Source organism: Caretta caretta, chromosome 2 (genome assembly GCF_965140235.1).
Source record: "Caretta caretta isolate rCarCar2 chromosome 2, rCarCar1.hap1, whole genome shotgun sequence".
Lineage (NCBI taxonomy): Eukaryota > Metazoa > Chordata > Testudines > Cheloniidae > Caretta > Caretta caretta.
Genome location: NC_134207.1, coordinates 108211207 through 109364639, shown reverse-complemented (window position 1 = coordinate 109364639; position 1153433 = coordinate 108211207). Strand labels below are relative to the sequence as shown.

General features: G+C 41.7%; 5 protein-coding genes and 2 long non-coding RNA genes across 12 annotated transcripts; 4 read left to right on the top strand and 3 right to left on the bottom strand.

Annotated features, from left to right (window-relative positions):
- Positions 1-59173: 59173 nt before the first annotated feature.
- Positions 59174-61381, bottom strand: LOC142070803 (uncharacterized). The gene is made up of 2 exons (XM_075124769.1): positions 60445-61381; positions 59174-59856 (listed from the first exon to the last, which is right to left on the bottom strand). Exons 1-2 carry the CDS (start codon positions 61025-61027, stop codon positions 59336-59338), a joined length of 1104 nt encoding a protein of 367 aa, XP_074980870.1. The 5' UTR covers positions 61028-61381; the 3' UTR covers positions 59174-59335.
- A 21791-nt stretch (positions 61382-83172) lies between these two features.
- On the bottom strand, positions 83173-169284 carry MBOAT1 (membrane bound glycerophospholipid O-acyltransferase 1). The gene is made up of 13 exons (XM_048839979.2): positions 168837-169284; positions 135234-135379; positions 134435-134512; positions 130226-130321; positions 112326-112381; positions 108582-108636; positions 107147-107330; positions 105289-105481; positions 97662-97765; positions 92415-92479; positions 90763-90895; positions 89132-89283; positions 83173-85333 (listed from the first exon to the last, which is right to left on the bottom strand). The coding sequence occupies exons 1-13, from the start codon at positions 168924-168926 to the stop codon at positions 85198-85200; spliced, it is 1488 nt and encodes a 495-aa protein (XP_048695936.1). The 5' UTR covers positions 168927-169284; the 3' UTR covers positions 83173-85197.
- A 40218-nt stretch (positions 169285-209502) lies between these two features.
- Positions 209503-265225, top strand: E2F3 (E2F transcription factor 3). 3 transcript variants are annotated; one of them, XM_075125358.1, is made up of 7 exons: positions 209503-210068; positions 249913-250024; positions 256686-256905; positions 257309-257469; positions 260201-260313; positions 261963-262098; positions 262927-265225. In XM_075125358.1, exons 1-7 carry the CDS (start codon positions 209769-209771, stop codon positions 263190-263192), a joined length of 1308 nt encoding a protein of 435 aa, XP_074981459.1. In that variant the 5' UTR covers positions 209503-209768; the 3' UTR covers positions 263193-265225. The 3 variants fall into 3 exon arrangements, with proteins under 3 accessions (XP_074981459.1, XP_074981458.1, XP_074981460.1); XM_075125357.1 differs by having other exon boundaries at positions 261960-262098; XM_075125359.1 differs by lacking the exon at positions 209503-210068 and adding an exon at positions 210624-210823 and having other exon boundaries at positions 261960-262098.
- A 9305-nt stretch (positions 265226-274530) lies between these two features.
- On the top strand, positions 274531-959745 carry CDKAL1 (CDKAL1 threonylcarbamoyladenosine tRNA methylthiotransferase). Of its 4 annotated transcripts, XM_048839973.2 has the most exons (16): positions 274531-274622; positions 276624-276666; positions 293516-293682; positions 297389-297501; positions 405691-405775; positions 505431-505527; positions 515870-515918; positions 542951-543071; positions 572747-572850; positions 682747-682913; positions 741668-741813; positions 781567-781747; positions 808720-808782; positions 913893-913976; positions 918383-918547; positions 959100-959745. In XM_048839973.2, the coding sequence occupies exons 3-16, from the start codon at positions 293516-293518 to the stop codon at positions 959292-959294; spliced, it is 1737 nt and encodes a 578-aa protein (XP_048695930.1). In that variant the 5' UTR covers positions 274531-274622; positions 276624-276666; the 3' UTR covers positions 959295-959745. The 4 variants fall into 4 exon arrangements, with proteins under 4 accessions (XP_048695930.1, XP_048695931.1, XP_074981457.1 ...); XM_048839974.2 differs by lacking the exon at positions 276624-276666 and having other exon boundaries at positions 274535-274622; XM_075125356.1 differs by lacking the exons at positions 274531-274622; positions 276624-276666; positions 297389-297501 and having other exon boundaries at positions 293543-293682.
- On the bottom strand, positions 437133-447059 carry LOC142070802 (uncharacterized). The gene is made up of 3 exons (XR_012666731.1): positions 446561-447059; positions 440284-440371; positions 437133-437519 (listed from the first exon to the last, which is right to left on the bottom strand). It is a non-coding gene; the product is annotated as an uncharacterized LOC142070802 (long non-coding RNA).
- LOC142070801 (uncharacterized) lies at positions 869421-871398 on the top strand. The gene is made up of 2 exons (XM_075124768.1): positions 869421-870303; positions 870893-871398. Exons 1-2 carry the CDS (start codon positions 869721-869723, stop codon positions 871393-871395), a joined length of 1086 nt encoding a protein of 361 aa, XP_074980869.1. The 5' UTR covers positions 869421-869720; the 3' UTR covers positions 871396-871398.
- An 8123-nt stretch (positions 959746-967868) lies between the features above and the next one.
- LOC125632199 (uncharacterized) lies at positions 967869-1104016 on the top strand. The gene is made up of 4 exons (XR_007355224.2): positions 967869-967940; positions 980467-980581; positions 1069027-1069109; positions 1103598-1104016. It is a non-coding gene; the product is annotated as an uncharacterized LOC125632199 (long non-coding RNA).
- Positions 1104017-1153433: the final 49417 nt, after the last annotated feature.

Here is a 1153433-nt window from a genome sequence, read left to right as displayed (position 1 = left end):
ACTTTAAGAGAGAAGGAAACTTTGAAAGACGAGTTAGTTCTTATAGCAAAAAGAGGGAAAGGTTATACTGACGATTGGGGGAAAAGTACCTTGGTAAAAATAACTCACCCTTTGCATTTATAAGTGTCAGTAGAGTTTGGTTAAAGGAATGCTTGCTAAAAACAACAACTCTTAAAAGATTATAGGCCAGATTCTGAACTGTAGCCAGCCTCAACAGCAGCCAGCTGAGGGGGTGCTCAAGGGAACTGGTTGCATCTCCCTGAACTTAATTCTATGCAGGCCCTAGCATAGATCAGACAGCCTGGAGACTGCTTTAATCTGTGCCATCTGGCGATGGCCTCCAAGGGGCCATTCGCCAACTAGTAGTGCTCTGACAACATATCCATCACAGTTAGTCATACCCCTATGCTGTGAGCTGAAAGGAGAAGGTGTAGGAGCCATCTAGGTGTGTCCTACACCCACCCACTGGGGATCCTGCCACACACCAGTGGCAGCTTTTTACTTCCTTTGTGCCATTGAGGGAGTAAAGGTGGCTAGAAAAACTGGCTTTCAGATTCCTATGCACCTAACCAAATGCTCTGTAGCCTAGTAATGCAGGAGCATCCTCTTGACTGAACACTAGTTGTTTAAGGAATAAACCTGCATTTCAAAATAAAACATTTTGAATTATACAGTCTTCAAAATGATAGAAGGAGCCATTGTTTCCTGCTCTCCTAAAGGGATAAGGTCCCCTTTGAAGGGATTTGGTTTTGCTGATGAGCAAATAGGCATCCCCCCCACGGTGAAATATCTTAGTATTGTAGTCAAAAATGCAGTCTGGAATATATCCAAGGATTTTAAACTGTGCCTGTGAGAATACAAGGAAAAGGTTACTTGAAAAATCTTGAATATCACATGTAAAGAGTGAAAGTTGTTCTGTAGATATAGATGTAAGAACATAGTGTTAGTCATACCATATCAGACCAATGATCCATCTAGTCCTCTGACAGTGACCAGTATCAGCTGCTTTAGAGAAAGGTGTAAGAAATCCTACAGTAGCTAGCAATGGACATAACATCTCTCCTCATTCCCCCACCCCCCTTTCATAAGGCTAAATATTACAACTAGCCAAAAAGAAAGAAGGACTGGGGGAAGGGTATGAGTCAACACGGAGTAAAAATGTAAACTTCTTTAACTTATTTAGCTTAAGTACTCTAGGGATATCTGAATAGTTGGTGACTTTACATACATTACTGTATGTGCTGCAGTATTGAGGCCAAAGGACCTACATCAACAATGGGGTTTCAACCTTCACTCAGAATTGTCCTGGCTTTTAGTGGATTAAGACAGATCTATAACTTTATTGTAACAGGATTTCTGTATTTAATTTTTACTGTTTTGCAACACTTTTTTGTTAAAAAGGAAAATAAATGGTCTTATAGAAACAAATGCAATGCCTCTAGCTGAAGTTTCATGTGTTGGTTTTGTTCTCATTTGAAAGTCTTACAAAGAGTTGGACAGTTTGAATTCTGTGAGGCTGCCCAGGAACCTCTCTCCAGCTCATGTAGTTAAGTTAAGCTCTTATTAAACTCAGTTGTTATTTTTCTAACGAATTCTTAATTACTACTTTTTGAAACAACAATCATCCTACACTTCACATTCACTTTGTCTTTCCCCCCCTCTTCAGGCAGTGCATTCCTGCCACATATGGGCAAAGCGTGGGAGGCTCTGAGATCTCAAGCAACTGAAAATTTATGTCACACTTTCAAATAAAGGAATGATCCTTATTATAAAGGGGAAAACAAAGTAACACACTGAGATAAACAAAGAATCACAAAAATGCAAGGAACCTAGTATTAGCAGATGTTGAGCTAGCCATTAATTCTCTGTTTTACATTTAAATCTATTGCTGGAAAGCAAGTGTTGGAGCACCAAGGAACAAGAAGGAAGCAAGGCAGCTTCTAAGCATTTTGTATTATCTCCCTGTATTATAACTTTTGAAAAGGGAACATAGTGCTGGCGGAAATGCTCATTTGATGCCCCAAGAAAGCAAAAGGCTCTGTTTCCAGAACAGGTATGGCCAGGAGTACCAATTTCCTTTTAAGGTGCCACAAGTACTCCTTTTCAATTTCCATTTGCGGTCACACACCAATGCGCCTCAGACTGAGGCCTGGAAGAAATGACTTGAGGAGAGGGTATTTCCATCTTTGCCCTCATTCATTCCTTAGCCTTTCTACTGAGCATGCCATGAAGAGACAGGTGGGTCCACTCTGGGGAACAGCACTGACACTATCAATTCACAAAAATGGCCCTCTGGTGGTAACTGTTTAGTTGCTGCAGATTTGAAATGGGGCTATAGAGGTACAATGCTCAATATCCTGGTTAAAACCAATCCCAGGAGCCATCTATTCTCCCCAGTTTATCATAATTTACAGAGAGAATATTTTTTGTGGGGATTTCCTGTGAAAATTCAAGTTTCTATAGTGCCTAACATATTTTTATTTGTGAGGTGTGGGGTCTGCTAGTTGCCATTTAGGCTGCACTCTACAGGTAGTGCAATATGCTGTGAGGAAACCTATACTTGTTGCTTGATCTGTGTATAGTTATTTGTTTCTCCATTTATATCTAATATCTGTAGGAGGGTAATACAGTTTTAAAAATGCTCTTGATGTTGTTACCCATTTTTCCCTGCAGAAAGACAGAATTTTCAAAACTGTGAATATGAAAATATTCAAGTAAAATGTGTGTGCCATGCACATCAGGTTCCCTACTGAACAATGATTTTAATAATGCTGGCCTATTCTTGGGACAAGAACCTATCAAACTTTAGAGTGTTAACAGGGTATTCTTAAGTAATCGAGACAATTAATACACAATACACAGATCATGCAACAAGGGTTCTGAAAAATCAAATCCATAGTTACTTGATACATCCTTGGCCATTGTATCTTAGGCACCAATTTTTGCAAATATCTGTGTGTGAACAGAAAGTCATGTAATGTCAAAGGAAACAGAAAGCAGATATGTGCTTTGAATATTGCATTCACCATAATGTAATAATACAGTGTCTGCAAGCCATAGCTGTGAATGTTACAATGTGGTTGTGATAATTAGGATAATAGTGCTGCATCCACGATATATTAATTACAGATGCATTTGTACAGATCCTTTTTTCCCACCACTTTTCCTCCCAATTTTAGAGATAATTAGTGAAAGTACATAAAATTAAAAAATTATACAAGTGAAAAACCAGTAAAGGCACTTAAAATGATGCAAAAAATGATCAATTGTCTAAAAGAAAATGTAAAAATCATTGCTGTTAAAGTTTGCAAATGACACAAATTGGTGGAGTGGTAAATGATTTAGACAGAGCAATCTGGATTGCATGGTAACCTAGGGTCACTTAAACATGTTTTAATATAGCTAAATCTGTCTTGGAGAAACGAATGTAGGTCACACATCGAGAGTGGTGGACCATATTTTGGAAAGTAGTGACTTGGAAAAGGACTTGGTAGATAATCAACTGAACATGAGCTTCCACTGTGATGCAGCAGCTGAGATAGCAAATGTACTCTTTGGATGTATAAGCAGGGGAATACTGAGCAGAAGTAGGAAGGTATTATTACCACTGTCTACAGCATTAGCAAGACCAGAAAGCTTCAAAAACAGACTCCAATGAGAAATTGCTGAGCTTGAATTAATATGTAAACTAGATACTATTAACTTGGGTTTGAATAGAGACTGGGAGTGGCTGGGTCATTACACATATTGAATCTATTTCCCCATGTTAAGTATCCTCACACCTTCTTGTCAACTGTCTAAATGGGCCATCTTGATTATCACTACAAAAAGTATTTTTTCTCCTGCTGATAATAGCTCATCTTAATTAATTAGCCTCTTACTCCACCTTTTCATATTCTTTGTATGTATATAACTTCTTACTACATGTCCCATTCTATGCATCCGATGAAGTGTAGCTCACAAAAGCTTATGCTCAAATAAATTTGTTAGTCTCTAAGGTTCCACAAGTACTCCTGTTCTTTTTGCGGATACAGACTAACACGGCTGCTACTCTGAAATACTGGAATATAGTGTCCAATTCTGGTATCCACACTTAAAAAATGATGTTGACAAATTGGAAAGATTTAGAAAAGAGTTACAAGAATAAGCCACGGCCTGGAAAACATGGCTTATGTGAGACTAAAGCTCAATGTATTTTGTTTACCCAAGAGAAAGTTAAATTGTAACTTGATCACAGTCTGTAAGTACCTACACAGGTACTTTCATTTAGGGACTGTCCAGTTTGGCCGATGTACATAGCAGAGGGGCATTGCTGGCACATGATGGCGTATATTACATTGGTGGACGTGCAGGTGAATGAACCGGTGATATTGTGGCTGATCTGGTTAGGTCCTGTGATGGTGTCGCTGGTGTAGATATGTGGGCAGAGTTGGCATCGAGGTTTGTTGCATGGATTGGTTCCTGAGTTAGAGTTACTATGGTGTGGTGTGTAGTTGCTGGTGAGAATATGCTTCAGGTTGGCAGGTTGTCTGTGGGCGAGGACTGGCCTGCCTCCCAAGGCCTGTGAAAGTGAGGGACTGTTATCCAGGATGCGCTGAAGATCATTGATGATGCGTTGGAGAGGTTTTAGCTGAGGACTGTATGTGATGGCCAGTGGAGTTCCGTTGGTTTCTTTCTTGGGCTTGCCTTGCAGCAGGAGGCTTCTGGGTACACGTCTGGCTCTGCTGATCTGTTTCCTTATTTCCTCATGTGGGTATCATAGTTTTGAGAATGCTTGGTGAAGATCTTGTAGGTGTTGGTCTCTTTCTGAGGGGTTGGAGCAAATGCGCTTGTACCTCAGCGCTTGGCTGTAGACAATGGATCGTGTGGTGTGTCTGGGGTGGAAGCTGGAGGCATGAAGGTAGGCATAGTGGTTTTCGGTATAGGGTGGTGTTAACGTGACTGTCACTTATTTGCACCATGGTGTCTAGGAAATGGATCTCCCATGTAGATTGGTCCAGGCTGAGGTTGATGGTGGGGTTGAAGCTGTTGAAATCGTGGTGGAATTCTTCCAGGGTTTCCTTCCCATGGGTCCAGATGATGATGTCATCAATGTAATGATTGTGAGTGGAAGAGAGCTGAGGAAGCGTTGTTCCAGGTCAGCCATAAAAATGTTGCCATATTGTGGGGCCATGCGGGTGCCCATAGCAGTGCTACTGCTCTGGAGGTATATATTGTCACCAAATTTGAAATAATTGTGCGTGAGGATAAAGTTACAGAGCTCAGCAATCAGTTGTGCTGTGGAATCATCAGGGATACTGTTCCTGACAGCTTGTATTCCATCTGTGTGTGGGATGTTTGTGTAGAGAGCCTCTACATCCATTGTGGCTAGGATGGTGTTTTCTGGAAGATCAGCAATGCATTGTAGTTTTCTAAGGAAATCAGTGGTGTCACAGAGATAGCTGGGAGTGCTGGTGGCGTAGGGTCTGAGTAGAGAGTCCACATATCCAGACAGTCCTTCAGTGAGAGTACCAATGCCCAAGATGATGGGGCGTCCAGGGTTTCCAGGTTTGTGGATCTTGGGTAGTAGATAGAATAACCCCAGTTGGGGCTCTAAGGGTATGTTGATTTGTTCCTGTGTTAGTGTAGGGAGTGTCCTGAGTAGATGGTGCAGTTTCTTAGTGTATTCCTCAGTGAGATCTGAGGAAAGTGGCCTGTAGAATTTGGTATTGGAGAGTTGTCTGGCAGCCTCCTTTTGGTAGTCAGACCTGTTCATGATGACAACAGCACCTCCTTTATCAGCCTCTTTGATTATAATGTCAGGGATGTTTCTGAGGCTGTGGATGGCATTGCATTCTGCACAACTTAGGTTATGAGGTGAGCAATGTTGTTTTTCGACAATTTCTGCCTGTGAATGTTGGCGGAAGCATCCTATGTATAGGTCCAGACTGTCAGGAGGAATCCATGTGGAGTTCTTCTTCTTGTGCTGTTGGTGGGAGGGTATCTGTGTATCAGTGTGCTGTTCAGTGTTATCTTGAAAGTATTCTTTGAGTCGGAGACGGCGAAAGTAGACTTCCAGATCACGCAGAACTGTATCACGTTTGTGGGGGTGGTGGGACAGAGAGTCCCCGAGATAGGACAGACTCTTCTGCCGGGCTGAGTGTGTAGCTGGATAGATTGACGATATTGCTGGGTGAGTTAGGGGTACCACTGTTGTGGCCTCATGTGTCAGGTAGGATTTTAGACAGCTTACAGTCCTTTTTCCTTTTTAGAGAGATGAAGTGTGTAATGTAGATCTCCTGTCTTATTTTAGTAAAGTCTGTTTGTATGGAAGGTTGGTTATTTATGAGAGTCTCCAGGTTGGAGAGCTCCTTTTGGATGTTGGTTTAATGGACACAAATCAGATATTAGGAATGGCAATATACAAAAACCTGTAGGAGAACACTTCAACCTCCCTGGACACACAATAGCAGATTGAAAGGTAGCCATTCTGCAGCAAAAAAACTTCAGGACCAGACTTCAAAGAGAAACTGCTGAGCTTCAGTTCATTTGCGAATTTGAGACCATCAGCTCAGGATTAAGCAAAGACTGTGAATGGCTAGCCAACTACAAAAGCAGTTTCTCCTCCCTTGGTGTTCACACCTCAACTGCTAGAAGAGGGCCTCATCCTCCCTGATTGAACTAACCTCGTTATCCCTAGCCTGATTCTCACTTGCATATTTATACCTGCCTCTGGAAATTTCCACTACATGCATCCGACGAAGTGGGTATTCACCCACGAAAGCTCATGCTCCAATACATCTGTTAGTCTATAAGGTGCCACAGGATTCTTTGCCGCTTTTACAGATCCAGAATAACATGGCTACCCCTCTGAAGCTTCGTGAAATTGTATGCCCTGTTTTATACAGGTCAGACTAGATAATCATTATCATCCTTTCTGGCCTTAATATCTACACATTTATGACATATGTATCAGTAGAACAAGTGATATGAATTATTCTAAGACATAGGGCCTGATTTCCCTCTCACTTACAATGGTGCCAACCAAGAGAAAATCCTGGAGTTACACCAGTGTAAAACTGGTATAAATAAGAGAAGAATCAGTCTCATATGCTGCATGAGCAAATTAGAAGCCATTGTAAAGGTCTGCAAATCTCCTTCTTACATTTCAGTGGATGGTAAAACACCTGCTAGCAAGCAGGTTTCTCACATTTGAAGGTAGAAGAGCTGTTTTATATAGTCTCTCTCGTTATTTATATTATTATAAAAGTCCTTTGCTTAACTCTCAACATCTTCAGAGCATTAATGTGGAATGAATGGTCAGAATGGCTAGCAATTAGCAGTGCACAGAACTCCCAATGTTGTGGAAATAATGCAAAAAGACTTCTATTTCATGAATCATTTTAGGTACACTATCCCATGTTTCTGAGGTTAATAAAGTACAGTATTAAAAGATGGAACAACACCAACATTACTCTGAGAGATGTAATTTAACTTTCATTATAAAAATGGGCAATTGAAAGAGGAATAGATTTTTATAAAGCTCTGCTATGATATTAGCATTAGATTATGGTATTAGCCTATTCAATCTCTCTCCTTTTCCTCAGGCCCCACGAACAAATACACATACCTATATTTCCTGCTGGATGAATCGAGGAGCTCCTGGATAAACTGCACACACTGAGGTCTTCAGATCAGTTTAATGAGGGATCATGACTAAATTTGGCAGGACTTCCTGTCTTGCTTCTTTGCTATGTCTCAAACTGTTTTGATCTATGTGTAAGAAATTCAGTTTTGGCAATTGAAAGTCCTTTATCACTGTAACTAATCTCCACGCTGACACATTCATTCAACCAGGATAAATCCAATATTGACATTTGTATCTTGGAGAAAAGAGGTTAAGTACTAGATGTAAAATAAACTCCTGGACCATGCCAAACACTGTACAATATCTAAATCAGGTGCAGGCTTATTTTAGTCTTTGAGAACACAGATGTTTCTTGATCACATCTGGATTCCACTATTAGTCCACTTAATCAGCCAAATGAACGCTGTTGTTAACATCTATTAGTGTCTGTGATAGTCTAATTCAGCTGTTCCAGCTTTTTTGTGGTCCATGGAGGACTGGCAGTTCACATGCTGCTTACTCTGTTCCTTGTTCCACGAGCTAAATGGCATTAAAAGACAGCTTGAAATACATTAAATACTGTCTTAGTGTTAATTTTCCATGTAAGCATTTACTGTTGTTGCCACAGGGATGGTTTGTAATCACCAGAGGGAGATACAATCATGAATGGGAGGGATGAGGTCCATGAGACAATCTCCTTATTAAAATGTAATCCTCATACGTGTCTCCTCCACCTCTTTTTAATCCACTTATCCAATTTCTAGAGGTGTACTAACAAAGGGCCAAATTTAATTACTGTTGCATACTGAATAGTACCTTCATCCATGGGTAATCCCAATGACTGGGCCTATTCTGCGAGATAAGATATTATTCAGCTTGAGTAAAAGTGGCAGAAACTGGTGCAAAATAAGTAGAGCAAAAACTGTGGAATGTACTTACAGGCTGCTTTTGTTTGAGTTGAAGGGCAAGGGAGGCATATAGGGAGATATTATACTGATGATGACACTATACTCATATCATACTGTTCTAATATAGAATAAGTTAAGACTGTGTTAAGGAATAAGTTTATGTATATCCACACAGGGATGAGAAATTTTTTAGGGGATGGTCACAATATTCAAGGCTAAGTTCCACCATTTCTACCCTTTGTTATGTTTTACTTTGTGAGTGGTCCCATTGAAAGTACCAGGACAACTCAAAGAGTATGGTACTTCTCAACAGGAGCCAACGTCGCAGAATAGGACATTCAGTTATTACCAGTATAGGCTAGATTTGAACCTATTACGGAGCGATGTAAAGGTCTTTATTTCATTTCAAAACATCTGAATGACCCACACACAAGTATTTTATGCCTTGTTTGACATTAGAAAATGAATATATCTAGGGACTTGGTACTGAAAGAACAGTCACTGCTTCAGATTTAACCAGGTATAGACAAAACCTGAAAATAAACCAAAATTGGGGAATATGTCAAGATGCATTGTCACTGCTTGTTCTGACCATCTGATAAATAGAAACCAATCATCTGCATACAAAGCTAATTTTGTAACATGAAAGCTACCTCTTTACCATAAACCAAGAAGCTCATCTATCATTAATAAGAACATTAGATATGCTATTATATAGACCATCTTTCCACAAGTTGAACTATCCACTCACAATGAACTTGAACTATTTGCCTAACTCCTTTTTTAAACTATTGACACCAGCTGCCCTAAATACTACCTACGTTATGGTTTGTATATTGGACACAAAGGTCTTATCCTAACAGAATGCAGAAGAAAATTAAGTTAGTAATGCTGTTTTGACCACTATACTATCTTGAGTAAATAGGAAGCTGGGTTAGAGAGACAACAAAGAAAATAGCGGTGAGTATAAGAAAAGTCCTAAGATCAGATACAGAATTAATGATAAAGAAAACAAACATCCTCACACCCATAAATTTGATTTCCATAATGGAGAAAATACTGGCAATATAAATTAGAGCTGGAGTAGTGGACTACATATTGAGACTGTCTGATCCAAAATAAGCAGCATATCTTTATTAAAGAAACACTGTGCCTAACAAGACTAATCAATTTGTCAAGGAAATAACACCAAGACTCAACAGGGAAAGCTGTGGGCATTATTTACCTAGCCAGCACCACATTAAAGCTTTTGATCCAGTACCACACAAAAGACTGATTTACAATAGCACATTATGACAATTTACACAAGTGAATTTTTTTAAAATTCTCATGTGAGAGTGATTTAACTGAGTACGCAAAGCATGAGCATGGAGGCCACAGAGTGCCAGCCTTTCAAGATGGAAAGAGGTGACAAGGGGATGCCACAAGGATTTCTATTAAGACTAGTTCATTGCAGCTCATTTGAATATATCTTGGACAATAGGAATGAGGAGAAAGCTGATCACATTTGCAACACACGAAGGGAGTGGAAATCAAAATTTTAAATGATTCAGATAAAGTACCATGGAGCCAGGGCAGTTAAGTAGTTTATAGAGATTAATGCATAGGGGGTGTGAGGTAATCCTGATATTAAGGATAAAAAACTAATAGACCACATACTTTTAAGGGTATTTTACTGCTAAACACTAGTGAGGAAATGGAATCAAGGTGAAACTGAACAGAACAATGAAACCTTGGCAAAAAGCTTTAAAAAAATAGTAAAATGTAAAGCACCACATAATATGGTAAGTGGGAGTTATGCTCACGGAAGAACCACAGAGATTGGGCCCAAAGGTCTTCTCTTCATGGACATTAACAATCCCATGACAGTTCTCATAAGAGTAGACGTCTGCCCTGGCGACAATGGCCATACTTCCCCTTGTCCCACACAACAAATTGTGAATCAGATGATTGCCCCATCCACTGCACAGGGGGCGACTTTTCAGTTATCCTTTATAAATATGTAATTGTAAAGTACTTTGTGATCTTCTGGGGTGAAAAAACCTATATAATTATTATTATAAACAGAAGGTTTGATTTAAAGTCAAAGGAAATTTTTCTAGCACTATAGTAGCAAAGGAATCATGTGTGGTACTTTAATACTGGTCTCCTTTAATGTGAAGGGTATTCCAGAGACAGGGAAGGGCAGGCAGACAGAATTATTCTGAGTCCTTAGTCACTCAAGGCTACTAGAACTATACTCTTTAGAAAGGATGAGAATAAGGCCTATACTGTCCCAGAATTTCCCTTAAATCAGGATGCAACTTTAGCTTTTTTCCACCTTTGATGTACCTCTTTTGTTTGCAATGAGCATTTTCCACTAGCAGTGCCTTCAAAATTCTGGAATGGAGTCCATCTGGGCCTGTTGCCTTCCCAATCTTCATTAACACTAATGTCATTATCACCTATCCTGCAGTGACCCTGAGTTCTTTCAGCATGTCATTTCCCAGAGGAATTTCAGTCTCTGGTCTGCCTTTGTGATCCCAGAGGCAAAGAATTCATGTCAGTAGTGTCCCCTTTATAGGTCACCAACCTGGACACCCCACACTGTCTTAAAAGCCTGACTGACTTCTTCACTCATCTTTTTTTTCCTGACATATGTTTTTAAAAGCTCTTAAATATATGTATTGCTTCTGTACTCTTCATTGTATCCCCTATGCTAGCATTTCTCAGATCTATATACTGCTTAATTTCATCCATTAAACTTCCCAGTCCTCACCCTCCTTTTTCTAAGCTGTTTAGTCTCTCTCAGATGTCTATTTCATGAATCAACAACGGATTTTCCAGTTAATTATTCAAACTCTTCTCATCTCTCTTTCCTTCAAACAAGAGCATCATTCTGATGGGCTCACAATGACAGAATATCACAAGGCAACAAAACAAACTGAACTGAGACCATTCCAGCTTTACAGGGGTATCTATCAAAAACCTCAGAGGCCCCACTGGTTGGAAAGAAAAAAGTTTAAAATAAAACCAACTCCCTCTCCTGTCAGCAGTAGGGGATGTTGTCTTCTGATAACATGGCAGGGCAATAACATTTTATTTCTGTCCTGTACCTAACTAATGGGAGTATTTGGCACTAAGCAGAAACAAACTAAGAAAGAAAAGTGGGGGGGATTCTTTCTTTAGCTCTGAGTCTTTGACAAACATGTGAGGTAATAAACAGGGAGTTTTATGGGCTAATTGCATTTTAATCAATTTGAGCTCTTAACTACATTGGAGAGGCTGCTAACTTATATTAGCATCATGTGTGGTTTTCCATGATTCCCCACCAATCACAGGTTTATTATAATGAAGTTACCACTGCTACCATCAACATAGGCTATTACTCCTGAGGAGTGTGCAAGTGAGAAAAACTCCCCTGACCAAAAACAAAAAAATTTTTTATTGCTTAAATAAAATAGAATGATTGTGCTTCTCAACAACATGAGCTCAAAGGGGAAGCACAGCTGCTGCCAGCAATCCCACACCCATAGAGCTCGGGAGAAGAGAACGTGGCAAAACACATTTAGAAAAATATTTATCTGTTAAAATGTAATTGTCCTCCTATATAGTCTTCAAGCAGACTTTCTTTCCAGGCCTTGTTCTTAAGCAGTAGATGCAGGAAACTCTCTCCTCGTGGCTGTGTATGTATGTATGCATCCCTAAGAATATGTTTAGCCTTTGAATGAACAACACTTGGCTGTGAAACAGCAGCTATGGCAATAGTCAGATATCTATAGATATAAATTTGTATACTGTATGTACAAGCAACATAGAAAAACTGTGTCTAAACTGGACTGGCAGCTGCTTGAAATTTTCCCTTCCACTTTCCCTAAGGTCTCAGGTGTGGGATTCATGAGCCAGGGTCTCAGCTAGAACAGGTGTCTATCGCTGTGTAAATAGCAATTAGGCCCAAATTTCAGACTTTTTTCAAATCCCTATCTGAGGAAAAGCCCAGGAATAAATAGTTGCTGTAACGGCCAGGGGTATTGTGTAGCATTATAGCCTCCAGCTGGGCTATTACATACTATAGACGGGTGAAGAATACAAGCACCTGACAGATGTGTTCTGTTAGCTTCATTAGAAAAGAAACAAAGAAACTCCTCAATTAATAGCAGTGGAGCCGAAGGGAAGGCGGGTGGGGGGAGAGAGGAATCATAGCCTGTTATTTAAACAGAGTTAGGGAGCCTTTCACTGGTGGCTTAATATGATTCATTAATAAAAACAGCTTTTTGAATGCCCAGTTTAAGTCAAAAGAAATCACTAGCATTTTTTTCCAGAAAAGGAAGGGCAAAATGACAAACTCCAGTTGTTAAATTCATTTCATATGGGATTGGTCCTTCTCAAAGATCTCTTTGAACAGGAAGGCTGGGTGTTTCTCACATTAAGAGGTAGAGCCGTCCTCAGAAATTGAGTGGGTCACATCAGGCTTCCAGATGAATGGCTTGCAGGGGTAATATAGTCATTTCCCAAGTCTTGACCAGGAAGCATTTACTGTTGCTTATGTGAACAATGGATCTGGAAACCACTGAAATGGAGCTCTTAATATAATGGAAATAAATCTGTCCACAGAGTCAGAGACCCCTTTTTTAAAATTATTGTAATTCCTGCTTTGAGGATTTGGAATACGGGTAAAGTCATATTTAACTGTAGTTCTGGGTAACAGCAATAGACTTCTGAAGCTCTTGTTTATTTAATACAATTTATATTAAAATACAGATAGATGTAGAATGTATTATAATCCCTCCTATACACACACACCCCCTTATATTAAGTGGAACGGAGTTCTACAGCCAGATATATAAATTGTCTCTTTTGTTCTTTTCCAAACATGAAATTGGGTAAAGCAGTAAACCTGTTTTTATCATAATGGCCCCAATTTCAAAAGCAATGTAATTCAGCTACAGTGCTTACTGCTATCAGTGAGCTACAAAGAATAATCAGTCCCCTATCCATTTGGAGGAATGCATGTGAGCACATCTTGAATCTATTCAAATGTTGTGAGTGTGAAGTTCAATGCTGACAGCACAAATGATGCTGGAGCATTTTCATTACAGAGGAGTCATCCTAGGATTTCTTTAGCTTTATGTATAACAAGAGGAAAAATGATGTTAAATAGGGGAGGAGAGGGGAAGATTTCATATCTCAGTACACATAAAAAGACCACACCCTGAAGCAAGAGAGAACACCCTGTGCAAAGAAGGTAATTTAAGCCCTGATACTGCAAGCTGATCCCACCTGCAGAGCCTCATTACATTTATTGGGACTTCATAAAGGCACGGGGGGCTCTTCACATGAATCTCCCTACAGGAACAGGGTCTTAAAGTATTGCGGGGATACATTTAACCAAAGATGCAGGAAATGTAACTGTGGGTTGATGGGTTATTTTAATACACAGAAATGTAACACTGGAATTATTAGGAAATAGAAAATACCTATTAAAGTAATCTTGTCCTTTTTTCTACCAATTGTTCCCTGCAGTATATTTATTAATATTTTGTCAAGCCTAGCTGTAAATGTACCAAATGATGGGTCTTCCATCACTTCCCTTGGGAGACTCTCCCACAACCTGATAGATCTTACTGTCAAGAAGATTTCCCTTTTATATTCAGCCTAAATTTTACTATTCTTAATTTCATCTCATTAGTCTTTGTTAAAACCCCTCGTATTATCTTAAATAATTCACCTCCCTCTGGAGTTTACACCCTTCACATATTTGTAGACCTTTATTTTGTTCCTCTGCAGTCTTCACTTAGTTAAGCTTTCTATATTTAATTTTTTAAATCTTTTCTCATAAATTAATCCCTCCAGCCAGGAGGAAAAGGACATATTGGAGATGCTAATGCTGGTTAATTAGGATGATCTGTTGGTTTCTAAAGCATGGCAAATGACTGGATAGAGTCCTAAACGTTCAGTTAAAAAACAAGGTCCCTATCCCTTTTCTGTACTATGTAGAGGTGTCAGTGGTATTTCTGAAGAAAAACAAAGAAATAAAATGCACAGCTCATCCACCTCCTTTCCTCCCCACTACTTTGCTGATCCTCTGTATTTTTATCCAATAACCCTATGACACAGAGACCCCTTGGTGGTTCACTACTCTGTGTCAGCAACTCTTGTCAGGCCTGACATACTCACTACACCTAACACGTGGTTGTCATAATATATACCCAAAAGGTATCTATCCTCACCAATGTAATATATCATTGGAAAACTAAAACTACTAACTAATTAGTATTCTTGCATGATGTATCTACGGTCAACCCACAAAGGATTATACAGATGTGCTGGAATTATGACTAAAATTGTTTGAACCAGCCATGTCAGGGGAGTGGATAAACAGGGTTTTTCCAGACAAAGAAATGCAGTTCTGCCTGCTTGGATGTGTCTTTCATGTAAATTGAGCAAGGTGTGCCAAAGAAAAGCATATTTGTATGACAGGCAAACAAAGTCCTTAGAAAAGCAAGTGGGGGAAAAGTGATCACTTTGCAATCTCGAGGAGGAAAGGAAACTGCACCCCCAGGAAGCCTTCCTGCTTCTTGAAGCATGGTCAATGAACTTTGAGAGAGATACTTTTCAATGGCTTGATTATAAAGAGAGAGGCAGAAAACCCCTAAGTGATCCTTCACCTGAGGAGACAAGGCAGACCAGAGCCTGGGACTCTGTGGGGATCCTGACTAAGAGTTAGTCAGTCATTGCTGGAAAAGGAAGATTGGAGAGAAAACTACCTTGAACAAAGAGTGTAGCTTGTTAAATTAGCTCTTAGCCATTAGAAAGCACATTTTTACTTTTGCATGTTTGTAATCCTTTTTGTGTTTATCCCCTATACTTTAACTCGCATGAATCCTCTCTCTTTTTGATTGAATAAATGTCTTACTTTTTATCTAAACCAACCCAGTGCTTTGACTGAATTGAAGTTATTGTTAACACCAGTCAAGATAACAAGCTGCCGTTTCTATCTCTTTAAAGGAGCAGCAAATGTAATAACTTTGGAGTACTCCAGAAGAGGGCTGGACACTGCAGGGAGACAGTTTGGGGAAAATTCAGGACTAGAGAGGTGCTGTTAGGGTCATTCTCCATACTCAGTGGTGGAAACCTGTCTGCTGGCTGTTAGTATCCCAGCTGTGAGTCACAGCAGCATAGCATTTAAGGCACCCAGAGTTTCAGGGCAGGCTGTGACAAAACTCCTTGCTGGTCTGGGTTGAACCCCAAGATGTCACAAAGCAGCAGCCAGAGCTCTTAACTCAGTGACCAGCTCTGCAATTTTTTCCTTCTTCCACACCCCATCAAAGTCCTGTATCAAGGATGAGAGGTAGGATGCAGACCAGTGGAGCTACTTTATACAACAGGCTACTCTAAAAAAAACCAGCACATTATAACCCATACATGGATTGCTTGTGAAGTGTAGCTTTCCCCACCAACATGTCTCCACAATGTTGTGACACAGGCTAAAAAGGTTGTTTAACTCCCATTCATTGCCTGGCTTCTCTGTTGAAACAATTAGTGCTACGTGTAAGGATAGTTTTTCTTATGTGGATAACTGCCCATGGAGCTGGACTGAGACCACTATCTCCTTTCACATAGTCTGCATAATCATCAGAAGGTAGCAAGTCTTGGTTATCACTAGCCTGAGCCAGATGTGAAGTAATGAGTTAAAGGCAAAATCTTATGCCAGACTCAATCCCCTGAATTGTGTTTTACCCAGCAGAGCCATGTCTTAGGCTCCCTACGTGCTGCTTCATTCGTACTGCCTTTTAAATGTGCCTCCTGGAAATGAGAGAAGTGCAGGTAACTAATCAGAGACTGTGTGCTCATATTAAAACTTCTAAAGGACAACGTTAATATGTCACAAGATGACTCGGGCCCCCTGAACAGCATCCCTATGGGGCAATATCAGCAGGAACTTTAAAAGTCTGGCAAAGTCCTGCAATAGAAAGGATTATAACTCTAGAGAAACAGATAGGCTTTTCTTTAGAAAGGAATGCAGATTTGGTTCTAGTGAGCTACCTAACCAAAAAAACCAATACACCTTCCCATGCACTAATTAGAAGCAAATGGTCTGAAGAGCCTATTTCTAAGAGCAAACAGCTGGAGTGTGCTCAGCTAACTTTGCAACAAAACAAGGATATTATTTGTCTATATTTTTGTTATTTAAACATTCCTTCCTATCAATAGGAATTTGGAGGATGGGTTAGGGGAGACTTCTCTCTTTTATAAAAACAAAGCACGCTTTTTTTCCCTTTATATTCATGTGTTGCATAGCATTGTGGGATCTGGAATGTTATAAAGCCCTGTCTCAAAGGCAACTGAAGTCAATCTAAGTTTACAATCTAAGTTTAAAACGTTAGGACTAGGAGGGGCATGTATGTGCAGTGGAGAGGTGAGAGGTTTTTTAGTGAGCGTGTAGGAGAGTGTTTTAGCAGCTCCTTATGTTGTTTTTCTTGGCTGAGCTTACAAAGGCTTTGCACTCAACTCAGCAGAATTTCTGTCTGTAATGCAATAATTTTTAATACTATATCTGATCAATTCCAAAATGTCAGGGAATGTTGTAGGCAGTAATGGGCAGAACCCTAATGACTTGGGGGAAAATCAGTAAATCTGAAGGGGAAAAATGGGAGACAGAATATCAGGGTTGGAAGGGACCTCAGAAGGTTATCTAGTCCAACCCCCTGCTCAAAGCAGGACCAATCCCCAATTTTTGCCCCAAATCCCTAAATGGCCCCCTCAAGGATTGAACTCTCAATCCTGGATTTAGCAGGCCAATGCTCAAATCACTGAGCTATCCCTCCCTCCTTGAAGCCTCTCATCATCTGATTAGCAGAGCAAAAGCTTTCAGCATCTTTGCGATGATCTATAGATCAAAAAACTGGTGGTTGGCACCCATTAATCCCTTCCAGCACAATAATATCCCATCTCATCCCTGCTTATCCTCCCAAGAGAGTTTAACATGTTGAAACTGTGAATGACACCAAACATGGCTGATTGCTGTTATCTCCAGAGTCCGTTAACACACAAGTTTCAGCCAGAGGACATCACTCAGGAGCTAGGAAAGACAGCCCCTCACATTCAGCACCCCAGGATCAAGTCCCCATTATAGTATCACACAGGATTTGAAATTTTTGTTTCAAGAGAGGGGAAAAGGGTTAAGAGGCAAATTTTCTAGAAAATGCTAATAACAGAGCCTTCGTTCACGTATTATGTTTATGGGTCAGCTTTGGTGCAAAGAGAGAATTTATATAGCCTGAAAAGTCTATTTTAATCTCTAGGTTTGTTATACTTTCCTCTTTCATCTTACTGCATTGCAAATGATTCTAGTTCTATTTCTCTGGCGTATTAAACTAGAGCATTGCCAAGTCTCAGCTCTCCAGTCAGGTTCTGGCATCAAAGCCTTAGGCCAATTTTATTTCATTTGTATTTGCTGTCAGAGCAATGTCTTTATTCCAAAATGCCCTTCTCATATCACTTCTCAGGTAGCTCGATGGAAGTTGCAAGCGGGAGGAGGAAAAAACACTTCCCCTCTTTTGATACACATTATTGCTTTTATGTTTTTCTCTCTCTGACCATGGAATGCACAACACACTTAGTTAAATGGCATCCTGACCTCCATTTTACAAATGAAGACTATGGGTTTTTTTAAAACCTCTGTAACACACCTGATTTCATGTAAGCCTTTGTAAGGACTTTTTTATTTTGTGTGTGTGTGTATTCACGTTACTGCTCTGCTCTACATTTTTAAGAGCATAATTTATTTCAGACTGCCGGTTGACACTTAATGATTCAATTTTATACAAAATTCTAGCAAAATAAAAAGTGAAAATCATTTAGACAGCTGACAAACCTATAGAATTCCATTATATCAAATTAATATCTGTAGCATTAGTACAGTGAAGCTGAGGGTTTTCCTTGTGGTTAGCAAACTGTAAGATCTATACACCAGAGCATTTTTTTAGTGGGTGGGTGGAGAAGAGGTGATATAAGCTTGGTAGCAGGTAGCTCAAAAAGTGTTGTCACAGTAAAGACTGCAAAGAATCCATCTAAGAATGACAGTGATCATTTCTAATACACAGAATTATAAGGAGTATGTCCAGAATTAAGCAAGCCACACTGTTAAGAATCAGAGTAAACTAGAAGTTTAAACCTAAGGATGAGGGGAGACATGGGAAAAGCTATAGTTTGACATTGTGTTTTAATCAATAAGTATGACTGATTATTTTGCTAATACTCTAGTAAAATATCAAACAGAACCAGCAATGAACATTCAAATGCTGGCATCTGTGTCTGTCAAACAAAAGAATGGAAACAAGGTTTCTGATATATACATATGTATATATATATAAAATATCACACACACACACATCATCACACATTAACTATACACATGCATACACATCTGCAGTATCCGTACATCCATGGCACTATGTACAGTGAAATCTCCCTACTGTCAATGGATCAGTTTATTACTGCTAAGAAAACCTTCATTACTAATAACACAATCCGTGGTGACTTTGCACTTCTCCAAATCTACAGTTTTCTCAAGCAAGTAATTTATCCTTTTTCCTCTCTGTAATTTGAGCTGTATAGGATATACAGCGAAACACACACTTCCCTAGAACATAATTTACAGCTTAATAAAATTCTTACTGTTGGATGGTTTAGTCTGTAGCCATCACACACCTACAGCAGACTAACGGATACCCAAAATCTGGGATGTGCATATGATGGAATCAGATTAGATTTCTATGCTCTGCACTAAATCTTACCGATGGGCTAAAATTAAATCAAATATGCAGACATCACTGCTGTTCCTACATCTAGGAACCTATCGAGTTTTATGTCATATTTACCAGGACATTTCATAAAGTTACTAAACAACCACATTATACCAGCACCTAAAGCCTTAAAACAAGAACTTCCACTGATTATATCAACAACTGAAGCCACAGCATGACTGCTCTTATATAAGCAATTATTCTTATTCGTAGAACTGGTCAGAAAATGGCAACAATCTTTTTGCAAATATTCTCATAATCATTGTTCCTTTTCAAAACCTTTTTGCATGAAAATTGTTTTAAAAATTTGTGCTTTGGTGGTTTTTTTTTTTTTTTTTACTTTTTTTCAACTTTGTCCTGTTTTTTTTTCTTTCTGCTTGTTTTCTTTGTTCAGTTTTGCTACTAGAAAAAGGTGGAGGGAAAGGAAAAAACAAAAATGGAAGAAAGGAAGGTTTTTTTAAGACTTCAGTCAAAAACTGAAAACTAGAAAAACGAAGTTGGGGACATTTTTCATTTTCATTTTCAAAAAGACCACTTTAACAGCAAAATGTTTAATATAAATAACACTAAAACATAAATAATGTTAGTAACAAAAAGTTTAGAAGATATAAGCAAAGTTTCCTAGAATCTGAAAAGAGTGAAGAGCAAGAACCTCTATGAAGTCTACTTGGATGTTACCATCCAGATAAAGTTTTACTGTTTATTGTTTAGATGGATATTATAGAAAAAGACAGATCTTTGCAAAGTAATTTATCTTCTGGTATCCTTACATGGAACAAGCTTTGGAAGTGCAAATCATTTATTTATTTAGATTTCTAGAAATACTAAAGTGGCACCTCTTCCTGCTACAATTTATTTATTTAGTATATTACAAAAACTGTACTTTGCTTTGCTGCAAACTGTATGAAACTTGCAATAATAAAAAAATCCATCCACTCATTTGTTTTCATACGTTGATGTGTCAAAAAAAACAACAACCCCAGACCCTTGTACATTCTGCATACTAATAGAGAAACATCCATCCCTCATTAGTCTCAAGAATTTTTCCAGTGGCCAGCAGAGAGCTTGCTTCTAGCTCTCATACCCTGCAATGTTGAGAATATGCTTCTGAAGATGCTTCTCCAGCCAGCTCCTCACAAATGTAGCACCCTTGGTCACACAGGCTCTGGGCCTGATGGTAAAATTCCTCTGTTCTGTCTCTGGAATTCTCACTTTTCATTTGGAGATATTCTTAAGAGGAAATTTGCATAATCTGAACTGTTTGTGTCCTTAGAAAGATATTACCATAAAAAATTACCTCATAAATAAAACTATTGAACACAGTCGCCATCACTTTAAATGGCTATAGCTGATACATTTTACTGGCATCATTGCATAAATTAGTGGAAACAATATATGGATAATGCAAACTTTCCGTTGTTATGCTGCCAGTCGAAAACCTCATTATGCATACGCTCAGTTTCATGCCTAGCAAACTTTCCTGCCTCCCTAGCAGGTTAGACATAAATTTGATGTACGCAGAACTAAGCTTTGATTGAAAGCTACGTTGTTTGGAACTTTTCAAAGGCCATTTTACATAAAATTCATTGATGCCGGAACCATGGCTTTTCTAGAAGCCAATTTTTATTCAGTTCAAGTGTGACATTTCTTGATTGTAAGCATCACTGCATGCTTGTTCCCTCTCCTTCCATAGGCATTTACACAAGGCCAGATCCTGATCAAGCAAAATGCAGAAGAAACCAACTAATAACAGCATCTCCACTGCTAGCTTGTCATTATCATCCTCCTGCTCCTAGTGGGGTAAGTGGGGCCTTGTAACTTGCCTTAGCTCTCCATGTGCTTATTAATTAAGTGCTTCGTGGTGGCTATCCAGTGACACCTTAATGCTAAGCTTTGGAGTCTTCTGCCTCTGAAGAAATGGGTTCCATAGCAGCTACGCCTGGGCCAAGCCTACATCTCTTACATTATCTGCTGTAAACAGAGCAGAGAATTGCCCCTTCCGGGCCATGGGAGCCAATATTTGGGAGATAACATTCTGGTTCCTCCAAAACCTTCTATGTATCTGAACTGTATGGTGAGAAGGTTAAGAACTGTTATAAAGAGCTGCACAAAGGAAGTCATTTGCAGTGCACAATTGGTCCTACAAAACCCATAAAATCAATGTGTGTATTTTCTTGAACGCCCCCTTAATTTTCTATTAAGTATTTACATGCATACAGACATAGAGCATTCTTGCAACAACAGGGAGATCCAGGGTTATTGTGGGAGGTACTCATGGCCCACTGAGGCGGGAAATTATTGTGGGGAAGGAGTCTGGCAGGGGGGTTGCTATGGGTGGCAGAGAGCCTGGAGCAGTACTGGACCAATGGGAGAGCTTGGCACAAGCTGGGAGAGTGGCTGAGGGCATAGGGAAGAGCTTACGAGAGTTGCTGAAGAGCAGCTTCCTTCCTTCTGCACCACTCACTATTCTGCCTCTTCCCCTACCCCTTTCCTCTGTCCTCTCATACTGTTCTCTTCCCAACATGCTGAGGCTCCATTTCGGGGAGCAGAGAGAAAGGAAGAAGGGCTGCACTACAGCAGGCCCCAGCAGCTGAGAGGGAGGGAGTGCAGCATTGTGCCTGCAGCCCAAGCAAATGTCTGTAAGAGTAACTGCACTGCCAGATGTGTGTCACATGAGTTGCATGATATTTGGTGGGTAGAAGCTGTCTTATCCACATGTCTGTCAGTGCGAAAAATCTTTCCTCTAACCTGGTGAGGTTACCATGTGCTGTGGTGACAGAACCCACTGTAATCCTACCATGGAGAAGAGACTCTGTTCTGCTCAGGCTACTTACTCTGGATCTGACGAGACAACCGAAGAAAAAGTGTGAGAGAGAAGATGAGGTGGGAGCAGAATGTAAGTGGCAAGTCTCAGCCTTCATTCTTTCACTTGCATCTCTCTAAAAAAGTGTAGTTAATGCTGTTTATGGGATCAAAAAATTCTTCCGTGGCTAGTGTTCTGCAAACCCTCAAAACACTGAGTTTCCACAGCTTTGTTTGTGGCTGCTGCATGGGCTCTCCCCAAATAGCTTGATTTGGCAGGAGACAGGAGTTAACAACTTCCACCCCAATTCAAACATTATATGGGTTTTGCTGTCTAAAAATTACAGATTTCGAAGCAATTTAGTGACTGTAAATTACTATTGATCTTTTATTAGACTGAGCATCTGGAGATGTTTAAGATGGTTTGATACAAGATATTTTACACATTTCTTCTAAAATAAAATATATATACACAAATCTAGCATTAGATTTCTCGAGACATCTTGTGAACTTGTTTCACTCTGTGGAGTACGATGTGTGTAAACCATTAACAGACAATAATCAGTTATCAGTAAATAATCTGGTCCCTAGCCATAAACTGGTGGTGATGATAATTTTCTCCTTAAAGGGGGTGTTTTGAAGATTAATTAATATTTTAATTGACTATAATTAATTGAAATAATGGGAGGATCTGAGTCTCAGATATAACAGTTAGTGAAGCCAAGTCAGTTCTTAGGTAAACTACACACATCATATACATAATTTTTCATCTATGACAGATATAAAAATATAGATCATTTTATTTAATTGTTTCAGATGTATTTATACTTCTAATGTGCCCTTACCAGGGTGTCTGTGCATCAAATATACAGATTAATGGTATTACTAAACATAAGGGCTTGGGTTCTGAAAAATGTTTAATTTTTAATTCCTGTTGTTTTGTATCCCTTAAGTTTCACTATTAATTTCATTTGCTAATTAAAATGAACCAAAAACTCAAAGCAAAAATCAGCTAGAACCAACAATATTTGTCTGGTTTATTGTTGGAATGTTGCAAAAATCACACAGTTTCTCATGATTGCTACCCAAAAATCACAAATTAGTGACCAGGTTCACTTAGAACTCAACCAAGTCCCACCAAAAGGGTCATGACTCATAGAAAATGTTTTGGGGAATCTTGCCCCAGTTTGGGGTCATAATAAAACCTGAATTTGTTAGCTTTTCTGCTTTGTTGGAAAATTTGCACATTTCTGCTCAAGACAAAAGATAGCCAACAAAGCCTGTTGATCAACAGTACCACAGACAGCAACAGGGCTAAATGAATTGGCATAGACACTGGATCTTCATCAACAAGAGATCATCAGCCAGTGAAATCGCTGTTTTATATTGGAATTGGAAAAGGTTCAGAAAAGGGCAACAAAAATGATAAGGCGTATGGAGCGGCTGCCATATGAGGAATGATTAATAAGACTGGGACTTTTCAGCTTGGAAAAGGGACAACTAAGGCGGGATACGATAGAGGTTTATAAAATCATGACTGGTGTGGAGAGAGTAAATAAGGAAGTGTTATTTACTCCTTTTCATAACATGAGAACTAGGGGCCACCAAATGAAATTAATAGGCAGCGGATTTAAAACCAATAAAAAGGAAGTATTTTTTCACACAACGCACAGTCAACCAGGGGAACTCCTTGCCAGAGGATGTTGTGAAGACCAATACTATAACAGGGTTCAAAAAAGAACTAGATAAGTTCATGAAGGATAGGTCCATCAATGGCTATTAGCCAGGATGGACAGGGATGGTGTCTCTAGCCTCTGTTTGCCAGAAGTGGGGAATGGGTGACAAGGAATGGATCACTTGATGATTGCCTGTTCTGTTCATTCCTTCTGGGGCGCCTGACATTGGCCACTGTTGGAAGACAGGATACTGGGCTGAATGGTCTTTTGGTCTGACCCAGTATGGCCATTCTTATGTTCTTATGTACTATTCCCGGACCAAACAACAAACTGACTGACTGGGTTTGTGGGCGACCGGAGGACTCCAGATATGATGGTGTTGCCTGCCCACAATAGGAAGATTAGAGACAGAGTGATAATTGGTGAGTTTGTCAGCAGCAAGAAATGATTTATTGAGAAAGGGTCTAACAATTGCTGCTTTCAAAGAAGCTGGCATCTTGCCCTCCCTAACAGTGAGGCTTACAATCAGCTCCCAAAATAGACCAAGCACATCCCTCCTGGCCTTCACCAGCCAGGAAGAGCACAAATCTAACACATACATGTACCCTGAACGCATAATGCTTGATATAAAGTGACAATTGATAGTCGATAGTATTGACAGACCCCTCGTTTAAGATAATTACTTAACAGGAAACTTCCTATATCAGTGAATCATTGCATAACTTTAATTTTTTGCTACATCAAGGCTCAGATAAATAACTCGTGGTTTTTTTTTTTCAATGAATTAACCCGGCAAATTTCTGTCAACAATTCTGACTATTTTAGTCAAAACGGATAACCTAAAAATTCAAAACTCACAATTAAGCCATATTTGCTCTGCTACATTGGCACACTACTATGATTCAGATAAGTAATAAATAAACAAACCAGGCTTTTTTCTATCCAGGATACTCTGTGGACATACTTTGTACCTTTCAAACTTTGCTCTCATGGTTGGTATCTCCAATACCCCTTGATGAAATCTGTAAGTTTTTTTTCTTAAAATTCGTGATTTGCCTAACATTTGATGTACTTTTTCCCCGATGTGAAAAAGCATTGTTTCCTGTATATCAGATATATTTATCACTATAACCATTTACATACACTTCAAGTTAACTTACTTTATAGTTACTCTAGTTACCACAGAGAAAGCACAATTCATACCTATCTGGCAGATGGACTGGACAGCCCAATACACTGCTAGCCCTTTTCCTATCTAATCATCCAGAAAATGTGGCCAAGCAATCCACTCCCAGTCTTGTAAAATTTTAATCTGAGGTTACAGCACCCTATAACTCATTGCTTGCCTAAATACCAAAAATGCCTGAGAGTGTATAGAAGGTCAACATAGTTGTTGTGGTGAAACACAGAAAAGAGGTCACTTGATCCCATGACCACCCTGCTGCCACCAGAAGATAGAGTGAACCCAACCAATTCAGTTGATGGAACTCTGATTCCATCTTCTATGCCAGTACAGTTTAGAACATCTTTGAACTGGAGGAGTTTGGCTGATGGAGCTTACATTTTCCACCACTACAGCTGTATACCAGCTCACCTTCTAAACTCTGCCAGACCTGGGGCCAAATTTATAGATTCAGCTGCGACCTGACTGAGTATTTTTAACATCAAATGTCAATAAGATACAAGTCCTAACATCTCCACCGTAGCCTCGTTTCTGAAGTCCTTTGTACCAGATTTTATCTTATATTCAAGAACAATACAATTTTAAGGTTTCTAGAACAAGCCATTTTTCAGAAATGGATTGAAAATGCAGGGAACCTTTCCCAAATATGAATTGCACTTCATTTTACAAAGTCCAGTCCTATGCAATGCTTTGTCTAATCAACCTCAACCTTTCCAAAACAATTCTACCCTTGTTTGCTAGCAACCACACTGTACATTTTCAGGTAGAAAGGAGTTTTTTCCAGGAAGTTGGACATAAGGAATATCAAAAACAGGCTTAGAATAGAAAGTGACTTATAACCTCAGCTGTGGAGTTACTGCTGTGACTCCATTATACACAGTATAAATATGCTTGTAAACATTCATTTTTGGTAAGAGCTGACGCTATAAATGTTAAGACAAACTTAAATTCAGAGAAGGAGGGGCTTATTGGATTTGGATGGGACCAGATCTATAAAGGTTAGCCTCCACTTTACCAGCCTGTTCAAAATAGATAAGAATAGTGAAACGTGATGGAATTTGTTTCCTGCTTTCAGAATTCTAGCAGCAGAACTCTGCATTAGCTACAGGGTTTGGTTCAGACTTCCCCAGATTGGCTTACAATTGTCATTACAATAGTCCAACCAAGCTGTTTTTCCAAAACCACAAATTAAAGTTTTAATGCCACGTATTCAAAAGGAAGAGAGAGGTACAACAGAACAATATTCGTAGCATGTTTTATTAGGGAGACTGATGCCAAGGCAACGTGTTTCTCGAAATGCCACCAAAACATGGTGAGACACACAGACTTCTTGTTACAACAGTAGGTATCTTTGATCAAAAGACTTTTAAATAAATGTATTGGATCTTGATTTAGCTTCCTTATGAACCACAATAAACAAAGCTCAGCCACGTTCCTTACTTCCCCTCCATTTTCTTTTGCATGGTCCAGCATCAGCAACTAACAAAACAGATGAACTGGAGAGTAATATGTATTATATAGAACTGCTGTTTTAGTCACACTATAGTTTTCAGTAATAGTGATGAAGCTATGGTACTTTATCATAATTTCATCCTGAAAGAAAAAGGAGATATTTTCCAATACACTTCACTTCCAGAAAGTGTATTGCTCAGCATTTTGATATTACACTTATGTTGTACTTATTTTATAGAGGAACATCCTTCAGGTACTTTAAAGTGGTCCCAAAAAGTACAAATTAAATACAGAATAATGTCCTGCCACTGATTTTTATGCAGAGTTCTTTATTATCAATTTTAATGGGGAGTGCCACATGGAGATCAGTGGCAAAATATGGCTCTAGCAAGTAAAGTGCACAGTAAGTGCATTTCAAGTGCATAAGAATGATACATTGATACACTTTTAACATATATTTACAGAACAGAGCACCATGTACCTTTTAATAAAGGTTTGTTTACCGAGAGCCCACTGAGGTTGAAGAACACAGAAACATAGGAACTGCCATGATGAATCAAACTAGTGGTCCATCTTCAGAAGAAGGTGCAAGGAAAACAGTAGTGAACAGTTATAAAATGACATGCCCGTTTGGAAAATTTCATCCTAACCCAGGCAGTGGGTGGTTGGGTTATGCCTTGAAGTAGAAGTGTTTATAGCCTTATATATATTTATCCTATCAAATGTAATGGTGAATGTTGTTAGCCATATAAATGTCTGACCCTTTTTTGAAACCTACTGAGTTTTTGCCTTCAATGACACCATGTGGAAATTAGCTCCATACGTGAATTATGTGTTGGGTAAAAAGTATTCCTTTTGTCAGTTTTCAATTGGTTGCTCTTCAGTTGCATTCAATATCCTCTTGTCCTTGGATTATGAGAAAAAGTAGACAGGAGCCCCCATCTACCTTGTCTAACCTATTCATTGTATTTTATACTGCTGATGTCCCTGTTGTTCATCTCCTCTCTAAACAAGAAGGCCTGGTCTTTTCACTCTCTCTTCATATGGAAGTCTTTTCTATGCCTCTAATAATTTTCATCACCCATCTCTGGACCTCTTCATATTCTGATCTTTTTTTGAAATGTGGTGAACTGAACACTGAGGACACCAGAGATTTGTATGACTATTAAAATATTTTCAGTACTATTTTCTATCCATCCTAACATTGTTTGCCTTTTTTTTTTTTTTTTTTTTTTTTTTACTACACAGAGTGAGCGGAGGTTTTCATTGAGCTGTCCATAATGTCTTTTTCCTGATGGTTAAAACCCAGTTGTGTGTATGAGTAATTCAAATTATTCCCTGAATTTCATCTGTTCTTGTGTAACCTATTCACTTAGCTTTGTTGGGTCCCTCTGGAGTTCCTCACGGTCTTCACTAGCCCTGAATAACCAAATAATCTGAGTTTGTGAACAGCAGAGAGTTTTCATTTCCCAGTACAAGAGGGCCTCTAAAGCACAGGAGTCTAACAAGAAGATTCCACTAGGTTAAGTGAAACAAACAGACAATCTCAGGCCAAGCAAAAACAGGCAAAACTCAAGGGAAGTTACTGGTGTTGATGTTAAGCCCTGCAAAGAGATTCAGTAGGTTGATTTTATGCTTATAGGCCCAATGATTATCCCAGGGACATCTTGTTGCGTGAATTGCTATGGTTCTTATCTGGAGAATCCACTGAATCCAACAGCTTGTAAAGTTACTTCCCCTTTCAAATTGTTCAAATCTACATAAGGGCTTGTCTGACTTCCTGCTAAGCACTGAGTAATGGGGGTGACATGGACTGCTGGGCCACCCCAAATGATACCACATAAAATTCAAGGTTACAGGCTTATCTTCAAGGGTGTGGCATATTGCAAAGGTTATCTAAAGCTCCAGGACAAGGACCGCAGTTGGCAGCTCTGCTCCTCAGGCGCAATGTAACTGTCCAGCACAAGGGTAAAGCTCCTCCGTGCGCGACAGAGCTTTCACAGCACCAGTCTGAGACTGTGGAATGAACACGTACAGGAATCACAAATCTCACCACCTTCCATTCCAAGTGCAAGGCACACTTCAGCCTTGCTTTTTCTGATATAAACCTAATGTAAACAGTGTGCATCTCATATATTATATTTAAAATCGCAGTTTCTCCTTAGGGACAGGAAGCGGGAGAGAACTAATCAGTTTACTCAAGACACTTCTGAAAGGTGCTCAGATACTTCAGTGATGAGGATGGTACAGGAAGCAGAGAAGAATAGAATAAAAGAGAGTAGAACTAACGCTCCTTCTGCCTTCCCGCTATACAATTGCTAGACATGGATAACAGCATGCCAGACAAACAGTTATACTGGACAGACACAGCCTTTAAAATCATGTAGAAAAGAATGGAAAGGAAGTAGTGCAAATTGTCCCATCTGGACAGCAAAACAAAAAAAGTACGGATAGAAGCCCTATATCCCTTCTGTCTTTCACCCTGTCCCGCCCAGAAAAATAATTCTATCCTCATTGATACACAGGCAGACACAAAGGGTTCAGTGTGAGCTGCCTGGATATAAATGAGAGCAGAACTTCACCCACAGTATTTATAAGATCTACTGCATTGCAGGTTATTGCCTTGATTTATTATGGCCCATTACAGGTTTTAGCTTCATCCTCTAGACAGTCAAATGATTTCAATGTCATTAATAAAAAATGACCACTAGTTGCACAAGTTCTGAGGAAAATGGGCAATGGAAGAAGATCAGCAAAGGGTTTCTTTTTTCCGCCCACCTATCTGTCTCAAATAGGAAAGCAGCAAAGAAGATAAAAATTGGGTCTGGAAGTTCCTTTTGAATTACAGTGTTCATAGGGATGCAAGTTAAAGCAAAATCAAAAAATACTTCCAAGCCCTTTTCGTGCAATGTTCCTGAGCCCCGGCCGCAATGGGACTGCAACAGAAAGATGACAGTGAAAGAGGCCACACGCGGAGTGACAGCACAAGATCATGAAATCGAAATAGGCAGTAATAAAAGCAAGCAACGCAAAATCTCTCTTAGAAAAGCAGTCGGAAAAGCCTTTCTTTCACTCTGCATCAGTAGCCGCACAATTCGGTGTTGATGTTCTCTTTTTTGTCTGGATGCGCACGTATCCTGATCCCCCCCCGCTTCCTCCTGATAAAAGAATGGATTCAGCACCGGTGGTAGCAGTGTTGGCACCAGCAGCCCGAGGGGCGGAATGATGAATACAGAAATGCAGTATCAGCAGCAAGATTAGGCTGTCAGCCTCCAGAGCACTTCCCTGCAAGAGAGCAGATAAGAGGGAAAAGGTGAATGAGAACACTTGTCACAGCAGATGGTGGGTTCGATTTGAAGAAGAAAGAGGAAAAAAGAGGAAAGGGGAGGTGGCGGGGGGAGGATGCTGTGTTAGACCTGATCTTTGCTGCACCACTGAGTGGCTGAGTCCTTGTCCTTGACTACTTGCATGTTACCTAGGACAATGGCTCCTGACATGAAGCGTGCATGTATATTCTGTACAGGACGGGTCCTTGGAAAACGGCAGAAGCCGTTGGAAGTGGGTATGCTCTGTTGACTACTGTTTAGCACAGACTTTGGTTCCGGGACTATAGCAGCACTGGAGACAGGTGCTCTTTTAAACCAATGGTAACCCTGCATCCGACCTCTCGCCGCTCAGCTGGTGCTTCAGAAGTATTTATTGACCTTTTCTGTTCACTTAATAAGACAAAGTAGAGGGGTTTGGTAATCCTGTCGACATTATACATTTTATTAACATTATGCTAATTAACTGAAAAGCCACCCATTGATTTTCTTGAAAGGATCAAATATCCATGAACAGAGCTAGCAAAACCTAATCTACTAATGGATTTAACTTAAGAGAAATAAAAAGAGAAATATGATTGTTTGGGGGCTACTTAATTAGCACTTATATTTAAAACACTTCTATAGAAGCAAAAGGAAATGTGGCTGTATTTTAAAACACACATTTGGTTAATAGCTCTGAACAATGTGTTTCTATTATTTTTTGTAAGCAGTTGATAGAGACTAACTCAAATGTTCTATTACGTGAATACTAGACCCCAAGCAGGGCCATCTTATAGTAGTTGGTATTAGCTACAGGGCATTTCTGTTACGAGTTGGGGGTCAAATTTTCTGTGTTTCCAGTATTTTAATGGTGTTTTGTCTATTTACACTAGCAGAGGATTTGGCCCTTAGTCTTTTCATGCCCAAGGGCAGCATTCAGTTTTTAGGCTACCCCTTCAAACTTAGCAATTCTATCTCAGATTATTATTATTGTTGTTTGTATTACTGTGGCAACTAGAAGAGAGCCCCGGTCATGGACCAGAACTCCATTGTGCTAGGTGCTGTACAAACACAGAATAAAAAGGCAATCCCTGCCCCACATTGCTTACCATTTAAGTATAAGACAAGACAGAGCAAGTGGATTCAGACAGATGGGGTAGCACAAGAACATAATCAGATAATATTGGTCAGCATAATAGGCAATAGTCTTAGCACACCAGCTACCTAGACAATGCCAAATTTTTGTAGACATTACATCAAAAGAGTTTTAATGTGGGATTTGAAGGAGGATAAGGCAGTTTTGCCGATGTTTACGGGGAGCTCCTCGCAAGCATGAGGAGCAGTATAAGAGAAAACACAAGGCACTTATTTGACAATTTAATGAGTGGGCAATGGAGTCTGGCATCACCAGCCAACTGGAGTTCGGAGCTGACATTTTGAGAGCATACAAACAATGATAGGTAGGCTGGCAATGGGCTGTGAAGGCCTTGAAAGTGAGGACAATTGGTTTACGTTTGATGCAATGGAAAAAAGAGAAGCCATTGGCAAAATGGGAAGAGAGGGCTGACATGGTCAAAGCAATGAAAAACTGAAATTCTAAAATTCTCACAGTAATTTTCAATTCTGGGGGATCCATGCTGATGAACTGATGGGTGACGGAGGGTCCCTCTCTGAAATTCCATGAGGCTGCAGAGTCCCCAAGTTATCAGAATTCTGGGATAAAGAGTGCCAACTTTATCTTGGGAGTACCTCCACTGAAATTATTTCAGTGTAGTTACACTGGAAACAGATTTGGCCTACCAAGGTACAAAACCATATGAGGTGTGTGTCAAGGGCACTAAATTAAAGTGAAGAGACACTTCAAGTGTGATTCTACCATAAAAAGTGACTGTAAGCGTGGCCTTGTGGAGTTCTCTCCCTGTCACTTTCTCTCATTAACTCCAAATAGAATGTGCCTAGTTTACCAGTAAAATGATAATTCTTCTAACTGCCAGTCCTGCAAACTTGGCTTGGGATCAGAAAGTCACACTGAGTTCTTTCTGGTTCATGCATCATCAGCAATTAAAGTTCTGCAACTGGAAATCAATTGACAATCCTGGGGATTATGCCTGTGCCAGAACAGAATCAGTCTCCCAGGGTGTAGAATAAATATGAAATTAAAGAATTAGAGTTATCTTAAATTTGGTTAAGGAAATATAGGTGCTGTAAAGACTAGCAAGTGAAAGAAAGGCCTTGAAAGTAATAAGTTATAAGGCCAAAAGGAATGAAGCAGGGAGGATGTCTGGTTCAAAGAATAACTAATGAGATAAGGGGAAGTTTCTAAAAAGAAGGCCTCTGACCGACTGGGGTGACTGCAGATGGTTTGAAATAAAAGAAAAGAGAATCTATCATAGAAGGAGTCAATGTGGACCTTCCCACCCCACATCCGAGTATTATTTTTAAAAGTAAGGCCTATGTGAGCCTAGGTGCAATGAAAAAGCTATTGGTCAGCAGGAAGAAGACGACTTGGGGATAAAGGTGGTCGTAAACCATATCTGAATTAAGACTGGACATAAGGGTGAACTGTCTCAAATCGGTTGTTGGATATAGTAGAAATTGGCTAGGATACCATTTGTTTGTTGAAGGGTATAAAAAGAGGCATGAATTTGAGAGTTCTTTGTCAGACCCTACCTGATCATGCTGGAGAATGCCAGGATGAGATGGTTTCCCTTAGGTTTGGCCTATTTGTAAGAATACTGATCATGTGCTTATGAATACTTATGAAAAACGGTATTGGGTATAGTGACTGCTTATTCTTTAGGCTGTTACGCAAGTTTAGAGCAATTGTATAAAATATCATTTGGATTTTGGACTTAATAAAGGAATTTATGGTTAAATCATTATTGTGGTAATAACTCTGTATTATTAATTAATAATTATAATTAATAATTCCAAATTATTACTAATACTTCCAACACAGGGCTGTGTTGGTTTTAGATGTTCTTAGGAGTAAGCGGAGTAGACATTGAATTTTAGTCAGCAAAGTAAGCCAATATGACTGAATACTCACCAGGGAGCAGAGCAGTTGGGTAAGTGTAAGAAGGTACCACTTTTTACATTATGGCTTTTCTACATACAACCCCCCACCCCATGCAAAAATCCAGAGCACACATGCAAATTGGCGCGCGCGTGCGCACACACACATACACACACACACACACACACACGGACTACTAAGAGTTATTTCATCACTCTTTCTATCTGGAGTGCACATGATGCTAATGAGGGAGATGGTATGACTGTTTGGGATGCACGGCCATCAAAATGCTGAAATACTCAGCTCTACAACTCCTGTTTCATTGGACCCAAACTTTATAGTTATTTGGCTTTCCCAGTAGCTATCTGAAGTCAGGGCTTGGAATACAAGTAGCTGATTGAGGCAACCCAGTTTACAGAGAGATGATGGTAGGACAGGAAAAACTACCAGCTGAGATGGCAAATGTTATGTTGACACCCCTGTAGTTGAAGATATATCCCTGCCCTTTGTTGCCAAGATACGCAGTCCAAAGGTCCTGTTGGATTTCCAGCTGCTTTTTGGTGTCCGGGTAGCAAAAATGGCTAAGGGTGCTTTTTTCATCTCATCTGTCCTTGGTGAGGACATCACAGCCTGTCTTCTTGGACTATATCAACAATGTCTATGCTTTTATCAGCTCCAGATTGAATATTATCATATGGTCTGCTTAGCACTGTATCTGAGGACCACTCTGAAACTTCAGCTAATTGCAGAATGCAGCTGTCTGCTTTCTTAGCAGTGTTTCACGTGTAGATCACATAGTACACAGATGACCCATAGACTGCACCAGTTTGCCATTGATTTCCGGGTGCAGTTTCAGTCTTGGGTTGGATTTCTAACTCTCCTTATGATGTAAGTCCTCCGTACCTTAGAGATTGCCTCTCTCTGCATACTTTTTGTTAGGAATTAGGCAATATTGCCTAATAGTCAGAGCAGTGATGGTCAGGCCTAGCGATCAGGGCAGTGGCAGTCAGAAGCCAGAAACAGCAATGAAGCAAAGAGCCTGGAACCAGGCATCCAAGCCGGAGTCAGGAGTAGAGCCAAAAGTCAGAGCCAGACTTGGGAATCAAGCCAAGGGTCAGAGTCAGATGTCAGGAGTGAGGCATAGGGCAGGAACCAGAGATGAGGCAAGAATAGGCACGGAGCAGGGCAGGAACACGGAATGAAGGCAAGAGTGAGACAGGAACCAGGAACAGGTCAGACCCAGGGCAGAAATCAGGATCAGGGTTGGATGTGATCACAGGAGCCAAGCAAAGAGCAGGGTCTGATGCAGCCGCAACGGGAAGTCTGCACGGTTGCTTGGACAGCCCACCCACATCACTTCCTGTCTTAAAAAGTAGATAAGAGGCAATCAAGTGACCCCTCCCCTGCCCAAGCCAACAGGAATTCCTGTAGGGCCTGACCTTCCAGGATCAGGGAGCTGCTGCTTCGTCTGTCTCCCTGGGAGTGTTGGACACCTAGGGCCCCCACAGAGTCACACTGAAGTAATGCATAATACTAGAGTCATGTAGTGGTGAATCAGGCCCTGTTTCTTGAAGAGGTTCCTTGGGATTGCAACCTTCCCAATCTATGAGGTACTGGAGGCAACCTCGTCATAGGCAGAAGTCAAGGATTTTCTGCACCACATATTCTTCATGCTCCTGAAGCTCAACTGGTGGAGGGGGTTGTTGAGACTGAGATGGAAAGGAATTCTCTATGTAAGGCTTGAAGAGCGATGCATGGAATAGTAGGTGGATGTGGAGGAACTGTGAACATTGCAATTTAAATAAAACTAGGCTGACCTGTTTGTAGATTTGGAAAGGACTGCGAAACTGAGGGTCCAACTTCTGAGAAGCCTGCTCATCCTAAGGTGTTTTGCAGTGAACCATACCAGGCCCACAGCAAACACTGAACTTTCTCAGTGGAAACAGGGGTAATATCCATAATTTCAAAAGAAGGGTCTCTGCCCTGGGGAGATGTGAGAGGCATTATTGTAAAAGAACTCAGCATATGGTAACAGGGAAACCCAGTTGTCTGGATGGAAGCTAATTAAGCATCACAAGTATTGGACAATACTTGACTGATCCTTTCTGACTGCCTGTCAGTCAGGGAGTGATATGCAGTAGAGATAGACTCATGAACATTCAGTAGGTGGAGTGTCTTCCCCCCAGAAGTGAGACACAAATTGTGGGTCACAGATTATTTGGTCTGGAAGCCTCTGGAGATGGACAATGTGAACCACCAGTATCTGGGGCATCACTTCGGCCAAACGCAGATGTTTTCAAGGAATGAAGTGGGCCATCTTAAATGGGTGGGTGAAGTGGGTCTATGACTGTTAGAACTATGATGTGACCCTCAAAGCTTGGGAGCTCCACAATGAAGTCCAGAGTGAATGAGTTCCAGGGTCAGGAAGAGTATCCGGGAGTTTTAGGGTCTCAAAAGGTTTCGCGTGAGGTGTCTTAGTAAGGGTACAGGAATCTACATAGGCCCAGACTTCAGCAAGCATATGGGGCTACCAGAAAAAATGAGCAATAGTGCAAAAAGTCTTGAGGACACCAAAGTGGCCCACAAGACGGGCATCATGGCACAAACATAGCATCTCTAATGGGGCACGCCCTGGCAGGATGTATATGTGTTGACAGTTTTGACAAGATCTGGTGTGCTCTTAGGCTGGGTTGGATGAGGTGTGAACTACCTTGGCAATGATTAAATTGTCTGCAGCCCCAGAATCAATCAGGGCCCATTTGAGGGGAATGGGCATCACCAGATCTAAGATGCGCATCTGTCTCAAAACCTGGAGATGCGGGGAAATCCCTTGGGTCTCACGTCCCATCTGGGTGGCTGGTCAAGAGGCAGCATCAGGGCGTGGAGAGTTAGCAATACCCAAGCTGGCTCCCCTTACTATGCCTGGGCCCATTTGTTTCCTGGTGGCTTTCTGATCAAGCGGGGGTAAGGGTGTGTCCAGGTGCCCAGCAATAGAAACACAAATTCTCACAACATCATCTCTCTCTTTCTTCCAGGATCAGGTGATGGGTGAGGTCAATCTGCATCAGCTCAGGGGCTGGTATGTAGGGCTTTGGTTTAATATACAATCATGTGGACCCGCACTGTTCTTCTCCTCCTTTCTCTCTCATAATCAGGCATCAATGAGGAGGACTAGGTCGATGAAAGCATCCAATCGGGAGGGGCTCTCAACACAGGTCATCAAATATAGCAGAGAATGCCAGCAAAAAGGCATCCCAGTTGGTCAAAACTAGACTGTCCTGCTCCAAGAGGGGCAAAATCCAGTCCAACACTTCCTCTGTAAGTAGGCTCATCACCTTCACCATCACCAGGGTACATGTGAGGATGGCATAAGAAAGGCAAAGAGCACCAATTCAGAAATCCCCTAAACTGCTGGCAATCACCATCAAAGGGTACAGGTAGGGGGACTGCAGGACCCTGCTCAGAAGAGGGAGGTCCTCTCTGAGCCTGGAGTGCAGCCACTTTTCCCTGTGAGCAAGCAAGTTGATTGCGAAGGGACCACACCCCAGCTGCAAGCTGAGCCACCTGCGTCCACAGCACTTGGTTTGGTGTCTGTTAACTTATTACTGCAGATCTCGTGCCAAGGAAGGCGGGACTGCTAAGTACTGGCAAGCCTGCCTCCTCCATTCCAGCCCTGCCAGGAGGAGGTCGTAAGTGGGTCCAAGCAACTGTTAGAAACTGGGATGTAGGTGGTCTGGCCTTATGGTCCGACACCAGGAACAGCACTGAAAGTCCGAGTCAAGAGTTGAACCAAAGTTCATTACTGGAGTTGGAGTCAGGAGTCGAACCAAGGGTCAGGAGTGAGGCATAGGGCAGGAACCATACCTGAGGCAAGGATTAGGCATGGAGTGGGATTAGAACAGGAATAGGGAATGAGGGTAAGCGTGAGACAGGAACCAGGACTGGATGCGATCAGAGGAGACAGGCAGAGAGCTGGGTCTACCACAGCAGCAACAGGTAGTCTGTATGGTTGCTCAGACAGCCCATCTGGCTCACTTCTTGGCTTAAGTAACAGGTGCGAGACAATCAGTGACCCCAAACTGACAGGACTTCCTGTGGAACCTGACCACCCAGGATTAGTGAGATGCTCTGTCATCTTTCTCCATTCATGGTGACAAAGGAGGGTCAGAGACCCAGGGCTCCTGCAGCCCTAGATTTTAGACCCACTCTGCTGGATCGTTACACCCTTGGTCAACAGTTAATATCAGCTGCGGCATTTGAGTTGACAGTTCACAGTGGAAGGCCCTAAGCTTTTGTAATATTTCTGCTCTGATCAACCTCCAGAGCATTTTCAAAGCTTGTCTCTTGCATCAAATGTTAGCGTATGATACTACGGTAGTCTAAGTGGGGATCTTTTGAGGGAGACTCTTTTAGTTTTGTTGTCCTTGTGTGGCAATGTAATTTGATGGGCAACATGGGTCTTTAACACTTAGTTAGTTCAATCAGAGATTCTACATAGCGCATAGTCTAAATTAAATCCAATCAATAAATAAAATAACTCCTGGACACTCCTGGATACCTAAGCATGAGATATTAAAGAAGAAAAAGGGTGTTGCTAAAAAAATATGGGAACGCAATGCAAACCACAACAGCATTAGATCCCAAAGACCATGTTGTCACTGAATTATCTTACCTTTCTTTCTCCTTCTCATCTTGGTTTTCCCCTCCCTTTGTGTGGCTGTCTCAGCTCATTTTCTCAGGTTCTTTTCAACTAGTACATTGTGGATTTGAACTCAGCAGTCAAACTGAATAATGCTTGAGGAGGGGAAGAAATGAAAAAACCTAGAGAGAAGAGAGACAGATTGTTAGGAAAAAAATCAAGAATCTCAGATGATATGGAATAAGACAAATTCTCTTTAAAAGCTTAATATATATATATTAAATGGACACTAACCAAAAAAAAAAAACCATTCTGCCTAGGCTAGTTGGTTAAAAATACACCCACTCCTTTTGTGGGCAGTTACATCTTCCGAGCTATAGATGTGTGTAGTTTAAAGTAGTCACTTCTCATGTCTACCCATGGGTATTTAATGCAGGATTTAAGTGTCCAGTTTAGACACCCACATGTGAAAGGTTATAGAGCTGACTCCCTGCTTAGAACTCACAAAGGTGTGCATGAATGAACAACAAGGCAGGCCTATCGATGAAACAGTGGTGGAAGCAGTATTATCCTACCTCTGTGTGTATCGCACTTGGGATGCTAGGGGGTCAGTTGGTGCAGGGAGGTCTACACCTTGGGTGAATTTGGCACACATAGTGATATGGAGAGGGATTACATTTTGGAAGTTTCCTAAGCCACTGAGGGGCTTTGCAAATTTGCAAATATTTCATGTTTATTTTCCATGTGACCTGGAATTTTTTGGAGATTGTTTCCGCTTCTCTCTGTTCAAATCTGGAAGTGGAGCCAATTCAAGCTTTCCCAAATTCCAGGAGGGTTTTTTTTTTTTTGATCCCTTATATTTTGGGCATTTCGCTTATAATGAATATGTTGCATTTATACAACATCGTTCACCACCAAAGGCTCTCAAAGTGCTTAACAAACATACTGCATGTGGATATGTACATTATCATATGCCCATTTCCCTGGAATCCACCCTAATATTCCAAATCCCTCAGCATCCTCAAACAATCACCATTTTTTATAAAAAGATCTACCCATCAAATAAATGTTTGTCCCTCTATCCCCATGGACTTTTCCCGCAGGCAAGATTCAGTCTTTGGACCAGTAACAGCTTTTCTAGTCATAAAAATGTCTCAGCATTAAATTTCATTATCTCAGCCTTGCAGGGCTCTAAATGGGACTTTATATCACTGGGCAGGAGAGATTTCCAGTTTCCCAAAGGGATCTAGCACTTGCATTTAGCCCAGGAATGACCTGAGATATCAGACTTTAAAGCTGTGACATTTTTATGTTTGGAAAGTGTCCTGGGTCCTTTGTGCTTAAGTGGCACAATGGGGACTTAAAGCTGCCTTCATGGGTGGTGCGTGAACTTCCCATTGGGGGAGGCTAGCCACTGGCCCTGCCCCTTCTGCCCGAGGCCCCTCCCCTCCTGAAGCCCAGAGCGCCCCACCCCCATGGCCACTTCCTGTCCATCCCAACCCCCAGGCCACCCGAGTGCCCCCAGCCCCGGACCACCAGCGGCCAGCAAGGCCCCAGCCCACCTGGCCCCAGCGCCCCCAGCAGGCAGCACAGCACTGGCCCTGGCTACCCCAAGTCCCAGCTGTAGGCAGCCCTAGCCCCAGGCAGGGGGGAGAGCAGGAAGCTGGAACGGGCCTGGGGGGTGAAGTGTGAGCGGGGCCACATCAGGCTGTTTGGGAAAGCTTAGCCTCTCCCGGCCTGTGATACCTGCACCCCTGGCTGCCTCAAACAGGAAGCAGAGGTTTCCTCTAGTGTGGAGACCGGGGTAGAGCTGGCAGAACGGGCTTTACACCACCCAGTTCCCACTTTGGATGAAAAGGGTGGGGAAGGAGCATAGCTAGGGCAGCGCAGGCCCAGAGCACCAGCCAGTACAGTGGTCCCTATGATAACACTCTAGCCATCATCATTTAGAACAAGACTTAGGGGTGGGCAAACTTTTTGGACTGAGAGCCACATCGGCATTGCAAAACTGTTTGGAGGGCTGGGTGGGGAAGGCTGTGCCTCTGCAAACAGCCTGGCCCCTGCCCCCTGACTGCCCCCCTCAGAATCCCCGACCCAGTAGGGGAGGGGCCGGGGGCTAGCCTCCCCAGCGGGAGCTCAAGAGCCAGGCCGGGCAGCCCTGCGGGCAGATGTGCCCCACAGGCCGAAGCTTGCCTACCTCTGATGTAGGGGCTGGTTTGGCCCCTGGCATTCCTAGGATTGGGGGAATAGAAAATATATTGGAGCCAATGTTCCATCCCTTCCTCAGCTGTGCCAGGCATAAGCTTGGTGCAGCTGAGGATCAAGTATATTGGTTTTAGTTTTTCTCACCTTCTGATCCCCACACATTTAGAATCAGGTGGTACCAAAGATACCTGGATTTAAAAGCAAAGAAATTTACGATACAGCCAAAATATAATTTTCAAACATTCTATAAACAGTTTCTCTGTAACATATTGTGACATAGACAGAATACCTAACAGTGTGAAGGTTTTAATTGGCATTCATTTGAGACGGCCTCACCACTCCTGAGTAACGTAACCATCTCAAACTCATACCAATAATCCTTTATGCCGCTTCAACAGGCATTCTCACTAGAACTAAAGTATAATCTGCGTGTAGATGTATCCATGTGTGTGGACATGCATGTATGTATGTATATCAATATGTTTGCTTTCACAGGGTTTCTAACATTTGTGGGTTTTGAGTAAAACCACTATATTTATTTGAAGAGATTTTTGGCTGAAGTAACTGCTCAAGCCTTTCAGTTTATTTCTAAGTTAACATTTTTTTGTCTGAGAATTTCCTTAGGTTTTTAAGTATTCAAAAATTTCTCAGTGGCAGTAGTCCGTGTAGATCTTGCATGATGTATGCGGACTGTGCTGGGCCTTTAAGCTATGCAGAGACTCTAACAGACCTTGCAATCCACTAAGACATGGATCTCACTTTTTTTCAGAAAGTCTCCCATGTTCCTGTCTCGCTCTTCATTTCCCATATCTGACGGCTTCTCCCCTACATGGCATTCCCTCTGCTGCTCCTGCCAGGCCAGATCTACATGTTCCTACCTTTCCTTTACCATGGCCACCTGCATCTGGGTTATGCATACTTTGAAAAGTTCCCACCTGCTCAGGCACACGTTGTAAACTGGGCATCAGACTGATGAATGTATATAATGCACAGATCAAGATATTTGCTAAGTACACAGTCAGGTTGCACTTTTGTATGCTCATGAAAATAACTTCAATTGACTCAGTATTTCCAACTGGTAACCCCTTAAAAAAACACTCAAAGGCACCTCTGCTTGTTAAGCCTAGTGAGAGAAGTGCACTTTTTTTATTTTACAGCAAAGCTGTTTTGGAGACATAAAGAGACAAATCAACATTAGAAAAATCACTCAAAAATGAACTCAGGATAAATATTTAAGCTTCTATATCGCCAAAAAGCTGTCTCTAGTTTATCCAAAACTTTGTAGATGAATTCTGCCCTGGAGTAGGGTGACCAGATGTCCCGATTTTATAAGGACAGGTTCCGATATTCAGGGCTTTGTCTTATAATAGGTGCTTATAACTCCCCACCCCCTGTCCCAGTTTTTCATGTTTGCTATCTGGTCACCCTGCCCTGGAGTGAGACGTGGTTTGTGACATTCTAGGGTGACTGGTTTGAAATTGGGGTGATGGTGTTGTCAGTCAGGCTTGTTATGGCAGGAGTGGTGCAAACACTTATACAATACGAGTATTTTGTAAGCAGAAATCATATGACCTCTGCAATTCTGTGACCATGCCAGTGCAAAGCCAACAACCAAGGCAAGTGCAGGAAGCATTTACTGTGTGGAGGGAAAATCACAGCCTGCATAACACTGACTACTGCTGCTGCTGCGTGGTGGTTCTCTGTGTTCATACCTGACCGCGCTGCTATGGCTGCTAGTTTAATCAAAGTGGCACATGACCAACCTAATCAGAAGTGAATGGCTGTCTCAAAATCATTTCACCATATACATAAAAGATAACAAAGAGCAAGTAAGGAAGCATAACACATAATGGAGGTCTTCCTTGATGACAAAGCAAACTGTTTCCAGCTTATATATACATTTGTGCCACCAAACTTGTCAAAGGTGTATTCTTTTGTGTTGGACCCTTACTGCCTAAATGGAGGGAGAATAAAACAAATCCCCAAGAAACAAGTGAAAGTATTGCAGCTTTGGCAGCCAAGGACCTTGTCTGGAGGTTGATATGCGTCAATCAGAGTTTGGGAGTTTGTTTTGTTTCGTGTGTGTGTGCGTTTTAACAGAGTAGCCTGTCAGCCCTCGATTTTCAATGATTCAAGTCTCCCCTAACTGATAACACTCTAAATAACAGGTGAGTGACTCCTGGCAGGAAGGAGATTGTCTGACCTCATTGTTTGCCTTTTTCCCCCCCTCTTTGTTCTTCACAAATAAAGGTTTTTTAATAAACTGAAAGGTCCTCCGCTCCTGCCTGATGATAAAATGAAAGGAACCAGTGAGGTATGGTGCAACGTGGCAGCAAAAAAAGAGAAGCTCATCAGAAAATAACAAAGGTGCAAGTTAAAGATAAGGCAGCTGTCAGAGATTAATCCTGCCGGCCTGATTGTTTTCTTTAATACCGAGGCCTGCAATAGCAAGCGATAAGTTTGCTGAGTAATTTGGTTTTTGGTGAGGAAATAAAATTCAGGTAGGCCTCATAATTGATTTCCTTTTCTTTAGGTTTCTAAACATTAAACAACCCCCCCCCCACTGCCGCCCCCCAAAAAAACCTGCTTCTCTACACTTTCCTTTTTTTCAGGCGGGCTCCCAAGCTGCGTGCGCACTGCTTTCCTGGCTGGGCCTGCATGAAGGTTAGGAAGTTAGATTTGAGAGGGAAAAGCACCCTCTCTTTCAACTGCATTCACATGGGAATAGTTTTGTTTGCTTCTAAAATGAATCCACAGCTTTTAAACGGAATCAATCTCCCTGAAGTCAGTTTCACTTTAGCGTCCAATATGCTCTTCATGAAATGCAAGGTAGAGGAGAGGGTCACAAAGTAAGCATCAAAGAAGCTTTAACTTATCACATGCCATCAGTCGGCTACACATAATTACGACAATAGGCCCAATCCTGCTCCCACTGAAGTCACTAGGAGTTTGGGCATTGCCATTAGTGGAATCGGTACTGCGCCCAGCACATACCAAGGAGCCAGTTGTGCAATCCTTATTGAGGTAGGGGAGCAATTACTCTTGCTGGCAGTCCCATTGAGATCACTAGGATTACCCAGGTGAGTAAAATTGGGATTACTCGCCTGAGTAAAGCTTGCACAATCAGACCCAAAGAAACTCTCAATCTCTTCACTAGGCTACAGACAGTAGACATTGGCTATACAGAGAGGTAAAGTTTACTGGATGGGATTTTCAAAAGCACTTGGGACAATGGGACTTGTCCTCCAAACTCACTTAGGCACTTTTGAAAATCCTGCCCATTACCTGTAACTGTCCAAAAGCTATCTACAACAGAACCTCAGAGTTATGAACATGTCGGGAATGGAGGTTGTTCGTAACTCTGAAATATTCTGTAACTCTGAACAAAACGTTATGGTGGTTTTTTCAAAAGTTTACAACTGAACATTGATGCCATACGGCTTTGAAACTTTACTATGCAGAAGAAAAATGCTGCTTTTAACCATCTTAATTTAAATGAAACAAGCACAGAAACAATTTCTTTACTTTGTCAAATCTTTTTTTAAACTTTCCCTTTTTTTTTTAGTAGTTTACATTTAACACAGTACTGTACTGTACAGTATTTGCTCCTTTTTTTCTTTTTTCTTTTGGTCTCTACTGCCTGATGGCATACTTCCGGTTCCAAACAAGCTATGTGCTTGACCGTTCAGTTTGTAACTCTGAGGTTCTACTGTATTTGATTGCTTGCATAGCTACAGCACCACATATGGCCCCGGAAAGTTCAAATGGCTTTGCAATCGTCTAGCAATTAAAACTGACAGAGAAAAAGTTACACAGGGAAAACCGTTTTTTTTCCATGAGAATCTGTAGCAATGAGGCAGAGCGACTCTCAGCTGGAAAGACTGTGTGTGTGTATGTATATACACACACACACATATACACACATACACACACACACGAGGCAGCAGCAGAGTCTTATTTATTGTGACAAAATGAACAGCCCCCAGGATGCTCATTGAGCAGCTAATTTCTCATCTTATCTATTATGTGAATGAGATGGGAAAACAGTTTCCTGTTTTTCACAGATATCGCTAACATGAAAGATACAGAATGAATTCCCTTGAAAGCCATGCAGTCAGATCCATCCTCAGACTCATTAGTTTCAGTGGGAAGAATTAATGCAGGCAGGGCTGCTCATTGATGGGAAACAAGTCTATAAACCTGTCTATAGAAGCAAACATGTTAACACCATCTCTAAAACAGCTGAAGAGCTTGGCAGACGCTTCTCTTTATATACATGTACACATATATACGTTTGTTTGTTTGGGGACTGAAAATACTGTTGCTGTTTCGCTAAGGGGAAAAAAAAGTCAGAATGCAGTTACCTTGGTTGAGAAGGGGAATTTACACTGTGGGGTTTCCTCTAGTGAAGGAATCCTTTATTTCAATTTTGTCAGGGGAAGAACTAATTAGGGGAAAGATAAGAAATTGTGGGCACAATGTTATGAGGTCTCAGCACTCTGGGTGTATAAGCGGGGCTTAAAAAAGCCACATGTCAAGGGCATTTTTTCATGCCATCAACTTCTGCAGAAGCTCAGCTTTCATTAAAAAATCCTTTTCTCTGGTATATATTTAAAAATAAACTTCCTACGTCTGCAGATGGGCAACTGTAATGACTCTGTGGCTGTTCACGGCTCTCCTGAGCTGCAGCAGAATGATAACTAAGTAGAGTCTTGGCAGCTTTTAGGGTATTCAGTCTATATTACTCTGCTTTGCACCTCCTTGCATTTCCCAGAAGAGGGAAGCATTATTATTTATAATTATTTGTATTACCGTACTGCCTCGGAGCCTTTGGGCATGTCTACACTTACCGGCAGATCGGCACTACTGCAATCGAGCGAGTGTCGATTTAGTGGGTCTGGTGAAGACACGCTAAATCGATGGGAGAGCACTCTGCCATCCATTTGTGTACTCTACCTCCCCGAGAAGCATAAGGGAAGTCGACGGGGGACACTCTCCCATCAACACAGCACAACGTAGCCACCACAGTAAGTGGATCTAACTACTTCGAATTCAGTTACATTATTCACGTAACTGAAGTTGCGTAAGTTAGATCGATTTACCACAGTAGTATAGACCAGCCCTTAGTCGTGGATCAGGACTCCCTTCCCCCCCCTCCCCACGATGGATGCTGTGCAAACACAGAACAAAAATATGGACCTAGGGGATACATAAGAGGAGAAGACATCTGTCTTGATGCAGAGAGCAATAAACTTGGAAATATCAGTCTTATGACAACTTCTGTACAGTGATCCCTTTCCCAAAAATAGATATTGTCAGTGACTCACAGTAAATTGTGTAATATAAATGAATTTTTTTGAGTCATGCACAGCATAAGAACAATAGATCCAGAATAAGCAACGGTAACAGGAGAAAAAAGGCAAAGCAGTCACTTCAGAATTATTCAGTAAACTTACATACTGACACAGTAGGCATCCTGTTTATTATTATTTTTCTTAGAGTGGATCGCTTCGGTGCCCCTATCTTATTATTACAGATCTTACATCAACCATCAGAAATAGAGAAGGCCAGATTCTCAGAGAATGCTCAGTGCCAACCGTTTCCATTGACATTACTGTAGCTGTGAATGGCTCTGAAAATCAGGCCTTTTCAGAAGTCCTTTACCCAAGATCTACAGAGGGGAAGTAAACTTTCTTTTTGCCTTCTTTCTGCCTCTAACACTGCTAGGCGGTATTGGAAAAGACTTAAGGGGGAGATTTTCAAAACCATAAATGGGAGCGGGACACCCATCTCCTATTGACTTTCAATGAAAGCTGGGCACCTATCTTTCTTAAGCTCCTTTGAAAATCTCAAGCTGAAGCAGAGGCTCAATGGAGGCTGGAACTGAAGCACTGTTCATTCTTTACCATATCAGGTCAAAAAGAAAAGGAGTACTTGTGGCACCTTAGAGACTAACCAATTTATTAGTCTCTAAGGTGCCACAAGTACTCCTTTTCTTTTTGCGAATACAGACTAACACGGCTGTTACTCTGAAACATATCAGGTCAGACGTTGCAGGAAAGTGCCAAGCCAGAATACACATTTTATTTCATGCAGAAATCCACTTCGGGCTCTTTTTCTCAACTGTTTCAAGTGGATTCCTAGGGCCAGATCATGGCCTCACTGGAGGAAATGGCTCTGCTCAGTGTCCACATCTAATTCCCTCATTTTAAACTTTTGACCCACCCACTCGCATTCCTATTTATCATTTGTTATCCTATGAAATCAGTTGTTTTCTGGGCTCTGTGGCCCCTGCCTTGATTGAGGGGCAGGCCTTTTATCCTAGGTGGATACCCTCCCCAAATGCAAATAGGCTGGACGAAATGGCAAAACACCAGTGAGATTAGTATTTGACCCATACACTTGAAAAAGTTATATTGCAAAGCAACCCTACTGCAGCATACTTCCTTAGCTGATACATTTTCATCTTTGACAGTCACTGGACTAATCCCAGGTTATAAACTGTATCTGGTTCTCCTTGGTGTCTGGGTAAATATTAGAAACAAATGAAGAGAAGAGGAAGAAGAAAGGGGGAAATAAGGTTAAGGAGATAAAATGAAAATCTCCATTCTGGTACACTAAAAACAGAAACCTCAGTACCATTGCAACAAACCACCCTGCAAATGTAAGAGAAATGAAAATAAATACATCTTCAAAGTCCACTGAAGACAATTCCAGAGTGTGTTGAGACCTTACCTGATATAAATGAGGATCATTATCTTCACTATTCAGCTCAGCATAGGACAAGAAGTGTGGAAAGAGGAGGAGATCACTGGGGATGTAACTGTGTGAAGTACAGCCTTGTCACTGGGAAACTGTCCCTTGACAAAGAGACTTATTTGAATGTCCAGTAATACAATCCTGCATGGACCACGAAAGCTGAGAACATCTGCACACTTCCAGCTGACCCAGTATAAGGAGAAGGCTTTCTGGATCTCACAGTAACAGAAGGAATGGTTCCTCTCTGGAGGAATTAAATTAGAATGGCTTTGTGCTGTTCTCACATACATACTTCCAGATCGCTGGCCAGCTGGACAGCATTAGAGAGCTGCTAAGGAAGCTTGTTCAGCCTCAGTAATCTTCCTCTCCTGTTCCTTACCTACTTATGCCTTTATGGTCTGTCAATGTCTCGGTGGAGTTTTGATTCAGCACTGGTAGCTCAGAAAAAACGAGTAAACAAGGAGCCTCGGGGCTTACAAAACAAAGCACTTATAATTTATGAAAAGTAAGGCTTTATTTATTGCTCAGATTGTGGGGGAATTTGGTGCACATGAAAGTGAAGAATCTATTATACTCCCAGGTCCTTATTTGTAAGAATGACACCACACATCCTGAAAAAGTTCCAACCAGTGCAAAATACAACAGTCCATCTTCTTAACAACTCAGGCCTTAACATCATGCCAGCGCTCCACTCTTTGCACAAGCTCCCCACTGAATACAAAAACTAGTTCAAGGTCTCTGTCATTTATGGGATTAATCCCCACCCACCTGAGAGATCACCTCTCCCTCTGTGATTCTCACTTCCCATGACAGTACCATTCCACTGTCAGTCAACGAGAGAGGCCTGTGATTGCAGTAGACAAAACGACGTCAAACCTTACCGCATTCAGAACGAAAAGCAAACTCTTTTTTTTCTTAGCTTTCCTTCAGGAAGTTCTTTTCACACCCACTGCTAAGATGATGGGCACTGTAACAGGGTGGCAGGGTTTTCCCATTGCTCCACTCTGTCAGTAGATGTTAGAACCCTTTGGCATGGTTCTTTGAGGCAGGTGTGGCTCATTAAACTCCATTCTGGCTATAAGAAGCGTGTAGCCCTTGGCTAAAGAGAGCTGGGCACCAAGACAGACAGAAAAAGTATGTCTTCACTTCAGCGTTAACCTCAGCTCTTACTCGGGTGTAGACTTTAACCCAGCTCCTGTCCACTCAAGACCTGAGTGCAGTGGTTGTGGTACTGTCTCTTTAAAATTAGTCATGTGTAATGTGTACAGTAAAATGGCTACTTTTAAGTGATCTGTTTTTATCTGCTCCTGAGGCTTTCATGTAGATGTGGAAGCATTGCTCCCATCTCCAGTTCTCAGCAGAATTACGAACTAAAGATAAAGGTGGGGGTGGCTTAGCCATGTTCCCATTTATTTTTCTTTTAATGCTGTATTCTAGTTTAACTGTTTACTTTGGGTTTCATTTGTGTGTGCTACTTACGGTGTCCTGTGTCTCACTGCTCTGTTCCTTTGGCTGGGTTCCGGCTGGTCTGTTAACTGCAGTTTCTTGTCTGTGTCACGTGTTGCAGTTTGCACCATTCACTGACACATTGTGCCCCTGGCAAAGCAGCTGCCACTTGCCTCATGCATAATGTGGTCACTTTTGACACCACATCTTGCTGTCTAACACAGCAGCCAAGAGTGTCTTCTCATTAGTATGCTGCAGCCTCTGTGCTTCAGGAACTCAGAAAGAGACCAGGGCCATACATTTCAAACCACAACTCTCTAGATTAGTTACATGTCAAGGGGGCTCCTACAGACTGTGCCGACATACTCAGGGTTTGCATGCTCAGAGTCTGTAGGAGCCATCTTGTTATGTAACTCATAAAGAGAGTTGTGGTTCAAATTTTATATCCTTGGTCTCATTCTGAGTTCCTGAAGCACAGAGACTGCAGCATACTCAGGAGAAGCCACTGTTGGCTGCCTGTGTTAGAAAGCACGACAGTGGAGCATTACCTGATTTAGCTGGCCCGGCCTGAAGAATAGGCCGAAAGCCCAAGTGATGCTTACCCTTAGGCTGGTGACCCATCCACTTTGCAGTGCAGCTAAACCACTTGTGTACTGATTGTCCTCCATTGCCTTCCTACAATTCCCCTCCCGTGCCCAACAGGACAGATAAATTTCCCCATAATTCACTGGGAAAGGATCGTAGAGCGGTTCAGTGTTCTGCAGTGCTAAGGACCATACCGCAGTGCTATACCCCCAGATGTCCCAGAGACACACACATGTAAGTGCAGCACCAGCATAGATGCAGTTGAGTGGACACCCTTAGCTATGGCCTTGCAGTACTGCTGTTCACACCCAAGGTAGGACAACCCATGTGCTCAAACGGTGCTGATCACCCACATTTAACTGCAGTGAAGAGTACCCTTAATCACAAGGAACAGGGTTAGGCTGGTGTTCATGTTGGATTTTGTTTTAAATACAGTTTTATCAGTAAAGTCAGAACAAAAGAGGAGTGGCTTTTTGTCTTTACAACAAACATAGAGGTTTAATTTGGAGTCTGATGGGGGCTCCTACATTTTACAGGGGTTATATAATTACCTAGACAGTCAGATAACTTGGCTAGAGCCAGGTACAGATCAGGCAAGGCCTATGCAATTTGACTTTCAATGCTACACACAATACTACTGACTCTCCTGAGCAGTAATTGTTCACTATGCCAGGGGGGTTTAGGGAAGTGTGAACAAGTCACCGGGAGGTACTAGGATGAAACCACAAAAGCCATTTGCACTTATGATGCAATCAAGATTATGAACCCAAGTCCCGGGTAACTTGATGTGACCCAGCTTTTGAAGCAATTCAAGAAACTGCCTCGCTAGCAGGCTCACACATCTTTACTACTTGCAATAACCTTTCTGGAGCATATTTCTGAAGAGATTTTCTGTAGGTGCTTGTACAAATCCTATTTACCAGCACTCTGTGGAGCTGTTAGCAGACCTTGAAGATCAAGCCTCTAAAGATCCATGATAATCAGTGCTAAAAGATTACAATGATCCAGAAATACAAGCTTGGAAAAGGAGATCCATGTGGACAAAGCCTTAGCTGGCATAAATCAGCATAGCTCCATTGAAGTCCGTGGAACTATGCTGACTCATAACAATTTACAGTCTGACCCTACAGACTGGACCTCACAGCCAGCATGTGATGTGAGGCCCTGCAGTGGCAGGAACCAACAGGGCTGCTGAAAGCAGAAGTTCACATTCAGAACAAGGTCTCTACATTCTGACCTCTGTTTGAACGTGACTTTGGTTTAGTTTTAAATACGTGAAAGGCAAATTTGCAGCCTACTTAATGAGAGCGAACCACACTGAGAAGAAAGGAAGAAGGGAGATGTCCAGTAAAGACCAGAACACGTTATTTTATTAATTATTGATATAGTTCCATACAGGTACATGGTAATTTACAAACATAGGAAGACAAGGTTCCTGCCCTGAGGAGCTTTATGATTTAAATTGGACAGAGACAGCACAAACAGGTCTGGAGAACAAGAACATCAAGAGTTAAAATAGTAAAAATTGGAGTGCGGGAATGAAAGGGATACGAACACTCATGCTTCAGGGCACAAGCCAACCTTTAACTAATGGGTTAGGAAGAAATTTTCCCTGGGGTAGGCTATTTCAGAATTGCTTATTGCAGAAGGTTTTGCATCTGGGAGTGGCTAGTGTTGGAGGCAGGACCAGCTGTTCTGATCCGTGATGGCAATTCCTCAATAAGATTCAGGTGTGACTAGACTAGAACAGGACACTGGACTGGGCTCAGGAGACCTGGATTCTGTTCCCAGCTCTGCCACTGACTTGATGTCTGACCTTGGACAAATCTCTTCACCTTTCTGGGCCTCTGTTTCCCTTCCCATCTTTTGATGGTCTTGTCTGCATAGCTTATGAACTCTTCAGGCCAGGGACTGTCTCTTGCTATGTGTCTGTATAGCATCAATCACAACAGGGAGCTGATCTTGGCTGGATCTCTGGGGCTACTGTAATACAAAATTATAAATACTACCCAGTAAGGATTCAGATATATATATAGAGAGAGAGAGAGGCCACTGGACTTCAGCAAAAGATTTCATCCTAAATGTTGCAATCAACCAGTATCAGCAACATGTATAAAACACTCTGGGTGGGTGTTGTGTATAGACAAAAACATTGTACAGACCTTTCAAGCTACCTGTAATACTTGAAGGTTTTTTAAGTTGAAAAATTGCCTTTTTCTAAAAAATTTAAAGTTTTTCAATAAAAATTTTAGATTTTTATCAAAATTTTCCAATTTTTGCAAACTTTCCCACTATATTTTTACTATAATTGTTACTGTAAATTTTTGCTTACTGAACTCTGGGTTTTCAGTAAATGGAAAATTTAAAAAATGATTTTGATACAAATTTCAGTAAAAAATATTGTGGCAAATTCAAAAGAAAATGGAAAAATAGACCATTTTGAACCTTGTAAAATTGGAAATAATATCAAAATTTCAAAGTTTTTCACAAAATCATTTTCCCATTTTTGGTTCAGCTCTGTTTTTCTTGTTGTGCAGATCAGGGTTAGATGAGAAGAAAATTCAGTTTCCATGATCCATCCAATGTCTTGTCTCTCTAAAGATTAACGAGCATGTCACTTATAATAGCAGGTGGTATGGACACCTGTCCAATAGAAACCGGACTGGAGACTATCAACTCATTTCACATCCAGCCAACAGGTGGTAATAACTATATAAGCATCCTGAGCTATTTTTGGACCAGTGACTTGATTGTAGAGTCTTGCAACCTGACAGGCCCTGACTACAGGTGTTGGCTTTGGGTCGGAAAACAACCTGATGCTCTCAGGCTGGGCTCACTTTGACTCTTCTTACCTTCTCCAGCCCGTGTGGTCGACATGGCAGTGGCCGCTTGCCCCACTCCTGCCAGCCCCTGCCACCTTGCTGTGCTGCAGGGTGCACGTGTCAGTGAATCACAGTGCCTCTCGCTCTGCACCACACACACAGAGCAGCAGGGGGTGATGGACCATGGACGTGAGGCACACAGCCACCACTACGCCAACCCCAGGGGGAGGAGGCGGCAGCACTGACAGGGTTGGTGGGGAAGGATCGGGGTCGGGTCAGAAAATGGCTCACCCTCTGGCTTGGGTCGGTTGGGCTGGGATCCAGATAGGCCTCTGCAGACCTCTGCTTGGAGATGAAAACTTCCATACCATTATTAAATTCTGAACCCAGTGTAGTCCCTCTGCCTTTTAAAATTGTTCTGTGTAATTTCCAGGGGATTAAGTAGGCTTCCAGGCAATGTAATACAAAGTCATTTCAGAGTGAATCCATCGCTAAGGACAATGGAATTAACCCAGGACTGAATCTGGCCCTCTCTTTCTGCAATATACTTTTTCCAGTGTAGAAAAAAGTTATGGGAGTGAAGTACAATATGTGCTCCTTCATTCGTCTATCATATTTCATACAATAACATCAATACAAAAACCTTCGCACCCCATGTGAAACTACAGATGAATTTCATGTGTGTACAAATCCCACCCATATTTCCTGGCTACTATCCAGAATACAAACCTGTCTCACTGTGTAGCAGAAACACAGGATAAACAAGAGTAAATAAGTATTGTGTGACAAATAAGACTAAGATACAGCCACCAATTTTAATGTATCTATGGGACTAATCCCCTCAGACAGTTTCCTCCAGTTTAGGGCTACACCAGCAGTTGACATTGTTGACTTTGGCAGCCATTAGACACAGCATAACAATCAGGAGATTCTAATGTGAAATAAGAGCCACGTTCTTCTTCTGTTATCAACTAGAAACAATCTGCTTGATTTAACAATCATTGCTGTTGTTCAACCAACTGCTCACCCATCTCTGCTTCCTATCAGCAATCCCCACTTCACTGTTCATAGGACACACAAACTGCTGAGCAAAATATAACATGGAGAGACAGAGCCAGCTCACACCTGCTGCTTTTGCCATAGCTCAGTATGACTACCCCCAATCAAGAAATACTTTAAATCCCAAACTTCTGCATGGTAAACAAAATATTTTCTTAATTTAAATATTATATATCCCTGAGCAACATGAGCAATCATGGTAAAAGTTGAGGGGCTAAATTCAGCTTCTGAAATTCAGATGAGTAAGTTAACCCAAGTAAGAATTTCTTAGCATTGTTCTGATTATTTAAATTTAGATTATTTTACAAAATGTTCTAAGAGAAGACTGGAGAGTCAGGGGATTGGTAATGACTGATATGGGGATGGAACCTTTCATCTCTGAACCTCTGATATGAGTTCAACCTACAATGCTAGTGACAAAAAGCCATTGCCTTCTGATGGCTGGTCAGTGACCTGTATGGAAACAATGGGTGGCCTCAGTCCAGTTCACGACAATTGTCAGGTAACCGTATCGTTAGGCCACCATTACAATGACACGAACTGGAATCCTTGTTTGTGGTCTCAGCAAAGCGGTCCAGGAATCAATGATCAGGAAGACTAAACTACTCTCTTGTCACCAGTTGTGTGCCCTCCAGGACACATATTTGCCATGCAGTGTGAGGGAGCTTCTATTGCTACTATGCTGGCTTTGAGAATAAATAGAGGGCTTTAGTCTTCAGGGCTACATTCAGCAGGGAGAAAAAAGAGACTATATTAAATGTAGGTTAGGTGGCAAGGTCCTTTCAATCTTGTCTCTCACAGATGTTTGTCATCCTCAAGAAACCTTCTGGAGCAGAATTTACCATGTTTGCGTTACCAACAGACCTGACACTAAGGTAAGAATCACGTAAGCTTATGCTCAAATAAATTTGTTAGTCTCTAAGGTGCCACAAGTACTCCTTTTCTTTTAATCAGAAATTAGGGCATCATCATAGGTGTGCAGAGGAGATTACACAGCCCCCACTCACATTATGCCAGATACCATTATCTAATGCCATCAGCATTTCACTTTCACACGTACAAGTTTCACATACACAAACACAAACACACACACACACAGAGAAAAACTAAAATGCAGGAAACTTCCAGGTAAACAATCTTAGAAAAAAATTCCGATACACTAACGTTTTCCAGTGCTGTTGAATAGGAACTCAAATATAGCCTTGGCATTCGAGTATTGCTTGAATGAAGCATTCAGATGTGTTTTGTAATCTAGACAATTTTCACTGTTCTCTTTTTTTCTGCTTCATCTTATTAAAATGCCTCTACCCCCTTTAAGCTTTCTTTTTAACCTTGACTGCACAAACAAAAAAGTAAAGGACAAAAAAAGCACCCAAAATTCACCAAAAAAAAAAAACAAAAAACCAACCCTTTCCACAAAAAATACCATGAGGTTTACATGAAGCTAAACAATCTCTGTGACTGGAGGAATTTACAGAAACAAACACAGTAGCCCCAGTAAATTTACCAGTAAATAAGCCTAGACTTAAAGTGAAGTATTATAAATACCATTTCACAACACCCTCCAAGAAATAGATTGATTGTATTTTATCTCCCTGCCAGTTTGCAACTCTAAGACATTTAAATACATGTTATATCTAATATGTTACTGGGCTGACATTCTGCTAAATAGAAAGATGAAAACTCTTTATTTTATCTGTCAGAACAGGAATAAGAAACAAAAAATGGGGTCCCATGCTCTGCCTTTATTATTTTTTAACTGTATCTTGTCATTTTGCTTCTGAATTTTAGTACTCTTCAAAATTCTTTAGGAAGTACTGCCACCTCCTGGACTACCCGCATAGCAGCAGCATCTAGAATTGTATCAGGGAACACGTAGTCCAATTTACATTGATTAGTACAGATGCAGGTTTGCTGTGGCCTGTTTTTTAATTATGCCTGCACAACATCAATATTTTACAGATATCTTTTACCCAGACAGCATCAAAGTATTAATTAGAAAAATAATGATACTACTAATAAATAATAATAGTAATAGTATAATACGGAGTACTTTGACCCAATTACGTGAGCCCTTCATTAGGAAAATATTTAATCCCCTCTGACAAGGATGGCCAGATGTCTGGTTTTGATTTTTTTTTCCAGTCTCAGACTTCCTACAGCCCAGAGTAACTGTTCCAGATTTCACAGTAATATAAGTACGTCTTCCCCTTCCTTCAAGGAGAGACATGTTTCTTCTATCTTTTGTTTCCTTCCTACATGCAATTCTGATTTTGTTAGGTTACATTTCCCCATATTTTCCTTGTTTTCTATGAAGCCTTGAATATCTTTGTAGTGCTTTCTACTGGTGAGAGTAGAACTGATCAGATACTTCTGGGATGGGTCCTGTAAGCACCTAAATAAATATATGAGCTTGAGCATCTGCTGCTGCCGCTGAACCACAGCACCTATAAAATAATATTGTATTACGCCTCCCTTCCAGTCTGTAGGTGACAGAATGGCCCTAATCCATATTAGGCTTCAGGTTGGGGAACAAAATGTAGGATTGGAAGATTAAGGTTATGTTGGGCCCTATGAAATATAGATCAAAGCGTGTATGGCAGAGGAATGAGTATAGCTAGGACCCTCTCTTTTACTTTTATCATCCACCTATTCAGCAACGCTCTGTTGAAACCCTGAGTGTAGGCTGGCATGCTACTGCATATGCAACTGAATACAATTTTTTGGTTGCCTTGGGGAACATTTCTTAGAGTAGCTAGCAGGTTCTCAATTCCCACCCCCGCAAATCAGCTACTCTGCTAGCCCTCCACATCACACTGCACCCACTGGAGTAGATGATGTAACGTCCTGGATGTACGCAGTGTAAATGGATGAGAGAATGATGTTGCTCTGTGGTGGCCGGCCCACAAAGAGGATACTATACCTCCTACAACTTTTAGTTCCCTTTCAGTTCAAGTGGCAGAGGCTTGCATTGGAAGAAGTAGGACAAGAGTTCTAAATCCAACTTCACGCGTGTGTGTGTTTCGGGGTAGGTAACAGAACAGTCAGTGGCAATATACATTTTGAATTCCTAGCTTCACCGTTGATTTATAAACACAACGTGAAACTTCAACCAGCTAGCACCAACTCAGTGGATTAAATATAAAATGATAGCTGAGATGACTGAAAATAAAATGTATACTTTTTAAAAGCTCTCTTTTTCGGAGTTGTTTAGCCTCTGGTATGGACACACACACACACACACACGTTCGTGCCCCATCGGCACTGCGCTAATCCGGGCCTGGGGGTGCTAAATTGATGCATAGTACTGCAGACGCCCAGGGGCAGATTATCTAAGGAAGGAATGGATTAATCATTGCTGCACCGCCATGCCAACCTGCATAAAGACTATTGCTCAGAGCAGCGATGATAACATGAACAATTCTAACCTTCCCACTGACCACACACAAAGAATCCCCCAGACACTTCGTGTCATTGTGCACTCTCTGTCTGTGTGTGCGGGTGAGCGTGTGTGCACCCACACACATGTGGGTCTTTGAAGCAATCCTGTGTTTCAAAATGGGTGTCAGATAGTTATAGGGTACGCTGAGGAAAGAAAGAGGTCTGCAATCATTATAAACGGACGTTCTCAGCAACAACAACAAAAAAAGGCTTTCAGGGAGAAAGAGAAAATAATGTTTTGCAATTACAGTCCACAGCTGCTGCAGTTCCAGTTTTCTTGCTATACACAGGTGCAGCCATTATAACAATGAATAGCACACATTAAAGGTGCCATCCATAAGGGAAATAATACGAGGGTTGAAAAGGTGTTTTCATTTGCAGCCTGATATTAGGAGAGGAAAAATATATCCAATAAAATAAAGCATTTCACAGCCAGCCCTACTGGCTCAGCTGCCACACACCAGACCCATGTCTCAGCCTAATCTCAGGCTCTGGTATATTAGGTGAGCAGGTAAGTGCTGGGAATGGGTCAGAGGTGATTCCTTCAGCAGCTGCGGGAGAGTGAAACCTAATGACTCACTCCCAGCCCAAGGGATGCTTGAGAGGCAATAGCCAGGCTAGACCTAGTGGAAATATTTGATGTGAAAACTTGTCCCATTTTTCATCATCAAAAATGTTGAAATTCGGAAGTTTTTCCAATCACTTCTGTGTCAGGCCCTGAGACTCCTGTACCTTGCACCGGTGTTACTTCATTCACAGCTATGGAGTTGCTCCTGGCTAACACAGGGACTAAGGAGAGAATCAGGCCCAAGCCCACCTTCCTGCCTATGGAATGTGCATAGGAAAGAGGGAGGAAACTTAGGGTATGTCTACACTACGGAATAAGGTCGAATTTATAGAAGTCGGTTTTTTAGAAATCGGTTTTATATATTCGAGTGTGTGTGTCCCCACAGAAAATGCTCTAAGTGCATTAAGTGCATTAACTCGGCGGAGCGCTTCCACAGTACCGAGGCTAGAGTCGACTTCCGGAGCGTTGCACTGTGGGTAGCTATCCCACAGTTCCCGCAGTCTCCGTTGCCCATTGGAATTCTGGGTTGAGATCCCAATGCCTGATGGGGCTAAAACATTGTCGCGGGTGGTTCTGGGTACATATCGTCAGGCCCCCCGTTCCCTCCCTCCCTCCGTGAAAGCAAGGACAGACAATCATTTCGCGCCTTTTTTCCTGAGTTACCTGTGCAGACGCCATACCACAGCAAGCATGGAGCCCGCTCAGGTAACCGTCACCCTATGTCTCCTGGGTGCTGGCAGACGCGGTATGGCTTTGCTGCACAGTAGCAGCAACCCCTTGCCTTCTGGCAGCAGACGGTACAGTACGACTGGTAGCCGTCATCGTCATGTCCGAGGTGCTCCTGGCCACGTCGGCTGGGAGCGCCTGGGCAGACATGGGCGCAGGGACTAAATTTGGAGTGACTTGACCAGGTCATTCTCTTTAGTCCTGCAGTCAGTCCTATTGAACCATCTTATGGTGAGCGAGCAGGCGATACGGACTGCTAGCAGTCGTACTGTACCATCTTCTGCCGGGCAGGCAAGAGATGAGGATGGCTAGCAGTCGTACTGTACCATCTTCTGCCGAGCAGCCATGAGATGTGGATGGCATGCAGTCCTTCTGCACCGTCTGCTGCCAGCCAAAGATGTAAAAGATAGATGGAGTGGATCAAAACAAGAAATAGACCAGATTTGTTTTGTACTCATTTGCCTCCTCCCCTGTCTAGGGGACTCATTCCTCTAGGTCACACTGCAGTCACTCACAGAGAAGGTGCAGCGAGGTAAATCTAGCCATGTATCAATCAGAGGCCAGGCTAACCTCCTTGTTCCAATAAGAACGATAACTTAGGTGCACCATTTCTTATTGGAACCCTCCGTGAAGTCCTGCCTGAAATACTCCTTGATGTACAGGCACCCCCTTTGTTGATTTTAGCTCCCTGAAGCCAACCCTGTAAGCCGTGTCGTCAGTCGCCCCTCCCTCCGTCAGAGCAACGGCAGACAATCGTTCTGCGCCTTTTTTCTGTGCGGACGCCATACCAAGGCAAGCATGGAGGCCACTCAGCTCACTTTGGCAATTAGGAGCACATTAAACACCACACGCATTATCCAGCAGTATATGCAGCACCAGAACCTGGCAAAGCGATACCGGGCGAGGAGGCGACGTCAGCGCGGTCACGTGAGTGATCAGGACATGGACACAGATTTCTCTGAAAGCATGGGCCCTGCCAATGCATGCATCATGGTGCTAATGGGGCAGGTTCATGCTGTGGAACGCCGATTCTGGGCTCGGGAAACAAGCACAGACTGGTGGGACCGCATAGTGTTGCAGGTCTGGGACGATTCCCAGTGGCTGCGAAACTTTCGCATGCGTAAGGGCACTTTCATGGAACTTTGTGACTTGCTTTCCCCTGCCCTGAGGCGCATGAATACCAAGATGAGAGCAGCCCTCACAGTTGAGAAGCGAGTGGCGATAGCCCTGTGGAAGCTTGCAATGCCAGACAGCTACCGGTCAGTTGGGAATCAATTTGGAGTGGGCAAATCTACTGTGGGGGCTGCTGTGATGCAAGTAGCCCACGCAATCAAAGATCTGCTGATATCAAGGGTAGTGACCCTGGGAAATGTGCAGGTCATAGTGGATGGCTTTGCTGCAATGGGATTCCCTAACTGTGGTGGGGCTATAGACGGAACCCATATCCCTATCTTGGCACCGGAGCACCAAGCCGCCGAGTACATAAACCGCAAGGGGTACTTTTCGATAGTGCTGCAAGCTCTGGTGGATCACAAGGGACGTTTCACCAACATCAACGTGGGATGGCCGGGAAAGGTGCATGATGCTCACATCTTCAGGAACTCTGGTCTGTTTCAAAAGCTGCAGGAAGGGACTTTATTCCCAGACCAGAAAATAACTGTTGGGGATGTTGAAATGCCTATATGTATCCTTGGGGACCCAGCCTACCCCTTAATGCCATGGCTCATGAAGCCATACACAGGCAGCCTGGACAGTAGTCAGAAGCTGTTCAACTACAGGCTGAGCAAGTGCAGAATGGTGGTAGAATGTGCATTTGGACGTTTAAAGGCGCGCTGGCGCAGTTTACTGACTCGCTTAGACCTCAGCGAAACCAATATTCCCACTGTTATTACTGCTTGCTGTGTGCTCCACAATATCTGTGAGAGTAAGGGGGAGACGTTTATGGCGGGGTGGGAGGTTGAGGCAAATCGCCTGGCTGCTGGTTACGCGCAGCCAGACACCAGGGCGGTTAGAAGAGCACAGGAGGGCGTGGTACGCATCAGAGAAGCTTTGAAAACCAGTTTCATGACTGGCCAGGCTACAGTGTGAAAGTTCTGTTTGTTTCTCCTTGATGAAACCCCCCGCCCCTTGCTTCACTCTACTTCCCTGTAAGCTAACCACCCGCCCCTCCTCCCTTCAATCACCGCTTGCAGAGGCAATAAAGTCATTGTTGCTTCACATTCATGCATTCTTTATTCATTCATCACACAAATAGGGGGATGACTACCAAGGTATCCCAGGAGGGGTGGTGGAGGAGGGAAGGAAAATGCCACACAGCACTTTAAGCACAGCACTTTAAAAGTTTACAACTTTAAAATTTATTGAATGACAGCCTTCTTTTTTTTGGGCAATCCTCTGTGGTGGAGTGGCTGGTTGGCCGGAGGCCCCCCCACCGCGTTCTTGGGCGTCTGGGTGTGGAAGCTATGGAACTTGGGGAGGAGGGCGGTTGGTTACAGAGGGGCTGCAGTGGCAGTCTGTGCTCCAGCTGCCTTTGCTGCAGCTCAACCATACACTGGAGCATACTGGTTTGGTCCTGCAGCAGCCTCAGCATTGAATCCTGCCTCCTCTCATCACGCTGCCGCCACATTTGAGCTTCAGCCCTGTCTTCAGCCCGCCACTTACTCTCTTCAGCCCGCCACCTCTCCTCCCGGTCATTTTGTGCTTTCCTGCACTCTGACATTATTTGCCTCCACGCATTCGTCTGTGCTCTGTCAGTGTGGGAGGACAGCATGAGCTCGGAGAACATTTCATCACGAGTGCGTTTTTTTTTCTTTCTAAGCTTCACTAGCCTCTGGGAAGGAGAAGATCCTGTGATCATTGAAACACATGCAGCTGGTGGAGAAAAAAAAAGGGACAGCGGTATTTAAAAAGACACATTTTATAAAACAGTGGCTACACTCTTTCAGGGTAAACCTTGCTGTTAACATTACATACATAGCACATGTGCTTTCGTTACAAGGTCGCATTTTGCCTCCTCCCACCGCGTGACTACCCCCTCAACCTTCCCCCCTCCCTGTGGCTAACAGCGGGGAACATTTCTATTTAGCCACAGGCAAACAGCCCAGCAGGAATGGGCTCCTCTGAGTGTCCCCTGAAGAAAAACACTCTATTTCAACCAGGTGACCATGAATTATATCTCACTCTCCTGAGGATAACACAGAGAGATAAAGAACGGATGTTGTTTGAATGCCAGCAAACATACACTGCAATGCTTTGTTCTACAATGATTCCCGAGTACGTGTTACTGGCCTGGAGTGGTAAAGTGTCCTACCATGAAGGACGCAATAAGGCTGCCCTCCCCAGAAACCTTTTGCAAAGGCTTTAGGACTACACCTAGGAGAACCGCAAATGCCAGGGCAAAGTAATCCTTTCACATGCTTGCTTTTAAACCATGTATAGTATTTTAAAAGGTACACTCACCAGAGGTCCCTTCTCCGCCTGCTGGGTCCAGGAGGCAGCCTTGGGTGGGTTCGGGGGGTACTGGCTCCAGGTCTAGGGTGAGAAACAGTTCCTGGCTGTCGGGAAAACCGGTTTCTCCGCTTGCTTGCTGTGAGCTATCTACAACCTCCTCCTCATCATCATCTTCTTCGTCCCCAAAACCTGCTTCTGTATTGCCTCCATCTCCATTGAAGGAGTCAAACAACACGGCTGGGGTAGTGGTGGCTGAACCCCCTAAAATGGCATGCAGCTCATCATAGAAGCGGCATGTTTGGGGCTCTGACCCAGAGCGGCTGTTCGCCTCTCTGGTTTTCTGGTAGGCTTGCCTCAGCTCCTTCAGTTTCACGCGGCACTGCTTCGGGTCCCTGTTATGGCCTCTGTCCTTCATGCCCTGGGAGATTTTCAGAAAGGTTTTGGCATTTCGAAAACTGGAACGGAGTTCTGATAGCACAGATTCCTCTCCCCAAACAGCGATCAGATCCCGTACCTCCCGTTCGGTCCATGCTGGAGCTCTTTTGCGATTCTGGGACTCCATCATGGTCACCTGTACTGATGAGCTCTGCATGGTCACCTGCAGCTTGCCACGCTGGCCAAACAGGAAATGAGATTCAAAAGTTCGCGGTTCTTTTCCTGTCTACCTGGCCAGTGCATCTGAGTTGAGAGTGCTGTCCAGAGCGGTCATAATGGAGCACTCTGGGATAGCTCCCGGAGGCCAATACCATTGAATTGTGTCCACAGTACCCCAAATTCGAGCTGGCAACGTCGATTTAAGCGCTAATCCACTTGTCAGGGGTGGAGTAAGGAAATCGATTTTAAGAGCCCTTTAAGTCGAAATAAAGGGCTTCATTGTGTGGACGGGTGCAGGTTTAAATCGATTTAACGCTGCTAAATTCGACCTAAAGTCCTAGTGTAGACCAGGGCTTACGGAGTGAAAGAAAGGAAAGCCAGTGTATGAAGGGTGCCTGAGAACTCTATAGATCTGGCTCACCATTGTGTAATCACTGACACTGGGCAAAGTGGCTGTGAAACATTGTCATTCTGGTTTTATATCCATTTGGCTCTGGTGTAAATGGTGACACCAGGGACAAAGCAATGGTGAATTGAGCCTCCTACCTGCAGCTTGTTCTGATTCCTTGAATCCCTGCCTCCCAGGCAGTGGGAGAGTCTTTGATACACATACTAAGGAGGAGGAAAGCCCATGGGCTTCAGCACCACTCTGTCACCAAAAAAATGATTTCCAGACCAGTTTACCTTACATATGGTGGCCTCCATTAGATGCTGGAGACATTAGTAAAGGGCTTACAAGTGTAAACACTAGAAAATGGGAAGGAAGGGGTTAATCAGCACATTCCTGAAATCTGCCCTCCCCCCCCCCCCCCCCGCCTTGGTCAGCAGCAATGCAGCCTAAGCTAGATTTCACTGGTTTTTTTGTTTTTTTTTTTATCACTTAGCATACAACAGAAGCAGTTTTCACACTTCAGGATATATCCACATGTGCAGCTCCTAATAAGACATACTAGTCATGCTTGTGGAAGGGAGAAATAATCAAAGACTTTATTTAACTCCTTACAGCCTGTTTAATAAATCAATCAAGTTTTTTATTCCCCCGTGTTAATTATATCTTTAATTCATGAGTACCTCACAAACATTGACAGGTTTCTCTGAATAACAGCCCTGTGAGGTAGGGAACTATTATTGTCCCCATTTTAGACATGCTAGCTGTCCAAAGGCACAGAAAGACTTGCTCAAGGTCATGTAGGAAGTCTGTGGCAGAGCTGAGAACAAATGCCAATCTCCTGAGTTTCAGAGTAGCAGCCGTGTTAGTCTGTATCCGCAAAAAGAAATGGAGTACTTGTGGCACCTTAGAGACTAACAAATTTATTTGAGCATAAGCTTTCATGAGCCACAGCTCACTTCATCGGATGCATGCAGTGGAAAATACAGTGGGGAGATTTTATATACACAGAGCACATGAAACAATGGGTGTTACCATACACACTGTAACGAGAGTGATCAGGTAAGGTGAGCTATTACCAGCAGGAGAGAGGGGAAAAAAACAAAAACCTTTTGTAGTGATAATCAAGGTGGGCCATTTCCAGCCATTGACAAGAACATGTGAGGAACAGTAAGGGGGGGAAATAAACATGGGGAAATAGTTTAACTTTATGTAATGACACATCCACTCCCAGTCTTTATTCAAGCCTAATGTAATGGTGTCCAGTTTGCAAATTAATTCCAATTCAGCAGTCTGTTGTTGGAGTCTGTTTGTTAGTCCAGTGTCTGAACTGCAAGACCAACCTATTCAAGACACTGCATAAACATAATTAGGGATAGTGACTTTTGTGAAAGAGACACTTTAAAGCTAAATCTAAAAGCCTGTGGTGCATTTGATTCCCCTTGGGGTTTTGGAGGGGAAGATGGGTTTGAATTTTATTGCAGATAGTTTCAGAAACTATATAAGTAACAACTGAAAGCCCTGGCTCTGGAAGCAAACGGAGGAAACAGTTAACCACACAGCATCAGCCAATCTGCAAAGCTGTATTCTGGACTCATGAACAGGCCCCAGTTCACCAAGGTAGGCAGAATCAATGCCTTTTTACAGGCCTTAAAAGTGAGGAAGGCATTAAAATTAATTTGAAATTTCGCAGGAAGCCAGCATAATGAAAACAAAAGTGGACTGATGTGCTGGCTGGCATACCCAAGCCCTGGGAAAGATCTTAGGCAGCTGAGTTCCAGATAGGCCAGTGCCTGCCGGAAAAAATACTGCTCAAGGAAACCTCACAGACAAAGCAGCAACATAGAAGAAATTATAATCATTAATATAGAGCCTGACGTGCTAGGAACTTCACAAAAGATAGAAAAGACTCAGGGCCCAATCTTCCATTGCCCTGCATCGCGTGTAGTTATTTATACCAAGGTGAGCATAAAATGCTACTAAAGCAGAATTGTAGTTTTGTACACCCCCTTTCACTCACTTTGTCCTGGTGCAGATGACAACATACTGCCCAGGGCAATGGCGAATCAAGCCCACAGTCCCTGACCTCAGGAGTTCGCCATCTGTGTTTGGACGTAGACAAATGATAACAGACAAAGGTAGAGTAGGGAGAAGCATGGGACCCTCTTAGAGAAGCAACCACATTTACCTGGATGAACCAAGGTTTGGGAATAAGAGTAAATCAGGGGCACAGACCAGCTACCAAAGAAGAGATAGATAAAAGAGTTACGGAGGCTACATTCCAAAACACACGAGTCAGCCACCCCAAAATTATGACTTAAAACAAAAAAGATTCTATTGTGGGTTTTTTGGTGTGTCTTTTGATTTTTGTGCCTCCCCTTCCCTCCGCCCATCCTCAGTGTGTGTGAGAAAGAAAGAGACAAATCCAGTTCACCTCATTTTATTGGGTTAGGTGATTCTGGACCCTGCTGCAGGTGTTTTCTCTGGCTGCCTGTCGGTGCCAAGCTTCCAGTCTCCCCAAACCTCAATATTCAAACTAATTATTTCAGTGTCCCCCAAACCCAGATCCGTCCATCCCCCTGCCCAGCAATTAATTCTGCTCCGCCAATTCCCAAATCAGTCCTGCCCCCCGCCCCTCTCAGCACTCATGTCAATTCTGCCCCCACCCCAGCTCTCACTGCAGCTCCTTCAGCTCTTCACCCCCATCTCCCAAGCCAGGGACAGGTCCCTGCTGCTTCTTCCCAGATGGGGTGTTGATGGGGGATGGAAGTGGAGGAGCTGTCCTATTGTTCTTAGGAGGGGAGGGAGCAGAGCTGCTGGGGTCTTCCTGATCCCCGCTCCCGTCCTGTGAGAATGGTGCCTGCTCCTAAGGGACCTCTGCTAGCCTCCTGAAGCAGCTCTGACAGGCTGCTCTACCTGAGGTGGTGGACAGATGGGCAAAGCACCCAAGCAGAGCGGGGGTTACCCCCAGGCAGGCTTGAAACTTCCCAGAGGACTGGAGATTTGTGTCAGCCCAAGACTGGCTCCAGCCCTGGTCAAACTCAGTCACTTGTGAGAGTTGGCAACACTATCCAGTGGCTCTAGTCCTGCTTTACACTGGTGTATGTTAGAATTGGGCTCGGTGCCTGTTACTTGTTGTCTTGCTTTTATTAACTTGTTTACATGTAATGAAATGATTTGCTGGAGCTAAGTGGGATACATTTTAGGAAGCTGCTCTAGCTTGTACAAGGTGGCTTCCCAGAGCTACCTGTGTGCTGCTCTGCAGCCTACAATACTCAGAATGCAGAGTTCGTGGGCCACAGCCCCAGCGTTCACCCGACACCTCCCCTCTGACTGGCCTCACATTGGTGGAAGAATCTTTGGGGAATGCCCCGCTGGGGAGCTCCAATTACTCCAGCAGCATAAAGGGCCTAAAATGCAGCAGAGAACTGGGGCCACTGTCTCCACTACTGAGCAAAGAGAAGCGTGTGTCTTCTGCTATAGGCTGGAACTCCGAGAACAAAATAGGTACTGTCTCTATACAGGCAGATTGCTTAGCAATGTAAAGGTGCCGTGTGCAGAAAGCTATGGCATCCATTTCATGGTTCCATACAGCGCAACAACGAAGAGTGGCATTGGCACCAAATTTGGTAAGTTGCCAAAATTTCCGATATATCAGTCATGAAGTTACCATGGTGTAAGAGAGAGCAGACTCAAACTGAGTAGCCAATAAAGCAGCATTTGATTAGCTAGGAGCTCCTGCCCCACCAGCACAATTGATCCTGTATATGGAAAAAATGAGCTAATGTTGCAAAACACTGAGAGACTTCATGCTGCTTTTCTAACTGACCAGACTTTGGTGCCTTCTAAGATTTTTGTAACATAACATATATATAAATACATTTAATACATAAAATACTTACAAGTTGGATGTTTACCAAAAAGCAATCATAATTACTTTAAAACATCTACATAATCTTATAACCCTTGTCCTTCCATTCATCTACCCTCCTATTGTGTGTTGTCACATGCTAAATCTTCCATTCTCTTAGACACCAGAACGGCAAATGCTTTCACATCTGGTTAACTTTAACCATCTGACTGATTGGCCATTGATTTTGAATTCCTCATACGCTTAAAGTTAAGTATTGACACTGTCAAAATTTAGGTTGCAATATCTTAAGGACGTGGGCCACATTCACCATTGTCCTGTCCCTTTATGCGAGAGTACAGTGGGCCAAAAATGAGGTCCTCCCAAATGAGAATGTAAGCATTCTGTACTGGTAAATGCTTGCACAGTGCTCAGAGCAACAGTAAATTGGGATCAGTCTCTTCTATATGTTCTGTAAGGCACCTCCTATATTTCAAGTGCTGTCATTTCTCCAGAATTTAGGTTGTAACCAGCTTCCATTTTAAAGATTTATTTTACACTCCCTATATATTTTTGCTTTGGAAAACTTGTTTGGCCTGGAAGTTGCCAGATTTGCATTGAATGAAGGGAGACTTTTTCTGCAAGGTCTGATTATTGGATCTTCTTCTCACGGTAGCGCCACTGAAGTCACAGTGTCCATTATTATATTATATACACCAGGTTAGGAAGGTCAAGCTGATTTGCTGACTTAAAACTAAGGTGGGCAAATTTCCCTTAGTAAGTGTAAAATCTACTTACATTCTGATTTGTACATGATCTTCGTTTTTATGTGAAGTCCAGAGCAGTTAAGTTTTGCATGTTGAGGTTTATTACCACAACAGATAGGGTTAATCAGAAACAGATCTGGTCAATCTATGGATGGCAAAACCTCCAAGGAAAACACAAGTGCTAGAAGACAGTGGCAAGAGGACCTGACCTCTTCCCTCGGGGTCAGGACTCAGCCAGTGCCCAAACATCATGCTGCTGGATGCACTATTCTTTGGCTGAAATAAAAACCTAAGATCGGATACTGTGCGATCATTAATAATCCCATGGCACTTTTCTCAAGAGGAGGGGAGCTCTGGGGTCCTAGTCAAAGTGTAGTTCTGGTAGCTACATTCTACCTATTCAACTCTTCTGCCTATCGTTTCAGCTAGACATAAGTATTCCTCACTTCTTGTTTTTCAGTTGTACTGTAACTTTGTTATTCATTGTTAAACAGATGCCATAGTTCCCTCCAGAGGTGGCTGCCTTCTAATGATGGCAAAGGAATTTCTATATATTTGAAGTCTGGGATTAAAGGTCCGATATAAACATACAGTAAAATGTGTTATCACTCTATAGTAAAGCTATGTCTACACTTAAAATGCTACAGCTGCACTTCTGTAGTGCTTCAGTGTAGCCACTCATGACAACAACGGGAGGGGGTTGTCCCATTGCCATAGTTTAATCCACTTCCTTGAGAGGCAGAAGCTAGGTCGATGGAAGAATTCTTCAGTCGACCTAGCGCGGTCTACACCAGAAGTTAGGTCAGCTTAACGACGTCACTCAGGGGTGTGGATTTTTCACACCCTTGAACAATGTAGCTGGGTCAATTTAACTTTGGAGTTTAGATCTGGCCTAAGATACTATATTATTGCTATGCCCCCTTTGGCCAAAGGTTTATAACAAAATTTAAATGACCAGTGCCTGAGGGAACAAGGTAACCCTCATTCCACTAAAAATACCAAACCAAAAAACCTACATATTGGGACAAAATATTAGACGTGGAATTTTTGAAGTAGAAGTGGGAGGCTTGACATGCACATACCAGCATGCTTTTCCGGCTCAGAAGTGTCTACAGAATCACAGTAATGTAGGGCTGGAAGGGACTTTGAGAGGCCATTTAATTCAGCCCCCCCACACTGAGGCAGGACCAAGTAAACCTTAATAATCCCTGAAGAGGTGTTTGTCTAAATTTTTCTGAAATCGTCCAATGACAGGGATTCCACAACCTCCCTTGTTAACCTATTCCAGTACTATCCTCATAGTTAGAAAGCTTTTCCCAAGAACTAACTAAATCTCATTTGCTACAGATGAAGCCAATCGTTTCTTGTCCTACCTTCAGTGGACTTGGAGAACAACTGATCACCACCATCTGCTATGTAACAGCCCTAAACATATTTGAAGACAGTTATTGGGTCCCCGCTGAGTCTTCTTTTCTCAAGACTAAACATGCCCAGTTTTTTCAACCTTTTCTCATAGGTTAGGTTTTCCAACCTTTTTAGCATTTTTGTTACTCTCTAGATACTTACATGGCTATTTAGCAAGTGTTACTAGCTAGATACGTAAATGGCTCTTGTCACCATAGCATCTGAATGCTTCACAATCATGAGTGAATTTTACCCTCCCTACATCCTTGGGAGGTAGAGAAATATTATCCCCATTTTACAGATGGTAAATTGAGGTATATAATAGACTAAGTAATTTGCCCAAAGTCACACAGCGACTCTTTGGCTATGCTAGGAATTGAACCGTCTCTTGTGTAAAGGCCACTTCCCCATCCATTCATGGCAGATAGACACCAAGTGGGATTTTCAAAAGCACCTAAGTGAGCTAGGTGCCTAACTCTCATTGAAGTCCCAATAGGAGTTAGGCACCTAACTTGTTTATGCATTTTCGTAATCCAACTGGGTGCCGATCTGCATCTTTAAGTGCCTAAATACCATTATACATCTGGCCCTATCCCACCCTTTTGTGCGCTAATTCAGCCTAAAGTTAGTTTCTAAAACCAAGGAGCAACCTGAAAAGCGCACGTGTGCAAGGCTGTTCCTTTGCCCTCACAAAGATGACAAAATTCTATACTATGGCCATGGGAAGCAAATTATTTTTCCATTCTGAGACTATTTTAACATCAAGCATTGGCAACCGGAGTTCTGGGACTGAGGGAATTAGTCTTCCTGGACCACGTGTTTACCAGAGAAGAAATTAAGCTCAAGATATGTTCCCTCTCCTTCTCCTAGCTGCCTTGCCCCCCTACCTCATATCTCTTGAATGCAGTTTTTCAAATAATTTAATAATATTCACTGGGACATTAGATTAATTGGATTTTAATTCCAAATGACCGTGAAAGCAGAGAAACGAGTCACCAGTCCATGCTAATGAGAAGATCTATTAAGGACCCTTCTCTGATAGCCACACAGAGCAGGGTTATAAATATTTCATATTCAATTAATTGAATTTGCCCCCGTATATGATGCTGCCTTGGAACATTAATCAACTGGGACCAAAGCTAGAAAGGAAGGAAAAAAATCTAAGAGAAGCTGGAAGACTCTTTAAACAATATCACACACACCCCAAAAAAGTCTCCCAATTTCCACACTGCTTGTAGATTACAATGGAGGCTTTAATACTGGGTGCATCCAGTTCCACACAGTGGGTAAATTAATGTTAATTAATCAGACGGTCATTTTATGAAGGGCTGTGTGCAGGTTATTTGAATCCTGCTGCAAATAGATTTATAGGAATAATTGCCATGTTGAATGACCCTTGTATAGATAGGCTCATTAAACTGGCCATCAGTCAAAAAGTCTAATTGAAGCAGGCCAGTAGCATGCCATTGGGACTGCATGGCTTTCTGCAAACCAACCTACACTGCAGAAGCTCACTTCCTGCAAGGTTTAGACAGTGCTACTTTCTATCCATTAGGCAATTTGGACCACGCTTTGCTATGCCAATGTAATATCTTTTCATGAAGGAGAAAGGAAAGAAGAGCCCTCCCACCCCCCGCAGCCCATCATTTCTTTCCATCATTTACGAAAGAGAACAGGGGACTGACAGGTTACCAATTCTCATGATTTTTTTAAAGGCTTCTAGCTCTTATGATTGAAAAGAAAAGTTTGAAAACATGTACCCTAAAGGCAAATAAAAAGAACCCAAAGTTTACTGTGTTTTACATTTCAGGATTTCTAAGACAATCTCATAATTTTGGGGGGAGGTGACTCATGTCTTTAAAAACTCTGGGTTGGAAATATTGGAACTGCACATGAGTCACTTTTATAGTGGCAGATGGATCTTTCTGTGGTCAAACAAGAGATGATCTGGTAGTTAGGGTACTGGCCTGGGCCTGCATTCCATTCCTGTCTCTGCTGCAGATTTTGTGCATGACGTTGGGCAAGTCTGTCTTAAGCCTTAAACTTCTGGGTGATAGGAACTGTCTCTTACTCTGAGCATGTACAGTGCCTAGAACAATGGGTGCCTCATCTCAGTAAGGCCTCTACGAGTCAACTAACACAAATAATGGCCAGTTTTCAAAAACACTTGGGACCAAATCCTCAGATAATGTAAATCAGCACCATGAAGTCAGTGGAGACCCTGATTTACACAAGCTGAGACTCTGGCCCACAATTTTCTGAAACCACTGTACACCCAAACATGGAAACTGACATGGAAAACAGAGAGAGAGAGAGAGAGCAGTATTGCCAAGCTGCAGTCACTCAGAATTCATGAGTGAGGCCCCCCACTAAAACATGAGACTGTTTTAAAAATCATGAGATTTTAAAAATAATAGGTAGGAGCTCTGTTTATTTGTTTCTGGCCTTTGAACCTTAACAGGTCACATTTTCAAGCTTTTCTCCACAGCCATGAGGGCTAAAACCTTAGTATTTATTTAAATGACAGCTGACATTCTATTGGAGTCATATGACTCCGGGATCTAAGGCTTTAAAAAAAAAAACACAAAATACTGCAAGACTTGTGATAAAAATCACAAGAGTTAGCAACACAGAGAGATTCATTCTCAATAATTATTTTTTAAAAGTGTCAAAAGAGCTGGGAATTAGGAGTACACGACAAAATTCCGCATAGAAAGGAGAGGGAGAGAGCAAGAAGGAGCAACAATATGTAGAGTAAGAGATACAGCTTTGCAATGCAAATTAACTGAGTAAGAGACCATGAACAGATGCACGGAGATCTCTCAATGCATTTACACACACACACACACACACACACTTTGATGCCCACCAACTTCCTACTTCCTACTTCCAGCTATAAAGAACCATTGGAGATGGAAGTACCAGGTATATTTCTCTAGGATGCCAATAAAGAATATTTCCTCATGATTTCCCCAAGGAAGCAGCTGGAGTGACTGAGTGAGAAGGAAAGATTAGAAGGACTAATGCAGAGTGTATAACTTGGTTAATAAGGAGAGGTCCAGCAATGCTGTCAGTTCTCATGAGTGTTATGATTTGGGGGAGGCCTATTGTGCTTCTGAGATAAGACAAAGGCAGCTCAGGAATTTCACTCATATCACTTTCAGTTTTCCCTTTAGGCTGCTAGAGATCTCTGTGCAGCAGGGGGCACCCGTGTGTGCTCTGAGCAGGGCACAGCCCTGGAGCAGGCATAGCATTTGGGACAGAGGTGGGCAAACTACGGCCTGCAGGCCCCATCCGGCTCACGGGACTCTCCTGCCTGGCCCCTGAGCTCTGGCCGGGGAGGCTAGCCCCCGCTGTCCCCGCTCCCCCACCGCCACGCGGGCAGCGCTCTGGGCGGTGGGGCTGCACGTTCCTGCAGGGCAGCGCAGCGGCATGTCTAGCTCTGGCTGGGCGGCGCAGCTGCCGGACATGCTGCTCTGAGCGGCGTGGTAAGGGGGCCAGGGCCGGGACCTTGGATAAGGGGCGGGGGATCCCGGGGGACAGTCAGGGGACAGGGAGTAGGGGGCGATTGGATGGGGCAGAGGTTCTGTGGGGGCAAGGCTAGATAGGGGGTGGGGTCCCGGGGGGCAGCGGTCCCAGGAGGGGGCAGTCAGGGGACAAGGAGCGGGGGGGGTGTTAGATTCTGAGGGGGGAAATCAGGGGACAGGGGCCAGGCTGTTTGGGGAGTCACAGCCTTACCTACCCGGCCCTCCATACAGTTTTGCACCCCGACGTGGCCCTCGGGCCAAAAAGTTTGCCCACCCCTGACTGAGGAGGCACCAAAGCTATTCATGGATTTGCAAAGAGTTTCAGCGAAAAAAAACACTATTCCGACCTTTCTTTTCAAAATTAACAGTTCCTGAAGGAAAAGTCCAGTTGATCTGGCCTTTTCAAAATGTTTCATTTTGAACCAAACAAATCTGAGGGGGGGGGGGGGGCGTTTATCCTGGCAAGAAAAAACAAAAAAATAAAAATCAGTTTAAGTTCTAAACAAACTGATTTTTTTGGAGGCGCCAAACCACAAAAATCAGCTGTTTGCTCAGCTCTAAATGGGATGATATTAAGGAAAGGGAAATTTCAGCTAAGTATCTAGGATATTTCAAAAGTGTGTGATGTGCGGTAATTATTTTTTATAATTAAAGCATTTATGTGGAGCTCTAAATGTGCACTGCACTTTACAAGCACATATACCCAACCGTGAAGTACTTTTCCAAAGGAAATAGTGGGTCCTCATAACTTAAAACTATACAGGACACAATACAGCAAACCATATGGTAGGAACCAATCCTTCACTGACAGCTGAAATGGCTTCAATGTCAGTCTACCCTTTTCCATCTTGAACTTCTGCGTATTCACCCTAGATGTCGCTGCTCCATACATTTGCAGAGCAAAGACTCAGTAGGACAATAAATCTGATTCACACAACATTAACGCAGTTCAGGTATCAAGAGTTCTAGTGAATCTGCCACATGTTTAGAAGTATAAAAAAGTATCTCCCATGTCAATGACATGTCTACTGCCAGACAATCTAAATCACAATACACACAGAACAGACTGTCAGGGGAGAGTTCACTGCTGGAATGAAAGAAGTGGCGGTTAATGATGGGAGAAGGAGAAGAAAGGCTCTTGACATAGGATGTGGGATGCTGAATGAAAGTACAAAATTAAGAGAAGACAAAGGAAGCAGATGTGAGAGAAGATAAAGAGGGAACATAAGGAAAAAGGGAATCTTAGGGTGATGTGACAGCCAAGGTGTAAGTGGGGCTGGAATGCATGATTTTATTATAAATTGAGACTGTGACTATTTTTTTTTAAAAAATGGCCTACAATCATTATGAAGTGCAGCGTTAATGCAGCAGGATGCAGACACAGAATAGGAGACTGATGGAGGGCATTTTGGTGGTAGCTAGTGGCCCTCAGAAGGTGGCAGTGGCAGATCTTGGAAAGGAGATTATGCAGGCTAGATGCTGCCACGGCAGAGTGGTGACAGATGATGCTAGTTGTGAAAACTGTGGATTCCCTCGATGGGGACTGTGCTTGTGGTCCTGCACCAGAACCACCAGCATGGTAGGACTGCACCGTCATGCAGAGCTGGGCTGGGCTGGGCCAGAGGATGCACCAGAATTTTTGCATGAGGAAGGCCACCTTCATGGAGCTGTCTGAAGTCCCTTCACCATCTGGACACATAGAGGAGGGAGGCCATGCCAACCCAGAAGCAGGCTGTGATTGCAGTCTGGAAGCTGCTGTAGTTCAGAGGCTGACCAATTTGACATTGACACGTCAACTGTCAGTGCTGTGGAGGTTTGTGAGGTGACTATCACTGTGTTTACCCAGCGGTGGTGGACATTGCTAATGTTCCCAAAATAATAGCTGGTTTTGACAGAATAGTGTTTCTGAACTATGCTGGGGCCATTGATTGCATTCACATGCCCATTGCTTGCCCACCATAAGGAGCTCATTACTATGTCAACCATAAAGGATACTGCTTCTTAATTGTTATGCAGGCCTTGGTTGACCAAAATGTTTGGTTCATGGACCTCAAATGTGGGATGCACTGGTAGCGTGCACGTTGCCGGAATGTTCAGGAGATCGGTGTTCTCCTGTTTCACCAGGAATGGGCTCAAGACACTGTTCGTTTTCAGGCCTTGTTCAGACAATCAGAAAGTGCACCTCTGATAGCTGGGGCTGGGTCCAGGACAGCAAGAGAAGCCTTGCGTGCCCACATCCTTGGATTACAGGGGGAGACGCATGGGGAAATGTCATGCTGTGATGGGGAAATGGCACGCTGTGTAGTGTTTTAGTACACATCACCATTTGCTATTGCTTTTACGTGGTTGTGGGTGACCTGTTAAAAGCTTCGGATAAAATTTCATGCCTCTTCCTTTTTTCCTCAGGCACTCACACATCTGTGCAGTGTACAATCACAACCTTTGTTAAAAATAAATGATCAAAGTAATAAAAAGTACTGTATTAAGAACCAATACAGGCAGCCCAGCTGCCAAGAGGTGAAGTGTGCAAATGGCAACAAAATTGAAAAGTGCTATGTGCAAGAAAAACTAACAGTGGTGCCAATCAGTGCAGTCTCACTGGTAATGGAATTGTACATTGTCAGCATGCCTTGTCGCCTTATCCCACAGTGGCCCAGAAGTTAAGTGAACAGGGTACATCTGCTCAGGCACACTTCCATGCCAGGAGAGCATTGACTGACTCATAGCCCACCCTGCCCCAGAACTGTCCCATGCTTACCATGGCTGCAAGACATGATAGTGTAGAAGAAAATCGACTGATGCTAGATACTTCTATTGCTGTCGGTCATGCTCAAGGTAGTCCACCACCAGTTTTTGTCTCCCTCTCCTGCTCCAGCTGTTGTGTGTGGAACTCAAGGTGCCTGGCTGGCCTACATCCAAAGTCATTATGCATTTCTTGCAGCAGGTTGTCCATGATCTTGTTTCTTTTCCCTGATAGTTCAGGGTTTTCTCCCCAGTAGGCCTTGGAGACTGAGTCACCCTAGCATAGGTGGAAGGTCCTGCCAAGATAATAAAAGAATAATTTGTAGTTTTGACCCTGGAAAGAAATAAAAAATAGCCCCTTTTACATTCTGTATCACAGCAAGGCCACAAGTTAATGTGTTTATGTACTTGGTTGCCCTTATTTTATCTCAACCCATTTGCCTAGTTAGAAGCAGCTGCATGCCAGGTTACCAGTCCTCGGAGACTATGGTAGGTATTTCATATTTCATCTATTTAAAACATTTTAAGAAATGTTTTGTGGGCCTGATTGGGGGATTATGATCTTAATACTATTTCAGACAGCAGTAGCATTGGAAGGTTGCAGGAGATTCCCCCAGACTGGAAGAGGGAAGAATTTTTCCAGGCTCTGGTTTAAAAAAAATAAAATAAAAAATAAACCCATTTAGGAGATAGTCATCACCTGGTGACTGATCAGCAAATCAATGACTGGAGTGGGCTAGTAAGCTACAGGGGCAGGCATGGGAAGTTTGCCGATCAACCACCTTGAATTTCTCCAGCATGAAAAATTCTCGAGCACCACAGCCAGGAGTGAGAAAAAATTTGGGCAAACATAAACAGAATGCTGAACTAGCATGCAGACGATTGCTAACAACGGATCTGCTTTTGCACACACGAGTCAGACAGCATGCTGCTAACCAAAAGCACCAGGAGGCCAAACATAGCCAACACCAACAGACTTTTTCCACTTAATATGTACTATAGAAAATGAAAAGCAAGAAATCAGAGAGAAAAGGTAAAGAGTGATACCTAGTGCACTGGTAACTAAAACCAGACGAAGAACCACATCCAAGGTGCAGGCATGAAATGTAATCAGTAAGGCCAATGCCAAATTGCAGGATAGAGTTTAAAAAACTCCCAAGTCATAACCTCTCACTGGGATCTACTCAACAAGTGTAATCTAGAAAGGTGGTCAGATCTGGCAATGTATACTTGTTTCATTTGTTGGATATTGCAAATGGAAGACTTTTTAATCTATCTATTTTCAGAATAGAATTAACTCGTTACTCTATCTGGAACATTGATATTGCTTTTCAGGGTGCCGTTTGAGAATTCACTGTTAAGGTAGGTCTGAGGAACCATTTGAACTCCAGATGCTAGAGTTGAAAAAGTAGAGATGTACTCCCTCAGTACAGACCTGTGCAATTAGGTGTCATATTTTGGAAGCTGAATCAGAAGAGCTGTCTATGTGACACAGCTTGAAGCATGTTGCACAGTGCTATGGGGACATCTGAGTATTTAGGATAATACAAAAATGCAGTTTTTCATCTGCAAATGTCACCATCACCATTATTGACATTAGTGGTGTGGAAGTATAACACTGTATAAGTATAACATTGTATAAGGGGACATGCTGGATACATTGTATATGAGAGGACATGCCAAAACATGTTACAAAGTATCTGAGGGAGCACACGTAGGGACAGTTAGCTTTTGAATGGAGAAGCAATTAAGATAGAGCCAGCACGTCTAAGAAGCAGGCATCAGAATGGAAGGTGTGAAGGGCAATTAGTTAAGTTAACTGGAAGCTGTTAAAGGAGATTGTTAAGGGTGGCAGGTAATTGAAGATACGTGACTGGTCTCAGGGATCTCGAAGGGTGGTGACTAAAATCTTTTTCTTCTTTTGTCTGTAACTTCTCTGTAACTTGTTCTCCAAAAAACTGTATAAATTAAAAGACACAAGCCCCACTCGGGGGCTCACTTCTAAATGTATTAGCAGAGCAGCTTTGCTAATAAAACAGAGTGGTCTGATAAATTGAGAGTCTGAGTCAAACTTTGACAGTGGTATTAATTAGTTAATATTTGCAACATGCATTGAAGATGTGACGTGCTATATAAGTATATGCTAAATACTGTTAATGTAATTTTCCCCTCTTCATCCAGCACCATTCATCTCACGCATTAAAGCTGATTGGCTGACTGAGATTGAGTGAACTAGGACTCAAAAGGGTATGTCTACAAGGCAGAAATTGTCTTGAAACTGATTCAGCAAAAACAAGTCAGACCACTTTAAACTGCCTAATCAATTCACTAAAACTTTCATCCATTTTGCATTGCTTCACTCACAGTATTATCACGTACAAGTAACTTAAAAGTTGCTTTAAAAAAAATAGTTGGCTTAAAGCAATTACTTTGCAAGACAAGGTCAGTTTCAAAACACATTTGGTGAAAATTGGAGTCATGCTGCTGTTTTTTTTCAGTCCACCATGTTTATTGACGTACCTTCTGCTGCTGTTTTACTCAGCATATTCATTAATAGATGAGTTCAGGGAAGATGAGGGATCACAGACGAGCAGAATGAAATCACACACCCACATTGAGTGGGGAGTATATTCTCAGCTTTCAGCCAACGGATATGCAATGTCAGTTAAAAGGTCTAAACTAGGAACTATCTGTTAGGTGCTGCTTTCTAAAATGAACCATGCCAGGATGGTACGTGAAGCAATGAAAAATGAATGGGGCTCAAGTATTATAGAATGATGAAAAACATACTGCCCACCATCACATACACTGGAAGTGAACTGCCAAGTGCCTTTTGTCTTTAAGAAGCTAAACTGCACTATCTTAATAAGAAACAAAGCACTTGGTTAGACTCCCCATTAAAGAAAATTGATCAACTGTCACAGCTGTTCACTGTGCTAAGAGCATAACAGGTTCACCCTGTGAATGAAGAAACGCACACAAATATTAATATATTGAAGATAGACCTTTGCAACTTTGTTCCTGCTTTCTTCAGTGCATTAAATGAGAAAATCATAAACATATATCTACAAGAGAAGGTTGCTTTGCAGTTTTGGGATTTATTTTAGAAATCTTCTTGAATATATATACCATCTCCAGCAATGGAAGATGTCACTTCAAAATTACATGGCAACAAAACACCTGAATCCCCAAGAAAGGTCAGATGGGGGCAGGGTGGGGGGGAGGTTAGTAAGAAGGAAAATCAGTTATTATTGTTATCCCTTTTTGAACCAAGCCGCTAGTCAAAGTTCAGAAGCCTGTAGGTTGGTACAGTTGGGAGTAGAAAATGATGAGGGAATCTGGTATTTTCTTTGATGCAGTCTTTTTTATTAAAAAGGAACATGGTTTCTCCTGCTTCTCCAAAGCAGGGAGAACTTCTTTGCTTATAGTCCGAAGGCTCTTTAGCCAGCATCAGATCAGAAGATCTTTCTGTAGCTTCTTCCAGGGTCATACATCATGCTTGGTCAGGCTGTTCCTCTGCCTGTCTCAGTCTTGTCTGCGCTATACACACTGCACTCCTGCTTTTCTCTCTCTCTCTCTCTCTCTCACACACACACACACACACACACACACAGAGTCAAAAGAATACCCAATGGAACCCTCTGCTCACCTGGTGCTATTTTCTGAGCATTTTGCCTTGTTTTAGTTTACGGCCCTTCGCTGTCTCTTACAGCTGTCTTAAATGAATGTGTTCACGCCCATCAGTTTAACAAGGTTTAACCTAACCTCAAAACAGGCATCTCAGAACATACTGCACAACAGTGAATAGGTTCCTCTGTTGACCTGACACACACACACTATGCCATTTTTTATCTTTAATTAGCATCCACTCACATTGTTTGTTAATCAGATAACAGACAGTTGCACAGATGGTTGTCGTTTTTCTGTAGAACAAAGAAAAAACTGAATAACCAAAGCTAAAATTTTACAATATGGAATCAAGTAAACCTCACTGCTTACAGTACCTTCAGAATACCTTTTGCATATCAATGGAAGTTTTGCCTGGATAAGGGCTGCGAGATTGGGCTCATCTCTGAGCTACCAGGTGACGAACATTTTTTATTCCGAATTCAGTGATCCTCATGAACCTTGCAAATTCAAGCTGTAGAGGGAAATAGGTTAACTTGATCTCCTAACTTCAGAACTGATTAGTTTATCTGATCAAAACTGAATCCAGTGCAAAATCTGCAAGATGTTCTACATTAGCTCATGGAAGATAGGAACTAAGCTCAAAATAAACGTTTTCTTTTAAATAAAACCCAATAAATGTGTTTCAAAGTAGCAAAGTATTCAACATTCAAAAAAATTTCTGGACAAGCATGCCACTAGACTCTTTCCCTCACAATTTGGGCCATTTTAGATGGCCCAGGCTGAGTCTCTCTCTCTCTCTCTCCCTGTCACATCTCAGTAATGGCTGGTTCAAGCTCAAAACACTCTCAGGTCTGTCCCCGGTGCCTCAAAACACATTGGCTCCATTACCACAATGGTGGTCGAGTGAAGCAGAAAATAACCAACACCACAAGTTTCCTGTACAAACTAGACCAATGGTTTTCAACCTATTTATCATTGTGGGCTGCATATGTGGCCCACAATGGGTTATCTAGGCCGCAGGTTGAGAACCACAGCGTGCCCCCTAGAGCCTTATGCGCAGTGCCTCCCACCCAGAGACCCCTCCACAAAGTGGGGCCAGTAGTGGAGCCCAGGGCGGGAGGGGTCCTGGACCCCACTGTGCAGGGCCAGGCAGCAGTCCTGACACTGAACTCAGCCACTTGGGTCTGGGTGGCAGGGCAGCCCCAAACCCTGCTGGACCCTGCAGGGCTGGCCAGGCAGCAGCCCTGACCCCGCCGCACACCACCACACGGGGCCAGCTCGTGACCCCTGCCGCACTGCACCCTGCCAAACCAGGCAGCCCAGACCCGGCGGCACAGGGCGGCCAGGCAGCCGTTAACCTGGCCCCATGGCTTTTAGCACACAGCTGGGCTGCACCTGTGTGCTAATTGGGCCGCATGCGGCCTACGGGCCACGGGTTGAGAACCACCGAACTAGACAAACACACACTTCCCTTTAGATCAATGGATAAGATTGTGAACATATTCCCTTTTGTGATTACTGGAGTAGCTTTCACATCTAACTGTCCCCCATAGCAAAAGATTGCAAAAATCCTTTACATAGAAAACATATGTGAAAACCACTCTGACTGCACTATTTGCTTGGTTGGATAGCTGCAAAATCATTCCTGCTTGATTTGCTGGGGTCACCCACTAACAACTAGCCAGGGTATTTGAGTTTCCACTTGTACACAAAGGCCCCTGTTCACAGAGGTCACTTACAGGCATATTTCCACTTTATTTAATTTCAGCACAAGATTAGATGGGTAGGCAGTTTTTTCCAAGAACAAATTCAAATACTCTATATTATCATTGTCCTCTCTATATTATCAATGTTCCCTAAAGTGCTTTAACTTAATACTGTTTCAAAGAGCACTACATTAAAGTGCACTGGGAAACCTTTTGTGTGCACCAGCAGGATCTACCTGAACCAATTAATGTGAAGACATCAGTCCACTTTAGAAATCACACCCTTGTAGAGCGAATTACTGTTTCAGGTAGACAAGATACACATAACAATTTCTGGTGTTTTTCTGGGGTGTATTAGATAAACTCTGATTTTTTTTTTTCTTGTTGTTTTGTTTTAAAATTGGGGTGCTTTGGTTAAAACTGAAAACAAAAAGCTCTAACTACAGCTGTTGAGAAAATCAGACAGGAACAGCTTTGTGTTAGGGTGGAATGGCTCTCACAACATCCTGTGTAAGTAAGTGTGAGGTGCACTGTTTCAAGTTGCCTTTGGGAAGCTTTAAATACATGCTGTACCACACTACTCAAGCAAATGCATTTCCTTTAATATTCTCTTCAATGTTAGTCAAAAAATTACCAGCAAATCAAGCCAATGTTGAATGGTGCTCACAAATATGAGATACATAGACAGGAAGGTGGTAAGTGCCTGGCCCCATGAAGTTAATGGGAATTTTTCCATTGACTAACTGGTGCCAGGATTTCACTTGATATTTCTAAAATAGAAGATGGATCCATTTCTTAGTTATAGCACCCAGACAGTTGCTGTGTTTCACAAGCACTTATCAGTAGGGTGAAATTTAAAGGATTTTAAAATCTGAAGTATGTGCAGCATACACATGCAGAAAGGAGCACTCAGAACAGGAGAGAAATAAGCATCACTTTTCTCCCACAGCATTCTGCCTTCCTGCCCTGGCATGCTACAAGAGAGCAAACACAAGTGGGGAGGGGAAAAAGGAAACATGCATATTGAATGGTAAATGAAGTACATTCGTGCCTCTAATATAGTGAGGAAATTGTTTCAGAAAAGTTAATTTCTTCCAGAAATGCCAGTTCCACAAGATTTTTATTCATGAGGCTATTTTTTTAATGTTCAGTTTACTGAACTTAAATGTCAGTTTCAGCCTTTTTTCTCCCTCCCCCTCCTAAGCATATCCCAGTTCTGTGCTAGGTTTTATGTAGAAGAGCATGTGCTGATGAATAGCAGTTGGAATTTGGGCTCCATCTAAGTTATTCATGAATAAGAACACTTGCTCATCCTCTAGGATCTAGTTTCTCTGTCTCCATTTCAGGGCTCCATATTTCTCTTGCTCTCCTACAAGTATCATCTGTCTCTGTCTTGAGGATCTCTTTACAATATCCATCTCTTTCTGCTTCCAGCACCAAACTGAGCCTAAAGAGTGATTACAGGCTACTAAAATATGACTTAGATCATAAACCTATTTAACAGCAGTATTTTTAAGACCACGCTCAATTTACATCCTTCTAATTAGAGACCAGCAATGCAAAGCCAATAACTAGGTTCAACAGATTTTCCAGTATTGTGCATTAATGATCTGATTCTCTACTGCCTTGCATATCATGCAGTAATTTACACTTGTGCAAATGGGGCATGAATTGCTAACTAAATGAGAATTCTCCACTTATTTATACCAGTGGTAGCCTTTTACATTGATTTGGCACAGATGTAAATGACAACAAACTTGCAAGGCAATGGAGAATCGGATCCTAAATCCGTAACCTGAAAAGAAATTAGGGAAGACAGAACGCACTGTATTTATAAGGCTATTTCCAGGGCCAATAAAAGTTCCTTTCAGCATGTATTAAAAAGGCAGATCTTACAGAACTATAAATCCACAGCTGGGTTAGCCATATCACATTGGTATGCTGAGCCAAGTGATCTGGCTAGTCTAGAGAGAATAACACAGCAGAGAAAAAGTTGTTTAAATGATTTCCAAGACATCATTCTTTTTGCTTTGCAGCTCTTGGACAAAATTCATGCAGCAAGGTTGCTTGCTTGTAATTCAACATTTTGAAAAGAACAATACAATTTTAATTTAGGAAACATATCCTAGGTAATCTCAAACCCACATGAATATTTTTCAGTAGAAGTGAAACCCCAGGGTTCAAGTTTTAGTCATGGTGCTGAATGTCTGAGGATGGACTATGACAGGAGAATGATGGTTTACGAACTAGCAAGAATACAGTGAGAAAGTAGTAGCAGATAAGCATTAGAGTTAAACAGCTTTTGCTTCATGAAGTGCTGAAAAAACCCAATGTGTGGTATATAGCATGCATTGAATGCTGAGTGAGATAAGGAGTATGGAACAGAGACACAGGGCCCTGAAGAGAGAACCCATTGCAAGGAGCATCAAAGGCAAACCAAGCAGTAGGCCAGCTGTCGAACTTCTTATTTATTTTTGAAGGACTTGGGGTGTTAAACTAACCTGTTTGGAAATGTTTACTCTGATCTAAGCCCAGTGCTTCCAAAAACTTTACCGGTTCTGTAAGCGTTTGCATTGATCCCGCCCCAAAGCCTTTCTAGGACTTAAGTGCAGGTGACACGTAATTTACTAAAATACTTTTTCTATATTCCCGTTAGTATAAACATCTCTCAATATGAACACAAAGCTTCAAAAAGCTCATACCAGGTATGTACCCAGGAGGGTCAGGCACGATGGTAAACCTAGGCTGGCTGTGACCCTGCAGCCATGCTGCTATACTTAGCATGCTAGATCAAGCATAGAGAGCATATGTATGTCCACCCATGCTGGGAGCACCCTCCCAGCAGCTGTGTGGACGTATTCAGCCCTGGATCAGCCCTATGTACTTACATCCTCCCTTTCTAGTGGGTCCTGGGCTAAACCCCCTGTAAGCTGCGTGGCCGCGTAGCTGCCTATTAGGCACCGTGCAGGCACTCAGGGCTGCAGTCCCAGACTTGTTGTGGCACCTAAGCTCTCCCCAAACCTGCCACGGCTGAGGGACAGGCACCCCTCTCCAAGCCCCTCCCCAGCCCGGCCTGGAACTGCCGTGGCCAGGGGACAGGCGCCCCCAACCCAGCCCAGCCCCAGCCCTGCCACAGCCAGGGGACAGGCGCCCCTCCTCCAGCCCTTACCCAGCCCAGCCTGGACCTGCCTTAACTGGGGGACAAATGTCTCTCCCCACAGCCCAGGTGCTGCTGTGGGGAAAGAAAACTAGTGGGGAGAGCGTCCTCTCTCTCCCCACTGTTGCCCTGAGGAGCCCCACTGTACCCCAAACCCCTCATCCTCAGCTCCACCCCAGAGCCCGCCCCCCAGTCGGAGCCCTCACCCCCCCCTGCACCCAACCCTCTGCCCCAGCCCCCTCCTACACTCCGAACCCCTCAGCCCCACCCCACATGTGAATTTTGTTATGTGCACCAATATGGAGGACACATCACCTCCATATTGGCACACATAACAAAATTCATTCCACACTTGGGTGGGAAAAATTAGAGGGAACACTGGTGGGGCCAGCTGCAGCAGCCCTGTCAGTGCAGCAAATTTGGAGTCATACTGCCAAGAAGCAGGAAGGCGAAGATCTGACGGGTATCCAGAAATCACACAAGGACACAGGGCCTCTGTAAGGATTCACCTTGTCTTCCTGCTTACTGGCTGGTTTTTGAGCTAGGACCTTTCTTACTTCCACAAAAGTCACCCCCTCCCTGACAGAAGAATGCCGAGGAAACTTTGCAAGGAGAACATCCTAATTCCTGTAGGGGTCTGATCTAGCTATGTAGGAACAGATTCACCACACCACAGAAATGTCACAGCAAGTTCTTAAATAAAAAGATGTAATACTGAAAAACAGAACAAAAAAAATGACAAAAAATAAACCAATTTAGGGATGAATCCTGCTCCCATTGAAATAAATGGGAGTTTTTAGCATGGATTTCAATAGCAGCAGCATCTGAACCACGCTGTGTTTGTAAAATGCGAGACTGAGAGATGTGATTAGTTCCCACCGTATCTGTAATGATCTTTCACCTTGCTCCAGGAGACACAGGCCCATTCTCTCCAGATTTTCATACTTCCCTCCCATTAATAAGGCCACAGAGTGACAAAAAACAGTTTGTTTATTCAGACCAATCTTAGTAATCCATCTCTTCTCCAAAAGAAATCACCAAATAAACTTTCCCATGAAATAGACACTATGCTAAAAGGCTGTTGGGGATTTGGAAGATGGTGGTGGAGGGGAGAAAATCAAAATCAGTCCATCAAGAAACATAAAGTGTAACTGTTTACATTCTTCAGTTTTGGTTTCTTACCTTTTTCTCCCCAAAGAAGGGATTCTGCAAAATTTGAATTTATTCTGATACAAAAACTAAAATAAAATAAATGTGGCAGACTCTTTGTTCATTTACACTTCAGACAGATGAAGAAAATCAATGGTATGTAAGGGAACTGCTTCATTTCTAAATGATTCTGAGAAAACCAACTTAGAAAACATTTAAAAATATTTACAGAATTATTTGGTGCACATTTTCATGTGTTCCTTTAAGAGGTCCTCTCTGACTATATCTAGTTTTTAAACTTACATAGCACTTTTTATCCTGTTCTCTTAAAGCGCTGTGTAAACGTTAATGGAACCTCACAACACTCCTGCGAGGTAGGTAAGTATTATTATCCCCATTTTACAGATGGGGAAACTGAAACATAAGAAGGTTAAGTGACTTGCCCAAGATCACACAGTGAGTCAGAAGCAGAGCTGCTGATTCTCAGTCCCTTGATCATATCACAATCCTTCTCTTGTATAGTTCTCTTTTAATTTTATTTTTAATGGATTGTTATCCTTGTGTGAACAAAATTCCTACTTGCCAATACATAATATTATGAGAAACAAGTTGATCTATTCCCAACCCTTCCTCCAGCTTTCGATCCGTGACTGACAGTTTTAAAGCACTAAATCTGCAAGGTTTCCCTATTGCTACATTATATTGATGATAAAAGTATCACATCAAAACATATCACTCCAAAGCTGCAGGGTAGTGCTGAACATCAGTCACATCCCAATTATCTTTGTCTCTCAGGCTTGGTCTAAATCTAAAACTTAGGTCAACCTAGCTATGTCACTCAAGGATGTGAAAAATCCACACCCTTGAGAGACGTAATTAAGATGACCTAACCCTGCTGTAGACACCACTATGTTGACAGCAGAATTCTTCTGTCAACCTAGCTACTGCCTCCCAAGGGGCTGTATTCACTACAGCAGTGGAAACCCCCTTCCGTCGCTGTAGCAAGTACCTACACTACAGCGGTTAGCTGCAGTGCTGCAGCTGTGCCATTGGAGCACTTGTAGTGTAGACGTAGCCTCAGCTAGAGAAGTTTCAATCTGCATATCATAGGATAGGATATTTTGATTTTTCCTTTTTTTAATATATATAATTTATTTATTTTTTATATTTTAGTTTGGCCAATCCAGTGGCCGATGTTCACAGAAATCTACTTGAATGGTTTCCAAGTCACTAATTTGCCCTCACACCAGCAGGTGTCACTGAGAGCAATTAGGAGTCTCCAAACTGCTGAACTCGGGCAGCAGGTCCCTGGTTCAGGACCACATGAGAAGCACTTGCACCCTGCGCTTTGGCCCTCCTCCTCCGCTGGAGTCAGTGCCAACAGTCTCAGGAGCCAAGGTTCTGTGGTTCTACACCCCGGAGCCCCTCTGGCCATAGCCAGGATAGGAAGCCAAACACTCAGAAGCCTAGAACACCCGTCTGCTAAGCTGCTGAGCTGACTCTTGCTAGGTTTTTTTTTAAATGATTAGTTTCTTAATCTCAAAATTTTTGTTTATCAAATGTACATTTCTGTAAAAGATCAAACACATCTGTACATGTGAAAAAAATTAAATATATAAAAACGCGCCATAAAAATAGTCCCTGTATTTATAAAATCAGAAGCACTGCTCCTCAAGCCTGTAAATCTTTGTTACTGGGTCATCTGGAATACAGTCCACCAAGCTCCAGTCTGTCCTTTCCAAAGCGTTTTAAATTAAGCAATAACAATGCCACTGTCTTTTTATTTTCTCCCTTTTGTTTTTGGTATGACACTTCACTTCCCAATATCAGTGGTTTTTCTTTGAGGTATCATTTTTCTTTCTTGTGTTTAACAGAGCTGTGTGTCACTTGATTCTGAAGCTGCCTCATGGTGTGGTCTTGAGGTTTGATTGGTAGGACCAGCAGCAGCAGGAGGCTTAGAATGTGCATGTGAAAGTACATTGACCTAGCAACGAAAAGAGAAAGAGATAACAGGCTTGTTAGTAACATATGAATGCTACAAATTGCATTAGTTCAGCACTACAACCAGCTCCATCTGATTCAAGAGGTTTAGACATAAAACAAAGCACCTGATAGTCATATACATGACAGGCTTTTATGCCCTGGGATTTTACAGCAGTATGTCACACTATAATATGGCGACATCCAACCCACTGAAGTCAATGGAAGTTTGGCATGGATTTCAACAGGGCCAGTATTTTCCCGTATATTGTAACATCAGACAAGGGGCCAAACCAAGAACCCTTTTCCCAATCCCTAGCCCCAAACTTTGACAATTCAGGTGAAATGGACTCAGAGGTGTACTACCCATGATTATGGTTTGAGAAACCCAACCCTGGCCTTCTCAGCTTATCTCCCACTGTTCAAGAATATACAGGGATACATTCTCAGAAAGCCTCCCTTTTGTGCAAGTACAACTTGTGCCTGAAAAAATGGCACCAGCAACTGAAGGACAGAAGAGTTTCCAGCCAAACTTCTGGTTGCTTATCTGAAATTAATTAAAACTCTGAACATTTTTTAGATTTGCTGATCATTAATAAAATAATAAAATATAATCATCATCATAAAATACATCATGATCGGAGAAACAATGGCACAATGTTAAATAAAGTAAAGACATCTTCCCTATATTTACTTCTATAACTGATAGTGTTCAGGGTCAACAGCTAGTTAAAATGGAAAATGGGATACCTATTTTGGTGGGCCCATAGCGTATGGGTTGAGGAAGGCCAGGGAGCTGTGCATGGGTCCAGCACCTGACCACTTAGCACTCAGCACCTGACCATCCTGGAATGGCCTAACTTTTCAGTGCCCCTGCTATGCTCCTTCCCTCATAGTTCTAAAATCCCTGGAAGGTGCCTGAACCCACAGACGTGTCCACAATGTCCTACTCCAAAGGCACACAGTCACCTTGCACTCAGCTCAAGTCGCCTTGTTTGAAAATCCCATGAATTCATACATTACCTTCCTATGCTCAGTCAGTGAAACACACAGAAATCATAGAATCATAGAATATCAGGGTTGGAAGGGACCTCAGGAGGTCATCTTGTCCAACCCCCTGCTCAAAGCAGGAACAATCTCCAGCTAAATCATCCCAGCCAGGGCTTTGTCAAGCCTGACCTTAAAAATATAATAATATGCTTCCCTGGATAATGAATTGAACATGTGGGGGATCCAGTGGGGAGTGCAAGATTTAAAAGACTGTTATACTGGGAGGTGTTAATGGCTACCATCCAGCCGTCTTTGATCCACGGATCAATCACAGACCTGATTAAAGTCAATAGGTGGGTAATTACCCTTCTTCAGGGCTAAAGGAAAGAAGTAATTAAGCCCCTTCATGGAGTGAGATAACTGGAGGCAATAGAAGCTATTTCCCAAGGCAATCTGTTGCATGGCAAAGCTTAAACAGGGTTAAACTGTGTAGTCGGAGGGATTTCCCTTGGACTGATTGCAAATGCAGGATCTAGAGCGGTGGTTTTCAAACTTTTTTTCTGGCAACCCAGCTGAAGAAAATTGTTAATACCCATGACCCAACGGAGCTGGGGATGAGGGGTTTGGGGTGTGGGAGGGGCTCAGGGCTGGGGCAGAGGGTTGGGGTGCGGGGATGGGGGCTGCAGGGTGGGTCTGGGAATGAGTGCTTCAGGGTGTGGGAGGGAGCTCTGGGCTGGGGCAGGGGGTTGGGGTCTGGGAGGGGGTCAGGGCTCTGGGTGCAGACTCTGAGGTGGGGCCAGGGATGAGGGGTTTGGGGTTCAAGAGGGGGCTCTGTGTTTGAGGGGGCTCAGGGCTGGGGCAGGGGATTGGGTCACGGGTTGGGGTGCGGGGCTTACCTCAGGCAACTCCCGGTCAGTGGCACAGCAGGGGTGCTAAGGCAGTTTTCCTGCCTATCCTGGCACTGCGGACCGCTCTGCACCCCAGAAGCGGCCGGCAGCAAGTCCAGCCCCTAGGCAGAGGCACGCAAGCAGCTCCGTGTGGCTCTCGCCCGCAGTCACCGACCCCCTCAGCTCAGTGCAGAGCCAGTGCTCGGGGTAGGGGCAGCACACACAGCCCCGTGCCCCCCTTCCCTCCCCCCCGCCTAGGAGCCGGACCTGCCACTGGCCACTTCTGGGGCGCAGCACGGTGTCTGAACAGGTAGGAACTATCCTGCCTTAGCTCAGCAGCACCGCTGACAGGACTTTAACGGACAGGTTGGTGATGCTGGTCAGAGCCACTGCGACCCAGTGCCTCCATATCATGTTGCCTCTATATAAATCCATGGTACGCCCACATCTTGAATAGTGTGTGCAGATGTGGAAGCCCCATCTAAAAAAAAGATGTATTGGAGCTGGAAAAGGTTCAGAGAAGGGCAACAAAAATGAATAGGGGTATAGAACAGCTTCCATATGAGGAGAGATTAATCAGACTGGGACTTTTCAGCTTGGAAAAGAGACGGCTAAGGGGAGATATGATTGAGGTCTATAAAATCATGATTGGTGTAGAGAAAGTAGATAAGGAAGTGTTGTTTACAACTTCTCATCACACAAGAACTAGGGGTCACCAAATGAAATTAATAGGCAGCAGGTTGTGTAGGTACCATCTATGGTCAGAGCTGTGCTAAACTAAAACTGACAGTTTTTCCTTCGCATGTATTGCATGGTAACTGCGATCTCTTTACAAGTATTTATTAACGGAATTTAGGTTAAGATGTTGGTATTTTGTCACCTCAAATGGCCCTTGGTGGCAAAAAGGGCAAAATTTTGCGCTTTGAGCAAATTCATAAGTGTTCATGAGTTTGTCACATTCAATATTTTTACACTGAGATAGCCCTTATCTTTTTTTATTTGTTGCTGTTGCTAAAGACAGAACAATGAGACATTAAAATGGCAGCCGGGAATGAATCTTGCCAACGTTGATACAAGCTTCAGATTGGTGTTGGCATTTTAATAGTTTTGTTTAAGTAAGGAGAAAACTTATCTAAACATTTTCATTTTTTTATAAAAAAGGACAGCATTCAAAACCCCTCAAACAGACTCACTCACAGCTGCTCTTTTGACTAACAGTTTTCAGTCTTTTATGATCAAGTAATGGAATGTCTCTTTTTTCAGCCAAAAACTGTTATTCTGTGTTAGACAAGGTTGACCATAAAATGGAAGAAAAGTAAAGTAATTTAGTCAAATCTCTCTTTTCAACTCATTTTATGCTTCACTATATATTATCTTCAGAACTACCCTTTTATCTCATTTTTAAAATACTTACAGAAGTAACTGCACATAAAATAAGAGTGCAAAGCAACAAAATTATTTTAATAGACAATGAATCAAGCATGTATCTTTATGTCCTGCTGATCAATTCAGAATCCCGTCTCATGAGCATTTTACAACTGGAAGTTAGTTGTTTTCTCACCTAGACATTTCCCAATATAAGGTTAATTTCATTCCTACCCACCCCGTCCTTTGGTCTTGTTAATAATTGGTACTGGGATGCTCTGAACAGGGCAGCAGCCAACACATGGAAAGTCAGGTCAAATATGAATTTAAAAAAAATAACCCTAAACTAAACTGAGAAAGAAAAGAAAAATTATTCTAGCATGGTTAAATGAATTCATCAAGTTATACAGATTAAATCACTCCTGATGTTATTAAATAACCTGTTGGATTCCCTCCAAATGATGGCAAAATTCTAATCAGCTCCCATGACAGGTTGGCTCATTAAACAAAGCTCCATGGCTACAGGTTTAAGGTATAAGAGTTAAAAGGAGAAAACTTACTTGTATAACTTAATCGTGGGCTCAACAGCCAGCATAACAAAAGGTGCAACAGTATAGCAGACAGCCAGTTGAGTGACAAACCATGTGACAATGTCATAGACCACCTTGAGCAACTTTGAAGACAGGAAGTAATGTCTGTAATTGTTCCTTATCTACAAATCAGGGAGAAGAGGATTAAAAAAAACCCAACCCTAGATTTCTTAGTAAACACATGCAGACTCACTTCACATCTATAAAACTCTTCATCCATGATTATTTATATTGTATTATTTGTATAACAATGATACTTAGAGGCCTCAACATACCACATACTTATGCTCCAAAGAATTTACGGTTTGGATAGACAGGACAGATTAAAAGTGGGAGAGGAAATGGAGGCACACAAATGCTCAAATGACATGCCCAGGGTCCCACAGCTGGTCAGTGATAGAACTGGGAATAGATCTCAGATCTCCTGAGTTCTATAACCACTGGACCAGGCTGTCTCTCCAATGGGCATCTATTGGCAATTTTGTTCTTTTTTGGATGAATCGGACCACTGCTTATAAAATGTACAACAGAGAGGAGTTACACTCTCTAGCAGTTGCTTATGCCTGCAAGCATTTTGGATTTCTACAGATGTTGGTTTATTTGGAGGGTTTTTTTTTTAATGTTTTTTTTTGGGGGGGGGGGTTATTTGTTTTGGAATGCATCTTCACAAGGAAGGATCAAATTAAGTGCAAAGTATTATTGTGGTACAGTATTATGGGAACTATTATTGATTGCCAGCTTTATTCACTTATGGAACTTAGTCAAACTGATATGGATATATACCCAAGGTCAGACTATAGGTAAAAGTGATGGTGCTCTCCAATCTCTTCACAGTGGATGTTTCCACTAGAATGACCAGCAGTGATACAGTTAGTAATGCTGTAAAATTAAATTGTCATCATTAGGATCCAAAGTTAACATTCTTCTGCAAGAAATGGGGCCAGTTCAAAGTTCTCAGACATACTGTTTTGTGTGATCTATCTGCAGATTTAGTCAACAATGCACTGCGGTCCCATTCAGAATTCTTTTTTTGCAACCATGAAGGGCAGAAGCTTTTCTTTTTTTAAAAAATGAATGTACATAGTTTGGAGAAACTGGTGTGGTCTACAAAGACATGCCTATATAGCCTGCAGCCAACTGTTGGCTCAATCCAGTCTATGAGGTCTGTACTTTACACAGAATAATCACAATACACAGATGAGATGGAGGCTCTTTCTACCTGACCAGGTCAATTATGAGACAAATGAACCTATGCACAAAGTGTATGACTGACCACTAGCATTTTGCATGGCACCTCACCTCTCTCTCTATGACTGTAGCCAAGTCCAGCGTCACAGTCCCTGCTCAGCTGAATCAATAGGAACAATGGCTGGTTGTAATTATAGGAAGCACCTACAATTATTGCAGTATAGATCAACATTTCAGTGAGGATCATCGCAACGGAAAAAGGTGTTACGTGGATTCATCCCTCGTGTACAGTCAACGGTGTTATACCAGGGATGAAAATGGCTCAGTATGTCAAAGGTACATAAACACCCAGCACTGAAGGCTTTACAGTAATCTAACATAAGCCTCTGAAGAGAACAATAAAGGCTACGTACTGCTCTGGATGCTAATGTCATAAGGATTCCGGTAATGAATGTAAAGTAATATCCAGGATAAACACCATGCCACAGGGCTGACAGGATAAATGTTAAGGCTGTGGGGTACCATGGAGCCCTGTCATAGCAAACACTGGGAAGAAATGAAACAAACAGAAAACAGCAGATTGAACAAGTAACAAATATTCATTGCAATGCAGATCTCCTTGAATCTTAAAGATACATTTCTGATCTCCTTTATGTATCAGGGGCCCAGTCCTGCAAACCTTCATTTACATGAGGGTCAACTGGATTACTTGCACGAGTAAGGCATTCTCTTGCGATTTAATTAATCATCATGGAATTTAAACTTATATATAGGCATGGTAAATGAGAACCCGCCTTATGCCATATTATTTATGCCCTCTCTGATATATAGAGAGGGCATAAATAATATGGCATAAGGCAGGTTCTCATTTACCATGCCAGCATTTTCCCATCTAGAACTCTGTATGTATCCTGAGAAACTTGACCGATATTCAAGAGTGGGTGGGAGTTTGAAAGCAACATACTCAGAGTTCCTTTTCTATTTCAATATTCTTTAGGCAGAATATTATCAGCCGCTGCCCGTACCCTACATCACAGCCAGCCAGTTCCTTAGCTAGTGTAAATCAATGGACCCATGCTGACTTACACTAGCAGCTAAGGAAGACGTAGCTGAATGGTTCCGTGTGTGTAGTTCAGAAACACAGCAACAGGACCATAAGAATCTTGCAACATCTGAGTTTTAACTCAAAATGCAATGGTCCTAAGAAATGATCATGGTAGTTTATTTACCCAAAAACATTGTTTACTTCACTCACGAAAAACAATAGAAACAGATTTTTCAGATCCATATTTTTACACCAAAAACAGTTAGGACAAACAGTATATAAACTCCTGTATTTTGGAGGTCACATCAGTTGACTTTAACCAGACTTTTCACATACCAAAGCATTGTTTTCACAGTACCACAGACAGGACTGAGCTACAAAATTTGGATTAATATTACTATTTACAGTAAGCCATAGTGATGACAGTCTGAAATCAAATTCCCTAGCGTTGGACAAAATTTACTTTGTGCTTCTCAAGTTGGCATATTATAAAGACAGACCTAAATTGGCACCTGAAGTATGTGGTGACTGGTGCCTGTGCAACAGATTATATTGAGGCTACGAAGTTTGAATCAGGACCCAAGGTTTCCCAAAGTTCCAACTGGAGAACGAGTTTAGACCCAATTCAGGCCTATCTCCAATAATAATAAATCAATTTCAAGTGCAAGGGAGAAAGAGATAAAATATGATAAACTCCTAGCAAAATAATACAGATGGGTAACGAAGACAAAATATGGACAGTGAGAGGTGCTATAAAAATGTTATTTAGGAAGACCTGTATAGCTCACTCATGGCTTTGCTGCTCTTGAGTAAATGTGGTCATTCCAAACATGTAGCAATAAGAACTTCAGAGCACCAAAAACATTGTAGCACACAAGTTCTTACAGTCACAGGGAGAAATGAAAGAGACCGAGAGGCTGTTTGTACATTTATCAGATTCACCAGTTAGAATTACTAGCCAACAGTACCACCTAAAAGTAACTGCGTCTCATGAGCAATTGACTGTTTTACTGTTCTTACCACTTTAGCCAGGCAGCTGTCTGAATGTTCCAGTTTTCAATGTACATTTTGAAACTTGTTGCAGTCTAGGAGAGAGAAGAAAGTTAACATCTCACACTGGCTTTGGAATGTACAGGACAATGCCAGTCTCTACCTGGATTTTAAACTGAGAGGTTTACATGCAGTATGCTAGTAGTAGTAGCTAGCTACAGTCAAGGGTGTGTCAACATTTCCATTATAAACATGTTTTGGGGTTTATAACTCAGCCATAAGAACTTACTCATGGCTGACACTTGCCACTCAATTTAAAAATCTCACTTTTTATTATAAAACAAAATAACAGTGTTTGGCTATCTTTCAAATTATGGAAAAAGCCAAAAAAGGTTTTCTAATTTCAGATATTCATACCAACCCAATCCTTCAACTTACAAACAACTGCTTTTTAATCTTTAAACCTTAGGTGGAATGGAAATTAGGTAAACTGGAAATCCCTAGAGTGCTATGAAAACAAAAGGTTTCTAAAATAAATGCCTTCTTGAGGGTAGGGAGACAGATAAATGAACTTGTTCTCAAGAAAAAATGGAAAGTATTTTTAGTACATGAACTTGGGGCCAAATCTTCAGCCCAGAGTGCACCTTGAGAAACTGAGCCGGGCTGTAGGGAGATACCAATGGGGAAAGGGGAGGCAAGCCCACAGAGCAGTTACATAAGCACTCTGCAGTGACTACTTCAATCTGTTGACTCAATAAGCCCTTTATGCCCCTCTCATGTTTGGAGGACCACAGGAAATTAGTGGAAATTAAACAGCCAGAAACCATACTAGAATGGGTTTAAGGTAAAGAGACGAATTAGGAAAAGCCAGGATATTCAGAGTTAAGACTGAAAAAGTCCAACTGTAACTCACCTTATTGTGATTAGATGTCAGAGAGGTCTCCAAATAATGGGTGATCTAATATACCAGACAGGCTGCCATACTTTAGCAAAACTGGCTGAGTTAAGCATGGCGTTTCAGTTTTGCTTTGTCGTTTAGGTTCATGTCAGAACTTGGAGGTTATTTATTTACTGTAGTTTCCTTGTGGCTTACTGTAATGAGAAGTGTACCCTTAAGGGAAACTCACTCCAGAAACAACGCTCCAAGTGAATTTTGGATCATTTTAATGTGTGCTATATTCTCAGTCCAGTTTTTCCTTTGTAATAAGTTGATAACCTAACATTCTGAACAAACCTTAAAGGTTTGCTTTGTTAATAAAAAGCACCAGAGAAGTCTCTTTACTGCTCACTGCTTGAATGCACTCTAAAGTGCAGCCCAGACTAAAAGGAGTGAAAGTCTCCCTTAGAAGTAATCCGACAGCACCAATGAAAATGCTGTGAAGTGGTTCTCAATATGGACTCTCCAAGGGAACTGCTGCTTTCTAGTTGCAAACATAAATCACATGAGGAGGTGGCTTTCTGCACCAGAGCTTCATAGATTCCAAGGCCAAAAGGGACCATTGTGATCATCAAATCTGATCTCCTGTAGAACACAAGCCATAGAATTTCCCTAAAATAATTCCTAGACAGATCTTTTAGAAAAACATCCAGTTTTGATTTAAAAATTGTCAGTGATGGACCATGCCCCTGGTAAATTGTTCCAATGGTTAAGTACTCTCACCGTCAAAAAATTATGCCTTATTTTCAGTCTCAATTTGTCTAGCTTCAATTTCCAGCCATGGAGCTTATTATACGTTTCTCTGCTAGACTGAAGAGCCCATTGTTAAATATTTGTTCCCCATGTAGATAATGAAGTCACCCCTTAACCTTCGTTTTGTTAAACTAAACAGATTGAGCTCTTTGAGTCTATCACTGGAAGGTATGTTTTCTAAACCTTTAATCATTCTTGTGGCTCTTCTCTGAACCCTCTCCAATTTATCAACATCCTTCGTGAACTGTGGGCACCAGAAATGGACACACTATTCCAGCAGCATTTGTACCAATGCCAGTATAGGGTCAAAGGGCTCTTCCAAAGCTCACAAGGTCTTCTAAGAGAGCCAAGGGAAGTGTGAACTGGAGTAGGGCAGGAGAGGGGCCCAAAAGTACTTGAGTGCTTTTGCACCTCAGTCCAAAATACTGGAGGTTAGAGCAATCTTCATCAGTGTTCTAAGAGTTAAATTAAAATAACCCTAATTGACAGACACAACTTAATTGCATTATAGTACCAGCTAGAGAAAGGAACTGTATTTCCTTGCTTCTATCAATGTTGTCCTTTTTCACTTGACAAGCATTGATTTTTCCCCTCTGTGTTTCCAAGAGAGCAGCCAGTCAAGCTGGCTGTCAAAATGGAAAGCTCCCTGGCAGGGTTCTCCTCAAACCTTCGGTTACAGATATTGCAGCCACAAGCAGTATCTTTTGGGGACTACTGTATTACCTTTGTGAAGGTTATACGGATCATTGTGAGCTAGGAAGTGTATTCCACTCCATGCAGAAAGGTTACAAAAGCGCCTCCAAAAACTAAAAACACTGGGGCATAATTACTGCAGTTCTTCGGACTAGAAATAGCTCCAGAGAAATACCACCCCCGGGAGTGGTTTGCATATACTGGATCAGGCAAATGCCAGAGGCAAGAGACACAGAAAGGGCCTTTGATGTAAAAGACTGAGTTTATCCTGACAGAAGAGCCTTGTTTTTGATTCAACAAACAGACACGAGCCTTTTGTCCAAAGGGGACCCCGCCCTGCTGAAGGGTTGGAAGGATTCTGATCTGGCAGACTCCCCCCAGGTACCCTTAGTATGTATTAGATCTTTTTATGTTTTCATCCTCAAATGTACTCTGCTGTGAAGGATCCATCTGCAACATATAATCCCTGGCCATAGCCCTTGGAGAGAAATCAAGTGCGGAGGCTGGACCTTTGGTCAGATCTGCTGAAGAGAATCACAGTGACCGCAAGGGGGCTGCTAACCTAAATCCCTGGTCAGAAGGGAGATGGATGTGGGTTTCTGCTCAGAGAGAGGTTCTGGCTACAGCCTGAGCCCTGAGAGGGCATTCTTTGGGCAGACCATAGAGGGGATCAATGATGAAGTTACCTCAAATCTTTGATGCCTTCCACACATACTTAGTCTTTCATTGTGCCTAAAAGACTTCACAACACTTCCTAATTGACAGTCTGCTACCTGCACTGAGTGTATTTTCACCTGGCCATGATCAAATGGTGCCAGCAGCAGCCACATTTAGCACTCGGCTCAAATGCAAAAGTGCTTTACGCATGTAGGTGGCTCTTACTATTTGACATGTATTGTACAGTACCTAAAAGAATCTCTCAGGAGGGGGTTTCCACGGTGACAGGTGACATACAAATATTCAGGAAAATGCTGTCCCAGCCCTGAAGAGCTCACAGTCCCATTAAAGGCAAGGTGCAACAAGTGAGCATTACAAACCAAAGGCAAGAAGCAAAAGGGAGGACTAGTAATGAGAGGACACTTATTTAGACTAACATCAAGAGCAATTAGGTGTCTTCTGAATCATTTATCTCCTCCCCCACCATAACCCCCAAGTCACCAGCTTATAAAAAAATCAGCCTTTTAAAATTTCCTATTCAACCACAATCCCATGGGCCCGTTTAATATTTAACCCTGCCTGCCCCACTCTGGGGGAAAAAAAATGAGCCTGCACCTTGTGGCCTCCCGTCGTTTCAGACCTCCCTCCATCCACCAGGGCCTCCCCCCGTGGGACTCTTCCTACAGGTTGTGCTCTTAGAGGAGCCTTCTCCATAAGGACAGCCAGACCAGACAGCATCAGTTCAAAGGGAAGTTCAAAATGGAAATGAGGCTGTGGCAACACAGAGGTTCTGGGGCTGATATGGCCTCATTGCTCCTATCCTGCTAAGGGAGTCCCCTCTCCAGACCCTCCCCCATAGCCCATATGACCCAGAGAGGGGAAGGGTGCATGAGGTCTACAGGATAGGCGAATGGGTTAAAGTACTGGGGAACTCACAGCTTCTCTTGCTTAGCGACATTCCTCCCCAGTTTCCCCTCCTCTCTGACTGATACAGTGAGCACTCCCATTCCTGTTTTCAATCTATTTTAGATTCCCCACTCAGGTCCTGGGGGCAAGGGGGAAGCTGAGTGCATTTCCATCTGCAATTGGCTGCGAGTGCTTCTACACTTGAGCTGTGCATCCACTGTGGGTGCTGCAAAAAAGGAGCAAGGAAAAATACTCCAAGAGTGATGGATGCAAGCTTGGGCAAGGGCTAAGACAAGCATAAAAAAGGGAAGATGAAAGGGAGAGGGTATAGTGATGGTTCTCAACTTTTCCACTGAGAATTATAGGGGCCCCTAAAATTTAGAGATGAGTTACCAGACTGTGTCTTTTGATAGATCACTAAGCTACAATGCAGTTAACTCATTGGTTTCCTCTGCTTTTCCTTCTAAAATAATAAATCATGAAGTGTAGATGGAGAGCTCCTGTTATTCTGTGAAAATAAATCTGTAGAAGGAGAAATTGGGAATGGCCTATTCCAGACTCCTAGACATTTTCTCATGCAATTAGCACTCAGAAGATATTTATCCTAGGCGACAAACTAACAGGAAATAAGTTGGTCACACTTTATGGTAAGGGTACCTTTATAAATATTTTGTAAGGGACTAATGCATGTTAAAAGCATGCCACTGACATGAAGAATACATTACAGATGTTCTGAGAAACAGTGTGGTCTAATGGAAGGGAACTGAGGTAGGAGTAATTCTTAATTCTATTTCTGTCTCGTTCCTTGACATATTCTGTGACTTTGGGCAGGTCACGTCACCGTTCTGTATCTGTTTCCTCTTCTGCCCTTTGTCTGTCTTTTCCATTTAGAACATATGCTCTTTGGGGCCTGCCCTGTCTCTTACAGTGTATTTGTACATCACCTAGCACAGACGAGCCCTAATCTCAGGTGCGTCCTCTACCTGCTTTTGCAATACAAATACTAAAAATAGTAACAACAGATTGTTACAAGCACATAAATAGAAGAGGCTATCATGGTTATAAATCATTGTTATAAGCAATCTATTGACCTGCTGAACTCTACAATAATTAATGGTTTATTAAAACATTATTAGCTCTTTAGAAACTATTTACAAATGTAACCTTCCTATGAAGTGTGACCAATACAATTTATATGTCCAAAAGATAAAATTCAAAATCACTAATTCTAGACACACCTTTGGCAGAGAAAAATGTATCCCGGTTACTAATGAACCACATCATAATCATCACTCCATAATTATACCATGATTTTGTTTCTTTTAACTCACCTCAATGTTCCATATATTTAAGTTGGATAGCAGATCCCAATGGAAATTGCCTTGCTCATCAACACCACTGAACCCATAGCCAGCTGCATTGTTGACTGCATCAGCTGTAACATCAATGCAAACTATTCAAATTAGACTGTGGCAGGCGTCATTTATTTTTACATGTCTGTCAGACACTGAACACAATGACAATGCTCAATAAACAATAAGAAAATTCTTAGGGTGGAAAAAAAATCTAGTAAAGAACAATGAACAGAAAGGGTTTTTCTAATTATTATGAAACTAAAACATACACATACCAGGGTTGCATTAAAATTAGGGCTGTCAAGTGATTAACATATTTAATCGAGATTAATCACACTGTTAAACAATAATAGAATACCATTTATTTAAATGTTTTTGGATGTTTCCCACATTTTCAAATATATTGATTTCAATTTCAACACAGAATACAAAGTGTACAGTGCTCACTTTATGTTTATTTTTATTATAAATATTTGCACTGTAAAAATAAAAGAAATAGTATTAAGTGAACTGAAAAACAGAAGTACTGTAGTACAATCTCTTTGTAAGTTCAACTTTCATGATAAATGTAGAATTATGCACAAAAAATAACTGCACTCAAGAACAAAACAACGTCAAACTTTAAAGCCTACAAGTCCACTCAGTCCTACTTCTTGTTCAGCCAATTGCTCAGACAAACAAGTTTGTTTACATGTGCAGGAGATAATGCTGCCCAATTCTTGTTTACAGTGTCACCTGAAAGTGAGAACAGGTGTTTGCATGGCACTGTTGTAGCCGGCTTTGCAAGATATTTATGTGCCAGGTGTGCTAAAGATTCATATGTCCCTTCATGCTTCAACCACCATTCCAGAAGACATGCGTCCATGCTGATAATGGGTTCTGCTCAATAAAGATCTAAAGCAGTGTGGACTGATGCATGTTCATTGTCATCATCTGAGTCAGATGCCACCAGCAGAAGGTTGATTTTCTTTTTTGGTGGTTCGGGTTCCGTAGTTTCTGCATCAGAGTGTTGCTTTTTTAAGACTTCTGAAAGCATGCTCCACACCTCATCCCTCTCAGCTTTTGGAAGGCACTTTAGATTCTTAAACCTTGGGTGGAGTGCTGTAGCCATCTTTAGAAATCTCACATTGCTGATGTGACAAAATGCAAAGAAGGTACCAGTGAAAGTGTTCTTAAAACGAACAACATGCTGAGTCATCATCCGAGCCTGCTCTAACATGAAATATATGGCAAAATGCGGGTAAAACACAGAGCTTCTCTCCCAAGTAGTTCAGTCACAAATTTAATGAACTAATTATTTTTTAACGAGTGTCATCAGTATGGAAGCATGTCCCCTGGAATGGTGGCCAAAGCATAAGGGGCATATGAATGTTTAGCATATCTGGCATGTAAATACCTTGTGCTGCTGGCTACAAAAGTGCCATGTGAACGCCTGTTCTCATTTTCGGGTGACATTTTAAACAAGAATCAGGCAGCATTATCTCCTATACATGTAAACAAACTTGTTTGTCTGAGAGACTGGCTGAACAAAAAGTAGGACTGAGTGGACTTGTCGGCTCTAAAGTTTGACATTGTTTCGTTTTTGAGTGCAGTTATGTAACAAAAAAAAAATCTACATTTGTAAGCTGCACTTTCAGAACAAAGAGATTGCACTACAGCACTTGTATGAGGTGAACTGAAAAATACTATTTCTTTTGTTTATTATTTTTACAGTGCAAATATTTGTAAGAAACATAATATAAAGTGAGCACTATACACTTTGAATTCTGTGTTATTGAAATCAATATATTTGAAAATGTATACAAACATCCAAAATATTTAATAAATTTCAATTGGTATTCTATTGTTTAACTGTGTGATTAAAATTGCGATTAATCGCGATTACTTTTTTTAATTGCGATTACTTTTTTTGAGTTACTCGTGTGAGTTAACTGCGATTAATCGACAGCCCTAATTAACATGTATCGGTATTTGCCACATAGTGCAGTATCACAGATAGAACCATTTCCTTATACTTGTGGGGAGGAACTACTGCAGTGTCTCAAATTCAAGTTTCTGTTTTTTTTATTAAGATTTAGTAAACGTTAAGTTTTAGTGATGACTTTTGAACACCCCCTATACAAAGTTCTGTGTTGATCTCACAGCTCAGTGCCTCACTTAATACCAGACTGTTTCTGCACATCAAATACTGAGATGTACAAACAACCTACAGAAATGGAGGCCTGGTTCATGTCAGGTTGGACACTCACCCAGCCCATCTTCACACACTATGCTCTTCCTAGAAGACTCATTGTTCTTCCTTATTCAGGAAGCCCAGTGGAATTCCATGGGCAGCAGCTCTTGCTGCATTCTTTCCCACGGAGCAAATCAGGGTTCTGTCTTGCTCTGGAACCCCTCTGATAATTGGGTCTGGATTTCAAAAATCCTGCTTTTAATCTGCCTCTGTCAAAAGCCCTTTCTCTGTGTACACTGAGAAGACAGGAAGGACTCATAACCTTTAGGTCTCTAAATACAGCCAAGCCTATAAATATTGGAAGGAAAAAATGAAAGTATAAACACTGCTAGATTTTTCTGCCTAGTTCCATTATAAATGACAAGCCTGATCAAGAAAACTGAAGATAAAGCTGAGCTTTTCATTTTTATAAAATGAAGTCAGCATTTCTGTCTCGAGATTCAAAATTGGTCTTGGTCTCTCTTACAAAGTGTTATGAGATTAGGTACAAATTCAGGGATAACCCTGAAGTACAACTCAGGGATGCAGTCTAATCTAAAAGCAGTATTCTAACCAGAAAAATATGGACCTTTCCCCTAACCTTCCACTTCACTGACAAGCTCCTGGAAACAGAGGCTTCCAAGTCTTGGTTTCAGATCCTAACAATCTAAAAACAACTCTGCTTGTTGTTTTACTTCTTTTATTGAATAAGAAAGTGTCTGCTACTAGATCAATAACAAGTGCTCACCGCTGGTGCCAGATTGCTAGAACTAAATAAGAAAACTTATATTTAGTCCCTTCTTGCCTTAATGTCTACTGCTGTTCGGGCTTTCTACATGCTACAATACCTTTCGGCTGCATGCTACAATACCATAGGCCCAAATCGTGAGATGAACAGCCAGCCCAGGTTGCTGGCTAGGTGTTAAGTATGTCCACAGGAAGGTCACAAATGTCCTTCCACAGGCTGGGGAGTTGACATGCCTGTAGACAATGGCTGAAGTAGCCTCTTTGCTGCCAGTGTATGCACAGGGCCAAGAACTGGAAGATCTGTATAGCTATAAATCTTCTGGCCCCATCCTGCCCTCTACGCTGCAGCCAGGGAACCCCTTAAAGAACTGTGCTCCATGCAATAGGGAATCCACTCCCACACATACACTTCAAACTGCAATGCTACTTCTTGATCCCAACACAATGCTGAGACCTTTAGACTCCACAGGCTGCAACGCCTAATTAAAGGCAAAGGTGGATAAAACCTGCATTCCAGTGTCTAGTATTAAAACAGGTCTGTTAGCCCCAGTGCAAAAGTGGTTTGGATGCAGCATAAAGTAGTCTGGAGTGCAGAAGAATTGCCACCTTCCAGTCATCAAATTACTGGTAAAATCCTGGACCTACTGAAGTCTAATGGGAGGTTTGCCATTAACTTTAGTGGGGCCAGAATTTAACCCTATTTGGTTAGTTGCTTATGTGGGATCCACCCCGTCTATCAGATTGTGGAATTCAGGTCTAAATGGTTTTTAATAATACGTATTTTAAGTCTTAGTCAAGTTTACAGCTAAGTTCCAGTGTTTAATGCTCCCAACCAGAATGCTTGAATTTTCTATCTTTTCATGAATCTGAAGGAATTCTGCACTGTGCCTCACACAATAACATGACTGTCCTTTTCTGGAAACAGCAACTGCTTATTGGCAGTTTTAGTAAATGATTATATAATGCCCTATTCCACACAACAGACAGCTTAACTGAAAAGGGTGGGGAGGAATCATGCCATTTTGTTGCTTGGATCTGCAACATAGATAATAGAAGCCTCGCTCACCACTAGACAGAGCATGCTTTCCCAAAACTCACTTACAAGATTTTTCCGCAGTCTCCAAGATTAAGTCACGTCATAAATCCAAAGGCAGTTTTTCTCTCTAATAATGTGTTTCTAGTTTACTACCCACATTTTTCCAGTTTTCTAATAATCTAAATCTATATCCAACTAAAATAAATTATTTCTCTGAATTATTTATTATCCCAAAGTCGTTTCTATTCCACATATACCAATCCCAACTATTTTCTTCCACTTATTATTTTCCTGCACTTTTTCACAGCTCTAGTCTGAATGCTCACAGTCCCTTTTCTAGCCCCTTCCATGATGCTCCTCTTCCATGTCCAGGTATTTGTGCCTCTGTGTAGCAGCCTCCAAACACTGGTGTGAGGTGGACAGGAATATGATCCCCACTTTTACATATAAGGAAGCTTTTGGTGATCTTCTCTATTCAGCAAACACAGTCTTTCTCACCCTTTCATTTCAGTATAGCCTGCCAAGGGATCGCCTCTGACACACAAATGAAGAAGATTAAAGAAAAGAAAAGTATATGTGGGGGTGCGGGCAACAGAGTGTCAGTCTGAAGTTATTTTTGGACACCAATCCAATTCACTCTCAATATTAAATAAATTGATAGCCAAAGAAACACATTCCCCACCCTAAAATCCAAGCCATTTACTACTTTCTTTTCTATAGGCCTCTCTAGCCTGCTCCCTTCTTGGAATGTTTGATTCTCCCTTTCCTTGCAGAAGTGTTTTAGATCCCCCTATCTCCTCCTAAGATTTCATCCCTCCCTCTCCCCACACCATTATCCATCCTATGCTTCCTTTGTGTGTGTCCTGCCTCATTTCCACATATATACCTAGCAGCAACACTGAAAGGACTTGTCTGTGCTCTTCCTGTGGCCCACTAGATATGAAGACTGAAACCCACTGACTGACATCAGTCCCACTTGGGAGCTGTTGTTCCAGTCAATGCTGTTGTTTCTATCCAACCGCAGAGAAAGATGGTATCCATTTTTCAGGGGGAAAATAAGAACACTTGTTTCACGTTCTCACTCAGTAAGAATGGTCAGAACGGGTTTAACTATCGATACATTAGAAGAGTTGGTAGAGAGTGATCTCAGTATAATGGTGTTTGCATTGCTGCATGGGGATATGAGGGTTATTGTAATATTTTGCAACACAGGCTACTTTTCTTGGGTGAACAGTCAGAAAACCCCTTTGCTTTTATTCTGCCTGGGATCTGCCCAATAGCCCTAAAGGCTAATGTCATTTAATAGAAGGAAGTAGTCTGTGGGTTAGAACCAAAATTTAGGTTTTGTTAAAGGAAACAATTTTAGGTGCGTGAATTGGTCTTCTGTGGGCAGTTTACATAAAATTTAATAGAGCTGTTTTTTTATTTCCTTTTAAAATATCATTGGAAATATGGTTTGGTTTCAAACACTCCCTAGCTGTGTTTGCACTTCAGTAGGGTAGCACTGGAATAAGGTTGTAAAAGAACAAGCAAGAACAAATGGTCTATTTTCATTATCCAAGAGTAAAGTGGGGGGGGGGGGGGGGGAAGGAACCAGTATAGTAGTGAAATAGTAAGGATGCTTTACACTTATAAAGTTCTTTCCATCTGAGCATCTCAGTGAGCTTCACTTCACTTAATTTAGCCTCCAAACACTGGTGTGAGGTGGACAGGAATATGATCCCCACTTTTACATATAAGGAAACTTAGCCACAGTAATAAGTGCTTGATTTTAAAAGGCTGAAGCCCAAGGTCTGCACAAATTCTTTGGCTGCACAAATTGCTCTAAATATGCACTAGGGCAAGCAAATGCCCAATTTATAGTAATAACTGGTGTGCACAAACACATGCAGACAATGGGTCTCAACCTTCTGAATAATCATGAGTGACTTGCTCAAGTTTATACAAGAAGTCTCAAGCAGCGCTGGGAACAGAGTCCTCCTGAGTCCAAGTCCAATGCCTGACCTACAGGATCAATCTTCCTCACCCTAATTGTTGGAAATTAAATTGTATTAAATATTCTCCAATTCAACAACTTAAGGTGTTACTAAGTAACACAGAGAGTTTCTTAAAAGCCTTGTATGTTTAGAGTAGCTCAAGGTTTGTAAGTGTATTCAGATACTGTCTCGCACCTATTGTTTGTCCCTATTATTTCCTTCTCTCAGTGTCACCTGATATTTTCCTCTTTGCGGAATTTTCTCTCAATAAAGACAAAACTGGAAGAAATATATTGAATATAGCCTTGCAAAACTGTTACAAGTAGAACAAGTCAGAGTTACGAACACCAGAGTTACTAACTGACTGGTCAACCACACACTTCATTTGGAACTAGAAGTACACAATCAGGCAGCAGAAAAGAAAAAGAAAAAAGCTAATACAGTACAGTACTGTGTTAAAAATAAACAGGTGAGTGGATGAGAAGAATTTTACAAGACTGATTAGCCAGGAAGTTTTACACCTGAGCAGCTGACAGTGCTACTCCTCGTCCCATGCAGGTGAGCTCTCTCTTCAGTATAGCGGACCAGACTCTTTTTCTGCCTTATGGCTGCTCTGTACCCAAGTGAATGGGGAGGGCAGGGTTAGGGGTCAATTCGCCCAATCCTGACCATCCTTATCTCCGCCCACACCCTGCTTCCCTTTCTCCCTTGCAAGTAAGTGTGTAGGATTGTCATCCACAGGAGATGGGGACTGAATGTGGCTAGGACCACATACAGATTTTGTACCAGTATAATTGGCAGTTAGGGGTGTGATTTTTTTTTTTTACCAATATAGTCATACCAATAATATGGGTGCAGCTATACTGGTATAAGGCGCCTTATGCTGGCATGGCATATTCCCTAGTATAATTAAAGCGGGACAACTTTCTAGTTACAAACAAGTCCATAAGCATGGTTGGACAGAGATTCCCAGCTTTGGATAGGCTGGTTCACATCTACAACGGCCTTGTAACTACTAGGGTGATCACAGGCTCCATAAGCCCCCATCTGCCCCACAAAAGTACAGGACTGGGGCCAGGGAATACAATCACGGCACAAAGGATACAATCTTTTCTTCTTAAAGTATTAAGAATACCAATAAAAGTAATTTAGGTACAATTAACACGGTGCAAGTGTAAGGGGGAGGTGTTACATACACCCATGATATTACACATCTAGATTCCAGAGGCCACATCCTCCTCACTGAGTTCAATGGAGTTATAATAATTGACATCAGCTGAGGATCTGCCCCCAGGTACGGGGGAGGAGGGACATTTGCTGCCAACTGACAACAGTTTTAAAGTAGATCAAACTTCTGGCCTACACTATTTGACAGTGTCCTTTTGAGATTTATAGTCAATATACCCACAGCACCCCAAATCTCTTTCCTTGTGCAACTAGCAGCGCACAGACGGACTGTGCACCCACACTGGTTTCAGTGGGGCTCTGCTCACATGCAGGGGTGCTGTGGAAATTGCAGGATTGGGCCCAAAATTAAAAAAAAAAGTAATTGTTTTATGACAATTTCATACACCCCACTGTTTATGTATTAAATTTATCTGGACACAAAATAAGCCATTTAGTCATCCTTACCTAATGTCCATGCAAAGTAATATTTTGGCTTCGATGCTTGCATAACGATATACAGGTAGCCAAGTCTTGACAAGAAGGATGTATTATTGATAAACTGGCTATCAACAATGTATGTAACAGGATAGGTCTTGGTAAGTGTCAAGAACAAAAGGAGAGATACAAATGTGATACACAGTTTGTATATCACAGCCCCCTGAAAAGCATAATGAATAATAAAACATTGATGTGATCATTTATCAGAATAGACTAAAGCAAAATAATGCTTCCCACTTACAAAAATAAATTGACTAAAGACCCAATAAGACTGGTAACAGCTAATAATAGCTTCTTTTTCCTCATAATTAATTTGTAACAAGGACCAGCTTGTATAATGAATCAGCTGATATATTTTCCTAATTAATCTTACAAATAGAAATTAAAGAATTATTCAGAACCAAAATGGGCCATGGTCCTTCACCTAAGCACCACACATGAACTGCTGGATGTGCCCTGAGGAGAACACAGAAGTAAGATGGGAAACAGAGAGTTTCCCCATCTGTGCAGTTAAGCACAGGAACTGATTACTGGATTCCTGCTGGAAGCACCAAATATTCTGATTTCCAGTACAATCAGACTGTTATAGATCTAGGTTCTTCCATCACACCCATCAAGGTGTCAAAGTGCCTCTCAAAATGACTTAGACAGATACTGTCCTGCACCTAACCTAACAAATATATATTTTAAAAATGCATAGTTAGTGCCCTAGCACTCCAGAAATCATAATTATAGGTGTAAGCTATGTGAATGCTTTGTAACTGGCTTTCACATATCCATCGTGAGTAAACAGATTCACTCATACGTTCATATTGCAAACAGGTGAATCCATAAGAGTAGACTCCAGATATCAGGAGCATAAAAAATATACCATTTATTATTTAAACACTGACGTAACTAACTCACTTTTAGCTCCTAAATATTTTTTCACATGCACTGAATATACACAGAAAAACTTTAATGTTTAATGTCATTTTAAAGCTTAACTTTTAAAAGAAAAATACTAATTTGTCTATCCTGCATATATATATAATTTATGCAAGTGACACAATGTGGGCCTGATTCTGACTTAACTTACACTGTCAGCAGATTACACCAGTGAGAGATCAGGATGAGGCCCTGTATACATACATATTCCACATTACAAAGAGAATATGCAGAACCAAATTCTGTTCTCAGTCAGTTACAAAGGTATAAATCCAGAGTCACTCCAATGTAACAGAGGAATCTGGCCCATGCATTTTTCTGCAATACATGAATGCCACTTGTGGAAGTATCAAGTTAATATTTAATAATACAAAACAAAAATGATAAAGTCCTTGCAATGGATTTATCTTTTTCAGACTTAAAAGATAGCTTCAAAGATACCTTAAGACAGTCACCAAGTTTCCTTGAAATGCATCTGGGCAACTTACAGTATTTAATCAATTATGATTCCTGCATCTAGCATGTCCTCTACAGTACAATAGTTTTTTCAGCTTTTCTCTTTTGTAAAATGTTCTCTCTCTTTTGTCTAAATCTGAATTACAATTCATAATAATCAGAATCTACAGTATGTTCCTACTGTGAACAGAGAGACTTACACATATGGTGTTCACCAACCAATGAGCCACTATGTACTCTTCTGAACAAAGGGATGATGCCAACTCCCTCCCCCCTAGCTTTGTTATCAACACAAACAGCAGAAAACAGATATATTTGCTGGCACAATACCCCAAGCAGTTTTCCTTGTTTGGTTTTAAACCAGGTGCCTTTATAGGAGTCAGACATGCAAAGCAGTATTCTCTAGCCCTTTGCAATAAATGCTTGGCTTTTCACAACTTACAGTTGGAGAAGGATCAGGAAGTCTGTCATAACCCTTTTGCTTCCAGTTCACTTCTAAAAGTTTCATATGCACATGCCTCCCTTCAATGAAGGCTATATAGTCCTTGTAATTGCTGCAAGGTCCAGCTATGACACTCATAAAATTGAGGAGATAGCTCAAATACTCCAGTAAGGAAGGTCTTATTCTGTCAAAACATCCACACACAAAACAAAACAAGGTAAAATATAGCAAAAAGTTTCATGAGTACTTTTGATAAGTTTTGGAATTACACAGTGTAACATACTATTTAGCCAGTTCCATCGAGTGTATTTAAAATTTTACATACAACAGAACGTCAATCATGAGTACTCTACATTTTTACAGCCAGCTGTGTACTAAATGATAAATGGAGACACAAAGCAATGGGTCTCTGTAGAAATGTTACATAAACCTCTCTACAAACTTTAGTTTCTCAAGAGATGACAATCATAGTTCCATCATCTAATAATTAGGTAAATTTTCCAATGGCTCACAGTTAAACCTTGAAAACTGAGGAACTAATTATTTTGCCTCTAAGCAAAGTTTCAAATGTATTAAGCTCGAGGATCAAAGTTAGTGACTGCTGTAACTTTCAGTCTATTCAAAAAAGATTTAACTTTCGTTCCACAATTAGAGTGGAATTAAAACAAGATTGGGTGGGGGGGAATGCTTGTAATAGATAAGCAGCATCAGTTGTCTTTTGGTAAACAGTATCAAAGTAGTATCAAAGTTTGTACTTGGAAGATTAAGAGTTGGAGGAGAAACATGCATCAGAGTCCAGAAACTGCTGGTAGAGGGTTTAAAAAAAAAACAAAAAAACCAGCAATATTTGAAGTGTCAGGGGCAAACTTCAGCCTTGCAGTTTTAACATGGATTAGTGCTTTGATGTAGTTATTGATGAGGGGCGGGGGGGAGAAGTATTCTAATGTGAAAAATAGCAGACCACAGTGAAAGGGTAGATGAAAACCTGAAGATCCAAAGAGCACAGCTTTATTAAAGGACCTGGTTCAGCAAAACACATAAGCAGTTGCTGCACTATAGGTACCCATTAAAGTTAATGGGATTTAAGCATGTGCTTAAGTACTTTGCTGAAACAGGGTCTAAACCCGGCCTTGGAGAAACGAGGGCTCTCTTGGTGTATGGTTCAGTCAGGGGGAAATAAAGAACTCATGTGTGGGTGGTTGGGACGCTAACTTCAGAACAAGAATTACCTTAATAAGTATTACAGTATCCACCTTTGGCACTGGGTGGATTGCAGGCAGTACCTACATTAACAATGATTTTTTTTTAAAAAGTCGCACATGACTGGGGAAAATCTGACTCCTGGTAATGACTCAGGGAGGAATTAAAAACCCCACAGACCATTATTACTTAGATGAGGTTAAAGACACACTGAGTGGGAGAAGTAAATTCTTACTTTACGGCAAGCCGATTTTGCTCAGCAGTGAGGTCCTCAGGTCGTCGGCCTATTCCTAGCAAGAATAAATAATAGGCATGACACAATAAAATCAAATTAGACTCTTCCAAAAATAACTGCAGAAAATTATCCCAAGCTCAGAGGTTATATGCTGTCGGCACTTTTTGGAGATTTTAAAGTCACAGGCCTTCCTGTGTTTCATTGTTACCAACAGTAATAATTTTATTTATTTTTCCATCCTTTAAGTCAAGCATGCTCATCCTCAGAAGACTGCACTGAAGTACTGAGAATGGGTACTTTAGGATAGGTTCCTCTCCCCTCTCCCTACAAGGCTCTCCTCCTCCTCTGGATCCATCTCCCTTCCTCATTCTCTCCTCTTCAACATGAGCTCTCCCCCATCTCACCTTCTCTGTACCTATTGAAACAGCTTTCCAAGTAGGCAGTGAGCTGCATAATACCCATCCACCAGCATACATCCCCAGTGACTATTATTATAGCTCTGTACCAGGAAATCCCTGTTCCCAGAAGATGCTGGTCCCCTTTGCCACAAGCTTCCTCCTTATTCCTGTGTGAGGAAAGGGGCAATTCACAGCAAGAAGACTGGCCAAGGGAAAGGAACTGGCTGCTGGCATGGGAAAGAAGGAGTTGCTCAGGTCTCGACTATAGTCGAGAGTTCCAACTGAGTTTCCTTCTGCCCAGGCACTGCACTCTAAACACTCAACTCCTGGGCACTGACTATACCCACCATTGTAAAACAGACACTTGACACTCGAGTAGTGTGCTTAAACTCTCTTTCTTATGTAAAAGCCCTGTGTGATTAACAGAACATTAATTATGTTATTTTGAACACTCAAATGCAAAAGTTAACATTAACTATGTAACATTGTATAGCCTGTATATTTCATAGCATGCATTTAACAACAAACACTGATACATTTAAGTGAACACCCATCATGGATGCACCAGCATATTTACCCTCTTTTTTTCCTTCTATTTTTGGAGAGGTTGGGGGCAGGGATTGGTTTCCTTTGGAAGGGAGTTGTATGTATTTTCTACAGATAAAGTCACAACTACTTGAAAATGGAAACTGCATCCATTTTATCCACTCCAATAGTATGACAGGTTTCAGAGTAGCAGCTGTGTTAGTCTGTATCCGCAAAAAGAACAGTAGTACTAGTGGCACCTTAGAGACTAACGAATTTACTAGAGCATAAGCTTTATTCAAGTGACACCATCATAGGACCTAATCTCATCAGCCATGCCATCAGGGGCTCGTTCACCTGCACATCTACCAATGTGATATATGCCATCATGTGCCAGCAATGCCCCTCTGCCATGTACATTGGCCAAATCGGACAGTCTCTATGCAAAAGAATAAATGGACACAAATCTGACATCAGGAATCATAACATTCAAAAACCGGTAGGAGAACACTTCAACCTCTCTGGCCACTCAGTAAAAGACTTAAGGGTGGCAATTTTGCAACAGAAGAGCTTCAAAAACAGACTCCAACGATAAACTGCAGAGCTTGGATTAATATGTATATTAGATACCATTAACTTGGGTTTGAATAGAGACTGGGAGTGGCTGGGTCATTACACATATTCAATCTACTTCCCCATGTTAAGTTTCCTCACACCTTCTTGTCAACTGTGTAAATGGGCCATCTTGATTGTCACTACAAAAGGTTTTTTCCTCCTGCTGATAATAGCTCATCTTAATTAATTAGCCTCTTACAGTTTGTATGGCAACTTCCACCTTCTCTGTGTATATATCTTCTTACTATATGTTCCATTCTATGCAGCCGACGAATTGGGCCGTCGCCCACGAAAGCTTATGCTCTAATAAATTTGTTAATCTCTAAGGTGCCACAAGTACTCCGTTCTTTTTAATAGTATGAAAGCTTGTAAGGTAATAAGCACTTACCACTACAATTAATCTGTAGGACTTTTTAAAAGATTAATTTCAAATTCATCCGCCTCTGCTGTTACCAAGTCCTCCCCCGTCATGTGTCTATTTACACTTGTTAGATATTACCTAAATCCTAGATTACTACTCTCCTGAAGCAGAGACTGTCTCTGTGTTATTTGTTTATACAGTGCTTAGCGCAGTGGGGCTCAGATCTCTGCGTGGAGTCCCCAGGTGAGGTTGCCAGGCGTCAGGTTTTCCAACGAAATGCCCAGTCGAAAAGAGACCCTGGTGGGTCTGGTCAGCATGGCTGACTAGGCCATTAAAAATCCGGTAGGCAGTGCAGCGGAGCTAAGGCAGGCTCCCTGCCTGTCCTATCTCCGTGTGGCTCCCGGAAGCAACCAGCATGTCCATGCGGCCTCTAGGCGCAGGGCCGGCTAGGGAAGCTCCATGCGCTGTCCCCGCCCCAAGTGCCGGCTCTGCAGCTCCCATTGGCCAGGAACTGCAGCCAATGGGAGCTGCATGAGCAGGGCATGCAGGCGCAGGCAGCACGCAGAGCTGCTTGGCTGTCCCTGTGCCTAGGGCCCACAGGGACATGCTGGCTGCTTCCAGGAGCCGCCTAAGATAAGCGCTCCCTGGAGCCCACACCCCTCACCCCTTCCTGCACCCCAATTCCCTGCCCCAGCCCTGAGCCCCCTCCCACACCCAAACTCTCTCCCAGAGCCCCCTCGCACACCCAAACTCTCTCCCAGAGCCTGCACCCGGCACCCCCTCCCACATCCCAACCTCCTGCCCCAGCCCGGGGCACCCTCCTGCACCCCAAACCCCTCATCCCCAGCCCGGAGACCCCTCCTGCATACCACACCCCTCAACCCCAGCCCCATGCCAGAGCTCACACCCCAGCCAGAACCCTCACCCTAACCCCTTGCCTCAGTCTTGTGAAAATGAGCAAGGGTGAGGGAGAGTGAGTGAGGGAGGGAGGCAGGAGGAAGTGGGGGGAGCCTTGGAGAAGGGGCAGGGAAGGGCCTCGGGGCAGGGCCTCAGGGAAGGGCGGGGCAGGAGCAAGGCAAAGGTATTCGGCTTTCTGCAATCAGGAAGTTGGCAACCCTAGTCACATATGCAACTGCTATAGAAATAAATAAATAAATAAATAATAAAACACTCATTACAATTGCAACATTTGAGCCTTTTATTGTACTGGAGGCAGGCATCTTTCTGGAAAATGATGCCATTTGTGACACTAGCAGTGTCAAAGAGACTTGGGCCAGGTAGGCATGGGCCCAGTTTGGGTCAGGGTCAGGCCAAAAAATTAGGCTCAAGCAGACTTCTGGTCTATGCAGACAGTTAGTCTGCAGCAGGCTAGCACAGGGTAGATTCATACCCCAACTTGCCGCAAATTAACTGTTTGTATAGACAAGTCCTTAAACTCATGCCTTGATCTCGCAAAGATTCAGGACTGAACATATTAAGTCATTGGGCCTGATTCTGATCTCACATCAGCAAGAATCAAGAGTAACTTGAGGGAAGTCTATGGAGTTACACAGGTGTCAAACAAATATTAAATTTGATCAGACTTAGGCCCATGGACTCCAAACCAGTGTAATTTTCAATGCCCTGGAGGTAATCTTCTCTGAGGTATAAAAGCATCTTTATTATAAAAAGAAGGTTTAGAATCAGGAAAAATGCAGCAAAATCTGTCTGTTTCTCCAAGCAAGGAAGGGCAGTGCTTTGAGAAAAACACACTGAACTAAATTCATCCCTGGGGTAACTCCACTAAAGACAATGGACTGGAATGGAAATACTCCCTTTAGGATATCAGGAGGCTTGTTAGCTTACCATCGTGCACTTGGAATGCAAGAGTTGTGATCTTCTGTGTAATAATCATCAGTGGGCTATAACGTAAAGATATAGAAAGTGATGAATGCCTTTTCATAATACAGTGCAAATCCTTCCTTCTTATTTTTATATGGATTATTGGATTGATTGATTGATGATAATAATGTTACACTTATATAAGGTCTTTCAGCTCAAAGGATCCCAATGCACTTAATTAGTCAATGAAATGCAACCACCTCTGGGGCAAAAGGTATTGTTGTAACAGTTTAGAACAAAAAGTGGAAAATGCCATATAAACACCAAAATTGCATGAGGAATTTAAGTAGGCAGAACATAATTATCCATGGTAGAAACTGGGCCAAAACAGCAAAGTTAACAACCCTACAGTAGAGTGCTGTGAAACCTTGAATTACCAAATGCAGTCAGAACCTTATTGTAGGTCTCATCCAAAAAACGGTACCTCAACCAGTACAGCGTACACTATACTAAGGGTGTCATTCTGGAATATATAATACCTCAGTATGAAATACCATCACCCTTGCTGCAGCTCATCTGGTTTTAATCTCTTTGGAGTGGGGACTGTGTCTAGCAAACATTTTTAGGCAGAATAAAACTACCACCTAGTTCTTATATGGAGCTTTTCATCAGTAATTCTCAAAGTGATTTATAAAGGAGACAAGCATAATTATTACCATTATCCAAACGGGGAAACTGAGGCACAGAGGGGATGTGACTTTCCCAGGGTCACCCAGTAGGCCAGCGGCAGAACAGAGAACAGAACTCAGGTCTCATGAGTCCCAGTTCATTGCTCTACCCACCAGGCAACACTGCTTTCCCATATGAATGTAATTACAATAATAATCATCATGGAAGTTGTATGTGACCGTGAAAATATATAATTACTTTAACAGCATTATTTATCATGGATATATATGGTGTTAATGATACAGAAGAAGTCTGGACTTAAGACAACATTCCTAGGTTTTATTGTAAATCAGTATTAACAAAGGACAAGTGTTACAGAGGACAAGTTTCCAGCCACATTGCAGAGTGCTTCTTTTTGCTACAAAAGTGCAATCTCTCCACACAGTTTCAGACACCATTGCTATATAAATTATGGTTGATGTTAACAGGTAATTGCTATTACCAGATTTTGACTGGTATATAGAACTTTCATACATATCTCAGTCAGTACACAAACATTTCTGGAAAAGAAAAAACCTACATCGAACTAGATGACTACTCTAAACAAAGCTTTTTGCTAGTTTAAAATGTTTCATCATATTTAACTGGATGTAATGAAAGAGGGAACAGCTGAATTTCTTCAGCTCAGTCCCTGCATCTTCCAATCCAATTTCTGCCTGAGGTAGGGAAAATGTTATTTTCCAGTGATATCGTTAGCTAAAATAAGCAAGTATTACTTTTCTCCATGAATTTTCCAAGAGATTCTGGAATGTATTGTTTCAGACTGTGCTAGTAGTTACATTACAAATTAAGTATTCAAAAATCTCCCAACTCAAAATCAGACCTGATGGTTAAGATTAACTATTTGCCTTTTGGTTGCCTCAATATAAAAGTTTGTGATTTCTAAACACTCATCGTGTTGAAAAAAGTGTCTAAAGTACAGTAGAATTCCAATTATCTGAACCACTCAAAAGATTATGTTCACATAATCAGGTTTCAATAGACCAGGGAGTCATGATGGCAGTTCAGTAGACTGAGAGGTTTAGATACTGTAGATTCAGATATCTGGAATTCAATTGTATTTTAAACCCTAAATGTATATCCATATCACTGTCATAATTTTATACACAAAGAATATGCTTTATCCTCATCCTCATCAGACATTGACATCCAAAGGGAATCCACAAGCAGGCACAGTTATCTGCAGTTAGTGGAAATCATAGAATCATAGGACAAGATTCGAAGGGACCTCGAGAGGTCATCTAGTCCAGTCTGCTGCACTCATGGCAGAACTAAATATTATCTAGATCAGGGATCGGAAACCTTTAGCATGCCCACGCTGCTTCCCACAGCCCCCATTGGCCTGGAACGGTGAACCGCGGCCAGTGGGAGCTGCAATCGGCCGAATCTGTGGACGCAGCAGGTAAACAAACCGTCCTGGCCTGCCAGCGGATTTCCCTGATGGGCCGCTTGCCAAAGGTTGCCAATCCCTGTTCTAGACCATCCCTGACAGGTATTTGTCTAACCTGCTCTTAAAAATCTCCAATGATGGAGATTTCCACAACCTCCCTGGGCAATTTATTCCAGTGCTTAACCACTCTGACAGAACGTTTTTCCTAATGTCCAACCTAAACCACCCTTGCTGCAAATTAAGTCCATTGCTTCTTATCCTAGCCTCAGAGGTTAAGAAGAAAATTCTTCTCCCTCCTCCTTGTAACAACCTTTTATGTACTTGAAAACCGTTATCATGTCCCTTCTCAGTCGTCTCTTTTCCACACTAAACAAACCCAGTTTTTTCAATCTTCCCTCATGGGTCACGTTTTCTAGACCTTTAATCATTTTTGTCACTCTTCTCTGGATCTTCTCCAATTTGTCCACATCTTTTCTGAAACGTGGCACCCAGAACTGGACACAATACTCCAGCTGAGGCCTAATCAGCATGGAGTAGAGCAGAAGAATGACTTCTCGTGTCTTGCTTACAACACTCCTGCTTACACATCCCAGAATGATGTTTGCTTTTTTTGCAACAGCTTTATACTGTTGACTCATATTTAGCTTGTGGTCCACTTCCACCAGATCCCTTTCTGCAGTACTCCTTCCTAGGTAGTCATTTCTGATTTTGTATGTGTGTAACTGATTGTTCCTTCTCAGTGGAGTACTTTGCATTTGTCCTTATTGAATTTCAACCTATTTACTTCAGACCATTTCTCCAGTTTGTCCAGATCATTTTTAGTTTTAATCCTATCCTCCAAAGCACTTGCAACCCCTCCTAGCTTGATATCAGTCGCAAACTTTATAAGCGTACTCTCTATGCCATTACCTAAATCACTGATTAAGATATTGAACAGAACAGGATCCATGTGGGACCCCACTGGTTATGCCCTTCCAGCATGACTGCGAGCCACTGATAACTACTCTCTGGGAACCAGTGGTGTAAGTAAAATCTATGTCTTACTGATATTGGGGGAGGGAGGGGAGCACATGACCTCCCCATGTGACCCTCCACGTGACTCCTCACCGCCCTGCCCACAACCCAGGGCCCCCACGTTCTCCCCGCCCCCTCCGCACATCCATCCCATGTTAGCTGGGGTGGGGGGCTCTGTCCTCCTCCTGCTGCGCCAAAGACAGGGCTGGGGAGGGGGAAGTACAGCTGCCAGAGGAGCTGTCAGCATTCTGCTTCTTTCCCTACTGCTGCCCCTCCCAGCGGGGAAAGGAGCAGAACTCCCAGCCTCAGCCCCACCCCCCAGCCCTCTCCTCCAGCAGGGCTGCTGCTGTGGTACACAGAGAGTGTACCACAGCTCCATGGAAGGGCAGGAGGCAGGGCTGGGAATTCTGCTCCTTTCCCTGCTGGTAGGGGCAGCGGGAAAAGGAGCAGAACCCCCAGCCCTGATCCCAGCCCTCTTCTCCGGTGGGGCTGCTGCTGTGTCTTTCCAGTATGCCATACCGGCTATAATTAGCTTGCTAGTACGGTGTACTGGAGCGTACCAGCTTACTTGCACTGCTGCTGGGAACGGTTTTCCAACCAGTTTTGCACCCACCTTATAGTTAGCTCCATCTAGGTTATATTTCCGTAGTTTGTTTATAAGACGGTCATGCGAGACAGTATCGAAAGCTTTACTAAAGTCAATTTATACCATGTCTACCACTTCCCCCCTATTCAGAAGGCTTGTTACCTTGTCAAAGAAAACGATCAGGTTGGTTTGACACGATTTGTACTTGACAAATCCACGCTGACTGTTACTTATCACCTTATTATCTTCTAGATGTTTGCAAATTGATTGCTTAATTATTTGCTCCATTATCTTTCCAGGTACAGAAGTTAAGATGTCTGGTCTGTAATTCCCTGGGTTGTCCTCATTTCCCTTTTTATAGATTGGCACTATATTCGCCCTTTCCAGTCTTCTGGAATCTCTCCTGTCTTCTATGACTTTTCAAAGATAATTGCTAATGGCTCAGATATCTCCTCAGTCAGCTCCTTGAGTATTCTAGGATGTATTTTATCAGGCGCTGGTGACTTGAAGACATCTGATTTGTCGAAGTAATTTTTAACTTGTTCTATTCCTATATTAGCCTCTGATCCTACCTCATTTTCACTGGCATTCACTATGTTAGACATCCAATCACCATCAACCTTCTTGGTGAAAACCGGAACAAAGAAGTCATTAAGCACCTCTGCCATTTCCACATTTTCTGTTATTATTTTTTCCCCTTATTGAGTAACGGTCCTAGCTTGTCCTTGGTCTTCCTCTTGCTTTTAATGTATTGTGGAATGTTTTCTTGTCACCCTTTATGTCGCTAGCTAGTTTAATCTCGTTTTGTGCCTTGGCCTTTCTAATTTTGTCCCTACATACCTGTGTTGTTCATATTTATCTTTTATAATTTGACCTAGTTTCCACTTTTTGTAGGACTATTTTTCTTTTTAGATCATTGAAGATCTCCTGGTTAAGCCAGGGTGGTCTCTTATCATACTTCCTATCTTTCCTACACAGTGGGATACTTTGCTCTTGTGCCCTTAATAATGTGTCTCTGAAAAACTGCCAACTGTCTTCAATTGTTTTTCTCTTTAGACTTGCTTTCCATAGAATCTTACCTACCAACTCCATGAGTTTTTCCTATAGTCTGCCCTCTTGAAATCCATTGTCTTGATTTTGCTGTTCTCCCTCCTACCATTCCTTAGAATCATGAACTCTATCATTTCATGATCACTTTCACCCAAGTTGCCTTCCACTTTCAAATTCTCAACCAATTCTTCCCTATCTGTCAAAAGGAAATCTAGAACAGCTTCTCCCCTATAACTTCTCCACCTTCTGAAATAAAAAATTGTCTCCAATACATTCCAAGAACTTGTTGGATAATCTGTGCCCTGCTGTGTTATTTTCCCAGCAGATGTAGGAATAGTTGAATTCCCCTATCACCACCAAGTCCTTTGCTTTGGATGATTTTGTTGGTTGTTTAAAAAAATCCTTATTTACCTCTTCTTCCTGGTTAGGTGGTCTGTAGTAGAGCCTACCATGACATCATCCTTGGTTTTTACCCCTTTTATCCTTACCCAGAGACTTTCAACAAGTCTGTCTCCTATTTCCATCTCAGCCTCAGTCCAAGTGTATACATTTTTGATATATAAGGCAACACCTCCTCCCTTTTTTCCCTGCCTGTCCTTCCTGAGCAAGCTGTACCCATCTATAACAATATTCCAGCCATGCCTATTATCCCACCACGTCTCTGTTAAATGTTATCAGAGTAAAAGCAAGTCAAAATGCAAAAAATAAAAAGAGGAAAAAGACAGATAATTTCTTTAAAAGTGACATCTGTTTTTAGATAATATGTGGCAGTATCTGGTGCATTTCCGAACAACACATTTAAATGTGCATAAGTGTATGGTTATCTGCATTTTTTTTAACCAAAAAAAGTAAATGTGCAAAAACAACTGTCAACTACATCCTAGGAAGTTATCTTCAGGTATCAGCTAATTTCATTAAAACACCTACACATAAAATGCAAAATAAACCCAGAGTTGGGATCTAATCATGCTAAAGGAATCATGTAGATTTTGCATAATCACTATCATTAAAATATCTAGGCCACTGACTCTACCTAACAGATTGTCATTATGGGATTCTTTCATTTTCAGGAGAGCACTAATGGCCTGAAACACCTCTTATTAAATTTTATTCTATGAAGTTCTCAACGGTATGAAAAGTTTCTCTTCCAATAGGAAGGGGAGTACGTTTTCTTGAACATCCTATGTCTTAGGGTAGTTTTTCCCCTTGTGGCAAAACTGCAGTCTTCCTTTCAAATATATATAAATCCCAGGGCTTTAAGCAGACAAAGCAGCAGACTCCTTAAAAAAAAACTCCTTAGGAGAGGCAGTGATTTGCAACGAAGAAGCAGGTCTACAATCATACAGAATTCTACTGCGATTGTTTGAGCCTTTCATTTTATGTGTGAACTCCACCAATTTGTTCATGTTGGTTCAGCAACAATTTTTCCTTTTAAAAGGCATGATTCTTGCTAATGACAAAACTGATGTGTTTTATTCTAATGTTTAAGTAAGTAACTTTAAACCAGAGAACCAAAGCCAAACTGATGTCCCTTTAATTGCCTGCAGATAGGCACCTGCATTTGAAAATTGTAAGCCAGTGAGTTGTACTGCTGTAAGCCAGTGAGCACTGATATGCAAACAATTCAGATGGACTGATTAGAAGGTCATGCACAAAACCAGCCTGCATTACAATACTACTATGATACATGAATGTAGAGAAAAAGAATGATTATTTATATCTATATTAGGTATTTATAGAGTACTCATCATAATATCTAGCAACCAAGTATAATTCTTAAGTCTTACATACCATTTAATCTGAAAAAACTAACATTCTCTCCCTTCCTTCCCAAATTTGAACTCTAAATAAGACAGAAAGATTCACAGAAATGACACTCCTGCAGACAAATACAACGTATCATAGAATCATAGAATATCAGGGTTGGAAGGGACCTCAGGAGGTCATCTAGTCCAACCCCCTGCTCAAAGCAGGACCAATCCCCAATTAAATCATCCCAGCCAGGGCTTTGTCAAGCCTGACCTTAAAAACTTCTAAGGAAGGAGATTCTACCACCTCCCTAGGTAATGCATTCCAGTGTTTCACCACCCTCTTAGTGAAGAAGTTTTTCCTAATATCCAACCTAAACCTCCCCCACTCCAACTTGAGACCATTACTGCTTGTCCTGTCCTCTTCTACCACTGAGAATAGTCTGGAACCATCCTCTCTGGAACCACCTCTCAGGTAGTTGAAAGCAGCTATCAAATCCCCTCTCATTCTTCTCTTCTGCAGACTAAACAATCCCCGTTCCCTCAGCCTCTCCTCATAAGTCATGTTCCAGACCCCTAATCATTTTTGTTGCCCTTCGCTGGACTCTCTCCAATTTTTCCACATCCTTCTTGTAATGTGGGGCCCAAAACTGGACACAGTACTCCAGATGAGGCCTCACCAATGTCAAATAGAGGGGAACGATCACGTCCCTTGATCTGCTCGCTATGCCCCTACTTATACATCCCAAAATGCCATTGGCCTTCTTGGCAACAAGGGCACACTGCTGACTCATATCCAGCTTCTCGTCCACTGTCACCCCTAGGTCCTTTTCCGCAGAACTGCTGCCTAGCCATTCGGTCCCTAGTCTGTAGTTGTGCATTGGGTTCTTCCGTCCTAAGTGCAGGACCCTGCACTTATCCTTATTGAACCTCATCAGATTTCTTTTGGCCCAATCCTCCAATTTGTCTAGGTCCCTCTGTATCCTATCCCTGCACTCCAGCGTATCAGCCACTCCTCCCAGCTTAGTATCATCCGCAAATTTGCTGAGAGTGCAATCCACACCATCCTCCAGATCATTTATGAAGATATTGAACAAAATCAGCCCCAGGACAGACCCCTGGGGCACTCCACTTGACACCGGCTGCCAACTAGACATGGAGCCATTGATCACTACCCGTTGAGCCCGACAATCTAGCCAATTTTCTACCCACCTTATAGTGCATTCATCCAGCCCGTACTTCTTTAACTTACTGACAAGAATACTGTGGGAGACCATGTCAAAAGCTTTGCTAAAGTCAAGAAACAATACATCCACTGCTTTCCCTTCATCCACAGAACCAGTAATCTCATCATAGAAGGCGATTAGATTAGTCAGGCATGACCTTCCCTTGGTGAATCCATGCTGACTGTTCCCGATCACTTTCCTCTCATGTAAGTGCTTCAGGATTGATTCCCTGAGGACCTGCTCCATGATTTTTCCGGGGACTGAGGTTAGGCTGACTTGCCTGTAGTTCCCAGGATCCTCCTCCTTCCCTTTTTTAAAGATTGGCACTACATTAGCCTTTTTCCAGTCATCTGGGACTTCCCCTGTTCGCCACGAGTTTTCAAAGATAATGACCAATGGCTCTGCAATCACAGCCGCCAATTCCTTTAGCACTCTCGGATGCAACTCGTCCGGCCCCATGGATTTGTGCACGTCCAGCTTTTCTAAATAGTCCCTAACCACCTCTTTCTCCACAGACGGTTGGCCATCTACTCCCCATGTTGTGATGCCCAGCGCAGCAGTCTGGGAGCTGTCCTTGTTAGTGAAGACAGAGGCAAAAAAAGCATTGAGCACATTAGCTTTTTCCACATCCTCTGTCACTAGGTTGCCTCCCTCATTCAGTAAGGGGCCCACACTTTCCTTGGCTTTCTTCTTGTTGCCAACATACCTGAAGAAACCCTTCTTGTTACTCTTGACATCTCTTGCTAGCTGCAGCTCCAGGTGCAATTTGGCTCTCCTGATTTCATTCCTATATGCCCGAGCAATATTTTTATACTCTTCCCTGGTCATATGTCCAACCTTCCACTTCTTGTGAGCTTTTTTTTTATGTTTAAGATCCGCTAGGATTTCACCGTTAAGCCAAGCTGGTCGCCTGCCATATTTACTATTCTTTCGACTCATCGGGATGGTTTGTCCCTGTAACCTCAACAGAGATTCCTTGAACTACAGCCAGCTCTCCTTGACTCCTTTCCCCTTCATGTTAATCCCCCAGGGGATCCTACCCATCCATTCCCTGAGGGAGTCGAAGTCTGCTTTCCTGAAGTCCAGGGTCCATATCCTGCTGCTTACCTTTCTTCCCTGTGTCAGGATCCTGAACTCAACCAACTCATGGTCACTGCCTCCCAGATTCCCGTCCACTTTTGCTTCCCCCACTAATTCTTCCCCGTTTGTGAGCAGCAGGTCAAGAAAAGCTCCCCCCATAGTTGGCTCCTCTAGCACTTGCACCAGGAAATTGTCCTCTATGCTTTCCAAAAACTTCCTGGATTGTCTATGCACTGCTGTATTGCTCTCCCAGCAGATATCAGGAAGATTAAAGTCACCCATGAGAACCAGGGCGTGCGATCTAGTAGCTTCTGTGAGTTGCCAGAAGAAAGCCTCATCCACCTCATCCCCCTGGTCCGGTGGTCTATAGCAGACTCCCACCACAACATCACTCTTGTTGCTCACACTTCTAAACTTAATCCAGAAACACTGAGGTTTTTCTGCAGTTTCGTACCGGAGCTCTGAGCAGTCATACTGCTCCCTGACATACAGTGCTACTCCCCCACCTTTTCTGCCCTGCCTGTCCTTCCTGAACAGTTTATAACCATCCATGACAGTACTCCAGTCATGTGAGTTATCCCACCAAGTCTCTGTTATTCCAATCACGTCATAATTCCTTGACATCACCAGGACCTCCAGTTCTCCCTGCTTGTTTCCAAGGCTTTGTGCATTCGTATATAAGCACTTGAGATAACCTGCTGATCGCCCCTCATTCTCAGTATGAGGCAGGAGCCCTCCCCTCCCAGACGTTCCTGCCTGTGCTTCCACCCGGTATCCCGCTTTCCCACTTACCTCAGGGCTTTGGTCTCCTTCCCCTGGTGAACCTAGTTTAAAGCCCTCCTCACTAGGTTAGCCAGCCTGCTCGCAAAGATGCTCTTCCCTCTCTTCGTAAGATGGAGCCCGTCTCTGCCCAGCACTCCTCCTTCATGGAACACCATCCCATGGTCAAAGAATCCAAAGCCTTCTCTCCGACACCACCTGCGTAGCCATTCGTTGACTTCCATGATTCGATGGTCCCTGCCCCGGCCTTTTCCTTCCACGGAGAGGATGGACGAGACCACCACTTGCACCTCAAACTCCTTTATCCTTCTTCCCAGAGCCACATAGTCCGCAGTGATCCGCTCAAGGTCATTCTTGGCAGTATCATTGGTGCCCACGTGGAGAAGCAGGAAGGGGTAGCGATCCGAGGGCTTGATGAGTCTCGGCAGTCTCTCCGTCACATCGCGAATCTTAGCCCCTGGCAAGCAGCAGACTTCTCGGTTTTCCCGGTCAGGGCGGCAGATAGATGACTCAGTCCAAGGGACTGAGTCTATCTATGAGAGGTATCATACAAAGCCAATTTTGAAAAACCAGTAGGAGTCTTTATTTTCCTCCTGGGTTCAATATGCTTCATATACAATGTCAGCAAGAGTGGGAATTAAGGATGCTAGAGAAGGAAAACAGTGGCATAGAATAACAGCTCAGCTAAAGTCTCCAATATTCAAACAGACTCAACTTGTCTAGTCTATTCTGTAACCTTCCTCAGGAAGGTGGAAAACTGTCTTGCAACGTCCCCTAAGCAGAAATCTGCCTATATCCTGTCCCAGCCAAGAAAAGAATCAGTCACTGTGGGCTCTTATGGGATATCAGCCTTTCCCATACGCACATGTGAAAGCACATGTCCATATTTCTGTAGTGCCTGGTACTGTAATCTCTCCTCTGGCTGTAAAAGTAGGATGAACAGGTCCGTTGTCCCTCTGCCCCTCCCACCCAGCCACCGACTTCATCTTGATGTCAGCTTAGGAAATTTACAGCTAATACAGAGTAACTGGAAACTTGGCATGTTTCACTTTGTGCCCTGAAATCCAAGTGCTTCACCTACATCATATGCTAAACCCTTCTGGCTTCCAACCTTCGAATCCATATGGTGCTCACACATCCTGGTGAGGGGTACCACATAGATTGCCACTCAGTTCCCAGAATGAGAAATCCTAACCAGACACCTAACTTGGCATACGGCAGCACATTATGCAACTTCTGTGTTATATGGGTCCACTATAGCACCTGGACAGACACTTCATACCTTCCTCCCACCTAAAATAGTTCTCTGTTTTAAAGCTGAAATGCTGAGTCAGGAGATGCTGGTATATTGAGATTTCAAGCTTAGTAATAAAATAGACAGTACAGCAGAGATCAGCAATCTCTCACTCTTGACACATACAGAGCTCTTTCAATGTGTCCTTGAAGATCAGCTTTGCAGGTAATGCCAGAACATTGTGTACAATATCTGTCAGCCTCCACTGTGTGTGATTAGTTGCCAAGTTAGATGTATGATTTGGATATTTAAAGTATTAAAAAGAAGTGTTGCCAACTCTCAGGATTTTATTTCAGGTGTTACGAGATTTGATTTTTTTTTAAAACCCCAGCTCCCTGAATCATGTGATTATATGAGAACCTCAGCTTTTGTTGTTTGTTTGGTTTTTTAAATAAATTCCGAGCCCTACTGACTGTAGAGAAAAGCTTGAAAACATGAATCCTCCAAGCTCAAAAAACAGAGCCAAAATAAAAAGAACCAAAAGCTTATTTTTAAAATCCCATGATTACTAAGTCAGACTCAGGATTTTTGAACACTTAGGAGTGGCAATACCGAAGGAATAAATTGCTATTTTTTTAAGCTTTCAGGGAACATCTAATTATAAATGGCACAAAAATGTTGACTAAATTAGCCTGTCAAACATGGTGCCCATGTCATGCAAGGTCACACGTTTCTGACATATAAGTAGTAAAAATGTGGCTCAGTTTGAGAAGGCTGCAGAAGGGTGCACAGAAATAGATCTTAATAAAATCTACTGTATACTCACAAGCCAAAGTCAGAACCTATTATTTTGTTCAAAATGTTGACAAAATGTTGACACAGTTTATTGAAAAGGGACGAAGAAGTAGGTAGACTTTAAAAGAAAATCACAATATTCCATGGGAATAAAGCCTACAGATGATACTTACATTTACAGAGGAAACCTAAAGGAAAAGATTTGAAATAAAGCCATTTATTCCCAAACCCCAGATCATTTGAGTTCTGTTTAACTGTGACTAAAAAGAGCTCCTCATGCTTTGTGGCTGCAAACTAAAGGATATTCACAGATTAGGCATTGTGGAATAATATCATACAAAATAAAACACCAACACTATTGCTAAAACCAGACCAGAGAAACAAACTTAATTTCCCCATGCTATGATTTATTTCTAATAATTTTGATACTTGTTGTGAATTCATTTCCTTGGTCTGGACATCAGTGTGGAAAACCTCACATGATTAAAAGCTCTGTCATAAAAATAAAGGGAAGGGTAACCACTTTTCTGTATACAGTGCTATAAAATCCCTCCTGGCCAAAGGCAAAATCCTTTCACCTGTAAAGGGTTAAGAAGCTAAGATAACCTTGCTGGCATCTGACCCAAAATGACCAATGAGGGGACAAGATACTTTCAAATCTGGAGGGGGGCAGAACAAAGGGTTCATCTGTCTGTGTGATGCTTTTGCCTGGAACAGATCAGGAATGCAGCCTTACATCTCCTGTTAAGTTAGTAAGTAATCTAGCTAGAAATGCGTTAGATTTCCTTTTGTTTAATGGCTGGTAAAATAAGCTGTGCTGGATGGAATGCATATTCCCGTTTTTGTGTTTTTTTGTAACTTAAGGTTTTGCCTAGAGGGATTCTCTATATTTTGAATCTGATTACCCTGTAAGGTATTTACCATCCTGATTTTACAGAGGTGATTCTTTTACCTTTTCTTTAATTAAAATTCTTCTAAGAACCTGATTGATTTTTCATTGTTCTTAAGATCCAAGGGTTTGGGTCTATGTTCACCCGTACAAATTGGTGAGGATCCTTATCAAGCCTTCCCCAGGAAAGGAGGTGTAGGGCTTGGGGGGATATTTTCATAGAACCATAGAATATCAGGGTTGGAAGGGACCTCAGGAGGTCATCTAGTCCAACCCCCTGCTCAAAGCAGGGCCAATCCCCAATTAAATCATCCCAGCCAGGGCTTTGTCAAGCCTGACCTTAAAAACTTCTTAAAAACACCACCTCCCTAGGTAACACATTCCAGCGTTTCACCACACTCCTAGTGAAAAAGTTTTTCCTAATATCCAACCTAAATCTCCCCCACTTCAACTTGAGACCATTACTCCTTGTTCTGTCGTCCGCTACCACTGAGAACAGTCTAGAGCCATCCTCTTTGGAACCACCTTTCAGGTAGTTGAAAGCAGCTATCAAATCCCCTCTCATTCTTCTCTTCCGTAAACATCCCCAGTTCCCTCAGCCTCTCCTCGTAACTCATGTGTTCCAGTCCCCTAATCATTTTTGTTGCCCTCCGCTGGACTCTTTCCAATTTTTCCACATCCTTCTTGTAGTGTGAAGCCCAAAACTGGACACAGTACTCCAGATGAGGCCTCACCACTGTCGAATAGAGGGGGACGATCCTGTCCCTCGATCTGCTGGCAATGCCCCTACTTATACATCCCAAAATGCCATTGGCCTTCTTGGCAACAAGGGCACACTGTTGACTCATATCCAGCTTCTCGTCCACTGTAACTCCTAGGTCCTTTTCTGCAGAATTGCTGCCGAGCCATTCGGTCCCTAGTCTGTAGCGGTGCATTGGATTCTTCCGTCCTAAGTGCAGCGTATTTACCTCTCCTCCCAGTTTAGTGTCATCTGCAAACTTGCTGAGGGTGCAATCCACACCATCCTCCAGATCATTTATGAAGATATTGAACAAAACCAGCCCCAAGACTGACCCTTGGGGCACTCCACTTGATACCAGCTGCCAACTAGACATGGAGCCATTGATCACTACCCGTTGAGCCCGACAATCTAGCCAGCTTTCTATCCACCTTATAGTCCATTCATCCAGCCCATACTTCTTTAACTTGCTGGCAAGAATACTGTGGGAGACCGTGTCAAAAGCTTTGCTAAAGTCAAGGAACAACATGTTCACTGCTTTCCCTTCATCCACAGAGCCAGTTATCTCATCATAGAAGGCAATTAGATTAGTCAGGCATGACTGGCCCTTGGTGAATCCATGCTGACTGTTCCTGATCACTTTCCTCTCCTCTAAGTCCTTCAGAATTGATTCCTTGAGGACCCGCTCCATGATTTTTCCAGGGACTGAGGTGAGGCTGACTGGCCTGTAGTTCTCAGGATCCTCCTTCTTCCCTTTTGGGGGAAGACGTCTCCATGTGGTCTCTTTCCCTGTTCTTTGTTTAAAACACTTGGTGGTGGCAGCATACGGTTCAAGGAAAAGGCAAAGTTTGTACCTTGGGGAAGTTTTTAACCTAAGCTGGTAAGAATAAGCTTACGGGGTCTTTCATGCAGGTCCCCACATCTGTGCCCTTGAGTTCAGAGTGGGGAGGGAACCTTGACAGGCTCTCATAAAATTATCCAGATTGTCTAAGTTTTTTATTATTGTACTAGAAACTCCATATCTTAACTCTCTTGCTGTATTTTGTTACTTCTGTTTTCAACAGAAACCAGGAAGTGCGGCAGCACACAGAAGAAGATACAAAACTGAAATTTACACACCTCAAATCAGTTTCCAGTTTGTTTCGTGTTTAGGCAGAAATGAAGTCACTTCCTAACTTAAAATCAGAACCACTTGCTTCACCCATCCCCATCTAAACAATATGTTCAGTTGGTGGCGTCATTACATAACTATTCTTTAGTGTTGAAAGTTTTCATTCAGAAAAATGTTTCTTTCTGAGGGAAATGCATGGGATATTAATGGGATATCAAGCTTTTCAACTCTGATTCACTGGTTTGAATTTAAGCTGATTGGTAGTTACCACCACGGTTCTTTATCAGCTTATGTGTAATCAGTTAGGGGTGTCCAGTTTCAAGTGGACAAATACTAAGCAGAGTAGTCAAGCAATGAATGAGTGTGTAGTGAATGAAAAGAGTGCTATCTTCACACTACAGAACAGAGGCTTATTGGCAGAGCCATGTCTTGCTCTACTACTACCCATGTTGTACCTGGTCTGTGGATACACAAAGGACTTCGGTCCCCAGAACTGTCATCCCATCACTTCCATTGCCAAAAAAGAATTTCCTTACTATATTTCCAAGGAAAACAAATGTTTCCATCTAACTCTTTGGAGTGCTTAATACTTCTGACTTTGTTCTGAATTGGTATAACAGTAAAAGAATACATTAGGTCAGTTTCCATTGTCAAATGTATTTTCTTTTTACAAATTGGCTATTCTACCATTGTTGCTAACTTTGGGGACTGAAATAAAACCACCAGGAGGAAAGAAAACACAGCAAAGCATTAAGCATTAGAAGATAAATCACTGCCTTCAGTGATGCTCCTTGCTAAAAAAATTGCTTATAAAGCTTTTCTAGATTTCACATTTGATTATGTTCATTTTTAGGGTGGTTTGCTAGAAATGCTGCCAATTTTCCTTTGGAGTAAAGTTAGTGTTGATGAAATGTTTTAGCCCAACAGCCCTGGAGAATGAAGTGCTCCATTTATCTACAGCAGAAATATGGCACATGCAGTAAAAAGTGCAAGATTGTGTATCTGTCAGCCAAAAGGCCCCGATTTACACATGGAAAACACCACCTTTCAGGGTGAAAAGGTGGGTCAGTCTCCAAGCCAATTCAAGCATTTGCCTCCCATATGAGACTATTAATAAGGGTGGGCAATTGGTGCCAATTTTATGATGATTTTTGTGCTGTGAATTTTTCCACTAGGAAAAGTGCAGAGGACCCTAGCATTTCACATAAGGCATCTGTGTCACCCACAGGCCTTCAGTGAATATTCTTCAAATGGTACTGTTTTTTGCTCATAACAAACTGGCTGAACTCAAACCCATAACCAAAAAATGAGAGGCGCCGTGGCCCCAGTCCAGCAAAGGATTTAAGCTTGTGCATAATTTAATGCACATGAGTCGTCACACTGACTTCAATCATACTGTTCACATGCACAAAGTTAGGCACACGTTTGAGTGGTTTGCTGGATTGGGACCCATGCCCATTACCAGCCTCCTGAGCTATCACATTCCTTTGATTTTTTCTTTTCAAACTAATCCATTTCTGGTAAAAACTATAATATTACTGCACTGACAGTCTACGTATGCTATAGAAGAAGATGATGTATTATTAGTAGTGCCATTCTTATAAAGTATTAAAAAACACCAAAAATCAACTCACCAGCATAATCCTCTTAGCATCAAGAAGAAGGAAAAAAATATGTAATTGGGGAAGAAAGAATTAAAAAACACTAAATAATCCTAAGAACAGTTTATAAATGCCAAAGCAAAGCAGTCAGAAAAGGACTTATAATAAAACATGCATGTTTCACTCTTTCAAAAATGGGATAAAACAGCTTTGCTGGTAGCTGGCCCTTTAAAGCTGGAAGAAACAACCAGCTACAGCTATTCTGGAAGCTCTCTCCCTTTCAGAGGGAGAGGGGCAGATGAAGGGTGACCAGATGTCCTGATAAAATCGGGACTGTCCCGATATTAAGCAGTTTGTCCTGCGTCCTGACCGAAGTATGGTTGATATGCCATTTGTCCCGATATTTTGTTTGGGGCGTGTCTTTCCCCGCCCCCCACCTCAGGCGGCAGTGACAGGCAGGGGGCATGCCTTTTTAATTGTTACACTCACCCTGCACATCCAGCTCTTCGGCAGCAGGTCCTTCAGTTGCTGACAGACTTTGGCAGCGGGTACTTCTTTCTTCGGTGGCAAGATTTATTTCCCGCCGCCGAACGTGCCAGGTGAGTGTAACAATTGAAAAGGCGCTCCCCCTGTGGCGGTCCTGATATTTTGTATTTAGCATCTGGTCACCCTAGCCAGAAGGCTCCTTTCACATTGTTTTCCCAGCTTGGCAAGAAAGGGCTTTGGGATAATCCAAGGACCGTCTCCCCCAGAGTAGAATCAGAATGAGGAAAGAGAAGGCTTGGGGCCACTCACCGGGACTGGTCTATTGCACTATCAAGAAAGGAATAAAGAGAGCAACAGTCTACCCCACCCAACCAGACAAACTTAAGGAAGAAGCAGCTTGGGCCAACCTGGCTTGCTGCTTCCTTGGACACTGAGGGATTGGCAGATAGGAAGATAACCTCAGACCCACTCTACCACCAAAGAGTAACTTTAGAACTTACTCCCCCAACCCCACTCAAGGTGAAGAAGGAGATAAGTAGACCCTCCCCACCTCTGGCAAGATGCTGTTGTGCAAGAACACACACAGGTACACCTCACTGGCTAATGGAGTCATTCTAACATTATGTATTATTTACTTTGAACAAGTACTTCTTGAAAGATTAAGTAAACAAGATTGCAAGACAACCCTTTGTGGCATTCTTTTAATTGTATTAAATTACAGTCCTAAAATAATTTAATAATAAATTATAATAATTGTTAGCCAATACATATATGGTAGGCTTAGTGTTAATATAAGTATTGGGAAGTTATGTCAACTGAATGTATTATACTCTCCCTACAATTCTGTCCACCCATGTCAGGTATCCCATAAGATGATGCACTAGTTGAAGTAAGCTTTGGCTTAAGGAGATAGGAAAACGGTCTGGGTCGGGACATATGAGTATTTTACCATATTAACAGGTAGGGAGTTATTCTCACAACTGAAATGTCCCAAAGGAAAAGGACAAGACATATGAATATTCTACCCTGGCATAAACCTAAGAGGTTCCTTCATGCTCCTTGATACCTGGAGTGCATGCGTTCAGAACAATGAGATAAGGGGTACATCATGTTACTGAAAAAACAAGGTAGAGGGCAGATTGGTTAAATCTAGTTTCAGATGATGTGCACAGTACCTTTTACTTGTCAACGGTTAGGGGATAAAAAGATGGCTTTAGAAGTGTAAATTTGGGAAGCACACCTTCTGTGTAAAGTGAAGGTAACAATACTACATGAGGTGGCTTCCCAGAACCTGGTATCATATTGAAAGTTTTTCCCTGTTCTTTATTATTATTGGCTTATATCAATAAACCTGAGTGATACTAGTTAATTTGCCTCTTGAATATATTTCATAATGAACCAAAGTGTGATCAAACAATTGACTATACAATTTATCAACAGACATAGTATATGAGCTGGATACTCACCCAGAGAAATCTGTAGTGAGAATACCATAATTAAATATGTAAATTCGGCTAATGTGACACAATGTGAGGTATCCCATGGCTACCACAAAGGAGTACCTAAACAGAACATACAAACAAACAGAACAGTTACCCACCGAAGCAGAGTCAAGACTTTACATTCAGTTCATACAGGCAAAACAAAAAATGAGGGTAAATTTATACATCAGAATGATAATCAAAATTGAGACACTCAAAATTACTAGTCACTTTGGAAAATTATGTCCTAGAAGTATTTGAAGCCAGATAACATTTAACATACTGCTGAGATTATCCATTCTCCTTTCTGTTCTGTGTACACACACACAGACCAGAAATACTTGAGACTCTCATATTGCAAATCTGTAGGAACCAGGGAGAGAGAGAGAATATAATTATGCTTTAAGAGTACATAGTAGCTGTACATTGTTTTCAGTGACATTTGGAAGACAATTTATTTTGGCTTTACATGCTCAAATAGGCTGTTATGCAAAGCTTTGCACACAGGAAGTATTCTTTAACTAGGGTTTGAAAAGTCCACTCTCTGGTTTGTGTCCTGAATGAATGTAAAATTAGGTTAGGCAGGATGGCTACTGGCACCCCGTATTCTGACATTCTAATGGTTTAAGGCAGTGATACTCAGACCTCAGTGGTTCAGGAGCCAGATTGGCAATCAGCAGTACCCAAAAGAGTCACAGTAGCATGAATTCATTGTTTCATTAAATATGAATAGTACTATAGTAAAACAGTATGAGAGGGGAAATAGTTCATACTACCATGGCTCTTTTGGGTACTGCTGATTCCTAATTTGGCTTCCGAACCACAGAGGTCTGCCATATCTATAATTCTTACAGCAAATAAGTTAGTAACTTAGTGCAAGTTCATAACTTATTGGTTAATAACATAGTAAAAGCATCCTGATTGGTTAACAATTAAATCACACTGTGTTTTGGTATCATGTGCTGCAAAGATATGCAGGAGACACGTTAAAGAGATCATGGGCCACATGGGAATGCGGCTCATGGACCGCAGTCTGAGTATCACTGGTTTAAGGAGTGCAGTGTTGCAGATCCTTGGTGCACAAGGAGGGGCGATACTCAAATCCTGTTACTTCCTCTACCTCTCCTCATTATCCCCATCCATAACAGAACAGGAAAGAGGCTGCTGGCAGAGGTAGGTTGCCAATGAGAGCCTGGAGACAGAGAAGAGCAGGAAGAAGACCAACAGAACCAAGATTCAGCAGAGCAGAAGGGAGCAGCAGAGCACCAGGAGGCTGAAACACCAAACTGAGAAGAGAACAGCAGGTGATCCTAAGAGCCGATCTAGAACTAAGGTCTTCAGGGTCCAACACCACATCAGCAAAACCAGCCAACTGGAGACCAGGACCACAGAGCCCAAGGGGGCAGGCAGGAACCTAATGATTGGGAAATCAAGGCCTTCACACCCAAACAGCAGTGGCACAAACTGACCAGCAGAAGACCAGGCAGGCAGACTGGCAAGTGTGAGGCTGTAGCCACCAGGCCCAAGTCAGGACGAACCAGAATGGGGAACAGAACAGAAGATGATATGACAAAAGAACTGGCCAGCTGTGGGGGGAGGGTGGGGCAGGCCTTTGTCCATTTAAGGGAGGTGCATTTAGGCTCACCAGTGACTAATTACTTACCACCCAGGTGATGGGTTTAAGGTGAGAGATCAGGTGACAGCCTGCAGGCTCACCTGGTTCTCAAATAAAAGGTCAGCAAGTAGCTTCAATAGGGAGAGAGACCTGCATGTAGCAGGACGGCTCCTGTAGGAGACCCAGTGTTAGGATGAAAGTCCTGGAAGGCGATTCTCCACACCAGCTAGTTGTAAAACCTGGCTGGAGACACCTGTTGTATGAGCAGGGCAAGAAACCTTATGTGGAAGAGGCTTTATGAGGAGCCAGGCAGCAGGACCTTATTTATCGGTTTTGAGTATTGATTTTAAAAAATAAACCTGTCCCTGGGTTTGACCCACTACAGCCCTCCTGGCTCAAACCAGTAGAGGAAGACAGAACACCAGCTGTGTCGGGGGTAGGCAGCCTATGCAGAAACTGGACTAATGGGGAATAAGAAGGGTGTAGATTAGATTCATTCATGTATTCATACTTTCGTTATTTCCCTTAGTCTCCTTTTTACCTCACTCCATGAGAAATCTCTCGCCTGAGAAAATATACTTTTTATATTCCTATTATTAATATTCTTGTACATTGCTGAAGGAATGGGGCAAGGCTTGGGGACCCAATGTATTAAAACTGTATGAATAGGCTCAGTCTTTAAACCAGCCGCTGTTGGCTACATTTTTCAAGCCCGTTTTAATCCATAACATTTATCATTTAAGTTACTTTTCACGTTACCTCAATTAATTTGAACATGCTATGTTTGAGCTACAAAACTATTGCTAAGAGTGGGGAATGGCTCTGTTCCAACTTCCCCAGCCCTGCTAAGATTTTCAGCATGTTCCATCACAATTTCAAACCAATGCAGTTCAAAGTATGACTCACTACTGCACTCCAATAGCCAACAATATTATGTAAACTGCCTTCATTTGTGCTGCAACATATGCTATTTTTTCCATCATGAATAATTGGCTAAACAGTAAGAGTGAGAGGAAAATCCTTTAACTTGAATGTATGCCAATTTCTTCTCATTCTCCTATGCAGGCATGAATAAATATTGGATTTCTAGCTGTAGATTTGGTTTCTACAACTTGGTCTACTGATCCAGAACAATAGATTGCTCCCTTCTTTCCCCAAGACACAGGCACCAGTACTGATCAAGAAACAAACAAAGCGTATTTTAGCATCTTTTCTCTCTGGTCCCTTTTCACACAGGCAGTGTAGTGCTAGTTATCAACTACATCAGGATTTCTGGGTTCTAGTTCTGGCTCTGCCTTCTGAATGTGCTAGGTAAACCCTCAGAGAGCCCCTACCAAATTATAAGCAAGCACAGGGATTCTGTCTTCAGGTACAACTGCAGTGACCACGGGCGTATGTCTAAGCCAATGAAGGTGAGTTCTAAAACTTGCACAAAGAGAGTAGACAAGAGGATATATATTACAAACCAACACTAGACCTAATGGGAGCATTAATCCAATAGTCTAAGCAATGCCCAAGTCAACCCAAAACAAAAAGGTGGAATAACTCTCAGGCTGCCAGCTGACCTGTTCCTCTGGATTACTTACATAAACCACTTTTCCAGGTAACATTACTACCTCCATATCCTCAACTAAGAGCTCAAAATAACAGCAAGTGAAAAGCAATTCCACATGCAGAGAGAGAAGGGATGAACACTAACAAAGAACTATCACTTGAAGAACTCTGAGACAATACATTATCTGTGATTATGTTTTGCAAAATATTGCAAAGAGAACTACTCTACTGCCCTGTAAATCTCTTCTACTGATGCTTCCTATCTTCGTACAAGAATCAGCTATGGTTTCAACACAGTTTGCCAATTCTGATCAAGGTACCATCTGCCCAATAAGGTTCAGTGAGACACTAAACATACACCTGGCTAAGGTAGTTTCAGAAACTCTAGGTACCTTTCTTTTTGACCCTAGCATAAGGAATAAATAAAATCTGACAGTCTATAACTTTTACTTTTGGGCTGGTGATGGTTCAATGCTCTCTTGTCATCAAGGCAATGGCATTTCCTGTATTTGCAGTTCTGGGAAGCTCTGTGTTCAGTACCAAAATACTGACTTGTTTCACAAAACACAGAGTTTGAACTGCCTGTGATCTTATTCTGACTGCCTAACTAACTCAGGGGTAAATGGGAAATGCATAAAGGCCAAACAGCAAGAGGGAAAAATTAAAAACAGGTTTTTTTTAAAACCCATCCTCCAGGACACAATACTGAAGAGAGTGTGGCTTGACATAATCTCCAACAACAACTTAAAGACAAGAGGTCTCCATGTAAATTGCTGAAGCTGCAGGAGGCTAAACTGGGCAAAGTACAAAACACCCTCCCTCTCTTTGGTACAGATGTGATACACTAACTAAAAATTCACAAAATTTAGACAATACAGTGGATACTCTAGTTAAATCCATAAAACTGCTGCAACTGAGTGGAGGTGGTGAGAACAGACAGATAAGATACAAAAATGAACTTCTGGGTTGCTGCCAGCCTCTGGATGGAACAGGGTAATTGAATTCTTGTCCCCATGTAACTTTACCTGTGGATGTTGGGAATACTCGCAATGTTCATGATGCCATAGCTCATCATCACCAGTACAAAAATATGGATTGAGTACCTTGAAAACAAAAAGATAAACATTTAGATAGTCTAAAAGTAAGACTGCAGGGCTGATGGGAAAAAAAATATCCCTTTTCTGCCATGTAACCTAACTAAATTTGAAATACAGCTGGTAAACATGGAACCACCCCACAATGCAGTTTTTACAGAGTGACTAGAACAGTCCTTCGAATAAGAATCCTGTCAACCAGTTTGGGTCTAAAATGTTCTTTTTTTAAAATAATCAAATTGAATACTCAACAATGGATGCATCTCCTCTAATGAAGATATATGTTTATGTCTTCTTAGGCGATGGTGTCTCTTTGATGCCTGCAGTAAACTTGCCATAGATAAATACAACATACATCTACAAGAGAGACAAGGGAATATCTTTTATTGGACCAGCATCTGTTGGTGAGAGAGACAAGTTTTTGAGCTACATAGAGCTCTTCTTCAGCTTGTCTCTCTCACCAACGGAAGTTGGACCAATAGCAGATATTACCTCACCCACCTTGTCTCTCTAATGTCGTGGGACCAACAGGGCTACAACAACACTGCAAATATACATCTGCAAGTCATTACAGTTTGTTCTGGGCTTTGGGGCGGTTAGGTGGTGGTTGTTTTGCAGGACTGCAACACACAAGTCGTCTCAGGACTGAACACAAATGATCTAGGAAAACTGACATGAAATAAAACATAATTGCTAGCATAATTTGTTTATCTGAAAGTTAAATACTCACCATCCAAAACAGAAAACAGCAAAGTATATTCCAAAGAGAGTGGCAAATGCATGACGAACAACAGAACTGACATTGCTGGGGCTCAAATAAATTCGAAACCAAAAAGCAGCGAACAAGGCAAACAGCTGACAGGCTACAAAATTGACCTAAAACAAAAACAAACAAAAAAAGAAATTTGGAATGTTACTTGGCCATAGGCTTCATTGTTGGAGATCACAACAGCTTCCTCTTGTGACTCTGGAAAAAGCTATATAGAATTTCTCACCTATGACAAGAAACCAGGGTAGATCCAGGAGGAAAAAGAATAAAGGAGTTGACCTTGTTTCATGGGCAAAGCTCCCAGTAAAGTCCCTTTGAAATGGGAGCTTTGCTTGACTCAGGCCAAAAGGATCAAACCCTATGGGCCAGAATGTGGGTCATTTAACAGTCCCATCCAGGAGTAACAGCAGCCCCTGCATGGCTGTTTTTTTATCCTTCCACACAGATGGGCAGGGATGGAAGTGGGTAGAATCTTGGTTCTTCCCCCCACTCACCATAATGCACCAACCTCCTTGAGGCCTCTCCTCCCGGTGCATGCCCAAACAGCAGTGGCTGGAAACAATAAGGCCCATAATAAGGAGCTCTGCTAATTAAAACAGAAATTAGCCACGGTAATGGGTACTGCCAACCTCAAGAGAGAGGCTTGTGAGTGCAGGAGACAGAGCCATCAAGTGGAATTCACTCTCAGAATAGCCACAAGCCTCCGTGCATTCAAAGCAAAACACAAAACTTGCTTCTGCCACTGCCCTTCCCCTCAGTTGCCCCCCAAAAACCCCACAGAGTTAAAACAAATAAAGCTCTTTTGTTTTTTCTAATAAATGTGTAAGGTGCTCAGATACCTCAGTGATGGACAGGATATGGAAACCTAGACAGATAAAATTAGATTTACTTTATTTTGCTGCACTCGTTTTCTTGAACATTCACCTCAGGCTCTTTGGCAACGTACTAAGCTGTGAATCTAGACCAAGTTAGCATATCACATTGGGAAATCCTTTAAACTAAGGCTGCCTAAGCACTGCTGGGTCTGACTTATTGTCCACATGAAAGTCACATATTAAATAAATAGTTCAGGGATGTCGTCTCTTACGGTATGTCTACACTGTAAAGTAAGCCCAGGGTTAGTAGAACTCAAGTTAGTAGACCCTGGGTTTGTTAACCTAGGGCTTGAGCATCTACACTCATTTGTAACTTCAGGTTAGGAATTGTTGAACCCTGAGACCCAACCTGGGGCTCCAATATCTACACCTCATTATGCATGCCCATCTCCAATCACCCATATCCCAGCCTTCCTAGCATCTCCCAAAATGTGGCCACTCTAGCCCTTTCTTTGTGGTACAGTGTGGGGAAACTTGACTGTCCAGAGAACAAAGAAAGTTGGCTTGTGTGGTTGTGAAATAATTTTGACAAACTCCCAGACTCTGAGTCCAATAGGGCTGTATCTACGTTGCAAATTCCTGGCTCGACTCAGGCTCAGACCCTCCACCCCCATGGGGTGCCAGGATCCTGCTCCAAGCCCTGGGCTAACACTATTTGTGTGTATACAGAAGGGGGGTTAGTCCTGAGCCTCAGTTTGAACCCTGGGCTTACACTGCAGTACAGACATACCTTTAAGGTCTTTGGCATGGCAGAGCACATTCATATTCAGCATGGTCCTGTTGCAGTGAAAGCTGTCTGTAAATATTTTTTGGTTCAGTTATTAAACAAAACTATTTATTTCAGTATTGATAAAACGGAAATTGCTGCCGGTCTAAAGTTCAAAACATGTAGGATTTCAGCCTCAAGCTCTTTGGAGCAGAGCCAGTCTCTTCTTGTGTCTTTTGCAACCTCGTAATACAGTCAACACTTAAACAATAAAAGGCATCATATGATTACAACTCAGGAGTAAATAGAGGAGCTTTCTCCCACCATGACAATACTTTAAGCCTGTCTGAATAAGGGAATTACTCCTCCCATCTGTATCAAGCATTAAAAGCAGATGTAAAGAGCATCTCAGAGAAAGCCATTTGCAGTGCACAACAAGATGACTTTATTGGTCGTACAAAACCCAGGAACTATTGTACAATTCTTGAGCACAGGTTGCTGTCACATTATGTATTAACAGACTGTTTAAATTTAGAGCACCAACCTCACATAGTCAGGCTTAGCACAGTGCGGGGGTCCAATGAGATCTGGAAGCAGAGGAGGACATCTGTTCCACAAGTCTGTAAAGTGGCAGTATAGCCACTCCATGGCCACTGCTACAGCCCAAAGGCTCAGGTTGTGCCCCATGTATGTGGGACCACATGGGTATGCCTACTTGGCAATGTACTTGCCCTCAAAGCCTGCCCCAACCCCTCTCGTTTGGGGCTGTACATAGGTAAGCTTTGATGGAGCTAAGCTGCATGGCAGGCTGGAATGCTGAGCCGCTATGCAGGCTTCTCAAAGCCCACCCCACCTACCCACAATGGACAGAGAGGGAGAGAATGTGGACTTTGACCTGCGTATCTGTTTAAAAGACAAAACAACAACACCCTGTTTTGTGGGAGCAGTAGTCATGGAAAACTCACCAGCAAAGGCAACAACAAAAAACATAGTATTTACTTTTCCCCCACTTTACTATTTCATTGACCATTCGATCCAAGATCTTGGTTGTGCCTTAGACCTTCAGAGTCACAATTCCCTCCCTGTGCTGCTTTTGGGGCAGTACAGCTACATGTTGCTCCTTACACTGGGATAAAAGTAAAAGCAAATTCCAGCCCTAACTTTCATTCTACTTTCAATGCTTAAAGGCAATTTCTTTATAAGAAACTCCAGTGCCATAGATCTAATTTACATGGAGAGTGATAATCTTGGAACTGTAATTTTCACTTAACCCTCTTGCCCTGAATTAAACTAACAGTAGCCTCCAGCACCATGGTTACAACATGCCATTAACGCAGGAAATCTAATTTAGAAAGCTAACAATTTAGAAGTAATTTACAGTACCTGAAAAGGAAGGTTAGAGTGAGGGAATCAAAGAAGAACAAATTGAAATAGCAGCGCCCCTGAAAGTCATTTTGAAAGTAAATGACTAAGTACTACTCTAAAGGGAATGAGAAAGCAGTATAAATTGGCATGGTTTTCAAGATCAAACACTGTTTTCTAACTGTTTCACAGAAGCATCAGGATGTGGTTTACAATGCTAAGAAACTGCCTCTTCACTGACTGAGGGCACACTCACCCCTACCCTGGTCATCTCCTCCTTCTTCTCACCGGCTATGACCCAAACGCTAATGCGCATTCAACATCCTTTCCTCCACATCCTTATCCAACTGATAAAGATACTCCAGCAAGAATATGCTTTATTTATGTATTTTTGTTTCATTTTGTTTAGTGCTAATGGGCATAATTATCTAAAATCTGTTCCTTACAGGTTTTCTATCAACCAAGAAACGAGTGTGCATAAATTACGCTTGAACCATTTTCTTCTTCTGCATCTTGGGCAATATGTAATGTGATGCCTTAAATATATCCATGGTTTTTCACCCCCTAACTATACCATGATAAGACATAACACTAAGCATTGTTTGCAATTTTATTAGAGAAAACACCCATGCAATTTATATATATATATTTAATACAGTAGAACCTCAGAATCACGAATGCCTCTGGAATGGAGGTTGTTTGTAACTCTGAAATATTTGTAACTCTGAACAAAACGTTATGCTTGTTCTTTCAAAAGTTTACAACTGAACATTGACTTATTACACCTCTGAAACTTTACTATGCAGAGGAAAAATGCTGCTTTATCCCTCCGCTCCCTTTTTAGTAGTTTATTTTTAACACAGTACTGTACTATATTTGCTTCTCCCCTACCCCACAGCTGCCTGATTGTGTACTTCCAGTTCCAAATGAGGTGTGTAGTTTACTGGTCAGTTCATAACTCTGGTGTTTGAAACTCTGATGTTCTACTGTACCTACACGAGTATGCACAACATGGTGTGGTATAAAGGTTTTATTCACATTGCAGGATCAGGGCCTTAGTTACCATAAGATTGATTTTCAGAGGTCCTGAATGCTCACAGCTCCCACTGACTGCCAGTGGAGTTGCAGGTGCTCAACACTTCTACAAATCACTACCCATAAGTTCAGCTGTGCAAGGCTCAAAAAAATCTAAACATTTATCCACAAGTCTTTTCTAAACATAAAATTGTCACAGATTTAAAGTCTTTTTTCACAGGATCTTCCAGGGCCTGATGCAAATGCTGGCCTCATTGGAAAGCTTTTCCCAGTGGTATAAAATTCCCATTTCTAACCATGTAGTGTGGTTTAAAGCTGCAGCTTTTTATTGTCGAGAAAAATTGGTTTTCATGACAGACCAAATCTTGTCCATTCTCTGCATCAGGGAAACTAATTCTGAGGGAGGGGAGAATTCTACATCTCAGGAGAAGAGGAAAAGAAACAGTCAACAGTGCATAATAAATTATCATATGCATATCATATGTTGTGTGTGTGTGTGTGTGTGTGTGAGTGAGTGAGTGAGTGAGAGAGAGTGTGGGTTATAACACAATAAGCATACTGCAGTTTATTATGCAGATTCCTTTGGGACCTTTTGCTTACCATACATATTTGAGGTAGTTAAGTAAGGTTGCTATGAAGAACAAACATTTCCCCTAATTTTCAAAACTGAGCACATGTCTATGCTTTAAAGTAACTTTATATGATACAATTTGTGTGCACTCAATGCTGGATCACAAAGAAGGAAAGTTCATTCCTTCTCCCTGACCCCAAAATCCCTGGCTGTGGGAATTGCCACATTGGCAGAAGAGCATAAAACCACCCTCCTTTTGATTCATACCATTTCTGTTGTTGGTGTTGCTAACAGCACAGTGGAAATAATGAATTAGGGGATTCTGAATGTTGACTTAGGAAAATAATTATTCACTTATCTTAAAAATGATCCCTTCCGTTTCAAGCCTACAATTATTTGTATATTACATAACCCATCTTTTAACTGCTCATGCCCATTCAATGTTGCCTTTGGATCCTTTCATTTCAAACTTCTTCAGCCTTGACAACATGAAAGAAATGCATTGGCTTTCTACAAAGCCGATTTCTACTGAATAAGATACAATAAATGAACCATCAGAGCACATAGTACGCCGCCAAGGCCAGCCTTGGAAAGATACCACCATCCCCTCAGTTTTCATTATTCAACTTGTCTCTTGGTCCATCAGTCAGCTGGTGAAGGCAGCAATATAATGCAGCAGCAAGGCACTCTGCCACTGAAGAAAGAGAGAAGTTGGGGCAACTCCAACCATGCAGTTAATAAAGGAATGGTACTGGATGGACTGCTACTGAGAGCTCCTCAACCAGAGAACAGTAGCTGCAAAGTTAAGCCTTAAGTCTGGGGAACCAGGTAGCTGACATAAGAACGGCCATACTAGGTCAGATCAAAGGTCCATCTAGCTCAGTATTCTGTCTTCCGACAGTGGCCAATGCCAGGTGCCCCAGAGGGAATGAACAGAACAGGTAATCATCAAGTGATCCATCCCCTTTCACCCATTCCCAGCTTCTGGCAAACAGAGGCTAGGGACACCATCCCTGCCCATCCTAGTTAATAGCCATTGATGGACCTATCCTCCATGAATTTATCTAGTTCTTCTTTGAACCCTGTTATAGTCTTGGTCTTCTCAACATCCTCTGACAAGGAGTTCCACAGGTTGATTGTGCATTGTGTAAAAAAATACTTCCTTTTGTTTGTTTTAAACCTGCTGCCTATTAATTTCATTTGGTGACCCCTAGTTTTTGCGCTATGAGAAGGAATAAATAACACTTCCTTATTTACTTTCTCTTTGACAGACCAAGGGAATCCTCACTGCATAGTGTTGTCGGTAGCTACCGGTGTGGGGCTCTGCTCTTGTTTGATGATGATAACAGTTGGCTGCGTGCGTGTTCCCTCTGTGTGCTGCCCCAGCTCTGCACAGATAGCTAATACAGCAGACCCCGAGAGAACCCCCAAAAACCACAGACTCTAGTAAGGTACGAAGGAACCTGAGCCAGGTTTATTGTCAAACGAAGCACAGTAATAGTTCCCTGTAGACTCTATAGGGCATACTACGAATTTGTGCTCCCTGGCAATGGACACAGCTCAGTCAGTGGCGGGACACTCCACTGCCCCCTAGGCTGGAAAATGATGTGTGCTCCCGGACCTATTTCTATACAGTTGCAGGACAGATTACTCATCATAGTTCAAATGAATCTACCCATCATGTTGTCTTTTTGACCCTGTCTTTAAGATGCACCTGCCTGTTGCTTGTTATGTCTGTGGAGTGTTCTGATGCCGTCTTGGCGCAAGTTCCTCTCATTAGCACTTATGTGCATGTGCTTCTAACAACCTTTTCTTGCCAACTTCTGTGAGTGGGACCTGCCTCTGGCTCACAGCCCAGCTTTGCTTAACACTGCCTGGAAGTACTTTGGTTCAGGCTTCAGGCCTCAGACTGGGCCTCTGATACAAGAGTTTATGTTTCAGGGCCTCCTCTTACTACACATAGCATGGATGGTGAAGAAAGGAATTAAATTTCATGTTTTTTTTCTATAGTCATTCTATTCTTCCTCATGAACAATTACTTATTGCATTTGTCATAGGGCCCTGAAATCCAAACTGCATCTGAAAACCTCCTAACCAAATCAAACCAAGCGACCAACAGCCCACTGTCTGGACTCTGTGAATGACATTATCTAAACATACTCCTATTGATTATATGATTCTCCTGTACTTACAATACTGTAGGTAGGTCATCATTACCAAAAAGAGGTCACCTTTAAAGGGCCCAGTCATCCCCACTTTATTTTTAATAAGAGGAGACAGTGATCTGGCAGATGTGGCTGATCGGCAAAAGGGGGAGAAGTGATCACTTCCAGGCATCAGCCCCCGACCCCCAGGTTTCAGAGCCCCTACGTGGGCATGTCTGAGAACAGAGAGGGCCTATGATACAAGAGGGCCACTCCCCACCTTATCATTCCCAGACACTCCGTAAGATAAAGCTGACCCCTTTTGCGCTACCCTGTATGTGTTTCCCTTACATTCAACACCCACAGCAGGACGCTTTTAGGGACAGCAGTCAATGGGCAGGGAACCAAAAGGAGGGTCCAAGACAGCAATGTGCAAAGACCCTGGCCTCAGACAGGTGTCCCAAGATCTCTACAGACCTCAGGACATTGGAGGATGTAGTAAACGGAACCTGCTGCCTCTCCCACCAAGAAACAAACCCAGCTCGCCCAATGGAATGATGAAACTGAAACAAAGCTAGAGGGAATCCAAAGTTTCCTGTTCCCTGCACAGTTTTTTCCAAAGTAGTGGACAAACTGGCCCCATGACCAGAATATTTAGTGATTCATCACATTCCTACAACAGGAGGAAAGCAACAGAAAGGTATGACAGCTCCACAGAGAAGTAAATAGTGTGTTGTCCTCTCTCTTGAAAACTATCATCGAAACCACAGAAAAACCTATATAGAAGAAGAGAGAAAATACTTTCCCTTGCTCGGAAATTCTTGGAACATTTAGAGTCAGGACACAGATGATTTAGAGCTGGTAATTCCCTGGCTTCACCCTTATAATAAATCACTAAAAATACTCCTGGTCACTGCTTCACCCAGGTTGTATTGGGTTACTCACCTCTCGCTTTAAAAAAAAAAAAAAAGAAAAAAAGAGTTTCTTTCCATTGATCCTGCAATAATCCTAGCATATGCAAATCGCCCACAAGTCTGACCACAAAATACCTTGCTTTTCCTTTATTATTCTTTCCCCTTATACTTGCTCAAAAACTGACCTCACTTGCCAAAATGTAGGAGAATGGACTAGATTGACAATAATTCTCTCCAAACTCAAAATGGCAGCACATAGTGGCACGTCTGGATAGAATCTGAACTTCAGTGATCTCTGGCTGCCAAAACAGTCCCAGCTAAACAGTGGCAATTAACTTTCAGGCTGGAGTCTGCTCTGAACTGGCCCAAGATTACAGGAATGCAAAAGTGGCAATAAGTCACTTTTACTTCTTGCCCGAAGGTCCTGTGCTGAGCAGTATTCAGCCAGACCTGAAGATCAGGCTCTAAATCTGTTTTACTTACTAAGCAAGTACAGCACAGTCAGCAGCAGAGCTGCCAGTATGCCTTCATCCTCAGGACAAGCAGGTAATCAAAGCTTCAAGACATATTAATATTAGCCCTGCCTACAAGGGAGCTATTTAGTCCCAAGTACTATGTTGATACCTGTCAACTGGAACCAGCATTGAATCTAGCAAGTAATTTCTCATAGGCCACCAAACAGATGTTCTCAGTGCTCAGGAAAGCATTAAGGATCAGTGATAGTGAATAAGACTAAAGGTTGCAGGGATTCATTCTTAACTCAAACTCCAGGCAGCATTGTTTGGTTAACATTTTAACAAGTGGCCCCCATAGAAATTTCCCCATTAGTCAGACATGTGTATTTCTGCAGAGGAAAAGAAAGAGATTTGGAAGTGTAATCATTTGTTTTCTCCATAAGGCTTATTATATACATAACCAAGAGTGCCACTTGGCAAACAAATACAATTAAGTGCACTTTGCTGAAAATGTTTATACTTTGATTCTGAAAATTAAACAGAATATTTTGATAGCATCGAACAACAGCCAAATTGTGATGTTTGAAATTGGATGTGTGTGCACGTGTCTGTGGAGTTACTATTGGGGGTGAGAGTTGGGAATATACCCAAAAGGAATTTCTGAAATATACCTGACACTTCCTGGAATCTAGGCCATTCCAAAGGCAACATTTTTGCTCTTCTGAAGCATTTTTATGAAGTCAAAGGACAAATTCTCTCCGGCAGGGATGATTTAACTCTATCCAGGGAGAGGGTGAACTCCACCCAAAGCAGGAAAATCACCATATCTGCCCCTGGGAGGGGCAATTTTAGGGCTGTGTGCACTAACAGGAGCTGTACAACTTATCTCCATGCACATCTCTCAAGAATATTGAACTGTGATACTGTTTTCATGAATAAATTCTGCTGATTTCCTACTTACAGGGTAAATAATCTTTGTTGTTTACACTCTAAAGTTGAAACAGATGTTCTTTCTGGATTACCTTTAAGAAGCCATTAAAGGAATAATCACTAGTAGGACATGTGATATAGCTGTGGAATAGATTAAATCTGTAGTCACTGGAAATTTAGAAAGGAAAATAATTAAATGAAAAGTAGTCTTGAAAAATCTAACCTGTAACTTAATTCTAGGTTAGAAATCATGCAAGCCTGTATGCTTACCTTTAACGGCTGATTGATCCACGGCTCTATTTTGCTCTCAACAACTCTTATACTGAACTGTAACTATTCTGTATACTGCACAGATGTTTAAATAGTGCTCAGTTATGAGCAATGATGTTCTGCCACAACCCAGTTCTCTCAATGGATAATACCAGTAACTTCCTATGATAGATACAAAGGAATTCCGAGATAGCCAGGAGTACTTAGAAAACTTCAGTAATTCAGGGGTTTTCTAATCACGACACCTTAAGAGATTAGCTATGAAGTACATTAGTAGCCCAGACTGTAATAATGCCAATGTTTTATACTGATAATAGAAACTTTCATCTTGAAAAGTGCTTTACAAATAAAATAAAATAATAACAATAATAAAAAAATAATATTAATTCCACGCGTCTCTGAAATGCTGCCACCTCTTATGGCAGATGTTTAAGAGCAATACTACAAGCCAATCCACAACACAGGATAGAAAGTGAACAATACTTGAAGGAATAACATAAGTGAAATATAATTATCCAAACTGGAACTGTGCCAGGAAAACAGGACTAACACCCTTACTTTTGCAAAAAGTGCTATAGGATTGTTAATGACCTCCCCCCCCCCCCAAGTGATTGGGACCTTGATTTCACAAATCACCTGAAAGATGGCATCTCACCTGCCTTCCTAACCATGGTGCTGGAACACTGGTTCAATGCTGAATCAGAGGGAAGTGTGCTACCTCCACTGGCTTTTCTCTGTCAGTCTCCTTTTAAAGTACTGATGACCAGACTTACCCTGCTTAAATGATGATGTGTAAATTGAAGTGAAATGGTTTTGGAATTGTGAAAAGGAAAAGAAAAAAGTGACAACTCAAGAGGATGTATCTACTTAGAAACGGCTCAAAGACTGCACCAGTGGCAGTCCTTGTCTTTCCAGAAAAGGAGAAGCTTTAATTTTACCCTCTTGGTAGTCACTTCCCCACCTTGCTAACTTAAAATTCATAAGCACCCACGTCTAGCAACCCTAACCAACAAAACACTTGTTATACAATATTTCATTTTACAACATAGTTTAGCTAGGTCATGAAAGCCCTTTCATCACTAGAAATGCATCTGAGTTGCATGAATGGAATTACAATGCCTGCTGAGATAGCCTTTCCCTAAATAACCTGAAGTACCAAATTTGAGTTTTAACCAAATTGTCCATGTTGTATTACAGAAATCCAAATCTGAGCCAAAGATTTAGAGAATATTATAGTAACCAACATACGTCTGAGAATCAGCATTTTTATCTATATACTTGCTTACCAGTAGAGCCCAACCCATGCCTCCTGATTAACAAGGATTAAAATACTACTACCAGGAAGCAATCAAAAGAAACATTGGGAGGTTTACTTTGTGGTATACACCCTGTAAATAATTCCTTTAGGTAAAAGGGCACAGAGCTTGGGTGGTGTGACAGGACCTCCCAGCTATGTGGATCCCCGCCGGGATTCAGAAGCAAGAGACAGCTGCACTGCCAGCAGCCGATGTGTAGTGCTCTGTTGCCCCTCATCCCCTCCCCGCACCGCCAAGGCAGCCTGGAACCCCCTCTTACTGCTCAGTAGCAATGCAGAGGAGATTTGTTCCAAGCTCTAACTTTTAACTGGTGGAAATCTAGGGGCTCGCAAGAGATAGTAACCTGAAGAGCAGTCAACTCTGCCTTGCCCCATCCTCAGCCTTCTCCAAAATCCCCCAGAGAATCCCGTGTGCTGGACAAACAGTGCCACCTTGTTCTTTTCCATGTGGTCAGAGGCAGACTTAGGCAGCAGCTGACGCTCTGACCCTTAGGGCTTGACTACACTGGCAAGTTTCTGCACAGTAAAGCAGCTTTTTGCGCTCAAACTGCAGACGTCTACACACTGCCATGCCACTTTGTGCGCAGAAACTCCTCAGTTGCAGCACTGCAAAAAAACCCACCTTGACGAGAGTCGTAAGGCTATTCGCACAGAGGCTCCAGTGCTCTATTGCCAGTGTAGACACTTGATTGCTTTCTGCGCTGTAATTGGCCTCCAGAGCTGTCCCATAATGCCTCAAGTGACCACTCTGCTCATTGTTTTGAACTCCGCTGCCCTAGAGACATGCACCCCTCCCCTTTCAAAGCACCGTTTCCGACAGCCATTGAGTGCTGTTTAGAGAGATTGGGCAGAGAGCCCAGGGAGGGAGGTGGGGGCTGATGTCATGGTTTCCCCCTTCCCCTGCCTCAGTTGCTTCCTGACACTGTCTGAACTTAGAAAACAGCATGCGGACACACACTGTCCCCCCCACATACACACTCCTGTCACACACTCTCCCCCCACCCACTTCAGTTGAAAAGCAAATGGCAATCTAGTAGGATGCCCATGGAACAATGGGATTGGGAAACCTGCATCATGTGATGCTGTGCCTGCCCCATGAGGCATTGCAAACTGATCCCAAAGCACCCTGCTGCCAGTGGCACAGTGGGAGAGCTACCACAGTGCCCTGCTGTCTTTGTCGTTGCAAGAGCTGCTAATGTGGATGCGCTCCAGTGTCACAAGGAGCACAGTGTGGACACGCAACAGTGGTTTAATTGCAGCATTTTAATAAAAGTGGTATAACTTGTGGCACAGAAACTTGCCAGTGTAGGCATACCCTTAAGATTACACAGGTCCTGGCTTGTTATAAAATTAAACAGATTTACCAGGCCATTTCCTATAAGTGAATACCTGGCTGGTAAATACAGTGCCTGAGTGGTCTCTTCACACCTTATAAGGTCTCCAACAAAGCAAAGGGCTTTTATCTTCATAGGAATCCTCAAAAGTGTTTACTTAATCCTGTTCCTCCATCACCACGGCCACAGGAGCCATCGCAACCAGGCAGCATTCAGTCCTGGTCTACACTACACAGATCCAGATTCAACCCAATTATGTCAGTGTACACACTACAGTCTTGTTCCGCCCATGTAAGTGACATCATAACTCCACCTCCATGAGAGGCATAGGGCATATGTCAGTGTACTTAGGGCAATGCAGTGTCTGTGTAGACACTGTATTACTTATAGGGGCTGTTGGCTGTCTTGTCAATTTCACGGCTCCATGCTAGAAATTGACAAGGAAGCCAGGTAGCTAGAGCCCAGCTGCCCCCAGGTTCCCCACTTCAAGCTGGGCTGCTACCTGGAGGCTCCCCACTAAGGGAGGCAAGAAGCCAGTGGGCAGCTGACCCACAGTTCCAGCTGGGAGTAGGGAGGCAAAAGCTGAAGAGACAAGGCAGCTGGGCTCCCAGCAGGGAGTCCTGGCTCTCAGCCCCCTCTCCCCGCCTCTCATCAGTCAGTGGAAGCGCTCCTGGTGAGGACGCACACCACCAACAGAAGAAGGGTAGTGTGGACATCAGCTATTGCAGTAATTAACACAGTGGCTGTACTTAGGGCTGTAGTGTAGTCATGCCCTCAATAATGAAAGGGAAACAGGCAGCCAAGCACTAGCTAGATATCTTGGACAGGTTTTGTCAGGTAAGGGCTTGACACAAGACAAACAGACTGAAGCTTCTTTAACTCCTAGAACCTAGAACTCTTGCCAGCCACACAAGTCCTTGGGAGGATTTTTATCTAAATACAGCCTCCAGAGGATTACCCTCTATGGTTTTTATTTTCTCAAGATTCTTTTATAAACAGTTATAAGTAACAATGCACTAACGTGGTAGTGCAAAAGAGATCTGCAATGTTTGTTCAGTATTAAGGGTTTATTTCGGACAGCAAGTTGGAGTTCGGCAAGTCAAATATTTCCTTGTAATATCTGACTATGCCACTCAGACAAGAATACAGCGTACACTTCGATTTTCTTTCAGAAGTGAACAACCAACATGCATTTGCCCCTCCCAGTTGGGGCCCATTCCTTTAGTTATGACTCAAATTAAATTCCCCAGGCACCAATGGGAGATACAGGTAAGGACTGCACAATCTTCCAAGTAATATTAGGCCCCAGTTCAGAAATGTGCCTAATTTTAAGCATATGTATAGTCTTATTGATTTCAATGAGATTATTCACATGCTTAAAAAGTTTAACCATAAAGTACATTCCTCAGCTGGGGCCTAAGTTGGTAAGTCTAAAGTTTTGTCTCCCATTTTCCTGTATTGCATCTGTTTTCAAAGTCAATGTAATTCTATTTGAATTTTTCTTCCTATAACAAATACTTTAATGTTCTTTTAAAAAAAACCCAAAAAACAACCACCAACGACCATCAATACCCAACACAGCAACACTCATTATCCTCCCTGCAACAGCCAACATGTGCACACAGCAGAGAGATCAGTAGAAAAAGCAGCATATTCAAGAGGTTGCTCTAAATCAGAGGTGGGCAAACTATGGCCCGAAGGCCGCATTCAGCCCACCAGCCATTTTAATCTGGCCCTTGAGCTCCTGCTGGGGAGCAGGGTCTGGGGCTTGCCTTGCTCCAGTGCTCCAGCTGGGGAGCAGGGTCAGGGGCTGCTCCGCATGGCTCCCGAAAGCAGCGGCATGTCCCCCTTCTGGCTCCTATGCGGAGGCGCAGTCAGGGGGCTCCGCATGCTGCCCCTGCCCCAAGTGCTGCCCCTGCAGCTCCCATTGGCTGGGAGCTGTGGCCAATGGGAACTGCAGGGTGGCGCCTGTGGACAGGGCAGCGCGCAGCAGAGCTGCCTAGCCACACCTCTGTGTAGGAGCCAGAGGGGAGACATGCCGCTGCTTCCAGGAGTCGCTTGAGGTAAGCACTGCCTGGAGCCTGCACCCCTAATCCACCCCCCCTGAACCCCAAACCCCTGCCCCAGCCCCTGACCCCCCTCCCACACTCCAGATCCCTCAGTCCCAGCCCGGAGCACCGTCCTACTCCCCCAAACCCCTCATCCCCAGCCCCACCCCAGAGCCCACACCCTTAGCCAGAGCCCTCAGCCCCCCGGTCCCAGCCCGGGGCCCCCTCCCGCACCCTGAACTCCTCATTTCTGGCCCCACCCTGGAGCCTGCATGCCCAGCCAGAGCCCTCAGCCCCCTCCTGCACCCCAACCCCAATTTTGTGAGCATTCATGGCCCGACATACAATTTCCATACCGAGATGTGGCCCTCGGGCCAAAAAGTTTGCCCACCCCTGCTCTAAACTGTGTAAATGATCTAAAATGATGAAGCTGTTGTCACTGTGTAAAATGTAAGCACACCATTCTGGAAAGAAAGTTATTTGATGAAAAATAAATCTCTGAGATGTGGTAAGGCTAGTAAATATGGATTTGTGAATCTGACTTTGGCTGTTGTTGTTTTCAAACCTTGGTCACAGTACATCAATCAGAAAAATGATGACTTTTAATTACTTAAAACATCAAGGCGAACGTTGCAAGAGTTAGCTGCTTAGAACACATTTTAAAGGGCTCAAGAGGGCTACACTCAAGGAAGGTTATAACACACTGCGTGTGTGTGAGCATTAACAGAAGCAAGGGAAGCAGCCACATTCTGCAGCATATTTCTTCAACTAAAATGTGAGTGCAAAGATTTTCAGAAATGACTGGTGATTTGGGGTGTCTCAATTTGGGGTAGTCAAACTGAGATACCTTAAAGGGGCCTGATTTTTCAGAGGCTGGTACTTTGCGCTTTCTAAAAATCAGGCCCATTTAAGGTATCTAAAAGGGCACCCAAAAATTGAGGAACCAAAATCACTAGTCACTTCTGAAAATCTTATCCAAGATAGCTTTGTCATGTGTTTTAAAATGTTCTGATCTGGTGGGTGTAGTCTACATGATCAACTTCCTGCATCTGCAATGAGAAGGCTTTGGTAAACCTCTAGCCTTCCTGTTCTCTCCACCGTTTCAATAGTCTTACTCCCCCAAAGACACAAACCAACAGAGTTTATGGAAGAAGCAGAGGAGGAGAACTCTCTTAAACAATGGTTTATAATTGAATTTTAAAGGCTGATTCAGAAATATTCCACAAAGAAGAACATTCTTGAAAACAGGGATTAAAATTTTACCAAACACCTTTCTAGCCTCAGAGAGAAAGCTTCTAGCTAGAAGCACATATGGACACAAGGGTATGGAGGAGCCTCCAGAGAGGGCCAGAGATAACATTCTAGTAAGGAGTGCCGCCATCCAGCCACAGGCGTAAGAAAGGGAAGGGCTATTGGTATTTTTGCCAGGGTCTTGTGATTCTGTTCCACCCTCATAATTCTAGTACATACCTTTGCTGCTGATTAGAGCCTTCCCAAAGTAGCAATGGGAAACAAGTGAACCTTGGCAGTTTCAATGAGGCCTTCAAAATGCTGAAAAGCAGCAGTAAAACTAACGTCAGACTTATTAATTTCCCTCTGCTGCACATGGCAAAGCTAAGAGCAAAGGCACCTGAGGTGTCTGGCATGCAAACTCCAAACGTCATACATCAGTTAACGTTTGGAAGGTTATCTTGGCAAACATAAGGGCTAGTAACTTTTTTTAATAACGGAAGCTTAAATTATCCCTAAATTGATGGTGCAGACCCTCACGCTCACTAAAGAAAGCTGCCTGCTCACCATTGGCAAGATAATTTTTTCAAGTCTTGAGTGCAAGCTTCTCTCTCAACAGTTTAACCCTCTTTTGAAGGGCCTCTTACATATCCTAGCAGCCATAGCTTTGTTTCATGCTTCCAATGTGATGGTGACTGTTCAGAATTAGTCAGCATCAGATGTCAGTCATAACTGCCAACATCAAGCAAATGTCTACAGAAGTGCTGGATAAAGCATCCAGGGTCTTAAAATATTACCCTTTCCTGTTGTCCTCTGGCTTAAGGATAAAATTATCTTGCTACTGCACTTAAAATGATACATCTTTGTTTATATTTTACTTATGCACCAGAGTTTACTTATGTACCAGTTTAACTATTTTTTTTTAACTCCTTTAGTACCATAGCGAAAAAGAAACCACTACAGAAGATGTGAACATCTGCAATATCCTGTTGTGGTTGGGGTTGTTTGGTTTTTTTTTTTCTTTCCTATTTCTGCTCATGATCTGACATTGCCAGCAGCATACCTTTCTTTTCTGGGCACACTCAGACTTTACAGCAGTTTACTCTAGATCTTGGCCCATCTTAGGGTACATCTACACTACCCGCCGGATCGGCGGGTAGCAATCGATCTATCGGGGATCAATTTATCATGTCTAGTGTAGACACAATAAATCGATCCCCAATCGCTCTGCCATCGACTCCTGTACTCCACCGCAGCGAGAGGCAGAAGCAGAATCGATGAGGGAGCAGTGGCAGTCGACCCCACGCCATGAGGACGTGAGGTAAGTCGACCTAAGATACATCGACTTCAGCTATTCTCGCAGCTGAAGTTGCGTATCTTAGGCTGATCCCTGCCCCTAGTGTAGACTAGGCCTAAGATTCCTAAGCTAAATTCAGTTAATAACACATTTACAATCCATCATTCTACCAAAAAAATAGGACAAAAAAAGAAAGGCTTAAAAAAAAAAAAAACCAGAAGAAAAGAATTTCAGAAGTGACTAGGGTTCCTCCACTTTTGGGTGCCCAACCTGATACACCTAAAAATAACCGGACTTTCACAGGCAGGTGCTCAGCTCTTTCTGAAAGCCAGGCCTCTTTTATGTATCTCAAGTTGCCCATCTCAGAATTATGAGTTGCTTTTGAAAAATCTTGTCTTAAATTATTTGTAGAATCTTACACAAAAAGATTCTTTGTTGTTGTTGTTGTTTAGGCAAAGAAAAAATCCACACTCTTTTCTGGTTTCAAACTTAGTAACCAAAATCATAGAGAAAAACAGGAAAACACACATCATGGGCAATAATCAGAAGCTGTTGGAGCGCAACAGCATGAAAAAAACAACTTAGAAATCCACATTTTATACTCTAAATTTGAAGGAAAGGGATTATTTTGCTTTTCATTTCTTTGACTACTTTAAAAATATGTTTGCACCTTGATTATCCATTGTATCACAATACAGCACAGGCACTGATTTATAATAAAAAACACCACCACCTATCTCTTGTCTAATATTTTCAATCGGTAGAACTCAAAGGCGGTAAGTATCATGATCCCCATTTTGCAGATAAGGAAACTGAGGCACCGGGACGTGAACCAACACACAGCAGGCCAGTGGCCAAGCCAGGAATAGAATCCAGGTCTCCCAAGTCCCAGTCCAGTGCTCTACCTACTAGATCACACTGCCTCCCTAAAAACAATACTCTGTACTTTTTATTTGTAATATGGCATAGCTTGAAGGTTACAACCCCGATATTGTACTTGTCAAATTAAAAATTGCCGTATCAGTAAAAAAATATCAAAAACAAACAAAGGTGTAGGTCTTTGCCTTTAGTGCAGTAGTGTACTTTTTCAAGGGGGACGTTATCTTTGCCACGTTTATCCAGATATAGAAGAAGCTATGCTCTCTTTTCCTTTGTATATGAACCAATCTCATTTTCTATTTCATGACTATTGAATAGTAAAAGATAACCCTTAAGTTTTAGGAGTACTTTTAAAGTGACCACTCTTAACCATTGAATAAAAACAACCTGTCCTGCCATGAACACACCAACAACATATGTACTAAGAGAAGGGCAGTCTGAGTCTATATTTTAGAAAGAGAAAATGTTGAAGGTAGTATTAGGATTCAACATCACAAACTCAGAACTGTACCTTTCCACTTCTTTCCTCAAACTATATCAAATTTGAACATATTGGAGAGAAAAAAGTATTGGGAGAGGAGTTTGTTATGCTTTAAGTTGCATGAATGATTTTAATGTTTCCTTCAAATAAGTCTTATCCACAATCATAAAAATATGCTTTAGAAGAGCTGGGACATCTCCTTTCTAAATACTTGGGTTGCCAACTTGAATTCTCTCTGTGTTTCCTTGTATAATAAGGCTTTAGACCAGGGATCGGCAACCTTTGGCACACGGCCTGTCAGGGAAACCCGCTAGCGGGCCAGGACAGTTTGTTTACCTGCAGCATCTGCAGGTTCGGCCGATTGCAGCTCCCACTGGCCATGGTTCGCCATTCCAGGCCAATGAAGGCTGTGGGACACAGTGGCCAGCACATCCCTCGGCCCACGCCGCTTCCTGCAGCCCTCATTGGCCTGGAACTGCGAACCGCGGTCAGTGGGAGCTGCGATCGGCCGAACCTGCGGACGTAGCAGGTAAACAAACCGGCCCGGCCTGCCAGCGGATTTCCCTGACAGGCTGCGTGCCAAAGGTTGCCGATCCCTGCTTTAGACCAACACCATCCAGTTATGACAAAAATTCCTTTTAATGGAATAATTCAGTTTTGATCTACAGTATAGGAATCTTTTAAAAGAGCCCTAAAATAACATGGACAAAATTTGCCATTGCTGAAAGGCTAACATAAGTATAGATTTGGGTCGCTACTTCAGTTTTTCCTACCATCCCTAAAATCAGTCTGAGCTGATTATATAACTGGTAGAATAGGTTTTTGTCATCAGGTGGAGACAGGAATTTGAGAAGTTCCTGCTTCTAGCTCCAGGACGATAAGCCAAATTTTTGAGTTCACTCTGGCTGCTCTGGGCCATTCCAATGGCACAAAGTAGCTGAGAACTAGACTGATCTAGATGAACTTTGAACTTGAGCCGCCCATCCTGCAATCAGCAATCAATAGACTCCCACACAGCCAGAAAGCAATATATATATAAAAATCAGATGAAGCGGCAAAGATCATCCTACTGTGAGGGATGTGACCTTACTAGAAGGTACACAGAAATAGCCACTGTAAGAACATAAGAGCTGCCATACTGGATCGGACTCATGGTCCAATATCCTGTCTCCAACAGTGACCAGCACAAGAAGCTTCAGGGGAAGGTGCAAGAAATAATCAGCCCTTCATTAAGGTCTCAACCTAATCACCAATATGGAGTTTTATGTCCTTCCCAATACTCTTTTTTTTTTTTTTTTTAGCATTAGCTAGTATAACTGGATGGTCTTGTTATCCCTCTTTGAATCCTGATAAGTCCTTAGCCTCAGTGACATCCTGTGGAAATGAGTTCCACATTCTAATGGACTGTTGTGTGGAAAAAGTACTTCCTTTTATCATGATTGAATTCACAACCTTTCAATTTCATTAAATATCCCCACATTCTTGTGTTATGAGACAGGAAGAACAGAAGTTCCTGGTCTACCTTTTCTACACCATTCATTATTTTATATAATTTCATCCTGTCCCCTTTCATTAGTCCCCCTTCTAAAGTAACAATCCAAATCCTTTCAATCTTTCTTTCTATGGTTAAGTAAAAAAAAAGTTTCCCATGTAATTGTTCCTCTTTTTGTTTACATTGATTGCCATAAAAATGAAATTTAAAAAATACGAAATAGGATATCAATTATTGTCATCTTTTAACTGACACTTCTGAAGAAAACAGTGACAGCTAGCAAAAATATCACCTTCTGAATAATAATACTGTTTCCATAGCTGACTGGAAAAAACTCTCTCAGAATGTAAAGAATGAGGATGCAAATCAACCCTTGTGTACCAGTTACAGCTCTGTTTGGTTTAATTATTACATCTTGACTTGCTCAACCAAATACTCCCAACTACATGAAGGAGAATTCAGCTGCTCCTTCAGAATGGAATGTCTTTCCTGAGCTGATCAGCAAAACCAACACCCTCTCCTCACCCAAAATGCTCTGGAAGTCCCACATCTTTTGTGATGCCTATAAGAAATTAGCTAACGAAGTTGTTGTTATAAAGCAACTGGGGATAGTCTCCATGTATGTGTGACCATGCATGGCTAAACAGATATAAAAATAATATCATTGAGACATGCCTAATCCTCACCTTGACCAGTTTCCTTCTATATTGGACCCATTCTTCTTACCCTTTGTCTTATGTCGTCTGCTATTTGCATTTACTTGTTGCATGAGTGATCCTTTCAAGTGTCCTTTTCTTTCTGAACTACTAACCCTACTTCCTTCCCTACATCATGGGTCTGCAAGCAGGAAGTAGGGCCCACAGTGGAAAAAAAGCGTAAAAAGTTTACACTTAAATAAAAACCCCACAAATTATTTAATCTCTTGGAAGCCTATTAAAGTTAACAGTGTAGGTAGGGAATATGACTAAATGTTAATATATTGCTTAGACTGTTAAAAGTACAAAGTAAACATTGAGTATAGTGTGGCCAAGTTAATGTTGTTGTAGGAATATTAGGCCAGATTTTCAAATCTGTGGTCCCAATTTAGCCAGCAGAGAATTATGAGAAAAAAGCATGAATGAGTTGTAGGTGAATAATAGTGCCCCCAATTCATTGTGAGTTCAAAAACTCTGCTATCAAAAGTGGAGGCTTCCCTTGAAGACTCAAAAATGGAGGCTTCCCTTGAAGACTAGGCCCTTCAAATTTCCAAATCACCTTACTTTTCTGCATTTAATTTCCTCATCCCTAGTGCTACATTAGTGTACAGTTTTTGCATTTAATGCAGTTTGCAGAGCATTTTGAAAGACTCTTCAGAATGAAAAGTGCTATGTAAAGGTAAGATAATTTAATAAAGTGAGAAGCTGCAGTACCAATGGGAGTTGCAGGGAGGAAAAATAGTGGTGGTAACATATAATCCCGATCGATGAATCACAGCTCCTCAGACTTGGTGTGAATGCTTATTACCAGCCTCAACAGGCTAGTGATAAGAAATAGTATGTATGTGAGAGATAAAGAAAGTCAGCATTGAACTATTCTTTAACACTCCTTGTGTCCATAATGGGGGGACACATAATGGGGGGGGAGGGGAACTACTCTTTAAAAGTACAGTTATCTGAGAAGATTTAAACTGATCATTAACCACATCTGTCTAAAAAATTTTTTTTTAAATACAGTGGAAAAGATATATATGAATGTCAATTCATGGAAGTTGTATTAAAAATGGTTCTTAAAAAATGTCCACTTTCATACCTCCCTACATCTTCCACATTGCTATCCTATGTACACACCAATGCCAAACACAGCCTTGGACAAGAGAATGGAAAAAAGAGCTCAGGTCCGATTAGAGCTTTCATCATGGGTCTCGGACATGCAGCGCACGGAAAATGTACACAACCAGTGGTTGAAGTTCCTTTCTGGGCCTGAATTAGCTACTTTTAATATTTTGTGTTTAAGCCAAACTCTGAAACAAATCCAAACCAGTTTTGTTAGATCATTAATCCAGATTCCTCAATTTCCATTTCAGCAATTGTATTTCCACTTATATAAAAACACCCCCTTCACTAAGAAGCCTGCCACACTGGCAGGCAGTACAGTGCTCAGTTTCACCGAGACCTGGAAATGCTACTGAGGCTCATTCCCAGGGGACAAGGAGCACTTTATTTCACACGTCAGAAACCCTCTCTCCCCAGCAATTAAAGCAGGTTTGACTGGCCCAAGAGGAAATCAGCAACCCTCCTCAGAAAAAGGGAGAGTGGCCTGAATGTCTGGTCTGGGATACAAAGAATACAAGAGAATGTTTTCCGGGAAGAAAATAAAGACTCACTAGAAAAATAATCCATTATGATGTCACAAAGCTACAAGCCTTCACGTATGGCTTTCAATGTAAAAAGTTTCATTCTCTCGCTAAGAATTCTTTTAAGCTGTTTAAGATCTCAGGCAACCCAGATGTAAAAATGGGCTAAACACAGGAATTCAGTGAAAAATGCAGATATGGAGGACAGGGTTACATTTAAAATGGAACTCTATAGTCAAAGCCCGCACTAGGGTTCAGGGTCTCTCTCTTTTTTCATACCACACGTGTCATAAATATAAAGGGAAGGATAAACCCCTTTGAAATCCCTCCTGGCCAGGGGAAAGCTCCTCTCACCTGTAAAGGGTTAAGAAGCTAAAGGTAACCTCGCTGGCACCTGACCAAAATGACCAATGAGGAGACAAGATACTTTCAAAAGCTGGGAGGAGGGAGAGAAACAAAGGGTCTGTGTGTCTGTCTATATGCTGGTTTCTGCTGGGGACAGACCAGGAATGGAGTCTTAGAACTTTTAGTAAGTAATCTAGCTAGGTATGTGTTAGATTATGATTTCTTTAAATGGCTGAGAAAAGAATTGTGCTGAATAGAATAACTATTTCTTTTGTGTATCTTTTTTGTAACTTAAGGTTTTGCCTAGAGGGGTTCTCTATGTTTTTGAATCTAATTACCCTGTAAGATATCTACCATCCTCATTTTACAGGGGGGGTTTCTTTATTTCTATTTACTTCTATTTTTATTAAAAGTCTTCTTGTAAGAAAACTGAATGCTTTTTCATTGTTCTCAGATCCAAGGGTTTGGGTCTGTGATCACCTATGCAAATTGGTGAGGCTTTTTATCCAACATTTCCCAGGAAAGGGGGGGGGTGCAAGTGTTGGGAGGATTGTTCATTGTTCTTAAGATCCAAGGGTCTGGGTCTGTAGTCACCTAGGCAAATTGGTGAGGCTTTTTACCAAACCTTGTCCAGGAAGTGGGGTGCAAGGTTTTGGGAAGTATTTTGGGGGGAAAGACGCGTTCAAACAGCTCTTCCCCAGTAACCAGTATTAGTTTGGTGGTGGTAGCGGCCAATCCAAGGACAACGGGTGGAATATTTTGTACCTTGGGGAAGTTTTGACCTAAGCTGGTAAAGATAAGCTTAGGAGGTTTTTCATGCAGGTCCCCACATCTGTACCCTAGAGTTCAGAGTGGGGGAGGAACCTTGACAACACGTAAGAACTGTAAAACACAAGGGCATCATGGGTCGCGAAGCCCCTAGTAAAACTTCGGAACAAGGGGCGGAGCATTTTCAGCAGAGGTCCCTTGCTCTGGAGTTTCCAGCCACTGGAAGCTAGGATATGTCTTTGGGCCCTAAAAGAGAGAAAGCCGAACGAAAGATAAGCGCACAGGCCTCCCTCAAGTAGGAAGAAATAATATGGCCAGTGAGTTTCTCTCTCCACCCACCCCAAGATGTCTTCCTCCACAACAACCCACAGATCTTTGATGTAACTGAGTGAAGACTGGAGAGAACAGTCTGATTCAGAACAGCAACGATGCTTTTTATAGTTTCTGTGTTTGGTGCCTAAATGTGTGGTGATGGTCACGGTCACGCTATATATAGACATTCTGATCAACCAACTCAGGGCTCCTCCAGCAAATCAAGCAAACTAAGGACTAGAGCTAGTTTTTCAGCTAAATGTTTTTTAATTGGAAAATGCCAATTAGTTGAAACTGAAACTATGTAAGGAAAAGGTAACTTTCCTGATGCAAAAAATTTATGAACAAAGTTTTGAAATTGTCAAAACACCCTATACTGACATTTTCAAAATGTCAATATTTTTCTCTTTGAAATTACTTTTTATTTTGAAATTTAAGTTAGTTTATACTAAAAAAAAATATAAACAAATGTTTAAAGGTCAAAATCAAAATATTTTCTAACGTTTCTATTGACCCAACACAAAACAAAGTTTTGGATTTTTGTGTCATGAAGATGCTTGAGATTTCAAATTTTCATCCCAATTTAGGATGGAAAAAATATTTTAAAATTTTGAAAATTCTTGTAGGATAAGAAAACCATTTCCCCACCTAGCTCTAGTAAGGGCACAACATATTTCAAGTGAGGAAAAAAGTAAAAAAAAAAAGTTTTCTTTTACAGTTTGAGTTTGTCCTTGTAGCTCAGAAGTGGCAAATTCAATTTTTTGTGCCTTCATTTTTGCTTCACACTTCACCTATATGATTGCAGAGCAGTTTAAAAATGTCCTAAGCCACAAAAGCAAAGATTACAGAAACAGAATTTTTCAAACTAAGATCAGCAATAGATTAGAAGAGCATGACTGGATGCCCTCTTGCTCTGGGGCAGGAAACATCTGATCAAGAGATTTCCCTGTAGTCATTTTTCAAAGTGACCCTGCAAATTGACAGTAAATTGCACAAGATGTATGGACCAAGTGAAACAATTTACAGGAGAGAGACTGAAATCCACCAGGTTGACAGAAGTAAAGTGAAAGATCAGCCAGTGAAATATTCTGAAGAAAGAGCTAAATGAATGTCAGAGGCGTTACTGAAGGACAATGGCAGCTTTCGTGCCAGAATATAATTGAACTTCTAGAATGTTAAGCATGCTCTTACAATTTAAGTACGCTTGATAGACTAGCTGGGCAAGGAGAAAGGGATCTAGTAAGCTTTGCATGTAAATAGTTTCCAGTAATTTTAAAACCGATTAGATCATATGGTACATTAGACATGGTATAGGCTTTCAGTTCCAAAAGAAAATCTAGTTTGTTGACATCAAGTTTGTACCTTGCAGCTGATTTTGTCGTTTTAGATAAGGATGGAGGGCTAGAGTCATCGCTGCACTGGTGGAGACCCTGGCGCAGGACCAGACTTGCACCTCCTTTATCCTGGGACTACTGGGAGCCAGTTTGGCTATGCTATCCTGAGAGCTGCCCATCCATATGGGTCTTGCAGAACCTGGGGATTAGGAGCATAGAAAAGCCACAACCAGGCCTCTTCCTGCACCCAACAAGTCCCCAGTATTGGCATCTCCTGTGGAAGTGGAGTGGGGAGCAGGGAAGGTATAGACAGCACTGTGCTTGTCACAGAGGCCCCTAGACTGAAGTAGGCTGTAGAGTGGCTTTGGGGCTACTTTGCACTGGTGAATCAGTCCCACTATGATTAACGTAGAGAGAAAACTTCAGGAAATTCTATACAAAATCCCTAACGTTTATTTTTCCAGATCTTATATAATACAAATGAGAAGGAAAGGAAAGTGCACAAAGTAGGAAAATTTATGAGAGGCTGTTTCCCAACTGCAATTTTGTCCCCTGCCAAATGGAAAATTTATCAGGACAAAAACTTTGTTTTCAGTTAACAAGGAGATGTAGAAATACTTACTTGCATAATATCAAGATGCTAAGAACTCTGAGGCCGAAATTGCCATCTGAATGAGAACAATGTAGAGATGGGGCACATATTTCTAAGCCAGAGAGAAGTCTGTAATATTATTACCTTATTATTACATCCTTCTCAAACTGATATTGGTGCACAGAGTGGAAATTAGTCTCTTCCATTCCTCTCTGTCATTTGCTGCTGTTTTCATCACCTCTGTGGTGTTGATATTGACTGTTATGCCCTCCCTGATAAGAGCTCTTCTTAAGGTTTCTCTTAGATGCCTTTGTTTCCTCACACCAGTTGGGTTTCCACTTGACAGCTTCATGCCGGAATCTGTTAATGTGTCTACACTGCAATTAGACACCCTTGGCTGGCCTCTGCAAGCTGATGGGCTCACAGGGCTGAGGCTAAGGGGCAGTTTAATTGCTGTGTAGACAGCTGGGCTCGGGCTAGAGCCGAGGCTCTGGGACCCCATGAGGAGGGAGGGTCCCAGAGCCCAGGCTCCAGCTCAAGCCTGAATGTTTACACCGCAATTAAAGAGCCCCTTAGCCTCAGCCCTGCAAGCCCGTCAGTTGGCACAGGCCAGCCGTGGGTTTTTAATTGCATAAACATATCCTGTGTGTTGGCATACAGAATACATAGCTCAAATAAATCCACCTTTTATCTCTGATTCTGGTGGAAATGAGCTTCTAGCTGGTGATTTTTTGTATCTCTTTGATGATGATTAAATCTTTCCAACAAATGCCCAGAATCTTCCATAGGCATTTATTTTTAAAGGCTTCTAGTCTTCTGTATAACATTTTATAACATTACAGAGGATTATATTGGCCTGCATAGGGAATAATGCTCAGGTGGTAACCTCAGTCCATGGCAGGGAACATAGCTTCATTCTTCCTGTAAAATGTTATATACCTGTATGGCATCATATAAACAATTAAACAATACTTCCATTTTAACTACATTAAAATAGCATCAAAAGCTAGCAAAGTTAAAGTTGTCCCATGAATGCTTAGCTGTACCCCTCTGTGAATATACATGCAGGATACAGTCTTTAGATTACATTAGCACAGACTGTTCCTCAAATAACTGAATATCAGACAACTTTTCTATAGCCAGTTCAGTGTGAGTCTTGCAATGAGGCAATAAATCTAACAGGGTGGATTTGATTTAAATCAAATTGATTTAAATCACTAGTCAGGAAGACTTGATTTAATCATGGTTTTCTACATAAAAGTCCATTCTTGTTGGTTGTTATAACCTTAATACATATTCTTCACAACTCAGAGATAGATGTAGGTTTCATTTTTAGAAGATACACACTATACATTTTTAAACAGTGATTTATTTTGAAAACTTTTCAGACTAGTTTTATAGCTATATCAGAAAATGAATGATTGTTTGGTTATTTCATTTACCAAATGTAAGTGAAGCAGGTATTTATGAAGTCATTGGAAGGTGAACTATCATTAATATTAACTATCTTTAGATAAAATGCTTTTTGAGGAAAAATCCTATCAAAAAAATCCGATTTAAATTAAAAAAATCTGATTTTTTTTAAATCATTGATTTTTATCCTAAAATCTAACAGTGCTACTGCTATTCAAAATAACAAATCAAGTTTTTCATTTTCAGAGTGCAGCACATTAAAGAATTAAATGAAATGTAACAGTTCAGGACAGACATTAACAATTATTCCTGTATTAAAAAAAAACAGCATTAAAATTTGTGTGTGGGCCATCTCATTCCCACTTGCACCCATTACAAAAATTTAATTTCTAGCCACAAAATGTAGTTGTATGTTTCAGGTTAAAGTCATCTACTAACTCACTTACTTCTCTGTCAAAAATCCTTGTCTGTTTAGGATTCTAAAGACACAAGGTGGGTGAGACAATTTTTATTGGACCAACTTCTGTTGGTGAAAGAGAGAAGCTTTCAAGCTACACAGAGCTCTTCTTCAGCTTGTCTCTTTCCCCCAACAGAAGTTGGGCCAATAAAAGATATTCCCTCATCTACCTTGTCTGTCTAATATCCTGGGAACAACCCTCCTACAACAAGACTAGAGTCCTAAACTCAGTTAATTTGATCAGTAATAAATTGTTGCATTTTTCTCGATTTACTCCTTGTTATGATACACAGCATCCCAATTAAGATTATTTTAGATTCATTTAGGAAAAAGAATCTCTAGTGGGTCATGGAGGGGGAGGGATAGCTCAGTGGTTTGAGCATTGGCCTGCTAAACCCAGGGTTGTGAGTTCAATCCTTCAGGGGTCCATTTAGGGATCTGGGGCAAAAATTGGGGATTGGTCTTGCTTTGAGCAGGGGGTTGGACTAGATGACCTTGAGGTCCCTTCCAACTCTGATATTCTATGATAATCTAGTCCATTCCATGGTATTAAGGCAGGATTCATTTCATTCTGCTCTATGCTACACAGCCTGGAAGAAAAATCTAAACAAATTAGTGACCGATGAACCTCAGAATATGGACAGTTCAGCTTGAATTTCAACAAACTTACCAAAGATTCTTACCCGGTCTCTTAGACCTGATTCTTATCTGGTCTCTTAGACCTTTTCAAAAGCTGGGCTACAAATGTCACATAAACAAGCTTGTGGATGATAATTCAGCTCACTCTCTTCTAGTCCTGGCAAGAACCAGGAAGAATAGGGCAAAACTGAAAACAGATAGCTACAGATTTAACTGAAGTTTTCTGAGCTTCCACAAAGATTTGGTATTACATTTGAGACCAAAGTTTAGGATGATTTATACTTTATCCAAATGGAAAATCTCTAACACACATCCTCCTCACAACTGATGCCTAAGCAGTTTTAGTGGAAAAGCCATTCAAATCACTGTCAGTAAGACGTCCCCAATACATTTTGTTCAGAGACTTAGATGAAAGTGTGCTTGGCCTGTAATCATTTGCGTGAATGTTCCATTTAAACTGCTGCCAAGACACAAACATGAAGTCCAGCTGCAGTGAATGAATTCAAGTAAAAAATAGGTGTGTTAATAACCATGTATAACACACATAGAAAACGTCAATCATTCATAGATACTAAGGTCAGAAGGGACCATTATGATCATCTAGTCCAACCTCCTGCACAATGCAGGCCACAGAATCTCACCACCCACTCCTGCGAAAAACCTTTCACCTGTCGGAGCTACTGAAGTCCTCAAATCGTAATTTAAAGACTTCAAGGAGCAGAGAATCCTCCAGCAAATGACCCGTGCCCCATGCTACAGAGGAAGGCGAAAAACCTCCAGGGCCTCTTCCAATCTGCCCTGGAGGAAAATTCCTTCCCTACCCCAAATATGGCGATCAGCTAAACCCTGAGCATATGGGCAAGATTCACCAGCCAGATACTACAGAAAATTCTTTCCTGGGTAACTCAGATCCCACCCCATCTAACATCCCACCACAGGCCATTAGGCCTATTTACCATGAATATTTAAAGATCAATTAATTACCAAAATCATGTTATCCCAGTATGTCCCTCGGCCCGCGCTGCTTCCTGCAGCTCCCATTGGCCTGCAGCGGCAAACCGCAGCCAGTGGGAGCCACGATCGGCCGAATCTGCGGACGCGGCAGGTAAACAAACCAGCCCTGCCCACCAGGGGCTTTCCCTGTACAAGCGGCGTCCCAAGTTTGGGAAACACCGCCATAGATAAAGGGACACAGTCAAATCCTAAACCGTTTGAACTCTGTCTGAAAGATCATCTTGCTTCCCTTGTGATATCACAGAAATTGCAGACAATGGAGGTACTCAAGCTAAAAGGCCCCTGGTTTAAAAGGGAGGGGAAGCTGTGGGAGTGCATTCTCTCTGAAGAGGCCTTGACACTGTAACTCACTTTGCTAAAAGTCAACAAATCCAGGCACTGTCAGACTAAGTTGGGGGCATGCTAAAACGCTCACCAGGGAGGATTAAACTGAGGTTTTGAGATGGGCATTTATGGTGGGTGGAGGGGGCTGCTGAAAAGGGAATTTGGGTTATCAAACAGACTATGCTGTGAAGGAGCCTTGAGTGGTAACGTTTTTTCTAATTTCAGAGTGGTAGCCATGTTAGTCTGTATCAGCAAAAACAAGGAGTCCAAGGACTCCTCGTTTTTTCTAATAAGATATTTATCTTTTGTTTGTATTTGTAACACTTGTACATGGGTTAAGCATTGCACATGGATAAAAATACACAGTCAAGTCCTTGCAGACATACTTGTACAGTGCAGTTAAGCACATCTACTTTTATAACTTAATATTGTCTAAAAGATTTCTATTACTCCAAGTCTGCTCTTTAATTTGATGTATCTGACTCCAATTTACGCTGCGGGGCTGTGGTAGAACTGGTGACTTTGAGCATATCAGGTGGAAGTGTTCTTTTGCCTTATATTACTGGAGGTGTATACTGTGGTGAGCCAATATTTTTAAAACAGAAATCAGCTATTCAAGGCTTGCTTTACTGGCTATAATGATGTCCTAAACACTGTATTATTTTTATCCTCTTTTGCATCTGGTACTCTTGCAGCTAAAGAAGTACTGCCACAGAATCATGCTCCAATTAATGAAAGGTTTGTTAAATAGAAGGATATGTTATCTAATTGAAACTTACAAGTAAAAAAAGAATATATACCATTTATGTGGAGACATGGCAACTCTTTATTACGTACGTAAACCAGCAAACCTTGCTAGCATCTCATATTAATATAATGTTTGGTCAGTAATAGTTTTAGTACTGTCTAATTTCTAGATGTGTTGACTAATTAGATGCTCTTTAGAACTCTACATTATTTTGAAACATGATTCATCTTTTCATTTTTAAAAAGGAGGAAAAAAAACTATGTAAAAATGTCACTCTCTTACTCTACACATATGCTCCACGCACTTGTTCAAGATGATTATTTTACCTACATACATTTTTCCCCTATTGTTGTTACAGCAGAGCCAATACAGCTATGAAAGAACACGCCAGATTCTATTTTAACTCAGGCTTCATCAACAGAATGGCCAGCTGAGGGCAGACTGCAGCATCTTTATTAGGAGTCATGTGAAAGTTAGAAAACAAACACATACAGCTTGATTTTTACATCCCCAGCTCAGCTTGTGGTCCTGGCATTTATCGCAGGGTGAAATTCTCCCAGAGGCAGATGGGCTAGGGAAGAGCCGCAATATAAAGAAACTATCACAATTCCATTGTGCTCTGGTGGGTGGATGCACAGCAGGCATGCAGGGTACTCCCAGAGCCCTTTTTAGTAGCAATACTGAGCTCCAGACAGGCACTAGGGGAGCAGGATGGGTGTGGACAGATTTCAAGATCTGCACTGAACCCACAGCCACAGATGCATGTAGACTAGAGGACACACAAGGTTAATTTCCCTTATAACAGGCAAGAGCCTGATTTAGAAGCCATGGAGGGACCATTAATATTTTAATAAAGGATTCCTACAAGATGTTTCCCTTTATACGCACGATTTATAATAAACGCTATGTTCTTTTAGCCAGAGAGGCAAGTTCTGCATAAAAAAGGGATTAAAAACTGAACAATCCATATTTATTTTTTCATTTAAACAAAAACCCCTCTCCCCCACCAAAGGAAGAAGGCAACACCACCTGGCAAACAAGCTTATATTTAGCACAAAGGTTGGAAGTGTTTGCATTTTGTTCCTATCTATATTGACTCTATTGCACAGAGCTTAATCTATGTCATTTGAAGTGAGGCTAGGTGTGTAAAGCTCTTGTGGGGAGCTCTGGGCATGTCCTACCTCAGGGAAATCTGAAAATCTTTGACACTTGGCACAAGCTGGTGCATTCCAAAGGCAAAAAAAAAAAAAAATCAGATCTTAGAAGTATTCTTATGAGTCCCATGAATCAGTCTTCTTGCAGAAATATTTAAGCAGATTCCATAAGAGGAAGGCACATCACCCCAATCTTTCTCAAAAATTCTGGAGGAATTATAACACAGGGCTTTCATAACTGTCACGAGCCCCTCTCATTACAGCTAATAGGGTGACCACCCAATTCCTTATTTAAAGGGACACTGACCATTTTACACATTCATTTGAAGCTTATGATAACTGCATTGTATTTTTCTGTTGCCCTAAAGTATATGCTTGAGAGACAAGTATATGATATGCTAAGAGAAATAGTGTGAAATAAAGTGGTGTCCCTTATTTTTCATGTGTTTTTTCTCTTATTTCCATCCAACAATTGTGGTCACCCTACCTGCTACCCCACTCCCTCTCGTGTGTATGTGTGTTTCATTATGTCCACTACAATCCCTATAAAGTTCCCTAAACAATGACCATTCAGGCTTTGGGCAATGAGGGGGATAAGTGGTGAATTTTGTCCATAGAGAATATAGTCTTTATGTCATCTTCACTGAAGGGAGGAATATATTTTTGAAAGCTATTCACTTTTCAGTCAGTCTGCCGAACACTCTTTGTACTGTACACTGATGTATGCCGTCCCGGCCAATACGTAGTGTTTGTATATGGTTCCTTTAACACTGTTTTAAAAATGTTTCCATCCCATAATACCTTTAAAAATACGAAAGGAAGAAAAAGAAAAAAACTCTTTGTCCTGCCTCTAAAGTAAGCAGACTGGACTAGCAGATACGTTCACAGATAGGTTTACAGGTAGAATTTACAATAAATCCTGTTTTTTCCTGTAGTTACTAAATACTAGAAATACCAATCTTTTAAAAATATTATTTTTTAGTAAAAAAACCCCACATTATCTGTACGCATGCACAAATTTAAAGTTGCATGTATAGCCTTAGGAGTTTAAGTTGAGGGGGAAGGGAGCAGGGGCTGAAAATTTCTTTTTTATTATTAATTTATAAAAACAATAGCCAAAACGGTGCATAGCTACTGAGTGAGTAAAAGAGAACAAGTCAATCTTAATATCCTGGTTTTTGTTGATTTCAACACCTACTCTAAATCTTTGTTGTCTTGGTTTATCTCACAGCACAATCTCAACTACTGAACACATCAGTCTGCTGATATAGCAAACTTCCAGGCTGAACTTCCTCATTGCTGAAAGAATGTAGAAAGGGCAGTAGGTGTGTGTATGCTTGAAAAATGATAAAGAGAAAAGACCAACCGATGTTTTCTCTACCTGTTAGAGGTCAATTTCACAATGAGCCTACAAATGAACATGTGATAGCACAACCCCATATATCATGCCATGCATGAGTGCTCTGAACACTCTTGCATTCCTGTAAGATGCTTTTCTAATATTTTTTTTATTTTGAGAATTGATTACACATCTCAGCACAGGTATTTTGGGGATCAACAGTCCCTTATTATTACGGAAGTCCCTTTTCCTAATCTCCCTTCCAAGGAGGTATAGTCTGGAACAACAGCTGAATTAATTGGCTACAATTTTATGAGCTACAACACTCAACCCCTGTCCCCTGACACAAAATGTATTCAAATAGCTGTTTTGGTTAGTCAGCTGCTAAGTGACTATGAGGCAAATACCACCATCGCCATCCCCCAAAAAACTGTTAAACTTTCCCTTATTTAGTTCAATATCACTACTTGTAGCAGCATTAATCCCTAAAGAATACTATGACTCTGAACAGTGGGAAGAGCCATGTATAGCTACCTAAGTAATAATAGCTCAAATAAGTGCTAACAAGACAGATAACAGAATTTATTTTTAAATATAAACAAAAATTGTGGAACTAACAAGACACCTGCTAACCTTCAGTGCTTGATCTCTTTGCTTTCTATTACACAGCATCCCCATCTTTCATTCGTACGTATCTATTTACCCTGTAAAATCTTCAGCGCAAGGACTTTGTCTTCAGGCTGTCTGTAAAATGCCTTTAACACATTTGATGTTATATAATTATAGTTGTAATTTATAACTAATAAAGCATTCTGAGTTCCTCAAAGTCTACAGGGGTTATGCCAGGGTTTTAAAAGTATGTTTTTATGCATGGACAAGAAATATCTTTTAAAATACAAACTGAATTTCAGAATCTAAAGCCATAAGTGGAGAAAAATAGTAGTGTCTGCTCTGCAATCTGTACACATGTTGTGCCCATTTTCCTTTTTTCTTAAAAATAAAATCACAAAGATTCTTGACTTTCTGATCTCTTCTGGCTGCCCTTTCAAATTAATCTTATCTGTCTTTTAACATATATGTCCATTACAAGTTATCTGATCTGTGCACTTTGACCTTGCATAGGTTTGTTTCTTGAGGTACCGAGACAGACCACCTTTGCAAAATGTCATACGAAATAACTGATCTGTGGCAAACCTCCTCTCTCACATACAGAGCCCTATGTAAAATATCCCATGCAATGTATCTAATAGGTCGCAAATTACTCTTGTACGGCGTGGTCTGACACACATGTCATATAAGCTTGCAAAATAAGCCTTGTCTAGCCCAGATCTCCAGTCCCGTCGCATCATACTGAAGGTTATTAGTTCCTCCCGACGTCTTCTCCCTCCCGTTCCCCAGGCACAACCGGCCCCTTGCTGGGGCACCCCTGATCCCCGTCATCTGTGTCGGTTTTACCTGGTCCAGCGGGATGCCCAGGAGCTGGCTGAGCGGGTGCAGCAAGGTGGAGCCCGTGGTTCGGTAGGGGACGCCGGGTGCCTCTGCCATCCTGCATCCCTCCCGCCTGGGCCTCCCTCCGCTCCTAGCCACCGCAGCGCCGGGGCCGGCCGGAGCCCCGCACACACACACACACACACGTGCGCCCGGCCGATGCAGCGGCGGCGGCGCCTAGGCTCTGCCCCTCCGGCGGCCGCGGGTTGGTTGCGATGCCCGCTCCCCGCTTCCTACTCGGCGGGGGGAACTGGGCGGCGGCCGAAGCAGCATCCTCCAGGCGGAGCCTCAAGACAACCGCCTTGAGGGGCTGGAGGGGGAGCCGGCTGGCGGCGGGGGCGTGCCCATAGGCGGAGCCGCCAGTCACTCGGCGCGCTGGGCGGAGGCCGGAGCGGGCGGGAGCTGGAGTCAGTGGAAGCGCGCGGAGGGCCGCGGGGGCCGCTGGGTGCGCGCGGGAAGCGAGCGGAGCCCCTGGGCGCGGGGCACTCGCCGGGCTCCTGCCCGTTACTCCGCCCGCTGAAACGTCACCTGCGCCGGCCCGCTTACTGCTGCGGGGGCTGCGCCCGCCTCTGGGGAAGCACAGACACTCCCGCCCCCCCCCGCGACGCCTTTTGAGAGCAGGGGCTGCCTGGCAGGCGTCTCTGGGCAGCTGGTCCGCACCTCGGCAAAATGATCCTGGAGCAGCGGCTGAGGGGTGAAGCGAGGGGAGCCCTTCACTTGGAAACTGGCATCTAATGCCCCCGCATCCCGTGTGAAACACCGAGTCATTAAAAAAAAACCCAAAAACCATTTTCTAGGACTAATCATGCCCATCACAACTTTATCAAGAATAAAACACTGGGGGAGGAGAGGGGGTGCCCCTGCCATATAAGGTTGTCCCATGCTGTTCGTACAGTTCTCTTTTTTTCTCTTGAAGGGTAAATGCTCACCTTGCAGCTGCCCAGGTTTGTGTCTGGCAAAAATCCCTAGGGAATGTGGGACCTGTAGAAACTGTCACACAATTTAGGTATATACGGCTGAAGAGTAGTCTTTCAGGATGGGAAATTGTACAAAAAACGCCAAGGGATTCCATTTTTTTGAATGGCATGGAGAGAATAACCAGGAAGAGCTATCTCCCACTTCTGCAAAAGTTAGTCGTTGTTGGTGTTTATTCACACCTACTGTCAGATGCCACTTCTACTTTTTGGGAAACAGCTGACACATTATGTATTTTTCTTGTTATTTCTTGTTACCCCTGACCTTATTAATGACACTAAGATTGTACTGATAAACAGCATGTGATCCACACATTCAACCCAGAATATAAATACAATTTTCAGCACATCTAGCCTATAGGAATGTAGAGCTGGAAGGGTCCTCAAAAGGTCATCTAGTACACACGCACATGCTGAGGTAGGACCACGTACACATACACACCACCCCGACGTGTTTTTCTAACCTGGTCTTTAAAACCTCCAGTGATGGGGATTCCACAAGCATCCCTCCTTCAATAAACTTTTCTAGTGCTTAACTATCCTTATAGTTAGTAAAAGCTTTCTAAGGAATATAGTTTCCTCTTCAGCTTAAGATAAGCTTTAGTACAGAGGTTCTCAAACTGTGATCCGTGGACCACCAGTGGTCCGCAAGCTGCATTCAGGTGCTCCAGGGATAGTTCCCTCCAAGGTGCACACCTGGGCAGCCGCACACGAGAGAATGAAGGGCCAGCCACCTAATTAGTGGAGCCACACAGGAGTGGTTCCACTAATTAGGTGCCTGGACCCTAGAGAAGACGCACATGTAGGTGAGGTGGTGGCCTTGGGGGGAATAAGGGGTAGGTGTGAGGTGGCAGTAGGGCGAGAAGAGAGGTTGCGGGGGGGGGGGGGATTTGGGATGTGCAGGGCTGCGGCGGCCAGAGAAAGAGGCAACTTTCCCCAGCTCCGGGGCTGCGGCTGCTGGGGAGAGATGGCCCTCCTTCCCAGCCTCAGCTCTGTGGCTGCTGCAGTGGGGGAGAGAGGGAGAAACCCCCCTCCTTCCTTGCCCCAGCTCATGGACTGCCGCAGTGGGGGAGAGAGGCACATTCATTACATTAGAAAGGTAAGACTACTGATATTAAAATATGAGTTGTATGCTTTTATTTGTAGAACAAAAAACGTTAATTACGAAGGGTTTTTTTATATAGCGCTTTTATCCAAAGTGCTTTACAATAGTTAGCTAACAGTACAGACAACATTTCGAGAGATCATTAAGTGGTCTGCCGAGACCCTCAGCAATTTTCAAATGGTCTGCGGAAAAAAAAGTTTGAGAACCACTGCTTTAGTATACTTGGTCAGACATATCAATGTATATATCAAATATCTTCTAAGTGCCTGGTCTCAGCAGCTATTTCCCCAAAGAAATGGCATAGCTTTTCCTCTCAAGTATTGCCTACTCTCCAGTTCTGTTAGCTCTCTAAATCTCAAATGAATCTGTATCAGCCACACTTTAGAATTCTCAAACAGCATATTTGAGGCAAGTCCTGTTAACATGTTAAATGTGCAGTCACTCCATCTGGTTCCCTAAAACAAGAAGTAACAGCAATGCACACACACTCTAACTGTAATAATAACTATATACATAATAAAATAGTAATAATGTATCGGAAGTATAGTAGGCACATTACGGACATATGAGGAGAGTAATTGAAGGATGCATAGTTTTGCATTGCTTTGACTGGCCAATGAACTCTTCCAGGCAGTCTCATTAACATATAAACCTTGTCTTTATTCAGATATTTAATCACTTAAACACAATTTGTAACATTCAAGTTAGGTGATGCAATGTTGATCATAACTGACAGAGAGGCAGGATGATCCAGTCATTAGGGTGCAAGCATTGCACATAGAGGGCTTGAGCTAAATTCCTTTCTCAATAAGTCTGTGTGACCTTGGGCAAGTCATTTACTGTCTGTGTGCCTCAGTTCTCCATTTGTAAAATAGGGATACAGTAGAACCTCAGGGTTAAGAATACCAGAGTTACAAACTGACCAGTCAACCAGACACCTCATCTGGAATGAGAAGTATACAATCAGGCAGCAGCAGAGACACACAAAAAAAGCAAATAAATACATTGTGTTAAACATAAACTACTGAAAAAAAAAAAAAGGGAAAGCAGCATTTTTTTCTGCATAGCAAAGTTTCAAAGCTGTGTTAAGTCAATGTTCAGTTGTAAACTTTTGAAAGAAAAACCATAATGTTTTGTTCAGAGTTACGAACATTTCAGAGTTACAAACAACCTCCCTTCCCCAAGGTGTTGTTAACTGTAGTAGCACTTCACTATCTCACAGGGGTGTTATGAGGATAAATACATTAAAGGTTGTGATGTGCTCAGATACTACGGCGTCGGGGGGCCACATAAGTAGTTAAGATAGATAGTCAGATACTGGTCCCAGTAGGATTTACTCACAACTAAGTGATTCAACGCTGAATACAACTTATCCTTGTTAAAACTGGAAATCTTCAAAGGAATTTACCTCTCTGTAATTTTCATAAATCAATCATGATCCACTTATCTGAAAGTGCTGAAAATTCTCTTTCTTAAGACTACAAAGATGGATCTGTTTTACTAGTCTTTTGTCATAAAAAGTTCTTTCAAGTCAAGCTTGACTTTTCCTCTTTAGGACATCTTCTACAATTTTCTGATATCCTCTGCTATGGCTGAACTGGGATGAGCATTTTGTAACAAACCCGAGAATTTAGTATTTGGAATATAAGAACCGTTTTCATGGACTTTTAAAATCAAATATTAATCATTCATACTGAACATTCAGTTTTGCATTTGCTCACTTTACCGTGTATTTTGTTAATGTATCAAAGTATATAATTCCATGTTGTATGTAATACAGACTACAATACATTTCAAGAATAGTAAAGCTCACAAGTAGATGTTTACCACATGCACCCTGTTAATTTCAATTAATACTGTAAGCATGGAAGGAATCCTTCTGTAGTTTGTATGTGTATTGTTTGTGACTATCATAATTTCATTACAGATCAGGAGATCACTTTCTCAGTGGGAGGGAAAGAAAAGAGTCTGCAAAATTAACTCAGTCTCCTAGAAGACAAAAGGCCTAATGCTTTTAGAGTGAGTCACATGCTATAAAGCCTATGCTCTGCTCAGTGATTTTGGATTTCTTTAATTTGGTATTATTAAATCCTGATTCCAATTCAGTATTATTTGAGAATATTAAAGATTATTCTTTAACCAGGATAAACTGCAGGGTGCAATCCACTTTTTACACTGGTACAGCCTGTCTATGCTTGGGATTTATGCCCGTGCAACTACACTGATGACTGATGCAAAAAAAAAAAAAAAACAGTGTACACAAGACCTAACAATCACTTCTCTCAGTTGCTCAACTTTCAGTTTCCTGTGAAGCCACAATCACATCACAAGTTCTGAAGTCATCGATAGGGCTTCAGAGCCAGAATTTCTAATATTAAAAAAGAAGCAAAATTTAGAAACCAAATAAAAACACAGCCTGCTTCATGCATCATAATGAAGCCAAAAAGGGCACCGTTCTTTGCCTGGACTTGTAAATGGTAGCACTCACACATTATAAAACAGGATTTTGAACATTGCATACCACCATTTTTAGGCCATTACTGCAGTTTCAGCTACCATGACTGGTAATTATTTCAAGAGGAGAAAATGATAGCCCATCACAGAGCCTGAAACTGAGTCAGCCAGGAACCTTTGCGGTATGTCAGGTTCTGAAAATGTGTCAGCAGAACAAAAACGAACAGCAAGTTCCCCTTTCAACACAGTACTGCATTGTCTAGTTACAGTGTAAATACTTCTTGTGGCAGCAGCCAATGTTCTTGGTAGCAGTATACTCGGTTGGGTATAAGCCAAACTTACAAGCCAAACACATCAATTATTACTTTTCTTCCTCCTCATACTCTCTCACTTTTTCTCTAAAAAGAAAATATATATCCCCTGGGAAGATGTTTCCCAAAACCACTTGCTATTTTGAGGTTTCCAGGAAATTAGATCTGCTGATTAATATGGCTATTTTGCATTTATCAACAGATTTGAATATTTTCCTTTAAAACAGCCTATGTAGAGTGTTAATTCGGTAGCCAGATCCTCACTAGCCTGCCTGCAAATGAGAATCATTTTCTGGTGGCAGTGATCTGCAGGTGTCCTGCTCAGGGCACACGGTCATTTTTACAGCATGTGCCCACATTGTCCTACAACGCCATGCCCCTAGATATCATTATCCTATGCTAATAACTATTAACATATGCAAATTGTTCCCAGACTTGCAGGAGAGGAATGATGGTCTGAGACTCAGGGTCCAATGCCCCACTCTGTCAAAGATTTCCTGTGTGAGCCTGGCAAGTCACTGAATTTCTGCATGCCTCAGTTTCCCATCTGCAAAATGGGGATAATAGTACTTCCTTTCTTCTTTTTGGTCTTTCTTGTCTATTTAGATTGTGATCTCTTCAAGGCAGGGACAGTCTCTTCCTATGTGTTTTTACACATAGACACTGCTGTAACACAAATAATACTGTAGAGCAAGGGTCGGCAACCTTTGAGAAGTGGCATGCCAAGTCTTCACTAATTTAAGGTTTAGCATGCCAGTAATAAATTTAACATTTACAGGGGCCCCCCGACGGAACCCCACACTGGCAGCGGGCTGAGCGGTGCCAGCGGCCGGGACCCCAGCTGGCAGGGGTCAGCGGCCGGAACCCCAGACCAGCAGCGCGGGCGGCAGATGGAACCCCAGACCGGCAGCAGGCTGAGTGGGGCTGGCGGCCAGGACCCCGGCTGGCAGGGGCCAGCGGACGGAACCCCGACCGGCAGCGTGCTGGGCTGCTCAGCCAACTGCCAGTCTGGGGTTCCGTCCTCCGGCCCCTGCCAGCTGGGGTCCTGGCCGCTGGCCCCACTCAGCCCGCTGCCGGCCCGGGGTTCCGTCCATCCAGGCCAGCAGCAGGCTGAGCGGGGCCAGTGGGCGGGACCCTGGCTGGCAGCAGAGTGCCACTAAAAATCAGCTCACGTGCTGCCTTTGGCATGCGTGATGCAGGTTGCCGACCCATGCTCTAGAGGTTGTTTTTTACTTCTATATCAAACGGAGCAGATAATAAAAAATCTGACAAGATAGCCTGCGGTGATGGTGGTGCTAAAGAGAGCAGCACAGGGGGAAGTGATTTGAAGATTAAAGCCAAACTTCAGCAACAAAGAGCTGAAGTTCTTAAAAACAGACATTTTGGAGAAGGAGCCAGGGTTTTAGAAAACATCTCCCATTAACTGAATGTCCCTCAGAAGGAAAGGATACAGGAGCAATAGAGCCAAAAAAGTCATCACAGAGGGTGATCAGCTCACATATCAGTAACGGTGAAAGTGAAGACATGAGAGGATGTCCACAGGCAGCTCAAAGGCAAGTAAAGGCTGCTCAGACTTGGCTATTCAGAACTGGTGAGGGAAACACACTGAGGGACAGCAAAATGCAGAGAAACTTTAAGATTGTTATTTTTTATTTCTAATTTACTCTCATGTGCACTAAACTGATGCTGGCACCTTCACCCTGGAAAAATGAATCCTGTGAAAAGTGGAATGTATTCTTACTGCATCTCCATTGACGTACACACAACTTTCAACCTCTTCGCATTGTGTTTTCATAGGTGAAGTTATTCTTCCTCCAGCCACTATGCCATCCTTCAGAAAACAGGCACCTTAGAGTTTGTTCTCTTCCACCATCTAGTGGTGAAACTGTAAAACATACAGGAAATAAATTTGAGCTTTGCAGGGCAAGTTTTCATCTTCACGTAGATGAATAACTCTTGTTCTTTGTAATGTTTATTAAGGGTTTTCTCAAAATGAATGAAAAGAAAGAACTGCATTAATAGAGTTCGTATGTGTGTTTGTGTATTTCTAGTGGCTATTCAGTAGTGGGTTGCATTTTTATTTGTTTTTCTGCAATATTATTTTCCATTGATTCCTTTTGCACCAATAGCAGTGGCTAAAGGATATTGAAATGCCTAAGTTTATATTTAGCAGAAATATATCCTGGTGGTTTCTTAAAATATGTGGTCATGTGAGTTATAGTATAACTTTAGAAAGGAAAACTGAAACTTTGGAAAACCAAATAAGAACAGGGTGTAACTGATAGCCATATCTGGGGTTGGGAAGGACTTTTCCCCCAGGTCAAATTGGCAGATTCTCCTTCCTCTGCAGCTTGGGGCGTGGGTCACTTTCAGGTTTAAACTGGTGTAAATGGCAGATTCTCTGTAACTTGAAGTCTTTAAACCATAAAGTAACTCAGCCAGAGGTTAGGTGTCTATTACAGGAGTGGGTAGGTGAGGTTCTGTGGCCTGCAATGTGCAGGAGTTCAGAATATAGATTATCACGATAATCTCTTCTGACCTTAAAGTCTATGAGTCTTATTTTCCCCCCACAAGCACTCTCTCGTATCTTCTTTCTTGATCACTGTAGACAATATCACCATCCTGTCCCTCACTCAGATCCGTAACCTGGCATCTTCGACTCAGACTTCTCTTGTCTAGGTACTCACATCCAAGCTATGGATAAAATTTTCAGATTGTTTCTGCATATCCTCTCTAAAATATAGCCTTTACTACCCATCCACACAGCCAAAACTCTTGTTCAGGCTCTCATTGTATCACATCTCGCTTACTGCAGCGTTCTTCACTCCGGCCTTGATAAATGCAGCCATGCCCCCACTTTGCATGCTGATGCAAAGACCATTTTCCTAGCTTGTTGCTTTGGCAATGCTCTCTCTTTGCATCCCTCCACTGACTCCCCCTTTTTAAAAATCACATCACACTCAGAAGTTACTTTTCTTCTCTTTGAAGGTCTTTCGCGGCCTATGCCAATCTCTCATTCACTATTAAGATATTGATTCCCAGCCTCCATCACCTGCTTGTTAAGTTTTCAAACAAGTGGGCACCTTTGTGCTTTCTTCCGTGCTGCCCTTCACACTTGGGAGGGGCTCCTAGTAAACATCCACAAAACTAACCCATTAACCTCCTTCGTGTCCTTCCTAAAAAACTCTCATTTCACATGATGCCTTTCAAAACGCTTGGCAAAGGGTAGGCTGCTGGCATGCTGAGACCCCCGAGTACCAGAGTGACCAATACGGTCTCATTTTAATTTGTACTCCCTCATTTGTCTGTAGCCATTTGTCTCTTGTCTTATACGTAGATTGTAAGTTTTTGGGGGTCTTTTTGTGCTGTATTTGTACAGAACCTAGCACAGTAGGGTCCTGGTCCGTGCCTGGGGCTCCTAAGCTCTCTGGAAATACAAATAAATAAATAAATAAAAGATTTAAAGCTTCTCAGGTATACATGAGTGGTGGAAGTCTGATTTTTTGGTTCAACAAACACCATTTGCTTTACTGGAAAGAATACAAGCACTTTAAATGAATTTAAGGCAGGACCTCAGCTGACTGATCTGTAAAATGATGATGTTGGTTTTAAAGGAAACGACTACACACTATCCTGAGCGGATCCATTGACTTTGCTATCTCAGACAGAGAGCATCAAAAGGAAGATCACAGATATTACAAGAAATAAATTGAAACCTTCATCTTCAAAGCTTCATATTAATGCTGTCTGTCAGGAGTTGCTCTGAGTTACCATACTAGCTGGCCATTTCTTGACACGTCCTTGGCAGCCTCCTGATGGCATGGTTCTTCCTCCTATATGGGAAAGGACACCTGGCTCAAGAAGTAAGTTTGAAAGAAAATCAGTCAGTCCAATAGCCAGCTGGCCTAGTAGTCAGGAAGTCGCTTCACAGTTCTTTTCAGGCTGCCTGTCCTGGAGGGGGCCCTGCCAGGTTGTATATGGTGGGCCTTAGTCTCTCCTGTGTCCCCCATCATTCCCCATTCAGGATTCTATCACAACAGAGAGGACAGGGAGCAGGGGAGGGGCATGCGGGCCCTCCCATTCCACCAAGTTCCAACCCAGGACCTAGGGTGACCAGATAGCAAAATCGGGATGCGGGTGGGGAGTAATAGGTGCCTATGTAAGAAAAAGCCCCAAATATCAGGACTGTCCCTATAAAATCGGGACATGTGGTCACCCTACCAGGGGGCCCTAAAGGGGTGTTGCAGTCTCTAGACCACTTGTTGGTTCATGCCAAGAAACTTACATTCCCTTGGGTCACTTCCTACCAGGCTGTGGCTCCTCCATTTGGGGCATGGTCACAGCCTTAGTAGTATCTGCTTTGTCTGCCACAGAATTATGTACCATTCTTTGGGGCCTCTCATGGGTTCTTGGCTCCAAAGGAAGATGGGGAGAACACAGATTACTGCTCTCGGAGAAATCTTACCATGGCTACAGTTGCTTTGCCTACAGCTCCAGGCATCAGCCTCACTTCCTGGTGCAGCCTGTAACTCATTTCCCCTCCAATTGGGCTACCAGTGTCCCTTTTAAACTGTCCATGCACCTGGAGCATGCCCTTCAGCTGGTGTGGGGCGGGGCCTCTCCAGCCCAGTATGGCTCTATGCCTTGCTCTACTTTAGTGTGGAGTCTGTAAAAGACATTGTGTATGTTCTACTGCTGCTCTGAGAGAAAATGCAAAAGTTATCAGCACTACCTGCAGCAATAGGTGAGCTGCCTGTGTCCTCTCTTCTAGCAGAGAAGACACGTCATTCTTTGGTTTAATTTTTCTGGGGACTGAGCCTCTTTGTGATAGTCCACCAATAACTAGACAGCAAGGTCATGTATCTGTTCCAAGCCTAGAAGCTGCTACACCATTCATTAAACCTGCATTATACCAGCCTGTTATTCATGTAGCAGCGAATGCTTTAAACCAAAGTGTTAAGAGCTGATGCAAAGAGTTGCACAAAGGAAACCATTTGCAGTGCACAACAAGAAGTTTTATTGGTCCTGCAAAACCCAGGAACTACTCTACATATACTCGTATGCCATCTACTGGCACCTTACCTATTAACTATTTACGATCTATCTCTTGGAACACATTGCAGAGTAATTCATTGATCTAAGGAGAAAGCATCATAGTTTGAGATGTGGTACAGTAGGCAGAAATAATTTCATCTTCTCAGTTATCTATGATCTGATCCAAGATATTTCACATGGTAAAAACAAAGATGCTAGAAAAAGAACAGCCAAGCCGTGTATTTATGTGATAGCTATAAAAACAGCTAAGAGCTAGCTGTAAATTCCACACCAGGGAATTCTCCTTACGTAGGTAGAGCCAGTATAGACAACTTCGCCCCTCCCTGCAATACTTTCCAAAGGGGCCCTGTACAGGGGAATGGGTGTGGCCAGAATATCATTACATGCTGGTTATTCTTGGCCGCTGCAGTGGCCCTTGGGGCCATGGGAAATCACCAAATTTCCCTAACTTATGCTGTGGGCCCAGTAAGTCGCAGAATACGGGCAAGTGCAAATGTAGCTCAAAGTCAACGTCTCTCCCTGCCTCCAGAGCAGAGTTTGGCTGGAATTGCTGATTGCGGGTGTGAAAGGTTCCCCCTGGGGTGCCACCTGGAACTGGGGTAACGCTGAGCCATCTGACCCACTGGTCTGGGCTCCCTCTCACACTGTGCTGCTGTGACAAGTTGCAAAGCCCTCCAAGCTTGCACCTTCACCAGCACTCACACTGGTAGGGACACATCCAGCTGCAGTCACATGCAGGCTGTCTAATCACCAGCCTCAGACCCCAGAGCAGTACCATCAAATCTGGCTAGTATATGGGTTTAACACCCGATCTGCCTCTCCCTCAATGTGAAGAGGACCATGCACACTTGTGGTAACCAAGCTGAGATTTTCCCCAGACACATTTGTCAAATGCAGACTTGTTTGGATTAAAACATAAAATAAGTTTATTAACTACAAAAGTACAGATTTTAAATGATTATAAGTGATAGCAAACAGATCAAAGCAGATTACCTAGTAAATAAACAAAAACGCAAACTGAGCTTAACATACTAGATAGGGTGAGAATTTGCTAATTCATATCCTACCTGAGTGATAACAGGCTGGCACATTCTTAAGGCACAAGCAGCCTTAGTTATGCAGCTTGGGTTTCCCAAGTTTTCATACACAGAAATCCCTTTAACCTGGGACCATCAATTTCCCCCTGTTCAGTCTTTATTCCTCAGGTGTTTCCAGGTGTGCTCTTGTAGGAAGAGTGAGGTCCCCCCATGATGTCATTTTCCCCCTTTTATATCTTCTGACTTGCTAGAAAGCTCTTTTGCTCTTACCTGGGTCAAACAGTTCCCATTGTGTAGCGCTATCTCTGAGAGGTTTCTATTGTACAGTTCTTGGGCTAATCCTTGTGCTTGTGTGCATCTCCTTAATAAGCCATTAACATTGTTTGGCCTTTTTACTGTTGTACCTGAAAGGCTGCTTGTGGGTGTTTTCAACCTCACAACATGTTTCAGTAACACATACATAGCCAAACTCCATAACTTCATATACGATGATAGCACATATATTCCAACAAGATATTAATGTCTAGCAGATCAAGACTTTTAGAACGATACCTCACAAGGCATACTTTGTGCAAAACATATCCTAATTATTTGACAGTGGTGAATAAGGGCATATCAGGGGGCCCCCCCATCAGATTTGAGGGGTGACTAGTCTATCCTGCTGGTCCTCACAAAAAAGCAGTCTGTCCACTCATAATTAACTCTTATTTTATCAAAAACTAGTTCGCTCAACCTTAACCAAAAGGAACCATCCCTCTGCCCAAGTCAGTAGGAATGCAGTGAGCTTGTCTCTGCTCTTTATTTTATAGGATCACCGGAAAAAGGATTGTTGAGTAGTGATGCAGCCTGCTGATTAGCTCCAACTTAACATGTTTCAGCAACTATTGCTTTATTAAAGCCATAATGCTATCACATACTTTGGGAATTAGAGAAATCTAGTGCATGAGAAAAGGGGATGGAACTGTCAAAATACTGACAAAACTGTAATACAGGTGTAGCAAATAAAGCTTTGTTCTGGAATCATTCCAACACTCTGTCTTCCCGTGATAGCATTTTTCACTAAACCACCTTTGGAATTAAGGTAGATTCTGAGAATGGGTGTTCCTTTTCAGTGCATGATCTTCAGCTGAGCTAGATGGTGCTACCCTTGCAGAAGAGGTAAAGTTTTGCAAAGCTTTTCAGTCTACTGTACACATTATTTGGAAAAAACCTGCATACATATATGCACAGACCTTATATTTTTATAGCTATCACTGACAAGCTATGGAGTTTCAGCACCCAACCCTCCCCCGCCACCTCCCAACCATCATCTAGTTTCTTTCTGCAAAGATGCCAAGTCACGAAGGACATCTTAGTGAGAGCTTTCTACAGCAGAAGTTCCCAAGAAGTTCTGGGGAGCACATTCTGTTCACACAGTGATGACCCTCTTTGTTTCCAGCTGAGAAAGTCAGAACAGATTGAAGGGGAAATGAACAACAGAAATAAACAGGCGGCCTGATTCTCTTCTCAAGCAGGTGTAAATCAGGAGCTATTCTACTGATGTCAATTGAGTTATATCTATGTAAAATTTGAGAAGAGAATCAGACCCTCTGTGTTTAACTCTTTTCACAAAGGACAGGATGCTTACCACCACCAAGCTGTCAAAAAATACACAAATTCTATCCCAATATAACTTTTCCATGTAAGCAATTGCTGGAGTTGACACAGGAATATTATGCAGCTACATACAAGGAGAGGTGATCTGAACACTTGTGAATAGAAGGTAGGTAGCCCACGAGACTGGCTTCCTAGAAAGTTGTGGTCCACAACATGAAAGAACTTGAGACCTTCTGTCCTAGAGCTTTTCTTCATCATAATTTTTTTTCCATGATCAAAATTTGTCCATGATAAAGCTGCCCAAATGGCTGACATAATTCTGTCAAATTTAGTCAATGTAATGGTAACAAAAATAAATGTCACAATTAAAAATCTTTTGTCTGAAATAGGCAGTCTTCATATAAGGTCATTGCTTTTATCACTCCAGAGGCAAAACAGCTTCTTCTGAAGTAGATGATCCCATTTCATAGTAACAGATGGCCAGTTCACAGTGCACTTGCCAGCTGACTATTATGAGACAATCTTCTGGGATATCGGAGAGGGTCTGGCTTTCATTTACAATGTGGCTCATAGTTTGGATTGTGGCTATGCCTTACAGATCACTGCTCTGGCTCACTGTTGAGAGTGCCACTGTGGGCAAAACTCCCTCTGGCTAAGTATATTTTCAAAGTGACTAGTGATTTTGGGTGTCCACCCTGAGGCACCATAAAGGTTTTCAGAACATGCTATGCACCCTGTTCCCAGTTGTATTAAGCTAAACAGTTCACAAAGGGGTTTACACCAGTTTAACTGTGTCAGTATAAATCGACACATTAGGTTATAACAGTGCAACTTTCCCATGTAGACAAGGTCAGACATGCCCTGCCTCCTGTGCGGAAACATGCAGAGGGTTGCTGTGACTGGGGTTGCAGTGGGGGCCAGCTGAGGTCACTCAATTAGGGTGAACTGCAAAGAATGGGGCAGATAATCCCCCAAACTGGTGGATATTTTCAATACTTAGATTTACCAAGCCAGCAGAGAACAGCTTCTTTATTACCTCACTGGTTCTCCAGAAACCAACAACACAGTTCCCTTAAAGTAACCCAGCCTCAGGCCTCCATCCAGGTACCCAAGTCAAATATGATGAAGATCTCTGAAAATCTTATTTCATCATATAAAAGAAAGGGTTCTACCAATCCTTTGGGATTGGAGACATTACCTCCCATCCTAATGAATATTCCAGATCTTACCCAAATACATGCTACAGCCAATTCTTATTAATGAAATTTGTTAATTTGTTAAAATTTGTTAAAAAAGAAAAGGGAGAGAGTATGATTAAAAGATCAATATACATACAGACATGAGTTCAGTTCTTGAGGGTCAGATACATAGCAGAGATGGTGAGCTTTGTAGTTGCAGAGTTCCTTTAGAATTTAGTTCATAGGTTATAGTCCAATGTCCAATATCATATCCAGGGTGTACCAGCTTAACTGGGATCTCATCTTGTGACTCAAACTTCCCCTGATGAAGCTTAAGCAGATCTGAGATAAAAAGGATCAGGACCCAAGGATCTTTTATACAATTTCAGGTCGTCTTTGACAAGTTGGAGTCTCTCGGGGAACAGTAGGCCCTTATTTCCTAAACATTGTTGTTAATTATTCACACAGATTAACATAAGGCAGTCTATCACTGGTACTTAGCTTTACGAATTAACATATGACAATAGCCTGTTTCTCCACCATTCACTGATGATTTGCTATACATTTCAAAGAGAGATGAATACAGAGATATCCTGTGCTTGCACTTCATTTAAATGTTAGCATGTTCTTTTGATCTTTGAATTATCAGAATACAGCATAGACAGGGACTGTTGATTACATTGTTAACCACTGCCCAAAGAGATGTAAATACACAAAAACACAAACATTATCTCCCCACGTGTCTTAAGGGTTGAATTTGAGTCATTTATTTTGCAGGATGTTTAACCCTTTCTGGTCATGCGTCACAGGTGCAAACTCTACAGCTCCAGTCTAGCTGCTGACTTAGCACATTCTTCTCTCCCACCCAGTCTGTAGAGGACTGGGAGAATAGGGAACAGGTGGGGTCAGGACGTGAAAAACAACAATGGGCATGGATTCTAGATCCTAATTGTAGAAACTCCAGGCAACGATGCAAAGTGCAATCCACAGCCCTCTCCCTAGCCACTGCACAACAGGATCTGTGACCATGTTGTCATTGCCTCACTGCCCCCTTGCGTACTCTGACTCCTAGGAGGGCTGTAAAAGAGCTTGCAGTGAAAAATTAGTGCTGCGCAAGGTACATTAACTCTGAGTTTTCCTACTTAGCAGCCCTGGCTCTTCCCCTATCATTGGTCTTGTCCACTTTTTCCAGCAATTGTAAGCCATTCTCACAAGAAGTGTATGGGGAGGAGGGACCAGAAAGAGCCCAGGAACTCGAGGCAGCTCTGTTCCCTCCTCCTCCCAATATAAGCAATGGAATAGCTCCTCTACTTCTCCCTGCAACACCCAGCCTGTGAAGGGAGCAGGTGGGAGGGGGGTGAAGATGCCTGGAGCTGCCCCCTCAGCCAAAAAGGGGGGAGAACAGAACCCCTGGGAGGGTGAAGGGCTCCAGGAGGAACAGAGGTGAGGTTGGCCAGCTGAACTGATGGGAGCCTGGGGAGATAGGATTGATTAGGAGGCTGGGGGCCAGAATTAATTGGTGGACAGGGGACAGGAGATGTGGGGTGAGAGCTCCTGCAGCAGGGGCCAAAATCACCTTACCCAATATATTTTGGAACACAAGCAGAACTAGTTGTCTCTCTCAGACAGGGATGGGCATGGAGAGTTTAAAACAAAAAAGAGAGGCCAAAAGCCACCATTTTTTTAATCTTGTGATTTTTGCGGGGGGACGGACTCATGTTTTTTGAACATCAGGGGTTGACAAATACTGACCTCACAATTTGGTTAACTTGTTTTACACAGTGCAGTGTTCTGTAGCTTGGATAAGATCTCTCTGCCATGCTTAAATTGCTAAGAATGTTTAGCTGCAATCCCCTTCTTGACAATGACATAATTACTGTACTCAGTAGTTCCTGGCTTTACAGAAAAAACTACCTCACCCACATAAAATGTCATGCTCTCACACAGACTCTGGCACATGCAGTACAACGCAAAGACTGTTTATCCAAAGAAACACAGATGCCAACGAAGTTAGAAAAAAGAATGGGACCTCGTAGAATTATTTACTCCTTTATTTTGATTCGTACATAACATTTAAACCTGCATCTTCAACACAGTGCATCTGACACTGGCAGGCATGCAAAGGTCCCCATGTCTGGACACTGACGGATATGTAGCTGCAATCAGTCTGGCTCACTTGCAGGTTAATATAGATAAAAAGCATTAGACTTATAAGGAAGTGTTTAATGTTTAGACTTATTTGAATGCTTGTGAGTTGCTGCATGCATTAATCTTACTTATAATAGCTGTGTTCCATACTGTAATGTAATATTTGAGTGGTTGCATTGTGAGCCTCTGTATGAATTGCCATACAGGAGAGGGATGTAATTAGTAGTACAAAGAGCTACTCTTCTGCAGAAATTGCTATGACACTCCCAAAAGAGGAGGCAGGCAATGAGGAGATCTTACAACTGGTAACTCCCTACAGTTGGATTGAGGAATTGCCAACAAAAGGACTAAAGATGCTTATTGTTGTTCTGTTTTCCTTCCTCTGAAGATGATTCACACAAGTGGACTCCTCCCAGCAGTGACTTTGCAGGTCAAAGCACATGGCAGGAGGGGGATTAAAAACAGGAATTAGGTATCTCTATGCTGCTTGGATTCTGATGGGGAGGGGAAGGCACAAGGTGTTTCCAGGCATGAGTAAGAGATCCCCAGCTGCTTAGCTTGGGTTAGCCCTAAAGGTCAAATAGCACTTGTTGATTATAAAGGCCTATAGTTTATTTTGAAACCTAAGCCTGTAACTAATTCATTTGTCTGTTTGCTTGCTTTAACCTTGTAAATAATTCTCTAATTCCCTTTTCCAATTTAATAAGTCTTCATATAGTTTACTATATGATTAGCTGCAAGCATTGTCTTTGGTGTGAGACCTGAAGTGCACTTGCCCTGGGTTAAGGGACTGGAGCTACATGAATATTGCTGTGATTCTTGCTGTAAGGCCCCCATCTGTCACAGAGATGCACTCAGCTGGGTGGCAAGACAGGCCGGAGTACCCACCCAAGGAGACTGTCTCTCTGCGTTACGGCTGGTAAGTGCCTGAGGAGTTTGCTCTTCATGCAGTTGGTTGATGAAATCTAAGTTTAGAACTCACAACCAATTAGAGGTTTGTGCCCTGGCTTTTAACAGTCTGCCTTGAGGTTGGTACTCACGTTCTTATGTCACTGTTGGGAGCATCAAAGCTCCAAACAAAAACTCCCCTTTCTTTTAGAAATAGCAAAAAGGGACCGATTATTTTTCTTATCTTTTTTGCTAGTGGAATTAAGATGGTATGTCTGGATTATTACCGATTAAATAAAATCTAACCAGTAGATGCCACTTAATGTTTTATGTTTTCAGAAGCCTGAAAAATGCTGGATTATTCCACCAAAATATAGAAAAAGCTATTTTACAGTTAAAACCCTGGGATGGACACCCTTTACATTAATGGTACATTTATTAACAGTTTATAAAGGGTTAATTAGTATTTAGGCCTCTGTGATATTTTATAGGTCAGCATCACCACTTGCTGCTCCACCACACACTGTTGGTGCTGCCATGAGATTGTCCGTGACTGCTTACTTGTCTGGTTTTCCTGTTTATAGCACAGCTGCCCTCCAGATATAAAGGGCATTCTACTACCCACAACCTGGGGATGCGCTGGTAGGCAGATAGTGCTGCTCCTAGGAAGGTGACCCAGAACCCAGAGGTAGGCTGCCATCAAATAAGCCTGCAGAGTACAGGGGCACGTAATTGCCATTCCAGAAGTAACTCTTTAAAGACAGAGAAACCATGAATGGTCAATAGCATCTGCTAGAACAAGGGACTCTGAACCTGAGCCTGAATCCGTGTTTGCTACCCTACTCATTACAGTTTCTACAGCCGCATGGTACCTGGCTTGTGTGGATGAGAGAGCGGACTGGACTGCACACACCTTTCCCACTATGATCCAGCACAGTGAAGGTGATTCAGCAACACAACACTGACTCTGCAACCTCTTAATCCAAGTTTTTTGGTGAGGTGATGGGAACAGGCAGAGGATACTGGTGAAGTCCTTTGTCACAATCCTGCACACAGGAGGCCCAGAATTAATGGTCATTCAGTGTCAACTGGAGCAGATCCCATATTCATATCTGTCAAAGTAGTCCTATCTAGGAACAGTGTTCCTCTTCTCAAATGGGAAAGGGGATGGAAAAAAAAATCCATAAAAAATGCTTACTCCACCCATACTTCTCAGGTGTGGTACTCCGAGTGGTCATTGTGCCTGTCTGCTGTCTAAATAGAAGGAAGACCCAAATACATCTTGCAACTTGGAATTTTCTCACACTCTTCAATGGAGGCAATGGACCTGAGCATAGAACTGCTATATTCTGTAGAGCAGTGATACTCAGACTGAGGCTCAGAAGCTGCAGGTGGGTCTTTAACAGGTCTCTTGTGGCTCTGTGCAGCACATGATATTAAAGCACTTTGTGATTTAATTATTAACCAATCTAAGTTATTAAGCAATCAGGATGCTTTTACTATGTTATCAACTCAAGCTAAGTTATTAACTTATTTGCTGTGATATATAAACTATTTCCTGTCATACTGTTTAAATATGAATATATAGTACTAATGTAGAACCTCAGAGTTCCAAACTCCTCTGGAATGGAGGTTGTTTGTGACTCTGAAACGTTCATAACTCAGAACAAAGGGTTATGGTTGTTATTTCAAAAGTTTACAACTGAACAGTGACTTAATACAGCTAAGAAATTTTATGATGCAGAAGAAAAATGCTGATTTTAACCATCTTAATTTAAATGAAACAAGGACAGAAAATTTCCTTACCTAGTCAAATCTTTTTTTAAAACTTTCCCTTTATTTTTTAGTAGTTTACAATTAACATAGTACTATACTGTATTTGTTTTTTGTTTTTGGTTTTTGTCTCTGCTGATGCCTGATGGAGTACTTCCAGTTCCAAATGAGGCTCTGTTCTGCCCTTTTTCCAGCTGTACTCACAACATTTCATGACATTGACAGGCATATTTATCCAGTTCTGCACTGATGGGAAGTTGTTCAATCTGCATTGCTTCTGTGCTCACAGATGTATTTACTCAAGAGCTTTTATTTGCTGAAGACTGCACACTGGTTGCTCACTCAATTGCTGACATTCAATGTACAACTGATTGACAGCCTAAAGAAAACTGAAGTTCTATACCAACCTGGACATGTCTGCCCAATTATTAAGATCAACAAAACTCTTCAAGTTTGTGGAGGAGTTTTGCCAGTTAGGGATTATGCTGTCACAAAATGCCACACTGGATTAGAAGATCACCCCTCACATAGCCAACGCCAGCTCTGAATTTGGAATGCTGTCACACTGCTGATGGAACGATAGCAGCACCAAAACCAGCACTAAGCTACATGTCTGTTGGTCAGTAATCCTTGTAACACTTCTGTGTGGTTGTGAGACATGAACAACATATTGCTGCCACGTTCGGAAACTTGATCAGGTCTCTATGTGCCAGCTTTGGTCTGTTTGCAGGGTCAAATGGTGGGACAAGATTCCCAATATCAAAATCTTTAATTATTGTCAGATGTAAAGTACTGGCCACCATGAAAACAATATAAAGATACACTGAAATCAAACTTCAAAGCCTGTCAGGTTGACCCAAGCAACTGGGAAGCTACAGTCCATGACAGAGCTAGGTAGTTTTAGATTTATTATGTTGCTGTTAACCAACCAGAAGCAAGGTACATTAACACCTTATGCGAAAAACATGAACAGTGCAAAACAAGCCTGCAATGGTCATAGACAATCTTGTCTGTCCCATATCTCACCATATTTGAGATTTTTGCATAGGTCTGACCTCATATATATGTTTTCTCTGCATCTTCATACATGAGACTCCCTCATAAAAGGTAAATAAATGATTAATAGATGTAACTATGTTACATACAAGTAGTATATGTAATAAATGGTTATGAGCTCATCAGTAGAGGATGTTATAGATGGTTAACAGAACCAATTGTAAGCAACTTGGATTCTATAATAACCAATAACAGTTGATTAAGTATTTATTTTAAATCTCTATTGATCATTTATTAAACCTTTATAAACTCAGTATAAATACAGCCTTTATATACAGTGTGATCAGCCTGAGTTTATTACATGTTACAATTGCATTCATTCACTCTGATATATGAAGAGTTTTATTTCTGCAGATTGTAGTGCCTTTCCAGCCAGTCATTCACCTACTGATATTTGGTGTAAAGCACTTTTGTTTTATATCACATTGTTTATGGGTATGAGACTGGGGCATCGTTTAAAAAAAGATATCAGTTAGTGGACAGGTAAGGCAAAGCAACAGCAGGCTGTTCACATTTCCAGACTGCTCCCTCTTAAGGCCCAGTTTCATTTAGAGTGAAGCCTGTTCAGGAAGCCACTTTTATTAAGAAACTTCCTGTGTTAAGAAACTGCTTCAACCATAAAGGGGCCAGAACCTCAGCTACTGTAAATCAACTTTAGTGGAGCTACACCAATTTAAAGAAGTTGAGGATCTGGCCCATGGTGTACAATTCTGCACCAGTTGTATGACAAGACCATGTCTGTTAAGCACTGGTCCCTTGTATAGTCACTTAAGGATAAGTTTTGCTGTATAAACTTTAACTAACACATGAACAGAGTAAAAATAGCTTTGGGAGACTGTCACCCTTGAAAGACTTTTTTGGGAGGAGTGGAGGAGAGGCATGAGCTGATCCAGTTTTGGAATTCAGTTCCAAAAGAAATGGAGTACAGTAGCATCAAACAGATTAAAATAAAGAGTGTGAGGATGCCTTCCCCAATGGCCCTATTAAATACATGAGAATCAAAAGGAGAAAATTACACAGGTGTAAATGGATTAGTGCAGCACATATGATTATCCCGCTCACAGATCCCGCTTCCCACCCCACCCTTCCTAGTATTGCCTCTAGCCAGAGACACTCATCTCTCGCCAGACAAAATTGTTTCCATCCCCAGTTCCCTCCAAGCCGCAGTTTTCCATTTGTACACCAAAGCTCCTGAGCCTGTTGAAATGCCCTGTCTGTTGATACTGGTTCCAATATACTTCAAAGGCATGTAAAATAGTTCTTATATAAGCAGAACACAAGGAACCAGCATGCCTCAGAAAATCCAAATCAAGAGTTTGTTACCTATTATACACCCACTTCACTGCCTGCTAACATCAGGCTTATTCCTACCATTTCCTTTATTTAAAGCTAAAGGTTGGTCTCCACTACAAAGTTAGGTCAGCTTAACTACATCACTCAAGGCTGTGAAAATGGTCACACCCTGTGTGATGTGTTTGGGGGTTACTTGCCGTGTGCTGAGCTTGTGTTTGTCTGTTTGTTTGTTTGAAGGACCGTTTGCTGTGGCTAGCAGTTGGAAGCTGTGAGCTTCTAAACAAGGTTTGAAATCTAGAAGCCTCTGTTCATTGGCTGAGCCTTAGTCAGCGGGAAGGGCTATCAAGAAAGCCAGGGCTTTATAAAGCAGTGAGCAAGCAACCAGGGAGCTTTGTGACCAGGGACCACTAATAGGGAGTTTCGAGAGGGAGTTGGGAAGCGGGCGAGGTACCCTTGCCATTCTTTAAAACCTTTAAACTATAATCAAAATGTCTTGAACAAAACCCCTATCATTAACCGAGGTAACTGTAGGAGAAAATGCAGTCAGAAGCCCAGCAGCAGAGTGGGGGACTATCCTGTTTATTGCACTCAGTGTAGCATGTATGATTACCTACCCTGTGGGCAGGTGGCATATGTGTGCATTCGGTGCAAGGAGCTCCTGGCCCTCAGAGACCGTGTACAGGCTTTGGAGGCCAGAGTGGTGGAACTGGAGGAGCTAAGGTATTTTGGTGAGGCTTTCCGGGACACTGTAGATGTGTCCCACCTCTGGTCAGACAGCCCCTGCGCTGTTAAGGAGGATGAAAGGCCCGGAGAAGGAGACCAGTCAATGGGAGCAGAGGGAAACCTTCCCATAATTGGGATCCTCCTTCCAGATGATGTTGGAGTATCCTCTCGCACTGAGGTTACCTCTCCAGGGGAGGGAACTCCAGTCATTAGGAAAAGGCAGCTGTTAGTAATGGGAGATTCGATCATTAGAAACATAGATAGCTGAGTTTGTGATGACCGGGAGAACCGTATGGTGACTTGCCTGTCTGGTGCGAAGGTTGCGGATCTCTTGAGGCATCTAGATAGACTTATATGTAGTGCTGGGCAGGAGCCGGTGGTTGTAGTACATGTAGGTACCAATGACGTAGGGAAGGGTAGGAGAGACATCCTGGAGGCCAAATTTAGGCTGCTAGGAAAGAGACTGAAATTCAGGACCTCTATGGTGGCATTCTCAGAAATGCTTCCAGTTCTACACGCAGGGCCAGGTAGGCAGGCAGAGCTTCAGAGTCTCAATGCATGGATGAGACGATGGTGTAGAGAGGAGGGGTTTAGATTTATTAGGAACTGGGGAAACTTTTCGGATAGGGGGAGCCTATACAGGGAGGATGGGCTCCACCTAAACCAGAGTGGATCCAGACTGCTGGCACTGAACATTAAAAAGGTTGCAGAGCAGTTTTTAAACTAAGAGATGGGGGAAAGCTGATTACTGCAGAGGAGCACATGGATCGGACAGAGACTTCTCTTAGAGGAGAGTCTATTGATAGAGATTCTCTAGGTTTTAGTCAGGAGGACAGGATGGAAGATGACAAAGTATGGGCCAGATCAGATGAGAAACATTCCCATAAATAATCTGACACATCAGAAAAGAGCAGACAAAAACAGTGACAAGTTTTTAAAGTGCTCGTACACAAATGCTAGAAGTCTAAATAATAAGATAGGTGAACTAGAGTGCCTCATGTTAAAGGAAGATATTGATATAATAGGCATCACAGAAATCTGGTGGAGGACGATCAATGGGACACAATCATTCTGGGGTACAAAATATATCGGAAGGACAGAACAGGTAGTGCGGGAGGGGAGGGGGAGGAAGAGTGGCACTATTACGTGAAAGAAATGTAGAATCAAATGAAATAAAAATCTTAAATGAATCCACATGTTCCATAGAATCTCTATGGATAGTAATTCCATGCTCTAATAAGAATATAACAGTAGGGATCTATTATCGACCACCTGACCAGGACAGTGATAGTGATGATGAAATGCTAAGGGAGATTAGAGCGGCTATCAAAATAAAAAACTCAATAATAGTGGGGGATTTCAATTATCCCCATGTTGACTGGGTACATGTCACCTCAGGACGAAATGCAGAGACAAAATTTCTCGATACTTTAAATGACTGCTTCTTGGAGCAGCTGATACAGGAACCCTCAAGGGGAGAGGCACCTCTTGATCTAGACCTGAGTGGAGTGCAGGATCTGGTCCAAGAGGTAACTATAACAGGCCCGCTTGGAAATAGTGACCATTATATAATAACATTTAACATTCCTGTGGTGGGAAGAACACCTCAACACTGTGGCATTTAATTTCAGAAAGGGGAACTATGCAAAAATGAGGAGGTTAGTTAAAAATTAAAAGGTACAGTGACTAGAGTGAAATCCCTGCAAGCTGCATGGACACTTTTCAAAGACACCATAATAGAGGCTCAACTTAAATGAATACCCCAAATTAAAAAACACAGTAAAGGAACTAAAAAAGAGCCACCGTGGCTTAACAACCTTGTAAAAGATGCAGTGAGAGATAAAAAGGCATCTTTTAAAAAGTGTAAGTCAAATCCTAGTGAGGTAAATAGAAAGGAGCATAAACACTGCCAAATTAAATGTAAAAATGTAATAAGAAAAGCCAAAAAGGAGTTTGAAGAACAGTGAGCCGAAAACTCAAAAGATAATAACAAAATGTTTTTTAAGTATATCAGAAGCCGGAAGCCTGCTAAACAACCAGTGGGGCCCCTGGACGATCGAGATACAAAAGGAGCACTTAAAGCTCAGTGGTTTGAACATTGGCCTGCTAAACCCAGGGTTGTGAGTTCAATTCTTGAGGGGGCCATTTAGGGATTGGTCCTGCTTTGAGCAGGGTGTTGGACTAGATGATCTCCTGAGGTCCCTTCCAACCCTGATATTGTGTGTGTGTGTGAAAGACGATAAAGTCATCGCGGAGAAACTAAACGAAATCTTTGCTTCAGTCTTCATGGCTGAGGATGTTAGGGAGATTCCCAAGCCTGAGCCATCTTTTGTAGGTGACAAATCTGAAGAATTGTCACAGATTGAAGTGTCACTAGAGGAGGTTTTGGAATTAATTATAAACTTAACAGTAACAAGTCACTGGGACCAGATGGCATTCACCCAAGAGTTCTGAAAGAACTCAAATGTGAAATTGCAGAACAATTAACTATGGTTTGTGACCTGTCCTTTAAATCAGCTACTGTACCCAATGACTGGAAGATAGCTAATGTAACGCCAATATTTAAGAAGGGCTCTAGAGGTGATCCTGGCAATTACAGACCAGTAAATCTAAAGTCAGTACCAGGCAAATTAGTTGAGACAATAGTAAATAAAATTGTCATATACATAGAAGAACATAAATTGTTGCACAAAAGTCAACATGGTTTCTGTAAAGGGAGATCGTGTTTTACTAATCTATTAGAGTTCTTTGTGGGGTTCAACAAACATGTGGATTTCCAGAAAGCCTTTGACAAGGTCCTGCACCAATTACGTAAATTAAGTTGTCATGAGATAAGAGGGAAGATCCTTTCATGGATTGAGAATTGGTTAAAAGAGAGGGAACAAAGGGTAGGAATAAATGGTAAATCTTCAGAATGGAGACGGGTAACTAGTGGTGTTCCCCAAGGGTCTTCTGACCAATCCTATTCAACTTATTCATAAATGACCTGGAGAAAGAGGTAAACAAGTGAGGCGGCAAAGTTTTCAGATGTTACTAAACTGCTTAATATAGTTAAGACCAAAGCAGACTGAAGAACTTCAAAAAGATCTCACAAAACTAAGCGAATGGGCAACAAAATGGCAAATGAAATTTAATGTGGATAAATGTAAAGTAATGCACATTGAAAAAAAACAACCCCAATTATACATACAATATGATGGGGGCTAATTTAGCTACAAGTAATCAGGAGAAAGATCTTGGAGTCATCATGGATAGTTCTCTGAAGACATCCACGCAGTGTGCAGCAGCAGTCTAAAAAGCAAATGGGATGTTAGGAATCATTAAAAAAGGCATAGAGAATGAGACGGAGACTATCTTATTGCCCTTATATAAGCCCATGGTACGCCCACATCTTGAATACTGTGTACAGATGTGGTCCCCTCATCTCAAAAAAAGATATACTGGCATTAAAAAAGGTTCAGAAAAGGGCAACTAAAATGATGAGGGGTTTGGAATGGGTCTCATCTGAGGAGAGATAAAAGAGGCTAGGACTTTTCATCTTGCAAAAGAGGAGACTAAGGGGGGATATGATAGAGGTATATAAAATCATGCGTGGTGTGGAGAAAGTGAATAAGGAAAAGTTATTTACTTGTTCCCATAATATAAGAACTAGGGGCCACCAAATTAAATTAATGGTTAGCAGGTTTAAAACAAATAAAAGGAAGTTCTTCTTCACTCAGTGCACAGTCAACCTGTGGAACTCCTTGCCTGAAGAGGTTGTGAAGGCTCGACTATAACAGGGTTTAAAAGAGAACTGGATACATTTATGGAGGTTAAGTCCATTAATGGCTATTAGCCAGGATGGGTAAGGAATGGTGTCCCTAGCCTCTGTTTGTCAGGGGGTGGAGATGGATGGCAGGAGGGAGATCACTTGATCATTACCCATTAGGTTCACTCCCTCTGGGGCACCTGGCATTGGCCACTGTCCGTAGACAGGATACTGGGCTGGATGGACCTTTGGTCTGACCCAGTATGGCCATTCTTATGTTCTTATGATGTAATTAAGCCTACCTAAGCCCTGGTATAGACTCTGCTTCTGTTAATTTGCCTCTCTGGACTAGTCAACACTAGAAACGCTACAGCACAGTGGCCAGCTGCTCATGCAGATGCTCTATGCTGGTGGGAGAGCTGTCCACACAGACGCTTAGTTCGGTGTAACTTATGTCACTTGGGGGGAGGTGTATGAGACCTATGTTCAGTGTCTGCTTTTCAGTGAGATTAGTTATATTGAAAGTGAAACAGATGTAAGAAGTGAATTTGAGGGTCAAGACAAGAACACATTTATATCCAGATATGGCTAAGTCAGACAACATACCTTGTTTGTTTAGAGATTTAGGGATTTAAAAGTCGCTTTAGGATAAGAGGAAAATTTCTGTTCTGTTAAATCTGATGTACGTAAAAGAAGCATCACAAGCCATTGACAATTTTTCAAAGTTCTGCCCAATACTCCTATAATTGTGATGTCCAATTTCTATAAAAATTCACATTAATCAAACAGTGTAGTTATGTAGGATATTTAATAGGATTGATTGTTATTCTAGGGACCAAATCCCAAGATCCTTTTGCAGAACCAGGGCAACCCCTACTGGGCACAGCAAACCCCTCCCCCATGCAGCAAAATTCTGTAAATCTCTGCACTAACTAAACCTCTTTCTTTGGATCATCTACCCCTAGTATCACAAAGCCACTGCTTGTCAGCCAACGTATTACTTGTCATTTTCTCCACTTGTCAATAATTCAGAGGAAAGCCTATGCAGTAGAGCAGTTCAGTTAATGTCATGATGTTGCAGTAGCTTGCTCAAGATCTTACCAACTCCAAAATTTTGGCAGAGCTGCCTGCAATTTTCCTTCTGGCCACTGTTCTGCTTAGAAAGTAAGCAACAGCTGTTGTCTGTAGTTACTTCCCATCCATCCTTAAGCTCGGAGAGTCTGACCAATGGGGCAGAGTCCACCCAGGGCAGACAAGAGCACCAGGGGAGCTGGACCTATAGAACCCTGGTAGCAGCAACTTTAAACTCACCTGTCCATTATTGTTCAGTAAAGGGAGAGTAATTCAGGTATTAAAGAACAAATCACACATGACAAATGCTCATCAAGTCATTTAATGCACTTTCTGGAAGGTGCTCATATACTACAGTGATGAAGGTTGTAAATATACCTGAATAAAATAGACTACTGGATAGAAATTGTGAAGGGGAAAGGGGAAATATCCAAAAAAGGGTATTAAGAATAATATTCCACAACAGTGGAAGATCCCAGTCAGGTATATGGATCCTGCACCAGACCACAGTTTTAAAGCCAGCTTTTCCCAGCTGGCTCCTTTAAATTAACCTCACCCACTGATTAAAAAAAGACTTTCACTGCCAAACAGAATTCAAACTTTTTTTAAAAATTAATAGAAATGTCCTTTCCTCTCGACATCTCTGCGAGGGTGCAATCTTCCTCCACTTCTGGAAGGTCAGGTCAAACCATCTCAATCCTTTCTCACCTGGGCTGGGAGAGGCAATCAATCCTTTTCCTGTTAATGTCTCTCCCCACTGTGAAGAAGAGGTAGATTATACATTGCCCTCCTTTACAGAACTTGTCCTGGTCAGCTGAGAGAGAGTAGAGCTTCGTCCCTACACTACAAGGCTTCTGGTTCCAGGCCTTTAAAGAAACAGTAGCCTGTTCCCTACTCCTCTTACCCCAATTATTACCCCAGGATCACTTCTCTCCCAGTATCTACTTCTGCTATTTCCTAGGCCCTACTCTGCTCCAGAATTTCTGGAATGGGATAGCCTGGCCTCTCAGACTTCCCCCTCTGCCTGGGCCAGTATAGCCCATTACAGATCCCATTTTGGTGCATACTATACATGCACACAATAAAAACCCCAACCCAAAGAGCATACAATCCATTCAAATAAGTGCAACCTCTCTATCCCTTGCCTAAAACAAACCTGTTCCCCAGCAGGCTGCAGATAGGGGGCTAAGGAAGCCAGCCCATTTGCTGAGGAAAGTTATCAAAAAATATTTGAAATTACTATACGTACTTTAGGTATTTCTGAGTACACCCAAAAAATATACCTTGCTGTTACACTATTGTTTGAGATTTGACATGCTGTCATATACAGGAGAACTAGGACTACAGTTACAAAATTGGTATTAACAAAATATATCAAACCAAAGAAAAACACTATGATATTTATATATTTAGACATAAGTAGCAAGAATATAAAGCTATGAAATACTATCACTTCAGTTTACAAACTCATTGCCACATGAAAGTTTGTGGACACAGATTATAAACAGAGTGTAGGAATGCCTATCAACAAGACTTACATGCAAAATCTTATGTGATCCAGACATGAACCTAACAAAATTTCTTGACACAAAATAAGTTTATGAGAGGCTAGAAACATAGAAAACCAAGCAATTCCTCTCCCGAAACTGCAATGGCAACAAAATTCAACTACAGACACTAGAAATTAAGAACTCCTTGCCCAAAAGGAAACCCATTGTAATTGTGGTGATACAACATACCCTCATGCAATTCAACGCCCCTCCAAAGAGCAAAACTATTGGTTACGGTTACCAGCAATCATTAGTAAATATAACCATTTTGCCAAAGTCTGAAAAATACAGAAGCAGCCTAAGAAGTCTATACGAAGCCATTCAGAGCATTATGAGAAGCAGATTCAGTGTACAGACTCCTCAAGCAATAGTGTACAGGCAACTCTCCAACACCACATTCTACAGGCCACTATCCTCTGACTGCACTGAGGAGTACCAAAAGAAACTACACCATCTGCTCAAGAAACTCCCTGCTACAGCACGGGAACAAATCTACACGGACACACCCTCAGAGCCCCGACCAGGGGTATTCTATCTGCTACCCAAGATCTATAAACCTGGAAACCCTGGACACCCCATCATCTCAGGCATCGGCACTCTTACAGCAGGATCATCTGGCTATTTGGACTCTCTCTTCAGACCCTACGCTAACAGCACTCCTAGCTATCTTCGAGACACCATCGACTTTCTGAGGAAACTACAATGCATTGGTGATCTTCCTGAAAACACCATCCTGGCCACCATGGATGTAGAAGCTCCTTATACAAATATTTCACATGAGGATGGACTACAAGCTGTCAAGAACAGTATCACCTGGTGGCTGAGCTTTGGGACTTTGTCCTCACCCACAACCATTTCAGATTTGGAGACAACTTATACCTTCAAGTCAGGGGCACGGCTATGGGTACCCACATGGCACCACAGTATGCCAACATTTTTATGGCTGAGTTAGCACAATGCTTCCTCAGCTCTCGTCCCCTAGAGCTCCTCTTCTACTTGCGCTACATTGATGACATCTTCATCATATGGACCCACAGGAAGGGGGCCCTTGAAGAATTCCACCTGGATTTCAACAATTTCCACCCACCATCAACCTCAGCCTGAACCAGCCCACATAAGAGATCCACTTCCTGGACACTACAGTGCAAGTAAGTGACGGTCACATAAACACCACCCTATACCGGAAACCTACTGACTGCTATACCTACCTACATGCCTCCAGCTTCCATCCAGGACACATCACACAATCCATTGTCTACAGCCAAGCCCTAAGATACAACCGAATTTGCTCCAATCCCTCAGACAGAGGCAAACACCTACAAAATCTTTATCAAGCATTCTTAAAACTACAATACCCACCTGGGGAAGTGAGGAAACAAATTGACAGAGCGGGTACCCAAAAATCACCTACTTCAGGACAGGCCCAACAAGGAAAATAACAGAACACCACTGGCCATGACGTACAGCCCCCAGCTAAAACCTCTCCAGCACATTATCAATGTGCTACAACCTATCCTGGAAAACAATCCCTCACTCTCCCAGACCTTGGGAGGCAGGCCAGTCCTTGCTTACAGACAGCCCCCAACCTGAAGCAAATACTCACCAGCAAATACACACCATACCACAGAAACACTAACCCAGGAACCAATCCCTGTAGCAAACCTCGACGCCTACTCTGTCCCCATATCTACTCTAGCGACACCATCAGAGGACCCAACCACATCAGCCACACCATCAGAGGCTCATTCACCTGCACGTCTACTAATGTTATATATGCCATCATGTGCCAGCAATACCCCTCTGCCATGTACATTGGCCAAACCGGACAGTCCCTACATAAAAGAATAAATGGACACAAATTGGACATCAGGAATGGTAACATACAAAAGCCAGTAGGAGAACACTTCAATCTCCCTGGACATTCTAGAACAGATTTGAAAGTAGCTATGCTTGAAAAAAAACAAACAAAAAACTTCATAAACACACTTCAAAGAGAAACAGCAGAACTAAAATTCATTTGCAAATTTAACACCATTAATTTGGGCTTGAATAGGGACTGGGAGTGGCTGGCTCATTACAAAAGCAGTTTTGCCTCTCCTGGAATTGACACCTCATCTATTATTGGGACTTCATCCACCCTGATCGAATTGGCCCGGTCAGAACTAGTTCTCCACTTGTGAGGTAACTCCCTTCTCTTCATGTGTCAGTATATTTATGTCTGCATCTGTAATTTTCACTCCATGCATCTGAAGAAGTGGGGTTTTTACCCACGAAAGCTTATGCTCAAATAAATCTCTTAGTCTTTAAGGTGCCACTGAATTCCTTGTTGTTTTTGTGGATACATGGTGTTGGTGTTACAGTACATACTTTATACAACAGAATAGTATAAGCCAGGCAAAGGGTTGTGCACTAATCCAACTGAAGTAACCAATAACATAAAACCTTCATTCCCACCTCCAAAAAACTTCAGAAACCTCCCACCATTTCCACTGCATACAGCTCCACAACATTTCCCATAGTTTTTGGGAGAAGAGGATAGACAAATATGACCCAACACTGAATCCTTCAACTGGATCACACATACACCCTTCTTTAGACAATTGGACAGGGTTCCATCTAAACCTGGCATAAGAAGAATACCTCCCTCCCCAATTATTGAGGAAAGGGCTAAATACGCTGCAATAGTGTGGGAAGAACTTTCTACTACAGTGGTTCCCAAACTTGTTCTATCGCTTGTGCAGGGAAAGCCCCTGGCAGGCCGGGACGGGTTGTTTACCTGCCGCATCCGCAGGTTCGGCTGACTGCGGCTCCCAGTGGCCGCAGTTCACTGCTTCAGGCCAATGGGAGCTGCTGGAAGTGGTGGCCAGTACGTCAATTTCAACATTATTAACATAAATTTCACTACAATTTACATATATTATACCCCAAACTAGCTGCTTATGAAAGTGAAGAGAACTCCTATTGTCCATGATTTCAAGTCCCAACAGTTTAAAAGAAACCTATGGTTTGAGGATGCCCAGTAATGCAAGCTGATGAAATTATATGAGCACAAGGTCTGCCTGCTCCATATTCTCACATGTATTCAAAGAGATAAATATGACATTAAATTTATAAATGTGACTTTATTTATTACCTGCACAAACAAACAAAGGAAATCTGGCCTCTCTCCTGTAGCAAGTCTGATTACATAAAGAACATCAAAAACATAATTCTTCCAGAAGAAGCTTATTACCCAGCTAGAGAAAATGAAACCCAGTTCACACAGAGATGGAACCCCTCTAACCATACAGCAGGGACAGCATTGGTACCAGCAATGCAAACTTCCTTACACCTCTTGCCAATGTGCTACAACTGTGACAGCATGTCTAGGAGCAAGACAAGAGTTTAGTCTCCATGCCCAATCTTCTGGGACAGCTAACAAGGGTCCCAGTTAGTACCCTGGTGTTTTGAGGTAGTGATTTTTGTGATATGGACATCTGCTGGACAGAGACCACCAGTTCAGTCCACCAGGAACTAAAACAAACTTACTGAATAAAACACTTGTTTTTAAAAACAAAATATACTCTCTTACTAGTGTCTAACAAGTGCCACTATAGTTTTGTTGCTGTTAAACATACCATATATACCAGATTTAAGTAGGCATATCAAAGCACACCCTTTTCTGATAGGCCATCTATCAAATAACATGCTTACTAATATATGGAGGTAACCAGGTATAGTAAGTAAACCTTTTTGAAGCTTGTATATACACTTAGTTGATTCTTATCACAGTTACGAGTAGTACAGTGATGAACTAGAGATTGCTATGTTTGACCATATAGAAATGTGAAATCTATAAAATAAGCCACATTAGAGAATAGGTGGCCATTTAAACTGTCAAGTGAAACACTACAATGCACACTTGCTCCCTAATTCAGAGCTGCATGTGTCAGTATATAAGCCTTAGGAGAAAAACAAAGTTAGCTCTCGTTTAACTGTTGATCACTGAAACAATTAACGCCTTTCAAAGCATGACATTTAATAGACATCACATCTTTCAGTGATTGTGTTCCCTCCCACCTTTCATTTTATTCTTTCTTTTCCCTTTAAAAAACAAACAAAACATATGAATTGTTTTGGTTCAGTTATTCTATTTTTTTATTTTAGAAATATGTTAAGAATGTATAGTCATATTGCAGGAAAACATTAATAGCAGGGTTAATAGAACTATAACCTTACTGGGATTTAAGCTCACTAACTTTGTATTATGAAGAAAACTATTCATCCTCTAGGCCAGTACTACTCAAAGTGGTGGTGCGCGGACTGGTGCCGGTCTGTGAGCTATCGGCTGCCGGTCTGCGCGCACATTGGAAAAAAAATTGCCGGTCCCCCTCATCAGATAGCTTGAGAAGCACAGCTTTAGGCTACACAGTCCTTGAGAAGGATAATCAGTGATTGCAATACAGGCAAACTGAGAAGAGAAGAGATGCCAACCAAGTGAAGCTCCACTAATTTCCCCCTCCATCCCTCCCTTCATTCAGCTCCATGTAATATCAATGCTTCTCCTGCACTGGAAAAAGAGTTTTCTTTGAACAATGATGCATCATCATCATCTATACTTCCCCGTCCTTAATGGCCCACTCCTTTCTCTGTATCCTTTTAAGAGCTTTCCCACTGTTGCCATTTAAGTACTAATTACACATATGAAAATTTTTGACAGCAAAGTGATGACATTTCAGTTGTGACAGCTTTCTGAAACAGATGTTTCCAGCATTTACAAGGTAAATATGCCCAATGACTGAAGTACACACTAAACATAGAATATACAGCTCTGTGTTCTCCAAGTACTAGGCAACATGAGTTCTCAACTATAAAATCAGAAAGTTAGTTTTTATTTGGTCTTTATCCAGGCAAAGCTCACAAGCATTTTACCTGACTAGAACCTGATCAAGGAATTCAGGATTTGTGTCTAAAGGCACTGTTAATTTCTAGGCATTCCCTTCATAGGGGCCCCGCTCTGTAAATCTTACATTGGCCTGTACTTCTTACACAAGTAGTCCCACTGAAAAAATAGTTCTCACTGAATAGTTCACATGCCAGTAAATGATACCCAAAAATATGCAGCATTGTTCATAAGTTTTCTGGGAGTAATAAAAATTGAAGTGTACTACAAATGGCTTTCTTTGTGCAACTCTTAATGCTACATACTTACATCACTACAACCAGAGGTGAATTTCAGGATAAGAGCCCTTCCTAAAGGCAAATGAACTAGATTATCCCATAGTCAGCAATGCTGAAATTTGAGCTCCATGCTTGCTACGCTAAATACAGTATCTCATTTCTTGCTACTCTAGTCTATTTGTTATCACTAAAGTTATGCTCTTGGCCTGCCATTTTAAACTATCATCACCATCTTCCTTCTCAAGCCTTTCTAGTAGTTTCCATGATACTACCTTTAACTACATACTAATATCTCATTGACTTTTACCAAACACTGATAGGGCATCCAGTGCATTAAAAAGAGCCTTCCAGCTACAGCATCCCCTACCTTTAAAACCACCTACTCCCTACTAACTCTCTTGATTACAGTGCTACCCACTTATAGGAAATTTTTTCCCAGCATGCCTCTCTGGGACTGACCCCTTAAATTTTGTAAAACTAAACACCTGTAGCTCTAAAAGGTGGTGATTTTACAAATAGCTGCTACTTAATACACTGCTTTCTCTTATAGTTAGTAAGTACCCTTAGTTCTTATTATTCATGAGGTAATAGTACACTTTTCTACGTTTTCTTTCTGAATTTATTTCTAGTGCAATTGAAGTGCACCTATTCATACCTCTGAGTGTAACAGGCTTTGCCTGCCTCTTGGAATCTTCTTTGAGTCTACTCTTTATGCTCAGCCTAGCCTTTTCTCTGTTTTTAGCAATCTCCAACTTTTCTTCAAATTCACTCTTTGACCATGATTCTACCACTAACTGCCCAGCCACTCCTATCATTCTGATTCAGACTTCTGATTTTGCTCATTTTATAGAGCAATAAGTTAATAAAAAACCTTGTAGCTAAGGAGCCATGTGTCCAGTTTAACTGCATAATCCCTTTGTGTTTGTTGTGTCCACCCTTTCCATTTGTTGACACTTTAACTATCCAGACTCTAGCCTTCCAACAGGGCTTCATGCAGATATACAGGGTCTGTCCATGCAGTTAAAGTATTAGTTGGTAAGCTCCTGGGGGCCAAGAACTTTTCTCCATATGTGTCTGAAATGCCTACTACACCAAGTGTGCTTTACAAAGAATAAATAGAGTAAAACTAGAAGCCTGAAACAATCCTGTTCTTCACCTCTCTGTTGATATGTGTTGCTCTTCTTTTTTTCCATTTCATTTATCTAGGCTTTTTGTCCTTCTTACTGTTGCTCTTTTCAATTTCTCTGGGCTCCCTCTTCCCTGCCTCTGGTGCCCCTCTCTACATGTGCCAATTTTCTTTTGTTTGCATGCTTTTCTCTTGTTTGTCCCTTTACCCCACTTTCCTCTACTAACACTGTTTTAATTCTCCTGCAGAGCCAGCATTGCTTTTCCCTTCTCCCTTTTGCAGGGCTCCCCAGATCTCTGTTCCTTTTTCAAGCCCCCCATCTCCATTCCAATCCTCTGATACTGTGGCAGGGTGATACTATTGTTAATGCCTCCTCTTAGGTTTTAAAGCCATCTTCATACATGCCCATAAGGACGCTCCTGCTCCCTACCTCCATAAACACATCTCCCCTTCTAGTGCTGGACTTTCTCTTCACACACACCCCTTCCCCTCTCATCTCTCTTTGGAATCTTCATTCCTCAATTTCTGCTCCCAATTCTCTCCTCAACATACATAAGAACAGCCATACTGGGTCAGATCAACAGCCCATCTAGCCCAGTATCGTCTCTTCCAACAGTGACCAATGCCAGGTGTCCCAGAGGGAATGAACAGAACAGGTAATCATCAAATGATCCATCTCCTGTCGCCCATCCTCACACTAACCCCACAAAGTCTGCCCCACCTACCCCCATTTCCTGGGCCCTCACTCTGGTCTCCCTTGTTCTCTGCTCCAGCAACTCACTTCCCTCTATTCTCCTAGTCCAAATTGTTTCTGCCCCTTCTGGAGCTCCACTTATCTGCTCCATGTGTTGTCACTTCCCTCCTAGTTCTGTTACCCTCACAATCCTCCCCCCACACCTCCTTTTGCCACCTCATGTTCTCTACCCTTCCCAACCTCTTGATTCCCTAGTTCCCTGCTCTCTTAGGAGTGCAGTTCTCTCTCCCCAATCTCTGAGGCTCCCATTTCTTTGCCTGCCTTCTGGTCCCTACACTGTACCCAAGTTCTCTATTCCTCCATGATAGTTCTATACTTACCCTGTTTTCTGACCTTCATTCTCCGTGTTCCTTCTGACCCGCCTTGTTTTCTGCTATTTGTTTTCCTTTCCATCCTTCTACCCCTTTAGTTCCTTTTCCCCTCCATGTGGAACTCCAAATTGCCTACCTTTCCTCCCCAGCTTTCTAGAGAGTCTATTGCTAGTCTGTCATTGACAGTGATGCAATCACTGTCCTTGGGTGGGGAAACAGGAGCTTCTTGGAAGAAGCCCAAACAGCAATGTGTGAGACCAAAATGCTGCAGTGGTGACAACAGCTGAAGTAGAGGGGCCCTATTGGTATTTGACAACTAGGTGCCCCTTAGATCTGCCCCGAAATAAAGCTATTTCATTGTAGTGCAAATAACATTCAACATTATCCACATGAAAACCTGGTTACCTAACAGTTAAGGTTACTCAAGTGCATTTCCTTTCAATCAAATGACTAATAATCAAAGAAAGCATCAGTTCAGGCAACATTAACATGCAGATTAACCACAATTTGTATCTCTAGCCACCCACCGAATTAAAATGCTCAAAACACAATCAGACTGTTCAGCTCCACAAAATACTCCCCAATTTAAGGTAGGGGAATTGGAATTTTTTACTGTCTGTATGGTGTTTAGCACAACTGGGCCCTGATCCTTGATAGGTGCTACTGTGATGCAAAAAAAAAAAAATTAGTATTTGATTAACTGGTCATTTCCTTTATTTTTAATAGTTGCACTGACAGGAAATGCAGCTGAGCACTGTGAGCGCTACATTAACCAAGTGTGGTTGGTTGGTTTGACTACTTTTTAAAAAAATGTTGGGGTAGTTTTGGAGCGTCTGAAGGGTGTGGAAGAGCCAGGGATACCAGGAGCTGGTGAGCAAGTCGGGGCGAGGGTAGAAGAAGTGGAGAGACCTGTAGTAGCAGGGAGTTGTGCACAGAGGATGGTTAGCAAGTGGTGTATGGTGGGGGAACATGGGGAAGGATGGCTATACAGGGGGGAGGAGAAGTAGGTTGGGGGATGGTGCATGGGTGGAATCAGTGCTCTGTGAAGCGAGGCATAGGGAGGGAGCTATGAGTTGGGAGTATCAGGAGTGAGAAGCAGTCTTCTGCTGGGCAGAAGCATGACAGGAGATAGGAGGCTTATGCTGGTAGAGCTAGAAAGAACCTGGCTTTCCTCTAGTGAACCTCCTAGAGGAAGCTTTCCCAAGAGGAGGTCTACTCCTATGGAGCTTTCTATCATCATCAGTCTGAGATTCCCATTGGCAAAGCTAATGAAGACTGTGGAGGAAAGCGGCGCTGTGTGAGAGGAAGGGAAGATGTGTGAGGGTGGCAACAGGTCCCCAGTCTGCCTCCCTGGCCCCTGAAGCTTAGCCCTACTGTCTATCTGAGCCCTACTGCCTCACCCAGTCTTTTAGCCCTTGCTGGTTAAACATCCCCAGTGACTGCCTTGCTTGGTTCCCTAGTTCCATGCCCCCCCTCAACCTCCTAACTCACTGAATACAGGAAAAATGTTTACATTTGTACGTCTGTGCAATAGGGCAAGGGACTGGGAGCCAGGCTGGGTACTGCAGCTGGGGAAATGGGCCAGGCAATGGGGCTCTGGGAGTTAATGAGGACAATTGCTGTCCAATCCCTGTGCATGTTGCATCCCTGGCTTCCTAACCCTGTTGCTCTCTCTGATTCCAGCCTCTGAGCATATCTCACCGTTTCAGTTCCATCTCCCACTGACAAATTAACCTGGGGCACAAGGACCTCTGGTCCAACAGACCGGGAGTCTGTTTTGGCCAGGGTTTGAATTGGAACGTGGAAAAGCGGTGGATCTTTCCCAAGCACCACCCACAAAATAAGCTTTGTCCAATAGACATGGTAAAATGACATACCACTCGCAACAGATTGTGCACATGTTCAACATATTATTACATGGACTCCCCTGGCTTGGCTGTCCCTCACTGAGGTCCAGATACACCATAGTTACAATAGACTTGTGTCTAGGGCCCTGGATCCTAGAGTCAGGTATTGATATCAGAATCTCATTTGAAATAATAGTTTTGAGTCCTCATGGTTGAGGAGAAAAGCTTGAAAAGGTGAATGGGGTGTGTCAAGGCTAATTTCCCCCTCTGGCACTTTGAGCGCAGAAGGTGGGAGCCCGCAAGGATTCTAAAAATGAATACTGGCCACTCCAGGCTTGTATTAAATTACCAAGGTTACAACTTTTCTCTGACCTTGAATTGGTAAATGCTGATACCACACAGGTGTAGAACCCCTTTGGTAGTCCAGGAAGGCCCCCTTGGGAATTCCTTCCTGTGGGATACCCTCAAGCCCTTTCACCCCCTCCTCCCGGTAAGAGCCGAGAAAGAAAAAAAGGAAATCAGCTGTTGCCATCAGCTAATTAAACAACATGTGCACAAACCTCTTAAGACACAAAAATCCAATTCTGTTCTTAAAAAAGGTAAATTTTATTTTTTTTAAAAAAAGGAAGAAAATATATCTGGGAACTCAGGCTATTGCTAGATTTTAAAAGAGCAACTACAATGATTAAGCACCAAGAATAGCTTCCTTGAGGTCCAGCTTAAAGGTTACAAGCAAAACAAAAGCACCTGGGGTTAGCTCAGAGGAATCCACAAGCTATAAAGAAATAAAAGGGATAAACCTAATTGCGTCTTCCTAGACGTTTCCTGATCTACTTACATATCTGGGGTTTTAAATGAGTAGTTTCTAGGTATGATACTGATGATAGTTTCATACCTGGCCCAAGCTTCTCACAGCATAGTTTCTGCCCTGTCCGCCTCTCCCTGGGAGAACAACAACAGACAGACAAAAGGGGAGTCGTTTTTCAATTTTAAAAAGTTCTAGCCTTCCCATTGGCTCTTTTGGCCAGGTGCCCACTCACTTCCCTTTTACCTAGGCATAGCAGTGAGACTTTTTAACCCTTTACAGGTAGAGCAATTAGACAACAGCTACTAAGAGGGATTTTAAAGCTACTGGCTGGCTGGGTATCCATAAAAGGGAGTTACCCCACCCCCCTTCATATGTATCTTCAGCAGAGGGAGATGCAGCAGCAGCTAAAACCAAGGAGGAAGCTGTCTGGGCTTACACCCATCACCGGACCCATCCTGCTCTTGTGGTAGAGGAGGAAACTGACTGGTTGAGGTCTTGGGTGTACCTTACTAGGCTGTGTGGGATGTGCTCCCCCTTACCAGGGCTTGAATTACCTACTGGGCTCTGAGACATTAGTTTCCCTATAAAGGGACTCAAATGCCCTCAGGCTCTACTCCTCTCATCTGGCCTTTTAGCTCCTCAGGTCAGGTGTGTGTATGTGGGGTGGGGTAAGAAGTGGTGCCCATCTCTTTGTGGTTCCAAAATGATGCCATTTACAATAGAATGTGGAGATCTGACTGCCTCCTTCATTACTACATCCTGTGACTGCAGTGAAATAAATAATGTTGACCTTTAATTCATCATGAGAGATCTGAGTTTCCCATTATTGGGCACTGAGAAGAATGCGGCATTCCCACCTCTGAGTTGCTCTTTCAAGTTCTGCTTCGACTTTGATGAACCAATGTCAATCTGTTTAGATTTCTTTAACATTTTCAGGGTTTTCTCCACAATCATAAGTGAAAGCTGAGATTCTGTAGAACAAGATGGCAGCCTCCTGCCTCCAAAAAAGTACTGGTTTGCAAACCCAGTCCAATTTCAGTCCCTGATTCTGATGAGCCACAAAGGTTCACCAGAGAAAGAAACTAATCTGCTCATCACACCACATCATAATCCTAGACTTTCAATGGAGACAAACTCTTGTGTATACAATGCCTACAACGAGGCCCTTACTGGGAATTCCAGGCACTACTGTAATATAATATAAATAAGGCCCCCTGCTCACTGTATATGCCTATTATTGATAGGGACAAAGCATGGGGGCAAAATTACTTGACAAACAAAACTAGCAGCTTCCAAATTTATCTGATTTCCTGAGGTTGGCCAAGAGTGTGAGCCCGTTCTGAGAGACTTCACCAGGTCTATTTGAATGGAACTTCTGTTCTTAAAGAGTGACATGCCAGGGAACATGATGTTTTTGTGTATGATGATTAACTCAGCAGGAAGCATAGAGGAAAATCAGATTTGGGGATGGAAAGTGCAGTAGCTAGGATCCCTGGAGGTGGCAGGGCAGAAGGTCCAGTAGTTAACATTAGACAATGGAAATAACTGCTGGACATAGTTCAACTTTTTTTAGTTAAACTAGATCATGATAAATAAAAGGAATATTTTTTGTTGTTGTGTAAAATTTAGAATGTGGTCTGTTTCTGAGACATTAGGAGATGAGTATAGGTGTGTGAAGTTTGGAGAAAATGGGAAATGTTTCTTTAGCAACAGGGATTTGGAAAAAATTACTGTTTGGGAAAATCTTTTAAAAGGGCTTACTTTTAAACCGCAAACGTTTAAATAGTTAACTGCACAAAGAAGAAAAGTTAGTTGGCCTCTGAAGAGCAGGTAGGTTTAAATTCAAACGCCAAATTTAATCAGTGTGAAACAAGGCAGTTTTAGTCCGTTTTCAATGCAAACCTCAACAGTTACTAGCAATGTCTCCATCACAGGATTTTCTTACTGCTCTGTAAAAGATTCGCCACCCCACTGAGTCCAGATGCGCCAGTTCCCTTCCAACCCAGTTACACTATTCTCCACAAGGATGCTTGCGGTGCCACTGTCCGCTGTGTCCTTTGCACTCATGTATTCCCGGCTGTATTCTTTGGACGGGTCTAGCAGGATTTCTCATTCCCATCTGCTAGGTGCGCCCTGCGGTCGCCGAAGGAATGCGGCGTTCACCTGCTAGTCTTCCTTGAGTTTAGCCTTCGCCCAGCCCTTTAAGCCGGCCGGACCAGAGCCGCTCCCCTGGCCGGGGTACGACCGCAGAGTCTCCCCCTGTGCCGCAGCAGCCGCGCTCGCGCTGGGGCGGCGGGAGGGGAACACACCGGGAACGGAACCTCCCGGGCACTTTCGAGAACGCGCAGACGCCGGCTGTCACTGTCACCGAGACGGCGCACCGGCATCCCGGCGGCTCAGAGGGGAATCCCCGGCCTCGCCTCCACAGCCAATGAATAGACCCTATGCAAATGAGGCAACTCCGCACCGCAGTGGGCCAATGGAAATCAGGCAGGGTGTCAACAGGGTTGGGCATTGGATGGGAGTGAGGAAGTAGCGGGCCAATGGGAGGGCCAGCCTTATGGGACGTACCTGCGGGGCGGAGCTATGCAAATGTCGTTTGAAAAGCGGGCGGGAAATCCGAGTTTCGCGGGAGGCCCTTGGCGCGTAACCCGTCTCCCTTCCCTTCATTCATTGTCAGCAGCCGCCGCTTCCTGGAGCCATTTTCCAGCCGGCCCCACACAGCGGGAGCGGCCCCGCTTCATCCGCCGCATCTGCCCGTCCCGCCGCTTTCATCCCCCCCTGGGACCCCGCATCCTGCAGCCGGATCCCCCCCGGCACCCGCCGCCCCCAGTATTTTGGGTCGGGCCTCGGCATTGAGGAGGAAAGCAGCCGGGAAGGCCGGGGGGGAGGGAGGTAGAGACTCGGCTACGGGGACAGACCCAGAGGGAAGGATGAGAAGGGGACTCCAGCCGGCGGCCCTAGCAGCGCAGCCACCCGCACCTTCCATGGACTCCCGGGTGACCCCCGCCAGCTTCCCAGCCCACTTCGCCGCTGGCACCTTCATCCAGATCCGCAGCGGCGCGGCGGCGGCGTCCTGTGTGTCCTCCTCCTCCCAGGTTCCCGGTGCCTTTGCCCTCACTGCGGAGGGGGGTCAGCCCGCTGGCGGCTCCCTGTACTGCACCCCGCACGGACCCGCCGGCAGGACGGCGCTGCTGCAGCCAGCACTTGGAGGAGGCGGAGGCCGCCCCCCGGTAATTCCCCCCCATCCCAGCGGGAGGGCGAAGGGGACACTCGGGTTGAGCCCCGGGCAGGGCCCCGCTGTCCCATCTCCAGCCGGGGTCGGGGGGCAGGAAGGGCTGGGACAACGTCGTGTTGCAATAAACTTTTGTCTCTTCCCCCCCCCCCCCCCACCGCCAACTCGGGCCCGCTCCAGGTGGTGCCTCCTCTCTGCAGCTGGGGCAGTGGTGCCCTGCCCCGGGTGCAGAGGATAAGGCGGGGGGAGGGGTGGTTGCAGCCTGTTCCCCTCTCACCGGCAGGGCCAGCGACCCCCACTGATATTTGTGGCTCCAACAAAGAGCCCGCTGAGGCCAGTGCTTGGCGCTGCAGGGAGTTCGCGGCGCTGGGGCATCCCCACTCACTGGGGGCGTCCTCAGCGGGGGGCGGCTGTGGCGACCCCTGCTCCAGGAGCTGGGTAGATGCAGGCTCCGCTGCTCCCCTGCCCGTGTCTGGGGGGAGCGGGGGGCTCTGCCCAGCTGGTGTCTCCGCTTCACCCCCGGACTCGCCGGTGACGTTTCGCACACGTGCGCGGAGGCCGCGTCTGTGACTGGGAGCCGGGCAGGAGGGAGGGGGCGCTGATCCGAGTGGGGGGAGGGGGACACCCGCTTCCTCCTCCTGCCGCTGGCCTGGGACTGTCCGTGTCCCCCCCCCAGTCACACGCGCGTGCGGCCTCCTTGCCTCCCGGAGGCTGCCCGGGGCGCTGCTGGGCTCGGAAATGCCCCTCCAGCAGGTTAGTGACCGGGCACGCAGGGGCCAGCAGTAAGAGCAACCCTCGCTTCTCCCCCGCCCCATAATGAGGAACCTGGGAGAAGCATCCCCCCACCGTCCTGCAATACCAGGGAGGTCCTCGCCTGCCCTTAGGCTCTGGCACTCCCCGAGCTGCGGTGACCCGGAGGGGGGGCACAATGGGGGAATAATTAAGGTTTCTCCTCCCCCCCGCCCTCTTCCTGAGTTTAGCCCCCCTCTTTTATCCCCCAGTCCCTCCCCCCAATTGCTTTCTCAGCCTGGGCCTGATCTCCCAGCCCTCTGCCCGCCTCGTGATGGCCCCCTGGAAGTGATTGGTCAGGTTCCTGCTTCAGGCCACTGGGTGCCTGGCCCATTTAATTTTTAAATCACTTCATCTACTTTGGTAGTTCCAGCTTCATCCCTCCCCTGGCCTGCTCTAGAGGCAGTTTGCCTCGTTCATAGCCTAACCCCCTTTCTGGAGGGAAAGCCGGACCTTGCCCTGCATTTCTAGTACTTGGAGCTGTCATTTCAGATGGGGGGGGGAGGGGGGATTTCTGGAGGACTCTGCATAATCAACTAAAAGTGTGGGAAGGTGGATGTTTTGGAATAATTAAACACACTGCACCCTCCTTACTGTCTTGTGAGCACTTCCTGGAGGCAAGCCTCACTTCTTTGTTACAACAAAGACTGGTGGTGTAGTTTGGGAGCCAAGATGAAGAAGTTTGGGTAACCTCATAAAGAGGGGGTCTGTAGTGAGAGAAAAACAGTCTTCTTTGTTTCCATAGATATAAAGGACTTTTGTCCTGCACTGGCTTGACCCAGGCATAAAATGGATGGGCAGGTGCAGTGGCGGAGCAAATTTAAATAAGCTACATGGTTTCTCTAAGGGATTTTAATAGTCCTGGTCCTGGCCCTGCAGGCATTCCAGCGCTGGGCCTTGCTCTGGCATTGTGATGTGGGCAAATGTCCACTAGGGTCTCAATGATGAGATTACCAAACTCACTTTCTTCACATGGTCTGAAACAGCAGTTCTCAAACTTCATTGCACTGTGATCTCCTCCTGACAACAAAACTTACTACAACATAACCCCAGTGCCCTGTGTTAATCTAGGATAGTTAATATTTTAAATAAAAAATGCATTGCAAGCAGGGCAATTGCCCAGTGCCCCATGCCACAGGGGGGCCCATGAGGCTTAATTGTTTGGGCTAACATAACAGTTGAGCCCAGCTCTCCAGACGTGAAATACTGGTGTTTTAAACTGCTGTGCACTACCCATGCACAAACTCCATCCCCCAGATCCATATCTTGTTTGCCCATGTTTTTAAAAGACTTTTCTATTAAAGTTAGTTGCCAGCCTATGTTAAATTATGAATTTTAAAAGTACAGACTACTGTTATAATTAAAAGAAACACATTCCTTAGGTAAGTGAGCAAGTGCTTAGTGCTGAGTACTGGCTGACACTGTGAAGAATCTAGAATTTCCAGGGAGGGTGGTCTAGATTTATTTTAATGAGATTTGCAATAAAAACTGAAGGAAATATGGGTTTTAATGCCATTATCATCAAGATATTCATACTTTGCACTGTGAAATGACCTAGAAACCGTCTTAAGTGTTGGTCAAAATGTAGCAGTTTTTTAATTAATAAGCTGTTCAGGTCACTGTCTTTAGTGCTACTGGCAAACCACAATGAGGACATAAGCTTCCTTTTTATACAATTGTTGCAGGTGTTCATTGCTGACATGGCGATGGAGGTTTCAGGAAGGTGCAGTATAGTCTCATCAAAAGATTATAATGAAAGTCATAGCCTATATTAAAAAACAAACTTGATTTGCTGTTGTCATATTTGTAAATCTTACTGTATTTTTTAACCCACCAGTTAAGCATGTGGTTTGGTACAGATTGCTCTGGAAACAGGATATCCAGTCCAGTGCTTTTGTTTTCCAGCATGACTTTGTTAAATGAATTCACTCACAGTCATATCTACAAGCATGATCGCAAGGGAACAATTCTGTGGGGCTTTCTACGTTTTTGGGAGAAAGGGGCATGATGTCATGGCCAGTATTAAACTTATACTTGATTAGAATTAAAAGTATTCAAACTTCAGTCTAGAGCAGCGTTTCTCAAACTGGGGTCCGTGGGCCCCACTGATCAATTCCTTCCCCCTCCCTCCCAGCGCCTCCTGCACGCCGGGGAATAGCTGTTCAGCGGCGTGCAGGAGGCGCTGGGAGGGAGGAGGAGGAGCGGGGATGGGGCGTGCTCGGGGAGGGGGCAGAAAGAAGTGGGGAAGAGGAGCAGGGGTGGGAAGAGGTGGGGTGGGGCCTTGGGGGAAGGGGTGGAGTTGGGGGCTTGGGGAGTCTGTGAAAAATTTTAAATCAAAATGTGGGTTCTCGGTTGCTAAAGTTTGAGAACCGCTGGTCTAGACAGTTCTTATAGTCCCATTTATAAATTTGCCCTAAAGAGTTAACAATATACTCACCACTGTCAACAAATAGCACAGTTGGTTGTGCCCGGTGTGTCTCTTTCTTAAACCCAGCCTCTGTTACATGGACTTTCCATCACCAGAGCCCTGTGCTCTGAGTTATAGAGTAATTGGGGGCGTACAGTATCTAAGCTATACCAGGTTTCAGAGTAACAGCCGTGTTAGTCTGTATTCGCAAAAAGAAAAGGAGTACTTGTGGCACCTTAGAGACTAACCAATTTATTTGAGCATGAGCTTTCGTGAGCTATAGCTCACTTCATCGGATGCATCCGATGAAGTGAGCTGTAGCTCACGAAAGCTCATGCTCAAATAAATTGGTTAGTCTCTAAGGTGCCACAAGTACTCCTTTTCTTTAAGCTATACCAGTGTCTACAGCACCACTCTATTGTAGTGGGGCCTGGCTTTTGGAGATGCTGAGCACTCAGTATGCCAAGAAATTCAGTGGAAGCTATGGCTGCTCAGCACTTGAAAATCAGTCCTTAGGCCTGGATTTGCACAACTCCTGTGGACTGTCAGAGGACAGAAATTAACCCTTATGGTGGTTATTCCTAATTCCATAAAGTTCATAAAGATTTAAACCTTCAGAAGAAGGTGTTAACTAAGGCTCTTATATTAATAGGGGAGATTATGGTGGGGGAATGGGGTGAGGGGGAAGTAATTCTTTAACATATAGTCCTGCACCCCTCTTACAGCTAACATTCTGTCTAAGACCATCTTCTATTACTTTCTATCTAAATCACAGTACTGGAAGACTGAACTACCATTAGAGACAGATGCTCAAAATATTTCCAGTGAAAATAGTGCAAAAATTCTTAGTGCCTTTTCATTGGAATGAGAAGTCTTTAAATAGAGGGCCATTTTTTTTTTGGCCTTAGAAAATGTTTAAATGGAGACACCACCCACGTGGTAAGTCCCTTTTAAAAGGGGCTAAATCCTCTTAAGAATATTTTGAGAGGACTCCTGTGGCCTTTTGATGACATGAACTCTAGGGAGTCTGGTTCAGCATGCTTCAGAAGGGGGCCGGAGGATTTACATTTCCAAACTCGGTGCATACCACTTCTTTCCCCTTCTTGTAGTTAAGAACAGATCTCTTCCGACCCTCAAAAAGTGTGTCTGGAATTGGAACAAAATGGGATAATTGCTTACTCTTAATAGTAGATGCTAGGTAAAGAAAAAGGCCAAATAGGACATACATGGTTGATAGTGAGATGAGGAATAGCAGAAAATGGCTAAAAGATGGACAAGTTACAAAAGTGAACTGGCAGTAAACTAACGGGTAACTTTTTCTTATTTAAAAAAAACAACAACAACAACAAAAACTTTGTCCATGGAAGCCATGTATGCAAATCAATCACCATCTTAATATTTCTCTGCTTGACTGTTACTGTTAACATGAAGAAATACTTAATAAAGCAGTCTATCTACTTCTTGAATACTTTTTTAAAGGAATATACTCAGTTAAGTACTTCAGATATTCTCCCAGGCTAGGACTCTGAATTTAAGAGTCAGATCTTTTGCTCTTCCACCCTCAAGAACCCTTTATCCCCAGGTTGCTTTCCAAAGAGGACTGGATGTGGTTCACTTTAGAGCCAGTCAGTGCCTTTCCTTGTTTGACCCCCGCTTGCTGATCAAGCAAAAAAAGGCACCTTCTTTCTCTTCACTGTACCCAGGGTTGAGCAAGCTTCTGCAGAACTGCTAACCTCCAGGGATCACTCATACGCTTTTTTGGGTTTAAATTAAAAAAAATATAAATAAATATTTTAAAATAAATATTTTAAATAAAAATAATAAATTCTTAAAATATAAAATAAAGCTATTGTTAAAATATAGCTTTCTTTTTAAAAACTCCATTGTTGTTACCACTATATTAAAGCTTGAAAACATGTTTCCCTAATAATTTTGTCTTTAACCAAAGCAACAAAAGGGGATTGAGGGGCCTAGTAGATGATGCTTCTTTGAGAATCCATTTGCTGATGCAAAAAAAGCACCCGGCCTTTCTCACAGGGTGCTATTTTTGGTGAGGGGCTCCATTTGTCACATCTGCATTGGCTTGTAGGTTCAAAGCATGAAGTGATCCACCCTTTTCAACCCTGTGGGTTAATTCCACTTTGCATATCTGTCTGGTTGAGTCAGGGACAGACATTCAGCCCTTTAGGGCGGTTAGAGACCCCATGGTGGAGGAGTCTGGCTCCCAAGATCTTAAACCACCTCAGGGGAATCTTGGGAAAGATGGGGCAGGGGTGGGGGTTGGTTCTGAAGTACTGTGCTGATAGACTCTTTAGAAATGCTTAGTGAAATGGAAAAAGAAAAGGAGCACTTAGAGACTAACAAATTTATTTGAGCATAAGCTTTTGTGAGCTACAGCTCACTTCATTGGATGCATTCAGTGGAAAATACAGTGGGGAGATTTGGAGTAAGTCAAAGAAAGGCAGATAAAGTAATACTTAAGCCCTTGGAGCCTCTTGTCCCCGAGAATATGGTGGGGTGGAAGGCTTGTGACAAAAGTGAACATATAAGCCCCCTCATCTCTTCAGAGGCATCTCCTCCCTCGTAGAACCGGAAACGGTATGCTCACAAGTATAACACTCTTCAGCTTATACATCCCACATTACCTAGGTCTTGTCTACAAGGGGAAATTGACTGGCATAGCTAAAGCAGAAATAGCTATGCTGGTCAATTTTCCTGTGCTGCAGACAAGTCCTTACTTTACAGCAGTGCTTCTCAAGCTATCTGATGTGGGGGACCAGCAATTTTTTTTCCAATATGTGCGCAGACTGGTAGCCGATAGCTCACGGACTGGCACCGGTCCGCGGACCACCACTTTGAGTAGCACTGCCTTACAGTTCATGTAAGAGGAGTGGTGAGTGAAATTCTGTGGCCTGCGTTGTGCAGGAGGTCAGACTAGATGATCATAATGGTCCCTTCTGACCTAAATATCTATGAATCTATGTACTAGAAAGCTGTCATTTCTGAATCCTGCAGTCTGAAATCTGAGGCAGAAAAACAACTCTGAAATTCGTTAAAGTGAAAGGTGAGTGAGCAGGAATTAATCATGGAAGTTGCCAGACAGTCTTGGAGACTGAAGTCTTCCCCAGAACTGTTATAACTGAGACGGCAGCACTGCATGCCTTCTCAGACATCTTTCAGGCTACTACAAGCACTACGGTGGTGTAGCTGGGGTGGTGCAGCCATGCCGTTTTTGCTGTAGCAAGTGTTTATGCGACGGAATTGGGTTTTCTGTCGCTGTAGTAAATCTATGCCCTCAAGAGGCTATCGCTAGGTCGACGGAAGAATTCTTTCGTTGACCTAGCTGTCTCTATGGTGGGGTTAGATCAACCTACTTACCTGGCACAGGGTGTGAAATTTTTTGTGGGCCTGAGCGATGTAGTTAGGTTAACGTAAGTTTTAGGTGTAGACCAGGCCTCAGTTTTGACCTGAAAGGATTACCTCTGGGGTGACAGGGTAGATCATGCTCTATGCCCATACAATTTTTGCCGTGGTGTTGGTGCACCTGTCTGTTGGTAACTAGACTGAGACTGCCAACTCATTTCACTTAGGCTTCTAAGCACCATCAGATGGTAACAACTCTGTTTAATACCAGTGTGGACCAGATTCAAACCAGGACCATATTGGCAAGCAAGCTTGGAGAATAAAAAATGCTCAGCTTATCTTCAATCTTTCTGTGTAGGGTGAACAATGGTGGATTTTGTTGATTTTGTTAGAATATTGCTAATTTACAGCTACAAGTATTCACCATTCATAACTTACAAGGGCATATGAAACTCTCTAGTGACTGAGGTGGGGACTCAATCAGGGCACCTTCAGTGTCTTGCCAGGATTTAATCTGATTTTTTGTACGACAATGTATAAGTCACTTAGGCCCATATATTTAAGTGTCCACTAGCTTTGATTGTCTCAATTTCTGGGTGCCCAACTTGACGCACCTCTGGGGCCTGATCTTCAGAGAGATGCTATGCATCCACACACCATTAACTTCAGTTGACTAGTAGATACTTTGGCCCTTGGTGTCTTGATTTGGATATCCAAAATTAGCTAACATTTTTTGAAAATGTGGGCCTTGCTCTCTGTCTTCATTTTCACATCTGTAAAATGGGTCTTATACTCTCTTCACAAAAGTGTTGCAAGGCTTTATGTTGTGAATCTCTCTCAAATCTTGTAGAACGCAAGTGCAATATATTTTCAGCAACTGAATTACAGTTTCTCTTGGTAAGAATAGTATTAGTGGTTTATTACGTAAGAGGGGGTCCATCTTAGTCTTGATTTTTCAGCTTTAACATTGTCTTATTGAGGAGTTACTGGATATATATATATATGTGTGTGTATCCAAAACGTTTTTTGCATCATCCTTCTTAATGTCCTATAAAGGAAAGAGTTTCTCTTGCAAGCAACAATAGGATTTGCTTCCTTGTCATACCTTTATTATTGGTTCAAAGGTCTTTTCTGGTATGTATTGCATAGTTTACAACCAGAAGGAAACAATTTTTAATTTAGCATTGGCAAGTTTCCTTTCTGCTTGATGATGTTGGTCCCAGTAAGAGGATTGCTAGAAAAGGGGGTGGTGGTGCTTGCTGCTGCTTTGTTTAGGGTTGTTGGAAGCGAGTAGTTTAAAGTTCTGATGCTTTGAGTGCCTAACTATCATCTTGCAAGAGTAAAATAATGGAACAGACAATAAGAAAAAAGTATATAGAGAGCGAGTGAGTAAGCAATACGCTTGATTTTTATTTTTAATTTTATTTTTACTCAAGTTAAAAATTAATAGCAATTAATGTAAGCTCTTTAGAGCAGGGACTAACTTTGTACAGTGCCTTGCACAATGAGGTCCTTCCTAGTCTGTAGGGGCTCCAACAATACAAATAATCAGGTGTCTGTCTTTTTACAATGTGTTCAACCTGAGGCAATACTGCTCCTTCATATAATCAATCAAGGGGAGTATGAAGCCGCTAAACTTGAACTTCATGCAAATTATTTTTCTTTTTAATGTGTATTTCAGGTTCATCAAGTAGGTGTGTAATTTTGCAGCTTCGTGGTGGTAAGGTGACAACTAAGGCTTTGTCCATAGATTGATCAGCTATGTTTGAAGGAAGAAAGGACAGCTGTGTAAAAAATATAGGATAGTGCTTTTTATGAGGGACATCCCACTACAGTGTGGTCTCATGACACACATTCATCCCATGTTGACTCATAATGGATGCAAGGCATTAGATATTAAACAAGAAGTTCAGAAAAATACTTAACCTCTGATTGCTCTACCTTGCGTGTGTTCTAAACGGCCAAAGTGCGGATTGTTTTTGCCATTGTTGGGGAGAGGAAATATTTGAGTAAACTTAGAAGAAGCATAACAAAAAGGTGCTGCTTACTTGTTGACTCCTTCTCTTTGCATCCAGACAAGCCAGTTCTAGTGTATTCTTTGCTCAGGGGCATGTTCCCTGTTAAATTTGTATATGAGAGAGCAGATATTCTAGGGGTGGCTCTTGAGTGACCAGAGAACCTTGCAAAGTTCTCTGAAACGTGCCTTGGGAATCCAAAGCTCGAAGTCATTCTTTGTGTCAGTATCATTTAGCACATCTATTAGTTGTAAAGCTATTTTTCCTAATCGGGGCACTGCAAACTTATACCTCGAGTGTTGCCAGCAGCCAAATATTCTCCTCATTGTTTTTTTTTCTACTGTAACTTGAATGAAATCGTAACTAGCATGCATATGTACTGGCTTTATTTTGACTTGCCAGTGTTGTAGACAGCATTGATCTCCCACATTGAGAGAGTCAATTTTTGTCCTGAAGCTCCAAATTTAGCATAATTAATGTTTTCACATACAGGAATTGACCTTACAGTTACAGCTCTGAATGTTAAACAAAAGTCTACTTTATCTGAAAGTTGTCTTGGTAGAACATGCTACTATTCTTATCAGGATTATTGCAGTGGAGGCTTTTATCCTGGCTTACGGTGGACATAGTATGCTTTGTAACTTTATAATACTGCTTTTTAAGTGTGTCGTTCTGGTAAAGTACGACAGTACTTGAATTATATGGAAATAATGCCAGAGATGGGACCCATATTTGTCACGTACTAGTAGTACTTTATTTCTTGTTACCACACTGAAGGGAAAAAGCCTCTTCAAAACAGAAGGGCTAGGGCAATCAGGCTTATCAGAAACCAGGAATAGTGTCTGGGTGTAAAATCAGCAGAGGAAAGCTTCATCTTCCATGGGAAGTCTTTATCAACCCATGCAAAGTAACCCAGTTACCATATACATATACTGTATAATCGTGTGATCCCTCATTTCCTTGTTTAATGCCTTTTTATGTGACACTGGATATGGCGTGAATGCCATGTGGGGAAGTCTGAGGGTTCACAACTATAAAAGGCACTTTAAAGCAGTGTTTCTCAAATGCGGCCACAGTCTCTTGGGCAGTGACTGGAGGGGGGTGACCACGCAAAGCAGTGCTTCACCCCCAGGGCCACCAAAAGGGTTTGGGCCCTACCACCCGCCCCCCCGGAGCCACAAAGGCTGGAAGAGGAGGCAGCCAGTGAGTTCCCCACCTTCCCAGGGGTGGTAAGGCTCAGGCTTCACCCCTGAGGCAGTGGGTGGCAGGCTCTGGTTGTTGGACTTTGGGCTCCAGCCCTGGACTCCAGCAACATGGCGGCAGATGCCGGCTCTGAGCTCAGCCCCTGCCCGCATTGTCCCTGGCCCCCATAGTGTCCCCAGGCTCTGGTCATGCAGTGGTGGGCTCCGGCCCTGAGCCACAGGGTTTCAGGCTCTGGCCCTGGGGTCACCGACCGCCCCCCATCCATCCACCCCTGGCCCCCCACTGTATCCTTACCCACCTCCCCATCCAGGGCTTAATTTGTCCTCTGGCTTGTCAAGGCTGAGTAAGTCGGCTGTGAAAATTGATATTTGTACAGTTGTTAATATCCCTTTTCACAGCCTCCCATTAGCTTTCCTGACTCTCCTATGAAAAGTGATATTAACAAACATACAAATATTACTTTTTGCAGCAGCAGACTTACTAGCTAGCAAGTCTTTTAAAAAAAAGAACAAGCAAAAACAAAAGAAGAAACAACAACGAAGAAGAATGTGCAAAGCACCTTGTTTGTGTTTCTATTCTGTTTTAGGTTGAGTAAAGAATAGAGAACTGCACATTATTTTTATTATTGAGTCTGCAATAAAACCCTACATAAATAAATTATAATGATTTGGACATGTATATGTGCATATTTATTTGTTTTTCCTAAAGTTAATTGAGTACTTTAAGAAAAATTGTCATAGTGGCCACCAGCAAGAATTGGTGCCCACACTCAGAGGCCACCAAAAAATTTATTGTGAGAGTCCCTGCTTTAAAGTATATAGCTTCATGAACCAGTACGAAATACAGCCTACTGATCAACATGCGGGCCATAGAGAAATCTTCATTGTCTCAGTTGTGTCAATAGTAGGCATCTTGGACTGGTGCTGATGTACATTTCAGGGAAAGGAGGTGAAGAAAGATGAAGTAGTGGTCAGTGTTATAGAAAATCATGATGTTTCAGTTAGGAAACTTAAATACTCTTAATTGAGAGCTGCCTTGTAAGGGCAAGCTTTGAACCTAATTTTGTTCTGGTAGATGACTTCTCCCACTCACATTAGCAACATATTTATATTATTAGTGTCCAATGTCCCCATCAGGACCAGAGCCCTGTTAGGTTGAAGCAATGCAGACATGGAGAATCTGCACCCTAAAAGGATGCAAAGTAGCCGAGGGGATAGAGCACCAGACAGGGTCTTTGGAGTTCTGGGTTCTAGTTCCAGTTCAGACACTGTTCTGCTGGGCAAAACTTCCCTGCCTCAGTTTCCCTGTCAGCTTTGTATAGCACTTTGAGATTGATTGATGGAAAGTGCTATATAAGAGCTAGGTATTCTTTAAAGAGCTTACACTCTAAAGATATGATGAGTGGGCAGGGGAAGTTTTTAATATTAAAAAGAAGATAAAAGTGGTGATATAGATGTTTTTATTTAGTGTCTCTTTATATAAACTCACCTGAAATTTCTCTCCAGTTCCAATTGCTAATTCTGGTTAACCTTTTTTATTTTTTAAACGTGGACATTGTCCCCATTTGGCATTCTAGCTACCCTTCTGTTCCTGGCTGGCACAATCCCAATAACAAATCTGTTGCTTCACTATCTCCCCGTCTAGAATCTTTGACTATAATTCCTTCCTTCCAAGGCCATGAGAATAATCTTTTAACAACCGTGCAGGCTTTACATTCTCTGAAGGAAGTTTCTCTCTGAGGTGGTCGGGGTATTGGGGACGCTCCTGCATGGTTACCCAGCCCTCTCCCTCAGTTTCAGTAGCTCCACCTGCCTGCTTGTGCTCTACAGGGAGTGACAAGTGTGAACATCAAAAGTATTAGTATGCAGAGTAGTTTCTGATGTCAACAGGGCTGAGAAGATAAGCACCAATGTGAGGAGGTAACTCTTCTTCCCACATGCACTGCACTTGACTTGGGGCCATGCAATCTGGGGGTTTCGGTGTCTGGTGTGCAGTAGAGGAGTCCCTAGTATAATGAGACTAGTTGGAAATCCCCTAAGTCAGTGATTCTTAACCTTTTCCATACTGACCATACAAGATCTCTGTCCCACTTAGCAATGTGGGAAGGGCAGAATGGTTGTGACCCCCCCAGGTGTTGAGTACCCCTGCACTGGCAGTTAATTCTGGTAGCCTCCCTCTTGGTCCATTCCATCGACCTCAGTCAATTGCTGAATGTACAGGAAGCAAGAGCAACCTTAATATGCCAGCTGCACATGCTTTTCCAGAAACTAAACACACCAAGATCATTCCATGTTCTGAAAGCAACACCTCTCTTCAGAGCAGAACTCCCCACTGTGAGGTGGTATACAAACAGGGAGCACGTGTGGTGCTGTCTAAAATAAGCATTTTCCCTTATTTAGAGAGAGCCCTGCATGCAGGACTTCCAGGATGTTTTCTCAGTACTAGACAGGAAAATTGCCAGTACAGAAAGGTGTCAGCACTTCAAGCTTCTTAAAGAGCTGTATAAGGCAGATCACATTGCCTCCCCTCCCCGCCCCCCGACATCCCAAAGAATGACAAACCGGGGGGAGGGGAAAGAGTTGGGGTATCCCTATCAGAAGCCAGGTTCTTCCCTGGAGGGCAGACTCAAAGCAAAGCAAGAGCTCCTGCTTTGTCCTCAGGAGATTGGGGTGGGCAGGAATGAGAATATCTTTCTGTGCCACTTTGTCTAGTTTTCTGTTTTGCGCTTTCCTTAATCAACTCTTCGATGATGCTGACTCTATTTTCACACTTCTCCCTGCTCCCTGAAAGCTCTCCTTGCCTCTTTTCTGTCTCCTCCTCAAAGGGGGGAGGTTATCCGCAGACAAGGTTGTGTCCGCTGTTGTTGTACTATTTCAGACCTCTGCTGTCTCCAACCATCCTTCCCAGCTGCTGAAGAACCCACAGGCTTCAGCATTCCTTTGTTCTCCTGTTAGAGAGATTGCCCCAAAATTCTGCTTGCCATAGAACTAGCGGTTGAGAGCAAAGGAATTGCTTCAGATGCTCCAAGAATATTTATAGAGGGAGGGCTCTAAACCTCTGTACAGTTAGTAAGTATCCACTTACTTTCAGCTAGCTTGTGGGATGAACTGTTACATCGGTGTTGGTACCTTGTTGAAATGAGGAAAATTAACAGCTCTGTGTTTCTTGAACTTTGCATCAATGGCCTTGTGAAGGTGTGTACCAGACCCTTTGAAGCCCCTTGCCGGAGGCACTGTAGTCCTACCACACCTCGCCCCAGAAAAGAAGCAGTGAAGGTGGGTCTTCCAGGCTGCCTAGAATGGCTTCTTCCGTGCAGCCTATCAGAGCTCAGCCAATTCAATTAAAAGCCACTGCAGGGCCCAAGCAGACCATTTGGTGGTTGGGACTAGAAGGGTGGAATAGAGTCATTATGGTCCCTGATGCAAATCTTGTTGAGGTGTCAGGCACACAGGCATGTCCCAAGGGGGCCCGGAAGAGGAAAGAGTGCGGGATTGTACCTGGCCAACTGGAGGCACTCATGGGAGGTGAGTGCACTCTATCAGAGGCTTAGTGTAATTGAGTGAAATACAAATCATGGTGTGAAGATCCAAGAAAACATTTCTTCCCCAGCTAGTGGCAGCCTGTTGATGGCTGAGGTTGTGCAAGAGAAATGGTCCAACTAAAAAGGATTAGTGGACTAATGTGCATCCAACATACCACAGGCTTAATGGCCATGAAGTACTTTCTGTCTTAAAGGGGAGGTGCTATTAAAGACTTTCTGAAATCCCTGTTCAGACGCAAGTCTCAGACTCCTAAGCTATGTCTACACTGTCGCTTTCAGCGCTAAAACTTTTGTCATTCAGGGGTGTGGAAAAACACCCGCTCGCTCGGGGTTTTTTTTTAATTGCTGGAAGAGCTCTCCCCCGGCGATAAAGTGTGCCTACAACCGCGTGTGCGCTGCCACAACCATGCTGTGATGTGGGTAGTGTAGACCTACCTCTACTGCAGCGCTGCTTAACAGGTGCAAATGTGTAACACCATTGGTCTGAAGCAATACCTAATTTCTTCCTCAGGTGTTTCCATTTCTATCAGCGGTACTCTCCTTCCACAAGTCACCATAGAGCTGCCTTTTTATGTACTTCCTGTGTCGTGTTTGAATCTCTCTCCACTAGTTATTTCATATTCCAGGGCACTAGACTGGAGATCTTTAACATCTGGAAATAAGCCTCAATCCTGAATTGAGAGGGAAAAATTTCAGGTTTCATAGCCTCCATTTTGTTCAAACTGTAAAACTAGAGCCCAGTTTAGTTTGATTAGCAGTGTGGACAGGAGCAGTGGCAGTCGTTGTAGGTGAGGGCTGATAAACTGGCAGAGTTGTGTGAGGAAGTTTTAGTTCCCACTTTCATGAATATTGAATTAATGTTTCAAGAATCTAAAAGTTCCTTTCATAAAGCATTTTCATCTGGAGATGCAAGTTGCATAACAAATTCAGTGTTAAGATCCTTCTGCATGAAGAGAGGTGTGGAAGCGAGATGGTTCTTATCAGATAATTTTAGAGTTGCAATATGGAACTTTTTTCAGAGTAGCAGCCGTGTTAGTCTGTATTCGCAAAAAGAAAAGGAGTACTTGTGGCACCTTAGAGACTAACCAATTTATTTGAGCATAAGCTTTCGTGAGCTACAGCTCACTTCATCAGAATTGTTAGTCTCTAAGGTGCCACAAGTACTCCTTTTCTTTTTGTGAATATGGAACTTGTGCTTTAAAGAGCTAGTATAGTGGTTCACATATAAACCAAATGCATTTCCATAGCTTTGATACTGCTGAACCACAGTGGAAATCTGGAACCTTAACTACACTACTTGTAGGAAGTTTAACTCCTGCAATTAACCACAATTGTGGTCAATCTTTGGAAAGGCAGTAACAAAAAGGAAGAAAGGTGGTGGTATTTGATCAGCTTTACTCCCTTCATTTGTTAGGGTTTGAGATAGGCAAAACTCTGGCTGTAATAATAGTATGATACTATTAGTGACTACCGCTTCAGTGAGGAGCTACGTATGTATGTATAACAATGAACAACTTGGAATTTAGGGTAGGAACAGTAAGGAATATTGAGGACTTGTATTTAATATTGATTAAAAATACCGAAATACTCAAATCCAATTAATAAATAGCTAGATTAGTTGGTAAACTTCAAGATAAATATTATTGGATAAATAGACGTACAAATATGAGGCTATGTCTTGGATCCACCAAATCAGAACAAGAGTGCTGCTCAAACCTGTTGATTTAAGGTAGTGTAGCTAGTCCCTCCTCAGGTTATATGCCCTGACAACTAAACTTCAAAAAGGCCTCCAGTTATTGTCAGTACAGTTTTGCATGCATAATTTTTGGGCATAATTTCTGTTCATGCCTGCGCCTATTTAAGTACAAGCTACCTGATCAATCCCTCTGTTCAGGTGGTGAGGGATTTCATCTGAGGGATAAATATCACACCTAAACGTTGTGCCTGCACTTAATTACGGGCACCAAATTGCATCTAAAATAATGAAAGCTAAAAATTGTGGGGTCAATTAGTGAGTCAACTTCAGTCCTTGTGCACTCCTAGTTAGACATTAGCAGCTGCTCATACTCAGTAACCCAAGCAGGCAACTTTTGTGCTATTGCTTGCTAGTTCTTACATGGCCATCTGTTAGTTTTTTGTTACAGTGAACCCCACATGTTTGAGATATACTAACACCATTCAGTCAGTTGGGGTCTTTCTACTGCATTCAGAAAGTCATCAAACATCTTGGTCAGGGTCATGAGAGAAAAGTACGATGCAGCAACAGCCTGCATCTCTGCACTTGTAACGTAAAGCACCTGTGAAACTCTCATAATTCTGTTCCAGGAAATCCTTTCCTGCAAAGGAAGTCTCATCTGGAGTACAGATCTGGTGAAACACTTGTAGCTAGCCATTTTATTCATTTCTTCTTCCTACCGCAACAAGTATTTAGTAGAGCTGGATGAAGTTTTTCAGACTAATAGTTTATTCATCCAAAAATGTAGTTTCAGTCAACTTGAAACTATTCCTGAGTTTGACATAAATTTGACCAATTGTTTTTTCCCCCAATTTTTTTTTTTTGGGGGGGACTTAAGTGCCATTCACAAAATGAGGTGACGGTAGCCTCCTAACTTTAGCCTTGTGGTTAGGACACTCCTCGGGTATATGGGAAACCCAGGTTCAGTCCTCCCCCCCTATGTGGAGAAGGGATTTGAACTTGGGTTGCCTACCTTTCAGGAGAGTGCTCTACTCACTGGGCTATGAGATATTTTCAGACAAGTCTATTTCTGTCTCTCCCATTGAAGCTGTTCCACTATGTATAAAAAAAATTAGACATCGAAGCAGTGATTTGAACTTGGGTCTCTCACATTCTGTGAGTGCCTTAACCTCCAGGCTATAAAGACACTTTTTCCCTGACCCGATGACCATTCATAGTCCTTCATAATTCATTAATAGTCATTTCATTCCATTATTGGATAGATGCACTCACACAAGTAGAACTTCGATCTGGTGCAAGTTTTTTTTCCTCTCTCTTTCTGCCCAGTCATCATCTAGCCCCCGCTCACTGGGGCAGACTGCAGTCTGTAATGGCCACTCATTCATTATTGGCAAAGGATTAGGACCTGCTGCCTTTGCCTGTCCTCGGGCTGCCCCTTTGCAGCCCCAGTACCTTTTAGCCTTAAACAAAGCCTGCAGTCTGGAGGCTTACCAGGCTGGAGCTCCCCAGCTCCCTTTGCCCTTCCCCAGCACTGCTCCACCTCAGGTACCTTGCTCCCAGGTAGCTAGCCCTTTCCACTCCAGGGCTAGAGTGAGACTTCTTGTCTCCTGGCCCCACAACCCTTCTTATCAAGGCCGCCTGGGCCCTAATTGAGCTGGCGACACCTGTGGCTGCTCTTAATCCCTTTTACCCAGCCTCAGCCCTCTCCAGGACTGCTTTTAACTCCTGTTCTGTGGGAGGGGGGCAGCAGCCCCACTACACACATCAATTATGAAAATCCCTTTAAGTCTGAAAATTACCTTGGGGGGGGGAGGGCAGAAGGATGACAATATTTTGCAAGGAAGCCTGCGCATAAAATTACCATCATGTAAGACTAATAGAGTCTTTGCTTGTGCTTCAGTTCAGTACATCTATTCTAGATCATGCCAGATGAATCCTTTACAGGGTTCAGTTGTCAGTATTGTCCAGACAGGGATAGAGGACTGTGTGCTATCTGCATTGTGTCTAACATTTATTGGAAATACTAGAGCAAGGGTACATTTCAGGGTGAGTCTAGATCCCTGTAGACCGTTAGCAAGTTAAACCCATAAACTGATCCTTCATTATGACCATAACTTGGTATTAAAGAGCTCCTGGAACCCCTCTTCAGACCAGTTTGGGTGTTAGTTTTCAGTCCGTTGCATATTTACTTCACCTGGAGAGTAGAGAAATAGTAAGCCCTGTTGTATAAAGGCCCTATACATTACTTGTAAGAACACAGCATTATTTGGAACTGGGTATGAATAAAACCAGATTTGGGGGCATCAGGAATGACTTTGAGGTTCTGTCCATTGCCCAAATATTAGTGAGGGTTATTTTTTAAAATTTAGGAAGCCCTGCCCTTGCTGCTGTCGTTGGTGTTCAGTTGACTGGACTTTACTGAATGGCCTGTTTCTTCCCCTCCCTCAATTGCTGCCACTGCCAAGGGAAGAGGATGGCGTCTTTATACATCCTTTCTCACTGATATGCTCTGGGGGGAGTACCTTTCTCCTCTTGCCAGCTGTATCCGTACTACCTCCTAATAATGGATTTTTTTTCTTGGAGTTTTCTGGAGGGACAGAACTCAGGTACTGTAGGAGGAAGAGTCCTGAAGTTAAGATTGGCCTTTATATCAAAGTGTAAAACTCACTACTTCAGCTGCAGAAGTAGAAGAGGATGGGGAAATCATGACCTACAAAGAAGGTGAAAGGAAAACAGACTTGACAATGGGAAGCATAGGAGTACCTTGAATGGCCATAATGAAAGTGCCCAGTTGCCTCTTGGTCAAATCAAAGTAAGTTATTGAAGATCCATAAGGAAGCTTCATGGCCAATTCATGAATAAGTTGCTGACTGTTAAAGTATAGAAGACTTTTCCAGTTCAGTCTTTGGCAGGTGTCCATTAAAGTGCTAGTCCCTTGTCTGAGAGAGTTCTGTACACTTTTGGAAAAATCCTATTATGCCATTTATTGCTTATACAGGTAGTTCCAGTAACATTACAGGACACAAAACAGAAAGGGGGTAAGCATGCTTTGCAAATGGCTGCTCAGAGTGATTTTTTTTATTTGATTTGTTTTTGACTGAACTTTAGCTACAAAGAGTAAAACCTGAAATTTGCTAACAAGCCCCTCTGCTTCCCCCTCCACCACATCTTCTTCCTGAGTATTGCCTCTTTCCCTCTTCCACTGGCATTCTGCTATCGAGAGATCTCTCCAGTATCCCGAGTTTCCTGCTGCCCTGTGAAGTCCTGAAGTTCCCAAATAAGTGTTTCTAGTGGCACAGGGTTTGCAAGGCCTCAATGGGCAGCCAGAAGATAGACATTCTTTTACACACCATGTATGGGATACTCAGACTCTTTTTTAAAGAGTTTGTGGATGGTTCTTTGCCAAAAAATGTTCAAGGACAAAGTTTTGTGATTCATATCTGGGAGTGAGAGAACAAGGACGTTTGACTTAATATCACATGACTTTCTGGATAAAACATTAGCACTACACTATCAGTAGAGCATACATTAAATAGATTCAGAACTGGAAGCTGACATTTTTAAAGTAGTTGTCAGTAGGCACCATCACTGAATCAGGGTGTTCTGCAGGGATGGGTTGTAGGCACATGGCTATTCAAGATTTTCATCAATGATCTGTAAGTAAACATAAAGTCACTGCTGATACAATTTGTGGATGACACGAAAGTTGGCAATGCAGTAAATAATCAGGATAAGGCAGTCATACAAAGTGATTTGGATTGCTTGGGCAACTGGGCAGCCAAATGCAAAACTACACCGCTAGAAACAAGGAATGCAGGTCGTACCTAAAAAATGGGGGATTGTATCTTGGAAAGCAGTGACTCTGAGAAGGATTAAGGAGTCATAGTGGACAAGCAACTGAACATTAGCTCCCAGGGCGAAGCTGTGGCAGAACAAGATAATGCTTGGATCCGCGAATGTGTAAACGGGGAATAGGGAGTGGGGAGGTGATTTTTACCTCCGCATATTTACTCCTGGAAGAATTCTGTGCCAAAAAATTAAAAATTCTGCACACAATATTTGAAAATTCTTCATATTTTAATTGTCAAAATAACCCTATATAATCATACCAGTTTCAATTAGTGTGGTAATTTATCTCAAAATACCTGTCAGCCACTATGTTTGTAACAATACAGACACAAAAAATTCCCCCATGAGTACAGAGTTAAAGAAACCCCTACAATAACGCTGTTCCTGTTTCTCTGCCCCCTCCCCTCCAGAGCCCAGCTGAGGGGCCAAACACCCACACTGCCTACCCTCCAGAGCCCAGCTGTGGGGTGCCCCCCCTGCCCAGATACCTGCATTGCGTACCCCCCAGACTCTACCTGTGGGGGCCCCCCTTCACCCCCTCCCACCCAGAGCCCAGCCACGGGGCACCCCCCAAGCCCAGACATCTGCACCCTCTACTCCCTAGAGCCCAGGGATCCAGAGGGAGAAAACACCAGATGCTGGGTCCTGGGCTTGTATGGTGTTTCCTGCACACTGTCTGCTTCCTTCAAGGTGTGCCAGGAACTGCTGCTGCTGGGAATGTTCCAGCTCTCTCCACCTGCCAGTGTCTTCTATCTGTGAGCTGGGGAGCTGGGCTCTGCCAGGTCTAGTGTCCCCTAGTTGCGGCCAGCAGCTCTGCAGTCCATTTGGGGGGGGAAGGAAGGGGGAGGAAATTCTGTGCAGAACATTAATTCTGTGCAAATACATTGCACAGTGGTGCAGAATTCCCCCAAGAGTAACATATTGCATTCGTGAGACTCATACTGTTCAATTCTGTGCAATTCTGGGTGTCAACATTTAAAAAAGGATGTTGAGACATTGGGGAAGATGCAGAAAGGAGCCACAGAAATGGGTTGGAGAACATACTTTGAACTCTGAGTCTCTGACCATAATCTGTTTAGTTTAGCAAAAAGAAGATTGAGAAGTGACTAGATCACAGTACATAAGTAACTTCACAGAGAGAAAATACTGTGTACTAAACGGCTCTTTAATTTAGCGGAGAACGGTATTACAAGAACCAGTGGCTAGAAGCTGAAGCCAGACAAATTCAAATTAGAAATTAGGCATAAGAACAGCCGTACTGGGGCAGACCAAAGGTCCATCTAGCTCAGTATCCTGTCTTCCGACAGTGGCCAATGCCAGGTGCCCCAGAGGGAATGAACAGAACAGGCAATCATCAAGTGATACATTCCTTGTCGCCCATTCCCAGCTTCTGGCAAATGGAGGCTAGGGACACCATCCCTGCCCATCCTGGCTCATAGCCATTGATGGATCTATCCTCCATGAATTTATCTAGTTCTTTTTTGAATCCTATTATAGTCTTGGTCTTCAAAACATCTTCTGGCAAGGAGTTCCACAGGCATGGACTGTGCGTTGTGTGAAAAAATACTTCCTTTTGTTTGTTTTAAACCTGCTGCCTGTTAATTTGTTTTGGTGACCCCTAGTTCTTGTGTTATAACAAGTGTTATAATAACACTTCCTTATTTACTTTCTCCACACCAGTCATGATTTTATAGACCTCTATCGTATGCCCCCTTAGTCGTCTTTTTTCCAAGCTGAAAAGTCCCAGTCTTATTAATCTCTCCTCATACGGCAGCCGTTCCATACCCCTAATCATTTTTGTTGCCCTTTTCTGAACCTTTTCCAATTCCAGTATATCTTTTTTGAGATGGAGTGACCATATCTGCACGCAGTATTCAAGATGTGGGTGTACCATGGATTTATATAGAGGCAATATATTTTCTGTCTTATTATTTATCCCTTTCTTAATGATTCCCAACATTCTGTTCGCTTTTTTGACTGCTGCTGCTCATTGAGTGGATGTTTTCAGAGAATTATCCACAATGACTCCAAGATCTCTTTCTTGAGTGGTCACCCAGTTTTGAGAGATGCTTTTGTAGTTCTTTGCAGTCTATTTGGGACTTAACTATTTTGAGTAGTTTTGTATCATCTGCAACAATTTTTAGTGGTGAGAATGATTAACCACTGGGGGACACGCTCAAGGGAAGTGATGGATTCTCCATGTCTTGATGTCTTCAAATCAAGACTGGATGCCTTTCTGAAAGATACGCTTTAGCCAAACACAACTTACTGGGCTCAATACATGAGTAACTGCGTGAAATGTAATGGCCTGTGAGATACAGGAGGTCCACCTAAACTCATGATGGTGGGGTGGGGGGAAAGGACAGACTCATTTCCTTGAAAAATGTAGGCTGATAGGAGTGGCCCATTTTCAGGCTTACCTATGCAATGATCTGGATTCAAAGCACCAACCGTAATTGCCAAGAAAAAAAAGAATAAACATTCTTACTATTCAAGTTAGCATTTCAGAAAAGAGACACGGTGCCCAGTTTAGAAATAAGTATTAGAGAACATAGAAAGTGGGTTGATTTGATTTTTCTGGGTCTGAGTCATTTTCTGAGTTGTCCTTGCTAATTCTGATGTGAATCTAGTAAGTGTTCTGCTTCATCTTTACAGAAGGAGTAATTTTATAAGTATGCTTCATGGTTCGAAATAAAATGGCCATTTTCCCCCAAAATGTATGTTCTTTTATGGTGACATCAACCACTTCTGGATATGTCCTGTGAATACGTCCATCCACATCAGTTACTGAGACAGCTCTGTCAATAAGATGCCTGACTATACTCCAGTGTAGCACACAGTTCTCCAGTCTACCTGCACCTGCTCACTTTCCTCATAAGCTGTCCTGTTGTATTTGTCTAGTTCTTGTCTTATTACTCTCTTTCCTTTGCTGGGACTACTATAAATCTTGCCATCTGAGCCAAAATTCTTATCTTTATTTTGTCAGCATCCTAAAACAGTTCAGCTATTTGTCCTGGATGGTAGAATAAGACTATTGGTTTAGAATGTGCATCATGGTGAAAACTTGGTGTTTTATTTATTCTGTGTGACATCACAAAGGAATAAAAACATCAACAGCTTTGCTCTGTACATGTCATTACAGTGATTTAAGCCAGCTATTGCCAAACTACTCAGTAAAGTAAGGCTACATAAAACAATTACTTATTTTGAAGCAGGAAAAAAGTGTTTAGCCTCTCAAATAACTACCCAAGGGGATTAAGCACATTCTATAAGATCAAGTTAACTTTGTGGTCTAAGAAATCTTCTTATGAATAAATCTGCTGGTTAGCAACATAGTTGTTTTACTGATGACACAAGGTGGATGTGGCTGTCAGCCAAAACTGTCTTCAGGGCCAAAGGTTCTGCTCACTAGAGTTACTTCTGGTTTTATGTGCTTTAGAGGAAAAACTTTATATTCCCTTATTCCCATCAGCATTAACTTCTAGACTGATGATTGTCAAGCCTGCTCTTAGGCTTATTTTGTGTAAGAGCTTCTCCAAGATATATAAATCATATTTCTCATTTCATAGGCACCAGTAATGTATCTTTTGTTTCCCTGGGGTTGATTTTGAGTAGGAGGACTAGGATGGTTGAGTCAGCTCCTTCAAGTTTGTATAGTTTCAAATCTTCCTTAATGTAACACTGTAGTAGTTTTAATTTTTAAAATTGCACCCGCTCAATGATCCAAGAGTCATACAGCTCTCTTAGCAAACCCAACTGTACAGTTATTGGAGGTGCAAATTTTGCTTCGTAGTTCTAAGTTGTAATGATATGGCTTTCTTGACGCAAAATAACCAATTAGAAACTCTGCTATAACTTGTAAAAAACCTTTCCTACAGCAATTGTCTCAACAACCCTCCACTCTGTCCTCTCCTCTTCTCTAGCTCTGTATTTGAAGTGGGAATCACTCATCTATGCCTAGTCTCCTTCCTGTATGTTTTTGATAAATTGCCCAATGTCCTTTGGAATCTATCATCTTTTTATTACTCTAAATGGATTCAAAGTATCTTTATTACTTTTGTGGAATAGCTGTACATCTTTCTGCTCTTGTGGACGTAGCTGAAGGTGGTATCTCAAAACAAAAAAAAACATACTTTTTGAGCTCTGACTTGTGACAACTATACTGGTTGCACAGGTAGTTAGATATCAGAAAAGGAATTTTTAAAAAAACTTGTCTAATTGGGAGTGCAAGGCCGTGACAAACTCAGTCTTACCTACAAACAATCAGTGTGCCTCAGGCAATACATTCTCTGGTCACAGCTTTGACAGAGTATTGTATTTTTACTCTTGGCTTTGAGTCTGGAAGTTTGTGACTTCTCTTAAAAAAGAAAACCCCTCCAACTGAGGGCTTGTCTAGACTAAAAAAACCCTTGAACTCATGTTAACCACATCAGTGTTGCTACAATGGTTCAAACCCCTGCACCAGTGCAAAATGGAACTGGTTGCACAGTGGCTTACCCTGGCAATGTAAATTGTACTGATGCAGGCCCTGTCTTGCACCATTGTAGTGCATCTACAGTGTGTTTACCCTAGTGTAGCTACAAGAGTGCAAAGGACCCAGATGACAGGGTCATATGTCTTGTAAGTATCAAATGTTGCTACTTCCATCTTTTTAAGTTTTCTGACTTCTACGATGTTACACCCCAGGCAATAGCTAGCAAGCTAGTGACTATCTTTCCTGAGAGTTCTGCTAAAGTGGTTAAGCGAAGTCACAAAGGGACAAATTCCTGCCTTCAGACTTGAGTGCCTGACCCACCAACTGACTTCAGTAGGAGTTGTGGGTTTATATCATTGGCCAACCAGTCCTCCATGACCTCCCACCATCTTCACAGAATTCCCCTGCATCAGAGGATCACCATCCTAGTAGAAAGTGTTGTAGGCAAGTGTGGGATGGGTTTTTAAAAAAAACTACTCTTAACAGAGTTGTGCTAATTTCTATTCATTTAGATAGAAGTCACATAGTGAAACAGATGGCGTTCACAAATTCATTTTGAGTTCACAAGTCCAAAGGGTAAAAATAAACTCACAGACCACTGTTTTGAAAAGGACTACTTCATGAATACAATTATTTTCTTGGGGCAAAACTAGATTAAAATTATGAAGTTAGTTTACCGTTATGAAAGTGTGGAAATATCGGTTGATGATGAATTTTTAAATGAGACATTGTAAGTAGTTGTTAGCCAATTGAGGCAATAGATACCACGTCCATAAAATGTGTAAATTAGTTTAACTATCACTTTCATATTCGGTTAACTTTTTATGTAATTGGGTGGGTTAAATTTAAAGCTAAACTATATCTTACTTTGATAGTTACATATCTCTAGAGTACTCAAATAAACTGCACCCAGTTTTTTTCATCATGCCATCTAATTGAAAGTTCACGGATAGGGCATGTTTGTTTCAGGGTTGATTCATGGTGACACATTTTTTATATTAATTACATTTGACACTCCTGAACTACTTCTGGAGGTAGCCATCTTTCTAAAGCGGTGTAATTTGGCAATTGCAGTGTGGGAGCTAAAAAAAAGATACACATTGCTTCGATATTGGCTCACCTGTTGGAAGAAAAACTTTAATGTTAGCCAATTCCAGCATGCTTTATGATTTAACAGCGTCCTAGGCTTAGCTCTGCCTACCAGTCATCTACAGGAGCTTTGTATCATACGTTATGTCTATGGTACATTGTAAACCTGAGCTCAGACTCCGGTTTGAGCCCAACTGCCCCCCTACTGTCCACACACACACCTGTCTGGCTCAGGTCCTAGGATCCACCTGGGGCATTGGGTCTGAGCCTGAGTTCCACTGAAACTCTTGTCTAAGCCTTGTCATTTTTCAGTGTGGATCATAGGGGCTGGAACTACAGGTGTGGGGGTGCTGCTCCACCGCTTGGCTTGAAGTGGTTTCCATTATATACAGGGTTTATAGTTTGGTTCAATGGCTCTCAGAACCCCCACTATAAAAATTGTTCCAGCACCCCTGGTGCAGATGCAGCTCAAGATGTAGACCCCAGTCAGAAGGTCTGCATAGTTCTGTTTCCACTTGTTAGCACGGTTGTGAGACCTGGGTCCAGCAATTGTAAGCCCATGTTTACAATGCAGTGTAGATGCTTAACTATAGGCTTGGGAAAACTGAGTCCACAAGCCCGGGTCCCACAGATCTGGGTTTACAATGCAGTGTAGACAGACTCATACTGGCCAATGGTCTTGGCTTTGCACTAGGGAATCCTGGGATACTGATACAGCCTTCAGGGAACAGCTGACCACACAGTTTCCCTCCTCCTTCCCAAATTGTCTCCCTGCATTCTTGTTGCCCCGCCCTCAACAATGGTTCATGGGGAGTGGAAAGAGAATGAGTAGTGCTGCTTTTTCCTCTCCCACCAGTAACCCAAGGTTTCTCAGCAAGGTGCTGGTTGGTGGCGTCTCCCCTTCTTTATCAGCCTTGCTATTCTGTGTTGATCAACTTTCTGAAAGCTCTGTCTCTAAGGCTCCCACCTTAATGGTGTCAAACATGATTTCATTGTCAGCAAGATTGGCAATAGAACTAGGCTAATATAGCAATTGCAGCATTGAACCATTTTCGTGATTATCCAGGATGACACCTGCTTCTCACCTTGGGCTGTTAGATAGTTGAGAACTGTGTGCAGCTTCCTGAAAACCAATTTTCAAATTTCAACACAGAGTGCTAACTGAAGTCTTTACACTTAGTATAATGGAGTACCAGGGCTTCCTGTAAGAATTAATTGTAACCCATTCTGTGGGGAAAAAAATGCAGTAGAAAACAGACTTCAGATGATTCATTTCCCGTGCAGCATAGGGTAAGTCCTATATGTGGGCCTGAAGCATTACTAGTACTTTGGTTTATTTATTGCATAACCACAGACTGGTAAGCTACATTGTCCCTCTTATTCTAGTGCTAATAATATTTTAATTGTTTATTACACACCTGCAATACAAGAAGGTACAATATACATTTTCGTAGTTACTAAGGCCTGGTGTACACTAGAAAATTAGGTCAGTTTATCTACCTCTGTCAGGGGTATGAAAAATCCACAACCCTGAGCGATGTAGTTAAGCTGATCTAACTCCCAGTGTAGACAGCTCTAGGTCAATGGAAGAACTCTTCCATCAGGTTAGCTGCCACCTCTTGGGGACGTTGATTACCTATCCTGATGAGAGAAACTCTTCCATCAGCATAGGTTGTGTCTACACTGAAGCTCTGCAGCGGTGCAGCTGTGCCACTGTAGTTTTAAGTGTAGACAAGGCTTAATATAATCTATCATGTTGGGGCAGAGCTTGCTCCCCTGGGCATCAGGAAGACCCATAAGCCAAAAAGTGGTTGACTTCCAATGAGTTTTCTGGCTACCTAAATGTTTGAGCTCTAGTAGTTGGCATGATCATGGGTGTTAAACTAAGGGAGAGAGACAGCTAAAAGAAGAGGGAGCCGTGCTGGTGCTTGCGGGGGTGGGGAGTGTTGGTGGGGCTGGCAGGCTCCCTACCCGGTTCCATGCCTCCCCGGAAGTGGTGACATCCCTCAGCTCCTAGGCGGAGGCATGGTCACGCAGCTCTGCGCACTGCCTTGTCCTTGAGTGCCAGCTCCACAGCTCCCATTGGCCGGGAACTGCGGCAGCGCACAGAACCCCCTGGCCACGCCTCCCCCTAGCAGCCGAGGGATGTCGCCACTCCCGGGGAGCCCCCCTGAGATAAGCACCACCCAGAGCTCTCACCCCCTCCTGTGCCCCAGCCCTGAGCCACCCACCTAAACTCCTGCTGCTGCTGGGATGGCGGTGGGAGGTGGGGCTGGAGGGCAGTGACCGCTGCAGAAGTCACGGAAAGTCATGAAATCCGTGACTTCCATGACAAACTCGCAGCCTTACTCATGAGGCAGGAGAATTGGAAGTGAGAGAAGCTGGTATTGGGGGGCGGGGTTTCTGGAGCTCCCATCCTTTCCTGCGAGCAGCAGTGTCCCATACAGGAAAGTAGTTACCCCAATAGAAACAAAGGATAGTTCTAGGTGCACATACCAGCTGACAGTACTGCAATCTAGGCAGTGTATTATGCTGGAAATCCAGGGCACATTAGTAGCCTCAGATTACAGAACTATCCAAGAAAATCACCAATTATAGGTCTAAAGTAAATGTAATCTTTTTAACATTCTTCACTACTATATTTCCATTTTAGTTTGCATACTATTCATCCATATTAAAAAAACTAAAATTCCTTTTTAGGCTGTCTTATGATGTGAAAAGTATACACTACCACATCAGGTTGAGATGCATATTGTCAATCTACAACAGAGATGATTACTGTAACTTCCTAGATATGACCAATCTGTATTGTATTGTAACAACTGTTTGACAGGTGGTCCTATCTGAAGCTAACTTATTCACTACTTTAGCGACTATGAAATGGAATTGTGAGGTTCTGTGGTTCTGAAGATAATCATACCAGACTTACTCATCTTGAAAGTATAAAGTTTTTTCGGATAGCCACCTCTGTAAATTCAACTTGGGAACCGAATGCCATTGTTGGGTTCTTCTGGCATATGTCTCGTTGCCATGAAGATTCTTTAGCTGAAATTTAGGATAAAATTCAAACCTATGTGCCAGAATTAGATGCCTAATTCCATATTTAGGCACCTACGGGCAGGTCTACACTACAGCCAGGATCGATGCTCTGAGATTGATCCACCAGTGATCGATTTAGTGGGTCTAGTAAAGACCCGCCAAATCAACTGCAGATTGCTCTCCAGTCGACCCCTGTACTCTACCCCCGAAGAGAAGAGTAAGATAAGTAGACAGGAGATTTTCTCCCGTCGATCCTCCGCGGTGTAGACTCCGCAGTAACTCGACCTAAGGTACATCGACTCCAGCTACGTCATTCACGTAGCTGGAGTCACGTAGCGTAGGTCGACTTACTGTGGTAGTGTAGACATAGCCTAAGTGGCCTCATTATCAGAGGTATTGTACAACCTTAGTTACTACTGATTTCTAAGATAATTACAGGTGTTAAAATTATGAAAATCAGGCCATTTTATCAGTGTAACTGCATGGATTTTTAGCTATATGAGGGCAACTGAAGATGGGCTGCAGCTGCTCAGTGTGGAATGTATACCAGTGTATCTTAATTTGGTAAATTACCTGTGGTGCCTGTATATGGAATTAGGAGTCTAATTTAGGCACACATGTTTGAAAACTTTGGCCTGAATTAACAGTTCCTTATATACAAGCTACAAAAGAATTCAGTTCCATCTGCCACAGCTGTGGTGACTCTGCAGCGTCAAAAGTAACTGATTGTTGTGAGAAATAAGCAAACGGCTTGGTCAGTACACAAAGGAGTTGTTGGAAGAGCCATTTTTATGGAGTCATGTCTGTGACCACAGTTTTACTTTGAAACACTCAGTTTTGTTTTCTCTTATTACTGAATGTATATTACTGAATGCAACAAAAGGTCTTGACAATTTTGTAAGCTGTATCTCTCTCAAAATATTTATCTTTAAATGCCTAGTGTTTGTCATTAAAACTGTCAGGCAAATCAGGTAGTTTGACTAATGTGTAATGATTTTAGCCTGGCTAGAGATCTGCCCTGTCTTACAAGGCATTTAATTTTGAAGGCACTCATTTTCTGTGGTTACCAGAAGTAACGCTGACTCATACTCATTTTCATGGCTGGACTACCTGCAAACCTTCATTATCAATATGTGATCTTTTTCCTAACTGAAGTGCCGTTTGCAGCTCCTTCCTTAAAATAACTGTATCTAGCAAATGTTTGGTAAATATTCCTTTCTCCCTATGCAATTCCTGCATAGACTCTAAATAGATATATTTCAGGACAAACAATTTAGTTTATGGAGTTTCGTGTGAAAACGATTGAGAAGTGTCCCAGCCAATTACATTTTACTTTCTACTTTTCTCATGATCCTTCTTTCTTACATTATCAGAATTGAAATTAAGGATAGCATGGTACCATTTATTTGTTGTACCTGTGACTGTACCTAAACTTGTGATTGTACATGGACCATTGAGAGAAACCCTTTCTGTAGGGGAATTGAAATAAAAATGACCTCTTCCTTCCAAGAGCTTGGAGTGTGAGATTTCAAATTTATCTCATACCTACGGAACAGAGGCCAATACAAAATATGGAGCCACCACTCAAAGGTCAAAGGCAGTAACTTGGTAGTCTTCTCTTGTCTCTCCACTAGCCCCGCAATATCTTTAACAGTTTTCCATTGAGCTTTGCTCATATTGGTTGAACTGTATAGCTAATGGATCACCTTAACTTCTTCTGGCGAAGGCTCCTTTCTCTCTCCCACCTCCCAGTGAACTCCTAAACACCCTGGGCCACTTACATATGTCACTTCTGCTTTTGTCTGTTAAATCAATTTTGCTGTCTGTGGCAGTGGTGGTCCTGCCTTTGTACAGGCTCTATTCTAGCCTGAAAGCTCTATTCTAAGCCCTCTGTTCCCTGTCTTTTCTGCCGCTGCATCTCTGCCCCCCATTTTATTTTCCTCTGTCCTCTTATTTGTTTTATGATGCTGTCTAGCTCCAACTTTTCTGTCTTGTCTTTCTCAGTTGCAAGGTGAGCAAGATCATTCAGCTGTGACTGTGATAGTGTTGAAGACATGTAGTTTTTGACATGTCTTAATGAGTTCATTGCAATTCAGCACTAGCCACCTCAATTGCTATGATAGAGAAAGAGTTGACACAACCTTCCATTTCTAATAAAACATCCTCAAAAGAACTTGACACTAAGAAATTCAAGTAGCTCTGGACTCCAAGTGGCAAACTGCCGCACCTCTATGTCCTTTGCAAAACAATACATCTTAAAAGACATAATTTCGTGAACCAAGTCTAAAGAAAATTTTTTATTTTCCAATGAGTTTAAGGACTTTCTCCTTTGGCTCTTGTAAAGTTGTATTTTTAAGTTGGCTAGGATGGAGGAAACCAAATAGAGTAGATACCTCCTGGAATCCCTCTCATAAAACTGAATCTTGAAAAGCGACTAATCAGATGGGAACTTCAAACGTACTTCAGCAGGAAGACTGCTTTGACCTGCTTCATTGTTGACCTGCTCATCTAGAGGGCCTTTGGTTTAGCTCCTTTCAAATTCATCTATAGTGTCCTTGAGGTTTTTTTTGTTTTAAGCTCATCTTTGGCATCTCTGGCTTTCTCTTGAAATACCATCAGCTACTACTACAGGTACAACTTTAGTGGTATGCACAAATCATTTTCCTGACTTAAGTGTGAGTCTGTCATTGTTTGCTGAACCCAGGTGCAATTCTTGACTTTATGCCAGACTTCAGGATTTGATCAGGAATCTTACAGTATGATCGCTTCTGCTGCTTAGAATCTTTGGAATAGTTTGTTAATAACAATCTTTTTCTTTCATTTTCTAAAACCAGACTTGCATTTGTGTTTATGGTTTTCATTTTCAAATACCTTCCAGTATGAGAATAACTAAGTTGGAAGTATAGGCCTAAATAAAGTGTATTTTTGTGCTGCTGAATTTTATCCTTCAGCTGTGAGGGTAATCGTAAAAAGGTTGGGTTTTTTTTTCCTGTGCAGAATCTAGTAGAGCTAGGCAGAACTAGAGTGGGGTGGGCTGGGGAGAAGAGCAGGCAGATACCTATCTCGGTGTTCCAGAGCAAGAGGAGGCTATGGAAACAAACTACTTTCCCAATAGCAGCCCCAGCAGTGCTGGAACATGCCCAGTGGCTATGACCCCTGCAGGATGGGGTAGGAAACTTCCATAGCTACCAGACACTGGGCTGGGCATGCTCAAATGCTGTGCGATTTTGCAAAGGCACTGCAGGACAGGTGGGTGTGGGTCCCCTGAAACTCCTACAGAAATGGGGGCTGATGTCCAGGGGTGGTGTTAGACACATGCAGCCTATGCAATTGTATCAACCCTGAGGCAGCGAGGGGACCCCTTGCTATGGTGACTGACTCAGTTACTGGCTTTCAAGGAGGCTGGAAGCGGAGAGGGGTAAGCTGGGAATAGGACTTGGTAAGGGAAATGGGGAGTGGAATAGAAGCCAGTTGGTTGGGGGTAACAGATGACAAGGATTCAGTGAGGTGGGGCCCCAGAATCAAGTGGGGGAGGAGATGGCAGTAGCAGGGGAATAGCTGGAGCTGCAGTTGAGGGGCCCATGAACTTTGGAGGGCCCCTGCAGGCTCGGAGCTGCTCAGACACACAATGGCTGCTGCCACCATTGTTTGCAGCCTGCTGCAGTGCACTGGTCCCCCCTGTTCACATTTGAATTTGCCCGGAAGTGGGGGTCTCCAAAACAGTGGTTCTGCCATGAATTCTGATGAGTGAGACAGCCATTGGCAGAGCTTCCATTTAGGTCAGAGGCCACTTCTCCCCTCCCACTGCCCAGGCATATTCCAATGCGGGCAGCAGGAATATGCCTGGGCAGTGGGAGGGGAGAAGGGGGACGGATAGCTCAGTGGTTTGAGCATTGGCATGCTAAACCCAGGGTTGTGAGTTCAATCCTTGAGGGGGCCATTTGAGATCTGGGGCAAAAATTGGGGATTGCCCCTGCTTTGAGCAGGGGGTTGGACTAGATGACCTTCTGAGGTCCCTTCCAACCCTGATATTCTATGATCTATTCTATGAATCGGTGCCCTACTCTTCCTGGCAACTCTGACTCTAGCTTCGGTGGCAGCAGCAGAGATGGTTTGCTGCTCTGCCTCCCGCAACAGCAGTTCTGACTTCGGCGGGAACAGTGGTGATGGCTCTAGTGACAGCAGCAATCGTGCGGGGCCTGGGCCAAAGAGAGCAAAAGCCACGGCCTGGAGCTTGGCTGGGAGGAGTGAGTTTATTTGAATGTGGGGCACTCAGGGGAGCCCATAAATAAAACCTACCCAAGGGCCCATCTTTTTGTTCTTCAGCCACTGGGAGAAGATGGCAGGGCTGTGCGTGGGAACCAGAAGGAACCCAAGTCAGCATTTGCTGACCCTGGTGACTGGTAAATCTGCCACTGCCCGATAGCTCTTGTTGAATCACTGTCTTCTATTTCTCTTCCCATCAACCAACTAGCTTCTGTTCCACTCCCCATTTCCCTTGCCAAGTCCTATTCCCAGCCTACACTCCCAGCTCCCAGCCTTCTTGCCCAGCAAGTTCCAGTATCTCTCCCTGCATCTGTCTCACCACACTCCTAGTCTACTCCTTTCCCTCTCCTTAATCTGGCTTTTGTCCCTTTTCTGATCGCATCAGACTACTAATTTGCTGTCAAACTCGTGGGATGTATCTAGTGGGGTTTTGCAGGAGTCTGTCCTGAGTTCACTACTATTCAATATTTTCATTAAGGACTTGGGTAATGGAAGGGACAGTATGCTTATAAAATTTGCACATGACACCAAACTGGGAGGGGTTGCTCCACTTTGGAGGACAGGATTAGATTTAAAAATGACCTTGGCAAATTGGAGAATTGGACTGAAATCAACAAGATGAAATTCAGTAAAGACAAGTCTAAAGTGTTACATGTAGGAAGTGCACAACTACAAAATGGGGAATAACTGGCTAGACAGTTCTACTATTGAAAAGGATGTGGGGGTTATAATGGTTCACAAAATGAGTCAGTAATGTGATGCAGTTGCTAAAAAGGCGAATAACATTCTGGGTTGAATTAACAAGACTGTCATATGTAAGACACAGGAAGTAATTGTCCCACTCTACTCAGCACTGGCAAGGCTTCTGCTGGAATATGGTTCCAGTTCTGAGCACCACACTTGGAAGACAGATTTGGTCAAATTGGAGAGAATCCAGAGGAGAGCAACAAAAGTGAAAAAAGGTTCAGAAAACCTGGTCTATGAGGAAAGGTCAAAACACTTGTCATATGTAGTCTTGAGAAAAGATGCAGGGGGTAGGGCCCTGATAAAGAAGATGGTGATCAGTTGTTCTCCATGTCCACTGGAGGTTGAACAAGAAATAATTTGCAGCAAGAGGGATTAAGGTTAGCCATTTGGAAAATGTTCTAAGTATAAGGATAGTTAAGCACTGGAATAGGCTTTCAGGGGAAGTTGTAGAATCCCCATCTTTGGAGGTGTTTAAGAACAGGTTGGACAAACACCTGTCACGGATGGTCTGGATATACTTGGTTCTGCCTCAGTGCAAGGGGCTGTTGTAGATGACCTCTCAAGGTCCCTTCCAGCCCTATGTCTCCATGATTCTATTCTATATGATTCTATATTTTCTTGTCCATGCTGCCTGAGTGCCAGTAGTCACTGAAAGCAAAGGAAAGACAAGCTCCCTGCTTTCCATTCTGATGTCCAGCCTGGAGCAGCAGTTACAGGGAAAATACTTCTGAGCCCTTGTAGCCCTAGGCTGGAGTGTGCTCAGTTGCTCTGTGGGGATGGTATGTGTGCAATACAGGTATATGCAGGAGCTGTGAGGGGATGGAGCATGCTCAGTGAGGGAATGTAGCTGCTAAAATCTGAAGTCTGTACTTAATGTATGTGAACTGAGTTTTTCAGAGGTTTATAATTTGGCCAAATTTGGGTGGATTTTCAGAGGGATGGCAAAAGGCACATCCCTGACAGAAAGGCCGCGCCCCTGCCAAATTTCATGTCCCTGCTTGAAAGCATGGGGGTATTAGAGCGTGCGTCTCTCTCTTTTTTTTTTTTTTAATTTTTTTATTTAACATGGGCAAAACATATTTTCCCTTAGCTTAATTCTTGGTAAAGGCTAAATTGTTTTGGCTGAAATTTTCCAAAACAATCCAGCCTTAGGCAGAAATCCCACATGTAAAATTTCAGAGCAAATGGCTAAAATTTGGCAAAGTTATAAATAACTGAAAAGGGGGGCTAATAATGGAAGTGTAAGGCAATTTTAATAATAGATGGTATTTGTGGGCCTGGCTATAATCTGCAGCATGGCACTAGAAATGTATCTTTCAGCTCAGAGTGCTCCTTGTTTTTTACTTTAGATGTATTACTGTACTTGATTTCTGTCCCCAGTGGATGCTGCTACTTTGTTTGCTTTGTTTTAAAAAAAAAAAAGGGGGGGGGGTAATTCCCCTTGCTCTGCCAGAGGCAGCACAGGCCCTTTCACGTATATTAATGCAGTAATATAACTATAACTAAATCCCTGTAATTCATTCTGGTGGATCTTTTTATGATAGAACTCCATGTAATCTCAGCCCCTAATGCCCTATTTCTTTCTGATCGGATCTGATGATGTTTTGGAAGGGCTCCACTGATCATTCAGGAACCCCACAGTGTGATAAATCTCAGTACTACCATGAGCCATGGCGGGGCAGGGGGCGGGAGGGATCATTTTACTTGTTTTTGAAAAAAAAGGATACAACCTTAGTCTAGCAGCTCTTCGTGTCTGTTCCCAACCTTAAAAGACCACTATGATGATAGTAACATCTGGAGTTTCTTTACCTAGCATCTTTCATCAGTTCTTTAACATTTCTTCATGTATTTTAATAATAAAATAAAGTATTTTAAGAATATCTAATATAGCAGTACCTCTTTGTGCTTTCCATTTGACTGTCTCAAAGTACCTGCAAAGCAAGCATGAATGATTTAGGGATGTCCGCATGCCTGTGTTATCTTCATTTTACAGATTGGGGAACAAGCATAAATATTAAGTAACTTGTGCAGTGTCACAAATGGAAATCTGTGGTAGAGCTGGGAATAGACCCCAGTGTAGAGATGCAAGTACTGTAGAATGAATATCTGTTGAATTTCTCTCCTGTGTGTTTGAACCACGCCTGAACAAGGACATCAGGGATCCAAATGTCTGTCTTTAACTCTCTTCTCCACCACTTCAATTAATTTCCCTTGATTTAATATATGCAGTTACATCAAGTCTTCCTTGCTTTCACTAGGATTCCTCGGGTGTTTCTTTGGGCTCCTGTACAACTTAAGTAGCACTCTATATACCTTATGTAAGCATCTATCAAAGCTGAAGACTTACTGACCAACTTTCAGAGGCTGATTCCTTTTTTCAAACAAGCAGTCTTTAGTTTATTTGCAGATCGATTAATAAGGTAATTAGAATCTACCTGGCTCTAACTGTGGCTGGAAACTGCTGCTTCAAAAAGAGAGGCCTGACTTAAAAAATAAAAATCTGTTCCCTCTGTGATTTTAGCAGGTCTATCCTATACTGGTTTCTCTGCATGCATGTCTCTTGGGAGAGTTCTCTTCAATAATACTGCTCAAAGAAGCTGACCAGGGTAGACATTTTATTGTTATCTGTGGATGTGTTGACTGAGACCTGATAAAATTGTGGCTGCTTTTTTACGCTCTGTCAATAGGAAAACTTCCGAGTTAAAAATTGGCCTACACTGAATTAGTAAGAAAGAAATGGGAAAAGCTATATGAAAAACAGTACAAGAGTATGCGCTTAGTATGATCTTGAAGGAAAACTGCCTTTTTCTAATTAGTCAAATATTATCTCCTTCACTTCTAAAACAAAGGACACAATTCTCGTCTCTTGCACAAAACCCAAGTATACAAGTTTTGTATGGAGGATGGCGGAAACAGTGTGTCCTCTGCCCCACTAAAGCTGAAGCGAAGGGTAGCTCTGGCGAGCTATGTATTGCTGGTCTTTGTAGTTTGTGAAGTAATGTAACTTCTTTACCAGAACTCCCTTCAATACAGCTTGAGGGAGCACTGCCCCACAGCATGTCCAATAGTGTACAGTGGGGCCAGTGTTTTGTACACATTCTCTTCTTGGCCTGTCCCTTGTAGTGGAACCATAGAGGTTCCAGTGCTCTGTGGACCTTGAATGCCCATGAAAGGATGGCAGGATTTGCCTGTTAACCAGATGAGACACAAAAACAGTTAAGTTTATTTAATTACAAAAAGGAGGTTTTAAGTGAGTACAAGTATAAGTATGAAAGTCAGAAATGGTTACAAGAAAAATAGGGATAAAACACTTTGTAGCTAAAACTTAACAAACTAGACTTGGTTCAAAGTCCGATCCTTACCAAAGGTTCCCAGCAACATGGACGACCAAATTCTCAGGTCAGGATCTCCACCCAAAGTCAAAGGGCTGGTTTCTTTGTTGTCTTAGGTGAAACAGAGAGAGACTGGGGTGTTTTTGGCCCTCACTTTTGTAGTCCAGTCACCCTTTTAAATGCATTTTCCCGTGGGTTACTCCTTGATAAAGTTAATTCCAGCTGTGAAGAAGGAGGCATGGAGTCTCTCGGTGAAAGAGGTTCCATGTTGTTGTTTGCTAAAATGCAGATCTATCTGTTTCTGCCCCTCTTTTTTGCCAAAGATTGGCCACTTGACTAGTGATTGCCAATTAACTTTAACACCTGACTAGAGGCACCAGCTTGTCCTTTGTTGTTGAGAAATCGGTTTAACTGCTCCCCAGACTTGTCTGGTAAACACATTGTAGTCATAATTTCAGCTCATGTTCATAACTTAATACGCATTTCGTACACACACAACACAAGAATATTGATGATCCATGTGTTAGCTTTTTCATACTTTACAAACCGTATTTTGCACAAAGATTATTACAATAATGCATAGGGTGTGAATATAATGGTGCTTTTGGTCACAATAGGTTTAAATTTTTTTTAGAAAAATAAACAGAAGGGAGTCCCTAAATGCTTAAGAAAAATTATTTCTTTTTATATGGAGCAGCTGAGAGGAGTGTCAGACTAATTATTAAAATTGTCTCAAGGTTTCTGATCTGGAAAAATATATGAAGAATCTGATTTTCAAAAGCAACTTCTGAATTAATCTGCCTCAATTGTTGAATGTCAATCTTGAGATTCCTCCAAAGGGCGCTTGATTTCAGAAAATGCTGAATACCTATCCTCTGAAAATTAGACTCCTTTAGGGTGTCTCAAGTTGGGGACACAAAATTGAAGGCATCCAAAATCAGTAGTCAAATGAAATGAGCAATGAAACCCTTGGCCTACAGACTTACTACAATAGAGGAAACTGAGAGAACACACTATTTCTACCACTTTTGGATCTTTATCAAATATGGGATATGCAAAAATAACTTCCCATCTGAAGTGTAATATGTCTGGCTCCCAATTAAAACAGTCTAAAGAGGATTTGCTGAAACTGCTTCTTAAAATACCTATTTACCAAGCTGTTTTACTCTTCTGAATATCCAGAAAATGTTCTTAAATGTCTTATTCCATATCCTATACAAATCTTTTGTGTTCTCCAAAATAACTCTCTGAAGTCGTATCTGTACTAATTGCCAGAGATCCATAGTTCTGCTCTGCCTTTGTATACATACAGTCCTATACAGTCAGTCTTAATGAAACTGACCAGACCATTCTGCTGTTTCAAACACCTCCTGAAAAACACAAACATGCAGTACTACCGGAAGCAGCTAAAAGATGCTGTTTGAATAATCATGGTTGGTACTTAGTCATATAAAGTTCATAGGAGAAGGTTGTAGGGTGTTAACAGGCAAGTCCTTAAAGAAAGCTCCTATTTGCTATATCTTCTTAGATATGCTTATGTAACCCTCCCGGTGGCTATGACCACTACAAATCTCTCAATTGTTTTTCCAAAAATATTTGCGAAATCTGTGGGGATGGGGAAGGAGAGAGAGGAGGATTAGTTAGCAAATTCATTCCACACAAAACATGTGTTGATGTTTAAAACTATTCAATAATATAATTACGTTATTTCATAAAGTGTTGTCTTTAAAAAAAAAAAAAATTCTCCCCACCACATATTCCTGAGATCTTTCATTCTTCTCTTAACACAATCCCTGTGGCCTGGTTTTCCTGTATCCTGAAGTGTCTCCCTTTCTCTCCCTGCCTGCCTCCCTCCATCCCAGAGTCCTTGGATGAAGAAACAAAAATTTTAAAAAACAAGTGAGTTTTATCTCATTTCTGTGTAATATCTTTGTCAAATCAATCCAGTCACACAGGCTAAAGTCTATTAGCGAGATGTTTCTGTTAACAACGACACTTTAAATGGCCAGGCTTGCATTGCAGAGTTAATGCCCTATTGAGATGAAGAGAGGTAACTAAGGGTATGTCTTCACTACCTGCTGGAACGGTGGGCAGTGATCGATCCAGCGGGGATCGATTTATTGCGTCTAGTCTAGATGCGATAAATCGACCCCCGAGCGCTCTTCCTTCGCCTCCTGTACTCCAGCACCGCGAAAGGCGCAGGCAGTTTTTGGGGCAGCGGCAGCAGTCAACTCACCATGGTGGGGACACTATGGTAAGTCGATCTAAGTATGTCAACTTCAGCTATGTTATTCACGTAGCTGAAGTTGCGTAACTTAGATCGACACTCTTCCCCCCCCCCCCAGTGTAGACCGGGCTAAGACTTTTTAGAGAGCTGTTGTTTCAGGATGTCTGGCTGCAGCAGCATAATTTTGTCTGTGCTTGTGAGGAAATGCAGGATAGCTCACTTGCAGTTATGTGATCTGTGAATTAGTCCCCTACCCTCTTAACTCAAAGATAAATATAACTCAGAGCAGCTTGTGAATTGTGGATCTGTGTTGTGGGGTAAGATGAACCTCTGTGCCTTGACTCTAATGTTAATGAACCTTAGGTTCACAAAGGGAGTCCAACACAAAGATGTCAGTTAGCAAAAAGTAAATACAAATTGAATATATTTAGAGCTCTCTGAGACAAACCAGTACAGTAATAAAATGTACACATTAAAAAAAACAGAAGAAATATTTCACTGTTTACAGCTCCATACCAGACCGATGTGCTGTCCTGCTTTGGCCCAGAGCAGATCTGACTAGTTCTTTGGTGTTAGATTATTTGTCTGTCTGTTTTAAATAAATAAAATAAAGTCCTCTGAATCATAAAATCTAGTTGCATTAGCCCCATTTTTCAGAAACAGATATGCAGGCAAATTTTGTTAGAAACGGGTTTTACCTTCCCATTTGTGTGTATTCAAGTTAATGCTCCTTTTATTGTTAGGATAATGAATCAACTATCCCCAGGTCCAATTTCAGTGGCTAATGGCATGACATGGAATTGCTTCCAAAATTAATAGTTCAGGTACCTAGGAACAGGATTCACACTGATGATGATGTTTTATGTTGTCTGTCTATCTCTATATTGCTATCTAATTCAGCAGATGAGTCTTGTAAGAGTTTCCGCCATCTCTCATTTCTTGCAAGGCTGTACACAGCTTTACTTCTTCATAAGTGAACACATTGGGTAGACAGTCTTCAAACAGCCTTTTTCTGATGCTGTCGCTGGTCCATTTTCTCCAGCCTGGGTTTCAGAATAAATTTTTATATATTCTAGTTCACTTGGTAGGCTAAACTGAATGGTTCTCTTCTTGATTAAGCCAAAAATAATCCAAGATGATGGCCAGACGCTTCCAAGATGGCCAGATTTCCTTCTTTCTCCCATGCTTGGACATTTTACTTCTTGGTGCCATGTTCATTGTAGCATTGCTGGAAGTTTATAATTGTTATTTATGAACTTCTCACAGCTACCAAGTCAGATGGTGCACATAAAATCTAATTTACACAAATATAACTTGGCGCTGTCTTCTGAAGATACACAGAATCCTAAAAAAACGTTTCACTAAAAATGTAGCTGTACAAGTAAGTCATTGTGTGTATTCGAGAGCTCAACCTTAATGTTACACTGTGTGCTATAACTAGGACTCTTAATACAATGGTAGGTGGAAATGTTTTTAGATCTTTGACATATAGTGCAAGAAAGTCAAATTTCGCTCCATACTATCCTAGAAATATGTCCCTAACTCAGTTTTCTTTTAAAATTAAAAGATCTACTTGATTATTCAAATGTAGCCATCATTGTGACCTTTAAGTAAAATATTAAAATAATTTTAAGGTGCCAGTAGACATTCATACCACAGTGATGAGTGTGGAATAAGAACCGAGATAGATAGGTTGCTGTGTAAAGTTCTCTTCTGTCTGTCCGTCCCCTACACTTCCCCAGTATTCTGTAAAGTGCAATGTATTTTTATGACACTCCATCAATACAAAATTTGCTTTTTAACAGGCAAAGCGAAGGCTGGAGCTAGGAGAAAGTGGTCACCAGTATCTTGCTGAAGGATTAAAAACCCCAAAAGGAAAAGGAAGAGCTGCAACAAGAAGTCCAGATAGTCCAAAAAGTAAGGAAACTTTTGTTATGCTCTGTGGTGTGGGGCTTAAAGCTATTTTGGACTTTCTTTATGATGTCTTTTCCTAAAAACCCAACAGTCAAAGGCCTTGACTGTAGAGGAACATTCAGGAAAATTAATCAAATTAACTAAAGGTGTGCCTTTAAATCAGATTTAGTTAAACCAGTGGCTCTCAACCTTTCCAGACTATTGTACCCCTTTCAGGAGTCTAATTTGTCTTGTATACCCCTAAGTTTCACCTCACTTAAAAACTACTGGGTTACAAAATCAAAGCATAAAAATACAAAAATGTCATAGCACACTGTTACTGAAGAATTGCTGACTTTCTCATTTTTACCGTATCATTATAAAATAAATCAATTGGAATACAAATATTGTACAGTACTTATTTCAATGTATAGAATATAGAGCAGTATAAACAAGTAATTGCCTATATGAAATTTTAGTTTGTACTGCCTTCACTAGTGTTTTTTATATAGCCTGTTGTAAAACTTGGCAAATATCTAGAGAGTTGATGTACTTCCTGGAAGACCTCTGCATACCCCCAATGGTATGCCTACCCCTGGTTGAGAACCACTGAGTTAAACCACATGAAACCTGTTTAGCTTCATTTAAACCAAATGAAGGCCTCTTTAATTCTGAATGAGACTGTCCACAAAGGGGTTTAATGTGGCTTATCTAATTTGCTTTAAATCCACATCTTTAGTTAATTTGGATTAGCTCTCCTTACTGTCCCTGTGTAGACCCTGAATCTGCCAAGGATTAGATACAAATTGCCTCCTTTTGTGAGTGGGTGGATGAATATATCTCTATAGGAAAGACACAATATTCTTCAAATTATTTCCGGATACTTCTAGTGCCCACTTCTAGGTTAGATTTCAGATTGACTAAGGGTTTGTCTACACTACCACTTTTGTTGGTAAAACTTCTGTTGGTCAGGGGTGTGAGAAAACACACTCCTGACCGATGTAAGTTTCACCGAAAAAGGTGCCGGTGTGGACAGTGCTATGTTGGCAGGAGAGAGTCTCCTGCAGACATAGATAATGCCGGTCATTGGGGTTTATTTGATTATGCCGTCAGGAGAGCTCTCTCCTGCCGGCGAAGAGCGGCTACAGGAGAGACCTTACAGCAGCAGAGCTGTAGCAGTACAGCTGTTCTGCCATAAGGTCCGTAGTGTAGACACAGCCTGACTTTTACAATTAGATGTGGGAACACAGACACTGCCATACTGAATCAGGCCAGTGATCCTTCTAGTGTAGAGCTTTCTCAGAGAGTAGCTGGTACTAGAAGCTTTGAAAGAACGTGCAAAAAACCCTATAATGGACAAATGTGGTATAATCTGCCCAGAGGGGAATCTTCTTCTTCTTAACCGATTTTGGTTACTGGCTGGCTTATTGCCCCGATGCAAGAGTTTGAAACGTTTTGTATTCTCTGTATCTTCAAAGATTACAAGACCAACAAAATTAGGGTGTGCAGCACCAAATATTAGAAATAGTTTGGAATACTACTTAGTAGTTCTTCAAGTGCTTGCTCACGTCAATTCCAAAGTAGGTGTGTGCTTGTCCTGAGCATGGCTGCTGGAAAGTTTTTCTCTCAGTGGTGTCTGTCAGCTCGAGCTCTGGTGCCCCCTGGGTTAGCACGCTCATAGTGCCAGTATAAAGGGGCCCGCCAAGCTGCATCTCCCTCAGTTCCTTCTTACCACCTGCGGCAGTTGCTGAAACTACCTCGTCCTTTGTATTTGCAAATATTCCTTCAGTGGACTTTATTTCTACTTGGTGTATATAGTTACCGTTATTGTAGTTGTTAAGTTTTGTTTGTTAGAACAGTTAGTTAATTAGTTAGGTTAACAAACCACACTTTGTGGCACTGAGTACTTCAGCCTCTGTTCGGAGTGCCCTGGTGATTCTTAGAGAGTCTCAGCACCTGTCTTCACCCCCAGCACCGAGAATGGATGTCGCTTCTGCTTCTCAGGAACCTCAGCACCCTACGTCATCTCCGGCACCAAAGAAAACCATTCCAGCCAGGGAGGTTCAGGTCTCCCCTTACCTCGACTGGCTGATCGGAAGTTGGACCAAGACCCAGATGGAGACAAATGTAAAGTTAATGCAGACAATTTTCCAGGACTTAGACCTGTTGATAAATATCCAGAAGTCTACTCTCTCCCCCGTTCAAAGGACAGAATTCTTCCTGGCAATCCTCAACTTGGGTCCAAGCCAGAGCCTTCCTCCTGGAAGCCCAGTTCTGAGCAATAGGGGTGCTCATAAAAGCCTCAGAAACCACCCCATCACCATGACAAAAAACTGTCTAAAGCTCCTAGCTCATATGGCTTCATGCATCTATGTGGTGCAACCTGTGAGGCCGCAGCTCAGACTTCTTCAGGCTTGGTTGGCCTATGCACTGGGCCGACCTCACATAGACATGGTCATCACACTTCCTCCACTAGTGATCGCTTCCCTTCTTTAGTGGTTGGTTCTATGGGCAGTGTGTGCAGGGGTCCCATTCTCGAGACCCCCAACTGTGAATGTCTCTCATCACAGACATTTCGGCGATGGGCTGGGGAGTTCATGTGGGGTCCTTTAGAATTCAGGGCCTCTCACTACACATCAACATCAGGGAGCTCAGGGAGCCTCGCCTTCCAGGCGTTCCAACCCCTCCTGAAGAGCAAGTGTGTTTTGGTTCTTACAGACAACACGGTAGCGATGTTTTATGTAAACAAGCAGGGTAGAGCACATTCCTCTCACCTGTGCCAGGAAGCTCTTTGCTTGTGGGAATTTTCAGTAGCCCACTTGATCCATCTCGAAGCTTCCTATCTCCTGGGGTTGCAGAACTAGCTAGTGGATCACCTCAGCAGATCCTTCTCCAATAGTCATCCGTCCAGATGTCGGGAAAGGCATCTTCCAGAAGTTGGGGACTTTACAGATAGATCTGTTCATGACGAGGCACAACAGGGCTTGGAGAGATTATACCCCCAGGTACAACCGCCGCTCCCTCCCCGGACCTCAACTTGGTGTTGGCCAGGCTAATGGAACCTCTGTTTGTACCGCTGACAACATGGGTGGCGGGTATAATAGGCCAGGGGAGGTTGCAGGATTTGGCGGGGGGAGTCCAGAGAGATTACTGATGAACCCAGGAAGCTGAGTACCAGATACCGCCTCTTCAGCCACTCTGAAACCTGTATGGGGCATAATAAAAGCACAGGTTCTTCTTTGGGAAGAGACCCTGCGGCTTTTCCCAGGCAGCTTAGAGTCTGGGGAGAAGAGAGGAGGGGAGGCGTGGCTGTGGCTGGCTCAGGGCTCCTCCAGGAAAGTGGAGGAGGCGCGCTTGGGGCTTCTCCAGGCGGGAAAGAGGCTCTTTGCTCCGGCTGCAGGGCCTTGAGGCTCCTGATGCAGGAGAGAGTGGGGGCTCAGGGCTATGGCCTGGTGTTTGTGTGTGTGTCGGGGGGGCATAGGCAGAAGAGATGAGCTGGGGTCTAGTGTTTCTGCTCTACCTATCCTGGAAGGTGGCCTTCCTGGTGGCCATTACTTCTTCCCAAAGGGTCATGGAGATCTGAGCCCTTTCATCAGAACCATATATGGTCATCTCTAAGGACAAGGTTCAATTGTGGCCACATATGGCCTTCCTTCCAAAGTGGGGGTCTAACAATTCCATAGTAACCAGGATGTCTCCCTACAAGTCTTCTATCCAAAGCCACAAGCCACAGAGAGGAACAGAGACTCCATTTGCTGGATGTCAGACATGCACTAGCTTTCTACATAGAAGGGACTAAGTCATTCTGGAAATCTACTCAGCTTTTTGCAGCTGTCGCCTTTCATTCCGTCTGCCTTCCAGTCTCAGCCCAGAGAATTTCTTTGTGAATCACTTCCTGTATCTGCACATGCTACAACCTGGCGAAGGTCCCTGCTCCCCTTACCCTGATGGTACATTTTACAAGGGCTCAAGCATCTTCAGCAGCATTTGTGGTTCAAGTTCCTATGCAGGATATTTGTAGAGCGGCAGCATGGTCGTGTCAGTCCACACCTTTGCCTCTCATTACGCCATCACCCAGCAGGCTAGAGACGACTCAGATTTCGACCGAGCGGTATTATAATCAGCATGCCAATGAACTCCGAACCCTCCACCTATGCAACTTTATCGGACCCTCGCTAGAACGTGGGATTTGGGATCCATGCCAAGTACCGCGTTATAGCTGGGACCGCGTTAAAATTAAATTATATTTTTGTGACCGAAATTTCAGTACAAGTATATGTAGTTGTGTATTTGCAGGTTATAGTGGGCTAACAATAGCATCAAATCTCGGGACTGTCGAGAAAAACGAGTCTACAAGATACAGTACTCACCACGGGCATCAGTGGAAATTGCATTTTGAAATGGAAGCGTTTTTAATTAATTCAGTTAAATGCTTTGTGTGCTTTGTTTTGATTGTCTGCTTTCAGGTGCCATGAGCTTCCGTCTTCGTGTATGGAATGCCATAGAGAAACTTATATACATTGTATATATACATATGTATATAGAAATTTTTGTCGCGCTAATTACCTTCACATCCATAAAGTATAGGAAACCTTAGAAAATAAACTCCTACTTGAAGGAAACAATAAACGAGAAAAAAAGTGTTGCTTTATTAGAGATTTAAAGTAGACATTATAATAAACTAGTCAAGTTTTTCTTTAAAAAGTCGGTGAGTTGCTTTTGCTTCTTACTGCTGTGCTGCTTCCACTTAGCAAACTGCAAAAGATTATGTAGCTGCATAATTTTTATAGGCTCAACGTCTTGCGTCTCAAACCATTTCAAAGCAGTCTCTAAGTCGTCTACGGTCGCAGTTGACGTTGGAAACGACGTCCACTTCATCTTCCTCTTCTTTTTCCACGGCAAAGGCCAATTCTTCAGCTTCTGGAATGTTGTTTGGTCATACTGCCTGAAGAATTTGGTCATCCGTTAGACTTTCAGCAACGGGACAAAATTCTTCTGCTTCATCGTCGCCTCTTATTCAGGACTCAATATTTTGTGGCAGAACAGTTATCCCGAGCCTGGACAGTTGCTGGGACAGCTCCTGCATCCATTCCATGTCTGTTCTTCCAACTTCCTCCTCTGTAAATCCCTCAGAGTCGAATTCCTCGTCAGACTGTGATATGGTATATGTGTCTTGCCTCCGATGATCTTGCATGAATGATAAGGTAGTGAACACCAAGGTCACCTAAAACTCAAAAAAATTGTACTGTACTTAAATTTGGGATCCATGGCTGCAACCACGTTATATCCGAATTTGCGTTCTATCGATGCGCATTTTAGCGATGGTCCGGTGTACTTGGGAATCACCTACTTAGGCATTGACATGAGCAATCACTCGAAGAAGAAAAAAGTGAATGACCTTCCATAACTTGTTCTTCGATATATGTTGTTCAGATCCATTCCACACACACACCCCACCCCCATGCCTGCCCCTCTGTCAGAGTTAACTGACAAGAAGGAACTAAGGGGGCTACAGGTCAGTGGGCCCCTTTGTACTGGTGCTATGAGCGCATGACCCCAGAGGGCATCAAAAGCTGACCTGACAGATACCATTGGGAGAGAAACTTTCTGGCGGCGATGCTCAGGGCGAGCACACACCTATTTTGGAATGGCCATGAGCAACACTTCTCCAAGAACAACAGTTATGGAAGGTTTGTGACACCTTTTTATTCTGGGCCACATATTTAAACTGGCCTCTGAAAACGCATCTATGAAATGAATAGATGCCGCCATTTGTTCATGGAAGAAACACTTTGTTATGTTCCTGTACAAATATAGATTTGTTTTGCAGTTACGATTGTATGCCACTGCAAAACTTGTCAATCGATAGAAAATATGCCCCTCTCGTTTTCCAGTGAGAGTAAGTTAGTTGCTGATTCATTGTTTAAGACCGGTAAAGTACAGCACTCTTCCCTAGTTTGCCCTCACTACCTTCACATCATTGTGAGGGTAGTGAGGGCAAATTGGGGAAAAACTCTGTACTTTACTGGTTTTAAGGAGTTGTTATAAGGTTAAGGAGAAATAATATACAGCCTTGGATGCATGATTATTAACTGTCTGTTGTGTAAATTTGGTGTAAATCTCATTGATTCATGTGAGTCATCTGTAAATTAGGGAAACTGTCATTTGGTACACCTACTGAGGAGCACCAAAGTTATGGTTAACTTAAGGGTTTCACAGGCAATTATCTGTTACCTTAAAAGAGGGATGATCAACCCATGAAGAAAACTGCCTAGCAGCCTGATTTGGGGTAGGTAATTGGTGTTGCTGCCAAGACAAAAGTATACCGAAATACTGTTAAAAAAATTAGGTTGCCATACTTTGCATAGTCTTAAACTTTTATCATGCATTATCCATTAAGCTAATGGGAAGTACACGTGTGTGTTTTTTTTTAAATTGAGTCCATGTGCCTTGATCTTTGGACAGATGCACTGTGAAACCATATAAATATCCAATGGTAGGTTTTGTGCTAATGCGAAAGTTTAAGAGCTTTCTGTAGTAAAATATGTAGGAAGTTTCTGCAAAACATATTTTGTTGCTTCAAATGCCTGTTTCAAAACTGAAATGGGAAAACTGATTTGAACAGCAGCTAACAAACTCATTTCTTTCCTCCTCGTTCCTTTTTTATATTCATTTTCCCTCCAAGCTCCAAAATCTCCTTCAGAAAAGACTCGGTATGATACATCACTTGGTCTTCTCACAAAGAAGTTCATTCAGCTGCTGAGCCAGTCCCCAGATGGGGTCGTGGATTTGAACAGAGCAGCAGAGGTCCTCAAGGTGCAGAAACGGAGGATTTATGATATCACCAATGTACTGGAAGGCATCCATCTCATTAAGAAGAAATCCAAAAACAACATTCAATGGATGTGAGTATTCACCATCCTTCTCCAGCTGATTGCACTGTTATAAAGTGGCAGTGTTTCCCGTCTCTGCTTCCAGTCTCACACTCCTGCTTCCAGCAGTCGTCCAACAGACTTTCCAAAAATAGAAAAGCCTTTTAATGTTATTTATTTAAGATAGTTTTTTAATATCTGAGAGGCCTCTTGTAAGGAAATTCTTGTATTAAATGGTGCCACAATACAAGGTGCCTTCTCTGAGAAGCTTGGTTTATATTGGCATCCTTTAAGCTGCTTTAGGGGATGAAGGCTGCAGTAATCAAGGCTTGTAACTTAAAGACATGCCTCTTTTTTTCCTTGCCCCCCTCCTCCTACAGTGTAGTTTTGAGTTGTAATAATGATTACAAACACCCTGCCTTCTTTGGATTTGTAGGGGCTGCAGTCTATCTGATGATGGGGGCACGCTGGCACAGTGTCAAGGCCTGTCAAAGGAGGTGACTGAACTCAGTCAGGAAGAGAAGAAACTGGATGAATTGATCCAAAGTTGCACCCTGGACCTCAAGTTGCTAACAGAGGATTCAGAGAATCAGAGATATCCTTTATGCCATCATTTCCAAAGGTGGTTAACCTCCCTGCTGCTAGAGTAAGAGTTAGGAAGACTCTTCAAAATAGAGATAAGTGACACACAGCACTGAACATTCATTCCAAAAAGTAACAGTTTACTGTGATTTAATGCAGATGTAGCTAAGAAAGCACTTACACCAATTATCAAATTATACATTTAACATTTCTGGAACATATAAGAAATATTAATGTATGAAGAGGTCCCAAAATATCCATCTTTAGATAAAGTAGTAGGACCAAGAGTTCAGCAGTTTCATTACAGTGCAGCGAAGACAAAACATTTAATTAAGTTCAGGCATGTCTTTTAAAACATTGTGCTCTTGTTTTACAATTCTGAAGCCAGATCAAAACCCACTTTTTGCAAAAACTCTAGGAAGGCAAGGGCTGAATCTGCTTTTGTTTGCAACTTACTTACTTTGTACTTACTTTGTACAACTTACTTAGCCTCTCGATACTACGGGGATAAATACCCAAACTAGATATATTTTAAATATAAGTTACTAATTTTAATAACAATGGTAAGCTGCAGAAGATTAATATATTTTCCAGTATTCATATGGCTGTGAAGAACAGGTTAATCCTAAAAAGTATCGTGGCTTTTACCAGACATCTCACCCATTGATATATGATGAAAATCTTTATTGCATACTGTAGTTGATTTTTCAAAAGTCAACATTTGATATCAGCGTCATATGAAAAACTGCACTTATTTCCTATCCTTAAAAAAAGGCTATAATGTTTACTGTGTCAATGGTGACTTTTTAACCATGACCACTGTGGAAACATCCACATTTGAATGTATTTGATCTGTGAATTGATAAGTCAGGAAATGTACCATGATATAAAATAGCAGTGCTACTGTAAACTAAATTCATTATTTCTTCCAATGGATATTGATGTGAAACCACAGAAACGCTTACCATAGGGTTGATCCTGACTTCGTCGCTGTAAAATCTGTTGCCTACCATGGTGCAGACTGACGAAGAATTACTGTTACTGTCTGCTCCTGCGGCTGAGAAGCTTGTTTTATTAGGTTTTCTCTTTTTGCTCTTAATCTCAGAGAAAAGATTTGTTTGTTTTTATTTTTTTTCTGTGAGGTGGTATCTGGACACCGTTCAAGTCCAGGCTGCATGGGTTCTCTACTTCCGTAGTGATGGCAGTAGAATTGGAGAGTAACTTAGTGATGTTATTACCTTAGGTTTATTGGAATAAGACCAGCCTTAGTTGGTTTTGTTTCTCCAACAAAGGAAATTGCATTCTTGCTTGTCAACTGTCCAAACTGTAAGAGAATTTTCAGATCTTCTTGAAAGTATTAAGAGGGTCTAGATGGCTTAGAAAATTGCTTAATGTGTTATATAGCCTTTCACCTGTAGGACGCCAGTTCAATTCCAGTACAAATCTATTGTGAAAGAAAGCTGATTTGGTGCTTTCATTTAAGTTTGCATCTGATACAAAACCACCATGCACTGTGCCTTTCCTGGAAATCTCAGTAGAGAGGCAAAGGATTTGAATGAGCATGATGGCTGACTTACCACCTCACTTCTACAGGTGTTCAGTCCAAGTTAGTTTTGAGATACGTTAGTGGTATGGAGTTGGGACGATTAGTACTGTTCTGCTGTGCTGCACAGTGGTAATAATTTAAGGTTCAGATCTACCAAAAAGTAACACACATTAGTAACTGTCATGATAAGACTTCACTTCTGCGGTACAAAGAGTGTGGCAGGTGCTTCACGGGCAAAAATGAAGACCCTGAAGCACTTGTACGCTGACAGTAGTTATTTCCTATACTGAGCAATGAGTAATATTGAGATATCACAGTGTGGTGACTTAGAAAAATGTATTAATGTTGACCACTGTAATATTCTATATATAAACAGCAAACTTCATTTCCCAGTGCTTAAATATGACACTTTTTATGTGCACTAAATTTAAACAAGTAAAATCAATTGTTTAAGTTATTTCCTTTTTACTTTCCTCCTTTCCAAAGGGGGATTAGATGAGATTGCGCTAAGCATTTTTATGCCTGGGAACACACAAAATGATGTGCACCACTTTATTATAACTTCCATCAACCTGGATGATTGCCTGGAAAACGCAGGATATAAAAACAAAATATATTGTCACAGTAATAAAAGAAAATTATAGATGCAACTCCTTGAGAAATAATTACCAACAAAATTAAATTAAAAAATTAACTGAAATTACAATATGGGTGATTGAATGTTACATTTAAAATTATTGGGGTGGGGAAGGGGGAGAGTGTGTGTGTGTGTCTGTATTTGCAAATTACCTTACATTTCTTTTGACGTTCCCAATTCTATGTAACTAGTTTGCAAGTATTTGAAATTTTCTGTGCGCGTGCATACACACACACAGCTGGAAACAGCAGCACCCAGATCCAAGTGAAAATATCTTTTGTCACTCAATAGTGGCCCCAGCTGTTTGATCGAGGCACAGTACTGACATGCTTTTCTTAGAATCTCAACTGGTCCTTATTTGCCTGAAAGTTAGTGGCTACAAAGAATGGTTTTCAGTGTCGGGGAGAATACTGAAATTAAAATAGGGGTGAGGAGGAACAATATGGAGATTAACTGGGAGCAAAGCTTTGTAGAATCAATTATTTTTTGCAGAAACATTTTTTTTCTTTTAATGTGAATATGCTGCATCTTTGATTGTAAGGACTCCTTAACACTGGTTACATTAGCTTATGTTACATATCAAGATATTCGAAAAATTAATGGCCTTAAAGACCAAACTGTTATAGTTGTGAAAGCACCCCCAGAAACCAGACTTGAAGTGCCTGACCCAGTGGAGGTAAGAGCACCGTAGCGTCTCTTGTTGCATAATGTAATTTTTTAACTACAAATGGAGGATGTGTGTCTGTGCTTGCCTGTGGCACCTGAAATGCTTGTCTTAAATTGGATGATGTTGATATGTCTTGAGCACTTTGGGGACGTTGTCAAAGATGACGAGAACTATATAATCAGAAACTGCCCTTTATATAACTCAGATACTAATCTTATATTTCTCCTCCTCTCCTGCACTCTTGCAGTTGTATCCTTAGATTCTCATACTCTCAAGTCCAACTCCCTCTTCAACTAATTCATGCTACTTTTGAATGCAGAACATGATTAGCATGAGGAACATTTTGTCTAATGGTGTAGTAGGTAACTTTAAAAGAAGGATGTCGAAGTGCATGATTCTGAATGTGCTAATGACCCTCAGCTTGCTAATAATGTACTGCAGCCTTGACCAGCTCCACTTGCCTGAGGGAAGTGATTCTTTTTCTATTGTGGAATTAATATTTGTGTTTTTCATCGTAATAGGAAGCGTGACTGACTAGGTACATTTTCACACACAAAAAAAAAAAAATCCTAGACTGATGTAATGAAAGAGAAAAATACTAACTTCTCAAGGTGTGGGAATTTTAATCTCAGAAGAAGGTTCCTACAGAATCAGTCTGGTATAAGACAGTGACATTTGCTTTGTTAAGAGGAGCAAGGGAATAGATCAATATGGAGATGAAATACAAGCTGAAAAACTTTTTTAAGATGTGAAAAGACATCTCTGCCATGTCCTTTAAGTCAGAACCATTTTAAATAAATCAAACCATAACACACTATTCTGTGACTATTGCACTGTAAATCCCATCCTATCATAAAGCAACAGGTTATAACTATTGGGACAAAGTATTAAGTGTCCAATCCCCTTTATATGTACCTCCTATAACATAACACAGAAATCGGTGAACTTCTAAGGCCTGGTCTACACTATAGAGTTAGGTTGATATAGGGCGGCTTACATCAATCTAACTCTGTAAGTGTCTACACTAAAATGTCCTTCCGCCAATATAAGTTACCTACTAAACCGACCTAATAACTCCACCTCTGCGAGAGGTGTAGCGTTTAAGTCGATATAGTTAGGTTGACGCAGTGTCTGTGTAGACACTGAGTTGTTTGTATTGCCTGTTGCTGCCCAGGAGCTGATGGCCGGAGCGCCGCCCGGGGGCTGATGGCTCAGGCTGTCAGTGCCCAACAATTCCCCACTTAAGTCGGTGCGAGCACTCCTGGTGAGGACGTGCACCACCTACAGAAGGAGCGTAGTGTGGACCTAAAGAGCCGATTTAGTTACTGCGTTGGCTGTAGGTTGATCTGACTTGAGACGATTTAAATTTGAAGTGTAGACATGCCCTAAGTTTGTTACAAAGAGGTGGGTAGGCTTAAATGCTCTCTTCCTAACTAAGGTTTGTCAGTAAAACCTTTCCCATGTTACAAAAATGAGGTGACATGTAAACACAGGGATTGATGTGGAATATGTAATGCCTCAGATCATTATACCGGAATTCAAACAGTGGCAACCAAAACATACCATATCATACAACCTCCAGTGGTGACAGAAAGGTCACTATTATAGTGCTTGTTAGCACAGAACTTTGCTTAAATTTGAAATCTTTTTGTTAGCAGAATGCGCTGATCCATTTATCTAGTACCGAAGGACCTATTGAGGTTTATCTATGTCCAGAAGAGAATGACAGCCTCAGTCCTATTAAAACATACAATCAGGACCACAACGGAAATATCTCAAAAACAATTTCCAAAGGTAAAATTCTCTTTCTGTTATGATGCACAAGGTCTTCAGAGTTTAACATGAAAGTTTAACTAAAAGAAGTAATCTGTACAGGTGCCTGGTTTTTTGGTTGGTTTATTGTCTAAGACAGAAAGATGTAAGGATTCTAGACTGCATATTAGAAAATGTATTTCCCCTGTTTGTCATTTGCTTATTATCAGGTTTGGTATTCACATGTGGTATGAAACTATATGTCCCTAATTTATCATAAATATATATAATATCGAAAATATATCTAGTTTATTATCACTTGCTGACATACAACAAAAAGCAGCAAACAAACATAATGTTTCTCATAATCGGAGGCAGAATTTTAAATTCACTTATTGTCATTTGCAGATAACCAATGTCAGACATTGATGACATTTTATATTTATTTAGAAAGCCTTAAACGTACTTAACTTTGAAATGGTCTCAGTCATTCTGTATGGCCTGCTAAGACTTTAATACATTAATAATAGGCTTACTTAGTGGGTCCTATTGAAGAATTAGTGTTTTTAATTTAATTTAAATATAAATAATTGCTGACAAATACCACTTTCTGCAGCATGATTTTGGTAAATTGATTAGTGAATCTTAAACTGCTGTGATGGACTTGTTACTGGACTTAGTGATATTTTTTTCTGACATGCTGTTTATTTTGTATAATCAGGTGGATCTAGAACAAGAGGGCCACTTTTTATTTGCTTTGTGTTTAAAGAACACGGTGAAAAACCCTCTTTGCAGCATTGAGTAACTTTATCTTATCCAGGCATAATATTTCCAATAGGATAAAATATCTTTTATTTTCACATCTTACAGATCTGGCTTCTGGTAACGCAGGACAAGGGGACTGCTCGGTAAATATGGCAAACCTCTCTCCATTGGCTTCTCCAGCCAACCTTTTGCAGCAAACAGAGGACCAAATTCCCTCTAACTTCGAAGGGCCATTTGTGAACTTGCTGCCTCCTCTGCTTCAGGAAGATTACCTGCTGAGCCTTGGGGAAGAAGAGGGCATCAGTGATCTCTTTGATGCTTATGATTTAGAAAAGCTTCCCTCATTGGTGGATGAATTTATATACAGCTGATTATATTTTGTTAATTATTTTCCATATAAACCATTTTTTTTTAAATGGAACCAGAAATCCTGCTGTGATTCTGCGTTGTCCCCTCCCTCCTACCTACTCCCAAGTGTAGCATTACAGAGTCAACCACAGACTCCTGAACAATGCTGACATTTTCATGAAATACTTCCTAGAATAGTATGAACACAACTGTAGGCTCTTGCAACAAAGCCTTGTTTAACCTTAGGCTCCAGGCCTTGTGCATCAGCAAATGGCACATCATGCAGGCAGGTGATCATAAATGGTTCCTCTCTCACCCCTCCCCCAAACTCTGCTTACTGTGTACAGTGGGCTTGTGGAGAAGGGCTCAATGAACTGGTTTAGTCACAAATAGTAATTTTTTAAATTGTATTTCAAGCTGTGCCTTCTGTGGAAAACACATGTCTTCTGAGTCTCACAATATGGATTGTACCTGCAGTAAATGTAAATAGGAAGTAATGCAAGAGTGTGTAATGGGTTTCTTGAACTCTTCCTGGGAATGTTTAAATTACTCTCATAATGCTCAGTTTGAGCAATGTATTTGTCTCAGTATGAGGTCAGATACTAATGTCCTTATAAGTTTTTAATAAAAAAATAAACTTTAAATATAGTGTATATTACAAATATGGACAAAGATTACAGTTCTGCCACTTCTCATAGTAACCACAGATTTTTAAAATGCTTACATATGTGTGTGAAAGTGTTTCTCTTTTTAAAATGAAACAAAGATGCACAGTTCAATTTTACTGCCCCCAGTGTGCACACTAGACCTGATACATAAATTTTTGTGGTACTAAGTGGGGCTTTGTGTTAAGTGCCTACTAGATATGCACTGTGTTATTCTCTCTATGGAAAATAATTTATACCAAGCTTTGTTTGTTCAGTATACCATATTTATAGCAGCGGGTAAGCTGCCTCTGCTTCCAGCTTTTATAATTCTCCTCGCCAGCAATGCAGAGCTTTTTTTCCCCAAAGCAAGAACTACATAACCGTAAGTACCACATTAACTGAATTAAGTTTATTTTTTGAAACTCTTTGGTAGTATAGTAAAGCACCAATATTTATTTTTTGAAAGTGAGAGGAATTCTAATAAGTCTTAAATATACCTTCTGCTTTTGTTTAAAGTGTTGCCACTTTATGGGCTAAATGTTGGTGTAGATGATGCCCCATATAAACTTTTTGTTTGTTTGTATTACTGTCGTGATTATCTGACACACATAGTAAATTAGTACTGTTTCGTATTGTAGTTTGCATATGATGTATGCAGGTTTTCTGGTACCATTGAGTTGCTGCTATAAAAGCTCACATATGAAATGACTAAAAGTAACAGTACTAGAATAAGAACGATATGACTGAGCTTTAGAATATAACAATGTATAAAGTGCAACACATTAAGAACTGTTAAACAGTGTTAAGTGTGTGTTTATATGTACAGATGTGTGCATAGTTCATTAAGTGGTTATATTTAAGTTGATATATGTTCTGTACTCACACTTTAGTTACGTAGCAGATTTGTACAATAGGAATTAATTTGTAAACACTGCCAGAATATTTTCTAGCTTATTCGTAATTTTTTAAGAGTTTTTTTTGTTAAATGATGTGGATCTGTAAATAAAATTGCAGTATTTAAATTTTAGTCTTGTGGAAGAGGAAAGTAAAAGTTGTGTAAGCATGACATTTTCTGAGAGACAAGGGGGCACTTTGTGAGAAGGATAAAATTGAGACTAATAGATTATATTATTGTCCTTTTTGTTATACTGTTTTGTATAAATTAAACACTTGTCCCAATGTGTGTGGGCAAAATACTAATCTAAATTAGCTTTGCATTGTATGCTAGTTGAGAAAAAAGAAACCCTGTAAAATAATGTTTAAAAAAAAAAAGCTTTTATGAGTTTTGTAAATAGATTTATTAAAGGGTGACCTGTTCTCTAGCTGTGATCTTACCACTTTAAATGGATGTAATTTGAATAAATTTTGTATGGTAATGAATCAATAAAAAGGATTTTTTAAAGAGTTTAGATTTGTATACAGGTGTTTATTTTTGAATATTTTTTAAATTCTTGTTACTCTTGGTACTTTTAGATCAATATCATTTGTCTTAAAGAAGTCCTTCATCAGGTACAGAAGTTACTGTTGTTGTTTTTTCCCCCTCTTTTATTTAATGAGAGAAACTTCTTCTATTTATGAAGAATTGCTTATTAATTAGTCAGGTTATACCATTCAACACCAGCAGTATTCCAGTAGATTACTTGTCTGTGTAGTGCTGACAATGTGCTCAGTGCTGTACAAGACAGAAAAACAAAGACAGACCTTTACAATCTAAAGAAAAGGCATGCATACAAGATGTGACACACTAGGAAATCGAGTGGTGGGATGACAATGTTTTATTTAATTTAACTTTAAGCATTAAGAATTCCTATTTATGGGCTTCACAGGAGAAATGTTTTTTAGGAGGTTGGTAACTTAAGGAACTGATGGGAAGACTCCCTGTCTGAATCAAGATTAATTACACTGAAGACATTGGGGGTATGTTTATACTACAAATGCAAACCCAGGCTTAGTAGAACTTGAGTTAGCAGACCCAGGGTTTGTTAACCTAGGGCTTGAGCATGTACAGCCATTTGTATCCCTGGTTATGAATTGTTGAACCCTGGGTTCCAATTTGGGTGTCTAGGATCCACAGAGCATGATGCAGGCTTCAGTCCAACCACCTATATCTCAGATTTCCTAGTGCCCTTCCAAAGTGTGGCCGCTCTAGCTCTAGCCCTCTGTTCATAGTGTAGTGGGGAAGAACTTGACGGTTCACCAACTTGACTGTCCAAAGAACAGAAGGAAAGTTAGCCCACGGGATTGTGAAATATTTTTGGTGGACTCCCAGAGCAAAGTCCATTTGGGCTTCTTCTACACTGCACAGGAATAGGGCTTGAAGCCTGGGTCCTGGCTTGACTCAGGCTCAAACCCTCCATTCCCATGGGGTTCTAGGACCCTGGGTCCAAACCCAGGGTTAGCAAGATTTGTGGGTAGACAGAATGGTGGTTAGGTTTGAGCCTGAGTTCAAACCCCAGGCTTACTGCAGTGTAGACATACGCTGGTGTGACACTGTCATAAAAACAAGGTAACTTAGAAGAGAATCAGGGTCTTTGCCTTACCTCCCCAGTCAAGGCAGGATCTGTCTGGATGCTAGAGCTGCACCCAGGCAGCTGATGGGCAGAATCCTGTGCGAAGTCTCTATCTGTGTAAAACAGGTATTTGTTCCTTCTGCCTTCCCCTTCTGAGACTCCAGCATGGCGGGCAAAGATGGAAAACTGAGCTTGTTGTCAGGGGAGACTGCCTACTTGACCAGAAGGGATTGCTGACAATCATGAACAGGGTTGGATACTCCTGATAATGACCTTCTGGTTTCTCCACAGTGGCAGGGAAATGGAGGAAGAATCTTTTCATTCTTTCAGTGCCTGGGTTTAGGGTACCAGCATCTTTCCCTGCCTGCAGCAGTTTATGAATACTATATCTACCAATGGTGGCAGTTTGCATGTTTTTTCCCCCTGATTCTCATAATCTCCTTTCTGGTCCAGAGATACATTATCCCGGAGAGAGGCCAGGACTACTAGCCCTTAAAGTTTGCAGAAGCACCACAAGTGACAGCAAGCAGGAGGAACTGGTTTCCGAACATCAGCACTCAAAATGAAAGGCTCCCTCCCAGTGCTCAGAAAACGCTTTGGAGAAGCCAGTAATCCAGCTAACAGTTACATCCATACTCTTTCCTACTTGAAGCTGTTAATCATCTCTTTCTCTCCTCCCTGGATTCCTAGATCTCTGTTCCTTCTATGTACTCCATGCTGGAGCTCTAGATGAGGGAGACAAAACAGGGAAAAAAGACCTCAGATTGAGGTTCTGCCTTATGTCCCTAAGTGCCATTCCTGTGACAGAAGAGCACCTGGACAAATCCTGCTTCAAGCGGGGTTGTTGGTTAAGCAGAATCTTAATTGCGACTAGCGTTGTTCATGCTCTGGAAGCCAGATTTCTTGGTGAAACATACCCTTTAATTACTTCTGAAGAAAGTGTGCAGTGTGCACTTCAGTGTGTCTTGTGCAGCAAGATTTAAGAAATTTATGAGGCACTACAAAAATGTATGAGGCACTTGCTTTTTTCCATCTGTTTGCAGCACCCCAATTCTGGGAAGTATACTAACAAAATTTCAAGACCAGAAAAGACCATTATGACAAGATGGCTATTGTAGTATAGATGAACCTGAACTAATCCAAAATTCAGATCCAACTTTGTAGATGGATTTGAAACCATCTCTAAAATGGCCTGAATTCATGATCTCATTGAAATTCCAGCGATAGCTACTGATGGTTTACTCCCAGAGTCAGATGAAGGTCTAGCATTTCTCTTGTGGGAGTCACTCTAGATCGTATCTGTCAAACCAATCCTTTCCAAAAGATTTACTAGGACCTTAGTAGGTTCTGAATCCAAACCTTTCAGCTTGGTTCTTTAACCAAGGTGTCCTTGTGTGCTGAAACATCCTTGGCACGGAAACCTTGGAAACTCATTCTCAAAACTCCACTGGGATATCTCTGGAACCTATTCATTCAGTGCTACCCCACTTACTGGCTCTGAAGATGGCTAAGACTTCTAATCTGAGACTAATGCCTGAATTTTTAAAAAACCCAGTGTATAATTGATTTAAATCATATAAGGTCCAAACATTGGCATTAATGCTTTGTTTCTGAAGTCTAGTCATAAGGCTTTCCTAGGGTCTGCTCCACTATCAGTTGCTAATGCTGAATCACTAGACCTGCAGTCTTGTTCTTTCTAAGTGAAGTCAATTGCACATTGACCTCCCCTGAGCTACCAGGGAACAACAATAAATAACTTTTGGCAGCTGCTCCAGGTACAACATTGTCTTGCAACAAAGGTCTTGGTTCTGATCAGAGTGGGCCCTTTGGTGATCTTCTCCCCCTCCACCCTTCCACCTCCCCGATGCTTTAGTCCTAGAACCTATTCTATTGCAATGCCAGGAAGACCTTGGACTTTCATCCTTCATTTGGGCATAGCAGACAATCTGCTTCAGGAGCAGATCCCTCAGGAGTTACTTACCTGAACCTGAGTACTCGGGTAGCAATAATGTCCAATGGGAAAGCACTTAATTGAGAATCCCATATTTACAAGTTGAGATAAACAGCACCAAGTTCTCAAAATTGTTGGTGTGTTAGTTCTATTGCTATGCCACAGCACTGGCTAATTTTCACCTATAAGATGACATGTCCAGACTAGGCCTCTTTATTACCAATGACAATGCCCATTCTCTCCAGTCCAGAGTCAAACAAGACTCACATTATTGACAAACTCTCTTTTCCTTAGACTGGAATTGGGAATTTCTCTCCGTTCTCTCTGATTCCATTGGTTCAGGAGAGCTGCCTGCATGTCAGTTGAGATGCAGCAAGACATTGTCATAGCCAAAATGGGTCTTGGCAGTTTGGTTCAAACATACTCTTTGTCTTCAAGTTGGGGTAAAACTCTCCACCTGATCCTGAATCATTTCAGGTTGACATCCTGACGTCTCAATTGCAACTGTGCATAATGGGGGCATTTTTCAAAAATCTTGTGGTTTCTTATAAAAAACAAAACAGGAGCTTTTGACGAAACATGCTCCTCTTACTTTAAGCATTGCCATCTGTTACACTTCAAACATTCAAAACCATGCTATTAGTTCTTCCAAGTTGCATGGGTTGTAACTTCAGCTTCTAGTCTCACATGCTTAGGGCCAACAGTCCTCACTCACCTTGCAATACTCTAGCTGTTAGAAGGATTGCTGCATGTACCATCAGGGCTACTTGAGGCAACTGCTTTGCCTTCATGGCTGCTCCAGAGGAATCTGGATTTCTTTATAGCAGTATGCATGGTTGTGTTGTGAGTGCCATGGGGTGGATGTATTCACTTACCTGGCCAGAGGTCAGGTATTTCCTGTAGTGCCTGTACCACTTTTGATTTAGGGTCAGAGTCTTGTTTCACAAAGCTCTTGGGATCTCTGGTCTGCTAGTTCTCAGAATATCATCTGTACTGTGGTACTGGGCTCTGTACCTTTAAGTACCTTAGGTTCAGAGACAGAAGTCTGTGGGAACGGTGCTGCAGAAGCCCATGTGTAGTTATGCAGAGGCAACTGGAACTGGCATCTGAATAAAGAGTATTTCTTTCAAGCACCTTGGGCTCAGAGTGATTCCTATACCATGTGTACAATACACCCGAGAAGAGGATATTTCTCATAGCCGCAGCTGAGATACAGACTGCATGGCCAGTCCTCTATAAACTTTAGTCCAGTGGCTCTCAAACTTTTGTACTGGTGACCCCTTTCACACAGCAAGCCTCTGAGTGCTACCTCCTCCCCCGTGCCCATATAAATTAAAAACACTTTTTAATATATTTAACACCATTATAAATGCTGGAGGCAAAGTAGGGGTTTGGGGTGGACGCTGACAGCTCACTACCCCCCATGTAATAACCTCGTGACCCCCTGAGAGGTCCTGACCCCCAGTTTGAGAACCCCTGCTTTAGTCCATATGAGAAATGTGATCGGGTCAGTCAGTACCTCAAATATCAATTTTCATTCTCAAATCATCTCTGTTTCCATCTCAAACAGGCCTCTAATTTACATGTATCTCCCCAACTCTCTTTTATACATCTTTCATTACCCGTAGTAAGACTTGGCAAGTGTTGAATCACCTGGCTATATCAAAAAGTTTACAACAAATTTGAAGACAACATCCATTGCAGGCCTTCTGCCTTGGTTGTAGAATTTGAAGAGCTGTTGCTTGAAGCTCTGCATTTGTACATATATAGGAAAAAAAAGAATGTCCCTCACTTAAGTTTGATGTGGGAGAGTGAAATTGTGGTCACTTCCAATATTCTCTTGAACTGCTTTCTGCAGCTGATTGCTTGTTTTGGCAAGCTCTTTCTGGGACTTCAGGCTTTGCAAGCACCTGATGGAACTCAACATGAGGTCTCGGTTGGACCTGAGACCTTCCCACTCCTTGCCTCATCAACTGGAGCTGTCAAGCACTGTCCTGCCAGTACCAACGGAATACTCCAGCACACCCAAGGATATCTCTGAAAAAAGGCATGATGAGGGTAGGGAGAAACACCCTTAGAGGAAGGAGGGCAAAACGACCCTCCTAAGAAGAGGGTGGCTTTCCCCCTTCCCTTGGGATCAAGTGAGACTCTGTTCCCCTGAGATGGCTCATCTGGAACTCATGGGGATCACGGGCCAGCACTGACAGTACCAAGAGCTTTTAATGCTCTGAAACCATCTGCAAAGGTGTGTCAGGACAGTATGAGCAGATTGCCTTTTGCACCAGTGGTTTCCACACTACACCAAAACAACTACATCCATACCAACATATCCAATTCCAAAGCCAGTTTTCCTCCTGCCTGACCTCAGTACACCCTGCTTGAGGATCTGGCAATTTACACGGATTCGGTGTCACTGATCCCGACAGACTTGGTGATAGAGACTTCCATATGTTGTCCACACGTCACTCTCTATCCTAAGCTCCAGTAGGGCCAGGGACACTCCCACATTGTCGGCATGCTATTCATAAGGCTATGCTTCCAGCTGAGCTACCAAAATGTGGAGCTGGTACCAATGGCTCCACCCTTTGAGTCCAATGATCCTTACTCTGAGGAAGAGCAGGTTCCATTGATGGTCTATACCTGGGCAGGCCAGGCAGTACCAAAAGCTGCTGAGAAGGATTGCTGACATTCTCCAGAGATCCTGCTGCTGGTTTGTGAAACCATTCAATGTCCATTCTCTGCAGACCTGAAACTTATGTAAGGGGACTGTTGCCCCCTTACTAACATTCAGTGGGAGTGTTTTGGTTTTCTAGCTCCCAGTACTAAAAAGGGGAAAGGGTTGATGGGGAATCAGGACCCTGAGACTGACAGTCCCCAGGAACAATGGGGAGAGGCCAATGCTCCAGCTCATCCTGAATGACAGGGCGAGCAGGCTAATCAGGGAGTCAGGCCAGGGAGGTCCCGTCCTCCATATGAGCTGGATTTGCCTGGGTCAGACAGACAGAGTGGGGCTGAGCTAAGGAGAAAGCAGGGGCCCAAGCTAAGCTGGGGAGCAGAGCTGTACCAGATCCAGAGAGAGCAGACTTGCCCTGGGAGCAGAGCTGCAGCAACCAGAGCCAGAGGGGCCAGAAAAGCAGCCCAGGAAGCAGGTCAGTGCTGGGAGCAGAGTCACAGAAGCAGCCTGCAGAGCAGACCTGTCCTGGGAGCAGAGCTGCAGCAACGAGAGCCACAGGGGCCAAAAAAGCAGCCCAGGGAGCTGGAGGCAGAGCAGCAGCAGTGCAGAGACCGAGTGGTGGAGCTGAGGCAGGAGCAGTCCGGAGCTGGGTGCGGTGAGCAGCTGGGGAGAGCGAGGGGGACCCTGGGCAGCGGGCCCAGCACAGGGAAACGCCTCAGCCAAGGGGCTCTGCAGGCCAGGCTTGGATCATAACCCTGACAGGGCGGGGGCGATACTGGGAAGAAGGGTCCTACCACTTAGAGCCTGAGAGCGTGTGGCCACCACCAGAGCAAGTGTCCAACCCACAGCATCCCTGCAGCAAAGCCAGGGCCTGAGAAGAAGGCCTGGGACTTACAAGGAATAGACTGTGAACTGCCCTGACATTCCAGAGACACTGTTTGTGATGTTCCCTGCACAGAGCAGGTTGATGTGTTTCCTTTAACCTTTCCCATTTTTCCTTATTCTTTTTAAAATTAATTGTTGATTAAATAACTTGCATTTGCTTTAACTTGTATGTAACGGTCAGTGGGTCAGAGAAGTGCCCAGTGCAGAGAGAGTACCCCGGAGTGGGGACTCCCTAGCCCCTGTCCTAGGTGACCACAGCAGGGTTGGGGGTCGAGCCCCCCAGGAATCCTGGGCCCAGCCTTGTTGGGGTTAGGAGGACTCTGCCAGACAGGAGAGTGGAAGGGGAGTCCTCAAGGGCAGGGAGACCACTGGGTAAAGGAAGTGGGACTCAGATCCTTTCGCTAGCCCACTTCACCAGGGTAGTGCAGAAGCCAGGAAAGTTCCCCACAAGAGCGGGACTATTCCACCGCTTACACTTAGAGAATGAGGATAGATTTTGTTTGCATTGCTTGTCCCTTGGGTGTTGAAGTATTTAGTAGCTGCGATGTGGAGCATTTGAGATCTAAAACTATCGTAATGGCCTGTGTCTTGTCTTTTTGTTGCTTTTCTCCAAGCAGTGGTTGCTCCTCCTTAGTTCTCAAGCCTTTTCAGCAGGGCCGGCTCCAGGCACCAGCTTTCCAAGAAGGTGCGTGGGGCGGCACCGAGAATGGGGTGGCAATCCGTGCCTCACGGTGGCAATTCGGCGGCAGCTCTGCCGCTCTTCCTGCTGCGGCGGCTTTTGGGCGGAAGCTCTGCCGCTCTTCCGGGCACAGCGGCAATTCAGCGGCAGCTCCGCCTCTGTTGCGGTGGCAGCAATTTGGCGGCGACTGCTTGGGGCGGCAAAATTGGTAGAGCCGCCTCTGCTTTTCAGTCTTCCTCTTCAACAAATGCAGAGGCACTAATTGAAAGACATGCTCTATTTCATTTATCAGACATTGGGCTTGATAATGATCACACATAGTATGGAAGAATAAGTTCCCCTACTACAAGAATCACTGAGTGAAATTCTATGGCCTGTGTTATGAAGGAGGTCAGTCTGGGCTTTAAAATCTATCATCATCTAAAGGGACCACTACTAAACAACATCAGTTATGAGGAAGGACATTGGAGAAGAGATTAGTACCATTCACTGCTGCAAGGTAGAGATGGGAGCAGTTAAAACTGACATACTGATGAGTTACTATCATCACTTTATGTTTCATGGGCAGGATCCCTGAACACTGTGTATGTGTTTACCACAGACTTTACATACAGACTCAACACAAACATATATGATATTTTAATCAACAGCAACAATGTTTCAATGTCTGATACCAGATAATGCACATGATACATACAGGCTCTCAGGAACCTGGCCTACACAGATTAGTTTTTAAAGACTGCTTCAACACTTCATGGTGTATTCTGTTAACTCTTGTCTCTCTTTGTCCTGTTCTAATTTTTCACGTCTCTCCAATTACTTTGCTCTCACTGATATCCTATTTTCCTGTAACTGGCCTCAGATAAAAATATTGTATAATTAGTTTAAGTGTAATAATATTCATAGATGGAGGAAGAGACTGCTAGGCTTTATCTGCTGTTAGATAAAAAGCTCCTATTAGTAGACCCATGGCTTTCACAACTTTTCTACTTGCTATAGGGAGAAAATCAGTTATTTTTAGAAAAAGGGATTCTAAGGCCACTGCAAAATGAATTAGCATGACATCCATAATGCAATTACAAAAAACTGTGTTTTTAATGTCCTGAAGGAGATACAGCCTGCTCCAAAATAAAACTGTGAATATATGCACTTTGAGATGTTTCAGATACATTATAATTCTCTTTTCTGCAAGTTAAAAAAAAATCAGTTTTGTTGTTGTTCTTTCCATCTGGTATCAGGAGGGGGTGGTCAGGGGACAAGGGGGGGGGGTTGGATAGGTCGGGGGTTCTGAGGGGGACAGTCAGAGGTGGGAGGCGGTGAATAGGGGGCAGGGGCCAGGCTGTTTGGAGACCTGTGCACAGCCTTCCCTACCTGGCCCTCCATACAGTTTTGCACCCTAATGTGCCCCTTGGGCCAAAAAGGTTGCCCAACCCGGACCTAAGCCATGTGCTGGGCCTTGGGGCAAACTCTGGACAGATTTGTCCTGGAGGCCGCATGTGAGCTGGAGCTGTTAGGCATATCACCCATTAAAACGCAGCCTTGGCAGGGCCCCTGGCCAGGTGCCTGTGCAACCCGAAGCGGGCCCTGTTATGGCCTCAGCAGCCCAAGGTGAGTGGCGCTAACTCCGGCGCTTTCAGCGCGAGCCTCCCAGGAGCCGGGGTGGGCTCGGAGCCCAAGCCGCCGGACTCCCTGCGAAGGTGCCACGCGCAGCCGGCAGGCAGGTTGCAGCCCCTGGCGGCGGAGAAAAGCAGGGACACGTGCCCCAGCGTCAGGGAGCGGCTCGGCCGCTAGGGGGCCGCCGGACAACGAACAATCTCCCCACAAACCCGGCCCCACCCTCCCGAGTGGAACGTTCGGCAGCCCCGCCTCCCTCCGCCCTGCGGGAGGGAGGTGGGAGGAGCCCGGGACTCAGAAGGCTCAGCCCAGGCCTGGGGGCGGGGCCAGCCTCGCTCTGGTAGGGGGTGTGTTTGTGCGGAGCTGAGGGCCCAAGGTACGGAATAGTTTGGCCGCCCTGGGAGCCCGTCGCGGCTGCGACGTTTGACGTGTGAAGGGGCGGGGCGGACGGCAGGCATCATGGTGGAGTCCAGCTGAGGGCGCGGGCTGGGAGGTGAGTCGTAACTGCCACCCTTCCCCCTCCCCCTCCCCGAGTCGTTTATTCAGCGTGTAGCCCCATCCCCTAGCGGGTCTCGCGGGGGCACAGCCCCCTCAGGCGCGTTTCTGGGGCTGCCGGGGGGCGCGGGCTGGCCCCTCAAGAGCAGCGCGGGGCGGTAACACTCCCCCGCCCCGGCCCCTTGTGGTGGCACATCCCCCCCCTTCCCCCGCCTGCGAGCGGCGGCCCCCCGGGTTAACGGGAGGTGGGGGCGGCTTGTGCGGAGCCCCTGGGGTGGCAGTGCCCGGGGCCCTGCGCGGAGCGCGCGGCTGTGCTCTGTCCCCCAGCGTGGGCAGCCCCTTGCCAGTAACGGTAACGTCGTAGCCGGCTCCCGCCTGGCGCTGCTGGTGCGCAGCTCTCCACGTGTGTGTGTGGGAGGGGGCAGGATCATGGTCCCCATTTTACAGATGGAGGAAACCGAGGAGGCACCTGCCCGGCAATCCTGGGGCTCGTGTGGCTTGTGGGGACTCCGTAAGCGAGCGAGCGCGGAGCTGCCTGGCTGGGGTCCTGGTACCGTGGCACCGCTGGCTACCTGTGCGAGGAATCACCCAGTGTCTCCAGCAGGCTCTGCAGCTTGTGCTGTCTTGGCTTTTTTGCTGCCTATACCTGAGCCAGCTAGCTGCAGAGGCGCTCTGTGATTGCAGTGTGCATATCCTGGAGCACAGAGGTGAAATTACTTGCCTGGTCACCCAGTACGCCCGAGGCCGCTGGGAATAAACCCAAGACTGAGTTCCAGTCTGTTCTAGCCATTAGGCAACACTGCTGGACCCATGTTCTAAGAATATGTTGGCTAAAGCTCAGCGTCTGGTTTTTTCTTCCCATGGTGTTTCAGTGTTATGAAAGATGACCAGATCTGTTAGTTCAGTCCACCATGATGCATTCAAACCAGAATCTTTTGAATGCCAAGGTTTGTCTATTCTTTCCTTTTAAAATATATATTTTTTTAATATGAAGATGAATCTGTGAGAAGGCCTGATGCAAATACTATCGTCTGTGATGTGTTGGAACAGAAGTGACTGAACAGACAGATTTCAGAGTAGCAGCTGTGTTAGTCTGTATCCGTAAAAAGAAAAGGAGTACTTGTGGCACCTTAGAGACTAACAAATTTATTAGAGCATAAGCTTTTGTGAGCTACAGCTCACTTCATTGGATGCATGAAGTTCACAGACAGAAGCTCACATTTACTAATCAGTGATACTTATGTGGTCTCAGCTCAGTTCCTTCTAGGGCATATGTGGATGTCAAAAATCACCACTTTGTTAGCACTCTGCAGCAAGGACTGAATGATCAATAAGAGAAAAGTACTGACTTAATCCCGAGATGTGGTCTCTCTCAATCATTTGCTGCATTGGTAGCGCAGTGTTCAGGAACTTGCATTATTACTGCATGTACTGTATTCTGGTGGATAAATCAGGATCTTCCATTTATAGAGCTCTGAGATTAGTACCTTTCCAAAACACTAACACTAACACTAAACACTCTTAAAGAAAATAACGCACTTCAGAGTCAATATGTAGCTCATAGTGGTCATATTGTGCAAACTCATTAGGGTGACCAGACAGCAAGTGTGAAAAATCGGGACAGGATGGGGGGTAATAGGAGACTATATAAGAAAAAGACCCCAAAATCGGGACTGTCCCTATAAAATTGGGACATCTGGTCACCCTAAAACTCATTAGTAAACAAAACTTTTATCAGTACACTTCTGCCACCTTAGACTTCTCTTTTTACACTGAATATTTATCCTTATCTGGAATAGCTGCCTTACTGCAGGAGTCTGTAAACGTGTTCCTCAGGTGCCAAATGCAGAGTGCAAGTACACAGCCAAAATTGAAGTGGTTACTAAGTTATGTATTTAAGAACACATAAATCAAATTCAATAACTGATATTCTATCTATGGCAGACTTGTGAGTATGTTTAGGTGAATCTTGTCTCTAAGAGCCTTTTCTACTTTTCAGATACTTTATTCAAGAGAACTTAAGACACGTTGCATAAATCAAGGTATGTTTTTAGTCTGGTCATGGTGTTTTAGTATGTTGCTTTAGAGCGATCTAATTTTTTTCATTTTATGAACCTGAAAATAGGGTTTGTCTAATTTTAAAATGCTTTGTTCCATAACTTGTCTCTCACTTCACCTAGACCTTACTTAAGAAAAGAGCAGTAGTGTCTTGGAGCAATTATTGTTTCCAAGGGCCTGTTTACCCCTCTCTTAGCATAGATTTTTGGTTTTCTGTTCATACAAGGTGGATTGGTTTAACTAAATCAATTTAAACATTTGTTTTTAAATTTAGTTAGATTGGTGCAGACTTCTACACAGATACTTAAATCAGTTTAACCCAGGCTTATACTGATTTAGCTAAGATGGTAAGGAATTGATTTAACACAGTCGTCGTAAGACAGGCTTAAATTGAGTTATGAGCGTTCACAGAGGGTTTTGTACCTGTTTGATTTTTAAATCACATGTTTAATTAAACCATTGCAGTATGGTGTGTATATTGGGCCTGTGTGGTGTTTTATTGCATGCTAGAGGAAGAAACTTCAGACTGGGGAAAATGAATAATATAAACTTAATTGATTACCTTTTATAACTTACTTCTGGAGTGTTTCATTCATGGTTAGTTATGTTCTCAGGTTAGCAGTATAAGTTGACTGCTAACATTATGTCCATCTTGTTTTTTATTAATTTATTGGCTTGCCAGCTTGAAATATTCATATACATGTGTGCCTGTATAATTTAGGTTTTAAAAGGATTGAGATATTGTTGATGAAACTTTCTGTTGCAGCTGGAAGGTCTCAAACTTGAAACTGAACTTCACTAACAAAATGTTTTGTCTACTGTGTGGAACCATGGATAGTGCATATTAGAATATTGGGCTGCTTGTAAAAAGTAAATAAGATTCCTGAGACACAGACTTAAAGGTGACCTGCAAAGGAAAAAAACAAAGATTCTGGCCCCATTTTAGCTTCTTTGTAATTTAATGCATATGCATACAGTATATCTGAAATGTTTTTGTTAGTGTTTTTTCTGTTTGATTTTGTACAGTAGCTCCTCACTTAAAGTCGTCCCAGTTAACGTTGTTTCGTTGCTATGTTGCTGATCAATTAGGGAACATGCTCGTTTAAAGTTGTGCAATGCTCCCTTCTGATGTTGTTTGGGAGCCACCTGATTTGTCCACTGCTTGCAGGAAGAGCAGCCCATTGCAGCTAGCTGGTGGGGGCTTGGAACCAGGGTGGACCAGAAGCCCTGCTCAGGGGGTGGCAGGTTTGTAGAAATTTTGGTGATGCTCTGAACCCGCCCCCCCAAACTCCATCCCCCACCTGCCCAAGGCTCTGGGAGGGAGTTTGGATGCGGGAGGAGGTCTGGGGTGCAGGCCCTAGGCTGGGGCAGGAGATTGGGGTGCAGGGTGCAGGCCCTGGGAGGGAGTTTGGGGATGGGAAGGGCTCAGGGCAAGAGTAGCGGTGTAGGGGGTGAGGGCTCTGGGGTTGGGAATGAGGGGTTTGGGGTGTGGGAGGGGCTCAGGGTGAGAGTAGGAGTGTGGGGGTGAGGGCTCTGTCTGGGGCTGGTGGGTTTGGGGTGTTAGAGAGGCTCAGGGCTGGGGCAGAGGGTTGGAGTGCAGGGGGATGAGGGCTCTGGCTGGGACTGGGGATAAGGTGTTTGGGGTGTTAGAGGGGCTCAGGGCTGGGGTAGAGGGTTGAGGGTGCGGTGGTGGGGTAAAAGCTCTGGCTGGGGGTGTGGGCTCTAGGGTGCGGCAGGGCTGGGGATGAATTTGGGGTACAGGCAGGCTGCTCTGGGACAGGGGCCAGAGAGGACGACTCCCCCCAGCCCTTTCCCTGCCGGTAGTAGCGAGCTCTGGGGCAGGAGCCTCTCTTTCCTGCCCCCCCAGCAGCACACTCACCCCCACCACTGTCACTGCATGTGCTTCTAGGGCCCCTCTCAGGTCCAGGAATCTCCCTTGCCTCCCCCTTGGTGGGTGCCGGGGGGTGCTGCGTGCGCCTCCTCCCCTGCTGTTGCCCCTGACTGTAGCCTCACTGGGGGGTGAGGGATGGGGCTGCCTCCTTGCCCAGCATGGGGCAGGAGCGGTGACTGTGGGCGGAGGGGTCCCCTCTGCTGGTGGAGGGTCCTGCCGGAAAAGGGAAGGGTCTGAGGTGGAAGGGCAAGCTCAGTCAGTATGCCTCAGGCAGTGGAGATAGGGGGCAATAGGACCCTGCAGCAGCAGTTGCTGCGGGGAGGCAACATAGAGCTTCAGGGAAAAGGCAGAGGCAGGGATGCTCTGCTCCGGGGAGGGGAGTGGGGGCAGCAAGAGAGGGCCGGGGGAACCTGCCCCCTTGTCAAGGTTCCTCCCCCACTCTGAACTCTAGGGTACAGATGTGGGGACCTGCATGAAAAACCTCCTAAGCTTATCTTTACCAGCTTAGGTCAAAACTTCCCCAAGGTACAAAATATTCCACCCTTTGTCCTTGGATTGGCCGCTACCACCACCAAACTAATATTGGTTACTGGGGAAGAGCTGTTTGGACGCGTCTTTCCCCCCAAAATACTTCCCAAAACCTTGCACCCCACTTCCTGGACAAGGTTTGGTAAAAAGCCTCACCAATTTGCCTAGGTGACTACAGACCCAGACCCTTGGATTTTAAGAACAATGAACAATCCTCCCAACACTTGCACCCCCCCTTTCCTGGGAAATGTTGGATAAAAAGCCTCACCAATTTGCATAGGTGACCACAGACCCAAACCCTTGGATCTGAGAACAATGAAAAAGCATTCAGTTTTCTTACAAGAAGACTTTTAATAAAAATAGAAGTAAATAGAAATAAAGAAATCCCCCCTGTAAAATCAGGATGGTAGATATCTTACAGGGTAATTAGATTCAAAAACATAGAGAACCCCTCTAGGCAAAACCTTAAGTTACAAAAAAGATACACAAAAGAAATAGTTATTCTATTCAGCACAATTCTTTTCTCAGCCATTTAAAGAAATCATAATCTAACACATACCTAGCTAGATTACTTACTAAAAGTTCTAAGACTCCATTCCTGGTCTATCCCCGGCCAAGACGACTACAGACAGACACAGACCCTTTGTTTCTCTCCCTCCTCCCAGCTTTTGAAAGTATCTTGTCTCCTCATTGGTCATTTTGGTCAGGTGCCAGCGAGGTTACCTTTAGCTTCTTAACCCTTTACAGGTGAGAGGAGCTTTCCCCTGGCCAGGAGGGATTTCAAAGGGGTTTACCCTTCCCTTTATATTTATGACACCCCCCCCAAACTTGGCCCCAAATATTGGTGGAGCTGGGCCCCTGGGCTCTGAATATTGCTGGTGCTAAGCCACCATGTGGAGATATAACTTGCCGCTAGCAGCTCCTGGCTCCCCTAAGTTCCCTGTGCAGCAGCCATCCAGCAGGCTACCAATTGCTAGCAGTTCAGCTGTGCCTCCCCCCACAGCCATGTGCTGCTCCTGTTATACCTATAAAATAAAAACCAGCAGGATCTTATGAAAGGGGAAAAGGCAAAATGCCACATTTGTTGTGAATACAAACTGCAAGATTTTTATCATAGTTACCAGCCTTAGAGTTGCTCATGCCAAGCCACTGGCCAGGTGGCCTGGACATGAGGAGGGAGCAAGGCCTTGTCAGTTGCTCATCTGATGCTCCTGGAAGTTGGTTTTCAGAATCAGACCCCAAAGTTCTCACTTTCTAGAGTCCATTTCTATAGGAATTTCTTCCTATGCTAGTTTATGGGAATTGCTTCATCATGCTGCTGCTGAATCAATCAGCAGATGGCACATTCCTGATGGCTCCGTGCTGCCAGATGTTATCTTGTTCTTTGGTTCTCCCATTCTGAGGCTGTTGAGTGGATTCCAGTCTGCCCTCCGGGGGTCCTCTGGTTATTTCCACTTGACGCCTTCTTCAGCCGATGGACACTGGATTCTTTGGCTGGCACCTCCCTGATCATTCAGTTGTTATCCACACCAAGCATCCATCCACATACATCCTCTATCTCTATTTTAATCACAATTGTTTAACAAAGCGAGATGAATACAACAAAAGGGTGTGGGGGAAGAAGGAGGCTAATGTCAGGGTGTCCCTCTCCCCCCTACTCCTGCCCCCCGCTTACCCCTTCTCCATATAGAGCAGGGTGGGGACAGGACAGGGCTCAGGACAGAGAGAGCTTGCTGGCCACAGCTGCTGTTTCAACTTCCTGATTTTTTTAAAGGCAATATACTTAGAATGGGGTCAGCATACTTAAAGGGGCAATGCACATCTCTGTCCCCCACACAAGGTGTGTGTCTCTATCTGCCATGCTGTTTCCCCTCCTTCCATTCGTGCTGCCTTGTAGAGTGTGAGGCTACATTAACAACAGTGTGTTAACCCTTGAGGGCTCAGTCAAATGATAGTTCATCATTTAGCAGTAAGGCATTCCCTGGGAAATATCCCACCCTCTGATTTCACCACTTTAACCAAGCTTCACAGTCATCATTGCTGTGTACAGTATTAAATTGTTTGTTTAAAATGTAGTGTGTGTGTGTGTATAAAAAAATAGGTTTTTGTCTGGTGAAAAAAATTTCCCTGGAACCTAACCCCCACCCCCATTTACATTAATTCGTATGGGGAAATTGGATTCACTTAACATCGTTTTGCTTAAAGTTGCATTTTTTTCAGAAGATAACTACAACGTTACGTGAGGAGTTATTGTACCTGAGAAATTCAGGTCTTATCTGTCATTGGTAACTTGGAAAATAGTGAAATTGGCATCAGGATAGATGGAAAGCTCAGCATATGAGGCTATGTCTACACTACAGCCTATGTCAGCATAACTTTCATTGTTTAAGGTGGTGATTAAGCCTCTCCCTTGAGCAACATAAGTTACACTGACATAAGCACTCATGTGCATAGGGCTAAGTCGGCGGGAGAGCTTCTCCTGCCGACTTAACTTCTGCTGATCGTGGAGGTGGGGTTTTTATGCTAATAGGCTGCTGGGGTTGGCCGGCCGCCGTGGGACTGCTGGGGGCTGGCTGGCCGACCCGGGGTTAACTGTTAAGGCGGGTTAACTGTTGCTTACCGGTTAACCTTTTACATCCGTTGCTCACATGGGGAGGGTTGACACACACACACACACACACTCGCTCACTCACACGGGGGTTGACCAACCCATCTGACCCTCTCTACCTGGTGCTCTGTCCTCCACGCCTGGCTGGACCCCCGGGACGGACCCGCCTTTCCTGGTGCTGTGTCTTCCTGAGGCAAGACATTGGCGGGGAAAGAAGGGTCATATGCCCCTCCTCTCCAGATTTCTGCCAGGGTTTGCACCAGAATGTGGCCAGCAGCAGCCTTTCAGCACTGTGTGGGAGGGAAGGGATGGGAGCTGCTTCCAGTGTCAGGGGAAGAGGGGGTGGAAGGGATGACCTGGCCTGTGTGTTTACAGAGCTCATCGCTTCTCCTCCCCACCCCATCCCAGGTTGGAAGCAGCTTGTTCCTGCATGCCTGCAGTATCAAAAGGCAGCTAACACCTCCAGACTGCTGCTGGCCATTGACAAAACCCAGCCACTTCCTGGCTACAGTGTGGGCAGGAAGGGGTTAAGCCCTCAGAATACATTGTCACCAGGAAACCTGACTGCAGCAAACTCGGCTGGAGAGGTGGCTCAGGAGGGGAGCGTGCCTAGGGGACGGAGCAACCCCTTGCTCCCTGGGGCGGGGGTGTGTGTGGAAAGGGTGCTGAGCCCCTGCTGCAGGAGCTGCTGTGGAGCCTGTAGGTTTGGGGCATGAACAGGCTGAAAATCGCTTCTACCCCCTGCCACTTTAGAGCTTAGCTGAGAGGCAGAGAGGCTTCCCCATGCCAGTGCTGTGTGGGGCTTTGGCACAGGCAGGGCTTGGCTCCTCCTGGCCAGTGTTCTGGGCTGGAGGGTCTTGGGCTTTCCTGGGGCACCAGCCCAGCCAGAGGCAGTGGGGGCAGGAAGGAGCCTGCTGGCCGGGCTGTTTGTGAGCTGAGTGCTCCAACCAGGGGCTGGTTCTCTGGGCCTGGGATGCACCCTGCCGGGGAGGACATGGAAGAACAGTGGGTTGCAGGGAGTTGTGAAGGGGCAAAGGAAGGAGAGGACAGCGAGAGGGGGAACGCTTAAAGGGCCGATTGGTGGGCAACATAGACGACACGTTACTGGCCACCATCTGGCGCCTGCCCGCACTCACTAGCCACCGCAGCTTGCAGTGCTCAGCCAGTGTTGGTTGGAAGTGGGATGGGGCTCTCCTGGCTGAGAGCTGGAACACAGCAGGGCCCGTGCTGACAGACCAGCAGGGGAGCGGCTGACCCTGCCAGCTGCATCTTCACCCTGCCACCAGCCTTGCACACCCTTCCCCCATCGTTGGCCACTGGAACCTCCAACTCACCGCTGGTGGAGGGGCGGCTGGCAAACAGGGGTCCAGCCAGCAGCTATAGGGGATCCGTCAGTAGTGATGGGGGAGACAGAAAATCTGGGACAGTTTGCCCGTTTTTAAGGAAATGTTGGGACAGTTGCAGGAGGGCTTAAAAACAGGACATCTGGTCACCCTACACTTATCCTGTGACACTCAGCATCCATTTAATCAGCAACAACATTTCCCAGGGTCAAAGATTCTAGTGCCTATAACGTTGCACACCAGTAGCAGATGACAGGTTAGCATACATCCTAAAACACCAAAATCCCCTCAATAGGTAATCAGCAGGATAACAAGTCTCTTGGGCCGCTATAGTGCATCAGGTAAAGAGAGATCTATGCTGATGGGAGAGAGCTCTCCTGTTGACATAAGAAAAACCCACCTCCATGAGCAGCAGAAGCTATGTTGCAGCAGAAGCTCTCCTGCTGACGTAGTACTGTGCGCATGAATGCTAATGTTGGTATAACTTAATGTTGTTCGCGGGGTGCTGCCATAGGCTGTAGTGTAGACACAGCCTTACTGTATTAGCCCTGCACAACCAAAACCCTCATCTGGGCAAGAAAATTTAAAAGAATATCAACTTAAACCCCACATTTCAGTTGGAATATTTTTTCATTCTCCCTATATCTTTAATGGAGAGTGCTGCTTTGCACTTCTAAAATGTCTTTCAAAGGATATCAAAGTATTTTATAAACATTAAGCTCCATAATTCCACACACACATTAGTATTTTCTCCTCTAAAATGAAGATGTTGAGGGCAGAGTTAGCGTTTGAAAAATGGCATTGTGGGGTTCCATATTTATTGCATCCTGATGATTCCACATCAGATTTGCTCAGTCTAAAAGTAAAAAGATGTTTTTTCTGACACCACTGAAAACTCAACCTGGAATCTCTAGAGCCTTGTACTTAGTCTTGAGCATCATCAATAGAAATAAAAGATTCAGTTGTAATGCTGCTGATGTATAAAAAATGATACAGAATCCAGCTTTGTGTCCCATAGCTATGTTGGTTCTACCAGTCTAGCCAGGATACAAAACATGTTATAACTTTTTTTTTTTTGTAATGACTGAATACACACACAGTGAAACAGATGTCAAGAAGAACAACATTGTTTTTACTCAGTCACTTTCTTAATCATAACCATACTGACTTGCTCAAAATCAGAGTGAGTTAGAAGCAGAGGCAGGAGTAGTACTAAAAACACTGATTCACAATTCCTTGGTATAACAAATTAGACACATTCCCTAACTCACTTCCAGTAGCAAGGATTCACCTGTAATGTACTCTGATACGAAGTACAGTACACTCCTGTTTATCCAAATTTTCTTGGGGACAGCCTAAATTTTCAGATAATCGGGCACTCACATAAACGTGAGTGCTACCAACCAACATAGGGAGCATGGGGGATGCACTCTGGATTCAGATAACCTAATTCCTTTTATCTGAAAATCCCAGTTAATTGAAATTATACTGTACTATAAGTGCCAGGTATTATTTTAAAATCATTTTATCTGACCTGCCTCCACCTCCTGATTGATGAACAATACGCCTCCACCTCCTGATTGATGAACAATACCAATGAACAATACAGGTGATGCCAGCCATGCTTAATTGGTTAACCATTTAAATGACATATTTTTTAATCGTTTAAACGGTTAACTTTTAAAATGGTATTTACATGCCTAGTGTGAACCCTGAAGTCTTAAAGATAAGAAGGTAAATATAAAGAATCCAACTATGCAGTATTTCTTCCTAAATGGGGGATCAGTCAACTTGATGTTAATTTGAACGATTGTACTGCATAGTTCTGATTGATTACCGTTGAACTCGCTTGAGTACGAGTAATTTTACCAGGTGTCCTATATTCAGCATAGGGAAATATGGTCACCCTATATAAGTGGCATTATAAAATTGTGGTTATCTTTTGAGTTTGTATATAGACTAGTTTTTTGAGGTGTTGAATTTGCTTGTCTGAATTGTATTTACCGAAGGGTTTGATTAATTTGGCAGTTACAGCTTCAATGTCATGTGTTAGTATTGTTGTCCTGAATAGACTAGGTTGCCAGCCACTATGAGCTCTTTCACAGAATTCGTGATGAATGTGTTATTTTCCTTTTGTACTTGTTGATAGCCCATGTGATCGTAAGTAGTATAAAAATATGTTAAGAATCAGACATGAGCTTTAAGCCAGAAAACTAGATGTTACTTGGTATGCCCAAGTATTGAATGTATTGCTGAAATGTGGTTGACTTACATTTCTTATGTGCAATACTTAAATACAGTGGGGATAAGATAAGGGTTAGTTTTCACTCTTACCCTTACGTTTTTTGGCTTTAATCTTAAACAAGCAGAAATAAAGGGAGAGAAATCATATGCAGGTTTATGAGTTGATACCATGGACCCCTTGCTGTTCAAGGGTCTGATCTTGCAAATCTTTATATGAGTAGTTTTATGGATTCTAGTGGGACCACTTGCAGGATAAGGTCCAAATTTGTACTTGATCTGTTCAGTTCTATACTGCTGGAATAAATAACCATGCATACCACACAGTGCATTGGAGAAATCTTGTTTCCCATGGCCAGAGACTTAAGGGTTTTTTTGTTTTGTTTGTTTTCGTTGGTTTTTCTTTTTTGACTCAATAGACCAGTGACCCCAAGACTATTTACCTCGTGCCCTCCCCAACCCCTCTCTGCATTCCCCCTGAGCTGTGGCTGGGAGTGGACCGTGGCTCTGGGGCGCGGGACGTGGACGGGGTAAGGGGGCTGGCAGCCGGGACCCTGGGCCAGGAGAGGAGCTGGGTGGTGCCTCCCCCGGCGGGAGCTGGCCTGGGCCCCAGCTGCGCCCCCCTGAATATTCTGCCCCACAGTTTGGGGACCTCTGCAATAGACTGATTTATTTAGGAGCATTTATGTTCTGTATCGGTTGGTCTTTGTAAGCTATATTGAAAAATCTTTATAAAATGTATTTGGAAGGTGGAAAGTGGTAACCATGGACAGTTACTAAAATTACAGTTTCTTTTTAGAGGCACTTGAATATGGTGATGGGCACAGTATAAGATTTTGTATTTAAAGGAGGTAACAATTTTGAGGGTCTTCTAATTGCAGTGGTTAAAACCCATATTTCAGCAGGTGGATGGAGTGAACTTTGTGTTCCTGAACATAGAGATCTGCAATGAAAAAATTGACAGCGGACTCATAACTAGGGCTCTACCAAATTCACAGCCATGAAAAACACGTCACGGACCGTGAAATATGGTCTTCTGTGTGCTTTTACCCTAAACTATACAGATTTCACAGGGAGACCAGCATTTCTTAAATTGAGGGGTCCTGACCCAAAAGGGAGTTGTGGGGGAGGGGCGCAAGGTTATTTTATGGGGCCCACGGTATTGCCACCCTTACTTCTGCTCTGCCTTCAGAGCTGGGTGGTTGGAGAACAGCAGCTGAAGAGTGGCAGCTGCTGACTGAGGGCTCGGTTCTGTAAGTAAGGGTGGCAATACCATATCATGCCATCATTACTTCTGCACTGCTGCTGGTCGTGGCTCTGCCTTCAGAGCTGGGTGACTGGCCAGCAGCCGCCGCTCTCCAGCTGCCCAGCTCTGAATGCGGCGCCGCCACCAGCAGGAGCAAGGGTAGCAGTGCAGCAACCCTCCCCCACGACTCCTTTTTGGGTTAGGACCTCTACAATTACAACACCGTGAAATTTTGGATTTAAATACCTGAAATGTCGTCTTTTTAAAATCTTATGACCGTGAAATTGACCACAATGCACCATGAATTTGGTAGGGCCCTACCCATAACCTGTTGGTGTCCCTCAACATTCCACTGCGATTTGAGAAGTAAGAGTTTGTCCTTTTCTCTTGTTCTTTTGCTCCCTGGCTTGTCAGGATGGGAGAGCACCATGGGGCTGCTGCGATCGATGTGGAGTACTTTCCTGCTAAATGTGGATTGTCCGACTAGCATAATTCTGGTTGTTACTGGAGAATGCTACTATGGATCTGGTCTCATTCAGAAAGGAGTTATAATGACCATGCTGGAACACTGCTTCCACATTTTACTTGTCAAGAATAATCCTCAATGTGTATGGGGGTGGGTGGGCGGGCAGGCAGAGAAAGGGAGAATGAAGATTGTTGTGAAGCTTCAAAGTTAAAGATTCTATGCCAGATTGAGTGCTGTAAATCTGTTCTATAGAACGGCGTCAATTTGTGTAACAGTTAAATGTTTAAATACAAAAATTCCAGGATGCTTCAAGTTGGGGCTGGTGTTGGTTGTGAGCATGGTCGGGTTTTCTTTCTTCTCCTGCGCTATCATAAACATGGGTTAAGAATGCCACTCCATCTTTTTCTCTGGGTTTCTCTGGACTGATACTTTATGTTTAAACATACAGTAGGACTTAGTGGTTTTCTTTTGGACTCTTACATATAAAAAAACCCTGTTAAATTTTATCCTAGTAGATGATAAAACATATTTATCTATAAAGGTTCATAAATGCCAGTTCAGGATTGTTTTTTCCATTAAACGAGACTTCTCTTTTTCCAAGGAACTGTGGAGAGTTTGCTTACAGTTTATGCTAACTCAGTAGATTAAATGACATTAAGCTATTACACTACTAGATTATTACTCCTTAGTTTTTTTTTTAAAAGATAACTGAATATTGGTATGTATGTTTGTTCAAGCCAAACTTACTTCAGGTTGAGGCCTTGTATAACCAGATCATGACTCAGGCCTTGATCCTGAAAAAGCGCTCAAGTGCTAAATTTACATATATGAATCATCCAGTGAAGCCAATGGAACTGTGTATTTGTCTAAGGCCTGGTTTACACTACGAGTTTAGGTCGAATTTAGCAGTGTTACCTCGATTTAACTCTGCACCCATCCACATGATGAAGCCCTTTTTTTCGACTTAAAGGGCTCTTAAAATTGATTTCTTTACTCCACCCCCGACGAGGGGATTAGCGCTGAAATCGGTCTTGCTGGGTCGAATTTGGGATAGTGTGGACGCAATTCGACGGTATTGGCTTCTGGGAGCTATCCCAGAGTGCTCAGTAGTGACCGCTCTGGACAGAGCTCTCAACTCAGATGCACTGGCCAGGTAGACAGGAAAAGGCCTGCGAACTTTTCAGTCTCATTTCCTATTTGGCCAGCATGGCGAGCTCACCTGCACAGGTCACCATGCAGAGCCCATCAGCGCAGGAAACCATGCAGTCCCAGAATCGCCGAAGAGCTCCAGCATGGACCGAACGGGAGGTACGGGATCTGATTGCTGTATGGGGAGACAAATCCGTGCTGGCAGAACTCAGTTCGAAAAAACGAAATGCCAAAACATTTGAAAAAATCTCCCAAGGGCATGAAGGACAGAGGCTATAACAGGGACCCTCAGCAGTGCTGCGTGAAAATTAAGGAGCTCAGGCAAGCCTACCAAAAAACCAGAGAGGCAAACGGCCGCTCCAATTCAGAGCCCAAGACATGCTGCTTCTATGATGAGCTGCATGCCATTCTAGGGGGTTCAGTCACCACTACCCCCAACCCTGTGCTTTGACTCCATCCAAGGAGTGGGAGTCAACACGGAAGTGGGTTTTGGGGGCGTGGAAGATGATGATGAGGAGGTTGTAGATAGCTGACAGCAAGGAAGCGGAGAAACTGGTTTCCCTAACAGCCAGGATCTGTTTATCACCCTGGACTGGAGCCACTACCCCCCGAACCAGACCCTGAAGGTGGAGAAGGAGCCTCTGGTGAGTGTACCTTTGTAAATATTATACATGGTTTAAAAGCAAGCATATTTAATGATTGATTTGCCCTTGAATTTGTGGCCAGTATAGCTACTGGAAAAGTCTGTTAACGTGTCTGGGAATGGAGCGGAAATCCTCCAGGGAACATCTCCATAAAGGTCTCCTGGATGTACTTCCAAAGCCTTTGCAAAAAGTTTCCGGGGAGGGCAGCCTTATTCCGTCCTTCATGGCAGGACACTTTACCACGCCAGGCCAGTAGCACGTAGTCGGGAATCATTGCAGAGCAAAGCATTGCAACGTATGGTCCCGGTGTTTGCTGGCATTCAAACAACATCCGTTCTTTATCTCTCTGTGTTACCCTCAGGAGAGTGATGTCATTCATGGTCACCTGGTTGAAATAGGGTGGTTTTAGTAAGCGGACATTCAGAGTTCCTGCTGGGCTGTTTGCCTGTGGCTGAACAGAAATCTTCCCTGCTTTTAGCCATGCAATGGAGGGAGGGGTGAAGCCATCATCCCAGAGAATTGGGTGTGTGTATGTGCGTGTGTGGTGGGGGGTTAGTTGGGTTTCTGCTGCATGTTAACCCGGAAACCACAACCCCTCCTTTTAAATTGCCAACCTATTTTAAATGGCCAACCCAACGGCTACTTTGTATGGGAAATGGGGGCGCTGCTGTTTGAAACCATTCCCACATGTTATGAAGGTTAAAGAAGCCAAAAGAGCGTGGCTTACCATGGCTGCCTGCAAGCCGAATTCTGTTGCACGGCCCTGCATGAGTGATCTCTCACACCAAACTGGCATACCCTCAATAAGAGGCAAAATGCGACCTTGTAATTAAAACACATGTTCTGTGTAATGTTAACAGCAAGGTTTACCGTGGAAGAGTGTACCCATAGTTCTATAAAATGTGTCTTTTTAACTACCACTTTCCCTTTTTTTTCCCTCCACCAGCTGCATATGTTTCTCCTTCCCAGAGGCTAGCGAAGATTAGAAGGCGAAAAAAACGCACTTGCGATGAAATGTTCTCTGACCTCATGCTGACCTCCCACACTGACCGAGCACAGCAAAATTTATGGAGGCAGACAGTCTCCGAGTGCAGGAAAGCACAATATGAACGCGAGGAGAGGTGGTGGGCTGAAGATGATAGGTTGCGTCAGCTTGCTGACAGAAGGCAGGAATCAATGCTCAGGCTGCTGGAGGATCAAACTCATATGCTCCAGCGTATGGTTGAGCTGCAGGAGAGGCAGCAGGACCACAGACCTCTGCTACAGCCCCTGTGTAACCAACCGCCCTCCACTCCAAGTTGCATAGCCTCCTCACCCAGACGCCCAAGAATGCAGTGGGGGGCCCTCCGGACACCCAGCCACTCCACCCCAGAGGATTGTCCAAGCAACAGAAGGCTGGCATTCAATAAGTTTTAAGTTTTAAACTTTTGAAGTGCTGTGTGCCCTTGTCCTTCCCTCCTCCACCACCCCACCCGGTGCTTCTCTCCTCCACCACCCCTCCCGGGCTACCTTGGCAGTTATCCCCCTGTTTGTGTGATGAATAAATAAAGAATGCATGAATGTGAAGCAACAATGGTTTATTGCTTCTGCAAGTGGTGATCGAAGGGGGGAGGGCAGGGTACTTAGCTTACAGGAAAGTAGAGTGAACCCGGGGCTGGCGGGGTTTCATCAAGGAGAAACCAATGGAACTTTCACACCGTAGCCGGGCCAGTCATGAAACTGGTTTTCAAAGCTTCTCTGATGCGCACCGCACCCTCCTGTGCTCTTCTAAATGCCCTGGTGTCTGGCTGCATTTGTAATCAGTGGCCAGACGATTTGCCTCAATGTCCCACCCCGCCATAAACGTCTCCTCTTTACTCTCACAGATATTGTGGAACACACAGCAAGCAGTAATAACAATCGGAATATTGGTTTCACTGAGGTCTAAACGACTCAGTAAACTGCGCCAGCGGGCTTTTAAACACCCAAATGCACATTCTACCGCCATTCTGCACTTGCTTAGCCTACAGTTGAACAGCTCCTGACTACTGTCCAGGCTGCCTGTGTATGGCTTTATGAGCCATGGCATTAAGGGGTAGGCTGGGACCCCAAGGATAACTATAGGCATTTCAACATCCCCAACGGTTATTTTCTGGTCTAGGAAGTAAATCCCTTCCTGCAGGTGTTCAAAGAGACCAGAGTTCCTGAAGATGCGAGCGTCATGTATCTTTCCCGGCCGTCCCACTTTGATGTCTGTGAAACGTCCCTTGTGATCCACCAGTGCTCGCAGCACCATTGAAAAGTACCCCTTTCGGTTTATGTACTCGCTGCCTTGGTGCTCCGGTGCCAAGATAGGGATATGGGTTCCGTCTGTCGCCCCACCACAGTTAGGGAATTCCATTGCAGCAAAGCTAGCCGCTATGACCTGCACATTTCCCAGAGTCACTACCCTTGATTTTAGCAGCTCAGTGATTGCGTTGGCTACTTGGATCACAGCAGCCCCCACAGTAGATTTGCCCACTCCAAATTGATTTCCGACTGACCAGTAGCTGTCTGGTGTTGCAAGCTTCCACAGGGCTATCACTACTTGCTTGTGAACTGTGAGGGCTGCTCTCATCTTGGTATTCTTGCGCTTCAGGGCAGGGGAAAGCAAGTCACAAAATTCCATGAAAGTGCCCTTATGCATGCGAAAGTTTCTCGGCTACTGGGAATTGTCCCAGACCCACAACACTATGCGGTCCCACCAGTCTGTGCTTGTTTCCTGGGCCCAAAATCGGCGTTCCATGGCATGAACCTGCCCAATTGATACCATGACATGCACATTGCAGGGGCCCGTACTTTGTGAGAAGTCTATGTCCATGTCCTCATCACTCTCCTCATCACGCTGCAGTCGCCTCCTCGCCTGGTTTCGCTTTTGTTGCAGGTTATGGTATTGCATATCCTACTGGATAATGCCCGCGGTGTTTATAGTGCTCATAATTGTGGCGGTGATCTGAGCGGGCTCCATGTTCCCTGTGTGATGGCATCTGTGCTGAAAAAAGGCGCAAAATGATTGTCTGCCGTTGCTCTTACAGAGGGAGGGGTGACTGATGACATGGGTTTACAGGGTTGGCTTACAGGGAATTAAAATCAACAAAGGGGGTGGCTTTGTATCAAGGAGAAACAGAATGGCCCCCTCAACAATAGAACTCAAAACCCTGGGTTTAGCAAGCCGTTGAATTCATGGAGGGAAGGAGAGGGGGGGAGAAAATGAATACAAATAAATATAAAACAAATCTGGTCTGTTTCTTGTTTTGATCCACATCATCTGTCTTTATACATCTTAGGCTGGCAGCAGACGGTGCAGTACTACTGCTAGCCATTGTCATCTCCTGGGTGCTTGCCAGAAGATAGTGCAGTAGGACTGCCGGCAGGACTGAATCTCCATGAGACTAAACTTAAAAAGGGAAATGACCTGGCTGAGTCACTCCCATGTTTGCCCAGGTGCCCCTGACCGACCTCACCGAGGTTAGCTAAAAGAGCACCCAGGAGTACAGAGTTGATGGCTACCAATCATAATGCACTGTCTGCTGCCAAAAGGCAATGAGCTGCTGCTGTGTAGCAATGCAGTACTGCGTCTGCCAGCACTCAGGAGACATACAGTGACGGTGAGCTGAGCGGGCTCCATGCTTGCCGTGGTATGGTGTCTGCACGGGTAATCCAGGAAAAAAGGCGCGAAATGATTGTCTGCTGTTGCTTTCACGGAGGGAGGGAAGGGGTGGCCTGACCATATGTACCCAGAACCACCTGCGGCAATGTTTTTGCCCCATCAGGCGTTGGGATTTCAACCCAGAATTCAAATGGGTGGCGGAGACTACAGGAACTGTGGGATAGCTACCCATAGTGCAACGCTCCGGAAGTCGACTGTAGCCTTGGTACTGTGGACACACTCTGCCGACTAAATGCACTTAGAGCATTTGTGTGGGGACACACACAATCGACTGTATAAAAAGGCTTTCTAAAAATCCGACTTCTATAAATTTGACCTAATTTTATAATGTAGACATGGTCTAAGTGTTTGCAGAACTCAAGGCTGAGTTTTCACTTTCTTGAGATTGGTGCTCATAAGAGACGTGGTACTGATAGATTGTTTATTATTCATGGTAGGTACTTTAACCAAGATAATTTTGTTTTCTTTACATGTGTATCTTTACAGTTGTAAACTCAATTAAATGGATGCAATTAATCTATTTGAGTTAATTTTGGGAAATTGTTTTTGTTTTGATATGCATGATAAACTCCTCAGTTTGGCATTTCAAACTTAGATATATGTGGAAGAAGAAAAATGTAAAAGTCATCATCTACTCTTTCTGCTGTCCGAAATAACTAAGTTTCATTTAGTTTATAATAGGTTATTTTCCTAATACAAATACATGATCCTGATTCTACTTTCAGATGTCAAGTGGATCTTATTGTTAACTTAGTCCCATTCTTCAAATTCTGTCTCACCTGAGAATAGTTCCTTTGATTTAATTGGAATTATTTCATTCAGGAAGAGTTTGCAGGATCAGGTCAATAGCTTGTATAGGGTCTTACACAATAGAGGATTATTAGGTGCACTGTGAGGTCATGTATATCTTTCTCTATTGCATGTGTATCTAGAAAAGTTAGCAGACTTTTCTCCAAAGAGTGCACACGATCAACACTAATATCTGACAATAGAATCTGATTTTGAATTTAAATATTTCTGTTCTTGAAGATGCCTGCTGCTTGTGATTCACTGCTTGAAGATATTGAGGATATTGTGTCAGCACAAGATGTGAAACCACATGACCGACAGTTTGCACGAAAAAATGTTGTTCCTAAAGTGCGAAAACGCAGTTCACAAAAAAATGTTCAGGCAGATGATGATCCACCAAGCGATAGGTAAGTTCTTTTTTTCAAAAAAGCCCTAGTATGTACACACTTCCAGTTTTTTAAAATAAAAATGTAATGTGGCATTGCCACATAGCTTTTAAGTTGTCTTCAGATTTGGTTGTAATAAAAACGTTGCTGCTTTTATTAAGCATGCTGATAATTTGGGGCCAGAGTTTCAAAAATACTCGGTACTCCCTATTGTGACCTAATTGCTAAAAAGCTCAGCAGCTCCCACGGAAATGCCTGAATGAAGTGACCAGATATACAATATTGGCCAGCACCTTGTATTATTTTCAGAGATAGTTGCTGGATACTGAGAAGTTCTGACAATTTGGACTTTTCATTTAGGGTGTGTAAATGGGAGCTGAGCTCTTGAAAATCTCGCTCTTGGATTCTAGTGTTTTTTTGGGGTTTAGGGGTGGGGAAGTAGAATTTAAAATGTTAAAAGTGGTGACAGTTTACTGTTAAGTCTTTCAGATTACCTATTCAGTAATGGAAATAACTGACTGTTAAATGGCATGGAAGAGTATCAGCGTCAGATAACATAAAACTGATATTCTGTAGAAAAAATGTTGGTTGTAACAGGAAAGCTGATGCATCTATGCTTCTTCTTTCAAGAATAAAAAGAGGGGGTAGAAGTAGGTCTTTGCATTAAAGTATCCCTTCAAAGTAATTTTGAAATTGAACGTAAGTTTTTAGAAAGCGCTAAAAAGACTTCAAGATATTAGAAATTAGATATTCTGCCCTCTAGTCCCACTGCCAATTTTTGTGATTGTACATCATTTTCTTATTTTGTTTTTCTTTTCCCTGTTGCTACCTGTGAAGCCCACATAAACAATAAAAAATGAACATATGCAAAGTGCTATCAAATGCACTAAGGAAACAAGAAAATAATCCATTACCAGTCTTTAATCTTTTAATCCTGGAATTTACAGGAAACATCATTTTTGCTTTATGCTTTACAGTCTACTAGAGATCTGCTGAATTTCAGACGCATAAGAGCATTTTTTTAATCATAAAGTCTGTAGAGTTAGCCCCATTCAAAGACAGTAGACACATTGATTCCATCATATCAAGAACGTATTATTTGTTGCTGTATCAAGGATCTGCAGCTATCCATATTTAGTAGTTCTCTCTGTTGGCCACTCACCATTACTGTGTGGTTTTCGGTGTTTTTTACTCTGGTAATTTACGTCCCTACAAAGGATGACCTTTTTGGAGCTTTATGTCTGGGATTTAGCCACGGAGGTTTAAGGACTACACATGTGTGTTTGCTTTTATGCTAGGCCGTGACTACACTACAGAGTTTTGTCAGGAAAACCTGCCTTTTTCCTACAAAACAGTTAAGGTATGCACACTTCAGAGCTACTTTTGGCCAAAAACTCTGCTGTTTTCCTGACAAAATAAAACCACCTGGACGAGAGGCATAAAGCATTTTGCGGAAAAGTTAAAGCTACAAGGCGTCAGTGTACATACTGCTGTTTGTTTTGTTGACATAACTGATTTCCACCAGTATCCCACAATGCCTGCCCTGACCGCTCTGCTCACTGTTTGATCTCTGCTGCCCTGCAGGCGTGTGCCCCTCCCCTTTCAAAGCGCCTGGAAATATCTGACAGCTGAGCATGCTGCTCTGTTCTGGGAACAAAGAGCAAATCATTAACTTGAAATGCTCCTGTTCTCCCGGGCACTAGGAAAGCATGGGCAGGCAGACTTTTGCTGTCGGGAGTGTGGGGGCAGATTGCTGTGCTGCTTTGACATTCCTCAACATGGAGAGCTCACAGAGCTGCTCAGAATGCTGCTCCCGGCAGCTGAGGAGGCTGTGGGAGAACTCGGAGAGAATCACAGAACCATAGGCAGGCAGAGCGGGCTGCTTCTGCCAGGAGTGTAGGGAGAGACTGCTGTGCGGAGCAGAGTCAGGGGCTGATGTGTGTGTGGGGTGTTCCCCTCCCCCTGCCTCAGGATAAGTTGGTCAGCCTGCTGTCTCCCTTTCCCTCCACACACACAACTCTCTTCTTCCTCCCTCCCCACACTTCAGTTGAAAAGTTGACAATCTACTAGGAAGCCCATGGAATGATGGGATTGAGAAACCTGCATCATGTGACACTGCACCTGCCCCATGAGGCATTGCAAATCCTTCCCAAAGCATCCTGCAGCTAGTTGCACAGTGGGAAAGCTACCACTGTGCACTGCTCTCTGAATCGATGCAAGAGCTGCTCGTATGGATGCACTCTGCTGACACAAGGAGAATAGTGTGGACACGCAACAGCGGTTTTAATTGAAGCGGCATAACTTTTTCTGACAAAACTTTGTAGTATAGACAAGATCCTACTAATTTTCTGCAAACGGGCATGATTCTTATCCATTGGCCATTCTTGACTCCTCAGTGTTTCTTAGGGCTTGTCTGCACTTACAGTGCTGCAGTGGCGCAGCTGCAGAGCCTTTTTGAAGACACTACCTAGCCTTCTCCCATCAGTGTCGGTACTCCACCTCCCCAAGAGGTGTTAACTACGTTGACGGGAGAAGCCCACCTTCCTGAGCAATGTACATAGAGCTTCAGAGTTACAAACACCTTGGGAATGGAGGTTGTTTGTAACTCTGAACAAAACGTTGTGGTTCTTTCAAAAATTTACAACTGAACATTGACTTAATACAGCTCTGAAACTTTACTATACGGAAGAAAAATGCTGCAATTAAGGATCTTAATTTAAATGAAAAAAGCACAGAAAGAGTTTCCTTACCTTATAAAATCTCTTTTTAAACTTTCCCTTTATTTTTTTTAGTAGTTTACGTTTAACACAGTACTGTACTGTTTGCTTTTTTTATTTTTTTTTCTCTTCTGCCTGATTGCATACTTCCGGTTCCAAATCGGGTGTGTGGTTGACCGGGCAGTTCGTAACTCTCAGGGTGTACTGTAGTTATACAGACGTAAATTGGTAGTGTAAGCCAAGCCTTGAGATTTCTGTTCTGTTCTTCTAGTGGGCTCTTTTGTATCATGGCTGTACCTCTGCAGAGGCTTTATTCTGGAGCAACCTTTTTTAGCCCAATTATAAATCTTCAAATAAGCTGGCATGCCCTCTACTACAGTGGTACAAATCTGCCACAATAATACTTTTTTCAAAGTAGCAGCTTTTTAATTCTTTAATTAATTTTTTTTCTTTTTAATAATACATTTGTAGCTCAGAAAGGTTGGGGTACAGAGCTTTTCATCCCTACCTCACTGGTCAGTAGCGGCTCTGGATTAGTAGTGATGTCTGATAGGTAGCCTGTGTGGAGTGAGTTGAAGGCACATAGGTGAGGCAGCATGAGAAGCTTGCAATTTAGCTGTACCTATTTCATGGATAGATGACTTATTTTTAGTGCTGCCAGTCTCGTATTGTGTATGAACATTGAAATCTCTATCTAAGAAAAAAAAATCGGGTTTGGTTTTTAGGTTTTTGATTCCATGTAGCCACAGAATATAGTCTTCTCTTTCCATATACCCTCTCTATTTTGAAGCTATCATTTCTTTCTTACCTTCCCCGCCCCCCATTAAAATACTGAATCTTTTCTTCCCTCTCCACCTCATTGAGGCTGGGTGGAGGGTTTACATGTGTGAGTCATTTAACATTCCAATGTATAGGGACCAAAACCTTTTGTTCCTGAGTGCCTGAAATGACTTCATGTTTTATTTTGTTTTTATCTCTAATTTGCTTTCCTGATTCTCTTCACTCAACAGCATTATTCCCGGTGCGCAAAAAATTTGGATACGCACATGGGGATGTTCTCATAATAATTCAGATGGAGAATACATGGCTGGACAGTTGGCTTCTTATGGGTACAAAATTACAGGTAATGATCTCAGTCAAACTACTTTCAGGTTTTTTGCTGATTTAATATTTAGATTGAACCAGTCTAGTCTTTTTAAATTAGATTTTACTACACCCACTTTCACCTCACCATGTTAGCTGGCTTGTTTGGCATGAGTAAACTGTATTTGGAAGTCCATTCAGTGATGTGAACCATATTTGTGGGCCTCAGAGAATTGTAGGACAGCAAGGGACTGCAAGAGGTCATCTAGTCCAGTCCCATGCATCTTTTGAGGCAGTTCTGATCTGTTATGTCAGATTGATGTTTGTATGTGATGAGTCCTGCTAAAAATTACTGAACTTAAGTTAAAATAGATTTTGGTGCAGATTCAGTAGTTCATTTTTACATCTCACTGTCTTGGGGATTTTTAAATCTCTACTTTAGTTAAAACCTGAACTAAATCTTATGTCAGTAAACTTCTGTGTTTTTCTTATATAACTATAAACAAATTCATTGTCTGTAGTCTTCAGATATATATATGTGTGTGTGTGTGTATATATATATAAAAACTTGGAGATTTTATATGCCAGATTTTAACTTGAACTTTTAAACCTGCTTTTTGAGGATGAATTTTACAGTAGAAACACTAAAAACCTTTAACTGCCTGTTGAGTTTTAGGAGACCTGCGGACTGCATATTATTTTGAATGCAACTGAGATCTAACTGGACAAAGAAAGATTTGGTGTGCTCAGCTGCAATTGGGGACACTAATTTGAAGCCTGTCTTTTTTTCTTTATGTGCTGGCAGATTCTGATCATGGTACAGAAGTAGCACACTTGTCCTTAGGGGCAAGAACACCATGTGACATAAAATAGTGCTCCCTCCTGACAAGTTAAGTACTGCATTGATAGGACCCAGAAGGAGAGTCCTGTTTCATTACCCTCCCCTGGAAAAAAATGGTGATCACTGATAGGAAGAAAAGAGAGAGAGAGACTTTTCCTCTGATCAAACGAAAGTGAACGGCTTCATAACCATTACGGTTGGCTTATAGGTTTCAGAGTAGCAGCCGTGTTAGTCTGTATTTGCAAAAAGAAAAGGAGTACTTGTGGCACCTTAGAGACTAACAAATTTATTTGAGCATAAGCTTTGGTGAGCTACAGCTCACTTCATCGGATGCATTCAGTGGAAAATACAGTGGGGAGATTTATATACATAGAGAACATGAAACAATGGGTTTTACCAATCACACTGTAACCAGAGTAATACTTTAAGGTGAACTATTATAGGGTAACATCTAACAGATAACAGCAAATTCTGTGATAATCCTGTGGGTTTGTTTTACTTCCAGTGGTTTCTGGTAGAGTAAGGTGTTTTGGTTTATTTTATTTTATTTTTGTTAAGCAGAACCCAACCATTGGCCTAAACATAAGGAAGCATGCTGTCATTTGAACACCTGGGTGAGGAGTGACTTGGAGGGAATGTCTTTTGTCACTTAACGACTTGTCTGTCAGACTTTGGAGCAGAATTGACCGACTTTGATGGGCACCATGTCAAGCTCTTTATTTCTGGAGGGGTAACTATTGTGATATGTAGACTTTGGGGCAGGATCTTCTGGATTCCAAGGAATATAAGACCCTACCTACTCCTGCTTCCCCTTTGAACAAGACTTTTTAACGTTCTCATCTGTTTGCCCTCCTCTCCTTTGCCACAAACAAGCATTACAACATGCCTAATACAGTGCTGAAAAGATCACGTAAGAAAACTGAAAACATCTGTAACATATTGAAATTAAAACCATAGCTCTTAACCAGTCAAAGTTGAGAATGAAGGACACAATGCAAAATAATAGCAAATGAGTTAAATTTTCATAGAGAGAGTTCCCCAGGTGATTGCTTCAGCATGTATCTGGATACTTTAACGCATTTATGCCTAAGGTTAGGCACTCAAATACTACAGTAATGTGTGATATAAAAACCTATATAGAATAGAGTAGGAGCGGGTCTTAATGGATGTTAAATGATGTGTGAACTTTCCCCACTCATCTTTAGTCTCTGCCCACACTCAGATTTGAAACTGTTAGTGACTTAGTGAAGACTATTCAAACATAGTTTTAGTTAGGAAGGTACTAATGTTTTCCCTACCTTGCGTAGATTGAGACTTTTTTGCAAAACTAAGTTAAATCTTGTTTACATAGGCCGTACAGCATTTCCCATCTAGCCAATGTGAAGTGGATCCAATTGTTCAAAAATGTGATTTAGCTCAGACAGAGCCTGCATTATTCATTTGTTGTCATAAATCTGGACTCCAAGGAAAGTGTGTGCAGTTTTGGAGTGTTGGACAGATATATTGGGCAGTAAGAGGTGTCCATCATCATATTTTCTAGTATACTTTGTATGGATTGGATTAAAGAACATATCTCACAAACAATATATGCTTCATATAAGCTCTAACTAGCCAGAGGAGATTGGTGCCAGCTGATTCCAGAGCCTACTGTTAGAGGCAGATCTGGACAAAAATGTTTTTAAATGTGCTTTAAAAGTGGCCACATTTAAAACATTTTTGACAAAATGTATTTTTTCAAAATATGCTCTTTTGACAAAGCTGGGAAGGTTTCTGGGGTCCAGGGTAGACTCTCTGGTCATTTCTGACCAGAGAAAGAACTAGAGATGTGAAAACAGCCGTCTAGAGACAACTTCATTTCATGGAAATGTTTGAAAGGTGGTTTGTGTGTAGTGTGTGTGTGTGTAATAAAAACACATTTCAAAACCTCAAAAGTTTTCACAAAATGGAATTGTTCTTTTGCCTGCTTGAGGACTCAAATGTATTTCCAGTGAGCAAATATGGGTCACTCCTCTGCTCAGTTTCCTTTGAAATAGTCAGATGGAGATTTCAAAGGAACAAGACTTTGTGCCCTCATGTCATTTTGCTGTTTGTTATCAAGCCTCCGCTTCCTGATGCCATTGGGGAATAACTGTATTTTCACTTTGTAATGAAAAGAGTAAATCCTGGTTATTTATGCTTGGGATATTGGTAGACTGAGTGGTAAATATTTTAAAAATGAAGGGTGAGAAATTCCTTTTTGCCTGAAATGTTTCAGGCCAGAAGTGATTTTTTTTTTTTAAGAAGTTTGAAATGCCAAACTGCATCTGTCATAAAGCCATAAAGATGTAACTTGCGGGACTATTTTGGGAAGCCAGGGCTCAAAAGCATTGTTTAAAACTTCTCTAACGCTGAGAACTAATGCATAGACTTTTTATGTAATTATTTGTAGAGCTAGTTTTCAAGTTGAATTCGCAAACTGTTTGGTTCTGTGCCTATTTCTGTGGTGATTGATAGAATTTGCATTAACCTTGTGTATAACTGAATGTCAGCAAATTTGAGGAACGGACTCTCACAATTTTCCACAACTGTCCAATTGTAGTGTATACCACACTTTGGCCCTACTGTTAGAGACATTTTCTGTCATCCTGGAGGAAAGTTCTAGAAGCCTTGTGTTAATGATTCCACTTAATGGAATTGCGGAGGTGGTGGAATAAAAGTATCTTCCAGGAAGTGAAATCTGAGCTCCTTCACTCCACCCTCAGTTTTTGATTTTGCATGACAGAAGCAGGGAATCTTAATTTCTGCCATCCCTCATCTCCAAAGAATCACGAGGGTAAAATTTTACAAAGAGGAAGTGAGAAAAGCCTCATAAGAATGACAGAGATGCATATATTTGATGTCCCTCCACCCTTGGTGCTGATTTGCAGTAATGTAGGAGGCAACAGCTGTTTCAGACAATTTGTCCTGCTGCAGCCTCCTCACCACCAAGTTTTTGATACTAGCAGGCAAAGTGAGCTTTTACCTACAGGCAATCCTGCTTCTTTCCTTCAGGGCAGAATTCATCATTTGCTCAATTCTCAAGCTGGGACGTATTCTTATTTACAATGGGAACTAGACAAGCTTTGGATTTTTATCATAGCTAGTCCCCATACCCCTATTCCCAGTTTTTTTGTTATATGACAAAAAAATCGTTGCTTTTCTAAATCAGGTGAATGTATTCCCTTGCTTTAAGTGTCTCTGGACATGGGTGAGTCTGCCTGGTTCTTAACAATTGCCCTTTTGAAGCCTATCTTAACTGGGCCTATATCTTTCTCTGTTCTATGTTACTTTCATAGTTGAAGTTTCTGAGACTTTGGAAGCAGGCCTGAGGGACTGAAAAATCTCACAAGCACATTATCCTCACTGACAGTTGGGTAATGCGTGTAAATCCAGGCATGCACACCTGTTTGGGGTTAATTTTTTTTTAGAAGCAGTCAGTCTGTTCCATACTCTAATGCTTGTGCACCAGACTAAATTCTGGCACTGCTGGCATTCTCAGATTACAGCATAATGGCTTTTAAGTGACACATTGTTCACAGGTCAGTTCATTTTCTAAGCACCTTGCTTCCTCATCTGAAAGTTGTGCATGCAGTAAAGGGTTAGGCCACTGGTAATTGAACCTGTGGGACTGCACCAGTATAAACTGCCAAGGTGAAATGTGTCTATGATAGCTGTCATCTTCTGGGTGATGTTCTGCTCTTATCCATGCAGAGCATGTTAATCAGCCATTGCAATTGGGCCTATCTCATAGTTCCCAGCATAGCACCCTTAAGCAGTGGTTTATGAGTGATTTTGAAAAGCTTGTGGGAAAACAGACCAGTTCCCATAACTCCCAGAGAAACTCAGGACATTGCTCAGGCATATCCTCAAAATGAAGGCCTGGATTTTCTCAGACTGTTTTCACCTGGAGAGCCTGAAATTCAATCACCAAATGTTTTAAGTGATCCAAGAGAAATAGAGAAGCGTTACTGGAATTTGTGCTATAACTTGGTAACAGTTCCATTTGCTGTCTAAAGATGAAGTTAAATATAGATAAGATATAGATAAGATAAGATAAAGTGCCACTCGATGTTTAGTATGCAGTTACAGACTAATACAATGGAGTTCTTGAGACCTGCGGTGAGCAGCAGTAGCTATAGAACTTTTGAATCAGGAAGGACTCTTTTCATTAACAGATTGGAAACAGTTGGGTGTTGGAAAGTCCAGAGTGGGTGCTTTTGTGCATGGTAGTGCAGTGATTGTTTTAGGGGCTTCTGATCAAGGTAGCAGGTGCAGGAGATGATTGAGAGTTTTGAACAGTTGGCCTCTTTGAACTGTACTGAATCTATAGATGCAGCCCACACACCCGGTCTGTGCTCGCATCATGAAGGCCGGGGTAATGGTTATGCAAACCTTCGTGGATAATTGTGTCTAGTTCCCAAATATTTACAAGTGTTGACCTGGCAAAGTGTGTAATGCTATAATTTTTTTAGGGGCAGGTACAAATGGCATTATCTTCCCACCCAACAACTCCTTAATTTAATGGTGTGTGTGTCTCCATGACAATTCTCCATGACTACTATGCAACAGTGCATATTCATACAAATCTGGAAACGTATTCTGTCAGCCCCTGCAAAACCAACCCAATCAGTACACAAAACAATAAAAAGCCACATATCTTGTGTAAAGGTTCCCCAGTCTCTGAAGACCGACTCTTCCTAAACTGTGTGTGTCTGCTGTCTCAAGAGTGAGAGACTTTCTTGAAGAGGTTATGGGTTCCTGGCATGGCCTCTATTGTCATTCTGGTTCTTGCCTAATTCCTTCATTTCTGACTAGCCCATGCTTGTGGAACTCACATCTTGATTCCTCACTAGCCACATGTCTTAGTGTTTGTACAGTAGTGTCACATAATATAATTTAAATACGGTAATATTTAAAAATATACTTTTCAAAATTGATATTTCATGCAACCCTAGTTGGCAATTAGTGATTATAAAACTGAAATCTTAATTTACAAAGTAAAGTTTTTTATCACATGCAATTGGTTGTTGGGTGTAGTGTGCGGATTCTGGACGGCGTTGGTGGCGTGTGACCTAGAACACGTCAGACTAGGTGCTCTGGAGGTCCCTTCTGGTTTTGAACCCTGATTATTAAAGGGATATGTGCTGTATCTCTGGTAGCCAACAGATGGCAGTATTGGATAACTAATACTGTACAATACTGTGTGTGTGTGTGTATGTACACACGTACAATGCTGTGTGTGTGTGAGAGACTCGATCAGCTTGGCTACACAATTTAGTAGTGTCAGGTTTTAATCACCTGAAATTGGATTAGTTGACTCTTTTGAATAAAAATTTTAATATTTTTTATCAGAATAGTTACAATGTAAATTTTTTGTGTTTGAGTTTCTGGATGATCTAATAAAAAAAGCATATTTGCGCAATATTAATTTGGGCTTAATTTAAATTGACAGTTACAAACTTAGTTCCTCCATTTAGAAACCCTTCCCCACTTGATTTTTACTGATTTAGGGGGAAAATATGTTAATGTTTGGTCTGAAACATTCCTGCAGGGCTGTGGACATATTTCTTTTATAACTAACCCTCCAGGTCTTTTTAATTATGAGTGAATGGATTTGAAGTTATTAAAAAACTTTTAAATCGATGTGTGTGTAAAGATGTGTGTTTTAACCATTTTAATAGTGTCTATAGTTGTAAAATATTTAAAATTGTAGAAATTGCTGAAATGCAGCTACCTGGTGTGGTGGAAATTAACAGCTGTTTGGCAGTACACAGTTGCTTACGACATATCTTAATATTGCAAAGGGAGGTAGAGTTTAGATAGAGGAAATGATAGTCTCAGTATTTTGGATAGGTTCTTTTTATTGTAGAAAGTAGCATAGGTTCTTGAGTTAGATGGTCAGGATCATGGTTTTATGATTCACTCAGGTAAATTCCATACACCAGGGGTTCTCAAACTTCATTACACCACAACCCCCTTCTGACAACAAAAATTACTACACAGCCCCAGAAGGTGGGACCTGAGCCTGCCCAAGCCCCACCACCCTGGGCAGGGGGGCCGAAGCCCAAGGGCTTCAGCTCCCAGCATGGGGCCTGTAGCCTGAGCCCCACCGCCCAGGGCTGAAGCCAAAGCCTGAGCCCCGTTGCCCAGGGCTTTGGCTTCAGCTTCGGCACTGGGCCACAGCAAGTCGTGACCCACAGGTTGAGAACTGCTGCCATACACCCATATTGGAGCTTTGGTTTAGTGCTGATTCAGAAAGAATGCCACCACCTACTGAATTACCAGCACCATTTCCATCATTTTCCTTTAAATAAAAAATCTATATAGTTGCGCGCAATCCTGCAAATGTGAAGAGAACAGGAACTGATACAATGTTGTATTTTTGAATACAGAAGACTGTTTGAAAGAGCAGAGGTGCATAGTGTCCAAGGCCCTAGTGCAAACTTGGAGTACTAAGCCACTCTGGAGCTGGAGGGGAAGGAACTGAAGTGCAGCTGAGCCATTCTGAATCCGCTATTCCAGCCATAGCTGTAATAAACTCCTGTGCTGCTTGTATCTGCCCCCACATGGGATGGAATGACTAGTGGATTTGCAGTCCTTCCATAACTCCCTGCTAGACAGCAATGCTCAGGAGCCCATTTTGAAAGCTTATAGATAGTGCACCTCTGCACAACAGAAATAGAAGCCCACTTGTTCTGTTATGATAGCCTTCCACTGCTGCAGAGATAGGAACAGCATTCGCTCCAAAGAGATGTGAAATGTATTTGCTCTTTTCAGTGAAGCTTTTTTTGACAGCAAAGCCCTGTGTGTGTGTATGTGTCTGTTTTACCCTTACTTACATAGCTGGAATGTTTAGGATGCTTCATCCATCTCCCTCCTAGTACCCCAAATCCAGTGCTCCTTTCAGATACTTGTGCCAACTAGCATAAATATTGTGGTTAGTGAATGACTAGACAACTTGTCAAGTGGGGATTACGGATTACAGTTGTCTTTTCAAATACAGTCCATGCTTGTTTGGAGGCTTACCTCCTAGTGGTATGCCTCCGTGGAAAATGCACATCTGTGAACCTTTTTAGCATTTATATGCTACCATTTGGAGCCATTATTAAATGTTATAGCTGAAGTGGAGGCTTCCGCTTTAAGTGGAAGACACTAACATTTGTTTTGTATGTCAAATCTCTGGCACTGAAATCTGCTTACAGAGAGAAACTAAACAGCAACTTTGTTTTGGATGACTATGAATAGGCTTTGACATAATCCAGCCAAAACTGATTTGCTGTTCATTGGTAAAATACATGGGTGTATAGAGAAGTGGTGATCTTTGGCTTGCAGTTTAATGGAAGACAGATCACTTGGCTGTTGATTTTATTAGGAATTTTGGATCTTGAGCTTCATTGGTCAGACTTTAGGGGCAAAAGCATGTGTATTACAGTTTCAGAGTAGCAGCCGTGTTAGTCTGTATCCTCAAAAAGAACAGGATTACTTGTGGCACCTTAGAGACTAACAAATTTATTAGAGCATAAGCTTTCGTGGGCTACAGCCCACTTCATCGGATGCACAGAATGGAATATATACATATTACAGTTCTTTGCCATGCTGTTCCCTAATTTACTTTTGAAATACTGCTGCTTGTTTATGGGCTTGCATAATTCTGTTTGTGTTCTTTGTTGGGGTTTGAAAAATCCACGTGCCCACACTGAAAGTAGAAATATTAAACTGTCAGTTTGTACAGAACTTAAGCTTCCAATTTTTTTAAATAGAGGTTTTAGTCTTTCTGGTTGCAAAGATAAAGGGACGCTGTCAATTTTTTTTTTTTTTTTTTGAGAGAGTCACCATGATATGTCCTGAATATTTTACAATATTCCTTTACATTATTTATAAGAGTTTTGTCCCCTGCAGTTAAAAGGATCTTTTTTGTAAGGGAGGAACTGACTATACAGCGGAAAGCTTGAAGCTTATTTAACACAATGCTGTCAAATGCAAAAAGAAAACAAAGTGGAAATCTAGGCAAATATTTTTTTAACTAACTTTCAGTTATAATTATTTTAGATGTTACTTATTAACTATGGAAGGTAAGCTGATAGAAATACGAATTTGCAAGTTGACTTTGGACCTATAAGTCAGTGTAAAAGTATTGTCTTCCTAAGTTGGCATACACCTCCGGTGCCTGTGCTATTGGCTGCTCCTACTTTAACAAAGCAGAAGCAGGATGAAATTAATAAGACCTGTGGCCAGTTTCACTTATGCAGTTTGTACCCCTGCGGGTAGTTTAAACCATCACGAACCATATCAACTTGACACTGCTCTTGCTGCCTAGGGAAGGTCTGAAGAGCAGAGGCAGAAAGTGGAGTTATTCATGGGGGAAGACGTCACCAATAGAGGAGGTTTGGAGGAGGAAGTTAAATTAGCAGAGCTCACTCCCCCTCTCAGCTTCTGGATGTAGGGATGGCTGAGCTTCACATCAGGATGTTGTACCTCACTGGTGCAGCCCCTCCATATTCATCTCATCTGCCTCTGTGTACTGGGTGTAGTTCTGCTAGTGCAGGGGTGGGGAACCTTTTTTCTATCAAGGGCCATTGACCCACAATAAAAATCAGTCGCGGGACACACACAGCACCATAGAGGGGGGAGGGGCACAGAGGCTCGTTCCCCTAGGCTCTGGGGTGGAGCCAGAAAGGAGATGTTCACGGTGTGGGAGGGGCTGAGGGCTTCAGCTGGGGGTGCAGGCTCTAGTGTGGGGCTGAGGATGAGGGGTTTGGGGCACAGGAGGGGGCTCCAGCCTGGGGCTAAGAGGTTTGGGGTGCAGGAGTGGGCTCTGGGCTGGGGCCAATGGGTTTGGAATGCGGAAGCGGGCTAAGGTCTGGGGGAGGAGGTTGTGGTGCAGGCTCTGGCCAGGCAGTGCTTACCTCAGGTGGCTCCCAGTTGGCAGCCCAGCAGGGCTAAGGCAGGTTCCCTGCCTGCCCTGGCTCCGCGCTGTTTCTGGAAGTGGCTGCCATGTCTGGCCCCTAGGCGGAGGGATCAGAGGGCTCTGCATGATGTGCGCTGCCCACATCCAGAGCTTCCCTGATCTCCCTTGCACCTAGGGGCTACAGGGACATGCTGGTCGCTTCCGGGGGCCGGAGCTGACCCTAGCTTCCTCCTGCAGGGGGGCGAGCCAGCGCTCGCGGCTCCAGCCCCTGTGGGGTTGCCGAGGCATGCCCTGGGCTGGATGAAATGAAGCAGTGGGCTGGATCCAGCCTGCGGGCCGTAGGTTCCCGACCCCTGTGCTTGTGGGTAATAGGTGGATTTTTCAAGTGCCATTTCTCATACTTATATGCAATACACATTTGAAGTCTTTAGACTTAGGTATCAAGACAGACTAAGACTAGATTTAATTACACTACTGAATTAATTCTGTATTGTGCTTAGTCTTTCATGCTGAGGTTAAACAGTGTTTAAAATTGAGTTGGAAATGTTTATGTGTTAACAGTGAGCTTAGTGCTGTATAAATACAGACACTGTCTATGCAGGAGAGCATACAATATTGATTTTTCTTCTGTGGTGCATAGCTGATGTGTAAATTGTGTTGCACCGTTTGCGTTCATAACTTGAACAACATTGATGTAGTAAAAATTAAATTAAATGTGCACTAATACCTTTAACTAGCCAATTTCAACATGTATGACACCCAGAACTATGCAGTGTAGTTGTATTAGAAGGACTAGGTGGCTGAGGTTATATTTTTTATTGGACCAACTTCTGTTGATGAGCGAGACAAGCTTTTGAGCGACTCCGAGCTCTTCAGGTGTGGGAAAGGAACTTCCAGCATCACAGCAAAATGCAAGGTGGAACAGATTGTATAGAATAAGTAGTTCGCACATACTGTAAGGGACCGTTCAAGGTAGAGTAGCCTGTTAACACCTCTGTAGTCATAGGACAGAAAGGGGGGGTGGGGTTTACTGATTGTTTTAATAAGCCATAAATCCAGTGTCTCTGCTTAAAAAAGGAGTACTTGTGGCACCTTAGAGACTAACAAATTTAAGCTTATGCTCAATAAATTTGTTAGTCTCTAAGGTGCCACAAGTACTCCTTTTCTTTTTGCGGATACAGACTAACACGGCTGCTACTCTGAAACCTGTCTCTGTTTAGTCCGTGATTTTTGGTGTCTAGCGGAGTAATCAATTTAAGCTCCCAGGCTTTTCTTTTGAAAGTATTTTGCAGGTTTCCTTTGATGAGGACTGATAGGTCAGGTATAGAGTGATCGCTTTGTGAAAAGTGTTCACCCACAACTAGTCAACTTTCAGTGTTTTCTTAAAAGGAGCTCCTATGGCAGAGAGGTGTTTTGGTTCCTGGTATGTGGTTTAGATGAGAACTCTTGAAAAGAACACACAGAATTCAAAGTTGTATACTCAGTTCTGCCACTGACTTGTTGGAGCAAATCATCTCACCTCTCAGTGCATCCATTTTTTCCATCTCTGAAATGGAGGTAGTACTTCCCAATCTGACTGTTTGGAAGCTTAATTGTTTTTGTAAAATATTAGAAGCACGGATGAAAAGTGGAATATTAGCATTAAAAACATTTGAGACTGGGGTAATTGACTTGTGAAGAAAGATTAGAGGAGTTAAACTTGGTCAAATGGCAGCTAATAGGGATGTAAACAGTAAACAAAAAAGAGAGTGAAATAGTTCAACTTCTGTTACTCTATGGAATTATCTTCCAGTAGAAGTAGCAGAAGTCTCATTGCTTGAGTAATGTTATTTATTATTAATAAAAATAATGGTAGCAAATTGAGGACAGCCAAGCTGGGGCTCCATTTTGCTGGGCACTGAAAGACATGAGGAAAATAAGTTGGTCCTGAAGAGTATACTGGAGGAAATAATGTAGTGAACAATCTTGAGGCAATGGACTGGGTGTATCTCATAGAAATTGGAGATGAAAGAGACAAGTCCTTCCAATTATTGGTATATTTTTTTCTAATTAAAATTGTTGCACATATCAAATGCCTTACACAAGGTCTTTTCAGAAATATTTTTCTTTGAAGATAACCTCTGAGCTGAAATCACTGACAATCTAGCAACCTATTAAGGTGTGGCAAATCAATTAACCATTTTGTGAAACGTTTCTTCTGTTATATCTCTTATGGAGGAATGTTACTTAGCTTCACGTTCTTTACTTAGAAAAAAATAGAGTCAATATAATTTACCTTATTCTTGAAGCAGGTTTTCTGCCTTTGCATACCTATGGGTGCATTATTTCTAGGTAGTAACTTAAAGATCAGTTCCTTACATGTTTGTGTTCCTTGCCTCTGTTGTTTTTTTTACACTGAAAGCATCTTGGCTTCATAGTCTTTCATACAATGATTCATGCTTTTCGTAATTTCTTTGAGTTTGTGGTGGATGATATCCATGTAGAAGTCCTGTGACTTTATTGCTGCATAAGAGACACCAGCTTGACCATGTAGTCCTCATTGCTCAAAGAAAGCATCTTGTTACATTAGTTCTTGCATATGAGCAAGCTCAGGTGTATTAGTGAATGTTCTAGCAGATGTCTGAGCAGTTTAGGATAAGAGGCAAACAATGGAACAGATTCTCCTTTTTTATGGCCATGGAGCTCCACTGAACCCTGAAGAAGAGAATTTGGCTAAATGTTACTTAAAATTTAAGTCACTGGTAACTTAGCAAGAATAAAATAATTTTGATTAGTGTCCTATGCAATGATATGAAATACTTGGGTATTTGATTTTAACAAAATTCGTAACTTTTAATTTGTCTAAACAGAATTCCTTAGGATTGTAAATCAATTTTCAATAACTATAAGTACAAAAAAACTTTGGATATTTCTAACCTGTGGTCAGAGGATGTATATACTTGGTCTGTGTTATCTGAATATCATTTAATTTTCAATTAAACTTCTCAGATTTTTAATAGCGAGCATAAAACTGCTTTAAGGTCCCAATCCTGGCACAAGCACTACGTGGAGCTCCATTTACATCACTGAGAAAGCCATTACTGACTTTTACTTGCTGTCTCAGCAAGGGGCTAATGAAGCATAAATGACAGCAATACTAAGAACAGCCTTTCAGTTTCTTGACCTAAATCTTTTAGTCCCCATCTACCCTAAATTTTTTCAGCAGTTTTGCTGCTGCTAGTCTGACACTCATGCTTATGGTGATGGAGGCAGTAATGTCATATGATGTGGTAAAAAGGGCTGTGCGCGATTTACACTAGTGCTTTCACCATTGCCAATGTAGATTAAGGGTAGGAGAACTGCAGATGAGTTTGTGTGGACTCAGCCTATGCATGAAAACCTTAAGATTACAATTGTAGAATCTTTAGTTTTTGAGTGTCTACTCATGCCAGTAGTTCTATTGACTTAATTGGGATTACTCAAGTGAGTAAAAGTTGCAGAATTGGGCCATTAATGTTTAACATGACAGGTTTAATATTTTTTGTATTAATTTGAAAGGAGTATCTGGACAGTTCTATGACTTGCCAAAAGATGGCACTGTTTAACTATGCTTACACCAAAAATACTGTAAAGGATATTTTTCCTGAAGTCTGGTTAAATACATTAACATTTAAGGTTAAAAAAATACATTTTATTAGATTTAATTTTGTCACATAAAGGATCACACTACAAATGGCTTTGTGGCTCAGGGACTAATTTTTGCTTTCTTTGAGTTCAGAATTTCAAAGGCAACACCTATTATGTGGAAGTAAGATTCTGCTGAGTTTCCCACACAATTAATAAAACAGAAGCATTTCTGTACATTATGCTTGTATAAATATCCTGGAAAATATTGTTGCTTTCTTAAGAACAGCTGAACTATTGTTAGTTTAAATATAGTCACCAAGAAAATAAACCAATGATTGATATAGAAGGTCTTCCAAGAGTAGAGAAATTTGTATGACCTTGCTTAGTTACTGATCCCTGTCGATGTGTTTTCATGCTTGTACCCTGACACCTTATTTTTAAAGCCTAAATAAACACTTAAATTGCAGTGGTTGTGGCATTTTTTTTTTCTTTGAGGAGCTATATACTAAGATGCGGAGAGCATGATGGCTGCCTTGCGTTACATGCAAGCTCAATAATTGTTCATTCATGAAAAAGATGATATCCAAATAAAGCTTGCTGGTGTTAAGATGTTAGCAACGCGATTCAGCTAGGGCTTTTTGTCCAATCAGCGTGGCATACGTTTTTTTTCATAATGATCAGCGTTAGCTAGTGGTTTTTCACTGTCGTACTAGAAGTAGAAAGTACTAAACTGTTCTGTTTTACAAACCATAATGGTTTGATGTCTTTTAACGTTTTTTGGCAAGGCAAATTTTCAGAATTTTCAGGTACGTACATTGTGAAATTTGCGTCTCTGAAGGATATGGTTTCTTCCAGCCAAGACAGGAAGAAAAAGCTGTTGAGCTGCAGCTGCTGCTATTTTTACTTTTACAAATACTCTCTAAAGGGACTATGTATTGCAAAGATGGAGTTTATGCATTTTTGTTACCAGAATGCCTGATTTTGGTGGGCGTGTTTGAATGTTTTGGCATTGTTCAATATATTTTCTTGCTTGCCGGAAGATCCCTGCTACTGCCAAATTTATTTTCTTTCTTACTGTAATGTGTACATGTATTTGTGTAACTGTGTATCAGGCGTTCATGTTTTCCTTATTCAAATGCTGCTTGTTTGCATAGCTTTGTTCATATCTGTAATAGTGTGTATATGAGTGAAGTTGGACTCCAGGGGACTCACCACCTAGGCACTAATTGAAATGGCTTAAAGGTAACTAAATGCTGTCTCCTGGAAGATAGCTAGCATGTGTTTAAAATTTTGACTCTTTACTTAGAGCTCCAGGTAATACCCATTTGGAATGAAGAGCAAAAAGAATTTAACACAGCATTTGATTTTCAGCAACTTAGTCAGTGGCAGTTGTACAGGGTGTTTTCATATAGGAAGGTGGATGGGAATTTACTCTTTCTAAAGAGGGCTCAGTCTATTACTGTAAATAAAATAACAATTGCTACCTGTATCTCTCAGATGTAGAAGACAATAAAGAAAACTTTCTCTGTATTGAAGAACTACTTTTGCCATCTTTACCAGTAAGAAACACAAAATGGGTGTATAGCAATAAATGATATCAGGCGTGGAATTACATTGGGCTAAATTCAGCTTTGTCACTTTACACTTGATGGCAAAAGCAAGAGGTTCAAATGTGTGAATTACGTACTAAAATTAAGGAAACTTACTGTTTAAAATCTCATTATTTACCTCTCTAAATCATAGGGTGAGGGATACAGGACACTTTCATAACTACTGCTTATATAGCCAGAAATCCTGATCCCCACACTTGACAATCTAGCGTGTCTTCAAGCTTCAGTTTAAAATTTAAAAGAATTGATTTAATGCAGCACTTTTTTTTTGCTTTTACAGGTTTTCACAGCCTTTGTGTTTGAAACAGAAAGGCAGCTTCTAGGACATTAATAACCTGTAGCTGATTCAAGTTAAGAATTAATTTTTTCATCGTATCTGGATTTGTACAGTTTTACAGGAAAATGGTTTAGTGTCCGGAATTGCATCTTTCCTTTGGACTGGTTTGCCAGTTTCTATTCATTCTTGGTCTACAACACTGGCCATCAAACTACAAAAATGGTGGGAGACCTGCAGGAGAACAATCTGTAGATGGGTCAACTTCTTTTTCGAGGGAAAAAAACCTGTGCTTCAAGAAAGAGTAGTGATTAAATGATTTCCATTCTCCTTAATGTGCCTGTATAATGCTAATAGGACATTAAGGGGAGGAGAATGGACTTCAGTACTGCAAATATTTAAAAAGAAAATACTTCAGTAAGAAAAAATGTTAAATTATCTGCTCTCATAGACTGAGATTGGGTTTGTTTTTTAAATATCGTAAAACACTGAAAAGTTCATGCTAACTAGCAACATCTAGTATTGCTTGTCTGTCTTCTTTCAGTTTGTATTTGATTAGTGTTTGCTGCACAAAAATGTGAGATCACAGAAATGGGAACCGGAAAAAGGAACATACATCCATTGTCTTACTGAACACATGCACAAAAAAAGGAGGTTTTAAACATAAGCCTTTTGTTTAAAATCTTAATGGAAACTGGAAGATTTTCTTAACATTTTGCAGTTAATACAGTTTACCTTTCTAAAAACAAGCACGTCTAACAAGTAAGTTCAGTCACTTAACTCTTACTTCAGACCTCAAGGACTGAATCCCATCTATCAGGAGAATTCTTTCTATTGCTTAAAGCCTGGAACTGTTCAGCCTCTCTCGAACATCCAGGGAGTGTTAATTTCAGAAGCATATTTCCTGTGGTACTTGGTATCAAGTTGGACTCTGTCACTTCATAGTCATAGTACTATTTCCTTCTTGCTGAAAATGGCCATAGCTTGTATAAACTTTCAGCAAGGTTGGTTCAACCCATAATTTCACTAAACAAATTCTTAAAATGAGAGAGAGAGAGAGATTTTCAGAAACATCACGGATACAAAATGGGATTCTTCTGTTTGCATTGAAGTAGAAATTGTATAAAGTATCTTTCACAAGCTACAACGTTCTCCTCAATCCTCACAGTACAGCAATAGGGTATATACTGATTTCATTCTTCAGCAGTGGTCTAGGACACTGTTTCCCAAATTTTGTCATAATCATCCCTTAAACATGAGAATATGAGTTTCGGGAATAAACAGTATAGTGCCTTCTTTGGCAAAGGCACCTAAATGCATTATAAACAAGGGAGAGCAGTCTGATGTTTTTTGCCTATGTCATCGTCCGCTTTGGTGCAGTAAATAAGGGACCATCTACAGAGTATTGAATATTCACTACTAAACTAGACGTTTAGTTTCTAAAACCATAAGCATAAATTTCTTTGTTACCCTGCTTTCTTGAACTTGCTTGAGTCCTCCTTAAGTTAATTAGCCTTGCAATTGTTGGGTTTTTAGTGGTTAATGGTGAGCATGTAAGATATATTTTTAACGAATGCATACAATTAATGTCTTATGTATTTAAAATCAGGCTAGCTTACCAGCATATCAGGTATCAGCTGACCTTTCAAGTCTGTACCCGTGTTGCTTTGCTGCCTGTAGTTGGACTTGTTGGGAGGTCTTAAGGTGGCAAAACATTATTTTAGAATTAGTTCGTTGACAACACTGGTCCTTTTAACATTTGTAAAGAATCCTTCTCATTATGGACTATACCATAAAGCCCCTCTGGCTCTCAACTATATTTTAGCACATGAAAACACTTCCTTTCCAGGACGTGCTACAATAAGAATGACACTTAAATCTTTGGATACCCAGAACCACAAAGCAGGAGTATTGTTCTTTGTTGGTTTCATACATATATATAATTTGCTGCTGGTTCCTCCAGGTACCTAATCCTGTGCAATAATCCTCTAGTCAACTGCTGTTGCAGCATGCTGCCTATATTTGGAGAGACATAGCTTTAGGTCAGTGCTACCTGCAGACTAACTGACATATTTTCCTAAAAGGAAACACAATGAGGATTATGGGAAGCCCAAAAGGGCGTGCTGCCAGTCTCTTGTTTCCTGTCTCCAGCATGTTAGTGTTATATGGTGGTGTTCTTAAGGTGCTTCTATGTCTGACTGTGGATGCTCTGTCATTGCCCAGTGTCGCATTTAAATGTACCAGTGATGTCACAATCCATATGTACCTGTTTTTTGTGTCTTGTTTTAATGAAAAAATCTGTTATTCTCCCAAAAATTATATACTGCACAGACTGTAAATGACACTTGCATACTTCAGGAAGTATATTGATTTGGCACTGAACTTGGGAGGACAAGAGAAAACAGTTTTATTATAAACTTTGGTGGTATGAGGTGCAGACAAAACACCAGTATTACTCTCTGATTTCTCACTAGTTTCACAAAGGAGAGATTTAAACATGGACTGAAGTGCTTTTTTATCAAATAAGCTGAGATCCTGCTTTATTCAGAAAAGGTGCTCATCTAACAAATTAAATATTTGTTTAAATAATTTTTAGTATTGAAGTTTTGTTGCGCACACACTTTGCATTGGGAACTAAATATCTGTCCTGTCTCATTCGTAATGAAATGAAGCTTCATTTATATTACTGTTGCAGTGAGAGTGAGAAAAACCACAAATCAAAAGAAAACAAAATATTCAAAAATATTTTTCTCTTTTGCTTGTACTTGCCAAAACCAGTTCCTTCTGCAAGAATTGATGACCTGACAAACATCTAAAGCTGAGTAGGGAGTTACCTTACTTGTGCTATCCAAATGAATGGCGATATCATCAACCACTGCAGGAAAATGCAGAATCTTACATTCAGATCCCAGCTGGTGGTCTTTTTTCTTCTTCTTCTAAGTCTTACTTTAAATTTATAATTTGAAAGCTGAACATGTGGTGATTATTTAATATATGCAATGGCACTGTTAATTTTGCTTTGATAACTTATGCATCTGCAGATCTTCCCTGAAAATGCGTTAGTAGATTTGCTCTTAAATGGAGAAGAAATGGATGAGATGGTCTTACAAGAGGGTGGGGACAGCACTGGTGATGTCATATTTCCTGCAGGCCATTGTAAAGTGCCATGTCAACTTGGTCTTTCCCCAGTGATCAGAAATTCTAGGGTACTTGCTACTGGATGGGACTGCATGTGGGGGAGGGGTGGGCCAGTCTCTTAAGTTCACATAGGGTTGTGCTGGGGCCTTCTTGTGAGTAAAGAGGAATGGATGAACTCTGGAGCAAGGAGAGAAGCCTTTAAAGATAGTCGCTCTACTTTCTTCTCTTTGTGGATAGCTCTTGAGCTTGCTGCAGCCTCACTGCTCTCTCTAGGTGAGTTCAGTGCATCTAAGGGGATGATATTAAAGAGATCCATTGCCTTCTCTCTGCTGACAGTAACAGGATGGCCCACTACTCTGTTTCCTCCCATTCCCTATCCTGTCACTCTTCATATAAGGAGCTAACAGTTTCGCTTCAGTGTCTTCACTGTGGCTATGCTGAACTCAGCTGTGGGTCACAATAGAGGGGCAACAGCAGCCTTGGAAGCCACTGTTACAAAGAGTGGTGTTGTAAGAGTTTCTCTTACAGGCTGTCCTCTCTGTTCCAGAGAGCTGTCCGTTTCCTCTTCACTCCAGCAGCCCTAGCAAATAACCACTTGGGTGCGACAAACCTGGCCACTGATCACAACTCCTAGCACCAGCAGGGAGGAGGAACAATGGTTAGTAAGCATTCGGTCTTATGTTTTAGGGCATTACTGATTTCTGGTGCTCTCCCATTGTTTTGCAAGGAATATGATAACACTATATGGACACTTGATGATCCAAAAACTACACTGATCATTACTGGAGTTCTGTCTATTATCGATAATTTGTAAGGTTCTGTCTTTTTTCTTTAAAAAAAAATCCCCAAACATTTCCCCCATTAATAAGGACTGAATTGATTTCTTATAATAGGTGCTGACTTTTGGCCAGATTTTGAGTTTAGTGTATTGTCAGGAGCTCTAATTATGAATAAATCCTATTTTGGCACTGGCAGCTTGGTGAGCTGTATGTTTAAACCCCTTTTTGTCCCTTTTGATTCCATCTCTCAGGTGACAGACCTGGCTTTCTGCATCTCTGGAGGGAATCCTTGTGGTCCAGCCACTCTTACACAGTATCTGCCTTTTTTTCCCCTGGGACCTGTGACAGCAACTGATTTAAAATGACTTGAAAACAGCATATTTAAAACAGTCGCATTTAAGTGCCAAAGGGAACACAGCATTGAGGAAAATGTTTTAACACAGCAGAGTCCTATATATATATTTCTTTACCTTACCTAAGCTTTTTTATCTAGCTCCGGTAGGTCCAGTTTATTCTCATCTCTGGCTTGTTGGAGCCATTCAACTTGCTGCAATTCCTGTGTCTTTGGCTTGGTCTACACTAGAAAATTAAGTCTGCTTATATGTCACTTTGAGGTGTGAAAATCCATGCTGTTGAGCGGCACACTGATGGTAGGGGTGGTGCAGCTATAGAGTTCTAAGTGCAGACATATCATTTGTTTGTCTCAGGCCTGGACTACACTGGGGGCAGGGGAGGTCGAACTAAGATATGCAACTTCAGCTACGCTATTTGCATAGCTGAAGTCGAAGTATCTTAGTTCGGCTTACTTGGCCGTCCTCACGGCAGTGAGTTGACCGCAGCAGCTCCCCCATCGACTCTGCTTACTCCTTCTGCCAAGGTGGAGTACAGGCATCGATTCGGGGATCGATTTATCGCGTCTAGACAAGATGTGATAAATCGATCCCCGATAGATTGATCACTACCCGCCGATCTGGTGGGTAGTGAAGACGTACCCTCTGTTGGTGTCAGCCTCAGTCTGTTGACAACCCTCTCAGTCCTCCTTCCTGAAGCCAGCATTTTACAGCTTTAGGATCCCTTTTGATCCTAGGTTTTGGTCTGGGAAGAATACTCATTGACAGACTATCTGGAGCTGGACGGGTGGTGGTGGTATCCCCAATCAATAGCTTCTACATTGTTTCCACAAGGATCCTTATATTTGTCCATTTTATTTCCCTTTGCGTTTTCCCCTTAGCCACTTTCTTTGATTTAACTCCTGGCAGTCAGGTGGGTTAAGAACAACAAAAAGAAGAAACCCGAAAAACCCTACGTATAATTCCCTCATTCTGCACAGGCACAAAATAGTTTGTGTAGCCAGTCCTTTTTGAAATGTGGAAGTTCAATCAAACATAGTGTAAAGTGAGATTGGGTGAAATTGTTAATGATCTTGAGGCAATACATAAAGATTGTCTGAAGAAATGTAATGTCCCTAATGGAGAAGCAGTCTTCCTTAGAGCTTCTCAATTGAAGTGATAAGGTAAGCTGCCTTGAAAATTGTTGGTGGCAGTCAAGGCTATCTAGGAGTCAAAAGTTCTGAGTCCGTCCAAGATGATGATGAAAGTTGCTAAATTAGTTTGTTCTGAGTTGGAGGCTTAGGGCAATTAAAGGTTGGTTCTAGCATATCTGATATTTAGGTTGCAAGGCTATCTCTGTTTGAGAGCTGTTTTTGAGAGAGAACCCATATTGAACCTTATAACATGCACATTTTAATAAGTATATTACTTTTACCACCTGCTGAAGTAGAGTTGGAATGACTACTGCCCTGAAATGAATGCATAGATTTGGTATAAATACTGCATGTCTGGACACAGACAGCAGTCTTTCGTTTTGACATGCCCATAGTCAAAGTAAATTAATGTTTAAAACCTGAATGCTTTAAGTTCAGTGAGAGAGTGCATTCATAGTAATCCTTCAGAAGCAATTTAAATAGAAATGCAGAGTGCTTTTTTATCCTTTATTTACAATATGTATAGATAGTTTTCAATATTAGTGGATAACCAGACTTATTTAAATTGGCAATATCCTTTTTTTCTAGTCTTCTGAAATTTCATTGTGAACGGTATTTGGTGAGGGTCCAGTCGCTAAAGGATGTATGGATTTTGCATGGGACAATTTAGCATCCACTGTGTGTACATTTTTATACATCTCAAATAATTGTTGCAAGAAGTCTGAGTGTCTCCCCCCACCCCCCTTTTACCACAGTGCCTGAGGCTGCATAGTGTACAGTCACTGTAGTGGGAGATGGCACTAGGGTACCTTGCTTGCTGCCCAGCAGCCTGGAATTAATTCCCCTCCGTCCCCACCAGTTTATCCTTTCACTTGAAACACTGGATTCCTTCAGCCAGGTCCACGTATATATTACCTTTGCTTTGGAGGATGGCCAAAGCCCTGTTGTGTATGTGTTTGGGCCTCAGAGTGTAGGATGCTATGTTTTGATCTTCATCAATAAAACCAACCACACATGTAGAATTCACCCCAATGCTCACTACTTAATGGAGATGCAGGAAGAGTTATAGGTTACCTGATGGCTTGAGTCTGTAGCTTGCAACTTTGCTGTTACCTGGCCGCTTGCATACACTTTTCTTTTCAGAAAATAATTTATAACAGTTGACATTAAAAGAAAGTAGCCTAGGAGTCCCAATTTCTACTTCTTTATTATGAATACTGAGGCCTATTACTGACTGAGGCCACTGCAACCTTTGTATTGTTTTTTCCGAATTGTGGTGTTTGTGTAGCATTTCATCAGGTACCTACCATTCGTGAAGACTTAAGCTATGGAGAACTGTAGAGCACCTTAATGCTTCATTATCATGTCATGTTTTAGGTTATGTCGTTATTGGGGGGGAAAAAAAGGCACGTTTTTTACATTGTTAGCTTTCTTGACGTAAAATTCTAGTGGAGACAAAGCACATGTAGTTTTTACCTTGATATAGCTAGTTGAGGTCAACCTTATATCCTTCATCAGGGATTTTCCTACATCGAGGTAAAACTACATTGCCTTGTCTCTACTTAAGACTTTACATCTCGCTATCTCAGCGTAAAAATGCACCTATTCTGCTGTGAAGAAAAATACTTTCATAGTAGTCTTTTTGTTAAGATTGAAGACAGCTTCCTATTCTAAGATCCATTTCCAAAACACTTGCCTGTAGGGAGGGTAGAGGTTGATGGGGGGAGAAAACAGCAGGAGACCTGCAAGACATGGAGAGGGAATGAAGGAGGTGATGCAGGGTTGGGAGAGGTAAGGTAAAAAAGGATGAGAGTAGGGAACTGAGGTAAGGATACAGGGACTGGGGAAGGAAAAACAGTGTTTTTAATCTGTATTACACTTCGGCATTTTTTATTTGGAAAATTTCAAATGTTTAAATTCTCTTCAGGTGAAAATCTGGCCCTAGTACCTTTGTTCTTTCTCTCATGCTGCCACTCAGACTTGGGAGGAGCTTCCCAAAAACATAAGCAAAGCTAACATGTTATCCTCCTTCAAATCCCTCCTTTGCTATTAAGCCTACAAAAATCTTGACCAACTAGGCCACCAGTGTGCTAAGATTACTTCTGAGGATGCCAACCAATACTGTCTTATTGTTTCCTTGTGCTCCCCTATCTGTCTGTCTGCATCAGTGTGGCTGTTGTCTTTTATTTAGATTGTAAGCTGTTTGAGGCAGGGAGTGTCTTTTGTTTTATGTTTATACAGCAACTAGCATGGTAATACAAATAAAAATATTGAAGTCAATGGAAGTTTTGCTGTTGACATCAATGGAATCAAGTTTTCTGTGTGGATTAAAGCTTCTCCCCTTTCCTTTCATTCCCCTTCACTGTTCATGACTTCCACTTCCAACCTATGTAAAACTTCCTTCTCCACAACTGCTGTCATCATGATGAAGTCTGTAGTACTTCACCCTTCTTTGATATCTTTTTATAAGATCTGTTGGAGTTTATACACTAAACTACTTTAAACATTTGGTGCTCATTCAAAATCTGGGAAATTGACCAACTGTTAAAAAGAAAATGTTAACTGTGGGTGAGTGGATGTTCGTCATCCAGTTAACCAAAAAATCTCAATTTCTTTACCAAAAAAGTACACCTTTAAAACATATATTGGAATATCTGGAAATGAACAATTAGGGAACTGAGTCAGTTCCCCACTTCCACATAATCCTTCATCACTCATTATCATCATATCTGACTTTATGCCCATCCAATTTTAAGGTTTCCCCATAAAATTTGCAGAAATTTATTCATGGCTTAAAAAGCAGATTACCTGGAGATGGTAAAATGTCATTTTTTTAATTCACAAGACCAATTTCCAATATGTTAAGTACTAACAAGGCTTGGAAATAGTTGATACTATTCACTGTACCACCACTTCTCTGAAGGTACTATTTTCTCTAGAGTCTCAACTTTTTTAAATGAAAGTCAGTCTCTCTCTCTCATGGCTGAAAAGAAATTCTCAAAAATGTGAACTGAAACTGAAGCAGTAATGGGTTTGTAGAGAGGCTGGAATGGTAGCACTCTTATGTGTGAACTTCCTGTTCATCTTCATGAGGGGTTAACTCATATGACCAACAGTGTTTTAAATGCGAATCGTATCTATTTCATTCCTCATGTAAGAAAGTAGAGAGAGTTGGATTAGGTGCCATTTTAGAGAGATCCCCACTTATTTTTTTTTCCCGATCAAGGAGGAGCCAAACCCAAGGAGTTTCATGGAGCCCAGTTGCAAATTCAAGCCTTATTAAGTGGAGCTGAGCTCAAGTAGCCCTTTTGAGCCACATGGCCACGTAATCATATTTTTGATATATATTTGACTGGGGAGTGGAGAGCTTGAGGCTTCTGCCCTGTGGCAGGGTGGTGGGGCTAGGGGCTCTGTGGGGGAGAGGCAGCAGCAAAAGCCGTGGCTCTCCCTGAAGGTCTCACCTGTTTGCCTCTGCCTCTCCCCATGACCGCAGCTCCTAGCTTGCTGGCTCCAGCAGCTGCCGTGCGGAGAGGGGGCCTGGCAGCGCTATGTGACTAAGCAGGGCCAGCAAACCCTGGGAAAAAATCCCTCCCCCCGCCCCTCCCCCCATGTCACCTTTGCTTTTGCTCAGCGGGATAGGGGCCTTGGACTTCAGCCCTGCGGGACAGGCCTGCTGAGTTGCACGGCACGCCTGCCGAGTCTCAAGGCTTTAGCCCCACAGGGTGTCCCTGGTGGGATTTGGGGCTTCAGCAGGAGCAGGGCAGAAGCCCCAAGCCCTGGCAGGCGCCTCCTTTGCAGCTGGAGCCCCGAGACCTACCTCCCCGTAGAGCTGAAGCCCGGAGCCCCAGGAGGTGTGCCCTGTGGGGCTGAACCCCAAGCTCCGGCAGGCATGTCTCGGCTCAAACTTCTGAAGATTGTCGTATGTGGCTCAGAGGGTCAGTAAGTTTGGCCACCCCTGCTATATAATGTAGTTGAATACAAACTTAAAAAGTCTACATTTACATAAACCTACTGCACCATATAAACAACATGCTTCAGAACAGATCAGTCGTTCATTAAATGTTCTTCTCCATCATTCTACATATTATTTACTCCAGATTTAATGTGCTATTTCGAATCAACAGGCTACAACCAACAGCATAGTTCCATTCATGAACAAAACAAGGGACAGTTTAAACCAGGTGGACAGTGTAAATTGGGTGGTGTGTTCATGAGTGACAAGGTTATATCCAAGGGAGAACTGGTTGGATCCTTTAACTTTTAATTTTCAGATGTTCTGATGCTTTATTAAAGACATGGAAGTTTTGTGAAATTGTAATAATATTTTGGGGCATGAGCTTGACTCCAAGACCCTTTTTGGGTTTTAGCTCTTCTAATGAAGTTTTGTGAGTAGGCATTATACTTGTGAGCAGGTTAGTCTGTGTTTTTCTTGTATAGTACTTTTGCTAGGATATTTCTTTTAAATGAAACAGCTATTTTATGTTAACATTCGATTTAATATATCAGACAGAAATAAACTTTTCATCTGTTTATGGAAAATAGGTTACATTTAATTCAAACTGCATCATTGTCTAATTGGGGCTGATGCGCTATGTTGTGTCCTGCAGTTAGTTACACATGCACTACAGGAATTCTTGGAATGATAGAGTATTAGAGACTGGAGCAAGAAATCAGGAGCTAAGAATTCTCCTGATTTTCAGATCTGGCTCTGCCACTGACTCCATTGTGGCCTTCGGCAAGGCACTTAGTTGGAATTTGAAGTGATTTGTTATAATTATCATAAAGTTTCATTTTTAAATGTTGATTTTAAGTCCACTGTTAAATGAACTGAAAATATTGTTTTGAAAAATAAATTTTAACTTGTTTGTGTTTACATGATCTTTCCTTTCAGTGGTATCTACTTGGGCTTGAATTTTCTGGGTTCTAATTTGCTTCATGGAGCCGTCTGTCTTTCAGTTTATAAATGTTGTTTTATTTACATGTTATAGTGACTTAATCCCTAATCAGTGGTGATCAGTTATGTCTATGGGGCTCTATTTAGGCATGGGGTCCAGGCATGCAAAGCTCATTGCAATATTGAGCTTGTACTATTTTTGTAATTAGATGAAGTGGTTAGGATATCTTGCAAACAACACTGCCATTTTCCTTTGTGCTCTCTGTTTGTCTGTGTAAAACCAAATATAGTTGCTTGCCTCAGAGTTGTTGAGAGGATTAATTAGCTAATATTTGTATAGTGCTTTGAAAAATATATTAAGTGCTTAGTATTAAAAATGTACACAGTTCAGGTCTTTTAAATGGGATAGTTTAACATATTTTGGAAAAAATATTTTTTCAAAAACTTAACATTTTTAGCCAATTTCTCCTTTGTTCTGGACATCAAATGTGCTATGCATTTGAACAATTATTTTTCTTTTGTATAATTTAAAAAAACATTACTAAGAGGAAGCCTATAAACGGCTGAACAATTGTATTTATCTCATGATAGTTATTTTTGAGTTCACTGCAACTATTTTATGTACTTTTTTCTGAAATGCCAGATAATGGTCATTACAAATACATAATTGTTAATATCTGCCTATGGAATACAATTTCTGCACAATAGTAACTCAGAGTTCTCTGTTTAATAAATGCTACTCACTGTGTCTTTGCCATGGTCTGGCAAGCATGACCTACATTAAAAAAGCCCTGTGGGTCTGTCTGGTGCATCATTATAGGCTTAGTTTCTTGTCAGCTTCCACTTTCTTGGTAAAGTTTTGGTACCATTGTAGTTTGCAAATGAATGGTGGCCAGCTGGAGTAGAATGAGGGAATTAGCTAACCCTGGTTTAAATCCTAGTAAAAGGCTCATCAGTGGTGCATTTTTAGACACACCTCTGTCTTTAGGATTGGGAAATTGGGAGTGTATTTAATTTTATTTTATTGAGGGTTGGCATGCTATGTATTGTTTTAATAGAGTCCATGTAAATGCTCCTGTCCACAGTTCATATTCCAAATCCAGTTTAAGGAGTCCAGTGTCAGTAAATTATAAGAGGTTGTCTGCACTGGCACTTTACAGGGCTGCAACTTTCTCGCTCGGGGAAAAAACACGCCCCTGAACGCAGCAAGTTTCAGCCCTGTAAAGCGCCAGTGTAGACAGTGCCCCAGCGCTGGGAGCCACGCCCCTTGTGGAGGTGGGTTTTTTTTATAGCGCTGGGAGAGCTCTTGTGTTGCAACTACACAAGCCACATTAAAGCGCTGCCGTGGCAATGCTTTAACATTGCCAGTGTAGACTAGCCCTTAGAAACCCTCTCAAGTTCACTTCCCAAGCCAGTAAGGCGAGCGTTTTCCTGGGATTAGGAGTGACTTTCTCCCACTTTCTTCTTCAATGGGAGCAGTTTGCTGTGATTGAAAAAACTTTATTTTCAGTCTAACCAATACTCTTTGAATTTGGAATGCTGCTGAAACAGACTGTGCAGTTTGTCCTGCATAATTCGTATTTACTTTTCTTGATATCTAACTTGCTTAGTAGTTAAAAGGTTAAGTAGTTCAAACAGTAAGAAAAAACAGTGTTGTGTCAATTTTCAACTTCTGCTATCAATAAATCATTGCTGCAGCCTCTTTATCAGTTGTTTGCACCAAAAAATAAAGCCTGTTAGAATTCTGTCTGAGAGGACCATCTGCTACAGTTCCCAGTGTTGTCAGTATGATAAGGGATAAGCTGTGTAAACACTGGTACCACAAAAAAAGGCAGGCCCCATTTAGGGAGGAAAAAGTGTGATTTGGATTTGGGTTGATAACTGCCACAGAGAAGTAGGGGACCTTTTCTCAAAGTCTGTCAGGGCAGAGGAGTAATATATTTAACTTGAAACACAAGAAGTAGGCTTATTATCCTGACTTGGTCTTCAGACTAACTTCTACAATTATCTTGATTGTTTGAACACCTACACACAGAAAATATACCCCTCTTTCAGTGGAATTACAAAGTATCATAGATTTTTCATATAGTGGAAACCTTTAAAACAGTGGTTCTCAAACTTTTGTACTGGTGACCCCTTTCACACAGCAAGCCTCTGAGTACAACCCCCCTTATAAGTTAAAAACACTTTTTTTATATTTAACACTATTATAAATGCTGGAGGTGAAGCGGGATTTGGGGTTGAGGCTGACAGCTCGTGACTCTTCACATAACCTCGTGACCCCCTGAGAGGTCATGACCTCCAGTTTGAAAACCCCTGCTTTAAAACATAAAATTTGTTTCAGTTAAACTTACCTCTTTTTGCTGATTAAATACGATTTGAATGAATAATTTTATGGATGTTATATTTCAGTTTTTCCCAAATCAGTCCAGAGGTCAATTTGGCATGACTAGTAGGCCCACATAAACAGAAACTGCCAAGGAGACAAGTTTCCTTTCAAAATCTGTAGCTGTTCCTCCTACCCTATCTAGCCGGTGTCTTGGAACCCTTGAAAGGACCACTGATCTAGATCCCAGGGAGAAGTCCTGAACTTTTTATTAAAGTGATCTTCTGAATGAAGACATGAGTTTTATATCTGAACATGGCAAGTTTGAGCTCAGCTATGTATTTTCAGCAGGACTGAATTCCAGATTGAGGGTCTGTCTCCACTACCCTGGCTCAGATTCCTGTAAGCTTCACCCTTGGAATGATTAGCCAGTTCCAGAGTGCATTAGTGAAGGTTGGGGAGTAGGATGTCTCCAGGCTAACTGGAACGCAGATCATTTAGAGCTTTAGTCTCCTGCCCCTTGACTCTCATCTGGAAGTGAACTGGCAACCAGTGCAGGGTATGGAGCACATTTGAGATACATCCTCTTTCTCTCTTCCTTGACTAAAAGAGAGATAGCTGGTGCTTTCTGTGTTAGCTGGAGTCTGAGCAGCCACCTGTTTAGCTCTAGGGAGAGCACATGGAAATAGTCCAGCTTTTGAGGTGACTGAGATATTGGGCAAGATCTGTATTGAAAAATGGTTAAAATCTCTTTACCAGCTAAATATTGATTAAGGCCATTGCTGTCATCTGTTAATCTAAGAGAGAGGAATCTACTAACGCCATGAGATTGTGTATTATTTTGACAATAGGTGGTTGAGCTCATTTGACTGAGGAAGCTGTATTTATTTTGGCCATATTTTTAAAATGTTTTCACCGAATGCCATGAAGCATTTGCATCAGTCTTTTATGTGGGTACTTATTTGGCCAATATCTTGGTAGTATGAGTACTTCATGCAGATTTGGGATGTGTTGGTTAGCTTTTTATTAAAATCCATATCTTCAATAGGCATTTGAAGACCAGAAAACAAGGACCACTGAGGAGACAGGATTGAGCATCACTGTATTGATGATACGACAGCCTATGCTTCATACTTATATTGAACAAGAGGGGTGATGAGACTTCTCCATAACTGAGAGCTCAAAGACTGGAAGTGCTGTGGCTCAGAACTACTCTGATTTCTCAAAGAATGAATTTAGCCACCCCAAGGAGAATCAGTCTTTGCCTAGATGACTGCCAGATGCTGGGACAGGAGATGAATTATTTGAACATTGCCCTGTTCTGTTCATGCCCTTTGAATCATCTAGCACTGGCCAGTGTCAGAAGACAGGATGCTGGGCTAGGAGGACCATTGGTCTGACCCACTATGGCCATTTTTATGTTCTGACTGAAGTCTAAAACATTTGGAGTGGCTGGGTCATTACACATATTGAATCTATTTCCTTAAGTTAAGTATCCTTACACCTTCTTGTCAACTGTCTAAATGGGCCATCTTGATTATCACTACAAAAGTTTTTTTTCTCCTGCTGATAATAGCTCATCTTAATTAATTAGCCTCTTACAGTTTGTATGGCAAATTCCACCTTCTCTCTCTCTCTCTCTCTCTCTGTGTGTGTGTGTATATATTCTTACTATATGTTCCATTCAGTGCATCCGATGAAGTGGGCTGTAGCCTACGAAAGCTTATGCTCTAATAAATTTGTTAGTCTCTAAGGTGCCACAAGTAGTCCTGTTTTGTTTTTCAGAGTAACAGCCGTGTTAGTCTGTATTCGCAAAAAGAAAAGGAGTACTTGTGGCACCTTAGAGACTAACCAATTTATTTTTTTCATGCTTTGTGTGTATATAATAAGATCTTCTAAACTTTCCACAGTATGCATCCGATGAAGTGAGCTGTAGCTCACGAAAGCTTATGCTCAAATAAATTGATTAGTCTCTAAGGTGCCACAAGTACTCCTTTTCTTTTTGTTTTGTTTTTGTTTATTTGGAGGATATCATGCTTCTGGAATTAGTCGATTATCATGGTTTCATTGAGTTTATGCAGAAAGGGAAGGTTACTGGATACTAGTTGGAAGGCCCACTGTCTCCACTGCTTCTAATAATCTGTGAGGGGTAAGGATTCATTTCACAGGTAGTTGGGCTCAGCTTTTCCAGGGCATCCAGAATCTCTAATTGTTAAATTTGGTGACATTAGCGGTGAGTTATCCGTTCATTCCACTGTTGACACTGCTGCTTTAGATTCAGCAGAATTACTCAAAATGTGATAATCTTTTCTGAGATAATGTTGAAAGCTCCTTGCACTGGGAGACTGAAATGTAGTGTATAGGATCTGGGTTAATCAGGCTGCTCATTCAGAGTTGTTCCACTGCTTTGGAGTTTCATCTACTTATAGATCCTTTGTCCTCCTTCATAGATGTGGCATAGGAATTGCACACACTCATTGTGATGCAGTTGATGGAATCAGTCCTTTGCCTGTGGGTTTCTGGTCTCCTCTCATTGTGCAGATCATCTGCAAATGAAGGTGCTTGAGGATTATAGGGAGGGTGAGAGTATTGTTCTTGATCACTTGTGACCTAAGTACTGGTATGATGATTGTAATAGTTCTCTAAGGCATCTATCCTGGTCTGGTTATAGTTGTAATAGCCCTCAGATCCTTCTGGAATCCTGCTAGATAAGGTGGTGAGAGTAGACCTTCTTTACAGATTCTTTGACTAGTTGTGAGGATTGAAATGCTGTGGCCTCCTTTACCAGTAAAGGGTAATTAAGACATTGATATGGTGCATTCATTGTGCCCCAGTCTTCTTTTCCATGCCAAAGATAAGCTCCAGTGTGAGTTCACTTGAATGTGGAAGAGGCAGGAGCTATCCTTAGCTTGACTATGGATCAAGATTGCAGCAAGAAAATTTTTGACAGGGATCAGGAGGTTGTGTGAGCCATACACAGGCAGACTTTTCAAGCAGGAACTTTCTATGCCAGGTTTGACTATTTTCCCCACTGCAAATTCAAATGGACTCTGCACTGTCAGTATGTGATAGGAGTGGGGCCAAAACTGGATGTGTGACTCCTTTTGGCTTACTCCTGAGGGCATTCTGCACCAAAAAATAAAAAATTATGCACACAATATTTTAAAATGCAGCAAAATTCTGCAATTTTTTTGTCAATAAATAAATGCAGAGGCTCCAGCATGGCAGTGGGGAGCACAGGCTACTGGCTGCACAAAGGTGGGAGATCACCCTGCAGCCACCTCACCCCGGGGACACAAACTTAGTGGTGAGGCTGCACCCGACCCTGACACAACACTAGGCCTGGGCCTGCCCCAGAAACACCCTGGGCCCCTTCCCCTCTGTGCCAGGTGCACCAGGTGTGGGTCAGGCAGGCTCAACCAGGCAGGATCCAAGTGTGGATGGGCTCAGTGTGTGTGGGGGGGGGATCCAGGTGTGGGGTGAGAGGATTCCATGTGAGACAATCTTTGTACAGGCAGCTCAGTGGGGGCTCTCGGTGTGGGGGGATCTGGTTGCACAGAGGCTCGTTGGGAGGTTCTAGGTGCAGGGGCAATGGGACTCTGGGGCTTCCAGGTAAAAGTGGTTGGGGCTCAGGGGGGCGGGGGGGGTCTGGGTGTGGGAGTCTCAGCAGGGGGGTCTGGGTGCTGGGGGAGTGGTGCTTGGGGTGGGGTCTGGGTGCGGCTAGTTGGCAATCAGTGGCCTGGAGATCTGGATGTGCTTGGGGTGGGGTCAGTCAGGGTGGTGCAGGGGGATGGGGCTCATCAGAGTGGGAGTTTGAGTGCAGGGAGCTCAGTGGGGGGTAGTCTGGGTGCAGGGGTGGGAGTCCAGAGGTGGAGGTATGGGTGCACCAGATGCAGGGGTTAAGGTTCAGTGGGGTAGGTTTCAGGTATTGAGAGCTAAGGGGGTTCTGGATGTACGGGGTGGGGCTTGGCAGGGATGTCTGGATATGGGAGGTCCGGATGCAAGGGGGTTGGGCGGATGTGAGAGCAGCTCCCTGCATGGTGACCCCTCCCCACGCAGCTGAGGAGCAATGGGGGCAGGCAGCAGGGGAGGATGCTGAGCTTCCTGCAGCTGGGGGAGGTTTTTGGGGGTGGGTCTGACACAGGCCGAGCCACTCCTTGCAGGGGAAGAGGAAGTCCCTTCCTTTCCTGCCTCCAGCCCAGCTGGGATTAGCAGCTGATCCCGGCTCAGGGTAGGAGCCACTGGCTGGGCTGTCCTCAGCCCTGCGGTGATTTACCTCTCTGCTGGCTGCTCCAGGTTCCTGAAACGGCTGTTCCTGTGCAACTAGGGAGTGGTACATGACTGCTCTTGCAGCTTCCCTTTGCTTCCCTGTCAGAAAGTCATTTTTCTGAGGGGAAGCAAAGAAATCTGTGGGGAACATAAATTCTATGCAAGCACAGTGGCGCAGAATTCCCCCAGGAGTATTGGCTCCCTGATATTGCAGAAGATGTTCCCAGTGGAGCGGAGTAGGGCAATTGGGAGGAAAAAGAGGCAGATCAATTTGTTCAGGTGTTTCCTGAAGTAATGAAGCTCTGAACGTAGTGCTGAGACACACAAATTGTTAAAACTTGCCTTTAATGTTTGTGCCTCTTTTTTCTGTCCGTGGATCTGTTTGTTGCTACCACTAGTTAGTAGCCTGTCTCAAACTCTTTGGAAGGGTGTGGGTGGAAGAAGAGATTTGTTTTTTCTGAGGCTATTTCCTTGCATAGAATCCTTTTTGTGCAGCCCTTCCTTGTGAAATTGAAGGAAGTGGGCACATTAACTCAAATTTCATCATACAGAACTCCTTGAACAAAGCTGATTTCAGTCCAGTTAATGGACTATAGCAAAAACTAGGTGTGTCTGACATATTTCATGGAAACAAAAACTAAGATCAGGACCTGGAAAAAGTGACAGATCAATTGGGGAAAGCTGGATAAGAAACAAGAAAATTGCTATTCTCCCGGCCGAAATACTAATTATACACAGTATGTATCTGGGAGACAAGAAAACTTGGCAAGTGTATGTAAGTATTGTAATTATCAAGTGAGTGAACTTTTCAAGAGTTTGAGAGTGACAGTTACTGTTAGGGGGGAGTTCAATTGAAAAAAGTTTTTTCCCCCCAAATATATGGAGATTGTTTTCTTCCCCCTATGAAGAGCTTTCCCCCCAACCCCCCCGCCATCTGCTTGGAGACCTCCATGATTGATACACTTACTGTTGGGCTGGAGTAATTGGCGGAGATTTGTCATCTCTTAATGCTTTAGCAGGGTAAAAATATATATAAAACCTTTTTTTGGGGAAAGAAATTGGGACCTAGGGGCATACTGTATATGACATTAGTTTTAGTCTGAGTGGAATTGGTTAATAGGATTCTAGCTATACAGTGGAATGTACTGCTTTTTCATGGTTATTGCCAGGAGGAGATATCTAGCATATAAACAACTAGCCTTTGCTATAGTGCAAAGTATGTATGTTTAGGAAGCGATGACAAGTCCATCCTTGATCTAATTCCACTGACATGAAGGGATTTAGATCAGGTGCAGAGAAATTGACCCAGAGAATTTAAGCTCTTGTACCTTGTCAGCATCAGAATAAGAATAGTTTACTTATTCTGTTAAATGGATGCATTTTTAATTTTTTTTTAAATACCCATTTAGTGTATTGTCTTTAACCAATGTCTTGTAAGCTAGAAGACTTGGGATATTGTGAAGATAAATATAAATATGAAAAGTTCATACTCTGGAGCTGTAAATGTAGAGCATTATATGGTGGATAAATTGGTGATTTAGTTAATGATGAAGTCTTAACAATTCTGACAGAATCTGGTTTCATGAGCTAAAGCAGCTGCAACTGAATTATATATGGAAAATATCATAGATTATGCTTGCCTTGTCTACTACATATATTTCATAATTTAGGACTTAATGTATTTTGGTCCCATTTTCTTTCGTATAGGAATTGAATTACTACTTAAATAATCTCTGGTATGATTTGGTGCAAATTGCATGTGTATATTATGACCGAATGGGGTCTGTTTCTTATCTATAAGAGGAAAGTACCTTGAGTGGTATATCTTTTCTCCTGTATTGCTATACTAAAACATTAAATAGTAGAAGAAAACTTTTATGTTTAAAGTGTAGATTTTTCAATCTGTTCTGTCATCTGAAGTACTAATGGTGAGCTTGAAAGTCTTTCTGCCTGCCACAACCTAAAATAAAAGTTTTTCTTTTGCAATATTTCTGAATGTCCTGAATATGCAGGGAGCTGTGTTACCTTCTTTCTACTGCTTTTCAGGGCAATAAATAAATAAAAAGAAACAGAAGCTTGAGTGCACGTCTTGGCAGGTAAGTGAATGGTGGAGCTAATTTTTCACATATTTTGTTTTTTAAAAAGTTTGCACAGGTCTTAACAAATTGAGACCTTATATAGTTTAAAAGCATTTCACTTCAGCTTTCCCTTCACCTTTCTCCATGGAAGGGAAGGAGATTCTGAAATGCCTTAATGAAATTTGCAATAGTCTATATACAAAACATTGGAACTTCTTAATTTGGGGACATTCTCCACATATTCAATTTCATTCTCTTTTCAAGCTGAATCACGAAATATATTGTGTTTGGAAGTTTTCTTGGTGCAAGATGTTTTTGTAATTTCTTAAAGGCATGGTCGTGATAGACTCTCATATAGATATCAGTAGTCATTAACTAAAACGTTACTGACCAGAATATGAACACCAGAATAATCTTGGTTATGAAGAAAGAAGAGATTCAGTAAGCCCTAAATCATATAAAACTCATAAATAGGAAGGCCACATTGTAAGAAAATCAGTTTACTATTGATCAATTTAAGTCCCCTGGAAAATCACTTTTAAAAAAATGAAGGTGTATAGTTTTTTGTTTTTTGTTTTTAAAAAAGCCTTGCTTAAATTAAAGTTGATTTAAAACACTTAGGTTAATAATACATCATAAGAAATAGAAGTTGTCTTAAAGGTGAACTGCAAAATAAAAAAGGAAATTGTTTTATGCACCATGTCTCCATTCAACTTTGCTGGAATGATTGAGTGTGTGTGGATGGAAATGCAAATCAGTAAAGTAGTAAATTTCAGCTGACCTATTTATAATTGTGTTTTCCCCTTTTGAAATATGCTTGGTACTTCCTGACTCTCAGAAGTGATCCTCCAAGTAACAGCACACATACCAGACATCTTCTCACAAAACATGGTTATTTGTGATATCCCAGAATGCAGCATTCTGTGGCAGCTTCAATAAACCAGGCAGTATCAATTGGATTTCAGAGAAGGAAGGAGGAATTTTAAACAAGTTAGTTAAAATTTATTTCTTTATTCAATGTCGTCACTGAATTTGGGTGTGAAAGGCACTGGGCACAGAAGTCTTTGCTTAACTCAGGTTTTGTTTTTCCTTGGCACTTGTCCTTTTAAAAGAAAGAGTTTCTAGGGGACTAATTTCTGTTGGTGAAAGAGACAAGCTTTGGACTTACCCAGAGTAGTTCTTCAGGTGTAGGAAAGGTACTCATAGTGTTATAGCTAAATACAAGGTGGAACAGACTTTTTGGCATAAGAGTCCATTCAAGGTGAAGTGGAAGTTAACGCTTCTGCAGTAGTAGGACAAAGGAGGGTGAGTGGGTTTCAGGTTGTTCTGATAAGCCATAAATCCAGTGTCTTTGAGTCCATGAGTTTTAGTGTCTAACAGCATTATGAATTTAAGCTCCCAGGTTCATCGTGTGCTGTTTTTGTCTTTTATCATTTTTCTGTGTGAGTGCCAGTAGGCATTGTTTGACAGGCATTAATATATTGAGCTAAAATGATACTTTATGAAGTTACTGAAAATGAAACTGCTGTTCTAACGCACTTTATTAGCCTTTGGACTAAAAAGAAATTATGCTTTTAAAACACTGAGAAATGGATTGTTCTAGACACAAGTTTGAAATACTAACTATTATCCTTAGCGATAAGTTCATATATTAAGCATATGGGCACAATCGAAAAAGGATAATCAGAGCATATGAACTTAAGTTTATGTATGGAGACGTGGGGGGAGCGGTGTTGAATTTCTCTTGCAAACCTGACTTTAGTGTTACTGCATAGCTGAACACACGTCATGATTTCACGTTGAAGAGGGAGAAAAGTTTTAATGGGACTTTCCTTTTCTTACAAAAGTAACAAATCAGAAATAAGTGAAATCTCTGAAAAAAGGCAAAGTGCTTAGCAACCATTATGTTAACTCCATGAAAGGAACAGATTGCACAGTGGTTGTTCTTTAGACACTTAACAAGACAGATGGGAGGACTACCAAATCTGAAAAAAAAGCCTTTTCTTGAACTACAGTCTTACGTCGACCTAAGTTATTTCGAAGTACAGCCACTGCAGTAATTAAATCGCTTTTGCATGTCCACGCTACGGTCCTTGTGTTGGTGGTATGTTTCTTCACTAACAGTGCTCGCATTGATTCAGATAGCAGTACACATTGGGTAGTTATCCTTGCAGGCTGCCTTGTTGAGGGCCACAGAAAAAAATAATTCAAAGTTGTTGGTGGCATTCACAGAGGAGTTGCAGATGGTGGAGCGCCAGTTCTGGGCCCAAGTAATGAGCACAGAGTAGTGGGATTGCATCGTTATGCAGGTTTGAATGATGAACAATGCTGCAGAACTTTTGGATGTACAAGGCCACATTCATGCAATTGTGTGCAGAGATTGTACCAGTCCTCCAGTGCATTAACACAAAAATGAGAGCTGCATTCACGGTGGAGAAGCAAGTGGCAATCGTTGTGTGGAAGCTGGTCACTCCAGATTTCTACCGATCAGTTGGGAATCAATTTGGAATTGGGAAATCCACTGTGGGGGTTGCTGTATGCAAGAGTGCAGGACCATTAATTGCATCCTGCTTGGAAGGACTGTGACTCTTGGCAACGTGCAGGACACTCTGAATGGTTTTGCAGCAATGGGGCTCCTGAATTGAGTTGGGGTGATAGATGGTATGCATATTCCTGTTTTGGCACCAGACTACCTTGCGAAGGAGTACATCAACAGAAAGAGCTAGTTTTCTTTGGCATTGCAAGCGCTGATGGATCACTGGGGACATTTCACCAACATCAATATGGGCTGGTCAGGGAAGGTGCATGATACACACATCTTTAAAAACACAGGCCTGTTCAGAAAGCTGTAAGCAAGGACTTATTTTCCAGACTGATGGATTACTATTCGGGATATGGAAATGCCAGAAGTGCCTTTGGCCGTTTGAAAGGGTGCTGATGCTGTCTACTCATGCGATTAGACTTTAGTGAAAAAGATATCTGTTATAGCTGCCTACTGTGCGCTTCATAATAACTGAAGCAAAGGGGAAAAGTTTGCTGGGGTGGAGCACAGAGGTGGAACACCTGGCTGCTGATTTTGAGCAGTCAGATACAGGGCCGTAAGAAGAGCTCAACGGAAAGCTAAACGGCTCAGGGAGGCTTTGAAAGACCATTTAACTAGTGAGTCACAGTAAAGTGCGGTGTTTGTAGTGTGCTTTGATTAGCATTGTTTTTAGCACCCCCATATGAACCTTGTAATGTGTGCCGTGTGTGGTAATATAACATTGCAAATGCACCTATTGCTATTATCTCTGAATGATGTCATCCCCAGCCACCGTATGTTTTGAACTAATAAAGATGAATTGTTTCCATGAATAGCTTTTATTCTGAACACATGCAAACAAAAATAATTGTAATTGAATGAAACTGTATAAATACAGAGAAAGGGGGCATCAGTTTCCAGTTCAAAACTAGAATGTTCTGGATAGTTCATCAACTGTGCCTTGACTACTTAAGCAGCATCTTTAGAGCTCTGACAGTACAAAGGCAGAAAATATGAAGTGAAGAGGATGTGCAATACGAGTTTTACTTCAATAGCATTTGGAAAATCATGACCTTCTTTCAGACTTATTCATTGTGGGTAAGGAGAAGAGAGAATTTACTTCAGAACAAGGAAAATTAAAGTTTGCACTGCATTTTAAAAGCATGTGGCATGCCCTAAGAGTTGAATGGACGAGTTTCTCTTTATTTTCATTGCTTGTATACAGTACCAGTGTAGGGAGGTCAGACAATTGTAGCAGCAGATGATAAATAGATCCCCTAATCGATTTCACATTCTGAACATTCTGGAATTCCTCTGAGCCTGTTCGGATTTGGGTTTGAGAGCTAGTTCTGCTAAGGCTATTTCAGCATTCTGTGGTGCTGTGGATCACTTTTTTTCTGCGGGTCTGCACGTGCTCAGCTGCCTGAAAGCTGTGGAAAAACATAAACAATTACTGAGGTAGGCTTCCCATCCATTACTACCTTGGTCCTTGGTATTTTCAGCCTCCTAAGGGAATTTCACTCTGCTTACTGTACCTCAAAGATTTATTTTTGTCCTAAAAGTTGGAGTCATTTATGCCCAATCCTGTTCAGGCGCAAAGACCACTAGGTCAAGGCTGTCCTCAGTATCATGTCTGAAGTCAGGCAGTGCCCAAACAGGAAACTTCAAAAGATTTGACTAAAGATTTGACTAGTATTGGCATAGCATTTAAAGCCCAGTCAACCAAGTGAATAGGGTCTTTATGAGAAGGAAGACCAGAGATCTCTTTGGAAATGTATAAAGTGGCCACAAGGCATCAGTGCATATCTTCACCGAGATCTCTTGCACAAGCATCACTGGACACAGAAGAGCAGGGAGCTGTAGTAAGCTAATCCTTTTTGAATATATTTTTGTGATGCTTTCAGAGATCCCAAACATCTAGATTGCTGCAGAAAATCAAAGTGAGATGAGGACATTCTTCTTACCTGTTGTTTTCCTTTTTTTGAGCTTTCTATGCCAGTCCAGACCCTCTTTCCTTCAAAGTGCCTTGAACTAGAAGATTACAAAGAAATTTAACGATTAAAGAGCAATTTATCATTTTCATTTGAAAGGAGGGATCCAATTGTTATCTGAAAGTATCTCAGAAATTGTGGGCTGTTTGTTTCTATTGGATTTAAACTAAAGTGCTTTTAAAAATTTCTAAGATTACAAATCATTAAATAGGTTTAGTTAAACCTATACAGTTACATTGCTTTACATTTTCAAAATAGCGAACAAACCTTAATTCTCTCACGCCACTGTGATACATCCCTAGTTTCAGGGATGACCACATGGTGGCATGAAGAGATTGATATCCCAATGCCATGCAGAAAGTCATTAGCATACTAGGCTTAGTATTTGAGTTCAGGTCTCCTGGCCCATTGTCTGAATACTTTACTGTTGCCTTTAAATATTTTAATAAAAAATGTCTGAAGTATTTTCAGACAGAAAGTAGAAAAGCATTTCCTCTTTCATTTACCTTCTATGAACTGATTAGTGTTCTGTTTCATCTGCTTCAGTGGATTACAGTTGAAATGGTGGGGTGTGGTGATTAACCATTCCCTAACGCAACAGTATACTGAATGACAGAAATTGTCAAGATCATGGGAAACTTTAAATAGTAGTCTTACCAAAGCAACTTAATGTATTAATAGATTTACTTAAGCACATCGATTCTTTTATTCCCTCTCCTTCTATCCAGCCCTCAGTACAAAACATGCTTAAAAATTACTCAGCTGTAGTTCTGTGGTATGAAGATTAGTACTGCAACTCAATGTGTTTATTATAAAACCATTTAGTATATATGTAAATAAACGTTATTAAACAAACACAAACATTTGAAGCCTTAAGAAAATACTTGCTATTCTTAACACTTTTTATGAATTGCTGTAATGTATGTAGTGTTGTACTGTGGGGAAAAATTTGCTTTACGCTTGAGTTTATAGTCTAAGGCAGTGATACTCAGACTGAGGTGCGGGAGCCACAAGGGCTCTTTAATGTGTCTCCTGCGGCTCTTTGCAGCACATAATATTAAAACACTACTGTGGGTCTTTTGGGTAATGTTGATAGTTAATTTGGCTCCTGAACCACTGAGGTCTACGTATCACTGGCTAAGGTATTAATGCAATACAGAACACTTACTGGTTGATGTGTACCTTCAGAGTACATACCACAGCTCAAAAAAGTCTATAGCGTGATATTTTAGTAATTATTTATTTATATTGTGAATTATATTAACTGTTCATAATAGTGACTGATATTTGTGGTCCAGACTTTTAACATATATTGTTTGTACAAGTTTCATGTCCCTTTTTGTGCTCTAATTCTAAACAGTTCTTACATAATAGTTTAAAACATGAATCAAATGTCGTTTCAGCTAAAATAATGTAAGCATACTTTTACTTCCACTTAGATCAGTTTTTAAACCAATTTGCTGGAACCACAGAATTTCAAATCGATTCAGCAGACGTCTAAAATGGGTTGAAATCACTTGACTATTTACCACATACAGAAACAAATTACATCAAGCCATGTTTCATATTCTTTAGTCTTAAATCTATTTTTGTTCTATGCAGAGAGGGGTGTGTGAACAAGACACTGGATAGACATATCCAGCTTCAAAAGTGTTGCCAACATAGGCTGGTGATTAGATTGTGAGTTCCTCTATACAGAGCGTAGTAGGAGGTAATGGTCTAACTTTTTTACACTAGACTGGAAAAAGAGGCCTTTTAAAAATCAATTATGTGCTGAGTATGAATTCCCCTCTTAGGCCTGATCTACACTGGGGGGGGAGGGGATCGATCTAAGTTACGCAACTTCAGCTACATGAATAACTTAGCTGAAGTCAACGTACTTAGATCTACTTACTGCGGTGTCTTCACTGTGGTAGGTCGACTGTTGGCTCTCCTCCATCGACTCTGCCTACGCATCTCGCTCCGGTAGAGTACCGGAGTCAACGGGAGAGCGCTTCTCGGTTGATTTATTGCGTCTTCATTAGACACGATAAATTGATCCCCGCTGGATCGATCGTTCCGGAGGTAAGTGTAGACTTGCCCTTCATCATCTCTTTGGAGTATTCAGCGTACCACCCTATATCTAGTTGACTTGCAGGCTCCTCCTAGAAATCAACCTTGTTAATTTTAATTTAGAATTTATAGGGGAAATCCCGCTTCTTATATGCGAGTGCAAACAGTGTACTCAGTGCTGTACAAGACATGGAGGAGACATTGTCCCTTACCTAAGAGGCACAGAAGACATCATCCCGCATACATGAATGGGTGTTGACAAGAAAAGAGAATCTGTATGTACAATGCAGCAGTTTTGGGCAATTTTTAAAGTACAGTCATGGGGAAGGTATAACAAATATCAAGAAGTAAAAAAGTGACAGAAGGTAGCATTGAGACACACATCTTAATATGGTTAAATGTGGAGGTTGCATCTTTTTAACAACTAATACCAAACTGGGGCAAATCACCCCAAACTGCTTTTCCCATCCAGTTCTCAGCTGGCACCAGTGACTCTAGATGTACAATAAACCTGAGAGTGGATGTGAAGGCTGTGCTCCCTCTGCACAGTCAGGCCTGCCACAGGTCCCTCAGTGAAAGCCATCTGGTGGTAGGAGAGAGATGAGATCATGAGAACTACAAGCTGCTCCAAATATACATGTACCCCCTCACCCATGCCATATGAGTGCCCACTGACAATGCCCAAGCAACACACTGGGTTTTAGTTTGTTCATTTGGACCTTCTAAACCCACCAACCACACTGGAATTTACCAAAGTTGGGACAATTGTAATTTAACCCATCCCTTGTTAGCACCAGTCTTCCTGAACACTGAGTGGATGGTGAGAAAACCCACACAGCAGTTCACCAGTTTTGCCACATTTGGGGTGAGGGGTAACTCTTACCAGACCCCAAAACTTGTTGATCAGCTGAACCCCCAGCACCTAGCAGTGCAAGAATTTTGAAAGATTGAGTTGAGATGTTTGTTGGTAATCCTGCATTTTGTAAATTGTATTTTTAATTCCCAAACACATTTAGTGTTTTTTTCTTCCAATACTAGTTCTGATAACATGTCTGCTAAAATATACCAGTTAATGGGGGAAAAGTGTTCAGAAATGATGTTATGTTGTTCATCTTCATGGGTGGGAATTTGGAATCTTACTGAGTACTAGCATTTTCTGTATAAACTAAATATTGTTTGGGAGTGGAGTTTTCAATTTTGGAACTTGTGCTAATGACTTTTCTATAATTCATGACAAAGGTCTTTTGAAACTATGGTTTTTATCCATTATGCGTTAAATAGATTATGCCACAGGATTTACTCCTTTCCATTAAATGCCTTAGGCAGCTTACTGGGGAGTCTCTCTTTAGCAATTCCACACAAAGGATTGTGTGGTTTTCATAAATATATCATAAATTAGCTTTCTTATTTGAAAAATTACATTACTTAAATAAGAAATCTGCCTTGGAGAGGTCATTTTTAGTGCAGCTTGTCTCGATAGTTCTTTAAGATCTTGGAGTAATTACATTTGAACAAGGTTATAAAATCAAGTAACAATTCTCATGTTATAGATCTATCTTTCTTTCTTTCTTGTTGATGTCACTTTTGCTTTTCAATCGAACTGTCTAAATCTTGAACTCCTTTTCTTAGGAGTGGTCAGATGATGACAGCATATAAGCTACTGCTGGAAATGTTGATGTCTTTTTAACAACATGCTGTCATATTTTTGACTAATACGTTGCCAGTGCTGTTTAAAGCAACCAAAGTTGTGAGGACTGTGAAGCAATTATAAATTTCCCCTGCACTTTTGGCAATGAGACATTAATGGCTTTTTTGCTAGAGGGGTGCTCTCCTCCCTTGCATCACCACAGCCCAAATTGTTTTATAGATAAATAGCCAATATCCTCATTAATTTTCAGTTGAATAAATATTTATTTAAATTACTAATGTTACTGGCTGTTTGAAGGAATTGCAATGCCCTAGTGAGAAAAGACTGCCACAAAATAATTCTATTAGATTGTTGTTTTAAACACAGTTTAAATATCAAAATGATTCATTGGTTTTAAAATGTAGTTCTTTAATTCCAACCAGATATAGGCTCACATACATTGAACGTCTGTGTTTAATAACCCCAAGAATTACTCAATAATATATTGCTTTAACAAGACAAACTTTTATCCCCATAGCTCAATTTCACGACAGCCCCTAGACTTACCCAAGTCTTTTTTCCCCTCAACCATCATCAAATCTTGTGGAGTGTTAGGTCCATATCTTGTGTGCAGCAGAGGTTGCTCTTCAAAGTTAAAACACCTGAAATACAAAATAGTAATAATGAGAGCTTTTGCCCACCACTGTCTGACAGCCAGCTGGTTGAATTGTTTTGATACACTTTTGATTTAGTTTGATATGGGAAAATTAATATTTGGAATATAAATCTCCAGATGTCTACAGTATGACTTGTCATCTCTCAGCAGCACATATCTTCTGATGTAGCACAAAGGGGTTTAGGAAAATGAATGTTTTGGTTTTTAACTTGATGTTGCTATGTCCTCAAAGAATCAATCCTGAAGCACTTACATGAGAGGAAAGTGATCAGGAACAGTCAGCATGGATTCACCTGACTAATCTAATCGCCTTCTGTGATGAAATTACTGGTTCTGTGGATGAAGGGAAAGCAGTGGATGTATTGTTTCTTGACTTTAGCAAAGCTTTTGACACGGTCTCCCACAGTATTCTTGTCAGCAAGTTAAAGTAGTATGGGCTGGATGAATGCACTATAAGGTGGGTAGAAAGTTGGCTAAATTGTCGGGCTCAACGGGTAGTGATCAATGGCTCCATGTCTAGTTGGCAGCCGGTGTCAAGTGGAGTGCCCCAGGGATCGGTCCTGGGGCCGGTTTTGTTCAATATCTTCATAAATGATCTGGAGGATGGTGTGGATTGCACTCTCAGCAAATTTGCGGATGATACTAAACTGGGAGGAGTGGTAGATACGCTGGAGGGCAGGGATAGGATACAGAGGGACCTAGACAAATTGGAGGATTGGGCCAAAAGAAATCTGATGAGGTTCAATAAGGATAAGTGCAGGGTCCTGCACTTAGGACGGAAGAACCCAATGCACAGCTACAGACTAGGGACCGAATGGCTAGGCAGCAGTTCTGCGGAAAAGGACCTAGGGGTGACAGTGGACGAGAAGCTGGATATGAGTCAGCAGTGTGCCCTTGTTGCCAAGAAGGCCAATGGCATTTTGGGATGTATAAGTAGGGGCATAGCGAGCAGATCGAGGGACGTGATAGTCCCCCTCTATTCGACATTGGTGAGGCCTCATCTGGAGTACTGTGTCCAGTTTTGGGCCCACACTACAAGAAGGATGTGGATAAATTGGAGAGAGTCCAGCGAAGGGCAACAAAAATGATTAGGGATCTGGAACACATGACTTATGAGGAGAGGCTGAGGGAACTGGGATTGTTTAGTCTGCAGAAGAGAAGAATGAGGGGGGATTTGATAGCTGCTTTCAGCTACCTGAGAGGAGGTTCCAGAGAGGATGGTTCTAGACTACTCTCAGTGGTAGAAGAGGACAGGACAAGGAGTAATGGTCTCAAGTTGCAGTGGGGGAGGTTTAGGTTGGATATTAGGAAAAACTTTTTCACTAGGAGGGTGGTGAAACACTGGAATGCGTTACCTAGGGAGGTGGTGGAATCTCCGTCCTTTGAGGTTTTTAAGGTCAGGCTTGACAAAGCCCTGGCTGGGATGATTTAATTGGGGATTGGTCCTGCTTTGAGCAGGGGGTTGGACTAGATGACCTCCTGAGGTCCCTTCCGACACTGATATTCTATGATTCTATGTACCAATGCTAGGATCCTGGGTAATAAACAAGAGAAATTGGAATTGCTCATTTATGAGCATAAATTCAATCTGTGTTCGTATTATTGAACTCTGGTGGGATGATTTACTCTATTGGAATGTTAAAATGGATAGTTACAAACTATTTAGGTGGGATCAAGTGGACATATGGGGAGGCGGAGCGGCACTTTGTCAAAAATGGTATTACTTGTTTCCGAGTCACTGATAACAAGGAAGAACATTATCTTGAATGCTTATGGGTCAATGTCCTAACAAATAAAGCACAAGATGGTTTATTACTACCAACCACCAAATCATGCAAGGGAAGAGAACCATCACCTCCTTACGCAGTTATCTATAATGTGTAGGAGGGACGAACTGCATGGTCATAGGAGACTTCAATTTGAGGGACAGATGCTGAAGGTCTCATGCAGCCAATACTAAAACATTCTTGGAATTTCTAAAGTTTATAGATAACAATTTCTTAACTCATAAGTGTTGAAGTCAACAAAGGAATTCTTTATTAGACTTCATGGATAAAGAGGAACTGGTAACAGAACTAAAAATTAATGTTAGCTTAGGTACAAGTGAGCATGACTTGATCACATTTATAATGTTTGTGCAAACAGAATAAAGTCCAAACCAGTAATATATATAGTTGGTGTTTTAATAGGGCCAGTTTCACAAAACTGAAAATAATTGATCAGATCAGCTGGGAGGAAGAATTTATTCAGGAAAATGTGATTAGTAATTGGGAATAATTTAAGAACACCTTACTATTGTCCCCAAAAGCCGCAATCCCACAATCGAGAAAGAAGGCCATATTAGTTTAAAAAACAGACCCAGTTTAGAGAGAGAATGAAGGCAGCTATAAAAAATAATAAAAAAATAACAAATGGAAGAAAGCGGAGGTTGATAGTAATGATTATTAATTAGAAATTGGGAATTTTAGAAATTGATAAGAGAAGCAAAGGGATACGAGGAGTAATTTATGACCAGGAGAGTTAAGGAGAGTAAGAAGTTTTTTAAGTGTATTGGGAACAAAAAGAAAAGGAATACTTGTGGCTCCTTAGAGACTAAGAAATTTATTTGAGCATAAGCTTTCGTGAGCTACAGCTCACTTCATTGGATGCATGTAGTGGAAAATACAGTGGTGAGATTTTATATACACAGAGAACATGAAACAATGGGTGTTACCATACAGACTGTAACAAGAGTGATCAGGTAAGGTGAGCTATTACCAGCAGGAGAGCCGGGGGGGAGGGGGATATTTTGTAGTGATAATCAAGGTGGGCCATTTCCAGCAGTTGACAAGAACTTGTGAAGAACAGTGTGGGGGTGAGGCGGGGGGGAGAGGAGAGGAAATAAACATTGGGACATAGTTTTACTTTGTGTAATGACACATCCACTCCCAGTCTTTATTCAAACCTTAGTTAATTGTATCTAGTTTGCAAATTAATTCCAATTCAGCAGTCTCTCGTTGGAGTCTGGTTTTGAAGTTTTTTTGTTGAAGAATTGCCACTTTTAGCAATTGAGTGACCAAAGAGATTGAAGTGTTCTCTGACTGGTTTTTGGATGTTATAATTCTTGATGTCTGATTTGTGTCCATTTATTCTTTTACGTAGAGACTGTCCAGTTTGGCCAATGGACATAGCAGAGGGGCATTGCTGGCACATGATGGCATATATCTCACAAAGTAAAACTATTTCCCCATGTTTATTCCCCTCCCCCCCCACTGTTCCTCACATGTTCTTGTCAACTGCTAGAAATGGCCCACCTTGATTATTACTACAAAAGGTTCCCCCCACTCACTCTCCTGCTTGTGATAGCTCACCTTACCTGATCACTCTTGTTACAGTCTGTATGGTAACACCCATTGTTTCATGTTCTCTGTGTACATAAAATCTCCCCACTGTATTTTCCACTACATGTATCCGATGAAGTGAGCTGTAGCTCACGAAAGCTTATGCTCAAATAAATTTGTTAGTCTCTAAGGAGCCACAAGTACTCCTTTTCTTTTTGCGGATACAGACTAACACGGCTGCTACTCTGAAACCTGTCATTATGCAAGGCACTGAATTTAGCCGTATGGAGTGGAAATCTATCAACTTCATGAAAAAACTCATACAGATACAGACAGACAGACAGACATCTTCCTTTCCAAATGCAAACAGATGGACATCATACCAAAAGGACAGAAGGTAAAAAATCCATTCCAATCTACATACCACACAGACTATGCTGACAGCTTGTGCCACACACACTCAAAGAAACTTCAGAACCACCTGATCAATATCCTCTACAGCAAACAGGGAAAGATTAAGAATGAGGTCTTATGGATACTCTCATAAAAACCAAGCTTCCCTACAAAATTCCTCGTGACTGGACTTTATAAAAACTAGACAAGCCATTTACAACACACACTTTGCTTCTCTGCAAAAGAAAAAGGACACTAAACTATCTTTACTACTACATGCCTAAGGGGCCACAACAGTGGTTCCCTTAACCCACCCAGCAATATTCTTAATCTATCCAACTATACTCTTTAGCCCAGCAGAAGAATCTGTCCTATCTTGGGGCCTCTTCTTCTGCCCCTCCACCCTCACAAACATGATACAGTTCTGTGGTGACCTAGAATCCTATTTTCGACATCTCCGACTCAAGGAATATTTCCAACGCACCTCTGAACAACAGAGACCTTCCTACCAACACTACAAAAAGGAGGATTCTGGGTGGACTCCTCCTGAAGGTCGAAACGACAGACTGGACTTCTACATAGAGTGCTTCTGCCGACGTGCACAGGCTGAAATTGTGGAAAAGCAGCATCACTTGCCCCATAACCTCAGCCGTGCAGAACACAATGCCATCCACAGCGTCAGAAACAACTCTGACATCATAATCAAAAAGGCTGCCAAAGGAGATGCTGTCGTCATCATGAATAGGTTGGAATATGAACAAGAAGCTGCTAGGCAGCTCTCCAACACCTCTTTCTACAAGCCATTACCCTGTGATCCCACTGAGGGTTACCAAAAGAAACTACGCCATCTGCTTAAGAAACTCCCTGAAAAAACACAAGAACAAATCTGCACAGACACCCCTAGAACCCCCGACCAGGACGCCCCATCATCTCAGGTATTGGCACCTTGACAGCAGGATTGTCTGGCTATATAGACTCCCTCCTCAGGTCCTACGCTACCAGCACTCCCAGCTATCTTCAAGACACCACTGAATTCTGAGGAAACTACAATCCATCGGTGATCTTCCTGAAAACACCATCCTAGCCACTATGGATGTAGAAGCCCTCTGCACCAATGTTACAAATGAAGATGGACTACAAGCCGTCAGGAACAGTATCCCCGATAATGTCACAGCAAACCTGGTGACTGAACTTTGTGACTTTGTCCTCACCCATAACTATTTCACATTTAGGGACAATGTATACCTTCAAATCAGCAGCACTGCTATGGGTACTCGCATGGCTCCACAGTATGCCAACATTTTTATGGCTGACTTAAAACAACGCTTCCTCAGCTCTCGTCCCCTAATGCCCCTACTCTACTTGCGCTACATTGATGACATCTTCATCATCTGGACCCATGGAAAAGAAGCCCTTGAGGAATTCCACCATGATTTCAACAATTTCCATCCCATCATCAACCTCAGCCTGGACCAGTCCACACAAGAGCGAGATCCACTTCCTGGACACTTCAGTGCTAATAAGCGATGGTCACATAAACACCACCCTATACCGGAAACTTACTGACCGCTATGCTTACCTACATGCTTTCATCCAGACCACACCACACAATCCATTGTCTACAGCCAAGCTGTACGATACAACCGCATTTGCTCCAACCCCTCAGACAGAGACAGACACCTACAAGATGTCTATCAAGTGTTCTTACAACTACAATACCCACCTGCTGAAGTGAAGAAACAGATTGACAGAGCCAGAAGAGTACCCAGAAGTTACCTACTACAGGACAGGCGCAACAAAGAAAATAACAGAAGGCCACTAGCCATCACCTTCAGCCCCCAACTAAAACCTCTCCAACGCATCATCAAGGATCTACAACCTATCCTGAAGGACGACCCATCACTCTCACAGATCTTGGGAGACAGATCAGTCCTTGCTTACATCCAGCCCCCGAACCTGAAGCAAATACTCACCAGCAACCACACAACAAAACCATTAACCCAGAAACCTATCCTTGCAACAAAGCCCGCTGCCAACTGTATCTACATATCTATTCAGAGGACACCATCATAGGGCCTAATCACATCAGCCACACTATCAGAGGCTCGTTCACCTGAGCATCTACCAGTGTGATATGTGCCAGCAGTGCCCCTCTGCCGTGTACATTGGCCAAACTGGACAGTCTCTACGTAAAAGAATAAATGGACACAAATCAGACGTCAAGAATTATAACATTAAAAGCCAGTAGGAGAACACTTCAGTCTCTTTGGTCACTCTGTTACAGATCTAAAAGTGGCAGTTCTTCAACAAAACGAGAGACTGCTGAATTGGAATTAATTTGCAAACTGGATACAATTAACTTAGGCTTGAATAAAGACTGGGAGTGGATGTGTCATTACACAAAGTAAAACTATTTCCCAATGTTTATTTCCCCTCCTCCTCCCCACTGTTCCTCACACATTCTTGTCAATTGCTGGAAATGGGCCACCTTGATTATCACTACAAAAGGTTCCCCTCCCGCCCCCCGCTGGTAATAGCTCACCTTACCTGATCACTCTTGTTACAGTCTGTATGATAATACCCATTGTTTCATGTTTTCTGTGTATATAAAATCTCTCCACTGTATTTTCCACTACATGCATCCGAAGAAGTGAGCTGTAGCTCACGAAAGCTTATGCTCAAATAAATGTGTTAGTCTCTAAGAAGCCACAAGTACTCCTTTTCTTTTTGCGGATACAGACTAACACGGCTGCTACTCTGAAACCTGTCATTATGATGGGAACAAAAATAATCCTGACAATGGTATTGGTCTACTACTAGAAGGAAATGGTAGACTTATCAATAATAATGCAGAAAAGGCACAATAATTCATTAAATATCTACTCTGTGTTTGGGGATGATATTGTCTCATCATATGTTGATAATTCTTTGCATTTCACAAGTATCTCTAAAGGTTGTTAAACGGGAGCTACCTAAATTAGACAGTTTTAAATCAGCAGGTCCAGATAAATTTATTCCAAGAGTTGTAATAGAGCTGGATGAAGTGTTTGCTGGACTATTAATATTGATTTTCAAGAAGTCTTGTAACACTGTGGAAGTTCCAGAAAGCTGGAAGAAAGCTAATATTATACGTTAGCATCTGTCCCACAGAAATTGTGAGAGCTGACATTGCTAGTTCACTAACTCAAGTGGTAGAGACCTGTATTTTTGGAATAGAAGGGGACTAGTACAGGCTCTCCAAGTAGTGTGTGATTTATCTTGTAATTCTGTCTTTACAAATCATATTTATTACATCCTCTTACTGTTCTTAGTCATTTTAGCAGTATCTCGCTCTAGTTTATCAGTATATTATTTTAATACATGGGCCACAATAGTTTAGGAATTGTCAGTCATGCCTCTCTACCTTATCAAACTAAAAGGCAAATTCCTGTACCAGTATGCTTACTGTAGGGCCCTTTGTATTCAAACAATACTTTAAAACCAGAAATTCTTCTTAAAATGGCTTTGAAAAGTCTATATTATTCTAAATTTATTTACTCCTTGTGTGCTAGTGTTGAGGCTGTAGCAAATTTTTGTGGTTGACATTGTTGAGAAATGCTTTGTAATCGAAACGCTAACACAATCTTACTGTGGCATGAATGGTATTATTAAAATAAGCATAATAAATGTTAGATTATTCTATCTAATCAGAAGCTTTTGTTCATACAATGCGAAGAAATCAGTTTTGCATGCTTGTCGCTTGAGAAAATGCTTATGGTTTAGTTTCCTTCACAGTGTTCTAAAGGCTTCACAACAAGAAAAGATAAGTTGATCTTCATTATATATTTTTAACCAGTTTTCTGTGCTCATTATGAAACATTCAATAAGCTTGTGAGATGTTAAAATTTCATTGGAGGGAGAGAAATGGACTTTGTTCTAAGGAATAAAATATCCACCCTTATGACTTTGTCACACACACAAATATAGTATATTTTGGTTTATGATTCATAATTTTCTTTTTAGGCTGATTTCAGTTTAACTTTGCTTCTATTTTAATGATTTAGAAGGGCTCACAGCAGAGCTGTGTGGAGAATGGAAATTCCATTTCATGAAGCTGCAGAACCAGAGGGGCGGTCGCATCTTTTTGCAGGACATCAAGAAACCAGATCGTGATGATTGGGAGAATGGGCTGACAGCAATGGAGTGTGCCTTGCACCTGGAAAAGAATGTGAACCAGTCACTCCTTGATCTGCACAAGCTGGCAACTGACAAGAATGACCCTCATTTGTGTGACTTCATTGAAAATGGAATTTCCATTCCATGGAGGATTTTGAGTTTTCCAAAGTTGCTTTCATTCTGTTTAGGAATTAAACACACAATTTCTTTACTTCTCCGTAAAATTTATTTTGGGTAGATCAAAGTGTTTTGCTTTGGTTTAGACTTTAAAATATAATACACATTTTTAAAAAAAGTCATTTCTAAAGAAAAGAATCAAAATGTTTCGTTTTGAACATGTCAAAATGGAATGTTTCAACTCTGTGAGAACTTTTCCCCCCTCTTTCTTCAAAATGAAATTTCAGCAACATCAACACGATTTCACAAAGCATTTAGATCTTGACAGAACTGCATTCTCTGATCGAAAATGGTTCGGTTGAAGTTTTTCTGAACATCTCTAGTATCAAACCACATTGATATACATTGATACAGAACTTGTTAATAAAACATATAAAGAATAGAATATGGTTTGGCTTTATAAAGCACCCTTTTTTCTTTAGACTTCCCCAAAGTACACTGTTTTGCAGAGCAGGTTTATAAATTAGTACCGGAGTGAGGCAAATAAAGTGGAGCTATTGCATACATATTGCATACAGTAAATTGTATGCAGTCTTGGATCTTGATTTTGACATGTGATCCACTAATGGGACCTCTTACACATGGATGGCATACCTTTTGAAGCTCATTGGCATGCCAAATAAGTGAATGGGTAGGTCTTAATTTTCAATTCCTGTTGCAAGATTGGGCTATAGGATATTAGAATTTGACCATTGAGGGAGACAGTTACATCGTACACTAAACTTATGTCCACTCCTTAAAAAGTGATAGGAGATTTCTAATTTCCATTTGGCCAGCCACCAGATGCCAAAAGAAGGGTACTTCTATTTGATGCTTAATCTGAATGGCAAAACCTTCAGCAGTGGTGTCAGTCTCATTGCTGAATGAATGGAAGTGGGATACGAATCTATGAATAGCTATTTCAGGTATTTATTGTTGTATGCAAAGCTACCTATGATCTCAAGGGATGGGAACTTGTTTTTCTTAGCTTAGTTTTCCAAAAATGTGTGCAGTTTTTAACGTTCCTAATACAGCATCTTCTGTTTGAGGATTTTCAGATCCTCAGGGTCATCCATTGCTAGAATGATTCACAGCAATATTGGTGATTTAGCTCCAATATGGGCCAATTTACCTAGTATTAGTCAAAGTTCTTTTGCATCTTTGTGAGGTAAAGGAAGCTGCAGTCTTCTGAGAATCTGTGAGGCAGCTGCCTACAAGTGAGTCCTTGTTCCTTTACACAGGCATAAACTTACCTTGGATCATCAACTATGCTGGGTTTGGAAGGTGGTTTGAATATAGCAGTTCACTAAATTGTAATTTCCTTCCGTCTTGGCTCTGACTTACTGCCTGTAAATCCTACAGCCTTTTAGTCCAGATTGCTGGAAGAGAATGAGCAGTGAGAGTTTTCCTACCTCTAAAATGGATTTCTGTGATTTGGCTACAACAATCTTATTGGTAACCCAAATAAATTGTTTTTAATTCTGATTCTTAATACGTTTCTAGTTTTACTACTGGGGAATGCTCTACGAGGCTTGCATACTACTCCAGGAATTTTAGTTGGGGAAATCAACTGACTTGTCTCTTTGACTGATACTGATTTTCCAGTGACCTTGGGAGAGTGGAACGCTTATTAGGGTATGTCTGCACAGCAAAGTAAGACCCGTGGCAGCGAGTTTCAGACCCCGGGTCAACCGACTTGAGCTCCTGAAGTTCATGCTGCGAAGCTAAAATTAGCAGCATAGACATTTGGGCTTGGGCTGGAGCCCAGGTTCTGAAACCTAGTGAGGTGGGGCTCTCAGAGCCTGGCTTTCAGCCTGAGCCTGAACTTCTATGATGATATTTTTAGCTCCATAGCATGAGCCCCAGAAACCTGAGTCAGTTGAACTGGGCTTTTAGACTCACTGCCATGTTTTGTTTTTGTTTATTTTTGTATATTTTTGTTTTGTTTTTGCCTGTGTAGACGTTTCAAACCCTTAGTTTTAATTGTTGCAGCTGAATAGCAGAGAATCCATTTTAGATATACTGTAGGAATAGGCTCCTTTTGCTCTCTCTCTAGTTACAGTTCTTTTGTTCAAATCAGTCACCAAGAAGCAGTTTTTTCTGATTCCATGATTGACACAATCTGAAATCCTTAGAGGGCCTGATAGTACTAATATTACTTTAAAAGTACATTAAAGATCCTTTCTGTCATAACTTTTGATAATGCTGTTTAGATTGTAAGCTGTTCAGGATGGAACCAACTTTCATTGTGTGTATATGTACGGTACCTAATGCAATGAGACCTCACTTCCTGTTTGGGCCCCCCGAGGTGTCACCACAATATAAATAATATGTTGAAAATTTTACAGTAATTAAGTAATTTGTACTTTAGATTGCTCTGGAATGGTGGCTTGGATTTTAAATGGAATTTTTAAATTTTTTCTGTTTAAAAAAAATCAGTAAATTTCCAGTGCAACAAATATCTGAATCTGTATCCCAGATATTGATTTAAAAAAAAGTGCCTGACAAGTCCTCCTCTTACAACAATAATTAATACATCAAGTAAAACAAAAGCATGCACGTTTAGCGCACTTGAAAATAAACTCTGCTCACTTCCAGTCTATTTGGTGACACTATGCAATGGTAACAGAAGGAAAAGCATTAAAAGATTGTTATATATGTGTAAATGCCAGTGCTTTTGACCATAGAAGTTCTAAAATACAACTGAAAATGACACAGGATGCAAGAGAGCCTTTGAGCCATAGGTTATAGCACAGCTCAGTATCCAGTTCTTCTTCGAGTAGTGTCCCTATGGGTTGGCCCACTATAAGTGTGGTAGCGTCCCTGCACTTGGGATTGGAAATCTTTGGTAGCAGTACCCATTGGACGGCACATGCGCTTGCCCCCGTCTCTCACTATGAGCGGCAACGATATAGTACAGTGCAGTCCAGCTGCCCTCAGTTCTTTCTCAACTGCCCTTGGTCTGGGATGGAATCCTTTGCAGAGCCCTGCATATGCCTTTACTGCCCTTAGTAATACAAAGTTTTTGTTACTATTCTTAGTAGCTGTTTCCTTTCGTTTTTCTTCCCTTTACCCACTAAACAAAAACAAAACTTTTTTTTCTTTTTCCTCCCTGTTACTTTTAGATTTGTTTAGGTTTTTTTTCTACACTCTTCCCGACCGAGAAACTCCCTTTATCCGGGAATATGCCTGGATCCAGTAGGAGAGGCACCTCAAACCCAGGGGATCCAGGCATATTCCCGGATAAAGGGAATTCCACTCACATATTCCGCTCACATATTCCACTCACAGTGCATCTATTGCCTGGGTGAGGGGAACATATCTCAAAAGTGCACCCACTGCCTCAAATTAAAGGCATGGTCTCATAAAGATTGGGAGCTGACTAAAACTTTTACTGATGGAGAGCTACTTGCAGCCAGCCTCTGACCCGAGTCTCTCCACTGGAGTGCTCACCATTGGCATGGTAATCTGCTGACCCCCATTCGCTATGTACCACGAAGAAGAGTTGGGCCCTGAGCTCACCCACCAAGGAGTCACCTTAGAAATGGGCATCCCCTGCAACGTCGGTAGCCTTGACATCTTTGGGGCCGAGACCTGGCTCCTGTGACCATCTGGATACCTCCAGTACCTGCACTGTTGAGAGGTCCAAGGACATAAGAGGACGGGACCACACGTAAGCACATAGTCTCTTGGCCAAGTCAGACAGATCAAAAGCTGCAATTTTGGTACTAACTCCCTCAACAACTTCAAGTACATCAGCGCTGACCAAGTCCTCGGCACTATCTACTGTCTGTTCGATGGAATGCACTGTAACAGTGGTACCATCGATATCCACTAGGTCCACCTCGCTATATACACACCACCAGTACTGATGAGGCTCCTAATGTTACCACAAGAGTTCTGGTACCTGAGAGACCTGATTGTCTCTGACAGCTCAGAATCGCTGCTCCTCTGTACTGACCTCCCAACGATCCATGCCTCTCCCCCAGAGACTCCACTTGTCATGCACTGCTCTCCTTCACCATCAAGGACTGCTTCACCTTTCCCCAGCGAGGAAGAAGAGTATTCTACCACACGTCACACCCCATGATCCTCCCAAAGAGCTCCACACAGAGAACCATACTATCGCCCTTGTTACAGAGACCAGAGGTGAATTAGGTCATTGGTAGGGGCACCCTTGGATGCAGCCCTACATGCCTGTTCCCCATATTGGCCTTATTGGGATACTTGGGCTGCACACTTTCCCAAACCGCCTGTGGAGCAGAGACAGGGACAAATACACTCTCCATCCTCATCGGTCTCTAGACGTCCCAACCGTTAGCCAGAATTGCTGGAGTAGCAGGAGGAAGAAAAGCAGGAAGAGGTTATACCATCAGCCCACATCTCCTCCTCCGATGAGGCCATCATGCCACCGCCTCCAACCTCGGCGGATGACTTTAAACAGTTCTAAGAACTGTTCCACAGGATTGTGGGTTCTCTCTAGATACCCCTGGAGGAAGTTAAAGAGCAACAGCACAAGTTGCTTGACATCTTGCAGGACTCCACATCGGCAAAGATTGCACTCCCGATCAATGGGTCCATATTCGATCATGCCAAGGAGATCTGGCAGACCCCAGCATCAATACCACCTACCTGCAAGTGAGTGGACAAGAAGTACTATGTCCCCACTAAGGACATGGCATTCCTTTTTTCCCCACACTACTCCAAACTCCCTCATAGTCAGTGTGGTGCAATGTGGTGACATCATTCCAGGACAACTCCTTATAACAGGGACTGGAAGAGGCTAGACCTCTTAGGTCTCAAAACATATTCCTCAGCTACACTCCAGTTCCGTATTGCTAATTATGAGGTACTTCTAGCCAAATAGAAACACCTGAACTATTCCAAGTTTCAGGAATTCAGCCAAAGTTTGCCAGAAAATAAACAGTTCCAGGCATTGGTGACAGAAGGACAACTTCTGGCCCATATAGTGCTACAAGCTTCTCTGGTTGCCAGGGACACAGTGGCCTGCTCTATTGCAACATAGGTGATAAGACAAACCTCGTGTCTTCACCGCTCGGGGTTCCTCAGGGAGGTGCAGACCACTGTGGAAGATCCGCTGTTTGAAGGCTCTAAACTCTTCGCTGAGTGCATGGATGAGTCCCTCCAGTCTTTAAAGGATTCTATGCGTTCACTCAGCATATGTACACATATGTCTTAAAGAGAAGACAGGGTAGATATCAATCTATCCCAAGATCTTGACCTCCACATTTCACCCATCAACAGCATTATGATACACAACATAGGTGACAGGCACCTCCTCCCAAGCGCAGACAGACATCAGCGCAAGGGACCACGCTCCACCCATCCGCCTCCAAACAGCAATTTTGAGAAATTGGTCAAGGCCCTGAGATGTCTCCGCCTGGCCCAGTTGCTGCAACCATCTTCAGTAATCCAGCAGTTTGTCAACCACTTGACCCCATTCTACCCATCATGGTGACAAATCATGTCTGACAAATAAGTCTTGGATATTGTTAGCAAGAGGTATTCTAATCTGTTTCTTTCTCTTCCATCCACTCACCGCCCTCCCGCTCCCTCTTCAGGGACCCTTCTCACGAACATCTTCTACGAGAAGAAATAAATGACCTTCTGTGACCGTGAACTGTAGAACTGAGGGAAAGGTTTTTATTCCCACTCTTTTCTTATCTAATAAAGTACGGTGGGTGGAGACCTATACTAGACTTGAATGTCAATACACTCATCAAACTACACCGCTTCAACATGGTCACACTATCAACAATAATCTCAGCACTTGAACAGTGGAACAGGTTCTCTGCCCTCGAACTCCAAGACACATACTTCCATGTCACCATACACCCTCCCCAATACAAGGTACTACCCTTTGGCATCTCTAAAGCACCCAGGGTATTTTCCAAGATCCTTGTAGTGTTGGCAGCACACCTCCACAAACGAGGGATTGTAATATTCCCATACCTCGATGAGTGCTTCCTCAAGGCCCCTGCCAGAGCTAACACGTTAGAAGCTATAAAAAAAAAAACAGATTTTTTTCTCAAACCTTGATTTCAAGATAAACAGACAAAAATTGGGTACTGATGCCGGGACAGAATCTGGAATTTATTGCGGTCCAGCTGGATGCTATAAAGACCAGAGCCTTTCTCCCTGCTCACAGATTTTCCACAATAGTCAGTCTTGTCTCCACTGTGAGAACCAGCCCACAGATCTCTGCCAAGTCTTGTCTACAGCTGCTTGGTTATATGGCAGTAGCAACGTTTGTCGTAAAACATGCCAGATTATACTTGTGCTGGCTTCAGGGATGGCTACAAACAGTGTATGTACCCCACAGACACAGCCTAAACAAACTAAACTCCTTTTGGTACCAATTAAGATCAAGAATGTGTTAAGACTGGTGGACTCAATCCTGAAATGTCTGCATGGGGGTCCCCTTCTTCCAACCAACACCGTTGTCGATACTGACGACCAACACCTCACTACTTGGTTGGGGAGCACATTGGTTGGCAAGAGGTCCCCCTGAGAATCAGTGTTGCACATCAACCTCTTAGAATTACGTGCAGTCCTCAACACTGCTGACACTTTCTATTAATAAAGACAGAGGACCATGAGAGTAATGACAGACAACATTGTCTGCATGTTCTATATCAACAGATGAGGAAGTGAGGTCCCGATCCCTTTGTACAGAGCTCTGAAATTGTGAAACTGGCGTATCCAACATGGCATTGACATCTGTGCCGCATATCTATCTGAACACTGTGACAGAGTCACTGAGCAGAAGGTTCTCACAAGAACTCTACAACATAAATTCAGTTGCTGGGGATTCCCTGACATAGATCTATTCGCCACTCCCCAAAACACCATGATTCTGCCCAAGAGCAGGTCTGGGTTCCCAATCTCTCTGGGGGATGCCTTCCTCATTATGTGGGATGCACCTCTCCTCTGTTTTCCCACCTTCCCCTAATATTCAAAGTACTCCACAAGATACAAGTGGAATGAGCCAGAGTCATCCTCACAGCACCAAATGCCACAACAGATATGGTCTCCTTATCTCTTGCTCATGACAGTCTGTCCACTGATGACCCTGCACTCAATTCCACACCTCTTCTTCGAGGAATCTGGCCAGATTCTCAATCTGAATCTAGAACTTCTCCGTCTGTAGGCTTGGCTCCTTCGTGGTTCAGGGATCCAGAGATGACCCTGGAGTAAAGGAAATTCTTTTAAATAGAAGACATTGACAACAATATTCTATATGTATCTACAAAAATGGAAAAGGTTCTGAACTTGGTGCAACACCAAACATGTTCCATCAATTACTGCTCCTTTACCACTCCTTCTGGATTACATCCTTGAACTCAAGAGATCTGGGCTATCCACAAGCTCTGTTCGCATACATCTAGCTGCCATTATTGCATTCCACTCCAAGATAAAGGTTCAGTCGGTATTTACCCACCCAATGACAAAAAGATTCCTTAAAGGTCTCCAAAACCTTTATTCTGAAGTACGAAACCCCTCTCCCCCTCTTGGGATCTCACCCTTGTTGTATACTATCTCACCAGCTCCTTGTTTGAACCAATGGCAACCTGCTCCTACATGCACCTATCCATGGAAACTGAGTTTCTCGTGGTGATTGCATCCACCCAACGGGTAGGAGAAACAGGTGATTTCATAGTATACCCTCCTGTACATCATGTTTTACAAAGATTACGACCACACCCAAAGTTCTTACCCAAGGTACTGTCCTCTTTCCATCTAAATCAAACTATCCAGCTTCCCTCCTTTTTCCTGAAACCACATGGCAGCCAACATGAGGCCACTCTACAAACCTTGGATGTTAGACAAGCACTAATCCTTTAACTTGACAGAACTAAATCATTCAGGCAGTCACCATGCTTATTCCTTTCTGTTGCTAAAAGATCAAAGGGATTGGCTGTATTCAAATGTCTGTCAAAATGGAGCTCTGAATGCATACACATTGATAGGAATGACATACGCAATGACAGGAACTTAGACCTCCACCTGGAAATTGGACATATTCCACTCGCTATCCACCTCAATAGCCTTTTCAAACAATGTTCTGATTACTGATATTTGTAAGGCAGCCACCTGGGTGTCCACAGACACCTTCAGTCATCATCATACAATCACCCACGATGCGGAATCAGCTGCTGTCCTAGAACGCATGGTCCTATTCTCCTCAGTACCGATCACTCCTAAGCCCCAGCCTTCCAACTAGAGGCACTGCTCTAGTCACCTTCAGTGGAGCACCTATAGGGACACTATTCAAAGAAGAAGAGAAGATTACTCACCATGTTCAGTAACTGATGTTCTTCAAGATGTGTCATTTCCCCCCCCAGCAGCGTGAGATGGGGAGAAGTGCATGGGAAGTCCGGGCACTGCTACCAACGATCTCCAATCCCAAGCATAGGAGCGCTACCACACCTACAGTGGAACACCAATAGGGACACACTTCTCGAAGAACCTCAGTTACTGCACACGGTTAGCAAGCTTCTCTTTTGTTTAAAAACCTTACAGTCCATTGGATTTTTCCAGAGGGTAATAGTGGCTTCTGCACTGAAACTTCACTTTGCTGTACTTTACATTAGATTTTATGATCTTTACACCAGGGACTAAAAGTAGGTCATCATTTTAAAAACAGCAGTATGCTTGCATCCTACATTATTTATAGGTTCATAGAACTGCATGCATGACACGACTTGGCAAAACAAAAGTCAGTAATGACTGAAAACTAAAGTGAAGTTGAAGTGTGTAAAGAAGACAGCCTAATAGAAGATGCATAATGCTTTTACTTTAAAAATTCTTTTGAGAACACTTGAGTTAAATGTGTCTAAACTGTTCTAAATGATTTTATATAAAATATATTTTTAATTAGTGGTTTTAGGTTTTATTGATAAGCAATTTTACACCAAACTTAGTACACTTTTTCCTCCTAAACACCATCACATGCCTTCTCAATTTTTGAAATTAATTTAACATCGGGAGGCAACAGCATTATTCCTATGAAGTAGATTAAATTTTACTCATAAGTACAGAAATTCTTCAGTCTTTCTGCTTCTGACATCTTGGTAGCTATGAAATGCTACATAATGTTGCAGTAAAGTACCTCTGTTTTGAAGCTTGTACAGAACTTAACTGTCCCCATACTTCTCTCATTTTGTTACATAGAATACTGTATATTGGTTCTTCTAAAGGTAGAACACTGAAATCGGGCAGTAGGACAACTATTTCCTAAAAAAAAAACACCTTTGTATATTAAGAACAGAAAGGGGAAAAAACCCCAACCCTTGCTCTTTATTTGAAAAGAGTCCTCCTTTCGTGGCAGGATTTTTAAATTTGACAAGAACCACCCATTCTAATTGTTTGTCTGACCCATCCCATGCAAACTTATGTTCATATGCAAACATTCAGTGCTATATACAAATGTGATCTTCTGTATGTTTTATTTGATGTGTTTTTCAAAGCATTTTTATAACTTGGCTTACCTAGAATTTTCTATTATCAAGAGTTCAGATGTTGTGGATATGAAAAAGATTACACTGTGCACAAATTGAAAAGGTTTGTGACAGCCAGTATTTCCAGATTAAGCTCTTTTACAGATATTTACATGCAGTTTGCATATTGAATTTATTCATACACTTGTTAACCCCACACTGTATTTTCAGTTAAGAAATTTGCATTGTTTGTTTTTTCGCTTTAGTGAAAAGAGCTTTATCTATACAAAGCTCAGCATGTGAACTCCTTTTATTCCTTATCAGTGATTGGTGAGAAAGCAATTAGAAAACTAGATTAAAAATTATCAGCTTTTTTTTTTCTTGTATTATAACAAACCTTTAACGTTCAAAAAGGAAATAAAAGCATTAAATATTTCTGACACTATGACCTTTCCATAACACATGTGCATGGTGGAGGGCATGTTTCCAAATTTAACATAACATCTGTATCCTACAAATGACTTTAACTTTGAAGCTTATTCTTGGTGGCAGAGGCAGAAGAGAGGCACAGAGCATGCACTTTTCCCCCGTCAGTTCTTCTTCTGCAAATTATATATTTTTCATTGTGGAGGAAATGTTTTGCCTCATTGTGATGTGGTTGTGTGTGTGTGTGTGTGTGTGTGTGTGTGTTGGGGAGGGTGGTTTTTTTCCCCCCCAAGTGCATGAATTTGTTGCTATTTACAGGGATTCTGTTTCACCATCTGGTGCCAGGGATACCATGGGCTGTTTGGATTGCTTTATTCCTGGCAATTATTTGCCAGTTCTTTCCCAACTATTTATTAGTGTATCTTTCTGAATGTTTTTCTTTTGAAAGTGCTGCATATATTCATTATTGTCTCATGTCTTTACTCAGATGATTGTTTACCTCTGTGGCTAGTTCACAAAATCCTGCACATTTTCAGAAGTTATTGTTCTCAAAGCTTCACTGTTCTGTGGACACTAAGGCCTTGTCTGCATTAGAGAAACTTATGGAGCTAAGAACAATGTGGCTTAACAGCATGTTGTAAAAACCTCACATCCACCTAAGGCTAAGTAAGGGCAGAGTGACTGCAAAATGTTTTGTTAGTAGCTGGACCGGAACTATGGCACTTGTTGCCAGAACTGACCTTGTCATATTCAGAGTTAAATGCAAAGCACCTCTTCACCAACAATAGTACCCTCACTCTCATACGTTACATATTTACAGACAAAAACTGTTAAGATGGTGTTAAGTCTGAGCGTATATATCAGTAATGTAGGATAAACTATACTACAGGGTTCCAAAAACAAGTGTTATAAACCCAGGAAATTCAGAGTTAAGATTATATTTAAATAAAAAAAAATCCAAATATGTTAGGGTTTGAAAGTACACAGAGTACCCAAGCAACCTTTACTTTGCTTTGTAGTGATATCATGCAGTAAATCATATGATTATAGTATGTCAGTGTTTGTGGTTCTAGATTACATTCAGCTGTTTGTGACAGAAATTAGATTTTCGATTTTCTTTTTCTCCCCATTGTTTTGCTTTCAAAATGGCCACCAACTTTTTGTTTCTAATAACTGAAGCCAGCAGTCTTCTTAAAAATAGACATGTAGTTTGTCTCATTCAGAACAATAGGGAAATAAACATTCTTCTCAAAGCAGCCACCTAACTGTGGGCAAATTGGGATCTTATTCCCACTGAGAAGGAGATAGCAGCCATTTTGAAAGAGGGAACTCTCTGTAGTAGAATATTATGTCAATCGCCGCTGAAGGAGAAACTTTCCATTAGGAAGAATAATAGGGAGGAAATGACCATTAATCCTCAAATAGGTCTTCAAATGTAGCCTGTACACTGGTTTTCAGTGAGTTTAAGTATAAGGTAAGTTTGAAGTGTCTGAATTTTGTTAAAATCATTCAGGAGGAAAATGTCTGAAACCAAGTGCTAAATTTCTTTAGGGATCCATTTTATAATTTTGACTGTTCGACGCATTAACAGATTAACTTGTAAATTCTCAGAAAGCTACTTCTGCGCCCAGAGAGTAAGTGCTATACGTTTGGGAAGGATATATTATATTCTTCCAGTGTAACAGTGGTTGCAAATCTGCAAAATTCAGCCTTAACTGTAGAATCTTGAACAGCGCTTCCATAATAGATGTCCAAAACAACAACAAAAACAAACTAATAAAACCCCCAAATCTTCTGTTTTTCAGTAGGGTATGAAAAGAAAGATCACACTCACTTTTTACTCATGAGAGTTACTCAGATTGTGTATGTAATTAAAAACCAACCCTTGGAAAATACCATTTAGAACATAAGAATGGCCATATTGGGTCAGATTGATAGTCCCTGTAGCCCAGAATCCTGTCTTCTGACAGTGGCTGGTGCCAGATGCTTCAGAGTTGAACAGAACAGGGCAATTATTGAGTGATCCCTCCCCTGTGGTCTAGGGCCAGCTTTTGGCAGTCAAAAACTTAGGGGGCACATCAGAGCCTGGGGTTGCGTCCTTGACATCTTGTCTAATAGCAATTGATGGACCTATCCTGGGTGAACTTACCTACTTTATGGGTGGAGGGAATCTCTTTTCAACATGGGAGTTTCTACTTATGTGACTCAGTTTAGTCTCTGCTGAGGTGGTCTGTAGGGCAAGATTAGCTGCTGCTGTGCCATGAGAATGGAGCTAAAGATATGCTATCTATATTATCAGTCCCTACTTAACTTGCGATATTGTGGATTTTGCAATATTAGGCTTCCCTGGCAGTCTTGACAGCAGGAGCCCTGCCATGCACAGAGCTGACAGTGGGAGCCCTGGCCACCTGAGTGTTTAAACTGCAATTCTGCTCTGAAAAGTGACTTAAGTGCTCCAGTAACTAAAGTAAGCACTATTTTCCCTCTTGTTAGTGTGAGAGAGCTAACACATCTGAGAGAATGAGCCGAATTCTGTTTGTCTTCATACAGCAACAGAATTGTTGGCTCAGATCCAGAGAGTTACACCATGCAACCCAATTGAAGGCAGTCAGGTTAAACAGGTGTAATTGAAAGCAAACATTTAGGGTAATGGGATGGGACAATTGTAAATCCAGAGTCTTTTTGAAGGACAGGTTTCAGAGTAGCAGCCATGTTAGTCTGTATTCACAAAAAGAAAAGAAGTACTAGTGGCACCTTAGAGACTAACCAGTTTATTTGAGCAAATAAATTGGTTAGTCTCTAAGGTGCCACTAGTACTCCTTTTCTTTTTTTGAAGGACAGACACCCCTGGCGGTGGGGCTGAAGAGTTGCTGCTGGTCCATGGTAGGAGCCATCTTGGCAGCTGTGGGGAGCGCGAATCCTCCATCTGTCCTATGTGGAGGGGTCTGGGGGATCAGTGAGACGGGGTGGGGAGGTGGAGGGTCTGTGGATCCCCACAGCTGCCTGGGCTCCCCGGGCTGCTCTTACTGGGGCCAGGCTCTAGCTTCCGAGCTGGCCAAGGAGTGGGGCCTTGGGGGAAAGAGGAGGGGCTGGGCGAAAAGTGGGAAGGCCATTTTCAAAAAGTGGGATGACCGTGGCCTCTTGGCCCCCCTCTGTTCCGGCGCCCCTGACTTAGAGATATCAAGCACAAATTGTGTGTATCATTCTGTTCCATGCTCCAAACTGATCTTTATTCTCTTTGATGTTGATCAGGGATAATGCTTCAGACGGTGGGTGAAGTGCAGTATCTTGATCTGAAATTCTTTTAGAGCTAAGTATGTTCCCAGGTCAGTGTGGTGGTTTTAGCCATCCCAGATCTGCATTCTGATTGTCCCTTACATAATACCTTGTGCTCTTCTTTTAGTGCTTTTGGTACATAAATGTGAAGGAACGCTTATGTGTAAAGTTTTAAGATGAAAGGAACAGAGTTCTGTAGCTATAAATACTGATATCAAAGGCCTTTATTACAATCTGAAACCTGTCCACAGTTGCATGTTTTTAACTTTCCTTACCTCACCAAACATATGGATCCTGTAAGATTTGAGGGGAGGCCTGTGGCTTCTGGATGGAGCACTAACTGCTTTCCCACAATATATAATCAGCTTGCTGTAGCTCCTCAGCTTATTGCTCCTGTAGAAGCTGTGCTGCCAGGGACTGCCAATGGAACCCCATTCAGTGAGGATTCCAAATGATTCAGGGGGAAATCTGTAAAGTTATTACAAATCAGTCTGCAACAAGTGTTGGCTTTCCTTTTGGATTTGGGGAGGAGAGAGTCCAGCTCAGAGATGCTGGTCCAGAAATGACTCTACTTGCAGAGCTGGAACAGTGTGGAGCCCCCTTGGAGGGATTAATGCAGTGTTAGAGGAGGATGAATAGACTTTGAAGTAACATTATCTCATAGTCTGGCCTACAAGACAGGCCACAGGTCTAAAATAAATAACTTCCATCTTTCATATGACATCTTTAACTGCATAAAGTCTACAAAATTGTACTTCCTCTGCAGGATCTGACATGGATTTGACATATTGCCATTTCCAAAGTGGGTGTAGTAGGCTTCTTATGGGTATCCTGTAAACACCTGTGTGTGTCTCAAGTCCTCCGCACAGGGCTGTAACTCTGAGGTTCATCTGACAGAATTGTAGAAGTACTAGGAAATCCTTATATTCATTTAATTTTTAATATGCTGCAGATTTCTTTAAGACCAGTCCAACCCCTCAACCGTTTGTTCTCTTTTGCTGTACCCTCGTTTGTATGCCTAAAGAGGAAAGAGTACTTGAACTGATTGTTTCCCAATTCTCACAATCCCCAAATAATCTCCTGCAGAAGTTAAGCAAGAAGATGATTGTCTCACACATGATAAAATGGCACATTTTGTGCATTGCCACAGTTTAAAATCCTGCTTGTTGTTCTTACTTTCAGATTTTTTGTCTTTGGTTAGTGGTTCAAATGCTTCAGTTATTTGTAGACAAAAAGAATTTCAAAGGAAAGATTTATCTTTTGCTACATCCTTTAGATCCTGTCATTGCTCCTTCCTTCAATGTCTGCTACTAGATCTAAAGAAAGCAATAGCACTGCCATAGTAGTTGCCTCTAAAGTTAAAAAGCACCATGGCATTTGACCTTGCCATGTTCCTGATAGTTGGGAGGTGTGAAAAAGACACTGCAGGAAGATGAAATACTGTGGCTTGGTAAATGTTGACTTCTCTTCTTAGTGATGACCACTATCCTGTATCCAACTAGATCAGTGGTCACCAACCGGTTGATTGCGATCGACTGGTCTATCCTAGAGGATCTCCTGGTTGATCACGATCTCTGGCAGTGTAGTGTGGCTGCTGCGAAGGCAGACTCCCTGCCTACCCCGGCCCCACGCCGGTCCCAGAAGTGGCCAGTGCAGGCCTGGGGGCAGAGGTCTCCCTCTGTGCGCTGCTCCTGCCTCCAAGCACCGTCCCTGCAGCTCCCATTGGCCAGGAGAGCTGCGGGGGCAGCTCTTGCAGAGAGGGGCAGCGCCATGTGCCCCCGGCCCGCCCGACGGGCTGCAGGGGCGTGTTGGCCCCTTCCGGGAGTGGTGTGGGGCCGGGGTACACAGGGAGCCTCCCTTAGCCTTGTTGCGCCTGCTGCCGACCAGGAGCTGCCAGAGATAAGTGCTGCCTGGCGGGAGGCCGCACCCCAACCCCCATCCGTGAGTATTCTCCTGGAGCCAGCACCCCAAACCCCCTCCTGCAGCTCAAACCCCAGCCCTGACCCCCCCTCTTAGAGCCAGCACCCCATACCCCCTCCTGCACCCCAACACTGTGTCCCAGCTTGGGGCCCTCTTTCAGAGCCAGTACCCCATACTCCCTCCTGCACCCAAACCCCTTGCCCCAGCCCTGACTCCCCTCCCAGAGGCAGCACCCTATACCCCCTCCTGCACCCCAATACTCTGGCCCAGCCCGGAGCCCCTCCTGCACCCAAACTCCATCCTAGAGCTTGTACCCCTCACCCCCTCCTGCTCCCCAACCCCCTGCCCCAGGCTCAGCCCAGAGCCCCCTCCCACACGGCAAACCCCTTGGCCTCAGCCCAGAGCCCGCAACCCTAGACCCATCCCGGTGAAAGTGAGTGAGGGTGGAGGAGAGCGAGGGAGGGTGTGTGTGTGGGGGGTGGAGTGAGTGGGGCAGGGCTTTGGGGAAGGGGCAGGGCCTTGGGGAAGGGGCGGGGTAGATCCTGGATTGCCCTTGGATTCAAAAAGTGATCTGGAGTGTAAGAAAGTTGTAGACCATTGAACTAGATTTTACACTTTAGCCCCGGAATTAGTCAATCTATTGATATATTTGGTCAAATAGTAAGGAGGGAAAAGATCTGTTTTCTGTTAAATTAAGGGCTCCATCAAATTCTCAGTCCCATAGTGGATTCAAAAGTTGGATTGGAGAGAAAGTAACATCAAAACCACTCTAAAGAATCATGCTGGAGAAACAGCGTGAAAGGCTACACAGCCACTTGAGTTTACCTGTGTATCCATCATGCCTGTAGCACAATTCTTACTCATTTTATATAGGAATGGTAGATCAGGAACAGTCAGCATGGATTCACCAAGGGAAGGTCATGCCTGACTCATCTAATCTCCTTCTATGATGAGATTACTGGTTCTGTGGATGAAGGGAAAGCAGTGGATGTATTGTTTCTTGACTTTAGCAAAGCTTTTGACACGGTCTCCCACAGTATTCTTGTCAGCAAGTTAAAGTAGTATGGGCTGGATGAATGCACTATAAGGTGGGTAGAAAGTTGGCTAGATTGTCGGGCTCAACGGGTAGTGATCAATGGCTCCATGTCTAGTTGGCAGCCGGTGTCAAGTGGAGTGCCCCAGGGGTCGGTCCTGGGGCCGGTTTTGTTCAGTATCTTCATAAATGATCTGGAGGATGGTGTGGATTGCACTCTCAGCAAATTTGCGGATGATACTAAACTGGGAGGAGTGGTAGATACGCTGGAGGGCAGGGATAGGATACCTAGACAAATTGGAGGATTGGGCCAAAAGAAATCTGATGAGGTTCAATAAGGATAAGTGCAGGGTCCTGCACTTAGGACGGAAGAACCCAATGCACAGCTACAGACTAGGGACCGAATGGCTAGGCAGCAGTTCTGCGGAAAAGGAGTTAGGGGTGACAGTGGACGAGAAGCTGGATATGAGTCAGCAGTGTGCCCTTGTTGCCAAGAAGGCCAATGGCATTTTGGGATGTATAAGTAGGGGCATAGCGAGCAGATCGAGGGATGTGATCGTCCCCCTCTATTCGACATTGGTGAGGCCTCATCTGGAGTACTGTGTCCAGTTTTGGGCCCACACTACAAGAAGGATGTGGATAAATTGGAGAGAGTCCAGCGAAGGGCAACAAAAATGATTAGGGATCTGGAACACATGACTTATGAGGAGAGGCTGAGGGAACTGGGATTGTTTAGTCTGCAGAAGAGAAGAATGAGAGGGGATTTGATAGCTGCTTTCAACTACCTGAGAGGAGGTTCCAGAGAGGATGGTTCTAGACTATTCTCAGTGGTAGAAGAGGACAGGACAAGGAGTAATGGTCTCAAGTTGCAGTGGGGGAGGTTTAGGTTGGATATTAGGAAAAACTTTTTCACTAGGAGGGTGGTGAAACACTGGAATGCGTTGCCTAGGGAGGTGGTGGAATCTCCTTCCTTAGAAGTTTTTAAGGTCAGGCTTGACAAAGCCCTGGCTGGGATGATTTAATTGGGGATTGGTCCTGCTTTGAGCAGGGGGTTGGACTAGATGACCTCCTGAGGTCCCTTCCGACTCTGATATTCTATGATTCTAAGGTTGCAGCTAATGGAGCCTGAAACAGGAGCATCTTGCCTCAAATCTTTGAATGTAATGACATGATTCTTCACAAGAACTTTATGAAATTTATAGTGCTTTCTGTCCTGCTTCTGTCCTTGCCAGACTGCATGTGAGTTACTACACCTGATAGTACTTCAGAAATTGCTTTAAGTATTGAGTTCATTGGCAGGTAGATGCCTGCTCTAGATTTCATTATTTTCTGCCATGAACACTACAGTAGACAGCCTTATTGAAAACCATCTATTTAGGGGGAAAACATCCACAACTGGAGCATGACTCACTGAATATGAATTATTCCTTGTGCATGTAGTATACAACACACAATTGCCAAATATATTGTATTGTTTGCCTGGCCTCCAGTGTTTATCTTCAGCAGGCTTTAGGCCCTTACTCACACTGAGTAATATCTTATTCATCTCCATGCATCTGAAGAAATGAGGTTTTTACCCACGAAAGCTTATGCTCAAATAAATCTGTTAGTTTTTAAGGTGCCACTGGACTCCTTGTTGTTTTTGTGGATACAGACTAACACAGCTACCCCCTAATACTTGATATCTTATTCATGAGTAGTCATGTTTAAATTAATGATGGAGTTAGGGTACTTATCAACATGAGTAAGTATGACAAATTTTGGCTCTTCATGAAGTCTTCTCCTATTAACTTGCTACAACACCTAACATCCAGGAGTATATGCTAAAAAGGAACCTAAACTCCATAAAAGGGTTTCTAACTTCACCTGGACACTATAGGTAATTATGTCTCCAGTATATAGACCAAATATGCACGGAGCCCTTCTCATGCAAGAGGCCCACTAGATTTTCACTGATGTACATTAGTATATTCTTGGCCTGGAAGAGTGTGTAAATAATCTTCTTTCATTTCTTGTGGTGGCTGAACACCACTTTATGAGTGTTGCAAATCACTTCTGGATATACATGGAGTATTCAAGTTTAGGCTGTCAAAAAATGTGGTTACTTTATATGGTCTTTATCTGCTTCCAGAGACTAAACCACTCTACTTCCCAATGTTAGTATCAGATTTCATCCATTTCTTTGATTTAATTAATCCAAGTAGGATTAAGTAGAAGAAGGTGATTTTCCGAAAAGTGGATTTTACAGTCCCTACACACACAGCTGGTGCTAGGCATAAGAAGACTAAGCAATTGCTTAGGGCCCGAGCAGCTTAAGGCTGCCCCCATTAATTATTAGTATATGTAATGTGTGTGGGGGGCAAAATATTCCTGTTTAAGGCCCCCAATAGGGTAGCACCTGTACTGCTTACATCGGTAACTGTGAGAGAAGGAAGATCAAAGTCTCGAATTAAATATTTTAGTAAAGACTTAAGTACAGAATAACTCTGCTAAACATTTAAAAAAAATTTATGTATGCCTAAGAAAATAGCTTTTTCTAGCAACGTTTCCCAGTTCTGTTTCTCCAGCACATTTTATCTTTGAGGTTCCACATACTGAACAGATTAACCAAGTAAAAATATTGGTACAGCAGGCTATATCTTCTGTAGTGATAGGCATTCAAAAATTGCCCCATTTTTCAACAACTGAGTTGGTTTTTTAAATGTGCATACTACACTATTTTGGAGATGTTTGGTCATCTAGGACAAACAGCAATTACCAATCACCAACAGATGTTTGGTGCCCTGTACTAATCACTTCTTCCCTGACATTCTGTTTCTAGTTCCTTAATCCTTTACTGGTGGCTCTCTCTGCAGTGGAATGCAGTCATGTTTGTGTAACATGGCAGCTTATCTCAGGGGATGTACTTGATTTATGGGACAGAACTGAAAGTGCCTTTTGCCCATAGCAACAGTCATTTGAGGAAACAGGGAAGCTCTTACCTGTAACTGTGTGCCAGTGTTCTGCCACAGTGCAAGTGTTTGAACTCTATACTGGACTGTCAAGCGAATAAGTTTCTGCATAAGGAATGCAGTATCTCGTATGTAGCAGTTACTGTGAACAAACGAGTAAAAGCATCTGACTGGCCAGGAATACTCAGTCCACCCAGAGAGATTTGGAATTTGTTCACTATGCAAACTGGTATGAATCCAACAATTTAAAACTTTTTTTCTTCACCTCTTTTGCATTTTGTTTTAATATAGGTTAATTCTAAAGTGTGTGAAATGTTCCACTCTGTGTCTAAAAAAGCAGTTTTTAGTCATAAGTATATTTTTCTAGTCCCATCACTATCACTTTTCCCTTTCAGTGGGGGCAGAAATACAAACTTTCTTTCAGTATTCAAGAAGCTATTTACATGGCCAAAAGCTACATCAAGTCAAATTGTGATGTGCCAGGCAGTTAACAGGGCCCTAGCTTACGTGACATAACATTATATGATGTGATACAATCTGATATGTCAAACATTTGAAAAAAAAATTAGATTACCTAGAGTAAATGCCAAACTGTTCCTGGTGTTCATGAGCTGGTGAATACCATGGTTCATTGATCATCCAAACTGCATTATGGTAATTCAGCTAGTCTAAAATTTATTCCAAAATGCACAGTAGTAGCAAGGATAGCAATGCAGTTGTAACCTCTGTCTGCTGAGGCAGATAACCATTTTCAGGAGCACATATTGACCCTTGTTTTAACCCAGTTGTGGTTTTGTACATTTTTAAAAGACTTTTTATATGCTGTCTACCACAATGAATGATTTCCTTTGTGGTTCTACTCTCACTTCAAACTATGTTTGCCTTGTGAAGAATCAAGCAGCTAGTTACCTTTTTTGTATTGGCTCTGAGCTAGGTAGTCTCTTCTAAGGTGATGCTTCTCTGTAGGTACAGTCTTTCTAATCAAAAGATTGTAACCAGTGGCAGTGATGTTTTGTTCCTCAATAGAAAGGAAATTCTAGAAAGTTCAGGTCCTAGTGGTAGGATGATATATTTTTACCTCTAACTTCTGGTATTGAAGTATCTTATCTGTCTTCAGTTAATAAGCTAGTTCAGCTTAATAAGGACAGGGCTTAGAGCTTTACCTTCTTTGTTCTCCTTGATGTGTGGAAGCTTACCACCAGTTTGGCATCATTGTTCCATATTTCTTTAGGAAATTGCTGGAGGTATTATAGTTATGTGCTGGATAATCCAAGCTATAGTAGGCAATTGGTTTTGGGGGATGACTTTGACAGAATCTTCTGGTCTGTAAAGTGGCAGATTTGATAAAAGGTTGTTTTCATACTGAGACTTTTCCTGGTAATTGTATTTTTTGTTTTAAGGAACTGTACCAGTTATTTTCACGCTCCTCCTTACTCCCTCAGGATTGTTTCTGTTCACGGTATAATAAGACTAACATCTTACACAACACATGCCAGAGACTCCAGAAGCCACCGAAGCAGGGAGTATTGTGCTGGGGATGGACCCTAAAAAAGTTTGAATGGTGGTATGGACCCCTTTGGAAATCTTAGACATAGTCTGTGGACCTCCAGGGGTCCATGGACCACAGGTTGAAAACCACTGCTGTAGGGCCCCAATGGCGCCGCCTCCTTCTTCCTCAACCTCCCACCCCAATTCCTGCCTCCTTGCTATGTGGCCTTTGGGGAAAACTACACAGAGAAGCCAGCCAGAGACTCCAGCTGGTAGAGGCAGAAGCAGCCAAAGCAGGGACCTTTGATCTTTTGGAAACCCAGAGAACTGTCTGTGGGTTTGTTTAGACTTTCTTTGCCCTGTATTGTTGGGCTGTTTGATCCAACCCTCCTCCTCTTACCCCTTCCTCACAGTTTCTTCTCCTTAGCTTCACTCCACACCTGCCCTTCTTATCCTGTTGATCTCCCCCTGCCCCCTTTCCTTCCATCTATCTTATCCCCACCTAATTCATTGCCGCCTCCCCCCCCCCCCCAAAAAAAAAGAAAAGAAAACACACAAAACAAAAAAAGTTAAACTAACTTGATGTTTGCTGCTACCACATAGTTAACTATACTGGTGTGTTCTACCCTTCCACCACATTGTCTGCCTGATGTATTTAGGTTGTAAGCTCTTCAGGCAGGGCTGTCTACTGTGTGTTTGTACCGGGTCTGCACAATGGGGTCTTGTTCTTGGTTGGCCCCAGGCACTAGCATAATAAACACGATTAATCATAATATTTGTGTATATCTTGGGTAATGGATGGCCCCCACTGCTGTCGTACCTGAATGTCAGAGTATCTTCAGTGCATTTACCCTCACAGCAACACTCTTTGTGACGTAGCATAGTACTGTTATCTCCATTTTACAAATAGGGAAATGAGACATAAGGGCCCAGATTTTAAGGTATTTAGGCATTGCTGCACTTGGCATTGTAATGCCTAACTGATTTAGGAGTGAAAGTGATTTTAGGCACTTAGGATCCAAAATCGCTTTGATGGTATATGGAATTTAGATTTGTAAGTGCCTAAATTCCTTTTGAAAATGATATGTAGGCTCCTAAATGCCAAGCACAGCAACACCTAAATGCCTTTAAATATCTGTGCCTGACAGACTAAATTTCATGCCCAAGGTCTACCGAAATCTGTTGCCAAGTAGGAAAGTGAACCTGAGACCCAGGCTATTGCCCAACCACTGGACCATCCTTCCGCAAGCCACTAAAACTCAGAGTTCCTAAAATGTGGATGAGATAGTAATGCATCTGGCTTATTTTTAGGCCATTTTTTCTCCTCATCATTAAGACAGTGCTCTTTAGGGCCCTTTGATTCATCCGGTAAGCTGATGATGGCTGTAAATAAGGGGACAATGCAAGATACTCTGACATTCAGTTAAATAGGGGAAAAGGGTTCTAAGTAGCAAAGAGCCCTCTGGTATGACCCTTAACTGACCTCCCTGTTTAAACAGTATGTGTGATTCTTGTCTAGTCTCTTGAGAACTCATCTTTCACTTGTTTTTTTCTGTTGGTTTTTTTCCTGATAGTCCTACCATTTGAGGCATGTAAAAGCTTACCTTGTGAGGAATTTTTGCTTAAATGAATTGCATGTTTCACATCTAAAGCAATGAAATGCAAAGAAATGTTATTACTAAAGCTTTCTCAATCCCAGGACAATTGCATGTGAAGTGTTTTCAGATGTCCATGCATTGGATTTAAGCTGTCTTTTCTACTCATAACGTTTAGTCACTACATCTGTTCTCTTGGATATATGTGGACTTTATGTGCTTAATACACTGTAAATATAGTCATCGGAAGGAGAGTGGACTTCTTGGATATTAATGATTGCACTGAATATAATATTTTGCAGCACTGGTCAAAGATGAAAATAAAAGTACTTCTTGCATTTTTTAAATATCAGCCCTCTGTAATAATGTCATAAGGTAACAGATGCTTCACATAATGTGGGAACTTGAAAACTTTGTAGAACAATTGTGTGTGTTTATCCTGCCTTTGAGATTCCTAGTTTGCAAAGCAATAATTACTTCGAGTGATCATGGTTGTCTGTAAACCATCCTAACATCTGTTAAAAAAAATGCATAACATTTTATATTTTTGACAACACCATTTTTAGAAACATGAAGCTGTTAATCATTAGCTGCTTTCAGAGCCCATTTTAACAATACCATCTGTTAATTTAAAACTGTGGATTGATAACAGCATAGAGGAAGGATCTCATTTGACTTCAGTGAGAATCTGCCAGTAGTTGCCAGTAGATAGGTACTTTGCAGCTAGGCAAATTGTTCATGCTAGCGTTTATATTAGAGAGAGAACAAGAATGAAATTGGTACTGCTTGTTAAACTTTATGCACTCTGAACAAGAACAGTACACTGTAAAATTTATAACATAATTACTGTAAGTTATTAAAAAGATTTGCATCCTATATTGTGGATTTTTCAATATAAAAATGCTCTATATATAGTGAATACTTCCAGTGTGGTGATATATGTATGACGAATCTTTTGGAACTCCTCTCGGTTTTTTCTTTTGCTTAAATATGGTGTCTGCTGTCGGAAACTATACGATGTTCAATTCCTCTTTAAATAACATGGTCCCATTCTGATGACTGAAAATTTCACATATATTTGTAGCTGAAGGTTACAATGATTCTGTGGGTTTCAGTTTTATTTACAAGATCTTCATATTCAAACTCTTAATTACCATATTAGTGTGAAATGGGAATTATATACTTAGGTTTTTCATATGTTGGCAAACTGATTTAACCACTTAATTTCCACCAGTTTAAATGCTTATTCCACCAAATAATGCTTGTTTTTCATCGAATAATTCATTCTGAGGGATTTATTGAACATACAGTCATGTAGTTTTATCAGCTTGTACATTTGTTGTACTTCGTGCTAGATTGTGTAGAGATGTGGTGTTCCTGTAATTCATTTGTGCAGCTCTGACTGAAGGTAATAGAAGTGGTATGTATGCTTTGAGAGAAAATTTTACCTTTCTGTTCTATATTGTTTGTGCTCTGTTCTCTAAAACATTGTGTTAAACTCACTAAAGTCTGCCCACTTTAGTTTCATACTTGAGAAGGGGTCACATGAAAATTCTGAATTTGTTTGGAAGACACTGTCTCTGTTGGTGACCAGCTTCACATTTGTTGCTGGTGTGCTCTGTGAGTCAGATATATGAAATTGGTTCCTTAGTCTGAGAACTACTTTTCAAAAATTATACCTTGTTTGATATGTCTTTTAAAATTCCTTGAGTGACAAATGCCAGTTTAAAAATTATGGAAATCCGGTGGTGTGACATTCCCTTTTAAATTAAAATTAAAATAACTGTCTTGAGTTTGAATGTATAACTTCAGTCAAGAGTAGAATTTTTGATTGAGCATTGAGCCCCTAAAATAATGTTTAGTAGTGGAAAAGCTGGTAGAGCTGTGATGAATATTGCACAGCAGTACAACAGTACTAGTAAAAGGGCCCAGAACAGCTACCATAAAATCCCTCTTAAAACCCTCTTGCTTAGCCTTTTCACAAAGTACTAGTGATTTTAGTTATTTTCTTACTTTGTGCTAGCATTGAATTAGCACTTAATTTAATAACTTATTTTTTCAGTTTAATCTTAAAGGCACCATCATCCCTGTCTAAAATGAACAGAAATCCAGGTGTAAATCATACAGTAGAACCTCAGAGTTATGAACACCAGAGTTACGAACTGATCAGTCAACCACGCACCTCATTTGGAACGAGAAGTACACAATCAGGCAGCAGCAGAGACACCCCCCCCCCCAAAAAAAGGCAGCAATACAGTACTGTATTAAAGGTAAACTAAAAAAAATAAACGGAAAGCAGCATTTTTCTTGGCTAGAAAGTACCTTGAGGTAACCCCTCTTTGCTAGTGATTTTATTTCCTGAAGTTTCTTTACTACACAGTAAGAAAAGGAGTACTTGTGGCACCTTAGAGACTAACCAATTTATTTGAGCATGAGCTTTCGTGAGCTACAGCTCACTTCATTGGATGCATACCGTGGAAACTGCAGCAGACTTTATATACACAGAGACCATGAAACAATACCTCCTCCCACCCCACTGTCCTGCTGGTAATAGCTTATCTAAAGTGAGCATCAAGTTGGGCCATTTCTAGCACAAATCCAGGTTTTCTCACCCTCCACCCCTCCACACACAAACTCCCTCTCCTGCTGGTGATAGCCCATGCAAAGTGACCACTCTCCTCACAATGTGCATGATAATCAAGGTGGGCCATTTCCTGCACAAATCCAGGTTCTCTCAATGACCTTGTGGTGGTGCTTGTCCCATTTGTTTTTTTACTGCTTGTAATGTAACTCTGTCAGTGCATCTCTCTCTTTTTAAGATCTCACTCCGTTCCTTCCAAATTTCAACAGCGTCAGCAATGAAACAGCCATTTCCCTGCATTTTGTTCAAGGCTACAGAAATAGGCTTCTGGGCACTCGGCATGTGTTCAGCATTTCTCTCAAGCCCAATGTTGAGAACTTTGGCTGTGACAGTGCCATCTATTTTTTCACCATTTTGTTCAAGAAACTGTCATCAGATGAAGCCAGTTCTTGATACAGTGCTCAGAATAGTGCACTGCTGAGTTCCATCGCACATCTTGTGGGAGAGTTAGCTTGGCTCCTCCCACTTTTTTCAGAGCGGCTGCTGCAAAGGGGTTGTTATGGAAGTATTTTGCAATTTCAACATTAGCCTTTCTTTCTGGAACACTGAAGTCTTTGGCTAGGAGGTGCATCAAATGAGCACTGCAACCGTATGTTGTTAGCTTGGGACTCTCTTCTAAATAATTTTTTCTCATCTTGGATACATTTGCAGCATTGTCTGTGACGAAGCTGCGTACTAGACATTTTAATTTTTTTTCACAGTTTGTTATAGCTTTTACTGCTGCTACTTGTGAGTATTCTGTGTGTGCATTTCCTGGTGTATCAACAGTTTCTGTACGGAAGACATTCCCTTCTTCTGTTGTCACACAAGCACATACAACAGGATCATTGTGGACATTGCTCCACCCATCAAGACTCAGGTTAACAATTTTACCCTCTCGACCTTTTGCACACTGCTCAATTTCTCTTTCATACACTTTGTCCAGCAATTTGCATGCGACATCTGCTCTGTTGGGTGGACTGTATTCTGGTCTTAATGACCAAACCATGTTAATGAAGTGTGAGTTCTCAATCATACGGAAAGGAGAGTTTGTTGCATAAACAAACTGAGCAATTTTTTCATCATTTACCTCTTTTTGTAATCTGTTGGTTCTTACTACAAACTTACCTTTGGTTGTTTCTGGATGATGATGATTTTTTTTCTTTTTGCTACAGGTGATAAACTGTGGCTATGTGACATACATGATGTGACTGAAACACTATCATTGGCAGATAACTCAAACTATAGAAAATGATGGTGATCTTGAAGGTAGATAGTCTTCAGAATCCTGAATGTTGAGGATGGATTCTCCTAAACAAAATAAGTCAGTTCAGTTATTTAATTATTATTACCATACTGCTGATTTTAGTATTACTCGTTGCATTCACTGACACTCAGTACTACTTTAAAGGTGAAATTGTAAAAGGAAGATCTGCCTATTTCAGGTATTTATTTTTCATCACAACTGCATCTAAAATGATAGTACCATAGAGTAACAACTATATTTTTTGCTCAAACATGAGAATTCAAGAATCGTCCAGAAGGAGGACAGGCAGTCCTTAAGAAAGAAGCATGAAATAAAAAAGTTTACCAACATTAAGATCTTGCATGTTCAGACATATTCCTTTCATCATCTTCAATACAGCTTCCTTCTGAGAAGGAACGCTTGTCATGATGATGTTTCATTCGGGCAACCAGGCCTTGCATTTCTTTATTGCACTGTTTGCATTTTGCACACATGCCTGTCTTACCCACAGGTAGAAGAACTTCATTAAAATATTCCCACCTGGGTCTCTTTTATGGCCTGCTGCCATTATAGGTTTTCCCTTCTAGTGAGAGAATGGTATGGTGGATCTCAAATCAATGAAGGCTATATTCAGAAAGAGCTCAAGCCTTCTGGAATATGCTCAGAGAGGTTCACTTTTGTTTCTACTGCCTGTCCCTCCCCTCTCACATTTATCTCCAGACGTCTTTTCCATGTCCATATCTCTTCTGCCCCCAACAATCTTCTGTTCATTGAAGTTTTTGAAACTTTGCACTTTTAGAGAGAGGTAAGGGATTGACTCTGTATACACAAATTTGCAGAGGGACAATAGGGTTGAGGTCTGTTATTTCTCACCTCTATATATTTATTTTTTTAAAAACATTTTTGCTGTTAACAAGCATGTTATCTTTGGAGACACAAATCCCCAGTTTGAGAACTGCAAAACTAAGCATCTCTGATGGTATCTTCTAGTCTGAGCACTGAGTCCCATTGGGTAGATAGAAAGATTAACCTAAATAATCAATACAGAAACCTGTGGAACCCCATAAGATTGGGTCCTTAATCCATGAACTATTGGAATTTATTTACAAAACTTTTCTTAAACATTACATGAATATATTATCTCATACTATAGAATTAGAATTTATAATCCCTATTCCATGATGAGATATCTTTGAGCTATAATGTATCTTAATTAAAACTATCTTTAGATAGGTATATTTCCTCAAAAAGCATTTTATAAAAAAAAAAAGATTTAAATTAAAAACCGATTTTTTAAATTATTTTTTTTAAATAATTGATTTTTATCCACCGTACTTTTGAGAGAGTGCTTATATTGGTTAAATGTGTTTTAAAATGGTTTTTAAGGGTTTTTCTGTACATTGGCCCATGCGCTGCCTATGGAGAGACCTGTGCTCACACAGAGAGAGCCATTGAAATCATTTGGGTTCCATACAGACAGATCAGCTTGTAGGAAAGGGTCTGTAACAGAGGTTCTCAGACTGTGGTCTGTGGACCACCAGTGGTCCGTGGATAGTTGCCTCCAAGGTGTGCGCCTGGGTGGCCGCACACAAGAGAATGAAGGGCCACCCACCTAATCAGTGGTGCCACACAGGCGTGGCTCCACTAATTAGGTGCCTGGACCCTGGAGAAGATGCATATGTAAGGTGAGGTGGTGGCCTTGGGGGGAATAGGGGTAGGTGGGAGGGGGTAGTGGGGTGAGAAGAGGGGATGGGGGGATTTTGGGATGTGCAGGGCTGTGGTGGCCAGAGAAAGAGGCATCTTTCCCCCGCTCCAGGGCTGTGGCTTCCAGGGAGAGACGGCCGTCCTTCCCAGCCTCAGCTGTGTGGCTGCTGTGGCGGGGGAGAGACCCTCCCTTCTTCCCAGCCGCAGCCTGGGGGCTGCTGCTGTGGGGGAGAGAGGGAGAGACCCCCCCTCCTTCCCAGCACCAGTTCAGGGGCTGCCGCAGCGGGGGAAAAAGGGCACATCCGTCGCATTAGAAAGGTAAGACTACTGATATTAAAATATGAGTTGTGTGCTTTTATTTGTAGAACAAATTTTTTAAAATTATTATTAAGGTTTTTTTCATATAGCACTTTTATCCAAAGCGCTTCACAGTAGTTAGCTAACGGTACAAACAACATTTGGAAAGATCATTAAGTGGTCCATTGAGACCCTCAGCAATTTTCAAGTGGTCCACGAGAAGGAACGTTTGAGAACCAGTGGTCTATAATTCACTTATTGCTGTGATAGCTGTCTTGTGTGACATTAGCAAAATTCAGTCACCATATCTGTTATCAATTTAAGATTGTAGAGGCAGAAGAATGCCTTATCCTCCAAATGTCTTAATTGTTTTGATACCGAAATACTTAGTCTTAGACATGCTGGTTCTCCCCTGCCACTGAAGTCTAAAAGTAGTGGTGAAGGAAGGGCCAAGCACATTTCAGGGTTCCGAGGTAACTAGGTTCTTTGCTAGTGTATCCTTGATGCATGCAGCAGTTAGTTCCTCCCCATTTGTATGCTGTGAAGCATACAGCAGCAGTCATGTTGTTATTGACAGTCACATTGCAGCTTCCTATTAAACTGCACCTCCCCTTTCCTGAGATCACTCCAGTTTGCACCAGTCTCCGATCTCCTCTACCTTCCTGGGGTCACTCTCAGTTGAGGTGCAGAGGTCTTATTCCCTACCCTGGGCTCAAGTTTTAAATTGTCCAGAATGGGGGTGAAGTCAGAGTAAGTAGGCAACGTGGCAAAAAATATTCACCCACTTCACCATCGTGGTTGTCCCCATCCCCACCACACCTGGGGCTTTCGAAAGACTTACCATTACACTTTTGAGACTTCTTTTCCATAATTCTGAAAGATTGTTTTTCCAGATCCGAAAGAGTAAAGCTGGTGTCTTGTAGAGTTATATGTCTAAGTGAGAGAAGAACCAAAGCAACTTTGGTCAGATGTTTTTCCCATGCTGAGATTTAGGAGTGGCTGCTAATCACGTGCTGTGCCTGTGGTCTTCTAGTAGTTAAACTGCAAACATCGAAGACTGAAGATGCAGTTTCTCACCCTTGGCTCTTCTTTTTCTCTTCCTCTTTGTGTACATTTAACTTTGTTAAAGACAAAAGACGGTCATATTCTAACAAAAATACCTGTGAGCTACCATATAAAATTGACTTTCTTCCGACAAGGATATTTAGTACCATTTGGGGAACTGTTTCAAACAAGTTGCTTCCGTTTAAGAGATTTGCTATGGATTCCAGACAAAAACAAGTATTAAAGATTTATTTTCTTTCTTTGTGGTATAAAACAGTGAAACTACGCACCTGGTAACAGACTGGAACCCAGTGCCGGATTAAGGTATAATCTAACTAAACTACAGTTTAGGGCCTCGCAATATGAGGGGCCTCTAAAAAAGACAAAACTGACTCCATTTCAAATTTTATCAAAATCGGTTGATAAATAAAGGAGATATGGGAAGAAGAAGATTCTCTCTAAATACAGACATTTTCGTACAAACCTGGGAAAAATATACACATCTGGCTATACAAATACCGTTATCCTTCACTAATTGTTCATTATTGACAAGTGCAAGACCAGGGCTGAGAGAAAAATGATAATTGCACTTGTAAAGTTAGTATTTCTACAAGTAAGTCTGCTATTAGTTTCCTAAGCCCTGGTCTACGCTACGAGTTTAGGTCGAATTTAGCAGCATTAGATTAATTTAACCCTGCACCTGTCTACCCAACGAAGCCATTTTTGTCGACTTAATGGGCTCTTAAAATTGATTTCAGTACTCCTCCCCGATGAGGGGATTAGCGCTGAAATCGATATTGTCGGGTCGAATTTGGGTTAGTGTGGACGCAATTCGATGGTGTTGGCCTCTGGGAGCAACCCCACAGTGCTCCATTATGACTGCTCTGGGCAGCATTCTCAGCTCGGATGCACTGGCCAGGTAGACAGGAAAAGCCCCGCAAACTTTTGAATTTCATTTCCTTTTTGGCCACCGTGGCGTGACCACGCAGAGCTCATCAGCAGAGATGACCATGGAGTCCCAGAATCACAAAAGAGCTCCAGCATCGACCAAACTGGAGGTACTGGATCTGATCGCTGTACAGGGGGGAGATGAATCCATGCTATCAGAACTCAGTTCCAAAAGACAAAATGCCAAAATATTTGAAAAAATCTCCAAGGGCATGAAGGACAGAGGCTATCACAGGGACCCGCAGCAGTGCCACGTGAAACTTAAGGAGCTCAGGCAAGCCTACCAAAAAACCCAAGAGGCAAACAACTGCTCGGGGTCAGAGCCACAGACATGCTGCTTCTATGATGAGCTGCATGCAATTCTAGGGGGTGTCCCTATAACTACCCCCCACCTGTACATGGACTCTTGCAAGGGAGTCTCACGCAACAGGGATGAGGATTTTGGGGATGAGGAGGAGGGGGAGGTTGAAGATAGTGCACACCAGGCAAGCAAGAAACCGTTCTTCCCGACAGCCAGGAAACAGTACCCTCCCAACCCGGGCTCCCGGACCTTGAAGGCGGAGAAGACACCTCTGGTGAGTGTACCTTTGTAAATATAATACACGGTTTAAAAGCAAGCGTGTTTAATGATTAATTTGCCCTGAAGACTTGGGATGCATTTGTGGCCAGTACAGCTACTGGAAAAGTCTGTTAACCTGCCTGGAGATGGAGGGGAAATCCTCCAGGGACATCTCAATTAAGGTGATCTGGAGGTACTCCCAATGCCTTTGCAAAAGTTTCCTGGGGAGGGCAGCCTTATTCCGTCCTCTATGGTAGAACACTTTACCACGGCAGGCCAGTAGCACATAGTCTGGAATCATTGCATAAGAAAGCATGGCAGCATGTGGTCCCGGTGTTTGCTGGCATTCAAGCAACATCCGTTCTTTATCTCTCTGTGTTATCCTCAAGAGAGTGATATCATTCATGGTCACCTGGTTGAAATAGGGGAATTTTATTACGGGGACATTTAGAGGTGGCCGTTCTTGCTGGGCTGTTTGCCTGTGGCTGAAAAGAAATCATCCCTGCTGTTAGCCACGCAGTAGGGGGGGGGGTGAAGCGATCATCCCAGAGAGTTGGGTGTGTGTGTGTGGGGGGGGGGGTTTACTTGGGTTTTTGCTGCACGTTAACCCAAAAACATTAGCCCCTCCTTTTAAATGGCAAATGTGTCTTTTTCAATTTTAATGTCCTTTTTTCCTTCTGCAGCTGCAAATGTTCCAACGCTGCGACTAGCATCTCCATCTCAGAGGCTCACACAGATAAGAAGGCGAAAAAAACGCACTCGCGATGAAGTGTTCTCTGAGCTCATGCAGTCCGCCCAAACTGAAAGAGCCCAGCAGAATGCATGGAGGCAGACAATGGCAGAGTCCAGGAAAGCACAAAATGAACGTGAGGACAAGTGGCGGGAGCTACAGGAGAGGTGGCAGAATCAAGAGGAAAGGTGGTGACAGCATGATGAAAGGAGGCAGGATGCAATGCTGAGGCTACTGGAGGATCAAACTGATATGCTCCGGCATATGGTTGAGCTGCAGGAAAGGCACAGACTGCCACTGCAGCCCCTGTATAACCAACCGCCCTCCTCCCCAAGTTCCATAGCCGCCTCACCCAGACGCCCAAGAACGTGCGGAGGGAGGGGCGAGGAGCGCTCCACCCCAGAGGATTGCCCAAGCAACAGAAGGCTGGCTTATAGGGAAGTAGAGTGAACCAAGGGGGCGGGTTTTCATCAAGGAGAAACAAACAGAACTGTCGCACTGTAGCCTGGTCAGCCATGAAACTGGTTTTCAAAGCTTCTCTGATGCACAGCGCGCCCTGCTGTGCTCTTCTAACCACTCTGATGTCTGGCTGCGCGTAATCAGCGGCCAGGCGATTTGCCTCAACCTCCCACCCTGCCATAAACGTCTCCCCCTTACTCTCACAGATATTGTGGAGCACACAGCAAGCAGCAATAACAGTGGGAATATTGGTTTCGCTGAGGTCTAACCGAGTCAGTAAACTGCGCCAGTGCGCTTTTAAACGTCCAAATGCACATTCTACCACCATTCTGCACTTGCTCAGGCTGTAGTTGAACAGCTCCTTACTACCGTCCAGGGTGCCTGTGTATGGCTTCATGAGCCATGGCATTAAGGGGTAGGCTGGGTCCCCAAGGATAACTATTGGCATTTCAACATCTCCAACAGTTATTTTCTGGTCTGGAAAGTAAGTCCCTTGCTGCAGCTGTTCATACAGACCAGAGTTCCTGAAGATATGAGCATCATGTACCTTTCCCGGCCATCCCACATTGATGTTGGTGAAACATCCCTTGTGATCCACCAGTGCTTGCAGCAGCATTGAAAAGTACCCCTTTCGGTTTATGTACTGACTGCCTTGGTGATACGGACCCAAGATAGGGATATGCGTTCCATCTGTTGCCCCACCACAGTTAGGGAATCCCATTGCAGCAAAGCCATCCACTATGACCTGCACGTTTCCCAGAGTCACTACCCTTGATGTCAGCAGCTCAGTGATTGTGTTGGCTACTTGGATCACAGCAGCCCCCACAGTAGATTTGCCCACTCCAAATTGATTCCCGACCGACTGGTAGCTGTCTGGAGTTGCAAGCTTCCAGAGGGCTATCACCACTCGCTTGTGAACTGTGATCTCATCTTGGTATTCTTGCGCTTCAGGGCAGGGGACAGCAAGTCACGAAGTTCAATGAAAGTACCCTTACTCATGCGAAAGTTTTGCAGCCACTGGGAATTATCCCAGACCCGCAACACTATGCAGTCCCACCAGTCTGTGCTTGTTTCCCGGGCCCAGAATCGGCGTTTCACAGCATGAGCCTGCCCCACTGCCACCAGGATGTTCAAATTGCCGGAGCCCATGCTTTGAGAGAAGTCTGTCATGTCGTCATCACTCTCCTCACCGTGCTGCCATCGCCTCCTCGCCTGCTTTTGCAGGTTCTGGTTCTGCATATACTGCATGATAAAGCGCGAGGTGTTTACAATGCTCATAACTGCCGTGGTGATCTGAGTGGGCTCCATGCTTGCCGTGGCGTCTGCAGGAGAGCAGAGTTGCAGGGGAAGCGGTGGTTGGATGACCAGTTTTGCAGACCTACTGCACCGTCTGCTGCCAGGACACAACAGCTGAGCAGGCTGCACCCTTGCCGTCGTATGGCGAGACAAGAGCATCCGAGGAGAGTTGCAGTGGAAGCAGCCCTGTGAGACCACCAGGAGAGCAGAGTGGCAGCGGAAGCGGTGGATGATGATGGTCATATACAGGACCTGCGAGGTGAATTCATAGCATCAGGAGAGCAGAATTGCAGTGGTAGCAGTGGTTTGATGAAGCCGGTTAGCAGTCCTACTGCACCGTCTGCTGAACGCAGTGTGGCGCCCGCATGGAAAAAAGGCGCGAAACGATTGTCTGCCGTTGCTTTCATGGAGGGAGGGGCTACTGATGACGTGTATCCAAAACCACCCACGACAATGTTTTTGTGCCATCAGGCATTGGGAGCTTAACCCAGAATTCCAATGGGCAGCGAAGACTGTGGGAGTTGTGTTATAGCTGCCCACAGTGCAATGCTTTGAAAGTCAACGCTAGGCTCGGTACTGTGGACACTCTCTGCCTACTTAAAGCGCTGAGTAGGGACACACAGAATTGACTGTATAAAATCGGTTTCTAAAAAATCGACTTCTGTAAATTCGACCTAATTTCGTAGTGTAGACATACCCTAAGTCAGCGTTTTGTTGGCCAGCTGCTACAGGTAAAATTCTGACTGTGCCTTCATAACTTATTTAAATAGATAAATAATTTCACCGCCGACAAAATTAGGGAAAATGTGAGGTTAGAGACGACAGTGTCGTGAAGCAATCCTGCCAAGCTCATACTCGTATATTAGTGTGTTCTTTCTTCTTTTGATCTGTACAATACATACAATTGTTTATTGTAGTGTGCACATCGCTTTCTGCTTATGCGCTATCCACGCTTCATGTGATTGAGTTTGCAGGTGATCGTCTTATGGACTTGGGTCGAGTGGATCTTAAGGAGGATAAATTTGTGTTGATTTCCCTCCGTCAGTTTTGGGAACCTTCACAGTTAATATCAGTGTGTGTTGATGATAGGATAAATAGAGGGTTTTGAGAGAAGTGAAGGAAGATGTACATATATATCAAAATATTCTGAGTATGTAGGAAGTTATTTCAAACTATGTGCACGTATGATTTATAGGCTATTAAAGCTGGACGTGCACAAGTCCATGGGGCCGGACGAGTTGCATCCGAGAGTGCTGAAGGAATTGGCGGCTGTGATTGCAGAGCCATTGGCCATTATCTTTGAAAACTCGTGGCGAACCGGGGAAGTCCCGGATGACTGGAAAAAGGCTAATGTAGTGCCAATCTTTAAAAAAGGAAAGAAGGAGGATCCTGGGAACTACAGGCCAGTCAGCCTCACCTCAGTCCCTGGAAAAATCATGGAGCAGGTCCTCAAAGAATCAATCCTGAAGCACTTGCATGAGAGGAAAGTGATCAGGAACAGCCAGCATGGATTCACCAAGGGAAGGTCATGCCTGACTAATCTAATCGCCTTTTATGATGAGATTACTGGTTCTGTGGATGAAGGGAAAGCAGTGGATGTATTGTTTCTTGACTTTAGCAAAGCTTTTGACACGGTCTCCCACAGTATTCTTGTCAGCAAGTTAAGGAAGTATGGGCTGGATGAATGCACTATAAGGTGGGTAGAAAGCTGGCTAGATTGTCGGACTCAATGGGTAGTGAAAAATGGCTCCATGTCTAGTTGGCAGCCGGTATCAAGTGGAGTGCCCCAAGGGTCGGTCCTGGGGCCGGTTTTGTTCAATATCTTCATAAATGATCTGGAGGATGGTGTGGATTGCACTCTCAGCAAATTTGCGGATGGTACTAAACTGGGAGGAGTGGTAGATACGCTGGAGGGGAGGGATAGGATACAGAAGGACCTAGACAAATTGGAAGATTGGGCCAAAAGAAATCTGATGAGGTTCAATAAGGATAAGTGCAGGGTCCTGCACTTAGGACGGAAGAACCCAATGCACAGCTACAGACTAGGGACCGAATGGCTAGGCAGCAGTTCTGAGGAAAAGGACCTAGGGGTGACAGTGGACGAGAAGCTGGATATGAGTCAGCAGTGTGCCCTTGTTGCCAAGAAGGCCAATGGCATTTTGGGATGTATAAGTAGGGGCATAGCGAGCAGATCGAGGGACGTGATCGTTCCCCTCTATTCGACATTGGTGAGGCCTCATCTGGAGTACTGTGCCCAGTTTTGGGCCCCACACTTCAAGAAGGATGTGGATAAATTGGAGAGAGTCCAGCGAAGGGCAACAAAAATGATTAGGGGTCTGGAACACATGACTTATGAGGAGAGGCTGAGGGAGCTGGGATTGTTTAGCCTGCAGAAGAGAAGAATGAGGGGGGATTTGATAGCTGCTTTCAACTACCTGAAAGGGGGTTCCAAAGAGGATGGCTCTAGACTGTTCTCAATGGTAGCAGATGACAGAACGAGGAGTAATGGTCTCAAGTTGCAGTGGGGAAGTTTAGATTGGATATTAGGAAAAACTTTTTCACTAGGAGGGTGGTGAAACACTGGAATGCGTTACCTAGGGAGGTGGTAGAATCTCCTTCCTTAGAGGTTTTTAAGGTCAGGCTTGACAAAGCCCTGGCTGGGATGATTTAACTGAGAATTGGTCCTGCTTCGAGCAGGGGGTTGGACTAGATGACCTTCAGGGGTTCCTTCCAACCCTGATATTCTATGATTCTATGAAAGCTACAGAGAAGGCTGCTGAAAATGAAGATTATTATACAACTTCCCCTCTGTATATATGCAAATATAAAGTTTTCATGTTTATATATTTAATGTTCTTTCTGTGAAAATAATAAATTTTTTTATGGTTTGGGGCCTCTTACACTTGACATAGTTTAAGGCCTCAGAATATCATAATCCGGCCCTGCCGGAACCTAAACTATTGTTAAATGTTGTGGCAATGTTAATAGTTATGTGTTGGGTAACTTAATATTGTAACATTCTAATAACCCTATCCAATTCTCACAACAGGCTTTTGGCCTGGTGTGACACTGTAATTTGTGGGGTCACTTTGACAGTTAAGGATTTTAGGTGGATGGTCCTGTACCTGTGTCTCCTCTCCTTTTAGAGCTCCATTTATGTTCCCTCTGCTGTGGTGCCCCTCCTCCTTCTGTCAATCTCTGCAACTGGGGATTTTTGGAGACCGGACAATTAAATAGCTTTGCAGCATCCAGGACAGAGCGCTCAGGACTGACTGCTGGTTTCCCCAGAGAGTTCAGTCTGCTTTTGATTGGAGCTTAGGAGTTTTTCTGGTACTGCAAAGTTCCGGATGGTTTAGTAAAACTCGAGATAGTCCCAATCAAACTGTAACAGTTCGCCACTATTAGCATTTACTGAAAGTGTTAAACATAGTCAGTTTGTCTTGTAAAACCTTATCGGTTTGGGGTATTATATTGAGAGAACTCTTCTGAAAACATTGTCTGCTTGGCTTTATCTCTCAGAGCTGCTGAGTATCCCAGTCGGACTACAAGACAAAGGCTCTGGAAATATCGCCCACTCTGAGCATTAAAAAAAGCATTAGAAATTTGGTGTGTGAAAGTGGTGAGGGAGGCTGTAGTGCATATCCATTTTTCTCCACCTCCGGCCTTGCACCTTAACTCTTCCCTTTCCCATGAATTGACTGTCACCTCTCCTCACCTTAATAAATAGGCATGGAAACTGAGCAACTTTTGCCCTAGGGTGTTGAAGACCAGACATAACTAAAGCTTTTTGGTATTTATTGTGAGTATAAATAGTAAACTTTAATTTCCGGGGCTCTCAGTCTATAACTTTCACAAGCACTAAATTTGCTTAACGCCCTAGATTGCGGGGTGGGAATTAACCACTGCCAAGCTTCTTGTGGCTGTTGGGTTATGGTACCTTAAGCTTGTAACTCTGGCTTTGCAGAAGACTGATATAGTAACAAATGGATAGAGTATGAAAGGAGTTTTGTGAAAGTCAATAAATAGCTGGAAGCTACAATTTAATAAGTATTTGGATATATCTGGGTCAGATAGTTTTTATATATTTTAGCTGTCTTAAAAGTGATAGATGGAGTTTAAATTCAGAGTCCTGGGGCATTAGATGTCAGGAGGAATAAGTGGAAGCAAGGCATTTGAAATCAATAAATTGCTTCTGGATCTGACTTAATACAGGCAGAATTTACAGAAATAAAGATTGTGAAAAAGATATTGGAATAAAATAGTTTTAAATTACACACTACAATAAAAAACTGTCCCGGACTCTTGTGAAAACGAATGTATGGAAATCAGCGAGAAAGCAAATCACCTTCTAACTGGTAGGCACAAAACAGTCTTATATGGAAAAAAATGTAAATTTATCAAGAATAGCTGTACTTTGCAGTATAACATAAAATACTTTTGTATCTTAGTTATATTGACCAAGGCATTTGAAAAAAAAAAATTGGGTTTATGTATTTATGATGGGAGTTAGGTAGATAGCAAATCTGAGATTCCTTTTGATTTGCATGGAATTCATACTACACTTCAGAATCTTGATACATTGTTTTTCCTTCATGCTACCAGTCAGTTTAGGTCTTATCTATGCACAAGTTTAGCTTTTATACCAGTTTAGATGTATTTTTATGTGAATATTCTTGTATTGGTTTAATCCTGTCTTCTGTTGGTTTAACTGCACAGCAAACTAAACCAGGTTTAAACTGATATGAGTGTTCACACACACACAATTGCTCCAGTTTAAGTAAATGGGTATAAAATCACACTGTCAGTTAAACTGATGCAAGTTTGTGCGTGGACCAGGCCTTAGGCACCCATCTGCTGTGGATAGGCCCTCGAGCTTTTGTATGGAATGAATGATAATTATTTATATCTCTCCAGATTAAATTTTCTTCTAGGTGAAACAAGAATGGGAAAAACAACCAACTAAGGTCATGTTAACTGGGAAAACAGAAGCACTGATTTGCGTGTGGCTTGTCAAGTGCATTACACAGGAGGGGCTTAAAATGATGATCTTAGATTACATTACAGGAGGGTACTCTTTCATAATTTTTAATAACTCTTCTTATTTACAACTTTGTGGAAGCATGAAAATGAAATGTGCATCCTTACAATCTGTATTTTTCCTTCACACTGTACGTACACTGGTGATTGTATGGTTGCTCAAGACTTGGCTACTGATTGTTTGGGTTTTTTGAGAAAAATGTGTGCATATAAAATTACATGGAGTTTGCAGACAAACTGGATTTATTTGCTCGAAGGTTGGGCCTGCCAGCCTCAATAGTGTCAATTTAAAGAGTGTTTTTGATCAGCCTTTTTAGAATTCTGATGTGTAAAATGTCACACAAAAGCAGAATCACGAGCAGTTTTAAGGAGATTTTCTTAATAAGAAAAGTCCTTCTTTTGTAACCTTATGCAAATCGAGCAGGTAAGTCTAGTTATCAAGAATTAGATCCAGTTGCTGTTCAGTGAGTATGGCATTGTTAAAGTGTGGAGAGGTTTCTAGGATTATCAGCAGCTATAGCACATTAACAAGTACTCCATCAAGGCTGACAGCTGTTTAGTCTGATCTATTATTATGTCAATAGGTTTTGTAAGACATACAGCTGCATTTTTCTGAGTCGCATTTGTGCATTAGTAGGGGCTTATTGGAGTTAATTTTTCACTTGTTCTGGAGAAAATGTTTGAAGTGTTTAACTTTGACTCTCATTACTGCTGAGATGGCCAGATGCCTGAAGGGCCAATTTACAATAGTGCTCTAAAATTGTATTATAAACTTTGATAGCTATTGCATATCATTGATATGGCCTTGGAAATGATGATATCAAAAATACTGTGTCCACATGGATTTAAGGAATGTCTTTGTGTTTAAGGAACAAGTTTGGGAGTTGGGAGACCAGAGTTAGAGCCTCAGCTTCTCTACACAGTGACTTCCTCTGTGACCTCTGGCAAGTCACTTCAGTGCTGTGCCACACTTTCTGCATTTATAAGATGAGGTGAAGGGGTATTGAAGATAAAATACATTAATACTTGTAAAGTACTAGCTGGAAAATGTCATACAGGATTAAAATATTATTTTAGATATTTGGATTTCAATCTTACCCTAAACAGGAAATATAAAGGAACTTGTACTGAGTACAGTAGAACCTGGAGAAAAAGAAAGCACGAAATCATATTGCATGTAATTTTCCTGGAAATATGAATAGGGGTCAGATTAGGGGGAAAAGGGGGTGGTACTTTTCCAAACTCTGCACATGAGAATTTCCAAAATTCTCATTCAATAGATTGTGCAGATATTCCCAATTAATTGTGTGGCTGCTTGGCTTTACGTGGCTCCTTAAACTTGGCTTCCATTTTGGCGTGGCTAGAACACACCCAAAGTTGGCTCCTTGATGGATGGTAAAAAAAATAAATGACCCCCAAATATCACCCACTTGTGATACCAAAACGAGACATCACTCACAGTAAATTGCATTAATCTGTGGCCTTCCCTCTCCTTTCTTATATGAAAGATGAAATGTTAACAATATTAAAGTTTAAATCCTCACTGGTCATCTGAATGAATCCGTCGCTGAGATGAATGGGGCAGTTCACTCTCTCAGACATGTTCCAGTCTCTTTGCAGACTCATCTTTGTATTTGTTACACTTGATTCACATTTTTTAGGTTTTATTCATCGCCTTGATAGCTAGAGACTTACTTTTATTAATGAAGACTGAGATTATAGAGAACAAGTCAACAGCTTCAGAAAATGGCATATGGGTGCCCATTGGCTATTTCTGAGCTCTGAGTATGAGGTATTGGCACTTTTCTGGTGGTATCATTACTCTCAGCAAGTCTTCATTTTGGGGGGGGACCCAAAACAACAACAAAACAAATGGAAGAAAACCTTCTGAAGATAAATTGATGGAATAATCAGAAATAATAGGTCTAAGATATGTGAAGTAGTTCGTTCATCTCACTGGGGTATTAACTTCAAAGTCTGACATATCAGTCATTGACATTGTTAATTTCACTGCTGCTGATTTTTAGCAGAAACACCCAGGTATTGTGGGTGAAGTTCGGGTAGAGTATCAACATTTTCCCCCATACCCTGCCTCCTAATGGTTGCTATGGTGATGCAGTATGGCACAGTGAAAATTACTATGCATGTACTACATCTTGCATCATGCTGACAAATCCAGGAGGAAAGGGAGGGAAAGCTAGATGGACAAGCTAATGATAGTGTGCCATACCCAGGGTACAGTTCAGACTAATGAGTAGTTATGTCACCTCTGCCCTCCAACCTGGGGTGCCCTTTACAATGCTTTGCTTCCATAGCTTCCAGCAGGGCCGTCCCTAGCTATTCTGGAGCCCTACGCAGCCCCCCCAAGGCCTCGGGGGTGGGTGTGGGTTCGGGAGGAACTGTCTCCCCAGCACTCACTGGTGGCGTGGCTGGGGCTATGTCGCTGCATTTCCCTCCACCGGTGAGTGCAGGCCCGGCCCTGCTGCAGTTCTCGGGCAGGAAGGGGCGGAGGCGGAGCAGGTCGGGGGCAGTGGGCTGGGGTGGGGCTTTTGGGAAGGGGTGGAGTGGGGGCGGGGGCCCTGGGGAAGAGGCAGGGAGGGGCTGGAGCAGCATGCAGTGGTGTACTTTGCATATGGGTAGGAACGGCCTTGGCTTCCAGCTTGGATTGCTCACAAACAGTCTCTAGCATGCAAGTTACTCACAGTTATATCAGCTGTGTACTACAGCCTGCAAGCCACACCTTGGCTCTTACCAGCCTGAATTATACTGCAGAGTGACCCCAACATGCTCCCAGTCTCACAATGTTTTGCCAGAAATGTATGTCCTGTAGTGCTCAGCCCTCTCCTGGACAATACAAATTTATATAGGTCCATTATTTCATCAGTGGAAATAGTATGCATACATTTTTTGTATCCCAAATGGAGTTTCTCAAATACTTCAGTTTAAACACTTAGATAAAACAAGTTTATTTAACCACAGAGAGAGATTTTAAGTGAATACAGGTAATGAAGCATAAAAATCAGAAATGGTTACAAGAAAAATAAAAATAAAACGCAACTAATGGCTAACTTAACAAACTATGCTGAATTCAAAGCATAGTTTTTCTCACCACATGCTCTCAACACTCTCACTGGCCAGACTTCGGTTTAATGGCTGCTTCCTTTGTCCCATCTTGTCTGTGCTGTGAATCAGTGGACAGGGAGAGAGGGAAAGAGGGGTGTCTTGGGGTGTCTATCCTTTCTTTTTATAGTGCTGTCCCTCCCTTTGAGAAGCATTTTCAGCTGGGAGTAAAAGCAACAGGCAGTCTATGTGGAAGGGAATTCCATGCTGTTTCTTTGCTAATATGTAGATTATTGGCTCATGCCCCTTTTACTGCGAAAGAATGGCCACTTAGCAGGTAATGGGTTTCAGAGTAGTAGCCGTGTTAGTTTGTATCAGCAAAAAGAACGAGAAGTACTTGCGGCACCTTAAAGCTCATGCTCAAATAAATTTGTTAGTCTCTAAGGTGCCACAAGTACTCCTCGTTCTTTTAGCAGGTAATGGTTCATTGGCCTTGTTTACAACTGGCTGAAGCATCAGCCTGCCCTTTGTCTCTGAGGAACTGGTTTGGCCACTCCCCAGACTTGGACCATGTGTTAGTATTCCATACAGTGGAATCTTATAACTGTACTACAATGCTACCATGCACATTTTACCAGGACAATAATGTCCAGCTAATTGAGTTTTCAAATGATACCTCACAAGGCATACTTTGTCCAAAGATTATTACAATAGTGGACATGGGTGTATTCTATCACAGAAGACATGTGAGGTGTGTGAGAAATCTTGAGGCACATTCCTTTTTCAGATAGGAGACTTGAAAGCTATGGTTAGAGCCCTGCAAATCTGCGGATATCCGCTTTCTATCCCTGGAACGTTTTTGCGGATAACCGCTTGGATGTGGATAAAAATTTTGTAGCCACGCAGGGCTCTGATGGTAAGAGCCGGGCGGGCAGCTGTAAGGAACCACGGCATGGCCTCTCCACCTGCCCTGGGCAGGGGTTTTGGGGGGCAGGGACATGCGCCAGGGGCTGCTTGGGCGGGTGGATGGTCCGCTACCGCTCCCCATGGCTGCCCGCCCCGCTCTTATCCTGGCCAGGCTGCAGCTCCAAGGACCTGCCCCCGGCCAGAGCTGGATTGGGGAGAGCCGTGCTGGCAGCTGTGGGGACCCTGCATCCCTTCACCTCCCTGGGCGGGAGACCTGGGGGGCAGGGACACAGGTCAGGGCTGCTCGGGCCTCCCGCCCACGTCAGGTAGAGGGTCTGCCACGGCTCCCCACAGCTGCCAGTGCGGCTCTCCCCGACCCAGCTCCAGTGGGGGGGAGGGGAGGTGCCTCAGAGCCTCAGTCCAGCCATGGTAAGTAGAGCCCTACAAATGCGCTAATGTCTTCGGATAGAATGAGGATACACATTTTTATATTCACGCAGGGCTCTAGCTATGGTTGGTGCAGTATTAGTTCATTATAAAATATCTAGGTTTATGGGCAAGTAAGGGATTCTTGCGCCATGGGTGTTTGGGATCAGGTCAGGTAATATGCTTTGATTTTTTTAGGGTGTAAGCTATAAGGAAAGGGAAAAAGTTATATAGCTAGGGGAGAGGGAGATGTGCTTTGACTTGAAATGGGGAGTAGATGATATTTGGATACCAAAAGTAAGCAAGAATAAAGGTGAATGTTCACCCTACTTTCTCTTAACTGTAGCAATTTCTTTCCAGGAGCTGCTGGTGACTCAAGTGATTCTTTCAATTGATTGCTTGTGCTGAAACATTGATTGTTATTTAGTGTCTTCAGAACCCGACTATGCCCTTATCTGGGTGGTAAGCCTTAAAATTTAAACATCAGAACTTCAGAAGTCTCCTGCAGATAACTTGGTGTGAAAAGTCTGTATATTTAATAGTGGTGAGTGTTAGGGTAAGTTCAGCTATCCACTGCAGTTTTGTATGTTAAAAGCTGTTTCCAGCAACTGCCTGTTAAACTTATTTAATTCTGTTCCTAAGTTGAGTTCTGTCACCGTTCATAGATGATCATACCTAAGTCCAATAAGTCTGATTTTTTTCTCTTATTTGTTTTGACCAGTATTTTACTTTGAAGGAATTGTTTTAAGAAACTTACAAACATAAATGCAGAAAATGGCAATGCTTTTCAGGTATTTCATTTGATGTTAGTTTTTTTTTATGAGGCTTATTGTCCCTAGGCACATTTCTGTGGCGTGGAAGGATAGTTGTGCCATCAATTTGGGGAAATAAGTGAGCTGCTTATACTAGAGGAGTGGGGGCAAAATTCAAACGGGCCTTCTACACATAACATAGGATACTGTGGTTAGAGAAGGCTGTTGGCATTTCAATCAAAATGAAACAGCCTGGAGTGAAACCCTTTCCCAATCCTATAGGCCTCAGTTGATAATTGAAGATTTCTCCAATTTGATACAGTACAGAAAAAAGATATGTAGCTAAGTGGGATGCATTGCCAGTTGAATCTATGTCTGGAAGCAGTTAGGAAAGTTACTGAAACTCTGGGTTGTAGAGAGAATCTATCACAAATCCTCAGATAATTATGATACTGTACAAAGGACAAAGGTAGGCCCTAACTAGAGTAATGTTGTAGGTAATATTAGGCAGCAAAAATATTGAAGAATTTGATAGGGTACAAAAAAGGGCAATCTCTTACTGGATTGGAAGAGGTACAGGATGTAGTTACGCTAGTAGCTACACTAGTAGCTAGTGTTCTTACAGCTAAGGAATTGTACACTATTTTCTGTGGGAACTAAATGGAACTTCTTGTGACGTTTAAAGTGCAGGAATTTTAGATTTCTATTTAATAGTAGCCCAGTTTGCATCTTTTGTGAGCAGCCATTTTGTATTTTTATTATATTGTGGGATCAAAAAGCCTTGATTTTCCTTTATAAAAAGGAGTGAGGCAATAATAATCCATGCCCTTGTGGCATGTACTTTACAAAATACAACTAATAATCCATCAGTAGCTGCTGTATGTGACATTACTTATCCCTACTTACACACTCAAGCATGTGTTTTTTAAAAGCTTTTTCTTTTCTTAAAAAAAAATCACAAAACACTTGCTTGGGCTCCTAATTCAGTAGTAGGAATTGAATGGTGAGTTGCACAGAAATTTTGCAAATTCACATTTTAATTGGGGTGCAAAGATTATGGGAGAAACTAATTTAGTGCATAATAAACAGGTGTTTTATAGTCTGTTTTGATAAGCCTCTATGAAGCAATTTTTTTTTTAATGTTTGCAGAGGGCAATAGGATGCTTTGTTGTTAGATTTAGATCAAGTGGTTTGTTATGAATGGAATAACAAAAAATCAATGAGAAACGAAGTTAAGTTGACCTTTTTTTTTTAACGTCATATTGCTGCTGATTAGAGACAAGTGGGACTGTATTGGAACATGTGCAATCTCAAATGTTGGTACTTTTGGCATAGGTTTATCTGTGCTTTTGGCATAGTCAAAATGTGTAGTACAACTTTTGAAGTGGAAGCTGACAGCAGTGTTTGAAGATTACAAGAAACTGCAGCCTGGGAGTTCATGATTACTTTTATTTTTAATTTTTAAAGCTGTAGTGGGAGCACAGTACAAAGTGAGAGTGCTGTTTCCCCTCAAGTATATTTTGGTTATTTTCTACATAAAAAGTTGGTGGTTGCTGTATACTGTGTGGAATTCAATCCATCTGAAGCCTAACTAATGTCACCCGTGAAGAAATTCCTGTGCTGAACAAAACGCTATTCAGAACTTCATTTATTTAAGAAAAGTCACTACACCCTCTCTAAAACTGTGTTTGATTTTTTAAAATCATACTCTGTTCTTTCCTCTCTGTCAACTGAAACTTTCAGTCTGGAGAAGAGAAGACAATGTTTGATGCTGCCACACAAGGATGAACCTTATGCCCTTCGGATACCTCTGTCCTCTTATGTAATGATGTGTGATGGAAAGAATTCTTTCTTGATGCCTGCAGAGATCAGTTTGTACCCAAAAGCATGAGCGATAATATAATTCATATTTACTTTAAATAATCCTGATTTAAGCAAGAGTCACTGTGACAGAGGACCTTAGAAAGTTAGTAGGCATAAAAAGTGTGAAAGCTTTGGGTACTGTTTGAGGGTCTGGCTAGCTTAGTTAATTGGCAATATGAGAAAAAACCTAGATCATCAGTTCTTCAAGTGATTGTCCATGTGGATTCTTCTCTCTTGGTGCTCATGTGTCCTGTACATGCAGGATTGGATTTTTGTGTCTAGCAGTGTCTGTTGGGGCAATGCCTGTACTCTAAGTGCCCTCATGCCTGCCCCTGCCCCTTCACCACCAAAAGCATAAATGGTGGAGGGGATACAACTGCCTGTCAGTTCCATCTTACCAGTTGTGGCAGCAAGAAGGAACCTCTACAGTGTCTGCATACTCTGTACACTATAATTCATTTTAGTCCTGTATATATTAGTTTGATAGTATAATTAGTGAATGTGTAGTTAATGTCGTTTTTCTTTTTGTGCCCTCTGGCAAAAAAAAAACAACGTAATTTTCAGTTAAACTAGACCCTACCTCCCTTGAACAGAGGTACTAGAGTGAAGGCAGAAGTTAAATCACTGGGATTTAAAACTTGTCGCTTGTGTGATGGTTTGGAGCCCATCAGTAATGGGTATCCTTTGTGCCTGCTGTGTCTTGGAGAAGAACATGTCCCAGTACAGTTGTTTTGCTTGTTTGTTTGGAGAAAGAGCAACCCAGAAAGTGAAGGGTTTCAGAGTAGCAGCCGTGTTAGTCTGTATTCGCAAAAAGAAAAGGAGTACTTGTGGCACCTTAGAGACTAACCACTTTATTTGAGCATAAGCTTTCGTGAGCTACAGCTCACTTCATCGGATGCATAAAAGTGGAAAATGCAGTGAGGATGTTTTTATGCACACAGACCATGAAAAAATGGGTGTTTATCACTTCAACAGGTTTTCTCTTCCCCCACCCCACTCTCCTGCTGGTAATAACTTATCTAAAGTGATCACTCTCTTACAATGTATATGATAATCAAGGTGGGCCATTTCCAGCACAAATCCAGGGTTTAACAAGAACGTCCGGGGGAGTGGGGGGTAGGAAGGAAAAAACAAGGGGAAATAGGTTACCTTGCATAATGACTTAGCCACTCCCAGTCTCTATTTAAGCCTAAATTAATAGTATCCAATTTGCAAATGAATTCCAATTCAGCAGTTTCTCGCTGGAGTCTGGATTTGAAGTTTTTTTGTTTTAAGATAGCGACCTTCATGTCTGTGATTGCGTGACCAGAGAGATTGAAGTGTTCTCCGACTGGTTTATGAATGTTATAATTCTTGACATCTGATTTGTGTCCATTTATTCTTTTACGTAGAGACTGTCCAGTTTGTCCAATGTACATGGCAGAGGGGCATTGCTGGCACATGGTGGCATATATCACATTGGTGGATGTGCAGGTGAACGAGCCTCTGATAGTGTGGCTGATGTTATTAGGCCCTGTGATGGTGTCCCCTGAATAGATATGTGGGCACAGTTGGCAACAGACTTTGTTGCAAGGATAGGTTCCTGGGTTAGTGGGTCTGTTGTGTGGTATGTAGTTGCTGGTGAGTATTTGCTTCAGGTTGGGTGGCTGTCTGTAGGCAAGGACTGGCCTGTCTCCCAAGATTTGTGAGAGTGATGGGTCGTCCTTCAGGATAGGTTGTAGATCCTTGATAATGCGTTGGAGAGGTTTTAGTTGGGGGCTGAAGGTGACGGCTAGTTCTGTTATTTTCTTTGTTAAGCCTGTCCTGTAGTAAGTGACTTCTGGGTACTCTTCTGGCTCTGTCAATCTGTTTCTTCACTTCAGCAGATGGGTATTGTACTTGTAAGAACGCTTGATAGAGATCTTGTAGGTGTTTGTCTCTGTCTAAGGGGTTGGAGCAAATGCAGTTGTATCGTAGAGCTTGACTGTAGACAATGGACCGTGTGGTGTGGTCTGGGTGAAAGCTGGAGGCATGTAGGTAGGAATAGCGGTCAGTAGGTTTCCGGTATAGGGTGGTGTTTATGTGACCATTGCTTATTAAGCACCGTAGTGTCCAGGAAGTGGATCTCTTGTGTGGACTGGTCCAGGCTGAGGTTGATGGTGGGATGGAAATTGTTGAAATCATGGTGGAATTCCTCAATGGCTTCTTTTCCATGGGTCCAGATGATGAAGATGTCATCAATATAGCGCAAGTAGAATAGGGGTATTAGGGGACGAGAACTGAGGAAGCGTTGTTCTAAGTCAGCCATAAAAATGTTGGCATACTGTGGGGCCATGCGCGTACCCATAGCAGTGCTGCTGATTTGAAGGTATACATTGTCTCCAAATGTAAAATAGTTATGGGTGAGGAAGTGAGACTAAAACTCTTTGTTAGAGAAGTTGATACAGTCCTCAAACTCCAAGAAGAGAGCTACACCAAAGATTTAGCATTGTGTCAGTCGTTCTCGAGCAGTGTCCCAGTGAGCTAAGATACTGCTTCGAGCTTCCAGATTACATCCTCTCATAAGCTCCATTTGTCAACCACTATGTTGATCTCTATGTCTGATGGTCAGAAAGGAGCACCATTCCAAGTGGGAGCCCAGGTGCAGGTGTCTATCCAAAGCACCTAGTAAGAGACTGAAGAGTCATCAGTCACGTGATTTGTCTCAGGCCCATACAGCAAAGTGCCACAAGGCTGAGCGAGTACATTCTGGTGTCCCAGTACTTGATTTCCAAGGTAGCATGTGGTACCTTCTAAATTAGAGGACTGCACACCTTCCATGCTGATCCCAACACAGAGTCCCTCAGTTAGTGTAGTGGTACCTTCCACATTGGTACCAACTACCTCTGTGGTGCCCATTGCCTTGGTACCAACTGTCTTAGTACCAAAACCTTATATGCTCCCAAGTGAGTTATATGTGGGCCTAGTTCAAAGTCACCTCTGAAAGACACAGAGGGGTGATTTGGAAAACCCCAAACTGTCAAATATCTGGTGCCTCAGCCTAGAGAGATGTCCTCTGTATTGACTAAACGTAAATACACACTGGGTATACTGGACACGACATTCCCCTCCGCCCCCTCCCCCTCTCTACCCCCCCCCCCCCCGATGATTTAGGAACACCTCCAGAATGTTGGTGGTATTTGTTGATAGAATTAAGGGAGAACCTACATCTCTACAGAGGTTATGAGAAGCAAATGGAGGAGATAAAAACACACAAGGGAGAAGAGGCAAAGTGGTGAGTAGAGCTGCTTGACTTCCATGTTCTGTTTCCTGTTCCGTTGGTCTCATGTACTGGGTCTCTGGCTCTTCTGTCAGCAGGCTGGAGATTTTAAAGTGGTTTTGTTCCAGTGTACCTCAAGAGACTGCTGGGCAGGCAGCAGGCTGAGAGCTCCCTCCTTTTCCTGGCCCAGCTACTCTATGGAGAGTGAAGATGCTAGGGGCGAGTTAAAGAAAAGAATGAGCTAGCGGTTCTCAAACTGTGGATCGGGACCTCAAAGTGGTTGCAACCCTGTTTTAATAGGGTCACCAGGCCTGGCGTTAGGCTGAAGCTCAAGCCCCACCTCTGGGGCACGGGGAGGGAGGGCCTCAGGCTTTGACTTCAGCCCTGGGTGGCAGGGCTCAGGTGAGAGGTCCCCTGCCCTGGGCTGAAGCCCTTGGGCCCCCTTCCTTGGGCAGCAGGGCTGGGGCTTGGACTTTTGCCTACCTACCCAGGGCAGTGGGGCTCTGGCGGGCTCAGGCTTCCATCCCCCGTCCTGAGATCGTGTAGTAATTTTTGTTGTCAGAAGGGGGTCACACTGCAATGAAGTTTGAGAACCTCTGAGCTAGTCTGAAGGCACCAGTAAGTGGATACACAGCAAGGGGTGTGTCTGTGTCTGCAGAAATGTGGGAGGAAAGTTTGCTGGGAATAGCAGAAATGTAATTAGAGAGATCAGATGCTGGAATGAGAGCTGTGGAGGAACCCATAAATGGGTGACAGCTGTAAAGGGTGGGATCAATGAGCTAGAAGTGGGACCAAGAGTGGGTGAGATCCATACATGGAGGACAGAGAGGGCTGGAGCATGACACACCGAAGCAGGGTAATTTGAAGAGCCTCAACAGGGCAAGAAAATTAGAAATGAGCAGGACAACTGGAGAAACTTGGGAGAGTGATGGGAACAGTAAGAGGAAGAGAAGGGGAGACTCGGGGTGCCCCAGGAAAGAAAGGCAACTACCCCGGAAATTGCCACAGAAGAGTCTCCTCCTGAAATGTGGAAACTTAAAAATATGCCTATTTTCCAGCAGGCCCTAGTTATGCAGATTTGTATAAAGAGTTATAGAAATGTCATGCAGATTTGACTTCAGGATTTTTTAGTGCACAGTGTAGGCAAATCTGGGGGTGAGGCCTCTGCAGAGAGGAGGTGGATTTTGAAGAGGTGAAGCAGAGTTGTTACTTCTCAGTGACAGGCCCATGCTGTTCCTTGCTTCTAGATTCTTTATAGTGATATTCATGTTTTATTTTGGTGGTCTTTTTTTAAAATACCCTTTTATATTGTGCCTGTTTGCCTCTGTAAGCCCAAGCAATTGATTTGATATCTGCAGCTTTATTTTCACATGACACTGTGTTACTGCAGGCTACTTAAGATAGTTGTGCTGATTCATAGTTTATAAAGGAACAATAATATAAACAAATGTTAGAATTTTTTTTAATTATATTTGTGCTGTTTGTTGGTATATTGATGATTCAGATTTTTACCATGTTACCCTTTTTGTATTGCATAATACTCTCAATTTATGTTTTCCAGAATGTCCCAATTAAGTTAGCTGTATTCAGAGGTTTCCATGACCTTTAGTATTCTTTGTACTCTGTTGTTTTGCAAAGTGTGTGATAGATGTGGTTTACTTCCAGTGTAGCTTTTCTTTCATGGAAAAGATGTCACAATGCTAAAATAAATAAATAAAATAAAAATCAGTGGTTTTGAGTTATGCTTTTGAGCTTAAAAATAAAGCTCATTTGACATTGTTGGTGGGTTATTTGTTACTATTAGAACATAAAAAAGGCTGGTTTTAGGTAGCTGATTACCTATATCTGGTCAGCAGTGAAATATTGATGGGCTGAATTTATTTAAAAAAAAAAAGAATTAAAATGTGGAAAGGTTTGACTTCCTCTTCGCCCCAGCTTAGAGAATGTAACTTTTAAAGCAGCACTGTGTTGGAGACATGACTAGTCAAGTTACTCTGCTCAACCCTCCAAAAAAATCCATGATAGATCAACATCAGACCTGAGTGTCTTGTAATGAATCTGCAAGAAAGCATGGAATGAAAAGCCAAAGAAAGTTCCAGTTCTTTGAGTGATTATCCATATGTATTTCACTCTTGATGCACATGTGCACCTTGTACTCAAGATTGGAATTTTGGGGTCAGCAACTGGGGCTGTGCCTTGAGGATCCTCACCCATCCTCCACAGTGCATTAAGGGCAGAGCAGGGCCAACCATCCATGGCTGTGAGATGGAACTGTGAGAAGTGTCTCTATCTCTTGCCCACTTGTGATCCTAAAACTCATTTTTTGGACATGGTTATCCCTTTAGTGTAGTTTTAGTTGTAGTTAGTTAATGTAGTATAGGTTTTTACATTAAGTTTCAGTTTGGGTAATTGTATCTGTTTGTTTTTTTCAGCCCTTGTGTCTAAACAAAAATCTCCAGGGTTTAAGTATCACCTCTTATATGAGATGGCTCTGTCCCTGAGTGATACTCATATAAGATGTCTGTTCTGCATTGCTGAGGAATGTTCAATTTGCTGTTTGTTTTCTAAACAAACTTAAAAAGTGAGAAGCTCATCTGAAACTTTTTCTGGAGGAAATCTGAGACCTGCTTCTGATATCTGTATAAATAAGACCCCCCCAGATCTGAGCAGTCCTCCTCCAGAAATGCCTCAGTAAACTCAGTGGTGAGTTCCTGGGCTCCTGCTTCCACAAAGTATTCCTCAGCTGTTCCTGCTCCCAAGTTCTCATTGGCGGCTGCCGGGTAGGACACAGCACTGCTCTTTGAAAGAGTATAAATGCAGATCACTGTCTGAGGGACTTACCAACAAAAAGAGATAAAGATGAACTCTTTCTACCTCAACCAAGGATAGCACGAGTCCTGAGTTAGGTCTCTGGTGACAGAAAGACCCTCACTTCACTCTACGGTACTGGCTAAGGGTCAGCCTCACGCTGCGTCCAGTGTGAAGACTATAGGATTACATCCAGGGCTCTTGGTACCAGCACCAGGGTTTTCTGTACTGATACCGACTTTTCTATACCAACATAGTCTTCAAAATCTACTTCAGTGCCAATGATTTCTAACTTGTTGATCTGGGTAATGACATTTTAATCAATGTGATCCATGCTACTGGAAAATCTATCAGTATCCTCCTTCCCAGAGTCGCTGCTGTTATCTTCTGTTGTGAAGATACTCTGTTGGCACTGACCACCGGTATCTTCATGGTACCGGGTATGTCTGCACTAAAGGCAAGGGATCTCCCTATATCCTGCCCTGAGACTGGAGCAAAGTCTGCTCCTCCTATGTAAGAGGAATATTTCTTCTAATCTTTTGCTTTAAATAATAATGGGGAGGGATCACCAATGTGTATCCTGAAACCCCATTCACACATCCACTTTGCCCCAGATAGGGATTCTAGGGTTTCAAATCTAGCACAATAAGCACTGGGAATATAAGGAAGGACCTCCTATCTAGTATCCCTCACTGGGGCCATATCTCACTTAACTATGGTTCACACTATTGGGGATACTGGGCATTCTGGGGTGCACAACATGCCAGAAAACTCTCCTCCTCTGTCCTGTCAAGTGTCAGATCACCCTCCACAGTAAGATTCCTAAGAATTCGCCAGTATCAGCCTTCCCAGTTATCTCACGCTGAACGTCTATAAATGCAGGCTTTTGCTGAAGAGCAGCACCAGCCTACTGAACTACACTTAGCTGCCATTTCTTCATCATCACCTGACGTAGTAGTGATCCCATCTACACCATCTCATTCCAGCTGTTATAAGGCCTTTCAGGACTTTCATCTGAGGATGGCAGATGAGGTAGTGAAATGCCAGTGGAGGTAGTGTAAGAAAAATCACACAATCTGAGACCGGTAGGCCACATGACCTCTTACACATTCATAACTCAACATGACAAACTTCCCCTTTGTTGTATGCAAAGTGGTTGAAGCCCATCTACTGCCCAAGCAAGCACCACATAGACATGACAGCCCAAATTCCTCTAGAATTCCTATTGCCATTACATTTGTGGAAGAATCCCAATCAGGTGTGCAAGGCTTCTCCATTTTCTCTGCCTCTACCCATGAAAACATTAGAACAGATGTGTCCAGCCTCAGATGGGGAACATATCTGGACCAACAACACAATCAGGGCTTGTCCACCTTCATAGCAGTGTCCTAGAATGCAGGTGATTCGTTTGGCTTGTGTTACTTTTTTTTTTTTTTTGCCCTGTGATTGAGGGCAGAACAATTTAGATAGTACAGACAACACTAGTGTGATGTTTTTTGTGAACAGGCAAGGAAGATCCTGGTCTTCCCTTTCTGCCAGGAAGCTGTCCAACTGTGGAATTGGTCCATCCATCACCAAATTATACTCAGTTCTACATGTCTGGGTCTGCAAAACACTGTAGCAGATAACTCATGTAACTATGCTTATCATTCCAAATGTATTTCACAAGTAGGATCACCCATACATAGACTTGCCATTGAGAAGAAAAGAAAGTGTCTCTCCCTTTGCTCCACAGAGTGTTGGAGCCCTGGTTCTTAGACACATTCTTTATCCCTTAATCTCCTGCGTGGCTGTATGCTTACACTGTGAACCCTCAGATACCATTGAGGGGGATCAGATAAGAGTCTGCAGAAATTATTTGTATAGCACTAGCTGGGCCTAGGCATTACTGGTACCCGAAGCTCCATGAAACTCTTGATTCAACCTCCAATAACATTACCTCTGAGTCCCAACATAGTTTCCTAGCACAAAAGGTAAAGTCTCCATCCAGACTGTTGCTATCTCAGAGCCTGGATTCTGGCTAGTTAACATAGAACTTGTTCAATAGATATGTGGAACATTCTGATACAAAGTAGAAAGGATTCTACCAGAACAGCTGGTGCAGCCAAGTGGAAAAGATTTTCTGTTTAGGCGAAACAATGTAACCTCTCTCCCATAGAGTCTGGAACCTTTCTCTCTTAGTTTCTCTCATATTTTGGAGTATCTTGTCATTAAAAGGCACAGTGCTTTCTATAAGTTCTATTAGAGTTCACCGAAGCAGCTCTGTCAGCACACCATCCACCTATATAGGGTCATATTATATTTTCACACCCTACAGTGGCTACATTCCTTGAAGGCCTAATGTATGCTTCCACTGTTACAGGAACACCCTCTGTCCTGGGATCCAGTGTCATCCTAGTTGTATTGATGGCCCTTCCCCTGTGAGCCTACAGGCTAGTTGCCAGCTAGGAAGATATTATTTATAAATATAATTTCTGAAAGTTTATTTTTTCAGGTAAATTTCAAGAGCTATTCAGTAACTTGACACAGGTGTGCACACAATGAATTTCTTCAATATGTATGCGCAATACGATGGAGGGATGAGGGGAAAATACAAGGGCAAAAGTATTTCTAAACTAGGTTGTTGTTTTGATGAGAAATGGCTTCCACTCTTTGTTTAGTATGTACATATAACGTAGCCACATTGCATAACATGAGCATTAACGAGAAATAAGTGAGGGTAAGAAAAGATAGATAAAATAGCATTGTAGGGAGAGGAGAGGCCAAAAACTTTACTTCCCTAAATTAGTTGGCCGCCTCTTCACAGAGCTACCCACTGATTATGTACTGGTAGAATATGAAACCTACATAAGAACTAAGCTGAATATTTTTTAAAATATACAAATCAAACCAACACATTTCCAAAATACAAACTGCAATATTTCACTGTATAGTTAGTTGTAAACCCCAACTAGGAAGTTATAACAGTCCCAGAGTCCAAATGTCTGTCTTAGGGACTTATGTGTGCCTCATGATTTTTAATGTATTTATCCTCACAACACCCCTGTGGGGCAGGGATTATTATCCCCCATTTTATAGATGGGGATCTGAGGCACAGAGAGACTAAATCACTTGCTCAGTCATACAGGAATTCTGTGATTGAGAAGGGATTTGAACCCTGATCTCCCAAGTCCCAGGCAAATGCTCTAACCACTGGACTATCCTTCCTCTGAATAAAGAATTCTCAGGGTTTTTTTTGCCATGAAATATGGTTATATAATAGTTCTCTTGTGACAGTGTGTGTCAGTTGTCTCCCAAGTGCATTTGTACCCCAAGTGCATGATATTTATTCTGTCAACCTCTTGTTATATAATACCCAATAGTTCTCATGTTCAGAGAAAAGTGTTATGCATTTGGAGATAAGTTATATTCATAGTTTGTACTATTAGACGTAAGCACATTTAAAGTACTTTGAAACAGAGTTGTGGCAATGTTTTATTGCATAAAAACGTTGAATTAATTTTTTAACACATTTGGGCAAAGCATTTTTAAATAACAAAACACTGTTTATTGGCCATTGTAGCTGATGACCTGAAAATGTACTTGAAGTTTGTGGCGACTTCTAAATAGAAAAATATAAATTGCTGTGGAATAGTATTCAAAAGCTATTTTGTGTTTTTCAGATGCTCTCTTCAGTTGATGAGAGCCAGGAGTTTTTGTTCATCTTTTCCTTGCTTTCAAAAGCCAGTCCTCCTTTTCCTCCTCCTTTTTTTGTTTGTTTGTTTTTTATTTTTGTTTGTTCAAGTTACTGGCCTTAATACAATTGCAAATGTACTGATATTTACATTTAAGGCAAGGATAGCATGCTCATGAGCACTGAACTGTTGCTCACAGAACAAGTCTAAATGTAAATATTATGTAAACCAGAAGCATTCTGAGTTTGAAGAAAGGTCCGTTAGGGTGTCCCAATATGTTTTTACTTCAGTAATAGACTGCATTTCAGCCTAGTGCTGTTTCCAGTCTGTTAATTGACAGGGTAAATGCTTGCTGCTGGGGCATTTGATTAAGCCTTCACAGATTTCAAACAAACAAAACCCCCAACCCTTGTTGCAGTCCCTTTAGAGATGAGCTTGAATGGGTTATCCTGTGGCCATTTGTTTGATTTCTTGGAATACATTGTATTTGAACCTGAAAAGGATTTTAACATCCCAGAACAACTTAACTATGGAGCCTCTATTAATAACACTGATTAAAACAAAAACCTCTCCTGAATGTTTTCACTCATTTTACACAAATAAAAAACAGTTCCTATTTTACATATTATTTGCATTTTGGCTACTTCCTGAGGTTGGATGAGTGACAGTTAACTGAAAAGTGGAATAATTCTCTGTAGAGGCAAAGGCAAGATTGCAGATGCCTACATATTTTTAGAGTTTGAGATTGTATTAAGTGTAGCTAGGGGAAGGAAACTTTTTATATACGGACAGGTAAATACAGATATACATATATAGACACATTTTAAAATCATTGCAGGCTTTAATTTTTTGCCTTTTTTTTTTTTTTTTTTTTTTGTGAGCTGTCACTTAAATTAGGTAATCTAAAAACTACACTTTGCCTTAAAACAATTTTGCTCCATTCATTACTTGTATTGCTTTAAATCCTTTTACAGTACTTCAGTTTGGCTCAAGATTTGCTGAAAGCTAGTACCAAAGTGTGACACAAGCTTTCTGTGCCTCACTGATACAACACTAAACAGTCCTGATTAGTGCCAGAGCATTGGGAATGTGAAATGGCTTTTCTGATGCTCCCTTGGGCTTGCTCAAGGAGTTTCTTTTAGAAAATGAAGTGTTACTCTCCTAGTGACCTCATATCATTTAGATTCTGTGGTATTTGCCAATCAGTTGAAAACCAGGCGGAGAGAAAACATTCACTGGGTAGAACCTGGAAACCAGTTTCCCAGAAATGCACAGTATTTTTTATTTCCTGCATTTGTTTTGGAAGGCTAAATTTTGTATTAGATGACAAGCTAATTCTCCTTAATTAAAGTTTGTTTAAAATCTTTATTTTAATTGCAGAGGAAAAATACTGTGTTCATGCCACAGGTTAGAGTGCCTCGGAGGATAACTTCATGATCCAACACAATTGATGTATTTAGCTATCACAAGGCTGTAAAGAAATGTACCAAGAAATTTAGCTCTGGGCTGAAAACTATAGGCATAACTAAGGGTGTGCTCTTAAACCTTTAGTCTAAAATTTGCTGGAAGTTAATGATAAAATAATTAAAATGTAGCCAATTCTAATAATCAGTGGAGTTTTTCCTAAATAACTCACTCTGAATTTTCTCTCTACTGTAAATATTTATGCTTGCTTAAGCCTAGGTTGTTTACTTTATAGCAATGTTACACAATAAAATTGAGATGACAACTCTTGCCTCCATGCCAGTGATGCGAGTCTCCATGAGCCACTTGTTTACATTTTCAAACAAGCACCTTCCTGATTTCTCTTGTGCTGCCCTCATGCATGGGAAGTGCTTCTAAAAAAACTTCTGTAAAACCACCTCATTGTCTGCCTTCAACTCCCTCCTTTTAAACTCTCTTCTGCTGTGAGTCCTACCAAAAAATTGACAGTGGTTAGACAGATGGTGTATTGAAACCACTGCCTATCGTAGCCAATGTTGTCTCATTATTTCCTTGCGCTCCCACTGTCTTTCTGTTTATACCTACGTTGTGTGTTTTGTCTTTAATTTGGATTTGTAAGCTCCTTGGGGCAGGGACTTCTTATTTTTTATATTGTATAGTACAGTAGTTCATGACTGCAAGAGTAAGCAATATTCATGAAATTTCCAAAACTATATTTATGGCTTGATTATTGAAACCTTATGAGAACAGTCCACTTCTTAACAAAAGGTTAAATCCAATCTCTTTAGTGTGATATAGTTCCAAGTTTGAGCTGCAATTCTTTAATGCACCCTTCTGTCTCTTCTGTCTTCCAGACAATGCCGCAGAAGCAGACTTGTGGCTTCTTAACAGTTGCACGGTAAAAAGCCCAGCTGAAGACCACTTCAGAAACTCAATTAAGTAAGTTGCAATCTTTTTTTCCAAAGAAGCCCAGTAATGTTTATCAGTGAAAAGTCTGTGGTTTTAAAGGATACCTATTTTCAATCAAAAAGTAAATCCTCCCTAGTGCAGAGCAGAGGAGAAATGTGAGTTTGAGTTTAATGATGATCTGCACTCATCCAGCTGGAATAGATTTGTGATTGGTAATGTGGTAATTTTCTAATAGCTGTTTTGGGGATTTGTAAATGTTCAATAGTGCACTCACTGGGGGGAGACAACCCTCCCGTTACTGCGTAATCCAGGAGTTTCCATATTATTTTTCTAAGAAAGATTTTACAGTGTTTTCTTAAATAATTAATTTTTTTAAAGTGATATGAATGACTAATCATCTTCCTCCACCCCATTTTTTAAAAAATGACCATCAACGCGTTCCTTTAATTAAATAAAATGTGTGCTGCAAAACATTTAGAACTATAAATTTTTGTAATACTTGCATGCAGAGGTATTGCATGGCGGGATATGCGGGGTCTCGTGCCCTCCCAAATTTGCTGCTTGGCTTGTACTGAGCATGCTCAGTAACACTGCCGAAGCCAGCTGCCCTCACTCTGCACCATTGCTATTAGCAGGTAAGGGTTGTCTTTGCTTAAATGTATTTATTATTAAAAAGGGTGAACTGAGGGCCTGTGTTTACATACAGAGCTACAGTGGCACTGGTGAAGCTGCATTGCTGTAGCGCTTTAGAGAAGATGCTCCTAAGCCGATGGGAGAACTTCTTCCATCGGTGTAGTTAATCCTCCTCCCCGACAGGCTGTAGCTATGTAAATGGGAGAAGCTCTCCTGTCGACACAGCAGTGTCTACGCTGGGGGTTAGGTTAGTATAAAAAATCCACACCCCTGAGTGATGTAGTTATACCTATATGGGTCTGTAGTGTAGACCTGGCCTGAGTGTACTATAGTTAACATTGAACTAGTCTTCTGAAAGTATATAGTGTTGTTGTAGATGTGTTGGTCCCAGGGTAAAGTCAAAAGACAAGCCTGAGAGCTTAAATGCCTTAACTTTGCTAGATACTTAAAGCCATGGGCTGGATTTATGGTTTATTACACCAATCTATAACCCACTTAAATCCCAACCCCCAGCCTTTTTTTCCTTCCACCCTATGACTGGAGAAGTGTTAACAGACCACTTCACCTTGAATGGTTCCTTGAAATATATATTAACTACTTATGCTAAACACTCTGTTCTGCCTTATATTTAGCTCTGTCACTGATGTTTCCCAGACCTGAAGAAGAGCTCTGTGTAAGCTCAAAACTTGTCTCTCTCACCAACAGAAGTTGGTCCAATAAAAGATATTCTCTTGCCCACCTTGTGTCTCTACTCTTCTGAAAGACATTTTATTTCAATATATAGCATGTCCTGTCAGTGATGCAGAAAAGTGGCTTGTGGTAGACGACTTGTTAGCTTTTGAGTTCAGCAGAAGTATAGCTTTGATAAGAATAAATGGAAAACCTGAACAGTCACAATTGTGGTGTGTCCAGTGTAAATAAAATGTGTTGTCCTCTATTATTCATAGATCTTACCTTTACTAAACACTCACGTGGATGCTCATGGAATGATTCGTTAGGTGTGACACGTAGCTGGCTGATGATTGTTGAAAATCTAATTGGCAAGATTTCAGAGTAACAGCCGTGTTAGTCTGTATTTGCAAAAAGAAAAGGAGTACTTGTGGCACCTTAGAGACTAACCAATTTATTTGAGCATAAGCTTTCGTGAACTACAGCTCACTTCATTTATCCATGATGAAGTGAGCTGTAGCTCATGAAAGCTTATGCTCAAATAAATGTGTTAGTCTCTAAGGTGCCACAAGTACTCCTTTTCTAATTGGCAAGAGACCCCTAATTCTTACTAAGCAGCTGGCACATTTTTGGGGAGAGACAGAGAGGGAGTTGTATTGAAACTCTCTGCTAGCAGTAGCAGCTTCCCAATGCTGTACCCTGGAAGAGAAAAAAATTTGCCCATAGTAGGTGGAACAATTAAAATAAAAAGATTCCTCCTGTACCCATCAGAGAAGTTAATTTCCTGACTGCCAATGCAGCGCACTGCAATAAGATTAGCTTTTTGTGTTGCCAAGAAGAACTCTGTTTCCAGAATACCGGTGGTTAGTGTGCTTTGGGTAATAACTATACCTGAATTTCCCACCATCCCTCCCCCCTGTGGTTCCGTCCAGCAGTTACCAGTCAGGTCTCAGACCTCTAGCCATCACCTGTCTCTGAGCAGGGGCCCTTGTCCCACTCCAGTCTGACCACGGTGTTTTAAGGCTGCACGGCCCCCTTACACTGTGATATCATCAGCATGCCAGTCTGTTTAAAGGCCAGCACCTGTGCTTTGCTTTTGCTCTGGGGGCTATGAAAAGTGTATTGCCAGCAATTACAAGTTGCCACATAGCTCTTTCTAAGTAAGCACATTTATTCGTAAGGTACAAGCATTACAGAGAATACATGTTAAATAAACAAACAATAAATAGATTTAAACATACACTAAACATACTAGGAGTCACCCATCAGTCTTATGGGGCCCTAGTAGTCCAAAGTCTTTTCAATACTTCAACAAGGGTTGGGGTCCCTTTGGACAGAAGATCTTGTCTGTTTGGTGAATCAGAAAGTGGGCACTGTCAGTTCAAGATAACCATTTTATACCAAAAGCCCTTCCTTGTCTGTTAAACTCTGAACTAGTATATGCAGACCACCCCAGGGTGTGGTACCTCTCTAGAGTTGTTTAGTCTGTGACTTGTTTTAATCACCCCTCACTGTTTTTAGGTCTTGTAGGAGCGGTGGTAACCCTCCTCTATGGAGTAGGACACAATCATACATAAACCATTATGGTCCCTAAAGATATTGCACGTAATTGCAATATCTGTAACATGGCAGTTAATGTGCATTGGATAATAATCTTGTGTTGGCCAACTAAAGCTAACTAAAGATAACTGATTCTGTGGATGAAGGGAAAGCAGTGGACATGTTGTTCCTTGACTTTAGCAAAGCTTTTGACACTGTCTCTCACGGTATTCTTGTCAGCAAGTTAAAGAAGTATGGGCTGGATGAATGGACTATAAGGTGGATAGAGAGTTGGCTAGATTGTCGGGCTCAACGGGTAGTGATCAATGGCTCCATGTCTAGTTGGCAGCCAGTATCAAGCGGAGTGCCCCAAGGGTCGGTCCTGGGGCCGGGTTCAATATCTTCATAAATGATCTGGAGGATGGTGTGGATTGCACCCTCAGCAAGTTTGTAGACGACACTAAACTGGGAGGAGTGGTAGATACGCTGGAGGGTAGGGATAGGATACAGAGGGACCTAGACAAATTGGAGGATTGGGCCAAAAGAAATCTGATGAGGTTCAACAAGGACAAGTGCAGAGTCCTGTACTTAGGACGGAAGAATCCAATGCACCGCTACAGACTAGGGACCGAATGGCTAGGCAGCAGTTCTGCAGAGAAGGACCTAGGGGTTACAGTGGACGAGAAGCTGGATATGAGTCAACAGTGTGCCCTTGTAGCCAAGAAGGCCAATGGCATTTTGGGATGTATAAGTAGGGGCATTGCCAGCAGATCGAGGGATGTGATCGTTCCCCTCTATTCGACATTGGTGAGGTCTCATCTGGAGTACTGTGTCCAGTTTTGGGCCCCACACTACAAGAAGGATGTGGATAAATTGGAGAGAGTCCAGCGAAGGGCAACAAAAATGATTAGGGGTCTGGAACATGTGACTTATGAGGAGAAGCTGAGGGAACTGGGATTGTTTAGTCTACGGAAGAGAAGAATGAGGGGGGATTTGATAGCTGCTTTCAGCTACCTGAAAGGGGGTTCCAAAGAGGATGGATCTAGACTATTCTCAGTGGTAGCGGATGACAGGACAAGGAATAATGGTCTCAAGTTGCAGTGGGGGAGATTTAGGTTGGATATTAGGAAAAACTTTTTCCCTAGGAGGGTGGTAAAACACTGGAATGCATTACCTAGGGAGGTTGTGGAATCTCCTTCCTTAGAAGTTTTTAAGGTCAGGCTTGACAAATCCCTGGCTGGGATGATTTAATTGGGGATCGGTCCTGCTTTGAGCAGGTGGTTGGACTAGACCTCCTGAGGTCCCTTCCAACCCTGATATTCTATGACTCTATGATAAAGCAATGACAGGATCTTTTCCACTTAAGTTGTGGCTATCTTTCTATTCCAATTACCATATACCAGAATTGACGATACTGAGCGGGTGTGTTACTGAATAAGCTGGTGAAAGAAAGAGGGGCTTAACAAGGATGAACGATAAGAAACATTTCCCGTCGTTTCAGGTTTTTTCTTTGCTATATTAATGAGCTCGATTTTGTTTGTAGCAGCGGCTCCACCCCCACCTCTGATAAACAAAACTAAAAAATTGTCATTCTTAGTTGACTGTGCAGAGAACCATTCTTTTCTTATAGCTTGTTTTCTGCTTTCTGCTTCTCAGTTCTTGACCTTTCCTCATTCTGGGGAAGGAGAACTTCTGCTTCTACAGGATTGTTTTGTGACCACCACAGAAAGTGGGTGAGCCAGCCATGTTTCAGAATTATGATGGGGCTGTTCAATATATTTCTCAGATGCATCTCAGAAATCGTTTTATGGAACTACTTTGTATCTTATGGTGGGAGAATAAAGAAGTGGTGAGAAATTAATGTTTCTAATCATTAGAATCTTTCACAAATAGTCTTCTGAATGTTATAGCAGCAAACTGAGTGAAATTTGGGAGGGTATTTAGACTAGCTGTTTCTCTGTCATGTCAACAATTCTGGCTTCTAGGTTGCGGTCATGGAGACCTTTATTTTTTCAGAGTTGAGTAACGAACAGAACAATGACCAGTCTGTGATCATGATCCTAGAGAGGGTACCTAAAAAGAGTTTCGTCTGCATGAAGTGCCGCCTGATAGAGCTGATGGAAGAAAAGATCCCGGGATTGGAGATGCAGGTGGAAACTGGTTGAGTTTAGAAGGGGGTTCCTGCGGATGATGGAGCAAAGACATGAAGAGGCTGAAGGGAAAAGCTCAGACTTGCAGATGGAAGCAGGATCCCAAAGAACTCTGAGGGGAGACTGCTGGGTGAGGAAAGTGTACAGTGGAAGCATGTGACTAAGAGAACCAGGCAGAGAAAAAGATGGGCTAGTGAAGGAGAAACAGAGCTCAGGAACAGGTTTGCGGAGTTGGAAAATGAAGAAGGGGCATAGCAGGTGATCACTGAAGGTGAGAAGGCAAGGAAGAAGAGAAGAGCAGCTAGTCCTATATGAAGAGGGCAAGAGTCAATGGAGATAACACCAACTATGAGCCCCAGGAGGATACAGGATGAGTTGCAGAGGATTGTAAGGGACAATAGGAATCGAGAGGACTTGCAGCCAGAGGGAACAGGGGATAGATAGACTGGAGAATTGCACTATGACCAGGAAAAGGCAGGTCTACGGGACTCCTTACTGAGAAGACTAGACAGGCCTGAAACAAGAGCTGATCCAGAGAACAGAAGGGTGTGCTGTCTGCCGGGTGCTAAGATACGGGATGTGGACCTGAGGCTGAAGAGGATCCTAACGGGAGCAGAAAAGAATCCCTTAATTATCCTTCATGTGAGAACAAATGATACGGCTAGATTCTCGCTGGAAAGTATTAAGGGAGACTATGCTAGGCTGGGGAAGACGCTCAAGGAAATCGAGGCTCAGGTGATCTTTAGTGGGATTCTGCCTGTTCCTAGAGAAGGGCAACAAAGGTGTGACAAGATTATGATGCTCAACAGATGGCTCAGGCACCGGTGCTATAAGGAGGGCTTTGGGATGTATGGCCATTGGGAAGCATTCTTGGGCAGAGGACTGTTGTCTCGGGATGGACTTCACCTGAGTAAGGATGGAAATAGACTTCTAGGATGGAGGCTGGCACAACTGATTAAGAGAGCTTTAAACTAGGAATTTGGGGAAGATGGTTGGGAGATGTCCAGGTAATCTCCATGCCGGATTTTAACATTGAGAGGGAAGAAAACAAAGTCAGAGAGGATACAGCTATGGGTAGGAGAATGGACACAAGGAGGAAGGGTAGTGTACATACCAGTCTAATAGGTGATACTGGCAGTAGAATGTCTGTGCTTAATTGGGTAAAGAATGTGAGCGAGGCCTAACAGCAAAAATTAAGATGTTTGTACACTAATGCGAGGAGTCTAGGTAACAAAATGGAGAAACTAGAGTTACTGTGCAGGAAGTGAAACCAGATATTATAGGGATAACAGAAACATGGTGGAATAGTAGTCATGACTGGACTACAGGTATTGAAGGGTATGTGCTGTTTAGGAAAGACAGAAATAAAGGCAAAGGTAGTGGAGTAGCATTGTATATGAATGATGAGGTAGACTGTAAAGAAATAAGAAGTGATAGAATGGATAAGACAGAGTCTGTCTGGGAAAAAATCACATTGGGGAAGAAAGCTACTAGAGCCTCCCCTGGGATAGTGTTTGGGGTGTGCTGTAGACTGCTCGGATCCGATCTGGATATGGTTAGAGACCTCTTTAACGTTTTTAATGAAGTAAATACGAATGGGAATTGTGTGATCATGGGAGACTTTAACTTCCCAGATATAGACTGGAGGACAAGTGCTAGTAATAATAATAGGGCTCAGATTTTCCTAGATGCGGTAGCTGATGGATTCCTTCACCAAGTAGTTGCTGAACCAATGAGAGGGGATGCCATTTTAGATTTCATTTTGGTTAGTTGTGAGGACTTTGTAGAAGAAATGGTTGTAGGGGAAAACCTTGGTTCGAGCGATCATGAGCTAATTCAGTTCAAACTAAATGGAAGGATAAACAAAAATAGATCTGTGACAAGGGTTTTTGATTTCAAAAGGGCTAACTTTAAAAAATTAAGGAAATTAGTTAGGGAAGTGGATTGGACTGAAGAACTTGTGGATCTAAAGGCGGAGGAGGCCTGGAATTACTTCAAGTCAAAGTGATACTGAAGTGCAGAAACTATCAGAAGCCTGCATCACAAGAAAGGGGAAAAAATTCTTAGGCAGGAGTTGTAGACCAAGCTGGATGAGCAAGCATCTCAGAGAGGTGATAAAGAAAAAACAGAAAGCATACAGGGAGTGGAAGATGGGAGGGATTAGCAAGGAAAGCTACCTTATTGAGGTCTGAACATGTAGGGATAAAGTGAGACAGGCTAAAAGTCAAGTAGAGTTGGACCTTGCAAAGGGAATTAAAACCAATAGTAACAGGTTCTATCACCATATAAATAAGAAAGCAAAGAAAGAAGAAGTGGGACCGCTAAACACTGAGGATGGAGTGGAGGTCAAGGATAATCTAGGCATGGCCCAATATCTAAACAAATACTTTGCCTCAGTCTTTAATGAGACTAATGAGGAGCGTAGGGATAATGGTAGGATGACAAATGGGAATGAGGATATGGAGGTAGATATTACCACATCTGAGGTAGAAGCCAAACTTGAACAGCTTAATGGGACTAAATCGGGGGGCCCAGATAATCTTCATCGAAGAATATTAAAGGAATGGGCACATGAAATTGCAAGCCCGTTAGCAAAATTTTTTAATGAATCTGTAAACTCAGGGGTTGTACTGTATGACTGGAGATTGCTAACATAGTTCCTATTTTTAAGAAAGGGAAAAAAGGCAATCCGGGTAACTACAGGCCTGTTAGTTTGACATCTGTAGTATGCAAGGTCTTGGAAAAATTTTGGAAGGAGAAAGTAGTTAAGGATATTGAGGTCAATGGTAATTGGGACAAAATACAACATGGTTTTACAAAAGGTAGATCTTGTCAAACCAACCTGATCTCCTTCTTTGAGAAAGTAACAGATTTTTTAGACAAAGGTAATTCAATGGATCTAATTTACCTAGATTTCAGTAAGGCGTTTGATACCATGCCACATGGGGAATTATTAGTTAAATCGGAAAAGATGGGGATCGATATGAAAACTGAAAGGTCAATAAGGAACTGGTTAAAGGGGAGACTACCACGGTGTTAGGTCAACGGGTCATACTGAAAGGTGAACTGTCAGACTGGAAGGAGGTTACTAGTAGAGTTCCTCAGGGATCGGTTTTGGGACCAATCTTATTTAATCTTTTTATTACTGACCTCGGCACAAAAAGTGGGAAGGTGCTAATAAAGTTTGCGGATGACACAAAGCCGGAAGGTATTGCCAATACAGAGAAGGATTGGGATATCCTACAGGAAGATCTGGATGACCTTTTAAACTGGAGTAATAGGATGATATTTAATAGTGAAAAGTGCAAGGTCATGCATTTAGGGATTAGTAACAAGAATTTCTGTTATAAACTGGGGACGCATCACATGGAAGTAACAGAGGACGAGAAGGACCTCGGCATCTTGGTCGATCACAGGTTGACTGTGAGCCGCCAATGTGATATGGCCGTGAAAAAAGCTAATGCGGTCTTGGGATGCATCAGGCGAGGTATTTCCAGTCGAGATAAGGAGGTGTTAGTATCATTATACAAGGCACTGGTGAGACCTCATCTGGAATATTGTGTGCAATTCTGTTCTCCCATGTTTAAGAAGGATGAATTCAAACTGGAACAGGTACAGAGAAAGGTTACTAGGATGATCCGAGGAATGGAAATCCTGTCTTATGAAAGGAGACTCAAAGAGCTTGGCTTGTTTATCCTAACCAAAAGAAGGCTGAGAGGAGATATGATTGCTCTCTATAAATATATCAGAGGGATAAATACCAGGGAGGGAGAAGAATTATTTCAGCTCAGTACCAGTGTGGACACAAGAAGAAATGGATATAAACTGGCCATCAGGAAGTTTAGACTTGAAATTAGACCAAGGTTTCTAACCATTAGAGGAGTGAAGTTCTGGAACAGCCTTCCAAGGGAAGCAGTGGGGACAAAAGACATATCTGGCTTCAAGACTAAGCTTGATAAGTTTATGGAAGGGATGATATGATGGGATAGCCTAATTTTGGCAATTAATTGATCTTCGACTGTTAGCGGTAGATATGCCCAATGGCCTGTGATGGGAAGTTAAATGAGGTTAAATGAGGAATCTGAGTTCCTCCAGAGAATTCTTTCCTGGGTGTCTGGCTGGTGAGTCGTGCCCACATGCTCAGGATTTAGCTGATCGCCATATTTGGGATCTGGAAGGAATTTTCTTCCAGGGCAGATTGTCAGAGGCCCTGGGGGTTTTTTGTCTTCCTCTGTAGCATGGGGCACGGGTCACTTGCTGGAGGATTCTCTGCACCTTGAAGTCTTTAAACCACAATTTGAGGACTTCAGTAGCTCAGACATAGGTTAGGGGTTTGTTACAGGAGTGGGTGGGTGAGATTCTGTGGCCTGCGTTGTGCAGGAGGTCAGACTATAGACGATCATAATGGTCCCTTCTGACCTTAAAGTCTATGATTCTATGATGATATACGTTCAGGGAAACAATCACTCCGCTTGATAAGGTTCTTCTGTCACAGGAAAGATTGTGCAGCTTGGAACTGAATATTGGATGCTTGAGTTTCAACTAATACACTGAAGGTTATACAATTGCTAATTTTCATCATACACACACATGGTCAAGTTTTATGGCTTCTGCAACAGTTTCTCCCATCTGTCTTGTCTTTGCATATACAGCTTATTGGGAATGTCATTGATGCTAATCAGTGGCAGCACATTCCCACTTGTGGTTAAAGGAGAAATGACTCAAAAGCAGATAACTGACTAAGATTGTATGTCCAAAGAATATGATAGAAACCACCCATGGCAGTGGCAAGCTGATTACATAAAGGTATCTGTTTTTTTTCTAGGATGCTAATTTGGAGATTTTCTCTGGCAGGCCATATTATTAAGACCAGTTCACTAAGCTCTATGATAAGAGTCACAAAAGATATGCTTACAGGAAAAGGGCAGGAATTTTTTTAAAATGACTAAATGGAAAGGTTGAATGGGTTATTTGAGCCAAACTAAGTATGCTTTGGAAGATGGAAATCCGTCCCAAGAGAAGTCAATAGAAAGGAGCATAAAACAAAGCAGGTAAAATGTAAACTGGAAATTAGGAGGGGCAAGATGGAATTTGAAGAGCAAATTGTCAGACACAGAAAAAAAACAAGCAACAAGAAATTCTTTAAATATATATAAGGAGATAGCCTGCAAGGAAATTGCTGAATCTGCTTGACGTTGACGGTTAGGGAGAAAGGGAGCAAGAAAGGAGGATAGAGACATTGCAGAGAAGGTAAAACAGTTTGTTTACTTGCAGTACAATGGGAAAGCATTCTGTGGCAATAATCCCTATATTCTGCTGCATTGTTAATTTATTCTGTCACCGTGAAATACCCTTCATTCCCAATCTTTAGTGCTCCCCTCGACTCATGATTGTGTGCATGTGCACACAAAGCTGTGGCTCATAATTGAAAATACTCATTGGTTTAAAATGTATCAATAATTATTTTAGGGAAATTTCCACATTTGGGGGTAGGCGAAGGAAATGTGTATTTGCCATGTTAAACATATGATGCATGTTTGAAATTGTTGAAGGATTTGGAATGGTACAGTAAGTCTGGAGGGGTGCAGTGGGGATGGATTAGTGAGCTGATGAGGTAGTCATAAGAAGGTGATATATTTGTAGGATATCTGTGCAATTTATCACAGGGATATTGCTGCCACATAAACAGAAGTAAATAGAAAGGAATGATGCACCTTTGGCAGCCTCCTCTGCCCATGCTAATTTGAATACATTCAAGTATCTTTTCAAATAGGCTACAGTACTCTATAGCACAGGTACCATGAATCTTGCAAAGAAATATTGTCAATGCCATAATAATTCAATATAGTGAACTGCAGTGATATCTTCAGTTTATTTAGACGATTGTAACATATAGTGCGCTTAGTCCTTATGACAGATGACTGTACATTCCACTTTTGTAAAGGGAAACCATGCCTCACCAATTTTTTAGAATTCTTTCAGGGGATCCACAAACATGGACAAGGGTGAGTACTTGGATTTTCAGAAAGCCCTTGACAAAGTCCATCACCGAAGGCTCTTATGCAGAGTAAGCAGTCATGGGATAAGAGGAAAGGTCCTTTCATGGATCAGTAAATGGTTAAAAAGACAGGAAGCAAAAGGTAAGAATAAATGGTCAGTTTTCAGAATGGAGAGAGGTAAATAGTGGTGTCCCCCAGGGACCTGTACTGCGACCAGTGCTCTTCAACATATTCATAAATGATCTGGAAAAAGGGGTAAACAGTGAGGTGACAAAGTTTGCAGACAATACTAAATTCTCAAGATAGGTAAGTCCCAGGGAGACTGCAAAGAGTTACAAAAGGATCTCACAAAACTCGATGACTGGGCAACAAAGTGGCCGATGAAATTAAATGTTAAATGCAAAGTAATGCAGATTGGAAAACATCCCAACTATATGATGAGGTCTAAATGAGCTGTTACTACTCAAGAAAGAGATCTTGGAATCATTGTATATAGTTCTCTGAAAACATTTGCTCAGTGTGCAGCAGCAGTCAAAAAAGCTAGTAGACTGTTAGGAACCATTAGGAAAAGGATAGATGATAAAACAGAAAATATCATAATGCCACTGTATAAAATACATGGTATGCCCACACCTGGAATACTATGTGCAGTTCTGGTTGTCCCATCTCAAAAAAGGCATATTAGAAATGGAAAAGATTCAGAAAAAGGAAAAAAAATTATTAGGAGTATGAAACAGCTTCCATATGAGGAGAGGTTAAAAAGACTGGGACTATTCAGTTTAGAAAAGAGATGACAGAGGGGTGGGGGGGAATATGATAGAGGTCTATAAAATCATGAATGGTGTGGAAAAAGTGATTAAGGAAGTGTTATTTACTCCTTCACTTAACACAAGAACCAGGGCTCACCCAATGAAATTAATATGCAGAAGGTTGAAAGCAAACAAAAGGAAGCACTTCTTTAAACAACGCACAGTCAAGCTGTAGAACTTATTGTATGGGGATGTTGTGAAGGCCAAAACTATACCTGGATTCAAAAAAGAATTAGATAAGTTCCTGGAGGATAGGTTCATCAATGGTTATTAGCCAAGATAGTCAAGGATCCAGTCCAATGCTTTGGGTGACCCTAGCCTAGGCCTCTGAGGCCTGAGCTACACTTGGGGGGGTGGGGGAATTGATCTAAGTTACACAACTCCCATAGCTGAAGTCGACGCACTTAGATCTACTTACTGCGTTGTCTTCACTGCGGTAGGTTGAATGCTGATGCTCCCCCCTGTCGATTCCGCCTATGCTTCTTGCTCCGGTGGAGTACCAGAGTCGACGGGAGAGTGCTCAGCGGTCAATTTATCGTGTCTTCACTGGACACGATAAATAGACCCCCCGCTGGATCGATCGCTCCAAAGGTAAGTGTAGACATGGCGTGACTGTTGGATGCTGGACGACAAGGGATGTATCACTTGATGATTGCCCTGTTTATTTCCTTTGAAGCATCTGGCACTGGCTGCTGTTGGAAGACAGGATACTTGGCTAGATGAATCATTGGTCTGGCCCAGAATGGCCATTTTTATGTTCTTATATTCAAATATTTTCACTAAGCTTAATTTTTAATAAAATAAATCTTAAAATAATTTTTTTAAAATAATTTTTAAGGAAAAATATTTAAATCCCCCCAATCTGTAGTATTTTAGTTAGAAATTGGATATTAGATTTAGAACTTATTTTTTAGGCTATGGCTACGCTACGGACCTTACAGTGGCACAGCTGTACCGCTGCAGTTGTGCCACTGTAAGGTCTCCTTTGTAGCTGTTCTGTGCCGGCATAAGAGCTCTTTCCAGTTAAACTACCCCCAACGAGCGGCGGTAGCTATATGGGCAGGAGATGCCCTCCTGTCCACCTCAGCGCTTTGGTAGGTGAAACTTTTATGTCTGGCAGGTTTTTTTGACCAAAAAAGGTTTTGCCGACAAGTGCTAGTGTAGACAAAGCCCTAGTTTGTCTTTGAATAGTATACTACTATTTAGATTCACTGTGTTAATTTAGGTTTCAGAATAACAGCAGTGTTAGTCCGTATTCGCAAAAAGAAAAGGAATACTTGTGGCACCTTAGAGACTAACCAATTTATTTGAGCATAAGCTTATTTAATTTATTTGAGCGTTGCATCCGATGAAGTGAGTCACGAAAGCTTATGCTCAAATAAATTGGTTAGTCTCTAAGTTGGCACAAGTACTCCTTTTCTCTTTGTGTTAATTTATTATACCATGATTGCATCATTTTACCATCAGGAAAAAAGTCATATATTAAGTTCTAGTTTGCTGAGTTTTAGTTATTCTCTGAAGACCTGATAATCATCAAAAAGCTTCCTCTTTCTGCGCTGTTAAGAAAAAGATTCATTAAATGGCATTTCTTCTTACTGCAGGAACTTTTTATCACATACCATTATCTCAGTAGTGTTAAAATGAGTAATGAAAACCATCAGCCTCTACTAATATTTTCAAATGTCAAAACTTAATTCTGTGGAGTCATTTTCACAGTGTAGTTACTATTGAACCTCTTGACCCAAGTGAAAGATTACTTTTCTGAGAGTTTAGTAAGAAACATTGCCTAGTACATCCATTAATCAGATTATATAGAAAGTAAGCCAATTATGTTGACACATTTTTGGCATTCATTCAGTTTAATGCAATCAAACTGCCTATAGATTTGCATGGCCTTTTGGACATCCAGGTCTTAGCTTGTAAAGAGCTGACCATTTTAGAGTTACTCAAATAGCATGTAGAAGATTGCATAGTAATACATTTCCAGGAAGGACCTGCAGTCCTACAAAAGGAAGTGATAACCTTTTTTTCTTTGTGAAGGACCCATCTGCCAGTCTGTAATGGTTTACTTTCCGTGCTGCAGTCTGGAGCAATTGTTGGATGTAATCAAAAGGGCAGCCTCTTGAATACTCTATATGTTCTAACTCTCCTTCACTGGACAACCACAGTTGGACTGAACTCTTTCTGAAGTATCAAATAGATTTTGGCCACAATTTTCAAACGTGGATGTCTTAAATTAATCCTGTAACTCTACCTTTAGGCACCTAAATAAGTGGTCTGATTTTCAGAGGTGCTAAGCATCTACAATTCCCAGTGATTTTAGAGGATGATGTGGGTGCTTAGTACATCAGAAAATCAGGGCAGTAAGTTTTGTGATGTGGATATTAATGACATAATTTTCAAGATTAGATATGCACAATTGTTCACATAATTTGTATATAAATTGGTTAAATGCTCACACAAGTGTCCTGTTATGTGCTGCCTAGTCACTTGAGCATAATTTTGTGTGCTTTTTTACATGTGCTATTTTGAAAATCAAGAGGGTCAATAGCTAGATTTCTGGGTGGTAAGCATTGTAGAAAATGCCTTACCATCTCTCATTGAGTTTCAGTTGTCTCCTATGATGTCCTTTTTTGTCAGGATGGATATGACAGAAAGGATTTTAAAATGTAATGTTTAAAAAAGGCTTTGCAAAATGTTAATTAAAATGTATGTTTGCATTTTGTAGTTTGTTTATATATTAAATGCCTCTGAAAATGTCAATTATAATTGCTATGCTGATCAAAATGGGTACAGTTTCTTTCAAGGCTTAAGTGCCATAATGTCCCAGATGTGGTTTGGTTTTTCTTAAGTTCATTCAGGTAGGCGTGACTGAAACAACTTCATGTTGTTTGGAGGCAGACAGTACTAAATAGGTTGTGATAGTTGATGAATACCTCATGTCTTTGTAACAACTGTCAAGGCTTTTTGCATTTTTTAAAAAGAGGGAACTTGGAAATATCTGACACTTTTTTTTGTATTCTGTTTATCCTGGAAAACCAGACATTATATCTTGAATAAAGATCTGCATGTCATTCTAGGAGCTATCAAATATCATCGAAATAGGTACAGAATTTCTTCCGCCATCCCAACTGATGCTATCAGTGTTTTTTTCATCCTATAATCTGACATCTCAATTAATCATAATTGAAAGACATTTTAGGGAATGGAATTTGTTTTCCCTCACAGACCATTGCATTATAGCCTGGTCTCTTGTGCCGTCTGCTGATTGGGCCTAATAAAGCGTAACTCCTGCCTGGATTAGCTTGCCAGATTGGGACAAATCATTTTATAGACTGGAGTTTATCTGATCGCAGAGACAAACTGAGGCACTGAAAATCACTGGTCACTTTTGAAAAGGCAGGTCTTCGTTGTAGCTTACCCTCACCCTGTCTTTCAGGAGTAGTGACCAGAATGTATCTGAAGTTGTGGGTTGGTATTGTGATAATTCTGATCCTCTTGATTTGTACTTAAATTGTGCCTATATTCACAAAATAGACTGGAATTTGTGGAAAAAATGAAATGGATGAAATGTGTGCATGTGCAACGTGAAATTAACATTAACTGTGTTACGTATGGTATATGATGTCAGTTATTTTCCTGCTGCCAATCCTAGGGGGGAAGTGTCTGGATACTCTTTCTTCTGGCTGTCATTTTGACATCTTTTTTGGGGGAAGATAGATCAGCGGTAATGTTATTTGTATTTCCTCTTTTTTCATAAAAGTTTTTACTTTTTAAAATCTTGTGTTCCTTGAAGAGCTTTCTGTTATACTGTGATGCTTCATTGCAAGTCCTTTCAGAAGGTTATTTGTATTTCTGAATCAAAACCAGAGATTAGTTTAGGATGTTTTTCATTCCTAATAGAAAGTATGTAGGGCAAGACTACCCTACATTCCTTTTTTTCTGCTTAGACTATCTCTTCTATTCTGGGTTGGCTGCAAGACATTACTCTTTATTTTAGTGCACTTTAGAGCAGTCTGTAATAACAATAATATTGATGTAATATGTAGGAATGACAAATGTTCAGAAGAGTATGTGATCTTACATCTTCTGAAGTCAACTTAATTTTCTTTAGAACATAAAATTAAGGGTGCCATTTAAAGGTGACCTAAAAAGGATTTTATAAAACTGAATTTGTGCCCTTGTTTGCTTCCTGTTAATATATAAAAAAGACTAGAGCCCTGTCTATGCTGTTTTTTCTGAAATGAGCTCTAATTTTTTTTTTAAAGGGAAATGCGGTACTGATTTTCTACCTTACAAATTCAAGAAGTGTCTAGTCTTGGGACTCCCTGGTTTTGCTGAAGGATGTTCTTGGTAGCCTTAGAACTTTTGTTGAGATGTTTATACAGAGGAAGAGATGGTCCAGTGGTTAGCCTGGAACTCATGAGACCTGGGTTCAATTCCCCCATTCTACCACAGACTTCCTGTGTGATCTTAGGCCTGGTCTACATGAGGGGGGGGATTGACCTGAGTTACGCAACTTCAGCTACATGAATAACATAGCTGAAGTCTGTGTACTTAGATCTACTCACTGTGGTGTCTTCACTGCGGTGCGTTGACTGCTGACGCTCCCCTGTCGACTCTGCCTGCGCCTCTCACTCCCGTGGAGTACAGGAGTCAACAGGAGAGCGCTCGGGGGTCGATTTATTGCATCTAGACTAGATGCGATAAATCGACCCCCTGCTGGATCAATTGCTGCCCGTCGATCCGGCAGGTAGTATAGACATACCCTTACTGTCTCTGTGCCTAAGTTCCCCATCTGTAAAATGTGTATATTTGTACTCACAAGGGTGTTGTGAAGATAAATATATTGGACTCTGTAGTGCTCATGTACTGGGAATGGTGGACATATAAGTACCGAAGACAGATATCTGTCACTTTATTTGAAGGTGATGAATAATAAAAATGCTTATTAAGCATTGGTGTAAGCTTTAAAACACCATGTGCCCAACCCTGCTCAGAGGAGGTCTCGATAAAATGCTTGAAGCTGTCTGTGCCCTTACTATCCTAGAGCTCATAGCGCTCCTACCACTGGTGAAGGCACCAGTGGGAAATCTTATGGAAAAGTCTAACATAAATGAAGACTCGGTTCTGCTGTCCACTTCTTGACTCAAGTGATGGCATAACTCTTGTACATCATAAAGAAACAAGGGCATAAACCCATTTTTTTAATACTTTATAGATCACCTTTAACAATCATGCAAATGAGTTAAAATATGAATAGGAAAATGTAAGCCATATAAATTATTATTACAGTATTGTTGACGGAGAGCCATCTGATGACTCTTACAGCTTCCACACATGCACACTTTTTCTGTACTTCCACATGAACATATAAAGCAATCGAAACAAGGCATCAGATGGTTCTCTCGGTCATATACATTTATAATGCTTATGTTTTTTACTACACCAGCTGTGTCCTGAACTCAGTCTACAATCCAGTCAACAAATTCATAAAATAAATAAATCTTTTCTGTACTGTCAGAGATCCTAGTGAGAGCTCTCTCCCGGCTTCCCATTATCACTGCTGTGAGGGGAAGCCAAACTTCAGTGCTCTGGATCCCTGGGGTGTCTTGAGGTTATGGAGCCTTAGCAGGCTGCAGAAATTCTATTAATCTACTGTGTAACTGTAGTTGGAGGTAGGGAGAGTAAGTATGTTTAGCATTTGAGACCCAAAAACTTGTTCAGAGATAATAGATAAGAATATACTGCTGCTGCTTAGCTTCCTTACAAGTGAAAGTAACTTGGGAAAAGCCTTCTTTATTGTGAATATCTTTGTATGTGTACAATTCATCTGTATACATTTCTATATGGCTCCACCAAGAAAAAAATGAGCCCCACGTGGAATTAGAGTAACATTACCAATTCTTTTATTAAAAAGTTTGGTGTAATAACTATATTTTGATTTACATTTTTTTACAGTAAATTGTAAGCAGTGGAGAATTGTTAGAAGAGGAAGCATAAACCTTTCAAAGCTTGGTTCCTGTTTGTTATAGCTCAGTTTAGCACAAAAGCATTATTTCCATTGCATTTTTATGAGAAATGCCATGAGCATGCTTTTTATCATATTTCATAGGGATGCAAAATTGCCTTGAGGCTCAGTGTTCAGAGTAGAGATGAACGTTTACATTGATAGAACAGCTCCAAGGATGAGTTGTAGTAATGAGTACTTAGACTCCTCATTCCCGTCCTCCCACCCCAAGGGGAAAAAAGTTCCTCTTCAGATGTCGAAAACACTGTTGGAGGTTCTGAAGCTGGAAAAATCTGCAGGATGAATTTTTTAGAGCAGAAGTCAACCTTAAAATGTTTGTTTTAACTGAAGTTGCTGGCAATGTCATTACAAGTTCTACCCTTTCATTATTTTAGAAGGCCTTGGTTAAAATCCTTGATCCTCCTCCCACTATTAAAGGCACAGGCAGTCCTAAATTCAGAAAGGCTTTGGTAGAACCCCACACCGCATTCTTTGTGGGGGGGAGAGACTCTTCCCCAGCATACAGGAGTTGACCTAAATCTTTTAAGAGCACCATTGGGCCAGTTCACAAGAACCCTCATAATGTGTCTGTATGCAAAGTTCAGATCAGAACATATCCTAAGAAGCCCGGAGTCTTGAAACTAGAAAAGCCTGTTTGAGTCTTGCATTGTTTGACCTATGAAAAGTCTTGCTTGTAGGATATAATTTACATATAGTAGTTTCATTTTTATGGTCAGAAGAGACTGCAGAGACCTAAGCCCTTATACTTTAATTAGCTAAAATTTAGTTTGGAAATGAAATTCATAATGTAATATGATTGCATCCTTTTTTTTTTTTGAATGAGATATAAGATCTTGGGTATAATCTTATACATGTATCAACTGCTTTTAAACACTTGAGTGTTGCCTTGGTTATCATATGTATCACTATGCAGTAAAGATGTTTCTTACAAACTTTCCAGAAAAAAAAAACAATTTGTGTTTTGCTCCTAAGTTTTCCATTCAGAATAGCTATGATTATCCATAGCACAGAATATGCTAAGGTGAATACTTTTAGGTATTTAGGCTGTTTGTATACTATTTGTTTGGACAGTGAGAACAGACTAGTCAGTTTCACAGGTTTGTAGTTGATTTCTAGCTCAGTTGTAAATATTGCTATGCCTGGGTTGCAAATACTGCAGGGGAAACTTTATTTTAAAACAAATTTCCATTGGACCAAAAAACTTCATAGAAACATTTCTATTGATCTTGTAAAAATTTTGCAAAGAAAAAGTGTTCATGGGACATGAAGACTGTAGATCTCCATGTTAAATTCAGATGAGAAGGACCTTTTAGCGTTATGCTGAAGTGAAATGTAGAGTACTTTTATGACAGGTGAAGCAGGTCATTGCGAGGCCAGCAAAACCAAACAAATATCATGTGTTCTGCAGCACAGATGACAGTGGAAGGGAAAGTAGAGTGAGTTTTGATCATGTTTTCTTATTAATCCTGTATGCAGTCTTGTTACTGAATAGATAATTGTCCAAATGGAGGTCAGTTTTATCTTTTGGCTGTTGTACTGTTTGGCAGTGCCTAGAATTGTCCGGGTTACCTTACAAGTAAATAAGAAACTCTGGTTTGCTATGATCACTAATGATGAGTATGAGGAGATTTGTGTCTTTACATTGCATATATAAAGGAAAGGATGCTGGGGAGGAAAACCAAAGTTTATATTATATTTTGATTAAATGAATTTGTTATCTATATCATTGTTTTCAATGGGTATCTGAAGAGCTATATTCATCAATAAAAGATACTATCATCCAGAAATTAAGTTTCTGGGGTTTGTTAGTTTATTTTAAATTATTCCTTCTCTTACAACCATATCCAGTATATAAAAAAGTTAAAAGTTGCTTAAATGAGGTTGCAAAATGCATGCAAGTGCTTTAAGAGAAGAAAGTAAAGCGTTGAGTGGTTTTTTTCCCTTTTATCTTCTGAACACTGAAATTAAGATGATGATGAACTGCATGGTTAAATGTGCCACATGACTGCCTTTTGAAAAGGAGGTTTGAGCCTACGTTACAGACTTGTGCACTCTTGTTTAATGTTTAACAGAAAAAAATCACTAGGTTGAGTTACAAGAATAGGGCCTTTTAAAACTAGATTTTAAACTCTGTTTTTAGATATGGTAATCGTTAACATGAACACATTGAGTGCTGCTTTTAATAACTAACATTATTGCTGAAGTAATGGTCTTTTGGTGGTGATGCAATGGTCTTAAAGTTCTATTCCTCAAGCTATTGACACATTAGAAGAACTTGGATTAACCAGTAGAGTTTTTCAAGTTTTCCTTCAGCCACCTGTCTCATATTTAATGGCTAAAGATTTTTCTGACAGATTCTTCAAGAAAAAACAAAATGCAAGGACATCAGAGATCAATTCCACCCCCTGACCTTGTATGGCTCAGTCTGAACATTTGAATTGTGAGCTGAGGCAGTGGTTTCTTAGTTACACAGGCTGTTGGAGCATCAATGTGTTGCAAACATTGTTTACAGATCCTGAAAATCAGATAAGTTTATTGTGTATACAAAATATACTTTTCTTTGAAAATAAATGGAAATAAATTACAGTCCGGTAATAACTGGTGCACAGTAACTCTAAACTTTTGACCCTGAAACTTTGGGTTGTTGAGTGAGAATGACTTGTGTAATATTAGATCCTTATTCCTTTTCAGTCCAAATGAAGACAGAAATATACTAATGCTTTCTACAAAATTCTAAAACAAAAATATTGTAATAATGAACAGCTACCCTTAAATCATTCTTAAAATTGCATTTTCACAAAATAACTTACAATAAATGAAAATTAAGTAATATTTTTTCTGAATTAACTGTTAAAAGACACAAACCCCCATGAAGAATAGCATAATTTAATTATTTATGGAATCCTTCCAATAGCAATCAATTTTAAAAAGTACAACAAAAATAGTCAGGTTTCCTCAATGTTTCTCAAACTGTACTCTGCCAAGCACTTACTAGCCATATGTGGAGACCTTGGTGGTCATATATGGTGCTGGCTACTCCTTTTTCTCAGACCAGTGAGAAGGTTGACCAGGAATTGCTGGCAGAGTCAGAGCCAGAAGATGCCAAAGAGGCCAGAGTTACTTCTAGGGAAAGGGGGACAGAGCTGGAAACTGGGCAGAGAGGATGTGTCAGGTGAGTTTAGAGCAGATGTGTGAATGGGAGAATAGTTGAAAGGGGATGGGGGAAAGAGAGAGGAGTGGAATTCTTTTTTTAAAAAATAAACCAATTTGATAATGTTAACTGTACCAAATACACCAGGAATTGTTGCCACCACAAAGATGGTATGGGATTGAGAGTTGAAGGCTTGTGGAAAGGGTAAGCAGTGAGACCCTATTAAGAGGGGGACTGTAACTATGATGAAGTTAGAGGGTCCTTGCTTTAAAAATAATAGTCCAAAGATAATTCAGATTGGTTAGTTAAACTGTGGTGAGTCTCTAAACTGCACCTTAGAATCATACAGTGTTTAAGTAAAACCTTTCAGATTTGAGGTGTGGTGCTTAGCCTAAGAAAGCTTCCACTTAAATTTTATTAAATAAAAGGTTTCCTAAAACTATAAAGATGAAACAGTTAATATCCTCACTTAGTTTACAGTATTTACAAAGGATGCAAGTTAAAGCCCTGGATATACATTATCACAAAATAGCTCTTAATATCTATCTTCAGTGACTTAGAAGGATTACGACTCACTCTTTTTTCACAAGAAAACAAGTGAAACATAGCAGATTCTACATTCTTGGTGCTTTTCCTTCTCAAGTAATTTTTCCAACCCTAAAGTCACTCTTCAAATAAAGAGGAAAAAGAAGAAAAAAAATATTTTTACCATTTACATATACTTGAAATCCCATCCTAATAAATTACTGTGTTGACCAGTCCATATCAGCCTGATATGTAAGAAAGACCCGAAGTAATTTCTGTTGTTTCTGCCTCCTCTGATGATGTCTCTTTAAATAGCATATGTTGTCCTGTTATGCCAGTTAAGAGAGATTTACATACCATTAAACTAGACCTTTTTGTTACTCTCCATCTGTCTGTATTTTCAACTTTTTGGCAAGAGTAGGAATTTTGCCCTAGTACACTGTTCTATCCTATGCTGAAATATAATAACAGGTTTCAGAGTAGCAGCCGTGTTAGTCTATATTCGCAAAAAGAAAAGGAGTACTTGTGGCACCTTAGAGACTAACAAATTTATTTGAGCATTCAGTGGAAAATCCGATGAAGTGAGTTGTAGCTCATGAAAGCTTATGCTCAAATAAATTTGAAATATAATAGTCTCTCATACTCTTAGATTTAACTCTGTAACTCCCTATCTTCCTTCAGAGGAGCCAGAGGTGTTATTTATATGCTTTGAGGCAGCCAAGTCAGAAAATGCCAATTCTCAGATCTTGATGGACTTACAGAAAGCAATGGACTGTGCCTCACTCTGGTTTTCAGTCTTCCAGGCAGTTCCTCTAAGCTTTAGAAATCAGCTAAAGAGAGAGCCATAATGTAGACCCTTACTCCTACAGTAGACATGACTGCAGCTGTTAAAAGAAATCTTTACTACTAGAAGGTAATGCACACCCTTGAATAAACACCATTACATAAAGTTCTCAATGTCGGACACATTTGTTTTCTTCCTGCATATATATATATATTTTTTACTTCTTATCCCCTTTTTATTATTGTGAGACCTGTGAGGAACTATTACAGAAAATATGGGTGGGATCAGTTTTGGCACATGCTGTTACTATATCCAGATGGTAAGCATCCTAAAACTAAGAGTCAAATCATCTCAGAAAATGGTTTTGTAAAATTTTGGAACAAAATTGTGCACAATGATGCTGAAATACTATGATGATGGGAATACTGGCTGCTTTACTTTGTGTCAGCATTGTTTGCACCCCTAGGTGGTTGCTAAGTTTCTGGCATGGAGCAGAGCCCTTTCTCTCAGCATTCATTGACAGCCTCAGTTTTGAGCTATCTCAGTGTGACTGTGAAGCATGTGGAGTGCCTTCTGTGGCAGGCCCCTTATGCTTCACTTGCCTCATGGAGATGTCACCCTTCACAAGAGGGAGGGGAAGGCCCCCCAAGATGTGGGCAGGCAGCCTGACTCACATGGAATGTGCCAGGGCTTAAGGAATGGGATATGGGTTTCCCAGCCTAATGTTGCTCTGATGGCCTTGCCCAATTCTGAGTAGTTTTTCTGAAGGAGAACCATCTCTATCTTTCTGTGTATACTTTGATGCCATTCTAACAGTAGGCAGACACAGTGGGGGAAATAATAAAACAATGATAAAAACTAGTGCCTTCTTAAACCAAGAAAAGTTATTCCCCAGATTGACTTCCTGAGATGTATCAACTAAATATACAAGCAACTAAAAGTCTGTGAAAATGAAAGAGTTGTTTACAGCTAACAGATAAGCAAGACCAAAAGGGGAGAAAAATCAAGTGGGGGTTAGGGGAACCATCCCTAGTAAGTGGCCAAGAGAGGCAGCATGAGCAAGGAGAGTGGAAGGAATTCTCTTTGAGCTCCCAGATATTGCTCCCAGTGGTAGAGGTGGCCATTGTAAGGGCCTCACTAGCAGCAGAAATGTCATTTTAAATACTTTAAAATAATTTTTAAAATAATTTTATAGATTACTACCATGTAAGGGCTAGAAAAACTATATCAACAATTACAGAGATTCTTATGTTTCGCTAAAGAAAAAGTGATTATACAAGAATACAGACAGCAAGTTCTATTTAGAAAGGTAATACGACTTTCAGAACGATCCTCCCCACACATCCTGGGACATGTTGTTTATGGCTGTTTTCTTAAACTGAAATGCAGCTCTGCATTTACTCAGACTTGCTTTGGTTTGTTAATATCATTCCCATTAATGTTCAAACTCTCTACAGTTCCTTTAAAGCCATTAGCCGTCTATTTTAACTGCCATCTCAGGGAATTTACCTCTTTATTGTTGATTAAATAAAACCTGATAGTGTCATGATTTCGGGCATCTACACCTTTGTATTTCCCCTCAGTGGTCTAGCAAGGGCACCCACTGTCAGGCTTCCAGGTCTCCAGACATTGTTTTTTGTGTGGAGACCACATCTCTTTCCCTTCTGACCAAAGTATTTCCAGGCGCAAAGTTTCCTGCCATCATTGTAGTGATCTCAGCACAAGGACACCAGCTTGCTTTCCCTTAGATATGGTTAACAGGTGCAATTGCTATAACTATAAATTACCACATAGTTCTTTTTATTCAAGCCTATTTTAGTCTTGCAGTAAAAGCAATACACAGAAAACACATTAAAACCAATAAAAGAACCTGCATGCATAGTAATAAGCTTACCACACATTTTCCCAATTCTGACATGAGTTTTGGCAGAAGCCGTCCTTCAGTACCCTTCAAAGGGATTTCCTTTGTGGTCACAGGTTCATCACAGTCCTAGCACAGTCTTAGAGGATCTCAGAAGCTCATGTCCTTCCAATCCTCCCTGAAGTATTGGGGCCCTCCATGAACCAGGGACTTGTCTGTTTTGCTGGATCAGGAAAACCAGGTTATTGGTCGCTGGAGAATCCAGATTGAACTACTATATGTGTACCTCTGTGGGGAATGGACAAGGAGGGGTTGAGTTGCTTCAAAGGAATTATATTTGCATCCCCTTCCTACTAAAGAAGATGCATACAGTTCTACTATAACAAATACAAAATTACATTTTTAATACAATGAACCCCAAAGGTATTAAAACTAATTCAATAAAGTTTAACTTAATTCAGTAAAATTCATTCAGAATATTGTGGGACATTATCAGTCTGTCATAGTGAGATTTGTTTATTGATGCCTTCATTCTTTCTTGAGCAGTGTCTGATAACCCAGCCTTAGTGCTTTTCACATGGCTAAACTATTCAAATTTGTCATCATCAGGGGTGAAGTTCTGATCCTTTGGTGCTAACATGAACCTTGAGTAGTACTTCTGCTGTAGAGGCAGTGTGGTCCAGTGGATAGCATGCAGGCATGTTACTCATATTACCTTGGTTCTCTTCCCAGATGACCTGCATTGTACGTCTGCTGTATGATTTTCCTGTGCTTGTGCTCCACTCCCCCACCCCACTCCACTTTGCCTATCTTGTCTTTTTTAGCTCTCATGAGCAAGATCTTTTTCTTATTATGTGTTTGATCAGTGTTTTGCATAATAGAACAGTGATTTTGGTTGGGTCCTCTAGGCACTACTGTGATACAAATAAAAATAATAGCAAGCCACTGTGCTCTGCATCGAAGGGAATACTGGACCTTGGGTAAAGAGTCCACAATTCTAGGTTAATGTTCACCTTGATTTTAAAAAAGGTAAACTGTATTTTATTGTAATGTTAAAACCCCATCTTCTGTTTTACTAGTAAATGAAGTTATATTTTTAAGGTTATATTCTTTGATTGCTGACTGAAAAGTTTGCGTAGCCAGTTTTGGCACTTAACCACAAAAATCAAATAGAGAGGTAGGGGCTGTGTTCCTGGCATAGAGCCATTTGTGAAGGCATATTCCACTACCTTTAAATTAATTTTCATAAAAGGAATCAACTTTAAAAATTACATAAAAGCATTGAGGACTGTGTTTTTCCAGAAGGCAGATTATACTGTGTGTAATGATGTCACTATGGCTCCTGCAGAACACTACTGAAGGCTCACTATGAAGAAATGAGGTTAGGTTTATTTTATTGCTTAAAATGAAATTCAAACAATGGGTTCACGCTGCATTGTTTTTATAGATTATGTAAGGATAGGATTGGAATTATTTTGCTGCATTTATTGGAAGCTGTTTTATAAGGGCTTAATCCTGCTCCCTTCGATGTTAGTGGTGACATTTCCATTGAATTTAAAGGGAGGATTGAGTCCTGAATGAGTTTTCCATCATTTGTAGGTGTAACTGTCTGAGTGAAAAAGCTTAAGGTAAACAGCAAATTTGTACTGTTGTTGCTTGGAAAAATCAAGGAAAGGACACTATTATGTCTTTCCTGAAGTCCAGCTGATTCGTGGTTGATTTGTGATTGGACATGCGAGCTGAAGAGTAGAAAGGATAGATAATTGTTAGTTCAGAAAACCATTGCTTATGTAGCCTTTGTCTAAGCAATTGTCAGCTAGCTGGACTTGTAATATCTTTCAAACAAGTTTGGCAAGTGGTAGATAGCACCATTCCTCTTTTCTCCTCCTGTAGAGCGACCGTCGGGCATTGCATAAAGGAGGCAAGTGGAGGGCAGCTCACAAATTTTGGTGGTAGTGCTGTTAATTTTTTGGGCCTCTCTGGGTTTATAAGATTGTTATTGAAGTTAAACTGGCAAAAGGTGGCAAATACTCATTGTGACCCATACAACTGTTAAGTAAAATCTGTTAAAAGAAAATTCAAAAGAGACCAAAAGGCTGAGGTAGGCCAAGTGTGTTTAAACAAAGGAACTGTTGTTATGACTTCCAAGAACTTGAGGTCAGAGTGGCTGAGGGTTACTGGAAAAGGAAGGAACAGTCTTTGGGATACTAGAATTTACTGCATTTGAAATGATAGAGCAGGCAGAAAGTAGTACAGGGCTGTTACTCAGATGGTGGTATCTTTGGGATCTTGATAGGACCTATAGGTCCTTCCTTCATCCTAAGACATTATACTTATGCTTGTGGACACTGGAAAATACTTTAATATATGTAGGCCATAACCAGACCAATGGGAACGTTGGACCACTGCAACTGGACTTTCTATATGCAAGTAAAAGCTACTAGATGAAGTGAGCTGTAGCTCACGAAAGCTCATGCTCAAATAAATTGGTTAGTCTCTAAGGTGCCACAAGTACTCCTTTTCTTTTTGCGAATACAGACTAACACGGCTGTTACTCTGAAACCAGAAATAATCAGGGAAAGTAAATTATTGAGGATTGTCAGAATTGTATCAAAATAATCAAATCTACTTTTGAATCCAAGAGTACAAGGAATGTAAGTGTTAGAACAGGGTTAGAATATTGGGAGATTTGTGATTCAGTAATGTGAAGATCAAGAAAAGAATAAGAGGTTTTTAAAAGGCTGTTCTTACTTCAGTTTTAAGACTTGTAATCTTTACAGGATCAGTGTTTTTCATATTATGTGGTTCTTTGTTAACTGTTCACTGTTCACTGTTAACTTAAGTCCCTTTGTTTTGACATTTGAAGACAGCTGAGTGAGCATAAGAGGTTAGTGTTTTGAGCACTGGCAACAGGTGACTTATAGCCTTCAATATTTACTTAATTAAATATGTTGGCTTTTGTCCTAGCAGCTCTGAGCTGTTGTAGGTGGAGGGCCCAAGAAATCATGTAGAAACTTGCTCTAGCAGGATTAATGCAGAAGTCAACGTGAGCTGCCCCTATAAACTAGAGTGGTTTCTTTTTGTTTTACTGCAAAAGACAGTCTACTAATATTCAACATGAGCATTTATCCAGTAACAAAAATCCTTGTTTATTTGGGAGTGCTTCCGTACAAAAAGCATCCTCTTTATTGCTTCTGAAAATGTCATGACTGTACTAAAACTTAAGTTAGCGACAGCATATAGTAACTTGGGGAATTTCATTTTAGCTTGCAAACAGTAAAGGCTTTACTTCATTTAGCTAGCATATTTTGTGATTGTTCATCACTTTTAATTTCCAGTAAACACTTTTGAGGGGGCTTAAATGTATTAAACTAGAACCTCACAGTATCAAAGTAAGGGAAAATTGGGAGATTGCAGATTACATTCAGTAATTCAAGTTTGTCATCAACTTTCATCATATATGTGTATACTACAATATGGGTTGTCTGATGGTCTTGTAACAGACCTTTAGTGGAGGGGACATTAACCTCTTTTAATGATTATAAGAGTTTAGATGGAGAACATTTTTTTAGGTAGTCACCAATTTTAAATTCTTTCATCCAAGATTTCCCTTAATTGAAAACTTCAATTATTTTCCTGAAGGAAACAATACAAATATGAGTACTTCAGTAGGAAACAATTAGCAGTGGAAATAACTTCAGCATAGATATGTACATAAATTTAAAGTCTTCCTTCAAAACTAGCTTTAATAAGTACTTCTAACATGATGAACTGTAAACTTTTCTCTATCTTTGTACAGCTCCCAGCACAATGGGGCCTGATCTTCATTGGTACCACTAGGCACTACCATAATAGCAGTGGCTATACATATTTACTTCTAACAGAAGCTAAGGTTTTGTTGGCTATATTGTGGTTTTATTAGTGTGATTTCCAGGGAAATTCATTATTGAAGATGCAGATGCTCTTTAAATTCCTAAAGGTACACCATCAAAGAGAACTTTTAAAATATAGAAAACAAAATATTTTGCAGAAGCAGCTCATAGTCCATTAATAAATATCCCTTCTCAGACCCCATAATGTGTGTCTCATATAAAAATCAGATACGCCCCAGCTTGCCCCTTCATTTTTGCCTGTGCTTTGTTCCATGGGAAAATAGGTCTTAAGGTTTTCCAGCATTTGTAAAGAAAAACATGAGCTAATTCAAAAATATCCTAGCTCATGCTTTGTCTCATCTAAGAAGCCTGTTTTACAAAAAGGTAAACAGAAAATCTCTCATTTGGAGGTGAGTAAGGGTATAACTCACCTCTGTGTCTTTTAATACTGTTTTGACTTTTTGTCCAGTTCACTCTGGGAAACACAGTACATAGTTTTATCAGAAGCTGAATGCTTTGTGTTATATGTTCAATTTAAAGTCTGAATTAAAACTTTTAACATGTGACTTCTCTGTACAAGTTCACAAATAAATCACCGAAAAATTAAATCCCTAGACCAGTCTGTGGCCTTCAGGGTGGCCTTCATTCCATCTCCTGCTGCTAGAGTTTTAGTACCTGAACCCTTCCTTAATCTTGCTCCTTGTGAGATTTCCTGTCTCTTCTGTATTAGCTCTCCCTATTCTGTGGCCACTTGCCCGACTGGTTTTTGACCACCTTCATGTTAGCTCAGCTGTGCAAATTGCATTGCAATTAACCAGCTAAGGCAGCTGGTAAGGGAAGCCATTTCAAGGTTAGGACTCTTTGTACAGTGCTAATTAAAATGGCTTAATTTTCACATTGCAAATGGAGAGTTATGGTTTAAGTCTATTTTCATTTTTATGTATATAATACCTGAAGTGCATACGTGAAAGTTGTGTGGCCTTTTCTGGACCTACTGCACTTAGTGGCCACTTACTACAACGTTAAAAAAATGTGGCGAGACTGTGGTGGCAGTTAGCAGGTTTTACTATGGAACCAGAAATAAATTCATTTTTATCAATTTCTCACATACCCTATGCGAATCTAGACCCTGTTTCTTATGCTCGGTACACTATGACTAATAATGACTTATTTGCACTGTGGTATTGCCTGGGTGCCCCATTCAGAGCTTGCAGTCTAAATAATGGATCTTGCTACTTGCCTTTGTCCTCCACTGTTATTAATGCAGGATCAGTTAAGGTGAGATTGGTGTTGGTCTGCAGTGGATGAAGGTGCATACTCTAGTTTTGATCAGTGTAGCAAAGTGTTCTCTACAGCCATCATACATTTTTACTCTCTTTCACAGGAGAACTTGTATGCTGTGCCCTAGAGCAGCCAAGAAAAGAGAGAAGCATGTGTGCTTGCTTCTATCTGCATCTGGCCTTTATAGGGAATAGTCAGCTCTGTGGGTTGGAGGTGGGTGTCCTCTAAAGCATGTGGAAACACTGTATTCTTTGGAGCTGGATTGTCAAACATATTTATACATTGTTTCCACAGGCCTTATTCGGATCTCACTTCCACGTATGTAACTTAGAAGTAACTCGGCTGGAGTCATGCAATTACAGTAGTTTAAACCAATGTGAGATTGAATTAGGCCTTCAAACTGTAATAGCTCCTTCAGCTTTACTGTTAGTTTTAAATCTATAATCAGAATTGTATGAGTTGTAATATGGATGAGTAGAGTCTCAGTTTGGATAGTAGAAAAGTTATGAAAAGCACTGTAGTTAGGCAGTAGCTGATATTTAGAAACACTACTGCAGAAATACTGAGTAATATGAGTAGGAAGAACCCAACTGGTATTGCATATTAAGGTCTTTGGAACATTAGGTTTTATAAAAGTGTTGTGATAATTCATAAACCTCAACTTAGACAGAGTGGGGATGGAGAAAAAGCTCCTGGACAGAGATGTAGCATATCAACTTTGTCTGGAGCGAAATGTTGTTGCCATGAGGGTGGGGAAAAGGGTTTAGGATTTATTACGGAAATACTGAACAGTCATAAAACTGTGAAGGCTCTGCTATAAATTAGTTGCAGATCTTTAGGGGTTCATAAGACATACTGTAGGTCTTCCTGACCTCTAGTGGACATACAAGATCTGTTGCCAGTCTTATGTCAGAAGCCTGCATGAAATTTATTTCTGTTTTGTGAATACTGCTAATTCTTATGTTGTAATGTAAAGATTGAAATGACAGCTCAGTTTTTACTGGCTTTGTTTCTGTATTCCACTGTTAAGAGCACACTGATGCAATTGTGTGAAAGGAATTTATTCTTTTTGGACTGAACGATATTGGTATTCAGTATTTATGGCATAACATGAATTAAATACAGTGTTAAAATATCTCTTGAACATGTTTTCTAAGTCAACGGTTCTTAGTTTTATAGCAACGAGTTGCATGTTCTCCAGTTTGTGGTTTCAATTTCTGCTTCAAGAAAGACCTCAGTTAAACATGTTTGTTCCAAAACTTTAAAGTTAAATGCTTGTGAAATGCCTCAACATTTATACTGTTACTTGAGGAAATACATTTAATTAAAGTGAGCCAAGTCTTGCATACCCATTGTCATCATCTCTGAATGAAGCTGAGGTTAAGATGCTGTATGCTTTGACTGAATTTTCTTAAGGGGTTTCTGAGCAATAATCATAATACAAGGACAGTGTTAGATTTAAGAAAATTGCTATATTCTGAGTAATTTGTTATGGAATAGACAGGCCATAACTGACTTTACCTAATATTCTAAATTATATTACTGAGGTAATAAGGTTCCACTGGAGTCCACTGCTTGGTGAATTCTTCCCATGTGAAAAGAGGAAAATAGGTCAAGTTGCCCCATTTATATTTTCTTCCTCTAGTCTGTGCTGTAAATCTTCTGATAATGCACCTATTATGAGCTTGATCATATGCCAAAGATATTGTGTTGCTTTGTAACTTCAGAAGTAATTGACACATGGCAGGATGGAGAGTGAGGCTTCGTTTTATCTGCGCAAAATGTTTCATGCAGCCTTATTTGAGTATGATGTCATGCTACCTCCTGTCCTTGCTTTCCCCCAAAAGGAGCAAGCTATCAGAATAATCCAGATTTTGTGCTGTTTGTTAACATGTGATGATCATCCTGGGTTTTTGAACATCTAGTTCAGCTGTTTGAGATTGAGGTAGGGAGGCCCCATGGAATGGTGTGCTGGTTGTATTTGCATTTTTGTTAAGGTTCTGTAGTTCTCTGCTTTTGTAATGTTGTCTGTAAATTTTCTGGACCCTGGTTTTATTCTGTTTACTGGCAGCAGGTGAAACAGACTTTCTCAAAGTGACACATTTTCTCTGTTCTTGCCTCAGTTATGTGACAGTCAGCAGCTTCTGGATGTGTTTGAAGAATTACCTTTCCGGTGTTTAACTCTTAGAGACGATAACAGGGTGTTTGTTTGTTCATGTGGTAAACTTGCTTACTGTGGTTATAAAGGAAATCCATGTTTATCCCTTGCAATCACTGCAGCACTCTCTGACATTGTTTCAGTTCAGACCATCAATGGAGGCTGTCGTCCAAACTACACAAAGCTTCAGTTCTTCAGGAACATAACCGTTTTGGAGTCTTAGTTCAGCACAGTAGACTATAAAGGGGTTTATTTATTGTGGAGTCTCTCTTCACTCTTCCAGGCTGGCAAACATTTTATGATGGCTATTTTCTATGAGGAATGCAGATTACTTGATTAGTTTGTGGATTGTTACTTGAGGGAATGAATGGATGGTGACACAATGTTTAGAGATGCATAACAAGTACTTACTTGGACAGAAAATAACTTGTGTGACTCCAAATAGCAAAAATAATAGGAAGGAAGATTACTGGAACAAGAAAAGATCTGTCACTTGTACCTGCATTCTGTTCCCTTAATCTGTAATACCAGGGCACTGAGTTTCTTATAGCCCCTATAAAGGAGCAAGTGCTAGCAGGCCCAAAGAAGGAATAGCTTCCTGCCAAGAACAATGTCTTTGGCACATCCTGAATATAAAAGAGCAGTCAAATGAGTTGTAGTTAATGTAGTTTATATGTAATTTTGTAAGCTTGCTGTAAAACTTCTTCTAGTTCTCATGCTTTCAGTTGCAAAGGTTTGGAGTGGTTTAGAACAGTGACTCTCAAGCTTTCCAGACTACTGTACCCCTTTCCAGAGTCTGATTTGTCTTGCATACCCAAGTTTCACCTCACTTAAAAACTACTTGTTTACAAAATCAGACATAAAAATACAAGTGTCACAGTACACTATTACTGAAAAATTGCTTACTTTCTCATTTTTACCATATAATTATAAAATAAAAAAATGCACTATAAATATTGTACTTCCATTTCAAGGTATCGTATATAACGGAGTATAAACAAGTCATTGACTGTATGAAATTTTAGTTTGTACTGACTTTGCTAGTGCTTTTTATGTAGCCTGTTGTAAAACTAGGCAAATATCTAGATGAGTTGACATATCCCCTGGAAAACCTCTGCGTACCCCCAGGGATACGTATACACGTGGTTGAGAACAGCTGGTTTAGAATCATTAGAATGTAGCATTGGCTCTTAAATCTTCTGTTAGCTTCACTTGGTCTGGAACCCATGTTTTATGATTTTAGACTAATGCTTATAAAGTGAGAACTGTGTACTGGTATATGCGTACATACAACTGCAAACACATGGCAACTGATCCCTTAACATTGCAAGATTTCATTCCTTTTTTTTTTCCACCCCCTCTCCTGGCAAATACCTGCAATAAACTGGGTAAGCTTCTTCCTACAGTGTAAATTTCTTTATACTGAGTTAGTATAAAGAAATTTACAGGTAGGAAGAAATCCACTCTTTACACATTCCTGTTTCTCTGCTGAATGATATTCTAGAAGCTGTTAGATTGTAACAAATGCATAATGTTTTGTCAGTACAAATGCAGGCAGACAGTACATTTTTGGTATTGGTCAAGAGTGATTCCATTACCGTGTACAGGAAAGCCTTATCCTTCTATCTATGATTCATTTTATGAATTAAATAAACATTTTCAATAGTGTGGATTACTGCTAATGGGAAAAGGTCCACCAATTACATAGCTCTGTCACCCATAAATCCTCTAGAAATTAAAGACTAAGACATCTGTCCACTCATTGAAGTTATCTGACTGGATTCCTGCTTGGCATTTATGGAGAAACTCCTTTATATTAGCTTTACTGTCAATAACATCAAAACGCCCTAGTTCTGAGGTGAAACAAGAGAATGTTCTTCTATGTCAGTTCAATTTACAGCAACTGAAGGTATAATTCTCTCAGGATGAACTCCTCAGGATGAGGTCCCAATATTTTAGAAGAGGCTAGTCACCTGCAAGTCTCATAGAAGTCATTGAAAGTTTCTCCTGGAGTGGAATGTAATTTTATTGGGTAGTGAGTGAATCATTGGAAATTTCATCTCAGTACTCCACTCTTCTTTCTGTCCTCTTCATTACTCACACCATAATCCTATTTACCTTTCATCATAAACTTCATTTGCTGCCTTGATAGTAATTTCAGAATAACAGTGTAATATTTTTCATTCTTTCCAAAGACACCAGCAAGCAAAACTTGTTGCTTTCATTAGAGTGTAACAAGTTATGCCTTCAAGTCCCATCACATTTGCCTTTGAGGCATATATTGTAAAGTCTCACTTTATGTGGAGGAACAAAATCTTTTGCTTTCTATATTCAGCATGTAAACTAACATTTTTACGCTTTTTTGAACACTTAGAAACCAAAGCATTACTAGTGTAATTTTAGCTTTCTCTCCGGTTATAAAAGGAATAGTTCAGGTACCTCTTTTCTGCTTATTCAGAGCTTGTGTTTGGTGGTTAGTTATGTGGATCAGTTGGAAGTATTTGTCTAGAATCCCACAAAAAGTTTTGAAAATTTTGCAGAAAGTATTGTCGCAAAATTATTTACATACATACTGTCAGTACTAAGCACACCAACACGTTGGCTTGGATTTTAAAAAATAACTAGTGATTTTGAGTGCCTCCATTTTTTTTTGCCTGTAAATACCTTGAAAGGGGCCTTATTTCTATAAATGGATGAGCACTTACTGTCTGAGAAATAGGGCACTTTAAGGTATCTCAGGCTGGGCACTCAGGCTCATTAGTCCCTTGAACATTAACCCTATGAGTGGCTTCTTGGAACTGGAATCATGATAAACTCAGCTAATTTCAAAACCTCATTTGGAGTGAGCAGAATTATACTGAGGAGGTTTAAATCTTTCCTGTCAGACTAATCCCAAAGGGTTGTAATGAACGGCTCCACAACTGCCTCTAGAGCTCTTAATGTGGACTTCCTCCATCCTATATAATATGTTAGTAAAGCTACAGGGAAAAGTGAGATATCATGGACTTAAATGCATCAGCAAGCACACAACATGTAAAATTACATATTCTTAACAACAAATTCAAACATCATTCACCTGCAATGGTCCCAGTGTTTTAGTGAGTTCAGAGCCTGGGTGAGGAGCAGGAGGCTGGACTTAAATGTGGGCTGTATGGATTTGATATCTGGAAGAGGACACCACAAATACAAACAAGGAAACAGAAAAAACAATTAAAAAAAATAGAACTAAGGCCTTCTTTACACACACAGTTTTTACAGTGTTTTCACACAGATTGGTTTAGTTAAACGTCATGCTGACAGTTGTGTGGACATTTTAAAAAAATCTGTTTATACCAAGATTATATGTGTTTAGTTTAGTTTGGTAGCCAGTCAGGTAAATTATCAAATTAAGCTAATTTGATATAACCCTGGTATAAACAAATTTAAGAGTGTACACACAGGGAGTTTCAGGTTAAACCAGTGCAAGTTGTGTGCGTAGTCTAGGATTAATTTTACAGATATCAGCTGTCACTTGATCACACTATATAGTCCGTTCTCCCTCCCTTTCTTTGTTGTAAACTCTTTGGGACAGGATCTCTCTTACTATGCATGTATACAGTGGTTAGCACAAAGTGGCCCTAATCTTGGTTTGGAGCCTCAAGGTGCTACTGTAATAAAAACAATTAAAAAAAAATTAAACTGTAGCATCCCTCTGTAAAGAGGCCATCTACTCCCGATCGTTAAGATGGTACTGACCCTCACGATCCTCCTGCACTCCTCACTGCTATTAGATATGCAGGTAGCTTTATGTGTGGTTGGCCAGGCAGTTTTACTTGCCCATTGCTCTTTGTTCTTTCTCCCCTGATAAGTGTGGATTGGTCACAGTGATTCATTTATGACATCCAGATTTAACTACCAGACTGAACTGTCTCTAGGAATAAAAGCTGAAGCTTTAAAAATGCTCCAGCTGGTTCATAATGGCCAGCCAATGTAGTAAACAATGCATCACTATAAATGCATCAGTCTAGTGCTTTGGACATTACAGTGGCTGCCAATATGTATCATATACTTGCTTGGAATCAAGGTCCTAATCATTGAAACCCTCAGTGGGCTGGGATTATGCTATCTCAGATTGTTATGCCTTTCCCTGAGATGAAGACTTTGTAAGAAATGGTACAAAGGTATGGGAAGGGTTAGATTTTTAAAAACAGGGAAAGAAGCTTTTCTCCAGCTGGTTTGTAGTTGATGAGCTTCTTCCTGGGAGAAATGCATCACCATGAATCTTCTTATAATCAGCGCAAAATGTAAAATGTAGCTTTTGACAGGGCCTTCCCCGTAGTAAAGACAACACAGTATATATATATAGATTTTTTTAACTCCCTCCGTCCTCTAGGAAGTGTGAAGAAAACCAAAGATACTTGTTGGCTTTATGTAATTTTTAAGGCAGTCGGATACTATGGTGATATGGGTTGTATAAAAAAAAACCCTCCAGGGTGTTGGTTATAATTGTTATTACTGTTTGTTTATGGCAATTTTTAAGGGGAGCCATGCAGAAAAGGGTGAATTATAAATTCAGGCTTAGTTTAATACTCAGAATATCCTTATTTTTCCATGAACATGTGCTTGTGGTGTGTTAACCATGAACAATTTTAATGATAGGAGTTGCAACACTGAATCTTGCATCCAGTGAAGTGGGCTGTAGCTCACAAAAGCTTATGCTCAAATAAATTTGTTAGTCTCTAAGGTGCCACAAGTTCTCCTGTTCTTTTAACACTGAATCTGACTTTTTAAAATATATTTTAAAGAGAGCCTGGCTGTCAAAAATGGAAAAGTAGCTTTTTACTTAAAAGTGGGGTGGGAACCACTGGGAAAGTAGTTGAAATTGGAGGGAAGAGCTAAAACCATGACCCACTAGGGCAGAGGTGGCCAACCTGTGGCTCCGGAGCCACATGCGGCTCTTCAGAAGTTAATATGCGGCTCCTTGTATAGGCACCGACTCCAGGGCTGGAGCTACAGGTGCCAACTTTCCAGTGTGCCCGGGGGCGGGGGGCACTCATTGCTCAACCCCGGCTCTGCTACAGGCCCTGCCCCCACTCCATGCTTCCCCTCCCCCCCGAGCCTCCTGCACGCCACGAAACAGCTGATGGGGAGATGTGGGGAGGGCTGCCGGTGGATGGGAGGCACAGGGAGGGAGGGAACTGAGGGGAGGGGCTGACGTATTACTGTGGCTCTTTGACAAATTCTGGCTCCTTCTCAGGCTCAGGTTTGCCACCCCTGCACTAGGGAATTGAAGCTCTGACTTTGTGTTGGTCTAGTCTTTGATATTGCTACATACTTATCACTAGCTTCTGCTGTTCTATTAGCCAGCTCTCTGAGGCCACCTACGGTTTAATTGTTTTTTATCCTGTTCATTCACCCATGACAAAATCCCCAAATACCAATTTATGCATTTTAAAAAAAAATCCCAAAACAAACAAACAAAAACCAAGAAAAAACTAATTGAGGCAAGAATCCTGTGGAAGAAATAGAATATTATCATGTAATTAAAGACTGTATTATAATGATTATGAACAAAGGCGCTGAATTAAGGTTGCACAGGCAACCTTAATTCTGGCATTTCCTAACTTTTGAGTGCTTGACTTTTCCATCTTAATTTTCTTTTAACATAGTTTCTTTGTGTGTCACTTCCAAGATTTTAAACTGAAAAATAGATATTCCATCATGTACCATCATATATATGGTTTCAGAGGAACAGCCGTGTTAGTCTGTATTCGCAAAAAGAAAAGGAGTACTTGTGGCACCTTAGAGACTAACCAATTTATTTGAGCATGAGCTTTCGTGAGCCACAGCTCACTTCATCAGATGTGTACCGTGGAAACTGCAGCAGACTTTATATACACACAGAGAATATGAAACAATACCTCCTCCCACCCCACTGTCCTGCTGGTAATAGCTTATCTAAAGTGATCAACAGGTGGGCCATTTCCAGCACAAATCCAGGTTTTCTCACCCTCCACCCCCCCACACAAATTCACTCTCCTGCTGGTGCTAGCCCATCCAAAGTGACAACTCTTTACATAATCAAGTCGGGCTATTTCCTGCATAGATCCAGGTTTTCTCACTTCCCCCCCACCCCCATACACACACAAACTCATGGACATCCTTCAGATCCTCCACCTAGCATGTTATCTAGACCTCTTCAACTTGAGCTAATGGAGAAACTAATAGCAAGAGCAGGGTGTGGATCAGTGCGAGAGGATGAGACGCAGACTTGGCCAGTGGGTTTCACAGATGTTTGCTGATACAAGAGAAATAGTGAGACTGAGAAATTTTGGATTCCATTTCAGGCTCTGAAAGGGAGTGTGCTGTAGTAGGCACAGATTCTTCTGTCCATTCCCTCCAAGTGTGATCCTGTTCTTCCCCATCCTCTCCAACTTGTCCCAGTCCTGTCTCTTTCCCACCCAGATTCCTTGTCCCAGTTCCGTTCTCCTCACTAGCCAGTCCAAGTCTCATTTCCTTGCGCATCTAGTTCCCTGCCCCAGTCTCCTTCTCCAGCAGTCACAGTTCCTGTCCAACCCTGGTCGCTTGTGGCTTCTCGTCACAGGCTCCTTGTCTAATCTCAGTGACCCAACCCCTTCCTTCTTATCTGTTTGCCCAACCAGTCTTAGTTCTTCCCCTGCACTCCAGCTCCTCATCAGACTGCTCTCCCCTTCCACCACCTGGTTCTCAATCCCAGTCATTTTGCCTAGCCAGTCCCAGTCTCTCCCTCAGGATCCTCATCCAATCTCAGTATCTCCTCCCCACCCTCAACTTCTGGTTCCCAGTCCCCCTTTCTGTGTCTCCTGCACTTCATCTTCCAGTGTTTCCCTCTTCCACTCCCTTCCAGCCTCCAGTCCTAGTTTCCCAGCCTCTCCGCCACCCCCAGGCTGCTTGTCCCAGTCTACTTCCCCTGAATATCTGGCTCTTGTCTCTCTCTGTTAAAATCAGGCAGCTTCCTCCTCCTCCATCATGCCTGGACCCAATAGGATCACTGAGCGCACAAGAGAGCAGGCCTCCTATTCTCAGTTCAGGTGCCCAGACCCAGCGCTGCAATTGCCAGAGCATTCCCAATGTGGATGGACTCTTTGGGGAATGTTGGTGCTAAATCTAAAGTCTCTACTGGGGTATGTGTGAACTGCGATTTTTTAAAAGGCTTAAACTTGATCAAATTTTGGGGAGATTTTCACAGAGATTGCAAGAAGAACATCTCTGACACAAAGGCCACTGCCCTGCCAAATTTCAAGACCCTTCTTCCCTTCTTCAAAAGTTTGGATGCACTAAGCTTCTCAAAGAAAAGGTTGTCATAATTTTTAACATGGGCAAAACAAACTATTTTCCCCTATCCTCATTCTTTGATAAGCTCTTTGACTGAATTGGGGGGATTTCCATCTGAGGCAGATACCTGATATGGGAAATTTCAGCACAAATAAATGAAGGTTGGCTGGTTTTTATAAACAACTGAAAATAAGATCTTATAATGGGAAGTGTCAGGCAACCTTAATAATAGGTCTATGAGTCCTGTCTCTTAATTACTAGAACTTTTCCCACAATAGTAGATAAGGGTGCTGAGAAGTTCAGCTGCTGAATAATACCTAATGTAACTGTTACTCTGAGAATATTTTAATCTTCTAAAAAATGGCAAGAAAGGGAATAGTAATGCAGTTGCTGAGATATATGTTAAAGTACGAAGTCCTACCTACTCTGTTATTTTGGTAGATGAAAACAAAAAAAAGTAAATATCATATTCTTAGTGATTGAGGCTCAATGGAATAACTGAAGGGGAAATTTTGGAAAATAACAGTTCCCTTATATATACTTGGTGAATCCAATGGTGTAGGCATGTCTAGTATTGTGAGCTCCAGACTTAATGGGGCAACTGTATAAGGTGTGCCTGTGAGCTAAAGGCAGAGTTAGAGATTTCAAATGTGTTTAGCCTACCACTAACTGTCTTAAGCAGATGTTATGTAGAGTATAGGGACTTAAACATTACCTCAGGCCTTTTTCTCTCTGCCTCTCACCTGCACTCTTCTGAGTGAATTTTGAAATATCTGCTTGACAGATGGTGTAGGAAGGTAATCATAGGAATCGTGTTTTCCTGCAGATGGAGGGGTAGTTACCAGATGAACTTTGTTTACCAAACGGTAGTGGTTTCTTAAAGAAATTAGTCTGTACCTTCTGGAGTGGAATTTCATAACTCAGGAGGGGAGTAGTTAAAGTTCAAGAAACTGTATTTTTAAGTGGTTATTTACTGGATCAGTTATGACTAGTTGATAGTCTGACTAATTCATATTTCACAATAATGGGTACAACTTCAAGTGCTTGAAGAATACATACGTAGCTCATTTTTGTAGGTCTTTGAGTTTACAAAATAGCTTAAAAAGTAGCTTTTGTTTATACTCTGAAATCTTCAAAATGTTAATCTGCAAAAGATTAAATTATTTTCAGAAATTGACTAATATGCAAATATGGTATTGCCACATCTTTTTAATGGAATTAGCTAATCTAGTTATGCTGTAACTAAGAAAATGGGCTCTTTTTAATAAACTTAACTCATACTAACAATAGGTGCAACTTTTAATGCATTTCCGTCTGTTTCTGCTTCATTTGGAATTTTTTATACGTAGAAAACTGACTGAATTTAAAGGAAAGAAAATCAGCCCAATTTTCTGATGTTAGTGTTTAACTTGAGAGGTATCAGAGGGGTAGCTGTCTGGATCTGTTAGTCTGGATCTGTTAAAGTGGCAAAGAGTCCTGTGGCACCTTATAGACTAACAGACGTATTGGAGCATAAGCTTTTGTGGGTGAATACCCCCTTCGTCAGATGCATGCCCACTACATGCATCTGACAAAATGGGTATTCACCCACTAAAGCTTATGCTCCAATACGTCTGTTAGTCTATACGGTGCCACAGGACTCTTTGCCGCTTAAACTGAGAGGGTTAACTGTCTATAAACCATGCAAACAAAGGAGGTTTTCTTAGAGTATAGACAGGTGCAAAGCTGCAAATAATTACAGTCCTAAACAAAACCATAACAGCAGTTGTACAGCAGCTGGCAGGCTTGACCTGTGACAGGTATATCCTGATAATGGGACTGAGTTTATGGCACATACAGTTTAGACTTGTTTGTAGTGTGAAAACTACTGCATATAGATGTAGGCAGTTTCCTTCACTTTAGAATAAATCTGAACAAGTTACAAAAAATATTTGGAGTGAACACTGGGTTAGGAGTAAAACTCTGTCCTCAGTGCAGTAGTCTGCAATAACTGTTTAAAGGTTATAGTTGGCTCAGGCTGAATAAAATGCTCTCTTACTGGAAGTAAGAAATTGACTCACCTTGTCACGTAGAGCAGCTATGGAGTAGATAAGTTAGTGGCAGTCACTATACCAGCACAGAGGATACCCTCAAAAGGAGCTGTAGCATCTTCAGCCTTTCAAAGGGAGAGCCCAAGGAAACTGAGCAAACAACATTTGCACAACAGTGAAGAACATAAGAACGGCCATACTGTGTCAGACCAAAGGTCCAACTAGCCCAGTAGCCTGTCTTCTGACAGTGGCCAGGTGTTTCAGAGGGAATGAACAGAACAGGTAATCATGAAGTGATTCTTCCTTTGTCGCCCATTCCCAGCTTCTGGGAAACAGGGGCTAGGGACACCAGCCCTAATAAAATGAAATACTCAGCTAAGTCTCAGGTAATATTTTCTGATGTCCCTCTCCCATTAAGACAAAAATATGTACATTGTCATAGATATCCATAAAAAGAAAAGGAGTACTTGTGGCACCTTAGAGACTAAAAAATTTATTTGAGCATAAGCTTTTGTGAGCTAGAGCTCACTTCATGGGATGCATTCGGTAGAAAATACAGTGGGGAGATTTATATACATAGAGAACATGAAACAATGGGTGTTACCATACACACTGTAACCAGAGTGATCACTAAAGGTGAGCTATTACCAGCAGGAGAGCCGGGCGGTGGTGGTGGCGGGGGGGGGGGCATTTCCAGCAGTTGACAAGAACGTCTGAGGAACAGTGGGGGCGGGGATAAACATGTAATAACTCACCTTAAGTGATCACTCTGTTTAGAGTGTGTATGGTAACACCCATTGTTTCATGTTCTCTATGTATATAAATCTCCCCACTGTATTTTCTACCGAATGCATCCCATGAAGTGAGCTATAGCTCACAAAAGCTTATGCTCAAATAAATTTGTTAGTCTCTAAGGTGCCACAAGTACTCCTTTTCTTTTTGCGAATGCAGACTAACACGGCTGCTACTCTGAAACCTGTCATGTTAGGTATTCAGTAACGGTGATAACTGATTATCACAGTTAGGCCAACGTGCCCAAATAAATTCAAAGTAAGAATGAAATAAACTGGTTTACATACATCACATACGAGATATTATAAACTGGCTTCTAATAAACATATTTCATGCCCATTCTGTTTTTTGTAGACTGTTCTTGTCTTAAATCTATCTGGTGGTGGTTGTACTGGCAAAACAGGCTGTCTCATAGATCAAACCTATGTTATGTAGCATTAGAGCTGTGAAAATAATTTTTTTAGTTCACTGGCTCAACAAACAAACAATAATATAAGAATATTTTAGTTTGGATGGACTCAAAACTAATTTTTTTTGTTTCCTTGTTAAAACAAAAACTTGTTTTGGGTTGAACAACATGTTTTGTTTTCAGACATTCACAAAGGTGAGGTTATGTTGGTGCCACGCCTCCTCCATTTTACCCAATAGTCCAATGGTTAGAGCACTCACGCACGGTTCCAGTCCCTGCCACACACCAAACTGAGTAGGGATTGGAACGGAGGGCTCCCACATACTGGGTGAATGCTCTAACCACTGAACTTTTGGTAAAAGGGGGACACTGGCATCATCTCCTCCTCCATTTTGTGAATGTCACCTATGTTCCCTTATGAATGTAGCCCTAAAAAAATGTTTGGGAATCCAAAACTGTTTGGCGAATTCATGCAAAATTTGCAAATAGTTTTGGGTCTACTGAAGTTGTACCTTTTGGCAAATAAACAGTTAATCCAGAAAATTTGTCTCAGCTGTACTTAACATCATATAATAACAGGAAGATTTGAAAGTGCAGTTCTTCTCTGAAAGTAATTGTAAATTGGAATTGTGGAATTAATTCCATGTTTGCGTGTCAATTAGAAATTGAACGTGATCCATTTATGAGCAGAAGTGTATTTTCTCTAATTGCTAGACCCAATATTGTAAACAGCAAGCATTCTAAAATCAAGAGTCCTGCCCCACTCTCCAAAATCATGATTATTTTAGAAATCATGAGATTTGTTTTCAAAAAACAAAATTAAGTTCTCTTTATTTACCTTCTTATTTTTGAGCCTTTAGATTACTCTGGTGACATTTTTCAGGCTTTTCTCCACAACCATGAGGTTTAGAAACATAACCGTTAGGTTTTTTTAAATTAAAGCTGACATTCTCAAGTAACCTGAAAGATGAGATTTTATGAAAAGCACCAAATATTGTGAGGTTTGTTGTAAAATCGCAAGGGTAGGGAACAGTACATCCCTAAAAACTTCCTCTGACAGTTGAAAAAGAGAAGGCGCTTTCTTTCTCATGCTAATAATAGAGTCTAGTGACCAAATTAACCCTGTTATAACTTGTGCAACCCCATTGTTTTGAAATAATACATTTTTACATCTGTGCAACTGCGAATTGCCTTCAGCTGGGTTATGCAGGTATAACTGATTGGAATTATGCCAACAATTTGGTTATGCTCCAGAAGGAATAAAATCTAGCACCCTCTCTATTCTCTGTATTGGCTCTGCAGGGCTAAAGAGAAATGAAAAGAAATAAAAGCTTATTTTTGTCAATCAGCTGCATATACATGGTCATCGACTTAAAGCATTTAATATCTTCCTTATTTTTTCGATATGGAAACTACAGTAGGCAGTTCACTTACTAAACACTTAGGCCTCAGTTCTCCCTTGACTTGTGTCTTTTAACATCACTTATACCATTGCAAAGTGGGCATAAAACACTACTAAATCAGAATTATAGCATTTTACATTCAAATTGCCAGGTACCTTGTATAATCATTTACATTAGCGCGACAGAGACTAAGGGACCTATTGTATAGTATTGTAAGCTATAAACTAAGCAGGACTGAGGGAGTAATTTGACTAAGATCCCCTATACATACAAATATAAGACAGACACCATATATGTTGGAATTTGTTAGTCGTGTGGTACTTCCTCAGATCATATTTCAAAATACCTAAATTACTGATTAGCTTAAAATGAATGAAGAAAAAAAAACAAAACAGCCATAGCCCTTAAAGTTCCAGAGCTTACCATGATCATTTTATCTCATCTTAACGAGTAATACATTTTTAAAAGAGAAAATCATTAAAAGTATTCAGGTTTTTATTCTTAGTGGAAATATTCTCTCTTTGAAAACAAAACTGTTCAGTTTCTCTGTGTTAAAAACAAATTTCAGTTTTGTAAGTGCAGTAACACATTCCAGGGCTGTGGTATTAGTTGGTCTACAGCCTTGTGCTTCATTATGCTTTTGAGCCATGTGACTCTCGCTCAGCCATACCTCAGTACAGTTCAGTGCTCTATGTTACTGAGGAAAAATATTGATAGGACAATATCGTTTGGTCAAATGTAGTCCCAATCCAGATCTTGTAAAAGCCAGCATGATCAGAAACTGAGGTCAATATAAACGTGTTTTGACTTTTAAAAAATTCTAGTTGATGCAGTGTAACAAATAAACATTCCCAAGCAATTTTGACAACCCAAATATTGTTGTAGTATGGTAGAGCTGAGGGACAATTTGAAACCTAAACTTGTAGTATTGGTGCTAATTTGCTAACATATGTGTGGTGATAGCCGTGTTAATCCTGTGAGCATGGTCAGTGTTTGCAGAACTCCAACTTTACAGAAGCCTGAGCAGTGTAAGGGTATGTCTACATTTACAGAGTTTTTGAGGTGTAAGTTTCACACCCTCTGCAATGTAGTTAAACTGACCTAAAACCTGGTGTCATTCTTCAGTCGACCTAGCTACTGCTGTGGAGAGGTAGATTTACTACAGCAACGGAAGTGTCTGTTGCTGTAGTAAGTGTCTATACTACAGCAGCGCAGCTGCAGTATTTCTAGTGTACATATAGGGCATGGCTACGCTGGAAACTTCAAAGTGCTGTCGCAGGAGCGCTCCCACGGCAGCACTTTGAAGTGCAAGTGTGGTCGTGCGTGAGCACTGGGAGAGAGCTCTCCCAGTGCTCCTGGTAATCCAGCTCCATGAGGGGATTAGCTCTCAGCGCTGGAAGCATGTTTACCCTAGCGCTTTCAAGTGCTCTGACTTGCTGTGCTCAGGGGGGTGATTTTTCACTCCCCTGAGCCAGCAAGTTAGAGCGTTATAAAATGCAAGTGTACCCAAGCCCATAGCCTTATACTTATTTATACTATTGTAGTTGAACTAGTTTAGTTAAACTGGTATAAACCCCAGTGTGGACAGTACAGTTATGTTAGTCTAAAACTGAGTGTATCGGTTTAGCTTACACCTGCACATTTTACAGGGATAGGACTAAACTGACGTGGACTAGGTATAAATAGATTTAGAAGCATCCACACACAAAGATACACCAATTTAACTAAAGAAATTTTAAAATGCATCTTTAGTTAAACTAGTACAACTTCTTTGTGTAGACCAGGCCTAGGAGTACACAGAGACTTGTAGTGTAGCTAGTCTATGTAACCATATGTTCCTATCATTACGGTTCTCCTCCCCCCCCCCCCTTTTTTATATCAACTTGTTGTGTTTTATTTCAAATTATGTTGTCAATTTGCCAAAGTGCAGGGACCCTGTGTTTCTATATGTCTGTATATTTTCTAGCACACTGGGGACCTGAAATAGCTAGCTTATTACAAAAAATGTATAAATATTATTATCATAGCAATGTCTCGTTGTGTAAAAACCATATAACTCTGTTGTCCAACCACCATCCTTGGTTGACTTTTTCAGCATTTCAAGCACATTCACTTAACATGGGACAAAATACCGTTCTTTGTTTTTTTCCATGTCTGTAGTGTTTCTAAGTTGCTGAGTGATAAGCCATTTGACTAGGGCTTCTAAGCATTATGGTAATACAAATAATAAATAATTTAATCTACAAAATAGATTTGTACCTTAGAATGGATAATTAGCTAATATTTAATGTTTGGCTATTGCTAGATTATTTAATGAGATAATCCCATGCCTGTATAAACCAGGCATTCTTGTTATTGTATAGGGCAGGGGTGGCCAACCTGTGGCTCCAGAGCCACATGCGGCTCTTCATAAGTTAATATGCGGCTCCTTGTATACGCACCAACTCTGAGACTGGAGCTACAGGCGCCAACTTTCCAATGTGCCAGGGGGTGCTCACTGCTCTACCCCTGGCTCTGCCACAGGCCCTGCCCCCACTCTACCCATTCCCGCCCCCTCCCCTGAGCCTGCCATGCCCTCGCTCCTCTCCCTCCCCCCCACCCCCCGAGCCTTGTGCATGCCACGAAACAGGTGATTGGGAGGTGCAGGGAGGGAGGGAGGGAGGGGGAAGCACTGATTGGTGGGGCTGCCAGTGGGTGAGAGGCGCTGGGAGCAGGGGGTGGGGAGCTGATGGGGGGCTGCTGATGTATTACCGCGGCTCTTTGGCAATGTACATTGGTAAATTCTTTCTCCTTCTCAGGCTCAGGCTTCCAACACTGTACACTTAGTTAATGATTTCAGATTATAAATAGTCTCCATAGTCTGCTTTTTAATAAGTAATGCAAATAACTCAGTCTCTTCTCTGAAACTAAATTCTTCTCAGAGAAATATAAGTGACTCATATGCTTTTAGCCATTTACTTGAATAAGTCAAGGCCCATTTATAGTTTTGATTGCTAGTGAATGAAACCATTATGTACATGTGCGGTATTCCAATAATATAGTATTTGTTTTATCAGTTTTCAAAAGCAATTTATTTAAAGTGAGCCAAGTCTGCTGAATTGTCAGGTCTGTTAAAACCTTATGTTGTGCTGGGCAATGCTTAGACAATTTGTGTATCAAGGGTCATATAGTTTGCCTGTTAATGAAGGTTGCTTGTAAACAAATTTCATGTAAATCTATTAACCAGTCTTGTGCCAAGGACCTTTATAACAAGGGCTTGATTTTTCAGGTCAGGCAAATGTGCCCTTATTTAGCACAGTGTTCATATGTATTTCTTTAGGGGAAATTTTTGGAGGAAGTGGATTGAATGTGTGTAAGAAGTATTATGTATTTTTTTGGCTTTTGTTCTAATCAGTTTCTGTGGATGTGGGAAGGTTATACCACAGAGTTCAGTTTAAATTTCTTTCCATTGTGTTAAGTATTGGATTGTAGATATACTGACAGCAGTGGATGTGTGCATTTCTTGCAAATATAAATACAATGTTACATGATCTTGAGCTGTTTATAAGAGGTCATTGGATAGAACAGAAAACTGCAGGGGCTGCACACAGCCATAGATCCACATGAGAACAAAATTGCTCTAAACTTCATAAATGAGCATATATTTGGAAGACAGTGTCTTTATGTTCAAATTAGGGGAAAAAACTCAGAAAGAATTACCTAACAATAAGTTGGGTAAGATATTCAAAATCACTTAGTGCAGATCTGTCTCTGTTTCCATTGAAGTCAGTGATACTCTTACAATTGACTTTAATAATTAGGCCAGTGATGCCTGCTTCTGAAAATCACATCCTTTAAATAAGTTAAAAAAAAATCCCCAAAAGTTCCCTAAGACAATCAATAGCTTACTCATGCCTCTTGTTTAAAAATAGTTGTTCCCTTTGGCATTTTACTTTGAAAAGTCATTAGAAAGACTTCACATATTCATGAGTGTTTCTATCCTATGGGGTTTATTTTTTGTAAGCACAATTTTTTAATTTTAAGTGACATAAATATGGAATAGAGGCAGTGATTATGCAATGTATTTAATGCTGTTTGGAAGGCTCACAGAGTGATTAAGTTCTACCAAACCAAGGCACACCTTTAGAGGTATCTGTAAACAGGGTAAGTGCTACCATTCTCAGCTCTATCTATAAACAAATTATGTTTGTACATTAATCAGGTGAGGAGGGGCTTCACATAAAAATGTCACTCATCACTCCAGGTACAATTTCTTTCCATTCCTGCCTCTTGGACTTGTGCTGATTAACGAGAAGTCTGGCTGTACACCTTTCAGTTTTTCAGCTCGTTTCTCCACAGCTGGGGCAGCCGCTTCCAGAAATCAGCTTTGATATCTGAGCAGGAAGGAAGCAAATTTGACCATGGTGTAGGGGAATTCTCTGATATGCAGCCCCTTGCTGCCCTTCCCAAGTCCAGGACTATGCTAACCTGTCCTTGGAATATCCGAAATGGGATTCTGAGAGGTTGCATAAGAAGTGCTTGGAACATCTTTTAGAGATCTCCTCATAATACCCCCTATTTCTCGGCACCTGTTTTGTTGCCTCTAGGTTTGTCCAGTCACTCTGTCCTTTGTTCCTCTCTAATTCCTATTTGGAAGAAGTAGAGGTCGTCTCTGAATTTGAGTCGGAAACCTGAACTCCTCAACGACCCAGAAAAGAACAAGGAATACCTGGCATGTTTTCTCTGCTGTGCAGCTTGAGGCTCCATTAGAGGGGGTAGATGGAAAAGGCTTAGCCTTCAACTGGTTTACCACCATAGGAATATGTGCTTCTCCTAATACATGCATTCAGGGTGGATAAAAATCAATGATTTTTTTTTAAATCAGATTTTTTTATTTAAATTGGATTTTTTTTTATAAAATGCTTTTTGAGGAAAAAGCCTATTTAAAGATCGTTTTAATTAAGATACATTATAGCTTAAAGATATCTCATCATGGAATAGGGATTATAAATTCTAATTCTTTAGTATGAGTCAATATATTCATGTAATGTTTAAGAAAAGTTCTGTAAATGAGTTCCAATAGTTCATGGATTAGGGACCCAATCTTATGGGGTTCCACGGGTTTCTGTATAGATTATTTAAATGAATCTATCTACCCCATGGGGCACAGTGCTCAGTCTAGAAGATACCATCAGAGATGCTTAGTTTTGCAGTTCTCAAACTGTGGATTTGTTTCTCCAGAGAGAACATGCTTGTTAACAGCAAAAATATTTTAAAATAAATAAATAATATGTAGAGGTGAGAAATAACAGGCCTCAACTCTATTGTCCCTCTGCAAATTTGTGTACAGAGTCAATGCCTTACCTCTCTCTAAAAGTGCGAAGTTCCAAAAGGTTCAGTGAATAGACGATTTTTGGGGGCAGAATAGATCTGGACATGGAGAAGAAGTCTGGAGATAAATGTGAGAAGCGAGGGACATATGCTTGTTTTGTTAAAATATCATATGTTTGCTATTGAAGAAAAGAAGTCCAGATTACATTGTTGTTTTAGTAAAATAAAACAGTTTAAATGTCTGTCTGGTGATGTTCTCCTCCTAATACAGCATGGCAAGAAAATCCTCCAAATATTAATGATTAACCTGTTGAACTGGAGATAGTTCACCTCCCAGTGACTTCATAAATATCTGCTTCAGTTACCTTTGGTAAATGAAATAACCAAACAATCATTCGTTTTCTGATATAGCTGTAAAACTAGCCTGAAAAGTTTTCAAAATAAATCACTGTTTAAAAATGTATAGTGTGTACCTTCTAAAAATGAAACCTACACCTATCTCTGAGTTGTGAAGAATATGTACTAAGGTTATAACAACCAACAAGAATGGACTTTTATGTAGAAAACCATGATTAAATCGAGTCCTCCTGACTAGTGATATAAATCATGATTTATATCAAATTGATTTAAACCAAATCCACCCTGCTTGTGTTGCTTTAGTAGCTCATTGAAACTGCTTTTGCTTTCCCTCCACTGTCAAGCTGACTTTCTCTAATGCTGCTGGAGATGCTGTTCAGGAAATAAGAACAGGAGGACTTGTGGCACCTTAGAGACTAACACATTCATTTGAGCATAAGCTTTCGTGAGCTACAGCTCACTTCATCGGATGCAGAATGTATCCAATGAAGTGATCTGCATCCGATGAAGTGAGCTGTAGCTCACGAAAGCTCCTGCTCAGATAAATTAGTCTCTAAGGTGCCACAAGTCCTCCTGTTCTTTTTGCGAATACAGACTAACACGGTTGCTACTCTGAAACCTGTTCAGGAAATGTGGCAACACTTAAACACAGCCTGAAGGTCTGGCTTAAGAGGGAGAGCTAAGTCAAAGATGAAGCCAAGATTATGGTCAAAGTGATGGCAGGATCGTGAGGTTATCCGCAGTGAAGGAGAAAGTGGGGCTGATAGGTGAGGGATTTCAGAGAAATAAGAGCTCAGTTTTGGCCTTTATTAAGTGGCCAAAATGGAAACACTGCAACATAGATAAAATATGAAACAGATAAATCCTATTTAACTGCAGGCCAGTCAGAACCCTGTGTGAATTAATGCATTAGATTGCCCCTTCATCCATTTGAAATCCAATTAACCAAATGTTTAGGATATTCCTGCAGCTTTTGGGAGATAAATGGATTGTAGTGTTGAGGATGGTTCCAGAATACTTTAAAAGCCTTTACAGAGGGCTGTTCTCAATTAGGCTCTCGTACATCTGGTATACAGTGGCCTGTTTTATCAAATTATACATACCCTGTTATGATTTGACTTTAGTCCAGGAAAATCTTTTTTGAAGGTGCTAACCTAAGAACAGCTTCATTTTAAAATTTGCTTGTCCCAATTTTTTGTAATAAAATTAATTTTAAAAATAACTCAAGTTGTACTGTATGTATGTTGTATATTCCTTCCTTAAGGGCAAGCTGCGGATCTGATTTGACATGCACTTAATGATATAGATGCATTGACTGATGGGCAAGTCTGAGCTCAGGCTGAAAAATGAAAGCTGGCCTCCCACTTCAGTTTCCTTGTAAACACTTCCAAACTGCAGCTGTGCCCCATGCTGCACTGTGGAATGAGCACATACATAATTAGCCATGCACACTCTCCCCAAAGTGCAGCAGGGCCACAAATCACAGAGCAAAGCCAGAGAAGAAATTGAACAAAGGTGTTAAGGTGAATTGGCAAACAGTCCTTTTCTGTTTTCCTGCCCTGACAAAACATTATTAGAGACACTATCAAATAGTTCATTTTATTTTTCAGTTTATAAAAATGCTCCACCACAAACATCTCTGTATGCACGTACGACTTCTTAAAACAAATACATGCCTCCAGCTTCCATCCAGGACACACCAAATGATCCATTGTCTACAGCCAAGCTCTAAGATACAATTGCATCTGCTCCAATCCCTCACACAGAGACAAACACCTACAAGATCTCTATCAAGCATTCTTAAAACTACAATACCCACCTGCTGAGGTGAAAAAACAGATTGACAGAGCCAGAAGAGTACCAAGTAGTCACCTACTACAGGACAAACCCAACAAAGAAAATAACAGAACGCCACTAGCCATCACCTTCAGCCCCCAACTAAAACCTCTCCAGCGCATCATCAAAGATGTACAACCTATCCTGAAAAATGGTCCCTCACTCTCACAGATCTTGAGAGACAGACCAGTCCTCGCTTACAGACAGCCCCCCAAACTGAAGCAAATACTCACCAGCAACCACACAACAAAAACACTACCCCAGGAACCTATCCCTGCAACAAAGCCCGATGCCAGCTCTGTCCACATATTTATTCTAGGGACACCATCGAAGGACCTAATCACATTAGCCATGCCATCAGGGGCTCATTCACCTGCACATCTACCAATGTGATATATGCCATCATAGAATATCAGGGTTGGAAGGGACCTCAGGAGGTCATCTAGTCCAACCCCCTGCTCAAAGCAGGACCAATCCCCAATTTTTGCCCCAGATTCCTAAATGTCCCCCTCAACGATTGAACTCACAATCCTGGGTTTAGCAGGCCAATTCTCAAACCACTGAGCTATCCCCCCCGCCCCCCAGTGTGCCATCAATGCCCCTCTGCCATGTACATTGGCCAAACCAGACAGTCTCTACGCAAAAGAATAAATGGACACAAATCTGACATCAGGAATCATAACATTCAAAAACCGGTAGGAGAACACATCAACCTCTCTGGCCACTCAGTAACAGACTTAAAGGTGGCAATTTTGCAACAGACAAGCTTCAAAAACAGACTCCAACGAGAAACTGCTGAGCTTAAATTAATATGCAAACTAGATATCATTAACTTGGGTTTGAATAGAGACTGGGAGTGGCTGGGTCATTACACGTATTGAATCTATTTCCCCATGATAAGTATCCTCACACCTTCTTGTCAACTGTCTAAATGGGCCATCTTGATTATCACTACAAAAGTTTTTTTCTCCTGCTGATAATAGCTCATCTTAATTAATTAACCTCTTATTCCATCTTTTCATGCTTTCTGTTACTATATGTTCCATTCTGTGCATCTGATGAAGTGGGCTGTAGCTCACAAAAGCTTATGCTCAGATAAATTTGTTAGTCTCTAAGGTGCCACCAGTACTCCTGTTCTTCTTACTCAAATATCAGTTAACTTCAGAAACAGGTGAAGATGATATCCCTGTGCCCCTCTGGCTATGGTCTTGGAAATGAGTTTCTTTCAAATTTTACATGCCTCGAAAGCTTTATTTTTTTTTAATGAACAAATGTTCTGTTTTTATCTGCTTAATGCCTTTTTAGTCCTCCAGCCTTGAATAATAAAAGGCTTGATTGTGTTTATCCTGCTCAGGTGTGCAAGTGTGGGAGAAGGCTGCAGTAGTCGTCCTGTTGCCCCTTCTGCCTCACTGTAGCCAGAGTCCTAGTCCTCGCACTCCAAATATTTATTTAAACTAAAAAATTACATTGTGTTAGAACATTTGTGAATTAACATAATGTTAAACATCCCTTATTTTTCACTTTGTCTTTGCTGAAAGAGGTGTAATAGATAATTAATTTGATATAAACTCCTAGTGGAGACGAGACTCAGGTAGTTTTTACCTCAGTTGGAGCTGGCAGAGGTAAACCCCAGAAGGAATTATATTGTTGACCTTAGTGAACTACATTAAAGTAAAAACTATGTGTGCCTTGTCTCCATTAGGATTTTATATCGAGTTAATTATCTTGGTTAGTTATCTTGGTGTAAAATCACCTCTTTTTGCATTGATGATTTAGCTTCAGTATTTACAAAGCCTGATGTGGTTACCCATAGGAGTCACTGCTGCCAGTTGACACCATGTTAAACAGAACAGTTTTTGTCAATACTGAATATTTAACACCTGTTCATTATACTGGAATTTCCCAGTGAAGATGAGGCTTGAGCTGAGAAATCTAGCACCAATAGAAACAACAAAAGGAGTGCATGGGAGCAGAACCATCCTGTTCCTTATCACCCACATAGGCCAGTGGATTTGACATAGTGGGAGGCTATGGAAGACTCTGGTGCTGGGTGTGCTACCCCTCATGTCCTTAAGAACACTGCTTCCAGTTTTTGCCATTAGTGCTGTGTCCATTCTGCCTCCCGTCCACTCCCCCACCAATGCTGTGGATTCGAGACATAAAATGTGACAAGAGTGCTATGTCTTTAAATTTCTTATTTTCTTAGGGCTGTTGTGATGGTATGTTGTGTTATAGCATTATTTTAAATTTAATGCAGAACGGACATCAAGACATACACACACAACTCGAATCATGAATGCAGCTGGTAACACAACATGCTAAATTTATAGATATATACTATCTGTATATCCCACAGAACGATAACATAACTAGTCTTCCAAAAGCTATGCTTATTCTCAACATTAGTGAATGTCAATTTACAACAGAATTCCTACGGTGTTTTCTGTGATACCTGCATAAGTACCAAAGAACTCAGCATGATTATTGCAGTGCATACCAAAGTAATGATTTGCCACTTAAAATATTACCAGAAATTTGTGTGTACCAAATTATAATTGTAAGGTCAGCTAATTTTTTTAAAGGAAGCTAAAATGTGTTCTAGAATCACAGTAAACATGGCCTATGGGTTTGGCTTTGTCATGTGTTGCAACTCAGAGGAGATGTGATACCATCTTAAAATAGCAAAACCCTTTTGGTATTCTGTTATTTGATTTACTTTATAACAGTGTACTATTGTCAAAAATATTGTTATAACATGAGATTTGGTACATTCATTGGTCTACAAGATTCCTATAAATCATAATAATGTCATAAAATATGTATGAAATAAAAAATATTTTATTCAGGCCTCGTGTGAAGTTGAAATTATAATTTGACATTGTACAACCTTTCCTCTCAGTAATGCTTGTTGTGAGTATATGTGTTTTGTGGTTTAGTCAGTTAAGCGGCCTACTTTATATTTACCAATGATAAAGACTACATTCTCCATCTGAGCTACTGTTGGTTCTGTTTAGGTGCAGAGGTGGAAAGGAAATGAATATTACAGAAGGAAACAAGTTGGAAATACCTGAAAAATGCAAAATGTTCTGAAAAAAAGCGTCTATCTATAGTTTAAACCATATTACATTAAATAATCTCAGTGCATTTTGGTTAAGTCAACTTTATTGTTCCTAAATGTATTCATTCAAATGTAGCTGTATTTACATCATCTGTTTTTCCCCAAATACAGAACAAAAATATTTATTTAACACTTCTGCCTCTTCTGTATTATTATTGATAATTCCACATTTCCATCTAGTAGTGGACTAATACCATTGTTAGGATTCTTTTTGTTCCTAATACCCTTTATCTTCTGTGTCAGATCATCCAAATTAGCCTAGGAGAAATTAGTTGATTATATTTGTAGGAGTGGAAGGAGAGTATTTTTCTTTGCCCCTGGATTTCCATCCTTTGTTCTTTGTGTCTGTTTCCTAGATTGTGAGCTCTTTAGGACAGGGTCTGTCTTTATTTTTGTGACTTGTAGAGTCATGAAGACTGACAGTGCAAACAAGTAATATCAGCACCCAGTAAAACTGTGGATTAAGAATTTTTTATTCTTTGGTATTTCCATATTAGATTTCTTCTATCACATTGAGTTGGTATTAAAGTGTTTCTGGTAGTGTCACAATGCTAACCCTTACCAAATGAGTTGACAAAATAGTGAACAAGTTGTATTATTAATAGCTGGGTGGGAGGGGAGGATGGTGTGGCATGAATAAGGTATAAAAGACTTGAAATCAGAAGATATTTGTTCTCTCATCATTCCTAAAACTTCTGTTTGAATACAGCAGGAATGGTTCAGAAATAATCCCACAATCAAAAGTGGAGGATGGGGGAGAAGGGTATCGAGGCAAAAATGTTCGCTCTTGTCCATTCTGTGCAGCCTTTTCCTTTTTCATCAGCGTATGGTCGCTATCATAGCATATAATATTCAGATGGGAAGTTGCAGTGTTAGATTTATCTTCAGGGCTACGCTCTATGCAAGGGGTGATAAAGACAAGTGATTTTCTGTTATTCATTCAGTAACCTTTCACTCCACCTCTAGCATCTCCCCACAACAAAGATTGAAATGTAGACTTCCCCGTGGCTAGAAATTATTTGGCTTTGTGATAATGCTACATCACTACTATCAGGCAGAATTCAAATGTGGTCTGCATGTGAACTCTTGTTTGAGCGCTCAGAAAAATTACATGTTATGAGTTAAATGTAGAAATGTAGAATTTTTTATTCCAGTAAACTTTGCAGATTCATATCTAATTTATTTGGATTGGCCCCTTCGCCCCGTTAATTGCTAAATGGTGAGGAGTTTACTTGTTTGTTTATTTTTAATTTATTTGATAGTGGAACTGAAAGTGTTGTGTAGTATTGAATGGATGTTTTCCTTTAACAGTAATTATTTTGCATTAGCTTCCTAATCTTGAAATTTTCAAGGGTCCTGCTTAAAACATGTACAGGAGAGAAAATTGAGGTAAGTGTCTTTGAAAGTCATAAAGATAGGAAGGGTAAAGGAACATATGCATCAATTTTCTACCTTCTGATTAAAGACTCCAATAAAATCAGGTATCTTGGACCTGCCTTGCCAATCCTTTTTTGGTCTTTCAAGTGACAGTTTAAAATAGTTGCTTATTGTTAGTTAGTTACTTGGAAATCATTTTAACATCATTAATTGAAATGATGTTAATAAGATGATATGGAATTCTATTTATATTTATTGCTAGCAATCAATTAGTGTGCCATTATTTCAAAGCTTTGCCATTTCCTATGTAGGTATAGTTTTTGTCCTTTAGATTCTTCTGAACTATGTTTCTGCAATCTGCCTGTTAGCACTTTCAGACAGATAAGTTGGGTGACAGTAAACATGTAAGAGTAGATATACTATATTATATTTTAATACAGGAGCTGCATGCTGACTCGCACAATTTGAAAACTTGAAATGCAAGTAACTTGATTTTCTGAAGAGTTAACATTTCTAGGCGTCCCTGTCTGAAACAGTAAGAGTTGGGTTTTCTGCCACTGGCCATATCAGTTTCTGCTGCAAGACTTGCATTTTAAAAAAATAAATTAAAAAGAGGTTAAAAAATAATAATCCAGGAATCTGCAGCTGTCTGACCTGCTGCTGCGTTTGCTAGGTGAAGTGCTGGCTCAGGTGAGTGGTTGTGTCATGATTTTGCTAAGTATTTTGGTTGGTATATAAAGAAGTACCTGAAAGACTGTTTCACTAGTAGCAATCCTGTGTCATACAGATGAAAAGTTTGAGCCATCTGTTGCTAGAAAAATCACCCCAGTATACCACCTGGTGTTTCGTTGAGCCCAGGGATTTATTCCAGATAAGCACTGGTTTTCTTAATAAATATTGAAGGAGAAAAGGAAAGCAGGCAGAAGATAAGGGGTAAAGGCTTTTTTCTCCATTTTTTCCGGTGCTGAATAATACTATTCAGATCATTGTTGTTTCCTTTAGTGGTTCATCTGTCATTGAAAACAATTTTCTTTTCATTTTGAAAATTGGAGATTGGGAGTAACATTAAACAAAAACAACATTATACAATGATTGGTATAATGTTCTGAGCAGTATGATTCAATTTGGAGCAGTGGATGGCCACCTGCTGTACTTTTGTTCTGGTGGCAATCTGGCAAGTGACTACATTGTTTTAGTTCTTTTTCATTTGTCATGTGTATTTGGAGCCATCTGAGTGAGCCGCAAACTATTAATCTAGCACAGATTGACAGAACATTTGGCTATTGGGTGTTGAATAAAGAAAACAACCCACTTTATAAAGTCATCTTTTGAATAATCACAAAACGCTTTTACCATGTTGATAGAACATCTGAACATTTTAACTTTATCAGAGTCTAGCTTGTATTCTTATCTAAATAATTAAAGTAAAAAGGACTCTGATACTGTTTGGTATTGTGATTACTAACTGTAATCCAGCACCTGCCTCTTGTACCCATTGTGATCGTTTTAGCAGGATAATTGGTGATTGTGGGAAATTACCAACTTCAATTAATAGTTAAATCAGAAATGGCCAGATTGTGGCCTGTGGACCAGAGATGACTCACACCATTGTATAGTGTTGCCCAGTATTGCACAATTGTTCCCTTAATACGGATGATATATTCTGAAGCGAATTCACAGTACTCGGTCAGTCCATTGGGGCCAACATGAAGGATGCATACTGGGATTTGTAGTAATCCTGTACTTGATTTTCAAATTGTATTATATGACATTTGCAATCTGCTTCACTTTAAACAAATCAGGTATAGTCCGTGGGTTTCTGCCAGTTTAACAACAAGATACACATTTGGTTACGTTTTGTGCCCCTAATAATCCAAGTTACGGTGAAAATGGGGACAATTTCAAAGTGGGTAGGCCTAAAATCTACCTACGGTTACATTTTCTCTTTTAATTCCATCAATATTATGTGTTGGGGACTTAGGAGAAAGGCAGGAGATGGGTGGAGTTGCCGGTTGTGTGATTTGCTGTAAAATTTGCAACAAACAACTTGTGAAATACTGTTTCATAGTACATATTGTGTATTTCCCGGTAAACTTGCTATAGGAATGAAAAAAGCCCTGCTGCAATACAAATCTTTTGGAGGAGAAAACACACACTTGAAATCCTCACAGTGGGACAACTATCAAGATAATATGGGCCTCATTGTTTGGCTTTAAAACGTTGACAGTGTCCTTCAGTCTGTAGTTCAAATCTTGGTAGTTTAAAATGTGTGATACTCTTTATATGATTTTATATGATTATATTTTCCACTGAATGCATCCGATGAAGTGAGCTGTAGCTCACGAAAGCTTATGCTCAAATAAATTGGTTAGTCTCTAAGGTGCCACTAGGACTCCTTTTCTTTTTGCGAATACAGACTAACACAGCTGCTACTCTGAAACCTGTCTTTATATGATCATTCAAGTTATGCTGAGTCTGGGAACAATCCAGTTTTTGCTTACAGAGGTTTAGGTCCCTCTCAGAAGAGCTGCAGTCACAGGTAATGAAAAGGGAAGTGTACTTACAAAAAGGGAATTAAGAGAATGCCAGTTTGCTAGTTTGTATTGATCAGCATTTTCCCAGAGACCACATTTTTTCCAATGATAACTAAGTACGCATCCACAGTAGGAAAAAAGATGTTTTTTTACCACGCATTAGGTTAAGGTAAAATCCTTTAGTGAGCAAGACATTTGTAGTTTTAACCTGTTAGAAGGTGGAGGTAAAGAAAAAGCATCATTTTCCCTAATGAAGATAAGGCCCTTAGGGTTTGGGGTTTCATTTAAATTATCAGTTGAAAGAAGGCTGCCAGTGTTAAGGACCACTCAAGTCAGACAATGAAATCTGCTAAGTGCAAATGAAGTACAATTGAAGCTGTTAAGTACAGGAGCAAATTGCACCCCTGTTGGTCACAGAGGTGAATCTAGTGGAACACCTTTAACTTTTTCAAAATTAATTGTTTATGCTAATTGATAACTGGCAAAGTGTGTGATTTCTTTAGCTTTCTGTGTCTGATTTAACAAATATATAGTTCGTATTGTCTGTTTTTTCACTCAAAATGGAGAAAAAAAGTGAAAAGGAACATAGAAATACAGTATGGCTAGCATCATTTTATATCTAAGTGCAAGGTATGTTCTCAGCTTGACTTTTTTGTTTTTACTATAGCTCAGTCTCCAATCAATGAGTTGTTCTGACTGAAGTCTATCCATGACCTGTGTGTTAATATTGTGCACGCATTTTCAACAAATACTGTAGAGGCATTGGTTGTGACGACCATTTTAATGACAAAATATGTTCTTATCTCAAAGATGGAGCACTGAGTTAATATATGGCTATAATTTTATTTTGAAAGGGGATTGACAGGGAATTCTTGTATGTTTGTATTACCATAGTACCTAAGGATCCTCAGTAATGGACTGGAACCCCTTTGTGCTGGGCACTGTAAAAACACAGAACAAAAAGATGGCCTTGCCCCAAGGATCTTACAGTTATAGTACGTGGTACTCAGGATGAAAACTGAGTATACAGCAAATATTAATTATTATTTTCCTTTGCAATCCAACTATGTAACTATGGTATGAAGAGATTACCAAAATGATAAATTCAACTGGAAATTTTCATAGTCCAAAACTAAATTCAGATTATAACACAGTGATGTTTCTCATCACTGTGTTTTTAAAAAGTGCATGAAATAAAGTTTTAGTTTAAAAATAAGAATAGGATTTTGGAAGAAAAAAGTGTGACGACAAAATCTGTTGTATTGAAGGCATGTGTGCGCATGATGAAATTCTAGAGGGGCAGTAATTCCATTTCTAACTTTAAATATGATCTTATTTTAAACATTTCCACTTTTTCATTTTTATATGTTGTATCTAACTTGAGGGTCCTCTGTTGAGTTAGGGCTCATATCTGTCAGCACACTGAAGATCATTTTGGTAACAGCTGTTTACTAGACATTTAATTACAAACCCCCACCCCTTATTTTCTTAAGACTGGTTTCAGAGGAACAGCCGTGTTAGTCTGTATTCGCAAAAAGAAAAGGAGTACTTGTGGCACCTTAGAGACTAACCAATTTATTTGAGCATGAGCTTTCGTGAGCTACAGCTCACTTCATCAGATGTATACCGTGGAAACTGCAGCAGACTTTATATACACACAGAGAATATGAAACAATACCTCCTCCCACCCCACTGTCCTGCTGGTAATAGCTTATCTAAAGTGATCAACAGGTGGGCCATTTCCAGCACAAATCCAGGTTTTCTCACCCTCCACCCCCCCACCCCCCACAAATTCACTCTCCTGCTGGTGCTAGCCCATCCAAAGTGACAACTCTTTATAAACTCACTCTCCTGCTGGTAATAGCTCATCTAAACTGACCACTCTCCAAGTTTAAATCCAAGTTAAACCAGAACATCTGGGGGGTGGGGGGGTAGGAAAAAAACAAGAGGAAACAGGCTACCTTGCATAATGACTTAGCCACTCCCAGTCTCTATTTAAGCCTAAATTAATAGTATCCAATTTGCAAATGAATTCCAATTCAGCAGTTTCTCGCTGGAGTCTGGATTTGAAGTTTTTTTGTTTTAAGATAGCGACCTTCATGTCTGTGATTGCGTGACCAGAGAGATTGAAGTGTTCTCCGACTGGTTTATGAATGTTATAATTCTTGACATCTGATTTGTGTCCATTTATTCTTTTACGTAGAGACTGTCCAGTTTGTCCAATGTACATGGCAGAGGGGCATTGCTGGCACATGATGGCATATATCACATTGGTGGATGTGCAGGTGAACGAGCCTCTGATAGTGTGGCTGATGTTATTAGGCCCTGTGATGGTGTCCCCTGAATAGATATGTGGGCACAATTGGCAACGGGCTTTGTCGCAAGGATAAGTTCCTGGGTTAGTGGTTCTGTTGTGTGGTATGTGGTTGTTGGTGAGTATTTGCTTCAGGTTGCGGGGCTGTCTGTAGGCAAGGACTGGCCTGTCTCCCAAGACTTGTGAGAGTGTTGGGTCATCCTTTAGGATAGGTTGTAGATCCTTAATAATGCGTTGGAGGGGTTTTATTTGGGGGCTGAAGGTGACGGCTAGTGGCGTTCTGTTATTTTCTTTGTTAGGCCTGTCCTGTAGTAGGTAACTTCTGGGAACTCTTCTGGCTCTATCAATCTGTTTCTTTACTTCTGCAGGTGGGTATTGTAGTTGTAAGAAAGCTTGACAGAGATCTTGTAGGTGTTTGTCTCTGTCTGAGGGGTTGGAGCAAATGCGGTTGTATCGCAGAGCTTGGCTGTAGACGATGGATCGTGTGGTGTGGTCAGGGTGAAAGCTGGAGGCATGCAGGTAGGAATAGCGGTCAGTAGGTTTCCGGTATAGGGTGGTGTTTATGTGGCCATTGTTTATTAGCACTGTAATGTCCAGGAAGTGGATCTCTTGTGTGGACTGGACCAGGCTGAGGTTGGTGGTGGGATTTGTGCTGGAAATGGCCCACCTGTTGATCACTTTAGATAAGCTATTACCAGCAGGACAGTGGGGTGGGAGGAGGTATTGTTTCATATTCTCTGTGTGTATATAAAGTCTGCTGCAGTTTCCACAGTATACATCTGATGAAGTGAGCTGTAGCTCACGAAAGCTCATGCTCAAATAAATTGGTTAGTCTCTAAGGTGCCACAAGTACTCCTTTTCTTTTTTCTTAAGACTGTACAAGTGTCAGCCATAGATAACATGTTCTCCTTGCACAATCTTGAGATTTATGATCGATAGATAGGTATTGTCTCCATTTTTTAGCTGGAAAAAATGAGGCACAAAAAGGCTAACGGGATTTGACTGAGATCACCCAAATCCGTGGCAGAGCCAGGATGAGAACTCTGGATTTACTGGCTACTAATTTTATGCTCAGCTCACATGTTGCATTCTTGCTTGGAGTGGCAGAAATTATTTTGGTTGAGTGGAATGAGATCACGGTGACATTTAAATGTCAGCATATGAAAGAAAGAGAGGAGTTGGAGTACTTTAACTGATGAAACATTAAAAAAGTATCCCCCCTATCTAGTTTTATGATCAAATGGTTGTATTTCTTTTTTATGCTCCCCTATGATTAACCTAAGCCAGAATTCTGTCTGCTTTCCTCCATACCAATTAAGAAAATTTCTCTGTTATACTAGGCAAAAGACAGATACTCTTATTGTCTCCTGACCTATTGTGTGGATAATGTATTATATGTTATGTTAAACAAAAGTATTAAAATAGTAATCATTTCATACATTTTGTCTGATTTTAAACATTTTTGAGGTGTATTTTGAGGCTATAGGAAGAGGGTAATGGGTAACTGATGTTGAATAAGATCTGCCTATCATGGATATTGTGATTCAAGTCAGATAAAATCATGCTACACTACCTATTCTGTAATGTATAATTTTAATTCTTTGCTTTCTTTTAGTACCACACTTAGAAAGGAAAAATCAAATGTAAAAATACAAAATGGAAAATAACTGGTTGACAGCAATACTGCAGAAAAGGATCTGTGGATTCTTCTTCAAGTGCTTGATCATGTCAATTCCATTCTAGGTGTGCGTGTGTCCACGTGCACGGCTGTCAGAGATTTTTGCCTTAACAGTATCCGCAGGGTCGTCTGTGGTGCCCTCTTGAGTGCCATGCTCATGGAATGGACATGAGCGACACATCTAGAAGAACAACACTTGGTTTAGAAAACATCATCTATGAGTTAAGGTTGGAAAGAGTCGGACATGTTTAGCCTAGAGAAGAAAAGGCTGAAAGAGTCTTCAAATATTTAATAGGTTGTCGTAAAGAGGATGGTGGTCAATTGTTCTCCATGTCCAATAATGGTAGAACAAAAAGTAATCAGCTTAGTTTGCAGCAAGGGAGATTTAGTTTGGGTATTAAGAAAAAGCTTTCTAATATCTATAAGGATAGCTAAGCATTGGAACAGGTTACTTAGGGAGGTTGTGTCATCCCTGTGATGGGAGGTTTAAAGAACAGGTTAGACAACTGCTTGTCATGGCTGGTTAGGTATATTAAATCCTGCCTCAGCATGGTATATGTGTGGACTAGATGACTTCTTGAGGTCCCTTCCAGTCCTACATTTCCTTGATTGTATTATTTTTAACTACATCTTGGCTAAGACCAGTATCTTTCATTGAAAATTACAATCTTAACCAAATGGAAAAAAGGTTTTCTTTCCAGTGGTGGTTTGTCATTATTTACCTTTGTATCCTTAACTGTTAGCACAAAGTGATGGATCTGCTGTCATTCAGATGGGAGAGACACATCTACTTAAGTGCAGACTTTAACATCAGGGACTGATAGCACTTTTTGTGTGTCACGGTTATATGGTGAACATAATCCCAACTATACATATAAAATGATGGGGTCTAAATTAGCTGTTACCACTGAAGAAAGAGATCTTGGAGTCATTGTGGATAGTTCTCTGAAAACATCCACTCAATGTGCAGTGGCAGTCAAAAAGGTGAACAAAATGTTGGGAATCATTAAGAAAGGGATAGGTAATAAGACAGAAAATATTTTGAGTGCATTCCTAAGACCTTGCCTTCTTCCTTGTTCTCAATGGTGGAACCCCACTGTTCAGACACCATTGGAATGGAATTCTTGGTTGCAACTCTTCTGTTTCCCTAGTAGTACAGGTCTAACTATATTTGGAACCTGCAACAAAACTTCTGTCCAGGAGCTGGTGACCTGCAGTTTACTAAAGTGACCCCAACACACCATTTGCAAAATATATGCATTGTTTATTCACCTAAAGGTACATAGCAAGCAGAGAAAAGGGTTAAAAAACAGAAGTCTGTACACATCTGGTCTCACCTAAACTTCATTCTTTCTTTGCATGTTTTTTGTAAGCCCCAGGTAGCCTAGCTACTTCCATCTGTGGGCTGGGAGAAACAGACTGCACTTCTGCATTCTCTGTGTATCTCTGTCAGAGTCTCACATTGTACTGGTTTCAGAGTAGCCGCCATGTGAGTCTGTATCCCCAAAAAGAAAAGGAGTACTTGTGGCACCTTAGAGACTAACAAATTTATTTGAGCATAAGCTTTCGTGAGCTTCAGCTCACTTCATCGCATGCATCCGATGAAGTGAGCTGTAGCTCATGAAAGCTTATGCTCAAATAAATTTGTTAGTCTCTAAGGTGCCACAAGTACTCCTTTTCTTTTCACATTGTACTGTAGCTGGGGCTCTTAATAGTTTAGTGTTAATGATCTTAAGCTCAGGCCTTGGGAACATAAATCTGTTAACCAAGCTGGACCCAGGTAGGTCGACATTTCCTCGTTAATAGTCACCTCATGGTTCTCTTAAGAACTCTTTGTATTGTCTCTGGATGTATCTTATCTCTGTCATTGTTTCATTTCCTGTGTGTTTTCCCTAATAGCCTCCTTTCTATTTACCTATGTAAAGGCAGTATAACCTCAAGCAGGAGAATTGAGATACACATAGTATTCCTGAAAAAAATTCCCCTTCATTCTCCAAACTGTATCAAACAGTGCACTTGAAAGAGAATTGGTTTATCCATTAATATGATCATTCTGTATTTGTAGTTTCTCATTTCAAAGTTGAGGGTTTGCGCATGTTAACCTTCCAGCCTGGAAAGTCTGGACATAGCTGTTCTTGAGCTAGGCAGCTCTGTTATTGTTTGACCATGGTTGTTTGCTTGAGTGTTGAGACATGCTTATTGTCCATAGGAGCATAAGGGGAACACTTCTGCTAAACTCTCCACTTCGTCCTTTGTGAAAAGATGATGAAGGTGCAGGCTGCAAAAGCAAAAACAGAACATAGGCAGAGAGTCAGGTTGCGTGGGTTCTCTTTCTGGCTTTGCTGCCTGGGTGACCATCAGCAAGTCAGACTTTTTTCTCAGTTTTACAGATTTCTAAAACAGGGATACTTCTTATCTGCCTCACTTGGGGTGATGTTGCTTACAAAAGGGAAATAATTTTGTGATCCTTGGACGAAAAATCATATATAAAATGCAAAGTATTATTATTTTGATACTCAGACTTGTTTTTACACTTGCAAAGCAACAGTAAACGTTATTTTATGCATTCTGGTAGCCAGCTCTCCAATATCATGGCATATTAAAACATCTGTTGTTTTGTATATATGCTTACCAAACATACGCGCCAGAAAATGCTGTTGACAGTGAAGCAGAGCCTTCTGGGGGCCCTACCTTACCAAACTGGAATCAGATTAGTCCCTGATAAAGTGATGCCTCAAAAAAGTGTATCCCTTGTAAATTTTTAAAAGAAAAAGAGAAGACATCTGCTCTTATTTAATGTGCAGCACTAACACTTACAAATGTAGAAATTAATTGAACTTAGTAATATGCTATAGGGAGCCGAGAGATAATTATGGCTGTTTGTTTTGGAACTGCGAAAATAGCCTTCAGAACATGGGACTTTCAGTCACTGACTTAAGTATATTTGCACTTGCCTCTGGCATAGTTTCTAGCAAATTTATCGTTTTTTATTAGTGTGCCAAGCCCCTTTGTTCCCCTCTCTCCCACAAAAAAACCAAATCCTTTGATAAATGCAATTTTATATTAGCTTAGTAGTTTGTGGTAAGGCTTGTCCATCTGTTGTACCAACCAACACCCAATTTCAAATGTAAATTTGTGAACTCCAGTTAAATAAAAGAACACATTCCCCATGAGTTTCCACACTCTGATGCTGAAATATCAAATTGATTAAAAAAAAAATCAAGAGAATCATCTTGAGTAAGAATTTTGTTAACTCTAAATATGTATAAACTTTGTGATGGCAGTACTTCACAACCTTTATCTGTATGATGTTTCATCTGTTATAAGCGGGTAAGTTGAAGATACTTTCTTTTGACAGTAATGTCATAGGCCAGAGGTTCTCGAACTTGAAAGTGTTTCAGGTTGTGATGACTCCGCCCCCACTCTTGGTACTGGTCATAGCTTTCACAGCATCAGTGCAGATCCCTACAGAACTAAGTAACCATACAACGCCACCCATACTTCTGTGCTGCTGCTGCTGATGGCAGCACTGCTTTCAGAGTTGGGCAGCTGGAGAGCGGCAGCTGCTGACCAGGCACCGCCATCGCTAGCAGCAGTGCAGAAGTAGTAAGAGTGACAATATCAGGGAATGCCGCCCTTACTTCTGCATCTTGGGATACTTTGTGTTGTTACATTATGGACTTGCGTAGCCCAGTGGAAGAGGTGATATAGTACCTGTCAGAATGTGTGCATGGGGCTGGGGTAATGAATGGGGGGGGGGGTTCAATACTTGGGAGGTGCAGAAGTGAATGACATGATGAATTGAAAGGTGATGAAAGAAATTATTGAAGGAATAGTGTTTACTTGGTAACATATAATTGCTCCTCATCATGATGTTTAGCTTTATTATTTCAAATGGTGATTGTATGATGTGATGGATTGAAAGCAACAAACTTTCTTGATGAAAAAACCTATTTTGTCGGACATGTTCACAAAGACAAACTCTTTTGTATTGCATTTTGAAGTATATCTATCTTTGTGAATCTACTGACTATACTATTTTACAGCAATAAATTTTAAACAAAGTATCCAAGATATTACTCATTAAATTTTTAAACATGTTGAGAGTGCTTCCTGCTAACTTCATAACAACTGTCTCATATGCAAACCCTTCAGCCTCAGCTTAGTTAGCCTATGACTGCGTAAATCTATTAAATCAAGCTACAATAATGTTACTTATGACTTAATTTTAAATCTAGTTTAAAAATGTTTATCATTGTGGTTTTAATTCTGTATTGTAACATTTAAAAATGCCATATCCTAAATTTCTACCAATGTTAGATATTTTACAGGGCTGTCAATTAATCGCACTTAACTCACACAATTAACTAAAAAAAAATTAATCGCAATTACAAAAATTAAGTGCAATTAATGGGTTTTAATTGCACTGTTAAACAGTAGAATTTTATTAAATATTTATTAAATATTTTGGCTGTTTTTATACATTTTCATATATATTGTGTTCTGTTTTGTAATTGAAATCAAAACAAATTATTTTTGATTATAAATATTAGCATTGTAAAAATGATAAACAAAAATGATATTTTTCAATTCACTTCACACAAGTGCTTTAGTTTCAGAGTAGTAGCCATGTTAGTCTGTTTTTGCAAAAAGAAAAGGAGTACTAGTGGCATCTTAGAGACTAACCAATTTATTTGAGCATAAGCTTTTGTGAGCTACAGCTCACTTCATTGGATTCAGTGGAAAATACAGTGAGGAGATTTATATACACACAGAACATGAAAAAATGGGTGTTATCATACACTGTAAGGAGAGTGATCACTTAAGAGATCACTTAAGATAAGCTATTACCAGTAGGGGGGCGGGGGGCGGGGAGAAAACCTTTTGTAGTGATAATCAAGGTGGGCATTTCCAGCAGTTAACAGGAACGTCGGGGGGGTGGGGTGGGGTGTGCAGTTAACAGGAATGTCCGATGGCCCACTCATGTTCTGTGTGTATATAAATCTCCTCACTGTATTTTCCACTGAATGCATCCGATGAAGTGAGCTGTAGCTCACGAAAGCTTATGCTCAAACAAGTGCTTTAGTGCAATCTCTTTATGGTGGAAGTGCAATTTACAAATGTAGATTTTTATTTTTTGTTGTATAACTGCACTCAAAAATAAAACAATGTAAAACTTCAGAGCCTACAAGTCCAGTCAGTCCAAATTCTTGTTCAGCCAATCGGTAAAACAAACAAGTTTGTTTATATTTCCAGGAGATAATGCTGCCCTCTTCTTATTTACAATGTCACCACAAAGTAAGAACAGGCATTTGCATGGCACTTTTGTAGCCGGCATTGCAAGATATTTACGTGCCAGATATGCTAAACATTTGTATGTCCCTTCATGCTTCACCCACCATTCCAGAGGACATGCTTCCATGCTGATGATGCTTGTTTAAAAAAATAATGTGTAAATCAAATTTGTGACTGAACTCTTTGGGTGGGAGAATTGTTTTAACTGCTCTGTTTTAACCGCCTTCTGCCATATACTTGATGTTATAGCAGTCTCAGATGATGACCCAGCACAAGTTTATTTTTAAGAGCACTTTCACTGCAGATTTGACAAAACGCAAAGAAGATACCAATATGAGATTTCTAAAGATAGCTACAAAACTTGACCCAAGGTTTAAGAATCTGAAGTGCCTTCTAAAATCTGATAGGGACAAGGTGTGGAGAAGTCTTAAAAGAGCAACACTCCGATGCAGAAATTACAGAACCCGAACCACCAAAAAAGAAAATCAACCTTCTGCCAGTGGCATCTGACTCAGATAATAAAAATGAATACGTGTCAATCTGCCCTGCTTTGGATTGTTATCGAGCAGAACTTGTCATCAGCGTGGACGCATGTCCCCTGGAAAGGTGGTTGAAGCAAGAAGAGACATATGAATCTTTAAAGCATCTAGCACGTAAATATTGTGTGACGCCGGCAACAACAGTGCCATAAGAACGCCTGTTCTCACTTTCAGAAGACATTGTAAACAAGAAGCAGGAAGCATTATCTCTTGCAAATGTAAACAAACTTGTTTGTCTGAGTGATTGGCTGAACAAGAAGTAGGACTAAGTGGACTTGCAGGCTCTAAAATTTTACATTGTTTTATTTTTGAATGCAGGTTTTTTTGTACATAATTCTACATTTGTAAGTTCAACTTTCATAATAAAGAGATTGCACTACAGTATTTGTATTAGGTGAATTGAAAAATACTATTTCTTTTTTTTTTTACAGTGCAAATACTTGTAATCAAAAATAAATATAAAGTGAGCACTGTATACTTTGTATTCTGTGTTGTAATTGAAATTAATATGTTTGAAAATGTAGAAAACATCCAAAATATTTAAATAAATGGTATTCTGTTATTGTTTAACAGTGCAATTAATTATGATTAATCTTTTTAATCACTTGACAGCCCTAATATTTTAGTGGGGTTTGAAAATAATATTTTTGCCATAAGTTGCACTTTGATTTTCTCAGAAGTCTAAAATTGTACAGATCATTATCATACGATTATCAAACAGCAGCCTAAATAAATATATGCAGTACAACCCTATATCCGGTCTTCACACCAGAGGGTGACTAGTTAACTAGCTGCCAAGAAAGCAGTGCCATATGAAAAACTAAATACTATAGTGCTAATGCATTTTTAAATTAATTAGATAAGACACTTGACTTATTATATTTAATTAACTTTTATTATATATTAAATTAATGTGTGTAGAATATACTTTTTAAAAAAATACTTCAGTGAGCAAAGGATTGTCGGCTGTCTCTGTCTCTCTCAAAGAAGTGCACAGTAGCCTCTCATTGGTCTCCTGGAGTGGGGGTTAAAACTCATGAAAGTAATCTGTAAATACCAAAAAAAAAACCAACCCCAAAATCCCTTAGAATATTATTTGGGAAATTCAATACATTAAACTAAGAATGGGAAAGACAGACAGTCAAAAGATATTTTTATATTATTACTGTAATTTATAGCCATCTCAGATAATCTTTAATCTTGCCGAGATTGCGGGGAGTGGTTTCCAGTAGGAATCTTGATATTCTTAGGGACACATCCTCAGATGTTATGAATTGTTACAGCTTCTTTGAAGTTAATGGAACTATCACAGTTTTTAACAGCTAAGGATCTGCCCCTTAGTTTTGTTAGATTGTGGAAATTAATGGTGTCATTTTATATCCTGGGTAAATGTATAGGCTACACTTTTCTCAATGCAATGATTGTCCTTAGGAAAACATTTTAGTTTGTCTTACGTAAATATTGTAGGTAAGATTATGTCCCTATTTGTATTATCCCAAATCCTCCCCTATATAAAAAAATCTACAAATGAAGTAAAGTTTACTTCCCAATGTAATTTGTAAAGGGATTTAAGACGTTTAAGCATGATGACTCTACCAGCAGTAAGACAGTCTAGCAAGCATTATTAATTTGAGAAGAAAATAAGTGTTTCTTATTTTTCCCACTCTGAAAAATGTGATGGTAGTCTCAGTTGCTAGGAAAGAGGAAAAGGGGGGAAATGTCAGCCAAGAATGACTTTTAATGTTTAATTGATTTTTAAATGTGCATTTTCCACAGAAAATGACTGAGAAAGGGGAGCTATTGAGTTTAATATTTTGTTTTAATAAATTAGGTAGATTAACAGTCTTTGCTCAATAACAATCTCATCTTTATTGAAACAAGTACAGCAAATAAATGAGTTGAAATGTTGTCTGGTGTCATTCAAGTTCTGGAAGTACCTCTCTATCAGGTATTTTGGAATGATATGTCATAGTCTATAGAAATGATCATTTATCAGAGCAGCAGTTTCACTGGTTGGCTGGAGGGTAACAATTTACTTTTCTGTGTTTTGATGGTGGAAGCACCTCTAGAGGATAAAAACATTAGAGTTGGGTGGAGGTCAGATATTTGAAAGGAAAAGGAGCATTGTTAAATAGTTAATTAGGGAACTAGGAGTCAGGCCTTCTGGGTTCTATTCCCTCCTCTTTACTGACTTGCTGGTAGCTCTGGACTCACTTAACCTTTCTGTGCCTTAGTTTATCCAGTCGCAAAATGGATATAACAATAATTGTCTCCTGGATGTGGTGAGATTTAATGTTTGTGAAGTGCTGAGAAATACTGGGTGAAAGACATTGTATAAGAACAAAATGTAAAGGTTCCAACCCCCTATTGCTGCAGAATCAAGTCTGTAAGCAGGGGAGAATGGTTTTAGTATTATTGTTGTGTTCCCAGTTCAAGATGGCAATGTTGTGAACTTCAATCTTCAGCGAAAAGATGGTTGATACTTAGACCAACTATCCTTTCTTGTCTTTTATAAAATGAATTGCAAACTCCTTCATGATTTATGTTGCCCACCCACTGAGTTTTCTTTTTTCTTTCCTGAGGCTACTGATGAATCTGTTAGTTTCTTTTAAAGGGAAGGAGGGGGAAGAAGCAAGGATAGATAAAACAGGGGCTCCTCAGTTATTGCAAGGAGAGTTCAAGGTCCCTTCAAATTATGCTAACAAAGTTCTGCAAGCTGACTAATAAATCAAATCACAGAGTGTTGAAGGGAAGAGACTTGGCTTCCTGGACACAATAGAGGAAACTGAAATAGCCCTTTTATTTTGTTTTCCCAACCAGTAGCAAGCCAAGGTTGATCTTCGAAATTTTTTTGAGGGCCGTTAATATACACAATGCAATGAAAACAAAGGTTATTTGAAGAGTAGCTAATTCTTCCATTTATCTATAATTCACAGAAATAGTTTTTTACTCCTAGGTGGGAGGTTTATTGTAGGTTCATTCATAGTCCAGTATGTTCTAGAGTGACCCACCAGCCTGCCTTCTCTTTTACATTATGGGCCAAATACTGCCAGTAGCCAATCCTTGTAAGCGCAGTTCCATAGACTGTCAGGCCTGGAGGTCAGGACATATGCCTTCTGTCTATTGTAGCTATTCAATAGATTAGCATTTTTAATCCATTTTATTGTGGAGTGAGAGGACTTAAACTTGCAGTGTCTGTTAATGGTAATCATGCTGCTAAGATCTAATCAACTGTAGTGAAAAATTACCCCATAGAGTGTCTAAACTTTCAAAGTATTCAGTTAAAAAGAAAACTAATATACTAGTCTCTTTAATAATAAATTGTAATGTTACTATACCACAACTCCTATTACAAATTCCTGAAATTTTGAGTTTTCAAACTTACCTCACTAATATTTGAAACCTGAATTGAAATAGTCAAATAAATTGTATAAATATGTGAGACAGGTTATTTGGAAAAAAAGAGATGATTCTCGTGAATTTCTGGTAACCACTGGAATATTTATTCTCTATAAGGAGTAGAGCAATCAGGAATTAAACATAATTAATTTTTACAGATTTCAAATAGCCTGTCCAATATTCAGAGAATACAGTTGTATATATAGGTGACTTTTTGGGTAGTGTTTCACATCCATATTTTCAGTTGTGGGAATAACTATATAGAGTGCCAGGCGTTTCACGAGCAAGTCAGATCTCTGTACACTTCTAAATTAGGGCATCCATGTTGTTGTTGTTTTAAGTACTACTAGGTTTCATAACCAGAACTTTAGGGAGTGATTAAAGGTAAAGGGAGTGGAATAGGTACCACATTGTTTTTATATCATTCCTGAATTTTAGCTGAAAATAAATTGCATTTGTATTTCATAAGATTTGCCTTTTAGTGAACCGACATGTACCCCTGGTTGAGAACCACTGCTCTAAACTACAGTTTAATATTATAGAGATAAATGACTATAACGGGGCTTCCCAGTTTGGGGGTCGCTATCCGTTTCACTCTGAGTTGTTTCAGGGGAAATGTATGGGATTTTTGCTATTGTAGCCAAAGTAATTTGAAAAGCAATGGCATTGAAAAAAAACCTGACACATGACTAGGGTTGCCAGCTTTCTTACTTCTGAAAACTGAACACCACATGTCCCGCCTGTCCCGCCTCTTCCCCCCCATCACTAACTGCTCTCCCCCCTCAACTCCAGCATAAGCAGCCCCAAGGGACTTGCAAACCCCAGCTCCAGCAGGCCACCTGGGAGTGCAGGTCAAAAGAATGCTGCGGCTGCATGGGAGCAGCCAGCCAGACCGCTGGAGAGCTAGGACACGGCCTTCCTGCACAACAGCCTCCTGTGTCCCTCTTCGTTGCCTGCCCAGCAGCCTGCTTCCCGCTCAAGCCCTCCCCTTTCCAGAGCTGCCTGAGAGCGTGGCCGGGGAAGTGCTGGCTGGCAAGATAGCTTGTATTCCTTCCTTCCTGGGGAACATGCCATGCCCGCTGGGAGCCCCTTACCCCACTCACCATGGGCAAACTGCCGGACACCTCCAGGTCCCCTTTTCGGCTGCATTTTCCAGTTAAAAACCGGACACCTGGCAACCTAAATTACATCAGACTGATGTAACCTAATGTTTCTGTTCCCCATAAAACATCTTAATTGAAATTTGCTCTTTTTGTTAGTATGATGATGGCCACTGTACAAAACCTTTACCTGGATATATATTAGAAATAATTGGGAAAGTGTAACCTTCTGTCTCTCTCTCAATCACCTGTAAGACACAAATCGGATCTTTATGATAGAGAAAAGATACAGCCTTGTAACGTGGTCTGAGGGTTACTAAAATGGAAGTACTAAACTAATACTCATTAGTTTGTCAGTTTTGTTGTATTAATATTTACCAAGAACACATGCTTTGGTACATTGTCAGACTGTTTTCCTCAGAGTCTCAAGTCACACTGTGTAGCAGCAGGTCTAATTAAATAAAACCAAGTAGTTTGATTAGATAACTTGTTAAGCGAGCAGCCATTTGATAGTTACTAAATTTTAATCTAGTCCCTTATGACCTGTTTTGACATACAAGTGTTTTTGTTTTTTGTTTTGTTCTCATGGCATCATAAGAAACATTGGTATTTATTGTTAGTAATACTGAGCAATGCTTTTTCGCCAACAGGTGTGGGGAGGAGTCACTGTTTATAGTAACTTTTACTCTAGTCTTCCAATAAATCTGTCTGTTTATTTAGTGGAAAATGTGAAATAACTCCACCTAATCATAGGATTTGAAGTTTGGTACTTAGCTAGGTAAGTAAACTGAATATATATCTAGTTACTTCCCTCCTACGCCCAGAAATAATTATCTTGTACTAGGAGTGTAAACGTATTGGTTTGACTATTTTCATACCAAATAGATGGGCAACTTCTGCTGCTGTTTGACAAATTGAAGTGTTTTATAACAAGGTGCCTCTCTACACAACCGACTGTCCATATGATCCACTGGGATTGTTCATCCATTTGCTAGCTGAATAGTGTTTTCTAGCATCTTTAAATTCCACATTTAAATAAAAATGTGTCTATTGAATAGTTATCTGCGTATATGAAGCTGAGGAAATAGCAACGGATATTTGACAGTAAAGAGATTCCTATGTTCCAGTCTTTTGTTATTAATTATTATTACAATAGTATCTAGAGGGCCAAGGCAAGATGACAACCCCATTGTACCAAGCATAGTACGTGCCTATATTAAGATGGTAGACAGAGAATTCAGCACGGTATGCCAGGACAAAAGGATGGTACTCCCTGGACTTTAAATACACAACATAACTGCAAGATGGACAGGATTATTAATTCGTCTGGCAAGTCTCCTCTGGAGATGATACACATTAGAAGCAATGACATGGCATTATGTGCAACTATGCAGACTGTAGAGGATTTTTGGGATTTTGGAAGGGAGCTGAAGATGAAAAAAGTCCAAGTGATTTTCTTGGAGTTCCTTCTGGTCCCACAAGCAAGAGAAAAGGCAGAAAGTACTGGAGGTGAGCCATTGGCTCCATAACTGAAGCTGAAGGTTTTGCTTTTGTGAAACGTTGGACCACATTCCAGTGTGAGAGGAGGGACAGCCTGCATCTGAGAAAGGGGCTGATCTTTTCGGCTGGAGACTAGCTGGAGCAACTAGGAATGCATTAAACTTAACTGTGTAAGGGGAGGGCTATAAGGAGACAAATACAATTCAAAAGTATTGTGTCACAACAAATAGGATGAGTGAGATAACGAATGTGAAGAGTACCGTTCCCCAATTATTTATATACCAATGCTAGGAGTCTGGGTAACAAACAAAAAGAATTGGAAATTTTCATTGATGAAAATAAACTTGATCCAAGTGATTTTACTGATAGCATGGCTGCTACTCTGAAACTTAGTGAGATGGTTCTCATTACTCGAATGTTAAAATCACTGGTTATAACCTGCTAAGGAAGGATAGAGATTGTCACGGGGATAGCATTCTACATTAGGCACCCTTACCTGTTTTAGAGTTCTTGATAATTCAGAATCTCAGGATTTTGAATGCCTATGGATTAATGTGCTATATAATAAAGCCTAGGAGAGAGTACTGGTGGAGGTCTTACAGACCAATGAATCAAATTAGACCGCAAGATGAGTTACTCCTTAAGCACTTGTCTATAATATGTGGAAAGAAAAAATGTGTTCTGGAGTTCAGTTTGAGAGAAACGTGCATAATGATGCAGAAAAGGGAGAAATGTTCAATAAATATTTCTGTTCTGTGTTTGAAAATAAGGTTGTTGTATTCATATGATATGAGAATGACAAAGTACTTTCCAGTTCATTAGCACCCAAGGAAGATGTTAAACATCTACTAGGGATATGAGAGACACAAGGTGGGTGAGGTAGTACTGTATATTTTTAATAGTGAGACAAGCTTTTTCTCTCACCAACAGAGATAAAATAAAAGATATTACCTCACCCACCTTGTCTCTTTAATGTCCCGGGACTGACATGGCTACAACAACCCTACTAGGGGTAAACATTTTTAAATCAGCAGGTCTGGATAACTTGCATGCAAAAATCCTAAAAGAGTTGGCAGGCCTGCTGTGATTAATTTTTAATAAATCTTAGAATACTGGGGAAATTCCAGAAGACTAGAAAGGAGCTAATGTTGTGCCAATATTCAAAAAGGACAACCAGGATGACCTGGGTAATTGTAGTCTGGTTAGCCTGACATCAGTCCTGGATAAAATAATGAGAGAGCTGATTCAGGATTCAAATGATAAAGAATTAAAGGATACAAATGCCAGTCAACATGGTTTTTATTGAAAACAGAAAATTAAACATACGTGATTTCATTCTTTGAGATTACATCTTTGTTTGATAAAGGTAACTGCGTAGATGTAACCTACTTAGAGTTCTGCAAGGCATTTGACTTAGTACTGCACAACTTTCTGATTAAATAATTAGCAGTATACAATATCAGACACGTATGTGTTAAATGAATTGGAAACTGGCTAACTCACAGATCTCAAAAAATGGTTGTCAATGGGGACATCAAATGTGAGTGGTTAAAGTGAGGTTCCTCAGAGATCAGTACTAGATGGACTTTTCTTATGGGAAGTCTCTGGCATTTCTTGGAAGCAAGCCTAGATTTCCTGAATCTCAGTGCAGTGTTTTATCCATTCAACCTTGTCTTTCAGGTTGCATAGGGACCAGAAAAATTAGGAGAATTTAAACTCATGAGAGGACAAGTTCTGGTCTTCCCAGATTATAGACCAATAGATATTGTAACTAGATAGGTATTTATCTGATACCAGAAAGGGGGGGGGGGCAAGAGGAGGATGCAGAACTGAAGTCTAAGAGCAACAGGAAGTGGTGTTACCAGTGTTCTTGGGATCTAACAAAAAGTAAGCTTAAGCTAATGCATAGGAAGTTTTGATTTACACCTGTCAAGGTTCCTTCCCCACTCTGAACTCTAGGGTACAGATGTGGGGACCTGCATGAAAAGCTTATTTTTACCAGCTTAGGTTAAAACTTCCCCAAGATACAAACTATTTTACCTTTTCTCCCTGGACTTTATTGCTGCCACCACCAAGCGTCTAACAAATATAACAGGGAAAGAGCCCACTTGGAAACATCTTTCCCCCCAAAATCCCCCCAAGCCCTACACCCCCTTTCCTGGGGAAGGCTTGATAAAAATCCTCACCAATTTGCATAGGTGAACACAGACCCAAACCCTTGGATCTTAAGAACGATGAAAAAGCAATCAGGTTCTTAAAAGAAGAATGTAAATTAAAGAAAAAGTAAAAGAATCACCTCTGAAAAATCAGGATGGTAAATACCTTACAGGGTAATCAGATTCAAAACATAGAGAATCCCTCTAGGCTAAACCTTAAGTTACAAAAAGACCCAAAAACAGGAATATACATTCCATTCAGCACCACTTATTTTATCAGCTATTTAAACAAAACAGAATCTAACGCATATCTAACTAGATTGGTTACTGACTTTTTACAGGAGTTCTGACCTGCATTCCTGTTCTGATCCTGGCAAAAACAACACACAGACAGAGAGAACCCTTTGTTTCCCCCCCTCCAGCTTTGAAAGTATCTTGTCTCCTCACTGGTCATTTTGGTCAGGTGCCAACGAGGTTGTCTTAGCTTCTTAACCCTTTACAGGTGAAAGGGTTTTTCCTTTGGCCAGGAGGGATTTAAAGGTGTTTACCCTTCCCTTTATATTTATGACAACACCCCTGCAAAAATTGTAGCTGTAAGAAAAATTAGGGAATAGGGTAAGCTGCTAGTGGAAGTTGTAGAGTGAAGACCAGACTGGACTGCTATCTATCAGAGATGCTTTTGTTAACACACCACATAGGGAGTGAGTGACCAGATAACCCCCTAAAAGTTAATTAAAGAATATTTTAAAATATGCTGACTAATTTTATTATTATATCTCTGTAAAAATATTAGGAAGCATAGAAAAATTGTATGGAGAGGTGTAGTGTTTCAAAAACAGAAGAAACTGGAAAACCCTTGCTCTAGAAGTTATTGTTTTGGCAGAACTAAAATTAGGGGAGTTAAATGACAATTGTGCACTAATTAAATAATAAGACCTGAGGTGAACTTGAATGGTTATACTGGTGTTGATTTTAGGGCTGGTTCCTTTTTTCCCCCTGAATGTTTTCCCAAGTCTCATAAATCTGAATGCTAAAACAGAACTGAAGGCAGAGTAATGCACAAACTGGATAGTGACTTGAGCAGATGCAGCCACTCTGATCACAGTCCCACTTCACAGGGTGAGTGCATTAAGTCATCTTATACTGCTTAATGCACTTTTGAGCTTCATACTTTTTAATGGCACTGTGTCCCATTGCATGCTTGAGCATCACAGTGACAATGACTAGGTCAAGGATTTTTCATGCACTATACAAAGAAAAGCAAAATACAACTCTCCATGCCTATCTCCTGGGAATTTCTTTCTTGTATTTCATTTTAGACAATGTAGCAAAAAAGGATTGTTTGAAAAGAAAGAAAATACACAATGAGGTTACTTTTGTTTAGAATTAGGTATTTAGATTATTCTCTACAATTTTTTGTGCTACTAGACATGTAACTAGTGGCTCTAAAGCTTTAATATTCTAAAAAACATGAGTAGTATTGAGCTGTGTATTACTTTAGTTAATCTAAAAAAGTGCTGTGTAAAATAAGACAGGTTTTGCTGGAGGATTTGTCTGGTGCATTAGGGAAGTGTCTCTCAACATTTTGAAGCTACTGTACCCCTTTCTGGAGTCTGATTCGTCTTGTGTACCCCAAGTTTCACCTTCCTTAAAAACTACTTGCTTACAAAATCAGATATAAAAATACAAAAGTGTCAGAGCACACTATTACTGAAAAATAGCTTACTTTCTCATTTTTACCATACAATTATAAAATAAATCAACTGGAATATAAATATTATACTTACATTTCAGTGTATGGTATATAGAGCAGTATAAACAAGTCATTGTATAAAACTTCAGTTTGTACTGACTTAGCTAGTGCTTTTTATGTAGCCCATTTTAAAACTAGGCAAATATGTAGATATGTTGATGTACCCCCTGGAAGAACTCTTCATACTCCAAGGGGTTACACATACCCTGGGTTGAGAACCACTGCAATAGGTAAACAGCAGGGTTGGTTAATTTTGCTTCATAATCTTCTGAGTTGAGTCATATTTTCATAAGGGCTTAGAGGTTTGGGTGGTCAGAGAATGTTAATTTGAGTGAAATTTTTGTACCCTAGCAGTAACTAAAAACATATTCAGTGCACATACCTGCTAGTTTGAAAGCTGTATAATAATTTACACAGTGTAATTTAAAAGTGTTTTCTCAAGGTATGCTTTTAAAACATAACAAAAATCCGTCAACTTGATACTTTTTTTGTAATTCACATTTAGATGTTTGACATTAAAATTATTTTTGGTGAGTCTGATCATTTCCATTTGTCAAACCTATTTTTCTTTACAATTTGTAGCAGCAGCAAGGACTGGTTTAAGGTTTGTGGGGGAGCTGGTAAGACCATTCTTTGAGACCTCCTCCAAAATGACAGGAATTTTAAATAAAAAAAAGAGAAACAGAAGGGGGTAAGAAGTAGGTGTTCTGATATATTACCATCAAAGGTCTGTTCTCCTATTGTCTTTTAGATACCATGATGATGGATGTGGTGTAAGAACTAAATAAAATAGAATTCCCTCCTCCCTTGAAATAGCAGTTCACCATGCCCTCCTCCCCCCATTAGTTTCTCCCAGGAGAGTACAACAAAGATGATAATGGAAGTGCACTCATCTCTGTATAAGATAAATTAGCAGAACTGAGATTTGGCCTGAGGTCTGCTACCCAGTGAATAAAGGAGAGGGCTTAGGAACCCATTCCTCACCTGGGGAAACGACAGCTACATTTTAGTTTCTACTACATCTAAGATGTAATTTATTTCTTTGTTCCTGACTTCATGCAGTATCCTTCCTATATGTTGAATAATTTCTATGAAACTTAGACTTCTGCATTTCCTCACCTATAGCTTTCATAAAGTGAAAAATGAATGTGGCTTCCTTAGTTCTTAACTTCATCCTGCTACCTGATTAAAATGATCATTGCATCTCATTTATTTTACTTAGCCCATGTCCTTCCATTAGGTCCTGGATAACTTCTGAATATGCATATTCTTAAGGGCCTTCTATTAGAGTAATCTTTTATTACTTCCAAGAACACGTTCCTGTCTTTGGCTTTTGTCGTAGTAGTTATAGCCATTTCTGAGTAATTAAAATCTTGAGTGATCAAAGTTTTGGCCCCCTTCCAGGCCTGTAAAATCACTTCCTGATTCAGTCACTCCAATCATCCCAACCCCACAACTGCCCTGGAAGTTGCCAACAATCAACTGACTGTCTTGGTTGTCCCCAACTTTCAGCCAACCTGTCTGTTGTGACTTGTATCCTTGTTCTCAGCAGACTTCATGTAATCTCTTAGCACTATTGACTCTGCATTGTGTGTGTATCTATTGTTCTGTAAATTCTACATCCTGTTTTTGAAACCTCCATCTTCTTACCTGGCTGGAAGAGATCTCTTTGCTGTGTTATACATGGAATCATGCAGTTTCTCTGGAGGAGTCATCATGAATATTCTAGTCTTAAAACTAATATAAAATATATATCAGTTTGTTTCTTAGCTCTCCTTCCTTCCCTTTCTAGGAAGTCTAAAATTCAAAGGTACAGTATATAACCAATTTATTTTTTAAATTGTTCAACAATAATTTCATTTTTAAGCCTATATATTAGCAGGGTTTGATATTCCAACTGTTGACAGTGATGCAGGTAATTTGAAGCCTGCTTGGACTTTAAACCAGGGACAATGTGGTATTTCACAACAACATTAATTGGATCAATAATGTATCTTATGCTAGATTTCTTTTAGTTTCAGAAAGTGTGAAACAAAACAATAGGAAAGATGGGAAGAAGAGATAGGATAAATATATGAGAGAGATGTCAAAACATAAAGGAAAGAGAAAGTATGAAGATTAGAAGATATAAACAAAGGGAAAGATCAAAGATACAGTTGCATGCATACAAAATGGGAAAAGACTGCATAGGAAGGAGTACTACAGAAAGGTATCTGGGGGTCATAGTGGATCACAAGTGAAATATGAGTGTAACACTGTTGCAAAAAAAGCGAACATCATTCTGGGATGTATTAGCAGGAGTGTTGTAAGCAAGACATGAGAAATAATTCTTCTGCTGTACTCTGTGCTGATTAGGCCTCAGCTGGAGTATTGTGTGTAGTTCTGGGCACCTCATTTCAGGAAAGATGTGGACAAATTGCAGAAAGTCCAGAGAAGAGCAACAAAAATGATTAAAGGTCTAGAAAACATTACCTATGAGGAAAGATTGGGGGGGGGGAAGGTTTGTTTAGTCTGGAGAAGAGAAGGTTGAGAGGGGACACACCAGCTTTCAAGTGCACAAAAAAGTTGCTACAGAGAGGAGGGCAAAAAATTATCCTCCTAATACCTGACGTAGGATAAGAGGCAATGGGCTAAAATTGCAGCAAGGGTGGTTTAGGTTGGACATTAGGAAAAAAATCCTAACTGTCAGGATGGTTAAGCACTGGAATAAATTGCCTAGGGAGGTTATGGGATCTCTATCACTGGAGATTTTTAAGAGCAGGTTAGACAAAAACTTGTCAGGGACGGTCTAGATCAGGGATCTGCAACCTTTGGCACGTGGCCTGTCAGGGAAATCCGGTGGCGGGCTGGGACATTTACCTGCAGCATTCGCAGGTTCGGCCGATTGCAGCTTCCACTGGCTGCAGTTCACCATTCCAGGCCAATGGGGGCTTTGGGAAGCGGCGGCCAGCACATCCCACGCCACTTTTCGCAGCCCTCATTGACCTGGGACTGCGAACCGCGGTCAGTGGGAGCTTCGATTGGCCGAACCTGCGGACACTGCAGGTAAACAAACCGTCCCGGCCCGCCAGCCGATTTCCCTGACAGGCCGCGTGCCAAAGGTTGCCAATCCCTGGTCTAGATAATACTTAGTCCTGCCATGAGTGCAGGGGACTGGACTAGATGACCTCTTGAGGTCCCTTCCAGTCCTACAATTCTATGGTAGAATAGAGGTTTAAGTAACTAAAATATACAATACATATGAGAGCTATACATAATGATTTGGCTTATTCTTCCATTAACTCTAAATCAGAATTTGTTTTCCTTCCAAAGTGAAACATTTCTTAACTCATCAGTATGAGGAGCTTTCGTTTTGCCAACTTGGAGTGAGGTACATGTGGTTAAATAGAATCATAGAATCATAGAATATCAGGGTTGGAAGGGACCCCAGAAGGTCATCTAGTCCAACCCCCTGCTCGAAGCAGGACCAATTCCCAGTTAAATCATCCCAGCCAGGGTTTTGTCAAGCCTGACCTTAAAAACCTCTAAGGAAGGAGATTCTACCACCTCCCTAGGTAACGCATTCCAGTGTTTCACCACCCTCTTAGTGAAAAAGTTTTTCCTAATATCCAATCTAAACCTCCCCCACTGCAACTTGAGACCATTACTCCTCGTTCTGTCCTCTTCTACCATTGAGAACAGTCTAGAGCCATCCTCTTTGGAACCCCCTTTCAGGTAGTTGAAAGCAGCTATCAAATCCCCCCTCATTCTTCTCTTCTGCAGGCTAAACAATCCCAGCTCCCTCAGCCTCTCCTCATAAGTCATGTGTTCTAGACCCCTAATCATTTTTGTTGCCCTTCGCTAGACTCTCTCCAATTTATCCACATCCTTCTTGTAGTGTGGGGCCCAAAACTGGACACAGTACTCCAGATGAGGCCTCACCAATGTCGAATAGAGGGGAACGATCACGTCCCTCGATCTGCTCGCTATGCCCCTACTTATACATCCCAAAATGCCATTGGCCTTCTTGGCAACAAGGGCACACTGCTGACTCATATCCAGCTTCTCGTCCACTGTCACCCCTAGGTCCTTTTCCGCAGAACTGCTGCCTAGCCATTCGGTCCCTAGTCTGTAGCGGTGCATTGGATTCTTCCATCCTAAGTGCAGGACCCTGCACTTATCCTTATTGAACCTCATCAGATTTCTTTTGGCCCAATCCTCCAATTTGTCTAGGTCCTTCTGTATCCTATCCCTCCCCTCCAGCGTATCTACCACTCCTCCCAGTTTAGTATCATCCGCAAATTTGCTGAGAGTGCAATCCACACCATCCTCCAGATCATTTATGAAGATATTGAACAAAACCGGCCCCAGGACCGACCCTTGGGGCACTCCACTTGATACCGGCTGCCAACTAGACATGGAGCCATTGATCACTAAACATAATTTTGTATTAATTTCAGCATAGCAATAAATATATCTACATTTTTAGCATGGACCATGTAACCCAATACATAGCAATCCAAGCTAGAATGGGGGCAGATAATTCTATAGAAATCTTTTTTTATTTAAATATTTTTGCGGAGCAAAATAAGACTTTAAAGGTGTGTGTGTGTGTGGGGGGGGATAATTGACACCTACATAGGGAACCGAACTGACAATAGGTATAGAGAGGTGACTAAATAGGGTCTGTTCCTGCTCCCATTGAAGTCAGTGGCAAAGCTTTCATTGACTTCAGGGAGCAGGCTTAGGTCTTGTGAACAATCACTAATATTTAACTTCTGGAGAGAACAGCATGCTACAGATGTGCTAAGAGGCATAGTGCTTTAGAAAAATGTAGAAGTTGGCAATTTTCTCTTTTATGTCTGATCCCTGCTGCCACCACCTGAAGCACTTCACTGGTGGTGTGGTTACTCTCAGCTTTTTTTTTCTTTTAGCAAAGCTGAATCAGCAACAGTTTAATATGCCCAATACTGCAAGCCTATAAGAAATCAAAAGCTAAAGGCATTCATGTGGCCAGCAGGAGGAGCTGGAGACAGGTGAAGGTGGGAGATGACTGAGATTCTGAAGGGTTTGCCATCTGTGCTTTTGAAGTCTGTAATATGTGGTTTAAGAAAACAATAATGCGAGAAGGATTAACAACTATTCCACCTTTTTCCAATCTCATTTATAAACAAGATATAAATTATGGATACCAGTTATCTCACCATATCTTGTTTGCATGGTGCATTTAGACTGCAAGTAGACCAATTGCCAAAGAGATCCAATTCGTGTTCCAAACTCGATTATAATTCTGCTTTGGTCACAGATCCAGTGTATATGTATATGTACATGTATATGGCCCTGACATGACCTCCCTGGACTAACACACATTTAACCATGAAAATCTGTGTTGAGGAAAGATCAAGACTGGAATAGTAGGGTGTTGCATATCAGGACTGAGGTGCATTGGTAAAGACTTTTGTGGGGAATCTCATTTTTAGGAAAGGTATTCCTATTCAGTACAACACATAAGCACATGCATGTGCTCAAGTGCTGTCCTGAATCAGGGCCTCAAAGATTTAAACTCAAATAATAAGTGGATATCCACAAGTTTGTTTCCAGATTTGTATTTGAAGACTAGATTGTATTTCCTTTTAATATTAAAAAATAGTTAATTTTAACTGTATGTATTGATTTGGATAGGCTAGAGAAATTTCAGCAAGCAATAGTGTTTGTAAAATGAATTTCATTATGAAAATTCAGCACGGGAATTCAATAGCAGAACAGTGTATCTTATGAATAACATAAGATATTTTAAAACAAAGTTAATACACATTTTAAATTGCAGAAAAGCAAAAGAAAACACAGGACTATCCAACCCAGAGCAGAACAAGTAGGGGCCCTCTCTATCAGCCTCTATCAGGGCTTCTCACCCAAGTAATCCCCCAAACAGATCCTTCAAATACTATAAAACAATCTACTTCCTCAGGTAAATTCAGATTCCCACAAATAGGATCTCTCACTTATGGAAGAAATATCTAATTAGTTTGTGGAAACTTGACAATATAAGACAAAACATGGAAGGCTATAATGCTCAGTTAGTGGCAAAAAAATGTAGTTATTGCTATGTATTTGCATGACCCAGAGACTTAGCGGATTTGGGTCCATTCTGCTATGTACTTTACAGACCTACAGATAGACACAGTCCCTCTCCCAAATTTCTTACAATCTAAGAGGGATGGGGAACTTACTATGACTGGGGGAAAGGGATACAACAAAATATATACAGATTATTATGTAGAAATATATGTATTTGATGATGTCTTCATCTTAAAAATCAACTTGTCTGATTTTTGTTTTACCTGGTATTGTTTGAAATATGTCATTTTGTATATAGTCAATGTCACTCTTTCCTCTGTAAACTCAATCCGTTAGGCAGATTTCCCTGTTTATATTGATCATTCAGATACCTAATGGGAGACAGAAACATTATTAAAATACGAAAACATTATAAAACAACAAAAATGGGGTAGTATCTGAAACAAAGCTGTATTTCTTCCAAGAGTTTAGATTCTAATTGATTGTGTACCTATAAAGTTGTAAAACGGTTTCTGTTATAAGTGCCCACTGTCACACTCAAATTTCCAAAAATTTTCTTTCAAATGAAACTTTCTAAGCTTGGCCTACATCTGAAAGTGATTTTTTTTTTTTCTGGAAAGTATGAACAAAAACTGTTGAGCTTCCCTAAGACAGACAAGATGAAAACACACACTCTCCCACATGGTATTTCCTACTTTAAAAAAAAAAAAAAACCCAAAAACCTTGAAACCACTTTTTCACAGGTCCTTGTCAAAAATAGCTGAACGTGCTCTCTTTGCAAGGCCTTTCCATAGTTTTTCCTACATCTTGTGTTCAGTCGAATTGTTGCAGTTCTACTGCTTTTGAGCTTCCATGAACGTGTATATTTTAGGTATGGGAAAAGTTTGCCCTTAAGTGCTAGTTATTTGAATATAAGGTGAAAATGTATCATAAATGTAGATTTCCAAGGAGCTTAACTCAAATAACTCTTGGCCAAAAATTAGGATCCCTAGTCAGAACACTTTTTGCATGGTTGTGTGTGAAGTGGTTGCACTTAAAATATTTCTACTAGTTCTACTGGTTCTGTTGCTACACCCCATTATATGGTAAAGGCTTTCAAATTGACAAATATTTTAAGCATAACTACCACACTAATAGTATAAATAATTATAGAAACTGTTTAGGAAGGCCTGCAGAAGTCAATTCACCTTCAGCCAGAGTGAGTAATCTTTTTTTGGATGAACAAATACAATATCAGTAATTTAACCCTTTCCACTAAAATGGTGACGAGATTTTTGTGTCCAGGTTGGTAAATTTACGTGACTGTTTTTGCAAGCTGGTTCAGGGCTAAAACATTAAATGGAGCTAAACTGAATATATTAATCTGATTGGAGAAGCAGTAGCTGGGTAGCAGTACCCCACTCTTTCCTGACCCAGCCAAATGCTAGAAAGGCAGTGACGAATCTTTATTCCTGCTGAAAGTAGTACCCATTGTGCTGTTGGGGAATTCAGTCTTGCCCATAGCCACAAAAGTCGTCAGCAGAGCCCGGATTAAACTCAGGATTTTGACTCTTTGGCCCATGGTGGTTTCAGTGGTTTCAGTTTGCTCTCAGGATTCTGCAAAATTGCCTATCTGGATTTTTTTATGTTGCAAAGTTTGTGCTCCATTATTCTTAAAGCTCTGAGGTAGGAAAGGAACATACAATCAGATTTAACCCATCGCTGAAATTTAGCCAGGCCTCGGGTGGAACTCAGCAGCTGTTTAACAGTGCAATATTCAGCTGAAACTTCCAAGGATAATTTGGTAAGAGAGCATGTTATTATTGGAGTCAAACCTTGGTTGTATCTTTAGGTTTAACAATCCTACTCTTACAAAATGTTCCATGAGATATTCTGTAACCATATGTTTTCAGGACCTCAGTTTCATGTCTCATGAGATGGATGTTTACATGTTTGTTTTGTAATATTTTGGAAAAAGACATGCTTGCTCTTGTAAAGAAGATAAAATGTAATTTATTTTCCCAAGAGGATTTACGTGTTAGCTAATGTTTTGAAAGTCAAGTTCAAAGGAAGCAGTGTATTAATCCGGGGGCTGCTTTTATAGAGATTGGTGCTCAAACGCAGTTCTGTAAACTCCAGTGATGTGGGTCAGTGTTCTTAAATAAGCCATCTTCATGTATCTTAAAAGCAAACTGTATGTGAATTATTTAGAAGCAATGGAATTAGAACAAGGCAGCTGACAAAGACACTTTAGTACAGTTTAAATACAACTAAGTAGTTCCCTGACCAGGGTACTACATAGCTCCAATTCGTAATGTTGGTGGGGCTTGTGTTTGTCAGATCTTAAAGTCCTAGACTCAGGAGGTTGCGGAGAGTTCAATTGTGGCTGGCCTGTCCCCATAGAGCACAGTAAGAGTGAGGCCTTCTTGCGCCCTTTTCCCCTCCTGGTTCATCCATGCCAGAATCTGACTTTGAGTTTGCATCTGTAATTTTCTTTTGATAACCAGGCGATTTTAAAGATTTTTCGTTTTTTGTCTTTTATTCTGGACCCCGTTGAAGATGAAGAAGTCCTATTCTTCATCTCTTCATTCCAGGGATGCATCTTTTCCCTTTGGATCTTTTCTGATTCGTTTTTGCAGACTGGTCAGTTGGAAATGTGGGGGGTAGGCCAACTGTCTTTCTTTAGCACACTTTGCCCTTTTACAGAGCAGTGTTTGCTTTTTTTACAAAGATACTTCAGCACTTTTTCTATCAGTCTGGAAAGTGGAATTCCTCATGGTTGCATCCTTTCCTTCTATAACTTTCACCAGACTGGTCTGGTGACATGTACAGGGTGTGATGCAAACCAGTGACTGTAGATGCCAGCAAAGTTATTTCCTTGACAAATGTTTTTAAAAAATCTGGTCAGTGCTTTTCTGAGTTTCCTTCATGCCACATTTCCAGTTGATTCACACTTTTGTCTAAGGTCTGTTTTTGGGGTGACATTAAAGTTTTATGTGTACTGTAGTAGGGCTTAACAGAATGATACAACTAGAGTGTATTGCAATGTCTGATTAATAACCTGAATCTCTCTTTGGTTCTTAAGCCAGGTCTACACTAGAACCTTTTGTTGCCTGAGGAGTGTGACTTTTTTTTCTTTAATGACATTTCTATACTCGCAAAAACCCTAGTGTAGAAGCAGTTATGTCATAAAAGTGCTTTCTCAGTGTAGTTTATATTGCTCAGGGAACTGGTATAAACTTTGCTGTTAAAAATCACTTTTTTGGTAAATCTACATTTAGGAGGGTTTAGCAGACTTTTCCTAGTATAGAGCTGGCCTTGGTCTTCTGGGGTTACAACTTTAACATGTCATATGCCTGGTAATATTCACTTAACTACAACCCTCTTCCCAGCTCTTGTTCCTGAAAACAAAGATATTTCCTGACTGTATCAACAGCTGTATTCCTCTTACTCCTATTTTATAACTCCTTTTTTCTATAAAAAGGAGACATCTGCCTTTTTCTGTTTTTCAAAGATTGTTTTAGCTCATCTTAGACTCATTTTTTTTGATAGGCTGTTCCATAGCCTTTTCCCCAAACTTCCCCTGCTTCCTTTTAGCATGGAACCTGACTTGCTATGATTTCATTTGTGTCTACCTGATTGTATTCCCTGTGGCTTGGCATGCTTCATGTTCATATGAGCTCCTCTTCAGCAACAATGGAGCATGAAAAAACCTTTCTTACTCATAGTGGTGTTTATATTTTTCTATATTTGTGTGATACTGGTGTGAATATTCATAACTTGATAAAAGCTTGTGGCACCTTAGAGACTAACCAATTTATTTGAGCATGAGCTTTCGTGAGCTACAGCTCACTTCATCAGATGCATACCGTGGAAACTGCAGCAGACTTTATATACACACAGAGAATATGAAACAATACCTCCTCCCACCCCACTGTCCTGCTGGTAATAGCTTATCTAAAGTGATCAACAGGTGGGCCATTTCCAGCACAAATCCAGGTTTTCTCACCCTCCACCCTCCGGATTTGTGCTGGAAATGGCCCACCTGTTGATCACTTTAGATAAGCTATTACCAGCAGGACAGTGGGGTGGGAGGGGGTATTGTTTCATATTCTCTGTGTGTATATAAAGTCTGCTGCAGTTTCCACGGTATGCATCTGATGAAGTGAGCTGTAGCTCACGAAAGCTCATGCTCAAATAAATTGGTTAGTCTCTAAGGTGCCACAAGTACTCCTTTTCTTTTTGCGAATACAGACTAACACGGCTGTTCCTCTGAAACTTGATAAAAGCTGTTATCTTATCAATGGCCCAGAAGTGGCAATAACCAATTCATTCATTATGTAAAATTGAGATAACTTGATAGCTTAACCCTTTTCAACTGCAAGACTTCGTTATAACGGATCTTTTGAAGTCAGATGCCTGCTTCATGCTGAACAGTCTGTAGTTTACCAACTTCCTCCTCTCTCTGGTGCAATCTGCTTTTAATTTCAGGTGTTTGGCATGGTTGTTGTGCATCTAGAACACTCTGCATGCATACTTGGTAATAATAATGGGACTCTTTAGGGCAAAAGTTCCCAAACTTTTTTTTTTTTGCTGTTCTGCCCTTTGGAGATTCCTATCATATGTATGTCCACTCAGCACAGGGGAAAGAGGTTACCCTGGTGGTGCTGAGTTTGGAGCTGCAAGGGGGAAAAAGGGAGAAATCACCATGTGACCAGCTTGTACTGGGAGGAATCTTGCATGCCCTGTTTGAATTCAGCTGCCCTCAGTGGGAACTTGTGTGAATGCCTTAGGGGTTACACCCCCATTTTCCAAGCATGTGTGCATACTGGGTGCAAGGCCATTGCTGTGGGTCCAGGAAACATTAGCATTGCCAGTGCCATGTTGATTCCCAGTTCCTCCATGGGGCGGGAGGGTGGGCGTGTGAGGGAGAGATGTGGGGGTGGAAATAAGTTCTGGTGAGGCTGCGTGGTTCCTGTGGGAGCTAGGTGGCAGCAGGATGGTGACACAGTGCTGAGCTTGCTGGGCAATGGTTAATTCTTAACCACTCAAGTCTTCATGCCCTGTGATAACCTCGTTCTCGCCCACTGGAGGGGGTGAGCCCCACAGTTTGAAAACCGGTGCTCAAGTCTGGGTTAAGAAATTGTTTACTTTAGTGCTGCACATGTTTTTAAATGCACCAATTTGTTATTTAATAACACACCATTCAGGAGAGCATGTATAGATACAAATGTCAAACTTAAGTGATTGATTGCAGTTTTTGCAGTGGTTCTCAGGCTTCCATACCAAAATGCTCATTTGTATAGTCAGATCACGCCAGAGCCCCCATATAAATCTAGTTCTCATTACCAATACGTGGCCAAATCCTGTGGGTTTTGCAGTGTCCCACACCTCTTTACATTCCAGAGTACTGCCAGGAGGTTCTGAATGGGAGCCCCCAATATGCTGGGTGATAAGGAAGTCACCATTACCACAGCAACTAGAAGCTCCATAGGCTTCTCTCTCTCTCTCTCTCTCTCTTTTTAAAAGTGTTTCATTGGGCTTTAGTTGGACAGCCATTCTTCATATCAGTGTTCAGCTATCTACAAAATCTTTGTTTGCCATACAGTTCTACTTGGATTAATGAGATATTATTTGATCTGAATGTTTCAGTAAATGTGAAAGCTGTATATATAAAAAGGTTTTTAATAAGATTTAGGAACTAGGCAAAAAAGCCCAAAGGTCCTCGGGCAAGGGACCTATTTCGGCCCGCCCGGCCACGCCGGAGCCACAAGTGTGCACCTCACCAGTTGGGGTTTTTAGCCCCTCAAAAGGTCCGTCACTGACTCAAGGGAGCAGTACAGGTCCCAAGCCGCTGCCGGCACCTGCCCAGGCCTCCCTGGCGCAGAGAGAACAAAGGCCTCCACCAGTGCCGTCGATGCAGCAGGATGCGGCAAAGGCTTCCCAAGAGGGAAAGTCAGCCACCAAGACCCCTCAGGGAATAGTTGAGCGCCGACGATCCCCTGAAATGAGACAGCACTCCCCATCTCAGTGCTGCAAATCCCCAGAGCCACAGCCCCAATCCTTTGGGGCTCACTCCCAGTCACCGGGACCACGATCGCAGTCCCCGCCACCCAGATGCGGATCGCCTAGAGAAAGGCGTCGGTCTCCGAATTATCAGAACCCCTTACCCTCTTACCGACTGGCCTCTCATCGCAGATCCCCATCACCTGCCACGTGGGAACGCTCCCTGTTCAGGCTCCAGTCTCCCTAGCGCTACTACTCTTTGCACTGGTACCGGCACCATTCATCGCGCTCTGGTCACTGGCCCTGACGCAGCCATCAACAGGCACACGCAGGCCCCTCCATGGTCGCTGGAAGGGGAATCCTCTGGTACGGAAGGCCAGTTTAGCCCCTCTCCCAGGTCCCACCTACTTGACTGGGGCCCCGAGACCACGTCGATTTCGACAGCACAGCAATGGCATCAAGGCCAGTGGCCAACCCGGTGGCCTTACTGGGGTGCATGGGGAATGCCTGTCATGGCAATGTCCCCTTCTCAACGGTGTTCAGCCGCTGCCTCGGAACAACAGCCAGTAGAACCAGTGGCACCGGCGGCGGCAGGCTTGGTTCACGCAGATTGTTTGGAGGTCGGGAATGAGGATGCAGCACCCACCCCTAAACCTCCCTTCCCAGTGGTGGATGAAGCCCCGGAACCTCCTCCAATAACCCAGTCATCATCATAGTCCCCGGATGAGGCAGTCACGGGACCCTCAAAGGCCAGCCACCAGATGACTTCAAGGAGCATCAGGCTGCTCTGAAGGGTGACAGGAAATTTGGGTTTGGAAGTGGAGGAAATGGACGAGCAGACGGACATGCTGTTTCGCATTTTCTCGGCCACCACCCGTGCCCGGGTCATTCTACCAGTCCACGAAGGGGTCTTAAAGATTGCCACATCCCTGTGGCAAACACCTCTTCCATCCCTCCCACTTCCAAGAGGGCAGAGAAAAGTACATTGTTCTGGCCAAAGGGTTCGAGTATCTGTATACCCACCCAACTCCTGGCTCGTTGGTCGTCTCTGTGGCCAACGAAAAAGACAAGCAGATAAACTCCTCCTCCACCCCAAGAATAGAGGGGCCAAGAGGCTGGATCTCTTTGGAAAAAAAATTTGACTGCCAGCCTGCAATTCCGGGTGGCAAACCACCAGGCCCTCCTGGGCAGGTACAATTTTAACTTGTGGGATACCCTCCACAAGTTCCAGGAGTCTCTCTCACAAGGGTTGGCCCAGGAGTTTGGCACCCTGGTGGAGGAGGGCACCGTGGCTGCCAGGCACTCCCTACAAATGGCCTGGGTTGCGGCAGACTCTGCAGCTCGGGTAGTCGCGTTGGCGGTGGTAATGATGCACACCTCATGGCTCCATACGGCGGGCTTGTTGCAGGAGATGCAAACCTCAGTTCAGGACCTCCCTTTTGACGGGGTTGGTCTCTTCTCTGAGCAGACGGACGCCAGACTGCATGGGGATGAAGGATACCACGCTCGTTGGGCATACACACACCACAGTCTGTTTGGAAGCCCTTCCGGCCTCCCCCTGCCGCCAAGGCCCTGGCAGCCTCGTCAGGGATCTGTGAGAAGAAGGGATGCTAGTTTCAGCTGATGCTGCCCTTCTTCCCGCTCGCCTGCGTAATCTGGTCCTGCACCTAGGGGTCAGAAGTGCTCATTTTGAGGGTGCGCTCAAGAGCGACGCCCTAGTCAGTTCCCCAGATCCTTCCTGTCCTTTAGTGAACCTTCTGTTTGGCTTGGTTGAGGGTAATCTGGGACCACTGGGACCTGGATGTAATATCCCGGGGCTATACCCTGCAATTTATGGCCGCCTCTCCTTCCCACCGCTCCTCTTTCCTGTCCCTCTTCAGGGACCCTTCTCACGAGCAACTCCTTGTTCAGATGGTCGAAAAGCTCCTGTGCCCGGGGTCGGTGGAGACAGTTCCTCAGGACATGCGAGGAAGAGGGTTCTACTTCCGTTATTTCCTAATCCCGAAATCCAAAGGGGGCCTAAGAGCCATCCTGGACCTCCATCGCCTCAACAAGTCTCTCAAGAAGTTGAAGTTCCACGTGGTCTTCCAGGCCTCCATTATCCCGTCCCTAGAACCAGGAGACTGGTACATTAGTCTCAACTTAAAGGATGCTTACTTTCATGTCTCCATATTCCTGGCACAGGAGTTTCCTCCATTTCATGGTGGGAGGGCACCACTTCCAGTTCACGGCACTACCCTTTGGCCTCTCTTCGGCCCCAAGGGTGTTCACCAAGTGCATGGAACTAGTGGCAGCTTTCCTCAGGCTTTGTGGTATCCACCTGGGGACCAGATGGCATTCACCCAAGAGTTCTGAAAGAACTCAAATGTGAAATTTTGGAACTATTAACTATGGTTTGTAACCTGTCCTTTAAATCAGCTACTGTACCCAATGTCTGGAAGATAGCTAATGTAACACCAATATTTAAGAAGGGCTCTAGAGGTGATCCTGGCAATTACAGACCAGTAAGTCTAAAGTCAGTACTGGGCAAATTAGTTAAAACAATAGAAAAGAATAAAATTGTCAGACACACAGAAGAGCATAAATTGTTGCACAAAAGTCAACATGGTTTCTGTAAAGGGAGATAGTGTTTTACTAATCTATTAGAGTTCTTTGAGGGGGTCAACAAATATATGGACAAGGGGGATCCAGTGGACATAGTGTACTTAGATTTCCAGAAAGCCTTTGACAAAGTCCCTCACCAAAGGCTCTTACGTAAATTAAGCTGTCATGGGATAAGAGGGAAGATCCTTTCATGGATTGAGAACTGGTTAAAAGACGGGGAACAAAGGGTAGGAATAAATGGTAGATCTTCAGAATGGAGACGGATAACTAGTGGTGTTCCCCAAGGGTCAGTCTTAGGACCAATCCTATTCAGCCTATTCATAAATGATCTGGAGGAAGGGATAAACAGTGAGGTGGCAAAGTTTGCAGATGATACTAAACTGCTCAAGATAGTTAAGACCAAAGCAGACTGTGAAGAACTTCAAAAAGATCTCACAAAACTAAGCGATTGGGCAATAAAATGGCAAATGAAATTTAATGTGGATAAATGTAAAGTAATGCACATTGGGAAAAATAGCCCCAACCTATACATACAATATGATGGGGTCTAATTTAGCTACAAGTAATCAGGAGAAAGATCTTGGAGTCATGGTGGATAGTTCTCTGAAGACATCCACGCAGTGTGCAGCTGCAGTCAAAAAAGCAAACGGGATGTTAGGAATCATTAAAAAAGGGATAGAGAATAAAACAGAGAATATCTTATTGCCTTTATATAAATCCATGGTATGCCCACAACTTGAATACTGCGTACAGATGTGGTGTCCTCATCTCAAAAAAGATATACTGGCATTAGAAAAGGTTCAGAAAAGAGCAACTAAAATGATTAGGGGGTTGGAATGGGTCCAATATGAGGAGAGATTAAAGAGGCTGGGACTTTTCATCTTGGAAAAGAGGAGACTAAGGGGGGATAAGTGAATAAGGAAAAGTTATTTACTTGTTCCCATAATATAAGAACTAGGGGCCACCAAATGAAATTAATGGTTAGCAGGTTTAAAACAAATAAAAGAAAGTTCTTCTTCACTCAGTGCACAGTCAACCTGTGGAACTCCTTGCCTGAGGAGGTTGTGAGGGCAAGGACTATAACAGGGTTTAAAAGAAAACTGGATAAATTCATGGAGGTTAAGTCCATTAATGGTTATTAGGCAGGATGGGTAAGGAATGGTGTCTCTAGCCTCTGTTTGTCGGAGGGTGGAGATGGATGGCAGGAGAGAGATCAGTGTTAGGTTCACTCCCTCTGGGGCACCTGACACTGGGCACTGTTGGTAGACAGGATACTGGGCTGGATGGACCTTTGGTCTGACCCAGCATGGCCATTCTTATGTTCATCTGTTTCCAGACCTCGACCACTGGCTCATCAAGGGCAGGTCTCCGGATCACGTGCAAAGCAGCCTTGACCCGGTACATTCCACCTGCCGCGACCTGGATCTGTTAATAAACATGGAAAAGTCCACCTTATTGCCAGTCCAAGGCATAGAGTTCATCGGAGTCGTTCTAGACTCCACCCGAGCCAGAGTCTTCCTTTCGGAAACGTGTTTTCGGGCCAAGTCGGACCTGATCTCACATCTAAGAAACCACCCGCTCACTATGGCCTATCTCTGCAGACGTCTGGTGGGTCAGATGGCTGCGTGCACCTATGTGGTCAGCCATGCTTGGTTCCACCTGCGGCCCCTACAAGTGTGGCTGGCCTTCGTCTACGTTCCTAACAGAGACACCCTGGACGGTGTGGTCAGGATGCCGGACGATGTTCTTTCGTCCCTGAATTGGTGGCTGAATCCCCAGTTGGTGCTGCAAGGAGTTCCCTTTGTGATCCTGTCCCTGTTGCTGACCCTAGTCTCTGATGCCTCTGATGGGGAGCCCACCTGGGCGAGCTCAGCAGCCAGGGCAAATGGCTGCGGGACGACCTACCCCTCCATATCAATGTCAGGGAGCTCAGAGCGGTTCGCCTGACCTGCAGTGTTTATACCCCACCTAAAAGGCAAGGTGGCCCAGGTCCTGACTGATAATATTACTGCAATGTATTACATCAACAGACAGGATGGGACAGGGTCTTCGGCCCTTTGTCGGGAGGCTCTCAGACTATGGACTTTTGCATGCAGCATGCCATTCATCTGGTGGCCTCCCACCTACCTGGGACCAAGAATGTCTTGGCAGGTTGCCTCAGCAGAGCCTTCTTGTCTCGCCATCAATGGTCGCTCCATCCAGAGTTGGTCAACCTAATCTTCCACAGGTGGGGAACTCCCCAAGTGGACTGTTCGTGTCCAGGCAGAACAGAAAGTGCCACGTGTTCTGTTCCCTGCAGGGAAAGGACAAGGGATCCCCGTAAGACGCCTTGCTATTTCCGTGGTTGGAAGTGCTGATGTGCGCCTTCGCACCAGTGCTACTTATCCATAAGCTCCTGATAAAGGTGAAGCAATTTAAAGCGAACATCATCTTCATAGTCCCAGTGTGGCCTTGCCAGCACTGATTCAGCATGCTACTCAGTCTTTCGGCAGCTGCCTCGCTGCAGCTGCTTCTTCAACCGGACCTACTGACCCAGAACCATGGCAATCTGCTGCATCCGAACCTGGCGGTGCTGCACCTGACAGCTTGTCTACTGTGTGGCTCAGTATGGAAGAATGGGTGTGCTCTGTTGGTGTCCAACAGGTCTTGTTGGGCAGCAGGAAGCCATCCACCAGAGCAGCCTACCTGGTGAAGTGGAAGTGGTTAATGTGCTGGGCCTCAGATCAGCAAATTTGGGCTGAGGAGGCCCCACTGCAGGACATCCTAGACTATTTGCTGCACCTCAAGCTCCAGGGCCTGTTGGTTTCTTCAGTAAGAATTCACCTGGTGGCCATTTTAGCATTCCACTCTCCGTTTCAAGGCAGGTCGCTCTTCGCCCATCCTATAACTGCGCAGTTCTTAAAAGGTCTGGAGTGCCTCTACCCGGACGTCCGGGAGACGGTTCCCCCTTGAGACCTGAATCTTGTATTGGCAAGGCCCCTGGGTCCTCCCTTCGAATTCTTGGGTTCATGCTCCCTCCTGCTTCTCTCTTGGTTGCTATAACTTTGGCTCTCAAGGTGTCTGAGATCAGGGCACTCACCGCGGAGCTGCCCTATACAATCTTCTACAAAGACAAGGTCCAGTTGCGTTCACACCTGGCCTTTCTGCCCAAGGTCGTCTCCTAGTTTCATACAGGTCAAGATATATACTTATTGGTCTTCTGTCCAAAACCTCATGCAACGGATGAGGAACGCAGGCTACATACCCTGGACGTCAGATGGGCTCTGGCCTTCTGCATAGATAGAATGAGGCCATTCCGTAAGTCAATGCAGTTGTTCGTTGCTGTCGTGGACAGGATGAAGTGTTGCCCAGTGTCTGCCCAGAGAATTCTGTCTTGGATTACGGCCTGCATCCGTTACTGTTATGAACTGGTGAAGGTGCCCCCGCTGGCAATTTTGACATCCCACTCGACTAGGGCGCAGGCATCATCGACAGCCTTCCTGGCGCAGGTGCCAATCCAGGCCTGATACCTGGTCCTCCGTCCACATGTTCGCATCTCATTATGCAATCACCCAGCAAGCGCGGGATGACGCTGCCTTTGGCAGAGCAGTGCTGCAAGACTGTGAACTCTGAGCCCACCTCCAACGATACTGCTTGTGCGTCAGCTAGAATGGAATCGACGTGAGCAAGCACTTGAAGAAGAAAAAACGGTTACCTTCCTTTTGTAACTTTTGTTCTTCGAGATGTGTTGCTCATGTCCATTCCATTACCCGCCCCCCTCCTCTCTGTTGGAGTTACTGGCAAGAAGGAACTGAGAGGGCGTAGGGCTGGTGGCGCCTGATATACCAACGCATGAGCGTGGCACTCAAGGGGGCGCCACAGCCAGCCCTATGGATACTGCTCAGGCAAAGGTCTCCAACGACTGTGCATGTGGGCACACGCATACTTAGAATGGAATGGACATTAGCAACACATTTTGAAGAACAACAGTTACAAAAGGTAGGTAACCATTTTTTCTGTTACGCTGGTACTGCAACAGTATCGGGCTGAGGCCTGTCTTCATTTGTGTCTTGTTCAGGACAGAATTTACTGGAGCCTAGCAAAAAATAATGAACTGTAAAACAATGGCTCCAGTTTGGGCAGGTTCATAGTTACATAAACAAAGTATGATTAAGACAGAATTGTTTATTGTTTCCCAAGCTAGCTATTCTTTCAGGTTTTCAACAAGAAAAAGGAGAATAAAAATATAAATATTTTATTGTAATCTCTGGTCTTGGCAGATGATTTTTATACTTTATTTTTTAACTTGAAAGTACTGTATTGTATGCAGTACTCTGCTTTTTCCCTAGTTGGAAGAGTGTTTTCCAGGATTCCACCCTTTTAAAAGAAAATTGGACTTAATTACATGTCTACTCAGATGTATGTCTTGTAAATCATTTTCAGATAAGAGTGCACTTCTAGAAAATATGTCCTAATGCAATTAAAGTTGAAGGTTTAAGGTTAAGGTTCATTTAATTGAAGAATATAAAGAATGTCTAAAGAAGATGTTTATTCATGCCACTTTTAGATTCAATGAAGTATTATTCTCATTAGCATTCATGTTTCTGAAGGATAAAAGCTTTTCTAATACTGTTCCTGTGCTAGCCAGGTTTTTGAAGAACAATTTTTGTAGGCTTTTGTTTGTCAGAACAGAGCACATTAAACAACATTTGTAGGGGTTTGGTACATATTTTCAGGAAGCAGTTCCTGGAAAAATATAAAACACATATTTAATATACCATTATTGGTCACATTTGTGCTGGGTTTCATGGATAGGACAATATGTTATGGCTTTTAATGAAAATAGGTTGACTGAAAATTTAGTGCGGGCATTACTGCTTAATTATATTTTGAAGCAAAAATTCTCAGAGTATAAAAAAGTCCGTAGGGATCTTTAAATAAAAAGTTATATGAAGCTAATATACTTACAATGAAATGTGTTCTATCTAACTGTTTTCCTCCTCCATTTACATTCCAAGAAGAACTGCTAAAATGCAAAAGCTGTGAAATAACATTAAAATGCTATTTAATGTGTCATGGGAAATTTTTGTTTACTATTTTCCCAAATGAAAAGACTTTAATAAAAAGCTTTTTCCACTGCAGTTCTTTAGTAGGTCGTGATGGGGTCTATTTCTAGCAGTAGATTACACCAGATTTAGAGTTGCTTAGGGATATATACTCTGGTTACAGGAGACAAGTCTCATTGCCTTACCTTGAAGCATTAGGTTGAGTCAGTTAGGTCATGTGAGTAGTGATTTTTATCCTTCAGGGTTGCAGAGTTTCAAATGATGGTATGTGACATTTTTGCAGGAAGTACAAGAAACAGACATGTTTTTAACTTGGATATGGGGATATAAATGGCTTCTGCTCAAGTTTTGCAAATGGAAAACTTTCTTACAGCTGAAAGACCAAACCTTTCTGATTTCACAAGCATGCTGCTGGGTATAGCCCTCTTTTAAGAAATATATTTAATTACCATTTGAACAACATTTCATATTCATACGATTTTGTTAAATAAGAGACAAGAGTATGGTATTTTCATATAGATTAATCTAAAACTAAAGCAACTGTTTCCCCTCTCAGGTTGAAATGAGTCCATAATGATTGACATCTGTAGCTTTCCTGTGATGCCTGCTGCAAGTTAAATTGACTTGTATATGGCTACTGAGAGCATCCACTGTTACATTAGGTAGATGAAAAATAAGCATTATAAACTCTTAGTTGCTGCATAATTGGCCATTTAGGGGATCTTTAGCTCTGTGTGAAACAATTGGTGCTGGGCACTGTTTTGAGGCAAGATATCTGACTACATGGCCAGTGATCTGATTCGGTATGGCAGTTCCTATGTCATTTACAAGCCAAATGGGCTTGTTCCTAAAAGTGACCTGCAAACTAAATAAAACAAAAGTATCAGTTTTCCATTATGAGGTGAATTCTCACAATTAGCCAGGAGGAAAAGGGGGAGGTAATAAGCACATTTGACTGTCAACCTAAATTTTCTTCGTTAGCAGGTTCAGAAGTCCAGACCTGCCAGGAATTTTCAGCTTCATGAATGGGTGTGCCGGTTTACACTCTTGTGGTAACATCACTTCCTCTAAAATACCCTACTGGAGCTAGCCTCCGGAGATCAAATAAGCCTGTATTTCTCCAACAGTGTGTGATTTTTGTAAATGCTACGTTATCTTAGTAAGGAGCACATTGCAAAAAAGGGTGTCATGATACTAGAGTTTTATCCCCAAGGTATAAAGTAATAGCAAACACTGTACAACTCTGTACATTGTTGAAGAAAATACTGACATACTACAGGATGGCTCCAGCTTGCCATACATTTCCATAGAGGGTGTGATGGAGCCAGCTGTGTGTATTGTGGGACATAAGTCTGAGAACAGACAACCCATAGGATGTCTGGGCCAGTGGAACCCGATAAAAAGTTGAATTTCCTTCTCTCTCTGTCCGTTTGGGGTATTTGAATTATTATTTTACCATTAGCAAATCATCAAATTAAGTTTACTAATTATAAACCAGGACTTGAATCCCACTTTGTTGTTTTCAGTACAGTTGGGTATAGCAGGTGCACAGTACTTTCTGTATTTTCAAGTTTCAGGAATAGCTTAAAATTCAATGCTGTATCTAGAATTAATTAAAATATTATTTAAAAGAATGAAAGGATTTAGCTATTTGATCTTTAGTATTTCAGGTTCCCACTAGGTGGCAAGATAGTGCCTGAACTAAGGAATAATATAAATTAATATTCACATAAATATTTAATCTGGCAAAGGTAAACAGTTCAAGCTTGAAAATGTTCAATCCAGTTTTAATAATAGTTTTAAAGACTGGTGCAATTTATCATTTCAGGCTGCATTAAATAGCTGTTAAATTGTGAGTTAATGGTTCTTGTTCACATAGACTGTACCTTTTGTTTTAAATGACTTGTCATGAATCAGGTTTTAGATGTGTGCCTCAACTACATATCCCTCTGCCATAGTTGTGGTAAATAAAGCTTAGCTAAAGTTTATATTAGGACTTTCAGGATTATCCAGTGTGAACGTCACTGCCCTGTCCCTCAGATGAAGGTATAAACTTGGAATTCTGCCCTGTGTGTTGTATTCTCATTGTTGTAAATGGAAAAGGCAGCTCAAATATCGAATTTGTCAGGATTTTCTTTACCCTGTGTTCAAACATAAACCTATCCCATTAACTATGGAACTGTTTGCAGCAGTGTTCACTTTTCTGTGAACAAATAAATCATTCACCTTAATTGATGATGAATGCTATTCCAGGACTCGTAGATACTAGGTGGTTACTTTACAATTCAAAGGGATTAACTTTCAGAAATTAATTCTCACTTTTTAAAAAATCATTTTAGGAAAGCCCAAGAAGACGACAAGAAAGTGGTTCTAGCTGGATGTGTTCCACAAGCCCAGCCTCGTCAAGATTACCTCAAAGGTCTGAGCATTATAGGGGTAAGAACATTTGTCAAATAGAAAAGACCTGTTAAGATTTTCGTATTCATTTTTTTGCCCATAAGGGTCATGTAGTGTTGCTGTCTGAAGTTTTATATTAATTTGTTGGCTAGATGAGCCACAGCTTTGGGCAATATCTTGTGTTAAAAAAATCGAGGCTTTTCATACAATTTTTCAATGCCAGCAACTAGACTTTCCTCCTTTCTTCTATTGGGGAAGCCTAGAGTTCAGTCCCTCTCTAAACCTTTCTCGCTTTGTAGTTACATTTCACTATGGTTCAGTGGATGCTTTGTGTCAAATACATTCTTGCAAGTAATTGAAGTTTAGTCTGTTTGCAGAATTTAGTGTCAATGTCCTATTTAGCCTGCAGGAGGTGAAGGCAAGGATTAACTCCCCTATTTTAAATATAATCTTCTATGTTGTTGTTAGATGGAAATACAGCTTGTAAAAGATGAAATGCAAAGGAGACAATAGCGTATAAATTATATAGCTAGCACCTGTTTTTCATCACATGTTTGCGTTTTTTTTACTTCTTGCCTTTGGGCAGAGTGACTGGGGAACATGAACAATTTTACTCTCTACTCACAAGAACAGAAAGGGTTAATGCATCAGCATCTGTGAGCTGTTAAACAGTTGGCATGCTTCACCCTGGTTGTAGACAGTGAGGATCCTGTGTATTGTAGTTTTTAAAGTGCTTTTATATCCTTTGGGATGAAAAATACTGTATAATTGCATCAGCACTGAAAAATGGTCATGAAAATCGATAATCTCAGGATCATACAAAATCCGAAGGATTCTTAATCAATTAAGTCTTTAAATAAAGACTAGATGTCTTTCTAAAATGCTTTTGTTGGGCCCGATGCAGTAATTGCAGGGTGAAGTTCTGTGACTTGCATTATACAGGTCAGAGCAAATAGTACTACAGATTCCTTCTGGCATTGAAATATATTAAATGTATTAATTAAAATATACTTATCCTCACTTAGCTATCATGAGGATAAACCAAAACTAATCTTTTAACTTCCTTGTTTTTTTTTAAAGTCATGTTGGGTGAGTAGAAAGAGTTCTTACAAAGCCAAGTAGGAAGTAGGTAGTAGCCAACTTTAGTAGGCTTTTTAATTATAATTTTCCATTAAGATAGTTTCTGTGTTTATTGCACTATTTGAGACAACTGTTTTACAGCTTCCCTCATATTACTGTGTATACTCAAAACATGTTAACCAACCACCCACTCATAGAAATTTAGAGTTGAAAGGGACCTCAAGAGGTCATCTAGTCCATTCCCCCCTCCCCCCCCAACTGAGAGATATATAGGGCTCAACTGAATCGACATACAATCCTACACAGTAGGTCAAGGGGATGTAAAGTGCCCCCTTACTCTCTTTTATAGGCAGGCTGCATTGTGGGTCACAATTTGGTGGGGAGAACCTCTCCAGGGCCACTGTTCTCATATCTGTGCAAATGGATGGGAGTGAAACAACATTTGACTCTGTCACCCTCAGTGTAGCAGCCAGTTTGGTACAGCTTGCTTCCTCCATGCAGCCAGGGAGCAGCAAGGACTGAATTCTGACTCAGTCCCTACTCTGCCCCTGGAGTGCATAGCTGTGTGATCTTTGCCAATCTAGCCTGTAGTAAATGTACAAAAATCTGTACATAAAAATACATAGAATAGTAAGGAAAGCATATACTTGATTTAAAAAAAAAAAAAAAAGAATATATATCCCTATATCCTCTGACCTAGATTGGGACTTGTGATATTCTGTGTTCATTTTTGAGCAGTCAGCCTGAGGAACTGATTTCCAGAGGGTGATAAGTGCTTTTCTGAAAATCAGACCTCTTCACTTCAACTTAGGTTGGGCTCCCAGAATTACTAGTTACTAATTAAAATGTTTTCCATTTTGGATTTAAAACAGACAAATGTCTAGTAAAAGTTTACTAAAGAGATTAACACACTGCCCTCAAATCATTGGAATTGGCCTTGGAAACATTGAAATGATGTTCACAATAAAGATTATAATTGTAAAGATAACAGCAGTGTGCATGAAAGTTATAGTACCATAAACATAGGACATAAGTACACAAACCTCGTGTTCTGTAGACATAAATCTTCAAAAGAGAAACCCTGGGTTAGATTCTCCCTTTATCTCTGCTGTATTATGCTTTTGTTCCCCCTTTCCTCCCTCCCCCCCAATTAGGTCACACAGAAAAGTGTGGGTTTTCCCTCCAGCTAGTATACAATATTATTTAGTGTTAGGCTCCTCAAATAGGGGATTACAAGTGGTGTAATATTTATGCAGACTAAGTAACAATATATTTTGACATGATAATGTTTTAAACAAAGTGAGACTCAGCATCCTAGTATAGTAAAATATTCTTTTAAAAAGGCAATTGTAATGAGACAGAGAAATTGGAAATGTTTTGTTGGCAACTTCATGCTGATTCAACTCTGAAAATGTAAATGTTATAAGGCAGCAGTTGTGAAACCTTTGCTTTACCACCAGGTGTTTTTGCTGGTCTCATCCATGTGTTGAGTAATAGAAATTTGATTTGTCATCAGTTACGTAAGCTGTACTATATTTTAAGCAATGTTGTCTGAGAATGTGGTTTCTTGCTAACAAATATAAGTCTCTTGGGATAACTTTGTAGAGAGACAGTGTGTCAGAGTAGAGTTCCCTTGGAAAATGTTGGTCTGAGTATGACGAAGGTTGAATGAGGAAGTTGCAGTATTTGTGTAACTACCAGTAAGACTATGGCAATTGAGAGCTTCTTTTAATCAGTGCCTTGAATGTAAGTACTAGACTTTAAATTCATTTTTTTTGGATGATATATTGTATACACACACACACACACACACACACGAGATTAATAGCAATTCTGATAATAGCAGTTTGTGGTTATTGGCAACATAGTAATCAGAAAACAATCCCATCCCATTAATATCAGTGTTAATGGGATTTGGATTATTAGCAACAGGTGTGCTGCTTAAGAACAACTTTATTTAGAGGGAAGGTCCTGCCTGTAATCCATTTCCTACCTCTGAGCATGCATAATTGAGTGCTTCCACTGTGTGCTATGGCTTCCAAACGCAGGGACCTATCTTTTGCTGATAAAGGTCAGGTGCTGGAGGCCATACATGAGTCCACTGCTAAGCAATTGAGCGTAGCCAATAGGTTGGTTTTCTCAAAGTGTGTTGTGTGACAGGGTCAGGCCAGATGGCTACAGGAGAGTGATAGAAGGTAGATATATTAACCCCAGATTAAGCAGGTCCCTTTTCTCTGAGTAAGATAATAGGTTGTTCCAGAACAATCAGGAAGTTGCTGGAACCAATTAAGGCAGGCTAATTAGGACACCTGGAGCCAATTAAGAAGCTACTAGAATCAATTAGGACAGGCAGGCTAATCAGCGCACCTGGTTTTAAAAAGGACCTCACTTCAGTTAGCGAGGTGTGTGTGAGGAGTTGGGAGTGAGAGGCGCACAAGGAGCTGAGAGTGGAAAGACGTACTGCTGGAGGACTGAGTAGTACAAGCGTCATCAGGAGGAAGGTCCTGGGATGAGGATAAAGAAGGTGTTGGGAGGATGCCATGGGGAAGTAGTCCAGGGAGTTGTAGCTGTCACGCAGCTGTTACAGGAGACACTGTAGACAGCTGCGATCCACAGGGCCCTGGGCTGGAACCCTGAGTAGAGGGCGGGCCCGTGTTCCCCTCCATCCCCCAACTCCCTGTTTGATACAAGAAGAGTTGACCTGGACTCTGAGTCCCACCAGAGGAGAAGGTCACTGGCCTGTCCCATGACCCAGTCAGTGGGTCAGCAGAGACTGAGGGGATTGTTCTCCTCCCTTTCTCCATGCTGGCTAGTGATGAGGTTAGCTGAGTGAACGGCAGCTTTGTGCCACTAACAAGGAGCCAAACTGAGGACTGCTGTGAACCTCTGAGGCGAGCAAATCCGCCAGAAAGCATACGATCCACCAAGGCAGAGCAGGAACTTTGTCACAGTTGTTTTGTGCATTCAGAAGAACAGCCATAATACTTTATAGGAGCACAGGAACAGCACAGAATGAAGCTGTGAGCACCAACGTGAAGGAAAGGAGGTAGATGTTGGTCAAGCCCTGTGGCTCTGGTTTCAGCATACGCTTCATCTCGGTGCTCAACTCTTTGGGCCAGTGCTGAAAAAGAAAGTGAGTCACTAGTGGTAGAGCCTAGGAAGGACACTAACTCTGCAGATGGCTGGTTTAGAAAGTGGAAAGCCGGGTACAACATGATTCAGCACAAAGAGCATGGCAAGAAAGATAGATGCTGACCTTTTCAGCAGCCAGTGAATGGTGGGCAGACATCCTACCCAGCATTCTCGAGCAGTACCATCCATGTAACATTTTCATTGCTAATGAGACTGGTGCTTTTCTGACAGAGGCTTTGGAATGCTGAAAGAAAGGTTTGCAGGAGAGGGGAAAAATCTATGGTCCGTATCACATTGCCATTAATTGGAAGTTGTGCAAACATGGATGGCCTGGAGAAACAGCCTCTCAGGGTGATCAGAAAGAGCAAGTGCTCTTGTTGTTTCCCTAAGGACCACACAGAGCTGTCTGTGATCTACAAAAACTCAGCCAGTGCATGAATGACTAGTTTGTTGTTTGAAGAGTAGCTTAAGAACTAGATTAGAGAGCTGTGGCTATAAGACCAACCCATGTGCCTTTTAATTGACAATTGCCCAGATCATTCAGGTCATGTAAAGCTATCACACATGGTGTTAAAATTCTTGCATCCGAATGCAACCTCAGTTATGCAGCCAATGGGCATGGATGTCATTAAAAACTTCAACAGTCACTACTGTGCTCCTCTTAATGCTCACTTTACTGCCTCTGTGGAAGCTGACCCGCCCATAGGAGATATGGATGTTGTGAAAAAAAATCCCAAACCTGTGATTGATGCACTTCATCTTGCTAAGGAGTTCTCACACAGACTGTTCTAAACTGCTTCGGGAAGGGAGGGTTTTCATCAACAGAAATTGATGGTGTGGTGGGCATTCAGATGCCGAATGATGTTTCTGTTCCTGAAAATCTTAACTGCAGAGGAATTTGAGGCCATTGTTTAGTTTGAGAGTCATCTGGAGATGAAAAATGAGCTTCGGAAGATAGTAGTGGCTGTAAAGTACCAGCAGGCTTATGAGACACAAGAGGATAGTGCAGCTGATGATAAATCTGAAGAGCTTTTCCTCACAGAGCAGCTATGTGCAGTGGACATTTTTCTCAGGATATTCCAGAGTTGGCTTTGAGAATGGTTTTGTGCCTGCACACAGAACTGAGAAGGATTTACAAGTGGAAGTGGCAAAATGAGGAAAGCAGACAACATTGAACAGATTTTGTTCTTTATTTTTTTTTATTTTTATCTATTTTATTTGTAAAAGTCTCAAGCTGATTTAATTTGTGTGACGCTAACTGTAATTACAGTACTGTTCAGCATACAAAGACTTACACTGTAAGTGCTTTATAAGTTTTCTTTGAGGGTTTTAAAAAACATAATTTTTACACAGTATTGTAAACTTGTGTTCCACTTTACAGTATTTCTTGTGACACACAGCAAGCTGAAATGTCCCAAGAAAAAGGCATGGAAGAGGAGGGGCAGGAGTGGGCGGGGGTGAGACTTTGGGGGAAGAGGTGGAGTGGAGGTGAGACCTGGGGCTGAGCGGGAGGCTTGGGGGTCCGTGAAAATTTTAAAATCAAAATGGGGGTCCCTGGGTTGTTAACGTTTGAGAACCGCTGCTATAATATGAATCCATTACTGTTTGTCATGTTTGGTTTTTTTTAGTACTGAAAGTTAATAAACAGTTTCAGAACTATTGTTCTGGGTAATGTATCATTGTTACATGCTCATTTTTGTGTGTCTCCCCCTGAAAACAGTGACCTCTGCTTATTGGCAGCTTCTGGATAATAGCAGCTTTTAGCTGGAACCAAGAGGTTGCTATTAAGTAAATCTACTGTACACTGGCATCCGTAAAATAAGGATAATACTTCCTTACCTCACAGGGGCTTATAAGGCTAGAATGCATTAATGTTTGTGAGGCTCACACTCTGTACCATCCTAGATAGAAGCCTTTACAAACATGAATTCCCAATATATATTTCAGGAAAGGTATAAATTGGGTTGAATTTTATGTGGAATGATTTTAAATGGCAAATCTGGTTGGAGATCTGTAAGCCCAGCATATAGGTGCAGATTTGCTTTTCAACGCTGTGGAGAAGAGTGGTTTCATGCAGAGAGCTCTCTTAACGAGTGCTGCTCAATTGATCGGCTCTGGTTTAAATATCTGTTACTGCTTATTCAGGTAGATATGCTTGAGTCTGTTAAGCCAGGCTGCAAGGTGACTGTATTTCAAACACTGAAGTGTTCAGACTGAACATTTGGCATGTAAATAGAAATCAACACTCTCAAAAGTGTCACTTCTAATAAACATTTCTATTTGTCCTATATCTAGAAGGCCACACAAAACCAGCAATATGATAGAGCAATTTCTTGTTAACGTATTTAATGATACATCAAAATATTTCATAGACATTTCCAACCATGTTCACCTAGCAAGGGATATAAAAGACAATAAAAAAAGAGGTTCTTTAAATACATTAGGAGCAAGACAAAGATGAAGGAAAGTGTAGGTCCTTTACTTAACAGGGGAAGAGAACTAATAATGGATGACATCAAGAAGGCTGAGATGTTTAATGCTTCTTTTGCTTCAGTCTTCCCTAAAAAGGTTAATGGTGGCCAGATACTCAACACAATTAATATTACTAACAAGGGAGAGGGATTCCAAGCCAAAACAGGGAAAAAACAGGTTAAAGACTATTTAGATAAATTAGATATATTCAAGTCAGCAGGGCCTGATGGAGTTCATCCTAGGGCACTTAAGGAACTAGCTGAAGCAATGTCGGAACTGCTAGCAGTTATCTTTTAGAATTTATGGAGGACGGATGAGGTCCCAGTGGACTGGAAAAGGGCAAACGTAATATCTATCTTTAAAAAGATAACTTTGCCTAGCAGCACCTATAGGGATGGCTCTTGTGCCTTGTGGCTTTTGCCCTGCCTCTGGATGTTCAAGGGCAGTGCTGCTCCAAACCCCCTCAGTTCCTTCTTACTGCCTGCAGCTAGAATTGGAGCATTCTGTGTAGTGATTTTCTGCACACAGTTTTTTCTCAGTTTCTCTGTGAATTTATTCTTAATGGTTCGTTGTTAGCATACTTAGTAGTACCCTTAGGTTTAGTTACAGTAGTTCGGATAGATAGTTGCCCTAGATGATGCCCTCACCAGTGTTTAAACTTTCTGTCTTGTAGTATAGCTATCCCCAATAGTGACCCCCCACACGTGATGTTTGTTGGGAACATTAAAGGTGCTTTATATGCACGTTGTTTAAGAAGAGGACACTGTTGATGATAGACTAGCGGCTGAAACAGCATCTCTTATCGCAGGCCATGAGGTCCATTTTGGCACTGGGGACCTCAGATTATCCATCTTTTCTTCAGAGCCAACATGAAATGTGGCACCTGGCTCAAGATTCAGGGCTTTCCCTTGGAAGAAAGACGGATTGTTCTCCTCCTTCAGGTCCTCTGAGGAAAAGGTCCCATAAGACCAACTGAGACCATTCCAGGACTCAGAGGGACTCCTGTTCGTCACCTCAGAGGAGTGCTGACTGGCACTTTGAGGCCTCTGATATGCATGATGGAGCTGTCTCATCTAACTGCTCCCCAGTATAGTGCTCAGATCAGTTGGACTCTATAATGTTGACTGCGGTTCTCACCATGCAGTGTCCATTGAGTCCTGTAACAATGATGGCAGCATTGGCACTGACTGTCTCCACACTGTTGGCATATCTGGCGGCGTCAGACCTGCTCTGCCTTTACAGTCTTGATTCTACTGTAGTTCAGAGGCTAAACAGTTTCAACTGCTCCTTGATCCTCAGCACCAGTGACGACTTCGTATTGGGTTCCAGATGAGGCTGACCGTTTGTTTGCTTCCTCGGGGGTGGCTCCTCCATTCACACTGGATGACTCCAAGGGCTCCTTAAGATCTTGTTTGGAGACTTCTTCCTCTTCCTTCTCACTGTCAAAGCACCGTTCTCGATCCTTGGATCATCATTGGTACTGGCATCATCACCATTCTAGCAGTAGAGATAGCAGTCCCTTGCCAATACCTGCTGGCCACCAATGTCCTACCACTATTCCCAGTGGCCTCTTTGGAGTGTGACTCGGTCTGGGAGTTCCTGCTCTTGATTCAGTCCAGGGGAAGATGACCAATTACTTCTCCCTCTACTATACTTGCAGTCAAAGGTTATTCTTCCTGAGCCAGTCCAGTCTGACCGTCTTGTGCAGGTACCTTAACCTCTCCCCTCCCCCTCTGCCTCCATTGGTCCTCCTTTCTTTTCTGATGACACTGCAATACTGGACTCTTCTTCACTAGTGCCTTTTCTTCAGAGCCAACATGAAATTTGGCACCTGGCTCATCAGGTATCTGTATCAGATTTCTGGATCCAGGCCGAGTACATGCAAGAGAACACACACAAGTTGCTGGATATCCGCCAATCAGCCCCAGGGAGAGTAACTCTCCAGATAAATGAAGCCCTTTTGGAGCCTGCTAAATTCCTTTGGAATATCCATTTCATTACTGCTTACCAGCTAAGTGGCTTGAAAAGCAGTGTTATGTCCCCATGCAGGGCTTTGAGGCACAGGGAATGAGTGCTGCCCCTGTGGGTGCTGCTAGGCAGAGTTCTCTGGCTTTGTGCCCTGGGCGTATGCACACCCAGTGGAATACATATCTACACCCACATCACTAAGAGCAATAGTTACAATATAGGTAAGTAACAATCTTATACATTCAAATTTTGAAGTATGGCTGAGGATTAAATTAGGAGAGGGTAAAGTTGTTGTTTTTTTATCTGTACATTGATAAAAGAGTATGGCCCCTTTTAAAAGTGCTGCATGGGATATTACTGGGAGAGAAATCTTATATCAAGAAGTACTGTGTCCCTTACTATGCAGATGTCTCCTGGTTTCTGTGTCTCCTGGGGACTTCTGGTTTCTTTGGAGAGGTAAATCACTCAATCACACAGCAGAACATGATTGATTGATTTCTGGTGCGGAGATTGTCATTGTACATGCAAGTGAGTAGAGGAAAGAAAGCGATGTGTGAGTAATTAAAATAGTAATGATGAAAAAGATATATAGTAGAATGAGTTGTGCTGTAATTACATATGATCATTTTATCTGTGTATTAACAAATTCTTTTCTTTTCTGTGACAACTTAAAGAATATTCCAGTGTAGATATATTTTTCTAGGTTAGGTAAAATGTTTTGTTCCACAGATTTTAAAATTGGAAGTCAACAGCCTTTTCTTCCTAAATGCATGGGACTCCAGCCAAGCAACTCCCTTTAATTTCAGTTAGAGGTACTTCATATTGGAGCCACATAGTGCAATATGCACTTTCAGACTTGCCTTCCTTGTATCTCACTTGTCATCACTGTAGTATTGAAGTTCCAGTAACTCGCATAAATCCTCTGGACACATACTTTCAAGAAATATATTTCTTGACCATATCCCAAAAAAATGGAAGTGGAATGTACTGCGTTTTTTCTTTGAGCTCAATATATTGATTTTAAAGGGTTTAAGAACTTTATAAGTGAATTTCCCCATTGCACAATAAGAGAAGGGCAGTGATCACAAATATTTTAGGTTAGGAATCCAGCCAAGCTTCTTTTTTAATGCCCTCTGTTTTAAAATCAGGATTTGCTAAAACCTTTAACTCATGAGCTGAATTTTCCAATTCTTGATCAATTAAACAATTAATTTAAAAAAAGATTAAAATCCATTTTAGACTTTTGAGAGGTGTAAGTTATGAAACCCTAATTTGAAATATGTAATCAGGGTATTCTGTAGACTATATTTAGCTTAGAGTGTAATCTTAACTTTTGGAATTTCTTGCCTTTCTCTTTTCTTGCACTTTTTATCCAACTACTGTCCAGGCCTGATCTAGCTTATCTTACTAGCGCTGACACGGTATCCCATATAACATTTCTGCAGACCTTAAAGATGGTGTAAAAGAAGCTCATGGATCCTTTTTTATCCTACTAAAGAGAAGTTATTTTTTCTGCTAGGAAATAGAAACCAAATGTTTCTGTATAGGTGAATAGAATCATCCGTGCTCTGCCCAAGACAAAATAATACTACACAACACTATCCTAAATGGAAATAACCAAAAACTATTTTATTTTCTTCCACACTGCTGAATGAAATGCATGTAAAACAAGAATTTTTCAGATCCATCAAAACAGCTTAGTTTATTGATCTTCTGGTCCTTTTTTCAGGTTCAGCAAATAGATCGTGTAGTAGAAGTTGTGGAGGAAACTATTAAAGGTAAGCCTTACAACTAAAATAACTGCTCTTCTGCTGAATGCTGTGAGCTTTATTTAGTAGACACACTGTGACATGTTCCCCACCATTCTGTCTTTGTTTTGATCAGATAAGTAAATGAAGGATTTTCTGTTTATGTAATTCTGCACTATGCAATGTATGTATCACAAAAGTAATGGTTGCAAAGATAAAATATGATGAGGTCTGTGGGTTACTAGATTTAAAGGTGGAAGATTCTGTGGACACATTTTAAAAATCCTTTTTACCTATCTAAATAGGATAGATGGATTGTGTTTGTGCTGTTTATGATCCCTTGCTCTGTGTAGATCATTTACTTACTGTTACAAACTCATTTTCATATCTTTTGAACTCTCACAGTTTCTGATTTTTTTAGATATTGCGTCTCATTTCTATAAGCTTTCTTCAACAGGGCAGCTAAACGATCTACTTGTATAACTGTGTTGGTTGTTCGCTCTTGCTGTGTTCATGTATATACACAAAATATTTTGCAGTGAAGAATTGTAAAGATTGCATTGTTTCCTCAGTCTGACTAGTGCACATTCATTATTTAATAAATCAATTTGTCTGGTTCTTTCTGGGCTACATGACATTGTCTCCATTACCAATCAGGTTGTAAAATTACTGTTCCATGAAGCATTCAAACTACATGGCTCAGCCTAAGTGGCTGTGCTTTTAATGTAAACAAGTGGCTGGTCCATGAGATGTTGTCTCTAACTTTTATTCTTGAGTATGAAAAGTTTTTGGAGCAGAGCATGAAAATGCACAAACCAAACTAAGTAAAGAAGCTGCTTCTATTAAGAGATTATGGAGTGTGATTTAAAGGTTCTACAAACTATAATTTGAGTGGCTGAATAAGATGACACTTGTACTGCTTTCATCTTGCTTTTAAAATGAAAACTGCCCCCTTACGTACTCCCAACCAAAACACCATACAGTTTGCTATTACTTTAATTGACGTTTGTCATAATATAAGACTGCAAAGCAGATTCCCTAAAAAAAAAAAAAAAGGATTAGATTCTGTCTGCCTCATTCACCTTGACCTGTACCTTAGTCTGTGAGTACTGCCACTGAAGTCAGTAAAATGACTTGGGACAGTAAAGTACTACTCAAATCAGTGCAACGACCCATGAAATAATGTACTACCCACTGGGAGTAGGGGTGGCAGAATTGGGCCCAGTATGATGGGGTAGAGTGACAGAATAAGCTTTTTATAGATTTTTTTTGTTCCTGTTTTCTTTCTCATAAGATACTGAAAATAGAAACATTATAGTTCTCTGTGGTGATCTTTTGGTACTTGTTGGCATCAAATGAGTCAGTCATTGCCTCAGGAGCATCATGCTGCTCTTGGTAACCTGTTAGGATGTTTAGCTGCTGTGTCATCCAGAATTAGTGTTTTGCATCTTAATGAGATGATCCATCTGCTGGTATAGATAAGACCCTTAAAATGATGATAGGAAGCACCATGATTTTTGTAAACTGCACATAGCTTCAAATCTCTGATTTTCTGTGTGTGTTTTTGTTTTTAGTTTTGCTTTTTAGGGAGTCAGAATAAGATTATCACTTAAGTCAGTGTCTCTTCTCTGTGAGAAAAGGGCTTTACAGTGTTTATCCTCATAAATGACAGTGTTGCATTTTGATAACATGATCATTATGAACTATGTTACTGAATAACAGTCTGGCTTGAAAGAAAGCTAGGAGATTTGTGGCAATGGCAAAAATGATTTGATTCTAATTTATTTAAAAATTTTACTTCACTGCTGATATTGCAATTGTGAAGTGTTGTTGTTCATTAAAATAGTAGTTTTGAAGCTTCTTGTAAAAATGTCCATATATAAAATTAAACTTTAAAAAATGAGAATTATGGAAACAGATTATTGATTATACTGTGCATAACCTTGGGACTCAGTTCCCTTGCTGCTTATCCTAATTATGAATTGGATAGAAAGGATTAATTGGGCTGTTGAATTCAATAGATGATGTCAGTCCCTTCTGGGTTTTCTTTCCGAAGGGTGTGGGGTTCAGAGTTTATCAAAGAGTTATTGGAGAATATAAACTGTAAAAGTAAAATGCTTAGCATAAATCTAACGTAAACTAAGGGACATTAAAAGGGACATAGTCAAGTAAATTTAGATGCCAAATATAGGTGATGTAAAAAGCTAACACCAATAGAAGTGTTTTCATGTCATTAGAAAAAGCATTTCAAAGGGAAACTATTTTAAAGGAATAATATTCCTCTGCATATTTGAAACCCAAACATTGGAGCATTCTGCTAATATATGAGAATGAATGTGTGAATCTGGTTGGATACTTGTATAAAGAGGGTGAAATTGACTAGGGCATTTTCATTTCCAAGCTAAGTGAAATACAGCAAATAAAAGCATAATTGGTGAAGAGTAACTTAGACTTTTAATAAAAATTAAAATACCTAATAAGTTATAAATAATACAAGCAAATTCAAGTGAAACGTAACTCAAATGTCTTTGTAAGGCTGATGTGCCATCCATTACAACTTTTGGTGCCTTAGCCTTACAGAAAAGTATAGGGGTTGAACAAAAATGCAACAAAAGTGTGAGGTCCGATTTCTGCTCATAAATTAATGTCCCAGCCTTGGTTATTGTGATGTAATTTAGCTGAGCTTTTTTAAAAAAGAAAATGAAAAGATTTCATGGATGTTGTGCTCTCTTGCTGAAAATTCATGGAGGAGTGCCTGAATGTTTCATTAAAAAAATCAATGTATATTTACCTGGCTGAACAGATTTTTTTTTAATTTTATTTTGCATTTAATATATTTTGGGGAGGATGGCAAACCTCTCTAGGGTTCATTCACAATTCAGAGAACTCATTGCTAGGTAGGTCCCATCCCACCATCCATAGAGGCTATAAATACTGATGGCTTGAGAGGCTCCGGACACAACTATATAGCTATAGCTGCAACAACCCCATTTGAGCAGCTTCTACCTTCAGAAGTGAATGAGGGATGCTCCTGCTTCTGTCTGAGGAATTTTTTTCTCCACAAACTTGAATAATGTTTCCTCTGGGTTTCGAAATTGAATAAACGTATACAACACAGCATCAGGACTCTACATAGATTCATAGATACTAAGGTCAGAAGGGACCATTATGATCATCTGGTCCGACCTCCTGCACAACGCAGGCCACAGAATCTCACCCACCCACTCCTGCGAAAAACCTCTCATGTATGTCTGAGCTATTGAAGTCCTCAAATCGTGGTTTAAAGACTTCAAGGAGCAGAGAATCCTCCAGCAAGTGACCCATGCCCCATGCTACAGAGGAAGGTGAAAAACCTCCAGGGCCTCTTCCAATCTGCCCTGGAGGAAAATTCCTTCCCGACCCCAAATATGGTGATCAGCTAAACCCTGAGCATATGGGCAAGATTCACCAGCCAGATACCCAGGAAAGAATTTTCTGTAGTAACTCAGATCCTACCCCATCTAACATCCCATCACAGGCCATTGGGCCTATTTACCATGAATATTTAAACATGAATTAATTACCAAAATCATGTTACCCCATCATACCATCTCCTCCATAAACTTATCGAGTTTAATCTTAAAGCCAGATAGGTCTTTTGCCCCCACTGCTTCCCTTGGAAGGCTATTCCAAAAGTTTACTCCTCTGATGGTTAGAAACCTTCGTCTAATTTCAAGTCTAAACTTCCCAATGACCAGTTTATATCCATTTGTTCTTGTGTCCACATTGGTACTGAGCTTAAATAATTCCTCTCCCTCTCCGGTATTTATCCCTCTGATATATTTCTAGAGAGCAATCATATCTCCCCTCAACTGTCTTTTAGTTAGGCTAAACAAACCAAGCTCCTTGAGTCTCCTTTCATAAGACAGGTTTTCCATTCCTCGGATCATCCTAGTATCCCTTCTCTGAACCTGTTCCAGTTTAAATTCATCCTTCTTAAACATGGGAGACCAGAACTGCACACAGCATTCCAGGTGAGTTCTCACCAGTGCCTTGTGTAACTGTACTAAAACCTCCTTATCTCTACTGGAAATACCTCTCCTGATGCATCCCAAGACGGCATTAGCTTTTTTCACGGCCATATCACATTGGCGGCTCATAGTCATCCTATGATCAACCAATACTCCAAGGTCCTTCTCCTCCTCCATTACTTCTAATTGATGCGTCCCCAGCTTATAACTAAAATTCTTGTCATTAATCCCTAAATGCATAACCTTATACTTCTCACTATTAAGTTTCATCCTTTTACTATTACTCCAGTTTACAAGGTCATCCAAACCTTCCTGTATGATATCCCTGTCCTTCTCTAAATTGGCAATACCTCCCAGCTTTGTATCATCCGCAGACTTTATTAGCACACTTCCACTTTTTGTGCCAAGGTCAGTAATAAAAAGATTAAATAAGATTGGCTGATCCCTGAGGAACTCCACTGGTAACCTCCCTCCAGCCTGACAGTTCACCTTTCAGTAGGACCCGCTGTAGTCTCCTTGTTAACCAATTCCTTATCCACCTTTCAATTTTCCTATTGATCCCCATCTTATCCAATTTAACTAATAATTCCCCATGTGGCACGGTATCAAACGCCTTACTGAAATCTAGGTAAATTGGATCCACTGCGTTTCCTTTGTCTAAAAAATCTGTTACTTTCTCAAAGAAGGAGATCAGGGTGGTTTGACACAATCTACCTTTTGTAAAACCATGTTGTATTTTGTCCCATTTACCATTGACCTCAATGTCCTTATCTACTTTCTCCTTCAAAAAGTTTTCCAAGACCTTGCAAACTACAAATGTCAAACTAACAAGCCTGTAGTTACCTGGATCACTTTTTTTCCCTTTCTTAAAAATAGGAACTATGTTAGCAATTCTCCAATCATACGGTGCAACCCCTGAGTTTACAGATTCATTAAAAAAATTTGCTAACAGGCTTGCAATTTCATGTGCCCGTTCCTTTAATATTCTTGGATGAAGATTATCTGGGCCCCTCGATTTAGTCCCATTATGCTGTTCGAATTTCGCTTCTACCTCAGATATGGTAATATCTACCTCCATATCCTCATTCCCATTTGTCATGCTACCATTATCCCTAAGATCCTCTTTAGCTTTATTAAAGACTGAGGCAAAGTATTTGTTTAGATATTGGGCCATGCCTAGATTATCCTTGACCTCACTCCATCCTCAGTGTTTAGCAGTCTCACTTCTTTCTTTGTTTTCTTCTTATTTATATGGCTATAAAACCTTTTACTTTTGGTTTTAATTCCCTTTGCAAGGTCCAACTCTACTTGACTTTTAGCCTGTCTCACTTTATCCCTACATGTTCTGACCTCAATAAGGTAGCTTTCCTTGCTGATCCCTCCCATCTTCCACTCCCTGTATGCTTTCTGTTTTTTCTTGATCACGTCTCTGAGATGCTTGCTCATCCAGCTTGGTCTACAACTCCTGCCTATGAATTTTTTCCTCTTTCTTGGGATGCAGGTTTCCGTTAGCTTCTGCAGCTTTGATTTAAAGTAATCCCAGGCCTCCTCTGCCTTTAGATCCATAAGTTCTTCAGTCCAATCCACTTTCCTAACTAATTTCCTTAATTTTTGAAAGTCAGCCCTTTTGAAATCAAAAACCCTAGTTGCAGATTTATTTTTGTTAATCATTCTGTTCAGTTTGAACTGAATTAGCTCATGATCACTTGAACCAAGATTGTCCCCTACAACCATTTCTTCTATGAGGTCCTCACTTCTCACCAAAACCAAATCTAAAATGGAATCCCCTCTAGTTGGTTCAGCAGCTACCTGATGAAGGAATCCATCAGCTATCACATCTAGGAAAATCTGAGCCCTATTATTATTACTAGCACTTGTCCTCCAGTCTATATCTGGGAAGTTAAAATCTCCCATGATCACGCAGTTTCCATTAGTATTCACTTCATTGAAAGCATTAAAGAGGGCTCTGTCCATACCCAAATTAGATCCCGGCGGTCTATAGCACACCCCAAGCACTATCCCAGGGGAGGCTCTAGTAGTTTTCTTCCCCAATGTAATTTTTGCCCAGACGGACTCTGTCTTATCCATTCCATCGCTTCTTATTTCTTTCCATTCTACCTCATCATTGATATACAATGCTACTCTACCACCTTTACCTTTATTTCTGTCTTTCCTAAACAGCACATACCCTTCAATACCTGTAGTCCAGACATGACTACTATTCCACCATGTTTCTGTTAGCCCTATAATATCTGGTTTTACTTCCTGCACCAGTAGCTCTAGTTCCTCCATTTTGTTACCTAGGCTCTTCGCATTAGTGTACAAACATCTTAATTTTTGCTGTTTGGCCTCTCTCATATTCTGTATCCTATTAGGCACGGTCATTCTACAGCCAGTATAACCTATTAGACTGGTATCCACACTGCCCTTCCTCCTTGTGTCCATTCTCCTACCCACAGCTGTATCCTCTCTGACTTTGTTTTCTTCCCTCTCAATGCTAAAATCCGGTGTGGAGATTACCTGGACATCTCCCAACCATCTCTCCCAAATTCCTAGTTTAAAGCTCTCTTAATCAGTTGTGCCAGCCTCCATCCTAGAAGTCTATTTCCTTCCCTACTCAGATGAAGTCCATCCCGAGAGAACTGTCCTCTGTCCATGAATGCCTCCCAATGGCCATACATCCCAAAGCCCTCCTTATAGTACCACTGCCTAAGCCATCTGTTGATAGTCATAATCTTGTCACACCTTTGTTGCCCTTCTCTAGGAACAGGCAGAATTCCACTAAAGATCACCTGAGCCTCGATTTCCTTGAGCGTCTTCCCCAGCCTAGCATAGTCTCCCTTAATACTTTCCAGCGAGAATCTAGCCGTATCATTTGTTCTCACATGAAGGATAATTAAGGGATTCTTTCCCGCTCCCTTTAGGATCCTTTTCAACCTCAGGTCTACATCCCGTATCTTAGCACCTGGAAGACAGCACACCCTTCTATTCTCTGGATCAGCTCTCGTTACAGGCCTGTCTATTGTTCTCAGTATTAGCCCCCGATCACATAGACCTGCCTTTTCCTGGTGACGGTGCTACTCTCCAGTCTATCCGCTGTTCCCTCTGGCTGCAAGTTCTTTCCATTCCTACACTCCCTTGTAATCCTCTTCAACCCATCCTGTATCCTCCTGGGGCTCATATTTGGTGTAGTCTCCATTAACTCTTCCCCTTTTCCTATAGGACTAGCCGCTCTTTTCTTCCTTGTCCTTCCACCTTCAGTGACTACCTGCTGAGCCCCTTCTTCATTTTCCAACTCTGGAAACCTGTTCTTGAGCTCTGTTTCTCCTTCACTAGCCCATCTTTTCCTCTGCCTGGTTCTTTTAGTCACATGCTTCCACTGACCGCTTTCCTCACCCAGTCTCCCCTCAGAATTCCTCAGTCCTGCTTCCTTCTGCAAGTCTGAGCTTTTCCCTTCAGATACCTCATGTCTTTGCTCCATAATCTGCTCGAAACCCTTTCTAAACTCAACCAGACTTTCCACCTGCATCTCCAAACCTCGAATCTTTTCCTCCATCAGCTCTATCAGATGGTATTTCATGCAGACAAAACTCTTACCAGGTACCCCCTCTAGGATCATGTACATACCAGAGCTTCCACATCCAGTCATCTTCATTGTGTCTTCCACTACATGAGTCATTTCCACTGCTACCTCTGTATCTGTCATAGCCTCCCCACCTAAATCCTGTTAATCTCGGAAACATAAACCACATCAAAACACCACCACCCACAGCAAAAACAAACCCCAAACAAGTACCACAATACAAACTCCCCTTTCAAACTCCCACTGAAACTCCCCTGTTTACAGCTCTGTTTGCTGGCTCCTGCGCGGCTGCCTGCCTGGCTGGTTACCTTTATAGGACCCATAGTCAGAGAAGCCCCTGCCCCCTAATCAGGACTCAGCTTCTCTTCCAGCACAAAGCCCTTACAAGCCTCTACACATACAAATAATACAAATACAAAACCAAATACAAATATCTTCTCTTCCAACAGAATTCCCACTGAAATTACAGCTCTGTTTGCTAGCTCCTGTGCCAGGACAACATGCTAGAACATCAGCATTCTTATGCAGTCTGAAAATATTTTTCATACAGTTCTCAGAGAGATTGTCCCAGCACCAGTTTCCAGAGTAGTACTCTTCATAGACTGAGTCCATGTTTGCTCAGGTTCCTCTCTGAAGGGGTTATTTCTGAGATTTGTCTTTGACTTCTGAACTGAAATAGTATAAGATACATGGATCCTGAAGATGATATGAAAAGATAAACTAGATAAAATTTCAGCAGTCTCCCCTGACCATCAGCACAATCATGTCCTCTTCAATTAAAGTAAAAAAAAAGAAAGAAAGAGACTAGCTCTATTAGTGAGTTCAAAATCTACATGAATTAAGAGCAATCACTATATCCCCAGAAGAGGATCATTTCTGTGGAAATTAGTCAAAATTCTTTCTACTAGATTGGAGGCTTCTATTTTCAGTCTTGTTTCTCACTGTTTAAATCATAGTCAGGGAGTCCAGGTTTAGACATTGTCTACACTACAGAGTTTTGTCAACACCAGTTTTGCCGACATACAGCCACCGCTTTAATTAAACCATTGTTGCATGTCCACGCTATACTCCTTGTGTTGGCAGAACGCATCGACGTTAGCAACTCTTACATCGACACAGAGAGCAGTGCGCTGTGGGTAACTATCCCATTGTGCAACTGGCCACATGTTGCTTTGGGAAGGGTTTTCAGTGCCTCATGGAGCAGGTACATCATCACATGATGTAGGTTTCTCAATCCCATCATTCCATGGGCATCATACTAGATTGCCAGATGCTTTTCAACTGAAATTTGGGGGGTAAAGGGGAAGTGTGTGAGACAGGGAGAGTGTGTGTGTGTGTTGGGGGAGAGTGAGTATGTCGGCATGCTGTCTCTTTAAGTTCAGACAGCAGCAGAAGCAACCAATCTTGAGGCAGGGGAAGGGGGACACCCCCAACATCAGCCCCCACCTCCCTCCCTGGCTGTTTCCCGCCCCAGCAGCAGCCTGCCCTGCCTGCCAGCCACTGCATTTCTAGAGCTGGGGAGAGCAGGATTCCAAATTAATGTTTTGATTCTGTGATTCCTTGTGAGTTTTCCAAGAGCCTCCTCTCTCCACAGACCAAAAGTCCAACCCTTCCCTGTAGTCCAGGTAGGAGCTGTGGGAGCTCTCCACGTGGAGCAGTTTCAGAACTTCCTGGAGCTTAAAGGGGAGGGGTGCGTGCTTGTGTAGCTGGATGCAGGACAGAAGAGTTCAAAAGAGTGAGCAGAGCAGTCACTGTGGGCATTGTGGGATACCTCCTGGAGGCCAGTTATGGCGACATAATGAATGCAGTGTCTACACTGACACTTTCTCACTGTAACTGCACAAAAATCTCTATGCCTCTCATCAAGCTGAATTTTTTTGTCAGCCAAACAGGAGAGTGTTGCCACCAAAGTAGCATTGAAGTGTGTACACCTCCACTGGTTTGTCGACAAATGCTGCCTTTTGCTGAAAAAATTGTGTAGTGTAGACAAGGCTCAGAGGGAAGACTTATCCTAATGATTTGAGAAATAGATCCCTAAAGATGGTCTTTGCTTCACAGACTTGACAGTAATATATTTCCGTGTTCCTAACGGTCGCTTCAGCTTTCTATATTTTAGAAATAGACTCCAAACATTTCTATGATGTAGCTTTACTTTTTGGCTCACCTTTGGTCCCGTCAAGTCTCCAAGATACAAGACAAAAAAATTCACATTTATCGTCCTATCAACAGCCTATTGAGGAAACTATGTTGACAGAGTTGCATTCAAGAGAGAGAGTTGCCTTCAACTCTTACATCACCACGGCTTTTATCACAAATCTTAAGAGTTCCTTAATTCCTTCTATAATCTCTTTCAACTCACTGTAAAATTTCTTACTTCTCATAGTATTATTCTGTTGTGTCTGATAAGTTCTAGAAACTTTACCATGTAAAGGACCATTTCCGAAGCATTCCATTAGTACCCTATGGCTGTATCTGCAGCTTCTTGGAATCCGCCTATCCTGTGTGGATACTGTGCAGCAGAATACACTTAAGTTTTGGCAACTCGTGGTTTTTGTATTGCAGAATTGTAATTTTTATCACCAAAGCTTGTATCAAATGATATTTGTACTCAAGCAAAAACCTCTCCCCATGGAAGACACCAGTCACTTGAATTTATTCTGATCCCATAAGTAGTAGAAAATTTCTCAGTTACTCGTTTCCAGCAAGATGTAACCAAGATTCGTCAGTCTGCCAGGCACCAGAAATAGTTCCAAGAGTATGCAGATTCAATAGTGAAGGAAATAAAACTTTTTGTCTCCACCACAGCCATATCAGATCATAAGACTCTGAATACTGTCTGTGCCACAGCAGTTGAACTTGGAGTACTTTTTACACTATTAACACTCCAACTTCTTTCCTAGACATTTCTCACAGCTCTGTATTCCAAGATGATCTGTGAAGATAATATACTGAAAAGGGTAGAATTACTGTAAGTGATCTAGGACAGAATACGATCATATTATGTTAATACTTTCATGAACGAAATGCCTCTGTTTGCAAGGATTCACCCTTTAGAGACATTTGAAACCCATTTGGTGTCATCAGTTTCAGCTGGTGGACCAATAAAGTAGGCCTTCCACACTGATGGGAGCCACAGGATATCTGTATCTGTGCTGGTCCCATTTTCAAGTCAACATTTTCCGTATGATCGTAAAAACCTAATTTTTGTAATAGTGTGTGTCTGTGTAACGTTTTAAAAAGTATATACAATGGTGGGATAAGGAATAAGCCATACTCGCATTGTAGACTCAAAAGAGAGGCCATAACTGCTAACTCTTACCATAATTTTTAATTTCCACTTTTCACTAATTCAAACCCTTAAAGCCATTGTAGATGTTAGAGGTTGGGATATTTTTTTCCTTAGACGTCAGCTTACTTTTAAATTTCCTCTTGAAGTTAAATCATTCTGTAGGGGATATTTTCTTTTCTGTAGGGGCTAGAACTGTAGTATTCATACACACTTTATTCCACTCTTGGGACATGGTGAGACTATAAGTGCAGGTTGAATCACATTGTGTCTGTCTGACGTTTTCACAAAATACAGTGTTATAATGGGTCACTGGACTTGATTGTTGAAAACAAGTAAAGGAAATTACTTCAGGCTTGAACCTTTCATACTTCACATAACCTCTCTAGATTTCAGTCACATTGACCTGTCTGGTGAAGTAGCCCATCCATTCCTAGTTTAAATATTAACTAGTGTTTGCCAACTGTTTAATTGACCTCATATGTTAACTAATTATGAATCGCTGATAGTATTTTAGTAGTTCACCTAAAGGTGAGCATAGAAGTGGAGTGTATATTGTATGTGCTAAAATATAGTATTTTTACTTATAAGATTGTCTAAATAATAAGTGTGTGTATTTTACCAGTACATTAAATAATAATTGCATGCATTGTTGATTTCACAGTGCTGATAATGTTTCAAGACTAAAATGTTCTCACCTTTCTATATCTTCATAATAGTTGAGGACAAGCAGCCTCACATTAAGAGAAATGCTGAAAGAATAAGAGCCAGAATAAAAAGTGTAGGAGTCAGGCTGAGTTAAATGTAATATTTGGTGTACTGTCTAGAAAATTGGCAATTTGTGACTGAAGTTCAGCTTGAGGAGGGATAGAAGCTGTTAGAGGAAGAGAGAGAGGGTGGGAGCTCTGCCAGCCCCCAGAGAGAAATAATCATGAGGGGAGGTAAATTTAGGGGAAATTAGAGAGGCACAGAGCAGGAAGGAAGAGGGACAGAGAAAAGGAGGCGAGGGCAGTGAGCAGTATGAAGGAAGGAATTTTGCTTAGAGCACAAACATAGATAGAGGAGACTAGAAAAATAGAGTAGTGAAGCAGACAATGGGTGAAGAGAGAGACCACATCAGGAAAAACACAGGAGAGGAGATACAACACAGGAAAGAAAAATGGAAACCAAAAGAGGGAGGGGGGGGGAAGAGATGGAGGAAAATCCATTCTGCCAGAAATAGCACCTCTTGTCAATTACTAGCAGTAGGTGCTGCTTCAAGGAGAATTGATCCAGGAATTGTTCCATGGGTAAACTTAATAAAAAATAGAGACAAATATGAAGAAGAGGGCAGGATCATGTCATATTGTTTACAATTTAAAATTTCCAGATGTAAAATAGATTTTTATGGGAAAATCCCTGCCTCTCAATCCCAGATTAGGAGCTCTGAAAATGTTCACCACAATCTTCATCTTTTGGTATCTCTTTCCTCTCTTACTTTGTTTGAATGAGCAGAAATGTACAAATGCCTGATAAGAGCTTTGCTGCTGGAACCTATTGAGACCTAAGACAAGGTAACCTCTCATATTGCTTCTTTCACCATCTCCTCTTGCCTCTTATTTACTTCATAGAATGATCAGTTCTAGAGGTTCTGCACTTACACATTATCACTGTCCCTGTCTTTGTGCCCAGCTGGCCAGAAGTGCAACATCTCCCATCATTCTAGCGTCTGACACAGTTCCCTCCATCTACCTCCTTTGCTTCCTTCCCTACCCTTCTGCCTGCCTCTGCAGCCAGTATGAATCCCAACATTGAGGAGCCCTTCACCTAATTTGACTCCTGAGCTTTTCTCTTTAAATCTACTTCTACAACCTACCTTACCTCCCTGTCCCCGCCAGCAGCATCACACACAAGTTGAATGGGAAGGATGATGAAATCAAAGGCCTTCAGGTCAAACGCTACCTTGTTAGTCTTTCCAGAAAGAATGGAATCACTAGACAGAAATAGGAAGATTCACTCATCTCAGGTAGTTCTGGGATAGATTTGGAAGGATGGTTTTATTTATTTATTTTGACATTATTTCTAGGACTGTCTTTCTGGAAAGCATTGTTAACTCCTTTTTTAAAATTGAGAGTGCAACAGTTGTAGAAATAATCTGTGTATATATAAAGAGATAACACAAAAATGAATAAGCAGTGAGGCCAGTGTGTGTATAGAGAAGGAGTACAGGGGATTATGGCTTGATGAGGAACTGTCTAAATGATGATATAAGTTTATAAGATTCAGAGCCATCAAGTTGTACACATTCTTAACCTGGGTCATAGCATTATTATTACTGTTAAACTCATGCCCCCTCCCGTTGTTTTACATTTACTTATTATATCTTGAAACTAAATTCAAGGAGTCAGCGACAATTCCTGCTGTTGTGCCCCCTACTTCGACTCTGGATTAGACCTTTTCAGAGCTATGCCCATATGAATAATAATAATCTTTCCTGAGATTTTCTGTGAGCAGCTAGAAAACCAGTTTACGGGTTTTCGTAGCATAAATCATTTCATTCTTGCATTAGTTTTGGAATTCCTGTAATCATAAATCTTGATTTATAGGGGCGCTGATTAATATTCATCCTGTCCTTTTAGAATTTAAAATACAGACCATTACAGGTGGCTGGATATTCTTCTCACAGCAAAATGACTGACCAAGTTTTATTATTTTATCAACTGCAAGTGGTTAATAACATAGTAAAAGGATCCTGATTGGTTAATAACTTAGATTGGTTAATAATTAAATCACACAGTGTTTTAATATCATGTGCTACAAAGAGACATATGAAGCATGCTTCATTAAAGAGCCACTTGTGACTCGCAAGCCTCAGTCTGAGTCTCCAGCAGTTTAAGGGGAGAATGAAGTATTGCAAGGAGAATATTAAGAGCAGGAATTTGCACTCAGTGCTACCCGCTATCAGTGGAAGATTATTGTTTTGTCTGCACCAGTTTCAACTCTTCAGGTGGTTGTTTTTCAGTCTGGATGTGATTTAAAGAAGTGTATGCTAGCAAAAAGCAGTCGTGTCCCCTGGGGACTGGGTTGAAATTATGGAACATTTTTCATCTAGCTGTGTCACATTTGAATTCTCCAGTTAAAGAAAACTAAGCAGCATAACTGTTCACAAGTGAGCTGTATCTGCAACCTCTCTTTGTCTCTCGGTGAGCACTTCTTTCAAGTGACAAGCCTATACCTGCACTTCTCTGAGTGGAATCCTCTCCACTTTTGTCTGGACCACCACGTTACAGTACCTCTTATACCATCCATATAGGTTGACCATTTATTTAATTGATTTGTCCCTCAGTGTGACCACTTGTCCCTTATTTTAAACATCAAATTGAAGCTCATAATGATTGCATTGTATACTTGAGGGCAGTAGAAACGTACACTTGAGAGAACAATACATGATATGCTAAAGGAAATGGTGTTCCCCTAAAATGTCCCTTAAAATAAAGCATTGTCCCTTAATTTTTATGTGGTTTTCCCTTATTTCTATCCAACAAAAATGGTCACTCTACATCCATCTTACCTCCAGTAGGACCAACTGGTTTTAGCCCCTGTTATATAGAATCCGAGCTGGGAACAGCTGTTAAATGCAGTGACAGAGAACAGCTTGTTCAAATCATAGTATGATTTATTTATCCACAGAAACATTGCATGCAGAAGGTTAGAAATAAATAAAGCCTAAATGTATATGGTCTTACTTCAGCTTAGCCTTTGCTTGCCAGGTTCTACTTGACCCAATCACCCCCCAAACTTTGGGGCAGGGCAAGAAAAGCTACCCCCGGCAACTGCTGACTGTCTGACAATCTGACCATCCCCAGTCAGTGTATTTCTTCCTTAGGATGTAGCTGGTCTTGGAACTGTTTCAAGGTCCTTTTGTTTGAAAATTCCTGCCCAAAGATTTCCTGAGGTTTAGAGCAGGTCTCCTGACCAGATTGGTTTATGCAGTTCTCCAAAGGGGTCAAAGGTAGTCTTCATACAGGGTATTCTTTCTATTATCCATTTGAGCAACAGGCAATTAAATTCTGTCTACAACCATTGTTTTAGGTTTCTGCAGGATTTAACCATTAGTTACCTCTCATCCAGCAATGCAATAACCACAAAACCCACAGATAATTATGAATATAGTATATATATAAATAAATAAAATACAGATACCCCCATATACTTAACATAACAATGAAACTATTAAATGCTGAAAAAACAATATCCTGTTTTTGTATTTCCAGTTATCAAAAACACAATAAAATTGATGTTATGAAGTTAATCTTTTCTTAAAAATAATAGTTAGTGCCTACCTCCATCTGAAAGCCTTATGTAGACATTAATTCTCTTTCACTTCGTCCCAATGGTAAATAGGTGTCTGTAGATTACTACTGTATTCTTCCTAGCACTGAAGTGCCCCCTCCTGGCTCAGTACCCACAAAGATCATTATGATTTTTGAATGGCATGACAGAAGTACCAGAAAGGAAGAAAAACTCAACCGTCAATGGAGGAAAACAGTGCAAGAGGAAAACTGACACACGAAAATTTTGCAGACTTATGCCTTTACCTCTGTACTCGGGTGTTAGTTCAGATATTCAGACACCTTCATGAAACTAACCCTGTCTAGCTGAGAGATTACCTTTCCCTCTATGACCTTCACCTCTCATGATAGTTAATTTCCACTGGAACTGTAGAACTGTTGACCAATAGTAAGAGGGTCATGAGCACAGAAGATAGCACTTTTATGGTAGCTGGGACCTAGGTTATGGAACTCCTGCCTGGGAGAGATGGTAATAATCATCAGCCTCACCATATTCAGAACTAAAAGCCAAAGTATTTTTATTTAGCTTTACTTTAATAAATTCTACTTGCATTGACACACAATATGCCTATATGTGCCCAGAAGATCCTGATTATTGTCAAGTAATTTCTTAGTTTTCTAACTGTATTGACACTATAGATTTTTACATCTTTTTAATGGGGAGGGAGAGTTAAATTAACTTAACATTTAAAAACCCACATTCTACCTTCAAATAAAACTAACAATAATATAAAAGCTTATTAAATGCAAACAAATTATATAGTCCTTCGGTTCAGCATAGCTGCACAGCATAAAAATTTGGAGTACTAAAAACTCGCTTAAATTGGCGCCCAAAATTGGTGGTAGGAGTAATAGGTGCACAGAAGTTGATTTTTATAAATGGAACAAATGAATCCTCCCTTCCCCCCAAAATATAATTTTGCCTTATAGTCATTTATAAAATATACTTTTAGAAAACATTTTTTGAATTGTATGGGTACAACAAAATACACTCAAGACTGCAAGCCATTTGTTGTTCCTGTTCTGTAAGTTGGGAATGAACAAATTTAAGAGACATAGTTACTTTAATAAATATTGCTTCTGAGCAGAAATGTTAAGACAACTGTCCATTTCGAAAGATGGTGTAAGTGCCTAAGAAGTTTAGTTACATATGTCATGCTTCAGCATTGTAAGTGGCTACAAAGTCCCATTTTCAGGTGACAGCCCTTGCCACAGATAACACATGTAAGGATCAGGGCCAGAAGATGAAGCCAGCGCACTACTGGTGCTTGAGGCCTGCTGCACATTCCTCTTCACTCTTAGTTTCCTCTCTCTCAACTTGACAGGTTTCAGAGTAACAGCCATGTTAGTCTGTATTCGCAAAAAGAAAAGGAGTACTTGTGGCACCTTAGAGACTAACCAATTTATTTGAGCATGAGCTTTCGTGAGCTACAGCTCACTTCATCAGATGCATACCGTGGAAACTGCAGCAGACTTTATATATACACAGAGAATATGAAACAATACCTCCTCCCACCCCACTGTCCTGCTGGTAATAGCTTGTCTAAAGTGATCATCAGGTGGGCCATATTTGAGCATGAGCTTTCGTGAGCTACAGCTCACTTCATCAGATGCATACCGTGGAAACTGCAGCAGACTTTATACATACACAGAGAATATGAAACAATACCTCCTCCCACCCCACTGTCCTGCTGGTAATAGCGCTATTACCAGCAGGACAGTGGGGTGGGAGGAGGTATTGTTTCATATTCTCTGTGTATGTATAAAGTCTGCTGCAGTTTCCACGGTATGCATCTGATGAAGTGAGCTGTAGCTCACGAAAGCTCATGCTCAAATAAATTGGTTAGTCTCTAAGGTGCCACAAGTACTCCTTTTCTTTTCTCTCTCAACTGCATCTCTTCAGTCTATTTGACTCCCTGGTGTTGCTAGCTGTATCTTCACAGCATTGATGATGGAAGTTTTCAAATTCCTCTTGTAAATATCCTTGTAAAATTAGGTTGACCTAATGGCCTTGGAGCATCCCCAAGTTCTCCATACAGGAGATTCTTTGGAATGCATCCATTGTCCATCCAGTGTAGATAAGCAAGCCAATAGAGAGGTCTGTGTTTGAGAATAGTAATTAGACTTGGTAATTTTTCTTTCTAAAGTACTTCGATATCAGGAATTTCAGTTTCCCACATCATTTTTAGGATATGGCGAAGGAAGGAGGAGTGGAAGGTGTTTAGCCTTCTCTCATGCATGTTGTAGGTGGTTCGGGTCTTGCCGTCATACAGCAGTATGCTCAAAATGCATGTCTGGTGGATCCGTACTTTGATATTCATTGTCCAACGTGTGCCTGGTCAGCTGGCGAAATGTGGTGGTTGCCTTCCTAATGTGAGACTTTAGCATGTCTAGGGATAAATTATCCAGTACAACTGATTGTGGGTTGCACAACTTATGCACAAATTCTGGTGTGTTGCTAGTATTGATACTTCTGGTGCAGTCAACGTGTTGAGCCATCATCACTGTTTTCTTTAGAGTGATGGTTAGTCCAAATTCATTACAAGTTAGCATAAAGCTATTGCAAAGTTACTGATGCTCCTTTTCACTGTGTGCAGTGAACACGATCGTCAGCAAAAATAAATTCTCATGTCAGTAGTTTTGAGATTTGTTTGATTTTGCTTTTTGCGCTTAGACATGCAATCTTGAAGAGTTTTCCACTGTTATAAAAATGTACATCCTCTGTACTACGTGACAAAACATAACAAAGCAGCAGAGAGGAGAATATACCGAAGAGTGCTGGTGCCAAAATGCATCCCCATCTGACACCACAGTGGATTTCAAATCTGTCAGATATCACCCATCAGATTGGATTGTAGTCTTCATGCCATCATGGAATGATTAAACCACACTGACGAAGTTTGGAGGGCAACCAATTATTTCTAGCAATTGGAAAAGACCCGTTCTGCTGATCAGATCCAGAGCCTTTGTAAGATCTGTGAAGGCCATGTAGAGAAGTTTTCCTTATTCTTGGCCCTTTTCGTTAAGTTGTCTCAGTGCAAGACCATGTTGATAGTTAATCTGACATGGAAGACATACTGACTGTGGTTATACGTGTTCTGCAAGAACTCGCAGTCCTTGAGAATGACTGATTATCAGCAACACTAAGGAGAGAGATTCCTCTATGGTTCTTACAGTCATTCCAATCTCCTTTGATTTTGTGCAGTGTTATGATGTTGGTATCCTTCATGTCTTGTGGTACCTCTCTTTCCCTCCAGCAAGCAATCAAGACATTGTGCAGATGTTTAAGCACAATCTGTCCTTGTTTCAGTACTTAAGCTGCAATTCCATCTTTTCCTGTAGCCTTTCCTGAGGCTAGGGAGGCGATTGCCTTCTCAAGTTCATTTATATAAGGTTCTATATAAAGCTATTTCTTGTGCTACTTCTGCCACCTATTCTTAAAGTTTAATCACCATTTCCTCAAAGAGGGTTTTATTTCCCCCCCAAACAGGGCTGCCAAGTCTTCCATATTTCATACAAGTGTCTCTTACCCAACTGAGGCTGTGAAAAGGCAGGTGGCTGTCACTCACAGCCACCCAACCAAAAACAACTCAGAAAGACAACTGTAAACTAGAAGCATTTCCAAGCTAGCATAGTTTGACACTTTTTTCGTACTTCTACCCATGCTGGTGGTAGAGAGGTGATCTCCGCACTTTGTCAGAACCATGAAAATCCTTCAGTTTATTCACAGACAGAGATACACAGACTACTTAGATTAGTAGAGTAGGGAAAAGAAGTGACTCTACTAGTAGAGTAGGGAAAAGAAGTGACTTTCATTCTCTTGACACTTAACTCCAAACTGGCTTTTCTGGAAGCAGGATTCCTCTCTGTGATGACAGGAGGCACTGTTCCTGACAGAATGCAATTTCTCTGCCTTACTTCATATTTCACTCTGTACCTCTTAACCTTCAATAGCAGTTTTGTTGTTTTCCTTTTTTGTCTCTACCCCACATCAATTTCTTCTGTCTTTCACTATATTCTTTGGTCTCACTGTTCTAGATTCTCTCCTCTATCTAATTTTTTTTCATCTTTTTTCTATTTAATTGCTTTATATCCCATAACTACTGTCTTTCTCTCCATTCAACCCGCACAGTTTTTCTCTGATTCCCACCCCCTGCGCACACATACAAATACTTTTCTTAAGCCTGTATGACAGCTTTGTGTTCTTCACCACTTTGCCTTTCTCCTTATCTACCCCTTCCTTCAGCCTTTTCTTTGAGGAGATTTCTTCCTATGTCTTCAGCTTGCAGATTCTCTACATCCCCCAACTTCATTGCCTCTTTGTGCCTCTGGGCCAACATTACCATTAGAGAAAAGGAAGCTCTGCACTTAGTAGGCAGGGATGGCAGTGGAAGGCAGTGTGTATATATGCAAGAGTATGTGAGATTAGAGTGTAATGTTGGCTTTTTGAAGATGCAGGGAAAGATTAAAGCAGATGGTTAAGAGACACTTGTGTGAAATATGGAAGACTTGGCAGCGCGGTTGGGGGAAAATAAAATCCTCTTTGCGGAAATGGTGATTAAACTTTAAGAATAGTTGGTGGAAGTAGCACAAGAAAGAGCTAGTAATAAAGCAAAATGAAAACAATATGAACTTGTATTTTCAAGATTTTGGGCTTCCTGCATCTTTGAAGACTTTTCAAAGCTAGTCATGTGTTTTTCAGCTGCTGCAGATAGCTGAACTTTGGTCTATTTTATAGGTAAAATCCTGAAAATATTATTGTGCCCAACCAGAAGTACTCTTTGAGTAGTTATAGGTCTAACAAATAGCGTGTGATGATTTAGGGAATGAACTAATGGTGGACTAGCTGCTCCATCTTCCAATGAATTTATATCTCCTACAGATTCTCATTGGTTGCTCAAATTACTGATAGAATGGAGCTACTTTGGGCTGTTTTTGTAACTTAGTAGGACTGTTAATATCTATTTTATCTGGTAGCACTGATATTCACACCCTGAATTTAGATGTACATGATCCTTCAGTCAAGTTCCTCCACACAAAATCATCATAACATCTCAAACTGGCAAAAATTAGTCAATACAGCTTGAACCCTTTGAATATAATTCCTGTGATTTAAAGGCTTAGGTTATCGTTTCTCAGCCAGTGCCCCAGAAGGATCATGATAGGCCACGAGGCTTTGAAAATTTTGTTACAATCTAAAGCTAAGAAAATGTCACTCCAAACACATCCTTCCCCTTCAAGCTCAAGTATTATCTGTCAGTCTTTTGAAATGAACACTCACAAATAAATTATGCGGGCTTGCCACTTTTCTTGACACTTTTTTTTTACTCTTTTATAACATAGTAATAATATAATGTGAAAATATTAACCTTGAATAAGGTGTTACCAACCTGAAAAGGTTGAGAAACTGTCGTTTAGGTGAACAGAAAAGAGATTTGGTTCCTGTTTTGTTTGTTCTAACATTGGGCTCTTTGTGGCTGTTCCAGGTGGAATGAGTTGAGTTTGCTAATTTGTGTGTAAATGTGAATTATGACTGAAACCTTCATCCGTGCACTTTAGTGAACCTTGATTGATTTTAAATTATTTCTAACATGATCCTATTAAGACTTGGTGTGAGTGTTTCTGCCCTGCAGAACTCTTGACTGGATCTGGTTAGTATTATAATAGCATCATAATCTGCATTGATTATTCAGTAATTGTCTAGTTGCTCTGAAGCTTTAGCCAAATCTTTAGTTAAACTTCTTTCAAATATTGCATAAAGTACAGTTGTTGGGTTTTTTTGTCTGCTTATATGATAGTGCAAATAGAAATATATCTGTCTTGCCATCATTATTGTGTAAGAGATTACTACAGCTATAGATAGGTTCTGGACTCTCATACTGCTCACAGAACAAACCTATATCCAAATGTCATAGGGTAGTTTTAAAAAGATGACCCTTGTGTGAATCTAGTCGTCTGATTTAAGGCCGTGAGCTGTGAACAAACTTTCGGGGATTTTTTGTTTGATAGCTAAAATGGAAGACCATTGCTTATTGTGCTGGGTTTATTAACTCATATTTTATTCAAAATGTTTTGTGCAGAAGCATATGAAAATGCTTGTGTTTTGGTTTAGGAAAACATTCACAAAATTACCGATGGCTTCCGTGCTGTAGCGTCAGAAAGGTAGACAAACTTACTCAGAGGGCCTTGGAAGGAAACCTAATCACAGCTTTTTCCCTTTCATAATCTGATGCTTTGTAAGGTGTTCATAAATGTGATTTTGTGCTACTGTTTTCTGCATCATGCCCGACATTAGTTTGGAACTGATATTGGTCAATTAATTTACCCTTTTGGGAGATAAAATATTTATTTTTAAGATTTATAACAAAAACAAACAAAAACACAGTGGGAGGAAAGATCTACATTATGTAAAGAGATATAGGGATCAGTTTTATAAAATTCTATTGGTTTCTTAATAGGAACAAAGTAGTAAACAAATTCTTAAGCTATTGTTTAAAACAAAACTATCTTTGTTGTATTTATTGGGGGAGGGATGTTTGAAGGTCACAAATTTATAGCTGAGGTTGAAAAAACAAAAGTTTCAATGTGCCAGGAATTGAGAGTGTTGTAGTTCAAAATACAGGGAGTCCTCTGACTTACGACGCCCAACTTACGTCGGACACCACTTACGACACTTTTCAATTGACTGCCTGTTTCACCCTTAGGATGCTTGTTTCGCCCTTACAATGCTCAATTTGCATAAAGTTTGCTTGAAGTCACTTCCTTGTTGCGTTATACTGGTATGGAGCTGAAAGGAGTCACTTCTGATTGGCTTTAAGGCTGCAGGGTAGCTAGTTGCCGGGTAGGGTTGCCGCTTATTTTTGATTGGCTCCCAGCCCTGGGCTCAGCCAGTCAGAAAGCTTGAACAGTGATTGGCTGAGGTTCAGCATTTGTGCCGTTCTCCCTGGCTTTCTGAGCCTGTATTGCTGGCATTCTGAGCAGTATATGGGAGTTTTTATGTTTATTTGAATGCTGTTTACAAAATGCAATGTACAGTAAATACATTGATGTTGCAACATTAGTCATCTATAATGCATTTAGTAGAAAAATCTGGGTTATTCTGGTGAAAATAGTGTATCAAGGCTTGGTTCAGGAACCAATCCCCCCTTTATACCATTTATTCCTATGGGAAAAGCGGTTTTGATTTACAATGTTTCGACTTACAATGCGATTTTGAGGAATGAATTGTGTCGTAAGTCTGAGGACTCCCTTTACAAAAGTACAGGCATTCTGTAAATACTAAGTTTCAGAGGAACAGCCGTGTTAGTCTGTATTCGCAAAAAGAAAAGGAGTACTTGTGGCACCTTAGAGACTAACCAATTTATTTGAGCATGAGCTTTCGTGAGCTACAGCTCACTTCATCAGATGTTTACCGTGGAAACTGCAGCAGACTTTATATACACACAGAAATCATGAAACAATACCTCCTCCCACCCCACTGGCCCGCTGGTACCAGCAGGCCAGTGGGGTGGGAGGAGGTATTGTTTCATGATTTCTGTGTGTATATAAAGTCTGCTGCAGTTTCCACGGTAAACATCTGATGAAGTGAGCTGTAGCTCACGAAAGCTCATGCTCAAATAAATTGGTTAGTCTCTAAGGTGCCACAAGTACTCCTTTTCTTTTTGTAAATACTAAATTATAGTATCAGTCTTAACACTGGTCCCTTTACCTTTGCTTATCCTGTTCTTATTGCTGGGGGACTTCTGAAAGTTGTCACATGAAAGAAGTTGCCTTCCTTCTTGCATATATGAAGCATCAAAGTGCTGTTTCTTTGACAGTGTCATGAAGGGTCATGTGGACTCTTTGCCTGTGTCATGAAGGCAAAGGAGAGTCAGGTCTTCTAACCCAGTGGTTCTCAACCAGGGGTATGTGTACACCTGAGGGTACACAGAGGTCTTCCAGGGAGTACATCAACTCATTTAGATATTTGCCTAGTTTTACAACGGATTACATAAAAAGCACTAGCAAAGTCAGTGCAAACTAAAATTTTCATACAATTACTTGTTTATGCTGCTCTATATGCTATACACTGAAATGTAATTACAATATTTATATTCCAATTGATTTATTTTATAATTATATGATAAAAATGCAAAAGTAAGCTGTGACACTTTTGTATTTTTATGTCTGATTTTGTAAGCAAGTAGTTTTTAAGTGAGGTAAAACTTGGGGGGTACACAAGACAAATCAGACTTCTGAAAGGGGTAGAGTAGCCTGTAAAGATTGAGAGCCACAGTTCTAACCCCTGCTTAGTGAACAGGGTTGTACTTTACATGTAGATATCTTGAGTTTTCTCTCTGATACTCATAGTGATGTGTGGCTCACATCTGAAAGATAGATGGGAAATAGTGCTAATGGGGCTGAGGTAGGATTTATATATTAAAACAGGAATTTTCTAGACTTCCGTGACATAATTTTTTTTACTTCAGAACTTTGGTTTAAACTAGGGCTGTCGATTAATCGCAGTTAACTCATGCGATTAACTCAAAAAAATTAACTGCGATCAAAAAAATTAATCATGATTAATCGCACTGTTAAACAATAGAACACCAATTGAAATTTATTAAATATTTTTGGATGTTTTTCTACATTTTCAAATATATTGATTTCTGTTACAACACAGAATACAAAGTGTGCAGTGCTCCCTTTATATTATTGTTTTTATTACAAATATTTGCACTGTAAAAATAAAAGAAATAGCATTTTTCAGTTCACCTCATACAAGTACTGTAGTGCATGCAATCTCTTTATCATGAAAGTGTAACTTACGAATGTAGATTTTTATTTGTTATATAACTGCACTCAAAAACAAAACAAGGATAGATACAGCACTCGACCCAAGGTTTAAGAATCTGAAGTGCCTTTTAAAATCTGAGAGGAATGAGGTATGGAGCATGCTTTCAGATGTCTTAAAAGAGCAACACTCAGATGCAGAAACTACAGAACCTGAACCATCAAAAAAGAAAATCAACCTTCTTCAGGTGGCATCTGACTCAGATGATGAAAATGAACATGCGTTGATCTGCTCTGCTTTGGATCGTTATTGAGCAGAACCCGTCATCAGCTTGGACACATGTCTTCTGGAATGGTGGTTGAAGCATGAAGAGACATATGAATCTTTAGCGCATCTGGCATGTAAATATCTTGCGATATCGGCTATAACAGTGCCATGTGAACGGCTGTTCTCACTTCCAAGTTGCACTGTAAACAAGACATGGGCAGCATTAACTCCTGCAAATTGTAACCAAACTTGTTTGTCTGAGCGATTGGCTGAAGTAGGTGCTAGTACTTTTACATTGTTTTATTTTTGAATGCAGTTATTTTTTGCACATAATTCTACATTTGTAAGTTCAACTTTCATTATAAAGAGAATGCACTGTAGTACTTGTATGAGGTGAATTGAAATATACTGTTTCGTTTGTTTTTTACAGTGCAAATATTTGTAATAAAAATAAATATAAAGTGAGCACTGTACACTTTCTATTTTGTTTTGTAATTGAAATCAATATATTTGAAAATGTAGAAAACATCCAAAAATATTTAAATAAATGGTATTCTATCGTTTAACAGTGCAATTAATTGCAATTATTTTTTTAATCACGTGACTAATCGCGATTAATTTTTTTAATTGGTTGACAGCCCTACTTTAAACTGAACTCCTGATTTCCCATCTTTCGAATGTTGTTCTGATGACATTGCTATAAATGTATGATCTACACTACTTACTGCCTTTAGTCTTAATTCGTGTTTATGGTTTGGGAAGACCATTTATTGTTGATTTCTGCTTGGAAAAAATAACCCATTCCAAATAAACCACTGTAACAGTAAACTCTCTATCCTTTGTTCACACTAAGTTACTTTTTCCTTCAGTTCAGATTTTTGCAGAGATACAGTATTTATAAGAAATAGAGAAAGGGGGTACACTGCCCACAGTTTCATTTCTATTCATGTCATACTGCTATACTTCCATTATTATTAAAAATATATAAAATGCATTTTGTAGGTTAGTGACTTCTTAATGAACCATTGGATTGGAAAATAACTAGTTGTATCATTAGACAGAGATATTGCTATTTGTATGGGATAGTGGAGATGAATAATTTAGCAAATGTTATTAGCAAAGGCAGCATATTACTGAATTCACAGCAGGATGTAATGAAATTTCTGTCATGTGCTAGTACAAAAATAATATTCCTTTCTCAGGTATCATTGAACTTTTGATACCTGTTATAGTATTAATTATTATATTATCATGCTAATCTTGCTCACTTCTTCATTAAATAGTTTTTGATTGAAAAAATTTACTTATATTAAGAATTAGAAAAGGAATAGTATGCCAAATGCAGCTGCTTGACTGTGAGTTACTGTTGCCATATTATAGGAAGAATTCACGGCATGAATGCTACATTATTCTTAAATTTCTTAATGTCTGATGAAAACCCTTTGAGAAGAGACATCATGATTAATGGATGGATTATTTAATTTTCTAGGCGGAGCTATTGGTATAGTAGGAATGAGCAAACTTGCTTGGACCTTGTTTTTTATTTGAGTTGAACTTGAAATCCATTTCACTGAAGCAATTTGGACTTAGTTCAGTTGCTACTTCATTGTTTATTTAATGCTTTTCTTTTTTCTCCTGAGGGTAGTTTTATATTTGTAATGGTATATTTAAAAAAATATATTCATGCCAAGTATCATACATTATCAAAGAAGAGCTTCCCACCTTTCCCCATCTTCTACTGAAGAAGATGATTCTAATAGCCTAGAAGAATATTTTATTTTTATTTTTTTTTTACTAGTAACCTTTTCCCACCTCTATCAGATGTCCAGCCAAGCCTCTTTCCATCTCTATCAGATATCCAGCCATGAGTTTTATTTGCTTTACATTCTTGTAAGATATTGCGCTTAAGTATTCTCCTGTTTGTCACTGTGGGGTATTACACCCAACCTCTGGCTATTATAAAGACATTGTTTGTGCTCTTCATTGCAATATTTTGCTTCTGAAGGTGAGTGAACCGCTGGCATGTGTGCTTTGTAAGTCCATAGACAGGGGATGTGGAGACAGTGGTGTAGCTGATACACATCTGCATGCAGCATGAAAATATCACTTGTAGACAGCGCTCCTTGTGCTCCACTGGCCTTAGGAAGTAAGTTATGATGAAGTTCATTCTCTGACCTGGGGGCTCTCATCTGAGAGACCGTACAACATATTGTCACCCTGCCAATGGAGATTTAGTAAGCATTTTTGTGCAAATTGACACAACCATAATAAATTAGATCCCAAATTTAGGTTCTGTTATGTAATAAGCCAGTGGTTTTCAACCCGAGGTCTGACTATGACTAAGATTCCCAAAGGGGTTCACATCTCCATTTGAAATTTTGTAGGGGTCTGCAAAAGAAAAAAAGTTGAAAACCACTGTAATAAAATTTAAGAACAATTAATTAAAATTTAGTTAATTATTTTTAAAAATGAATTTCTATTCATATTTTTAAAAATGTAGAAATAGTGTAAAACCCTGCCATGCTTACAGCTGAAGCATTGCCATGTGTTGCTAGTGCATGAGAACATGAAAGTGAAGCTATTTTCATTGAATAGGCTGCGAAAAGTAAATTAGATTTTTAATGTGATTTATTTTAACTGTTCATGTCCCTTTATACATTACTCTGTTGGTGGGCAAATGATTACTTTTTCTTTTCATTTTTCAGTTTTATTTTTTTAAATGCAGACCCTTGATATGTGTAAAACAATAAATTAAAGTAAAGTAATGGGATTCATGTTTAATATGTACTGTATTTTTGTGCTTCATTTGAAGGTCACTCTGTGAGACTGCTGGGTCAGAAAAAAGATAATGGAAAACGGTTGGGGGGAGCTCGATTGGATTTGCCAAAGATTAGGAAGAACCCACTGATAGAAATCATTTCCATCAATACCGGGTAAGCATCTTCCAAACTTACTTATAAAATATTCAGCACTGCCTAGGGAATTCAATTTCATTTTTGTCTAGGCCTGGTGTGCACTCCTTTGAATCTTGTAGCGAGGAGGAGGGAAAAAACATTGTAAACCATAAAGGATTTTAAATGGTGTTCTTTCTAAAAAAAAAAAAAAAAGAAATCTTCATTTGCTTGTGTACATTCCAATAACTTTTCTATCAGGAAGACTTGTGTGTTTTTATTAAAATTATTTTCTATAACTTCCCTTTATTATACTACTTAGTGGTTTCTTATACCACTCTGCCCTGAGGTAAGTATATTTAAGAAGATAGTGGTTTATTTTATGGAAATGAAACCCTCTCTTCTTGTTTTAAGTGGGCTTTCAGTACTGTATCTTTTTACTGTGTATTCCTCATCTTTTATATATTTAACTAAAAGTGCATTCTGAAAAGCTACAGTGGAGTGGAGGCCTGATTTTAAACTGACAAAAGTAACTTATTAAGTTAAAAAGGGATCTGATATAAGGAAAAGATTGTTAGGAACAAAACCTGCCTTCAAGTATACACTCTTCTCATTACTCCCATTGATGTCTGAAGTTATTGTATGCATGTATCTGAGTGCCCATTGTGAGCTTTAATGATACTTAGGTCTCCATTTTGACAGTTTTTGTATCATATCTCTGTGACTATATAGCTATTAAATGTAGCTAGGGTGACCCGCTGACGGGCTTCGGCGGCACTTCAGTGGCGGGTACTTCAGACGCTGACGGGCTTCGGCGGCATTTCGGCGGTGGGTACTTCTTCCTTCGGTGGCAAGATTTATTTCCCGCCGCCGAACGTGCCGGGTGAGTGTAGCCATTGAAAAGGCGCTCCCCCTGCGACGGTCCTGATATTTTGGATTTAGCATCTGGTCACCCTAAATGTAGCAAACATACTTTACAGCCATGAAATACTACGCACTGATCACAGACTCTGTCTAGGAATAATAGGATGAGTCAAGGACCAAATTTCAACTGAAATATTGAATTTCTTGGGTTTTGTCAGTATTTGTCACAATGCTTAGTAGCAATATAGCAGTCCATTTGCAACAACTGATAAGGCTGTAGAACCAGTTCTCCAGTAACCCCTTTTTCTCATGGTTCTGATTTCTGACTCTGCCGTACAGATAGTAGAATGGATTGCTATTTCCAGTGGTAGATTATTTTTTAGGATAATTACCAACCTTATAAAAATTGTTAGCTTACTCTTAAACTAAACCTAATTAAGGCCACTTTGATTCTAAATGAGTGTGTCCACACAGGGGTTTAATGCAGTTTTTTTCATCTAGTTTAAATTCACACCTTTAGTTAATTTGGATTAATTTTCCTGCATATCCCTGTGTAGATGAGCTCTTAATCCTACTGCTCAAGTCTAAATGAAATGTGCAATTATTTTACACATGCTGGGACAATATGGTCAGTCAAATAGATCATTGCAGATAAAAATCAGACATAGGTTGACTTTTTGAAGGCAGAAATAAATAAATTGTTTGTATATGGGCTACAGAACTTACCAAGGTCATTTCATTGTGGTATGAAATGGGTGGAAGATGGGTGATGGGTGGAAGATGATGGGTGGCACAGTCATAACCTCTGTCTTTCAAGATTTAGGTTACTACTTTTCTCGGGGTTTTTTTACTTGTCTTACCACTGGTATACTGGTGATGACTCTCGATATTTGTCATCATTTTCAAGGGTGAAAAGTAGTTCCACAATGGCTACACACAGCAGGTTTCTCAGAATGTAAACACCATATAATCAATGAAGTGTGGGACGCAATTTATCACACTTACATTTTAACTGTGTCCATTTTAGCTGTCTTGCTTTAGAATGCTGTTTGAGATTTTTTTTTTTTTTTTTTACATCAGTACCTTATTTGATCTATCTGACTTGTTCAAAAGTGGATTGGAAAAAGTGCTGAAATTTAGTTATTGGTACAGTACATTTCACTGAAAATTCAATTTGTGTCAGCTACATCGTGAAAGGAAGAAGTGTTACAGTTACAATTTTTAGTGAACATTTGTGATCCTATATATTGGAAGGAGCTTGGAGAAGGCTACAATTTCAAATGATCAATTAAATTGTTCCTATTTTTAACTTTCTTCTCTCGTGTCCCGTCCACCCTCCATCCCCCCGCCCAGGGCCCTACCTGGCTCCAAACTCCTATCTATAGCATTGGTGCATGCAATCCAGTCTCTCCTGTCTCTACTCCTTTGGCTGCTCTACCAGATTAGCCCAGCATGCCCTGTCCAGCCACAAATTTCCCTGTATCTCCTTTTCAGATCTGTACATATAACAGAGAATTGATTAGGTAGGGAATTCATTGAGTATGGAGAATCTGTGATGGCAGCTTCTGCTTCCACCCATTGAGAGTCAGTCCATAACACTATCATAGTAGCATATCTTCTTCTGAAGAGGTGCTGCCTTATCCTTACACAGCCCTGGATCTGGCCCCACCTCTTTTTCTAATGTTGCTTTTGGTACGAATAGCTTTGCGGTGGCCCAATGTTTCCACCTTTACAAGCCCTAAGATTGCCCCCATGTTCACCGCTGCTTTGGATCCGTAATTATTTCTTTCTTGTGATCTTATTAATTTCTGTGTTTACAGTGTAAACACTTGGTGCTTCTACTGGCAACAAACTTTAAACTCCAAAGAAAATATTTCCAGTCCAGGGTCAGGTCTTGTCAGATTCCAGAATAAGATCACAGAAACAACCCTTAGTGCATACTGCAATAAGGGCAGAAGAGGTTTCACAGGTTCTTAAGATGCCCAGAAGTAGATTAGTAAATCTAAATTTGTCTTAAGTGTCAGAAACCGTGATAGGGATGTGGTGGTCAGAGCTGTGGAAGTCAGGCTTTTAGGTAGGAGCCAGGGGTCAGAGCCGGAATCAGGAATTCAGAGCTGGGTTAAAATAAGGCTGGAGTAAGAACAAGGCTGGAGCAGGACTGGGAACAGGCCTGGAGAAAGAGCAAGGCTGGAGCAAGCTAAGACTTGTGGAATCTGTCACCACTATCAGGCAGGGGAGAAATGATGTTGAGCAGACTGAGCTGTTGTTTCTCCTTTGAGGCTTATATACCTTCCCTGAGAGTCATCAGAACAACTCCTGGTTTATGGATTGCCTGGAGCCTAGCGCAGGAATGACTCACAACATATGTGGTTTAATCAGGCTCAGTGGGGAGGCATGAGTCGTTGGGATACACAACGTAGTCCTCCTTTCTGTACTACTTACTCCTACTCCTATCACTTACCAGAAATTGTCACTCAGGGAGGCACTAGGGTTAGCTATACAGACTCTTATATACAACAGGACAGCTATGAAGACCCTATGATTTCAGCAGGACTTGGGCTTTTAGTCTTGGTTCCCCAGGGTATTTCTACACTGCAGTAGAACACCTGCGTCTGGTCCATGTCAGCTGACACAGGCTTATGGGACTGCAGGGCTATAAAATTGCAGTGTAAATGCCCAAACTTGGGATGGGGTGGGGGTGGGATTTCTTGTGTTGAATCAGATTGATTTCCTTTTCCTTATCCACATATCTCATTTGGTCCTCTGTTTTATGTAGGCCTCAGACATGTGTAGTATGTGATTACCATATTTCAGCCCCTCATTTGCATTTTATATGTCTGTTGGGAAAAGGGCCATTGAGCTGTTTCACTATCTGCATGATCTCCTGATGTGGTTTCTCTGCCTATCAATTTGAAGTAAGTTCAGAAAGCCATTCTGTAGCACAGCTTCATTTCCATCTAGGGGAAGATCTTATTTACCCTTTCCATGGTTTAATCAATATTGGTGCCTGTTTTCTGACCTACTTGGCCAGTCAGACTTTCCTCTGAACGATTCAACTGGATCAAAGATGGTCTGGTCCTCTTCCTTCTGGTGAAGTGTTCCTACTTCCTTAGTCTTCTGTTTCCTAGTTTGTGATGCCTCTTGGTACATTATCTAGGGAGCAGCTCTCTATTCAAGATTTCAGTTAGCCTCCCGGGTTATTGGCCCCTTCGAGTCTGAGACACCACAAGAATCCCATGCAGTCCCTTTTTCTGTCACTTCCGTCTAGTTCATTATTAGGCCACTTACGATTGGGCAACAGGTTGAGTTGTTAGACTTTTCTTCCAAGTAACTAGGGCCGTAGGCTATTTGACTTGTAGATCCGCTGGCTTACTCACCGAGCAGGATTCTGGAAAAATTCTGCTTCTGCCATTAGAAATGATTTGGAGGACTGATGCTTTTTCATTCACCTGCTAAAAGAGGTATAGTTAAATCTAAACTAATCTGTCCCATATAGAAATTTCTATGGCTGCCATCATTGTGGTACTAGAACACGTAAATGAAAAGTGAATAACTCACTTGGTATTTCCAGATAGCTTTAAGACCCATTTTATTTTATTGCAGAAGGATCTGATTCCTCTTACCACTCTTTGTTGTTTCCCAAGACATTCCTTTCAGTTTTGTAGTGTTGTTTCTTCAGCCTGTGTCCATCATCAAGGAGATGAAGAGGCAGAACTCGACAGAAGAATTTCAAAGTGGAGTTTCACTTGTAATACTTGGTATGTCATATGCATCAGCTGGCTTGAAACTCACTGGAAAGAAAATGTTAAGCATGTGTGTGCTTCCAGTCCCGTTCTGTCCTTCTCAAGCAGAATAAACATATTGGTTCTACAGTCTAAAGGAGAGAGTAAGAGTCTTTCATTATTTCACCCAACATTTCATAATTTTCCATCTTAACCAGTTTTAGATTTCTATGGTAACTTTTAATTCACTCACACAGACACTTTATTCAGAGTTCTAGCACATTACACATCTTTATTTAATCATGTGAGAAATACACAGATCTATACAAAACTAATTAACCCTACAACATTTCCCCTTATTCTAGCTCACCCTTGCTTTGTGAGCCCTTGGGGGACTATCTGTTTTCAAGAAGGAGGGTCATCATATCCCTCTCCAGGTTTATCTGGCTCCTGCAGCAGCTTCCCTCATGTTAAGCTGAGGGAAAATGGTTGAAGAGAGGGAGAAAATAGAGCGGCTTCTTCCCTTTAGAACCTTCTAGTCTTCTCTGTCATGCAGGTTCCAGGTCAGCCTAAGCAGGTGACCACAGAGTCTTACCAGGTGACTTCATTGCTAGGTGACCTCTCCTTTTGCTAAACCAGTTCCTCTGGGTAGGGGCCAGTCTTTTGTCTGGAGTAATTAGATTTCAATGGAGGACCATCCAGAGATAACGACTCTCAAACTCTTTGTGTTGACGACTGATTAGTCATTGCATACCTTGGAGGACTCCAGGACCATTTTGCGATCGCTTGTCATATACACACCTACAAGCAAACATAGATTTAGTAGATCTCAAACTGTGCAGAAATTCTTGGATTTCCAAAGACCGTCTGAGCCACCTAGAAAGAAATCTAGATTTCAAAAAAAGAAACCAGCCCCTACATCTGTTTTGACCCACGGTTCAGCATCTTTGAAGTATCAGTTTTGATAGAGTGGTTGAGAGTCAGGATCAATCCCACATTATGATCTTTTAGCTGCACCAGTTTACCCACCTTGTCTCCCTTTGGGGACTGCTTCTCTCACTTCCAGCTGACATGGGATCAGATTATATCAGACAGTTGGGTGATGGAAACTTACTCTAGATGTCAGAGTCCAAAACAACTTTGTGAAAGTATAGAAGTACAAGATGATGACTCTTGCAACTATAATTCCATTGTTGGATCCAGGGGATTGTTTTTTGGCCCTGAGCCTTCAGGATGTGCATTTTTATGTCATGATTCATCCATTACACAAGAGATTCCTTTGGTTTCTGGTAGGCCAGGACCACTTGCAATACTAGGTACTCTCGTTTGGATTTTCCTCTGCTTGAAGAGTATATTCACATGTTCTGGCAGTCACTGCAGGTCTTTGTCAAAAGTCAATAAATCTTTCCATACCTCAATGATTGGCTGATCAAAGGCTGGTCTTACAATGAGGTTCTTTCTGCTACACAGACAATCTTGACCCTATTACTCAGACTAGGTTTCCAGCTCAATATCAAGAAGTCCACGTTGATCCCATACAGTGAATAGAATTCATGGCGGCATGCCTGAAGCAGTAACAGCCAGAGCCTGTCTCCTCATGGACACGTACATGACACTGTCAGACCTTATCACAAGAATTCAAATAAGCCCGCAGACTTTGGCAAGAAATTGTCTCCAACTTTTGGGACATATGGCAGCTTGTACCTTCATAACGTGTCATGCAAAGTGTAACAAAGCAGCCTGTGGCAGGACACTACTGAGAGTATCAATTCAGGACAAATTGCTTAGAGCAGGGAAGTCACAGCCCAAGGCTGGGGGTCCTTTACTACTAAGGCACACCAAACCAGCCAAACAGAGAGGACTTCGGTTTTACTCCACTGGCTAACCAGAAGTCATACAAGCAATTCCCTTAGACACTCCAGTTTCCCAGTATCACTACCAGCGCCACTCCTTATGGGGATGAATGGTTATGAAAATGAATACCCCAGTAAATGAAAAAGCGTTCTCCTGATCCTGAGGGACCAAGCCGCAGACCCAGGTCAATATACCTGTCAGATCTTACCCGCAAATTGTGCTGTTGCCAATCCTTTAGAATCTAAAGGTTTATTCATAAAAAGAAAGAAATATAGATGAGAGTTAAAATTGGTTAAATGGAAAGAATCACATACAGTAATGGCAAAGTTTTTGGTTCAGGCTTGTAGCAGTGATGGAATGAACTGCTGGCTTAAGTCAAGTCTCTGGAGTACATCCACAGCTTGGATGGGTCATTTAGTCCATTGTTCAGAGCTTCAGTTTGTAGCAAAGTTCCTCCAGAGGTAAGAAGCAGGATTGAAGGCAAAATGTAGGGGTTTCCATGGCCTTTTATATCCTCTGCCATGTGGAAGGACCTCTTTATTCTTACTGTGGAAAATTACAGCAGACAAATGGAGTTTGGAATCACATGGGCAAGTCACTTGGCCATGCATGACTCAGTTTGCAGGCGGCAGCCATTGCTCACATGCTACCTTGAACGTTCCCAGGAAGGATCCTCAGATGTGGATTGGAGTCTCCCACGGTCCATTGTCAGCTAAGTGTTTCTTGATTGGGCACTTACTCAGAATAGTCCTTTCACAAGAACCTGACCAAATGCTTCACTGATGCTACTTAGAATCAAACACACTGAGATACAAGTACATAGCCAATATTCATAACTTCAAATACAAAAATGATACATGCATACAGATAGCATGATCATAACCAGCAAAATCATAACCTTTTCATAGTCACATTACTTGACCTCCTTCGTACAGGATTTGGTGCAACTATAGGACCTTGGTTGCAACAATGATCTATATGGTCACAGTTCATGTCAATAACTTCACACAAGGTTACACCTTTACTGCTTCCGGGGGTGGCTTGGAACAACTTATTCACTGAACAAACACTGTCTAGCCAGATTGGTGTCAGTCCCTCATCAAGTCAGAGACTCCCTTAATTGATGGAAGGACCCTCAGAACTTCTGTGCAGGCGTCCCCTTTGTCCAGCTGTCTCCAACCATTAGCATAACAGATGGGACGGATGGTCTTTCCAAGAAGCTTGTTTGTACATCAAACTTCTGGAGTTGAGGGCAGTCAGGAATGCCTGTCTTCACTTTCTCCCATTAATCAGAGACAAATCTATCAAAATCATGACAGACAGCATAGCTTGCTTATTTTACATCAACAAGAAGGAGTGAGATCCCCTTCTCTTTTTGCTGAAGCAATCAAGCTATGCAACTAGCATGTAGCCAGTCACATCCTCATTTCAGCACTGTACCTTCCAGGCATACAAAACACCAAGGCTGATGGTGTTAGCAGACTCTAGTCCCAAAAATGTGAGTGGAAATTACTCTAGGGTTCTTCATTACATGTTTCTGACCTCGGGTCTCCAGAGGTGAACTTTTTCACCAAGAAGAAATGCAGACAGTTTTGTTCAAGAAGGGTGTTGGGCCTTCCCTTACTGGGAGGTGCTTTCCTCATTCCAGGGAACTTCTGTACACTTTTCCCCCATGCCTCTAATACTAAAAGTGGTGAAAAGATGAAACAAGACAAAGCAAAGGTCATACTAATTGTTCAGTGTGGTCAAGATAGGCCTGGTATCCTTACCAGATTCACGTGGTCATTTGTCAGGCTTTCCATCTATTAGTCATTTCCTATCAAGATGTCAGTTGCACTTTTCACCCCAACCTAAGAATTCTGTCCCTCAAAGATTGGCTCCTCAAGGAAGAGAGACTTTCTTTTGAACAGTACGAAAGACTCCATGTGCAATAACTTCAGAAGTGAAAGAGATTCAACCATTGGCGTGACCAGTAGCGTCTTTCAGCTGCTCATTATTCCTCTTGGTTTTTCTGGGCTACCTTCTGGAATTGAAAAAGACAGGGTTATCTGTGATCTCTATCAGAGTCCTCTTAGCAGCTATAATGGCCTTTTATTGTCCGGGTAAGGGCTTCTCAATGGCTTCTTCATCCCACGAAAGTGAGGTTTATCAGGGGTTGAGGAACCTTTTCCTTCAGATTAAAGAGTCCATTCCTGTTTGGGATCTGAACTTAATACTTAAATGTTTTATGAGAACTCCCTTTGAGCTGATGGCTACCTTAACCTATCCATGAAGATGGCCTTTTTGGTGGCTATCACTGTGGGCCCCCCCCATTTATATTTCCTCCCCTCCCCCACACTGCCGGGAACAAGGTTTCATCACATCCATATCCTAAATTCTTACCTAAGGTGTCATCTGAGTTTTACATCAGCCAAATCATCCATCTCCCAGTCTTCCAGAAACCACATTAGTCCAGGCAGGATGCTGCTTTACACAGTTTGGATGTTAGTTGGTTGTTAGCTTTTTATCTCGACACAACCAAGCCATTCAGGAGGTCGTTCAGACTGTTTGTATCAATTGCTGTTAGGTCCAAAAGGTCTGCAGTCTCCACCCAGGTGGATTTCTGGTTGGATTAAATCTTGTTATGAATCTGCTAATACACAACCTCTCCTTATAGTGCTAAAGTCAAAGAGCTCTATCTATTTAGCTTAATTACAAATACCTTCTTGGGGAACGGCATTTAATAATGGTCTCTTCAGTCTAGCAGAGAAAGGTTTAACATGATCCAATGGCTGGAAGTTGAAGCTATACAAATTCAGGTTGGAAATAAGCTGTAAGCTTTTAACAGTGTCAGTAATTAACCATTAGAACAATTTCCTTGCAGAATTATTTTTGCTTGTGTTGCCAATTACTCTCTGATAAGAGAATGAAGCTATCTTGAATTGGCATAAACCCTGTCCTAGGTTACTGAATCTCTCTTTCTCTCTCTAATTTACTTAGCTCTTGGTATTTTTTAAATAAATTATATTACAATGGGAATAAAATGACACAGGCCCAAATTTTCCAAATCAAGCACAACTAATTCGTCTACAAAAATGAATGCACACTTTTGGTTCTTGTACATAAACATAAGAACACAAGAATGGCCATACTGGATCAGACCAATGGTCCTTTCAGCCCAGTGTCCTGTCTTCCAACAGTGGCCAATGCCAGGTACTTCAGAGGGAATGAACAGCACAGGTAATCATCAAGTAATTCATCCCCTCACCCATTCCCAGATTCTGGCAAACAGACACTAGGGACGCTTTAGAGCATGGTTTTGCATCACTGCCCATCCTGGCTAATAGCCATTGATGGACCTATCCTCCATGAACTTATCTAGTTCTTTTTTTGAACGCTGTTTTAGTCTTGGCCTTCACAACATCCTCTGGCAAAGAGTTCCACAGGTTGACTGTGTGTTGTGTGAAGAAATACTTCCTTTTGTTTGTTTTAAACCTGCTGCCTATTAATTTCATTTAATGACCCCTAGTTCTTGCATTATGTAGGAGTAAATGACACTTCCATATTTACTTTCTCTACACTAGTTCTGATTTTATTGATCTCTATTATATCCCCCTTTTGTCATCTCTTTTCCAAGCTGAAAAATGCCAGTCTTATTAATCTCTCCTAAATGGAAGCTGTTCCATACCCCTAATCATTTTTGTTGCCTTTTTCTATACCTTTTCCAATTCCTATATAGCTATTTTGTGATGGGGCTACCAGATCTGTACACAGTATTTAAGATGTGGACGTACCATGGATTTATATAGAGGCAATATGATATGTTCTGTCTTCATTATTTATTCCTTTCCTAATGATTCTGACTGCCGCTGCACATTGAGTGGACATTTTCAGAGAAGAATCCACAATGACTCCAAGATCTTTCTTGAGTGGTAACAGCTAATTTAGACCCCATCATTATATGTATATAGTTAGGATTATGTTTTCCAATGTTCATTACTTTGCATTTATCCACAAAGTCATGCAGTTTTGAGAGATCCCTTTGTAATTCTTCCCAGTCTGCTTTGGACTTAACTATCTGGAAGCTCTTAGGGGACATGTGCATATAAAAAGATCATTCTACTATATGATTTTATTTCACTCCCTTTAATCATTGCTAGATCTGAAGAAGAGCTCTAAGTAGCTCAAAAGCTTGTCTCTTTCCCCGGTCCAATAAAAGATATCACCTCACCAACCACGTCTCTCTAATATCCTAGGGCCAACATGGCTACAACAACACTGCTAACAGCTGGTGTTGATGTCAGATGAACAGAAGATACTGTAGGCTTTCTACAGGAGACAGCACACAAGCAGAGGTGGGGGCGTAGTGCCAGAAATCAGGGGGTTTACAAACAAATTGATGTCATGTAAGGGAAGCATGTAACCCATTCACACCTTCTCAGAATTGCTGTTTGTGGATTTTATAGAGCAATAATTATTGCTTTGGAATTATTTGATGCAATTAAACTGCATTAGTCTTGCATGATAACTATTTTGATTTTGGCAATGATTTAGGTTCCTATTAGGGCAATCTTAATTCCTTTGCCAGCATATGATACTTCACAGAGGGATAGCAAGGTCCCAAAGAGCACTTTCAGATGCTCCAGGTTTTTTTGTCAAATTAAGTATGCTATTGGTTAGGAATCAGATGTTATTACAGTGGGGTCAAATTGTTGGCCTAATGTTCATTACTGCTTAAGGAAAAAGTGAAATTATTTCAGAACTAATAGACGTCACAGGAATGACATGTCAGCTCAGAAGAATGAGCACAGTTATACACTGTTTGACTTTCCTGTCTTTTGCTATGGGTTCACGTCTCCCAGTTGTGCTTTACTTTCCTTCAGTAAAGGTATTTACCAGTTATGTATATATACATAAATACAAGGGGAAATAGATGGAAAATAAATCCATATAGCCAGATGAAAATAAAAACCCCCATAAAATCTAACTTCAGTAAAGTTTTATAACAACTCAGAATCAATTAAACTTGTCTTACTTTGAATATTTCTCCCTCTGAGGTTTGTGCCACTGACTCTCTGTGGCCTGGTGTCACTTTTGGCTTCCTTTGTCCCCTCAGCTGGGAAAACATGTCTTCTGCAGGCTGCTGTTAGACTGTGCTTATCTTATTTGAAGGTTTTGTGTCAAGGGGAGCTGCTGCTGCCTCTTTAATATGGCTGATGAGCAGCCCAGGTTGGTTTCTGGTGCTATGGTTTGACTGCCTGGAAGTTTAGCTACTGGTCTTTTTAGAGTATAAACAGGCTGAGAATTATCTGGATTCGTTCTTACTGTGGCATGGCTTCCTCTGGAGAAGAATCCAGATTATTGTTGACAATAATCTCTTTTTTCCATACAGATGAAGCTATGGCTTTTGCAGAGAATTGGAAGGCTGCCTTCTCTGCTATTCACTTAGGATTAGCAAAACATGAGGAATTATGGGGAGGTAATTCTATTGACTGTTTGGAACATATGCCATTATTAATGAGAACAAAATATTTGAATCTTTAAACATCACTGATTCCTGGAGTGGTACAGTAAAAGCTTTGTTATCCGGCATGTTGTGGGAGTGTGGGGGTGCTGGTTAGTCAAAAATTCTGGTTAAGAGTTACCAATGGAGGGAGGGAGTTTGGGTGCGGGAGGGGGCTTAGGGCTGGGGGTTGGGGGTGTGGGAGGGGGCGCGGGCTCTGGGAGGGAGTTTGGGAGTGGGAGGGGGCTCGGGGCAGGGGCTTAGACCATGGGAGGTGTTTCGGGGTGCCGGATCTGGGCGGCTCTCACCTTGGGAGGCTCCCTGCAAGTGGTGACATGTCCTTCCGCCTCCTAAGTGGAGGCGCAGCCAGGGAGCTCTATGCGCTGCCCCTGCAGCTCCCATTGGCCGCGGTTCCCGGCCAATGGGAGCTGCAGAGCCAGCGCACGGAGCCCCCATGGTGGTTCCTCTGCCTAGGAGCAGTAGGGACATGTTGCTGTTTCCAGGGAGCCACGCGAAGCCAGGTAGGGAGTTTGCCAGTCCTGTGCCAAATAGATTTTTAATGGCTATCAGAAATGCCAGTTTCTAGAGCTTTCCAGTTGGTAAAGTGCTGGATAACACAGTTTTTTTGTATTACATATTGTTTATACTCTGCTGGATTTGGGATCTCACTTCCTGGGTGACAGATGAAGTTTTCCGACCAGCTGTTGGCAAACATTGAATCCCTGTGTTCATCTGATCACTGATGAACCATAAGTTATAATTTGTATATTTTGTAAAAAGAGTTGATTGAATGCCTACATGATGAGTACTGTGTCTGAGATTTGTGCCTACTATATAGTCGTCTTACTCTTAAATGTTAAAATTAATTTTTAAGGATAAACAGTATACACAGTATACTAATACATCTCATAATTCACAGTAGACACTTGATTTTAGAACATAAAATCCATAAATATTTTTGACTGGAATATAACATTCTGTACATAGCGACCAAGTAGTACAAGGGTTGCCAACTCTCCAGGATTGGCCTGGAGTCTCCTGGAATTGGCATTGGTCTCCCAGTGACTACTGAAAGCTATCTGGGAGATTTTAATAGTATATTTTAAGAAAATGACATTACATTATGTTGGGGGTCAGGGAGGAGGGGTGTGTGGCGTGGGGAGAGGAATTCTCCCAGAATAGCTTCAATCAGAGTTGGCAACCCTAAGTAGTACACATACTTATGCTGGATTTCCTCAGTTTGTACATCTAATTGTAGTTCAGGATAGACACTTAGAGCTGGATCCTTAACAAATGTAAATTGATGTGTAACTACACTATCTGAGGATCTGGTCTTTGATATTAAAATACATACTTTTTATAATTACATGTTTAGTTCTAGCATGTATGACAGGCCGACAGGCTAAAAATCTTTTTGGCCTATTCTTTTCTCTTTTGTTGGTATTTTGTTATTTTCTAATTTTATGTATTTATATATACTATATATATCTGCTCCATTTTAATACAGTACTTAAAAAAATACATATATAGATGCACTAATGTGTGTTTCTGCTGAAAGGTGTGTACATATGAACACAATCTTTGCCTTGTCATTCATTTTTTGTTGTAGCATCAGAAAAGTTAGTATTCTAAAACCTGCAGTAACCACACTGTTGTAGGAGAGAGATGGAAAAAAGTTGTTTACAGTGGAAAGTATAATGATCTATGATTGGGTTTTTGTTTTTTTGTTTTTTTGCCTGTGGTCTCTTTCCAGTGCAACTTACTGTAACTCACAACTAAGGTCAATATTTCCTAATTAGAGAATTTAAATGGAGCCTGGATTATATAGTCATTGAAAAGTGGGTATTTTTAAATTACCATACAAATCCTGTAATGATAGCTTTTCATATTTAAGTAATGGAATATTAAATAATGTTCATGATTTTATTTGCATACCATCGTCCTGCTGAGTTGCTCAAGGTGCTGCATAATAACAATCATTTTCTAAATGATTAAAAAAGCTACTCTTAAAATAAAAAAAATTCTGTCGTATATCAGAAAAAAGGTGTTGGGGGAGAGTGGGACCAATAAGGGTCTTACTGCTCCCCAAAAGAAACAAACAAGAAAACACTCTTGACTGTTGTGGGTGAATATTAAGGTGATGGTTAAAAGGAGGAGTGATATTGAAGAGAAGTGAATTCCACACCACACCTATGTACCACTGCAGCAAAGGCTTCATGACTATGAACTTAATACTCCAATGGTGGGAATCTGTAATGAGAAGACATTTTATGTATACAGAATAAATTTGTGTTATATTTATCATGAAGACCGTGGGTCCATCTCATACATGGATAGTCTCGCATCTTCAAGCATACCTAAACCTTGGGTGAAAGAAAATCTATAAGAAAGGTGTGTTTTCTCAAACCCTGCTTCAACCATGTTTCCACGTTAACAATAATCTTAACCTATGTTTTATCAACCTTATCTGAGAAATAAGTAGGCAATGGGACTCACACAGGACTCTGAGAGTATGAATGTAGTAACACTTCTAGTTTTTGTACAGTCTAGCTGCACAGTCAGCTGAGAGTGATCTGCCTAATCTTTTATCAGTTCTAAGCTTGGGAATGCATGCCCGGCTTACCACAGGGAGAAGGTTGGTTAGTTTCTTTTCAGAATATCTGTGCTGTCTGTTCTTTATTACTCTGAGTGGAACGTATTGAGATGTACTAGTTTTGGATGTTGCTGGACCTATGGGAGACTGATCAAGCAGCTTATGTAAAAGAAAAAAGAGCACTTTAAGCAAACCGAAACTTAGTTATTAGTCAGGTTGGGTGGCTCCAGAATGTTAGTGGGAAAAGGAAGCCTATTCCAGAGCTCAACTACCCTTACAGTCTAACTTCAATCTCCCTTGCTGCAGATTAAGCCCGTTACTTCTTGTCATACCTTCAGTGAATGTGGAGAACAATTGATCACTGTCCTCTCTATAACAGCCCCTAACATATTTGAAGACTGTTATCAGGTCCCCCACTCAGTCATCTTTTCTTAAAACTAAACTATAATATCAGAGGCAGGGCAGCCCACTGTGGAACCCCACTAGATATGTCCTCCCAGTTTGACAGCCAGTCACTGATAACTAATGTTTGAGTATGGTCTTTCACCCAGTTGTGCACCCACTTTATAGTAATTTAATCTAGACTGCATTTTTCTAGTTTGCTTATGAGAATGTCAGGTGGGGACTGTATTAAAAGCCTTACAAAATCAAGATATATCATGTCTACTGCTTTCCCCCATCCAAACACTGTCAAAGAATCAAAATAGATTGGGTTGGGATGATGTGTTCTTGACAAATCCATTCTTGCTATTCCTTATAATCCTGTTATCCTCTAGGTGCTTACAAATTAATGGGCCACTTCATCTTGAATGATCTCTTAGACTACGTGCTAGCTACTTATGCTAAACTATCTCTTTGACCTTGTATTTAGCTGTGACACTATGTGCAGCTCGAAAGCTTGTCTCTCTCATCAGTAGATGTTGGTCCAATAAAAATATTTCCTCACTTACATTGTCTCGCTTGTGTAAGAAGGGCCAATTTTATTTTCTTCTTTAATTAACCTCCTGTTTTCATGACAAGCTGCATATGTCCCACTGTTTCCTACTGAGTATTACTTCTGCCTATTTTTGTGCCAAGCTGTCCCTTATTTAGGAGTTTTTCAGTCCCTAATTCAGACATGGTGGACTCTAACACATGATCTTATGACCAAACTACGTTGGCTCCCCAAAGAATATTGTCCCTCCTGTTTTCATGACAAGCTGCATATGTCCCATTATGCTGTTACCTTTTGAGCATTCTTTTGAAAGCATTTCCTTTGCAATGCTGTAAATCTATTCATCCCCGAGGTAAGAAGAACTGAACTCCCAGTACTCTGATCCCCTGAATGGCGGAATTAAGTTACTCCCATTGGAAATCCCCTGCCCAGTCCTCCACCAGTGTAATTTGATACTGAACTTCATCAATCTGATTTACAGGGACACTTTCATTCTTTTCTTACTATTTTCTGAATTCCTGCTGCAAGACATGAGTTTCTATTCTTCCTAAAACAGCTGTGCACGAATTTTGGTTTTATTAATTATTTTTAAGTCAATGGAAGCAAACTGATGTTTAGCACTTTTTTAGGCATTTTGTTGATGTGTGTGGACATTAAGAATAATTTAAGCAAAGGTCAAGTATGAAAATTGTCACTCATCACATGTTTATCTAACTTATTTTTAAGCTAATATGCAAGTGTCCAACAATCACATGACTTTTGCATTGTAGATTAGTGCCAGACTTAGTGTCTTGTTTTGTTTTTAAGAAATAAACATTTTGTGGTTTTTGGTTTTGTTGCATAAGTGTGTGAGTCACGAGCATAGTGTGTTCCTTCAAAACTTTGGTTGTTCGGCAGAAAGTAGGTTGTGGCTCAGCATCTAGTGCTGATATCAGACTAAAAATTGCAGCTGGGAAAGTGTTTACAACAGGATTTGTTTAGTCATCTTTATTCTTCTAGTTCTCAGTACTTCTTTGTTGGATAAACTGGCTTTGACATTGATATAGGCTGCGTTTTCGTCAAATTAGATTTTGCTTGATTATTCTGTTGCTTTCCAAAGTTAGGGAACAAATATTCATGCCTGTTCTTAATGTTGGTATCGATTTAGTATTACTCCTCATACAGAAGCCTTTCGTCTTTAATTTTCTAGAGAAATATTTTTTAAAACCTAATGCTGTAAATTTAATTTACATTACTTTTTTACTTCAGCACTCAGACATGTAACCAGGAGCCAAAATGAGAGGTTTCAGAAAAGAAATAGCAGAGCAAAAATTTTAATTGTATGTGAATTAATTTATGCCATAAATAACGCTTTCTAAAACTCCAGCTTCATGATTCAACATTGCTGAGTAAGTTAACTTAGTGATGTAAATTACAGTAATATAATAGCAATTCCTGGCCCTAATTCAGTGGTGATTTAAATGACTGTGGTGTGTTTGGTGTAAATGGTAATGATAACATACACTAGTATGGGCATCCTGTCAGCATGAAGGACAAGTGTAATTAATGCTGTACTGGGTTAGTTTGTGTCTGTCATTTATAAGGGAATCCGAAATTTATAAGGGGACCTAAATTTCAACTTGGCCAGCTGAGCACATGTGAAAGCATCTACTGCATTGTCTGCAGTAGATCCTCAGAACCTATTAGCTAACATCTACCATTACTATTGTACCAAGTTGAACAAATCCAGCAATAGCAAGCTTCCTTATCTCACTCCTATGGAAAAGAATGTCTCCAACCTGCCAACTAAATTTCAAATAAGAAACTGCATAAGAATAAGGCTATTCTTGCTGAGAAATGGTGTGTAGGCAATAGATCCCTGGTACAGTTTATGAAAACAGTGATGAAATATAAACAACCAGATTAGGACCTGCTTTCTATGTTTTGGGGAAAATACATCTTTAGAAGAGAAAAAGATATGCGCAGTTTCCATCCACAAGTGCTAGGACTGAGGTTTTGGGTAGTAAACATTTTGTGACTCCAAGTATATTTGAGAGCAGTTGAATGGTGTATTTGTGCTTTTACCCACTTGTCTTTTAGGGTTTCCACCACTTTAGGTTGGTCCCACAAATAAGGATGGAGAAAGCTTTCACACGTGTTCATAAGTCCTTCGGCAAAAAACAGGGAAGGCAGGACCTGATTTTCTCCATAATTCTGATTTTAAAAGAGTGTGTAGGGCCAAAGAAGTTAACTTTGAAGATTTCTTTATAAGAAAGAAACAAAAAACCACAAGCAAAACTTCATTTCGTTTTCTATATTTTCTTTAAACTTCATTTAAAATCTTGTAAAGATTTTTTTATAAGCAACGTTACTGTACCCCCTGCATTTAGAAACTTTTAGCTTCCCCTGCTTTCTAACCCACCTCCTGCTTTCATTTGCCTTTAGTAGTCTATAGGGGTGATGCTAATTATGTTTTATTTAATTATGAATTACTCTCCTGTCATGAATCCATTGGTGAGGGTAATGATGGACTGTGGAAATAAAATGGCTTTTTATTTAAGGAGTACTACTATAAATATTTAAGGAATACAGTGGGTTAATCTTTATGAACTATATAGATCAGATGAAACTGTTTTTATGTTTATCCTCTGACTTACATTTACCTTTTGAGAAATGTATAATTTAATGGAATAGACGCTGCCTCTGTGCATTTCACTGAGATCAAAACACAAAGCTACAAGTTTTATAATCTGCCTTAGGCACTGAACCATACATTTATATCCACATAATGGCCTTTTTCTTTTGGTACTGTGACAGGTGTGATAGTTGAGTTGCTCCACATCTCTGTTGTTAGACACACTGATTTCAGTTTTTTCTCCTTTTTAATTCCTGCTTCAGTTGTGCTTGTGTCACATGGGTTTGTTTCTCTAAGGTTAGCAGTGAATTTTGGGTTCATGAGAATCTAAGTATGACCAAGGGGAAATTCATAACAGAACTTATTCATTTTGCCAGGTTCTCAGTGAGATCTGTTTGCAGTTTGGGTTCTCACAGACACAATTCCAAGGAAACCTCAAGGTGTACAAATCTGCCAAGATGGGCTGACCAAAATCTGTTTGTTTCACACAGTTCTAGTACCAGCGTAACCTTGGTCTTAAACCCTTAGAGGAAAGTTAATGGTGTCTGTGAAAGTATTTTTCCTGCCCTGGGAAGGAGCCCTGCCTGATTTATTGAACAACGTGATTCCTTGCCTCACTGGCTTGTACATTCTGTAAGACGTCGTGAAATTCTGGCTTCATTGAAATCAATGGCAAAACCCCCATTGACTTCAGTGTGGCCAGGATTTCCACCCAGTGGTCTAATGCTGAAAGCAATCTAGTGCTGTCTATCAAGTAGTTCCATTCTATAGATTTTGTTCTGCCCCCCCTTTTTTTTTTTAAGAACAAGAACATAATGCAATACATATTTGTTAAAAAGATGTAAAAAGAACATTAAAATGACAAAGTAAACACTTTAGATATGGCAAAGGTAATTATCCTTGAGAACAACCTTACCTAGGCTCCCATTTGCTTAGTGGGAGTTGTGCTGGGCCCTAAAATAATCTAACTGCTGATCTGCTTTAGCTTGCTCTTTTTCTCCCTTTTTGGTTTTCCTTTTTTTCCACCAATGACTCTTCATTTAGATTAGTACCTCTATTTTTCTGTGTATTCATATTCCTTAATATTCAGGAGCAGGGTATCTTCTGCATTTTTCTGGACTATGATGCCTAGAATGCCTGTTAGAGCCTGAATCCCCAGTGGACTTTCTGTCCTGGTTTTCTATGCTCCAGTTTGTACATGAAGCAAATGTACATTTGTGGTCTCTTTTATTTTCTTTAAATGTCTGACCCTGTCTATAGCTAATCCTGGGGGGAAAAAAAGGCATTTAAAAAGAAAAAATAGTATCTATGATAACTCTAAATACATAAAAACTATGGTGTTCTTATTTGTTTTAAAAAATAAAAAGGAAAAGAGAAAAAGAAGCAAGCAAGCCACAATTTCTCTGAGAATTGGCAATAATTGACCTGGAATAGTTTCAGACTTGCCACAGACTTGACTGGTTAAAGAGAAAATTAAAGCATAAAAAGCTAATAAGTAACTGGGAAGCAATTAGGCTATTCCAATCAACAAGACACAGGCCACTTCAGGAGAGGCACAGACAGAACTGCATGAATGTAAGACAAAAGGCAGACTTTTTTTTAAGACGGAAAAAAGACATCTCAGTTGAGGAGTCATTAGAGCAGGAAAATCCGAGAGAAAGATGGAGCAGTTCAGTATGATCAGTTATTTAATAGCCAACACTTCAGTTTCCTTTTCCTACATGATCCTAGTGCTTTTCACCATTGCTACTGATAGAGCTTAACCAATGGTAGTAGTGGTGGGAAAGTTTTTTGGCAAAAAAACCTTGCATAGACAAAATAATTGGGAAGGGCTTCTTTTCAAGTGATAAATGTTGCATTTCTGTTTTTATTATGCAATTACTTTCGCTATTATTTTGCGCAGACAATTAAGGCCCATTTTCCCACAGACATTTTACAAATGCTTTTTTGGGAAATGTGTCTGATAACTATCTCAAGTGTCTAAATTAAGCTTTCGAGTTTCAACACTGCTGAAATATAACAACACCCCCCACCCCCTGCCCGGATGTTTTGACCAGTGTTAAAACAATACCTTTTATCCCAAGAATCAGAGTTTGGTACCTGTTGTATGTTACAGAATGGACTCTAACCTAATGTTTCCTGTGAGATTTCATCACTCTAAAAGGTTCTGTCCCAAAAGCCATTCAGGAAGTGAAAACAATAGCTCTTATCACAGGCTGTGGTCTACTTTTTAACAGTTTTCTATATACAGTAGCTGGTTCAGTCGCTGCTAATTTTTGCTGATCCATGGTGTACTAAGTGTATTGCTTATATAAAAGTTTGACCGATTGTTTTTCCTTTGCATGTCCCTGCCATTTGCAAAGGATTGCTGAGGCTCTTTTTGTCTATTAAAATACTCAAATGCAGATCTGCCTCCCTTAGAAAGTGGTGAAATATACATTTTCTTAGTTTGTTTTATTTCCTTGAATACTGTTTTAGTTCAGTGTACACATGAATTAAAAAACAAACCATTAGTTTAATTTTAAAACTTTTTGAGTTTAATCATTAGTTATACATAATTGTAGTTGGTAGTAAAGTGAACATTTAATTATATAAATAAAGAAATATCACTTACTGATCCTCCTTAAACACCCCCCTCCAAAAGCCTTAAACATGCTTCAATTCTTACTGTGTGCTTTTGACATGTTGTTGCAGCTCAAATTCATAATAAAATGTGTTCAAGGCAGATTTACAAAACTATGTATAGTTGGGGTTTATAAAGCTATGTATAGTTGAGCACTAAACATGTTTCAATTGCCTTAAAAAGGTAAATAATATAATTTGTAGTATTCCCTATGTATTCCTTATACACAGGGAAATACACTGAACACTGCATACTCTGAAAAAACATGGAATATTCCGATTAGACAAGCTTTTAGTGGTCTGAGAGGCTGCATCTCTGCCTATTCACTGCTTGAGCAGTCAAGTACATATGTGATATGATAGGAGTCACTAGACTTGAATGGCTGCTGGCAGATTGAACTCAGTATGGGGAAGAAGGGTTAGTCTTCACCTTGGTTTCCCTCATTCTTCCAATAGAGCTCAAATTTGTGAATCTTCGGGGTATTATGCAAAGCCTTTCCATTTACCAAGGCCTATGCCTGGAGTGGTGGCTGGGCCAAATTCAGAAGCTGATCAATGGCTATATCTACACTAGGGATTTCTGCTAACACAGCTGTGTTGGTCAGGGTGTTGGGATATTAGATGGAGTACAAGAAGAAAAAAAATACTGATTTTGGGCAATGAGTATGGAGCAGTATTTAGCTAGAAAAAATGTGGTCACAGGTTAATTCATGATGTAGTCTCACTGCTTGTTGATATTTTAAATGGCTATGTTTAACTCTTTTAAATACTCTTTTTCCTGATTTTCAACAGTATATTGTAATGAATGTTATGGTGCAGTTTCCTTAAAAGCAGTTACTGTATAGTTAACCAAACTATTATAGTGCATAGCTGCTTTGCTTCTATATGGTTAACTCAGGTTTCAGAGTAACAGTTGTGAAAGAAAAGGAGTACTTGTGGCACCTTAGAGACTAACCAATTTATTTGAGCATGAGCTTTCGTGAGCTACAGCAAAGTGAGCTGTAGCTCACGAAAGCTCATGCTCAAATAAATTGGTTAGTCTCTATGGTTAACTCAGTACACTTACATAGATCTTTTATATTCAAAGTGCTTTACAATCATTATCGGATTGTCTCACAGCCTTTTGAGGTAGTTATAGATGATACACCCATTTTGCAAATAATGAATTAAAACAAAGAGGTTATGTGACTTGCTCAAGGCCAGAGTGTGGAGCTTCTGTCTGAGTTCTAGTTAAAAAATTGGAAGACCCTATTACCCGGTCCTGGTTTCAAAGTACTAGACCATGACTTTTTTTCTTAATGGATGGTTGTATTTATTCTAATTTCCAGGTTGCTAAAATGTCCTGTATCTCCCTTGGGAGCTCTATGACCATTTAAGTAGAAGTGCAAAGAGCCATTATTATTCAGTTGCCACTGTGACACTTACAGGTCTATGTGTGCCTGAATCACCCCCAACTTGAGTGTGGGAGTTGAGTTTCACACAAAATATTCACACATTAAAAATACAAAATACGAATCGTATGATTATAATCTGTCAAACCAATGAAACAACCACCCCCAAATAAAATAGGAGAGTCACCTCATCATAGGTGAGATATGACCAAGTGGAAAAAGCTTGCCCTTAGGCTCTTCTGTAGAAGAAAGCTGTCTTTTCAAAAGTTCATCCTGTTCCCCGGTGATGGGCAAAGGATGGATTATCTACTCCAATAATAGTATCCTATAGTTGCATTGCAATTTGAGAGAAATGTTTGAACCATAAGCATCCCACACTGTGTGGAATTTCTCTGAAGCATGTTGACGTTTCAGTGTTATGTATTCCATTGAGAGACTCTACTTGAGATATACTTCTTTTAAGAAGTATGGTTTGCAAACTCTTTTTTTCAAAGAAGTTTCTGAAGTATTTTGGTTATTTACCTTAAATAGATATTTATATGATAGATCCTAATTTTAGAGAAGTCCTATTTTTATCAGGTACGTTTTCCCACTTAAATAATTGGGGTGTTGCAACATTAATGTTAGGAATACACTTTGAATACAGAGTTAAAAAACAAAATAATCTATAAAGAAAAAAAGTCTTGCTTATTGTTTAATGGATTGAAATAACCTATTGGGAAATTTCAGAAAGTTAAGGGTAAGAGGACATTCATGTGTAAAATGAAATATATATATATATATTTAGCACCATGGTGTGTGTTTGCACAATGTGCTTAATTTGGTATCCATTGAATCAACTTTAACTCAATTCATTAAAAATTAGAAAATTGTTGAAGTGCAATGCAGCTAGGGTGACCAGGTGTCCCGATTTTATAGGGACACTTCCAATTTTTTGGAGCTTTTTCTTACATAGGCACCTATTATCCCCCACCCCCGTCCCGATTTTTCACACTTGCTATCAGGTCACCCTACATGCAGCATTTTATGGAGATGTAATTTTAGCAAATATACATCGTGTTTAACCCTATTACTGTAATAAATGTTTATAAAGAATTATATTGTTTTGAGTATGGGATTTCACTTCCCTAGAAATCTGGCTACAAACACATGAGCTTATATTTGTGGAACATCTGTAAGTTCTTCTATTAGTAGTTAGTAGCATTTTTCCCTATTTAGAATACCTATTACTAGCATTTTTACTCAAATGTAATGTGGTTAAAGGGAAAATCTCTTTTTAAGATAACTTTGTTAGAATTTGAATGAAATATAATTTCTTTACAAAAAAAATTGGAATGGGCTCAAGTCTTTTCCGGGAAGAATTAATATTATGTTTTGACACTAGCAAATGTACTTTCCTTTTTGGAAATCCACTACTTTGTTAATGCAAAGTAATTCAGGGCTGGAATTGGTGATTCCTTCCAAGGAAGACTTACAGTAGAAGTGGAAGGTAATGTTGGTAATTCAGTCAAAAGGATGGCACTTTCTGAGTCTGTACTGTAGCAGTATTCCATTGTGGTATCAAGGGAATAGTACTGAGACATAAAGTAATCGTTACAAATCCCATACCAGAAAGATAAGTATTAGTACTTGTGTTCTGACTAAATTGAAAAATTGCGTTTTGCCTACCTGACATTTTTATATTACTTCCAAATAGATAAGAGTTCCTTCATTTTTCTCTGTTGTTAATATTGGTTGGCACTGCTAGACATGGGTGAAGTGCATTTTGTAAACTATAAGTGGTTCATAAAATTTGAGGTCTTTGGTGATCCTTGGATGAAATGCATTTTATACTTTAAATATTTTAGAGTGAAATCTTGGCTCCATAGAAGTCAATGGCAAACCTACCATTAACTTCAGTGGAACCAGGATTTCAGCTTGAATGTGTCTGTTTTCAAGCCTGGTCTACAGTAGGAATTTATATTGATATAGGTTTGTCACTCGGGTGTGAAAAATCCATGCTCCTGGGAAACGTAGCTATATTGACCTAACCCATAGTGTAGACAGTGCTAGGTTGCCTTTTGGGGAGGTAGATTACCTATGCCGATTGGAGAAGCCCTGCTGTTGGCATAGGCAATGTCTCTACACTGAAGCACTACAGCAGTACAGCTGTGCTGCTATAGTGTTTTAAGTATAAACATACCACTATTTTCATCTACTGCAAAAATCCACAGATTAGAGTTGTCTTTATTCCTCTGCTGTCATAAGTTTTATTCCTAATTGGCCCTTCCTTTAAGGGATATCCTTTCATTTTCAGTATATTTTTCTGACAAATATTTAATTTTCAAAAATGAAAAGTCTCCTTTTACAAAATAGGGCACTTAAGCACAAATTCACTTGAGTGGGGTAAAGTCTTATGTTCCCTATCTCTCCATTTCAAAATTGCAGGGACATGAACAAAGTGTCTCATTGACTTAAGCACATTTGAAAATAGGATATAGGCTCATAAGTCACTTGAAGGTTTCTCCCAAAGTAGATTTTTGATGCTCTTGCATTAAGCTAATTAATCTTCATAATTTTCCATCAATGTATGTAATATCTTTTTGTTACGTTTTACTTATATTTATACACAGCAGCATTAAGAGTAGACTTCAGATATTTAAAGTAGGTTTGTAATTCATAAACACAAATTTCTCTCTTGTGGCTTTAGCATATTGTTTTTGAGTCTCATTCACTAGGTGTGTAGGTCTGGTAGTTTGCTCCAGAGTCATTCTTAAGGTGAGAGATTCACAAGTTGGTTCATTTGAACAAGAAAGGAATTTTAGGTCCTTGGCTATTTTGCTGATGGGTTTCAGTTAATAAGATACATTGCTGGGGTGGCTTACTTGAAAGAAGCACAGATTTTTCTGTGATGCTTATGGTATGTTTTAAATTAACATTTTCAAGGACTGATTGTTTTTGAATCTGTTGAAAAGTGTTTAGGTCAAATTCTTTCTTGTAAATATTTAATGGAAAATTGCATCTATTTCAATCATCTGCAGCTTGAAAAAAATCGTACTAAAATTCACTTTTTGCCAAGTGAGAGCTAAGACATATATTTCCAAATAGTATTTTAAATTATGGTATGTAAATATTGGCCCTTTTTGTATTTCAGAATGGAATTTTAAAAGTGTATCTTCTTTTGTTTTGCTATATAATTTGATTACCAAAAGAAAGGTATAGACTAGACTACATGAATATCAAAGAATATTTTTATTCTATATTAGTAATGGGTGAATTGGTTCCGATAAAATGTGCAAAAAGTGATCCTTTCTTTCCTCTTCCTCAGAACACAGATGTTCTGTTTTTAGAACCAAACCCTGCTTAACGTGAAATGTTTGGAAAGTGGCCTTTCTCTCTTCCTCCCTCCCCCGCCTCCCCATTTGCATCTTCTGGCTGGGACTTCTGAAATATCATGAAAAATGGTGCTGTTATGATATATTTCCAGATGTTCTAGGTTGCGTTGGGAGGAGTCTGTGCCCATTAAACCAAAGTTGTGGAGGGAGAATCAAGGCTATTGGTCTTGCCCTTGAAGATAGGAGGAAGCTAGTTCTTCCATTCAGTCTGTAGAGGAAAGAGGTTGTGCAGGAAGGATTCGATACTAGCAAGGCCTTTTAGGGAAAGAGTGGTTGGGGGAATGTCACGGGGTCCCACCCAAGTTTGGATAATTTTAAACATGAATCATATATGTCTGAACTATTAGATGCTGATTGAAACAGACCCTAAACCTTTGGAGCTTCACCTACTACTAGTCAGGTTTCCTACTAAAGTTAAGGCTTTTTCACATTCAAATATGACTGCTCAAGTGTCAGAATAAAAACATATGAACAATAATATGTATCATACTAACATCACCATCAATGGTACAGCAAGATGAGAGGGAGAGATTCATTTATTTGGACATTTATGACCTGATGTGCAGACAGCTAAAAAAAAAAATTGAAGTTATTTACCCTAGTATGCTATTTGTAGTTTTGTTTTATTTTGGAGTTTGGTACATTTGGTTATACTGGATAATCTGGATGCTGCCATTCACTTTCTCACCTTTTTTATTGTTAATATCCAGTCACTTGTTTGGTTGCCTTTATGTGGAATTATTCCATTTGCTTTTTATTTTCTTGCCTTGAGAGTTAAAAATGGAAATATCCTGGTTAATGTCATATTCAGGGCAAAAAAAAATTATCGTAAAGAAGCTGTGAAATTTTAGGAAGATATTGTAAGGTGAGAGAGACCTCATCTTTTATTACCGTAGTTGAGTCATAGTTTGGCATAGTTTAGAAATAGCTCAGTAGTGGTGCGTGTGGACCCCCCAATACAGATACTTTAAAATTTAATTCCTCTTCCTATTCACATCTGCTCCTTTAAAAAAAAAAAAAAAGAAAGAAAGAAAGAAAGAAAAAAAAAAAGAGAGAAAAAGAAAAAAGGGGGTCGGGCCTGAAGGTTCAACTGTAAAAATCTTTTGTTTTCACAGAGGGTGATGAAATTGGCACTCTTTCCTTTTTCAAAACAGTAATTTTATGAAATGTAAATAATTTCAGTTCTTTGTATACTTACTTCTAGTTCCTGTTTTTTATGGAAAAGTTGGCATGTCTAAAAGTATTGTTCAGTGTAATTCCTGAGCATGTGAATAGCAACTAGGGATCCTCATACAAGAGTATGATTTGTCCCTCTAGTATCAGAATTGGGCCTTCACTGAGTCCTCACAGAGATCCAAGCGTTCTATTCCGAAGGTGTAATGGTAATCTTGATTAATATGATTAGAGCCTTAGGAGGCAAGCAACTGAAGCTGCAGTTTGTTTCAAAGGGGTGTGCAATGCAAATCAAGTTTTATTATAAATACTCTGTCTATTATCTTTGTAGCCACTTCATAGATCAGGTGGCAATTGATTTCCATTATATATTTTGCTTTCCCTCCCCCCACTGTCACCTTAAATCCATAAGAAAGGAAATATTTGAAAAAGTATTCTAACTTTAGCCAAAAACGGAAACAGAGGAGAGAGATGAAATTATACGTATTGCATTCACCTACTTTTGCTCTGTCACACAGGAACGAAGTTTGGTTGATAAAACTGATTTTAAAAGTTAAGATTTTAAATCGGAGTGCTACTATGGTTCTGCTTTGTCAAGCTTAAAATAGGATGTTGATTGATTACTGGAGACACAAGATTTCTAAAATCTCTTTCCTTTGTGAAGTTGGACCTCAAAATGAGTGCCAACTGTAGGGAATATCAGTTGAAAGAGAAGAATTTTTCCACTAAAATTGAAGTTAATCAGGCAAATATTAAAAGTGGTTGTCACCATAGTTAAAATATTATTCTAGCTCTAACCTCCACCCCAACTTTAGCTTCAGGATGCAGAGCTGTTAACATTTAAAAGTCAATGTATTGGATAAATCTATTTGATGTGAGGAAAGGGGATCCCTCCTGCACCCCCAAGTCTCCTTCTCTTTCCTGCAAACCACCTAAGATAGTCACCTCTTGTGGATCTTAGGATGTCTGCAGGAAGGTGTACACTGGTGGGTTGGAGAGCCCCCGGCATTTGGGGGGACATCAACGGAGGGGGAAGCAGAGTGGTTGCACCCCTTCTACAGATGTTTAGCATGGGAATGGAATCTTTGGGCCTCATTTATACATTGTAACAAAGCAAAAAAGGACACAAGCCCAATATAATTTTTTGTTTTGAGCTAGTCATGTCTGGCGTCTGCTCCCTGACTGCCAAGACGTGTACCAGGGCCACAGCTGGTTTCAGAGCATGGCCCTCCTTCTATGCCACCTCAGGATTGCCTTGCCACTGAGACCCAGCTGTAAACCTCCAGAAGACCTGGCAGCCTTATGTGCCTGGTTTTCATTATTTTGCTTGCAGATACATGACACTCCTCACCTGACATGTTTGCTTTGTCCTGAAACTGGGGATACAGTAAAATCAGCTATTCAGAATGCCAGACTCTGATTTTCCATCTGGGATCCCATAAAAGTCCTGTATTCAATTTGAATGGCATCATTCAATTGCTTGAATTCCCTGTGTCCCTAGACCTAGTTGGGCTGCGGTTGTTGGTGCCCCAATCCTGAATAAGTGGAAACCAGAGACATGTGCAGGTAGCCATGATATTGTTGGGTCCTTTCTTAAAACTGCCACTGGCAACTAGTTTCCCAGTCCATGGGGTTGCAGACATCCTGACAGATGGCAACACAGTTTATGTGCCCAAGTGATAAATGAAATCATGTAGTTGTTTGATGAGTTTCTTTATCTTTATTAACATGCTTCAGAAAACTCTTCTGGGCCCTACTATATTTCATTAGTTATTGTTTAAAACGATTTCCATATTCAGACTATTATTTTTCTGGCATCCAAATGCTTTATAATATTGAAGTAGTGGTTTTGTGTTTGTGATAATGAACATTATTTATTTTTAACCAAGAACAAGAGTAACATCTTTCTTTCTGTCTTTCTACTTCTGCCTACTAAATGGCTATGGGAAAGTAAGTCAGCTTTTAAAAAATCTGCTGTTAACTTTCTGCCTTACGATGTTCATGGCACTGCCAAGACTAATCCCAGAAAAGCTTGCAGTGAGCATTTTATGATCCTCCTAACCATGCTGCAGTGAACTAATCTGGCTTTAATATATTGTCAGATAAATTAGACACACTGAAGTTCTTGCAGTTTCTTATGGGTGTTTTTCTTAATGCTTCCCATCCACCAATTGGTCATCAAACTCTCTTCTCATTTAATGATTCTGCCCTCACTATTTCATACATTAATATTGTTAAGCCAAATAAGACACAAGAGAGGGGAAAATGTTCTGTTTTTTTCAAGATTTTTAAAGTATACAGAATGGTTTTAAGAGAATGGTAAGAATCTGTCACATTAAATTCTTTTCTAAATTTTATGAAGGCTTATATGCGTATTTGAATATCTCAAGAGAACATAGAGTTGTAATTCTGCCTGTGGAGTTCATGTTTAATTTCTAGACTAAAAGGCTGGAAATTTGTGGCTTAGTCCTTAGATTCTTATGCATTTTTGTTTTTTATGGTAACACTGAAGTCTGAATAAGTCTGCACTTGGATTTTTGACTAAAATTGCTCACCAATTAGCAATTAGCTCACAGCGGGAGCACTAATGTAGACAGGTCTGCATAAAACAGTGCTTAAAAGCCAGAAGCAGCAGGTGCTGGGCATTGCACTTGCATCATCCTTGCCATCCCAGGAGCTGAACCTGGAGGTAGCAATGGTGGGAAACATAGCCAAAAGTTCAAACTGTAAAGAGGGCTTTCATGTGAAAATCTTGTGAGCCTGTTACTTTTTAGAAAAACCTTGATTTCTGATCTGTAGTCCTTGCACAAAATTTCCACTGGCTGTAGGGTTTAATCCTTTGGCTTTTAAAGTCTGAGTAAATTACTTTGGTTTTATCTCTCTAAAATAGGGAGGAAGAATAAACTAGACCAATTTATATGGCGGATTTACTAGTGTGAAAATGTTTTTTTTTTTTTTTTTTAAATTAAGCTGGTAGTACTCTACACTTTTACATATAAAATTTGTATTTTTGTTTTGCTACAACTGTGTGTATTAAAGTATTGTGAAGGGTATTTGTTGACAGTAAACTAACGTATTTTAAACTTTTAAATAGGTGTCTCAATGCATGTACCTACTGCAAAACCAAGCATGCCAGAGGAGACCTAGCAAGTTATCCAGTTGAAGAACTAGTGGACAGAGCCAAACAGTCTTTTCAAGGTAAGGTTATTCAAGTTACCTAAATCAACTTTAAGATTACAAGATCTTACTCCCACAGGTAATTTCCTTTTTATAAGATAGACTTGGTGGTAGGTTAATGTATTATTTGTATTACAAAGATGTTGAAAGTGTTCTTGCTGGTGCCTGCTGTAGTTAATTCCTGCATTCATTACATTATGCACCAGTACTTTCAGGAGTTAGTATTTCCACAGAAATATTTCATTGGTCTTAGGCCTGGTCTACACTCAGGGTGAGCAAAGTCGGTCTAAGCTACACAACTTCAGCTATGAAAATAGCGTAGCTGAAGTTGACATGCTTAGAGCTACTTACCACGGTGTATTCACTGCAGTAGGTCGACTGCTGCTGCTCCCCCGTCGATTCCGCCTACGCTTCTCGCTCCAGTGGAGTACTGGAGTCGATGGGAGAGCGCTCGGCAGTCGATTTATTGTGTCTTCACTAGATGGGATAAATTGATTCCCTCCCTCCCCCCGCTGGATCGATTGCTGCGGAGGTAAGTGTAGACGTGCCCTTTATCTTGTTTATATAAAGGTCCATCTCAAGGTTTATTGAGGATGATGATTTGAATTTTTTTATTTATTTATTTTTGCCCTTCTTAAAAATAGGAGGGAAGAAAGTTTTCTGATTTCAGATCCTTTTGTGTGACACAGAATAAAAATTGCTTGTGTTTTAAAAGTAATTTTAGAGGCTCTTAATCCTTCACTTTATGTATTGTAAAGTAATAAGAACAATTATTTTCCATAGAATGTATGCTTACAGTAAAAGCAAATTTAATTAAAACCTCATTAGAGTTCTTATGATGCTGTGTTTTTAGGATGTATTGCTGTTCTAAAAATAAAAGGAGTACTTGTGGCACCTTAGAGACTAACCAATTTATTTGAGCATGAGCTGTAGCTCACGAAAGCTCATGCTCAAATAAATTGGTTAGTCTCTAAGGTGCCACAAGTACTCCTTTTCTTTTTGCGAATACAGACTAACACGGCTGTTCCTCTGAAACCTGTTCTAAAAATGGGTCTTTTGGAGTTCCTCTAGGATGTTTCTGTCTGTGATGTTGGGTTTAAGGATTCATTTTGAAGCAATTAAGATCCACAGTATCTCTTACGAGGAGCTATTATATGCTTAAAATCTAAATGGAAAAATTTTAATGACATCTTTTGATTTATTATTGGATATGTGAATGTTTAATCGGGGTGGCTACAAAGCTGCCATTTCCTAAGTTTTTATCCGCCCATAGCTCATACACTTGCTTGGGAAGCACTACAATCCTCATGGAAGAATTCTAATGTTTACAGTTTGTCCCTAGATAGATCTCTAACTTTACCCTTCCTTCAAGTAAATACAAATACAGCTATTGTGCCAATTTCATGCCTTGTGTAAACTCACTAAAGTAAATGGCATTGTTCCATTGATTAATTTGCCCACTATGTTAAAGTAGTACAAATGTTCTAATTTAAATCAAGGGAAATGAAATTGAATGGCTTCTCTCTACAGCCTTAAATCTTCTTGTTGCATCTAGATGTAGTGACAGATATGGTGTGTGATATCTCATTTCTTTTTAGACATCTGCAGTGTCTACGAACAAGAAGTATGGGTTATCCTTTACTTAACAATGAATGTTCTTGTTTCTGTGAGTTCAAGTTGGAGCTTAGATATTATTTTAATATGTTTTTAGTGTTTGACTAAAAACGTACATGGATGCTACATAAGTAATAAGGCCACAGCACTTAAGAAAGTTCTAAATCCACCCTTATTTAGGGAACCACTTAAGCACAAATCTTCCATGGGACTTAACCTCCCTTTGTGAGTAGGAATGCTTACAATCAAGGCCTAAGCTTACAAGTTTTTATTTCAACATGCACAGTATACTCCTGGGGGAATTCTGTGCCACTGGGCATGCACAGAATTTATGTCCCCTCCTCCCCTCAGATTTCTTTGCTTCCCTGCACAAAAATGACTTTCTGATGGGGAAGCAAAGGGAAGCCACAAGAGCGGTCATGCGACCCTCCCCAGCAGTATGCTTCGGGTGCCCAGGGTAGCCAGCAGAGAGGTAAATCACTGTGGGGCAGGGGACAAGACTGGGGAAGACCCGGTTGGTGGCTCCTACCCTACGCCAGGCTCAGCTGTTAGTCCCGGCTGGGCTGGGGAGGACGGGCTTCCTCCTCCCCTGAACGGTATCCAGGGCTGGGTAAGACCCACCCCCAGATTTCTCCTCCAGCTGCAGGAAGCTCTGCAAACACCCCCTGCCCCTACTTCCTGCACCCATCACTCCTCAGCTGCAGGGGGAGGGAGCTGCACCCCCATCCATCCAACCCCCTGTGAATCCAGACCCCTTCATACCCAGACCTTCCCACTGAGCCTCACCCCCTGCTCTCTGAACCCCCTGCCCTCCCAATGAGCCCCACTCCCCTTACATCTGGACCACCCTGATGAGCCACCCAGATCCCCACCGCACTGAGCCCCACTCCCCCAGTATCTGGACCCCCCACTGAATGCCCCACACCCAGACCCCTCTGCCGAGCTCTATCCCCCACACTTGCAGATTTCCCCTGCTGAACCCCAACCACCTTCATCTGGACACCCCTGCAGAGTCCCATTACCATTGCACCCAGAACCCGCCAACAAGCCCATGTGCCTCCAGATGTCCCTCTGCACCTGGATCCCCCACTGAGCCGCCCGCACTCAGATTGCCCCACACAGAACCCTCTCAACCCACATCTGGATCCTCGCATACTTGGATCCTGCCTTGCTGAGCCTGCTTGCTCACACCTGGTGTACCTGGCACAGAGAGGCAGGGCCCTGGGGTATTTCTGGGTGTTTCGGTCCTTGCACTGTGTCAAGGTTCCTTCCCCACTCTGAACTCTAGGGTACAGATGTGGGGACCTGCATGAAAACCCCCTAAGCTTATTTTTACCAGCTTCGGTTAAAACTTCCCCAAGGTACAAACTATTTTACCTTTTGCCCTTGGACTTCATTGCTGCCACCACCAAGCGTCTAACAAATATATAACAGGGAAAGAGCCCACTTGGAAACATCTTTCCCCCCAAAATCCTCCCAAACCCTACACCCCCTTTCCTGGGGAAGGCTTGATAAAAATCCTCACCAATTTGCATAGGTGAACACGAACCCAAACCCTTGGATCTTAAGAACGATGAAAAAGCAATCAGGTTCTTAAAAGAAGAATTTTAATAGAAGAAAAAGTAAAAGAATCACCTCTGTAAAATCAGGATGGTAAATACCTTACAGGGTAATCAGATTCAAAACATAGAGAATCCCTCTAGGCAAAACCTTAAGTTACAAAAAGACACAAAAACAGGAATATACATCCCATTCAGCACAGCTTATTTTATCAGCCATTTAAACAAAACAGAATCTAATGCATATCTAGCTAGATTACTTACTAAGTTCTAAGACTCCATTCCTTTTCTGTTCCTGGCAAAAGCAGCACACAGACAGAGAGAGCCTTTGCCCCCCACCCCCACCCCCCAGCTTTGAAAGTATCTTGTCTCCTCATTGGTCATTTTGGTCAGGTGCCAGCGAGGTTATCCTAGCTTCTTAATCCTTTACAGGTGAAAAGGTTTTTCCTCTGGCCAGGAGGGATTTTAAAGGTGTTTACCCTTCCCTTTATATTTATGACACACTGTGTTACGGTTGGGTACAGACTCACCACTGAGTCCGTGTCCCAGGGGTAAGGGGGAGCTGCACAGTGATCTCCCACCTCTGTGCAGCCAGTGGCTTGTGCTCCCCAATGCCATGCTGGAGCCCCTACATTTATCTGACAAATAAAAATTGCAAAATTTAAAAATATGGTGAATAGAATTTTTTTTGGCACAGAATGCCTTCCTGAGAAACATTACCAAACAAAGTATCTATCCAAGATTCTAAATGCTCTTTATATATATTAAATGTAATGCTCTTGTGAGCTAAACAACCTCCTCCTTCAAATCCTCCACAAAGCCTATCAGTAATTCGCTACAAGATTTTCTCCCTTTCGTGAAGCATGTGCTATCAACTGCTAGATTATTCCCCCCCCCCCCCCATGACTGAACTGGATTGTAAATTCCTGGAGGCAGGAATCCAGTCATATTTTAGAATTGCCTTTTTAATAGATCTATATGGTATAAATGTATAGAGTAACAGTTCTCAGACTTCATTGGTTCATGTACCACTACTTGAAAAAAATCATTGTGAAGTAAATTGATGGCTCATCAAGCTCACTTGCCTCTGGAACCCCCTGTAGAGTCTGCAGTCATTCAGTGATGTTGTGTTAACTAATGTAATGCGGATACCATCACAGGATATTGCAAGAGTTAAGTTCAGTTGCTATTTTTATCTCTTTAGTGCTAGTTGGTGGAATAAATCATGCAGCATCAAGTATAGCTCATTACATTAAGAGAGAGAATAATTTATAACAGTGTTGTCAATCTTATGTCTATCACTATATATTCTCAGTCATGTGTATTAAAAACAGTCTTTTCAAGGGGAGGAGACCTTATCCCCAGTTACACTGTTTGTCTCCAGTTGGAAGTATGTGTTTGTGGAGGTTACAAGTTTTCATCAACAATGAAGTATGAAATTGCAGTTCAGGATAATGTGTTTTAATCTTGATAAATAATTTAGATGATACAGGAATAACCATTGTTTGACATGCTTTTCATCAATGTATATGCAATAAACATTTTAAATAGGAATATATATGACATTATTTTTTATTATTATTATTAATATTGTGGTATCTATATCAAATATCCATTTTGAAATTTTATCTAATTTGAAACAACATTGAATAAGTGAATGTGACAAATGAAAAATGTGGTAATGAAGATAACAGCACACTTTTACTGAGGTTAGCTATTTAGATTATCTGGATTTTTTGTCAGTTTGGTGTGGATGATTTTGTTAGGCAAATGCAACTATAGAAGTAGGAGAAGTTAGATTGAAAGAGGGTAATGTTAATATCATATTGAAGCAATTATACTTGTGATTATGCTCTCTTAAAACATTCTTAGTTCTTATGGAAAGCTTGCTCTTATTTGGTTTTGAATTTTTTTGAAGGATAGTGCTAGGTAGCTCACAGCAGGCATGTTCTCAGAGTTGTATTAACAGTTGGCATTACTTCGTTACCAGTATTAGAGTGAATTGGGAACGAAGCAAGTAATGAGATGTAATATTGTAACCCTTCAGGATTCATCTGTTAAGTAAACAATCATGAAATATGGAATCAAATATACTGTTTGCCACATATTGAGAAGTTACATTATTTTTATATTGTGGAATTATTCATGGGGGAGCTAAAGTATCGTGGAAGAACAACAATAGTATATATTGACTTTCCATAAGTACACAGTCAAACCATATGAAAGGGAAAAATTAGTATAGCTTACAATTTTTGTTAACCTACAGCTTAATGTCCAATCATTTTCTTATGCTAGAGTGAAAACTGATTATTACAGAACCATAGATACTGGAGATGGGAAGTTCTAATCGTGAACCACATGGGAAGTGCTTATAAAAGTTACATGTAGGGACAGATTGTGACAGGCCCTTACCCTGAGACGGCCACAGATCCTCCTCCTTGTGCTCTAAGGGCCTGTCATATATGGAGTCCCTTTGTTGTGGAATGTAGGGTCTACTTTCTTGATGCACTACACAAGGAGGCAGGAGGATGGTCTTGTCCTTTTTGCACCAACCTACAGACCTGGCTGTCTGCACCAAGGAGAGTAGGTTGCTGCCTGTACAGTATATCTGCTTGCTAGACTGCTCTGGTTGCTCCCCCTGGGATTTTGTACTTACCCTTAATGTAGTGGAAAAGCTTCAAAATACTAAACAATAGACAAAGCAGCAGTGGAATTGGCATAGATATGCACATTATTTTTTCCTGATCAACCCAGTTTGTATTATCTTGATGTTGTATGTTTTGACTCCTAATGGTTAATATGTTTGAAATTGTTTTCTAACTTTAAATTACAGGTTAGTTGTCAAACTTGTGCCCATATTTTGGAGCTGAAATTTCCTCTTTGTTTAAAGAAGTCAGTTGCAAGGTGTTGTAAAAGGAGCAAAATCTGTGAATGTCCAATACTAATTAACAATAATTACTAATTCTGAAAAACCAGCAGCAGGGCTAGAAAAGGTAGAAAAAATGGGGTTCTAAAATAGTTCATTCTTTAAATATTTCTAAATTTCTTCTGGAAACAAAGGATTTGTCATCCCATATCAGACCATTTGTCTATCAAGTCTAGTTTCATGCAATAACTACAAATTGAGGAGCTTCAGGAGATGGTGAAATCTCTCATAATACATCTAACCATGTGCAATGCTGAATATGCAATGAAAAAAATTTCCAACTCATGCAAACTACCAGTTAACTTGAAGCACAGGATTACTCTCAGCTAAGACTACTGTGACCCAGGGACCACTTTGTGCTAACTAGCAGAGGGCACAGAAGTACATAAGGATTAAAGGGATCCCTTGGGTCTGGTGTCTACATACTGGTCTGTCAAAGAATGGTATGTAATGTCTCTAGTGAAAGCCTGTGTCACACTGGTCATCATAATCATTGTCAGATATATTTGTGGATAATATGTAAGAGGATTGGAAGTTATGTTCTTAAGGCCTTGTAGTTAAAGGCAGGTCTCTCAAAGGTGTGGCATGCCTTGAGACAAACTTCTTCAGACAGGAGGTTGGAGACACTTATCTCCCTAGCCAACCATAGGAGATTGTCTGTGTTACAGTTTAGCATACCAGTCAAGAAGTTTATTAGCATACCAGTCAAGTGCTAATGAAGAACTGGTAGGGAATTCAAAAGAAAACTAACAGGAAGAGATAAACAGCAGGAGGTGGGGCATCCTGTTTTCAGGTGAAGAGCAAAGGTCTGGCCTGATGCACCTGGGCGTGAAAAAGAGATTCACTGGATAAAAGAGATACTTCACTGGGGAAGTAAACCGAGCTGGTTTTGCTTCATGAAAGGCTTGGCTGAAAACTCTGGGAAGAACTTTGAGTAAGATAAACTTCTTTAGAGAGGAAGATAACCTGTTGGTTAAGTTTAGACCATGGGAAGGGTGTTATGGTGGTGTTGTATATGTAACCCTTTGTTTCCAATATTTTGGTTTGCTATCATATTAAGCTCTATTCTTTGTTAAATAAAGAAATATTTGCTTTCCTTATAATCAAATCTAAGTGTTGTGTTAAATGGAGCTGTGTTCTAAGGTGGGCTAGTAAGCTTTATATATTATTGCTTTGGCAACAGTGGGGTCTAGTATTCTGAGAGTGTCCGGTGGATGTGCTCGGGGGTTGGTGTGTGCCTATTGCTTGCCTGCAGAGGGACTGCGGAGCCCGTGGGGACTAAGAGGACATGGTGTGCCAGTGTGTTATGTTCTGAGGCACTCCAGAAGAAGCAATCCCCAAACACAAGGAAATTGAAGCAAGACACGCAGGTAGGTGGTCAGTCAAAACATGTAATAACTATGAACCAGTTAAGTCATCAACAGTCTGAACAAAACATAATAATAGCCCAAATGGCAGCGGGCCCTGAGACACTTCCCACACCTAGTGCTATGTGTACACACATACATAGAGGTACAGACGAAGCTCTCTCATATTATGGGAGGGTGGTAACAAGGTTCCTCACAACCCTGGGTACCTCTGGGAGACCATCACACCTACATAACTGCAATTTTTTATTAATTGTCAATTATTTAGCCCTTCTTAAAATGTAAGTACAACATCAGTTATGCAGCAATAAATGCTATATGTTGGCTACATATATTTTCTTTAGTTTGTTCTAAATGTACCAGCCATTAATTCGATGTGATGCTGTTAAATTAATTAATTAAACCAAGTCTGTAGGCATCAGTTGAGCACTGACAAATTCATAGCTGGAAAGGAATGGGAGGGAAAAAGTAGCCCAGATAGATGGTTTGATGGGAGCTACCACTTATGTAAACCCTGTTACTCATCTCAGAATTCAGTCAATGTAGATTGGATGTCATGAGATTACTTGTCCGATTAAGACAGTGTTCACATGTTTATCTCCAGATGCTGAGTTGTGGACAAACAGACGGAATGTTCTCTGAGGTGTGCTACTCAGTCCCCAACCCCACTGGTGGTGATAATGTCAGAAGTATCCAACACAGCCCATTTGGCTCAGTTTACAATTGGGATCATTAGGTTTTCCAAGAAAAGAGCTTACACATCAGTGTGTTAGAATTAAGAGCCATCCATCTGGCTCTCCAGATCTTTCTTCCCTCATGAACAAGGGAGTGTGATTCAGGTAGCAATGGACCATTAGACCACTATGTATTATGTGAACAAATGGACAATATGACGGCTGTGTATTATCTGAAGAAACAATGGGGAGCTCACTCATTCGAGTTATGTGCCAAAGTGATCAGACTATGAGATTGGCATATTTTGTACAGTATCTAGCCAGTTGCCCTGCATTTAACAGGGGAAAGCTATGTGCTAGCAGACTATTTCAGCTGGGACAGTTCTCAAATTCACAAGTGGTTCCTGAAGGATTGAGTAGCTCAAGACATCTTTTCCCATTGGTGTTTACCCTGGGTAAACCTGTTTACAATGGAAATCAACAAAAATGTCCCATCTTCTTTTCAAGAGCAGGGATGGCCTGTTAATTCCTGTTGGATGCTTTCCTTCTCCATTGGAGAAAGGGCCTGCTTTATTCTTTCCTCCCCTTTCCATTAATTCAGAAAGTGGTAAGAAAATTTGGCAGGACAGGACAAAATTTATTTTGATTTCTCCAGCATGGCTCAGACAGCAATGGTATGTAGACCTTCATTAATTGTCAGATGGATTGCACTTGCGTCTTCCACTGTCAATATTAGATATTTGTCACAGCAACCAGGGAGGATTCTCCAAGAAGACCCACAGTCTCTTCATCGGACAGTGTCAGCCATCACACTTTGACAAGTCTCGAGCAATCATGTTCTTCCTTGATACAGAATGTACTGTTCAGTTCTAGAAAATTATGAATGAGAAAGTGTTTCCAATTAAAATGGACTAGATTTATCACTTGGATGGAAGGAAAATCTAATTCTCTAGCGACAGCTGCTATGTTCTGTATTCTGGAGCATTTAATGTACATAAAGTCTGAAGGATAGTCTAATTCTTCTTTAAAAATTCACTCAACTGCTATTTCAGTTTATCACGATTTGGTTGAGGTTGGATCATTATTTGTATATAACTCTGTCAAAAGGTATATGAAGGGGTTATCTAACATATATCCTCCTTTAAAAGCGCCTGTCTCATTTTGGGACCTTAATTTGGTATTATCGATGCTTTTGAGGTCAGCCTTTGAACCCATGGCAGAGTGTTCATTATTTTATATAACTTTTATTTCTTTAACTATTAAATGGTCTTCATCACCACAGCCAGAAGGGTGAGTGACTTCCACATGCTGGTGCCTGACCCACTACTAATTTTGACAAAGATAAAATGGTTCTTAGACTTAATTCCAGGTTTTTTCCAAAAATCATGTGTTTCCCATCAATGAGACATAAAACTGGTAGACTAATTTTCTCAAGCCTCATGCTAGTAAAGTGGAGTCTGTTACATATTTGAGATACTAGGAGAGCTCTTGCTTACTGCTTAGGTAGAACTAAAAATTTTGGGAAGTCATCTAGACTGTTTGTTTCTTATGCTAAGAATCCTATGGGTCACAGTGTGTTCCTCAGACTTTTTCCTCAAGTTTCTGAGCCAACTGTGGTAGCGTCTAATTCTGCTAGAGCTGTATCAGTATCTTTTGCTTTATTGGTTCCTATTACAGAAATCTGCAAGGCTGATACTTGGAAGTCAGTGCGCACGTTCAGTAAACATTACCTGCTGGATCTTCTAGTTGCCACATTTGGCAGAGCAGAGTTAGTCATTTTTCATTTAGGACTCTGTTCCCATCTCCAAGGTGTTCAACACTGTTTGACAAAGTACCCATAAGTGGGAATACATAGAGACTCAAAGAAATGGATACTTACTTGTCACCGGAATTCTTTGGGATGACTTTGCATATTCGCACTTCCTTCCCATCTTCCCCTCTTTCTCAGTCCTATCATGGTCTTCTGGGTTGGCAGTGGAATGAACTGAGGTGGTAGAGGGAAAAGAAATTTTTTCAAAATCACAATATTTCCTATGAAACCAAAAATACAGTTCACACTCAGCTTTACTTGGAATATTGTATTCCTCTGTCTGTCTTTTCAATCCAGGGGCAATATTTTTCTAAGATAAATCTTCACCCTGGTCAGAATTCTGAAAACAATATACTCCCTTCTAATACTGTTGCAGTCTGCTTTTGAGCTGCACTCCAGTGATCTTGGATTGCTTCATTTCCAATGGACTTCAATATAATTTTTTTAAAAACTTGTCATCTTTACTTTTTTGTGCTTTTGGCTATAACTAAAGCTAAAGTAAACAGTAATTTCTTCTGTTAAGATGGTTAAAATTATCTATGGATTGTCCTATAAAATGTTTAAGTCTTGGATGCTGCCTCTGCTAATGCAGAAAATGCTTAGGCCAAGATAAATATTTTGGTCCCACCCTGTCATTTCTCAAAGCTATATGGGGCACCATGACAAATTAGTTTTTTATGACCCTATGTAATGTTTTCTAATGGGCCTTTAAGAAAAAATGATAAATGCTACTTATGCAACTGAAGTCTGAAAACACAGAACCACCAACCCAGAAAAGAAGCAGAGTGTCAGTTTAAAAGGAACAAAAAGGTGTATTTTCATTAACATAGTAAATTAATATTAAACTTAATTGTTTTTAAGATTTATCTGAGAATGCTGAGAATTTAGCTGAGAATGCTTATCTGTGCTTGTTTCTGATGTCCTAAAATGAGAGAATATCTAGTTTTTTGTTTTGTTTTTCTTTCATACAGCATAATTTTGCCAAATACTTTATAATTGTTTGCTTTTTCCAGTACATGTCGTCTTCCATAAAAACCATCTTCAGTCAGGAATTTTGTCTCTTATTTTGCTTCCAAAATTGCATGTTGTGACATTAGGGTGTTAACATTTCACTTGTTAAATTTATTGTATGCTAAACCCACATATTAGAGTAGATTAGCCAGTTGTTCGTATATATAATAATCAAAGATTTTCATATCTCTACTTTGTTGTAATACTTTTAGATGACTTTATTTAGACTTTAAATCATTTACTGTCTAAAAAATAATTAGGAGGCTTTCTATATTGGATCAAGATGATTCTTCTGGCCTGACTCAGGGTATTCTTTCTGGATTTTAATTTCCTGGAGCTGTATTTGTCTAAGAAGGGTAGTGAAATTCGTCCTTTTAAAAGTATTTTGATCGTTATACTCTCTATTTGCATCTGTTTTTCAAATTGTTTCATATTTGTGGTTGAATTACTGGGCTTCCATTCAAACATATTCCTCGGTTTCCAGTCTGCACTTAACATCAGCAGAGGGAGAATTTCCTTTGTCAGCTGTGCTATTCAATTTTGATTCAGCTTAAAATGTATTTGTGCAGTATGCATAGCTGTTTATTTTGATAGTTTAATACCAGTTCTCATTACTTCTCTATATTGTGACACAAAAAAGAAATCACACACTAAAACAAAAGGGTTCACTAGACTTCAAAAAGATTTCTACTTTTTTTAAATTGATTTTTCTACTTAGTATCACACCAAAGAAAAGAAGACAGCCAAACAGGAGAGAAATAAAACTTAATTACTGGATTCCCTCCAATGACTTTGTTACAGACCCAACTTGTATTGTTGAAAATTTAATTTCAAACTGGTGAAAATAATTTTAACATTCTGAGTGGTAGCCGTGTTAGTCTGTATCAGCAGAAACAACAAGGAGTCCTTGTGGCACCTTAGAGACTAACAAATTTATCTGGGCATAAGCTTTTGTGAGCTAAAAGTCTGATAAAGTGGGTTTTAGCTCACAAAAGCTTACGCCCAAATTAATTTGTTAGTCTCTAAGGTGCCACAAGGACTCCTCATTGTTTTTGCCAATTTCAACATTGTCGACTTTAGGGATCACATCAAATGACTGCTGGAGTCCTAAAGTTTCATTAGGGTGTGGGGTAGATGAATGAGATGAAACAGTGATTTGCTGACTAAATAGTTCTTTGAGTTTCACAGAAGAAACTTTCCTATCATAGGCCTGGTCTACACTGAGGGGGGGATTGATCATGAATAACGTAGCTGAAGTCAACGTACTTAGATCTACTTACCGCAGTGTTCTTCACTACAGTAAATTGACTGTTGATGCTCTCCCATCGACTCCGCCTGCGCCTTTCGCTCCGGTGGAGTACTGGAGTCGACGGGAGAGTGCTCGGCTGTCTATTTATTGCATCTTCATTAGATGCAATAAATCGACCCCTGCTGGATTGATCGCTCCAGAGATAAGTGTAAACATGCCCATAGTTTATAAAAAAAACTCTTGCAAATCTGGATTTTATTTTGTTGTTGGTGAATCTTTTGCTTAATATTTTGCTTAATATATCTGTAAATGTAGCGCACAGACAGAATAGCTAACTCACAGAACTTTTATGTAACTACTGGTAGGTCTCAGATTTTTTCCACCCCAATGAAAGTACGTGATCTGATAGTGACAGTGTGGTATCATAAAAATGTTAATCTACTAATGATGCCAAAATTCCAGAGGCCCAGGCTTCATCTTTGATGTTTGGTAGTGAAGTGACCATTAATGCTCTTAATGCTGCATGTGAGGCTGTTGGTTGAGCCATTCAGTACTATAAATTAAGATGTTAGTTAAGTTCACCAAAACTTAAATTTGGCAATAGTCTCACTCATTTTTTTTTAATTATTTTTATTGGTTTTCACTTATATGTAGCATTTCTTTTTTTTTTTACTGCTATATTTTGATTATGTGAATTACTTTACTACTAAATCATCTCTTAAAATTTACTTTTCTATCTATCCACTAGTTGTTAATCTCCTTTAATAGTATGCTTGCTGGGAAATTTGGGATATACTGTTGCAATTTTTGTTTCTAGGAAGATTTTATTAAGCTATATGGGGGCACTTTCCTATATTTAAAGACTTAAGACTCTATTGCAAACCCATTAAAGTAGTCAGAAGCACACTCCTATTCAGTTACACTAAATAAAGTATTTAAAATGGTTAGGGGATGCATTTTTCATTGTCATCAAACGAACAACAGAGTGCTATTCTACTAAAACAAAACAAACATAAGTAAAGTAATTATTAAACCATTTTAAAAACAAGACTGAAACTAGCATAAGTTCTCTTGCATTGGTCCTTCACTCAGGGGGTGCCTAGCCTGACGTGACTTTTTAACAAGTTGGTGGCTGCAGGGGTGCCATTTGCTTTGCGGCAGCCCCCAGTTTGATTTCTGCCCCCCATTCCCTTGATTTTTCATAGCTCCTCTCTGGCCAGAGTTTTACTGTCTTCCCTGGGTCTGCAAAGGCTGCTGGGGGCTGGGCAAGGTTGGGGCTCATAATTGCTACATTGTCATTGCTACCCCCTCTCTCCCTGCTGGCCAGACAGGAAGCAGCAGCAGTGGCCTGGGCTGGAGCTGAGCTCAGAGCGAGCCAGGCTGCAATCCCTGCCCCAGGCCATCAGTGAGAAAGAGAGAGACACACACACACGCCACCCCCTGGATAGGATAGGCCTACCACTTCTCTGCCCTTCTTTGGGATGGGATTTTTAGGCTAAGCCCTCACAAGCAGCCACGGCCTCAGTAGGGAGGCAGAAGTGGGAATTCACCCGTCCCCAAAATTGTTCTGAAATGATTCACCTATTCAGAGATGATTAGTTTATTTACAGTTTTGCTGACATTTTTCATTATAGGTGGAGCTGGTAGCACTACCTATTATCAAGGTTGCCTGACTTTTTCATTGTAAGTCCCTGTTTTCGTTGCTTATCAGTTGTGTGGTGTGCCATCTATGAATGCACCATGTGCATTGCATGCCCATGAAATCCTTGAATATGACTTCCTGACCAGCTGTATCCCTGGGATGATTGTCTGGCACCATATGTATGTGGTCACGCAGCAAGAAGGATGCCCTTTTGCTCTACAAAATGTCCTCTACACAGCATGACCTCTCATGGACCGTACGTGTGGGGTTACTCCTTGAATGCAAGTGTGGAATTGTTTGCCTGACTAAAAATTTCATAGAACAGCACTTTGCCAAACTTTAACTATTCAGGCTGAAATTTTCCAAACTGTGTCTCTGTCTCAGGTTGAATTTATTGTGAAAGTTTCAGTTAAAATGGTTCAGCCATTTTCAAGAACAAGATTGGGACAACTTGTGGTCTTTTAAAAATAAAGTATTACAACTATTGTGTTGAGAAGCTCTAGTGCCACTATCCTTTGAAGCAGGAACATGAAATTTAGTAGGGGAGTTGTCCTGAACTCAGAAGTATGCTTTTTTCCCTCTGTGGCTATGTTTTAGGTCTCTGAAAATCTGTTAGCACATGCTCAGTAGAGACTTGATAGAGTTTGGCAGCTAAATTTTCTGAAGATTCTGATTGCACTCAGCATGCGCCATCTCAGAGCTTCAGCAGCTGAGCAAGACTTGCACTGCAATTGCTTCTCCCAACTGCTGTAGTGTCAGGCACCAGAACTGAGAGCAGAGAGCCCCTCTTTGGCTTTCTGTGGTTCCCCTGCTGACACCCAGACAGTGTGAAGGACTGGATTGTAGAGGGAGTAGGGGTGAGAGAGAGATGGGAAAAAGGGATTGGGGAGTAGAGGAGAAGAGGGGGACAGGAGCATTTCTCCATCTTTACTTTTTATTGTCCCATTTCTTGTTTGGAGTTTCTGTACAGGGTTTTAGTCACTTGGTAAACGACTCTGGTTTCCTATCATAGCAGCAGCTTCAGCTGCTAGGTCTCCAACATATCTCCGTTTATCTTTTTTGCATCACTTTTCACTGCCTTGTCTGCTTTTGTGTACTCCTCCTTTGTTTTTTCTAATATGTCATTGGTCTTAGCATTCAGGAGTTTTCCTTTCCACAATAAGATGCCACATCTCTTGACTTATGCAATTCTTGCTCAGTCTATGTTGATATCCAGTTGTGACTGCTGCAGCTTGAATCACATTATTTCTGAGGACAGCCCAGGTTCATGGGAGGAGGAGACCATTACCAGTTCACCATACTATCCTTCGGTGTATAGCAGTGGTAGCAGCCTATCTTTGACTTTGGGATGTCCACATGTATCCTTACCTGGACAATTGATTGGTATGGAGTTGCTCCAGTCACTAGGTGGAGAGCAGTGTCCATTGAACTCTCTATCTATTCAACTGCTTAGGCCTGAAAATAAAACAAAAAAATCAATCTTGTTGCCACTCCAAAGGACAGAGTTCATTGGGATGGTCCTGGGAGTTGATTGGGAATAGAGTTAATTGGGACTTGATCTAGCAACAGTGTGTCTCCTGTGCGGTCTACAATTCTAAAGATTATGGACTACCTTTTACATCTCAAAAGTGTCAAGTCTAGCAGTCAGCTCCATTAAGGTGCACAGTTTAACCCCTGTATTGGTGGAAGGTTTGTTTTCTCTAATCCTATAACAGCCAGGTTCCTAAAAGGTCTCGATAGACTTTTCTGTCCTTGGGACTTGAATTCAGTTCTGTCAGCAATTATTGGCCCTCAAATTGAACCCTCAACCTCTTGCTCTCAGTTACACCTCTCAGTGAAGGTAGCCACCGTAGTAGCCATCACATCTGCAAGGAGGTGCAGGGTGGGGTTACGGGTCCTGAAAATGGATCCTCCTTGGTCTACATTCTACAGTGACAAGGTGCAGCTCGAGCCAGATCCTTAGGTTTTTTTACAAAATAGTATCAGATTTCCACCCCATTCAGTCAATATACCTGCAATTTTTTCCCAAAGCCACATGGTCACAAGGATTAACTCTTTATTTTAGTCTACACTTTAGATACGCACCAAGGCCTGAGCCTCTCACCTGTGTAGAACAAAGCGTTATTGGGTTTCTTCTCAGCTCTCTGTATCCTGTGTGGAATGAATGAGAAGTCATCCTGTTCCAGCACAATGGCTCTCCAAATAGATTTCAGCTGCATTGTTATATACCATACTGCCAACAGTATCACATCCTCTGAGAAGGTGTCAGCACACTCAGGTATGGTGCAGTTTAACTTTACTGCATTTGTGGGAAACACCACTATCTTCAGCATCTACAGAGCAGCAACGAGGTCATTGTTTCATATGTTTGCTAGGCACTATACTTTACTACAGCATCATGGGAAGACACAAGCATGGCAAAAGTTCTCCTTCTGAAGAGAATCCTAGCCCAGCCTCCATCAAAAAGAGCTTGGGAGTCCCCTACAGCATAATGGATACATGCAATTGCTCAAAGAAACAACGACGGTTACTTGCCTTCTCATAACTGTTGTTCTTCAAGATGTTGCATATCTCTGCTACATGACCCAACCTCCTTCCCCAATGCATCTGAGCCTATCATCTACAGTCCAGTACGATGGAACTGAAAAATGGGTGGAGCATGGAGCACAAGGGAGGTCAGGTCATAAGTGAGGCCACTCCTACTGTTACTGTAAGGGAAAACTCTCTGGCACCGGTGCATGCGCCACACACACATCTGCACGGCCTATATAACACATCTTGAAGAATAACAGTTACAAGGAAGTGAATAACTGTTTCTTATTTCCAGTCTGAATTTCTCTAGCTTCAATGTCCAGCCATTGGATCTTATTGTGCCTTTAATCTGGCAAACAAAGTATTCCCCACGATGAGAAATCATGTTCTCATGTGGGCACTTACTGATCATGATCAAGTTTACCTTTTACCCTTGTCTTGGATAAATTACGTAAACTAAGCTTCTTTTGTGTCTTGTGGTAAAGCAGGATTTCCAGGCCTCAAATCATTCTTGTTGCTCTTTTCCAAACCTTGTCCAATTTTTCAGCATTGTTTTTGACGTGTGAACACTGGAACTGGAAAGGAGTGCTGGAACAATTTGTATGGTGGGGGTGCTGAGAGCCATTGAACCAAAATGTAAGCCTTGTATATGATGGAAAACACTTAAAGTCAGGGGGGTGCTGCAGCACCCCCTGCATCCTTAGTTTTAGTACCTGTGGAACTGAATGCAGTGTTCCAGTAACGGTCTCACTAATTCCTAATACAGAGGTAATTCCACTTCCCTGCTTCTACTCAATATTCCCATTTATATAACTCTGTCTCATGCTATCAACTATCCACATAGCTGTTACATTTCTAGCTCTGCTAAAAAAAAGTTGCAAGATCTTTTTTATAATGGTCAAAACTATTTTTAAAAATAAACACCTTTAGACAGAAACTGGCACAGAAAAATTCAGCTGACAGGGAGAAATTCAAAATAATTATGAAGAGCTAAAAATGGGGTGATAATGTAATATTGTGTATATATAGTTGCATTAATCACACAACACTCATTGGCTGCCCTATTAGATCTTGATCCCTCATTCCTAGGTAAAATTCCTGCTGAAGTAAATGAGTTTCACCCAAGCAAGGCTTGTGGGACCAGGTCATAGAGTCAATTGGTACAATTAAGGATAGCCTAACAGATTATGGATTATATAAATTATATTTACATTATGGCATTATTAGATCTCCACATATTGCTCAGCAACATGTCAAGTCTAAGATTTTGCAAGGACATACCTCATGCATGCTTGTAAAATCGGATACTCTCCCTACAAAGGCAACAATTGAGAGGCATTGTTATTAATCTGTGTTATTACAATGCTTGGAGGGTTCCAACATTTAACCAGGGTACCATTGTGCTAGATGTTGTGGACTAGGCCCAAAGGCTGTCTGGTGGATGCCTCAAGGTTCTCCCACACTCATCCCAGGAAAGGAGCATTGGAGTGGTCCTCCAAGTGGCCTACAGTGGTTGCGAGGAAGGGCTGCTGGAATGTGCAATCAGACGCCAGGCAGGTCTGATAAAAGAAGCTGTAGAACAAAGCAGTAGTTAGTTGCTGCTTGGAGCTGCAGACAAGAGGACTGCGTGCCTGGCTGGAAGAGCAGCAGGGCCATGGATAGCTCAGTATGGGCAGGGACCAGGGGAGCGAGAGGCTTGGCTGCTAGGACTGAGCCAAAGACAGTTTGCTAGCAGGGACCAGGAGAGCAATGAAAAAGCTCCTGTCTGGCTGCGGGGACTGAGTAGGGACTGAGCCCAGAGAGGGCCACCAGAAGATAATGTCTCCAGGGAGGAAGCCCAGGAGATACTGCCCCATACCAGGAGTTCTTACTGAAAATATGCAGACACACACAACCAAAGGGGGGCACTTGCAAGAGGTGGGTGCCAACCCCATTGCACACTCACAATGAAAAGACAGTTCTGGCCCTGAAGTGCTTACAGTCTAAGCATATGATGGCAGAAATTATATAAGGGAGAATAAGGTAACAGTGTCATTATTATATCTGGTATATTAAACAGCAGGCCAGAATACCCACTGCCTAGCTATTGTCTGCATCACAACAGAGGTGAATTTTAGGAGAGATTTGAAGGCATTTTGAGGAGTATAGGTTATGTACCTACAAATCTAAAGTCCAGGTTTTCCTGAGGTTTGATCCTCCTCCCATTGAAGTCAGTGGGAGCGGAAACAGACCCATAATTGGGATAGTCAAAGTCTAGAGATGCATTGTTGTGGATTTTATAATGTGAACTTCTCTTCTGTAGAGATTGTTCTAATAGGGTTGAGTGGAGTTACATTGTCTGGATGTTTTAGATTGTGATTCATGTTTTGGTTGTACATTCCAAAATATAAATCCATTTCATGCCATAATGTGAAATAAAATGCATGTATCCTGAAAATCCTGACTTCTTCAGTATAGGGTGCTAACTTTGTGCAAATTGTTGTTGCAACCAATATGCTTTGTTCAAAAGACAGCTAGCCAGATAAGTTAGTGTTGCAACTATAACATCTCTTAGCAAGAGCAGATTCATCTTCATCTTAGTCAAACCTGTTCAGTAATGGTGCCTTTGTGTAAAGTGTCATTTGGTGAATCATTACTGTACCTGTATGGATACAGTGCACTATTATGGAAAGAAAATTACATAAATGGATATGAGCCCTTGTTTTGAGGGCTTGAGCTAAGACTCCTGAAGACAAGTCTCCACTAATCTTTTAACATTGGCAGTTTAAGGGACCAGAGAGGTCTGCTTGACAAAAGCTGTTTGGGGTGGGGTTTGGCATTTCTCCCCCTCCCTCCCCAAAGCAAGTTGTGGTCAGATTTGTTCTTTGTAATTCAACAGTCTTCTGTAGCATAGTCAGGAATAGAATACAGTTTTCCTAAGTCCTAGTCAATTGGCTTACATGAAGAAAGACATCCTTTCTCTTGCAACATTTTGCTTCATTACAGTACATGCTGTATGTGGACTGAATGAGGCAAGGTCCTATAGAAGAAATAATATGTGATCATGCAGTGTACATAGGGGGCATGGCTGGTCCAGATAGAATATTTCGATATATCCTGGTGATCACTTGCAAAATGTAAGACCACAGGCCAAAGTGGGATTCTCAAGGAATTTGTCACAGTGCAACAGCATTTTAATTATCTTAAAAAAAAAATCTATGTTCAAATGAATCTTATAAAGCTTCCAAAACAGCTGCAGGGTCACTCCTCAAGCTGAGAAACACAGAAAGGGCAAACAACATGTAAATACTATATTTGAGCATTTCAAGTATTTTTTCAAAGTAAAAGCAAAACATCTAAAGTTTCCAAAACAGCTGTGATAACGTGTTCCTGGATGCCTTTGTTTGTTTTATATTTCAACTTGTCTGTACTTACAGTAGGTCAAGTACTTTTAACTGCTTGATATTAGAAAATAAATTAAAGCTTAAGGCAATTATGTAACCTTTATTAGTATTTTTCATCGTTACTCACTGAGTCAAGTTTTAGTCCACTGTGCAGCGAATTAGCGTTAGCAGTGAAAATGGAATTTATAATGCAAGTGGCAGATAACCCTTAATAATCTAGGTGCCCCAATCATGGAGCTTTGATCCATGATTGGGGCACCTAAATGCTGTCATAATAGAAATAATGAAAGCAAAACTGTAGTTCATATACAAGTCCCCTGGAAGACATTTATTTACATGGCAAGACCATCACACAAAGATCCTCTGGTAAAGGAGAGGCCGTGTTTATCATGAGAGGAAAATGAGGTGTTTTAGATTAGGTATGATGGAAGCATCTTTCGAACACCTATCCAGAGTGTGCTTCTCACCAGCTAGTGCTATTAAATTCCTTATTTACAAGAGTATTTACTCTAACTCAGGTTTACTTTAAAATAGTGAAAATGAGTTAGGCACAGTTTTGCTTTTAGATGTAAATCTGTGGAGAAAAGATTAATAATAATAATCAGGTTTATTATTATGCCAAGTTCCGGACCCTATTGTGCCATGTACTGTACAGCGTAGTAGATGGTCTGTATGTTTGTTTATAATATCACGATTGTACGTACAAAAAAGCAAGTTTCTTGCAGTTTTTGCCTGCCTACCTTGTACACATTTGAGACATTATATTTCTTCTGAAGTATGAAAAGTTTTATGTCAGTTTGACCTTCACTTGGATTGTAGCAACTTGAAAATGTAATTCACTGTGTAATTAGATTTATTAAGAAAAGAGGGGAAACATTTGGCACTGTGTAAAGTTGGCAACAAATCAAATGAAGATTTTTAATACTTTCTATTAGAATGTTTGGCTGGCTTTTGAGTGTTCCCAGAATAGCAGTTCAGAAGCTGAGCTTTGTTTTAAAGTTGTTTGAAATGCTCTTGTTTGTTTTATGGTAAGGTATTGTGTATATACTCCTTGCCATGGATATTCAGTGGAGCAGAGGCTGAGAAGTTGTTCCACATTTCACTTGTTTGTTGCATATATTTTGCTTAGTTTGCGTTATTTGAACTAGTGTTATACACAAAGTTGAGAGATGCCACAGCCAGTGGTTGAAGTCTTTACCATGCACGTTAACCTTGGTTTGTTTTGTGTGTGTAGAGTGCTGCATTTAAAAACACTATGCCTTAATTTGAACTATTTCTTCTCAACTGGGGTTTCTTCTGGGAAAAAGAATTCTTATGAAAACAAGAGTTTTGTTTTATGTGGGTTTTGTTAGCCTTAGGGAAACTTAAGTTTTTCCACTATTCCCAGACTGCTTGTAAAGGTTTTTTTTTAATTTTTGGAAGCTCTGTTCTTTTGTTTTGCTCCTACCATAACTGCAATTTTTATAAAATCTTGAAATGAACAGTTTTCAAACCATTCTGAGACAGGTACTATCACTAGCAACCCTGGATTTGAAATAAATGTAGTGTTTCATACATGCTGTATTCTACACGTAGACCTTTTCATCTTTCAGTGAAAATACCACTAAGCATCTGTTAACAAATCTCATTTATAAGACAGTTAAAAATAACCAAAAAGACCAAGTAAGTTTTAGAATCAGGTGAGCTCAGTTACATTATTCACCTCCTGAGTGTACTGCAGGTCATGATTAATATATACTAAACTGATTTATATGCCTGATCATTTATATGCATTGTCTCATGTCTTGATATCAGGATCTGGTGACATCTTCCTTGAAAGCTGGTAGTCTCCCTGTTGTTGGTTGGGTAGTTTAGCCTTCTAGGTATACCAAAATTTCCATCCAGTTCAAATGCCCCAAAGCCAAATCTTCCCATGCACCCTTCAGCTCTTCTTCCTTTGCTACAGGGGAGTGGAGGGAAATGCTTCTTTTTTATGGTCCAGTGTTTTCACCTATTTCAGCATACAAGTTCACACAGCACCGTTCCAGGTTTCCCTTTGCCAGCTCTCCATGTGACTTTTTCTGACATCTGTCACTTCTGCCCCTGCTCCTTCCAACAGTGAGCAAACCATAGGTAGCTTCTGCTCCTTCCTTCCACAAGAGGAAAAGAGAGACACCCCTTCCCACTTTACCAGCATTTCTTCCTGTCCTTATCTCCAATTCTCAGGTGCCCCTCTGTCCTATAAGTCCCTGAATGCTTCTTGCTTTGGACTGAAATCCATAACTGGCTATGCAAGATCTGGGCCTTGTTTCAGCCAGCACATTGTGTTTGGATTTATTCATATACAATATGTATAATATATATGTATATAAACATACATTCCCCTCACTTGCTGTAAATCAAGCACTTACACTAACATCTTATATCAAGAATATTGGTGTGATTAGCACATCTCATAGGGCTGGCTTATTGACAAGGCATCATAGGTTGATTTTTGCAAAGTTGGTGCTGCTTTTAGCATGTTACAATGTGATTTGAAGTAGCATGGCATTTTTCTTTTGTTGATGTACATCTGATGCCTTTGAGGCTCTAGCACTTTTCTTGCCTTCATCAGGTACTTGTGTAATGTGCAGGGCCCTACTAAATTTATGGTCCATGTTGGTCAATTTCATGGTAATGAGGTTTTAAAAATTGTAAATTTCAGTATTTTGGCTATTTAAATCTGAAATTTCACAGTGTTGTAATTGTAGGGGTCCTGACGCAAAAAGGAGTTGGGGCGGGGGTTATGTTAGGAGGTTAATGGCGGGGGGGAGGGGGTAGCAGTGCTGCTACCCTCACTTCTGCGCTGCTGCTGGCGGTGGCGCTGCCTTCACAGCTGGGCAGCTGGAGAGCAGCGGCTGCTGGCCGGGAGCCCAGCTCTGAAGGCAGAGCCGCCAGCCGCAGCAGCACAGAAGTAAGGATGGTGTGGTATGATCTTGCCACCCTGACTTCTGCGCTACTGCAGAGCTGAGTCTTCAGTCAGCAGCCGCCACTCTCCAGCTGCCCAGCTCTGAAGGCAGCAGCTGAGAAGTAAGGGTGGCCTGGTATGGTGTTGCCACCCTTACTTCTGTGCTGCTGCTGGTGGGGCGCTGCCTCCAGAGCTCGGCACTGGCCAACAGCCATCGCTCTCCAGCCACTCAGCTCTGTAGGCAGCACAGAAGTAAGGGTGGCAATACCGTGGCCCCCCTAAAATAACCTTGTAACCCCCGTGCAACTCCCTTTTGGGTCAGGACCCCCAATTTGAAAAACGCTGGTCTCCCTCATGAAATCTGTATAATATATGGTAAAAGCACACAAAAAACCAGATTTCACTGGGGGAGCCCAGATTTCATAGTCTGTGATGCATTTTTCATGGCTGTGAATTTGGTAGCACCCTCATAACGTGGAAGCATTCTTTTAAATGTTTGATTGTTTCAGACTAACGTCACAATCTTGCAAATACCCGTGTGTTTAAATGTTTGCAAGATCAAGGTCTAAATGTTTATTACCTGGACAGTTTGGTATAAAAAGAGGAGGCCTTACCTTGCACTCCATATTCAGGAAAATCTTTAGCTGAAGTCACTGAGCAATGAATGGGTAAAGACTATGTGGTCAGGCCATGGTGCCAAGTTTTATGTAGTAGAAAATTCACAAATTAAACTGCATGTATCTGATGGGGAAAATAAATTAACATGTTTTGTCCCAGAGTTTTGATAAATTGCTGTCCTGTTTAGTATTAATTTTTCCCTTATTGCAGTATTTCTTGTTGCAGTAAGACCAACAGGAGTCTGTACATATTAAATAACTGCATTTGTGCAATGAGTCTCAGACATAATGCTAAAGTGATGTTGACTGCTTTTGAATTAATGTCAGAGATGGTTATGAGAAAAAGTTATGTAAACTAGTTCCTTGTTCTCTTGCATTTATCAACAGAGTTTTATACAAAGATGGACAGTTCAGTCAATAGCATGTCTTAAAAAAAAAAACAACCTGCATTAGCAGTAATATTGTATAGAGCCACTACCACATTCTCTACAGGGCAAGGAGTCTGTGCTGTTTTGCTGATCATAAAATACTTTCACATGCAAAAGAGCCCACTGCTAATAGCTGATCATTGTAATAAAATATTATGATATTGCAGGCTCATCAAAGCTTTAATTAAAATGTATTTACAAGCTCTGTGGCTTCTCCTCCCAAATTCCAAGAAAAGAATCTTTTAGAAGAGCCTAATACATTCCTGTTACTCATAGTACAAGTTTTCCAGAACTGAAGAAGTCAGAAGTCCAGTTAAAGATTATTTTTTCAAAATCAGGTTATATGTGAAAATGGACACATGGTAATGATGTTGAATATGGCAGAAACATTAGTTTTGCTCCATCTACCCATTCAAGTAGGACCTGGTACAGTTAATTGAAGCTCCTGATGCACGTGCTAGGGTGGCATGATTGCTTAAATTGAAGCTTTTTTAAATGCTATATATTTGTATTAAATTAATTGAAAATTTTAATTTGAAATGTGATTTATAAATCAGATCCTAAAAGACTGAATACGTCTGGGTCCAGTGTGCTCAAAAAATGGCCCAAAAGAGGTCTAGTTCATCTACATCTGCAGGCTGTGTCTGCTTTTAATTTACATTAATTGTAGTTATGACCTAGTCTTAGTTTGCTTTTCATTTACAGACCCAGCGCCCCAAAGAAAAAAAATAAACCCACTTCTGTTCCTAGTTTATTTGCAAACCAGGTCAGACGCCCTTGATTAGCTCTCAGCTGGAGCATAATTTGAATCTTGACAGATTGAACCTAAACAGCAGGCTTTCTCCAGCTCAGCCAAAAGATTGGGAGTGGGGCAATAAAAGCGAATTCCAGTTCACAAGCAGTACAACAGTGCTGAATAAATGTGCAACTGTTAATGAATAGCTATTTCAAATATTTACAAAAGGCAAAAGAAAAGAAGATTGGCATCCTAGGCAGCTGTTCCAGTGAAAAGCTATTAAACATAAACATGATAAATGATGTTCAAGTGCTAATATATCTGTCAAATATCAGATACACTCAAAAGAGAAAACTGTTTAGGCTCCGTCAGATATCCGTCAGTTATGCTATTCTGGATAGGAATATTTTTTCCTCACAGTTTCACAAACCTGAGATTTAGCAGATGACAAAGGAGGTGCAAATAGAAATATCCCAACTATGTTGTATGCAAATGGCTAGAATATTTTGGACTTCCTTCTATATATTTTGAATCAGGCCGTACTGTCATAAATGTCATTTTAAAGCATTTTGGATGAAATATTGGTTTAATTTTTTGTATGATGTTATTTGAATAAATATGCCCACATTAAAATAGAAAATGTTTTGACGGCAACCAGAAATTGTTAGCTAGATATAGAATTAACTCCCCCATTCATGGAAAGAAAAAAAGCCAATCACAGATGAAAATATTGCCATCAGACTCCAGTACATTTGAAAATGAAAGTTAAAAAAATCCTAACATTGACATTTTATTGGTGCCAGGTAAGTGATAATGTAATATGTTGTTTTGTTATTGTTTCCTCTTGAATTCTTTAAGAGATTCAAAAATGAAGTGTGTGCTAATTTCATTATTAAAGAAAGGTAAAATTGAACACATTTATTTGATTAACATGTGTAAACCCATTTAGCTATTTAAATAAAGAGATTCTTGAAACATCCTCCAAAGTTTTTAACCAAACTGCCAGTTCTACTTCTTGTCAAATTGCAGTGTGGAAAAGGAGGACGTGACAACTGGAAGAGGACTAGAAAAAAACAATATCAATGTAGCTTCATGATACAACCAAAAGAGTAGGTGGAAAGTATACTGGTGCCTCAACAGGGATTGTGACTACCATTTGATACAGGTGTACACAGTTGCATGTTAGATCATGGGCTGCTCCTGGATGCTATGGATAAGGGTGGGTTTTTTTTTGTTTTTTTTTTCTGCAGCTAAAGTATGCTACCTTTTCTCACCTATGTGGATCTTCCACAGTTATCCAAGATTTTATTATTGTTATGCTGTAATGTGCTCTTCATGGAACAATACCTTCAGTCATTTCAGAAACAGAAGCTAATGCAGACTATTATGGCCTTCTTATTAAATGGAGTTTTACTGTGGGAACAAATTGAATCACTGCGGTGGAATCTGCAATGCCTGTCAATAAATTTTCAAGAATTCAAGGTGTTCTATTGGTGTCAAACTTTAAAAGTCTAAATTATTTGGGACCTGGTTATCTGAGAAATTGCCTCTCTCCCTGTGGTATGCTGTGCAGTTGAGATAAGGGGAGGGGTTTGCACTGGAACATCCTCTTTCTAAATAGGAGGCTGCTGGTAGGATGTTCTCTTTGAGAGGACTTCCTCTTTGGAACTCATTCCCCTACTGGTTCACCAGTGTCTGATACAAAGTCAATAGTTTTTCCAAGACTTTTTGAGGAAAGGTGTGAGATGGGGTAGAAGATTTGATGGATATTTATGTATGTATGAGTTCTTTATATTGCACTCTACATTATGTATTTCAGTTAATAGGATGATGTCCAGAAGCTGGGATGGGCACCCATGGAATTTTTAAAAAATCTTAAGGCGTCTGGCAATATAACTATAATCAACATTGGTTTCCGATTACTGTCAGCTGTATTCAGCTGCCCATAGGAAATCACTTGCCACGTCACTGTAGTAGGAAGCCTGACTGTTCTTTCATGACAAAGGCTATTTTATTTCTATAACCTTTTCCATGCACTGTTAAGATGTGTGTGATATTTTTGTTTGTTTTTGCCCGAGCTCTAGCCAAAAGGCCTAATATTAAGGAAATTATATGTTAGAATCAGAGAGCTCTCTCTGGTTTTAAGATCTTCAACTGCGATGTGTTCTGGGGAAGGGGTGAACAGATATGTATCATCCAACCTCAAGCCTTGCAGAGAAGCTGCAAAAAAATTAATGCAGACTGAGACTGTGGTAAACTTTCCACAACCCCTTTTCGCAGTGTGGAACCCTCCCTTTTTGCCCATTCATGGGATATGGGTTTCCAAGGGCAACTGTGGGCAGGGGAAGCCCACGTTAGCTGTGCTGTCAAAGAGTTGGAGTGTAGGAGACAGGGGTCCCAGACCAGGTGCGGATGCACAGTAGATCCGCCCAGATGGCCATGACATCCTGCAGTTCCTTTGAGATCCAGAGTTTCTGGTGGCCTTTCTGAGGTTTTTCCATGGAGAGAAAGTGATCAGGCACTAACATATTTACTATAAACAGTACTATTCTTGACTTTTTTTAAAAAATTACATTTTTACTATAGTCTTATTCAGAATTTTCAAGTTTATGCATTAATAGATCCTGCTCTTGGCAGATTAATATTTCAGTGTCTTCAGTAGATTCATACTAAATGTGGGCATATAAAGTGCTAGCACAGATCTAGACTTTTTAAAAACATGCATAGTTTTTAATCCACAATAAATAGTTTTGATTTGTGGAACAGGACAATCCAGTGTTCAAACATTTTGGCTTCTTCCACCACACACCAGGAGTCCTAGGCTGAGCCTTTTTATTTGACCATGGATGGATAGAGTGTTCTGTAATGGTTTTAGCAAAAGAATAGCATATCACGTATAAGACTTTTGTGCAAGTATAATTTTCTAACTTGCAAAATCTCAATGGAATAAACAGGATCTTTGCAGTACTGATTTCAATGAATATTTGCATATTGAAAGTAATATGAGAGACAGTGCTTACTATGAATAAAGCTATGGGTTGTACATCCTATTGGAATGTAGTTAAGCAACATTTTGTGACTAATTTGGGTAGTATTCCCACCATTTAATATTACACTACAGCGTATTTCTGTTTTAACTGTGCAGGGTACTATTGAAATGAATGAATCACTTGCTGAATTAATGAAGTTTTGAATGCTATAAATATTCCATTATAGCAGGGCTTAAACAAATTAACTAGACATCAGCTAGTCAGAGGACTACATTTTCCCTAGTCTGAAGTAAATGCAAAAGACAGGTGGGAAGAGGAATACCAGCAAGGTCCAGGGGCAGTGCCATGAGAGTTGGGGGCAGTGAGGGCAAGCCCAGCCCCTCCCACTTCCTTAGATTGATAGAAAGACCATGCTCAAAGGCTCCATGTTTTGTATCTGCCTCTAGTCAGTTCACATCTTATGTATTTCAAGGTTCTTGTGTGCACATGCACTTTAGTATTTTTCAGCTAATTACTGAAAATAATTAAATTGTCTACTAAGTTTCTCATATATGAAGTATGCTTAGGTGCTAACAGAAAGAAGGAACTTTGTCTCTTCTTTTCCCTTTCAGTGCCTCCTGGCTGCAGCAAGTAGGAGTAGATTTATTTGCTACTTTACCCCTTCTCCAGGCGTTCCCCTACATCCCTTCCCACCCGTCTGCGTCTGAATGGGAGAAGAAGTTTCTTTTTCTCCTTATTCCTTAGATCCTCCAGTTACTGTGAGGAGACGAAAGATAGTTGTTAATCCCTCGGTGCTTTTTGTTCCTCTGTGAATGCCCCAGTACTTGCATCTTGTGCTCTTTATAGGTTTCCCAGCAGAAATAGTAAGATAGTATCTTTAGTCTTGTAAAATTCACTGCTGCTCACAGGATGCTGAACAGGGGCAGGGAAATTGACAAGAATAATGTTAATTTCTCTCTGCTGCTGTTCAGGAAATTTATGAGCAGCAGCAGAGGCAGTGGAGCAGAATATGTAGATTCAGGAAGACAAATATTCATCAATTTGCACTTAATAACTATTTGGAAGGTTGTCTTTTAGACATTTCTCTGCAGAAATTAATGGCTCAGATGTATGTGCTTGTGAGAGAAAATTTCCTGGGCAAGAAAGAGTGGGTAAGTGGTTTTTTTCAAGCCTGATTAGAGAGCAGTGTTAAAATGAAGTTTGTTTCTTTAAAAGATGGGTAGAAAGAATATGGCTGATGTCATAAAATGTCCTATGCAAATTATGGTGCCATAAAAAGAAATGAAATGTTTATATTTCTAGAACACTGTAAAGAATTTGCTTTAACCTCATAAAAACAAGAAGGCAAAGGAATAAGGTTCTTTAACCTAACTCTGTCTTTGGTTCATCCGGTCTTGCTTGGTTATTATAACTCATAAAATCCTCTGTAGAACCCTGATCTTATAAGCGCTTGTGCATGAGTATAACTTTATGTGTATGAGTAAACTTAAACACACTTTGTTTGAAGGATTGGTGACTTAGGAAGATAGGTTGTCTTACATGTCATAAGAATTCTATTAACTAGTCACAATACAGTAAGTTAGAAATGAAGTTAAAATAATCCCTTTTTCCGAGACCCTTCTAATAGACAACCTCTTCATTCTTAACTTTGATTTTCCTTCTGTAGAGGGGTTCTGTTAGACTCTTAATGTATTTTATTTTTATTTTTTTTTGGTATTTAATTATTTTAATTTACATGTTGGGTTGGTATAATCATTATGGTCTCCTCAAGATAGTTTTGTTTTATGCCTCCAGCTGCTCCCAAACAGCCATTGTGCTGAACGAGCACTTGTTTCAGTGTGTCCTTGATAAAATTAATGAAAGCATCTGTAGAAGCAGCAGCAGCAGCTGCACTGCCTTATGGAAGCCAACTTCTGCTTAACATTGTGATAAAAGAAATAGTTTTTTGCTGGAAGCTAATGTTGGCTTACTTTTAGCATAAAGAGAGTTGCACCTGCCACAGCTAGACCAAGCACTGAGGTTTGTTGATTACGTGTTCTTATTAGTGTCGTTGTTGTTGGTAAAATGGGGGTTATGTCATCCTTATCAAACCCAGTTGGCACCCTGCAGAGTGAGAAATAATTTGCCCACTGCTGTTTATCAGCATGGGCCTTGTTTTAGAAGTAAAGAGAGTGCTGAGTTTTCACAGATGAATGGTGTAGAACTGCAGAGGTGTATGAAAATGAAAGGGATTGATACTTGTAATCAGCATGCATAGTAATGGCTAAGGTGTAATGAAACATAAGTGTGCATTCAGGGTAATTATACTGCTACCAGGTGGGGCCCTGGGGCTTTGCATGTATAGAAACTGTCTGAGGTGGCAGATATGCAGTAAGAAGTACTGCAGCACCATCTGCCACTTTCTCATTTTCTCATTAATTTTTGAGTCCCCTAAGCCTGGACTATATTGACTTTGAACAGCGGCACTTCATCTGTTCAGTATCTCATCTCCTCCTAGTTGGGTCTAACTCCAAACAGTGCTGTTGATGTGATGCAATACAACAGCTTTTCTAACTGGAATATATTATCGCATTGTTCCTTTTTAGTGCTCTCTGTATATTTCTTCTATGTAGTGTCTGTCTCAAATCATCTTTTCATAAGATTTTCTTTAAGGAAATAATTATTCATGTCCTCCTTGAAAGCATCTCCTGACAATAGCTGATTTTATTTGTGGAAAGTCTCAAAAATGGTGATTTCAAAGAAAAATTCCAAGCATTTAGGACTTCAGCTCCTTGCGGTGCTGAGCTGCTTCACTTTCCATTGAAGTCTATAGAAGTTGTGGGTACTCGGGGCTTAGAATTAGGCCTTTAAGGGTAGAGGACTATTTAAAGTGTATCATGGGAGCAAACAATTAATATAAGCAAAATTACTATAGGTCACTTTTGCTATTCAGAATGATTATGTGAACTACAAATCAAAACTAAATTTTGAATAAATTCATTTGCATTTCTTAAGAGGGACAAAATGGGGATTATGGAAACAGGAATAAGAGTCAGCTTTGCTTCTTTCCCAAACTGTAGTCCATATGGTTGAATGTTAACGCGAAATATTGTGTAAGACACCTCTTCCAAGGTTATTTCACTCGTGGTTCCTAATGGATCGTTATGGACAGATAGATCATAAATTAGGTTGTCTTGGCAAAAGGGTTTTTCATCTTCCAGGAATTTATGTCTGGGTGATGTTGTACAGAAAAGGTTGCTGTAAGAATGGTACTGTAAAGTTCAATGACAGTACAAGAGTTCTTGTATAAATGATGAAACAGAATTAAAGGTTTAAACAAGATAATTTAGCTTTAGACAATTGTGTAGTGATTATTTGATTACTGTCCTCTGAACCACTACAGGTACTTTGCATGTTCATTCAATCAAACTTTTAGGTACATTGGCAAGAGATCAATTGTATGAGATAAAAGGTAGTAACTATGTAACAGGAGCCTGTCAGTTTTTTGTTAGTGTATTTGTGGTGAGAAATCTGCCTTTCACTTTCCTACCATTCATGCTTTTGTACTCGTCGATATGACTAATTCTCATACTAATTATTCAGAAAGCTATGCAACAGTATACGTTCAAGATTTGATTTGCTCCTGCTTTTAAAATAAACCTTAAAAGCTACATTCTACATGCAACAAGACTGACATTAGAATGAATGAAAGTGAGTTCAGTAGCAAGAGTGGAGTTTGTCCCAAGTTTAAGGTTTTCTTTTCTCTTGGGCCATTCCAAAAGTTCATACCCTAATTCGATTACAAAATTTACTTCAAGTGAATGCTTCTATCATTTTTGTGCACAATGTCATTTAAAAAAAAATAAGTACATGGGAAAACTGAACAAATAGTAAGAGAATGTTATGTGACTTGTAGGTATTATTAAGATAACTACTTTTTTTTAATTATTCAGAAGGGGTTAAAGAGAAGTATTTAATTTCTGTAAAATGTAATATTTTTATAATATCTGCAATGCTTTCATGTTCATGATGCACCTTTTTACCAGCAGTCTTGGCATTTTCATGCATCTCAGATTTTCCTCACAGACCATAATTTAGCAGATAACGTGCACTTTTTAGTCTTTATTTACCAACAAACTCCAACCCCCTACTTCCATCCCAAACCCCCTTCCCCTGTGATTCTGACTCCTGTTTGTCATGTGAGTTGGGGCCAAATTCATCCTTGGTGAACCTCATAGATTCCAAGGCCAGAAGGGACCACTGTGATCATCTAGTCTGCCCTCCTGCGTAACACAAGCTATAGAACTTCCCCAAAATAATTCCTAGACCAGATCTTTTAGAAAAAAACATCCAGTCTTGATTTAAAAATAGTCGGTGATGGAGAATCCACCACAACCCTTGAGACATTGTTCCAGTGGTTAATTACTCTCAATCAAAGGAGTTACCACCATTGAAGTCAGTGGAGTTGCACCAAGATGTACTAAATAACGAAGTAGTAGTTCAAGCCTGTCACTATATTATGTCAAATAGTTTGTCTGAAATTTGCCTTAGCATAATAATAGTGATTATGCATTTAGATCCCTGCCCGCTAGTTCTTCGGCATCAGCTACATAACAAACCCAGTTCCTAGAACTGTGTTGAGAAAAATAACAAACACAAGAAGACATGCTGTCTCAATTTCCATTGGAGACTGGATAATTTGAAGAGATACACATTAGAGAATTTAGAAAATAAATGAATAAGGAATAAATTACCAGTATTTGGGATATTAGAGAGACAAAGTGGGTGAGGTAATACCTTTTATTGGACCAATTTCTGTGCTGAAAGAGACAAGCTTTTGAATTTACACAGAGCTCTTCTGATCTGGAAAAGGTACTCAGAGTGTCACAGCTAAATATAAGGTGGACCAGATTGTTTAGCATAACTAGTTAGCGAATATTGTGAGAGATCATTCAAAGTGAAGTGATCAGTTAACACCTCTCCAGTCATAGGACAAAAAAAGGGGGTTAGTGGATTACAGATTGTTGTAATAAGCCATAAATCCAATGTCTTTATTAATACCATGATTTTTAGTGTGTAGTAAAGTTATGAATTTAAGCTCCCAGGCTTGTCTTCTGAAGGTGTTGTGCAGGTTTCCTTTGAGCATGAGGACTGAGAGGTCAGATATGGAGTGATCATTTTCTGAAAAGTATTTGCCTACTGGTCATATGGTGTTTTTGTCTTTTACATTTTTCTGGGAGAGCTCATTTGATAGCGTAGTGATTGACTGGTTTCACCCACATAGTCATTATTGGAGTATTTAGTGCATTGAATGAGGCATGTTGTATTGGCAAGGTCTTGTGCCACTTTGATTTAGTGGGTCCTGGTCTGTGAGGAGCTTGCTTCTGATGATGAGCTTGACATACCTTCCCTGGCCATGACATACCTTCTCTGAGGAAGACAGTTACTGCTATACAAAACCCACTAGCCCAACATAAGTCCTTGTCTTATCTGCAGTTCGCATTTCTGAGAGTCTCATCTGATCTGCAAAGTCCTGCCCAGCTTCTGATGATGAAGGCCTGACTCGTCCATTCTGTGCATAGTTCAGAAGGTTTTTAGCTGTGTTGTTACAATGTAAACAGAGTTTATTGTTTGGAAAGTTTCAAGTGAAGTGTTGGTGTTATTGGGTGGGGGTGGCTTTGGAGCCAGTGGCCCCACCAGTGGGAGATCCATTTATGTTACCTGTGGGAGAAGGGGAAAGAGAGCAGCTCAGTAGTTTCAGAAAAGAGCCTAGTATATCTTCACAGGTAATACAGATTCTTCTGTTGTCCTTGCTTTTCTTTATGCACAGTCTCTGTTCCCACTGTTCCTCACCAGTCTCTGTCATATTCACTTATATAGGTGCACACACACCACCAACTTTGGGGTAGGAGCTTATGTTCTCCTTAAGGTTGCCAACTTTCTAATCCAGGCTGGGGCTGAGGGATTCTGAGTGTGGGAGGGGGCTCCGGGCTGGGGCAGGAGGTTGGGGTGCATGAGGTTGAGGGTTCTGACTGGGGGTGCAGGCTCTGGGGTGGGGTCAGGGATGAGGGGGTTGGGGTGCAGGAGTGGGCTGTGCAAAGGGGCCGAGGGGTTTGGAGTGTGGGAAGGGGATCTGGGCTGGGGCAGAGGATTGGGGTATGGGAGGGGTTGAGGGCTCTGGCTCCGGGGGTAGGCTCTGGGGTTCAGGAGGGGGTTCCGAGCTGGGGGTGTGGTTCAGAGGTTTGGAGTGTGGGAAGGCCCCGGGCTGGGGCAGGGGGTTAGGATGTGGGAGGGGGTATGGGCTCTGAGCTGGGGGTGTGGGCTCTGGACTGGGGCCAGAAATGTGGGGTTCAGGATGCAGAAGGGAGCTCCGGGTAGGAGGTTAGAGTACAGGGGGGTGTGGGCTCTGGTGTGGGGCCGGAGATGAGAGGTTTGGAGTGTGAGAGGGGACATCAGGGCTGGTGTGGGACGGGGTTCCGACCTGGGGCCAGCGGTTGGGGCACAGGAGGTGGTTTGGGGTGTGGGCTCCAGGTGGCGCTGACCTCAGGAAGCTCTTGGGAAGCAACCAGCGTGACAAGCTCTACCACCGCAGCTACCATTGGCCACAGTTTCCTAGGAGCCATGTCCTAGGGACATGCCAGCCACTTCCTGGGAGCCGGGCATGGAGTCTGGCTGCCCCGCTAGCACTGCGGCCAACCAAACTTTTAGTGGCCCGGTCAGCTGTGCTGAGCGGAGCTGACAGGATCCCTTTTCGACCAGGCATTCCAGTACAAATCTGGATGCCTGGCAACCCTAGTCCTCCTTGCTTCTGCTTCTGATACTCTTTCTGCTAGCCTTTCCCTAGCTAGCGACATATGAAGCAATTCTTAGAAGTAGGGCTGTTGATTAATTGCAGTTAATTCACATGGTTAACTCAAAAAAATGAATAGCACTGTTAAACAATAAAATACCAATTGAAATTTATTAAATATTTTTGGATGTTTTTCTACATTTTCAAATATATTGATTTCAATTACAACACACAATACAAAGCATACAGTGCTCACTTTATATTATTATTTTTGATTACAAATATTTGCACTGTAAAAATAATAAACAAAATAAATAGTATTTTTCAATTCACCTCATAACAAGTAGTGCAATCTCTTTATTGTGAAAGTGCAACTTACAAATGTAGATTTTATTGTTACATAACTACATTCAAAAACAAAACAATGTAAAACTTCAGAGCTTACAAGTACTCAGTTCTACTTCTTGTTCAGCCAATCGCTAAGAGAAATAAGTTTGTTTACATTTAGAGGAGATAATGCTGCCCGTTTCTTATTTACAGTGTCACCTGAAAGTGAACAGGCCTTTGTATGGCACTTTTGTAGCCGGCATTATTGCAAGTTATTTAAGTGCCAGATATGCTAAACATTCGTATGCCTCTTCATGATTTGACCACCATTCCAGAGGACATGCTTCTATGCTGACAACGCTTGTTAAAAAAAAATGGATTAATTAAATCTATGACTGAACTCCTTGGGGGAGAATTGTATGTTTCCTGCTGTTTTACCTACATTCTGCCATATATATCATGTTATAGCAGTCTTGAATGATGACCCAGCACATGTTCGTTTTAACAACGCTTTCACAGCAGATTTGACAAAATGCAAAGAAGGTAGCGATGTGAAATTTCTAAAGATAGCTACAGCACTCGACCCAAGGTTTAAGAGTCTGAAGTGCCTTCCAAAATCTGAGGGGGACAAAGAGTGGAGTTCTACACTCTCATGCTCAACACTCATGCGCAAAAAGCGCAACACACTCATGCGGAAACTACAGAACCCAAACCACCAAAAAGGAAAATCAGCCTTCTGCTGGTGGCATCTGACTCAGATGATGAAAATGAACCTGCATGAGTCCGCACTGCTTTGGATCATTATCTAGCAGAATCTGTCATCAGCATGTCCTCTGGAACGGTGGTGGAACATGAAGGGACATATGAATCTTTAGCATGTCTGGCACGTAAATATTTTGCAATGCCGGCTATAATAGTGCCATACGAATGCCTGTTCTCACTTTCAGAAGACATTGTAAACAAGAAGCAGGCAGCATTATCTCTTGCAAATGTAAACAAACTTGTTTGTCTGAGCATTTGGCTGTACAAGAAGTAGGACTAAGTGGACTTTCAGGGCTCTAAAGTTTTACACTGTTTTATTTTTGAATGCAGTTATTTTTTTGTACATAATTCTACATTTGTAAGTTCAACTGTCATGATAAAGAGACTGCACTACAGTATTTGTATTAGGTGAATTGAAAAATACTATTTCCTTTGTTTTTTACAATACAAATATTTTTGTAATAAAAATATAAAGTGAGCATTGTACACTTTGTATTTTGTGTTGTAATTGAAATCAAAATATTTGAAAATGTAGAAAACATCCCAAAATATTTAAATAAATGGCATTCTATTATTGTTCTGTTTAATAGCGTGATTAATCATGTGATTAATCATGATTAATTTTTTTAATCGCTTGACAGCCTTACTTAGAAGGAAGGAGCTTTCTGAGGAAAATTGAAAGTAGGGCTTCTGAAATGACCAGACCCCCCCCACGCCCTCCTTAACACCCACACAACTTAATTTCTTTTTAAAAGGCCAAGACTAATTAATCATTCATTCACCCTAACAGTCACTTTTCAGAGGGCCAGCCAAAAATAAAACAAAACAAAACAAAGAAACCAACCCCAGAACAGCAACAACCAAATCCAGTTCCAGACATGCTTGTATCTGAACTGTGTATATATATGCGCATATATGTAAAAAATAAATAAGGAGCTGGATCTGTTCTTGAATAAACCTGCTGTTGGAAGCTCATTCTTCACGGATAGACGGTGAAAGATTAGGATGTGCTTGCCAAATCAGCGAGAGGCAAAATGTGAGGGGGGGGGCAGGAGAAGTGGTGTCAGTGCTAGTAGGTCATGTAAACAGAGCCCTTGGACAGCACATGAACTTCTAATCAGTGTCTTTCTTCTTCAGATTTAGTACTGAATGTTTGGTGCTTTGTCGGAGGAAGGCAAGGTTGATTTTAAGCCTGCCTGTCTTACTGATTCTGTTCTACACTTGACGGTATGAAAAGTTTATTTGCTTAATTCAGAGTAAAGGCAGTACCTTTGATACATGTTTTGTTAATTATTTCTCTTATCACATGGATTTCTGAGATGTGAGAGCTGTCTGGTGAATTAATTGTAAGATTGAATCATAGAATCATAGTCTTTAATGTCAGAGGGACCATTATGATAGTCTATAGTCTGACCTCCTGTACAACGCAGGCCACAGAATCTCACCCACCCACTCCTGTAACAAACCCCTAACCTATGTCTGAGCTACTGAAGTCCTCAAATCGTGGTTTAAAGCCTTCAAGGTGCAGAGAATCCTTTTATTTCCCATCCCCCTCCTGTTTGGGAGTTTTAGGGGGGAGCATTTACTTTTCAGGCTTTCTTCCTTTTTGATTCTAGCATTTTTCTTGAGTTCGACGTTTGCAGCGCTGCCTCTCCTCACTAGATCAACAGTTCTTTTTTTAATGATCACCATTATTCAGTAGATTTAATCCACATCTCTTATAGTTCTGAAAGTCATACATGTCTCTTTCAAGTGTGTGGACTGTGCTAAAATTCCTTTAATAGTTCGGAATATTTCATTATGTGGTGCTTTAATGATTAATGAATTGATTCATTAGTGTATGGAGTATGGAAGATGGGAGATTTTAAACCAGAAGAGGGCAGCAACACTTAAAAATTTGTTTTAGGTTGGGTTTTTTTGTTCCCTTTTTTGCTTTGCCAGTAAGTCCATGTATATTGTGACAGGGTCAGGCCAGATGGCTACAGGAGAGTAATAGAAGGCAGATATATTAGCCCCAGGCTAAGTAGGTCCCTTATCCCTGGGTAAGGTAACAGGGAAGGTTCCAGAACTATCAGGAACCTTTTGGAGACAATTAAGACAGGCTGATTAGAACACCTGCAGCCAATCAAGAAGCTGCTAGAATCAATTAAGGCAGGCTAATCAGGGCACCTGGATTTAAAAAGGAGCTCACTTCAGTTTGTGGTGTGCGTGTGAGGAGTTGGGAGCAAGAGGCACTAAGAGCTGAGATTGAGAACGCGGACTGTTGGAGGACTGAGGAGTACAAGCATTATCAGACACCAGGAGGAAGGTCCTGTGGTGAGGATAAAGAAGGTGTTGGGAGGAGGCCATGGGGAGTTGTAGCTGTCACACAGCTGTTTCAGGAGGCACTCTAGACAGCTGCATTCCACAGGGCCCTGGGCTGGAACCCGGAGTAGAGGGCGGGCCCGGATTCCCCCCAAACCTCCCAATTCCTGGTCAGACACAGGAGGAGTCGACCTGGACTGTGAATTCAGAAAAATGGCCAAGCTGAGGGCTGCCGTGAAGCTCCAGGGCGAGCAAATCCGCCAATAAGCGCAGGACCCACCAAGGTAGAGCAGGGACTTTGTCACAATATGTGCTCTGCTTGTTTCTTGGACTGACTCAAGTACCATTCACAAAGTGGAAAAAAGAGGAGGTGTCTCCCTTATAACCTTGAGCAAGGGTTGCGAACTCTTACTGAAGCTATTCCAGGAGATTTTTTTTCCCCCCGCAACATGGCAAAATGTCATTTTCTTAAAATATCCTATTAAAATCTCCTGGGTTGCTTTCAGTAGTCACCGGGAGATCAATGCCAATTCCAGGAGACTCCAGGCCAATCCTGGAGGGCTGACTACCCTATCCTTGAGCTCAGTAGCTTGGAGCACTCTGCTGGGGTATGGGAGGCCTAGGTTTAATTGCCCTCTCTGCCTAATATGGAGCAGGGGTTTGAACTTGGGAAGAGAGTGCCCTATTCACTGGGCTATGGGTTATTCTCTTGTGGGTCTCTCTGAATCTTTTATGTTGAAGCTGTTCTACTGTGTATAAATAATTAGTTGGAGCAGGAATATGAACTTGGCTCTCCCACTTCCAGGTGAGTGCACTAACTACTGGGCTATTGGGTAATCTGAGGTGTGTTTCTTCAGTCTCTCCTGCTTATGCTGTTCTAAGGTGTATAAAACAGTTGACCAGTCGTTGGGCCAAAAACTGAGTGAGAATGACTGTAGCCTGGTAGGGGGAAGACCCAAGTTCATATCCCAGCTCCTGTTTGTTTGTTTATACACAGTGGAACATCTTAAACAGGAGAGATTGAGGGATATTCACCTGAAGTACTCATAGCCCAGTGGCTAGGGCATATTCTGCAATGTGGGAGGCCCAAGTTCAAATCCCTGCTCTACATCAGGTAAAGAGGGAGACTGAACCCTGGTCTCTTACATCTCAGATACATGGCCTAATCACTGTGCTAAAGGTTAGGGAGGCACAACCAACTCCTCCAGTTGTTCTGTGAATCTACCCCTTTGTTTCTTTTAAAAGTGACCAGAAATTAAATTAAACTGTTCATTTCAAGTTGAATGAAATGTTTAGTTCAACATGAAACAAAAATGTTGTCCACTTTTTGTATACACCATTAAAAAAAAAAATCTAATTCAAGGCCGATCAAACCAGCGTAGGATTTTTTAATATTTTTTACCCCCAGAACTGTCAGTAAACCAAATAATTACAGTAGTTATTCACTCAGCTGTGCTGCGGAGGACCTGCTGTACTAACAAATAGTAAAAAAAAAAAAAAAAAAAAAATTAAAAATTGCTTTTGTCACTGAATTGGACAGCTATGACTCTGCGTACTCATAGGGAGCAAATCTGCTGAGTTAAGAATATGACATTTTTATGTATTTCCTTTCCAATAGAACAGCTCTCCTAAAAATAGTGGTAATATTCCAAAATGCTTTTGTATGTCTTGTTGCACCCTTATTATTAATAATAAAAAAAGCATGTTGCTTTTTGTGACATTGGAGGGAACGTATGAAAATTAACTGAAGTAATTTACACTTGCTGTGATGAGACATTAGCGATGAGTGGGGTTTCGAGTGCTTTCTTGTGCAATGGTCTTTATTAGATGAACCATCTTTTTCACAGAGCTAGTTCAGGCAAGGAATATCTTAACTACAACAGAGTATTAAAGGGTCCATAGTGTTCAGCAATCTAATGAAGTAAATCCAAATGTTCACATATTACAAAAGAGTTGAACTATACCGTAGGTGTTCCTTCACCATCTGTAAATGAAGAATTGACATTTCATTTGTATTCACTGCTGTTGCTCTGGTTTTAGAAGCTGACTCACTCCCTGCACACACTAGGGGGCTTTTCCTAATATATTAGTTTAAAACTGTCAGAGCTGGATTGCTGAGTGCTATGGAAGCCACTGTAATTACATTTCAGAGTAGCAGCCGTGTTAGTCTGTATTCGCAAAAAGAAAAGGAGTACTTGTGGCACCTTAGAGACTAACAAATTTATTTGAGCATAAGCTTTCGTGAGCTACAGATGAAGTGAGCTGTAGCTCATGAAAGCTTATGCTCAAATAAATTTGTTAGTCTCTAAGGTGCCACAAGTACTCCTTTTCTTTTTGTAATTACATTAACAGTTTCCTGAACTTCAAGCACAGTGCAGAGGTGTAGCTTTTAAGAACAAAAGTGCTTTGAGCAATAGAATTAATTATGAGAATGGGCATATTAATGTGTCAGTGATTGGTAACGCTGGTATACCCTTAAGTACATTCTTAATCTATCCAGCTATGCTTTTAGTGCTGCAGAAGAGTCTGTCCTATCTCAGGGCCTCTCCTTCTCCCCCTCCACCCCCACAAACATGATACAGTTCTGCGGTGACCTAGAATCCTACTTTTGATTCAAGGAATATTTCCAACACACCACTGAACAGCACACTAACCTACAGAAACCTTCCTACCAATGCTACAAAAAGAAAGATTCTGCGTGGACGCCTCCTGAAGGTCAAAACAACAGACTGGACTTCTAGAGTGCTTCTGCTGACGTACACGGGCTGAAATTGTGGAAAAGCAGCATCACTTGCTCTATAACTCAGCTATGCAGAACACAATGCCATCCACAGCCTCAGAAACAACTCTGACATCGTAATCAAAAAGGCTGACAAAGGAGGTGCTGTAGTCATCATGAAAAGGTCAGAATATGAATGAGAGGCTGCTAGGCAACTCTCTGACACCACATTCTACAGGCCATTACCTGTGATCCCACTGAGGGTTACCAAAAGAAACTCTATCTGCTACAGAAACTCCCTGAAAAAGCACAGGAACAAATCTCCACAGGCACACCCCTAGAACTCCGACCAGAGGTATTCTATCTGCTACCTAAGATCCATAAACCTGGGAATCCTGGACGCCCCATCATCTCAGGCATTGGCACCCTGACAGCAGGATTGTCTGGCTATGTAGACTCTCTCTTCAGGCCCTACGCTACCAGCACTCGCAGCTTTCTTTGAGACACCACTGAATTCCTGAGGAAACTACAATCCTTTGATGATCTTCCAGAAAACACCATCCTAGCCACTTTGGATGTAGAAGCTCTCTACACCAACGTTCCACACAAAGATGGACTACAGGCATCAGGAACAGTATCCTTGAGAATGTCACGGCAAACCTGGTGGCTGAACTTTGTGACTTTGTCCTCACCCACAACTGTTTCAGATTTGGGGACAATTTATACCTTCAAGTCAACGGGACTGCTGTGGGTACGCGCATGGCCCCACAGTATGCCAACATTTTTATGGCTGACTTAGAACAATGCTTCGTCAGCTCTCATCCCCTAAAGTCCCTACTCTACTTGTGCTACATTGATGACATCTTCATCATCTGGACCCATGGGAAGGAGGGCCTTGAGGAATTCCAACAGGATTTCAACAATTTCCACCCCACCATCAACCTCAGCCTGGAGCAGTCCACACAAGAGATCCACTTCCTAGACATTACAGTGGAAATAAGCAAAGGTCACATAAACACCACCCTATACAGGAAATCTACTGACCGCTATACGTACCTACGTGCCTCCAGCTTTCATCCAGACCACATCAAACGATATATTGTCAACAGCCAAGCTGTAAGATACAACTTCATTTGCACCAATCCCTCAGACAGAGACAAACACCTACAGGATCTCTGTGAAGCGTTCTTAAAACTACAATATCCACCTGCTGAGGTGAAGAAACAGCTTGACAGAGCCAGAAGGGTACCCAAAAGTCACCTACTACAGGATAGGCCCAACAAAGAAAGTAAAAGAATGCCACTAGCTATCACCTACAGCCCCCAACTAAAACCTCTCCAGCGCATCATCAAGGATCTACAACCTATCCTGAAGGACGATCCCTCACTCTCACAGACCTTGGGAGACAGGCCAGTCCTCACTCACAGACAGCCCCCAACCTGAAGCAAATATTCACCAGCAACCACACAACAAAAACACTAACCCAGGAACCAAACCCTGCAACAAAGCCCGGTGCGAACTCTGTCCGCATATCTATTCAAGGGACACCATAATAGGATCTAACCACATCAGCCACACCATCAGGGGCTCGTTCCCCTGCACATCTACCAATGTGATATATGCCAGCAATGCCCCTCTGCCATGTACATTGGCCAAACCGGACAGTCTCTACGCAAAAGAGTAAATGAACACAAATCAGACATCAAGAATTGTAACATTCAAAAACCAGTAGGAGAACACTTCAGTCTCCCTGGACACTCAATAACAGACCTAAAAGTGGCAATTCTTCAACAAAGAAACTTCAAAAACAGATTCCAACGAGAAACTGCAGAACTGGAATTAATTTGCAAACTGGACACCATCAAATTAGGCCTGAATAAAGACTGGGAGTGGATGGATCACTAGAAAAACTAATTTCCCCCTGCTGATACTCACACTTTCTTGTCAACTGTTTGAAATGGGCCATCTTGATTACGTTGGCCTCACTAGAACTATAGAAGTGATTTCCCCACCCCTTCTTGTCAACTGTTGAGAATTGATTGGACTGGCTCGTTAGCACTGACCCCTCACTTGGTAAGGCAGCTCCCATCTTTTCATATGCTGTGTATTTATACCTCTCTACTGTATTTTCCACTCCATAAATCTGATGAAGTGGGTTTTAGCCCACAAAAGCTTGTGTCCAAATAATTTTTTTTGTCTCTAAGGTGCCACAAGGACTGCTTGTTGTTTTTGCAGTATCCTGCTTATTGTGTCCTGCTGCTATTAGTTGAAGAAAGAGAAGAAAAATCTGGCCAGCTTTTGTATGGATAAACCAGATATGGCTTCTCCTGGGCTAGACTTGCCTAGGAAAAGTTATATATGCAAAGCCTGACTAAGTCATGACTAAGGGAAGGGTGTAAATCTGCAAGTATTAGAAGGTTGTAAAGTTTAGATGGCAGTGTGGTTTAAAAACACCTGATCTCTGGTCTGCTACATTACAGCCGTCGTTATCCCTACTACTGGTGGAGAATTACAGTTTCTAATTTTCCATGTGTAGACGAGACCTCAGAAAGGAAAAATAAGGCTTAATATGCAAGGCTTCCTGGCAAGAAAAACGTTTTTTTTTTAAATCCTGCTAATGATCTCCATAAGATAATCACAATAGGACAGAATGAGGGACATTTCATGAGGTTATTAATACATGTCCTGAACAGTTGAGGCTTCATATCTTATAACATGCCCAAAGTGTATAAATATAATAGTTTAGTAAGATACATCCTCATCCTGGCTTAATGTAAACCTGAAAAATCTCAACCAGACATGCACACAGGGCTTTACAAGAGTTTTATTGTTCCATGAATTTGTCTCTTCTCAGTGAGTATATTCTGAATCTTGAGGTTCAAACTAGACTTCATGAGGTATTAAATTATCCAAAATGAAGCTGAGAGAGGAAAATAAGTAGTATCAGGTAGATTAAGTCTCATGTTAACAGGGCCAACATTGTAAGTGCCCAGGAGCGTAAGGATTTATTGATAAGAGCTGCAGGCTACAGGTATGGTATTGAATAACTTTTGATTTGTTTGTGTTTATGCCCTCATTTTGCATATGTTTCTTTCTGATATATAGCCTTTATTCAGAAAATCATATATTAAAATAAGAGGTTTCAAACAGTTGCTGGATTTGGGAAGAGTTCTGTAGCTTGCTTTTTTTTTTTTCAAATAAGATACTCCCTCACTCCGAGAATGATTGGGGGAAAGGAGAATCTGTTCCTAGCTCCATTTAGCATAATTATGCGCTCAGGTTAACTGTCTAGGACACAGAATAGGCAAGAAACTTTTCTGGTATCGATTTAGAGATAAAAGAGGTAGAATAATGTTTCAGAATAAAATGTTAGTCATTGAAAGGAATGACTCCAGTTTGTTTACTCTTAACACAATTCTATTCCCTCTATTAAGTCCTTAATGGCCTGGGATCTACTTATCTGAAAAAAACATCTTTCTACCCGCTACATATACTGCTGAAGTAGGGTTAAGCTGTGGCACCCAAGATGTTGCTCTGTATAAGGGAGCAGGCAGCTGAAATAAGGATGTTTTCTCTGATGTTCCTCCATGTTTTGGAACTTCTGCCCTTCCCTTGGTCTGAGAAGTCCTGTTTTGTTGACCTACAGGGCAGACTGCAAATCCCATTTGTTTTCCCTAGCTGTGAGAGATTGGGAAGATGCTGGCTGGAGATGATAAAGCTCTTAAATATGTGTTTAGCTGCTGAGTTTGATATATGTTAAGTCGGTGAAAGTGGGGCTTGGGGTAGTCTATTAGAGTTGTATTTTTAAACTGTGTTAAGCAAAGGATAGACGCTCCGTATTATAGAATGAGTGTATAAATCAAAATAAATACATGTTCCCTAAAATATCTCTCTCTCCTCTCCTCATGCCCCCCATCCCCCAAATAGTTTTCTGTTCGTATTCTGCAGTTTTAATTGTTGAGTATTCACTCTCTCTCCTGCTCTTGTTTTTTCTACCTCTTTGAGTGTGAACTAGAGGAAAAGAAAGAATAAAATCAGATTGTGAGCTCAGGAGAGCAAGAACCTTTGGATGGCTCTAAAATAAAGAATACTGCCACTACTAATATGGAACAAAAATAGATAGTGAAAGTCCAGATCAGAAAAGAGAAATGTCTTGGAGAAAGAGTTCTTTAGAGGGGGGAAAAATGAACAACAAATTTAATAATACCAAAATGGATTAAAAATTGTAGAAAATGATGGAAGAAGAGATGAATCAGGCTATTAAAGGCAAAGTGAAAAATGGAAAGAGAAAATGGAAAGGAATAGGAAAAACAAAGGAACATTTTTTACTTTACATAAAATTTCAAATATTAATTAATAGTAGCATGGGTCTTTCTAACCAAAACAAAAAATCCCAAATGTTCTTGGCTTTGAATGAGAAGCGGCAACACCTCTTCCCAGTCCCTTTTGAATACTACAGATCACCCTAATTTGTATTTTTCCTTGAAGAGTTGACAGATATGCTTCCATTGTTGTGCCCTTTTGGACATGGAAATGTCCCTTAATCTTTTTCCTGTTCCAGATTATGACTGAAGAAACTTACTCTCCAGCAACTTACTTTCCTCATTCTGTTCCAAATTCTATGTTTCATGGACAGCCACTGAAGGGATCCAGTAGTTCTCAAACTGTGGGTCAGTACCCCAAAGTGGGTCACTAGGGCTGGCATTAGATTTGCTGGGGCCCCGGGGACGAAGCCCGAGCTCCACTGCCAGAGACCAAAGCTGAAGTCCGAGCCCCACTGCCCAGGACCGAGGGCTTCAGCCCTGGGTGGCAAGTCTCAGATTACATGCTCTCCACATAGGGCTGAAGCCCTTGGAGTTCATTTTTGGCCCCCTTGCCCAGGGTGGTGGGGTTGGGGTTTGGGCACTGGCCACCCAACCCGGGACGGTGGTGCTCAGGCTTTTGTCCCCGCTCATGGGGTCATGTATTAATTTTTGTTGTCAGAAGGAGATCACAGTGCAATGACGTTTCAGGACCCTTGGATTAGACAAGCTAAGTAATATCTGTATATCAGTTACAAATGAAAAGTGTGTGCAAGTTCTGTCAGTTATGTAGTTACAGAAGTGTTCAGGTTAAGATGAGACTTGCACATTATCAGAATTCTGGTGGCAAGAATCTGCAAACTTTTAACTGACAAACTTCATCTGATTTTCATAAAGTTCTACTGCATCTTTTTCATGGCAGATCTACTTTATTTAACAAGCAAATTGCATCCTACCCATTGCCTTTATGTCAGTCGGTTCAGTTTGTCTAATCAGATTGACTAAGTGGGGCAAAGACCGAGCCAAAGGCAGGTGGGTGTGACCATCTTGGTCTTCCACTGAACATCTGTTGTGGTGACAGACACAGAAAGGTCATTTCTACTGATTTACCTGAGTAGAGTTTGAGGCAGCAGGTGCAGAGTTGTTTGATTCTTTTGTCCTGCACCTGCTGCACCTCAGGTAAGTGTAAACAGCTGTTGCAAGTAGAATAGCATTACCCTGTAGGTGGGCCTGGAATGGTCCCAAATATGCTGCTCTTTGTGCAGCTTCACTTTTAATAGCTGTTTTAGACCACAGTTCACAAAAGTAATCCATATTAGGCCCTATTGGAGGGTGGGGAAGAGGAGTATTAAAGTCTTTTAGACTTTGACTAGAAGCTGTAATAAGATTTCTTTCAGGGTCATGCCTGGGGTGCACCTTAAACCTAATGTCATCAGGTTGGAAGATTACTAGATTTTATACTTGCCTCAGAGTAAACCAAAAAATGGTTTGCATTTCAGTTTTCTTTCGAGATAAGCAGACGGCACATTTTTTAAATTATATAGCATTAACTTCTGTCTGTAGTGTGCAGCAGCTGCATTTTAATGCGTCGAAAAAGATAGAGAACAGAGAATTATAAGGTTAACATTGATTTTTGTTTAAAGGGACTATTATCACTGTACTGTCAGTACTGTCAATATTTGATTATGAAAGGAGATTTCCTTATACCTTCCTATATGTAAATGAAGAGCATTAACAATAAACATTTGCAATGGGCAATTTACGTAAATATATAAATACCTTACTGCATACTAAGTATAGGAAATACCATGGTAATACCAGTACTGTGGCCTGGTAAATATTTATTTTTAAAAGTGCCCATTTTCTATTTTTAAAAAAATAAATAATGGTTATGTAAAATGTGTTTATATAAAAATAGTGTTTTAGGGTAGAGTTGAGTGCAGAGAGCAGATGTACCACAGCACAGCTCACCTCATCTCAGGTACACCAACTTCTTGGTTTCTTTTTTTATAATTAAATTTGGGGCATTTTATGCATCATTAATATTGTAAAGAACTAGGGTTTTCTCTTTCTAGCTCCATAGAACTTCTCAGACTACAATCTGAGAATTTTAGAGAGGCAGATTGTCCCTAAATCTAGGCTTGCTATCTATGTAGGATCTCCTTCAAGACTTAAACAAAAGAGAACTTGCGGTATTATGTGGAATGGAGATTAGTGTGGTTGCAAATTAATGAGAAAAGAAGATCCGGTCACAAATCTGGGCAGCCAAACAACTACACTGAAATTTAAAATTGAATCATTTGAAATTAGAGTACAGACATATCAAAACTTTACCACTGTTGAAGGATGACCGGAATTTATCAAAAGATTGATCAGATCTCAGAATATCCATATGATAGCCTTAATGGCTGAAAAGGCGGGTAAAGATCCTATTCCCTTTGTTGAAAAGCTCCTTGCAAGCGCACTGAATATAGGTCTGAGGAACTAATGTATAGCAAAAAATGTATAGGGAGCTCTAAGACATTCAATGACAAAAGAAACAAGTACAGCACTTTGATTTTTACTTTATCAGGGCCCATGATAGAGACAGAATCCTGAGATGGCCTGGAAAAAATGAAAGCAGGAAAATTAAGAGGCTAAACTTTCCCCCTTGGCCATTTATCCAGTTAATCAAATTAAAAAGGAGAGAACTGTCTGAAGTTAAATTGGGTTTTATGAACATAAAAGCAGGTGTGTTTTATACACCTTTTAGATCACATGAAGTCTCTGTAGAAAAGCTGTATTTTTTTTTCTAACTCAAAGAAGTTTTCATGTACACAGTCACAGATGGTCCTCCATTTGGTCAGAGAGAAAGTAAAATATTAACTACAGATGATAAATGTATATGTATGAAGAGACATAAACCTTAGGAAATGAACATTAACATTTAAAAAAAATGTTCAAATTGTGCTCATAGAAGGTTCCAGAGTGACAACCTGGAAGACTGGAGTTCTCTTCTGACCCGCAGATTAGATAGACCACAGGCAGCAGCAATGCAGGCTTTCTCTACACTGCTCCCTATCCATATGTCTCCTTGACTTGGAAGAGTCAGAGGATAGTTCAGTCTCCATGCCCATTTAATTCTTGGTGTGTCTGCTAAAAACAACAGCAAGGGGCCAGATCTTCAACTAGTGTAAATTAATGGAGCTTTGTTGATTTACAATGCTAGGCCCAGGTTCCCAGTTAGTGCATATTGTGGTGGTGGATTTTGTGATATGAATACTTGTTGGTTATAAAGTGAATGCTTGACTGAGATCACCAGTTAAATTCACACGGACAGATGGACGGTCCTCTCAGGATAACTTCTGGTTATTCCTGACCTGGGGTGGGTATGAACTAGTAACATAAAGATCTAAGTCTTTCTGTGCCCCATTGCCAACTGCTTGAGACATTCAATTCCCCGCAGTTTTTAGTATTCAGAAGAAAATTAAGAACTGTTCAAATGAATATTCCTATACACTATTTAGAACGTAACTATATTGACACAACATGACTTTTCAGTCCTTTTCCCATGTAAAAGAGAAAAGTATTGAATTGTTAAACTAATGAGAAACTTCAGCTGAATGTTTAGAGATGAATATGCAAGTTATTTTGTTATTGGCATTACCTGCTTATTGTGCCTTCAAGTACTTAAGCATATTATACACAGTACCACTTTGGCTTCAGTTTTCTAGATCTTTTGCTTCCAGAATCTTCTGCTCTTGCTTAACTGATATAGTCTCAGACAGCACCTGTGGAACCCCCTTGTTTTCAGTAGGTCTGACTGATTGGAACTGTGCATCATCAACGGAATTGTCTTCTGAGAAGGAATAGATTTCAACTCTTTGTCTAGATTTTTTGGCTCTGCTGGGCTAACAGTACTAAAAAGCAACATCTTCACAGATGTTCCTTTAACAAACAATGTTATGTATGTGCAGAGTATTACTTGTGGTCATGAGAAAGCAAATTTTTATCAGTGTATAACAAAAATATTTAAGAAGAAATAGTATAAGATCAGCTTTCATTCCATCCAATTTAGTGTTTATTAATTTTAAGTTGTTAGACTTGCAAAAACAAAAAACAAACAAAAACAAACATTTGGTCTAAATAGCAAAGCTGATAAAAAGAGTTCTTAGGTGAAGCCTCATGATTTACTGCGACCAGAAGTATGAACTGATCACCATTACCTCATGGTTTATCATGTCTTACTGCTTTAAAATGCATATGGCAATACTGTGTGTATAATATGTTTAAGCACTTGAAGGCACAATAAGCAGGAAATTCCAATAACAAAATAACTTGCATATTTAAGTGGAGGGGAAAAAGCAGCTGTTAAATGCCCTGGTATAGTATTATGGTACTATGTGCTTACTTGAATAGTTTCTTTTCAAGCATCTGCTCCCTCACTGAAAATGTGTTTTTGAACACCTGCAGAGCACAGCCATTTCCCACTTCCTTGCCATATAATGGATTTGTACTCGCACATGGTTCAGGATCCTGCATACCCCTAGGGAGAAGGGGAAGGCACTTTTTGTTTTTTATCTTTGTCAGCAGTGCTTCTACAAGGAGAACACTGTACTAAGCTCTATGTGCAAATGCTAAAACTCCTTTTGAGACACATGGAGGGGGGTAAATACAAGGCTTAGCATCTAAAGCATTCCATTTGTAGGTGTAAATTTATTTTTCTCCAAACCTTAAAAATATTAAAACCATCTAAGGATACTGAACAGTTTGTAAGCCAACAGGGAATTTGTTGTTTGCAATATATTGAAGTTCTATTGTATTGAGCGGCAAATGTCTCCTAGAAACAAATAAGCCCACATATTGAAAGGAAAGGAATTGCTTAATTTTGTATCTGCAGCTGAATTCTGTAACCACTGGAAAGGACTTAGCTAATCAACTTGTTTCCTTTTTGTTTTAGCAGGGAATAGCAGTACCATAAAGAGATTCTGTATTTCATAAGGATAAGTTGTGAATAACTTGATGATGATTAGTATAGCTTGAGTGGCAGAACATTTTACTGGCTTGATTCATGGCTTGACAATATTAAATTAAGCTGCTATATGTTTCAGTGTACTATAAAGTTCATAATAGGTATTTTGCCCTGGTGTATGTTTGAGCCCAGCAATAGGCTGCAGTGTAGACAACTGAACTAATGCAGCGTTGCTCTTGTATCATCTTCTGAGCCTTGATTTTACTAGTATGGAAGTTTTGCTGTGTGTCCATGGTCCTGTATTTGTTATATATTGTGTTGCTTTCAGTGTTAGTAAGTTGCATCTCACAATGTGTAATTTGTTACCATTTGGGACCTTTTCAGTTTGGTGTGGGGAGGGAGAGTGTATATATACTCTGTAGTTGTCTAAGAATGAGAGAAATAGTTGAGATGCTTCTTCAAGATGTGGCTGATGAATGTGGCAAAAGGAATTGCATCTTGCAGAGGTGTCTATTTACCTTACCTGTTACTATTTTTACTATAGGATGTGATTACTTACCTTGCTTAAAAAACAAAACACTAAAATTGAAATCTTTTGACTCACAAAGAGAGAGCTCCCAACTTTGATCTTAAAAGCTCTTCTGAAGACATTAACCTTTGAAATGGTACATCTTTTAATCTTTCCCAAGTGTTTACAGTTGAACTCATTTCAAAGAAATACAGTTCAGAAGCTGTTCTTGGACAAGAGAAGCCTGAATTGGTAAAAGTACATACAGTACTTAATACGTAGTGCTTCTGTTCACTATTCATTCTCTTTAACAAAATAGATTTGAGAAGCAACTAGTTTTTTCAGAATCTTCAGGATCTCTTCCTTTACCCACCTTTAGTTTTGCAGGTTTTATGGTTTCCTGTAGACTGGTGTGATGATGCTTTTCAATCCACGTTTACCTCATTTTATTAAAACATTTGCCACGGCTATGAATGCAGTTTTGGTTTCACCATATAGGTGAGGAAGAAAAAAATGTTTAAAACATCAAGAACATTAATTGGTTTCATGGAGTGGGGTAATATATTTGTAAATATAACCACAAATGTATTTGTAAAATAAAAATGAGAATGTTCTGATTGCAGTTAGAACTGGACATTTTAGGGATGATGCAATAGGCATTTAGAGAAGATAGAAATATGAGGCAACTGTAAATGATTATTGAGCACCTTAATCCTGGATGATGTGTGATTAATAAAGTACTTCGAGTCTGCAATGTTGTTCTGCAATTGTTATAATTGACCTAAATTGTCTGCCATAACAGCACTAAAGTAAAGCCAGAATAGTTTGTAATGTAATCAGTACCTTGAAATATCTAATTGTTAATTAAGATAGTACTAAATATAGGCAAATAGAAGGAAAAAGTGGTTACAATGTAAATTAGATAGATCTTTCTATGACAGTTTTCCTTTGTAATCTTTGTATTTAATGAAGTTACGTAAAGATAGATACAGTCTTTAATATTACATTGTCTATTTTGTAACATTTCTTTTACCAGTAGAGGGGCAATTGCAGCTAATATGAAGCTCTTAAACTGCAAGTAGTAATCATCTTGGTTACTTACAATGGAAAGTAACCAAGCACTAGATATTTAAAAGATATTTTAAATAGATAGATTTTTTTTTTTTAACAGCCAGAAGGGACCATTACCTTAATCTATTATTTCCTTTTTTGTGCTTGGGCCATAGATTCACCAAGTGATTCTTCCATCAAGCCTATAACTTCTGGTTGAACTAAAGTTATTTGTGATTGTCCTCAAAGGACATTTTGGAATTTTCTCCTATATAGTTTTAACAAGAGATCTTGTTTTCTCCTATATAGTTTTAACAAGAGATCTGAGATCTTGATCTCAGCCATGGGAACTACAAACCCTGCTGCATCTTTTCCTAGCCTGCAGCTTCACCCATATATCTCTCCTCCTGAAAGCAACAACTTTTCAGAGCCACCCCACCCACACATCCCTTCCAGTGCCTAGTGGAATAAAGGAACTTCAGTACAGTATACAATGTAGAAAGCAGTCACTGACACACCCTTTCAGTTATTAGGGGCAGCTTCTTTCTGACTTTAAAGATCATCTTCTTTTTGGCCATCTTTTCTGCATGGAGAGTCAGTGAAATTCAGACTTTTTCCATCAAACAGCTTTACTTACTTTTTTGAATAACATGTTTCTGAAGCCAAACCCCAATTTCATTCCCAAGGAAAATAAACTAGTCAGAAAAACAGTTGCAGACATTAGATGTGGACAGAGTGGTAAGTTCTGTTGGCTTAGGGAAAAAATTGGAGGGTTCTGTTGGTATGTTATAGGAATCCCAAAGCTCTGTTTTCTAAGTGGATTAAGTTGACTGTCTTCCATGCATGCAAGTTGTCTCATCTAGATCCTTTTAAAAGTATAATTGTTCAGTCCACTAGAGGTATAACTGTATAATGAATGGAGAAACACAGAGCTTCTTAGCACAAGATTCTCTGAGTGACTGCCCATTTTTGATCCATTCCATTACTGAACACTACAAAATTGATGTGCTTTCTCCGTCCAATGCTGCTTTTGTATGTCCTTCAGTAAGGATCGTCTTTTAAAAAAAAAAAGTAATTGTGACTAGATTGTTAACCTTGATATGACCTTAGCATATTTCTAAGCACCTTGCAGAATAGGGTCCTGTGACCACAGCCCATCGACACTACAATAATACAAATAAAGACTATTTTTCATGTTTTTTTTCTCTTGCTTGCTACTTCCTAATTGTCATGCCTGGTGGAGCCTCGGAACATAGGAATTCCCATACTGAATAGATTAGTTGTCCATCTAGTCCAGTATCCTAGCAATGGCTACTGCTTCAGAGGAAGGTCCAATAAACCATGAAGTGGACACACAGGGGAAATTTCTTCCTAAATAGAATGTACTGCTCTATCAGGACCCTCCCTGTATGCAGTGCTCTCAGCAAATCGCTAATTTGCTGCTACACATGGATGGTGACTGGTCAGTTGCATCAGGGGAATACAAATGTTAAATCATTCATTCTCACTTGTTTGACATATATGTAACTTTGATTTAGTTTAGAATAAAATAATGAAACAGTATAGAGGTTGTAATTAAAATTGTGTGTACTTGTATGTTTTGAATATAAATTTCTTGTATGTATTGAATAATTTTTTCCAAAATGTTATATTCATTCAGAATGCAAATCTTAAGAAATGAGTGATCTTACATTTACCTTCTTGCAGTTTCTGTTCTTTTTCTATACCACCAGTGCATCACAATAATTTTACATGCTCAGAAATGGTCTTAAGAAATCATTGATTGTCTCTATAAACTAATCTCTGTTATTTATACAGACCTAAAAGGGTCATTTAAATGAATAGATAGCTATTTAAATCTTTGTGTCTCTATCATACGTGGTCAATTCTATAAGATTTATTATTCTTTAAAATATTGCTTCCAAATATCTTTAGTAATTGCACAATACTGAACATGTTAAATGGGGGCGTGTATTTAAAATACAGAAATTTCATTAATTAACGTTATCATCTGGGTAACTGCTCAGTTTCACTGACTTCGCTTAGAATTAGATTATTCTTTTGCTAAAATAAAACATAGTGACCTACTGTGTAAGCACGTCTGTTTTGTCTAGGTTTTTTTTAAGTGGGAGAGAGCGCTAACATGGGTGTGAAATCATTAATTGTGCAGTTCTAGGCGTATCAGGTCTTATAAAAACTTTGAAGTTACAACATTTGTGTTTATTTCCACATTTTGTTCATAAGCACATAAGCTGTTAGAAATCCTTAAGATGGCAGAAGTAGCATTAAGGCACAGATTTTCAGAAGTGGTGTCCATTTTTTAATTTTTCGTCCCAGAAGTAACTGCACTTCCATATTTGCATTCACAGTGAAGTACAGGTATACATATAGTAACTTGATTTATGGCTACCTGTTTGCATGTCGATACCCAACTACTACTATTTGCTCTTGAAATTAATTGTCAGCATAAAATTTCAAGCTCAGTTTTTGTATCCTGGGTAGTTGCTTAGCTGAAAAGCAGCCTCTAAAACTCAAGATTGACCTAATTTGCATAAAATTCCTGAGGAAGTTTGGTCTCTTAGCAGGCATCGAAAACGGCGTGATTCTGAAAAAGCCACTTACAGGCATGAGCAAATAAATTGCTTTTTAACATTTAGTCATGGAGATGCTGTATAGTAGTGTCTATTTACATGTCAAATTTAAGTGTTCAGTAGTTTGAATTTTCTTTTGAGAAAAGTGCAGACAGCATTTTATGGAGGAATTGTATACATTTTCACTCATAATTCAGAAGCATCTGATTTTTCTTTCATCAAACTGAAAAAAATCGACAATTTTGGGCAGGGATAAAACAGAGATAAAATATCTTGACTCACTCTCAGCACTGTGATGAATATTGGTAGGGGAGGGGCAGGTTGTCAAGCTCAATTCAGAATCAGACCCAGCTGGGGAGGAGTTTGGTGATTGCCATAAAGGAAGGAGCGCAGAGCAGTAGGGAGAGGAGACCCGAGAGTAAGGAGGCCCTATGTCTTTTTCTGAGGAGAAGGTCCAGGAGAGAGGCAGGATAAAAATCTTTTTCTGGGCAGAGAGGTTGAAGAAGGACTCAGACATTGTGAAGAATAGGAATAAGCTTCTCGATGGACCCCTATGGGAGGGGCAGGACTTGAGGGAAATGGCCCTGTGGTTGATGTCCTGACAGCAGGACAGAGCACAAAAGGGAATCAGAAAAGAGATTGAAATTTCAAACCTCTGCAGGTAAGTTGGTGTTATCATTTTGTTTGATGTGACTTCGTGAAGACTGGAACTGAAGGAAGACCGCAGGTGTGGCAAGAAGAGTATGGTTCACCACATGCATTTCATTACTGGTGATGGGTACTATTTAGGATGTTGAGGGTATTGAGGCCCCAGTAGGGTTGGAATTCCAGAGAGACTTGGCTAAATGGCCAAGAACATAAGAATGGTCATACTGGGTCAGACCACAGGCCTGTCTAGCCTAGTATCCTGTCTTTCGACAGTGGCCAATGCCAGGTGTACCAAAGGATGAACAGAACAGGTAATCATAAAGTGATCCATCCCCTGTCACCCATTCCCAGTTTCTGACAAACAGAGGCTAGGGACACCTTTCCTGCCCATCCTGGCTAATAGCCATTGATGAACCTATCCTCCATAAACTTATCTAGTTCTTTTTTGAACCCTGTTATAGTCTTGGCCTTCACAGAATCCTCTGGCAAGGAGTTCCACAGGTTGTCTGTGCGTTGTGTGAAAAAAATTATTCCTGTTGTTTGTTTTAAACCTGCTCCCTACTCATTTCATTTGGTGACCCCTAGTTCGTGCATTATGAGAAGGAGTAAATAACACTCCCTTATTTACTTTCTCCCAGTCATGATTTTATAGACATCTATCCCCCAGGGCTCAGTCATCTCATTTCCAAGCCAAGTACCCTGCTACATGAGACAGACAACCATGACACAAGTTTATGAAGTAGTGAATGCAAGCTATTGTAATAAAATCATTTTGCAACCTTAACTACAGTGTTCACTACCAAGTGAATGCTATTTAAATGTGTAGACCTACAGCCATGTACAAATGAAACTTGTTATTATTTAGAAATTGGATATTACAGAGATCTAGTACATTGCTTAGTTTCTGTGATCGGAGTCCTGGTGGGCAGCCAGCTGTGGTCACTCAATTAGGGTGAACTGCAAAGAATGGGGCAGATAATCCCCCAAAAGCTGGTGGATATTCCAATTCTTAGATTTACCAAACCAGCATAAAACAGCTTCTTTGTTACCTTACTGGTTATTCAGAAGTCCAAACAACACAGTTCCCTTAAAGTGATCCAGCCTCAGGCCTCCATACAGGTACCTAAGTCAAATATGATGATTTCTGAAAATCTTATTTCATCATATAAAAGAAAAGATTCTACCAATCAAAAAGGATCGGACATATTGCCTCCCAGGTTAATGAACGTTTCAGATCTTACCCAAATGCACGCTAAAGCCAATTCTTATTAACTAAACTAAAATTTATTAAAAAACAACAGAGTATGGTTAAAAGATCGATATACATACAGACATGAGTTCAATTCATTTAGGTGCAGTTTCATAGCAGAGATGGTGAGCTTTGTAGTTGCAAAGAGTCCTTTCAGAAATAGTTCATAAGTTATACTCCAAAGTCATCCTATGTTTACAATTCATTTAAATGATAGGATGTTCTTTTGACCTCTGAATTATCAGAATACACCATAGATAGGGACTGTTGTTGTGGATCCATTGTGGATCCTACTCATACATATGTAAAAACACAAACATTATCTCCCCACATGTCTTTTGAGGGTTATTTATTTTGCAGGATGTTTAACCCTTTCTAGCCATGCGTCACAGTTTCATTATTAAAACAATGTTTCTGTTTATTTCCTTAGTCAGACACTATTATATCAGAGCAATGGGATTGTTTTTTTTGTTTGTTTTTACATATAGTGGTCTTGCAGTGTTTATGATCCGGCATTTATCAAGTTAAAAGTTCTCACTCTCTAAAAGTGAAAGTGAACATTTTTCACCAGAAATTATTTTCTAGCCTGGAAAGTGGTGTGTGTGATGTTCCCTCTCATGTTATCTAGACCAGTGACCTGCTAGGTCACTCCAATCCTTGATTCTGGGAGCCAGCTTTACCCTGCTGTGCTGTGAGAACCCACAACTCCAGGGCTGTTGACGCACAGCCTCTGGCATGTAAGCTGCTCCCAGCTACTTGCAATAGAATGGCACTAGCCAATATCTCCGGTCCCAGACACAACCCGAGGAACCTCTGTCTTGCAGTGTCCAGTTATTCCCGCTGGACGCTGCAAGCTTACATGAGTTCATCAATTTAACAAAGAAATTGATATGTACCAGGTGTGTTATCCCAAGGGGAGTCTCTGACACACTTCAACCAAACGCGCTGCTTCAAGTAGGATAAACAAACAGATTTATTAACTATAAAGATAGATTTTAAGTGATTATAAGTCAAAGCATAACGAGTCCCATTTGGTTAAATGAAATAAAAGCAAAACACATTCTAAACCGATCGTAACACTTTCAATGTCCTTACAAACTTAGATGCTTCTCACCACAGGCTGGCTGGTTGCTCTTCAGCCAGGCTCTCCCCTTTGATCAGCACTTCAGTCACTTGGTGTAGTGTCTATAGATGTAGGTCAAAGAGAGAGGAAGAGCATGGCAAATTTCTCTCCCTTTTATCATGTCCTTTCTTCCCTCTTGGCTTTGCGCCCCTTTCCCCCCTTCAGAATCAACTGAGCATGACCTCACTGCGGTTCCAAACTGACCAAAGAAAGAGGGGTGACTCACTCGAGAGTCTAACAGATGCTTTTGTTGTTGCCTAGGCCAGCATCCTTTGTTCCTGTGAGGCTGGGCTGGGTTTGTCTCATACATGCCCTGATGAACTGTGAACTGCCTCTCTATTCTTGGAGAATTTTTGCCTGGGCTTGCTTTAAGCCATGAGGATACATTTTCAGCCTCATAACCATATAAATGAAATTATATCCTATAACCTTACTATAACATTACTGTAACAATTACTATAACGGCACTAAACAACCATGCTCACTACAACACCCAACATGACAAACTTTGCATTTGATACCACACAATCATTTTATAAAGATGAACATGGGGGTGAGGTACAGAGCGTCAGGGTGTGGCCTTGTAATTTATTATTTTGATAGGGTGGAGAAGTTTTCCTGGGCAGTTTCTGTAAAAGAGATCAAAGTAAAATTGATCTGACTTTATTCCTGTGAGAGAGACCACCATGTAGTTGACAGGCTTTGTGTTTTTCTACTTTTTGATGCTTCTGTGATACAGTACCAGGCCTAGGATTTTTTTTTAAAAGGGAGGACAGTGTTAGTACTACATAGAATTTGAAATGACATCGACTAGTCATTTTTATTATAGTTTTACTTTTATTTCTCCCGTTTACAATATCCTTTTCCACCTGAACATAACCCCCCATCTCTATGGTTTTAATACAGTTTGAACAAACATGCTAGATTTTTTAGAAATATATTTCTCTAACTTTCTTTCTAAAATATTTTTCTTTGTGCTCTAGTAGGAGTATTTGTTACCTTCTCCCAATGAAGTAATCAGAGGGAGTATTTAACATGCATATAAGGGACCTACGAAACTAGTGGCTGTTTTGTCTTGGAAGGGGAGTTGTGGGTTTAATATAATAAAATTAAGAAAAGTAAGTTTTGAATAACATTCTCAAAACCATCTTTTCATTACTGATGCTTCTAAATCCCATTACCAAAAATCACATAGGTGCTTCAGAACCCAAGTCACTTAGGCACTTGAAAATTTTACCGATTGTACTTGAATCTTTGGCAGTATCCCTGTAACATAAGTGCAAAGTAATATCAGGAAATGATCAGATACTGAAAACTTAAAACAGTGAGCTGAAAATGCCCACTGCAAAGGCACAAGGTAGAGAACCTTAGAATGGAATAAATTTTGCAAACATAATCATGATTCAGTTTTCAGGTGTTTTAGCTATAGCTGAAGTAGGATTTCAGTATTAGTGCATGTTTCCATTTTATTTTAGAGTGTCATTAACTTAAGTTTCTGATAATTGAAATGTAGTAGCTCTAGATAAAAGACTAGCTCTCAACTAGGAAAAATGATTTATCAGGGGAGATGCTACCTAGAAATGAAGACTGATCAGGAATGCACCTTACACAGGAGACTGGAAGTTAAAAAAGGTAGAAGCTGCTCTTTTTGCTCTCTCTTTAGCCATTTTTGACCAGCTTAACATGAGAGAAGCTGCTGCAGGAGCTAGGTGAGGCTGGAGAAGGGATTAGAAGGGAAGGGAATGGAAGGCGAGACACTGCATACCTGAACACAGGTAGTCCCCAAAGGACTCCCAAGGGGAGGGTGAACTGGAATGTGGGAAAATGCATGTATTATGTTTCTATGGATTTGTGTATTTCACATAAATTAAGAGTAATAATGTGTTAGACATCTGTGCAAAGTGTCTGTGTTGTATACTACTACATGTCTCTGGAGAGTTAAACTATAATCCACAAAGCTCACACCTCCAGTGGGGTTTTTGTGTATTTGAAATACCGGGGTAGTTAGAAAAAGTCAGCTCTGATTCCAGGGGCTGAACACTGGGCTGCATGGTCGCAGCTCTCAGAAAGGAGAGCTATACCGACTATCTGCACTATGAGAACCCAAGGGCCTAGGAATCCAAAACCTGGGACCATGACTGGGCTATATTCAGACTCTGGGAAGCTTAAAATAGCTGGGATCCAGGGGCTGGTGGACCACTGGCACAGAACTATTATTGACTCCTTTACTATAAAGTCTTTTCTCACCCCTTCAAAATCTTGTATTCATTATAGAGGCCATCAAAACTTCACCTTAACTTTGTCATTTTTTCTTATAAGAAACTGGGACTACATACTCTCTCGAGCCACTCCCTATTGATTGGTTTCTTTAGTGATTGGACCAGCTTCAGGCATACCATTTAGGTTGCCCATCTCCATTATCATAGAGTATCAGGGTTGGAAGGGATCTCAGGAGGTCATCTAGTCCAACCCCCTGCTCAAAGCAGGGCCAATCCCCAATTTTTGCCCCACATCCCTAAATGCCCCCCTCAAGGATTGAACTCAAAACCCTGGGTTTAGCAGGCCAATGCTCAAACCACTGAGCTATCGCTGCCTCCCCCATTATGCTCAGTGACACAGGCTTGCGGCTACTGAAGCAATTGAAGTATCTATTTTAATACCTGAAATGTTTGAGAAAGCATTGTAATTTAAAAATATGTAAGACTAAAGATGGTTCAGATAGTATCTGTAGGTGGTGCTCCATCTAGAGGAGCTGCTAAAATTATTGGATGTGCATGGGTGTATCAGGGGGATGTAGGAGAGGTATGATATCGACGGGGTGGGGTTGGGAGGAAGAAGTGAGACAGCACAAGGGGAGAAGAATTAGTCAACTTGAGTTAGGAGAAATGAGAGGGAGAAAAACATGAGATGAAAATAATAGAAATTCTAAAAGTAAGCCAAATAGAGTTTAAAACAATGGAAGACAAGGAATTTACCTGCCATTATTGTCAATCGTATACAGGTACTGATATTTCCAGAAATAGCTTATTGAGATGCGCTAATAATGATAAAAAATCCCAGCTCATCTTTCCAAAAGTAAGAACATTGAACCAAAAACAGGACTGAAAGAAAGGGAGGCTCTTGCTCCACACCCAGACCACTAGATAGTATTGCGAAAACAACAAATACAAACAAATGATAAATGATGATTACAGAATTCCGTTTTTCTCCAGAAGACAAGTGATTGGGCAACAAAATAGCAAATGAAATTTAATGTGGATAAATGTAAAGTAATGCACATTGGAAAAAATAACCCCAACTATACATACAATATGATGGGGGCTAATTTAGCTACAACTAATCAGGAGAAAGATCTTGGAGTCATCGTGGATAGTTCTCTGAAGACATCCACGCAGTGTGCAGCGGCAGTCAAAAAAGCAAGTGGGATGTTAGGAATCATTAAAAAAGGGATAGAGAATAAGATGGAGAGTATCTTATTGCCCTTATATAAATCCATGGTATGCCCACATCTTGAATACTGCATACAGATGTGGTCCCCTCATCTCAAAAAAGATATACGGGCATTAAAAAAGGTTCAGAAAAGGACAACTAAAATGATGAGGGGTTTGGAACGGGTCCCATATGAGGAGATTAAAGAGGCTAGGGCTTTTCAGCCTGGAAAGGAGGAGATTAAGGGGGGATATGATAGAGGTATATAAAATCATGAGTGGTGTGGAGAAAGTGAATAAGGAAAAGTTATTTACTTGTTCCCATACTATAAGAACTAGGGGCCACCAAATGAAATTAATGGACAGCAGGTTTAAAACAAATAAAAGGCAGTTCTTCACTCAGCGCACAGTCAACCTGTGGAACTCCTTGCCTGAGGAGGTTGTGAAGGCTAGGACTATAACAGGGTTTAAAAGAGAACTGGATAAATTCATGGAGGTTAAGTCCATTAATGGCTATTAGCCAGGATGGGTAAGGAATTGTGTCCCTAGCCTCTGTTTGTCAGAGGGTGGAGATGAATGGCAGGAGAGAGATCACTTGATCATTACCTGTTAGGTTCACTCCCTCTGGGGCATCTGGCATTGGCCACTGTTGGTAGACAGGATACTGGGCTGGATGGACCTTTGGTCTGACCCAGTATGGTCATTCTTATGTTCTTAAGACAACATATTTTAGTTGCCATTTAGTAGGTTTACAGATCCCTTGGTTTCTCTTAGGGAGGTAGAAGAAGTTTACATTTAAATATTTAATTGTATTTACAGGAATGGCATTTGTTTATGGCATGCATTAGAGTATTGTGTGTACTGAGAATTTACAGGTCTATTCCATAAACCAGAATAAAAGAAATCCAAAGAAATATAATTTTGTGTACCAACAATAAAGGGGAGGTTTGAACAGATTGTACGTAACGAATATCTCCAACAGTATTTAACAGATATCTTTATCATTTGGCACAAAAGTGCTTCCAGATTGCATGCTTTTTTCCCAGTTTTTTATGAGGTAAAGACTTCATTCCCCCAAACTCCCTCACTTTTTATATTGTTGAAATTAAATCACAACAGGAAATTTTATTTTCTTCTTTGCATTTCACCTTCTTTCTTCCTAGCACCTCCGCAACAGTTTCATTTAGAATCAGCTTTACTGAAGTGTTAGTACTGATTCAGAGTTCCCTGACACAGCCTTGCCCCAAGAGCCTTTTAGAAGTCGGAAGTAATGTCTAGTGCAGGGATTCCCAAACTGTGGTATGTGAGCTTAGCATTCTATCAGTTCACTTCACAAACATTTTTTTAAGAAGGTGGTACATGAACTGGTAAAGCTTGGAATTCGCTGGTCTAGTGATCTAAACTGAACATAAGGAATCAGAAACACCTACTTTCTAATCTCAGGTGCATCACTAACTGCATCCTCTTAACCTCTCCCTTAGTTTCCTTGTATGTAAAATAGAGAATTCCCATCTCTCATAGGTGCTGAAGTTTAATTGATGTTTTTAAAGTACTCAGTGTAGATTTATAGGATTATAAATGCTAAATAGTGTTCTTTATTCAGATACTGGCAATGGATTCCTTATATACCAGCAGTCATACAGGTAATTCCAGTGAGACTGACTTTCAAAACAAAACAAAAAACCCTTCATTTTTGGGCATCACCCTACCTTTCAGTTTCTGTTTATGTGCACCACTGATTCCAAGGAGGCCTGTCTTTAACTTGACCCTGCCAACATCAGTGACTCTGCAGGAAGATGCTAAACTTTGACTCATCAAAATCCAGTCCTGAACATATCTTTCTAAACAGAAAATTATTCACCACCAAAAGAGAACCTCATAATATGTCAGTTTAACAAGTCAATTGTTTGGGAGCTTATTTTGGGTTGGCAATTATTTAATTTTCTAATCTGCAGTTTCAATACATGAAGCTTGCAAGGGAAAAAAGGACATTAATAATTTATTAGTTTTTTTATTAGTTCCGTTATTTTTTTTATGTGCAGGAGAAAATTTTAATTTTGATATAGGGTCTGGTTTTAAAAAATACAGGCAGAGCCTAAGACCTTCATTTTTGCTGACTCATTGCTTTTCCCTAAAGGAAATGTTGGATCACCAGTTCCAAACCACGTGAGCCTCTGAGTACCAAAAAGCAAGAGTTACCATGACAGCAATATAGATAGTGACAAGTGAAAGGGTCAGAAAAGATAATTTTGGCTATTGTGATTAGGAATATAAAGAATAACATGCTTAAGGGGAAAAGGCAGCATATACCCCATTTAAAAATAATCTGAGTTTCTGTGGCATTTATTTTTTATTCTTTTCTGTGCTGTTTTTATAAGCAGCCTTGAAAAGGACACAAGGCATATAAATTATGCTATTTGATAGGAAGACATTTTCAATTCTTGCATAAAAATATTTGTTTCACATATGAAAAAGACATGTGTAGCTGCAGTTAGGAAAAGGGCATATTTTGTAAAGGTTATAGCAGGTTCATATCAAGTGAGGCTTGCTAGATTGTTTAGTTACATCAGGTCATTTGGTTTAAATGATTAATAATCCAGCAAGGCTCCTACTCTTATGCAGGAAAGAAGGCTTCAAGCAGAAAACCTTGTTAAAAAGGTAGTGAGTTGAGTTGTTTTGGATAATTTAGTTGTAAATGAGTTGTCTGTATTTCTGAACCTTGCCTTAATTGTTACAGATGCAGATTAAGCCACTGTTGTCTAAAAATGTAAATCTCTCCCTTCCCTCCCCTCCGTCCCCCCGCAGCAATAATCTCCAAGCTTATGGAACCTCTCGAAGTAGTCTGTACTAATCAAGAACAGTTATGTCCAAAGATCTTAATTTTTGTGGCTAGCTTCATGGCTTTGAACAGAGATGGGAGAGGCTTTTTGCTCTCAGGGGTCAATAGTTAAATCAGATTTACTACTCTACGTGCCAGTCTGAAACACCAGCACAATGGTCTTCATTACTCTTTGACCTCCACTCTTCATTCCACACTCTGTGTCTTCTCAAATTCTCTGCTGTTCCCTGGTTCTCCCTTACTTTCTTGTCTCCTTCCAGACATTCACGCTTCTTGCCCCCTTCCACCACCTATACCAACTTGATCTTCTGACTGATGTTGTGGGAACAGACTTCACACTCTTCCCAGATTATCGGCATGACATAAAATAAAGATGTGTTGCTTGATTAACCGGTATCTGCTACTGCCCCTGCTGTCTTGAATCAACATCTGGAAATTAATTTGGAGTATGTGCTAGATTAACATCTCATATCATTTGTGGACATGTATGCCACATACTAATCACTGACCAAGAGAGAGCATTATTTTTAGATATATCTAGAAAATCTGCAGGAAGAATTATCTTGGATATGTTATGAATAGGGAATCCAGACTCAAATCCCAAAACTTAACCCCATCCTCCTCACCTACCTTGAGCCAGCAGAAGCTGTGAAATCTGCTAAGTGATCCACTCAGTTTCCAAAGATTGAATTAGATTTGTATCATTGTACAGAGACAACTATTGGGTAGTCAAGAGTACCAGTCACTGAACTCCAGCTGGACAGAAACTGTGTATGTACATGTGCAGGGAGAGAAGAGGAATACATTAAATTAAAAGAATGGGTTTATGAAAGTTTCAGGCCTGATTTTCCAAAAATTCCTAGATGCTAGATTTTGAGCTTCAACTGGAGGTAAAATTCTTTACAAAATAGGGTATAATAAAGGATTTGTGGATCATGACAGCAACCATATGGGGTTAGGAAGACTTGGATTTTGTGAGGGTTGGATCCCACATTTAATTGTTTTTTTTTTCATTTTTGCCTTTTTATTATTTTCTCTCTGCTTATATATAGAGCATCAACGTTCTCATAACATAAGTTGTTTTGGTTTTGATTTTTAAAATTAGAACTGGACAATAGACCTCCTCTGGTTTTGTATACACAACACTGTGAAAATGGGTTGGAATCCAGGTATTCAAATCAGAGATCCTCTATCATCCCATAATTCAAAGGGGCTCGGCTTCCAAATTCCTTTTTGGCCCATTTGAAAAACAAATACATAATGTTGAAATCTAAAAAATTAAAACAAAAATAGTAATTTGAACCTGCTTCCCAGGTTATGTGATTTTAATACTGCCCTCTGTAGATTGGTGTGAGCTATGAGTCACCTTCAGAAATGTGCAAGATCGTTTTTCTTGGTATCAGATAATTCCATCTATAAATAGCATTTTTCTCTTCTCATAGCTATGTTCTATTTATTCTTTTAATCACTGGTTAGGATTAAGAAATGTTTGCAAATATTTCTTGTGGCCTCTTTTTTGTGCCAGAGGCGTTCATACTGTCAAAATAAGAGATTTTATCTCTATGTAAAGCATGTTTTCTTGGTATTTAACTATGAACCATTGTATAAAATAATACTTTATTATTTTTATGTGAAAATATGTTGTGGTATTATGTACTAAAGCTTATCATTTAAAAAAATATCCTAAATGTGTAACGTATGAGAAAGTGAAAATCTAGCTGTATATATCCCTCTGTGATTAGATTAATCAGATTTTATAAGGGTTCAAAACAGGGGGGATTTTGCTTGTGGAAAAATTATAATAAACATATCCAAAAGACATAAAGATGGGACACAAACTCTCATAATGAACTTCGTAATTTATTTTTGAATCTGGGAATTTCCTTCACTCCAGCCAAGTGCATTGTCATTAAGCCGCAGCTGTACACAGAGCTGGCATGTGAAGAAAATGTCATAGTGTGGTGTGATGACAGATTTCTGTGCGTAATGCAATTGTCATAAGATGCATTTGTTTCATTTTGGTAACTTTTTCATTGCTAGCTTTAGAATCGCTTAGAACACCCTGCAGAGAACCTGTCATGGTTTTAGTTCTATGAGATACTTAGAACTTTTTCAAAATTGGGTCACTTATTGGGTGCCTAAATATGGGTTTAGGACCCTAACTGTAGGTACCCATTTTAAAAAATTGGGCTATGAACTTTTTTGTTCCTAACTTTATCATTGTAGCTATCTGAAGCCTACAGGGGTCTTGACTATTTTGTTAAAAAAAAAAAAAAAAAAATTACTACCTAAGAGTAAAGATTATGTGTGTGTATTCTCTACAACTGAAAAGTTTGTATGTGATACAAGCATGCGTGGTGTGTTCATGCCCTATATCAAGAGGTCCATACAGGCAAGTATATCTTTAATAGTGTCATGAGGCTGACCTTCATGTGCTCAAATTCCTTTCAGATCCTTCTAGCAGATGAAAAGTGTGTAATGCTCTGCCTATGCCTTCTCCACCATTGTTTACAATGTATTATATGGTGTAATCCGTCAGCCAACTTTAATTTCACAAGCTATTCATTGTGTTTAAATAGTACCTTTCTAATATTAAATATTTATGGAAGTCTTTGGGAAGAATACATTAAAATGGCAGATGGGGGTCATTTCAAGCTTTTTCTTGATTGAAGATTAGGGACCCCTGTGAATTTGTAGTCTGCTTTCAAGGAAAGTTCACAAAGTCTGATAACCCAAGGAAGCAAGAATTCCACCAATTCCCAGCACTGTGATTTCAAAAAGCAATGGTTGCCTGCAATCTTCATGCTTCAGCACCTTTCATTTTGAAATCATTCGCAAGTGCAGTGAAGAATGGTGAACAAAAACATTTACAGTTGTATTGCTTATTAATAATTCAGCAGACTTACAAGTTTTGCACATTAAGATTACCTTACTCATTGATTTTTTAGCTAGGAAAGCTAAGTGGAAAATCAAGCCTTTGATATCTGTCCAATTGAGAGGTGTACATTCAGGAGCACTCTAATGACCTGGGACTTCCGCTGTGTGGCTGTAGCATACCATGCTGGGAGGGTAGCGGGGAAGCGTGAGTTTACCATGTCATAAATGGGGAGACATGATGAGGATGGCTGTTTCTTCTTCTCTTAGTTTATCTTGTTTTTCATTTTGTTGTCTTGTGTTGTGAGCTATTTTCAACAAAACTGGTGACTATACTCAACTTGGTTTACACACACACGTACATGTTTTCAAGTGCTTGATGTAAGAGGAAAAATAATTAAGATGTTGTGTTATATACCTAAATGCAAAACATTATTGTTTTTAATCACGTTTCATGAGTGGAGCCTGTCATTGGAAAATTAGACCTTTTTACTGAGAAAGATGTAGTTACCTAAATATGTTACTATCCTCCAGAGGGGACTGTAGCGGGGTGGTCACCTGCCCCAGCCCTGAAGGGGTTAAAACAGCCCTGGGAGCCAATAGGCTAGGCTGATAGGGGAAGCAGCCGCAGCTGGGGCCATGCCCCATTCAGGCATATTTAGATCCCCTTGACTGTGTCATTTTTTTCCATTTAAACAACATTTTACACTTATTTAATAATCTATGAATGGTAGGTGTTTTATTCTAGGTGAAGGCAATTGAATTTTCTGGCCAAAAAGTGTATTTGGTGATAGTGTTTTCAAGCTTTACATGCCATGTAATGTGCGTGAGTGGTTAGTTATTGTTTTATATATCACCGACAGGTTGTGGGCACTTCAAGAGGTAGGAAGGCAAAGCTTCTGCTCCAAAGAGCTTGCAATCTAAACGGACATCCTTAGCAAAGGGTATAGAGTGCAGAAACACAGTGTATTTAAACAGCGAAGGCTGTATAGAAGGGTGCTGAAGAATGGTGTTGCTACTAAGCTGTTAAGGCTGCTTAAGCTGTTACAATTGCTCAGTGCTTCTGTTCTTGGAGCTCTGGTGTTATCAACGCTAGCAGAGAGCCTAATTCAGCAGACCTCAGTGTTGCTCATAGAGAAAGACTCAGAGAGATCATCCCATAGAGAGAGGCCACAAGCATGGTTCAGTGACAAAGGCACTCAGCCAGGTTTATTGCCCTCAAAGCACAGTGCTAACAACTCACACAACTTGCACAAGTACATTAACATAGGAGTTCCCCGTGGCAAAGAGCGGCTCAGTCAGCAGCTGGAGTTTCTGCTGTTCCCTCAGCCACACAAAGGGTTACAGTAAGTACCCTGGCATTTATAGACTGAGACAAACAACTTTCTCACCATCTTATGTATTTCATGACATCTGTTTGTTACTTCCCCTTGTTTCTGTTATCTTGAGCACAGCATCCCTATCCATTGTTCTGTTACACCCCAATCTAGTACAAGATAAAATAGTTTATCTGTACAAGCTTTCTGAAATATATTTACATAAATACACAGTGTCTAGTATTTAGGTATGCCTGTTTTAACAACGCTAGCGGCAACTTTGCCAAGTTTAAGTGCTGGGCAGTGAACTTGTAAGCAAGTGCTTTAACAAATGCCCTAACTTTGGTTCAGAGCCTCTGGTTCAGGCCTCAGGTCTTGCACCTGGCACAGCGCTTCAGGCTTTCTCTCTCTCTCTCTGTCTCTCTCCTGTATTCCCCTGTTTTTTCTGTCTTTATTGGTCATCCCAGAAAAGCATAATGCATGGACTAAAGATGACCCAGTGGGCTAAACACTGTTACTTGACCATTTTGTTTTACCCATCCATGCCCCATGTGTCCAATGGTTTCGCATTCCCTTGTACTACCTCTGGGCAGTTTCCTACAGTAAGTTGTTCCTAGTCCCATATAGTGGGCCTGGGAATGTTAGGTTGAGGAGTTTAGCTGAGAAGTGCCGTTTTAAATTTATTTTGAAAAACTGGGATAGGCACTATTACAGTGTGCCCCACAGGGCTAAGTACATGAGTTAAACAAAAATGTGGAGTAGTGACATCACAAATGAGGCCTTCAGATATAATGTTTTTGTAGTTAATTACTACACAGTACTATTCATCCATGTTATAGATTGCCCTTATTGCTGGTTGTCACCATCTGATAACCTTTGCTTAGCGAGAGATAGGAGCGGCTAGCTTTTCTGTTCCATTGGATTGGCCTCAATCATTGTGACCACACACTAGAGTTGCGATGTCAACAACATTACTGGCATAACATGCCACGTGCGGTGCTCTTTAGATTTGCATTGCTCTGTGATACATCAGTAGTTGTAGATTTTGTTGTTGTTTTTTTATATGCTGCCTTCCAGATAACCTACTGAATGGACAGGAACCAATTATCAAATATAACTGTCAGGATTCAGTATTGGTAATCTGGCACTGGAAAAAGTTGTTTTGAATAAAATGTGCCTTAGTTAGGATGCAGTGTCACTGACCCCAAATTATGACTAGTACTAACAGAAGATGTGTGTATACAAATGGCCGATTACATACAGCAGTGTTACACTGAGTTGATCAGACTCAAATGCAAGGGGTATGAATGCAGGGTACATTATGGCTTCAAAGTTAACACAGAAACCTTCTCCCTTTATATACATTACACATAAGGTGATCAGATGCCCCTATTAGTCCTGATATTTGGGGATTTTTCTCAGATAGGTGCCTATTACCCCCCACCCCATCCTGATTTTTCACACTTGCTATTTGGTCACCCTAATTACACATCTCATTGCATTTACTATACATTGCATCACACATTTTTGGATTCTGTCTGTCTTTTTTATATTAGTGTTGGTTTCATTTGCATTGTATTCCTCTCTTTCTGTGCTTTCTTTTTCAAGTTTATTATCCAGAAGCACATTTCCAAGACCACAGTAGTGGTAGTTATTTGAACCACCATTAATATTAGGCTTAAAGTGCAAACCAGGGGATGCAATCTAACATGCTCTACTACAGCCCACCACAGTGTTTCCACTGCCTGAACAATGTCATTCACAATTTCTGGTTGCTCGGCTATTAGTTGGACAATGGGCACCAATTGCTCTATTTTCCATTGTACAAAATCAGTGGTATTAATGGACAAGGGAGGTATGGGTGCAAAGAGATTGGTCACCAGTGACTCCTATTTGGTGTTGTCTGTCACAGCCTCTGGTTCATTCTTCATCTGCACACTTGGCCATAGGGCATGGGTCCCAATCTGAATTACTGCGGTGAGGTTCGTACAAAATCCATTCAAGATAACCTGGCATGGTGGTGACCCCACCGAAAAGTTGTGGTATTCCAAAGCGCACACTGTGTCCCCGAGCCATACCACCTTCTTCACTTTCTCTTTAATAACTAGTTGGGTCCAACCTCTCTCCCTTATGGTGAGGTTCATTCTGGCTGAGCACTCACAGAACCATCTATGCTTGATTTGTTTACAGCAGGTTGTGTTTTTCATCTCCTCCTTGTGTTGCTATCTTCACGCTGGGATAATGCTGTTTATAGGTCCCATTTTCTATTGTACCCATATGGTTAACATCGTACTAATTCTTTAGGATTCCCTGTCCATCTAGGAATAGCAATCATAATTGGCAGAGTCAAATTATTAATTTCATTTGGTGCTGAAGATCCAGGACCTTTTAGCCTTGATTACAATGATGCAAATCTGATGAAAATTCTTCAATTCTTCGTTTACTTTGTTCCATCTGTTAATTTTTGCTAGGGCCACCTTTTTCCATTTCTGTTTCCACAGTTCAGGTGCTATGAATGTACCCAAAGTCTGTTATTGCTTCCAAGATTTATACTGGGGGACAGCACCTCTCTTTTTTTCCAGACTTTCTACTGCTGTTTCCAGGTTCCTATTCTCTTGTTTCATTTGCTCAAGCATATCGTGTGCCTGAATTGCCTACTGCCCTGCCAATTTTCTGGCACGTTGTCTAAGCCACCTCACTGCCATGGCCATTAATGCAATACTCTATACCTCTTACTCTTATTACTTTCTTAAGTCTCAGCCTCTGCCATTGCTTTACATATTCCAGTCCATGTTTTCCCACTATCCTTTTTGACTTCATATTAACCTCCTTTTCTGGCTACCCAGCGCATCTATATTTCATCAAACTCTGAAGATATTTAGGGAGGGAATTAGGGGATTCCCTAGCTTGGAATTTTCTGCCATCACAGATTGCGTCCCTACGAGTGGACAGCTTGGCACGTACCAAATCAGTGGTCGGGGTCACCAGTGTAGAAGACACTGAAGAATGTTGTTGCAGCTAAGCTGTTAAGGCTGCTTAAGCTGTTACAGCTGCACAGTGCTTCTGTTCTTGGAGCTCCGGTGTTATCAGCACTAGCAGAAAGCATAGCCTGCTAATTCAGCAGACCTCGATGTTACGTACAGTAACTCCGCACTTAACGTCCTCTCACTTAACGTTGTTTTGATCTTATGTCCCTGCTCCATTAAAGAACATACTCATTTAAAGTTGTGCAATGTTCCGCTATAACATTGTTTGGCTGCCTGCTTTGTCCATAGCTGGCAGCCCCCCTGTCAGCTCCCCTATGCCTCCTGAATGCCGCAAACCAACTGATTGCCGCAGGCAGGAGGCAGGGGAAGGAGGGGGAGGAGTGAGGACGTGGCGTGCAGAGTAAAGGGGGAGGATGTGGGGGGGAGAAGAGGCGGGTTAAGGGTTGGGGCTTGGGGGAAGGGATGGAGTGCGCGGGTCGAGGATTGAGCCCCCTGCTCCTGGTGCTTGCACAGTAGTGGATGCTGCCGTTGCTGCCCCACAACGTGCTTCTCCTAGCCTATGGCACCTTCAGCCTCCTTGCCTGCCTCATTGTCTGCAGTGCCAGTGGGCTGAGCCTATGTGGGGTAAGGCGGGGGCACCTTCCATTGCTTCATACTCAACAATGATGATTGTAGTATTAAATTGTTTCTTTAAAATTGTTTAAAATGTATATAATGCCTTTTGTTTGGCAAATTTTTTTTCCCTGGAACCTAACCGCCTCTATTTACATTAATTCTTATGGGGAAATTGGATTCGCTTAACATCATTTCATTTAAAGTCGCATTTTTCAGGAACATAACTGCAACATTAAGTGAGGAGTTACTATACAGAGAAAGACTATAGGCACAGTTCGGTGACAAAGGCATCAGCCAGGTTTATTGCCCTCAAGGCACAGTTCTAACGACTCACACAACTTGCACAAGTACATTAACACATGAATGGTCCCGTGGCAAGGAGTGGCACGAAAGTTTCTGCTGTTCCTTCGGTCACACAAAGCGTCAAGGCAAGGTACCCTGCCATATATAAACTGAGGATAAACAACTTTTGCACCACCTTATGCACTTCATGACATTTGTTTAACTCCCCTTGTTCCTGATATCTTGAACATAACATCTCTATTTGTTGTTTTGTTAAACCATCTTATCTTGTACTAGATTGGTGTGTAGCTAGTCTTCTGAAGTATGTTTACGTAAATACCCAGTGCCTAGTACTTCTTACAAATGGCTATGTTTTAACAACGCTAGCAGCAACTTTGCCAAGTATATGTACTGGGCAGTGAACTTGTAAGCATCTGCTTTAATACATGCCGTGTCTCTGGTTCACAGCCTCTGGTTCAGGCCTCAGTTCTTGCACCAGGACCAGCGTTCCAGGCTCTCTCTCTCTGCTACAGGCTAATATGCACATTTTGTTATTTCCACTGTTTCGTTTTGTTTTGCTTGAAATAAAAGTTCTATTTCATCTTTGTTTAATACTTCTGTAAGGGTTCAAGTAGGAATTTTTAAAGAGGGACATGAAGGGAGAAAGGAGTGGGGTCGTGCTGCACTTGGGCAGGAAATGTGTTTCAAATATAGGAGTTGAACAGAAGAAGGTTCAGAGCTGAGTGGGAGATGTGCACATGTTGAAATAAATATCTAGATGAATGTTCAATTAATTACATCATACATTCTCTTAAAATTCTCCACACTCTAGACAGCAATACAAAATTGCAAATGCTAAGAGGTCAGCAGAAGGGCTACCAGATTCGGTTGGTCTGATACTATAGCAAGGGTGGGCAAACTACAGCCCGTGGGCCGGATCTGGCCCCTCAGGGCTTTGGATCTGGCCCGCGGCATTGCCACCCCCATGGTGCCGTGGGCCCCGCACGACTCCCAGAAGTGGCCGGCACCACGTGGCCACGTGGCATTCCCATTGGCTGGGAATGGGGAACCGTGGCCAATGGGAGCTTCGGGGGAAGGTACCCACAGGCAAGGGCAGTGCGCTGAGCTCTCTGCCTCCCCCCTTCCCCCTCCAGGGGCCACAGGGGGGGAGGACAGGGAGAGCCTGCCCTGGTCCCGGTGCATGCCGCTACCACCCCGGAGCCGCTCCAGGTAAGTGGACTGGGCCGGAGCCCAAACCTCTCCTGCACCCCGCACCAACTCCCTGCCCTGAGTCCCCTGCCTGCACCCCAACCTCCTGCCGCACGCCGCCTGATCCCCAACCCACTCCCACACTCTTCACCCCTCCTGAATCCCAACCCCCTGCCCTGAGCCCCCTGATGCACCCTGCACCCCTCTGCATCCCAATCCTCTGCCCTGTGCCCCCTCGTACACCCGCACCACTCCTCTACCCCAACCCCTTGCCCTGAGCCCTTTCCTGCACACCACACTCCCTCCCAACCCCCTGCCCCAGCCCTACATTCATGGCCCTGCAAGCAATTTCCCCACCCAGATGTGGCCCCCGGGCCAAAAGGTTTGCCCACCCCTGTACTATAGTGTTTAGGAGATAATTAGGGTTGGAAATGATTTGTTGGGTCCAGTGCCTGTCCTCAGAATGAAGATTTATGTGCAGATATACAGGTATATGCCTAGTTGTGCATCTACATGGATTATCCATGCTTGGGGGCATATCCTGGCCCACCAGTCATTCCACATAGGTTTAGAAAAACCAACAGGCAGCAAATGGGGGCAGTTTCTTTTCCACACCAAAAGAAAGGAATATGGAGGGTAGTAAAAAAGCAAAGAGTTTGTGCAGGGTGAGGAATACTTATCCCTAGTGCTCCATGGGCTTCTGTCTCCAGTAGTATGGATGGTGGGGGGGCTGAGAGGGGTGGATTATAGTGTGCTCTGTGGATCTACTGTTGTCTAGCCAAATATTCTGACCCAAACCAGGACATACTTCCCTAAGAGAGGACTCAGCTACTGCAAATCTGAGGCGTGGCTTCATTGGCATATGGCCAGAACCAGAGACTGTCCCAAGCCCAGTTACCTCCAGTTTGTGGAAACAAGGAAGAATATTTGGTCCTTGATGTGCACTTAAATTAGTCAGAGAAATAGCATACTGTATGTGAACCATAAACTATTTTTACTCATTCATAAATTCTTTATTTCTTCATGAAATTTCCCCCATACATTTATAAAGCTCAAGCATTGCTCTCTGAGGACTCTGTTTTGAATTCAAAACTGAAGTTTTGAATGTTAACAGTTTTCTCAGTTGCCTGAATGCAGTAAAGAATCAGTAAAATGTACTTGAATATTTAAAAATAAATTTATACTCAGAGAATTTTTTGAAATGGCAGATTGGATATTCTTGAAAAAAATGTGTGTGGGCTGAGTTCAAGCCTCAGAAAACTCATCCTCAAAGGTAAATTTTGGAGGGAAGTTGTTCAGAATAAAGTCCTTTTTCAACCACAGTTCTAGCGTTGTTGCTATAATATATTCAACTATAAAATGTAGAAGAGCTGCAAATAAGTGACTGGTAGTTGCCTCAGGCAGAAATTTTTACTGATGCAATGAGATAAAAGTAATTAAGAAACGTGCAGACTGATGGGTAATTAAATCCATTGGAAGCATTTTGTAACTAATTACAATGTTCTAATCACAGATTGCTTTCTATTTGTCAAGGTAAGTGTATATAATTATACAGTTCCTATTTTCTTTCATCTAAAATCATCCCAGTTGGGTGGATATTTTCTTAAGCAAACCAAAGCTTCTGAATTTTTGGCAGTTCATTTTATTGGATAAAGTAGACAAGGTGACGGTCATCTTGTTTCATGATTCCAGGTGGCACAGCTGCCTGCATCTATTGTTCCTCTTTTCTCCTGTGCTTGTTAGTTAATTCTGTGGACTAGATCATTCTTGTTTTGTTTTTTTATCACATTTATACCTTTATCCAACTCTATTCTGATAAATGCCACCATATTGAGTATCTCAATGCATGAATGTCCTTGACAGTCCGCGTAGTCATTTTTGGAGCTGATAAGGATTTTTTTTTTTTTTTTAACTAGGAAAAGTGGTTTATGATAAACGTAACCTATTTTCAACCTTTTTTCTAATGTATCACTTCAGCTTGATTTTATTTGGTTATATTTTAGCACAGGGAGGGAGCATCGTCTAGAACTTGACCAGCTAAATCAAGCTACAGAATATTACCCTGAGTCTACAATATGTAAACGTCATGTTGAGTTTGGGCTTACCTCGCACGTGTTATCTAAACTCAACCAAAAATTGACTATTTTTCCTAGTTAGCACAATGCAGAATAGTTGCTAGCTGGTGGAAATTCTGCCTTCTTATTGAATTCCTGCCACATATGTTACTATTTCATCACAAGTTCCTGAAGATTATGTAAAATGCTTCCTTATCATCCAATTACCATCATAAATTCACTGGATATTTTTTTTCTAAGTGCAGAAGGATTTGGGACTTTTAAAGTAGCTTTTTCCATTTTTTTAAATAGAAAACCTGTGAGATAAGTAAGTATTTTTTTTTTAATTTTTTCCCCTTGATGAACTGTTGAAGTGTGTTACTGAAAGCCATATAGGTGTAAGGAGAAGTAATTATGGTTAAGATTTTGCCAATATTATACTTATATTTTGCCCATAGTCATCCTAAATGTGGAAGTGATATTTTTTTTATCAAGGATTGGTTAGTACAGTGTAGACAAGTTTTTATTCTGTAACCACTATGAAATCTGTTAGGGTTGCACTACATATATACACCCACAATATTTTAAGATAATATTTGTATGGTATTTAAATATATACATAATTGATTACTGGCCTGTGTTTCTTTTGTTCCATATTGCATGCTATACTTGCCTATCTATTTTAGTCATTCCATTCAAGATGCATTTGGCATGCAGCATTATTGCAAATCTTCTTTCTAGTTGTACTTTTTTCCTTTGCATATCCCATTAAAAACACACTTTAAAAATGTTGTGATAACTGCCATTTTTGAGAAAGTGAACTGGACAGCTGCACGTTTTGTGGCCTCATTTGATCTGGTATAAAATTCTAGTTGGATTTGGTGGATATGAAAGTGAATAGACCAAATATAAAATAGACAAAAAGGCTATGTCTACACTGCACTTGTGTCGGTAAAACTTTTGTCGCTTAGTCCGACAAAAGTTTTGCCAACAAAAAGCACCACCCCTCATTGGTGGTGGTTTTATTTTATTGGCAGGAGAGCCCTTTCCTGCTGAAAAAGAGCAGCTACACTGCGTACCTCAAAGCTACGCTGCTGTAGCAGCACAGCAGTGCCGCTGTAATGTGCACAGTGTAGACGTAGCCTAATTCAGTACTTTGGCTGACTAGTTATGGGAAGGAACAACAGCACGTGAAGATCATTGGGACTTCTTGGCGGAGCAAAAGGATGGGGAGAAACATAGACTAGTACTGCAACTAGTACTGATCTAGTACTGCAACTGCTAATTATCTGGTTTTCGTTCTGCAGTGGGGAACGGATTGTTGATAAAGAGATTTTTCTGTCAGTGGTCTAATTCCCACCTTCTGAGTGAAGTGATACCAAGATTACTTGTCAGAATTTCGTTCTAAAAAGACAGCAAGCTAAGAGAGAAAAGACCTCATAGGGAATAAGTAGTCAAGAGCAGTGTGTCTACCTGCAACTATCATGTACTGTAGTTTTTCGTTTTTAATGTCTAAGTCTGTGACGTAGTGGTGTGATTTAAAAAAAAATGCATAAGGCAGATGTTTTTAAAGGATGTTTTATAAGACAGAATGACCAAATGCCCTCCTGCTAGGTCACAAGCAGATATGGAAAGGAGAAATCTGTCTATTGTGTTTTCAGTAATAGAAATAGAAACAGGGTAAAGTCAATCTATTTTGTAATTCAGTTTGCTGTTCGATCTCTTTATGAATGGAGAAAATCGGTTGAAAAACTTACATTATTGTTTTTAAAATGTGTATGTATTTGATATGTTGTAAAGCGTATCTCCCATAGATGATGTAGCTATTAAATATTTTTAATTTGGAACAAAGCTAATTAAATGCTTTTTCTAGCATGAGACAGAGTATATTTATTCTGATCATTCAAGCATCAACAAGTAATATTAGTGCAGCACAGAGTGACTTGACTCATCTCAGTGTGGCGCAGATGTTGGGTGGGATTTTCAAAAGTGCCTTAATGACTTCAGAGCACAAGCCCTGTTGAATTTCACTGAGACTTGTGCTCCCAAATCAGTCAGTTGAAAATCCTACTGGTGATGGATAGAAAGAGGAATGAAAATATATATATATATATATATATATATATATATATATCAATCAATCAATCAATCAATCATAGGCCTGCACAGACATGTAGTGGCTGGCCAGAAATTAGTTTTTAGTTCCACCGGTACCTATGACAGGTATTCTAAATGCATAAGTACCAGGAAAAAACAGAGTTTAAATCTGTTGTTTTGGCATAAGTATAATCTTGTTTTTAAAAATTTTAAGTAGAAGGTTCCAGATAGAACTTCATTCTCCAGAATTGGCAGTTTTGCCATAGAATAGATATAGTGGGATGGCAGCAGTGCAAACTTCCTCTCACTGTTGCATCACCATGCCACAACAGTCTTCTGCAACAACTGAAGAGAGAGTAGTTTAACCTCCGTTTAGCCTTTAGTGTCTCTTCCAACAAGTTTGTCCATTCAGAACTTGATGCAGACTGCCAGGTGGTTTTATGTAGACCACCAAAAACATTCTTAGGTACATATAGTCATTTATATAATGCACTGAATTCAGGTTGTTGATTTTGAGGTCAAAGGCACAATTTACCAATGCCCTGAGCCAACCAGTCCCCCAGTTGTAGCACTGCCTACAATAAAAAGGTTCACATTTTTTCCCATTGATTTAATTCAGACTGAAAATCCTCTTTTTGACTGTGCACAGTCTTGTGCAAGTAAAGTGCTGTTTGAACATTTTTTCAGTATAAATATTTTAAGCTCTCATGCCAGGATTTTCAAAAATGGGTGGCTGCAATTAGACTCCTAAATCCTTATTTAGGCATCTAAAAAGTCCTCAGTTCCCTGCAACTCCCACTGAAGCCAGAGAGAGATCTCTGAAGACCAATGGCTTGCTATAGGTTCTATAGGCTGTACAGTATGTTAGTGATATATAGAGCTTTTTGTGTGTTGAAATATATTTTTTTTAACATTCTTCCAGGGTATTTTTGCTGGATGGTTGAATAATATTAACACCCTGCAACCCATTTGAAGTGATTGGTGTTAAAAGTAGGAAATGTCACTAATATTGTTAGGTTTGCTCTGTAAACTGCAGCATTAACTTTTTAATTTTTTCTTTTACAAAATTGGCTTGCAGTGCAAGAAACTTTTATGTCCTTTATTGGAAGAAAGATCTTAAAAGCCTTTCAAATGTCAAAATGTATCGTTTGTTTATTATGAGGTTTAAGTTAAGCTATATAGAAAGGTGTCTGTACTAGCTGGTCAGTGCTGTTTCTCACATTGACAACATAGGTGGTCCTAAATGTTTCCATTATTGCCATAAATAAATATTCACAGCAGAAAATAATCTGCTGATGGTCAGCACCATGACTAATTGGTGTTGAGGATGGCAAAGGTTAGGTCAGAGCAGCATCCCATTGCTGGTTTCCCAATTACAAACCAGAATTAAAGGCACGCAGCCAGCCAAATAAGTTTAGGCAATGTGTAGTAGTCAGGCACAAAGTCTGTAAGATACCCAAGCATTTCTGAGGATCTTGTAAGCCAAGCCAGATGGTGCTCAGCTATAAAGATGATATTCTAAGAAAAAATATTTATAAAATAATGCTTTTCTTACAGATTCTCTTGCATTTATACGTATCTGATGTGGCTGGCAACATTTCAGCAACTGGGCTTTTGCTGAGACTTGACACTTTGGTAAGACACAGTGCAGTTTTTGTCTAGCATCCCAGACCTTTCTGTTTTGGGATCCTATTTTTAAAAAGGCAAACACTTTAATATGAATTCTCCTTCTCTGAATCAATAGCAATTTTTCATTTTTCTTAGTGGGCAGTGTTACATTGTTTATCCAAACTAGAGTGGAGTGGGTTTTTTGCTCTTACTTTGCATCGGAGTTTCAGTCCATCCTATTGTAAGCTCATGTTGCTCACCAGTATTCACCTGAAAAGCCACCAGAAGTTCTTGTGTAAATAGACAAGAATTAAAATAACCATTTCTTGTTGCAAAAATAAATGTGCATTTCCTCCAACCTGTCATCAGGTTTCTGTATGCAAGTCTGGCAGATAAACACATAATCCTCTGGAGCTAGTTTACACTAGCAGCATTACATTGGCACAGCTGCACTGATGCTGCGGCACCGCTGTGGTGTGTCTGGTGAAGACGCTCTATGCCAAGAGGAGACAGCTCTTCCATTGGCATAATAAATCCACCTCTGCGAGAAGTAGTAACTATGTCAATGGAAGGAGCTCTCCTGTCGACAAAGCACTGTCCACACCGGTGCCCAGGTTGGTGTAACATACGTTGCTTGATGGGTGGTTTATTCACACCCCTGAGCAATTTAAGTTATGCTGAAGTGAGTAGTAATGTAGACCTGGCATTAGGGGTACCATAGAAATTTTGGTTTTCAAGGATAGCTGTTCAAACTATTGACTAACAGACTTCTAAACCAGGGTATTTACAGATGAATTTCATGCATTTTAATTTTATCTGTACTGCTAACTCCACACTGTGTAGCTGACTTTATACTGGGGAGAGAGTTGTTTGGGGGGGGGAGGGGGAGAGAACATGAATATACAGTGGTGCTGATTAACGAATAAACCTTTTTTCTGAGTTTGGGAAAATTACACAACTCAGTCACTCACACTGCAGTTTAGGAATTATTTGTTTGAGCTATGGTGATACAGTAAACTGGGATTTCACTTTCAATCTTTTGATTTAAATCCAACTTCCTGAGGTTGCTAGTGAGCAATTTTCCAAATCCAAACTCCTCTGCACAGTTGTTCAGCACAATTTAAAAAGCTTGTGTGGCTTCTCTCATGAGAGAAGCAGAGGCTGAATTATTTCTCAGCTCTAGAAAAGATGGCTCCTGTAAATGAAGCTGAAGGTTATTGACAAGGCAGGGGGTTTTGGGGTGGGGTGGGGGAGAGGATGAGTATGTGTTGTGGCTAAATTAATTGAAACAGACATGAAAATAAAATGAGGACCATCAAATATTCCTGAATATTTATTCTCTCATGCATGGAAACAAACCCACACAGAATCTATAGAAAAACTAGTACTCTGGAGATATGCATTCAAGCATAATGAATTGTTTGGGGCCTTAGTAATTAAGAATATTAACAGGTTTTAGAAAGTTATGTAACTGTCCATTAATATTGATTATTGCAGCATACTATTTAGATTTAGGAATAATCAAACTAAAATACAGTTTTATAAATAATTATATTTATAAGAAGCAAATTGCTACGGTCTGTAGTTTAAAATAGTTATTGCATACATTTCATAAGCAAACAAGTTTTATTTAAATAAAAATTAGGTTAAAGACATCTGATTCCATATAGATGTAGACAGGAGGACCCAATTAACCTTATCAGGATCTAACAGCCCAATTCCTAGTGAGTGGCCATCCTATGCTGTTTAAAAAACAAATGAACAAGTAGGTTTACAGTCTATTCAATAGTTCTCTCCTCTTTCAGAACAAAATGTGACTAATTCAAGTTATTAATACACTGTAACTAAGATTGGTGTTGGAATAATACTTCTAAATCTAAATATATGAGGGGAACCTCATTGTAATCCCAGATTAATTATTGATAATTTGTACAGCATTAGAAAAGAAATGCACTTCTTTTGAAAGAGGTTTTAAAAGGTTTTGGTATATTTTTCTGTGCCAGTCTCAGGTTAGTACTGAGTGATTTTACATACTACAATCACTTACATCATTTTTCTAATTTCTGTTTGAATTCATGTGTTCCAATAGATATTTTTAAAGGCTTTTTCATTCCTGCACCCAAGACTGAAACATGCAGTACATGGGTTGAGGTGCTGTAGTTAATTCCAGAGGTTTGTAGATTCCAGGGAAGTATTTTCATCCATTCGGTCATAAAAATTTTCACAACAATGCATGATCAGATCCAGTTCATACTTAGTGCATCCCATTTGTTTCTCCTTGGGGGAAAAAGTAGTTAAAAACAACATATAATTGAACTTTTTTATTCTTGTACAAGTTAAAAGAGAGAAGGGGATGTAAGATATGTTAAAAAAATATGTAGAGAAAGATATCTTTAATTAGAATTGTCCCATTTCCATTTTCATGGGCTAACTAAGCACCCCTGAGTTCAAGCTCTGCCACTAGACTTCCTGGCCATCCTAATATTGTTAAACAATTTTTGGACTTAAAAACAATGTACCTGAGATGCATTGGTTCCTTTGCAGCCTTGAACAAATGATTCCATACACTATTTAATTTTTCAGTTGTGTTATTGATCAGGAATTTGGTACAATTATGGTCTACTATGTAGATCTATATTTAGATTCCTTACCTAGTGGTGGTACACATCATAATAATTAATATAGATATGTGCACTACAATATTTTAAAGGGTTTATGCATAATTTCTTATAACAACCCATTCCTATTAGCAAAGATTCAGCCCTTCAAGCAAATCATATACCCTTTTAAAACTGAAGAATATTTTTCTAATGTTTATAAGTATCTGATTTTGACACTTTTTAAAAGTTCAGTGTTTTTTGCTTAAACCTTCTCAGAAAGCTACACTGATTGTTTTAAAACTAGGTTATTTTAAGAGTTTATTCATGGGGCTGTGAATGCTACATTTGAACCATGAATTAATTTTCATGTCTAAATTACAAAACCACTAAAAAGTGGATTGACCACAGAAATGCTAACCCAGCATTACTGTTAATGTTGAACGGCCCCAGAAGTTAAGCCTCTGAAAAATTATTTCTTAAAAAAATTACCAATAATGGCTTTGAGGGAGACGTATAATCCAAAAAAAGTCATTCCGTTCTATTGGCTCTTCAACACGATGCTCTGTTTCATGAAAGATCCCCATTGAGTTGTTTTTCTAGTCTTCCTGCCAACTCCAATCTTTGGATTGAAGAAAATTAAACAAAATCCTGCTCTATCAATAGAACTTATCAAGAACAGAATTCTTGTTAATTCACAATCCTTCCTGCCCACAAAGAGCCAAGGTACATTTGCTAGGATCTTTTAAAGTGTCTTCTTAAAATCTCCATGCTTCAGATTGTAAAACAGCTACTAGCTTGTGGGAATAAGAAATTTCTCCAGTTCTGTTGTTGTCTAGTATAATGTTTCTTGCATCTTCCCCTGAAACATCTGGTAGACAGAAATCACTGACAGAGATAGGATCCTGGTCTAAATGAGCCATTGATCTGACTCACTATGCTATTCCATATTTCTGTGTCACTTTCATGCATGCACCCACAATAAACTCAACCTCCTCAGAAGCTGGGAGTCCCTCCCTCCCCCCACCTAACACTCTAGTCACTTATAAATTGGTGTTTGTTACTCTGGTCATGGCAGCTGGGTCATGTCTCCTAAAACAGGGCCATTGTTGAGCGACATGAGGTGCTTTTGGCTAAACAGCATTGCCAGTTCAGGAAGCAACAGAGAAGGTAATGATATTTTGTTTCTGTGCTGGGAAGTGGCATGTGAAGTGTTAAGGGCTAGTTTGGAAGAGGCATCTTTCAGCATTAGGGAATATCTTTTTAAAAGCAGGTTTTAAGGCATGTGTGTTAACTTTTTGTCCTGTCTTCTTTAATGGGGTCCCTGTGGCTGCAGTAATGCATATGTACTGCTGTTATAAAATTAGAATAGCATAATATCGTCTAAATGTTTTTTTCAAAATGTAAGATTTAATGATAATACAAAGGTTCATGTCTACCATGTTTGACTTTCACAGCAAATTGGATGTTGAAGTATTACTAATGGATATGAGAAACAGATTATGGTAATTTTCAACACAGAGTGAGATGGTCCTATGTAACATTGGAAGACATGTAAATAAATTAAAAAAAAAAAAAGCCAACAAAGAAAGAGGTCTATTTTTCCAAGCAATATTATGCTCTTGAGACTTGACTTTGTTGTATAGAATAAACAGGTATTTTTGTCAGTGATTGAATTGTTGTTTGAATTCCACTGTTGAACAGATGAAGCATCTGCACTGTCGATTTTTGTTTAAATGAAGATTTCTAGGTAGAAGTTAATCTTTTAAATTTTGAGTTAATTTGTATTACTATGTTAACACATAAACAGTTCATCAAAAGGTATGTTAAAATACAGAACGAGAATTAGTGTCTGTGGAAAAAATACGTTAACACACTTCAAAACCTTAAATAATTTCACTTAGACATCCCTGTGGACTGTGAGGGCTCAACAGAATCTAATTGCATTTTGATCATGATGTAGCTGGCTGATGGGTCATTCAGTGCTCTAAATACAGTTAGGAGGAAATGATTACCTTAACTTGGTTCTGAGTGTGCTTAAACTAAAAATCCAATAGCATATTTTACTAACATATGTTTATGATTTAGAATTAGAGAATGAAATTAGTAAGACTACATGACTTTTTGCCAAGTTAAGGCCCACTTAGAGTTGCATTGGTTCCTCTAATCATTTTAGAACATATTGTAAAACCTTCAACACTCCTTCTTTAAGAGATTTTCTCTGCCTCCAACATGCCACCTGTTTATTTCTTTCATGACTTCAGCATCTTCTCTTAAGTGTTTCTTTAAACTGAAGGTGAAAAATATTTCCAAAGATGTGCTTTGCAGTTTCCCTTTAAAGCCACTTATTCCTTCCAGTGTTATCGCCTTACCCAAAATCATCTACACCATTTAAGGTTATTTAGGTTTCAGATACATCTCCTCTAAGTTTTGCATTTCAGGTGTTATGCTTGATTTAGGTCGGCACTGTGCATATTAAGCATGACATTAGGGCTGTTTTCTGTTGTTTTCCACTGTGTATCACAGCAGTTAAATATTCTTTTTCTTCATCTTTAGAACGTTTCCCCAATTTATAACAACATGGTCTCTCTTTGTAGCCTTCCTTCGTTAGTGCAGAAGAGAAGTCAAGGGGAACTGGTATGATAATGGGGCTCTTCACCCAACGTAGAAACCCATTTTCTGTTTTTCTTGGAGGCAACCCTCCAGTGCTTTGCTCCTTCCTTACAGAGCATTCTAACAACCAGATGTGGTTCTTCAGAGGAGGAATTATAGAGGGTTCCTCCACTAGTTAAGGTACGATACAAGTTTATTTCACGATTGTCTTGTTCTCCTTCAAATTCTTTACACCTGGATCGGGAGGAGGAGCTACTTACCCAAGGCTCAACAGTTACTAGTTAAATACTTGCGCTGCCTTATAGTTCACGCTGCTGTCCTTTTGGAGTTTTAACTTGTATAGGACTAAATCAAATTAGCGTATCTCTGTTTTTCTAGGCTAACAATCTTTTTCTGTAGTGGTTTCCTACAAGGCCATATTAGCCTAGAGCCTGATGCAGCATTAATACAAATTGCATATGCAGGACAAGATGCCCATAACTGAGTCAAGGATGTTGTGATCAAAGTAGTGAGGAGGTTGCCTTATACAAGGTTTTCAGGGATTATCTTCTCCTGAATCTGTTTTTCCAGATTAGTCAACAATATCCAGGATTTATGTAATTGTGGTGCCTGGGAATATGTTCTGTTTCTAGACTAGCATTTCTTCTATTCAACAACCTTCTTGGTAACTGTTACCTAAGAACTCAATCATTGCCTCTCTTTCTCAGACCTGATGATTCTGCTGTCCCCCTCTCACTTTGGTTCCCTTACCTTTGCCTTAACTGTTTCCTAGTATACCAGTCTCTTGGCTTCTCATGCTATTCTTTCCCTATATGTTGTAGATAGATAGTCATGGAAATTCAGTGATTAGACCCTCTGCCTCAGCCCCTTCCCACATACTCTTACACAAACAATACTGAAAGGATCCTCTGAAATTTCCAGTTCTTGCTCCCTTTTCTTCCGCCAAATACTCACCTTCCTTTTCGTCATCGGAAATACTGATTGCTGTGGTCTTCTCCTTTCCCAGTGTTTCCTGAAAATGGACTGTGGGACCACCAAGGGTGTCAGAATATTTCAGGATGCTGTGTGCGGTCAAGGGAGAGGATTAATTTGGATGAGATAAAATTGCAGGATTCTTGATTTCCCTGCTCATACCACGCATACACATACTACAAATGTGCCACACCATGTTTGCACCTAGAGACTCCTCAAAAGCCACCCGTCTTTCCTCCCTGCTCCTGCTCTGCCCCCTGATGCACACATGTACAGGGCTTTGAACCAGCCCAAGTTTGTCCTCAGGTCTCCAGCAGGACTTGGCTTGAGCTTGTTTGAATAAATGGATGTCTTCCACCCACAGTTGAGTATAGCTTTCTTGTGCATGGGGAAAGTGGGAGTGAGAGAGGAGCTACCAGAGAGGAGGTATGGGGAGTGAGAGAGTCAGCAAAACGAGGTGAGAGAGCAAGCCACTATAATGAATAAAAAAAAAGAGAACCCCCCACAAAAATATAGGCAAAAAAGGCGTGAATGAGCAAATGGACGGGAAAAAGGAGAGAGATCAGGTTTCAGGGAAAGGAATGAGGAGGGATGAGATGATCATACTCCAGTACTCACCCTCCAGTCCACTCCAGCAAAGAAGACTGGGAATTGTCTTTCTGTTCAGTCAGAGAAGGGCAGCAAGCCCTAACACCTGTGTCTTGTTGGGTGCAGTATATGGCCAGGATGTTTTAGCAGGCAGCTGTCAGGCCCAATTGTCCAGTTGAATCTACTAAACTTAGCATCCCCTATACTTTAGGTCTATGCCATGTTCTCTTATTGTCTCTCCCTGTTACCTTGGTCTGTCATAAACTCCTACTTCTCTATCTATAAGGAATTTCCTGGCTTGAGAGACAAACTCGGTCTTCATTTGGGAGACAGAGTTCCTTTCTCCCCCACCCTCCAATCCTCTTTTATATTGTCATCAGCATCTAAGTGCTCTTACCACCTCAAAGTTGTGAGAAAGGATGCTATTGTAGCTTTAATAGGCCCTTTATGAGAACAATCAGTAGAGGAATTCCCCCAGTTTTCTTGACTGAGATGAAGGGGGCAGGCTGATCCCTTTACTTGGCCACACTTACTTTCTTGCTTCCTGGGAGAAGGAGCCATAACTCCTATCATAAAGTACTTTGCCTTCTAGTATGTGAGAAGAACAGCTATGACATACAGAAGAATTGATAAGAAACTTTCTCTTATTACAAGTACTTTTTCATGCTGCATTGTTTGTATTATTGTACCATACCATGTTGCTGTTTGAGTTAAATGCCATTTACCATTTTCATAGCGCACTAAAATAGTGCATACAAACCCCTTGCTATTTTTCATACTATGTCTTTATTATTTTCACCTTTTTGTCGTTATCAGCACATTTAACAAGATCATAATGATTTTTTTTTCCTAAGTCAGTTACAGATAATAGATCAGAAATTGAGCCTGGTTAATTATTCTTATATACTCAAAAAAGTCTCTGTAATCTGTTTTTTGGGTTTTTTTTATTTGATCAAATTTGTCCATTTCCATGGTTTATCCTGACCCAAATTCTTTCAATATAACCAGTCATGGTTTTTAAAAAGAAGTGTTTAAAAATACAAATGTGTCATGTCATTTATATTGTCATTATGATCCTCTCACTTATATTTAAGAAATGTCAAAGGTATTGAGAACTTCGTCCTGCCCCATTCGAGTTAATCAGAATTTTGCCATTAACTTCCATGGGAAATGGATCACATTCTGAAACAGCATCTTCCTTTTAAAATCTGTTAACCCTTTTCTCTAGCTTGTAGTAATACAAATGTATTTCAAGCCACTATAATAGTAAAAGAATGAGGAGTAAATATTGTGACAAAGTTCCTCCTCTACCTTGGTGGGTCTTGCACTTATTGGCGGATTTGCTCGCCTTGGAGCTTCACGGCAGCCCTCGGTTTGGCCGTTTTCGTGAACCCACAGTACAGGTCAACTCCTCCTGTGTCTGACCAGGAGTTGGGAGGTTTGGGGGGAACCTGGGCCTGCCTTCTACTCCGGGTTGTCTAGAGTGCCTTCTGGAACAGCTGTGCGACAGCTACAACTCCCTGGGCTACTTCCCCATGGCCTCCTTCCAACACCTTCTTTATCCTCACCATAGGACCTCCCTCCTGGTGTCTGATAATGCTTGTACTCCTCAGTCCTCTAACAGTCCGCGTTCTCACTCTCAGCTCCTAGCGCCTCTTGTTCCCAGCTCCTTACATGCACACCACAAACTGAAGTGAGCTCCTTTTTAAACCCAGGTGCCCTGATTAGCCTGCCTTAATTGATTCTAGCAGCTTCTTGATTGGCTGCAGGTGTTCTAATCAGCCTATCTGTCTTAATTGTCTCCAGAAGGTTCCTGATTGTTCTGGAACCTTCCTTCTTACCTTACTCAGGGAAAAGGGACCTACTTAGCCTGGGGCTAATATATCTGCCTTCTATTACTCTCCTGTAGCCATCCGGCCCAACCCTGTCACAATATATACATAGAACATGAAAAAATGGGGGTTGCCGTAGCAACTCAAATGAGACTAATCAATTAAGGTGGGCTATTATTAGCAGGAGAAAAAAAACTTTTGTTAATCTATCCAGCTATACTCTGATTCTTCTGCTGGGCTATCTTGGGGCCTCTCCTTCTGCCCCTTCACCCCCACAAACATGATACAGTTCTGTGTTGACCTAGAATCCTACTTTTGACATCTCCGACTCAAGGAATATTTCCAATACACCTCTGAACAGCATACTAACCCACAGAAACCTTCCTACCAACACTACAAAAAAAGGATTCTGCATGGACTCCTCCTGAAGGTCAAAACAACAGACTGGACTTCTACATAGAGTGCATCTGCCAACGTGCATGGGCTGAAATTGTGGAAAAGCAGCATCACTTGCCCCATAACCTCAGCCATGCAGAACACAATGCCTCCACAGCCTCAGGAACAACTCTGGCATCATAATCAAAAAGGCTGACAAAGGAAGTGCTGTTGTCATCATGAATAGGTCGGAATATGAACAAGGGACTGCTAGGCAGCTCTCCAACACCACTTTCTACAAGCCATTACCCTCTGATCCCACTGAGGGTTATCAAAAGAAACTACACCATGCTCAAGAAACTCCCTGAAAAAGCACAGGAACAAATCTCCACAGGCACACCCCTAAAACCCTAACCAGGGGTATTCTGTCCGCTACCCAAGATCTATAAACCTCGGAATCCTGGATGCCCCATTGGCACCCTGGCTATGCAGACTGTCTCCTCAGGACCTATGCTACCAGCACTCCTAGCTATCTTCGAGACACCACTGACTTCCTGAGGAAACTACAGTCCATTGGTGATCTTTCAGAAAACACCATCCTAGCCACTATGGATGTAGAAGCTCTCTACACCAACGTTCCACACAAAGATGAACTACAAGCTGTCAGGAACAGTATCCCCAACAATGTCACGGCAAACCTGGTGGCTGAACTTTGTGACTTTGTTCTCACCCATAACTCTTTCAGATTTGGGGACAATGTATACACTACAGTGCTAATAAGCAATGGTCAGATAAACGCCACCTTTTACCAGAAACCTACTGACCGCTGTACTTACCGGCATGCCTCTAGCTTTCATACAGACCAATTCACACGATCCATTGTCTACAGCCAAGCTGTAAGATACAACCACATTTGCTCCAATCCCTCAGACAGAGACTAACACCTACAAGATCTCTATCAAGCGTTCTTAAAACTACAGTACTCACCTGCTGAAGTGAAGAAACAGATTGACAGAGCCAGAGGAGTACCCAGAAGTCACCTACTACAGGACAGGCCCAACAAAGAAAGTAACAGAACGCCACTAGCCGTCACCTTCAGTCCCCAACTAAAACCTCTCCAGCTCATCATCAAGGATCTACAGCCTATCCTGAAGGATGATCCCTCACTCTCACATGTCTTGGGAGACAGACCAGTCCTTGCTTACAGACAGCCCCCTAACCTGAAGCAAATACTCTCCAGCAACCATACAACAAAAACACTGACCCAGGAAACTATCCTTGCAACAAAGCCCATTGCCAACTGTGCCCACATATCTTTTCAGGGGACACCATCATAGGACCTAATCACATCAGCCACACCATCAGGGGCTTGTTCACTTGCACATCTGCCAAAGTGATATATGCCATGATGTGCCAGCAATGCCCCGCTGCCACGTACATTGGCCAAACCAGACAGTCTCTACACAAAAGAATAAATGGACACAAATCAGACATCAGTCGGAGAACACTTCAACCTCTCTGGACACTAAATTGTAGACCTAAAAGTCGCAATTCTTCAACAAGAAAACTTCAAAAACAGACTCCAACGAGAAACTGCAGAACTGGAATTAATTTGCAAACTGGACACCATTAAATTACAAAGACTGGGAGTGGATGGGTCATTACAAAAACTAAAATCTATTTCCCCTTGCTAATTTTTCCCCTACTGTTACTCACACCTTCTTATCAACTGTTTGAAATAGGCCATCCTGATTATCACTACAAAAGTTTTTTTTTCTTCTGCTGATGATAGCCCACCTTAATTGATTAGTGTCGTTAGGGTTGGTATAGCAACCGCCATTTTTTCATGTTCTCTGTGTGTGTGTGTGTACCTTCCTACTGTATTTTCCACTGCATGCATCTGATGAAGTGGGTTTTAGCCCAAGAAAGCTTATGCCCAAATAAATTTGCTAGTCTCTAAGGTGCCACAAGTACTCCTCATTCTTTTTGCTGATACAGACTAACACTGCTACCACTCTGAAACCTGTCACCATAATATTTAAGGTGTATAAGTTTTTCTCCTCATAAACCAAGATTCTGAGGATTGTTTAACTCAGCTACAAACATTTGCAGTAGATTGAATCTTTGTATACAATGTTACATCCTAGGAATTATTCAGGTAGTTTCCATAAAAACATGTTTTTTTAAATTCACACTCATTAGTTCTACAGTGACGGACATTCAATACAAAACCTTGGTTAATTATCACTGTATCCTGTAATGTGTATACAGCCCATGAACACTTCCTTGAATTCTTTACAGAACATGACCCATTGCACCTGATATTTCACCTACAACAGAACTGTCAGGCCATGGTTTGGTTTTTAAACAGACAGCATACATGATGAACAATGAACAATGAATATATTACTCAATTTCACTTATGAATTGTTAAATCATAAACCTGGGATTTCTCACCACCCGCACTTAAATTCACAGTTTTAAAGCTGCTGTCTTTAATGTTTGTTTGGTAAGTACCGGTAGTTAATAGAAATAATAAATGATAGTTCAATTAGTTTTAAATTTGCTTGTGATTTTGAAGACAGCTGTTAAACAGCTGTCTTGTCCTCCATGCTCTGGAACAAAATTCACATATGTTACATGAATGTAATCAGTTACCTTTTTTTTTATTTTACTTTCCTTGCAAACATCACCAGCTACCTATAACAGGTGTCAAATCTACAAAAAGATATGCAGTTTCTGGAAGTTGTTTCCTTATGAATTATTAAAGGATGTCTGTGTTTAAAATTTTAAACAACATAGTATGGGATTACAGCTAATGGACCCAAACCAAAACATCCCATCAACATTATGGGGATGTTGCAAATCTGACCCTGAATTTGAATGTTACAAGTGGGCCCCCAAAAAGTGTAGATCCAAATTCAGGAGTGTTCAAAACTTGATCTGAACTCTGCTGCTTTTGTCCATAGTGTGCAATGTTGTTATGGTAGTATCCACAATAATCCATAGTTGGGGTGGGGGTGGGGCGGAACAGAGGGTTTTTATGGTAAAGAAAGTTTTCTTTCTATAATTCTCTACTTAGTTTTATATTGGGAGGTAATAGGTTCCGGTTAAACAGGCCTTTAAAAATATGCTGTGACTAAGCTGGATCCAATTCAATAACCCTGTAGAGCTACTTACTTAATTTTAATTCATTTAATTGGCAAGTTAATTCTGTTCCCCATGACAGTTCTTTGCACTTTAAACAAAAAAACAAAACCTATGGGCAGTAAACCAAATGAAATATTGGGACTTTATGTCACCTAGGCTTAAATCATAATGGTGCCAACATAATATATATATATGCAAGTGTGTATGTATATGAGTTGTAGGTTATGTATATACGCAGCTGTTGCAATTAACTTACAACAGACGTAATTGCGTACTTACCACAGCTGAAAACGTGATATTTTTGTTTGTTCTTTCTCTCTCTCTCTTTTTTTTTTCTAAAAGCAATACGTGCATTATGCCTAATTGATAGCCTTGTAGGTTCAGATCCTCTCTTCACAGGAACAACAAGGGCAATGACAGCATAGTCTACCCCACGTTGCCCCCAAGGCATCATTGATAATGGAGGATTTGTGGACAGTAGCATCATCTTGTTAGGAACAGGATTGATGTCAACCAACACATTTCATATAGACTATGGAAGAACTATGTATAAATTAATTACTTTCATTGTTGACCTAGAAGGGGTTTAAACCAGTGAAAGAAAGTTAAGTCTGCATATCCCATTACCTATAGCTATCCAGTCCCCTGTGTATCATCATTAAACTAGCTTCTTGAATGATGGTTTCGATTTAGCAAAGAACTGTAAGCACATGCTTCATTATCAGCACGAATAATCTCTAGTCTACAAGGCACTTACAAATGTACTTGAATCCCCATGAATTCTGCAGTGAGAACTGCAGGTAGTCAGAACCTTTTGAGAATCAGACCACTTCATTTAGGCTGTCTAAATATGCATTTAGAAGTCTACATTCAGGTACCCAGACTTGACAATTTTGGCATTTGTCAGTATAATGATAGAGTTGAATCATTTTCTATATGTTAGAAGAGAGTGGACTTTGAAAAAGGGCTACTGACTATATGTGTCCCATACCCTGCAACAACATAGTCAAAGAACAAGCAGAGCCCTGTCATCTTCCTCTACCCTCAGTTTTTGAGATACCAAAACCAACTCACGAAACTCACACACGTCTCCTCTACTCTTCCTGAAATCTTTCTCTGCTGTCTTTTTAGGCTGCCTACAAAACCCAATTCATCATTATAATATATGGTGTTATTAATCCTCCTTGAGAGCATGATGCTTAATGCTGCAGTGTTGGTACTGAGCAGACTTGCATAACCTATCTTTCTTGGTTCCCTTTTGGATCTTCTCTTGTTTTAGCAGAGCGAAGCTGGACTCATAATGAGTAAAGGAATCATGCTGTTTGCAGCTAGCAAGTGACTAGTTGTAGTGTTCTCTTCTCGCCTCTGATAATGTACTATAGCTCCAAACTGTGCAGGACAGGGCATTTAGTTTATGCTCTAGCATTAGTCTATAGAAGCGGAGGTCCCTATAGGAGTAGAATGACCTCTTTTTAAAGCAAGTACAAGGGTTTTGCATTGTGGGGGACAGAAACCTGTTATGCTCCATTTGGCATTTAATGATCTCCCAGGCCGAACTGCTACACAAATGGAAAATATAGCAAACTTTTTAAAGGGCTTTGTGTAATTTTTTAAACATTCCCTTATTGTTAGTCTCTTAGAAACATGAAAATAGTTTTTACTGATTTTGATCTTCTCTGTTTAGCAACATGTTTTTCTCCTGCTTGAATGAAAGTGGATTTAATATCTTGGTTTTTATTATTTCTGTCTAAGACCAACAGCTTAAAACGATAAATTTATCATGCCAAAACATTTTGGTTTGTTCACCAGTATAGCCGCAGATGCCAGCATAGCTCTAAAAACAGTAGAGCTATCTGTAAAGTGAGCATATAAAAATGTTATATTTATAAATTCAACAAAAATAGCAAATTTTCTTTTTTTAAATCTGGTGGTAGAGCAATTGGCCTGCAAAACAGTCATATATTAAATATTAGTTCTTCTTCAAGTGCTTGTTCACGTCCATTCCACATGAGATGTGCGTGCGCCGCGTGCATGAGTGTTGGAAACTTTTTCCCTTAGCGGCTCCTGGCGGGCCCCCCCGAGTGGCGCCACTGCGCCGTGCATATATACCCCTGCCAGCCCGACCCCCTCCAGTTCCTTCTTACCGTCCATGGCGGCGTTGGAACAATCTCTCTCTCTCATAGAAGAGAAGTCCCTTAGCCTTTAGAGTGGCTGTTATCAGTTCGTTTACATACATATTGTGGACGCTTTAGTCATTAGGTGCTTGGAGGCCTCCAGCACCTGCCCTGGGCCGCGGGGCATGCCGCAGGGCCACGGCTTCAAGGCTTGCGCCACGTGCCGCAAACCTATGCCAGTTAGTGACCCCTGTGACTTGTGTCTACGTTGCCTGTGGGACGGACATCAAACTGAACGGTGTAGGATTTGCAAGACGTTTAAGCCAAGGACAAGGAAAGAGAGACTTTTGCCTAAAGCAGCTGTTGATGTAAGTTGCAATGCAGCCGCCAGGCCTGGAGCACCCATGGACTTCCGTCCTGGCCTGAGCCAGAGGCCCATACCACGGGAGATGGGGAGCAGGAGGACAAACCAGAGTGGGTCTAGCAGCAGCTAACCTCCTCGTCTTCCCCCAGTGAGGCGGTGGCGGGTACAGAGGTGTCCGGTCCTCCGCCGATAGACCATAGAGCCCACCAGGAATTGCTGCGCAGGATCGCCCAAAATTTGGGGTTGCAGGCCAAGGAGACGGTTGAGCAGGAGGACCATGGTGGACATTTTGAGCCCCGAAGGTCCATGCAGAATAGCACTCCCGCTCATTAAGACCATTCAGTCCAACTATGAGACTATATGGCAGACCCCGGCCTCCAGCGATCCAACGGCAAAAGGAATGGAGCATAAATACTTTGCCCCATCTAAGGGCTATGAGTACCTGTTCTGCCACCCGAGTCCATGCTCTCTAGTGGTTTCAGTGGTAAACGAAAGGGAGCGCCATAGACAGGCGGCCCCAGCCCCTAAGGCCAAGGAGGCGAAATGCCTGGACCTTTTTGGCAGAAAGGTGTACTCATCTGGGGGCCTTCAGTTGAGGATTGCAAACCAGCGGGCCATCCTCAACAGGCACAATTTCAACTCCTGGGCGGCGGTGGGGAAGTTTAAGGACAGCCTTCCGCAAGGTTCCCAACATGAGTTCATGGCCCTGGTGGACGAGGGCAAGGCAATAGCCAAGACCTCTCTCCAGGCCTCCCTGGATTTGGCAGACGCAGCAGCTAGAACAATCGCGTCAGGGGTGGTCATGAAGCGCTCGGCATGGCTCCAGGAGTCAGGCCTGCCCCCTGAGGTCGAGAATACACACCAGGACCTCCTCTTCGAAGGGTCCGGGATCTTCTCGGACCAGACAGACGCGAGGCTGCATAGCCTCAAGGACTCGCGAGCTACGCTCAAGTCGCTGGGTATGCACACCCCGGCAACCCATAGGAAGCCCTTTAAGCCGCAGCCTCCCCCTCAATGCCAGTACCATCCTCACCATAGGCATGAGCCTTACCATAGGCGAGGCAGGGATAACAGACGATGACGCAACAACAATAATAACAATAACGCACCAGGCCAGAACCAAGGCCAGCACAAACCCCAGCTGGGCACTAAGCCAGGCTTTTGAAGGTGCGCTCGAGGACAGCGTACCAGACCAGTCACTGGATCTGTCCCTTTGTTTCCTGAACTGCCTGTCCCGTTTCTCCCATGCGTGGTCCACCATTATGTCAGATCGTTGGGTCTTACGCATGGTGTGGAATGGGTACTCGCTGCAGTTTGCCTCCCTCCCTGCCCCTTCACCATCCTTCTTCAGGGACTCCTCTCACGAGCATCTCCTAGAGAAGGACGTCCGCTCGCTGCTAGAGGTGGTGGGGGTGGAGGGGGTAGAGGCGGTGCCGCACGGCCTAAGGGGAAAGGGGTTCTATTCCCAGTACTTCCTCATCCCTAAGGCAAAAGGGGCCCTTCGCCCCATCTTAGACCTGTGCGGGCTCAACAAATTCTTGGTCAAGGCCTGGTTCCGCATGGTCTCTCTGGGCACCATCATCCCTTCCCTGGATCTGGGGGACTGGTACACCACCCTCTACATGAAGGACGCGTACTTCCATTTCGCCATCTTCCCAGCACATCGGTGGTTCCTACGCTTCACCGTGGGCCCAGAACATTATCAGTTTGCCCCAAGGATATTCACAAAGTGCATGGCAGTTGTGGCGGCCTTCTTACGGAGGCAGAGAATCCGGGTGTACCTGTACCTCAACGACTGGCTCCTGGTGGGCCGATCCGAGGCGGAGGTGCGGGGCCATATGGAGGTGGCCCTGAGATTGTTCCGCGAGCTGGGGCTCCTGGTCAACATCCCCAAGTCCACGCTCAGACCCGTGCAGAGAGTGGAATTCATCGGGGCGGTCCTGGACACGGTGCAGGCCAGGGCAAGCCTTCCGGTATCCCGATTCCAGGCTATCCAAAAAGCGGTGGCCTCCGTGCACCAGTTTCCAAAGACAACGGCCAGGTGCTGCCTGCAGCTGCTGGGCCACATTGCAGCATGCACGCACGTGGTCAGGCATGCCAGACTGAGACTCAGGACTCTGCAGGCATGGCTTGCTCGGGTGTACCACCCAGGCAGGGACCCCCTGGACTTGGTGGTGACAGCCCCAAGGGATGTGCTGGATTCCCTGCTGTGGTGGCAGTCCCAGCCTGTGGTTTGCAAAGGTATCCCCTTTGCCGCCCCACTACTGGACCTGACGCTGGTGACAGACACGTCAGACCACGGATGGGGGGCTCACCTGGAGACCTCATGATGCAGGGGTTGTGGCGCGGAGCAGAGCGGTCGCTCCATATCAATGTGAAGGAGTTCAGGGTGGTTCATCTCACCTTTCAGACCTTTCACGCCACTCCGAGTGGTCACAGCATGACAGGTCTGACGGACAACACTACTGCCATGTTTTATATAACGGGGCTCATTCCTTGCCACTCTGTCGTGAGGCTCTCCTCCTCAGGATGCCTCGAGGTGAATTGCATGGGCTATGCAAAGGTCCCAATCTCCTGGGGGTGCGGAATGAGCTGGCGGCCCTCCTCAGCGGGTCGTACTGCATGCACGAGTGGACGCTCAGGGCAGACATCGTGCTTTCGCTCTTCCGCAGGTGGGGGTTTCCCCAGGTAGATCTGTTTGCCACCAGGGCCAATGCCCAGCACCTGCGGTTCTGCTCGTTCCAGGGCCGCAGCTTGGGTTCGCTCATGGATGCGTTTGCGATCCCGTGGAGAGGGGGCTTGATGTATGCCTTCCCCTCGCTCCCCTTGATGCACAAGGTCCTGCTCAAGGTGCGCAGGGACAGGGCGGCGGTGATCCTCATCGCCCCAGCCTGGGCCCGCCAGCACTGGTATACATCTCTCCTAGAGCTGTCAGTGGAGGCCCCAGTAGTCCTGCCCCTACACCGGGACCTCATTACACAGGACGGCGGATGACTTCTTCACCCTGACCTACAGTCACTGCACCTGACGGCGTGGAGGCTCTGTGGCTAAACGCCCTGGAGAGCCAGTGCTGCCTTCCTGGGCAGCAGATTCTGCTTGGCAGTAGAAAGCCCTCTACCAAGGCGGCCTATATGGCCAAGTGGAAAAGGTTCTTGTGTTGGTGTGAACCCCGACAGGTGCGGCCAGGCCAGGCCCTGGTGCAGGCCATTCTGGAGTACCTCTTGCACCTCAAGCAGCAAGGGCTAGCCCTGTCCTCACTCAGAGTGCACCTGGTGGCCATCTCTGCCTTCCATCTGGGGTTCTTGGGGGGCTCGGTGTTTTCCCACCCAATGGTGGGACGGTTCCTTAAAGGGTTGGAGAGGGTGTTCCCGTACTCCTGCCCCCCAGTCCCTCCGTGGAACCTTAACCTGGTCCTTTCTAAACCTTTCGAGCCTCTCGCTACCTGTTCTCTCCTCCACCTTTCCTGGAAGGTGGCATTTCTGGTTGCCATTACCTCAGCCAGAAGGGTGTCCGAACTGAGGGCCCTCACCTCTGAGCCACCGTATACAGTATTTCACAAGGACAAGGTGCAGCTCCGGCCACACCCCAAGTTCCTCCCTAAGGTGGTCTCCCAATTCCATTTGGACCAGGACATTTGTCGGCCGGTGTTCTTCCCGAAACCCAAGTCACTGCAGCTTGCACACTCTAGATGTGCATCGAGCACTGGCGTTCTATTTGGAGAGCACAAAGCCCTTTGCAAATCCGTGCAGCTGTTTGTGGCTGTAGCCGAGAGGATAAAAGCCTCCCTGTGTCGGCGCAGCAGATTTCGTCTTGGATTACAAGCTGCATCCAGGCGTGCTATGAGCTCACAGGTGTTCCGGCCCTGGCAGTCATGGCCCACTCGACCGGGGTGCAGGCGACTTCCACGGAGTTCCTGTCACAGGTCACGATCCAGGAGATCTGCAGAGCAGCCACCTGGTGCTCAGTGCACACCTTCACGACCCAATATATGGTCAACCAGCAGGCCAGAGAGGACGCAGCAGTTGGCAGAGTGGTCCTCCGAGCAGTTGTTCCATGACTCCTACCCTCCTCCAGAGGTAAGCTTGTAATTCACCTAATGTGGAATGGACGTGAACAAGCACTCGAAGAAGAAAAAACGCTTACTTACTTTCTCGTAACTGTTCTTTGAGATGTGTTGTTCACATCCATTCCACCACCCACCCTCCTACCCCTCTGTCGGAGTCGCCGGCAAGAAGGAACTGGAGGGGGTCGGGCTGGGAGGGGTATATATGCACGGCGCAGTGGCGTCACTCGGGGGGCCCACCAGCCCGACAGGAGCCGCTAAGGGAAAAAGTTTCCAACCCTCGTGCACGCAGCGCATGCACACCTAATGTGGAATGGACGTGAACACATCTCGAACAACAGTTACAAGAAAGTAAGTAACCGTTTTTTCCCCCAAATCTTGAAACACTTGTAACTATCATACTCAATGTAAAAATAAAGTAGTTACATAATGTATTTAAGTAAGTGGATGAGTTCAAATGACCTGGTTTCTGAATTAGGTTTTTTTGTCTAAGATGATAACTCTCAAATAAGAAGAAAAGGAGTACTTGTGGCACCTTGGAGACAGACTAACACCTTTAGTCTCTAAGATGCCAAAAGTACTCCTTTTCTTTTTGCAGATACAGATTAACACGGCTGCTACTCTGAAACCTCCAGCAGGAGAGTGAATTTGTGTGGGGGGGTGGAGGGTGAGAAAACCTGGATTTGTGCTGGAAATGGCCCACCTGTTGATCACTTTAGATAAGCTATTACCAGCAGGACAGTGGGGTGGGAGGAGGTATTGTTTCATGATTTCTGTGTGTATATAAAGTCTGCTGCAGTTTCCACGGTAAACATCTGATGAAGTGAGCTGTAGCTCACGAAAGCTCATGCTCAAATAAATTGGTTAGTCTCTAAGGTGCCACAAGTACTCCTTTTCTTTTTGCGAATACAGACTAACACGGCTGTTCCTCTGAAACCTGTCAAATAAGAAGATTCCTGTTGCTCATTTTCAAAAAAATAAACAAAAAGTATTTGCTGAAGTTTTTGTTTTTCACTTTGGGGGAAGATGAATTAAAAATCGAACCAGAAGTTGAAGGGCATGCCTTGCCATTTGCAAAAGCAATTACTGGTGCAGTTAAAGGGACAGAAGCTGTGATTAATGTTTCTGTTTGGAGCCTGTATTAATGGTGTATTTGTCAACCTACCAAAGAGTAAAAAGGTGGGACGCTGTCACTCTGACCTTTTAAAATATATAAGAAATAATCAGACTAATTGTCAGAATAGTCGTTAATCAGAAACTGTGAATGATAAATCTGAATTTTCTCAATCTGTTTTTGAATTCTGAATTTAAAGATGCTGTTACATGCAGTGGCATAACTGTGGGTCTTGAATCAGATAAAATAGGAATTGGACCAAACAACCATTTCCCAAACTGAACTGGAATCCAATAGGTACAAAAATTGTTTCATAAAAGTGTGAGGAAAAACTACTTTCTCTCACAAATTCAAATATATTATTAATTCTCACATAAAAATGTAAATGTCATGTAAATATCAGTATTGTGTTCCAATAATATTTTGACAAATACAGCATTAGGTGTAGGAAGCCAATAAGTGGTGTGACTTTCATTTATCTTCAATAACAAAATCACTTAAAGTAAATACCCAGACAAACCAGTCTGTACAAGAAATCCTAAGGTTAAAGTCTAAAGTATGCCTTTTTATGAGGAAAGTATGCCTTAGAACAAACTATAGGTTCTTCTGCGTGGTGAAGGAAACTCACAAATGCTGTCCAAACCTTTCAGATATGTAGTCAATAGTCTGGTGCAAGTGCTAACTCATGTCCCATAGTAAAAGGGTATTAATCCTACCTCGGAATAGCAGTTTAAAATATCTGACATTTGGATACCATAAATAGATGATATATCCAATAATTAATTCACACTATAAAATGTAAATCACTTCTTTGGACAAGTACTACATATAAAGTAGTCATCTCAGCAAAAAAATACAAAACAGTTTCAGAGTATTTTGTTAATAAGAAATTGAGCGAAATAGATCCTTCTAGGATATCAAATTGCACTGAGTCTGTGTCAGTATCTTCCACAGTAATATTTCTGAACATCTGTTGAGACTTCTACTTTCAGTATAATAAATGGTTCTTGGATGTCCAGAGAATGTGATTTGGGCCAGTGTAATCTATTCTTAGTTTAGTAGGGTGAATGATACCCAAGAAAATTCTGAATTCATGTACTTTTAGTCACTTTTTAAAAAATGGTGCCATTCTTATATGTTCAGTTACACGTTTCCAACACTGTTCTTATGTTAGGAGGCAAATCACTTCTTTCTTTCTGCTACCTTTCTTCTGTAATCTTCGAGTGAGTTTCACTTACATTAGTTCCGAAAATGATTGAACTAAAAAAAAGGTTTGTAGACCAGAAAAATGTTAGTGTTTCTCCATTTCCTGAAGTCTCTGATGCACGTGTAATCCTTCTGAGAAACTTGTCCTCCTTTAGAGACTCTCTTAATCTATCCAAATGCTACCTAGGGCTTTTGAATTTCAGTTTTAACCTATAATCACAGATTAAAATACCCCCGATTTTTTTTTAATTAAATTGGTGTTTATCCAACACTGGAAATGGTTACTTATGCTTAAGGGCTTATCTACATGAAGCAGTAATGTGGATGATGGGGTTGTGAGTCTAAAGCACAGTCGTGCGTTGCACATTAAGTGGTCCGTATGGACCCTGCTGGTGCACACTAAAGGTTCCCTAGTGTGCTTTAACATAGTGCTCTTTGAAGTAAGGTACCATTACTGAGAGATTACTCATTACAGTAGATGAGTAATGGATATAACAAACATTACTCTTTACACCATATACAAAGAGAGAGCCCTGTTTTTTGGACAGCTACATAAATCTTAAAAAATGCTAAAAATAAATCCCCAAAAATGAAATTAATAAATACCAGAGAACAGTAGCCTTAAACATATCCAGACTTCTTGTAACCCAACATTAACATTCAGAAATAATGACCTCTAAAGTGAAAGTTCCAGCCTTTGATCTAGATATACTAGTGTTCCTGCTGTCCTCACTAACTGCTGGATGAAAGGAAGCTTCTTTAGGAATTTTACAAATTCACTGTCTTTAGTCAGGGCTTTATGTAGTACTAGCTAAACCTTCAAAGAAGTGTATGTGCTTAAAAGATATTTAAACTGCTGTTGATTACGGTCCTGGTAGTGGCGCTTCAGAGAGACTTCTATATTAACACCCTAATTTTCTTCAATCCATTTTGAGGTTTAAAAACAATAGTTCACCCAGCTATCCATCCAACCACAACTCTTTCCTGTGTGTAGAGGATCTTTATGGATGAATCGCTGAACCAGTCTTCTCATTCCTGGTTCTCTTCAGGAGAAAGGACCTGATAACCCCTTTCAGCATCAGGTTTCTTTCAAGAAGCTGCCTACGCACCTGTGATGGGATCTAAAACCCCATATTGGACAGGGCAGAACTGCTAAACCTGCGAGGCATGCACAGGGTGGAGGAGGCGCTTAAAAAGGGAGTAGAGCAGCTCACTTATTGGCAGACCAAAGAAGAGATCAGACCTTCAGCCCTCAATTTCTGAGGAAAGGGCTGACTGAAGGTGGGACCTTTGCAGATGACCGCTGCCTGGTGGCCCCTCCCTGAGGGAAGGGAGGGCTAGATTCTGATACACCTTGAGAGGGAATCATTCCCTTCTATTTCCTATTAACTGAGTTTATTTGCATTATTTGCATTAATGCCTGTTGTTTTTTGTTCACGGACTCCCCAAGAAGGGGAAAGGGAGGGCCAGGTCTCAGGAAGAGGCAGACCACCGCAGAGGCAGAGTGATATCAACAGGAGGCACTCTGTGGTGAGAGAGCTGCCACACCATGCCTGGCCACAAGGAGGAGCAGTGGTGAGGCAATCCCTTCATAACCGGTGGAGAATGTGGGCATTCTTCTCACCCTGGACTGACTGACCCAAGTGGTCGAACACTCTAGACCTAAGGGTGTGGTTTGGTAGAGTGGACAGCAGGGATCTAAAGCGTCTTCTCAAATGGATGACTGCAACTCCTGCAGCAGATGGGTGCCCAGCAGCAACAGCTGGCCTGAGGCTTAAGAGCACAACAGCAGGGACAGCAGCAAAAGCTGGTCCAATGGGTAATGACCCTGATGCAGCCTCAGTGTCTCCCCTCCAGGGGCTGTAGGCTCAGGCCTGGTGCCTCACTCCCTTGTGCCAGTGACACGTAAAAAGATGGGCACCGAGGACAACCCTGGGGCCTCCCTGGTAACATTTGAGTGAGTGGCGATGCCATCCAAGTGGCCACTCAACCAGTGGGACATCCTGTTGGCACCTTACCTGATGGGGGCCAGCACAGGCTGTATACTGGAAGCTGGATGCAGCATCTGACCAAGACTACGCCCAGGTGAAAGTGATTATACTCGACCACCTTGACACCACAGAGGAAACCTTCCGATAGAAGTTCCTGAGGTAGAAATAGCCCTGGGGAGCCCAGCCTTGTGTAGAGGCCCAGAAATTGAGACCTATGCTGTAGGTGGTTAAAGCAGGAGACTTGGATTGGAGTCAAGATGGCTGGGCTTATTGTGATGGACCAGTTTACCCATATACTCCCATCTGGGATAGGAACTGGGTGCTCAAACACCAATCGGAGTCCCTAGCCAATGCCATCCAGTGATGGAAAACTATCAGGCTGCTGAAACAGCTTTGGGCATCACACAAGTGACCACCTGAGGCCAACGGTGACCCTTGATACAAGGGAGAACCCACAGAGTGGAATCGGCAATCAGATGGCATGGCTGCATGGCCAGCTTCTGAGGGGACCAAGCAGATCACCAGGCCCTGCACTGGCTCCTGTTGGGAAACCCTGGCATCTTAGACCCTAGTCCGACAAAGGCCCCTAGGACTCCTTCAGTCTCCTCTGCAGGAAAGCCAAGGGTTAGGAACAGATGAACAACATAGGGAAGGGCTATCTCACACTTTTGGCTCAGGGCTGGTACCCGCTCAGCCAGCAGTGTGGTTTACTGTTCAGGTGGCTGTCCAGGTCACCAGTATCATGAGTGCACCTATATGGAGTGTGGGTATGGACAGGTATGGATGGCAGAAGCCCATGCCCATAAGTGAGCCCTGGCTAAAGTAACAGTCCCTGTTTGGATAAACGGAGTAGAGGTGACAGGCCTGGTGGATTTCGGGTGTGGGCAGACCCTGGTCCGGGACTACTTGGTCCTAACCATGAGATCCCTGGGGAAATTATTTTTTCTACATTGTATTCACATAGATGTTAAATTCTATCCCAGTACACGTGTGCAATTGACTATAGGGTAAAACACGGCCAAAGGGAAGCTCCCTCAGAAGATCCACCTAGCAATGAAATTATGTTGGCCCCCCCTACAGGAGGGGGATAACCTAAAGAGGGACTGAGTTCATGAAGGATTAGAGGGAATACAAAACCTTGAGCCAGGCCTGTAAGCAACTGTAGGTGGTTAAAAAGAAGGTAATAAACCCACAGTGAGCAGTGCCCCCCTCACTCCCCCCTCCTCCCCCCGCCCCATTTCAGCTGCTGGCAGAGTGACTGTACTGGATGGAGAAAGACTAACTTGGTGAAGTTCTTATTCCCTGGTCTCATAGGCATAAAGTCATGTTATTCCATCTGCAGTCCTCAGTCACAAGAAGACCCTGGTCAGGATTCCGAATCACTTGTATTGGCTCGGGATTCATCAAGAAGTTAAAGACGTCCACTGCTCCTATCCAAAATGCCAACTCATGGGAGCTAAAGGAGTAAGAAAAGCCATTCCGGTCCCACTCCCCATAATAGGCATCCCATTTGAAAGGACAGGGGTGGAAAAAAGTGCAACTGGGTATAAACATATATTAGTTATAGTTTATTATGCCATCCACGATCCCAAAGCAATCCCACTGCGCACCCCCAATGCCAAGACTATTGCAACAGAACTGCTAAAAGTCTTTGCCAGAGTTCGGGTACCTAAGGAGATCTTCACTGATCAAGTCACTAGCTTTGTTTCTGCTGTAGAAGGAGGTGTGTGATCTACTAAAAATAAAATCTGTGTATGTCTATTATCTGCAAACAGGTGGTCTGGTTGAACAATTCAGAGGAGGATGTTAAAAAGTTTATTGCTAAGGACCTCTATCACTGGAGTCAGCTGATTCTTCCCCTGTTATGTGCTGTTAAAGAAGTTCCCGAATCATGTACTGGATTCTTCCCATTTGAACTCTTATGCTTGAGACAGCCATGGGGGATTCTTGACCTGGTCCATGAAATCTCAGAGGAACAGGCTCCTAAGACTGAGAATGTTGTACAGTATGTACTGAAGCCCTGGGAGAGGCTTGAAACCCTTGGAACCTTTGCCAGAGTAAAACCTCCTTGGTGCTCAAAAGGCCCAGGAACAAGCCTAGAACAAAGGTGCGCATATCCACATATTTAAGCCAAGCAGTAGTGTACTACTTCTGCTCCTGAGTGCAGAGTCTAAGTTATTCACTAAATGGTAAGAACCATATGAAATAGTCCACCTAGTCTCTCTGGTAAACTATGAGATCAGGCAGCCTGACAAAAGGAAGCTAACTCAGATCTACCATATTAACTTTCTAAAGCCCTGGAAGGAATGGAGAGCTTATTTATCGCCATGAGCCAGAGCTGGGGTCCCAAGTGCCCACCTCACTGGACACAGACTTTATACAGCTGGAAGTAAACCTCCACCCATAGCAGAGGGCCTAAGTGAGAAGCCTAGTAAAAGCCTTCTCAATGGTGTTTGTCTTCTGGCCAAAGCAGATTCCTCTCATGCAATACTGTATTCAAACAGAGCCTGAGCAACTTGTCTGGGTGAACCCACAGGCACTCCCCAAAAAAAATCAGGATGCCATGAGGTAAGAGATCCATGCCATGTTGGAAGCAGGAAGAATCCTGCAGCAGCTGGCGAAGTCTGGTTGTATTGCTCCCAAAATCGAACAGTACTATCTGGTTTTGCATAGTTTTTGGAAAGGTTAGTGCTTTCAAAGTCAAAGCAAATTCGATGCTTACCCCCTGCCCAGTGTGGATGAACTACTAGACCAGCTGGATAAAGCCTGATATATCACAGAGTCCACTCATGCCAGAATCACAGGAGAAAACTGCCTTTACTAAACCACTTGTCGTATATCATTTTAGGACTATGTCCTTTGGCCTCCATGGTGCCCCAGTGGATTCCAACAGCTCATGGATCAAGTTCTTCAACCACTTGGCTCATATGCGGCAGCCTATGTAGATGTCATGGTCATTGACAGCTGAGATTGAGAAGAACACCTAGTACAAACTGTTACTGAACTTTGGCCCTGCAGATGGCTGGGCTAACTGCGTACCCAGCAAGGTGTAAGATGAGAAAAGAAGAGGCCACCTACCAGGGATATACTTTGTGGAAGGGCCAGGTGTGGCCCTTCGTGGATGAAATCCAGGCCCTCGAAATGTGCTCTACCCAACCACAAAAGAAACAGAGGTTCAAAGATTCTTGGTGTTCATGTGTTACTACTGATGATTCATGTCAAATAGCAGCTGCCCTCACTGACCTAATTAAGGACAATAACCCCAAGAAGGTTCATGAGTCAAAAGCCCGCAAAAAGGTTTGTTAGAAGTTGAAAGATCACCTTTCAAAGACCCTGTCCTATTCAATCATGACTATTCAAAAGTCACTTTACAAACTGATTCCTCTGAACTGGGACTAAGCATAATGTTGTCCCAGGAAGCAAACACAGTGTAACAATCCATACTCTGTGTGAGCGGCAAACTATTCCTTCAGGAATGGGCATATTCTGTGATAGGAAAGGAATGACTGGCTGTGAAATGGGCTGTTGAGTCTCTCTGATATTACCTAATGGGAAATCTGTTTAAGCTTTTCACTGATCATGTCCTTTTGGGATGGTTAAACACTAGGAAAGACATGAACCCCTAGCTTATGCACTGGTATGTGTCCCTCCAGCTATGCCTTCCAAATATAGCTTAAAGTGGGAAAAGCTCACCGAATGCTAATTATTCCCTGCAACTTCTTCCCAGAAAAAAAATCGTCTGGCCCTAGTTCCCTAAGTTCCATCCCCCATACATGACAACAAGGCATTGAGGAGCTCCTCTTGGCTCAAGCAGCTGTATCTTGCCACACCTGCAAGTCATGTATAGGCTGGAGGAGGAGCTTAAAAGGGGAGCAGACCAGCTCACTTGTTGGCAGACCACGGAAGAGAACAGACCTTCAGCCCTCAGCATCTGAGGAAAGGGCCTCGCAGACATGGACTGCCCTGGAGTGACCTGACCAGAGGGCCAGGTCGCAGGAAGAGGCAGAACACAGAGATGGAGTGACTGTCAGCAGGAGACTCCCAGTGGGAAGAGAGCTGCCATGTCATCCTAGGCACAAGGAGGAGGCAGCGGTGAGTCAACCCCTTCATATTTCCCCAGGTTCCCAATACAATCTAGATCACCCTCATCTCCAGGAGGTGTAGGCCAGTAGAAGGTGAGAGCAGGCCATTGTGCTCCTCTTCGACAACAGAACAGATAGGTGAAAACACACAGCTGTTGAAGATAAGAGCTGCTGTTGGGCCTGGTAAGAAGCCATAAAATGTTTGGCTATTATTTACCGTGAGTCTCATCGTTTTATAGAAAAAATGGATTGTGATTGTTACTTGACACTATTCTGTAATACATTATGAGCAGGCCTGCAATAATTTGAAATGCATAGAGGTGTCTTTACATTTTCTACATTAAGGTCTTGATTCAGCAAGGTACTTTAGCACATGCATAGCCTTATACACATGAGTAGTCCCACTGACCTCCAGGCTGAATGAGTGCCTACAATGGGTATGTTGGAAGTAAACTAATGATCCTCCCCCCAGCATTGTCAATGAGTTGGGGGGGGGGGAAGAGGGGTGTTTCAGATAATTGAAAAGAATAAGGAATCTATGTGGTGTAAAATCAACCTGAACAATGAACACATTTAAAGTGAATTTCATTTCACAAGGCTTTCTGTCAATATCTGGCTATAAAAAGGCTGAAGTTCAGCCAATGATGAATTCTAAATGTGTGAGCAGGAATGGCAGCTTCAGATTGATTGATTGTGCTTGAGTCTGCAGACAATTTTTAACAAACATTTAAGTCAGGCCTCTTCTTGGCAAATGGTCTTTGAGATTTCTGTGGTACAGTGAAAGAGGTATTTCTGTGGTCTGGACAGCACTGCAAGCTGCTAAAAGAATTCTCTGTTGGAAAAGGAAGAGCAAGGTCAGGCAGTTATTGAGAAGAGTATGAGGGCTACTGAGGTCAGTGCAAGGGGTCTCCCACTGTGACAACCTGCTGAGAATCACACTGCTGGAAAAACCACTATGGTTCACATTAGAAAAATCTCACAGGAAAGCTTTTAAAAAGAGAGAGATAAGAAAAGTGAGTGCTTTTTGGTACTCTATCGCTTTTCTTACCAGATAACAGTGTAAATCAATGTGAGATTCATTGAAGAATTGTTAACTGATAGCTACAATTTTACAGATCTGATTTTAAGAATGTATCTTTTCAGTTTGAATCTATGGTGTTTTGCGGGGGTGGGGGGAGCTTTGCTAACTATGTCTAATTAGACTAATAATTGGATATCATCCTTACATGACAGAAGAAGTAGATAGTGTGAGTGAATAGAAGAATTTCAAAAAAATTATTAGCAGGAATTTTTCCAGTTTAGGCAGATTAGTACAGTGGGAGCAGATGCATTCATTCCACCCCACAATAAAGAGAGAGAGAGAGAGACTTAGGTATAATTTCTTCAAACTGATAATGCTATATATAACAATCAGCACAAAAAGCAAAGTGATGTTTTTAGATCTGGAAAATATGCTGAAGACAGTTCAACTTGTATTATTGGGGAAAGAAGATTTCTGTAAATAAATATATTAAATGGAAAGATATGGCTCATAACAATAACATCATTAGCTATGACAGAGTTCATTTGGACTACTCTAGAGAAAGCAAAGTCAAAACTTATGGCAGACATTTCTGCAGTGCCTATTTTTTATAGTGAAATGTTCTGTTGGGGACAAAACATCTTTCATTTGGTATTCACCTTTTTATGTCCTCATACATTTTCCATTCTCAGTCATCTCCACTTACAGGAGACAGAGCTATGAATCCAGCAGTTAAGGTTAATGTTTGTGCTAGGTGCGAGTGGTGAGGCATAGGAGGGGAAGGGGGGAAAGAGCTGTGACCGAAGACTGATTTTTAATTATTTGGGTATAATGATAATGGAATTCAAGATCTGTAATGTGTTCAAAGAATTTTTTTCTGTGCCCTTTGGATCACATTTCTTTCTTAGAGGTCAGTTTGCTTCTACTAGCACTAAAATTACCCAGATAACGGCATGATGGATGACCTAATGAAGTGAGCATTCAGAAGAGAAAAAAATAAATAATGCACAAGATGAGGCAATGTGTTTAAAAAGAGATCCTGAGCAGCACTGGGGAATGTTGCTTTCACAGAAGATTTATTTTTTGTGGAAAAAAAATAAAGTGTAAGAAACTAATAAATGAGAAGGGACCATATTCTCCACTCCCCCTGTTTGCCGTAAGCTGGGGGACCTGGGAGGAACTTCTGTGTCTTTCTTGAAACAGAGTCTTAGCCTCTGAGTCCAGAGGGCTAGAATGAACATTTTAACAGAGAGATCCTTTTAGTATTCACTCCAAAGCTGTGACATAGGACCTGAGCTTTAAGTTGATTTACCCAGGTTGTATAGATTTCAAGGCTTAGGACTCATAATAGCCTTCAGGATTTGCTTATCCCTTTTGCAAGGCTGAAATTGGGAAAAGAAGGTTTTCCTATAGTATTTTTTCTACATTATGTACATGTTTTTGCAATCTGAGCATGGATTATACCCATTGCCTTTTATTCAGCATCCTGATCGCAGAGCAGTCAAGACAGTTATTCCTGTTGTTGCTGATTTACTGTTACAGCTGCTTCCTTTTCATGTGATTTTAATTTGAAGTTTCAGCCCACCAGGGGGCTAATAGTCCCACCTATGCAGCTTTAAGAGCTAGTTGTTGTTTTCCACCTGAATGTTGTTTCCATTCCTATTCATAGACATTCTTTCTTCACATTCATCTGGCAACAGCAAGGCAGTGTTCCAGCAATCCTCTTCAGAGAGTAAAAACATGGAACAATTTGGATGGAAAAATTATAAATTAAAATCAGTCTGATCACTTTAAAGTGTCCACTTTATTGTTTTGGTGAATGCCAGCAACTGGAAAATAATGGCTAATGTCCTGTTTTTGTATCTCGTTTAAGATTTTTATTTATTTATTTAATGTTACATTATTCATTTTTTCCGTTGATTGCACCATACATATTTTTTAAACCTTTGCAATAGCGTAGCATTGCTTGATGTGAAGTATGTTGCTAAAAATATTAGCAACTTCTGTAAAACCAATAGTGAGTGTGTATAATATATTCACTCACACTGTAAGACTCTTGAGACATTTGACTATAAGGTTATGCTTGAAAGTGTGATAACACGACTGTGCTATGTAGGTACATGTAATGGAATGTTGGTGGATGATGGCTACATAGCAGTGGAGAAACAGCTGCAAATTAATCAAACTTTTTAATATCTGATACCAAACTTTTAAAGGTGGGCTGTGAACATGTACAGATGCTATTCTGAAGGATGTTTTACAGGATTTTTTGTAAGTGCCTAACTGCATATTTGCATAGAGGACTGTGTTCCAATGGACATTTCAGTATTGTTGTCTGATCATTTTGACTGTGTCCTGCATTATAAAGCATTGTTTATGTTGAACTGAAGTATGCTGGAGAGAACCATCTCAATACTGCTTCCACCAGGACTCTCACAAAAACAAGAAGTCCATCTCATGAAGCTATCCCAGTGGGCAAAATTTTAAATAAAACATTTTTGGTTTATATTGTAAATTGTTTTTGTTTTAAATAATAAATAGTTCTAAAACCTTTTTAAACAATCGGAGTTCAGTTTGACACTCAACAGAGACTGTTGTACCTCCCTTTCAACATAGCGTGAGTTAGAGAGCAGTATTTTGCTTTTTTCTGTTTGCATCATAGTCTTAACATTATTTAAACCAATGTTTTTGTTTGTATTTTCCAAATTAAAATGATTAAAAACATTTAAATTTTATCAGGCTGAGCTTCCTCTGCCAGTCCAGTTGGAGCCACTTAGAAACCACAGTCATGTGGCTTCCAATGGATGGAACTGTAGATGTGACTTCTTTTTCTTTTCTTTGTTTCATTTCCTGTAGTAGAAACTTAACTTTGTGCTGAGTTAATCCTAGTCATCTAATTGACTCAAAAGAAAATTTCCCCCCTTTTTAATTGGCTTATTTCTTCAGCAGCTTCATTTCTGCATTATGAAAAGGTTGAGGTCAGGGGCAGACTTATAGTAGTGGCCCACCTGAAATCAACTGTTATTAAAAAGTGGCACAATCTTTACTGCCTTTGGGCAGGAAAATGTTGTTAACAGATTTCAGTGTTCAAGGGTAAGATTTTTGTACAATACAAATTGACTACACTACTTCCGAAGATCTGATTGATGGAAAATAGAATATTAACTGCCAAGAAACAGGTTTTCCAACACTACTATTTAGCCATCCTGCACTGACTACCCTTTTAATGGAATGATTTAATATGTCCTTGCTAACAGTATAATTTAAAGAATGCAGCTTGTAATAGTTATTGCAGGTTACATGATAATCACCGCATTCGGCAGTTGGTTTGTTAGAGCCTTAACTACCCTTGGCCTTTGCAGGCTGCTAACTGCTAGTAATGGTCATTAGCGTGGACTGATTGCTTGAGCAGTATTGCTTGCTCTGTTTAATAAACTAGATAGCCTCAAAGATGGGAGTGCAGTAAAAGTCCAAATTGAGTTGCTTTAGAGGCAGCACAGTATTAATCATTGGTTGTGAATGTTAATCACTCCACAGCAGTGATAATTTACAGCATTGTTGTAGCACACTGGCGCTCATAAAATGAACTTAATAACCCACCACTACCCATGGGATAAGCCTCTTTTTTTCTGCAATTGAATACTCAGCCTGGCTGCATAATAGTCTTGTGAAATACTGCATTTAAAAGGGTGAGCAGCTGTATGATAAAATAAACAGCTCTAAAACAGATTTGTTAATTATCTCTTTCTTTTATTCACAGAGGGTGTTTGTGAGATATGGCTGACCAGTGAAGACACAGGGGCTTATGGCAGAGACATTGGCACAGACCTTCCTACACTTCTGTGGAAGCTGGTTGAAGTTATTCCTGAGGGAGCTATGCTGAGACTTGGCATGACAAATCCTCCCTATATTTTAGAGCATCTGGAGGTAAGTAAAAAGAGAATCATTTACATACTGACATAGATGTTGATAAATCAAGTCAGTGTGGTATCCTGTGTAGAATAAGTGTTTCATTTAAGACTGTTAGTAAATTTCTGTAGCCACAGATTATAAAAAGTAAATTTGTAGAATTGGGCTTTAGATGTTAAACCATTTGTCTGTCATATGAGATTGTCCAATTAATCAAATATCCAAATCTTCTTGAGTGTGATGATGATATTGTGGAGCCTAACCTGAGCAACTTGAGGGTAGTGATGTTTGGATTTTACTTTCATAATCAGCCCTTTCAATAGCTAGTAGAAGAGGTCATAGCAAACTATGGATCATGAGTCAAAAGCTTCCTCCCATTTGTACCTCTCAGAAATGCACCCAGAAAACCTTGTATCGCTCTTAGACTCAACATTGTGTTCTTAAGGTGACACACATCAAGATGAAGAATAAAAGTGAAAATCTTGCCCTGTGAGTGTGCAGGGTTCCCACAGAGACCATTGGGAACTTTAAAGGTTTAGTTAGAAAAGAACATTTTGTAACAAAATAAATCAATGAAGGCAGAGACAATATGTTGGAGAACGGATGTGAACTACAAATATACAAGTAGCAGGAATTGAGAGAATTCTCAAAAGAATTGTACCCGGTAGCAAAATGAATGTCCTGAATCTCTTGTGAATTGATGATGGGAAAAATCTAACATAAGGGAGCAAAAGCAATGACTTAGAAGTCTTCTGCAGTCTGTATCTCTTCAATACCCAGGTACAGCTACACATATATGAAAATAAATAGCAGGTGAACATCCGGCACTACCTCAAATATTATAAATGAAGTATTTCCACTTGTGATTCCTTAAAGCATTGAAGTCCATGTTTATTTAACATTGTGCCTAGTCAGCTCTTCAAAGTCTTGAGGAATAGAAAGTGAGCCTAACTGCCTTGATTTCTAAAGAAACTGTATACTAGTATGCAGGATCTTTCAAGAAGTGGCTGTTGCCACTAGAATATAAAGGGATAGCTTTGTGTTCTAGGAACAATGGTGACTATTGATGCATGAAGGTCGATAGACATAACTGACAGATAAAAGTGCACTCAGTTTAAAATAATGAGTAAAGATGCTACGGTATCACTCAAAACAGGATAATGCCTATTCTGAGGAGCCTCAGCTGTCTAAGCATCATTTTGGGAATACACAGAAACTCTAGAAATACAAGTTTCATCCTTCTTATGTGTACCATGCAAGTGTGGGATAAAACCCTAAAATGAGTCTGATTTGCTGGGCATCTCAAAGATCTGTTGTCAGTTTTAATAGGAGCTGGGATTTGCATTGTTGTTTCTGGCCTAAATTCCTTCTGCCCGTAGTCACTTTTGTGTAGTTATGTGTATGCTGGTGATTGCCACCCTCTCCAGAGGTAGCTGTATTTAAGTGCCGATGTATGTATGGTATATTCCAGTTATCTGAATTTCATTTATCCAAAAATCCTCATTATTTGAATCCACATTGTGTCCTCCATGTAGCTCTACAAATCACAAGCAATACATTCACATGAACTTCATGGTACACTACATTTACAAAAAATTCATGATACACCAGTGGAGCTGTGTACTCACTCAATGACTACAACACTATGTCAAGTTCAAAGTGCATCTTGCGTATTAGTTGAATTCATAGCAACATGATAAGTGTTCCACTCCCATCATGGAGACTGGGACATGGCTTCCCAGTGACCAGCGGGAAAGGGATCTCACTGACACCACAGTCAGCACTGAGGGGCCACATCCGGCCACAGCCCGAGACAGGCAACCTGGGACCAGGACAGTCATAGGGCAGCGAGGTCCATAGGTGAGGGGCTGACACACACACATTGCCATCATTCCCAGCTGTACTGGAAGCTTTACTGCCTCCCAGCTTGCAGCTAGAACCCAGATCAAAATAGCACTTCTGTTTATCCGAACACCTAGTTATCTGAAGGATATTTGGCCATTTGGATAAATGAGGGTGTAAAGTATAAGATTTCTGAAAAACTTTAGAATCCTCCAAGATGAAATATTTCCATAAACATGTACGTTAACATTAATTATGATATTATTACTTTATCTTTATTACAGTATTTCATATTTATTAAATCAGTTGATTGCATTTGCAGAAGGTATGGTCAACATGCCATAGATTTAGAACATCAGAGCTAATAATAAAAGCAATATATTTGATCGAAATAGATCAAAGTTAACAAGGAGTCCTGGTGGCACCTTAAAGACTAACAGATTTATTTGGGCAGAAGCTTTTGTGGGTAAAAAAACACTCATGAAAGCTTCTGCCCAAATAAATCTGTTAGTCTTGAAGGTGCCACCAGGACTCCTTGTTGTTTTTGTGGATACAGACTAACATGGCTACCCCCTGATTCTTGACACAGATCAAAGTTATAATATTTCATATTTGTTTTTGGAACGAGCACAGTTTCTAAGAGTACACATTTAACATTTATCAGGCACCCTGAAAACTTGTGGTTTGCACATTCAACTTCTAATCTGTTATGGGTATGTAACTAGAAATGACTAAATGGTAGCAGGACACTGTAGGTCAAATGCAGCTTTAGGCAGCATGTTAAGGCAGCTTTGAACACTTGTCAGCTTTACCCTAGGTATCCCTGGCAGGACAGTTAATTGTACATATCAAAGCTGGTAATTATAAAATATATAAATAAATGTTGATAAATGCAAAGTAAAAGAGATTGGCGGGAAACATTTAAATACTCATAAGCTTTACAGGTTCTAAATTAACTGTATCACATCAGGAAAGGTGACCTGAATGTCACTGTGGACAGCTCAATGAAGACTTATAAACAGTGTATCAGAAAAGTAAATAAGATGTTCAAATAAATAAGGAATGGGATGGAGAAAAAATCAGAAAATAATATATTGCCATTTTATAAATTAGCAGTATGACCTTAGTGCTGGTCACCCCAGCTCAGAAAGGATATTGCAGAATTGCAGCTGGATCAGAGAAAGGCTACAAAAATTATTAGGGGCATGGAAAAAATCTTATATTAAGAGAAATTGAATAAGAGGGCATATGATTAAAGTATATAAAATAATGAATGCTATAAAGAAGGTAGGTTGGTAATTTGTGTTCTCCCTACCCCAAAAAAACAACAACAAGGGACGCAAAAAAATTAAAAGGTGGCAAATTCAAAACTGATGAAAGGAAGTACTTTTTCACAAAACACATAATTAAACTGGAATTTATTATCTCAAGATATTGAGACCAAAAACTTAGCAAGGTTCAAAAAGGAATCTGACATTTATATGTATAACAGGATATTCAGAGTTATCATAGTTAATACTACAAATTTTTGGAAGAGATATTAAACCTCATGCTTCCAGATTTAAGCCAATCTCTAACTACTGTGGAGAAGCGGATGATTTTCTGACATCTACCTATGCAAGGTTTCTTGAACCATCCTTTGAAGCATGTGAAGTTGGCTTCTTTTGGAGGCTGAATACCGAACTATCGAGACCACAATTCTGATCTAGTATGGCAATTCCTATCTCCCTGTGACGTACTTTCTAGTACTTTCGGGCAGGTGGCGAAGGAGGGATTAAAAGTGCTTGCACACTCTCATTTTCTGAGGAAAAATATTGGTTTTAATGGAGAGATCCTTCCATGTATATATTTCTCATGTGCTGAATTACCACAAATAATGGGTATATAATTACCTAGATAGAATAAAAATAAAAACACACACTTGGTTTGTATTTCAATTAAAGCTTGCATTCTTTTGTGTAAAATACGTTGACCTCTAATCCGTATGATTCAGTACTGACAAGTACTACTGTAAAGCATCTCGTGACTGTGTGTTTTGGAGGGATTTTGCTTGGGTTTTTTTGTGACTTCTGGTATTGGTTCAGGTAACGCAGCTTACTGTCCATCCTGATACAATTCCCTATAGTTTATATGGGTCAGTTAACACTGCTGCCAGGATACTTACCTTAATATTGGTATCTCAATCTATCAGTGCCACGTAGCACATTGTTCACTTCCTGTTAAGCACTGTATTGATTATACAATTGCTTTATTGATTTATAAGACATCACACAGCTTGGCATTGTTTAGCTAGTGAATTTCTTTTGTTCATGAGATTCATGGATGTGATATTGCTTATGATCCATAAGCATTATTTGAGGCTACAGAGTTAGAGATCCCGTAGTCAGTTTGTTCCCTGTCTTTTGAATTCACTCTCAGACCTCACCAAAAATGTGCTTATTGCTGAAGCTTTAAATGCCCTACAGTAATTATTTTTTTTTATTTGGTATTTTAAATCGTGGATTTTGTGACCTTATTTGTTTTAGCATTAGGTGATGGGATTTTCATGTGGTGTTTTTTTTTGTGACACAGAACCTTACTCAAAAACCTCCAGTTGGTTGCTGTGTCAATGGAGGTGCTTGAAGATGGATTCTTACCATTACCCAAATTGTATATTCATACTGGCTGAAAGAGCTGAATGTTTGCTAATCCTGTGGCCTTATCTTGACTAGGAAATAAGATTTTTTTTTCCCAAGCCAATTAGTTTGAGAATAAGAATATGTAAATGTGTACACTCTACATAGTCAAAATACTAAGAAGTGATAGATTTTATTATTATTCTTTATTCAATGTGGACAAATGAAAGCTCGTATCCCTGAAAGAAAATAAACTGGAAAGCAGATCTTCAGTAAGAGGTAGAGAATAGGACATCACTGAATTAATTTCTGTTTGAACTAGAAAAACATCCAGTCTTGGTTAAAAAAATTGCCAGTGATGGAAAATCTGTCATAACTCTTGTTGAGTTGTTCCGATAGCTTTATTACACTCAGTGTTAAAAAAAATGGTCTTATTTCTCGTCTGAAGTTGTCTATCCTCAAATTACAGCAATTCAGTCTTACTATACTCTTGTCTGCTAGATTGAAGAGCTCGTTCTCAAGTTTTGTTCCTTAGGTAAGTATTTAGATTGTGACACTCCTTAACCTTCTTTTTGTTAAGCCAAACAGATTGAGCTCCTGAAATCTATTACAATAAAGCATGTTAGTAGGACGGAGCCTCTAGCAAATGTCACAAAGATTGATGAATGAGATAAGGATGACATGACAAGAAGTCCCATCTTAACCAAAGTGACAGTCCTATAGCAAAGGGCATTATGCACTAAACTTTTGCCCTTCTGGGGGTGGCCTAATCCCTTTTGACCCCTGAGCCCCCAATAGAAAGGTCTTCCTAACCTAGGTCTGGGGAACCAAGGAGATTTGCCTGGGGAAACCATTGGTTCAGAAAGCAGCGTTGCAACCATCTTATAAACATGCACTGGTGGAAGCGGCTGTGTCACAGACATTGTTAAAGAAAACTTATTATTCACCTAACAAGGTTGGAAGGTTTGAGGATGCGACCTCTCTTTTTTCAGTTGGCTAAGCAGCATCACAAATCTTTGAACTGAAAACAAGTAGCTAGGTGGCTTACTGAGCAAGATACTTATGCATTCCACAAACCAACCAGGATTCAGTTTAACAGAAATAAAGTAGTTGTCTCAGATGTGGATGCACAATGGCAGGCTGATTGGATTGATGTGAGTGCCTTTGCAAAATACAACAGAGGTAATAAGTACATAACTATGCCTCTAAAGTGTGAGATTGAAAGACAAGATTGGTGGGGAGGTAACTAAAGCTTTTAAAACAATATTCATTAATGGGAAAGTGCCTCAAAAGCTACAGATGAATTGGAATAAAAGAATTTTAAACAACCCTGAGGCCTATAAAGGCAGCCAACTAGTCTGCCAGCAGCACAGTGCCCAGGGGAGTTTGAGTGGTGATCTGTTGGAGGAAAAAAGAAGGCAACCACTGTTCCTTAGGGGCAGTAAGTAAGTTCTTGAGGGTGTGTATGTTTGTTTACTTGTTTGTTTGTTTGTTTGTTGTATTTTTAATTTGAAAACTCTGGTAGTGTGCTGTGAGAGAAGCAGAGCACTTGATCACTACTAAACCTTGATTAAGGGGGTGGAGCTTCCCTTATCAGCAAGCCTATAAAGGCAGCTAGCCAGCCAGCAGCCAACAAACAGATCTGAAAACAGGGGAGTTTGTAAGGAGAGTTTGGGGGAGGAGTTTTTTTATGGTTTTTTTTGTTTTGTTTTGTTATTCTTTCTTGAAAGGATTTAGGAGTGAAGGCTATGACAATTACACAGTCAGCAGTGGTAGTGACCTGAGGAACAGACGAGACAATGAAGATGTTGGATGTGGATGCTGTAGGATATATGTTATACTGGAGAGAAGGTAGCTGAAAGATGTTTCATTTGTATGAAGTGCCGCCTGAGAAATCTGGTGGAAGAGGAGATCCAAGGTTTGCAGATACAGCTAAAAATTATGGTTGAATTTCAAAGGGGAGGGAAGGAGAGAGGAAGCCAAAATGAAACCTCAAGACACTCAGATGCAAGCTGGACCAGAGAACTGTGTGGCTAGACTTCTGAATGCAGAAAGTGGCCAGTGGAAGCAAGTGACTACAAGAATAAGGCAGAGGAAAAGACCAACTAGCAAAGAAGAAGCATGAGAGCCAAGGAATGGGTTTGATGAGTTGGAAAATGAAGGGGGGAGGCAGGCAGTAACAGATGATGGGAGAGTGATGAAGAAAAGAGTGGCTAGTTCTACAAGAGGAGAGGAAGAGACAGTGGAGATGGCCAGAGTTTGGAGCCCCAGGAGCACAGAGGATGACTCGCAGAAGATTGCAAGTGAGAACAGAAGACAAGAAGACCTGCAGCCAGAAAGAATAGAAGGAGAAAGGCCTGATACTTGCACCAATACCAGGATGAGGCAGGTCTTTGTGGAAGGCTTTGGAATGTTCAACTCGTTGGAGTCTGTTTTTGAAGTCTGGTCACTAGATTTCAGACCTAAAGGTCGCAATATTACAACTTCAAAAACAGACTCCAACGAGAGACTGCTGAATTGGAATTAATTTGCAAACTGGATACAATTAATTTAGGCTTGAATAGAGACTGGGAGTGGATGTGTCATTACACAAAGTAAAACTATTTCCCCATGTTTATTCCCCCACCCCACCGCTCCTCGGACGTTCCTGTTAACTGCTGGAAATGGCCCACCTTGATTATCACTACAAAAGGTTTTCTCGCCCCAGCTCTCCTGCTGGTAATAGCTCATCTTAAGTGATCACTCTCCTTACAGTGTGTATGATAACACCCATTTTTTCATGCTTTGTGTGTATATAAAAAGATCTTCTACACTTTCCACAGTATGCATCCGATGAAATGAGCTGTAGCTCACGAAAGCTTATGCTCAAATAAATTGGTTAGTCTCTAAGGTGCCACAAGTACTCCTTTTCTTTTTGCGAATACAGACTAACACGGCTGTTACTCTGAAACCTGTCAGAATGGAGGAACTAGAACTACTGGTGCAGTAAGGGACCTAGATATTATAGGGATAACAGAAACATGCTGTAATAGTAGTCATGACTGGAATACAGATATTAAAAGTTATGTGGTATTCAGGAAAGACAACTAAAGGTAAAGGTGATGAAGTAGCATTGAATATTAATGACGAGGTTGACTAAAGAGATCAGAAGTGATGGAATGGATAAAACAGAATCTATTTGGGTCAGAATCACTTTGGGGAAGAAAGGTATCAGAGGCTACACTGGGATAGTGCTTGGGATCTGCTACAGATCCCCAGGATCAAATTTGGACATGGACAGAGATCTCTTTATTTTTAATTAAATAAATACTACTGAGAATCATGTGGTTATGGGAGACTTTCACTTCCGAGATATAGATTAGAGAACAAATGCAATAATAATGGTTGGGCACAGAAATTCCAGGGTATGATAGGTGACAGATTTCTTCACCAAATAGTCACCAAACCAACAAGAGGTGAAGCCATTTTAGATTTAGTATTGGAGAGTAGTGAGGACCTTATAGAAGAACTGGTTGTAGGGGACAAGCTCGGTTCGAGTGACCATGAGCTAATTCAGTTTAAACTAAATGGAAGGATAAACAAAAATAGTTCTGCAACTAGAATCCTTGATTTCAAAAGGGCAAACTTTAAAAAAATAAGCATGTTAGTTAGAGAAGTTGACAGGACTGAAGAAGTCAAGGATCTGAATGTGGGGAAGGCTTGGAAATAGTTTCTGAAGCTTTAACTAAAGTTTCTGAAGCCTGCATCCCAAGCAAAATTCATGGGGAAGTGTTGCAGATCAAACTGGATGCACAAGCATCTCAAACAAGGTATTAAGAGAAAGCAGAAAGCTTTCTTGGCGGTTGCAAAGTGTAGAGGAAAAGTGACAACTGCCAAAAGCCAAACAGAGTTGGACCTTGCAAAGGAAATTAAAATAGCCATATAAATAAAAAAGAAAACATGGAAAGAAGAACTGGGGCAACTAAGCATTGATGATATGGGGGAGATTAAAGATAATCGAAGTATTGCCCAAAACCTAAATGAATACTTTGCTCAGCTTTTGAAAAGGATAATGAAGAGCTTGGGGTCAGTGGCATGGTGGGTAATGGGAACAAGGATATGGAAGTAAAAGTTACCACATCTGAAGTGGAACCAAACTCATACAGCTTAATGGATCAAATAGGGGGCCCAGGTGATCTTCATACAATAAACTCAGGGGTCATACCTTATGATGGGAGAGTTGTAAATATAGTACCTGTATTTAAGAAAGGAAAAAACTATAGGGAAACTACAGGTCCATTAGTTTGACCTCAATTTTATGCAAGGTCTTAGAATAAATTGTGAATGCGAAAGTAAAGGATATAGAGGTAAATGATAATTGGGATGAAATACAACATGGTTTGGGGGTTGATTGTGCAGATCAGCCTGATTTTTCTTTGAGAAGATGACCAGTTTTCTAGACAAAGGAAATTCAATAGATCTAATCTACCTGGATTTCAGTAAGGCATTTGATACAGTTCCACATGGGAAAATTATTAGTTAAATTAGAGAAGATGGGGAGTAATATGAGAATCGAAAGATGGATAAGGAACTGGTTAAAGGGGAGACTACAGTTGGGGTCATGCTAAAAAATGAACTGTCAGGCTGGAGGGAGGTTATTAATGGAGTTCCTTAAAGATCAGACTTGGGACCTTATTTAACATTTTCATTAATGACCTTGGCACCAAAAGTGGGAGTGTGCGAATAAAATTTGTGAATATAACAAAGTTGGGAGATATTGCCAATATGAGGGAGGACCAGAATATCATACAAGAAGATTTGGATGACCTTGAAAACTGGAGTAATAGAAACGTAATAGTGCAAAGTCCTGCACTTCGGGACTAACATGAAGAATTTTTGGTATAATGTGGGGACATGTCAGTTTGAATTGATGGAGGAGGAGAAAGACCTGGATGTATTGGTTGGTCATAGAATGACTGAGCTGCCAGTGTGCTGTGGCTTTGAAAAAGTGTAATGCAATCTTAGGATGCATCAGGCAAGGTATTGCCAGTAGATATAAGGAAGTGTTATTACCATAATACAAGGCACTGGTGAGACCTCTTCTGGAATACTGTGTTCAATTCTGGTCTCCCATGTTTAAGAAAGATAAATTCAAACTGGAATAGGTACAGAGAAAGACTACTCGGATGGTTAGAGGAATAGAGAAACCTACCTTACAAGAGGAGACTTAAGGATCTTGGCTGATTTAGCCTAACATAACAAAGGCTGATGGGGGAGATATGATTACTGTAGATACATCAGAGGGATGAATACCAAGAAGGGAGAGGAGGAGTTTAAGTTATGGGCCAATGTTGGCCCAAGAACATGTGCACTGGCCATCAACAAGTTTAGGCTTGAAATTAGATAAAGGTTTCTAACCATCAGAGGGGTGAAGTTCTGAAACAGTCTTCCGATGGGAGAAGTGGGGGGCAAAAAACTTAACTTGTTTTAAGACTGAGCTTGATAAATTTATGGAGAGGATGGTGTGATGAGATTGCCCAAAATGGCGTATGGCTCGTCTGTAACTGCTATTAATCAGTATCTCTAACGGCTGGACATGGGACACTAGATGGGGAGGGCTCTGTGTTACTACTGAGAATTCTCTCCCAGGTGTCTGGGTGGTGGGTCTTGCCCACATGTTCAGGATCTAAGTGATCACCATATTTGGGATCAGCAAGGAGTTTTGTTCTACAGGATAGGTCTGTTTTCTTTTTAGAATAGCCTCTGTCCTTTTCATCATAGATTGCCCACCCCAGCCATCTTTTGTAAATCAGCTGCAAAATATTAGGGCATATATTAATAAACAGTTCACAGCTAAGTATTTGGTATTTATGTGATGTAAAATAAACTTCTTTCTCGTGGACTTTACATTTAAGAGGGTTACATGATATCTCCTCTGCTCTGTGCTGAAGGATAACATAGTAAAAACAGGTAAAAGCACTCCTCAACACCCTTATAAAACCTTAGTGAGTGAACCTAAAAAAAGTATTTAAAGAAAGTTGACATACCCTCTCTGCCTGCTGGATTTCCAAGCATCTCAAGGATTTCAAGAAATCTTGCATCCTACATATCCCCTAATATGTATCCACTGTAATGACATATTCATATGAAAAATAACTAAAGTTTACAGTACAAACATCTAAAAAAGCAATATTGAATTTTAGAAAAGTGTATTTATGACTTCGGGCAGAGGTCCCCAATCTGTTGGGGGGCCACGGCGGGGCACCACCCAGCTCCACCCCAGCTCTTGGTCCCTGCCCCCTACCTCGGCCCATAGCCATGACTCCAGACCTGCCCCCAGCTGCAGCCCCAGCCTTGACCCCCTTACCTCTGTTCATGTGCCCCTTCTCCCCTCCTGAGCTGGGGCCATGCTCCTGGCTGGGGTGGCATGGACAGGGGCAAGTGGGGGTATGGCTCTGAAAAGTTTTGGGACCACTGATTTAGAGAATATTCCAGCCTTTCAGCAGGAATCTCAAAATAGTCTTACATGCTGTATATCTCCCCATAATTTAGGCTCCAATTTATGGCATATAAACTCTTTCTCTTCATTGTAATGAAACATTTAAAACATGTCTCTTAGCCTCTCTTAAAGTCAAACCTTAACTCCAGAACATAAGCCATGTTAAAACACAACTCTTTTCAAAATATCATTTTACACAGACTTCTGCCTATGTCTTATAATACGTCTAAATGTTTCTAAAAGATAGCAAATTAAAAATAAAACATTCTAGGCAATGGTTAACCTTTAGTCTTTAAAGAGTCTCTACTGACCTTTTCATAAATTACACCTTGACTCACTTTGTAACCAGCCATAATATACAGTTTAAAAGAACAAAATAATATTTGCAAAAGCAGCTGACCTCCATAGCTTAAAGCATCTACACCACACCCATTTGCAGTCTTGTCATTATTGAGCAGAGCATCTGCAGTCTGTGAAATGAAAAGGAAAACATGTATGTATTAGGGCCTGTATTAGGGCTAGTACAAGGACAGTGCTTTCATGTAGAAAACGTCAGAAAAAGTTTTCTTATTTGGGCAATTCCATTGGATTTCTTCATTCTTTTTCGAGTCCTGGTCCTTACTGTATTCCACTGCAGGTTTTATGCACACGCCATGCGACCAGAGCCGGAGCTTAAGAAAGTAGTAGTATCAGTTGGTCCGTGCATGCACCCTTACTCTGCTTCTTGGTTTTGGTCCAAGATGATAGAGGGTGGGGCAGCCAAGTGAGCCCTCAGTTCTTTCTCGCCACTGCTACATGGTCCCAGTTGGAGCCTCTTCTGTTCTCTCATCTCTTGTGATGCAATTCTTCAAACTGAGAAAAAAAGACTCTTATTCTTGTACATAGTGAATATTTTTGTAGTAGTTTTAGTGTTAGTAATGATAGTTTTTAGGATTTTAAGGACTTCGGAACACCTTTTCATCAACCCCTTGCTTGGGTACTAAATTATGCCGAAGAAGCTGGAGTTCAAGATCTGCACTTCCTGTCCTTGCTTGATCTCTATCAATGACAAGTACTAATTCTGACTTTACTGTTTGGGGGAAGCCCATGTTGCATCCAGGTGCAGTGTTTGCTTCTCCTTTCCTGCCCATACCCAGGGAGGCTGTGCTCTCCCCCTCAAGAAGCACCTCCTGGAGGTTGCTGTGAGGCTGCAGTCAGATCCAGGCTGGGGAACTCCCCCATCCATCAGCCTGACCAATCTAGGAGTGCTCCTCCTACTGTGGAGCCCCAGTCTTGTTATGCTGGTACCAGCACTATGCACCCTGTGTCAGGGCCTACCCGTGAAAGAAGGAAGAATGCACGTAAGCGTGACAGTGTGTCTTCCTCCAGGCCTAAAAAGGATACTGCTCCATCCAAAAGTTCATGGAGAAGTGGTGCGTTCCAAGGTGCACAAACATTATAAGAAGCTGCACAGACTGTTGGATCCATCTGTTCTGTCCATCGAACCTTGTACTCCCTCCAGGTCGGCACCACAGAGGTCAGGGGAATCGGTTCCAATACAGTTTTCCACTCTGGCTCATGTTCTGCCTTCAGTTCCGACTGAAGAGGTATACCACTGGTGCCGGGGAGACTCTGGTCAGTCCCCGAGCCTCATACACTGTTTGTCTTGGCTGAGGAAAGATCCCCACACCTTCATGTACCGTCACCTCCTTGGAAGATGTGTTACACCCTCCTCCCCTCCTCCCGCTAGACTTGCCTCATTTAGAACATGTTCCCACCCATGCCACTGAGGCTCCTGTGATACCATCGGTTCCAAAGGCACCACCATTCAAACTGGCCTCTTTTCTCAGGCTTGGAGGACTTGGATGGGGCTCAGGGCCTGTCTCTCTCATACTGCCTGTGTGACTACCTCAAAGCCCTGCTGGCTCAATGGCAATATCTTCCCTTTACACAGCACTGGGGTCATTGGTACCCTGCTCCATAGGGCCCTCCTCAGCATCCGACAGAACCACCAAGGTGGCCGTACTGAGGATCATGGCTGCAGTATCCACCATCAGAACCTTCCTTCTTTGCTTATGAAGAATCTCCCATTTTTCCCCTTAAGCCGTCATCCAGCTAGCCCTAATACAGGCCCTAATACATACATGCTCCATAGGGCCCTCCTCAGCATCCGACAGAACCACCAAGGTGGCCGTACTGAGGATCATGGCTGCAGTATCCACCATCAAAACCTTCCTGCTTTGCTTATGAAGAATCTCCCATTTTTCCCCTTAAGCCGTCATCCAGCTAGCACTTTTAGAAGATGCACCACTTAGTCCTACTCTGACGCTACCACCAGAACCTGAGCACTTCCCTTTGTCATCCCTGGATATCACGGTGTCTTCAACTCCCTCCTCACCTCTGGATGACTACCAACAATTCCAGGGTCTGCTTCGTAGGGTGGCTGGTGCCCTCGACATCCCACAGGAAGAAGTGCAAGATAAGCAACACCAACTACTTGATATCCTGCATGCCTTGGTACCAGCCCGAGTGTCCCTACTAATTATCGAGGCCATCCTTCAACTGGCCCAAACTGTCTGGCATACTCCAGCCATCTGCACCCCCGCCCCCAAAGGGGCAAGGAAGAGGTACTACGTCCCTCCAAAGGGATCTGAGTTTCTCTTCTCTCATCCTGCACCCAAATTCCTCATCATCCAGGCAGCGACAGCATGGACCCATTGACAGCACCCACATTCCACCCCGGCAGATAAAGAGGGCAAACACCTGGACCTTCTGGGCTGCATTTTTCCTCTACCAGTCTCCAGTTTTGTATTTCAAATTACTTGGCTCTGTTCGCAAAATACAACTTCCTTATGTACAGCAAGCTAATGGATTTCACACACAAAAACTGCCCCAGCAACATCAAGCCCGATTCCAGACTATCCTAGAGGAAAGGAAGCTGGTTGTGAGGACATTGCTACAGTCCTTGTTGGACACAGCAGACACTTTTTCACAAACAATGGCTACAGGATTGTCATGCAAAGAGAGTCCTGGCTACATTTGTTAGGTTTCCCAAGGGAGGTCCAGGCCACCATAGAAGACCTTCCTTTCTATGAGTGTTTTCAATCAGAAGTCTGACTCGCTTCACTCCCTCAGGGACTCTAGAGCTACCTTCCAATCGCTGGGCATTTACACACTGGCATCCAAGTGCAAGTTCTACCGCCCACTGCTGACTCAGTGATTCAAAGTTCCCCAGTTCTTTCAACAGCAGTACTATGAGCCTCCTCGCAAATGGTAGAGGACCCAGCAATCCCATCCCTCAGGTCCTTCATCCTCTCTACCTTCTGTATCTTATGCCCTGACTTCACAGAAACGTTATTTCTGAGTACACTTGGAAAGCTGTCAACCACCGTACCTTATACCGCTCACCCAATCCACCCCCCTTTTGAGGGCGCCTAGCACTCTTCTTACCACCTGGAGTGCAATAACAATGGACAAGTGGGTCCTGGATGTCATTCTGTGTGACTATACAATGGAGTTAAAAATGCTACCTCATCCTGTACCCTCACCCTGCCTCAGGGATTGCTTTGACAACAGTATCCTTGCCCTTGAAATGGACTCCTTGCTGCAAAAGGGGAGTGATAGAACCTGTTCCCACAACCTATCAGGGTTCTACACCAGGGTTCTACTACTTCCTAGTCCCCAAGAAGGAGGACAGGTGATGACCAAACCTAGACCTCTGCCATCTGAACTACTTCATACGAAAGCCGAAGTTTCATATCGTCACCCGTGCAGCCATCATTTCCTCCTTAGAAAGATGCATGTGGTTTACGGATATGCAGGACGCTTACTTTTATGTGGATATCCATCCAGTTCTCAGATGTTCTCCGAGATTCATGGCAGGTCTTCTTGACTTCCAGTACAGGGTTTTTCCGTTCTGACACACCACTGTTCCATGAATCTTCACCAAGAAGTGGCGGCCCACCTCCGGCATCAAGGGGTCCTTATATTTCCTTATCTTGATGACTGACTGCTGGCAGTCCCATCCCAAGAAAAGAAGCTTGAGCCTCGTCCTCTGTGCTGCTCACACTCCTCTCCTTCCTAGGGGTAAATGTAAGCGTTTAAAAATCGTCTTTGGACCCCACTCAATCCCTAGAATTCATTGGGGGGGCACACATTGACACAATCTCGGCTCGTGCATACCTACCAGAGGACAGGTTGCATATCCTGCAGGAGCTAATTTCCAGGGTGATATCTGGCAAGATATCATTCTGTCCCAGCCAAAACCTGCCTTTCTCTTCATGGCCGGATGGCAGCTTGCACTTACATGCCTGCCTTCACGCATCTATGCTTTTGCTGCCTACAACTATGGCTCCAGAGGGTCTACTCACCCATGCAACACTCTATGGACTTTCTACTCTCTGTTCCCCCTCCAGTTGTGGACAGATCCAAGTCAGGTCTGTAATGGGATACCATTTCTTCCATCTTCCCCCTTCACAACAATTATCATTGGAAGAGGGATCCACATTGGCGAGCACATGACTCAAGGGACTTCAACTGCTCAAGAGTCCCAAATGAACATCACCATTCTGGAGCTTTGAGCTGTGTGGAGAGCAAGCCGCTTGTTTCTCCCATCCATCCATTCCTGTCATGTTGGACAACACCACCACCATCTACTACATCAACAAGCAAGGGGACATGAGATCTCCTGCACTCTGTGGAGAAGCAATTTACCTTTGGGGATTGGTGCATTGTTCACAAGATCCTGTTGTCTGCAGCATGCCTTCCTGGGATTCAGAACGTGATTACAGACTCTTTCCGCAAGAAGTTTGTGAATGACCATGAATGGGAACTTCATGATGCTGTGGTCACCAGCATTTTCAAGCAAGCAGGGACCTCTTCACCTGCCACACCAACAGCAAATGCTCCCAGTACTGCTCTGGGGAGGGCTCTGTACCCTTTCCCAGGGCGATGCCCTAGTCCTCCACTTGTAGGATCAGTTCAATTACGCCTTTCCCCTCTTCTGCTTCTGCCACAAGTCCTGCATAAGGTCAGGCAGGAGAGAGTGCCAGTCATTCTGATAGCCCCATTCTGATTTCTCCTTTTTCACCGCATGTCAGCACACTCCTCACTTCTACTGCCACCTCTCCCGGAACAGAGTGGCTGGATCTGGCATCCCAATTCCCAGACTCTTCACCTCCAGGCTTGGTTTTTGGATGGGCATCTTCATTAGAATGGGAATGTTTGTTAGCAGTACAGAACATCCTCGCAAGTAGGAGGAAGGAGTCCACAAGGTGATCCTATGAGGCCAAACGGAAGCGTTTCACTTCTTGGGCCCAGCAGAAGGGTCCTGCCCCTGAGGATATGGCTTTTCTTGTAGACTACCTCCTCTCCTTAAAGATGTCTGGCCTTGCTCTCAACTATATCAAGGTCCACATGGCCACTCTCAGTGCCTTCCACTCTCCAGTGGAGGGGCAGTTTGTCTTTAGTCACCCATTGACATCCAGGTTTTGGAAGGGCCTCCTTTGAACCTTCCGTCTCATTCACCCCATTGCTGCCCAATGAGAAGTCAGCCTTGTCCTCAAGACACTGATGAAGTAACCCTTTGAACCGCTGGCTTAGTTCTCTCTCTCTCTCTTGCTATCTCTTATGAAAGATTGGTTAGCAAGCTGGGGGCCATGGTGGAAGACCCCCATTTACTACATTTCATAAAGACAGAGTTTCCCTATGCTTGCATCCCAGGTTCCTCCCTAAAGTTGTGTCTTGTTTTCACCTCAACCAACCTATACACTTATCTTCTTTCTTTCCGAAGCCTCATACTTCAGTGGAGGAAAGGCGCCTTCACTCCCTTGACATCCGCAGGGCCCTGGCCTTCTACCTGCAGAGGATGAAACCCTTCAGAAAGTCCCCTAGACTGTTTGTTGCTAAAGCTGAACACATTAAGGGGCAAGCCATTTCCACTCAGAGGATTTTGAGTTGGGTGTCAACATACATTACACTATGCTACCAGTTATCAGGGCTGTTTCTGCCCCATGGGATATGGGCCCACTCCACAAGAGCGCAAGCATCAACTGCAACTGTGCTTCATAACCTGCCTCATACAGACATATGGAAGGTGGCCACATGGAGCCTGGTACATACCTTCATTTCCCATTATGCCTTGGTGCAAGACTCTTCTACAGATGTCTCATTGAGAGTGGCTTTTTTCCATTCCACAGTTCTATCTTCCTCACACCCTCCTCCTACCTAGGCACGGCTTGTTAATCACCCTCAGTGGAATACAATAAGAGCCATCACTTGAAGAGGAGGAGGTTTCTTCCCTGTAATTGGAGGTTCTTCAAGTGTCTGGTCTCTATTAGTATTCCAAACTTGCCCTCCTTCCCTCTGCTGTGAATCTCTGGTTGGTGGTGGAGGAGGAACTGTGGGCGCAATTGGTCTGTCCTGTCCTTTATTGCCTCGGGCAAAACCATGAGGCAGAGCAAGGGTGCATGAGCAGACCAACGGATACTACTACTTTCAAAAGCTCCGGCTCTGGACGTATGGCACATGTCTATAACCCTCAGTGGAATACAGATAGGAACCATACATCTCAAAGAACCTCCAGTTACAGGTAAGTAACCTCCTCTTACAGCAGCAGAAACAGCAAATACAGTAAATGGCCTCTCCAGATCTTTTGTGATCTGTATTTGTTATTTCTCCAACTGTCTGTTATTTATACCCAAAAATGTTATTTTGTTGACTGAGTCAATGTTTTAACCTTAATCTGAGTAAATAATGCTTTTTAATCACAGTATGCAAAGAAGTTTTGGTTAATATCATTCAGGATTGTGAAAGCCACAGTTTGTCAAATATCCTGTTGGCAGTCTGAGCACCTTTGCTTGACAAGTAATTTGATCAGTTTTATTTCTCTGGCTCTCAAACATTTATTTTTGTTAGGTTTTCTATAAAGGCCTTCAAAATCAAGTTTAGATGTATATCTGGCTATTTTCCCATGCACACACCCATGTGTTTATGCTTTAAAAAGTAAGAGAACCATATGAAAACCTCTTTAAGTGGAGACCAGACTGAGAGCTTGTGTATACCTAGAGCCGTTTTCTCTACACTTTTATATTAAGAGAACTATCCTGCTTCTTTGTTTGACTGTCAAAATAAAATACAGTTTCTAGACTCTTACCTTTAATCTTCATCAAATTAAACTAGAGGGTTGCATGCTTGGTTGCTTCTTTAGACCAAGCACATTACACCCACGAGGGACTCCTTGCATCTCTCAATTCCTATAAGCTTCCCTGTGTGCCATCTCCTGTGTTTCAGGGACTCAGGCTATGTCTACACTGCAGCCTATGTTGGCAAAACTTAGGTTGCTTTGCAGTGTGAATATTCCACTCCCCGGAGTGACATAAGTTACACTGACATATGTGCCAGTGTGCGCAGCGCTATGTCAGTGAGAAAGCTTATCCCACCGACATAGCTTCTGCTGCTGGCAGAGATGGGTTTTTATGCCAACAGGAGAGTTTTCTCCCATTGGCATAGAGTGTCTTCGTCAGACACGCTGCAACGGTGCAGCTATATCCATGCAGCTGTGCCATTGGAGTGTTGTACGTGTAGACATACCCTCACTGCAACCCCCACTCTTCTCTTATGCCAGGGCCTCCATGTGCCCTGTCCCCCACCCCATGTTCCCTGTTCTCCCTCTGTGTGGGAGGGGCTTCGTGTGCTGTCTCTCCAATGCCACCATTCTCCTTGATACAAAGGTCCCTCATTCCCCACATCCCCCTCCAGGGACTCCCTGTATGCCCACATTCTCCCTTCCACCTATTCCAACAGTTGTGTGTATGCCAGTGAAAATGAGGTAGGATCAGAGTCTAAAATAGAGAAAGAACAAGTCAAAAATTACTTAGGCAAGTTAGATGTCTTCAAATCACCAGGGCCTGATGAAATGCATCCTAGAATACTCAAGGAGCTTACTGAGGAGAATTCTGAGCCATTATCTTTGAAAAATCATGGAAGCCGGGAGACATTCCAGAAGACTGGAAAAGGGCAAATATAGTGACCATCTATAAAAAGGGAAATAAGGACAACCCGGGAAATTACAGACCAGTCAGCTTAACTGTTGTACCGAGAAAGAAAATGGAGCAAATAATTAAGCAATCAATTTGCAAACACCTAGAAGATAATAAGGTGATAAATAATACTCAGCATGGATTTGTCAAGAACAAATCATGTCAAACCAACCTGATAGCATTCTTTGACAGGTTAATAAGCTTTGTGATTCAGGGGGAAGTGGTAGATGTGGTATATCTTGACTTTAGTAAGGCTTTTGATACTGTCTCACATGACCTTCTCATAAACAACTAGGGAAATACAACCTAGATGGAGCTACTATAAGGTGGGTGCATAACTGGTTGGAAAATCATTCTCAGAGAGTAGTTATCAGTGGTTCACAGTCTTGCTGGAAAGGCATAAAAAGTGAGGTCCCGCAGGGATCAGTTCTAGGTCCAGTTCTGTTCAATATCTTCATCAATTATTTAGATAATGGCATAGAGAGTACACTTATAAAGTTTGTGGACGATACCTAGCTTAGAGGGGTTGCAAGTGCTTTGGAGGAGAGGATTAAAATTCAAAATGATCTGGACAAACTAGAGAAATGGTCTGAAGTAAATAGGATGAAATTCAATAACGGCAAATGCAAAGTGCTCCACTTAGGAAGGAACAATCAGTTGCACACATAAAAAATGGGAAATGAATACCCAGGAAGGAGTACTGAAGAAAGGGATCTGGGGGTCATAGTGGATCACAAGCTAAATATGAGTCAACAGCGTAATGCTGCCGCAAAAAAAGTAAACATCATTCTGGCATGTTTTAGCAGGAGTGTTGTAAGCAAGACTCGAGAAATAATTATTCTGCTCTACTCCGTGCTGATTAGGCCTCAACTGGAGTATTGTGTCCAGTTCTGGGCGCCACATTTCAAGAAGGATGTGGACAAATTGCAGAAAGTCCAGAGAAAAGCAACAAAAATGATAAACGGTCTAGAAAACATGACCTATGAGGGAAGATTGAAAAAATTGGGTTTGTTTAGTCTGGAAAAGAAGACTGAGAGGGGACATAATAGTTTTCAAGTAATAAAAGGTTGTTACAAGGAGGAGGGAGAAAAATTGTTGTTCGTAACCTCTGAGGATAGGACAAGAAGCAATGGGCTTAAATTGCAGCAAGGGAGGTTTAGGTTGGACATTAGGAAAAACTTTCTAACTGTCAGGGTGGTTAAGCACTGGAATAAACTGCCTAGGGAGGTTGTGGAATCTCCATCATTGGGGATTTTTAAGAGCAGGTTGGACAAACACCTGTCTGGGATGATCTAGATAATACTTAGTCCTGCCTTGAGTGCAGGGGGCTGGACTAGATGACCTCTTGAGATCCCTTCCAGTTCTATGATTCTATCTCCTGGCCCCTCATTATCTCTCCCCTCATGCCAGGAGCTTGGTGTGTGTCTCATTTCCTCCATGGCTCCCCCTTTCCCCCCACCATTCTCATATTTCTTTTCCCTTCAGGATGTCTGCATTTTAAAACTATACTGGGAAGATAGGCAGAGCTAAAATAAGAGGTATTGTTATGCTGGAATGTATTAATGGCCGCCATCAGATGGTTCATTGATCTATAGACAATTACAGAGGTGGCTGACCGCATGCTGGAGTTTCGTGCGTCCTGCATTTTCCCCTTTCAGTTTTTCTGATTTTCATCAAAATCAATAGGATCAATAGGATTCTGGCCATTGATGCCTAAAATATTCCCTGAAATGTTTCAATTGATTGGATACGGCATTCGAAAGTAATTGCAGACAAATAGAGAAATGCTATTGAGTTGACTGTTACACCTCACTTAGTTTGTGCAGTTAGGATCACAATAGCGTGGAAAACAGACAGAGAGTGTTGTATATGTAACACCTTAGCTAAGTGTTGTGTTCCCTTCTGACGACTGCCACACAGAGCGGGTAATAATGTATTACCGCCAACAGCAGTAATGGAGTTACTCCTTTCAGCTTTTGTGGTAAAGGCCTATGCTTTTGGTGCTGAGGTTTAAGGTGGGAAGTCTGTATCATTACAGATAGTATCTATTTCAGAAGGTTGTTCTTTGGTCTTAACTGGAATGTAGTTATTTAAAATATTTCCTAAGAAATGTTGCTAGGTTTCTTGCTGTTAGAATCTGTTGAACAGAATTAGTTATGATAATCTAATTCTGTGTCAGACAGGAACATCAGGCAACTTAGCAACACAGACTAAAGGCTTTAAATTAGCAAACTGTATTTAATTCTGCAGCAATACATTTGTAGGCAATTACTATAGGTAATCTTATTTTATTTATTTATTTATTATACATGATATAGCAGTGAAATAATTGGCTTTGTGTGACCACAGGTGTGCTGTCCAAACACAACAAAAACGTATTGGAATATTTTGTTGGGAAATGGCAGCTTGATTCCGGGAGACTCTGGCAAGAATGCTCTTTTAAAATAATTTTAACAGCATTTTGTTTGTAGTCTATGGTATGAGTAATACTGGATTTCATATTTGCAAGCAGATGTAGACCTAATTAATGAAGTTACTTAATTTAGGAAGCCTCATAAAAGGATTCTGCAAACCCTTCCACAATATTTCAGGGTCCCTTACTCAGAAGCGCCTTTAGATTGTATGGTTGAATGTGAATTTTGTGGGGAAGGAATTATTGATAGTTTTTAGAAGGTCATCCTTGAATCTCTTCAGGGATTGGCAAAACCCAGTATAACTTATAATATGGAATCAGTGTTACTGGATTGTGCCTTAATCTAAATACTAAGTATAAGGAATATCATGGTAATGTTAATTAAGCAAAATTTAAAATTGTTCACTATCAGGAGTGAAATAGTTAGGTCTTGTCTACATGGGGAAATTTACAGATATAATTATACTGGTATAGTTATGCTGGTGTAACTTCCTGTGTAGGCACTTTTATTCTGAAAAAAGTGTGTGCAGATGGGGAGTTACACCAGTATAATTTTATCAGAAAATTTCGCACTGTAGACAAGCCCTTAATCTCATTTCAGTTATCATCAGATTTTCAAGTTAACATTCCACTGAAATAAATATTTCATTTCAAATCTCTTAGAGCTACTGTTTCAGGCTGTCAGTCTGCAGACTTAGGAAGACAGTAATATATCTGTTCACATTCCGGTATTATGTTGAAACCATAAAGGATAGAAACTTTATTTGTTTTGGTTTTTGAGTCTGTGGTTATTTTTTATGAAAACGTAAATTTTGGTGCACAATTTTGCAGCTGTGGTAATCAGAAGGGGCCGTAGCAGTAGTTCCAGATTCAATTTTTCTGAATTAAAATAGGCGTGTGTGTGTGTGTATTTCAAATAATAATGATTTTAGTTTCTATCCTCCTCAAATAAAAGTTGGTTGCCCAAATATTGAGATGTCACCTTTGAAATTGTGTACTGTAAGTTTATTATACCTCACTTTCCCAGTGTGTGGTATAGGGATATGAACACCTGCCTCACAGGAGTGTTGAGGCTTAATAAATATAAACAATGTTGAGATCTTCTGGCAAAAGACATTATAAAAGTATTATTTTTCATAGTGGCTATTTTGGTTGCAAAGTTAGCCATAACTATACATCTTGATGTACCTTTTGTCTGCTGAAAACAGAGGAATTCCTCATTTCTTTTCATGGCCCTCTTATTTCATTAATGTTTCTTTGGTATATGATGAAGTTTATTTGTGCTTTCCATCACGCCTCCTGTCTTGCCAATGGGTATACCAAAGGCACAGTGCTGACAGATTTTCTGTGAGTGGTGTAAATGGAATTGAATGTAATCGAATCACTGTTTCCTCTGAGGTCATGGCTTCACCTAACTTCAAGAAAAATGTATATACATACACGAGAGAGAAAAAGAGAGAGAGAATTCAGTCTTAAATGATCATTCAAGATTCCAACAAACAATGGCAGTTTAACAGAAAGAGTCTGTTAATAAAGGTGGAACAGTAATGAGATTAATAGTTTTTACCCCCACTATATTGTCCAAGAGGTTCCACTGACTTCAACCAGAATGACGTGAGTGGGGCCTTTTTTGATAAACATTCTGGCTCGTCAGAGATGCTTCAATACATGACCTTTGACAGAAACTGTCAAATTTGTTCATAAATTTCTGTCAAAAAAAAAAAAAAGAGGCTCAGAGTAGAAAGAAAAGGAGTACTTGTGGCACCTTAGAGACTAACCAATTTATTTGAGCATAAGCTACAGCTCACTTCATCGGATGCATACTGTGGAAAATACAGAAGATGTTTTTATACACACAAACCATGACAAAATGGGTGTTTATCACTACAAAAGGTTTTCCCTCCCTCCACCCCACACTCTCCTGCTGGTAATAGCTTATCTAAAGTGATCACTCTCCTTACAACGTGTGTGATAATCAGGGTGGGCCATTTCCAGCACAAATCCAGGATTTAACAAGAATGTCTGGATTTGTGCTGGAAATGGCCCACCTTGATTATCACACACATTGTAAGGAGAGTGATCACTTTAGATAAGCTACTACCAACAGGAGAGTGGGTTTGTTGGGGAGGGTGGGGAGAAAACCTGGATTTGTGCTGGAAATGGCCACCTTGATTGTCATACACATTGTAAGGAGAGTGATCACTTTAGATAAGCTATTACCAGCAGGAGAGTGGGGTGGGGGGAGGGAAAACCTTTTGCAGTGATAAACACCCATTTTGTCATGGTTTGTGTGTATAAAAACGTCTTCTGTATTTTCCACAGTATGCATCCGATGAAGTGAGCTGTAGCTTATGCTCAAATAAATTGGTTAGTCTCTAAGGTGCCACAAGTACTCCTTTTCTTTTTGCGAATACAGACTAACACGGCTGTTACTGTGAAACCGCTCAGAGTAGAGAAATTTCCTAATAAACATTCTCTTTCTTTGGACGTAGAGTTAACCCAGATAGATTCCTAATACTATACTTTATTAAGAGCCTTACCAAACAAATTGGTTACATTTCATAGTAATTTCCATTCCATTTTGAACTCTTAATATTTGCTTGTCATTAATTCTCTCTCTTCTGTTTGGCATTTTAACTCGCTCAGCATTCTTATCCATAGCAAATCAGATTTCTGTCAATTTTATAGTTGTTTTCTTTGCTTTCATTATCAGGCTTCAGTGTACACTTTTGAACATAGGTTGTTGCTTTTATCACTTCTGTACACCTTATGAATTGCTCCCAAAGGGATTTTTATCAGTTTCTGGAAATCAACTCATTCCAGCTAAAGGGCACCTTAGTCTTTTCAAACTGATGTGATCTGATAAATGGTGAAAGCTCTGAGGAATGGTGAAATCATCTTTACCTTCTTTCAATCAGAAGCAGTCTTAGCAGGCATGAGCATGTCAACTCTGCCTTTTTAATTATTTTAATTTATGTCTGTAATCTTCCTGTTCTCACATTTTCTTCTGCTGCTGTAGGTAATATTATACTTGAAATAATGTCTACAACTGGTTCATTTGCAGGAAGATAGTGCTGCCTTTTCTTTTTATATACTCCTTTCTACTTAGAAAAAAATCCTTATGATGTCATGATAAGGCCAATTCTCCATGAATTCATGACATGTTCTGTAAAGGCCTGGTTTTCATCAGCATGTGCACATTCTTTGTGCTGTTAACAGTACATGAAGGAAATAGACTTCTTCATGCACAAAACCCATCAACTGTGAATGTAAGTGAAGGATTACATCAATGATAGTTTACAAAAAGTGCTCTCACAGGTTGGAGGCTGAGTTGTCCCCTGTTGAAAATTGGTCTCTAAGTTGCCATGTTGGTCTCTAGTTGGCCCCCAATGACTGTGCTTTTCAAAGATGCATGTGCCTCTATTTTAAACAAATAGTTGAAGTTGTTGCTGTATTTTCCTATTCAGTATTTCACAGAATTTCCAATTTATAGATGATCTTTCCATTGACAACTGAATCGCATTTGTAGCAGTACTACAGTTTGCGTCTGAATGAGAATTTTCCAACATGTCTTTCAGTGGTTTGGGAAAGAATTCTAGTGAATTGTCAAACAGGGTTGTCAAACTCTTTTCCTATCTTTTCCTGCCCTTCTGTCCAACACTTTCATCTATAAAAGACCACTGGGTATATTGACAGTCTACAATGTAGGCTTTCATCAGATAAAAATGCATACCTCATCTTAAATTTAAATCTTTAAATTTGGGGGCTGAAGTCACAGAGAAACTTAGGTGCCTAGAAAATCACTGGGATTGACAAAAAGCCTGAATCTGGTGCCTTGGTTCCCTATATAATGACTGGGGAGAGATAGGTGGCTCAAAATGGGATTCACAAAAAGCCAGCATCCTAGGCAGCTGAATGCATAACATAACCAATGGGAGATGCCAAGCTGAGGAGTGTGTGCTAAGTCCCGCCCCTCTTGGAGATAGGCACCTGAGTCTGGGCTGCAGGGAGGTGGCTCCCTCCACTTGCGATCCTCGGCTGCAAACTCTGTCTTGGTGTTAGGTGAATTTTAGCAAGAAACACTGGGTGGAAGGAGAGAAAGACATCCCTCGTAACTTTTAGCTCAGTGGTTAGATACTCACCTGAGAGGTGGAAACCAGAATTCATTCCCCCTACTCCAATAACTATTTTAAATTATTTATGCACAGTGGAACAACTACAACAGGAGAGACTGAGGGAGCCCCACTTCAGAATATCCCATAGTCCAGTGGCAAGGATACTCACCGGAAATGAAGCAGATCCCAGTTCAGATCCCTTCTTAAGAGGGGAACCTTGAACCAGGGATCTTCCACATCCCATCTTAAGGTTAAACCCAACCGCTGGGCTAAAAGTTATGAGGGAGGTCCTACTCCCCATTCCCACTCCCAATTTTGTGTAAGCTTCTTTATAGTGGCTCAGTTGGTGATATCTGAGCATGCTTTCCAGATCATGCCCTCAGGTGAGTTAGGCAAAGGAACAATTATCTTCACTCCATATGTGCATCACTGTGGGTCTTAGTCATCCAGACAGCCGGCATGGAGCTGCAGCGCGCATGCTCAGAGGCAGAAACATAGGCACTAGGGAAATTTTACTGCAAAAATTTAGATGCCAAATGAGTTTAGGCACTTACAGGGTGAAGTGGGGACTTTGTGAATCCTATTGGAACCTGATTTAAGTACCTAAAGTGGCAGTTAGGCAGCTGAGTCCTATTGTGAATCTAGTCCTTGATGGAGTACAAATAAGATTCAGTTCCAAAAATTAACAAAAATAATTACTTAATTTCTCTGCATGTACAATTTTTGCACTATAACTGTATAGATATGTCTACATTATTTAAAAGAAAAATAGCTATAAAGTCTACCAAGCTTTTGTATACATTTTGTGTTCTTGTATAATGATGCATTTGATTAATTTCTTTGATTAGATGGCCTGGGGGTTGATAATTGTGAAGACTTCCTGAAATGCTATGGCTTTCTATGAAGAATTATGATCAGATGAAAACTTCTCTGATCTTGTCATTAATCATTTCAACTTTAAAATAAAACATAAAAAAATTTTATATTACTTTAAAGTAAAAATCCGACAGTGGTTAGAGCCAAATATGCGTACATGGTTGCTGGACAAGTTTATTTATTTCAGCTCGTAGATGCACCTGTTTCTCATAAGCATCAGAGAGAATCAATCATACAAAATTGTGGATTTGTTTTATGATGTGGACAAAGGTTCCCTAGAGTCAGAGACTGTGAGCAACAAATTTATTTCATTTGTCATTTTGGCCATATTTTAACATAGCTTGTGAAAATCTGATGCATGTAAATTCTTTATGTATTTACTGGCTCCCTCAACACAGTTTTTGCCACTTCTGTGGTTGTTTAATTTAGTGTCATCCTTAATGGTAATACCAAATGAACTCATATGAACTTTGCACTTCAGTTTGCTTTCCTTGATAATGTGCTAATGCATCATTATAAGGTTGGATTTTTAAAAAGTCAAATGCTGTTAAAATGTAATTTTCTAGCACATTATTTCTTTATTTTAAAAATCAAGTTTCTTTAATCTTAATTTGCTGTTATGTCAGTTCCTCTATTAGTAGGCCCAGGTGCATAAACACTTGCAAAGATAAGTTTTTTAATATATTTTTAAAAACGTAGTCATTTTTTCATTCAGTGGTTTTAATCCGTGTTTGATAGATAATGGCATAGGCCAAGTGATTGGAATCTTGCTCCTTGAGAGCTTTCATGTTTTTCTTCTGGTCTGTACTGCATTTCATTCCCTCACACAGGCCATGAGGGGCAGCACTACTCAGCTTTCTCTGCAAGAGTTTTCTGCTTTGGCAAAAACGAATTGCAGGAGATGAGATTGAAAAGAAGAAAAATAGGAACATATAGACTGATATTGAGACTTTGTTTAGGTCATGTCTATGCTACAGATGCTACAGTGGCATAGCTCCGGGGCCTGAAATGAAGACAGGGACTACAGTGACAGAAGGGGTTTTCTGTTGACCTAGTTTTGCCTATACCAGGAGTTAGATTGACATAGCTATGGCTCTGAAGGGTGTGGATTTTTCATACGCCTGAGCACTGTAGCTATGTTGACCTATGTTTTAAATAGGTAGACCAGATCTGCATTAATGGTCGACATGAATAGTATCTGAGGAAAAAGTTATCGCTCTGAATGATCCAAACTAATGATTTAATAAGACTTTAAACCCCCATAAATAAGTGATTTTATTTACAGCTGTAACAATAAGGTATGAATACAGCTCTCATGTCATAAATGGTTGGGTTTTTTCTTCCCTGGCCCTTAGGAATATGCACAATTCATACTGAACATGTTGGTCATATAGGTCATTAAAACTTAAACATTGAGGCACTCAGGATAAATATGATTTGACTGCATTTTAATGAGTATTGTGATGGTTCTAAAGAGTGTGTGTTCTCTCAAGCATCTGGCAATGTGTGGTGCTTTGCTTTATACAGCTCGAACAGCTGATTCCTTCACTGAAAGATTTTAAGCCTCTTTGTGCTATTTAGCAAGTTTGGAAAACCCAAGTTTAACTCCTGAAAAATACTCAAACTCTCTATGAGAGTGAGATTTCTGTGCTACATCTAAAGCATAGCGAATAGATTCTTCAGTTTGACAAAGAGATCATCGTAAAAATCATCTTTAGGGATGTTTTATGCTTCGAAAATGTGGTTTAGATGTGATCTTGATTAAAGGTCCATCAAAGATCTATTTCCAGCTGGGTGCTTGTGAGAGTTTCACTCTCTCCCTGTCTCTCCCTCCCTCCTAAGAAAATCTCTTCAAACATTATTTTATGGTGAATGTGACTCTCTCTGCCTCAGAAAATGTTTCTCATTGCACAAAGGCATGAATGCATTGAATGAAATGTATCATTTTAATCTGGGAGCATAATGTAGTAAAATCTCATTCTGGGGGCAAGTTAGTGATAGAAAGGGAAGGGAGGTGTCATTTGATTCATAAGAATCTACAAAATCATAATTTCCATGGTGTCAATCTCTGTGGTGTGACATGGGGGACTTCCTTCCCCTACCTCCAGGTCTTTCAGTGGTGAAAAGTTTGATAATAGTGTCATTGGCAATAAATTGAACTGGGTATCATATGAAATCCCTTTCTCTCACAGACAGAATGGTACCAAACATGACAAACCTAGAACAATTATGTGTATATATTCAAGAAGATGTTTAAAAATCAACTTCTGTAAAAATTATACTTTAACACAAGGGTGCATTGATTAAATAAAAAAGATATTGATCTTTGGTAGTCCTAGAGAAGTTAGCCTTGATGAGTAGGGCTGAAAATATTTATTCATCAAAGTCATCATCAGTGTTGTCTCAGTCCAAGGAAGCAGTCCCCAAACTTTTGAGGGCCATGCGCCCCCTTACCCCTGTCTGCCCCCCCCCTTCCCCAGAGTCAAGCCGGGAGCAGGGCTGTGGCTGTGGGGGAATGTGGACTGGGGTAAAGGGGCCACAGCTTGGGGTGGGAGCAGAGCCCCAGCCGGGCTGTGGTGGGGGTCGGCAGGCAGGTGCAGCTCCTCTCCCAGCCTCGCCCCCAGCCTCCGCTTCGGGCCAGGAATGGGGCCACAGCCAGGGGCTGGCATGGGGCCAGGAGCCATGCCAAGGCTGGAGATGGGGCCAGATGCAGGACTGGGAGCCAGGGACATGGCTGGGGGCAGGACTGTAGCAAAACTGGGGGTGGGGTGGGGCTGGGTGGCACTTCCTCCCCGCTCATGATGGGGGCTGGCCTAGCCCTGCAGCAGCCCCCGTGGTGTTCCTTCATGCCCCCCAGGGGAGCATGTCCCACAGTTTGGGAACCTCTAGTCTAGGGCATCACTGCGAGACACGTTGTCACACTGATCCTCGTTTGTGCCACACTTGCACATCTCGGTACAAACCAGGCTGCCAGCCAAATATTTGCAGGGTGATGATCATCTGATTTTTGCACACAAGCATTTGATTAGCTGAAAGAGTGATTCTGGATTCACACAAAACTGGTATGGTCAGTCCCTCCTCCAAAACCCATTCATGCCTTATAAGGAAGGGTAGTTTTGGATGCTCTTGATCATCCTGGAGCCATTTCATTGCTTGATAATTTGCCCTCTTGATAGTAGGTATGAATGCACCCCTTTTCACTGGCAGTTTTTCTCCACTTGCCTGCTTCCTGGAAAACGTCCACCAGTGTAGCTCTGCAAGTGTTGTAATGTTGGTCTTCAAATGGTAAACTCAGCAGATGAATGCCTCCAGTACACTTATGACCTCATCAGTGACTGTCTCAGCCAGTGTTCCCTCTAATTTTTCAGACCCATGTGTGGAATAAATTTTGTTATGTGCACCAATATGGAGGTAGAGGGGGCTCAGGGCTGGGACAGAAGGTTGGGGTGAAGAGGTGTGAGGGCTCCAGCTGGAGGTGAGAGCTCTGCGATGGGGCCGGGGAGGAGGGGCTCAGGGCTGGGGCAGAGGGTTGGGGTGCAGGGGTATTAGGACTTCGGCCTGGGTCTAGGCCGGGCCATTCCAGCCGTGCCACCCCAGCCGCAGCTGGGGTCAGGCTGCTCCGGGTGCGCCTGGGGCCTGGCCACGCCGCCCCAACCGCAGCCGGGCCCGATCTGACCACACCACCCCAGCAGGTCCGAGCGACCTGGCCATGGCTGGGTCCAGGCCACTCCAGCCGCACTTGGGGCCAGCCCAGCCTGGGCTGCAGGAGAGTTGGGGCCGGGGAAGGGGCGTCCCGTGTCACGGCCGCAGCAGGGTGGGAGCTGGGGAAGGCATCCCTCCTTCGGCCACAGCAGGTCCCCAGGCAGGTTCTTTGTGTGCCTGCACAGTGCTAAATAGGCTGCTGCGCAGCTTACAGGGAACTTAGGTCTCAGCTGTTATGAGCACCTTCAGAGAGAGAGAGTCTCGTTGGTGGCTGAATCAAATGCCTTCCAGTACGATAATTTGGTTTTTTCAGCTAACCTTCCAGTAGTGTGACACCCTGCAAGGGCATGGAAACCTGGCAGTGCAGCAGCTTTTAATGGTCTGAGTGACAGTAATACATCTCTGAGGGGTTTACAGCAATTCTGTGCCCCAATAGCAGGCACAAAAACAGAATCTTGAGGCAGTCTTGGGTAGCGTCTCACAGAGAGCACTGGAACATCTGTGTATTGTGCAAAAATCCAGAGATTAATAGCACTTCTCATTGATGGCATGCAAGATCATTTCAGGGTCAGCTTCCTCGGGGAAACTACAGAGACACTCCACTGAACAGTGCAGCTTCATGATGTCGTGCAATGATGAAATTCTTTGAGCAATTCTTCATATGCTGGAGTATTTTTTCCTGTAAGGGTGTGCGGTTAATTCATCCTTCATAAGACTATGAAACAATAGCTTCTTCATTGTAACATTGGATATGTACATAGAGTCAAAGATTTTTGTATTGGACAGGTGCACTACCATAGAGTCATCTTTTTGGTTAAATTTTCTTGATTTTAAAACACAAGCAAAAACTTGCAGATGCTTAACTCTTAGAGAATCCTCTGCTGTCTAATAAATGTAGTATTACACATGGTAGGCCACAAGGAAGGCTGTATTCTATTCTTTCACATAGGTGACTGTTTCATGGGATTTTATAATTAGATATGGTTGAGGAGATGTGTGAAGCAGAAGCAACCCCATTTAAAAAAAATCACAACTACAGTAGTTGAGTATTGGGTGACTGGCGGTCAGCCAAAAAAGTTTCCTTACTCTTTTTCCTGATACCACAAATAAATGTGAAACATGCACTAAATGCCTGCATACTTTAAAAGATTAAGGACTGAATTTGTCTGTGATTTAACTTAATCAAAGTCACTGGAGTTACAATAGACATGAATTTGGTCCTATAAGCTTAAATATTTCACTTGTGGTTCAGAAATTATTTACTTGTTAAATGTTTGTTATGCATTACAATTTATCAAGCTTTACAGGACAGCACATTTTGAGTGTGAAGGGGTACTTCCAAATCTGTATTTAAAGAAGGCAGATCACACCTGCCATTCCCTTAAATGCTTAATTTCACATGACTAGATGAGTAGTGTTCCTTGTCACCTGTCAAAATGAGTCTATTTCAAACTCCACTATATACCATCTGTGGGTCTTTGTTATTAATTCAGAACATTCCAAAGACACATCAACCATTGAGAAGCACCTGCATGGTGTTGTTGCCTTTGAACGCATAGGGAATGCCAAGCGTGCTACAAGTCACAATAGTATTTCCTTGCTTTTTCACTTCAATTCTTTATGGCAGCTCAGTGTTTGTGTTCTTTACCCTTATTGAAGCTGATATGCTACAAATGGCTTCCCCAGACATACCATGACACACCACATGACAATGTACCACAGTACAACTGCTAATTTACTTTCCTTTATTTCGCATTGTTTTTCTACTTGCGGTTCATTAAATATTTTTGAACACTGTGCATAAATTGAAGTTTTCAATAAACTCTGATGTTGATTGTTTTGAAATGCATTATTAAAGAATTAATGCACATCTCCTCAGAAACAATGGAAAAGGGAGCAGGATTTCAGGAACTGAACACTGTTAGGGCATTTACTGACTCTTTTTTTAGTATTATTTTTGTCATTTCTGTAGATGAACTGTTATTTTCTAATGCAGCAAAATCTGTTGATGTGACCAGAAAAATGAAAACCTTAATACATTTAATTAAATGACTACTTAAGCCTCTAAACTTTTTGTGCCATGAATTTTGTAATCAGTGGGTGTCCCTTACAGGAATCACAAATTTGTCTTTCTTAAATTGATGTTTTTTTCTGGTTACAGTTAATTGAAAGAACTCTCAAATATTTTAAAAATAAAATGATCAGAGAATATAGCAATGGGTATTTGAATCTGGGCGTGTGGAAAAACAAACATAAGCATCTTAAAAAATTAACTATGACATTTCTTGCCTTCAATGTGCTGATCAAACACTTGTTTTCATTTTCATACTCTATATCAGGTGTGGGCAAACTTTTTGGCTCGAGGGCCACATCTGGGTATGGAAATTTTATGGTGGGCCATGAATGCTCACAAAATTGGGCTTGGGGTGCAGGAGGGGGTGAGGGCTCTAGCTGGGGGTGCGGGCTTTGGGGTGGGGCCAGAAATGAGGAGTTTAGGGTGAGGGAGGGAGCTCCGGGCTGGGGCAGGGAGTTTGGATGCTGGGGGGGTCAGGGGGCCTGAGGGCTCTGGCTCAAGGTGCAGGCTCTGGGGTGAACATAAGAACAGCCATACTGGGTCAGACCAAAGGTCCATCAAGCTCAGTATCCTGTCCTCTGACAGTGGCCAATGGCAGGTGCCCCAAAGGGAATGAACAGACAGGTTATCATCAAGTGATCCATTCCCTGTCACCCAATCTCAGCTTCTGGCAAACAGAGGCTAGGGACACCATTCCTGCCCTTCCTGGCTAATAGCCATTGATGGACCTATCTTCCATGAGTCTCTCTAGCTCCCCTTTGAACCCCGTTATAGTGTTGGCCTTCATAACACCCTCTGGCAAGGAGTTCCAGAGGTTGACAGTGTGTTGCATGAAAAAATACTTTCTTGTGTTTGTTTTAAACCTGCTACCTATTAATTTCATTTGGTGGCCCCTTGTTCTTGTATTATGAGGAGGAGTAAATGACACTTCCTTATTTACTTTCTCTATACCACTCATGATTTTATAGACTTCTATCATATTCCCCCTTAGTCAACTCTTTTCCAAGCTGAAAAGTCCCAGTCTTATTAATCTCTCCTCATACGGAAGCCGTTCTATACCCCTAATCATTTTTGTTGTCCTTTTCTGAACCTGAACCTTTTCCAATTCCCGTATGTCTTTTTTGAGATGGGGTGACCACATCTGCACGCAGTATTCATGGTGTGAGTGTACTATGTATTTATATAGAGGCAATATGATATTTTCTGTCTTATTATCTATCCCTTTCTTGATGATTCCCAACATTTTGTTCGCTTCTTTGACTGCTGCTGCACACTGAGTGGATGATTTCAAAGAACTATCCACAATGACTCCAAGATCTCTTTCTTGAGTGGTAACAGCTAATTTATACCCCATCATTGTATGTGTATAGTTAGGATTATGTTTTCCAATGTGCATTACTTTGCATTTATCAACATTAAATTACATCTGCCATTTTGTTGCCCAGTCACCCAGTTTTGTGAGATCCTTTTGTAGCTCTTCGCAGGCAGAGATTGGGATGAGGGATTTGGTGTGTAGGAGGGTGCTCCAGGCTGGGATGGAGGGGTTCGGATGTGGGAAGGGGATCAGGGCTGGGGCAGGGGGGAGGGGAAGGGGGAGGACTCTGGCTGAGGGGGCAGGCTCTGGGGTGGAGCCAGAAATGTGAAGTTCAGGGTGCAGGAGGTGGCTCCGGGCTGGGGCAGGGGGTTGGGATGAGGGCTTCGGATGGGGGTGCAGGCTCTCGGGTGGGGCTGGGGAGGAGGGGTTTGGAGTTCAGGGGGGTGCTCTGGGCTGAGATCGAGGGTTCAAAGGGTGGGGGGATCAGGGCTGGGGCAGGGGTTGGGGTGTGGGAGGGGCTTGGTTGCAAGCTCCGGGTGGCGCTTACCTCAAGCAGCTCCTGGAAGCAGCAACATGTGCCACTCCGGCTCCTAAACAGAGGCGTGGCCAGGCGCTTCTGTGCACTGCCCCGTCCGCAGGCACCGCCCCTGCAGCTCCTATTGGCCTCAGTTCCCTGCCAATGGGAGCTGTGGAGGTGGAACTTGGGGCGGGGGCAGCGCACGGAGGCCCCTGGCTGCCCCTAAACGTAGGAGCCAGAGAGGGGACTTGCTGCTGCTTTCAGGAGCTGCATGGAGCGGTGGCACGCATGCGCCAAACGGTCCCTGCCCCCGCTGCCCAGCTGGGGCGTGGGAGCAGAAGCCCCAGACTCTTATCTCCAACAGGAGCTTGAGGGCTGGATTAAATTGGCTGGTGGGCCAGATGTGGCCCGCAGGCCGTAGTTTGCCTACTTCTCTATATACACCTTCACACTCACTCCCTTTTCTCTAGCCAATTATCCTGTGTCTGCACCACCCTTTGTATACTCTGATTTGATGCCTTGTCTCTTGCTGCCCTTTCTCTTCAAACAGTTTTTCTCTTTGGGTCCCAAACAAATCACTCTTCATTTAAACCACTCCTTACGTTCCATGGAAATTGGGTGTTTTATTATTGTTTATCTACCAGAATTGCTGTGGGTGGCGGTGACTTTTCTTCAGTGCTTTGAAATAGATCTTTCTCTGCTTGCCTCATGTACTGTCTATCTAATCTAAACTGTAAACGCCTTCTGAAAGGGGGCAATGTCAGCAGTTCTCAAACTGTGGTATATGTACCATGGGTGGTTTACAGGCAGCAATCAGTGATACATAAGTTAGTTTAATGTATCAGAATAAGACTCCATTATAACTATGCTGATTAAAATTATGAAGGTGGTGTGCCAAGTACTTTAGATGTTCCTAAAGTCTGACTGCTGTTACAGCATCTAGCAGTTTAATAGAGCTAAATACATATATGTCTAGGGATAATATACAAACGTAATTTCTGGGGTGGCGATAGAGGAGCTTTTACATTTATTTTTTAAAATGCCAGAACATAATTCTTATTTGTAAATAACACTATACAGAAAATTCATTGGTTTCAAATCTCATCTTTTCTATAAGGCAGAAGACAAGGTGTATTTTATTCATAAATCTAGGGACTATGCAGTACTGTGATGTGTTCAAAAAGCTGTGAATAAAAATTCTTACCACAGAGAAAGTGTTAGAATGAAATAGCACTTTTCTTGATATTAACTTCAGTTTAAGTGATGAATTTGCTTGTATGCGTTATTTTCCCCTCCTGGTTAGATGGCTGGAGAGTGATGCATATTTGAATGCAGACAGATCCACTCATAATCTTGTGTTCGGTGTCAAGTCCTCTGTCAATCACTTGTAATACCATCTGCCCACAGCAAACCTTTTGAGATGGGGCTCATTTCATTAGTCGATTACTAGCAGGGGAAAAATGGCAGCATTAATTGAGTCTTTTGGGTGTCTGATAAGTCTTGCCACCCCAAGAAAATACAGTTTTGTGCTAAATAAAATGCATATTTTAATACTTGTTGGCTTCAGGACACAGGGCAGAAGAATATCAATAACACACAGCAACTCTAAACATGATAAACTGACTGCCCTTTTTCTTTTAATATTTGCACTTTCATTAATAGCCAAATGAGATATCACTTTCCTAGTTATCTATATTCTAAAAGGTAATTAAAGTTCTACCAGCCACTATACATGCCGTTCCAAAAGCCTCTATTTGGTTTAGATGCATAAAATCCTTTGTTTTTTTTGATAGATGGGCTGTCACATTCTCACTGTGCTTTGCAACCATCATCTGCATAATCTTCAGTAAGACTGCTTGCTTCATTAGAGTTTGGCATTTGTTTAAAAAAAAGGTTTGCTTTTTGGTGATCATTCTTTAATTTAGAAAATGAGAAGGAGGAAATTCAAGAAACTTCAGTAAAACTACACAGGAATATTGATTTTTGGACATCTGCAATATTGTGAATTGAGGAAAAATGAGTAAAGTCTTCAGTCCGACACATTAAATATGTTCCTTTGTATTAAATTTAGGAAAGTGAAGCATTGAAGTTACATGGATTATGTTACATAAGCCTGTGCCATTATAGCTTAGAAGAATGTTTTTTATTTTGTGAACTTTGGGTCAGTTCAGTGGATTGAGATCCTCATGGAAGTAAGACACAGCACTTATGTACTCCACTGTAACTCTGCTGCAGTGAAAGTTACTTTTTTACACTAATATGAAATCAAAATTAGATCCTTATAGTGTGGAGGTGTCCTGGCACTGATCTGCTAGTGTGGCTGAATTCTGATGAGGTGTTCCATTCCTGACCATCTTCAGAGCAGACATCATCAATTCTGCTGTAATGTGCCAGACTCTCTGGAGTTTTATGTAGTGGTGATATAGCCATGTTGGTCCCAGGATGTTAGACCTGAAGAAGAGGTGTGTGTAAGCTTGAAAGCTTGTCTCTCTCACCAACAGCAATTGGTCCAATAAAAGACATTACCTCACCCTCCTTGTCTGTCTGGAGTTTTATAATTGTGAAGAAATGTAGGGTATAGACTAGGTTAGGACTACCAAACTCATTTCATTTGTGACCTGATCCATGTTTCTGAAGACAAAAAGGTATTGTATTAAGCCTCTTTGTGCCATCTAGTCCTTGTTACTAAAGTACTTTTCTGTAGAAACTGTTTAATGTTAAATTAAACATTCTTAATTCCTGTGTGTAGACTTTCTTGTTGCAAGAGTTGCTATTATACATTAGCCAACCTATTTTTTAACAGATGTAGATCATGGCAAGAATTTTTTTTTTTTAATAGAAAAGGTAGGTGTGAAGCTTGGTATTCATTACTAAATGTGTCTTTCTGATGGTATATATTTATATATTTTATTCACAAAGCCTTTTTTGGGTCATGTAAAATATGATAAAGACATGTTAGTTTATTTTAGAGCAGCACTGTACTGTCACAGTAAATGGCCTTTTCGGAAACTTCATTATATTGTTAATTATATTTGTGTTTCTAATATACTCTGTAAATGAGGTGTATTGATTCAGATATGGGAAGATTGCTTTTCTGTATTTCAGTGTTTAGAGATGAAAGTGAGATTTGCTTGAAATAGACTAATAATTTTTATAGCAAAGCAATAACCTCTGCGCAAGGCATTTCATAGAGATTGATGACAGGTTGGGAGTAGCTGATTATTCAAGGTGCAGATGAGGGACTGCAGCAATCAGTAGTTCCCATGAAATGCTCTGCACCCAGCTACTATTACTGTTTAAAAGGGGCATTTTGAAAAACAAATTGAAAAGTGTGTGTGCTTGACATAGACATCAGGATAAGCCATTTAACAGAGAATCCTTACCTAGTGTGGTGACTATTCAGATTGCTGGATATAGTCTATTCACGTTATCTTACTTCCAGCCATGCTACAAAATTCATACTATACCATAAAGTGGTCCAGTTAATAAATCTGGGCAAATATATCTCTGAGGTTTTACAAAGAAAGCTCTTCACCACAGCAATGAAGGCTTGTCACAGAGTGGCACAAGTTTCCTTCCCCTTGTCCCTGCGCCCTATGCTTGGGCTGGCAAAAGAAAGGGTCTCAGACACCTTGCAGGTGCTTCACCCGTGTTCTTTTATTTACAGTGGCTGTACAGTCCCAATTCCCGCAACACTGGTCCCCACTCCGACCCCTCACTGGGTCCTCTGGCCGTTGAGGCTTGTGTCAGCCAGCAGAGACAGAGTCACAATCCTCCTCTCCTCCTGCCTGTCTAGCTGCCCCCCACTGAGCTCTTCCCAGGGTTTGTATTTCTTCCCAGTCATCAGCCCAGCTGGTTCCACGTGGCTCAGCAGATTACACTGAGCCTGCCCTCCTTAGGGCCTGCAGCTGGACTTTCAGCTAAGGATCTTGGCTCATGTACCCGGCCACCCCACAGGGAAGCAGGGGGAAGTCAGGTCTTTAGCAGGGCATCCAAAGGTTTTATACCTCTGCCCTGCGACATGGCTCCAGTGGTAACAAAAATGGGTTATGTCTTCCAAGGTGATAAGCACATCCTGTGTGGTTTTAAGCATACTAAACTTCCATTGGTTTCCATGAGAGTTTAAGATGCTTAGTATGTGACAGGAATGGAATTAGTCGTATGTTGCCAGTATTGAATGTCTCCCCAAGATAGCTGGATTTAGGTGGCACAGTACTGACACTGGAATGTTGTATTTATAGTAATGAATCCCAGACCCTGTTCAAATGATAGGATCCTCCCAACTTAAACATTTAAGCAAGTGAATCTTATTTCATTTTTGGCTGAGGGAGCATGGGATTTTTTCCATTTTTGAAGTATTTCAGAAATCCTTGTTAAGATATCTGCAAATGGGAGTTACTTGTATAAAAAACCCCAAAACTCAGGTAGCTACCATATTTGCTCCTTTGGCTTGTGGAAAGAAGTGCAGCCAGTTTCAATTGTAGCTTTTAGTTGAGAACTTTAGTGAGAAACTGTTCTTATGTATAGACAAGCTTGTTGCGAGAATCACTGTTATACATTACAGGTTTCAGAGGAACAGCCGTGTTAGTCTGTATTCGCAAAAAGAAAAGGAGTACTTGTGGCACCTTAGAGACTAACCAATTTATTTGAGCATGAGCTTTCGTGAGCTACAGCTCACTTCATCAGATGTATACCGTGGAAACTGCAGCAGACTTCATATACACACAGAGAATATGAAACAATACCTCCTCCCACCCCACTGTCCTGCTGGTAATAGCTTATCTAAAGTGATCAACAGGTGGGCCATTTCCAGCACAAATCCAGGTTTTCTCACCCTCCACCCCCCCACACAAATTCACTCTCCTGCTGGTGCTAGCCCATCCAAAGTGACAACTCTTTACATAATCAAGTCGGGCTATTTCCTGCATAGATCCAGGTTTTCTCACATCCCCCCCACCCCCATACACACACAAACTCACTCTCCTGATGGTAATAGCTCATCTAAACTGACCACTCTCCAAGTTTAAATCCAAGTTAAACCAGAACATCTGGGGGGGGGGGGGTAGGAAAAAACAAGAGGAAACAGGCTACCTTGCATAATGACTTAGCCACTCCCAGTCTCTATTTAAGCCTAAATTAATAGTATCCAATTTGCAAATGAATTCCAATTCAGCAGTTTCTCGCTGGAGTCTGGATTTGAAGTTTTTTTGTTTTAAGATAGCGACCTTCATGTCTGTGATTGCGTGACCAGAGAGATTGAAGTGTTCTCCGACTGGTTTATGAATGTTATAATTCTTGACATCTGATTTGTGTCCATTTATTCTTTTACATAAAGACTGTCCAGTTTGACCAATGTACATGGCAGAGGGGCATTGCTGGCACATGATGGCATATATCACATTGGTGGATGTGCAGGTGAACGAGCCTCTGATAGTGTGGCTGATGTTATTAGGCCCTGTGATGGTGTCCCCTGAATAGATATGTGGGCACAATTGGCAACGGGCTTTGTTGCAAGGATAAGTTCCTGGGTTAGTGGTTCTGTTGTGTGGTATGTGGTTGTTGGTGAGTATTTGCTTCAGGTTGCGGGGCTGTCTGTAGGCAAGGACTGGCCTGTCTCCCAAGACTTGTGAGAGTGTTGGGTCATCCTTTAGGATAGGTTGTAGATCCTTAATAATGCGTTGGAGGGGTTTTAGTTGGGGGCTGAAGGTGACCGCTAGTGGCGTTCTGTTATTTTCTTTGTTAGGTCTGTCCTGTAGTAGGTAACTTCTGGGAACTCTTCTGGCTCTATCAATCTGTTTCTTTACTTCTGCAGGTGGGTATTGTAGTTGTAAGAAAGCTTGACAGAGATCTTGTAGGTGTTTGTCTCTGTCTGAGGGGTTGGAGCAAATGCGGTTGTATCGCAGAGCTTGGCTGTAGACGATGGATCGTGTGGTGTGGTCAGGGTGAAAGCTGGAGGCATGCAGGTAGGAATAGCGGTCAGTAGGTTTCCGGTATAGGGTGGTGTTTATGTGGCCATTGTTTATTAGCACTGGAGTGTCCAGGAAGTGGATCTCTTGTGTGGACTGGACCAGGCTGAGGTTGGTGGTGGGATGGAAATTGTTGAAATCATGGTGGAATTCCTCAAGGGCTTCTTTTCCATGGGTCCAGATGATGAAGATGTCATCAATATAGCGCAAGTAGAGTAGGGGCTTTAGGGGACGAGAGCTGAGGAAGCGTTGTTCTAAATCAGCCATAAAAATGTTGGCATACTGTGGGGCCATGCGGGTACCCATAGCAGTGCCGCTGATCTGAAGGTATACATTGTCCCCAAATGTGAAATAGTTATGGGTAAGGACAAAGTCACAAAGTTCAGCCACCAGGTTAGCTGTGACATTATCGGGGACAGTGTTCTTGACGGCTTGTAGTCCATCTTTGTGTGGAATGTTGGTGTAGAGGGCTTCTACATCCATAGTAGCCAGGATGGTGTTATCAGGAAGATCACCGATGGATTGAAGTTTCCTCAGGAAGTCAGTGGTGTCTCGAAGGTAGCTGGGAGTGCTGGTAGCGTAGGGCCTGAGGAGGGAGTCTACATAGCCAGACAATCCTGCTGTCAGGGTGCCAATGCCTGAGATGATGGGGCGCCCAGGATTTCCAGGTTTATGGATCTTGGGTAGTAGATAGAATATCCCAGGTCGGGGTTCCAGGGGTGTGTCTGTGCGGATTTGATCTTGTGCTTTTTCAGGAAGTTTCTTGAGCAAATGCTGTAGTTGCTTTTGGTAACTCTCAGTGGGATCATAGGGTAATGGCTTGTAGAAACTCGTGTTGGAGAGCTGCCGAGCAGCCTCTTGTTCATATTCCGACCTATTCATGATGACAACAGCACCTCCTTTGTCAGCCTTTTTGATTATGATGTCAGAGTTGTTTCTGAGGCTGTGGATGGCATTGCGTTCCGCATGGCTGAGGTTATGGGGCAAGTGATGCTGCTTTTCCACAATTTCAGCCCGTACACGTCGGCGGAAGCACTCTATGTAGAAGTCCAGTCTGCTGTTTCGACCTTCAGGAGGAGTCCATCTAGAATCCCTCTTTCTGTAGTGTTGGCAGGGAGACCTCTGTGGATTAGTATGTTGTTCAGAGGTATTTTGGAAATATTCCTTGAGACGGAGACGTCGAAAATAGGATTCTAGGTCACCAACCAGTCGGAGAACACTTCAATCTCTCTGGTCACGCAATCACAGACATGAAGGTCGCTATCTTAAAACAAAAAAACTTCAAATCCAGACTCCAGCGAGAAACTGCTGAATTGGAATTCATTTGCAAATTGGATACTATTAATTTAGGCTTAAATAGAGACTGGGAGTGGCTAAGTCATTATGCAAGGTAGCCTGTTTCCTCTTGTTTTTTCCTACCTCCCCCCCCCCAGATGTTCTGGTTTAACTTGGATTTAAACTTGGAGAGTGGTCAGTTTAGATGAGCTATTACCATCAGGAGAGTGAGTTTGTGTGTGTATGGGGGTGGGGGGGATGTGAGAAAACCTGGATCTATGCAGGAAATAGCCCGACTTGATTATGTAAAGAGTTGTCACTTTGGATGGGCTAGCACCAGCAGGAGAGTGAATTTGTGTGGGGGGATGGAGGGTGAGAAAACCTGGATTTGTGCTGGAAATGGCCCACCTGTTAATCACTTTAGATAAGCTATTACCAGCAGGACAGTGGGGTGGGAGGAGGTATTGTTTCATATTCTCTGTGTGTATATAAAGTCTGCTGCAGTTTCCACGGTATACATCTGATGAAGTGAGCTGTAGCTCACGAAAGCTCATGCTCAAATAAATTGGTTAGTCTCTAAGGTGCCACAAGTACTCCTTTTCTTTTTGTTATACATTAGCAAACCTAATATTTTAATCAGAGTAGATCATGACAAGATTTTTTAATTAAAAAGAAAAGAAAGAGAGTCAGGTGTAAAGCTTAATATGCAGCTAGCTGAAGAACAAATGCTCACCTTACTATCCAGGGTCAGGGTGCATCTTTGATGGGGCCAGGAGCAGTGGAAACACTACTCCGGGGTAGCGGGAGGTCTCAACCGGAAGCAGCTAGGGCAGAGCTACACGTGCTTCCCCTGGTTCCCCCTTCTCCCACTGAAAGTACACAGTGAGCATCTATGGGGGATGGGAAGGTATGGCTTCCTTTTTTCTTTCTTTCTTTTTTTTTTTCAAATTATTATTATTTTTTAGAGAAAGAGGGTTAGGATGATCAGCAATCTTTTGGTTGGGGCATGCAAGGAGTTTTTCCCATATGGCAAAATTGACAAACTGTGTGTTGTTTTTCACCTTATATGTGGCATCTTGGACGTCTGTTTTTGTTTAAATAACATTTGCCACAGTGCAGTTGGGGTTAAAAAGTGTCTCTGTAACCAGATAGGCTGCTTGGGCATGTGTCCAAAGCATGACATTGCATGGTGAGGGGTATGCCTCAATGTCTCATGCAGCATGTGGCTCCCCCATCTCCTTCTGCATGGAGGAGGGAAACACGCTGGGACTTTGGCTTCCAGCCTGGGTCCTTGGGCAGGCCTGAGGGTGTAGAGGAGGCATTGCCCTCATACCTGCCCTCAGATTTGTAGAACCAGGGCCACTAGTGCCCGGCTCCATTCTGAACTAGAACAGCCCTGCTAGATAGCATTGCCGGGGGAGGTCCCTATTGGTTAATAAGTTTAGTAAAGTTGTAGCCTCTCTATTTAACCATACTATGGTCTACATGTCTCATTGTTTCTGTGTCTGCATCAGTGGATCACATTTGTTCCTAGACTGCATTACAGCAGCAATACTTAAATAATAGACCACAGCCTCTTGATTCTCATTCAGATTCTGCTTGTGTTGCTGTTCACCAGCTACTTTAATGTGCATCTGAAAGGCAACTGTCAGCAGAGACCCTTCATTATATGACCCAATCTAACATGTGTCAGAAGGGAAAAAACTGAAAGATTGTCCATATGGGAACATGACAAATAAAACAGCAAGTGTTTCTTTAGATCTGAGTGTTTGAAGAGACGCTATATAGGTGGCAGTTATTAATATCAGTGTTCCTTACATATGACACAAGACCAGAGTAATTGATTGTTTCCAGGCTAGGATAGTAGGAAAAAAGTCTATGGATTGCCATATAAGCATTTGTACAGAAGCATGAATATTGATATTTCATTGTGTGATGTAGTTCTAATATGCAAGCTCTTATTACAGGTTGACTGGTTGATTTCCTTCTTAGGTGATTAGTTTAGTGAAATGTGTGTGTTGTAATTGCTATGACAAAATATACTGACTTGAAAAAAATCTTTGTCAGTGTCCATTTAATGTGCTGCATCTGTTAAGAACTGAATAAAAACGGAAGGACATCCTATGGCCGAAGGAGTCTCCTGTGACTGTGGGGCCTATTTCCGATCCTCGGTCCGTTCACGTATCCGGGCAGAGTTCCTCTGGGCGGCATCCACTGACTCCTTTGATACATTTGAGGAGCCGTGGGTGCTGTCCGGGGTTCTCTGCTCGGTGTCCCCGTCTGGTTCCCTTTGTTTGACCCTTTGACCACACTCCTGTCCCTGTTATTTCATTAGTTGTCCCCCGTATTTATTTGGTGTCCAGGTCCTGTGGATCCCCCTCTTAGGCTGGCGGGGGATCCTTTAGCGGTGGACGGGCTTCACCCGCCCACTTCCCGGCTCCCAATAGGATCACTCTCCTGTAGCCATCTGGCCTGGAGGGAGAGAGCTGCTGTTCCTGCTGCTGATACTGCTGCTGTTAGGCCCTGGGCTCTCCCTGCTGCTACTGCTGCTCCAGCCGCTCCCATGGCTGGGCCAGACACCCCCCCCACACCCTTCTCTGCTTCCTGGTTGTTGGGCGGCTGCTGGACCCGCACCCTTGGGTGCTGCTACTGCTCCAACTGCAGCCCCTTGGGGGGGGCCTGCTACCCCACTCCCCAGAGGTGGGGAACCCCAGCCATTGCTGCTGTGGACACCACCACCTGAGAGGGGTCCTTTCTGCCGACCTGGACCACCTCCTGGAGTTCCTGGAGGTGCTGCTGCGGAGTCTGCTGCCTGGAGCTGCTGAATCCCCAAGGAGGGGAAGAAGAGGACCATCTACCAGTGCGGGAGCACCGGAAGACTTTGCAGACCACCATGGAGGGGGCCTTTGGAATTGAGTAACTTTCAAACTGTGCTCTCGTGGTGGGTGTCTTGACTGTGTTTGTGGGGACACAGGGGGTGTGGCGTGGAGCTGCCCCCTGATCTATCTGTGTCCCCCCACCACTACCACCACCGCTGCCCCCTCCACCACCCCCGCTGGCCGTTTACCATTTACCTCAGCTCTTGCCTCTGGACTCAGCTGCTTGCTTGGCTTGCCATGCTCTATTCCCACCATTTGGGCCAGAAGCAGCAGCCAGCCCAAACTGACTTTGTGCAAGTGCATGTGGGCACACGTGCCGCTCCCCCCCCCCCCCCCGGACTGCCCACCTCACAGCTTTGCCCCTTGCTACCTGCCCCATTTGCCCCTTACAGTCCTTTGCCCCTCCTTTTGCCCCAGCCCCCCTTACTAGTTTGGTTTGTGTGCCTGCCCCGCCCACTTCCCTCTGCAGCCCTTGTTTGTTTGCCCCGCCCCAGCCTCTGAAGCTAGCCCCTTGGTTTCCCTGTCCTACCTCCAGCCCGCTTAGCCCCTTGCTCCATGCGCCCATGCCCCCTCCCATGCGCTTGTGCCACTCCCCATTTTAGTTTAAACCCTCTTCACTGCACCCCCAATGCTGTTGTATTCCCCCCCTCCCTTAGTGCAGCTAGAGGAGCCGGAATTCCACCCCGTGTCGGCGACTGACCCCTAACCCCTGTTTTGTCTCCCCTTCCAGCCCACCCCTTTTGGCGCCCTCCTCCCCTGCCTGCAGCCTAGTGGGGAGGAGTGGTCGACTTGCTTCCCCTTTCCCCTCCTCCTTCTGGTGTCTCCCCTTCCCTCCTTGCTCATGATGGCGGGGGACGAGACAGGTAGGGCCCCTCCAGCAGCCCCAGCCCCTCCCCCCCCTCCAGCACCCCCTCAAGCCTCTACCTCCGCTGCCGCTGCCAAACCACCTGCCACCACCCACGTTGGGGCGCCAGCAGTGGCGGGAACCGGGGTGACCACCGGGGCCGCCACGTTCTTCGCTTTCTCAGATTCTGGGGGAGCCTCCCCAGCCGGCGGGAAGGGCCAAGGTAAGAAGAAGGGGAAGGGCCCTGCTAAAAAGACCAGGCCCTCCATGGCAGGGGCTGCCCCCACTGCCGCCGCCCCACCACTGGCTGCGGCGTCCCTCCCCGCTGTTCCCTCCACCAGCTCTGCGGGTGTCCTTCCCCTGGCCCCCAGGGTGTACGCCCAGGTGGCGGCAGCCCCCCCCGCCTGCCACTACATCATCTCTTCCACCCACCACCTCCGCTACCATCTAAAGCAGCCGGGGCCCCTTTCCCACCATGACCAGGAAGCACAGCGTCTGTTGCCTCCTGGTGCCCCCCTCACCCCACGTGGAGACGTACGTGCGGGTGTTGGCGAGGGTGGTGGGGCCCGTGGCCATTGTGGCGACCTCCAAAATGTATGGCAAGGTCGTCTTCTTCTTGGCATCGGAGGCCGCCGCCCAGGAGGTGGTGGAGAAGGGCCTGGCAGTGGGGGGGTGTTTGTCCCCCTAGAGCCGCTAGAGGACCTGGGCGTCCGCCTGGACCTGGCCTCTGTCCCTTCCTTTCTTCCCAATGCCGCCCTGTTACCCGCCCTCTCCACCCTGGGGAAACCGATCTTTGTCATCAGCCCTCTCCCGTTGGGCTGCAAAGACCCTGCCCTCCGTCACGTCCTCTTGTTCCGCCGGCAAGTGCAGCTTCAACTGCCGCCAGCGGTGCGTGACGGAGAGGCGCTCGAGGGGTCCTTCCTGGTCCCCTACCAGGGGGCCCATTACCGGGTGCATTATTCCACAGGGGAGGCCCAGTGCTACCTCTGCCAGGCGATGGGGCATGTCCGGAGGGACTGCCCCCTGGCCCGGCAAGGGGGGCCATCTGGGACCCCCGAGCCCTGGCAGGGTGCCGGCCCCATCATCGCCGGTGCCCCTGGCTGCCCGGCACCCGGAGCCGCCCCTCCTCCTCCTCAGTCCACCAGTGCTCCCGCTCGGGCCCAAGGGGTACCTCCCCCAGACGAGCGGGAGAGCCCCGCCTCTGCTGCCTGCAATCCAGCGGGGCCCCACGAGGAGAGTGCGGCAGGGATACCGCCAAGCATGGGAGAGGGCCCGCCCCAGGGGGAATCTTCCCTCCCTCATGCCACCCCACCGCTGTCTCCCACAGTTCCTGAGCCATCACCCCTGCCCCCGACCCGACCCCTGTTAGCCGGCCCCCAGATGATGCCATTGAGGGCTGGGCCCTAGTCCAGGGGAAGCGGGGCAAGTGGAAGGCTCGAGCTCCGCTCCTTTCCACCGATGCAGAAGCCCCCCGGAAGACAAGAAAGGGGGGCACCGATGCCGAGCCCTCTGCCTTGCCCGCGGGCGCATGCCATCCCCCGGTACGAGCTGGGGAAGACGTGGCAGCACGGGAGGGCAGTACCACCCTTCCATTGGAGTCCCTTCCCTCCAAGGCCCCCGATGGAGCCCCTCCTGCCCCGTTACCATCTGGAGCCCCTGTGAGCCCCGAGGTGAGCGTCGCTTCGGGCACTGGCGGGGAGAACTCCAGGGTGGTGGAAGGGAGAGCTCCCTTCCATCTACGAGGAGATCGAGGCCGTGGGTCTGACCCCGGTCACCCAGGGGGAGGACGACCCTCTACCAGCGGGCCTCGATCTGAGTGATCTCACCCTGGCCCCCCCTTTCTCCATGCTCCCTCCCCCTAACCGCTGTTTCCGCTCCCGCCTCTGAGGGTTCCCTGGTTTCCTCCATCTGCCCGGCCGCTGGTGGCACCCTGCTGACGGCCGCTGAGCCTACTGAGGCGACGGCCGGTGCCATGCGGCTGGGACCCAAGCCCTATGGGATGTCCCTTGTGGGCATGGTACAACTGAGCTCCTTGCCGGGCGGGGACCCCACTGAAGGCTGTCCACCTTTCAATGCTGTGGCTACTACGCTGGCCATGGAGCCAGAGCCCGGCATCACAGAGGGCCCCCTTCCCACCCCCCAGATTTGTCAGCTTTACTGAGAGGGGCCGTTTCCCAGCGGCCTAGCTACTGTGGCACAGGATCCTGCCTTTTCCCCTCTCGCTGATTCTGCTCCTGATCCCTGCCCTGCTCCTACTCTAGATCCCTGCCCTGCCCCTGATGCCAACCCCGACCCTGTCCCCTCCACTTCCCGAGATAACATTGCCCGCCCCTTGGGCCATCATCTCCTCACTCCCAGAGGATAGACCCCAGGGAGCGGCCTCTGTATTTCACTGTCCCGACTCTCCATGGGCTGCTATCTTCCCTCCGCCGCCCCCAATTGAGCTGGGGTTTGAAGGGGGTCGCATGGCACCAGCCCATCGGGCACCATGTCGGGGGTCCCCCCCTTGCCTGCCTGTCTCGGTGGGCCACAGGGCTGTGTCAGTGGTCCCTCCGGAGGAAAGCCAGGGGCTAGTGACCCCGGCCCCCCACGCTGTGAGAGGAGCTGCGGGAGTTCCTTGAGGAGCTCCGTGGCTACCATAACAAGGTGCAGCTCGCTCTCCAGCAATGGCGGGATTTCCATCAAATCCTCCGGGCTGCGAGGGCCCTCATAGGGGAGAGTAAAAGGACTGGGAAGCAGGCCGCCGCAGCCTACCAGCAGGTCCGCCTCTTCCGTGACTCCTTACTCACCTGCAGGGTAGGTCACGGACTTTTGCGCGGCCCGTTGGGAGCCGTGAGCGTCCCTGCCAGCGAGGATCCCCCCCAGCCCTCCTTATGGCACCTCTCACCATCGCAACATTGAACACCTGAGGCTGTAGGATGGGTCTCCGCAGGTACCAGGTGCTCTCCTTCCTTCGGGAGGGGGGTACTCTGTGGTCTTCCTGCAGGAGACCCATACGGATCCGGCCGCCGAAGACAGCTGGCAGCTGGACTCCCAGGGGACAGGGTCTACTTTAGCCATCTCACAGTTCGTATGGCTGGAGTGGCGACCCTGTTCTCCTCTGACCTACGGCCCGAGGTGCTGGGGGTCGCCGAGTCTGTGCCAGGCCGCCTGCTGCACCTCCAGATCTGTATGGAGGGGCTCGTGGTCAACCTCATTAACATCTATGCCCCAACATCGGGCCCAGAGCGGCTGCAATTCTATCAGCAGGCGTCCACCTTCCTCAGCACCGTAGATCCTCACGAGTGCCTGGTCCTGGGCGGAGACTTTAACACCACCCTCGAGGAGCGGGATCGCTCGGGGACCGAGCAGTGCCCGGCCGCCGCGGACATCCTCCAGGAGATAGTCGAACACCACTCCCTGGTGGACGTCTGGTGCGACCACCACCCGGTTGACATTTCCACGTTCACCTTTGTCCGGGTGGAGTCCCATGGGTCGTGCCACTCCCGGTTGGACCGCATTTATTTATCACTCTTCCACCTTTCACGAGCCCACTCCTCCAGCATCCGGCCGGCCCCATTTTCTGACCATCATTTAGCCACCGTGATGGCTTCCCTCTGCGTGGAGAGGCCAGGGCCAGCCTATTGGCATTTCAACAACAGCTTGTTGGAGGATGTGGGCTTTGTGACGTCCTTCCGGGAGTTCTGGCTGGCTGGGCAAGGGCAGCGGCTTGCCTTTCCCTCGGTGCAGCGGTGCTGGGACCTGGGGAAGGTGCGCGCCCGGCTCTTCTGCCGTGACTACACCCGGGGCACCAGCCGACAGAGGGATGCGGGGATAGAGCAGTTGGAATGGGAGGTCTTAGAGCTGGAGAGGCGTCTGTCCGCCAGCCCCGAGGATCCGCCCCTCTGCAGAGCATGCTGGGAAAAGCGGGAGGACCATCGGGCCCAGGGTGCCTTTGTTCGATCCCGCATCTGTCTCCTTCGGGAGATGGATCGCGGCTCCCGCTTCTTCTGTGCCCTGGAGAAAAGGAGGGGGGCCAAGAACATGTCACCTGCTTTCTGGCAGAAGATGGCACCCCCGTCACAGATCCAGTGGAGATGTGTGGGAGGGGAGAGCCTTCTACGCAAACCCTTTCTCCCCGGATCCGACCGATCCTAACGCTTGCAGAGTGCTCTGGAAGGAGCTCCCTATGGTCAGCACGGGCGACCGAGACCTGCTAGAGCTGCCTCTCACTCTGGCCGAGTTCTCGGAAGCCCTCCGTCGCATGCCCACCAATAAATCTCCGGGCATGGACAGGCTGACGGTGGAGTTCTACTGCGTGTTCTGGGACATCCTCGGCCCAGACCTAGTCGCCGTCTGGGCCGAGTCTTTGCAGAGCGGGGTCCTCCCTCTTTCGTGCAGGCGAGCTGTGCTCACCTTATTGCCGAAGAAGGGACCTCCGCGATTTACGAAATTAGCATCCCATCTCCTCGGCACGGACTACAAAGTCGTGGCAAAAGCAATCTCGCTGTGGCTAGGGTCCATGCTGGCGGACATGGTCCACTCAGACCAGACCTACACTGTCCCGGGCCGCAGCATCTTTGACAACCTATATCTGGTCTGGGACCTTTTGGAACTCGGGTGTAGGGATGGTCTGTCGTTTGCCCTCCTGTCCTTGGATCAGGAGAAGGCGTTCGACAGGGTGGACCCACAGGTATCTCCTAAGCACTCTGCAAGTGTTTGGCTTCAGACCCCAGTTTGTCTATTTTCTCCGGGTGCTGTACGCCTCCGCAGAGTGTCTGGCCAGGCTCAACTGGATCCTGACCGAATCGGTCAGCTTCGGGCGAGGAGTACGGCAGGGGTGCCTCCTCTCAGGCCAGCTGTCTGCTCTGGCGATCGATCCCTTCCTCTGTCTCCTCTGCAGGAGGTTGTCGGGGTTGGTGCTGCGGGAGCCTGAACTATGGCTGGTCCTGTCGGCGTACGCCGATGACGTGCTCCTCGTGGTCCAGGACCCGGGTGACTTGGCATGGGTGGAGGCCTGCCGGGCCATCTATTCGGCAGCCTCCTCCACCCGGGTCAGCTGGGTCAAGAGCTCTGGCCTGGTGATCGGGGACGGCTGGCAGGCGAGCTCCCTCCCACCCGCGCTTCAGGCCATCCGGTGCAGCGTGGGTCCGCTGCTCTATACCTTTCTGCCACGCATCCCTCTCTGCCGGAGAACTGGCACAATTTAGAGGGCGGGGTGATAGAGCAGCTCCGGAAATGGACAGGACTACTCCGGTGTCTCTCCCTTCGAGGGAGAGCGCTGTTGCTTAATCAACTAGTCCTGTGCATGCTCTGGTACCGGCTCAACACCCTGGTCCTGGCCCCGGGTTTCCTGGCCAACCTCCGGACATCGATTCTGGAGTTCTTTTGGTCAGAACTGCACTGGGTCCCTGCAGGGGGTTCTCCATCTACCCCTGGAGGAGGGAGGGCAGGGCCGGGCCTGAAGTGTCTGCACACTCAGGTCCATGTCTTCCGCCTCCAGGCCCTGCAGAGGCTCCTTTATGGTGCAGGTAGTCCTGTGTGGAGCATACTGGCGCACGCCTTCCTGCGCCGCTTCCGAGGGCTCCGATACGACCGGCAGCTCCTGTATCTCCATCCAAGAGGTCTTCCACGAGACCTCTCCGGGCTGCCGGTCTTCTACCAGGACCTCCTCCAGATCTGGAAACTGCTTTCAACGACCAGGTCCATGGCGGCCACCGAGGGGGCAGATCTCCTCGCGGAGCCCCTGCTACACAACCCCCAGCTTCGCGTGCAGGTGGCGGAGTCCCCCTCGGTGCACCAGAGGTTGGTCCTGGCAGACGTCACAAGAGTCAGAGACCTTCTGGACTATGACTGTGGAGACTGGTGGATCCCCTGACGCTCGCTCAGCGCATGGGGCTCTCCAGACCTCATACTCCCCAGCACGTACTTCAGGAGGTGAAGGCTGCTTTGCTGCCCGCTGCTCAGGTTTACCTCGACCGGGTCCTACACGAGGGCGCGCCCCACCCACCCTTCACCCAGGCCCGCCGGACCTTTTCATTGGGCTCCTGCCCCGTGGAGCCAACCGACCCCCCCACCCCTTCACCGTGAGCCGGCTGCACGAGCTGCAGCCGGTCTGCTTCCAGATATCTATACATGCTCATGCTCCCCACCCTTCACACCCTCACCCTCGTGTCCCGCCCCGATACAAAATGGCAGGACCTCCTACCACCTTTGGAGGGTGTGGAGCCCCAGTGGGCCAGCCTATATTCCACCTTGGTCCCGAGGCCCACTGGGGATATCAGTTGGCGGCTCCTTCACGGAGCCGTGAGCACGGGCGTGTACTTGGCACGGTTCACCCCTATCCCGGATACCTGCCCCTTTTGTGGCATGAGGGAAACCCTGGCACACATATATTTGGAGTGTGCCAGGCTGAAGCCCCTATTCCGGCTCCTCACCAATATTTTATTACGTTTTTGGTTGCACTTTTCCTCTCACCTTCTTATTTATGCCTTCCCTATCCGCGTCCCCACAAAGCTACAGGATCTCCTGGTCAGCCTCCTCCTGGCCCTAGCTAAAATGGCCGTCTATAAAACCAGAGTGAGGAGGTTGGCTGATGGAGTCTCCTGTGACTGTAGGGCCTATTTCCAATCCTCGGTCCGTTCATGTATCCGGGCAGAGTTCTTCTGGGCGGCGTCCACTGACTCCCTTGACGCCTTTGAAGAGCCGTGGGCGCTGTCCGGGGTTCTCTGTTCGGTGTCCCCATCTGGTTCCCTTCGTTTGACCCTTTGACCACACTCCTGTCCCTGTTATTTCATTAGTTGTCCCCCGTATTTATTTGGTGTCCAGGTCCTGTGGATCCCCCTCTTAGGCTGCGGGGGGATCCTTTAGCAGTGGGCGGGCAAAGCCCGGATCCCAATAGGATCACTCTCCTGTACCCATCTGGCCCAGCCCTGTCACAGTAGTTATTAGTAGATGCCACACTAGAGGGAAAATTGGCAGTCAGCTGTTTCTGTTATAATTAAAGACAGAAGTTTCCAAATGTGGTTCCTTTACTACGTCCGGATAGGAATCAAATAAGTTGTATATTATTTTTTTTTCCTACTGGCAGAAATATACAACTAAATCTAGTAATGCAAAATGCTGTGTGAAAATATAAACAGGAAACAGATGTAGAGATGCTGTGAAGTAGAACTCTGTTAGTCCATGGTGTCCTTTTACATCCTCTCTGGGCTACTAGCTAATAGTTTTAATAAGTGATGAAATCTAATATTTTGTATTCAGTGTGTGCTGTGGGAATATCTGTAAGGATTAGCTAAGTATGACTGTTCAATGCAAAGCTGTATTTGAATAAAGCCTGTATTGTAAAGTACCTGGTTGAGTTTTAAGTACATGAAAGATGAGACTTGATAAGACTGGGAAATCTTGTTTATCTTGAAGTTTTGAGGCAGCAATTTCAAGTAACAGGTGAGCTCATATAGGCTGTGAAACCTGACATCCAGGTTTTTTAAGTAATCAACCAAAACATTCTTTTTGTGCATCTGTTCCAGCTCCTTATGGACAACAGCAGACTCCCGGTTTCCTATCTTAATGGACAAATTAAGGAAGTAGCACTAGTGGCACTTATAAGACAAGTGACATAGCTGCTGTGTAAACATAACTTCTGAGAGGATGCTTCCCAGTGCAGATAGACACGCACTTGCTCTGTTTGGGCTAGCACTCTAAAAACAGCAGTATGGCCATGCCAGCATGGGCAGTGGCTCAGACTAGACACTTGAGTACGTACTCAGGGGGTTGGGCAGGTTTGTACTCAGATAGCTAGTCCCTCCATCCATAGCCACACTGCTATTTTTAGCACACCCGCATGAGCAGAGCTAGCGCATATCTGCCTACCTGCACTGAGAAGCACGCTCTCAGTTGCTGTGTAGGCATACCTAGAGAAATGCCTGACTGGCCAGTATTTCTCTTTTACCTGTTAAGTCCACGATTGTTTTTTAAATGCATTGAAGTTGAGAGTTATGACTTCTGTTATGGGAAGTCACAATATCAGGAAAGATTTGACATCTGAAACTGATGTATAAGCAAGCCCAACAGTGTTGTTGGTATTTTCTTTGGATATGATCTCTTTTCTTCTCTTGCTTTCTTTTTTGTCTCACTGAGTTTTTTGCAGATCACTGAAAAACAGGGAAGGGCACAGTCTAACTGTCTCTGGAGACTGTGTAAACATTTAGTAGTGCAGTAAGAAGACAAACAGATCCAGGAAATCAGACATTCACCTTATATATACAGTGGTTAATGAGCAGTTTGAAAGCCTAAATTGGAATTTAGCATTTTGACTTCGCTGGCTCAGCTATAGGCTATTCAGTGATTTAATATTGCAGGCTGCAATCGTTATTCCGTTTAAAGTGGATACAAACGCATTATACTTGCACAGCTTTTAGAAAGATAATCACGTACGCAGATTGGTACCACTACCTAAAACTCATCATTAGTTTGTCTTATCAGTAAAAAAAGTAGCTCGTATGCCTGTTTGCAAGACACAAATAATATTTTACCTATATGCTGTTTGATGGGACAACACTCACTCCAAAATCAAAGTCAAGTCCTTTTATCTTATCACCATTTCTGATAGCTCATTTTTCTTGATAGCTAGTGAAACAGAATAGCATGGGGAATAATACTTTTAAATCAGATTACTTTCCATACCTGGAGTCAAAACCTTGAGGAAATCATGTCTGTCTTTACTAGTTAGATACCATGGAGCTTTGGATATTAAAGCTGGAAGTCTTTGATTTTTATGAGAATTAATAAACCCTTTCAAGAAACATATTTCAAACAATTTGCACAGGACTCCTTAAAACATTTCAACATTGAAAGTTAACCCTGTGGTGGATGGCCCCAGAGGTAACTGCATCCATACACTATGACCAGTGTATGGATGCAGTTACAAGTTACCACACAGCTCTTTCTAAACCAGCACATTCATTCATTCATTCATTTATTTATTAAGGTAAAAGCATTACAGAGAATACATTAAAACAATCAGAGAACTTAAATGCACACTTAAAAGGTTACCGGAGATCACTCCCAGCTTCCGCCTATGGCTCTGGTAGGTTTTCAGAACCCACAGCTGGGTTTTCCACCGGTTGTAATTTATCTGTCTTAGATGCAAAATGAAAACCCCGAATCAGTGTAAGCTTGTGCTATTTATTCAAAAGTCCATTCTTTGTCTGTTGGTCTCTGAAGAATCCAATTTGAACAGAGAATCCACTGGTACCTCTTGTGGGAGGAGAGGTGCAGGGAGAGGAAGAGGGTTACAGCCTGGCTGGTTTTCTTAATCACCATCCACTGTTTTTAGTTCCTGGAGGAGCTGTGGTAGCCCTCTCTCATGGAGTAGAACAATTACACATAAACCATTCATTTAAAACAATGGACACTAAGGATACTTCATGGGATTGCAGTATCTGACACCATAGTATCACTGTCTGCTCTCCTCATAGCGAATCCATATGACATGCAATTTGTATGCCTGCTCTGAACCTGGCCTTCTTTGTGTATATAATATGTACATCTGTCTCTCTCACACATTTCTCTCTCTCTCTCTTTCTCAGACACACACACACACAAAATTAGCTTTTTGAAAGATACATTTGGTTTGATATTGAGACCCCCCTGTGTCTTTTCCAAATATAAAACAGTACTGTGAAAATGTCAGTGACATTTATCAACACATAGGTGACCATCTCATGCATTCCCTCAGGATTTTTTGCCTTCTTGATCTTACACTTGTGGTTCTTTCTGTGAAAATTCAGGGGCCCATAATGACAGTTGAGGAGCAGTTCAGTTAGTTAAAGCTGGGAATCCTCTGACATATTGGCACAGAACTGAGCAAAATGAGTTTATTAACTGAACAACATCATGTTCTTGTTCCTGATACAAATCTGCAACTCTGATTGCAAGGATCATAGAAGCCCCTGTGTGGTTTCCATGAAAGCTAATTGAAACAAGCAGTTTTGACCAGGGACTTTTTTAATATAGCTGCTGAATGTATTTCATGTTAAGTCTTCCTCTCTTACAATGAACAGAGTTAAGTTTCCTGTTAGTACACTATGCTGCAGTAGGTCAAATGCAAATTGCATTGATTTGCTGCAAGTTACTGTGAGTTAATAGTTATTAGGTTATTCTTGTTTGGAGTAGTCATTGCAGAAAAAATGTCTTCTAGTTTTGGAGCCTTTGAAGCTCACATTTTCACACTTTTCTCTGCAATCATGACAGCTGGAATCTTTCTTTAAAAAAGCAAGCAAGCAAGCTGAGTTTCTCATGTAATCACAGGACTCCAGGAGCAGTAAGAAACACAATAAATATTGAGCAACTTGTGATAAAATCATGAGAGTTGGCAACACTGCAGTGTAGTCTCCTATACTGTCCAGTATTCAGAATAACCTTACCAAATGAAGTTACACCTCCTATTCTTTTAATATTTATTCATTTATTTATTTTTATAGAACCTCTCAAGCTATTCAAAAGTTAAAAACATCATTTGATATAAAGCTGGGCTATGTGTCTCAAAGAGAAGCAGCCACTATGCCAAAAAAAGGGGAAGGGGAGCAAAGAAAAGGTAACTTCAGAAATGGATGAATTAAAGAGGGAACACAAAGGACCAAGTCTACCACTATATATTGCTTAACACAGTAAGGCCCGAATTTTGATTGGGGTCTATGGGTGGTATCATACTGGAAATATAAAATAACAATTAAATAATTTACAAAGAAGAATCGAGTCAAATATAAGAGCCTTACACTGAGCCTTAGAACAACTAGATGAAAAATGATGTTTCTTTTATATGTGAGAGCTAGAGAATATAAGCGGGAGCTTAAATCCTTATTTTTTTTATTTTTTTTTTTTATTCAGTGGTCAGCACAAAAAGATGCAAGTATTCATAGAATCATAGAATATCAGGGTTGGAAGGGACCTCAGGAGGTCATCTAGTCCAACCCCCTGCTCAAAGCAGGACCAATCCCCAACTAAATTATCCCAGACAGGGCTTTGTCAAGCCTGACCTTGAAAACTTCTAAGGAAGTATTGTACAAATGAAGCTGAATAGGAGAATAGCAAAACAAAGCTAACGAATGTCACTAGCTGTGTGTGAGGGGATTGATTGGTTGATTTAAAAACTGGACAGGGACACATTTTAAGAAAGTTTCAAAAAATGCTGAGGCAAATTAGTGATTTCTGCCTTATTCCTTACTTACTTGTATCATAAATGCAGTATAGTTTTGAAGGATAATTCAGAGTAAACTGTTTTGAATTAGGAGTAGAGCTGGCGAAAGAGGAAGAGTCTGCTGTGCAAACGAATTCTATACTGGAACAGTATTCAGTTAATCACTCATACTGGAGCTCTTGCCTTGTTTCCCTTATTTGATAAAGGAAAACTAATAATTTTATTAGTGATGGGCAAAATAAGGTATTTGGTTTTGAAAACTGGGGTGGTTCATAGCAAATGTTTTTATGGAAATCCCCAAAGTTTGTGGGGAAGAGGTAAAGACAGATTGGCAAAACTGGGAGTCATTTTATTTGGCAAAACTTTGTGTGTTGGGGTGGGAGGGTTGGATGCAAGTTTTATGTTATTTGAATATCTAAAGTTTAGATAAAAGATTCTATATTTTTTTTTCAGAAATGTTTCAAAAAAATACAGGTCCAGTGTGGCACTTTTCTGCCATCAGTGAATGCGCTTGATGTACCTTGAGTTAATCTGTTAGCTTGGTTTAGCTGTATATACCTTGTTGTGCATTAATTGCATTATTTGTGTATTTATTAATATTTGTACTAATGTAATGTTTTAAATTTGGTTTGTCTGGTTACGGTAGTCAAGATGTTTTCACCAAAGAATGTAACTACTTCTCTCCTTCATTTATACACTGTTTTTTAGGCCAAGATTTCCAAAAGTAACTAGAAAAGGAGTACTTGTGGCGCCTTAGAGACTAACCAATTTATTTGAGCATAAGCTTTCGTGAGCTACAGCTCACTTCATCGGATGCATACTGTGGAAACTGCAGAAGACATTATATACACAGAGACCATGATACCTCCTCCCACCCCACTCTCCTGCTGGTAATAGCTTATCTAAAGTGATCACTCTCCTTACAATGTGTATGATAATCCAGTTGGGCCATTTCCAGCACAAATCCAGGTTTTCTCACCCTCCGCCCCCCCCACACAAACTCACTTCCTGCTGGTAATAGCACATCCAAAGTGACCACTCTCCTTACAATGTGTATGAAAATCAAGGTGGGCCATTTCCAGCACAAATCCACAAAAACCTTGATTTTCATACACATTGTAAGGAGAGTGGTCACTTTGGATAAGCTTTTACCAGCAGGAGAGTGAGTTTGTGTGTGTGGTTTTTGGAGGGGAGGGTGGGGGGTGAGAGAACCTGGATTTGTGCTGGAAATGGCCCACCTTGATTATCATACACGTTGTAAAGAGAGTGGTCACTTTGGATGGGCTACTACCAGCAGGAGAGTGAGTTGGGGGGGGGGAAGGCAGAGGGTGAGAAAACCTGGATTTGTGCTGGAAATGGCCCAACTTGATTATCATACACATTGTAAGGAGAGTGATCACTTTAGATAAGCTATTACCAGCAGGAGAGTGGGATGGGAGGAGGTATTGTTTCATGGTCTCTGTGTATATAATGTCTTCTGCAGTTTCCACAGTATGCATCCGATGAAGTGAGCTGTAGCTCACGAAAGCTTATGCTCAAATAAATTGGTTAGTCTCTAAGGTGCCACAAGTACTCCTTTTCTTTTTGCGAATACAGACTAACACGGCTGTTACTCTCAAAAGTAACTAGTGAGTTTTGGGGTATTTCAGTTCTTGAGTGCCCAATTTGTGACACATTAAATATGTCTGTTTTTGGAGGATGGTGAGGGGGGTTAGCTTAGCACTTTCTAAAAATCAGACCCCTTTAAGGCACATCATCTTGGGCAGCCAAAAACTTTAACTTAGATTGCATATTCTGCCAATGCAGGCTGTAAAAAGCAAGGAAATAAGCAGTTAAGTCATTCATCTTCCCATATGCTCTCCATTACATTCCAACCATGACCCTGCATGGCCCCCATCCTAAAAAAAGAACGAGGAGTACTTGTGGCACCTTAGAGGCTAACAGGCCCCCATTCTGTTTCCCCACAGTCACGTCCTCTGCTCATCCCATTACATCTTCCATCACTCTTCAAGCCCACCCTTGTGCTTCAAAGTACTCAATAAATGTATTTCCTTTTAAAACTGTCACCTTTTAATTTCCAGTTTCTTCTTGCTCTTGAATTACAGGCTGAAATCTGCTACATAGTAGAGGAGCAAGTCTGCAACTCATTGGCTCTTCCTTAATTAGCAAATGGCCAATCTTAAAGATGCTCAAAATAGAAACTAAAGAGGATGCACTTAGATGCAAATGTGTGTGGGCTGGTTTGTCTCCCACAGAAAAAGACTATTCATTGCTCCCTCATGAAAATCAAAACAGGCGCTCTCTGAGAGCACTGCTAAAGATTTTAATCAGACTAAGTCAGAGTTCTAGAATTCTGTGCTTCCAGTGTTTGCTTTTAAATTATATTCATGTCTCTACCAAACTATACTAGTTAGAGGACAAAACTTTCTTGATACATTCTATTTGAAGTGAAGTATAATCCTAAATTTTTCATCTTATTGCTGAAAAATCCTTGCTAACCTCTCCTCCTGTCCTTGCTGACTCATGAATAGGCAATAAAATTGAGTTTTGTTTGGGCATCAGAAGCCCCATTACTGACCCTCATTAGCATGTGTGATTTTTATGGGATTTCTGTACATTGTTTTAACGATTGGCTAAACATATTTTCTTCTGACTACTTTTTAGGAAATGGCAAAGATTCTCAATCATCCAAGAGTATATGCTTTTCTTCACATACCAGTCCAATCTGCTTCTGACAGCATACTCATGGACATGAAAAGAGAATACTGTGTGGAAGACTTCAAACGGGTCGTGGATTTCCTTAAAGAAAAGTAAGTCTGTTAATACTCAAGAAAATACCACTGTTCTTTTTTTGCAATGTTAAGAACATGTGGCTGAAAATGCAGTTACTTGCAACCTCATAAATAAGGTATGAAAAAGCTTTCAAAGTCTGAGTTTTCTATAAAACTCTTGATGTCGTTTGCTCATTTGCCTGAGTTTCATAAATACTGTCCATCTCTGCATGACATGCTTTTAATTTGTCAATAGATTCCTAATCTTTTTCAAATAATAGAATTTTAGATAATTTTTATGCCTAAACTACTATATATAGGTTGCTTGAAGTTCACTTTGCTGAAGTCTTTAACTTTAATGTGGCTTTTCGGCATCGTATAATCTGCATACTGGAGATGGTCCAACTCATGATAACATAAATTGACATTTTTTTTACTAAGTAGTATTTTATGTTCTCTAACTGGAATAAATTTACTTTTGTATGTTAGTCCCCTGAGTTGGCTTTAAAGAATTGCGACGACTTATGGAAAGACTTTTTTCCTATAAGGACAGAATATATGTTGACATAAGTAAAAGACAAATGATGTTATGTTAAGCAGGAAAACATTTTTAACAGCCAGTAATAGTACGTTTAGCATTTGATTAACTAAGTTGGGGTTTTTTAGTTGTTGGGTTTTTTTATTTATGACATCAAGTACTAAGATTGAAGTGCAAAATATGGTACTAAATATCTTACTTACAATTACTTTGTAACTTCTTGGCCTATTTTGAATTAATATTCCCAGGTGGAATGACAGAAAACTCATAGGTTTCAGAGAAGCATCTGTGTTAGTCTGTATCTGCAAAAAGAACAGGAGTACTTGTGGCACCTTAGAGACTAACAAATTTATTAGCCCACGAACGCTTATGCTCTGATAAGTGTGTTAGTCTCTAAGGTGCCACAAGTACTCCTGTTCTTTTTGAGAAAACTCATAAAAATCTGAAAGAATTATTTCTCACTTTCTTTCTTTGGCTTTCTGGGTATTTGTGTGTTAGTTTGTGTTTGACTTAGCTTGGGTGTAGTTTGTCGTTGTTTTGTTTTTGAATGAGTAAAGGTTCTTCACTTTACACCCTGGGTCTGGGATTTCACTCCTTTGTACACACTTAATTTAGAGTGTCAATTTTTCTTATCCAAATCACTATAAAATACTGTGGTTTAACTACATAAAGCATGAAATGCGAAAAACTGCATGGCAGGTGGGAGGCATAACAAAGAGTAACTATTAAAAAATGGAAGGACCTTCTCCTGCAAACTTTACTGAGGTGAGTGGATACTCTGATGCACTCAGGGAAATTGATTGCAATGGGGTTACTTGCAAGAGCAAAGGTTGCATCCATTATTTTTTATTATCATCATCATCATGTTTACTCGTTCTGAGAAGTTTGATTTTTTTCAAACAATGGATGGTAATGCCTTCGTTGTTGTTGGTTTTTTAACTAAGAGGTTATGTTAGCACATATCTTAGCTAGGAGCTATGTCAATTTATATCTGAACTGACGTGAAGCTGATGCATTATTCTCTTCAGTATGAAACTTGGCAGCTATTATCATAACAGCAGCTGGATTTCAGATAACCTAGTAGAGCTGGCACATATTGGGGCATATGAAAATTTTTTAAAATCATGCAGCCCTTGCACACAAAAAAGAGTGTGAATTACTTAATATCCAAATTCATAGCAGCTGCTCATATCTATGACATAAGTCATTTTCCACAAACTATTATTACTTGTGTAGTAAATTTAGTTTAAAAAAAGTAATTGATTTGATGTCTTACTTTAAAAAAAACAGTAAAAATAATATTTTATTAGAAATCTAACAGATTATCTAGTGGTTCCTATTAGGGAACAGTCTCCATTAGCATGGTGGAAAATTCTTTGCAACACCTGGCAGCAGAGTGAGGTAGCTATGCAAGACACAGATATTTTGGATATTTGAACATGTGCACATCTGTTAAACTCATTTGGTTTTTCTTTTGTGCTCAAGAGCATGTGGTCTTTATTTGTAGTCTTTTCTCTCCTGGTAGCAGCCAGCTATGACGTTGCCATGTAGACATTCCCATACAGATTTCTCAAAGCAAGAATTGCTGAGACATAACATTGCCACAGACTTCTCCAGAGTCTATACCTCGAATAGCTGGTATTAACTATGTGTGTGCTGAAGTATTTTAGCAGTATAAGGAGTGATGGCCCTCTTCCATGTCACAAAACAGATCAACCACAGCTGTAAAGTTTGAACCCACTTACTGCAAACACTAGCACAGGGCCCAGCCAGTAGATTCAGAATGGCACATACTCCATAAAATCAGGCATCTGCCAAGTAAGCATTTACTCTTAGAATGACATTGGACCCATAACACCATAGGTTGACTCAGTGAAGGAGATACTCCAATACTTGAGATATTCCATTAAGCACTCAGATACCTTGATGAAAAAAACCCAGACAAATAGAAAGAAATAAATTCTGAAATCGATAGGAGTGGAATGAGAGAAAGTGAACCACGTGGTACCTGATCTGTTCATGCTGGGGCACTAGGCACATAATGACCAAGGAAACCCTCCATTCTCAGAGAGCCAGGGGAAAGGAACATGGGGCCACCTTCTTCACAACCCAAGAGAAGCACCATGAGTCATCTCTTCCCTTTGGAGAGGCAGGAGTGGCAGCAGGGGGAACTCCCTGTACTGTTGGAGTATTTGCTTGGGTGCATGCAGAAGTACTTTTCTCCTTCCAAACCTACAGTCTTCTACTGAGGTGGTGTTGGTGTAGTCCTCCAGAGTGCAGTGGTTTTGGTGTTAAAACTCCATTGAGATGAATGGAGCTGTTCACATCCGTCAGAGCTATTGTTTCAGGCTATTTGGGGACTCAGGCAGACATGCATTGTTTATTCACAGTTTGTTTTCAAGGTTTTCTTCACATGCTAGAAACTCTTTTCAAAAATGAAAGCTGATATTCTGGTGCCATCACGTGATTCCAGAAGTTGGTCTACCAGGCATAGGCCTTCCGTGCATCTGTCTAAATCTGGTCCTGTCTGTAACTACTCAACTGAATGACACTGCTGTTAGCCTGGGATGAGGCTTTGCAGCAGTGTTTGCAATAAAAAGAAACCACAAACAAATACTATGGACTCGAGAAACTAGATTAAAGAACTCATATTTCCTAGTTTATGCATTGTAAAAATGTACGACCTTGATACCTTTCAGATGCATTCCTTTAACTCTTAGCATACAGACATTTTCTTTAATACAGTATCCAGAAAATGAGTGCTGTGGAGGACATACTGTTACTGTATCTGCTATGAAGTGATCATCTGTCAATACAGAATTGTCAGACTTACTCTTTAAACAGAATTATTTGTAAGTGGCTTCAATTTCACAGAATTGAACATCAGCATAAAGAAGATGAGAATATGTTGATTCCTTTAGGATTAAACTTTTGAAGGATAATTGTTTGTAGTTCTAAAAAAAAGAGGAAGTCTGCTTTAATTATGTCAAAAACTTTCAGTTTAATCCCTTGAAATTTACTTTTAGCAATAAAAGCAAATAATTGGAATATATTTTAGTTAAAGAATATTCGAGATCTGAATGTCACATTTTGCAATTACTCAATAACGAGCAACATGATCATATATTAATGAAAGAACCTTTAAAATGGTGATTCTCTTTTGAAATTCTTGTTTGTTGACTGAGCTTAATTGTGCTACACCCTAATACGTTTCTCCTGTGTGATGAGATTATGTTGTTAATGAAAAGATAAATGACACTTTCTCTCTCACTTTCTCTATGCAAGCTAAGAGAATTTCAAACCAAAAACTTGACTGATAAAAGAAGGAAAATTCAGAGTTAAAGCTGACAACTTCCAGCCTTAAATCTTGAGAAGGAGCAAAGGAACAACCTTTTCAGAGATGGATTTAATATTTCTCATTAACTTTTTTTGTTCTCATGAGATTGTGTCACTATTTTAATGTGATTGCCTGCTCCCATCCACTCCAGATTCTTCCCCAGCCCTCAAAACTTAGAAATATAGATAACTTTTGCAATATACTCTGAAGAACAACAAATTTGTGCTGTCAGACCAAGAGGAAGCAACTTTCAAAGTCAAAGATCTCTCATTAAAAATACCTTGTCATCAGCCCTCTTCTGCCCTATTTCTCCCTACCCTCACTTCCCCATTAATATCTGGAGACTTAGCTGGAGCACCTGAACCGATCTCCGTTGCTTACAAAAGGTAGCCAAAACTTATATATCTTTTAGCAGCAGAGTGAAAAGCAATTAAGTGAATTAATATTAATATAACGGAAAATGAATTAAAATGTTAGAGGGTGACTAATACTTTATGAAGAATAAACGAGGATCTTAGTTGCCCAGTGATTAGAGTCTTCGGGACAATGATATGAAAGAAAACTAGCTACATTTATAAAAAGGTGCAGAGATACCTTTAAAGTCTGCTGAGGTCAGACAAGGTTTTGGTTTTTACAGTTGAAATTGCCAAACTTGACTAGATCAGTGATTCATTTAATCTCCAGCCACTTCCTCTGACAGTGGCCAGTACCAGATGTCTCAGGGGAAGGTGTAAGAAATCCTGTAGTCCAGGGATTCTTAACCTTTTTCTTTCTGAGGCCCCCTCAACATGCTATAAAAACTCCAGGGCCCCGTGGCAAGGGGCGCCAGGGCTTGGGGTTTCAGCCCCAGGGACCCACAGTTGAGAACTGCTGCTGTAGTCAACAATAATAGAATAACCTGGCCATAAGGGAAGTATCATCTTAGCCCCATCTGTTAGTGATTGACTTATGCCCTGAAGCATGAGAGTTTATATCTCCTGTTGTCAAACCTCTCAATTGTCCCTCAGTCAAGGGACATCATTTATTTTAGCCTCTGGGTTAATTGTTCCATGTAAATTCATTGTCAATCTTATTGTTGAAAATGATTTACATCAGAAAGAATGTAAAACTGAATTTATAGACAGTTATTTACTCTCAATTAATGGATCTCACATCATTTTAATTTTCCTGTATAAAAGACTTGGGTCCATCATTATCTGCATGAGTCATACATTACACTCCACATTTGCACTTTGGCAGAGTGGGAGGCATGATTAGTTGTGTGTGTGTGGATGTTACATTGAGGGAACGGGGCTTGTTTAGTCTGCAGAGGAGAAGAGTGAGGGGGAATTTGATAGCAGCCTTCAACTACCTGAAGGGGGGTTCCAGTGAGGATGGAGCTTGGCTGTTCTTATGCTGGTAGATGACAGAATAAGGAGCAATGGTCTCAAGTTGCAGTGGGGGAGGTCTAGGTTGGATATTAGGAAACACTATTTCACTAGGAGGGTGGTGAAGCACTGGAATGGGTTGCCTAGGGAGGTGGTGAAATCTCCATCCTTAGAGGTTTATAAGGCCCATCTTGAGAAAGCCCTGGCTGGGATGATTTAGTTGGTGTTGTTCCTGCTTTGAGCAGGGGATTGGACTAGATGACCTCCTGAGGTCTCTTCCAACCCTAATCTTCAATGATTAGATATATAAATTTCTGTACATACATATATATATAGGCATAGTTACATACTGGAACAGATTACCAACGGAGATTGTAGAATCCCCATCACTGGAGATTTTAAAGAACAAGTTAGAGTAACATCTGTCAGGGATGTAAGTTTTTATTATCCATATAAGTGTTCTTGAACTCTACTGTGACAAAGTGGGAATGTTAATGTTTTGTCTGAATAGTGTGTGCGCGCCTCAGTTTCCCTATGTGTTATCAAGTATCTAGGTGGTGGGACAATGGTGTGTGTTCGTTGCAAAGACCCCTAAAGGGCAGGTGTGACTGCCATCTGGCTGCCTGGACACAGACAATGCCTGACACCCTGTATCCTAGCAACTGATGGCCAGGGCCCATCTCCTGCAAGAGCCAGCTGAAGGTGTTGGAGAACAAAGCAGAAGATGGAGACCAGTTTGATGTTTGCCCAGTAAAGAGACAAAGGACAGAGGAGGGACATCTGAGCATGAGTGAGGGTGGGCTGCTGGAAGTGAGTCAGTCTCATGGTTGGGGACTGAGGGGAGAGAGCCCAAGGCTCTCGGTTCTGGATCCCCCCAAGATGGACATTGCGGAACGCCCCTAATTTCGGTGCTAACAAGATCTGCTCTACACTGTGATCCCAAGGACTAATAAACTCTTCTGTTTTACTTTGCTGGCTGAGAGTCACTGCTGACTGCAAAGTTGGTGTGCATGGTCCCTTTGGGGGCATGTAAGGCTTCCCCAGGTGTCCCATTCAGAGCTCACAGTGTGAACAGGGCTGCTGAACACTCTGAGGTCAGACCCAGGCAGGCACTGAAGCCAATGAGGCTTGCCCTAGTGAGAATGTGCCCTGAGGAGTTGTCACACTGCACCAGGGTCATGTTTGAACTTCATTCAGTTCCAGAGCACCAAGCCTGTGCGCTCCGTGGCATCCACTAAATTCTTGGTGTCAGTATCATCTCATGGTAATAAGTTCCACAGGTTAATCATTGTGTAAAGAACAGTTTCATCTGAAAGATTTCCACATAGCAAACTGCCAGATATTCAATTAGTCTTCACTGAAAAGATGAAGGTCGGAGTCAGTCACGCCACAATTTGTACCTATGCGTCCAGGAAGTCTGGTATTACAAACATGAGGCTTCTCCAGCTTGGCAATGTTAATACAAACTTTCCCATACTACTACTGAGCTAAGGTTTAAATAAAGAATCGTCAGAGAGCTTTTCTAAACACACATTTTTCAGTTTAAATAAACATGATTTTTTGGGACTATTTTTTGGGATTTTTGCCTATTACAGTATTTACTCAATACATTGTAACAGCTCCCTCACAACCCTTACACCCTATCACATAAATGTGTCTTTTAGATATCTTTCTAAAAAATGTTTTTGAAACACAGAAGAGACTTCTTAAGATTCATTACATTGTATCTTGTAGGTCCTGCTAAGTTTAAAGATCACTGATCCGTAGACTGTAACAGCTATTACAGATTTTATTTTTAAGTAGATTTTTAATTTTTAACAATTTTAAAATAATTTTTAATAATTGCCCTCCTTTTGGAGATTGCTGGTGCTTGCTAAGCTCCTGTAATTGACATCTGCAGAGGAAATTTCATGAGTTAAAAAGAGGATATTTACAGGTAGCTGCAGTTTTTTCAAATGTATTACCTCTGTAGAGCCACACTGATCCTTTCCTCTCTCTTTCTCTTCAGATAGTTTAAACAGACTTCAGTCAGGTCTTGGAAAAGAACTGAAAATAGTTTTGTGGACAAGGCCTTTTGTAAACCAGGGTATGAGCATTTGAATACTTTGTCAATTTGTCAGTTTGGTTGTGTCCCCTTGTGTGTGAGAGATGCACAAGGGAAATGGGAACTGGGTATTGTCCATCTCTCAGCTTGAGAGCTCTCTTAGCTCAAGCTGTAGGGACATGGGTTTTAGCTCTGCAGGACCATGGATCATTCCCTGTTCTGTAACCCAAGATGGAACTGTCACAAATGTACACTGTAATTTACTTTTGTACTGCTGCTCTAAATAGTTGCATGGCTTGTTAGGTGTGATTCTGGCTTCCCTGTGGTGTGACTCTGCATAGGGAGTAGATTCAGAAAAACACAAATTAATGGTAGAAACCCCACCTTTGTTAGGTCCGAGTCATGTGTTGCTGTGAGAGGAGTTGGGTTGAGTGCAGAAGCTACACTGGATTTGTTGCTTTAGTCATTATTTTATGGAGTTAACAAATTTAACAAGGCAGACTTTTTTTAGTGTTTCAAAATATAATTGTTACCAAAATGTTTAGCTATAGCTTGTCTGTATTAAATGATATTCATCATATCTGTATCATGTCCATCTGTTTCTATTTAGGTATGTAGGTAGATGAAGAAATAATTACTGTCTATGACAGTATGAGTGAGTAACTGGTTCAACCTCATCTACAGTAACTGCAGGTGTACATGATGAGCTTTGTGAAAATAAGTATGATGCAGACAATCTTCTAATGTTAAAGCAGTGATTTAACATGAAGGACATGTTTTTGCTCTCTAAATTCTTAAAGAATAACAGAAAACATATTACCTTAAAAGCTAACTCTTCATTAGATTGTTAGGTTGAAGTGGCTTACTAAACTGGGGGTTCTTTACAACCAAAGGAGGGGTGTTGAATACAATTAAATAATTTAAAAAACACCACTGTTTACATTTATACCCTGTCATCCCCACCCTTCAATATCGCCCCTCACAAATAAGAGTGCCCAGAAGAGGCATCACTTTATTATTCTTTGGGGCTAAAGCTTATGAACAGTGGTATTTTAAGGGGTAGATTCTGCCACCTTTAATTTTGTTTAGCAAATTAAAATATAATAGAACAAGTATTTGTTCTTCAATAATTATTCTTTCTAAAAGCTGGTCTTTGTAACCATATCATGCTATCACTATTATCCTTATGCTTTGTTTCCCTTTCCTTCTGTTTGTTTGTTATATCCACTTAATGAGTTTTGTCTTGAATTAGATTGTAAGATCTTTGGAACAGGGACTATCTCTTTGTAGAGTGCTCAGGAAAAGGTACTGTAATCTGACTTTGGGGCCTCTTAGTGCTACTGTAGTGTAAACAATAATTAGTGTGAAGAATTATAGTGAGGGCAGAAATGCTTCTTGATGTGGTAAGAGTGTAATGAATGCTCATGTGAGCTTCATCTAGATAGTCTCAGGAGCTGTCATGGTGTTCTCTTTTTGAGGAGTCATCTTTCTAAAACCAGATCATGTACTGTTTGAGCAGGTGAAAAGGGGCTTTCATGTATGACTTCGTAACAGTCTACTCGCCAATAAAATTACCTTTCTCTTCCCTGTACGCATACTACAGCTGTGTTATGACATCCAACTTCACACTAAGAGTATTGGCTGTTATCCCCATCTCTTTATGTCCCAGAGTGTTACTGTTACACCTGCCAGCCAGTTATTTTCATGTGCCTATCACATGGTATGTGGGGGCATATGCTGTCATGTTAATTTAAAACAATCCTTCAATCTGAGACTGCTTTTGAAGGTTAAATGGTACTGTAGAAAATTGTCACATTAACTTTCCACACCACCTACATTTCCACACCACCTATAGATGACTTTAGCCTCCTGATTTTTAGGAATAAAAACTACTTCAGCCTGTGTAATAGCTCAGTTCTATGGCAGTGCGTAACAGCCATCCAGTTATGCAAGAGTTGTGCATTCCTGTGATTTTAGGGAACTTTCTTCTACCCACATTACATTTTCCTGAAAGTCAGAGAGTATCAGTTGAAACTGTAAAATGAGAAATGAAAGCTAGCTCTTTGGAGCAGGACAGTCTTTTTGTTCTGTGTTCATGCAGCGCTTTGCACAGTCCATGACTAGTTTCAGAGTAGCAGCCGTGTTAGTCTGTATTCGCAAAAAGAAAAGGAGTACTTGTGGCACCTTAGAGACTAACCAATTTATTTGAGCATAAGCTTTCATGAGCTACAGCATCAGATGAAGTGAGCTGTAGCTCACGAAAGCTTATGCTCAAATAAATTGGTTAGTCTCTAAGGTGCCACAAGTCCATGACTAGAGTGTCTGTGTGTTACAGTAATACAAATAATAAGCAACACTCATGCCACACACTTCTAGGAAGTTATGCCTGGAATTGTAAGAGGGATAGAACAATCCACAGGCCTAGCAGTCTTTGCAAACTGCTGTATGTGGACACAGTACATTGGAGAACTCAAAAAAGGATAGCTGTTGTTGGCAATGTAAACAGGGCCTATTATAAACAGGGCCTTGGTCAAGAGATTTTTTTCAGTGGTTCCTAAAATGAAAAGCATGTTTTCAGTGCCGTGTTTTCAGGAACAAAAGTATTTCTCATTTCCCTTTCTTTTAGTTTAAACATGGTATGGAACCTGATTACTTTTTACCAACCATAATTAATAAAGTTGTTTGGAGTGGTGCCTTCTGTTTCTGGAAGTTCTATACTTAAAGCTTCCATTAGATCAGAGGTGGGCAAACTACAGCCAGTGGGTAACATCCGGCCCACGGGACCGTCCTGCTCGGCCCTTGAGCTTCCAGCTAGGGAGGCTAGCCCCTGGCCCTTCCCCTGCTGTCCCCGCAGCCTCAGCTTACCATGCCACTAGCGCTCTGGGCAGCGCGGCTGCAAGCTCCTGTCAGGCAGCGTGGCTGCGTGGATGGCTCTGGCCTAGTGGCACGGCTGCCAGTCCTGCTGCTCTGGGTTGCATGGTAAGGGGGGGGAGCAGGGGGGTTGGATAAGGGGCAGGGAGTCCTGGGGGGCAGTCAGGGGACAGGGGCGATTGGATGGGGAGGAGGTTCGGGGGGGGGGGCCAGTCAGGGGACGGGGACCGGGGCGGTTGGATAGGCATGGAAGTCTCAGGGGGCGGGGGTGTGGATAGGGGTCGGGGCAGTCAGGGGACAAGGAGCAGGGGGATTTTGATAGCGGGTGGGGCCCCTGGGGGGCGGTTAGGGCGGGGGGGGGTCCCAGGAAGGGGTGGTCGGGGAGGTTGGATGGGGCGGAGGTTCTGAGGGGGGCAGTCAGGGAGCAGGATGTGGGAGGGGGCAGCTGGGGGGGGGGCGCCAGGCTGTTTGGAGAGGCACAGCCTTCCCTACCGGGCCCTCCATACAGTTTTGGCCCTGAGGCCAAAACGTTTGCCCACCCCTGCACTAGATAGCCTTATCTTCAATTTCCTTCTTCCGTATCCAAATAAAGCTATTGTTTTGATAGTAGAATGGGAATAAGTTATATGATTTTGATGTGTCCAGTTCCCAATTTCTTAAATACAGAAAAATTGTTCTCTCCCTCCCCCCGGGTTGTGTTTTTCAGCTGTTTTTGGCTGAGGTAGACGTTGTAAACATCATGTAATATTTGCTGTTTCAATATCTATTTAATACCAGTGGTTATACATTTCTGCAGTTCAGCTTTTTAATGTTATTTTAAAGTAATCATTATAATAATATTTTATACAGTATTTTAAAACGCAGTAATAATTATAACAATTGTCCTCCTACTCTTTATAAGTAAGTTTCCACTTGTTTTGTTGGCATTCTTCTCCGCTGACCAGGGCAGAGCTTTAGATCCATGTTAGAATGAGATGTTAGTTTTCCTATCCTAGATTGATTTTAAAATATTGACAGTTGTTTAAGTGATAGTTGCTATGATTACATTTAGTTCTTAGTTCTCAAGTTTATTATGTGCATCCAAATATATGTTGATATATTTAAATAACAGTAGGCGTGTCACATATCCCTTACACTGTTTATACATAAATATTCTCGTGAATATAGCAATTTTTAATAAAAAGGAAATATGTTGATTATATGTAACGGAGTGATCAGCTGCCAAAAGCTGAAGAACCAGTTCCTTCAGCGGCTCTGGAGGACCCGCCGCTAAAGTGCCGTCAAAGACCCAGAGCGCCGCTGGGTGAGTAAAAATTGCCTACAGTTAACCATGTGCTTAAGTGTTTTCTTGTTACAGCATTCAAAAGCTTTCCAGTTGCCTCACAGCTCACTGTCTGGTTCCTTGAATTCTTTAACAACAGGTTCTAAACCAGCTTCAAAATTTAACAACTGGTTCGCGCGAAGTGATGCGAACCGGCTCCAGATCACCACTGTATGTATGTATGCGCACGTGTTTTTTCACATATTTGTTTCATTGTGTAGGTGATAAATCAGCTAGATAAACCATGTTATTTTTCAGAGTATGAACCAATAGTTTCTCTCACATAATGTTTTCAATAAAAAATAACAGTTGTCTTGCAAATAGCATAAATAGTAGTTGAAGACACATTTACATTAGTAGAGTCCTCGGAAAATAAATTGGAATGAATAATTTTAAAAATTAGAAATGTAATATTTCTATAGCTAATCATTTTTAAAGAGAACGTCTTGAATCAAACTATTTAACATAAGAGAAAAACTAATAATAGGAGAGTATGTAGAGGTTGTTAAACCTCATTCACATTATCCATACAATTAAAACATCATTACTCACAAGACACATAATGGTTATATCACTAGTGTGGACATTTTCTGTATATATTCACTTGGGGACTATAATATAGGTTACCTGCAGTGGGGTGAGGGCCTTGAGGTTCGTTTTGTAACCCACATATATTTTATATTGGTTGTAAATAGTGTGTGCTATTCTTTAGTTGATGTTCTCTCCATCTTGTAATAGAAATTAAATTTACAATGATGAATGTTTCATTTATTACATTTTATGATATTAAGAAGAATACAATTTTAAAAGGTTTCTGCACAGGGTTTGAGTGACTACACAGGGTTTGAGAAGATTCAATAATATGTTTCTCCATGCCTGTACTGCTTTTCTCTTGTATTTTAAAACATTCTTTGTTTAAAATTCTTTCAACCTTTTTGTTGTCTTTATATTTTGTTTGCCTTAATGATCAGAGGCTTAGAGCTCTCACATTGGTTGGGGAGAAAATGGCTAAATGCTATTACTATATGACCCTCATTTACAGCATCTCTGTACTGATTTAAAAATGAAGACAGCAATACTATAAAGAAGCAGGGAGTAATATAAACTCTGTTCTTGATTCACTTAGCTGAAAATTGCAATTCAGGTGCAATCTCAAGGTAAAGTCCAAATACCTTGCTGGTTACATACATGAGGATGTGGAGCCAGAGCTCCTCCCATTCTTCGAAAATCTGGAGAAAATATTCATCAGTAAACCCCAGAAATCAGAGATGTTAATTTTCTTCTGGGTTGTCTGTGTCAGAAGCATCCCGACATTGCCCCTTTAGTGAGCCTTCTCTCTATTCAGGAGGGAGAATCTCTAAGGACTGTGGCAGATTTGAATTAGTGGCCTAGTAGTAAAAGATTGTGTACCACAATATCAATGCTGTAAGCCACTTATTCTCCCCCCTGTATGATTTTTGTCAACTATAATTTCAGCACAACTACTTCAGCTTATAAACAAAGCTGTCTTGTTTAGGGGAAAAAATGAACTGTTTGGTTGGTTGTAACTGTGTTGCAGGGCCACTTGTGTGTGTGCCCAATCTTAGTTATTTGTTAGCATTAGTTGCTGTGGGTCTGTTGTCTTTAAAGACTTTCAGTGATTGTCTGTTTTCCAAGAGAGTCTTGACAGATGCAATCAGTTTCATTTGTTTTGAACAATAGATTGTGGCGGGAATTCTGTGCAGTGGCTGGATGACTGCACCCACTTTGTTGATTTAAGCTGTCAAGAGAAATTGACTCATGTACCTAATACTCACGACTGCTGGGGCCAGACAGTTCAGCCATAAACTGTGGCCCACAAACTATTATGTCCACTTAGCCTATTCTCCTAAAATACCTCTCCCATTTTCATTGGTCCCTATACCCAGAAACACTGGGCTATGACTCCATGTATTATTTTGAAAGCCATTAGACTTCTTCTACTTCATTCCATTCATGCCTGTCATTTATTATCTAGCCACCTGTTTGGGTGGAACTGTTAGTGACTCCATGGAAAATACAATCTGTGTTTTACTGTTAATTTCAAGCACATAGTTGCTCATCTCAGTTGGCATTGTTTGTGAAGAAATGTACCTACTTGAGATTCTTGTTTCTCTTTCTATTGTACTGTCCAATATTATTTATTTGTGAAACTACTTCCCTTATACCAGACATCTAGCAAATAGATAAATAAATAACACTGGAAGAAACTGCTCTTTTTTATGGTATAATTTTTAAAACTGTTCATTATTGAAAACCTGGGCAAATAAGTGCACCCCCAAAATCACTTTTAAGAGAGATGATTAATCTGTACTTCCTCATAGTTTCTTACCTATTTAATTTCTTCCTTGAACTATTTCCTTCAGTAATAGAGTATAACCTCAGTATTCTGCTGTTACCTACTTACATTTCATTAAGAATTCTGGCTTGGGAGTTTTGCCACAACCTTGCTTTAACCTGAGTAGGGAGAGTCTGTGAGGCTTATTTTCACATGGCATTTATTAAGATCATCTGCTGATGGTTAGACCAGCTGACAGAATATAGGCAAAGTAAAACTGGAATCTAAATAAAATGTATAAAGGCAAAGTGAAGATGATGGAATGTCTATCCAACTGCAATTTAGCAGGCAAAATAAATATATTATTCACAATTATTTAATACAAAGTACACATAATGAAATGAATTACACATAGATTAAGTGCAGCATTAAACTGTAGTTTAAATATTGCTGTTTTTGCATGTTATAAATGTCACCAGAAAGATGTTTTAATTTTTAAATATGGCATTCTGGGGTAATGCTTTAAGGAAAAAAACTAAGTTATGGACATGATTTTGAGAGTGGTTTGAATCTGGCCTTCAGTGCCTGCAGTTTTGTGGGTTCAGTTAAGGTAGTTTAAACATATAAATCAGTGGTGGGCAAACTGCGGCCCATCAGGGTAATCTGCTGGCGAGCTTCAAGACCGTTTGTTTACATTGACCATCCGCAGGCATGGCTGCCCGCAGCTGCCAGTGGCCGCGGTTCACCATTCCCAGCCAATGGGAGCTGCGGGAAGCAGCATGGGCTGGCCGCCACTTTCTGCAGCTCCCATTGGCCAGGAATGGTGAACCGCGGCCACTGGGAGATGCGGGCAGCCGTGCCTGTGGACGGTCAATGTAAACAAACTGTCTTGCGGTCCACCAGCGGATTACGCTGATGGGCCGCAGGTTGCCCACCACTGATCTAAATACTTCCCTGTGGTCACAAATTGAGAACTTAAACATCCAAATAATCTTAAGTGTGCCTGCATTTTTTTGCAAGCTAGTAGAGGGAGGACAACTTGTATAAATCTGGTCCAATATGTTTCATAACAAACAGCAAAACTTGATAAACTACATTGAATTGTGTCAAATTTCAGAGTGATATTAAATCAATGAAGTAGATCCAGTACCTAAAGTGATTTGTTGTAGTTCTCTAATAGGGTTGCCAGGCGTCCGGTTTTTGAATGGAACACCCAGTCGAAAAGGGACCCTGGCTGCTCTGGTCAGCACAGCGGACCAGGCTGCTAAAAATCTGTTTGGCCGCAGCACCAGTGGGGTGGGCAGGCAGGCTCTGTGCCTGGCTCCACACAGCTCCTGGGAAGTGGCTGGCATATCCCTCTGCTCTTAGGCGGAGGGATGGCCAGGGCACTCCGCACACTGCCCCTGCCCACAGGTGCTGCCCTTGCAGTTCCCATTGGTCGGGAACCTCCCGGAGCCCTTACCTCTTCTGCACTCCGAACCCCTTGGCCCCAGCCTGGAGGCCCCTCCTACACCCTGAAACCTTCATTTCTGGCCCCAACCTGGAACTCGTACCCCCTCCCACACGCCAGCCCCCTGTCCCATTCTGGAGCCCCCTCCTGTACTCCAAATCCCGGAGCCCCGTCCTGCACCCCATATCCCTCATCCCCAGCCCCACCCCAGAGCCTGAATTCCCAGCTGGAGCTCTCACACCCTGCACCCCAACCCCCTGCCCCTGACCGGAGCTCTCTCCTGCACCATGAACCCCTCGTTTCTGGCCCCATCCTGGAGCTCACACTCCCAGCTCAGAGCCCATACCCCCTCCCACACTCCAACCACCTGCCACAGCCCGGTGAAAATGAACGAGGGTGGGAGAGAGCAAGCGACAGAGGGAAGGGGTATGGAGTGAGCAGGGGTGGAGCAGGGTCAGGGCCTCAGAGAAGGGCACAGCCTGGGCGGGACCTCAGGGAAGGGGGCGGGACAAGGGTGTTCAGTTTTCTGCAATTAGAAAGTTGGCAGCTCTATTCTCTAATGAGCAAATATGCTTTGTCACCCATTGCATGATTTCAGTTACAGTATTGCCAACCCCAACTGTACAAAAATAATGAGTCACGCCCCAAAATATCACAATTTGGCTTAAAAATCAAGAGATTAAAAAAAATTGAAGTTCTTTGAGCCTTCAGGGTACACTTGGGTCAAACTTTTTGCCAGAACCATGCAGGCTAGAAACTAACTTTAACAAGAATGAAAGAAAGCTGAGATTCTCATGCAATCACTTGTTCTCACAACTGGGCTTTACATAAAACGTTAAATATTGTGAAATTCATAATAAAATCATGAGAGTTGGCAGCACTGTACTTGCATATCTATTCCTTCCTCCAAAGCAGCTTTATTCATGTAGTCTACAGCATAAGGGAAAAACAAAATTTTAAATATTCAAATATTTGTTGTTTTATTTATTTGCTCTTTAACTGAATATTAGTGTGCACTAATTGATATTGATTTCATTTTGCTCTGCCTTTGATCTGTATATCTAAGTGAGTTGTGTGTGTTTGTAGGACAGAATAAAAAGCTGCAGGACTATACACATCAGATAAGACATGTATGTCACATGTCAGAGGGTAACTTTAACCTTTCACTTCTCATCAGTACAAGTCTGTAGTGATCTTCAGGAAATCTTGCAGTAATCTCAGAGGTTAATGGATAGCAATTGCTTGCCTTAGGGATCATTTTGGCACATAATATTTCAGTGGTTGCTTCCTCTCTCTCACATAATTTTTTTCCTCCAAATACTTGTCTAACTCTTACCCAAAACTATTTGTATAAGCAGTTTCATTGATACATTTTGCAGCTTATTCTCTATATTACTCTTTAAAAATTAAAACAGTCCAACCATCACTACATGATTTACTCATCTGTCATAGATTATTTTATTTTCATACTGACTACTCTAGACAAATATGAGCTACAGTGTGTGTGCTTTAAAAAGCACCACTGATCTAAGGACAAAGTCATGCTAGAGTCCAAATGGACCTCAGAGAATCTCAGATCATAATGAGACCTCCTAGGAGGTCTTTCTCTTCAGTCAAACAATTGAAGGCTCATTGCTTTAGTAATTTAAGGAAGGAGGAGACTGTCCCTTTCCTGCATACTGCAGAGTTCAGGAAATTCACCTTGCAGCTCTTTTTGAAGCCTGCATATAGGAAGTTCTGGATATGTTGTAGGGAGAATGACTGACTGCACTGCCACTTTTTTCTCCAGTATATGCAAGATAAAGATGTTCCAGTTTGAGTATCTGTGGTTGTGGCTATTTTTAGATGTGTGTGGGGGAGGGGGGTGTTTTTTTTATTTTACTTCGGGAAGGGCATTCAGCAACATCCCTTGTGAAATACACGATTCAATACCATCTCTTCTCAAACCCCTTCTCCCTGACCATCAAGGCTGAAGAAGCTTACAGGACTTGGGATATAGGTCCCAGCCTAAAATCAGAGAACCAGAGATGATGAGGCTATCCAAGAGCCAGAAGACTCATTTACATACTGCTTAATTTTTCTCAGAACTCTACCAAACAGAGGTGAGGAAACCATATCCCAGTTTCCTGCCTATATCCCAAGCCAAATGCATCAGTCCCCAGAGGTATGAGTTTGAAGTGCCTGCCAGAGCCTGGTTAGCTAGGCCGTCTTTTTAGAAGTGAACCAATTGACTACTGGAGACCTAAGCAGCTCGTATGCTTCCTGGCAAATAACCTTCCTGGCATCTGTGCTTTATCATCATTTTCTATGATACTAGAAAGAAGAAGAAAGAAGATAGGATTGAAAGGAATAGAGAGCAGGTAAGGCAACTGGTGCAGAAGACAAAGAACTGATAGGAAGTAGGCAGACTTAGGGCTTACATGCTATCTGTGATTTACAATTTTTTGCCTTGTGCTTCCTGATTGATAGAGCCAAAATGTTCTATGTAAGATCAATTACCGAGTAGCATATAATTAGGTTTCAGTTAAAACTATTTTTTTCTGATAATTTTGTTTTCTACAACCAACATCCTCAGCTGGTTACTAAATCAAGTGCACTAACATCCCTCCATTTTGACACTGACATCAGATTATTCTACCTTGATTTGCTTTTTATTAATTAATTCCAGCCCTCAATAGATGTGTGCCCATAAATCAGTTATGTTGGCTAAGATAAAATGAGCAGCTCTCTGCTTGAACAAAAGGGTGAACTAATCTTGTCCATTTAAACAAGCCTTTTATATGCTGAACTCATAAGCTGCTTGTGTTGGTCTGATGATAAAACAGATGTTTTCCTTAGTGACTCTGCTAATTGAGCTTCCATATCACAGGTGCTCGTTTTTCATTTCTTCTCCTCTAACTTTTTTTCATATTTGGTACACAAAAACACCACAGATCAATCTATTTACAAAATAATTTATTGATATTTGGCATTTTACAAGAGTATCTGTAGACATTTTCTTTTTATTCCTATCAAACTCTGGCATTTCCCCCTCACAGTTATTATTCACATTATAATAAAGTGAATAATTTAGGCCTATCAGAAATATGTTTGACATCATGACTGAAATCACTGGAAGCCGGCTTAATGTTAAAATTAAAAGAAGTATATGATACAACATTAGCATAAGGATGAATGTAATGATTTCCTTTCAAAACAATAATATATGTTACAGTATATTTATTTTTATATTATGGAGTAATATCTTAAACTAAATGACAGTTATTAGAAAAATGAACAAGGGATATGTAGTGATACATTATTCTTTTTTATGTTTGTTTCCCTTACTCAGTAATTTCCAAAATTCAGTAATTTGCAATGGGTTACCCATATTTACAAGGACTGGACTTCTAGTACTATTTCTTTTGTTTCTCTTTCTTCCTCTCTCCCTCCCACTGCACCACAACCCCTCCCATCCTATCTCTGTCTCCTTTTCTCTTTCCTTTCAGGGCCAGCCTCTCACTTGCTTAGGAAGAATAGCACTAAACTTTTACACAGATGTATTTTATTCACAGGACTGCTGAAATTTTACACACAAGTGTAAGCCAAGGAAAGCTCAAAAGTCTGTGAAAGTAGCTTGCCTCTGTCTCCTAACAAATATATGGCAGACATTTAATCTAGCCACGCATTACTGAATATAATTTATTTTACAGAACTTTCAATCTGACACTGGCCATTGTCATCCAGTCTTTATCAAACAAAATGTCAATTTCCATTACGGAGTCCCCGTGAAAAGCAACATTGAGGCAATTTTAATAACTTGAAAACTATAGCAATATTGCTCCTCTGTTGGGGGGTTGTGGTGTCCTAGCTAAGGTACACAGTTTCTACATGCCATAGAAATTCTTTTGGAAATGAACTAGCCTGAGGAAGCGTAATATTTTTTTACATACTGCACACTTGCAACAAAAACTGAGATTAGTCCTCAGATAGTACCCAACAAGGTGAAAAATGCTGGAGAATGCTACTATCCTTTTGCTTCAAGACAGTAATAAAACTAAACCAAGGTTGCATTATTGTACAGTTTGTACTTCTAAACCAAGACATTCAGTACAATATTCAGGACCACTGATAAGACAGATCCCAGGGTGGAAGAAATGAATGCCATGTTTACTCACCACTGGCTTGGATTTAGATTTGTCGTTATTGTTTAGGGGCACTGCTTCACCTTTCCCCTGGGACTGGTGCCTAAAGTTTCAGAAACTTACCAAGTGATTGAGCCATAACATTATAAGGGCTATTGCCTGGTGGGACAGGAGAAAAGAGACCTATTACACAGAATTACCCTTCTTTCTAGTAAATGGAAGTGCCCCTGTTGGGGGAAATTCTATGAATTTCGGCCTTTTTATCAATAATAATTCTAGGCAGTCACAAGAACATATAGTTAAATGTTACTCCAGTATTTGAATTCTAAATATGTTTAGAGTCTAACAAAATACTTTAAAAAAGCAGAGTTTACAGTTACATCAGACATTTGTCCTATGTTTATAACAAAGTCCAAATGTCACTATAAAAAAAGATTGAAGAACATCAGCATACAAAGCCCCCTTCACTTAATACTGAAGAATGGATTTGATGGATTTTTAAATTTTGTTAAAAGTTTGAAAAAGAAATTTTTTTAAAATTATACTATTACCTCTCTGGTAGATGGTCTATTGTTTATAACAATATCTGAATTATTGATTTCTTCAGTATGCATTGATTTTAAAACAAATTACAGAAATAATCATTTTTTTAAAATGTGTGTTACATCGATTTCTATTTGCTGAGATCACTCTTCTGTTCTTCGCTTTCTCCATTTTATATATATATAAACTTTTTTGTTTGTATTTTATAATATAATACAATACCTGATATTTAATGAAATTCATAAAAATAGAAAATGCTTACAAACTTAGAATTTTGCAAACACTTACACCCATACTTATATATGTGAATGATCCCTTTGAAGTTGAGCTTGTGCTTAAATGTTTTCAGGATTGAGGCATTAGGTTTTTTTGCTTTTTTTAAACTAAATTGAAGTACTTATAAACACATGTTTTATATATACATAGGTTGATATATAGATAGATATATTCATAGATTTAATAGAATCATAGAACTGGAAGGGACCTTGAGAGGTCATCTATTCCAGTCTCCTGCACTCATGGCAGGACTAAGTACTATCTAGACCATCCCTGACAGGTGTTTCTCTAACCTGCTCTTAAAAATCTCCAATGATGGAGATTTTACAACCTCCCTAGGTAATTTATTCCAGTGCTTAACCACCCTGATAGTAAGGAACTTTTTCCTAATGTCCAACCTAAACCTCCCTTGCTGCAATTTAAGCCCATTGCTTCTTGTTCTATCCTCAGAGATTAAGAAAAACAATTTTTAGGTTAAGAAAAACAATTTTTCTCCCTCCTCCTTGTAACAACCTTTTACGTACTTGAAAACTGTTCTCATGTCCCCTTTCAGTCTTCTCTTTTCCAGACTAAACAAACCCAGTTTTTTCAATCTTCCCTCATAGGTCATGTTTTCTAGACCTTTAATCACTTTTGTCACTCTTTTATGGGTTCTCTCCAATTTGTCCACATCCTTCCTGAAATGTGACGCCCAGAACTGGACACAATAGTCCAGTTGAGGCTTAATCAGCACGTAGTAGAGCGGAAGAATTACTTACCATATCTTGCTTACATCAGTCCTGCTAATACATGCCAAAAAGATGTTCGCTTTTTTTGCAGCAGCATTACACTCTTGACTCATATTTAGCTTGTGGTCCGCTATTACCTCCAGATCCCTTTCCACAGTACTCCTTCCTAGGCAGTCATTTCCCATTTTGTATGTGTATATATAAAATGACTTAATGGGATCTAAAGCAATTATACATTTCCCTCAAGTCTTCTGTGGCAAAAGCTGTATTACACTAATTACAGAACGAGGAGGAAGAGGTGGCACACAGCAAAGTGTATATATGTAGCTCGTGGAAAGGATTCATATCAATATAGCCAGGCCTCCAGATCAATATCCTTAAGAAACTTACAGTATCTGTGAAAGCAAATACTGGTAAGTATATTTAATGGGGTTACGTGCTTTAATTGCCACATCTCTGAGGTGAGCTGAAATTCTTCGCAGCAATATTGACAATGGTACGAGAGAAAAGTTTGAAATCTAACAAAACACTCTTTTCCCCCTCCCCCTGATATACTGTGACCATATTTAGTGGTGGGGAAGGGGAAGAATTAAGAATACACTGTTTTCTGCTGCAGAATGAGGAGGTCTATAGTAGGTGGGGTTTTTTTAGAATTTGGCTATGTTCTTGGTAGCTTCAGCATATATATTATGTGCCTGCAGTAACTGATTTCACTATTTCCTTCCTCAATAGAAGCATTTTGCAAATTATTGAAACAGTTATTGTATTTGATGCAGGGGTCTTTTTCATATTACTTCAAATGATTGTTGGTTTATTTCACCAAAGGTGTATCATATAAGAGATGAAGGAAATACTTCCTTTGTTTATATTACGTTTAAGTTCACAGAGTGCTTTGAAATCTGTCAGGATGAAATGAGATATATAAAGGTATGATCCAGGCATCTTGACCTTAAGAAGATCTTTGTTAACCATTCATTTTTATTTTGAAACAATCCCAACATGCTAAACTGAACACAACTGATCTGAAAACATGCTGGGAATACTGTTACTTTGCCCTTCATCTTTGTTTATTTGTTGTCTCATGGTATTAATCAAAACTGCAAACTTTTGGTACTATATGTTTGTACAGCATCTAGCACAAAGGTGGCTAATCTCTGATTGGGACCTCTAAGCATTACTGTAATATTCAAAATGTGTTATAAAATAATTTCTCTTATTCTGTTCATTTTATTATTAAAATCCAGTCTCTGCTTTTAGCCAAAATTGATTTTAAGTTTTAAAGACCTAAGATTAAAATTTAATCTTAACCTATGTGACTTAGGAGCCCAAAGTCCCCCCCCCCCAAAGTGATTTAGGGTATTTCTACACTGAAGCAGGAGATGTAATCTCCAGCTTGGATAGACAAACCCGCGCTGTCCCCTTAGACAGACTCAAAAGTATTTAGGTGCCTAATTCCCACTGAAATCAGTGGGAGCTAAGTACTTATATACATTTGAGGATGTGGGCCTAAGCCACTTTTGAAATTGGGATTTTAACAGAAAGTTCCTTTTGCATAAACTGGGTCTAAATTTAGACATTCAGGAACCTAATGATACTTGCACACTTTTATGTTGCACTTTAAGAGTTTAATGGATGAAAAACAGTGTTTACGTATAAATTATTATTAATTTATTAAAACTATATCAAGTTCCAAAAGGGTATGCAAAAAGTGGTTTATATATGATTCATTACCAGTGCCTCCAGAACTATAGACTCTAGTCAATCTTGGGAGTTTGGTGATCCTACTTAGCTATCTGTAGTTTAAAATTACTTGAGAACAAACCTTGTGCTGTTTTCTATTGGAGGCATGCATGGAAAATACTTTGACCTCTTCTTTAGGTGTAAATATGTCAATATGTATTTAAAACAAGTATGACTAATTAACTATTTTTTAAAATGCACTCATTTCTGCAATTAATTTTAACAATTTCGATCCAGAACAGTGGTCTAAATCTCAGCTAGATATAGCTATTTTTTAACAAAAAGGTGTCTTGTTCAGTTGTTTCATTTTTGCAATAGTTATTTATGGCATGTCTATAAAATGGGGTTTACTGATAGCTGATTTTACTCATATTGTTAGGCTTATGGTTTGTAAAAATGAAAGTATCAACTTTCTAGTGTTTTTGAGGGATTACATTTGTCAAAAAGCAGATGGAGGGGTTAAATGAAGCTCACAGAATACAGTACTTGAAATAGTTTGAGTTTGGCTGTGGAATATTGCTGCCAGTATATGTGAATAAGGAGAATAAAAAAAAATAATTAAAATGAACTTTAATTTGAAATAATAAGATATACATCTCCTCAGTATTTATCAAGAAGACAACTCTCTAAAGAAAAATAAAGTGGATCAGTTCTTTTTTCCAACTCTTTACTTAGCCATTTTCTTCTCTTTCTTTTCCCTTCTTTTTCTGCTTAGTACTCTTAATTAATCTGTAAGTAAGTAATGCACCAAAGAGCAGCAATGAACACAAAGTCAGTAGTGTGTTGTGTGCTCAAATTGGGTGCATTATTCAAAAAATGCTCAGGGTTGGCCTGAATATTTAAATGGGAGCAGAGTTAAGCCAACACTGAGTCCTATTGAAAATCTCATCGCTTCCCTAATGCATTAATCTTGAGTTACCTCTTGCTTGTATGCATGACCTATTTTATCCTTCCACTATTTTAAGAATGAAATTTTCTTGCTATTAAACATTACTACTGTGCCTGTAACTTCTTAAAATTGAATTTAAAATCAAGAAAAATTCCTATGATAATACTAGGTTATGATAAAAACACATTCATGCAGAAGGTAAGGCAGAGGAGTTGAGGGTTGATTTTTATTGTGTAATGTTTCTAAATTGGCCTGATGATAAATAGAGCTCCAATGGTATGAATGAATTTAAAAACGAGGTGCTTTGAAAACTCAGCAAAGCACTCCATTCATTGTTCACACGGGCAGAATTGCAGATTCCTTGCACACGCTCACTCCTGACAATTTACCCCTTAGTTTCTTAAATGAATGTTATCTAGGTGAGTTCTCAGTCTCTCTGTGATCTGAGTTTTATTCCGTTGTTTTCTTTGGGGACATAATTTATATCATTTTACTGTTCACACGATCATTAATAAAAACACACATTGGGTTTCACTGAAGTTAAACTCATGGGCTTTGGCTTAATGCGGAAATAGCCTTGTTACTGAATCTGAAATGATCTGTTTGAAAATTTAATCCCTAAAACATAAAACTGTGCTTCAGGCATATCACCATGCTCTTGTGCGACATTTTGTCCTAAAGATGTAGGGCCATATTCTCCTTTTCCCTTATGTAGCCTAGAGGGGAGCTAAGCACCTCAGTCGTGGAATACTGGGCAGGAGAGGCAGTTATGTGGTTCACTCAGAACACATTATTTCCCATCTGACTGGCCAGACTTCTATTATGATTTTTGCCTTAGCTGAACAATATCATCTTGAGATGTTGTCTCTTTGGCAAATAAACAAGTCTACAAAGTTAGTGTCTTTGAAATACTCTTGACCATGTTTTCATCATCATCTATAATAATAATAATTACTATTATTTATTTTATTAAACTGCTTCTTCGCCCAGTCAGTGTGCTTCAATCCTGACCTGTCTGCCAAGGTTATTCATGTACGCTGGCCACTTACAGATAAAGTTAAAAGTACCTATGCATATGAATTTTATTTTATGTACATACCATGAGTACATACCATGTAACTAAAAAAGTTTATTTCAGTAAGTGGCCTTGTATAATGATCTGGCATGTTTAAAAATCCTTGAGGTTTGTCTCTTGAGGATTATTTAAAACATATCTTGTTTTTTTTCATACAGTTTTGTTTCCCTTCTGGCTTCCCTAATTCAAGCTGCGAAAACTGCATTATGCTAGTATAAAAAGAAGTTTAAAAGTGAAGATAAACCTCTTGACTTACTTTCTCATCACATACTTCAGTTGAATCTATGTACGGAATAATGTTTTTAACATTGTGGTTTCATTAAATGTAGAGCTTTAAGAAGAATGTTGAAGAGTTGAAAGGTAGTATGATCCGGTTTTTATCACCGTAATTTGTGGCTTTCCTCAGGTTCTACATTCTCCTTCCTTTGTTTTCACAACAGTAACTTTGTCTTAATAGGTGCAACCATGGAGTGGAGGAGGTGCGGGAGGGAAAGAGGATCATGAGTCTTCTGTTTTTACTCATCTGTTGATGTCAGCTGTAGGACTTGTACAATTTTTTCACCCAGAGCACTAACTCATTTTATTTTTTTGTGGTTACACATTCACTTTCAATGGAAACTATAGCTTTCTCAATTTGTATTGATAAAGTGCAGTGCTGATATCAGTTTGAAGAAAATGTGTAGACATAGTTATAATTCCAGTTGCTGTATGTCATTTATATATCACCTTTTAACTAGAGAGTTCATAGTTCATAGATGCTGACCAGAACACTATGAAGTTTTCAGTACAGGTTCTGACCCAGTTAGTATTCTGTTCCTGAATGTAGCATAAATACAGTCAGAGTAACTAAAATGGATGCTCAGCGCATTGACGTGTCACAATAGAGCAGAAAATGTAGACTCTCAAGACTTCTATTTAGTAATTCATGTTTTTTCTGCAATGTCCAACAGTAATACAAGTGTTTTTACTGATATCTAATATTGATCAAATTGATTAGCAATTTTTACAGGTCAACATATTTTGCGTAATTGTGAGTCTGTGTTCTCTGTTGTAAATGTATTTCAAACAATTTCAAAGCATAGCAATTTAAAAGTAGCATATTTTAACGACCCTATGGCTGTTGAATTTGTGTAGTTGTGGTATATTTTTCAGACCATTCTTTGCATTGCTTCTACAGACTCTCAACTTTCAGTGACACTTCTCTATTGTCCCTTACATTTGCTTGAGAAATTCATTCTGAAAACACTGGGTTCCCTTGCTTGCTAGTAAGGCCACAGCAGTGGCATTAGTTATAGAGATAATTACTGAGATAATTACAGACTTGTCTTTCTCGCTGGTTGAAAGTCCCCCCGAAATATTAACAATGAATAAGTCATAGCAAAAACAAAAGCAAACACATCAAATGGTTAAAAAAAAATTCTATTTCTGTCTTACTGAACACTGACAAACCGCTAAATGTTACCTACTGAACCTGACTAAATGCTAAATGTTAAAATAGATATTTATTCTATTAACAAGAGAACTTCTTGAAGTTCATCAATGAACTTCATCACCATAGAAAACACACGTATTAATTATTCCTTTTTTATGTGATTCCCCTGACTTTGATGTCAATGTGAAGAAGTAAATGACTGTTATTGAAGCAAGAGTCAGGGGTTGGACATTAGAGCCAAGACACTTAGTCTTTGGGATCAGCATAAAAACCATATATTGTTCACAGCTGCTGCTAACTGAGATTCTATTATTTCTGATCATACTTGACAGTTTTAATGTTAAATACTGAGGGGTTATAGAAAATTAGTGTAGTTTCAATGGCTGTTTTAGTGCTACAATCATTAAGTCAGTTCTCATGAACTGTTCCCTGGTGCAACCCTTAATAAATGCAAACTTTATTTTTAGTGATGACCTTTAATAATGTGAGCCTTGATCCGTTGAGATGCTGTTCACTTTTGATGCATTTCCAAATCCCTTTTTTATGCATTTTAAATCAATACGCACTTGCTCTGAATTTATGCATGTGGATAGACAGAGATGTAATTTAAACACATCTGTTCAAATACGCGTTTCAGATCAACTTGGTGCTGGTTCTCATAATCTGGCTGAGTTTTTGACGGGTATTATATCCCTAAAGTACACACCAGATGGTATTTATTAGAGACTGAATAGAAATGAAGTGTAAGGATGTTGAGCTTTTTGTCTTAAGTCACTCATTTTTAAGTCATAAAACAATAATGATTTGAAGTTATAAATCTCTAATGAAGTTCTGTAAAATGTTTCACTTGTATGGGAAGTGCATGGTACCTTAAAGATGAATAAGTTTAGTGGGAGTCCAAGCCTAAACGGTTCCTTCTAGGTAATTGATGATGAAAATTAGACCAGGAAACATTCAGACTACAGCTGATAGGAGGGAAATGTGCATCAAACAACCTATGCTGTAATTGTTAAAACATAATACCGTTATTCTTTTATCTATAGCAATTTCAGGTAGAGAATTACATTAATTATAAAGTGCACCTGTTTTAGAGATCAATATCTAAAAAGGAGATTCCAAATCAAAATGGCCAATCCCAGTCCCCATTAAAATAAAATTCTACTCAACCCAATCTCAGTCTGCACCATCAGTTTGTCTTCGTAGATAGGTTTGGAAATCAGGCCTTGTAGCTCCATCTAAATATCAGCCAATCCAGGTTCTGAAAATTCAAATTGGGAACAAGTTGCAGACCCTTCATGGAAAATATTCAGCTGCCTACCCTTCTCATTTAAACTTAGAGGGCTGTTAGCTCAAGCACCTCAGCTAATCACAACTTCTGCAATAAGAAAAGGAGGACTTGTGGCACCTTAGAGACTAACAAATTTATTTGAGCATAAGCATATGCTCAAATAAATTTGTTAGTCTCTAAGGTGCCACAAGTCCTCCTTTTCTTTTTGCGGATACAGACTAACACAGCTGCTACTCTGAGACTTCTTCAATGTCACCTTTCTAAGGTAACTTGTTTCAAAACTATTTATGACTCTAAAGGTCAAAACCAGCACTTGAAACTGCAGTCAGAAATCAGATGGAAGCTAGTGCAGAGCACAGATGTAATGTGTTTCCTATGAGACTCACTATCAAACATGTAGCTGGCAGAATTCTGCACCAACTGAAATGTATAATTCGCTATACAACTCATATAGTGATTCTGTAGTTCTGAGACGTAGAATTAACGTAGTTTCTGCTGCCCTTCAAGTCTGAAGTGTTTGACAGTGAACCACTACCAAATTAAACAGTAGGATTTAAGGTTTTGCAAGTTATTCTCCCATCCGTATAAACACACCACTCCTGGCGATAACTCAGGGAAACACAGAAGAGTGTATATCTGAATATTGTGAGAATTGCAATGCAGTCACCTCTGTAAAATGCATAGGATAGTATGTCATTACTATCTCCCCCTCTTCCTTATGTGGGGTTTTGAGAATCAGTTCTGAAGAGTCAGGATAGTGAAAAGAAGGAAAAATCTGCATATAAAAACATATTTTATTTAGATTTTTTTAAAAAATGACCTATTAAAAAGTCTTCTAGTGTTCAGTGTTTCAGTAGTCAAGTGAAGGTTAACACTGGTGAGCCTACTTGTAAATGAAACCATCGTAGACTTTTACAATCTCATGCGTGTGTATTTATTGGAAATATGCACACCATCAGCAGATTTAAATTTGCTAAAAGTAATCAAAATAGAAGATTTGAATAATGGCTATGTAACACAGTTTAAAACAATGAGGTCTAAGAATTATAGTTTCCATAAATTGAATTTCTAATTTAGCTTGCTATTGAATGTTAGTTAATAGTTTTTTTCTCTCCGAGTTACCTTTAATTTGTCACACTGTCTGAAGCTACTTTGCAACTGGATATAGTGCTCACTTTATTTTGTCAGATTTAGTTTTTAGTTACAGATTTAATAAAAATTCAGTTAAAGACAGTGTATCTCTTACTTGCCTGTTCTGATGGACAGTTTGATAAGAGGTACACATAGCATTCCTCATTGAGATTGGTATGATGAATGATTCCTTGGGCCCAATATATTAAATTTCAAACAGTTTAATTGCTTATAATATAGATCATTTTCGTAATTAAGATACCTTATTTGGATGCTACTCTTCAGTTTTGTTTATTTTCACGACTGGTCCTTGGAATGTTGTGTTGCAATTATTTAGTCTCATTTTGTGTTGCCTTAGAAAATCTTGAATGTGGATCATGCACTGCCACATCCATTCCTAGGTGTTTAGCTACTTGGGGGCTTGCTGGAACATGTTCAAATATTCTAGGACAGAAGGTACAAAAGAACCCCATGCACCAGCTGTCCCTCAGTTCTTGTTTTTCTCTCTGTATTGCAAGCTACAGAACTTCTGTCTCTTCTTGTCACATTTATTTACAAGTTTGTGGGGGGTTTTCTCTTTTTTCTTATTTATTTTTCAATAATTTAATAATTTTAATTTTTTTAATACCTTTTCCTCTGCAGTATAGGTGCTGATTATCTCCACTTGCCTCCCATGCTTCCTGGTTACCAAAAGCCCCAGCCACCACCTACCTGGCTGTAAAATCTTCCTGTTGTCTCTCCTGTCAACCTCTAGTTATGTTGTCAATGCAAAAAACACACTGAAGGGGTAGGGCAACAATAATAATACTTAGCCTTGTATAACTCTTTTCATCTGTACATTTCAAAGTACCTTACATAAAGGTAAGTATTATTATCCCCATTTTATAGATGTGGAAACTGAGACACAGTGACTCCCAAGGTCACCTCACAGTCCAGTGGCAGAGCTAGGAATTGATCCTAGATGCAATTCAGTATAGAAATAAATAATCAAAGGACTGCTATTGTGGTTGTATTATTAATTTTCTTACATTTATTCCTTCAACCTTCTGTTCTTATTTTCACATAGCTGCCTCTGGCTTTCCTGTGTGCTGCTCAAATGGCTGCAGAATTTAGGTCGGGGTTGCCAAAGAAATCTTTGTTGTTCTCTGAGCCAAGTGTTTGTCAGTTCCATTCATTTTATAAACTAGTTGCATAGCTGATCCTGTCAGTCTAAAAGATCTTTTTCCTCTGGAGAATACTCAAATATACTTATCTGGTTCACAGGCTACAAGTGGGTTATGTTTGTGCTTCATCAACTTGTAGGAAAAATGTTGGTGCAACAGCTCTACCTGCTTGGTGTTTCCTTGTGTGGCCTGAGTGACTGAGTCAGTCTTCAGGTTTATGCATGTTTGGTGATGAGACTTGCTTGTACTCAAAACCAAGGAAGTCTGAATCAGTCCTTAAAATGCAGTGATCTCCCTACTGTGTTCACCACCAAAGAAATCTCCAATAATAATTTCTCTTGAGATAACATTTGGAGATGAAAGAGGAGAGGAACCCATAATTGAGGAGACCCACTTCCCTTCCCCTGAGGATATCTACGTTTTGAATAATACTGTAGCATTTCAGAACATGGTCTAGTGCCTGTCTGAAGTCTTGGACATACCACTGTCAGCTCTTCATGTAAAAAACCACAAGTTATTTGACATCATACAATTTGAAGAGGAAGGGTAGGTAGCACCACTCCCCTATGAAGTTTTGCAAAGGAGTTTTGATAACTTGCACGAGATAACTTGTATTATTAAAGCCTGAGAGCATATAGCAGATTACACAAAAGGAGTTTAGGGTTCTTTTTGTTTGTTTGATTCCTTTCTTTAACCAGGTTTTTGGTCACAGTAGCCAAAGGAGGGAAGTTCTTCAGATCCCCTCATCTGAACCAGAGGTCCAGAAATCTGGACCAAAGTGCTGGAAAATTGTGTGCAATGTTAACGCCTGTATCTGAAAATTGCCAATGAATGGATTATTTTGGCAGATTATGACTTGCAGAATTGGTTCAATGTACTTCAGTGTGCAAGAGACCAAGATTACTGATCTGAAGCCATCACTTGGGAATGAGTGGGAGTGACTAAAGACCCTCTGGGGCAGCTTTTTGTGTGTCATAGGATATACATCCAGGCGCTTTGCTCTCAAAAGTAATAATATTGAGAAGGTACTTGTGGCTCCCAGGATTTCTGATAGGCCCCCAAGTTCCAAGAAAAAGTTCAAGACCTTTCCCTTTGAGGACCCTGATGACACACTGAGAATTTTAAAGGAGAGCTACCGTCTACTCATGGTATTTCTCTCAATTATCCTTTAAGACAAAAACTGCCATGCAGATGCCTTCAAATGATTTCATCTATGATACCAATCTCATTTGGAGGTTTGCTGGTCACATTGGTTACCAGACTACTAGAGTGAAGATTTCAGAATGCAAAGACATAAATGAGATTGAAATCTTGACGGTTAAAAATATTTCTCAGAAGAAGTGTTGCACCTCCACCAATGTAATCTACACCATCATGTGCCAGCAATGCCCCTCTGCTATGTACATCGGCCAAACTGGACAGTCCCTATGTAAAAGGATAAATGGACACAAATCAGACATTAGGAATGGCAATATACAATAACCTGTAGGAGAACACTTCAACCTCCCTGGACACATACTAACAGATTGAAAGGTAGCCATCCGGCAACAAAAAAAACTTCAGGACCAGACTTCAAGGAGAAACTGTTGAGCTTCAGTTCATTTGCAAATTTGACACCATCAGCTCAGGATTAAACAAAGACTGTGAATGGCTACCCAACTACAAAAGCAGTTTCTCCTCCCTTGGTGTTCACACCTCAACTGCTAGAAGAGGGCCTCATCCTCCCTGATTGAACTAACCTCGTTATCTCTAGCCTGATTCTTGCTTGCATATTTATACCTGCCTCTGGAAATTTCCACTACATGCATCCAACGAAGTGGGTATTCACCCACGAAAGCTCATGCTCCAATACGTCTGTTAGTCTATAAGGTGCCACAGGACTCTTTGCCGCTTTTACAGAAGCAGACTAACACGGCTACCCCTCTGATACTCTCAGAAGATTATTTTTCATAAGCTTAATATTTTTATGTCCTGGCAACAAGTATCTGTGTGAATTTTTACATTGTGCAATTCTCCTTTTTTCATTTAACTTTGATACGATACATCTCAGAAAAAAATCCTATAACCCATCTTCATTGGGAGCACTGATCTGTACTCCCAGACCATCTTTATAGTCTGACGTTAGGAACAGGTGTGTTACTGTTCATATTGTTGCTTCTAGGGTTGATTTAAAAAAAACAGTATTTTCCTGTTATTGGAAAAAATCTTGTTTAAAAACTCTTGGAGAATGTTAAATCATTGGTAGATTTAGCACATTAAATATGAGGTGCTGAATAGGACATGGAGAAGCAACTTTGTTGTGCAAAGTAGTTTCAGGGAATCACAGGAAATGGTGATGAAGCTGTTAATAAATTGCATTTTATCTCCTAATTTCTCTTCATTTAATTTCTTGATTGGATGTGGATTTTGTGAAAACTGTTTACTGAAGGCAATGTTTGCTGTAATTAAAGCTGCATGAAATTATTTGTGTGGAATCTGAACCTGGACAAATTTCACACATTTGCTGATGATTTACCATAGATATTGTGCTTTTGTGAAAATTGGTTTGTTTTTCAGGAACCTAAAGTTACATGTGGTCCGTCTTCTTCCCAGTCAAATCACTCATGGGCCTTTCTTCCTTCTGGATATCTCTTTCTAGGTATTTTTTTTATAGTGCCCCTCACTGTAGCATCTAAATGCCTACTATGTTTTTTGGTTGTTGTCCCCCAGAAAGGTAAAGCATTCACCTCTCTCTAAGCAGTCAATTATGAAAAAGACAGAGCTGACCATACAGGTGTCAGAACTGGACAGGCATCAGGAAACCCAACTTCCCAATAAAGGGTCTAATCAGCCCCTGAAATCAGTTTCACCACATTGTCTGAGGTGTTAGAAATATACCCCAATAGTTATGAGCACAAAAGGCCCAATCCACTTTTTGTGATGCTTTTATCTTAGACTATAATGTTAACAATGTAGAATTATTACAGATTTTCAAGTGCAGATGCATTCATTTGTTAAGTGAATCCTTGCCTTCGATAACAGTAAGTGTTAAAATAAATGGCCAAAAGAAGTTAATCTGTGATATTTAGAGATCCCCCAAAGGTCCCTTCTTCAATCCTCCTTTTCATAGGTAAACTCACCCATCCTGTGCTCATGTAGAATCTTAGCACCAATAGGAATCTGATCAGAATTAACAGCAGCTCCTGCCTTAAGAAAACACCTCAAGGAAAAGGAAGGAAAGCTTCTGTACCCCCAAAGAATCTTTGAGCAGTCTTGCTGGATGCTAAAACAAAACTGTTGCCTAAAAATAGAAGGAGAAGGAGTAAACCCCCCCAAAATCTTTGGCAAGGATAGAGGAAACACCCCATCCTTACGAAGGCAAAGAAGAGAATTAGTAGGGTTTGGGGGGATGAGTATGGGTCTAAGGAATGTGCCACAGAGATGCTCAGTGGGCTTGTTACAGTGACTGGTAGGTAGTGTAGAGCTCTCTCTGCTGCTGCTGCTTGAGAGCCCAAGCAGCCCATCTCTCCTACTCTTTCAGCAGTCTTTTGACCTGCTGATGGGAAGGAGAAGAAAGCAACACATCCTGTGTTCTTATCTCCCAAGTTATTTGTGATTAGGCCCTTCCTTCACACCACTTGGGGTTAGGAGACAGAAGATCAAGCAGGTCCAGTTTCTTTTTTGTTTTTCTCCATCCTGGCTGCAACTTGCAACAAGGCAAACAGAAGCAGTTGTCTGGATCTCTCAGGCAAACAGGAGTGGGGAGCTCAGAGCTTGGAGTCCGTTTCATTGTAATTGGCCTGTTGCAGGATTTACCCACGCCCTGTTCCTATTCCCCCCTTCTCCTCCCCCCCAAGCTCTTTCCTCCACCTTTGGGAGGTGGAAGGCATTTCTGTTTCTGTCCCTGCAATCTGAAAGGGTTTCTTTCCAGATGAAGGATAAGACACTTGTATTTCTTCCCTGCCCTCGCTCTCCCAAACATCCCTCCACCTCCTTCTCTCTCCCGTCTTTAGATGGATGTTCTCCTTGGCTCCATCGTGACTGCTTCCAGATTCTTCAGTAACCGGAGGTGCTACCACATCAATATAATGGTCTTTGGACTCCGGCTCATTAAAGCAGCAACAGTAACTTCTACCCTTTGGGCAGACACGGATGTCCCAGGTGGTGCTTATGTTGCTGGCCCCAACTCCTCTTCAAACCTACATGAGCAGGTGGAAGAGGTTTAGCTATAGGGAAGAAAGGAGATAGTTAGGGCTTGTCTCCACTAGGAGATAGACGCTGCTGCAATAGATGTAGCAGGGGTTGATTTAGTGGGTCTAGAGAAGATTAAATTGATGGCAGAATGCTCTCTGATCGACCCCGCTCCACCTCTCTGAGAACAGTAAGGTAAGTCAACTAGAGAGTATCTCCCTTTGACGCAGCGCAGTGAAGACACCGGGGTAAGTTGACCTAAAGTACATTGACTCCAGCTACGTTATTCACGTTATTCACATAGCTGGAGTAGCGTAACTTAGGTTGACAAGCCCTTAGTTCAGAAACCCCAAATTAGCAAATTCCCATAGACATAAATATATTTTTCTGTAGATAAAGTGTGCCATTCTTCAACTTCCCCTGATTTCTATAAAAAGTACATTTTCAATGTAAAAGTAAAAGTACATTTTCGATGTAAAAATCCAGCAGAGAGTCTTTTGTAAATAAAAAGAAAAGGAGTACTTGTAGCACCTTAGAGACGTGCCACAAGTACTCCTTTTCTTTTTGCAGATACAGACTAACACGGCCGCTACTCTGAAACCTTTTGTAAATAACTATTCTTCCTTTGTTTCTTGAGTCATAGCTGAGTGGGTAGAGATAATAGCACACCCTCTTCACAGCCAAAATATTTACTCCTGGGGAAATTCTGCAGTACTGCGTGTGTGCATAATTAATGAGCCACACATATTTTTAATTTTTTGCACAGAAAAAAGCTTCTGCTGAAATGTTGCTGCAGTTCTTCCCTTTGCCAACCGGAAGGCATTGTGGTGATAGAACAAAGCAGCAGCTCCTGGCCAGCTAGGGAAGAGAAAGAACCTACCTTCTTCACAGCACCTGTCAGGCTAGGTCAGGAGACAGGAGCCATGGGGATACAGACAGCGTGGGGTGCTGGGGGGATCAGATAGGAGCTCAAAAGGGCTAATGGGGGAGGACAGCCTGGGGCAGGGGCTGAATGGGAGTGGAGCACAGGGGAATGGGGGGAGGGACGTTCAGGGCCACATGGTGATGGGGAAGGGTGTGCAGAGCTACATAGGGAGAGAGGGTGGCTGAGTGGGGCTACAGAGACACATGGGGACAGGGGGAGGGGGACAGGGACACATATGGGGATGGGGGAAGTGGGTGTCTGGGTGGAGGGACACGTGGACAGAGGGTACAAGGGCACATGGGGGTTAGGGACACATGGGGACAGGGGGCAAATGTACCTGGCTGAATGGGGGAGGCTAGGGGTCAGCCAGGGTCTGCATGGGGGGTGCTCTCTAACAATTCCGCTCCACCCTCCCAGAAAACCTGTTCCATACTTTTCCCACCCATACCCAACAACCCAGGCTTCTTCCCAGCAATTTATTTCCCTCTCCCTCAGCAACTCCATTGCCCCAACTCCCGCGAGCCTTTTCACTGCTTCTGAGAAGTGTAGGAAAAATGGTTCTGTATTGTAGTTTAAATGAAATATTACTCAGAGTTCTGTATTAATATGCCTAGTAAGGAATCCATTTGTCAAAAAACATTTCCTGAATCTTTTTTGTTTTCTGTATTGTTACAGACATACTTGCTGATAGGGTATTTTGAAATAAATGACCAAAAATCATTGAAACTGGTGTGATTATATTGTGTTATTTTGACAAATAAAATATGTAGAATTTTGCAGAATTTTAAAATATTTATGAGCAGAATTTTAAATTTTTTGGTGCAGAATTCCCTTAGGAGTAAATATTGCAGTGCTTTAAAGGTTTATTATTGCAAGATGTAACTGTTGCATTGTGTCTTTTGAGGAATTTGTCAGGATTAAAACTTCCTTTAAATGAACTGGAAAGTCTTTCATTGGTTTGAGAACAGCAGAGAAGTAATGTTATATGCCAAATGCCCCCAATAACCAATCTGCTGGTCGCATTCAGGGCATAAATACATTTGCAAGTGGTCTTATATATGTTAAAAAATTATTTTTATCCTTCATAAAGTCCACTGTGTATTCTGGATTCACCAGTGATGCATTCTGGAGCATCTCTACTGACTTTAGAAAGACCCAGTAGATATCAGACTATAAAGAATTTTTAGAACGTTACTAAAAACTCATGTATGTATTAAATACCTGTTACCACAGAATGATTAGTAGTAACATTCAGCACTTAATTCTGTTTAACTTAAAACACCATATCTTTACAGTTCATCTTTAAAAGCAGCTTATTTATTTGGCTGATACATTTGTGAAGAAAAACTGATCTTTGTTGCTTAATTTTATATTTTATTTCATAGTCGGATCTTTACTTCCGAGTAAAGAACCTTTCGTTGCTTTGTTTCAGTCTCTCAGACACCAAGATACCTTAGTTTTCAAATTTAAATGTTTTTAATTATACCCTCATTGTTGTTCTTCCCTTCTGCTCTGTCATTATGAAAATGATTCTGTGTATGTGGAATAAACTCCATTTATTTGTATTTGTGTGTGTTTGAGAAGCACAGGTAGTTTGATTGTTTCAGGATTGGATTTTCTCTTGAATGGAGTTTACACACACTGTACCTTGTCTCCCTTTTGAAAAACATTTTTCCTTAACATTTTAGTTTGTAGTCAAAAGTGATATAAAAACAGCACACAGCAATGTTGTATTTTAGACAGGCATATTGGATTGGGCTATAATTAATTGCTGTTGCTGAATAGACTCTCTGGTCTTTACTCCATTTCCCAAACGTAGTTTTTCCATTGTGTGTAGCATAATCCCATCCAGGCAGAAATCTAATTACTAAGATAATTAACACCTTATCACCAAACAGAATTCAGACATTTGTGCAGTTTATGAATTTAAAAAATGTTTAATTTCCTTTTCACTCGGGCGGGGGGGAGAACACATTTTACTGAATCTAGCTTGATTGAACCTTATAATTCATGTTGCCTTAGAAACAGCCCAGCTGAGATAAAGGATGGTATCACCAGTACTTTAGTCAATAAATGCTTACACTGCTGCCAACAATATCATTAAAATGGCTAAAATAACTAACATATAGTGGTCTTGTCAAACTTAATGAGTGTTTTTATTAATGTTACGAGAAATGTCAGCTGGTGTTATTTGATATTAATTTTGAAGTAATATATTTTGTCTCATGTAAGCCTGCCATTATAACTCAAAATATGTGCTGTATGAGCAGGGGAAGTGTCATAGAATGCAAAATTCCTCTATGTTTATTCAGTTCTTAGCTACCGTGGATGTTTACATTACTTCATTTCAAGTAGAACTGTATATCCTGCTGCTTATGTCAGGCTTAGTTAACCAGTGGGAGCCACTCCAGGCTCTTTGGCCCACAGCAGCAGATTGTTTCACATTATACTTACATTTCAGCTATTGGTTCCCACTTAACTTTATTTAGCAAGAGAAAAGTCCTTCCCATCTATTGGGACAAATCTCTCAAAAAATACCTATTTTATGTGTTAGGTCAAATAAATGTTGGGTTTTTTTTAATCTGCCATGGTTTGACTTCAGTCTTAAATCTTAGGTTCTGAACTCATAAATGTAATAAAGAATGGAGGAAAATATTTTTATGTTTTTATTTAAACCTAAGGAGGAGGAATATTGTGACATTAGTATCTAGATGACTTCCATGCAGCTAACTACACTAAAAGATAATGGCATTTGAAAAAGAGAGAGCAAGCAGCATGGCTCACATATGCAAGATTTAAACAAAAATCCTGTCATCCTAAGTGAAAGGGAAACAACCACATGTTTTCCCATTTTATACCTCCCACTCTGCAAGTCTTGCAGCAGTCTGAGAAATAGAAAATTAATTTTCTTTCTTTTTCTTATTCATTGGCTTTTTTGTAATTATCATACTATCACCTCTCAAGCATTAATTAATTTAGTCTTTCAGACAAACTTGTCAGAAAGTAGTTGTCCCCATTTTATAGATGGTGGATGAAGACCCAGAAAGACTATGTGACTTTTCAAAGGTAACACAGGAAGTCTGTAGAAGAGCTGGCATTAGAAATCAGATTTCCTGACTCCCAGTTCTGTGTTCTAACTACAAGATCAAACTGACCTTCCTGTCTTGAACTGACCCTTACTTCTGTGGCACATTAGTGCAGCTATTTAATTTGCTGGAGAGATGCCTCTTGATTCAGTGTGTGACATTTTTTGTCAAAGGGTCACTGTCTCTGAATTACTACCAGCAAATGCCATGGTGGAACAGACAGGGAATCAAACCAAGGTCTTGTGAAAGACAACACAGAATAGTCCCATTAGTGGTTTCATGAAACGCATATCCCTTTTTATTGCCCTAGAACAAATAATAGTTCTCTTTGGACATGTAAATATTACACAGATGGTATTCAGATGATAGGTATTTGTTTGTTCATCTATGTTACTAGATACCTGGATAGGGAAAATGAGAGAACCCAGCACCACCAGTGTCCTGTCTGGGGAATCCATCCCAGATTTTGGGAGGAAGCGGTCAGAAAGGAGGAAGATGAGTGTGGGGCAGGGAGCAGATCTGCATCTGCATGCTTGGGGGCCACCATAGAGCTGCAGAGTGGCTTAGGGACCAACTGTTCAACTCAGGACCAGATATCCTTTCTTCTTCTTGGCCTGAGGGAATCAGATAGGACCAGTCTCTACACTACAGCATTCACACACGTAGAGTTTGGGTTTTTTTTACATCCCAACCCTTGCTTTGGTATAAAGAAATCAACCTATTATATACTTATTTAGCTCTGACATTTCCTTAAAAGTCATATTCCTTCCAGTTTGTCAATATGTTTCGTACTGGGGTGCCAAGAAACAACTTAGTATTGTAAGTACCATATTGATGCTTATATAGCACTTTTCATGAGTAGATCTCAAACGGAGATCAGCATTCTTATCTCCATTTTACAGATGGGGAAACTCAGGCGCAGAAAGGTGAAGTGACTTGCCCAAGGTCATCCAGCAGGCCAGTGGCAGAGCTGGGAATAGAATCTAAATCTTCTGAGTCCTAGGTCAAGTTCTCTATCCACTAGCAACACTGCTTGAGAAGGGACATTCATTTCTCTTAATTATGAGATGTATCTAGCTGAGGTAAAAAGTTAAGAAAAGTTGCTGTTGCTAAATAAAAGGGTAGTTTTGTGCTAGTGCCTTAGAATAGTGAATTTTTGTAGTGAGACAGAGTGGGTGCGATAAAACCTTTTTTGGACCAACTTCTGTTGGTGACAGAGACAAACTTTCAAGGTTGCACAGAGTTCTTCTCAAAAGCTTCATTTCTCATAAGCTTGTCTCAGTCACCAACAGAAGTCTGTGTAATAAAAGATATTACCTCACACACCTTGTCTCTCTAATATGCTAGGACCAACACGGCTACTACAGCACCACAAACAACAATTTATTTGTTTTTGTCTTTTTTATGGGGAGAGTGGATGATTAGACTTATTTTAGGGAGGAATGAGTTAGAAGGTTGGTTCTGACTAAAGGAAGCTTTTGTTAACTACAAAAGCCAAATTGGACTGGAATTCCTAAACTCTTCAGGATGTCAGGTCCACATCTTTGCCCTACCCTTTCTGCAGTGTTACAGCAGTGCAAGCGATTAACTAATTCTAGTAATAAAGCCCTGGAGCTTATAAACTTTGCAGACTGAGTAACTACAATTAATGAATTTACAAGCTCAGCTGGTAACCTATGGTTTCAAGTGCCTGAGGAATTAATCCAGGAGGTTTTCATTCTTGTTCTTTTTCAGTTATGGGTCAAATATTTACTGCAACTTCTCTCTTGTTTTCCATTCTTTGGGTTCTTACCTCTGTACCACGTTTTTTATTGTCAAAGAAATGGCCATTAAAAATCCCACTGTACTTTTTCTAGAACTGGTGTTAGGTCTTAGTTTTCTAGCCAAAGGCAAGTTGAGTAATTATTCCTTTCATTTTCAAGGGAATGAGATTTTTATGTAGGGTGAGACTTCATGTACCAGTTCGCTGTTTAACATTTTTTTCCACTTCCATTGCAGAGTGCCTGGAATAACAATTGCTACAGACATCATCTGTGGTTTTCCAGGGGAGACAGATGAAGATTTTCAAGACACCATGAAACTTGTAGAAGAGTACAGGTTTCCAAGCCTCTTTATTAATCAGTTTTACCCACGTCCAGGGACTCCTGCTGCAAAAATGCATCAGGTTCCAGCCCTAGTGGTAAGATCTATTTTCTTGAACCATTGTACTGAATAGCTCATTTTATGTGGCTTTCATGTTGCGCCAAATGTGAATGTACAGTATGCAGTGTACTGAATTAAAACATAAGAAATGCTTATTGGAGAATATGGTTTTGCAGCAGAATTATGCCATAATTAAAATGCAGTTTTATATATTTCTATACAATAAACTGATAGCCTTTAAGACCTTAGCTAGAACATGGGATGCCTTGCCAGATTTGAAGTTTAAATTACTGCTCAAGTTATTAATTGGGTAAAATCGCATCAATAACAGGTTCAGGTGGTTCTTTTCACTTTGACTTTATAGTCATATATTCTTCCTAACATGTTTTCTGGGTGAGTCTCTTGTTACCAAGAAAAAGACAAAGTTACGTTTCATATTTTCTTCCAATTTTTGAAGACTTGTGTGAATCCAGTGATGTGATATACACATTGCAAGTGAGTCTATGCAAAATAGTATGAACTGAATGATAGTTATCTTTGAATTATATACTAAAGGTCAGATTTGCATGTGACTACTTCCATTCCGTTAACTACTACTTCATAAATATCTTCCATGATTCTGCACAGTTTTAAAATCTAGTTTCTGCCTTTAGCCTATATGGTAAATGTCACTGGTGAAATTTGTGTATGTAATTATAGTTAATCTTCTAGGTTTCAGAATCTTCTATATTTGGCCATTGTGGTTATATAACTCTTTCCAATTATCAAACCATCTCATCTCAAAATCCCCAAGAGAATAAAAGCCACGTTTTAATATGAGGTAGTTGGCTATCAACTGTATTCTAATTGATATAGATATTTTTTTTGTCATAAGTGATAATAATGACAATTATGTTTAAAGGTTTAGTTTGATAAATAATCTGTTTTGAATATGCAACCGTGTAAATGTGCATACTTGCCTCACCTGAATCTCTGAACAAGAGAATATACCATTCTGATGCTTATAAAACCATTTAAACTTTTCATTGGTGTTTGTACTAGTGTAAATAACATTTGTATGCACTGCATTTCCAATCAGGATAAAATCACAGCCAGCTAATGTTGTAGGCAGATAAGAATATATCACACTTCATTTTGTGAGGTCATCATGACTCACCACTCTTTGAAGAGAAATCAGTATATTTATTGTTGTATCTCTTCCTCAATAATGTCAAAACCTATGCAAATATAGTCTCTACTTACTGTCAATATATACCATACCTTTAATGAAAATGGAGAATTGGGTTAAATTTGATTCCTTTTATTTTATTGTTCAAAGAAGTAAGCTTTGAGTCATTCATTATTAATCCTTTTTTTTTTTTTTAAGAGCAACTTATATAGGAAAGTGTAGAGGATTTGGGCACAAAAGATGTTATTGTGGTGTGGTATGATAGTTTAAGTAAGTAAGCTCACTCAGTTGACTGAATTTTTTCTTTCTAAAATGCCCATCACATTGTCATTGTGGATGCCTATATTTAAAATACAGCAGAGCAATTTTGACAGTCCAGGCAGGTTAAAAATGTCAACATTTCAGATAATTTCTGGTTTTGGTCACACAGATACAACCCCATTATCCTCTGTGGATTGCACTGCAGTAGAGGAATTTGGCTTCTTGTTTTTTTCCTGCAGAAGTGTAGTTAAATACAATTATACTGACACTAAATATTAATCACATATGAACTAACTCATTTTTTTAAAAGCTAGATTTAAACTTAGGGGGCGATGACATAATTTTAGTGAAGCGTGACATTTTCACTTTGTTCTTTTTTGTATAATTTGCTACTTTTGGGGAATTAGAACCTTCAAAAAAGCCATTTCTGTTTATGTTCTATTGCTGATGAAAAACTGTAATTAACGGGTATTCTTTTTCTCTCCCACCTTGTTTCTTTTTTGTAATCTTCAGCAACTCTGAGTTATATATTCTTTCATCTCGTTACGGAAATACAGGATAAACTATCAACTGGAGCAGGAATAGTTTATAGTAATGTCTTGCCTTTTATATTCACAGTGCTTCTGGATAGTAGCTAATGGCCCTCCTTGCAGTGTCAAGAATTCACAGGCATTTCGTTTTTCATTCCTTGTCCAGAGCACCTTATAATTACATATCTTTCTCAGTTGAGAGAAGAGACTATTATCTAACCATGTACTCCTACCCCTTTCCCATTTTTTACAGTGCACGTCATCTTATTGTTAATGAACTGACTTCAGTCTGTTCACATAGAAACAAGCAACACACGAACCTATTACAGTAAAAGAAGATATTGTATATAGTACATCATATCTCTGATCTAATCTCATAAGCTAATTCCTTGACAGGAAGCTCATATGCTATTAGCTATGAGGCGTATAGGTTTCTTTCAGCAGTATTTCTTCTTATAAAGAATTTTTGGACACATTATTTAACTAGGGGCACCAAACCAGTGACTAACTATGATATTATGTTACAGTTGCCAACCTTCTCTTATTGCACAATATTGACTATGTTGGCTGTTAGTTTTAGCATTGCAGATATCTGCAGTGGGAAAGACAAATTGCTGTTTGTAATCTGCTCCCAGCCTGTACATTGTGTTTCAAGACAACCTCATTGGTCCTAATCAAGTGGTATCTATGGTGGCAACATATTTGCCCTGTCAAATCCTTTAAGTTCACTCTTTTCCAGGGGACCACCTTTCCTCCAGGCACAGTCCATGAAGTAGGCATAGTAATGTTAACACTAAGTTATTTTTGGAGGAAAATCTCACTTGGGAAAATCTCATTTGGACTTGACATAATAGAGTATTCAATAAATTCTACTTGGAATCTTTCTTCCACATAAAATGATATGTTATTGTTGAAATCCATACTGGCACTGATCTGACACTAATCCACTACTTTTTATGATCAGAGCAGGCTGATCAGGGAGAGAGGCTGTAGTTTTTCCTTATTCTGTTGGAAATCTACCATCCTTGGAAAGTCAAATATATCTAAATGACTCCATCGCCTTACAACCATTAATTTTTCTTCACAAAACACTTGTGAGGCAGGAAAGTGTTGTTATTCCCAGTTTACAGAACTGAAGCATTGTAAGATTGAGTTGCCCAGTGTCAAACAAGGCAAAGCCACAAATTGAATCCAGTGCTCCCGAGTCCCAGTCCAGTGCCTTAACCATAAGAGGATCCCTCCTCCCACATCCCCTAACAAAAAGCTAAATAGTTATTTGTTATTTTATTTTATTATTTTTATTGAAAAAGCACCAACTGAGATCTAGGCAGAACTAGGCACCATATAAACACTGAGGCAATTATTTTTTGTATATCTTCACACATCCACATTGGTGAGGCCTCATCTGGAGTACTCTGTGTCCAGTTTTGGGCCCCACACTAGAAGAAGGATGTGGAAAAATTGGAAAGAGTCCAGCGGAGGGCAACAAAAATGATTAGGGGACTGGAACACATGACTTATGAGGAGAGGCTGAGGGAACTGGGGATGTTTAGTCTTCAGAAGAGAAGAATAAGTGATTTGATAGCTGCTTTCAATTACCGCCTTTGGAAAGGGGGTTCCAAAGAGGATGGCTCTAGACTGTTCTCAGTGGTAGCAGATGACAGAACAAGGAGTAATGGTCTCAAGTTGCAGTGGGGGAGATTTAGGTTGGATATTAGGAAAAACTTTTTCACTATGAGGGTGGTGAAACATTGGAATGCGTTACCTAGGGAGGTGGTGGAATCTCCTTCCCTAGAAGTTTTTAAGGTCAGGCTTAACAACGCCCTGGCTGGGATGATTTAGTCGGGGATTGGTCCTGCTTTGAGCAGGGGGTTGGACTAGATGACCTCCTGAGGTCCCTTCCAACCCTGATATTCTGTGATTCTATGATCCTTTTATTCCCAAAGGTTTAGTCAAAATATGGCACAAAAATCCCTATTGATACTGTGACTTTCAGTCCTTTTTGGCAATCTCTCTGATTTACCTGAAAGAGTCTCTGGCTATGCTGACCAGGTATGTACTGTGATTGGAAACCGGCAAAGAAAACCATTATGTTGATATACTGAGGACGTACCTGGTAGAAATTCATACTTAGAGGTACATTTTAAAGTGGCTTTAAAATATGGCATAAATTCCTGTTTTTCCTAAAAGCTAGTGGTCTATCAATGTGAAATTTTACACATGCACCTTGTATTTTCTGTGTAGGTTTTCTTTGGATTCTCTATATAATTTTTTAATAAATCGTTGAAATTGGTCTCTGACTGAAATTTGGGCTTGTCGCTGACAACATAAGGAATCACCATCTTCTTAGGGGCATCTTAGCTGTATTCCCACTGGGAACAAGGTGAGGGAATGGCCATCTTTGCTCAGGCTCTATTAGCCTCACTTCCATTAAGAATCATAGGAGATGGCAGCCATTTTGAGATGTCAGGTTTTCATGTAATTCTCTGTAGAAAAACATCACTCATCATCCTCTGTTGAAGAAGAAATTTTCAGTTATGAAGAACAGTACAAAAAAAAATTACTAGTAAGCCTAAAAGTATGTTTTCAAAACATAGGTAGCAGTTCTACTCAAAGGGATGCTGGATCAGGAAACTCATGTGTGGGGCATGTGCCAGTGAGCATGCTCAAAGTCACATAAGTCCTGACACTGCTGAGCTGCGTGGAGCCTAAACATTGTTGGAAATCTCAAACTAACAACACCCCACTCTCCGCCTATTTCACAACCACCACCACCTTCTCTCTTTTTTGTGGGAAAGGGCTGGCCTGACTAGGCATCTAACTCCAGGAAAGGATTCATGGTTGTGAATTCCAGGTGGTGATACGTACCTCCCTTTGGCCTGGATTAGATGCCTATATCCCTTTGAAGGGTGGGGCTCCACTCCCTCCTCAGTGTTTCCTATTGATTAGCCTAGGTAGCTACCCTCTTCTGTGTGCTGGCTTTCATGGATCCCTTAACTCTCCCCATGCATTGTATAAGGAAGCCTGGACACCTAACTTGGGGGGTGTGAATCCCACTGGGTGGTAGGGTGCCTAAAGTTAAGCATTACAGTACTGAGCTTAAGTCCCCTTTGTGGATCTAGCCTCTTGTGACTAAAATAAACAGAATTTGTTGTAATACATAGAGGGGTATTCCTGTAATATACAGCTCTGTACACCTATATTCTCTCTAATGGTAAAATTTGCCAGCTCCAAATCTTAGAAAGGATAAAGTAACTTTTACTTGCTGATAACTAAAGTTCTTTTGCTCAAATCCCATATATAAGTATGCATTCATTCCTATTATTCCCATTTAGAACTGAACTGGAGTTGCAGAAGGCTTCTGTCTCAGTGCAAAAAGCTACTTATGCAGTGTTTATGGTTAATTTTTAAATCTATTAAAACAACTCCAGGGTACTCACAGCTCAGCATGCAACCAAAGATACTGACTCGTGTGATAAAATCAAAGAAGTTAGTTACCTGTGGGTAACCTCAGTCTGCAGTTAAAATGTTGTTATTGAACTCTACCCAAGCTTTCAAAAGGTAGTTATTTTAAAGCCAGTACCAGCTTCAGGTCATATCACTTTTGTTTGTTTGACCAGGTGCTGAAGTGAAAAACTTGTGTTTGTTGTGGAGACAGTTAAGCTGGTGTGTTGTAAAGCCAGTTTTATTCTATCTGAAAGCAATGAATGGTCTGGCTCTGAAAGTTTCTGAGAGCTCAGTTCAGGCTGAATCTGTGGAATGAGTTAAATTCCACAGTCGCAGCTGGACTTCGCAGAGTCAGATGCATAGGAAGGGAGAAGAATATTTTGACTCTGGCTTGGAGCCATATCTTGTGAAATTCTTGCAGTGGTGTAGTTCAGAGCAACAGGCAGAATGTGAGTCTCTGAATTCTAAAGAGTGTGGGTTGTGACTGTCCTGCTGAAAAAGCAAGTCAGAGTTCAAAGCCGGAGTAGAAATTCACCTGGGAAACCCCGGCTGGCGCTGTACTCCTTTGAATTCAACTTTGTTCTTACAGCAGCAGTCTTCAGAGCACTGACTAGAATGAAAATTACTGGCTTCATATTACTTTTACACAAAATGTGGTTTAAAGGTTTTAGCTTCCCAAAGAAAATGTACAGTTGCAGATTTAGAGTGAGCTGTACTGTCAGTAATAGTACACAGCAAAATAAAACAGTTGTGGAAAATACACAACTTCGTTTCTTGCTGATTTTTAAACTTCCCTGTAGTGCCAAAAACACTCGTCTGTACTACATGTAACATTACTGACATAATTGCTGATGCAACCATTGGTTTTAGCCGCACAATTATTGTCCCTTAAGAATGAAAAAGAAACAAAACCAGGAACTTAACTTTATCCTTTGACAGTTCTTTTGTACATGCCACTACAGGTCTGTTGTACTCTTCTGCCACACCTCCCTCCCCTTTGTGATAGGTATACAAATTACTGAAATGGATCAAAGGAGGAGTTATCCAAACAGGAGTTTATAAGAAGAAGCCTACATTACTATTCCATATATATTATCTAACTTCATTCATTTCAGTTTGCAAGATTATAGTGATATTTTTCAAACTAAAGTTATGCCTGAGACAGATGTACAACTAGAAAAGGAATTGAAGGGGGCAGGTAGTTCCTAAAAGATGTAATACTGGAGGCTCAACATCAAGCTATTCTGACACAGAGGAAAGATAAGAAGAGCCACAAGCGGCCAATGTAGCTGCACAAAGAGCTTTTTAGCTATCTAAGAACCAAAAGTGATACATACAGGAAATTGAAGGAGGGGCGTGTCGCCGAGGAAGTATACATGGGAATAGCGCGAGCGTGTAGGGACAAAATCAGGAAATCCAAGGCAGAGAATGATTTACAGCTGGCAAGGAATGTTAGAGACAACAAGAAGGAGTTTTTCCAATACATCAGATAAAAAAGGAAGATCGAGGAGGGTGTGAGTCTACTGCTCAATGGAGAAGGTGAGCTGCTAATGGAAGATGATAGGAAGGCAGAGCTGTTAAACGCCTGCTTTGTTTTGGTCTTCTCAAAAAAATTACATGTGACCAGATGACTAGCAAAGTTACTACAGACAATAAAACGGAAAGGATGCAGATAGGGATAAGTAAAGAACACATCAGAATTAATTCATATCAGTGGGGCCAGATGCTATTCATCCCAGGGTACTGAAGGAATTAGCTGAATAAATCTCGAAACTACTGGCAATAATATTTACAAACTCATAGGTAACAGGATAGGCTCCAGGAGACTGGAGAAGGGCTAACGTATGGCCCGTCTTTTTAAAAAGGGGAAAAAGGAGGAGCCAGGGAACTATAGACCAATCAGCCTGACTTTGATCCATTGGAATCTACTGGAACAACATATAAAGAATTCATTTTGCAAGTACCTGGAGGATGGGGTAATCATTAGCAGCCAACATGGATTTATTAAGAACAAATCATGCCAAACCAGCTTGATTTCCTTCTTTGACAGGGTAACTGGTTTGATGGATAGGAGGAATACGGTGGACATAATATACCTGGACTTCAGCAAGACTTTTGACGCAGTCCCACATGACATTCTGATAGGTGAACTGGAGAAATGTAGACTTGGTGGAACTACTATTAAGTAGATACATAATTGGTGAAACAACCACAAATAAAGAGTAAATAATGGAATGATGTCAGAGTTGAGAGAGGTCTCAAGTGGGGTTCCACAGGGATCTGTCCTGGGTCCAGTGTTGTTTAACATCTTTATTAATGACCTGGTTGTAGAAATCCAGAGAGCATACTGATGAGAGTTTCAGATGACACAAGGCTGTGGGAAGGGGGGAGGTTGCCTACACTTTGGAGGATAGAGCTAAAATTCAGAGGGATTTTAATAAATTGGAGAACTGAGCTAGAGACAACAACTTGAAATTCAACAAAGTCAAATGTAAGGTGCTACACTTAGGAAGGAAAAACCAAATGCACAAATACAGAATGGGGGAATAACTGGCTTGGCAGCAGCAGTTTTGAAAAGGTGCTGGGAGTTGTGGTGAATCACAGCCTCAACATGAGTCAGCAATGCGATCTATTGCAAAAAAATCAAATGCAGTATTAGATTGCATTAACAGGCATAGCATGCCAGTCATGCTCTACTCTACTCAGCTTGGGTTAGGCCTCTGCTTGCAGAACTGTATCTAATTTTGGTCACCAGTGTATAGAAAGGATGTAAACTGGAAAGGTCCAGAGGTGAGCGACAAAGATGATCAAAGGGACGGAGTGCAAGCCATATGAGCAAAGGCTGAAGGAACTGGGTATGTTTAGTTTGGAAAAGAGGAAACTGAAGGGGGACAAGTTAGCAGTCTTCAAATACTTGAACAGGCGCCATAAAAAAGATGGAGAAAAATTGTTCTCTCTTGCTACGGAGGGCAGGACAAGAGGCAATGGGTTCAAACTACAGCACAGCAAATTTAGATTAAATCTCAGGAAACCTAACTGAGAAAAAGAGTAGGACAATGGAACAGACTGCCTAAGGGAGTTGTGGAAGCTCCTTCACTGAAGGTTTTTAAAAGGAGGGTAGATTGCCATCTGTCTCGGATGGTTTAGACACGACAAATCCTGCATCTTGGGCGGGGGTTAGACTAGATGATACTTGTGGTACCTTCTAACCCTCTGATTTAAATAAAATGGGGGGTCGGGGAGGGAGTAGGCCCTGTACTTGTTATGAGCTGCATACACAAATACATATCACAGTGCCTGCATGGAGTCCCTTTCAAGTAAATGCAATGAGCTCCTTGCTGGATTGAGGCTTTAAGGGAGACATCAACAAGACAGTATAAAGTTGAGGGTTGTGTGTTCCTCTCATCCCACTGTGGTTGTACTTATGGCCTTGTGTATGTCAATGTGTTCAGATATGGGGGTTTCAGTTCACACCATAATAAGATTTGAGTCCAGGTGTTAAACTTGGATCTCGATTGAGATTATGAAACCTCCCACTCTTACACAAGAAAGACACCGGTTTCATTTGGGCCCATCTCTGTCTTTTACTCATTTTAATTACAGATAACAAACTGCCATAGTAAACAGGACACTGTTTCAGACTGCTAAAATTAATGAAGCAAATAAATATCTTCTCTATTAGTTTTTTTTTATTATTATTATTCTTGGTCTTATGTTTGATGTAAGGCATTAGTCTGATTAGAACTGGTTCATTGATAAGGCTCAGCACCACATTGAAGACTGGTTATAAACTACAGAAGATTTAGAAGTATTGTCCTTAATGTAATTTCTGAAATCAGATGTGTGCATCAGAACAGTAAAACCTGTTTGTTGAGGATTTGGCACTCCTGGAATTCCCATGATAAACCTGAAATACGCTGGCAACTCAAAACAGTCCGTGAAACAAGTCTCCACTCAGGTCTAATATTAAAAATGTTGCTCAAATTGGTAAAGGTGTACTAATTTAATACCTGGCTGCCTAGAGATTTGGAGTTTTTAATTCAGGTTGAGTATGTTGGTTCTGTGTCTATGTATGCTGTTACTGATAGTCATTCCTTTAGATATAATATGGATAAAATCCACTGATGCTTGAATATATTTCTAAAAAGTTAAAACCTTGATAAATTTTAGGCAGAAAAATCCCAAGAATAATTGATTAGTATCTGTAAAAATGGATATTCCCTGTATTTTAACTGATGATTATTTCCAGACAGTGAAATTGCCAGTGCCAGAAGTCTTCTTATAGCTCCTGCAATGTACTTTTTTAAACACTGCAGAACTTTGGATTTAACTCAGGTTTAATTTTTGCTTAACAGATCCATTTTAAAGTGCAGTATTTGCTTTTGGATTTGGTTTTATTTATTTTTTATGTCTCATGGAAGAGAGCGAAGGTACACTATTTGCGTATCATGTTACTGGTCTGATCGTCCTCAAGGGCTCCTTTTGGAAGAAAAAGATGACACTAACACAGCCTGATGTGGGCTCTGAGTGACACCACCTGCACTTGAACTGTCTTTAGAACTCCAAGCGCACCCCCTTCAGAGCCATCACAGTTGATCGGGTCACTGGGTGCTTTGGAACTCATATCCTCCACTGTTTTGGTTGCTGAACATGCACGTCAAGTCAACATGCTAAAAATCCATGTGGAATTTGGAATTGATGAAAAACTGGGAGGAGAGAGAGGACGGAATAATAGAGCAGATCATTTGCGATAAAGCAGCAAGACTAGGCAATCCCTTAGGCACAAGACTTTTTTTATTTTTCCGTGGCTCTCTGAAACCTGGCAAACATGGACATTAGCTATTGCCTTCCTCCTTCATTTGGTGATATTATACCCCCTTGAACCCTCTTTCTCCTTCATGGTGACCACTGTTGTGCCAATCCTTCATCTTTTCAGGATGATAGAAAGCATCCAAGCCCACTGTCAGACAGCTGAACAGATCAGTTTGGGAGCACACCATGAAGAGAGCAAAAGAGAGTATTGTAGCCAAATTGATCCTGGGCTTAGATACTCTGTATAGCAGATAAGTGCTTAATTAACACAACAATATTTAGTTTACTATTCGTTATAGTCCCATACAGATATATGTCCCAGTATGGTAGATTGGTAGTCTGAAGAGCAGTTGCTTTATCTGTTACCCAGATGTCAGGCTAATCTGCGATAGTCCTGACACACACAAAAAAAACCCCTCATACTAGTCAAATACTTTTCACTCAATGAAACACTAAATGAGACAAGTTTTCTGTTCAATTACAGCATCATGCTTAGAAAATGCCCTCTTCCAGCAGCCTGAGGTATTCTAGCTGCTTTTTGTATTGAATTCATTTGGAAAAAAAATCCCATGTACACCAGGCATATTACACAAAAAGAAGTGCAAAAATTGCCATGCTAGATGTGGCGGATTGGGTCACAGAAACCCCTTTGGGAACTGCCACCTGCTGTGCTGGGACTACCTCTAAGCCCGTGTCAAGGTTTCTTCGCCACTCTGAACTCTAGGGTACAGATGTGGGGACCTGCATGAAAACCTCCTAAGCTTACTTTTACCAGCTTAGGTTAAAACTTCCCCAAGGTACAAACTATTTTACCCTTTTGCCCCTGGACTTCCACTGCCACCACCAAACTTTATCTGGGTTCCTGAAAAAACGTAGTTTGGAAACGTCTTTCCCCCAAAAATCCTCCCAACCCTTGCACCCCACTTCCTGGGGAAGGTTTGGTAAAAATCCTCACCAATTTGCATAGGTGACCACAGACCCAAACCCTTGGATCTTAGAACAATGAAAAAGCATTCAGTTTCCTTACAAGTTTTATAGTAACAGCCGTGTGAGTCTGTATTCGCAAAAAGAAAAGGAGTACTTGTGGCACCTTAGAGACTAACCAATTTATGTGAGCATAAGCTTTCGTGAGCTACAACTCACTTCATCGGATGCATAAAGTGGAAAATGCAGTGAGGGTGTTTTATGCACACAGACCATGAAAAAATGGGTGTTTATCACTACAAAAGGTTTTCTCTCCCCCCACCCCACTCTCCTGCTGGTAATAGCTTATGTAAAGTGATCACTCTCCTTACAATGTGTATGATAATCGAGGTGGGCCATTTCCAGCACAAATCCGGGGGGGGGGAGAGAAAACCTGGATTTGTGCTAGAAATGGCCCACCTTGATTATCATACACATTGTAAGTAGAGTGATCACTTTACATAAGCTATTACCAGCAGGAGAGTGGGGTGGGGGGAGAGAAAACCTTTTGTAGTGATAAACACCCATTGTTTCATGGTTTGTGTGTATAAAAACATCTTCTGTATTTTCCACAGTATGCATCCGATGAAGTGAGCTGTAGCTCACGAAAGCTTATGCTCAAATAAATTGGTTAGTCTCTAAGGTGCCACAAGTACTCCTTTTCTTTTTTCCTTACAAGAAGACTTTTAATAGAGTAAAAAAAGAATCACCTCTGTAAAATCAGGATGGTGAATACCTTACAGGGTAATTAGATTCAAAACATAGAGAATCCCTCTAGGCAAAACCTTAAGTTACAAAAAAGACACACACAGACAGGAATATTCATTCTATTCAGCACAGCTATTTTCTCAGCCACTTAAAGAAATCATAATCTAACACATACCTAGCTAGATTACTTACTAAGTTCTAAGACTCCATTCCTGTTCTGTCCCCGGCAAAAGCATCATACAGACAGACACAGACCCTTTGTTTTTCTCCCTCCTCCCAGCTTTTGAAAGTATCTTGTCTCCTCATTGGTCATTTTGGCCAGAGAGGTTACCTTTAGCTTCTTAACCCTTTACAGGTGAGAGGATTTTTCCTCTGGCCAGGAGGGATTTTAAAGGGGTTTACCCTTCCCTTTATATTTATGACAGTTTTTCCTGGCAGCTTGGGACTTCATTACCTTGCCTGGTGGTGCTAGACACGCTAGCTTGCTACAAACACAGACCCAGGTCTGAACCACAATCCCCAAAAGCTGCAGGCTTAACTGAAAACAGCTTAAGAAGTGCTCCTGTCTCCAACTCCCAGATACCCAGTTCCCAATGGGATCCAAACCACAAATAAATCCGTTTTACTCTGTATAAAGCTTATACAGGGTAAACTCATAAATTGTTCACCCTCTATAACACTGATAGAGAGATATTCACAGCTGTTTGCTCCCCCAGGAATTAATACTTGCTCTGGGTTAATTAATAAGTAAAAAGTTATTTTATTAAATATAAAAAGTAGGATTTAAGTGGTTCCAAGTAATGACAGACAGAACAAAGTAAATTACCAAGCAAAATAAAACAAAAACACACAAGTCTAAGCCTACTACATGAAGAAACTAAATGCAGGTAAATCTCACCCTCAGAGGTGTTCCAATAAGCTTCTTTTACAGGCTAGACTTCCTCCTAGTCTGGGTCCAGCAGTCACTCACACCCCTGTAGTTACTCTCCTTTGTTCCAGTTTCTTTCAGGCATCTCTTTGGGGTCGAGAAGCTGTCTCTTGAGCCAGCTGAAGACAAAATGGAGGAGCTTATATAGTCTCTCTCTTGTGGGTGGAAACCCCTCTCTCCCCCTGTGTAGAATCATAGCTACAAGATGGAGTTTTGGAGTCACATGGGCAAGTTACATGTCCATGCATGACTCCGTTCTCTACAGGCCGATGCCATTGCCCACATGTTAGTTTGAACATTCCCAGGAAGGCTCAGATGTGGATTGGCGTCTTTCAATGTTCATTATTAGCTAAGTACTCCCAATCACTTGAATAACCCCTTCACACCATGTTGACCAAATCTGTTTTGTGTGCTTCCTACAGAGCAAACACTTTAAATACAAGCTCATAACTTCAGATATTAAAATGATGCATGCATACGAACAGGATGAATACATTCAATAGAACATAACCTTTGCAAAGATATGTTAAATGACATATAGCATAAAACATATTCTAGTTATGTCATATTTATATTCATAAACATATTTCTATAAAGCATTATGGGGTGGAATGTCACAGTAGATCAGGGATCAGCAACCTTTGGCCCGCGGCCCATGAGAGTAAGCCCCCTAGCGGGCCGGGCCGGTTTGTTTACCTGCCGCATCCACAGCTTTGGCCGATCTCAGCTCCCACTGGCCATGGTTCGCCGCTCCAGGCCAATGGGGACTGCGGGAAGCAGCGTCCGAGGGACGTGCTGGCCGTCGCTTCCTGCAGCCCCCATTGGCGTGGAGCGGCGAACTGCGGCCAGTGAGAGCTGCGATCGGAAGAACCTGCGGACGTGACAGGTAAACAAACCAGCATGGCCCACCAGGGGGCTTACCCTGGTGTGCTGCGGGTCAAAGATTGCCGATCCCTGCACTAGATCAAACCCATGAGTTACCAGTTATTAATCCAAAATCCGCAGAATTATGTTTAAAGCATGCTAGCATTTGTGGATTCAGAGTAGAGTAAATGGATTTTTAAAGACATTAGATTTTTTTCATCCCCTCCCTTCCTCTCATGGTGTCACTACAGGGCAGAGTTAAGGTTTCTGTTGAAGGAGAAACTTAAAATTATGAATAATAATGGATAGACAGACTATTAATCCTAAAGTACATATGTGAAAATATAGCCTATGCTCAGGATTTTGGTGAGTCTTGACTAAATGGGAAGTTAGAAGAGGCTGTGACAGACCAGAGTTAAGGGTGTTTGGCTGCTGTAACTGCATTTTTACACCTAACACATTTGGATTTTCTTTTAAATGTTTCCTTAATATTGAATTTCCTGTGTTTGTAATGCTTGGTTTTGGGATAATTGCAACATCCTTGATTAGTTTACTCAAATTACTGATACGTATTCTCAACCTTAACTTCATTTTAACATACTTTTTGTCTGAGAAAGTCCTTGGTTTTGTTTTAAATAAAAGTTTAATACATGAACTAAACTAAACAAGAAACTTAAAGGGAGTGCTACCGTATTTCTAATTATTTGAAAATATAAAGTATCAACCTTAAATCATTTTTTTTTAATTGTAACTGTCATGGTCAGATTCACCAGTACACTCTGGTTACTTGCTCCCACTCTGGAGCAGCACAAAACAGCCAGAGTATATGGGCCAGTTAAATTGAGTTTACTACTGCTTTGTTTTGCCAGTACATGATAGAGCAGCTGGAATGTACACCACAGTATCCCCCTCTCTCCTGTCCTTCAAATTCCCTCTGCCTCTTTTCCCTCCCTAAATTTTCCCATCCACAAATGCTCCAAATTCCCCCTGCCTCTTGCTCCTCACTCTGGTTATCCTCTCATCCCACTGTCCCCGCAACCCCCGGAGTCATTATACATTTTCAGGAAAAATGACCATTAATCTTAAATTAAAAAACCGACTTCAGTGAGTTTTTAACTATGAGAGTTTAGGCCAACTTTATAATCGCACAAAACCAAACACCCCTTTCCTGCCCCTTCCCCAAGACCCCTTCTCTGAGACCCTGCCCCTCACTCCATCCCCCTTCCCGCTGTCGCTCACTCTTCCCCACTCTCACTCACTTTCACTGGGCTGGGGCAGGGGGACTGGAGAGGGTAGAATGATCAGATGTCCTGATATTTGGGGCTTTGTCTTATATAGGAGCCTATTATCTCCTACCCCCATCCCGATTTTTCACACTTGTTGTCTGGTCACCCTAGGAGGGGTGTGGGTGCAGGCTTTGCGGTGGAGCCGGGGATTTGGGGTGCAGGAGGGGGCTCCAGGCTGGGGCCAAGGGGTTTGGAGTGTGTTAGGGGACTCAGGGCTGGGGCAGAGGGTTGGAGTGCGGGAGGGGGTGTGGGGTGCAGGGTCCAGGAGGGGGCTTAGGGCTGGGACAAGGGTGCAGGCTGTGGGAGGGACTTATGGTGCAGGAGGTGGTGCAGGGCTGGGGTAGGAGATTGGGATGTGGGAGGGGGTGTGGATTCTGGGGTGGGGCCAGGAATGAGGGGTTTGGGGTTCAGGAGGGGGCTCAGGGCTGGGATAGGAGATTGGGGTGTAGGAAGAGGTGTGGCGTGCAAGCTTCAGGAGGGGGCTCAGGGCTGGGGTAGGGGGGCAGGGTCTGGGAGGGAGTTAGGGTGCAGGAGGGCGGGCAGGGCTGGGGCAGACAGTTCAGGGCACGGGCTCCATCCGAGTGGCACTTACCTCAGGTGGCTCCTGGGTGGCGGTGCAGCAGTACTAAGGCAGGCTCCCTGCCTGCCCTGGCTCCACACAGCTCCCGGAAGCAGCTGTCATGTCCCTGCAGCCCCTAGGCGGAGGAGTCAGAGGACTCTGCCCAAGCCTGCAAGTGCCACCCCTGCAGCTCCCATTGGTCGTGGTTCCCGGCCAATGGGAGCTGCGGAGCCAGCACTGGGGGCAAGAGCAGTGCGCAGAGCTTCCCTGATCACCCCTGTGCTTCAGGGCCACAGGGTCACGCCAGTCACTTCCGGGAGCTGCGCAGAGCCAGAGCAGGCAGGGAGCCTACCTTAGCCCCGCTGTGCCACCAACCGGACTTTTAACAGCCTGGTCAGCGGTGTTGATCGGAGCCGCCATGATCACTTTTCGACTGGGTGTTCCAGTCGAAAATCAGACGCCTGGCCTATGAGAGGTTTGAAGAGCATGTTCTGTTCCTGAGATTATTGTGTGGGGGAGGAAATCTGATACTGGGTGCTAAATTTCTTAACAGACCCATTTTTAATTAATTCTGCTTCATGAACTAATGAATTTATTTGTAGATTTTCAGAAAATTAATTCTGTACTCAAAGAGTAAGTACTGTAATTTTGGGGAGTAAATGCTGTAATTTTAAATAAAGAGGTTAAATCCCTGTTTTAAGTTCAAATCTCAACCTTAACTGTGGAGTCACCAATGTTACCATAATCATGAATACATTTTAGTATTTGTGATCTCAAATTAGATCAATGTGATTTTTTTAAAGACACATTGGAGTTTTTTTATCTCCCCCTCTACCCCCTTCCCATGGTGTCACATGGGTCCTTGTTTAAACAGTAAACTTAAACTTATTGAGAAAAAAATTAGTGTTTGTAAAAGTATGGCACTGAAAGAACACAGGAAGCATAACATGCAGCTATGTAGCTTTATACTTATGTTGTGAGTTGAAAAAAATGCAGTCTGATATATGAATAAGTAATGCTGAAAATATCGAATTATACATTGTTGTTTGTCTGTCTTGTTATCAGACAAAAACTTTAAAACCGTGTTCTCAGAAAAGCAAAGATGAATAATGAAATGTATGTATATCAATAAATAAACCAGAACAGTGAGTCTGTTTTTGACATAGTAATTCAGAAGTAGATAGGTTAGGTCAAAAACCATAGCCACCCGCTGAAATGAATTTTAGTCTGTTTCGTTATAGGTGTGATCAGCAAGGCAGGAATAATACCACTGGTGGTAGCAATGCTGATAAAAATGATTTATTGCAGTGGTGTCAGAATTGGGTGTAGAAAGTTAGTTGCATTGTCACTTCTGCCCTTTCAGACCTTGCAGGGAACAGTCATAGGATCATGGTAAAAATAAATTACAAGCTTATCAAAAACTTCTGTAATCTGACTGGGGCGGAACAGTTTTCTAATCTCTTTTCTACTAGGATGACATATAGAATAATTCAGGGTCAAAAAGGGTAGTTCATTGGTTTTGATCAAATTTCTTGTTCTGTTCTTCACAACAACAGATTATCTGCTGGCCATAGTAATTTGGTTGTTTCGGTGATTTGGTGCATATTTATGGCAAAATATAAGTACAGAATTTGAAGAAATAAACATTCGACTCTGAGTACAAATTATTAAAAATATGTCCTGGCGAGAGTTGCCAACTTCCTAATCACAAAAAAAATACTGTAGGCTCGCCCCATGCCCCACCCCTTCCCTAAGGTCCCGCCCACCACTCACTACATTCCCCTTCCCTCGGTGGCTCGCTCTTCTCCACCCTCACGCACTTTCACTGTACTGGGGCGGAAGGTTGGAGTGTCGGGGGGGGGGGGGGTGGGCTCCAGGGTGGGGCCAGAAATGGGTTCAGGATGTGGGAGGGGACTCCAGGCAGGGGCAGGGAGTTGGGGTGCGGGAGGGGGTGAGGACTCCAGCTGGGGGTGCAGGCTCTGGGGTGCGCCCTGGGAGGGGGTTTTGCGGTGCAGGAAGGTGCTCCAGGATGGGGTGGGGGTGGGGATGAGGGATTCGGAGTTCAGGAGGGGGCTGTGGGTTGAAGCAGGGGGTTGGAGTGCAGGAGGGGGTGCGGACTCTGGGGTGGGGCCAGGGATGAGGGGTTTGGAGTGCAGGAGGGGGCTCCGGGATGGGGCTGAGGGATTCAGAGTGCAGGAGGGGGCTGCGGGTTGAGGCAAGGGACTGGGATGCAGGAGTAGGTATGGGCTCTGGGCTGGGGGTGTGCAGGGTCTAGGGTGGGGCCAAGGATGAGTGGTTCAGGGTGTGGGAGGGGGTTCTGGGCTGGGGCAGGGGATTGGGCTGCAGGGGGGCTGAGGGCTCTGGCCTTGGGGTGCGGGCTCTGGCCTGGGGTCGGGGATGAGAGGTTTGGGGTGCAGGAGGGGGCTCTGGGTTTGGGGAGGGCTTAGGGCTGGCGTTGGGAGTTGGGGCATGGGCTTACCTCGGGTGGCTCCTGGTCAGCAGCACAGCAGGGCTAAGGCAGGTTATCCCTACCTGTCCTGGCTCCGTGCTGTGCCCTGGAAGCAGCCAGCAGATCCGGCTCCTAGGCAGGGGGTGCTAGGAGGCTCCGCATGCTGCTCTCGCCCGCAAGCACCATTCCCCTTCTTCCCCACCCCTCACCCCCCATTCCCATTGGTCACAGTTTCCGAACAATGGGAGTGCGGAACCGGTGCTCGGGGCGGGGCAGCGCATGAAGCCTAGGAGTCGGACTTGCTGGCCGCTTCCAGGGCGCAGCTCGGAGCAAGGAGAGGTAGGGACTAGCCTGCCTTAGCCCTGCAACACCGCCAACTGGACTTTTAACGGCCCAGTCGGCGGTGCTGAGAGAAGTCGTTAGGGTCCCTTTTCGACTGGGTGTTCCGGTTGAAAACCGGACACCTGGCAACTCTAGTCCTGGCTATAGTGGTTCCAAAGCCTTTCTGAGTTACTTTGTCAATTTACCATACTGTGATTTTGCTTGGAATGTCAGCACCTGTGAGCAATTTAACTTGCAGTGTATCTCAGGCTGCTCCAAGCTCCCCTCTCTCAGTTGTTAGGCTGGAGTTTGGAACTGTAGAAGGTCCCTTGCAGGTCTGAGCACACAGGGTAAAATAGGAGGTGGAGCAGCAATACTGCATCACGTCCGAACACAGACTACTTATTAAGGTAAGAGTATACCAATTATGAGTAGAGCTGAGAGAATAATAATTTTGTTTTGAACCATAACTGATTTTTTTAATACAATGATCCAAATGGGAACCTGTAATGGGATTCAAAATGGGGAGTGACCTACTCTTATCATTATTATTTATTCCTAGACAAAAAACTATGTAAAATGAAGTTAAGGTTGAGAGTACTTAAAAGGAACTGTGGGTGAAAACATCCAAAGAATGTTGCAGTTGTCCCCAAACAAGCATTATAAACCCTATAAACAGGAAATTGAATTAAAGTTATAGTGTAAAGAAATCCAAACATGTTTTGGTATGGAAATGCATTGCTAAGGCATCTGTGATGAGGTACTGGCCCTTTACGGCCAGAGGCAGTAGTTGAGAGGTCAGCTACCCAGTTCCATGTGTCCAGAAAACCAAATGAAATGTCATTGGGCGAAAGTAAGTTGGTCCAGGGAACAGTTAATGTCTGGGAGAGGGGAGGTACGGAAAAACCCAGACAACTGTTCCTCCGAGGCCCTGAAACCAGGAGCCTTGTAAAGTAGGTGAGGCAAGGCTTCCCTCTCACCCAGCCAGGGTGGGTTTTTGGAGTTATTAGACATACCTGTGGATGATTAGTTGATTATTTTATTATTATTATTTTATATTATTATAATGCAGCATTGCTGTGGTTGTGTACATATTATTTCAATCCACAGTGAATTGGGCCTAAAACAATCTATATGTTGGTTTAGATTTGTATAGGTATTTCTCTCTCAAAATTTTAATAATCTGTTTTGCAAATATTTTACTCATATAGCCAGCATCCATAGTATAGCACTGATATTATTATTTTACTGCTTTAAAAATAAAGGCATGCTTTCAAAGAATTATCCAGTATCTTCAGTACATTTCTTATTACTCTATCTATTTTGTTCTATAATAATGTGGTGTTTCTGTAAAAAAGAGATAGAGTATACAGGTTTCAATCCCTTCTGATCTAAGCATTACAAAGTGTTTCACTACTGCTCAAAAATGAATATGTGGGGAAAAGTAAAACAAATTAGGATGAAATAGTTCCTTGTATCTTGGCACTATTGTTTTGGATTTCTGGATGGAATCACAAGGATCTTTCCTTTAATATTAAACTTACTGTGTGCTGGCTACCGATGCTGTCTGTAGTCATCATTGCAAAAATATTACACAGTTCAGGTTGCTTTGTAGTTCATGTCAGTTCTGTAGGATCATTGTTGAAAACTGCTATTCTTTCTGGAAGCTACTAGTTCCTTCAACTAGCATGGGATATTTTAGTGAGAAGGTTGCAGTGGTAATTGCACTACTTGGTCTTCGTGTGGAACAACCCCTCCTTCGCTACCACACACATGCACACACAGTTTTACAGTACATACATCAGGGGTGCAGCAACGTTTTAATCCATTTCACAGCAGATGCTTGCATGTTTTTCCCAGCTAAAGAGGGCAATGGAAAATACCTCAGTTGCCGCTGCCAAATAACACGATGTTTATAGTTGGTAGTAAAAGAAAGAAGTGAAGAATTACTCCCCCTCCACCTAGATTTAAAATGGCCCTCATCACTATTGTATCTGAATGCCGCTGTATCTGTACTTTGAAAAGGCATATTGAGTTTACCTCATCATTTCCATAAAACTTGGTCCTTTGAGTACTGTAGACTAAGGACTATAGGATTAAAATTAAATTTGTCCAGGATTCATCAGAATTTCACAGCATACCAAAACCACTCCTTCCCCAGTGGAGAGTACCGCCTTTCATCATGCTTGATTGTCTCGGCAGTCTCATGAGCCTCCAAAATGCTAACCGTTTCGTACGGCACTGAGGCAGAAAGCTCCATAGGGTGAGCTGTTGCTTCCATAGAGAAGGAGACATATTTCCTCTGTGTTCCCCAGGGGGGCCATATATCCTGTTCCACCACTGTTTGTGTGTCTTTCTGATAGAAGATAGCATTAGGTCTGTATTTAGTACGTATTTTTATTTGATGAAAATAGATTTTGAGAACTTATGGAAGGAAGAAGACTGCTCAAAATATGGATTTTTATGAGGCAGGGCAGTGTTTAATATAGTATAATTAGTGTCTAGATGTTTTAATAACATAGCATCCAATGACAGAAGATATATAAAGAGAGTACAGATTTCTTCATGTTAATGTTGTAAATGTGCTCCTTGATCTCAAACAATTGCAATTCTACCTTAAACTCACGTATTGAAGAGAGCTGTAAACTATACTGTTTAACAGCATTTGGGCAATGGTATTGTTTAATCCTCATAATATCAGGTCATAGGAGATGTATTATTATTCCCTACTGTGCTGATTCATCTACCACAGCTGTTACACTGCTGGGGTAACCTGAATAAATATGCATTAGTGGGATTAAACCAAAAATATGGTTTCATCTAGAGCATCAGTGATGCCTTGAAGGGAGGGGGGAGAGGATATTAGTTAAATATGTTCTAATTGCATTTTGAATTATAAAAAAGCCCACATTAAAATGAAGTTTCATATCTAATTTCTGTAATAAATGGATACTTTCAGAAGCTGCAGAAATATCTCTGAGAGCTGCCTGCTGTGTTTTTCATTTGGTTTTGGGGGAAGCAAAAAACAACCAGAGTTTTAGTTTGAATAATACAGTCTGCGTTAGCTCTGCCTGACATCAGCTATATATATTAGGAAAAATATTCACACAGCCATTGAGTATCTCTGAGAATGTGTAGTCACTTGAGTGCATGTTTGGGAAATATTTAAAAGCTGCAATATATAATTAATTCTTTCATTTAAAAATATATGTTATAGGAATTTGTGGTTGTCTGAAAATGTTTCTGCTTAAGTGTATAAGGCCCACTGAGCACTGATGAAATATGATTTTGACCATTAAGTATTCTGTGAATATTCTTTTCTGTTCTGGTTTTTACACTGTATTCATCACCAAAGTATCTGAGCACTTTCCAGAAGTGCACTGAGCAATGTGAATAGCATCTGCCATGTGTGGTTTGTTCTCTCTCTCTCTCTCTCCTTTTCCCCAAGGAGAAATTGTGGTTATTTAAATATATAGGTGGGCTTGATAGAGCTGCCTATCAGTATGGTTGCCCAACACTTTCCGTTATAAGACCCTGTGTTTGGTGGCTTATAACTTTGCCAATCTTTCACCGTTTGGGCCAAAAATGTACATTGTGGGTTTCTCAGTCATGCAGATATTTTGCGGGAGTCATGGAGGCGAGAATTTCAACTAAAACAGTTCAGCTGTTTTCCAGAACGAGGCTAGGGAAAAAATATGTTGTTTTGTCCATATTACAAAACTCTGGCAACCTTTTTTTTGAATTGCTCTAATGCCCCCAGACTTTGGAGCAGGGTCTTAAAATGTAGCAAGGGGATGGCATTTTTGTTAGAATTGTGCCTTTTGCTGTCCCTGTGGAAATCTGCCGAAATTTGGCCAAATTATGAGGCTTTAAAATATTACTGTCTGCACATGCTCAGTAGAGACTTCTTAGATTTTAGCAGCTAAAAATCTCTGAAGATTCTGTCCTCACTGAGCATGCTCAAGCCCCTGGCAGTTCCTAGTCCTGACCAAACAGCGCATGTGCCATCCCCACAGAGTGATGGAGCCACAGGAGTAAAGCTGGATTTATCCTGTAATAGCTGCTGAGCAGGAGTTTTGAGAATCTCAGTGGGACATAAATTTTCGGTTTAGGTGCCAAAGATGGGAGCTGAGTACCTAAATCACTGTGCATCTGGGCCATGCTACTGAGACTGTGGGGAGGAGTTGAGAACAGGAATTCTAGATGCCTAGCACAGGCTCATAAGCACTGACACGGGGCGGTGGGGGGGGAGGGGAATAACCACTATGGAGCAGTTTACACCTCTCAGAGCTATTGTTTTAGGCTGTATTCCTCTCCTTGGCGTGTTCTTATTCTGCTGAGAATATTTCATTGAGATGCATGGGCCACTTCACACCTCTCTGAACCTCCTATACTGCAGTTGGGTGTGTAGAACCCCTTTCCTGTACACTAAACTCAGATCTGGATAGCATCTCCACTCTCCTGTCCCTTGTTGCCTCCAGCTGGTACATGCATGCTGCACAGCCCCACGAAGGTAGCTCTTCTTGGCCTTCCCAGGGGCATAGAGTGACACAGAAGAGGGTGGATCCAGGACAAGGACACCCAAAGCAGCAGGGATGTGTGTGTAGAGGGCTTGGAGCAGCAGGGCTGTGTGAAAGGTGACTCAGAACAAGTGTGATGGCAGGAGCATTGGAAGAGCTGGAGCAGTGGTAAGGGAGTCTGAGCAGTTGGGGGTTGGAATATGAGGATCAGAGCATTGAGGGGAAGTGTTGGAATAGTGCAAGGAAGAGCTATGCAGTGGACAATGTTAGGGTGGCTTCAGCTTTGCCCCCTAAAATCCCCACATCAATCAGTCAATGACGGGTACTTATATGGTCCCTATCACTGTCGTAGCTGAGTGCCTCACAGTCTTTAATTTATTTATTCTCAAAGCACCTCTGTGGGTAGGGAAGTAACAATTATTCCCATTTTTACAGATGGGAAAACTGAGACACAGAGAGGCAGTCTTGCACAAGGTCACACAGTCTGTGCTTAAGGTCACACAGAAAATCTGTTGCAGAGCAGGGGATTGAACCCAAGTGTAGGGAGCCAGGGTGGCTTCCCTCCGAACCAGAGGGTAAAGAGCCACTCTCTCAGCCTGCATGGGCAGTGCCAGACCAAGCTTACTCCAACCCTCGGAAAGGGAGGGCCCTTAGTCCAGTGAGGGCAGGGAGGGAGGGAGACACAGGCTGCTGGCTGTTCCCTCCTGACCCTGCTGTCGAGCCAGGGGAGGCCCTGGACCAGGAGAAACCTGACCTGAAGGAAGGACTGGGGATACCAGGACTGCCAGCTGCCGAGTACCCAGAGGAACTGGAGGAGCCAGGCAGTAACCCAGGACAGCGTGAGCCTGATGCAGAGGGGGAGCTGGAGCTGCCAGCAGCTGAATACCCTGATGAGCTGGAGGGACCAGAGGGACCCGCTCGAGAGACCGGTTAGGAAGTAGCCCAGGGGCAGAACTCCACAGTGCGGTGGGTCTATTTGGTCAGCGGGGCGCGGATGGTTCCCCGCTGACCCAGTGGCAGGACCCTCTCCTCCCGCCACTGTCAGGGCCCTGGGCTGGAATGCAGAGGAGCCACCCAGCGGCTCGGTGGACCAATTGAAACCTGTCACACCAAGTATCTCAAGTTCCAGTCCCAAACCACTGGACCATTTGTCCTTTTATGTCCCCCCTATATCTGTGACCTCCCTTCAGAAAATGCCCTCACTGACTCAGTGCTCATCCCTGCATTGTTCCTACATTCTCTCCCCAGATCCTCAGCCTGTGGATCTCATTCTGATGCCTGCCTCTCCATGGAAAGGACAGGTGGGAAGGGAGAACCAGGCTGTGCTGGACAGGCAAAGAGACTGGAGACAAGGAGATGATGCAGAGTCAACAAAGGGACTAACATGCAGCCAGTTCATTCTGTGGCCAGGGTAATCATTGCCCAGGTGTCAGAGGTAGTGGAGTGGGACAGCTGAGCTCTAATAAATAGGCCTGTGAAGAAATCATTTTTTTAAAAAAACAAGGAAATTAAATACCCCAAAACTTTGATAATGCAGAGTTAAGGTTGCCCAATGGCTTTCTAGAATGTGAAGAATGGCTAAACGTAAACTTTGAAAATCAGGAAACAAAGAGTTACGGTGACACAAATGTAAACCTCTGAAAAACCAAAAATGCAGAATTAAGTTATTTATTACCTCGTCTGGAGTGGAGGGGACGGTGGTCCAGGGACATAGTTTGGGAGGCGTACCTTAACTCTTTATTCCTTGTTTTTCAGACGTTTGAGTTTTGCTGAACTTGATGTTCTGGAAGGGCATGAGATACCATTGAGCAACCGTAACTGCATGAATTAAGTTTTTTGTCAGTGAACCAAGAGCTATCACTACAGGGTAGCACACACCATACTTCTGTAGGCCAAGCACATTTCACACACCAGGATCTTGTTTCATTCCTCCATCTTCTAACCCCCAAACCTCTGTGTGCCATCCTCCCTTGCCTCTCTCTTTTAGTGACTGTACAGCTCCCTCCACCATCTTTGTAATAACCATTTTGTTTTACGTAGAGGAAAAAAAAATGTCCGTGTTTTGTGAGTGAGGAAAGAAACTTATATATCCTTTAATGAAAGAGTGCTAGATGGCATGTGTACAGGGTATAAGAGAGGGCATCCATGCTTTGCCTGACTGAGGGACACATGGCAGTTTGCCAGGAGTCAAAGGGCTGCAGCTGGCTTCTCTGTCATATAATGTTATTGGTTTTCTTAAAGCAATTACAATAATATAATAAAAAGAACATCATGAGCATTAGAAAAAACGGGCTAAGAAGAGAGGAGGGATGAGCTGTCACGAATACGGACAAATAAGAATTGTATCTTCTCCAGATATTTCTATGAAATCTGATAGAAGTTTCCAAGTTTGACTAATCTTTTTTTTGTTTGTTTACTTTTTGCATACTTATGTATTAATATTTTACTAAGGAGCTTAGTAAATTATAATGTACCTATAGTTTTCCAATTTATCATCATATTTCTCTGAATAACTGACAGGGAAGACATTTAGAATGCCTGGTAATCCAGACTGGTGGAGCTGACGAGTTGAAATACCTGAGATAGCCAATGTTTTTATTTAATAATTTGGAAAAAAACACTTTGGCATACCTGATGCTAAAGATCCCATGCTAAGGAGATCTGTTCTTTGGTGAAGACATACTGTATTGCTGTGCAGCTGGAAGAAGAAACTACAACTAGAAAAATTTATCTTAGAGATCACTAATCTTAGTGATAGAGAAACCAATTAGCTCATTCGCAGTCTCAGAAGAACTCTTCTTATTAGGTATTACTTATGCTAATCAGTATCAGCTACACATATGCCCCTTTTTTATACTGAAAACCATCATTTACCCTGCTTGTTTAAAGAGGGAGAGATTATTATTCTTGACTGTTTAGTGCTGGTAACTAAAACAGAAGTACTGACCTCACAGAAAAATAGTTATTCGTCTGATAACTTTAGTGTCCCTAATTATCCTAGCTGCAGGTACCTTTATAAGATTGTATTGGCCTGGAAACTAGAATTACCACATGCAATATGAAGCCATTGTATTTCCACTTTTAAAAGAAAATAAAAGTGGTGCCAAGATGGGAAATAATTAGGGATTTTCTTGTTGCATCATCAAAGATAACCTAAATTGCCTACTACATTCCGGCTGCTTAAAATAAACATTGCAGTCATGCAGCCACCTGTTTAGAGTCCAAAGTGCTATAAACATCAATAGATCCATCTAATTAGATGGTGAACTTGTCTGACTTAAGTGCAGCCTACAGGCCAAAATACAACCTAAGAGTTGAAGAACATAGCATGTAGATGCCCCTGGTTTACTTAAGTTTAGAGCACACAACGATCCATCTTTTTCTAAGCAGCAAGTTTTCTCCTGTAGTCAGAATGGAACTTGTATGGGATTTGTAGCCTCTGTGAGGCACATTTTTATATTAAATATAAAGGCAGCTGCAGTCAGCACTATTTTGTCAAGTTAGATGCAGCTGAAAGGTTGTATTTAATTTTCCCTACAGATGGTCTGATTAACTTCCATTAAACTTAGTGGAAAGTCTTTCATTGATTTCAGTCTAAGTTGGATTCAGCCCACAGTGACTGTTTTCTTCCCATCTCTCTCTGCACCATATCTTCAGTTACAGAAGAATTTGTTAGGGGCATTAAATATCATAGCATTTATTAATTGTCCAGAATCAGGGTTACAGCAGCGTTAACACCAAAAGAATAATACAAATAATAAATGAGGCAACTTTAAACTGCCATTAAACCTATTCTACTGTAAGACTAGACTATGAAAAATGCTTGAATTATAAGTAAATCTTTCCAAATTTTCAGTACGGTATGTTCCAAAACATAGATGATTTCTTCTAAATAACTTAAAATGCATCTCAGATATTCACAGATTCCTATGATATTACAGATGTATATACACGTGCCTTATTTTTATTAAGGTAATGCCTTTAAAATGATTATTTAATAATATGTTAGCTCTTTCTTGTGATATTTAATATCCTTACCATGCATAATCTATACTTCGCACGTGCAGTTCCACTAACAAGTCTGCAGATCGTACATGTGTATACTTGTATAAAGCATTTTAAAATCTGCTGTTCCTTTCTTTTGCCCTTTAATTTCTCTAATACATTTATTTATTTTTATTATTATTCTGCAGAAAAAGCAAAGAACTAAGGATCTATCCCAACTTTTTCATTCATACAATCCTTATGATCCTAAGGTAAGAAAAAAATACACTAGCAGTATGTTTTGTTTAGAACAATTTAAAACATTTAAGATAACTATCTTGTGTGATAAATATAAAGGTGAAAGAGAATGATGAAGCTCTTGAAGTGTCTCTAAGGCATCTTAACTTTCTTTTAATTGTAATATGTTAAATGTATAAGTGATACATTTGTTCATGCCTAAGCCTGAAACTGTATTTCTGGATTTGATATTTGTGAAACATACAGCTCTCACTGACCTTCCAGAAATATAATTTATGGATTGACAATGAATCTTATAAAATCAACACGTGGTATTTGATACATTTTTAAAGCTTGTTGCTCTTGAATACATTGGTTAGTTTGTTATGCCCATTAAGCCTTGAAATATGTGACCCTAATGGATTACCTGTTGATTCTGGAGGTATGATTGGAGGGGTTGCTTTGTTAACAGAAATCCTGCTGGGCATTCTAAGGAAGAAAATACACCCAATCATTCATGAGTTTAAGCATGCACAGCTGATTTGTAACTATTTGTCAGCAATATGTGATCTACTTTTGTGGTGTTGCTGTTTTGAGAAGGGCTAAGTATTTGTGCAATTTGGAAAATATTGGAATTTTTAAAAAGTACTAGTGAGTCATCTATCTGTCTTGTCATTCTTACTAGTAAGTTATGCCCCTGTGTGGAAATAAATGTGTGTTGGAAATAGAGAACTCTTTCCTGAATAACTTCATGCAGTTTGTTACTATGATATTTCCATACCAACCAATTATCTCGAGCATTGACAAATTTTCAAAAGCATTAACAGTAGATATATAATTGTTAAAATTATTTTCAAGTTACATCCTTCACTTTAATATGTCTTTTTTGTAGAGAGACTTGGATAGTCTGATAGTGCAGATGTTAAGGGCTGGTGGCAATTGACAAATGTTATGAGTAAAAGAAATTAGTGACAGGATTTCTGATGGGAATATTGCATTTTGAAGCTGGAGCAGTGTAAGATAAATGTAATAATAGATCAGTTAAGATCTAATAAAGAGAAGCAACTGAAGAGCCAAAAGCTTTGATACTCTTCTTCTTGTCTAAATTCTCCTGTACTAAACACTTTTTTTAATTCATCGCACAAGGAAATTCCATTATTCTTTTATTAGCACTCTTAATGGAGCTTGGCCATTTGTAATTCCTGCTGCCTTCCTGTTCATATCCTTTGTGGCATTATATCAAAGTATCCTCAAATGATTTTGGCTTCAGTTGTGAAGACTTATACACTCCTTTACAAATTAGTCATGAAGCGATGTGGAACTGAATATAAATGCTTAGATATATTTCCTTTTGATCTTTGTTTTAGGACCTTTAATAAATTATTAAAAGTAATAGAATTGCTTGATGAGTGATTTTTAAAGCTAACAAGGTTTACTCTTTTGGCACTTTCATTCTTGCTACATGTATGCATGTGTGTGTCTGAAAGAGTAAAAGGAACAAGAGAAGAAATGTAAGTGTAAGGGGGAACTCCTCCTTCCCCATTTTTTAAAAATTCTGCCTATGAAGGTTTTCCCCAGTGCAATTCTCTCCCCATTGGCAGTGAGCCTAGAGAACCAGCTGCAAGTGTTCTGGCTGCATGCACTTAGTTTCCAATTTAACCCTTCATTCTAATATTTACAACTGATAAAATTCCTAGTTTTTAATTTTAATCACATTAATCCAAATTGTATGGATTTTGTATGGAAATTTATCTGAAAAAAGTTCATGTCCGCAAGCAGGTCCTTAGCCAGCCATATAACAAGAGACGTCTGTGTGCAGTAAGTGGTCCCTCCTTCTGATCCTGCATGCCTAGTCTTATGTGTGCCGTTTTTTAGGCTTGATCAGTATGGAGAACCTGTATCAATAATAAAGAAAAAAGTTAAAACAGCTGTTCCAGGAGATTTTCCCTCTCAAAATGTGTACATATTCATGCAATTTCCTGCACTGTAAAAGATTTACAGGCATTTCAAAGTCTGTTTGTATATTAACTATCTTTCTCCCTAGAGGGAGAGGCAGTGGAATTGGGGTGCTTGTCTTTTGCAGATGAGAGGAGTCAGTTCTCATTTAGAAAAAATAATAAGAGAATTCGCAGTTGGGACATGTCATCTTTCCCAAACAATTGCCATCTCTGTTCTCATTCTCCTCAGATAACAAGGTGGAATGTAGAGAGACAGGAGATTCCCCCATGCCAGGGAGAAGGAGAGGAGGCACTTTATTATTATTCAGTGGCACTTTCATGCTTACAGTGCCTGCAGCCCTGTGACTCTTGTAACTACTGTACCACCAAGAGCCAGGTTGTAGCAGCCGTCCTGAAGACGTGAGAAATCTATCAAAAACCTGAAATCAGATGCTTGTGAAGTGTTCCCAGCTTTCAAGTGAAAAAATTAATTTCTAAAATGCATCATTTTGTAAAAAAAATCAAATAATTTTATGTGGAGGACTCCCCAAATACTTTGTTTATTAAAAGGCCACTGTGAATGATCCTATTATTTACATGTGCTTAACCTTCTTCCAGAATTTACAATTTTACATAGCTTTTCTAGAAACAGATTTAATCAAACTCTTTTTAAAGCTTCAGAGTAGCAGCCGTGTTAGTCTGTATCTGCAAAATGAACAGGAGTACTTGTGGCACCTTAGAGACTAACAAATTTATTAGAGCATAAGCTTTCATGGGCTACAGCCCACTTCATCGGATGCATAGAATGGAACATATAGTAAGATGTATACATACAGATAAGTTGGAAGTTACCATACAAACTGTGAGAGGCTAATTAGTTAAGATGAGCTATTATCAGCAGGAGGAAAAAAAAACTTGTGTAGTGATAATCAAGATGGCCCATTTAGACACTTTTTAAAGTGTTTTTATAGTCCTCTGTGGAGAAATACAGAGGTCCATTTCTGGGCAATTTATTCCTATTTCTGAAATACTTGCCTTTGTGCCTGTGTTTATATAGGGCATGGGTCTTACAGATTTTAAATCCAGCATTCTTGGTGGCTGAACACTGACTGTTATGTCATCTTTTTGTTTTATGTGCATTATCTTGTTACAGCACTACTATTTCTGCAATAAGATATATGGAAATAAATAGATATAGATAAAGATTCTCCTGAGACCTTCATAAACATGATATGTGTTTCTCAGAAGGCTATCACAGTAAGCAAAGCTTTAAATAAATTAAACTTAAATATTAGGGATTTTTCTTTGTTCTTCAGCTACACCATTCTCACTTATCATTTTTTATTGAATTTAAAATCATGTATTGACACAAAAAAATGCCATTGAAGCCTTTGCACTCTGCATTTTAGTGATTCAGTGTTGTACTGAGAGAAATCTTTGCCTTTCCTATCTGTAGAGAATGCTTAGCTTTTCTAATGTTTTTCTCCCAAATCATACTTGTCCTTTAAAGCCAGTAATCTTGTTGTTAAAAGATGTTAATGCAGCTGTGATAATAGTTTGGTGGGTCAAACTACTAAAATTTGGCGAGCTTTATATGTTCTTCAGAGCCCAATACACACAGTGTGTCCAGGTTCAGCACAACAGAACCTGGTACAGTCAGTGTCCTTTTTTGTTGTTGCAGGGTAAGCCCAAGTTTCATAGGTCACACTAGCAGTGATTATCCCCTCATTAGAAAAAGGCATGTGGTTTACAGCTCTTGATATGCAGGACGCCTATTTTCACATCGACATTCATCCAGCCCACAGACATTTATTGAGGTTCACAGTTGGCTCGCAACATTTCCGATACAGAGTTCTTCCCTTTGGAGTTGCCACCAGAGTTTTCACCAAGGTTTTCTCCATTTTGGCAGCCCACATCAGGCATTATGGCGTGCTTGTGTTCCCATATCTTGACGACTAGCTCCTGGCGGCACAGTCCAGACATGAGGTCCAAGTTTCAACCTCAATGTTGCTCAGCCTCCTTTCTTCCTTCAGAGTCAGTATCAATGCCAAAAAAATCATCTTTAAACCCCACACAATGCCTAGACTTTATAGGGGCCACTATCAGCTCCATCATGGTATGAGCCTACCTACCACGAGACAGGTTCCAGAGTCTGCAAAACTCATAACTCCCGTAGTCAACAATCCTTTGGTCATGGCCAGGACTTGCCTATCCCTCCAGGGCCACATGGCCTTGTGCACACATACATCACTACCTTTGCTCGACTTCACCCTGGCTTCTTCGAAATGTGGCTCCAGACAGTTTACTCGCCCAATCATCACACCATGGACCTCAAGCTAACAGTTCCCCCCAAGGTAATCTCATCCCTCCACTGGTGGAGGGACCCAGGTCAGATCTGCATAGAGATTCCCTTCGTACCCTCCTCCCCAAACAAGACTATTATCACCAACACCTCCCTCCTACGATGAGCGCACATGGCCAAACACATGCCAGAGGGAACATGGACTCCTTGGGAGTCCAGAATACAATTAACATTTTGGAGCTCCAAGCAGTAAGGAAGGCATGCCTAGCTTTTCTCCCACTCATCTGTTCCCATCATATTCTCATCATGTCAGACAATACCATGACTGGTGTGCTACATCAACAGGCGTGACGAGACTGTGCTCAAAAGCTTTGGAACTGGTGCATCCCCTACCAGATTACCGTATTTGGCGCTTATCTTCCAGAGACACACAATGTTATTGCAGATTCGGTCAGCAGATAGTTCGTGATAGACAACAAGTGGGAACTCCATGACACCATGCTACAGGACACCTTCAGCAAATGGGGAACTCTGACCATAGATGTCTTTGCCTCCCCATTCAACAGAAAATGCAGCACCTGGGACACCACTCTCAGGGCGACTCTCTTATCCTCCCCTGGTCGGACCAACTCTATTACACCTTTCCTCCTCTCCCGCTCCTACCAAGAGTGCATCACAAGATCAGATGAGACAAAACGACAGTCATCCTGATCACCCCCTATTAGCCCAGACAGTTTTGGTTTTCCAACCTCCTTTGTATGTCTCTGTCCCCCAATCCCTCTTCCTACTCTCCTCGATCTCCTCACACAACACAACAGCAACATCATCCATCCCAATCCACAGGTGCTTCACCTCAGAACCTTGTATTTGGATGGGCATAGTCATCAGACATGCAGAACATCCTCTCCAGCAGCAGAAAGGACTCCATTAGGCACTATTTCCGAGCCAAGTGGAAATGCTTGGGCAAAACACAATGGACTTTCCCTAGAAGCAGTGGGGATTCCCCTCCTCCTGGATTATCTCCTGTCTTTAAAGGCATTGGATCTTGCCTCAGCTCTCTCAAGGCCCACCTACTGGCAATTAGTGCCTTTCGCCCCCTGATGGAAGGATACTCCATCTTTACCTATTCGTTGGCTGCTAGGTTTTGGAAGAGCCTCATCAGAACCTTCCCACCTGTACAACCCATTGCTCCCCAATGGGATCTCAACCTGGTTCTATCTGTACTAATCAAACCTTCCTTCAAACCGCTGGTATCATATGCTATGTCACTCCTTTCCATGAAGGTTGCTTTCCTTGTTTCTCTCACATTGGTGAGAAGGGTTGGTGAACTCAGGGCCATGACGTCAGACCTTCCTTCCATGACTTTCTATAAAGATAAAGTATTCATGAGCCTGCATCCCAAATTTTTGCCAAAGGTCATCTCCCAGTTTCACGTTAATCAATCTGTTCACTTACCTGCTTTCTTCCCGAAGCCACATGCCTCGGAAGAGGAGCAACGACTCCATTCTCTCTATAGGTTTCAGAGTAACAGTCGTGTTAGTCTGTATTCGCAAAAAGAAAAGGAGTACTTGTGGCACCTTAGAGACTAACCAATTTATTTGAGTATAAGCTTTCGTGAGCTACAGCTCACTTCATCGGATGCATACTGTGAAGTGAGCTGTAGCTCACGAAAGCTTATGTTCAAATAAATTGGTTAGTCTCTAAGGTGCAACATTCTCTCTATGGCCATCGGGCCTTGGCCTTCTGCCTGCAGAGGACAAATTGATCAGGAGATTCCCCCAGACTGTTTGTCGCAATAGCTGAACGGTTTAAAGGACAGGCAGTCGCCACACAACATATCTCTTAAGTTGATTTCTGGGTGCATTATCCAGCCTCCGTAGGCCACAGGGGTGCTATACATTCAACGAGAGCCCAGCCTTTGACCATGGCCTCACTCTGTGACATACCACTTCAGGATATTTGTAGAGTGGCCATGTGGAGTTAAGTACACACCTTTGCTACACATTGCACTTTAATGCATGACTCGGCAATGGATGCCTCTTTGGGCATGGCTCTCCACCGCTAATCTCTCCCATTTGCATCCTTGCACTCTCCTCCAACTTAGGTAAAGCTTGTTAGTCACCCTCAGTGGAATATAATAGGGACCATCACTCGAAGAAGAAGAAAAAGAGGAAGTTACTTACCTCTAACTGAAGGTTCTTTGAGATGTGTGATCTCCATTGGTATTCTACTTCTCGCCCTCCTTCCCCCTCTGCTGCAGATCTATTGGATTTGCAGTGGAGAAGGAACTGGAGGGGTGATCAGTCTGCCCACCCTTTATCACCTTGGACAAAACCATGATGCGTGGATCAAAGGACACTACTTTCAAATTCTCTTGTCTCCAGGCACATGGAGTACATGCATAAACCCCTCAGTGGAATACAGATGGAGCCACATATCTTTAAGAACCTCCTGTTATGCGTAAGTAACCTCCTCTTACACACACACATGCTGTAGCACAGGATATCTGTCTAATCTATCTCACCTAATCATGTCTCTAATAATACCCCAAATGGTTGACCAGTTAGCTAGGCATATAACTAAGCCATTTTAACTCACATGATCCTTTCTCATTAGTTCATTTAGTTATCTGTGGGTCTGATACGGAACCTCTTGAAATCAATGAGAAAACTTCCCTTGATGTCAGTGGACTCTGGATCAGTTCCTGTGGCTGGGATCCTGCAAACACTTAATGCCTCATGTAATAGTGATGACAATAATTATAATAAAATGATGTGTATTGCTATGCCGGAAGGTGTAAATGGCTATTATCAACACAGACCTAGTAGAATTCCATGGATGTACTAAGCACCGTTTATTTGGACTAAATGGAGGAACCAGTTAAGACCCTTTTTGTGTTGTAATAGCTGAAACAATAGAAGCGACCACCCAAAGCAGGGCCCATCATGGCAACGCATGAATAGAAGCTAAGCCGTGTGGCCGTGTGGGTTTCCCCTGGGACTGATTGCACACACAGGGGCTGGGGCATTGATTGGTGGTAATGATATGTGTCTGTGCATCAGTGAGAAGCAGAAAGCCAGCAGACAGTGAGAGAAGTTGTACTGAGTATGGCCCTAAGAGCAAGCCAAGAGAGAGGAAGCCAAGTAAACTGCTTCCTGTTGTTTGGTTCTACTGTGTTCAGGGAAACAGGATTTGTGTACTACTTTATACATAAACAGGGCTGCACCAAAGAAACACCTAACTCCATCATCAGTTTCTCCTCCTAACAGAAACAACCCAGCAAGGCCCCAATACTGGCTCACCACTGAGCCTGCAAGGAGCCACACTATCATACTATGATACTACATACTATCGGACTACTTTTTAAAATGTGTGGTTCAGAAACCTGTAATTTTGATTTGTCTACTCTTTCGTATAACTTTGATTGCATGAGAAAATGCCTAAATACTAAAAGAATAACTTAATCTAAGAAAACATTTTCACAAGCATCTTACTGAGAAAGTAACCTCCATATAGTTTCCTTACAAACTGATACCCAAAGTACCAAGATTGTTTCTATGATCTATCTTTTTATTTGGGGGGGGGAATGTTACATCTGGCATAATTAAAAATATTAACACCAGACTTCATTTTTGAAAGAAGCTTGTGAAAAATAGGAACATAGAGTTGCAGCATTATATATAGCTAACAAGTGAGGCTTGCATCTTTCAATAATCCATGCAGTGCTACAGTTCTAGCATTCCCTGATTCCCCAAGGTTCTGTGTCTTCTCCCTCATTGTTAATTACAGACAATGTTAGGAGTTTCACAGCTTACTAGTCTTAAAGATAGGTTTCAGAGGAACAGCCGTGTTAGTCTGTATTCGCAAAAAGAAAAGGAGTACTTGTGGCACCTTAGAGACTAACCAATTTATTTGAGCATGAGCTTTCGTGAGCTACAGCTCACTTCATCAGATGTATACCGTGGAAACTGCAGCAGACTTTATATACACACAGAGAATATGAAACAATACCTCCTCCCACCCCACTGTCCTGGCTGGTAATACCAGCAGGACAGTGGGGTGGGAGGAGGTATTGTTTCATATTCTCTGTGTGTATATAAAGTCTGCTGCAGTTTCCACGGTATACATCTGATGAAGTGAGCTGTAGCTCACGAAAGCTCATGCTCAAATAAATTGGTTAGTCTCTAAGGTGCCACAAGTACTCCTTTTCTTTAGTCTTAAAGAGTCCTCTGTTTTACATATGAATGCTAGGAGCTGTCTTGTAAAAGAAATTATAGTCATAGTTTGAGTACCCCAAATCAGATGCTTAGGGCTTATCTACACTGACAATTTACAGCACTGCAACTTTCTCGCTCGGGGGGGGGTCAAAAAACACCCCCCTGAGTGCAGCAAGTTGCAGAGCTGTAAAGTGCCAGTGTAGACAGTGCCCTAGCGCTGGGAGCTACGTCCCTCATTGAGGTGGTTTTTTTAGAGCACTGGGAGAGCTCTCTCTCAGGGCTGCGCAGCGACCACACAAGGCATGTTAAAGCGCAGCCGCGGCAGCACTTTAGCATTACCAGTGTAGACTAGCCCTGACATTTTTTTAAATGTTAGAAAAGCCCCCTTTCAGAATCGCTGTAAAACAGTAGGCAATGATCCTGTCACATTTAATATTTTTTTCTGACGAGAGAATTGATTTTTCACTGTTAATTGTTTGTTTGTCTGTGAGTATGCATATACAGCACCACTTCCATGTGGATGTGCAGATTGCATTTCTAAGGCAGAATTTTAAAAAGGCAGTTTCTTTTGAGAGACTTTCTCTTGCTTCAGATTTCTCAGATAATGATTTGGATTGATGACTTTTGAAAACAAAAATCACTGTCCCTGGCTTCCATTAATTCCGAGAACAAGCACTGTACTATATCAGAAGGCTACCACAATTTGTCAGGCCGTAGCTCAAGTTTCCTAATGCAGGAAAGCAGGTGCTTTGAAGTGTTCTGGAAAATGAGACACGTGGGTTATTGTCGACTGGCTTGCACAGAGCTTTGTACTGATGCCTGAAAAGACATTTCAGATTTAATTTAATTTATCATATGTCAAATATGACCAAATATTTGTGGAAAACATGCTTATTGTAACCTCAGAAACAAGGCACTGGATTGATTCATTTTATTTGTTTGTTTTTCATGCTCCGCCCTGAAGCAGGTTACATAAGTCTGTTTGTGCACTTGTGGTATGTGGTGAGGCTTGAAAGAAGACTGAAAGAGAAACACTTGAATGGTCTTGTGCTAATGGCACACTTGAACACTGCTTGATGGAAAAGAAAATCTTAAGGTCTGAAAAGCTGCTACTTTTTCTTCACTTAACTATCAGCTGTATCCAAGTTCATTCTCTCTTACCATCTGAAACCAAAAACAGCAGGCAAATATTTGGGGTTTTAGAAAGAGCTGTTCAGTTTCTAGGAACATACAGAGTTTGGAGGCAGTAAAAAAGGTAACAGAATATTACAATGGAGAGACTTGCTTGTTTATTGAAAGGCTTGCTTAGAAAGAAGAGGACACGTAATGTCCTTAATTCAGTAATTGAAATTTCAATAAATGAACACTTACATAATCCACTCACAGATATGTCTTGCATCCTAAGTTAATGCGGAAAAAATTTGGTTTGCTGTTGCTTTTGTTTTGCAACACTGATGAATACAAATATATTAAAATATGCAGTATATTGCTGTTTAAAGTTTTGGTTTAAGACTTTGCTGTAACAATTGTTAGCACTTAATCAGAAAACATGAAAAAAAAAAAGACTTCACTACCTCCTGATAACTGAGTTGTTTGGGATTACTGCCTCAGTTTTCAGAGTGAAAAGTGATTGCATTTTGTTCAAGTATGACAGATTTTCATTACAGAAACAATGAAACCTTACTAAAAACTGTCTTGTCACCAGACATGCATTAAAAACAGGCAAGACGGTAACCAAAGGTAATAAAGTAACAGAGAAATATTGACTTTGAAGGTGTCTAGTGAGCCACACAGTTAATTATGTCTTATTTAAATAATGATTTTGAAGAGATAATTCACAGATTTTACTAAATTGGGACTTACCCCAAACCAACCCCTACAGCATGAGAAATAATATAGCGAAATCTAAAAACAATAATAATAATGGGCAAAATATTCATTAAAGAGTTCAATACAGAAAAATATGTGGAAAAATAACCCAGAACACACATTCTTATGGGGTGGGAAAACCTGAAAGGTAGTAATGCTAAAAGAGATCTTTGTGGTGATAGTGGAAAGCAAATTATTAGACATGAATTTGCAGTGTGATACTGTAGCAGAATTATCCTATGCAACTTTTGCTTGCATATTCACAAGTATAATTTTATATAGCACAGAAGTAATAGTGTTCCTCAGCAAGGTCTTGGTGCAGTTGCTTCCAAAATATTGTCTTCAAATTTGGACAGCCTGTTACCAGAAAGATGTTGACAAATGGGACATCCATCTTCTTGCCTTTCAGTTGTTACCATCAGAAACATCTGATCCCATTTGAGTTTTGTGACCATTATTGCTCTGATGTGCCTTGACGTGGCAGTACCATGGCTGTTGGCCACGGCACCACCTAAAGGAGGAAAGGAAGCACAGTATAGGGAATCAACACAAAACAACTTGCTCTCTCAAGAGAACAGCGCAAATGTAACTTCTATGCCACGTGTCATTGACTAGCAGAAAGACATGGGGATAATAGTGGTTGTAATGGCCCTGATCTTGCACCATTAAAGTCAATAGGAACTTTGCCATTGACTTCAGTGAGTGTGTGATCAAGCACTAAGGTTTTTTTATACTGGCTTTTTATGTAGATCACCCACCCTAAAAGCCAGCTGTGGGATGTGATAGGCTAATGTTTTATCCATCCCACCCATTTCACTGGAGACTGCAAGCTGACTTTGTTCACAAAATCACTATAAATCTCCCAGTGTTCTTGTGGCAGGTTAAATAACATGTCAAGTTCACTGACATTAGCCAGGTTTTGTATTCCTTTATTGCCAAATCATTTTGGATAGTCATTTTACATCTTACACCGAAGCCACATACTCCATTAACTTTCTAGTTGTCCTGTTTACTCCTTGTTTTTAACATTTTATCATTTTCTTACGTGCGCGTCAAAAAACAGGTGTTTTTCCTCTGACTTTGTGTCTCAGTAATAGGAGTGCTAGAATGGTGATCTCCTCACCTCTCTCAAAGCTCTTCAGCAAACCAGGCCTTTTTCAATAAACCCTGGCTGATATCAAGTAGCAGCACAGAAGATGTCTTGTGGGGCCCTGTGGTGTTTGCAAAATAAGACAAATTTTTGTGCCACGTAGGTTAGCTCAAGCTCCAGAAGCATATTATAAACCCTGTGGAGAACCAGATGTCATAGTTTAACAAATGATTAAACCTTGTGGGGCTTGTTTAAACATTTAAAGTCTTTCCATATGAAATCAAAAACCTTTATACTGTATTGACAATTTTCTTCAGTGTGCTGCTGTTGCTATAGGACTTCATCCAAAAAAAAAGGGTCAAACATATTTTAGTTGAAGGCCCTGATCAGATTTTCCCAAGTTTCAAAAAAATCAAAATTGGGTTTAATTACATCTTCCACTTTTATAGTTTGCATTTTTATAATTTTCATTTTTGTCTTAACTTCCACTATGTGATATATTCCATTATGGACATGAGGAGAGGGTAGAAGAAAGTGTTCATTATCATATAGTAAAACAACAACAAGCCATAATGATTATGAGAAACTATTGGTTTAGTCTTTTTCAGTTAGTCTGTGAAAGGAATGCAGATAAAACTGTTCTACACAGTAAATAAAGTTGTATTACACCCTTTTCTGCGCTTCCCTTAGTCCACTATCTTAATATGAGCTCAAATGCTAAACTTTAAAACAAGCAGAGGATGTAGAGTCTGAATAGTCCAGCCAGGAAGAGACCTCAAAAAGTCATCTAGTCCATCTCCCTGTGCTGAAGCAGGATTATGCACACCTAGATTGTCCCTGACAGGTGTTTATCTAACCTTTTCTTAAAAGCTCTAGTGATGAGGATTCCACAGCCTTCCGTGGTAATTTGTTCCATTGTTTATCTGTCCTTGTAGTTAGAAAGTTTTCCCTACTGTCCAGTCTAAATCTCCCTTACTGCAAACTAAACTGATTATTTTTGTCCTATCCTTGGTGAACATGGAGAGCAATTGACCACCCTCCTCTTTGTAACAACCTTTTACGTATTTGAAGACTGCTATCATAGAATATCAGGGTTGGAAGGGACCCCTGAAGGTCATCTAGTCCAACCCTCTGCTCGAAGCAGGACCAATTCCCAGTTAAATCATCCCAGCCAGGGCTTTGTCAAGCCTGACCTTAAAAACCTCTAAGGAAGGAGATTCTACCACCTCCCTAGGTAACGCATTCCAGTGTTTCACCACCCTCTTAGTGAAAAAGTTTTTCCTAATATCCAATCTAAACCTCCCCCACTGCAACTTGAGACCATTACTCCTCGTTCTGTCATCTGCTACCATTGAGAACAGTCTAGAGCCATCCTCTTTGGAACCCCCTTTCAGGTAGTTGAAAGCAGCTATCAAATCCCCCCTCATTCTTCTCTTCTGCAGGCTAAACAATCCCAGCTCCCTCAGCCTCTCCTCATAAGTCATGTGTTCTAGACCCCTAATCATTTTTGTTGCCCTTCGCTGGACCCTCTCCAATTTATCCACATCCTTCTTGTAGTGTGGGGCCCAAAACTGGACACAGTACTCCAGATGAGGCCTCACCAATGTCGAATGCTATGTCCTCCCTCAGCCTTCTTTTCTCTAGACTAAACATGTTCAGTTCTTTCAACCTTTCTTTCTGGGTCATGTATTCTAAACCTCTTATCATTTTTGTTGCTCTCCTTTGGACTATTTCAAATTTGTTCACATCTGTCTTAAAGTGTGGTGCTCAGAATTGGACACAGTACTCTAGCTGAGACTTCACTAGTTAACAGACACTCCCTGTTAATACATCCTAGAATGACATTTGTCTTTTTCTCAACAGCATCACACCATTAACTCGTTCAATTTGTGATCCACTATAATCCCCAGTTCCTTTTCTACAGTACTGATGCCTAGCCAATTATTCCCTATTTTGTATTTGTGCATTTGATTTTACCTAATTGTTGTACTTTAAACTTATCTTTATTAAATTTCATCTTATTGATTTCAGACCAATTCTCCAATTTATCAGGATCATTGAATTCTCCAAAGTGCTAGCAACCCCTTCCAGTTTGGTGTCTTCTACACATTGTATAGACATTCTCTACACTCCATCATCCAAGTCATAAATAAAATAGTTGAACACATGATTAAATTCTTTGCTGAACTGGGGCCTCAGATTGTGACTAGGATGAACAGATTTTATTGACACTTGCTAAGAGATACAAAACCGATATGTATTTTAATTTAAACATAAGCTGATGAAACCCAGTTTTTCAGATGCATATGCCATCCATTATTTTTTAATTTAATTTCAACCACCACTGAAATGCATCCTCTGGAATGGAAGGTAACAGCTGAACAAGAGCACACAGCAGCTATTCAGGAGAGGAATTTAGGAATACTATATGGATTTAAAACTGCACGGGGATTTCAGATATATAGAGTGCAATTACCCAGCTTGACCAGGGCTAATGCCCCTATGCCTCTCAAAAATAACATGGGATCTTTAACGATCGTGACTGGTCAGCGTGTCATTCAAAACATGAAAACTCCACACAGTCCCTTCATGTGCCTCAGCATGACTAATCCAGTGTTGCTTCAGAAGGAAGCATGTTACTCATTGAAACCACTTCCTGCAGCAGGCTTGTTATTCCTGGGAAGTCTTCTGTTCAAGCAATGACCAAGCCTGGCCGTGCTTTGTTTTTTAATCTGATAAAATAGATGAGGTGGTTGAGGTAATATCTTTTGTTGAACCGAATTCTGGTAGTGAAAGAGACAAGCTTTTGAGCTAACACAGAGCTCTTCTTCAGGTCCAAGTTCAAAAGCGTAACTGTTTCACCAACAGAAGTTGGTCCAATAAAAGATATTATCTCACCCACCTTGTCTCTCTAATATCCTGGGGCCAGCACAGCTACAACAATACTGCAAACAATAAATCTGATAACAGTTCCAAAGTACTTCAGTTCTGTTTTGAATGAAACATTAGCAATTCCAGAGTCTATTAAAGGACAGGTATAATGTGCTACAGAAACTAAATTAGTAATCTGTCTTTCCATCTTGCTTTCATTAGAAGTCAGAACTATATTTTTCACCATTTTAATACTGTATATTCAAATATCTTATTTATGTCTTACCCTAGCCTGGGTTTAAACCTGTGTCTTAGAGACCAAAATTATCTGCTCTGCTTGTTAATTTATTAATTTCTATTTTAAATCTTACATCAGTCATAAGGGCAGCAAATTTCTGTTTTGCTACCAGAGGAAGTTGAGGAATAGGATTGGGGGAGGCAACACAGAAAGCCCAGCTCTGGTCAGGGCCAGAGAATTTATTGCTACATGATTTCTCTGATTCTGTTTTTCTCCAGCCCACCCCACGGCTAACTGTCTATGAAGTATAGCCTTTAGGACAAGCTTTTCTCTTTCTTCAGGACCTGTCCTTCCCAGTTACTTCTGCTGGGCCTGGGGAGAAGATTTCACCTATTAGAGGAGGATTATAGTTATTTCATGAACTGTCAGGGCATGATGGGACTAATGTATTACAATTATTTTCTTTGTTGTTGTTGTTTTTGTAAGGATTTTTAGACCATTTATAGAAATACTGCATTGCTCCACCATGTGCTCAGAGAGATAGACACATTTAGATTAGTTGAAGGTGCTTGGTCTTCAACCTCTGGTCTTGTGTCTCACTACACACTGCAGGTGTAATATCATGTTGTAGTACATTCTGGGGTATCCTATTGCTTAACTGTGTGCTTGTGGTATTGATAGCCAGACATTCATTCTCAAATCTGGGAACTCCCTTAGGTACCAGCTGTGGAGAGTATCACCCTGTAGCTAAAAGTATATACAACCTTAAAGTAAAATATGAATATCATACTGTTACCAGCAATTTGAGGAGCTTGATTTTTATCATCTGAAAGTGAATTTAGAATAATCTCTGTTAATGTGGGGAACAAGTTTGTGTGTATTTGCTTTCCAATGCAGATCTGAAAAGCATTTGCTCTTGCTTTTTAAATGTAGTGCTTGTTTACGTATGTTTATTTTTTGTTTACATATCTCTTCTCTAGTTTTGGATTGCAGCTAATCCTGCACGATTACTATAGTGTATGCATAAGACATGTGAGGTATGTGGTTGTTTGTATAAAGTGTCTGTGTAGGTGATGCGCACTATACATAATGTAGAGCATATATTATGTATTCCAATTGTTGGCCTCGCCTGCACTCTGCCCGCTAATCTGTCCTCTCCTGGACTTATTCTAACATTTCAAATGTCTGAACAGTTTACAGTTTTAAAATATTAGTCTGCCAAAAATGTATTCTTCTTCAATCTAAATGTAGATTGTGTCTCCCAAAATTACACTGTAGTGAGGTGCACAATGGGAGTTCTGGACTTGTGGCAGGTTTAAATCCAATATTTTCTGTGACCCATCAGGACTAGAAATGGAAGCACTGTATCATTTTAAAGAAGAGAAAGGGAGGTTACCAGCTTCTCAGTGGCAGACATGCATTTTCTAATATCTCGTGAAGGCCCTGAGATATTGATCTTTAAAGATGTCATTTTAATGTAGAGAAGTGCTATTTCAGGTCACCTTTTCAAGTATTTTAAATGTATTAGTTTTAATTTTTCTCCCCCTCTTACTCTGGTTTTACAGGGGAAGAAAGCTAGGAAAATAGATTAGAACGATGTTTTTAAAACTCTTGGAAGCATTTTTCTAAAACAGTTTTTCTATAAAATATGATATATGCAAAATGCAAAATAGTTGTGGTGTGATGTGAAATTTTAGTCAGCACGCATGAATAACTCAGCCATGCTAAACTCCTGCTGACAAAACCTTAAAACCTTTATTTCATACCATCATGCATTTTTGCGAAAGTGTGTGTGTATGTATGTGTCGAGGGCTGTTGTACATTTTCACACAAACTGCATCATTTAAGAAGCTCACGTATGTTAAATTATTCTATTTAAGTGCCTTTTATTTTTACAGGATTACTTTTTATTATAAAGCTTGCTTACTACAAAAACTCATCAGATATAAGCCATCATTATTGTATGTAGTAGACCCCAAACTTGTTTTCCTTGGAATGCTTACAGAAAGTGGTTATTATAAAATCAAAGATTTGGGGTTATTCATAAAACCTGTTAAGGTGAATTCAGGTGTCAGAGAGACAGTGGCAGCTGCTTTGTAAATGTACTGCAGTATTCCATATTAAATCAAATGGGAAATGGACAGTTTGACAGATACTGTCATCAGAGAAAACGTTATTAAAATCATTAAAGAGCCCAGTTTAATTTTTTTTATTGAACATACATAAGGTTTGCCCTGCACAGTCTTCCCCAATCAGAGCCCACGGCAATGAATATTATTTCTCCAGCTTTTTGTCTAACAAAGCATGAACCGTGTCTTCCAGTTCCTTGGGGACAGTACAGCTATGTTTATGGCTTCCTTTACATATTATGGGCTAGGATCTGTGAACAGAATTTCCATTTGTGAGCACATCATTGTAGATAGCACTCAGCGGTCTTTTCATTTTGATTGATGGTTCTGGTTTTGCACCATCTGGCTTCTGATAGGCTGCATTAATCATATCCTGAACTAAGAAAGGGTGGGCATAATTGTTTAGTGTGTATGTATTGTAACAACTGTTATTCACACGTCCTGCAATAGAGAACAGTGATCCATACGTGATTTTTTCTGTATACATGTGTGTGTATTTCAGTATTTATTATTCTTAAATCCCATTGTTTTAATTTTCTTTTGCTTTCTAATAGGTTTTTATAGTAGTTGCCTTTCTGCAGCCCAACATCGCCACAATTTTAGACATCTGGGCTGCTCTCCTCCCTCTGTAGCTCACAGAGGTGGATCAGTGTTTTGGCACTACATGGTCTGGGCACACCCTGCTTGCTGCTAGATTCTCTGCAGCAGCAGACAGTGGTGGTGCATTGGTGCAAGCAAGCAAGCTGAGTAAATTTTCCCCCTCAAAATCCTCCCCTCCGGCTGCAATACCCCTGCACTCCTCTTTGGAGGAAGTGCTTAGGGATGAATGGAAGAAGCCTGATAAGGACAAGCATATTAACAAGAGTGACCTTTAGCTCTATAACTTTCAGAACCAAAGGGCTCTATTACTGAGACACTGAAGGTTGATGCTGTTGTGGCATCCTTCACCAGAGATATGGTTATCCTCTGAGAAAGGGTGGTCTACCTTAAGGAACCCACAGATAGAAAGACGAAAGCCACTCTCAAAAACGGCTTTTACAGCCTCCTTTGCCACCCTTCAAGCATACTTGACAGCTACCTGCTTTCCAGAAGCGACTCTTTCCTGTCTGGAAGATCTCAACGCCCTTAACGACAGAGATCACCCTGACTTTGGCTCCCCCTTTTTGAAGAAAGTCTCCCTAGCAATAGCATTTGTAGTTGACGCCTCAGTGGAAGCACTGAGCCCGAGCCATGGCTTCCAGCTCTATAGCCAGGTGTCACCTATGACTCCGACCCTGGAAGGTGGATACTCAATCTAAGAAGGTCCGATGTGTGCCCAAATTTACAGACTCCCTCCTTTTTGGAGAAAAGCTGGATAAGGTGGTACCTGACAATGCAGCAAATCTCCTTTCCCCAATAAAGGCCCTCAAGGGAATATAGACTGGCCTTCAGAGAGAGGTGCGCCTTTCACTTCTTGTTCTCCCAGCAGTACCAGCAAAGGGATAAGAGATTTCTGAAGGGAAAAGAGTATAATTGAGATCCAGGGAGAGGGCCCCGAGGGACCTCAGCTCCTCTTACCCCTAACCCACTTTATGACAAAGATTGCATAGGTCTCCACCCAGATCTGAAACTAGGGGGAAGGGCTTCTTATTTCCTAGAGGAATGGTTTTCACCTCAGACAAGTGGGTCTGGGAAATAGTGAGCCAGGGATACTCTTGAGCTGCATGCTCTACTCCATCTATTCTTCATCCTGTCACCCAGCTCCAATGACCCCATAAAAGACAATCTGATCCAGAATGAAATAATTCATCTTCTGGATATAGGAGTGATGGAAAACTTTCCCTCAGAAGAAAGGTTATCTGAGTTCTACTCCATCTTCTTCATTGTATAGAAGGGCACAGAGAGTATCAAGTCAATCTTAACCTCAAAAGGCTCAACAAGTGGATAAAGAAAATGAAGTTTTGGATGGAGACCCTATCCTCTGTGGTGTCATCCCCCCCTATCCTGGGGAGACTCCTTGACTTCAGTCGATCTAAGGGATGCACATCTGTATATCCCCATCTGATCCAGCAACTGATGCTAAGAACTCAGTGCAATTCCCAGAAATCCTGGAATTCCAACCATTCTGGACTGTCTCTAAGAAGATGTAGACAGAGGCCTTCAGCCCAGTATAACTGTGCGTCAGGTGTCTGTTCTTAGTAGCATGTGATTTGCAGGATCCTCTGGCTCCCAGGTAGACAATCCACAGGTAGTAGTGGATTCCTTTGAGCAGTTCAATTAGCCAGATCAAAATGGGACCTTCTACTAGTTTTGAGGACCTTGACAAGCCATCACGTCGGGCCTCTGACTTCAGTGTCAGCCTTTCATTTATCCACTGAGATTTGTTTCTGAGTGGTAGTCACATCTACCAGGCCAGTGTTGAAGCTTGCAACCTTATCTCTACCACAGTCTTAATGCATGTTCAAGAAGAGCAAGGTGGTGCTCAGGACACTAAAATCCTTTCTTCCAAAGGTAAATTCTTCCTTCCATTCTTCCCAAGAGAGGTTGTGCTTCCTTCATTCTGTCCAAAACCACAACATCCATCTGAAAAGGTGTGGCACACTTTAGATGTCAGAAAAACATTGAAAATCTATATCAAGCATATAGAATCCATGAGAATATCAGGCTCCTTAATTTGTGTGCTTCTACCCAAAATGCCAGGGACTTAAAACTTCCTAGTCCTCTATTGCTAGGCGATGTATCGTGGAAGCCTACAAATCATCAGAGCTTCCTGTCTTAGAAAGGATCAAGGTGCACTCCATGAGATCTTTATCAGCCTCATTGGAGGAATAAGCAAGTACATCCACTTTGGAAATTTGCAAAGTGGCCACTTGGTCTACAGCAAACACCTTAATTAAGCACTGCAAATTGGGCCTTCTATCTTCTGCAGAGGCTTCCTTTGGCAGGAAGATGCTGGAGGTGGTGGCGCAGAAATAATATACACACTTGACAAAAAGGGGGTACTATTTTCCTACCGAACTTCTGTTTCATAACCCTCCCAACATCTGTTCACTGTTCGATACTTTCCAAACATCCAGAATTGTGGGAGACGCTTCGCTGCAGAATGGAAAATTTCTTATCAATAATTTCCTTTCTGCTGTCAGCGTCTCCCACAATTCTACCCACCCTGGATGGCTCATGAGCCAAGGATCAGATATTAAGTGGAATTATTGCCATTTGACTGTCTTCCTTGGTCTAATGTTCATAATTATTTTGTTATCTCTGGAATATTTGTTAATAATAATGTTATGTAAATGTTACAGCCTGGGAGTAACTCATCTGGCAGCAAGAAGGAGCAGAGTGGGCATGGCAGACCATGTGGCTCCAAAACACTAATCCGTCTCTGTGAGCTGCAGAGAGAGGAAAGCAGCCCAGATGTCCAGAATTGTGGGAGACACTGCTAGCAGAAAGGAAATTATGGGTAAGAAATTTTCCATTTGTAGTCACAAATGTCTATTAGGAACTCTGGACTAAACTAAACTTTAAAAAAAAATCTGAGGACATTTTATATGCCTTAGAATCTCTATTTCTGCTGCTTTAGTATCTTGCTGAAGGCACTGTAAAGCAAAGTACTTGCCTCTGCTCTTGGTAAATCTGTTCACTTCGTTGCCAAATATTATGGTTTAAGAGACAATAGTTTCTGAAATAGTGTTCACTCGGTGGATGTTACAATATTTTCAATTTGTGTTGCATTCTAGAATGTGTTTGAAATTATTACATGTAAACTCACATTTTGGGAAGCATGGAAGTCTGATTTATATACAGGGATGTACAAAAGTGAGCAATACATCGTGTTCAGGATTTCTGGTTTGTGTCTGACAATAGCACAGTTCACATATTATAATTATTAGACAAGCAAAAAACCCTCTGCTTTTGTTAAAGCTAATAATAACTGATGTAATGATCAAAATTAACTTTACAAATATGTGGTTTTGACATTACAATCTATAAATAGCTACAGGGCTAAAAGACATGTGTCTTCAGGATAGAGGTATGAAGCAGGTAGCCATAAAGCCATTGTTGGAAGTTTGTGCCCCATCACATATGAAGTTACACAGTGCAAATAATTTATGTTCAGGATTTGTAATATACTAATAAGCTGTCTCCTGCATCCCTTCCAACTTGGTCTCCTCTCTGGTCTTTGCAAAAAGAAAAGGAGTACTTGTGGCACCTTAGAGACTAACAAATTTATTAGTCTCTAAGGTGCCACAAGTACTCCTTTTCTTTTTGCGGATACAGACTAACACGGCTGCTACTCTGAAACCTGTCATTATCTCTGGTCTTTGGCTTCTTTACAGTGCTTGCCTGCTGCAGCCCTTTTCAATACACCTTAATGAGAGACGACATCCCTTTCCATGCCCTGGCTACCGGAGACCATGAGTTGGGGGTTAGACTTCAGAAACTCCTTACTCCAGAATAATTCCTTAGAGGCTGAGGGAGTCTCCCCTCTCTGAGGCCACCTGCATGTAGTTTTGCATTCATGTCTTTTTAAAACAAAATTTATATAAATAGAGAAAGGACAAAAGAAAATATCTGCATGATATACCTCATCTGAATACTTTTCCAAGCCTAGTGAGATAGGCTTTCCTTTGGTTACAGAGAATAGATTATCTGAATAGATATCAGTTACCTGTGATCTGTATCCCTGATCATCCCAGATACAACCTCCCCTTGCTCGTCCAAAAAAGTCTGTCTCTGTCCGCCACCTGGCACGTTTATCATGTCCCAAGTGTTAGAGACCATTTTATCATATGAGGATGAGGTTACATCAACATTTCCAAAAAGGAGTGGTACTCCTGACCCAACAATCTTGAGAGAAAATTTTTGTCCCTCATAAAAGACCTACCATCTCCCTGTTGTTGTTGTTTTGTATTCCTGTAGCACCCAAGAGCGCTAGACATGGACCAGGGAAATAAGCAGAAAGCTTTTCTGAGTCCCCTGTAAACTAAAATGAAGGTAGCATACCCATACTATTTGTAAATGACTACTGTATGTTTAGACATTCACTGTAGCTTTTAAATGTTGCCACTCCAAGATGTGGATAGCAGCAGTGATCAGAGCAGTCTTCACTTGCAATCATTTCTCTGTAGTTTTCTTTGTTGTTTTTCTAGGGAAGTATATATAGGCATTTTTTTTGCCCCAGTTTCTTATACATTTCCTCAAACTACACTCCCTTATGTAGAATTGTAGATATTTTGAGGATCTTTGCATTGTCCTTCTACTCTGCCTTCTTTTGAAAAGACAAAATGTTGAAGTATGTAAGAATCCTCTTTGGAACATAGCAGACAAGTAGACTGGAAACAAACAAGTAGATACAAAGGAGGGGCAAAATGCACATGTGTCCCCGCCAACCAAAACAAAACCGCCTGTTCTAATTTTAGTTCTACCAGCCTTGACAGTGTCTCTTTAGAGTAAATATTTATGAGGTTTATTTTGAGACATTTGGCATGGGTTCCTTATAATTAAATACTGTAGTTGGGGACAAAATTAATGCTATACTAGGAAGTTGTCTGGCATTAAATTGCAAGAACCAGTTCCTGAGGGAGCAAAACGCAACTCAGATGCTTTAATCATTAACACAACAACAAAACAACAACAAAAACCAAACCCACACGGCAACACCACTTCTAGCACTGCATTGATGTTAAAAGACTTCCCCCAATCTTGCATTTGTCTGTTTTAATTGTTTACCTCAAGCACTTTCTAATGATATCTTCATTTAACATATTGAAGGTCTCCTTATTTTCTTATTTTGAAGACATGCTTTGTTCAGTGTCATAATGCTGTTTGTGGGTGAGGGGAGCATGATTCATTGACAGTCTATTAAGTAAATTAAGTGTATGGGTTGAACTTTAGAATGCCTGTGGAGCAAAACTCACTTAATTCAGTGCAAATAGCTGCTCCCACCCCTGTATGCAGATGTATGCAATAGCCATGGTAGGTGCCAAAAAACAACTTCTTGGCCACAACACTATCCACTAAGAAAGTCATGCCCAGTTTGAGTGTTCTGGTTAGTGAACCAGCTCTGACTGATCCTGAATGCTTTCATCCTTCCATCTTCTTCTCAGGCCCTGGCTGTGCTGCAGGGATGCTGTGGGTTGGACACTTGCTCTGCTGGTGGCCACACGCTCTCAGGCTCTAAGTGGTAGGACCCTTCTTCCCAGCATTGTCCCCGCCCTGTCAGGGTTATGATCCAAGCCTGGCCTGCAGAGCCTCTTGGCTGAGGTGTCTCCCTGTGCTGAGCCCGCTGCCCAGGGTCCCCCTCACTCTTCCCAGCTGCTCACCACACCCGGCTCCGGACTGCTCCAGCCCCAGCTCCACCACTCGGTCTCAGCACGGCTGCTGCTGCTCTGCCTCCAGCTCCCTGGGCTGCTTCTTTGGCCCCTCTGCCTCTGGTTGCTACAGCTCTGCTCTCAGGACAGGTCTGCTCTGCAGGCCGCTTCTGTGACTCTGCTCCCAGCACTGACCTACTTCCTGGGCTGCTTTTCTGGCCCCTCTGCCTCTGGTTGCTGCAGCTCTCCTCCCAGGGTAAGTCTGCTCTCTCTGGGCTGTGCCTCTGGCTTTGGGGCTGCAGCTCTGCTGCCAGGACAGGGTCTGCTCTCTCTGGATCTGGCACAGCTCTGCTCTCCAGCTCAGCTTGGGCCCCTGCTTTCTCCTTAGCTCGGCCCCTCTCTGTCTGACCCAGGCAATTCCAGCTCACAGGGAGGACGGGACCTCCCTGGCCTCCTGACTCCCTGATTAGCCTGCCCGCCCTGTCATTCAGGCTGACCTGGAGCATTGGCCTCTCCCCATTGTTCCTGGGGACTATCAGTCTCAGGGTCCTGATTTCCATAGACCCTTCCCCTTTTAGTACTGGGAGCTAGCCAACCAGAACACCCCCACTGAATGTTAGTAAGGGGGCAACAGTCCCCTTACATTAGCACTAAATTCATGTTGCAAAGGGGGATACTTGAAGGAGCTTTGAAAACCTGGACAATCAAGTTCATCTGCTATCCTGAATGTCTGTCGTGAAAGTAGAAGACTATCAATTATAATGACTGGATGAAGAAGATTCTCCTATCTTTTGTAAAGGTATATATAGAAAATACCTTATTACACTTAAAAGAAACTATGAGCACATGATCTTCTGTTTTACCTTTGATTGAAAAAAACCCAAGAATGGTGTAGCCTTTACCTTTCTGTAATTTAACATAGAACATTGCACAATAACTAGAGATGAGTCTGAGCTACAGAATTTGGATACTAATTGAAAAAGTTCAAAAGTTCAGTTTTGGCTCATTCTATTACAGTGCTAAGCATTAGTCACAGATTGGGATCTGGATTCAGACTTCTTTGCAGTTGATTAGCATTTTAACTATAATACTCCTTAAATCAATTGGCTTGGCCCATTTTAACTAAATATTCCTTAAATCAATGTTATGGAATCCTTTGATTCCTTTTTAGTACATACAGACTCCCACCTTTTCACACCACGCCCTCTTTCACCATACTTTTATTTATGCGGGAAGAGGGCGTGGTGTGAAGAGTTAGGAGTCTGTATGTGCTGAATAGGAACCAGAGGAGACCATAACATATGTACATATACAACCTAGCATATACTGTTGGCCTCTATTCAGAGAATACTGTGCTCCATTTATTCTGGGTTTTTCGTGGACTTTACTGAACTCGTGATGTTGCGGGGAGAGGTGAGGGATAATGAATGTAATGAAACAGAGCAAGACTTGATTTTGTTCATGTGTCAACAAGCTCCTAGGTGTGTACAGAAATAATACAATATTTATTTTTAACCATTGAGAATAAATAGCACAGGAATAAAAGTTGTGTATTCCAAAAGGCACAATAAAATTAAATTTATAATGGGATCCCAAAATATTCAATCACAAATTTTCTCTTAAAACAAATAACAGAAAGAAATATAAATGTTGAAGACATTTTCCTAGGAATTAAGTAATTATTACATTTCCAGCACTTAGGCTGTTCTGTTAAGAGGTTTAACTAGGTGTGCATAGAACAGACAATAGCAGTAGAAACAACCTAATACCTGCAGGATACAAAACGTATTTGTATCACAGTTCCCTATTCACCTCTTTTTTCCGGTACATAAAATAGCGAACTTCCATACACCATGAAACACACAAAGTGCTTTTTAACCAATAGGTGGAGTGGTTGAATCCTTTTACTTTCTCTACCTACAACAGCATTACTTCTCCTGTTCAGAAGAATAAGCTGCAACCAAGTCTCATCTTCATTCTGTAGATTCACTTGTTCTAATTTGGCATTAAAAAAAAAAGTTTTAGACCAACAAGTTTTCTGTGGGCCTTGTTAAAATATATTCACATCTGTATTTTCACTAGTGGAAAAGACCTACATACTCAGAAGTTCCAGTAGTGTACTTGCATTTTAACTAAAGTGGTCTAACTAAGTAGTTTAATATCTTGGTAGATCCTGTCTTCGATTATCTTTTTTTCTTCCCTTATCTTTTCTTCCCCAATCTTTCCTCATTCATTCTGCAGAACTTTACAGCAATGTAGCCTACATAGCGTATGGTTCCTCCTCACATCAGCACTCTTTTTGGTTCATCCTTTTTACATTTCATTATCACCCTCTGTCTTAAGGGAGTTGTAAGAAGCCAGTCTCTCTAAATTCTTGAAGGACTGCCTGTTTCTGCATGCCTATTTTGTTCTCTGCCAGGCCTTTGTTTACCCTATAACAAACCTGGACCCTATAGAGGAGCTCCTCTTGGACTGAGTAATCATTTAATGGACTCTTGCTTTTCAGCACAATTTCAATAACTGGCATCTTTATTAAATGGCAGTTAATATTAGCATTGCAATTGAAGATGATACTGATTTGTTGTCGGTTTGTTTGAAGGATAGCTGAAGATATTTTGCAAATTCTTTTAAATTCGTTTTTAAAAATCCACATAATTTGTCTAATTCGTACTCCAAAGGTGATTATGGTCTGTTGTTAGCTGAGATAGAGAAGAACTTATAAAAATTATTAAAAATATTCAAATTATAAAAGTATATAAAAAACCAACAACAACAAAAAACCTGCATTGTATTTCATGAGCATCGTAGACAGGTTTTTGTAATAACTACATTGTGAATATTGCTTGCTAGTCAGTTCTCTTGTCAAGTGCATTTAAAAAAAAAAAAAAACCTTCACAAAATGTGAAGTATTATCCTGTATGTGGACCTCCATTGAGTGTATTCTCTGAGGGCAAAACATATATATTGCTATTTTATTGGTTTACAACAATCTATATATTATACAGGGTCTATATACCCAGTGATATAAAAGAAATTATCCAGAAGATGATCAAAATATCACATGGGGGGTGGGGGAGCTTTCATTGTGGAACCTTTATAATTCTTCATTTCATTGTTAAAGCAACATAATTATTCAGATTTGAATACAGGACATTGTTATTGCTGCAAAACTATTTTATCTTTACTAGTAGCTGACGCACCAGTATATTACTACACTTATGAGTTATTTCTATTGAGAGTACTCTCCACTCTCATTCATTGCCTGAGGCAAAATTATCTTTAGAAAGAAAAAGATCTGCTGTTTTTAATTTGTTTTCCTTTCTCAGAACCTAATGTAGTTCTGAAAATTGTTACATGAAGAAACCCAGGAACAATGAAGGGAATGAAACTCATAATAAATATACAGGGTGTTTATCTTGTGGAACAGTCTCTCCTCTTGTGACCTTGCAAAAATCCTACTTCTAAGAAAGCATTTTAAAGAAAATGTCAATTAGTTTTCTTTTCCAAAAGTGGGATGTTTATTGGGATGTAAATGAAAGTTTTCAAATTATTGGAAGAGAAAAATGATGGGCAAATCATTTCTAAAAAGTGGGGTGCTCATTCCAAAAGAAAAATGTCAGACTTATGTGACTGTGTACAGACATGTGGATAAGAATTAGCTGACATAGATTTGTGTGTCTAAGTCAAATATATATATATCAGTCAAAAATCATTGTTCTGCTGTATTTCCTCAGCAGTGAACAACTAAGTGACAACTGCTGTGGCACACACGTGCACCATCTGTCTCCTGAACTCTGCCATGCTGCTTCTCTTTTGAAATTAATAATTTCTCCCCTTTTTTCCGTTTTAACTAAAAATAGTATTTAATGTGCAATGCCAAGGCTGGTAGAAATCCAAGTCAAACTAGCATCTTTGCAGGCTCTTAGTGTTACTGATCTCTGAGGAGATGAATACATGCTAACAGCTAAATGTATGTATATAAATATTACACATTTATAGCTATGCATGCTATGTAGATACAAATACAGCATATGTATGTACTGATCTATCTGAATATTACAAATAGCTTTCTCAGCAATAGAAATTATTTGCATCCAAAATTAAAGTTATTTTCACTTCATATATATAAAATTGAGGATAAAATAATGAAATCTGTTATTTATTGGATAATTATGAACTTGTATTTGTTATTATATTTATTATTTTGAATTGTTCTGTATATACAGGTACCTGTATATACAGGTAGCTCATTGTTCCTCCCTGATTTTGTGACATGTTCTGTATATACAGGTAGCTTATGGTTTTGATTTCAAATTAAAATGTCTGGAGAGATTTGAAGCCGCAAAGTAATTTCTTAAATGTACTGCTAAGTTACATTTTTCTCAGTGCATAAGAATTCATACAAAATAGATGTTTCTGTTTCCATAAAGTTTCAGTTAAGTACTTGCTTTTCTGACTCTAACATGGACTCCCCTAGTGCTGCCACCCATCCTTCATGCGCTTTTCCCATCTTCAGTTTCCTTATTCTTAGATATAATTATTTGTAGACTCAGCCCCTGAATTAGTCTTGTACTCCATCTCTTTCACAATAAAACACTGGACTACAACAAAAGTTAGCTGCACAGCAGCTGGCTCTGTGCAGTGCTTTGGTTTTTGAAGAGTCTAATGAATAGGCATGTAAAAATTGTAACTCAAAGGCCCATGTCACAGTGAAAGCTTGATGCACCCGCATTTTAAACAATTTTAGCATTTTTTTTAAACCTCATATATTCATAGTCATTATCCAGCCCAGAAACATAACACATACAATATTAATTTTAGGTTGTGTTGTATCCTGACAAAAAGTGACCCCACGTGAAAGATTTAATTATTTTTAAACACTTTAAGTGATATCCACACTGAAGCTGTTTGCAGTGAGCATGCATAATGAAAGCACAGAGTGTGAAATCATGAATCCCAATTATATGGTGCTTGGCTTTATGCACAGAATAAGAGCAAACTGTAACTAAAAACTTAACACAAACCATCACATGAAATTAGATACCCTATGTAACCATGGCAAAGGCAGCTTTCGTAATGTCACACATTTCCAAGATACAGCATTTTTTGCCTTGTCAACCATTCAGAATATTTTCTTTGTCGTCATTTTGCAGATAGTGTTTCATCTTTAAAATGTCCAGTACTTAGTCCAGTTAACCAAATATTTTGCCAAAATGTATCTAAAAATTAAATGAATTAAATCTCTTGTTAATTGTTTTGAGGATTTGCCAGAAGAAGGGTTTCTTTCTGGTTTGCACAATAAATGATGAAACATAAAATTATTATTATTGTATAGACAGAACAAAAAGAGAGTTCCTACACCAAGAGTTATGTACCTGAATTGCATAGGGAGAGAGGGTTTGAAAAGTAAAGGGAGCAAGTCTTTTGAATTTATTTGCTTGAATGCTCATTTTGATTATTGCTACAGTATATTGGTGACAGCATTAAGGGTTTTAGAGATGAAGCTTCTCTAAAACCTACTAGATCCCACTTAAAGACAATTAAAGACCGGTACTATTGCTTTTCCCTGAAAATATTCTACAAGCTGTGCTCATTTATGAAAAATGCTATCTGTGCAGGGTAATGGAACCTAAAAAATAGCAATGGCGGTAATGGAGAGGGTTCTACATTAAAGGCTAAAAGGAAGCTTTTAAGAATAGTCGCAGTAGCACACAATAAACATTTATTTATTTTAATGTCTGACCCTTCTCCCAGAAAAGGGGTGCAAGTGGGGAGTGATAGTGAGTTTATATTGCCCTTTCAAAACAAGAAGTTTGGTGACCCCTCTGAACATCGTTTATGTATACCAGGGTGGAGGTGCCACCAGATATAACTCAAGAGATGTATTTAGAAGAAAACCAGTGTGTGAGGGGTGAAAAAAATCCTGCCAGACATCATGTCTGCTTCATTTGGAGGAGAGACATAAATATTCAATTTGCCACATAACACAGAAGAATGTGTGATGTATGTAACAACTGTAAAACATTTCTCATTGTTTCTCCCTCTAAAACAAATAGAAAGTGTAACTTCTGCCTAATCCTAAATCTAAAAAGATTAAATACTTTTATGAATAAGGCTTCAAGAAAGTCTTGATATTTTTGGTTCAAAAATTGAGGCCACAATGTGTTAAAGTTGTGGTTCATAAGCATGGCACTCAGCAGACTCTCCCCAGAGGTTCTAGTGTCAGGCTTCCCCTCACCTTGTTTCCTCATGAAGAAAGAAAATCTCTTTTGGGTTCCCCTACAAGGAGTACCAGTCTAGTGCAGCCACACATAAGCTCCAGCACTTTTGTCTAAGGTATACAATCTGCTTTCCGAAGCAGGGCAGCAGCACAGATGATGTTTCCTGCTTGGCTCTTGAAGGCAAGCATGATGGAGAGGAGTCCAGGCTGTATTTGTGTGGCATTATGACCCTGTGCACCAGGCTGCAATGCCACTTGCTCATATTGGGTGGCCAGGCCAAATTTGAATGAGTGGCATTGTGATGTGTACAGCATCGCAAAACCACTCAAATTTGCCGCAACTGTAAAAAGTTCTATGTATTAAAAGCTGCAATTCTCACAACAAAATTGTGGCTTTTGATTTTATGACAGCCTTAATGATGAATATAGTTTCTACCAGTTGTTTAGTTCAGATACTTACATAGACATATTTCATTTACTCTCAACTATCTACTTGCATGTTCACATACAACCAAAGCTACATTCAAAGACAGAAAACAGTTACATTAGCGCAACATGCTGCATTAAGCCCTGGTCTACACTAGGACTTTAGGTCGAATTTAGCAGCGTTAAATCGATGTAAACCTGCACCCATCCACACGATGAAGCCCCTTATTTCGACTTAAAGGGCTCTTAAAATCGATTTCCTTACTCCACCCCTGACAAGTGGATTAGCGCTTAAATCGACGTTGCCGGCTCAAATTTGGGGTACTGTGGACACAATTCGACGGTATTGGCCTCCGGGAGCTATCCCAGAGTGCTCCATTGTGACCGCTCTGGACAGCACTCTCAACTCAGATGCACTGGCCAGGTAGACAGGAAAAGAACCGCGAACTTTTGAATCTCATTTCCTGTTTGGCCAGCGTGGCAAGCTGCACGTGATCATGCAGAGCTCATCAGCAGAGGTGACCATGATGGAGTCCCAGAATTGCAAAAGAGCTCCAGCATGCACCGAACGGGAGGTACGGGATCTGATCGCTGTTTGGGGAGAGGAATCCGTGCTATCGGAACTCGGTTCCAGTTTTCGAAATGCCAAAACCTTTGTCAAAATCTCCCAGGGCATGAAGGACAGAGGCCATAACAGGGACCCGAAGCAGTGCCACATGAAACTTAAGGAGCTGAGGAAAGCCTACCAGAAAACCAGAGAGGCGAAGGGCCGCTCCGGGTCAGAGCCCCAAACATGCCACTTCTATGATGAGCTGCATGCCATTTTAGGGGGTTCAGCCACCACTACCCCAGCCGTGTTGTTTGACTCCTTCAATGGAGATGGAGGCAACACGGAAGCAAGTTTTGGAGATGAAGAAAATGATGGTGATGATGATGATGAGGTTGTAGATAGCTCACAGCAAGCAAGCGGAGAAACCGGTTTTCCCGACAGCCAGGAACTGTTTCTCACCCTGGACCTGGAGCCAGTACCCCCTGAACCCACCCAAGGCTGCTTCCTGGACCCGGCAGGCGGAGAAGGGACCTTCGGTGAGCGTACCTTTTAAAATTCTATACATGGTTTAAAAGCAAGCATGTGAAAGGATTACTTTGCCCTGGCATTCGCGGCTCTCCTGGATGTACTCCCAAAGCCTTTGCAAAAGGTTTCTGGGGAGGGCAGCCTTATTGCGTCCTTCATGGTAGGACACTTTACCACTCCAGGCCAGTAACACGTACTCGGGAATCATTGTAGAACAAAGCATTGCAGTGTATGTTTGCTGGCATTCAAACAACATCCGTTCTTTATCTCTCTGTGTTATCCTCAGGAGAGTGAGATATAATTCATGGTCACTTGGTTGAAATAGAGTGCTTTTCTTCAGGGGACACTCAGAGGAGCCCGTTCCTGCTGGGCTGTTTGCCTGTGGCTAAACAGAAATGTTCCCCGCTGTTAGCCACGGGGAGGGGAGAGGGTTGAGGGGGTAGCCACGCGGTGGGGGGAGGCAAAATGCGACCTTGTAACGAAAGCACATGTGCTATGTATGTAATGTTAACAGCAAGGTTTACCCTGAAAGAGTGTAGCCACTGTTTTATAAAATGTGTCTTTTTAAATACCGCGGTCCCTTTTTTTTCTCCACCAGCTGCATGTGTTTCAGTGATCACAGGATCTTCTCCTTCCCAGAGGCTAGTGAAGCTTAGAAAGAAAAAAAAACGCACTCGAGATGAAATGTTCTCCGAGCTCATGCTGTCCTCCCACACTGACAGAGCACAGACGAATGCGTGGAGGCAAATAATGTCAGAGTGCAGGAAAGCACAAAATGACCGGGAGGAGAGGTGGCGGGCTGAAGAGAGTAAGTGGCGGGCTGAAGACAGGGCTGAAGCTCAAATGTGGTGGCAGCGTGATGAGAGGAGGCAGGATTCAATGCTGAGGCTGCTGGAGGACCAAACCAGTATGCTCCAGTGTATGGTTGAGCTGCAGCAAAGGCAGCTGGAGCACAGACTGCCACTACAGCCCCTGTGTAACCAACCGCCCTCCTCCCCAAGTTCCAAAGCCTCGAGACCCAGATGCCCAAGAACACGGTGGGGGGGCCACCGGCCGGCCAACCAGCCACTCCACCACAGAGGATTGCCCAAAAAAAAGAAGGCTGGCATTCAATAAATTTTAAAGTTGTAAACTTTTAAAGTGCTGTGTGGCATTTTCCTTCCCTCCTCCACCACCCCTCCTGGGCTACCTTGGTAGTCATCCCCCTATTTGTGTGATGAATGAATAAAGAATTCATGAATGTGAAGCAACAATGACTTTATTGCCTCTGCAAGTGGTGATCGAAGGGAGGAGGGGAGGGTGGTTAGCTAACAGGGAAGTAGAGTGAACCAAGGGGCAGGGGGTTTCATCAAGGAGAAACAAACAGAACTTTCACACCATAGCCTGGCCAGTCATGAAATTGGTTTTCAAAGCTTCTCTGATGCGTACCGCGCCCTTCTGTGCTCTTCTAACCGCCCTGGTGTCTGGCTGCGCGTAACCAGCAGCCAGGCAATTTGCCTCAACCTCCCACCCCACCATAAACATCTCCCCCTTACTCTCACAGATATTGTGGAGCACACAGCAAGCAGTAATAACAGTGGGAATATTGGTTTCGCTGAGGTCTAAGCGAGTTAATAAACTGCGCCAGCGCGCCTTTAAACATCCAAATGCACATTCTACCACCATTCTGCACTTGCTCAGCCTGTAGTTGAACAGCTCCTGACTACTGTCCACGCTACCTGTGCACGGCTTCATGAGCCATGGCATTAAGGGGTAGGCTGGGTTCCCAAGGATACATATAGGCATTTCAACATCCCCAACAGTTATTTTCTGGTCTTGGAATAAAGTCCCTTCCTGCAGCTTTTGAAACAGACCAGAGTTCCTGAAGATGCGAGCATCATGCACCTTTCCCGGCCATCCCACGTTGATGTTGGTGAAACATCCCTTGTGATCCACCAGAGCTTGCAGCACTATTGAAAAGTACCCCTTGCGGTTTATGTACTCGGCGGCTTGGTGCTCCGGTGCCAAGATAGGGATATGGGTTCCGTCTATGGCCCCACCACAGTTAGGGAATCCCATTGCAGCAAAGCCATCCACTATGACCTGCACATTTCCCAGGGTCACTACCCTTGAGATCAGCAGATCTTTGATTGCGTGGGCTACTTGCATCACAGCAGCCCCCACAGTAGATTTGCCCACTCCAAATTGATTCCCAACTGACCGGTAGCTGTCTGGCGTTGCAAGCTTCCACAGGGCTATCGCCACTCGCTTCTCAACTGTGAGGGCTGCTCTCATCTTGGTATTCATGCGCCTCAGGGCAGGGGAAAGCAAGTCACAAAGTTCCATGAAAGTGCCCTTACGCATGCGAAAGTTTCGCAGCCACTGGGAATCGTCCCAGACCTGCAACACTATGCCGTCCCACCAGTCTGTGCTTGTTTCCCGAGCCCAGAATCGGCGTTCCACAGCATGAACCTGCCCCATTAGCACCATGATGCATGCATTGGCAGGGCCCATGCTTTCAGAGAAATCTGTGTCCATGTCCTGATCACTCACGTGACCGCGCTGACGTCGCCTCCTCGCCCGGTATCGCTTTGCCAGGTTCTGGTGCTGCATATACTGCTGGATAATGCATGTGGTGTTTAATGTGCTCCTAATTGCCAAAGTGAGCTGAGCGGCCTCCATGCTTGCCTCGGTATGGCGTCCACACAGAAAAAAGGCGCGGAACGGTTGTCTGCCGTTGCTCTGACGGAGGGAGGGGCGACTGACGACACGGCTTACAGAGTTGGCTTCAGGGAGCTAAAATCAACAAAGGGGGTGGCTTTACATCAAGGAGTATTTCAGGCAGGACTTCACGGAGGGTTCCAATAAGAAATGGTGCACCTAAGTTATTTTTCTGATTGGAACAAGGAGGTTAGCCTGGCCTCTGATTGATACATGGCTAGATTTACCTCGCTGCACCTTCTCTGTGAGTGACTACAGTGTGACCTAGAGGAATGAGTCCCCTAGACCGGGGGGAAGCAAATGAGTACAAAACAAATCTGGTCTATTTCTTGTTTTGATCCACTCCATCTATCTTTTACATCTTTGGCTGGCAGCAGATGGTGCAGAAGGACTGCCTGCCATCCACATCTCATGGCTGCTCGGCAGAAGATGGTACAGTACGACTGCTAGCCATCCTCATCTCTTGCCTGCCCGGCAGAAGATGGTACAGTACGACTGCTAGCAATCCGTATCGCCTGCCTGCTCATCATAAGACGGTTCAATAGGACTGGCTGCAGGACTAAAGAGAATGACCTGGTCAAGTCACTCCAAATTTAGTCCCTGCGCCCATGTCTGCCCAGGCGCTCCTGGCCGATGTGGCCAGGAGCACCTCGGACATGACGATGACAGCTACCAGTCATACTGTGCCGTCTTCTGCCACAAGGCAATGGGTTGATGCTGCTGTGTAGCAATGCAGTACCGCGTCTGCCAACACCCAGGAGACATACGGTGACGGTTACCTGAGCGGGCTCCATGCTTGCCGTGGTATGGCGTCTGCACAGGTAATTCAGGAAAAAAGGCGTGAAACGATTGTCTGCCCTTGCTTTCACGGAGGGAGGGAGGGACCGGGGGCCTGACGATATGTACCCAGAACCACCCGCGACAATGATTTAGCCCCATCAGGCGTTGGGATCTTAACCCAGAATTCCAATGGGCAGCGGAAACTGCGGGAACTGTGGGATAGCTACCCACAGTGCAACGCTCCGGAAGTCGACTCTAGCCTCGGTACTGTGGAAGCGCTCCGCCGAGTTAATGCACTTAGAGCATTTTCTGTGGGGACACACACACTCGAATATATAAAACCGATTTCTAAAAACCCGACTTCTATAAATTCGACCTTATTCCGTAGTGTAGACATACCCTGAGAGGAGTACCCTAATTAGGTTGGCACCAGCTGCAGAGAAGGAATAGGAAGCATTGTGGTGTGCACAGAAGCATTTTATACAGAGTATGCTGTAGAGTGAAGCTGACTGTACCCAGCTCTACATAGAAAGTGCTTAGTATGACACTATCACTTCCATACTACAACTGAAAGAGGGAAAGGGTGACAAGTCAGGAATGGAGGATTTGTCAGACAGAGAAAAGAAAATAGGAAGAAAAGAAATAACAGTGATCCCACTGGGCTATGTTGGCACCTTGCAATCTGCTCTGAGCATGGGACACTGCTTCAGGAGCAGTACAAGGACAGAGTCTCACAATCTGATCCCTGCTTCTCTCCTGCTTCATGGAAGAAGCAAGGTTCACTGGCCCTTTTCCAAGTTAGCGTACTGAATCATCTGGACTGCCCAGCGTATTGGATAGATACAAGAGTCCACCTATGCCTGCCGCCTCTTGTCCACTTCCTGCCCACCTGCAAAGGAGGGGGAGTAGCAATCCTGCGACAGCTGCTGTTCTATCATGTTGTGTCCCATAATGTTGGTAACCCAGGCAGGTGAGTTAGGGGTGCCTGACACTCCTTTACGCCTTTGTATGGATGTATATGTTGACTCACAATTGAGCCCAGCATTGGTTTTCCACCGAGTTTCTCTGTCAAAGATGATGTGAGCCACCAAATTTGGTGCATTCCTATATGTTATTGCACTTTCCAATTTGTTTACCATTGGGCTATTAGGAGTAGAGCTATTTATTATTATTATACAATCATATTTTAAAAATTCATGACAGATATTCCACACCTTCTAAAAAAGATGCTTCCTTGGCACTCTGGTGATGTAGAACTAACCTGACCCTTGTGTAAAATGGGGGCAGGGGCGGGTCTGGGCAGCTAAAATTCTCTTACCAACCAATTGGTTAATCAGTCCAAGTCAATTGGCACTTCCTGCTAATGCACTAACTCAGCCATGTTTCTAGTTGAGAGAAGACCTTTGTGGCAACAAGCAAAATCATGATTTACAGCATAAAGAATTTGCTTTGAAAAGTGAGTGTCAGGGTGCAAGAGAGACTGCTGTACAATAATTGTTTTTCTTCAAACCACAAAGGGCCCCCTGTGTTAAACTCATAAATAATCTGTGATGCTGCAGCAGGCAAAGTCAGGCTTGCCACGTTGAGGCCAGGTTCAAAAAATGTTCCCAAAGGAAGGGATCTTAACAGTTCTGGGAAATCTAATCTTTTCTTTGGTGTAAATCAGGAGTATAATTCTTTTAAAATCAATTTTATTCCATTAGCGTGAAACTAGTGTGAGAGAAAGCAGAATCAGGCTCTCTGAACTGAAGGCAAGTACACTGTAATACTGTGATGCCTAGCATAGTTGTTTGCATTTGTATGATGTAAAGGTTTCTTTAATATGGCTTTCTTTATTTGCAACATCAGCAGGGACACTTCTTTAAGATGGGAAATTCATAGCTCTGTAAAAATAGGGATTTTTTGTTGTCTTTTTATTGTTACTTCTTTGTTTCTGTGAAATTGTAGGGTTGACAGCACAGGAAACTGGAACTCTCAATTAACCTTGAGCTCAGGCATCCAGGGGAAGAAACTCGACACACTCTTCTGTCATTTCACCTCAGTTGTAAAAGAGTAGTTCATGTTTCACCTGTATTTATTCCCTTGTTTCTTTATAAGAACATGTTGAGATAGTCTTACTAAAAGACACGATCAGATTGGTTTTAAGACCTGGTTTATTGTAAAGTCTAGACCCCCAAAAGACCCTATTCCTTTTGGGAATGAAGCATCTTTTTATTACAATGTGTCGGTGACGGCTGAAACTGTAGCTGTATTAAACCATTGTCAGCAGCCATTTTACTTACGCACTCTGGGCAAAATTACCATTCTGGAACAAATTTCAAAGTGTAATTCATGGTGTTAGAAGATGGTGGCAACTTGAGGCTACTGGAGACTGAAGTCCTTTGCAGGTGTGACACAGGCAGGGATATCACATATTTCTTCTGAGTGCCAACCAGTGTGCCTTTGGAGTCCCCATAATAAAGCTTCTAATCACCCACTTGCCTGGGGCAAGTATTTTGTTGTTGTTGTTTTAACAAATAAGGTAAAATGTCAATGTATTTTTTCATTATTACTCTCACAATAAGAGCGTGTGTGTGAGAAGTGTGCCTATGCTAGTACCGTTTTTAATACTTTAGCAAGGATCTAATAAAGGATTAACACAAACGTTTTTGTAAAGTAACAAAATATGAATTAAAATTATGTACAGAATAGGACAAAGATGACATTTTGCAAGGCCTGGTTCTCAACTAATTATCTTTCCTTTTTAACTTCATTACTGAACATTGATGACACTTTTTACATTTGAAGATGAAAACATTAGTCACAGTGTTTCAATTTGCTAACCGAGCTTCTCAATTCTGTAGTGTATTAAGATGGTTCCCTAGTTCTTCTGTCACAACTTAACCATTCTTTCACAGAGGAAAAGCATTCAAATATACAAACTGTACCTAAGAAAGAGGAGTGGCATACCTTTAAATGCCATTTTACATTTCAGCATGTGCAACACATATATACTTAACTCTAATATGATTGATTTGTAGACCTCACAGTGCTTTGAAAAGATAGGCAGGCATCAGTATCCCCATTGTTTGCAGCTGGAGAAACTGAAGCACAGAGACTTGAAATGACTTACCAAAGTCACACGGTGCGTTTATGGCAAAGGAATAGAACCCAGGTGTCCTGACTCCCAATAGACATCACACTCATGCACATACACACATTTAAATGTCCAGTCTGCTATGCCGTGATTAGAGTATGAGTCCCAAGCTGGTAGGGGATAACTTGTCTTGCTGAATTTGCTTTCGGTTCTGGCAAGATGAGGAGAAGTAAAAACTCATCCCTTGTAACATCATGGGATGACTGAAAAAAAAAAACATGGATGGACTCTGGAGGGGGCCATGTTCAACCCTCCTCACTGGAATGAAGATAGCTGTGATACATGGGATCTTTGGGGAAGCACGGGGATTATGGAGGATATCCTCTCCCAGAAGCTTCAGTGGAGCCACCTTGAGGAATTTTTCCTGTGTGTCTTGTTGTATAACCATGCCTGTGTCTTCTAGAGTTTGTCCTAATCCTACTATGTTAATTATTTACTACTCAATTTTTAGTTAAATACTAAGCTTCATAGATTCCTTACTCTCTCCCTTGCTAGTTTTCTTATTTTTCTGGAGGGTGAGGAGAATGAATTGAAAAGTAAGCCCCTTGTATTCTGTGGAAGTGAATCTGATTATTCAGTACAATGGGCTCATGCCATTACAAAATGCTCTTTTTTGAGCAAATGGAACTACATTATATGTAGTATTTGAAAAATGACATGTGCGGAATAGTCTCAATACACTCCAAAATCTACAAGGATTAGAAAGACAGTTGCATCCTGGTCTGATTATTTTAATAAAATCATACTAGTTTTGTTAATATTAATGTTTAACTAATTTATTCTTCATCATAGGTCTTCCAGAAAGGTCTGTTAAATTTAATGACTCTTTCGTCAGTAAGAGGGAGTGAGAGGTTCTTTTTAATAGAAAGATAAAAAGCAAACTAATTACCCCAAAATGTGCTTCCTTAGAGTCATCCAACTAGCCATTTCCAAGGTGAACTTGGGTTACTCAGCTTTTGAATTTTTAATCATATTTTCAGATTGCAGTTTTACACCATCTGTACAACAGAAATGACACCAATTTCCGTCTCAGTTGGAAGCACTAGTTAATAAATGTTTTCTATTTTGGTTGGGGGGGGGGGAGAAATATTCTTAAACTAATTGGGCTAATTTACAGCATCTTGAGGCATAGTGCAGCAGGGACTGGTTTACTTCTCTCCCCATCCCCTCTTTTCCTGACCCTCGCTCAATTCTTTCTTTTCAATCTTCTTTAAAATGAAGGATTTGATCCTGTCCTCTGATATTCAGTCTAAATAACTGCATGCATGCAAAAATCAACAACCGTGCACCCATGCTTTTTAGCTGATTTTATAAGATACACAGCAATGCAATGCAGATCATTTATTGGAAGGCAGATTCAAATAATAAATTAGCATAATAGCATTGGGTACAGGTGTGTTAAGGATCAATGTGTAAGACTGGATATTGCATGTGCATTCTGTGTTTGCAGTTCATGTTAGGATGAGGAATGAAAATGTTGTAGATAGCTGCATTACAGCACACTATTAACCCTCTGCCAAACAAACTGCACAAATCACTTCCATATGGGAAATACACGTCAAATAAAATATATGCATGTATTCAAATAAAAATATCACCACAGATCTATAGAGAGAGTGTATATATATGCTATAGTATGTACACTGTATATGTTACAAACAATACAGTATAGGGGTAGATGATTGTATAGGTTTTTTTTTTGTTTTTTCATGTAAAAGACATCTCAGGGATGCTACGTAGGACAAACTTATTTTCCGTAATAGAAATAAAAAATGTGGGTCCTCAGCAGGTTGACAACATTAAGTTAAGATCAGTGCTTTAATATTTTATTCTATTATAATCTGTTTAAATGATTTAGACCTATTTTAATTTGTTTGAGTCCTCTGACAAGATACTATCTCATGGCTGTTAATTAACTTACACTTTTCATATATTCGTCACCAGTATATGCGCACATCGTTTATTTTCATGTATGCATTTATTACTTTTATTTTCTATAGAATTCAGTGAGTGGCTAAGTCCTTTTCTATTGTCATACAGTTTTCATGTGGAATTCAACTCTTTCCTTTGTTTAAAATCCCTTGTTTCTATCCCTGTAATAGATGTAGCACAAGTATTTTCTTAGTCTCAAGTTCACGCTTTCGCTGAGGGTTGAGTGTGTGTGTGTGTTTTGGACAGCTATTATGTAAAGAATTCAGCAATAGGTCAGCTGGAGAATTTGCGTATATTTGCAATTTATCATGACATAATAGCCAAACCCTCTCTTGCTATCTGATAGAGGGGCAAATCTACTGATTTTAAAATACTAATGAGATTGAAAGAGAAATAGGATTAGTTTGTCAGCCTCTGCTAATGCACTTGATAGCAGCTGGTCAACACTGCAGACGAGAAGGAGAGAGAGAAAAAAGTAAGCCTAAAAAGAAGTAATTTACTATTGTAAAATATAACTATACCTGCACATCTGTACAGAGCTCTTCTGTCTTTTTCGTATTGATGATTATGAAGATCATCTATGACTTGAATTATTTAAATATATTTTATTCTCATTTGAGTGACCTAGATGGGACTTACTCTTCATTAGAAGAAAAGACCAGAATTAATAAGGACTTTTTTAAAGAAAGAAAAGAATGAAGAAACAGCAGCCAAAGAAGCATTAAAGTCCATGTTGTATAGATTTATCTAAGGAACGTACCTTCAGAAATAAAATTGGATGGTTGCCATTAAATAAGTCAAATTATACAACAGTGCAATTAAATCAGAAGAAATAATTTTGATGAGTGTTTCACGATTGCAATTTTTAACCATTTCTATTGATTAGAACAGTGGCTCTGAAATTTTTTATACTACAGGGCATTTAGGTGCTGATCCCATTAAAGTCAATGCAAGGATTTGTGATAATTTCAGAGGCTTTGGATCAGGCCTTTAGTGAAAAGCATCCTTTAATGTCCATCTCCCCTTTCAGTGCCACAAGCACACACTCTTGGTTCCCAAAAGATTTTGTTCTGGGGACTACCAGAAAGGCTTTGCAGATCATTGATGGCCTCTGGACAACACTCAGAGAACCACTGGCTTAGAAGATGGATAGAAGATTAACAGTGTGAGTTGACGTCCCGGTGCCCTGGCCAAAGTGATCCACATTAGTCAATGGCACTTAGGGGTTTCTAATTAAGGACACAGAATAACTGAAATATAACAGCGCATATTTATATCTCTTTTATAGAGCACCTTTTTATTTTGACTGGGCAACAAAATGGCAGTTGAAATTCAGTGTTGATAAATGCAAAGTAATGCACATTGGAAATCATAATCTTAACTATACATATAAAATGATGGGCTCTAAATTAACTGTTACCACTCAAGAGAGAGATCTTGGGGTCATTATGGATAGTTCTCTGAAAACATCCACTCAGTGTGCAACGGCAGTAAAAAAAAACTAACAGAATGTTGGGAATCATTAAGACAGGGATAAATAATACGACAGAAAATATCATATTGCCTCTATATACTGCATGCAGATGTGGTTGCCTCATCTCAAAAAAGATATATTGGACTTGGAAAAGGTTCAGCAAAAAGGGCAACAAAAATTATTAGGTGTATGGAACGGCTGCCATATGAGGAGCAATTAATAAGACTGGGACTTTTCAGCTCAGAAAACAGACAACTACGGCGGGATATGATAGAGGTCTATAAAATCATGTCTGGTGTGGAGAAAGTAAATAAGGAAGTGTTATTTACTCCTTCTAATAAGAGAAGAACTAGGGGTCACCAAATTAAATTAATAGGCAGCAGGTTTAAAACAAATAAAAAGAAGTATTTTTTCATATAACGCAGTCAACCTGTGGAACTCCTTGCCAGAGGATGTTGTGAAGGCCAAGATTATAATAGGGTTCAAAAAAGAACTAGGTAAGTTCATGGAGGATAGGTCCATCAATGGCTATTAGCCAAGTTGGATAGGGATGGTGTCCCTAGCCTCTGTTTGCCAGAATCTTGGAATGGGCGACGGGATGGATCACTTGATGATTATCTGTTCTGTTAATTCCCTCTGGGTCACCTGGCATTGGCCACTGTTGGAAGACAGGATACTAGACTAGATGGACCTTTGGTCTGACCTAGCATGGCCATTCTTGTGTTCTTACTTTCTGGACACAATACAAATATCTCCTATTTTCTTGTATTCTACATATAAAGAAGTATACTGGGTTGTTCCCCTTAACTTTGGTTGGCAAATCAGTTGATTCTGGAAATATATCTTCTCCTTCATGGATGCGTCTGTAATCTAATTCCTGTTGTTACTATAAAAATCATGGTTAATGCACCTCCAGAAATGGATTTTGCATTTAAAGTTGCTTTCTCTTTATGGTTAACTAGCTTTCCTTACCGCAAAGCATGCAATCATGGACAACTTACCACCCCTTAATAGCGTAATAGTGTCATCTCTGAATGCTGAGTTGGTATTCGTATGTTTGCTAGTGTTTTTTTGTAATGTTCAGTTTAGTTATTGTACATCAGTATAAGATTATTTAATACCATATGTTTTATTTATATAAATGAAAAGGCAAATGTTAATGCAATGCTAAAGATGAGAAATAAAGCCCACAAAAGACAGGAAATTTCAGAAGTCAGATTCTGCTGCCATGTAAACTAGGTCACATTGAATAGCCTATGTTTTTTATGGTATAAAGTAACAAACAGGAATATTTTAAGATTTGCAATTAAGGAGGAAAACCACAATGGATAAGTATCCCTCTGATAGACCCATGTTCCTGGAATGCACGCATATGTTGGGCATCCAGTCAAACTACATAGAAAGCACTGGGCAAGATACCAAAGGTTTTGGAATTCTTGTCATTGGAGGTTTTTAGGAACAGGTTAGACGAACACCTCTCCTGAACTGTGTAGGTATATTTAATCCTGCCTCAGCATAGGGGGAAGGACTAGATGACCTCTAGAGGACCCTTACAGCCGTATACTACTTTGATTCTGTGAAAGCAGTGATCACTGAGATGCAGTTTTGCACCTTCACAAGCCTGAGGGAATAGGGGGACCATAGCCCCAACCGCCCCCCTGTTCTTTCTCATGACTCAACTGTATGTTGAACCTCCAGTCTTTCTGTTTTTCCTTTCATCTATACTTTAAATTATGGCTGAAAAATATTAATGTGCAAATCTCCAAATCATATGCACAAATGCTTAGGTTGGCTGGAAAATTGGACTTTTTAATTTTTTCAGATGAGCATACATTTCACTTTTTCTTACATGTTCAACTATAGAATAAAGCAGGCAAACAATGTATATACACAGTGGTACTATCACTGTGTTCCTTACATATACTGTACATGTGCTAATGGAGAAAGAAAAGATCCTGTTCTGCATAAATGGATGTGACTCTGTGGTCTTTCAGCTTGCTACCTTTGAGTTGACACACCCCAGTGCCACTGAATGCAATGTCATGTATCTGTGCTGCTAAAGAACTGTTGAAATGGATGTCTGCTTCTCTAGGCTAATAAAAAGACAAAATAGGTTATACTTCCCAGTTAGCTCACAGTGGAATAATAAATCCTGGAAGATTTTGAAGTGCATTTCATAGCCACCTGATTCATTTGTGATTTTGTGGAGACACCGGTTAAGCTTTTTAAGTCAGTTTTGGAAAACTTTGGTTAGATATAAAACCACAATTCTGGAGCAGGTTTGGTACAATTAAATCTCTTTAGAAACCTCCTGGATATTGAACTGAAAAAGTTAATCACCAAGCTATAGATCCGACAAAACAATCACTGTAGTTCTGAACTCAATGTGGGTCAAGGAGATGGGAGTTTGAATTCAGTTCATGTTAGTTACCTCAGCCTTTGCTTTTCTGAAGCATTCCTAAAACTGTTTCAAACCATGAAGTTGACAGAATGGATTTCTGTTGAAGAAATACGGTGACATTTGTTAGAACATTTCTCCCGCATAGTCTAAAACTGCTATGTCTCCAAACCCCCACCTCAAATAAAACTGTTGATTGGTAAATGACACCCACATAGTCACCTTTTCTCCCCCCTTTTTCTGAAAAGTTTTATTTATCCCCAAGTAACATTGGTGTCTCTAGCAAAATAAGATTAAAGGGACAAATCAATAAATTTTAGTACAGAAGCAGTCTAACAATAAGGCATTTCATTTTTTCAGAAGCGTGTTTGCCTGGTGTTGCTATCATTTCAACAGCAATCCTCTGACTGACTGTATACTATCTGGGAAATGATGTGCAGTCTGATAGTAATGTGACATTTTATGAGCAGTTTGACTGTTTTCATTACTTGGATTTATACTTTGATTTCTGTGTGGTGAAGAATAAGTGAGCAAGGCAGTAGTGGGAAACAGGAAAGCTGTCAGGATAAAGTTGATAGGACAACCTTGAAATTGTGCCATTGTGTGTAGTAAGATATAGTGACAATTACCCTCCCACATACCTTTTACATACGAAGTCTAATAGGAAGGTCAGTTTGTTTCAAGTATAGTGGTTCTGCAGGGAGAAAAATTAGGTTAATCTCAGCTGTTCAGGAAAGACTGGAGCAAACTTTCAGGAGTCTTGTAATTAAGATACCCATTACGGTTATCTACACCATAATTAATGCTATTTTATTTATAGCAGCAGTGGGAGGTAGGATTTCTGCATTTGCTTGCCAACTGTGCATCCCCAGCAGCAGGTTTCATGGGAAATCCAGTTTTTTATCTCTGGAAGGGAAGCATTTGGAAGCAGATAGTTGTGTTTCTAATTATGAAGAGTGCTATGGTTCATTTACAGCTGAACACTAGTACATTGTTTCTATTGCTTCCAGTGTTTCATATTACTGTTTAAAACTTGACTTGTCCTTTAAGTTCAACAATTCTCATTTTATATGTCTAAAAATAGAAGTGTTTTGCATGCCTTTCAGCCATTCCTGATTTTGGTTCCTCTTCCCTGATTTTTAAGTGAGACTTCTATGTTAAAAATTCAAGGGTTCGAATGCTAGGCATTCAAAAACTGGGATCCTTTGTCATGCTGACAAAGTCTGCAGTAGTGCAAAATTCAGTCATTCTGCAGTTTTCATTACTTGTGAGGTTAAAAATATGAAATGATAAACTTCCAGACTTCTTACTGTAAAGTATTATAATCCGATAAGGAAATTCCCCTAGAGGCTGAGATCTTCAGAAGCATTCAGCATTGGCTTAACTGCTCTCCCATAGATATCAATGATAAAACTCCATTGACTTCAATGGGAGCAGGTAGAATGAATCTGAGCACTTTTGAAAATTCCATCCCACCTTGGTCCTACAAAGATTTACACACATGCTTAACTCTGTACACTGCATGTGCGTTGAGGCATTTAGTAACATAAGGTTAAAATTCAGGGTTCAGTAAGAGAATGCAACTCCTCTGAAAGGCTCTTGGACAAATTCTGCAGTGAGGTAAATGGAAATGCCAGTTAAACTTGGGGTGTAAATTGGTGATGAAGTGGTAAATAATGTAACTTGCATTGGTTTGGCTTTCAGGGAGTAAATTAGACACAGAGGAGACATGAAGACATGGCAGGAAAAGCTACTACTTCAATAGGGAAAACTTGAAGTACGAGAGGAAATCTATACTCTGGTTCCCAACCCGTTCAGTCAAATGAGCGCAAGTTGCACTGCTTAACGAATTACAACAAACTTTGCATCTCCATTTAGATATCAAATTTGACCCATGATTTTTAACCTGATAACATCACTTTATAATATGCTAATTTTGATACACAGTGGTTTGTGAACCTCCGCCTGCCATTATCAGTCCTGTATCCAAAACTGTAAGGAATCCATGTTAATATTATGCACAAATAAACAGGTTTTAGCAAGATACAGTGCTGTATAGATTAAATATTTTATAACAGAGTGAGCTGTCCTAATTTCAGGATAAAGGAAGAAAGCACAGTGTTCTGTGATAGAAAAAGACCAAACATCCCTTGCTTGTAACATCTGGGGAATGCCAGTGTTTCCCCTTCTTTGTACCATCTTTTTTAACATGGGAAGCAGGAAGGCTGTGATCCAAGGACCTCTTGATGCAAATTGGCAGAGGGCACAAAGATATATATGGTTTACAGTAATCCCCCGGGTCTGACATCTATCTTTTAGTCTGCCAAAGGATGTCATGTCAGGTCTCTAATGAGAGCTTGTGTCACACTGGTCATCATAGTCATTGTGAGATGGATGGATGGAAAATATGTGAAGAGTTATGTATATACCAAAAATTACGTTCTTGAGGTCTATGAGTTAAGGCAGGTCATTGAAAGGTGATTCACGTCTCTCAGGCAGTTGGGGGGAAGGCTTCTTTCACTCTGGTCATGTGAAAATTAAATATTGTATGGTTCACAGTCTGAGCAAAATGCTAATGAATAGATTGCGGAGATTGCACAGAAAAACAGAACAGCAGTGTTTAGGAGTAACACAATGAACTTTTGAAATAATATCTGGGGTGCAAATGAACCCCTATTACTCATTCACTCTGTTAGGACAAGCCACCAGCAGGCTTGATCTTATGAGAAGGGATCTGAGCCAAACTGGTTGAAAACGCTGGGAAACGGACTTTAGGGTAAGCAGTCTTCTAGGAGATAGGGAAATGCCTTGTTAGCTCTGTTTAAGCTCTAGAAAGCATGTTATGATTTTGGTTTATATGTAAACATTTGTTTCCAATAGTCTCACTCTGTCCCTTGAATCTCTGTTCTCTGATAATAAACTTGTTCGCGTTTTCACTACAAATATATGTGCTGCGTGTTACGTAGAGTGGTGATCCTGAGTGGAATCTTACAAGCTGGGGCATATTATTCCTGTGGGAATAGTGGATCTGAGGGTTTAGTGAGGGTTCAGTGGAACAGGGGTTGCGCGCTCCAGGAGAACGCTTGGAGGACTCAGCATTTGGTGTATGCCTATTGTTACCCTGTACAGAGAGACCGGGGCCTGCAGAGCTTTGGAAGGTAGTGCTTCTGTTGCCAGAGGCTGGTGCATTTAGGGAGCTGATCCGCAGCAGGCACAGACGAGACTTCCTCATGATAAGGCCAGGTTGTGGCAAGGTGCTTCACAACCCTTAATACACCTGGGAAGAGTCACAGAGGCAAGGCACAGTGTGAAATTCCCTTTGCTGCTTCCTGTATACCACAGGGAAGACAAATATGGGGTGGTTGGATATTACTTAGTCCTTGGCCAAAAGACCAAAAGTCTAAAGTAGGAATTGAACCCTGCCCTCCATACACGCTGGCCCATAGTAGCCTTTTAAGCATCAACATGACAAGGCTTGCTGGAAACCCTTTTCCTTTCCAAAAGCTCTGTGGCATGGGGGCAGGAGTTGATAATACAGAACTGCAGAGGTTCATGCTAGCAACAGAGAGAAGTGCTAATATGAAACTCCCACGATAAATCAGTCTCAATATGTAATCCTAAAATAGCTTACAATATAACTACTTTTATCTTTTTATCAGTTACTGTTAATGTATCACCTAGCTTCCCAAATCACCATTACTGCTTAACAGTTTTCTCCTCTGCTTTTTTATAACATTGTTGAATATGATATTTCAGGTAAAAGATACAAGATTCAGCAGGTGATTAAGAGATTTGTTGCTGCCTGGCAAAGACAGACAAAAATTGTTTGTATTATGATGGCTAACAGCAGATCTCCCAGGGAGCTGTTGGAGGATATTTTAAACTTTGTACTGGTAAATTAACTCTCCCCTTCTTATCATGTGGCTGTACTAGCTAGGCATTGTACAAAATGGGGAGAAAACTCCTTCCTAGTGCAACATGAAATGCAATTCCTCACAATCCATATTTGCCATGGAGACACAGACACTCCAGATCTATTCAGAGAGATCAAACAACAGTGTAAACCTCTTAGCAAGGTTTTTTTTTTCATTCTTATCTAGGTCAGTAGTGAGGCACATCAGGGACCAGCATGGCTAATATCTCCTTGGGTGTGGAAAAAGCTTCATAATCTTTGGAGGATAGATTTATGTAAAACTGACAGATTAATCCAAGGAGAGCAGCAAGTAATTACAATGGCAGTAGTTACAAATCTAGTGAAAGACAAAAAGGTAGCTAAAGTGAGGTTCACACAGGATTAATGTAGTATGTTGATATCAACCGTAATTGGCTGAGTTTGTGAGGCTTTATACTCAACTTGATGGCATTTCTCTGTTTGGTGGTAATGTGATAACTTTGAAATGCTGCATCTGATCGCTTCCAAAATTTCAAGGAATGTTCTAGGCACCAATGGAGAGACCCCTATTGATGTTGATGAAAATTGGCAGTGGGGACACACAGAGCGCCTTGTACCTTGTTAGCCGAGTAAGCAGTTTCAACCCACTCTAACTGTCTCTAGATGAAAGAACGTGTTGATTGGAAGCCATTAGCACGTTCCAACATAACAACATCCCTCACTTTAGTTCTGCCCATCCTCCCACTATAGTTAAAAATGATGACACCCTGAAGGAAGAAGAATTGGGGGGAGGGGGTGCGCATACAGAATTCCTGGCAGGGCGAGAAATGGGGGTGCATAAAGAGCCCCTGGAATGGGCAGCACACAGAGCCCTTGGCATGGGGGGAAAGAGAGCATTAGGGGCACATGGAAACCATGGGGGGGGATATGAGATCTTGGCATGGGGGGCGCAAAGCTGCTGGCAGGGGAAAATATGGTGGCATACAGAAACCATGGCAGCAGGGAGAGTAGAGGACCTTCATGTGCAACAGCCAGGGGAAAGGTGACATGGGGAAAAAGTGGGGAATGGGGTCACCAAGGGCCCTTGGCATGTGGGGGGACGGTTGGAGTGGGGAGCCCACAGAGCCCCTGGCATGGGAGGAGAGAGGGGGGACCCTCCTATGTGAAGGGGAGGGGTTAGTGGGCATGCATAGAGGCCCTGGCATTAGGGAGGGTTGGGGGTTTCAGCAAGTCCCTGAAATAGAGGAATGGGAGGGTGGCACACAGGGATCTTGTAGAGAGGGAATGGAGGGATGCAAGGAGCACTTGGTTGACAATGAGCCCAGCCTATGCAAGAAAAAAAGTGTGCGACCCCCTGGTGTATATATGTTATTACTGAGAGTAAACTTAGATTGAAAGAGTGTTTTTAGGGTTGCAAAGTCAAGCACTCCAAAATTAGAAAATGCCAGATTTATGGTTCCCTGTATAAGTTTAATTCTGCTTACTTGTACATATGCATTTGATACAGTGTTTAAGTACATCATCTCATACTATGCCTTCAGTGTACAGGATGAGCATTGAATGAGGCAGCTGTTCTATGTTTCTTTTTGTCCTCATCATTCAATATATGGCCCCATACCTAATTTTATTAAACACCATCCAAATCCTGTACTGAGTACAGAATTACTAATTTCATGATAGGTTTTTCCATGTTGCTTAGCTCCATAATATTTGAGTACCTTACAAACAGGAATTTATCTTCACTATTCCCCTGTGAGATAGGAAAGAAGTAATATTCTGATTTTAGATATAGGGTTCTGAGGCACTGAGAGATTAAGGCCAAAATTTGTATGTGTTGATTGATTTTGGTTGGCTCAGGGTATGTCTACGCTTTAAGCTGGGTGGTGTGATTTCGAGCCTGAGGAGACATACTCGCACTAGCTTTGATCAAGCTAGTGTGCTAAAAATAGAATGTAGCCACAGTGGTGCAAGCAGCTAGATGGGCTAACTGTCCCAAGTAGGGACTCAGATGGGTAAATATTTGGGGCGGCTTCTATCTCCAACAGCTAGCTCTTCTGCAGCTACATTCTGTTTCTAGTGAGTTAACGCAAACACGCATATGAATCACATCCCCAGATTGAAATGTACGCATACCCTAGTGAATGGGTACTCCACTGAGACGTCTAGGGCCTGATTTTTTATAGGATTTTTTAGCACTTTATATGTTCAGAGATACTGTATAGACATTACCAAGCCTCACAACCGCTCCAGGAGATGGGTAGTATTGTCCCCACTTTACAAATGCAATGGAGATTTAAAGGCAAAGTGACAGTGAGTCATTGTGCACAACAATTTTGGCATTTCCTCACTTTTGAGTGTTTGACTTTGCAACCGTAATAACATTTTTTTTATTGGTTGGCTGGGAGACTTTTTGGTCTAATTTCCTAGTTTAGGCAAAAATAAATTATTTTTTGTGCAACTGTCAGCTAACTCCCTGAGTGATCCTTTGGACCACAGTAGGGAGAAATGGTAGATGGTCTAACTGGGCTTTTCCATCTCTCTCTCTCTCTCTCTCTCTCTCTCTCACTTTACTCTTAGATATGTTGTTTTTATGTTGCTATTTTGTAAGAAGGGGTGGAAGATAGAGATATTTCCTTACTCTGATGTACATCCTTCTAATTTTTCATACAAAAATACGGCATTCAGCAAGCATTTGGCACCTGGGAATGGTCTGTGCATCTTCAAAAATCTTTTTTTAGTGTTTGTCAGACAGAGGCTGACAGCACTAACCTAAATCTTGCAGATTTCCATTGGACCATGGAAGTGGAATATCACCTCTTGTGAGACAAAATCTTATTGTATTGTTTCAGTCATAACATGGCAACTTCATCAGTGTATTTGGCTGGAAGTAACTTTGAGAGGTATTTTTAATGTTTCAAAAGACAGCAGGGCAGACCTATAAAAACTGTGATAGTTCTGTAAAAGGACACTAAGATCTCCTATCTACTAGAAGTCAATGGGGAAAGATGTCTGATAGTGTAAGGTAATCTGCTCTCTCATTGGATAATTTGTATTAATGGGACATTGCCTTGGCTAGAATGTTCTTCCTATGAGTAGTTTTTCCAGCCATGGAATTTTATACTGAGGTGATGAAAGAAATGTATCCAGAAAATTATTCCTCCTGTGTAGATGAAATCTCAAGATTTTTCTGACAAATGAGGTGTAAAATATATTGTCAAATAGTACACTGCTCGGCGTGCTATCTCCCTGTCAATGTTAACTCACTGTTTACACATCTGGAAATACAGATTGTGGATGGATTTCTGATGACACTGCCCTAATGTCAGTTATATAGTTTAATATTTGCTTTATTGCCATCATGCTGCACAGCATGAAAAATATGGATTCTGTCCAGCCTGCAGCCACATACCAGTTTGTGTTTTGATTTCACCAGTTCTCACATTGTACATCGGGTTGGGCTTGGATGGATTTGGATGGTGGGTCTCTCATGAGTACCAGGGTGTTACTACCACGGGCGACACTATTTCTTTTGTGTCAATCCTGAGCTAGTACCTAACAAGAGCATGGTGTTAGAGATCATTGTGGTGCTGTGTTTTGGGTGAAAACTAAAATAGCGGTCCTGACCGCTTGTAATTGTTCATGACTGCGTTATACTCTCGAAGAGAATGAGTGATCTTAACTATGGTATTCTGGCCAAACTGAAATTTAGGTAATTACATTTTTCCTACTTAAAGTCAATTTAAACTGGATGTGGTATGCTCCACTTCCTCTCCTAAACTTCTCTGTAGCGTGGCTATGTACGTTGAACATCTGACACATTTCATTCCAGAGGCAGCTGTATTTAAGAGAAGAATAAAATTGTCTTTGTGCATAGTTTGTATTTCAGTTTCTTGTAATGTGGTTAGAGATTCTTTAGAATGTAAGTTGCTGTAGAAGATGAATATGGTACTGTTGGTGCTAGATTACTGACAAAGGGAAAGAACATCTTTTATGATACCAATCACCAGGGAAAGATACAGTCAACACCAGCTAGCAGAGTGCAGGGAGTAAGTCAGGGCTGTTCCATCTATGCACAAGACCAGAGAGTCCTGACCAGTCCACATGGGTAACAGCAAGAGCTTAGGAAAAGCTTCCAGGGCTACAGAAATCCCAGGCTACCAGGGTTCATCCCTGAAAGCAGCCAACACAGTGTACACTGGAGAGCACAAGGGATAAGTCAGAGACTTCCAACTCACCCTCTCATTGGACCCAGAAAATGTGCTCATGGCACTGGGATCAGTGGCTTCCATCACAGGGAGTAGTATATTGTAGTATCATAAAATAGCCTTTTAGAAAGGAAATACTTTACACACAATGTAAGCATGTTATTTACCTCTGGAAAGCAAACTGGAAAAGCTCTTGGATAATCCTTGAGTTCTCTCTTCACGCCAATAAACTGTATATTGTACTTCTCTTTTTACTTAAAGGAGCAAATTTTCAAAGCAGCCTCAATTAGCCCTTTAAAATTATGTTTATGATATTATGACTGTGTAGACAGATGCCTGACTACCACATTGACACACACTAATGTAAGGTTTTGCAAAAGTTCAAAAATGCACACAGTCTAAGAGGCCACTTTTGATAATCTCACCTTCAGAGGAAAGTAAAAGGAAGAAACATGGTTACAAGTACATTTAGTACATTTGTAGCTCATTTTATTTTTTCATTATCAGGCCAGTCACATAACAATACATGAGTAGAAACTGATTAGAACCATTGATTTCAATCTTCAGGATATCTTACTATTACATGAATTGCCATTAGAGCTGCTGATTAGGAAGGTGTAGAAAAGCACATTTTATGGAGCAGGTGGATTATTTTTTCTGTGTGCACAGAGAGGTTCCTTTTTCTTGGTTTCACAGGACCACACTCTGTTCAGTGAAATAAATGCTCTCCCCTTATCTCAAATTCCAAGCTGAGTTCAGCATCTGGAGAAGCTTAAGAACTCAATGCATCAAATTACCCTGCTCAAACTGTTGTTTATTGCAGGCCATTTTGTCCTGTCATCTCCATGACAGAATGTCAAAGCTTTTCTTTCCGTTGCCTTCAGCTTGCAGCATCTGCAGGGATCTGATATGCTACCTCTGCATTACACAGGGGAGAAACGTCAAACAGTCGCGATTAAGGCAGCAAACCAGACAACTTGCAGGCATTGGTAACTTCTGCTACTGCACTGCAGAGATGGTCTGTTAGAAACAGGATTTTGCTCCCCATTCTTTTGTTCACTTCTTTTGGATCTTAAACCATTTGATTTCCCATTGGAATGAATTAGTTTTAATGCATGTTTTTCCCGTTTTACTAAAATGTTCCAATATAAGTTCAGTTGCATGTGAACAAAATTAAGATTATCCTAAAAATATTAAAATGTGCCTATCGGTAACAGTGCAATACATATGTTTGTGCACAGTGATTTTATTTAGATAATATAAACTTTCCTCAACTGTTAGGAATGCTGTAGAGCAGTGGTTCTCAAAGCCGGTCCACCGCTTGTTCAGGGAAAGCCCCTGACGGGTCGAGCTGGTTTGTTTACCTGCCGCGTCCGCAGGTTTAGCCGATCGCGGCTCCCACTGGCCGCGGTTCGCCACTCTAGGCCAATGGGGGCTGCGGGAAGCAGCACGGGCCAAGGGACGTGCTGGCCGCCCTTCCTGCAGCCCCCATTGGCCTGGAGCGGCGAACTGCAGCCAGTGGGAGCCGCGATCGGTCGAACCTGCGGACGTGGCAGGTAAACAAACCGGTCCAGCCCGCCAGGGGCTTTCCCTGCACAAGTGGCGGACTGACTTTGAGAACCACTGCTGTAGAGAACCTTTTGGAAAAAATTGAATGTAAAATTAAGGAACAAAATACGTATTTGGGCATGAATTTTATTTTATTCTCCTGTTCCTCCTTTTTGTATTTTTTAAGGGACAAATCTTTAAAACTGAAAAGGAATTGAAAGATAAATCAAATGTATTTCTCTCAAGATACCACCTGCATAGGATTCCCACTGCTGGGTCTCAGCTTTAGGACAATCCTAGGCATTCTTTCCAGTTGCCTTGTCTTTTGCTTGAAGCTGAGACCCAGCAGAATAATCATCACAGGTGAGTAACTTCCTTTTCTCTGTTTATGAGCTGGTGCATTTTTATTTTATCCTGTAAATAAAAACATATTTTTATTTAAGTCACAGCTTACCCTGACATCTCTTTTATAAAGTTTCTAACCTAAATAAAAATATTTTGTGTACACATGCCTTGTAGTTATAAACCAAGTCTCTACCTATATGCATCTCTCTCTCATTAAATAGCCCTGTGTTATAGTAAGGTGTCAAGACATAAAAATTATAACCCCTTCATATTCATTCTAATATCATTTTCACACCACGTGCATCTGGTTTGGGTTGTGAAGATACTTTAAGCTGATGAATTTCTGATTGTCCTCACTTAACTGAGGTCCTATTTAAATTCCTCTTTTCAATAGTCTGTAGCTCTTCAGAGTATCAAATTGCCTTGGTTCTACAGATATAGGCAGAATTACCAAACTCAGAAGTTTTTCGGATATGTTGCCATCTTTGTCAGACTGATATGGACTTAGTTGTAGATGAATAAGAGAGAACTACATTTTGAAGGAACTATATGTGTGTTTGATAATACATGCACCAAGAGACATTGCTTTGGGGTAAAAATAAAACTGAAGACCTTCAGAGCCTCATTAAATTTGTCCCTAAATATCCATAGATATTTGGATGGGTTTTGTCATATAACCATGTTTAGTTTCCTGGTCAGTCTTGGTTTAGTCATGAAAAGGCATGCAGTGCTCATTAAGGTTGTTAAATGGACTATTTCTGAGAGGTAGAGTGGTATCTCTAAACAGTTCTGTCTCTATGCCCTTTACTGCAATGTGACAGTCCTTTCATTTATGAAACAGAGTGGAACTACAGTGTGGCAGGTAGTATGGGCAATATTTGCAATAAATATTTCACATTTTATACAGCTGGGGTGTATTAATTTTGTGCTCCAAAAAGTTCAAGGCTTGGATATGAGATCATAGAATGAGATTGCATTTCATAATAATGAATATTTTGGCTCCAAAATTAAATATGACTCATTCATTTTTGCTTTTAATTTCTACAGTCATTAGGGGGTATCTTATCTTCCTCTCTTAACAACATTTGTTGGTTATCAAATATTGCTACATAGAGTAAATACCTATTATAGCACCGATTATCCTGTGAATTTCAATTATTAATATCTAAAAATCAATGTTCTGATTAATGTACAAGATTCTGGTGTCTGTCTCTAATGCAACACAGAGCCTTTGGCTAGATTTACCGTCTCTGCTCAATTTTAAAAGCAAGATTACTCTAGCCATTCTCCATCAATTAAGTAATTAGCTTTTGGGAACTTCAGTATTTCAAATGAACACATAATATTTCTGGATTAACAGGCAGTAAGATTGTCTTGCCTGCTGCTGGTGAAGAAATGGCAAGGAAGCCTATTTTGTAATTGAGAGCCAAAGCAAGGCACATTGAAAGGACGAAGACATGCAAGCATAGAGCCATATAAGAGCAATGGGTGAAATTCACGTTATGTAAAGGTAGGGTGACCAGGTGTCCGGTTTTTGATTGGAACACCCGGTCGAAAAGGGATCCTGGAGTCTCCAGTCAGTACCGCCGACCAGGCCGTTAAAAGTCCAGTCGGTGGAGCTACGGCAGGCTAGCCCCTACCTGTGCTGGCTCCGCGCTGCTCCCCGGAAGCGGCCAGCAGGTCTGGCTTCTAGGTGGTGGTAGGGCCACGGGGTTCCATGCGCTGCCCCCGCCCTGAGCACCGACTCTGCACTCTCATTGCCTGGGGACTGCGGCCAATGGGACCTGCGGGGGCGGTGCCTGCAGATGAGAGGCAGACAGTGCACAGAGCTGCCTGCTGCACCTCCACCTAGGAGCCAGACCTGCTGGCCACTTCTGGACTGCAACATGGAGTCAGGACAGGCAGGAAGCCTGCCTTAGCCCCCCCGCTGCTCTGCTAACCGGGAACTGCTGGAGGTAAGTCCACGCCCCAACCCGCTGCCCCAGGCCTGAGTCCCTCCCACGCCCTGAACCTCTCTGCCCCACCCCTCAGCCTGGAGTCCCCTCCTCCACCCCAAACCCCTCATCCCTGGCCCCAATTTATTTGCAATAAATATTTCACATTTTATACAGCTGGGGTGTATTAATTTTGTAGTGAGCAGGGGGCAGGGCCTCAGGGAAGGGGCAGGGCTAGGGTGTTCGGTTTTGTGCGATTAAAAAGTTGGCAACCCTATGTAAAGGGCCAGTATGAGATTTAAGTAATGTATAGTCTTTGTGTGAGGAGCAAGATGCAGCATTGCTACCTTTACTCATCAATACTGGTCTTTTTCTAAATAGAAATGGAAACACAGAAGTTGTGTTTTCACCAACAATCATGACCTTTCCACAAGAATGGAAAGCCATGTTACATGTCTGTGCATGAACAAACTCACATTTTAAATTTAAATATGTTTTCTTCAGCAATCTGCAGTGGAAAAATCTTCATCATTCTGCATATGACACTTTTGGAAGACAAAGAAAAGCCAAACGAGATGCTGACTGGATACGTTTGGATAGAATTTTAAATTAAGCCTGTGTGTATCTGTGTGTGTATGTGTATATACATAGATATTATGAATATCTTATATTCACGCTGGAGAGAAGACGATCTTCAAACAAACAAACAAACTTGTGTATATCTAGCTTAAAAATGCTAATCTTACATTGCTTTCTTTATGTGCCTACATAATGTAACACACAAAAGCATTTTAGACTTTTATTAAGGCTTGATCATTTGATTTTTACATTTTAAATCTCAAATGGCTCATAACTATTGTCATTCTATAGTAAAAGCAACTTTTAGAGAAAAAACACTAAATGTAGGGCTAAGAAAAAAAAGGCCTTTGAATTGAAAGCAATTCCTGAAATGCCTTTTTGACTAATCAAGCACATGAATGCAAGTGTCTATCCTGCCTAATGTGAAGCTTTTAATAAGTCAGACAAGCACTGCTTGCACAGATTAATTTATGATGATGTTTTCTTGAAGTACTGTTAATTGTATATTTTTTGCTTCATACTCTAAATGGCTCTAATTTAATAGACTACTTCAAGTCCCTGCAGTCATGCTTTTGGCTTGTTACATTGCGATCAAAACAGATATTAAGTGTTTTTTATTGAATTGTGACCTGGTGATTAGAGAAAGCCTTGCAGTGTGTTAGTTATAACTAAACACTTTGCCGAAAGGTTGCATGATAAATAGCATCTGGCTCAGACTGATTTTAAGATTGCATTTAAGATTGCATAGAAGAAAGTTTGAGGGTAGAGGAGAGAAACCTTGTCAAATCATAATACATGGCTGATGCCAACATGTCAGTTTCTTGTCAACTAAAAGATGATTTAGAACAACAAAGAACAATGAATGTATGTACATACAGCCTGAACGTAATAATCCAGGATATCGCATTATCCTGGAGAGCCACATGCCCTATATGTAAACCATTAGTAGTAATTAATTTCCAGCAATCTAACCTGGGACAAATCCAATAATCTTGCAGACCCTGACAAATCAAGTTGTTGTCAGGATGACTGTACATCTTTGCCTGCTGGGGAACTCACTCACACTCTCTCCCCCCCACACACACACGCACATTGAAAACGCTTACTCTACCATTCTAAACATCAAAAAAAATTTGACACTTTTTACTGAGAACCAAATTTCTGTTGGTTTCAGATGTTTTCAGGGATTGAGTTTAAGGGGATTATAGCCTTCAAATGTTTTAACACTTTTGGAGGATGATGTGGGGGGTGGGGTCTGTCCATCTCTGAGCCTCAGGGATTGCAGAATTTTGATACCATCTGCTGTTGGATTCTAGTGAGGAAAAAGGGATCAGACAAGCCACCAAAAAGCTATTACATGGAAAAGAGAAAGCCCTGGCTATTCAAATCTAGTCAAATTTTGGGGGTTAGAGGTGAGGCATATTTTGGAAAGATTGAAGATAACATTGATCCCTCTGTGTCAGCCACAAGTTGGAGGAACCTTAGTTGTTGTTAATATTTGTATTATCATAGCACCTAGAAGCCCCAATCATGAACCGGGAGCCTGTTGTGTTAGTCACTGTTCAAACACAGAACAAAAAAATGGTCCCTGCACTAAAGACCTTCTAAGTATAAGACAAGAGACAACAGGCAGATACAGACAGATGGAGTGTACAAGGAAATAAGACAGCATAGGTCATCATGATATGCCGTGATCTCAGCACACCAGCAGCCTAGCTATTGTCATGGTTTTTTGATGCAACACTGCACAGGAGAGTTTTAAGGAGGGATTTGAAGGAGAACAATGAAGTGACTTGGAAGATGTTTAGGGGGAGCTTTTCCCAAATGTGAGGAGCAGCATGGGAGAGGCATGAAGATGCGTGTTTGAGAATTTTACAAGTGAGTGATGGAAGCTGGTATCCTGGGCTGATCGGAGACTGGAGTTAACTTCTCAATACTGATGAGAGATTATATGTAGGCTGGAGATAGGGCATGAAGGGCCTGGAAAGTGAAGACAAGTATCTTATGTGGAAGGATGCAAAGAGAGTGATGATATGGTGGAAAAGTTAAGCTAGAAAATGATCTTTGCAGCAGCATTCTGAGGGGTTATGAAGTGGGCATGATTGCGTTTGTCAAGGCTGGAGAAAAGGATGCTGCAGTTGGCATTCAAATTAACCCTTATAATTGACCTTTAAAGTTATATGTTGGCTGCAGGCCTGGTCACTCAAAAACAAAATAGAGAGAGAGTGCAACATTGGGTGATGTCTTTTTCTGTCACCTACCACTCCCTGTTTTCTAAATTACGGTTTGTACAATCCAGGACTTACTCTCAAAAGGCTGTTGTTAAAGGTAGAACATTTACTACAGCTTCAATTAGGTACTGGGGTAGTTTTCACTGTTGTAGTACAGGGGCTTGATTTGTGTGGGATTGGATAGACTAAAAGGATTGGTGTTGCAAGATGATCAGGAAAGATTTTCTTTATTTTTCAGGAGTTTCCATGGGACACTGATTTGAGTCTTTTGGCCCAGCAGTAAGCCATTATTTAAGGATGGCAAATTGCCATTACAGTTCCATATGTTCAGTATGTGACATATCTCCTCTGATAAAGTGGTGAAAGGAGTCCCTGTGATTAAGGCACATGAGTGGGAGCCAGCTGACTTGGGTTGTATTCATGGATCTTCTGCAAACTTCCTCTGTAATTTTAGGCATATCTCTGAAATTGTGTGCCTCAGTTTTTCCACCAATAAAATGGGAATAATAGCAATTTCCTCACAGAGGTGTTGAGAGTCTCAATATTTGCTAGGTGCTTTGGGATCTTCTGAATGGAAAATGCAGTATATGGAAGGGACAGTATTTATTTATAATCTGGGCCAGTAATCAACTCCTGAATGTTAAGATGGGAAGCACAAACATAGCCAAATGTGTCTTTAGTGACTGCTCAAGGGACCCCTAAAGTAGAACCAAAATTGTACATTGTGGAGCATCTGTGACTTAAGACAGGCGACTTCTTACTGGAGGTGGCTCTTATGACATTTTTCATTGTATTTTCAAGTGTGACCTGTATTTTCAAGTGTGACCACTCACTTTCTGCTCCCGATACCCCCTGTTGGCTGTTAACGTCGTCAGGTGGGTCTTCAGTGGCTCAGCCCTCTGGCTAAGTCACACAGATTCTAAAATGGATGAACCCCTTCCGAGTTAACACAGGTCCTACAAGGACTACCGCTCTGCCTTTGTTGGAGTCTGCAGCCGTGTCTCTTGGCTCAATTCTCAGCCTCTTCTGGGCTAGCTTTAAGTCCATCCCTACCCTGTTATAGAGCAGTGCCTCCAGGGTGTCCTCCCTGGAGAGACTTTGTCCTCAGCGGTTCTCACTGTCCCAGCACTCCAGCCAGGTCACCTCACACATTCAGTCCCCTTCTGGGGGGGCCATCTAACAAAGTTGAATAAATGGTTGGCCATCTCTTGGGTCTTCAGCCCTGTCCTTGAGCCCTTTAAATTCTAGCCCCTTTCTTGGGTTTCTAAACAACACTTGTTCTTGGGGCTTTGACCACTCTTCCAGTAGTGGGATCCGAGCCCACCCATGGCGACCCTACAAATAGCAGTCATGTGCTGTTTCCTTTAGTAATTACTAGTGCTGTTCCCTGGGCCACTTCCAGGAAGCCCCCTTTGCTTCACCGTAACCTTACGGCTGAAGTTTTCTCTCTTCCCTACTTGAGCAGGGTCTCTCCCAGGGTTCCTTGCCTTGAGAGTTTCACAGTCTTCCTCACCCTTCTGGTCTCAGCCAGGAACTGACCTGCTGAGGCCCACCAGCTCCTTTTAACTGAGCCTGCTGTGCTCTGACTGGCTGATTCCATGCAGCCTTTCTATGCAGGCCTGGAGGGACCCACCTTCACTGCTCCTTTCTTGGGGTGGGGTGTGGTAGGACCCCACAGCCTTCAGCAGAGGGCCCCGTCAGATAGAGCAATTTTTTTCTTTCCACTTTTTAATATTTATTTTCCTACATCCCAGTATTTGTGTAGGATAACAAAGTGAATGCATATATGGTTTAAAAGTGGGAACAGTTTGGTTAATCTACATCTTAAATAGTTCTGGGCCCCAGTAGTATATTCGTAATATAGCATAGAATACAAAGCAGCTCTGACTATGGAGCTGCATGGAGAGGGCAAACTTAGGACCTGCCTAGCCTATTTATGTCAAAGCACTGATTAAATGAGAATAGGAGAAATACTAAGATAAAGACCTTCCTTCTCACTTTCTGTCATGTGCTCATATATCTTCAGCTTTTTATTGAAGCCCAAAAGTTTATTGCTTATTATTTTAACATAATGACCTAATATATTTTTAGGTTGTTTTGCTCAACAAAAATTGTGATGATGAACAAGATGGGTCAAGTCCTAAGAAGTGCTAACACCAGTGGCTCACATAATAGTTAGCACACGTTAGAAATTTGCCCAGTGCATTTTATTGTTTTTGATGTAGATTTTTGAAGACAAAATAAACCTTCAAAATTAGTGCTGTGTGAATATTTGTAAATGTTCTTTGGCAAGCTCTCTCTTTGACAGAGAGTTCCAGGCTGTAGTCCTGATCGATCTCTTGCACTCACATAAATATGCCAGATACCACACAGATCCAATGGCACTCTGGCACACACTGATCAATATACACTAAAATGTAACAACAGATTGAAAGTTGGTTGAAGAATATTTTACCCAAATCTAATCTTAAAAGTGGGAAAGAATCATCACTTGAGTCACGTCAGAACTCTGTGGAACACTGTTCCAACATATTTTGGGGGGAGCAGGGATGCCTTTCTGGTATTTCTGATCATTGGAAATCTAAAAATATGGGAATTTTCATTAAATCCCTTTTTGAAAAATCTTCCACCCCAGCTAATTCTAGGATTCCGGTACTTCTCTTTTGAGGACTCAAGCACCAGAAAAAAAAAGTTACTTTGCCTTGAAAAACACATATTGAAAACAAAACAAATAATATCTAGATACCAGTGTGATAGGTGGATTATAAATAAAACAGGTAGATAGATTTCTGCCTTTCAGCCCTGGTCTACACTAGGACTTTAGGTCGAATTTAGCAGCGTTAAATCGATGTAAACCTGCACCCGTCCACACAATGAAGCCCTTTATTTCGACTTAAAGGGCTCTTAAAATCGATTTCCTTACTCCACCCCTGACAAGTGGATTAGCGCTTAAATCGACGTTGCCGGCTCAAATTTGGGGTACTGTGGACACAATTCAATGGTATTGGCCTCCGGGAGCTATCCCAGAGTGCTCCATTATGACCGCTCTGGACAGCACTCTCAACTCAGATGCACTGGCCAGGTAGACAGGAAAAGAACCGCGAACTTTTGAATCTCATTTCCTGTTTGGCCAGCGTGGCAAGCTGCAGGTGACCATGCAGAGCTCATCAGCACAGGTGACCATGATGGAGTCCCAGAATCGCAAAAGAGCTCCAGCATGGACCGAACGGGAGGTACGGGATCTGATCGCTGTTTGGGGAGAGGAATCCGTGCTATCAGAACTCCGTTCCAGTTTTCGAAATGCCAAAACCTTTGTGAAAATCTCCCAGGGCATGAAGGACAGAGGCCATAACAGGGACCCGAAGCAGTGCCGCGTGAAACTGAAGGAGCTGAGGCAAGCCTACCAGAAAACCAGAGAGGCGAACAGCCGCTCTGGGTCGGAGCCCCAAACATGCCGCTTCTATGATGAGCTGCATGCCATTTTAGGGGGTTCAGCCACCACTACCCCAGCCGTGTTGTTTGACTCCTTCAATGGAGATGGAGGCAATACGGAAGCAGGTTTTGGGGACGAAGAAGATGATGATGATGAGGAGGTTGTAGATAGCTCACAGCAAGCAAGCGGAGAAACCGGTTTTCCCGACAGCCAGGAACTGTTTCTCACCCTAGACCTGGAGCCAGTACCCCCCGAACCCACCCAAGGCTGCCTCCTGGACCCAGCAGGCGGAGAAGGGACCTCTGGTGAGTGTACCTTTTAAAATACTATACATGGTTTAAAAGCAAGCATGTGAAAGGATTACTTTGCCCTGGCATTTGCGGTTCTCCTAGGTGTAGTCCTAAAGCCTTTGCAAAAGGTTTCTGGGGAGGGCAGCCTTATTGCGTCCTTCATGGTAGGACACTTTACCACTCCAGGCCAGTAACACGTACTCGGGAATCATTGTAGAACAAAGCATTGCAGTGTATGTTTGCTGGCATTCAAACAACATCCGTTCTTTATCTCTCTGTGTTATCCTCAGGAGAGTGAGATATAATTCATGGTCACCTGGTTGAAATAGAGTGCTTTTCTTCAGGGGACACTCAGAGGAGCCCATTCCTGCTGGGCTGTTTGCCTGTGGCTAAACAGAAATGTTCCCCGCTGTTAGCCACAGGGAGGGGGGAAGGTTGAGGGGGTAGTCACACGGTGGGAGGAGGCAAAATGCGACCTTGTAACGAAAGCACATGTGCTATGTATGTAATGTTAACAGCAAGGTTTACCCTGAAAGAGTGTAGCCACTGTTTTATAAAATGTGTCTTTTTAAATACCGCTGTCCCTTTTTTTTTTCTCCACCAGCTGCACGTGTTTCAATGATCACAGGATCTTCTCCTTCCCAGAGGCTAGTGAAGCTTAGAAAGAAAAAAAAACGCACTCGCGATGAAATGTTCTCCGAGCTCATGCTGTCCTCCCACACTGACAGAGCACAGACGAATGCGTGGAGGCAAATAATGTCAGAGTGCAGGAAAGCACAAAATGACCGGGAGGAGAGGTGGCGGGCTGAAGAGAGTAAGTGGCGGGCTGAAGACAGGGCTGAAGCTCAAATGTGGCGGCAGCGTGATGAGAGGAGGCAGGATTCAATGCTGAGGCTGCTGGAGGACCAAACCAGTATGCTCCAGTGTATGGTTGAGCTGCAGCAAAGGCAGCTGGAGCACAGACTGCCACTGCAGCCCCTCTGTAACCAACCGCCCTCCTCCACACCCAGACGCCCAAGAACACGGTGGGGGGGCCTCCGGCCAACCAGCCACTCCACCACAGAGGATTGCCCAAAAAAAAGAAGGCTGTCATTCAATAAATTTTAAAGTTGTAAACTTTTAAAGTGCTGTGCTTAAAGTGCTGTGTGGCATTTTCCTTCCCTCCTCCACCACCCCTCCTGGGCTACCTTGGTAGTCATCCCCCTATTTGTGTGATGAATGAATAAAGAATGCATGAATGTGAAGCAACAATGACTTTATTGCTTCTGCAAGCGGTGATTGAAGGGAGGAGGGGCGGGTGGTTAGCTTACAGGGAAGTAGAGTGAACCAAGGGGCGGGGGGTTTCATCAAGGAGAAACAAACAGAACTTTCACACCGTAGCCTGGCCAGTCATGAAACTGGTTTTCAAAGCTTCTCTGATGCGTACCGCGCCCTCCTGTGCTCTTCTAACCGCCCTGGTGTCTGGCTGCGCGTAACCAGCAGCCAGGCGATTTGCCTCAACCTCCCACCCCGCCATAAACGTCTCCCCCTTACTCTCACAGATATTGTGGAGCACACAGCAAGCAGTAATAACAGTGGGAATATTGGTTTTGCTGAGGTCTAAGCGAGTCAGTAAACTGCTCCAGCGCGCCTTTAAACGTCCAAATGCACATTCTACCACCATTCTGCACTTGCTCAGCCTGTAGTTGAACAGCTCCTGACTACTGTCCAGGCTGCCTATGTATGGCTTCATGAGCCATGGCATTAAGGGGTAGGCTGGGTTCCCAAGGATACATATAGGCATTTCAACATCCCCAACAGTTATTTTCTGGTCTGGGAATAAAGTCCCTTCCTGCAGCTTTTGAAACAGACCAGAGTTCCTGAAGATGCGAGCATCATGCACCTTTCCCGGCCATCCCACGTTGATGTTGGTGAAACATCCCTTGTGATCCACCAGAGCTTGCAGCACTATCGAAAAGTACCCCTTGCGGTTTATGTACTCGGCGGCTTGGTGCTCCGGTGCCAAGATAGGGATATGGGTTCCCTCTATAGCCCCACCACAGTTAGGGAATCCCATTGCAGCAAAGCCATCCACTATGACCTGCACATTTCCCAGGGTCACTACCCTTGATATCAGCAGATCTTTGATTGCGTGGGCTACTTGCATCACAGCAGCCCCCACAGTAGATTTGCCCACTCCAAATTGATTCCCAACTGACCGGTAGCTGTCTGGCGTTGCAAGCTTCCACAGGGCTATCGCCACTCGCTTCTCAACTGTGAGGGCTGCTCTCATCTTGGTATTCATGCGCCTCAGGGCAGGGGAAAGCAAGTCACAAAGTTCCATGAAAGTGCCCTTACGCATGCGAAAGTTTCGCAGCCACTGGGAATCGTCCCAGACCTGCAACACTATGCCGTCCCACCAGTCTGTGCTTGTTTCCCGAGCCCAGAATCGGCGTTCCACAGCATGAACCTGCCCCATTAGCACCATGATGCATGCATTGGCAGGGCCCATGCTTTCAGAGAAATCTGTGTCCATGTCCTGATCACTCACGTGACCGCGCTGACGTCGCCTCCTCGCCCGGTATCGCTTTGCCAGGTTCTGGTGCTGCATATACTGCTGGATAATGCATGTGGTGTTTAATGTGCTCCTAATTGCCAAAGTGAGCTGAGCGGCCTCCATGCTTGCCTCGGTATGGCGTCCACACAGAAAAAAGGCGCGGAACGGTTGTCCGACGTTGCTCTGACGGAGGGAGGGGCGACTGACGACACGGCTTACAGGGTTGGCTTCAGGGAGCTAAAATCAACAAACGGGGTGCCTGTACATCAAGGAGTATTTCAGGCAGGACTTCACGGAGGGTTCCAATAAGAAATGGTGCACCTAAGTTACCGTTCTTATTGGAACAAGGAGGTTAGCCTGGCCTCTGATTGATACATGGGTAGATTTACCTCGCTGCACCTTCTCTGTGAGTGACTGCAGTGTGACCTAGAGGAATGAGTCCCCTAGACAGGGGAGGGGAGGCAAATGAGTACAAAACAAATCTGGTCTATTTCTTGTTTTGACCCATTCCATCTATCTTTTACATCTTTGGCTGGCAGCAGACGGTGCAGAAGGACTGCCTGCCATCCACATCTCATGGCTGCTCGGCAGAAGATGGTACAGTACGACTGCTAGCCATCCTCATCTCTTGCCTGCCCGGCAGAAGATGGTACAATACGACTACTAGCAATCCTCATCTCTTGCCTGCCTGGCAGAAGATGGTACAGTACGACTGCTAGCAATCCATATCGCCTGCCTGCTCACCATAAGACGGTTCAATAGGACTGACTGCAGGACTAAAGAGAATGACCTGGTCAAGTCACTCCAAATTTAGTCCCTGCGCCCATGTCTGCCCAGGCGCTCCCAGCCGACGTGGCCAGGAGCACCTCGGACATGACGAGGACGACTACCAATCGTATTGCACCGTCTGCTGCCAGAAGGCAATGGGTTGCTGCTACTGTGCAGCAAAGCCGTACCGCATCTGCCAGCACCCAGGAGACATAGGGTGACGGTTACCTGAGCGGGCTCCATGCTTGCAGTGGTATGGCGTCTGCACAGGTAACTCAGGAAAAAAGGCGCGAAATGATTGTCTGCCCTTGCTTTCATGGAGGGAGGGAGGGAACGGGGGCCTGACGATATGTACCCAGAACCACCCGCGACAATGTTTTAGCCCCATCAGGCATTGGGATCTCAACCCAGAATTCCAATGGGCAGCGGAGACTGCGGGAACTGTGGGATAGCTACCCACAGTGCAACGCTCCGGAAGTCGACTCTAGCCTCGGTACTGTGGAAGCGCTCCGCCGAGTTAATGCACTTAATGCACTTAGAGCATTTTCTGTGGGGACACACACACTCGAATATATAAAACCGATTTCTAAAAAACCGACTTCTATAAATTCGACCTTATTCCGTAGTGTAGACATACCCTCAGTTACCCTGGTTGTGGCTAAAGTTGAAGGTTACAGAGAGAGAAGAGAAGCTTGTGGAATTACTGGGGGGTTTTTTCTTTTGTTTTTTAAAGGGACTTTTAAGTCAATTTGTAACCTTCGGGCTGAAATCAAAGGTGCTCTATAAAAACATCCGTTTTTTCTTTGCTGGAAGTAGCTCCCACACAGAATCTAAGGGCAAAGAGGGGCTGCAGTGAGCCAAAGCTGGGAACCATGACTGCCAGCATCACATGGCACCAGGCACTTGCAGACCTACAGGTTCCAGAAGCCTCCAGAGCTTTTTAATTCATAATTAATTGTACATTAAAAAGTTATTTATTTTTTGAAATATACAGCTAACGGGCCTCTTTTACTTTAAAGGTATAATTCTATTCCAAATTAAAAAGAAAAATCTTAGATTGATGGAAGAGACCAGTGCATCTCACTGACAATGCAGGATTGTTCCGTGCAATAAGTTTTCTAGTGTTTTGCCCAGCCTAGTTTTAAACGTCCCAAATAATGGGACTCCCTTCATTTTCTTTGAGACAGTTCTACAGCTAAATATCTCGTTCTATAGGAGCTACTCCTAATATCAGCCTACATTTTCACTTATTTAATTACTCCTAGATGTACTTCCCTGTTCCGTTCTAATTAATTCTTTTCCATCTTTAAGAGAGTGAAATTTGCTTTGGGATACTCCTTCGAGCTGAGCGTGCTGTTTAAGTGTAAGGTATTGTTATTAGCCACACACCTCAACATCAGAAGGAATGTTTAGGTTCCAGGGCTGTGTGGCATTCTTTTATGTGATGCCACTGCAAATTCAGCCCAAAATCAGGTTAGTCTTTTTTCTATATCACTTTGCAAATTCGCAGCTAATCTGCTGTCCACCCACCAGGTTTCTTCAGCATTGCTGCTTTACAGATTTCCCAGGGAGCATCTGTGTTTCAGATTATTTTTTTCTATATAGATCAGCCTGGCATTTTGAGGAAGTGAATCATATTTTTATTACTTTCTGTTCATATTTCTAATCTTTACAGGTTACACTGATTTACTTCATTAGTATTTGCATCTCCTCCTAATTAATCTGGAGATTTCTTTGACATGTTGTTTACACCCTTTTTCAGATTGTGCGTGAAAATGTTGAATAAAACTGGTTTTAACACTGATACCTGCAGTTTCCCAACTGACACCTCCATGCAGCTCAAAATATTGTAGTTCATCATTTTTCTTTCTTAACAGCCCTTCAGCCAGTTTTCAGTTTAAGCCAGTGTTCTTGTCCAAGTCTACTTAAAGTATCATGGAATAAGATTTTGTGGTATACTATTGCAAATCATCATCATTTTCTCCTTTTTCCAATGCCAAGATTGAGTGAGGCCAATTTCTGTTGGTTTCTTGGTTTAAGTAAGTATCTGGACTCCCAAATCTAGGCCCATTTTACAGATGCGGAATTGAGACACAGAGAGGCTAAGTGACTTCTCCAAAGTCACACAAGAAGTCTGAGACTGAGCAGGGACAATCTATCAAATGCTTTTCCAAAATGTAGTTATTACATCTGTCGCCTTCCCTTCATATTGTAAAGTTGTCCAAAAAAAAAAAAAAGGAGAAAAAAAGGATCAGATTTGCCTTGCAAGGTGTATTCATCTAAATGTATGCTGCTTATTGCTCATGCCTCCATAATATTATAATCTTAGCAATTATCTCTCAATAAATTTTCAGTTATTTTATTTCAGATTGAAGTTTGACTTCCAAGAAAATAATTGAGAGGATCACAGTTCTTTAGAATTTTGTGTGGCAAATTGCCAGCACTACCATGATGGGTCTTGCGCTTTCTCTTCTTGGAGGGGGTTCAGGGCACCATTTCTGAACTGGAGTATTAACTGCCCCACTTGTGTCCTAGTGGAGAGGGAGGGACCCGGGCCCACCCTCTACTCCGGGTCCCAGCCCAGGGGCCCTAGGGATAGCGGTAAACCACTTGAACTAGCAGTTCCTTCCCCTGGGCTACTTCCCTCTCCTGCCCTTCAGCTTGTGGGGCTTCCTGCCCTCCCTCTGCACAAACCAGGTGTCCCTTTACCTAGGGTCTTGGTCTTCTTAGCCCACTGCAGCACTTCTCCAAAGTCTCCTCTGCTTCCCTCCAACTGTTCTCTGCTCCAACACCAATCCACTCTGCTTCAACTCCTCCAAACTGCTCTCTGTTCCATCATCGATCTACTCTGCTTCAACTCCTCCACTTGTCTGTTTGAAGCGAGGGGGTTTTATCAGGTGACTGGCTTCTGGTGCTTTAATTGGCTTCAGGTGCTTTAATTAATCTATAGCAAACTTTCTTCCCTCTTCAGGGAATAAGGCTCCCTTCTAACACTCTCCTGCTGCCCACTGGCCATGCTGTATCACACTTGTTTTAAAAATTGAATCATTAGGTAGAAAGCTACTGCTTTAGTATCCTAGGGAGTGTGTCATTGCGACTAGCTGTTTTACACTTTTGAATTTTCCAAGTTGAAATGTTTCAGGTATTTCCTTATGGACTATGTATCTATAGCTGTTTTTGCAAAGCCTTCATTTCTTCCTAATTGCCCAATCTTCTTTTCTTTATTTTTTAAAATTAACTATTTTGAACTGCGTAACAGGTTGTGTGCACGCTGGGATGCTGGCATAGTTTGAGTGCTGAAGACATTTTCCACCTTCATTTGTGTTTTTTGCTGCTTACCCAAGGTTTGCAAATACATCATGAATCATGTATTCTGTCTTGTGATATATGTAATAACCACATGACATATATAATCCAAAGGGCTGGTCAGGCCAATCCTTGGAGAGCTTGAAATGAAGAAAAAGACTACAAGTCACAAAATCAGTTGTCCTGAAAATGCCAAATACTGAGACTAGAAAGGAAAAATTAAGAAAAGGAAAAGAGAAGGAAGACTGGAGAAAATGCAACAGTATTGAGGAAAACTATGCTGCTGCTATTGATTCCTTCATTACACTCAAATTCCAGAGATCGTTACTAGAGAGTGTTGCTGCTTATGCTTGTGGCTGAAGAAGACATAGAAATGGTGATGAAGTGCCATAAATGTTTTTGATTTGTCATTTAAACAAATAAGGGACTCATAAGCAACCACCTCATTCTTTCTCCACATTAGCTGCCATTCCTCAATATGAAAGATTTTTGCAATTTTTCCAGTGTGGTTGTATGCTTCACATTGTGCAGTGCGAACCTGGTATCCCCTTTAAGTAAAAAGGAGGCTTTTCGAGCATCAAATACGTGTAATTTGATATTTGGAGAAAGCTTAATCAAATCGATAGCAGTTATCACATTAGTTGTTTTAAACATGTCTGTGAAAGGATGCCTTTTCACATAGGATCAGAGCATATTCCACCACTCAACACTACCAGAGCTATCTGAATAATATTGGTCTTAATTTACTTGCGTCATGAAGAGCATCTGAAATAGTCTGTTGTGTTTTCCACTGTATGGATATCATGTTGTCTACCCAATTTACCTGGCAAATTTCTCCATATTAGCACCAAATTATAAATAAAAAGAGAATACCAGATTAGTGACATCTCAACGAGAGAGACCCCATTTCTGGGCAAATTGTATGAAAATGCAAGAACTGTGTTTGAGATCTAAATTGAGCTGGTAACTCATTTCTGTCCAATTACTCCCAGAGCCAAATTAACATCTCAAATGAATCCTCCTACAGATTTTATAACCCACCATGGTCTGTCACTTCATAGTGAGTAGTTCTTTTTAAATTACCAAAAACTGTTAATTACCTGGAAAAATAACTTCTAGCAAAATACGGATGGCTTCTATTCCATATGACTGTTCTTGCAATAATCGGCTCTACTGGTCAATTAAACGCTTTGAGGTTTATTCACCAAGCAGGGGACACATCATTGCTGCATGAAGGTATTGCTTAATTATTCCATTTAAGACTGGATGGAAGAGGGGTCATTAAGGGTTTAAAGCTTTCATTTAGATTTATATGGCTTGCAAGTATACTTATGAAAGACAAGAGCTTTTCTCTTTGCATAAATTAGTTTAAAATCATAGATTTTTGAGTGCTCTTCAGAAGGTAAATGAGATCCTGATTAATTTTAGTTCTCCATTTGCAGGACATAATAGTGAACTAAATGTAGACTGAAATCATGAGTAAGTTGAGAGAACCATCATTTGAGAGTTATGTGAATATATCAGATGAATCTGCTGAACATGTGTTTCTTTCATGAGATACAGCCAAATGTTTAGGTTTCCAGTCCATATCATAAACTGTGTACATTGTCCATTCTGCCTTCTGCAGAATGTCCTCAGCGTGTGAAAACCATCATTTTAAAAGCTTTAAGTGGTCAGTGAAATTCCAAGAAAGCAGGGAAATATGTGGTGGTGTTTTTTATACAGAGATAATCTATCACTTTAAAATGTCACATTTTTATGTCTGATTTATTACCATTACATTAATGTGTGGAGCTCTTGTGGGATTCCAAAGCAGTTGCATTTACAGACGTAGAGTTCCTCAAATCAATGCACCCTGCAGAATTTCCTTTTTTAGGTATAAAGCTCATTTAACCTTTCGTAATAATACTGCTCTTTTGAGATAACTTAAGAAAATCGAAATTAAAATCATGAATGTTAGGTCCGTCAAGTATAAAATTAATGAATGACAGGGTTTTCTGACCTTAATACAAGTGTTTTCCATCTCTTCTTGTAAAGTGCACGGGCTGAAATTGTGGAAAAGCAGCATCACTTGCCCCACAACCTCAGCCATGCAGAACACAATGCCATCCACAGCCTCAGAAACAACTCTGATATCATAATCAAAAAGGCTGACAAAGGAGGTGCTGTTGTCATCATGAATAGGTCGGAATATGAACAAGAGGCTGCTCGGCAGCTCTCCAACACCACTTTCTACAAGCCATTACCCTCTGATCCCACTGAGAGTTACCAAAAGAAACTACAGCATTTGCTCAAGAAACTCCCTGAAAAAGCACAAGATCAAATCCGCACAGACACACCCCTGGAATCCCGACCTGGGATATTCTATCTACTACTCAAGATCCATAAACCTGGAAATCCTGGGCGCCCCATCATCTCAGGCATTGGCACCCTGACAGCAGGATTGTCTGGCTATGTAGACTCCCTCCTCAGGCCCTACGCTACCAGCACTCCCAGCTACCTTCGAGACACCACTGACTTCCTGAGGAAACGACAATCCATTGGTGATCTTCCTTATAACACCATCCTGGCCACTATGGATGTAGAAGCCCTCTACACCAACATTCCACACAAAGATGGACTACAAGCCGTCAAGAACACTATCCCCGATAATGTCACGGCTAACCTGGTGGCTGAACTTTGTGACTTTGTCCTTACCCATAACTATTTTACATTTGGGGACAATGTATACCTTCAAATCAGCGGCACTGCTATGGGTACCCGCATGGCCCCACAATATGCCAACATTTTTATGGCTGACTTAGAACAACACTTCCTCAGCTCTCGTCCCCTAACGCCCCTACTCTACTTGCGCTATATTGATGACATCTTCATCATCTGGACCCATGGAAAAGAAGCTCTTCAGGAATTCTACCATGATTTCAACAATTTCCATCCCACCATCAACCTCAGTCTGGTCCAGTCCACACAAGAGATCCACTTCCTGGACACTACAGCGCTAATAAACGATGGTCACATAAACGCCACCCTATACCAGAAACCTACTGACCGCTATTCCTACCTACATGCCTCCAGCTTTCACCCTGACCACACCACACGATCCATTGTCTACAGCCAAGCTCTGCTATACAACCGCATTTGCTCCAACCTCTCAGACAGAGACAAACACCTACAAGATCTCTATCAAGCATTCTTACAACTGCAATACCCACCTGCAGAAGTGAAGAAACAGATTGACAGAGCCAGAAGAGTTCCCAGAAGTCACCTACTACAGGACAGGCCTAACAAAGAAAATAACAGAACGCCACTAGCCATCACCTTCAGCCCCCAACTAAAACCCCTCCAACGCATTATCAAGGATCTACAACCTATCCTGAAGGATGACCCAACACTCTCACAAATCTTGGGAGACAGGCCAGTCCTTGCCTACAGATAGCCCCCCAACCTGAAGCGAATACTCACCAGCAACCACATACCACACAACAGAACCACTAACCCAGGAACCTATCCTTGCAACAAAGCCCGTTGCCAACTGTGCCCACATATCTATTCAGGGGACACCATCACAGGGCCTAATAACATCAGCCACACTATCAGAGGCTCATTCACCTGCACATCCACCAATGTGATATATGCCATCATGTGCCAGCAATGCCCCTCTGCCATGTACATTGGTCAAACTGGACAGTCTTTACGTAAAAGAATAAATGGACACAAATCAGATCTCAAGAATTATAACATTCATAAACCAGTCGGAGAACACTTCAGTCTCTCTGGTCACGTGATTACAGACATGAAAGTTGCGATATTATAACAGAAAAACTTCAAATCCAGACTCCAGCGAGAGACTGCTGAATTGGAATTCATTTGCAAATTGGATACAATTAACTTAGGCTTGAATAGAGACTGGGAGTGGCTAAGTCATTATGCAAGGTAACCTATTTCCCCTTGTTTTTTCCTCCCCCCTCCCCCTTTCCTCAGACGTTCTTGTTAAACCCTGGATTTGTGCTGGAAATGGCCCACCTTGATTATCATACACATTGTAAGGAGAGTGATCACTTTAGATAAGCTATTACCAACAGGAGAGTGGGTTTGTTGGGGGGGGGGAGAAAACCTGGATTTGTGCTGGAAATGGCCCACCTTGATTATCATACACATTGTAAGGAGAGTGATCACTTTAGATAAGCTATTACCAACAGGAGGGTGGGTTTGTTGGGGGGGGTGTTGGGGGGGGGAGAAAACCTGGATTTTTGCTGGAAATGGCCCACCTTGATTATCAAACACATGGTAAGGAGAGTGATCACTTTACATAAGCTATTACCAGCAGGAGAGTGGGGTGGGGGGAGAGAAAACCTTTTGTAGTGATAATCACCCATTTTTTCATGGTTTGTGTGTATAAAAACGTCTTCTGTATTTTCCACAGTATGCATCCGATGAAGTGAGCTGTAGCTCACAAAAGCTTGTGCTCAAATAAATTGGTTAGTCTCTAAGATGCCACAAGTACTCCTTTTCTTTTTGCAAATACAGACTAACACAGCTGTTACTCTGAAACCTGAGATTTTTGTGTATGTTATCCATCTTCCTTTGTGCAGCATGCCTACTGTGCAAAATACATCATCTTGAAGGAAAAGAACTCTCAAGAATTTATTCAGGAAGCTTTTTTTTTCCTTTTTGTCAGCTTCCTGAAAATTTATAATATACCCCTTTTTTTAGCCATTAGAAAAAGAATGAAGTTCTGAATTTGTAGTTAATTTAATTTTCTTCCCAAAGGGTTTAATGAAATTAATCATTTATTTTCAACCACCTGAAACTAATGCATGAGGAATGGAAATCAGTTTCAAACCATTACAGGTAGTGAAAACAAGTACATATAAAGAAACACTTTGATCTTTGTTTAAGCTGGTTTTATGGAAATAGTGGAATAGTTGAGATATCAGTCCCATAAAAGACAGTAAAATTACTTATGCAATTACACTGTATATAAGTAATATACATACAGAAATTTTAAAAAATATTGTTAATGCAATATTAAAGTTGAAATAGGAAACCCTAAATCAGAAAACTCCAATATCTAAGGCAGCTCCCACAACCAGTGTTAACTGAGTCATGTTGTACAGTCTGTTATTTTAGTGTATACATGAACATTGTATCGTGCATTGAGGTTTCCATTAGTTAACAGGAAAAACAGGAATAGAAAATTCTATATGAGTAAAACTTGTCTGAGTGAATGTTGCAAGAATAACTTTGACTTTGAAATTTCCGATTTTAACTGCTTGATAGTTCAGTTCAGTCTTAACATTGCATTAACAATAGTTTTTAAAATTCGATTTACTTGTTTATTTAAATGGGGAAAGAAATCATAGTTGATTATTTTCGCATACTAGTATGTGTGTTACGGTGCAGTGGACAAAAATGCTGATTTACTTTTTGGTGCTGATAGATGCAAAACTAATTTCTGACTTCTAGTGTGTGTCCTTCACTAACAAATCTAGAATCTAAGGGTAGGTCTACACTACCCGCTGGATCGGCGGGTAGCGATCGATATATCGGGGGTCGATTTATTGTGTCTAGTCTAGACGTGATAAATCAATCCCCAGGTGCTCTCCCGTCGACTCCGGAACTCCAATGCCATGAGAGGCGCAAGCGGAGTCGACGGGGGAGCGGCGGCAGTCGACTCACCGCCTTGAAGATGCCGTAGTAAGTCGATCTAGGTACGTCGACTTCAGCTACGCTATTCACGTCTTACATCGACCCCCCTCGCCCCTGCGTGTAGACCAGGGCTAAGTTGGTTTTGGTTAGGAATTGTTCAATAGGAGGAGTTAAAATGATGCTAAGAAGGCATTTATTACTGAATTTGTTTATGGAAATATAAGTGTCAGTACAAAATAAACATTTCTTACTACATTCCAACTGTAAGTAGCTTTTTTGTTTAAAACAGTAATTTTGTTTCTTACAGGATTGAAAGGTCACTCATGGTAATAAGCTCTTTCTCTCCATGGTTCTTAAAGTAATTTATAAACATTAATTTTCACAATACTCTTATGAGACAAGTAAAGAGGCAGAGAAATGTTAAGTGACTAACCTAAGATTACATAGTGAGTCAGTGCCCACTATGGCTAGAATTGAGGAGTCCCAGCTCTAAATGTGGGTATTTCCATTAGGCTTGCTACTTGCACATGAGCGGTGCCATCTGCCAAACATTTTGTGAACTTCCTTACTAGCTGATAACTTTTATCCATAACTTTTTCACTCAAGCATCTTTCAGGCCTAAGTTATTTCAGCAGCCTTGTTTGTTTGTCTCTCAGCAACCAGAATTTGAAATCAGATATCCAGTAAAAGCAGAGTTCACAGGTCAAATACAAGGCTAAAATTTGCAAAACCAAGGAAATAGGTCAGTCCCTCTAATTAAAATCGAGTGTTTCCACAAACCTCTGTACACATATAGTGCTAGCAAGAATGAACAAGATTGTTCCTGTTTAATACTACAGTAACTCCACTGAGGTCAAAGAGTTACTTGGTTTTTATGTAGGTTGTAGTGAAATAAGAATCTGGCCCAGCAGGTGCCATTTAATTTTGTTTACAATATGTTTGCACAGTGAGGGTCTGGTCCGCTTAAGGCCTCTGAGTGCTATGGGAATATAGATGATAATAAGAAATGCAGTTTTATTATTATTTATCTAATACAACATTTGTTAATTTTTGAATGTTATGTGTAATCTGTGTTCACTGTTCTCACATTTAGGAGGACTGGTTTTATTGCGATTCAGTAAATGTGCTGTTTCAGAGGCAAAATGGGCTTTTAGTGTATTAGTCTTTCTGGGCATGTTCACATGTTAAAAAAGTGTGCAGGATGAGGCAAGTGTAGATCTCTGTCTGTCTGTGTGGATTTTTATACTACACCACTCACTATTGTGTCTGAGACCCTTACGTTCTGGGTGGGGAGAGGAGGAGCAGCATTAGGAAAGTAAAGAACTGGGATGGGGAATAGATTCCCCTAATCTTTGCCACTGTTTGGTTGAATCTCTGGGATTCTTTGAGCATCCAGTTTAATCTTTCTCTGTCAGCTTCAGATTAAAGGAAAAAAGATAGAAGCAGTGTGGTCTTGTAGTTAAGAGATTGGTCTGGGATTCAGGAGACAGAAGTTCCATTCCTGGTTCTGATATAAACTTTATTGTATAACTTTGGGCATGTCAGTGCCTCTCTCCCTCCTCCTGCACCACCCCATGCCTCAGCATAAAATGGGGATAATAATACTGGAAGTGAAAGCTAGACAAATTTAGACCGGAAAGAAGATTCAAATGTTTAACAGTGAGAGTAATTAACATTGAAACAATTTACTGAGGGATGTGGCAGATTCTCCATCACTCTAAGTTTTTAAATAAAGATGAGATTCCTTAGGCTATGTCTACCTACAGCTTATGTCAGCAGGACTTGTATTGCTCAGGGGAAGTGAATAAACAACCCCTCTAAGTGACATAAGTTACACCGACAAAAGTGCTGGTGTGGACAGCACTATGTTGGCAGGGAGCTCTCTCCTGTCAGCATAGATCATCTTCACCAGATGCACTGCAGCAGCGAAGTACATGTAGACATGCCTTTTGTAAGAGACATATGATGGCTTGGGCCTGATGCAGGAATTCCTAGGTGAAATGTTATGGCCTGTGTTATGCAGGAGGTCAGACAAGATAATCATAATGTTCCCTTCTGATCTTAAAATCTGTGGAACATTCTAGTGGTTTGATATAGATAGATAAATAGATATTCACATTTTTGATGTAAATTTGGAACAAAGTTTTTTTTAGCTTATGTAATATCTAAAAATATAGGTTAACTCTAGAGATGAGAAAAGGCAGTAATTTGAAATGTTTCAGGTATGCAGTAATGATGTTTTACCCATCTTTGCAAAGGACTTTGAGATGAAAAGTGCTATACATGTGCTAAGTATAATTAATACACTGATTATTGGTGTCAATGTTTTTTTAAGAAAATGTAAAAAGGTTCCTTTATACACATCAGTGTCAAAGTACAGAAATGTGGTCATATATATTAGACTCTACAATGTCCAGTGGTCTAGATAAAGACCTATCCCCACAACACTATTTAAGCTCTCGTTTTTTTGTGAACTTTTTTTTTGAGTCAAAAGGGGGAACGGCAGGTTTTCAGTCTGCGGAAGAAAGCAGCAATGGAGCTAAACAGATTGAATCAATTTAATTAAGATCTGCAATGCTCAAGGGACTATTATTTTTCCTTTAAAAGTGTTAGGCCACAGCATAAATAAAATGAAATACTCCATATTCACGAATGCCAAATGGTTTAAAGACCATATATGGCTGTGCTATACTGTTGAATTTGCTTTGCTAAGTGTGTCATATCACCTAACCTTTATATTTTCACACATTATAGTCTTTCATATGATACCAGCCTAGTACATTTATTTCTGATACTAAGGTGTCAGACATTGAATAAACAGAAACTCTCTTACAAACATCCTTAGATGTCCTGCAATTTTTTAACACTTTACACCATTTATAAACAGAGTGTATTATTAAAACAGAGAGGCTAATAACTAATTATTGTAGTAGCAAGATTTGAGCAATCACATCTGTAGTCACTAATAAAAGATCTACAATCTTTTTTTAAAAAAATTATTTTTGTTCCTTGCACTCAAGAGGCTATATCCATTTTGAGTCTGCCCATATGAGCAGAGGAGAGGCACACCATTGTCCCAGGACAATACTCTCCTCTTCCATAATGAAATCCCAATAAGGTGTTCATTTACACACTCCTACAGACCTGTACATTTTTTGCTCTGGGAATACTAACAGAGAAACAAAAAGTCTATGCAATAAATAGATGAAGTACAGCTGTGGTTTCTGGGTGTCCAAAGGGATTAGTTTGTGTAATGCCATATTAATTTTTTTCGAGAAGCTTAGTTGATCTTCACAAATATTTATCAGCTGCTGAAATGCCACATAACAATTGTAACTGAAAATAACTTGCCACTTTTCACAACTCTGTAATTCAGACATCTAAGCATTTCCTATATAGATGCAGCTTTTTCAGTGCTTTTATGTCCCGGGAAAATATATATTATCTCCATATATATCATACTTGCAGCTTTGCAAGGTAAAAAATAGTCATGATATTTATGAAGTCTCATAAAACTGATGCAATTAAAATTAAATGGAAAGGAAATATATATGTGCCTCACTTTGCCACCAAAATCGACCTTTTTTTCACAAAGTGAGTCTAGAGTTAATATATACAAAGCAAATAAAACTGAATTGTGGACTCTTAGGTGACTCTTTCATGCTATCATTAAAAAAACTACATGGCGTGGCTGTAAAATATTTAATATGAAAACAAAAGAAAGTTTTGAAATGGGTAAGAATTTAGCAGCTTTGAGTATCATATTATCCCTATTTTACAAATGGGGAAAATGAGGCACTGAGATACTAATTAGCTTTACCAACATGTCACAGTAAATCATTGAGTTGGCAAGACCTAAAACTGGGAAACACTCCTGATTCTCAGTTTAGTGTCCTATCCCTTCTAACAGGGCTGTGCTCCTAAATGTTCTCCTTGGCACTCTTCAAATGTGTTCTCTTTTATGTAATAATTTACATCAACTACAATGTAGGCTCCATTGAGGAATCTAAAGTAAATGCTGATGCATAATATTATTTGATTGTACTTTGTATTGTACTTTATGCAAGAATCATCCAGATAGTCCATTCCCACTCCCTGAACTGGGACCATCCCCACCCCCTTTTCCTACAGGGTTTTGATCTGTTCTCTCTGGGCTAAGATTGCATTTTCAGACAGTTGCACCTTTTCCCAGCAGCTCTCCCTTACCTGTTTTCTGTGTCTTGCCAGCCTGGGGGAAGACCCCCTCTGCTCTGCCAGTTGGGTCATTTGCATTTTCACAGACAACCATTTCCTCAGTGTGGAATGCATCCTGTCTTAAAGAGACACAGTTAATTTCCACAAGCATATCCATACTGGTGTCTTGAAAAACTGGGACCTGGATTGGGGTACCCTCTGTCACCCCTCTCTCTATCCCCGAGAGGTCAGCTGTGTGACTGCTCTCCTCCAGGAGGTCAGTTACACAGTTCCCTCTCTGGACCTGTGTTTCAGGCTGAGTGCCTGTGTGTACAGATGCTGAATCAGCCACTTTGTCGTGGGCATCTGCTCCCAAGTGACCAGTGAGGAGACATTCATGTACTCCCACTATTCTTTCCCCAGCTTCTTTCTCTGGGCCCCCTCTAAAACATGTTTCTCTATGCTCTCTAGAGTGGGAACTGCCCCTTGTTCAGCTGCAACATGCTGGTAGCTAACAACCTGGACAGTTTTCTCACTGACAGGCACTACACCTCCTTCCCTCCCTCCCTGTTGCATCCAGCTGCAGAGCAGGAGCTGGTCTCAACCACCCCCCACACCTGGAACAATGCTGCTTCCCCCTGCTGCAGAGGAAAATAGGTGATTAGTAACTGCTGATAGTAAGGGGGCACAATGTAAAGGTTATGGTGGGGCAAATTGGACAATAGAATGGGGACTTAGAAGCAAATTAGCAAGGTCTTGCTCAGATGGTGCACAAAAATGTGTCATTGATTTGCAATCTAGCTGGCTTTGAACCCTACTAAAGTAAATGAGAATTTTATGCCCTTGAACTGCTATATGAGACAGCTGATCTATCTTTACTTCTCTATTACCTATTTAAAAAGACCAGTCATGGGCTAAAATGTAAGAGACCATTTTCCTGTAACAGCTATATAAATGGGGATACCAGGCCAAGATGCTTATTTCAGTAATCCATTACTCTAGTCTATTTCAGAGATTTGGGCTTAATTCTCCACTGTGCCCAAGTGGAAGGATCCCCCAAAGACTTTAAGCCAGCTGAGAACTGGGTATATCAGAGCCTAGCTCTGCCTCCTCCCCTTCCCTCACATGCTGTGTCTCCTCCTTGCCTCCAGTAAGCCTTTGCTTTCCCTTATGCCACGCAGTGGGTTCCAGTGCAGTAGATGGCAGATGCAGAAGGCAGCAGAAACATCATTGCCACTGGGGAGATTCCTTTGTCTGTTTCAAGTTCACTCTCTGCCGCATAAGCAGACAGCTGTCTCTTCTGTCTGTAATACCAGGGACGGATAATGGTGTGATCATCTTAGACCAGGTTTACCTCCTCTGTCATCACTGACCTGCTACATTCTGTTTGGCTTTGGGAGCAGAGCAGATCTATTGCATCTCTCCACCAGACACCTTAGCAGCTCAGCTTTTGGAAACCTATTGCATTGCTCAGTCACTTCAGTTATACATTTGACCTGCTTGCTTTATGGCTGAAGCCTTAAATTTCTCTTTTCATTTTAGTTTTTGTTACACTAAAGTGCAGGGAACAAACAATAACTAACTGTATGTTTGCTGAGGATTTCTGGAATAACGTAAGCCATAAGATATTTTTGCAGCAGTACAAAAAAAGAATTACATCTACTAGGCCAATTTTACCCCTGGTGTAATTTCACTGCAGTCAGTGGAATTACAACAGATTAATTATACCCCTAGCTTTCAACGTGCAATAATATGGCATACCTTCCAATACCCCACTGCACAAAAATATGCCATACTTTCCAACCCAACACTCTATACAACACAGCACACCTTCTAATATCCCACTCTGTATACAGTATTTTCAGAGCTTGTAATTTATAAGCCCCGATTAGGTATCCATGTATTGTTATAGAAATAATATTGAAGTATGTATCCATGTAACACTCAACCACTGCAGGGATGGGTGCAGTAAGGTGACACTCAGGATTACTGCACACCTGTTGTGTACTTTGCACCTGGTGGGAGACAGCAGCTAATAACACTTTGTCCTTATCCTTTCTTGGCAAACTCTTTGCAGTGAAAACATTGCCATCAGTGCTATTTTCTGAATTTCCAATGTGAGCTGGAAGTGGCTCTCTCGTTACATAGCAAGACCACCAAAATGCTACCCTGGGAATAGGGCACTTATGCTGTAGACCAACAGAAACCAGAGTGCTAATGCAAACAAACCACCTGACCTGTCCAAACTTCTTCAATCAAAAGACTTTATATATGAAATGAGGCGCCACCTCCGAATGTGCTGCTAAGGGCATAGCGTGAAAGGAGGCCATCAGCTAAACATGCTGTACAGCTCTTCCAGCATTAGATACAAATCACACTCCCAGCAAAAACAGGAGAGGGGTTTGTGGCTCTCTGAGGAGCCTAGGCTCTCAAGGCTATGAGAGAGGGTGAATAATGAAAGCCAAAAGACACGTTTCTGGAAAATACACCCACAGCTCTGCTTACTGTACAATAGAGCAATTTCCCTCTTTAAAGCCTATACCTGAGGGAAGAATGGAATGTGGGGATATGACATTGACCCACCCTGTCTAGACTAGGAAATAGGTTGTATTGAAAAACGTGATAGTTCAAGCATATTAGCAAACATGTTTTTAAACACTGCCTATTTTCCCAGTTTAGACTTGCCCATTCAGAAGAGGGGCAAGGAAACAAGGAAGGGGCACTGGGCATGTTGGAAAGTCCCAGTTCAAATCACTTGAACATCCAACCAGAGAGCTCAAGCAGATACACCCCAACCTAGAGAACTCAGCTGGCCTTGAACTGCTCTTGTCAACCCCAATAGTAGGAGCCTTAGCAAGGTGAAGTTCACTTGTCTGCAGACATGAAGGCATGAACAGAAAATCCCTGGGAATTGTGGTCCTACCATAATTAATCCTAAGGGATTCATCATGTGAGGGAGGAAAGCCAGGGTATTTTAATTCTGACCTGGGATTCTGGGTGGGAGGGCAATGGAGTGAGACAAACAGACGCCCAGCCAGCCAGCCACATGGCTGTTTCCTTGCTGTGGCCACCAGACTCCCAGCGCTGGCCTATGCTGCCCCCTCACATCCCTCCATGATCCCCCACATCATTCCCAGTGTCCCCGGCAGCCCCTCCTTCCTCCCTACTCCCTCCGTCCCCTGAGTCCTCCCATTTTGCCCTGTCACTGCAAGAAAGAAGCTTACCAGGGCAGGGCAAGCAAATGCAGAGCACAGGCAAGGTGGTACTCCTCCTGACCTGAGGCATGTACCAGAGCACAGCTGTAACTCCTCGCCCACTCTGGAATGCGCCCACCCAGGCGCCTGGGGAGGGGCACATGACCATTTCTGCCCCTCCCTAGCGTCGCTCATGAGGGGAATTAAAGAGACTCTCTCACATTCTTAGGACTTTACTCTTTTCCTCAGGGGTCCCAGCATAATACTCCTTCTTGCTGTGGGCAAATATCTTAACAACCTCAGCTACATGGAAAAAATCATTTCCAAGAAGCATATCAGCCAGGAGGTGTTCAATCTTCCCCACAGTCAAAACACTTTCCAAATCTTCCCACACTACCTGAGTTCTAGCTAGTGGTACAGGGTATCTGGTTCTGTCCACATCTACAGTTTCAGCCATTTGACCAGGTAATATGCTGGCAGCTGGGGTCATGCTCTGCTTAACCAGAGAAATAGGAGCCCCTGTATCCTTCCGTCCTAAGTATTCCCTGCCATTAATCCTGACAAACCTACTGTGTTCCATATCTGGTTCTGTAGAGCTAATCTCACAAAATCAATATGATAAGTGACAAGCACCCAAGGACCTTCTGTGCTCAGCAACAGCATTAATATTGGCTATTTGCTACCTGCTTCCTCCCAGCACAGGACATTTATTGCTCAGGTGATCAGTAGAATTACAGTGATAACACCTTTTGGGTTCTTCTGTTTTCACAGGAGATTTGGGATGAGGATTAGAGGAATGGTTTTGGGGAGGTGAATCCCCAGCCTCCCAGTCACTCTCTCTTTTTTCCTCAGGGGTAAAACCCTCACCCACTTTCCCATCAAATCTTTCATCTTGTTTACATATCTCCATTACTCATACCAGCACCCCTCTTAAGATCTCTAAATTTCACTCAATATGATTCAGGAGTAATCTGAAATTATTTCAAAACTATTTTTTTGAATTTACAATAATCTAAAGCATCCTGAATTGGCATTTCTTTTAATATATTCAGAGCTTTACGAGTTAACTTTGCAACCAAAGTGGGGATTCTCTTGCCATCAGGAATCTGATGAATCACACACAGCCTAGCAAAAGTAGTGAAATATTCTGCAACGTCATCTATCTTTGTATGCACGGCACAATTGTTCCCATTTGTGGATTTTTGGAGAGGTGGGAATCAATGGTGTGGACGGGGTTTGGTTCTGCTTCTCTAGCAAGTCCAACTGGTGCTTTCATTCTCTCTCTTTTTCCTCAGCTTCCTGGACTTTTAGCTCCAGGGCCTGCTGATGTGCTAACTTCTGGGCTTCAGCTTCTCTCTCTTTCTCTCTTATCTCTAGATGCTTTAGTTCCAAGATTCTCTGATGTTCTTTCTATTTTTCTGCCACCTGCAGTCTGTACAGTTCCAGCTTTGCAACTGCATTACTCTCACATTACCTGTGTCTGTGTTACTGGAACCCGGACATTCTGCTTACCTCTTCTGGAGGTCACATGTTGCCAAGCTTCTTCACTGGCCTCTTGGCTCCTCTGTGCAACCTGTTCTGTATCTGTAGAGCTTTGTGCCCCTAGAAGCCTATCCTGAGTTTTGTCCAGAAAATCCTCAGTTTCCCGTATGCAACGCAGGGTCGTTATCTGTTGCTCCAGACCTTCAATCTTCTCTTGCAATATGGAGACCAGCTTGCACTTTGTACAGACAAAGTCGCTTCTGTCCTGTGGAAGAAAGACAAACATGGCACATCCAGTGCAGGTCACAACAGCTGAACCCCCCCCTTCCATATCACCTTCCTACTATGAGCTTCCTCAGAAGTCTGCTGCTTGCCGGGGGCTAAGATTCGCGATGTGACGGAGAGACTGCCGAGACTCATCAAGCCCTCGGATCGCTACCCCTTCCTGCTTCTCCACGTGGGCACCAATGATACTGCCAAGAATGACCTTGAGCGGATCACTGCGGACTATGTGGCTCTAGGAAGAAGGATAAAGGAGTTGGAGGCGCAAGTGGTGTTCTCGTCCATCCTCCCCGTGGAAGGAAAAGGCCTAGGTAGGGAGCGTCGAATCGTGGAAGTCAACGAATGGCTACGTAGGTGGTGTCGGAGAGAAGGCTTTGGATTCTTCGACCATGGGATGGTGTTCCAAGAAGGAGTGCTAAGCAGAGACGGGCTCCACTTAACGAAGAGAGGGAAGAGCATCTTCGCGAGCAGGCTGGCTAACCTAGTGAGGAGGGCTTTAAACTAGGTTCACCGGGGGAAGGAGACCAAAGCCCTGAGGTAAGTGGGAAAGCGGGATACTGGGAGGAAGCACAGGCAGGAATGTCTGTGAGGGGAGGGCTCCTGCCTCATACTGTGAATGAGGGGCGATCAACAGGTTATCTCAAGTGCTTATATACAAATGCACAAAGCCTTGGAAACAAGCAGGGAGAACTGGAGGTCCTGGTGATGTCAAGGAACTATGACGTGATTGGAATAACAGAGACTTGGTGGGATAACTCACATGACTGGAGTACTGTCATGGATGGTTATAAACTGTTCAGGAAGGACAGGCAGGGCAGAAAAGGTGGGGGAGTAGCACTGTATGTAAGGGAGCAGTATGACTGCTCAGAGCTCCGGTACGAAACTGCAGAAAAACCTGAGTGTCTCTGGATTAAGTTTAGAAGTGTGTGCAACAAGAGTGATGTAGTGGTGGGAGTCTGCTATAGACCACCGGACCAGGGGGATGAGGTAGATGAGGCTTTCTTCCGGCAGCTCACGGAAGCTACTGGATCGCATGCCCTGATTCTCATGGGTGACTTTAATTTTCCTGATATCTGCTGGGAGAGCAATACAGCGGTGCATAGACAATCCAGGAAGTTTTTGGAAAGCGTAGGGGACAATTTCCTGGCGCAAGTGCTCGAGGAGCCAACTAGGGGGGGCGCTTTTCTTGACCTGCTGCTCACAAACCGGGTAGAATTAGTGGGGGAAGCAAAAGTGGATGGGAATCTGGGGGGCAGTGACCATGAGTTGGTTGAGTTCAGGATCCTGACACAGGGAAGAAAGGTAAGCAGCACGATACGGACCCTGGACTTCAGGAAAGCAGACTTCGACTCCCTCAGGGAACGGATGGCCAGGATCCCCTGGGGGACTAACTTGAAGGGGAAAGGAGTCCAGGAGAGCTGGCTGTATTTCAAGGAATCCCTGTTGAGGTTACAGGGACAAACCATCCCGATGAGTCGAAAGAATAGTAAATATGGCAGGCGACCAGCTTGGCTTAATGGTGAAATCTTAGCGGATCTTAAACATAAAAAAGAAGCTTACAAGAAGTGGAAGGTTGGACATATGACCAGGGAAGAGTATAAAAATATTGCTAGGGCATGTAGGAATGTTATCAGGAGGGCCAAATCGCACCTGGAGCTGCAGCTAGCCAGAGATGTCAAGAGTAACAAGAAGGGTTTCTTCAGGTATGTTGGCAACAAGAAGAAAGCCAAGGAATGTGTGGGCCCCTTACTGAATGAGGGAGGCAAACTAGTGACAGAGGATGTGGAAAAAGCTAATGTACTCAATGCTTTTTTTGCCTCTGTTTTCACTAACAAGGTCAGCTCCCAGACTGCTACGCTGGGCATCACAAAATGGGGAAGAGATGGCCAGCCCTCTGTGGAGATAGAGGTGGTTAGGGACTTTTTAGAAAAGCTGGACGTGCACAAGTCCATGGGGCCGGACGAGTTGCATCCGAGAGTGCTGAAGGAACTGGCGGCTGTGATTGCAGAGCCATTGGCCATTATCTTTGAAAACTCGTGGCGAACCGGGGAAGTCCCGGATGACTGGAAAAAGGCTAATGTAGTGCCAATCTTTAAAAAAGGGAAGAAGGAGGATCCTGGGAACTACAGGCCAGTGAGCCTCACTTCAGTCCCTGGAAAAATCATGGAGCAGGTCCTCAAAGAATCAATCCTGAAGCACTTGCATGAGAGGAAAGTGATCAGGAACAGCCAGCATGGATTCACCAAGGGAAGGTCATGCCTGACTAATCTAATCGCCTTCTATGATGAGATTACTGGTTCTGTGGATGAAGGGAAAGCAGTGGATGTATTGTTTCTTGACTTTAGCAAAGCTTTTGACACGGTCTCCCACAGTATTCTTGTCAGCAAGTTAAGGAAGTATGGGCTGGATGAATGCACTACAAGGTGGGTAGAAAGCTGGCTAGATTGTCGGGCTCAACGGGTAGTGATCAATGGCTCCATGTCTAGTTGGCAGCCGGTATCAAGTGGTGTGCCCCAAGGGTCGGTCCTGGGGCCGGTTTTGTTCAATATCTTCATAAATGATCTGGAGGATGGTGTGGATTGCACTCTCAGCAAATTTGCGGATGATACTAAACTGGGAGGAGTGGTAGATACGCTGGAGGGGAGGGATAGGATACAGAGGGACCTAGACAAATTGGAGGATTGGGCCAAAAGAAATCTGATGAGGTTCAATAAGGATAAGTGCAGGGTCCTGCACTTAGGACGGAAGAACCCAATGCACAGCTACAGACTAGGGACCGAATGGCTAGGCAGCAGTTCTGCGGAAAAGGACCTAGGGGTGACAGTGGACGAGAAGCTGGATATGAGTCAGCAGTGTGCCCTTGTTGCCAAGAAGGCCAATGGCATTTTGGGATGTATAAGTAGGGGCATAGCGAGCAGATCGAGGGACGTGATCGTTCCCCTCTATTCGACATTGGTGAGGCCTCATCTGGAGTACTGTGTCCAGTTTTGGGCCCCACACTTCAAGAAGGATGTGGATAAATTGGAGAGAGTCCAGCGAAGGGCAACAAAAATGATTAGGGGTCTGGAACATATGAGTTATGAGGAGAGGCTGAGGGAGCTGGGATTGTTTAGCCTGCAGAAGAGAAGAATGAGGGGGGATTTGATAGCTGTTTTCAACTACCTGAAAGGGGGTTCCAAAGAGGATGGCTCTAGACTGTTCTCAATGGTATCAGATGACAGAACGAGGAGTAATGGTCTCAAGTTACAGTGGGGGAGGTTTAGATTGGATATTAGGAAAAACTTTTTCACTATGAGGGTGGTGAAACACTGGAATGCGTTACCTAGGGAGGTGGTAGAATCTCCTTCCTTAGAGGTTTTTAAGGTCAGGCTTGACAAAGCCCTGGCTGGGATGATTTAACTGGGAATTGGTCCTGCTTTGAGCAGGGGGTTGGACTAGATGACCTTCTGGGGTCCCTTCCAACCCTTATATTCTATGATTCTATGATTCTATGATTCACTCATCTTTCTGCTTTTTCTGTCCCTACTTCCCTTTCCTCAAATAAGCAAATAGAAAATAACAGACTTGTAACCTTCTCTTTAACTGTTGTCAGCCACCACACTTAAAGTCTCCCTTAAAATCTCTACACCAGTGGGTGAAGTGCAAATCTCTCTCAGAACAACAAGCTGTGCATTTGACCCTATTTGCTGCACTACTGTGATGGAGTTCCCGGGGTGCAACCTGGACAGTGGGACTGCTGAGCTCTCTGTCCCACCAACCCGGTGTATTGCTCTCACACTGTGATGCTGTTGCTAAGCCACAAAGCACTGACAGGTACTCCACTTACAGACATCCATAGGCAGGGACACATCCAACTGAGTTACATGAATGCTTTGCCAGCCACTCATGAACCAACAATAGAGATGCTCCAGCCAATTCCCCCCAGCCTTGAACCCCAGAACTATACTGTTTTGCACTGGTTAGAAGCTTGAACAATGTAAATTCATTACCCAGTTCGCCCTCAATCTGGAGAGGACGCATGCTAGCCTTTGTAAACTGAGCTGAGATTTCTCAAGCACTTCAACCAAAATACACTCTTTAGGTAAAATATAAAACAAATGTATTAACTACAGAAAGAGAGATTTTAAGTGATTCTAAGTAGTACGTGTAGAGATCAAAATTGCTTACTTAAGAAACAAAAATAAATTTGCAGTCTGAGTTCTACAAACTAAACAGGATTTGAATCAAGCAGATGATACAAGCAGGTTACAGATCCTCAACACACAGGTTGGGACTCATTTCCAGCCTGTGACTATCCTCCCCAGTTCAGTCTTTGTCCTCCAGACATTTCTTCCAGGTGTTGCATTGGGATGGGGAGAGATCAAGTGATTATGTCACTTCCCCTCTTTTATAGTTTCTTCCAGCTTGCTGGAAAGATCTATGCCTGTGATGTGGGGGTCCATCGCCATTGGTCAAGCAGTGTCCATTGTCTACGTCAGGGGTCTCAAACTCCCGGCCCGTGGGCCATCTGCAGCCCGTGAATCTCCCCAATGTGTCCCATGGGGCTCCAGCAGTTTTGGGGCCGGGTGTCTCCCTTGGCCCCACCTGCCGCCCCCTGGGCGCTCCCTGCAGGGGCCCCGGCAGCGCAGCTCCAGTGGCTGCTGGCCCCTCCCTGCGGCCCCAGGGCGGGCCGGGGCTGTGCCTCCGCACATTGCCCCGCCCCGAGTGCCCTGGCAGCCAATAAAAATCTGCGGGACCGGTGCCTGGGGGCAGCAGCACGCAGAGGAGCCCTGCCTTGGAGCCCAGGTAAGTGCCGCACCCCCTAACCCCCTCCCAGAGCCTGCACCCTCACCCCCTCCCCACATACCCCCTTCTGCCCCCAAATTCCCTCCCAGAGCCTGCACCCCCTCCCTCTCCCCACATACCCCCTTCTGCCTCAAACTCCCTCTCAGAGCCTGCACCCCCTCCCCCTCCCCACACACACCCCAGCCCCCAAACTCCCTCCCAAAGCCCGCACTCCAATCCCCTACCCCAGACCTCCTCCCCCACCCAAACTCCCTCCCAGACCCTTAGGCAGGTGGGGGGCGGAGTTTTGGGGAGTGGGTTATGGGCGGCATAAGTGACATTATTGGCCCTCTGGGAGGATTTGACAACTGGCACTGGCCCTAAGGTAAATTGAGTTTGAGACCCCTGGTCTACGTGTTCTCTCTGAGATGTCTTCTGGGATGGCTGCTGGGAGAGTGGATCCCCTTTAATTGGCCATCAGCATGTCTGGCTACTCCATTATTGTACCTGAAAAGGCTGGTTGTGGGTGTTCCCAATCTCACAACATATTTCAGTAACGCACACACAGCAAAACATCATAACTTCACATACAATGATAGCACATACAATCCAACAGGATATTAATGTTCAACAGATCAAGACTTTTAGAATGATACCTCAGAGGGCATACTTTGTACAAAACATATCATAATTATATGTCAGTGGTGAATATGGGGATTCCAGGGTGCTACTCTGAGGTACAGAATGTCACAGTAGATTTTCTTTTCTTTTACGTTGGCTTTTCTTCCTCACTCAATCCTCTTCCTCAAAAAAAAAAAAGGGGGGGGGGACAGCTGAAAATGGGCTGCTTTTCTTGGATGAAAGAAACAGCACACTTTCCCCTCCAAGTTCATCATTTGTTTAAAACTCAGTGGGTTTTTTTCACATGGCTTTGTGTCCTGGCTTCTCTGCAAATTCAGTCTCTTTCTCTAGTGAAGCTGAGCCATGCCTATTTTGTAACAGTTAACGAAGGGGAATGTAGCCCATCTTGCCAGGACCAACCATCACAGATGCTATCCTGTGACTGAATAATAAATTGTATATTAACATAGCAACAGCAGTCACTTCAAATTGCAGTGATATGGAGGGCAGAACAAGAAGAGACATGTTTCTATCTATCACTGCCTTTTATGGATATTCCATTTGCCTTACCACTAGCCTGTTGGGTGGGCCTCTGAAGCTGTTTTACTTTGTATGAATAATTAAATATTGATTAGAGCAGGAATGAGACTCCCATGTCATAGATGAATGCCATAACCACTGGGCCATAGGGTATTCTGGGATGGGTGTGTCTCATTCTTTCCTGTTGAAGCTATTCCACTTTGTATAAAATAGCTGAATAATCATTGGGCCATGGAGAGTGAGTGAGTGAGAGAGAATAACTCTATAGCCTGGTAGTTGGGGAACTCACACGTCATGTGGAACACCCAAGTTCAGGCTCCTGCTCCAGTGAATTAATTATCCATACAAAGTGGCAGAAGGAGAGATTGAGAGAGGTCTACCCCACAACAGCCGACAGTTTGGTGGTTAGGGCACTCACACAGGAGGAGGGAGCCCTGGCTAGAAGTCCCTGCTCCAGAGCAGGAATCTGAACCTGAGTCTCCCACATCCCGGTAAGCTTTCTAACTGCGGGACTACTGGGTATAAGGTGTGAAGGAAGGGGTGGCAGCGTTGCCGGCACGAGCACCACGACCACCTTCTCCTTCTAGCCATTTTTTGTTTGTTTGTTTGTTTTGGGGTTTTGGTTTTTTTTTAAGATTTAAAATGCCTGGAAATGAAATGTTTAGTTTCAAGTTGAATGAAATAAAATTTGTGTTGACTTTTTCAATTCACTTTGGGTCGAACCAATTTTTTTCCTCCAGAATTACTGGTGAATCAAAAAATCTGTTATTCACCCAGCACTACTCTGTCAATCTGCCTAACTTCTGGGAGCAGTGCTGCCTCCTTTCTTGTTACCATCGTATCTGGATCATCTTGTTGAAATGCTGTAAATTTCACATAGTTGGTGACATTACTTCTGATGGAATTGAAATTAAGGACTGAACTTTGGTATTCAAAAGAATGGATTTATCACATGGCTAACAACTTTTGCTTGGCACATATTATTGTTTCTTTAAATACACTGCATCCTTTAATCAGGGCCACTTAGGCTTAAGATTTATCTCTATGGCTGGCATTGTTTTGGTTTGCCAATCCTTAAGCACCTCGGCTGACTTTACTGTGGTGACTGATATTAGGATTTGCCCTAAAACTCCACAAAGCTAATATGAGGACTTTTTGTTGTATAATTCTGTTAGCAATCTTGTATGCACTCTCTCACTCCCTTGTTGGTGATGGGAACTGGACGTAATGTCTTTGCTATCAAGTTGTATCCCAAAAGCTTGGAATTCAGATCTGAGGACCTTTGGATTATGGTTAGTGGCTTTCATCTAGAAAGAACAAACAATAAAAGATGCTTTTTAACTTTTTCTGCTGATTTGTGGAGCTAGAGAAAATTTCTAGAATTTCTAGAAATCTAGAGAAATAGTAAAAGATTGGTCTAATGCTATCAGATTGGTGTAATGCTGTTAATTTCAAAAGCTAGTGCTGTGGTTAAGGGAGGTACTTTCAACTGTCTAGTCATTCCGAGGCAATTTGCATGATTCCATCTTAAATTCCACCTTCTACCATGTCTTTTTGTGCCACCAAACAGGCTTTTGAATTTTGTGAAACTCTAGTGTCCTTCATATGTATCCTTTTCAATCTGTCTGCCTAGAAAGCTTCAATACCATTGTCTGGAGGCCCAACCCTGATAAAATTGCATGTGAAAAATACTGATTATCACTGGACATAGCAGCAACTGAAGATTTTACATAGTTGAAACTGATCAAGGTAATCAGTAAACAAAAAATAGGTGACATCTTCATATGAATTATCACATGCCACTTGCTGAGATGCCACTTACACTTCAGCCTTAGTGAAGAGAGTCAGTTCTGGTGAAGAGCCTTAAAACAATTGAACCGCGATTTGGGAGTTGATAATCCCAGTGAATCCAATGGATGAACCCTCCTCTAGAGCAGAAGATGATCTAATCTGCAGGAGTTTCCTCAGGGCTCAGGAGCTTGAGGGCCTGCTGCTTTGGGCTTCATTCTCATCTCTTCTTAGTAGAGCTTTGATAGAGCCTCTGTTCGCGTGCCCCATGCTGCTTTTCTGGGGTGGCTTACTGATCTCTGCTGCTGCTGCCTTTTGTGAAACACTGTAATGTTCTAAGTAGACTCACAGCAGCACAGACCTGCACCACAAACATCAGTATAAATTAAAATGGACTTTTAGAGCAACTGAAACTCCTCTCTCACACACTTAAAATTATTTTGACAACAATTTTGCTTTATTTACCCATTTCATAGGGATATGGTGGGAATTAATGACTATACGGTATTTGCAGACAGGAAATGCTGTGTAAAGGCTACATATTTATTATTTCTTTCCTGTCTCCTGCTTGCAATGCTGTAATTGTTTTGGAGTGAAGTAGAGAACACCTCTTCCAAAAAAATTACATTGTGTACTTTGTTTCAGAGGAACAGCCGTGTTAGTCTGTATTCGCAAAAAGAAAAGGAGTACTTGTGGCACCTTAGAGACTAACCAATTTATTTGAGCATGAGCTTTCGTGAGCTACAGCTGACTTCATCAGATGTGTTTGTGTTACTCATATAAAAATAAGAAATATATTTTGTGGGGTTTGGCAAATGCCTGATTATGTGGTAATCTGGTCCAGAATTGTATTGCTTTGGAATATTAATATTGTGTTGCTAAACTATAAGATGACCAAAGGAAACTTTGGAGTGGCCCATTTTGTGCCTCACAACAAATGGTTTAAAAAGGTCAACGATTAGATTCCTGTTAAAAATTACTTAGCCACCAGCATAGCTTTTTTTTTTTTTGAAGTGATTTCTCTCACTCAGCTTTGCTGGTTGTACATGAGATCAGTGCAAAAGAGTGCTATAGTGTTTGAATGTCAAAGCGGAAACCAAAAAAACTTCATTTCTTAAATATGAATTTAGCTTTTTTTCCTAATAATCAAAACATCTGAATAAGGTAAAACTGACACTTCAGATTTGTACTGAACTGATTACTCAGCAATGGGAGCAATTGGCTTCTCCCCCATGCACAGAAGGCTCACAAAGCAGATCCATAGTTCTGTCTCAGGAGTTTGCCCTTTGGAAAAAGTCTGTTTATTATTGATCAAGTTTTCCTTTTCTCAATTTTTTACCAAAAACTAAAAGAAAAATAAGGCTCTGAAGAAAGGAAAAGTGAGAGAAAAAAGGAAAAAGATTAAACAAGTAGTAATATACTATTTAGCGCTGAACTACTGATATTGGGCAAAATCTTCAAGGTTGAATTAATACAAACACCAGATATATATGCACAAATCAGGTATTTGCATGCACTTCTGGTATGTGTGCATATCTGACTTTGAGCATCTGACACATGATATAGTAGGATAAAAATATTGAAAGTAGATTTGGAAATATATCAGCATCATCTCCCAGGCATACCACATCAATTAATTTCTTAAGAGTGTGAGGTGTTCTCATTTGTGTTTTAATTATTCTATATTGCACTTTTTCTTAGTACACATGAATTAAAATTAATGACAAAAAGACATTGCATGAATAGAATTGATGTTACATGTAATGACATAATGTTTTCTATGATATTTCTTTCTTCTGGGTGTGTGTATGTGGTATTTCTGTCACAGACATAAAAATAAACAACGCCCACTCATGAGTCCCTGTTTCACAGCAAACATCCTTCCGACTGAGGATGATTGGGTAAGACTTAAAGAGAGGACTGCTCCTTTATTGGCTAAAAGGAGCATGTTGAACAACACAAGGCACTCATCAAATGTCCACTTCCGCCCACCAAACTGAGACACTCGAATCTAGAATCTAATCAGCTCCTCCCAACATGGCATTGCAGAACACTACAAATGGCTTAGCCCCATTCCATAATTATATGAAGAGACATTTTTCTTCTACTGTGTATTTTCTAATATTTGGGACTTTCTTCCCTGCTAAAACAAAGACCTGTCTTAGATACTGTGATTTTAATCTATATTTATAACATTGAAATATTGCTGGCAAATAAAATTTTTAGTTGATTATTTATCCAACGTTTTAAATACTGGATTTGAAACCTTTCATAAACATTAAGGTCATATGAGACCACTAGGATCAGCTAGACTGATTTCCTACATAACACAGGCCAGAGAATTTTCACTCACTAATTCCTGAATCAAGTCCAATGACTTGTGGTTGAAGTAGCACATCTTTTACAAAGACATCTAGTTTTGTTTGAAAGACTTCATATGATGAAGAATCTCCCATATCCTTTGAAGGGATGTTCCAGCAGATAATTATACTCACTGTTAAATATTTCTTTTTTATTCATATAATTTCAGCCTTCAGCCATTGGATCTTACGTCTTTGTCCACTAGATTACAAAGACCTCTAATATCAGATATTATCTTCCTGTGTTAATTATTTATAGATCTTATTGAACTATTGACGATTTTTTTCTGGTAGGGAATGTGTACTATGAAGATGGTATACGATGAAGCAGGCACTGTGGGTAAATGTTGTACATAGTAATCATTTTGATATATTCAATACTGAGAGTTTAACAATGTGAGCAAAGTTCTAAATAATTCTATTTAACATATGCAAAATGCTTAATATACTTAAGGACTGATGATGGTCCATAAATGAGATTTGTATGATAACTATGCACACATTGTATGAGTTTTGGTCTGCTGGTATCTCAGCTTTATCTTAAAATAGAGTTTTATAAGCACCAACAATTAATTATTAGGTAAATATGTACTACGGTGCATTGTTTTTCTTTTTAAAATAGTGACATACTATTTATCATTTTTTTTCAACTTTAGCCAATCCACGATTAACATATTTTGTTTGGTAAAACAGAATTGTTCAGAATTATTATTCTGGTATGTTAATGAAGAAGTGCTCACTTGCGAATAACTATTTAGTCAACAACTACAATCTGGCAGCTTGTTTTAAAAAAGATGTTAAAATGCATAGCCACTGGTCTGGTATATTGAATGTGCTATTGCAAAAAAACATTCAGCAGTCGTATCACATTTATCACTTTTATGAATCTTTCGCTTTGGTCCCCCTGTAAACCCTTGATGATATTCCTGTCATTCAACCATATGCCTCCAAAAGCATCAATTGTTCTAAGGTTTTAACATACCTGAGGAAATGGGGGGGGGGGGGAAACCAAACCCTCCAGTGTCTAATTTTTGATCATCTATAAGCTGCCTTTAAAATAAAATAAAATCATATTACCATATCTTCATTAACATTATCACCCTCTGACCATGTTCTGATGTTTGTATTAGCAGTCTTGGATTCATGTATTCAAAGGCAGTTCTACTTATCCTTTTGAAAAGAGGGCTGATAAATATTTATACATTTTAACTCTTTCAGGCAGTGTTGCAATTTTCTATTTTTAAAGCCATTAAAATACTTATTGGAGAAATTAGTTGATGTTAATTTTTAGTGGTATTTTTCCAGCTTCTAATATGCTGAATAAGTGGATTCTTGGCAAATTTTGCCTTTAAAAAAAAGTTTTTCTTTCCATGTTATCCATTTTGCTCTGTTCCTCTCTTTTCCATGGGCAGGTAGGAATTTTCACCTAAAATGGAGATATAATTTTTCTACCCTTTCATCACATCAAACTATTGTTTACCAGTTCCTGGTGCCTCTTTACTTAAGTCAATAGAAATGAAGGTGCTCCATTATTGTGGTCTGTGCATTCTATCTAGCCTCCCCGACCTTTGCACTTTCCCTGCTTTCCATCATCTGAAAGTTAATGAGCTTGTTTTCCTGTCTCTGATGCACTGAAGCTGTGTCTACATTAAGGCTGGCTATGTCTATACTTGAAACGTGACAACGGCACAGCTGTAGGGCTTCACTGTAGACATTGGTTTATTTACATAGTATAAACAAGGCTTCAGTAGGAGAACCTTGCTCCTGATGCAAAACATGGAATTTGCTAAAATGAAGATACCTAAGTTCTTGTCTACCAACTTTTTTATGTGTTGTGAAGCTGTTAACAAAAGAATTCAATAAAAGAAGACTGAGTATAGTTGCTTTAGCAACTGCCACATCATATAGGACTTACATCACCTCTAGAATATGTAGCACATCTTAAAGAACTGCATTCACTAATACTAGCCATGAATGTGAATAGTTTAAAATATTTTAATAAGGGAAAGTTAAAGGGATATAGTGTTTTTAAGACTGAAATATCTCTAAGCTTGATAGGCTCATTTCACCAGAGGTCGGAGGTTTTTTAAAAAAAGATTGAAAGAACCCACAAAATAAAATCTGTGTTCACCATACAGCTGGAATGCATGTGAAGTTGGAGTATGGGTGTAATTTGCTAATAGTTTACAAGGATTTGTTTAAAACTCCATATTATGTCCGTGGAAATCACCAGAAATGGAAGGTTTCCTATACTTATTTTTGATCGCAAAACTGACATTTCCCCAAAGGCAACCCATTTACCAATGCACACCTTTTTCATGTCTGATGTTTCGGTTTGTGAATCTTGCATCCAAATTTCAAGCATGAAGAGAGGTGGGGAAGAAATGCAGGACCACATAACACCTACTTAAGTTCCTTCCCTTTTCTTTCATGTATACTTCCTCTGCAGAGATTTGTACATAGTTTGGTGTCTTTTGTCAGATGACATGAAGAAATTAGGTAGTGGTTTTAATCAGAATTACATTAAAGTAATGGCTGAGGAGTCAGAGAGTAGATGTTCTAAACATAATACTTTGTATTTCTGTAACAACTTTCATGAGTTAGTATTCACTATACTCTCTGAGCTGTAGAAATATTATGATCCACCTTTACACATGTGGAAACTGAGGTGTGGAGAGGATATCTAATCTACCCAAAGTCCATAGCAAGTCAGTGGCAGAGCTAGGAACAGAACCCAGATCTCCTGCCTCCCTGTCCTGACCTTTAACCACACAGGTCGGGCTTACAACAGAGTGAGCGGAACAAGACAGACCAGAGTAAATTCCACATCTCTGAGGACTTTTTTTCATACGATAATTTCTTATAAGGTTAATCAGACTTGAAAATGTAATTTGGCAGAAATGATAAAAAAAAAACTAAAATTCTGATTCCCTTTTAGAACAGAGGAGCAATGAAAAGGAAAGAGAGCAAAACATAAATTTACAGAATTTAAAAGGAAGCAGTTACTTTGAGGACCGGTTGTCGTTTTTAGGTCACTGCTGACATCTCTGAATATAATTTTAATGTGAAGTGCATGGCAGGGCTTGTATGTGCTTGAAGAATCTACATTTTCACAGCAGGAGACCAAATCAGAATGAAGCAGTCAGATGCAGGTGCACAGTAATAGAAGCAGGCTATTTACCCTGAAGCTGGAGTACTGGGCCAAGAAAGCAGACGCACTCTAGCTCCATCTCTCACTCTCTCTCTCTCTCTGGTAGCTGTGCCAAAAGTATTCATAAGGGGACCAAATAATTCTTGTTGAGTTGTGTTTAATGAGATGCGTTGCCCACTGCTGAACAACTGAGGCACTTTCTTTTGTTGTGCTAATTAGATACTATTAGAGCTGTCTGTCTTTAACTTATACCTAATCCTTCCTGCTTGCTCATCCTCAAGCCAGGCTGGCAAAGGGTCGAAAGATGGAGGTTTATACTGTGTGCATCTGTTGCATAGACCTGTTTTAAACTCTTAAATAGTGTAGTGGTAAGAGGCATAGTATGTGTAGCATGTGTGTAAAGTGTATATACACATCACAGAAAATAAAATCATTGCAATTTAACATTTAGAGGCTGATCAGTCTAATAAAGCTAGTCTAAAAGTGCCTTATTTTTCGATCCTAAGCATGTCAGTTTTGTTCATTTGAATTTACAATGAAATAAAATGTGAAAGCTTGGTAAAGTTTGACTGCTTTGTGCTTGGGATTCTCGCTTGTCCTAATGAGAGCTGGTACCTTGACTATGCCCAAAGCTCTTATCAAAATAGCAAACAACCTGAAAAATGTAAGTAAGGAAAAATCACTGACTGATGTAAAGCATAAAATGGCAGTATTTAGCACTGCTGGGGCTAACCTGCCAAAATGATCTAATTAGTTTGGTGAGCTCAGTAGTGTCCAGTGTCTCTGTTTTGTTTTTTAAATGCACGTAATAGCTGTATTTGAAATTTGCTTCAAAATACAGCTTTCATTCTCTGTGTAAAAGATTGGTAGTCTGTTTTCCTCAATAATTAAATTGTTGGTTTAGTACATAAGGCAGCATGGTCTGGAGGAGTATGTATGGCAGAGGTGGCCAACCTGAGCCTGAGAAGGAGCCAGAATTTACCAGTGTACATTGCCAAAGAGCCACAGTAATACATCAGCAGCCCCACATCAGCTCCGCGCACCCGCTCCCAGCACCTCCCGTCCACTGGCAACCCCTTCCCCTCCTTCCCTGTATCTCCTGATCAGCTGTTTGGTGGCGTGCAGGAGGCTCAGAGGGGGAGGAGCAAGGGCATAGCAGGCTCAGGGGAGGGGGCGGGAAGGGGTGGAGTGGAGTGGGGGCAGGGCCCATTGCAGAGTCAGGGGTTGAGCAGTGAGCACTCCCTGGCCCATTGGAAAGTTGGCGCCTGTAGCTCCAGCCCTGGAGTCGGTGCCTATACAGGGAGCCGCATATTAACTTCTGAAGAGCTGCATGTGGCTCCGGAGCCACAGGTTGGCCACCTCTGATGTATGGGACTAGGAAACTCCTGAGTTCTGGTCTTGATTCTAACAGTTATTCACTGTGAAGCCTTGGAAGTTTCACTTCATCTCTGTCTGTTTCTTCAATTATAAAATGGATCATAGAGGTGTTGCTAGAATTAACAGGTTAATGTTTGCGTGATTCTGAAGATGCAAAGCCCTATGTGGGGTTAATATTTTGGTGTTATGCAAATGTAATTTATAATATAAATATAATGTAGAAAACAGCAACGGGGAAATCCATCCATTCTGCCATCTGGAAGTGGCCAGCATTGATAACACCTCCCCCACGCCCTCATTCCAGCAAGATGGAGGTCATCTTATAAGAGTTCTGAAAGGGAGGAAGTAGACACTTGTTGTTCATGTCAGATTTATACACAGTTTTTGTACTAATGTAACTATGTTGGTGAGGGGTGTGATTTTCTCAAAATAGTCATATTTGTACAGCCCCCACAGTTATATTGATAAAAAGGTGCCTTATACTTGTATAGTTTATTTCCCTTCGCATATGGTATTAGTTATACTGCTATAAAGCATCTTTATACTGATATAATCTTTATACTAATATAAGTGCATCCACCCTAGAGGATTGCACCACTTGACCTATTCCACTTTCAAACTGGGATAGTTAAAGCAGTACAAAAATTGTGTGTTGACAAGCCCTAGGAAAAACACTGATGGTCTCTGTTGGAGGTTCTGGTACCAGCTTTATAAATGGAGATGTTGGTATCGTACAAACTGGAGAAGCAGCATTGGATTGCAGAAAACAGAGGATGGCAGTAGAGAGAGTGTGGGGGAAACATGGACTGAAGGAAAAAGGAACTTAATATGTTTGGTCACATATTTCTATGGAGAGAAATTGTTAAGAAATCTTTGACATGTTGCCTTCATTCCTCAGAGCTTTGTGTACACACTTGCGCTCTCTCTTGTCACACTGCCCTCCACCCGCTGTAATGTGAAGAGTGAGCATTTAAGTTGCTTAAATGATTGCCACAAAATGCTTAATTATAGTTCCTGAGAAATTTGGTCTCTGATGGCTAAAGATAATTTTGTCCCCTAAGAAGTAGATATAGTAATTTGAAAAACGATTTAGGGGATGGGACGTAAGAATGCTCTTTTTCATGCACATCGTTATTAAAATGTTTATTAATTATTTAAATATTGAGACGTTAGAACAATTTACACTGAAAAGAAGGGGCATTCTAAACTATCAGTTGCTTAAATTAGAGCATGTCTACACTCACCTACAGAGCGATCGATCCAGCGGGGGTCGATTTATCTCGTCTAGTGAAGATGCAATAAATCGACCGCCAAGCACTCTCCCGTCTACTCTGGTACTCCACCGGAGCGAGAAGCATAGGCAGAGTTGACGGGACAGCGTCAGCAGTCGACCTACCGCAGTGAAGATACCGTGGTAAGTAGATCTAAGTACGTCAACTTCAGCTACGTTATTCACGTAGCTGAAGTTACGTAACAGATACATCCTTGCCCCCCATGTATACGGGGCCTTAGTTTAGGCTTTCTGGTAAAGAGGGCTAAAAATATTCATGCATCTATTTATCAGAATACTTGGTTAGCGCAACAAAAGCTTGCGGTAGAATTTCTGTTGACTGTTAGTATTTCAAAATACCATATAGAAAGGAAACTTTTTTTCTGTCGGGTCTAAACTCTGTCAAAACCATTGCTCTGTAATTTTTGGGATCAAAGGGCCTGATCCAGCCTCCACTGAAGTCAACAGAGAGACATTCACTGACTTCAGCGGAAATTGGATTGAATCCTACCAAGATTTTGTCAGTGTAAGTCACTGGAGACAGCTATCGATAACGTACTTTGCAGTATATTATAAGGCCTTGTTTTATGACAGCATTGTAAAACATACAGAAATGCAGGTGTTCTTAAAACCTTTCTAAAAACTATTTTTAGCCCAGAGAGGCTGTTTAAACATCCCCACCCCCAAAGAAGTGCAGATTTCTGTGAGCCTGAGAAAAGAAGAATGCATAAACAGTCAGGAAAATTACTGTATTCCCTGAAGAGCGTAGATCACATGCTCTGGCTGTTGTGAGTGATTAATCAAAATAGAAAGGTTATAATTTTCATTAACTAAATAAGAATAGGACCATACTTTTTTTCCCAAGGGTAATTACAATGGTTCATTGGTGACATTACACTGCAGTAATTAGTCTAAAGGGGTATATGGGGTCAGTCTTTTGCAGTGACACTAGAAATATGTTTTCATCGTTTAAGGTCGGAACCTTGTATTTAACATATCTGAGCAGCTTTGATAAAAACTAATCTAACTAAAGCCAGAAAAGTTGTTTGACATTTCCCACCATTTATTCGTTTTAGAAAATCTGTCAGCTGAAAAAATTGCATTTTATAATATTCCAAAAAGGAAAAGCTTAGTTACAAAATTATTGTGTCATAATTTATTGTAGGATGAACAAAAATGATACATAAGTTTATTGAAATAATTTGGTTACCTGTTACGAGATTTATAAACTGCCTGGCAATTGTTGTGTGTAGGAAGGGATTGGAGCAGTTGTGCTTGTTGAACTCTCATTGCATACAGTGTAACTGAGAAATTAGCATTTGTCTCACACAAGATGTGTGGCAAGTCTGCTGCTGCTGCTCTTGCTATTTTTCAAACTGTCTACAGGAAACAGTGAAATCCTGCTCCAGTAAGATTCCTGGAGTCTTTCTAAGCCAAAACTCCAGGGCAGACTTCCATTTAGTTCCAAATACTGGGTAAGAATTGTTCCTGAGTAAGTTGCAGAGTCATTTTCTAGACTTCAGAAGTCAGCTTTCACATATACTTTTGAAAATAGACAAGAGGAGAAAAACAATAATAAAAATACTGGTTTTCATTTATGGGTACATATGTGAAAAGACAGCAAAGATGACTATTATGACTTCTGACTTGTTATCCACATATTTAACTCTTTCAAAGGAGGGGTAAAACTGAGTATTCGCAGTATGATGGACAAGTTTCAGTTTTGCTAGCTACACTCTGCCTACTTATATTTCTCCTTTATTATAATTGGAATACACTGTGCTCATTCTCTGTCTTAATGTTGTAGTTCCCATATGCCCAGTAACATAATTGATTAAATACAACTTTGTATTTTCTCCTCTTTTCCCCATGTTCGCTAGAATTTTGAATGTATTAAGTCTGTGACTACCCAGTGGATCAAAGGGGCCTATGTTCATTGTGCCCATGTATCCTCCTGAAGGCCTTGGTCAGAACAGCTGGCAATGCATGTATGAAAAAGCCATGGCTTATTTCAAATTACCAAAACCATTGTGTTCTCTACTTAAATGAAAAAATTTTGTGTTCTCTACAATTATTTTTCACATATGAATGGTGATGCTTTTGTCCCCTCCAACTAACAATGTCTAATGTTTAAGTTGATTTATCATTTTTAATTACAGCAACAAAGATGACTTTCAGTTCCTCCATTCCTCTGCATTTATTCCCAAGAAATCGCCCACTCAAACAACAGCTGCCATCCTGAAGGCTTTGGCTTTTTTTTGGGCTGATGTTATTCACATATGTTATCTTTTGACAGCAGTCTCTTGTCCAATTTCTCTTCTGCTGCTGTCCTTTTTACACTGCACCTGTCCACCCCACTGTCTCGAGGTAGGATAAGAGGGTCCCAGAAGCAGCATTCATATGGCTCCAGCTGGAACTCCTCCAGCTCAGTCTTGTCTTGGACCTAAGGAAGCAGAATGCTTACTAAACCACCTGACATACGTGAGACAGTACAGAGAACGTTAAGCGATTGGACTAGAACTCCCAATATCCAGCTGAAGTTGGAGTAGGTTGATGTTGCTGTGGTGATGTATCAGTATATTTTGACAGTAAATTACAATGTTGGTAAACATTGCAGTACAATGTCAGGACATGAGTGATTGGTCATTTTTGACCTTCTTCAGAGCCATACAATGGCAAAGTGTTGCCCCAAAAAATGAGCAGTGCTGGTCTGAAGCTTCCTCCCACTCTTTGCAAAAAGATGTACCATGGGCCCACTTCCTGCTGTAGTACTGCAAACCCATTCTGAATTCCCCTGGGATCTTAAAATTCATTGCCAGAAATTTCATGGAAACAACAGCTTATGTACCAAATGACTGGAGGATAGCTAATGTGACGCCAATTTTTAAAAAGGATGCCAGAGGTGATCCCGGCAATTACAGGCCGGTAAGCCTAACTTCAGTACTGGGCAAACTGGTTGAAATAATAGTAAAGAACAGAATTGTCAGACACATAGATGAATATTATTTGTTGGGGAAGAGTCAACATGGTTTTTGTAAAGGGAAATCATGTCTCACCAATCTACTAGAATTCTTTGAGGGGGTCAACAAGCATGTGGACAAGGGGAATACAGTGGATATAGTGTACTTAGATTTTCAGAAAGCCTTTGACAAGGTCCCTCACCAAAGGCTCTGAAGCAAAGTAAGCTGTCGTGGGATAAGAGGGAAGGTCCTCTGATGGATCAGCAACTGGTTAAAAGATAGGAAACAAAGGGTAGGAATAAATGATCAGTTTTCAGAATGGAGAGAGGTAAATAGTAGTGTCCGCCACGGGGTCTGTTCGTACTATTCAACATATTCATAATGATCTGGAGAAAGGGGTAAACAGTGAGGTGGCAAAATTTGCAGATGATACGAAACTACTCAAGATAGTTGAGTGCAAAGTAGACTGCGAAGAGCTACGAAGGGATCTCACAAAACTGGGTGAGTGGGCAACAAAATGGCAGATGAAATTCAGCGTTGATAATGGCAAAGTAAAACACACTGGAAACCATAATCCGAACTACACACATAAAATGATGGGATCTAAATTAGTGGTTACCAAGAGATCTTGGAGTCATTGTGGATAGTTCTCTGAAAACATCCACTCAATGTGTAGCAGCAGTCAAAAAAGCGAACAGAATGTGGGAATCATTAAGAAAGGGATAGATAAATAAGACAGCAAATATTGTATTGCCTCTATATAAACCCATGGTACGTCCACATCTTGAATACTGTGTGCAGATGTGGTCTCCCTATCTCAAAAAAAGATATATTCAAATTGGAAAAAGTACAGAAAAGGGCAAGAAAAATGATTCGGGGTATGGAGCAGCTTCTGTATGAGGAGAGATTAATAAGATTGGGACTTTTCAGAGATGACTAAGGGGGGATTTGATAGAGGTCTATAAAATCATGACTGGTGTGGAGAAAGTAAATAAGGAAGTGTTATTTACTCCTTCTCATAACACAAGAATTAGGGGTCACCCAATGAAATTAATAGGCAGCAGGTTTAAAACAAACAAAAGGAAGTATTTCTTCACAGAGCTTTGGAGCTGTGCTCCAACTCCGCTCCAGCTCCAGGCAAAAACCTGGAGCTCCACTGCTCCGGGGCTGCTCCGGGTTCCACTCCAAAGCCCTGTTTCTTCATACAATGCAGAGTCATCCTGTGGAACTCTTTGCCAGAGGATGTTGTGAAGGCCAAGACTATAACAGGGTTCAAAAAAGAACTAGATACATTCATGGAGGATAGGTCCATCAATGGCTATTAGCCAGGATGGGCAGGGATGTTGTCCCTAGCCTCTGTTTGCCAGAAGCTGGGAACGGGCAACAGGATGGATCACTTGATGATTGCCTGGTTCTGTTCATTCCCTCTGGGGCGCCTGGCATTGCTCGCCGTCGGAAGACAGGATACTGGGCTAGATGGACCTTTGATCTGATCCAGAATGGCCATTCTTAAGTTCTTATGTAAGTAGAAAGCTCTCTGTTCAGGGGAAGTGTTCCCTATAATCTTATTATACTGACAGTTGTTTCTAGTGGCCTTTAGACATGCACTTGCAAAACCCCTCTGGGGATTTGAATTGGATGATTGTTATACTGAGAGAAAAATAGCATGGAAAATTTGGGGACATAGTATTGTTACATTAGATCTGTTTTACTAAAACTTTAATTCTATCATTATTTGTAATTACAGAATTCCCTGAGAACCATTGATAGATACTTAAACTGTGTTATAAATAACTCTCCAACATTAAAATGTGTGCAAACAAGCACAGTTTTCTCCCTGTAGGAGTCTCTCTATCCTAGTCTCTACCAGCTCTTAATCCATAGTTATTTCTACTAATTTTTAAAGAAGATCCAAACATTATGGTTAGTGTGTTTTTTCTTCACTACTTACTACTTGAACTGTGTAAATGCAATCAGTTCATCTGGGTCTTCCTAGCTTTCTCAGAGTGATTGTTTCATAAGACCTCACAGTTTCTGTGTAACAGCCATGTCTCAGATGTGGTGGAAGTGATTTTTCTTTCTTTAAGTGACAGGTGGTCTTTAATGGAGTTTTGTTTACGTATACTAAATGCTTAAAAGCTAGGACATGTTGACGAGTCTCTAAATGGGGGATAAGAATAAAAGCAATAAACAAATTCAGTTTGCTGAGAAGCTGTAATTTGAAGAATGCATTTGTCAAACAAGTCAGAAAAAATCCAGTCTACGTTCAGATAAAATGTTCAGCTACAATTGGCCCAAGCTAAAAACATGGATGTGAATATCCCTGAGCTAGGGAAAAGTCCAGATCTAAACTTCTTAAGGTAGCATACGAATGTATCAAACCAAAACCACTCATTCAAACATCTCTGAACTTTTAGAAAATTCAGGTCTTGATCTATACTTGATAACTCAGGCCTATCTCTAAATACACTTGACTCTCCATGCTCAACTTTTTGGCAATGTCATAAAATATGATAGGTGCCTTTTAAAAGATATTCTTCACAGTGGGCCATGTTTGGAGATAATAAATATGTTATAGCTTTTTTGTCCCATGTTCATACTCCCTTGAACGTTATTGAATCTGTGTTGTTAAAAGATTTCCTCCTCACAGTCAGTCTTCTTAATCCAGGAGTGAAAATCTGTGATGACTACACCTATTGCCATGGGAACAAATGTGATGTCACAAATACAGCATTGTGATATCGCTGAGGAGGAAGATGGGCTGTAAAGGAATAAACCATTTTTGTTTACACACTGTCTTGTGTAGAAAATGTGGTTAAAGAATTCTGAAAAATGTGAAAGGTGAATGGACTTGTTTTATCCTTCTATATCTGGAGGTTTTCCACAGTATCACAGTTCCTCATCACTCACAGATGGTTATTACTATTTCATTGTGTCATTATGAAATTTCTACAAATTTGGATCTGACAGCAGCCTGTGTCTAGCTCATTTTTAAAAATTATTGCAAATAATACAGAAAGATGCTGGGGCTTTATTTGACTTTGTGGGGTTATGGACAAAGGTGTATGTCTAAAATATTTTAATTTCTGACAACCCTATTCATAATGAGTGGAAAAAATCGGATTGACTTTTTGCATTGAAGATTCACATTTGAACAACACGTATATTACACCATGCAATTTCAAACTATGTTAATTTCATGTAATCAAATGGTCAATATTATCTTACAGGCAGTTTAATTCATTTAATTTTCTTGTTTTAGCTGCTAAATTAGCCAAAGGCACTCTGTTAAATTCAAGAGGAAGTTTCTGGAGCATCCTCCTTCAAGGAGTATTTTATGGGTTTTACTCTCAGACTCACTTCTTTACCTTTCTATTTTCCAGGTTGGCGAGAGACAGAGAGTTCTAGTAACAGAAGAATCTTTTGATTCCCAGTTTTATGTTGCTCACAATCAGTTCTACGAGCAGGTACTGTAAATAATAAACAAAATTAAAATCTCAATAATTTTCTCTTTACTTTCTGGTAATATCCCTGAACCAGTCCAACAGTAAAAGTGCTACAGTTCAAAAGACAGGCAAAGGAAAAAATGCTGCCTGCCAAGAGGAGTACAACTATCTAGATTGGGGTCTCAAACACAAGGCCAATGGGAGCTTCGGGGGAGGTACCTGGAGGAGCGGCTAGGGCAACACTCAGAGGCCCGTGCACCTCTCCACACCCCCGGTCCTGGCCGCTTCCCGGAACGGCACAGGGGGAGGGCAGGGAGGGACCCGCCCCCCCAAACCCCTCCTGCAGCCGAACCCCCTCCTCTGAGCCCCCTGCTGCACCCCAACCCCCTACCCTGAGCCCCCTGCTACACCCTGACCCCCTGCCCCTTCCTGCACCCCAACCCCCTGCCCTGAGTTCCGTGCTGCACCCTGCACCTCTCCTGCAGCCCCTGGGGGCAGGGAGGGGGCAGAGTTGGGGTGGGGATTTCAGGAAAGGGGTTGGAATGGGGGTAGGGAAGGGGTGGGAAGAGGCGGGGCAGTGGCAGGGTCTCACGGAAGGGATGGAGTGGGGGCAGGGCCGGGGCAGCGGCAGGGGGGTGGTAAGTGGTGCGGCCCTCGGGCCAATGTACTAGTCCTCATGTGGCCCTTGTGGTCGTTTGAGTTTGAGACCCCAATCTAGATTCATTAATGGGGATTCTGCATTGTGGTGTGTTGTAGCTGTCAAAATACCATAAATGAATTTAAAAATATCTAATGGATATTTGTGTACATGGATACACACAAAAACTGATGATTTCCAGTAATCTTTCAGATAGCACTTCTGGACAATGCAATTTGGCAGAGTCTTTGTTAAAAAAGAATAGAAAAAAGGCAAGAAAGATCTTGATTCAGAAGGAGCTTTTGCCTCTCATGTTTAGACTCATAGCACTTCAATCTTAAATATATGCAATTTGTTTATGCAATTTGTTTTTAAGTATTTGCTTGCAAATGAAATCCTTCCACGTAGAACACAACCCTTCTGAACTACAATATCTGCCTCACAAAATTATCAGCGTTACTTAAATGCAGATAATTTGCCCCCAGACAATAAGGGTTAAATTAGTTTTCTTGCAATTGTCTGTGTTTCACTTAGTTTTTGAAAAAAAAAATGTTAAGCAGTATTCCTGAGTATGGTATTTCAACTGCCATGAGAGAGAAACTATTGGTGATGACTGTGTATGCTGCACATAATTTAATGTACTTTCTTTTACTGCCATATAACATTGCAAGCACCCGTCTGATTTTCTGCATAGTGTATGGTAGATCTCTTTCAGCATTGTGTCACCACTTGACCTGCAACCTTGGGTGCCTTACAGTGCTTTGCTGCTGTAGCTCCCAGCCTGGGATGCTCACAGCAAGCCTACAAGCAAGCAGTTCACACCCTAAGTGTCTGTGTGCTAGATAGCCCTGTCTCACCAAAGACTCTTAAGTAAAGAAAAGAATCATGGGATAAGAGGCAAGGTTCTCGTGGATAAGTAACTGGTTAAAGGGTAGGAATAAATGGTCAGTTTTCAGAGTAGAGAGAGCTAAGTAGCAGTGTTCCCCAAGAATCTGTACTGGAACCAGAAATGATCTGGAAAAAGGGGTAAACAGTGAGTTGGCAAAGCTTGCAGACAATACTAAATTACTCAAAATAATTAAGTCCAAAAGCAGATTGCGAAGAGTTACAAAGGGATCTCTCAAAACTGGGTAACTGGCTCACACAATGAGAGATGAAATTCAGTGTTGATAAATGCAAAGGTAATGCAGATTGCAAAACATAATCCAAACTATGCATACAAAATGATGGGATCTGAATTAGCTGTTACTACTTGTGAAAGAGATCTTGGAGTCATCATGGATAGTTGTCTGAAAACATCTGGGCAATATGCAGAGGCAGTCAAAAAAAAAGCTAACAATGTTAGGCACCATTAGGAAAAGGATAGATAAGACAGAAAATATCATAATGCCACTATATAAATCCATGGTACGCCCACCCTTTGAATACTGCATGCAGTTCTGGTCACCCAATCTCAAAAAAAGGTATATTAGAATGGGAAAAGTACAGAGAAGGACAACAAAAATAATTAGGGGTATGGAACAGCTTTCATATGAGGAGAGATTAAAAAGATTGGGACTTTTCATCTTGGAGAAGAGATGACTGAGGGGAGATATGATAGAGGGCTATAAAATCATGAATGATGTGGAGAATGTGAATAATAAGTATTATTTTTCCCTTCATTAATTACGTTGGGTGAACCAGGGATCACCCAGTGTAATTAATAGGCAGCAGGTTTAAAACTAACAAAGGGAAGTACTTCTTCACACAACACACAGCCAACCTGTGAAACTCATTGTCAAAGGATGGTAGAAAGGCCAAAAGTATAACTGGGTTCACAAAAGAATTAGGTAAGTTCATGGAGGATAGATCCATCAATGGCTATTAGCCAAGATAGTCAGGGACGCAATCCATGCTAGAAGCTGGGACTTGACAATGGAGTAGATCATTCGATAAATTGCCCTGTTCTGTTCACTCCCTCTGAAGCATCTGGCACAGTCCTGTTGGAAGACAGGATACTGGGCTAGATGGACCCAGTGTGGCCATTGTTCCGTTCTAACTTTTATGCAAGAATATTAATGATCAGTGAGTTACTGGTTTTTCAATGACACATTACGTGACACCATTTAGATACAGATTATACAAAAATGTGTTGGAGTAGTGAGTATGTCAGGCCTTAGAAGAGTTGCTGACACAGAGTAGTAAATCACAAATAGGCCTCTCTGTCAAAAACACTTTGGGAAATTAGGGCCATGTGTTTAGCAATTTGGATTTAAGTGCTTAAGTAAATATACTTTTCTTCCTGGTTGTTCCTGATACACTTTAGCTCAATTATAGGTTCCCTGTTGTTAAAGTCTTTGCTGTATCATTTGTTCTTGAAGCAAGAAAAACTGTTCCAATGTATTTAGAAAGATCTCATTTCTCTTGCTTTACCAGCAATAGTATAAATTGAGCAGAAGAGTTGGAAGAGTTTATAGTATGTGGTCCATGTTCTGTGACATTCTCAGGAAATTATAAGATCCTGCAGTTTTGTAAGATCAGGAAAGTGTGGCTTTGGCCTCTGTCCTCGGGGCATGCCCATCTCTTCTCAAATGTGCTTGCTATGTATCAGGCACCTCAGCTGCAAAGGCCTTTATGATTATTTTTTGTGTTCTCAGTATATTTTTATGATAATTGGTTATATTGAAAGAATCTGCTTTACAAAGAGAGTGAGGATGTTGTTATGGTTTTAATATTTATTCTATCATAACACCAATGGTATGTCTACACTGCAGTGTAAGCCCAAGGTTAGTAGAACTCAAATTAGCAGGCCCTGGGTTTCTTAACATAGGGTTTCTTAACCTAGGACTTGAGTGTCTACACACATTTGTAACCCAGGTTAGGAGTTGTTGAACTCCGGATCCCAGCCTGGGGCTCCAGAGTCTACACTGAATTATGTGGGCCCAAATCCAACCACCCATAGCCCAAACTTTCTAGCACCCTCCCAAAATGTGGCTGCTCTAGCCGTTTGTTCATGGTGCAGTATGGGAAAACTTGATTGTCCAGAGGACAAAGAAGGTTGACCCATGAGATTGTGGAATTATTTTGGCAGACTTGGAGAGCATGAGTCCAGTGGGGCTACACCTACACTGCAAAGCAACAGGGCTTGACTGCTGTGTCCTGCCTTGACTCAAGCTCAGACCCTCCATCTCCATGGGGTCCTGGGACCCTGGGTCTGAGCCCTGAGTTAGTGCAATTTGTGTGTAGATGGAAGGGGGGTTAAGCCTGAGCCTGAGTGCAACCCCTGGGCTTATGTTGAAATGTAGACGTACCCCAAGAGGCCACAATAAAGATAAGGGTGAGGCTCTCTATAAACACCTATGGACATTGTTTATGCCATGAAAATCTGACAGCTGAAGAACCAACAGGTTATCATGTAATAAAGAGATGAAAACAGAAAGATTTAGAGACATCTAGTAGAGTTATCTTGAGCAAGTAACCTTCAGAGGTGTTTGGATCTGATTCCTGATGTAAATTTTGCACCTCACACCCACCTCTTTTGTGTGCCAAAGGCATTACTCAGGCAATTAAGCATAGTTAAAAAGAGCAGACTTAATGCTGAATAGCTCTTTGGGAGTACAAATGGGAGATATTACCCAACAGAGACTTTTAGGAGGAGGTAGAGCATGCAGGTGAATGAGATTTGAGTTTTTCAGGTTTCACACTGACCTCTCACCAAAACTCTGGTTTCTGAATGAAATCTGTGGTGATTTGAGTCCTAAGACATTCAACATAGGAAATGTCTGTACCATCTGAACAATTTCTTTTAAAGGTTCTCGTGCCAAAGAACCCTGAATTCATGGGTAAAATGGTAGAAGTGGACATTTATGAAGCAGGGAAACATTTTATGAAGGGGCGGCCAGTGTCAGATGCCAATGTGTTCACTCCATCCATCACCAGACCGCTAGCAAAAGGACAGGTTTCCGGTATAACAGAGGTGAGTAAAAGACATTTTCTCCTTTACTACACTAGTAAAACAACAGCTGTTCAAGAATAAGGATTCCAGGCTATGTTTCTGTTTTCATTTATAGTTCCCTTTTTATGTATGCATGAAGTTTTAATCTTCTGACAGTTTGAAATCTGAATTTAAAAGATGTTTTTGCTAATGCCCATAGCTTTATTTTTTTGCTCGTAAAGACCATAATAAACTTGTTTCTTGTTCCAGGATGTAACATGGAGAAAGAAATTATTAGCAGGGAAAAGATGCAACACTGCTGATTTATATAGTCTAGTATATCTCTAACCTAGTAAACTTTAGGAAAGAATTGTGTATTTTTCTTTATCAAAATATTTGTAATATAGAATACATGAATTTTAGGCCTGTATTAAAATACCTCAATGTACGTCATTCCAGAGGTTCAGATTTTACCAGTAGAGAGAAGTATTCTATACTTCTAACATATATGGTCAAAGCTAGACAGCTGATTTAGTCATGCAGAGAACATAAAACTTTTTTTCTTTTTTTAAAGGTAACTTTATCCTGTATTTTATACCTTGGCAAATATGGCAGTTTGCCAAGTGTTCTCTTACATGTCATGGAGCTCCTGTTGTAAAAGCTGATGGAGTGTGAAATGAAAATGTGTATCACATTTCTAGGCATCATTTGATGTCCTTTCTCTAGCAGAATTGTTCGGAGCTCCAAAAATATATGTAGCAGTAGTTTAGTGTATGGAAGAAAGATACCTGACAATTTATTTAGTCATCTTGCTGCTTTTTCCTTTTTACAGTAAATTGTAGACAAATATGAACAAGAAAAAACATTTCAGTCATTGTTACAGTTTGAGATGGTTGTTTTAAAATGGACACTTATGGACTAATACTCATAAGTTAGAATGGTGGTATCTTGAAGGGGTTTGGCTGTGGAAAAACAGTACAACAGTGTAATAAATCTGTACATGCAGTAATGTGTTTGACACATCATAAAACATAAGTAATAACTTCATTGTGTGTGTGTGTTGGGTTTTTGGTTTTTGGCCTGGCATAGGACTGTTAAGGGAGTAAGCAGCCAAAATCTCAAAGTGTCTGATTGGACTTTATAACTACTTAAACACGGCTGGTTTTTTCATCATGTTTTTTTAAAATAATCCACTGGAACAGAACCAGAGCTGTCATTAAGCTGAGTATGTGCTGCCAAAAGCTTGTAGCATGGGAATGAGCAGACTGAATGCTGACTGATAGTTTATATATTAAAAGAGAGAGAAAAAATTATTAGAACCAACATGATTCAAGTGGTTTCAAAACAACTATGGAGACAGAGGCAAGGTGCACAGTTCTCAGGTGATGTGCTACTGCCATTTGACCAGCTCCTGTACTGTCCAGATGCAAGGCAACAACAGGGATATGAAACACTAAATGGCTTTCAAAACTTTTTTGGCTGATTGAGTTTGTTCAAGGAGTTGTATTATTTATATTTTCTTTATTGGACATGTTAAAAAAAGACTGCATGACCTAGAGCTGTAGCTACCTGTGTCGTCTTCAATAGTGGGAAGCTAAATCTGACGGTTTTGAACCATGCTTCAGTCATTTTATACTTCCTGCAGTTAGTTTCAGCATTTCCCACTAACAGATGTTTCTCTAATACTCAGGAGATGATTCTGGTACATACCCTGCTAGGAAATACATAGGATAGCACTCTGATGGGTTTTTTTCTTTATTGCTTTTACTTGGAAGAAAAGATACTCTTAATATTTATTATTAGGGTTGGGCGTTTGGCAAAATTTTGAGGGACAGTTTTTTGTCCCCCGCGGATCTGCTTGAGAAAACCAATTCTAGCTCAGAATTTTTGTGCAAAAAATGCATGACAGCCATCTTTGATGTCTTTGGCTTATGGAAAGAAAACAGGGAGATGTATGTGTGACTGTATGTTGCTCTTTACATTTATAATATGTTATATTCATGTGTATGAACACAACAGATTGGGGGAATGGAGACATCTTGGAAAATATATATTCTATTCTGCCTCTAGAAGTGAAACAGGGCTCTGCAATATTGCCAACCTCAAGAGATCAAAAATCATGAGATTGGCCCTCAAAATCATGAGATTGGCCCGCAAAATCATGAGGGTTTTTTGTTTTGTTTTTTAAATCAGGTCATGTTTTTAGTGCATCTTTTGTCTCAACTCTCCTCTACTTTTCTGCCAAAGTCTGTGATAATTTCTGGTTGAAAAGTCAGCCTTTAATGCACACAGATATGGACACCTCTCTCTGGCTGCTGACATAGAGACTCCACTTACCCTTTCCTCGACCCTAAGATAGAGGAACAGCCATTCATTTCTTATTATTGTTTTGATTCTCTCCCCTTCTAGTTTATTTTCTTTGATAAAAGAAAGATTGGATGGCAAATAGCTTGAGAACCACTGACCTACTTAATGAATCACGACTCTCGCTCACATATAGAAACTTATAATACTTTTTAGGGTTGATGAGTTACAGATATATATATTAAAAAACTTTACATTAATTCCTTCTTTCTGAATTTAGCTGAACAGTGTGTGGATGAATATGTCAGGAAGGGGTCTTAGAAAAAATGAACATTGTACATTGTATGCAACAGCAGAAGAGAAATATGCTTCTGCTTATGTTTATGTAATACTTCAATAAAAGAACAAATGACATTCACAAGTAAGTATGAAATAACTAATCAGTGTTAGCTAATGGGCAGTTGACCAGTAACCAGCCTCCTTGGGGAGCACAGTGTTATGTAATGTCTCTTCATTAAATATTTTTTAAAAGTAAGTGTTGTAAGTACTTATAATATTCCAAAATTGACAGTGTTTCAATGCAAAGACGTATTCATATAAGCGATAATGTCACAGTAAAAACAATGTGGGCTTGGTTTAGCCTTCTGCAATAAGCAGCACTTCCCAGACTTCCCACCCAAACTTTTCTGCCCCTGAGACTGGGCCTTGCACCCCACCCATGCTGCCTCTGCTTCCCTCTGCTCCAGACCCCCCTGCCACAACCCTTTCTTCATGCCTCCCCACATCCCACTTTACCCTATTCCCCCAAATCTGCCTCCCCACTGCCCTTCCTCCCCCTCATCCTCTCCATCCTTTCAGTATCTCTTCTGCTCCTCACAATTCCCTGTGTTGCCTCCTGAACCATACAGTGGCAGTCATTTTGCCTGTGGCCTGGCTTCAGTCTCAATCAAAAGAGTGGGAGGTAGAAGCTCACTTTATTAAGGACAGCCTCACTTTCACATGCAGCAACACTGTAAGGACCTGGCAGCCATCTTGCTGGCTTTAGCCACATTGACAGTAATAGGAGATAATCGTTATATTGAATAAGAGAAAATTCATGAGTGGACAGCTTTTCATCATGTGTTCATCAGACACATTAAAAAACACCTCAGAGTCTCTACAGTTGCAATAAAATTATGTGAGTTGGCAATACTAGATTGTACCAGTTTTTGAAAGAGGAAATGCAAAACTCATGCATTTTGATTATTTGTTGTAACTATGGAAAAGCTAAACAGGTTTCAGAGTAACAGCCGTGTTAGTCTGTATTTGCAAAAAGAAAAGGAGTACTTGTGGCACCTTAGAGACTAACCAATTTATATGAGCATAAGCTTTCGTGAGCTACAGCTCACTTCATCGGATGCATACTGTGGAAAATACAGAAGATGTTTTTATACACACAGACCATGAAAAAATGGGTGTTTATCAGTACAAAAGGTTTATCACTACAAAAAGTACAAAACTACTGCTGGGGTGGGGGGGAGAGAAAACCTTTTGTAGTGATGAACACCCATTTTTTCATGGTCTGTGTGTATAAAAACATCTTCTGTATTTTCCACAGTATGCATCCGATGAAGTGAGCTGTAGCTCACGAAAGCTTATGCTCAAATAAATTGGTTAGTCTCTAAGGTGCCACAAGTACTCCTTTTCTTTTAACAAATAAACAGTATGTGGGATGGAGGAGAAATTTTAAATGATGCTTGTACAAAAATTCAAACGTACAACCCTCTTCCCTCCTGCCTGCCCAACCCCTTCCACATACAAACAGGCTGAGCCAGTTTTGAGGTTCCAAGGAGTTGGCAGCTGTAAGATGGTAACCAGCTGCCAGATGGTTCTTTTATGAGCCATCAGATGTCTGTCACTCAGCATAACTGTCCCTTAGACAGCTAGAAGCTCTTGTACTTAGAAGCCTGTATCTTGCAGCTGGCAATGCAAGCAGCTGAGATACCTAGGGGATTAGAGATAGATTTACATACAGAGTCACCAGTACTGGTCCCTCTTCTGCTTCTGTCAGTGGTCCTCTCATTGCAAATTTCTGTTCTCATCCTTTCGCTGTCCGTTGGGATGGAACAGGTTTTCAAAATGGCAGCCATTTGAAGAGGCATCTGAATTTAAATTTAAATATAGGCAGTCTGGAGCAAGAGGAGTGAATAAGAAGGATATAGGTCCCATCTCAGTGAAGCACTTAAGCATATGCTTATGTCCATTCCTATTCAGCAAAGCACTTAAGCATGTGCTTAACTCCCAATTAAGTCAGTGAGACTTCAGTACATGCCTTAAAGTTAGGTACATGCATAGTGCTTTGCTGAATAGGATGGAGTGTTGACTTAGGGCCATGACAGTGGTGATTGATGGCTACAGATATTACAGTACAACAGCAAAGTAAATATGTTCTCCATAGTGTACCATAAGCATTATTTAGTGTTAGTGTATGTTTCAGTGGACTCACCAAAAATATGTACTGTTTTGAAAGAGTTTACTGTTTTAAGCAATACTCCCTCTTTCTGCTAGAAACAGAAGAATATTTCAAAATTGTACACATTAAGAGCAAACAATATGATAAAGAATAATTTTTTACAATTGAAAACCTCAGAATGCACAGTTACATGTAAAGCAAGCTGCAAACCAGCATGAACACAGAAAAACTGCATATAAATTGCATGATGGGAGAAACCTCAAATGGTGCAGAGTGTAGATGACTGTGAAACTGTGTGGAGTGGAGCTGGACTACTCTCATTGGAAAAAGAAATAGAAGCCCATTCCCTGCCTGCTGCATAACCTCCAGCAGTTTTCCATGATTAGCTCACAGAGAGCACTCAAATTACAATTCAAAATTAGCCAAAATGGCTTCTGCTGCTCCACTTGACAAACATGGGTGAGACTCAGGCAATCAGGGAACCAGAGTCAGTGTCATGTAAGTTGTGACCAGTCACCGTTGACCATACTTGAACTTCAAAGAGGTAGTGCAAAAATTTCACACAATCTTTCATAAAGATTTTACTGATATCATAAAATCTTCCTAATTTAGTAAATATTTTTGCCAACTCATAAGCAGACAAAGTTTGAAGGAATATTTCACGCAGCTGTTTTTGTTGCTTTTTTAAAAAAAGGTTTAAAAGTACATCTCATGTATACATAAGTTGAATACATGTTGGTTAAGGATAATAAAAGCTTCTTCTCACAGCTACCTTCCCCATCAAATCCCACCCTCTTAGAAAAAGCCTGAGTAAATAGATGGGCCTGGCAAAATGCCCTGAAGTTCAACCACCTCTGGCTCTGTTGGAAAAAGGGAGGAAGTGAGCCTCAGAATCAAGGGCTCTGAACTTAAGAAAGCCCAACCTTCAGGTGAACAGATCTAGGGACTGTAGTAGATGTTTTATATTCTAAAGCACTGCACAGCTGTTGTTTATCTGGACCAAAATTTTGCCTTAAAAGTAGAATTTTCAGTAAGAGTCACTGACAAGTGTACAGTTATATTGATTCATAGGAAGATTAGTTTCAAACAAGTAAACTATGATTACATTCTTCCCAGAAAAAAGAAAAGGAGTACTTGTGGCACCTTAAGACTAACAAATTTATTAGAGCATAAGCTATAAGGTGGATAGAGAGTTGGCTAGATTGTCAGGCTCAACGGGTAGCAATCAATGGCTCCATGTCTATTTGGCAGCCGGTATCAAGTGGAGTGCCCCAAGGGTCGTAAGTTAGTTCCTTCCTTTTCTTCAAGGTGAGAAGGAAGTCTGGGAAGTGCTCCTTCTTGCAGAAGGCTAAACCAAGCCCACATTGTTTTTACTGCATTGCCAACAGACCGAGGGACGTGATCATTCCCCTCTATTCGACATTGGTGAGGCCTCATCTGGAGTACTGTGTCCAGTTTTGGGCCCCACACTACAGGAAGGATGTGGAAAAATTGGAAAACGTCCAGCGGAGGGCAACAAAAATGATTAGGGGACTGGAACACATGACTTATGAGGAGGGGCTGAGGGAACTGGGATTGTTTAGTCTGCGGAAGAGAAGAATATGGGGGGATTTGATAGCTGCTTTCAACTACCTGAAAGGGGGTTCTAAAGAGGATGGCTCTAGCCTGTTCTCAGTGGTAGCAGATGACAGAACCAGGAGTAATGGTCTCAAGTTGCAGTGGGGGAGGTTTAGGTTGGATATTAGGAAAAACTTTTTCACTAGGAGGGTGGTGAAACACTGGAATGCGTTGCCTAGGGAGGTGGTGGAATCTCCTTCCTTAGAAGTTTTTAAGGTCAGGCTTGACAAATCCCTGGCTGGGACAATTTAGTTGGGGATTGGTCCTGCTTTGAGCAGGGGGTTGGACTAGATGACCCTGACATTCCAACCCTGACATTCTATGATTCTCACTAAAGCTTATGCTCTAATAAATTTTTTAGTCTCTAAGGTGCCACAAGTACTCCTTTTCTTTTTACCGACACAGACTAACACGGCTGCTACTCTGAAACCATTCTTCCCAGATTTCTCCTGGTTTAGACTGGTGTAAACTCTGCTCCAGCAGTAGAAAGTTGGCCAGTGGGGGATATAGCCATGGTGGGAATTTACATCCCATTGTGCCAGATTACGTGCCATTTCAGCAAAGGCCATAAGCAAGTGCCTAAATCCAGTTAAAATCAATGGGACTTAAGCATATGCTTAAGGGCTTTGCTGAATCACGGTTCTAATGAATCTAGCAAAATGTCTACACGCTTTGGGCATTTGAAAAAAATTGTTGATTATTTTCTAGTTCCAAGCAAACTTGTCATGAATTATTGCCTGCAATCTTTTTTTTTTTAAGCAGATAATGCAAATGTGTATCTTAATTCTACAATTAATTATTAGGTCTGTTGAGTTTCATAAAAGATAAAAATATGAAGTAAAGCTATAGACATGATATCCCTACATGTATGTACATAGGACCTGATTCAGCAAAACACTTAATGTGCATCCCTATTCAAAAGAGCACTTAAGCAAGCATAACCATGTGCTTAAATGATGTGACAAATAGAGATTGACTTAACCATGTCCTTAAATGCTTTGCTGAATTGTTGTTCATGTTATTGCTGTGCATACTGAGTTTACTGTCAATGCTTAATAAATAAAATAACTATCAGGAATAAGCATCATAACTGTATGACAATGGTCCGAATGTTATTTACCTTTTAAGTAGCATTTCATGTGCTTCATTAAATTGCATTAAGTATGGGTTAAATCTTGTCATAGATCTGTGGGCTTGCTTAAACTCTCTGAGGGCTTTTCAGCATAAAAAAACCAAAGGAAAGCACAAGTTTCCTACTTAAGGATTAAACTAAATTAGAGCACCCGTAAGAAAGCAAAAACCTGCAAGAAAACTGCTCTGTTGTTAGAAATTCAAACAGGAGGAGTTAAAACTTATGCACTACAAAAATGATTCCACTTGTTTACACAAGCTCTGTGTCACGAGGAGGACAAGTGAAACAGTTAAGCTGCAAGCTGAGGAATTTATAATAGTAAAGAACAGTGTTAATGGTCTCAGGGAGAAGCTAGGGGCAAGGCTGTCAGTCATAATTGAATATATCACCATATACAGATCCGCTGAGTCTGAGATCCCTTTGGTGGGAAATTTTCACCATATGACAAAATGGTAGAAAGGAAAAAATATTCTTTACAGAAAAAGACTATCTGAATGTATAGGCATGCTGATTTTGGGTTTATCATAACTCTGGTTTTCTTAATATGCCTCAGTTCCCCTTCCTCTTGATACAAATTTAGATATCTCTTCAGTCAGCTGATTTATACACTGTTTCAATTGCTATCCATGGTAACTTGTACCACATGTTTTATTACCCTTTTTGTGAACTAGTTCTGCCAGAGTTCCATATTTATAATGTTTCTCATTTCATAATTCTTAGCTTGTTCCCTAGGTTAAGACTTTTAAAAATAAAAAAGGATCTTTGGGAGAAGTGAGCAGCAGCCAGAAGAGAAACCGGGGGAATGAGCCTCCCCAGTGGTTGGTCAGTCAATCTGTCTTTGTCTGTTTATTTCATGGGATCTGGTGACATTTCACCTCAGGATGTCTCTCTAAACTCTAGAAGAGCTTCACTCTCACAGTCAGCAGAGATGTTTTTTCTAGTCACTTAGCAAAAGGTGACCCTTAAACTTAACCAAATCTGATCTCTGCTGTCAGCAAACAGAAAAGCCTTGTTTATAGGCTGCCAAAAAGAACAGTCAACAAAGTATGGCTTAAAGGGGAGTCTCTGATTTTAGGGAGAAAGTGCTCCCTCACAGGCAAAATAATATGGAGATGGGAAAAAATACACTCTCTACTAAAGCAGGAATGAAATAAATAGATCTCTAAAATCTGAAGAGGAGACTTTCTTCAAGGACTTAGGGTTGGTCTATACTAAAAGTTTTACTGGCATAGCTATGTAGGTTGGGGGGGCGGGTGGGAATCACACTGACATTGCTATGCCGGCAAATGCCCTAGTGTAGATGCAGTTATACCAGCAAAAAAGTCCTTTTGCTGGAATAACATATTTCACTTAAGGAACTGATATGAGCTATTCTTGAAAAAGAACTGTTTTGATACCATGAGCTGCACCTCTATTGAGGGTGTATAATTCTGTGAGTATGTCTATACTGACAAACCTTTTTAAATGTACACAAGGCCTTGGAAAGAGACATGCAAGATCTGTCTGACCAGGAAACTGAAATAGAATCTGGTCAGATATCATTTTTGTAACAGAGAAAAGTTTTGAAACAGTTAAAAATGGGAAACAGTACCTAGAACTAAATATTGATGAATTAAAGTGAAAAAAGAACAAGAAAACAAATTAAGGATCAAAGGAGTCCCAGAGAACAATGAGATGGAGAACCTAAAATCATCTGTAGAAACCCTATTTAGAGACTTACTTAGAAAGGATGAGAATTCTCTTATATTAATCAATAGAGCTCACAAAACTCTACCTCCACTGAAGATTATCAGAAACAGAGTGGACCTATTTCACTGTCCTGGGGCAAACATATAAAATTTTATAAGGACCTCTCTTCCCTCACCTTGAAGAAAAGGAAGGAACTAAGTTAGGACCATAGGGCTACTGTAGAAAATCATTGGGGGGGGCAGAGGGGTTTCCCCTTTATGCTATATTTCAAAAAAAAGAAAAAAAACCACAGCATTTTCTTATGTAGGAGACATAGATCTCTGAAGGACCTGAGGATAGAATTTGATCAGGAAGATTTGGAAGAAAATAGTCATGGTGAGAGATGGAAGCCTAAGAGCACATAGAACCTGGTAAAACTGAAGCTTACCTGAATAAATAGAGAGTGCATCCAAAAGAAATCCTACAGCAAAGAACTTTCTGTTATATGTGTCAGTGGTACAAGGTTGGCACCCACGTCTCGCGAGTGCCCCCTTCTGGTTGGGCGTGTCTGCAGTCTTTAGTTCTGGTGTCCCCTTTTGGTAGTTCTCAGGCAGGTTTGTCAGACACAGCATTCCAGCCGAATCACTCTGTATGTTAACCAGCACAACCCCATTCCAGGGTATACAGTCCACCGGGCCTGTCTCTCTCTAGCCCCTTCCCCGGCTTTGGCCTTTAAGTAGTCCAGCTCTGGTATGGGGTTGTATCCCCAGAGCTTCCTCCCTGGAGACACTATCTTCCTACAGCCCTCCCCAGACTCAGTCCCTATTCCGTCCCAGCAACCAGCCAGGAGCTCCCTCAGTGCTACCACAGTCCTTGCTAGAAAACTGTCTGTGGCCCTGCTGCTCTTCCAGGCAGCCAGGCCTGCAGTCCTTTCTGCTCCAAGCAGCAACTAACTAGTGCTCAGCAGCCTTTTATATGGCCCTCTTGGGCCCCGACTAGCTGCTTCGCCAACAGCCACTCTAGCCTACTTGCAGGATCTCTCCACTGCTCCTTCCCTGGAATGGGTGTGGCAGAACCCTGAGGCCTTCAGCAGGGGGCCTTTGAGCCTAGTCCACCCCATCACAGTCAAATTATAAATCAGAAAAGTGTGGTGTAGGGGGTAGGGAGATCCATTTCTATATTGTCTTTGATTTGTTTATTTATGAGTAAATAAATAAAATAATAAATAAAGTAGATTAAGTTGCTTTCCTTTTTTTGTGGCAGGAGAGGACCCCTCAGCTAATAGCTGGAGAGAGGGATAGGAAGGTGAGGGAGATGGATAAAAGGAAAACAGAAAAGACAAATCAGACACAATACTCCGGTTTCAGAGTAACAGCCATGTTAGTCTGTATTCGCAAAAAGAAAAGGAGTACTTGTGGCACCTTAGAGACTAACCAATTTATTTGAGCATGAGCTCACGAAAGCTCATGCTCAAATAAATTGGTTAGTCTCTAAGGTGCCACAAGTACTCCTTTTCTTTTTACACAATACTCCTTAGCCCTAAGTGGAGGAAAACAATATGTAGAAAGGAAAAACAGCTTAGTTTTAAAAATCGTTGAAAAGGTATAAATCTTACCAACCATAAATAGATTTTTAAGATTGTAGTCTAACATGGGTTATAATCTTGCAGAGAAGATGGGTGGGTAATTTATCCCTGTGAGGGTTTTGTTTTTTTTTAACTTTCTGTTCTTCATTTTCTCTCCTTTATGGATGCAAACTGAGGTCTATTAATTTGGTCTGATTGTTCCCAGTAATTGGTAACATTTTAAATTGGACAAGCAGCCAGGCATGTAGTCCTGGAAACCAAATAATTATCTGTTCACAGGATCTATAATGGATACATAATATTATCTTTAAATTTCTGGTTGTGCACAAGCTAGTACTACAAATGGAGCATTAAAGGTTGTGGGTCACCCAACTGTGTGCTTATATTTCATTATGTTGTGAGAATTTTTTTTATAAAGCGGAACATTTGTTTGCAATATGCAGGCTTTCAAAAGTTTGTTTTATGAGAAAATATCACCTTCTCTTAATAGATTATTGGAAACTTAACTCCACATTAATGATGTTTGCTTGTGACTATGGTCGAATAGGTTGTTCAAAAAGCTGATGAGGAGTTTGATAGATCCCATTGCTATAGAGCTGAGCAAAGCTGCTCACCTGTAATGAATGAGGAGCTTCATTTCCCACTCATCTCTCCTGACTCTGAACTTCTTTTCTCCATTCCCTTTTCTCTCCAAGTCTGATGTTCTTTGGCTGCGACTAGCACTCAAATCCGTTAATTTTATCAGCTTGGATAGGTTACAAACTGCTGGTTTGGACTCCAAGAAAAATATATCACTGTTGCTGCATTAGACTTAAATTTGGCAAAATATCTTAACATGTCTCACTACCCAAGAATGGATGGTTTTCAGCACAACTTAAAAAAAATAATAAAAGAGAAATTTGTTTTCTTGCTGTATAAAATGCTTATTCAGTGAGTTGCATTATATTTAATAAGAATTGGTACAGTATTCAAAAATGTTTGCATTGAGTGGTGTCGAACATATCATTCTTCTGCTCTTGTGCTATCTCCCTCTTTCTGCACTACAATCTAGTGCAGTGCAAGGCGTCCAGCTGGTTACTGCTTTTGTATGTATTCATCCGCTTTATTTAATGTGTTACTCTTGAACACCCTACTGATTATAAATAGAGGTCATGTTCTATAGTGTTAAATCCCTATTAATTAATCTTTTTTTCTTCTTGTCTTCCAAATACTGGAACAAAGCCATCTGTGGGTATTTAGAAAAAATATGTTGCCTCAGAATGTCAAAGTGTGGGTCTACTCTGAAAAGTGACTTTGTAAAAATGGCATCATGGTGCTCTCCATATATCGATTTTCAGTGACCTATAGATTACCTGCTCTTGGGTAGGAGGAAAGGAGGATGAGGTTGGTGTGTTTTGGATTTTGCTTTTTCTTATTTGTTTTTTTTTTTTTTAATTGGAAGTCCAGCAAAGCTCAATCTGGGCTCTGAAAGTCAAGATGGATTCTTTCTGGCTAATTTATCACCAGCAGAATAGTTTTTGCCATCAGAATTTAGCTAACAATTCTCTTGATCATGCACAAGATGGAATAGAATATGTCTCACTGCCTCAGAACTGGACAGGTCCTGCTATTGCTAAAAGGACTAAAAGGTAGTAGCAGGTTCATATAGTTAAGGGGCCATTTTTATATAATCATTTTCAGAGTAGAACTGTGCTTTGAAGTACGAGGCAAGAACTTTTCTTTCTCGTGTAGTGCCCTGAGCCTACATGTTTTATTTATTCAGAACTCCTAGTGCAGTGGTCCCCAAACTTTTCAGTGTCCCGTCCCCCCTTAATCCCTGTCTGCACACCTCCCCTGGGCTGGGAACAGGGATGTGGCTTGGGGGGTGGGGACGCGGACCAGGGCAAGGGGACCGAGGCTGGGGCCAGCAGCCCAGGCCACAGCTGCACCCTCCTCTGTGTCCCCCTGGGGTGGCATGCCCCACAGTTTGGGGACCTCTGTCCTAGTGGCTTTACTAGAGGAAGCCCTGCAGCCTCAGGATCTGAGATTGTAACTTTACTGAAGGAAAGTCAGTTTCAGATGAAAGTGGGTATATTTTGGTTGGTTTCCTCTTTATTTCCAGAAGGATAATGTTATTTGGCTGGATGTCAGCATGTAATCCATTCAGATTACGTAATTATTTTAATCCTATGATGCCCGTGTAGTTAATAGGAATAGAATATGAGTTTGAGGTGATGATTCAGCTGTGGATCAATTTACAGACTATGGAAGGATATGAACACACCAGTCATTTTTTCTTTCCACCTCAAGGGAAGACGTTAGGGCTAAATGTCACTTCTAATTTTGCATTTTATTTCTGTTGCCTGAGTGTATGTCTCATTTTTAGCTTTGTAGCCTACACAAATTCAGTGCCAATTGTATTTTCACATTTCATAGCTGCCTGGTGCCTGCTGGAGCACAGCACTGGGGGCCAGAGGGTGGGGCCTGTCCTTTTCTTCACACGTACAAAATCAAACATTACCTAGCAGTGTATTATCAGTTTCACAAAACACTCTTCAGCTCTCCTACTGACATGCAAGGATGATGTTTAGGTTTTTTGTCCAGTATGAATTTTAACTGGAAGACTCTTTAGATAGAATGTAAAAGGTCTTTTTTTTCCTAATTTTCCACTAAATATTCCATTTTATACATTCACCGAGTGTTAATTAGCTTTTAGCATTAAAAATAAAAAGGCAACCGCCGCTAATTTTCTCACTCTGACTGCTCCTTTTGGAGGTCGGTTATTTCCAACCAGCTGTGCCAGAGAAAGGCAGTATGGGTTTGACATGTATACCTCTCCTAAGAACGGGAATTGGTTCTCGGAAAAGACAAAGATTGACCAAGGACATTCAGCAGATGTTTATATTACAGTGCTGCTCATTGTCAAGGTTCCTCCCCCACTCTGAACTCTAGGGTACAGATGTGGGGACCTGCATGAAAAAAACCTCCTAAGCTTATCTTTACCAGCTTAGGTCAAAACTTCCCCAAGGTACAAAATATTCCCCCCGTTGTCCTTGGACTGGCCGCTACCACCACCAAACTAATACTGGTTACTGGGGAAGAGCTGTTTGGACGCGTCTTTCCCCCCAAAATACTTCTGAAAACCCTGCACCCCACTTCCTGGACAAGGTTTGGTAAAAAGCCTCACCAATTTGCCTAGGTGACTACAGACCCAGACCCTTGGATCTTAAGAACAATGAACAATCCTCCCAACACTTGCACCCCCCCTTTCCTGGGAAATGTTGGATAAAAAGCCTCACCAATTTGCATAGGTGACCACAGACCCAAACCCTTGGATCTGAGAACAATGAAAAAGCATTCAGTTTTTTACAAGAAGACTTTTAATAAAAATAGAAGTAAATAGAAATAAAGAAATCCCCCCTGTAAAATCAGGATGGTAGATATCTTACAGGGTAATTAGATTCAAAAACATAGAGAACCTCTCTAGGCAAAACCTTAAGTTACAAAAAAGATACACAGACAGAAATAGTTATTCTATTCAGCACAATGCTTTTCTCAGCCATTTAAAGAAATCATAATCTAACACATACCTAGCTAGATTACTTACTAAAAGTTCTAAGACTCCATTCCTGGTCTATCCCCGGCCAAGACGACTACAGACAGACACAGACCCTTTGTTTCTCTCCCTCCTCCCAGCTTTTGAAAGTATCTTGTCTCCTCATTGGTCATTTTGGTCAGGTGCCAGCGAGGTTACCTTTAGCTTCTTAACCCTTTACAGGTGAGAGGAGCTTTCCCCTGGCCAGGAGGGATTTCAAAGGGGTTTACCCTTCCCTTTATATTTATGACACGCCCCCCCAATCTCAGCTAGGGTGAAACACTGGCTGGGATTTCTTCCTGGAGCTCTAGGAAAAACAGAGTTAATAAGACATATGCATCTCTAAATATACTACCAAGTACATAAAGACTAACAATATTTTCCACATCTCAAGGACGATTTTAACCAGTTGACTCTGGGAAACTTTCACGGGAGAGTGCATCAGCCACTTTGTTAGAAGCTCCTGAGATGTGTTGGATGTCGAAATCAAAATCTTGGAGAGCTAAACTCCACCGAAGAAGTTTTTTGTTAGTTTCCTTGACGGTGTGAAGCCACTTCAGTGCAGCATGGTCGGTTTGCAGGTTGAAACGCCGTCCCCAAACATATGGGCGTAGCTTTTCCAGAGCATAGACAATGGCGTAACATTCTTTTTCAGTGACTGACCAGTTGCTTTCCCTCTCAGACAGTTTTTTGCTGAGAAACACTACAGGGTGGAATTCTTGATCAGGGCCTTTCTGCATTAAAACTGCTCCCACACCACGCTCGGACGCATCTGTGGTTACTAGGAACGGTTTGTCAAAGTCTGGGGCCCTTAGTACAGGGTCAGACATGAGTGTCGCTTTAAGCTTGTTAAAGGCCTTCTGACACTTTTCGGTCCACTGAACAGCATTTGGCTGTTTCTTTTTGGTTAGGTCTGTCAGTGGGGCAGCGATTTGGCTGTAGTGCGGTACAAATCGTCTGTAATAACCGGCCAAGCCTAAGAAGGATTGAACCTGTTTCTTTGACTTTGGGACAGGCCACTTTTGGATAGCATCCACTTTGGCCTGTAGGGGGCTGATAGTTCCTTGACCCACCTGGTGTCCAAGGTAAGTCACTCTGTTTAGGCCTATTTGACACTTCTTAGCCTTAACAGTTAGTCCTGCCTCCCTTATGTGCTCAAGGACTTTTTGTAGATATTCCAGGTGGTCTGCCCAGGAATCCGAAAATATGGCCACGTCATCAAGGTAGGCGACTGCATATTCTCCTAATCCCGCTAGGAGACCATCTACAAGTCTTTGGAAAGTGGCGGGTGCATTTCGCAGCCCGAAAGGGAGTACATTAAATTCATACAGCCCGAGATGTGTGATGAAGGCTGACCTTTCCTTGGCAGATTCATCTAGCGGTACCTGCCAGTACCCCTTGGTTAAGTCCAAGGTAGAGATGAACTGGGCCCGTCCCAGTTTCTCTAATAGTTCATCTGTGCGTGGCATTGGATAGTTGTCTGGGCGAGTTACAGCATTTAGCTTACGGTAGTCCACGCAAAAATGTATTTCCCCATCTGGTTTGGGAACTAGAACCACTGGAGATGCCCATGCACTTTCAGAGGGGCGGATTACACCCATCTGTAACATATCCTGGATCTCCCGTTCTATAGCAGTTTTAGCTTGAGGAGACACCCGGTAAGGTTGGACCCTAATTGGGTGAGGATTACCTGTGTCAATGGAGTGGTATGCCCGTTCAGTCAGTCCTGGGGTGTCTGAGAACGTTGGCGCATAGCTAGTGCACAGCTCCTGGATCTGCTGTCGCTGCATACGCCCAAGGGTCATGGAGAGGTTCACCTCTTCCACACCACCAGCACTTTTCCCTTCGTAGTAGACACCTTCAGGCCACTCAGCGTCGTCTCCTCCCTGGGCTGTAAACTGACAAACCTTTAATTCTCTGGAATAAAAGGGCTTTAGAGAATTAATATGGTACACCTTAGGCTTCCGGTTGGAGGTGGGGAATGCTATGAGATAATTAACAGCTCCCAGGCACTCCTGGACCGTGAATGGCCCTTCCCACGATGCTTCCATTTTATGGGCCTGGAGCGCCCTTAAGACCATGACCTGGTCTCCTACTTTGAAGGAACGCTCTCTGGCATGTTTATCATACCAGGCTTTTTGCTCTTTTTGAGCATCCTGTAAGTTTTCTCTAGCAAGGGCTAAAGAGATTCGGAGGGTGTTTTGTAGGTTGGTTACAAAGTCCAGAATGTTAGTTCCTGGAGAAGGTGTAAATCCCTCCCATTGCTGCTTCACCAACTGCAATGGCCCCTTAACCTCACGGCCATATACAAGTTCAAATGGGGAAAACCCTAAACTGGGATGTGGTACAGCTCTGTAGGCAAAGAGCAACTGCTGCAACACTAGGTCCCAATCATTGGAGTGCTCATTTACAAATTTACGTATCATGGCCCCCAAAGTTCCATTAAACTTCTCCACCATGCCATTTGTTTGATGGTGGTAAGGAGTGGCAACCAAGTGATTTACCCCATGAGCTTCCCAAAGGTTTTTCATAGTTCCTGCCAGGAAATTAGTCCCTGCATCTGTGAGGATGTCGGAGGGCCAACCTACCCTGGCAAAAATGTCTGCTAGTGCCTGGCACACACTTTTAGCCCTGGTGTTGCTTAGAGCTACTGCTTCTGGCCATCGGGTGGCAAAATCCATGAAAGTCAGTATGTACTGCTTTCCTCTGGGTGTCTTTTTCGGAAAAGGACCCAGAATATCCACAGCTACTCACTGAAATGGAACTTCAATGATGGGGAGTGGCTGGAGAGGGGCTTTGACCTGGTCTTGGGGTTTTCCCACTCTTTGGCACACCTCACAAGACTGGACATAGGTAGAAACATCCTTGCCCATTCCCTCCCAGTGGAATGATCCCCCCAAACGGTCTTTGGTCCTGTTCACCCCAGCATGGCCACTAGGGTGATCATGGGCTAAGCTCAAGAGCTTGGCCCGGTATTTAGTTGGAACTACCAACTGTCTCTGAGGATGCCAGTCTTCCTGGTGTCCACCAGAAAGAGTTTCCTTGTATAAAAGTCCTCTTTCTACAACAAACCTGGATCGATTAGAAGAGCTGAGAGGCGGTGGGTTGCTCCGTGCCGCCGTCCAAGCTCTCTGGAGGCTTTCATCTGCTTCCTGTTCGGTCTGGAACTGTTCCCTTGATGCTGGGGACATCAGTTCCTCATTGGATTGTGGACCTAGGCTTGGTCCCTCTGGAAGCGATATAGGGGATGGAGCTGTTTCTGTTGACTGTGAACCGCTCTCCGCTGGTGCACTATGTTGGGATTCAGGCTCCGGCTGAGCCTCTTGGGTCGGGTTATCGGCTGCTGCCAGTTCAGGTTCAGTGGGGCCCTCTGGTGTTGAGGTTGCAAGTACTGGATTCAGTGCTGGCACGGGGTCTGGTGTTGGTTGTTTGGCTGGTTCTGGGACTGGTTCCGTCTGGGTCTCTGGGACTGGATCCACTACTGCTGTTGCAGACATTGGCCTGGGGTCCGGGTCCATCACCTCTGACTGGGTCCTGATAGAAGTTTCCGGAACAGAGCTAGGCCTCACGGCTTGTTTAGCCTGGCTGCGGGTGACCATTCCCACCCTCTTGGCCTGCTTCACATGATTGGCCAAGTCTTCCCCCAACAGCATGGGGATGGGATAATCATCATAGACTGCAAAAGTCCACATTCCTGACCAGCCCTTGTACTGGACAGGCAACTTGGCTGTAGGCAAATTGAAAGAGTTGGACTTGAAGGGTTGAATCGTCACTTGGATCTCTGGGTTGATTAAATTGGGGTCCACTAAGGAAGCATGGATAGCTGACACTTGTGCTCCGGTGTCCCTCCACGCGGTGACCTTCTTCCCGCCCACACTCACAGTTTCCCTCTGCTCCAAGGGTATCTGGGAGGTATCTGGGCCTGTGGACCTCTGGTGTGATTCCGGTGCAATGAACTGTAATCTGTTGGGGTTCTTGGGGCAGTTGGCCTTTACATGCCCCAGCTCGTTACACTTAAAACATCGTCCAGCTGACGGGTCACTGGGGCGAGGAGGGTTGCTGGAGAATGGGGTGGTGGGACGATAAGGGGTCTGGAGGGTTCTTTGGGAGGTAGGTGGGGCTTTGGGTGGCCCCCGGTAATAGGGTGTGGTCTGGGGTGGTCCCTTCTGGTCTCCGCTCCAACTGCGACCAGTTTTCTTCTTCTCTGCCACCTCCACCCATCTGGCTCCAATCTCTCCTGCCTCAATTACAGTTTTGGGTTTCCCATCTAGGATGTATCTTTCTATTTCCTCAGGAACACCCTCTAAGAATTGTTCCATTTGCATTAGGAAGGGCAAATTTACTGGAGATTCAACACTTGCTCTTGATATCCAGGCATCCCAATGTTTCACAATGTGGTAGGCATGTCGGGTAAATGACATGTCTGGTTTCCACCTTAGGGCTCTGAACCTCCGACGAGACTGCTCGGGTGTTATCCCCATTCTGACTCTCGCCTTGGATTTAAACAGTTCATACTTGTTCATGTGTTCTTTAGGCATTTCAGCTGCCACCTCAGCTAAGGGTCCACTGAGCTGCGGCCTCAGCTCTACCATGTATTGGTCAGTAGAGATGTTGTACCCAAGGCAGGCCCTTTCGAAGTTTTCTAGGAAGGCCTCAGTATCATCGCCTGCCTTGTAGGTGGGGAACTTTCTGGGATGGGAAGTGGTACTTGGAGAAGGATTACTAGGGTTTGTTGGGATATTCTGCTGAGCCTTTATCTTCTCCATCTCCTCCACATACTTCCTCTCTTTTTCCTTCTCCTCCAGTTCTTTGTCCCTCGCTTCCATAGCTCTCCTGTGAGCAGCCGCTTGGTGTTGTTCTGCCTCCCTTTCTTGTTCCTTCTTCAGCCGCATGAGTTCTATCTGTCTTTCATGTTCCCTTTGTCTTTCCTCAGCCTGAAATTTGGCTAATTCGAGCTGTAGTCGAGCCGCGGATTTTGCCATTCTAACCTCTCTGTTTTTAACTAACTTTACACCCGAGGTTTAGAAATAAACAAACAAAACTTGGCTGTAAAATTTTGCTGTGCTGGAATAGAATACCTATTCTCTGATAGTGATTGTCAGCCTACAGAAAAAGACAATTCCCTTGTCTCTGCTCTGGGCCCAAATTAAAGCAAAAAACCTCCAACTACTTGGAAACCTCCTTACCCAGCCCAAAGAAAAAAAAATTCCTTTTCAAACCTGTGCTCCTTGTAAAACAAAAAAATCAAAATCCTAAAAAAAAAAACCCTGCCACTTTTGTCTCCAGGCAAATGGGTAGAGCACACCCCCCCTATTTACTTTTAGGAAGAAAAGAAAAAAAAAACTCTGGGTTGGAAGACTGTGAATTTCCCTGCAGGAGTTAAGTACCCTGCCTCCAGGCAAAGAAAACCTGCAATTCACAAAGATAATCCCCTTTTGTCTCTGCTTGGCCACAAAGCAGAGAAAAACCAAGCTGCTTTCAGTTTCAAAGCTGCTTTCTGGACTTCCTTTCCACAGGAAAAAAAAATTCCTTTTTAAAATCTGTATTTCTAGTTCAAAAAATCTCAACTGGATCTCAAAATGATTTCAGGTTAATCCCACCGCTATGCCACCATGTCAAGGTTCCTCCCCCACTCTGAACTCTAGGGTACAGATGTGGGGACCTGCATGAAAAAAACCTCCTAAGCTTATCTTTACCAGCTTAGGTCAAAACTTCCCCAAGGTACAAAATATTCCCCCCGTTGTCCTTGGACTGGCCGCTACCACCACCAAACTAATACTGGTTACTGGGGAAGAGCTGTTTGGACACGTCTTTCCCCCCAAAATACTTCCCAAAACCCTGCACCCCACTTCCTGGACAAGGTTTGGTAAAAAGCCTCACCAATTTGCCTAGGTGACTACAGACCCAGACCCTTGGATCTTAAGAACAATGAACAATCCTTCCAACACTTGCACCCCCCCTTTCCTGGGAAATGTTGGATAAAAAGCCTCACCAATTTGCATAGGTGACCACAGACCCAAACCCTTGGATCTGAGAACAATGAAAAAGCATTCAGTTTTTTACAAGAAGACTTTTAATAAAAATAGAAGTAAATAGAAATAAAGAAATCCCCCCTGTAAAATCAGGATGGTAGATATCTTACAGGGTAATTAGATTCAAAAACATAGAGAACCCCTCTAGGCAAAACCTTAAGTTACAAAAAAGATAGACAGAAATAGTTATTCTATTCAGCACAATGCTTTTCTCAGCCATTTAAAGAAATCATAATCTAACACATACCTAGCTAGATTACTTACTAAAAGTTCTAAGACTCCATTCCTGGTCTATCCCCGGCCAAGACGACTACAGACAGACACAGACCCTTTGTTTCTCTCCCTTCTCCCAGCTTTTGAAAGTATCTTGTCTCCTCATTGGTCATTTTGGTCAGGTGCCAGCGAGGTTACCTTTAGCTTCTTAACCCTTTACAGGTGAGAGGAGCTTTCCCCTGGCCAGGAGGGATTTCAAAGGGGTTTACCCTTCCCTTTATATTTATGACACTCATAGTGTACATTCATATCCTCTCCTTTCTCTCTACTGGTTGGTGCTCCAAAATAAGATCTTATAACTAGTATTGCGCTTTTTAAAATACTTCTATATGTTGACTGCATATGTAATGAGAACTACAAATGTGAATCGTGTTTCCACCTTGTCCTCGTCCATCCAGGGCTTTGATCCTAGTAATGGCTTCACATGTATACTTAAGCACTGCAGCACAAAAAAAGCATATTGACCTTTTGAAAGGAAACAGAGTTTTAAAAGGGTTACATAACTTTCTCTCTTAACAGACAAAATGTCAGCAGGAGATTCAGGTGTTCTGGGTATTTTATACACACTGCTGGTCAGTTGAAGTTCTGCCCCTTAAAAAGTACTTTAAGAATTTTTCCTCTCCATTTATTATTAATTTCAAAAACCATTGAAGTGAAAGGGTTTATTACTATGGCAGCCAGTTTTGAAAGCAAGTGAAAATTGCATTCATGAGGTTAAGAAACAGCTTAATTTAAAACTGTTGAAAGTAGGTCTAATTTCAGACAGGTCAGGAAACCATGTTAGAAGCAAATTAGGGTGTTCCTCAATTCTATTACACCCTGAAGTCATTTGATGAAATGATCAATAGACTGCTAACTGATACTGATACTCTATTTTTATAACATTGTGGACTCTTGCTGCCTGTTTTTGAAAGGTAACAATGAGAATTATAAATGCAACACTGCATTTATACTTTTTATTTAATATGTATATTATTCTTGTAAATCCGATATAATTTTGATAGGACAAATCTATTGAAGTAGTTCTGATCTAAGATTATAATTACCTTCGTTTTATAGGGATTCTTTATACTTTAGGCTTCATAATTTTTCTTGTTACAGTGATGAAACAATTTAGCTCTTACATGCTGAATGATGTTCCCATAATACTTTACTGTGTCTGTGGCCCTTTGATGGTGACTTATCCAAGTACAAACTAAAGTATAATTAGTGTGATCTGATTGTTGGATATTAGTTTTTGTTTTAACGGCATCATTAATTTTACAATGACTTTCATATCCTAATTATTTCAGATGGTGTATTAATTTACATAGCCCAAAGGGCTTCACGGTGACAATGACATTTTCAGAACAGCATCCCTTCTTTCACATTCTCTCTATCATTATACTGTATCTTCATAACTAATTCATTGAATGGTCGCCTTATCCCATAATGAGTAATCAAACGGTCACATCATTGTATCCTTGTAAGTCAAGATGGAAAGGCAGGTTAACCCAAAAGGTTAGCCCTAATTGAGAACAGTGACAGAGAATTCAGCCCTGACCAATGCAATTTCAGAAGCATAAAGTTCCTCTTCAAGTCTTTTGGTTTGGGTGGTCTGGGTCTGGGTTTTGAATTTTGTTACCAGCAGCTTTAGACAGGAAATCTTTTGTTGTGCCAGGGATGAGAAGGAGGCTGGATGAAAAGAAAGAACCTTTTCAGTAAAAGATAGAGATGGATTTCTAAACAACAGTAGTATTTGCTTTAATTTGAGTGATTAAGTACCTTATATTTCCATGTCATCAAAATGCCATCCTTTGGGTGGCTCTCTGAAAACTAGAGACTTAATTCTGTTGTCTGAGACATATACTCCTAAATGCAGTAGGAACATTCAAAAAATTAGATATAGCCTAATTGAACATATTGGTTATCTATTAATATTAGACATTTCCAAAGTAATGAAGCAAACTTACTGAACCAGGACTCACATCAAGAGGTTTTTTTACATATAGTAACCATGTATACTTGAAGTATATAATGTAATATTAGGCTTTCATGCAGCATCCTCTATCATGTATTCAAACAGATCAAACCATTGCTGTTTCAGGTGAATCAGAATTATAGAAAGACTTGTTTCCCTTCTTAAAACCAAACAATCTCTCCCTAAATCTGAGATCTCTTGAAAGTATTTCTCTCAAATTACAGAACGAGAGAATTACTTTTAAAACTTGTGTTTTATCTCTGAGAACCTAAGGGTGTTCCTGAGGCCTGACACTTGGATTTATTTGACTTCATATTCAGTTCTCTTCTCTACTTTTGTTTCCAACACAAACTGTTCCTGTGAGGTTTTTTTCGGAGAACTGTAAAAGAAAAGAGAGATTAATGCGCAGTACACCAATCTTGATCTCTTACTCCTAACTTTTCCTCATTAATTGTCTGTAATGCATCACGTGGCAGGATTTCTTTCCCCCTGATTCACTCCTTCAGGTGCTAAAACACTGCATAGAGATGCAGAAATATTTTTGCTGACACACACTGATGCCAGGCCAGGTGGCTCCTATTAGCTCCAATCCAAGAGTATAACTGGAGTTGAAGTGACCTGTGAGCAGAAGGAACTGGAGAAGGAAAACTCTAGGAACAGTCAAGCTTCAGAGAAAACTTAGGCTGAAACTTTCTTGGTGGTGGTTGTTAACAATAAGGGGGTGTATTTGGACCATATCAAGTGTGCAGATACACTGGAGCAGGGTGGGAACTCCATCTGCTTACTGGGTCTTTTAGATAATTGTACCATGGTTGATCTTTCATCACAAAGGATCTCAAAGCACTTTATAAATGATCACAGTTAGAGCTTGCGATACCTTCTGGGATCAGTTCAAAACAGGTTCTCAGGTTTTTATGTCATAACCGATGTGTGAGTTTGTAGGCCCTGATCTTCAGAAGGGGTTGGCTCAAAATTAACATGATTTTCCTGTGTTTGAATATTGGACTTCTCTAAGATTCCATTCTATTCTAAGTCAACAGACAAGCTCCAAGTTCAGTGGGTTCATGCATCTTTGCTTTGGTTCACTGGAAATGGGACTAAGCCTCAGTTTTGATGAACAACAAAACTATGACCTTGGGAAAATATATTTTTCCATATAAAAGTAAATATAAATTGTGAGTCAAAATACAAAATCAGACAATTTCCAGTAACAGGGAATTACAGAGGGTATTATTTTATTAGGCTGTAGCCTGCCAGAGTCCAATAGACACTCGGGCTAAGAGAAAAGGATTTTGTGTGTGCATTTTTGCTAGATCATGAGAGAGCTCAACTAAAATGCAGCTCCTCTGTCTGAGAAACCAAGTGAAAATGGCTTATATCAGACTGACCCACCCAACAACATGGTGAACAGCAGACAACAGGAGTATAAAAGGTTATATCATTTGACTTTCTTTATGAGCTCAGTGTAAACAAACTCAGCTTGGACTCTAACTCCTCCTTGAACCATCGTCTTGAACAGTTCACAGATAGAGTAAAAAAGCTTTGCTGAATACTTTGTAGTCAAAAAATGTTCTAAGAAATCAGTGCTTTTAAGTAAACACATGTCAACCTCAAACTGAAGTAGTGAGTACTTTTGGAGTTACCCAAATGCTCTATACTGCATTACAATACAATATATATTAGTAAAAATTAGGGCTGTCAAGCAATTAAAAAAATTAATTGTGCGATTAATCGCACTGTTAAACAATAATAGAATACCATTTATTTAAATATTTTGGGTGTTTTCTATATTTTGAAATATATTGATTTCAATTACAACACAGAATACAAAGTGTATAGTGCTCGCTTTATATTTATTTTTATTACAAGTATTTGCACTGTAAAAAAACAAAAGAAATAGTATTTTACAATTCACCTAATACAAGTACTGTAGTGAAGTCTCTTAATCATGAAAGTTGAACTTACAAATGTAGAATTATATACAAAAAACCTGCATTCAGAAATAAAACAATGTAAAATTTTAGAATCTGCAAGTCCACTCAGTCCTACTTCTTGTTCAGCCAATCGCTCAGACAAATAAGTTTGTTTACTTTTGCAGGAGATAATGCTGCCCACTTCTTGTTTACAATGTCACCTGAAATTGACAACAGGCGTTCTCATGGCACTGTTGTAGCCAGCATTGCAAGATATTTATGTGCCAGATGTGCTAAAGTTTCATATGTCCCTTCATGCTTCAGCCACCATTCTAGAGGACATGCGTCCAGACTGATGATGGACTGTGCTCGATAACAATCCAAAGTAGTGTGGACCGGCACATGTTCATTTTCATTATTTGAGTCAGATGCCACCAGCCAGAGGTTAATTTTCTTTCTTTCTTTTTGGTGGTTCGGGTTCTGTAGTTTCTGCATTGGAGTGTTGCTCTTTTAAGATTTCTGAAAGCATGTTCCACATCTCGTCCCTCTCAGATTTTGGAAGGCACTTTAGCTTCTTAAACCTTGGGCTGAGTGCTGTAACTATTCTCACATTGGTACCTGCTTTGTGTTTTGTCAAATCTGCGGTGAAAGTGTTTTTAAAATGAATTACATGTGCTGGGTCATCATCCGAGACTGCTATAAGATTAAATATATGGCAGAATGCGAGTAAAACAGAGCAGGGGACATTCAGTTCTCCCCCAAGGAATTCAGTCACAAATTTAATTAACACATTTTTTTAACAAGCATCATCTGCATGGTAGCATGTCCTCTGGAATGGTGGCCAAAGCATGAAGAAGCATACGGATGTTTGCATATCTGGCATGTAAATACCATGCAATGCCGGCTACAAAAGTGCCATGCAAATGTCTCTTTTCACTTTGTGGTGACATTGTAAATAAGAAGAGGGCAGCATTATCTCCTGTAAATGTAAACAAACTTGTTTGTCTGAGCGATTGGCTGAACAAGAAGTAGGACCAAGTGGACTTGTAGGCTCTGAAGTTTTATATTGTTTTGTTTTTGATTGCAGTTATGTAACAAAAAAAGTCTACATTTGTAAGTTTCACTTTCACGACAAAGAGATCGCACTACAGTACTTGTATGAGGTGAATTGAAAAATACTATTTCTCTTGTTTACCTTTTTTACAGTGCAAATATTTGTAATAAAAAAGTCCATTTTGATTTCAATTAAAACAGAATACAGTATATATAGGAAAATGTAGAAAAACATCCAAAATATTTAATAAATTTCAATTGGTATTCTGTTCTTTGACAGTACGATTAAAACGGTGATGAATCGTGATTAATTTTTTAAAGTTAATCACGTGAGTTAACTGCGATTAATCAACAGCCCTGGTAAAAATAGTTGGAAGTGTAAACAAATCTAAAAGTGCCTGTACTTAAAAATGAAATTTTGTAACATGAAAAATCCATGTACTTTTTTGTCTAATGCCTCCGATGTTCAGGTTACAGGAACAGCAATATTAATGCTATTTAGTATTTGTATTGATGTGCGTCATCCCTGCTAGTGGAGTTATGTCAGCCCACTAAGTACCAGAAAACTGACTAAGTCCCTCGCTACTCTCCCAAGCATAATTAAAAACCTGAGTTTTTGGAATTACAGAGGTGAGAGCTATAAATCTCCCAGCTAAATCTTGTTATTCTGAGAGAGTATAAAGGATGTAAATAAAACAACAGTCTGTGCACATAGGTACTTCTTCCCAAAATTAATAAAGTATGTGAATTTCACCAATTACTGTATTTGTTTTATTAAGAACAAGCTGAAATTGTCACAACTTTTTCTAATGCTACTAGGTTATATGACAGCTTTAATCTATCCTGTTCCTTAGCTAACATTACTGAATGTGCACTCAGTACGTTCTTCAACTTTTTATTATTACTGAGGTCACAAGTAGCCAGTAGTAAGTCATTTTTTAATTAAATACATTAATGCAAAGGCAGAATAAAGGCCACCCAGTTCACAACTATCTTAAGATATAAAGATGCTGAGTGAGAATATAGAACAGGCTTTAAATGCTAAAAGCACTTTAAGGGCTTGTCTACATAGACATTTAGTTCTTCTTTGAGTAAGGTTCTGATGAGTGCTCCACTTCAGGCTCACACCCTTTGTGCCTTTAATTGGAGATTTTTGGTAAAGTAGAACCTGAGAGTTATGAACACCTCAGAAATGGAGGTTATTTGTAATTCTGAAATGTAACTCTGAATAAAACGTCATGGTTGTTCTTTCAAAAGTTTACAGCTGAACACTGACTTAATACAGCTTTGTAACTTTACTATGCAGAAGAAAAATGCTGCTTTCCCTTTATTTTTTAGTAGTTTAGTAGTTTTGGCCCACACATGAGCCCTGCACTTCCTTGTGCCATGCCCCAAACCTAAATATGGTTACATGGGCAAACCACCCTCAGTTTCTTCTGCCTTGGCTTCAAGATGTGCATTAGCCTGCTTTATTAAAACTGAGACTCTCCAGCAGACCTCAGATCCGAGCCAGAAGACCCATCCCTGCACATCAATCTCTGAGTGAACACAAAAAGAAAAGGAGTACTAGTGGCACCTTAGAGACTAACCAATTTATTTATTAGTCTCTGAGGTGCCACTAGTACTCCTTTTCTTTTTGCGAATACAGGCTAACATGGCTGCTACTCTGAAACCTGAGTGAACACAGACCTCCATCAACTTTAGCACGTTCATGTGGGTCTACCTAAGGCAAATCCAGAGAAGACCCATAGAAAGTGGAGCCATTCTCTGCAGGAGACTACCTCAAAAAGACCTCAGTCCCCACAAAGCAAGACCACTGCAGAGACCTCTCGATCCACTCTGGATACAGTTGAGGCTCCAGACACTCTTGGTACCGATCCTATGTCTAGAGCTCTGGGCTCATCTGAGAAAAAGAGCAACAAGCATGCGTTGGTACCAAGACCTTTGTTACTGCAGAAGCAGGACACTGCATCAATGACGCATTCCGTCTCTAAGAGAACAGTACCCACAGCTCCTTCAGTTCTATCTGCATCAAAATCAACCACTAAGAAGGCCTCGGTACTAGGAAGACACACTTCTCATATGGTCTTGATGCCTCTCCAGGCATCCTCATCAGTACCAACTACTTTAGCAAGAAGGGACTTTTCAGAATGACTTATATCCTCAATACCAAAAATGGAATGGTGCCCTGTCCTTCAAACCTCCCCTCAGTACACAGAAGTTCAGATTCTCCCAGAACTTGCTTGTTTTGGAGGAATCAAAAACTCCCATTTTAGTGGTTACCAAAAGGTTATCAGTATCAAGACAGGCACAGTTTCAGAGATGGGATATTTCCCTGGTACTGCTTGATTCTCCAACACCTTCAGAGAGTTCTGGGGCTCCCTCTCTTCCAATTCACATGTCTCAATCTAAGATTCACCTGCTCTTCAGACAAGGGATTTCCCACCTGAGACTTTTGAAAAGAGGGGAGCGTTACACCAATAATGAACCTGTGTTCCACCGAACTGGTTTGAGCACCAGTGGATGCCACCCCCGATTACTTTTGGACCACCCTCCCCCCACAGTAGCCATACTGGGATCCTTTGCCTGCATATCAGCAGTAACTTTTCCATACTCCTAATCTTTCTTCTGGGGACTACCAGGAAAGATGCTCCCATACTCAAACTATCCCTCCTCCTCTACCTCAGGCACGAGAATCCTTTGAGAAGCAAAAGGCCAGGGAAGATAAAGAGGCTACTCTTGAAACAAATACTTCTTCGTCTTCCCCAGATGGATCAGTTATGCCTCCCACACCAACTATGGCAGATGACCTCAGCTATTTCCAGGAATTAATTAAACACATTGCAGATTCCCTTGGAAGATGTCAGGGAGTTGCAACATAAGTTGCTCAATATCCTTCAGTGCACTCCCTCTACCTGAGTTGCCCTGCTTATTAATAAGCCCCTGTTGGATCCTGCCAAATCCATCTGGCAGACCCCTGTGATAATACCACCACCGTGTAAAAAGTCCTGGCTAAGAACCCTAAATTTTTGTTCAATACTCATCCAGCACTGAATGCCCTGTTTATGAAAGCAGTGAATGAGTGTGGCAGACAACACCATATGAAGGCCACACCATATGTTAAGAACCAAATATGCCTTGATCTGTTCGGCAGAAAAACCTATTAATCCTTGACTCTTTAATTTAGGATTGTGAACTATTGAGCTGTCGTGGCAACATACAATCACTCAAATTATGCCAAATTTACCACCTTTATTGAGCATCGGCTGACCTTATTAACCATCCGGGAAGAAGTCAAGGTTCCGGAAGAAGAGACCACCTGCTTCCTCTACATCTACTACTGAGCCCTTATCATCTAAGTATCAGTTTAGATGGGCTGGCTGAGGGCATGGAACAACTCCACAAGAACAAACTGCATCTACACCATTCTATCCACCTTCCACCTTTTGGAGACCATCTCTCCCACTTTCTATCTGCTTGGGAGAGAATCACATCAAATAAATGGATGTTGGAGGTTATGAGATTGGGGTACACTATCCATTTTACCTCTCTCCCATATACCCACCCACCCCTTTTCCTGTCCCTTTTCAGGGACCCCTCTCACGAGTACCTCTTAATGCAAGAAATTGACTCCCTTGTGTCAATAGGTGCTGTAGAACCACGTCCATGTCAGCATAGAGGGCGGGGTTTTTATTCCAGCTGTTTTTTTGTCCTGAAGAACAATGGAATGGTGGAGACTGATTTAGATCTGAGACTCCGTAACTGTTTTGTGAAGTCACAAAAATTCAGGATGGTGTCTCTTGCAGCTATAATTCCATCATTAGAAGCAGAGGATTAGTTTTTGGGTCTTGACCTTCAGGATGACTGTTTTCATATTGCAATTAATTCATCTCATAAACAGTCCCTTCTTTTTTAAGTAGGTCAGGATCACTTTCAGTATTGAGTGCTCCAGTTCGGCCTTTTGCCTGCCCCAAGAGTGTTCTCAGAAGTGCTGGAGCAGCTTACCTTCGACATCTGGTGATAATCATTTTTTCATAACTCAGCGACTGTCTTCTCAACAACCAGTCTTACAATGTAGCTTTTGATGCCATAAAGATGATGAGATCTCTGTTCTGCGAGTTGTTTGCAGCTCAACATTAAAGAAATCCACTTTGAGCATGGTACGAAGAATAGAGTTAATATTAATGCTATATCAGACAGGGCTTATCTTCCCTACAACAGATTCTCAGTGTTAGCAAATCTCGCCTCAAAGATTTAAATCAGCCCACAAACATCAGTAAGTTGTCTTCATTTACTTAGACTCATGGCAACCTGCACCTTTGTGGAACTATATGCCAGGCTCTGCCTTGGATGTTTCCAAGGCTGACTCAGGACTGTTTATACACGAAACAACCACTGCCTGAGCAAGTTGGTGTCGGTCCCTGATCAGGTATGAGACACACTCAATCAGTGAAAGGACCCAGACATTTTATGTGAGGGTATTCTGTTTGTTCAGCCTCCTCCCTCTATCACTGTAATTGCAGATGCATTCCTGATAGGGTGGAGAGGGCATTTGAGGACCCACACCTCTCAGGGTAAATGGTCTGCCCAGGTGACACACCTGCACATCAGCTTTCTCGAGCTGAGGGCAGTCAGGAATGTCTGTATCCTCTTTTTGCCTATAATCAGAAGCAGGTGCATAAAGATCCTGACAGACAACATAGCTTTCACGTTCTATATCAACGAATAAGGAGGGGCCTCATCTCCTTCCCTTTGTGCTGAAGTATTAAAGCTCTGGAACTGATGAATAGCCCCTTGCATCCATATTTCAACAGCTTACCTTCCAGGGATATAAAACAGGTTAGCAGGCAAACTCAGCAGGTACTTCTCCCAGGACAGCAAATGGAAGTTGGATTATCAGATTCTCAGTCTCTCAGTTTAATCTTTGTGATTTGGGGAATTCCAAAAGTAGACCTCTTTGCCACTGTGACCAGCAAGAAATGCAAACATTTTTGCTCAAGGGGGAATTGAGTTTTCCCTTTTGAAAAGACATCTTCCTTGTTCCATGGACAAGAGGCCTTTTATATGTGTTTCCCCCAACACCCAGATTCTGAAAGTGATAAACAAGATCAAGCACCACAAAGCCCAGGACAATATTCATAGTCCCAACGTGGTCCAGACAAATATAGTATCCTTACCTGTTTCACATAGCTGTTTGTCAGGCATTCAGCTTTCCATTCATTCCTCATTTTCTTTGCCAAGATACCATTTGAACTCTTCACTCCAACCCGAAGATTCTTTGTCTCAAACTTGGCTCCTTGATGGTTCACAGGACTAGCATCTATTCGTTCTAAGGAGCTACAACAGGATTATTGAACAATAGGAAAGAGTCCATGAGATGCACTTTCCTTCACAAGTGGAAAAGGTTAAGCCTTTGGTGTGTCCAGAGAAATGTTCACCTGCTCACTCTTCCCTCTTGTTTGTCCTTGATTACCTCCTGGAGCTAAAAAAAAACAGGATTGTCTATAAGCTCAATCAGTGTTCACTGATGGTTTTAACAGCCTTTCATTCTCAAGTCTTCATCTTACAACTGTAAGGGTTCTCAGAGGATTGGGGAACCTATTCCCCCGAGTTAAGGAACCCACTCCTATCTAGGATTTGTATTTAGTATTTAGATGCCTTATAGGTGTGTCCCATCCCCACCCACCCCCCTTTTGAGTCAATGGCCACCTTTTTCCTCATAAATTTATCTCAGAAGACAATTGTTTTGGTAACTAGCACCTCTGCTCACAGGGTGGGGAAATAGGGATTCTAATGGCAGACCCTCCATTTACAGTATTTTTAAAGGACAATGTCTCATTATGCTCATACCCTAAATTTTTGTCGAAGATGTCCAAGTTTCACATCAACCAAGTTATCCATCTTTGGTTTTTTCCTCAAAGCCACATAAGTCCATAGAGGAACCCATTTTACAGACTGCAGATGTTAGCCTTTTATTTGGACAGAACTAAGGCTTAGGAAATCACCCAGCTGGTTTGTGACTGTTGCAGATAGGTGTAAAGGTTCAGTGATTTCCACCCAGAGACTTTCCAGGTAGATTTCTGATTATGTTATATTGTGTATGACACTGCAGACATACAGCCTCCTCCTAGGATGTTGGCCCATTCCACAGGATCTACATCAGTGGCATTACTCAAGAGTGTTCCTATTGTAGAAATTTGTAAGGCTCTCACTCAGACTTCCATACATACCTTTCCAAGCACAATGTAGCAGTCCAGACTTGTAGTTCAGGTGCTGCCATTGGAAATGCACCATTGTCTTCAGTCTTGGACTTGGCTCCGAAGCCCCCGTCCCCAGGTGAGGGATACTGCTAGTAGCCACTGGAAGTGGAGCACCTATAGGGACAGTACTAGAAGAAGAAGAAGAGGTTATTCACCTTGTGCAGTAACTTGAGTTCTTCGAGATGTGTCCCCCTATGAGTGCTCCACTACTTGCCCTCCTTCCCATCTGCTCCAGAGTTTCCTCTAAGGACTTCATGGTAGAGAAGGAACTGAGGGTGGTTCACCCGTGCATCCCTATGTATCCTTGGCGCAGGGCACAAAGAACCATAGAGAGAATGTGTGAGCCAAAAGGGTATTACTACCAAAAAATTCCAATTAAAGGCGCAAGGGGCATGAGCTCATCTGAAGTGGAGCACCCATAGAGAGAGACATCTCAGACAACTCCAGTTATTGCACAAGGTTATTGCTCTCCTTTGCAGCCAGCTGGAGTCTGACTCTACCCTGCACTAACCTGTGGAACACTAAGTGTCCCTGTGGACCATGCTCACCAAGTTCCTTCATGGGCTTTGATCTGCTTCTGTTTCAAAGTGGGATAGATCAAAGTGCACCAAGGAACTGTTAGGGTGCGTAAGGAACAGTGTGGCAGGTTAATGCAGGGTAGATTCATATCCCAGCTTACTGCAAACTAAATGTTCATGTAGACAAGCCATTGGATTGTACAAGAATCAAAACATGGAGAACCTGATAAAATTGTAAACACACTTTTACAGCATCTGGGGTAAAACATGCAGATGAGCCATTTCCAGAGGTGCACCTCGGTCCCTCCTGTTCTGTCCATGTGACGCACAATACTTTAGTCTCCTGAGGACTTTAATACTTTGGTCTAATTCCAGTTGTTGGGTTTTGGATGGCGTTGGTGGCCTATGATATACAGGAGGACAGACTAGATGATCTGGTGATCCCTTCTGGCCTTAAACCCTGTCATTCCATATTTCATGACAGACCTGGCAGAGTTCCCCACCCCATACGGTACAATGCTCTTTCTGCTTCCTTTTCCAAATGAAGTATATTCATTTGTACTTAATCTTCTCTTAACGACACATTCACAATACTCACGGTAAATAGATACTACTGAAGCATAAATGCTAAATCAAAACATAGCACAATACAGGAAAACTGGGTACCTGTGTATGACACCTACTGTATAGATTATTGGTCACCAGGAAAGGAGCTTTGTCTAGTGGTTAAACCGCAGGACTAGGAATTAGGTAATCTGGGTCTTCTTCCTGGTTCTGACACTGACTTGCTGTGTGATCATGGGCAAGTCACTTAACCTTTCTGTGCATTGATTTACTTAGATTTAAGATAACAAGGGTGTTGTGAGACTTAATTTATTCCTGTTTGTAAAATGCTTTGAAATCCTCAAATATAAATTGCCAGATAGGTGCAAAGTAGTAGTAGTATCATGTAGCAAGATCATTTTACAAAAAGGATCTTTATGAATGTATATCTATCAAACTGATAATTCTTTCAAAGTCTGTAATCTGTTCCTTGGAAAGGTGGTAAAAGTGATGCCTTGATTGTCAGGAATTCTTTAACCTTCTGAACCAGTCAACAAGACATTTACCTCATGTTTCTCACAGGAAGGGGCACTGAGGATGCTGTAACACAATCAGAGGTTCTGTCATAGGACGACAGGGGGGAAGGGCGAGATGTATAATTCTCAATAGCCTAAAAGGAACAGATTATACCACTTCTTCTCAGAAAGTGCCTTGTGGAGTGAAAAGAGAAGTGGCTACTGTGATGCCTTTTTAATTTAAATGAAATAACACGAAGGGGTATTTAATCCAAACATAGCAATTTCTGAAAGATTAAATCAGCCAAGGTCACGAGGTTGTAATATTCCTTTTCCCTAAAAACACCTCATATGTTTATCATTTTCAGTATCTCTCCTGTGTTTTTCTCTTACTTTCTTCTTTTCTACTCCTGATGAGAAGCTTCAGTATTAACTAATTTCAGTAATATTTCTTCAAAGGGTTTCAAAAAGGTGGGAGAAATGAGTTGAATGAGTAAGCCCCAGAATCCCTGCTAAATTGTAAAACAACAGAAGAGACTCGCATTGATCCAGCTTCTCTGATTTTACAAGGAATTATGTTGCCTAGAACCAGTGAGATTATATGTGTTTGACAGGAACTGATTATGTTTGCACATGAACATTTTTTAAAAGGTCTAATGTGGCCAACCAACAGAGTGGAAGAATTACCTGTGTCAGTCTTAGCAACCTATTGATACTAAAAAACATTTTTGATGAGCTTATTAAGTCTAATCACTGACTGCTACATAATGATAGACTGTGCCACTGTGAGCAGATTCTTCTGCAGTACAGGAGGCTGGGAGGAATGGGACATAGCTTTTTCACAATGGCAGTTTGTTTGTTGGGAGCACTGGTTTCTGTGGCAACCAATATCATCACACTGTTTTCTTACGCTTCTCCCGATTGTGCTTTATCCATCTCTAGTTTATAGTCTTACACTTAGATAGTAAACTCTGTAGTGCAGGAACCATATCTTTGGGTGTGTCTGAACATCACCCTGGAGGGGCAAATTCCAGCATAAGGAGATTTACCCATGCTAGCTGTGATTGAGCCAGTGCACTAAAAATAGTGTAGCCATGGTGCTGTGAGTGGGGTTAGCTGCCCTAAGCAAATACCCATCCAAGACGCTACGTACATACTTGGGGCAGGTAGTCCCTCCTGCCACTCTTGCTACTATGGCTACACTCTATTTTTAACAGTAGCTTGATCAGAATTGTGACAGGTTTGTCTCCTCAAGCTGGAATTTATACCTCCATCTAGAAGTGAAGACAGACCCTTTGTTACGTTTGTAAAGTGAAACTGCAGCCTCTAGGCACTATCATAATACAAAGAAGAGTAGGATATCAGAAAGGTAGCTTTAGTATTTTAGATTTTGCAGTTTCAGTGTCTATATTCACAGGAAGTTCAGGATTGAGATGAAAAGATTTAAGGTCTGTCCTACCTTGTGAACTCTGGTATGTGTAAAGAAAAAATAAAAATCTAAGAATTTAAAATCCTAACTATATGTACTATAAAAGAATATCTAAGTGAATATGGGGGATCACATAAAGGTCAGCACAGGAATAAAAGTGCCAGAGTTAAGGCTGCCTGGGCAAACTCATTTCAGCCCCCTTGTGTGTGTACATTATCAAAACAGAAAAATTGAACAGCTCCTCATTAATTGAGCACCATACGTTCTGTGCACTGAATGAGTTAGAGTTCATGTGGAAAAAAATTATGTGATCATATAATTAAAAACTGTATCATATCATGCATACATACATACAAGGAGTCCAAAATTAATTCTGGCATTTCCTAACTAGCAAAGCTCCCCACCAACATATTCCACATCCCAGTCCCATTCTGCTTACCTTGCCAGTCCCAGTGTTCACCGCTCTGGCTTCTCATTCCAGTCCCAGTCTCTCTGCCCAGTCTTACTCCTCCAGACTCCCCATTCCAGTCTCCTTGTCCAGCCAATCCCAATTCCTCCCCTTACGGCTCCTTATCGAACATGTATTTCTGACCCACTCCCCTCCCCCCCATCCACATTCCTGTTTCCACCAGCTGCTAGTCCCAATCTACCTACTGGGCTCCTTATTCAGTTTCCCACTCTCTTTACCCAGCATGTCCCAGTTCTCTCCTAGCTCCTTATCAGATCTTTTCATTTATTCATAAAAATTCAGCCTGAGGCAGACACACAGCATGGACAATTTCAGAGAGGAGTAGGTTGATGGGAGTTGAGGGCTTAGGAGTGTGGCAGCTATATTGACAGAAAGAAAAGGCCAGATCTTGGAAATGTTATGGAAGAAGAAGCATCAAGATGTGGCTGCAGTCTTGACGTGTGGGGCTAGGGCAGGGCAGAACAAAAATTGATCTTCATAATGGACAATGAATCTCAGAGAAACTGTTAGATCTGAGAGAAACTGACACACTGTAGCTTAAAATCAGTCTCTGCATGACCCCTCATTATCAAATAAACATTTGTTTGTGTTTGTCCACAGGCAAGCTTCTAGTGGTAGTCATGACCTGAGTTGACCGGGTCAGATTCAGTGATTTGGATGTTATCTATGGATAATAAGACAGGTTTACAGATTGCAGTCTATTTGTACGATGCTTTCATTAATTTATTTTCCTTCTGGAATTGAGTAAGAATCAAAGCATATTACCAAAATGTGGTGAGGCTCCCTCTGTTCCTTCTACTGAGAACAAATATATATTAATTATATATTTTACCCTGTGTCCAATTCTCTCCCCCTGCCCTTCCTACGTACGTAATGAAAAGAATAAACAAAGTGAAATTCCTCTTTCAAAAGGGCCTTGCTGTTTTGGTTATTTTTCAAGACTTCCCATTTCTTGTAATGAATAGGCAAACTTTAACCTAGCTTTGAATGGGCATCTGGAATCAGTCAGTTCTTAGGTTAGAGGATGGTGAGATTTTACAGATGGAAACATATGGCACATCAGCTGCCCCAAACACACTTAAGTTAGGGAACTGAAAAGTTGCAACAGAAACTACTTTTTTTGCATTCATTTTTTTTCTGTTTCCAACTAGATAGTACTGCATGTTACTTGAGATGCACAATGGCAAGGATGCCACATGTTGTTAGCATTGTGAGGATTATGTAATGACATTTGGAAAAAGATAATTTATTTATATGCAGATTATTTTCAACTCTTAAGATCATAACCTGGCCTTAGGGAAAAAGCCTATAGAATTTGGTAGAGATTAAACATGTGGGGGCTCTATAAAAATGTGTAATGGGGTTGTATAGAAATTACTTCTATAAATCTATAGAATCAAATAAGAAATGTTACCCTTTTATCATTTTTATAACTATCCAGTAGAATTTGATAGCAGGGATATGATTTTCTTATATATTCTGTAGGACCTTTTTGTAATTGTTTGCTTTGAAAATAATGAAAATGCTTCCAAAATATAAGAGCCACAAACAAGTGTTTGTGGTTCAAATAGCATATGATGCATAATGCATATTTTAACATTTTTTCTTTTAATTTTTCACATATGCTTGTTGTGCTTGATTATATAAGATCTCTATTTTTTGACAAAGTGGTACAAGTGTGTATGTAGTACAGCAGCGGTTCTCAAACTGTGGGTTGGGTCCCCAAAGTGAGTCGCTAACTCCTGGCATTAGACTTGATGGGAGTCAGGGCTGAAGCCAAAGTCTGAGCCCCACTTCCCAGGGGTGAAGCCCTCAAGCTTAGGTGCCCCCCAGGGAAGCGGGACTTGGGCTTTGGCCCCCTTGCCTGGGGTGCTGGGCTCAGGCTTTGGTCCCCCTTCCCGGGGTCGTGTAGTAATTTTGGTTGTCAGAAGAGGGTCGCGGTGCAATAAAGTTTGAGAAACCCTATAGTACTGCATGGTTGGAATAAAAAAATCAGCAGTCTAATTTATCTTGAGATATATTCAGTCAAATAATTTTTTACTGTAGTTAGCTAACACTTCAAGTTCTAACAATACCCTGAACCATAAAAGAAATTTGCATATAAGAAATGTTTTGAATCCGTTAAAACCTCAGCTCACAGCTGAAGAGTAGCTATCAGGTCTTTGTTGACAAACATGAAGTGAGATCTTGCCCCCCCCCCCCCCCAAAAAAAAAAAGGTAGGCTGTGACTGACAGATGCCAAACCTTCAGTTTTGAAGTATGTATTTCAGTCAGGGACTAGAGCATCAGAAAGACAGCAATCAATGTGGCTGTACAAGAGCATGCAAAATATATTACTCCTGGCAGTTGTCAGGGCAGAATTATTCAAAAAATAATCTGAAATGCATTTGATCATATGCTAGATGGTTTAATAATTTATATTATACCTTATTAGCAAAGTCTTGTGTTTACTTTGCTGTTGCCAAAATAAGATGAAAGACTTAATTCAGTGGAAATACAAGATGCTGGACTCACAGTGGCTGTTTTTGCATTTGTGTTTGATAATTTCTTCCCACTTTTTTCCCCTTCTCTCTCTCATTAATGGGAGCAATATTTCTATTAATTATGAGCTTACCAACAGTTTTAATTCTGAACTGCTTGTGTCTGGAAAATAATATCAAGACTCAGTTATGGCACACAACTTTTTATACATATGCTACGTGATTATAAAAGCATAATAAAGTTGCCTGTGTATTTGATCCAAATGTTTTTCAGATGAAAAACAGGCTCTTGTCTAGCTTTATTCCTATTGAGTTTCACTTGATTGCATTATACAGTACTTTTTTGCAATTCCTGCAGTTTATGAAAATCCATTCAAACTAGATTTAAGGAAATGTTATACTTCCACTGGATGCAGATTATGTACGGTGAAAGTTAGACCAACTCAGAATCTTACATATGTGCCTTGAAGATTTTCTTGGAAGTAAATCCATGTTTGATCAAGATTCTCACAAACAAGACACTATGGTATATCCCACCATATAAACTTAGTGCAATGCAGGATTGTAAGTGAGCTCAGTAATCAGACTTATTGGAATCGTTCTGTCAAATACAAGTGAGATTCTTATCCCCTTCCAATCCATCCATGCGAGATAAAAGGGCCAGAGTGGCAGGCCTAAAAGGACCCTAATAACCTGGGTTTTGATTGGGGGAGATTTCCTCTCGCAAGTCGTGGTGTTGGGAGTGTGTGGGGGTTGGGGCTGGGAATAGGAGGGATGTGTCTGCGGCCGGCCATCATACACAGCAATGCAGATCATAAATTGTTTTGATTGTTTGCACAATCTACCTAACCGACAGTATGAAAAACACCTAATATTTTATGTGGCCATGAAAAGAAATGATTTGCCTCAGATGAGTAGAATTTTGAACACATGCAGTCTGAGGCGAAGAGAGGTTTTCCTCCAACTTTGACCAATCTTAAAAACGAGTATATTACTGGGTAGCTTGTTTCAGATAAATAAAAACCTTAATAATAGGTTTTCTGTGGTTTCCAGTTTATTTTGCATGTAAAGGTTAAGTAGCTTTGACTCTTGAAATAAAATAGCTGTAGCCAATTATTAGTTTTTTAGATTCCTTAGGAATAGATTTTAATTATTCTACCTATCAGTACAGAGCAATATCCGTCAACACATAAAATATTTTGTGGTGAAAAGCGAACACATTCTTCACAATGTAGTGATGCAGTCCTGGAATCCTTTAGTTTTCATGCTTTAACTGGAAAGCACTATGTCCCAATATACTTGTCGACTTATTTCTGCTTCCTTCCTGACAATCTTTTACCTACTGTACATGTAGCAAGTCATCTTCATTTCACAGGTTACATGGTCAGTAATCCTCCAACTAGCATTGCGTGCACTCTGAATTAACAACACCTCAGATGTTAAAGCACTTACCTGAGGCTGTCATTTTGCCCCTTTGATATTTGTTTATCTAAGCAGTTATAATAATTTTCATTCCACAAATACTATAACAGTATTTAATCCTGGAGTGGATAAAGGAAGCAGGCTGCAAGTCAACTATTTAGGTTGTGCTGTCCCACTTAGATGTGGGCAGGCACCTTCCGTTGGTAATATTTGTTGTATTGAGTCAGGAGCTACATTAGCCATGGACAAACATGCACACAACCTTGTTACAGCTGCTTAGGAATGTACTGTATGATTGTTCAGACAGGCACTTGGTAGTACAAGTGGAAAGCAAAGGTAATGATGCCCAGGTGGAAAAAGTGAGGGGCAAAAGGTGACTCTCCAAAAATATTTTAAAATGGGAGATTTCAGGAAGTTAAAATCCAAGTGGTTCATTCCAATTTATTAAAGAAATTCTTGAAAGAAAGAAAATGAGTCTAGGAAAAAATGTAACATAAACCAAGCAGAAGCCAAAATAAACAGAATGAAAAAATTAAATCTTATGACAACATATTAGTAAACCTTTTTTGTTTTATACTGTTTTCCATCATTTACACCTTCTTGCTGATGTATTCTGATGGCATTTAAACAGACACTGATTTTTAACCATAAAACTCTGTTGAACTAGATATGTTGTTGCAGTAGGAACACTTCCGTTAGCTTTACGTCTGAATGGTAAAATTAAGCCTGAAATGGCGACTCAGCGTGCCTAACCATGCTACAGTATAGATCCTGCCGCTAGTGAGAACTGTTGGTGCTTTTAATCACGTTGACAGTGGTAATAGCAGCCCTAGCAGGGGACCTTGAGACTCAATATGAACAAGAAGGTGAGTGTTTTAGCACAGCTGCCTCGTGAGGGTCAGGGGGAAAGTGCTGGGGGAGGACTTCAGAACATCACTGAGATAGCACACCAGGGATAGACAAAATGGTTGACATTTGCAGGGCCCTGCTGTGGAAAAAATGGTAATGTTGTTGTTTCCCTGTATTGCTAGCTATACAGTCCCATTTGAAGGAACCAAAGAGTGGGAGGGTAGCAAAACAAAAAAAGACACCCTCCCAAACAACTTCTCTTTGACATTGTTGCCAAGCAATTTGTCTGTGCTGTTAACAGTTTTATTGATTTGGAAATTAATTTCACTGAAGAGACTGACTCGGTATGGCATCAGCACAAGTTCTTCACCATATCTGAGAAATGAACGAGATAAACAAGAAGAATTCAAGATGCAGTACAGACTGAAGTATTGTTTGACTTTAAAAGGGACATTATTACTAAGGGGAGATTTCCTTTGTACTTGATATACATCATCAAATGTAATTAGCATGCAAGCTTAATCTAATTCCTGCATTTCTCCACAGGAGTTCAGATATGTGCTGGAAAATGGCTTGAATTTGAAAGCATGCCCTTCTGCTGGAATCCGAGAAAAAGCATCACTGAGTTCCAGGAAGGTGATGCAACTTCCTTGGCAGCAAGAAGGAGGTGGACTGAAGATGCTGTCTGTCAGCCTGGCTTTACTGGCAATTCTTGTTACTTTTTATTATGGAGGTGTTTAAATAGAACACTGAACTGAATGAAGCTTTTGTGAACAAAAATAAAGTGCTGATTAAAATCTTCAGAGGAAATCTATTTAAAAAACAGATGTAAACTGAGCAATAATTTGTACTCACCCTAAGCCTTTCCTTTCATCCACAGTTTAAGTGAGATGCATCCTGCCCCTATTTGCATGCTGTGGTTATTTTATCAAGAGCAGGAAAATGGGTTGTCACATCAGACTTTTTCTCTTGTAGATTTTTTTTCTTTTTAAAGAAAAAGCAGGTGTTTGCTTATTTGTCTTTTACGTAGCTGCAGGTAAATGCATATGTAGGAAACCCATTAAATTGTTAAGGAATGTTTTCTCTGAAGAAGTATTGATCTTGGGATGCTGAGCATTTGAAGCTGCCTTAAACCTTTTTCTTGATGCTTGTCTTTGTATATTAAAATCAAATATTCAGTAGTAGAACTGTTCGACCATTGCAGTTTGTCATCTGTCACCGCTGGTGTGTCAGCCATGTCTGAAGTAATTTTTGGCCTACAACAAAGAAACATCAGTAGCTCAGCCTCCTAACTAGGAACATTAAAGAACATACTCACTTTGTTCTAAATATATGAAAAAAGAACTGTTACACAGAAATAATTTGAACACTTTTGTTTGTTATTGTTGAGTGGGAAATTCATGAATTTCTGTAAAAGGCAAATTTAGTGGGATCAGCATAGGCCTGACCCAACGCCCATTTAAATCAATGTGAATCTTCCCGTTCTCTTCAGTGGGCATTAGATCAGGCCTTATATAAGTAATGTGAGAATACTTTGTTATTGGGGAAATAACATTTCACATACACCACAAATTGTTGTTTGTTCTTTTTAACTCTATTCTTTTCAAGGAGGTAGCATTATCTAGTGGATAGAGCACTGGATGTTTTCAGGAAGTCTCCGCTCCATTCCCAGCTCTGCCAGTGAACCTGCTGCATGACCTAGTTCAAGTCAGTTCCCTTCTCCGTGGCCTCACCCAAGCTGTCTATCTTGTTTAAGCTCCTTGGGTCAGGGACAGTCTCTGATTATGTATTTGTACAGTGCCTAGCACATGGGCCTCAGTCCTGGTTGAGTTCCTAGATACTAATGTAGTACAAATAAATAATAACTTGAGTAAAAATGTTGTGTACCTTTCAAAGAAACATAATTAAAGTGAGGATTCATAATAGTTACAGATAATTAAACAGGAAGATCCATCATTAGTCTTTCAGTAAGAAACATGCTTATCTTCAGAAAATATGAATTTGTAATGACTACAAACAAGATCCAAGATTGCCAATTTCAAGGGCTTTAAAATTGTGAGAGGTTTTTTTATAAGTTGGATTGTTATTTGTTTTGCAGACTTGAGCCTCTTGAAATTTTGAGCAGATTTTGAGATTTTGTTTCAGTGAAACGAGCTCTGTTCACCTTTTGAGGCTTTTCTCCACAACTATGAGGGCTAGAAACTTACTTTAAAAAAATGAAAGCTGAAATTCTCACTGAAACACTTGATTCCAGGAGCTGAGGCATGCAGAAAAACACCAGATATTATGAGAATCACAATAAAATTGCAAGAGTATTGCTATCATCAATAAATCAGGAAAAATGTCATCTTGTAGAAATAAGATATACAAATAAATTCTACCCTCTACCCACTTTTAAGAGTCCATTGTATCCATATCTTCTCTCCAGCTCTCCACCAGAGTACCTTGTAAATAAACTGTTATCTTTGTACAGATTTCCAAAAATGCATACCCATAGTTAATGCTGTTTATCCTTAATATGCTTGTGGATAAATTAACAGGGTGGATTCCTGGCCCCATTGACTTAGTTGCAGCCAGAATTTCATCAACAACTTTTTATAATCTCAGAATTTTTGCAAAAAGAAATGCATCTCAGCAGAAGGTAGGAGAAGATGGCTGCATATACTGTGGTTCTCAAATCAAGTCTTCCAAAGTTATTTGGAAGTCCTTAAATAATCAGTATGTTTCCATCTTCCTTTTGACTTTGAGGGGTTTCTCTTACACATTCTATTATAGAACATTCTTTATTTGCCTGATTTGTGGCTGGTAAACTTTGGGTATAGATCAAGGATAGATAAACCAATTCTAATCAAATAAGAACTCAACTGGGCTTTCAGGCAAAACACAAACTGAATCCCAACTGTTTGCTACTTGAGGCTACCATTGTAGATTAATGATAAACTTCAACTAGTGCAACTCTATTTTATGGAGCAGGTCAGTGTGAGTACGTTATATCTGTTATGTGCTCCCAGTGGCTTCCCAGCTGCTTCTGAGTGCCATTCAAGGTGTTAATTTTTAAATTGTACAGCATCATTATGGTTTGAGACCTAGTTAAACAAAAGAGCATCCCTCTATGCACCATCACAGTGCTTGAGAAATCTGATACATTGAGTCTACTCTGAATTTGTATCACCATAGTATCTAGGAACCCCAGTCATAGATCAGGATCCTCTTTTGCTGTCCTAGATGTTGTAGAAACACAGAAATAAAAGGTAGCCTTTGCCCCATGAAGCACACTGCCAAAAAATATATATATATCTATATATCAATCTATATAGATAGATATCCCTAAAGCCTATGCATCCTCACTCTCTCACACATATATTCATTCACAGTAACCACTTAAGTATGTCTTTGGCTAGTTAGTAATCAACCCCTTTTTTTTTTTAGGGCTGTCAAGAGATTAAAAAATTATCTCGATTAATTGTGCAATTAGAAAAATTAATCGTGCAATTAATCTCACTGTTAATAATAGAATACCATTTATATATTTTGGATGTTTTCTACATTTTGAAATATATTGATTTCAATTACAACACAGAATTCAAAATGTACAATGCTTACTTTATATTTACTTTTGATTACAAGTATTTGGTCTGTAAAAAAAACCAAAAGAAATAGTATTTTACAATTCACCTAATACAAGTACTGTAGTGCAATCTCTATCATGAAAGTTGAACTTACAAATATAGAATTATGTACAAAAAACTCTGCATTCAAAATAAAACAATGTAAAATTTTAGAGCCTGCAAGTCCACTCAGTCCTACTTCTTGTTCAGCCAATCGCTCAGACAAACAAGTTTGTTTACTTTTGTGGGAGATAATGCCTGCTTCTTGTTTACAATGTCACCTGAAGGTGAAAAACAGGTGTTCTCATGACACTGTTGTAGCTGGTGTCCCAAGATATTTACATGCCAGATGCACTAGAGATTCATATGTCCCTTCATGCTTCAACCACCATTCCAGGGGATATGCGTCCATGCTGATGACGGATTCTGCTTGATAACAATCCAAAGCAGTGTGGGCTGATGCATTTTCTTTATCTGAGTCAGATTCCACTGGCAGAAAGTTGATTTTCTTTTTTGGTGGTTCAGGTTCTGTAGTTTCCGCATTATTGTGTTGCTCTTTCAAGACTTCTGAAAGCATGCTCCACACCTCATCCCTCTCAGAGTTTGGAAGGCACTTCAGATTCTTAACCCTGGGGCAAGTGCTGTAGCTATCTTTAGAAATTTCACATTGGTACCTTCTTTGCGTTGTGAAATCTATAGTGAAATGAATTACATATGCTGGGTCATCATCCAAGACTGATATAATGAAATATATGGCAGAATGTGGGTAAAACAGAGCAGGGGACATACAGTTCTCCCCCCAAGGTGTTCAGTCACAAATTTAATTAACACATTATTTTTTTAAAGAGCATCATCAGCATGGAAGCATGTGCTATGACATGGTGGCTGAAGCATGAAGGGGCATACAAATGTTTAACACAGCTGGGCTGTAAATACCTTGCAATGCTGGCTACAAAAGTGCCATGCAAATGCCTATTCTCACTTTCCGGTGACTTGTAAATAAGAAGAGGGCAGCATTATCTCCTGGAAATGTAAACAAACTTGTATGTCTTAGTGATTGGCTGAACAAAAGTAGGACTGAGTGGACTTTTAGGCTCTGAAGTTTTACATTTTTTTTTGAGTGCAGTTATGTTTAACAAAAAAAATCTACATTTGTAAGTTTCACTTTCAGGACAGTACTTGTATGAGGTTCATTTAAAAATACTATTTATTTTGTTCATCATTTTTACAGTGCAAATATTTGTAATAAAAAATAATGTCTTTGATTTCAGTTACAACACAGAATACAGTATATATGAAAATGTAGAAAAACATCCAAAATATTTAATAAATTTCAATTGGTATTCTATTGTTTAACAGTGTGATTAAAACTGTGATTAATTTTTTAATCATAATTAATTATGAGTTAACTGCGATTAATTGACAACCCTACTTTTTTCCCCAAACAAAAAGGAGCCTCAACTGTGCTTGTTTTTGGATGACTGTGTTAGCTTTGTGCTCTCTACTTCAAACTCTTTTCAGTGAGGAATCTATCACACTACAAAACTTGAATGGCAAGGGCATGTTAAATCTGCTCTAAACACCAACCTGATAACGTTTTTTTCCTGCTGTTTGGGCAGGATTGACATTTAATCCTTCCATTAAACGGCATTCTTTTACTGATGACATCCTCATTTAACAATGAGCATAAAACACAAATTGTCTTTTTGCATAAGCCTTATTTTTAAGAAAGCGAGAAAGAGAAAAGGTACCTTTTGAGGAGAGTTCCTACACCTCTGTCACATCGCTGCCTGCATATTTCTGAACATCTGACAGCTTCTGTTAATTTAGTTTCACTCCCTAGTTCAACTTCCCATATGGAAAGCTGGAATGATTTTTGAATAACAGCCAGTAATATCTGAAGTGGCAGCAACTGGCAACTCTGACACTGATCTTGGCTATGGCCATTACCCAGAATCCCTCTGTTCTTCTTGAGAAGCAATTACAATTTCACAGGTTGGAATTAAAATTCCCTGTGGTATGCAATAGAGTAACTGAAACTGTCAAACTGATTTCAAGCTGCTAATCTTTCACTGTGATATGAGTGAAAATAGAGTCTCTCTTACCCATACACAGGTCTGACAGCTTAAAAGCTCCAATCTTCCAGTTCATTGGAATACATACGGAGGGTGGCTTGCTCTGCCCACACACAGGATGTCTATAAATATGTCTGTGAAAATGTGTGTTAATACTAAGCTTATATTTTAAAATAGCTTGTCATGATAAGTGTTATTTCAGGGACTGACTAAGACAAAGATAAAGTAGTAACATGGAAGAGTTCTGGGGACCTGGAAGGATGGGTATTGTTTTGCTACATATATATAATATATAAAAACAATTTTTTTCTGAATACGTGATATATTTCAGGGGACAAGGGGATAGTTTGCAAGTGTTCTAAACAGTTTTATTTTAACTGCATTTGTTATATTTATAAACATTAATAAACACTTAACTTTTTAATTTAAAAATTAAAATTATACTTCGTGCTCAAGAATAGGAAAAAGTGAGGAAACTTTTGTAAAGCTGTGGCACTGATGTGAGCAGGACAGAAGAAGTCTATGGGAAAGCTAGGGAATACCTATAAAACTGCAGTGCAGGTCTGGGCTGAGGAATAGACTCATGGGAGTTAGTGCCCACTTGCAAAGCCTCCATTGACTTCAATAGTGGCAGGAAAAGCCCTTGGGTTAGATAGTTAAAACAACAGTGATCGCTGCAAAACTGGGCTAGTTAAACACCAGCTAACTGTTGTCTTTCTTTAGCATTGTATTTCATTCTTTCTGATTTAGGGCAGGTTAAAATGCTGCATTGGTGCAGCTGCGCCAGTGTAGCGCTTAAGTGAAGACGCTCCTACGCTGATTGGTGTAGTTAATCACGACTCAAATTGGCGTAGTTAATCCACCTTCCTGGGCATCTACATGGGGGCGGTTAGCAGCGGTATAACTACATCGCTCTAGAGAGTGGATTTTTCACACATCTCAGTGGCATAGTTATACTGATACATGTCTGTAGTGTAGACCAGGCCCCAGTGTTTTATCATTCAAGTGAAACAAACCTTTTTTCTTAGGGTAAGTGGACCAGCCTCACTCTCTGGTTGGTGAGTGGGGAAATTGTAACCTACTGCATGTTAATTTTAAAGGTATCCATACAATACTGAAGCAACATAACCGCAAAGAAAGTGCTGTGTCCCTGACTCCTGCCTGTAATGTACTGCTCCTCCTGGCAAAGCTGTGCAGTGTCTTTGGGTCTTTTGTTCTGGACACGTTGCAGTGTACTACTGTTGTGAATGATTTACCATTGGAAAAATCATGAAAATGCCTGAGCTTCAGCTAAAGACCTACTCAAACTTGTGCCAAAAACAACTCTCACACACCCTTCTTTTCCTATTCCACACCCATTTCCGTGCCTTTTTCCACCTATATGCAGAATCCCCTCCCAATACCCAGTCACTAAGCCACAACCCCAATCCTCATTCAAATCCTCCTAAAATCTCACTACTTCTGTGTCTCTCACAGAGAATTAGCCACCATAAAAAGTTCCTTTAACTGAGCCATTAGGATATATGCTTCCCATAACTCAGTACCCAGATGATTTTATTTTGAGAGGAAGGATAAGACAGGAAGAATGGTCCTGTGGTTCAGGTGGAAAATCTGGGTTGAATTTCCTCCACTGGTACAGACGTCCTATATGACCTTGAGTGGTCTTAGGCCTGAATTCCCCAAGGGACTTGGGTGTTGTGATGCATTCTCTCACTTTCTCTCACACAGTGACTTTGTGGATCAGAGCCTGAGCTTCTCTGTGCCTCAGTTCCCTATCTGAAAAATCAGAATCATAGGTACTTCCCTACCTCACAACCGTACTTGTGACATCAAAGAGTATAAGGTGCCCAGGTAGTACTATGATGAGAGTCATACAAGTATCTAAAAATGATATTGTTACTGTCAGTCTTGTGCTTTCTCATCCCTTGCCCTCCCGCACAGTTGTTAGTTACTCTCATTTGCAATCTCTCATATGAAACTGTAAACACCTAAGGAACTGCTTTTAATTTGTCCTCTGGAGCATCTTGTGCACGTTGAGGGCAGTATAAATAGAAAATACATCTCTCCATTCCTGATAGCAGCAGGATGTCTGCAAGTCTTGAATAGCTTTTCACTTCAACATGCATCTTGAAAGGAGGCACTTCATATGCACATCTCAAACCCCCAAAAAGTCCAGAGCAGCTAAATAGCATGTAGAAGGGCAGACGGGGATAAGGGTAAGTTTGCATAGTGCCATGTTGTGATGCAGATGCCTTCCCCTCCCCAAAACCAAAACCCAGCAGCATATGCAGCATCAGACACCTTTTTTTTTTTTTGGTCATATGGATTGATCTCACGTTAACAGCTGGAATTTTGCACAGAGCTGTAGTTTCATTAACATACTAGTTCCAGGTGTTAGAATTCCCCCCATGTAGAGTGCTAATATAAAAAAAAAATCTAGCACACTCATATTAAGGTACAAGAGGCTATTATTTACCAGCTGCATCACATAAGAAATACATTGGCAGCACAGAAGGAAACTAATACCTCACACAGTGACATGCTGTACTGTCATTTGCATCTATGCTTCTTTTTTCTCAGTATTTAATCTTCAGTCCTGCGGTTTCTTTTTCTCCTGACAGTTTAAATGGATTAAAAAGAAAAGAAAAGAAAAGAAATCTCTTCTATGAAGACAAAAATCATACAACATGAATAGAAAAGTGTAAAAAAAAATTCTGTTCAGAAATCTTTGTTTCCTTGGAACCAAGTTAGCAATGATAACCATTCTCCTGTGGGTATAGTATGAACATGGTACTGTATAGAGAATGATCTGCCTTTCGTATTTACTGGATTTAGGTAGCGGAATAAAGTTCCACGCTAATGGCCAAAGGGTGATTTAGAGGTGTGCCTGCAATGTGCATGCTTTAAATGCTCAGTCTTTCTGTGAGTATGAGAAAAAGCTTAGTTTTGCTCAACTGAGCATGAAACATAATGGCTACTCCCTCCCTTGGTGGTGGTTGTAGGTATGGGTGGGTGGTTGGCCAGGGTTAACCATTTACACCTATGGAATAAAAGGCATTTGTGATTTAAAAAGGGGAGTGGGGGCAGGTTATTTGTCTGTGCATATAATCTGGAAAAGGAAGCCTGTGTTAGGGGAGTGAAGGAAAACTCATTGGTTGAGACCCTGGCCCCACTGAAGTCTATGGGAGTTTTCACTTCAGTGGAGCCATTGTATTCAAGACCTATTGAGAGGGTAAGACCCTTTTGTAATACTCAGAACCTGGCCCTCTGAGCTGTAGAGGGTCCCTCTGAAATATTTGCTCTTAATTGGGTCTAAGATTAGAGCTGAGATGTAGTGTATTATTTTGTGACACTGGTGTGCTTTACACCACCAGACTGAAAGGAAAGGAAAAATGTCCCTCTAGTGTGGATTCTGGTTGGTGGAAATATAGGGATATGTGCTGTGGTTAGTGTGGAGGACACTTCAGATGATCATAGTGTACCTCAAGGTCTAGTGTGCTTCAGCACAGCAGCAGCCCTGGGAACTACAAGTTGTGGACTACAAACTCCAGCATGTTGAGAGAAGTTCCTGGCTCCTGCCAGGAAGTCCCCTCTGCCCCTCCCAGCAGGAAGTTCCATTCAGCAGTGGCTGAAGCTGGGAGCCTGAAGGAAACAAGCAGAGAGGAGGTTGCTGGACTGTAATCCTGTTGCATGTTTCTTTACAGGTAGGACCAAAAAGGGCTTAAAGAGCAGCCAGAGAGGAGTCTAAATGGTGCAAAAGGAGAACACTGGCTTCTTTGGTTTGAGGTTTAGTTATTGTGGGAGGTAGGACATGCTGGTAAGGGAGCTGTTACACAAAGAAGTCTCCGCCCCTCCCTGCAGGAAGTTACGGCACTGGGGGAAGCTGGGAGCAGGAGGCAGGCGAGCAGAGGGGAAGCTGCTGGATTGTAATCCTGTTCTGTATTTCTTTCCAGACTAAAACCTTGTTCCTGGTGGTTTGCCTGAGTGGGTCTGGTCTGAGGTGAACACACACTGACACACAACACTGAGCACATGGAGGAGCCTCAGGCCCACTTTCCCAAAGTGGTGTAAAAAGGCCCAAGGCAGACTTACCCTATTTTGGACAACCTCATACTGGGGGCTACAATAGGCTTTCATACTATTTGTCAAAGCACTTACACTTCTGACTCCAAGGCTGGTAAAATTAATGAACAAAAAGTGACAAAGAAATTTGTTCAGTCTCTAGGACATTTCAGCAAACAACGTTTTTAATCACTGCAAACCTGTTGGTTCTTCTTTTCCTTGCAGTCTCTTCTAGGTAACATAGTGCCATTCCTTCACTGTAGAGCTGCATTCCTTCCCACTACAGACTACTTTTCACGTTTCTACATACCATCAGTACATCCCACAGTGTGATGGAACACGAGGTGTCTTCTAAGACAGTCATTAAGGGAAATTTGTGAGTCTGATCATAGTGTCTGCTTCCAAGAAAGCAAAAATCTTACCTCTCCAAAGGACCTGATTTACTCTAGGAAACAGTGTCCTAGTATTTTTATTAGAAAATAGTGCCTTGTGGACGTTCCAAAAACCATAAAGTCTCCTGTGTAACAATGTAGTGCCTAGTCACCATAGTCCTTGGGGCATTTCAAAACCTCTAGTTTGCTAATAAGCATTATAGTCCTTTTCTACTGCGATACTTTTAATGCTGCAATCGCCACAGCGTAGTGATACAAAGCAAGAGAGAAAACTAAATCATTAGTGTCAGTACACTGTATTAAATTGGATATTTGCTAGTGGCTTTATGAGCCATAAAAGTCAACATCTAACTTCCATTAACTATAAATTTCTCTGTGTAAGTGATAAGGAAAAGCCAAGATGGTCTGCAGAGGATTAGCATGAGACAGCAGGAGGAACAGTGATCAAGTCACTGAGTCAATCAGCCAGCAGCTAGCAAGAAGGAGAAGAGCATTCTTATTCAAGGCACAGCTTGATCACTTATTATAATAATATTAAGGAATTGAAGAAGAAGAGTCACAACAACACATGTTCCTGTTCCTGAAGACTTTCCCTGGCCATTTGATGTCTTTTTTTTAAATTTCCAAACTTCTTACATTTTAGAGGATGCACAGTGAGCCTGATTCTGATTTTACACTGTTTTTATTTATTTATTTTACAGTGGCTTACGTCTAAATCCACTGATATTATTGGGTTACTCCTGATTTATTTGAAGTACCTTAGATCAGAATCAGATGCATAGATTTCATAGCCCTTAACCCATTATTGGGGAGAAATCCTGAGCCCATTGTAGAAGTAGCACTGCAAGAGGCAACTTAACTACTTTAGCATATGCTTTATTCGCCTTAGAGTACATTTGACACAGAGAGGAATATGGGTTTTGCAACATAAGGCACCAAATAGGGGGAAGTTCTTTAAAGTATGGGACAATGGCTACCTTAGTACCTTTACGTATGTATTTAGCCAACACTGCAACCAGTTGTATTTTTTCTGGTCAATAAAGTCTTGTTCTTAAAGGGATATCAACTGAACTAGAATACAAGGATGCATCTGTGAGGTGTGGGATGAGGATTTAAATCAAAAGTGCAGTCATAGCCAGACTAACCACTGAGTTCTTGCTCCACTAGAGAGGAAAACTTCTGAAAGATATTGTAGCATGTGGCTCCTTTCTCACATTCACAGTGGTAGTCTAGAAGTGTCTGAGACCTATATGTGAAAGGTGGCGAGGACCTTCGGGGCCAGACTTTTAGCAGTTCCAATTCTGCTAAATGTCCTGTGGAAGAGCATTTGCTATTGTATGATAGGGTTGTCTTAAGGAGGTTTGAAAGCTATTGTGGAGCATGTGCAGCATCCCAGGAGGACTGCAATTATAACCTTATGAATGATGGTGATGAGAATGGACTTTGCTTATTCCAGCTCTATTCACTTTGAAATCTTGGTCATAAGAAAGGATAGATGTGCTATTTCCTGGTTTTGTTACACACAATGTCACGAGAGTTGAGTCATCAGCATCTGAATGCCCCTTTTGACTCAGAATTCTTAATTTTTTGTGTTGACCAGCTGCCCAGTTCATCTCTTCCTCCACAAGTTATTGATTCATCTAAGAGGAATAAAGTGGAGTGACCAGCTATCAGTCTTATTACAAATCAGTGCAAAAATCAGAAAAACACATACTTCTCAAAAATACTACCTTTCAGGGAATCCAGGAGGCTTTGAAATTCTGATTCTTCACATTCACAGCAGCAGCTGGATCAAATGGTTTGAATGTTAAAGTTCAATTATCTAGACACACTCTGTTTCAGTCAAAGAAAGCATGCTCGTCTAATGGCACAGACGAGCAGCAGACTTTGCTTCCCTTTCCCTCACCCCTGGAGTTCCTCAGGCATTTAGAGTTAGGTGGTAAGTGAATGCTTAGTCCTTAGAGAGGAAGTGTATTGTATGGTTGGTTCTTTTCCTAGCATGCACTTTATTTGTCAGCATGGGGCAATTTTAAATGACAAAAGGACCTGTTCAAAAGAAGTGTTTAAAAAAGTCCCCTAAACATCTGTAGCAAAATGTGCTTGAAGTGGACTACAGTTCAGGAATTATTTCACTGGAAATGACATTTATATTATCTTTAGTTCACTCTGACAATTTTTGGCAGATTTTAAAATTTTCAAGAGGGTGGGGAGGTGAGATGTAGAGATTAAAAACTGCAGTTTACATGGTGTGAGCTTGGTGGTCTTCAATTGTTTCTATTGGACAGGATCCTTGCCACAAAAACTACTATCAGACCTTGTTAGCACTGTTGGCAGTCACAGAAGAAAGGACAATGGTTACATGGACCTGCAAACAGAACTACCGTTCACCTCTAGAACAAGCCAGGACCTCACTGTGTTCCAACCCCTTTACTCTGCATACAGGGCTGCAGTGGTCCTAAGATTCCCATATCTGGTTGGGGAAGGATTTTTGTAGTATAGGAACTGCAGAAAAACAGCCATACAGCTGCCTTTTGAGGACCCTCTGGTGTAGAGGGTGTGCTGAAGCTGGAGTGGCATGTCAGGGGCAGGGTGTACTATGGAGATTATGGGCAGTCCTAAAGCCCATAGGGCAGGCCAAGGAGGATTCTGCGGTTCCCTAAGGCTGTTTAAGTTATTTCAATGGCCTTTTCAGGATCGGGAGAATGAAGAGAGTTGTCACTTTGGATGGGCTATTACCAGCAGGAGAGTGAGTTTGTGTGTGGGGGGGGGTGGAGGGTGAGAAAACCTGGATTTGTGCTGGAAATGGCCCAACTTGATGATCACTTTAGATAAGCTATTACCAGCAGGACAGTGGGGTGGGAGGAGGTATTGTTTCATGATCTCTGTGTGTATATAATGTCTGCTGCAGTTTCCACGGTATGCATCCGATGAAGTGAGCTGTAGCTCACGAAAGCTCATGCTCAAATAAATTGGTTAGTCTCTAAGGTGCCACAAGTTCTCCTTTCCTTTTTGAGAATGCAAAGGTGGCTTAAATCAACTGTAGCCTTCCCCCCAGCACCAATGTATTGGGCTGTGAGTTCTCAGCTGCCTCTCTTTTTTGCTTTTCTTCTGCACGTGCTGCTTTATTTGTATTTGGTAAAGAAATAAAAAGGGAAAAAAGTATATTCTGCTTCATTTCAATTTGGTTTTGTTTAAATTGGGTCAGTCAGCCAAACTCTGGATAGCTGGCAATGTCAGCAGATATAAAGGAGATCAAGCAGATATCGAAAAAGGGGCCAAAGCTTTACAAGGCCTCAAAGAGAGAGCTACAATTTAAAAGCACTGTCTACTCGGCTATTTTTGGCACTTTAGCACAAGCCCAGGGCTCTGAGGCTTAGTGTCACAGGCTACCACTGGCTGTGTAGACATACCCTTAAGAGCTTGCATATTGTGTTCAAGTGAAAAAATCACATAGAAATATATTTTATTGTCATTTCTATTGGTTAGTGCCTGCCAAATCATTGGGACTTAAAACTGGAACCCTAATGTGTCTCCCTAGCAAAAAGTTGCTTCTGTGTTAGGGTTGATTTGGGTATGTTATTGATAGGATAGACCAGGTATGTTTAATTCCAATGTAGTAAATGGATCTCTGTCACCTCTTGGAGGAGGCAAAGGTGCGTGTGTTCTTTTTATTCTGAAACTGTATTGCTGAATCGCTCTCTTAGGAACACACGGATTTAAATATTCCTGTTGTGAAGCTGAGGCACTGTGCTATGTGGTATGTTAATTTGTTTGGAAATATTTGGGAGCATCGTAAGCACCCAGAGGTTTTTTTAAATGTAAAATTCACTCTGTCCCATTGATTCTAATGAGGTTGGGTTCATAGATCAGCCCACCACAATCTGATTTCTTTTTAAATGTGGTTTTGTGTGATCTTAGAGGGGCAGCCGTTATGCAAGAGACTAACTTTCCTTCCATTACTGTTGATTCACTTGGCTCATAAGAGCATCTTATTGCTTTGTTTACTTGGAAAGAATACACGTCAGCACATAAATAATCAACTGAGAATTAGATTTCTGAAAGGGAAACATTTTCCTACTCTATTCTCTGTTAATGCAGAGCAATTTCTTTTCAACTGATGTAATTTAGAGCTTTGTGATTGTACTGTTACTTTCCCTTTGACTAACAGACAAAAGTCTCTGATCAGTTTTCAAACTAGAGAGCAGTTGTCAAGGCAGATACTTTGCTTTTCTGTAGGAAAAAGCAGCCCATAGCTCTGAGAGCCATCCTCAATGCCTTGTAACTGCAGTTTAAAAGTATCGCTACACCTGGGGATTTCCATGCTAACTTATAAGCAGTACCAGTGGCTCTGCTCTGGGGAAGCAATCTACTGAACATGTGTCCAAAAAGTGCTTTTTCAGGTAGTCTTTCAACTAGCCAAAGTTCGTAACCCTAAAATGCTTTAGTGGGAAGAAGGTAACCATATCATATAGTCTTTCTGATCACATTTTTCCCCTTTCATTCTTGCAAAGACACATAAGCTTCCAATACACCAGGGACACCTCCTTCCGTCTGATTGCATTGCACTGGCACAGTTCAAACCTCCTTTTGGAAAACTCTCTCAGGCTAAAATATTGCAATGCCACTTTTTAAGGTTTGTCAACCTTACTGTTCTTGTTAATGGCAGCCCGCAGAATCGGAGCGGTCCCCAGGACAAGTGATGTGTTTCACAACGTTTAGGGATTGCATAATACACAACAGAGGTAAAGAAATTTTTTTGAGATGAAGGCTTTGGCCTCCAGTCTGACCTTGTTCTATAACTCCTTCACCTACCTCATTATCTGTTTCAGCAGCATGGCTTGATTTGAAAGCTTAAACAGAAAATAAGACATGGGCAAATTGTGCCAGTTCACACCATGATAAAATGGTCTCATGGACTGGAGAGGTAATGCTGAGTTTATTCCCTTCCTTCCAATGATGGTAGGAATAAGCTTCTTGGGCGAGGAACTCTCACGTTTTCTGTCTGTACAATGTCTAGCACGATGCAGCTCTGATCCCTCATGGGAGCCATTGGGCAATACCCAATGATTGCGCAATACCCAATGATTGTGCATCAATTAATACAAATTATTAATTGTAATAATAATGAACTCCCTAGTAATTACAGTCATACAGTGAGACATGTCAGGGCCTACTCACTGTTCTCCAGACACTACAACGTGGCTAGAGTAAGAGGTAGGAAAAAGAAGCCAAGTGCCCCAAAGAAACATCACAAAACTTGGAGAGATTGAGATAGAAACTAGGTTTAAAAATATCACATCTATGTACTTTTTATATGTTTGGGGAGAGGCTTTTCCCCTCTCATTGTTTGTAATAACTAGATTACATTCCTGTAATGTGTGGCTAGTTCTGGATCATTAGATCTCAGTAACTTTACCAGTATGTAAAACTGTCATCTCTAAATAGTTTCCTTTGTAGCCAGACTCAGTCAAATGCAGAAACACCTAAGGATTTGCAGTAAAATTGCTAAGGTCATTGGCAAATTAAGTTATTGGTTATATTCCTCTAAATTAATAGCATGAGCTCCATCTGATGGTCTGCTGATAGTGCTGTTCATTGCCCTGCTGGAGATCCTTCTTCAGCTAGGTTTTGGAGAAGGCTCATGATATGCTCCTCGACAATGAAAGGAGAGGAAGGAGACTTTGTAGGTGGCTGGCTGGCTGAGTTCCCGTTGAATTGATTATTTAATTCTACTGAATTTTAATTATATTTTTAATGCTGTGTTAGGGCACCTAGAGCTTTGAATAGATGTCTTTTAAATTATTATTTAAATCAAAATTTAAAAAAATCTGGTCTTGGCCTTTAGAGTGCTGAATGGGATAACAGAGGGCTAGGGAGTACTGCAGAGACAATGGGCCTGATTTTTCACGGTCTTGTACTTTGTGTGGTCATTTACACCTGCACAAAGTGAATGTAAAACACTACCAAATGATGAGTAGCAATTTACACCCACTTTGCCCAGCTGTAAATGATAACATTAGGTACAAGGAAATGGAGAATCATGCCCAGTATGCTTAGTCCCTAAGAAAGGGCGTTCAACAGAAGCTTCTTTGGACAAATAAATAAAAGTGTTGATGGATCCTTCCCATGCAGTAGGATTTTGGCAGCAGGGTCCGAGAATTTGGTGGTATTAAGTAGACAGAAATTGGGATATTTTCAGGGCCCCATAAGATATGAGGAAGACTTCACTTTCACCCACCCAAGGTCCTGAGAAGGTGAGAAAAAGGAACTCTATACATACTGTGACAAAGCTCTGTCCTTGTCTCTGTGGGTCCTGTGTTTCCTGGCGGATTTCGCTATCCTCAGAGGCTCACTGTGACCCTCCACGTAACCCTTCTCTCTCTAGAGGCAAGGGTCACAGCTTACTGACCATTTTCATCATAAGCCAGCAAGTGAGGTGAGGAGAAGCAACCCTCCCTCACACAGTCTCTGTTGTCTCCCAGTCTCAGTGATTAATCGGGGAAGGAAGGAGGAGCGCGGGCCCACCCTCTACTCTGGGCTCTAGCCCAGGAACCCTAATAGTAGCAGTTACGGTACCTGACTTTTTGGAAATAGGACGTGTATAATTCCCTGGGCCACTTCCCCACAGCAGCCCTCACTCAATATCTCCTTCACCATTACCTCAGGGCCTCCTTCCTTGCACCAGATATGGATTTGTACTGCTTAGTTCCTCCAACAGCACAGCTTCCTCCTACAGCTCCTGACACACATGCCTCACTGACTAACTGGGAGGCTTTTAACTAGTTCCAGCCAGTCCTTATTGGCTTCAGGTGTCCCAATCAACCTAGCTATCCCCACTGCTTTCTAGAAGGATCTTAATTGGCCCCAGGTGTCTTGATTAACCTGGCGCAACCACCATGTGGTTACCATGGTACCAGGGATTTGTTTAGCCTGGGGCTAACATACCTGTTCCCCACTACTTTACTATAGCCATCTGGCCTTGCCCCGTCACAATATATACTAACTAGCACATACAACATCAGAAGAGAAAGGGGGGGGGGATTTGATAGCTGCCTTCAACTACCTGAAGGGGGGTTTCAAAGAGGATGCAGCTCGGCTGTTCTCAGCGAGAAGTTGCAGTGGGGGGGGCGGTCCTAGGTTGGATATTAGGAAAAATTATTTCACTAGGAGGGTGGTGAAGCACTGGAATGGTTTTCCTAGGGAGGTGGTGGAATCTCCATCGTTAGAGGTTTTTAAGGCCCAGCTTGACAAAGCCCTGGCTGGGATGATTTAGTTGGGGTTGGTCCTGCTTTGAGCAGGGGGTTGTGTAGGAGCAGGATTTTATAATTTTACTATAAGAATAGAGTTACTAATGTATGTCTTGATTTCATTTTACCAGCTACCCTTTTTGAATAGCAGAAAGGAATGACCCTCTGGGACATTGGTAGGAATGCATCTGACAGACTGCCAGTGTCTGTACTGATGTTAAGGCAGGGACAGACCAGAACAATCCTTAAAACTGATTATGGTCACCCTTTTGTTTTAGGATAAGTTATAATGTCTACTATGGTTTCCTATATGTATTACAAATTAGGCACTCTAGTTAAATATACATTTCTTTGTTTTAAGGTTTAGTAAGTAAGAGACAGGATCTTGTATTGTATCATGAAAAGATAAGGTGTGAAGGCCATTGTTATAGCCAGATGGTCAAGGACGAAGGAGTGAAGAGACTTAATGACACCAGAGAATCATCAACGCGCATCCATAATGAAGGAAGGGCAGATTGATGACCCTGAGGTGAAGGCTGGCACCCCTAAAGACAGGACAGTTAATTAAATCGGAACCAGGACAGGGTGACCCTCTCGGAGGTGTACTGAAATGTTTACATCAAGAGATACACCAATTAAGAAGTAACTGGTCACAAACTGACACAGCAAAATCCATAGACTTCAACAGAGAAAAAAGACTATAAGAACAGGATGCTTGGCCATGGGACTTTGCGTTCGTCTTGCTACACTCCAGGAGCATCGGATCGCGACAGACAGAGCCCTGCTCCCCTCTGCAACCAATCTGGCTGGCCATTAGATTGATCCAGACTCTGGACTGGTAACTATAAACATTGACTGGCAGGACTGTGTGCATGGTGTGCGTGGATGTGTGTGATTGAAAAGCATATGCTAACTGTTGTATTCTCAATAAATGTGGTGTGCTGCCTTCTCCTCTGTAAAGATCCTGTGTGCTTCTTATAAGTATAACAGTTGGACTAGATGACCTCCTGAGGTCTCTTCCAACCCTAATCTTCTATGGTTCTATGATCTGTTTTTGTTCTTTTTTTTGCAAAGTATTTTGATGGTTCTGCATTTGCACTATAATATGTGTTTTATACAGGCTGCCAAATTTTAATGCACAGATTTTAATTGGACATTAGGTCATAATGGATCTTAATATGTCAGTGGTTCATGGATTATGGCAAATTCACACATTTCTCATTGTCTCAGTGGGCTGAGGAGGCAACAGTATTTACACTGCTAATAATCTACTTGTTAAGGGTTCCAAGTAGTAATAAGCACTGATGCTATGCAACACTGTTGGTCTCTGAGAAATACACTGTCAATTACGTGTGGATTAAAGACCAATATAATTTTAAGAGATCCCTTATGACCTTCCTCATACAAAAACTCCATGACACATTTGTTTCTGGATTGTTGGGTTTTTTAAAAAAGGAAAATCGAACTTCAGTAACAGCCTGACTTCCAACGAATTACCTTACAATCATTAGTGTAGACTTTTCTCTTTGTCCATACTGCAGACCTCAGGTTGTGTGCCTAGATATTTCAGGGAGCAGCGTGTGCCAGAAATGATTATCTGTTGCAAAGAGTCTTAAGAATGGAGAGAGACTCCTTTCTCTCTAAATGTCCTGGTTACTTGTGGGTTTAATACAGCTTCCCCATTGTTACTTGTACGTATATGTATGTGTTTAATGCAGTGTATATGTAAAGAGGATGATTCTTCATGTCAACACAGCAAGGATTATTTAGAAACACTCTCTCAACATATGTAACCATTAAACTATCGGCAACTGACATCTTTGAGTCATCTTGTTCTGAACTGATATAGCCAGAATAAATTTCTCTTTAGCAGTACAGATGGAGACTAGGAAACCAAGCAGATGCATTGTAGCTAATCAGACAGAGGCTCAGCAGGGTAACTAAAATCTCTACTAGCATTCATATCCCTTCATGGAGTTTAATTAAAGAGCTTTGTGTGCATCCTTTTGTTTTATCTGTTGCCAGTGATTTGTCTCCTATTGTGACTGTTCTTTCAAATAACCATCAATTTGCTGTGATAATCTAATGAGGAGAATGAACAGTGCTGTTTAATTATATAAAAATGATAATGAGCTTTGACTGCGGAAGAGTTAAGGAGCTGCTGCTGGCCATTGGAATACAAAAGAGTCAGCGCCAAAGAGGCCCTGGAATTCTGGGGCACTTTAAGCTTCATTGCTGCACACCATTAAATGGCTTGTGCAAGTAGCAGGCCAGCTGAATTTCCTTTAGGGAGCGAGAACTGAATTATTGAGCAGCCTGTTAACAGCAGGAAAACAGAACAGGCATAGGCAGATTTCTGTTTCACACCCCTGAAATAAATACAAAGCAGCAAGAAGAAAATCTCTTGTCCTAGCAAAGGCGCATGTTGAATAAACACGATGCGTCCGGCAGATTATTCCACTGCTGAACGTCATGGCAGAAAAGGCACTTTGGGTGTAGCCAGATGTCATCTGATGCCATTTTTATGGAGGAAGTAGCAGGAGCAGAGCTCTGGGGGGAACCTGCTGTGGAAATACAAACCAAACTGTGCTAAAGCTCAGAAGCCAGGTAATGTGCTGAGTCCAAATACAGTGGGTGATTGCACCAAGTTAATCAACTGAAAAGGGTAAAAACTTTCACTTTTCCAACTTCTACTCCTTTATTGACGAGAAGTGTCTCAAAGCATTCTTTATATTCTTTACATTTCACACTCAAACTATTTGGTCATTTGATTTTTTTCTTTGCTATTTCTATAGCAAGGATCATATTGAAGTAAAGCTTGAAAACAAAAGCAATACTAGAGAGCAGGAGGAGAAATTGCAATCTGGACTGTTCCTTTAAGCAGAGAGGTAGAGGGGAATGCATGTCCCTGAATTCAGTGTAATGGTGACATCACTGTGTTGCTTGGCAATAATATGTTCTAATCCCTAGGATGTCTGTTAATGCAGCAAGACATGGCAAGGCCTGCATCTCTATTCCCTATGCATATCACAACCACACTTTGGCTGAAGCAAGAGGCATGGGGGGAAACAAAGTATCCCAGAGTAAGAAAACCTAAAGAGAGAGATTACAAGAAGTGAGGTTTAGAAACATTGCCATCCTAGTACTTTGCGCACATTTGGAGATTTTTTTCACTCACTGTAATGACTAGCATTGTGGAAAATGTAGAGGCTTAATTTTGCAAAGGTTCAGGAAAATATTGCGTTCTCTTCTGATCAATGTCGGTTCATCATTCCCTATGTCCCTTGAGTTTTGAGTGTCACATTCAGCTGAATCTCAAAGCAAATTCTGGTTTCACATTGAAACTGCTTAAAGTTTAAGTGTGCTTGGTTTTGACACAAAACACAAAAATGTTAACCTAGTCTGTGTGTCAAGTTTGTAATGAAACCCTAAATCAGCTGAGTTTTATATGGTTTTCTTATGTACATTTTACACAGCTTTAATATAACCCTTTGAAAGTGAAACGTTTCCTTCTGGAAATTTTTTTCTCTCCATTGCATGTGCATACTCATTTGTGGCTGTGTAAGATTGGCTGTCAGGAGATAAAATTCTTCAAGCCAGCAAAGAATCAGTTTGAGGCTTTGATCATGGAGGAACAACTTGTAGTGCTTACACCCCTGCAAGCGGCCTTTGACACTGCAGTCACGGCATCCAGATCCGTCAGTTGCCTTGAGGGGATCCATTTGGCTTCAAACCTCATGAATCCCTAAAAAGGTTACAGTTGCAGGTCTTCCATTTGGACAATGCAAACTTTTTAATATAAAGATCGATGAGGCTTTACATTCCCTAAAGGATTTTTAAGCGCCTCAGAGGTTTTTAGGAGTCTGCACTCCTGCACCAGAAAGAAACCATTTTAGACTCCACTGCAGCCACATTCCACACAGAATAGACAGCCTGAACTACCCAGAAAACACCCAAAATTTCAAACCATCTGCCTCCACTACGATATCCTCTAACCCAGTGGTTCTCAAAGCCGGTCCGCTGCTTGTTCAGGGAAAGCCCCTGGTGGGCTGGACCGGTTTGTTTACCTGCCGCGTCCGCAGGTTCGGCCGATCGCGGCTCCCACTGGCCACGGTTCGCCACTCCAGGCAATGGGGGCTGTGGGAAGCGGCACAGGCCAAGGGAAATGCTGGCCGCCCTTCCCACAGCCCCCATTGGCCTGGAGCAGCGAACCGCGGCCAGTGGGAGCTGCGATCAGCCGAACGTGCGGACACGGCAGGTAAACAAACCAGTCCGGCCCACCAAGGGGTTTCCCTGAACAAGCAGCGGACAGGCTTTGAGAACCACTGCTCTAACCAGCCCTTATCATCTTCAAGGCACCAAATTTGACTCCTGAGTTCAAAGTGGCATTCAGTCTCCGTTGGACCTCCCTCTTATAGCCCCTCTGGTTGGGACCAGTTGTTATATTTTTGTAGGGTTTGGTACACCACAACTTGCTCCTTCCCTGCTACTACAGAGCTCTGTATAACCTGGATTCTGTGTTGACACAGGTGCGGCCCCAACAGATGCTGCTGGCCAAAAGTCTCCAATGAGTGCATAGGGCTCATGTGCACCAAGAGTGGAATCTGTGGACAGCGCATCTTGAAGAACTACTGTTACTGTTAGGTAAGTAACTGGTTTTTCCATTTTATTTTGCTCCAGCTTCACTTTCGTAACAATTGGGCCATGTTGCCTTTGCATTTATAGTATTTTTATATTGTGATAAAAGCCCAGAGTCTTTAATTTATAGGATGGTAGATGAAAATGAGGTCCTGATGCTGCAATGAAAACCATGCGAGCAGATCCCCATTGACTTCATTATGGTTCCAAATGGTTGCTGGGTGACACTTTTGCAGTTAGTTCTTAGTACAGAATTGGAGCCTTAGTGTGGGGTTGGGGTTGGTTTGGTTTTGGTTGGTTGGTTGGGTTTGTTTTTTTGTCATTCTCTATATCTTACCTTCTCACACTGGGACATCACAAATTTGCTACACTTGGTGGGCTTCAACTGGAAGGGATCCTGACCTAGAAAAGTAGGGGAGGGAGATGAGCAGTTGAGAGGCACTGTCGCTTGGCCTTGAGATGCATTGGCAGGGCTGTGTGTTGGAAATTTGCACAGCATCAGTTTGCACTATGTCTGGCTCTAGCTAGTGTTTATTATCTTATTAATATGTATACTAAATTCACCCAATATTTTTAAAAACATACAATATGTGCAAGATACATGCCAGCAGAAGGGCTGAATGCAGTAGCACCTCGCTGGCTTTAGATGGTTCCTGCACTCTATGTGCACTTATAGCATTTCAGGAAATAAATGCAGTGTATGAAGATAAACTACAAAAGTGGATTTATTTATTTTTCTTCGCTGTTTAAAATCATTCTTACAGCATGGTTAGAAAAAGCTATCAAGTGATGTGATAATGACTTCATTTAATTGCAACTCATTGTCATTCCCACAAGAGCTTTATTCTGCCCCTGCGGAAAGGAGGCCTCACGCTGGTGCGGCCAAGCGTCTCTGTAATGCAGTGGCTCTCAATCTTTCCCCATCTGGCAAGGAGGTCGTGGCCCCCTTATACTTTCTGGTAACCCTTTTGGGGGTCTCCCAGACTTCTTGCGGACTTCTGCTATAATGGACCTAATGTCGCCATATTTGACCTTCAGAGATGACTGATTCTTTACAGGCAAAAACCTCTCATAAAAGTGCAATCAGAGAAACTCCCTACTGTAAGGGTAAGGGAAAGGGAAAGGAATCCTTCCTTCAGCCTGCAATGTGGAATGGGAACTATCTGCACTGAGCCAACCTATCTGTGGTCTTAGCCGGCCTCCTGCCTGGGGAAGGAGCAGCCCCACCTCCGCCACTCTTAACACCCAAGCAAGACTTTCCCATGTCCTGGCTCCCCTTAACCTGCACAGCAAAACCAGATTAGACCTGCTCTCAGAGGGCCTTAAGCATTTCCAGAGGGGAAGAGGGAATTCTGAACCAATAATCAATTTATTTTTGCATGCCATAGAACAAACCCAGGAATGGTTATAATATGTATACTATACAGGAAGGGAAGAAATCTTTCCCTAATTGAATTTTATTTGTTTATACATCAACAATCATACATCTACATAATACATTTGTTTATACATCAACAGTCATACATAGCTAAATCTCTATTTCCAGGTTGATGTTGGGTTTTTTATTCCTTAAAAACAGAAGAAAAACCCAGAGCCTGTAATTGGACTTGCCTCTTGGGAGTTTATTTTTCTTTAAATTCAGACTTCTTGGGCTGTTGAAACTTAGTTATAGTAGGGAGGGAAAGAGAAGCCACAGTATTTCAGGCAGAATCTTTTAGAAAACTGTCTAGAAAAAGGAAGATGCTATCTGGGTTCTAATGCATTGTTTTGCATATGAAATGGTTGCTGTCACATTCTGAGTATGTAATTTTGAGGTGTCATTGATTGCTCTGGTGCAGAGTGGTCATTTCTAATCTACATATTATCCTCACCTTCGGCCACCAGAGCCCATCAGCTCTTCACCTACACTATTCAGTTTAAGTGGCTGCATCAGCTGCTTTTTGCATAGCTGTATTTTTGACTTAAATGCTTTTGGTTCAATAAAAGAACTGCAGTCCTTCATTGTGGCTTGAGAAGCTTAAGATGGTTTTACCACTGCAGCCCCACTGAGCTGTTTCCCTGCAACACTGGATTTGGTTCTGTGAACTGAGGTTTTTATTTCTAATTCCTGGAAATAGTTTTAAAGCTGAGTGAACATTTTGAAGAAAAGTTTGGAGGTGTCTTATGTTGTTTGTATCCCAACTTTGTATTCCAAAGCTGCATATTAGCATGTGTGCTCAACTCCTGGTACTCAAGTGATGGGTTTTAGGATTTGTGAAATCAGAATGAAAAGAAACAGAAATAACACGGTAGCTAATTCTATAGTGTGAGAAGATTATTTCCTCTTCTGACTGCATCAGATTTTTATTGCGAGTCTTGTGATATTTGATGTTTTTCCTGAAGCTACAGCTCCAGGAGTCATGTAAATAAGCAAGAATCTCAGCTTTCATTTTTTAAAATAAGTTTCTAGCCATCATGGTTGCAAAAAAAAAAAAATCAAAATGTTTCCTGCTTGTACCTAGAGATTCAAATAACAAAGGTAAATAAAAAGAACCCAAATGTAATTGTCTTAAAATTTAAAACATTCAAAAAAGCCCCATGATTCTGGGAGACCTGACTGTGATTTTTGAATGCCGTGTACATCAAGTATTAAAATTTCATTCAAATTGGTCCTTGCCATAGGCTTGAGTTCACACAGGATGGCAGGGAAAGGTAGGGAGGTAAGCTAGAAAGGAAACCCACAGAAATGTCTGGCATCTCAAGATGACATCAGTGGTACATCCTTTCTCTGAAATGGTTCTCAGCAGAGTAAATAAATCAATAACCATTCACAGTTACCTTCCAAGATCCAGTTAAAGTTACATTCGGGTGACTTTCAAGATGGTATTATGCTATTCGACCATCGCCCAGTGCAACAACCCAGTATGCTAAAGAATAATAACAGAACTCGAAGGGGTTTGGATCTCACTACACCTGAGCAGCTGCCTCAGAGCATCTTTTCCCATTTTCAGAAATCAAAGGAAATACAGAGGTGTTTTTTAACTTAATGCTGCCCCTTGTGCAGGGTTTTTCACTCCTCCACCTAAGCACACAGGCCTTGATTTTATTTTATGATCCTGTGGTGTTTTGTTCTGGATATTTTCCCCTGTTATTTTATTAGTTTTGCCTTTGTATTTATGATAGTTGTGCCTTATATCATTTTAAATTTGCCTCTGTGGTATCCAAAGTGCTATGGAGAGAGATATTCTAAAATAAAATATATACTGATAAGTTTCTGGTAATTCATTAGCCTATACCTGTTACCTTTTAAACCGCTCAGACAACCCAACAAGTTATGAGGAACCCTTCCTTAAGCCAGCAGTGCAGTCTCCTGCCCCTCAGAACCCAGTGGGAAGAAAAGATGCTGCTTGGTCTTTCTGCCAAAAACTTCCTGTCGAATTCTGTATTGGCCTGTAAATATAACAGATTAAAATTTCTCTTTTTAAAAAATAAATATTGATTCACATACTGTTTGATAGATCTGGACACTGGAGTTTTTCCATAACATTAGACAGTCCTATGGAATTTATCTGTAGTAAACATACTGAAGACACATAGGAAGCAAAAAGGAAATTTTGTGCCATCACCGTGCAGGGGATTTACATGGGTAGTACAGGGTATTAGCTCCCTGGGCATGGAAATTGTTTTATGCTTCACTCTAAGGCAGGTACAGTGCACCCAGCTACCGTGTTGACGGATGCCATATAAATACCTCTAATAAATAAGCTGTAGTTAGCGTTAATGGGAGTTTTAGGTATAATTCTCTCATGTATTTTAATGTATATTAATAAAAAGATTAGAAAGTTTAGTAATTGAGTCACCAGTTACTCAAAAATGCCCTGGAAACACCATCAACGTTCGTAGCAACAATTAGATCGTAGACCTGGGCTTTAAAAACAATGTGATGTAAATGTGTAAATTTCTTTCCTGCTGTACTTAATTTTTTTTAATCCAAAGCTACTGTTAAAAATATCTGTTGGTCTGGCAGGCTTCTGAGCATAGATTCCCAGTACAAGACAACTGTTATGCATCACTTTTATCTGGGATTGCAGACCTGTGCCATATTTTTTCATAGATTTTAAGGACAGAAGAGTCCATTAGGGTTGTATAGTTTGCCTCCTGCAAAACACAGACTACAGAATTTCAACCAGTGATTGTTTCTCTTGGACTAAGTTCCAACAGTGAGTAAATGGAGAGATTTATCATTCCTTTTTGATCCTTCAAGAATTGTACATTGAGGTCCCTGGATGCTGCTCTTAGTTCCAGTGAAGGAATAATAACTTTAAAGGAACTGTTCTATGTTCAGATTTAGTAAAGTATGTCTAAATGGGGTTTGTTTTTGTAAAAGATTTTGGCACTACTATAGAGATGACCTAAGATTTAAAAGGATACAAAGACTCTTCTGAAAAATGACAAGCATTGTTTGAGGTAGTGTCGTCCTCCCATGCAACTGGAATTCATCGTACTCTGTGGGACTTGCATTAAAGCAGGTAGGGAAGGGGTTAAAAATCTGCAGTGGGTAAAGTAGGTAGAAAGGACATGTCTTATCCCGGAGAAACTGTATACAGTGCCATTTAGGAGGGAGAGTTCCCAGATGGTGCTGATTAAGACAAAGCAGGCAGAAATAGGTGGTCCTCAATAAGGGAGAAGAAATTTTCTCACCTGATAGAGTAAAAGGTTGGGAGTCTCCTGGGACAAAGAACCATATCAGAGATACTGAGGAAAAACTGTGTAGCTGACCACTTTGTTACCCACTGAATTTATGCTAGGTTGAAGCCATGAGTCAAAGACTGTGTTTTATCCTTGTGTTTTTGGGGGGTTGGAGGAGGGTGTCCTTCTTGAAAGCGCCATCTTGATTTCTTTACTAGGCTTATCTGAAGGAAACCCATTCTGTTGACATTTATTTAGACTAAGGGTTAGGAAAAAACCCAGATAGGGCTCTGTGGTGGACCTTTAATTCTTTCATTAACGTTTAAACTGATAAACTAAACAGTAATAAGTCACCAGGACCAGATGGCATTCACCCAAGAGTTCTGAAGGAACTCAAATATGAAATTGCAGGACTACTAATTGTTGTCTATAATCTATCATTTAAATCAGCTTCTGTACCAAACGACTGGAGGATAGCTAATGTGACGCCAATTTTTAAAAAGGTTTCCAGAGGAGACCCCGGCAATTACAGGCCAGTAAACCTGACTTCAGTACCGGGCAAACTGGTTGAAACTATAGTAAAGAACAAAATTGTCAGACACATAGATGAACATAATTTATTGGGGAATAGTCAACATGGTTTTTGTAAAGGGAAATCATGCCTCACCAATCTACTAGAATTCTTCGAGGGGGTCAACAAGCATGTGACAAGGGGGATCCAGTGGATATAGTGTATTTAGAGGATATAGTGTATTTAGATTTTCAAAAAACCTTTGACAAGGTCCCTCACCAAAGGCTCTTAAGCAAAGTAACCAGTCATGGGATAAGAGAGAAGGTTCTCTCACGGATTGATAACTGGTTAAAAGTTAGGGAACAAAGGGTAGGAATAAATGGTCAGTTTTCAGAATGGAGAGAGGTAAATAGTAGTGTCCCCCAAGGGGTCTGTACTGGGACCAGTCCTATTTAACATACTCATAAATGATCTAGAGAAAGGGGTAAACAGTGAGGTGGCAAAATTTGCAGATAATACAAATCTACTCAAGATAGTTAAGCCCCAGGCAGACTGCGAAGAGCTACAAAAGGATCTCACAAAACTGGGTGAGTGGGCAACCAAATGGCAGATGAAATTCAACATTGATAATGGCAAAGTAAAGCACACTGGAAAACATAATCCCAAGTGCACATATAAAAAGATGGGCTCTAAATTAGTTGTTACCACTCAAGAGAGAGATCTTGGAGTCATTGTGGATAGTTCTCTGAAAACGTTCACTCAGTGTGTAGCAGCAGTCAAAAAAGCGAACAGAATGTTGGGAATCATTAAGAAAGGGATGATAAGAAGACAGAAAATACCATATTGCCTCTATATAAATCCATGGTACACCCACATCTTGAATACTGCATGTAGATGTGGTTGCCCATCTCAAAAAAGATATGTTGGACTTGGAAAACATTCAGAAAAGGGCAACAAAAATTATTAGGGGTATGGAATGGCTGTCGTACAAGGAGAGATTAATAAGACTGGGACTTTTCAGCTCTGAAAAGAGACGACTAAGGGGGGATATGATAGAGGTCTATAAAATCATGACTGATGTGGAGAAAGTAAATAAGGAACTGTTCTTTACTCCTTCTCATAACACAAGAACTAGGGGCCACCAAATGAAATTAATAGGCAGCAGGTTTAAAACAAACAAAAGGAAGTATTTTGTTACACAACGCACAGTCAACCTGTGGAACTCCTTTCCAGATGATATTGTAAAGGCCAAGACTATAGCAGGGTTCAAAAAAGAACTAGATAAATTCATGGAGAATACATCCATCAATGACTATTAGCCAGGATGGGCAGGGATGGTGTCCCTAGCCTCTGTTTGCCAGAAGCTGGGAATGGGCGACAGGAGATGGATCACTTGATGATTGCCTGTTCTTTTCATTCCTTCTGGGGCACCCGGCATTGGCCACTGTCAGAAGACAGGATATTGGGCTAGATGGACTTTGGTCTGACCCAGTATGGCCATTCTTATATTCTCATCCCAAATAAAGACCACTGGTCACATTCACACAGACACTCAGTGGAAAATGGTCCATTAAGTGCCACAATCTGATTTATGAACGAGGCAATATTGTCACTAAAATTGTCCTTTTTTATTTTAAGAAAAACTGCAATGAATAGTTTTGATTTCTTAAATAACTAAATGATTAATAAGTAAGACTATATTAAAAATTAATTTTCAAAAGAGCTATTTAGAAATAGTTTACCCCCTTTTACACTGCCTCCATAATAACCATGACCAGTCTGAATGGCCTCCTAGTGAACCTTTTATTGATATTTCCGAGAAGGAGTTTCAATCTGATGAAGTAGGTCAGCATTCAGTAAATCTAATTCCCAGGTGAATGCATGACAAAACAGGAGGTTTTCAAAATTATTGTAAGGAAGGATTTTTTATTTTATGTTTGGATTATTTCACAGTTAGAGGACAGGTGCAGGGCCAGAAGAACTACAATGTGGAGAAGCATGGTAAGGAAAAGAAGGCATTAACATTCAATCTTCTCTCTTGGAGAAGTGATTAATGATTTTCTAACCTCCATTCTCCCTTACTACAACAGAGGTGTGCTGCTGCAGATGCTGCTTTATGTTTCAACATATATTTTACCCACCTCTAGTTTGTGAGGTGAACTTCTGCTTACCATCCCAATGACATCCTTTGCTAGGTGAAGAGAGGGTGTGGTTGGCAAATCCTGGCGCCCATAATAATGAAGAGGGTGTAAAGGGCAAAACTGGACTTGCACCTATCGTTCTCCAGTTTCTCCACTGAAGAGAGAGTTAGTGCAATTTTCCCAGTGGAGTGAAAGGAAATGTAATCTAATTTACTAATTCACCTGTAGGCTTCTGCTGAGCAGAAAACAGAGAGGAGTGTTGTCTTGTCTGCTAAAGTTCAGGGTGTTGAGCTGGGACCACTGATTGTATTTCAGAAAAGATATCAGGTTGAAATAAGGCCAGGCTCTCTCTAGTGAATTATTAGTCCATTGTTTATTATGACCTCTAACTTCATTCCTAATTAGGTGGAACTGATGTGATAATTACTTTGAACTATAGCATTGTTTTCCAACAAAAAAGTTTACAGTTTGGGATCACTTCATCAAACCCTTTCCTTCGTCTCAAAGATGTCATTCGTTTTCTTTTTAAATGGGCTGTTTGTCTTTTCACTTTTAATTAAAATGGGACAGTGACTGAAGATGTTTGATGTCGATGAGAGGTTTATCTGTACGTGGCTCCTGCTTCATCAGGTAGGAAAGAATCCTCAAAAAAGGAATGACTAAATGATACTTACTGCCTAGTCTGGTCTTCAGCAACTTTCCAGTGAGAAAATAATGATCTAAGCTAATGAGATCAGCGCATGTCCTTCACCATCCTCTTTGTAATTCATGGAGCTAGCTGGTGCCCTTGTCCAGAAGCTGGATTGCAATGTTTCAAGTGCACAGTCTAAACATGCTAGGGCTCATATTGTCACTGGTCATGAATTTAAGTACTGTAATCAGGACTCAGAATCATAGAATATTAGGGTTGGAAGAGACCTCAGGAGGTCATCTAGTCCAACCCCCTGCTCAAAGCAGGACCAACCCCAACTAAATCATCCCAGCTAGGGCTTTGTCAAGCCAGGCCTTAAAAACCTCTTAAGGATGGGGATTCCACCACCTCCCTAGGTAACCCATTCCAGTGCTTCACCACCTTCCTAGTGAAATAGTGTTTCCTAATATCCAACCTAGACCTCCCCCACTGCAACTTTAGACCATTGCTCCTTGTTCTGTCATCTGCCATCACTGGGGACAGCCAAGCTCCATCCTCTTTGGAATCCCGCTTCAGGTAGTTGAAGGCTGCCATCAAATCCCTCCTTACTCTTCTCTTCTGCAGACTAAACAAGCCCAGTTACCTCAGCCTCTCCTTGTAAGTCATGTGCCCCAGCCCCCTGATCATTTTTATTGCCCTCCGCTGGGTTCTCTTCAATTTGTCCACATCCTTTTTGTAGTGGGGGCCCCAAACTGGACACAATACTCCAGATGTGGCCTCACCAGTGCAGAATAGAGGGGAATAATTACTTCCTTCGATCTGCTGGCAATGCTCCTACTAATGCAGCCCAATATGCCGTTAGCCTTCCTGACAACAGGGGCACACTGCTGACTCATATCCAGCTTCTCATCCACTGTAATCCTCAGGTCCTTTTCTGCAGAACTGCTGCTTAGCCAGTTGGTCCCCAGCCTGTAGCGGTGCATGGGATTCTTCCGTCCTAAGTGCAGGACTCTGCACTTGTTCTTGTTGAACCTCATCAGATTTCTTTTGGCCCAATCCTCCAATTTGTCTAGGTCACTCTGGACCCTGTCCCTACCCTGCAGCATATCTGCCTCTCCCTCCAGTTTAGTGTCATCTGCAAACTTGCTGAGGGTGCAATCCATTCCTTCATCCAGATAATTAATAAAGATGTTGAACAAAACCGGCCCTAGGACTGACCCCTGGGGCATGCCGCTTGATACCGGCTGCCAACTAGACATCGAGCCGTTGATCACTAGCCATTGAGCCTGACAATCTAGCTATTTTACAGTCCATAGTCTATCCACATTATAGTCCCTTTATCCAATCCATACTTTTATAACTTGCTGGCAAGAATACTGTGGGAGACCGTATCAAAAGCTTTGCTAAAGTCAAGATATATCACATCCACTGCTTTCCCCATATCCACAGAGCCAGTTATCTCATCATAGAAGGCAGTCAGGTTGGTCAGGCATGACTTGCCCTTGGTGAATCCATGTTGAGTGTTCCTGATCACCTTCCTCTCCTCCAAGTGCTTCAGAATGGTTTCCTTGAGGACCTGCTCCATGATTTTTCCAGGGACTGAAGTGAGGCTGACCGGTCTGTAGTTCTCCAGGTTCTCCTTCCCTTTTTTAAAGATGGACACTATATTTGCCTTTCTCCAATCATCTGGGACTTCCCCTGATCGCCACGAGTTTTCAAAGATAATGGGCAATGGCTCTGCAATTCATTAAGGGTCCCACACTTTCCCTGACCTTTTTCTTGTTGCTAACATACCTGTAGAAACCCTTCTTGTTACCCTTCATATCTCCTGCTAGCTGCAACTCCAGTTGTGTTTTGGCCTTCCTGATTAAACCCCTGCATGCTCAAGCAATATTTTTATACTTCTCCCTAGTCATCTGTCCAAGTTTCCACTTATAGTAAGTTTCCTTTTTTGTTTAAGCTCACTGAAGATTTCACTGTTAAGCCAAGCTGGTCGCCTGCCATATTTGCTATTCTTTTTGCACATCGGGATGGTTTATTCCTGCACCCTCAATAAGGCTTCTTTAAAATACAGCCAGCTTTCCTGGACTTCTTTCCCCTTCATATTAGCCTCCCAGGGGATCCTGCCCATCAGTTCCCTAAGGGAGTCAAAGTCTGCTTTTCTGAAGTCTAGGGTCCATATTTTGCTACTCTCCTTTCTTCCTTTTGTGAGGATCCTGAACTCAACCATCTCATGGTTCCCTATCTGTGTAGCATCCAGCTCTAACTCTGCTGACCATGTAGCAACAACTTAGATTTTGGAGGTATTTGCCAAATGCCTGCATGTGAGAGTTACTGTATTTTATTCCTTTCACTGTGGTGTAAGACATTTGCAATATTCGGGCAAACAATCCCTCAAAATTTTGTGCTTCTTCAAAAGAAACTGGTTGGCTGAGTGAACTCTTTTCAGGAAGCTGGAACAGGAAGCTCCATATTAGCCAGGTCAGTGCCTTTGTGGGATGAGGAAAGAGGCTGCCTTTGGGTGAGAACATCAGAGGGATCTTTCTACTCTGTGATTCCAGTTTGAGGGAGGGGTCATCATCTTGTGGCTAGAGCATGGGACCAGTAGTCAGGAGCTCCAAGTTCTTTTCTCACTGACTTTCAGGACACTTAATTTCTCTGATCAGAATTTCCCTATATGTAAAATGGGGATGATACAATACCTATCTCTTGGAGGTATCATGAGACTTAATCAACTAATGTTTAAATCCTTGTGGATTCTTAGATGGAAGATGTTACAGAAGAGCTATTTTGTTAATAATAATGAAAGATACTTTGTGGTAAAAGAAAGCGGTTTTGTGATGGTATCCAACTGGGGTAAAATAAGTAAAATAATAGGTTACAGGTTGGAAGTTGGGCAGGAAGTGATTTGTGCAGTTCAGGGAAGGATGTGTGGCTGGTCTGTAACAATTTTTGAATACAATGTGTTCTATATATTTGTCTAATTGTTGTAAGAGGTGAATACGCTGATTTAGTTTAATCGCGGGCTGTTGTGGAAAAAAAGCAGGAAAGCAAAACAATGATTTGAGGTAACATATCCCTCAACAAACACTTCAGGGTGAATAAGAGACAGTGCCTGAGCTATTAACTGTAAAGACCCTATCTTCCAGGCTCCAGCCAAAGTGACATGGCTTGTTTTGCTAATCCTGGGAACCAACAGATCCAAAGGACGATATGCAGTCCTATTAACAGTCCTTTAAAAATCTCTCTCTGACCAGAAGTCAGGTAGTTGATGCTGAGAAGCTGTCTTCATCTACCAGAAACCATTTTTAAAATAGATTTTTTAAAAATGCTTTTCATGTTATGTTTAGTTCCTCCTGTTAAGATTAAACAGTACTTTGGTTTGAGAAGGCTGTTTGTGACCTGAGTTTAATACACTGACCAAGTTTCCAAAGGGAAGAGCTGCAGGTACCTTACCCCAATTGGACCTGCTGGGTAAGCACAGCACAGTCGATCCACAGGGTACTGTAGCCTCAGACCTGGTCCAAGAGTGGAAGAACTGTGGGATTTCACCCCAAGAAAGGTAAAGGCATGAGGCCTGACATCTGAGGGAGTGCACTCAGAGAGACCAGACCGTGGTCAGAGGTGCAGCTAGCCCTGTAACATTGAAAAGCATTTTTTAAAATCTGTTTTTTAAATGGTTTCAGGTAGAACATTTTTGCCTCCAGTATGGATATAGTGTAATAAACTAGTTAAAGATCTGCATCAACAAAGATACTAAATCCAACAGCAAAAAGCAAAGGCTGTGGGTTTTGCTATGATGTCACAGATTTTTTTTAAAATACTATTTTGATTGCTTGTTCTGGATGCTCTGATATTGGCTGCAATGAAGAAGCCTCTCTTTCTGTAATCCTGACAGTTTTTTTCATATAAATTTCATTTACTGGTTTTTGCTAGAAATGCTGAAGAAAGATATGGTTTGCTAGTTGCAGGCATGTTGTTAGTGTCTCAGAACTAAACTTCAGTCTGGTGTTAATTAACATCATATTAAAAAGCACTTAATTGAGGATCACAAGTGATATGTTACTGGCTATGCAGATGTGTAGTTGTTAGAGCACAGGACCGTGAACCAGGACTACCAAGTTCCATTCCTAGTTCTGTCACTGAAACACCAGCGACTAATGTAATTCTAGGTTCATTTATATTCCTCATCTGCTAGCTTTTGTTCCCTCTTGCCTTTGACTACTGGAGTACTATACTATTTAAGCATCTGGGGGAATTGAGTACATTTTCTGGTACAATATTTGATTGTTTAGGTCAGTTTTTATATAACTAGCAGATGCTGGTTAGAGGGGGAGAGATGAATGAAGTTGGTCCACAGGATACTGCAGCCCCAGACCTTCTTAGTTGTGGAGTGCCTCAAGGAATCTTTGTTTAATGTTGGTAATATTATTTTCTGTCACTTGCTGATATTTGATGGCATCATACTAAAGATTTTCATTGTTCTTATGAGAGACAGACTTTCATGGGGAACAACTGAAGTGTGAAGTGTGCACACAGAGCCAGTCTTGAACTAGCTTTATTAACAACAAATAGGAAGAACAGCACTCAAGATAATCCTGTAACTTGCTATATTTAAAAAAACTTTATTAGGGTGAGCTCTGTTATTCCAATACTGTACATATATATTTTTACCCATCTCTGTTTTCTGTCATGCCTATAGAGGACCCATTGAGTACCCATGTTATTTTTATATTTTAATTCTGCAAGAACTAATTGTTCTTGAATACATCTCACTTTCTAAATAATCGATGTCTTTTAGAGATGAAAAATGGGGCCATCTGTATTCTACAGTTACACTTCCCCCCCAGGGTAAGATAAATATATGGTAAATGTTGTGTTTTCCCATTCACAAGAAAACAATCAGCTTTCAGTTTCTATATGACTTTTTGACAAAGAAAACAACAAAAATTAAAGAACAAATATAAACTCTCTACAAGAAGAAAAGCAGATCTTGCTCTGTAAGAGCTTCACACTTGGACTTCTTCATAGCCCCGCCCTTCTGCAAACCTGCTTCTTACATGTAAAGAATTATAGCACAGAGAAAACAAAATCTTGGTTATATATACCACATCAAAAATCTACAAATATGTTTTAGCATAATTTAAATTCAGATTTAATCTGCTTTGTACCTTTTGTACAATATTACTTGACCCAAACATCTCCTTTCTAATTTTCAGCCAAGTGGCTTAGTCCATGTTCTTTTCATTTCTGAGTGACCTTCTTTAACCAGCTTCCAAAATGTGAAGTTTATAGCAGGATTCTCTCAGGTACAAAATGGGCCATGGTGCGTATTTTGTTCAAGAGCTCACATGTGTTGCCAGTAATGTTTCAAATCTGTTATATAGGCTACCTCTACACTACCATCTAGGATGTGATTTTTTTCCAGCGTGCATACACATACTTGCGCTAGCTTTCATTGAGCTAATACAGGTATAAATCATATGCTAGCTGCCGTAGCATAGGTAATGGTGGCAGCAGCATGACTTAGCCATGCTGACTGCGTACCCATTTGTTTCCGCCCCATTTTAGTCATCATGACTAAGCCATGGTGTTGCCTGTGCTTCTGTGGCTATATTCCTGTTTGTACTCATGCTAGCTCCGTGAGAGCTAACACAATGTATGTGGCCTGGGAATCACACCCCTCGCTCATAGGGTAGACATAGCCATAGTAGATAATTGTTGCCACATTTCCCGGGTAGCTCCAATTTATTTTGACCTTTATGATCTCTTACCGTTTACAAAATATTCTGTGCTGTCAGCCTCTTCTATACCCCAAAACATCAACTTCAAACTGCTGGGAAAAAACAAGCATCTAGTATCACAAGAACTCAAATGTGTGATTCTCCTCCATGCTAATCAGAGTATGAATTCATTTAAAAAAAGAAAAGGAGTACTTGTGGCACCTTAGAGACTAACCAATTTATTTGAGACAAAAGCTTATGCTCAAATAAACAGACTAACACGCTGTTACTCTGAAACCTGAATTCATTTAGATTCACTCAAGTTAAAATACTGTATATGTCTTTCAGCTGGATTAACCTGGCTGACCGTGATATTCTGGACAAAAATTTTAAAATATAAATCCATAACAGTGTGCCAAAATGAACGTTCAGTTGCATGTTGAATTTATGCAAACAGTTTCCACACGTGAACGTGCAAAATGGCGTACAGGTTCTCCACCTAAATTGCACCTAGCAATGCACTTACCACATTTGCCCTTGCAAATAGATAGCAGTACACACAAATAGACATTGTTGGTGTCCACCTGTCCATGTGCATCTGCAAATACCTGCTTTGTGTGTGCAAATTTCAAGATTCAGTAACTGAATCTTGAAATTAAGTGTATAGTCATGCAGCATTTTGTATGTTTCCCTCAACTTCCTTCCATATAAAAATCCAGGCCCAAAAGGTTATGGTTATGCAGTATCCGAAGATAATTTTTTTGGAGAATACTGCATAAATATTTATTGCATTAAAAACTCAAAATATAGATTTCATTTCCAAAAATGCAAGGACTTAGCTTGTCAAATGGCCTCCTTGTGTTTGCATTCAGCAAAAACAAAATTAATAAGTTAGTATTAAACTTTGGGGGAGAAAACTATTTAGCAGCAACATTTTATAAGGATCTGGAGTGAACATTACCAATTCACAGAGTACACCAAATAAAAGTGCACTCAGTAGACTGGAATGACTTCAAGATCCTTTCAGTCAAATTTATTAATGTGATTTTTCAAATATGGCCTTCTATGTACATACACAAGGCATTTAATAAACAAATGTCTATAAACAAACGTAACAAGGGGATAGAATGGGTTATTTGTGCTATATTAAAAAGTTGTAGAATTTACTTAATAGACCATAATGGGTCTTGTGGAGCTGTCATAGACTATTGTGAAAATACCTATTTAGAGTTTGTATAAGATGGTACAAAAAGCGAAACCACAGAAGAAGTGTTGTCGGTGCTGTGTGTGCCCAGTAACCCCTCTTCTAAGTGAAGTATCTCTGCTGTTTCAAATAATTTTAATTCCAAAATAACAGAAAAAACTACACTTACCTCACAAACACCACCGTGACATTTAGAATTAACCAGCGCCTTGTTGCTAATCTCAGCAGAGCAGGCAAGCACTGAATCAGAGTGAATCAGCAAACACCACTCGCAATACGAGAGGTGATCTTTTCAGCGCACATTGGTGAGATGGCATAAGGATGTTTGTGATGCTGCTGTTTCTGTTGTCCCTGGCCTGTGGCTAAATCAAGGACTTAAGTCTTTCAAAGACATCATTCAGGCACAGTTCAAAAGTGTTTTAAAATTCACTTGTTTTTAAAAGTCTTAGCTATTATTATGGTAATGATGCTGTTTTGAAGACAGATGTTAAAAAAAGGCATCTTAAAGTCTTAAACTGGTTTATACCTTCTGAGGATTATATGTATATACAGAATATAAAGTTAAAACAGCCAAACTGATTAGGAAGAGAAGTTAAAAAAAAACATTTAGCAAATTTGAGAGGCCAGTGAATTATCCCTAGTAACAATGGTGGATAGAAACAATGGTGCAAAGTTAACTCTAAAAGTGCTGCTGTATGCATCACAAATAATCAAATGAGTCCTTTCCTGTGAAAGAGGAGATACTGTCCTTCCATATGATTGAGAATGCAACATCCCTTCATCTTAGTTTCGACCTGATGATGCAAGAAACACAGAGCCCCTCCTGTAAGGTGCTGAGCACTGCCATCTCCTGTTGCAGTTGGTGGGAGTTGAAGGTACTCCGTGCTCTGTAGGATTGGGTTCTATGGGAGTCCTTTGTAACTCTGTGTGGGCCCTATGTTGATCACTGATCAACTTATTCAGTTGCATGTAAGGTGCAAGCTAAAGCCACATGAGGCTCTTCAGGGTGCCGCATACACAAATCTTTACCTCGCAGAGTTTTATTTTATCCTTAAGTTGCAAATGGAGTGGAAAAACCTGTGATGACAAGATATAGCAGAAAAGTGAGTGGATTGAGTTTTATGTCTTAACTACAAGAAATCGTAACATGCATGAGACTGGAGATATTTTCTCCTCTCTCACTGCAATGATTTAAATTATATTTTGTACATTTTGGCTATTGTTTTAAGCCTGTTAATATACTTATTTAAAAACGTCAGTGTTCAGATTATAGACAGTACACTGTTTCTTGCTATCAGTATGAATAGGCTCCATAATGGTGTAAAAATGAATTACCCATGTGCTGGAACCTAATAGTATATTCTGTGTCTCTTCTCCTAATATTGCCAGATTACATTAACATAAATGTCAGCAGTGTCTCCAGATGATTTCCTGACTTTTGACAAAAAGCCTCCATCTCAACCTCTTAAATTCCAGGGTCAAGGAGAATGTAACATTCAGAATAATTATCAGCATTATTTTATGTTGACATTTCAGCCCTGCCTTCAGTTTAGCATTCCACCCGGACAATGAAGACGAATGTCATCTTTCAATTCACTGGAGGGAATTGCCCCAATTAAACCTGACTTTAAGGACATCTGAAACACTGAATTAATTTGCTGCCCTCTTTTTTAGCAAGAAATACTTCATGGAGGAGAGGAACTTTCATTAAAAGCATTATAGATTTACCATGACATGAACAAGCAATTTTTGAATTGCATTTTTCCCCCTAGGCTAGGATACAAATCAGTGCTACTCATTCTTAGTGAAGGGCCCACTTGTCAGTGGCTGCACTGTCCTGAAGATTCTCTTTTCATTTCTGCTGAAAGGTCAGAGTTATAATTTTATCGCATCATGAACTGTTAGACGTTCCTTTTCAAAACTTTGTCACATTCATCTTCCAGCTCCCCTCAGACCAGGCTAAAGCCTTTTGTACATAACCATATTTACTTTTTACTTTGGCATCATGTTAGTTAAGTGGAACAAAATGCATAGATTTAAAAAAAATCTTTTCCAGCAACTGAAAAATGCAAAACATTCCCCAGCAAGTGACAGATGAGAAGAAATAAGAAGACACAGCCACCACACATATCCCAGCAGCTGTTTGGCCTTGGTTGGGCCGAAGAACTGGGAATCTCTATGTCAAACAGTTTTGCATATCCACTTCCTGCAAACTTTTGACAGCCTCAGAGACGCTCTGGAAGTCAATTTAATGGTTTAATGGTAAACTGCATAGTAGTGTAAATTGGTCACAAAACAGGCATATATGGCCAAGTAACAGGCTGCATTTTGGGATTCAATGGGTGAAAAATAGGACTGTAACTCACAGTGATTTGGTATTTTATTTGGGAATACATTTAGTCCCTGACATAAGCAGACACAAGCCCCAGTTGCTTCAAAGTGGAGTTGCACCCATTTAAATCCCAGCCAAGTTTGGACTCAGAAGAATTAGGAGTGGTGCAGAATAAAATAAAATGTGTTTGTGAGGGTGGGTTGCCCTAACTTACACTTTCTTGCTTGTTGCTTTTCTTGCTACACCCCCATTTTGCCTCGTTGGTGTAAGTCCTGTAGCTACTATCATTTTGCGCATTTGAGATGAAATCCTGGCCTCTCTGAAGTCAATGGCAATACTCCCACTCATTTCAGTATAGTCAGGATTTCACTCCTTGAATTCATTTTGAATGCCAGATTAGTGCAAGATGCACTTCTTTTGAATCATCAGAATTGCAAGGTGAATTGGTAGATACATGTGCTCTTCCCTGCCGAACACCCATCCCCATCCATTGCTCCACATGGAATCATTCTTTGAACTAATTTTTGTATTTCACCTCCCCCATCCCCACTTTCTGTGTATGTCATGAATTTTGATTGTTTCCTACAAAAGAAAAAACCCTCTATTTGCAATGTTCTTCCCCAGGAATTTGTCCAAACTCTTATCTTGTCTTCCATTTAATTGCCATACATTTTAGTTTATTATAAGAACCCAATGTATACAATCAGCTTTATGTAAGAAGCTACACTTGGGCTCTAAAGTATTACAGATATCCACAGAATTTAAAACTCCTTTTCTGCAAAAGCGTATACCTGCAGATGGCTATTTCTCTCCCTCCACTCTCCTGTAAGGTATATTCTATAGGTACATGGACTTTAGACAGAGATTGGCCAACTACTCCTGCCCTGTCACTTGTAGAGATCCTTCCATTTCAGATATGTTGTGTTTAATGGTGCTGATAAGATAGGAGGCCTGCTGGTCTGTCCGTCAATGGTGACAGAAGTAGTCTTTCTGGAGAAGGGCATATAGGTATGTAATTCATTAATATTGAAGTCCATGGAACTTTGCCAATTTACCGCATCTGAGGGTCTGGCCCATTTTCTGATTTACAATAATGTCTTTCAATATATCATCTCACCACATATGTGCAGTAATACACAAATGTGACAAATGCATATCTAAAGTTATAGAAAAAACTGCTGTCCCTTTCTGTTATGATATTGTGGTATTTGCTGAGTAATATGTCTTATGAATAGACATACTAATAGGCCAGAAGGGACCATTGTGATAATCCAGTCTGACTTCCTGTATAACACAGGCTATAGAACTTCCCCAAAATAATTCCTAGAGCAGATCTTTTAGAAAAACATCCAGTTTTGATTTTGAAATGGTCAGTGATGGAGAATCCACCACGACCTTAGATAAATTGTTCCAGTGGTTAATTACTCTCACTGTAAAAAATGTACACCTTATTTCCAGACTCAATTTGTCTAGCTTCAACTTCCAGCCATTAAACCATGTTACTCCTTTCTTCGCTAGGTTGAGGATCCCATTATTAAATATTTGTTCCCCATGTAAATACTTATTGACTGTAATTGTCATCCCATAACTTTCTTTTCATTAAGCTAAATAGATTGAGCTCTTTGGGGTCTATCAGTATAAGGCATGTTTTCTAATTCTTTAATAGTTTTTGTGGCTCTTCTCTGAACCTTTAGTTTATTGACATCCTTCTTGAATTGTGGAAACCAGAACTGGACACAGTATTCCAGCAGTGGTCACACCAGTGCCAAATATGTCCAAAGCTGAAAATCATGCAAAAAGACTCTACTGTAATCTTAACTTTCCTGGTAATTAAAATCTTGACTACAATATTGCATTAATGTAATTTTTAGTATATTAGATTTTACAAAAAAGAAAAAATAGTTAAAGCAGGTGTTGGGGAGAAGTGGGAAGAGATTATTTAAGAGAAGAAATAATAGCACAATGTGTTGTGAAGAAGAGATGTGTAGTCCATTCACTCTTTCTCTGGAGGTTTATCAGTCATCCACTGGCCAGGCCCAGTCTTTCTCCTCTTATGTGATGTGCCAGGATCGTAGTTCATGCAGTTTGGAGATGTCAGGTGAATTTTTGTCACTCTTTATACAAAAACTGGAGCATGATATAGCAGGAATCAAACCCAGCACTAATACTAGGTCACTAGACAAGGCATGAACTATAAAGAAAAGGAGTACTTGTGGCACCTTAGAGACTAACCAATTTATTTGAGCACAAGCTTTCGTGAGCTACAGTTCACTTCATCGGATGCATCCCACCTCCCACTGTGACAAGTCCGTGCTGGGGGAGAGGCATCCTTCCCCGCCGCAACCCTGCGCAGTGCTTAATAGGTAGCTGTGCAGCCAAACTGCCACGTGGCTTAAAGAGAACTTAGATCTCGACCCTCCTCAGTTCCTCCCTACCACACGTGACAATTGTTGGAGTGTGTGTGGTTTTTGATGAGTTCATGGCAAATGGATCCCCTTGCCAATTTGCAGTGCTTCCCTTTAGCCTGTCAGCAGTCCCACATGAGTTCACAAAATGCATGTCTGTGGTAGCCGCCTTTCTACGAAGGTCAGGAGTATATGTGTTGCCTTAGCTAGTTGACTGGCTGGTGAGAGGCCAGTCCAGGTCTCAGCTGCTGTCCAGTACACGCATTATCCAGCCCTCCTTCAAAGCACTGGGTCTACTAATCAGTATGAACAAATTGATCCTGACTCCTGTACAGAGAATAGAATTAATTGGAGCGGTCCTGGACTCTACTGAGTCCCAGGCCTTCCTGGCAAAGTTAACATTTCAAACAATGTGGACTGTTGGTCTTGATCTAAAGGCATGTCCTGTCACTACAGTATGAAACTGCCTCAAACTTCTAGGGCACATGGTGGCGTGCACTATGTGATGCAGCATGCCAGGCTGTGCTTCAGAAAGCAACAAGGTTGGTTAGCTTTGATGTATTCATTGGTCCATCATTATACTGAAATGGTGGTTCAGGTACCAAATCAGGACTTGTCCTCCCTGGTTCGGTGGACAGAACCCTTGAACGTTTGCATGGGAGTCTCCTTTGCTCTTCTGCGATCAATGCTCATCTTGGTTACAGATGTGTCAGCCTTAGGTTGGAAGGCTCACTTGGGACCTTGCAGACGCAAGATCTTTGGTCTACCCAAGATCTGAAGCTACATAAATGTCAGAGAATTGCAAGCTCTCCACTTAGCTTGCATGGCCTTTCTTCCACATATTGAGAGGTAGAATTTGTTGGTGCTAACACAGCACAGCAGCCATGTTCTATGTGAACAGACAAGGGGGAATCAGTTGATGCAGTTGTTCAACGGGGCGATTCTGCTTTGGGATTTCCACATTGCTGACTTCATTGGGGTGCAGAATGCTGTGGCAGACCACCTAAGCAGATCATTCACTGATTACCACAAGTTCAGATGTGACTAAATTTATTTTCCAGCTGTGGAGGACTCCCCAGGTGGACCTGTTTGCAACAGGGGCCAACAGAAAATGTCACCAGTTTTATTTCCAAGTGGTTCCAGCTCGGGTTCTTTGACAGATGCCTTCCTGCTACCCAGGATCAACAGCCTGCTGTATGTCTTCCCTCCAGTACTGCTCTTGCCCAAGGTCTTGTCCAAAATCAAACAAGACCAGGCTCACCTGATACTCACAGCCCCAGTGTGGCCCAGACAACACTGGGTTCTCAGCTTTACTAGTCCTATTGGTCAGACCTCCACTGTCTCTCCTGTTGGAGGCAGATGTAATCTCCGAGGACCAGCCACCACTTCCTTCCCAAATTGCAGGCCCTCCAATGGCCTGGATGCTTCATGGCTGATGCCCTTGGAAGGGATTATTCTAAGGGGGTACAGAAAGTGCTTCTAAATAGTAGAAGGCCTTCTACTAGGGTTAATTACCTCATAAAATGGAAAAGATTCTCCATCAGGTCCCATCAGAAAGGTGTCTTCCTGGTCCAGGCTCTCATACATCATGTATTGGCCATTAGTTTCATCAGGGTCCACCTAGAAGCTTTTTCGGCTTTCCACCCTCCTGTGAATAACCACTCACTCTTTTGCAATTCAGTGTTTGTCAGATTTTTGAAAGATCTGAACAGGTTCTACCCATAGGTAGTAGACCTTGTCCCCCTGTGGAACTTGAACTTAGTACTAGCAGAGCTAATGTGTCCCCCCTTTGGCAACCTGTTCACTCCTGCACCTTTCAATGAAAGTGGCTTTTTTTATTGCTATTACCTCAGCCAGGAGAGTGGGGAAATCGTGAGCTCTAGTATCAGAAACTCCCTGTACAGTCTTCTATAGAGACAAAGTTAACCTTTGCCCTCACCTGAAGTTCTTTACTAAAGTAGTTTCCAGTTTTCATATTAATCAAGCAATTTATTTACCAACTTTCTTCCCAAAACCTCATATGCATAAAGATGAGGAAAAGCGCCATACTCTGGACATTAGAAGATCTTTGGCTTTTTACCTGGATCAGACTAAGCTGTTTAGGTAAATGTTTAATGTTTCAGCTGAAGACTGGTAAACTTGGGAACAGGAGTTAAATTGAATTTCTTACATAGTGTCTGTTCTTTTTAGTATAATTGTCCTATTGGCCTTAAATGTCTTTTCTCACATTTGGAGTTTCCAGGGAGGGAAATCTGGAGGTTTTTTTCCCCCTAGTCAGAATAAATATGGAGAAGGTGTCGGCTGACTTTGCTTCTGGCAACGTCCCAGAATCTAAGTATATGTTTAGGGCCCTTCTTTTCTCTGTGTTCCATAAAATATCATCTACATTTACAGCTCTATAAATAATAATAATGTACTGATAGTTCAGAAACAGTTCAATGTATTTCTATGAACACTTAAAAAAAGTGATTTTAAGTTAACAATAAGTTCTGAAAATATGCAGACGACAAGGTAATCTTTCTAATGTTATAAAAGTGACTGAAAATATAACTGTGAGCTACTGCCTCTCTCAACCGAAAGTATTAGGAATTTTACTGTTGTGAAAGCGGAGCTTATTTAGCAGACCTCTCGAAATGCTATTTTCTCTGCATCCAAGTTGGAGTGCACGTTGACATGTGAGATGACTGCAGGCTGTGAATTTTCAAAGGGATTTAAAGTAACAAGACCACCCCAGTTGTTCAGCTAATGCTGCTGCTGCTGTTCGAAAGAACTCTACAAGTGTTTGAATTGCAGAGGCAGAAAAGTAATTGAGGAAATTTTTTCAGGAAATAACTTATGAACAAACTTTGCCCAAGGAATCTGGTATAGATTTTGATGCATTGCTGTGGGTTTTCTGTTTTGTATTTTTCTGGGGTGGTTTAAATAAATGTCATCTATGGCTTTCCTAACAAACTACAGTGTTCTGTCCATTGCCTAAGAAGTTTCAACAGACTACTAAGTAATTAAACTGATTTCGAGCAGCTTTGGTTATAAAGACACCAGGTTGCATTCAGCATAGGCTAGTAACAAACAAATGATGTAGTTTAATCAAAGGTAGGGCATCCAGCCGGTTTTTGCTGTAAGGGCCACTTCAGAAGATGCTTTCATAGATGTCCTCACAACACAGATGTCATGTGGTGCCTTGCGTTGAGGCTAATGTATAGGCCCTGATCCCACTCTTGTTTTCTACTCATGTAATTAATTAGAAGAAAATAGAGCTAGAGGACAAGTGACTATGTGGTCTTAGACTTTTCGCCCCTATGTATTAATGACAAGAAAGTTCTTATTGAAATGGGAGAAGGTAACCTTGCATGTAATTGAATGATTCCTTCCTTTAGGATTGAATGTGACCAAAAATCTTTTTCCTTAAACTTAGCATGCTGTTAGAGATGCATTGGGTGAGGAGGTAGTACATAAAGCTCAGATTTGGGTATCTCTTTAAAGGAATAGCGCCCCATCTTTTGTTACAGAAATGGACATTTTGATTCCTAAACTCATGCTTAATTGTAGTGGCTCTTTCATTTTGAGAGAAGCTGCCCTGGAATCCATTAAATGATAATATATGAAGGTATCTCTTTCTACAGAGCTGCAAACACTGATGATCACTGTGATGTGATTCTCAAATGGATGATAAAGCCCACTGAAATGAGTACTTCAAAAAAGAACAGGCCTCTTATTTTCTGAGGACCAAACTGAAACACACTAATAAATAATTACCAATTTCACTGCTGTGTATTACTGCAGTGGTCCATAGAGAAGTTATTTTAAGTGTTAATATTATATGAGCCTACAGGTATCTGAGAGTGGAAACTTGTTAATGTTCCCAGAATAATTGATTTGTTAAGTACATTAATTTAAAAAATGAATTTAACAAATCAGTTATTCTGCATGAAAACCAAAATATCCTCTCTTTTGACTTCCGGGTAAATGTTTGTGTTGTTTTTGACCTATAAATCCTTAATTGGTCTGAAACCTGCCTGCCTGCCTTTCTCCTGTGCCATACTGCCACAGTTGTGATCTATGGAGGTTCTTAAAGTGCACCCCTCATTATAAAAGAGAGCCAGCTGAGCGTTCTCTGTGAAGTCCCCTTTCCTTTGGAATGCTCTCTCAGCTTGGTCAGCTATAACCCACATCTAGGTTGATCTTCCTGGCAAGCCATAAGACCCATCTGCTCAATCACGCAAGTGTGAAGGTATAGGGCTGTTGGGGCAGGGGGCATTTCTGTGGAAGTGTGAGGTGGGAGTTTCAATCTGTATTGGGTTTGTTAATTGGAGAGCATGTGTATGAGGGTAGGGTGGGTTTGAGCTGAGGCTTTTGAGCTGTGCATTGAGCTTTTTGAGCTGTGCATTGTAATTTTAATCTCTGTCAAGGGTGGATGGACATTCTTTTGTATATGCAATTTTAAAATGACTAAGAATTACAAAGGAGCATAAATCTCATTAATAACTAAAAACAGATTGGTGCAGTGAGGTTATCTGTTTAATTAAATCCTTTAGCATTAATCAAAGATACTTCTAAAAGTATCAGAAGCTATTGAAACATCCAGCACATTAATAGGTAGTTAAGGTAAGCAGCTAATCGCTGCTGCTGTAAAAATGCTACTTTTTGCCACTGGTTATGCAATGTCAATGACTAAATTAACTAATATGTTCCACCTCTAAAACGTGACAATTTCCTTGAATCACTGTTCTTTTGGGGACTTTGAAGTAGTCTCGGTAGTAATCACAATTTCATTTCAATGTACTCAGTAAAGATACAAAATCATAAAGTTCTAGGGTTCTCCAATCCTCATTTATACTGTTGGCTTTGGATAATTACTTTGTTGCCCTTTGTCCAGTTTGACTGTCTTCTGAGTCCCATACATTTTTCAGGTCTGTTCTTCTGTCGTTTTAGAGAGAACTGGTTTAAGTGGTTTTCTATTATGTTCATACATTTTATTAGGAAACAAAGACATTTTTTTCTTTAACTTCATTAATAAGTGTGTGAATCATTAAGCCCAAAAAATGATGCTATCCAGATAGCTGGATATTGATTATTTATGCTGAAATTGTATATTGTTACTGGAGCCCCCTCTAGAGAACTCTTTGTACCGGTGCTCTTGATAAAATGATAAATAACCCATTAGCCTAAACAGTGAGAGGATGAAAACAGGAATTACACTTTGGGTAGTATGTTTATAATATACAATCTAGTATAAACCATGATAGAATAAGAGCTAGTTAGTTGGCTGACCCTGCTTTATTTGTGAGCATTTGTTTCTGGTTTCTTTAAAAACATTTCAATTGAATCAGATAATTAAACAATAAAGACCCAGTTCTGCCCTCAGATACACAGGCCCTGCTTGGAATTGTGATGGAAAACTAACTGAGATTGTGCCTGTTTATGTGATGGAGAATGGAGTCTTTATTGTTTAGCAAACTCATTCAGTTAAAGGCAAAATTTTCAAAAAAGGTTCCAACATTGTGCCTGCAAGGTATATTTGCAAAGATAAAAACAAATATTATGAGTAGTACACAATATACAATTACATGTGCGAGTGAAGCTGTTGAAATTGTGTACACAGAATGTACAGTTATATGTGATCTGCATGTGCAATTACTTGCTTGTGTCTGAACAAAAACATTTTGCTGATACTACATAGGTACCTATTTTAAAAAAAAAATAAACAAAATTTGGTTGTAGAATTCTGGCCTTACTAGGCCCCAGAGCTGACTGGCTGGGGTTAGAGACAAAGGCGTAAATAAAAATAGGCATTGTGCTAGGGCATCCACCCCACACTAGATCTGACAGTGGTTAAGGTGGCTAGGCAGGCCAATTAACTGCCCAGGCTACATCTGGAGGAGGAGCCAGGGAGCAGGGATTAATTAGGCAAGGGTCAACTGGACAGGAACAGGAGGGGTCTATATAGAGGTCAGCAGCTGTGGCTGTAGGGAAATAGTCTGCAGTCACTCTCTGGGAGTAGGGAGGTGTGTTTGGGGCTACAGAGGCAAGTCACCTCCAGTCCCTCCCTGGAAGAAAGGAGTTGTGCAGCTGGCAAACCCAGAGATGGGGAAAGCTAGAAAGGTAGGAAAGGCTCAGGGGAAAAGAGGCAAGGCATAGGTTAGCGCAGCTCTTAGCTGCTAAAAAGAGGTCTTGTGAGCAGGAATCCAGAGTAGGGAGTTGGCCTGGGTTCCCCTACTAGCCACTGAGGAAGTGGCATGGCCAGGCAGCCTGGGACAGTTCCCCCTGAAAGACTTCGATACCCTTGGCCGGAGGACCAAGTCACAAAGAGGAATCTGCACCTCCTGGAGTGGGAGGGGCTACAGGATGAGAGAGAAAGATGAGTGGAGAGACCACTAGAGGAGGGCCCAGCACCTGGAAGAAGCTAATCCCCAGAGCAGCCAGGAGGAGTAGTGGTGAGTAGAGCCCATGACAGCAACTCTTTTAGAAGAAAACACACAAAATCTTTTTGAAAAGTTTACCATTCTACAGTAATGACCCATTTGTTTACTGTAGAATACAGAGTGTCTTCTTGTACAGGAAGGGTTGATGCAGCCAAGGATCCAAATGTTCTGATGGTTCTTCAAAACTGATTCCAATCTCTGTGCGTGAGGAACCCGACTGAAAACTGAGTGAGATTTTCTATTCATCCTGGTTTTGCTCAAGTTGAAAATATCACAAGAGCAGCTTTTTTCCTTTACTTGTTTCCACTTGTGTTTCCTGCCATACCCAGATGAGTCAGTGAGAAGGACATTGCTGTTGGTGATTAGGAAGTCACATTATTTGTTGTTGTTCAGAGTGCAGTTTTGCAAGAGTGAGAGAATGCTTGACCTGTAGAGATGTACAGCCCATTGCTCCAGTCCCTGCATGTTACCATGTCTGCTCCATTACCAGCAGAACTGTGTGGGCTCATAATGCAAGGTACTGAGCTCATCTCCTTCAGTATGAGTGTCCTCCCCTCAGTTGTAGTTTATTGGAATTGACAGTGCTCAGCACTTGCAGGATTTGACCTTATCTCCTGATTTAAAGGAGTCAATATATAAATTGCATTGCTGCTTTTTGCTGCCTTTCTCGACAACCCCTCAACTTCAGAGAAATTCTGATGTGAGAAAAATCCTAAGTGTAAGAGAAACAAAACTGCTCTTAGACCAGCATCCAGCTGCAAGTCAAGGACCAGTACTGCTGCCATATAAAGTCAATCAATTCAAGGGGGAATTTAAGTGCTTTCCACTCACTTAAAACTGTCTCAGGAAGTTTTCTGAAACCCAAGAAAGGCAATTGTGACAGCATCAAGTGGGTTAGAGCTAAGAAACTGGGTGGGGTGGTGAGAAAGTTTTAAAAATAGATGGCAGTTAATCTTAGCTCCTGGAACTTAGGGACTTTCCAGTGCTGGCAGCCTGTGTGTTGTTACTTAGGATACACGCCAAGAATTTTTAGTGCTGACTGCTAGGTGTATTGGAGAAAAGTCACTGTGCAGGTTCTCTCATTCAAAGGAAATATACCATACAGTAATACGCTGGTTCAACAGTCATTTTTCAGGCAATGAACACTGACGCTTGGACCGTGAAAAGAGCAGAACAATAAAAAAGATGAAAATGCACACAAAAAACCATGTCTTTTCTTGGTCCTCTGTTTGTACACATGTCCAGCAAATCACAGCTAGAATGCACTGCCACAGTAAGGTATGTGGGCAGTTGGGGCCAGTACTATCTATTGCTATTGGTGTGCATGACGCTTTGCAAGCAAATGAAAAGTTATTATGTCTACAATGAAAAATGTACTTTAACGTAACCTGCAAATGCAGCAAAAATGGCAAAAGAACAAGGTGAATGGGGTTGGGGGGAATGCTGCTCTAAGGGAAAAACTGACTTCGTGAGTGAAATATCAGCTCCATTGAAGTCAATGGGAGCTTTGCTCTAGATTTGAATATAGCCAGGATTTCCCCCTTTTATCTTGTTTAGTGTATTTCCCGTTAGTTCTGACTGATTTGCCCATATAACTCAAATACCATGGGTGAAGAATCTTTGTAAGTCTTTGTGGAAGAAGTGGGTTTTAAGGAGCTGAGGCGAATGAAGACACTATGATTGACTGGTGCACAAGGAAACTAGTCTTAGCATGAGGCAATATGGGAAAATGCATGAAGTTGGAAGAGGGAGAAGGATAAAAGGAGTGGTTAGGGGGAAGACTTGTGTCAAACAAAGGAAGTGAATGGTGGATTAAGAAGAAATCAGAGCAGAAGGCATAAACAGGAATGAAGTTGTGCAGAGCCTTGGAAGTCAGAATCAGAAGCTGACCTTGGTATGAAAGATAAGTGGGCAAAGAGGGAAGAGCGGCAGGAGTGGCAATCATGTCATCTGTGTGAGGGACTGGTTGACAGTTTGTTGGCAGTGCAAAAGAAGTAGATTTTGCTTGAGCTTCCTTTTTACAAGGGATGGGAAATCAGTGAGGCAGAGGGAAGGGGCAGACTGCACACATAGCTGTGATGATGACAGCAAAGAATTATCCACCATCTGAGCCAAGGACTGAGAGAAAGCAATGCAAATATACCGCAGAGCTGTAATAAAAATAGAGGCCTCCAATCTTACAACTAGATACATTTCAGAACAGCAAAATAAGTAGCCTTCATGGACACTGTGGGACTCCAGGCTGTCACCTAATACTCCTTGTACTGCATTAATTTTAAGAAGTTTATGCCTGCAGTGACTTGTTGGTAGTGCATGGTCTAAATCTACCAGAGTTTGTGAAGAGCATGGATTCACCAAGGGAAGGTCATGCCTGACTAATCTAATCGCCTTCTATGATGAGATTACTGGTTCTGTGGATGAAGGGAAAGCAGTGGATGTATTGTTTCTTGACTTTAGCAAAGCTTTTGACACTGTCTCCCACAGTATTCTTGTCAGCAAGTTAAAGAAGTACAGGCTGGATGAATGCACTATAAGGTGAGTAGAAAGTTGGCTAGATTGTCGGGCTCAACGGGTAGTGATCAATGGCTCCATGTCTAGTTGGCAGCCGGTGTCAAGTGGAGTGACCCAGGGGTCGGTCCTGGGGCCGGTTTTGTTCAATATCTTCATAAATGATCTGGAGGATGGTGTGGATTGCACTCTCAGCAAATTTGTGGATGATACTAAGCTGGGAGGAGTGGTAGATATGCTGGAGGGCAGGGATAGGATACAGAGGGACCTGGACAAATTGGAGGATTGGGCCAAAAGAAATCTGATGAGGTTCAATAAGGATAAGTGCAGGGTCCTGCACTTAGGACGGAAGAACCCAATGCACAGCTACAGACTAGGGACCGAATGGCTAGGCAGCAGTTCTGCGGAAAAGGACCTAGGGGTGACAGTGGACGAGAAGCTGGATATGAGTCAGCAGTGTGCCCTTGTTGCCAAGAAGGCCAATGGCATTTTGGGATGTATAAGTAGGGGCATAGCGAGCAGATCGAGGGACGTGATCATCCCCACATTGGTGAGGCCTCATCTGGAGTACTGTGTCCAGTTTTGGGCCCCATGCTACAAGAAGGATGTGGATAAATTGGAAAGAGTCCAGCGAAGGGCAACAAAAATGATTAGGGGTCTGGAACACATGACTTATGAGGAGAGGCTGAGGGAACTGGGATTGTTTAGTCTGCAGAAGAGAAGAATGAGGGGGGATTTGATAGCTACTTTCAACTACCTGAGGGGTGGTTCCAGAGAGGATGGTTCTAGACTATTCTCAGTGGTAGAAGAGGACAGGACAAGGAGTAATGGTCTCAAGTTGCAGTGGGGGAGGTTTAGGTTGGATATTAGGAAAAACTTTTTCACTAGGAGGGTGGTGAAACACTGGAATGCGTTGCCTAGGGAGGTGGTGGAATCTCCTTCCTTAGAAGTTTTTAAGGTCAGGCTTGACAAAGCCCTGTCTGGGATGATTTAATTGGGGATTGGTCCTGCTTTTGAGCAGGGGTTGGACTAGATGACCTCCTGAGGTCCCTTCCAACCCTGATATTCTATGATTCTATGAAGAGGAACCCAGTGTCCAACACACACACTATCCTTCTGATAACAACTTCCTGCTTCCTATAGCATATACCGGAGCAAAGATGAAGAGGTGTGAAAATTCAAGTGAGCATCCAAGGTTTGGGTATCAGCTTGGCTCTTTGGTTTTTCAGCAAGGCTGGAGATCTCATACGAATTGGGACTTCTTTCAGTACATCCTTGCAGCAGCTGGAACAGGGATACAGTGCCACAAGAAGTTCTGAAACCAGGAAATCTCAGATGGGTGCAAAACCTAATTTAAAAAAATAAGACTGGGATTTTCAGAGGATCCCAAGGGAGATAGACACCCAACTCCCATTGAAAGTCAATAAGATTTTTCAGCTCCTTTGAAAATTCCAGACTTAATAATTTTTTTTTCAAGATTTCATGATCTGGGTCTGAGTTTGGGGTGAAATTTCTGGTCAGTTTATATGTTATCCAAGCTAGTTTGCCCCAGTGTCTATGTGGCGTTCACTGAGGAATTGGAGTGTGGCTGTATTCTGTGTCTTCCCACTCTCCAAATACTGTATGGCCTGATTGTGCTGCATAAGTGCTAGGTATTATTATAATCATCATCATAGAAAATTTTCTTTACAATTAAACAGAGTAACACACACAGTCCACATGGTGTAAATAAACAGCCTTGCTTTTATTAACTGCCTCCTTTAAACCTGTAGGGAGAATGGTCACTTTGGATGAGCTATTACCAGCAGGATAGTGAGTTTGTGTGTGTGGTTTTTGGGAGGGGGGTGAGGGGGTGAGAGAACCTGGATTTGTGCAGGAAATGGCCCAACTTGATTATCATGCACATTGTGTAAAGAGTGGTCACTTTGGATGGGCTATCACCAGCAGGAGAGTGAATTTGTGTGGGGGGGTGGAGGGTGAGAAAACCTGGATTTGTGCTGGAAATGGCCCAACCTGATGATCACTTTAGATAAGCTATTACCAGCAGGACAGTGGGGTGGGAGGAGGTATTGTTTCATATTCTCTGTGTATATATAAAGTCTGCTGCAGTTTCCACGGTATGCATCCGATGAAGTGAGCTGTAGCTCACGAAAGCTCATGCTCAAATAAATTGGTTAGTCTCTAAGGTGCCACAAGTACTCCTTTTCTTTTTCCTTTAAACCTGCTCTTCAAAAATAAATTGCCCTATTTTTTTAATCCAGTACCATGAAAATATACTATTTAGTACAGTTCCATATGTAAATTTGTTTTCAAGTGAAAAGCTGGACCTGACTGGGACAAAGAGCTCTATTAGAGGGAATAACTACTTATACGTTTTGAGTATATAATGTTTTGGGATTAGATATAGATGGCCTCAAAATGTAATAATCAGCTTAAAATTTATACACGTTCTTCAAATATATATTCTAAAAAACCCCAAAAGCTTCATGAGCTATAAAGTGCAAATTGATACCTGTCCAAGTCTGGCTTCAGAGCTTTTGGTGCCACCAGTGAGACAAGATTATAGGTGGTGATGTTGTTAATATTATTGGCATGCAAGAATAAGAAGCAGGAACTGTTTCCCCTGTGTCATGAAAAAATTAAGCACTTGGCAGAGTTAGAGGATAGAGTTTGAGTTACAGTGAAGGGCACAAGAGAATAAGATTTTTTTTTTTTAGTTGGTGATACATTTGTGACAGATATGGCAATATCCTTATTGAATTAAGTGTCAGTATCTTTAGAGTTCATCATATTAAAAAATGTGTGTGTATTATTATGTTTTGAGCTTCAAAAGGACTCTTTGAAGCAATGTGCTAGACAGACAAAGTTAAGTGGAATTCCTAGGAAATACTTGGAGGAAAGGAAGGCAATGTCTCAGTTGCAAACCCAACCTTCTGAATCTGTGCACTAAGGGGAAACCTATTGTCTGCTGAAGACAAGATCAGGGGGCCCACACTGGAGAAAAAAGAGATCACAGATTCACAGGGGTGTTTGATCTGAGCTTACAGTTGTTATGAACTTGTGACCACAGAAAAACTTTCTGGTGAGGGTTGAAGGACTGTTCACAGACTTGTTGAGTTGTGGTAATCTCTGGTAAGCTTATTAGCATGTGTGTAGGTTCTTTGTTTTTAATCTTTTCTTTCTGATGCTTTTACCTTAAGAATAAATATACGTGCTTGGAAAGAGCTGTGGAGGTAACTTATAATGCTGTTTATACCTCTGAGGAGAAGGCAAAACAGTCCTGGGTAGGCAATCTGTCTTGCTGTTGAATTCACTGTGTAGGCAGGGACAGAGTGGGAGAGATGAGAGGTGACAGCTGGGGAGCTGGAAGCTTTAGCTAATTTAGCTACAACTAATCAGGAAAGAGATCTTGGAGTCATCGTGGATAGTTCTCTGAAGACGTCCACGCAGTGTGCAGCGGCAGTCAAAAAAGCTAACAGGATGTTAGGAATCATTAAAAATGGGATAGAGAATAAGACGGAGAATATCTTATTGCCCTTATATAAAACATCTTGAATACTGCGTACAGATGTGGTCCCCTCTTCACAAAAAAGATATACTGGCATTAGAAAAGGTTTAGAGAAGGGCAACTAAAATGATTAGGGGTTTGGAACGGGTCCCATATGAGGAGAGATTAAAGACCTTTCAGCTTGGAAAAGAGGAGACTAAGGGGGGATATGATAGAGGTATGTAAAATCATGAGTGATGTGGAGAAAGTGAATAAGGAAAAGTTATTTATTTGTTCCCATAATATAAGAACTAGGGGCCACCAAATGAAATTAATGGACAGCAGGTTTAAAACAAATAAAAGGAAGTTCTTCACTCAGCGCACAGTCAACCTGTGGAACTCCTTGCCTGAGGAGGTTGTGAAGGCGAGAACTGGATAAATTCATGGAGGTTAAGTCCATTAATGGCTATTAGCCAGGATGGGTAAGGAATGGTGTCCCTAGCCTCTGTTTGTCAGAGGGTGGAGATGGATGGCAGGAGAGAGATCACTTGATCATTACCTGTTAGGTTCACTTCCTCTGGGACACCTGGCATTGGCCACTGTCGGCAGACAGGATACTGGGCTGGATGGAACTTTGGTCTGACCCAGGATGGCTATTCTTATGTTCTTAGAGTAGGTGCCCTTGCTAGACCATGAGGGGGAACTACAGGTGCAGTTGCCCTGAACTGTGACTCACTTGCAAGTGACTTCTCTTTTAGTTCCTTTCAAGGCTGTTTGTTTGAAATCCCCACAAGCTCACATCTGGCTATAAATTCCACTACACTTCAATGCTAGTTTATATGGGTCCTGCTTATAAACACCCTATATCCTCCTACTGAATTGAAGTTGTGTTTTTGAGTGCATGCAGTAGATGGCAATTGAAGGGGTTAAAGGATTTTACGTATGCTGTTTTGTTCTGAGCCAAAGGGAGAGGCCTCAATGGGTATCTTTAGTTGTAAGTCATAAGCTCAGTTCTCCCCTTACTGCCTGACTTGATACTCTGCGGGGTGGGGGAGAGGGGAACACAATGTTTTACTGGAAAAGTCTTTTCATAAGGACAGAAGGTTAAGAAGTAAACCTTTGCTAATTGAAGATGAAGCCAAACCAAACAAAGACTTGGTTTATATCTGTAACTGAAAATAGCTTAACTTACTATTTTGCTCTGCCATTTGCGGAGAGAGAGCACATTTTATGGCTCTAAAACACAGCGAGCAGTCAGGAAAGGTGGAAGTGTAACCTCTATTCTGCAAAACTCTGTCCTTCCTTGCTCATCCAGGGGAGAGACATTTCCATCTGAGCTATGCTGTCCTGCTGCGTTTCCTATGACATATTTAACTGCTGAAGGGTTTCTTTGCAATATTTCTTTTGGTAGACAAAAGGGCTGTTTGTTGTTTTTCTGTCTTACTTTCTGTAATAGATAATGAATCTGTATATGTTTTAGGCTAAAATGCCCAGTTTTTGTCATTGCATTCTTTTTTAAAGTACAGATTATATGCTTTGGTCTTTACCTTATGTCTATACCAAAAAAAAAAAAGAGAGAGAGAGAGTCCTGATCTGCTGTGTAGTGTTAAACATCAACCGTGTTTCATCCAGGAAGTGGCTATATTTCAGTGGCAGAGCAAGTGTTCTTTGGATATAAAGACTTTGGGGATCTTTTGGTACCAACGGTACAATATAAAATAAATAGGGTGTTAGGTGAAGGGGAGATTACAGTATTTCAGGGTTTTCATTGGAAGCATTTGAAAAGACTGGCTGAGTTTGGAAGCCTGTTCTCAACATATGAACAAAGTTTCACTTCCTCTTTTGGTTCAGCAAAGGAGATCTGCATATTCGCACTGAGTACTCAGTGAAATCCTTGCCTCATTGAAGTCACTCAAAATTTTCCTATTGACTTCAGTAGAGCCAGGATTTCACCCTAAGTGTTCATCAATGGGTGCTGCTTTTGAAAAGTCCTAGCCAATAAGAGGACAGACTAGAATACACAGAGTCTTTCACCTATAGATTTGAATCCAGTGGAAACGAGCAAAAGTTGCTTTGTTTGGTGATCCCTGTGAAATAAACTGGTGATTTAAATCAGTTTCCCAATAGACAGAAGTCCACACTACATAAAGCCTCCCCCAAATAGCACTAATTAGAAAATGGTTGATAGCCTCATCTGGGTAACAACGGATTTGAATAGACATAGAGACCTATTAGACTCGACATCTCTTAATGTTTCTCCTGTGCTTTGAAAATATAAAGAACTCTTTAAGGGCTGAGTATTGCTATTACATACCTCACCCTCCAATATGCACATTGGCAAGCCAGTGTGAGGGACCTTGCACTACCACTATGCATGCTATACCTGTCCTGTGCATAAACCAGGGGTGGGCAAACTTTTTGGCCCGAGGGCCACATTGGGTTTGCAAAACTGCATGGAGGGCTGGGTAGGAAAGGCTGTGCCTCCCAAAACAGCCTGGCCCTACCCCCCATCCAACCCCTCCCACTTCCTGCCCCCTGACTGCCCCCCTCAGAACCCCCAACCCATCCAACCCAAATGCTCCTTGTCCCCTGACCGGGCCCTCCCGGAACCCACCGCCCCTATCCAACCCCCTCTCCTCTGCTCCCTGTCCCCTGACTGCCCCGACCCCTATCCACACCCCGCCCCCTGATAGGCCCCTCCAGGACTCCCATGCCTTTCCAACTCCCCCTGTTCCCCATCCCCTGACTGCCCCCCCAGAACCTCTGCCCCATCCAACCGCCCCCTGATAGGCCCCACGGGACTCCCACACCTATCCAACTGCTCCCTGTCCCCTGACTGCCCCCCGGCACTCCCCGGCTCCCTTACTATGCCGCTCAGAGCAGCATGTCTGGCATCCACAACACCCGACTGGAGCCAGACACGCAGCCGTGCTGCCCTGCTGGAGCGCACAGCCCCGCAGCCCAAAGTGCTGCCCCTGTGGTGGCGTGGCTGCAAGGGAGGGGAGACAGCGGGAGAGGGGCCGGGGGCTAGCCTCCCCAGCGGGGAGCTCAAGGGCTGGGCAGGACGGTCCGCAGGCCGGATGTGGCCCGCGGTCCATAGTTTGCCCACCTCTGGCATAAACAGAGGACCCCAGTTTGCAGAACTGTCAGTCTGGCACTTTTCATGAATTCCCACAGGTTTAAGAGAACAAGATTGTTGGAGGAGATCTATCCCTCCCTGGGAAAGCTAGCCTCCCGGTCAGAGAAAACCCAGTCAGAGTATATTAATCTTTAGATATAAAAAACAGTAAAATCAAGTCCAAAAGCATGATTGACAGATCCTGGAGTCAGTGAAAAGACCCTTTGAAACCCCAAACTTAACAGTATCTCTCTGAGTCAGTGGTTTTTATTGCACCTTCTATAATATGATCAGGAATGAAAGCAGTCCAAATTGGCTTCTTTTCCCAAGTTGGCTAATTCCAATTCATGCTCCTTGATCGTGTTCAGAAAAAGGCCTTGATTTTAGAGACCCGCATAAGCTGGAAACTAGATCTGAACATCTGCATCTGATCACTTCATGAAAGATTATGAATAAATGAGGCTGAGGCTTTTTGTTTAAACAGGAAAAGTAAAAATAAAATGGAATAGGCAGGCAGAATGAAGACACTGAAATTAACAAGTAAGAAAAAAACCAAACTTAGCTCTCTCTCTATATATATATATAATATTTAAAATTTTTAAAAAAAGAGATCCAGGAGCTAACAAGACATGCACTTGCCATAAACCTCATCACTGTAGGCCACACTGGATACCCTTCCAGTGAATAATATGCCTCTCCACAAACAGACCTATCGGAGTCAGTGGGAATTCTTGTGGCATAAGTTTTTCTTTCTTAACGTGTAGGTTATTGTGTGTGTTATGTCATCTGGAGCTTCCACTTTCACTTTGAGGTTGAATGCGCTCCTATGGGTAGTGTGACGGGGTCGGGCCGGATGGCTACAGGAGAGTAATAGAAGGCAGATATATTAGCCCCAGGTTAAGTAGGTCCCTTTTCCCTGGGTACGGTAACAGGGAAGGTTCCAGAACAATCAGGAACCTTCTGGAGACAATTCATAGAATACCACGGTTGGAAGGAACCTCAGGAGGTCATCTAGTCCAGCCCCCTGCTCAAAGCAGGACGAATCCCCAATTTTTGCCCCAATCCCAAATGGCCCCCTCAAGGGTTGAACTCACAACCCTGGGTTTAGCAGGCCAAAGCTCAAACCACTGAGCTATCCCTCCCCCCAAATTAAGACAGACAGGCTGATTGGAACACCTGCAGCCAATCAAGAAGCTGGTAGAATCTATTAAGGCAGGCTAATCAGGGCACCTGGGTTTAAAAAGGAGCTCACTTCAGTTTGTGGCATGCGTGGGAGGAGCTGGGAGCAAGAGGCGCTAGGAACTGAGAGTGAGAACGCATACTGTTGGAGGACTGAGCAGTACAAGCATTATCAGACACCAGGAGGAAGGTCCTGTGGTGAGGATAAAGAAGGTGTTGGGAGGAGGCCATGGGGAAGTAGCCCTGGGAGTTGTAGCTGTCGCACAGCTGTTCCAGGAGGCACTCTAGACAGCTGCATTCCACAGGGCCTTGGGCTGGAACCCGGAGTAGAGGGCAGGCCCGGGTTCCCCCAAACCTCCGAAGTCCTGGTCAGACACAGGAAGAGTTGACCTGGACTGTGGGTTCACGAAAACGGCCAAACTGAGGGCTGCCGTGAAGTTCCAAGGCGAGCAAATCCGCCAATAAGCGCAAGACCCACCAAGGTTTAGGAGGAACTTTGTCACAGTAGGTAATGGATGTATGGATCACAATGAATGGATCTTTGTCTAAGTGGAAATGGCATAGTCTCCTGACAATCTGAACATGAAAAAAGGAGTCTCATGCACTGTCACTGTACGTATATCCAGGATCAGTGATCAGGAGACGGAGGGGGGGTGATGAGTTTACTCAGGACTCTAAGATTTAGCACTATCTTGATATATGGATAGGGGGCCCTATTTCTATAAATGGCCGAACAAGAAAATAGAACATTAGAGCCTACAAACTTTGGAGAGGTCTGTCATAAATATAAAGGGAAGGGTAAACACCTTTAAAATCCCTCCTGGCCAGAGGAAAAACCCTTTCACCTGTAAAGGGTTAAGAAGCTAGGATAACCTCGCTGGCACCTGACCAAAATGACCAATGAGGAGACAAGATACTTTCAAAAGCTGGAGGGAGGGAGAAACAAAGGGTCTGTCTGTGTGATGCTTTTGCCGGGGACAGAACAGGAATGGAGTCTTAGAATTTAGTAAGTAATCTAGCTAGATATACGTTAGATTATGATTTCTTTAAATGGCTGAGAAAATAAGCTGTGCTGAATAGAATGGATATTCCTGTCTTTGTGGCTTTTTGTAACTTAAGGTTTTGCCTAGAGGGATTCTCTATGTTTTGAATCTAATTACCCTGTAAGGTATTTACGATCCTGATTTTACAGAGGTGATTCTTTTTACTGTTTCTTCTATTAAAATTCTTCTTGTAAGAAACTGAATGCTTTTTTCATTGTTCTTAAGATCCAAGGGTTTGGGTCTGTGGTCACCTATGCAAATTGGTGAGGATTTTTATCAAACCTTCCCCAGGAAGGGGGGTGCAAGGTTTTGGTGAGGATTTTGCAGAGAAAGATGTTTCCAAACAACGCTTTCTCAAAAATAAACCCAGTTAGACGTTTGGTGGTGGCAGTGGAAGTCCAAGGGCAAAAGGTAAAATAGTTTGTACCTTGGGGAAGTTTTAACCTAAGCTGGTAAAAGTAAGCTTAGGAGGTTTTCATGCAGGTCCTCACATCTGTACCCTAGAGTTCAGAGTGGGGAAGGAACCGTGACAAGGTCAAACAAATTTTACAGCTTGGGCTTGTGTCTAGAATATGTGAAGCATTAAAGAGTTCATACTACTTATTCTTGAAACAAAGGTTATACTGTGAACAGTGAGTAGGACAACATGAATCCCTTCTCTTGGCAAGGGCAGTAGTTAGTGATGATATGAGTTACTTTGACTTAGCTGGATGGGGCTAAAATATAGCAGTGATTTGCTATATAAATGTTACATTGCAGTGCAGTCCTTGCGGTTGGTCAGAAGTTCCTGGAATGGAGGAATTCTTAAACTTGTATAGTGCTGTTGCCTTACCTTAATAAGAATGGTGCAAATTGAATCCATTTTCTGAGGACTGTGAACTTCTATCCTTGTTGAGCTGCAGTATCAACAATACCTCAGAGTTACGAACTGACCTGTCAACCGCACACCTCATTTGGAACTGGAAGTACACCATCAGGCCGCAGCAGATACCATTCCCGAGGTGTTCATAACTCTGAGGTTCTGCTATATTCTCATCTTCCTAATATACACGCTGTCTCTCTCTAGGGAGTATGTGCTTGATTTGCAGTCGTCTCTTTGCATCAGCTGTTATTATATCATTTGCAAAATCCTCTGGCATTGGAGAGTCTCCAAGAAATGCCAGTAAGTGAATTTCTCCGTATCTTAGTTTAATTTTGTGGACACACGTGGGGAAAAGGAAAACAGCAACTCCTTTTTAGTATGCAAACTAGATCACATTGCTGGAGAAACAATACATGTCAGCGACAAGCTTTTAATGCTAAATAACACTGTTTCATAAACATGCATCTAGTTCGTCCAAACAAACAGTTTCATCAGAATGTTAAAAACTGTATTGCCCAGTGGGATAATTCTGCCATAGGCAGAGTTTTATTCTCTGTTTTCTTACCTGAGCTGTAAGAAAGCAAAACAAAAGAATCACTTATATTTTTTTATTAATCAAACATTTGTTTTGGGGCCTGGACATAGAAAATTATTTTTATGCATTATGCAAATTACATCTTAAATAAAAACTCAGACACTACAAAAACCCTTAAGCAACACCTAGCACCTCCTTGGCTGCTGACAAACAACACAAATTAACATAATCAAGATAATTAACTACAGCTCCACACAGTTTTTTCATCCAGTCTACTATAGTTTGAAGGCTGCCTTTTCATCTCACTTCCTTACAGACTGAAGGTGCTGAGAGTAACACCTACAAAGTGTGGAAGTTTGAATGTAGATGGGAAGAAAGACAGCCTGGGCTTTTTTATTTTTCATAATTAAAACATTAGATGAATAGTTATTACACTAGTGAAGCAGCATCAGCCTTCTGTTAGAATATTTTTTCCAATTTGCTCATATGTTTGTAACTCCTTTTTTAGTATTATTCTTCCATATGGCAAATTACTGCCATTGAAAATCTTGTACTTTAAGTGAGAACATTTTTGGATGCATTGTGCTGGTGGCCCCAAAGACAGGGTAATTATCTGTGTTGCTGGGGAAAGAAGAACATTATTTCTGGAGACACAGCAGGCATTTTATTAAACAATTGCACCATCTGGAAATAAATTATTGCCTTTATTTTAAACTACCATTTAAAAGTCTGATGCTTTTTGTTTCAATGGGAAACAAATATTTGGGAAGATTAGGTCTCCTGTGTTGTGTTTTACTGGGGTACCCTAGACCCATGTAATTACCAGTGGTGTGGTTATTTGCTTTTGTTTTTTTACCAAGGCTGTTATTACATATAAGTTAGAGACTGATCCTACTGTTTGTTACTCCCCTTCTGTGTGCTGTTACTCACTAACTGTGAAGTCAGGAAGAGCACAGATAACAGGTGGATCATGTTTTTAACAGATAGTTTTGTTAATCATGGTATAAAAAGCATTACCTGCAAAATATTAACTGCATCACTTTGAACCCAGTTTGGCCTTATCTGTGGGAGTACGGAAGGAGATGAGAACAGCAGTTACTGATCCATATTTATCCCTGGTGTTACTCCACTGAAGTCATTACATGTGGATGAATTTGGCCTACTGGTTCCCCATTGTGCCCAAGAGGTTAAAACCTAGGTGCCTGGGACTGGGAAAGTGGGGAGTGCTAAGTCTCATAAACAGAACGAGATTGCCCCCAAAGACAAGAAGGGTGCTGCAAACAGTTTCAGCATCTTCCCTTCCTGGCTCTTCTGGCATATAAATGCTTTGGATATGTTGCACAAAGAACAGGAGCACTTGGGTAGATCAGGTGTTCTCAGATTGAATGGAAATTTCTTCTGCTCAGCTCTGTTCCCTGCCTGCCTGGCCACAGCAGGGAGGCAGGGTGAAAGCAAAAGTGGTCCAGGTCTGAGTGTTCTCCTTCTGCTTGGCTGGAGAAGGGGCCAGTTCAGGTCTGTCTTCCACAACCCAGTAGTATCCTGGTGGAGGGATAATGTGAAACAAGGAGGAAGAGAAGTGTCATGGAGGGAATTGCAAAAAAGTGGAGGAGAAAGACCTGGGAGGAGGAAGGAAAAGATTTGTAAAGGGAGGACAGGAGAGAGAGAGAGGGCTAGTAAAGGTGGTATGAGAGACCTATAGCTAGAGGGTAGTGGTCAGAGAAGGAATGAAAGAGCTGGTAAAGGAAAGAAACCAGCAAAGGAAAGGATGAGAGGAAGAGAAAGGAGCCACTAAGTAAATCAAGAGAGGGAAAGGAAGGAGAGAGATTAGGTGTAAGGGAAAGAATAGAGATCAGGGAGGTGTGCATGAGAGAGAGGAAAAAGAAAAGCGAGGAAATGGGAAAAGAAAAGGCATAAATTCACACAGCTTTACAGTGCATAACATTTAATTTTTTGTTACCTGTTACCTACATTAGAGTTGGAAATGATGACGAGGGTGTACACGGGGATTAGAGGAACACATATTGGTGCAGTTAGGGCAGCAGAAAAGGACAAGTTGGCCATATATCGGGAAGGGTGCAAACAAGTGACTAGCTGTGTATTGTGGAGACAAGAGGTAATTTGGGAGAGTTGGAGAATCCTAGTTGTGTTGTGTTGTTAGAGATGGACAACACAAGGAGTAATGGTCTCAAGTTGCAGTGGGGGAGGTTTAGGTTGGATATTAAGAAAAACTTTTTCATTAGGAGAGTGGTGAAGCACTGGAATGGGTTTCCTAGGGAGGTGGTGGAATCTCCTTTCTTTGAGGTTTTTAAGGTCAGGCTTGATAAAGGGATGATTTAGTTGGGGATTGGTCCTGCTTTGAGCAGGGGGTTGGACTAGATGACCTCCTGAGGTCCCTTCCAACCCTGATATTCTATGATTCTATGGCACTTGGAGCATTGTAAAGCCAACACAAAGCATTTCCAAGCAGAGACCCAGGCAGATAGGTGATTCATTCCAACCCTGATATTCTATGATTCTATGACAAGCAGAGCCTAGAACAGAAGAGCATATGGAGTGGTTGGTTTAAGGTTTGCTTTTTTTCTCCAGTGTCTGTTCTTAGTTTTAAAAATACTTTCCATTTTTTGAGAAAAAAACATAGATCACATTAAATACATCTCCAAGGGAAGGAGACCTCCAGGTTCCCCAACAATGGCTTTGTCTCTGGAGGTCAGGATCAGGGTAAGAAATAGGCAAGGGAAGAATCTTCTATTTTTTGTAGCATCCCTACCCTGACAATAATTTTACCTGCCACCTATGGTTAGAACACTCCCAAAACAACTGACAGCATCTTCTGTGGCTCCAAAATCTTGGTATGGTTTTGAGGAAGTCAAAACATACGGGGGCCTGCTAGGTTCCAGGAGTAAGTCCCCCTCGAGACGGGAGATCAAGAAGCTGTGGGGAGAAGGTCAAGGAAGGGCCTATTGAACAGCAGGGAAAAAAATAGTTTGAATCTGAAATCAATGCCCCAGGCTTCAACTCGAACCCCACATTCAATATATTCACAGTGTATATGCACAATATAAAATAGGCGTGTAGGTAGCTATGTACCTACACACACAATTCCAATGTCTGCACTATTGTACAGCAATTTGATGGGGTGGATGGATTCCTGATACTACCTGAGAAGCCTAGGATGTACCCCTTTCCTGCTCAGCTAGGCAATTCTGCAGATGTTACCAGGATGCAGCCACCTACCTCATGCTGTTGCAAGAAGCAATTCAGTAGCAAGGCCTAATTGTGCACTAAGAAGTCCATGAGGAAAATGTTAGTGAGTTTAATAGACAGTGAGCACTGGGTTCCCTACGGGAAACATAAACAGGAACAGAGAAGAGGATCAGATAGTCTGAAGGCTTGAGGAGACCAAACCATGCTCCCTCCCACTTTGGACTTTATGGTGTAGGATACATTACTCTGTCCTTCAACACCTAGGACTTCTGCTTGTGGAAGCTTTTTTTTTCATTTTACTGAAGTCTGGATCAGGTACCTGAACTAAAACTAAAAAAAATTGTCTTTCTGTGCCGCTCCTCTGACTCATCACAGTGCAGTTATCACAATGTGGAACAAGAGAGATGAAAATAAAAATACCTCTGGGGGGAACCTGCAATAATCACCTGAAGGTCATGCAAAGTACACTGGGCTTATGCAATAGTGCATGTTGAATTGATTCATTAATCAAAACTCATACTGTGTTCACAAAGAATAACTGACATTAGCAGAACTACGATACTTGGAAATCCAATATTAACCTTTCTGTTTAATTACATCTGAGGTTTAAAGACAGAAAGTAAGCCTTTGTTTATTCAGTGACAAAAATGTCTCCTTTATTAAATGAGGCTACCATTTTAGAGTAATCTACAGGGCACATTTGTATTTTAGCCATGAAATAAATCCCACCTACCCCAAAATGTCACAATTTTGATCTGCTAGGCGACAATGCCAAACCCTGAAATGGAGCAACAATGAGTTCCACTCTGGAGGGATCCTGATGGCAACTAGTAAAGGGAGTCTGGAAGAAGAGTTTAAACATATGATCACCACATTTTCCTGGAAGATTTTTTTTGTGGGGAGGGCGGGGGGGGGGGGGAATGTATTAAAGATTTATTGAAAATATTGAAAAGTTGAAGGCAACTGAAAAGAAATGGTAAGGACCTGAATTATATATATTAAAAGAAATTAGGGACGTTTCATCATTAAAACGCCTCTGCGATGATTCATACAAAAATCCTGATCCTGGTTGCTACCTTGCTCTGTCCACATATGTCTGCCTGTCACCATCTGTTGTCACTTGTCATGCATAGACAGTAAGCTCTTTGGGGCACGTGCTTTCTTTTTGTTCTGTGTTTGTCCTAGCAAAATGGAACTTTCGCCCATGATTGGGGCTCTTAAATGCCAATGCAATACAATGATTGCTAACTAATGATAACTAATCATCTTCAAGGGTTAGTTTCTGCCATCCTTCCTCATGTTGAGTAGTCATAGAAGTCCCACTGAAATTAATGGGTCTACTTGAAGAGTAAGGTATTACTCGGTTTTGAGTAAGCATGACATCTGGCCCTAAATCACACTTTCTACTGGAGGTATCTTTTGTAGTAACAGACAGCAACAAGAACTGGAGATGTCATAGAGATGATGATTTCCAACAGGAGCTAAAGCACAATTTGTAGAATAGCCAAGTCTCCTCCCCTCACTCTAGTGGATCTTGTCCCAGGTCCATATTCACTCTGAAGAGCCCCTTTCTTTTTATCTTCTTCACAGAGCTAAGATCATCCTACAGATTTTCTTTCCCTTAACCATCAACAACCATGATCACCTCAAAAGTCTTTTCCTTCTCTCCACCAGGCAATGATTGCTTTGATAGTCCTCCTTTATTTGCCTCTCATCCCTGACAAGGCCATGATCAGACAGGATATTTTTTTCCCTTCCCTGCATTCCAAGAAACATGATCAGTCTGGATATTCCCCTCTCTCCCATGCCTAGGCTTATAGTGGGTTGAAATAAACACCAGGCCTGTCACTGACTGACAATGGACACAGAACAGCTTGGAATAATTCTTTTTTTGCAAGAGAAATAAAGTTAAAATAAAATGAAATGAACAACCCATATATATAATATCTTATTATTAATAATGTTTATTACAGTAGTGCCAAAGGATTAACAAGAATGAGGCCCATTGTGCTAAGCAATGTACAAACACACAGTAGTAGTAAGCAGTCCGTACCCCAAAGAGCTTACAATCCCAATAGACAGGACAGAGACGGGAGGGGAGGGGATTACACCACCTGTAGAATGAACAATATAGTGGCAGCAAACAGCATGTTGGTTCCATTATTTATTTATTTTTTTGCTTTTGCTTCTGCTTTGTCTTTTTAATTTTCTTCAATCTTCCTTTAATTCTGCCCAATCCTTTCCTCCACTCCTTTCCCTTCCACAGTTCCCCATCTCTCTTTCACATCTCTTTCATTTCCCCAGATAAATTCAGCCTCTCTTCCTTTCCAAGTGGTGTCCAGACTTACATACTCATCATTTCTAATATCCCCTTTGAGAAATCAAGCCATCCACAGATAGCACTATCTTCCTTTTCTTTCCGTGACAGTAATGTTGGCCTGACAGAATCCAGACAGATTTACGGTATTAATACATTGCTTTTCCAGCAAACACTACCATACACTTTTCCAGTGTTCTGGATGCATTACTGAAAACTTCACCAACATCTCCTTCATTTAATGCATAAGGTCACAGCACCATCAATAGCGTCAATGTAGCTTTGACATCTTTCCAGTATCGGTTGCCCAGTCACTTCAAGATTCAGTCGCAGCTCCTCTGTAGGAGCTGAGACTCTGTAGCTGTTGGTTTCTCTGACTGCAAGACACTGTGAGACAAACGCCCGTGTTCTTTTAGCTAGTACAAATGCTGGATCCTACTTGAAACTGCTTTTTGGGAAAAGGGCTCATAGCAGACCTGAAACAAGACCAAAAAAAGATGATAGATAATATTTCTGTAGTAATAATAATACCCAGCTGTTCCCTAGCACTCTTCATCGTTAGATCTCAAAGTGCTTTAAAAGTAGGGTGTCATTATCCCCTTTTTACAGATGGGGAAATTGAGGCAGAGCTGAGAATAGAAATAGTTGATCATGTTTTTCAACCATCTGTCTATCAGCTAGATATGCTTCCTGCATCTATGGCACATGTGGTAGATGGGGAGACCGGGACAGCTGGAAACACTTACATGGAAGAATAGCTGTCATGTCCTACCAAAGTGGTACAGTAAATACTTCTAGCAACACTTGCACAGAAACATGGAGAATTTGGGGGATTTTTGCACTATAGTGATTCTATGTTAGCAGCTTTTAATTGTTCGGTTTCCATGTTTTAACCTTTTCTTGTATTTGTAATGGTAAATGGTCAGTGACTGGAGAACAATGGGAACTGCTGGTTATGTGCCACTTATGCGGGGCAAGGGGAGGATGTTGTTCCTTATAGTAGTTCTGTCATATGAAGTGTAGGGAACCTGCTGAAAACAGCACCTGTCGGCATATTGTGAAAACTGGGACGATGAAGTCTGAGTGTATATTTTGTTCTTCTTTTAAAAATAGTCAGTACTGCCAAACACAACTATAACTTTTGCTTTGTCTAAAGCAAATAAGAGACTTGATCTTCTGAACATGTGACATTAAGTGTTTTAATTCTATTTCCAGACTTGGGGTTCTTATAGCTGCTTTAATTAGTCACTGCAGAACTTGCTGTCAGTCAAACAGCAACACCTGCACTCTCTCACCATAGTAATTATCGATATTCCTTCTCCACTTCATGCATACACAGACACCTCTTCCATAGAACGGGCCAGTTCTAAGCCTTGTTTTGATTAAGAAATTATCCTACCATATGAGGAAAGAATGGCTGAGTGGCTGCAGGATAGGATTTTACCATCATCATAAAACAAATGTGGCCTGGACACTTTCTACTTTGCTGCCAGATACAATGCTGGGGAGCTCTGCAGATGTCCCAAAGGCTTTATCTGTAGATTTGGATAGTGATTTCTTCAAATTATGTAGCTACAGGCCATCAGATGCCTGTTCTAAGGTCAGCTGGAAAACTGTAGTCATGCCAACTTCCCTGTGATAAGATGAATTAAGCCTGTTAAATATTTGGCAGAGAGATGCTTAAAACCCTATCCATAAGTGCTGCAAACCAAGACCAAGAGGGGAATGCCTAGAATGAATCAAAATTCCCCATCCCACTATCAAAATTCCCACTATCCCAATGCTTTTCTGTCCTCTAAGAACTCTTAGGTTTACGAAAGGAAATATATTAATTGAAAGAAAAGCTCTTCCCTGCAGAGAAAAGGATTATCTTTAAAGATTCTCCACCTCCTAAGAGGTTTGGTTCATTAGCAATCTTTTTTTGTCACCAATAAGCTAACATTGTCTGCATGGAACTAATCCTTCAAGCTCTGAATGTGAGTGAGATCAGGAATCCAAGTTAGGCAGTAGTTGACCAAAATAGCACTTTGTATCCTTGCAGTTGCCTCAGGCTTGGTGGTTGCCATTCCTGAGAGATGCATCACCCCTTTGGTTCTGATCTGGTCTTGTATCTGATAGTTAATTATTATGGAAACAGAGTGAAAGCTCTCTCTGCTAAAAGTTAGTGGGATTTTTTTTACAACTGGTATTGCAATATATTTAGTGAAGTCCATATAGACAACCAGGTTTTGAGTGAGTTCGTCTCATAGATCTAATGCTCTGTCCCTTTGGTGAATATCAGTCAGATATTACTCTTATTTTCCCCACTTTTAATTACGACTCTGCATATCAGGTGCACAAGTCCTAGGCTGCAGCCACTGTCCTCCTTTATGAAGAATTGTGTACTCCACTGCCACTCTGTACTGACCAAAAGGAAGAGCTATTGATTTGATAAACCCATCCCATAAACCCATCCTCCCATCCCAAGTTCAAAGTGTGCTGCTTTTGAGTAGCTCAGTCTGAGCTACAGTAAAAGATCATACTTCTCTAATTGAGCCAAACAGGGCACTAAAACCAAGTCAATGTGTTGATATCCTACACATGTTTTACAAACTGAACGGATCAAAGGTTCTGCATAGGATAACTGTGGTCATGCATCCCTTCCAGAACTTCAGTTACACTCAGGAAGATTCATCTGAGCATCATGCCACACTAAGAACCCAGTTCTGCAGAGCGGTAAATGCCTTCGTATAACGTGTGCTCAGCACCATAGGTGCTCAGCTATTTGCTGAGTTCTGGGCAGTACAGATTTTCAATATATTCATTTTAACAACGATCATTTTACCTTCATTACATTCTTTGCAAGGTAAATTATCAGCATTTCAGTCTTTAGGACCTTCTGTCCGACTGCTTTGAAATAAGCTGATGCTGTGGTGCTTTTGTTTCGTTTCTTTAAAAGATTTTTTAAAATAGAATTTTGTTTATAGTGAAATAGAATAACAGACATATATTTGATCTTTTCAATTAAGAACCATTTGAATTGCCTATGTTGCCCATGACCAAGTAGTACAAAAAGAAAATGAACAAATAAGTAGCTGTAAACAAAGAGGAAAGCAACAGGTGTAGCAAACAGGTTAATAAAATACTCCCCTTCGAAGCTGTCTGCCAGAATTAATGTTTAAGCACTGTTTGTGATGTGGTGGTTTTAGGAAAACTACCCAGCTTTAAGGTTGCAGTTATATGAAAGTGCTTCACATGAAAACTTTTTTTTTTTTTGCTGCTTCTAAAATTAAATATTATCTGAGATTCATTAAAAACTATTTTAATTTAAAAAACAAAAGGTTATTTTTAAAATGCATTTCATCTGTTATGGTGGTGTCATACTCTTCTTTCAGTGACCTAACTGCTCCACTAGTATAGAGCTGACCAATCATGAAAAATAGGGATATTCTGTAATATTTCCAGGATTATGTCAGCCCTGTAAGGAAATTTAATGTTGCCAAAATGTAACAAAAAATGTATTGGCTGGTTGCCTCAGGCTGGCTATTGCTAGAATATAGAACTTTGGAGTCTTGATATCCAAAAGGATTATATACTCTTGGCTTTTACATGTACTGTTCAAGAAAAAGGGAGCTATAAATCATACCTTACAAAAGTCACACAAGCTTTGATGCCAGTCAGAGTTGCCAAGTTTGTCTTACTGTGAAGCAGCTATTTCATACACTAAAATAAATACTTAAAAGTAAGTCTTTGAAACAAAACAAAGGGGGGGGGAGAAAGGAGGGAGCAATAAAACAGTATTCCATTGTGCGTTAGACTGAAGGAATAGTTCCCTGAAGCACCATCTCAAGAATTACCTGTTCTGTCTCATTAAATGAATACGATCAATGTGCAAACTTATGCAAGTTGAAAAATAGTAGTAGCAACCAGGCAAGTTTTTTCTGACTGTTAATACACAAAACACATTGTCACTGCCTGGTATGGTTATAGGGCGTCAGTGTGCACTAACCCACATTTTATTTGCTTTGGAACAAAGTGTATTTTAGAAACACAGAGAAATAAGTGGTGGATCCAGATATAATAAAGGTCCTGTGGCTGCAAACTCCTTCTCTCTTTATACTGTAGTTGTTGGCATTCACTCCGATTCTTTGCTTTGCCACAGGGAACCTTCTTAACATTCTGCTTCTTCCATTGGAGATAAACCTCAACTCTTGGAGTAGAAGAAGCTATTCTTGTTTAACATCTCTCTGGTAGCTGTTGCAGAGTGTCCTCTACCTCATTCTCCATTTTTCTGATGTAGCTTTTTGTGATGGGGTGTTGATACCAGTCTAGAAGGGGTTAATGAGGTAGAGGAAAGGCCAGTTAACTGGATATGCTACAGCTGATGGGAATTAGCTGGCCTATGTAACCCCTGAATAATGATGGAACCCAGCTTGGAAGGAACAGGTGGGGCCATGAAGCCAGGAAGCTGGCAGTAGAATGGGGTTGCAGGAAAGGGGTCTGTAGCCACTCTCTGGACAGTGGAGAGGGCATAGGAAAAGGCTCAGGGAAAAGGCAGCAAGGTTTAAGAAGATGTAGAGCTTGGCCACTGATTAGAGGGTCCCTGAGCTATAACCTGGAGTAGGGGATGGGCCCGGGTTTCCCTACTAGCCACTGGGGAAGTGGCATAGTCTGGACAGTGAAGGGAAGATGTGGAGGAAGGGCAAATGCACAGTAACCTGAGTGGAGGACCAAAGACAGAGCACCCTGAGTCACAGAGAGAGAGTGGCAGCAGGGTGTGCAGTGAACAGTAGAGGGGAGTGTCAAAGAGCAAGTCCCAGATGCAGCCACTAGGAGGCGCCCCAACAATGAGTGGCCCCTGTGACACTTAAGAGCCAGAACTTTGCATGATATCTTTTTGAATATACAAATATTTTTAATATTTTTTGTTTTTTTAAAGTTGCATTTCATGCAGGCTGAAGTTCTGTTTGTACATAGAAGGTACAACAGATGCAGCAGCAGTACATGCTGCCCCACCAGAGTACCTCAGGGGCTCCACTTGAACTGGTGTTTTCTTATTGACATGGAGGAAGTAACCACCCTCTGCCATGTTAGAGGCCAGTGGCTGAGTGATATTTCCTTTAACAGGGATTTCCCGTATCTTCACACAATCAACTGTGTGTCTAAGTCTGCTTTGAGTCTTTCCTCTGCAGGGAACCTCTTTCCTTTCTCTGGACCCATGTAACAGTAGCATGGGAAGCACTTTCTATAGCATTGGGAAGGTTCTCTGTCTGACTAATATGACTGGCAGGAAAGCCTCAAATGAATGTCATGTATCAGCATGGGGAATAGTCAAGCTCCTGGTTTATGCTGTTGGTGGCAGGCTATCTGAGCTCCCCTACCCTGTGCTCAGCAGGATAGCTGAGGGACCGTTTACATGGCCAGCATTGCTCTGCTCCTTCCCAGCATACCTAACTGAAGCAATTTTGGATTTTTCCCTAAGTCTCTAAGCCATTATTTTCAGCACTACTTTGTCCAGATCAGGAATGTTTACAGAAACCATAGCTGATCATGTGATATGAGGAGGTGCGGGGAGGGAGGAGAGCTTGTTGGCCCACTGCTCACTCACTGGTTGAGAGTTGCACCCATTTCAGAAGTTACTTCTGATTCAACTCTGAAGATGATGGCCCTTCTGTTTACACAGGATTTTGTAAGACTGGGGCAAGCTAACCGAAATGTAGATATTGTGTTAAAGATCGTGTAAATCAAAATGACGGGAGTGTGGATGAGTCTCCACTAGATGCAAGTAGGAGCCAGATTCACTCCTGCAGGGAGATAGGATACACTGTGTACGCACACACTGTGTCCTCAGGGGCAACAATAATGGTGGAGGCATTCACTTCCAAAGGAAGACAGGGAGCCTGGCCAGTGATGTCCTCTAAGGCAGTGGTGGGCAGCCTGCAGGCTGCATGTGGCCCATCAGGGTAATCTGATTGCGGGCTGCAAGACATTTCTCTGACATTGACCGTCTACAGGCATGGCCCCCCACAGCTCCCAGTGGCCGCGGTTTGCCGTTCCCAACCAATGGGATCTACGGAAAGTGGCAGTCCCACCACTGCTCTAGGGTATGTCTACACTGGTGATAGAGATGTAATTTCAGGATCAAGGAGACACACCCATACTTGCTGTGATCCAGCTAGTGTGTTAAAAATAAAGGTGTAGCCAGAGCAGTGCAAGTGGCAGGTGGGGCTAGTTGTGCTGAGTACATACCTAAAGTTGTTCGATGGGCTCATACTCAGGGGCTATCCCCTCCCGTCACCACAGCTACTCTTCTGTTTTTAGCATGCTAGCTCAGTTGGAGCTAAGGTATGTCTGCTTTAGCTGGAAATTACACCTTCCATCTCCAGTATAGTTGTATTCTTATGTTGTGGTAGTTCGTATCTCAATTTAAGTGCATAACTATCTAGACTAAGCGGTGCCATATTGTACTGAAAACAACATAGACGTTTTAATGGTATAGTCCTGGAAAAAAAATGTGTGAGATCTCCAACTATATTAATCTGCTTCAGTCTTAATTTCTTTCCTATAGTTATTTATTTCTATTTATTTATTACTAAAGAGACATATTAATTGGAGGAAATTACATTAGCAAAATGGAATATCCATACAGTTAGCAGTAACTTGATATGGTCGACTGGACTGTCCTTTTGACTTTCAGCATACTGATGTTCTAACTGGAAGACATTTTTAAGTTGGATTTAAATAAATATGGGTCAAAACTGGCAGGTAAAATTCAATTAGATCACTATGTCAGCTCCTATATTTGCTTTCTGGGAATTGTGTGTAAAGTAGGTGTCAATGCATATATATATATATATATATATATTACATGATAATGACATTTCCAGAATCAGCTCCCTAAGAGAAGATAATCAACTGCAATACAAATCTAATGAACTCTCATTTTGAAATGCAAACCAGATCCAATATTTAGCAGAAAATTCAGTTTATCAATAATTTAATTTGATACTTTAAGTTCTTTTTCAAGTGATGGTCCCAATATTGATTCGAAACATGGGTGCGCATGTGCTCCATTAGCTGGAGCTGGAACAATTTTGTAGCAGTGTCCATTGATCCACACATGCATCGTGCGTTGTCCTAAAGTCTGCAGCTGAGGCTATAAGAGGCTGTGTGGGCCGATGCTGCTCCAGTTCCCTCTTCCTGCCACATGGCCAGAGTCGGAACTTCTGTTCCTCTGCACTCTTAGCCTAGCTAAGAGAGTTGGTTGTCTGTTCTTCCTTCTTGTATATAGTTGTAGATAGTATTTTCTCTTGTTGTTGTAACGTCTTAGTCTTGTACTTAGTTAGGTTTGCTTTCAGAGTTCTTCCCCCGTTGGGGAGAGCTCCCCTCCCGGGGATTATGCCCCGGCAAGTTGGCTTCAAACACTGTGCTTCATGCCCATGGTCCTTCTTGGTGAGCAACGAGCACCGGGCCTGTACTGCCTCAGCAAAGCCCACAATGTCAGCCACTGCTCCATTCATCAATAATTCCTGTCCCATACGTGGGAAGCCAAGGAACTTCGTCTCCGTAAGTTTCTAATGGAAGAGGCTATGCCCCAACGTGTGCAGTCGGATCTGGGACCACTGGATGCCCCTCCATCTTTCTCCCGGACACCAGATCCATCAGTAGTGCTACAGCCTAACAAGCCGCGGCGTGAGCATAAGAAGCATCGCCATGGGCATAAGGGTTGATCCCCGTCCAGGACTGCCCCTCAATGCAGCTTTGCGTCCCTGAGTCACGCCAGTTCAGGTGAGAAGTCACACATGGACCCAACTGGTCCAGCTCCCAAGAAGCCCTGGATGGAGCACAAAGAGAAGCACTGATGCAAACCACTGGTGCCACCACCAGCCACAGTCACCATCCAGGCGCCATCATTGCTGAGTCTGCCGCTTGCGCCACCAACACTGTCGGGCTTCTCCGGTTTGCCACGCATGGTCCCCTGAACACCTGGCTGCCTGGAACCACTGCTGCCCATTGCAGAGCTGCTGCTACCATACCTGAGTTCCCCGCGGCTTTTGGGTGCCCTGGGCACCTGGGTCCTGCCTCCTCCAGTGGATGAACCTCTAGTGCTCCTCCCAGAGAGGCACGCTCCTTCCATTCGCCTCAGACTGCCAGTACCATCAGCTCTGCCACTGCCGAACCCATCCTCCAAATCCGATGGCTTCTCAGAGCTGAACCCCTCCTTCTCGCCTGTCCAGTCTCATAGTCTGGATCCTACGTGCAAACCACCCTATCCTCTGGCTTACGACCCCATCGCCGAGCCATGGTACCGATACCCACTGGGTCCACCACATCCCAGAGACCCTTACGCTTGACCCTACTGGCCACCCATACCAGGACTGTGGTGCATTGTTGGTGGCATCATATTGGCCATCCCCGGTCCACAGTGCATCATCCTCAGTTTATGAAAAAGGAGGAAGAGGTGGTGCAGTCGATGGTTCCACTGGTGCCTCATCATCAGCAGAAGAGGTGCTGATTCCACCCTCCCTTTCCCCTCCTGATGACCATGAGTATTACCACAAGCTGCTTCAGCAGGTGGCAGCAGATCTCTGACTCATGGTGGAAGAGGTCCAGGACATGCACCTTCAGCTCCTCCAACCACAAGGACCCTCCCAGACAGCCCTTCCCATCTGTGAGGCCATTTTGCAACTGACACAGATGTCTGGCACACGCCAGCCTCCTGTGCCCCTACACCCACGCGGACAGGTGATACTTCACCCCGTGTAAAGTGGCGGACTTCCTTTTCACCCTAACTCCAAGATGGTCCCCACAGCAACAGAACACACTCACCAACAACATCTCAAGTCCACCTCTCTGGCCAGACAGGGCAGCAAAGAAAATGGACATCTTGGGCAGGAAGGTCTACTCTTCAACAGGACTCCAGTTTCGTATCGCCAACTACCAGGCCCAGTTGGCTGAATACAGTTTTCACAAGTACTCCAAGTTCTCAGAGTTTAAAGATTTTCTGCCGTCGGACAAGCAGCAACCATTCCAGGCACTGCTGGATGAGGAGACTCTGGTGGTCAAAGGCCTTCAAGCAGTGGTAAGTGCTACCAACACTGCTTTCCGCTTCCTGGCGACCAGCATTGTACGCTGTTGGGGTTCCTGGTTCCAATCCTCTGGATTCCATAAGAAGGTCCAGATCACTCTTGAGGACCTCCCCTTTCACACCCACAAACTTTTCAGCGACAAGACGGATGAATCTCTCCGTTCTCTCAAGGATTCTTGTGCTACTTTGAGATTACCTGGCATTTACATCACAGCCCTGAGCCATCAGCAAGAGCAGCCGTCCTTCTGCCCATATCCCTATGCCCCCATCCATCCTACTTTCAATGCCAGCAAGAGCCACCCCGAAGCCACCATCACACTCAGCAGCCATTCTACTCCGCCACTGCCACCTTTGCTTCATCGACCCTCCCACACCTCCAGTGTAAGCAGCAGTTTTGACTCCAACGCCAAGACCTGCAAACCTTCTCCTATCCAGTGTTCCGTTGCATCGTTGGGGGCCATTTTGCCCACAGTTGGGGCAAGATCACCACAGACAGTTGGGTACTGGACATTACCCAGGTTTAGTGGTTCTGTGGTTGTCATTCCCTGTCAGGCTCGGAGGGAGGCCACTCTGCCTCACTACATCAAACAGCAAGCAGTAAATTAGCAGGCTAGGGATCTGACCCTATGTTCAGGACAGAGCAGTACACAATCTATTGCCCAGCCTCCTGGCTGGGACAGGCAGTAATTTACCATATGTAGCTCTGGGTCTCTGTGTAGTGCAGAGTAACAGGGAATCTTTAGCCTAAGCCTGCTGCCAGGAGCAGACCACAATTTACAGGCTAGTGGCTCTGATCCTCTGGGTGGGGCAGAGCAACAGTCTTTAGATTTCAGCCTTCGGGCTGGAGCAGACAGCAAACACAGTTTAGGGGCCCAAAGCCTCCTGGCTGGGGCAACCACAAAACAGGGTACAGGCCTGCTGGCCTAGGGTGAGTAGGCTTCCACCCAAGGCTGGGGTTGGCAGCAAGGGGATGGGGGAACCGGGCCCACCCTACTCCACTGGATCCCAGCCCAGGGCCCTAACAATGGGGAGTGGTCCCGCCACAGGGTTAGTGGGGAAGTGACCGAAACACACTGACTCGTTTCCCGACAACCCAACCAGACTAATGGCCAAATAATTTTGTTAGTCTCTAAGGTGCCACAAGGACCCCTCATTGTTTTTGCTAATACAAACTAACATGGCTACCCCTCTGAAACCTGGTTTCCCTGGGTAACTTCCTCCCACCCTTCCTTGGGGTGGCTCCATAGTCCATGGGTCCTCAGTCTCCTCAGGATAAACTGCTGTACAGCAGTCCCAATAACTCCTCTCCACAGTTGGTCTCCTTCGGGGGCAGGGTGCTGCACCATTCAGTCCCTGATCCGGAGTTCTGCAGTGAAGCAGGGATGTCTGATTCCTCCCCTGGCTCTGACCTGCTCAGTTGTGACTTCTTCGCGAGAACCATAAACTCCCCTTTATTGCTCCAGGAGATGCCTTTCTCCTTCCCTGGACCAGTGACCTCAGCTATTCCTTTCTGCCCATTCCCCTACTCCTGTAAGTCCTGCACAAGATTCACTGGGACCGAGGGATGGTCATACTAATAGCTCCCTGTTGGCCTTGCCAGTATTGGTTCAGAGACTTCCTCCACCTCTCTGCTTGCCCCCCAGTCTGCTTCCGCACTCATCTGGATCTCCTCACGCAGGCTTAGGGATGACTGGCACCCCAACCTGAGCCCACTCCACCTCACGGTTTAGTGTTTGGATGGAGCTCACGAGTAGCTAGGGCATGCTCCATCCCAATGTGTGAGATCGTCACGCACATCAGGAGGCTGTCTACCAGGGCCTGCTATCAAGCAAAATGGAAACGATTCACCACCTGGGCTCATCGCCACCATTACCCGTTGGACTCCATAACCATTCCTATTCTCCTTGACTACCTTCTCCAACTCAAACTCTCGGGCCTCACCCACAATTCCATATGGGTCCACCTGGTGGCACTCAGTGCCTTCCTCCCTCCAGTGGAAAGTTGCTCTGTCTTCACTCACCAGACCACCATTTGTATCTTGAAAGGTCTGCTGGTGCTCAAACCTACCCCTTCCTGCGACCTTAACATCGCTTTCTCTGCCCGCCAAGCAACCCCTCACAATGTTCTCTCTCTCCCAGCTCTCAATGAAGATGATGATCTTGATAGCTGACAGGTTGGCATGACGTGTTTGCAAATTGGTGGCTATGATAGCTGACCTCCCTCCACACCATCTTCCACAAGGATAAGGTCTCCTTACACCTGCACCCCAAATTCATCTCTAATGTGGTGTCCTCATTCCACCTCCTGGCCTTCTATCCCAAACCTCATGCCTCCTGCAGAGACAGCACTTCGCACTCTCTCAACATCCACTGTGCACCAGCCTTCTATCAGCAACGCACCCACGCCTTTCGCACTTCACCCAGGTTCTTCATTGCCATTGCTGAACATTGCAAGGGACAAGCCCTCTCTTTGCAGCGCATCTCCAAATGGATCTCCTGTTGCATTTACAAATGCAACACACACTCTAAGATACTTCCTCCTCCTGGGGTTACAGCTCACTCTACACGGGCACATTCTTCCACGTTGGCCTGCCTCGCGGAGCTCTGTCTACATCTTTATTTCTCGCTACGCCGCTGCCCCAGCTGCAGATGCACCCATTAGCCACGCTGTCTTGCAGACTATAACTTCTTGCAAGTCCTCACACCCACCTCCATGCTGATCACTGCTTGCTACTCACCCACATTTGGAATCCATATAGGGATTCCAAAGAAGAGGGGGTTACTTACCTGTAACTAGAGATTCTTTGAGATGTGTGGTCCCTATTTGGATTCCAATACCCGCCCTCCATCCCCCCTCTGCTACGGATCACACTGCTTAGTGGTAAGAGGGATACTGGGCAGTGTCAACCCCTTATAGCCTCGGCTGCAGACATGAGGAAGACAGCCTCGGCTGCAGACATGAGGAAGACACACATGCAGGTCAATGGACACTGGTACAAAATTGTTCCAGCTTCGCGCACCCATATTTTGGAAACCAAATAGGGACCACACATCTCAAAGAACCTCGTTACAGGTAAGTATCCTCCTCTTATCTGTGCATGAGGCTAACATAACTGACTTTGAAACTTCTATGTTGAACATTAATAACATATACATGGGCCAAGTGTTTGTCTACAAATGAGTGAAATATCTGGGCACCTCCAGAGTATTCAACAACAATGTTAATAATAAACTCTCATTTTCTTCCTTCCCAGCCTACAGAAAAAATAGCTTTATTCATCTGTTGGGTTTTTTTGTGTGTGTAGAATGTATTGAATTGAAGCTAAGTTAAAGAAATAAATTTTGCAATTAGTTCTGTAGATGGTGAGGCTTGAGCTTGTTCTTACTACTTTACTTCAGCAGTGAGTTCCATAAGCTAAACCCAGATGCGGTGGAATTTCTTTCTCCCATTGGTTGACATTTTTCGAATGGAACCCGAGTGTCATAGGAAGTCATGGTTGCAGAGCGCAAGACAATCTCTCAGGTGTGCAAGGACAATCCCACGGGTATCAGAGACTCTGAACTAGACTCTGATCAACAAAGAACCAATGCAGGGAGCAGAGTACAGGGTGGGTGATCTAAGCTATTAAGTAGATGAGCTGTTGCTTTTCGTACTAATTGGAGATTTTTCAGGCTATCTAGCTTCATAATGGGCTAGATCCTTAGGGGTGTTGAACACTGCTTGGTGTACCCAAAGAGAAAGTGGGTACATAGGCAGATTTCTGCCACTTTTCCACCTTTCTGATCCAGAGGACAACTGGGGCTTGTTCAAAAGAGAAAATAGAGCAGCCTCAGAACCCTACAAACCATTTTGGTAACGCAGGATTGCCAAAGATTAATGCACTTTGGCAATATTCCTTATGCTAGGGTGAGAGCCAGGTGCAGTTGGCAAAGAGCCACCTATTATGCCAGCTTACCGTCCCCTTACTGCCTCTCCAACAATGCAAAGCGATGGAGCCAGACAAAGGCTCAGGCCCAATGAGTTGCAATATTCAAACACAGAGATCACAGACCTGGTCTGTGACTGACACAATGGGGCACTATCTTCTTGTCAGTTGTGGGTGGAAGTGGACATTTTTTGCCTTCACAGCTATTTGACTATCCAGAAGTACTGACCAGTCCAAAAGGACCCCACAGCTGCAGACCAAGTAACAATCATATGACAGATGCCCTTGATAATCGGGTTTGTTACAGAGAAAGAGAATTCTTCATAGTATCTCACCAGCTTCCCCTCCATATTGCCAGTTCAGCATTAGCCAGCTGTTCTACATGCAGGTGTTAATTTTGGCTGGACATTGAGAATGCTGGGTGATGTGCTGTTTACTTTGACATAAAAGAGCTTTAGAGTTGGGTGTTGTCTGAGCTTCAAACCATGTTTAACCAACTATTCCAGTGACTTTACTTAGATGTTGAATAATATGGGGGAAAAAACTGATCCATTTGGTTTGTAGTATGGATGAGCTATCTTCTATTGATACTCTATTGCACTACTGGGCTCAGTTATTCTCACTTATAAGGCCATAAGCAATTGCTGGACTGAAAAGACAGTAAGTCCCTGTCCAATACATGTCTTAAATATTCAGCCCCATCTCTCTGTCATTCTCTGTTCTAAATAAAATACTGCTTTGTTTTTGTAACCAATCAATACTATTTTACTTTGGTGGCTGTTCCTGACAAATTATTCTATGTTTGCTACACTGTAGGAAATAATTAGTTATGGTTGATTCTGTTAATTGCTTACATCTTTTGCAGTATTAGGATTGTGACTCACCACATGCACACACCAGATTCTAAATTTAGCCTCAACAACTTGAACAGTTTATCCTTTATAAACTATTCCCTGGTTTAGCAAGGAAGAATCCAGCAAGAGCTTTTCGCTGGTATTCAGTACTTTTATGTTCATATCAATACCCAATAAATATACCAAGGGAGGGGTTAAAGAATGTAAGGTATGACAGGTCAAATAGGCTATTGGAGTAGGGTTAAATGAAAAGGGGTGATATTGGTTCAATCTGAATAGGTTAAAGAACTGATTTTTTGTGGCATATCCAATCTTGTTTTGAGGTTTCTTCCCCATCTGTAGTTTTTCATATAATTCCTCTTTTTGTGACCTTATCGCAGCGGTGTTCAATATGTTCACCACTAGCCACATGTGGCTGATAGGCTATTGAATTGTGGCTAATGCATGTGGCTTTTTTATAGTGTGGTTAATAAGAAAAATTCAAAACCACAAGTATGGCTAGCATTGAATTTCTATTGGACACTGTTGCCTTATGGTGTATTGTGTGACGGGGCCTACAGAATTGAAATTTTAAATAAACCACATACTACTTTAACTGGCTCTTCAGTTTTCTTATATCATCTGTATGAACTTGCATTGTCATGTTGCAGCAATACAGTGTAAAGATAACATCATTGTACTCATCATAGTGTCACTAAGAATGTATTGTCCTTCATGACTTTCTCATATTGACAGTGCAGATCCTGCTTTAAATCTCCTAGTGTGTGTAAGTGGTCACTTATGCCCTTCCCCTCTTTTAGTGAATAACAGTGTGTGTCAGCTTATGAACAGAGGTCACTTTGCACACTGGGTGTAGCTCCGAAAATGAGCCAGGGTGGATGGGATATGGGCAGAGGGGAACAGCTTCAGGAACTGTTAGGGAACCACTCCCAGCTAGTTAAAAAATTATTTCCATGTGAGCTAAAGCTCTTAGTGGAAACAGAGTTCAGTATTATCTAGCCACATATGGAAAGATACTTTTACTCAGAATATTTTTTTTAATGCAGTGGCTATTCTAAAAAGCAAAAGGGAAGCCCTGATGAGCTCAACCTAATTCCTTTAATGCTCTTATAACTCTGCTCTTTTTTATAGCAGTGCTAGTTTCTGAACTGTAGGAACAAATCAAAGGTTATGGCTGTAGTTTTACATCTACTGCATTCTTCTAGTATGCTTTGAGTGATCATGGTTGGTAAAAGGCTTTTGCCTTTAGCATGAACACCGTGTGTGTGTGTATTTTATGCTCAAGATTCCTTTTATGTACATATTTACAGTAGTCTAATGCTTTCACTTCCTGTAAGCTTCCCCTTTCATACACACACACACAGTATCTTACTGAATTTTTTTTTAAATAAGCTGGAGGGAGAGACAAAAGAACAAAAAGGTAAAGGACTGGGAAGGGAAAGGCAAGGAGGATTGACCCAGGATACAATCATGGCTGGGAAGACTTAGAGTTCTGTCCATGGGCATGCCCCTGCATGCCTTGCTGAGTCACAAGGTTTATCCCTTGCCTTCTCTCAATGGGTCAATTGTGTAGCTGATGGTCCTTAATGGGCCATCAAGCAGGCTAGGCCAGGGGTTCTCAAACTGGGGGTCAGGACCCCTCAGGGGGTCATGAGGTTAGTACATGGGGGGGGGGGGGTCACGAGCTGTCAGCCTCCACCCCGACTTTGCCTCCAGCATTTATAATGGTGTTAAATATGTAAAGAAATGTTTTTAATTTAAAAGAGGGGTTGCACACAGAAGCTTGCTATGTAAAAGGGGTCACCAGTACAAAAGTTTGAGAACCACTAGGCTATGCAATGCTGAAACTGTCTTGGGGTGTCACCCAGAAGCATAGCACAAGTTTTGAAATAGAGACATACATACATATCTATAACCCATAATACAAAGGTGATACAAACATATAAACAAGATTATCATATTTGGCAAATTATAACAATTTTGCAGATACCTTGCATGGCATATCTGGCACAACTCATTGCAATTTTACAATATTTGATATTCATAATATCCTCAAGTGTCCCCCAGATTCCATACAGCATTACAGGCAGCATGTGGGGAAAATTATAACAGCAGGGTTGGGTTTGTTTTTTCCCCCTCCAAGCTCTGGGTGTAAAACTCTTCTGCTAAGTGGAATCAGCCTTCAAGGTATTTTGTCTTGTGGCAGAAAACCTTCTAAAGATCCATAGTGGAAATATAACAGGCTTATATAATCCAGTTTAATTTCATAATGTACTGTTCACTCTCAAGCTACAACAGGGTGAAGATCTTAACTATTACTAAAAGAAGGGGGTGTAGGTGTGGACTGTAGGACAGTGTCAGCATTTTTTGATGGTCTTGGTCTCAGAAATTTTACCAAAGGGTTCTGATTGGGACAGGCTATTGGGAGTATTTTAAGAAAGGCAAATTGGCCGAGAGATATGGGAAAGAATGTTGTCATGGTCTTCTGTGGTAGGAACTGGAAGTGAGATACTGGGAAAAGGAAATCCATGTAGTAGGATTTTGTGACACAGGTTGAAAGGTAGTAGGCAGTGGTTAAAGGGCAGGAGTGAGTCCAAGAGGGAGGTCATGAGGTTGAGACTAAAATTAATCAAGGCTAAATTTTATGAAATGGCTGCTTCTAATTCTTCCCACCAAATCTGCATGCATGCATGTCCGCTGCACCTGTAGACCCAGCATTTACCTTCACAAAACAACCAACTGCACATATACCTTTTTGTATGTTCAATTACCCTTTTTGGATGTACAAATGTGAGTGTTGAGGATATGTTTTTTTATTGGCACAACCTAGGCAACTAGTTTTGAAAGTATGGCCGTGACTGTGATTCTAGGATGACCTAAAGGGTTAGGAAAGGAAAAGACTTAGTATTTTCCTTCCAATCTCTGTTTATGTTTTTAATTAAAATTGGATGGTGAAAGTTGTTGAGCACAATCCTATAATGGTGTATCACTTATGAATTATCTCAGCTCAATACTGAAATCAGAAAACTGTGGATAGAAAATCAAATCTCACCTTTTAGTTACCCTTTGGTGCTTTATGTCAATTACAGGAAATATAAATAATCCTCCCTTGCTGCCATGAATGTGGTTTCCTTACACTATGCTCTCCACACTATTAGGAGTATAGTTTGGTTCTGTGAATTCAGTCAGATACAAACTTCAGTAAAATACAGGGTTTTGCATGTCTAAAGCTTTGGTGGAAATTATATTGATTTTTCCTGTTTTTTTAAAAAAGGGTTCACCTTTGCTCTACATGGTTGTTTTATGTAGTTCCTCCAGGTTTGTGCAGTGTAAATGTTTTTATCTTGTGAGAACGTGTTTTTAAAAAATCAGAATGAGCAAAATACTGTTAGATTTGCTTTTGGCATTTGTGTTTTGTATAAACTTTATGCAGCTGTTCAAACTGCTGTGATGAAGCCATAATTTCAAAGATGAGGCACACACACACACCAGGAGGCTATAGGTAGGCTATGTGGATTACTTATTTCCATTTCATCACTGGGAAGCCTGATGGAGTTCATCCCTGAACAGAAGGGCTTAACTGTTAGGGCAGCATAGCCTATACTATGGAATCTCCACAGTGTGCTCATGCTAAAACTTCCCAGTGGTACAAATCATGGCTGCCCTAGGTTTAACACTTCAAATCCAGATTCTGAGCTACCATCAACTCTCGGGTCCCTCTGTCTAGTATTCAAATTAGGCTGTAACTGCTTCAGAGAGCCTGCCACTCAAGAAGTGTAATTCAGTTCTCATTTTATCTGCTGCTTCTTATGGAAAGTCCACTACCCAGAGAAATATTCCCTCTCTAACAAATTAGAGTAAATGGCAATTGTCTACAGCCAAAGTGTCTTGAAAGGAGAGGAAACAGCAAATATAATTATGGCAAAGAGCCTTCCTTTAAGAGACTACATTAGTTGTACTGATTTTCAGATGGGGGTGTGGGGTGAATGCAGATAATTAAGAGCTATAAACACTGTAAGTAAGCCCTGGGTTGTATGTGTGTGTTTGCTGTTTGTTTTTAAATAAAGTGTCACATTCTGAACCAAACATATTCACTCACATTTTGTCACAGTACCGCTGATACCTAGCTTTGCTGTGAATGGAGAAAACGTAACTATCTAATTTGCATATTAAAATATGGCCCTGTAAAGATTTCATTACACTATCCCTGATTTTTATGGACCTTAGCCCTAAAATTATTAGAGTGAAGGTGATACGAGCTTCTGGGCTGTTTTGTTTACAGTAGTTTGCATGAGTTTTGAAGGGAGGAGATGAGATCAAAGAAATACACGTATTTGGGGAAAATAGCAGATTTCTTAGCAGAAAGATTTTCTAAATGGCCATGAATGTTCCAACAGGCAGCCCACTGCAGCATTGGAATGAAAGTGAATGTAGAGTTTTCTCAGGCTGATGATAGGGTCAACATATTCCATTTTCCTGTTGATGTCAGTATTTTCCAGCATGGGGGAATGCAAATTGCATAGCATATGAGGCACTCAGATGGGAAGGATTTCATCTCATGGAATGGAAAGAGAAAACTCTCACTGTGAGATGTGGGGATATATGTTATTAATCACATTTTCTAGCAAAATTAATGTATTTGCTTATAGGATCTCTCTCTTCCCCAGTTCTCCTCTATATGATCTTGTAAATATGGAGAGAGCAACACTGCAGAATGGGTCGTGTAATGAAAATTTGCTGTTGCCATGGCACAGGAGTTCTGATTTTATATCCTAAGACATTATTTATTAGTTTTCATTTGCATCTCCCATGCTCTCTAAACAGCTACATCAATCATTATGAGTCAAACAATTAAAAATGCTGTATTATTAAGAAGAAATTAAAAGAAGTAATCAGCTTAACACAATTCCAGCTCAAAACCCTTTCTTTGGCAGCTCATATAGAAAACACATTTACATGCTGTTAACATCCCAAATTGGCTTAGATTAAAATATATCAGGGCAGGACTGAACCAGAAGCAAATCAGTGGGGGGGAGGGGAGGACTGTTTTCTTTCACGATGAACTGCGTGGATTTCCATCAGTATTTGTCATTAACACTTCAAAGAAAAAACCCACTCCCAAAACTAAAACTTCAAATTAAAAACCCACTAAACTGGTAGCTACACTCTCCTAAGTAGCTCTCTCTGACTTGTCTGAAATACTTATGTTGCCAGACTTGCTCTTTTTCCATCTGCAGTATTCTGATAAGTCAGTGTGTGATTCTTTTATTCTCGATTTTAGTGGATGGATGTAACACTTTATAGAACTGATAGGGCTGACTTGATGTAGGCACAAAAGGGACATATGCTGTGCATCTTTGCCTACTTTGTACTCCCAGGCTGATGTTCAACAGACTCCGCTATTCCTGTGTTGGATTTCTCTGGAGTACAGGGTGCAAAAGATATCAGACCAGACTGTGGTGGTTTTGTGAAGTAGACAAGGGGACGAGGGCAGATATGTCTCTTATATGACCATCAAACCCATTTTAACTTTGATTAGACACAGTGTTTACCGCAACTCCTACATTCAGAAATGCCTAGAACTGTGAGAAAGTTTGGATCCTGATGTGTCCTGTTCCTTTAATGGGCCTGAACTACAATTCCAGATCCAAGCTGAGGGAAAGTTTGGATCTGGATCAAGGCTGTGTGTTTTCATCCCATCTGTTTGTGATGGATTTCAAGCCAGGTCACCAGAGATGGAAGACTAAGACACATCCCAGCAAGGACTAGGAAGTGGAACATGCCTTAAAGCAGGGGTGGGAAGAGGCGGGGCAGGAGTGGAGCAGGGGCGGGGGCTATGGGGAAGGGGTGGAGTGGGCGGGAGCAGGGGAGCCGGCCAGGGGATCGGGCTGGCTGCTGGAACAGCAGGCAGCTGCGTAGGGCACCAGGAAATTTGGGGCAATTCGGTGCCCCAAATTTCCTGGTGCACTGCGCAGCTGCGGAGTTTGCATATGGGTAAGGACAATTCACATTTTACAGTGTGCTTGAGAGATTGCTTTGTACTGTATGGTGCAATTCTATTTTTCTAGCCCTGGATACCCCCCTCAGCAGGGCCAGTTTGCATACTTGATGTAATATTATTTTTCTAGCCTGCAGCAATCTGAGGGCTGAGGTTGTTTGGCTGGTATAGTTTATATTTTGTTGAGCCTGCGGTACCTCATGTGAGGCAAGGGAACAAGGAAAAGCTTTTTCATCTCTAATGTTTATTGTAGTTGTGTTATTCTAACCTCCTGCATCCTTCATAGGGGATGTGGAAGGAGGGAAAATAACGTTAGTGGTGTAGTTTCTACTTTTCTGCTTTATAAGTCCTGTGTCTTACCTGCAAGATACATGTGTGTGTTCAGCTAACCATTACAAATATATTCATATGAGTGCTTCATGTTCTTCACTGAGCCCATGGCTAGGGGGGGAAAAAATCCTGTCCGGAGGTGCTGAGTTCCATTTCACTAGGGAGCAAACACTGTACCCATACCTTTAGCTTATTTTGTGAGCATGCACAATAAATCCACGTTTATCTTCTGGGGCCCACCACTAAATCACCTAAGTTAATACTTTTGCACCTTTGACATGCTGGCACCATGTGGTGCCCAAAATGAGTTGTTAATCATAAGTTCAAGAAAATGTTTTCACCACTTCCAGCTTCAAAACAGTGACATTTACATAAAAGATTGTAGCTGGGCCAAGTAAGTAAGTGGAATTAAACATCAAAATACATATGTACAGCACTGACCCATGTGGTCAGCATTTGATAAATAACAGTTTCACAGAAAGCCTTCAGTGAGAAGAATCATAACTATGCTGTAGAACAGTGGCTCTCAACCTTTCCAGACTACTGTGCCCCTTTCAAGAGTCTGATTTGTCTTGTGTACCCCAAGTTTCACCTCACTTAAAAACTACTTGCTTACAAAATCAGATCTAAAGATCAGATCAAAAGTGTCACAGCACACTATTACAGAAATTGCTGACTTTCTCATTTTTACCATATAATTAGAAATAAATTAATTAGAATATAAATATTGTACTTACATTTCAGGTATAGTATATCGAGCAGTATGTACAAGGCATTGTCCGTATGAAATTTTAGTTTGTACGGACTTCGCGAGTGCTTTTTATGTAACCTGTTGTAAAACTAGGCAAGTATCTAGATGAGTTGATGTACTCCCTGGAAGACCTCTGCGTACCCCCAGAGGAAGACCTCTGAGAACCACTGCAGTAGAGAATAGTAGTAATATTGTTATCACATGAAGAATTAGAGCAGAGAGTCTCCAAACTTTTCCATCTGTGGACCACTTTTTTTAAGAGATCCTCCAATGGGGTGCCTCCCAATACCTCAGTCTCCTTCCCCTCTCAAAATCTTTTGTTCTGCAGATGGATTTGTGGACTACCGGTGATCCAGGGTCCATACTTTTAGAAGCAGTGGTCTAGAAATAGGAAAACTTATTATCAGATTGACAATATTTTTTAATAAGCACTATGAGTAGGATTCACATCACAACACTCTCTATATTAATTTGGTCTGCCAACACTGTTACTATAGATTTTGAGAAAATGAATGTCTGTCTGAGCAACTAATCTATTCAATGCTTCCCCCACGCTCTTCCCCTCCTACCTATCAAAGAAATCTTAGGAGATCTGGTACTGTACCTTGCAATTCCGTTTTCACCTCATGACTCCATCTCCTCAAGAAGAGCTAAAATTAGATATGGATAGAAAAAGCAAATATTAACAACAAACCTGGATACCTTGGAGAGGATTTGATCTGACATCAGTGCAGGTGAAAAATATCACATTTGCTCTACTGAGAATAATGTGGAGATTTTTAATTGCACTTCTATAGTTCTACTATTTCCCTTCTTGGGTAAAGGGGAAGGGGAAGATTTGGAGACTTTATGTGGAATTTCTGAAGAGATGCTCAGATTTCTTTCCTAGGTTAAATGAGAACAATCAACACTGACCTTTTACATACTTGCTATTATGATTACTATAATCCATACAAACTGTTCTAATTAAAGAACATTTTGAAGTAGTAAATGATTAAGGGAGACAATGCATCCAGGGTTTGTAGAAATAAACAAAGGGCTTAATCTTTCCATGTGTTGCTTTAAGAAGGAGAGAGCAAGCACTGGGAACCACTTCCTCTGTGCATATGGCAGGGCACAGTCTTTCTCTCTAGTGCACAGCACACAGACACAATTAGACAGCTTTGTACAGCGTTGATACCCACTTGCACTCTAGCCACCTCCTTCTCCATTTTGTATCATAAGTCATCTGTTCCTCAACAAGTCCTCTGAGGATGGCACAGTTTTTTTTAGGAGCCAACCTATAAATAGTCAAGGGCCAAATATAATGTTCTAGCTGTGTCCATTTAAATTATACCTTAGAGCAGTGGTTCTCAACCTATTTACCATTGTGGGCCACATACACAGCTCTGTGTGTTTATGTGGATCGCATCCACTCAATATATATGCTACCTGTATGGCCCTGTATGTCACATGGGCCGGAGGTGTGTGCTGACTGAGCTGCAAGCAGGCCACTGGTTGAGAACCAGTGCCTTAGAGAAACCCAAACGCCAGTTGCGGCCATCAGCCCCCATGGGAGGGCAAATGAAATAAGTCCTTTGCAGCAATAGGAGCATGAATGGATTAGAAAGTCTGTCCTTCAATCAGCAAGTGCATATGTTGTTGTCAGAAGCAGATACAAGCTGAGAGACAACTTTGTTCCTACTCAGAGGAATGGTAAAGTGAACTCCACAGTATGTCCTGCAAGACTTCCTTGGGAAATCTTGCCCTTCTTGAAATGAGTCCTTCCTCAGAGGAGGGCACACTGGGTGGGATTACTGCTTTCCCTTATTGGGTTGGCCAGGACAGGATTTAGCTCATAACATTTATTATTAGCAAGAACTTTTAATTGTGTCAAACATCAATTTAGCCTTTGAATTTCTCTTAATTTTGCTTTTTTGGCTATGTCTACCAAAAAGTGGTTTAATGTGGTCATAAGAACATAACATAAGGGAAAGACAATGGTACTTTACACGTAGCCTAGTGCAGTGGTTTTTAAACTGCGGGTCGCGGTAGCTGTGGTCAGCACTGCTGACCGGGCCATTAAAAAAGTCTCGTGGACGGTGCTGCCCAGCTAAGGCAGGCTAGTCCCTACCTGTTCTGACACTGTGCTGTGCCCCGGAAGCAGCTAACAGCAGGTCCAGCTCCTAGGCGGTGGGGAGCCACGGGGAACCACCTCCACCTAGGAGCCGGACCTGCTGCTGTCCGATTCCGGGGCGCAGCATAGTCCACAGTGCCAGGACAGGCAGGAAGCCTGCCTTAGCACCCCCTCTGCACTGGAGCTGCCCAAGGTAATCCCACACCCCAAGCCCACACCCCAATTGCCTTTCTCAGCCCTGAGCCCCCCCAAACCCAGAGCCCCTTCCTGCAACCCAAACCCCTCATCCCCGGCCCCACCCCAGAGCCTGCCTCCCGACCCCCTGCCCCAGCCCAGAGGCCCCTCCCACACCCTCATTCCTGACCCCACCCTGCAGCCCTCACCCCGCACCCCAACCTTCTGCCCCAGCCCTGAGCCCCTCCCACACCCCAAACCCCTCATCCCCAGCTCCATTGGGTCACGGGCATCAACAATTTTCTTCAAGTGGGTTGCCAGAAAAAAAGTTTGAAAACCACTGGCCTAGTGCATGACTAACAGATCATAAGAACAGCCATACTGCATCAGACCAATGGCCCATCTAGCCCAGTATCCTGTCTTCCGACAGTGGCCAGTGCCAGGTGCCCCAGAGGGAATGAACAGAACAGGTCATCATCAAGTGATCCAGCCCCTGCTGCCCACTCCCAGCCTCTGTCAAGTTATATCCTACTCCCATCCCGGAAACACAGTAAATAAAATTTAACACAAATAAATATCAACAAGAGTCTTATACCCTCCTTTGGTAAGACCAGCAATGCAGCCAATGGTTAATTATGGCCCTCTTTTTAATTGTCATGCTTTTCCAAGTGATGCATAAACCAGGACATTTCTATAAGATTTGTGTGTGTGTGTGTGTGTGGGGGGGGGGGGATCTGTTTGTTTTTGGCACAGGCAGTGACACCCAAAAACCGTAGTCAGAACTGAGTCCCCATTGGATGCTGCACAAGCACATTTTAAGTTAGTCCCTTATTTGAATGTTTCCTGGTTAACCGAATAGCTATTTGCATATATTTGACAAGATATTTTCTTATCATACATTATTGAAATATTGTTGCTTGTCCTCCCTTAGACTTCCAGGAAATGTGCCAATCCATGTGTACCTCTTAGGCACAAAGTTTAGGCTGGTGTCTCACTGTTAGCTTATAATGCTGAAGAACCTAGGGTAACATTAATTTGTTTGGGAAAATATGACTCTTAGGGTAGGTCTACACTACGAAATTAGGTCGATTTTATAGAAGTCGATTTTTAGAAATCTATTTTATACAGTCGATTGTGTATGTCCCCGCTAAGTGCATTAAGTCGGCGGAGTGTGTCCTCACTACTGTGGCTAGCATCGACTTACAGAGTGTTGCACTATGGGTAGCTATCCCACAGTTCCCGCAGTCTTCGCTGCTCATTGGAATTCTGGGTTAAGCTCCCAATGCCTGATGGGGCAAAAACATTGTCGCAGGTGGTTTCGGGTTGTCAGTTGCCCCTCCCTCCATGAAAGCAATGGCAGACAATCGTTTCGCTTCTTTTTTCCTGGATTACCCGTGCAGACACCATACCATGGCAAGCATGGAGCCTGCTCAGTTCACCATCACCGCTGCTGTTGTGAGCACTGTAAACACCTCGCGCATTATCCTGGAGTATATGCAGAACGGGGCTAAGAGACACCAGCACAAGGAGGATTTTGATGAGGACATGGACACCGACATTCCTGAAAGCACAGGCTGTGGCAACTGGGACATCATGGTGGCAGTGGGGCAGGATGATACTGTGGAACGCCAATGCTGGGCTCGGCAAACAAGCACAGACTGGTGGGACCGCATAGTGTTGCAGGTATGGGATGATTCACAGTGGCTGCGAAACTTTCGCATGCATAAAGCCACTTCCCTTGAACTTTGTGAGTTGCTTTCCCACGCCCTGAAGCGCAGGAATACCAAGTTGAGAGCTGCCCTGACAGTTGAGAAGCAAGTGGCGATAGCCCTGAGGAAGCTTGCAACGCCGGACTGCTACCGGTCAGTTGGGAATCAATTTGGAATGGGCAAGTCTACTGTGGGGGCTGCTGTGATCCAAGTAGCCAGTGCAATCATTGATGTTCTGTTATCAAGGGTAGTGACTCTGGGAAATGTGCAGTCATACTGGATGGCTTTGCTGCAGTGGTGTTTCCTAACTGTGGTGGGGCGATAGAACGTATATCCCCATCTTAGCACCAGACCACCTTGCCAACCAGGCTTCGGTGTGACAGTTATATGTTTCTCCTTGATGCAAACTCATCCCCTTTGTTGATTTTAATTCCCTGTAAGCCAGCCACCCTCCCCCCTTCAAAATAAAGTAACTATTGTTTTGAAACCATACATTCTTTCTTTATTAATTAAGAGATAGCGGACAAGGTAGCCCGGGTGGGGTGGGGGAGGAGGGAAGAACAAGGCCACATTGTAGCCTTTATTGTAGCCACACTAAAAATCAAACTGTTTGAATGACAGCCTTCTGTTGCTTGGACCATCCTCTGGGGTGGAGTGGTTGGGTGCCCAGAGCCTCCCCCACCGCATTCTTGGGCATCTGGGTGAGGAGGCTATGGAACATGGGGAGGAGGGTAGGCAGTTTTACAGTGGATGCAGTGGGGGTCTGTGCTCTTGTTGGCTTTCCTGCAGCTCCAACAGACGCTTCATCATGTCCGTTTGCTCCCCCATTAGCCTCAGCTTAACGTCCTGCCTCCGCTCTTCGTGCTCGCTTAATTTTTTCCTGTCCTCTGCCACTGAATGCCTCCATGCATTAAGCTGTGCCCTATCAGTGCGGGAGGCTTTTCCTGCGTGCATCAGAGTTCAAAGCGCTGTCCAGAGCAGTCACAATGGAGCACTCTGGGATAGCTCCCAGAGGCCAATACCGTCAATTTGCGTCCGCACTACCCCAAATTCAACCCAGCAAGGTCAATTTTAGCGCTACTCCCCTTGTCGGGGAGGAGTACAGAAGTCGATTTTAAGAGCCCTTTAGGTCGACAGAACGGGGTTGGTTCTGTGGACGCAGTCATTTTTAAATCGACCTATTGTGGCTAAATTCGACCTAACCCCGTAGTGTAGACCAGGCCTTAGGCACTATATGTCTAGTATGAGTTCTTTTTGGCAGAATGTTCTGCAGGCAAATTGGGTTTATTAAACTTTTTTATTTCCTCAATAGGTACAGAACAAAATAGCAATGGTAATAGTGTAGGAAGAATTCATGCTATGAGACTTCTAGAATTACTCCCAATCCTCATTTGTTTTACATTCCCATACAAAATGAAATTAACAAAAGATCCACCTATATTTTGAATAATTTCTTTGGGTTATTCAAAAAACAAATATTTAACTTGAGGAAAAAGTCCCTGTATATAGTAGAGAATTTATAACAAATTCATACCTTGTGTATGAAAATAACAAATTTGATAGCTGCAAAATGAAGACATACTATGATAATTAACAAATTAAATAATGAAAAGCTGTTAATAGCATGGAGAGCAATGTTCAGCAGGGATGCAAAGTGAAGGGAAATCTCCTTGCACAGTTTCCCCCTCACCCTTCACGGCACCATTCATAATCTGGCCTTTAGAACAGGAAGTGCATTAAAAGCAGCTAGATGTCCCCAGACAGCTCCTGAAAGGGACTGGGTACTTTGAGACCTGGGGTTAATACAAAACTATCAATTTTTCCCTTTTAGCACCTCTTCTCTTTCTCCTTTCCCCAGCTACCTCTCTTAGCTTTGTCCAGCTGCTAACTTTGCCTTGCTACCCTCTTAACATCACAGGCATAGGGATTTGTTGTTCTTTCCAGTGACAAGCTCCCAGCGCTGCACTGTTGGGAGTTGATATATAGGGTCTAATGTCAACAAAAGGCCCATCGGAATATGGCTTTGGAAAATTTGTGGCCCTGCTAGACTCCTGAGCTCCAGTGGAGGATCTGGCCTAGTACATATTTTTCAGGGTTGCAAGAGACAGCCAAAGAGAGGCAGACTGGTGTTTATTGTTTTAATGCCCTGGCTCAGCCTAGGCCTTCAGGAAATTGTATTTATTTAAAGTAGTCTCTGTCCAGAATATTATTGTAACTGGGATCAGAGGGAGTCAAGTAGAGCAAGTTTCTATCTGGAAGAGGGACCTAGTAGCCCAGAGCTAAAGGCTGGCCAGTGACTAACCCCCCTGGTAGTTTAGGGTTACAGAGCTCGCAAGCATAGTTATTACATGAGGATCAGTATCAGGGATGAGAATGAGTATCAGTATCAGAATGAGAGCCTCCCTGAAATTGGTTGGAAACTTTAGCTCTGAGCCCAGATAGTGTGGGAATTGTGAGAGCTGACAACAAATAGGGCTCTGTGAAGAACAAGTTGCAGGGTCTAAATTAGGTGTAGCATAGCAAGTAAAGAACGGGTGAAAAGTTGTATAGGAAGATGTGTTGTAAGTGTGACAAACTGATATATACTCATTCTTATGTGTCTCTTTTGCTATTTTCTGTATTTTTTATTTGGTTAATAAAACGGGGATCAGTGTCTAGAATAACAGACAAAATGGAGTTCAACAACCAGTATGACTGCAATATAATGCTCTGATCACATCAGAAGTACAACTGGTAATATTTTGTGGACTGGGGATGATGTTAATACTATGTAGTAGTGGCCTAAAAACAAAGTGGTTTGAGAGGTCTGTAGGGGATAGTCAACTATGCAAATTCAATGAATGGCATTTAGATAGACTAAAGAATCAGGTCATCTTGTGAACTAAACTGGTACCAATGTAACATCTAGTTAAGCCAGCGGGCATAAGTGCCCTGAAAGGGACAGTGTAAATGACAGCACCTTTCAGATTCCAAGAACAAAACAATCATTTCCAAGTAAGTTCTCTCAGCTGACAATGCAGCTCACCCCTTCCATGTTACTACTTGTAAAAATATTTGTATTTCTCTTACACCCTGCAGCAAAAGCTGACCTTCTAAAAGCTATTTTAGAAGTAGAAGAGCACCAGTGGTCACATGAGCTTTAGGCCTTTGGGGGTTTACCCTTCCGAAAACTTTAGTGACATGACAGCAGAACATCCTTGTCACCCTAGCTCAGCAACTTCTCTCTTGCATCCTTCTGAAACCCAGAAGTGCCGATTTGAAGCAATTTTACAGCTCTTGAAAGATTTTTGGAACAATCTTTATTTTACACCCAAATAATCTTTTTACTGTATCTTCAAAGTGATTTTAATGCTGTTAAAAGTGTCGGCCTCTCCATACTGAAGTCCTGTATGAACCAGACAGACAATCTTCTCTACCACTGTGAATCAAGACTGATCTAGAGGGACACCTCCCTTCTAGAGGTGAGATAATTAGCCTCTATGTGACATTTATTCACTGGCACATGTACTCAGTCTGCTCCCAAGGGTGCCAATTTTGGAGACGACAATCTCTTTGAAGACCGAAGGACCAAGCTGGCAAACTGTGAATGTGGTGAACATACAATGGGCTGTATTTATTGCTTTAACAGGGCTGTAAGGAGAAGAGACTGAGAGACAGAATTCATCCATGGCCATTCTATGGAAGTAGGTGCTCCACCACCCTTTTAAAAGGTGCAGCATTTATTCCCCCTGCCCTGACTCAGCATAGCTGGCTAGTATGGAAAGGGCCACATCCTCCCTGCCCTATTTAGTGAGTCTAATGCAGTTGCTAATGATAGATTCAAAGCTCAAGAAATTGTGAATGGCTTCTACACACTAACCCAAATGAGGTGAGGGGTGCTGCCTTACCCCTCGTGGATTCATATAGGGCAACACAATCTGGCACCTTTTTTGTTATAAACACCTAGAATATGGAATTAGGGCAAAGCTCCATCCTGGTCTCTGCTGACTTGAATAATCTTAATATTAAAACAACTGAATACACTTTTCTTCTGGCCAGAGTGGCCATACTAATTTTCTCTTTCTGGTTATTGCGTTCCTGAATTTTAGGAAAACTGATGGCTTTGACCATCTTGTGTCATGATGATCAATGTCATATGAAAGAGAGAAGCCAAAGGGTAGATGTGTATAGTACTGTGAGTATTGCCATTTGTGGAAACACTGGAATGGTGATACAGCTTGCTGTCACTCCAGCCTGTCAAAGAAAACTAGACAAAAGTTCCTGATGGAGGGGTACCAGTGGCCTGAAGCTACTCTGTTGGGGAAGAGTAAATTTAGTAGTAGACATAAGATTAAGAACATAAGAATGGCCATACTGGGTCAGACCAAAGGTCCATCCAGCCCAGTATCCTGTCTCCTGACAGTGGCCAATGCCAGGTGCCCCAGAGGGAGTAAACCTAACAGGTAACGATCAAGTGATCTCTCTCCTGCAATCTCATCTCCACTCTCTGACAAACAGAGGCTAGGGACACCATTCCTTACCCATCCTGACTAATAGCCATTAATGGACTTAACCTCCATGAATTTATCCAGTTCTCTTTTAAACCCTGTTATAGTTCTAGCCTTCACAACCTCCTTAGGCAAGGAGTTCCACAGGTTGACTGTGCACTGAGTGAAGAACTTCCTTTTATTTGTTTTAAACCTGCTGTCCATTAATTTCATTTGGTGGCCCCTAGTTCTTATATTATGGGAACAAGTAAATAACTGTTCCTTATTCACTTTCTCCACATCACTCATGATTTTATATACCTCTATCATATCCCCCCTTAGTCTCCTCTTTTCCAAGCTGAAAAGTCCTAGCCTCTTTAATCTCTCCTCAGATGAGACCCGTTCCAAACCCCTAATCATTTTAGTTGCTCTTCTCTGAACCCTTTCTAATGTCAGTATATCTTTTTTGAGAGGAAGAGACCACATCTGTACGCAGTATTCAAGATGTGGGTGTACCATGGATTTATATAAGGGCAATAAGATATTCTCTGTCTTATTCTCTGCCCCTTTTTTAATGATTCCTAACATCCTGTTTGCTTTTTTGACTGCTGCTTCACACTGCACGGACATCTTCAGAGAGCTAGCCACGATGACTCCAAGTTCTTTTTCCTGATTAGTTGTAGCTAAATTAGCCCCCATCATATTGTATGTATAGTTGGGGTTGTTTTTTTTCAATGTGCATTACTTTACATTTATCCACATTAAATTTCATTTGCCATTTTGTTGCCCAATCACTTTAGTTTTTTGAGGTCTTTTTGAAGTTCTTCAAAGTCTGTTTTGGTCTTAACTATCTTGAGCAATTTAGTACCATATGCAAACGTTGCCACCTCACTGTTTACCCCTTTCTCCAGATCATTTATGAATAAGTTGAATAGGATTGGTCTTAGGACTGATCCTTGTGGAACACCACTAGTTACCCGTCTCCATTCTGAAAATTTACCATTTATTCCTACCCTTTGTTCACTGTCTTTTAACCAGTCCTCAATCCATGAGAGGATCTTCCCTCTTATCCCATGACAACTTCATTTACGTAAGAGCCTTTGATGAGGGACTTTGTCAAAGGCTTTCTGGAAATCTAAGTACACCATGTCCACTGGATCCCCCTTGTCCACATGTTTGTTGACCCCCACAATGAACTCTAACAGATTAGTAAGACACGATCTGCCTTTACAGAAACCATGTTGACTTTTGCGCAACAATTTATATTCTTCTATGTGTCTACAATTTTATTCTTTACTATTGTCTCAACTAATTTGCCCAGTACTGACGGTCTGTAATTGCCTGGAATCCCTCTAGAGCCCTTTTTAAATATTGGCATTACATTAGCTATCTTCCAATCATTGGGCACAGTAGCTGATTTAAAGGACAGGTTACAAACCATAGTTAATAGTTTCACAATTTCACATTTGAGTTCTTTCAGAACTGTTGAGTGAATGCCATCTGGTCCCGGTGACTTGTTACTGTTAAGTTTATCAATTAATTCCAAAACCTCCTCTTGTGACACTTCAATCTGTGACAATTCCTCAATTTTGTCACCTACGAAAGACGGCTCAGGTTTGGGAATCTCCCTAACATCCTCAGCCATGAAGACTGAAGCAAAGAATTCATTTAATTTCTCTGCGATGACTTTATCGTCTTTAAGTGCTCCTTTTGTATCTCGATTGTCCAGGCGCCCCCACTGGTTGTTTAGCAGGCTTTCTGCTTCTGATGTACTTAAAAAACATTTTGTTATTACCTTTTGAGTTTTTGGCTCGCTGTTCTTCAAACTCCTTTTTGGCTTTTCTTATTACATTTTTACATTTAATTTGGCAGTGTTTATGCTCCTTTCTATTTACCTCACTAGGATGTGACTTACACTTTTTAAAAGATGCCTTTTTATCTCTCACTGCATCTTTTACATGGTTGTTAAGCCACGGTGGCTCTTTTTTAGTTCCTTTACTGTGTTTTTTAATTTGGGGTATTCATTTAAGTTGAGCCTCTATTATGGTGTCTTTGAAAAGTGTCCGTGCAACTTGCAGGGATTTCACTCTAGTCACTGTACCTTTTAATTTCTGTTTAACTAACCTCCTCATTTTTGTGTAGTTCGCCTTTCTGAAATTAAATGCCACAGTGTTGAGCTGTTGAGGCGTTCTTCCCACCTCAGGAATGTTAAACGTTATTATATAATGGTCACTATTTCCAAGCGGGCCTGTTATAGTTACCTCTTGGACCAGATCCTGCACTCCACTCAGGTCTAGATCAAGAGTTGCCTCTCACCTGGAGGGTTCCTGTATCACCTGCTCCAAGAAGCAGTCATTTAAATTTCGAGAAATTGTGTCTCTGCATTTCGTCCTGAGGTGACATGTACCCAGTCAACATGGGGATAATTGAAATCCCCCACTATTATTGAGTTTTTTATTTTGATAGCCGCTCTAATCTCCCTTAGCATTTCATCATCACTATCACTGTCCTGGTCAGGTAGTCGATAATAGATCCCTACTGTTATATTCTTATTAGAGCATGGAATTACTATCCATAGAGATTCTATGGAACATGTGGATTCATTTAAGATTATTTCATTTGATTCTACATTTTCTTTCATATATAGTGCCACTCCTTCCCCCCCCGTCCCGCACTACCTGTTCTGTCCTTCCGATATATTTGTACCCCAGAATGATTGTGTCCCATTGATCATCCTCCACCAGATTTCTGTGATGCCTATTATATCAATATCCTCCTTTAACACAAGGCACTCTAGTTCACCCATCTTATTATTTAGACTTCTAGCATTTATGTACAAGCACTTAAAAAACCTATCACTATTTATTTGTCTGCCCTTTTCTGATGTGTCAGATTCTTTTTTATGGGAATGTTTCTCGTCTGATCTGGCTCATACTTTATCCACTTCCATCCTCTCTTTTTGACTAAAACCTAGAGAATCTCTATCAATAGACTCTCCTCTAAGAGAAGTCTCTGTCCGATCCACGTGCTCCTCTGCCGTAATCGGCTTTCCCCCAACTCTTAGTTTAAAAACTGCTCTGCAACCTTTTTAATGTTTAGAGCCAGCAGTCTGGATCCACTCTGGTTTAGGTGGAGCCCATCCTCCCTATATAGGCTCCCCCTATCCAAAAAGTTTCCCCAGTTCCCAATAAATCTAAACCCCTCCTCTCTATACCATCGTCTCATCCATGCATTGAGACTCTGAAGCTCTGCCTGCCTACCTGGCCCTGCGTAGAACTGGAAGCATTTCTGAGAATGCCATCATAGAGGCCCTGGATTTCAGTCTCTTTCCTAGCAGCCTAAATTTGGCCTCCAGGACGTCTCTCCTACCCTTCCTTACGTCATTGGTACCTACATGTACCACAACCACCGGCTCCTCCCCAGCACTACACATAAGTCTATCTAGATGCCTCAAGAGATCCGCAACCTTCGCACCAGGCAGGCAAGTCACCATACGGTTCTCCCGGTCATTACAAACCCAGCTATCTATGTTTCTAATGATCGAATCTCCCATTACTAACAGCTGCCTTTTCCTCATGACTGGAGTTCCCTCCCCTGGAGAGGTAACCTCAGTGCGAGAGGATACCCCAACATCATCTGGAAGGAGGGTCCCAACTAAAACATGATCAACGTGTTAAGGAGCAGGAAGGGAAGTGGAAATAAACAATGATAAGACAGGAGAGAGATCACTTGATCATTACCTGTTAGGTTCACTCCCTCTGGGGCACCTGGCATTGGCCATTGTTTATAGACAGGATACTGGGCTGGATCGATCTTTGGTCTGACCCAGTGTGGCCATTCTTATGTTCTTATGATTTAAGGTGGTACTGTGAACAATGTCCTTTTTCATTTCTTCTAAAATCCACTGGTAAATATGATTCCACCTCTCCATTTGCTAAAATTGCAACATGATTTTTTGCCTGACCCCTAATTTCAGAATTCATCATTAAATTTAGCTAAATGTTTAGGTCTGGTACTGTTCCCACAGTGAGAAGAGACACAAATACAGAGGATGCAGTGACAAATCCAGTAAAATATTAAAGGTCAAGATTCTGACCTCATTGGGAGCTGGTGTAGTTCACTATCTCTGAAAATCAGGCCACTTTTATTTAGGTGCCTACTAACGTTTGAAACTGTAGGCCTGTTTTGATTCTTTCGCGGTTCCTGAATGTTAGAGGTGAGATCCTGGTAGCAATTTTATATAGCAATGTATATTGTTTATTTCTCTGTTTCTGGTCATCTAGTGCTTTTTGATGGAACAAGTGTTCAGCATAGGAGCATAGGGAAATTATTTGCATTTTAGTAGTCAACAAGCGCCATAGTCAGAATCTGGGCCCCACTTGATAGGTGCTGTACAAACACACTGCAAGACACAGTCACTGCCCACAAGAATTTATAATCTAATTTAGAAAAAGATACAAGAAGTGAATGAAAGAAACAGTCATAATATAGCAGGAAGCCAAATGAAGGTGACAGTAATAAGAACATATGGGTATTTAGATAGCTGAATGCACAACTTGATGTTTTGAGCCATTTAAAGTACAAGTAAGTAAATAAACAAAAGCCCTCAAAACTGGCCCTCTGCCTAGCTGTTTTATGGTTCTGTGTAATCCCGATACTAGCTCACTGCATATTTTAATATTTATGGCACACTAATAGCATGTTATTTTTTAAAAATATGAACACTTTGTTAAAAAAAATCTAATTTTTTGACATTCAAAGCATAGCCCAAGGTGACATGACTTTATAGGAGCAAAAGGACAGCTAGGCAACAGAGCACAAGATTCCCACAAATCGGGAGAAGATAACTTTCCTGGTTTTTCTGTCTGTTTATGCTTTAAATGCTGATGCTGGTGCTCTGAATGTTTTTGTGTATGTCTAATGGGGAAAAGTGCACCACCATTTGGGACGTGTGGCTTTGGTTTTTGGCACTTATCCTAGTCAGAATTCCAAATAAACATCAGGCAGGTACTTACCTTTCAAGCATAAATATTTTTGTTCTGAAATGTCCTAAAATCTTCTAAAATGCAGGAAAATTCACACCTGGTGTTTCAGCTTTCTCCAGGGGAAAAGCCCTGCCCCCATTAAATAAAACATTGTCTCCTTACATCTTCCCACACTTGTCTAGCTGTGGGCCTGCCCCGATAGACGCAGAAACAGCCCCCAGGAAGAGTGGCCCCAGAGGAGCAGCCCCTGGAAATGAAGGAAGGCGCAAGGACCAGGGTGCAGGAAACAGGAGCTAGATAGGAGAAAAGTCAGGGACACCCCTTCCTATCTCACCTGGGGGCTTTCACTTCTGGAAAGTTCCAAATGCTTGGCCAGGCCTAGGACTTTGGGTCCATGGGACAGAGTGTGAGGGGCAACTCAGTGGGCTCACCCTTATTCCTAATATGACTAAGGAGATAAACACTGATCAAACTCTGTCCCTCCCAACACCCCCCCCCCACACACACACATCTGGGGTCCCCTGTGACTGCAGATTTGTCAGCCTACCAGAACTGCCCTGGCTCAGCCCCTTTGAAGAAGCTAGGACCAGCAGTGGTATCTAGGCCTTGAGCTGCCACTGTGCCCAGCCCATGCTTAAGGGAAGTGAAGGGAGGCTCCTTGTCCTTTCTCCTTACTTGTGCACCTGCCTAGGGGCCAGGCACAGTTTTGCCGTCACGATGCTTACGGATGTCTGGCAGATCTTTTTCCCTGAAGATAAGGCACTTCAAAGGTCAGATGCAATGAATTTGTAATAAGGAACTCTTTTGTTTTATTGAAGGAGAGGCAGGGCTTAAACATTTCGTGTTAAAGAGGCTTTATGCATGGTCCATCCCTGAGCCTTTGGTGCATGTGGGTTGAACTTCCAACTGAGGCAAAAGATCTGGGACCTTTGATTGTTTTCACCCATGAAATTTAGAGGCACGTGAAGACCAGATCAAAGAACAAGTTTATTTAGTGAGGGGGGGAGAGTGACACTTAAGTCTAAAATAACGGCTAGCAGCCAGATTATAGAAAATGTTACACACCCCTTTTCAAATTTTTGAAGTGAAGAGGACTCTGGAGATGGCTGTTTGCCAATATTTCATACAGTGCTTGAGACACTGCATGATTTACCACATGATATTATATTAATTCATAGAATCATAGAATATCAGGGTTGGAAGGGACCTTAGGAGGTCATCTAGTCCAACCCCCTGCTCAAAGCAGGACCATTCCCCAATTAAATCATCCCAGCCAGGGCTTTGTCAAGTCTGACCTTGAAAACTTCTAAGGAAGGAGATTCTACCACCTCCCTAGGCAACACATTCCAGTGTTTCACCACCCTCCTAGTGAAAAAGTTTTTCCTAGTATCCAACCTAAACCTCCCCCACTGCAACTTGAATTAAATTAAAACTGTTTTATTTATTTTAAACGTTTGAATTGGAGGGAGGGCTGATCCAAACCTCTGTGAAGTCAATGGGAGTTTTCCCATTTACTCCAGTGCTCTCTGGATCAGATCCAAAGTGACCTCCCATCAGTTTCTGTCAGTGTTTAAATAATGAGATCATCTTTGGCAGCTAATGGTATCTTTTTTTTCTAATACCTGTGTGAAAGTCTGTGTGGTGTTAGTCTGTTGAACATTAGTTTCTATTACTGCAAAGAAACCAGTGTTTCCTGCTCAGTGCACAGTTTTAACTTTCTCTGTCCTAGTGAAGTGCACAAGAAATGGAGCAGAGGAAAATAATGCACAGTTCAAGCATGTGATGCTTTCGCATATCTCTGCAAACAAAGATGCTTGGGGAAAGGGTTTTTCCGAAGGAACAATTCCACACATGCTTACCAAATGTTTCAGAGAGAGAGCCTCTTGTACCAGTAACAAATAAATGGGTAATTTTATTTTCCTTACTAAGAATCCCCCATAGCTCAGTTAAATTCCTTTATCCCCAAGAGATCTGCTACTTACCGAGCAGTTCTTGCTGGCTCCATGCATACTTCAGACCCTCTGTTTTCCTCCTCCTAGCATTGTTTTTCTGTGTGCAAGTAGATTACTTGAAGTCAGTCACCACTTAAAATGGCCAATAAAGATTGTTAAATAAACACTGTTAAATAAACTGTAGTTGCAGTCCCAGTGTGGCTGGCAAAACTGGGACTCAACCAGCAGCTAATATGTGCACTGACCTGAACGTGTCCCAGTTCTCTGCAGTAACATATACATTGCATCATGCTGACAGTCATCTGGTTTTTAGCATGGGTAATCACCAATATGGTCTTTTAAGTGAGATTCATAGATGCTGATTACATTTATTGCATAAATTACTTCATTATTAAAATCAGGTCATTTGAGCCCAAAAACCATTAACATGCAATCTATTAGCATAATTTCATAAGCTAATAAATCAAGCACAGGAAAAGAATTAAGCAGGTTCTTACTGATAAGTGTTTCTTCAGAGATTAAGGAACACAATTTTCTTATGAATATATTAACATTTTAAGAGTGAATTCATGCAAAAGCAGTTTTTCTGCATATATAAAACTTGTGCTAAATTTTCATACTCAACCTCCAGAGCTGTTTCAAAATTAGGGTTTTTTCCAAATCACTGTAAAGCAATTTGATGTTGAACCAATTAACCTGCTGTGATATGCTCTACCTGTAAAATTCTTACCTTTCCACTTTTATCAAACAGCTAAAGCCAGCAATAAAAAATGCCAAGATAATGTTTAAAAGGAAACAAAAAACCATACTTAATGGAGTGTTCATCCAAGGTGAATATAAATGTATTCTTAATGTTAAAATGTACCAGTAAAATTATCTCTCTAATTACTATGAGAGATATATCTAATTAATATCTATAGTTGTCTTATAAAAAAGGTGCATTAAAATGGATTTTATTCCCAGTCCTTCTGTAATAGGCTCTGATACTTGCCAGAATAACATAGAAATGGGCTTTTATTCATTTCACCGATTAGTTTTTGATTGCTTCTGAGTAAAGCAACTGTAATTATTTGGATACAAGAATGTTGCATGGAAACAGTGAATTCAAATGTAAACTAAACCATACTAAGTAGGAGAATGTGCAGAAATTTTACCAAGTTACTAGACAGCCATGATTTTTTTTCACATATAGATAGTGGTGTTTTTCCAGTCCCTCGCCTACTGTTTTAGCATGTTTAATACACTTCATCCTCAATATCAGACTCTCTGCTGTGACACACAGTGACTCAGCTTCAAGGCACACAAACAATCGTATTTGTTGTATAATGCTTGCAATGCTTGGCATTTGTGGCCTCATAATTCCTCAGGACAGTAATATCAAAGCCTCTTCCTTCTCTTTGGCACTCTAAAAGAAATCAGGTAACTTTATGTGATTGCTTGAGCACACTGCTGTATACTGACTGGCTCAATGGAGATAATCACAGAACGAGAAATATACTCAGCCACAGGAGGCTGAGAGAATGCCCCAAACACAGTGGAAATGGGTCCACTGAACAAAGGTAGTGGGCAAGCACCAGAAAGTCCATGCTGAGAATGGATGTTGCAGAGGGGAGTGCACTAGGATTGCTTTCGCTATGGCAACGCACTCCACTAGTCCTCATAAGTCATACTGCTTTAAGTACAAAACAGAACTCCAACCTTAACTATGGCATTGGTATTATGACACCATAATACCCTATCTGTCTTTTGTCTGCTAATCCACAGAGTTCTGTGCTGAAGGCGGTGGAAGGTAGAAGGCCTTGCTGTCTTCATTGAAGATAATTTACTGTGCAGATATTTTAGGAGAAACATCTAATTCTATATTAATGTCATTCTAAGATTTTGAGCTAAATTGTGGTTTAAAGCCAGAAGCACCAAACTGAAAGTTAATTGGAGTCATCTGAATGACTAAGCAGAATTTCTCCCACAGAAACCATGCTGAATTGGTGAATTCTGCCATCCTGGGAGAGGGTGCAGCACATGTCCAGCTACCCTGTTTATTCACTGATCAGGTATATAGAGCCTGAATACTACAGAAATATCTATATATAAGTAATATGTGTGGTGCACTCAGGCAATGTGGTTTGATTTAAGAAACAAGCCACCAAATTTATAAAAATCTATCTGACTTGTATTTCACTGAAAACAGATTTTGGCAATCTCTAATTACTATAGCCATAAAGAGTATTTATAGACTAACCGCATGAAGATTGTGGGTGAAATTATTACCATTAGTTATGTCATTATATTGCTGAAACAAATGCATTAGCACCTCAAATGTTTTGGACCAAATTTCAAAATTAGGCATTTGCTCCTGCACCTTGACTTAAATGGGAATAAAATCAGGTCCTATGTTTACAGGGATATCAACAAATAATTACATGCGCATGTAAGTGCTTGCAAATTTTGCAAGCACAGCTAAGAGGCCTATTTTTGAAAATATGACTGTTGTGCTCTGTTTATACAAGTATTCATTTGCATAGTGAAATGACCTTAAAAGGTCAAAAGTAGAATTGAAAATATAGCATCTTTATATCTACAAAGCATACACCATAGGAAGAGGTCTGTCTTATTCAACATGCAAATAGTGTTACAGTATATAACACATGGACACTGTAAACCTTTTTCAAAAGCACTTACCATTCAAATCAAAAATTGTCCAATTTTTATGAAATGTAAAGAGAAGATACAGTAAATGGTATTATGAAGACATGGGGTAATTAGAACTGATTGCATATGCATTTAAATTTATTAAATTGATTTTGTTCAAATCTAGCAATTTAAGCCAGATCTAAGAGATACTTACTTTGATTTGTCTTTTCCTTTCTACTTAAACTGATGCGTAAAACTACATAGCTGATTAGTGCTTCCGGGCACCAAGTCACACAAAGGTTCAGATTTGTTTCTGTTATGAGTAAGGTTACATTTTAGTGACACGTATTTTAAGTAAAAGTCATGGACAGGTCACGGGCAGTAAACAAAAATTCACAGCGCATGACCTGTCCAAGACTTGTACTATATACCCCTGACTAAATCTCTGAGGGATGGGGGAGCTCTAGGGCAAGGGTCGGCCTGGGACCACTGCTGGTGCTCGGGGGCGGGTGTGCGAGGCCCGGGACTGCTGCTGGTGCTCTGGGGGGGCCTGGTAGCCCAAGACTGCCCCAGAAGTGGCCAGCACAGCTGGCTCGGGGGCCTCCTGAGCTGCTCGGGCAGCCCTGGGGTCAGTCGTACCAGTCACTGCAGAAGTCCCAGAGGTCCCGGAAAGTCACAGAATCTGTGACACACTCGCAGCCTTAATTATGAGTCACCTCAGTGAATAGTCCTCATCATGGGCAAATAAGAACAATGTAATCAGAAGGAAGGAGAGGATGAATGTTATGTTGGTGTCTACGGAGTTTGGAGATAGACAACAGATGTTCAGTGACATCCAAGCAAATACAATTAATCTGAAATTATGATTTATTCCCCATTAATTTTAAAATTTCTTTTTTCAGCCTATTTATACTAGTAATTGTCTCTATTTGCTGTTACTAGTGAATCTTGCATTGTTGTCCAAGAAAATATGATGATACAAGGTTTGATGCAGGAAGATAGGAAATGGGTTGGCTAGTAATTTTACACTGAAGAATTATCGGCAACGCTGGTAGTGATGCCTACAGTTATGATTGCCCAATGCTTTCCATTATAACAGTGGTCCTCAACCAGGGGACGTAAGCAATTTTTCAGTAATAGTGTGCTGTGACCCTTTTGTATTTTGATTTAGTAAGCAAATAGTTTTTAAGTGAGGTGAAACCTGGAGGAATGTAAAGACAAATCAGACTCTTGAAAGGGGCACAGTAGTCTGGAAAGGTTGAGAGCCAGTGCATTATAAGACCCTGCTTCCAATTACTTACAACTTTGCCAATTTTAACTGTCTGGGCTGAAGTTTTCCATACCCATTGTCTGCCTCAGGCTGAATTTATTTTTGAAAGCTTCAACTACATTAGTTCTTCAGATCAAAGTTAGGGGAAAATGGTTTTCCCATGTTAAAATATTCTTAAAATCATTTATTGTGAAGCCTCCACAATAAGGGGGGAGAGGGGGAAGGGGCGGGTGTCACTATAATATCATAGATGTGCCTTCCACTGTCTTGTGAAAATCCACTTAAATTCGCCAAGTTAATGAGTCTCCAACCATGTTTGTGTTTTGATGTAATGCAACCACAAACACAACTCTTTTTTTTAAAGATAATTAAAAACAGACAGAATATAACAATAATAAATCACAGAAGATTTCTGTAGTGAAATTTCATCTTTAAACAACTTTGTGTTCTAAGCTGCTTTCCTTTTGCACTGAAAGGTAATTAAGTGGCGTAAATGACACACCTTCTTTATTAGAGCTAGCAATATTTTATTATAATCAAAAACAATGTTATTTAGTGCTGTAAACAAAAGTCTGTTGATATAATGGGGAATTTGCTCAAATTTTATAGGCAATATCAGTTGATATTGAAAAACTTGAAAAATGTTGAAATAAACTTCAAAATTGTCATTGGGACTTTTGACATTTTGATTTTGAAATGTAAGCTAAATTATAGTTCAACTTTTAAACAAAATGCAACAGTTTTAAATTAGGGCGGTCAATCGCAGTTAACTCACAAAAATTAATCACACTTTTAAATAACAGAATACCAATTGAAATTTATTAAATATTTTGGGTGTTTTTCTATATTTTCATATACATTGTATTCTGTGTTGTAATTGAAATCAAAGTGTACATTTTTTATTACAAATATTTGCACTGTAAAAATCATAAACAAAAGAAATCCTATTTTTCAATTCACCTCATACTAGTACTATGGTGCAATCTCTTTATCGTGAAAGTGCAACTTACAAATGTATTTTTTTTGTTGCATAACTGCACTCAAAAACAAAACAGTGTAAAACTTCAGAGCCTACAAGTCCACTCAGTCCTACTTCTCATTCAGCCAATCTCTAAGACTAACACGATTGTTTACATTTACAGGAGATAATGCTGCCCTCTTCTTATTTACAATATCACCAGAAAGTGAAAACAGGTATTTGCATGGCACTTTTGTAGCCAGCATTGTAAGGTATTTACGTGCCAGATAAACTAAACATTCGTATGCCCCTTCATGCTTCGGCCACTCATTCCAGAGGACATGCTTTCATGCTGATGACGCTCGTTAAAAAAATATTGCGTTCATTAAATTTGTGACTGAACTCCTTGGCAGAGTATTGTATGTCCCCTGCTCTGTTTTACCCACATTCTGCCATATATTTCATGATATAGCAGTCTCGGATGATGACCCAGCACATGTTGTTCAGATAATGAAAACGAACATGCGTTGGTCTGCACTGCTTTGGATTGTTATCGAGCAGAACCCATCATCAGCACGGATGCATGTCCCCTGAAATGGTGGTTGAAGCATGAAGGGACATGTGAATCTTTAGTGCATCTGGCATGTAAATATCTTGTGACGCTGGCTACAGCAGTGCCATGAGAACATGTGTTCTCACTTTCAGGTGACATTGTAAGCAAGAAGTGGGCAGCATTATCTCCTGCAAATGTAAACAAACTTGTTTGAGTGATTGGCTGAACAAGAAGTAGGACTGAGTGGACTTGCAGACTCTAAAATTTTACATTGTTTTATTTTTGAATGCAGTCTTTTGTACATAATTCTGTATTTGTAAGTTCAGATTTCATAATATACAGATTGCGCTACAGTATTTGTATTAGGTGAATTGAAAAATACTATTTATTTTGTTTTTTTACAGTGCTAATATGGTTGTGCACTTTTAATCAAAAATAAATATAAAGTGAGCACTGTACACTTTGTACTCTGTGTTGTAATTTAAATCAATCTATTTGAAAATGTAGAAAACATCCAAAAATATTTTTAAAAATTGTATTTTATTTAACAGCACAATTAATTGCGATTAGTTTTTTTAAATCGCACGATTAATCGCGATTAATTTTTTAATTGCTTGACAACCGCAGTTTAAATTGAAAAACATTTTGACATTATTAAAATGAAACTTTGATCCAAACTGACTCCCATCCTCCCCCCAGATCTTTGGTTCGTTAAATTTTTTGAGATTTCAATTTTTTCATTCTGATTTGGGACAGGAAAAATATCCAGACTTTTGCATAATGGGATAACCATTTCCTGCTCAGCTATAGTCGCCAGCATAAGAAACTATGCAACTGGAGTCCAAGTTCAGTAACCATGAATAATGAGAGCCTGAAGATAATTCTCAATCCCAGGCTTCATGCATACCAGTACAAGGCACTGCTGCCATACCATTCCAGTTAAGTTACTGCCTTGCCTTTAATTATTCATTACCAGGGAGAATTCCTGTAGCTTTCTTAGCAGTTATGTATTCCAGCAGCCAAACAAAGAATATCAATTTAATGAATCTGAATCCATTATTTTAGCTAAATAATTCTAAATGCCTCTTATTCTAAACTTTATTTAAAAATGAATATGTGAATGCAAAATATTTTCTTCTTCTATTAATAAGTCATCACATATATATTGTGGGTAAATCAGATATTTTCAAAAGTTTTTCTTTAAAAGTTGGAGAATATGGCAAGTTTAATTATTCAGAGATGTGAAAGTGAGCATCTAAGCATTTCATTCCTCTACTGGGTAAAACAGAGCAGCTGAATTTTCATAGCTCTGGAGGGGGCATGTACCCAGATTTCATTATTTGCAGGAGTCTTACATGATTCCTCAGGCACTGCAATGAAAAATGTATTCCCAGTTGTATTTTTTGTTCAGTGGAGGTTATCTACCTGTAAGGGAGGGTCCTTCTGTATTCCACACATGGATACATATGTGGTGCATGTGCCTGAGACCAGAGTTTTCTAGCAAGTAGTATGTATTGGTCTGCACCAATGCAGTTTCTCCCCTCATGCTGTGTACCATTAGTATAAAGTGGCAGTGTAGACCAGCGATCGGCAACCTTTGGCACACGACCCACCAGGGTAAGCCCCCTGGCGGGCCGGGCCGGTTTGTTTACCTGCCGCATCCTCAGATTCGGCCGATCGCGGCTTTCACTGGCCGTGGGTTGCCGTTCTAGGCCAATGGGGGCTGCGGGAAGCGGTGCAGGCCGAGGGATGTGCTGGCCGCCACTTCCCGCAGCCCCCATTGGCCTCGAGCAGCGACCCACGGCCAGTGAAAGCCGCGATCGGCCAAATCTGAGGATGCGGCAGGTAAACAAACCGGCCCAGCCCGACCCTGGCGGGCCGTGTGCCAAAGGTTGCCGATCCCTGGTGTAGACCAATGCCTCTCCAGTTACTCCTTTTATCCCACAGCAGAGGAGAAGAAGGGTAGATAGTGCACTACAGATAAGGACCACACATCTCAAAGAACCTCCAGTAAGCAACTTCCATTTCTTCTCCAAGTGCAGGTTCCTGTGTGTATTCAAACAGAAATGGGGTGGAAGAATGCAGTTGGTATAGATGTCTGTAATGCTGCTGTCTCATCAGCTGCATCTGCAGACAAGGCCTGGACTAAGGTGCAGTATTTCATGAAAGTATGGCTGGAACTCCAGATCTTACAAATGTCCAGATATTTTTGAAAGCAGAGAGATGCTATTGAGGTTGCCTATGCTCGAGTGGAATGGGCCCTCACCCCTCCAGGGGAGGAATACACACCAACTAATAAAGCATGATACGGTGGAGATCCACTCAGTCAGTGAGCAGGTAATGCTTGACCTCATGATCATTCTGCTATAGCAGTAAATAGTCTAGGGCGGCATATTCTCCTAATTGATTTAATTCTTTGCAGACCTAATGCTAAAGCCCATCTGATGTTGAGAGAATGAAGTCTCCTCTTCTCATGGAAAGCAAGATGTTTTGGAAAGAACACCGGTAAGAGAATAGGTTCATGTGAAACTCAGAAATTACCATGGAGATGAAGGGGAACCTTCTTATGAAATGTGGAGTAAGGCAGGTCAGCTGTGAGTGTGCCCAGGTTACGCACTCTTCTGGCTGATGTGATGGGGGCTAGGAAGGACACATGGTGCTTTGAACACATGGCGGGGGGAAAAGTACCGAGAAAGGCAAAGATAAAAAAGGCTGGGGCTTACCAGCTTAAAGCGAAGCGACTAAGGAAGCGTTATTTACCCCTTAACATAACACAAGAACCAGGGGTCACCCCATGAATTGTCATGCGTGGCAGATTTAAAACAAACATTAACAAGTACTGCTTCACACAACATACAGTGAAACTGCCAGGAGACAGTCACCACGTGACCTATTCTTTATGAAGACCCTGGGTGCTGTTACCAGGCCGAATGGAAGTACTCTGAAGTGGTGGTGGTCTTGTCCTAACAGAAATTTGAAGAACCTTCTGTAGGACGGGTTAATGTTAACATGAAAGTAAGCATCTTTCAAGTCGAGAACCACAAATCATATACACCTCTCCAGGGAGTAGAATAACTGAAGCCAATACAACTGTAACCAGATGCACCCCTGTATATGAACCCTACACATTACTGTAGTAATCTTTGTACAAAATGTGCCTTGTAAGATATCATTTGAAAACTAACTCCTCACTGGTTAATAACATCATGGTGGCATGTATGTAGCAACATTATATATATAAAGTTATGAATTTCCTGTGTATGATGATGTTGATCGCACATGTTCAAACCCACATAGCCCTGACTAGACATAAGTTGTTAAACAGGTCTATCCTAAACAAAGAAATTTGTTAGATGTAAGTTGAGGTGTAAACAGGGTCCAGTGAACCGCGGCCACTGGGAGCCGCGATCGGCCGAACCTGCGGATGCAGCAGGTAAACAAACCGGCCTGGCCCACCCAGGGGCTTTCCCTGCACAAGCGGCGGAACAAGTTTGGGAACCACTGATCTAGGGCTAACCTTCAGGAAGATGCATTTCGAAGGGTGACTGGACTATAAAAGTGAGAGGCAAAAACACCCCAGGTTATCTTTCTTTCTCTCTCTTTCACCTAAGACAACAAAGGAACCAGCCTTTTGACTTTGGAAGGGATCCTAACATGTGAATTGGTCAGCAACATTGCTGGGAACATGTAAGGATTTTACCTTGAACCAAGTTTAGTTTAAGCTTTAGCAACTAGAAACTATTTTATCTTTTTCTCTTGTAACCATATCTGACTTTAATATCTTATACTTGTACTCACTTAGAATCTATCCCTCTGTAGTTAAATAAACTTGTTTTATTTTTTTAATCTAAACTAATCCATTGTTGTGTTTAAACTGAACTTTTGGGGTAATTCCAGTTAAAAGTGTTGCATATTGACCCCTTAAATGTGGAATGGACCTATAATATCTGAACAGCCCAGGAGAAGGCTGGACAGTGCAGGACACACATTTGAGGGAAAATTTGGGAGGGTGTTGGGGTTACCCTGAAGGTAGTAACCAGGGCTGGTGTGGTGCAGGCAGGCTGCTGGACCAGGCCTGTAGCTATACACAGACACTCAGGCTGTGACCTGCATGCTGTTTGCAAGCAGCCCAGCTTGGGGGCTACAACTGCAAAGCAGTATGAGGCACCCAAGGTTGCAAGGCAGTTGGTGACACAATGCCTCACAGGATTGGATCGCACTTGGAATGCGACAGTAACCATGTGGAATTTTGATTTGTGCATAAAGCTATTTAGCTGAAAAGTCAAGAATGGGTCTCAATCCTCTTTTTCCTAGGAACTATGGGGAACAGACCCCTTTTCCTTGAAGTTGGGGTGGTACTTTCTCTATAGCCTCTTACCAAAGGATAGAGTCCATCTCCTGAGGGAAGATTTCTTCATGAGAGTGGTCTTTGAAGAGGGGCTGTGAGAGGCACTTGATGTAACCAGAATAGACGATATCTAGTATTCACCTGTCTGTTGTTAATGTCCTCTAGTTGTGGGGAAAAAGGCGAAGCGGCCACAAAAGGTTTGGGAGACAGAAAGAGATGCCATGCATGAGGGTTCTCAGGCATCCTGGCAAAAGCTGGTTGGTGAATGGGGTTTAGCAGCTCCAGCTGAGAGAGCTGCAAACCTAGTTCTTGGTACCCTATGGTGTTTGTGCACTGGTTCATAAGGGCGCAGGTGGTAGAATGGCTGAGGAAGAGGTCTTGATTTATACACCTGTTCGTGATGTATTCTCTTTGGAACTGGGGTATGAACGCCCAAACAGCAGAGAATTGTCTTGGAGTCTTTTAGTGCGTGTAGCTACTCATCAGTCTTCTCACTGAAGCGATTAGACTTGTCAAAGGGCAAGGCCTCTATGGTACTTTACACCTCCCTGGGAAACATGGGAGAGTGAAGCCAAGATTCACACCTCATAACTATTGCCATAGTCAAGGGCGGATTAGGGTTTTGTGGGGCTCCGGGCCAGAGCAAGTGGGGGCCCCTCTCCACCTCTTCTGCCACCAGTCCCCCTCTTCCCCGGCATTCCTGTTGGGGAAATGGGTCAGGGCGTGGGGGCTTGCCCCACTCAGCCTGCCCACTCCCCCCATGCCTAATCTGCTACTGGCCTCAGCTATATACCTCTAGACATGTTATCAGCCACATCCATTGCAGCTTGAAGAGAGGTCATGGCTACCAGTTTGCCATTGGGCCCTGTCCTCCTAAGGGAGTTTGTCTTTGAGCTCTAGGACTTTGGAATAGTTTGTAAAATCATATTTTGCTAACAGTCCTGTTAGTTAGCAATACTAAACTGAAGGCTGGTGGATGAAAATACCTTCCTCCCTAGGAAGTCTAGGCATTTAGTGCCTTTGTCTGCAGGGGTTTCCTTGGGGGTGCTGTAGCCTGGATCTCTCTGTGGCTGTTTGCCCTACTAGGGAGTGGGATGCAGCGGGAGTAAACAGACTCTGACTTTTTATCTGGTAAAAAGTATCATCACACCTCAGCCCTCTTTGAGGACAGGGGGCACAGTTAGCAAATGTGTGTCCTACTGTCCTGGCTGGTGCAATGATGACCTTATTTACTGGGAGGGCCACCTGGCTGCGACAAGAAGGCCGCAAGATGTGCAGGAGCCTCTCTGCAAAGCATGGATGTCCTTGCGTGGGCTCTAGAGTTCAGTCAACACCCTCTGCAAGAGCTCTTGGTATTGCCTGTGGTCATCAGGCAGGGATGGGGTGATTGCCTCATTGGGTGATGAGGATGACATGCCCATCGGAACTGTCGGCACTGGTAAATCCAGTTCAATTTCTTCCTCTGTGTGCTCTAATGGAGCCAGCTAGTGTCAGCTAGGAGGAGAGAGGGCTGGTTGAGATTCCTGTATGAATCCGGAGCGCTGAGCACTGGGTACCATATGTCTCCTGGATAGTCATGTGTCACGGGGTATGCGGTGCAATCCAGACCAGGGAGGGGTTATCAACACCTATCCTGTAACCCTTACAATGCTTTGCTGCTGTAGCTCCCAGCATGGGACACTCAGAACCTGCTTACAAGCATGCAAGTCACTCCCTGTGTGCTTCAGCAGCTCTTACCCCAGCAGCCTCTCTGCAGCCCCATTCTGGATTCCACTAGCCTTGCTTACAGTCAGCCAGGTGACCCGAACATACTCCCAGTTCTGAATTTCCCCAAAACCATGTGTGCTGCCCTCTCCTGGACAGCTCAGAGAAATAATAAGGTTCATTGCTCCTTTAAAGCGACAAAAGCACATTACATCTGATTAATTTAAGTGGGGTAAATATACCCTTTCCTTCAAACACAGCACTTGGTTGGGTGGAATTTACATAGCTTACTATCCACCAAGCTCTTTAGAGACAAGGACTCTCTCTTACAGGGCCTACTACAGTGGGGTCCTCAATCCTAGATGGAGTGGCTGGGTGCCATTGTAATAGACACATAAGGCAGGGTGGGGAGAGCTGTCAGATGGTGCAGAGCGGAACCAGGATACTGACCTGTATCAAAACTGCCAAAATGTATCTGCCACTTTTAAAAGTGGGCTTCTAGTGTTCTGAAGCTTTATTCTATGGACTTACCTACATTCCCAGCACCGAAATATTCAGCGGAGCCCCACAAGATTCCAGCACTTCATCAAGGAAGCTAACGTCAGCTAAGGGATTGTCATCAGGAGGACTCAGAATCTGAAGAAGGAGAAAAGGTTTTCATATGACTGAGAGGGTTAAAAAATGCTGCAGTGAAAACCAATTTGCTAAATTCAAAAACTTGGCACAGCTCACAACAGATGTATGGAAAAGTGGATTTGCATCCTGCCAATCCTGGGACTATACAACCGCATTTGCTCCAACCCCTCTGACAGAGACAAACACCTACAAGATCTCTGTCAAGCTTTCTTACAACTACAATACCCACCTGCAGAAGTAAAGAAACAGATTGATAGAGCCAGAAGAGTTCCCAGAAGTTACCTACTACAGGACAGGCCTAACAAAGAAAATAACAGAACGCCACTAGCCATCACCTTCAGCCCCCAACTAAAACCCCTCCAACGCATTATTAAGGATCTACAACCTATCCTAAAGGATGACCCAACACTCTCACAAGTCTTGGGAGACAGGCCAGTCCTTGCCTACAGACAGCCCCGCAACCTGAAGCAAATACTCACCAACAACCACATACCACACAACAGAACCACTAACCCAGGAACTTATCCTTGCAACAAAGCCCGTTGCCAATTGTGCCCACATATCTATTCAGGGGACACCATCACAGGGCCTAATAACATCAGCCACACTATCAGAGGCTCGTTCACCTGCACATCCACCAATGTGATATATGCCATCATGTGCCAGCAATGCCCCTCTGCCATGTACATTGGTCAAACTGGACAGTCTCTACGTAAAAGAATAAATGGACACAAATCAGATGTCAAGAATTATAACATTCATAAACCAGTCGGAGAACACTTCAGTCTCTCTGGTCACGCAATCACAGACATGAAGGTCGCTATCTTAAAACAAAAAAACTTCAAATCCAGACTCCAGCGAGAAACTGCTGAATTGGAATTCATTTGCAAATTGGATACTATTAATTTAGGCTTAAATAGAGACTGGGAGTGGCTAAGTCATTATGCAAGGTAGCCTGTTTCCTCTTGTTTTTTCCTACCCCCCCCCCCAAAATGTTCTGGTTTAACTTGGATTTAAACTTGGAGAGTGGTCAGTTTAGATGAGCTATTACCAGCAGGAGAGTGAGTTTGTGTGTGTATGGGGGTGGGGGGGATGTGAGAAAACCTGGATCTATGCAGGAAATAGCCCGACTTGATTATGTAAAGAGTTGTCACTTTGGATGGGCTAGCACCAGCAGGAGAGTGAATTTGTGTTGGGGGGGGGTGGAGGGTGAGAAAACCTGGATTTGTGCTGGAAATGGCCCACCTGTTGATCACTTTAGATAAGCTATTACCAGCAGGACAGTGGGGTGGGAGGAGGTATTGTTTCATATTCTCTGTGTGTATATAAAGTCTGCTGCAGTTTCCACGGTATGCATCTGATGAAGTGAGCTGTAGCTCACAAAAGCTCATGCTCAAATAAATTGGTTAGTCTCTAAGGTGCCACAAGTTCTCCTTTTCTTTTTGCGAATACAGACTAACACGGCTGTTCCTCTGAATCCTGGGACTGTGAGGGATGACACAGGAGCAAATACCGTGGTTCTGTGCTACTTTAATGGACTGTAATATCTGACTCTACATCAGCACTGCAGAGGATGTTGTGGTCATAGTATAAAAACATACTGAAACATATACAAATAGTAACAACCATTAATTCATTATCTCAAAACGGTCACCAACACTCAACCCTAAGAGTGGCTGGGATTCCCGCAAACACTTACGATGGTGAAACAATGAGGAGGATGCAAAAACTACACTTGTTTAATAAGGATAATTTCCTCTTCTCCAGTTCTCAACTTGATGGAGTCCATACGGTACCTATGGGCAAGCAGAAGCTTGGGATAAAACATTGTTTCAGTCAAATTTCCTATTTTATTTTTTAACGGATAAGGCACAATCCTTAAAAGCTGCAAGGAACTAAAAAAACCTGCAGACTCAATCTTTTTCTTAAGACTTCAGTGCAGAGCTGACCTGAAAAGTGTGATGGGGTGTATTAACCCCAAACTGGGCCTGAAGGGGTTAATGTGAGGCTGTGGCTGCAATCAGCCTTACCCTGCCTTCTTTGGGAGAGCCTGAAGAGAGGAAATAAGAGGAAGAGCCCGGCTCAGTGATGGCTGACTGAAAAAGGGAGCAGACCTCTTCAGCTAGCCCTGTCAGGGAAGCTTGGCTGTGAATATTCATGAGAGCCATCAGGCCCAACCACCACGTGACTGGTAGACCTTGACTATTGGACTTTCTTGGCATGCCAGACACAGGCTAGGACCCCATGAACTACCACCTGTCTTCCCACCTCTAGGTCTCCACAAGAATTGTGTGAGTATGTGCCTGGGATGACACGGGATGTCAAACTAATATTACACTAGAGCTACATTCTCTTTTGGATTGGCAGATTTGTGCTTTTACTAACAGTGTTAGTACGATTATTAAGAACTCTGCTTTGCCCTCAGTGTGTGAGTCACCACTGTGTACTTGGGGGTTCCCAAACAGACACAAATCTTAATTCTGTTGTGCTTGATTCTGTGGCTAGACCCTGTCGAAGCTCAAGGGTCTAATTAATTTTATCAATTGGGGATTCTAAATAATCAACACAGTCAGAATAAATAACAGCTCAACAAATCAGGCAACAGAAGGGCATATGCATATTGTAAATCCTGTCGTCCTACCTTCAGAATAAATACACTTAAATGGTCTTTTTCTTATTTGCTGTGTGATTTTATTAAATAATGGCTTGACAGCTCCTGGAACTCCAGGTTTCCTGCCCCTGAGTTCTATGCACAAGCCACACCACCATACTTGACAGGTTTCAGAGGAACATACTTGTTTCTCTCTAAGGCCTGACAGTAAGAGTTGCTGTTTGCTGGTCGCCTCAGGTGGAGCTGTGGGCACTGAACATCATTCAAGATCACAATAAAAGGCATGTCACTAAAGGCTCAGTCCTTACAGATAATGAGCACCCTCAGCTCCCAACGAAGGCAGGATCAGGCCCTAAGACATGCATGTTTGTTTTCACATCTACTTTAGGATTTTCATTAGAATACAAAACATTTTTCCAGCAGAGCCATGCAGAACACTTGCAGTAATCCACACTCAGGAAAACAATTTAAGTTGGATTTAATATTCTAAAACTGCTTTATTGCAACATCATAGTGCTACTGTCCAAAACTGAGTCTGCATAAAGTGCTGCGTTTGCCAAACTGATGTTAGCATGTATGGTTTAAATGATGACACAAGCAAAACTCTCCTCTGGAATGGACAAATTAAAGATACCAAAATATTATGTTTCCTTTTGCCAATGAGAACAGCTGGCAAGATGGCTTTACTGAACACAATTGCAGCCAGCAGACATAGGTTATAATTTTCACAGGCTTTGTTTCTGAAATATGGAGTTAACAAAACATACTCTTTTTTTCTTTTGAAATTGGAGGGTTTGTGTCTTTCATCTGGTGAAATTTAGCGTAAAAGTGAAAATAATATCAAGGTTACAAGCACCATAGGGAGGTTGCTAATGTGGGGAAAAAAGGGCATTTGGCCAGTTAAAATAATAAAAGACTATAGCGCTTTCCCAGTGATGGCTGAAGCCAAGTGAGGTCTTTCCAACTGGAGCCACAATAGTCCTTTTCGGATTATGTGGTTTGGCACAATACAGAATGAGTAAACGTACTTTCCCAGAAGAGAAAACATAATTAACAGAAACAACAAGGTCATGCAGTATTCAGCCTTAGGTAGGCAATAACACACCACAGGGTGTACATTATATATAGCCATTATATATAGCCAATATAGGTACACCTTGGATGTGCTGAAGCATAGCAGAATGGCTCAGCACAGAGTATGCATATATTGTCTGATCAACCCATGTTCTTATTTCATTTAAGAATAGATTTTCTATTAGCAGTATGTAATTTAAAGTTTGGGATCTGTGCTTTCTGGTACTTGAGCTGCTGTGCTGATACCAACAAGAGGAGTGGTTTTGCTCATTTCATCTCAGATAATAATACCTAGCATATTTAGGGCCAGATTCTTATTTACTCTAATGCCACTTTACGCTTCTCTGGCAGTGCTAAAGGGCCCTTAGCACTACCGAGATGGTATAAATCAGCCTGAGAATGAGGCACTTAGTGTCTTACATGTTGAAACATTGTAACAAATTAGCTAATTAATCCTTACAACATTCCTGTGAGATAGGTAAATTAGTAATATTATTGCCTCACCCACACTTTACAAAAAATAGATGAGCAACCTGAGAGAAGTAGAAAAAATTTCCCAAAAGCTTAACAATTTAGTTAGTGTCAAGGCTGGAATTAGAATTTAGGACTTCCAGATTCCCAGTGCGGTGCTCATTCCTCCGGCCTTTTTAATCTTTTTGTTATATCTTCATGTTCCCATCCCAGTCTTCTTTCAAGCCCATTATGCCCCTTTTGTGGACAATTAATTCCATTCTTAAAGTTTGAACTGTTTTCTGGTTTGAGAATACCCTGCAAAGGAGCTTCACTCCTAGTATCACTTAGCATGCCCTTTCATAGCAATATTGATACAGCCTTCAGTCTTTTAAAGATAGGCTCCTACTTCTCTAATAAGCTACAACTTGGGGTTTTTTTTAAATGGTGATTTATTTTCAGTACTGCTGACACCTCAGAGCTCTAAGAGGTGAAATGGCTTGGTCCAGTGATAGCAGCAATATTGGAGCTGCAATGTTTGAGTATCAGGCCAAAGGTTCAGGGAACACTTTGGGAACTTGGCTGAAGGCCCAAACGTTACAACTGGGGTGGAGGAAGCGAAGACATGGAGAGAAGGAAATGCATAGTTAGTCTTTTTTCAAGTGACAAATATATATTGCCTCAGATATTTTAGGCTGCAAGATGAGGTACTTAGCCACACATCTTACTGCTAAGGGAATTCTGCCAAAAAATTAAATTCAGCGTACAATATTTTAAAATTCTGCAAATATTATTTGTCAAAATAACACTATATAATTATGCCAGTTTCAATTGTTTTGTTAATTTATTTCAAAATACCTATCAGCAGGTATGTCTGTAACAATACCGACATCAAAAAAGATTCAGAAAATGTTTTTTTACATATAGATTCCTTACTAGGCATATTAATACAGAACTTGGAGTAATAATTCATTTAAACTACAGTACAGCAACTTATTTTTCCTTACCCCTCAGAAACAGTGAAAAGGCTTGGGGGAATCAGGGCTAATGGAGGAGTTGAAGGAGAGGGAAGTAATTGCTGGGCAGAAACCTGGGAGTGAACCTGGAGGGTGGTTGGGTGTGAGTGGTCGAAATATGGAACAGGGTTTTTTTGGGGGGAGGGGGCGGGGTATTAGGGAGTTTGGGAGCCTCCCCCATGCAGACCCTGGCTGACCCCTAGCCTCTCCCATTCAGTCAGGCACATCTGCCTCTGTCCCTGTGTGTCAATGCACCCTCTCCCTCCCCACATGGCCTGCTCCCCCACTCAGCCACCTCCCTCCCCCCCTGCACGCCTCATTCCCATTCAGCCTCTGGCTCAGTGCTGTTACCCCACTAGTTCCTGTGCCCCTCTGCAGTCTGTCCCCCCCACTAGCCCTTCTGTACCCCAGTCTGTGACCCTTCCAGCAGCCCCATGTGCCCTGCACAATCTGTCCCCATCATATTCTGTGCCTCCTCACGTGACCCTGCAGACAGGGCGCTGTGAGGAAAGCAGCCTCTCCTCCCTCTCCACAGCTGGCTGCGGCAGCCCTGAGCCAGCTGCCCTCTCTTCTGGTGCCACAGAAGGTGGGTGGGTGTTGTAATTGCAGTGCCTCCCCAGAAGAATGTATTGTTCTGCAGGGGCATGAATTCTGCACATGTTCAGTGGTGCAGAATTCCCTCAAGAGTAATATCTTTTGAACACTGAATGGATATAATTGTTTTTAAACATCTGGTTAGGGAATCATTTATTTCAAATTTCAGCAGCAAAGGGATTTGACTGTGCACATGAGAATTTTTTAATTTAATTTTCATAGTATTATAATAAGATGAGGTAAGCCAATCCAGGAAAAATCAGGAGGTCACATCCCTTCTACAAGCCCCCTTCCAATAAAAAGCTGAGAATGATTCCTGAGACTTTGAGAGGTCTCAGTGGTCACTTATGCTCTTACTTCACTTTCTCGATCAGGTACATCCCTTGTGCTAAGGGGCACAGATATTGCATGCTGACTATGAGGTATTAGCTACTTACTCTCACAGACTGTACTGCACTATCAAACTTTGCAATGGTTTTCTAGCTGCACCTAACTTGGGTGGGTTTGCATATCATGCTAGCAGTAAAGACCCCAAAAATACCTTTATTGGTGTTCACTTGTTCACAAGGGCGATGCTGGAGTTCTAAAAGTTAAATGTTTGGTGTCTAGCCTGGGCAGAGTAGTGCAGCCATAGCACCATCAGATTAGGGTCAAAATCTCTTCTGGGAGCTAACATCAGAGAGAGAGATGAGAGTTGCACAGTAGGAATAGAGTCTGACAGACAGCTCTGATGCACCAATTCTGCACAGCACTTAACCACATGTTGAAATCCTATTGATTTCAATGGGAGTTAAGCACGTGCTTCAGTGCTTTGCTGAATTTGGGTCTGAAGCAGTAGACCCAGCTCAGGCAGGAGTCAGACCTCAGTCTCCTGAAGGGAGGGGGCAGAGCTTCTGTAGAGATGGGCTCCAGCAAGGTGTGAGGATAAGGTGGACAAACTCTGGTTTGCTAGGCTGCCAACAAATACCTACCTTCAAAATTCTGGTTCCAACCCTGGGAGCCCTTAAGGGTGTTGTAAACATTTCTGAGAGCTGTTGAAAAAGCTAGAGGTTAAGGTAGGTGGACTCGAAGCAGGGCTCAGAAAATTGGAGGTGAACCTCTCAATGATTTGCAATAGCCTTTGTTTTTTAAGTAAAAATCTAATACAGAAGGGTAGCACATTCAGTTGAAGTCCAAAAAAAAAAGAAAAACAAATACTATAATGTAAAGGCAAGCATGATGACCCTGGGTAAGCATAGACTGTGGTAGCATTATGAAAATAATCCTGCTGAGACATCTGGTTATTTCTCTTGTAATGAGATCATTCATAAGAAAACTGGGCAACGTGCCAGAGGGAAGTCGGAGGCAGAGGTGGGGAGGAAAGAAGAGAGTGCTTTGACTCCCACCAGCAGGTGGACCACACACCTAAAAGAGAGTTACCAACTTATACCCGTATCATCAGATATATTCATTTGACAACAACTATATCTCCCTCGTAAGTCAGCCATTTTGTGACTATATGGAAGGTGTTTATATAGTGGAACTTGCTTATTTATTATTTACTTTACTATTATTATAGCAAATTCTGATATTAGGGGCCCTGATAGGCTGCACCAATCTCCATGCACTAGCCTACTCCTACCACCAGCCCTGACCAGTGGCTTTTCTACTTAAAGCTCCTCATACTGCAATTTGAAACTATAAATCAGAATATACCTCAGTGTAGTACAGTCTATTTTTGTTCAGTATTCTTTATTTATCTCTCTATTTCCACACACCCCCCATCTTGTAAAAATATATATTGGTGCCCAAAACTCTCCTGTCCTTCTAATTGATTAACCTGCTCTGTACTGGTTTATGACTTTTTCATTATAAAAAGATTGCAAAATAAAATTCTAGGTTTTATTTTTATTATTGATCAAATAAAAAAAAACCTCTTACATTTTATTACATATAGTAGTAATAGAAATGGTTTTCACACCTCATCACTACCTAAATATCTCACCTAGAATATTCACAGTCTAACGCAAAAATGCCAAAATTGTCAAGCTTGGCTACCTAAAGTTAGGCACCTAAATTTCTATTTAGTCCCTGATTCTGCAAACAGTTCTGCCCATGAGAAATTATTCATGTGACAAGTACCCTAATTTCAATGGGACTCCTTTAAAGCACACAGATCCTCAAAGTGTAAGTGTAAACAAGATTAGGCCCACAGGCACCTAACTAAGGGTATGTCTACACTACGAAATTAGGTTGATATTATAGAAGTCGATCTTTAGAAATCAATTTTATACAGTCAATTGCGTATGTCCACACTAAGCGCATTAAGTCGGCGGAGTGTGTCCTCACTACCGTGGCTAGCATCAACTTACAGAGCAGTGCACTGTGGGTAGCTATCCCACAGTTCCTGCAGTCTCCGCCGCCCATTGGAATTCTGGGTTTAGCTCCCAATGCCTGATGGGGCAAAAACATTGTCGCGGGTGGTTTTGGGTACATGTTGTCAGTCACCCCTCCCTCCATGAAAGCAATGGCAGACAATCATTTCACGCCTTTTTTACACGCAGACACCATACCACGGCAAGCGTGCAGCCCACTCAGTACAGCTCACCGACACTGTTGTGTCCTGGGTACTGCTGGCAATAGACGGTGCATTAGGACTGCTAACCATAGTCATACACCGCTTCCACTGCAATTCTGCTCTGCTGCTATTGCCTCACTAGTGAATTTCTCCATGTTGTCTGGCGTGTGTTCTGCCTCAGGAAATGTGTGCGGTGCTAACAGTCGTCCTCCACCGCTTCTGCTGCAACTCTGCTCTCCTGCTCTCATGACTCCACCTCACAGGTCCTCTCGTCGTTCTCTATAAATATTTATTCTCGTGGCATCCGTCGTGAGCCACCGTTTCCGCTGCAACTCTGCTCTCCTGCAGACGCCATACCATGGCAAGCATGGAGCCCGCTCAGATCACCGCGGCAGTTATGAGCATTGTAAACACCGCGCGCATTATACTGCAGTATGTGCAGAACCAGAACCTGCAAAAGCAGGCGAGGAGGTGACGGCAACGTGGTGACAAGAGTGATCAGGACATGGACACAGACTTCTCTCAAAGCACGGGCCCCAGCAATTTGGACATTCTGGTGGCAGTGGGGCAGGCTCATGCCGTGGAACGCCGATTCTGGGCCCAGGAAACAAGCACAGCCTGGTGGGACCGCATAGTGTTGCAGGTCTGGGATGATTCCCAGTGGCTGTGAAACTTTAAGGGCACTTTCATGGAACTTTGTGACTTGCTTTCCCCTGCCCTAAGTGCAAGAATCCCAAGATGAGAGCAGCCTTCACAGTTCACAGCGAGTGGCGATAGCCCTGTGGAAGCTTGCAACGCCAGACAGCTACCGGTCGATTGGGAATCAATTTGGAGTGGGCAAATCTACTGTGGGGGCTGCTGTGATCCAAGTAGCCAACACAATCACTAAGCTGCTGATATCAAGAGTAGTGACTCTGGGAAATGTGCAGGTCATAATGGATGGCTTTACTGCAATGGGATTCCCTAACTGTGGTGGGGCGATAGACGGAACCCATATCCCTATCTTGGGATCGGACCACATTGGCAGCCAGAACATAAACCGCAAGGGGTACTTTTCAATGGTGCTGCAAGCACTGGTGGATCACAAGGGACATTTCACTGACATCAACATGGGATGGCCGGGAAAGGTACATGACACTCGCATCTTCAGGAACTTTGGTCTGTTTGAACAGCTGCAGGAAGGGACTTACTTTCCAGACCAGAAAATAACCGTTGGGGATGTTGAAATGCCTATAGTTATCCTTAGGGACCCAGCCTACCCCTTAATGCCATGGCCCATGAAGCCATACACAGGCAACCTGGACAGTAGTAAGGAGCTGTTTAACTATAGGCTAAGCAAGTGCAGAATGGTGGTAGAATGTGCATTTGGACGTTTAAAAGCGCACTGGCGCAGTTTACTGACTCGGTTAGACTTCAGCGAAACCAATATTCCCATTGTTATTGCTGCTTGCTGTGTGCTCCACAATGTCTGTGAGAGTAAAGGGGAGATGTTTATGGCGGGGTGGGAGGTTGAGGCAAATCGCCTGGCCACTGATTATGCGCAGCCAGACACCAGGGCAGTTAGAAGAGCACAGCAGGGCACGCTGCTCATCAGAGCAGCTTTGAAAACCAGTTTCATGACTGGCCAGGTTACGGTGTGACAGTTCTGTTTGTTTCTTCTTGATGAAAACCCGCCCCCTTGGTTCACTCTACTTCCCTGTAAGCCAACCGCCCTCTCCCCTTTGATCACCGCTTGCAGAGGCAATAAAATCATTGTTGTTTCAAATTCATGCATTCTTAATCACACAAATAGGGGATAACTGGCAAGGAGCCCGGGAGGGGTGGGGAAGGAGGTAAGCACCGGGTGGGGTGGTGGATGACAGGAGGAGGGAAGGACAAGGCCACACTGCACTTTAAAACTTATTGAATGCCAGCCTTCTGTTGCTCTGCAACCAGTCCTCTGGAGTGGAGTGGTTGGGTGTCTGGGTGAGGAGGCTATGGAACTTGGGGAGGAGGGTGGGCAGTTACACAGGGGCTGCAGTGGGGGGTCTGTGCTCCTGCTGCCTTTCCTGCAGCTCCACCAGATGCCGGAGCATATCAGTTTGATCCTCCAATAGCCTCAGCATTGCCTCCTGCCTCCTCTCATCACGCTGCCGCCACCTCTCATCTTCCTCGTCCCTCCTGTCCTCGCGTTCATTTTCTGCTTTGCCACTGCCTGCCTCCATGCATTCTGCTGAGCTCTTTCAGTGCGGGAGGACTGCATGAGCTCAGAGAACATTTCATCGCAAGTGCGGTGTTTTTGCCTCGTTATCTATGCTAGCCTCTGGGACGGAGATGATGGGGGGGTGTTGAAACATTTGCAGTAGCGGGAGGAAAAAAGGGAGAGTAGTATTTAGAAAGACACATTTTAGAGAACAATGGGTAGACTCTTTCACGGTGAACCAAGCTGTTAATATTACATAGCATATGTGCTTTCGGGACAAGGTCGCATTTTGCCTCTTATATTGAGGGCCTGCCGGTTTGGTATGAGAGATCACACATGCAGGGCTGGGCAACAAAATTCGGCTTGCAAGCAGCCATGGTAAGCCACAGTCTTTTGGCTTCTTCAGCCTTCATAACATGTGGGAATGGTTTCAAACAGCAGCGCTCTCCTTTCCCAAACCAAGCACCTGTTGGGTTGGCCATTTAAAAGGAGGGACTGCAGTTTTCGGGTTAACATGCAGCACAAACCCAACTAAACTCCCCACCAACCAATTCTCTGGGATGATCACTCTCCTGAGGATAACACAGAGAGATAAAGAACGGATGTTGCTTGAATGCCAGCAAACACCGGGACCATATGCTGCCCTGCTTTGTTATGCAATTATTCCAAACTACATGCTACTGGCCTGGCATGGTAAAGTGTCCTACCGTGGAGGACAGACTATGGCTGCCCTCCCCAGAAACCTTTTGCAAAGGCTTTGGGAGTACATCCAGGAGAGCTTCACGGAGATGTCCCAGGAGGATTTCCGCTCCATTCCCAAACACATTAACAGACTTTTCCAGTAGCTGTATTGGCTGCGAATGCATCCCAAGTCTTCAGGGCAAATTAATCATTAAACACACTTGCTTTTAAACCATGTATTATATTTACAAAGATACACTCACCAGAGGTGCCTTCTCCAGCTTCATGGTCCGGGAGCCCGCTTTGGGAGGGTATTTGCTCCAGGGAGATAAACAGTTTCTGGTTGTTGGGGAGAACACTTTCTCCGCTTGCCTGCTGTGTGCTATCCTCCTCATCCCTGATGCATGAGACTCTCCCCTTGCAGGTGTCCATGGACAGGGGTGGGGTAGTGGTAGGGCCCCCCCCTAGAATGGCATGAAGCTCATCATAGAAGCGGCATGTCTGGGGCTCTGACCTGGAGCAGCTGTTTGGTTTTTTGGTAGGCTTGCATGAGCTCCTTAATTTTCATGCAGTACTGCTGCGAGTCCCTGTTATAGCCTCTGTCCATCATGCCCTTGGAGATTTTTGCAAATATTTTGGCATTTCATCTTTTGGAACGGAGTTCTGATAGCACGGATTCGTCTCCCCATACAGCAGTCAGATCCAGTACCTCCCGTTCGGTCCATGCGGGAGCTCTTTTGCGATTCTGGGACTGCATGGTCACCTGTGCTGATGAGCTCGCCATGCAGGCCAAACAGGAAATGAAATTCAAAAGTTCCCAGGGCTTTTCCCGTGTATCTGGCTAGTGGATTGGAGTTGAAAGTGCTGTCCAGAGCGGTCACAGTGGAGCACTCTGGGATTGCTCCCGGAGGCCAATACCATCGAATTGCGTCCACACTACCCAAAATTCGACCTGGCAATGTCGATTTCAGCGCTAATCCCCTCGTCGGGGAGGAGTACAGAAATCGATTTTAAGTGCCCTTTAAGTCGACAAAAATGGCTTCGTCGTGTGGACGGGTGCAGGGTTAAATCGATCTAACGCTGCTAAATTCGACCTCAACTCGTAGTGTAGACCAAGGCTAAATGTTCTAATTTTCAGTTGTGCTGAGTAACTACAGCCCTCACTGATTTTTGTTTCAGAGTGGTAGCCGTGTAAGTCTGTATCAACAAAAAAAAATGAGGCGTACTTGTGGCAGCACCCCTGAGAATTTATTCAGATGCTCAAATATAGATTTATGTGTCGAGCTTTTTAGGCTCTCAAGTTTTTGGCTTTAATCTCTATATTTCTATGCCAAAAACTTCTCATCTCTGCATCATCAGCTCTGTGCTATCTTCTGTAAATTTCACACAGCAGAGCCACCCTGGGTATATTCAAAAGAGACACACAAAATTGCGAACTGAGAGCAAAATGACTAGAAAAATCTCATCTTAGTTTGCTTACCAGAAAATACCCTCCGTATGTTTCAGCATATATAGATGCCAAACAAAAAGCCTGAATGTTTATACTATCAACTCATTTGCCAATCAGTACTTCCCATTTCCACAGGTAGTAAAGCTTTCTTACCGTGAAAAGTCTCTCTAGTGCTGCATTTAAAAAATTCATTCACAGAATGCTGATCAGCGAAAGCTGCAGGAGGGGGAAAAGAATTATTTTATATAGGAATTCTCCTTCAATTTCCTTTTTCATAATTGTTGTAAGGTAGTTCACTACTTTGCATTGAAAATTCATTACTCTGCTTTGGAAAACCAGTGATTTACAGTCGTATATCTATGTTTTCATACATTAGCCTTATAAGCAAAGATCATGCTAATTATAATATATAAGTGACCATCTTGTTTACAATTTAGTTGTGAAAATCATCATTCTTGCCTCTACAGTGATTCTGTTCTACTTCTGTTTTGTATAGATACTTGTAATGCCCTTATTCCAGTAGTTTCAGGAGTGCATTCCCATAGTGCATTAAGCAGTATGACGGACTTCAGTAGTGTATTCTCTCAATCATCATTACACCTTTATCTGATTAAAAGTAATAATACAATATATTCTTCCCATTGCACCTTTCAATTTCTACATGACAAGTAACTTTGTGTAGGTATTTTGCAAGGACCTCTGTTTTAGCACTGTAGAATAAGTCTAACATGTCCAAAAGAAAAGAGACTAATGAGAGAGCTTCAGCTTGACAAATACACAGTCTGACTTAATTAGCAAAGAAGAAGGAGTGGGGGATAGGAAAAGGTGTCATCTTAAGGCAACTCTTGTTAAATTGATAACTTAAGAAAGTCATCCAGTTTTAGCTTGGGATTGTTTACTCCTCTGGTAAAATGGAGTTCTGTGAGAGCTATTTGGTTATACTTGTCCCAAGTAGGTCTCAAAAGTTAATGAACCAAGAGTAAAGGTAAATAATATCTTCTGACATGAGTACCAACTCATTTATACTTCTGAAACCACTATTTGCATATGCTTGATTTATTTAAATCAGAGACTTTGGGCCTAATTTTAAAAACAAGGCCTTTCAAACTGAGCTTTATTTTTTAAATTAAAGAGGCTTCCCCACATCCCTAAAGTCACCGTATGACATTACCTGCCTAGTTTTATAATAGCCCATGCCTTTCAAATCAAGATGTATTCCCAAAAGACAAAGTAGAAAAACCATTAAAAGAGCTGTAGTAAATCAACATTTAATACTCTCACCTTAAACTCTTGCAACAGGTAACCCTGTTAAAAAATGAACTGGACCTTCTTTTATCTGAAAAAGCAAAAAGATACCTTATAACATAAGAAACAGCTGTCCTTCAAGGTTACCAACAAATCTGGTAAATTAGCTAGCAATTCATATACAGCTCAACATCAGAAGATTTATAGCAACAATCAAGATAGGATATTAGGTAAAACTAGTTACCAATTTACTAATAAAATTAGCCTGAATTTCTATAAGCAGCTGAATATTCCTGAAGAGAAGCAGAGTCCTACTGACACCAAGGGGTTCCTACAGGAGTTAAAATTCCCCCTTACTAACAGAAAATATACCATACACTTTTCAGAATGCCATAATTTTGAATGAAATCCAAGAAGCTATTAAATAGCACCAATCTGATAAAGTTGCAGGTTCTAATGGCTTCTCCATCAATTTCTGTAAGAAATGTTCTAATCCCATTGTTCTGTTTACGGAAAATACATAAGTACAAACAAACAAAAAAGCTCTACCACTTACTTTTAACAAGGCTACAATAATTTATTTCGCCCAGAAAGTAACAACTGGAACTCTGTGCCTCTTACCTTCCTCCTTAGCACAAACATGAAGTTCTCACTAATGTGTTTACCAACAGAATAGCTCTCTGTTCTCTGCTATTATACATATACATTAGTCTGATTTTATACATCACTGCGCATCTAGCAATAGTATAGAAAAACTTAAGCATTAGTCACTTCCTGAAAGATTTAGGCTATCGTAGAGCGCTTTGACACCCTGCTATTTCAAATATCTTGAAGAACCTGCCCCAGCATCTGAAAAAGCAGAAAAGTATATTTTCTGTTTGTTTTTCTTCCATTTCCCCTTTAGCACCTTCCTTCCAGTCAGATCTGTAACTGCTTCTATCATGTGCATGATATTAGCTCAGGGGTGGGCAAACTTTTTGGCCCGAGAGCCACATCTAGTATGGAAATTGTATGGTGGGCCATGAAAGCTCACAAAATTGGGAGTTGGGAGCGGGTGCGGCTCTGACTGGGGGTGCAGACTCTGGGGTGGGGCTGGGGGTTCAGGAGGATGCTCCAGGTTGGGACCGAGGGGTTCAGAAGGTGGGAGGGGGATCGGGGCTGGGGCAGGGGGTTGGGGCGTGGGAGAGGGTCAGGCTCCAGGTGGTGCTTACCTCAAGCAGCTCCAAGGAAGCAGCAGCATGTCTCTCCCTTCAGGCTCCTACGCGGAGGCGTGGTTAGGCAGCTCCCATTGGCTGCAGTTCCCGGCTAATGGGAGCTGCAGAGGCGGTGCTTGGTGCAGAGGCAGCGTGCGGAGCCCCTGGCTGCCCCTACATGTAGAAGCCAGAGGGCGGACATGCCGCTGCTTCCAGGAGCCATGCGGAGCGGGGCAAGCCCACGACCCCACTCCGTGGCTGAAGCGCCGGAGCGGGGCAAGCCCTGGACCCTGCTCCCTGGCAGGAGCTTGAGGGAGGGATTAAAATGTCTGACTGGCCAGATGTGGCCCCCAGGCCATAGTTTGCCTACCCCTGTATTAGCTGGAAAGTGCAGGTTACTTTCCTACTGCTGACATGATGGTTTGGGTATCATGTCTTTTTCCACTTCTTCAGTGTGCACTGCCTTCCCTGGTGTATGAGTGGCACCTGGGATTTTAAGTGCTTCTTGTTCCAAAGACCTAATTAGCTACTTCTGCAAACATTGGGCCTTGTTTTGTTTGTAACCAGAGAGAGGGAAAATATTAACAGCTTGGCAAAACCCAACCCAATAACCACACTATTTCGGGGAGGGAAAGAACAATAACAACTAGTAGATGCCTCAGAGCACTGTAATCTTGAATAGGGGAATCTTCCAAAAACACAAGATGGAATGTGTTCCAAGAATGCACTACCATCTGTGCCCTGGGAAAATGTAAATGGGATGTAGAAGAAATTAAGCATGAATAGAAAAATGTTTTTCTCCTTGTACTGTCCAAAATAGCTGTTTTGTTTTCTGAAAACATAAGGTAGAAGAACAACAGAAAGAAAATCATTAAGGTTGTTTTGATAAAAACAGTTAAGGTTGTTTTGATAAAATATGCATTTCTTACCTCTTAGAAAAAATAATTCTTGTCCTTAAACAAGCATGGCATATGCATTGAGATCTGCCGATAAAAATCACAATATAAGAGCTAGGAATTATTATTGTTGTTATTGAAGTGGGGGTTGGGAAGGAATGCACTTAGAGCTTTTCCCCTGTATGCTCCCCATGCAAGGGTTTGGGATAAATACAGCCCCCTGCACTCAAGGGAGGTCCTAGACAACTACTCCTAAGCACAATGCTCCCCAGAGGGGACAAGAAAGAGAACCAAGTCTTTTTCCCTAGCTCATTTTCAAATTGATCAATGTAGCTGACCAGCCACTCAGAGAGAAACAAGCTGCACCATTCAAAGACATGGAGAACCTACACACTTTTCCCCTACATGTCAGAGAGGTATAGTACCTCCAGAGGTATCAACCACCATCAGTGGTCCCCACATCTCTCAGCCTGGGTGATTTGCTAAAATACATAATTTGGCCCTGAACATTCATAGAGCTGAACTGGAGATATGTAGACACACACAACACAAAATTATTGTTTGGTTTTTATTACACGTGTATAAATTTGGAAATTATCTAGAATGGCTTATTTTCTATTTCTTCCACTGAAATGTGCTTCCTCTCTACCAGGAGATTTCAGTATCTTAACTTTTTTTCTAGCAATTAAGAGTACAAATCTTTATTTGGAAAAGAATAGACTTTTTTCGAGATCTACCTAGTGTTTCCCAATTGAAGTCTGGCCAGAAATAATACAAGAACAACCCTTTGCGTGATATTTTAGTAGTTCTTCTGGCCAAAGCCAAGATGTGCAGAGGGGTATGAAAATTTAAAACAAAAAAAGTTAATTACATTTGTATTAAACTCACATTTTCAGGTTCACTTTAGATCTAGTTTAGTTGTGTGTGCAGCTTCTTGTGTGTGTGTCAGTTCTTATTTTACCTACAATTCTTCATCTCTCCTTTCAAGACTTACTTTTATGTGTGCAACTCCCCACTTAGTTTTTGCAATTGAAAGAAATAAGTGAGTAGACCAGTCAGACATGAAATGTGGTTGAAAACAAGAACTAGCATGATCAGAAGAGCAACAAACGTTTTTGTTCTTTCCTGATGCGGTCATTCAAATGCCAGACATAACGCTCACTAGCAGCTGAGACTTTTAAGTTTTGCTTTACCGTTTAAAATCTAAATGTGAATTGCTGTTAAATGCTGATTTATAATTTTTCCTTTGGATTTTTCTCTTAAAAGAAAAAATTGAAAACTTAAGCGGTCAGGGAGTCCTGTTGAAGATAATGAAGAATTGCAGTCTGCTCCTTTCTATAGCACTTAGTGGGCAGATGGAATTTTTAAAAAGGTTTTATTTTCACTTGTAAAATTAATAGCTCTTGAATTATCATTTGTAAGTGCAAATACAATTTCAGGCTACAACTTCCTAAGGAGCTGGAGTAAGGAGAAACAAAACAAAGCTGAATGGGGAGGGGAAACCACGAGAAGTCAATATAGGTGTCAGGTTGCAGTATACAGCCAAAGCTTGCAAGTTTACATTGAAAATTCAGCTAAATTAGTACAAAAAAACTTTAACTCAGAGGGTTCAATCCTTAGCATAACTGAAGTGGTGTCAAAGGTGGCTCCAAGGTAGCTTTACTCCTCCCCTGATCCTGGAGGCAGCCAGAGGCTGAGAGACCCCCAGAACAAATCGGAGCAGCCGTATGGCTCCAAGAAAATTCTCTTACTTGCACTGGCTAGAATTAGCTGCTAGGGATTTTTCCACTGACCAGGAATCAGCAAGCACATCAAATTCTAGCCCCAAACCTCTCATGTCACATCCCCATCCTGGAATGCCCCACTACTAACTTGCACTGTCCTGCTTCCTTTACACAAGTCCAGGGTTCCTCTACACTGGCAATCCTTAGGTTGGTTTAAGATCTTTTTGTGTTGCTGCAGAGGTCTAAGGGGACCTTATCCGGACCCAAAGTTCTGGCCCAAAAAGTTTTCCTGAAAAGGGTTCATGTTCTTAACGGCATAGAATGTAATATAGCCAATAGCAAGATACAGTTGAGGTCCTCATTTAGGGATATCTCAAAATTGCCCAATATGTTGATAAACGTCAGCATTTCGGCACGTGTTTGAAAACATGCCTGAATATCTCTGCACACAGTTAACTCTCATGTGAAATATGGGTGTGCTCTCAAATATTGTGGGTGAATTTTTGGAGGTGTGTAGAAAATTTGGTCATAAGAATGTGGATTGAGATTATGAGGACTACATTTACAGAGCTCATATTAAGTGCCTCATGACATGTAAAATTGCACAAGCACAGGAATGGAATTATTTTCAGATGAACAACTCAAATACTTAGTGCAACTGAAAATAAGGGATTTGTGCTGTCCAAAGGAATATTCAAGTGCTCCCAATGGTCTGCACAACTTATTGATGGATTTTCAACAGTAGCAAGAGGCTTTTTTACATGCAGTTTTACACTGATCAATGTCCTTTGGATTATTAAATATGTCCCCTCCTAGTCGTGCATTCATTTGCGTTATGGTTAACAGCTTATTTCTTGCCATACCGAACAGTGGCAACTAGGAAGAAAATCAGTAGCAGGTGAAGCTAATTTTCAATCCTCTTAAAACCTATTTGCTGTTAATTTCATATCAAAATAATTTAACAGAAAAAATGTCCGAACAGGTTAATTAGGGTTTGTCTTGCCTGTCATTCTGAGATATTTGCTCCTCCAAAAGTGTTGAAAGTCTGAGTTTTTCTTGTACTCCCGAGGTAAAAATGGCATCTCTTTCTTCTCTCCGTTTATACCTCAAAACATCCAGAGGGTCTTATGGTTAAAATACGTCAGGAGACCTGTGCCCACTTTGCCATAGAACTCCTGTATAGCTTTGGGCAAGTCATTTAATCTTTCTGCACCTGGTTTCCAAACAGTGAAATGAAGATATTTACTGACCTCCTACAGTTGTTTACAGTGGCTTAATTAATATTTGTAAAGCACTTTAAAATCCTCAGATTGAGGGGCTATATATATATGCCAAGTATTATGATTATATGCTATGCTGATATGATTCGCTGGGAACTTTGATCATTTTTATAAACTCACAGTTTTTTCTACACTTTCAGTGTCATTTTATTGGCAACTGCTCCAAATTTACTGGGACGCTGAAATATGCCTTGGGTTCTCTGTGCAAGAGCAATTTATTTATTGTCCGAATAAGTATATGTTAGAGGACAAGATATCAATGAGGAATTTCTCCTATATCTCCATTGTGAGGTATTTTTCATTTTGAATGTGTGCTTTTCCTATCTTTTTCACTTGGTCATGTGGCACTGTATGGTAAATTTTTTAACTGACAATACTTTGATTCAAAGGAAATGTAAACAATAGAAGCATTTGCAAAATATATTCACGATCAGATGTCTGAAAAAACTGATTCGTTGGAAATAGTAAACAGATGATTAAAATAGTGCTTTTCAGTATTCATAAGTCCTTAAATGGGGAAATGATGAATCTGCTATAGTACCTAGATACCACAGCAACAGGCACCTTTGAAAATATCGACACAGACAGTCAGATGCCTGTCATCAATGAAAACTGCATCCCTAATTATTCTAAAAAAATACCATGCTGCTTTTCCTAACTCCCAGTACACAGTTTGCCCATGTATTTTACTTTCTTGTTCATGCAAGAAATAGTGTTTGAACTCTGGACTGACACCTGTTGAAAGTGTTCAAGAATTTAAGTGCACTTCTGCTCCTGATTGGGTGCACAATTCAGGCACAGATTAAAAAATATGGCCCTGATTGTCTATAGTTATAACTTTTCTTTTTTCTTATCAGCATAAAAATAATAACCCACAGATTCTGATGGCCTAGGTTGTCTGTGCTTCTATACTGATTTTTTTTTTAACAGCTGACAAGGTAGATATATATTGGGGACATTTCCTAAAATCTCTTATCTTGAAAAAAAAATCAACCTTTATGTTTCTCTGTTGTATTATTTATTGTATTTTCTGCAGAAAATGGAATGAACAACTTGTTTGAAAATGTATGTAAACTGTAAATTCTTTAAATGAAAATCTAGACCCATGTCTGACTTGATGACAGGTTACTGTGATGTTAAATGAGGAGAGTATATTTTTGGATATCTCATTTGTAGGATACATTGTGTTTTAGACTAGATTAGCTCTTAGATTCATATAAGCATGAACAAAAAGAACAGGAGTATAAGCATGAACGGAGCCTCTTAAAATTAGTTGCAGTAGATGGGAATAATTTGGGTTTTCTTTTATTATTTGCATGTGAAGTTAAATTTTTCTCTTTGGAAGGGTGTGGAGTTACGTGGGCCCTCCTGCTTAAAATATTTTTTTAATTTAAGTCTTTGATAGATTGTGACACTCGGAGCTCATAAACAAGAGCCTTGGCTGGGAAATCGCAATTCTTAAAGCAAAAATGGGACACACTTCATTAGTTTTGTCTTTAAAATAGCAATCACCAGTTCATCACTCCAAGTGTATTTGCATTTTAGTTGAAAATAGATAATAGAATTACATCAAGCTTTTAGGAAACTGACCTGAAGATACAATGCGGATTTTTTTTCCTCTATAGTTAATAGCATTATTAGTAAATTTTTTAACTGAGGCTGGAATGATGATATCTAGAAATGGTATGTTGTTCTCTGAAGTACTGAATGTATATTCTAGAGCAGGATGAAAACTAGGTCCAAAATACAGATTTTGAATTTGCTTTTAGTACAGCGCCTAGCAAATGAAAGAAAACTTCTGAGTGAGGTATGCCTACCTGATGATCCCGTCTTTGTTGATCCAGAGTAAGCGAAAGAACCCACCACAGTCCAAGCCATGCAATGTGGTGGAAATTTCTTCCTGGTCCCAAATTTGTCAACAATTTTAATCCTGTGTAAATGAACAAGAATTATTGTAGTTAAACAGCGAATCTCATTCATATTTTAAGAAACCACTGATATCCAAATCAGTATCATCTTTTTCCTTGAATCCAAGAAATGCCTTTGAGGATGGAGGATTGTGTCTTAATTAAATATTGCTAGAAATTGTGTGCTCATGCTATCCTTTAAGAGAAGTTTAAATGACGACTTTGTTTGTATTTATCATACTTATTATACACAGGGCAGGTAGCACTGCCAAACATTAAAGTTACTCAGTATTTCCCATAATAAGACCCTATCAGTTACTTCTAACTTTACCAAACTTTTGAGCTAAAATTTTCCGTGCTGGGTGTGTGCCTCATGCTTACCATTTCTGGAAAATTTCAACAAGAACAACTCAGCTGTTTCTGAGAACGAAGTTAGGGGAAAATATATACTGTGTTCAGTTCTGGGAGGAACTTGAGGAAAGATATGGACAAATTTGAGAAAATCCAGAGAGCAACAAAAACTATTAAAGGTCTAGAAAACACGACCTACAAGGACAGCTTGAAAAAACTGGGTTTGTTTAGTCTGGAGACAACTGAGAGGGGACATGATGACAGGAGGGTGATAAACTGTTCTCCTTAATCACTGAGGACAGGACAAGAAGTAATGGGCTTAAATTGTAGCAAGGGAGATTTAGATTGGATATTAGAAAAAACTGCCTAACTGTAAGGGTAGTTAAGCACTGGAACAAATTATCTAAGGATGTTGTGCAATCTCTGTCATCGGAGATATTTAAGAACAGGTTAGACAGACCTCTGTTAAGGATGGTGTAGATAATACTTAGTCCTGCCTCCGTGCAGGGGACTGGACTAGATGACCTCCCTTCCAGTCCTACATTTCTATGATTCTATGTTATTTTGCCCATGTTTAAAAATTCTAGAGACCTTCTCTTTGAAAAACTCTGCTGTCCCCATGCTTTGCAGCAGGGCCTTGAAATTTGGCAGGAGGTGGTCTTTGTGCCAGAGATGTACCTTTTGCCATCCCATGAAAATCTGCCCAAATTTGTCCAACTTAAAAGCCTCTGAAAAATCAAGTTGGCACTAGGGTTGCCAACTTTCTGATTGCAGAAAACCAAACACCCTTATTCCATCCCCTACCCAACCACGAAGCCCCACCCCTGCTCAAAGGCCCCTCCATCACTCACTCTCCCCTGCCCTCACTCACTCACTTATTTCCACCTAGCTGGGGCAGGAGGTTGGGGTGTAGGAGGGGGTGAGGGCTCTGGGCTGAGGATGAGCGGTTTGGGGTGCAGGCAGGGGCTCTGGGCTGGGGCAGGGGTTGGGGTGTGGGAGGGAGTGTACAAGCGGTGGAGGAGCGGGCTCTGGGAGGGAGTTTGGGTGCGGGAAGGGGTTCTGAGCTAGGGCAGGGGGTTGGGGTATGGGAGGAGGTGCAGGCTCTGAGAGGGAGTTTGGGTGCAGGAGGGAGCTCAGGGCTGGGGTATGGGGGTTCCCTGTGGGGAATCTGTGGGGGTTCCCAGCCAATGGGCACTGCGGAGCTGGTCCTCAGGGCAGTGCCTCCACTGCAAGCAGAGGCAGCGTTCGGAGCCGCCCTGGCCACACCTGCACCTAGGAGCTGGAGGGACATGCTGGCAGCTTCCATGAGCCGAGCAGAGCCAGCCACTGCGGCCAACCAGACTTTTAGCGGCCCGGTCAGCTGGCAACCGGACACCTGGCAACCCTAGTTGGCACATGTTCAGTAAAGATTTCTTAGATTTGAGCAGCTAAATTCCCTGAAGATTCCATCCACGCTGGGCATGCTCCAGTGTGGGGCTGATTAGGACTTTCCATAAAATTTCAGCCCTGGGACACTTCAGATCATGTTAGGTCTGGGCACCTTAACCGTGAGCAGGGAGACTGTCCTTCTTGTGCTCTCAATAACCCCACTACTGGGCCAAACAGCGGTGATAAGAAACCAGCCTGATCTGAATGAAGAGGGAACAAGAATTGGACCTGTGCGGGGTGTAGATTGGGACAAGGAGCCTGAGAAAGGAGAGGCTGGTGGAGGTGGGGATGGAAACTGGGAGCTAGGGTGGAGGGAGATTGGGACTGGCTGGACAAGGAGACTGGAAGCTGGAGGTGGTGGGTGAGGGTGACTGGATCATCCAGAAGACTTGGAGTCAGGGAAGAAAGTGGTTTGGGGAGGTGATAGGTCACGGGGAGACTGAAATTGGATGAGGATCCAAGAGAGAAACTGGGACTGAGAACCAGTGGGGTGGGGGAAGCGGAACAGATCAGACGATGAGTCAGGGAACAAGGGGAGAACTGGTACTGGCTGGGCAAAGAGATTGGTGAGGAGTGGGGGGCAGACACTGAGACTGGATGAGGCGCTTAGGGAAGGAAACATGAGCTGTGAAGAGAGGGCTGGAAATACATTAAGTTATTCCAGAATGGAATATATTACTGAACCCTAAAATACACTTTAAAGGACCTGATTCAAATCCCACTGAAGTTAATGGAAGTCTTTCCATTGACTTCAATGGGATTTGAATCAGGCCCTTAAATCCTTTATTAAAATATTGTAAATAAAAATTGTTAAGGATTGTGAAGATGATGAGCCAAAGAAATAGCAGTACAAGTTATTGACACATGCATCCTGTTTTTTCATAATGCTGTGAAAAGTGTATTGAAATTAGAGCTGTGCAAAACTCAGTTCAGTGTAAAGTCTTCTTTACACAACTGGGGCCCAGTCCGAGAAGCCTTTCTGTGAGGAGCTCTTAGTCATGTGAACAGTCCCATTGGCATCAGTGGGCCGAATGCCATGAAAAGTGACTTACGGCCAGGATCCACAAGAGGACATAGGTGCCTAAATCTGGGAGTTAGGAGCCTAAGTCGTGTTTTAGATGCCACTGCAATCCACAAAACTCCTGCTCAGCTACCACCCAACCCTGTAGGTGCCTAAAGTCACTCGGCACCTGAGTTTTTGCAATAAAAGTTCCATAAGAGCCTATGTTCCTGCCTCTGGGCATGCATGCTGCTGCCTCCCTCTAGGTGTCCGGGTTCATAGCTCCTGTCTACTGCCCAGAGTGATCCACAAGCTGGGGAAGATAGGGGCTCCTCTGCCTAACTCGTGTGCAGAGCCCAGTCTGGTAGGTGTACTCAGAGTCTCCTTAACTCCACACAAAACAGCCAGGGGGGACCTCCCTTCAAACTAGGCTTGGAAAAATTAGATTTTTAAATTGGCAAATCTCAGTAAAGACAATTTTGCGGTACACACACAAACTGATGAAAAAGTATTTCTATTGATGATGATTGAAATGTACAATAAGCAAAGTAAGAAAAAGGCTGCTTGAGAACGTAGACTTTGATTTAAGGCTATATGCTTTGTATATTTTGGCATTCGAGGTTGACAATTTGTGTTTTAAATAGTTATAAACCTTTAACTTTTTGAATCTCAATGTCTACTGTCATTAAATAATTATCTGATCCCCGCCCCCCATAATTTCCCGCAACTGTGAAAATTTAAATATATTACAAATTTTTAAAAATGCTTAAAAATAAACATCAGTATTATCCATTGGAATTATTGGGCGGGGTGGAGGAATATCAAACCTACTTATAAACTTTAGCCCATTGGTTGGCGGTACTTACTTATAATGCAGGAGGTTCAAGTTTTCCCTCTGCCTGATGAGATGGGATTTGAACAGGGATATGCCACCTTTTAGGCAAGTGTTCTAACCACTGGGTGATTCTCACTCTCTCTAGCCCAATTAATATTTAATTATTCAATTATTTAATTGAAGTGGAACACCTCAGTAGGAGAGACTGAGGGAGACCCACATCAGAATATCCCATAGCTCAGTGATTGGAGAATTTACTTGGCTTTAATGTAGTCCTTATTTGGGAAAACTGTAACTTCAATAGACGTTTGATTTGAGTAAGCAGATGGAGTCAAAACCTCAAAATACAGACCCTAAAATTTGTGTCACATGCTGAGAACAATAAACCTGATTTAAGCACCTTACTCATAATGAAAATGACATGTCCAATTAAAATACTGTTTAGAGTACAAACTTTTATTAGTACCACTGCATAACATTTTAATTTAATGCCTTGATATTAACTATCCTATGTTACTTATTTACTGTATTAGATATGTAATAAAATATACATTAATATATTTAAATTCCTGTCAGTTATGGGTTGAAGGTTGTCTTTTATATTTGCACAGCAACTGTGAAAGTCAGTGGGATTTTCCTATGTTTCAAAAATTGTGGGATAATGCATAAAATGAATCCTTAATCATTTGAATAGACCTTTTCTGCAGGGCTACATTTACATGCAATAGTTGGTATATGCTGGGCTCAGGAGTTCCTGAATAAGCTAAGGTCATCCAGGGAAGAGCGAAGTTATTTATACCAATTTTTTATCTCATGAAAGAAGAAGTTGATTAACTTGCTTTTTGCACAATACTACTACATTTAGATTTTTTAAAGTCTGTTCATGGCTGAAATGTATGGGAGTTGTGAGATGGTAGGAGAATGATGATTTGGACTCATTAAAACAGAAACATCATGCCAGGCAGCTCTGTTGTTTGACCATAACTGAAATGCATATGAGGTAAGTGACAAATCCTTAATATTTATTACAGTAAAAATAAAATCTGATTCTTGTCTGAAGGGCCATTTATCCAACATGTGTAAAGTGTACCTGGAATTTTTACCTTATGTAGTGATTCATCATAGACACTGATGGCAAATAATTTAGCAATTGTTTTAGTGGAACAGGAACATACTGACACTGTAAGACTCGTTTGATTCAGTGATTTGAGGACTAAAATATAAATGGATATTGCAGACTTCTCAGGAGTTTTTGAGTCAAATCCTTCTCATCTTATGTGAGTAGAGCCGCTGAGTTATAGGGATTATTTGTGTGAGTAAAGCAAGCAGAGATATGGGCCACATTTTGTAATGACTATGGAGGATTAAGTTATGAGGTCTGTATGGCATTTTCTATTTTAGGCCAACAGCTTTGAGGCCTCACTAACATGAGTCTGAGTCTTGTCTGTCTGAACCTTTTTGGATAATGTCTTGACAACTTTGTAAATTATGTAAAGCACATTGTGCTGCTGTTGTCATACTGTTACATGACATGGAGTTTAAACGATATTTGATTGACTTTCTTTCTACACAGAAATCTGGCACCAAAGGGCTTGATCTCAACAGGAACTGAGCAGTTCTGCTCCTACTAACTTCATTGGGAGCTAAGAGTACTAAGCACCCAGCCCTTTGCAGCAATAAAGCAAACAACAGGAGGAGAAATCTGGGTGGAGATGTTTTATTTCTGTCATGCAAGCTAAAGACATTACAAGACAGCCTCTCTCTCCTGATTCAGATCATCAAAGGCATTTGAAGCTGAAGCCCCAATGGTACAAACAAAAACGGGGGGGACTGCTGACAAGGCACTCTCTTTGGGGGCTCTGCCACTCTGGAATTCACCTGATGGTCAGAAATAGCCTGAATTTAAGGACTATCAGGGTACAGTGCAAATCTTAGCTTTTTTTACAGGCTTTTGAACATAGTAGAGAATTGTGGGAGTGGTGAGCTGCTGGAGAAGAAGGGTGGTTTCAGCTTTTGATTTGCTTTGGTTTCTGGCTGTGGGTCACACTGAATGTCATTGATTCATGTTAGCTAAGTTGGAGTGTTCTTTGGAGGTTTTGTGTACTTTCAAATTATATCAGGGGAGTGTAGAGCATATGGACAGATACCCTTTTTTAACGTGTGCATATAAATACAAGATATGTAAAGTAAAGGTCTATCTGATTTCCATTTTAGGAACCATGGAAATATAAATGCCGCTGTTAGCAACCAAATATTAATTACCATGACTAGTGCTTAGATAATAATGGCAGCTCAACACCTACACACAGCTAAGTAAATAACCAGGCTCCTATAGACTTTAGCATATGAAGACATTTATTCTTCTTTAACTATTGATGTGAATTTTGGTCTCTCCCCAATCTCCAAGTACCACTTGGAAACAGCTCTCTGTGGTGAGTATCACTTCCACAGATTTGCAGGGATTGGGACACAGTAACTATGTCCTGGCTTTCCTTTCAGATTGCTTCTATTCCCAAATTACATGAAGGGCCAGCCAGAACTTGACCCATAAAAAGATCTACTCAGATATGGATCTTTACAAGCCCTGGTATTCATACAGTGATGTTATCAGATTTCCTAAATAATTTTGATTTACTCTACATCAAACAATAAAAAAAATTAAATGGGTGTGTTGATTCTTTTATTTGGACTAAATTATTAAATCAGCAAGCTTTTGATAGACAGGGGAAAAAATGGACCTCTGGCCTGATTCAGTCTTCATTGAGGTCCATGGAAAGACTCCCATTGACTCCCAGGGGCATTGGATCAGGCTCCAAATGAAGTTTTCCTTTGAAAGTTCAGTAAAACTTATCAATAATGTGCACAATACCTAACATCGTCCGAAAGAACACGATGGACCAAGCAGGGCTACAGTTGATATGACTGACAACAGAATTTGGCCCAAGATGGATAATCTGGTCACGGATGCACATCTAGAAGTATGTGATCTTGAGGTTGAGGGGACCTTTTGGTGAAGCTTTATGCATCAAGTAGCCATCATGATCTCAAAATTTGCTTTATTAACTGCACCTAAAAATAGGTAACCTAAACTAAAATGTACATGACAGTGAATTTTGTCCAGAACAACAGTGCTATTTTTATGGACAAAGCGAGAAGATTTTTATTGTACATATTACTAGTATGTAAAATACTATGGAGCTGCCGACAGTGACTCCATAGTAAAGACATTTGGCTATAAAGCCTATTCAGCCTCTTTGTTGTGTATGAAAAATACAACCTATCCTCCCAAATTTACAGCACTTATTCTTGAGCACAAGATGAATTTACAAATAAATCTGTTAATTTGTGTATGATTTATAATAAATTAAAATTTGGGTCCTTTAAGAAACTTAGCATTTTGTCGGTCTTTTCTTTGTCCTGAATGATCTTAACACTGGAATAAAGTAGACTCTTCAATTTTCCATATAGTTAACAGAAATCTTGTGCATAGGCTACATTTGAAGAAATTAATTTGTAATTAAGATAAGTTATTAATGATCATTGTATCTAATTGTTATGAATGGAAATAAATATTTTAAAAATCTAATGTGCCTTTCAAAATCAATTTAATTTAATTTAGAACCACAGATACACTAAGTTGCCTAAATCAGAATCATATGGTCATCCTCTGGAGTTACTGCAGAGTAAAGTTGTTTGGGTACTTTAACTAGGTACTTCTTATCTTTAAATGCATGGATTTTTTTTCAGTAACTGAATTGTCTGGATTTCTAATGCTTGGTTTTGGGATGCCTACAGCATCCCTGTAATTTGTTTTTAACCTTAATTTGCTATATGATGGAGTTAAAGTTAAGAGCATGTACCATAGTTTTCTGTCGGAAAATAAGAATATATTGGTTTTATATATTATAACAGCCAGAGTTCAGAGGACTCTAGAATTACAATGCATAACTGTACACTCATCAGTTATTCATTTCTCTGCATTCTCAGAGGCTCAGATTTCCATTAGAGTGTATAGTTATTTCTTAGTAACTATACAGTACAAAAATGCCTGTACTCTGAAGGACATTAGCCAAATGGAATAGAGGAATGTACAGTGATTATGACAATCCCTCAGCTTTGATTGGTTACTGTCCTTGGTATTCTCCGTCCATTAACCCACAGCAAACATGGAAGCACAACTTCTGACTTACCTCTCTGCTATGTTACTCAGTACCCTACTTAATTTGTAAAATGGCTCCAGTTCAGAAAGGAACTTGAGCATGCACTTAAATCTATTCGGGAAAGTACTTAAGTACATGCGTAAATCCCATAGGACTTTTCTAACTAGGGATGTTTTCCTGAACTGGGGCCTCTGTGTGTGGAGAGAGAGGAAGGGGAGAGACAGGGTTTGTCTTCACTGCAACAGTTAGCTTGAGTTACGACATTCAAGCACTCCATTGACTTTAATGGACTTTAGATCAGGGGAGTTCAGAGAGGCAGTGGCCAGTCAGAACCAGCATGTTTTATAGTACCAATAAGAATGCAAGATTGAAAGCCTGGATGGTACATTTCATTATAAATAACAGAAATACAATATCTTGCTGTTCCCTGCTAAATGATTAGCCAACATATTCTGGATGTTCATTCTTAGAGTTTGTTTACTCCAGGATATGAGTGTTTGAATATTTTGAATACAGGAAGCAACTTCCATTTATTATTTCATCAAATATACTGTCACTTATAGCAGAGGAAAGAAACAAAAGCAACTTTCACAAAAAGCAAAAAGGCCATAAACATAAAGCAAATAGGACCAATCATGCTGCCGTTGACATCAATGTTAGAAGAATCGGTCCCAATATTTTGTTATATGTGCTATAGAAGTAGGATCACTACCAAGTGTAGCTTTAGGGCCTGATCTCACAAACATTTACACACAAGTAATTTTACTAAGGTGAGTAGATCCATTTAAGTTACTCATGTGCAAAAGTGTCTGGGACTGTATTTTGCCCATATTGAAAATTAAATTGTATATAATTGTATGTAATAGTACATCATTGCAAAGGAATAATAAGTACAAAGCCAGAGCTAATCCACCTTATAACATAATACAGGATTTTAGTTAAAAATTTTAACTTTGTAGATTGTACCATTTATTTTATTATGTGTAATTATATTACTCAATGTCAGCCTACTTCAGTTTTGGCTGCATTTTATTAATTGCTTATACAACCATACAGATATTATTGCTATAGTTGCCATTGCTGTATTAATATATAGTTATATTTTAACACTTTTTAATAATGTAACAATGCCAATATTTATTTAATTTTTTAAAATATTTGAATTTGTGTCTCTCCCTCACCCCCATTTACAGTCAGCCATTCGTTTAGAGGCACATGACAGTGCTGCTTATTTTTAAATATACAGCAGACCTAAATGTATAGCTTTCTTGCAGTGTTCTGAACCATTTTCATAAGGTGCTTATAACAGAGTGCCTCACAGACCACCTCCCCTCCCACTGGCCATCTCAAAGGAACCTTGTGGCAACTACAGCAGATGCTTACCTAAAAAAGTAATAGTAGACTGGACCAGGTACCGGCATCACTTATTTTGAAGCATGAGGCAGACTTGGAGCTACAGAAGAACGCAATTGGCAGATTAAAGGTGGGACAATTCAAAGAGGATCTGATTCACGTTTATTGTTAATAAGGGCCTGATCCAAAGCCCATGAAATTCAATGGGATTCTTCTAGCTGACTGCCATAGGCTTTGAATCAGACCATAAAAATTTAGGGGAACAAATTAAGACATAGCTAAAAATACATTTTCTTATCTTTTAATACTGTTTTGTAGATGGAAATGAGAACAGCTAGCACCATGTGACCAACCAACTCTCTACAGACCATCACCTCTGTGATGAACCTGGTATAAGGATCTGAACAGAAGGCTCAACGGACTACCAGTGGTCAACTGTAATACTAATATCAGTGTTAACCCATATTTGTATGGCATTTTTCAAAAATTCATGTTCCTATATGCAAAATTCATATTCTATACTAATTATTACAGTATCTATTATATCTGTAAGATGCATACAAATGTAAAGTATCTGTTATAAAGCAACTAAAGTCCAAAATATACTTATTTTAATTATCTCATGAAAAGTTTGGGTTGAATATTTTGCCTTTTATTACCAAGGTAGCATAACATAGTTTCCACACTTTTACCAAAAGAGTAGCAGTCTTTGCACTGTACAAAGATCTTTCTTTGTTAATTCCTGAATACCACTTTAAAAGTGAAGAACACAAAATAGATTTTCACATCACTGATTACACTAATTAATTCCTGATGGTTTAGCAGCTACAGAATCTGCTGCCTAGGTAAAACTGTTTGCTAAATCACAGTTACTGAATATCAAAAAACCTAAACCTTTTGCATAAGTATATTTAGTGCCTTTTCAAAGCCCTTTGTTTCCACAGCACAAACTGCAAAACCTTCTGCCACTTCCACAGATAGTATGAACACAGACTGGACTCCTATACTGAAAATTCAGAGATATAACACAGTGTAGGACAACGCAGTATCTTAAAATCCAAAATGGTACCATGCAAAGTTTTAAGAACACTCATAATGAAATCTAGTAGATCCTTATTAAACAATGTTTAAGAGGAAAGGTTCATTGTAAAAAAAAGAAGTCTTTTGTCTTGTGTAGCAATTTTTTTAAAATGTATTTTGACTAGAGAACACCAATTTTTATTTTAAAATCTACTTTATTTAGTTTTATTAAAAACAGATACTGAGGATATTTTGTACAGTATGCCAAGAGATACTAATTGCCTATATAAACCTAAAATAGAAAAGTGCATTTTTCCCCAAATGAAATTAGATAGAAAATATTACACAATCATGGAAATAAGTAGAAATACTTACCTTCTTTCCATATGAAAATATCTTTTGAAGATAAAACAGACCTGGTGGTGGAATGAAAAACAAAACTGAGGTATATAATTCAAACACATATCAAAAAACCCCACATCTGCCTCCATAAAGAATGCATATTTCTAAACTTCTGTGCCTCTCTCCCACTCCTACTATTAAATGATAAGGACTCTATCTCAAAATACAAGTTAAAATACTCTCCTGTTTCCTAGCTGTAGGAACCAACATACTGTATAAATGCTAGCTATTGTTTCAGAAGTCATGCATCTCGCTGTACAAAATTATGGCCAGTTCCCAAGTGAAGATTTGATACCAGAAGAGCTTCTCAAGGCGTAATGAGAGCAGATTCAGAAGCACTGTGTTTCCCATCTTGTTAAAAGAAGTTGTTATTTTCAGTAAGAGATTTCCAATGATCAGCACATATACATATCATAATTTAATTGCTAAAGAGGGGGAAAAATCCTGTTAGTGCTACACACAGTTGTTTTTACTGGCAATGGTGTGCATTTTAAAAATCAAATACTTAAGTAACGTAACCATGACCAGCAATTCCTGAAAAGGATTTCTAACCTGAAAACAGGTAACTATTCAAATAAGGCACAAAACCCATATTGGCTTAATCTATGAAAGCACTGCTACTGCTTTCATAGTGCGGATTCTCCACACTGTTAATCATTTGCTGCAGTCTTTGTGCAAAAGTATACGGTATAAACAAACTAGTAACATAATGCCATCCAGTACTCAGGAGCTAAACAAAATCATGGAGAATCATTCATACTTTAAAACACGCTTACAACACATATGTTTTAACACGGTATATAGATTTTCCTGGGTTTTCAAAGTTAAAAGTACCAAAGACTGAGGCATTTACTAAGACATTTTTGTTCCAGTGTGATACTGATCCAATACCAGACATGATGACACACGATGGGCATTAAAACCACACTGTCAGCCTTAGTAAATTAGGAAAATTAGGTATCATTTGATGATATTCTATTGTTGCTATATTGTAATCACAGTAATTTTCACTGGTAATGGTGCTTCGTGATGAAGTGCGGTTCTCACAGGAAAATTGTGAAAGGTATCGAAAGATTCAGAATGTAGCATCTGGTTTTAAAAGCTCTTCAGATTCAAATTGGCATTTTACTTTATCTTGAAAATTTATTAGAGATTCAGATCATGCCAGTTTAAATGGAAAGGTGAAAGCAGGGTAATTTCATTCTATGAATTATTCAGTTTCAGACTGGTGAAATTGCCATCCATGAACTGATTCTCTGACAGTCTCTTTTGCAGAACCTCCATTACGCTTGTCATTTTTATTTCTTTATCTACGATCTTTCTCTCAGTTACTGAGCTTGTCCCTTAGGGCTCTGCTTCACAAACCAAGTATTTCAAATTGGCAATAACCTAAATGTGTTGCTGTCTCAAATCACAGTCTCCATAGGCTGTCTTTTCCAAATCATTAAAAACCACATCCATGATGATTGTCTGTTAGGCTCTTCAATTAGATGAATTTTAAAAAAAACAGAAAAGAAAAAGAGGAAGGCATCATATCAAAAACAAGAGTTATGTTCCTGTAACAGCCCAGAAGATAAAGTGATGCTTTGTGCTTCCTCCTTTGTTGTCAGTGTAACCCATTCTAGCTGCATAGCATCACGCAGAAAGAAACAACTGTTAAAGCAGGCTGACTTAGTGCCCTGATTTCCAGCAAGAGCAGATAAGGACTGCATTACAGACAGACTAATCCACACAAATATACACTTAGAGACCAAGCACAATTAATAGCTGCTGACAGGGAAAGAAGAAAAAAAAAGAAGCAACTGGATAACCGAAAGTAGAGTGTTTCATCCTCACAGGCTCCAACTGACACAGATTGCAATCCCAGAGACTCTCCACTTGATGGCTGGTTGTGTCATTGCTAGTCGACTGCTGCCCTGTATCCAGAAGGACTGGGATTGATTTAGGTCAGCGAGTCTGGTTTCTTGTTTGAGCTTTGCTCTAACTGCTTCAGTTTCTTACAATCAATCAATAGTGCCAATATTATATGTGACTCTTGGCTCGTTTAGACAGCTTCAGCAGTGAAGTGGCTGCAAAGGCCCCAATCAGACAGAGAGTGAGAAGTGCCGCCTCCTTTGTCCTATTCTTGCAGGTATATCACCGTGGTATAAGAAACTATTAGTAAACAAGGTGGGAAACCAGTTGTTCTTCATCAGAGGCAATTTGGGTATCAGGCTCCGAGCAGTAGCTGCTCAGCTGAAAACGCTGCCAAGTTAGAAGCACATCCAGGCTGTATGTCTGCTCTTATGCTAACAAAAGTAAATTTCCCTCATACAAAAAAACCGATCGAAGAATAAAAAACCTACGTTGCTTTGTGTCTAGTTCTATGCGTCTGCTTTGCCGCACTGCGACTAGAAAACTGCAGCACTAAGAGCTCTGGCAGTTGCGATAATGTAGAAAGCAGCAGCTCTGTGACACAGCAGTCAGCTGACTTGCAGTGTTATCATTCAATGTCCTCTATAGGATAAGGCCAGTTTCTAAGGTAGCACCAGAAGGATGACCTTGCATACAAAAATTGGACTAGAAAAAGTAGCTACACTCAGATACACCTGGCAGTGATTTTTGGTGCCATTTTCCATCTACATAGTTTTCAGCAGCTTCACAGGGTCTTGAATTTTTTTACAAGAAATTCCTTACAAGAATGGAACATGTCTATTGGATAGTTAACCTCCCATCATCAAAATAGTCAATATGATAAGCTATTGTTAATGACAACAGTTGCTATGACTGAAGTACAGTGTTACAAATGAACTAGAAAATGCTGAATTGTAAGTCATGTGCCTACAAAAAAGGTGAGGTTTATCTATGGAAGTATCTTGCCTGAATATGAACATGAACATGTCTCTGGCACATATATACTATGGGGTTTAGTGCCTTAGAAATATAAGCCAAGATTTGGGAAGATATGTGTTTGAAGTTAGATCCCTATTTAGGCATCTAAATAAATGACCTGATTTTCATAGATGCTGCTGATTATTATGCAGCTCCCAACTGAAGTCAGTTGGAGCTGTTGGGTGCTCAATACTTTTGATAATCAGGACACTTGTCCAGGTACCTAAAGAGGGACTGCCAGGGGAGAATTTCAAAGGTACACATGGCAGCTGGGTGGCTAACTTCCATTCAAACTCAGTGGGAGTCAGGTGCCTAACTGCTGTTTGTGCCTTTGAAATTGTCCCCCTAGGATCCTAGATTTAGACATTTATCTTTGAAAATCTTGGCCACATATAATTCTAAAATTATTCTTATCGCGATGGCAGTTCCATTAGAAATGGTTAGAACACAATTAACTCATCATCTGTCTTAAATCATAGTGAAGTCCTACAAAAAGGCATGTATATTGTATGGTCTAAACACACTCGCGTAGGCTAAATTTTCCCCTACATTCCTACTGTATGCTGTGCATCTCAGTGAGCCACTAAAGTCAATGAAAAATATTTATAAAGGTGTTACCCTGTGGTTTAACACCACTAAGGGCTTGTCTACATGGTGCCAGCAAAGCGCACTAGAGGCGGTATGGTTTGTAAAGTTGCACTCTTAACACCTGATGTAGACCTGATGGTGCATTCTAAAAAAGGACCCACTTCCCATTAATGTAGTCAGGACTATGTTACTGTGAACTGGGTATCTTTTAGAACAGACCAACAGGGTCTGCACAGTGAAGTTAGAGCGCAGCACGGTAGTGCACTTTACAAATCACATCTCTCTAGAACGCTTTGCGGCACCATGTAGACAAGCCCTAAACTAAGCAAAGCAATTGCTATAAACTAGGTTGGTATTAATTGTAATGACTATCATCATACTGAATTACTTCAGTATTTAAGTGGAAGCAATATGGAATTATACTATAAATTAACAATTTGCACCAAAACCAGAATAAACTGTATTAAAATAACAATATTAAAAGCTTTGTTGTGACTTCTAAGCCACAGCTTTATGTTGGGAGAGAAATGGAAGGCATGATGGCCAGATCTCCCTGATGCACATAGGGCAGACATCCACTGCTATTCTGCTTTGGGAAAATGGGGCCATCGTCCTACTTCCTCCCTAACCATTTTAGGGTGACTAATGTCCCAGAGGGCATTAAGAGAGAACAGTTCTGTACTCAGGAAAATACAAGAACTCCAATAGTAGCCAGCCCCTATACATATTGCAGAAAAGTGGGGAAGTTTCTTGTGCCCCCCACCCTTTCCCCTTGGCAGGGCTAACCTGAATTAGTTTTTGCTGTGTCTCAGCAAAGCCACACATGGCATTTAAGATTGCCTTTTCTTTTACTGTTGTGAGACTCCCTAACACACACACTGGAGAAGCATAAAGCAAAAAGCAGCAAGTTAAGGATACCAGTTAGTGGAGCTGTTGGATGACTAGTACACTATGTCAAATGGAGCTTGGTTCCAGGAGTTGGCATCTACACAGTCCCTTCTCAGAAGCGTACACCCAAAATTTTAAGCACGTTTGCCTGGCAGCCCCAGACACTATTTGTTCCATGCCCTGAGAAACCCTCTTCTTCTATTTGCTCAGAGGAATCCCTCTTCCGTTGGGCTTCTCCTGGGGCTGAAGTGGCTGCCTTTTGCCCTCTCTTGGCCCTTCCACCATTATGTCAGTGGGAAAAGGGAAGCATGTCTCTCTTCTGCTGCACCCACCAGCTCTACTGAGCTGGCTGCAGATATAGCGTACACTAGCTAAGGAACACTCCGAAGCATAGGCACTAAGTTTTCTTTTTCCCGGGGATGCTTCACCCCAAGACTCCACCCCCTCTGCCTTTTCTCGCCCTTCTCTGCCCCCTCCCGCCCTTGCTCTGTCTCTTCCTGCCCCGCTCAAACCCTTCCCAAGGCATCACCCACCTGCTGCTCTCTGCCCTCTCCAAAGCACATCCCCAGCCACCAAGCAACTTTTGCTGGTGGGTGCAAAGCACCCACTATTTTTTTTCCATGGGTGCTCCAGCCCCAGACCACCCATGGCATTGGCGCCTATGCTCTGAAGTGTTTCCCCAATCCTGATGCTTTATTTTGGTGAAAGGATAGGCAGATGCACCCTATTCCCCAAAGATCCCACAGGAATTGAGGATTGATCCTGAAGACCGTGCTGGTGGAATGGTGAAAGAAGTTAGTGGGCCCTAGCACAATGAGGGGACAAGTCCTGGGGAGTCACTAAAAGTGAGATGAGTGTGAAATGCAGGGCTGTACAAATGCCGTCGACCCAGATTCAGGAACCTTTCTGAAACCTATGTTGGCTTATATGGACCTTTCAACCAGCCCTGCTTTCAATTTAGTTATCAATATTGCTGAAGGATAATGAACTTTCCAACAATGTGTACACAGTTCCTTAATCAGGCATGTTAAAAAATAATGTCTTTGGTTGCCTTAAAATACTTTTGCAGAAGGTGCATAGTTCAAACTACAGCAGACCCTCAGATTTCCGAACACCTCAAGAATGGAGGTTGTTCATAACTCTGAACAAAACATTATGGGTGTTCTTTCAAAAGTTTACAGATGAACATTGATTTTATACAGCTTTGAAACTTTACTATGCAGAAGAAAAAATGCTGCTTTTAACAGTCTTAATTTAAATGAAACAAGCATAGAAAGTTTCCTTATGTAAATTTTTTTAGCAGCTTACGTTTAACACAGTACTGTACTACTTTTTTATTTTTTTGCTTTGCTGCTGCCTGTTTGCAACTTGTGGTGCCAAATGATGTGTATGTTGACCGGTCAGTTTGTAACTTGGGTGTTCATAACTCTGAGGTTCTATTGTATTGTCTAGTTCCTGGCCAAATTTTATATTATATATTTAAACTAGGACATTATTGCTCTACAGCTTGGAAACAGTCACTGAAATATGGAAAGTTTCACATTTTTTTGGCCATTCAGCCAGTCAACGAACAGGACAAATCAATTTTTTAAACAAAAAACAGAAAACTGCATCCAGGCTCATAAACTTGTATGCTAAGATTTAGGCAACGAATTTGAAACAGCTGAGCTATTATACTGAAAATGTGAGGATCCAATGATGTTAAAGGGAAAGACCTGGCAGGTACTTAACTCGAGTACTGCTGACACAAAGCTGTACTATAACTTGTTTTTAAGGCATAACCAAAAAGATTTATATTTTATGTGAAATGATGAACTCAGAACACTTTGCAACTCCTTTTGATGTCCCCACTTCCCCTTCTCCCCTACGAACATATAATTTCATTGTCACGCAGCATTTATGCATCTGCTAGTATTTTGAAGGTTTTTTCAGTGTGATGGAGTATACGCTGAGCCAGCAACAGTTAATGAGCTGCTGTGGGCCCATTCAGCCCTGTCCCGCTACACCTGCACTTACTGTCAGGTAATGAAGGGGCAGTTAAAAGGGGAGGATGACAGCTCAATAGCTGGCTGATCAGGGAGGAAAACAGACCTCCTCTCCTTTGCTCCTTGAAGAAAAGACTAGCTCAGAAACTGATGACTGCTAGAACCCTCTGGAAGAAGGTAGGCCTGCACCAGGACTATTGAGTGGGTTTTTTGTTTTGGAGGTTTTTTTGAGCAAAGCAAAGAAATAGTCCCCAAAACAGCTTTTTGGGCTGTCTAAGACAGCCTCGGGGGCCCAAGGACCTTTGGTGTATCTGTGCTGTCTGGGACAGGCCTGAGAGGCCTAACAAGCCTGTTGTATAGAACCCTTTCCCAAAGATGAGGTGTGGGAAACTGCCTCAATAAATGCAGTGGACTTTGCACCTTACTCAAATCTGCCCTGATGTTTGTCTTGGACCCTGTAAAGCATGGTCACATTTGGATAAAATCTGTGTCAGAAAATGCCTATTAAAACTGAAACTCTTTGTAAGAAAGAGACTATTGCAACACATTTCCCATTTTGAGGGGTTTTTTTAAGTTTTGAAATTGTCAAGATGTCCCTTTTGACATTTTCTAAACTAAAAAGTTCCATTTATTTAGGTCAAAACAACCTGTTTACAGTTTTAAGCTAATTTTATGGTAAAATAAAATGTAAAAGGTTGACATCAAAATGAAATGTTTCATTTGGCACAATCAGAAATTTATTTTTTAGCTTTCCAGCTCACAAAATTTGAGATTTTGACTGTGTCCCAATTGAGGAGGAGGAAAATTAAAAAAAAAACAACCAATTTTTCTTATGGAAAGGAAGTCATTTCCCTCCCAGCTCTACTATCCTCACCCAGTTTTGCCCTTATCTAGAGTTTCTTCCATAGGTTCTCCCATGTACAATATACCTTGTTTTTCCCTTTTTATAGCTACCCCAAATTGTTTTCTTATTATCTCTTCCACCAGAGCTGTCCTTCTCAGCAAATGTGAATACTGTATTATCCAAAGTGTAAACAAAGGCTGATAAACCAAGGTCCCAGTAGATAATCTTCTATATTACTACATGATTAGTCGTTCTCAGATTTATCAAATGCTGCATCAAAATAAGGTCATAAAATCCCTAATTTGACCCTGTCCCACCATCCTAAGTGAATCCCTGTTTACTGGCACAGGGAGATTAGATTACCCTTCATTCACCTCAAAAAAGCAACATCATGTGGTATATACTGAGCATATCCGAGAAGTCCTATGGATGACATGCCATGGACAAAGACCTCTCATTTGCCTTTCCTTTCACTGATATTCATGCTACATGACATGTAGCAAACAACACTACAACTTTCTTTCATATTTCAGATCAGCAATTTCCATTTTCTTGCATGCATGGTGTTTTACACAAAATATTTTTATTTAGTTTTTATACTAACACTTTTATTTCTGACAGCCAGCTTTGTTTATACTTGAATTACTTACATGAAAGATTATCCACATAATTATCAAAGCTGAAAAAGATACATATTCTGAAGGAGTGTAATCTCTTTATTAGTTTATGAACCCTAGGTCCCACAGGGAGAGTCACAAATTCATTGTCCCGCTAATTTCACATTTAAGTCTCTGCATTAGCTATAAATGTGTAAAACAGAAGTAGAGAGTTCCTACGCATCTGATGTCATGGGCATTATTTTCTTTCACCATATGTCCAAAGAAACGTGCACTCAACCAATTTGATCTTGATGCAATTGTTTCAGAAGGTAGGATATGAAGTGGGATTAAGAAATACACCGCTTCTCTTTCACCTTGGTCACAAGCATTAGGTTTTTGATCAACCCAATTCTGCACTTAAACCTTGATTTCTTTCCCCCCTCCCCTCCCATCAGATACTGAACTGTGCTTTCACACTGCCATTCTTGTATACACTCTGGGCCAAATTCAGAGGCCCTTACTCTACTTTTATTCAGTTCTTACAAATTCCTCCTCAATGGGAGTAAGTGACCCAGGATTTGGTTACTTTTATTACCTTTGTCTAAGTAAAATTTATGGAAACTCCAGAAAGCACTGGAGGGTGGTATATAGTGTAGTGTGTTGGTGTTCCAGGCAGACCATTTACTAAAGCAGTGCTCTACAACTTCTCCATATATTTTAAAACAACATTTCTCCCTCCCTCACCCCCAACCAGGTCCAAGTTTTGCATAATTTTTACATCAGGCCAGAAAGAAGAGAGGTGGCCTAATATTGAAATGGATATGACATCCCATATACTGCCTCCCGTCCCTGTATGGCTCTGGAGCCCACTCCCATTCAGCCCCTGACTCAGTGCTGTCACCCCATTAGCTCCTGAGCCTGTGCCCCAGTCTGTCCCACCCCCAAAAGCCCTTCTGAACCCCAGTCTGTGACCCCTTCCAGCAGCCCCAGGAGCCCCACTCTTCCTCCAAACCTGACTCCACAGGCAGGCTGCAGTTACTGCTAGTCAGCCAGCTGTTCTGCTACCACAGCACCTTTGGTTGTGCAAAAGGCAGAACTGCAGCAATTTTTTGGGCAGAATGTATTTTCTGCGGGGGGGGTGGGGGGGGAATCTGCAGTAGACATGAATGCTGCACGTGCTCAGTAGGGTAGAATTCCCTGAGGAGTAAACTAAGTAATGGTAACAAAATGAAGTAGTATACACAAAGTTGCAAAGTGATACTTTAACACTCCTCAGTTGTCTGCCAGTTTTCCACTAAAGATGTACGCTGAACTGAAAAAGCTTGAATAAAATATATTGAAACAATTGATTTTTTTGTTTTAAAGAAAAAATGGGGAAAGCAGATTCTCAGAAAAGCAAGGCAAAACTGCATCCAGCCACCAATCATAACCAGAATCTCCAAGTAATAAATGTTTTTGAAAGTGGTGTTTGGTATCAAAATCCAGTTACTTTCATGTTAGCCATTATTACACTGTCATTCATCTCTCAAACTGTATTAAATGTAAATAAAACTAAATATAAATTAATCAAGCAAGATATAAAACCTATAGACATGTTGCAGTACCTGTTCCAGCATATAGTATTTCAGTATTGTGACAGGGTCGGGCCAGATGGCTACAGGAGAGTAATCCTATTGGGATCCGGGAAATGGGTGGGCAAAGCCCTCCCCCCCCCCCCCCCCCCCCGGCCTAAGGGGGGATCCACAGGACCTGGACACAAATAAATACGGGGGACAACTAATGAAATAACAGGGACAGGAGTGTGGTCAAAGGGTCAAATGAAGGGAACCGGACGGGGACACCGAGCAGAGAACCCCGGACAGCACCCACTGCTCCTCAAAGGCATCAAGGGAGTCAGTGGACACCACCCAGAAGAACTCTGCCCGGATACGTGAACGGATCGAGGATCCGAAATAGGCCCCACAGTCACAGGAGACTCCATCAGCCAACCTCCTCACTCTGGTTTTATAGATGGCCATTTTAGCTAGGGCCAGGAGGAGGTTGACCAGGAGATCCCGTGACTTTGTGGGGCTGCAGATAGGGAGTGCATAAATAAGAAGGTGAGGGGAAAAGTGCAACCAAAAACATAATAAAATATTGGTGAGGAGTCGGAATAAGGGCTGCAGCCTGGCACGCTCCAAATATGTGTGCCAGGGTTTCCCTCACGCCGCAAAAGGGGCAGGTATCCGGGATAGGGGTGAACCGAGCCAAGTACACGCCCGTGCTCATGGCTCCATGAAGGAGCCGCCAACTGATATCCCCAGTGGGCCTCGGGACCCAGGTGGAATATAGGCCGGCCCACCGGGGCTTCTCACCCTCCAAAGGTGGCAGGAGGTCCCACCATTTTGTATCGGGGCAGGACATGAGGGTGAGGGCGTGAAGGGTGTAGAGCACGAGCGTGTATAGATGTTTCCTTGGCGCCGTCTGGAAGCAGACCGGCTGCAGCTCATGCAGCTGGCTCATAGTGAAGGGGTGGCGGGTCAGTTTGGTCCACAGGGCAGAGGCCCAATGAAAAGGTCCGGCGGGCCTGAGGTGGAGGGTGGGCGGGGCGCGCCCTCATGTAGGACCCGGTTGAGGTAAACCCGAGTAGCGGATGGCAAAGTGGCCTTCACCTCCTGAAGTATGTGCCGGGGAGTACGAGGTCTGGAAAGCCCCATGCGCTGAGCGAGCGCTAGGGGATCCAGCCACTCTGCCCGGTCATAGTCCAGGAGGTCTCCGACTCTTGTGACTTCTGCCAGGACCAACCTTTGGCGCACTGAGGGGGACTCTGCCACCTGCACGCAAAGCCTGGGGTTGTGTAGCAGGGGCTCCACGAGGAGGTCTGCCCCCTCGGTGGCTACCACAGACCTGGTCATTGAAAGCAGTTTCCAGGTCTGGAGGAGGTCCTGGTAGAAGACCGGCAGCCCAGAGAGGTCTCGCGGAAGACCTCTCGGATGGAGATAAAGGAGCTGCCGGTCGTATCGGAGCCCTCGGAAGCGGCGCAGGAAGGCGTGCGCCAGTATGCTCCACACAGGACTACCTGCACCATAAAGGAGCCTCTGCAGGGCCTGGAGGCGGAAGACATGGACCTGAGTGTGCAGACACTTCAGGCCCTGCCCTCCCTCCTCCAGGGGTAGATGGAGAACCCCTGCAGGGACCCAGTGCAGTTCTGACCAAAAGAACTCCAGAATTGATGTCTGGAGGTTAGCCAGGAAACCCGGGGCCGGGACCAGGGTGTTGAGCTGGTACCAGAGCATGGACAGGACTAGTTGATTAAGCACCAAAAGGTGAGACACCGGAGTAGTCCTGTCCATTTCCGAAGCTGCTCTATCACCCCACCCTCTAAATTGTGCCAGTTCTCCAGCAGAGAGGGATGCATGGTAGAAAGGTAAATGCCGAGACAGAACAGCAGACCCACACTCTACCGGATGGCCTGAAGCGCGGGTGGGAGGGAACTCGCCTGCCAGCCACCCCGACCACCAGGCCAGAGCTCTTGACCCAGTTGACCGGGAGGAGGAGGCTGCTGAATAGATGGCCTGGCAAGCCTCCACCCGTGGCAAGTCGCCTGGGTCCTGGACCACAAGGAGCACGTCGTTGGTGTACACTGACAGGACCAGCCGCAGCTCCGGCTCCCGCAGCACCAACCCCGACAACCTCCTGTGGAGGGGACAGAGGAAGGGCTCAATCGCTAGAGCGTACAGCTGGCCCAAGAGGGGGCACCCCTGCCGTACTCCTCGCCCGAAGCTGACCAATTCAGTCAGGGTCCAGTTGAGCCTGACCAGACACTCTGCAGAGGCGTACAGCACCTGGAGAAAACCCACAAACTGGAGTCCGAAGCCAAATGCTTGCAGAGGGCTTTGGAGATACTCCTGTTGAACGCCTTCTCCTGATCTAAGGACAGGAGGACGAACGACAGACCATCCCTACACCCGAGTTCCAAAAGGTCCCAGACCAGATATAGGTTGTCAAAGATGCTGCGGCCCGGGACGGTGTAGGTCTGGTCTGGGTGGACCACGTCCGCCAGCATGGACCCTAGCCACAGCGAGATTGCTTTTGCCACAACTTTGTAGTCCATGCTGAGGAGCGAGATGGAACACCAATTTCGTCAATCGCGGAGGTCCCCCTTCTTCGGCAATAAGGCGAGCAAGGCTCACCTGCACGAAAGAGGGAGGACCCCGCTCTGAAAAGACTCGGCCCAGACGGTGACTAGGTCTGGGCCGAGGACGTCCCAGAACACGCAGTAGAACTCCCCGGTCAGCCCATCCATGCTCGGAGATTTATTGGTGGGCATGTGACGGAGGGCTTCCGGGAACTCGGCCAGCGTGAGAGGCAGCTCTTGCTGGTCTCGGTCGCCCGTGCTGACCATAGGGAGCTCCTCCCAGAGCACTCTGCAAGCGTTAGGATCGGTCGGATCCGGGGAGAAAAGGCTTGCATAGAAGTGCAGGAGGGCGAGAGCCATCTCCACCGGATCCGTGAGGGGGTGCCGTCTTCTGCCACAAGGCAGGTGACGTGTTTCTTGGCCCCCTCCTCCTTTTCTCTAGGGCATAGAAGAAGCGGGAGCTGCAATCCATCTCCCGAAGGAGACTGATGCGGGATCGAACAAAGGCACCCCGGGCCCAATGGTCCTCCAGGGCCCGAGCTCCTCCCGCTTCTCCTGGCGTGCTCCACAGAGGGGCGGATCCTCAGGGCTGGCAGCCAGATGCTTCTCCAGCTCTAAGACCTCCCGTTCCAACTGCTCTATCGCCACATCCCTCCGTCGGCTGGTGCCCCAGGTGTAGTCACAGCAGAAGAGCCAGGCGCACACCTTCCCCAGGTCCCACCACCGCCGCGCCCAGGGAAAAACACACCGCTGCCCTCGCCAGACCAGTCAGAACTCCCAGAAGGACGTCATGAAGCCCACATCCTCCAACAAGCTGTTGTTAAAATGCCAATAGGCCGGCCCCAGCCTCTCCGCGCAGAGGGAGGCCGTCATGGTGGCTATCTGATGTTCAGAAAATGGGGCCAGCCGGATGCTGGAGGACTCGTGAAAGGTGGAAATGTGATAAATAAATGTGGCCAACTGGGAGTGGCACGACCGATGGGCCTCCACCCAGACAAAGGTGAATGTGGAAATGTCATCTGGGTGATGGTCGCGCCAGACGTCCACCAGGGAGTGGTGTTCGACTATCTACTGGAGGACGTCCGCTGTGGCCGGGCACTACTCGGTCCCCGAGTGGTCCCGCTCCTCCAGGGTGGTGTTAAAGTCCCCACCCAGGACCAGGCACTTATAAGGTGCCAAGGAAGGCAGACGCCTACTGATAAAATTTCAGCCGCTCCGGGCCCAATGTCGGGGCATAGATGTTAACGAGGTTGACCACGAGCCCCTTCATATGGACCTGGAGGGGCAGCAGGCGGCCCAGCACAGCCTCAGCGACCCCCAGCACCTCGGGCCATAGGTCGGGAGAGAACAGGCTCGCCACCCCAGCTGTACGAACTGTGATATGGCTAAAGTACACCCTGTCCCCCCAATCCAGCAGCCAGCTGTCTTCGGAGGTCGGATCCGTATGGGTCTCCTGCAGGAAAACCACAGAGTCCGTCCCCCCCACCGAAGGAAGGAGAGCACCTGGGACCTGCGGAGACCCATCCTACAGCCCCGGGTGTTCAATGGTGAGAGGTGCCATGAGGAGGGCTGGGGGGGGGGATCCTCGCCAGCAGGGATGCTCTCGGCTCCCGACAGGCCACACAACAGTCCGTGACCTACCCCCTAGGTGAGCAAGGAGTCATGGACGAGGCGGACCCACTGGTAGGCCGCAGCAGCCCGCTTCCTGGTCCTTTTACCCTCCCCCAGGAGGGCCCTCGCGGCCCGGAGGATTTGATGAAAGTCCCCCCATTGCCGGAGAGCAAGCTGTACCTTGTTGCGGGAGCCACGGATGTCTTCTAAAAACTCCCGCAACTCCTGTCGCAGCACATGGGGGGGTGGGGTTATGGTCTCCTGGTTATCCCCTGACGGGGCCCTTGGTACAGCCCCGTTGTCCACCAAGATGGGCAGACGGTGCGGACTCCGAACGGGGCGCCTGCGCCACTAGGCCCGCCTCAAACCCTGGGGCAATAGGGGGTGGCGGAGGGAGAATAGCAGCCCTTAGTGGGTCAGGACAGGTAAACACAAAGGCTGCTCCCTGGGGGTCAGCTCCTGGAAAAGGGAAGAAGACAGCCCCACGGGCGGCAATAACATCGCAGGAGGTGGACGGGATAGGGACAAGGGCAGGGGTGAGATTCTGGGCTTCAAAAGCCAAGCAGCTGGATGGTCCCGCTCAGGCTCAAGGGTTGAGGGAGTGGGGAGGAGGCTCTCAGCGATGCCGGGCGCAGGCTCTATGGTGGGTTTGGCAGCCATGGCGTCAGGAGGTGGACTATCTTCTGTAGGGCCCCTGCCCAGGAAGGAAGTCGATTGCTCCACACCAACAAGGCGTGCCCCTGGTGGCTTGGGTCCCGGCCACATGGCACTGGCTGTCACCGGAACAGGCTCGGTGGCCACCAGCGGGGTGCCTTCTGGGGCTGGGTTGATGGAGGAGTCCAGGGGCTCCTCGGAGGTGGGAGCGAGCATGGGAAAAGGGGGCCTGGAGTGAGGTCGCCCAGATTGAGGCCCGCTGGCATAGGGTCATCCTCCCCCTGGGTGACCGGGGTCACACCTAGGGCCTCGATCTCCTCGTATATGGAGGGGAGATTGCTTTCTGCCACCCCGGGGTTCTCCCCACAGACACCTGACGGTCGCCTCGGGGCTCACAGAGGCTTCAGATGGTACCAGGGCAGAAGGGGCTCCCTCGGGGGCCTCAGAGGGGAGATACTGCCTTCCAGTGCTGCCACCTCTTCCCCAGCCGGCATCGGTGGATGGAATACACCTGTGGGCAAAGCGGAAGGCTCGGCATCGGTGCTCCCCTTCCTGGTCTTCCGGGGGGCCTCCGCATCGGATGGGAGAAGCGGAGCTCGAGCCTTCCACTTGCCCCGCTTCCCCTGTACTAGGGCCCAGCCCTCCATGGCATCATCTGGGGGCTGGTCAGGGGCGATGGCTCAGGGACTCGGGGGGGGGGGGGTAACAGTGGGGCAGTGCGAGGGAGGGAAGATTCCCCCTGCGCTGGACCCTCTCCCATGCCCGGCGGTGTCCCTGCAGCACCCTCCTCCACAGGCCCTGCCAGATTGCAAGCAGCGGAGAGGGGCTCTCCCCTCGTCTGGGCATAGTGGGGAAGGTGCCCCTTGGGCCCGAGCGGGAGCAGTGGTGGGCTGGGTAGGAGGAGGGGTGGCTTCAAGGCTGCAGTTGGAGCAGTAGCAGCACCCGAGGGTGGGGGGTCCAGCAACTGGCCAGCAACCAAGTAGCCAAGAAGGGGAATGGTGTCTGGCCCAGACAGGGGAGCAACTGGAGCAGCGGTAGCAGCAGGGAGAGCACAGGGCCTAGCAGCAGGAGCCCTTTCCCTCCAGGCCAGAGGGCTACAGAAGAGTGAGCAAAGGGAGAGCTATTGGTCCCAAGTAAAGCAGGTCCCTTTTCCCTGGGTAAAAGAACAGGGAAGGTTTTTTTTGAAACAGAAAGAAAGTTTATTGGTAACGCTTACAGAATTACCAAAAAAACAAAACAACTATGCAACAAAACAACGCAATCAGAAGGTACAACACAGCAGCTTTCAGGAGGGAGAAGTGTTCAGGCTAGCCTGGGCCCAGAGCGGGGGGGCTTCCTCGACACTCGTGGTCTTCCACCCTCCTGAGTTACCTGGTGGCCTAGAGCGGGGGGGCTTCCTCGACACTCGTGGTCTTCCACCCCCTCGAGTTACCTAGTGCCGCGCCCAGTGTCACCGATCCTCCCTCTCCTGAGAGTGCCCGGTAAGATGGGCACGGCTGCGGGGTGGGCGGTTTAGGGAGGGGGGGGGGTAGACACCCATGTATTATAGAACCCCTCCTAGATGACAGGAATGATGGTATCCCCAGCGGCGACGGCTGGGGCTGGCGTCTCTCGCTCTTACCCTCAATCAAAGGGTCAGACGGAGGGAACCGGACGGGGTCACCGAGCAGAGAACCCCAGACAGCGCCCACCGCTCCTCGAATGCTTCAAGGGAGTCGGTGGATGTCGCCCAGAGGAACTCCGCCCGGATACGTGAATGTACTGAGGATCGGAAAACGGCCCCACAATCGCAGGACGTTTCGTGGGCCAACCTCCTCTCTCTGGTTTTATAAATGGCTGTTTTAGCCAAGGCTAGGAGGAGGTTGACCAGAAGATCCCGCGACTTTGTGGGACCACGGATGGGAAGTGTATAGATAAAAAGGTGGGGGGAAAAATGAAGCCAGAAGCGTAATAGAATATTTGTGAGGAGCCGGAAAAGGGGCTGCAATCTGGCACACTCTAAATACACGTGCGCCAGGGTTTCCCTCACATTACAAAAAGGACAAGTGTCCGGAATGGGGGTAAACCGTGTCAAAAACACGCCCGTGCTCACAGCTCCGTGAAGGAGCCGCCAACTGATGTCCCCGACGGGCCTTGGGACCAAGGTGGAATACAGGCTGGCCCACCGAGGTTGCTCACCCTCCAAAGGTGGCAGGAGATCCCGCCACTTTGTATCGGGGCGGGACACCAGGGTGTGGGCGTGAAGGGTGTGAAGCGTAAGTGTATATAAGTATTTCCGTGAAGCAATTTGAAAGCTAACCGGCTGCAGTTCGTGCAGCCGGCTTGCAGTGAAAGGGTGAGGGGTTTGTTGGGATCTACGGGGTGGGGGCCCGATGAAAAGGTCCGGCGGGCCTGGGGTAAGGGATGGGCGGGGTGCGCCCTCGCACAAGGCTTGGCTAACGTAAGCCCGAGCAGCGGGGGTCAAAGCGGCCTTCACCTCCTGAAGTACGCGCCGGGGGGTTCGGAGGCTGGAGAGCCCCATGCGCCGAGCAAGCATCAGGGGATCCAGCCAGTCTCTCCGGTCGTAGTCCAGGAGGTCTCCGACCCTCGTGACTTCCGCCAGGACCAACCTCTGGCGCACCGAGCGGGACTCCGCCACCTGCACACGGAGCTGGGGATTGTGTAGCAGGGGCTCCGTGAGGAGATCTGCTCCCACGGTGGCCGCCACGGACCTGGTTGTTAGAAACAATTTCCAGGCCCGGAGGAGGTCCTGGTAGAAGACCGGCAGCCCAGAGAGGTCTCGCGGAAAACCCCTCGGTGAAAGATAAAAGAGCTGCCGGTCATATCGAAACCCTTGGAAACGGCGCAGGAAGGCGTGCGCCAGTATGCTCCACGCCGAACTACGTGCACTATAAAAGAGCCTCTGCAGGGCCTGGAGGCGGAAAACGCGGACCTGAGTGTACAGACACTTCAGGCCCTGCCCTCCTTCCTTCAGGGGTAGATGAAGAACTCCAACAGGGACCCAGTGCATTCCTGACCAGAAGAACTCTAGAATCAATCTCCGGAGGTGGGTCAGGAAACCCGGGGCCGGGGCCAGGGTGTTGAGCCGGTACCAGAGCGTGGACAGGACTAGTTGGTTAAGCACCAGTGCTCTCCCTCGGAGGGAGAGACATCGGAGTAGCCTCGTCCATCTCCGGATCCGCTCTATCACCCCGCCCTCTAAATTTTGCCAGTTCTCCGGCGGGGAGGGATGCGTGGCGGAAAGGTAAACGCCGAGATAGAGCAGTGGACCCGCACTCCACCGGATGGTCTGAAGTGCGGGTGGGAGGGAGCTTACCTGCCGCCAGTCCCCCACCGCCAAGCCAGAGCTCTTGACCCAGTTGACTCGGGCGGAGGAGGCTGCCGAATAGATGGCTTGGCATGCCTCCACTCGCGCCAAGTCTCCCGGGTCCTGGACCACGAGGAGTACGTCATCGGCGTACGCCGACAGGACCAGCCGCAGCTCCGGCTGCCGCAGCACCAACCCTGTCATCCTCCTGCGGAGGAGACAGAGGAAAGGCTCGATCGCCAGAGCGTACAACTGGCCCGAGAGGGGGCACCCCTGCCGCACTCCTCGCCCGAAGCTGACCGGTTCAGTCAGGGTCCAGTTGAGCCTAACCAAACACTCCGCGGAGGCATACAGCACCCGGAGAAAACTCACAAACTGAGGTCCAAATCCAAACGCCTGCAGAGTGCTCAGGAGGTACCCATGGTCTACTCTATCGAACGCCTTCTCCTGATCAAGAGACAGGAGGGCGAACGATAAACCATCTCTCCGCCCGAGTTCCAAAAGGTCTCGGACTAGAAAGAGGTTGTCGAAAATGCTGCGACCTGGGACAGTATAGGTCTGGTCTGGGTGGACCACGTCCGCCATCACGGACCCTAGCCGCAGCGAAATTGCTTTCGCTACAATTTTGTAATCCGTGCTAAGGAGTGAGACGGGACGCCAGTTTCGTAGATCGCGGAGGTCCCCCTTCTTCGGCAGCAAAGCGAGCACCGCTCGCCTGCATGACAGAGGGAGGACCCCGCTCTGCAAGGACTCAGCCCAGAAGATGACTAGGTCTGGGCCGAGAATGTCCCAGAACGCGCGGTAAAACTCCACGGTCAGCCCGTCCATGCCCGGAGATTTATTGGTGGGCATGCGACGGAGGGCTTCCGAGAACTCGGCCAGGGTGAGAGGCAACTCTAGTCGGTCTCGGTCGCCCACGCTGACCGTAGGGAGTTCCTCCCAGAGCACCTCACAAGCGTCAGGATCGGTCGGGTCCGGGGAGAAAAGGCTTGTGTAGAAGTCACGGGCCCTCCCACACATCTCCTCCGGATCCGTGAGGGGGGTACCGTCTTCTGCAAGAAGGCAGGTGATGTGTTTCTTGGCCCCCCTCGTTTTCTCCAGGGCATAGAAGAAGCGGGAGCCGCGGTCCATCTCCCGAAGGAGGCGGATGCGGGACCGAACAAAGGCGCCTCGGGCCCGGTGGTCCTCAAGGGCCTGAAGCTCCTCCCGCTTCTCCCGGCACGCTCCGCAGAGGGACGGGTCCTCGGGATCGGCGGCCAGGCGCCTCTCCATCTCTAAGACCTCCCGTTCCAACTGCTCTATCGCCGCATTTCGCCGTCGGCTGGTGCCCCGAGTGTAGTCACGGCAGAAGAGCTTGGCGCGCACCTTCCCGAGATCCCACCATCGCCGCACCGAGGGAAAGGCACGCCACTGCTCCCGCCAGGCCAGCCAAAACTCCCGGAAGGACATCACAAAGCTCTCGTCCTCCAACAGGCTGTTATTAAAGTGCCAATAGGCCGGCCCCGGTCTCTCTGCACGGAGGGAGACCGTTACAGTAACTAAATGATGATCGGAGAATGGGGCCGGCCGAACGGCGGAGGAGTGGGCTTGTGAAAGGTGGAAACAGGATAAATAAATACGGTCCAACCGAGAGTGGTGTGACCGATGGGCCTCCACCCTAACAAAGGTGAACGTGGAGGTGTCATCTGGGTGATGGTCACACCAGACGTCCACTAGGGAGTGATGGTCAACTATCCCTTGGAGAATATTTGCAGCGGCCGGACTCGGTTCGGCCCCTGAGCGATCCCGTTCCTCGAGGGTGGTGTTAAAGTCCCCTCCCAGGACCAGGCACTCGTGCGAATCCAGGGTGCCGAGAAAGTCGGACACCTGCTGATAAAATTGTGGCCGCCTGGAGCTCATTTGCGGGGCATAAATATTGACAAAATTAACCACGAGCCCCTCCATACGGACTCGAAGGTGCAGCACGTGGCCCGGCACGGCCTCATTAACCCCTAGCACCTCAGGCCGTAGGTTGGGGGAGAACAGGGTTGCCACTCCAGCCTGCCAGGTCGCGAAGTGGCTAAAGTATACCCCGTCCCCCCACTCCAGCCGCCACCTGTCCTCGGCGGTCGGGTCCGTATGAGTCTCCTGCAGGAAAACTATAGAATACCTCCCTTCCCGAAGGTAAGAGAGCACCTGGGACCTGCGGAGAGCCATCCTACAGCCCCTGGTATTCAGGGTCGCAATAATAAGAGGCGTCATGCGGAGGGCTGGGGGGGTGGGGGCCTCGTATTGGCGGGGGGATTCAGGGCCCCCGGCGGGTTGCGCAGCAACCCATGACCCATCCCGTGGGTGAGTAGATCGTGTCGGAAGCTGCGGGCTCGCTCGTAGGCCGCAGCACCGCGCTTTCCTTGCCCCCTGCCTTCCTTTATAAGGGCCCTTGTGGCCTGGAGGATTTGATCAAAGTCCCCCCATAGCTGAAGAGCCAGCTGTGCTCTGTCGCGGGCGCCACGGGTGTGTTCTAGGAACTTCCGTAGCGCATGCCGCAGCTCATGGGGGGGTGGGGTTACAGTTCCCGAGGTATTCCCTGATGGGACTCTTAATACAGCCTCGTGGTCCGCTAAGGCAGGTAGACAGGGTGCGGACCACTGACGGGGCGTCTGACAGGCTGGGGTTATTAAATTCATTTCATGCCTTGGGGTGGAGGGGGATGGCAGGGGAAAAATTGCCACTCCTAATGGGTCGCGGCTAGAAAGTGCAAAGACTGCTCCCTGGGGGGAATCTGCAAAAGGCGGAAAGGAAATAACCCCAGGGGCGGCATTAACATTACAGGAGGAGGGACTTTGGGCAGGGGCAGGGGTGGGGGCAGGGGCAGAGGTAAGGCTCTGGGGTGCAGGAGGCAAGCAGCTAAAGGAAAGTGCCTCCTGAGCAGAGTCAAGGGTTAAGGGGTGAGGGAGGGGGCTCCCAATAATGCTAGATGCTGGCTCCATGGTGGTCTTGGCGGCCATGGCATCAGGTGGTGGACCACTGTCTGCAGAGTGCTCACCCGGGAAGACAATTAAGGGGAGGGAGCATGGGGAAAGGGAGGCTGGGGTAAGGCTGCCCAGCTCAAGGCCAGCCGGCAGCAAATCATCCCCTCCCTGGGTGACCGGGGTCAAATCTAGGGCCTCAATCTCCGCATACACGGGGGAGAGGCCAACTCCTGCCACCCCGGGGGCCTCTCCTCTAGGGCCCGCCTCAATGGCCACCTCAGGATCCGCGGGGGGTTCGGGTAGCGTCCAGGCAGAAGGGGCGTCCTCAGAAGTCTCGGAGGGGAGGGTCTCCCGTGGAGGGGGGATTCTGCCCTCCAATGCCAGTCCGTCTTCCCCTCCCGACACCAGCGGATGGATCTCGCTCACGGCCGTGGCAGGAGGCTCGATAGCAGTGCCTCCTTTCCTGGTCTTCCGGGGGGCTTCTGCGTCGGGTGGATGCAGCGGAGCTCGTGCCTTCCGCTTGCCTCGCTTCCCCTGGACTAGGGTCCAGGCCTCCATAGCATCATCTGGGGGCTGGTTAGCAGGGGTCGTGTCGGGGGGCGGAGGCAATGGTTTAGGGGTTCGGGGAGGTAGCGGTGGGGCAACATGAGGGGTGGGGGCTTCTCCTTGGGGAGGGCCCTCTCCTATACCCGATAATATCCTTGCCCCACCCTCCTCCATGGGCTCTGTTGGGTTGGTACTAGCAAGGGTGAAACTCCCTTGCTCGTCCGGGCGTTGTAGAGAAGGTATCTCCTGGGCCCGGACGGGAGCAGCAATGGGTCGAGTAGGAGGAGGGTTGGTTTCAGGTGCCGGGCAGCCAGGGGCGTCGGCAGCAACGGGGCCGATGTCCGGCTGGGTCTCGGGGGTTTCGGGTGCCCCTCCCCCCCGGGCCAAAGGGCAGTCTCTGCGGACATGCCCCGCTGAACGGCAGAGGTAGCACCGGGCCTCTCCGGTAGAATAAAAGACCCGATAGCGGGCTCCCTGGTAGGGGACTAGAAAGGACCCCTCAAGCGCCTCGTCGTCACGCGCTCCTGCCGGTGGTAGAAGCTGCACTTGCCGGCGGAACGAAAAAATGTGACGGAGGGTGGGGTCCTTGCAGCCCAACGGGAGAGGGCTGATGACAGAGACAAGTTTCCCCAGGGTGGAAAGAGCGGGTAACAGGGCAGCATTGGGTAAGAAGGGAGGAACGGAGGTAAGGACGAGGCGGACGCCCAGGTCTTCTAACGGTTCTAGGGGGACAAACACCCCCCCCACCGTCAGGCCCCTCTCTACCGCCTCCTGGGCGGCATCCTCCGAGGCTAAGAAGAAAACAACCTTCCCATACATCTTGGAGGCCGCCACAATAGCCGTGGGTCCTACCACCTTCGCCAACGCCTGCACGTATGTCTCCACGTGGGGCGAGGCGGGCACCAGGAGGCAACGGACGCCGTGCTTCCTGGTCAAGGCGGGGAAAGGGCCTCGGCCGCTGGTGATGGTGGCGGAGGCGGGGGGGGGCGAGATGACGAGGCGGCAGGTAGGGGAGAGCCCGCCACCGCCCGGGCATACGTCCTGGGGGCCGGGGGAGGGGCAATCGCAGAGCTGGTGGAGGGAAACACAGGGAGGGGCGCCACGGTTGATGATGAGGCCGCAGCGGTGGGGGCAGCCCCTGCCATGGCGGGCTCAGTGGTTTTAGCGGGGCCCTTTCCTTTCCACCCGCCCTGGCCCTTCCGGCGAACCGGGGGGGGTTTCCTAGAATCTGGGTGGGCGGTGGGTGCAGCAGCAGCAGCAATCACCCTGGTGCCTCCTGCTACCGGTGCCCCAGCAGGGGGGGTGGCAAGTATCTTAGCAATAGTGGCAGGGGGGGGACCTTGGGGGTCGGGCAGAGGTGGTGGTGGGGAAGGGACAACTAATTTTGTGGAAGCAATCTCACCCCTCTCGTTCCCCGCCATTGTGAGCAGGGAAAGACAGGGAGACACCGGAAGGAGGAGGGGGGGAGGGGAGAAAACGGAATAGCCCCTCCTTCCGCTAGATTGCAGACAGGAAAAGAAGGAATGCCGAGGGGGGGGGACTGGGAGGAGGGGGGGAACAAAATCGGGGTCCAGTAATAGGGGCAAGCTGTGGGATAAGCAATCCGGGGGGGGGGTGCAGACCCACACACGTTTGTCCAAAGAGTCTCGGTTGGTCGGCTGTTGTGTCCGGTCCGGAAGGCAAAGTTCAAAGCGAACAGCTGGATCCGAAAGGAGATGGCAGATTGCCGGCGGGGGGGCCGTGACAGTTGTAATAACGATGGGGGGGTAGGGGCACCGATGGATCGGGGGTGGGGGTCTCCACGCCACACCCCCTGTGCCACCACAAACGCAAGTAATCACAGTCAAACTCCCCCCACGAGAGTATAATTCAGAAAGTTACTCAATCTTACGGCCCTCTTCACGATGATTTATAGCTCCCTTGAATTATTTCTTCTGTCCGCTGAAATCTCCTTCTCCGGCTGTGTTGGCTGTGTTCCAAGGCCTTCGGCATATTAAGAATGCTGTAAAGTCCGAGCTGCTGGCAAGACGGCTGGGTCTGGGGGTTTCCACTCCCCCCCCCCCCGGACAGCAAATCGGCAATCTTCCCCCCCCTCCTCCGGGGGCTCAGCTGAGGCAAGTAGCTGCGTCCGAAAGAAGGCGTGGGGGGGGCGGATGCTGGCGAAGGACGTAGACGGAAAAAAAAACACAAAAAATGAAAAGAAAAACCAAAAAAGCGTCTGACCCGGTCGGGGGGGAACTAAGGCAGGTGCAAAAAGTAAGAAAAATCCGGGCCAGGGGGCTTTAGGAAAGAATAGAAAGCAGATAGCTGAGGAGCAAGCAAAAGACGTTCCGTTTCCCAACAGGGAAGGTTCCAGAACAATCAGGAATTTTCTGGAGATAATTAAGACAGACAGGCTGATTAGAACACCTGCAGCCAATCAAGAAGCTGCTAGAATCCATTAAGGCAGACTAATCAGGGCACCTGGGTTTTAAAAAGGAGCTCATTTCAGTTTGTGGCCTGCATGTGAGGAGTTGGGAGCAAGAGGCATTAGGAGCTGAGGCTGAGAATGTGGACTGTTGGAGGACTGAGGTGTACAAGCATTATCAGACACCAGCAGAAAGGTCCTATGGTGAGGATAAAGAAGGTGTTAGGAGGAGGCCATGGGGAAGTCACCCAGGGAGTTGTAGCTGTCACACAGTTGTTTCAGGAGGCACTCTAGACAGCTGCCTGCCACAGGTCCCTGGGCTAGAACCCAGAGTAGAGGGCGGGCCCGGGTTCACCCCAAATCCTCCCAACTCCTGCTCAGACACAGGAGAAGTCAACCTGGACTGTGGGTTCAGAAAAACGGCCAAGCTAAGGGCTCCCGTGAAGCTCCAAGGCGAGCAAATCTGCCAATAAGCACAAGACCCACCAAGGCAGAGGAGGAATGGTGTCAGAGGTGAGATTTGTTGTACACAGCACGGCGGAAGAAGGAGGGTGTTTGGGGGGGGGGAAAGGTCGATTTTTATTTTTTTCACCACAATGGAGGAGGTACTGCAGGCACTGATACAAGCCACAGCTGCCCAGCAGGAGGCTACCCGTGTCCAGGCAGCCACCCAACAGGAGGCAGTGCGGCTGCAGCAAGAGACTAATCGCCAGCTGATGGACCAGGCTATGTTGCAGGAACTGATAAACCAGGTAAAGGCCCTTACAGAGCTGAATCACGGCCATGATGGGACGCAGATCATGCAGGCCAGCAACTGGCTGCAGAAAATGATGCAGGAGGATGATGTAGAGGCATACCTCCTGGCCTTTGAGAGGACAGCCCTGCTTAAGGCTTGGCCCTGAGAACAGTGGTCTGGCATCCTCACTCCATTCCTGTGTGGGGAGGCCCAGAAGGCCTACTATGATTTGCCTGAAGAGGCTGCAGCAGACTACCCCCAGCTGAAAGCAGAGATCCTGGCTAGATCTAGGGGTAACGACCGCAGTACGGGCCCAGTGATATCATGACTGGAGGTATCAGGAAAACAAAACCGCACGCTCCCAATTATATGACATCATCCATCTTGCACGAAAGTGGTTACGAACTGTGTCCCGGAGTCTGGAGGAGATACTAGAGGTTCTTGTCATCAACCGGTACATGAGAGGACTACCGCCAGACCTTTGCGCCTGGGTAAGCCAGAACGAACCTGCCACCTACGACGAGGTTGTCGTGCTGGTAGAAAGGTGAAGGACGGCGAGGGAGCTGACCCGACCAGTTAAGGAAGAAGCACCCTGAGTTAAACTAGCAGCACCAAGCCCTAGAGCTCGGGTGACTGGGCCACCAGGAGAGCCCAGGTGGAAAAAGAGAGGGACTGAAGGCCCACCAGTAGCCACAAAGAGTCGGAGCACTGAGGGGGAAGAGGATCGTGATGTTAGACTGCCCAAACCAAGAGACCGGGGAATGCCTAGGGCTCCATACAGACGTTACGCCTGTGGGGAGTGGGGACCAATAACTGCACAGTGTCCCAATACCGAGGAGCCTATGCAGTGTAACCTGGGGAACTGGGCAGACCCATGCTCCCTAATCCACCTTGTGGGGGTCTCACTAACCCCACATATGTACACCAGACCCATGAAGCTAAATGAGGTAGAGACCACAGCACTGGTTGATTCGGGGAGTGCTATCACGCTTCTCTCGGGGAAGCTCGTGAAGCGTAGTCAGCTGCTGTGGGCTAAGCGTACGGGGATAACATGCGACAGTGGGACAGCTGGTTATTACCCCACCATCCCAGTAAAAAGCGAGATTCAGGGGAACACTACTGAGGTAGCAGCAGGTCTAGTCACTAAACTCCCATACCTGGTTCTCATAGGGAAGGACTTCCCAGGCTTTGGAGACTTACTCCCAGTAGGGGAATTGGAAAAAGGGGGAAGCCCTGAAAGTAGTGAGGCATCCACAGTAGACTGTCAACCCCAAACCTTCTCTGAACTATCCCCAAATTTGTTCTCCACTCCCAGACAGCGTAGAAAGACGAAAAGGGAAAGAAGGGCAGCTAAGGCCTTGGAAACCCGAATACTGGCCTAAAGCCAGAGGGTTGCTCTCGTAGGTAGGCGGACCCGAGCAGCTGAAAAGGAGGCCACCTAGGAGGGAGAAGCACCCGAGTCTGACCCACACCCGAACGCCTCTGAATCAGTAGAGGCAACAGAGAATGGCCCCCTAGACCTTGGGCAGATTAGCCCGGGAGAGGAAATTTTGGACGGGACCAGGCTGAAGACCCAAGGTATGACAACATTAGGAAAGAGGTGACCGAAATAGATGGGGTCCCCGTGGAAGGGAAAACCCAGGGACCAGGACCTTACTTCATAATGAAGAAGAATCTCTTATACCAGGTTGTACCAGCACAGGGGTGGAAGACACAGCAGATCCTACTACCTCAAAAACACCAGAATGCTGTATTAAGTCTGGCCCATAGTCCTCTTTTTGGGGGGAATTTAGGGGTAGAGAGGACCCTGGCACGGGTCCTGCAATGATTCTTCTGGCCCAGAGTACATGAAGAAGTGTGGAGATACTGTGCATCCTGCCTGGAGTGTCAGCTGCACAGTCCCCGTCCCCACTTGAGGGCACCTTTAGTACCCCTTCCCATCATAGAGGTCCCCTTCGAGCGAATAGCCATGGACCTAGCAGGACCCCTGGAGAAGACAGCCCGGGGCCACCAATATATACTTGTCATTCTGGATTATGCTACTCGCTACCCAGAAGCCATCTCCCTGCTGAACACTGCCTCTAAAACGATAGCTAAAGAGTTGGCGGGGATCTTTGCCCGAGTGGGGCTACCAAAGGAGATATTAACAGACCAAGGTACCCCATTTATGTCAAAGCTAATGAAGGACCTCTGTACACTGCTCCATATACATACCCTGAGAACTTCAGTCTATCATCCGCAGACCAATGGGCTGGTAGAAAGGTTTAACCGAACCCTCAAGGCAATGATATGGAAAGTGGCAAGTCGGGATGGGAAGGATTGGGACACCCTACTACCCTACCTTATGTTTGCAATCCAGGCGGTACCTCAGGCCTCAACTGGGTTTTCCCCCTTTGAATTATTATACAGACGCCACCCCTGTGGCATACTAGATATTGCAAAAGAAATCTGGGAAGAGGAACCCAGTGAAGGGAGAAATATAATTGACCATGTGTTGCAGATGTGAGAACGGATAGCCCGGGTCACCCCTATTGTACGGGAACATTTGGAAAAGGCGCAGGAGGCCCAGCGAACCCATTACAATCGCCAGGCAAAAGTCTGACAGTTCCAGCCAGGGGATCGGGTGATGGTGTTGGTACCCACGGCAGAAAGCAAGCTTTTGGCCCAATGGCAGGGGCCCTATGACGTGGTTGAACCAGTGGGGGAAGTAACCTACAAGGTGTGGCAGCCAGGACACCGGAAACAAGAACAAATTTATCACAGTAACCTCTTAAAGCCTTGGCACCAACGAGAGGCATGTGTAGTGGCCCAAGAGACCCCGATCCAGGGAAATAACATGCAGGAGCAGATCAGGATATCCACTGATCTGACACCAAACCAGAAGAAGGAGGTAACTGAGATGATCAACCGATACCAGGACATGTTTTCAACCAAACCAGGCCAGACCACCGAAACATACCACCACATTATCACAGACCCTGGGGCAAAGGTAACTTTAAGGCCCTATCTTTTTCCAGCAGCAAAAAGGGAGGAGATCAAGGCAGAGGTAAAAAGGATGTTGGAGCTGGGAGTCATCGAAGAGTCCTTGAAAGACTGGTGATGTAGAGGTGCTGACACCCAGCTACCACAAGACAAATTCCCTCCTGCCAAAGGCAGGAGAAGGCGGGTAACATGGGGACTCTTGGTCCTGGGAACCCTGAGAAACTGTCTTACTGATATGGGTATACTCACTCCACAAAGGGCTACTCATGTAAGGGTGACATGATCAGGCCCAAATCATCAACTGGTGTTAAATTGGAGTAACAATTGTACAATGCTAATTTACACCAGCTGAAGATCTAGCCAGTAGACTGTACCATACTTTCAGGAACTTCTATCTTAAAACATTGCATAAATGTCTGGATTAGTAATTAAATATTTTAAATATTAGCAAAAGCAGAATGGTATGTTTCTTCCCATTCATCATTTTTAAGTGAATGAAAATAGAAATCTAGTGTGACTGAGGAAAACCCCTACTACAAGTCCTGAATCTATGACCACCCAGTAATGAAAGCAGGTGGAAAAAAAATACCCCGGTGCAGGTTGTTTGCAGATTTAAATTATATTCAGCACTTTTACTCATGGTAGTTTCAGCTTTCTGGTTCCATATTTCTATTTTTAGTTGGGTGGCTTTAATCAAGCAAATTGAATTTATATTATTTTAATAAACCATGTTAGTTTAAACTGGCGCCATAATGAGTGAGACAGTTTTAAGTGTGTGTGTGCATGCATGAGTGCACACGTGCACACACACACACGCGAGATGCATGCACACACTGACTTCAGGGGCCCCCTGAATGGATGCTTGAGGATCTGGGCAGGGTGTGGATTTTTTTAATTGGAGAATTAGGGCCTTGTAGGAGTTGGATTTGGGGGGGGAATAGCTCAGTTTTCATGGATGGCCTTTTTCTGTCCAGAAAGACTAATTTGCTACTGCTGTTTCTGGCTCCTAGTGTCCTGCACCTCCAACTACAGTTCCGATGTAATGAATGGTATTAGCTGAATTGGACAAGTTGTGGGTTTCCTGATCCTTGCACTTGACCCTGATGGAGTTAGAGCAGCAAGGGAATCTATTGTAATTTCATCTGACAGCATAAGACAGAGTTTATACCAGCAGGGGTTCAGGTGTCTTAAAGCTTGACCCTCCCATGCAGTCCCTTCCCACCCTCAGCACGTTCCAAGTGCACCCACCTCCTCCTATTTACATTAGAGGTTGTGGGGGTGCAGTGGTATAGGAAGTGGCTACCCATCTCTACCAGGTTTGAAGTGTTAGAGATTCCCCTCACACAAGGGGCAGTTTTCCAGTTCTTTGCAGCTTAATAGTAGGTGTGTCCCAATCTAAGACCATCCTTGAAGAGCAGTCCCCTAATGCATCCAGCCCCTGTCAGTGGACACACTCGGTAATTACCAGGTTTGCTACTCTAACATAAATACACCTGCTTCTTTGATTGAGCTGAGTATCCACTCCAACGTAACAACAGAACTCTAATCTATTTTATAGTGAAAACTAAATTATGAAAGTGAACCAGGGTAATAAAAACAGGTTACACATAAAAGTAAACTATGCTTTCTAGAGACTATAACTTAATAGGCTACAATCCTTGTCTAACATAGTCTTACCTCACGTAAGCCTTTCCTGCAACGTTTCAGCCCAGCTCGGTTGAGATCCTGTTTACATGGATGTACCTGCACTGCCCAGTTACCCCACTCAAGTACAGGGTAAGAGAGGGGTCTGGGGCATTGGTTCTTACAAGCTAAAGCTCTCTTCCTCCTCACCCCCAAAAGTCAGGTCAAGTTCCTGGGATTCAGACTGTGTGCTCTCCCCAGCTGAGTTCACATTTTCCCCCCACCCGTTATCAACCTGTTTTTCCTGTTGACTTTATATGCAAATGGCAAGGAGGACAAGGAGTAATGGTCTCAAGTTGCAGTGGGGGAGGTTTAGGTTGGATATTAGGAAAAACTTTTTCACTAGGAGGGTGGTGAAACACTGGAATGCGTTACCTAGGGAGGTGGTAGAATCTCCTTCCTTAGAAGTTTTTAAGGTCAGGCTTGACAAAGCCCTGGCTGGGATGATTTAATTGGGGATTGGTCCTGCTTTGAGCAGGGGGTTGGACTAGATGACCTCCTGAGGTCCCTTCCAACCCTGATATTCTATGACACTTGGAGCATTGTAAAGCCAACACAAAGCATTTCCAAGCAGAGACCCAGGCAGATAGGTGATTCCATCACCTTGTCTGGCAAAGGCTGCTTGCCAACCCTGCCTGGGATACAGATTCTAAACATATTTCCAATACATACTTACATCTTAATATCCCCCATACATACATCACACAACCAGTAGGAGGATCAATTTGATCTAAGCTTCCATTAGACACTTTGCAGGACTCTTTCTGGGTAAATACTATGAAAGCAGTGTGCGAGTAGTTGCTGTTACAGAAGAGTGACCCCCTTGCCAGTTGGCGCTAAGGCATTCTTAGGGTCACAGGATTCTTAGGAATTGCAGGATCAGGCACTATTATAGTGTTACTGCTTTATATATGACATGGGGCCAGATTCTGACACCTTTACTCATACTGAGCATCACAGCTTGAATGCTAACCAATGTGCATAGGGGTATCCAAATCTTACCCTTCATGTTCGATCACCACACGTCAATCCCCCGGTAAGTGGAGATAAGCGCAAAGGAAAAGGAGGCCTTCAAAAACTCCCAATAGTCTATATATATATATACACACACACACACACACACACACACACACAGAGTAGACAAATGCGATTTTCAAAGGGGGAGGAGGGTCAAAGAATTTACTGATGAAATTATTGGTGCAACGTGTCATACACATTTGAAAAGACAGCTTGAAATATTGCCACTGAATTCTCAAATGAAGCCCACCAGATCATGCAGGGATATAAAAAGATTGCGCTTGCACAGAATTTTTTACCAACTCAGGGTAACATTGTGCTTTTATGGGTCTCAAATAACTATGCAATTACTCCTTAATTAGTACACGGTAATTATCATGTAATCACAGAACAAGTACATGCCTACCAAGTTACACAGAAATTACACTTGAAGCAACCATGTAACTTTAAATATAGTCATGTTTTGTGTAACTTTTAGATCTTTTGGTACAATAATTTGCAAGAAATGCATAATCAAATTATTATTAAATGAAAGGTAATTACTAATGGACACCTGTTCTAATTTGTGCATGGATATTTGCATGTGTCCAGTTCTGCATACACCAACTTCTTTCCCCAAATGGAACTACATGGTCTCCACATGCAAATATACAAACATAAGTTAGGAATTAAGGGTGTGCATTGGAGTATGCATTTGCACAAGGCGTGCTCTCACGTTCAATCTGGTCCTTAACCTTCAGTATCTTACTATGTTTTTATGCATGTGGTTATATAGGCCTTGCAAATTAATTGTTAGATTTATAGACTGAAAATAAAGCACTACTGGTGAAAATTGTCACAACTTTGTTTCCCTCAAAGCTGTTTTGGCTGGGAAAAAGAAACTGGCATTTTTGACCACCTCTCAAATCTAATTCTCTGCTGAAACACATGAAGTGAGTCCCACACCCTTCTGAACTCAGTGGGAATTTTGCCATTGATTTCACCCAAGGGTTGGCCAGATTTCTCCCCCTGTGTTTTTGTTCCCTCCATTCTACCAACAGTTTGAAACCTCTTTGGGACAGCAATTGTGTGTGTGAGCGCACAAAGGATCTCTGATCATGTCTGGAAACACTTATGCCCCTTTCTGGGGAAGTCTCTCTGTCTCAAGGGGTAGGAGAACTGATGGAAATATCTCTGAAAGCACCATTGGCTGCTGCTGGCTCCCAAAGTGACATCTCCTTGTGGCCAAGGAGCACAAAACGGTTTGGTTGGTCATAAAGGGAATGCAGTGGCAGTTCTCAAAGAACAAGAGACTATTATTTAACTGCAAGTCTTCTACACTCAGCTGGATCTATGCCAGAGGTTTGTAACCATGAGATCCTTCTCATCGTAATGGTTAGGGCCATGAGCCTGAACGAGGCATCCAATTAACCAGGGCTGACTGCAATGATGTCTTGGCCATAAACGGCCCTCTGCAACAAAAGACTAACTCCTCCCTGAAGGATTCTGGTAGCTGAGCCACAAATCTGGACCGAGCGTCCCAGTTCAGTCATGTTATACAGTAGCACTTTCTGGTTGGCAATACACATCTGCAAGGAAGAAAAGTCTTGTCAGCCTCTTCCTATCACATCCAGCCTTTTTGCCGCTTTCTTTAGGTGCAGATTTATATCTTCCCTGCTGCTCTCTTGTTTGCCTCTGTTACAACCAGGGAATTAGGAGATGGATGTGAGAAGAAACATCTGAAACCCTTGATGAGCACATAGTACCTCATCAGCATATTTTTCTATGGGTATTAACATAGATGGGGTATTTCATAGGGATTTAGCAGGCTCTAATATTGCTTCATTTATAGGGAGAGCAACTCTCCCAGGAGCTAAGGTCTGGAGGATATCTATTAATTTGAATATTTTGGACAAACTCTGCCTGAATACCCAACACTGAAACCATCTGTCTTAGACAGTCCTGACAGTATTTGAAGTCACACAGCAGTGGAGATGCTTAATTGGGCAATGCAGTGTCCTCTGGCAACAAGGATGACAATGGATGCAGCTTGTCTTGTGATGGTGCTATCAGATGGGCTAAGGTTTCAGGTTGCCCCAACACAGAAGGAGCCCCCATCTCTCTGTGGCTACAGGATTGGTGGCTCTGGCAGGGGAACTATCCCAGGTATCTTACCCAGGAGTGGACAGATGACCAGGACGTAGCCAAATGACAGACTTCCCATTTCACTGAGACCACTGTGGGTAGGGATATAGCACTGATGGGCAGTAGGATCAAGCCAGTAGCCCTTGTCTCTGGTGTGGGAATGGTACCGATCCTGTGACTAAGACTCCCACTGCGTTTCAATGACCTTCAACACCAGAAACCTGAGAGGGAAGGGGAAGGAGCTGCCTCGGAAACTGATCACGAAGACTTTTCAGTGGGGTCATGGGGCTGGGGGAAGCTATTCCTGATGGGGGCCCCATGCACCTCACCTCAGCCATAATCCAACACTTCGATCCAATTGGTACCGAAGGAACAGCTGTTGGCCCTGAGAATAATAGTACTGGCATCTCACTCGCAGTTAGCCCCAGGGCAGGCACTAGTATCAAAACAAGAGTCGGTACCAGGTCCATAAGATGCACACTGCATTGTAAGCAGCATCAGTACTGAAGACCTTATCTGCATTAGCAATCCTCTCTGCGATGAGCAGAAAGTCTACTGCACCTTGGGTAAGCTGTGGCACGGGCAATGGTACTTCTCTTGCCCATCCAGGGATCGCTGAGAACATAGAGGCTAATGCCACTACAGTCGAATGTTTCTCAATCAGTGGCAAGTCAGGAGCAGAGAGGCACAGCAAATCCACTGCTACTTGATATGGTCAGCACTGTCTGTTTCCACACTGACATCTGTACCAGACTCAACGGATGCCCCTGAGGTAGTAATGGCATCAACAGTACAGTGTCCACCTGGTCCCTCATCAACACCAGAGAGTGGGTTGACAGCCCAGTTCTATCTCACGTACCTGAAGACTCACTGTGCTGGTCACTACTTCCCCTGGAAGGAGAAGAATCTATCCGAGCTCTGGAACAGCCCCAGTTTATTCTGTGGGATCCCTTCCTCAGGGGACCTGAAGGAGAATGATCCCTCTTCCTCTTAGGCAAGGAAACCAAGCCCTGTTGACGCATCCCAGACCATACCAGGACTCTTTTTAATACTCTACATTGGTCCCTGGTGCTGAAGCAGGATCATAGCTTGCTTGAGAAGATGCTGCTTTAACCTCAAGTCTCTGGACACCTGTGTCCTTCCTCCACCCCCCAAAAAAAACCACTTACAGATGGAGTACCTTTCCTCAATGTGTCCCTCCCTGAGGCACAAACACTGATTGTGGAGGCTGCTATTGGGGATAGCTACCCCACATGAAGGAAATGCTATTGGGGATAGCTACCCCACCTGGTGAGGGCATCCCACTGGGGGCAGGGGATGAGGAGAAAGCCATCACTAAAAGAAAGGATACTAACTGACTAATGTACAGAAAAATCAGAGAAATTGTGAAACAAGCTGAGGTAAAACTACACTGAGCACTCTGCGGGTGGTAAGGAGGAAACGAGGGGTCAGAGCAGCACTGACCCTGGCCCCACCCATTTGTCTTTCCACCAAAGGAGGATCTGTCTCCCTACATGAGTGACTATTTCCAATGAAGAATTCCTGCTGTTGCTACAGTCTTGCCATATACCTCGCTTTGTAATACCAAGTCGTATTCATTACATGCTACATATAAACAAAGGGTAAGATGAGATCAAATCACCTAACTGCCAAGTTCTGAAGGGACTGTTTCACTTGACGGACACAACAAACTAGCCATTCAAACCACATAAAAACCATTGATGGAGAGGTTCCTGCTCTTACACACTATGAGCTTTAGGTTACATCTCCTCCTGTGCCTCCTTAACAGAGCAGAGTTTTCAAACCAGCTTTATTCCAGAAGACAAGCTGAAATAGGAGATCAGAAACTAGATGCCAAGTTAGCTAAAGACCTGAACCATGTGTAGCTAGAAAGCTTGTCTCTTTCACCAACTGAAGCTGGTGCAATAAGTGATTACCTCACCCATCTCGCAAAACACCTGAAGGCCGTTCAGAAGAGTAAATAAATGATCCAGGGGTGTGAGAAATACACACACACACACTCAGAACCAGTACTATGGAGAACTTGAAGTCTGCAATATTTTATAGATCACTGTTTGAAGGACAGATTTGCCTTTACACACAGCCCTGAGGAGGAGGAGCAGAAGCCTGGGAGTTACGAAGTCTCAAACATGCTACCTCTGAGGGAAAAGTAAGTTACTGCCCTTGAAGAGACAATGCTTGCTTTGCCCTTGCGACTGGCCAGTCTTGCCTGCTGCCCACACTTCTCTGCCATTTCCCAGCCCACTTGCTCACAAGAGCGGTACTTCAAAAACAGGGACTAACCTCCAGACCCAAGATCTGGTCTGTCTTGTCTGAGCAAGGGAAGGAATGGAGGAGGGCCTTACCACTCTCACTCCCCTACTCAGCCCTCCAAGACAAGTGCACAATCCAGCCCTAAAAGTTTCTACGTCATCATCATAGTTCATCGAAGTGGCCCTTAATTCAAAGTGACATTAAGGTTACAAAAGTACCACACACTTGTACTAATCATGTGTGTCTGCAGGAACGTACATTCCAGTACTCTATTAGGGCTTGGGTACTTACATGGTTTCAGACTTCCAGGAACAGATAAGATTTGTCTGCGTTTGTTGGTGTTTGAAACTTTTTTTTTTAAAATATATAAAGAGGAATAGTTCCATTCTGAATTGTGAATGGAACAGCCATTAAGAATCCTGTTGAGAGACAGTTTCCATCAGTACAGGGACTTGCATGTGGCAGATACTATATCCTCGGAGAATCAAACAAATTTAAGTCACTTTGTATAATATATTGGAGGACTAAAACCTTAAGTACAGCATGAGGAAGTAGCTACATTAGAAATGTTGTCTGGTTAGACTTCACCCAAAGGACAAGTTGAATCCCCTCTATAAACTGGAAAATGAATATAAGGAATTGGACAATACTGATGTCTAGCTATGACATTTCTAACTGTTTAAAATTACTAAATTTACATCCATAACTTTTATTGTACAATGTACAGTATTCCATACTGGCAAATAAAAATGAGAGATATAAAGAGACTATATATGAATGTCAAAAAAAATTGCCAATTCTAAGCTCCACTAAGATATGTTACAATATTTTTCCTGTATCTAGCTCATCCAATGAGTACTGATGTACTGTCACGTACAGTCTGGTCTGAAATGTTTCAACACAAGATTTTTGTTGGGAGGAGTTTGGTCTAAGAACTCCACACCATAACCACACTATGTATCCTGCACCATTCTTACTAAAATTTACCATAATCAATAATGCAAGGACTACCATTATATTTCAAAGACTTCTCTATTAGAACACAGCCATTTCTTGGATTGCCAGCAGAAAAACAAAAACAAACCCGAGTTTCTGGCCTTTTTAAATAAGCTATTGAAATTGCAAATATATTTGTAGAGTGGGGACTTTTTTAGAAGCTGTCCATTGAGTCTCCTGCTTATAGGAGTTCATGGCTAGAGGAAGGAAATTAAGAGCAGGATAGGAAAAAAACACCCTAAAATTTAAATTTACACTTCATACTTCTAATTATTCCTGCACACACCAACCTTTTGTAATAAGGGTGAAATGTGATTGTGATAGGTGATTAGAGCTATTAAATTTGTGCATGGCATATGAAAACTTAAAACTGAAATTTGATGTTACCTTCATTATGCGCTAGGAATGCAAGTACAGAAAAGCATCAGCTTGAGTAGGTTTTGTAAAATATCCGGTGCAATAGCAAAATGCTGAGTCAGGCACTAAAAGTGTGAGTAGGCATGAATTTAATAGCATATAAACTGAAATAGTATATTATTTCTATTGTGGTCAGAACTCAAATGGGGGAGGGAGCAAAGAAGTGGTGGTACTCTCACAAGGTCTGCCCCTTGAGATGCCCCCTCACAGCAAACCACGGATATGTTCAAAATAGGATCATGCAAGCTCCTCTGAGCCCCTCAGGCTTGATTCCTCATCAGTAGTGTTTTTATATATATTTTTTGGGCAGGGCTAGATTAAGGCATTGGCAGAATAAGCACCTTGTGCAGAGTCCTAGTTCCCAGAGTTCTGTAATAGCATCCGAATTTGAGCTTTCATTGACAAAACAAATTTTGTAGCCCTTATTGTGACAGAGGCCCAGTTTGCATTAAAGTATATCTACACTACAACAGAGCAGCTACCGCACTGCAGCTATGCTGCTGTAGTGTCGCAGTGTATACACCAGCTACAGCAACAGAAGAGATTTTTCCATTACTTTTAATCTATCCTTTTAAGAGGCAGTAACTAGGCTGACAGAAGAATTCTTCCATAGAGCCAGTAGTCTCTTTTTCACACCCTGAGCAACCTAGATGAAATTAGCTAAGTTTTAGCTGTACTCCAGGCCTGCGTATAACATCTGTCTGCCTGAGTTTGTGGGCAGCCTCCAGCATATAGAGGAACAGCAGTCATTGAAGCCACTGGCTCCTCAGAATTGGAGCTAACTGGAGGGAGCAAGGGATCTTCTGTGCAACTAGCTCCCCCTTGTTAGGCCTCAGGGCTCTTCTTTCTCTCTTGCCTTTTGGTTCCACAGATCAAAATTGGTTTTAAAAAAAAAAAAGTGGTAGTTTCTAAAACAGTCTACCACTCCCAATAAATTCCACAGGTCTTCATAATGATACTCCCACGCTTCGATCTGCAGTGAAATAGTTATCAATAGACAGATTTAAATAACGATCACTGGGCAGCTGAGTTAACAGTACATTTCAGGGCTCTTAGAGCTATTATTTCAGGCTCTCTGAAGACTCAGGTAAGCATCACTTGATTTATAGTCACTACAGTTTCAAGGTTACTGCCACAAAAACAAGGGCTAGAGACCTTTTTTTTTTTTTAAATGAAAACTCAAATTCAGGGAAAAAGATGGTAGCCTCAAAAAAAGGGCTGCATCACTGACTTAACATGACCAAGCCCAGTTCAAGCCTTTATTGTGGTAGTAGATTGATGCCTCAGCCCAGTATCAAGGCCCCACTGTTAAGCACTGTGCATGTGCACACAGAAGAGTTCCTTGCCCTACAATGCTAATAATGCTGAACATGTAATAGCTTTAAAGTTTTTTTTTTCCTTTTTAAATTTGTATTGTAGTGGTCGTCTGAAACACTGCCCCCTTAAAAAGTTGCAGCAGTACTTCCCTCAAGGCTAGATGATGCACAGGGAGCAGGCCCCAGGCACATCTCCAGCCTGATTCTTACACCTCTGTTGGTATGTGCATCACTAGCTAAACCCCACTTGCACGCACTGCCAGCAGTGTTGTGGTTGCCTCTGGCTTTGGTACACTGGGTGAAAAGGGCTCCCCATGCCCTCTTCCCACTCTATTCACGCACTTAGAAGTAGGCACACGATGGCCCATAATATGGAGTTGATCATATTTAAAAGTAGTTTACCTTACAAGCCAAGTCCCCCGTGCTGCACTGAGAGCTACATACATGGACCCCCAACTCCTGCTAAGCTCCAAGGAAATCAATGGGCTCTGTGCACGATAGTCTGGCTGTGCAGTTTCATGTGGGATTGGGAGCTAACTAAATCTAATGAGTACACAGAACATGGTAAAACTGGAATCTTTACATACGTTAATACCTTCCACATTAAATTCTGAGAAATTGAGTGTCTAATCAAATGTAACATTAAAGAGCACTTAAAAAAATCTTTTTATAAAATATTCAGTAAATGTGAAAGTGAAGAAATAGGCACTCAAGATATGCCCAGTAGAGATGATCAATATGAAAAGTGATTTGAGAATAAAAGCATTGTGTTCACTTTGCTTTTATTTGAGGGCAATATTAGTTCTTATGAAATATGCAGATAGCTGCCAGGTACTTTGTGAAAACGTTTGTGAACCCCCAAATTTAGCACAAACTATTATTCTGAAAATTCACACCAGTAATGCATTTGTTCATCTATTCAAGATTTGTTAGTCCTCATTCTGTTCTTTAAAAAGATTCAATCATGGAACATCAAGTTCTGGGAGCACAAGCAGCCACAAAACAGGGTCTCTCAGTACCAAATTCACCAAATAGTGAACATGAATCCTAATAGTCCTAGCTTGGCGGCTATAGCAAGATCAAGTTGTGGCAGCAAGTTCTAGATTAGTCAGTTATCAGTGTTGTCTGCCCATAAATATGACTTCCGGTCAACTGCATGTATGATTCAAATATGTAGAAGAGCTAGCAGCTGACAATGGAAACTGCCATTGTTTGAAATCACCAATAACAGTGAAGATAGCACCCTACATGAAAGACAGTGGGACAAGGAAGTTAGCACTGTGATTTCACATCCCACCAAGAAGTCCCTTTTATGTGGAAGCATCAAAACGGCTAATGAGCTGTTCTTGTTGTTTTCTAATATATTCTCTCCCTCACTGATCAACCAGCATCCTCTCCACTGCACAGCAGGGACAGTGGGAGCGGACATTTCAAGGCCAAAGGCAGCAGCACCATCCCACCAACAATGCTGAGAGCATGAGCAGATAGTCTGAGGCCCACTACAAGCACCATCCTCCCATCAGAACTGGAGAAGCAGGAGTAGGAGGGAGCCAGAACCTGACAGCCAGAGCCTTATGAGTCAGTTGCAGAGGAAGGACAGGTTATAATTTTGGGAACAACATTAATTTTATTGGAATATGTACATTTTTGTACTTTTAGGATTTTAGCAAATAAAAATCATAGAACTAGATTTTGAATGTCCTGTACAGTATTAAGTAAATTGTTAGTATTAACAGAACAAAACAGTGCATTAAAAACCTGAGGAATTAGAGGGAATTACAGTCTGCTCATGGGCATTCTGTCAGCAGAAAGAGTAAATTCTTCACTGTAAATTATTCAAAAATTCACATGTTTAATGGTTCATAATTACGTTGGTACAGAAGAGAATTTGTACAAGACAACACTTCAGGCGAGGCATTACTAAGGCCTGATCAGGATGGAGGGCCTAAAATATTACAGAACTTCTTTCTTCATTCCTCTGTTGGTTAAAAACACTCAGCCTGCAACTTCAGAACTTAGGACCTTACTAGTCCATTCTATAATTAAACCCGACTGCACTGTCTTATTATTGTTTTGGTCGCCAAAACTAGGCACAAAATTATCTAAAAGTAATATGCATTTTAATAGAGTATATGTAGATAAAACTGAATACAATAGTGCTAACTTAAGAGCGGAGAATATGGTAGACTATATGTAAGTGGAAACAAAAGTTTGGAATAATTGAGAATTTATTGCTCACTTCTAGAAACTGCAGACAAACAGACATACTCATTAGGAGTGAGTACGTCTGTTTATCTTCAAGTAGCTGCTTCATATTACAGTGAAAGAACACAAGAAAGCTTTAGGGGTCGTCCTGGGTTTTGTAAGTGATTCTACTGACGGAAATAGGGAAAATGCAAATCTCCTAGCTGCTGCCATAGACTCCTGAGCAGAACAAATGCATGTGATGACCACCATAAATGTTTCCATGAAAACAAACCCTTTACTCCAAATTCTTTCCTCGGTATGTGTACCGATCCCATTGTCTGCAATATGTATGCATCTAAGGACAGAATTTGATCCTTAGTTTTCAGGATATTATTTAAAATCAAGTTCATACAGACTGTGATTGTATTTAGGAAACTAAGAGCCCAATCCATCATAGTGCTAAGCACCTCTCAAGAGGTGCTGAGTATCTTCAACAACCAGGACTCTGCACCTGGAAGAATTGGGCCCTACTTAGCAATGGCTCATTCTTTTCTACACTCAGCAGCTTTCTTGATCCCCTCTTTACAACACTAAAAGCCCAGAAAGTAAATGTTATGTTTTGAAAATTCCAAATGTTAGATCCAGCGAAAATATGTGAAATGGAACATGTTGATCAAAATCTACTTTTGATCACTATAATGGATTCTTCATTAACCATTTTCATTCTAAATCGAGTGCACTAAATAATGAAAAATCCAAAACACTGAAATTCAAATTCAGCAGCTAATATACAAGTTAGGACTGTTTGCAAATAATTTCTATAACTCTGAGGCAGGATAAATACTAAAAGGAAATAAGGTTACTTGATGGTTAGTAACCTATTAACTGACACCAACTGTTACAGCTGCAAATAAAACAAATGCATGATAAGATTAGGTATGTCGATTGCACCTGGCCATCTATAAATTGTGGTGTGATTTCCACTAATCACTGTGATAAATATGGAGTAACTGCTTTTCACTTTGGTAAACCATGAGGAGAGAACTTTTGTGCCATTTGTACGAACTGATTTATTTTTCTATTTAGCACTAAGTTTTTTGCCTGGTATTAGATCACTGGTTTACAAGAAGAATAAAAGTGCAAGTAGAACAAACAAGTTTGTAGCTCACTTGTGTATGTTGATTTACTCATCTAGAGCTGTACTCTTCAGCTAAAGGCAAACAAACAGTTTACACTGAAATTACCTACAAGATTGTTATGAAACCTTCCCATCTTTTTCTTCCTGCAGATTAATAACTTGTTCATGATTTATGCAGGCACAGTGGTCACATTCTTAAAGTTTCTTTTGAGTTAACAGTTCCACAAATAGTACTCTATTTTTGAGTATAGGGAATATCTCCCAAACCAGTAGAATCTTTGAAAACAGAAGAAACTTGTAAAGTGACCAATGTATGCACATAACGTGACCCACACAGGACCAAATCCAACTCCCCACCTCCACAGATGAAGGCTTGTCAAATGCATTAGAATGACAGTGGTTCCACTGCATAGCAGAGTTGAGGAGGTGTAGGACATTGGCAGCCATGGCAGGGTGTCCAAAACCTCCTGCACAACATGGACCACCGCTCCACGGATGCTTCCAGCTGGCTGATACAGGAGGGGTTGGGCCACAGCAGGGGGTACATGGAGGTAGGACTAATGCCTCTGCCACTACGTATTCTTTCCACTGACCACTTTCTCTATGCAGCTATGGTACAGGAGCAGCATGCATGGAGCATCTCTGCTACCACTCATGGTCCTGGAAGGAAGGACTCTTTCCCTTCTCCAACTGTGGAAGCCTTTTGTTGCCCACCGTGGCTAATTGTCTAAGTACATGGGTGGGGCAGGGGAACTTCCCTTTCAATAAATATTGCTGAAAAATATCAGGATATTCTAAAAGTAGCTTTTTGTCTGGTGCTGCACTTGTAGAATGGGTTCTGCTAAAGATTTGTGTGCTTAAACTTCCTTGCTGACCATTGACTTTACATCAACATCCAGATAGATCTCACAATTACTGGTGTATCTATTTCCTCCACAGAAGCACTATGAATCTGAACCGAAACTGTGAGTCATTAATTTTCTTAAATAACTAGATACCTGGACCAAATTTAGGCACTTTTAGCTTTCTCCACAAAACAGACTCAAAAGGAATATTAACTGTATTCCCATATTATAAATGTCAACTTCTCCCTTCCTCCAGAACCGGAGTAATCTGCATGGTAAAGAGGTTCCTGGAATCATGGCACGTCAGGGCAAGTGTCCTTTATAATGCATGGATCATAGCTTCAGCTCTTGTGGATCAGGAGAGGAATAGCACTCGTGAAAGTTTTAGGAAAGCCAGAATCAAAGTTTTTTCTTTGTCCACCTCACACTTTAGCTTTTCTGGTATACAAGGAGGCACACACACCAGCCAAAATTTAGCTCTAGGGGCTTGCTATACAGGTCTCCAAACTATAGAATAAATTTATCCATTGGGCTAACTGCCGGGAAGGAACTTCTATGTTGAAGTGATAGTTAATGTAAACCGATTCTTCCATCCTTGAAAAGTGCATGTGGTTATAGCCTCAGATCAGCTGCATTTGTGATGGTAGACCTACCAGAATCAGACTGATTTACCCCAAATGCATAATTTTTCTGTTTGCTATCAGTAGATTTTGATCAGTTATAGAGAAACTTCATTACAGCTGAGCTGATGAGTAATTTGCATACAGGATCTGTGTGACTAATAATGACTTTCTGGATCCAATTGTTAAACTTTGGCTCCAAATTGCTTATTGACTGAAATTTAAAATCTGCTTTTCTCATTTCTTTGTAATTGTGGTTTAAAAATAACTGGACCATGGTTGGTTCATTTGCATAATTCCAATAATATTCAACTATTCAAGTCTCCCATTTACCCATCAGTATTTCATATGCAGTTAGTCAAGCATACATCTAACAAGATGTCCTATATCCTAACTAAAGCATTGTAGAATATAGCAGTCCTCATTAAATTGTAAGTTCCAGTACTAATGCCAGTTTATATCCAATGCAGTAATAGTTAGGAATCCCATTTAGCACCTATACCCCAAAACAAGGAAAATATCAGGGGGAAAAATAAAGTAGCTATTTACGTGTATAGACACACAGGTTAAACACTCACCATGTTTGGCAGGTGTACAAATGCCATAACTCCTCCCACAGCCAGATGCTTAGAAATCTGAAAATCCAAAGGGCAAAATCTGATATCCGTTCAGCTGCCCTGATCTGCTATTATTCTGAAGTTAAAAAAAGAAAAAAATTCAGCTTTTTCAAACTTTTGTTTTAATTGGTTTCTGATGCCTGGTTAGGACAGTTTCTTGCCATAAAGTGTATGAACCGAAGCTATAAGTGTTACGATATATTGAAAGGTTTCACAGTGGTAGCTGTGGTAGTCTGTATCAGCAGAAAAAACGAGGAGTACTTGTGGCACCTTAGAACAACAAATGTATTTGGGCATAAGCTTTAGTGGGCTAAAACCCACTTCATCGGATGCATACTGTATTTTCCACTGCATGCATCCGATGAAGTGGGTATTAGTCCACAAAAGCTTATGCCCAAGTAAATTTGTTAGTCTCTAAGGTGCCACAAGTACTCCTTGTTGTAGTTTTTTGCTGATACATTGAAAGTACCTGATTTTTAAGCAGTCTTTAGCAATGTAAAATAGACACTAGAGCTTCCTTCTGTCCTGTCAAGAGGATTTATTACTTCTGGTATCAATTAATCAAAATTAAATACAGTAATTTAAAACACTGATGTAAATTCAAACATCCTGCCTCATTTAAGCATACCTGGCACATTAAGATTAATCATACGCACTGCCTGAATGTGACAGGTATCAATATTCTATAGAAAGTGGTACAGAACTCTTCACTTTTACTGGAATTGTGTTAAAAGATATATCATTCTAAGAGCAACAGTAGAAGTAGAAAATACTTATTTGGAAATTTACTTGGAATATTTATTCATAGTTAAAATTTTAGTCTTACTCCACACAAACTCTATAGTCAAGGTAAGATAAGTTACAGGATACACATGTATGGACATAACTGCCATTTAAACAGTTTATGCACGAAAACAGAGTATACTTACTAGTTTTAACACCTTTACTGATCTTTTAGATAAAGAAGAAGAAGGGAAGACACTGTTTTGTTTGCCCTGGACACAAAAATCATAGTAAAGAAACCTACTTTTTTTTTTTTTTTTTTAAACTTCTCCCTCATTTTTGGACTAAAACATATGTTTTGCATCACCCTTCAAAAACTTGCTGTTTTCTTCTTTGGCATTCTAAATTGTACACCAGAAATGCCAAATCAGGAAAACGAAGCTGTGAAGAATATTATTTGTGCCACAGAATCTAGCCCCACATTTTTTAAAGGGGAGGTTTAAATTGTGGAGCACTGAGTAATTTTATCCCGGCAGTTACTACAAGTGTTATAGTCTAGAGCAGGGGTCTCAAACATGCCACCCGCAAAGTTATTTCCTGCGGCCCACCAGAGCTCCCCTCACCCCCTGCCCCCCCGCCTCCACCCCCCCCCCCAAGCACGCCGCTCTTCCGCTACCTTCCTGCGCTTCCCACCACCAAACAGCTGTTTGGCAGTGCTTAGGACTTTCCAGGAGGGAGGGGGGAGGAGTGGGGATGCGGCAGGGCCGGGGCTCATGGAAGGGCTGGAGTGCGGGCAGGGCTGGGGCCTTTTGTATCTTTGTACGAAAAGGTGTCAGTGATGCAGCCCTTGGGCCAATGTACTAGTCCTCATGTGGCCCTCGTGGTGATTTGAGTTTGAGATCCCTGGTCTAGAGAGACAAGACATAGTAAGCCAAATCTTAGTAATTGTCTCTTAAGGTCAATGCAGGGATGTGACTCCCACTATTTAGTTACAGTGGGTTCTTTCCATGCAGTTGGGGATCAATATAATTAAAGATAAGCAAAACAATCAGTTATTAGTTGTGTCCATTTTAATATTGAAGGGGGCGGCGGGGAGGAAAAACTAGCAAAACCAAATCAGAAGACACAAAATAAGCAGCAAGCAATGGTTACTTCACTTACAATCTCTTTTGTATGTTGCTCTGTGGAGAGTTTTCAAAAGAAACTGCACCTTAAGAGTTTGGCCAACCCTGGTGGGTATACTCTTCTCTAGTTAAAACCAAGAGTATATTATTCCCCAAATGTGTAGAGTTCTGTCTTAGTATATCATAAGGAACAAAAACAAAATTCCTTTGTCCAAATAGTTGGTGAATCCTGTTTAGTTTAGCATGAATAAACCAAACAGTTTATAAATGGGCAAAGGTAACCGATCTTAACTGTTTACTCAACAACCCCACAGTTCAGACTATGGGGATGTGAATTCCAGGACGCACTAGAGTGCTGCTCTGTAATTCTCCCATTTGGGTGCTGCTGGTGTGAACTAAAAGTTATTTAGTTTGTTTTAATATAGTCCTCTTTCAAAGGAGACTACACTAATGCAAACTAGACACCTTTTAGGCCTGGTTTACACAAGAAAATTAAGTTGGCTTAACTACATCACTCAGGGGTGTGAAAAAGCCTAACCCAAGTGGCATAGTTAAGACGACATATCCCCAGTGTAGACAGTGCTATGTCAACAGAAGAATTCTTCTGTCGACCTAGCTACTGCTTCTCATGGAGGTGGATAACCCCTCCCATTGGAGTAGGTTGCGCCTGAAGTGCTGCAGCAGCGCAGCTGTGCCGCTGTAGCATTTCATGGGTAGACACATGGAGTTCATGCCAGCAGCATCCAGATGGGGGAATTACAGAGCAACACTCCAATGCATGCTTCAGTTCACACCACCAAAGTCCAAACTGTGGAGCTGTGTAGACAAGCTCAAAGTCCTATGAAACTGAAGGAAGTTTTAACTCGGTTACTTAAAAAAGAAGCCATTCAAGGAACGCTCTTGAGTCAGGCAAATTAACAAATGTTAATCTTAAATTCAAATAAAATTCCACTATTTGTTTACCAAGGTTAGGCTACGTCTATACGATGGACCTTACACTGGCACAGCTGTACCACTGCAGCTCTGCCGCTGGAAGGTCTCCTGTGCAGCTGCTCTATGCCAGGGGGGCGGGCAGGGTGGGGGAAGCTCTCCTGTCGGCGTAATTAAACCACCCCCAACGAGTGGAGGTAGCAATGTCGGCGGGGGACGCTCGCCTGCCAACAGCACTGTCCACACTGGCGCTATTGTTGGTGGAAACTTATGTCAGTTGGGGAGTAGTGGGGTTTTTTCCTCCACACCCCTGGCCAACAAAAGTTTTGCTGACAAGCGCTAGTGTAGACAAAGCCTTAGCTTATGTCTCCTTTCCAGGAGTATCTTATATTACAATAGCATTTCAATATCCCACTGAAATGATTTCAAAAACAAATTTAAATCGAATCAATTGGCAGTACTTTTACACCTCCTTCTCACCAATGATGCTGAAGTCTCAGTGAAGTCCTATTCACAAGCAGTGCTGGGCTGGATATTTGCTGCTGCTTGAGGCTGTATTGTGGCTTTTTCCTTCTTAACAGTCTTGTTGATGCAGTTTGCTGGCTTCTGGAGATAGGATGAAATGAACAGGTCAAGGTGAGATGTGTGCTGAAAGTGTAGGATTGAGGCATGCATAAAGGTAAGAGTATAAGCATAACTAGGCATTTATGTAAAGAGCCTAAGAGTTCAGAGAAAATTCTTCTTTCCATAGTCTCACTGAAGGTACAAAGCACATCTTTTTCAGGGTACTGACTGGATTCAAAGAGACTCCACTTTTATGACTTAAGTTATGACACGGATAATACATCCTTAAGCATCACTCCTCTCTGATTCTGAATAGAGGGTGTCCTCATTCTTTTACACAGCCAAGTTCCTTTCTCAAACACACCCAACTAATTTTTTTTAGGATTTCTTGAGATAAAGATCACATCTATACCATGCTGGTGTCTTGCACAAGGAATAGGGTGGCCATTCACATGTTCCAGTACCCCCAGGAATGGCATGGACCTTCCCCAACCCCAAAACCAGATTTGGGGCACTAGCCATGCAAAAAGATTATTATCCAGTTTATAACTGGACAAATGACCTTCCCCACAAGAAGGATGGGGGTCAGCCACCTCTTGAGCACCTACTCATGGCCAGAGGTCTCTCTGCAGCACCCTGCCTATGTTTCCCCTCTTATTTCTTTAAGAAACTCAAAAACAACCCAAAGTTCATTGAAACACTTCTCCTCTGGGGGGCCTAATTTATTCAGCTCTCAGGGTACACAATGGTCCTTCAAGGTCACCCAGTTCAGTATTTGTCTCTTTCCCATGGGTAGAGCAGCCCTCTGCTCTCCTTCCCAGAGCTGGGTCCTAATTCAACAGTCATTTTCAGGCTTTACCTGTCTGGAGTTCAGTCTCCTGGCTCTGACTTCTCAACTCCCATGCTATCAATCTCTGCCCTACAGCAGCCTCTCTCACTCCCTATAGTTACCTGAGTTTCCCCCCTTCACTGCAGCTTCCTGCTGCCCTTCATAGGGGAATCACCTGTCCTTCATCAGGCACCATCCATGCTGATAACATGGCACAGGTGGGCTGGAGCAGTTCCTTCAGCAATCAGGGTTGGCTGGCCCAGGCATCCAGCCCTTAAAAGGCAAGCCACCCTATTACTGTTCTGTTCTTTGAGAAAACAATCTTGTGCTTGCTGACCTTTCTGACCAAACGGTTCCCTAACTTACTGCATTTGTAGTATATTTACAACTTGCTGTTGAGGACCCCTATCAAATATTATATGCAAGGCAAAAATCACAACAGCACTTTTACACCTTTTAAAACATAGTATAAAAGAAAACAGTACAGAATATTAAAGCAATAATAGCTGTATTCCTGTCAGTGTAAACACATTTGCAGGTAATAAATAGGCTTTCTGGACATAAATGTCATCCTTTTTCACATTTTTGGTGCTTGTCATAGGTTGACAAAAAACACAGATTTCTTAGGAATTTCCTTAATTAGATAATTTCATTGCAGTAAATAAGCAACCAGAAACATAAGTAGGTGAAGCAAACTATTCTCCAAGAGTCCCATGTATAAAATAACATCTCCTAAATTCAGTGGTGAAATTAAGAAGGTAATAACTAAAGTGAGAACAACAAATTATAATAATTGTATAACCATATTTGTTAGTTATGAATAACTATATTATTAACCAATATAGAGGCCTATCCCCTACACAAAGCTTGCCTTATTATTTAGTGTTGGTCCCTGTGTGTAGTTTTTGTCTCTGGCAGTGAGACCGATTTGGAATGGGGGGAAAAGGGGAGGGGGTTAAAAGAGACAGAAGGGGACAATTGGGGAAACAAATCTCTAGTCAGATGCTACCCTCCTGTTTGAAGGAAGCAAAGGAACAACCCTGACCATAGAACTACAGAGCCTTTTGAAATGCCATAAAATCAAGATGTTCACACTTCAACCCAGGATACCGGATTACCCTTTGCACTAGAAGTACATCTACACACTGTACCCCAAAGGGGGAGAAATCCGATACAAAATTCGGGCTGCCCCAAGTCTCCCCCTTCAAAGGCTCAGGAATTGTTCCAAAGCCCATGTACAGTCTTTCACCCCAAACAAATATGGAGGTAAAATTCAACTGCGGCTCCTCTCCTCGGCCGCCCCTAACCCCAAGCACTGGTTAAAGTACCTAGTGAGATTTTACGCGCTTGTCTCGCCGCGGGTGGATTTAATTTTGCAAGACTAGACTAACCACTGCCCCAGACTGCAGCACCCTGCAGTCTGGTCCCTTGCTGGGAAATGCGAGATCTGGAGCCCCAGACTGCGGCTGAGCTTGAGCCCCATCTCCCGGGCCAACGCTCGGGTAATTAAAAACAAAAATGTGGCCTGAGCCCAGGGAGGGGTGAATTCAATCCTCGCAGCCCAGCTGAGGCGGGCATGGCAGCCGAGCCAGCACGGAGCGAGGGCGTAGGGAAAGCTCAGGCAGCTCCAGCCGGCACTGGAAGAAAACCACCCGGTGCAGCTGCCCTGGCCCGAGGCGAGGCTGCCCCGCGCGCTCCCTGGCCCGCGTCCCGCCCACTCGCCCCTGTGCCTGGCTGGCTGTCGCCGGGCTAGAGCGGAGGAGCCTGCGCCGCTCCGACTCCAGCCGCCCCGCGCCACCTGCCTGTCTCGCGCCGCCACGCGCCCGGCCCCGGCCCCCCTCCCCCTTCCTTTCCCCCAGACAAGCGTCGCGTGGCAGCTGTTTAAGCGTCCTACTCTCCCCCCCTCCCAGCCATGTCTATGCATCGGATCCCCCCCCCCGAGCCCTCCACAGGCTACAAAAAGGGGGGGAGACGTGCAAGAAAAAGGGATGCAAGTAACAGCGAGAGTTTCCTCCACGTGCAACCCCAGGGGCGCTATACCGAGCGCTGCTGGGAGCGTGCAGTGAGTTGGCGTGTGGTATGTGTGCGTTGGACTGGAGGTGTGTGAGTCATTGGCATTGGACTGGCGGTTCCTGACTGTGTTTGGGACTGGGAGGGTGCGGGGATTATATGCCTGGGGTTGGGGCGGTTATATGCGCCTCAGAGTAGCGCTTCTTTGTACGCCTTCGATTGGGAAAGCGGG

Excerpts from the sequence above, each read along its gene's own strand:
- MBOAT1 (XM_048839979.2), bottom strand. The coding sequence starts at position 168,926 with ATGGCAGAGGCACCCGGCGTCCCCTACCGAACCACGGGCTCCACCTTG. Across the intron at positions 97,766-105,288 it reads TTACTTTGCATGGACATTAG|CTGATGCAGTCAACAATGCA; the intron begins GTAAGGATGACT and ends TTGATGTTACAG. Across the intron at positions 90,896-92,414 it reads ACAGCTGCCTGGCTAAAGTG|TGTTTGCTATGACAGGGCTC; the intron begins GTAAGAACAGTA and ends ATTTCTTCCCAG.
- E2F3 (XM_075125357.1), top strand. The coding sequence starts at position 209,769 with ATGAGAAGGGGACTCCAGCCGGCGGCCCTAGCAGCGCAGCCACCCGCA. Across the intron at positions 210,069-249,912 it reads GAGGCGGAGGCCGCCCCCCG|GCAAAGCGAAGGCTGGAGCT; the intron begins GTAATTCCCCCC and ends GCTTTTTAACAG. Across the intron at positions 250,025-256,685 it reads AAGTCCAGATAGTCCAAAAA|CTCCAAAATCTCCTTCAGAA; the intron begins GTAAGGAAACTT and ends TTTCCCTCCAAG.
- LOC142070803 (XM_075124769.1), bottom strand. The coding sequence starts at position 61,027 with ATGCAGAGCTCATCAGTACAGGTGACCATGATGGAGTCCCAGAATCGC. Across the intron at positions 59,857-60,444 it reads AGGCGGAGAAGGGACCTCTG|CTGCATGTGTTTCAATGATC; the intron begins GTGAGTGTACCT and ends TTTCTCCACCAG.
- CDKAL1 (XM_048839973.2), top strand. The coding sequence starts at position 293,516 with ATGCCTGCTGCTTGTGATTCACTGCTTGAAGATATTGAGGATATTGTG. Across the intron at positions 543,072-572,746 it reads ATCATTTCCATCAATACCGG|GTGTCTCAATGCATGTACCT; the intron begins GTAAGCATCTTC and ends ACTTTTAAATAG. Across the intron at positions 572,851-682,746 it reads AGCCAAACAGTCTTTTCAAG|AGGGTGTTTGTGAGATATGG; the intron begins GTAAGGTTATTC and ends TTTTATTCACAG.
- LOC142070801 (XM_075124768.1), top strand. The coding sequence starts at position 869,721 with ATGCAGAGCTCATCAGCACAGGTGACCATGATGGAGTCCCAGAATCGC. Across the intron at positions 870,304-870,892 it reads AGGCGGAGAAGGGACCTCTG|CTGCACGTGTTTCAATGATC; the intron begins GTGAGTGTACCT and ends TTTCTCCACCAG.